An 864,559-nucleotide genomic window follows, 5' to 3' on the forward strand; every position below is an offset into this window, starting at 1 on the left:
TCCTCGCCTCGCCTCTCCTCTGTCCTCTGTCCTGCCGGTTTATGTGACTCGGCGTTCCTGGGCTCTCACTTGCCATGGCCAACGGGCGACTGCGCACGCGATGGAGCGCGGCTAGCGGCCCGCGACGCCGCGGGGCTGCGACCAAGCGGCGTTCTGTTGTTACTGTCAGGGACTTGTCATTCGATTGTGTGTGTGTTGTGTGTTTTGTGGTATATTTCCTCTCTCTCTTTGTAATAAGGGTGTTTTACAACGTAGGAGGTGGCATAAGAGAGAAACACGAGAGAGCGAAAAACCGAAGCCAAAGAGAGCGGGAGACGAGACCGCCAGGCGAATCCCACAGCCCGGTGCCACCAGGGACGTGGGGGGGTGGCGATTGCGCGACGCAACCAGCGCGCAAGTAAATACTCACATGATACCGCTGCCAAACTGTGAATGGAGCAGACCGCCCGCCAGCGTCATCTGGCCCCTCCCAAAGCCTGGTAACAGCATGGACCCGTCCCACCCATCAAATGCGTCCGCCGACATGAACGTTGGCATGTACTCTGCCCAACCGTGGGCCGCTTGTGGCGTGCCCGTGGACGCGTACGCGCCGCCGCCGAGGGCAGCAGACGGCGAGTTTTGGACAGACTCGGATGGGCCAGCTGCAGAAGGCAGAATCCTGTAGACAAGTTAGCGTTTGTTCATATCACCGTCGTGACCATGGAGTAAGCCCCCGACATACATCATGTCGCCACCTTGCGGGATAAATGCGAATTGTGTCTCCGCGTTCAACATGTCCGTCGGCCATGTTCCCTCGCCCATTAATGAAGGGTCAAACACATGCTCGGCGGGGGCAGGCTGGGCTGTGCCGTTTGGCAACGGCGAACCAGGGCGCGATGCGACGTGCGACGCGTGGCCAGATCCGCCGCGACGCTTCATGTCCTTTGTCTTCCGAACAATCTCGCGGATAAATGCCGCATAGATAGCCGGTTGATGAGATGGGTCGACGGCAATGTCCTCGAGAATATCCGCAACTTCCGTAACCAGGGCAAAGATGGCTTCTTCTGAGTCGTGATATGGCTGCAGTTCAGGCTTGAGGAGCTTGAGCAACGAAAGGAGCTGCGAAAAGAGGGGTTGTGTGTCAGAACAAGAGTGCGTCGTGCTTCTCCAGATCAAGTGACTGGTCAAAAAAACTTACAGCATAACTGCACATGACAAAGTTGGTGTCGGGCAGATACGGCAAGTAGCCTCGAGGCTTGAAATCGTCCTTGACAACCGTACACACGAGCTGCACAAGAGTTTCAGTTTCAGACCTTTCGTGGGACAGACATGGGTTCGAGACCACCGGCTAAACTCACCGTCGCCGCCTCGTAGACGTTCTGGAGGAAGAAGGAAATGTCCAGCTTGGCGCGCTCGAGGGCGTTCTCGAGGCCGAACGAGTAGAGCACCAGGGACGAGTAGGCATAGTAGAATTTTGCACGCGAAAAGTACTCGGTGGCACCTTCTTCTGGGGGGTTCCGTCTTTTCAGTTAGTATGGGTCCTGCACCTGTGGCAGACTCACTCCATGACTCTGGTCCAGTGGTTGATCCATCGGCGAAGCTCCTCGTGGGCCGATCGCGTAATGAGCATGTAGTCGCAGTCCTCACGGAGGCCCGAGATGGTCGTTGTCGACGAGTAGATCGAGTCGATGGCGCGGCTCATGATCTGCTGGAGTACAACATAGGCAGCGAGACCCTGGTCCGAAAGGAGAGAGAAGCGTTGCTTATGCCATGACGACTGGTTGGCGTGACGGATGATATAATCCTCCCTCAGCGTGTAGGGCTTGCCCATTTGCGCCGAGACGGAGCGGTCGAGGACAAAGCACATGAGCCAGCATCGCTCGCGGTTGATAATCTCCAGGTCGCGCTCGCGGCCCTCCCTTGTGTCGAGACCGGACACTACACTCTTGCGATGCAAGTTGAGGTCGGTCGCCATACGGATCGCCATGCCCAGCATGAGCCACGTGCGGTCCTGCTCAAACGTCTTCTCCGGGCCGAGGGTCCACATTGACAGCAAGAGGTACGCCTGGCACACCTCAACACTCTTGTAGCCTCGGGACGGGACCTCAAAGGACAGGCGCTTGGCATAGATCGAGAGAGAAGCGTGGAGCTCTGGTCGCTTGCTGTAGTAGCGAGCGGCGAGGGCGCAAATGACAGTGCAAAGGAACTGGCTGCGTTGGAGAACCAGCTCGGGTGTGTGGAACTCGCGGTAGATGAGCGGCACGTGGTAAGACATGTGCTTGAAGTAGAGGTCGAACAGCTCGTTGATCTCCTCGCTCGACACAATCGTCAGGAGCTCGGGGACGCGATCGTCGTTGCCCGTAAAGGGTCCGATCCCACCCGGCTTGAAGTAGTCGGAAGCGGCAACACCGACCTCGTGGCCGTCGTCGCCGCCACCGCGCACGTCGCTCATTGCGTGACGTTGGCCGGTATTCCTTCCAGCAGCGACGCCGAGGCTAAGTGGCGAGGGACGGATGGGAGCGTTGCCATTACGGCCCGAGACATTGTACTTTTTGTTGTCCGTGTTCTGGAGACTGGCCTCTGCCAGCAGACCCAAGGGTGAGAGCACATTGTCCGGAAGAGAGTGCAGTCGTGGCGAGAGGGGTGGACGGTGTGACGATGACGAGTCCTCTCCACGAACGCCCGAGTCATGGTTTCCGTACGATCCCCTGTTCAATGCCATGGCCAGGTTGGGCGCCGTTGACGACGACACCTGCGCGGTGATGAGCTGCACCACCTCGGGGTCGTTGGTGGCTGCATGCAGGCCGCCTGAGAACGAGTTGAGCGCTGTTTGGTCCAGGTGGCTGAGTGCCTGTGGTCGGGGCGTCAGCTTCTCAGTGTATCTCGTTGCTGCAAGCACTGGGGTGGTGGAGATGATGATACGCACGCCTCCGATGCTCTTCAGAGCGTTTTCCATCTTCTGAATCTTGGCAGCCAACGCTTCGTTTTTGCGTGTGCTGCGCTTGCCGCGGTTGGACTCCTCAAAGATGCACTCGTGGCCACCCGATTTGCAGCGCTGTAATGGGGTCAGTCACACTGCCGGCGGACGTATGCGCGGGGCAAGCCGGGGCCTCCCACACTCACCTTGCACGGCCCATTGGGACCACTCGAATCGTCAGGAATACACCGCATCTTGATCTTTCGGCACCTGAGGAAACGATGCGTCAGCTCATGGCGTTCAAGGAAAGAGAAGGGGGAAGGGAAGGTTGTCCATGGTCTTTGGTGGCGCAGGTTCTGTTACGTGCCCCCCCCCCCCCCCGGCGACTGTCTTTGGTGGTTGGGTGTTGGGAGTGGAGTGGTCACTATCACTCACGCGATGCAAGCCCGAGATCCACGAGTCAGCTTGACCTTTGGTTTGCCGTCGGGGCCCTTGACGATCTTGCGGTTGGGCTTGGTCGCGGAGGCCTTGGATGTGTTGCCAGCGTCGCCGTCGTCGTCGCTGTCTTCGTCGTCGTCGTCATCGTCGTCGCTGTCTTCCTTGTTGTCCGATCCCTGTGTGCGTGGACGCTTGGCGTCTGGCTGGTGGGACGTTGTGGATGCAAAGCCGCCACCGGTGTGGTCGAATGCATTACCCCGATGTTGTGGTTGCATGGACGAGGTGTTTGCGAACGCGCCGGCCATGTTCGAGTACGCCGAAGCGTAAGGGTGGTTGTTCATTGTGGATGGAGGGTGCAGCAGACACGAGGGGTGGGAGTGGTTGCCTGCGTCACCGGGGAGAGGCGGAGAGAGAGGAGGGTATACGGTGTGCTCTGCAGGCAGGAAGCAATGACGGGGGACCAGAGATGATGCGCACGGCGCGATGGATGGCAAAGTTGCGGGGGTCGTAGTCTTGCCGGAGGAGAGATGTGGGAGGCGAGGAGAAGGGGGTGTGTGTGAGCGGGGGACGAGGGGGAGGAGGCTGTGAGCGAGTGTGTTGTGGATGATGAGGGTGTGAAGTGTTGGGGAGGGGGAGATGGATGGATGAGAAGAGGGAGAAGAGGGAAGAGAGAAGAGAGGTGGAGGAGGGGGGGGGATGTGTATAGAGAGAGACAGACGATGGATGGAATTGCCGCGTGCGCACAAGCTAATGGGCCCAGCCATATGCCAGCCATATGCCAGGGTGTGCCAGCCCGCCAGCACTCACCCACACGGCCCACACATCACCCACCGGGGCCGCGGTCGTCTTGTGTCCTCTCCCCCCCTTCTCCCTTGGTCTTTCGCGAACCCTTCCGGCAGGTTGGAGCGTCTGTTAGCCGGCACCTTTTTCAGGCCGACATGGGCTGCTGGCTGCCGGCAGGCACACCACCACCAACCACCGTCTCTAACCGGGCCACCCACATAAACGCCCCCCCCGCCTCCTCTGTGCCTCTCTCATGTTGTCGGACCGAGAGGGGTGTCACTCTCTCACACACTCTCGCTCTCCCCCTTGCAGCCACCACCACCACCACCACCACCACCACCACCGTGTCCCGCTCTGGCTGATACATATTACACGTACACGTACACACACATGCGCAGCTTTACCACTTTCACACACTGCGCAGACAGAGACAGAGAGGCGGCAACAAGCTACAAGCCTCCCTCCTCGTCGTGTGCCTCTCTCATGTCCCAATGCGGCGGTGGCCACACCTCCCAGTCTCTTTTAATTATTCACTCACCCCCCCTTTATATTTCAATTACATAATAAATCATTGCTTATGTAATTACAAAGAGTTACGTAAGGTATTTGTGCCCTTTAGTGCACGTGACAAGCACTCACTTGGGCGGTGCGTTCTTTTCGCGGGCCCATATCGGACATCTCGGCCTCAATCTCCGTTGTTCAATCTGGCGTCACCGCTCGTCACCGCGACACGCTAGAGAGCGACGACGGCCGACACACACAACAAATAATCTATCACGACAGGTCCCTTGCAACCCCCGCAGAAACCACTCAAACCAACTTCTTGACTCATCACATCCCCATCGTCCCTTCCCCGAGCCCCATTCCAAAGGCCGAGGCTCTGCTCGACTCCACACGACATCTTGCCCGTTGGGCAACGACTTTATAAACGGCGGTGGGCAGTCAGTCGTCGGCCTAAGAGAGATCCATCCTCCATCCTCGACTCCAACACAGCCAAACCTCGCAACATGACCTTTGGCTTCCCCGTGTCCCCGCTGGTCGCTCTCCACCACGCCGGCGCATGCGCCGCTAGTGTGGCTGGTAGCACCTCCAGGCCAGCACGGCCACTGGCGCGTGCCGCCGACATGTACCGCTTGCACGCTGCTGGTGCAGCCACTCGCCCACTTTCCACAGTCGCGAGGCATACGCGACCCGCTACACGGCCATTCGCACCTCCCAGTCGCGTCCTGAACGCGGCCTTGTTCTCGTCCTCGGCGCCCCACCGCGTGCCTCCACCTTCCACACCGCCTGCACCACCAGCAGCACCACCAAACGCGCAGGCATCCTCCTCCTCCGCCGTCAACCCGGATGTGGCGAGCAAGCCCGTGTCTGAGAAGAAGCAGGCCCAGACAGACTGGACCATCCTCCGACAGCTCGCGAGCAACGTCTGGCCAAAGGACAACACAAGCGTCAAGATCCGTGTAGTTACCGCCCTCAGCCTGCTCGTTGCAGGCAAGATTCTCAACGTCCAGGTCCCCTTCTTCTTCAAGGGCATCGTCGACGGCCTCAACGTCGCTGTCGACGCGGACACTACAGTCTGGGTCCTTGCCGGCGCGGCTATCGCAGGCTGTGAGTGGCTTGCAGTGGTGTGGCTCCACTACTGCCTGTACCTGGTTGGACACTTTTGCTGACAGTCAAGACGGTCTGGCTCGTATCGGCTCGACCCTCTTTGGTGAGCTCCGCAACGCCGTCTTCGCCACTGTCTCGCAAGGCACCATTCGCAAGGTGGCCCGAGAGACGTTTGACCACCTCCTCAACATGGACATGAAGTTCCACCTTGAACGTCAGACTGGTGGCCTCACTCGCGCTATTGACCGTGGTACCAAGTGGGTAGTTATCGCCAAGTACGCACGCTGACCCACCACAGGGGTATCTCGTTCATCTTGTCGTCTATTGTCTTTCACGTCATTCCCACTGCTCTGGAGATCTCCATGGTGTGCGGTATCCTTGTGAGTTGTGTTTGCCGCCAGAGAGTCACGCTGTTCTAACCCACTGCCAGTCGTGGAAGTTTGGTTTGGACTTTGCTGGTGTGACCGCTGTCACCATGCTCCTCTACACCTGGTTCACCGTCCAGACCACCGCCTGGCGTACCCAGTTCCGCAAGCAAGCCAACGCTGCCGATAACAAGGGTGCCACACACGCCGTCGACTCGCTCATCAACTACGAGGCTGTCAAGGAGTTTAACAATGAAAAGTACGAGATCAAGCAGTACGATGCTACCCTCAAGACGTACGAGAAGGCCTCCATCAAGATTGCCACGTCGCTCGCGTTCCTCAACTCTGGTCAAAACTTCATCTTCTCATCCGCGCTCACCGCCATGATGGTCCTCGGTGCCAACGGTGTTATCAAAGGTGAGCTCTTAGAGGGGCCAGTACTCCAAGCTGACATCCAGGTACCATGACGGTCGGTGACCTGGTACTTGTCAACCAGCTCGTGTTCCAGCTTTCGCTCCCGCTCAACTTCCTCGGCACCGTGTACCGCGAGCTCCGCCAGAGCCTGATTGACATGGAGGTCATGTTCAACCTGCAAAACGTAAAGCCCGAGATCCATGACCGCGTTGGCGTCAAGTCGCTCCAGCTCAAGGGCGGCGAGATCAAGTTTGAGAATGTCAACTTTGGCTACCACCCCAGCCGCCCGATCCTCCAGAACCTCTCGCTCACCATTCCTGCCGGCAAGAAGGTCGCCCTGGTCGGCCCCTCGGGTTGCGGCAAGTCGACCGTCTTCCGCCTCCTGTTCCGCTTCTACGACGCCCAGTCGGGCCGCATTCTCATCGACGGCCAGGACATCAAGGACGTGTCGCTCGAGTCGCTGCGCAAGAGTATCGGTGTCGTGCCCCAGGACACTCCCCTCTTCCACGCCGACCTCATGCACAACATTCGCTACGGAAACCTCGAAGCCACCGACGACCAGGTGTTTGAGGCTGCGCGCAAGGCCCAGCTCGACAAGACCATCGCCAAGCTTCCCGACGGGTACGCCACCAAGGTTGGTGAGCGCGGTCTCATGATCTCGGGTGGTGAGAAGCAGCGTGTCGCCGTCGCGCGTCTCCTGCTCAAGGACCCTCCTATCAACTTTTTCGACGAGGCCACCTCGGCTCTGGACGTGTACACCGAGACCGAGCTCATGCGCAACATCAACTCGACGCTCGTGGACGGCACCAAGACCTCGGTCTTCATTGCGCACCGCCTGCGCACCATCTCGGACGCCGACATCATCATTGTCCTTCAGGACGGCCAGGTGGTCGAGCAAGGAAAGCACGACGAGCTCCTGCGTATTCAGGACGGCGTCTACCACAACCTCTGGAACGCCCAGCTCACCGAGAGCGTCAAGGAGGAAGTGGACAAGGAGCTCGACAAGGAGATTGCAGAGCTCGAGAACACGAAGAAGAAGCAGTAAAGACGCACATTATGCGCCAAGCACGCCCGCTCCTGGTCACTCGTCTCGTGATGGCTAGGAGCGGGGCGGGCACACCCAGACCCCTCACATAACCCCTCACACTATCTCATGCATAGCATCTCATTCAGCACCGATTCTTTGCGCAATTACGATAGGGGGCGCGATGATCCTCTGTGTACGGTGAGGCCCGTGGACAAGGCTGTAGGATCCTGGATCAGTAGGCCATGAGTATCCCCACTATCCCAGCCTCTCTCACTGGAGCCTCTGCAACAACAGCTGAAGCACGCTGGGGACAGTCTAATGGCAGGGGTTATGCAAACGTGCAAGGTACGACAAAGGATGCATGAATGCAGAGTATGTTTAGGTCTGGCCCTCGACCGGGGTGTCTCTTGAATCACCAGCGATGGCACGGCGGACGGGCCTCGGTTGCAGGTTGATCGGTTGTGGCAGGCGGCGGTTTCACACAAACAACACCGTCAACCGCACGCGACCTTCTCTCTGCCTTTCTGTCTTCCTTCCTCGCCATCCTCCTTTCCACTTTCAACCCCTCACATTCCTTTCCTCCGCCATCTCCTTCTTCCCACCTCCGGCACACTCCCTCCCCACTGACGCGACGCTGGTGCAGTCATACAGATCGGCCAGACTGTCGCGTCGCGCGCCCACGCACCGACCCGTTTCTCCATTCTCCTTCCGCCTGTTTACCTCCCACACACCCCCTCCTGTTGCCACCGACATTCTTTCTTTCCCTCCATTACCCACCATGCCCATCATGACTCCCGAATTCCCTTCCTCTTCCGACTGCGAGCCCTCCGACCCTTCTACCACACCTCACCATTACGCTGCCCCCACCTCGAACCCCTCCTTCCTCGCCCTGATCGAGTTGGTTCCCCAACCTCCCCCCGGCAGCTGGGCCAACCTCGTCGCATCCCATCCCGAGTGGTTCACGGCCTGCAAGCTTCCGCGTGAAATCAGAATCGACCTCGCCGGCGTGTTTGCTGGCCAAGCAACAGGAACCGGGAACGCCAGGCTACTCACTGACGTTCTCGCTCGCATGCTCTTCCCCCACAGGTTTGATGCGTTTGGCAGACACACGCCACTCGGCATTGTCCCATCAATCACCTTTGGTTCCGCAGAGTGGCCCAGCAACAACATGGGTCGCGCATACGCGGCCGTCGAGAGGTACAACCGTAACAGCGTGGAGACAAAGTGCGCAACCAGGTGGATGACGGCTCGCTGCCAGGCAGCTTGCCTCCAGGTCGTGGCATACGCCGCGCTCGTCATTGTCCCCACGACACTGGTCCATTTCCTCTCCGAGGCGCTTACGCGCATCCGCCCGTGTCCCTCAATCTCTACGGAAGACCTCACATCAGAGCAGCGTCTCCGCGAAGCTGCCACTCTCATTCAGCGCGACCGTGCCTGTACTGCCAACGAGGCCGTTGCCCAGGCTGTCGGCCAGGCCGCCTTCCTCCACGAGGCCACTGGCCTCGGTTTTGGCATGGCCATGGCCGGTCCCAAGTTTGCTCGCACCGTCGCGCTCTCGCACCATGTCATCTGCGTTGAGCTCCTCCCGCGCAACGGTCACTCCGAAGCCGACTTTACGGTCGTCGTTGGGCTGAACCACCTTTTCGCCGACGACCTCTGGGACCGAATGCCACACAACCTCGTCACCCGTGCAGTGCCCGACGACATGGCCCGTTCAGTGGCCGAAAACATGCCTAGCCACCCCTTGGCCCACCATGACCAGGTTCTCAACCATCACAGCCTCCAGCGCTTCCTGGACCTGTTCGCCGCGGCCCAAATGTCCCTCGGCACCCAGCCAATCTCCACCCACCATCACCCCAACCCGCGTTTGAGCAACATGGGTCGTATCCAGACATGGCTTCTCGAGGGGGCCAATCGCCACCACCGCCAGTACCTTGCGCTGCCACCCATTCCCATCCAGGTTCCAGTCATCTCTTCTGTTTCCTCGTTGTGGGCGCTGCAGGTCGCCGGCATCGTCGTGGTCGTTGTTCCACCTGCCACGTTTGACGACCTGCTCCTCGAAATGGTTGTCCTTGCCGGAAGTGACTACCCAGCGGGTCCTGTCGGTTGCTCAGACCACTTCCCCTACGTTCACACAGCGACCGACACCGAAGAGGAGGTGACGCCCGTCAGGCAGCAAGGCCAACCAGTCAAGCGGGACCTCTACTTGCCCACTCCTTCCACGACCGTCCCAAACAGCGCCATCGGCCTGGGCCTGCAGATCAAGCTCCCCGCACTTCCGCCTCCAGTTCAACCTGCTCCCTCACCTTTCACGTCCGTCTCCGAACCCCTTGCTCCAGCCAAGATCACTGGCAAGCGTAAGCGTGCGGCCCCCGGCCAACCCAAGGTCCAGCCGTCCAGGGCGAACACTGCAGCCAAGCCTCCCCGGGCCACTTCCAAGACGAACCCCGCAGCCAAGCCTGTGCGCGCTACCTCGACCGAGAGGCCCAAGGGACGTCTCCCCAAGACCAGCACAAGCAAGAGGGCACCTGCTCCAAGCCCAACGAATATCGCGCCTGCTCCAGCCCCTACTCAAGCGCCCGCTCCAGCGCCTGTTGAGATTCTCCCCGAATCCAGTGCAAGCACGAGCCCCGTTGCCGCGTCTACTCCCCAGGACCGCCCCATGACGGCTGTCTCCTTCAGCGACCTCCTTGTGGATGGAGCGGATGAGCTCGTTCAGCCCAGTCTCCTCAGTGACGACTCTAGCCTTTCTCCAGCCGAATCCAGTGCTTCGACCCCGTGGCCCAACGGACCTCCCTCCCAGCCCGATGCAGGCAAGAATGCACCTGCTCCGACGCCTGTCCAGGTTCTCCCGGAGTCCACTGCAAGCACGAGCCCAACTGCCACGTCCATCCCCCAGGACCGCCCCATGACGGCTGTCTCCTTCAGCGACCTCATTGTTGATGGAGGGGATGAGCTCGTCCAGTCCAGTGTCCTCAGTGACTCCAGTGACTCTAGCCTTTCGCCGGCCGAGTCCAGTCCCTCCATGTGACCTCGTTTCTCACCCACCTCTGTCGATCTCGAGTTCAACCTCGATTTTTCGATTCAATGGCCCCCCTTTTCGTCTCTGCTGGACTGTACCCGCCATGCTTTCCTTCACACTTTGGGGTTTCCCCACTTCTTCGTCTTTGCTCCATATTCGACAACCCTTCCCTCGTCCTCGTCGGGAGGCGTATCCTGTACTCCAAGTTTTCCTCCCTCCCTAAACCTCTTTTTTCGTTCACATACTTCAATAGTTGCCGGTGGGGCTTGCTGTGCCTCTCTGCGTTATTGACTTTATTCTTTTCAGTAGTTTATAGGCACTCACGTGCCCATGCAGGCATGTATACTGTTCATCTGTAACGTGCAACGTGCCGACTAAGCAGCGTTGGCGAGGTAGGTACGAAGTTGGCGTGGCGGACGCGCATATACGCGGCGTTTCCGGATGACACTTACACGCGATAAAGGTGCCCTCATCTATCCTCCTCGCCCCGTCTCCTCGTTTCCTAAGTGACCGCGGCGGCATCAGAGAAACTGACAACTGAGAGTTGCATGCAGGGAATGATGTCACACACGCAGTTACATTCCAGCCCGTCCGCGAAAACCTGAGCGCTGTTGGTAACGGACCAAGCGAGCGTCCCAAAGTCAGGCCGCCCAGCTGTTTCCACCATCGCTCTGCACAACCAACTGCGAGTTTAACCCCCTTCGGACTGGGCAGTTCAACAGTTCTGCATGTACCACCGGTCTTCAGTGATGCAAGCCAGTGGCCAGTGGTGTACCAGAGTCCCGATAAAGCTCTCCAATTTATTTCAAGAGGGCATATCAAGGGATGGGCGGTGCCCGGTGCCGCCAAGACGAAGCGGCCCTTTGTGCATGCATGTATGGACCTCCTCGCGTGCTTGCCGAGCGCAACGGAAAACATCGAAAACAGGCACCAAACCAAGGTGTACTACTGTACAGGTGTTGTGTGTTTCCCTCCAGCAAAACAGTGTCCTTTTTCTCAGGTGCTCGCCACCTCTACATGCCTGCATGCCTGCACACGCGTGCGGACGGACATACGCCTACCACGCCCCCGGGTTCCTGCGTTCCGTGAGGATCGGAGGGGACCTGCACGCATGTACACCCCGACCTGAGCCCAGCTGACAGCTGATGCGGGAGCCTCTCGCAGGCCACAGCGCAGCTCGCAGTGCTGACGCTAGACGCATGTTGATTCTCGTTCACTGCCGCCACCCGCAGTTGGCCCCGCAGCTGCGAAGCCGCCGTTGCCGCTGGCCGCTGGCCCTACATTGTGCCGTAACCCGAGAAGAGGACAGGCGCGGGTCTGTAAAACGGGGGGGCCACAGTGCACGTACAGCAGGTTCTCTGAGGAGTGCGACGTGCTGCGACGTCACTACTTTTGGGTGCTTGTTTGCTGTTTGGGCAGTTTTGGGGGCTGTGTGGTGTGGCAGCGGGGGCGAGAGATGGTCGTGGTTAGCAAGCATCCACACGGTTTTTACCTTAGGGGAAGGAGGTGCCACTGTGGCGCGCCCTTTTACAGACGACCATTTGAGGTCAATTGGGAACACTCGGCGTCGCTGGACAGGACATGTGGACACGCACCTGGCGCAGCAAGTGGAGGTAACCCCCGGCTTCCCACACGCCACGCACATGTTGCGAGGCGATGCATGCAACAATAAAGCAGAGGGAGGAGGAGAGCAACAGCGTTTGGCAGGCGGTAACTGAAATGACGTGTGTGCCGCCCTAAGAGCACTGATACAAAAGCCTCCCCGCCGGCTCAACACGCGCGCCACCACCTGCCCCGCGCGCTGCACGGTGGTGGGATGCTTCGCGTGTGTTGGAATGCAGAGTTGGAGTGTCGTCCACTTGCCGCAACGAGTAGCCGACGACGCCGACGCCGAGAGACGCCGTCAGAACACTCTCCAACACACTCTCTCCACCCCCACCTCGCTCGCTCCGTTCGCTCCCTCTCTCTGCGTCGCCTGCTGCGCGCCAACACACCCTCATCACATCCCATACACACAGCCTACACTTGCCCCCCCCCACTCACAGCCTCGCCCACACCCACCCCCCACCACTCTCTCGCCGGACCAACCACGACGAGACGCGCGCGCCGCTACGCCGCTCTCCACGTACATCCACGCGTCAGCGCGCACGGTCCGCACACCCGTCCCGTCCGATCGTCTCCCTCGTCCCCGTTCGGCCTGGCCCCCCTTCCTGGCCTTGCTTTCGCCCCGGTCCACGAGCGTCGTCGTCGTCGTCGTCCCTTTCTCATCTCTCTCCATCGACAGTCGTAGTGACACCGTCCGCCTGGTAACTTGTCCTCGCGACACCGGCAATCGTCGTTCATCCTCCCTCCCACATCCTCCATCTTCCTCACGCAGCGGCGGCGCCGCGGCGCATCAAATGTGAGTACTGCCCCCCACATGCCCTGCCTCGTCTACCCATCCCACCCCCACCGACGCTACGCCACCGCGACCAAGGACCTCCACATCACCACCAGTGTCCGCCGCGCGCGTGTTGCGTTGCCGCGGTGGCATGCGATCGTTGCCCGGTTGCACTGGACCCAGCTCCCACACCTGCATCAAAGTCTACTGCGTCTTGCGACTGACACATACTGTCCAGATGTCGTTCTTCCAGTCCATCTCCTCGTTCTTTGCACGCCCAGCTGGCGGCGGCCGCGACAACGAGTTTAGTCTTCCAACCACAAAATATGATAACGTGAGTAGCAACTCTCACCGGTTACGGGCAGGGAACAAGGGACAGCAGACAGTCGCGCGACAACTGCTGTTCGCCTGACGCCTGACATTCACGACCTGCGGTCCTTTGCTCTCGCTGACCAGCTCCCAGGCCTCCGACTCTGCGGGTCCCTCCAGGCGCGGCAACTACGCTGCCACACCAGCCGGTGGCGACAGTGATCCCTAGTACGTTCCCGCGCGCGCTCTCATGCACGTCGGCGCGCACATGAAAAAACCATGTCGCTGACGCGTGTTTCCCTTCTCGCTCAACTCATTGGTTTCACACTTTCCACGCGTCCTCGGACATTCGTGTACACGTCCGTGCACTCTGGGCATCTTCCAATCTGACTGGTTCTCACTCCCGTGCCTCGTGTTCAACACTGCGTCCTTGCCCTTCTACCTGTTCCTCGCGCGCACCGTCGTCATGACTGGCCAACCTTTTCAGCACCCGCAACGGCAACAACCCGACCAGCCGGTACCCTCCTCTGTCGCACACCTTCCATCGCCTGCGCAACACTTTGTTCGACGGCTTCCCTGAGCTCGTCGACTCTTTGAACGCACCCGTCTACTCGTCCCAGCTGGCCGAAGTCGAGCAACAGCTCGGTTGCCCGCTTCCTCCGCCTGTGCGCGAATCATTCCTGACCGCCGACGGCCAGGACATGGATGCAGGCGCCGGCGGCATCTTTTACGGCCTGTACCTCCTCCCGCTTGACGAGGTCATGCGCGAGTGGCATTTCTGGCGACAGGCCGAGGCCGACCCACGGACGGGTGCCAACCCGGCCGTGCTCGCGACCATGGCGTCCATCCCCCCGCAGTGGGTCAAGTCGCAGTACGCGTGCCGTGGATGGCTGCCGCTCCTGTCCGACACGTCCGGCAACTATGTCGGCGTCGACCTCGACCCAGGACCAGGCGGCGCATGGGGACAGACCATCATCTTTGGCCGTGACTTTGACCGCAAGTGTGTGGTGTGGCGCGGCGAGGGCGAGGGCGGCTGGGCCAACTTTGTCGCCAGCTTTGTGGATGAGCTCGAATCGGGTGACGGTTGGGAGGCAGACAAGGGCTCGGACGACGAGGAGGAGCTTGGGTACGAGAGCTACAGCGGTGGTGGCAGGTACGGCGAGTCGGGCACTGTCGCCCCCAAGCTCGCTGGACAGTACAAGGGCTGGAACACGCTCGAGGCGTGGTGGGACAAGAGTGTCAAAAAGTGGGACGAACTGGGTCTGGGCATGGACGTTGCCGCCATTGAGCGCGGCCTGGAAGAGGCCCGCCGCCTCACAGAAGGCAAGGGCAAGGAGCGTGGTGGCCGCGAGGGCGTCGACTTTGAGGGTATTCGCAGCGATCAGCGTACAGCCGAGGCCGACATTCCTGGTACGTCTTGGGCTACCTGGCCGTCTGCCTTTTTTTGCTAACCCATTTGCAGTCTTGTCACCAAGGCCCGATATGCCCTCCACACCGACCCCGGGAGACAACGAGTCGCTTCTGCCACCATCATCGCCCGACGTCAACAGCGTCCCCCGTATCCTCCACCCCTCCCACTCGCCAATGCGCACCATTACGCCATTGGCGTCCACTGCCGAGCACCCGCTCAAGACCGACTTCCTTTCGCCGCCTGCGCGCAAGTCGTCAAAGGGCCCCAAGCGTCCTGCCCCACCAGCCGTCACCCAGATCGACCTGCCTACCCGCGCAGACGTACAGGCTGCGCAGGCCGTTGCCCGCGCCGAGGCCAGTGGTCTCCGTGGCGGCTGGGTCATGAACCTCGACACGTCGGTCGGTTCCGCACACCGTCGTACCCTCTCGCCCACACATCGCGTCTCGCCGTCGATGGACGCCGAGATGGTGGACATTGACCTCGAGGGCGGCCGCCAAGAGTCCTTTGGCACCGCGGCGATGACCGCCCAGGAGCTCGAGAAGCAGCGCGAGGAGGACCGCTTGAGCATGGCTGGTGTTGAGCACCGCCGCGACTCGCGGTCGCCCGTGCTTCTCGGTAGCAGCCGTTCGCCGTCGCCGCTCGCTGTCAACCCCAGCGCCGAGGTCCCAGCCCAGGATACGGCGCGCTCGTCGCCGTCGTCGGTGTCCACCCAGAAGGGTCCCGGATCTCGCGTCCAGTCTCCCGTCTCGGCCTCGGGCTCCCAGTCGCCTAGTTTCGCAAACCTGGCGTCGTCGTCGGTCCGCCGCCCGCCTCCCGTCGGTGCCTTCTCCGAGTCGCCCCGCATCCTGTCTCCATCGGAGACGGAACGCGAGGTCATCCGTGGACCCGAGGCGCGTCGCCGGTCTTCGGCCATTGCGCCGCCCCCACTCTCGCGCGAAAACTCGCTCCCGATCCGCTCCATGTCGCGTGAAAACTCGATGCGGTCGTCGGACAGCCACGACGTCCTGCTCGCGCCCGCGACCCCGCCCATCGGCAGCGACAGCCCGCCTTCAAAGCTGAATGGCAACTCGGGCGCCGCGGCGTTTACCGACGAGCCCAAGAGCGTCGTCAACGACAACGACCTCGTGGACGGCCTCGAGGAGGTGCACCTTTAGACGACACGGATATATGCATGATGGACATTCTCATTTTTTTGACGACCAAATATCTTAAACCCCTTAAACAGTACAGAAGCACGCTCGCATACCTTGTTACCGGTTGTCACTAACGCGATGCAGGCTGCCTTGCAGTCAAATGATATGGGACGTTGAGTACACCAGAGTTGGGGCCAGGAGCACAACTACAACAACGTCGCCCGCGAGTGTACCGACGTAGGTACATAGCGTCGATTCGCAGCTGGGTGCCCTTGAGCCATCCATGTGAAGCCTGTGTTGCGCCGTGTGTCTCATGCACAGTATGGTGTCAGGTGCCGCCAAGAACAGTACAATGGTCAAACAGTACAATGGTCACAATGGGCGGTTCACAACGAGCACATCGGTAGTTATCAGATTGGAAGACGAGTTGCGCCACGGAAAGCGAGCCGTCCATGCCACAGTTTCGCCACACGTCCTGGAGGCCAGTCTCGTCCCGGTCCTGTAGGTCGTTTCAACCATGTCCAAAGCTCCCATGTGCGGGCGGGTGTGGTATGCACATCAAACCTCTCCGTTCTGGACGCATCCCTTCTGACGCGGAACCTCGACAGGAGGGCTTAACGTGATTTAACGTAAGTATGTACGGCCATGCCTGGTATGGTGGCACGTTTTCCGGAATGAGGGCTGACTACAACGAAACACCTGTAGGTGGTCGCCCAGTTTCTGTACCAGAGACCACCTGGTTTTGGATATCTGGCTCACCTTGGCGGATTAGGCAGAGTTTGGTGCTCGAGTGTTCCATGAACCCAGTGTACAAGGCCTCTCGACATATGGGTATTCGGCACGCAGGGATTTTCTCTGATCCTGTAAAACAGATCCCGCATCACGGCTTAATAGAGGCTGGAACCCAGGTGAGATGGTGCGCGAGGTATTTTGTACTTGGTCAGGATTAGAAGATGATCTTGTTACTGCGACTCGACACAATATGCATTCCACTACCAGTTGCGTATAGCATCCCACAAAATGCCATCGTAAAAGAAGGGCCGGACGGGAGCTTGTTTGAAAAAGGTGACGCACGGGGGTTCCTGGAAGAAGTAGGCAACCTGATCTACCATTGTCGTCATGGTGGAAGATGGGTCTCGAGCCTGTACTTTGGGCGCCAGTCGAAGATAGGCGGTCATCCCTAGTTGCCAGTTTTCATAGCGGCCACTCGCCACGTGCCTGCCATACAACATAGCAGAATGATGTGATGCCAGGAAACGAAGGACATTATCTCTCCAAGATGGCGTCACACTGAAGACAGTGTCACCGGGTTTACACCTCATTCTGGGATAGTTGGAGCACATGGCCGCCTCCCGTGCGCAGCACGCGATGACGGTATACCAGTCCTCACGCTCGTCCGGTGGATAGTGCCGAGCGATCTCAGCTCGAAGCGCTGTCGCATTCAAGTCTGTTGGCGGGCTGTCGGGCGTGGGCGTGTCCGGTAGGGGAGACCCAAGAGCCTCTGAAAGCCGCTCCAGTGTAGTGGACTGCGCCGCTGTAGGTTGCGACGACTCTTGGGAAAGGGTCACTCCTTCTTGGCTACACACCGAAAGAAAAACGTTGGTGGCTGTTGTTTTGAACAGTTGAATGTCGTACCGAGTGGGGCGCAACACGTTGTGACCTGCCGTACTAGGCGTGACCAGAGGCACTATGTCCGGATCTGATGGGAGGGACAGGGGATTAAGATTATCAATAGCCCCTCTATCGGCTCTAGCAAGAACCTCAACATTGAACTTGTCGACAATTGACGAAAATACGCGATGAAGAGCGCCGCTCTGTCGTTGATGTCTAGCAGACAATTTGGAAGTCATGCCCATTGCAATTCCATCCACCGAGGTGACAACAAGTTTCTCCGCAACAGGTCCCCCAATGGCGGCGCCCGCGCCCGCACCGGCCGAGGCCATGGCTGTGAAGGCAGCCAACGCAGCTTCACGGTCTGCGTTGCGTTTGGCTGTCTCGGTGATGATGTCGTTCAGTAGGCCTACAAGTGCTCCATATGCCAAGCCTATGCGTAGGGCGAGAAGTCTGACATCGATTTCGCCATCCAGGGTTGCCAGGAAACGCTCATCCTCTTTGGCCATGCGGACCGCCTCGGGGATTGATATCAGGCGCATCAGTTCTTGGAGCTGGAGATGAAGTGGAATACCGACAGACTTGGAACGTGGGTGGTGTGTGATTTTCAAATACGCAGTCAGGAGGTTGTGACATGTGCGTAGTGTGGAGAGATCCAGATCGTACTGGTGATTCCCAGTTTCAAAAGTCATGTCTCGCACCAAGTCTGTGAGCCTTACATCCCCAACAAAGGCTCCAAGATTGGCACGTCGGATATCATGGGAAATGGTATCTCCCACGGTGTAGAACAGCCAGGTCTCAAGATACCTGGTTGCAAAAGCCGTGGCCGGACCACCCCTGATCCTGAGTCGGTCGACGCTATGGCACACTCGGTTGACGAGATACAGGGCAGTCACAGCGTTGACTTTGGCTTCCCCCGAAAACCTGCCGCCAAGAAACGTGCGACGGAGAACAATGCGGCTCTTCAGCTTGCCTCCTAGGTAAGCGTGGGTGAGGGAAGGTGACCGCATGTCAAACCTGATTGACACTTGATGTTGGCATATAATTTTGGCCAGAAATTGTTTCAAGAGTGGAGTCTCCAGTTTGTCCAGTCGCAAGGCGAGGTCCACTATGCACATCCGATGAGGGCCAGGGATGAACTCGTCATACAGTGACAAGTGAATCCGACTCAAGTCGCCACTACTGAGTCCGTAGTCGTGTTTGATGACAGGGCTTTTGCCCAAAAGCTGGAGGTAATGCGTGGATGAGACAACGTGGTTGGTCTTGACGATCGGCTGGCCCATACCGCGAGGCGGAGGAGCCTTGAAAAAGGTTCTTGCCCACTCCAGCTTGTCCACGTGTTTGGTGAAGGGTCGTGCAAACGCTGCGTGGTAAGAGAACGATGGTGTCACCTCCACTTACGAAGGTCGCGAAACCGAAGAACTTCCTTTTTGGCTTCTGGTGGACTCCGCTCCTCCTTGATCCAGAACGGCGAGGTGCTAGCCACTTTAAGCGCAGCCTCTTTCGCCATGTCATCAGCTAAATTACGATCCAGTTCGAGTTGTGTAAATGGACCCCAGCGTGTTGCTGCAGCTGCTTTCTTCTCTTGGAATTCGAGGGTCCCCCAGGCGAGCGCTGAGGAGGGAAGGTCGTAGAGCTTGCCTGGGTATATGTTGGGCTGGTCCATTTCTAACATATCCCATGTCGCCAGAAAGCAGTGCTGATGCAACATCCGGATACGGAGAGATTCTGCTTGGCGTAGACGCATACTGCGTTCCCAATCACAAATACCAGATGATGGTGCTGGACAAGTGTTAGTGCACGTTCAGGAGCGTTGGGCTGTGACTTACTGGCATTGTTATTGCTTGGTTGCGCAAACGAGGGGTTGATGTTTACCGTGGACTGTACGGAACCAGCAGCAGCCGACGGACCACCCGTTGTCGCACTGGTCACATGAACGCTGGAGCTCGCGGCACCGACCATGGGAACGACAGTGGTGGTCTGCGTGGTGTGGCCTGAGGGTGATATGCTGCCACCAACGGGTGTCCCTGTGGCTTGGCTGGTAGACATCGGGCTGCCCATACCTGTAGCCCCCACAGCTGTAATCGAAGTCGCACCGGTGCTACTGGAGGTCTGAGCCACTGGCGGTGTGGCGGGTGTGGTAGGCAGTTGACTCGGTGGATTGACTCCATTGGGGCTGACGCTGCCACTGCCAGACTGTGGACTGGCTGGGTTGGGAAGTGAAGGGGGCATTTGCGCGAGCGGGCTGGCGAGAGTCAGCCATCGCCTTGGGCGTTGCTTACGTTGAGCCAGTTCCCATTGTGGAAGGTGTGGCCTGTAGAGCCCTCAAAGAGCAGCTGGCTCAGTTGACAGAGAGATTGAGAGAGATAGAGAGAAGGAAAACACTGCTACCGCTTCCAATACGCTATCTAGACTGAAGGCCGACGTGAAGCATGACGTCTGACGAGAAGCATAAACAGCGGCTCGTGCGCAGCGCCGTTCGGCGCTTGGCGTTCTGATGTTTGCTTTTGTTTGGTTGGACGCTCTTGTGCGCCGCCAGGGTAGCCAGCGCAATGTCCAAGGCTGGATTCCCAATGCTAATATGCACTGGTCATTGGAGGGGTAGCAGATAGAACTACCTAATGTACTGTACAGACACAGACAACAGGTAATCGTTGGTTTTGCCACCAAGTTTCGACCGCTTTTCCGAAACCTCACCCAGGTCGTTCTCTTACATTGGTCTTCCAGGGGTTCGCCAAATGAGCCTTGTTTTGGTGAAGACCTGAACGACCTAAACGATCTCTTGCCACGCCACAGCGATGAGCAGCACAGATATGTGGCCGCCGCGTCGCATCACGTGCTATTGCTGGATTGAGTCGTCACGTCTTCGCCACGGTTCAGATAAGGTCGATTTCTGGACCATTTCTCACAATTTCAAGTCCCTGTTTCACAGGATCACAGGATATCATCTGTCTCATCATTTACATTGTAACAGAGACATTGTAACACAGGCGTTCGTTGTGATGTCGGGATGTATCTGTGCTCACTCAACTGTTTCTGTGTCCTCAGCAGTGCCACGGGGGTTTCAACGGACGACAAGTTGGTCTGTAAGCATGTTTGCGCTACACCATCATGTACACGAACCCGGGCCAAATGGCACCTTCCCGTCCCCCGTTGTGGGGTCAATCAAATGCCGAAGTCTGGCATGTGGGTACGGCTTGTTGAAGCTGGCAGACGTTGTGGATCATTTGAGTTTGGGTGGTTTCATGCTGTAGTCCGCAGGCTGCGATGGCACTTCCGCTGGTGACGGATGAGACTTCGGCAGATGCAGGAACGACCGACCCGTCCGCCGGCGGCCCCACAGAAGCCAACGGCAGACAGGCTGCTCCACTGCCGGGAGGCTGTGAAGACAACGAGTTTAAGGATCAGCGGAAGGAGGTGCAAGGTCCAGGAAAAGCAGTTACGTTGTTTTCCACGTCAGAAAAAAGGAGAGTGTTCTCATCGTAAAGCTTGAAACGGGGACCGGGATGGCCGGCGGTACACTTGTGCATCATGCTCGAAACCTGCCGTGCCGTATCGCTTTGCCGCACTAGTAGGGTGTTACGGATTTCTGGTGGAGTCTGCAACGAACCAGCAGCGGTGGTGGACTGATTATGTCAGCGGTGTTGGTCGACAGTCGCGAGCGTGCTGTCAACGCTTCCGGAAAGATCGTGCGGAGTAGGCAGCAGCAAATGCAAGGTGCATCAGGTACAGAGGATCGCAGAACTTGGTTTGGCGTGCTAAGAACATGGTTTGCGTGCCAAACCAGGTATCGACCAATATCAGCACCAAGTCTAAAGCACAAAACGCCACATACTGTAGCTCACACCGCGTCATGCCCTTCTCTCAATGATATGAATTGTAGCAGCAAACGCGTGCGTCACTTGTGCACATCCATCCTAACACAAAGACCACGACGATGGCAGGAGCAACGTCAGCTCGTGAACATTGCGCACCAATCGCAACCAGGTTGGAGGGGGACCAGGGCCAGGACCCAAACCTCTCCCACCAGAGGATAGACCTCTGTCTCCCGGGCACCCCCATGACCCCAGGACCAGTGTCGAGGGGGGCATGTCGGATGCTGGAGCCTGGGTCGAGTTTGTGGGAGTTGGCTTACGTCTCACGTCGGATCCACTCCTGGACGCAAAGCAGACGACACTGAGCCACGAGTACCACCGCCTCGGACTGTTTTGATTGGGTTTCGTGGCTGGTGTCTTGGTCGCGACACATGCGTCGGGCACACATGACCAGGACACGATACGACGACGGCGACAGACGGGATCCTTTCGTGTGCGTTTCGGCTTCTGGTTTTTGAGAGTGCTTGCAATATCATTGTGAACGACTGTGGGAGTGGGACTCGGCCTGACCTGTGACAGCAGTGCGCCATGGTGTAATCACATCCCTTGACCAGGTTGTGCGACATCGTACAAACCAGTACGTACTCGCCGGCACGCCTCTGCCGATACATCCTGAGCATGTGGCATGCATTCACTCATGCACTGTCCAAGTCCTGACTGTGAAGGACACATGTGTATCCTGTCCACTCGTCGTACTCGCTCGTCCTATCAGTAGCATGTGGCTGCTGAGCGCCACGGGCAGCCAGAGGGCACGCGAATACCCTCCACGGCAGTGGCGGCAGTAAGCATCCATGAGGCGCAAGGGACGGCCCGTTGACGATCGAGAAAGAGCGCGCACCTGTGCCTCTTGGACGCATGGGCTGACGCAACGACGCGATCCTTCCTTCACCTCACCACTGCCCACTGGCCACTGGGCGGTGTCGTCATGCGAATGCGGGGGTCGTTGCCTCCCGGACGCGTTCGTTCCCTCCCCCGTTACTTTTACCCCTCTACCATTTCCTTATCACCGGGAGGGCGCGGCGTACCTGTGTTCGGTGCCCACCCTCGTCCGTCATCGCGAGAACAATGTCGGAATGCAGCGTTGCAGACAGCATGAGAAGTGGCCCGCCATCCCGCAGGCCAGCAGACGCGTCATAGCGTAGCGTGTTGAGGCGCCGGCACGGCGGACGGTGGGGGGCGTTGGGTACACATGGCGGCGCGAAGCAGGAGGGTGGCGTGGTGGACGCGGGGAGCTGCCTGGAACAGAGAAACGCCGGTGGCAGGTGTGAATAACGACGTGGAGGCCCGAGTACACTGGCGTGCGACAGTGGTCACGTCGCGCTCAACCTCAGAAACCCTCAGAAGAGTATACAGACGACGATGGGGAACAGGACGCATGGTCTGCCGATCTGCCACGAACCACGGGGCGGAGACACACGCGCCGACGCGTTTTTCATTGCCGGCCTGAAACACACCGTGCTTCGAAAAGGGCGCGCACGAATGTCCCTCTACTGGTATTTCAGACAGTTTACGTAACACATTCGATTCTCATTCACGGGGCATTGACCTCTCTGCTGCGATGAGTGATGCATGAGTGACGGAGGTGACGAGCACGTCCACAAGAGTAACGACACCGAGCACACCCACAGACAAGCCTCCAGGGTGCACACGCGGTACTTCGGCCCGCTGTTGGAGTGGCAAGCGAGCGTCACGGCTCTGCCCACGTTTGCCGTAGCCGCCTCCCGTGTTCGCGTATGCATTGGCGCATTGGATGTCTCTTGTAATTGAGTGAGCGATGGGGTGATGGGCAGTCACCTCTGTCGGCCACTCCTCGGTGCATACCTGACGCCTGACGCCACTGCCGAGGCATCTTCTGCCTTTGGGACGCGGGGTTGGCTACAATGTGGCAAATGGGATGAAACACCACACCTCATCCCACACTGCACATGGGTCAGTGCGCCATGGACACTGTCGGTTGCGTGAGTGCCGCCACAGTTGCCAAACGCGACATGAATGGTCGTTGCTGTTTGGTCGATCCAACCGTGGTCTGTGGGGCCGGTCAGCCATGCTAGGTCTGTCAGAGGGCGGCGGCGCTGGTGGTGGTGGTGTTGGCGGTTATGGTGGCGCGGCCACACCGCGCACTGGACGATGGCGTCAGTAGCGTAAGGTGCTCTGTGTCTTTCGGTGTCCTTGCTTGGAAAGGTGTGTCTGTCGGTTTGCTCCCTTTGCTCCCCTCTTTTCTCCTACTATGTGCGTCTTGCGCGTCTTGCGCGTCTTGCGCGTCTTGCGCGTCTTGGGGTCGTGGCTGTGCGTCCCCTGCTGCCGAAAGAGGCGAGAGGCGTGTTCTGCCTCGCTGTGAGCGGGACGCCGTAAAAGGTAGGGAAGACGTGTGTTCCTGGGCAGAGCGGCCTGTGTCTCTTTGTCTCCAACCACCGACGGGCCTCTCTCCCCGCATCGTCTGTTGGTGCGTGCGTGAGGGGCCTAACGCAATGTAGCGAGCTGGATTCGGGCCGACGGATGGGATGTGTCGGGGGTCTGGGAAGCAAGAGGGGGCCTACAGGAGACCCTATACCGACACGGCCGACACTCTTGCTTTTGTTGGGTTTGTTTTGCTCGTTCTTCGGGTCAGCGGATCAGCGGATGATGACTAGCAAGACGCGACGGGAACCCCTGTCGATCTCTTGTTCTGAAGCTAGTTTCCAGCTGATACTGTACGTGTTCGCGACTGGGAGGGAGGACGTCGTCAATGGGTCGCGGCCGGGAACGGTGACGCGTCACGACACTTGCCACGCCTGTGCAACATGGTGTTGAACGCAGCATGGCTGGCGACTGGTGACGGGCCCTACTGTACTACTCTGTCACGCGTTGTGCGTTTCCTGTCCTAGCTGTCCATTTGTTTTTACTACCAGCCAAAGAAACGTTAAGGGTTCTCCCATTCCAGAGATCCAGAGAATGTGGCTGCAGCCCCCCCGCGGCGGTGGGTGCGGCGCGTGTCGCTTGTGCGCTCGGGTCAGCCTGGCCGCACAGTTGCTCCCCATGCCTCCCCATGGAGATATGGAGATACGTCTCTGGATCTCTGGCCTCTGGTCAAGGTGTGCTCCCGTCCCAGAGAATGAACAACGCGCGCGAGAGACGCAGCGAGAGACAGACTTTGTCGTCGGGTACCTGCCTGGCGACCCTGGCCAGACTGGCCAGCGACAAAAGCCAGTTTTGTGTCGACGCGGGGGTGAGAGCAGAGGCGAGAGCAGGGAGAAAGTGTACGGCCGCGGCCCAAACGAAACCCAAATTGCTCAAGCAATGAGCAGCTAACGAACATGTGCACTTACGCTTGTTGTGTGCCGTTTAGCGATTCGTGTATAAAAAGTGTGTCTGGCATGGACAAGACGGAACGATAGAGCGAGCGTGGCAGAAGGAGGGAAACGAACAGCAACCCACCGAGGTCCCGAGCATACAATCCTTTTGCCCCTGCTCTTTTTCCGCAGTTGGTCCAGTCTGCCTAATGTCGCTGGTATGGGGAGAGGGGGGGGGGATTGCAATAGTAGAGTAAATGCAGCATATGAAGTCGTAGACACGAGGAAAAGGGGGGAGACGGGAGTGAGAGGTCCCCCCGAGAAACCCTGTTGGCCCCATTGTATGTGACTCTCTGCTCCTCGCTTGATCGCTTGAAAGGCCCCGCGGCGCGTCACAGCCAGCCAGCCAGCCAGCCAGCGTGTGCCAGCCAGCCCGCCCGCCCAGCCAAATCCCATCCGGGTCGCTCGCCATCCTCCGAGTGACATGCAATCCACACACCCAGGCGCCGTGTCTCTTCCCACATCTCGCATCCACATCGTCCCGGCATCCATCCATCCATCCATCGCATACCCCCCCTCCCTCCTCCCCCTCTCCCCATCCCCGCCGGCTCCTCCTCCCAGCGCTCTCCATTCCCCTCCCCGCAACCACGACAGCATCCTTCCACACACGATCAACCTTTGCTAGTCGTCGCCGGTTTCGCTCCACCCCTACCTTTCTTCCCCCCGTCTCTCCTCCACGTCGCGGCACATCGTCGTCCATCTCTCTCTCTCTTCTTGCCTCGCAGCTGCAACCTCCTCCCACTACAGCTTGCATCCATTGTCACGCATCAAGAACATCCAACGGCTTGCTTAACGTTAACGTCCTCCACGACATTCTCCCCGCCCCCCAAACCGCGGGCTTCCAAAGCGCGCTTGATTGGTGACCCCGTCCCCATCCTCTCGGCGTCCGTCGGCGCCTTTCCCGCTGTTCGCAGCCCACCCCCCCAACACTCGTCTCCATCCCACCCCCGCCTTCTCCGGTGTCTTCTGTCGCCGGCGTCAAAGGTACTCGAACGCGGCGCACTGACGCCTGTCCCACTGGCCCACTCGTACGCGCGCCCACCCTGCTCGCCGCTCCGCGTGCAGCTGCCGCAGCCGGATCGCTTGCTGTTAGCATTGGCACCGACAGCAACGGCAGCCGCCCCCCGCCTCCTCCCCGCCCCGAGCGCAGCGCCGCCCGCAGCCCATTCTCTCTGGACAGTCCGTCACAGGATATGGAGCGAACAGCCCGCTCGCCCACGGCCTACGAGCCTCTTCCAGCACACTTGCACAGCGTCGGCGACGACCACACAAACGGCATCCATACCCCCAGCTACGGCGGCATTGTGAACACGGGCGTCGAGTGGGACTGGATCGTCAACCAAGACGGAACAAAGACGTGCGTCCCCCCTGTCAGCCTGTGCTGCTCCGAGATCGCCACCGCCGCACGCAAACCTAGGCCTGCGTGGTGCGCGGTGGTTACCGGGCAGTCCACGCGTCCCGTGCAGCCTTTCTAACCCATGTGCTGACCCTCGTCTCCAGCCGAACGCCTTCCAGGTCCCCCAATCGCGCCGCAGCTGCTCGCGAGCCGCACCGTACCATGTCAAATCCATTGGAAGCGGCCCCAACAGACAACATGCCCACCCCGTCGACTCAAGGCTCTGCCTCGGCACACGCGTTCTCGGCGCACCCGTCCTCGCATCCCCATGAGCCAACCATCTCCGAGGAGGCCAGCGCCTACGTCGGCCGCAGCGTCAGTTCTTCCCAGTCTGCTGCTGCATCCGCCACGCGCCCTCCTCCACTGAGCAGCCCGAGGAATCCCCCTCCGCCGACCCCGCTGGCTCCGCCCAACGCGTCGCACACCCACACCGCGCAGTACACCCCGAGCGCCCCTTCGTCATCGTCCAAGCGGCGCCAGTACCGACAGGTCGGCGACTGGATCCTGCAAAAGACTCTGGGACAGGGTTCCATGGGCAAGGTCAAGCTCGGTGTCAACGTCCACACACAAGAACGAGTAAGTGGACTAATTGATCTTTACATGGCCACGTCGAACTGACATGTTTTCTCTCCCTTACAGTGTGCTGTGAAGATTGTTCCTCGCCACCGCGACGATGGCAAGGCCGGTGAAGCCGGCCGGGCAAAGGACGAGTCCAAGGAGATCCGCACTGTCCGTGAGGCCTCGATATCGCTCCTCTTGCACCACCCGTACATCTGCGGAATGCGCGACTTTCTCGTTCACCAAAACCACTACTACATGGTGTTTGAGTACATCGATGGTGGCCAGATGCTCGACTACATCATCGCCCACGGTCGTCTGCGTGAGCGAGCAGCGCGCAAGTTTGCCCGCCAGATTGGCTCGGCACTCGACTACTGCCACCACAACAACATTGTGCACCGTGACCTCAAGATTGAAAACATTCTCATCTCCAACAACGGCAACATTAAAATCATCGACTTTGGCCTTTCCAACCTGTACTCTCCCAACCGCCACCTCTCAACCTTTTGCGGCTCGCTCTACTTTGCTGCCCCCGAACTCTTGAACGCCAAGCTCTACACCGGCCCCGAAGTCGACATTTGGTCGTTTGGTATCGTCCTCTACGTCCTTGTCTGCGGCAAGGTGCCGTTCGACGACCAGTCGATGCCTGCGCTCCACGCAAAGATCAAGCGTGGTCTTGCAGAGTATCCCGCCTGGCTCAGCAACGACTGCAAGGCCCTTCTGCAGCGCATGCTCAACACCAACCCGCAGGAGCGTGCCACCCTCGCCGAGGTCCTCTCGCACCCCTGGATGACCAAGGGATACGAAGGCCGCCCAGACTCGCACCTCATCATGCGCGAGCCCCTCCGCGCTGATGAGCTGGACATGGATGTCATCAAGCGCATGCAGGGCTTCACGTTTGGCACGCCAGAGGGCATCTATGAGAACCTCACCAAGATTCTCACCAGCGAGCAGTACCAGCGCTGTGTTGCTGCCTGGGACGCGGGACGCGACCGTCGCCCACGCCCTGGCGCCAACGGCTCTTCTTCCAACAACAACCTCGCGGTCGAGTCCGAGTCGCCCAAGAAGAAGCGCTTTAGCGGCTTTGACCTCAAGAAGAAGCTGTTCAAGGAGGAGAAGAAGCCCGAGGAGCCGTTGGCCGTGGTCAGGGAACAGGTCGACCCCAGCAGTGGCTTTGACCCGCTCATCTCGATCTATTTCCTCGCCCGCGAGAAGAAGGAGCGCTCAAAGGTGTACGGCAACAGCCACTTTGCCTCGTCGCGTGCCAGTGTCGATGGCTCCGCGCCGGCAGCCCAGCCCATTGCCTACAACATGGCTCTCCCCAGCCTCCCTGCCCCTCCGACCGCCCACGGCTCTGGCTACGAGCACGGTGTCCCCGGATCGCCTCGCGAGGCCGCCAACACTGTTCGTGTGCGTGCAGATGACATGCCTTCTGCTGCCGCTGGCGTCATGTCGCACCCATCGGCCGACGGCGCACGATCCAACATTGCCGACGTCCCCGCCATGCACAGCGCGGCACACCGTCGCGGCCAGTCCCAGGCTGCGTCTGCAGCAATGTCGCCGTCCTCTCTTGCGGCGCCCCTCCACGCCATGGACGGAAACACGCCTCAACGGAGGCTGTCACAGGAGCATGGTGGTGATCGCCGGACGTCTGTCGGCTCCATCACCAACACGATGGGCCAGGCGTCGCTGTCTCGCGACACCAGCCAGCGGACCTCCAACACTAACACTCTTGCCCCACCTGTCACCCCTCCCGAGTGGCCTCTGCAGCTTGGAATGGGTATCATCCAGGACAAGAGCGGTGGTATCCGCCCCGTCGGCTCGCCCGAGGTGGACGAGATTGAGGCTGCAGACGTTGCCAACATTGACGTCAAGAGCGTCTACCTCAAGGGCCTCTTCTCAGTGTCGACGACCAGCACCAAGTCTGCGCGCACATTACTCAAGGACATTTCGCACGTCCTCGACCGCGTCGGCATCAAGTACCGACCCATCCGTGGCGGCTTCGAGTGCATCCACGTCCCTTCGATCGACCTCGCTAGTGTGGTCCATGGGGACGAGGCACGCTCTTCGCTCCACGTCCCACCGGGCTCCCAGTCCATCGAGTCCTCCCCCAGCAAGAACAGGCTGGCTCTGCGCAAGTCTGACCTGACCGGCTCGACCGCCAATTCACGCGACTCGCCGTCCCCTGCGCACCACGACCGCGGCTCGTCGGGCACCGTTGGCATGCTCGACACCGCGTCCATGTCCACACCCAGCAAGGCCAAGGTGGACCAGGACGACGGTGACGCCTGGGGTGCACAGTTTGGCGCCCAGAGCCCGCTTTGCGTTAGGTTTGAAGTGTTTGTTGTCAAGGTACGTTCTACGGTTCCACTAACAAGGACGATTGCATTTCATCACGAACCATGCCCGTCCGTGTCAATGAGGACCTGTGCTAACGCTGCCCCCTCAGGTGCCGTGGCTCCCACTCCATGGTATCCAGTTCCGACGCATCGGCGGCGACGGATGGCAGTACCAGCAGCTCGCCAAGACGATTCTGCGCGAGATGCGGTTGTAAGCCGTGTGCAACGCACGCGCACGCAATACGAAAGGCGGCCGGCGCCGCTGGCCGCTGGCCACTGGCCCACACCTCCCTCGCACCCGGCCAACAGTGCCGGCACACCCGGATTAGTTTATATCGATCCCGTTGTTTGGTCCTCTTTTTTATTTTACTTTTTCCACTTTCTCTCTACTTTTTACGTCAGTACGCGCAGGATGCGATCACATGCATGGGCATCGGGGCGAGCATGCGAACGGCAGACGGACACGGCGCAGCAGCGCTCGCGCACAGCCACGGCCACGGCCACCGGGGGGGGGGGGGGGGGGGGGGGGGGGGTGGGTCTGCTCTGCGGGGCCGTTCGTTCCGTGTAACGCAACGCGGGAAGCCGACGTGCGCATACATTCCCACTGCAGCGCGCGAAGACGGTGCCGGCGGCCAGCGTTGCGGTGGGTGCGCCGCCAACGTGGGCGGCGGCGACGACGGTACGACGGGCACGCACGCAAGATCTGTGGCATCAGAGGTCGAAGCAAGCTCATCCATAATTAGGCCACTTGGCAGGTCCGTGGCGGTGCCATTGGGCCGTGTGGGGAGGGACGGCTGGGGATCTCCTCCATGATTAGTTTTTCCTCATTTTCCGTTTGTTTTTTGCCACCCAGCGTGCGCCCGGTCTGGTTGCGGTGCATGCCGCCGCCGACATGTGTCTGCTTTTGCATTTTGTTCCAGCGAAGCGACAAGCACAAGCTCGGCCCAGCGAAGGGTGTTACCAAGTGTGCAGACTTGATTGTTAGGGGTGTGTGGGTGGGATGTGCCGCTGCTGCAACGGACCGGTGAAATGCGCAGTGAAAAGTTAACTATTCCCGCCGAATGACAGCACCGACGCGCGTTGGGTGTACATATGTGCCGTCCCGTTGAAACTTTGTCGTCGTCTCGTTTTGCCACCCAACGTCCGCTGCCTCTGCCGTTGTCCTCCAACGATCCCGTGCACGTTGTCGCTGTGGAGCGTTCGCGAGTGGGACGATGGTCGGGATCCTGGGAACCGTGGCACCGCGATCACTGGGTTTCCACACACACACACGCGCGCGCGTCCGCGACCTCCCATTCCAAGCGTTCCGAGCGAACGCAGACTAGCCGCACCCGAAGTGAACCTTGGTCGCTCAGAGCGCTGGCCGGGCACCGGGATGCCGGAGCTCGGAGCGTCGTTGATTACAGGACGACACGATGGCATCTGCAAGCTCCAAGCAAAACACACCCCACACGTTGCCATCTCGACTAATTCATCATCGTGCTATCCTGGGCGCGCGGATTGGCCGTTTCCGCATTCTCCGGAAAGGGTTAGAAACGAGAGGCTCCTACGCATACCCATAGGGGTCGTGTGGGACTTGTCCGACATCTCTGACGTCTGGACACCCGACCATGACATGCTAGCACGCGGGGCCATCGTCTCGGGCAAACTGTCCGCTGCAAGCGCGGCTTTGACGCGTCACTACACTTCGCCCGTGTTCATAAAACTCCCCGTGTGGTGGCCGTGGTGGCATGGTGGCGCGTGCGTGTCGTGTCGTGTGTCATGTGTCGTCGTCGTGTTCGCATGCGTGTTCATTCATAGCACTGTCATCTCCGAGATTCACGGGGAAGAACGATGGTGACGAGCACGGCGCGTGCGGCAGAAACAGGAGGACGCGCAAGTGAGGGGTAAAGTGGGGGCACATGGGCACATGGGCACATGGGCACGGCTGTCGTCACTCATCAACCTCCGCTCCCCGCCGTAGTCTTCACGGCCCGCAGCTCCCTCAACCTTCCCCTCGAGATACCCCCCTTAGTGCGAGCTGCAGCAACTAATCATACGGGACCGTAACTTGGTCGTAACTTGGCCGTAACTCGACAGGTCGAGGGACGGCGCTCCCAGTCGTGTGGAGCGCAGGCACCGCCGCGGACAAAGGTAATCGGGTACCGAGAGAACACCTGCCACGGTGACCTGACAACCCCCGCCGGCGTGTAGTTATGGACGGGTATGGGGTAAAATCGTGCCCTCCTCAGGCTGTGCTGTGGTTGTTGTGTTTTGTCGCAGCCGATCGCACCGTGGAATGAAGAAAGGGGTGAACTGACAGAATTCCATGACAACGGGCACCCGGAGGGGTGCCGTTGATGTGTATCCCAGTTGGCTTGGCAGTGCGCACACATTCAGCGGCGATGTTTACGGTATGCTTCCCGGGCTCATGCGGTGGCGTGAGATCTCGCAGAGACTATCACGGGAGAGAATAAGGCGTACTGGAAAAAGTGGACGGGTACGGCCAAGGTTTGGGAGTGACCTGGGGGGGGAAGTCAAGGGCCAACCAACCAAAAAAAAACCCAGAAAAAACTAGAAGTGTTTAACGCTCGCCGTACCGTACCGTACCTTTTTGGAGCTTGTGCGGAGCGGTACCTTCACACTCTATTGCAGCACCGCTTCTGCCCTTGACACCATGCAGGCCACGCTGCTCGCGATCACACAGTACCGAGATCCCGAGAGGCATGTGAATGCGTCACTGTAGGAGCAAAGTGCTGGAGATGTGTCGTTCGGCAGCTTGACCCTGATGCGTCCTTCGTGTGGCATACGGCTTGGGGTGGTGCCACGTCTGCGCTGGCACACTTGGTACGGCATTATGGGTGTACGCACCCAGCTTCTGTCGACTCTACACCGGAACCGAATTTCACAAGGTCACCTCAAACGCTTGCAGTACGTAAAGGACCTCTTGCCCTCACCTTAATTCGCAACTTGGGATCTGGTTCCACACATGAACTGTGACCCCAAACCCACCCAGTCGTTTGCCACAGTGGGGTCCTGAACTTTGCTTGTGGCCCAAACCATCGGTAGTCGCTGGTTTGCGGTCCACTTTCCGATGCCATGTCTGCACTGCCCTTTTGCGTCCCAGTTCTACCTTTTGAGAGTCAATCAGAGTGTGTTCCTACCTAGTTCCAAGTTCCCAGTTCCCAGGTTCCCAGCATGCAGCGTTAGCAGGCGCAAGGAAGGTCTGGTTGCGGTCGGAATCAGAATCCCACAACACCTTTTGGTCTCCGAGTCTCCCGATCTCCATTTTCCACGTCGCCTCGGTCGTCATGTCGGCCCTTCGTGTCCCTAAACGAGTCGTTCAGCTGGACCGGCGTGCGACACCTGGTCTTCTCTTCTCCGGAAGTTGCGGGTGCGCGAGGGCCCGAGAGTTGGGGTCGCCGCCGCCTTCCATGCCCATGCTCCCGCCCGCCCCGTTGAAGCTTACCGAAAAGCTCACCGCCACCGCATCTGCACACCGTGGCAGCGGAGCCTCGTTCTGGCGTTATGCGTCTCTCCCCGACAAGCCCGGATTGAACCCAGCTGCAAAAGCACGTATGCAAATGGATGCAAGCCAAGCCGGTCCCTCGCCCGACATGAAGGAACCGGGCACGCACCGTCGTTTGAACTGTCCATAGTGTTGCTCATGCGCATATTTGCCCTGGTAACAGAGTAGTTTTTGTGGGAACGTTCAAAGGATACTTTCGGTACGCAGTCGAGCGACACCGTTGAGCGAGGAGGGACGGGTCCGGTTGCAGTGTGGCACATGTCCCGGTGGCGCCAGCGATCCACAGCTTACGTGCGTTCATCAGTCAGTCCGTCTACCGCTCCGTGCGACTTGGCCGTGCGATGCAGACGAGGAGAGCAAGAGCAGTCAACGCACGGTCTCGAGGGACCAAGTATCGTACCACCTTGTAGCGGCGACTCGTTCGTGTGCTCTCGCCGGCCCGCCGTCCAACCGTGAGGAATGAGGCAAAGTGTGATCCTCCTTGTTTCGCTTGATTGAGCTTACATATGTAAGTGTCTGCACCATACTTACGCTTTGGGCAATCGGAGGAACGGTATGCGGCAGCCGCACGCGACCGCTCTCCGGACAATCAATGTCGTCGACGTCCTGCTCCCTAGTATTCCGCAACATGAAGCAGCGGCGGTTCTGCCGCCGCCAGCCGCGGCTCGCCTCACGGCTCTGGCGGCTCGCTCGGCGTGCCCTGCATCATGTTTGAGATACATGGTGCACGCACACGCACAATGTTCCTAATGAAGCATTGTAGGAGTGCCCGATCCGGAGGACCTCCCAGACAATTGTCAGGTTCGTCGGGCATGTCGGGTCAAGGGAGTGGCATGAAGGGGAGGCGTTGGTGGTGACTGCCTCGTGAGATCTGGAGCAGGACGATGCAGGACCATGCAGGAGCATGCAGGACCATGCAGGACACAGGAACCGTCTCCGGCAGAGTCCATTGGGGGCTGGGCTGGGCTATGGGCGCGCGCGTGACTCGAGACACGGCGCATACGGCACGGCCACGGCCACGGCCACCACCTCCACGGCACGACTCTTGGCTTTTGCTTTGTACGGATCCATGCATTGTTTCGTCTGGGAAACAGGCGACAAAACACAGGACCAGAGGAAGAACGCCTGGTGTGCCACTGGACGCGCCACCGCATCTGAATAGGCTCCCAGTGCATGTACCGAACATGCCTGCGATCCTGCGACGTCAGAGGCGCGTACAAAGAGGGAGGCGTGACTCTAGGAATCCTACCAAAATATGTCACACACACGCTTCATGCTTGCTAAACTCTCTGTGGGTGTCAATCCCACGTCTTCGTACCAATAGCCCACTCTAGTGGCCGAGTTGCAGCGGGGCCCGGCCATTAGCTTTCCCGGTGCAAGTACCCCTGCGCTTCATCCAGAGAGACCCTTTGACGGCCCTCGCCTTGTGCCACACGTGTTCTAGAATGGCAATGGTACCGGTAACCGGGATATGTTTGGGTGCACCCCACCTCCGAGATCCTCGGAGTTGGGCAGATGAAAAGCGAGGGAGACAGTTTCTGAGTTTAGTTGCTACCGACGACTTGCCGCCCTGTGCCGCCCAGAACGGGATGTCGGTGCGGGTCAACCCTCTTTGCAGTTGCCCGACCGAGAGACGCCAGAGAAGTGTCATGTCAGAGTCCCGGGTTTGGCAGTTCTGAACACCGCACACCTGCGACACCTGACGTATTGTTTTTACGTACCCATAGATCCTGACCGCTCGTTGGGTGGGGGAGAGCGCAGAGGGTGGGGGGGGGGGGGGGGGGGGGGGGGACAACCTGGAACGCAGCCCATCACAAAGCGCGCTAGTCTGACGAGCGGCCACAAGAGTCTGGCCCATTTGTGATCCTTCTGCCACCTGGTGTCTGCTCCCCCCTTGGCGCACTGGCAGTGCCCTTGACACTCGGGGTTCCGGAGACCGTTTTCCCGATGCGCTGGAGCGAGCGCCACCCGCTTTGCACCACGTCAGTGGCGACGAGAGCGACGTCGGTTTGAGGAACACCAGAAGAGGGCCCACAATCCCACACGGCCTGCGCATTAATTTGCGGTTTGGCTCAGCTTTAGGATTAGAGGCTTCGGGCCTCCCTGACTCCCGTCCCCTTGGCGCTGGCACCGGGCTCGCAGTACATATGTATGTGTGCGGTGTGAACAGGGCCGAGAGAGAGAGAGACAGAGAGACAGAGAGCCCGCAAGTGGCAGAGCGTCGCTGCTCTAACTGCCGTCGGATAGCGTTCGGCAAGAGCACGGGAGAGAGTGAGAGGCGGTGGCCGTGGTGGAGAGAGATGTGTCCGACATTACGGGTTGGCATAGCTCCCGAGCGTCGAGCCAAACGTGGACCATGCCGGATACAGGTGGTTCCCCGCGCCTGATGTACGGCAACCCCTGCATCTGGCATCCAGCAATCCTACAAGACCTGTAGCGAGCAAGAAAACACCGCACGCACGCACGCACTCCCCCACCCCCCGCCGCCGCTCTCCCTTATTCTGAAGCTCTGCAGCCTGGTGGACAGGACATGCCAAATGCGCAAATGCGCGTCTGGATCCGCCTGTGTTGGGTTTCTTCTTTCTTTCCCTTGACGCACGCTCCACAGAGGAACGAGACGGTTGGGACGAAGTACGTCAGCCAAAAAAGCAAACACCGGAGAGACAACCATGAATAACAACCACCACGCCCAGCAAGAACAAGTAGCGTGCATCACACACACACACGACCCGCATATGCAACACGGAACAAGTGGTGTGCACATGGGGGGGGTGCGACCACGCGCTGCAACGGTACGGTACTACGACGAGCACCCACCATCTCCTTACGTCTCCCGTTTCTGAGTACTACCTATTACGAGACCGCCGGCCGGCCCGCGAGAATGCCGGTGAGCCGGACCTGTGGGTCGACCTCTGGGCCTCTGACCTTGGGCGGCCAGGGGTTGGAATGCTGCTGTGGGTAAAACTGGTAGGCTGACTTGAGTGGACGATGGAAGAGGAAGAGGGGATGCGTGCCGAGAGACGGTTCTTCCGTCTCCTCTCCTCCCTCAGCGTACCAGTGTTGCAGAGTCGTGTTTCCTTTACGCTCGCTAGGGAATATGAAGGGGAATACCGGAGCATACGGCATAAGCCGTGCGGTTGCGCGGGGGCAGGGGGAATGGGTAAAGGATATTTGAGTTTGGTTTCTCTGGTGCTCGTCCTTGGTGGCGTCCGCAAGTGCGTCGGTGGCGGCGAGCAGCAGAGCCGCAGGAAGCGCTTTGCTGGAGTCTAGAGAGGCCAGGCGGGACGGTCTGTAACACTCTGTAACTCGCAGCACATGCACTCTCCTCCACAGGCCAAATGCGAGATAGGGCGGCATATATGTCAAGAGAGGGGGCGGTCCTCGACGCCGCCTGCATAAAGTAATAATAAAAACCTGGCTCGACAGAGGAATGAACCTGCACCAAAACGGCGCTTGTGTTGCTCGGGTGCATGCATATCTTGCGAGTTAGTGTGTCTCATCATCATCATCATCATCATCATCATATTCAGGACAGCAAAGGTCCCCCCCCTCCCCCCTCGTCAGGTCGACACGCGCGCGCGCCCATATGGCGGCCGCCGTCAGAGTCAGGCAGAGACAGACGTAGAGCGTGGCGGGGGGGAGAGGAGGCAGGAGGCAGGATGGCACACCTTTTTTTATTTTTCCTTTCCCTGATATGCTCTGAGACCCCCCGCGGCACAGCGCGCGTGCCGAGCGAGGAGGAGCACAAGGACCAAGAGAAAAGAGAGAGCAAGGGGAAACGCATCACGAGGGTCTGGTCGGTCGGGGAGTGTCTGGGCTGCGGCAGGGCGAGCAGCAGGGGGGAGAGAGCAGAGAGCGTAGGAGCGACGGGTTCCTTATGGCGCCTGCACTCACCACTTTGTCGCCGAGAGAGCCCACTGGCGCCTGCTTTGCCCGTGGGATCCCAGGACAACGGACGGGCGAGCCAGGAGACAGGAAGCCCAGAAGCCTCTGACGGAGCGATCTCGCGAGGAAGACGGTAGCGATCTCTTGTCGATCGAACACAGTCTCTGCCCCACGCTGCACCACCACGGCCACCACCCAGAGCACCCAGAGCACCACTCGCTGGGCAACACATCCTACTGCCCGTCCACCCACCCTCCTCCTCTCCCATCCTCCCACTCGCTCTCTCTCCCCCCCCGCTCTGCGCTCCTCGTTGCCGCCGTCGTCGCCCTCGTCGCTCGCCTCGTCGCGCGCACGCATGGTGCACGACCCAAGACAACGACAACCGAAACGTACACTCCCGTGAACGGCCACCGCCGCCGCACACCACATACACACACACACGCGCTCACCACATCGACCGACGTCCCGCAAACCACGCGCTGCTGCTGCTGCTGCAACATATCTGTCAGCTCCCCCAGCAACCCAACAAACTCGGACGGGACACATTCCGATCTCTTGCTGCCTTACCACAACATCTGGTACCTATCACTCGCCCCGTGTCCGTCACCTCCCCCCCTCCCTCGCTCTCTCTCTCTCTCTCGCCCTCCCCCCCCCCCCCCCCCCCCCCGCTCTCGCTCGCTTGCTCGACTGCCATTTTTCTTGCTTCGCCGTCGCACCCAACACCGCACCCACGCACACGCAGCGTCGCACGTAGCGACGTGCACGCGGTTGTCCGCAGCAGCACCACCGGCTCCTTGGCATCCCATATAGCTGGCCAAAGAGTACAAGAAGTCGCTGTTCTTGCCCGTCGTTTTTGGCCACCACAAACAATCTCAACGACGAGGTTGCCCATCCTGCCTCCATCACCTAGCAGACTGCAACATTGTGCTGAGCATACACGAGTAGGACACACCTCGCCATCTTAGCTACGGCGGTCACCAACAGCTACGACTTGATCCCCGGTACATCCACACCCACCGGGCTCCTTGTTATCCGCCAGCCCGAAACCGCACTACCGAACCCCCCCACTCCACTAGTCTGTCCATCTCGTTGCCGTTTCCATCCCTCTTGCTCCTCTCTCCCTCCTCCTCCTCCTCTTCTCCCCCCACATGCCGAAGGCATCGCCCTCGCCGACGGGACCGCGCTCACCTAAGCGACCCCGTTTGGCACCCCCACCCCGACAACCGGGTTCGGCATATGCGTCAGCATCCACCGGCTCGTCCAGCACCTCGTCGCCGAGAACGACCGTCTCGCCATCTGCGCAGGGAGTCTCGGCTCAGGCGTCATCGCAACACCTGGGGCCCAACCACCCCTCCCGTACTCCATCCCGCGCAGCCTCGTCCTCCACGGCGTCATCCCCGGTCCGCCGTACCGCCACCGACAGCGGCGGCGGCGGCAATGGCGCCGGCTCTGGCACCAACGGCAACCGGTCTTCAGCAACTCCGCGGTCTGTGAGCGATACTCGATCCGATGCCCCCTCCGAGCGCCGCTCCGAGATGGGCGACGCCGATGTCTCTGACGATGAGCGCAAACGGCTCGAGGCTCGCAAGCGAGAATTATCACTGTGCGTTTATTTGGCAGCTTGGGAGCCCAACTTCACACACCGAAAACATAGCAGCAGCTGACATGTCGTGCCGTTCCTCTGTGCTTGCAACCGACCGACGTTTAATATAACTATGCTCCGCGATCTGCTTTGGTTTACCCCACTCCTCTCTCTCTCTCTTCTCTCTCACTCTCTCTCCGTTTCCTTGCACATTCGCTTGCTTGCACATTCCTCGCCACCTCATGGTATGGCCGTATCTCATCATCGCCGCCGCCGACAACGACGACTACATTCCCATCCACAGACTCGTACTCGATGTCTGCCAGCAGCCAGAGCGCGCTCGTCTGTGCTCATTCAAGGAGGAGAACGAAACGAGTGAGCATCCACCATCCCAAATCACGAATCTTCTTTTGGCCCGGCTATTGACGCACTCCACCCCTCAGTTGATCGTCGGCCTGTGGATCCACCACCGGTGATTGAGCTCCGTTCACATGCAGGCGAGGTTCCGTGAGTACATAGGTATACCCCCCTCCCCCCCCTTCGGATGTGCGCCGTTGCTGACATCATAGTGACTTGATGGACTCGACATCGTTCTTCATCCGCGCTTCCCTCGTCGCTGCCGAGCCCAGTCCGAACCCCGAACGGGGCGAGCTGTATGCAACGGTCAAGACTCCCACTGGCGCAGATGCGACCGCTGGCGAGGTCATCCAGACCCCCGAGCGACTCCGTCACCTCGACGGCAAGCCCGGTGCGCTGTGCATCTTTGCAAAGCTCTCCGTCCGCTTGCCAGGTGTGTTCCGCCTCAAGTTTACGCTGTATGAAACTGCCCAGTACGTACCGCCATTCCCGCTTGATCTCTCCAGGCATTCCCAGTTCCAGGCGTTCCTTGCCTACCCCTCTCCCCCTCCGTCGTGTTGCTGTATGTACCTGCTGACTGACACCCGCAGGGATGGTATCACCGAGATTACGCACGTCGTGTCTGAACCATTCGAGGTGTTCTCGCCAAAGCTCTTCAAGGGCATGCACGAGAGCACACCCCTCACACGGCACCTCGCGACCCAGGGCCTCAAGGTCAAGCTGCGTACCGACAGCAGCGGTGGTAAAGGTACTGCCAAGCGTCGTGCCAGTGTGGCATCTTACAACGCTACTGGCCACCGCAACGACCCAGGCTCGCCCGCAACACGCCTTCCTCCTGGTATGAGGTATACCTCTCTGCCAGCGGCAGGTGGGCCCAATTCGGCGCCGCCCTACGCAAACCAGCGTCGAAACCTCGTTTGGCAACCGCACCACTCGGCCGCATACCGCGACTATGAGACCCGTTCGCTGAGTGACGAGCCGCACCGGTACAATCGCCGACATCACGACGGCGGTGACGATGGCATGTTTGCCCTGACAGACATTTCTTCAAGGCTCGACTTTGGACGTGAGCAGACCAACCATCGGTTGCGGCGGGACACTGACAGCGACTACTCAGTGTCGTCACCATCGTCAGACCTTTCGGCCTTTTCGCTCGCACGTGGTGGACGACCAGTGTCCGCGTCGGGCCCACCTAGATGGGTGCCCAGAGAGTACGGACAGCCAGGCGACGATGGCTTCCCGACCATGCCGCCGCACCAACATCGTCCACACACCGCCGGCCCAATCTCGCACGGCGGTCCCCCAGGAATGGGCCCATCCCACCACTCGCCGCCCGTTCCTCCACCTCCGGAGTTTGCACTTCCCCGCTTGCCCCGCATCGTGCCCGTTGGCCCCATGGACCCACGCATGGGTGGCGGGCCTGGTGCACCGATGGACGGACCCCCCATGCACGCACACCCACATTACGCTCCCCATCACGACCCGCGCGACGCTCAAGACCCTCGGGACCCCCGTGACCCCCGTGATCCCCGCGACAACCCGCATGCGCGTGATGCCATGTGGCACGGCCCAGCGTACGGAGGCCCACCACCGCCGCCGCCGCCACACCTCGCTCACGCAAGCAGCCCACCGCCGATTCTCCCTCCTATCATTCGCGCCCGCTCGCCTCCAAGGCCATACGAACGGGACCCACGGGGCTGACGCCTACTTTCGGGCGTCGGACGCTAGCTAGTACGACTACTCCTCCTGCCCCCGACGGTCCGTTCCCATTCGTTTTCTTCAACAGTCTACTTCGCCTTTTCTTTCAAAAACACACGACCAACCCCGCTGTGACCGTGTAGCCTTCCTCGGCACACCTCCACAGCGCATTATTGCAACCAGTCGCCGGATGCCGCGACCCACGAACCGCAAACAGCCGCACTTTACGCACCGTTCCGCCCTTTTCTTTTTATGTTAGCCGCGCGGGGTTTCCCCCTCCGACAGCGACAATTGTAAAAATACAATCCCCCCTCACCTCGCTTGCGTCATTCATCTCTGTGGACACTGACTGCTTGGCGTCGATGAGGCACGCTCTTGTACCTGTAGTACCAATGCATCGCCGGGTTATAGAGTGATATATCGGGGCAGCAACGCAGTCCATGGTAACAGAGACACCACCCGAGGATTATAGGAGTAAACTAAACTGTAAAACGATGCGGAGCAGAACTGTGGGAACCGACGAGACGAACGGAATGTGTGTGCCGCGCCCCCAGCACATAGAGTTTCTACTCGGTCTTGTGGTCGGCAAACAGTTGCGTTCGCCTGACTTCCCATGTCGCCTTGTCGACGGCCACCCAGCGGCCCGTCCACTTGAGCAGGCCCAGCGGCGCACTGGCCCGCCAGCCGGCCTCGGGCTCGACGGGCGCAAAGCCCATCTTGGTCCAGATATGCTCTCCGCCGTCTGTAAACGCCGACGTGAGGGCAATGACGCGGCCGGTCCCGGGCGTAGCGAACGCGGCGTCGAGGGCAGTGACGAGCAGCTCGGTCCCGATACCGTACTTGCGCACCGGGCCGTCGACTGTAAAGTGGCGGATCTCCACCACGCCGGACGAGTTGGCGTTGGCGTTGGCGTTGGTGGGCTCGGCAGCGGCCACGGCGGCGCCCTTGCGCTGGCGGAGGTCGTGTGCGGGTCCCTTGCTCGCTGTCGCAGTGACCGTCTTGGCCTTGCCGCCATTCTTGCCCCGCGCATCCAGCACGCCCGGCGCGCCCAGCTCGCCCTCCTTGGCGCCCAGGACCGAGGCGACGGCCTTTCCCGGCGCGCGCGCGTCCAGCGCCAGCACGCCCGACACGTCGCCCTGGCGCTCAAACACGATAATCTGCGACCCGCCAAAGGCCGTGGGCTCGTAGTACTTGACCGGGGCGACAAGGTCGGCGCCGCCAATCAGCTGGCGCATGCCCGCCATAAACGGCCAGCGTTGCACGTACTCGATGCTGGCCAGCGACGGGAGGAGGATGAGGCAGGGACCGATGAGCGGCGTAAACGACGACAGGGGAATGTCGGGGCTGACCGTGAACGGCAGCAGGCGGTTCAGTGCGAGGCCGAGCAGGATGGCGAGGACGAGGAAGACCGGGTGACGCATCACTGAGGTAGCGAGTCAGCGAGGTTCTACGGGGTGGTCTGCTACGGTGGGTGGTGGTGCACGCCGTTGATGGTCGCGGCATGGAGCAACTGCCCCAGCTAGAGGCGAGAGCTCCCCCACAACGTCTTTACAGCAGCGACTCTTCGTCCTCCGTCCCCGATATTGTGACTCACCTCGCTTGTTCGCGATCGCCAGACCCTCCATGAATCCCTGCCCAATGAGCATCTTGACGATTTTGGCATCGCGCGCCTCGAACGGCCGCACAACGTCTTCTGCGGGCGCGGCGGGTGCAGCGGCGGCGGTGGCGGGTGCAGTGGTGGTCATGGTGCTGCTCATGGTCTGGTGCTGTGGGCTCGTAGCGACAAAAAAGGAAGTGGAGATGGGGGGAGAGCTCAAACGTCGTGCGTGCGTAGGTGTTGGTGGTGGTGGTGAGGAACGTGCGTGGGATGTGGTTGTGGTGGTTGTTGCTGGGTGTGGCGATATGTGGTTGCGGTGCTGAATGAGATGCGAGGTCTGTGGGTGTCTAAAAGATGTCAGAGGGGCAAGATGGGTGGGATGTCAAGACCGCGACGTACCCAAGAGAGTGGTCGTGTGAGCTGCTCAAGAAGGGAAAGAGACGAATCAAAATATAAACGACACGGAGAAAGCCAAGACCCATGGAATCCAAAGATATCTCACATGTGCGTTCCCGGACCATGATGGTGCCTGGGGGCGTGCCTGGACGCTGCAGTCATTTACTGGATTGACGGCCACACACGTGCGATAACCCCCATCCAGGCCATCCATATGCGCACATGGGTCGCACTGTATACGTGTGTACATGCATGCATGGCAGCCAGCAAGAACGCACGTATTGCATGGCCACATGCACACACACACGCGCACACATAGAATGTTCCACGTCGGTCTATGGGTGGGGGGAGAAACACATGCATCGCTCCTGCTTCTAACCACGACTACTACGACTAAATACGCATGCTCTGGTGCCCGCGGCCAACGGGATGGTGCCCTGTGGAGGCCGTAAAGGTCCGCGTTCTCCCTGCGCGGGGGGGATTTCTACAGTTTTGTGGACGTCTCACACTATGCCGTCCGAGGTCCTGGCCAGGGGACCAGCCTAGGCGAGCTTCTCGGCGCGCCAGACTGTCTGTCAGCTACACTCTCCAACACTGTTGTTGCCTTGGACCCAAGATGTACTCACACGACGCATACATGTTGACGCGGTCGATGGCCTGGCCGTTCTCGCGGATGTCGATGGGCTCGACCTTGAAGCCCGCCAGCTCAAAGCGTTGGCGGTACCACGGGTATTTTGCCGCCGAGCGCCAGATGGCGTGGCCGCCCACAGCGAGGACGCGGCGCATCTCGAGAATCTCAAAGTCGAGCTCGGAGCGCAGGTGCTCGTACGCCGCCTCGGGCGACTGGTCGAGCTCGTCCAGAGCCTGCGAGCCGTAGGGGGGCAAGGGGGTCTTGGCCGGGATAGGGTCGAACCCTGTGGTGTGTTAGTCTTGAGAAGACGAGTCTGTGGTTCAGACTCACAGTCCATCGAGTCCATGACGATGATCTTGGTCAGGTTGCCGTCGGGAAGACCGCGAAGCACACTGAATGTCAGCTGGAACGCCCAAGACAACTTAGCTGTGCTCACTTGAGAATGGTGTCGGTGTGGAGCTTGAATGCATTGTTAACCTTGGCGTCGCGGAGGGTCTTGAAGCCCTCGGGCTTGAGGTAAGCGGGGCACGAGGTGCGCGAGTAGCGGCCCTTGAGACAGAGGTAGTAAAAGTAGTTGTCGTCCTTGAGGGTCGAGATGCCCGGAACAGGGTCCAGCGTGGCCTTGACAAAGTCCTGGGATGGTCAGCTGCTGGTTTCCTTCGTTTAGCTCACCGCCACAGAGCCGTCCTGGAGGAAGCAGTTCATCTGGTTGCGGGGGACACCGAGGGCGTGCCAGTTGAACACGGGGTTGCCGAGGACAGCCTTGAGCATAAACTTGTTGAGGAACACGGGGCGGAAGCTCTTGTCCCAGATCTGCTGCTGCTCAGCGACCGTCTTGGCCGCAAGGATCTTCTTGACCTCGCCCGAGACACCGGCGAGGGCAAAGGCGACCTGGGCAACACGCAGCGCCCAGCCAGAGTATCCGCGGAAGTAGAAGTTGCGCGCAAACTGGTTGGCATGGGTCTTCCAGTAGGCGTAGGCGTGGGCGGAGAGGAAGGGGGACATCTTGGTGGTGAGGAGGCGCTCAAAGTCTGGGTGGTAGCCCTCGCCAAAGATGAGCCAAAAGTCGGCATACTCGATCGTCTGGATGGCAGCGAGCTTGAGCTCGAGAATGTGGCCCTGGCACGGGTTCATGTCGACAGCGTGGATACGAGCACACTTGGCAGCGAGAGCGTAGTGGAGGACGTTGTCACCAGCCGACGTGATGGCGAGCACGTGGTCGTCCTTGTTGATACCGAGACGCTTGACGTCGACGTCGGGGTCCTCCCAGGTCCAGCCGTAGATGTGGGTACGGAACTGCTGGTGGATCTTCTCCTCGAGGTAAGGGACACGCCATGCCTTGCGGAGGTGGTAGTGGAAGGGCGAGAGGGGAGCACCGACGTCGCGGAGAGTGAGCTCGTAGCCGTCCGCAGAGGCACGCTCAAGAGCACCGGGGCCAATCGTGAGCTCGGGGATAGCGGCCATCTTGAGGTCAGAGCCGAGAGCGGGCGAGACAAAGGGAGATGTGGGGGTCATGAGGCCGCCGCGGCCCTGGCCAAGACGGTTACCAGCCTCAATCTCAAAAGCACGCGACGCCGAGGTGGCATCGCGCTCACGCGAGCAGCCGAGGAAGATGTAGCTGGCCGTTAGCTCTGGCTGATAGTGACAATGGAAACGAAGCTGAAGCTAGACATCGCCTTGGGCAGCTTCACCTTCAACACTCACTAAGGGATCTGGACAAACCACGACTGGAGGAAGTTGTTGCGCCCGTTGTACGTCTTGATCGTGCCCATCTTGTACTCGAGGTAGTCGCGACGCGAGCCGTGGAGGTGGACATTGTCAAGCTCGAACCAGCACTCCCAGAACCACTTGGAAATCCACGAGACGCGCTTCGACTGGGTGCCAATAGCCTGTGGTGTCAGTACTACACCAGATAGGCAAGCTCCAAGGATCACACTCACCCGCTCCTTGATACCAAGGTCGCGCGAGGTGTAAAAGTCGACGACACCAATGAGACCTCGCTCGGGGTCGAGAACCTGGTCGCAGCGGTCCAGGAGCTGGTAGAAGGGAGGGATCTGATGTCAGTTTCAATACACTCGACAAACTAACCATTGAAAGCGAGTACGAGAGAGTGACAGCAGTGAGCGAGCCGCGGGGGTCGAGCTCTCCAGACTCCCACTCGGGGAGGACGAAGCGAGACGCGTCCTGGCACAGCACGTGGACATTCTTCCAGCCCTTGGCGGCAAAGCGCTTGCGAGCGACCTCGAGGAGGGGCTCACAGAGGTCCACGAGGTAGATCTTGTCAAAGTACGTGTGCGGGAGGTACTCGTCCATCTTCTCAATGTTCCAGCCGGTACCGCCGCCAATGTCGACCCAGATGCGGGGCTTGGGGGCTTCGTTGACGGAGCGCTGGGGCACGGGCTGGGCCTTGAGGTGGGCACTGAGGAGCTGGAGCATCGTCTCGCGGCCCTTGAGGAGGTGCGAGCGGGTGCTGTCGTAGACATCCGCCTGGCCATCGTAGAACGAGTCGAGGCGCGACTTTTGGTCAAACTTGTCCTCGGTCTTGAGGAAGGGCTTGATAAAGCAGTTCCACATGAAGACGAGCGGTGTGTGGAAGCTACCAGCCGCACCGAGGAGGAGAAGCGACCAAGCGAGAGAAGCAAGCGACCACCCCAGGAGAGGGGCAGACACCTGCACGTGTGGTGCAAGGAGCTTCTTGAGCGGACTGCGAAGCGTTAACGATGTGTCACCGACAAACACAGTGAGCGATGGCGGTGGGTGGGGCTTTCTTGAAGCAGGCCGTAGACCACATTACTCGCCAACACCAACTAGGTGCGGTACTCACCTGATACCAGCAAGAAGGCCAGTGCCAGCCGCGAGGAGCGCGACCTGTTGAGCGCGGAGCATATTGTGACCAACCACGAGGGGCGTGTTGACGAGCGATGGCGAAGACGGGGTGTGTGCGGGTAGAACCGACACGACTACCTGTTGCTTTGCTTGAGGACGTGTCTACCGTTGAGGGAGAACAGAGTCGGACGAGGGGGGGAGGAAGGGGAAGACAAAGGTCGCGCGTCCTCTTAACTAGACGCGCTTGAGCAGCGATCGATGGGTTGCCACGCTCGGTAGTGCTCCGCCGGGGTGGGTCCGGGTACCGAACCAACACCAGTTCATGTCATGGCACATTCTGGTTCGTGATAGGTACCCCAGGGCGCGCCCGTGTGCTCCACGACTCTATCCTTGGTCTTGGCTGAGGCTAGCTCTGTGGCGGTGGGCGGTTGTCGATGCTGGTCGGGCACTTGGGCACGACCATTTCCTCAATGAATCGGCACCCCCCACGGCCCACGAGCTTGATTTCGGCCTGTCGGGGTGACCGGGCGGACTGGTCCATGGCCGTGACATGGGTTAGTCCTTTGAGCGTGTTGGATGGAAGAGCAAGAACGTGCGAACGTGCTAAGAAAGACGAGGGTACGAGGAATGAAGTAGATTGGGAACGTGGGTGGACGGTGATGGGGCAAGCGGGGAAAATCCGGGGTCCCATGGGGAATGATGTCATCCACGTTCATGGATTTGGACCGTCGTGCGGGATGTACCCATGTCGAGTCGTGTCTCTTGACGTGTCGCATGCATGTGGACACTGCTGGCAGGGTTCTTCCTACTTCTTCCTACTCTCCAGGAAGCATTCATCTCAAACTTGAATCCGTCGCTTCTCTTACAGGCAGAGTGGACGCTGACGTTCGCGAACGCACGGTCCGATCCGATCGCCACCACCGAACCCGCGCTTAGCCAAACTCTGACAGTCTCGTTCAAAACAGAAGCACGCGCCATGCTGCGCTCGCAGCTCGCGGCGACACGCACGCCGTCACCCTCCACGGTGACATCTATATTTTGGAGAACCATTTGGCACGAGGGCTGTTCAACAGAAGCAATGAACCTAATCGCCGGCAGTGTCTCAGTACGGACCGGACGTCTCCGGTCCGCTGGCCGCTGGGTGACAGACAGCCCTGCCGCCGTGCTTCTTTTCCTCCCCCAAGCCTTTGCGTCGCCGCGTTTCTTCTCTGTGGACGTTTCGCTTCCACCTCGCTTCCTGTGATATTCTTGGCACTCTTAGACGATGACTGTGTAGCATGCAGTCATGCAACATGCACAGAGAGAGAGGGGTGTGTCTCGGACCATGTCTCCTCGTCCGCTCGTGTTGTGAGACACCTATGCACCTATGCCTTGCGCACGGGCCGCCGACTTTCAATGTTCAATGTTCAGACGCCACCACACACACCGCCACGGGGACAAAGGACGAGCAAGGAGGAGCCGTGTTTATTGAAAATACATCTAAGAGCTAGCATAATACAGTAGAAAATGACAGTGGGCGAGAGTGGGGGGTGGCCGGGGCGTGGAGTGGGTGGGGTCGTGTGCGCGTCGACGTGGGTGTTTGGTGTTTGGTACAAGGAAAACGCAAGATGGGTGCCACTTGGATTAGGACTTGGGAGGGGACGGGCGGCTCTGTACCCTCTGTAGCGGCGAGGCGAGTCTACCAGTAACGGATGTTGGAGCCGCAGTAGATGCAGATGGAGGTCATCCATTCCGCAGGGACACAGCGTTCTGGGCGACGTGTCAGCTATAGGTCCAAAGGAAGTCCAGCAGTTCAAAGCCGCCTGTGTCACTCACCACCAGCGTTCTTGCCGCTAGAGCTGTCCGTGTCGTAGTCATCGCTGCTGGGCACACCGCGGCACGGAGCGAGGTCTGGACGCGGGTCGGCCTCGCGATAGGAAAAGTGCATGGTGCTGGAGGCAGTGGACATTGTGGGTAGGTTGGGTGGTGGAGAGGGCAAGCAAGAACGAGTACACTGCAAAGGTCCGAGCTGGTAGAGGATGGGGTGGGCTGGTGAGGTGAGAGTTGGGAGAAGCGAGGATTGCGAAGGTGCGGCTGTACAGACGAGTCGACCTGGCCAGGTTTATGTACTGTGCGTGGGTCGTGGAGAGAGAATTACAGAAGCGTGCAGTGCATGCCTTCTCACACGATGCCTGTTCTCAGACGAGGCATGGTTGTTCGGCCGCCAAGCGGTCTTTTTTTTTTGTGGGTGGCAAAACGACCTCCTGTGGTACCTTATACCTGTGTGCGTGCGTGTTCCTGTGTGAGATGTCCATATCTTCCGAGATTACTGCTGCTGCTGCAAGGCGTTGGCTTCCCTGTTGGCCCAGGCGCTGAGCCCACTGCTGGCCACCATACCATACCTGCCGGGCAGGACCGGACAGCGCCATGCTTCGAGGCTTCGAGTGACACGGAACAAGTCGTGTGACCCCGTGTTCTTCCTGGTGGTCAGCCCACGCGTGACTCCCCACGCAGTGACCGCGCACGACTCGCTATTACCGCAAGCGCTGCCATGGGGCCATCGAGGTTCTCCGTGCAGGCTAATGCACAGCCAGGCCAGAGCTCCATCTCCTCGATCCCACGACAGAAGGACGCCACACCGGCCACGATGGGTTTCGCGTTTCATCTGCCGCCCCCGCCGTCCATTGTTTCCAAACTCCGATCTGGGTGGACATTTGTCTCCTTGGCGCTCTGCTAGGGGAAGCCTACCGTTCGAGACCTCGTCTCCTGCGTGTTGAGTGGCCAGCGGCCAGCGGCCAATGGGCAATGTTACGCAGGTGCACTTGCGTTCCGTGCGCATAGACATGTCGCTGCGAGACACGCACAGCACAGATAGCACGGTCGGAAGACACTTGGTCCCTTGTGTGTGAGCAGCTCTGGCATAATCTTTGAGTAAACTATCTTCTTCAGACGCGAGGAGATCCCCCCCCCCCCTTCCCCTCTCTCTCCCTCTAGTGCATCCCTGCCGCCGCCTCGAGAATGCGCACCACGTCGGGGAATGTAGCCGTCTCCTTGCCATGCTCGGTGACCTTGTACACACTCTCGACCGCAGTGGATCCCCGCAGGAGCTTGTCCGCCGTGGCAGTGTCCAGATCCGCAAAGCGCTGCACAAAGTCGCCATCGATGAAACCGGCCGTCTCCTTTGGCACTTTTGCGTTTCCGCCGCGTCGGAATCTGGGCCGTCAGGTTTCTGTACAAGATATTCCCGCGAGAACTCACGCTCGCCAGTCCAGGCCGCCAGGACCCTTGTGGTACTTGTTCATGTTGCGCTGCAGGTCGTCCAGGGTGCGGGTCGCGCTCGTGCCCAACTCCCCAACCATACCCAAGCGGCCGTTGGCCGTGGCAAAGATGAGGTCGGGGCGGAGCACTTCTGGGGATGAAGACGCGGGCGCCAGGGACCCGGGTCGCAAGCGGGCCACACTCTCGTGCAGACCAAACGTCGCGGCTGGCTCGATACCGTCGTTGAGGCGGAACGTCAGAAGATTGGCATGGTCCTGAGGGTTTAGCACAGAAAATACGCACTGCTAACCCACGTTTGCAATAATGACACCAGGTCCGCCGTCCACCACATCCGCCAATGCGCGCACCGAGTGGGTGCTCATGTCGTGCTGGTCGCTCCTGATCTCACCACTCTCCTCGTCCACATCCAGAACGACGATGCTGCGCATCGCATCGCCCACAACGAGTCGCTCCGAGTCGTGCATCTTGCTGGCGGGCGCAGTGTTCAGGTAGTGTGCCTCAAACCCAAACGTCCACTTTGACACCTCGCTCAGGCTCGTTGGCGGGGGGTCGAGGCGGAGGATGGAGACCTTTGTCGACATGGCAGCAGCGAGGAATCCATGGACGACAGCAGTGTCAAACACCGCCGCCGTAGTGTCGACGCTGGTGACCAGCTGGAAGCTCCACTTGCCATCCACATCGATAGCCTCCAGCAAAAGCAGACGGCCCTTCTCGGCATCAATAAAGGACGCAACGTCGTCCAGCCTTGCCTCATCGGCAAGCTCGTCAGAGCCGAAGATGGCGGTACCAACGGCAATGTATCGCTTTCCGTTGAGCAACACGGGGTTGACCGACGTGACTGCCTCGCGCTCTTCGAGCTGGAAGTCTGCGAGCACTGATTGTCAGCTGCCACTTCTTGCGTTGCCTCAACTCACAGTCTAACGTCGTGTGGTTGCGAAGCTCAATACCAGACGCCTGGAGAACCTCGCCAGTCTCCGCATCGAGCGTGCGTGTCACGGTGCCAACAGCCATGACCTTTAGGTCCGGCACGGGAGCCACACGGAGTGGAGACGTATTGTAAAGATCCAGCGTCTGGACCTGGAGCTTCTTCAGGCTGGTGAGGTGCGAGAAGCAGAGGCCCTCCGGGGTGGCCAGAACCACACAGTTGCCCAGAGTCGACGTCGTTACTGTAGCCGCGGCCACAACGTCCTTCTTGCCGCTGGAAGACACTTCCGCATGGCCGCGCGACTCGAATATGATCGACAGGCGCTCGCTGATACCAGCTGCGAAGACGGTCTCCTCGCCGGCATCGAGTGCCAGGGGCGTCAGTTGAAGTGGCCTGGTACCGAGAGACGAGTGGACGCGTCCCTTTTGAAGCTGGCTCTCGAGGCCCGCGTCGAGGTCATAGCTCACGAGTGAGCCGTCGCTGAGGCCAGCGAGGAGCTGCAGGGCACCCGAAGACAAGTTGTTGAACAGCAAGGACGACGCATACGCGGCTTCTTTGGTCGCAGCGAGAGGCGTGTTGCTCGACAGGCCCTTGAGAGTGTACACCTGGATTTCCTGGCCCCAGTCACTCACGGCAACCAGCGGCTCGTCGCCAAGGTAAATGTCGACAGCAGCGACCTCCCGTGGCACACGAGCGTCGAGCAGCAATTCCAAGCTGATCGCGGCGCACCACGCTTTGATGGATCCGTCGCGGAAGGCGGCCACAATGAGGTTCTTGCGTACGGCCCCAGCGACAATGTTGTTGTCCGCCGTCGCCAGGAACGTGCTGACAGAGGTGCCGCCCACAATGTCAGACCAGAGCTGCACACCAAGCGGCGTGATCTGAGCCAATATTGTGTCGCCCTTGACAAGACCGGCAGCGATGGTTGGCGACGAGACAATGCTGTCGGCGGCGGATATGGCCGAGACCTCGGGCTCAAGGTTGAGTACTGCTGTGGATTCGGCAAATGAAACGAGCAACGTCGGGGACTGGCTACCTGCAGGGGCCAGTGTCCACATCCGCTCAACGCCGGGGATGCCTTCAACATTGAGGACGTCCTCGAATCCGACGCCGCTGCGTACAATACGCAACGAGTTGGTGTTGGAAGAGCCCGACGCGACGACCAAGTGAGACTGGGGCCGTTAGCACATTGATAGGGTAATAACGCACCACTCGGCCATCTTCTCCTTCGACCACCGCAAAGTCCTTGACTGGCGCAATGTTCATCCAACGCTCGCGCACTGAGATCTCGCCCTCGCTTTCAGCTTCGCGGAAGATGGTCCATGCACCGGCGTCAAAGTACTCCTGAGCCCGTTCCTTGCCCTTGCCGTGGATATTCTTAGGAGCGGACGATGCGGAGGGAGAAACGGTGTCGTCTTCCTTGACATCTCCCTTGGTCTCGGCCGGTGCCAAGGACACGATGAGAGAGTCGCCGCATGCGGAGGACACAAAGACGTTACCGTTGTCAAGATAGGTCAATGCTGTTGGTGGCGACACCTATTGAATGAGCAATGGCCAAGCCGTGGAAGGACTTACAATTCCCATGTCGGTCATGCCAACACGAACAGTCTCACCCTCAAACTCCCATCCGATGGCTGTCAGACGGCCACATTGGTCGCCGAGGAGGACACTGCCACCCGATGTGTGGTTCTCCAGAACCGTCGATCTAGTTTGTCAGAAGGACACTTTTCTCGTTCACTTACGCCAAAACGGTGCCGAATCCCTGGCGCATACGCCAGACGGGCTTGACAGTCCAGTTGTTGTCGACGTCGGTAGTGACGCTGCGTCCAGACGTGCTCGACTTGCGTTTCTTGCCGATACCGCCCGTCTCGGACTGTGGGCTCCGGCGAATCGCACTGGCTCTTGGGCTAGTAGCCGACTTGACCGACGGTCCCAGCGCAGGCGATATGGCGTAGAGAGCAGCGTGCTCGTCGCCGATAACGAGGAAGAGCTTGGCGTTGGTAGGGCCGTTGCCGATGGCGAGGACATTGCGCGCTGCCGGGACCGAGAATGGGATAGCGTTGAAGTCGATATCTTGCGATTCTGAGATGGGAAAGTCGAGCGGGTTGACCACATCAGTCGGGACGGCAAGCTCGGTGAAGGAGTGGCTTGCGGCGGAAAGCTGACGCGGTTGGATCTGGAGCTTGTTTTGCTCTGACATCCAGAGGAAGGTGAGCACTGTTTGGTCACCGGGTATGAACGCAATGTCAAGAAGGTTGTGCTCGCGGATGCTGCTGTTAGAAGCGAATACTCTCGTGTCGCGTGACCCACTTGATGTTTGAGCTGCTCTTGAACACTAGCCGCCTTGCTTGACGCCTTGCTACCTCATCGAGGTCCATGTCGCTGCCGGCGATTGATGTGCGTCGTTTTGCATCCTTGCTCTTCTCGAGCTCCATCTCAATGTGCGCCAGGAGACCAGTCCAGAGCGATACAATGACCGAGGTGCTATTTGACACCACGCCGGTGAAGAACTCTTGCCGCCTGAGGTTTGGGGTCGGGGCGGTCAGCGGTTGGGTCGATGTGATAACGAGCTTGCCGGAGAAGGTGACGAGGTGCAGCTGGGCATTAGGCGGCCCAGCAAGCACAAGAATATGGGGCATAGCATCCTGCAATTGTTAGCAGGCAAGCCCATGACAGTGACACCTACCGGAACGGAGACGGTAGTGAGGCCAACGATAGTACCCCAAATACCGAGCTCGGCGCGGAACTCGAGGCCCGAGGCGGTAATGTCCCATGCTTCAATGCGGTCTGGCTTGGCAATAACAAGACAGTTTACTCCAGGAGTGATAAAGTCTTGTACCTGCACCGCATGGGAGATGGCTGTTGGAGTGAGAGCCTTGTGCGTGTCAGCGGGGGAGGCTGCTGAAGCGGTTGCGGTGGGAGCCAACTACCCGTTTGTGACTCACCGAGGCAATGTACAGCATGGTGAACGATATGGGGTTTGAACGATACAACTAATGCAGGTCCCTAGCCGCTCTATATGCTGGATGAGGGCACTGGATGAGTGCCAGACGGGGTGATGCGATGGAGGCGACGTTGGGGGAGAACCAAAAGAGATGACGAAGGTGACCACTACCTCTCGTTCGGCACACCCTCCGGCCGGACGGTGTGGCGTCCAAGTGGAGGCAATGGGGTGGAGGCCACGCGACGGGCACGTGACTCAAGATTTCCATGTCCACACCCCTGCTTTGGCCACCAAGAACGTTCAACAGCGATATCCCAACACACATCGCCCACCAGCTCACATCTCGCGCGCAATGCCCAATCCCCAGCTCTCAGCAGTGCCTGCCGCGCAGGCAACCAAGCGCAAAAACGCTCCCCGTGACGACGAGGACGACGATGCCGCTAGCGACTCGGGAAGTGACGTCGTGCGTTGAACCCAGCTCTTTCCCAACTTGTGCTGACATTCCAGTCCATGATCAACGTCGACTTTGACTTTTACAACCTCAACGAGGATGTTGACCAGTGAGAATCAAATATTTTGCTCGCAACCACTGCCACAATAACTGACCCGGCTCAGAATCGCCATCAAGCGCCTGTTGCGCCAGTCGCTCTCGAACGACGAGAACCTCGTCGACGTCCACCCTCTTGCGGACCTTATCCTGGCCGAGAGCAAGCGCATGGGTGCCGGAACCTCGATCAAGACGGACGGCGAGGAAAGCGACCCGTGGGGTCTGCTAGCGGCTGTCGACATCCGCAGGTGTCAGGCCGAGCCGGGCCTCAAGCCGTTTGTCGACTATCTCCTGTCCACCGCTCCTCCCTCCACCATTGCGTCCATCCTTGACCCTTCCAACACCTCGCGCCCCGCCTTCCTCTTCTCCCTCCGCATGCTCAATCTCCCCCTCCCCCTCGTCCCGCCTCTTTACAAGATGCTCGGCTCCGAGCTCTCCGAGGCCAACTTTACCCACTACATGATCTGGGGCCGTGGCTACAAGCTGGAGGGTACCGAGGAGGCGACCGGTTTGGAAATGGACGCCACCGTCAAGGGCAACAAGAAGAAGAAGGGCGGTGCCGCCGGTGGTGTTGGCGGCGTCCCTGCTGGCAAGTTTGCCTACCACCCCGAGGAGGAGATGATCGACGCCCGCGGTGTCGCGGTCCACAACTATGCGCTCAAGACGGCCAAGCCCCGTGACGACGAGTCGTTTGGTGTGGAACAGTACGGCCGTGTCGTTCTGGTCGAGACTGCCAAGCTCGCCGAGGCTGTCGAGGCCATGGAGGAGGCCTGCCGCTAGAGACTGGGGACCGGAGGACCGGAGATCCTACTGCATAGACGAGACATTTGTTGTGATGCACCTGCGTAAACCATACATACAAATACGGCCGCTGCCAGTCTACTTTCTCCTCTTCCAGAACCCCGGGTGGAACAACTCGACGTGACAGTAGTAGCAGTCGTACATTAACGAGTTGTTGACATGCGACCAGACGCCCTTGCACGGGACTGCATAATCAGCACAACTCCTCCACCCCCCAGGTCGCACGCTACTCACAGCCACGGTTAACCCCTCGTCGGTCGCCGCTGCAGATGTGCATGGTACGCGTGCGGTGTAGTGTATGTAGATCAAGTTGAGATGGAGACTAGACTACGGTGAGCCGTTGTGAGCCCCTTTATAAACCCCTTCACGACAACGCGTCCACCCCCCCCCCCCCCCCCCCCCCCCAGTCTCGTGAGCACCAAAATTGGCCCGCAATGAGGCTGCTGCGTGGCGTTTTGATAATTCATAATTAGGCATCAAAATACCAGTCCAGAATGTGATCCCACACGCCGTCGCGTGATTCTACATGAGTGCTGCGGCGCCTTCAACTTGACTGACAAGGGTACAAGGGCCCGTGGAGCAACCCTAGTGAAATGTGGCTTGGGGCAACATCGCGCAGAATATAGTGGTGCCACTGACGCACCGAATCTACCGAAGGTTCTCCTCTCTCCCATTTGGACTTTGAACACGTTGAATAAAACTCACAGAAGACCCATGTGTACAACAGTATTTACATACCACGTCGTACGGTCATCTACCATTCATGCACTGGCTACACGCGCCGGTCCATCGACTGTGTACAGGGTCAAACCAATCTTGGCAACCGAGCGTCGCTGTGCAGGCCTTGAACAAAGATCAGCGCAGGTCAATACGTCTCCACAAAACACCTACCTTAGCAGTCAAGGATATTCTCGTATCCAAAGTGAAGCGCGGCAGTTTCCTCGTTCAAGCTGTTCTTGTACTCGTGCACAGTGAGGAACTTCACATTGTTAAAGGCCAAGTCGGGCTTTGCCGAACGAAACTTCCAAGCCGTCGCGCGCTTGGCGGTAAACAGGTCCAGGACACCAGTCTTGCTGTCCGTGTATGGTGGCAGGCCGAAGCACTCTGCTCTCGTGCTTTCGAGGCCGACAAACGTGTAGTTGACCAGAGACTTGGGGTTGGGGGCGATCAGGTCGACAAAGCTGGCGAGCACGTTGGCATTGAGGCCAGCAGCACGCGCGGCACGTTGACCGGGCCTGGCAAAAAAGATGACGACCACATTGCGGAGTGCAGGCCAGTTTGGAGCTTGGAATGGAGTCAGGTATGTGTCTCCATGCGTGTACTCGTAGTTGATGATCACGTTGGTCGCCGCCATGGCTTGGTTCCGTGGCAAGGTCTCGATCATCCACGGAGAGCCGCTGTGGCCCAGAAACATGACTAGGTTTGAAACGTCAAAGACGATGCCTGGGATCTTGAGGGGCTTGGGAAACCACAGTCCGTCTCCAATGTTGCAGCTAGGGAAGATGTAACGAACAGTGTGGAGAGAAACTGCGAATTGGACAATGTGTGCCATATGGCCGCCAGAGACGGGGCCCTTGAGGTCGAGAACCTTGATGCGTTGCAGGCTGTCAAGATAGCCGTCGATGTTGATGTGGCCGCCCTTGTCTGCGACATTGTTGTTGTCCTCTTTGCCGAGGGAGGTGGCGTCGGGCAGGAGATGCGACTTGTTCCAGAGGTCTCCAAACGGCGAGCACCGGGGAACACCCACACCCAACGGAAGCAAGACGTTGTCGCCCTCAAACGATTCGAGCGTTGCTGGTTGAACTGGTTGAGGTGGTTGAGGTGGACGTTGTTCTTGTGCTGGGTGGGCTGGTCGAGTTCGGGAACGAAGGGCATGGCCGTGGAGCGGAGCCTTAACAATTATGCGCGGACGAAATTGGTTTTGAGTAGCACTTGCCTCCCTCGCCAGCACTGCATGGTGAGCGAGTCGGCGGTCGGCAGCGTCACGGAAGTCCCTCGAACAGTCCCGTAGACGAAGTAGAGCTGAGAAGGAAGCCGCATTAAAGATGGTGTCCACAATGTCGGGGAAGAACGAGGCATCGAGACGACATGTCGACGGGGGGGTGGACGACGACGCCGCGGCAGTGCTTTCAGCAGGCATTCGCTTCGTGCGCTTTGATGGTATGGAGGGTGCCAGCCCCGTCGCAGGCTTCTTCTTCTTGGGAGGCATGCTGGATGGGGATGTGTGAGGACGGTGAAGAGGTGAGAAGTGAGGAAAGGTGAGGAAGGTTGGGTTAGTCGAGGTGACGTGTATGTGTGTGTGTACGCTGTGACCAGCGATCTGTGTGTTCACCGCTCACGTAGTGATGACCGTCTCGACCGTCGTGACACCGCGGCCATGTGGGCTTTTGATTGTCTGTCCCAACACAACAAACGAATCAACAAACGAATGGCCAGCCGTTGTATTGCTGTATCAACATGCTCTGCATGCTCTGTATCCACAGTGTGAGTTGACAGTTGTTCTTGACGCACAGTATACGTTTGCTGACCGGAACATTGTGTGGTGGTGTGCGTGCGCCGCATCTATGCCTCTTGGCCGGGGATGCAACCAGCAACAATGCTCGCTCTTGACGATCGTCCCACCTTCCCTCTCACTTTCACATGGTCATTCTGAATTCTGGCCATGCACAGCAGCAACGTCGCCTCCGCAGCTCTGTCTCAGCTCCCAGCTGAGGCAGCTGCATACGTGCATACACAGCCTTGCCCGTAAAAAACACCGATACTGTAAACAGCCTCATCCACGAATCTCTTTACGGCCCCATGGGGGAACACGCCATGACTTGCCGCGGCACTCTGGCACCCGAACTCCGGACACGCACGTCGTCTGCCTCCCTAGATCAGATTGCGATATGATATGGTTGTGTGGGGGGGCAACAGCAAGGTCATGTGAGTGTCGGTTTAGTCGTCGTCGGCCGCAACAGACCGCGGTGGGGGAGGTGGGGTGTAGGGGAGGTGGAGCCCATGATCTGTCCGCTAGGCTGTGCCGGTTCGGAATGGCTTTGTGCGGTCTCAGCCATGTCAATGGGTCCAGCATTCCACAGTGTCCCCAGAGCGCCAGAGCCCATGAGCCACAGGCCACAGGCCAGATCATAACGGGCATGGCATGCATGGCAGTCGTCGTTCCACCGCCAGCACGGCCAGCACAACTGTTCGTTCCGAAACGCGGCCTCTCGGGCGCGGCCGCGACTCGCCGCGACTCACTCCCCAGCGTACCGCACAATCCCACGGATAAACCACCAAGCGGCCACAGCCCGTGGGCACTGTTCGAATCCGAATCCTCGCCGTTGCTTGCCAAGCACAACGTGTACAATGGGCCGCGGACCCCCTCTTGGACAGTCACTTGTTAGTCAGCGTTAGTTGCGGGTGACTACTGCTGCACGAATCACAGCCATCGGGGTACCAATGTGTGCATGGCATGGGTTTAGCGACGTTGCCGCGATCGTTCCCCCTGTGAGTGATCCTGGGATCTGGGAGCTGTACGCGCAAACAAGAGAGGGAAAGCGAGTGGCAGCAGTAGTGTCTGTTTTGCAAGACGACTAGGAAGCTAGGAAACAAGTTCGGAACAGCTCCTTGTGTTGCGGGAACGGGGGATGCCGTACAGTAGTATTATACACGGTGACACTTGTTTGTCTTGCCAGTGGCCAGTTGCCAGTGGCTGTCTCAATGGACATGCAGAGAGGCAAGCGAGATGCGCAAAAGGCACCCGCCAAAAGGTGAGCCCTACAGCAGCAAGTGGGGGTGCATGGATTTGTGTCAGCGCTTCGGCCGTTCGCAGCAGCCACCGACCCCACAGCCAGAGCTGGCCAGAAGCTGTTGCCAGAGCTCGTCGGGTGACCGCACCCGGTCTGTACCTGTGTGAGCATCCGGGTAACGTCTATTGGCCGCGGAAGGCATGGGCGTGTGCGGTACGTGCGGGTTGGGTGGTGGTGCGAAAAACACACTACGGGCGTGCCGCTGCCTTTTTTTACTCCCGTTATGGGTTTCTGGCCCCCCGCCCCTTCCCCCTCTCTCGGGCGATCTTCCCTACTCGACTTTCCGGCCGGGCTTTTTGTATGCGACGACAGCGAGCCCCCACCCCACCCCCTCTTTAACAGCTGTCGACGCTCGCTCTTCTTTCCCATTCCCCATCTCCCTCCCCCACCTCTCTCTCCCGCTCCCAACACCTCCTCCACAACAGCGCACAGCGCACACCTCGAACACACTACTACCAAAGGAAACACCACCACCATGCAGGTCACCCAGCTCCTCCGCTTCTCGGGCGTCTGCCCCTTCCTGGGCCACTCCACGCCCACCACCCTCCGCGCACTCGCGTCCAGCAAGGCCACCACCGGCTCGGCCCTCACCGCCAAGGCCATCCAGTGCCCCATGATGGGTCCCACCCTCGTCGCCAAGTCGGCCTCGCGCGGCTACGCCTCCGTCGCCGGCAACCGTGAGGTTGAGGCCATCCACAAGGTAAGCGCGAATGAATATATTGGTGTGCCAAGCGAGCGCTGTGAGCCTCCAAGCCCACTTTTTGGACCCGTTTTTTTCACCTCCCGAGTAACACTTTGCTGACTCGTGTTTCCAACAGCAGAAGGACATTCCTTTTGACCCCAGCGCGACCCCTGCTGGCAACTGCCCTCACGCCAAGGCCGCTCGCGACGCCGCCCTCAAGGCCCAGCGCGATGCCGACGCCGTCGCTGCCCCCCAGCAGTCTGCCCAGCGTGTAGTCAACGGCTTCGACTACGAGTCGTTCTACCATTCCGAGCTCGACAAGAAGCACAAGGACAAGTCGTACCGCTACTTTAACAACATCAACCGCATGGCTGCCAAGTTCCCCGTTGCCCACAGATCCAAGACTACCGACGAGGTCGATGTATGGTGCGCCAACGACTACCTCGGCATGGGCCGTAACCCCGCTGTCATCGACGCCATGCACCGTACACTCAACCGCTACGGTGCCGGTGCCGGTGGTACCCGTAACATTGCCGGCAACGGTGCTCTCCACCTCGCTCTGGAGGACGAGATTGCCAGTCTCCACCGCAAGGAGGCTGCCCTCGTCTTCTCGTCGTGCTACGTCGCCAACGACGCATGCCTGGCCACCATTGGTGCCAAGCTCCCCGGCTGTGTCATCTTCTCCGACGCGCTCAACCACGCCTCGATGATCCAGGGTGTGCGCCACTCGGGTGCCAAAAAGGTCATTTTCAAGCACAACGACCTCGCCGACCTCGAGGCCAAGCTCCAGGCTGTCCCCAAGGACACTCCCAAGCTCATCGCCTTCGAGTCAGTCTACTCGATGTGCGGCTCTGTTGCCCCCATTGAGGAGATTTGTGACCTGGCCGAAAAGTACGGCGCCCTCACCTTCCTCGACGAGGTCCACGCCATCGGCATGTACGGCCCGACTGGTGCCGGTGTTGCTGAGCACATTGACTTTGCCGCCCACTACGCTACCCGTGACTCGAGCGCCCCCGTCCCCCGCTCGGTTATGGACCGCATTGACATTATCACCGCTACCCTCGGCAAGGCCTATGGTGTCGTTGGTGGCTACATTGCCGGCTCGGCCAACTTTGTGGACGTTGTCCGCTCGTACGCCCCCGGCTTCATCTTCACCACCTCGCTGCCCCCCGCGATCGTGGCCGGTGCCCAGACTGCCATCGCCTACCAGCGCGAGTTTATGGGTGACCGTCGTCTCCAGCAGCTCAACACCCGCGAGGTGAAGAAGCAGCTCAAGGACCTCGGTATCCCCGTCGTCCCCAACCCCTCGCACATTATCCCCGTGCTTGTCGGTGACGCCGCCCTCGCCAAGGAGGCCTCGGACCTCCTCCTCTCCAAGCACAGCATCTACGTCCAGTCGATCAACTACCCGACTGTCCCCGTGGGCGAGGAGCGTCTCCGCATCACCCCCACGCCCGGCCACACTGCCGAGCAGATCAAGCACCTCGTCGAGTCGGTCGACTCGGTGTTCAAGCAGCTCAACCTCAAGCGCGAGGCCGAGTGGGTCGCCGCCGGTGGCCGCGCCGGTGTCGGTGCCCCCGGCGCCGTCGCTCCCGAGCCCCTCTGGAACGACGCCCAGCTCGGCCTCGAGGACGGCTCGGCCCCCGTCCAGCTCGCCAACGGCAACAAGAGCTTCGTCCCCGGCGACGTTGTCAAGGTCGCCGAGGCCCGCCTCACCCACCTCCTCGATGTCGGACCCCGTCTCAGCCAGGAGGCTACCGTTGCTTCCAACTAGGCTGTGCGCCTATGTTTGAACATGGAGCAGCTCACCAAACGGTTGAAACCAGTTGTCGTATCTTCGTAGTCGAGATGAAATGCGGGGGAGAACAGGGGCGAGGCGATGCCCAATTTACTACTATTCTCTGCTGCAGTCCTGTTTTGAGCATACCCAGTGATTCCACTGAGTGATCCTACTGATCATGGATGAGGAACGGATCGTCCTGATTAGATCTGGTATGTAAGCCCACTACGTTCACCACTCTGCTTACTGCCAGTTCGATGCCCGCGCGGTGCTTGCGATCTTGCGAGCGGGGGGGGGGGGGGGGGTGTTCTCTTATTCGCCATTCGCCAGGTACAATACGATTCCGGAGCCCTGCAACCACCGTACTGCCGCACTGCCAAGGTGCACACCCCACGCGAGCCTCGACGCCAATGTGCATGGACACACCTGCACACCTGGATGCAGGACAAAGCAGGACAAAGCAGGACAAGCAGGACAAGCACGCCACGCCACGTCGAGAGTGCCGCCAGCCAGCCATGGAATCGAACGCACTGGAACGCGGGCCGGTCTCGGCGGCGTCGGATGCGGGCAGTGTGGGGGGTCCAGCTGTGGGATGACGGCTCAGGGCGGGGCAACTTGGGCAGCCAGCCAGCGAGCCAGCCAGCGCCGACACATCCGGTCCTCCCACCCACACCGCCCACTCGTCCCATCCACATCTCCACACCATCTCTCTCACTCCCCTCCTTCTTCCCATCCTCCCACACACTCTTCTCCCTCCCGTCCCCCCCCTTTCGGTTCCCCTTCTCGGCACCTCTTCTCGGTCTCGGTCTCGGTAGAGCTCTCTCTGTCTTTACCGCCTCCGTCTTCTTCAGTCCCGCCCGGCTTTCCGACTTTTGCAAGCGTCCCTCTCCTCCTCTTCGCCCACCATGTCCGGTATCTTCCAGCTCCTCGGCGGCCTCGCGCCCCAGGGCCCCACCAACGCTGCTCGCGAGTATGACGGCTTTGAGCTGCGCTGGAAGATGTTCGTCTTCCGCCCGGCCACCTTCAAGTTTGAGGGCATCATGCTGGCCATTCTCGGCCTGTACGTCGCCATCCACCTTGTGGGCAAGGCCATCAACATGGGCCGCGCTCGCAAGACCGTCGACGCATTCACCCCGCTCGTCACGGACAACTTTACATCGGTCCGCCCGCTCCTCAGCTCGTCGTCGGCCCTCCACTTGCTCTATGCTACCGGTCGCCGCAACGTCCTCTGCCTCCAGGCCACCCTCAAGCTCCAGCCCCTCCACGACATCATCTCGCTCATCTGGCAGACTGTCTGGTCCATCATCGAGCCCACCTCGGACAACAGCGAGGCCCTCGAGGTCGACCTGACCCTCGGCCGTGGTGCCAGCGGTCTCCAGGGCGAGGCTGCCGGTGTCTGGGCCATTATTGACAAGGGCTCGCTCACCAAGACCCGTACCCGTTTTGACCTTGTGAGTGGCATTTGGAGTGGGATTTGGACTGAGGGATGTGGATGGGGTGCTTGTCTGGAAGCTGGTCTGGGTTTGCCTGTGCAGCTGTCAGCTGTTGGCCGGAAAAAGGGTACCCCGCCGTCTCCAGCCCCGCGCCGCTCCGGCTCCTCGCCGTACTGTCGCTAACACCCACCGCAGTCGTTCCCCCGCCTCCACGAGTCGGCCGTTGTCCCCATCACCCACTCGCTCTTCTCGGAGCACTCTGAGATCACCGACGCGCTCCTGAAGACCCCCAACGTCGGCATCACCGACCTCCTCGCCAACCCCGCCGCCGCCAAGGTCCTCAAGACCTTCATCGTCACCGACCAGCCCCCCATGCGCCCCACCAAGGGTCCCCTCAAGGCCGAGCACAAGGCCCGCAAGGTCGAGGTCACCTTCAACAAGCCCGCTTCCACTTCGGACAACGAGGCTGTCACCGCCTGGCTCCAGGTCGCCCTCAACGTCTCGGACCTCATCTCGCGCCCCGGCTTTGTCAAGGCCGAGGTCGGCCGCAAGCTCGCGCGCACCCGCGCCGAGGTCGACGTCTCCCTCGAGAAGCAGTACCAGAAGGAGCTGCAGGAGGACGGCCTGGCCGAGAAGAGCCCCGAGGACAAGCGTGCCGAGAGGAAGCGCCTCGAGCGCTCCCAGCTCAGCGAGAAGGAGCTCAAGCGCCAGGAGGAGCTCAACCGCAAGCGCGAGGTGGGTGTAACACGGCTGTGGTCTGTCTCTGTCCCAAAATGCTGACCCGGTCCCAGATGCGCAAGATGCAGAAGAAGCAGATGAAGGCGTAAGGCGTGTACGACCATACGCGCCTGGAAAGCGTCGGCCAGCTCCCCCATCGGACGGCGGGAGAGCTGCACAGCAGCAACTACATCAAACTACATCTCGGTATGGAGGCTGGGCGGACGCTATAGGGGAAAAGGGGGAACGTTTATGGCGTGTGTGGCTGCCGGAGAGCAGTGGAGGGAGGCAAAAGGAAGGATGTGGGGTGTGTCGTGCGGACCGGATCTATGTTAGGTGTGATTCCATCAAAAGTATGCACGCAGTAATCTTGACCACAGACCCACAGAGAGAGCCGCGCGTTGTTGTGGCTTGGGCCTGGGGGATGCTGTTGCGTAGCGATGCCCCAAGTGTGTGGTTGGGATGTAAGTGGCACAGCAGTTACCTCTCCCCCTCAACCCCGCCTCATAGACGGCGTGTAGCCGCGGTCATTCCTTCTTTGGATGTCTGTTGATACCGTATCTCTCTGTCTGGAAGGGGACTGGCTTTTGCCTGTTCCCAAGGGATCCAACGGTGGTGGGCAGCGGATTCAGCCCAGTGGCACAATGGCAGTGCTGTACGTGCTCTCGCAGTTGGTCTGTCTGGAGGTGATCGCGGATTGGACACAGACACTCTTTCAGTTGCTGCCATCGCACGCACACAGTGAGGCGCGTCCTCTCCTGGCGCGACCAGCTAGCGATGAAGCGCATAAAGGAACCCAATACATGGTTGGCAATGTTGGTAGTGTACAATGGAAGAAAAGCGCCTGTCGTTCCTCTCTCACGCTCATGTCGTTTTACTCGGGCAGCTTGGTAGCCTGAACGAGCGGCTCGGGTCTGGATCGTCAGTTGTGTCCCATGTTCCTCGGGAAGCAACTCACCGTAACGCAAACACAACCTTTTTACGCACCACGCCGACCACCTCGTAGTGGCGTGCGCGCTCTGGCTGCTCGGCCTTTCGCTTCTGCCTCCTCTCCGCCCTCCGCCTCTCCCTCTCCCGGTCCCTCGCTTGTGTCTCCGGCCCCCTATCGTCGTCGTCGTTGTCCTCCTCATTCTCGTCATTGTCCGCGCCGCGCTTGCGTGGAAACCCCCACGCGTCCATGCCCGTCACGGGCGAGCTCAGGTCCGAGCTATAGTCCCTTGCCGGAGTCGCAAACTCGCTAAACGGAGAGCTGGACGGTGGCAGGCCCGCATTCTTGGTCTGCGGGGTCATCATGAGCATCTCCGAGGGCGGGAACAGCGGTCCGTCGTCCTCTTCTTCTTCCTCGTCGTCGTTTTTGTTCTTGTTCTTGTCGTCGTTCTTGTCCGTCTTGGCCTTTTTGTGCTTGTTGGGCGTCGCGCGCGCGGCCTCCTCGCGCTCGCGTTCCTCGTCCGACTCTTCGTCCTCGGCGTCGCCCTCCAGTGCGTGCGGGTTGAGGCCGATGTCGAGCGTCGTCGACGTCGACGGCGCTTGGGCCTTGCGAATCACCGCATACGGTTTGGGCAAGGTGGACATTTTGCCGTGGAGGAGGTGGTGTTCGCCAATGTGGAGTGTGGGCTTGTCCTGGGCGAGCAAGTCAGCTTTCGATAAGGACAACGAGGAAGCTGAGGCAGTTTGAGAAAGACGTGGTGGTGTCCCGCAAACTGCACTGTACTCCACTCACAGGACGGTCGAGACCCAGCACGCCAACCACGCCGTTGGCATTGTCGCCCTCCCACGTGAGCTCGCCTTGCAGCTCGATAACGACCAGTTCGCCGCCGATACGAGCAAACGGGCCCGACCCGCCCGCAGCTGCGTCCTTGCCAAAATGGGCCGGGTGGAGAGGAAGGTGTATGCGCATGGCTGGGCGGTGGTGGTGATTGTATTGTGATGGATGTTGTTGTCGTCGAAATGACCCATTCGCGTCGTCGCGTCTGGCGCGCGCGTTCAGAGCGGCGCGCCGGGCAAGATGCGGCAAGATGCCACGTGCGTGGACCCTGAATTCCAATCTGGAACCACCGCCCGGGATGGTCGAGTTGGGACCTTGTTTTCGACTCTGGCGCCATCCCTTTTCTTCTTGTGTCCATACCATTCTCCAAACACGCAAACAATGTCCGGCCTCCCCCAGCCCGAGCTCCACAAGGACGCCAAGTATGTCTTCCTGTCCGACTGGGTGAGTTTGTAGCTGTACAGTACGTTGCCAACAAGCTAACGGGCAGGATGGAACCATCACCGACAAGGACTCGAACGACTTCCTGACCGACACGTATGGCTTCGGTGCTGCTCAGCGGTGAGTCCAGGACGGCAGCGGAGCGATCCCGAGGATCCACTGCTGCTTTATTCATCAGGATGAGGCGCCCGGTGTGCGATGTGCTCACACTTTCCTTGCAGCAAGGCGCACAACCAGAAGGTGCTCAAGGGCGACCTGCACTTCCGTGACTCGTTCCGCGAGATGCTCCTCTCCGTCAGCGACAACGGCCACGACTTTGAGAGCTGCAAGGAGCTCCTGCGCCAGAGTGAGTTCTGCCTTCTACCCCTTTCCACGACGAAGAGCTCGCCGGACTGGGTACTGCGGCGGGTGTCTGCGACACTACTACTGCCGCGGAGACAGCCGTGCACGACTCCTTCCCTCCGGGGCGGGGTTACTACCACCCACCCACCCACCAAAAGGGTCCAGCCAGTTCCTAACATGCAACTCGCAGACATTGGCCTCGACCCGGGCTTTGAGACCTTCTACTCGTGGTGCAAGGAGAATGGTATCCCCGTGATCATCGTCTCGAGGTGAGTGGACCAGACGGGCAGCAAGAACCACATGGGTGGCACGCCGAATTTCGAGTTTTAAACTAGGGCCGTATCACGGATCACGGATCACGGAGACGTCCGTGTTCGGCCCGGTCCGCCGGCGCTGCCGTGGGCGTGGGCGACATGTTTCATGGCCACCAGCTAGAGCATGTCTTCTCCGCAGCTGGTCAGCTCGGACGTGCTCGCCCACGCACGCACGCACGTGCAGCGGGCTGCCCCCACCACCCCGACCCCACACTCTCTCCGGTGGTGCTCCGCTAACCCCCTCCTCAGCGGCATGGCGCCCATTATCCGCGCTGTCCTCGAGAAGCTCGTGGGCGAGGCCGAGGCTGCCAAGATTGAGATCATCGCCAACGACGTCAAGTACACCGACGCCGAGGGCACGGGCAAGACATGGGAGATTGTGTGGCGCCACCCCGAGTCTGGTTTCGGCCACGACAAGTCGCAGTCGATCATTCCGTACCGCTCGCTCGAGAACAAGCCCACCTTGTTCTTTGCCGGCGACGGCGTCAGCGACCTGTCGGCCGCCCGCCACGCCGACGTCCTCTTCACCAAGGTGGCCGAGGACGGCGCGTCTGACCTGCTCAAGTTCTGCGTCAGGGAGAACATCCCCCACGTCGCCGTGGCCAACTTTTCCCAGATCCTCGAGGACGTCCAAAAGGTCGTCGTCGGCGGCGAGACCACTGCCCAGGTCATTGCCGAGGCCAACCACCCCACTAGCACTAGCGCTTAGAATGGCTCTCCTCCCTTAGATAGAATACCCCATCATCTGGACAAAATGCATAGATGGTAGAGTGTATAGCATAATGCGGGTGCACAGTCTACAGCTACAGGAGAGAGGGAAGGGAGTCTACGACGGCCTAGCGCTGACAGTGAAGAGGAGCTGCTTCTGCTTGCCCTTCTTCTTGCTGGCAGGCTTGGGCTCCTCGACGGGGGCGTCACTGTCATCGACGCTCATCGACGCCATACCGTTGGAGGCGCTCGCCACACCCCAGTTGTTGGTCTTGGGCGCAGGCGGCGCGGTGCCGCGGATACGCGCAATCGACTCGTCGCGCGGTGTAGGCTTGGAGAAGAGGGCGGCACGCTCGGCGGCCTTGGACTTGGCCGAGCTGCTCGAGGGGAGGGAAGGGAAGGACGCCTTGTTGACCGGGGTGGGCTTGGACGACGACACGGTCGGGAAGTTGACCGAGCGGATCTGCGGGACAAGCGCCGACGGGGCCTTGCTCGACGAACCGCCGCCACCGCCAGAGGCCCAAGGGGTGGAGTGGACGGCGCCGCGCGACGACCCGGCAGCAGCGTTCGCGCCGAGAGCAGGGAACGAGGTCGGCTGAGCACCACCGGCGCCGGGGACGTGGCGACCGTTGACGCCCGTCGTCGGGCGGTTGGCAGGGTGCGACGCGGCAGCAGCCTCAACACGGTCCCAGACAGTACGCGAGTTGAGGTTGCCGCGACCCGTGTGGGTGGCACGCTTGGCCGAGAGGATACGGCCAGACGAGACACCAGCCCAGTTGGACCCGAGACCGGTTGGGGCACCGCCAAGGGCTGGGAACTGCTCCTGGATCTCGATGCGGAACGCATTCAGAGCCTCCAGAATGGCCTTTTGCTTGTCGCGGTCGCTGGGAGCGTCAAAGAGATTGGCAATCTCGCGCACGACGCCACTGGTGGCCTCGGGGTCCTGGTCGAGAACATTGAAAAGGGTGTCCAGCATGTCCTTGGCCGACGACTCGTTGTTCTTAAACTGGCGAACAGACGAGCGGAACGACGCAAGCTTGGTCGACGAGTCGTTGACCAACATGGACATGCGACTGAGCAAGGCGGCGTGGCGGAGAGCGGTGGCATTGTCCACATCCTCGCGGGGAGTGTTGAACCCGCTACCGCTGCCACTCTCCTCGGGGGACTGGCGGCCGGAAGCCGGAGCCGGCGATGCACGGCCACTGTTGGATCCGCTCAGACCAGTGTCAAAGTTCCTGCGGCGAGTGCTCTCCTCACGCTGGTCGGTCTGCACCTGGCGGCGCTGCTGTGCGGCCTGCGCAGCGTTCATGGGCGGAGCAGCAAGCTGCTGGGCCTGGGGAGCCTCAATACGTCCACTGGCGGGAGGGCCAGACGGCAGGGAGAAGCCGCGGCCACCAGCACGCGAGGGACCAGACTCGGGGCGGAAGTCAAGGTGAAGGGTACGGGCATTGGCGCGGTCGCGCTGAGACATGGCCTCACCGTGCTCCTCGACCATGTGGGCACGAAGGTCGAGCTCGCTGCCAAAGACCTGGAACTTCTTCTCAATGCAGACGGGCTGGTTGCACGGGAAGTGGTCGTGGTTGAAGTGCTTTTCAAGCTTTGCGTAGTTTTGGAAGCTAGCTGTCAGTTGCGGCCGTCCAGATACAACTCACTAGACATCCTTGTGACCCAGCTGCTTGCAGACAAAGCACTCCTCGTGCCTCTCGCGCATGTGCTTGAAGAGCTCGTCGGGGCCGAAGAACGCTTCGTGACAGAACTGCAAGGTTAGATGATTCTCCTTGGACCAACGTACCTCGCAAACAGGGTGAGGTGCGTCCCAGCCCTTGATCATCTCATGCTCCTTGTCGCTGCGGGGACGGGGTGGCTTCTGGCCCCTCTGCAGACGAGAAGGGTCGTGCAAAGCCAACAAGTGCGGTGGGTACAGGACCTGCTCGTGCGAGAAACGAGACAGCTGGCGAGTACAAATCTTGCAGAACACCAGACCGTGTTCGGCGAGTGTGTGCTTTTCCAGCTGCTGCCACCCATTTGCCATGTGCGCGCAGTCCGGGTACGGGCAGTTGAAGCGGAGGAGCAAGAGGGACTCTTCCATCACCTGTTCGTCCTCGAATGCCACGCCCAGCTTCTCGTCCGCGTAGTCAAACGACTTCAAGTCAAGAGTGCCAGGTAACACGAGACCTTGGTACCACTTCTTGCCCTTGTTTTCGGGCTTGTCCGCATCGGCTTGTGCACGCTCGATCGCGCCCGCGTTGCTTGGGTGACGGAACGGGCCTTCGGGGAAGGGAGTGTTGACCGACCGCGAGAACATCAGAGAAGGGCAGAGCGTCTTGCAGTACGCGCACTCGAGCATCCTGCTTGTTAGCTGCACGCCATGCTATTTGGCTCACTTGTAGAAGACGCGCAGACGGATGGCGCAGACGCTGTTCATGTCAGCAGAGAGTTCGCTCACAGTTGGTCAACTCACTGGCACACGGTGTGGCCACACTGGCCCACGGACCAAAAGGTGACGGGCTCGGCACAGATAAAGCACAAGTTTGCGTCATCAAGCTCTGGAGGCGTCACGGTCGCGACAGCCTTTTTGGTGCTCTCGGCGACTGTTGGGTGGGTGGGGACGTGCATGATAGCAGTCTCGGCGTCTGGAGGAGTGACGGTAGCGGGGGCTTTGCCCTTGGACGCGTTTCCAGCGGGGGCCTTGCCCTTGCCGCCCGAGAGGGAGGTGTCAAAGGCTCTACGACGTGACATTGTGAGGAAGGCAACGGTAGGTGATTAAACACTTGGATTGGAGGTGGCAGGAGGCTTTGTAAAGTCGGGTTTAAAAGTGCTGTAACAGGACACGGAAGAGCGGTCAATGTCCGTTATTCCGATGTCGGGAGGAAGAGGTAGAAGGAGTTGAGGTGGCAGAGGAGGTGGAATGAAGATGAGAGAGTGGGGCTGTCGACTTGCTGACCGACTGGACGCTGTTCGCCCTTTGGCCTTCAAGAGTCGAACAAGTCGTCTCCAATATGACGCTCGGTTGGAACCGACCAAAATGACGTGTACAGATTATCTCGGATCCGGACCCACGGGGTGGGTGGGCGATCTCCGAGATTTGGTTCCGTGTGGCCATCGCATGGCACAGGAGCGACGCGGCGGGTGAGCCGGCGCGCGCGCACGGGGTCTCCCTGGGTGGGGGGCCTGGCCGGCCTGGGGGGCAGCAGCGACGAGGTCATCGTCGACAACGACCGTCCCGCATCGTCCTCGTACGTTTGCTTCAAACACACCCGGTCTACTCTCCTAATACATTGGCCCCATCTACACAAGAGGCAAAAGCACGGCACAACACGCAGACCGTCGGCCAGACTCCCACTCTTGCACAAGCCGCATCGCCCTCACCACCCCGCGCCTTGCCCCGAAACAACACATCGGAACGATGGCCACCTCTATGCGAGGGTTGACGCAGGTGAGCATTGGCCTTGCCAGTCAGCAGTGGCGACCATAGGCACCTTCATCTCCATGAATTGGTCATCTAGATCTGTTCCCCTTGTCCTCGCGCAGCCGATTGTCCTCATCTACTACCGTGGTCACCTATGACGTGGCTAACACCACACCGCAGTACATCTCGGACTTGCGAGCATGTCGCGTTCGCGAGCTCGAGGAGAAGCGCGTCAACCGTGAAATGGCCCACATCCGACAGAAGTTTAAGGATGGAAACCTCGATGGATACCAGAAGAAGAAGTACCTGTCAAAGGTCGTCTTCACCTACATTCTCGGTTACAAGGTGGACGTCGGACACATGGAGGCCGTCAACCTCATTAGCAGCAACAAGTACAGCGAGAAGCAGATCGTACGTAGCTGCGACGGTAGAAGTGGATCCTGCTCACAGCTCACAGGGATACCTTGCCGTGACGCTGCTCATGCACGAAAACTCGGACATTGTGCGCCTGGTCATCAACTCGATCCGCAAGGACCTCGAGGACAACAACGAGATCTTCAACTGCCTTGCCCTTCACGCCATTGCCAACCTCGGTGGCATGGAAATGGCTGAGGCGCTCGCCGATAGCGTGTTGAGGTCCTTGATCAGCCCGTGAGTTGCCCTGTTGGGACGACGCTAACTCTTCAGCACGTCGACCACCTTTGTCAAGAAGAAGGCCGCTCTCACCCTTCTCCGCCTGTACCGCAAGCACCCGTCCGTCCTGCCAATTGAGGAGTGGGCTGAGCGCATTGTTCCCATGATCGCAGAACTTGATCAGGGTGTGGCCATGACTGTCACCACCTTGATTACCGCCATGGCGCAGGATCACCTCGAGCTGTTTGCAGGCTGCTACCAAAAGGCCGTCGACCGTCTAGACAAGGTGGGTGTGCCCTTCTTGCATGGTTCCTGACCAAGCCAGATCGTATTCGACTCTGAGACGCCAGCGACCTATGTCTACTACAAGGTTCCCAACCCTTGGTTGCAGATCAAGCTCCTGCGACTGCTCCAGTACTATCCGCCACCAGATAATCCCGAGGTCGTCGAGATGGTCAACGGCGTACTGCAGGCGATCATCGACATGTCGCAGGAGACGCCCAAGAACGTGCAGCACAACAATGCCCAAAACTCGGTTCTGTTCGAGGCAATCAACCTCGCAATCCACCTTGATCCCGAGTCCAAGGTTGTGTCCAACGCCTCCGTCCTCCTCGGCCGCTTCATTCTTGCTCGCGAGACCAACGTCCGTTACCTCGGCCTCGACGTCATGGCACACTTGGCAGCATGCTCCACCTCGCTTGAGCCCGTCAAGAGGCATCAGGATACCATTATTCTCAGCCTCAAGGACCGTGACATTTCTGTCCGCCGTCGCGCCCTCGACCTCCTGTACTCGATGTGTGACACGACCAACTCCAAGGTCATTGTCGGCGAGCTCCTGCGGTATCTCCAGGTAGCAGACTATAACCTGCGCGAGGAGATGGTCCTCAAGATTGCCATCCTGACAGAGCGCTTTGCTACAGACGTAAGCTTCCAGCCGATTGACGAAAGCTGACCCCCCAGTACGAGTGGTACATTGACACTATTCTGACACTTATTTCGACTGCTGGCGACCACGTGGGAGCTGAAGTGTGGTACCGTGTTGTCCAGCTCGTTACCAACAACGAGGACCTTCAGTCGTACGCCTCTTCTGCCGTCTACCGCCACCTTCAGAAGCCACAGTGCCACGAGAACATGGTCAAGGTTGGAGGATACATTCTCGGCGAGTTTGGTCACCTCATCGCCAACGAGTCTGGTTGCAGCCCCATCGAGCAGTTCCACGCCTTGCACTCCAAGATCAACATCTGTACCGCTCCCACTCGTGCCCTGCTGTTGACCACTTACATCAAGTGGGTCAACCTTTTCCCGGAGATCAAGGAGCATCTCATCAACATCTTCCGCCGATACACGCACGTGCTTGACGCCGAGCTCCAGCAACGAGCATGCGAGTACCTCGCACTCGCCTCCCGTGACGACAACGAGGAGCTACTGCAGGCTGTGTGTGACGAGATGCCCGTGTTCTCCGAGCGCGAGTCGGCCCTCGTCAGCCGTCTGCACAGCCGTGGTGACAAGGCACAGGACAAGAGGACCTGGGTTATCGGCCAGTCGTCGGATAACAAGGACCGCGTGGCTGAGAGGTTCAAGAGCTTCCGCAAGTCGACTGTGGACTCTGCCAACTCGGGCGGCGGCTCGAGTGGTTCGCCAGCGCCGCCACCCAAGCAGCTGTCGATGCTCTCTGCCCCCTCGCCTGTCCAGGATGCAGCCCGCTCTGGTAGCCTGATCGAGGAGGAGCCTATGATGGGAACGTCCTCGTCAGCAATGTCCGACGATATTATGAGTTCGCTTGCCGGCCTCGACCTGTCCACTCCTTCGGCCCCTACTGGTGGCGAGCGTCTGCTTCCCGACTCTACGCTGTCCGCCGAGCCAGATAGCATCACCTCGCCCATCGTCGCCCGTCCTGACGACTTCCAGCATAACGCCAACCTCGGTGGTGTCAACCCTTCGCTCCTGGCACCGCTCACTGTTGCTCCCAACATTGAAAAGTGGATTGAGCGTCTGAGCTACGCCAACGAGGGTGTGCTATACGAGGACAAGCAGGTCCAAATCGGTATCAATGCCGAGTACCACGGCTCGCGCGGCCGCATTGCCCTCTTTATCGGAAACAAGATCGCAACGCCATTCTCCTCCATCTCGATGAAGATTGAAAACTCGGATCCCGAGGCGCTCGACGTCAAGTTCCACGACGAGCCAGTGACGGGAATTGCCGGCTTGCAACAGGTCCAGGAGATGATCCAGGTCGAGTGCAAGTCTCCCTTCACCGAACCTCCCGTGCTGCGTTTCACGTATCTCGCTGGTGCATTCACCACCTTGGTGCTTCGACTGCCCATCTTCCTCTCGCGCTTCATCGAGGGCGTACAGCTTGACCAGGGAGCCTTCTTTGAGCGCTGGAAGATTATTGGTGGCCCGCCCCGCGAGGCCCAGCAGATCTTCCCCATCAAGCTCACAGCTACGGGTGACGTCAACCTCGAGCACAATTCCAAGGTCCTCGCAGGTCACCGTCTGTCGGTTCTCGGCAACGTCGACCCTAACCCGACCAACCACGTCGTGGCTGGTGTGCTGCACATGACCAACACTGGCAAGGTGTAAGTCAACCAGCTTCATATCAACGTATACCCAAAGCTGACACTTCTCCCTTACAGTGGTATCCTCGGCCGCGTCGAGCCCAACAAGGACGCCAAGCTGTGCCGCCTCACCATCCGCAGCACAAACGACGCGGTCTCTGCTGAAATGCTCAAGCTTCTCGCCAAGCCCATCAACGCTGACACGGCTTTGAGCCAGTAGTGTGTGGAACCATGGCCGGAATGTTTGTTGTCTACGACCCTTCTCTTTTCCCTTGTACGCCATATACCCAACCCCGAGACGAATGCATGCATACATACGGCCTACAGTCGCTGGGATGAGGGGATGAGCACGTCGGCGGAGTACGCGCGCCCTGCAGCTCAAGAGGCGCCACACTTCGCGTTCGTCGTCAACACCCAAAGTGATCATCCTTTGTTCCCTCCCTGCATTGTCTCGTCGATCTTCTCTCCTTGGGCGCACCCACTTGTTTGGCACGTAGTGGTGACGGTGCGGTTGGCATTGGGTCTCAGTGTAGGCTCGGGTGTGGCGCTAATTCGCGAGACGGTATCGTCCTCTTCCTCGTCCTCGTCATCCGAGTTGTCATACTCAAACGGCTCGACATCGGCATACTTATAGTCGTCATATTCAAATGGGTCCTCGCCCTCATCTTCCCATTCGTGAGGTAGACTTTTGGCAGTGCCCTTGACGTCTCGGTCATCGCTAGAATCGCCTGGCAGGTGCTGGTTCTGGGCGTCTTCGAGGCCCGCAGGGTCTGAGTCGGAATCTGCCACAGACATGCCAGTCGTCGGGAGCGAGGTGTGGGTGCGAGGTGGGCGAACCATGGTATGGGTGTGTGAGGAGGGCGTTAATAACGCAGGAGGCCGGACGCTCTCATGGCAACTGATTATGGTATGGAGTCGACCACAGATACTGAAACCAGCTGCATCAGTTTCGCCGCCACACTGGAGCACATCCGTGATGGCTGATTGATTGAACCATTGACGTTTTCATCGGGTCTACAACACTATCACTGATCCCCATAGTCATCAGGCGGCAACGACGAGCCGCTGCTGACACTACTGTCGTCCTCGTAGACCCAGGCGTCGTCTCCCTCGTCGTCGTCGTTGTCCTCATCATCCCCTTGATCGCCCTCGGCGACTCGAACCCAGAGTCAGTTTCACTCGTCGTCAGAGTCCTCCCAGTCATCACCGTCGCCGCTGCCGTCCGGCTTGGGCTCCTGGTCCTCCTCACAGAGGTATGGTGGGTTGTAGTTGGAAAACTGGACACGTATGTCAGCTGCCCCTGTCAAAAAGTCCATTCTTGCTCGGACTTACGGACATGGCTGACAGTTTGATTGATGGCTAGGGGGGGGGAAGAACAACGCACAGCTGCGTGGATTCTTATGCACGCATGGAGTCGTACCGCCGAGTCAGTCTGCGCTCGCATGCTCTCAAGGGAATACGTAGGCGCTCGCACCAAGGTGAAGGCCATACACGGGCAGAAGGCGCAGAAGGCGCAGTTCTCAATACATGTTGCGATAGGACACACCCCACGATGGGATATCAGAGTGTGGCTTAATAGTCGTCCAGAAGTTCGCCATCACTGGTGTCACTGTCGGACGAATAGACATGTGTGCCATCATCAGTCAGATACCCATCGTCATCGTCGTCTTCCTCCTGCTCCTCCTCCGTCTCTTCGTCACTGCCATCGTCAGTGTCGTCGTCGGCGCCACTATCTTTGGGAGCTGGATAGGATGTCGTGTTCTTGCTCCTCTCGGGATGGGGGAGCGGAATGTGGATCTTCTGTGACCCGTCAGTGGCGAGTCAGATGACCGCGGCTCACAAGGATAGTCGGCGCCATGGGGGTGGTTGCGTGTGAGAGATACGGTGGGGTTTCCTTTCAGTCCGTGTTATAGCACTGCTTGTGGTGCTTTCCTCGCACCAAATCCCATCACGCAGATGCCATTCCTGTCTCGTATGATCTGTGGAAAAAGGATCTGAATATCCGTAGTCTTCTGTTCTCGGATCTCATCATTCAAGCAGAAACGAAACAACGGTGCATGTCAGCTCCTGGGGGTGCTCATATGGCTGCACAGCTGGATCGCGATTATGGCCCTTTGTTGCACTCTATCTCCATCACCGCATTTTGATGGCCGCTGGCCGCGCGACATTGTTCCACTTCGCATCATCAATGGCTCTCGCTCTGATGGGATTCCACGTCGCACCGAGGAACGACTGTTCATATTTGTCACATTTTCTCACATTCCTACACTCCCATTCTTCGCACCTAGGGCTCGCTTCCCGTCTCATCTTCGCCGACGGGCACCAGAACAGGCGTCTCCTCGTCTCCGTCACCAGCCTCCACAGGGGGGTCCGGGTGCGGGTGTCCCTCCACGGGCTCGAGTTCCTCAGCACACTGGCACGTGTGCTCCTCGCAGTGCTGACTGGGATGGTCCTGCACTGTCAGCTGAGTCGAAGATCGTTTTTCAGCTTACGACCATTGTACTTTGTATTCTTGTTGAAGAATGGGGAAAGAAGGGACGAGTGCAAGGACGATATAACGTATGGGAGGGCGAGACAATCGGATCATCTCGGGGCTTTTTATGGATTTTTCGCTGTTTTTCCACTGATCGCTGACAGTTGAGTCCGCGACGAGTTGATTCGGTCGCACCCTGTCACAATTCCATCACCGCCACCGCTATGCAGAGGGTGAGGAGTTTGTAGAAGGGACGAATATGTTCTTTCCGCAGTCTGCGGCCTTGTGCAGATGCAAGTACATGTAACTTTCCTCGGCGTCCGACAGCTCCTCGTCCGTCGCATCATCCTCCGAGTCGGTGTCGTCACTGGGCTGGCAATACGGGCAGTCGGGACCCTCCTCGCAAAAGAGAACATGTTCCTTGACAGCGGTAATGATGCCCATTGTCGTACGATTGTTTGATGGTTGATCGGAATGCTGACTCGCCTCGTCGGTTTATACTCACAGGCAATTGGCAAAGGTGGACTCGTTCTTGGGGCGAGTGCAGTGAATGGGTGACACCTTTCCTGTCCAAATCCGACAGAAGAGTGAACTGATGGACCACTCCTTGGCCTCGCTGTAGTCGCCGTCAGTCCATGCCGCTGCTCGTTGGTCGTCTTGGGCACCCACCATTAACCTACTATCTGCTCTCAGGCCACAGAGTACCTGTTGCCATTTCTTCTTATGGGCAACACTCCGCGGAAAGACGACGTTGCATTGGCGACTGTCTATCATGCCACATTATGTAGTTCACCAATCCCAGTCCTCCTCCTCCTCGTCGTAGTCAATCTCGTCATCGTCGTCGTCGTCGTCATCGTCTTCAATGTCGGTGTCCTCGTTGTCCTTCTGGTTCTTGGGGTAACGGACGTCGGTGAGGGCCATTTCGCAGGATTGATGTTTGGAGGCTGAGTTTGAAAGGTTGGAGTGGCGATTGTGGGAGGCGTGATTGAAGCACAAGAGTGGCCGGCGCCTTTTGTCCAACCACACCTGGGAAGCAAAGTTGGCTCTCATAGCTCCCGTTCCACAGGACGCGAGGGAAAGGGTACCCTATAAACCAGTTCATGGTCACAATGTATGTACCATGTAGGCGAATGTCTCTGTGACGCTCTCACGACTGAGGGACCGTGAGGCAACACGTTTGGCCGTGCATACGACTGACTAGAACGGAATAAACCAGGGTAGGTCAACCTGCGTGTCCTCCTCGTCTTCGTCGTCACTCTCCTCGTCCTCATCGGCACCGGCATCGGCATCGTCGTTCTTCAAACAAGGGTAGCGGGTGTGAACAACTGCCATTGTTGTCTCGGGGTTGCCCTTGGCCGGTGGCAGGAAATTGATATGTTGGGGCGTTGCGACTGAGGACGTTTTATGTAGGATGGACTTCACTGATAGTAATACCGCGCCATGTCGAGAAGCACCGACTTAAGAACGCTCATGTCCATTTGGGAAGCAGGTTGGGGCTTTGCCACCGCATGGACCACTCAAGGACTGCCTGTACTCGCACCCAACGCAGTGTCGAGTTCCTTGTCACGTTCCCAGTCTCCAGTGTCTTACGGCCGAACGCACTGGTGCGCCACTAGCACCCAAAAGCAGCCACTTCGGAAAGGTACTCGGGGCGAGATTCAGCACAAGCCTCCACACAAACTCACATGCCGTCCCCATAACTCGCACCTCCGCCTATGCTCCCAGTCCCATGCACTCGCCAGAACGCGCAGCACTTGTCTTGTCGAGAACTCGCACCACTTCCCATCAGTCGTCTAGCACAGGCACTGTGCAACACACACGCCACCAACGTATGTTGATGTAAAAGCCTTCTGGCGGCAATGTCCTTTGTGGGACGATCTCGGTGAATTGAACGCCTCGGACGTCATCTCCACCCCCCCGTTTGGCTAAGGCCAGGCTTCTGGTGTTGTTTGCCACCCGTAGCTGAACACACTCGAGGTCGATACGAACATTATAGCATGGATCCCAGTATACAGTCGTCGTCCTATACATACACTCTCCCTCTCAGTCTCGGCTCATTCACGCGCGTCGTTCGACGTTCCCGACGTTGTTGCTCCGCGGCAAAATGTAAATCCAGGGAAAGGCAAGAGAGCTCCGTTCCGGCCTGTAAAGTTGAGTCGTGTCATGCTGTTGCTGTTGCCGTCTCCGCTAGGGGCTGCCACCCCACCCAGATGACTCGTCGGCAGAAGCAACACAGTACATGGTTGCCCTCGCGGATGACTGGGAAGCACTTGCCTGTAGCTTGTCAGTGGCTGGCACCAATGGTACGATGCGGCTTACGGTTCTTGTTGACACCAAAATCGCTACCGGGACAAGGCCCAAGGTCTGGCGGGAGCGAGTTCATGGCAGTGGTGTGGTGGCAGTGTCGGCCGTATTCCGTATGGTTCCTTTGCGAGGTCCGTTTCACAGCGTGTGGGATGTGGTGAGTAGTGGAGTGGTAAGAAGAGACATGTTTGTTCACTGCTCCCCAAAGCAAGCACCCAAAAAACCGTGTGGGGAGGGGGAGCGGCCATGTCCCAGGATGGCGTTATGGGGCAGGGCTGGGCCGGTGCGCACAGACGTTGGTCAGCCGGACGAACGGGTGGAGCGCATCTAGTGGGACCGTCAGCAACAACATGTGCAGAGACACGGTAGAGTCTTGGCACCATACCTCTTCGTGTGGCGACTGTCAGACGATGCGGCAAGTCGCTGCGGAAGAACCGCGAGCCACACCGGTGCCAAGATCAGCTCTTGTGTGGGTGGCACTTGTCAGCCTACGATCTGACCGCCTCGTCTTGCCCCCAGAAGTCCCCCGACTAGCGCGACTAGGATGTCCCCCCCCCCCCCCCCCCCAGGGGACTGCGCATGACCTCGTTGCGGCCCCTTTATTGGGTGGGCTCCTGCACGAGCACGCGAGGCGGCAAAGCTTCTAAGCTTGGGCGCTTGACGGCCCAGTTGCGAGCCTCGAGGCCATCAAAGGTGGCGGCAAGCAGCCAAGCAGCCCGCTCCGGACGGGGCTGAACGCCCAGTGGCGCCTCGACGCCTCCACTTCGCAGAAGACCGAGGAGCTCCAACAATAGCGGGTGGGCTGATGCACGCTCATGTGGATTGATACATACGCATATACAACTATGTACTGCACAAACGCGAACGGAACAGCCCAGCTGGTCGTCGGTGGTGATGGTGGTGGTGGTGGTGGTGGTGTGGTGTTACTGCCTTGACTGCTCGCTAGAGGCCATCGCGGAGGACTTGGGCAATAAACTCGCGGTCCTGCGGAGTGATTGGGTGGACAATGCCGCCGCCACTCGTCGCCGGGGGCGCGGACTGGGGACGCTCAATCTTGCGGGGTCAGGACACATGCAAGGGTTTACGACGGGTACTCTACTCACGTCCATGACGAGTTGGGGAGCTCGGAGGTGCAGAGGTTTTGGGAACGGCGCGCAAATGCGGGAGGCGGTTGGGGGAGTGGTCAGGACGCCGGCAAGTGAAGGGGGAAGAATCAACGTGGTGGACATGTTTGTGGGTTTATCTCAGTGATTGGAAGAAGCTGGGCGAGTGATGTGTGATGGGCGTTGCGGCGTGTGTATGAGGAAATGTGCAAGAGACAAGATGCGATGGAACGGTGTCTGAAGAAGAAGAAGAAACACAACTGGTGATGGAAAGGGGGTTGGTGGGAAACAAGAAGTGATGGGAGACCCCAAATACACCCAGTGGTGCCCCGTTACGGGGGTGTTCGCGAAGCGTTCGTCGGTCTCGACGCTGTCCGAAGCCCAAGCCCGACGGGTGATGGCCTGTGATGCCCGACGCTGCTGACCTGCAAGGTACAAGAGACAGGCGGGAATGCTTGCTCGTATATCGCCCACTGCATCCTCGGGGTATGGGCAGCGACATGACCATCGGCGCAGACGAGGCGCTCCAGGTACCAGTCCTGACCAAGGCTCACACAACGCCACTAACCGCGCAAAGGATAAGCCATGAGCCCCGGCACGGGGCACCAGCAATGCGTGCACGATGCTCCACATGGGATCTGAGAGCGTACATGAACCGTTGCCGTCCCAGCAGTCATGTTTGGGCAGCAAGGGTGGCACTTCCACGGGTCCTTGTACAAGCCCCTGTCCCAGACAGCAGTTGACAAGCCTAGGATTCTGTCTTGGCCATTGGCCAACTCAGTGTTTCTACAGGCCGACCCCACTGACGGTTCCTCATGACAGGCACCATGCCCGCTCTGCATCTCGCCTCTCTCGCCAGGCTCGCAGCCACAGTGGCCGCGAAGGACTGGTCGTCTTCAGCGGAAGGGACCTCAATGGGGTCCGACACGATCATTTCCCTCCGCCCAAGGAGTCTGTGCTCTTTGGCTTCTGCTGACTGGCCCTTGTCCACCGTTTACGCTGAATTCTATGATGTTAACTGTGGTGGGCAAGACGGTGGAGCAGAGGCGGGCGAATATCACGCCACTGCGTCCAGTCTGCCACAGACAAGTCCGCCCGAGGGAGTACACGCTGGGCTGGGCTACGTAGCCGCACGCAGTACGCAGCCGTATCAGCCGGTGCTTCTTGTGCGCTCGGTTGGTCGTGGAAGTAGAGGACAGGGCCACGACACACCTGCCAGCAACGGGAGAAGACATACATAAGCCATCCAGCGCAAACGCCAGACTCCTTCCTACGACAGCCGGCGCCACACGGCTATTCCGCCGCCATCGACCACCACTGCTCGCCGCCGACGCATCCGACCAACCGTCCTTCCATGTCCACTGGCTTCCAAAGCACAAAGCAGAGCATGCACAGGGCCAAAAAGTAACGATGTGGACGAGTTAGGAATCGAACCAAAGACCTTGTCAAGTAGGGTAGAAGATGCTAATGACACGCTCTACCAACTGAGCTACACGCCCCATAATGTAGGTGTTCTCGGCATGCTGAGCGCCAGCGCCTGGCCTCTGCCTCGCTTGTTTGGCTTTTGCTTTTCGACAACAGGCTGCGTAGCTGCTCCCCACCACGCGATCCTGGCATGCAGTCTGCATACGGGCTACAATGTACCCATCCGTGGGTGTCACGTATATAAATTCCCAAAAAAAATGTGCGAATGAGGAGTGTCCAAGAACGACAATGTTCGTGTGATATGTGTAGTGGTTGGTTAGTTGGTTGGGTTTGGTTGGATGGATGGATGGTGGCCGTGACAAAAGAGCAGTCGTGAAACGTAGGTATCTCGTCGAGCAGCGCCTAGTGTGGTGCAGCTGGAAGCGGGCGGGCGCTCGGCGCCGGCGACGGAGGCGGCGGCTTGGCGGCTTCGCCATCATCGAGCTTTGGGCTGGACGACGCCTGGAAGAGTTAGACACGAGTTCACACCCTGACCAACTCACATTGTCTCCATGCTTGACCTTGAGTGCGAACAGGTCGGCAATCTGGTGTTCGAGGGCCTTCTTCTCTTCGCGCATCTTGCCGAGCTCGTTGATGGAGCGGGAGACTTCCGAGCTGAGGACCTTTTTGAACTCGTCCACCTGCCGTCCGAGGTCCATGGTCGTCGCCTCGCGCATGGAATCAATGAATCGCACGCGCTCGCCCTTGATCTCGTTGGCGAGGTCGATCGCCATGCCCGTCAACATGTGCTGTGTGTCGTCCTGCTGCTTCTGCATGGTGGGCAACGCGTGGTCGAGGAGCGCCGCCTGCGCTTCGTGGCGCTCGCGGTCCTGGCCCATGATGGACAGGAGGCCGTCGAGGCGCTGGCCCTGCACGGCCTGGGCGTTGGCCTGTTCGCCCTGTTCGGCCAGCATGCGGTGCATGTCCGCCACAAAGCCGGTGTGTGCGCCGCCCTCCTCCTCTGGATCGCCCAGGAGGTTGTTGATCTTGTTGGACATCTTCTCCAACTCCGAGCCCGAGTTCGTGACAAACTTTTCGAGCCACCCGTTCAGGTCGGCAAGGTATCGCGCAATGTCTGCCGTCTGCTGAGTTTGGACGCTGCGTGCCTCCTCGAGCTGCTTGATCGCGCCATGGACCTCGCCCAGCTGCGCCGCGGTAGCGAGCTCAGCTGGTGCCGGGGCGGCTTCGCCACCCTTGTCGCCGCCGCCACTCTCCGGGGCAGCGTCAGCCTTCGGTTCGGCCTTGGGTGCGTCCTTGGGTGCGTCCTTCGGCTCGGCTTTGCCTTTGCCCTCGTCCTTGGCAGGAGGGGCAGGCGCGCCACCATCCTTCGCAGCAGCCTTGGGCTCGTCCTTGGCCGCGTCCTTGGCCTTGGCCTCCTCCGCGACCGTGTCGACCATCTTCTCCGGCTCGGCACTCATCACATACGCCGCGGTGCCGGCAGCACCGATGGCGGCCGTCGCCTGCGCGAGATCGGCTTGCCGCGAGAGGACCTCCTGGATGAGGACGGCGATAGCGTCGAGCTTGTGGTGGATCTCGGGCAGTTCAGGCTCTGGGGCGGCAGCGGGCTCGGCGGGTCCAGCCTCGGCGGGTCCAGCAGACTCGGCTGCAACCTCTCCTTCGGCTGCAGGGTCCGCCGGAGCTTGGTCCGCCGAAACGCCCTGCACGGCGGCAAGGGCCTGGACAGCCTCATGCACGCCACGGACATCGACACCAAGGGCATCGAGCCGCTCTGCGAGCTCGGGAGCCATTCCAGGAATGGCAGCGGGAATGGCCTCGATGGCGGTATGCACGCCGCGCATGTCCGAGTCGAGCACATCGAGGCGTTCAGACAGGGCGGGTCCCATGTCGGCGCCGTTCTTCTCCATGAGGAGCGACAGAGCGTCGACGCCAGCAACGGCCTTGGTGACGGTGCTACGGACCTCCTCGACCTGCTGCGAAAGGATGACGTGTTCGTGGCTGTGGCGGTCGAGCTTGGTGAGGACGGCGGGATCCTGGGCCGTGGTGGTGGGAAGCTCGCTGTCGTAGTACTGAGCCGCCTCGCCGCCACGGGTCATGTCGTGGTCCTCTTCCTTGGGGACATCCTCGAGGGCGGATCCATGGTACTCGGACTGGTACTCGGTAAGATGAGGCGAGGCCGTCCTCGTCATATCGAGCAAGACACTCGCGCCAGTCATCGACCTCCACCCGAGTTCGGACGGGGTGGCGATCTGGCTCGAGGCGGAACTCGCGTCCGAGATAGAACCTTCGTGCGCCTGGATGCTGTCCACCCGCTTTGCCTCATCGTTGGGAGGAGCAACGTTGTTCATGACCACAAGCTCCTGCGACGCAGCCACCTCCTGGGACCCAAGACTGCTCAGCGGCGTCGAGCGAGTGACGGGTGATGGGGGCTCAATGAGAGTCCGGCTAGCGGTACCGGATGGAGGGGTGGTGTTGACAACGACCAGACTGCGGGGCTGGAGGGCGCTGCGCTTAGACGTGGTGCTGTTCTTGGCGGACGAGAGCGCACTGGCCCTCATACTCGCGGCAGAGAGGTGGCGGCTGACAGCAGCCGACTTCTTGAGCGGGCCACCGGGACCCTTGCCTTCAAAGGCGGCTGCACGCGAAAGGACGGTCGGGGTCTTGTCGGCCTTTGGCAGGTTGTTGAACGTCCTCGAGACGTCAGAGGGAGCCTTATCGCTCTTGGGCGTGTCGTGCGCCCTCAAAACCTCAGACGAAGCCGCAGCCGCTGGGGCCAAGTTGAGGTAAGTTTTAAGCTCGTCAGACGGGGTTTTCAACACCGTGGACGACGAGACGGTCGACTTGCCCTCAAATAGACCCAAAGAACCGACGGCGGGAACGGCCTTTCGGCGCCTGGGAGAAGATACGGCGCTGGTGGTACGGTCCGCAGCGGGGAGAGCACGCTCGACGATAGACGGCTCAAACACGGCCGCAGCGGCGAGGACTCGGCCCTTGAGACGAGGTGTCGAAGATGCGGAATGTGGGACAGTAGAGTACGCAGGAGCGGGCTCGGCACTTGATGTAGCGGCAATCTTTGGGGTCGTGCCGGTAGGCGGGCGTGGGCCAAAACGCTGAGGCGTGCCTTCGTCCTTTGCAATCGGATCCGGTGTGGCTTCCTCAACAGGTGAGGCCAAGTCGCGGCTAGCGTTGACAATACCTAGACCGAGCAATGCGGCAGCACCGACACCTGCTGCGCCTGACTCGTCCTTGAGCACCTCGACGGGGTTCTCCGTAGCCGCTCCGTCCTGGTGATCCTTACCCACTGCCGACTCGGCCCTCCGCACCTGCGAGGCAGATCGCGATGGGTTCAAGTCATTCAAGTCAAAGCTGAGCGTGCTCTGGCCGTTCACCGAGGCGTTACGCGAGAGTGGCGGCGGCGTGTCGTTCGGCTTGGGCTGCCACGCGCGAATCCGCTCTTCCATGACCTTGGACCGGATTCGGTTGGGCACGGCATCGTGATCTGCGCGCGAAGTTGAGGCTGAAACGTCGAACATCTGTGCCAGCGAATCACGCAGGCCGGAGGGGTCTGGACGTTGTGGTGGCGGTTCGGTTTGTGGGACAGGTGTTGGAAGTGACCGTCTGGCTGGTGTAACAGCCGCAGACGCTGACACGTTGGCCACAGCCCGCGAAGCGGGCTGAACAGGTGGTCCGTCGTCGCTCCATGCTTTGAGACGCTCCTCAATGAGTTCACTGCGTGGGCGTTTGGGTGGCGGTGGGGGAGGCATGTCGGGCTTGTTGTGGACCTTGAGCGGGGCGGTGGGTACCTCTGGCGCCAGGTTTGCGAGTACGTCCATAACTGGCTCTTCCATTCCCTCGTATGCCAGGGGCGGTGGCTGCTCAATGCCATCGTACGCCAGCATTGGCACGTCATCTTCATACGGTAGCATGCTTCGTGGGGCGACCTCGTCGATACTGATGTCTCGTAACAGTGGCTGGTCGGGGGGCAACAGGTCGACGGATCGGTGCTGCTCAATGGCACCGAGACCCAGTCCGATGTTTGGAGTAGGGGGCAACGAGCGTCCCAGGAGCGGCCCATCGTGGTATCGCTTCGACACGCCGCGGAGTGTCGACGACTCGCCGACGAGATCACCAGACGTGACCCATGTATCGCCAAACTTCTGGATAGGTGGCTCGGCGTAGTTTTGCATCTTGGGAGACCCACTGCTCAAGGGGAACGAAGCGAGGCTCGGCGAGGGAGGTGGCAGGTCGAGGCCGGCCCGGGACTCTTTGTTGGCGAGGAGCACGTCCCAGATGGCACTGACCCACCCCAGACGCCCGGCAACGCCCTCGACACCGAGGTATCGCTTCTTTCCATCGGCAAACACGAGCTCGATGGCTTCAGTGCCGACGCCGGCCGGGAAAGGTGGGATGCCGCGGCCACGGACTTCCTCCTTGCGCAGTGCACGAGCCTCGATGCATCCTATCATCGAGATCTCGACGTCTGCAGGCACGTCGGGGGCTGGTGGCGGGATGGCGGCGTACGGCAGTGGCGGCAGATTGGCGGACAGCTGCGGATCCCGGTTGAAGACGGAGGCGTAGTGGACGGTGAGGACATGTTTCTGTAGCGTTGCCCATGACGCGAGCCACGAGCCCCACGGTGCAGAGGACGAGCATGGAGTGGGGTCCAGGAAAAACACAGGAGAGGAGCGAACGGCCTGCACAGGTTAGTATGAAGCGGGGTGGGCGGCGCAAACTCACATTGCCAGTAATGGACGAGGCCATCTCGTCGTCGCCCATGCGATCTCTCAACACGATACCCCCGGGAAGGCCACCACCAATGTGGCGAGGCTTGGAGAACCAGTCCGAATCCTCGTCATCGAGGTTCCTGAACTGTCGTGGCCGGTCGACATTGACGCCAACAGCACCGGGGCTCCAGCTGGTGGGCTTGTCCTTGTGGTTTTTACCACGGAGACCTCCAAAGACATTGGCGATACCCTTGAGAGGTGACCGTTTGAACGGCGACTTGCGCTCCTTCTCCTCCCGCGGTGAAGCAGCGACTCCGAGCGGAGACGACTCCCATTGAGAGTTGCGTTTACGGCTTGGAGACACGGGAGACCAGGAGGGAGGCGAGCCAGAGGGCTGTATCAATGTACTTCCCGCCAATGGTGACGGAATGGACAGGCCTGGCGATGGCCTGCTGTGACTTGGCGGTGGCCATGGCATGGTAGCTGTAGCAGGCACGGCTGTTGCCATTGGGATGGGAAGCGGTTTGTCCTCGAGGTATGCGCGTGAGAGTCTTGGACTCTGGTGTGGTGACGAGCCAGAGCGCGAGAACATGTCGCTCTGTGGTCTCGGTGGTGTCGAGGTGGGTGGGGGAGGCACAGGGGGAGGAGCGGCAACCTCCCACTTTGCAATCATGCGTTGTGTTGATCCTGACCGTGCCAACGGTTGAGGCACGGTCAGGTGTGGATGGTTCAACGAAGGGCGGAGGGGTCGTGTTGGCTCCGTCATGGGGACCGGCACCCGACGAGCACCATGCATCGGGGGTGACGGAGTCTGGGGCTGGAAGATGGTCGCTGCAGGGGCTCGTGGGAGACGCGATGCGCTGCATGCGCTGTGGGGACGGGGGTGGTGGTGAGGTTGGTGGCGGTGGCGAGGGAGTGAGTTGTGTGGAGACGGCGGAAGGCGGAGGCGGGGCGACACCGACCGCGGGCGGTCGCCCGGGGGTACGCTGAGCGAATGCCTGCTCGATGTCGAGCCGTGGGACACTGTCGATCCGAAAGCACTCGCACGGGAGAGCACACTGTCCCCTCGTCGTGGTGGAGCAGGGGGTGGCGAATCGTCGCGGTAGTCTTCGGCACTGTAGTCTTGATCGGGAGGTGTGGGGACTCGTGTGGGCAATGGCAATGGCCGTGACAGTTCCTGCTTGGGGACGTAATCAATGTTGTGGTTGTGGTAGCTCGCTGCACTTGATGGTCGAGGCATGGAGTATCCAAACGTACCCAGCGGCGGCAGGGAGAGGCCGAGCGGCTGGGTCTCGAGAGCGCTCTCGATGTCTGCCAACGAGTGGTAAGAGTGTTGTTTGTGGTCGAGTGGCGGCGACGCGAGGGACGGCGAGGTAAGGGCCGTGCTCCCCGTCTGGTCTGTAAAGTAATCGGCAGATATCACAGTGGACGTCGTGATGTGAGACGTGCGGTCGCCCGCTGCAGCCTGCCCAAACTGAGCAAGCTGGCCGATGTGTTTGAGCGATGGGTCGAGTACAAAACCGTGTTCGACGGCCATGTTGGTACACACGCCTGCGGCGTGGTTGTCGAATCGCCCCCAGCAAGCTGTGGCTGCGCTTGCTAGCGGGGATGGGGAGGAGGCCGCGGGACGGGACGGGAAGGCTCGCTAGTGAGCCTCGTGAGCCTCGTGTGGTGGCTGCTACAAGCGGGGGTGTGACAGGTGGATGTGTATGGGGGTGCGATGTTGTTGTTTACGTCGTGTCGCGGAACTGGGAGATGGCGGAGACGGGCGTTCAAACGTCGCACGTCGGGAGGAGAGGGAAAGCGAGCCAAGGGCTTGGAAGGGAGAACGCCGCCGAGTGTCGATGGACTGTCTCGGTTGCTTTGTGGGGCTATTCAACAAGCAACAGGTGGTGTATTGGGCTGGAAGGTTGGCGGCCGTTGGTGGACAGAATGGATGGACAAGAACTCAAATGGCAGAGAGCCTCGTGTTTTCTGGTCGGGTTTGTTTTTGGGATTGTCACCGTGTTGGTTCCCAGATGGGCGTATTGCGCCAATGGCCGTGCACACCCTCCCGCCGCCGCCTCAGATGCCGGTGCCCGCCTGTGCATCGCTCTCGCACGCAGCCAGCCAAGCAGCCAAGCAGTCGAGCAGCCAAGTCACGCATTCAACGCACTGCCTGACATTGCCTGTCTGTTGGACCATTTTGGCCGGTTGGGCGGTTGGACAGGGTCACAGCCATTTTATGCGACAGGGCTCGAGGGCTCGAGGGCTCACAACCGGCGCACGCGACGAAAAGGAAAAAACAGAAAGAAAGTAAAAAAAAGACACACGCAAACATATTTTACGTAATCATTTCCCACGCGAGACCACACGTGGAGACCCCGCAAAGCGCTGCCATGACGTAGCCCCCATCACCCGGCGCCCGCCGCGCGCGCACAGCCGACGGCGAGCAACGACGTGTAGACGCGTCGCTCGCCTCTGCTGCTTCCTGATGGCTTCCTGATGGCGGTCCCCCAACACCATTTGTCTTTGTTTTAACAACCCACACACCCTGTATGCCTTCAGACCATCCAGCAAAGACACACACTCCCACCCCTCGCTCCCGCCCCCTCTACCACTACCTCGTCGGCGCTGCACTCACAGCCGCCCTCGCCCTCGTCCTCCTCTCCACAAGGACATCCTACGTCTTCCCCCTCTCCCCTTCGTCTCTCGACTTTGGCTTTGGCCTCAACGTACCAGAAATCTTCAAGTCTAATAAAATGCAGGGCAAGAAACATGTCGGATACTTTGTGAGCTTGTTTCCCAGTGGTACGTTCACAGGCTGACCCGGCTCAGGTCAACTGGTGCGTGCCGTATTCAGAGAACATGTCAAGATCAGGTTTCTGACCCATTCAAGGGGCATCTATGGCCGCAAGTTCCCCCCGCAGATGATCCCCCACCAGCACCTCACCCACATCAACTATGCCTTTGGTAACATTGACAAGGACAGCGGAGAGGTCAAGCTGTCGGACACTTGGGCCGACGTCGAGGTGGGTCTGCTGTGGCGTCACGACGTCAGGTGCCGGTAGCTGACCGGGGAAACAGATCCACTATGACGGTGACAGCTGGAACGACTCGGGGGAGAACATGTACGGGTGTCTCAAGGCCATTTACCTCATGAAGAAGGCCAACCGGTGAGCCATGCCCACGCCCGCGCGTTGCCCCAGCTGACCAGTGTTAGCAACCTCAAGGTCCTCCTCTCCATTGGCGGCTGGTCGTACTCTCCTGTGGGTGGACAGAGGCAGTCGAGATCCTAACCCACCAGAACTTTGCCAACATTGCCAACCCCGCGTGGCGCGCGAGGTTTGTTCAGTCGTCCGTCAAGCTGGTCGAGGACGTTGGCCTTGATGGGTGGGTTCAGCAGTGCTTCGCCTTCGCTAACCCAACAGCCTTGATGTGCGTGGCCCAGGTGGACGTCATGACCTTGAATCTAACCTGTGCAGATCGACTACGAGTACCCCAAGACTTCCAGCGACGCGCAGGCGTACGTTGCCCTCCTTCACGAGCTCCGCCAGGGTCTCGAGAACCTCGCTCGGTCCAAGGGTGCCCCCGCTGGCCAGTACCAGCTCACCGTCGCCGCCCCTTGCGGTAACGAGCAGATGCAGATCCTCCACATCCGTGAGATGGACCAGGTCCTCGACTTTTGGAACCTCATGGCCTACGACGTGAGTCAGCTCAGCTAGCACTCTCGTAGGGCCTTTCAGCTGACGGACACAGTTTGCCGGCTCGTGGGACAGCGTCGCGGGCCACCAGTCCAACCTCTTCTCGGACAACCCCAACGGCCAGTCGGTCGACCGCGCCGTGCGCCACTACCTGGGCGCCGGCGTGCAATCGCACAAGCTGGTCATCGGCCTGCCGGCCTATGGCCGCGCGTTTGCGCAGACCAAGGGCCCCGGCCAAAAGTTTAATGGCGTCGGCGAGGGATCGTGGGAGGCCGGCATGTGGGACTACAAGGCGCTCCCGCAGCCCGGCGCCGAGGTCATTGACGACCTCCGCCTCGGTCTTAGCTACAGCATGGACCAGTGAGTCGAAACCGTCCGGGTGTGCATGTCCTACTTCAACCCGCTAACACCGCCCTCCCCTTTCCAGCGCCAAGGGCCTCATGATCTCGTACGACACCCAGTCTGTGGCTGTCATGAAGTCGACGTACATCAACCAGATGAACCTCGGAGGCGCCATGTGGTGGGAGCTCGACGCTGACGCGCCCGAGGACACGGGCAAGGCCCTCGTCCGCACAGTGCGCGAGCAGCTCGGCCAGCTCGAGTGGCGCCAGAACGAGCTCAACTACCCTGGTTCAAGTGAGTGGGCAGGAGCAGCCTGGGAACGGGTCCCGATGTGCGTATTTCAGCTGACGCGGGGCCGCGTGCAGAGTACGAGAACCTCCGCAAGGGCATGAACTAGAGCCCACTTTATATATATCCCGACAAACAAAATCTACCCTTCCCTTCCCGCTCTCTCTCTCCCTTTTATCTTTTTACACGTTCAGATGTCATGTTCTCCGCGGAGTAATGTCCACCCTGCCCTGCCACAAGCGTTTTGCTGCGGCTTGGTCGTACATTTGTGCTTGATCCGGGGACGGTACCGTGTGGTGCATCGCCGGGCCGTAGCGTGAGCGTGCACGTACAGTACAGCACATATGTCTCCCCCGATGCAATGACCTCGTTTCAGATGGCCGCCAGATGGCCCGCACCCCCACCCACGGAAACAACACGGCGGTCCCCCGACGGTACAGTACAGAGCATCCTCCGGTGCCTCTCCCCACGACGCACGCGCGTGCCGTCCACGCGTGGACGCGTTCTGTGGCACGGTCCATACAGTGGTGCGCAGCGGAGCATTGGGGTCTTGAGCATTGGCGCTCTCAACGCCATCTCCCAGCACCGCCCACGACCAGAAGCCGAGGTACTGCAGCAAGGGTACTGCAAGCAGAGAGCACCTGTTTTTGCATATGGTTCATCTAATCCCACGTTCGCGCTGCAGGGGGCCACCCAGTGTCCCGCTGCGCGCACCTATGTAATGAGAGAAAGAGAGAGAAGAGAGAAGAGAGAAAGGGCAAGAGGGAGAAGAATGAGCGTTCGTGTGCCGTACCGCGGGGGAGGGGGGTGAGGCAGGCAGGCAGGCAGAAGGCAGCAGCAGTGTAGTTGTACAACCGGCGGCAAAGGTGAGATGAGGTGAAGCGAGGGCTCGGCGGGGTAGTTGGTGATTGGCGGGTAGATGGGTGGTCGTCGATGGGGTCGTACAATGAAGCATCAAGTTGAGGGATTGGTTTTCGCGTTTTGTGTCGTTTTTTGTCCAGCAAAAAGACGAGTGCGTGGTACATGGCCCCGGGGGACGAGGTGGGGGTTGGCTTGCGGCCCGGGGCTGGGGAGAGGAGGGGAGGGGGGAAACAAAAAGAGCATGCTAGAACCCGATGAGGCGGAAAAGGAGGTACGTCACACACCCGACGAAGCGCATGGCCGAGAGGCCGAGCACGGCGTAAAAGATGACTGTGAGGTAGGGGTTGAACGTCGAGTCTGAGGCAGTGGAGAAGTGCTCCGAGATCCAGTTTGTGAACGCCGACGAGGTAAAGAGCATGATGACGACCAAGTTGGAGCCCAAGAACAGCAACACGACGTTTGTGCGGAACGTCTTGTCCGAGTCGGAGCGCTTCGTCTCTGCGCTGCGCTTCTCGCGCACCTCCTTGACGGGGATGCGCAGCTCGGAGCGCGCCTGCTGCCACAGCGCCTCTACGTCTTCTTGCCGCGTGGGCATGGCCACCTCAGCCAGCTCCTCGCCGTCCTTCTTGACCATCTTGGCCTGGCCGAGGTCCTTGGACGCGCCGTTGTCGCCCTTGGTTCCCCACGAGACGTCGTGCAGGTTGCAAAAGGCGTAGATAAGGAGAATGTTGACGTAGGACGGGAGCAGGAAGAGGTACTGCACAAACGAGGTCATCATGTGCCATGGCTCGAGGTAGAGGAGCGACGAGATGAGGTACAGGCCGTAGGTTGCCTGTTGGGTTAGCACGATACATCACGGTCGCTAACCCACCATCAAGGACAGAGCGAGGTCGAGGAACGTCTTGTTGCTGAACAGGGCCTTGACGTCTTCCCATCCCGCAGTGGTGTGCGGGACAGTCTGGTACACGGTCCAGCCGGCACAGTAGAGAAGCAAGGCCTGACAAATGGCGAACAGGAGGATGCACAGGGTGTACATGGCGTTGGCGCCTTGGGGACGGTTACCGAGGGAACAGATGAGGACGACAAAGCTGGGCAGGTGAGCAAGGGACGCGAACATGTAACCTACATGATGCCAATGTACACCTTGTTGAAGATTTGGAAGATTTCAGTGCCGGCGCCAAAGAACGGGTCCGAGTCGCCCGTGGTGGATGACTCGAGGAGGAAGTAGAAGGCGAGGTAAAAGGACGAGATGGACAGCCAGTTGAACAGGAGGTTGACGGTGTTGTAGATCATCAGGATCTGGAGGAAGAACTTGCGGAAGATGTTGTGGCCCGACGTCCAGACGCGCCAGAAACACGCCAGGGCGTAGATGGACGCAAAGATGGATCCGTTGAGCCAACGACGACGCTGCGAGATAAACTCGGGAACGCGCGAGGGGACGTCGGTGCCGGCCTTGGCGCTCTTGACGTATTGCAAGCGCCACTTGGCATTCTTCTTGGTCACAATCTCAAACGCGAGGATACGGTCCTCGGCGAGGAACTTGTTGCGGTCAAAGATGGACGCCTCTGCGCCGGGCAGGTTCATGAGTTCACCGTGAAAGTACGAAGCCAAGGGGCCCGTACCGTCCGGGTGGTTGGCGACCGCAGCGTACCTGTACGCCGAGAATGCACCTGGCAAGACGGAGATGAGACCAAACACCGACTCGAAGGGCTTGTCGAGAATGTTGGACATTTTGTACTCGAAGTTTTGGCCGGCGACAATGGGGTTGAGCAGGAGCTTGCCGTACTTGCCCGTGTCGGCGTAGATCTCGCCACACGCGCCACCGACGTTCTTGTGCTTTTCAAAGACCTTGTACAGCTCGTACAGACTGTGGCCAGAGGGCTTGGTGCCGACATCGAGCAGAATGCACACCTGGAAATGGGTCAGCACTGACAGGACTCTTATCACCCACGTTTGGCTTAACGAGCGGACCGAACGCGTTGAAGAACCAACGGTGCGAGTTGAGCTTCTTCTTGTTGGCCTCCTTGAGACAGAAGATGTACTGAATCGGGGTTGATCCCATGCCCACTTCGCCCGTCTCAGAGACGATGACCTGGGACGTGTACTCGAAGATGTGGGCCTGAACCTCCTTGCCAGCGACCGTGTCCTTTGCGACACCTTCGGCGTACACACCCATGAGCTGGAGGACCTTGAGGACGCGCGCGTTGCACACTTTACGGCCGTCGGCGACGATGCACACGACGACTTTTTGCCATGCACCGGCGCCCCATGTCTTGGACCGCGTGCGCGAGCAGAGGTGGGCAATGTTCTTGATGGTCGCGTTGAGTGTGCGCAAGAGCAGAATGTCGTCTTCGTTGTACATTGTCATCACAATCTGGGGGGGTGTGGCATGTCAGTGATCAGTGCCTGGCGGGGGATGATGGGGAATGGTTCTAGATCTCGCAGCCGCCACCACATGTGGCCACGAGGGGCCCTCTCTTTCGCCAGCCACCGGCCACTGGCCTCTGGCCACTGTGCCCACCCAACGGTCGGTCACCACACTCACAAACAGCTCGGTCTTCCTGCCATACAGGAACTGGCGCAGGGAGAACTTGCGGCGCATAAAGTCGTCCGGGTCGCAAGTGGCGGCGCTGTAACGAAGCTTGTCCATTTCCCCTGGCTCGGCACCCTGCGCCGCCGCGTTTGAGGGAATCACACCCTTGGGCACCGGAACGTCCATGACCAGGTTACCGTTCGTGAGCGGGATGCGCTTGACGACTCGGCGCGCCATGAGGTTGTTGCGCACCTGGTGCCAGTGGCTCGAGCCCGAGAACCCGGGGCTCGCTGGCAGCTGCGGCGAGCCCGGCATCCCCATTGGCATCCCCATCGGCATGCCACCACCTCTCTGCGGTGGCGGGTAGCCGTATACGGATCCAGTGTGCTGCGGGGCGACGGGGCTGTAGGGCACCGACGGGATGACCTCGCCGACGCCAAACTCCTTGTTGGCGCCAGAGTTCAGGTGCGTCTGGGACGTGTACGACTTGTTCTCGTCGGGAAAGTCGTTGCCATGCTGGTTGCTGTCGTGGAAAGCGTCCATGTACGAGTCCAGCTCGGTGCGCGCGCCGTACTGGTAGCCACCCCCTTGGTCATAGTTTGTGTTGATGTTGAGGTGGTGGCCATTGTTGCTCCCAGCATAGTTGTTGTGGCCATTGTTACTGCCACCGTAGTTGTTGTGGCCATTGTTGCTGTTCGAGTAGCCGCCGCCCGACTGGCTGTAGCCATTGTTGTTGGGGTGGTTGTAGTCGGAGCTGTAGCTGGGTGCACTATCCATCGGGGGCCTTGATGGGCCCGAGTTGGACGAGTACATGGCGCCAGCAGATGTGAGGGGTGATGGGTCACGGGAGAAGACCTCGCCTGGATGGACCGAGCGGTGACTGGCGTAGGATGGAGGAGTGTATGTGTAGGATGCGGGAGGAGCACCTGTACGAGTGGTGGTAGTGGTAGTGGTAGTGGTAGTTGCGGGGGTTGTGACAGGGGGGAACTGGTTGAGACGCGGGGCCGACCAGTTTGTGCGTTGTGTCAGAGTAAAGGAAGGTGATGTCGGGGTGTCTGAGACGTCCGAGTTGTGCGAGGGGTTGCGGTGGTGCCGTGATGAGAGGGGTGTACGTGCCCCTGCTGCTGCTGCTGCTGCTGCTGCTGCTCTGCTACCAGGCGTCTGCAGGTATGCTGGCGAGGGTGAGTGGTATGTGTTGTACATGGTTTGTGGATGCGCTCGCTCTTGTCGCTGCCGCCGTCCCTCCCCACTGGCCCCCGTGCGCGCGACGTGGATGGGGGATAGTGTGAGTGGTCTAAAGCGAGACTCGTGCTGCTGCTGCGGGGTTGGTGTCAGTGCGCTGGTGGCCAAGGCGCTCGGCGCACAGGGTGCAGCCGGCAAGTGGGGTGGGGGGGGTGGACCAAAGTGGACGCCACTCGCTCTCTGATGGCTGCGACGCACCTCTAGCGCGTGATGATGATGATGGCAAGACGATATTCAAATGCGGTGGCAGACTATTCAAAGATCAAAGAGAAAGACCTCGTTGCGCTCGATGGACGAGACGGCGGCGCCGGACTGTGTAATGTTGATGGCGAGTAGAATGGGTCCCAGCAGATGGCTTGAAATGGGCAATGTCGCCCCCCAGAGACGCCAGACGCGTCGTCCACGTTTCTTGTCATGTCGCGGTTGATATCTGAATGCATGTAGCCTCCCTCCCCGCCATTGCCGCACTTTTGTGAGCATTGGGGGAGAGGGTGACAACGGGAGTGACGGACCTGACAGCAACTCTGTTTCCATCAGTGGTGGCTATCATCCGGGTCCCACTCCTGGATCCAGCGTCCCCGTGCTTGCACGCAGCGCACCGGCAATGCCCACGCCGCCCCACACCCTGCTCCGGGCCAAGACGGCGGCGGCACGGGTGCTCAGGAGCACAGCGTACAGCATGCGTGTCTGTCATCCTTCGCAGCAGGTTGGAAAGCAAGAATATCCCACTGGCCCACTATTCCGGGATCACTAGCAAAGGGTGGTCCTGCAGAGAGAGACGTGGGGGGCCTCCTTGCAGAGATCCAGAGATCCAGAGATCCAGTGACCCGGTGAGTCAGGGAGGAGGGTGAGGGTGACTGGGGGGTGGGGGAAGAGAGACGAGAAACGAGGGTAAGGAATGGAGGAGTGATTCTTGGTGGGATATTGCGGGAGATGGGAAACGGGAGGGGGCCAAGAACAAGAACATGTCTCCTTGTTATTTTCCGTTGGCTACGGCGCGAGCAACGTTGAACGCGTACCCAGCTACCCAGGATGTACGACGCGTATTCTATATACCACCGTGTTCAACGCGCGCGCTTGACCCCGAAACACCCTCTCATTCACCGCTGCCCGGACACCCCATACATGTAAGCCGCTGCCCGGACATGCCCAGACATGCAACACACCTTCGGCCCTTCAGGCGTCCAAAGACTTGGCCATGAGGCCATGAGGCCATGTATGAGGAGCCTGGTGGCCCCCGGATAAAGGCTGCTCCAATTTGCCGAAATACCGACTCTAGCAGTCTTGACACGATCCGATATCCCCTCTCTCTTGTCAAGGCGTTCTCCATGCTGTAAGCAGTTGTCGACACTGCCCGTGTGCAGGATGGCGCAGGAAACGTACAGAGGCTGGAAGGTTTTAGCTTTACAAAGCGGCAAGGGAGACGGTGTGTTGCAACCGTCAACGAGGCAACACACTGTGACAGGGGGGGTGTTGTTTTGCACCTTCCTTCCTCCCTTCCCCGTCTTCCCTCTCACTCCCTTTCAACGTTGCTCTCACCACCATTCCGCATGCACTCACCACCGCCACCAGCGTCTTGCTCACCACCCTTGCGACGACACACCCAGCCTGCCTGCCGGCTACGCTCGGACCGCCGCCGACGGGCGGCCGCCTCGCACCCTCCGCTACGCGGACCACCACGTCCACCACGCGCGGACAATAGAGCTCTGCAGCTGGAAACCTAACACAATGCCGCCGATATTTCGTTGCGGATGGGCGTGTCCCTCGTCTCTCGTCAGCAGACACGACATAAACAATTGTACAATTTTACGTTCTGGCCACATGGACGCTCGGACCCACTCGTGTACCCAGCCGACCGCCAGCCTCTGTTTGGGCCAAGCGTGCAGCCAGCCAGCCAGCCGCCAGACTGACAGAATGACCGAGTACCGACGACACAAACAGGCCGCACAATGTCTTTTCCCAACAACATTTCCATCATCCGCCTCCACACCGCACACATCCTCCGTGACCACACCCCGGCGCCGGTAACTCTCAATCCGACAGCCACTCCTCCGTCCATTCACACACACACGCATTCATCTCTCTGGATAGCACAGCATCCACGGCCCCACGCAGGACTCGCCACCCCGCCGCCTAGCAACCTCTCTCATCACGGCCTCGGGCTCTAACAGCTAGATCGCACGTCCGGTGGCGAGGACCATGGCCGAAGTGGCCGTGAGCCCCACACCCAAGCATGAGCGGCGCCGCTCGTTGCTCGATCGCGTCACCTGGAACCACAGGAGGTCGTCGTCGTTGTCCACACCGTCGCCGCTGGCACCAGGACCGGCAAAAGCTCAAGCACCCACTCCTCCACCTCCGCAGGGTGTCGCCTCACCACGGTCGCCGCCGCCACCACCCCCTGTGGCCGCGGCGGGCACGCCAGCACCCATTGCGGGCCTGCCGCAGCCCGTCGCTGCTCCGACGCCGTCAGCAGCCGGCAGCCGCGCAACGAGCGTGCACCTCCCGGACAACGTCAGTGTTGGCAGCAGCGCGCGCAGTGGTCCCAGGACGGGCTCGGGGTCCAAGGGCAAGAAGCTGCTCCGCAAGAAGAAGGGCGTGCACTGGGCCGGCGACCCGGGGGAGCCTGCGTCCCCGCCGCCCGTGTTCCTCGACAAGGAGAAGCGGCCCAGCCGGTGGCGGACGATGCTGGGCGGCAACAGCCACAAGCACGAGGACCAGGTCATCGACGGGGTGGTGCACCATGCGCCCAAGCTCAAGCCGCCAAAGCCGAGCCGGTCGAGCCTGAAGCAGGCCAAAGCAGAGGCCAAGGCCGAAGCCAAGGCTGCTGCGGCCGAGGAAAAGGAAAAGGCAAAGGCAAAAGGCAAAGGAAAGGACAGCGGCAAGGAGAACGGTAAAGACGCGGCCGCCAACGGCAACGGCAACGGCAAGCCCAAGGACGGCCGCGCGAGCCCGACGCCCAGCAACCACAGCTGGAAACACCACGAAAGCTACTTTCCCGAATACGAACGCATCGCTCCCGTCCCCAAGACCAACTATTACGAGTTTGGTCCCGGCCCACTCATCTACAACGTGCCCGGCGCCGAGGCTGCGCGGCTCGCCGCGGCCGCCAAGGTCGGCCAGGACATTTCCGTCCACTACCCGGTCCTCCCGCGCTTTGAAGACTACGTCAAGGCCGGCGGCAAGGACTGGCGCAAGACGCAGTGGGGCGACGAGGGATGGACCGGGTTCGGGTACGCGGGCGAAAAGCTGCCCAACCCGGCCGGCGAGACGTTTGGCGCGCCCATGCCCGAGGCTGTCAAGATTGACTATCCCGTGCCGGCGGGCGAGCAGGGCGGGAAGAAGAAGAAGAAGAAGAACAACAAGAAGAAGGGCGGCGCAGGCGGCGGAGGAGGAGCGGATGATGGTGGCGACGACGATGACGATGACGACGACGACAAGTAGTAGTAGCAGTAGTAGTGTGAGTGGTATGGTGGAGTGGGGTTATACTGACGAAGCAGAGTTTGCACGAGAGGCATGTGGCAGGCCATGGCCACTCGCTGTTTTCATCCCACCCACCCACACATTCCCAACCACAGCACACATCCAGCACTTTTATAGCACCCACATGGCGATCTGGCGATTCTGTCACATCCCTTCCAGTAGTTTCTACTTATACGATAATCTTCACCAGATGTGTTGGCAGGAAAGGGAGACCGGGGCAGCTCAAAGGCAGCTCTCCAGCTGGCCGGGGCGCAGCCTTCCTTGCGGCGCTCAACCTGCCACTGCTGTCCCGAAGCATGTCGCTGTCAGACCAAGCCTACTCAAGCACAAGGTCCGTGACAGTGTGGACCGCCCACGTTTGCGTTCTCGACAGTTGCGTCCAGGCAACGCGTCCTGGTCTCAGAGCTTGTGGATAATGGCAAAGCCACTGATAGCGTGTCAGCTGCTGGGTCATGTTCTTCTCCTGGCAGCTGCAAAAGCCCGGTATACCCACTCCCATCCTTTGAACGCGACGTTCTGGATCGCAGTCGCGAGCACCGTCTTGCCGGCGTCCTTCTCGATCCAGTCGTAGATCTGGCGCAGGCCGCGCGAGTTTGCGTCCACGTCGTCGACGGGCGTGTCGGCGGGCACTGCAATCCTGCCAACGGCGCATCAGCTCTGTCCTGTCGTCTGTACAGCCCAACACGTCTACACGCGTATGCGCAGCCACACCCACCTGCCCGCCTGGATCGCATTGTCAAAGAACAGCACCCCGCCGGCCTTACACAGCCGCAGGCCCTCGACAAAGTATTCAAAGTAGTCGTCCTTGTTGGCGTCGACAAAGATGAAATCGTACCCGCACTCGGCGGGCGGCAGGCCATCCGCCACGCCCGGCGGCGCGGCAAACTTGCCGTTTGGGTCGCGCAGGACGTCGAGCCCGAACCCGACGTGCGTCGTGGGGAAGGGGAGCAGGTCGAGGTCGAGAAAGTTCTGCTGGGCGATTTTGGCGTGCATGGGGGACGCCTCGATGGTGTCGATCTCGCCGTGCGAGGGCAGCGCGTTGGCGAGGAACGCGGTAGAGTACCTGCGATGGACCGTTAGTTGCGTTGACGCAGAGGCAGAGTGTATCCTTGCTGTGAGCTGCCTGGCTTGTGTAACGGAGAACCACGCAGCTGAAGTGCACCGAGGCACTCTCCGCAGCTGACGGTGTCACCAGCACAAGCACCTGCAAACAAGCCCACACCCAACACCCACGAACCGCACGCTCGACTCACCCTCCCAGCGTGCCAATCTCCAGCACCCGCGTCGCCTTCATGCTCTTGGCCATGATGGCCAGCAGCTGGCCGACCATGGGCGACACGGCGATACTGGGCATGCCGGCGTCGCGCGCGCGCTGCACGCCGCGCGCGAGCGCCGCATCAGCAGCATACCCGGGCGCCGAGAGCTTGGAGGTCAGGTATCCCTCTACGCCGGCGGTGGTCTGCCCTGCGCGGTCGTCAGTAGTGCGCACAGGTGGAAGCCCTGGTGGGTGGTGGGTGGTACAGATGGTGGGCGCGGCTTGCAAGTGGGTAGCGACGACCAGTGATCCAGTGACGTCACGCCCACCCACCACGCCCAAACCCCCACGCCATGGCCGTGGACACCTCTCCCCCCGTCGCCACTCTACGCACAGTACTTGTCCCCCGCCTCGTCCGCGGTCAACGGGCGGTCCAGGCGCTGGCGGCGCGCAGTGTGGGTGACGCTGCCATCGGGGTTGCGCGCATACGTGCCGCTCATGGCTGGTGTAGTGGTGGACAGGCGGCAGGTGAGAGTTGGGATGGCGGTGGTCGCTCGTGTACACGTTCTGGGGAGGGTACGCAGCGAGGAGAAGCGGGACATGGAGAGGGGGACGCAATGCGTGCGCAGGTGGACGGCGGGTTTTATATAGACCACCGTTGGCAGTTGGCCTGTTGCTTTGCTGGTTCTGGGGTGTGCGTGGGTGTGAGCGATGGCGTGGTGTGCTGTTGTGTCGACGTCAGTACATGCGCCAATCTGCTGCGCGCTGCGCAACATGACAACATGCCTCGGTCTTCTGATCGGTCTTTCAGTCTTCTGCATCGGACCCGATCAGCCGGCAGCGCGCGCGCCGAGAGCGGTTGAGGCGGGTGCACGCGGCTAGACCGGGCCGAGTGAGATGAGGCAGTGTTGCACGTTGCGGTGTGGCATGGCTCGAGAGAGCAGCAGAGTACCGCAGTGTCGTCGCGAGGCACTTGTGAGCCTCACGTTGGACGCGTTCTGCATGCGCACGCATATGTGTGACGAGTGTGGCAGTCTGCGCAGTTGGCCTCGGCTTGATCACTGTGATCACTGAGGGGCTCGGATATCTGATTGTATCACAGCCAGGCAATCTCAGTCGCAGTCGCAGTCGCAGTCACACTCGCCACTCATCCAAAATAGCACCCCTTCCATTCTCTCCCTAGGTTCAAGGACATGCAATGCATTTCATGACCGGGGGATATCCCTCCATCCCTCCTCTCTACGTCCCTCGCGCGTAATTGTATATTGTGTAAGGGGGGTTGGTTCGTACGTCTTCATCTACGCCGCTCACGCCCATGACCATGGCATGGCGCCTTTGCCAGCGGAGAACAGATAATCAAGAATCTATATCGCCCTCGCGCCTATTGCCTATTGCCTATTGCCTAATGCCTAATGCCACTGAGGCTGGTTGGGCGGCCGGTAGTCGGGCATGATGCTCGCCGGCACGGCCGGCGGGGGCGTGTACCAGTCTCCGCTGGGCGGGTGCTGTACGTGCGCCTGGGGCTGGCCGTACGGCGGGCGCGTCGGCGTGCCCTGTGCGCTGTTGGGGTCGGCGTACGGCCGGGGCGGCGGCTGCGGGCTGGCGGCGCGCATGGGGTGGGGCGGCGGCGTGGCCTGCATGCCGCCCTGCGGGTGCTGCTGCTGCTGCTGGGGGCCACCGGGACCGCCGATGGAGCTCAGGTAGCTCCTCCAGTCCGTGTTGCTCGGGCCGCTGCCGGATGGCGGCATGGGGGGCGGGGGAGGGCCGCCGCCGGCGGGGGGACGCGAGATGGTGCCGTGCGTCGACATGGCCGAGGGCACAGTGCTGTGCCATCCATCCGGCGCCGCTGTGCCCGGACGGAAATCGGTGTTTTGCTGCGCGTAGAGCGCCGTCTGCGACGGGGTGGGCGCCGGTCCGGGTCCTGGAGCATTATACGTTGGCTGCTGCATAGGAGCCCATGGCGCCTCATTTGACGGGGCCTGCTGGGGAGGCTGGATGGGCGGCTGGGGAGCATTGTAAGGCGGGTACGATGACCCCCGGGACGGCGAGTACGCCGGCTGGGCAACCTGGGGCTGCGCCGTGTTGACACGCGGAGGCGTGTAGCGCGTGTTGTTGGCCGCTGGTGGAGGGTACTGCTGCTGCTGGGGCTGGGGGTACTGGTTGTTGTTGTAGCTGGCATTAGGTGGCTGCGGCTGCTGCTGAGGCGGCGGCGGCTGTTGAGGGTTTTGCTGAGCATACAGCTCGTCCGAGGGGTAGTACCCGACGCCGCTGTGGCGAGGCGGAGGTGGAGGGTTGGGCTGCGCCTGCGTGTGGCTCGGAGATCCGTACGGAGCAGGCGTCGAGCCGTACTGGTTCGGCGCAGCCACCGGCGAGTTGTTGTTACTCTGGGTCTGCATGTACCAAGGCACGTACCCGCCAGTGGTCGTTGCAGGCTGCTGCTGGTTGTTGGGCGGGTATGGCTGCTGGGGCGGCTGCTGGGGAGGCTGTTGGGGTGGCGGCTGCTGCTGCTGCTGAGGATACTGGCTCGGCGCAGGCGGAACAGGTGGAGGCTGCTGGCCACCGAACGACGACGTGCGGCGGTGGTCTGGCTGGGTGGGCGGTGCAGCCTGCGGGGGGTACTGTCCATTATACTGTGTCGCCGGGGGAGGAACAGGGGGGTATGCCGCCTGCTGCTGGCCATTGGGCACCACGGGGTACTGCTGAGGCGGCTGGCCGTTGGGAGCGTACTGATCGTACTGAGGCTGCGGCGGGGGTTGGGTGTATCCTCCCACCGACGACGTCCTGCCGTGGTGCGGAGGCGTGTACGGCGCTTGCTGCTGCTGTTGCTGGTATGGCGCGGCAGGCTGCTGCAGAGGCGGTTGCTGGGGAGCACCGGGGTAGTACGGCTGGGGGCTCGTCGCACGGGGAGGCTCTGTCGAGGCCGGGCGACCTGGGTAGCCTACACTTCCAGGGACAGAGAGGGAAGTTTGGTGTTGGTGCTGGGGCTGCTGAGGAGGTGCGTGCTGCATGGGCGGAGCAGGAATCTGGCCGACCGACGACAATGGGCGCTGGGGAACATTGGCAGGTGGCGGAGCCGAGTTCCACGGCGCGTCGGCGCTCACAGGACGCTGGGTGGGCGGGACACCTTGCTGCGGCTGCTGTAGAGACGACCAGGGAGCACCTGCTGCCGAACTGGGCGCGGCGAGCGAGTGGCGGTGGTTGCCTAGCGTCTGGGCACCCTGCGGAGGCATCGTGCCCTGCGGGGGACGGTACGAGGAGCCGATGGACATGGACCCCATTGGGCGGGTAAGCGAGTCGATTGCGCTGTGGTTGGGGGACTGGCCCGGGGGAAACTCGGGCTGGCCGGGTGCGGAGGCGTGATGTTGCTGAGGCGGGAGACCAAAGTCGTTCCAGCTCGCCGAGTGCTGCAGAGGTCGCCGTTGCGGGGCGGCACCACCGGGAACAGCCAGGGGTGGCGATGTGATGGCGGCGTTCGGATCACCAGTCCCAGAGGGCACGCGGCCGGGTTGGGCATATGGCGGGGTGTAGAGCTTGGCGTGTGAGGTGCTCGTAGTCAGGCCCGGACGGATGGGTGGCATGTTGTACGGCTGAGGCTTGGGCGCATCGCGCTTGACGGGCGGCGCTTTCTGGCACACGTCAGCACGAGTGATCAAAGCACAAAGGCAACGAGATCCGCTATGAGACGCGTCCGCCTGCACCTGGGAAATCACTCACGTTGGAGAAGAAGGTGAGCTCGAGGTAGATGTCGCCGGTGTACTTCTCCTTGGCGTTGGCCGACTGGAGCTCGAACCAGTCTACAGCGTCAGCGTTACGTTCCTGCTGTGACATCAACACTCACCATCCATCTCGCCCTTTTTGAGACACTCGTCAATGGGCACGACCACCTCGCCAATGAGCTCGGGCTCTTTGAGGTCGTCGGCCCAGCACGCCACCTTGATGCTCTTGCCGCCGGCCTTCTTGCCTGTGCCGGCCTTTTGCCGCGCCTTGTTGGCCATGCTCTGCGGCGTGACCACGCCAGGCTCTTCGGGGAGCTTGGGCAGCGTGTCCTTTTTGCCTGACAGGCTGCCCGCCGCTTCTGCCGCCGCGATCATGTCGTCGGCGTCCTCCATGATCGTGAAGCGCAGCTCCTCATCCCAGTTGGGATGCTGCCCGCCGCTGTGCAAAGAGTCAGTTGAAGTGACGATGACGTGTGGCCGTAGGCGCTCCGTCGGCCACCGACGGATAAAGACAACATACCGCTTGATAGCCCTTGTCTTGAGCTTTGTCTCTCCTAACGAGACGGTACAGAATGGGTCCTGTTTACCAAACCGCGACTTGTTGGGCAGGTTTTTCTGAGAGAGACGTTCGTCAGCAGCAGCTCACAGGTGCAATGATGGTCGAGGACAAAAGGGCACCAAGCTCAAACGATCGCGGCGCGCCGCGCCGTGCAGCACACAGGCCCCACACTGGCGCGCGATCGCGATCACGCCTGCCTTGATCACCGTCTCAGCGACGGGCGACCGCGAGCAGACACAAAGCCGACGCGCGCACACGCACGCGCGCGCGCACATGGCAACGGCGACGCGCACCGACGAGTCCCACCAGCGCCCGCAACTGGACTGATCCAAGGCAACTCACCGCGGAGGCAACGACGACAATCAGCGTGCCCAACACTTTGGGCTCGGCGGCCATCGCCATGGCGTCCGGCGTCTGTGTAGGGTGGGTTTATGCGCGGAACGCAAAGAGTGATGCGTTGGTGCTGTTGTCTTTATGAGCCGCCCGTTGCGCGATGGAGCGAAGGGGGGGAGGTGGGGGGAGCAGGCGGCGGAGGCGGTGTGGAGTGACGGCGGAGGCGGTGGTGGTCCGGCCCCGACGCGGTGGTTGTGAAGGGTGTGAGAGGACGGGGGTGGGGTGTGGGTCGTGTAGTGTTTGCGTTTCCTGGACGATGACGGTGCGTGTTCTAGTCGGTCGTGCGCGGTGGGATCTTGCAAAGATTGACTAGTTGGCCGGTGTGTAGGGGGAGGAGTGGGGGGACGGTTTGACACGGCGGCACGCTACACTCTAATGCGTTTCCCGTGTCAGTGTCGGTGAATGGGACGGAGCAAAGACCCCGCGCAGGCGGTATGAGATCTAGCGGGAGGGGGGTTGGGGTGTGCGGGTAAGGCGTTGAGAGCTTTCTCCAGACCGGCTGGCACTTGAGTGTATGGGTGTGTGTGTGTTGTAGAGAGTCTGCAGATGTGGAAGTAGAGGACGAGGCAGACGAGACAGGAAATCAAGAACGAGCAATGACCAGCAAGGGAGAGAGCGCAGTCGTGTTGGGTTGGGTGGGGGGAAGCCAGGAGAGCCCAGGAGACACCCATTGTCAGGGATGTGTGGCGGGTGTTTAGGAATTCAATTAGGGTCCATTTGCCCCATGCGCGTTAAAAGCACATTAGAAATCGGGCCCCCCCATTTGAAAGCCACACACTAATGGCAACAAGGGTTGGGCCCACAGCCTGGCGTTCCTGGCCGGGACCCACCCAACGCGTCACACCAAACACGCTCAAACGCTCGTTTGCGGTCGTGTCCTGGGCCTGCCACCAACACGGCCTGGCTCCTGCTCCTGCTCCCGGTCCTCTTGACTCCTCCTCCTCGTCTCGGTAAATGACTTCATACGATAACATATGTACGGGGTATATCTACGTCCCAATAAACAGCGGCGAGACGGCGGCCAGGGAACGAGCGCCGTTTTCCCAAACACCAAACCATCCCCCGCTCAATGCAAACACGTCAAGTCCAACACTCGCTCCCTCCCCCGCGAGACACACCAAATGGGTCGTCCCTCGCACAGGCGGCGCAAGAGGACATTATGCAAAAATTGATCAACACTTTTGTTCTTGTTCGTTTTGGAGAGTGGGGCGGGCGGGCAGGCCCGAGTTGGACTAGCTGGCGCCTCTTGAAAAAAAGCGTGTTTTTTGTTTTGGCGCAAACAGCAGCTTACAACTCGGCGTCGTCGTCGAGCTGCGCGGGCTTGAGCATGCCGGGCACACGGATCGCGAGCTGGCGCTCCTCGACGGCCTTGCGCTCGGCCTCGGCCTCCTTCTCGTCGATGAACAGGTCGGCATTGTCGCCCGTCGAAAACTCCTTGAGCGAGATGAGGAAGTCGCGAAGCGTGAGCTTGAACTTGGTCGGGTCGCTCGAGTTTTCAAACATGAGGTTGACAAACGACGAAATCTGGCCAGACTGCACGTGGCCAAACGCGTTCTGAAGCAAGTTGGCAATGTACTGCTTGAGGAAGACGACGTTGGACATGTTGGGGTCCGACACAGTGGACGGGTCGTACAGCGGAGCCTGGACCGAGTTGGTCTCGACAATGGCAATGAGGCGGGCCAGCAGGATCGTCTGCATCTTGAAACCACTCTTGTGGTCCGTGTCGGTGAGCACAAAGAAGACGTCGCCGAGCAAGGGAAGGAGGAACTGCGTGTAGAACGAGTTGGAGATCTCGGGCGTCGACGAGGCAAAGTTGTTGACAATCTCAAACGCAATGCTGAGACCAGTGTCGGCAATGTCGCGCATGGTGTGCTTGAACGCCCACACGACAGAGTCCATGACAAGCTTGAACTGCGCGGGGGGCAGCTCAAGGAGGGCAGGGAAACAGGTGAGGTTGATGGCGCGCAGGAGCTTGAAGAAGCCAACACGGTGCTCAGGGTACTCGGAAAAGTCCTTGTTGATCATGTCAAGCGTAGGCTCAAACACGGCGTCGAGGATGGGCGCAATCTGAGGGACAAGGAGCGAGCCCAGCTTGGACACGATGGTGGCCATGACGTTGAGCACCTCGGCGTCACGGGCAGCGGGGACGTTGCGGTTGTAGTCGCCCAGGATGGCGTCCAGGAGACCGGGAATGAGGTTGCCGTTGACACCATCCAAGTCCTCGGCCTTTTTCACGTATGTCTCGACGAGCTTGAGAATCTCCTTCTTAATCGTGCGGAGCGAGCGGACCTTGGGAGTCTTGGTCGCAATGAGACCCTGCGTGGCAACGGCATCGCTGATAATGCCCGAAACGGCCTTGTACAGGCCAAGCATGTCGAGCCAGATCCGGCCGAGCTGGGGGAGGAAGAAGGCGCCGATGGAAGTGCATGCCGACACGTTGGTCTTGAGAATGTTGGACATGATCTTGACGTTCTCCGGGTTGCCGAGCACATCAACGTTGCTGGCAGCCTGCTGCATGAGGTTGTCCCAGGCATTGTTGGGCAGCTCCATGAGCTTTTCAATCAGGCGCTCCTGGGTCGGCTTGTTGGGCTGAGCCGAGATCATGTAGCCGACAGCCTCGTAAAAGGTGTGGACCTGCTGGGGCTGGAGGTCGACGGTGATGCGGTGCAGGGTGCGGAGAATCTCGTCGATGAAGGGCTCGTGCTCGCCAGCCTGCTGCATGACAAAGTGGCGACGGCACTTTTGAGCAATCTTGATGAACGTGTCACAGGCCATGTCCTGCACACCCTCGTGGGTCTCGTGCATAAACTCAAAGAGCTTGTTGACGACCGTCTTCAGGAACTTCCAGTGTGCCTTGAGGAAACGCGGGTACTGGCCGACAATGTACATGATGTCGGACGCGCAGACGGCCTTGTTGTCCTTGCCGCGCTTCATCTCGGTCAGACCAAGCAGGTCCTTGATGACAGTGACAAGGAAACGCTTTTCAGTTTCCTCGTTCATCGCACCAGAGATGGAACCGATGGCCCAACAGAGGGTGTTGAGGTTGTTCCACGACCACTCGGACCCGTCAATCTGCTTGGCGAGCTTGTCGGTCATAATCTGCTCCGTGTCGGCAACGTCCAAGTGGGTCAAGTAGACGAGAACCTCGCGCATGCTCTTGTAGAGCACAATGGTGTCGCTCTCCTTCATAAACTCGCGGACAATCTCGCCCTCGTCGTTCTCGACAATGAGCACCTCCTCGGGCTTGACCATCTTCTCAATCATGACCAGGCGGAGGTTGGACAGAATGTCGCCGTAAATGGTCTTGCGGAGGGGCGCGCCGTTGAGGCCGAGGCTTTGGGGGCCGTTGAGGCCGCCGCCGAGGCCACCAAGGTTGAGGTTCATGAGGGGGTTGATGTCGCCCATGGGGAGCGACTGGATCTCCTCGTAGAGCTCGGCGACGAGCTTGGCCCAGTACTCGAGACAGATCTTGAAGACTTCACGGTCGTCGACGGTGGAAATCTTGATCAGGTAGAGGTGGGCGTTGATCAACAGCTCGTTGGACTCGGGGGTCTCGATGAGACGGAGGTGGGAGTGGAGGAAGTTGGTGAGGAAGATGGCAAGGTTCTTGATCAGCTGCTGGTCCTCGTCATCAGACGAGGCATAGGCAGCCGCCAGGTCGGTGTGCGGGGGGACCATGCGGTTGACACTGGTCATGACCATCTGGAACAGGATGACAAACTTGCTGTTGTACTCGGGGCCAACGTTAAGACCCCCAATCTCGGACAGACACTTGAGAGTAACATTGCGGAACTCGGGGACCTCGAGGAAACGGGTGACCAGGAAGTCGATGATCTGGGTCTCAAAGATGTAGCCCAGAGGAATCCAGTTCAGGAAGCGGAGAAGGGTCTCAAGGGTGGCCTTGATCAGGCTGGGCTTGTTGGCCTTTTCGAGCACCTCGTTACAGAGGGTGAAGATGTCGGAAAAACTCGCCGCACATGGTCTGCTTGAGAGCCTTGGTCTTGGCCTGGGTCATCTGCTCGGCAGAGAAGTCGAAAATCTCCTCGGACAGGAGCTTGAGAATGACCATGTTGTTCTCACACAGCGACAGGTTGGTGCGCGACGACTGGGTGATCTCGGGGATGAACGAAGGCCAGTCCTTGGGCCAGGCCTGCTTGAGGATCTGCACGAGCACGAGGTTGAGTTTGTTGAGGTAGCTCTTCTCCCTCCTCATACGCGCCTCATCGCTGGACAGGTCGACGGTGACCTGGACGATAAAGTTGCGGATGCCCTGCTGCTGGTCGGCAGGCAGCGCCTTCCATCGTGTCTGAACAAGCTTCTCGAGAATCTGGAGACCAATGTACTGTGGGCGCAAAGTGAGCATTCTTGTTGTGACGGAGAGAGGGGTCGCACGTTCGCCCGCGCGCGCCCAAACCAACATACCTTGGTGTTCACATTGGTAGAGGTCTCGAGAATGTGTGGCACACGCTGCCACGAGTCGGGGTTCTCCTGGAACTGGGTGAGGACCTGCTGGGCTTGCTGTTGCTGGCCAGGTTGTCAGCTGACCGGACTGGGACCCGAGCTGCGAGTCGGAGCAGTGAGAAACGTACCGTGGCACCTGCGCCAGTGTAGAACGTCTGCACCACCTGGTCAAGGAGACTGTAGATAAGGCATCAGCGACAGCATCGAGGTGCAACGCAAGCGACCCAAGTCGACGTACCCAACATCAATGTCCTTGGTAAAGTCAAGGAGCGCCTGTTCACACACTTGTGTCAGCAACTTGTTTCGTCCACCGCAGGCGCGCGTGCTCTGGCGCAAAGCGCGCGCAGTGTGCGTGAGTAGCGCAAGAGCTCACCTCCATCGTGCCAGAGCGAGTGTACCGCTATTCTCAAGTGGGATTGGTGCGCGACGGCCGAGTTGACGCGCTGCTGTAAGGAGGAAAGAGAGGTTAGATGAGAGTTGTGTCTGGGTGGCGTAGCTTCCAGGGGAGCGAAGGGGGGAGAGGATACGGGGAGATTGGAGCTCGCACCCTGGGGCGAATACGTACTGTGCAACTGGAAAGAGTTTGCCAGTATGTGCCCGAGATGGGGTAGTGAACTGTCGTGGGTAGTGGGTGACGGTGGGGGGTGTTGGTGGTGGCGATGTGGGGATGGATGGTATGGGGGGGTTGTGGGTGTGATGATGCAGTCGAGTGTGTGTGTGCGCGCAGCCACGGTGTGGGTGGGTGGGGTGAGTGTACCAGCCAGCCAGCCAGCCAGCCAGGCCCAACTCTCCCACCGTGGCACTCGCGCTGCATCAGTGAGAGCACCACCACAGGCGGGTCTTCTCGGCGTTTGCGGGAGAGCGGAAGCATATTTTCCTATTATGACCAAGGACCCCCTAATTCCCCTAATTAGCTCGTCGTCAAAACAAAAATCCCTCATTTGCAAAACAACCCCCATTTATATACACCCCGTTTCCTTGACTGTATTGTCACGTTTGATCTGAGCTAGCCAACACAGCACCGTTTACGTGTCGCTTGTGTCTTCTCTTCGCCACACTGGTCACTGGATCACTGGGCCACTGCTGACCTGCATGAACAGCAACCACGCTGTCGGCGTCCCAAAGGAAGTGAAACTAGGCGCGTGTCCTTATCAGCGGACATTCGAGTCCACTAGGCCACTGGCCACTGAAGTAAGAGACTGTCACTGACGTGGCATCAAGGAGCTAGATTGGGGCCAGAGTGGTCGAGTTAACTGCGGGAGAGGAGACGAACACAAGCGTGACCTTTTGACCTGGTCGACCTCATATCAACAATGCTGCGTCTGTGGCTATGGGCCTGAGGGTGGCTGTGGAACTGACTGTCGCCATCCATAATGCCAACCCGCGCCCCACTGTATAGATTGGAGCTGTTGCCTTGGGCTAGCTTGTCGCTTGTTGGCCTTTGACCTGTGGCCTTTAACAAGTGTATTCCATGTACAGTACTTGCATGGCAGTTCTCACACGCTCCATCTCAGATCTGAGAACAGAAACGACCCGCCATTTTCCTCGCCTGCCACATGCCGTGTTGGCGAGCTTGACTGGAGTGCCTCCGGAAGGACGATGCTTAGACCCATGCCTGAGCCATATCCCCGTGCACCGTATCCTCTGCCTGCCAGAGCATGACAGACTGACCGGACACCCATAGCGCCATAGCGTCCATAGTGTTCATGTGGACTGAAAAAGTGGTCTATTATCGGCACCGGGGTTTCCCCTCGCTGAGCCTGACCAATGCCATCCACCAGGCCCCAGCAGACCGCACGTGCAACAACCGGTAGCGAACTCTGCACTTTGCGCATCCATCAACACACATCTGAACAAGGTTTTTTCCACAGCACCACCGACCTCGAACACATTGTGTAGACTGTCACACGCCTCTCTCGCTCAGCTGTTTCATACAGACAGCCATCCGCTGCGGCGCCAAGGACGGCCGCAAAGCGCACAGTCGCCACCCACTTTTGCCGGTTGTCAGGTCCAACACTTGGACCCACCCTTGCTTTCTCTCTCCACAACCTTCACTCCCATCCCGGTGTCGTCACATTCTCGTGCGCCCACAACAAACTGCAAAGGCGTAGGAAGCTTCCAACGTCCCCTCTCGCAACCGATCCCCACGCGGTGCATGTGTCCGTAGGCCCCTAGCTTTCGCAACAAGAGACGCCCTCGTCGCCCATCCCTCACCTCCATCGCCTGCCCCCCCATCGCTTCTCCGACTTCCCCGATCGACAGGCCCATCGCTCACCATGTCGCCCACCTCCCCATCCTCCCCGCGCCAGATCGCAGAGTCGCCCTCGACATCCCACCCCCGCACCATGTCGCAGTCGGCGACGCGCTCCCCCGTCCGCGCGCTTGGCGGTGCCCAGCACCGAGGCAGTGCTGGCACAAGCTACCGTGACAACGTCGACGTTCAGCGCCAAATGCAGCAGGATATCGATTCAGCGATGAGCATGTGTGAGTACACGTCGAGCGGTCGGGATACCGTTGCGCGTGTGAAAGTACCATTGGGCTTGTGTCTTGTCTGAGACCATTGTTTCCATTCACCCCTACCCCCCGCTTTGTGTCCCACTGCCTTTCAGAGCTGTTAGCTGACTCGCCTGCCAGCCCGCGCGCGCTCCGGATCGCTCGTTGAGCCTTCGCCCATGCTCCGTGGCCAGCTCCCGCGGTACTCCAGCTCCCCGATCGAGGAGTCGCCGTTTGGCATGCTGAGTGACGCCGAGGAGCGCGAGATCCACCGCGCCCGTCATGGCCACGGCGAAGAGGAGGACCATGACGACCTGCGCGGACCCTACCGCCACGAAGAGGTTCTGAGCGACAATGCCAGCGTGCACACCTTCCAGTCCAGGCATGCGTCGGACGACACGCGCGACCGCGACCGCAGGCAGATGAGCCGACACACCGGCCACAGCAGCCACGCGGACGCGGTGGGCAGCATGGGCAGCATGACGAGCCTCAACATGGCCGGCGTTGCGCGGAGTGCGTTCGACTTTGCGGCCATGGAGGAGTTTGCCGCTTCGGAGCGGCAGGTGCTGGACGTGGTCGACAGCGCCGAGCCGATCCGCCGGCGGTCCACGGGTGTGCGTCTCGAGCGCTCGCACACAGCCGTGACCGACGCGGCCGCCAGTGGCAGTGGTAGCAGCACTCGACAGGACGTGAGCTCCACTGGCGGTGCTGGAAGCGACGAGACCGTGGCCAAGCCGTACAGCCTCGACTTTGAGCAGACGTCAACAATGTCGCCGCCCATGTTCAGTGTCGTTGGCGACAATGGCGAGCCGGCAAAGGACGAGGAGCCGCAGACCAACTTCCACCGCAGGAGGGCACGCAAGCTCTCGCAGTCCAACCCTGTGCGCCGCGGGGCCAAGCTCGCGCTGTTTGAGAGCTTTGGCGGCGGTGGCGACGACAATGCGCTTACCGGCAGCGCGCTCAAGGCTCCTCGACAGGGCAGGCAGGTGCCCACTGCTGCCCCCACCGAGCCTGCCACGGGATTCCAGGCATACACAGACGCACCTCCGGGCCACGACCGACCGTACCGTTTTTCGTTCTACTCGAACGCCTTGCCTGTCACCATTCACGCGCGCACCATGGCCGAGCTGCCTGCCGAGGGCCAGTCGTTTGAGGATCTGTTCAAGGGCCGCAACAACTCTGCAGACACGGCCGCCGACTTGAGCGCCACGCCACGCCCCGGTTCCGGTATCAGTGGAATGGGCACTCCCAACGAGCCCAGCCTGTTGACGCAGACGGCGCCCAAGCAGCTCGCGATGAAGAACGCTCTTGCAACGTCGACCCTCCCACCAACAGCTGAAGAGGACCCGGACCAGTTTACGTGGTGGCTCGATGTGCTGTCGCCGACCGACGAGGAGATGCGCATGCTGTCCAAGGTCTTTGGCATCCACCCGCTCACAACGGAAGACATTTTGCTTGAGGAGACGCGCGAAAAGATTGAACTGTTCCGCCACTACTACCTCGTCTGTTTCCGCTCGTTTGACCAGGACCCATACTCGCAGACCTACCTCGAGCCCCTCAACATGTACATTATCGTGTTCCGCGAGGGCACGCTGTCTTTCCACTTCCGCGGCACCCCGCACCCGCAAAACGTTCGCAGGCGTATCAAGCACCTCAAGGACTACATCTCTGTCACATCCGACTGGATCTCGTACGCCCTCATCGACGACATCACCGACGCTTTTGGACCGCTTATCCAGTCGATCGAGTACGAGGTCGACTCTATCGACGAGCTGGTCCTCATCCTCAAGGAAGCAGAGCAAACAGACATGCTCAGGCGTATCGGCACATGCCGTAAAAAGGTCATGGGTCTCCTGCGACTCATGGGCTCCAAGGCGGACGTGGTCAAGGGCCTCGCCAAGCGGTGTAACGAAAACTGGCTCGTGGCCCCCAAGTCGGACATTGGGCTGTACCTGTCCGATATCCAGGACCACTTGATCACCATGACGTCCAACTTGAACCACTATGAGAAGATTCTGTCGCGCTCCCACTCCAACTACCTCGCCCAGATCTCCATCGAGATGACAGACGCCAACAACCAGATCAACGACGTGCTCTCAAAGCTCACGGCACTCGGTACCGTCCTCATCCCCATGAACCTGGTCACCGGTCTGTGGGGTATGAACGTCCACGTCCCCGGCCAGGACGCCGAGGTAGACACAGTGAGTACAGACTGAGCACAATATCCCGGTTGGTGGCCGTATGCTGACGCACCAAAACAGTACCATTGGTTTGGCGGCATCCTCGGCGGCCTTGCGGCGTTTGCCATCGTCGGTGCATGGGCGACGTACAGGTGCTTTGTGAGGTAGCGGGCAGTCTTCACGTCGGACGGACGCTTTTTACGTTTTACATCTATAGATATTCACAGTTTTGTTGTCTTCTGCATGTCGCATCCAGCGGTGATGGTGTCGAGGAAGAGAGGCACTGGGGTGGTGCGTGGTGGCCCGCGTTTAAAGGTCATCACATAAGTCAAGCGGTGACGTGACCGCGGGTACTCACCATACCCCACTGATGTCAGCGGCAGTGTGTTCTCGTCAGCAACGACGAGAAACCAGTGGGCCGTCCCCTCGTAGGCGCCATGTCGGTCAACGCCGGGCATGGTGGGCAGTGTCCATCGAGATACGACGCGGCCGGCGCTAGGTGGCGCCCCAAGCGCTATCGGAGTCCAGAAAGACGCCGCTCCCACCGACAATTTCGAGTTTTAGTGGCTTGCTGGGGGGGGGGGGGGGGGGGAAAGGCTACGCATCACGGTGCGCGGGGCCCGGCCACATGCATTGATGCGGGACAGTAGTAGTGGTAGTGGCTGTGGTTGACGGGCGACCGGGGTCTACTTCGGCGTGGTGAGGCGTCGGGGCGTCGATACCGTGGTCCACCCGGGGGGGTAATTGTGGCGGTGGGGTGTGGCGGCCGACGCGATAAGTGGGAAACGATGGGAAGATAAGGGGCAACAGAGGTTAGTGTGGCGCTTCTCCGCCGATAGAGACTGGTGTGGATGCCTTTTCGGTGTGGTTGACGCTACGGCGACGGACCTGTTGTGATGCGGGCAAGCATGGTGGATTGCAACCAGCGGTAGAGACCAGCAGTAGAGAGCTTTTTTGAAGCGATTATCCGGAGTTTAGTTGGTATTATCACTAACACCAGTGCGAAGCTGTGTCTGGCCATGCATTTCTGCCCGCGAACGTTTCCTGCACCCTTTCAAGCTCATGATCAACATGGATAAGTCCCCACGGGCCACTTGTCCCTCAATACAGGGAGGGCAGTCGTGGGCAGTCGCTACGGCTTCACCGTGGTGCTATGACATGTTGCGGTTATCGGCGCAGGCCAATTGAACTTTGGATATTGCCTCAATAAACAGCCGCATCCCTCGTCTTCTGGCCCAAAGGGAACTCAAGCGCCAAGACCTTCCAACGTTGCCTTTACAGGGGCGGCGAAGGCCATGTCCTTGAGCGGCCATGTCTGCGAGATTGTCATGTGGGGCCGCATTCGTCCTTGAGCGATAAGAAGCGCATGAGCGCCACAGGGGGATCAAGTCATGTCCCGCCGAACGTCATGGCGTCCACATCTGGGGGAGCTGCTGCTGCTGCGGCATTTCCGGGTTATGCTTTCTAGGGAAGACGCCTCTGAACAGAGATAAACAGGTATGCAAACCTCGCTTGCCCGTTAGTTGCTACCTTCGGCGTCCATGTGGTGTCTTGCGTCATGGCGCTCAAGGCCACCATGGCTTTGGCCTCCTCGGGGCGGAGCGCCGAAGTGCTATCCCGACCTCGGCCTTGTCAACGTGAGAGGTCCTGCTCTGTGTACCGGTATTGCCGATGACCTGGTTAGACGACACGAGACGCCACTGATCTGAGAGATAGCGGGCAAGGGTTTTGTCGTCGGAGGAGAGAGGCATCATCGGGGGTCCTGTGGTGGCTCCCGATGAGATACGCTCTATAAGTCGAGAGTGACTGCAAAAGCAACTCCCCCATCCCTCAACAATCTAACAATCTACCCCTCGAACGATGCGCACCAGCATCGCCTTTGCCATCCTTGGCCTCTTGGGCTCCGCTCTGGCGGCGCCCATGCCCAAGGCCGACTGGGTCAAGAAGCCCGGCTATCGCCCCAAGATGCACCAGCCCAGCCGCCGTGCTCTGTATGTCGACCAGGTCGCCGAGACCACCACCTACCCGACCACCACAGCGCCCAAGGAGAACCCATGGCTGTACTTGTCCAACGATGAGGCTGCCGCAGTCATCCTGTATCTCCACGACCAGGATGTTCTCAACCTCACGGCCGTCGACGACGCCGGCGCTTGGGACAACTCCATCCTCGTGGTCGACGTTTCGCCTCCCAAGAAGGCTGACGTCAAGGCGTACTTTGACGGCAACGGCACCAAGCCTGAGCGCTATGCCGTCGCATCGCTCATGTTTGGTGCCACCGAAGAGCCATTTGTCCAGGACTTCCTGGTTGGCCCACTTCCCATTACAAACGCCACGACGTTTGTGCCCGATACCGGCTCCAACACCGCCGCCAATGCCTCAATTCGCGTGTACGACGCCGACGCCTCGTACGACTACTACTCGGACGTTGCCTGGGGCATGGCGGACATTGTGTCAGACCTCCTGAATGTCACCATGGACACCGAGGACGACCTGAACGACATCTTCTCCATCTGGGGTATCGACCCGTGAGTAGACCTTGTTTTCATTGATGCCATGACTGACACCTCGCTCAGTCTGTGGAGGGAGACGGTCGACGGCGAGGAGCGTGTCATTAGCTGGGTTCAGTTCTGGCTCAACGAGCCTGAAATCACCGCCGACGACGGCACCCAGGTGACCTTTGACGGCCAGACCCTCACCCCGCAAGGTCTCTACCTCAAGTTTGACATTACTGGCCGTGACTCGTCTCTCTGGAGTCTCAAGGGCATTCTGTACGCCGACGAGTTTTACGAGACCGAGGACGAATTCCGCGCCGCGTGGTCTGCACCGGGGTTCAACAAGCTCATTCCCAACTATGCGGGCGAGTGGCTCGGCACCGACAAAGTCCCCAACGTCACTCTCCCGCTCGAGACACTTCCCCCACCCATGCAGGTCCAGCCTGCCGGCCAGCGGTTCTACATTGACCCCGACCAAAAGTACGTCGAATGGATGGGCTTCACCTTCTACCTCTCCTTCACACGCGACACTGGTATGAGCCTTTACGACATCAACTTCCAAGGCGACCGCATCATCTACGAGCTGGGCATGCAGGAGGCTGTGGCCCACTACGCAGGCAACGACCCTGTCCAGTCGGGCACTGCATACTTGGACTCCTACGTAAGTGCCACCATCCTTTGGCCACAGTCGCTGATACAAACCGTTTAGTACGGCTTTGGCATGTACACTGTCACCCAGGTGCCCGGCTTCGACATGCCCACGTACGGCACCTGCCTCGACTCGAATGTCCACGCAAGTGAGGTTTCCAAGCAGCACCCCTGTGCAATCAGTATCTTCGAGTCGGACGCGGGTTATGCCCTCCAGCGTCACTCGACCTCGAGCTACGTCTCCACTACCAAGAACATTGCTCTCGTGGTCCGCTCGGTCGCCACCGTCGGCAACTATGACTACACCACCAGCTACTCGTTCTTCCTGGACGGCACCATCGAGGTCATGATCCAGGCCTCGGGCTACATCCAGTCGGCATACTACTATGCCAACGAGGGCTACGGCTACAAGATCCATGACAACCTCAGTGGCTCGATGCACGACCACTCGCTCAACTACAAGGTCGACTTTGACATTCTCGGCGGCAAGAACACAATGATCAAGCACTCGGTCGAGCCCGTGACCAAGGCGTTCAAGTGGTCAAACGGCGTCGAGCGCAACACGATGCACATTGTCGAAAAGGAGATTGTCAACGAGGACCACGGCAAGCAGTTCTGGGGTGCCAACGGCAAGGACCACGTGATCGTCGTCAACAAGGACACCCCGAACAAGTATGGCGAGTACAGGGGCTACAGGATGTCGCCATCCAAGGGAGGTGCCGGTATGCACGTCACCATCGCAAACTCTACCAACCTCGCCAACGCCGGAGGCTTCACCACCCATGCGTACTATGTGACCAAGCACCACGACTCGGAGACACGCGCCGCCTCGGCCTGGAGCGACTACGACCCATGGAACCCCATGCGCGACTTCAACACCTACTTTGACGGCGAGGACATTGAGCAAGAAGACATTGTCGTCTGGTTCAACCTGGGAATGCATCACGTCCCCCACACCGGCGACATCCCCAATACTGTGATGACGACGGCGCAGTCGGCCATGCTCCTCACCCCCAACAACTATTTCCTCAGCGACCCCTCCCGCCAGGTCACCAACATGATGCGCATCAACTATGGCGCGGACAACGTCAGTACGGTGGACACGTTTGGTTCCGTTGCTCCCAACGGCACGATCAACCTGGAGAACAACCTGTGGGACCCCTACACGTACTCGGGCGACGTTGCAGTTCGCAAGTTCCCGTACGACCCCACAAACCCTTACAACGACACCGAGTCGATTGTGTGAGGAGCAAGGGAACGGGATCGACGAGACCCCAGCCGCTGCAAAGGTGGAATATTCAGGCCTAACAGTGGCCTGAGCACGGCCATAGGGAGTCTCTGTTAATGGGTAATGGAGCGAGGAATGGGGTAATGGTAGTCCAAATAGTTAATAGGGCGCAATGCCACGAATGTTGAGCCAAAAGTGGAAAATAAAGAAAAAATGACCGAAAAATGGCCCTCCCGCACTCTCGCTCCCACCTCCTTCCACCATCCTCACCTTACTTGCTTCTGTTTTAAATAGAACCTCGTACACCTGCGCACAGCGCCAACACCCTAATACACACTGCAGCCCTTAGCCTGTCGAGGACACGTCCTGATTAGGAGGTATCAGTACACTGGAAACCATTTACGTAATGGCCGCTTAGCTCAGCTGGTTAGAGCATCGTACTAATACCCAGCCTTGGTTACTAGTCCATGCGGAGGTCGGCAGTTCGATCCTGTCAGTGGTCAGCGCAAGATGCGAGTCTTGTGGATTCCTTTTTCCTTGTCCATACTGCCAACTGGAGGGCAGCGACAAGTGCAGGAGATTGCAGTGGCAGCCACATGGGTGTCACTTGGGGGCGCGTGCGGAGTCTTTTTTCCGCAATTTTGTTTCCGTGGTCGCGATGTGGGTCGTCGCGCAATGAGTGCCTCCACCCATTGCATCTCCTGTTGTCCTCCGTGATCAGTGATCGCTCATCGTCTCTCCACACCTATTACTTGACATGTCCGCCCTACTGTATGTGCGAGGGTCGCGATCCCTTAGCACGTCTGCGGCTCGACTGTCCCCCGCTATCCCGACTCTTATCGCCTCCGCCTCCACCACCGAAGCCAGTCCGAAGCGCTCTGTTGCCGTCGACTCGAATGCCTCTCCCTCCTCCTCCTCTGCGCCAGCTGCGTCGCCTGGCGCTTCAGATGCCGCCCCGAACACTGCAGCAAAGAAATACACGCGTGGTACATTGTATGGTACCACGCAAGAGCCTGCCAAGGACTCGCCTGCGCGCAGCACGACAGAGGGCCTGGGGCTCTTGTCGCTTGCCCTCAAGGAGCGCAAGGCGGCACGCGACGAGAGACATCTTCGCAGCATTGCGCTCGCCAAGACCGAGCTCTACGTTCCGGCGCCAAAGGTGTACACCCAGAAGGGTCACATGGCCGGTATCCTCGCGCAGTACGAGGAGCAGAACCGCACTGCTACTACGTCGTCGACCGAGTCAGCTGTGCCGACCGTCGCACCCACCTCCACGATTGCACCTGCTGCCGCACGTGAGCCCATTCCGAAATTGGAACGATTGGCAACTCCCCCGACTCCCCCGACAGAAGAGCCTAGGGCGCCGTCAACCAGGGAGGCGATCATCCAGTCTGCCATGTCGCCGCTGATGGACGACCTGGCGGACCCATCCGAGTCGCCCTCGACCAACGACACCGAGGAGCAGCGAGGACCTGCGCTCAAGGAACTTGAAGAGCTCTCGGACGAGGACTTTGAGGCTGCGTTTGCCAGTTTCGAGTCGTTGGTGGTCCGTGACCGTGTACTGGGTCCCGACGTGGATGAGGATCCCAAGGCCGCAGCGGCAGCGATCCGCAAGACAGTGCTGGCCAGGCGAAAGGCCTCGCGGGAACGCTCCTGCCAGCGCCGCGTCAAGAAGGAAGCCGCACAGCGAGCAGAGGGCAAACATGGAGCTAAACCTGAAAAGAAAGCACTCGCCAACGCCAGAAACGCTAAAGCGAATGTCGTGAGCGCCGTTCCCGTCAGCCAAGAAGTTATCGATCTCAACGTCCCCGACGAGCGCGCCAAGGAGGCCATCCCGTCAAGAAACTGGGCTGCGCTCATGACAAAACACGATAACGCGGAACTGTCACCCCCATTGGCGCAGGCCACAAATCCTGACAGTCCTGCTGCCACCAACGAGACGACGGAGGCACCGGCGGCGCTCGAGAGCTTGGCGGCAGCTTCCGAGAGCACACCACGGAATGGGACTAGGCTCGCTACGAAGGCATTTAAGCAGCCCTCTGGACACGTTGTGGGACTCGCGAGAAACGTAACCGAAAGCAACGCCAACCCTAAGATGACTGGCGGCATTGTTGACCGCAACGATAAGCCCAATGTCAAGCCCGCTAAGCCCGCTGTCGAGCCTGCTGACAACACCTTCCATGGACTGAACCTCAACAAGCTCCCACGGCTCACCGAGCGCAAGGTAAGTCCGTCTCGCGCCGACCACAAATACCAGCTAACGTTTCAGGTGGTCCTCGTCCCCGCCGATTTCAACGAGACAATCTCGGTGGCGCGAGAGCATTGGCATGTCGCCTCGGACCAAGGTTATTTCACTGTGCGTGCCGCCTCGCGCAAAGTTCTCGCCTTTGGCGGTTTGGGCATGAAAGAAGAGGCGCGGACAAAGGCCGAACGTGAAGCGTGGCAAGTGGCCGTCGACGCATTCTTGGCGAGTAAGGCGGCCGGCGAGGTTGTGCTTCCCAAAGTGGTCTCCAAGCAGCCGTTTCGCTTGTTGCTCAGCCAGGTTCCACGGAAATCTCCCGGTAAGGGCGGCAAGGAGGACGACAAGGGTGACGAGGCTGTGACCTCGGCAAGCATGGTTCAATGCTACTTCAGCGCGTCGAAATCGAATGTCTCCAAACTGTCCGTCGAGCGCCGTCATGTGCGTAACCGTTTTATCCAAGCGCTGTACATTGTCGTCAACCACATCGACCCCGAGCTCGTCAATCCCGGTGAGTGGAGGAGGCTCGTCCACTATATGTGGTGCTGACCACGTCTCTCTTAGACTTTACATATGCCTTTGCCCTGAAAGACGGCATCTACGACCTGCCGCCCGCCGACCTCTGCACAAGGATCCATCACCAACTGCAAAAGCTGTCTGCGTTCACAAAGGACTCGAACCGCAGCCCGAGCTTGATTACTGAGGGCTCGACCACGGCCACGTTCTTCTCCAACCTCCGCCGCCGCGGCCCGCATGGACGAAAGAGCGTTGAAGATGGAGGCGACGGAGGAGAAGAAGGGTGGGAGACAGACGTCAAGACACGAGAGCGCCGGGGGTATTTGGGCAAGAGCTTTGACCCGAATTTCAAGCACGTGAGGACCAAGGAGCCACGTTCTCGCGCAAAGGTTCTGTCCGCGATAGAATCCGGGTGTGGGCCGTTTCCCAGCGATACAAGCGACAGTCGTTCGCCCATCTTTATGCGTCTGCTTTTGCAACCAGATGCCCCTCGCTCCGACCCACCGCCTCAGAGTTAGAGGCCTGCCGCCAAACTAGGACCAAGCACGAAAGCGAGCGTCACAGAAATCTGGCCTGGTCATTGCTTTCGAACCCCCCACACACACACACACACACACAACACACACATATTACAACCAGAGACATCATATGCATAGGCTTCGCTGAGTGCGTGGGCGCGTCCTCTTCGCTTTCCGAGGCAAGCATGAGCTCTGTGTAAAACTAACCCGTTTCGAAAAACGTGGCTTTTTCTAATCTATGGGTTCTTTAGACACGAGGCAGAAAAGAGCGCGGGGGCCGGGCATGTTAGAACTGAGGAGAAGTGAGTCAGCAAAACGCGCGCGAGTTGAGAGGTTCGGTAGCAGGGCTCTCACCTTTGACAAGTCGCGGCCAAAGATACCGCGCTTGATCCAGTCGAGCATGAGCATGAAGCGCGTGCGCCAGCTCGTCTGCTCGCCCCAGTACACCGAGCGCCAGGCGTACATGCCCAGCAGGCCGCCTGCGATCGAGTAGCCATAGTAGTCAAACACGGCCGAGTTGCCAATGTACGCCAGGCTGCCGAGGTGGTGGTACTTGAAGGGCGAGTAGTATGCCTCGTCGTCGACGTTTTCGATGCCGTTGGCCTTGAGCGTCTCGTACTCGTTGGCGAGCTTGGAGAACATGTGGCCCAGGTACTCGCCTTGCTGGGACGCGACTTGGGCCGTGGCCGGCAAGGTGGTGAGGTTTTTAGTGATGCCCAGGAACATTTCAGCCACCTCGTTGAGGGACAGGTTGCCGTCGTTGTCCTTGTCATACTTCTTGAAGATGTCGCCAATTTCCTCGAGGGAGGTCTCGGCCAGCGGGAACTTCTTCTTGAGGTGCTTGGCAAGGAGCTGCCACTCGTCGCGGTCAAGCTTGTCGTCCTTGTTGGCGTCAAACTTCTCCCAGAGGACAAGGAGGTTGTTGAGAATGTCCAGGTGGATGGTGGACGCATCGCCAATGGCGTAGACGGTGCCCTTGGGCGAGCCCTCGACGCGGAGGTGGGCGTCGACCTGGACGGCCTTGGAGTGGAACTGGTTAGGAAGCTGCTCGGTCATGCGCTGCGTGAACGGCTGCATGGCAATACCGGTCGACCACAGGGTAAAGCCCGAGGGAATCTCCTTGGTCTCCGTCTTGCCGTCGTCGTTCTTGATCGTCAAAATGACAGAGTTGGGAGTCACCTCGGCGACGCGTGCGTTGGTGATGACCTTGACGTCGGTACGCCCAAAGCGCTGCTCGGCATAGTTGGAGATCTTTTCAGAGTACGTGTTGAGAATGTGGTCGCGGCTCTGGACAATCGAGACGGTGACCTCGTTCTTGAGCGTCTTGGGGTAAAAGTCGAGCACGTCTTCGTTGAGCATGTCCGAGAGCTCGGCGGCAAACTCGACACCGGTAGGGCCGCCACCGCAGACGACAAACGAGAGTAGGACCTTGCGTTCCTCGGGTGTGGTGGTAGGCAGAGTTGCGGCTTCGAGGTTGCCTGCGCCACGGGTTAGCTTAGCTACGGACCACGAGCGAAAAGATGAACCCACTCATAATCTTGCGGCGAATAGCCTGGGCGTCGGGAATGCGCTTGAGCTGGTAACAGTTGTCGAGACCCTTGACACCGTGGTCGTTGCTACGCGATCCGACGGCGACAACGACCTTGTCGTAAGGGACATAGGCGCGAGTGGCTTCTCCGCCAGTCTGGCTGGGAATCTCGACCTCGACCAGGCGGTTGGCCATGTCAATGTCGACGGCCGAGCCGTGCAGGTAGTGGCCACGGACACGGGCAATGAGGCGACGAAGGGGCTCGACAAGGGAACGGGGCTCGACAGTGCCGACACAAGCGGAGGGCAGGAGAGGCGTAAAGACAAAGTAGTTTTCAGGAGCAATGACTGTGACGTTGTAGTATGAAGTGGGGAGCGTCTTGAGGACTGCCACGGCCTAAGAGCGCTGGTCAGCAAGAGGTGATGTTGGGTCTGCAATCCAGTCTGTCACTCACGCCCCAGCCACCACCGACGATCACGAGGCGTGGCTTGCCGCTCATGGCCTTCTTCTCGTCGTCTTCCGCATCGTCGAGGTTCTCCTCAATGATGGGCAGGTTCTTGGGTCCGCCCTTGCGAGGGTGGAGACTCAAGGGGTTACAGGGGACGCGGTCGACGTGGCGCTCGTTATAGGTAGACATGTCGTGGAGGAGGATGGCGCCCAGCAGGATTGTGAGACCGAGAGTGAACGAAATGGCGAGACGCGAGCAACCGGCGATCCAAGGGTGGTTCTTGGCCCAAACAGGGTTGAGAAAGCCGTTTTCGGCATACGACCATTTGTTGCGCGTTTGCGAGAGAATGACAGAGGGGGACTTGCTGTTGTTGGTATCGTTGGAATTGGGTGTGGGCCGGCGAGATTGGAAGACGGTCGGGGGGAGGCGACTAGAGGTGGAAGACGTCGATGCAAAGCCGCGGCTGGCGGCAGCCAAGTAGAGGGCCGGGGACGCGATTGCAGCCGTGCCTAAACGGCCTGCAAGCACCCCAGTGCGTGCCAGGCCGAGAGCACCGATAGTGGTGCGCGACAGCATCCTGGAGGTGAGTGGGTGAGCGGTGTTTGAGAGAGAGGATGGAATGTGGGATGAGTGAGACAAACCAAGAGCATGATAGACGACGTGATCGACGCCGCCGAACCACGTCTCTTTTGCGCAGGCGTGCGCGCGGGTGGTCGACGCGGCGCCTCGTACGTCATTTCGCGGCCACAAGTGTGTGCGGCAGCCGCGGCCGTTGCCGCACAGCCTTATTTGGTCCCCCCGGAGAGCGACAGAGTGGGGAAAGCTGTTAGTGAAAATTAGTGGTATAGTGGCCAAGTCCTCTCAAGCTCTCACACGATTTTGCATGTGGCCGTGTTACCGTACAGAGTCGGTGCGGTGGCGCGGAGCATACATACACCCCTGCACTGCACAGAGGGATGTGGTGGGTGTGGTGACGAGCTAGCCGAGCAGCAACCTTGGCAGTGCTATTCTGGGAGACCCATTAGAAACACATGTGCTTCCGCTAATGCACATTTCTAATACCTCCACCCCGGACGTTAATGGGGCATCGCTGGGTCCACGCAGTTCACGGTTTATACCTGGTCGTTTCCTCCTTGTTCTGTCGTGTCGAGACAGGCAGAGCGAGCTGCGAGGAGTGACAGCAGCAGGAGGAGTGGGAACTGCGAGAGCTGCGAGAACCGTGTTCCTCTCTGTTCTTTCTCTCTGTTGGCGGCCGTCTCTTTGTGAGTATCGCGCATCTCCGGCTTCTGCGCCACTCCCCTGGCATTGCCATCTTTCTCATCTCCACATCCATCTCCTGCATCTTCGCATCTGTGCATCCATCTCGCCCCATAGCAAACCAAAGCACACACCATATCAAGCTGTAGCATCTCACCGCCTCGGCCATCACCCCCCTGTCCCCCCCGGTCTCCCGTGCCTCCGATAAACTCCCCAGTATCGTCTTCCGCTGGCCCAGTCGTTAAAACCATCGCGCCCAACCAGGCAACCGTCTCCTCGCCCACTTCCATTCACCCACTACCACCATGTACATCCCCATCGTATCGTCGTGCGTTCCCCCCGCCACCCCGGGACCACACAAGAACACGGGCTACGCGTTTGTCCGCGCACCAGCGTCCCAACCGCTCGCGCTGCCTTTCCCGAAACGACAGGACGGTTCGCCAGTCCTCAACCTCGATGAAGTGCATTTCTCAGTCTACTACCCGACGAGCGAGCACCGTGCTGCCCGCGCACCCACAGTACAGTGGATGCCCAAGCCCGTGGGCGCCGTCCTCGACGGCTATGCGGCCTACTTTGGCGGCTGGGGGCCCAAGATTCTGTGTACGTTGGACAGACACCAGCACCGCCGGCGTCTGAGAAGGACGGTCGCTCCGTCCAGTGTGGCGATGTCGTGTCGCCCAGCAAGATCTCGTGTGCTGACCATTGTCTCACAGTCTCTTGTTTGAAACCGTTTGCAGCGCGCTTCCAGGTGAGTCGCGGTCACGAAAATAGACACAACTTGCGTGTCCCTCGTGCGAGCTGAGCGAATGAACATGAACATACAGTCTGACCGTCCAACAGATCCCCCTCACGCCCAACGCGCCGCTGCTGAATCGGGGGGACAAGTACCCGCTCGTCATTCTCTCGCACGGTCTCTCGGGCACGCGCAACACATACAGGTAAGCTAGGTTGTGCTTTGCAACTCGAAAGCTAACGTACAGCCAATTCTGCCAAGCTCTGGCGTCTGAAGGGTACATTGTCCTCGCTATCGAACACCGTGACGGCTCAGGACCCATGTTTGTGACTACCCCGGAGGGAAGCAGTGGAGACACGGGCAAGGTGACAGGCTATGCTGCCAACCACCTTTTGCAGTGGCAAGGCGAGCGCCCCGAGATGCTCCGCCTGCGCGGTCTGCAGCTCGACTTTCGCGTTCGCGAAGTCTACGAGGTCTACGCCGCCTTCACCGCCATGCAGGCCGGCAAGTCGAAAGCGCGCGTCGAGGGCATGACGGACCAGGAGCGGATCGGTTTCTTCCAGAGCTTGGGCGAGCATGTCGACGCCAGTGATCTCCAGATGACCGGCCACTCGATGGGCGGCGGCACGACCATCCGCCTCCTCCAGACGGCCCCGCCAGATGGGTTCGACGCACTGCCTCTCAAACACGCCGTGACGCTCGACCCGTGGCTCCTGCCCTTCCCGCACGCCGACTCGATGCCCGACGCCAAGATGCCCCCTCCCCCGCTGCTCTCCATCAACTCGCAAGGGTACTCGGAATGGCAGCCCCACTTCCACGACGTCGTCAACGTGTCGCGCGACCTGGGCGGATCGCTCGTCACCATCATCGGCATCAACCACGAAGGCTTCTCAGACGAACACGTCATTGCCAGCTTGCGGTACACCCGCGCCCAGGACCTGCTGAGCACGATCCACAAGCTCACCATGGCGAACTTTACAGACAGCGTCGCAGACTCGCCTCTTGTGAGAACCCACGAGCCCGACGAGGGCAACTGGCCAGCAAAGGACAGGGCCCACAAGAAGATGCGCGGGTCGTTTGGCGATGTCATTGTGCACCTCGTCTAAGCCTGCGATCTTGCCACAGACCCGCGACCCAGGCCAGCCCCATCACCTCGCCGTGTCGGCCATATCAACATCTCCGCATACACACACAGACATTACCGCCCCCAAACTTATTTCTGCTCGTCACCCGGCCGACTCTCTTGCACTTTATTCCTGTTGTCCCCCCACCCCCACATCCCCACGCCCCATTGTAGCGCTCTGCCTGTGTCCGCGATATGCATGTTGCCTAGATTTCCACCTGCAGTGCGGCGAGGAGCACGTTCTCAATGGCTTGTGGACGGCTCAGGGTTATTCATTCAAGTTGGTCCCAACTGCCTCCTCTGAGCCTCACCCACTTGACCAACGCCTCTGCAGTGTTTGCCAGCTGCAGACACAGCATGGGTGCAGTTCTTCACATGGGGTTGCCTACACACACTAGCTACAGGTGCCTTTGGGCGACGGGGAGTAGGAGGAGGGATGGAGCGGGTACCATGCCGTCTGACTCGCGTTGGGCTTCTTCCAACTGTCCTTTGTTGTGCTCTTCTTACGTGTCACTTCTGACTCTCATTCTCACGCTGGATCTCCGTCTTTCACTCGTTCACTCTTCACACACACACATGCTCACCGCCTTCCACCGCTCATGCCCGTCCACACAGCCCTGGACGGAGCCCTCGAGACAGCCCTCGGGCCCTCGCTCCACGCCAGCGACGGCCGCGTACGGGTATACCTCACAGGCCCACGACCGCTGTTCTGGCTCCAGCCGCGCTGGTCTTGCCCATCCCTGTCCCTCTCTCTGTCCCTCTCGGTCCACGGGCGGAGCGGGGCGCCATTCACGTACCTCGCGTTGTGGTCTGGTAGCGGGGGGCGGTCGTACGGCGCTGCGCGCGGCGGGAGGAGACGCTCGCGGCCGGGCTCGCGCGTGCGGTCGACGAGCGACGATGCACGGGGGTCACGCGGGTCCGTGAGGCGTGCCGCCAGCCCGCCAGTCGGGGGTGGCGGGCGCGCAGGCAGGCCGCCGACGGGGATGAGGTCAAATTGCCAGCCGCCGCCGCCGCCGTTTCCGTCGCCGCTTTTGCTCTCGTGCACGTCGAGCTGGAGGCGGCCGCGGTTCGCGGCCCACGCGCGTTCCTCCTTCTCCAGCAGACCCGGGGCGACGCGCGGGTCGATGAACTGGACCTGGAGCGCGGCACCGGCGCCGCTGCCCTCCGGCCAGACTTGGCCGTGGACGCGCTTGGCGGCCGCGAGGGCAAGCTCGGGCGAGTCGAAGCCGGCATACGCGTGGTCCTTGATGCCTGACAGCCAGAGGCCGGGGAAATCGGCATGGCCAAAGGGAGCGGCTGGGGTCGAGGGCGTGGGCAGCGTCGTGCACTCGAGCAGGGCGTGGAGGGCCGAGTGGAGGAGCGGACGCCGCAGATTGGTGATGTATAGCAGCGAGGTGGGCGGATGGCCGGGCGGGAAGGAAGCGGGCAGCTTGAGAGATGACAGCGCCGGTGCTTGGGTCTTTGGAGGAGACCCGGAGCGGCGAGGAGAGACGCTGCGGGGCAAGGGGGGTGAGGCGACAGCTGTCGCTGTGACAGTACCAGCCGGCTGCGCGGACGTCTTCACGGGAGGTGTGGGTGGCCTGTCAACAGGGAGACGGGGCGGGCTCGGCGAGCGCGGTGCTGGCTCAGAGACGCGCGGCACAGAAAAGGGCTCGTTTGGGCCATTATCCACTTCAATGCCCACGACAGCGGTCGGTAACGGCGACGGTGCGCGTGGGGGCGTCAAGGGCGCGGTTGGAAGCGGCGACACAGGCTGCTGAGCAGGCGGCTGCTCCACGACAGGTTCAGGCTCAGCAGGAGGCTCAGGCTGCACAGGGGTCTCGGGTGGGATGACGGTGGGGGATGGAGCTGTAACCGATGCAGATGTATCGGGGACACCATTGTCGTGTCCGAGGCCATGAGCGTCCTGGTTGGCAGAGTCGTCCAAGAATGCCTGGAGCCGGTCCGCCAACTGCGTGGTGGGTTAGGGACACCAGATAAGCGAACCCACGCACCTCCTTCTTTAACCCCTTTGTCGAGAGGCCATGCTTGTCCAGCTGTTCCTTGAGTTCTGCGACCTTGAGCTTGCCGACGTTGATGGATGTGGTTGCCATGGTGGATGTGACAACGGCAACAACAAAAAGGTGCCCCGCGCCTTCCCTTCAAGCCATCCGCGTGGTGGAGTTGGCCCGTCCCTGGTTCGCGCCGTCATCTCTACTGGCGGCGGATCTTCGTTCACAACCATCTCCTTTTCTCTTTGCCATCGTCCAGTCCATTCCCTCGCACAATGGTGCCCGCAGCACCACCGCCGAGCCAGCTGGCCGTGCCGCCACAGCAGGTTCCCACCACATCACGGCGCAAAGACGCATTCGCAGCTCTGCCAGCCCTCATGTCGCCCGCGAGGCTCACCTCGACTCTTGGCCAAGGACCACTGTCCGCCTCGGCGTCCGCGAGCCCCAGCCCGTCGCCGACGAGCCACCAGCCTTCTCCCAGACCTACACTGTCGCTCGACGTGCGTGATCCCCGTGCCGGCGCGACAGAGAAGCGCCTGCCGTCCCTGCCGTCTCCAGGTCGCGCGGCGAGCGTCAAGGGCTGGGCGTTGGGTGCGTACGACAACAAGCTCGTGTCCTCGACGCTCTCGCAGCTGCCCCCGCTGCCCCCGCTTTCCCCAGGCGGTATGAGCAGCACAGGATCAAACATCTCGGGTTTTTCTGGCCCCAGCTTCTCAGGCATGGGACAAGCACACCACCTCGGCACGTCACCAAACTACGGCGCGTCGAGCCTGAGCCTGAGCAGCATGCACCCGCCTATCCCACGGACACGCACCTCGTCCAACCCGGGCGCTGGTATCCTCGTCTTGCCAGATGGCACAAAGCTCGCCACCTCGGGCGACCCCTTGTCGCAGGCCCCGACCAACATGCACCAGACAATGGCCCACTCGTCGCCCAACTCGCCCTGGTCGCTGCTCACCGTCCACGTCCTGCCGGTGTTTGCGGGCAGTCCGCTCAAGACACCACTCGAGGACCTGAACCAGCTGTGCAACTCACACATTATGGCCACTAGCCAGCGCGTGCCCGCGTCCAGGCTCGTGGCAGTGTTCACCTCCGACTTGCGCGAGTTTATTGCATCGGGCATGCTCACTCTCAAGGCCAAGTTTGAGACGCTGGAAGAAGCAAAGGTGGTTGCGCGGGCGGCCGAAGTGTGGAACTTCTTCTGGGGCCAGATCCTGCCCTATGTCGAAGGTGTGTTCCTCCCCTTTTCCCAAGTACGCGATGTGCCCTCGACTTCTTCAGCGAGGACGGCAGCTCCGCCCATCGTGCCCTCGACACCCATTCCCGTCCGCCAGATCCTTCTCTCCGGCTTTCTGCTCCACATTCTTCTCCCCCTCCTCCCTCGCCTCATCCCCCTCCTCTCCGACTATCCTGGGTCCTATGCTGCGGGCGGCCAACGCCAGCCACAGCAGCAAAGAGGCGCGACGGAGCTGCCTCGTCTTCTCCAAATGTCCCTTGTGCTCGCCACACAGGCGCAGTACTCTGCCTTCTTCCCCGTGCGCGACCTCGCCGAGGCCGAGGCACGCGACGAGGAGACGCGCGAGCACGTCGAGGAGCTCGGGCGCGCTGTCCGCTGGAGCATGGCCGTGGCCTCGGGCGTCGTCGACGAGTTTGGATACACGGCCGACGAGCGGGACGTGCCTCTGGAGTATGGCGGAGACGAGCAGACTGCGGTGGGAGACACAACCGCCGCCGCCGCCAGGCCGGGACTGAAGCGCGGGCCGTCGGTCTCGCAGGCTGGCCGGCTGCGCCCGCGCGCGAGGACCCTCATCAACGACGAAGCCGCCAACGGCTCCAGCCAAGGCCAACCGCAAGCGCAAGGACAGACGTACAATGCGCGCTGGGGACGCCCGCGGATCGACGAAGACGACGAGGACGCCGAGAGCACGCTCAACACCAACGGCCAGATGTTTGCGCGTCCCACCGGTACCCTGGGCGCAACGCTGGGTGCAGGGGGCACCATCTCTGCGGCCACGAGCGTCGCGCCGAGTACTGTGCGCGGCGGCGAGAGCCTGGCGACCATCACCGACCAGAGGACACCTGTGGGAGCTGCACCCGGACCCGGTGCGGGTGGGGAGTACAGGCGGCGACATGACAGGACGTACTCGTCCGGCGAGAGCGACCTGACGACTGCGAGCAGCATGCTCAGCTGGGGTGCGCCCAGGAAGAAGTGAGCCTGAGAGTCTGATATCTACGCTGTTGACCTGGGAGGTTTCCGCGCACACAGCGCACACCACACACTGCACGAGCTAGACTATGTTGTTGTATGCATACCGTTCGTATCCTGTCTACGTCTCCTCAATGACGCTGCGCGCCTCTCTGCTCCACTCGCCCTCGCCTACTCGTCGTTCTCAGGCTGCTCCTCGTCGAGGATTCGGACCAGCCGGACCCAGAGCTCTGTCGAGTCGTCGCCGCGCAGCGTGTCGGACAGGAACCGCGTCTCGACCTGCATCTGGATCTGGAGAGGGTGTTAGCTGAGGCTCTAAACGCGGCTACGCAGCTAGACTTGACGGAGGCAGCACTTGGCCTCCCTATGCTCCTCTCCCCCAACCACTCACCATCTCGAGCGCACCCCGCACCACACCGGCATACACATTCGAGAACCACAGGCCGCCCTCCCGTGCGTCGCGCGGCAGCTCTGCAAACTCGGCCAGGGGGTTCTCCTCGAACGTGAGCACAAACTCGGTCGCCGTGGCCGGGACGGGGACAGCGGCGGCACCCGCGCCGGCGCCCACGCCCGCCGCAGACGGTGCGGGCGGGGGGAACGAGACGGTCGGGGCAATGTTGAGGAAGGCGCGGAAGGCCACTTTGGCGACGACCTCGGCCGTCTCGGCGAACGTGTTGCACCGCTGCAGTCCTGTGCGCGCGAGGAAGTCCTCGACGAGGCGCGTGCCCATGTTGTATCCCCTGCGACTGGTTAGTGGGAGAAAGGTAGAGACGGAGGGAGCGCGGACGCGGGCGTACATCTTCTCGAGCTGCTTGTTCACCTCGCCGTAGTCTTCGTAGTCCTGGGATGGTCAGCGAGGGCACCACCGGTGGGTGTGAATGAGCGGGCATACCTTGATGAGCTGGACGACGAGGGCGCCGTACGTGAGCGAGAAGAGCTCGGCGTTCTGTATCGTTAGCTACGCGATGGTGCGTCGCCAGCCAGCAATGGTGACACTCACGACCTTGTCGGCGCGCTTCCACACATCCTCCTGCAAGGGTCAGCTGATGCCTATACAGAACAACACAGTTGACAGTGACTTACGCCGATAGTCTTGTACTGCTTTCCTGGTGCGGACATGGTCGGTGTGGTGGTTGGTTGGAACGATGAACAAGGTCAAAACGCGTCACCCGACAACATGGACGGCGTGGCGCGCGACATGGTGATTAGAAAGAGACATCTAATGGTCATTTCAAAAGCATCGGCCTGTTTTCTAATTCCCAAACTGACATTTCCTAATAGGCTCCGCTGACCCAAATGACGCACTGTGGAGATTTTGGCGACGGTCAACAACCATCGACAAAACCACCACAAAACAACATCTCTCTCTCTCTCCCTCGTGTCACCATCAACAATGGACACGGCCAACGCCCAAGCCGGGCCCTCGACTACCACCCGCAAACCCCGCGGCCCCCATCCCTCGCCCACCACCCCGCGTCCGACCGCACGCAAACTCCGACCACCACCGCCCGCGCCCACCGGCCCATCACGGGGCAGCAGGCGCCCACCACCCACGCTCCCGCTCAAGGTGCTGCAAGGCGCCGGCGTCCGGCGCACAGACACGCAGCATGCGGGCAACTACAGCCGCGCGACCGTGTTCGTCACGCGCAAGACTGGCCTGGCCGCGCTCCTGGCCCGGGCGCGCAAGCTGGTCATGGACGAGGGGTGCGTAGCGAGCCACTGTCGGACATGGCCCTCCTCTTCTCACAGCCACAGCTGGGGCACCCCGTACCCCGTCTCGGAGACGTAGCTGACATGCATCTCAGATACACCCATGTCACTCTGTACGCCCTCGGCGCGGCCATCCCGCACGCCCTGCTGCTGCTGCACGCGCTCCTCGACGTCCTGCCGTACCCCCTCGGTCACAATGGCGTGTGGTACGAGATCAAGACGGACAGCGTCGACTGCGTAGACGAGGTCGCTGGCAACGACAACGACGTCGAAGGCGGTGACGACGACGAGGGTGAGGACGAGTTTGCCGGTCTCGGCGCGATCGAGGAGGCGGCCCCGCAGCGCAAAGTCCGCACCAAGGGGAGTATCTCCGTCGACATCCACATCGCGCCCAAGAAGAAGGTCAAGGCCGCACAGCAGGCGGTACAGATGTCCACTACACGGGCGGCGGCGGCGACGGGGGGCAAGAAGCGCAAGGGCGAGGTGCCCAAGGCGCGCCCCAGTGCTCGGAAGCGCAGGGCCATCAAGGCCGCCGAGAAGGACAAGGAGAAGGAGGCCGGCAACGACGGTGACATGGGGTCAGGCTCGGGCTCGGGCGCCGCATCGGCATTGGCAGGTGCGCTGTCGTCTGGGTCTGGGTCTGGGCTGTACGCTGCGAGCGAGGAGGACGCGATGAACGCCGTCAACGACGACTGGGATGAGGAGGCGATGATGAACGCGTGACCGTGTGTCTGTGAGTTGACCATCGCCAATGGGAGCCACAACTGACAGTGACACAGTAACCGTACTGTACATATGTTTACAGGCAGTACTACATGGATATGTAACAACTACAGCCCTTGCCTCGGCGTTACGAGGGCCGTTACTAGCCGATTCTGACTTCTGACTATTCTTCTGACTTTTGAGTTCCCCTATTACTAATCGCGGTTCTCCCCTCTTTGGTGATGCGTGGTGGAAGTGAAGTGTTCAAGCGGAAGAGTCCCGGGGCTAACAACCTGTCCGCGTCAGCTCATGTTTCAAGAGACGCAGACGGGGGGCAGGTTCGAGGGAAGGAGGACTTGATGGTAACTCACTTGACGCTGCCCCGGGTGGATTCCTCTAGTGGTTTCTCGGGATGGTCCCGAAAGACGTGGACGTGGACGTGGTGGACATGGAGGTGGGTCGTGGATGTGGGTCGTGCGTGAGTCGTGACCGTGGGACCATGAGGTGAATGGGCTGAGATATGAGAAGATCGTAGGTGTGTGGCACGTTCGCAGCGCAGGTTGACGAGGGCACAAGGCACACTTGGCGACGTTGCGCGCGCCCAAAAAGGAGACGTGGGATCGAGGGCCCGGCGTGCATGGGACGCGACAGCTGTGCTGCGCTTGGCGTAGTGGAGTTGACGGGCAATGTGGATGCAACCAGGCGGGGGTGCGGGGGATACGGGTGCTTGAGAGTGTCTGAGACAAATGCAAGTGGTATTCAAACGATAGGGTTGGCGGCGGAAACGGTGTTTGAGGGCGGTTTACGGTTTGTTGTCCAACACCGACTTCAGTGGTCCAACACCGACAACGGTCCAACACCGACTTCAACGCTTCCCACCACGGTGACTAGCGACCAAAGCGCCGGGCTGCTGTGCTGTCCACGCCATCATGATCACGGCCTGGTCGGCCGGCGCGAGAAACGTAAAGTCGAACCCGAGGCCATAGTCGTTGTCGCCCGTTGGGGAGCGTTGGCGGCTGCTGGGTGTACTGGGGCTGTCGGGGTAGCTGCCTTGTTGAGCGAGTGGGGAGGCCGCCACAGGCGATGACAGGGTACGGACTGGCGGGGTGGACGTGCGCTGTGGTGGCATGAGCGCCGTGTCTCGTTCTTGGGCGTGCTCGCGGTGCGCTGGCCCCAGCACCGGCCCTTGCCGCCCTGGTCCCAGTCCGAGCCCGAGTCCATGCGCGCCGTGGCTGTACGGGTGTGCGTGCGGGTGCTCGAGAGGTAGGTTCGAGCACGGGTACAGGTCTGGAGTCTGGAGGACCTCGTCTTGCGAGCAGGACCTCGACGTCGACGCGAACGAAGGTGTTGGCGATGGGCCTGGCCGGACTGGCCGGACTGGCTGGACAGGCCGATCGGAAGCATCACCACAGGCAGCCGCCAGCGGTTGATGTGGGGGTGGTAATGGTGGTACTGCCATCTCCGCCGTCTCCGCCGCTGCCCCACTGAACGGGACAACGAACTGGGACTCTGGGTGGGCTGCGTCGCGAGTGGCAGACGACAGACATACCTCCATAATGGGGGTAGGCGGTAGAGAGTTTTGGAATGAGTTTGTGGCCCAGTCTCGCGTGAGGTGTGGCGACGAGGTAAGTGTGAATTGTAAGAGAGGTTGTGGGAGTCGGGATTGCTGCCAGCTGCTCTGTGGGGTTTAAGGATGGCGAGGAACAGCAGGAATCACCAGATCGAAAGACAAGGGCACCGTGGCTGTTTTGGTGGCGGAGGCGTTAACAGTGGTGGTGGCCGTGGTGGTGGGGATATATGGGGGAGTTGTTGTCGAGGGGTTGAGTGTTGGTGGGTGGGCTGCAACCTTATATCCATGAGGCCTTCCTGGCGGTCCGAGGGCCTGGATCGCCAACGCAACAAGGGGAACAGCAGGGACGCTTCGTGTGCATAGACCCCCCCGTCGTCGTCTTCGTCTTCGTCGGTGCGCGGGGCACGGAGACGAGGCCTCACCGGGGGGGAGAGGGCCCAACGGTATGTGCCGAAAAACCAAAAGAGCCAAGAGATCCCTCTAGCCGCCGGCGCGAGGCCATGCAGCGTTGTGTATTTTGGCTTGGGCTGATGGGAACGAGTCGCCAGTTGCTCGTTTCTCCCGAGGTATGCACGACAATGGTTCAGATCCGGGGGGTCAAGAGGCCCAGATTGCGAGTGCAATGGACGAGGACATGAGAGGGCACAGGGGCACAGGAGGGCGACCAGGAGGGCCGAGAGGGGGAATGTGGACGGAACAGGACACAGTACGTGCGCCAGGAGGGAGGAGGGAGGAGGCGGACGCGAACATGGGGGATTGAGGGGAATTGGGAATGCTGCACATGCTTGCACAGCGCACAAACCTCACACGACACGAGCAAGAGGGGCGAGACAAAACCGGTACATCGGATCACCGGATCACCAGACGTGAGTGAGGACGAGAGAGAGCCTGGTGCTGTCGGACACCGAAAACCATTATCACTTGCATCACTTGATGTTCCATCCGCAGAACACCTGATCAACACATCAACATTCAATGCGACGGAATGTTGCCCATAATAGCCGGGCAGCTGCAGCTGACCTTGGTGACAACTCGCACGCCCGGCCTTACCATCCTCACTTGCAATAAGATGGCCGACATGAACACATTGGTGAACAACTCTCACACTGTACCTGGTGCCAGTCCCCAGGCAGTCCCAAGGTCCACGTACACACCCCTTGGCCCACTTGTGCCGTGGTTGGTGGGGTCCTCGGAAAGCCAGTGTGTGGCATTGGAGATCTATGCCGCAAACCCAAGCCACGCGCCAATGCTGAGACCTGGCAAAACAGATAGCGCGACGTGGAGCGTGGGCTTACACGTTGCTGACAGCACAGTATACGAGGGTGGTGCGTGTTCATACGAGGCCCCAGCTTGTGCTTGCTGGCAAGCGCCAGGCGTGATTCCATTGCTTGGAACCCACATCAAACCGGAACGACAGCAGCAACAGCAAGATGGCGATCACCGTTGCTGCGTGATGCGTGAGGTCCCTCGACAGATCACTAGATCGCCTGTCAGGCCTGTCAGTTATCACATTTGCCATACCCCTCGGCAAAGGACTGCACGTTTTCACTGTTGCACTGCCATACGATCTGACCAGAGCAAGAGTGGGTCGCCGAGCGGCCAGCGGACTGTGTGACACGGCTCGCTCGTGCACAACGCATGTTTCGATGCAGAAGCAGGCGCAGAGGGGGTTCAATCTTGTCCTCTTGTCCTCAATCGTCTCCTCTTGTCTTCCTGTGATCCTGTGATCCTGTGATCCTGTGACGCCGTCCACATCTGCACGCGTAAACATCTAAGGCGCTAAATCTAGACACACTTGACCCCTTGTTTACCATAGATGGCCAGACATGCCACGGCTGCAACCTTGGGTCGTGGAACCAACTGTACAACTGTGAGGCAAAACGAGGGGGAAAGCGCCTTGCCAGGCATTTGGAGATACATCGGAATCAGGTCTTGCCGGCGCTGGCTGTCCGCCACGGCTAGCACCCTTCCTTTTCTTTCTGTGGACCGTGGGTGCCAAATGTGGTCATTTCCTCTGGCTCCGCTGTCCTACACCCGTCGCTTGAAGAAGCAGTACGGCATCCTCGTCGGCGTAGGTGAGGTCTCGGACAAACTGTTGAACAAACGTGCAGAGTGTAGTTCAGAACGGAGCTCTGGCCAGCGATGGTGTGGAATGTTCACTGCAACCGTCTTTGCTCACAGTCATGGGAGGCAATAAAGCGCAACATGCCGTTGCCCCGTAATTCGTAACATTTAGCCTCGGCGTTTCTGGCATTCCGACCCACATGCAGCAGCTACGGCGCACCAGCCCCAGAGCCGTCCAGAATGCAGATATTAGTACAATGTTACGTTCTTGTTAGACAGTAGGGAGTGTCCACATGATGCCCGGAATAGCAACCTCCCTGGTGTGCCGCCACAGCTGATCGGTCACTGCCATGGCCTGGCCACCGTGTTCGTCGCTTCAAGTGACACGGTAAAGCACTCATTTACGAGTCCACGAAGCTGGGAGCATGGACCGTCTTCCGTCCCGTTCTGTTTGTATGGGAAAGAACGTCTTTCCCGCAAGGCCACAAGCCTCCAACACGGCCGTCGTCCCCGTGGTAGATCCCCCAGGAGCCACAGGCATTTGCCAGTGACTAACATATGCCGTTGACCCGAGCGCCGCAGCCGCGATTCCCCACAAAGGCTCTGCTGCAGTTGGGGGTTGTGTTTTTTTCATTTGCCACAGACCAGCACGGAGAAGGCCCCGCCTGGCCACTTGCACACTTGTCTCATGGTCTCTCACCGTTTGGGTAATGGCGCTGTTGTAATAGGATCGCCACCTGTTGTCGTTCACTCAGTGGATCAGTGGCGCCCAGTGGCCAGTGGCCAGTGGACAGATCCAGCAGAGGCCCAATTCTCTGCCGCCTCGGCACACTCCCACAGACCGGTACACCAATCTGACTAACACAGATGAAACCTAAAAGCCCTCCCAGATTCCTCCGCAGAAATCAGGCTCCGAAACAAAGTGTTCAATATACTCTGCGCCTCGCCGCGCTCGCCGCGAGCTACTAGTGCGTTTGGCGGTAACGTCTGTCCGGTGATCCTGCGTGTTTGGCAAGTTTCACAGCCGCATGCAGGCCAGACATCAGGAGATACGTGTGGGAATGGCCAGATCCCAGCGCGCCCAGCGCCACTGGCCACTGGGCGATTGAGCAGCACATGGAATGGAATGCGATCTCGCGAGTTGTGGGTGAATTGCTCGCTTAAAAGAGTGTAAGCCACGTCGTTCAAGGATGTAGAGCAGGACTAACGTTGGGTGATGTAAGTACACTCTCGCCTAAGGGCCTATGGAGCTACGAGCTCTGTGCCCCCCCCCCCCGGATCACCACCACGGCTGTCTGCATTCCAGGTCGACAGCTGTCGCCCTCGTCGGGTTTGAGTTTGTGTTCTCCTAGTCCGAAATCCTTTAGCCCTCACGTTTGGCGTTTTGCACGTCTGGCATGACGCTGGTCGCTGGCCGCTGGAGTCCCGGCCCTCCGTTTGCCACTCACAGGCGGGCGTGGCAGGTCTGTGTTTAGGCATTCATGTCCCGAACTGAGTCCAAGATGTGTTAACCTATGTACCAGGAGGTGCAGCCCCTGCACAAACGCAACTGCAGCCACACACACGCTTGCTCTTTCAGAGTGCATACAGGAGGTCCTCACCATCGACACAAGCAGGTTCTTTTGCCGAACATCCCGACACTCTTGACGAGACGGCCCCGCCCTCTTACTTGGCGACGCTACACCGCACCCAGTTTGTGTAGGTCATGTGTTGAGTTTCAACCCCACCAGATAGACTGCCACTGGCCACTGGAGAGGGCATGAGCGGCAAACACCGTAGATCCGAATCTCGAATCTGAATCTGGATATGTGCAGTGACAGCATGCAGATCAAGTGGCGTGGCCACGTTCGCAACGCGCTACAGATCACAGACCGGCTTGTCGGTACGCTCAGATCCACACTGGATCGAAAACACAGTTGCCTCGAAAACACAGTTGCCAGCAGCTGCCAGGAGGCCTACCCGATCACAGGATCACAGGATCGGTGGGGACGCGTGATCCAACTGGCCATTTTGTTACCCAGTTTGGTTTGTTTGCGGACCATGCCTGCAGTGCAGGTGGTTTGTGTTGACTTGTGATCGCATCGACACATACAATCAGCCCCCCTTCCCCAATACCGACCATGCACACAGTACACTTTCTGGGGCACTGGTCGGGAAGGAAAGCCGTATGTCACCAAGTGGATGGACAGGTGAAAGAGCGTGGACAAGTGGACGGACAGTTTGGGCAGGCAATGTGAAACTCATAACCAATGTGACACGTCGAAGGCGTGCAGCGCAAAAAGGGGTCTGTAGTGTACGCGTGACAAGCTCGAGTGGAACGTTTGAGCTCTGCGACAAGCTCTCAAGTGTGTAAAGAGGAAATCGGACTGCAACGGCAACACAGCAACACAGATGTGCAGATGGCCGCCAGTCACAGAAACAGCGGTTCCTCCAGTGTCAGGTACTGTCGTACTTTGAATTATGTGCAACCCGCCCATGAAGCTGCCAACCCAGCCAGCAGCCTGCTACGGGTCTCTAACCTTTCTGTGAACTAATACGCGTACATCGGTCACTGCTTGAATGCCTACAGAACAACGTTCTTCCTATACCCCCAATGCCCAGATTTTACTTCTCCAGCTGCTCTTTTTTTCAATCTAAGGCAGCAGACCCGCATCCCTCATCTCCTGCACACCCGACTTTGACGCCACCTTGATGCCGGCCTTGGCCTCCTTGTTGTCCAGGAAGAGGTCGGCCTCGCGCTCCGCGTCGTGGTTGTACAGCCAGATCTGGGTCGCGGGGTCGGACCACTGGTTGGTGCAGCGGATGTAGTGGGTGTCGCCGAGGGACGCGGCCATGCCGGCGTCGCGGGCGCGCTGGTCGGGTCCGTCGGGGTAGTGCCAGATGTGGCCGTTGAGCGCCGAGCGCGCCTGGACCTGGTATGCGCGCGTCTTGCGGATGTCCTCGTATGCCTGGGTGAGGGCCGGGATGTCGTTGCGGGTCACGGCGCGAGCGAGACAGCGGCCGAGAGACGCCGCGTCCTCCATGGCCTGGGCGGCGCCTTGCGACATGTATGGCAGCATGGCGTGGCACGCGTCGCCCATGAGGACGTAGTGGCCGTTCGAGTGGCGCCACGTGTCGATGGGAGGGTACGCGAGGAGCTTCCACTTTGTCGTCTTGTCAATGAGCGAGATGATCTTGGTGAGCTTGGGGTCCCAGCCCTTGTAGTTGTCGCGCATCTCCTTGAGGAGCTCATCCTGTGGCTTGGGGGTGTCCGTTGCCGATCCGTCGTCGGGGTGCGAGAGGACCATGTTGAACGTCTTGCCGCCCGAAATGGGGTAGGACATGACGTGGCGCTGCTCGCCAACCCAGAGGGACAGGTCGGCCTTCTCAACGAGTGGGCGGAGCTCGGGGTCGGCAAGGAGGAGGTCCATGGGGACCGTGGAGCGGTACGCGCAGAAGGGGGTCTCGCGGGGTCCCAGGTCGGCTTCACCGAGGAAGTGCTTGCGAGTCACAGACTTGAGGCCATCGCAACCGAGAATGAGGTCGGAAGAGTAGACCGTTCCGTCGTGGGTGGTGACGGTCGACTTGTCAAAGTCAATGTCGGTGACGCGCTTGTTGACGTGAAGAGTAGCGCCGACAGCCTGGGCGCGGTTGACAAGGGCCTCGTGCAGGTGTGCGCGGTGGACAACCCAGTAAGGCGCGTCAAACTGCTGCTCAAAGTTGGGAACGAGCTTGGTGAGGCCAATGGGCTCGCCAGTCTGCCAGCGGCGGAACCAGATGTTTCCAGGCTTGACGGCAACGGGAGCGAGCTCCTCGTAAACACCCCACCTGCGAAGGAGGCGGGTGACGTTGGGGGTGAGCTGGATACCGGCGCCCACCTGGTTCACGTCAGCGACACTTTTCTATATGTAGCGTAGAGCAAAAGATCCAACTCACCTCGCCAAGCTGGGAAGCCTGCTCGAGGACCGTCACTTGGTGACCGGCCATGGTGCAGGAAATGGCAGCCGAGAGGCCACCAAGACCCGCACCGACAATGAGGACCTGGAGGGGTCCAGAGGTGGAGCCGTTGCCGTTTGCAAGTGTGGAGGCAGTCATTGTGATTATGTGAGGGAGTGGTGTTGGAGCTTTCGAGCGAGTTCTGACCTTAATATCAACTGGCGTCATGTGAGTGTTGCGAGCCCACCACCGGTCCCGGGGCAGGCGCGGCGATAGCTTGAATGGAGGTGTTCCAGCCGGTCCTACCATAGGAGATGGCAAGGAGTGGTGGGACCGAGCCGACCTTTCCGCGGAAGACACCGACGCATCGTAGGGGGCTTGGTCATTCGCCCTGCCAACAGCTCACCGCAGCTATCGCTATCGTGGTGACTTAGTTGAGCATTACAAGTGCCAAGTCGCCGCAGGACATGCATGTGAAAGCCATTTGCGCTGTCTTGAAGTGTCGGCTGCGTCAGCAAGCATCGCCCACCACAGGTCCCAAACGTGAAGGTGTGGACGCCCAGTGCGGCCAATGTGGCTTCCGGTTCATACCCGGATTCCTTTGTCGCCGCAGTCACCATCTGGTGTGACGCATTTCCGGCCTGGGTATCCGCGGCGTTGCCGCGCCACCACAGCGTGTAGACGACGAGGTCATGGGACATATATGGGATGGAGTTATCGGTGATGTAACTTCTCAACAAAGTCCCAAGTCCTCCTCGCGTTTGCCTCCACTTGCAACAGTATTATAGTACAGCAACAAGCTCTCACAATGACCGCTACCGCCACCCTCGCTCCCACTGCCACCACTGGCCCCCTCGCGCCTCCTCCGGCCACCACTCTGTCGATTGCCAACGACAACCAGGAGCAGCTCCTCGAGGACATCAAGGCCCACAATGTCGAGCCCCTCTGGACCAAGATGACCAAGCTCAACCCGCCTACCCCGGCCCCCAAGGCCATTGCTCACAAGTTTGAGTACGCCGCTCTGCGCCCTCACCTCATCCGCGCCGGCGAGCTCGTGACTGAGAAGCAGGCCGAGCGCCGCGTCCTCATGCTCATCAACCCCGCAATGGAGGCTCCCAACACCACCGACACCCTCTACGCTGGTCTCCAGCTTGTCATGCCCGGCGAGACTGCCCCGGCCCACCGCCACACTGCCTTTGCCTGTCGCTTCATCATTGAGGGTAACGGTGGCTTCACTGCCGTCCACGGCCGTCGTATCAAGATGCACCGTGGCGACTTTATCCTCACCCCCACCTGGTGCTACCACGACCACGGAAACGACTCGGCTGCCACTCCCATGATCTGGCTTGACGGTCTCGACCTCCCCCAGTTCCAGCACTACCCTGTCCACTTTGTCCAGCACTACAAGGACCCCCGCTACCCTGCCGAGGATGCGCCCACCTCGCCCATCGTCTTCCCCTGGGTCGACATGCAGGCCGCTCTGGATGCTACCAAGGGCAAGCAGGCCCACTCGATTGTGCGCTACACCAGCCAGGAGCCCGGCCACGAGGGCGAGGAGGTGTCCAAGATCATTGGCGCCCAGTGCGAGCGTCTGGACGCAGGCGCCAAGACCGTCCCCGTCCAGGAGACCACGAGTGCAGTCTACCACTGCGTCGACGGCCAGGGCCGTACCAAGATCGGAGACAAGGTCATCGAGTGGGTCAAGGGTGACACCTTCACCGTCCCCAGCTGGCAGGAGTACACCCACGAGGCCGACGTCGACTCGTACCTCTACCGCTTCGACGACCGCCCCATGATCACCGCCCTGGGCTTCTACCGCAACGCCACCGAGGACTTTTACAACCAGGTCTAACTGCGTCTTCTGGGAAGGGCATTAATGGAGTAGCTTTAGAGTACACGTAGGAGTGATTGTTTGAGACAGCCAGCAGAAGGAAGTTGATGTAATTAAAATGAACCTGGCCTGCCCTGTTGCCGTCCGCGAGCATTGCCTCGCATGCAGCTGCCGTCTGCAACCCCAGGGAATATCCCTTCGATCCGTCGATCGATTCTTCGAAGGGCGCGTCTGGAAAACAAACTAACCTTTTTGCTCCTTTTTGTTCAACCACATTGTGTGTTTTTGAGGCGAGGTGGAAACACAGTATCATTCCTTCGTATCGATGATTTCGATCAACAGTGTGTTTTTGTTTTTTCCTCCTGCACCGTAACACGTAAGCCTGGCCGGATCCGCGCGGTCCTTCGATCGATCCGCAGGAGGGCACAACCAGGAAAACCAACTAGCCTTTTTGCGCTCATTTCCCAAAAGGCGTTATGCGTTTCGGAGGCGAGGTGGAAACGCATTATCGGACCGCTATAAGATGGGTTTTGGTGCACAGTGTGTTTCTTCGCGGATCAAACCCTGTCGCCCGCCGTCGCGAGCCGTTGGGATATGGGGGGGGCCGTCGATCGAGCCCTCGATCGGCGAGGGCGTCAACCCTGGGAATCACACTAGTCTTTTTGCGCTCGTTTTCACGAACGCGTTATGTGTTTCTCGGACCAAGCGGAAATGCACTATCGTCGGCCAGGTTGATGAAGATGTGGCGAACAGTGTGTTTCTTCCTCCAGCTATTTTCTTCCTCCAGCCATCCAGCCATCCAGTGATCCAGTTTTGCGTTCCAACTTTTACCGTGGTTAGCCTAAACCTACAGTTGTGCAGTTGCAAAGTTACAGAGGTATAGGTAACACATGCATGGCTTGCCAGCATGTACTCCACGCCGCCACTCCGCACTCTACGCCGCCACTCGGCACCATCGCTCGTAACGACTGCAGTGTTGACCCACACTTTTATAAATTACGTAAGATTATTTGAGTGGGCAGCGATCCCGGCTCATACCCGGGCTATCGGGGGCCCATGTATAAGGCCAAGGTCGAGCATGCAGTTGGCTCCACAGCGACAACTGGCCGAACTGGAGGGCCCCGTATGCAGCGTGCGCGGGGCGACGCAACAGGCCGTCGGTAGGAGCTGCGATTGGGGAGGTGGATCGACTGGCCCGCGACTCGCCGACTGGCCGACTGGAGCCGCCTGCCCCGTGACCCCCGCGGCATCCCATGCGCCCTTTCTTTCCACTCGTCCTTGTCAATATCCACTAACACCCACCTCTTACAACATCTGCTCCCTAACATCGCCATGAGCTCGGAGCCCCCTTCGAACGGCGCAGGTACTGGCAGCAAGCGCAAACGTACGGCGCAGGCGTGCGGCCCGTGTCGCACAAAGAAGACCAAGGCAAGTTCCACATTGTTGTCTCGTCCGCCCCCCGTCAACGGCTAACCAGACAGTGCGACGGCGTCCATCCATCATGTACACCATGCACCAATCTTGGATACGAGTGCTCGTATCCGCTCGACTCGAGCGCACCCGTTAGTGCAAAGACGGTCGTTGTCACGAAAGAGTGAGTCACCCGGGCGATCCTTCTGTCTGTCGTTTCCGCAACTCACACGGCAGCTATCTCAATGCGCTGGAAGAGCGGATCCGCCGCCTCGAGTCGTCAAAGTCGGTAGACTCTCCATCCCCATCACAGCAGTCACCGCTGTCTTCGACTCACCGCGCAACCGGTAGCTCAAGCCGCCCTCGTCAACACGAGCGTGGTGAAGCTTCGCCCGTCCCGCACGCAGCCTTTGCCTCAACAACGGTGCAGGCAGCGGACCTGGCATTCTCAAACTTGACACCTCCTGTGGACCATGTCATCGTTTCGCCCTCGGCCTCGGCGGTCGTAGCACCCGATGCGCCGAGCATCGATGGAATGGGCCTGCTCCTCGTGCCCGACCGCGCCGCAACAGCTGCTCGGAACGCCGACGCGGGAGTCAACCTCACCTGGGCCACTCCAGAGGGAGAGGTATACGGTGAATCGTCTGGCATCTCGTTCCACCGCCTGCTCATCGACACCCTGTTACCAGGATACGGTTGTTTGGCACCCATCAACGGCGAGGTCCCAAACCACTCGGCAGAGGACGATGGTATCGGGTTCTTGGGCCTGTCGTCTCTCCCAGACGTTTTTGTGGTGCGCGCCGACGACTTGCCGTCCCGGATAGAGGCACGCGCGATGCGCGAGTACTTTGCTGGCCACACCTGGCAGCTGTACCCGTACATCGACCTTGTTGCCCTTCAGCAGACCTACGAGTCTCTCCTCGAAGGTGTGACCACGTTCATGAGGACCAGGCATGACCCGGGACCCCGCCCGCCAAACCCTCTCACTTCACCTGCCAATGAGCCGATCATTGCCCTGCACTTTGTCATCTTTGCGCTGGTCCAGGCTCTCACCGATGAGCAGTACACGAAGATTGATGGTGAGGTCTCATGTTTCCGCGAACACACCTGACCCCAGTTCTCCGCATCGCCCTGCGCATGCTTCGCAAGCACCTCGACTGGCCGCGTAACAGTCTGAAAGGTACAGTAGATGCATGCTGTCGGCGCTGACAGGCAGTCCAAGTTCTTCTGATGGGCGCCATGGTGATGCAGGGCATCGACTGCCCCGGCTACAGCTGGGACCTGCTAGGATGTAGGTTGTGCGTTCTTGGCGCTTACTGACCTACCAGACGCTATTCGCACAGCCTATGCCGTTGGATTGCAAGACGATTCCATCAACAAGCGCTTCCCTCCTGCGGAGCGCGAGATGCGCACTCGCGTGTGGTGGGCTTGCTACACCTTTGACCGGTAAATACATGGCTCTGGTGATCTTGCCTTGCTGACTCTCAGCTTCCTCACGGTCACGATTGGTCGCCCCTCGGCAATCAATTCTGATCTCTTCTCGATGCCCCTTCCTCGACCACTGCCTGGAGAGAATCAGATCGCTGTCAAGTTCTTCTGCGAGTCCATGTAGGTCGCCAGCACCCAATTGCAGCTAACTTGCCAGTGGCCTGTACCGCTCCCTATCGGACATCATGACCAACCCACCAGCCACTTTCCGCGGAGCTAGCCCCGATTTGCTCCACTCTGTTATTCACTCGACATATCGCCTCGAGTCAGCGTACGCGCTGTGGTGTGACTCGGTTGACCCAGATCTCAACTTTGTCCACGCGCCTCCGACCAGCGCACTCGCAACTGTCCTCGCTCTTCGTGGGCTCACCCTGCGCCTGCTACTTCACCGTCGCGTCATGCTCACTGGTATTCGTGACCACCTCGGTGTGCGCTCCCGCTCGACCACACCTACAGGTCCAGCTACCAGTCTCAAGTTCCTGGAGGCCAGACAGCGCGAGATCAACTTTGGACTGAGTATCGGCATCATCATCGACACGGCCGTGTTCACCATCCGGATCCTGGACAGCCAGTGCAGTGAGGACCTGGTGCTTTCAGCGCCATGGTACCTGCTGTTCTATTCCATGAACTCGTTCATGTCGCTTATTGCCACCTTCCTCCTGGACCTGACCCGCTGGGCGACGTTCATCAGGCAATCCGGCGTCACCATTGTCAACTCGCTGCACATGGTTCACGGGTTTGTGCGCAAGATTAGCAACCGCTACCGTCGCTCCAGTGCGCGCCAGGCACTGTTCATCATCGAGCACCTCCTCCAGGCTCTTGGTCTCAGCACCGACCCCTCGCAGGGCGTACACACCCTCGCCAACGTGGCGCTGGAAGGGTCGTCGTCCAACAGCAACGCGTCGGGACAGCTGCCACAGGCGGCCACCTCGTTTGCTGAAGACATGTTCTTCAGCAACGGTATGGGTCGCGGCCTGTCGGACCTGCCACACCTCGACTTTGAGGAGTTGTCCAAGACGCTCGGGCTGGATTCCATGATGCCCATGGATTTCACTGATTTCGGGCTGTAGACACCGGATTGATTGATTGTACGGCGGGCTTCTCTTCTGTCTTTCTGTAGGTTGTTTGTATCATATATCCGTGACATGCAAGTGCTGCGATGCGGATTCACCAGGTCCAGTTTCCAGAGACGACAATTGGGTAAGCTAGGACGAGGAGCAAGGAGTTTCGCATCTGCGTCGACTCGGCCCGACCCCAGCTCGGGCAATTGGAGGGGCGGCTGCGGTGAGCGAGCGGTGACTTGGGCGAGTGACACCCCGCAGCCACCGCGGCTGCTCGGCGGGGCCGGCCAGGGCATTTCACCGGGGATGGCACGGAAACGGCCAGATCCGGGGAAGCAAGGATGGCGTTGTGCGGTGGTGAGAGAGACACCGCTGGTGACACTCTGGTACTCTGGCTCGCTCGCTGCACTACATAGGGCCTCGTGACTGCCGTCATTGTCGCGCTTCCCTCATGTTCCGCACACTTTGCAACCTCAACACCATGGCCTCTGTTCAGTGGACCCGTCTCATTCGCTTCGTCCCCACCGGCGCCTCGGCTCCCATCTACGGCGAGCCCATCGGCTCGGACGCCGAGCTCGCCGACATTGGCGCCGCTGCCGCCGCTGGCAAGCTCACCGCCCGTGTCATCGACGTCGGTGCCGATGGCCCCCTCTCGCCCGCTGCCAAGGTGACCGAGCAGGTTGCCACGGTTGGAACCCTCCTCGGCCCACTCCCTGTCGAGGCCGTCCCAGACGTCAAGTGCATTGGCCTCAACTACCGCAAGCACAGTGAGTCAAACTGGCCCTTGGCGGTTTGTGAATCGGGAGCTGACTCTCGGACAGTTCTCGAGGCTGGTCGTTCCCTTCCCCCCTTCCCTTCCCTCTTCATCAAGCCCGCCACCTCCATCGCCGACTATGGCGAGGCCGTCCCCATCCCAAAGTGCGCACAGGAGGGCGAGGCCGACTACGAGGGCGAGCTGTGCGTCGTCATCGGCCAGGACGTACGTGATGTCTCTGTCGAGGACGCCCTCAAGTACGTGGCCGGCTACACGGCCGGCGACGACGTGAGCTCGCGCAAGTGGCAGCGTCTCAAGGAGCGTGCCGGCGGTGTGCCCCAGTGGTGCTTCTCCAAAGGCTTTGACAAGTTTGCGCCTCTCGGCCCAGTCATTGTCGCGTCCGCACTCATCCCCGACCCGTCCAAGCTCGACCTCAAGACCGTTGTCAACGGCGAGGTCCGCCAGGAGACCCCCGTGGCCGACCTGGTGTTCGACGTCCCCACCATCATCTCGTTCCTTTCCCAGGGCACCACCCTCCGCCGCGGCACCGTCATCATGTCGGGTACCCCCGGCGGCGTGGGCTGCGCTGGGCCCGAGGAGAAGTGGCGTCCCCTCAAGGACGGCGACAATGTCGAGGTGTACGTCTCTCAGATCGGTACCCTGAGGCATTCGATCCGTTACGAGTAGACATAGAAGGTTGTTGGGATCCATAAGTGCATGGGATGCATGTTGTTACAGCAGAGCAAGGTGGAGACGCCAGTGGGCAGACTTTATTATATCAGCATTACCTTCTGGATAGCAGGTCTCAGCACAGTTGATGTAGATGATGTAGGTGGGGCGAGGTGGGGCAGAGATTAGCGGACAGTGAAGTGAGCAGTCCAGCGCTAGCATATCCGACACAGTTTCTGTCAAATGCAATACCAAATGCAAACACTATGCACCATACAACCTTCAGCGATTCCAGCCAGTCCGGTGCGCCTGTGCAAATCGTGTTCATGCAGGTTCATCAATTACTACCAAATAACTTCTCACTTCCTCTAGTCAAAATCCAGCTGCAGGTCCTGCCCATCAACCCAGTTGCCGTGCAAGCCGGCACGAAGGCGCATGGGAAGGTTGATGACCGCCGCGGGCTTGGAAAAGTCGGCGGTGGAGACCAGGTGAAGCTCGCTCATCATGGTACGGTAGTTGTTGACAAGAGCAAGCAGGTATCCCTCGCCTTCCTTGTCGGTGGTGGGGATGAAGACGGGCTCCTGGCACATGTGTGTGGATCCGGGAAAGTAGACGTCCAGCTTGCGGGTCTCGAGGTCGAGGTGGCCGAGCGAGTTGTAGGGCGGGTACCCGCCGCCCATGGCTGGACCGATGGCGGCAAAGTCTGTGCCGAGGGAGGGGTCCATGTGGTCAAAGAAGCAGTGACGGTGTTTCTTGCCTCCCCAGCGATCGTCGATACGGGGAAACTCGACGTCGTGGTCAATCAGAACTTCGGGCTGGGCCAACTGCAGGTCCTCGGCCGCTGGGTTGATGGTGAACCGCACGAGGTCAGACTTGATGGTGCGCGGGTCGGGCGAGACACCTTGCGCGTCTGGCCACCAGAAGAAGACGTTTGACATGGACAGGGGCATGTCCAGCAGGATGTTGCCGCTGTCGTCCTCGTAAGCGTTCGCCGTGTGGCCAGGGAAAGAGGTCTTGTACTCGAACCACTTGACGTCCGTCCCCTTGGCGCCGTAGCGAGGCAGCACACCAATGTATAGGGGGCAGTTGCCGTCCCACTCCCAGTGGCTTCCACCCTCCTTGAGTCGTTCGATATCGCACAGCTGGGGGATGATGGGGAAGATGACATAGTTGTCGGTGAACGCAAAGTCGTGCATGAGGCCGACCACCGGTGCAGTCATCCACACTGACTGGGTAAACTTGCCCTCCGAGTCGATGGTGTAATAGCACACGTCCGGGGTACCGTCACCCTTGGCTTCGTAGCCAAAGCACAGCATCTCGCCAGTCTTGGCATCCACCTTGGGATGCGCCGTGAACGTCGTTGAGGGCAGCTGGCCTTCAAAGTCGTACAGCCCAATCGTCTCCAGCGTCTTTGCGTCCATCGCGTACGGGTGCGCGTCCTCCTTGATCGCCAATAGGAAATCCTTGTAAGGGAAGATGTTGGTGTTGGCCGTCGTGCGCACTTGGAGCTCGACGAGGTCGGTGTACTTGTTGCGGTACTTGCCTGAGGGTCGCGGTCAGACACATGTGACCCCGGAAACAGCGCAAGACTCACCAGTGAGCATCTTGTGGGCTTTGCGCTCTGCCACAAACTTCTCAGTCCGGACGTAGCGCTGCTTGAACTGCACACGGCCGTCCTTGATCTCGAACGCTGAGACCGCGCCGTCGCCGTTGAACCACCCGTCATCGTCAACGTACGGTGGGTACGCCGGGTCAGGCATGACGCGGAAGAACGTGCCATGGATCTCGGGAGGGATCGTGCCTTCGACCTCGAGGTCGCGCACCTCGCCTTCAAAGCGACATGGCTTCATAAACGCGCTGAACTGGGGGAGCTTTGGGAAAGCCTGGCTTGGATTGGGCTTGAGCCCGAAACGGTTGTGGAGGAGGGACATGGCGATTGGTGGGAAATCACAGCCGGAATGGGTGGGGGAGCGCTACGAACGTCGTGGAATGTCAAGTTGAGCAAGTTGGACAAAGCCAGTCGACTCGTCCTCCCCATCTTATATTGTCTGGTCGCCGACAGAGTGTGTGTGTCGTTCGAAGGCTCGGAATCGCGCCGTACAATGTGGGCACCCCGGTTGGCCGCAGTGGGATCGTTCTCGGGTACTATCCCCGGCAAGGAACGCCTCCATGGGTCACCTACAGTGCAAGCCGGTTGTCCCGCGTCACCATGTACCGTTTGCCCATCTCTGTCCTCCAGACAAAACAGTAGTGTCGCATACGTCTCCTCAACTGTAGGTGAGACCCGCTCAGGCCTCTCCGGGGATAGCTGTCTTTACCCACGTCGCCGGGGTAAAAGGACTCAATGCTCACGTCAGCCCAACTCTGGTCAGCAACCAGGCGGATACTGACTGCGGCAATCGTTGCCGATATCCAGCAAGGATGGGCGGATCGATCCGGGGCCGCAAAAGTGTTGACCACAGGTGCACCGGTCTTTCTAGACTGTCGGTGAAGTCTCGCTCTGTAAGAACCTGTTTTGCAAGCTTGCATTCATCTGTCCGACGTCCGACGCCACGTTATCACGTTTCTCGGTGTATCGGTGTCACATGACCAGTAGTGCGTTCTCACAGCGCGTCATGACCGACTCATTCGTTGGATCCTCTGTTGTCTTCAGTTCACTATCCCAAATGTCTGATACTCCACCGCTACCATGTCCCAGCATGGCCACTCTGCTCAGTCACCTGAGCTTTCGGATGTGACTTTGCCAGTCGAACTCCAATACGAGATCATCTCCCAACTGGACCCCGTTGCGGACCGGTCCACTTTGGTCACACTCCTGTCGGTGTCATCGACCTTCTGGGAAGAGGCAGCACGTCTCCTGTATCGAAAGGTGACACTCGACCATGACCGACTCCACCGTCTCCTTGGAGTTGGCCATGCATCGGAGACGCATCAACCCACAAGTTTGAGTGCCCGGACAAGACGTGCGCTAGGCTTCATCCACAGCCTTCACATCGTCACCCCTCTTCCTCATCCTGATCTTTACTTTCTTTGGGATACCGCACTACCGAACACTCCCCTCTTCCCAGGCGTGCGCACACTATCCCTTCGTGATCGCCCAGACTACACTTGGTACAACAACCCGGTCCCACGGAAGCGTCCAGAAGCCGACGTGTTGCTGTTCGACAGCCCCGACGCGTGTGTCACTGGATACCAAAGCCACCACCAGCTCTTCTACCTGCCTGTCAAGCGACTACGATCGTTGACCTGCCACCACGTGTACGCCGACAACGTGCTCCGCGATCTGGTCATGGAGCAACACCCAGCGCAGTGGGAGTCGCTGCGCATCTTCGACGACTTTAGCGGCAGGTTCAACGACACTGCCGCCCCAGACATTGCCGCATGGGAACGAGACATTGCACGACGTCGACAGCCGCCCGTACAAGTTTGCTTCCAATCTTTGGATGCCGGCTCCAAGGCTCGGAACGCCATGTTCATGACCTATGGCTGGAGAGAGAGTCCGGCTTCCTTCATCAAGCTCGTCTTCTACCGTTCCAGCGACGAGTGCAAACCCTGCGGCGTATGCGGTAAGTTGTGAGATCCTGACGTGTGGCTCACTCCAAAGGCAGGACATGGAAGTTTCGGCACATGGGAAGAGGCGATTCAAAGTATCTGCCATAACCGGAAGGGCATGTCTTCGAACAGACAGAGAAGCGAAGCGGAGGGTCGGAGTCATGCATTCATCACCATTTCATTCATGCAACTACATACATACTCTCAAAAGCAGTGGCGCTCTCAATCTAGAGCGCGGCTGCCTTGAGGGCCTTTGTGGCCCGCACCACCTCAGAGTTCCAGACACCCGACTTGCCCGGCGAGAGGATGCCGTTGGGGTCCAGCGTGTCCTTGAGGAGCGTAGCGAAGCGCATGTGTGCCGAGTTGTTAAACTTGAGCTTGGACGCAACCGTGTCCATGTAGCGTACGTGGGTGCGATACTCGAAGAACCCTTGCTGGGCACCGTCGTGGAGCAGGTGGTCGAGGAGATCGTAGATGCCATTCTCCTCCTCCAGGCGGTAGATGACGAGTGCGATTCCGACGACATAACGGGGGTACACATGGAAATCGGCAAAGAAGTCAAACTTGGCATCCGTGATGCGCTGCTTGGCGGTCAAGTACCAGTCGTAAAGCTCGCGGCCGGAGGGTGGGATGACGGGGGAGAAGCAGGTGTGGGCTCCGCCGGGTCCGCCACGCGAGTTGAGGATACCAAGAGGCATGATGGTTGGGATACCGTTGTGCGGTATCTCCTCCTCGCCGACGTCCTTGGGTGCAGAGAGGTAGTGACCAGGCTCGCCAGCAAACTCCCGAATGACAATGTTGACACCCTTGATGTGGGAGAAGGCACGCTGGACAGTCTTGATGATGCCGGGAAGCATCTCGACCGAGCTGTAGAGGGCAAAGTAGGACCGCCAGAAACCCCATTTCTGTTCCACGCGGATCTCCTCCAGGACGTCGTCGGGTACAAACGATCCGGGCTTCATGTACTGCGCAAGACGGGCGTGCACCTCGGGGACTCGCGACGTGAGGGCAATGCGGAAGATGTTGGCAAGCGAGGATGAGTTGAGAATGATTGAGCGGCGCATCAAATCGGACAGAGTGGCGGTGAGCGGAACGAGGTCCTCCTCACGAGGTACATCAATCTCAATAGTGGCATAGGCCTCCGGGGCGGGAGTCATTTGAATGCCAAGCTTGGTTACAATGCCTATAAGGTCAGCCCAGGGGACCGATTCACGAGAACTCACCATAGTTGGACTGGAAGAAGAGACCGTCAAAGCTGGGACCAAAGCCTCTGGTTGTCAGCCACGCGTGTTGGATACTCGAAAACCCACCCCTTGTACAGCGCCCAGGACTTGTTGTCCTCCATCGCACCAGAGCCAGTACGGAGGAGGTCGCCGTTGGGGAGAACCACCTCCATGCCGCACTGGTTCTCCGAGTGCTCGCCGTTGGGAGTGTATCCAAAGCCGCGGTCCGTGGTGTTACCAAGAACGGACCCCCAACCAATGGCAGGAACCGAGGGCCACAGCTTGAGCTCGCGGCGCTGAATCTCTTCATACAGGTCAAAGAACGAAACTCCAGGTTCGACAATGGCATAGCAGTACTCCTCGTTGATCTCGATGATCTTGTTCATGCGGTGGAGGTCGAGCACCACAGTGACCCCACCATTGACCGGGCCAGAGCCACCGTAGCCAAGGTTCTTGCCGCGGGATACCGTCCACAGGGCGACACGGTGCTTGTTGGCAAGCTTGACAATCGCCTGCACTTCCTCAACGGTGGCCGGACGAACCGCACCGGCTGGTTGGTTGACGTCTTGGGCGGAGAAAGGGTCGCCGTACACGTCACGGCCCGCTTGGTCCTTGACGTTGCCCGTGAGATGGTCGCGCGAGACGTTGGCATCGCCGAGAAGCTGGGCTGCCTCGTCGTAAAACGCGGCAAGCGCGTCGGAAGTTGTGTTGGAGCTGGAGCTGGAGAGGGTCATGGTGGAAGCGTCGATTCTAGACGAGTTGGGGAGCTCTGGAGAACCATGGGGTGCTTATATCTACCCCACACTGCTTGAGTGATTATCCCTGTCCCGGGGATCCATGCCGACGATGACAAGAAGAGAGATGTCATGGAGAGTTCGATGCTTGGCGTCGGATGGCCTCCGGAATGGATCCAGATGCTGCACTCGCGTGCCCACACCTGCTGTGCCGACCTGTCCCCGGAGCATTAGGCTCATTAGAAATGACAAACCCAAACCCTATTCAGCCAGACCAACATAATAATCAGTCAGCTTCCGGTACAGCACCGAACACGACTATGTTGTACAGTGTGTACATATTATGCTGTCCGTGGTGCCTACCGGCGCAGCCGACACCACCACCGTCACCGCGAAACAGCGTTTGGAATTTCTGGACGAAGAATTGTGCATGTCTCCCACCAAACGTCTTCCTGTGCTCGCATTGAAACGTTGATCCCCTCTCCCATTGCTGCAACCCTTCAAACATATTGGGTTCTCATCTTAAGTTCACGTAGAACGTCACTGTCGCCGCCAACTTCCATCTTTCAATGCATGCTCTACATCCTCTTCGAAACGCCCACCTGGACATGGACCAGCCCACCGCCGCGGCCTCCGGCAACAGTGGCGGCGTGCACCTGCCTCACCCAGTTTTCAATCGACACGCGACTGGCCTTGTCTGCCCTCGCGCGGTTTTCCCACAGCGTGGGCTTGACTTGGGGCTTGGGGACGATAACACAAGTAGGCGGTATAGGTGTCGGGGTGGTCACGTTGGGTGTCTTGGGCTTGGGCTTGAGGATTTGGCGATGGATGGAGCGGCCGCGTTCGTGGTTAACAGTGAGACTGGGAGCAGGAGGTGGAGTGGTATTCCGGTTGACTGCTCCAAGTCCTTCTGATGTGCTCTTCTGCTGGGTCCGTTGGGTCCGTGGCGAGACCTGGTTCTCGGCCTGGACCACATGTCGCTGAGCACTGCCATTGTGCCGTTGTTGGGTGGCCTCCTTGTTAACTGTGGCGGGCTGCAATGTCAGTCAACATCGACGGGGAGAGCGTACTCTTGGGAGCGGTCGCTGGATAGCACGGCGCATGCTGTTGTGGCGCGTAAGGTGAAGTATCCAAGCTCACATGTGTCCACAGATGCAGTGAGTAGTCATGGGGGGATGGTTTCGAGGTCTTAGGGCGAAAGGGTGTGGGTACGTGTGAGCTGCCATTCGTGCGAAGGTGACATGTCAGAGGCTACAACACACACACACTTCGCCACAAACACCCCCCGACTTGCCATTTCACCAACCACGGAATAATACCCATTTCACCAACCACGGAATAATACCCATCTCACCAACCACGGGCCACGGAATAACCGCGTACCTGCTTGCTGCCTCTATCTGGGTTTGATTCAAAACGTTAGTTGTAGTTGTCCCTCAGATCCTCGCTTTCTCATTGCCGTTGAGCCTTTGGCACCTATGTATGTAGTGCGATGGAATACATTCACAGGGCATTACGAGGTCGTCTCAATCATAAACTGCTTGTCCCCAACCTCTGCACGATACTCTTCACTCGTACAGAACCGAATCATACTCGTCGCCTTGTCGATTTCACTGGCCGCGTGACCCCACATCTCCTTGTTCTCAGCCACACGCGCGATGAGTGAACTCGCATACCCCAGTCCTTTGGGCGAGGGCCCGAGAAGTCCCAATGCCGATGGGGGTACGTTGTGGACGCCCACAAGGGTGTACGATACAGTCGGCGTGTTATCGCTCATAGCTGTCACGAGATTGTTGACCAGGTCGCCGAGTGTAATCTCAGTCGACACTGCCGCCTGATTGTCCTCCACATAGGCGCTCCGCGGTCGAAAGATGACAACCACCTCCTTGACGGTAAACGGCAGCGGGAGATTGACAAACAGGGTCCCGCGGTGCCACATCCAGCGGCGGCCGACGGGGAACTGCACACAAATGACGACCTTGCGCACACCGACAGGCAGCAGCGGCCATGGTTGTATCGGGATGCCTTTCGCGCCACATGCGATCACAAAGAGGATGTAAGTCTTTGCGACAAGAGGGAGGAGGACCTCGTGCGAGAGGCTGTGTCGTGGACTGTGCCCCAGACTGAGTCGGACGATCTCGAGCTCGATTTCGGCGCATGACAGGTCGTTGGAGAGTTGCTCGATGGAGGCTGTCGTCGTGCGCGGGTTGACGTCCACTGTTCGGACTTGGTGGACGAGACGCTTGCTGAGCGAGGAGTTGCGTGGGGGCAATGGGTAGCGGTCCTGTCTGCACGGGCCCCGACACCCTGTGGAGCAGTGGAGCGTGAACGAGTGGGGGATCGCCATTGTGGAGTGCAAATCGTCACTGTTGCCAAGGGCGAGGTGGCGTATGCGTGCACCAAGCTCCAGTTCTGCTAGTTTCTGGACGTGGGTCGAAGTGCACCGCATTGTGCCCAAGTCGGAACACGACGCATGTTTGATGATCGCGTCGAAGATGTGCGGAAAGGACGCGTGGTCGAGTGCTGGCAGGGTGGGGGCAGGAGGTGCGGGCGTGGTCATTGCTGCGACCCAGTGTTGCGTGTCGGCACGAGATGGAGAAGGAGTAGGGAGAAGCTGGGTTTCTCGAGTTGAGGAGTGTCACTTTGCTCAAGTGGAAACGTTGACACAACTGTGGTCGATGTGGAGGAGGGGATGGATGCGGCAGCCTACGCCCTGCCTTCTGTGTGCCGTGCCGCTCAAGGACGCGCCGAACAGGCCTCCCTCTACAACGCGTCGGGTGGCGTCTCCAGAACGCGCGCGTTTGAAGGGAGAGAGACCGGATGTCGCGAAGGTAGAGGGTCGGAGATCAGGCGGGGACAGCGAGCGTGCAAGCGGGTGGCAAAACACTGCCCTCTCGGCTCGGCTTGTCGGCTTGAGCGACGTGCAAGCGGATGGAATGTTGTTGCCACTGGGCGGTGTTGTGGATCGAATCGTGGTGATGACTGATCTGGCTTCTGCGATAGCTGATGTCCTGCGTGCCTTGTCAACGACGAGTGCTGTTACATGGTGTGCGGCGGGGATTCCAGGCAGAGATCTCGGTGGCGAGTCAGCTGACGGCGCTACGGTGTTGAGAAGCAAGTGATGACGCGGACGGCAAAGGGAAGAGGATCAATATCGAGAATCCATTTGGATAAGAAGCGGGCGGATTCAAATGCAGCAGGCTTAGGTGCCGATTCAAATGCAAGCTGGGGATCTCTACGTCTCTACCGCCCTATAGGGGGCACACAAAGAGTGCTTAGTGCAAAGAGTGACCAAAGTGAAACATCATCCGCATATGGCAAGAACGTCACATCCGCGGCTGATCTTCATGGTGTGTGTGGCAGTTGGCACCTCCAACCAACATTCAACACATCTCTTTCTCAACTCGACATCGACAACATCCAACACGATGCAGATGCATACGAGCAAACCCAAAAAGGATATACACCGTAAGGGAGTCGAACCCCTGCCGCGTCGAGACTGCACATGGCAACGACGCATGATACCGTTTCACCAACGGTGTCTTGATCGAAGACTCTGTTAATATTAGAATAAGGACTATTTGGACCGTTTCTATTGACTAGTGCGTCTATTAGACCAGTCCTGTCCATACGCGTGATATGCAGACTTGTTCTCGTTACTCTATCCTCTATCGACCTTTCCAACCTACTACGCATCTGCTTGCAGCGTCTGGAGAGTGCTACGAGTCTCCTCTTTACAGACTCTCGAGGCAAGATCGCCGAGTTCTGGAAAGCAGAAAAACGGGCCCTTCTCACAGTGCATGGCATGTGAGACCTGGTTACAAAGGCCCAAATGGAGCACAAGGATGTGCGATACTCCATCTGGTGGTAAGTGCCCTTGTTCGAAATAATTCGAGGTCGGAAGCAGGGTTCGTCAGGCAGCGTCACATGGGTCCTTCATCGCCAACATTGGATCGCGTATGCTCTCTAACTCCACTTCCGTCACTGTGCCGGCGCACAGACCATCTCAGAGCCTTAGGCTGGACACGGCCTTGCGATGTATTCCAGGCAAACATGTTTTGGGAGGGTAGCGGCGGTGGACGGCCCGCCAAGAACGCTCGGACGTTGCGGTGAAACTTGACACAGGACTGTGGTACTGTGAGGCCACCACTCTCCCTTGGACTTCGTCACTGGTCAGTGCGAGGCGCACGGCACTACATGCGTCCATGTGGGCCCGTCAACAGTGATGTGGGCGACCAGATTTCAATGTACTCTTTTGTCGTTCTCTCTCCCACAATGCGCTCACACTTTGATCCATATCCAGGCACACGGCCGACGCTCACGGTCAAGCTATGTCTGGCTATCACTGTCGTCTTCCTCCTTGTCGACCTGTACTACCTGGCCCGCTGGTTTGAGCTGCGGCACGACCAAAAAGTACTGGACACGCTCGTATCCCTCCTCCCCCCAGCGACATTCTTGGCCAGCTACCGTATCCCCTCCGACCACCGCATCCTCATTGTCCAACACTTCCCTGCGAAGCACAGCCGCCTCGAACGGGCCTCCCTGGTCAGCCACCAAGCCTACGCCCAAGCATGGGGATACGCCTACGAGTCCGACACGGGCGACTATACGGACCGAGTGGGCCGTTCTGGAGTGCATGCGTCACTAAACAAGCTCTACGCCTTACAGACGGCAGTGCGGCGCGAGTTGGTGGACCCCCTCGGCGCCGAGTGGATTGTGTGAGTGGCGGCACAGTCGCGGGTGGTGAGCGGTCCGAGTGTGGCTGACTTGATCAGATACTGCGATGCCGACACCATCGTCTCTGACCCAAGTATTGGGCTCCACCACTTGCTCCCACCAGACACGCTCAACCCTCAACCCCTCATGATTGCCGGACAGGACCACAACGGTCTGAGTGCTGGCGCATTTGGCGTGCGGGTTATGAGCGAGACTGCCGAGTTTCTCGAGTCGGTACTGGCTCCAAACTCGGTGGAGGACGGACACAGCGACCAACACCATCTTGGGCGCGCACTGCGATCTCCCGAGGGCGCCAGCTTTGCTGGTGCGTTTTACGAAATACCGCGTATGTGGGTCAATGCGTATTTCCTCGACAACGACGCCACATACGCCATCAACGAGGAGGGAGATGGGTGGTATCCCGTCTGGCAGGTGCACCTCGTCGACCACCTCAAGTTCAAGTACAGCTTTCGAACGCTGCTCGAGCAGGCTATCGAGGTTACGACCGAGGCGCTCGCGCTCCAAGCCGACGTCAAGATTGCCGGACGCCGGTCCGGCGCCTTGGCCGTGCGCAACGCGATGGAGTTGTTGCCCTCGACAGCGTGGACGATTCGCCGTGCGAGGGAGCATTGGGAGATTGTCGAGCCTGGGATTGATGGGATGCTGTTCCTGGACGAGGTGCACGGTGTTGTGAATGCGAATGGCGTTGTGTTACCGTGAACAGTGTCGGACAGTTGAATAGATTAATAGATGTAATATGGACCCTGTAGCCAGAGGTCTTGATGTAACTTGTCTCCAGAGTGTCCCCGTCTTGGTGGCGCACCTTTTCCACCAGTGCGTAACCCAGATGTTCAGCAGAATCGAGACAAGGGATCCTTCGAGCATAAGATCGGGATTCGGCATGCGACTAGTGAGAGCAAGTTGCCGAGATCTCTAACCGATGATGGAGGCACAAGTCGCCGGCAACGGTAACCGGCAGTCTCACGACCACCTCTGTCTGCAATCTCCAGCAACGCCCACTTCACATCCAGTTCACCACTCAACCCACCATGATCACAAACGCAGACGGTTCTTCTCCAGGCGACAAGCTCGTCGTCTCGCACGCCAAGGACGCGACGTACACCCAAGGCCTGCGTTCGTTCTTCGCCTACCGTGACCTCGGCATCAAGGACGCGACAAACGGCGCTGTCGCCGCCCATGTCATCCGCGGAGTGCCAGGCTCCCACGCAACTGGTATCGCGCACTTGCACCGCACGACGTTTCAGATGGTCTATGTCCTCAAGGGCTGGGTCGAGTTTGAGTACGAGGGTCAAGACGGCGTGGTGCACCTCGAACCGGGAGACAGCGTCTACCAGCCGCCGGGCATTCGGCACCGCGAGGTTGCGCACAGCGACGATGTGGAGATGCTCGAGGTTGTCCTGCCGGGCGACTTTGGGACAGAGGAGGTTCCCGGGTTGGCGTGACGTGACGGCGGCATGTAGGCAAGACCCAGCAAACAGTGCAAGGGGAAGATCGGCTTGAAGGCGTGGTGGTGCCTTGTCATAGCTGCGCCTCGCAGTACAGTATGAACCCCGATGCATTCTTATCGTGTGTGTTACCTGTTGAATGATTCTAAGCAGTGGATGGACGTCGGCAACGTCTGTCGATTGTCGATTCAAGAGAGGGGTTGCGACAACCTACTATGAGCGGTCGGGCCTTTCTCGTGCTGACGTTACATTGTCCACAACGCAGTATACGCAGCGGTATTGTCTCAGTGCTCACGTTATGTAGTTGCTCTGGTGTCACAACATTGATACACACAGCAACACTGTCACTAGCTGCATCACGCTGTGTGGGCAAGCGGGTGGCAGCGGTCGCCGAGGTCATCGTAATCGCCTCTCCGGCGGTCACTTGCGACCTCGCGGTCGCCATTTACACCCACCATGACACCATCAGCCCCGTGCAGCCACAACCACACATCCATACATACCCCCACGGCGAGATCCTTAATCGACGAATCAAGCCTCAGCTTGTCGTCATCTCTCGATTCCCGCCACGGCACGCACTTGCTGAGCTGCTGGAGCGACATGCCCCTCATCAGGCGCAGCCGTGCACGGAGGCTTCTCGGACGCGCAGAAGCACACTCTTCGGATGGGTGTTGTGAGAAACACACTACGGCCATCGCCATGGGCGGAGCAAGCGGCGCAGTGTGTTTCTCACCGAGACCAGCAGCTGACCACACGAGATATCCCTTTGCCTCCTCCCTTGACACGACACCGCATTTCCTGGATGGCCTGGATGGGCTGCGTGGGAGAGCCAATTCTCCTTTCAGCTTTCAATTGCCTGGCAGGCATGCAACGCTGGTACGCTGCTACGCTGGTACGCTGGCCCACCACTTTCATGTGTTGGCCGGGGTTGTCTTTTTTCCTCTGGTGTTTCTGAAACCAGGGCGCGATACAGTTGTGTCTGTGCAGCATTCCTTGTGGAGTTGAGGATCGAGAGGATGGATAGCTTGATGCCATCATGACGCTGTAGACACGCGCTGTGGTTGCGTCACAGCCCACACCGGGCGGGGCATGCTTGGCAGAGCACCTGACACGCAGCTGCCAACTCTCCGAGAGCGGACGTCGAGAGGCAGTGTCTTGTGCTGCAGGTGAAAAAAAAGAGGGTGGGATGACGACTGGCATGACACTCTCGCCACCCACGACTCTGCTTGTCAGGTGCTGTCGGGGGCAGCGGCAACAATACCTTACACGACTTGGGCGTGGGGACCTGAGGGGGAGCAGTGCACTGACTGCGGCCGGGGGACCAGGAGACAAGGACCAAGATTACTTGTCAGTTCCACAGGCCACAGGACGACGCCAAGCGCAGCGCCGACCAGAGCTGCATCTTGGCTGTGTACCTTGTTTTTCGCCTTTGGGCACACGGCACTCTTCTTCTCATCACTCACTCTCCCCCCAGCCACCTCCATCATCACCCAGGCAGGGCTTCCCTCCGTCATCCTCCTTCTTCTCCATCATCCTCCTCTTGTTCTCGCTACAACGCAGAACACATATCCATTGTTCCCAACCATAATCCGACCCTCCCACACCGCCGCTGCCGACGCGTCAGCCAAACACCCTCTCACCCCCGACCGGCCAACCCGCTGGGCCGCTGCACGTGTGCACCCCAACGCCCACCCACCGCGCTGCAGAGTTGAGCCCCTTTGTGTCCAGCGTTGCCCTTTTCTTGTCGCCCCGTACGGACCGGCCGCCCACCACGTTCAGTGGTCCGAACTCTCCGTGCTTTGAGGCCCCCCCACTGCCCCTCGATTCCCTCCCGTTGGCGGCGCACCCCATCCTAGGTTCCCCGGCTCGGTCCCCTTAACCCTCCCCCGTCTCGACAGCCTACCCCACACACTCTCGCTCTCTATCACGTCCCGGATCCCACACCGTTCGTCCGACCCAACCCGTTGTCTTTATCGCCATCTCGCTCCCCACCCCGCACAGGCGTATAGGTGAGTAGTAGTCTCCCTCCCCCCTCCCCCCACCGCTTGCCGCCGAGCGCACGACATCGCGCTCGCCCTCGTACAATAGCCAGCCGTGCCCGTGCATGATACACGGGGGCGCCCTGGCGCGCGCACGAAGCGAAGCGATCATATGCGGCTTGACCAGGTAATCGTCTCACCGAGTCGCCGCCCCATGCCATGCCATGCCAGCTTGCGTCTATGCACGCCTCGCCTTGCGCCTCTGCGCTGCGCCATGGTGGCCTGGCGGCTGGCGGCATGTCAGAGCCATGCTCGAGAATGCGCCATGCAAAGTGATCCTTGTTCGGCGGGGCAGATGGATGGGTCTTGCACCAACGGTCTCGGCGCTTCGCCGCTGGCAAAATCGCCGCCATCGTCAACAGCTGCTGCCTCCCTCCTCATTCTCCAACTTGATCCTCATCCCTCCACTCCCTTCACGTGTCCATTGCGATGCTGACCGATCGGTTTTCCCATCGTACTACAACACACCGGCACTCTCTCCAGCTCAACGACGGTCGCGACTCCTTCTCGACCTTCCACTTCCTCTCCGACCTGTACCCCCCTCGACCCCGGGTTGACACCACTCCCCTCACCTACAACAACATGTCGCGGCCCGCCACCGGGCGGTCAGGCAGCTCGCCCCCCGGCTCGCCTGCAGGTCGCGCGGCACACCTGGCGCCTGGCGGGGGTGTGTCAGCAGCCGGTCTGAGCAGCCCGACATCGCCGCGCTCCTCCTTTCTTGGCAACTTTATGCGCGGCCGCTCGCGAGCCGCCTCGGTGACAAACGCCGTCGCTGGCGCTGTGCGCGGCCGTGTGGGATCGCCGACAGTGGAGCAGCCAAACCCGCTGGGAGGCGATGTGACCCGCAGCGTCTCGACGCCGAACAGCGGCGGCGACGCTCAGACCGTCAACATTCCACCCGTCGACCCTGCCCTTCGTCGCACTCACAGGATCCGTCTGGTGCCCGTCCTCGAGACCAACCGCTCGTTTACATTTGCACCCGTCCTGCGTGAGCTGGGCGTCATGCATGTCCCACCTGGCATCCTACCTGCTATCGCAGCGGCCTCGGTCTCAGACGTCGGTCCCACCGTCAACGGACGCCCGCCTCCCCTTCTTATCAAGATTGGTCGCTTTACCGATAGGTCGGCCGCGGCGGCAGCAGCAACGACTGGAGCAAGTGGCGCAGCTGTTCCCGCAGCGGGAGCGGCACCTGGCGCTGCCAGCGAAGGCGCCGTCGTGGCGAACGGAGGCTTAGGCGTGGCCAGCAATGGCGGCGACGCTTCGTTTGCTCCGCCAGCCCCCTCGCCAGCTTCCGTCGCTGGCGGCGGCGGTGGCGATCTCCTCTCGCCGCGTGCTGCTTTCAAGAGCAAGGTCGTCTCGCGCTCACACGCCGAGATCTGGTGCGAGCCTGGAGGCAAGGTGAGTGATTTGGGCATGTCAATTGGACTGTGTTTGCTGACGTTACTAGTTCTTTATCCGCGACACCGCCAGTTCATCGGGCACCTTCCTCAACCACATTCGTCTCTCGAGCCCCAATGTCCAGTCTCGCCCGCAAGAGCTCAAGGACGGCGACGTTCTCCAGCTGGGTGTTGACTACCAGGGCGGCACCGAGGAGATGTACCGCTGCGTCAAGATGCGCGTCGAGCTCGGCCGTGACTGGCAACGCGGCGAAAACGAGTTCAACACGAACGCCCTCAAACAGCTCAAAGCACTTGGCGGTCCCGAGTCCGAGTCCAAGCGTCCCAAGGCCAAGGCAAGCGTCACCGACTGTTGTATCTGTCTTTTCTCGGTGACTGTCTGCCAGTCGCTCTTCATTGCGTAAGCTTTCGTGATCTTGGACGCCGAGCTGACATCAGTCCCTGCTCGCACGTCTTTCACTACAAGTGCATCCGTCCCCTCCTCAACCAGCATCACCCGGGCTTCTCGTGCCCACTTTGCGTGAGTTGATCATAGCATGTTCAGAAACTGACATCCAGCGCACGTTTGCAAACCTGGAAGAGGATGTCGAGACCGAGGACGCGTGGGAGATTGCGTCGCGTAGGGTGTCTGTCATTTCGCGCCGCAACTCGAACCACTCGATCCGTCTCCCCCACCAAAACGACACCCCGTCATCGCAGCCGGTATCTGCTCCGGGCGAGCCCAGCACGGGCGTTGGCTTTGGCGACATGACCGCCAGCATCGACGAGTTACTTGCCGCTTCGAGCGGTCAGCCAAGCGACGACGACCACAGCATCCCGCGTCCCGACCTGGCGAGGCAGCACACCGTCGTTGGCGACACGTCTCGCGATCGCAGCGACGGCGGCGCCGCGACCCCGACTTCGGACATTGGTGAGGCAGTCACACACGCGACGACCGCCCCCGTGCCCATCGGATCCGAGCTTCTGCGTCCAGACGCGGGCGGCGAGGCCTTCTCTACCACTGCTGCGTCCCTTGCCCAGACCCCGTTAAACGACGTCTTCCTCTCGACGTTGGTGATTTCGGGGCCTGGCCGGTGCGACACTGGTGTCAACGGTGCCACTCCCGCCACTGTCAGCAGTGCTGTTGCGAGCGGCGCCAACTCGCAGATTGCAGAGGAGCCAGAGGCGGAGGCTCAGGCGGAGGCTTCAAACTCGGTGGCCGTGGACGAGGACCATCTGCTTGACGATGTGGTAATCGCATAACGTTGTTTTTTGTTTGTTTGTTCCCTGTTTGAGTGATACCATAATACTCCATACGACCGTTGTCGTTTTCATGTACTGCATTGAGAGTGTGGCACAGTTGTTGGGCTGCATGCCTGAGCATTGGACATGATCTGAATGGTCGGCACAAGCGGCACTTGGGGGATCCGGGCCGGAACTCCGTCACACCCCACCTCCACCGACGGATGTTGAATGTGGGGAGAAGACGTCTTTTGATTTCGACCCGACTTTTGGCTTCCTCCACAACCTATTCACCTCACCCACCATGCGCGCAACTCTCCCCCGCCTGCTATCCACTACGCGCGCTGCGCGCTCTCTTCTCGGCTCGAGCGCCCCACCACCACCCAGCGGAGCAGCATGCACCGGCGCTCCCGTGGGTCCCAACAACGCCACGCTCCCTCCCGTCCGCTACCACATCTTTAAAAACAAGCTGCCCTACCCCACCGGCCTCAAGCTGCAGTCTGCCATTCTCGATGCACGCTTCAAGGCGCGTGAGACCGGAGGTGGCAAGACGGACTCGCTGTTCTTGCTGGGTGAGTCCCTTCTGCGCCCAGCGGACGTTTGCCGCAGCTGGCTTCCACCGCTTACCAACCCACCTTGTCTCCTCTCCCACTGACACGCCGTCCAGAGCACACCCCGACATACACCACCGGCCGCCGAGACAACACCCCGAACCCGGACCAACTGCACCCCGAGGAGAAGAAGGTGCAAAACGTCGGAGCCGGGTTCTACATCACCAAGCGCGGCGGCCAGGTGACGTACCACGGCCCGGGCCAGATTGTGGGCTATGGCATGTTCGACCTGAACGCCATGGGCACACCGACGAGGTGCTATGTCGAGTACCTCCAGGCCCTGTTGGGAGAGTATGTTCGCGACCAGGGGGTTGACGCGTATGCCCCGCACCCGGACGACCACGTCGGTGTGTTCCCCACGTTGACGTCAAAGGTGCGTCTGGCCTTGTGCTCCGCTACAGCCGCCGCCATGCTGACATCACCGTCCGCCTCCCCCCTGCTGTAACCCAACACTTGACATATTCTGCTCGCTACAGGTGGCCTCGATCGGCATCCACCTCCGCCACCGCGTCACATCCCACGGCTTTGCCATGAACATCACCCCAGAGCCGATCGCCTGGTTTGACCTCGTGACAGCCTGTGGTCTCGACGACGTCTCGGCCGTGAGCCTTCACCAGCTTCTGCAGGCCCTGCCCACCCCGCCTGCGAGCTTGCCGTCCGTACTCGAGGCGTCGCAGGCCCTGGTGCCGCGGTTCGCGGACACGTTCCAGCGCGAGTTTGTCGAGCTCGGCGCCGGCGCGCAGGACGGCGAGGTTGCTGGGGATGTCGAGGCGATCCGCGAGATTGTGGCCGAGGTCGAGGCCGAGGCCGCCCAGGCGGAGAAGGAGGCCGGAGGGTGGCCCACTGCGCCGCGTACAGCCTAGGTAGAGGTGTAGGCTGGAGACTGACTGGCTGGAGACTACGGGGCGAGGTGTATCGTGATGCCACACTCCTCTTGGGCAGACAGAACGTGGTGCGAGTTCTCAGTCGACTCCACTGACTCGTGGCCTGACCTTTCACTAAGCCGCTCTCCACAGGTCCGGTCCCACAGCGTACATGAAAATGACCCCCGACTGCACACCGTACCGGAAAATACCGAATCCACAAGCCTCCACCTCTGAAAGTGGCACTTGACACCACCAGGCTGCCCAACCGTTCCGACCATGCTCCCGGCCTCCCGGCCGTCCAAAACGATGGCAGACATCCCCAAAAAGGTTGGCTTGGAGGCAACTGAATGCCCTGTTGACGAGAGTGGGATTCGAACCCACGTCCGAAGACTGCGGATGAGATCTCTTGCTCAAGAACTTGAGTAAGAGGGTGTCACACCTTAACACAGCGCCTTAGACCGCTCGGCCATCTCGCCGGCTACGTCTCCTTCGCCGCCGCGTGTGCAGCTTTGCTGGTCGAGCAGTCCCGGAAGCGGAGGGAAGCGGAGTGGGGTGGGATATATGTGGAGGAGGCGATGCTGGAGACGAATCCTGGGATAAGCGTTTGTGAGCGTCGAAAGTGGTGCAGAAGAGGGGGGTGGCAGTGTTCAGGGTGGAGGGTGCCGAGGGGGGCAGGTTTTAATGGCAGCCGCCGAGGCCGAGGGAGCAGCCAAAATAGGTGGAGGGCCTCCCTGTGGTCGAGTCAATACCAGTGATGCATGTGGTGATGAAGTGGAGTGCGGTGGAGAGCAACATGTCAAGGCTTTTAAGGCGGCCATGGCGATGGAGGGACACAGGGGAGGAGGACCTTGGAGGGTGGAGGATCTGTTTCTCCGTATTTACTCCGGGGTAGAGCCGGTGGAGGCACAGTGGAGGAGTGTTTCTGGAGATCCGGAGATCCAAAGATCCCGGAGTGAGGCGTGAGATGGTATTTTGGTCGGTTGAGTTCACAGCAGTGAGCAAGGTGGAGCTGTTCCAGGTTCACAATGGACGTTGTGCTCGGTGGATGCAGCCGTTCCAGCGGCCAGCGGTGACGACTGAAGAGGTCAACCCCCTCCCCCCCCCAACTCACAGCCCTACGTTACTTGCGTGCAACGCCCGCAAGTGTCGTTGTCTGCGAGGCTGTGCTTCTGTGTTCAAGCATACGGCGCCCCTCATCTATCATCTTGTCATCTTGTCAGCACTCCCATCAGTAACGAACAGACTGCAGTCATCGGGGCCGCGAGTTCGCCGAGGCTGTCAGACATGTTTCGCCGGGGTATTTATGACTGTACACGCTGTGGGCCTGTAGGCCCATTGTTGCACGTTGCGGTAGTGATGGACGGAATAACAGGGACACGGAAATGACATTTCCTTTCCTCACCCTGTGCTCGTGTGTTCCATTGGGGGATTTGTCAGCCAGCCACGGTGGGGGGGAATGTTCGGATTGTGTTTGGCAGGTGCATCAGTGAGGCAGCTTTTGTAAACATGCCAAGCCTTTCCGTGCACACAAGCGCACCTGGACACACTGACGTCGCTTTAATGGGTGGGCAGATCAAATAGGCAGCGTGTTTGTTGACAAAGCGGGCGGTGGCCGTCAGCGCAGAATGTGGCAAGGTGAGATCATCGCCCCACACATGCTGCCACTATGGGAGTGTTCTCGACACACGTTGCATCCCACCTCGGCGATGGCGTTCGAGCTCGCTACATGTGGCCGGGTGCAGCAAGACTGTGAGATTGCAATCACCCAGCAAGCTAAACACTGCTTTGGATACTGGGATGTATATTATTTTTGCTGACTGTGTTCGCCCCCTCCACAAGCAATCTCGACCCGGATCCCATGTTTTCGGATCCGGAGCGGACGGTCCCTGGCGGGTCGTCGCTGGGATGATGTAACCCTCAAACCCTCCACCCGCCCGTCAGCCTCTGCTCGTGCGCCGTCAGTCTCCGGATCCGAACAGGGCTCTGCACATTGATCAGCAGCTTATCGTGCATTTTTGTTCCTTCGCCATCGCGCGTCACACGGGCGTGTTAGCAAGCATCTAAACCGTGGTGGCCTTGGCATCAAACGTGCAGCTCGCACAAGTAAACATATATATACTGCCCCGTCTGTGACGTCTTTGGACCTCATCCACTTCTCGAGTCAACCAGCTCCCCTTTGAGCAATCTTATCATCGCTTAAGCCCTTTCGCTGCGACCTACCCTCAAACCCCACCGTTTCGCTTTCGGCCATTTCGGCCCACAGCCCCAACATCTGCCACCAACTACTCGAACAACCAGCCCTCTAGCTGAACAGTCGTGGCACTTCACCACCCCACTGCAAACACTTTGCCCTCAAACCCCACGCTTCCTGCCACAATCCCCAACACAAGCTCTCCACGTCAGCAGCAACAAAGCTTCCTACTCGCATATAAACCTTGCGACATTTCATCTCTCTCCACCACCTCACCTTCCCAAGCCACTCAAACAATGTCGTCTCTCGAGGTAACCCACCACCCAGAGGAGGAGTTTGGCTTCCGCGCCCCTTCCATCGATGACCGTACCGCTATTTCTACACCCGCCGACCCCGAGAAGGCGCTTTCGCCATCCGCCACATTCGTCGACCTGGCCGGTGCCGCCCTGGAGAAGAGGAAGGACTCTGACACCTCCCCCTCTCTCTCGCTCACGACCGAGGACACTCTTCCAGTGACCATTGTGGACGAGGTCGCATCCGAGAAGGTTTCGGGCTCGGACCGCCCACAGCTTAGCCAGGGACGCAAGTGGACTCTTCTCGCCATCTTCTCCCTTGCCATGTTCATTGACATCTGGTGCTACTCGGCCTTCTTCATCTTCACCGACCCCATCTCGGTCGACCTCGACGTTCTCTTTGAGCAACAGTCATGGATCATCACCTCGTACTCTGTCACCTTTGCCGCCTTCCTCCTGTTCTGGGGCCGCGTCTCGGACCTGTACTCCGCCAAGCCCGTCTTTGTCTGGGGCTTCGCCATGCTCGGTGTTCTCAACCTCATCATCTCGTTCATGCCCGACAAGTACTCGTTCTTTGTCCTGCGTGCCCTCGCTGGTATCTCTGGCGCCGCCCTCATTCCCGCTTCGTACCGCCTGATCACCTTTGTCTTCCCTCCTGAGGAGCTCGGCATGGCCTTTACCATCTACGGTACCTCGGGTGCCATCTCAAACGTCACCGGCACCATTGTCGCGGGCTTTATCATGTACATTCCCGGCTCTGGCCAGATGGCCGCTTGGCGCTGGTTCTTCCGCATTCTTGCCGCCCTTGTCATCCCCGTCGCCCTCGCCGCCTTCTACATTGTCCCTCGCCCGACCGGTAGCGATGCCCATGCCGACACCAAGACCAAGCTGAAGCGTCTCGACCTCGTCGGCTCGTTCATCATGCTTTCGGCCATCATCCTCCTCATTCTCGGCCTGACTCTTGGTGCCTCTTACGGCTGGAAGAAGCCTGGCTTCCTTGTCCCCTTCCTCCTCTCGTTTGTGCTCTTCCCCCTCTTCTTCATCTGGGAGGCCCGCATCCCTGAGGAGTACGCTCTCATCCCCCCCAAGACCTGGGCCATCCCCAACTTTACCGTCTGGATCGTCTTTGCTCTCCAGATCTACCCTTGGTGGGGCGTCAACTTCCTCGCCCTTGTCGAAGTCTTCACCACCGTTCACGGTGAAAAGGCCATCATCGCTGCCGTCCGCGTCCTTCCCCAGGGCATTATTGCCTTTGCCGTCACCCTCCTCCTCACCTGGAAGCCCCAGCTCGTCTCGCGCCCCCGCTACACTGTCACCATCGGTATGGTATTTGGCATTATCGGATACGTTCTCATGACCCGCCCCACGAGCTACATTGGCGCCGAGTACTGGAAGTTCCTCTTCCCGGCCTTCATCCTCGGTTCCGGTGGTCTCATGGCTGCCTTCACCGCCACCAACGTCGGTGTCATGACCTCTGTCCCTGCCGAGTCGTCTGGTGTTGCCGGCGCCGTCCTCCAGGTCTCCTACCAGGTCGGTTCGGCTGTCGGATTCTCCATCCAGGCCGGTCTCTTCACTGTCAACCCGGGATCCATCTCGAACCCCGCCAACGTCCACGCCTCGTTCTACTTCCAGATGGGCTGGGCGGCCCTCTGGCTCATTGGCTTCCTCGCCTTCTTCCGCCAGGCGAAGCGTTCCGTCTCGTCTGACGCGGACGGAGCTGAGCAGGGCAGGGTGATCATCACTGCTCACTAAAGCCTCTGGCCTCTGGCATATCCAACTTTCCCCAACTCTCATTCACACCACTGCATCGTCACCACTCTGCTCCCACATTAGCATCACACATCGTATATTTTTACAACAAATCCAATAAAACCTGTCTCGCCATAGAGCCTTACAACAATGTCTTCATATCCATGCAATTTTGTTAGCATTACCACTGTTGCGCAGCATCGATTATTCGTTACCTCTAATGAGTTTCCTGACAAGTCCCCAAAAGTAAACTTTTTCTGGGTAGCGCATACGAAATGCCCCACAGATTCCCCCCCCCCCCAACGTCTTCGCCATTAATGTATACAGTAACCCAGCCCTGACCATGCTGCAATACCGTACCAAACAGCACAGTAGCAGCCATGCATCTGGGGTAAGGAATCTCCGCAGCGTGTCTGCCACGTCGTGTGGCGGCTGAGTCATCGGATTATTGATACACACGTTGAAAACGAGGAGGCATGACGTCAAAAATAGCAACATAACAACACGTCTAACGCTCGTGCATTCAATGCCACTTGTGTCCTTGGTCACAGGTTGAGTCATCCTGATGGACTCTCCGTGCTTGCAGTTCATGTATGCAAAGCATATAATGGCCCAAAATGACGCTCGAAAGGTCGCGCACCAACCACCAACACCACCTCCCCACACACAACCAACTCGGCCACTGCCAAACCATGTCCCAACCAGCATCAAGTGAGTGGAACTCCTCTTGGGTGGAGCCCAGATGCTGACCACCAGTGTCCGACGCTATGAACGCCATCGTGATCACCAAGTTTGGTGGCCCCGAGGTCCTCGAGTTCCAGACCGTCGCCAAGCCAGTCCCCACAGTCGGTGAAGTGACCATCCAAGTCAAGGCTTTCGGCCTCAACCACGCTGAACACCACATGCGCGCGGGCGAATGGGACGTCTACAACCGCATCAGCGGTCTCGAGGCTGTCGGGATCGTCACGGCATGCCCTGGGGGCGAGTTGAACGTCGGCGACAAGGTCATTGCCGCCATGGGCGGCATGGGACGCGAGCGTCCAGGCAGCTATGGCGAGTATGTCAACGTACCGGCGTCGAACGTGGCGGCCGTCAAGACCGACCTCCCTTGGGAAGTGCTCGCGGCCTTGCCAGAGGTATACCTCGTCGCTTGGACGTGTCTGTTCACCATCCTTGATTTGAAGAAAGGCGAGCGTCTCCTCCTCCGCGGCGCAACTAGCACCCTGGGTGATGCAGCGCTCAAGCTGGCCGCTTCGGCCGGTGCCATAGTGACCGCTACGACACGCACGGCCAACCGCTTTGCCCAACTGTGCACCGCTGGAGCCACCCACACCCTCCTCGAGCACCCCAACCTCGCCTCCGAGTTACCCTCACACTGCACGTTTGACAAGACGCTCAACCTCATTGGCAACTCGGTCCTTGTCGAGTCCATCGCCCTCACCCGCCCGCACGGTCGCATGCTCCAAGCCGGCTGGCTGGGCGGTCTCACTCCCCTGGTCGGCTTCAACCCCATGCTTGAGATGGCGAGTGGAGTCCATTTCTCGCTCTTCCACAGCAAGACTCTGGGCGGTCCCGCGTTCCCGCTCAAGGATATCCCCGTACAGGCGATTGTGGATCTTGTGGAGAGCGGCCAGATTGACGCGTCTCCCAAAAGGGTCTTTCGTTATAGAGATATTGTGGCCGCGCACCAGATGCTGGACTCGGGTGTCGGTGGCAAGCTTGTAGTCACTCATGAAATGTGAAAAGTGAAATACGGCGGCAACAAAAGGACTCGTGCCATCAACAAGCCACCTCTAAGTCCCGACCCATGGCTCCGAGATCAGAGCAAAGGCAGCCAAAAGGATCCAAAACGACGTGTTAACGTATTTATCGCCACCTCGTTTCGATCGAGGGATCTCCAGGTGATCACAGCAGTAGGTATGAGCCTGGCGCTTTCCCACTAAGCCATAGCGATGTTGACGTTTAACAAAAACGAAGTGGGACACTGTTTCGGTCCCCGCGGACGCAGTGTCTGAAAATCAACGACTCGCAGACAAGTCGCAGGATTGAGGAACCGCCTATGCATGTACATGGCGCGTGCTTAGCACACCGCCTTACAGAACATGCTTATCTCGTATCGACCAGCTCACCGTTGAGGAGGTGGCATCTTAACGCCCGTACATGCAAATGTGGCGCCAGCGCAACTTTACGGGACATTTTGGCGTCATCTCACCAGTGAACCAATACCATGCCCCGCTCAAAGCATCTATAAAAAGCTTTTCATCTCACCATGCAAACCAGACTAGCACAGATACGGGCACCAGTACACTAGCACAGTTGTCCAAAAGCAAGCGAGGTCGAAACTATCAAAAAATAGAAAATGGTGATAAAATAGTCGGAAAATATGACGTGATTTATTCTTCTGATTGTCGCACACCATGGCGGAGCATGGGTGCAGCACGCTAGACGGCACTGGTGTTAGTCGCCGCACTGGTGTCCGTTGGCGCCGTGGGCAGGTCATCGATACGGCCGAGAAGCCACTGGATGTGCAGCAGCGCCGCGCGGGGCTGGTACTGCGGCTGCATGTGGCCGGCCTGGAACGCCTCGACCCACATGAGCCCGCGCTCATAGTGCTTGATGCCCATGGTGCCCTGCGGGTCGGAGGCGACGTAGCCCTGGAGCGGGGCCCAGACCTGGTCGGGCTGCGCGACGTACAGCGTGTCGTTGGGCTGGGACTGGAAGCCCATGGCGCCGTTCCACGTCATGTTCTGGATGGCGAGGAGGGTGCCGTTGGTGATGATGACAAAGTCCCAGTCGGCGTTGGAGACGAGGACGCGGTTCGTGTGCTCGATGACGTTGGGGAGGACGTGTTGGATGGAGTCGGGCGAATTGTCGCCGTTGGGGAAGACGGGGACGCTGGCGCAGTCGGTCCAGTTGACGGACGTGGGGGCGTGCATGGCGGCAATGACATCGGGGCGGCGGAAGTAGACGTCGGTGCCCGGTGTGGCGACTCCAATACCGGCAGGTGTTGCGAGGGGGTCGAACGGCGCCGGACAGTTGTCGACAATCTCGTACAGGTTGAAGCAAGGGTTGATGACGAATGCGCCCTCGAGGGCGAGGTCAAAGACGTCGCAGCTGGCGTTGACGGTGTAGTTCCACTTGGGCAAGGCAGGCTGTTGTCCTGCGGGAGGGAACTTGAGCCACTGGTCGATGTAGGCTTCAAACCCACACAACTTGTGCAGCTGCTCCAACTGGGAAAGGTAGGTGTCGTTCAGACCCCACAGGTCGTTGTTCTTGGCCACATGCGGGTACGCCGTGATCTCCTGCTGGATGTTCTCATAGTCGCCAATACACGGGTCATACACCAGGGCACCCGAGACGTTGAAAAACTCGGTGTTGTTCGAGTCGACCATCGCCGAGGCAATGTATGGCACGTAACGACCAGCATAGGACTCGCCAGTCACGTAGATCTTGTAGTTGGAGATGCCAAACGTCGTTTGGAAGTTCTGGAAGAACTTGAGAAAGTCTGCAGCAATGTCGTATTCGTTTTGCGCCGTCGGCGTACCAATCGAAAAGCCAGTGCCGACGGGCTGCTCAACCCTGGGACCAGTTAGGGCACTTTTACGGTTCAACAACTCACCAGATCATGTTGGTCTCCTTGTCCCAGCTGTAGGGATTGGCCACGGGAACGTACGTCGATGGCTGCCATATGATAGGCCCGTTCTCCTGGAACCATCCCTCGAGCGAGGAGCAGCCTGGTCCACCGTTGAGCCAGATAGTGAGGTCATCCACGGGGTCGCCATCACGGGGCTTGAAGACGAAGAAGAGCCCCCTGGAGGTATCGTTGGAGTCGATCGGCATGAGTCCAGAGTACATTTCTCCAAAGTCCCAGTTGACCTCTGGCAGGCTGGAGACGAGGAACGCTGGGTATCGTCAAGTTCTGTTACACATTCACAACTCACGCTCGGTCTTGTTGGTTTTGTAACGGTACGTGACATTGGAGGCTGTCGTATTGGAAGTGTCGTGCAGCGAGGCAAAGTTGGTCGAAAAGTCGAGGTCGTGCAGTTCCGGATAGTCGACGACCAAGTCGGGACGATCACGGAAACCCTTTCCACCACGCTGCGCCGCATACGCGGCTGGCAGTAGAGCCAAAAGGAGGGACAGCATACTATGCCTATGCTGAAGAGGAGTGGGGCCTGTCTCACTCATTTTCGACCGCCATTCCTCGCAAGTTATGTATCTGAACAGCCTCCACTTTGAGTGACCAGTGACGTAAGTGCCTTCTGACATAGACTCGCCCATCACCCCACGCATCCCCCCACCGCTGCCGACCAGTCCCGAATTTGGGCCAGCATGGACAGCATGGACAGCATGACACCACATGGTTCTTCACTGCATTCCGCATTGTGAACGTCGGCGGACGGCTGCGGATGGGTCACATGTGGAACCGAGACAGGACAGGAACGCTGGAACCTGGTCCAACGACATCGCCTCCGCACTAGCGAGCCTCGTGATAAAACCACCAGGTGACGAAACTGGTTGCAACTGCCCTTGAAACCGAATGTTTGTGGTAGCAAAGCGCGGCGTCTCTTAAGTTTGTTGGGCGGGCTTTAGCTTTGTTCTCAGCTCGGACCAGAGCAGTAGTTGGTACACCAGGTTCTGGGTGACCGCCCACGGCGTTTTCTGCCGGCCGTCGTCGTCTGAGTGGTTGTGAGGAGGGCTTCCAGCTCTTTGCCAGCTCCGCCTGACACCTCTAGACGTAGCGACTTGGATGAGCTAGACGTGTAAACGCGACACTTGACACTTGGTGGGACACTATGTGAACCCATGTGGGAAAAGGGTAACATGCGCATGCCCATGTATGATGTCATTTTGTACGATCAAAGTTGCCGTGTGTCGGGCTTGCTCAAGCGAGGCGCCGAGCTCACTCGTATGCCGCATTGAAGAATGCCAGCTCGAGGTTGACGGCGCGTGTGAACATGTCCTCCATGCGGGCAAGAGTCGCGGCGTCGGCAGTGGAAGCGACACGGTCGGTCTCTGAGCGAAGAAGGTCGACCCAGGCTTCGAACGCGTCGCCGCGGTGCAGGTCGATCCACTCGGCGAACACCCAGTCGGACGGCGTGGGACGGGGCGTCTCGGGGGTTGCCCAGTCGAGGTACAGCCACTCGGCAACGAGGAGGACCACGAGTGCGCTGGCATAGTCGCCACGGCGTGCCTCGTTCATGAGGTCAATAAACCCGCGAGTTGGGGCCAAGGGCGCGGGTGGAGCAGCGTTCGGACGCAAGCGAGCGAGGGCGCGCGTAAAGTATCCGTCCTCGTCACTAGCCACGAACCCCAGCTGACGACCGATGGCCATGCGTGCTTTGGGGTCGTCGGCATTTGACACGGCGCCGCCCATGAGGGCGACAAAGGCGTCACAGAAGAGCGCATCCTGCGCCAGGTAGGTCGAGATGACGGGCTCCGGGACGGTGCCGAGCCACAGCTCCTCCACGAAGCGATGACCGACGGCGGCCGACCAGATGCCTTCAGTCTTGGCGCGAAGCTGGGCTGAGAACGACATGGCGAGAGGGTGTGTTGTTGAAGAGCAGCGTTGAGTGCAAGTTGTGGACAGACCCCAGATCCCCAGACATCGGCGACTTGGCAGGAACCTGATCACGTGAGCAACATGAATTAAACATGCCGAACAGTCCGCTAGTCCGTCCCGAGTCGATGAGTCGGACGTCCGCCACGATCCCCAATGAAACGTCCGTTCCGAGATGTGGCTCGTTCTTGCACACGGGCACTGGGTGACGCTCAGGTCAGGGATGTGGGTGCGTGGGCCCCGCGATGAATACTGAAAGACAGTTGGTTACAATCCACATGAAGCGAGTACTACAACTGACACATGGCCAGGCTGTTGAGGTGTAGTGTGCGCAGACGAGAAATCACGACCACCGAAAGCAGATGGTCGTGACGGAAGTCCCCCAGTTCGATAGAACCGGTGCTGGACCCTTCCTGCATAACGGCCGGAACACTGAACAACAAACTCTGCATGCTAATTGCCAGACATCAATCATCAGGCATCACCGGGAACACCTGTCCACTGCTATCCTATCCCAAACTCGTCTCTTTTGTCTCTTTAGCGGTACTGATATCCACCTTGTCCCTGGCCCTGGCCCTGTCCATACTGCGCTGGAGGCTGATATCCGCCATATCCCTGTGGAGGTTGCTGAGGCTGGCCGTATACGGGCTGCTGCTGGGGCGCTTGGGGCTGGCCATATACAGGTTGCTGGGGAGCTTGGGGCTGGCCATACGCAGGCTGCTGAGGCGGCTGGGGGTATGCAGTCGGCGGTGCGTAGGACGGGTACGCGGGCCTCTGGGGCTGTTGTTGCGGGGGCTGTGGGTAGCTGCCGTATTGTTGCTGCTGCTGCTGTGGTTGCTGCTGCTGCTGCTGCGTCTGAGGAGGCGCATACGACGGATATCCGCTCGGCGCCTGAGGTTGAGCTGGCGGAGCGCCGTAGCTTGGCCTCGAGGGAGGAGGAGGCGGGTACGCAGACGTTGTGGGAGGGGGGGATGGGTAGGCCGCTGTCGACGGGCGGTACTGGCCTGGAGGCGGCGGGTACGGTGAGGTCGTGGGAGGCAAGGCGGAAGATGTAGGTGGCGCCGAGGGGGCTGACGGGAAGGAAGGGTAGTTGTATCCACTCGAAGCTTGGCGCTGTGGCGCAGGCGGCGAGGGTGCGGCTGGGTAAGCCGACGGTTGGGAAGGCGACGAAGCAGTGGGTGGCGGGGCGGTGTTGAATGCCGAGTTGAATGAGCCGAGCGAAGAAAAGTCGTAAGGGTTGTGCGCGGCTCCTGGGGAACTAGGATTGCGTGGAGGAGGGAACAGTGCCGATGCGGGTGGGGAGGGGTAGGCACTCGAGCTGGGAGGAGGCGACGTCGAGCCGTACGCTGCCGGAGCGCGGGGAGATCCACCGCCGACACCTGACAGACTCAGTCCAGACAGCTGCGAGTCCAGGCCGCGCGAACCCGAGGCGGGAGACGGGGCGGCGGGTACTGGGGGAGCGGTAGCCGAGGATGCGATACGGTTACGAGTCTCAATCTCGGACACCATGCGGGACCGCTCGGCGTCGCGCGAGCTAAGGAATCCACGCACTTCGCGCTTCAGGTCTGCAACGACCTGGTTGAGCGATTCGTAGTATGCCAACCCCTTGCCGAGACCAGCAACGACCTCGGCATGGCTCGTGCCCGACCTCTCGAGCCTGCGTTCCCAGTCGCGCACGCGCTTGGCCTGCTCCTTGGCTCCGCGGTTGCGCTCGCGCACGGTCTTGCCGCGCTCGACGGTACCGACCAGGGCCTCGAGCTCGGTGGTGATGGACTTGCTGGCAGCAATAGTGGCGGCGAGGCGGGACTGGTAAGGGTGGAACTTTTCCAACTCGGTAGCAAAAAGCTGCGGCTCGACATTCTGTGACCGCCTGTTGAGCAAGAGAAGGTTGGACACGTCGTCGTTCTGAATCTTCTCCTTGAGGTCTTTGAGGACCTCGTCACGCTCGTGACGGATCTTGGTCAGACGGTCCAGCTTCTCAGTCGCCTCGGCCACGGCCTTGCGCAGCTCTTCCTGCTCGCCGGCGTCCATGCGCTGTTTGACCTGCTCCTCATCCTCGAGGTCGAGGAGGCTCATGCCAGCCGGAACCTCGGCGACCTTGTTCTTGCCCGCGGCAACGTCCTTGGCCTGTGCGCGCACGCCCTCGGGTCCAGCACCCAGGACGGCCATGTCGGGCTGGATCTCGCGCCAAAGAGACACAATTTGGCCATCTGACGCAGCGGCGCTGGCGAGGGAAGTAAGGTTGGAAGAGATGTTTTGGCGGAAATGAGCCGTCTGCTGGCCGCTGGGCGGTTGCGTAAACTGCGGCGCATACTTGGCGCGCGCACGCTCACACTCGCGTGACTCGGTATCCAGTTCGGCCGCGAGTTCCTGCAGCTCGCGTTCATGGCGAGTGCGCTCACCCTCGAGCTGCCGCACACGGGCGTCGCTGGATCCCGCCTGGGACACCTCGGTGGCAATCCGAATGACCTCCGGGTTGACATCCACCTCTCCGTCGGCGTCCTCGCCCTCTGCGAGTCGACGCCACTGGTTGACTGCGGCGGGCAGACCAAGGTGTTCCAGGGCAGCGCGTACCTCGACCTCGGACAGTTCCGTCCGCTCCACTTCGGCGCGGACGAGCTTTGCCTTTTCTTCAGAGTAGACCGAGGCCGACTCGTGGACCGCCAAGGGAATGAGGCGGAGGAAGATGTCGGGGCCGATGAGCTTGCTCACGTCGGGGTTGCCGTACACCTCCTGGATAGTGATGGGGGTCGCGGGCGGAAGCTTGTCGATGGGGGGAAGGGCAGCCTCAGAGGGGAGAATGTCGTGGTAGACGAGGTCGTTGTCCTTGGTCGCCTGGACCTTGGCCTCGGCACACAAGGTCGCGTGGGCCTTTGCGATTTCAAGCAAGCTCGTGCCGGCGTCGTGGGGCATGGTGGGAGGTGTGCTGGCAACAAAGCCATAGTTGAACGTGTTGGCCAGTCGTTGAGCCTCCTGCGCAAGCGTGTCGGACTGCTTGAACCGCACCAGCGCAGCGCCGTGCTTGCCGCTCGCTTCATCTGCCCGGCCCTTCTGGTACTGTGCCACCGAGGCAAACAGCTTGGCCTTTGTCTGGAGCACGTACATCCAGTTCCGGTCAAACACGCCCTTTCCTTGGAACTCGCGCATCTCATCCACCAGCCCACCATACATGCCCGCGACCTGGTTGGCGGTACGCGCAACGAGTCCTGGGGCTTTGTGTTCCTCGACGAGCTTTTCCATAAACACCTCGGTGGCCTGGGCCAAGCTCAGGTTGATGAGGAGGTGCACGACGTCGCGGGACAAGTCGGTGCTGGGTGCGTGCAAGAAGTTTTCGTTGATATACGTCAACATGCCTGCGGTCGCGCGAGAGTTGAAGTAGCTCCGCTTCAGGCCCTCTGGGTCGGCGCGGCTCTGAGACGACGCCAAGGACGACAGGACCGACGAAAGGAGGTGGATAATGGACGCCTTTTCAAATGCCAACGACGTCTGTGTCGTGAGTTTGCTAGTGAACGCATCGTTCCTACACGATCAGCACAGGGGCCACGGAAAAAGAGTAGTCCGCCACCCACCATCCAAAAGACACCTTGATCTCGGCAAACCGCAGCTCGAGCAGCTCGAGCTGGCCAAAGTACTTGTACAAGAGGTCGCGGGCTGTCGTCAGTTTTAGATGGCCTTCATAATCCACAACACTCACCAGTGCTGTCGCTTCCAGCACCACGCACGGCATCCTGTCGACACCGCTGGAGGGTACTAATCTCCTCGGCATAGGTGTCGGGGCTCTCGCCAAACGAGTGCGCAATCGTGGACCGGATGGGCCCCGCCCAGTCCGTGTCCGTCGTGGTCTTGCGCGGGATCACAAGCAGAGGCGACTGGTGGGCCATGGCTGTGAACGTGCGCTAGTTGCGATTGAGAGATGTAAGAAGAGGAGATGGAGGAGACAAGTAACGACGACTCGGAAGCGTTGGAGGCGTTGGCCGGGCACCGCTGTTGCATGCGGGGAATCGTGCGTCACCGCCCACCCACCGCAGCCGACCGAGCGGGAGCATTTGCTCGTCATGTTCATGGACGTTCGGGCCACCAGGTGTTGCTGCCAAGAACGGCGCCGCAAGGGGTGTTCCTCTTGGCCATCTATGCATGCACCTCTCATTATTGGAGTTGCAGCTGCAGATGCGACAAGTCCTGCATGCTTGCTCTCACCTTTTCGGCCGGCGTTGCAGCAACTATGATCCAGAAGTCCGCGTTCCCCACGGGGTAGCCACCGGGAAATCTGCTCCCGCTGCACACCAGCAAAGAGTCATTGTCGAAGTCGAACTGACATTGTCCCGTCGTCCTCCACATCAACAACCATGGCCTCGTCAAGTTCAGTGCCCGGCAGCCGCGTCCCCCAGGGAGAGGTCATTATGGACGTGAGTGGCGACTCATGATTGCAGCGGCCACGGCCTCTCTGAACCTCCTGTTGTTCGGCCTGCACATCCACCCTTTCCAGCTAAGCCCCCTCCGTCTGAAGCTGACATGACCAGTTCGCCGACGGTGGCCAGTACATCAAGCGTATGTCTGCGTGCTTACCAAACCGCACCGTTGACCTTTTTTCCAGACCAGCTCGAGAACTCGGTTGTCGCCCTTGAGCGCCGCCGCCTTACGCGCGACGAGGCCGCCAAGGCCAGCCGCGCGATGGAGGCGTTGGAAGTCAAGGCTCCTGCCCCCGTCAACGCCGCCGATGCCGACCTTATCGTGAGCAACCCCTCCGGGCTGTGGCACTCTTAGGTAGCTGACTTTTGCTTTGCTTTTGCAGGTCAAGGAGCTCGGTGTTTCGCGCGAGGAGGCCGAGAACGCCCTGCGTTCCGAGAAGGACGTGACCAAGGCGCTGGTCAAGCTTACTGCTCCCCGCAGGTAGACGGTAGACATGTTTGGATAGCCCCTTTTGCAGAGGGGAGAGAGAGAGAAGAGATACACAACATGCATTATACACTATATGCCCTTCGTCCTGTTACATGGGGCTCTCTATGCCTTGTGGTTGGGTGCGGGTCCTTGCGGGTCGTGAGAAGACCGCAGTTGGTTTTGAATCGTGGAAGGGAGGTGGAGAAAAGGTCTTGCCAGCTCTCACTTGCGGTCGCGATGGGTATCAAGGTCGATAAACGTTTGCTTGGTGACATCCGCCTGCTGCTCGCGGTTTAGACCTCCTCGAGGAAGCCTTGCACGATGAGGCGCTCGACCTGGCTCCTCTCCAGCCTAAACCTGTCGCCCTTTATAAACTCGACCCGCTCGCCGCCTTCAAGAACGACCTCGCCCGCGTCCTTGAGGACACGCACGTCGACCATGAGCTCTCCCGGCGGCCGGTCAATCGGCGCCGCGAGGTCGAGGACGTCCAGGAAATCCGACTTGTAATCGAGGACCAGCGAGTTGTATCCGCGCATAAAGTCTAGTTCTTGCGGCGAGAGTGCAGACCGCAGGTCGGGTGCGTCCACGTCGGCAGACACGTTTGCGCTGGCGGCGGGAGAGAGGAGGTAGGCGAGCGCACCGCCGGCGTCCCACCAGCGCTCCTTGATGCCACCCAAGCGCGAGTGGAGGTATGCAAGGAGGCAGCGCTTATTGCGCCGCGCGGCGAGGTGTTGCACGGTGAGTGCACATACGAGTGCGTTGTCTTGAGAGAGGGCAGAGCCGTGTGTCTCGGTCGCAGCCTGGATGGCGGCGCCCAGCTGGCGTGTCTCGAGGCAGATGGCAAGGATGAGCGGGAGGGCGTATTTGGGCAAGGGGAGTTGGGGGGCTGTTGCTTGTGTGGAGCGGTACGATCCTGTGACGAGTTGCAGAGCAAGGTCACCGTGCATGGTGCCGAGGATGTGACTGAGGGGTTGTTGGTTTTGTTGTTGTTGAGAATGGGAGGTTGTTGTTGATTTGTGTAGGGCACAATACGCGTCGGTAGCAGCGGGCAACTGCACCAGCGCGCGTCAGTGGAGGACGACAGCGAGGACGGAAGTAAATACCCCACGTGTCTTTACGTAATAAAAACATGACCCCCTTCCCCGGGTGGGTCGGGAATGGTCGGCCCTTGTGTGCCACGGGTGTGCCAGTGCGTGTGCCGTTCGGTGGCCCGTGACGCGGGTGATTTTGCTCCCGCCTGCCACTGTTTTGTATGGGGCCTGCTTTCTGGGTGAAGACCTTCGGCTGGCAGCGCCGTTTGGGTGCGGTGTGTACGGTGTGCGTGCGTGCACACACGGGGCAGCGCGGCTGCCACCGTACAGGTGTGCGGCCCACCGGCCGTGAGCGGGCCTTCCGCAACCACATCCACACACACCTGGGCACTCTCCTACTTCATCTCCCTCTCCTCCCTCCTCCCTTCACCATCCACATCCCCTCCATCGCCATGCTCCGCAACACCGTCCGCTCCGCCGCCCGCGGTACGTTGCCCCTCACAACGCCCAGGCTCCCAGCAACGCTCTGCAAACGGCGCGCGCGCTCTGCCTGGGTGCTGGGCGTTTTAACCGGAAGGATGTCCACGCTGACACTTTGACAGCCTCGCGCCAGTTCTCGTCTTCGGCCCGCGTTGCCTCGTACGAGGACACCATCGGCAACATCTATGTCAGTGAGTACCTACTACACAAGCCCCGCACACGATGCGGGGGAGATAACGCTCGTATCCGGCGGCTAACGAGCGCCAGACAAGGACAGCAAGGTCCTCATCCAGGGCTTCACCGGCAAGACGGTACGTGGTGTTTCCCCGATCATGTCGACTGCAACGACCATTGTTTACTGATACGCGCGCAGGGTACCTTCCACGCCCAGCAGTCCATTGCCTACGGCACCCGTGTTATCGGTGGTGTTAACCCCAAGGCGAGTACTTTTCCCAGCGAGGAACGGCGAGAGTCTCAAGTCGGCAGCTGGTGGTAGCGAGAGAGGGTGGGATGGTGGTGTCGTCGTGTCCAACGACGTGGCCTCTGAGCAGGCCTCTGACGACAACACACAACCACCTGGTGGTCTTGCTGCTGCCGGCAACCAACTTGGGCTCCCGGCTATACTCTCCCGTGCATACCGCTTACACCCCTCCAGAAGGCCGGCCAGACCCACCTTGGCCTGCCCGTCTTCGGCTCCGTCAAGGAGGCCATGGCCGCCGAGCAGCCCGACGCTACTGTCATCTACGTTCCCCCCGCGGGTGCCGCCGATGCCATCATTGAGGCTATTGAGAACGAGGTCAAGCTCATCGTCACCATCACTGAGGGTATCCCCCAGCGTGACCAGCTCAAGGTCTACAACGCTCTCCGCTCGCAGTCCAAGTCGCGCATGGTCGGCGGTAACTGCCCCGGTGTCATGAGCGAGACCTGTAAGCTCGGTATCATGCCCGGCCAGGTCTTCTCGCAGGGCAACATTGGTATCGTCTCGCGTTCGGGTACCCTTACCTACGAGGCCGTCAAGTGAGTGTAAAAGTAAAGCCTGACGACAGCTGCTCTTGATCGCAAAGCAGCTGTCGCTATGCCGTACAATCGCCTTCCCCGGCGCAACTGCTAACAACTCCTTCAGCCAGACCACCATGGCCGGTCTCGGCCAGTCGCTCACTGTCGGTATCGGTGGTGACCCCTTCCCCGGCACCCAGCACCTTGACGTTGTCAAGATCCTCCTCTCGGACCCCAAGACCGAGGGTATCGTCCTGATCGGTGAGATCGGTGGCTCGATGGAGGAGGAGGCTGCCGAGTACCTCAAGCAGTACAACTCGGGCCCCAACGCCAAGCCCGTCGTCTCGTTCATTGCCGGCCGCACCGCCCCTCCCGGCCGTCGCATGGGCCACGCCGGTGCCATCATCGCCGGCGGCAAGGGTGCCGCCTCGGACAAGGTCAAGGCCCTCGAGGCCGCTGGCGCCATCATTGCCCAGTCGCCCGGCCAGATCGGTGCCCTCATGCACGAGGCCATGAAGAAGATCGGCAAGGCCTAAATCCAGTCCTATCTCTTTCGACAAAATCGGATTACCACCCACAACATCCACCCCCCCCCCCCCCCCCTTCCCCCTTCCCCCCCTCCCCACCCCCTTTAATCTCTGATCCGTAGAGGTCCCGGAGCAGGAGATGTCCCCTTCGTCCCCGGCCGTGACGGGGGCAGAGGGTGGAAAAACAAACTCTCCAATACATGATGTCGTAGAACGCATGAAGCATTACACCAAAGCAGCCACTGTCACTGAGCATGAGATGAGGACGAGCTGGCATGGCATGGAGGCACATGAGCAAGGCAGTGGAGGGGATCACCTGACTTGCCGAGGATATCCGATCCCCACCGACGAATGGCTCTGCGCGTAAACGCTTGGCTCATGACGGTGGTACGGTGGGCGTCATGGGTCATGCGCATGGAACTGAGTGAGTTGCATGCGGCACGCTCGGCCCCGGAAAAGCGTCCATTAGAGTCGTCGGCTCGGCGCCTCAGAACCTTTCTTTCCCCCTCCTTGGCCCGCTGGCCCCCGTCGTCCGTCGTCCGTCGTCCGTCGTCCGTCGTCTGCCTTTTCGTCGTCGCACGCCAGACCCGTTCTTTACTCATTCACATGTGTGGGAGTGCGAGGGGCTCCCACCACCCCCGCCACCCCACCACCGTTCCCCGGGGTGCCATGGGCTTGGCACGCAGCCAGCCCCACCTCGCCCGTTGGAGAAGCCAGCGTGCCATCTGTACGTTCTTGGGGGCTTGTGGAATGTGGCGCCACCAAATGCAGCAGCCTCAAGTGTAACGACAGCATGCAGTGTCTCGGCAGGCCACCACCGCGACTCCATTTTGTAAATCCCCTACTGACGCGTGCTCGCCTGTGTCAGTACTGCGTACACCTCAGCCTCAGCTCGAATGTTTGGGGACAGGCAATGGCATGGGTCACTCTACGGGTTTGGCAGGTCGGTGGGGATTGGGGGAGGGGGCGTGCAGGGGGGGGGGACATGCGGGTTGGGGGTAGAGTAGTGCTACAAAAGAGTCCGTTGGGCGCCGAGGCAGCGCGCGCAGCTTGCGCCCTTTGCCGAGAAGAACAAAAAAAGAAAAGGAAACCCCCTACACTCTCGTCTGGTGTATAAGAGAGACAGAGAGGTCTGGGGGGCTCGCGCGTCCTTTTTGTTTGTGGGAGAAGGGAGGAGTATTAGCCGTTCGAAGAAATTGGAAGGGGTGGCGGGAACAAGTGGGTGAGGTCATTGCGTATCGTTCGTTGGCGAGAGAGTTGAGAGAGAGAGAGAAATGCGTAGTCGGAGTCTAGGTTGCCGGAGGGCCATGAGAGGGGTGACGATCAAGAACCAAGAAAAAAACAACAAGTAAAATCCGTATTGTGCTCTTCCTTTTTTACTTTGCCTTTGAGAAGATCGACTTGATGCCCCTCCTGCGCTCCTTCTTGTCGGCAGTCTGGGGCACGCTGTCGACGACCGTGTGGCGGTTCTCGGTCTTGAGGAACCGTCCAAAGCTGCCGGTCGATGCCGCGGCCGGTCGCTGCATGTACATGCTCTGGACGTTGCGGCCGGACTGCTGCTGGTCAAAGTCCATCAGGTCTTCGGCGCCCAGGTTCAGGTTGATGGGCGACACGGCGGTGGAGCGACGCACGCGGCTGTCCGACGACAAAAAGTCAAAGCTGGCGCGCGGCTGGATCGTGCGTGCCGGCTGGAGGTATGGCGGGCTGGGGCCGTTGGCATGCTGCTGTTGCTGCTGCTGCTGGTGGTGGGTCGGGATGATGCCGTTGGCCTGACCGTTCATCGACGGCGTGATGGACGCCATGGACTGCTGCGACAGAGACGACTGGTGGTACCTCGGCGACGCGGTGGGGAAGTAGTCGGACGACGGGGGGAGGGCAGCACGGTGCACGGTTGGGGCCTCGGAGACAGCCACAGACGTGCGCTGGTTGCCACCCATATGCTTGGGGTCGTACATGCGCGCACGCAGCTGGATCGACTGGTTGTCAAAGTCGGCGTACATGTCGCCAGGTGCCAGGCCGTTGGGGGAAATCATCCCAGGCGCCATCCCAGGCGGGAGAGGAGGCAGGTTCTTTTGGCGGTTGGGGCTCGTGTTGCCCTGCGGCATGAGGTAGGCCGAGTTGAGGTCTGGCGACTCGAGGTTGCCCGAATAGCGGCTCGACACGGACTGCTGGGTGTTCTGGCGATACGCAGACGTGCCATAAGGAGCACGGTCGACGCCGTTGGACGCAAACATTGACTCGCGCGAGTTGATGGACTGCGGCTCGTCGTACTTTGGCGTGTCTGGGGTGACGAGGGCGTTCGAGTTGCTCGCGTGCGAACTGCCCGTGAGCATCTCCATGACGGAGCCGCGCTGGGGGTTGAAGCCTGCGTCGGCGCCGGGCGGGAGCTCGGGGGCAGGCTCAGTGCGGCGACGGGGAGGGCCAAGACCCGGCTGGCTCGGGGGAGTCATAACCTGGTCCATCTGGAAGCGGGAGCTTGTAGGGCTCACGCTGCCACTGCCACCAGACGAGGCACCGCCAATGGGTGCAGAGACCGAACGAGTAGTGTTAAGCGTGCTGTTGGGCGAGTTGATTTGGGGCGACAGCGACGACTGCGAGTCGTTGGCCATGGACGAGCTCGACCCGGAGCGCTGGCGGTTGTGGCCGACAAGGAACGCCATGGGTGGAGGCGGGGCAAGCTCAGCCGACGAAACGCGCACCTCTTCGGTATGGTGGTTGGGCACCACAAGCGTCTCGGGCCGGTCCTTTTTACCCTTTGGCTTCATCTTTTGGAGCAGGCCCTTGATGCCCTTCTTCTTGTTCGGAACCTCAAAGTCGTCGTACAGAGACATCTGCGTGAGGCGTGACGTGCTGACGGAACGTGCACGACGCTCGCGAAGCGGTGCGGGAGGCTCCTCGTTGGGCACATACGTCGAGGATCCCACGGATTGCTGGCGACCAGGCATGGGAGGGCGCGCGGGCGACAGCGAGGGCATGATGCGAGGTGGTTCGTGGACCTGGTACGACGACGTGCGGTTCCGGCGATCAGCCTCGAGGCCGAGGTGCATGTCCATCATGCTTCCACTGCCACCATGCGAGCCCGTAAACAGACTCGTGACACTGCCACCGAACCGGCCAAAGAAGCTGCGACGGTTGTGGCTGCCTTCGCTACCCTCGCCGCGAGCAGCGCCTGCACGAACGGCAAACGAGAACGGACGGAGGTTGCCCGATGCTGGAGAAGCAGGAGGCCAGAGACCTTCGTCGTCTGACCAGTCGTCGGTGTAGTACCGCGAGTCGCGGCCCTTTGTCGAGCCGCTGGGCGCCTTGTAGTGGCTGATACGGTTCTGCGGGAGGGTCGGCGACAGCTGGCTAGGTGGGCTAGGTCCAGTGCTGAGGTACAGCGACGGCCGGTTGTTGAGGGCTGGCATGTCCACGTTACGCTCCGAGTACTGCGTCTTGGGACGAGCGCGCTGCGTGACCTGACTGCCGAGACCGGCCGGAGTGGACGGGCTCTGGCGCAGGCCGAGAAGCTCTCGAGACGGCACAGGGGCAACTGGAGCAGAGCGCGCAGTGTTGACGGACACGGCCTTGAGGGACGGCGCGCCGTGGTCGATGCTGGTCTGCCTTGGGCCGCGGCGTGAGCTGCTGGCCACTCCATTCTCTTGGCTGGTCTCGTTCGAGTCGGGATAGTACGGCTCTTCGGGGTCGGGATAGTGACCCAAACGCTGTGCCTCGGACCGGATCTCGAGGATCATGCGGTACTGTCCGCGCAGGTAGCTCTGCAGGATCTGGTAGCGGAGAGCAGAAGCTGAAGGGTACTGGAAAAGTGGGTTAGCTTGCGTACAGTTATACGGGCCCGCGCCCAACTCAGCTCACCATTGTCATGACATTCTTGATCCCCTTCTCGGTCAACGCGCCTGGACGCGTACCACGGAATCCGCGGGGGAAGCCATCACCGCCGGCGCCTTCCTCCCACTTGAACCCACGCCAGCCCACACGGGCAATAGACGCATCGCGCTCGTCACGCTTGGCGCGGCGCGCCTCGCGGCTCTGCTTTCGCAAGGCAGCCTGGCGCTGCTCCTCGGCGAGCGCGCTGGTGTGGGATCGGGGACTGGACACGGACTCGGAGTCGCGGCTGGACTCGTCGTGGCTCATGGCCGAGATGGACAGTTGCTGCGAGTGGTCCGACGACCACGCGCGCAGGACATCGTTCTCGCGCTCCTTGAGGTCCCTCCATCCAGTGTCCGACTCGCGCTCCCAGCATCCCTCGCCCTGAACATCAATGTCCGCGAGGTCGCGGTCGCGCATCATGCACTCGAGACAGACTTCCTCGGGCTGTCGCAGGCCCTGCGGCGGCTGCCTCGGCGGCGCAACTGGACCGCCGGTGGGAATGGCGAGGGACCGGCGCGTGTCGCTGATCTGGGGCGGTGCTGCGGTCGGATATGGCCCAGCGTCCGCAAGACCTGGGATGGCAGGCATGTAGGAAGCCGAGTTGGATGGCTTGTGGCCCGGGTTGAATCCCACTGGTATGGGCGCGGGCATGGATGACGACTTTGGCTGCTGAGGGAAAGTCTCGACAGCGTCGACGCCTGGTGATGTCCCCAGGGACCGCGACTTGTCTGGGGAGCGGTTTGGCGACGGGCGCACATTGGGGAACGGCATGGAAATGGGTTCCCCTGTCAGCCCCAGTCCCGTCATTGTTGTTGGTGGGGAAGTAGCCATTGTCTGTGACGTGACAGAGGAAGATTGGACAGTGGAAGAGCGTTGTTGCTGTTGGCGCAATGGCACAGCAGGCATCGGCATGGGGATAGGCATGGGCATCGGTATCGTCTCGACGGCGGACATTCGGTCCAAGCTGTCGGCCTTGGGAGGGCGCGGGAGAGAGCGTTTCTTAAGGGGGGAGGTGGGTGAGGTTGCCTCGTCTTGTCCGTCCACTGGACTACCGATATCTCCAATGAAGGGAGAAGGTCGCGCGGCAGTTGGTGTAGTGGTTCCAGTCGTGTCGTTGGGGTCAGCGCTCAAGTAGCTAACGTCGGATGTTTCAAGCCCAAAGCTGCCAGTGGTACCGGCCTGTACAGAAGACTCGACAGACGATGCAACTAGTGCGCGCGCAGGACCAGGAACAAGCTTGGACTGAGGTGATGGCGACCCGGGGATGGGGAAGGAGACCTGCTGGGGCTCTTTTTCTTGTTGGCTGTACTCTGCACGCTCGCCGTTCACAAATGGGGGGACAACGTCGTCGGCTGACACACGAGACACGCGGACAGGTGACGCGCTCTTCCTGGCGAGGTGGGGGATGTGGGGCTCGACAATTGTGCGTCGGCGGGGCACACCTGGACTTTCGCGAAGACGCGGCGAGGCGAGGTCAAAGCTGCCACCAGAGTGTGTTGGCGTCAGAGGCGAGGGAATGTTCACCGAGAGCGATGAGAGCGACGAGATGACACGGGCAGCGTTGCGGCCCGTGGCAATCGAGAGGTTTGTTGGGCGCGAGCCTGACGCAGAAGCTTGAGCAGCTGCGGTTGCAATGTTCCACGATAACGGGCGCTGGGGGTCGGCAACGGGTCCGTCGTCGTCGTGCGAGTAGCCTGAAAAGTCGCCAAACGAGTTGCTGTCCAGCGGAGACACGGGAGAAAGGAGGGGGAGGGATCCGAGCGCGGCGGTGGACGACGAGGTGGTGGTGGTGGTGGAGTCGGGGTTCACGAACAAGGGTTTGCGAGGCGCTGTTCCTTCTACGCCTTCTGGCGCCTCGAGCTCGCGGCGGTCGCTACCGCTACCTGCAGCTCCTGTTGGCGGCCGGGTCACAGAGATCCCTGGCGGACTTGCGCTGGCGTTGGCGCTGGAAGATGGCGAGTCGGCGACTGAGCGCGTGTACACGTCGTCGCAAACACTCGCGGCTCGACGAACGTCGGTGCTGGGGCTGTCGGAAGCGGCGGCAGCGGCGGCGGCGGTGCGGTCACCGTGGATGATTGGGGATGGGGAGAGGAGCTGGTTCCGGTCAAGCGACCTTGACGAGGATGACGAGGATACAGTCTGCTCGTTGAAGGAGTACTGCGCCAAAGAGTGTGGGCGAGGGCCGAGCAAGGACGAGGAGCTAGACTCGGCGATGGGCGTTGCGTCGGCGTCAGTGTCGGCGGTGACAGCGCGCACGGATCCTGGTGACGGCGACGAGGGGGAGAGGAGCTGTGCCGAGTCTTTAGGCGGGGAGGAGGGGAAGGATGGTGCCGGAGGTTGGGACTGGGACAGCGAGTCGTGGAACGATGCAAGATGCAGAGATGGAAGATTGGAACCAGAACTCGAAGACCCAAGTCGCTGTGGGTAGTGGTGGAGTGTGCCTGCGGGCAGCGCGTCCAGGACTGGTGGGAGGACTGCTGGGAGGAGGACTCTGGGCCCGTTCGGGTCGGCTGTTGACATGGCGAGGGAAGAAGCGTCGTCGTGCACGCACACTTGACGGCCCGAAGGGGGGTGGGGGGAGTGGAGAGAGGGGGTGGGTGGGAGGGGGTGTGGGAGGGGCCCGTCTGCAGTGGTTTGGTGGGTGTTGGTGTTTGGTGTGTGTGTGGGGAGCAAGAGCTACTGCGGCGGGTCTGGCACTGCCCAACTCTCTCTGGCACGGACGCGCACAGGCAGGGGGGACACACAACCCACAGTGCGTGTCGATGAGGATCCGCTCCGGCAACCAGGGGGAGAGGGCTAGAGGGAACAAGGGTGGGGGGTGGGGGGGGGGGGGGGGGGAGTGTGGGACGACGTGCAGTGCTCTGATGCGTGTGCTGCTGGTGGACGAGACGCACAGGTGCACGATGAAGCGTGTGGGGTACGGCAGGCGGGAGAGATGACTGGGACCTGTCCACGCAAGTACGCGGTGTGTCGTGGTGGGTGTGTTGGGTTTGTGCACGATATTGTTGTCTGTGCGCGCGCGGAAGAGAGACGAGAGACGAGGGAGAGAGAGACGACACGCTGCACGCTGCGAAATCCGGTCGAGCGTGTGTGTTTCAGCCCCTGAACCACAGTGAGCAAAACGACAGCGGTATGGGACACCCGGGTGGTCGGCCTGGGTGGGGGGTGGGTGTTCAGGATATGGGGGGGTGCAACTGCTGCTGCTGCTACTGGTGCTGCTGCTGCTGCTGACACGCTCCCAACCCGCACCGCGGACAAGGCGGACAAGGCGGTGCCCGCACACACGCGTGTAGAGGCAGGCAAAAGGCTCGAGGGCAAAGAGGTCGCCGCTGCCTATGGCTTCAAAAGTGACCTGGCTGTGCAGTGGAGTGCGGTTCTCTGCCAGGGGTTTCACAAGCTGCGCTCTCTGGGAAGGTTGGAGGAGGTGTGGATGGTTGTGCAAGTACGTGTGATGGGATTCCACAACTCTTGTTCTCTGTGTATGCTCTGGCGCTCTGGCGCTCTGGGCTTGATGCTGTGGGTCATCCTCACCTCACCGTTGCGCGTTGCCTTGCATGCCTTGCATGCCTTGTTGCAGTCGCACGACAGAGCTTTGGTGGCGGCGCGCGGCCGGGCAGTGGGTCCTCACGCTGCACGCTGGGCTGGCTGCCTCGCTGGCAACTGGCTGCCTGGGTCGCGGCTGGGCGGCTTGAGCCACACGTTCCACGGGAGGATTCCCGCTGCGCGGCCGGCAAGAGCCACACCGCATAAACGTCGAGGGATCAGGCCAGGAGGCCAGGAGGTGGCAGGAGGGCCAGGAGGCAACGCCTGACTGCCTGCAGGTGCTGCAGGCAGTCAGCTGCACAGGGCTACACCAGCCGCGCAACAACTGCACAGGCGATCAGGCGAGATCTTCCGCCCGCAGTGCCAAGCCTCTTGCGTATCCATTACTCTCTGGCAATAGCTTGCAAAGGCACGCGTTAGAGTTGTCCCCACGGTTTATTTTACGTGGCTTGCGTGCGCAGCCTCTTGTCTAAATTACAAAGTCAAAAACAACAAACGGACAAAAAAAAATACCATCCACACATGCCAACACACCCAAACACACGCAAACCTATGAAATTCTAGTCCCGCTGGGAAACCACAGGTGCAATTGCTTTCGTCATGCGTCACCAGGGTGACCTGGTGTGACCTGGTGACCTGGTGACCTGGGTTGCTGGGTATTTTTGCAGTATCCCGAATGGCACAGTGCCCACTCACCTGCACAGCTGCCAGTAGTGTCCCGGAAGAAGGCCAGAAGCCACCGGGCCACCGAGGGTCAGAGCAGATAGCTTCAAACGCTTTTGCCTGGGGTAAGCAACCAACAGGGGCTCTGGCCGGTGTGGGTGCTGTAAACAGACAAAGCACTCCAGCCCGGCCAGCCCTTTGGCATCGGCAGCCCGTTCGCCTCCGGACTCGACCGGTGACATCTCTGGCCGAGGCAAGGCACGCAACATCAAGGGACCCATGGCTGGCTGGGATCCCTTTGGCACGCGTCGCGAAACAAAACATGACAACACGTCAGAGTGTCGTTTGCCGTTTGCCGGGCGACCGCGTTGTACTGTATATGCTCGCGACAGCTCGAGGCAGGAGCGGAGCCATCATGGGAAGCGGGCAGCGCGTGGTGTGTACGAGCGTGGGGCGTAGAATCCATGCCGGGCAGGCAAACAAGTCGTTCCCGGCCCAGTAGTTCGAACGCCAGAGTCACGACGCCCTCATCGGCCTCTCGGCGCGTCAAGGCCCTGGGCCGGGGCAATCAAGCATAGGTGTGTTCAGCAACCGACCGTGGAGACAGACATGAGCAAGCAAGTCCGGGAACCTTTTATTCTGCACAACACCCAGACAACCGGGAGGACAAACATGCAAACGCTGATCCCTGCAACCATTCATTGTGTACGACGCGTGTGTACGACGCGTCTCCCGCGGCAACGGAACGGGATGAGTGCCGCCGTTGGGGCCGTTGTCAGACGGCATGGCATGGGGGCTATTGTAAGCCTGGGTCCTGGATCTCAATGATCAGTCACAGTCATCTTGCGCGCTCGCACGGCCACACCACGCAGCGATTAGCTTCCTGGAATCTCAACGGCGGCCAGCGGCCAGCGGCCAACCAAAGGTTGTTGTACCCACTGTCCCCACTCGGTCGCGCTAGACCGGTGACCCACGCTGTACGATTTCCGAATCGAATCCCGTTCGACGCCGGGCCGTTTTACTGCCATCCGGTGAAAGCATGCTTGACCAACACAGGCGGTTGCCGCATCCGGCCAAACATTGCAAGCCATCTCGGAACTCGTGCCAGAGTGGGGGTTACCATGTCGTCCTGTTCAGAAGATCAGAAACAACTGGACCTTTCTCGACCTCACAACCACCCTGCACCGTTTAAGCTGCTGCGACCACACCCACGCGTGCACACTTGCCTTTACGCCCATGAAACACTCCTCGTCAGGGCGTAACCTTTGCGTGTTGACGCCTGTTGGGTGTGGTGTGCCCGAAACGTTCGATCGATCGTTTATCCCACTTGTTTGGACCCCCACAGGCCACAGGTGTCAACAGCACGGGCTCAGCGATGGGGGACAACTCAATGAAACGGTGGTCCCTGCAACAGCAGACGGGCACTCCGCATCGTCAGCTCGGGTGGGGGCGCGACGGACACGACGGAGTGCGGGGCGTCTGGTTTCCATAGAACCCAGTGAGTGGGGGTGCACGGTCACCGGGTGCCTGGTGCTGTATGGCACCTCGGCGCCGTCGTCCTGTTGTGTGCTTTTGTTGCATGTTGGTGCTAGAGTAACAGCGGGAAAAGATCAGTGACGAGGTGAGAGTTTGGTTGTCTGACAATTGGCCGACTGAAGTGAACAGGGGCAGGATCTTTGATCTCGTGGCCACCAAAGCGTGAGTGAGGAGAGCGCGCCTCGCTGGTATTGTCGTCCGTCCAAGTAGACGCACGCCCTTTCGATGTCTGCTTGTACTGCAGCCACAGCTTGACTGCAGTGGACATCAACCACACTGGACATTCGAGCGTGTACCTCTTGCGACCATGGGCCACCGCCCGCTCGGCTCAGGAAGGCAGTGTTGTTGTCGGCGATCGCACCCATCCGGCCGAGGCGCAAGGACAGCAGGTATACCTACAGCACACACGCGTGCCGGTGGGGGGCGTGCCGCTGCGAGTCGGATCTGTGCCAATCTGCACAGCCAGGACGGTGAAAGGGCTGGGAATATCCACCATTCACCGCCTTCTCACGCTTCGAGCGCTGGATGCGCCATCCCGTCTGGACTCGGAGAGTCACAGAAGGCGTATCCAGGACCGGATGCTCGATGGATGGTTGGGGGGTGGCTCGGTGTCGTTCCTCGGCACGGACGAGAGAATGATGCGGAGGTACGGGGTAAAATGGTGAGCTGGTTCATGTAAACGGCCGCATCCAGTTCCCAGTACTGATCCCACTCACGTATCTGACCCTCATGAACTGTCTGGGCCGAGTCGTGTGTGCATGGGTGCTGTGTGAGGAGCTCGGGGATGGTTGAAAGTGGGTGGATCGGGGGAATGTTGACGCCGGAGTGTTGGGTGGCGCCGACTGCCTCTGGAACGCGACGCTCCAGGCTATGCTGGCGATGTTGACACTTTGCTGACATTCTGATGCCTGGGGCGTGTCGATGGTTGCGTTTTGATTGTGCTAGGGGTGATGTGGGCTGCGTGGGGGAAGGAAAACTGTCATGGGGGAAGGTTGTTTGGCGAGTGGGTGGCGACGGTGGCAAAGGCTGCAGATACGCGGCCCTCCACCGCCTGTATGCACCTTTCACTGCTTTCCTGGGGTATCGACGTCGTCCCCTGGGTCGGGGCATCGTGTCTGTCAAGTTGGAGTGTGTGATGTGTCGTGGATGGTGAGAGATGGATAGTTGAAGTGGAAGGACGCGCGTTTGACTTCTCTCGCGTGTTTGACCCCGTGATCGTCCAGCTCTAACCCGCCTGCCTCGCACCTGGCCACCACACACCTTCCCCGTATGCACTGCTCACTACCATCACTGGATCACTGTCCTCTAACGTGTACAGCGCGCTCCATCATTGTTCATCATACCCACTCGCACCCATACTTTGCCACCCAAATCCCAGCCCAGCCAGCGGCCACCATCCACACTTCTAAGGTCCGACCGGACTCCTGCCCGTCATGGCAATGAGCATCGCCCATGGTCACTCCCACGCTTAGCTGGGATGATGTCCGCCACTTTACTTGTCTTGTCGACTGAATGGACAACGACTAGTAACGCTGAGGATGCAGCGGAAAAGAGCAGAAAATGGAAGTCTTGCCACTTGCGTCCACGAAAAAATCCATCCGGCCTCCGGAGATGGTGAGGTCGGATGCTGCCGCGTCACCGTCAGTCGCCGCCTGAGACATATCGTCCCTCGACAAACTTCACATCCACAGGTCCCCATCACAGACAACGAGAGGGGGGCCGTAATGCTGATAATCGCGTGTACAGTGTCCGTGCAGCCGTTACCTGCTGGCGGATTGCAGGCGCTTGGGGGCCTTGAGTGTTGCCCGGCCCAAATTTTCCTGGCCCGTCCTACCGCCCTCCTCTTGCAACCTCCATGGATCTTTGACGTCCCCGCGCATTCTTCTGATCTTCTGACAGCTTTCTGAGCGGTACATGACGTCCAAAGCCATCAAGTGGGTGCACGAAAGGAATATTCGGGGAGGAATACGAACACTGAACCCTGGAACAATTGCCTCAATATTGACAACCAAAGAGAGCATGCACTGCCAATCTCCATGCACCGAGAGACAATGACAACGACGGCGGCATGCTTAACGTGGATACGCGACGCCACGCTGTGCAGGACGCTTGGTCAAAGGATCTGGCCTCTGGACAAGACGGTGCAAGGTGAGACAAGTTTACGTGGACGCAAGTGGTATGCCTTCGCCGGCTGCTGCGGAATCGCGCTAGTGAACCATTCTGTCGACCATGTATTCCCATGGCCCTCCGTCGAACATCTGCAACGTCGCGCGGCCGCTGAGAAAACAGGCAAACAATCTAATCGCCTTTTGGAGCAACTGATGTCATTGAAGAGGCAGAGTAGCCAACTGCGGTCATGGGTACACCACCTCGTCCAATTCTCAAAAGGGATGGTGGGCGTCCTTGACACCACGGCAAGCTGCAGAACCCAGTCACGCTCGCTCAGCGCCATGTCCTTGTCGGAAGAGGAAGGTGTGGTGTTGGCCAGCATGTATAAGAATGTGCTCATCCCGGCTCGAGATGTTTTCTCTTCATCCATCGTCTCTCCTCCCCACATTTTTTTTTTCACTTACCACCCACACTTGTCCACGTCAACCACCCAAAACACCCCTCCCACGTCAACCACCCCACCCATTCTACCGCTCAAACCCCGATTACACCGCCTACCTTCCTTCCCATCCATACAATGGCGACCATGTCGTTTGACCAGTTCTCTTCCGAGCACAACGCTGCCCTGCAGGAGCTCATTACCATGGTCGAAGAGTCCACTGCTTCGACTTATGCCACCGCTTCCGCGGTCATCCACAACAACTCGCCCGCCTCGGACGTTTTTGTCGACAACACCACATCATCCACAAACACCCCCGTCGACTTTGACATTGCATCCTTCTCCGACGACGACCTTGACATCCTCGCTGGCTTTGCCCTCGACCTCCCCACCGAGGACGCCGGCCTTTGGATCACCCCCGTCTCGGCTCCTGCCTCCCCCAAGTCCCCCGTCATTGCCACCCCGCCGTTTGACGCCGTCTTCCCCACCCCAACAGTCGCTGCTCCTTACGCCTTCCCCGTTGTCAACCCCGACGCCGTTGTCACTGCTCCTGTCGGTCTCCTTCCCGCATTCCCCATCACTCCCATTGTCCGCCGCGTCGTCTCCACGCCGGCCCTCACCACTCCGTCCGACTTTGACATTGGCGCGTACCTCAACCTCGAGTCGACTCCCGCTGCCGCCGAAGTTGACGTCAACGGCAACGTCTTCCTAGCAACATCCCCTGCCTTCTCCACCCCCGTCAAGGGCAACTTTTACTCCAACTGGTCCAACACATCCACCATGGACCCCTCCCTCATCAACGGCTCGGCCCAGGCCACTCCATCCACCCCAAGCCCCGCCACCGGTTGTGCCGCGGCCACCGCAAACCGCTCCCACGCCACCCCTACCCCAACCCACTTTAACAACAACACTGTTGCAGGCCCATCCACCCCTGTGCGCACCAACCAGCCCCGCAAGATGCCCGTCACTGCGCCAGCACGCCCACCCATGGGCCAGCTCCCGCAGTCGCCCCGCACCCCAACCAAGAAGCGCGCCACCAAGGCGTCCAAACAGCCCGGCGACATGTTCACCTTTTGCAACTTTACCGTTGCCGACGCCGCCAAGATCAACGCCGGCGTCGCCCCCTCGGGAGGCAAGGGCAAAGGACACAAGCGTTCCTACTCGGAGAGCGCCGCGCAGGACGCCAAGCGCCGCCGCGAGGAGTAGAGGCAACAGGAGTCGACAAGGAGCAGGTCAGAAGTACTAGACACACGCACACCAAGAAAGTAACCCAAGTCATAATACGTCCTTTTTGCTATAGTCCCATGTTAATTCGCGTTCTCCGTCACCAGTAGCGTTTTTGTTGAGCATGCGTTGCACTGAGCGCATTGACCATCCACTTGACCTTTTTCCCATGATGTACCAGTAGTGGCACAACGACGAGGATGACTCTCACTGACCACTGACGAATACGTTTGAAGGGGGATAAACGTCGGCACCCGACCCAAGATCCCTCGACCAAGCGATCGCAAGCGAACTGTGGCACTAGCGACTTGACAAAACGCGCACAGCGATCCAGTAATGCATCCGAGATCCGAGACGACTCCTGCAAACACCGTTAGTGTACTTGGATCGGTAGCACTGTGTCCAATAGGGAGCTAAAAATGGGCAGGCAACGAGAAGAGGACGTGGTGTGCTGACCGCCCGGGTCTGGGCCAACGGCAGTCATGTGCAGGTGTCCATTTCCCAAGCACCCACTTGGCCATTTAGATCTGGACGAGTCTATCAGACTAGTGTATAGTGTAGGCGTTCAGTCCGCTGGCAACTCGCAGCTTCAAGCTCGTGCCACACCGCACACCGCCGTTGAGGCACGCCACAGTGCGCCAAGCACTTGGGTCGACGGCCGGCGTCCTCCGCTGCCTCCTGGTCGGCCGAGCACTGCACACTATACTATTGCCCAAACCTGCGCCCAGTCGGCTTTCTGCACAACAACAGACCACGTCCCACCACGACGAAGTCTTTGGTGTCATTGCCGCCATCATGGTTGCTAGTACTCTGTCGCCGCTGACATGTGGCACGGCACTTACTTGTGCTCGCCGACCGGCTCCTGAGCTGCACCGCTGGCCGCTGGATCGAGTTGTCGTCAGCACCTCACCACGTGCAGGTCAAGCACGGACGTACGAACTCCCCGCCCTCACGGGTTGGATGGCTCCCTGCGTCCCTTGGGGACGGCCAGCACCTCGGCTCGAAGACTGACCGGAAGCATGTGCTGGTCCGCAAGCTGCAAGAAGGACAGTGGTACAGTGGAATTGTGCTCTCAGCCAAGCTGCCCCAGCGCCTCGTGACCGAGAACCCCATTCCCGACAACTTGTACATTTGCTCCCCGGCAAGGACATCGGCTATGTTCCAGGTCATCACACGGTCTGGGACCAACGCTCTAGACGCCAAACGTGATTTCCGCCAAGACGCGCCGTGCGAGTACTGCCATCACCCGACCCAAGACGAAGCCCACATTTATGCCCACTGCACTCCCTTCGCCTCACACCGTGCCGCGGCCAAGTCGAAAGCAAAGTCATCACTCTATACGAGAACTGCCTGCGTGGAGCTGCTGAGAGGAGGAGGACGCACGGTGACGGCTAGTCTGGAGTACAATTCTCGATCTTTCAGGTAGCCTGTTTTCAGGTCCTGCAATGCGGCAGACCTTTGCCTCGCCACTCTGAGGTGGACACTGGCATGTGATCCTGTGATCCTGTGAGACCGTAGTAAACCCTTATGTCGATGACGTTTTGGCAAACTTGGACAGCAGTCCATTGTTGATTCACATCGCCTACATGACCTCTCCGCTTGACAACCCCAGCATCTTCTCTGATCGCTGAGCCCTGTCATGGTCTCGCTGAGACGCGGACATAAATCCGCCACCAATCATCGGTTTCTGGATATGGGGCGCAGTTAACATTGGGTCAATGTGGCAACCGCTGTGGCACCCACCGTTGTCTGACGTGATCGACGATCGACGACCTCCAGAATACGAGCCGCGAGCTGGCGGGTGGAAGTTTGTTCGTTCCCGATCCCGTTATAAAGGACTAGAAAAAAAGGTCGTCATACTTACCTTGCTTGAACCGAACAGTGGCCCTCACTCTGCCGCCGGTTAGACGATCTTCCTTCGCCCATTGCACGGCGACTTATAGTCCTTAGGGGGAAGGGTTTGCCTTGTGCTCGCTTCGGCGGGTTCACTCGCTAATTAATTGGCTCCTCCAGTTGTCCTCTCGGGGGCAGCTGGCATCACTCTTTTACTGCTGGGAAGGGAGGAAGAGATGGAAATCACAGAGCAGACGGAAAAAAAAGAGCAACGCCACCCGTGTGGCCCTGATGCAGCTCTCCAGGTTCGAATTGGGGTCACGCGGCATGACTCTCTTTTTGCACCGTGGGCAATAAGAGTTTGGGGAGCACCGACACGGCGGTTTTGCGAGGGAGCACTTGCCGCTGCAACATGTCCTCTCTGGCTGGGACGAGTCCTTCATGCACTGCTTGGTGTGGTGGTCGGGTACACGCAAGTTGAGGCGGGCCGCGATACTGCGGGTTTGTTCCCTGTCAGGACAACACAGTGACACGGTGAATTGTTTCGTAGTTCCCTTTGCGAAAACAATAAAGGGTGAGGTGACAGCCATAAGGCTTTGCTCGGTCGTTGCGTTGCCATTGTCATCTGCGACATGACGACGAAGTAGAGAACAGTGGCTTTGAGCCGCACCTTGCGAGTCGCCTTGTCTCCCCAGGTGATCCAGTGATGACACTAAGGACCAAAGCCTCACTTTGCACTTACAGTCATCCATCACCCCCCCGCACTCATGGACTTCCTTCCACCACCGCCGTGCTTTGGTCAAGGAGGTGTGGGTACGTACGCCAGCCTGCCCCACTGAGCGCAAGAACTGACAACAGGTCCGTGCCATCCCGTGTATCTATTTTCCGCCAGGAGCTTGGATCTGTATCTGTTGCGGGGCCACCTATAATCTCGTCCCTGTTAACTGAAGGGGCCAAGCCGGAACGATGAATATGATTGCCGGCCGCCTCGAGGGGGTTGTTGGAGCTGCGCACTGGTAGAGCATGACCCTTTCTTCACTGGCACGTTTTGGCTGGTCTGCTGACGGCCCACAACGACAATGTTCACTGCCCCGAGCGTCTGCAACACACCAGGACAGACACGGTTAGGACCCGTCTCGGATCGCTGGCCCGTTAGTGCAGGGAGAGAGATCTCACACTGGTACACAGGCTCGCACCCACACCACTACTGGCCACTGGCATTCCCTGTTGCCCCGTTGTGTGCACATGTCCTCGAGCCGTGCCTTTGAGCCTCGACGTCGTCTCTCGCACTGCACACCGCGCGTGCTCTCAGATTCCTTCCGGCTCGTCATGGGTTTCGGCCCTAGTTCCCAGGACGCCACCCTTCACCTCACACACGCGCGCGTGCACAGATCCCACCGCTCGCTGGGCTGGCGCGGCTGGGTGGCGCGCCGCGGGGTGTCCCGGGGTTCGCACTCGTTCTGCTTCTCATCGTGACCTCGTCTGAAGTGCTGGCTGGAGGTTCCTCTTTGCATCACCACATCACACCACATCACTCACACCACTCCGTTACTCCCATTTGCGGATGCCAGTGTCGCCCACAGCGAAACCACCGCCTTCCCTGCTCCCGACCCCGTTCCAGATCAAGACAGACACTCAGCCGCAACCAGCGCCGGCTGCGGGGCCGAAGCCGCCGGACACCTCGCTGAAGGAGTTCCTGAGGAAACTTCCGCCGCAATACGTCAAGTTCTATATCTTGTCGCGCGCTAGTCGCGTCGCTGGGCAGCCTGGGGAGGTCCGGCAATGTCGAGGCGGTATCGCAGAGTGGAACAAGGGTCGTGAGTGAGGCTCGAAAGTGGACACAGTTGCTCACGGCAGTCTACTGCTATCCCGTCTACACCGCGAGCATCGACAAATGGCATTGTGTCTGGTGTAACCGTACCTATGAGTAACGTACTGTATGTATGACTGAGAACATCATCTGGGTCGTGGGTCTGCACGGGATTGTTCCCATCTGTCAACATGGGCCATGGACGGCGGATTGTGCCGGAACAGGTACTTGCCGAAAGGTGTGTCCCGGTTTCGAACCGGCACCAGTCGACCACCGTCTTCCTCTCCCGAGCTACACCTCCAGAGACCAAAAGGTTTCTGTCAAGTTGTTCGGATCCTGTCGGGGGTCCTTGTACCAACAGCACATTATACAGAACCAAGCGTGCGAGTGCCTGTGGCAGACTCGGCCCAAGTCGATTTCCGACGCTTCATTCCGAACAGATCCTTTTTCCGCTTCTACTTCTCATCAGGAGAGATCAGTGGATGTCACTTGAAGCTCAGCTGATGGAGTTCAGCCAGTGTGAACCTTCTTGAATGTATAAGAAGCGAGAAGCCCGCCCCCAGGGTTTCAGCTTCCCCAACCTTCCCAACTTCTTCACCAGCACAACTCACCACCCAAGACCCCAAATGTCGACCGTTCCTCGCCGGTGCCGCGGCCACCCCCTTACCCAGCAGAACCAGGGTGGTAAGTCCAGCATTGCACGATGGTATTCTGATCATGTACAGGACAATGCAAGGTCACCTTCCACAACGACGTGGGATGGTACTGCATGTACTGTCATCTGGCGTGGTAACATGGTAACGATGCCTGAAGGCCGAAGCGAGGTTGTCGAGGCCTGGTGTGGAAGCCTAGAAAGCGGGAGTTAGCCTCCGCCAAACTCCCCAAATGCATCTACATGTCTGCCGCTCAGCTGTTGGAGCTATGCATACCGTTAGAGAACTGTGCCTTTCTTGATCAACACGAGAACATTCCACACCACCTCGTGGTGCTGTCGCCAACTGGGAATCGACTTCTTGGGTTGAGTTCCACCTCCCCGCGGTGGCGGTCCCTGCTCACGGATTGAATGTTGGGTGATCTCGCAGTGTCTGATCGGTTTGCGAAGGCATGACACCGTTGGTCGCCCTGCGTATAAAGCCGGCCAGAGAGTTGGAGTAACTGCTCACCACACGAACCAATCCTGTCTTTTCCAGCAAGTCAACATGGGTCAGAAGATGAGCTACAACGACGTCCAGAACTCCCACAAGCCCAAGGGCTACAACCGTCCTCCTCGCATGCCGTGGTACCCCGCGGAGTATGACCACCCTTCGTCCATTGGGTACTCTGGCTACTCGAACATGGGATACAGGGACAGGGAGCACGCCGTCCAGACGTACATTATCCAGCACCCGGACTACACGGGTGGTGTCCCTCACACCTGCTCTGGAGACAAGTACGGGCGTAACCGTGGTTGTAAGTCGCGCCATATCATATTGTCGAGGCTGACGGAATGAAGACTACTGCAACGGTCCCGCCTGCGGATACTGCCGTGGCAGGTAACCAAGTAAGAAATGAGAACCTAGCTTACCTGTTGACCGCGCTTGCCAAGAGAGCCAGGACCTGAATCAGTGGCACTTTCCAATGCATTGGTTGATCATCACTGCATGTGTTGCAAACTCGATGCCCCCGCCTGTCCTGCAACTGATGGCTTGCCACGCTCTCTTTAAGTTATGTTCGCGCTCACTTGATCTCTTCATTTATTCCCCCACAACCACCCAGCCCAACGCCATGATCTCAGCGTTTCGCCAGCCTGCACGCCAGCGCCAGCCGGCCCAACAGTTCATCAAGAAGCCTCCAATCGCCGTCAGCCCTCCTGCTGAGGTCCTCGACCGCACCTATCCCATGGTGACCGCAAGCCAGTCCCGCCGTCCGTTGGACCAGTTCAACTATGCGGGCAAGTGTCTGTGGACGGGGCTTCAAGGTCCCAACTTTGTTATACCGCATCCGTGCCCTGCTGGAGGGGTATACCGCCACATTGTCAACGGCAAAGAGGGGAATTTCCACGAGAAGGATTGTACGTGCCCTATACTGGCCACTGTGGGCCGTTTACTGACATTCCCAGTTTACTGCAGGGTCACTGAGGTGGAGACCCGTGGCCCCAAGCGCCGCTTCTTTGAGTGTATCCACTGTCATCAGGAATGGAACGGCTTCGAAAAGGCGTGATGTGTTTGATCAGGTCAGTGTAAACAGTGCCTCGGCGCCGATCAGTGGTGAAATATGTATAAATTGCAAGTCGTACCAATCGCGAGATGAGCATTCTCTTCCCAGTCTGTGTTTTGTACCTCAAAAGCATCGCTCACCGTAAACGGAAGTCTGGGAGAGTGTATACATGACTGGGTACTTGGCAATTGGCCGGGTGTTTGCGCCACTGGAACTTCACTGATGGGTGGCGGCAGTGAGTGGATAGCACAGACCCTCCAATTGTGATGCGTCAGACCTTGCATGGGTGAATCATCACCATGCTTGGCACCACTAGGATGAGCTGCTGGGATTCAGTGAGCTCATCCATGCCCATGCCCAAATCTGCAGAAGGCTGCTGTTTCGTGGATACTGAAAATTAGAAAAATAGAACAAAAAGGCGTTAGGGATGGTCCACATAGCAATCACTTCGAGCCATCAAGCTTCGTGGCTGTCGCAGGTTGATACTGATTGCCATGCTTGGACATGACCATCAGTCAGAGTCGCCTCCTGGACCCCAGGAAGCATGTGCGACTGACTATCATTTTTTCAATTTCCTTTATCCCCAACCTTCCATCAACAAGTCTCCGCAATAACAAACCATGGACGTGGACGACAGCTACGAGAATACCTGGAACGATCTCAAACCTGCTAGGTACGAAGGGCAGCGTTTTCGACAGAGGGGTGATTTCCAAAAGGCACCACGGTGCTGCCTAGGTGTCAGGATCGGAATCCACCACGGTCTGCATCGCGGACGTGAGTCAAAACTTTCATTCGAGCTGACGACCGCTGATGGCACTACAGAGCAGTGTTTGGTGGGATCAGTCCACGGTGTCCTGCGGTGCAAGTTCTGCCTTGTCGCTTGGCGAAACTGATCGGGTGGCTGGGTATCGGGGGGATTGATGTCACTCATGTACCTTGTGTATGCAACCCATACCATCATCAGAGGCTGATTGGGACTTCGGAGTTAGCTTACACAGACCTCAAAAGATATTACGGTCTTTTGGTGCTTGCTCTTCTAAGCACTACGACACCGGGTCCTTCCTTTCACGATGGACATAGACCAGGCATGGGTACGACTCCCTCGGCACTGCCAAGGTGACTACTACGGCCGCAACCGATACGGTGAGACTCCCCAAGTGATAGTTGACTTCGCTCACACGCAGAACGCTGCAAGGCAGTCTATGAGAACTCTGCACAGACTTATCGGTGCAAGTACTGCTTGCGCCTGTACTGAGGAAAGGATACGAGTTCGACAGGTGCGGACCATTTGGTTGGCTCCATTGTCCTCCATTACCCGACACGGACAGACTGCTCTTTTGGACCAAACATCGACTGCACTTTCGAATCCACCACCAGCTCTCGACGGAAGAACCACTCGAGGGGTCTTCCTGCACCGGTTCCACTCTGCCACCATTGTTTATTGTATGCATCCGATACTGTTCGCTGGAGTCTTCATCCTGCACCTAGCTGCACAATAAGGGCAGGGGAAACAGGCGGGTCCAAAGTGACGAAAATTGGAAAAATAAGTGAATAATAGTCTCTCCTGACACATTTTGAAACGTCTGATGGCAAGACTCTTGCCACCGAACACGCTGTGGTGTTCTATATGTGAACCACAGACTGTAACATCTCTATATTCCCCTTCGCAACTCTCATTCAACATGACCGACGTGACCTGGTACTTGATGGCACCACGCACCTGCCGCGGTCGTCCCCATGACGGCGCCAATGTCTATCGTCAGTTGTATCCTTCTGCCCCTGGATTGATGGAACTGACCTTTTTCCAGAGGGGTGCAAGCTCGCTTTTCGCCACCAGGTCGATCACTGGGTATGCGTATACTGCGGACGCATTTATGTTGGCGTCTGCGTGTGAACTTGCCAGTCCGTTATATCGTAGCTTACAGAACTTGAAGGCACTACTCAAAGTTGGAACATGAAATGAAGGGAGCATCATGCATTGAAGTTGTGCCGCTGTCGTTTTTCTCATTTTTGGGTGGTTTGCCAGGCGGTGTTCAGAGGATGATTCGCTGATCACTGATGGAGGATGCAGGTAGGGTGTAGCTATGACCTGGGTGCTCGATCAGGGGCCAATAGCCTCTGGTGGCATCGTTTGTACAGGACTCGACTTTACTAGCACGGTGGGCAATCACCAATCGCTCGGGACAGACGGTGACCACACCGGCTAGGTTACTGGATACCCAAGCAGCATGCTTCGGAAAAGCTGAAAATTGTTGGGGCCTTACAGTGGTTCTACTGCTGATGCACACTCACGCCGCACACACGATCGTCAGTGGCGGTGTGCAGAGATCTTGGCAACTGCGATCACCGGCGCTTTTCGCCATGTCCTCCGCTCCCGCAATCACTTTGCATCTTGTGTGTGACATCTTCGACACTATAAACTATCCATGATTACTTTGAAGCTTCTCGAGTCAACATATAAACGCTCCCTGGACACATTCTTCCAGTCTATCCAATCTGCTTTCGCCACCCTCAATCCTCACCCCTCATTCATCCAAACGCACCCCCTGCAACAGTCACCACATCACACCATGAACAACCGTCCTATGATTCTTCCGCGCCTCTGTGTGGGGAAGTGGACCGGAGAGAACAGGGGTAGTGAGTCAAACACTCGATATTACATGTGTGGAGCAGAAAGGCTAACTGCCTCTAGAACGGTGCTATGGCTCGTTCGTCCAGCCTCTTGGGGGTTGGACTTGCCAGTTTTGCGGCATCGTCTTTTAGATTTTGTACAATATACAATGCTATACCTGTATGCTGAGATGGGGTCTCCCTTGGGCTTGTGTCTATATAAACGGTCCCATTCCCATCTTTTCTCACCACCTGAACCTCCTTTATACCATAAGCTGGCAGCAACTGTTTTACACCACCACCCGCCACTGCATGTCTGGACGCAGCCACGGTAAGACACCTGCATGTGTACAAAAGCTAACCTCGCCGTTAGGCGGAACCTGCGTAGGAGTTTTTGATCCCTATACTCAGGAGTATCGCTGCTGTTACTGTAGGCAGGTCCTGCCTCCCCCCAGCGCCGCTGGTACCAGCGGTGGTAGTGCCCAATGGTGGCGATAAAAGTACATATGTGCTCCAAATGGCTTTGGTAATGAATACTAGTGAATACCGCTGTGCAGTAAGAATCATTGAATCCTGGGGCCGCCTCCGCAAGTGTGGGACGTAGTACGTGGTGCTGTCGTCGTTGAAGCAAGAGAATGCAAGAGAATGTCCTCCTCACACGTTCACAATTGCATCGGCCATTCCAGCAACTAAGCTCCCATTGTGCGTCCGATTCCCATGATTGACCCCAAACACTCGTCCTTCTTTCTCCAGGCTATAAGACTAGCACTTGCTTCTTCTTTCACATTCTCCTGTTCATTCACTCCTCACCAACTGCAAGCGCCAACTACTTACCTCAATATGGACGGCCAGACGCGCTTCTACGAGACCATGATACCCTGCCACAGTCCAGCTCGTAAGACTGAGAGCCAGAAAAGTGAGCTAACTCCTAAGGCCAAACTTGCATCCTGGTCTGGGATCGATGCTTTATGCGGTACCGTTGCGCATACTGCTACAAGGAAAACCAGCTTCCCCTCCCGGGTGGTTCATTCTTCGCCTGGCCAAAGCACACCTACTGAGTTGCTTCGTCGTCCGTAGTCTGATGAAAACAAGTACCCTATCCGCATTTCCGGAAGAGACCGAATGATGACCAAGAGACCGAACGTTTGCCCGCCACCAGGGTGCCGCAAGGGCTATCACGGTTCGCGGTCTCTTGTCCATCAACTGCCCGTCTCCACTGATCACACATGTTTCCCCACGGGCTCTCTTGTTTCTTCCAGGGAGGTAAAGTACCCTTACGAGTGACCGGTGGCAAGGCATGGATTCTACGGAGGGTGTGACCCGATTCACTGATGAAGAGAATGTAGGGACAGCACCCCAATATGCAAAACTGTTGACGGGCGATTGCGATAGGTCGTGTTGTGACCTTTGGTTGCGAGGGCAGACAATGGCCCACAATGGGTGAAATCCTGATGTCAGGTGGGGCGAGAGTCTGTCCAGCTCTCCCTTCCTCGCCCGAGATTTCTATATACCAGTTGCAGACGTCGCTCGTTGCCGTCTTCCCACTCGAACTTGCCCTCACTCAGCATGTGGACCAACACTACTCCCATCTGTATCCCCACTGGCCGGCGGTGCATTAACCCAGCAAACCCGCATGGTAAGTCCAGCACCTCGTTCTGTGCTCACAAACCCATAGGTAGCTGCCTCCCGGTATACGATTACGGTAGCCATTCGTGGCTGTGTGGCTGGTGTCACCTTTACTAGAAAACCGTGCAGCGGGGCATCCCGAGCTGTGTAGCATTGTTTATCGCAACAGCCAAGTTTTCATAGGGGCGATGAATGAAAGTTGTGGTTCTACAACGGGGCAAGTTCCGTTTCAGGCGAGGGTCTTCCCAGGGATTTGCATAAGAAGACCCACTCGAGAGACATGCTGCTGAATTCGCAACTCGGCTGTTCTTGACTCCTTTCACCACGTGGTTCAACACTCACACACTGTCTTGTAGGCCTTGTCCTGACATAGAAACCCCGAAAGGGTGGGTAATCTCCACGCTCTATGAGCTCATCGCGTCCATAGGTGGTTGCTTGGCAGTTTATGTTTATGGAAGTAAGAGGTGGCTATGTTGTTGGTGTGGCCAAGACTAGGGACTTACGGATGCACAGGGCAGCCATGTTAGCGAATTCACAGTGGGAGTCGACTCGTTCGAATATGCCCTCACGGCCATTGATGATCAATAACGAAGAGCCTGAAAGATACACACACAGATCACAGATCACAGAACAGCTGTTTGCCGAAACCGTTCCCACAAGAGCGCCCCCAGGTTCGCGCCACAAAAGCGGGCACCAAGTGACTACCCGTCTCGGCCGGCTCTCGGCTCCCTCCGAGCAGAGTATGCACTGACCCTGCAGTCGTCAAGAAGAAGAGGTGTGCATGGACAGTTCATGCGCCGCAACGGGGTTCCGCATCGTTCGACGACATGCCATAAGATGGCCAAGTGGGGCTGGCTTCTTCCCGCCGTCATTCCCACAACACAACAACCACATGTCACCTAAACCTGAAGCGCCGCCACCCCGCACCTGTACTGGTCACCCGGTGACGGGCAGTAAGGCCGCCGATGGTGCGTACTGTGCACTCGTATACAACTGATTCCCTCTAGGCCTCTGCAACCCATACTACTACCCCATCCTCCGCATCACAGCTTGTTCGTACTGCCAGAAAGACTACTCGGAGGTGACGGCTTAATGTCGTAAGTCCTGTTCACACGCCAAGACCAGTGGTCCCCGCTTATGCTTCGCCAGGGTGGCGAACACTGCCAAATGGGTGACCAACGTGGAGCTGGGGAACCTTCTCGGATTGATACACACCCATGGAATGGCGTCTGCCTGGGCGCCAATGTGCCTAGCTTCATGCTGTGTTCGGCCGCTCGCACCCCTTGTCCACAAGGTAGGGGAACCGCTTGGGGTCTTGCTTGAGGGCGAGGGGGAGGTGTTGGAACGAGAGCAAGGGAGTCACGTCGATAGACTGGGTGACCAGGTCACTAAACGAGAAGACTTCCTGGATAAAGTTAGCCGTGGCCATTTTAGGGATACCAGTGCCGGCGGCTCCTCACGCAATCTTATCAACTCACCGGCCACATGCCAAATGGGTCCTGTCCAGTGCATACGCGGTGCCGGAGCTGCTTCTCCTCTAGGAGTCTTGGGTTTGTGAGGCGGTCATTGTGGCTGTAGGTCCCCATCTTGTGGCGCATATCCTCAAGGGTCGGGAAGCAGAATGTGCAGTGCCAGCCTGCGTTCTCCAGGAGCGGCGCGTCGGCGGCACGGTAGCGGCTGTAGCCAAATTCTTCGCCCTTCTTGACGGTCTCAGTCTTGGCGACCCAATTGCCCGCGTCGGGGAGCGGAAGGTTGAAGGAGAAGCGGTAGTTTTTGAGGTTGAAGTGCATCGAATCTGGTACCTTGCACGCCGACATGAGCTCCAGCGTCTCGCGCGAGATGAGTTCGTCCGTGTCCGCAATGAGGATAATCGCACCGTCCGGGATGTGGCCGTTGTCACGCTCGCCCTCGATGATGTCTCGGATCGCGCTCCGCTGCTTGACCTCGTTCTCAAAGCTGCCCTTGGGAATGTTGGGAACAAAGTCGTCCCCGACTTGCTTGTACACGAGACGAATGCCTGTCTGACGCGAGAGCTCCTCAAAGCGCTCCATTTGCGGTGCCAGGTAAAGCGGCTTTGGAGTTCCAGCGTATGTCATGATGCTCTCAATTACGACAATGGAAGACACGAGACCGGCGTACTCGCGCATCCTGATCTCGAGTAGGTCCAATTCGAACGAGAACGGGAGGGCATCCACAAGGACAGCAGGCGAATCGCGCACCTCCCAGCCATGCAGAGCACACCAAGAAGTGTTGTCTGCGCCGCCGGGGTGTGGCTTCGAATGGTGGGTGATGACAGCCCACGGTTCCAATCCCTCACGTGGCGTGTCCCATAGGGGGCGGATGATGTATCCAAAGTCGCGCCAGGCGACGACGATCTGGGCATGGAAGATGAAAACGACAAAGAGGAGAGTGCCGATAAGATAGATATACCGTCGGCGACGGCGACTAGACCATGGTCGGGAGGATGACCGGAGGGCGGGCTTGGGTTCTTCGATGAAAGTGGGAAGGAGCGGAGAGTCGTCCTCACTGCTATGGTGACGGCTGCCGTTGCTGCTGACGCTACTGTTGGTGCGACTGGACAGCATGAGGGTATGATGAGGATGGATGGATGACTTAATGCTGAGTGCAACACTGTCACGTCGTAGCCCCCCTTACTTTGCAGCACCACCACCGCCTCGTCGTTACCGTCGGAAGTGCCAAAGTACCGCCGCCATCGGCTCTTGAAGCGCCCTTCAACAGCCGCTGCTGATCTAGTGAGGGGCAAGTTGCTGCCAGTTCTTGTGATTGTACAATACTTACACTATGGTACTATGTACACACACGACTTCCACTGCACTGTTGGTTGCACTGGCACCACCCCCTGGCATGTAATGGCCCAGCTAACGTTGCTATGAGAGTTTGAGGCCCTGCAGTCCTTGGGACTTGGGCATGGGTGTCCTGCAACTGATCGTTGAGCGTATGGCGTATCTACACCATCAAAGCCATCCAAGCACTCCAAGCACTCCCTTTCGGCCAGAGCACCAAGCAGGACGGGGTCACGGGGAAGGCCCAGGTCAAAAGGATGGCCGACGAAAGCGGCGCAGACATCGCCACAGCTAGGAGCGGGAGAGCGAGTTCCACCACCTGCACGACAACGACAACGACGGATGTTGCTTGCATGTGCAAAGTATGTAGTGGCTTCATTCCTACATACTGCTGTGAGGTGTGGCCCCAGGGTGTGGCGGTCCTTGCTTCGCCGACACGCCGAATGGCACTTCCCTTCAGTCAGGTCGGTCGGTGTGTCCAAGGCTTCCGCGGAAATATGCAAGACACGCATGTGTCTCGTTTACAGGGCGGATTGAGGATGCATGAAGGATAGCAGGTATGCAGGTCCGCATACTACATCTTTGCCCCCTTCAGCATCACCCTCCGTCTGCCAGGCCCCTGTTGTGATGGATCCGTTGTCTCACCCGATGACCGACCAACACACCCATCAGCTCCATCATGGCTCGACTCCACTGCACTACACAAGCCCAACCTGAGGGACCACATCCTCTTCCTCACCAAATATGATCCCACCCACTCGCGTGCCCAGAATATGTGGTGGCGACAGAACTGGCTCAAACAAAAGCGGTGGGTACAGGAGTGAGGCTGGCAGCAAAACACTGACTAACTCCCTCTTCCCAGACGGTTGTGTCATTGCGTGGATACCGGCTGCCCGACGGCTTCTATGTGTGCACTGCGCTATTGGGATTTGGGAGTACCCTAAATGACTGTAGTGGATGAGACATGGATGGACAGCACGTGCGCGGCCAATACTGCGGAGGAGTAAGGTCACTGTTACAAGTGGCAACTTGAGCCTACTGGGCGCACGCAGAGCACAGACGAGACTGCCATATTCCGCTAGACCTCGTGGGTGAAGAGCTCTCAGAAACCAGCGGCAGTGCGGCTTGCACCTGGCGTTGTAGGGTTAGACCTATGGAGTGCCAAGTTCAGCACGGACGACCACCTCCAGACTAGCCAATGCCTGAATCAAGCCATGCACATTGGCCTGGCTATACACAGCAGCTTGAAACATGATGCAGACAACGGAATCTTGTATCTCGTACCTCGGTTACACTCGCCCACGCTATCCCCTTCCATTCTTCTCCTTCATGCACCAGTCCAAGGAAGGATGATCTTGGGCTTACACACGCGCTTGATCCAGTCGCGAGCCGGGCCGTCAAAGTCGTCGTCGTCCAAGAGCGGGAGGACGTCGTCCTGCACCATGGTGTTGTATGCGTTGATCCAGCGAATCTCCGACTTGGTCGTGAGAGTCCAGTCGATCATGCGGGTGTCGATGGGGACGCGGGTGACGCATTCAAAGCCCAGCCAGTGGTGCTCGCGGGGATACTTGACCTCCACCTCTTTGCAGATGTACACGCTCTCGACGCGGATACCGTACTGGCCCTCGAGGTAGCAGCCAGGCTCGATGGTCGTGACATGCGTGGGCTGGAACGAGAAGCCGCGCTGGAAGAAGACCGGCGCTGCTGGGTTAGTACCCGCTAAGAGTTGTGGACTCACCTTCATGGACAGCTCCATAGTTGCCAACACCGTGGCCGAGGCCATGTCCGTAGTCGAGACCGTCCCTGCAAGTCAGCGTTGAAACAGTTGTTGCGGGAGCAAACTCACTCCCAGAGGAACTTCTTGGAATACGACCCCAGAGCAAATGCGTCGGTACCGCGAGGGAATGCCTGTGAGGCGACGGCGATGTGACCCTGCACAACGCGAGTATAGGCACGTTTCATGTCATCGGTCGGGGTCTTGCCAAAGAACCATGTGCGGGTGGTGTCAATTGTAGCATCTGCAACAAGTCAGTAGGCAGCGGCGGGGACAAGGTTGCGACTAACCCAGGTACTGCGGTCCAGAGTCACTGGCAAAACGTCAGCTCGGGTATAAGGGTTTCAAAGCTACGCACATGACATAAGGAGCATCAATGTCGATGGGCTGCTGCGTCTGACGAGTTGGAACGTAGTGGGGTGATGCTGCGGTGTAAGTTACAGACTGACATTCACCGCTCACCTCCATTGGGGCCACTCGCAGAAATGTCGTCATACGCCAGGCCGGAAAACATGTCCTCCTTACGGCGGTAACGAGTGAGGACGGCGGCGGCGTCCCATTCCTTGAGCTCCTTCTCCTCCTTGATGAGACGCTGCTCCACCCAGGCGAACCAACGGACCTGTAAAGTCAACTGTCTGTCCGATACCACAACATACCATTGCCCTGCCATCACGGAGATACGCGTTGCGGAAGTTTTGAAGCTCTGTGGGATTTTGAGCGCTTTGGCGTCCTGGATCGGGCACACGATGGTCTCCACTTTGATCTGGAGTCAGCTCCACCGGCGGATTGAGTTGCTCACAGGTGCGCAGGCGCTGATCAGTGCCCAGCTGCTGTCGTTGGACGCGAGAATCTTAGGCTTGGCCTTCTCATCACGGGCCTTGACCTGAGCAGCGACCTCCTTGACAAACTTCTCGACCTCGTCGACACCATAAGGGCGAGTCTGTATGCCGCCCTGCGCCCACTCGTCCAACAGCTCCTGGTTGCGGACCTTGCGCGGGTCGACAAAGAGGACGCACTTGTCAGGCGTCAAGACGGCGTATGCGAATGCGACAGGGCAGAAGGGAATGTCGGCGCGGCAGCGATAGTTGAGAAGCCAAGTGAGAGTGGTCAATGTCGGGATGAGGTAGATCCAATCGTCGGAGTGTGCGACGGCGTGGAGCTTGGCTCGCATGCGGGTGAGCTTGGTCTTGGTTACCTCGCCAGCCAGAGTGGCCGGGTAGGGAGTGAGAGGACCCAGGGAGCGCGCAGGCGGGCTGTGCACCTTGTCAACAAGGTTAACCTTGATGGGAACCAGCTCGGTCTTGCCTCGAAGGAGGTGTGCCTGCAAGTTCAAGGCGGCGGCTTTGCGGGTTAGTATCAAACACACAACGACAATGCTCACCATTCGAGATAAGCTTGGGGTCAATGCCCACACGCGAGCCGTCCTCGAGCTCCTGCAAAGATCAGCGACTCTTCCAAGCACCTCACTCACATTCACCACATAGTCAAGCCAGCCAGACGCAACCATGCCGGGACCACTTCCAGTCCCATCCCCGACGCGTTGCACCTTCCAGCCCTCTTTGGGTGCCTGCTCCTCTGCCTGGCTCCAGTAACGCGAGTCGACAAAAAGCAGGGCCTTGGCATCGATGGACGACGAGGGAATCAAAGCAGTACCAGCGGAACCGGTGAAGCTGGGACGTGAGTGTGGGGCCAGGGCATCGTCGAGCACAACGTACTTTGAGATCCACTCGCGACGCTTATCCGAGACCGCAACCTCTTCGGACCCATGCTCGTCTTCGCTGGTGACAACACTGCCAATGTCAGCACACATAAAGTACATTAGTTGCAGCAGACTCACTACCAGTCGACCTTGGCCTCCTTGATCTGGTCGCGAACGCTTGAAAGGCGCTCGGCCATCTCGGCCTCTCCGGGGCGGGTGATAGGGAGCAGTGCCTTCTCATTCTGGTCCAGCTCGCCTAGGACGGTGCTGAGGAGGACATCTGTGGGGACGTATGCGGGCTCCTCGTATTCGGGAAGCTTGATAGCCTTGTCTCGTTTGAGGCAGAACATGATGAGCGGGTGGCGAGAGTGAAGAAGAGAGAGAGCATGAACTCCTCCACACGCCGAACGTGTGTCGCCATGCGCGCCATCCCCGCTGCGCCGGTGCGCTCTGTGCCCGCGTGGTGACGTCGGGTTAAGGCGCGTCATGGCCAGGAAATGTATTACGTCAGCATCGGATATCCCCGTCGATTACAGCCAAAACGGAAGCCACCACAGGGGGGCCATTGAGACTTGGAACTGCCACAGAGCACGGCAGCAAGCATGCAGATGAGAAAGAGGGGGACAAGAAGAAGCCAGTGCATGTCTAATACCTGAAAGGATAAGCTCTTACTTGCAGGAAGGAGCAACTGATTGATTGTGGGCCTGGTGAGGCTGGGACTTGCACGGAGGATTGATTTGGTGGCATGCCGGTCGTGTTGGCTTGCGTTGTTGCCTTCCCTCCTCTGTCTTCCCTCCATGCCTTCCCCGGCTGTCTTCCCTCCTCGCCTTCCCTTGCACAGTCAGCCTTAAAATACAGTCCCCAAGGCCAGTGCGCACTTTGCATTCTCTCATTCTCCCATCTCGCAACACACCATCCATCTCCTACCCACCCACCCACCCACCCATCCATCCACCAGCCATGACCGTCGACATTACCAAGCCCTTCCCTGGCCTTGACGAGGTCGACCTCTACCCCGTCCAGAACTACACCTACCAGTACGTCATCATTCCCCAGCCTCCTACTTTTTGGGTCTTACCTGGTATCACCTACGCCATCCACCTTCCCTGCATGCACTGACATTCCATAGGAACACCACGCTTCAGCCCGAGGAGGACAGCTCGGTTGCGGAGCGCATGCGCCGCCTCCAGGACCAGTTTGACGAGACGGGTATTCGCCGCTCTGTCGACGCTGTCATTGTCTGCCATGTGAGTGCCGGGTCCAATCAATACATCATCTGGTGGGCTGACTTGGGTAGGACCACGGTCTCCCCTGCGTCCTCACGTTCCAGATTGCCAACGACTTCTTCAAGCTGTAAGTTTCAAGACTTGAGCTTCCGGCTAACAACAGCCCCGGTGGCTATCTTGACCCTTCGGAGGACGATGTGAGCGGCCTCAAGCGTCACCTTGACGAGCTTCTTGGCACTGGCTGCAACCCATCCTCTGCCAGTGACTCTCGCTGGACCGTGCGCAGCCTTCTTTCGGTCTGGTACCGTCCCAACTTTGACGGCTTCCTCGTACGTACCTCAATAGACCCCGGGGAGCACTTTCACTCATGTCAACAGTATCCCTATAAGCCCGTGCACGTTTCGCAGCCAAAGGAGCGCCGCAAGATCTTCCTCGTCACCATGTCGCCTGAGCGTGAGTCCAAGGTTTTGGACAGCGTGGAACAAAGGACCCTGCCGAAAGCAACGGCGAGGCGCTAATGTGTAGAGAAGCTTGGCGTCCCACTTAACATGAAGCTCCTTGCTATCCCTCTTCACGAGTTCTACGACAACACCCAGCGCTACGGCCCTCAGCTTAGCTCGATTCCCCACCTTCTCAGCCGGTAAGTGGCTTGCGAGTCCGTTTTGGATGTGGCTACACGCTTGGGCGTGTGGCACATGAACATTGCCGTTGCGAGACGAGTGGCAGACTGCCTACCCAACTTGTCAGCTGGCCGCCGGCAACTGAGTACACAATCGTGCCGAACGCCTGGTTCCGCGGGCAGAATCGAGGGTTCTGGACGGACCTAGAAAACTGATGCGAACTGTAACAGCGTCACTTTCACTGCCAAGCACTAATCGACTGAAACCAAGCCCAACCAGTTCGGAACCACTCGGTTTGCTGTGACTCTCCAGTTCTCCCTTTCCTCCAAGCACCGCCCCATCTTTCCGTCCCCATGTGACTATGATAGTATAGCAACAGCTCTGTCCCGTCATGCAGAGATGAATATATGACTTCAATCACTGAATACACTTGTTCCAGGTAGCCCAGAGCCTGGGCCGACGCAGTTCCCCAATTTCCAAGGAGATTCGACCTGTGTGTCAGTGGCAGATGCAAGACAATGTGTTTCGTGACGTCAGACCTTTCGTAATCTGGCAGAACCACGACCACGTTCCACCGCAATAGAGCTTGGAGCATGGAGGAGTTAGTGAGGTCTGGGGACATTAATCCATTGACGTAGTATGCCAAGTATGCATGACGGTGATGTGTCAAAGCCCTGCCCGAGGCGAAGAGTCGATCCTTTTTTTATCAGATGGACCACGTCACGTCACGACGAGGCGGGGTATTGCGCAGCAGTCGTGGGGCCTAAGCGTATGCGATGATATATACAGCACGGAGGCGTCAGCACCTGTCATTCTCATCCACTCCCCCTCCCCAACAATCACACACACGATGCGCACAGCTTTCGCATTGAAGTGGTCCGTTTTACTGGCCCTGGCCGCCCCCGCCCTTGCGCAGAGTCAGTCGGTGGTCGCCACCGAGGTCACGAGTGCCACAGATGTCGTCGTCTCCGACGCACCCGTTGACAGCAGCACCGACACTGGCGCTGGGTCGACTCCTACTGTGGCCAACCTCACGCCCACTGCATCGCCTGCCACTGAGACTGGCTCGGCTGGCGGCATGAATGGCACCACCGGCGGAACGAACGGCACCGCCGGCGGTCTCGGATCTTCACTCAAGTGAGTCCGTCGCAGACAATTGAAGCGACAAGAGACTAACGTGCTCAGCCTCTCCGCTAGATGCTTGGCTGCCGTTGAGAAGGCACTCAGTGCGGACAGTGCGACTGGTCAATGCCTCCACACTACCATTCTCTGGGCTTGTAAGTTGACCGGGTTTTTGGGCCACTTTCCCTCCATTTTCAAACCACTGACACATCACAGCCGCCAGCTCAAACTCAACTGCCTCAAACTCGACTGCCTCAAACTCGACGGTCCCAGACTCGACTGCTGCAAACTCGACTGCTTCAAACTCGACTGCTTCAAACTCAACTGCGTCTCCCTTCGTCTCCAAAGTTGAGGAGTACCTCAACGCTACGTGCATGTCTGCGCCATGCACCAATGCGACCATCTCCAACGCTACCTCCATTCTCATCCAAGAGTGTTCCGAGGACCTCACAACCTGGAACATTTCCGTCGACACGGTGAACAAGTATGCCCAGCTCTATCCACTTGTCCGCGAGGTGGCCTGCCTCAAGACCTCGGACCCGTTCACTGCTGCCGGAAACTCGTCTTCGTCCAACACTACCACTACCCCGCCAGTCATGACTAGCACCGCTCTGGCTACACCCGTCGGAACACCCGTCGTAGCCTCAACTGGTGAGGCCAGTAACCAGACGGTGGCTGTCAACCGTCGGCAGGCGACCGACACGGCAAACAGCGGACCCGCGACTGTTGCTGGTAATGCCTCGGTCCCGACTGGCGCGGCCTCTGCCATTCCCGCGACTACGTCGGTCTCCGGCTCTGACAACAGCACGACTGTTGGTACTTCCGAGTACTGCCTCATTTCAATCATCGACGAGATCCAGGCTCTGCTGGGTACTGAGGGCCTCTCCCTTGCCAACCTCACCCAGCTGCTCATCCCCGGTAGTCTAATGCGCAACTCGACCGCCTCGACTTCGGAGGGTAACCCTTCGTCTGACAACTCGACTACCCCTGTCGTGGGCAACTCGACCGCTTCGTTGGCGCCAATGGCCTCCGCGACCCCGGCGACCTCGTCAAACACCACCTCGGCGAACTCCACCTCTGCAACCTCTACTTCGAGCACCTCACCCCCGAAGCCCACTACCCTCCTCCCTTTGATCATGGAGGTTCTCTGCAATGACTGCATCTACGCGGCCGCCGACCTAGTGTCCCAGTCTGCCTCTTGGCTCATTGAGACGGGTATCTCTGGCAACATCACCGTGCTCGACTATCTCAAGGCGAGGTGCGGAGCTGAGGGATACATCCCCACGACGAACGGTACTCTCCCACAGACCATCAGCCCCTCGGCCCAGAACAGCACCTACGGTTTCCCCATCACGTTCTTTGACCCCATGACTGGTAACTGGACCACGACGACCCCGCAGACCAACAGCACGGACATCAACGCCGTAAATGGAACCGCTACGGCGTCGCTTAACGGAACCGCTACTGCCACTGGTGTTGTCTCCGGGACCGATGCGAGCACGCCTGCAGTCACCACTCCTGTCGTTTCGACTGAGACTGCTGCTGTTGTGTCAACCCAGGTAGCTGGCGCGACTGACACGGTTGCAGTGGACCCAACTGCCACCGAGTCTGCCACGGCCGGCGCCTCGCTCGGCGTCCGCAGTCGCAAGGTCTACCGCGGCCCGGGTCGCACCAAGGCGTAAGAAAACACATTAAGAAGCATGTTAGAAGTATTCCAGTTAGAGCACGCCTTCAACCCCTCCCCCTGCATCTTATTCTTCCACTCTCCTTTAAACAAACACGCAACCCTTAGCAGCCCTTATGCAAATGACTTGTAGTCTCGTTTTACTAGATCGAAGTTGAACGAGTGCAGACCGGCAGTCCCTTTCAGCTTTGTTTCAGCCATTCCGTGGTCAAAATAGATACGGTGATGTTACGACGAGACCCATCGGCCAGGGCTTCTAACAACCTGACAGCTCGTGTATGCTTTTGGGGAGACTGGTGGAGTTGGCGATCGTTGACGATGGCGTTGACAGCAGTGTGCAATCGCGGCGCTTGGCGCCACACTGGTGCACTGGTGATGGATCGCGGCTGATGAGGCCACCACACGCTAGCCCGCATGCCATTTCGCCACCCGTGGTTGCCGTTTCTTACAACGTCACAACACACACCGTCATCATGGCCTTCCCCGAACACGTCAAGCGCTTTCCGCGCGACAACTGGGACGGCGTCATGTTCACCTATCCCCCCATCCCCCGCGGCCTGCTGGACTCGAAGGCCCGCTGGGCAGCCCGCACCGCCAGCTTGCGGTGGCAAGCCGCGTTGGACGCCGGGGACGCCGGCACGCTAGATGCGGTCGATTTTACGGTCGCCGTCTTTGATGTCGCCTGCAACATGTACGTATGTGCCCAGCAAATCGCCCTGACAGCCACCAGAAAGGACTACATGCGCGACGTGGGAGTGCAGCGCGGCGGCCGGATCACAAAGCCCGAGGACTGGCGCGCGTTCACTGACCGTGTCATTGCCCACGCCTATCGTCTCGGTTGCTCCGCCGTCAGTGCACGCTTTCCAGAGTTCTCGGTGCCCTCGCTCGACGCCGTGCGCAACTTTGCGCGTGGTGCCATGGACTGCGTGTTCGAGGAAGGTATCGATTCGTGGGGCCGTGTGTATCGCAGCGGCTATGACGAGGTGCGCTTCACCGACCGGTACATGCCCCACTTGGACCAGCTGCCGCTCCGTGCCTTCACCGTTGTCGACCACACTCTCGACGGCGACCCCGCGGCCGACGACAGGCGCCTTGTTCTGCTCCTCGATGGCCGTGACAACGTCGTGCGGCAATACCGTGGCAGACACGACCGAGGCGACGACGACGCTAACTTGCCTGCCTCGCCATGGCCGACCACGCCGACCACAGTGGCGTCTCCCACAGTGGACGTGGCAACGGCGTCCAAAGACAACGAGACAACTGCAGACGACGATTAGATACATTGTGCTTGATTTCCTTCTTCATGTCGCCCACCACTTGGCCACTTGACGCGTCGCCGAGAGCACTGCGAGGGGTTGAGGGTCCGCCATCGAAAATGTCCATAGATGTTCATGACTCTGCCTCCAGCGACTAGTAATACATCCGGTTTCTCAATGCACCGCCGCTCACAAGTGAAGCCCGTCGTCCTCGTCCACTGCCATCTGCTCTCCAGAGATAGCCTGCGGTTGGCCTCCTCCAGTCGAGGTACCGTTAGCCGTGCTTCCATTCAGCGGTGCGGGTGCGGGCGCAGGCGCAGGGGTTGGACCATGGGTCTGAGCTGTTGTTGTCGGTGTTGCGGTGGTAGCGGCAGAAGGTGCTGGAGCGGCGGCGGTGGTGTCTGATGGAACGCCATAATGCGCCAGGCTGTCTGCGCCGACCTTCTCCGTGAGGACTGCACGGAGGAGGGCGATGCGTTCTCTTTGAGAGGCGCTGGGAGATGGTCAGCTCAGCATTGGACACACGCGAGCTGGCAAGTCGGTGATGACACGGGACAACAGCGAGAGATGAAGAGCTGTAAGCGAGAGGAGACTGGCAGCTCTCATGCCATTCACCGTGGCCACCGTCGTTGTTGACACCCCACAAGCCACAAGTGACACAGGGCTGCAGTCTACTCACATGACGCCCTCGTTCTCAGACCACGCAGCGCGCAAGTCGACATCCTCCTCCTCTGCAAGGAACGCGGCAAGCTCCGTCTGGGAAACGTCGAGGTGTGCGAGGGAGTTTTGAAGGCGCGCGATCTCTGATCTCGTGTCAGCAAGCTCGATGTCGATGTCGGTAACAGAGGGAAGGCTTTGAAAGAAGGAACAAAGGGCACACACAGGTCATGACGACACCGTGTGGGCGGTCCCCTCTTGGCTGGCCGTCCTCGCCTCTGGGACTGCTTACTCACCTGCGACGATCGTGCTCACATCCAGATGTGATGCCTCGACGGCAGAGAAGGGTTGTGGGTGGCGAGTCTGGAAGTCCATGCCGAGTGGGTGGGGGGATGGGTGGATGCACAATTGACGAACTGGTTGCAACGTCGGATGTCGGGCAGATGTGATCGACCTCCACTCCTGCGAAAACGCGGTGGCGAGGTCAGGGCATTTGGGACAATAAAACGCGTCAGCGACATAGCGACACTGCTCGACCCGGTCAAAGCTGTTGCAGCGCTCGCTCATGGATGGGAGACACGGTTATTTACATGATGCGTGTCTACATACAAGCGTCTACATGGATACACATGCGCATGGGTGGGGGGCCCGGGTTGGACAAGGTGGTATAAACAGAGTTGGTTCATAATGGAGAACATGCAGGAGAAAAGGGCGATGACGAGGGGCATAGAGTGGAGGGAGGTGCGAGGAAGGTGGAAGCCAAGGGGTTTCTCGAGCCTAGACATAGATCTGGACGGCGCCAGCACCCTCCTTTGGCTTCCAGACGCCGTCAACGAACACACTGACGTGCTGGCGCGCGCAGCCGGTGACGGGACACTCCCAGGTGTACTCCTTGACAGGCTGGACCTTCTTGGCCTTGCGAGCTGGGCGGCGTTTCTTGGACAGCGGCTCGTCGTCGAGAAGTGGGGGGTCGTCTTCGTCGTCCGAGCCTGAACCGAGAGTATCCAAGCAGCGCTCGTCGACAAGGTGGCCACAGCGCAGGGCCCAAACACGGTCCTTGTCGCTGCGCGCCGCGCTCAAGACGCGGAGAGGCTCAGGACAACAGGCGCATGCGAGGTATGGTTGACGCTTCTTGATTGGAACGACTTGACCAGCACCATCGAGCTCAATGGCTGTGCTCCCGTTGACCTCGGTATCGATCTCCTCGGCGTCCCAGGTGTGAGTGAAGCCCTTGGGCGCAGGTGGGATGACTGATGGGACGACTTTGGCGAGGATGGTCGGGACGTCGTCGTTGTGTGGGGCACGGCCGACACGGCCAACACCAACACCAAATAGGCCGAGGCCGAGGCCGACGGGTCCACGGTCCAGTAGGGCGCCCATGAGGCCATCGCGGTTAAGAAAGTATCCACCGAGGCCGGCGAGGTTGAGGTTGACACGCCACTGGCCAGCCGCAGTTGGGGCATTGATGGGGGCACCTCCAGCGCCGTCGTCGGGAACGCGCATAGGGACACCACGGCGAGGTTGACGGCGCTCAGGTTCTGCTTCAATGGCTTCGTCGCCATTGCGGTCGATGCGGAAACGCTGGGCGGGACGACCAGGCTCAAAGCGCACTTGGCGGTTGCCACCGCGGAAAACGGCGCCCCCAAAGCCCATACGAGGCAAGGGAGCATCTGGTGGTGGCGAGAGCACATTCCGGAGACGCGCAGGCCCAGCTTCTCCCACCTCGGCCTCGAGTTGGTCGAGTTCGTTGAGCTCGGCAGCGCGGTGTGCGAGGGTCGCGTCGAGTCCTGATCCGTCGTTAGTTCGATTTGCGAGAGGACGAGCTTTAGTGCGTGTCAGCGCGGCCATTTGGGCTGCGGACACGACAGTACTGTACTTACGATCCATGGCATCACGGAACTGGTCGTTGTTGGTCAGGCGCGCGGCAGCGGCAGCCCGACGAGGGGGAAGATGGGCGATGGGGCGCGAGGGACCTGCGTTGCTGCCAGTGATCTGTACGTCGTCGTCGTCCGAGTCGCTCAATTCGATGACATCTGGTTCAGTGAAGCGAGGTCTAGCGGCACCCGCCGCACGACTGGGGGTCGGGGGAGCACGCGGAGCCGGTGACACGGGGTGTGTGGACTGCGCACGCGATGAGGAAGCGGACGGGCGATACGCAGCTTGTCCAGTCGACTCCCGGCTGACAGGCTCAGGGGATGGGGTAGGGGAGCTGAGGTCGATGATGGCGTGGGAGCCTGGCATCGTGCCAGATTGATAGCGAGGCCGAGGTTGGAGGTGAGTGGATATGGGGGTGTACTCCGCACAAGAAGGAAGGCCGGAAGGCTTGGTGAGACGGTGATTGGTAAAGTTGGCTGGACCTAAGTGCGTCCGACGTGTCGCTTACTGGCGTATGGCGCGGGGTTCGAGGTGACGATGTTTTGATAGAGAGGTTCCCTTGATGACACGAAGGAAGAAGGGGTGTGGAGTGTTGGGGAAGAGTGCAACGTCAAGAATGGGAGCGAGACGTGTGATGGATGGTGACTGTGTTGGTCGCTCGCGCTCGGATGCGAAGGGTGTTGACCCCACGGGGGTATATTTTCTAATGCGGGTCTAATGCGGGCGGCCACGATTAGCCTCGATTAACACGAGGAACCGTAATCACGACCAATCGCCACCCACACTCCAGCGGTTCGTTACATCCTTATCCATGCCCATCTACAGTATGCACCACCTATGCATGTGCATACCCATTTCCTACTCTTCCGTACCAAGCAGGTTGCTGGTCAAACTCATAGTGCTTGGATTCTCCGCTTGAGAAAATGGTGGCTAAAGATTTGGCCGTCGTCGATGGGGTCATTTTTGCCCGCGGTCCGCCTGGCACATGGCCGTTGGGAAGCATGTCTTGGAGGCCGTCGCCAACGTATCTGTGGATCTGTGAACTTGCACTGGGCTAGAGAGAGGAAGTAGTGAAAGCATCGTCAGAGGTGCATCAGTAGTACTGCTCGAGATTGGAATGAGCTGCCCGTGCGCGGCAAAGCTGCTGCACGTGCACAGTCTAATGTCGCGACTAGTCAGAACTTCCAGCCACCACCGACACTGCCAACAAGAATGGGCAGAGGGACCAGCCCCATACCCCAAATGAGCAAGAGATAGAAGACAACAATCCATGCACACTGCGCAGGACAACCTGCTCTATACCGTCATGCGGCTAAATCTAGGCGGCAACAAACTTGGGGAAGCAAGCGGTGAAGGCGAGCTTCGAGTGCTTGCTGTCAACGTGCTGCTGGAGGCTGAGGCGTTAGCGTGTGCTGAGAACCCATCTAATAGCTCACAGAGGCTGCTTCGAGGTGCCCTGGAAAGCCTGCTTGCAGACGTCGCACTGGATAGTGAGAGCGGCCTAGGAACGTCAGCGGGGGTGCAACAGCGCTCCTGTCCATCTCTGTTACTTACAGCGTTCGAGGCGAGCTGCGAGCTGGGGCCCTTCTTGGCGTTCTTCGCGTTCATCTCGCGCTTGTGAGCCGACTTGGCACCCTGCACATGGTCAGCTCGTGGTCTGACGCAACGGTTGGGTGCGTGTTGTTTTCGGAAAGGGGAGTTCCTATCGCCAGGATCTCGGAATCCTAGGGAGGGACACTAGGGTGGTCGCAACCAAGTCGAGAATGTAGCATGTTGCCTCCCAGAGAGGGCGCATGCTGCAGGTACTCACGTTTCCGCCACCCATTTTGATAAGATGTTTATAGAGGTTGTTGAGGGGAAGATATGGTCGGTCAGAAAAGTTGAGACCCGTCGGCGGCTGGCGGCAGAGGAAGATCGGCGGCGGAACCGGTACGGTGAGGCTGACATTGATGGACCCAAGAGTGACCCTGACATTTGCGAGAGCCACGGTGCCGCACCGCCGGTGCGTCATGGGTCGTCGTTGGCATTTGGACCGGGCGTCCAACATCCACATCCAACATCTCACGTCCAACCACCCACTCACACCATGGCCGAGCTCAGTTCCGAAGACAAGGTCAAGCTCGCCGTCTCGCTCATTGAGCAGTCTCCTCCAGGAGAGGTCAAGTAGGTCTCGCTTGTGGGCTGTAGCTTGAGCTGACGACGTAGCGATGTGATCAACGGTGCGCCCCTAGGCTTGAATGTCCCGACGACCAGTGTAAGATGGCTGACTCTCGGCACCCAGACATTCGCGCAATCATTGCCGACGACGATGCCCTCATGACCTACTCGCAGCCTGCGTTGAGGGCCTACAACCTTGCGCAGTTGCACGCTGTCGAGCACACCGTTGACGGCGGCGCATCCCATGTTGTGCGTCCAGGCGACTGCTCGTCCACAGCACAGGCTGACCCCCTTAGACTCTCCTGTCTCATGCGGCGATTCTCCCCGGCACTGCCGAGGGCGAGGAGCGCTACATTGACAACGAGGGCGGCCGCTCGTTTGCTTTCGACCACATCAAGCTGGTAAGTGTCCTTTTCTCGACAAGCATCCAGCTGACAGCAAGACGGCGAGCGACTACCAGCCCTACGAGCTGCCCGAGGAGGAGGCCGCCTTCCGCGCCGAGCTCTACAAGAGCCTCAAGGCGTACGCCGACAACCACTTCCCCGGCGGCCACATTAGCGTGGTTACCAGTCAGCACCCTCTCCTCGCTCCGGAGCCTGAGCCCGAGGTCCTGCCTGAGCCTGAGCCGCAGCCCGTGGTCGAGGAGGTGCCGGCACTCCCCTCGTCGCAGAACACAGTGGACGAGGCTGCTGTCGAGGACGAAACCACGATCCCACCCTCGCCCATCACGGACGTGATTGCTGAGCAAGTCGGCAGTGGCTCGCAGGAGCAGGCGCCGACGCCTGCTGTGGAAGGCGCCGCCGAGTCGATCCTCGTGCACGAGGAGGTGGATCAGCCTGGAGGGCTGGAGAAGCTCGACAGCGAGATTGAGGCTGAGAAGGCAAAGGAGGAGAAGGATGAAGACGAGGACGAGGACAAGGACACCCCTGCTGCTGCTGAGGAGGAGGAGGAGGAGGAGACACCAGAGGCGCCCAAGGAGGCCGCCATCGAGGAAGATGCCCAGACGGCAGAGACCGAGCCCGCCGCTGAGCCCGCCGCTGAGCCCGCCGCTGAGCCTATTGCTGAGCCCGAGGTGGCCGCCGAGGACCCTGTTACTGAGGAGGTCCCAGCACCCATCCCCGAGCCCAAGGCTCCCCGCGTGCAGTCCCGCATCGACAACCCGACCTACACCCTGGAGATTGTCGGCAACCGCTACAACCCCAACAACTTTTGGACGGGCAGGTGGCGCACCCGCTGGGTCGTCGACCAGGCGGCCGGCACCGTGGACGGCGAGCTCAAGATTGACGCGCACTACTTTGAGCAGGGCAACGTGAGTTGTAGGCAGCCGCGCGAGACCGAAAACTGACAAAATTCCCAGGTCCAGCTGGCCACGCACCACGCCGCGTCCTTCCCGTGCCCCACCGCCGAGGCCAAGGGCCAGAGCATCGCCAGCCAAATCGTCACGTCGCTCTCCAAGATCGAGGCCGAGTACCAGCTCGAGATGCACGACGTGTACGCCGAGCTCGGCGACAAGGCGTTCCGCGCGTAAGTGCTTTTTGGCTGTTTGCGAGGTCTCTTGGAGGCGTGCTTGCTTCACTGACACAAACACAACTACAGACTGCGCCGCGCACTCCCCGTCACCCGCCAGAAGATTGACTGGGAGAAGGTGTCTGGATACACCCTCGGCGCGGACCTCAACAAGGCCCGCGCCTAGTTAGACATGTTGTGACCCTCGGAAGCTATGTAACACTCGACATGAGAGTAGGTCTCTGCAGGAACGTCGTATTTATCGACACCGTGTTTTGCTCTGTGCGAGGTTGGGACATGGACAGAGCTGGTGGTGTGCCGCAGAGTGTGTTTGTGTTTGTGCCTTTGCTCCCGCCCCTGGGAGAGAAACACATACACTGCTCTCCAAGGGGGTTGGTGACCTTTACGGATCACGGATACTGCGTTTTGCGTTTGCTTCCGCCGACAGCGAATCTGTGAATCGGCCGGGTTGATTGAAGGGTGGATTCTGGACACCACCACACCTTGCGGACACCTCGCACAGTCGCACGTTGCAGGGCTCATGGGGTATCCATCAGAGTGTACGTAGTCACCTCGTCCCCGTTGACGCCGTACGCTCGGTGTGCCAGAGAATGAGGCGGGAGACAACACCAGCTAGGCGGATCCCGGCCGCCACTTGAACTCTGGGCGCGTCTGAAGAGGCACACCTTGTGAGCGGGAAGCGGGAGGGACGTCTCCAGACTGTGGATGCGGAGACGTCTCTGTTGAGTAGCTGGCGAGACGTTGGGCACCTGCGACATACGGCCGCGCAGGGAAGGTGCCACATTCGACGTGCTAGTGATTTTCAACCGCCCCCGGGTTCCTCGACATGATGCCTTGTAGGCGCCAAGACTCCCACCTTGGGCCCCCACGGGCCGCCATCTGACATCTGGGCAAGACGAGGGGGAGGGGGTGGACGAGATTTCACTCACCACTGGCCGAATGGTTCGAGAGATTAGAACCTGGAGCGAAGTGGCTGACCAAGGCCGGTCTGTGGGTTGCAGGCTGCATAAATGTCGTGTGTGAGGGGACAAGGTGACACCATGACACCACTGGCCACTGGCCTGCGATGTCTACGCCACAAGTACTTCAACAGTGCACCGCCTGAATGGCCTCATTGCGCCTGAGCATCGAGCTTTCGTCTACATAACCGTTGGTCTGTGGCAGTAACCACGACAGTCTGTACCCACTCTAGCCCACTCTCCTGCCATGGGATTTCACTCACTCCCTTCATCCGGCCATCTAGCCTGTATACCCGGCCTGCGCAGAGGAAAGACCAAAGGGCCCGACAAGGGCCCCGCGTACGCGGCCAACTGCCACGTTTGTCTCCCTCCCATAACTCAGGATTCTCGGACATGCGTGCGTTCGGGTCCAAGCCAAGCCCACCACCCAATGTCTTCTTCTGCGGGCCCGTGCCACCTTGGCCGTGACCGTGGCGTGCTGACAAGATACTGTACGTGCCGTCCCGTCCCGGCCGTAAGCCGTTGCTCGTTGTCCGTTGGGTGCCAGCTCGGGCTCACGCGATCCACCTGTGGTGTGGTGCGGTGGCGGTCGGAGGCTCTCTGGATCTCTGGCTTCTGGCCTCTGGCCTCTGGAGTCCGGTGGCGTGGCCATGGGCCACGGGGCGCTTGCATGACGCCAGAAAACGCCAGCTGTGCTTGTTCGGGTTGGACCCGTTTCCCTCGTGAACCACGCACATGAGTAATACCCATCACTCTAATCGGTGACGGAGGCCCATTTTCCAGCACGTCAGCACAGGTTCCCAGAGGATATTTGCCTCCCCGTGGGCCAAATGCCTTACGGTGTGTCGAGAGAGCGTGGCAAAAAGCGCCATCACGCTGCGTCCACGCCGTGGTGGCGTCTGTGAGCTGTGGGATCCCTGGGTATGGCATGCGATTCCCCTCAGGCCCCATGTTTGTCTTTATGACGCCACAAGGGCCACTTCCGTGCCGTCTGCAATCTGGCTGTGAGGGGATTACCTTTGGCCTTTGGGACCACCCAAACATCACTTTTGGCTCACGCTCTCGCGCTCTCTCTCTCGCGCGTCGCGTGCTCGACCACTCTGGCGGCCGGCGGCCCCGGCCGAGGCATGTGGCGCCTTTGCCTGGCCCCGCGTTCCCCCCCGTTTCTCCCGTTCTCCCGATCTCCGGGTCCTTAGCCACATCACGCCACGACCAGAGCATATCCAGAGCACACGCCACGGGTCAGGACATCAGGAGAGCGTTTCCAGGACCCAAGACGCAGACCACACACCCACCAGGAAAAGTCAGGACGGCCAAGACGGCCAGGACCGAGGATCTCGCGTGATGCCACACACACACACACACACACAAACCACCAAAGATCCAGATCTCACGTCTCACACCGCTGTGCGCTTGGGACCCAGTCCATGCAGTCCACACCTACACACCGGGCCACACCCATGTGCTGCGCGCCCACAGGCAGCCAGGTATTGCCCCGGGGCCACCACCTCACCCCGTTTTTGCCCTGTGTGCAACGGATACATTCCATTCCAGCATGCCTCAATGCGTGCGCGCGCGGAGCTTGGCTGTCCGCCAAGCAGAACAGCCGGATCTCCCCCCGCCATGTGTCGTGCGGTATGGAACCCAGCGGCCAGCGAAATGTGGCCCCCTCAACCCCCTCCCCCCACCCACCGAAACGAGACAGAACGCCGCAGTACTACCCCAAACAGCAGCGAAACAGAATGGATCTGTGGCCAGCTGTGGCAAGAGCATACGTACATGCAGGCCGCAGGCATTGCCAGGCCACACACAGACTGTACTGTACAGCTGCTGAACAGTGCCTGCAACTGTCTCTGTCTGAGAGGTCTGTCTGAACCCAGGAGAGTGCACCCGAGACAAGACAACCACACGCCCCCCCCCCCCACCCCCCCCCCGGACCCCTTCGACCCCCTCGATCCCCTCCCCACCCACCCATCCATGTGTCCGTCCCACAGCGGCCAGTGGCTAGTGGCGGCCGCTAGAAGACAGGAAAAACGCGCAAAAAACAGTCTGACCACACGTATACACGCGTATGTACGTGCGTGAGGGAAAGCAAGGCTTTACCTTTGTTACCTTACCCATATGCCCCATTCATCTATAGCCCTTGCGCGCGCGCGCTAGCCCGTCTAGCGTCGGATATGGAAACCAGGTCGAGAGCCAGACCCGCAACACCACGTGTGGCAAAGTGCAACGGATCAATGGAAGCTACGGACCCCCAGAGTCGATTCGCAAAGCACTCGCCTCGCTCGCTATATTGCCCCCCCTCAGCCCTGTACCTGTTCTGTGGACATGATGATGCATGCTTTGAAAGGCTATTTGCTTATTCTTCTTCACTCGACTTCACCTCGCACTCCACGGCGCATATGGTTCTGTCTCTTTCTCTCTCTGTCTCTCTCTCCTCTTTCTTGACGGGGACGGCGCACTTCCTCCTCCTCTTCGCTCGCCTCTGGGCGAGTGGTGGTACAACTCTCTCTTGTGGGGGGGCCTCTTATATAAAAAGTAGAAAGAAAGAAAGAAAGAAATGGGGGGAAAAAACAAAAGGGCGACAAATTAACAACCTCGTGTGGGTAAACCTCTAGAGCGCGCCGGTGGGGTGGTGGTTGTGGTGCTGATGTGCGAAAGTTGGTTGGGGTTGGGTGGCAGCGTTCATCTCTAGAGCTCCATGTCGTCAATTTCAAACCCGGTCTCGTCGTCGCGCCGGCGGGCGTCGGCCTCCTCGGACGAGCTCTTGCCGCGGTGGCCGCCGAGGCCGTACTCGAGGTCGTCCTCGTCGTCCTCGGCCACGCCGCCACGCAGGCCCGAGTCGGGCACCTTGAAGCCCGAGCGGGAGCCAAACATGCCGCCGCCAATCATGCTGGCACGGGCCGTGAGGCTGAGCATGCCGCCGCGGTTGGGGATGGGGCTGGTTCCCGTCGGGGTCGAGCCGTGGAAGTGCAGGCCGTTCATGTCAGGGAGCGAGCCGAGCGAGTGCGGCGTCGTGGGGCCTGGGCCCGACGAGATGGACGAGTTGCGACGGCCCGGGTCGTTGATGCCCATGGCACGCGTGTGCGAGTTGCCGTTGGGCTTGAAGCCGAGACCGTTGGGGTTGGGAGAGCCACTGGTAAAGGCCTCGGAACCACCACCGAGCGACGAGGTCGAGTCCGACCCGGGACTCGACTTGCGGGGCTTGCTGCCAAAGTTGGCCACCTCGCGCAGAGACGATGGAGTGAGAGGCGCGGCGTTGGAACTTGGCGAGCGCAGGCCGGGAAGGTCACGAGCACGGGAACGCGCCGAGCCGGGAAGCGGAACAGTCTCGCCAGCAGGCGAAAGGATGGCCGGCCAGAGCGACTTGTCGGTCGGCAGCGAGCGGCCCTGGTTGCTGGTAGGGTCGAGGTGTGCAAGAATAGCCGCAGCCTCGAGCATCTGCACCTGCTGGTGCTTGCTCATCGAGATCTGCGTTGGCTCGCGCCAGTGCGGACTGTGCTCCCAGCGATGCTTGATCAGGCATGAAGGGTGACGGTACTCCTGAGAAATTGGGTTAGATGACGCCATACACTACACGACAAACAAAAAAGTCGGTCCTGGACCACCACACTCACTTTTGCGCAGTTTTCGCACTTGAACACCATGCCCTTTCTCCTGCCCTTGATACCGCCGGACCCGGTCCCGAGGGCCAGCTTCTCCCAATCAGGCTCGGTCATGCTAATCTCGCCATCGCCGTCCATGTCCATGTCGAGCTCGGCGCTGCCGCTTCGGCCGCCCGAACGCTCGTCGTCGTCGTCGCCATCAAAGGCCATGTCAAGCTCCATGTCGTCGGTCTGCGGCTGGATCGCAGGAGGAGGCTGCATACGCCCAGCAGCACCGGCGATGCCACGCGAGGGGAGGGACGCGGCAATAGCTCCCGACCTCGAGTTGGTACGAGACGATGTGGGACGACGGTCCGTCTTGGTAAAGTCAAAGAGCTGGGGCGAGGTACCAGTGAGGGCGGCGTTGGACAGACGACGGCCAGCAGGGATAGGAGAGCCAGTCGTGTTGTGCGTGACGAGGCTGGGGCGGGTGCTGTGTGCCCACGGGTCAGCAAAACGAAAGAAAGCCGAAATGGTTCAAAAAAAACTCACGCCTGAGCAGCAGTAAGACCCGAGTCGCCAGTGAGACCCAACTTGCCACGACCAAGAACGCCAGTAGTCGACGAGCTCATGCGACGAGCCTTGGTTGTTGCAGGGGGAGCGCCAGTGGTGGCAGCACCATTGGACCCTGCATTGGCAGGGGGACGTGTGGTGGACAGATAAGACGTCGCAGGGACAGACTGAGGTTCCACCCCGCTTCCACCCTTGGCCGATGACGAACGACCACCAGCAAGCGACAGGAGATCTGCACACACGCGTCAGCGATGGGGGTTCCGTGCTTCGAAAGTTGGCACGGCGAAGTTGTGCTACGCCCCGCAGATCCCCGTCCGAAGCCGGGGGACGGTGGAGTGAGAGGGGGGTGGGGACACGGGACAATAGAATTGTCCCAGTCATGTGCTGGGCCAAACGACTCACCAAAGGCATGGGCGTGCATCTCACCCTCCTTGTTACCATGCTCGCATGGCGGGAGGAAGCTGGGGTGCAGCAGGTCGACATTTGCATCGGGTCCAGGGGACGACGAGTTGTGGTGCAGGTCAATGGGCTGTGTAAGGTGGGAGAGAGTGGGTCAAAATAGTGGGCGGCGGAGGGTTGAGTTGGGTTTCAGAGGCCAAAAGTTCGGATCGGGGACGACGCGTCGTGGGGGAGGGGAGGGGGAGGGGAAGGGCGGGCGGTCGTCGGGAGCCGGGACAAAGTAAGGTGCCAGGGCATGTCCGACAGGGATGGAGATGGTGGGTGTGCATGGAACGGCGTCGGCGAGGTAGCAAGTGATGGAGGAGGGAGGCATCAGCATATGTATGTCCTTTGGGATAGAGGGCGGCGACCTGTGGGCACACCATGTGGAACTTGGCTTCCCCGTGTTGGACCCACCACCCGCCGACTTTTTTTGGACTAGTCGGGGGGCGGGCGGGCGGCGACGGCCAACCGGCTGAACAAGCAGACAATGGGAAAGCAACGAGCTGGTGGCCCAAGAACTAAACTTACGTCGAGAGCAAGAGTCGTAGCTGGCGGCGGCGAGCGCCATTGTGAGAACGCGGTGGCCACTGGGGCCATGGTGGTCGGCAAAGAACGAGCGGCGAGCGGGCGTTGCTGATTCAGGCGGACGTGTCAGCGCACTGGCTGTGCGGGCGGGCGGCGTGGCGGCTGGGGTGTGTGGGAAGAGAGAGAGAGCGGGAGAGCGATGTGAGGGATGATGCTCACGAAGGGGGAGGGGAGAGTGGTGAGGAGGAGGTTGTGGTGGACGAGGTGGGTGGGGGTTTACTGGATACGGAGGAGAGTGGTGAGTGGGTAGTGTGTGTGTGGATTAGAAGACGAGGCGATGATGGGCAAAGAAAGTCGGGGGAGCGGCGGAAGAATGAGAGACACAGAGTGAGCGCTTTGGTGGGGGAGGGAGGGAGGGAGGGAGAGAGCTAGAGCCGCGGGGGTGCCCGCCGGTCGGGAGGCAAAAGGACAGACAAGAGAGAGACTGGCAGCCAGGGCACATGGCGTCTGGTGCGCGCACAGCAGCCAAGGCCAGGACAGCCAGGACCCATTGCAACCACGCGCACGCACGCACGGCCGGCACAGCGTCGTTCCGGGTGAGAGAGAGAGGGCCATTATACTCCCGCGTCTGGCCGTCTGGGGTGAGGGCCTTCGTCTGCCCCTTTGTCTTCTGGTCGACAACGCTTCTCTGCCATAACGTGGGATCATCCAGTGCAACATGTTTGGAAAGCTGGGAAGCGACACACACACACACACATGTCGCATGCATACAAAACGACCACTGACCAAAGGCAAACATGCCTCCTCTCTCTACTCCTCCTAGTGGTTCTCACCCACATCTCAATCTCTTTCACCTCTTCTCCCGACCATCCCGCCCGTCTTTGCTTCCTTCCCTCTCTTGCCCTCTCCGCACATTGCCGCCCGTTGCCGCCTAACGCACCCCCCGTTGCAGTCTAACCTGCCCGTTCGTGTCTCTCTGGGCCTATTCAAACCATTCTTGGGCCACGCGATGAAGATCAGGTACGTATACGTGCTGTCAAGCTTAACGCCGTGGTCCGAACAATACATGGTCTCACTGCTCTCACTGACACAAAAGTCACCACCACGGTACACACACCCCTCTCTCTCTCTCTCCCTCAACAGAGCATCGGTGCGTGCGGCGGCCTCTTGTTGCCACTCTTGTGGGCCAACCCCGTCCTCCTGACATGAACGCCGGCGGCGTGGTGATGGATAGCGGGGCCCGGACTTACCCTCCGCCGTCCCTGCCCCTTGTGGGACGCCATCCCAGGACGCTGCCGACGGTGCGCGTGCGCCTTTTCATGCCCCCCCCCCCCCCCTCTCTCTGTACCTCTGACGAGCTGTCTCCTTCCTCTTGCGGGTCAGACGCCGTCGCGCAGTTGCTTTGGCTGCCGCGCACGGCGACAACGGTCCAACGGCACTACTTGCAACCCTAGAGTACACAATGACACATGTTGCTGGGGCACACCGTGGAGGTCGCGGGGCCAAGAACGCGGGGGGGGCGGCGGCGGCTTGGGACGTTTGGGACGTTGGGAGGTTGCCCAACCAACCACGTCGGCAGCTCGGCAGATTGTCATTCGAAATATATTTCGATCCCACACCCTACCCTACTTACAGATCACTCCCACAACCCGCGCAACGACAGCGTCCGCTCGCGTAAAAGTCTCTGTTCGTGGCGAGAACCCAAAGTTGGTGTCTAAGGGTTTGGCACCGTGGGGGTAGAGCAGCGGGGCTGGGAATATGAACCGGGAAGGGATATGCGTGCTGGTCATGTGACATGTATGGGACACCGGACACCAGAACCCACTCTTGGCGCCAGCGCTCCATCCGGAACAAGCGGGACAGCAGGCGGTGTCTCGAGTGTGATCGTCGTGCCCAACGTCTCCAAAAAAAAAAAAGTTGGAGCTAGCTAGAGTGCTCGTACTTCTCTGCTCTTTTTTTGGGTTTGACCTTCCAAACCCCCCTCTTTCCGCGTTGCATGAGCCTGATAAGACCGGTCGGTCGGGTCTCAAGATGCAATGACGCATGCACCATCACACGTGAGTACGAAGCTCTCTTGCATGGCCCATGGCCTCCAGGGCACAGGTGGCTATTGCGCTCGCAGAGGGACGACGGCATCGTCGGGAGGCACAGACGATCACCGACTGTCTCTCTCTCTCTCTCTGCACGACAGCACGTGAGAATCCCCATCAAAAGAGGACGGACGTCTGCGCAACTGTGAATTTCGCAACGACCAGGAGATACATGGCTACCTACGGGTCCAGAATTCCAGAGGCCTGAGGCCCATGACTTGTTTGTGCAGCGACCCTTTGTCGCCTTCGTTTCCGGCCGCTGTGACCGCCCTGTGTCACGGCAGACTCGGCATCGTCCGTTTCCGAGATCACCAGAGGGCCAGAGATTGCAAAGACACGGCTCAGCGGTGGGCAGCTGCGGCGGCGGCGGTGCTTCGTGGCCGCCGTTGTGCTGTCGCCTGTGGCTGTGGTTCCTTATTCTCGTCTCTGCAGCTGACTTTGCTCCGTTTTGGGCACTCATCCCTGCGTATCATATGAGAGTCGCACACCCACATGATGATAATGTCCCCGCGGCCCGACCGAGGCTCACCCCATACCCCGCGGGTTCGCTCCCTCTGTTCCGTTTCGCGATGTGCCACGGGGCACCACAGCGACAACGTCGCTTCTGACGCGGGTTCCGTGGAGCCTTGTGCTTCCAATGGGCACGTAAACGAGCTTCCTGTGGCGCCCATGTCCAGTGCGCCAGTGCCCAGTGGCCAGTGGCACACCCACTTGTCGCATTACAATGCGGAGACCCTTCAAACCAAGACTAACCATGACCTGCGCGCCTACATACCTCGTGGCAGGGTAGTCACCCCTCCAAATATAACATCACGTGGCCCCAAATGTCGCGTGAAGCACGACTTCCGGCGTGACGCAGCGCCCGCGGGTCCCAACAGCCAACAGCAGGATGCCTACCGGCAGCTGGCAATATGATTGCACGGCTCGACGGTGGCTCCACGGTTCAAACTGAGACAGCACAGCGCAGATTGCGACGACGGACAGATGGGCCAATGCCACCCAACCAAAACGATGATTGCTCCAAATGCCGGTACCTTTCAACCACCCCTTGAGATTGGTTGCTCGCCAGAAACTCCACCGCCGTGCCGCACAGTCTGGACACGATCAGGAAAATAGCCACCGAAAAATAAGCGCCCACCAATCCCGACGGGTCGTGGCACCCTTGGCACTTTGTCTTGGGTGGACGGGGCTGGACGGGACTCGGCGTCCTCAACCTGCTCCACAGCGAACCAGTAGCAGTGGACCATCCATGGCCACCACCACCACCGTTCCCTGCCGCCCCACAAGCGGACATGCACCCCCAGCCGAACCTTGAGCGCCTCGGCACCACGGCCCGTCCGTTCATGTGGAGTTCTCGGCCTTTGGTATCGGTGCGTCATCGCCAGGCGTGTTTTTGAACCTGGTTTGCCACACACGTTTTTGGCCAAACAAGAAGCCGGACGGTGGTTGTGTACGACGACAGGATAAAAAGGTTGCCGATACGCTCTGTTCGCGAGCACGTCGGGCGAGACCGACAGAGGGAGAGAGGTAGTGGGGGGCGCTGCAGGACACCACCTGCCGTCGGTGCCGAAGCGGCACGCACAGATGGATCAAGGGCGAGAGCCACTCAGGTAGCAAAATGTCAGGACCCGGTGGCGGCAGGTTGCCCAAAAAAAAAAGACAGTCTTAGTTGCCCACCTCCTGGGTTTATCTGAAGGGTTTCTCCACAATGCTCTCCCCCCCCCCCCCCCCGAGTCTGCGTGAGTGGCGCGCACGCATGCAACACCGTCCCACCAGGGGCCTTCTCCTATTCGCAGTCGGGGCCCGGGTCAGCGCGTCTTTGGGTTCTCGCTCAAGGGTTTCGACCACTGCGAGCAGCCAATGACCGGACAACAGTGCGCTCTAAGGGGGCTCGGCCAACATGCGACTGCTCGCTATCTATAGGCGGCCATCGCCATCACGCGACTGTCGATGTCTCCGCACACGTTCTCCGCACGCAAGGAACATGTAGGACGCACGTGGATAGGAAACTGCCACAGAACCCACTGCTATGCGACCGTGCCGTGCCATGTGAAGGCTCAGGTATTATCACACTGGTCTAGCACAGGTTGCGAGCCGATTGCTCAGAGAAACGGTGGGCAAGTGAGACTTGCAAATGTGGCAGGTGCCTGCACCTTGGCGTCGGCCAGGCTTGACCAGTCAGTGACTGCACTGGGCTACCCTTCCTATGCTACCGAGGTGCGGTGGACGCGATTAAGCCTCGGGAACTTGCGCAGTGGACGGCGGAGACGCCAACGGACGCAACATGTGCCACCTGTTCCGGAGCAGCGCCCAGATACCTATTGCAGTGCGCGAGCGTCCCACAAGACAAAGTGAAATGCGAATTGCGAATTGCGAGACAGTGGCAGTGAGCCCGTTGTCGGTCTTCGTGCTATCTACGTCTCTTGCAAGACACTAGTAGTGTCACAACCGTGATAACGGCACCTGATGGTGGCACTTAAACTAGAGAGCTAGAGATGGGTCGGAGCATTTGTTGTTCCTTCTGTCAAACGCCGTAGCAGTACCCGAGGCACTCTCTACTGCCCCAGACGCGTCCTGTCCACCTCCGGCTGGACAGACCAGCAAAAATATCGACATCTGCACGCAGCAAAAGATATATCTCGCTACCCTGATTCGAACAGGGGACCTACGGATTACTCTTCCTATCGGAAGGGAGGTAGAACATTACAGTCCGGCGCAATACCACTATGCTATAGCGAGGATATGTTTAAGGAATTGCAGAATTAGATTTATTCTTCTTCAACATTTGTTACGTAAAACCATCGGGCCGGCAATGACCGCATCATCACTTCCTCCCAGCCACTCGCGTGCCGATAACCTCCTGAAGAGCACTCCCTTCCTGTCTTTGTCTCTCTATCTCATCTCACTCGCTCGTCACGCATTCGCAGTCGCGTCTTACACAACAATATCCATCCTGGGCCGGCATACCATGTCTCCGGGCCGTGCGGGAATGCTCTTTAGCTGCATTCCGCCGCATTACCATGAAGCCGTCTTCACCTCCCGTCACGACGACGACGACTCGACGCGCTCGGCGGCGCTAGTGCCGACCACTCAATCTCACTTTGATCCCTCGGTCTACCCACCTCCATCTTGGGCAGCGACTCTGCCGTTCGACACTCCCGCTCCTCGTCGCGTCGTCGTGCCCACCATGCCGTCTCGTCAGACCTCCTCCCCTCTCCCCTCACCTCCCTCGAAGTCATGGCCCGCATCGGTCTCGCCACCCCAGCGCTCCCTGACGTCCACTCCTCATGTCGTCCAGATCGAGGACCCCGACAAGTCCATCAGGGAACTCGACGAGAAGGCAGAGCTCCCTTTCTCGTCGCTTGAGAACGGTGGCAAGGTTCAACCCAAACGACGAAACTACGCCCCCATTGTTATTGCTGCCTTTGTCCTCCTGGTCTTCCACAGCTCTCGCTTGGTGTGGAGCAAATACCAGGAGCACAACCTTTCCATCGACATTGGTACCTCTGCGTCCTCCTCTGCCGAAACCTTCATCACCTCCGCCTCGGCCACCACTCTGGACGAGCCGCGGCCTCAGCTGCCCGCCGACTGGTGGCACCGTTGCACCAAGCACCTCGTCGTACCCGCCGGCATGTACACTGACCGCCTGGACAAGCTCGCCGCAACGCTCAAGGGTGGCGCGTGGATCTCGGAACCCGGAGCCAGTGTCGAATACTACCTCGGTGCGTTTGGCCCCGGAGTATGGCACCCGAGCGAGCGGGCCTTCCTCGTCGCCGTCGACAGTGCTGGCAGCGTCACCATCCTCACTCCGGCGTTTGAGGAGGGCCGCGCCCGCCTCATCCCACTCCCCAGCGACGTGGTCAAGCGCGTCACCTGGCTGAGCTGGACCGAGAGCGAGTCGCCGTACACCGTCCTGATCAACCACCTGGGCAACAAGCCTCAGATCGTCCTCGAGGCTGGCGTGCGCAACTTTGTCGTCGATGGTGTGCACAGTGCCCAGAAGCAGCGCGGCATGGACCCCAGCCTCCCCGCGTTTGACGTCGGGTCCGCTGTGGCCTCGATTCGCGAGCGCAAGGACGAGCGCGAGATTGGCCTCATGCGCTGTGCCAACGAGGCGACGCTTCACGCCATCCGCAAGACGCGCATGCAGATGTACATTGGCATCAGCGAGAGCATGACTCGCAAGATCCTGTACAATGAAATGAGCCATGTGGGACTCAAGGACTACTCCGCCTTGGTGCTCTTTGGGCCCAACGCAGCCCTGCCGCATGGGTCCGGGACCGACCGCACCCTCGGGAGCGACGAGTTTGCCCTCATCGACGCCGGAGGGTACTGGGGCGGATACATTGCCGACATTACGAGGGTGAGCTAATACCTCAGTGGTGTGGCAAGCTGACACGACAACAGACCTTCTTCCTTCCCGACTCGAACATTTCAGACGAGCACCGTGAAGCCTGGGAGATTGTCCGTCTGGCCCAGCGCGCCCCGGCCAGTCTGCTGCACTACGCCGAGCCCGCCGATAAAGTACAGCTTTCGTGGCTCGACGACCGTGCCCGCGAGACCATCAAGCGCGGCATGGCCGCCCTCGGCGTGCCCCCGCAAAAGGGCCACAAGCCCGACTACACCGTCTTCACGCACCGTCTCGGCCACGGAATCGGGCTCGAGGGCCACGAGTCGCCGTATGCCGTCCAGGGGCCCCTGGGCGAGCGCGATGTTCTCACAGGCCACACGTTCACCCTCGAGCCCGGAGTGTATATCCCCCAGGACTCGGACATTGGAGACGAGAGCATCAGGGGGCTGGGTATCCGCCTCGAGGACGTGGTAGTTGTGCGGGAGGTGGACGGGCGCATGAAGGCCGAGTTCCTCACGGGACCGGTTGACAAGTGGGGTGACGTGTAGAGGAAATAGATAGATATTGATATGTATGGAACTTCTTAGCGCTGTTTGCCGTTGGCCTGGAGAGTGGACAGGAACCGCGCAGACCGTGTCAAACGACCCGGTCTGAAAATATGGGAAAATTCGGAGGGATAATCGCAAAACAACCGCATTCTTTCGTCCGTCCTTCTCCAACGGCCGACGGCCTTCATACCCTAAACAATGCATAGAACCCTCCCAGTCGTGCATAGACACACCACATCCCCCGTGTCCCTCACAGAAGACAAAGCACCGCCCCACTTGGCATCAGAGCCCACTGCCGGTAAACTCACAATGAGTACCGACTCTAAAAACATCATTCACGAGTACTGACGCCCCCATCCTTCTCTCAAAATACCAAAAAAGAAGCTTTTCTGTTACACCCCGAGAGGCTACAAGAGGATCAGATGACGTTTGACGGGGTCGAACCGCCGACCTTGTGCGCAACGCTACGGTCCTCGGAGAGGACTGCTAGTGTTAAGCACACGCTCTAACCAACTGAGCTAAATCGCCGTTGATGGAGGAGGTTGTGGTGGTGGCGAGAGAAGCGAGGAGAAAGAGGAAGGAAGGAAGGAAGGAGGATCCTCCTGAGGACGTCGGGTGGATGCTGGTGGGGACAGTACCCGAAAGTCAAAGGTGTCGTCCACGCCGCGGTGGCCACCCACGACTCGCGGGTCTTGGAGAGTGTGGGGTCTGACCTCGTCTCACGATGCTGCAGCTGGGTGAGTGACTGTTGTGTCGCTGTCGTATACATAATGCACCCATTCATGGTTGCGCCTCACTGTCGAGCCAGACACCTCATTCCCGTGCTTCTTGCTCTCGCACTGGCCTTTCGAGAGGAACTACACCTTCCACAGGGGCGCGGCCCGTCAGTCGCACCATATGTCCTCGTCATATATCACGGGCCAAAAGGCCACTTGACGCTAGACTTGCCTCATCTACGCCGGTGAACGGCTTGAGAGTTTCCCGGATCCTCCCCGTTCGCCTGGGGTAATGGAATGCTCAAGAGTAAGTCAAGGAGCATGGAAACCTATCTATGCGGTCTGTGATTGTGGCTCTCGGCAGTGCGCAGTGTGGGCAACCATGGCGACTTTTGTAATTTGGACAAATTCTCTTACCGTGATCCGCCGTCGAATAAACATTTTCGCCAAAAATGAGAACAATTCACAATATGTGTGCACCTGCATGGTAGCCCACACGATAGCAGCTCTGTAAGACCGCTAACATATATGAAGGTTGCAATGGGTGTTCAATGCAGTCTCGCGACTCCTCAAGATGAGTTACAGCACACTCAAGGCAGGTGCGCAGCCTGTATTATTGCGGCGCCGACTGACGGTAGGTAACAGAACACACGTCACCATCAAATTCTAGGCCCAGACGACACAAGACCACATGATGCTGTCCAGACGCACAGAAGGAGACATTCACCCCCCACACGGCACGGCGCTATATACTACTGTAAGACAGTCCCGCGGCGAGGCCGGTACCTACGGGAGAACATGCGACCTGGCACCAGGCCGGCCATGCGCAGTCGGGCCGTGTCGATGGCGTGTGCGAGTTCCTGGTGGTCATGTCTTGCAGACCATTAATTAGGTGACTTGAGGCAGCCAGCGCACGCCAACTCGGTCACGGAATAAGAAGCAAAGACGGTCGATGACATGGAGGGCCGTGACCACCAGGCGCCCGTTACGGGCCGTCGTTACTCCCTTTACATACTTTAACAATGTGGTTCATACACAGCCCCTGTCGTTCAACCACGGCTGACGTCTGCACTCACTGTCCCAAAACGTGGCGCCCGGGGGAGGCGTCCGAGGCTGTGGAGGCTGAAGATGAGGCGCGGAGGCGGGGGGTTGAGGCACACGAGACATGGTTCCTTATCTTTCGGAAAAGTCCACTTATTCGGGGCTGCAACTCGCGACGGGATGCTTGAATTCTCTTGGGGGGGGGGGGGGATGCTGCACGGATCTCAAGAGAGGAGAGTGGCGGGGAATGGAAGTGGGACCCCGGTTGATCGTGCTGCGTTGGCGCGCTGGCGTCATATGGCCCAAGAGTCTCATCATGGTGCCGGCATAAATACCTCCCACGTACCCACATCCTTCCTATCCCGCTGTCAACCATTTCACAGCAGTTAGAAAATGCACGTCACATCGCTTGGAGGGTGCGATGGTGCGAATGTGGCATGTGTGTGGCGGTCGGTGTGTTTCCGATCGGCATCACTCTCCATCCCATCAATCAACTTTCAACCGACTTTTCTTCCTCTCAAAGCACTTCCAAAAAGCAACCTATGCATCTGCAGAGCAGGCAAAAGATATATCTCGTTACCCTGATTCGAACAGGGGACCTACGGATTACTCTTCCAATCGGAAGGGAGGTAGAACATTACAGTCCGGCGCAATACCACTATGCTATAACGAGGAGATGTTTGTTAAAAATTGTCATTAATTATAACGTTTATTCGTGTTGTCCGGCCGAAGCGTCCGAAATCTTTTCGTCAGATCTCATAGATTACTAAGCCAGGTTTGCGCAGCAGTGCCCAGCTTATTGCTGACCGAGCAATAAGGTGAGTGGACTGGTGACGGTGTTTGTACCCACAGGGACGACGCATGGGACGCCTCCGTGGACCGTCTGTGGTAGACAAGACAGGACACACATGGTGTGAGGTGACGGTAGCTGACGGTGTTATGGCGCGTTGACTCGTGAGCAATGTACGCGCCCGAGTCAACGACGCGGTGCTGATTCTAACGGTAGTAGTACGTCGTAACGGCCCCTCCGCGTGGATAAACTTCTCGGGTGGACGCTCTGGTTCAGCCTGACGGCAGAGCAGGTTTATCTCGGTCGGAGGCTGAGGTCCGGCGTGCCGGAGCAGACTTTTGTTAGCTCTGCGTCCAACCCTGCGGTGAGCCCGAGAACCCACCCACCACCCAGTGGTCGTGTCGCCTTGGCGCTTACGCGACCAACCTCGTCACACTACTACTGTTGGACAGGCTGGGCCCTGTGTTGACCCATGAACCACTAGGCAACTGTGCCCACGTCACGGAAAGCCGCGCTTGCCCCGATTTCGGGGTCGACCGCCGTCGCGCCATCCCAACGTGCATGACGGCGCGGTTGGGCCACTTCAGGGCAGGTTATAAGATTGGACATCTCACCCGTTCGATACCTTTCTTTTCACCCATCTTCTCTTAAAACACCTAGAAACAATGGTCGCCCAGATCCAGAAGCCCGCTCCGTGAGTAACATTGTGCCAGTGTTCCAGCGAGGTCGCTGTCGACGACACGACGAGGAGGACGTGTTGGTGTCTTGCGTGCGGAATTTTCCGGGCTCGGCGGACGTGCCGAGAGATAGAGGATAGAGAGCGCGATACGCGCGGCCACTCCGCTGGCAGTCACTCTCCACGCACCGCGAGCCGTTGCGTCGCGGTCTAGTGACCCAACGGCGCCGACACTACACATGTAGAGTGTGCCCCGCGTACGCGGAGTGGTGGTGTGGCACGAGAGTGGCGGGGTCCTCCTGTCGTTCGGAGCACGTCGTTCTGCGACCTTCCACGCGTCCAACGCGCGCTACATGCGCTCTGCAAAGCGCACAGCCGCCCCGCTCCAACGTACAGAGGCGCCCGGAGAACATACAATCGCTCTGCAAATGTAGATCCCACAGCTGACCGCCCTCCCAGCGAGTTCGCCGGTACCCTCGTCAAGAACGGCGAGTTCTCCGAGATCAAGAAGGAGGACTTTGCCGGCAAGTGGGTCGTGCTTTTCTCGTATCCAATGGACTTCACTTGTGCGTCTGCTTCCCCTCTATCTTCCTGAGCTTCCTGGGACGAAAAAGAAGGCCGGACGAATGAGTAATGGCGATGTTGAAGCGATGGTCACCTCCGGAAGGTCGCGGGACTTTTTTCCCCGATGTGCCACTCTTGCTTCACACTTTTCACCCATGCATGCCAGACACTCTCGGCAAGCTCCCCAGCACTGCTGGGGCATATGCGAATATGTCTGGACTGTGCGAATGGGTTCAGAGTCCTGCCTGCTCTACAGACAGCAAGGATTGATGACCCGGTGTCGTCGGCCCAATGGCGGTTTTGTCGTTTTATCCTATCTGCTTGGACCGACAGTTCCCGCACCACCATACCCCCATCTCCTGAGCTTGTGTACACGTTGCTAACCTCCCCCAGTCGTCTGCCCCACCGAGATCCTTGCCTTCAACAACGCTCTTGAGCAGTTCGCCGCCATCAACACCGAGGTCATTGCCTTCTCGACCGACTCGGAGTACACCCACCTTGCCTGGTCGCAGACCCCCCGCAAGGAGGGTGGCCTCGGCCCCGACCTCAAGCTCGGCCTCCTTGCCGACCGCAACCACGCCATCTCGAAGGCCTACGGTGTTCTCCTCGAGGAGGAGGGCATTGACCTCCGTGGTACCTTCTTCATCGACCCCACCGGTACCCTCCGCGCCTCGCACATCCACGACCTCCCCGTCGGCCGCTCGGTCGAGGAGACCATCCGTGTTGTCAAGGCCTTCCAGTTCACCGACGAGCACGGTGAGGTCTGCCCCGCCGGCTGGGAGGAGGGCAAGGACACCATCGACACCGGCAACTCGACCGCCTACTTCTCCAAGCAGTAAGCGTGCCCCGTGGCCCCCCCTCCTTTATCGTCCCCATTCCACCCCTCCCCCTATAGAGAGTAGACGCGGAATGGGATTAGAGTGTCGTTGAGAACAACCAAAACCATCGATGGATTAGTGCAGAGTGCAGCCTTAACCCGCGCGCATAAGCCAATCTGCAGTCCATTTAAGAAAGAGTTCCCAGTGTTAGAGAAGAGAGCCGTTGTCAGAGTTTGTGGCTCGCTCGACCTGAGAGCACCGAGTCCCCCAGGGTGCTCCCTCTCCCACGCTCGTTCCCGTTCATTGCGCAGTCTATCTCTCGTCTCGTCTTCATTCTCCGCTCCTCCCTTCCTTCTCTTCCCCACACACAATCGCACGTGCACATTTCTGAGCCCCACAGCGCCGAAGACGCCAGCGTCACCCTCAAGCGTGAGGCCCCCGGTTCGGCCGAGAAGCCCAGCAAGCGTGCCCGCAACTAGGCGCCGTAAACACTGTAGCTGTTGTAGCTGTACATTGAACTTCGCTCCAAGAGAATGTGACCACCGTGTCTTTACCAAGTCGTTGAAGGTTGGGTTGGTCTGGTCAGTGGCCACAACCCCCGTATCTCGCCCCCAAGACAAAAGGAGCGGGAAGGTGAAGGGGAAAGTGGCGCGTGCCCCCAGAAACGCCGTCTTTATATACTGCACCCTCGCAGGTTTGCCAAGTCCCGTTCGCTTCTGGCAGTGCTGGCTTAATCAGCTATCGGTCAGTTTTCAGGAAGTACCGGCCCGTCGGCCGACGCGACCACGGACCGTCCACGCCGATAAAGGTGTTGAATCGGAGTCGGAGGTGTACAGACGACGTACAGTGTCCGTGAACAGGAACTTGTGATTATACCGAGGGACTGCGTACAGGTCTCGGTTGATATACACGTTGCCGGTCGGGTTCTCGGAGCCATGTTATCGAGGCCTCGAATATCATGGTGAATACCGCCACCCTTTCCGTCACTTGCCTGCCTAATGCCCCCAGCTCGTCATGATGTCAACGTGGGTCCCAACTGCCATCACAGCAGACGCCATACCGAGTCTGTAGACGACAGCCGTAGACGACAGCCGTGCTTTCAAGTGCCATGCGCCTGAGGGAATTGGCGAGGAACATGTTGCTGAGACGGGGGACATCCACTGAGCCACTGAGATCTGGATCTCGTCAGGGTATTTGGGATGGGTATCATCTAGATTTGGGCCGGCATGACAGGTGCATGAAATGCGGTAAGAGAAGGACACAACCGTTAACTAGAGTAGAGCGTGAGTGGAGCGTGAGTGGAGCTTGCAAGAGTTCAAGCGTTGAAGGTTCTTTAGAAGCCAGGAGCCAGGTGCCAGGTGCGCAAAACGCAGGGGAGGGACAGGGGGCCTTACTCGCTGTCCAAGATTGAACTGGGTCCGCATAACTGTGCTGTCGTGTTTAATGTTAGACTGCAAGACAAGTGAGAGATGGAGCAACACGACAACCAGGACCCTCTCCCGCTCGACAGTTGTTCCGCCGTTGGCGTCGCAGATCGCCGAAAGTCCACCACCTCGGCTTCTCAAGTTCCCGGCGGCATTCAAGTCCGCCGCTTACCTCCATCTCCGTGTTTCGTGTTCAACACTTACACCTTCTATCCATCTCACATCCCCTCTCTCTCATCACACACACACACACACACAAACTTAGTGCCCACCATGTCGTTTGTCCTCATTGCCAGCATGCGTGCGCTCAACAAGGAGGCCGCCGAGGAACTCATTCCTCGTGAGTCGACTTCCGCCAGGTGCAAGAGTGCTCGCAGCAGTTAACATGATGCGCAGTGCTCAAGGCCGTCGCTGCCCGTGCCAACTCGGACGAAGAGGCTGGTACCCTCCGCTTTGAGCCTGTGAGGGACCAGAAGGACCCCCTTAACTTTGTCATCATGGAGGAGTATGCCAGCAAGCAGGCCGTTGGTGGTAAGTCGTCCGCTCCCCATCTGCCTGAACTCTTGGGGCGGGGCGACAATGCTGGACACGCGCTGATATCAACTTCTAGTTCACGCCGCCGGTGAGGCTTTCAAGAACCTCGGACGTGCTGGCGCTCGTCTCATTGAGGGCGGTGGCAAGGGTATCAAGCTTACGACGTTTGACCGTCTCACTGCGGTGCCAAAGTCCAAGCTCTAAGGCATAGTGCTGGTCTGAAGCGAAGTCTGTACAGGCGTTGTACAATGCATGTCATATCACTGATCATGGAACGCTGTTACTGTCTAGCGTCTTGGCTGCGAGCAGCGGCTCTACGGTTGCGAAAGGATATTTATCCACTCAGGGAGGTTGGTCAGTCGCTGTTCGAGCAGTAGTATCCGTACATTATGCCAGTGCAGTCTATCTCAGATCTAGTCCAGTCCATCATGCTCAACCTCCTGAATCGTAGCAGTCTGCTTCTCGGGCACGGCGACGGGCACGCCCATAGGTTCGGCAACAGCTGGCTGTCAGATCCTGTACGGTCCGGTTGTAACTCACGAGGTGCAGGCTGGAAGAAGGGCTTGACAATCTCCTCGACCGAAGTGAGAACACGCTTGCACACGGTACCCCAAGCGGCCGAGCTCACGGATCCTGTACATTAGCATTCACTTCACAGAGCACACCACTCACCCTTGGGAGCACTGGGGAAACGAAGGATGTAGGCAACAGGCGCAGGAACCCACTGCGCAGGAAGCCAGAAGACGGGCTGGCGGCGGTACCACCAGACAAGGACAAGCTGTGCACCAGTAGTGGCAATCCAGATAAGAGTGTTGAAGCGGAAACCAAAGGTCGAGCGCGACGAGGCGAGCACGGCGTCTGTAGGTATCAGTGGGGCCCACGGACCTGTTGGCCACCCAACTCACTCGTCTTCTCCAGATCAGCAATGCCCTTGTCGACCTTACGCCTGAGCTTTGCCCACTTGGCAAACTCGTCTTGGCTGGAAGTCCGGTTGAGTTCGGCCTTGTCCTCGAGGACCTGCTTGCGGAGACGCGACTGGTCACGGTGGGCTTTTGAGAGGAAGATGGAGCTGTATGCAGAGAATGCGGCTTCCTGGAGGACGCTCTTGCCAATCCAGGCAACGACCTGCGTGAGAAGGACGACGAGGAAGATGATCACGGCGAGGTTGGGGTCTGCCATGGTGTAAATGGATGGTGCCGAAGTAATGAGTGTCACAGAGTCGAGCGACAAGGTGGCCCCCTCCACTCTTCTCCATGGAACGTACAACGTAGAACAATGACGACCTCGGAGCCACGTGATTGAGAGAGGGGGCCGGATAAGGTAGTGTGAGTTCTAAACAATTTATTGTTCTGTATTCTTTTTAATTTATCCTAAATGAGGTGGCTGGATAAACACAGCGGGAGCAAATATACCACGTGTCTTTGCTCAATTTGCCCCCGCGAGTGCGTCCCTTCTCTCACCTGAACCCGTCCCCCTTCCTCTCCCACCCAAGTTACACACAAACAACTGAATCCCACCTGCGTCACGGACACAATCCTATCAACAACAATCCCATCTACCACACACCCCCGCCATCCACCCTTCCACCACTGCCACTCATCATCTTGAGCGTCATGGCATCAAGGTCGGGGCCGCCGCGCACTCCCGCGGCCCCTGTCGCCAGCAATCCGAGCGCACCAACAACCAGCAGCCGGGTGGCCAAGGGCGTCAACGGGACCGCGGGGCCCTCAGCAAGGAAACGCGCAACAACGCGTCCAGAAGAAGGCAGTGACGCCTCCGACCGTGAAAGGAAGAAGGCGAAAACAGACGTAAGTTGTGCACGGAGAGGTGGAGATGTGGTTGATGCTCTGACATCTGGGGTTTGGTTTACTGACGATCATTCACAGCGACAACGAGAACGCGAGCCTCAAAATGTGAAGAGCCATGGCACACGAGCCAACGCGCTGGCAGGTGCACCACCAGCTTTCAAACCACGACCTATTGGGGTAAACGGCCCTTCAGATGCGGACGATGGACCGCCGCTCGACCTACCGCCCCCGCCAAGCGAGAAGAGGATTGCGCGACGAAGGGAGTCGACGCGGGCAAAGCTCGCGCATGCCGTTGCGAGTCCTGCGCCAACACGAGCGGCACGCGACCTGGCAGCGGCTGCGGGAGACTCGGATTCCGACAATGACTCTGGGGCAACCCGCGCGCAGAGCCTGTTCACGCCGCGCGCTCCAAAGCCCGTCGCACACCTCAACTTCAGGCCCATTACCCGCCCACGGCCAAGTGCTGCACCACCCCCATCACCTGGCGCATTCATGGCCCCACCGCCCAGCGTGCCCCGTCGGGCAGCGCGCAAGAGCCGACTAGGTGGAGCGATCATGGAGGGTACAATACCTCTTCCCATTGCCGACACGCCCGTCATTAACAAGAACCGCGAGCTGCGACGAGATGGCGAGCGCCGATCGTCAATCGGCCTGCGCGGACAGCGCGCCAGCTCGTCATTTGAGCGTGGAGAGCCAAGCTATCCACACTCGTCGGTGTCTCCCTCGCAGTTTTACAAGCACATTCCGCCAGACCTCCCGGAACCTGTCAAGGCGCGGTGGCTCATTGCGTGGTGCGCCAGGCGCACGATGGACGAGCACACGAGCAAGTCAAAGGCGAGACAGCGCGCTGCCCCCCCTGACGAGGTGGACAAACTGCTTGGCGACGTGGTAGACGACTTTGTCGCGTCAGTTGCAAAAGGCAACCTTGACACAAACATTTTTCCCACAGACGTGAGTCGACTTGTGGCCCCGGAATTGCAGCTGACATCCCAGGGAGCATCAACTTCTGCCATGCCCGTCCGACCACACCCACGGAATGTCGACAACCGCGCGACACTCGAGAAGGAGCAGGCCATCATCAGGCGGATGAAAGCCGAGGATCGCGACTGGTCCCGTATCGCCGCCAACGCCAACGCGCAACAGGCGGCCGTCGTCTCCGAGTTGAGCGTCAAGGCGCGAACACACGCACCACCAGACATGTCTACAGCCCCCGAGTGGCTCCAGCGCGCATTGCGCGTTGCTGACGATGTGCTTGCTGGGGGCGACAAGGACATCGGCTCAGCAGGCAACTTTGGCCAGGTCGAATTCGAGGTCGACATGCTCCATCAGACCTCACATCAGGCACACCAGTACGCATTGCAAGCGCAGCGATTCCTTGACGGCATCTTCTCCTCCCTGGCCTCAGATTTGCGCGCCCGTGATGGAGAAACCCGTGTGCCCCCTCCTACCGACGACGCTGGCGCCGATGCCGAAGCAGCCGTCCTTCTCTCAGCAGCTGCCGGGCCGTCCCGTCCCCGTACCGACCCCATCAACATGCTCCGTGCCCTGGCCTCTGCGGACGCCAAGAAGCAGACCCCCGAGACCGTTGCCAAGGCCGCCGCCGTCGCCGCCGTCAGTGCTACGCCGCGCGCACCGGCCCTCACACCAAGGCGAGCCGGACCAGGCGCCACCCCGCGCCGTGCCGGCGTGTACGGCCGGGCTGGCACTCCAGGCAAGCGATAAATGTTGTCTTGCTCCCCTGATGCCCCTATTCGATAATTCTAGTTCGTATTTTTGCTACTCTTCCTTATTGCGATGTATTCTAGTGGGAACCCTTTTGATATTGACTGGCCGTAGTTGCATGCATATTGTGCCGTTATTTGGTTGTTGTTGGGATGGGGAGACGGGGGCGGGCTGAGGGGAGTGCGCGGCGCATCCCGCCACTCGTGGAAAGCATCCGTCACTGATCTGGCGATCTGGGCGGTGTTGCAATCCTCTCCCTCGTTGTTTCCTCCACATCCATCTACACTCCTTGCACCCTTCACTCACAACCATGTCGCCCCCGTGTCCAGGGTAACAACGCACAGCCGTACCACCGTTACACCACCCCGACCTTGTCCTGCCACGACTAGCACCCCCTACTCCCCCTTCACCCGTTCACAAGTCTCCTTCAGCTGAGGGGACAGCGGACGACGCGCTTGCCCCACTTCGCCCATCATGGAGGACGAACCTGTCATTGCCTTGGCGAACGACCCGTACCTCCAGTACCAGCCGGCGTTTGCGTACACTCTCCCCATTCAGCTCCTCGTGAGCGGTATCACCCTCACGTTGCTTGTCGTGCTCCTCATTCATCTCCTCTGTGAGTAGGCAGGTATCTGTAGCCTTTCCACAGTGTCCGTTTCTGGACATCTGCGATCTCTTGGCAGGCATCGTTTCCATGTGTGCACGCGCGCGCACCCTGTCTCTCACCGGTATAGGCCTTGCAGAGCTAACACGTCAGTCACGACACAATACCACTACCCCCTAGCCCCCCTCAATTATTGTCTCCAACTCTCATCTATCATCACCGTCCTCCTCGGCGTCGGTGTACGCATTGGGGTCATCCTTCGCCACTCGTCTACGAACGCAGACCAGTGGCCGTATGATCTCGACTATGTCGCTGTACCTGTTCCGTCCCCGGCGTGGAACGTCGGCGAGGACGCGGCGTGGTACCTCCTGCAAGCTATCAGTAATGGCCTTGCCAACGTGGGTGGCTTGTCTTGCACCAATTCTAACCCATCGCAGCTTACCCATATACAATTCCTTACTCTCCTCTATCCGTCGCGTACCGAGGCGCGTCTCATCTACTTCATCTTGGGTAAGCTTACGGCCATTCCCAACTCTTTAGCTCACGCGCCAGGCCCTCTCGCCATAGCGTCCTCGGCGCTCTTCTTCTGCGCGCTCTCGTCGTCCCAGGTCGTCATCGACCTCGGGGACGCTATCCGCAACGTCTTTTCCTCGTGTCTCTTGCTCATCTTCACCATCTCGCTGTGTATATGGGGCTTCCTCGTGAACCGGCGCCGCGCCTGGCGCCTGGACGGCGGCACAGGTGTGTTTGGCATGGGCGCCCTCGGTCTGGCGTTTGTGACTACCGCCGTCTCCTTTGTGGCTGTCAAGGAAGAAGGCATCGATTGGCTCCAGCACCTCATCTGGGCGGCTGTCCTATGGCAGACCTGGCTCGGATGGTGGTGGTGGGTCGGCGCGGGCATGGGAATCGGTGAAGTCGAGGACCTCATGGAACGCGCCATTCGCAAGGGGCGGAGGGCGGCACGACACGCACACCGCCAAGACGTCATTGGCGGCGCTGGGACGGCGAACACTGCCGCTGGCCGGCGCGCTCAGACCATGGCAGGAATGGTCAAGACGGCATCCAACTCGGCCGTCGTGGGTATCACGACTGGATTCGCTTCCATCCTCCCTTCCCACTCTGGATCTGGCGGGTCGGGTGGCGACAACCTGCACCGCCGCGCGACCGCGCGTGTTGTCTCTCCGAGGGACAGGGACGAACGTGGTATGGACGTCGAAGAAGGCATTCGCGAAGATATCGAGCTGGGATCGCTCCGTCTGCGCGAGCCCCATGGTCCGCGGACGGTGGCGACAGAGGAAGGCTCGGCCGGCCGGCAGCAACCACCCTCGTCCAACTCGGAAACGTCGAGTACTTCCCGCACACCGTCCTTGCACCCTCCCCGCACCGCCGGAGAACTCATCATCTTCCCGGCCATTTGGCTGCAGGTCTATTTCCGCCGCCTGCGTCGCGCGCACGAGGATGCAGCACACAAGTCGGCTGTCGAGCAGGCCGAACGGCGCAAGCGCGTGCCCAACATGGCTGGCACGGTCATCCCCGAGGAAGGCTGGGGACTGGGTGCATACGGCGTGCGCGAGCATGCCGAGAGTGCCCGCCGCGTCGCAGAGGCCGATCGACAGATCCGCGCAAACCACCTGTTGGGTAATGCCGCGGACCCAGGAACCGGCGACGAGGCGGACGTCGACGGCGACGGCGACGGCGATGGCGATGGCGATCCCCTCAGCGACCCAATGACCGACGTGCTCGAGGACGACGACGACGACAAGGACCGCGTGGCCGACGGCCGCGAGGGTACCTCTGGAACGACGGTGGTCGAGGAACGCGAAGTGCATCGTCATGATTCCTCGCCACGGCCCCGGTCTGCGCGTGCCAGGTCGATACAGCTGTCGAGGCGCACAACACCGGCGCAGTCTGTCCGGGGATCTGTCGACCGTGTACGCGAAGGCGACGAATCCCGCACACGGCGAAGGAGAGACGGGGAAGGAGGAGCGGGAGAGAACGAGTCTGAATGGGTCGACATTGAGGAGAACGAGGATGCTGCGGGCCCTAGTGGTCGAGGAGGTGGAGCTGCTGCAGCCGACCCGGCCCGTCGTGGACAGGGCACGGGTTGGAGCTGGTGGGGACCGCTCAAGGACATGCGTCTCCAGGACCGCAGTAGGTTCTAGGCCAGATCGTTCCCCCGCGCCTCTCGCGCTTGTTGTATTTTACGGATGCATGATCATGGGTCTTTTTAAAAGAACAGTATAGGCATGTGTACAACAGGCACTCGGGGAAGGTGCAGTGGTGGCGGTTGGGTAGGTGTCGTTGGGTGTCTCTGGCATATGCGAAGCAGGCGGAACAGTGTCTATGCCTTCGTCTTGCGCTTCTTGGCCGCCTTTTCGGACGATCCGCTGGCCTTGTTGGCCTTGTTGGCAAACATCTTGGCTTGAAGAGCAGCAAAGGCGTCGTCATCGAGGTCGTCAGGATGGGCCTCCTCCGCCTTGCTCTTCTTGCTGCTGGCCTTGTTGCCGAACATCTTGGCCTGCAGAGCCGCGAATGCGTCGTCGTCGAGGTCGCCGGGGTGGGGCGCGTCCACAGGCTCCTCGGTGGTAGCGGTGGCTTTCTTGCCCTTCTTACCGCCCGCAGACTTCTTGCTAGCACGTGTCTCCTCAATCTTGCGGTACTTGGCCTCGAGAGCGTCGAGACCACCTGAACGCTGCTGCTGACGACGAAGAATCAACGCCGCGAGCGCGTCCTCGCCGTCACCAGTCTTGCCGCTCTTCTTGTTCTCCTTGTCGTCGGCCGCACGACGACCTTTCTTGCCACTGCCGTAAAACTCGTCCCAGACACCCAGTTCCTTGGCCGCCTCCTCGGCAGCAGCAGCATCCTTTTCGGCAGCACGCTTGCGTTTCTTGGCAGCAGAGGTGTCGGTGGACGAGGTGGTCCATTTGCGCGTGCTTTCGATGGTTCCGGCGGTGATCTCGGCTTCAACAAGGGCAATCAGGCGCGTCTCGTCCTCGTGAGTCGAGTGTGGGATGCGCTCGAGAATGCCGGGCCACGAACCCTTGGTCTGGACAAAGGCGGCGCGCAGGTCAACGAGCTCTTCTTCGGAGCCTGGGCGCAGGTCAGCAGAGCAACTTATGCGCCTCCCACCTACCTTGGTACTTTGCCTTGTCCTCATCAAGGGCCTTGCGGTCAAAACGCTCAAACAGGTCCTCAAAGTACGCGTCCCAGCCAGCCTCGCCAGCCTCGTCAAACTTGAGCTCGTCGGTACGGCCAGTGGCGTCGTAGCTGGGACAACATGAGCACTTGTTGCGCCCTTCCAATCTCCCATGCAACAACGTACCGCTTACGCCTCTTTTCATCACTCAGCACCGCCCAAGCAAAACCAATCTTCTGGAACTCGACGTGCAGGACGGCACGCTCCTCCTCGGACTTGCTGGCGTGTTTGTCCGGGTGGCAACGGAGCGCGGCCTTGCGGTACGCCTTGCGCAGGTCGTCTGCGGACGCGTCCTTTGTGCAGCCGAGGGTGACATAGAGAATGTCGAGAGACTCGGCCTCGGACGCGGAGAAGAAGGTGAGAAGGGGGTCGGATTCCTCGGACATGGTTGTAGGGGTGGGTGCCAGTGGGACGGGATATGCGGAGAGAGAACAGAGGATTGTTGACGGCAAAAGGTCCCATGGAAATCAATATGACTGCATCCCACCCGTGGCGTCGCTCGACGCGTCGAGCGTGTGGCGGCGCGCGTGCCTGTCTCTGGTAGGCGTGCAAAAACGCGCCACGTCGTCTCCAGCCGGGTATTTTGCTCCCGCATACGCGCGTAATGGGTCATTCGGCTTCCACTCCATCCCGCCTGCCACGACTTGGCTCTGCTTGCTCCATCGCTCCATCGACATCCAGCACACCGGCACCATGGCGCGCATCTCGTTCTTCCCCCTCCTCGCGGCACTCATCGCCGTCGTTGCCCTTTTCCTCGCCGCCCCGGCGCAGGCTGCCAAGGGCCCCGTCATCACCAACAAGGTGGGTAGCCCTCTTCCAGTGAAGGTGATGTGACTGACCCACAATGCAGGTGTACTTTGACATCGAGCACGGTGGCAAGCCCCTCGGCCGTGTCGTGATGGGTCTTTACGGCAAGTGCGTAGAAAGGCGGTGGATCGGCTGGAACGCAGAGTGCTAGCCGCTCCAGCTAGCAATTCCTCGCCGAAAGCTGACACTTCCAGGACCGTCCCCAAGACCGTTGAGAACTTCCGTGCTCTCTGCACCGGCAAGAAGGAGGACGGCGAGGAGCTTGGTTTCGGTTACGCTGGCTCGAGCTTCCACCGTGTCATCAAGGACTTTATGATCCAGGGCGGTGACTTCACTGAGGGCAACGGCCGTGGCGGCAAGTCGATCTACGGCGCCAAGTTCCCCGACGAGAACTTCAAGCTCAAGCACACTGGCCCCGGCACTCTCTGTAAGTTGCGAAACGGTGGTGGATGTTATGGCATCCGTGCAACCGTAACGTGAATAACACGCGTACTCGTGCTGACGCGACAGCGATGGCCAACGCCGGCAAGGACACCAACGGCTCCCAGGTGAGTATCCGAGGCGGAGCATGGAGCGGTCCAATGTGGATGTGTCTTGCTACGGACAGCGATGGCTGTTACGAGCGCAGTCCTTTGGTGACGTAGTTGTCAACAACAGGACTCCAACGGCTCCCCTTCAATTCCCACTTTGAAGGAGCCCCATCTGACAAGCCACAGTTCTTCATCTGCACCGTCAAGACCTCGTGGCTCGACGGCCGCCACGTCGTCTTCGGTACCGTCCTCGAGGGCATGGACATTGTTCACGCTATCGAGAACGTTCCCAAGGGCGGCCAGGACCGTCCCTCCCAGGACGTTACCATTGCTGCTTCGGGCGAGGTGAGTAACGCTGAAGCTTTCACATAACATGAGCTGACTTTATTTCCAGCTCCCCATTGAGCACGACGTCGACGAGGAGGGCAACCAGGTACCCTTCCGCATTGAGCTTTAGTGAAAGACATCAGTTTCTGATACCTCATCTTTACATGCACAATCCCGTCCTCAAAACTCGTACCCCTCTACCCACACGCATTTCACTCCCCGTGGCTCGTGGCTGCACAAACCAAATAAACACCCTCCTTGTTACTCTGACCCTTCAAACACCGCCGAAAACACCACAAACACAACTCTTCTTGGACGCAGGTTGACCCCGAGGCCGCTGACGACGACGTTGTCCCCAGCATCGACTCGGCCGCCGAGGCCGCCGTCGAGTCGTACCCCACCATCTCCAAGCCGTCCAACTACCTCATCTTCTTTGCCGTCTTTGTCGTCGCCCCCGTTGGCGTGTACGTCTACTTCCGTAAGGGAGGCAAGGAGAAGGTCCAGGTGATGCTGGAGAAGCAGGGGTACGCCAAGGTGTCCCCTATTCCCCTTTAGATTCAGGGATATTGTCTCCTGTTAGAGGTCGATGCAGGGTGATTGCAACCGGCCAACAGGGCTCGCAGCAACATTCGGGGAACCAGAAGAAACAGCATGGCCGAAGTTAGTTTGCCGTGGGCTTGTTGACATGGATGTTCCACAATGATGTCAGTTGTAGCTATATCCTCATGTCCAGAACATCGGCACTCGTAAGTGGTGCCCACCTACGCAGTTCGCAGGTCGCAGAGATTACAGAGATGTGGCGGCCGAGAGTGCAGGTTCAGATCACCACGCGATTGCCGCGGTGGGCGGCAAAACTGGTCGCCCCCGGCGTCCTAATTCATGTTGCTAAAGTCTTTTTTTTTTTTTTTTTTTCAGAAAAGTTGGCATGTGCCACGCTGCCGCGCCGAGCTGCGCCGGCGGCGGGTCCGTGCCCGCCAGACTGCGCGCGAGCGATGACAGTGAGTCACTTCGTGAATTCGTGAGCCGTTACGGCCGTGACGACCTGTCTGTCGCGCATCTCCGAACCGGCCACGCTGGTGCGCCCGAAGGTGCTGCGATGGAGGGAGGCGCAACGAGCAAGGGCGTGGGCTGTGAGCGGTGCAGCCACAGCATATGGGTACGCCGAGGGTGGCCGAGGGTGGCCGAGGGGGACCTATGTGTCCCCGCCAGCGCAGTTCTATTGTTGACGTGAGTCGACACTCGGCACCGGCGGCGGGTTGCACATGGGCTGACCAAGATCGACGACCAGCGCAGACCGATGTTAATGCCTCGTTCGGCACCTTTTGTCAGCCCTGAGAACGTGCCCATTATAGCCACGGGGCCACGGGTTAACGAAACGATCCTCATCGGCGTCTAATGTGATTAGGATAACAATATTGGATCCAAACACACCTGCAGCATTCCACAAATCCACACATCGTCAGCAACTGCGCAGCGGGGCTGGCGGGGCTGTTTGCCGCATATTATTTGCTCCCTTGGCTCCTCTGCTCCCAGGCCCTCAGACAGGACGAGCTGTTCGAAGATGTGCCCGCCAGCTGAGTTGCCCCGCCCCCCGCGGCCCCCGTGTCGCTAGGCTCTACTACATAAAGGTGGTGCTGCTCTTCTTTCTACATTTTTCTGTTTCCCTTCTCGTTCCTCACACTACTGCATTATATCACAGACCACCGTCGCCAATCGCATCCGGGGCGGCTCTGCATTTTGAACCCCCCAGACTCGGCTGCATCGGCTGTTCGTTTGCTCCTGGGCACCACCGTCCAGCCACCCCTATCCGATATTTACACTTTGTCTCTTTCCTATCGCCGTCTCTTTCACCTTTCTCCCACACCACCACACTCGTTTCCTTCTCAACCCGACCAGCAGCCTCGCCTGCCCGGCCTCGTTCCACCATGACGCAGGGCAACACCAACCCCGCTTCGCAGCCCGTCTCGCCTCCGGTCGCTCCCGCTCCACGCCCCTCCCAGAGCAGCAACCACGGCCACCACAACGACCTCGAAAAGGTCACCACCAACAAATCGTACCGCTCTCAGCGCTCCTTCAGGTCCGAACGCACCGCTGCCGACGGCACACCGGCGTACGAGGGTGGTATCCCCCCCGAGCGTGTCGCTTCGGTCCGGTCCCACATGTCCATGCCCGTTGTGTCCCTGTTCGGCGGTGTCGCACCTAGTGGCCTGGACGCCGAGGAGGGTCTCGTTCCCGTCCGTTCTAGGGAGGAAGAATTTGATCGCGAGCTGGCAAGGGAGGAGAAGGGTCCCGACCCCTGGGCAGTCAAGTTTGAAGCTGGCGAGCAGATCAATCCCAAGGTGAGTAACAGAAACAGCCGCACAAAAATGGTGGTGGAGCGGGTGGAGTCGTTGTGCTTGTGCTCGTGCTTTTGTGCTCGTGTCCAGCCAGCCTGTGCCCAAGCACTGCTCTCCTGAGCGCCTTGGCTGCGGTCGTGCCGACCGTGCCGGTCGCTCCACCCACACAGGGCGTGTCAATCCCAGCCGCCACGGCCGGGCGTACGCCGGACGTTGTGCCCCGGGGTGGCGTTCATGACGTCCTTGGCCTCTGGAGAGTCTGGTGTCTCAACCGCTGAACGACACTGACTTGCCGCCCCCAGAATTGGTCCACCAAATTCCGCTGGTATCTAACCGGCCTCGGCGGTCTCCTCGTCCTCAACTCGACCTTTGCCTCTTCGGCGCCTTCCGGTGTGACGGCGAGCGTCATGAAGGAATTCAATATCAGCACTGAAGTTGCTATTCTGTGCATCTCGCTCTTCGTCGCCGGATACTGTCTTGGTCCTCTACTGTGGGGCCCTCTGTCTGAGACATACGGTCGTCGTCCCATCTTCATTGGCGCCTTCATTGTCTATGTCGGCATGCAGGTGGGCTGTGCGCTCGCACCCAACGTCGGTGCACTCCTCGCCTTCCGTTTCTTGGGCGGAACCTTCGCCGCCGCACCCTTGACCAACTCTGGTGCCCTCCTCGCCGATATCTGGGACGGCGACCACCGTGGCCAGGCAATGGCTCTTTTTGGTCTTGCTCCCTTTGCCGGTCCCTCGATCGGTCCCATCGTCTCGGGCTTTATCGAGGTGGCAGGTGTCGACTGGCGCTGGGTCTACTGGATCTTGACCATGTTCGCGGGCGCGTGCTTTTTCCTCATCATCTTCACCCTTCCCGAGACGTACGCGCCGATTATCCTTGCCAAGAAGGCCAAGCGCCTGCGCAAGGAAACCGGCGAGGACCGCTGGTATGCCCCCATTGAGCGCAAGCAGACCGATTTCAGGACCCGTCTCAACGACATTGTCTTCAAGCCCTTTATCATGCTCGCCCTCGAGCCCATGCTCCTCGTCACTACCATCTACATGTCGTTCGTGTACGGCGTCGTCTACCTCCTCTTCGAGGCCTACCCTTTCGTGTTCGTCGACATTCACCACTTCAACACTGGCGAGAACGGTCTGGCCTTCCTTGGATTCTTCTCGGGCGGTGCGATCTGCACTCTCTTCTACATGACCGTCATTGAGACTCGCTACCAGAAACACTGCAAGGCAATTGCACCCGAAAGTCCCGCCCCCGAGAAGCGTCTCGAACTGTGTATCATCTGTGGCTGGGCGCTCGCCATCGCCATGTTCTGGTTTGGCTGGACCGCGTACCCTGACATTCACTGGATCTCGCCCGTCATCGCCGGCGGCTTCATCGGTATTGGTGTGCTCGGCATGTTTGTGTCCCTCTTCAACTACATTATCGACGTATACCTCTGGTCCGCGGCATCTGCGCTGGCGGCTTCGACCGTTTGTCGCTCGAGTTTCGGTGCCGGCTTCCCCCTGTTTGCAAACCAGCTCTATGAGCGCTTGGGCGTCCACTGGGCCTCGTCTCTCCTGGGCTTTATCGCACTCATCCTCGCCCCCGTGCCGCTCCTCTTGATGAAGTATGGCCCCTACCTGAGGTCAAAGTCGAGGTTCGTTCCCGTGGTCTGATCGACTCGATCTTCGGATTACACATGTGCGGCTTCACTTCTCCTCGCGCCGCCGCTTCCCTTGCTCGTACCGACAATCAGGCTCGCATTTCCACTACTCCAACCAAAACCCAAACAGCGCCACCATCATCCTACCCCCATACATATTTTTATCTTTTACAGCAGTGTAGCAGTACCGTATTTCAATCGTCGGAACTAGACTTATAGTGCATGCCATGCAATATATCCTCTCATTGCCTTGACGAGAACCTCCGTGTGGTCAGTTGAGCAGGCAAACCCAGGAGAGGGCGGTGTGGGGCGCGATCATGCGAAGTTGCTGAAGCTGCAATGTGACAATTTGCGTGTGTGTGTGTGTGTGTGTGGCGAGTTGTCGTGTGTCCCACGCTTGCATGCGGTCATAAATCCCACGGATTGAGGCGCAGCTTATCCTTACATCACTCATCATACTTGCTTTCCCATCAGTACTTCTCTTTCTCCCACTCTCTCATTGATCACTCCCCGCCCTCCTTCAACCCTTCTTCGTCACTACCCTTCAAAAAACATCTTCATCCCTGTCACGGCGCCAGTACACTCTCGTAGCTTCCTCCCTCCTTCCAGCCCACACGGCCGCCACCCTCCCCCGGCAACGACATTCGTACAATCAACACTTGAGCGTAAGACTCCGGTGGTCTAGGCACATCAAGATGGCTCCATCGCCACCCATTGGGGCGAATGAGACCGAGGTCGTCACCCAGCCAGGCGACACCACTGTTGAACGTCCAACCGTCGCAATCGACCGCGCCTTCTTCCCCGAGATCTTTGAAGACATCTTTGCGTACTCAAGCAAGGAGGCATTGTTCGCGCTTCGGCGTTCGTGTCGCGACCTCTTCGAACGAGTGAACGCCATCTTTGACCCCTATCACATCAACTTACGCATGTACTGCCAGGACGACACCTCCCGTCATGTCTTGTATATCCACGACACCTACAATTATCTCTTATTTGGCAAACACGGCAGCCCCCCGGAAAGTTGGATCAAGGTCCTGTCACTCAGACAGGAGCGGGACGACTATTGTCTTGACGAGTACAATTTTGAAGGGAGCACCATGAAAGTCGAGTTTCTTACCCTGCCTCAGCGGCTAACCAATCTCGAAGTGGTCCGCATTCTGCCTAACTTTGGCGGGAATCTGTTTAACCACCTGCCCTACTTCAATCTTGAGCAAATCAGTGAAGTCTATGCTGCTGCTCCCACGTACATTGTCTTTACTGGAGACGATGGTCTGCGCCTTCCGAAATCCCGCAACAGGTCCAGCGCCCTCAAGACGAAGAATCTCGTCATCAACATCGGAGGGTGGTATGGCCATATCGACGACCAGTGGCTCTCCCCTGATCTCATTTGGCCGAACCTCTCCGAGGTCGTTTTGTTCTTTGACTCTGAACTCGACACGTCTGAAACCGATCTGTGCGTGTCACTCTTGACCGCACGCCCAGTCAAGAACATTCGCTACACCGTCGTGGGCCTTGAGGATGCGCGTCAAGAGTACGGCTCCCAGGACGACGATGATAATTGGAAGTCAGCTCTGCTGGCTCGTATCCGCATCAAGCTCAACTTGGCGATTGCGGCCATCCCGCAGCAAACGAAAGATAAATGGACCAAGGCAATCAGGAAGGGCATGGATACCGAGAAAATTCTTGGCCGTGTGACAGTCCTGTCCAAATCCGAGTACCGTTCGAAGGTTGGGAAGAACTTCTACAGGCTCGTGACAGAGGAATATTGGACGCCAGTGGAGTGAGGGTGGGGAGAGAGAGGTAAGGAGTTAGGGTGGGGAGACAGAAGCGATACAGAGGGGGGAGGAGAAGGGAGAGGGGAGAGGAGAGAGGGAGAGAGGAGAAGAGGGGAAAGGAGAAGCGAGCTCCCGACGACTTTTACATATGATTAAATTGAACACATGTAGCGAAACACAAGTAAGCCGTAGTACTGTACATATTTCCTTAACGCAGATCCATCACCTTACAGTACAGTACAACCTTAGCATTCCAGTCCTGGACGAGGGCAGGTGTTACCAATGTCAAACCTTTACGGGTTTCTCGGGCGGTGTCTCCTGGACAGCAATTTGACTACACCTTGTCGTTCAACTCACCTTCATGCCTAGCACAGTGCGTTCTCTTCTCCACCCAGGGTGAAGGTGAACCAAGCTGTCCAAGTTGTTCAAACGCAAAGGCAGTTATAAAGTGGAACACCTGAAAATTTTCATCATCCTCCTAGACGACTTCCCGTAGTGGTTATCGGGTTACCTTGCTATTGGTGTGTTCAATCAGGTAATGTGCTTGCACTCGAGAGTTCGAATCTCTCAGTCGTCGTTGCTTGATAGCAGCGTCCATCTCTTTTGCTCTCTGCGTCGAACGAGCTGTTGAAAGCGAGTTGAAGGTCGGAAGGTGTTGATTGGGAATTTCGGTGGATTAAAGTTGATTTTAAATTTCTATATCCGACCTGCCATCTATATCCGCCCGTTAAACCGATTAGAATTGGCTCTCTAATATCGTGCCTGTCGGATCTGGGGTCTCCAGTGACCTCCACGCGCGTCCCGTTGTCGCGTCAGAGCGCCCGTACTGACTGACGCAAAGGGGTTTGTCTCTCTTGTCTGTCCCGTCTCTCTCTTGTTGTCTTTTCGTACACTCTCATCGCTATCCGCGTGCCTCTCTGTACCCCCCCCCCACGTCTCTCCTGCATCGACAGCCATGGCCCCGCCGCCCGTCACCATCTACGTGAGTGCACAGCTGCGGAAGGTTGCAGGTCCCATGTCGCTTGCGCTAATCTCGCCAGGTGACCAGCCTCACCAGCCAGCCAAAGGTGCGCAAGCACATCCAGCTACTGCACAGGTATGTCGCTCTTGAAAGTGAATGAGCAGGTGATGGCCCGGCTCTCGTACGGAGCCTGTAAGAGCCAAGGTGCCATCACCAGTCCCTCCACCTTGCCGCTGCCCAGTTCGCTGACATACCAGTGCTCTGTCTGGTCTCGAGATTCCCTACGAGGTACATTACTTGCTACTCTGCCAACACAAATCTGGATACTGACAGCACAGGCCTTTGACCTTGCAATTGACGAGGACGCTAAGCGGCGATGGCAGCGTGCCAAGCCGCTCGGAATGGTCGTTGGTCTGCCAGGATACCTCGTCGGTGGGGAGTGGCACGGAGTGAGTCAATTTGAAGGTGGTAGAGGAGGAAGTGGCCAGCATGGAGTTGCTTTGCGGTTGCGTGTGAACACCGCCACAGATGGTCATGCGCGCTGGACCGCTGGGCATCCAGTTGCTTGACCCTTCCGTCCCCTTTTGTATGAGGCAACTGGCAACGAGCCCAACTGACTCACAGACCATGGACGAGTTTGAAGAGGCTGTCGAGATGGGCACTCTCGAGTCCTTCCTGAAGCAGGACACCGACCACGCCGACGCAAGCATGACCATTGGCGAGGCCGAGCTGGACCGTCTCATGCGGGAGATGACAGATGCCGACCTGGATCAGCTCGTCGGCGACCTGACCATTGACGACATCGACCCTGCTGCCGTCAAGGAGGCTGTCAAGGAGGACCCTGTGGTCCCCAAGGCTGCCGCTGTCGAGGAACCAAGCAAGGCCGCCGCTGTCGAGCCTGTGGCTCCCGTGAAGGCTGTCGAGCCTGTCGTTGCCGTCGAGGAGTCTGTCAAGCTTCCCGCCGCCGAGCCCGAGGCTCCCGTCAAGGAGTCAGCAGCCACCGAGACCCAGTCCGCCTCCACAGGCATCCTCGGTACCGCTACCGCCGCCGTGACAATTGCGGCGACGACCGCGGTCGCTACTGTGAGCGAGACTGCTTCGAGTGTGGCCGACGCTGCCAAAAGCCTCGTCGCGGAGCCCGAGGGCGTGACTGCGAAGCGCGCAGACGTTGTGGCCGAGGACAAGGAGGAGGAGAAGGAGGCTTCCCCGGTCGCGACCAAGACCGAGGAGAAGGAGGCTGCTCCCCTGACGGCGGAGGCGTCGCTCGACGATGTAATTGACAAGACGCTCGCCAAGGAGGCAGTCGAGGCAGAGCAGAAGAAGGAGAAGGACGAGTAGAGCAGTGCACTTATTGATATGGATATGATTTTACAGCACGGTAGTCGGGGGCTATTCACTGCCTGCAAGCCACAAAGTAGCAAGTGTTGCACTTTGCACGTTACTGGCCCATAGGCCTCCGGGAGCAGAGACAAGAACAACTGGTGGCAGCCACGATCCCCATCATTCCCCCGCGCCCTACCTGAACCGGTCTCTCAATTACCGCGTGCAAGCGATACTACCTGTCTCACACGTCCCTCCCTTCCCCGACGACCTCATGAGAATGTTATTATGAGTACAGACTCCATCGCTGTCGGTTGGTGAGGGGGAGTGTTTCCGTGTCAGCGGAGGACATGAGAAGGGTCCGTCACATTGTTCCGTCTCCGGTCTGAAAATGCGGTATGACAGAAATTCAGTCGTCAGCACCATAACCATATGCAACAGCAGTACCAGTGTACCAGTGTAGCGGTTACATGCGAGCCAGCCGCTCGTGTGAAGTGTGACGCAGTGAGAGACAGGCTGAGAGATCTAAGAAGGCGCATTGGGTCATTTCTTTCAGAAGATCCGTTCCCCACCGGCGTCCGAAGCCAGCGCCCGTGAACGACCACTTGCCGCCGCCACTTGCACCCACAAGGGATCTTGTTCTCCGCATTGGACGTGGGATATGATGGAGAGGTGTTGACAAGAGAGGACAGGACGCGTCGGCGAGCGCCGACAACATGTACCGTATTATCGTGGGGGAATATCGGTTGCACCGGTTAAACTGTGCGGGGAACCGGGAACCGGCAGGCCCATTATCCGCGCCGGGGGGGCGGCGCCGGGCCCTCCTCGTATGCTTCGTCGTCTGACAGCCCCGAGAGGAGGCGTTGAACAGTACAAGATCTTGACAAGTGCTATCTTGCATCGCGCTCCACTCTCTCATTCCTCGACCGTCTCCCTAATACCTTCAGCAACAATGACGGGCCACATCTACGAGTCAATGTTCCCCACCCCGTTCATTCCACAGGTGGGGCTGTTCGATTTCATCTTCCCCTCCGCGCCGGGTGTGTCGACGTCCAAGGAGTTCCCCGAGACCCACCCGGCGTTTATCGACGGCGTCACTGGCGAGGTGCTCTTCCGCGGAGAACTCCACGACCGCGCTCTTCGCCTGAAGACCGGTTACAAGGAGCTCCTTCACCTGAAGCGCGGCGACACGGTCTGTGTTTGGGGCAGCAACTCGATTGAGTGGATCTTTGCTGTCTACGGTGCCATGGCTGCCGGTCTTGTCGCGTCACTGGCAAACGCTGCATAGTGAGTTGGGGTAGAAGCGCCGTAACTGACAAGCAGCGCCCCCCACGAGCTTGCACACCAGTACAACAACTCTGGTTCGTCGGCCATGTTTGTCGCCCTTGAGAACCTTGCGGGCTTTGAGCAGGCCCGCGCTGAGCTTGAGCGTCCTCTGGAGGACAACCGTGTCATCCTCTTGTGCAAGCCCGAGCACAAGCCCAAGGGCACCAAGTACCACTGCATCTTTGAGATTCTCTCGGAGCGCGCCGAGGAGGCCGAGCACTTTGACGGTACCGAGTGCTACGAGACCCAGTTCCTGTGCTACTCGTCCGGCACCACTGGTCTGCCCAAGGGTGTGATGACGACCCACAACAACATGGTCTCGCAGATGTGCACTTCCCACATTTGTCTCGACCCCATGTCATCTGAAACGGACGCCCTCCTCGGTTTCCTGCCCATGTCGCACGCGTTCGGCCTCATGGCCATCCTCCTCCAGCCCCTCACCCAGGGTGTACCAGCCGTCATCCTCCCTCGGTTCGACGAGCTTAAGGCTCTGGCCGCCATCGAGAAGGTGAGCTAGCAGGCGCGCCGTTTGCACAAACTGACACTTCACAGTACAAGGTCACCCGTGCTCTCTTCGTCCCCCCCGTCGTCCTTCTTTTCATCCACTCGCAGAACACGCCCAAGTTCAACATCACCTCGCTCAAGTCCGTGTTCAGTGGTGCGGCTCCTCTCAGCCCCGAGCTCATGGCGGCCTTCCACAAGCGCTACCCGCATGCCACTGTCACTCAGGGCTACGGCATGACCGAGACCTCGCCTGGCGCCCTCCAGGCGCGTAGCGAGGACTCGCGAGCCGGCCACAGCGGTGTCGGCGTCCTCCTCCCGGGCTACCAGGCTCGTCTGGTCATGGAAGATGGCCGCGACGCTCACCCAGGAGAGCGTGGCGAGCTCTGGCTCCGTTCGTCTTCTATCATGAAGGGATACCACGCAAACCCTGAGGCGACCGCCAAGACCATGGCTCCTGGCGGCTGGCTCAAGACTGGTGACGTCGCGGTTGTCGACGAGAACAACCGTTTCGCGTAAGTTGGTTGTAGCTGTGCCTTGTGGAACATTCAGCTAACACCAACCAGTATCGTTGACCGTGTCAAGGAGCTCATCAAGTACAAGGGCTTCCAGGTGGCCCCCGCTGAGCTCGAGGCCCTGCTCCTCCAGCAGCCCAAGGTCATTGACGCCGGCGTCGTTGGCGTGTATGACGAGTCGCAGGCGACTGAGCTTCCTCGGTGAGTCGCACCTTTGTCCCTGCCTTGAAACGACGCTCACCCTCTTGCCCAGCGGCTACATTGTCGCCAACCCTTCGCTCGGCATCAAAACCGACGCCGACAAGGCAAAGCTGTCCAAGGAGGTCGCCGCTTGGGTCGCCGGTCGTGTCGCCCCGCACAAGCGCCTTGTGGGTGGTGTCATCATCATTGACGCTGTGCCCAAGTCCCCCTCGGGCAAGATCCTCCGCAACATTCTGCGCAAGCAGGCCCAGCAGGAGTTTGAGAGCTCCGCCAAGGCCAAGCTCTAGACGCTCGACGACTTGTCGGAGAATAGGCTTTGACCATCGAGTTTAATGATCGTGGGGGGTGGGTATAGGGGTCCGTTAGACGTCCATGTGAGCCAAAAATGCAGTATATCAGTTGTCCATCAAGGAAAATCAGCTCGTTGGGACTCGCAACGCTCGTGAGGGCACGCCAGAGAGGTCTACATCGTCTCTTCGCTAGTATATCGGTTAGTATAACCGCCTCTCAATAGGGAGTCTTCCTAATACATAGGAACATCGCGGTAGAGCAGGGTTCAACTCCCTGGCGGAGAAGCAGCGCCTGTACAGGTGCTTTGTTTTTGCCAGTCGACGCAGGAGAGCCATAGGGAGCGTGTGCTGGGGTGTTATCCTCGCCCGTTGCCGTATGGTGAAGTACTGGACTGAAGAACGGGGCATTTCGTCGTGGATCGTCGGAGGAGGTTTGTAATTTCAGTAGCTGTGGCGGTTTGTCAACTGTAAAAGCTGCCGGCGGCTAGTGGCCTCAGCAGCCAGCAGACGCCCTGTTTCCATGTGTATGGGCACACGTATTGTACTCGGCGCCATGGGTGCCCGTACAAACCTGCAAGTCGAGGTGCTACCAAGACTGTCGCCGCGCGGCAGTCAACCAAAGTTCGGAAGCGGTAGGTGGTCGGAGGCGTTGGGCTTGGGACATGGTTCCCGACAAGTGGCGCGATGTCCACCGATCACCATGACCTCTTGTGCTACGTTGACCATTCCAGCGGAATAGAGGGGTCCAGAACACCCCATTGCACCTCCCCAGCTCACAGTGTGCTACAAGGTGGGTCTTCTGAGCCTGTTGCAGCTCCAAAGTGGTGTCAAGGAAGGTTGGCGAACGCGCCTCTGAAACGTGCCTTTAGGTAAAGGTACACGGAACTTCAGTGACATGGCCTCCACATTTCACTTGCTGGACATGTAGATGGTGCCATCGCTGTGACACGAGTGCGGGTGTAGAGGAGGAAGAAGAGGTTGGTCCTCAGAGACATCAGAGGCCGGGACAGACCACGCGACACGACAGTGGTTGGCCGGTTGACCAGATTACGTCGTGGGTAGTGACAACCAACTGTTTCGTCATCGCAACTGTTTCACGTCTGAAAGCAAGCGCATGGCGGCCCACATGTACAGACTAACCACAAACTTGGTTTGTGCACCTTTCCACTAAGTGTGCACGCGCACACTTCGCTCTGCAGCTAGCTCTGCACCTCACTCATCATACTCTACGGGCTGCAGTCTGCAGGGTGAGTGCTTTTAGCGTGCAATATGAGGCCCTGGGTCGTTGTTGGCCATGGCAGGTGTGAATGTCTTGGCCTGGTCAACGAGAGCAAGAAGAGTGCAACAATGGACAGCCCTCGCCCCAGCCTGGACCTTCCGGCGCGTCTCTTGTGATTCTTGTGCATGTCCTGAAACGCACCCCAGAGTGTCTCGACGGGTTCTCGTGTTCGGGAGGACGACACTCTGAATGTGACCCGGGACGGAGGGACCTGGTACAGCATAATAAAATTGGGGGGCTCCTGAAATCTCGACGCGTCGCGTCGTTCCGACGTTTAATCAGCTCCTGAATGTGCAGCCTCTCCGTGTCGTCTGTGGTTCCACAGCCGTTAGGTGATGGAGAGGACCGGGAAACAAGAGGAACAGAGGCCAGAGGCACGTAATCCAGAGCGCGTGAAAGTCAGGATCTCTGACGGACGCGCTCGTGAAGCAGGTAAAGTTGTCGCAAGCGTTTTGTCCTCAAAAGCCAACGATGCACGCCGCGTCATACCATCGCCACGCTTTCGGCCTGCGGATAGGCCCCCCAGGTACTGGTACTAGGTCACTAGAGAAGCATTAGCGCACAAAAGTCCAGCCACGCCATTGTGTGCGCGCGTGTGCACGCTGATGCAGCTGTGTGCCCTGCCCGCTGCCTGCAAGGTGCATGGAGCACGGATGAGGAGGGTGAGAGTATGCAGTTGTTTTGTGCCTTCTTTGTGGGATCGATCCCTACCCCAGTGCCGTGATCAATGCCGTTGACCCGCGGCAGTGGGGGATAGTTTGCATATAAGACCTCGCACGTCTGATCAGACCCCTGCGTCTTCCATCACTACCACTTTGTCCATTCTACCAACACCAACGGCTTCGCTTCTGTCTGCATATTCGACGTTCTCACCCTCGACACGGTCACAACCGCCATTGATCTCGGCTCACGATGCACGCTGCCACACTCCTCCTCGCCCTGGTCGCGACAGTGGTGGCTGTTCCCTCCCCGATCGCTCCGGCCACAGGATCAAACGACCTCGACTCACGGGCACTCTACAGCTCTCTCACGTCGCGTGGTCGTGGGCCAGTCACCCTCAAGTTGAGCCGACAGGAGCCGTCGGCAACGGTCAGCCGCCGTGACCTGTTGCAAAACGAGCTTGACCACGCTGCCCGCAAGTACCTTCCCTTCCTTAGTGCGGAGAAGCGTGCCGCAGCCGAGAACCACCTTGCCAAGCGCACAGTTCCCCTCACCAACTGGGCCCGTGACCTGCAGTACAATGTGGCTATTGAGATCGGGTAAGCCCCAGACGCCGTCATTGATCGTCCAGTGTGGCTGACTTGTCGTCTCAGAACCCCTCGTCAGACGTTCAACGTCGTGTGTGACACTGGTTCGCCCGACCTGTGGGTTATGGCCGCCAGCTGCCAGAGCGAGGCGTGCAGCGACATGACAACGTTCGACCCCAGTGCGTCCTCAAGCTACGCCAATGTCAACCAGACCTTGTACATTGGCTATGGCAGCGGGAATGTCTCCGGCCAATACGGCAAGGACATTGTGGCGCTCGATTCGTCCACCTACTTTCCTCAAGAGTTTGGTCTCGGCATCGACGTCAGCGTCCCCAACTTCTCCAAGCGCAACACGCAAGGTATCCTCGGCCTGTCATGGCCGGTGGCGGGCCACCCCGACCCCTTCTGGTACAACCTCTTCCAGGACGGCAACTTTGACGAAAACGTGTTTGGAATCTACCTCAAGCGCTCGAGCCTGTCGGCGTCGTCGAACAGCTCTGACGCCAACGGCGGCGAGATCACTATTGGCGGTACCGACTCGGCCGTGTACACGGGGGACTTTAACACCATCCCGCTCCAGAACGTGAACGAGACGTTCTGGAACATCCCGCTCGACAGCGTGTCCATCAACGGCGCTGCGATCAGCATGAACGGCTCCAAGTCCATGATCGACTCGGGCACCTCGCTCATCTACACCTCGCAGAGCAACGCCGACGAGTTCTATTCGCACATCAACGGTTCCACCATCCAGGACAATGCGTTTGTGTTCCCGTGCAACTCGACCCACGCGGCCTCGTTCACCTTTGGCGGTGTCGAGTACCCCGTCTTCCCTTACGACATGACCCCCCTTGTCAACGGCGACCTGTGCTACGGCGCCGTGCAGGTCACGTCTCTCCCCTTTGACACCCAGTGGGTCTTTGGCGACGCGTTCATGAAGAACGTGTACACCAAGTTTGTCATGAACCCGCCCGCCGTGGCGTTGGCCAAGCTCGCGGACGACGCCAACATCAAGGTCAACAATGCTCGTTGCGGGAGGCCCTTGACTCGCTAGAGGTCTAGATAGAAACAGCATCTTTACCTCTGGAGGACATTTGCTGGAACCTTAGTGTACAATACAGTTGTGAACGCCCACCCCCACCCTCTTTATTAGCCCATATGAACATTGCCACAGTCGAGCTGGGCCATTTGCTACTTGCTACTTGACTACTTCCCGATTGACCCCAGCAAGGAATATCGTGGTTTGTTTGCGGCATGCGGTATTCACAAAACCCTTTGTGGTCCGGGCGACATGAACACCTATTAACCCCAATACAGTCGCGTTTGTCGTCCCCATGGCCCCATGGTTGTTCGACGTCGTCTCCCTTGCGCCAGATGGCGACAATCGGAGTCCTCCGTGACATCATTTTTCGGATCCGACGACAGCTTTCCCGACTTACAATCGCCCGGCTCCGAAAAGGTGTTGTTGGTGGTGATCCCCCCTCCTTCTCTTCATACGATATATCTCTCAACAGCTGCTGCAGCAATGCATTAACAGACACGACCACGACATCACTCTAGCTGACATTACGAAGCCACGCATACGATACGACCGACAGTTTTCTCATCACGACCTATCCACCACTCCCCCACCCCCACCCACTGTCATCCGTCACGATGGTCTCGCTCGACACGATCCTTGCCGTGGCCCCGCGCGACGCGCGCGAGGTCATCGAAGAGGACGACGACACGCGCGCATACCTCGCAACCGTCATTGAGGGCAAGACGGCCGCCGACGCGAAGCGTGCCATTGCGCCGTTTCTCGGCATGAGCACCAAGGCGCTCGACGCCATGTTTGCGCGTTTGGAGCTGGACGAGGCCGGCGCAGGCGATGTGAATGGCAGCAGCGACGCTCCCCCGACCCATGCAGTCAACGGCGTCAAAGGGTCGCCTCCAAGCCCGACGGAGGGCACCAAGAAGCTGCCCGCGGCGCCGACCGTGACGGCATACTCGCAGCAGTCGCGCTTCCATTCCGCTACCGTTACGACGTTGTCCAAGGACGTCGATCTCCGCGACGTCAACCTCACCATCGGCGAGCGCGAGTTGCTTGTCGATACCCGCCTGTGGCTCAAGGCCGGGACACATTACGGCCTCGTTGGGCGGAACGGGTGCGGCAAGTCGACGCTGCTGGGTGTGCTGGGCGACCATTCGCTGGTCGGCTTTCCGCCCAACTTGCGTACACTCTATGTCCAACAGCTGGACGTGGAGGAGACGGACGCCAGTGTGCTTGATGAAGTCCTCGCGGCCGACACTGAGCGCCAAAAGCGCGTCGACAACGTTCGTGCCATCGAGGCGGCCCTAGCCGAGGATGGCCAGCCGGCACTGTCGGCCGCGATTGACGGCTACGTCTCGCGTATTGCCGGCGAGCGCGTGAGCGCTGCCCAAAAGACGGCGACGCTGCGGTCCGGAAAGCGCGGCAAGATTGCGCGTGGAGCGGCGCTCAAGGCCGAGCAGACCATGCTCGCTGCGGTGCGCACCGAGGTTGGCGCGGGCGGCGACACCCCGCGTCCCGACACTGAAGTGGCGGCTACGATCCTCGAAAAGGTCTATGCCGAGCTGGACGAGATGGGTGCACACAGCGCCGAGGCGCGTGCGCGGTCCATCCTCACGTCTCTGGACGTGAGCGAGCGCATGCAGGACGGGCCCGTGACTGCGCTGTCTGGTGGCTGGCGTATGCGCGTGGCACTCGCAAAAGCCATGTTTGTGCAGCCCGACATTCTCCTGCTCGACGAGTGTACCAACCACTTGGACCTGGCCGCCATTGCCTGGCTGCAGTCGTACCTCGTGTCTCTCGAGGACGTGACGATTGTGTGTGTGTCGCACGACCGCGACTTTCTCAACGCCGTGTCCGAGGAAATCATCCGCCTCAAGGACACGCAGCTGTCGTACCACCCGGGCAACTATGACGAGTACGAGGAGGCCCAGGACGAGCTGCGCAAGAAGAAGCTCCGCCAGCACGAGGCGCTCGAGAAGCGGAGGGAACACGTCCAAAAGTCGATTGAAAAGTTCAAGCAGCACGCGCGGTCGAGCAACGACGACAAGGTGCTGGGCCAAGTGGCGTCGCGGCAAAAGAAGCTCGAGCGCATGGTCGGCATCGACAAGACCGAGGACGGCAAGCGGTTCAAGGTGTCGTACTGGGCCGGCTTCCACACCGGTGTGCGACCCGAGCTCGAGCTCATCAAGAGCGAAAAGGAAGTGGACCTCAAGATCCCCGATCCCGAGCCCCTGCGTACCGCCGGCCCGCTTGTGACGCTCACCTCGGCGTCGTTTTCGTACAAGGGCAGCAAGCACCGTGTGCTCAAGTCTGTGTCTCTTGCCTTGTCGCCGGGCGTCCATGTAGCCATCCTCGGCCTGAACGGCTGTGGCAAGTCGACCCTCGTGGGTATCATGGCGGGCACGCTGGCCCCGACACACGGGCACGTCAACCGTGCACCCAACCTCCGCATCGGACACTATACGCAGCACTATGTCGACTCGCTGTCGTCCATCGCCGACAGCGCGCTCGCGCTGCTGGCCACGCAGATCCGCGACGCGGCGCCGCCCCACCTGGACGCACCCGAGCCCAAGGAGGGCGACCTGCGCAAGTGGCTCGGCAGCTTTGAGCTGTCGGGCGCACTCGCCACCCGCCCGGTGCATACCCTCAGCGGAGGCCAGCGTGCGCGCGTCGCCCTCGCCCTCATCCTGCACTCGCAGCCACACCTCTTGCTCCTCGACGAAGTCACAAACCATCTGGACATGTACGCCGTCCAGGGCTTGGTCGCGGCGCTGACAGTGTGGACGGGCACGAGCGTCCTCATCACCCACGACAGACACTTTGTGCGCGAGACGGCAGACGAAGTGTATCTCCTCGAGGGCGGCCGGCTCACCCGCCTCGAGGAAGGTGTGGACGAGTATGTCGCGCGGTTTGATTAGTGCCTGTGCCTGTGCTGTGCTGTGTAGTAACAGACGGCTTAATTTCTGCATCCAGCAGGTCATTAACACTGCATAGAAAGAGAAAAAGAGACACTGTATCCTATCGCTTCAACTGCATGTATCATGTATGGGTGTCACACACAGTTTTCTCTTTTGTGTCTCGCCAGCTGGACCCGCCACTAACGAACCGACAAAAACTCACACGGGCATGGCTACTGACTCTGGGGCTACGGAATATACTTATACTTCAAATCTGCTCATTGACGACTCTGAGAAAAACAATAAACTTGGCCCACGGTGGTCAACATGTGCTCGCGGGGGATAGAGAGACGACCCTGCCGTCGGGAATAGTGAATAAATAGATGGGAATGGGGCGAATGGGGGAATGGGCGGTGTTCGTGTCTGGGTGGGGTATGTTGCGCGTGTGGCTCTGGGTCGCTCGCTCGCCGCTTTTCGAAAGAGGGGGGTGGCTCGCGCTCACGCTCACAAACCGGGCCTCACGCCACGGGCGGACAACAGCCTCTCTGTCCTGAAGCGCTCGTACACGACCTCGCGCGTCGTTGTCCTCAGCCACTCGGCCGCGCTGACGACCGCATCACGCACGGCCGGCAGGTCGCTGTGTGCGGCGTCGGCGGCGTCGGCACGTCCCCAGCGGAACGCGCGGGTGAAGCCCGGTCCGGGCTCGGGCGCGAACACGGCGTAGGGCACATCCGTCTTGTCTGCCGCGCTGGGCGGCTCGGACAGGTCGTCGAGCATGTCCTCGGCCTCGGTGTCGACGCTGGCGGAGAGGACGCCCCATGCGCCGAGGGGTTCGCGGCCAAAGACCGTGGCGAGGTCGCGGACGACGGCGGCACGCGCGGCTGCGAGCTCGTTGGACGTGAGGGCGTCGGCGTGCGTGAGGACCGGGAGGACGTTGGCTCGTGCCGAGAACCGCCGGATGGCCTCAATGTCGTCGACGGGCAGACGCGCCTCGACGTCGGCCACGTCGGGCTCGAGCAGGTCAGAGTCGGGGCGCGTAGGCGGGGTGTGGACCGCGACCTTGTCGGCGGGTGGCTCGGCAATGGTGTCCCAGTCAATCTCGACAGGCGCGGTCGGGCACAGCACGGTCCGAGCATCAATCACATAGACGACTGTAAAAGAAGCCTTGTCAGCACACTGTGGCGAGGACAACACGAGGCAACGCATACACGGGCCACTTACCGAGATGCACCAGGTCGCCGCCATCGGCCTTGCGTCTGATCACTTTGCTCTCCTCGGCGAGCTGCTTGGCGAGGCGGTCTTCGACGATGCCAAGAAGCGAATTGAGCGCGCGTCCACGTGTGGCAGGACCGTTGCCTGCGGCAGGAAGACCGGGCGTGTCGAGGAGGACAACCGTGCGGCGCTCGCTGGCCGCCGTCACCGTGTGCCTCAGGACACTGGCCGTTGGGCCCATACGGCCGTTCATGCGCGTAGCATCCGGGTCGAGGACGCCCGTGAGAGCGTCGATAAAGCTGATAGCAAGTCAGTCGTTGTACAATCAAAGTTTAGGGATTAGGGAAAACGGGTGTGGCGGTATGTAGGTGGACGTGGCGTGAGATCGCCACACACACACGACCTCGCACCCAACTTTACTCGTCTTCCCCACTACTCACCTTGTCTTGCCGCTACCGCTGGGACCGGCGACGACGACAGTCAGCGACGCCGCCTTCCTTCCCTTTCCGCGCGCGCGCGACACGGGCATGGTCGGGAGCGGCACGACGTTGTTGGGCGAGAACGGCCGGTGGAAATCGGGCGAGCCGCCGTTCGTGTCTCGCACTTTGGACGGCACACGGCCAGCACGGAGCGCAGCGCCGGGGCTGGGAGGGTTTGCGCCGGGGATGGCCATCGGCAGAGCCCCCTGCGACGCGCCGCTGGGAATCCTGCTTGCGCGCCACGCGTTCTCGTTACCGCCATACTGCGCTTGGTACGCTGCGGCTGCGTGCGCCGGCATGCTTGCGCGGTTGCCAGGCATGCCCGGCCCAGCGCGGGGCGTGACTGCAAACTGGTTGTAGCTGCCGTGCTGGGAGTGTCCTCCACCGGCCTGTGCGGCTGCGCGGGCCTGAGCTTGAGCCGCTGCAGCGATTTCGGGAGGCAGGTTGGCCCATGCTGACGGGTCGATGAGCGGGACAGTGAGGTCGGGGAGGCTGAGAGCCGCGAGCGACGGCGCTACCTCGGGCTCACGCCGCGGGGGTGGGGGCTTGCGCAGTAGGGAAATGGGCATCGCCGGCGATGCTGCTTGTTGCTGTTATTGTCGTGGTTTGTTGTTGTTGTTACCGCAGAAGAGGTTGGTCGTGAAGGGCGTTGCGTTGGGGGGGCAAGGAGGGTGGGTTGCGTTTAGAATGTAACGTGGCTTCTGGCTAGCAGGAAAGGAAGGTGAAGAGAGGTAGGAGGTGTGTGTGCCAGCGACCAGAGCTGTGACAATTGTGTGAGAACGAGCGAGGACGAACAAGGGCGAAATGAGAATGGGAATGAGAATGTGTGAGTGAGAGAGTGGATGGATGAAACAGCAGCTTGGCGGTGTGAGTGCCGTGTGGTGTGTGTGTGTGTATCTGTGCTTGGCCTGGTGTCATCGTCGTCTCTCTCTCCCCCTTGCCAACAGACCCCCCCGGTGGAACACGAGCGATACCGTAACAGGATGCGTTGGGTGTGGTGGCGCGGGTCCCGCGCGTCCCGAAGCTGCGTGAGCGCGTGAGCTGGCCAGTCGCGCGCATATGACCCGCGGTCTGTCGTGTGGCCTGCCTGGCAACCACCCAACTGGTATGCGGTATGGGCGTCCACTTTTGCTCGATGCAGAACGGGGGTGCTCTGGAGGAACGCAGGGGCCGCCGTGAGAGACGCAGGACAGTGTGGAGCAGAACGTGCCGGTGGTGGCCCGGTGCAGCGAAAGGTGGGAATCGCCGTCGTCGTCGTACAGTGCGTGCGTGCGCTGGCCTGTGTGGGGTGTACGGTGAGACACAGTTAGTACACTGCGCTGCGCACTCGCGCACCTGCAAAGACGTGGATGGGCTCGTGCGGGGAAAAGCCAGGAGGAGCGTGCGGATGCACGGAGGTCCCGAGCAAGGACGAAGGGGGAGGAACAGAAAGAGGCCACCAGCGGAATGAGTTGGGGGGGGAGGGGGGGGAAGTCGCCTGGCTCACGCTTCGACGCTCGCTGCTCGACGACTGCGTTGTTGACGCTGACGCGCTAACCCCCCGCGCTCACGGTGCCATTACAGGCACCGGCGCGCAATCTCGTTTCAGACACGCAAGCCATAGAGAACCCTTCGGGACACCCCCAACCCACCGGGACAAGCAAAAGGCCCACACCCTACCATCGTACCCGCCATGGCCAGCGTGTCGCTCCCTGTTCCCCGTCGTCCCCGCCCTGTCCACAAACCTGGACCAGGTGGGCCTCCCCCTAGCGCGTCGGGTCCAAAACCTGGGCTGTGCCGTACCGACGTCGTGTCTCAAGTGGGTTCTGTGGCGTGTGTCTGGACTGGACTGGACTCGACCCACCCACCATGTCCACTACACGCGCTGTGCACGCCTCCTTTCCTTTTTCCCTCAAAGTGTGCATGTCTATAGGTATATCAAAGAGTGTAGAAAATGAAAAGATGGCAAAGATGCTATAAAGAGCGGCAATGTAGCCTTGACTTGCTACTAATAGTGTTGTGTAAAAAAAAACACTGTCTGCGCAACGTCCCTGATGCTTTTGTGCGGGTGAAGGGGGAGATGCCGTTGCTTGGCTTGGGCTTAGGCAAGACACTTGAGGTCGGCCTTCTCCACGAGTGCCAGACCGGCACCGAGGGCCCAGCCGAGCTCAACGCCCTTGATCTTCTTCTCGACGAGCAGGTCACGGTCGTCGTGCAGCTCGTAGCCGAGCGAGAGGAGCGCGTTCATAAACGTCAGGTCGAGGCAGTACTCGGGGCGGCCCTCGAGCTCCTCGAGCGCGTTGGTGTTGCCGGCCCAGCGGGTGCGCCAGACGGTCTCGCCGGCACACACGTCGCGCGCGAGCTTGCCGAGGGTGCCCAGCGTCAGCTCGCCGGGCGCGCCAACGTCCAGGAGGGGAGCGATGCGGTCGGTAAAGTACGACAGGGCGAGGACCTTGCCGCCCTTGAACGTGTCGATGAGGGCAGGCTGGTAGACGCCGTTGAACGAGCAGGGCTCCACCTGGCAGATGGCGTCCTTGGCAATGGCGAGCTCGACGACACGGTTGCACGCGTCAAAGCCGCCGTTGGCACCGGTCATGGTGACCTTGACCTTGGTACGTCCGGGAGGGTCAAGCTCGACCTCCTCGGTGGTGCCGCGCGACAGACAGGGGTTGCCAATGTACGTGTCGGGCGTCAGAGCGTCCCACTCCTCGTCATCCTTGTTCATACTCCAGGTAAAGCCGACAATGTTGTGGATCGAGCGGCGGGCGCGCATAAGACCATAGTTGAGGTGCGAGTGCTGGTAGAGGGTAAAGTTCTTGCCGCCAAACCAGAGCGAGAACTTGTGGTCACCCTCGGCGAGCTTTTGCTCAGAGTCGGCAGGGAAGCGGGGCTCAAAGACAATCTGGGTCGAAGCGCCACCGAGGTCCATGACGGCAATGGTGTCCTGGGTCTTGACACCCTCGCCAATCTTGTTGAGCAGGTAGTTGGCAGTGATCCAGGCGTAGACACCCTCGTTCTTGCCCTCCATAATCTCAACAGACTCGGCGCCGCCAATGGTGTAGTGGTAGTTGGTCTTGAGGTGGTTGCGGCACTCGTCAAGGATGGCAGTCGACTCGACCTCGCCAAGAAGACGGAGACCGGCGGTGGCCTTGACCTCGACAGGGGTACAGCCGCGCAGCGACTCGGGGACGACGCGGTTGGCCTCCTCCATCAGGGGGTCGAGCGACTTGGCGGCGCCCGTGGGGTCGCCGGCGTACGACGAGAGTCCTGGGCGGATGGCATTGAAGGTCTCGTACTCGAGCTGGGGGGAGGGACCACAGTTGTTAAACTTGTAGACGTGGATACGCGAACCGGTCGAGCCAGCGTCGATGGTAAGCGCGTACTGGACGAGGGGCTTGCCCTCAAAGGGCGTGGTGCAGTAGATGGTCGAGGCCGGGTTGACGTCCGTCTCAAACGACGTGGGGTGGCCAGCAGGAGGGTCATCGGGGAGCGTGTCGTCCTCGGGGTCCTCAGCAACAGGCTTGTCAGCTGAGGCAGTCGCCTCGGGCTTGGTGTACTCGCCAGTGAACGGGTGGTCGTCGTCAACGGGGAGGATACCAATACGGTCGGGGCCGTCGGGCGTCTCGTCGTCATATGTCGGGTTGAACGGTGGCGACTTGAACCCTTCGTCCAGAGCAGGAGGGTTGTCCGTCGAGGGAGTGTACACGTCGGGAGACACCTCGGCCTGGTCGCGGTTCATGAACACGTATCCCGCACCAGTGACGAGGACGACGGCCGTGCCGAGGAGAATATACCGCTTCCACATGGGCAGGCCGCCGCCGGAGCGACGGCGCTGGCCAGCGTTGGCCGACGAGGTCGGCAAGGGGGTGTACTTGCGCTGCGAGAACATTGTCTCAGGTGTTGAAGGGGATGTGGAGGGAGAGGACGCGGTCGAGGATGAGCGACGGGCGCGACGGCGAAGGGTAGCGGCGGCAAAAACGATACCACGGGGTGGGGAGTCCTCTGGAGATTGGGAAATCGGGGAAGGCGAGCGCGAGGGAGACGCACAAGCGGTCGAGAGGGAGACGGAGGAGGGGAGAGATGACTGGGGCTCGGCCATGCACTGCTTCGAGCCGGACGGGGGCTGGTGGTGAGAGGTGCTGAGAAGGGGGAGGGTTAGGACAAGGAAAGAGAAGGACAGAGGCAGAGCGAGATAACGTCGACGTGTGATGGCGGACCTGTTGGCGTGGCTTCCAAAGCGTCCAGCGGCCAGCGGCAAACGCCAGCGCAGCACGAAATGTGTGCCCACTTGGCCGTTGCTGTTGTATCACGCCGTTCTCGCCGAGAGTGCACCGAGCTAAGTGCGCGAGCACACCGCTCCGGGCCGACAAAGCGCGGGAAATGTAACACTCACGGTCTGCCTCTCAAGGGGGGAGATTTTCGAGGTCGGGAGAACGCCTGCGAAAAAAACGAGTGTGAAGGAGATGACAAAAGGTCAAAAGAGTACAAGGGGAGAGAAGTGGTCGTCGACAAGGACAGACCCAGACGATAGGCCAACCCAACTTGTGACTGTCTTGCGCGTTTGGCTCCCGCTTCACGTCCCGTCTCTCTTGTCTCTCCCTGGTGTCTGCGCTGATCGCCCGCCTGCGCGCGCCAGTGCCAGTGCCAAACGCGCGTCCACGCCACCCACCCAGCACAGCGCACAGCCCCTGGACGCTCACGGCGGTGGGGGGGGGGGGGGGAACGGAGTCTTTTTTTTTTTTTTAGTAAAAAGCACTGCACGGCCCCTGGGGGCCCTGGGCACCATGTCTCATACGCCCAAGAAATATTGGACCGTTTGTTTGTACCGCTGATAAGTGGTGTTGCAACGGGCCACTTGCAACTTGCGAAGTGGATCCGAGATCAATGGCCCAGTGGCCAGTCGCTCCCCTCGTGTAGATAAAATAATGGTAACATGCACTTTGCCCTAAGTGGCCTACAGTCTCTCTCTACCCCACAAGTCACTAAATGTTTCTAACCTCCCTGGCTCCTTCCCCTAGTGGCCGTTGGCGACAGGAGCGTCAACAATGTACACACCAGCACCGACACCGGGCATGGTGGCGAACGCGGCCTCGTCGAGCTCCTCGGCGTTGAGCTTGGCGTAGGACGGGAACTCGGCCTTGACCTTGGCCAGGAAGTCGGGCACCTGGTCAACAGGCAGGAGCGAGATGACGGCGCCACCCCAGCCGCCACCAGTCTGGCGCGAGCCGAGCGAACCGTGCTTGAGGCACAGGTCACGAAGGTGCTCGACCTCGGGAACGGTGCAGTCAAACAGGTCACGGAGCGAGTCGTGCGAGCCGTCGAGCAGCGTGCCGAGCTCGGCGGTACGGGGGTCGGCGGAAGCGGGGCCCGCGGCGGGGTTGGCAGCAATGTCGGCGCACAGCTCCTTGAAGCGGGCGACGCGGAGCGACTCGGCAAACGTGTGCTCGGCGCGCTTGAGCAGGTGGTAGTGGGAAGCGCGGGTGGGGACAAAGTCGAGGTAGGTCTTGGTGAAGGCCTCCTCGGACATGCCAGAGGCCTCGATCATCTCCTCGCGGGTCCAGCCGCGCTCGCCGCGACCGTCCTTGCCGAGAACAGCGGGGAGGGCCTTGAGGGCACGCTCGTACACCTCGACCTCGGATCCCGACTGGGCCCAGAGGTCAAGAGCCTCCTTGAGCCAGATACGCCCCTCCTCGCCGGCCTTGGTCATGCGAGGGGCGTCGATGCCCCACGCGTGCAGGAGCAGACGCGACGCGACAAGGACCTCCACCACACGCAGGTTGTAGCGCTCGGGAGCGCTGTCGGCGAGTGCGTGAGGAGCCAGCGAGTTGGTGATCACAACAGCCAGGCTGGCAGGGAGACGCACGGGGGTCGCCTCGAGGGTGGGGTGGAAGGAGATGTGGAGGAGCGAGCTCTCCTCGCCGAGAGCCGATGCCGATTGCTACACACATGTCAGCCAAACACACACGCACACGAGACTAATTTCATTGAAGAAGGTTGGTTACTCACGTCCATGCCGCCAGTGCGGAGACCCATGCGGTGCTCGCTAGCAATGGCCATCTTGACGACGTCGCCCTTTGTGATGCCCTCGGTGAGGCCGTTGGCAACGAGGAACATGAGGACAGACGAGACAACAAACGCGGCCGAGGACTGGTGTTGTCAGCTGAGGGGTCACTACAAACGTCCAAGCCCAACTCACGCTAAGACCAGCTCCGGGGGGGGACGTTGCCCGAGACGAGGAGGTCGAGGCCGACAGGAGCCTTCTCGCCGGGACCGTCGGGGAAGTAGCGAGCAAGGCACTCGAGGATGGCGACCTTGACGTAGTTCTCCCAGCCACCGCCCTCCTTGGGAGGGATCAGACCGGCGTCCCAGCCCTTCTCCGCCGAGTGGGTGAGGGTGAACTCGCACGGCTTGAAGCTGGGGAGGACGTTGGCGAGGCGGCACTTGCGCTCAGACGACGAAGTGGGGCGGAGAGCGATGATAATGTCCTGCTCAATGGCAGCGGGGAGGACGGGCTGGACGTTAGCTGATTCTCTCGCGCCTAGCGCCAGCTTACGAAAAGCGAGTAGTCGACGTGCTCGCCCAGAATGTTGACACGGCCGGGAGCACGCGCAACAGCGGTGGGCGGCGCACCATAGGCCGTCTCGAACTGCGAGGCCAGGGCGGCCCATCGCGCACTGTGGTATATATCAGCACTGGCCCAGCATAAAAATGGGCGCGTGACCGCTCCCCAACCCCACAGATCAAAAGCGATCTAGAGGCCGGACGTGTCTTCCTCGGGCGTCGAGGTCAACAAGCGCGCTCAACTCACCCTTCGCGGGGCACCGTGTTGGCGGGGTAGATGTCAGCGACGGCGTTGAAGAACGGGACGGGGAGCTGGGCGGCCATCTTGGAGCAGGCAGTGAAACTGGAGAGAACGGGAAGAAGAAGAGGGGGGTACTGTAGCCGGGGGGTCGTTCGAGCCTGTTCTTAAGCCTTGTCCTTGGGTTGGGGCTTGCATGGACACCATATGTTGCCGATCTCCAATCTCTAGTGGATATTCCCGTTCGAATACGTCCACGGCGATCTCGGCCCGCGACCATTCCCGTCCGCTCGCGTGTTTATAGAGGGGGGCCGTTTAATGATTGCGCAAAAAAGCAACAGTCGTGACCAGCTCTCGGAAACAGCCCGGTCATGCCAACCGAGACGGTGACAGCCAGGATGTATGCAGGATATGCGGGGTAATTATGTTTGTTTACAAAAATGGCTTTTAATGAGCACTTGAAAAATATGGTAATAAAAACATTGGTTTACGTAATAACTATTTCCACGTGACATTACCTAAGCACAATTACCTCCCCCCGTTAACGCGCAAGCGCCTGACCTGACGTTCTTCGATCAGGCAGTCATCACCGACAACGACCACCACTCACTACCACCACCTGTTGAGCTCGCCCCTCTCAAACGTCCTCGTCCTCGACACTTTGGTCAAGACCACCCCCTTCCTCCCCCTCCATCCCCTACCCCTAGACCTAGACTCGACCAACAATGTCCGCACCAGGCGGCGGCGGCGCCTACTCGTTCTCCCTCACCACCTTCTCGCCCTCGGGCAAGCTCGTCCAGATCGAGCATGCTCTTGCGGCCGTGGCTGGCGGTACCACCTCGCTGGGCATCAAGGGTGAGTATAGCTCTACTATTAAGTCTCTGTTTGCCAAAAGCATGGGAGAAGCAGAGGAGAGCAAGAGCGCTTCAGCAAAACGCTCGCTATAATGAGTACGAGCGCGGGCTGACTCTTTCCCAGCGACTAACGGTATCGTCCTCGCGACCGAGAAGAAGGACACCTCGGCGCTCCTTGACACCACCATGATTGAGAAGGTGGCCACCATCTGCCCCAACATTGGCTTTGTGTACTCTGGCATGGGCCCCGATTTCCGCGTTCTCGTTGCCAAGGCGCGCAAGATTGCGCAGGCGTACTGGAAGGTGTATGGCGAGTACCCCCCGACCAAGGTGCTGGTCCAGGAGGTCGCTGCGGTGATGCAGAAGGCGACACAGTCGGGGTGAGTGTTCGTTATTGTTAGGTGTGGGCCTGTGGAGGCAGGTTGCGCCTGGAGTGAGGTTGCAGGACAACCGCCTGCAGGTGCTTCGCGTCTGCCTGTTCCCGTCTAACACGCTCTCTCCAACGCGTATATGTGTGCTGACACCCTCCAGTGGTGTCCGTCCTTACGGTATCTCTCTTCTCATCGCCGGATGGGACGCGCACCGTGGCCAGTCGCTGTACCAGGTCGACCCCTCGGGCTCGTACTGGGCGTGGAAGGCTAGCGCGATCGGCAAGAACATGGTCAACGGCAAGACGTTCCTCGAGAAGAGGTGAGTCGCACGCGGCGCAGTTGGCACGGTTGGGTAGAGTGCAACATGTGGAGCTGGATGGGGCCATCATCTGCAGCTCTGGCTCGCGCGCTCTAACCCAGTCGTCCACTCCATCCCAACGAGGCTTGCTTTCCGACTGACACACACCACTACAGGTACAACGACGACCTCTCCCTCGAGGACGCGATCCACACTGCGCTCCTGACCCTCAAGGAGGGCTTTGAGGGCCAGATGACCGCCGAGACCATCGAGATTGGTATCGTCACCGTCCCCACTGCGGAGCAGCAGATCGCCAAGTCGGGCGAGCGCCCCCCTCCCACTTTCCGCAAACTCACCGAGCAGGAGGTTCGCGATTACCTCTCCCTGTAGACGTGTGAAGGGGGAGTTTAGCTGGGAGAACGCCGCAAAGAGGGCTTTTTTGTGTAGAGAGAGGGAGATATGCAGCATGATACGACAACAAGGAGAGGAGGAGGCGCGTGCAATAAATAGTGCTGTGGCAGTATGTCAAGGGGACCAAGGCCGGCCATCGTCTCCATGCTGTGTGGAGACGACGATAGGCTGGCTTCAGGCTGTTGAGCGCGTCATTCATTGATCAGTAGTGGTACACGCATTCATGCCCTTCAACGCTCCTTTGTGTCAAGTGCTACCAATGCATAGAGGTACAAGTGAATAAAAGACCAATCTTCTATCTCCTCCTGACGCCTTGCAAGAGCTATGGGCCTCTCGCTCGACAACCAGGTCGGATCCGCGCGCAAACCTAGCTTGGCTTTGCGCTCTACGAACACCACAGACGGCACTCGCCGTCGGCGCCCGACGACACGAGCCAGGGCTTCTCGGGGTGCCAGCGGACGTCGAGCACGCCCAGAGTGTCGGTGATGCGGTGGCCGCGGAGAATCTTGAGCGGCACAATGAGGGGGTTCATGTTCAAGTCGTCGTAGACGGTGGCGTGGAAGATGTGGATGGTGCCGTCGTCCGAGGCCGAAGCGAACAGGGGCAGCTTGGGGTGGAAGACCACGGAGCGCAGCGCGCGGGAGTGGTACCGCAGCGTCTTGTACGGCTTGTTGCCGACGTCCATGTCAAACCAGGCAAGCTTCTTGTCGTACGAGCCGACAATGATGTTGTCACCGCCAGGGTGGACGTCGAGGGACGAGATCCACTTGAGACCGGTCATAAAGGTACGAACGAGCTTCTGGGCAGCAAGGTCGTACAGGCGAACGTAGCGCTGGGTGGCGGCGAAGAACCAGGGCTTGGAAGGGTGGAAGGCCACGCGCTGAACGGCACCGTTGGTCTTCTTGAAGGGGCACTGGGTCGCGTGCTTGCCGAGCTGGTGGATAAGGACCGACTTGTTGGCAGCCTCGGTAGCGACAGTGGAGAAGTAGTCACCCTTGCGGTGCCAGGTGACCTGCTTGGGGGTGCCGGGAACGTCCACGTAGACAAGCTCACCGCGCTCGCGCGCAAGCTCGGTGGGGCGCACCCACTTGATGGCCTCGACACCCTTGGTCTCGGAGCCAGCGCCCATCTTGGTCGTGGCAGCCGAAGCGGCGAAACCAGTGTTGGCGTGGGTAAGGGTCGCGGCAGCGACGGCGGGGGCGACGAGCGCGAGTGGAGCAAGAATAGCCACACGGTGCTCGACGAGAGCAGCGAGGAGGCACTCGTCAGCGTTGGGGGACCAGGCGACGTGCTGGACGGGTCCGCCCTTGAGGTTCCAGCGCCAAACCTCGCGACCGGTGGCAACGTCCCACACGCGGACAACACCGTCCTCGGAACCCGAGGCAAGCCAGTCGCCCTTGGGCGACAGCGAGACGGAGCGAACACGGGTGTCTCCGGGGTGGCGGTACTGGACACAGCTGGTGGTGGGGAAGGGGCGGAGCTCGCGCGGGGCGGGGAGCTTGGGGATGAGAGACTCGGGGTCGATGTTGAGCTTGACGCGGCGAGTACGGGGAGCAAGGTACAGGTCGAGGCAGCGCTCGAAGCGCTCCTGCACAAGGTTCTTGTAACCGGGAACAAGGCGGAGAGCGTCGTACTTGGCAGGAAGGAAGTCGGTCTTGCGGTCCTCCTTGTCCATCTCCTCCCATTCGGCCTTCTCCTCGGCCGTAGGGACATACTCCGCAGGAGGGTTGTACGACTCGGCCGTCTTGGGAGGCGGCAGCTGGGGAGCAGGCATGTACATGGCGTGCTCCTGGTGGGGCTGGTCGGACTCGGACCAGATGCCGTAGACAGTCGGCTTCTTGGCAGTGGGCTTGCCAGGGGTGATGCGGCCCTCGCGGATGGCCTTGACAATCTTCATCACCTTGGCGTGCTCCCACTTGGACGGGACGAAACGGCGCTTGGGTTCTGGCGCAGCAGAAAGAGGCATGATGCGCTCCTGGCCCTCGCCGGTGAACCACTCAATCGTAGGCTGGTAGGGGTCAAAGTCGGCGTCGGGGTTCTCGGCCTGCACAATACGGCGAATAATGTCGAGCTCCTTGTCAGAGAGAACAACGTTCTTCTGCATGAGCCTGTCCTCGGCGCTGGTCCACGCGTCAAGAGTGGTAGTGTTGGCCAGGAACTTGTCGAGCTCGTCACCCTTGGCAGGGCGGAAGATCTTGCGGCCGTCGACATCGTAACCGATGTGGGGCATGTCGTCGTACCACTCAATGGGAATGTTGCCGATGGTGTTGGGGTTGTCCTCCGTGGACGACTCCGATCCGTAACCAGCCTCAATCTCGTCGTACTCGCGCCTGTAGCCGCCGGGGACAAGCTTGGAGGGGACAAGCTTGCCGTGGCTCTTCTTGGCCTGCGAGATCTGGCCCTCAGCACCAAGGCTGTCGTCGGGCTTGACAGTGTTGCGCGCAATCATGCGCGACAGCTTCTCGTCCACGTCCAGCTCCCTTGTTCCCGACGATGGCGAGCCAAGCACTGAGCTGTCCGGAGTGTCGTCGTCGTCGTCCTCGTACATTGCCTCAATGTCCGAGGTGTTGTAGCCCGACTCGTCTCCGTCATCCTCGTCGTTCAGGATCTCCTCGTCCGAGCTGTCGCCCATGTCGTTCTCGTCGTCTCCGTCCACCTCCTGCTCGTCGTCGCCCTCCAACTCGTCCTCCGAGCCGCTGTCGAGCTCGGGGAATGCCTCCTCATCCTCGTCCTCCTCATCCTCGTCGTCCTCTCCCTCGTCGCTCAACTCGAGCTCGCCACCAACAGCGAAGGCCTCATCGTCCTCCTCGACCTCGGGAGACGCCTCGGCGGCGCGTTTCCGGCTGCGGGTGTTGGCAGGAGCAGCGGCGGCGGGGGCGGCGGCCTTGGTCGAAGCCTTGGGGGCAGCCTTGGAAGGGCCCGCGCGGGTACGCGAGCTTCCGGCAGAGACAGAGCGTGGCGCCATGTCGATGCTGGTGTTGTGTGTGGTGTGGTGACCTGCGGTGTGTTGTTGGATGGTCGTGCACAGGTCCGCCCTCTCTCTCTCGCTGGTCTCAAGATTTTGTGGAAGGCACTGTGGCCCTCCACCCGCCAGCCAGGATTTTTTGCTTCCGTGTGGATGTCTGGTGTCACGTGGCTAAGTGGGGGGAACATTGTATCCACTGTTGTTGCGCGCCCTGTGTATTCATGATATGATGAAAGTCGGTCCACTCAACACATCTGTCATCCCGTCATCTGCTTTCTCACCATCACTCTTCTTCCAACTGCCCATCCCTTCGACTCTCACAGAAAGGATACCAGCATCTAATCGTTTGTTACCCCGACAAGCAATACATCCCCATGGGCAGGCTGTCTCACGCCAAGGCCCTCCTTGGCCCTCAGCTCTTCGCCAAGGTCCGCGACACCCCCGTCCTCATTGTCGGAGCCGGTGGTATCGGCTCTGAGCTGCGTGAGTAGATGTTAAAGTATGTGGATGGTCTGCTAATGGCATAGTCAAAAACCTGGTGCTCGTTGGCTTTACCAACATTGAACTCGTGAGTGCAACTGCCATTATGGCGACCTCGACCGCCTCCACCCATTATACCTTCCCTCCCTCCTTCCCTCTTGCCCTCCCCCCTACATCCTACATCCCAACATGCGCTAATAATCAGCTTGACCTTGACACCATCGACCTCTCCAACCTCAACCGCCAGTTCCTCTTCCGCAAGCCCGACATTGGCAAGTCCAAGTCTCTCGTGGCGGCTGCCACCGCCCACCACTTCAACCCCTCGTCGGGTATCAAGATCAACGCGCGTCATGGAAACGTCAAGGACTCTGAGAATGACATTGCATGGATCTCCAAGTTTGGCTTCGTCATGAATGCGCTCGACAACGCTGGTGCGTATGGCGGTGGCTGCTCGGTAGGAGAAGACCAAAAGCTAATGCGACAGATGCGCGTCGTCACGTCAATAAACTCTGCGCAGCCGCCGACGTCCCCCTCATCGAGTCTGGTACGGCTGGATACCTTGGACAGGTCACTCCCATCATTCCGGTCAGTTCGTGATCGATCGGAACTTTAGCTGACTTTTGCAGGGTGAGACTGAGTGCTACGACTGCAACCCCAAGCCCCCTCCCAAGAGCTTCCCCGTGTGCACTATCCGTGCTACTCCAAGCGAGCCTATCCATTGCATTGTGTGGGCCAAGAGCTATCTCTTTGGGTAGGTACCTCCTGCTGGTGTACCTGCTGACCCGTCAGAAAGCTGTTTGGAGAGGATGACGAGGCTGGAGACGAGGCTGAGCTCGACAAGGCCAAGGCCGAGGGCGAGAATGGTGGGTTAAGCAGAGTTTCAATAGCTAACCCTCAGCTGATGAGATTGAGAACCTGAAGAAGGAGGCAGCCGCATTCCGCGAAGTTAGGAGGCTGTTGAGCGAGGAGAATGGTCCTCAGCGCGTGTTCAACAAGGTGAGCTTTCAGTTCAGCTCGCGCGAACTAACGATCAGGTGTTCAATGAGGACATCAACCGCCTGTTGGCAATGGAGGACATGTGGAAGGTGGCAGGGCGTATCAAGCCTGTCGCCCTCGACTACGATGCGATCATGGACGGCACCTTTGTTGCCCCTCCTCCTCGCACATCTGCGGCCCAGGCCGCCGCCGCTGTTAACGGCACGGCAAACGGCAACGCCGCGGCGAGCGCGTCCACATCCACCCTCAAGGACCAGAAGGAGCTCACGCTCAAGGAGAACCTCGAGCTCTTTATTGACTCGTGTGCGCGCCTCGCCGCGCGTTCCATTGCCCACCCGGACGTCGTGCTCAGCTTTGACAAGGACGATGACGACACGCTGGACTTTGTCGTTGCCATTGCCAACCTCCGCGCGACCGCCTACAGCATCGCCACGCGCACCCGATTCCAGGTCAAGGGTGGGTAATGTCCGGAGAGATGAGCTAACGCAGCAGAGATGGCCGGTAACATCATCCCCGCCATTGCGACGACCAATGCCATCATTGCAGGCTTCATTGTCATGCAGGCTCTCTCCCTCCTGAAGCGCAAGTCGGCCGAGGCAACCAAGGCCACTGACGTTTACCTGCGGTCTATCCCCCACCTCCCACTCGCTCCTTCCGCACCCGTGCCTCCCAACGAGTCGTGCGCCGTGTGCCGTGACACATACATTCCGTTTAAGGCGGACGTGTCGCGCTGCACCCTCGGCGAGGTCCTTGACGCTGCCAAATCGTGGCTCCAAGCGAGCCTCGGTGAGAACGAGCTCGAGTGCAGCGTTCTCGAAGGCGCGCGTGTGCTCGCCGACCCGGACTTTGACGACAACCACTCGCGTACTTTGAAGGACCTCGATATCGAGCGTGGCAAGATGATCACGCTCATGGACGAAGACGACAAGTACCGCCCTATTCACTTTTGTCTTCTCGAGCCCGAGGCCAACGCCGAGACGGCCTTTTCGTTCCCCGAGACCGCCCCTGCGCTCGCCCTCAAGCCCGTTCAGGTCAAGGAGCGCAGCGAGAGCCCCGAGGTTGAGCTTGTCGAAGCAGCTTCGCGCAAGCGCTCCGAGCCCGACTCGGGTCACGACGACCTGCCCAGCAAGAAGCGCAAGACGGAGACGGAGGAGCCCGAGGTCGTGGTTGACGACGGCGATGATGACGACGACATTATCATCATCGAGTAGGACGCAGCATTGTTAGTCATGTAGCATTGAGCAACACTCGCGAGTTAGAGTAGATCTCGCTGTAAAAAGTGCGATGCATATGTGTTGCTACAAGTCCAAAACTCTCTTCAAGAACTGCCAGGTTGCAAATGAAATGCTGGTCATTGGGATGACCTTGATGTACCCGATGCTCAGTCCAACAAAGAAGCCCCTCCACCCCCTCGCTTCGTAGATGACGTGAACGGCCTGGCGCCAGTTGACGCCCACGCCGTTCTTCTCCGAAGCCACCTGCATACGCCGACGGACGACTTCGAACGGGTAGCTAGCCGTCTGGCTCACCAGACCGGCAATGGCACCACAACTCAAGTCCCTCGTCGTAGGATGCGTTTCCAGGTACGGCAAGTAATGTGGGAGATGACGCTTTAATGTGCCGTACGTCAAAAAGCTCACACCAGCATAGGGGATCATGCCGAGCAGGGTGATGCTGAAGCCGCGGTAGAACGGGTAGAGGGGGAAGGAGCGGGTGAACGCCGACACTTGCGACTGCGACGCGCCTGCTGCCGCCGCTGCTTGCTGCGTCGCGCGCGACTCTGCGAATATTGTGCCAATGGCGTGCCGCAGGGAAGGGCGCGAGCCTGTCTGGTACGCCATACGGACGCGCACCAGCTCCATGGGATAGGTCAGGCAGACGGCCGCAACACCTGTACAGTCAGCACGAGGTTCAATGGGGAAGGAGGGTTTGGAGGAGGCGCTGATACGCGAGCGGTTCGCACAAGTGGGACTCTAGTACTCTGGGAGCTGCTGCCGAGCACCGGCAGCGTGACGGCGATCTGGGAAAGAACCCCGTAGTGATCGCCAACACCTGCCGAGCTGCCGAGAAAAGCTCGGCGGGGCGAGGTCACTTTCCAAGCTGCCAGGCGCTGGCTGGTGTGTCCCATTGAGAGGCCACGCTGCCGTGGCCAACGGGACAGCCCGCCAGTACTTTTGTATCGCCTGGCGTGCTGCTGAAAGCCCGCAGCGGCCTTCATCCCAGCTCAAACAGCTCTGCGTCCTCCAGCAAAATAAAATCATACGCACCAGAGCTCGCGCCGCTCACGAAGAAGCGTCCAGGGGTCGCCAGGTCGGGGGTTGGGATCAGTTTCTGTCTGTTAGCAAAGCTCGTCGTTGGTATTTTTGGGTGGCATGGGCAGAGAAGACAGCGTAGTTGCCAGCCAGCTGGCAGCCTACGGACTTGGGCTCAAGCCATCGGCCAGCGACCCCAAGCCGCCGGCTGTTCGCCTACCGACTGTGGTTGCCTCAAGCTCACCTTCTCGATCCAATCGTAGAACAAAAACTTGATTCCCGCGTATGGGAACACTCGCAACAGAGTTGCACTGTGGCCCTGCAACAAGCCGCGAAGACCAGCGGTGTCGTAGATGAGTTTGGTCGCGTGCAAGAGGCCCGCAGGTGTACCTGCGTAGTCAGCGACTGCTGTGTGCGATGACAGGGCAGCATTCGGGCACTGGGACAGCCGTATGGAGCTCTGTTGTCGTCGAGCTCGCCGCTCGCCGCACGTCGGAGAAACCAAGCAAAGAAGCCCGCAGCCTCCTGGGCAACGCCGGCTACCTCCTGACACTGCCCACCGACCGAACGTTTGCGTACGCGTACTCACCGGCGTACTTCTTAAACTCGGCATTGCTGGTCTGGAACAGAATCTTTACACGGTCGAGGGGCGCAATGGCCGTCTTTGCCTACCGGGGGTTGTCAGCAAAGGGACGAGGAAGTTGTGCCGCAGCCTGCTCACCGTGCAGCCTGCGATGCCGCCAACAACGCCACTTGTGATGACTACGAGAGGCTGTCAGCATACTTCTCGCAAGAACCCCCCGTAGTGGCCAGCGCGCACGAGCTCCTCTGGCGTATATAGCCCAGTCACAACGTCGGTGCTCGCGTGCGCGTCTCGGCACTCGGGGTCTCCGACGCACTGTAATCCCAGCTCGTCTTGTCGGTCGTTGCGCGTTTGCGGCTTTCGCGCCAAAGACGGGCGACGGTGTTGGGCCCTGCGCTGGCCTCGCCCATGGCTGGGTGGGGCAGTGGTGGTGGGTGGGACGCCATGGGGTGAAGCGTGTGCGGCGGTGGTGGGTGTGGAATGGTGTAGTTGGTGACGTTCAAAAAAGCAAACCCGAGTGGCGGTGGTTGTCTCGTCCCGCGCGCCGACAGCCGGCAAGTGTTGCAAGCCGGAAAGGCTGTGGGCAGGGCTGCTCGGAGACAGACGAGCGTAAAGCCGAGAATACAGAATGAGTTTGTAATTGGGATTAGCAAGATGGGTCATGTGGCTAATTACGCAGTATTTCATTGGCCGCCCAACGGTTTTGGTACCCTATAATCTGCTGCGTGGGTTTCTCAGCGACAATGTTCGCCGCACGCGTCCTTGCAGAGCATGCGGAACAGCACTGTCAATGCTACATCAGAACCGTCTCTGATATGGGACCAAATGCATGGCATCTTATGGAAAACACTACCACGAAGTCTTCGGTAACTGCCCCGGGTCGGCCGGAGCTTGTAACTGGGAATCCACAAATATGCCAGAACCACATTTGCGCGCATTCGACAGGAGCAAGCCCATGCGAAGGCGGGTCGTCGTGACCCTTTGGGTCCTGGTGGATGCGCTCGTGGGCAGCCGGCAACGTCGGGGTTTGGGTTTTTTGAGCAGCGCCAACCTTGCCGAATACCGTTCCATGGCGTGTCAGAATCGTATCAACCGCTCATGTGCTGGACGATCAGCGGATCAGCGGACTTTGGTGGCACGCCGATCACTGCCACATTCAGCATGACCACGCTCATCCTCGCCCGTTCAAACGTTCAACGCGCTCCACAGTCGCACGAGCCGGCCTCTCATGGCTCCAAAGCTGCACAGGGAGCGCGTGCTGCCCACCCAGTCCCATCCTGCCTATCCAACCGGGCACGCCGGAGAAATTAGTCCCGGTTGCCGGGCCATTTTCTGTGTCCTTCTGCTCGTCTGTCTCTTCTTCTGCACACGATCCAGACACCAAAAACGACAACCTTACGGTTCAGATGCCTCCAGACAGGATCGAACTGCCGACCTTACCCTCACTTGACAACAGAGAACACTCTGAGTACGAAGGGCACGCTCTACCAACTGAGCTATACAGGCCTTTAATAGCTGCTTTTCGAGCATCTTGCATGGCTTTTAGACATGTAGACGACCTCCACACCAAGTTTGGAGACGATCTGAGCTGTGGTTCATGTGTGAGAGGCTGGATAAGATGGATGGGTTGCTGTTGCCATGGAATTGTATTCTCCGGCCGTTGGTGTTTTTTCGGGGGCTCGGGCCAGACTGCTTTTCTGCTCCATCGCGGCTCCTTAAACGTCTTCCGTACCACGAGATGTCCTAGAGGGTCGCTCGCAACCTCTCGCACGCCGTGCATCTTGAGGTCTGTGGTCTCGAGCTGCCTGTAAGCTCATGTACGGGGTGCAGGTACTCACAAGGGCCATCTCCTCAGCGTTCAACAGCCTCTCTGTGTTGGATTTCCCCGACACGTTAGGAAAGTCGACGAGGGTGGTACAATGCCCGGCAGCCGTGCGGTGGACCTCGTTCTGGGTGCGCCATTTCTCCACCTTGGCGTGGCCAACAATGTCGGTGGCGGGGACGAGAGAAACGGGCTGGAGCATCTGCGCCGCCATGATGGATGAGTGGTGGTGCAGCTGTGTGCAAGTGATGTTGGAAGGAAATATCGACAGTCCCGAGGTGCGAGGTGGGTGACTGGACCAGAGGTGGCGCGCAGCGATGGCCACGCGCCACAAATACAGGGGCCACGCACCATGTCACTAACAGGAGTATCTTCTACCAGCTACTGCGGCCACAGTTGACAAGGTCACATCCATTCCCGTTTCTGGGTGAAAACGAAGACAGGTACCAGTTACTGGGGGGCACAACGTGGCAGCTGGATTTGAGGCTCGTTCTGTAGCTGTGACAACTTGAAAGTCCCTCTTTCGTCAGGTTAGAGGCTCTCGGCGTCCTGGAAGTTGGGAAATAGCAGGTCTGGCTTTCATAGTTGCCCGCGGACGCTCAATCTAGATGCGAGAGTTTAGTGACTCTCTACCACCAGGCTGGTCGTGCTCCCCACAGTGGCACGCAGAGGGATGTGGGAAACAATTTATCGGTATTTTGCAGCATTTGTTGGTTTGTCTGTTTGTTCGTAATCCTACGCCTGGTCCCTTCCTCACTGTGTGTCTGTGTATTTCCAAACCAAGCACTGCATTACATCACATTCCATCTACATACACACACTGTGGCGCTTCAGTCTCACACAAAAAGGGGTTGCGCATTGGGCGCGAACCCTCCGGAACTCTCATGATCGATGGCGTGTCGCACTCTGCATTTCCTATGTAGCAACCTTCAAATTACATCTCAACACTACACCCTTCACCATGATGGCCTCCCACTCTCCTTGTATCGACTACACCTCCTTCCCGCACATCCTCTCCTCCGTGCTTTCCTTTGCTTCGACGGCAGCCCTGGTTCAGCTCCGTCTCACTAACCATGAGGTCAAAAAGGGGGTGGACAAGATCCTCTTTCATCACATCACCATTCACTACACTCTTAACGACGACCAGGGGAGCAACCCGGGACCCGCGTTTGCTTGGATCCATTATATTGATCAAGACGGGTTTATGCTACCGCCCGACGCGTCGGCACCGTCGGAGGATGTTCTTTCCAACACCCGCATTGTCACAATCCGCTGCACCAAACTGCATGTCAACGCGAACCACGCGCCCAGTACCAAGCTCGCCGTTGCCGTTGCCAACAAAAGAGGGCAACCTCAGAGGGCAACGCTGCCCAAGTTTCAAACCCTCGATCTCGTACGCTGGCCGAATCCGTCACTGGACCTGGGCCAGCTTGCCTACTACATCCCAGCGACCACTTGGGCTCTGTTCATCTCAGACACTGTCGGGCCGTTGCACGACTTTTTTCCTTACATGACGACCGAGACGCTTGAGAAAGTCAAGAACATTGTGGTGTGCTTTGACGGCAGCCTCAAACTCTCAAGGTCGATCAGCATTCCCATCGTCGGCGGGCAGGTCAAGGGTCGCCCAGACTATTTCCTCTTCAACCCGATCAAGGGACTCCAGACAGAGCCTGTGACTCCTACAGGCCCCCTTGCGCTCACGGATGAGCTGGAAATGATCATTGTCACAATGTTTCACCTCCACCAGTTCACCCTTGTGGGTCTGGTCGAGCGCATGTGCGACACGGAGAGCACCACGATGGGACCGATTCTGCCTTCCGAGATGATCTACGGCAAGATCAGAACCGCTCTCCTCAAGGCCATCACGGAATGCCAAAGACTCGTTCCGCAGCATCTCTGTCCAGGAAACGTCAAGACCAAGGTGGCGTTCCAGTCTCTGGTCGAGTTTGAGAAGAGCATGGGCAAAGACAAATTCCGTCTCTGCACCGTCAAGGACGCTCGCCCTGTGAGCTGCGAGGGGCTGTGAAATGGGTTGGATGGTGTCGACCAAGTGTCGGACAAGACAGCCACATCCTATGGGTGGCTGGCGATGCATACATGTCATCAGGAACATACAGATAAGCACAAGCTAAGGACAAGGCTGATATAGATAGATGGGACGGATGGAGGCAATGACAGTTCCGCCACACACACACAAACAACATCCTTCCTTCCTTTTACATCTCTCTATCCATCCAACTAACTGAGCGCACCCACAGCTGCCTCCCAAAAAGGAATCTCGTACTCATGCTGCTACACGAGAACAAGCCTCGACCCCGGCCCGAATCGAACGGACAACCTTGAGGAAACATACGCTTGGGACTCTCTCGAGCTCCAAGACGACACATTCCTGATTGGAATCTCACGCGCTACCATTACGCCACGGGGTCGATCACGTGTTCAGTCTTTTTGGCAACGGTAACAGGTGTGAGAGGTGAGAGAGCCAGGAAAATTGAGTGACGAGGGAGTTGGGATGGGTTTGGCTGTATCCCGTGAACCGGTCATCGGGACCGGGATCCAGAGAGGTGTGGATGTAGCTCTGATACCAGGCCATATGTGTGCCAATTTTGGAGGCGACAGGCAAAGAGACGGTGGAGGAAGGGTCCAAGGAGTGGAAGATTGGATGACGAAACATGAGGTGGTTCGAAGAGGTGCCACAGTGATCGGCACTAGGACAGAAGCACCGTGATCGGCGGTCCCCATGATGTATGTCGACGCTGCTAGACCCTCTGTCGTGGCTTCTTTGAAAAGGGGAATGGGGGTTTTCAGGTCAGGCTATTCAGTTAGTAAGCGCGCTCGCATCTGACACGTCCCAGCAAGTGGAGCACACAGCCCAGTCTAATCATATGGGTACATGCAAAGATGAATACACTACTCGTCAAAGTCGCCTGTAGACTGTCAGCTGCTGCCATTCCACGCTGAACCGGTACTCACCCTCGTCCATATCCTTTGGCACCTTTGGCTCCTCGTCCTCGCCATACTGCATCATGTTGTCAATGTGGCTCAGCACAGTGTTGACCGAGTCCTCGTTGGTGACGTCGAGCGGGAGGAAGGACACAATGTTCTGGTCCTCTATCAAGCCTACAACGGCCTTGTTCAAGTTGTGGAACTTTTGGTTGGTCTGCGAGTTGACGTCGTCGAGCAAGAGTGTCGGGTCTGGGTCGAGGTATCGTCCCACCTCACGACGGATGCGGCCCTTGTCATCCTTGACGAGGTCCATCTTGCTCATAAGACAGAGCATCGAGATGCCGAGAGACAGCATGCACGACATGGCCGAGAGGACACCGGCGAAGAACTTGGCCTTGTCCTGCATGAACTGCGACTCGACGAGGTAGACTGCCGACGTGCGGAATCCGAGGCGAGTCTGGAGGAACTGGGCGAGTTGGGGGAGGAGGGGGATGTGGGTGTACAGCTCGATCTGGCCGGGGCAGTCGATGATGAGGTACTCGTCCTCAAAGTCACCCAGCGCGTCCTCGAGCCAGTCGAGGTTGTTCAACAGGTACCTGAGTGGTCAGCTTCAGCACGGGACGTCTAGCTCACTCAAAGCAGTACACGAGACCACCGTTGGGTCCAAACTCGAGCTCCTCCATGACATCGTTGAGGCTGATCAGGTCGCGAATGTCGAGGACGGGCTGGTACTCGAAGCGCTCGGCGGCTGGGTCGAGGTTGACGAGGTGGACCTGGCGTCCGAGGGTCTGGGCATGTGTGATGAGGCCCGCGCAGAACGTTGACTTGCCCGCACCTGCGGGTCCTGTGACGAGCACTGCGTAGCGCATCGTGGCAATTGCAGTTTGGTGGTGTTGGGTGAGAAGAAGTTGGTTACCAAGATTACCAGGACCACACTTCGTTGCATCATCGACATTGATTTCTTCCACTTTCCCACGGTGTGTTCCATCCACCACTCACTCGGCCCCGTCGTCATCCGTCCAGGGCCGCGCGGATGTGGGTGTCGGAACAAGAGACACGAGTTTCTTGTTGTTTCGTCACTCACACTCATCTATAACCCTCTATTCAACATGGCCGACACTCCCAAGGAAGAGTACGTGCCGCATTCAAGCTCACCTCTGACGCTAGCTCCTCGAAGTACACCTTCACCCCCATCCACCCCTTTGAGATGGATGCTCCCAAGACCTGGTACGTGGTGGTGGGCCAGTGTTTGCAAATGAAGACATGCTGATGTGGCTACAGGGGCGGCACCATTGGTGCGTGGACACGATAAAGCCTTGCATACTGACGCTCCAAGGCCAGCTGAACTGGGACACGTGTGTATGAACGCAGGGAGCTCTACTGACGACAGTGACAAGATTGTGTTCTCGAAGCGCTCGCTCCTCGAGTTCCTCAAGTGAGCTGCGAGCCAGTCGTCATCAGCTCACACTCCAGGTCGTGCCAGCTCACTGTCAACACCAACTACACCGAGATCCAGAAGCTTGTGAGTGTTCTCTTGTCGTTACCTCATTGCATGAGCTGACCCTGTACTTAGCCCAGTGAGCCGCCTCCATTGTTTGCAGCCAAGCTAACCCTGGAGAGTACGCCACCTTTGGACGCCTGTCGCAGGCCGCTACCGACGCCGCCGTCGCCGACCTCGTCGAGGTGCGTTAGCTGGGGGTTGGTGCTGCTAGCTAACGTCCAGGCCGAGATTGCCGACCCCTCGCACGATGACGAGCCCAAGTCTGGCTCGACTGGCGCCCGCCCCTCGCGCAAGGTCGTCGACCCTCCCGGAGGCAAGCAGAACATTCGTCTCTTTGGCGAGGAGTACGAGGAGACCGATGCGCTCTCGCTCGCTCCCCCTCCCAACGGTGGTTCAGGTGTTGATGTCGACATTGAGCGCATGGAGCACCTCAAGGTCCACGTCGAGCCCGAGGTCGACGGCGGTGCGACTGTCACCGACATCAAGGACGCCGCCGCCTCTGCCGCTGACAACTCTGCTGACCGCGTGTCCAACCCCCCTTCCAACTTCCGTCCTAGCCGCAAGGTCCGCGAGGGTGAGTCGAGTGCTGTCAAAGGAGGTACGTGCAGCGCTGACCAGCAGGCCCTGGCGGCGCGACCTCGCTTGGTGCGGCGTTCTTTGGCGGCTACGAGGACGAGACTGACGCGGACCGCGAGGCGGCGCGTGCTCCCTCTGGCGGCAAGAAGCCCGCCAACCAGCAGGTATGTAACTCGGGGGGCCCCTTTTAGCTGCGTTGTTGCTGACAGACCTAGTCGAGCGGCAACCTGTGGTAGAGCATCCCCGCGAGTGCAGCGAGGAAGGGAAGAAAGACCCAGAGGCAGTGCATGTAGTGCCCAGTTATCGACGGATGCATCTGACAAGTCCTTGACCAAAGGTCACCTATAACCTATACAGTCCCGCCCACCACTGATTTGTCAGTCTTCCTGTTGCTGTGGCGACGACTGTAAAGCTGTCATTGTCGGTGCCAGCACAACCACCACCGGCAACGACCCCAAGCGGCGATCACTGTCAGGGGTTTGGGTACAGGGAAGCCAACAAATCTAATTACGTAAACTTCAACCACGTGGCGGTTCCAGCGTGTCATTTGTATACATGAGCCACCGCCGTCATACAGAGCCATGCCATCTTCTAGCCTCTCTCTCTCCCTCTCTCTCTCTCCATCGCCCATCATCCACCATGGACCGTCTCACCCAGAACCCCGCCGAGCTCCTGAGGTATGCCAGCTTAGAACTCAACAGTTTGTCCAAAAGCTGACAGAGACAGGATCGTAAACATGTGCGTTGTTATTGTGTGACGCAGGAGCGCAGGGCTCAAGACGTGTGGCTGCGCGAGGAGAGGCAGCCAGCACAGTCCGAGTGTAGCCACCAACGCGCCTTCAGTTATCCCAACTCCATCACTGTGTGACTGTACTGACGCTCCAGCGCGGTCGGCGGCCTGGCCGTTGCGGGCGGCATCGGCTCGCTCATCAACCACTCGTTCTCGTCCATCATTATCGGCATCTACGAGGTCGCGTAAGTGTCACCTTGGGATCTCCATCCCACGCACCCGTTGGGCCAGTGGATTGGCTCGGGAGGTCGCATGGGCGTGTCTCTAGCGTCCAGAACGCGTCGAGCATAGACACTGCACGGCTGCATCGCGTTACGCTGGGGGACGAATATGTTTTCTCCCCTCAGAGTCCCCCTCCTTCGCGTTGCTCTGCAATCGCGACCTGAGGCGCTCTTCGCGCCTTACCCGCCACCGCCGCCCGCCTGGGAAGCGAATGTGAATGCGAACAGGGGAGGCCTGGAGCCTCGTTCTCTCCCAGATTCAGTCCAGATCGTGTGGTGGCGTGCCCCAATTCATGCGGCACGGCGTCGCTCTCGCGTTCATTGCAACATTGCAACATTACTTGACCCCCCGTCCACGTGCTGACGTCCTTCCCCCCAGTGCCGGCGGCCTCACGATCGCGCTCGAGGTGCGGTCGCCCACCGAACACCAGAAGAAGGTCGTGCACGACTATGCGAGCTTTATGCACTCGTTCCTTGGCCGCGGTATCTGTGAGTAGTGGACGTAGTGGACTGCCCCCCAGCCGGGCACTATCTTATCGCCGCGCCCCGGCTAGTGCCGCCCCACACCCACCCGCGGCTAACAACCACCCCCCCACCCACCAGTCTACCTCCTCCTCGGCGTCCTCATGCTCAACTACTACACCATCCTGTACGTGTGCGGCACCATCGTCGCGTTCGTGGGTGTCGTGTACATTGCGCTGCATTTCCTCAACGTCGTCGAGCCGCCCAGGTGAGTACCCACGAGCGTCGCCCTGCCAGCTGGAATAGAGGTGTCTTGTCCCTGTCTCCAGCTGGGGCGCGTTCCATGACAAGCGGTGGCATCAGCTCACGCATACTCTTCCTTCTTCGTCTTCTAGCACCATGCAGGCGCCCGAACGCGACCCCGAGGCGCAGCCCGTGTGGCAGGCTCCCAGCGAGTAAAATGTCTACCTACACCGGCGACACAATGTGGCAGAGCCACTGGTTATTGCGCCCCCCAACGAGCTCGTCCCAGTCGAGCATCTTGTATAGAGAAGTGGCTAGATGGAGACGTGTTTCTTGACCCAGACAGACAGAGGACAGATGCCAACTAACGAGACCACATGCCATGCTTCACTGCTTCACTGCGTCATAACCAGGTGCTGCATCGCGCATGTGCTGCCTGCCAGCGGGTTTCAGGGGGACAAGCAAGGGTGGGGGTAGGGTCCCTTGCGGTATTGGGGGGAGGGGAGGCGGGGCGGAGGTCAAGCTACGGTATCATATGCGGGTATTACACGAGAGAGAGCGAGCGAGAGAGTTTGTGGCTGGGAGAAGACGAGATCTCACCCCTTTCCTTCCTTCGTTAGACGCGGTATTATCTAATTCTATTACTCGGGGGGCGGGGACGGGGGAGCCGAGGGGACACCGCCGGCCGACTCGTTCGAGGCGGCGTCGTCGTACGCACCACCGCTGACGGAGCCGGCAGTGGCGGATGCCTCGGCGGCGGCAATGGCAGCCGCGACGGGGTCGTTGTCGCTCGCCCGGGGAGAAATGTCGCGGCGGGCGCCGGGAGTGCGCGGCTGGCGGGGAGGGTAGCCGCAGCGGTCCTTGCCGTGGGCAATGCGCAGGCCCGCATAGTCGGACTTTGCCTTGATGCCGGTAATGGCCTTCTGGGCCGCCTCGATGGACGTAAAGTTGACGTACGCGGCATGCTTCTCCTTGAGGAAGTTGACCAGCTCAATGTCTCCGTACTCTGTAAAGTCGGTGCGGAGCTTGTCGACCGAGAAGATCTCAAAGTCGGTGATCTGGCCAATGTAGACGTTGCGGCTCACGCCAGAGTTGACCTCTTGGAGGAGCTTGGGGGAGACGGGCGCGAGGGCCTTGCCCCAGCCAACACGCAGGCGGCGGCCGGCAATGGTGATGGGGTTCTGCTCGCTGTGGCGGTAGAACTGCAGGGCAGCGTTGGGGTCGACAAAGGTGACAAAGGCGCACTTCTTCTCGGGGAGCAGCTTGATGGTCTCAAGCACACCGCCGCGAATGTTGTTGCACAGCTCCTCGACCGTCGTCTCGGTGCCAATGTTGCCCAGGTAGATCGAGCGGTTGCCGACCTGCGAGGGGTCCATGAAGCCGCTGGTGCCAAACGCAGCGCCGCTGAAGCCCGACGACGCGTCAAAGCCAGCACCGCCAAAGCCGGTGCTAAAGTTGGGCGAGGAGAAGCCAAAGCCGCTGTTGACCTGGCCAGTGTGGGACTGGACAGCAGCGGCGGCCTGGGCGACGGCCTGGCGAACAGCAGCCTGCTGAGCGCGGGGAACATAGGCGCAGCGGTCCTTGCCGTAGCTGACACGCTTGTTCTTGTACGAGGGCTCGCGCGGGAGGGCGTTGACGACCTTCATGGCGACCGAGATGGACAAAAAGTGCACAAACGCAATGTTCTTGTCGCGCACAATCTTGATCTGGTCAATGTCACCAAAGCGGACGAGGTCGGCACGGAGGGTCTGCTCAGTGTCATCGTCGGTGAGACCGCCGATAAACACATTACGCGTGGCCGAGTTGTACTGGACAGCAATGGCCACCGAGGTCGGGAGGTTGGACTCGCGGCCCCATCCAATGCGGAGCTCCTGGCCGCGAAGCGCGAGCTTCTTGACAGCAGCGTCGGCGTAGAACGCAGCGGCAGTCGAGCCGTCGAGGAACGAAATGAAGACGCAGCTCTTGTCGGACAGAATCTTGACGCTCTCAATGGGACCGAAACGAACAAGGTTGAGCAGCTCGTCGGCCGAGGCATCGTCAGGAATGTTGCCAATGTACACGGTGCGGCCAGTGAGGTTTCCGGCAGCGGCGGCGGCAGCAGCGGCAGCGGCAGGGCCATAGTTGCCAGTCATGCGGTTGGAGAACGGTCCGCCGAACCCAGTCTGCTGCTTTGGGTTAGCTCACATGCCACACGCGGGTTCCGACCAACCATGACAGGGAAACCGGGCATGACAGCGTAGTTGAGGTACGGGTTGGGAACACCGTTGCCGGGGCTGACCGACTGAACGTTGTTCTGCATGCCAATGTTGCCGTTGGGCAGAACGCTACCGAGCGAGGCCGGGAAGGCTGCACCGGTCCCAGGCTGACCAAAGCCCGCGGGCACGCCGCTGAGGAACTGGCGGGCCACGTCGGGGTTGGTAAAGTCGGGCGAGTGACCTCCACTCGGGCCGTCGGGCGGCGTCAGGTTCAGGCCGTCAAACGAACGCTGCGGGGGAGAAGAGTCAGAAATGTGGGTGCGAGCGCGTTCTCTTGCAAGAACTCACCATCGCCGCGTTGATGTCGAGCTGGCCAAGCGCGCCGGTAAGAGCGCCGACGTAGTCTGCGGGGAACGGGCTAAGCGGCGTTCCGAGGCTAGTGGGGTACCGTTGGTAGGTGGGGGAGAGGGGAACGGCGTCGCCGGGGCGGTTGACGGTGTAGTCGGTCATCACGTCGCTGGCAAGGGACGAGACGTAGGGAGGAAGTGGGGAAAGTTGGGGTTAGTGGAGCCGAACAGATAATGCTGCCACGTAACAAGGCCGTGAATGGAAATAGGAGGTTGGTGGCGGCCTGAAAGATCGAAGCCTTCAAAGACAGGCGGGTGCAAGTTGGCGCACACTTGTGTGGCCAAAGGGTTGAAAGGTGTGGTGTGGTGGACACGAACGAAGGCGCTTAAGGAAGAGCGACACGAACGAACAAGTCTAAAGGCAGTAGCAAAGAGCAGCCTTGGAAAGATGGTAGGTTGAAACGTCTGCGGGAGGTGGGGGCCGGGGGTGAGTGCGAAACGATTACCAAAGGGGGCGGGGAGGCAGAGAGCACGTTGAGGTGCGGCGGGGAGGCGTCAGGTAGACATGCCGTGGCAGTGCGAGCGCGCGTTGTGATGAGGCGGGCGCAAGGGAGTAAGCACAAGTGAGGGAGGTAGGTGCGTCCAACGATGTAGGTTCGAGTAGAAAGACAGAGCGTCAGTGATGTGGAACAAGTGCGGGGGGGGGGGGTTAAGGTACCGGACCAACTTACAGATGTGACTGGTTGTGAGGATGTACAATAGCGAGTGAATGCCAGTCGATAGCGAGCGACGGGGAGGGGAGGGGTATAGATAGCAAGCAAAGAGTAGTTGGGGGTGGAGGGGAACGTCGTGTCAGCATGTACAGGGCTTGGGTACGAGCGGCGGCGCGTCGGTCGTGCGGCGGCGGCGCCGGATGAGGGATGGTTGCGGGGCGCTGCGGGCCAGCGTGGGCTGGGCGGCGACTCGCGCCTCACGGCACGGTCCAGTGCGTCGTCCCGTGTCATGGCTGGCCCAAGTTTCGGCGACGCAGCGTGCGGGGAGGCTGGTACTCACGTCGAAGAAGGATGACTGTGAATGTGTAAAGGAATGTGGGGGGGTGTTGTGCAGAGGAGGTCGAGGAGTGTAGAAGGGGGGAGAGAAGAGAGAAGATAGAAGGGAGGAATAAGGAAAGAAGGGAGGAGGAGAGCAAGGACAAAGGGAGGGACAGACGAGAGAGAGAGACGACAGATGGATGAACGACAAGAGACGCACCCACCCACCCAGCCAGCCAGCAGGATGGATGCGGCAAGTGCACAAACCACGCGCGTCAGGGCGGACACGCAATGGCCCCTCCTTCGACCCCCGGTGTGGCCTGGTGGCGTCGGCGGGCAGCCGTCGTCTCTCCTGTCTGTACGTCTCTCTTTCGATCTCGCATCTCGTATATGCATCAACGAGGCCGTGTTCTGCAGTCACAATGGGTGGGGGGCACTGCAAAGGCACAATGGGACCCCCATCACACAGGCAGCATGCATTCATCCCCTTTCCCTCGTCCCACATTTCGCCACCAAGACCTAAACAACCTCCGTCGACCGTCACCCTCTCTTTGCCGCCGTTACCTTGCTTTTCGTTCCACCACCCACCCAACCCTCCGCAGCCAGCTGGCTCTCCTGACGCGCGCGCGTTCATGCCTCCGCGCACAGACCTTCCGGGCCAGCGTTATGAAAATACAGTTGCATGGCGCAGCAGCACCACCACCCCGCCGGCCGACCGGCGCATGGAACCCAACCCTCTCCTCTGCGGGCCACCGAGACGCCCATGCCGACGCACCGAGAGGCGGGGTGGGTGCCGCATGCCGGTGAGTGGCCTGAGTGGTCGCGCGACGCGTACCGCTCGCGCGCTCGCGCGCACTGGCGCGCACGGTTCCACCCAAAATGTGAGACAAGCGCTTGATTCCTGGGTGGCGCCATCAGAGAGACCCAGCCAGAGCGGCCAGCGGGGCCAACCACAAGCGCGAAATGCGCCGTGACGGCGTTGACTACCCGGGGAGCCGTAGCCCAGGACAACACACTACTATAGCTGGGTTGTGCATAGGTTGCCGCCAACGCAACGTGTGTGTGTTTTGGTGTGTGCCCATCGGTAACGGGAAAACGGCGCGTCACGCTGTGTGGGACACTGGCGCGGATTAAGATCTGGATGTTAATTACGGCTCAGGACATATTAGCGGAGGCATTTGTGCTTCGAAGGCGGTGTTACGAGGTTATGAGGTTAACCAAATTACATAATCATCCTCCACGGGGCCTTTTTGTGGCGTGTGGCACTCGCTGCGGCTCGGCTGCGTTAGCTGCTTGGTCCTCAGCGCGTCCGGTTGTCGATCTGTCGACCGCCTCCGTCGCATGTCCATTGCTTGGTCCACAGCAGCACGTATATCCACCACTGACGCTTGTGTGTTGGGAGTTGCAGATCCAGAGTGTATCCCTACAGTCGTCAGTCCATTTAAAAAGAATGCACTGTAGCCAGCCCGCGGATCCACAGACGCCGTGTAGATGCCCAACTACTCTCTCTTACGCGCGAGTGCCCGTCGTCAGCTGTCCTGCATTTCCCCCAGCCTGTCGACTGCATCTCCCTCGACACATCCACAAAATCTCAGCTGTGCGCGCTGCAATGTGAAGTATGACGCAGGAATCCCATCGACTGTGACGCGGACGCGCACATCACTCTACTCCACCAACCACACCTGAACTGCAACTGCCACCAATGTACCCTCCCTCGGGCAGACTCTTGCGACCATCGCACAGCTGCATATGCTGGCCTCTCAGCTGCTCCCATCAAACGTGTCGATATGTATACATGCCCAATGCTGTCCTCTACCCTATAAGAGACGAGGTTTAGACCGAGGCAAGAGGAGCAGGCTCGACAAAGTCGCCGCCCTTGATGACACGGGCGCCGGACGCGTCCTTGGTCTCGCCGTGCATCTCCAGGAGCCTCGAGGCATCGATCTTAGGTGCCTTCACGATCTTGGCCTTGCGGACGTAACTGGGGTTTCGTTAGCAAAAGAAAACAAAGAGAAAACGAGACAGAACAAGAAGAAGACGAGGAGGAAGTGGAATGGTCTTGGGGGGTCGAGTCGGGCGATTGATTACGTAATCACTCAACCAACCACTGCCACACCGACCACATCTGTCGCTGTGCGTCTCCATCTCGCCTGCGTATCCAACACGTACACGTTGTGGAGGGGGTAGATGCCCTTCGAGGCCTTCTCGATCTCGCGACCGATCGACTCGGGGAAGAACTTGAGGACAAGCTCCTTGAGGTCGGAGCCCTCAGCCTCGCGGCGCATGATCTCGACCATCTTGGCGCGGATCTCACGGATCTGCGACGACTGGGCGTAGGTGGTCTTCTTCACCTGGTTGCGGTTGCGCTGGGTGAAGCCGATGGCGAAGAGGCGGATGATGTAGCCGTCGGTGGTCTTGACGTCGACCGAGGCCTCAACGAGCGACTGCCACTTGCGGACGAGCGAGCGGAGCTTGTCGGTGGTGAAGTCCATGCCGTAGAACGAGGTGAGGCAGGCCTTGCCCGAAACATCCTCGACCTTGAGCTTGATCTTGCGGAAAGACTGCTCCTGGTCGTTGTTGAGGTCGGCAAGCGAAAGCTCAACGACACGGCCCTTGAGCGAGTCGTTGGCGTTCTTAAGACCCTGCGAACGGTTGACAAGGGTCTTGCCGGCGTTGCGGTTCTCGAAGAACGAGGGGGCCTTGATGTCGTACCAGTCCTTGCGGGTGAAGGGGTCCACCACCCTGGGTCGTCGTCAGTGACAGGTCTGGAGAGGAGAAGAGGGCCTCCAGAGAACATGTTGGACAGGAATGGTCAAAATCTTTGACCGCCAGTTCCTTTGTCGATGAAATTCCATGTTCTCCAGATCCTCCCAGGCGCACTCACTTGCGCTTGATGCCCTTCTTGCCCTTGCTAAGGCGCTTGTTCTTGCCGACAGCCATTTTCTGTGTGGTTGAAAGAGTGTGGAAGGAGGATGAAAGGAAACAAGTGAAGGAAATTTATTCGCCGACAGAGGGTTCGTCGTTTTGCGATGCGATAAAATGCCGAGGGAAACGCGCGAACGGGCAGGCGAGCGGGGGATGTGTCGAGAGGAGGGAGGGGAACAAGCCAAGTCGATGGCAGTTTGCAGAAGAGAGTGCGCGCGACCAGAGATTTCCACCAGACAGGACAGCACAGGAGATTCAAGTTTCCAGTCGTTCCAACAAAGACCAGCGGTTCGGGAAAGCACGAGGAAAGAGCGGACAGCGAGCACGATTTATCGAAGAGGGAGCGTCCGTCAGCGTCTGTTCCGTCGTGTTGCGCGCGCGTTTGCGTTGCTCGTCGCTCCGCCTGCGGTCACTCACGAGTTGTTTGAAGGATGAGGAAGGGTGCGTCCAGCCGAATGTCAAGGTGTCGCGGCGCACCCAGCAGCCACCGGGCACACCAGCTGTTCGAAGTGTCCCGCGGAACCAAAATCCCTCGAGGGCAAATCGCCGACAATCGCCGGAAAATGGCACCCTTGCGCAAACACCGACGCTTGCGAGAGAATTTGGTCGGGCGTCCACGCTTGGCTGCTGGTTAGTCGTGCGCGTCATTGCATGGTGCATGGTGGAGACAGATGGCCAGATGGCCAGATGGCTTTGGTGGTCACTGTCCGGCCATCTCGAGGGACCAAGGTCTTGTATGGCCGAATACGGCTGTACCCCTCGACTGTGTAGCATGGTATCCAGTGTCTCTTAATTTGATCTTGCACGCATAGGTCGTGCCCAGACAGTGACAGCACGAAAAAGGATACGTGATGCGCTGTTGAATGGCGGTACCGCTTGGGGGTGCGCTCGCGCGCTGATCACCAACGCAACGCACAGGCAGCCGAGTCAAATGCACCCTATAGCCACAGTAATCTCCACCTAATCACATATCCACTGCTCATGTCTGTATCTCTGGCCACCACCGCCACTACCTATCTCTGTGTCTCTCTGGGTCTCTGTCATCATCATATGTGTTGCTTCCGACTGATGTTATCGCTCGAGGCCAGGGCCTCAAGCCTTGCGTCGCGTGCGCCTCTGCCTGCCTCTAGACGAGGAGGTGGAGCACCGCGGCGTCGGCGTCGGCGTCGTCGTGCGGGTCACCAGGCGACGAGGCGGCGCGGCCACGGAGCTTCCTGCGGGCGGGCGGCGACGGCGTCGTGCCCACACTGTTCGTGTCGCCCGTGTCACCGCCCGTCGTGTCACCGCCCGTCGTGTCACCGCCCGTCGTGTCACCGCCCGTCGTGTCGCCAGTGGAAGCACTGTCGCTGCCCGTGAGCAGGTCCAGGTCGCGAGATTTAAGGCTGGAAGCAGTGCTGCTCGCGGAAACAGAGTCAGACAACGACGGTAAGACACCCTGCTGTTGCCCGTACTGGTTCAGCTTGGCTTCGAGGCGGCGGCCACAGGGCGTGTGGCGCAGCGTGGGCATGAGGGGTAGGATGGTGGCAAGCAGCTGGGTGGGGTGTCAGCTAGAGTACCGCATGTCACATATTCAGCTGGCTTACCAATTCACGCTGGTCGAGGTCGGCCTCGGAGAGCGCCGTCTGGACGGGGAAGTTGCCGTACTGGTCACGGAGGAGGGCGGCGACACGACTTTGAGCGCCGTCAATGTTCTCGCCCAGGATCTCCGAGATGAGGTCACGACGATCCGCAGCGCTGGCATACTTGAGCGCCTTTTCGACCACATTCGAGGCAAACTTGTGGCGGCACAGCTCCCAGAGACGACCCTTGATGATGGCGACAACCTTGTTGCGGTCGTACTCGTGCGCGTCGCCGTTGGTAATGATGCTCTGGACGACATAGTTGCCAAACTGGTCGGTCATGAGCTTGTGGGAGCACCTGTGCATCTCGTCGAGCAGGGAGCGGATCCTGTCAGGATGGAGGACCTCGAACGACTTTTGAAGCACGCGGCAGCCGAATGGGTGGGTCGAGAGCTCAAAGACGTGGCCTTGGAACGCATCGGTGACGGTCGAGGGAGGGTCGAGAGTGATGAGACGCTGGATGACGTGGTTGGCGTTGGACGACTTGACACAGTCGATAATGTGGCCCTTCAACTCGGCGACGAGCTGGTCGCGCTGGTCGACAAGGACGTACTCGAGCGCCTTTTGAACGACCTGGTGGGTTAGATTTGCCTTTCAACGCTGCTTTAACTCACCCTGCAGCCATACATGTTCATGGAGAGGTGGAGGACATGGCCCTCCATGGTCTTGGCGATGGCAGCCCTTTGGTTTTCGTCGCCGTGTTCAAAGAACTTTTGAATGACATAGTTGCCAAAGACGTCGGTCATGAGCTGGAAGGCGCTGGTGATGATCTCGTCAAAGACAAGAGCACGCTCCTCGTTGGTGGCCGTCTCGAGCTTGTTCTGGATGAGACGCGAGCCGTGCTGGTCGCCGGCAAACTCGCAGATGTGGCCGTACACGTCGGCAAAGTCCATGCGAGAGTTGCGGCGCTGGCGGAACTCTTCGAGACGAAGACTGCGCGCCGGGCCCTCGTCTGAGCGGCGACGGCCATAACCACCGTTGTAGGTGCTCGAAGCGGCCGAGAGGGACGCCGGCGTGAATGGGGCAGCGCCGACGAGCGAAAAGTGACCTGGCGACGGGGTGTGAGGGTAGCTGGCGAGCGACTGGAGGCCGTACCGGTGGTTGTACTCGCTGAGCGAGGGGTACTGGCCGTGCGCGCCTTGGGTGGAACCGCGCCTGCCGCCAGAGTGGGAGTGGGCGTTGATGCGGCGCTGCGGGTGGTGGTGCTGGTGCTGCTGAGTCAACCTCTGTCCTCCTTTGTGCCGATCTGTGTCTGTGTCTGGACTCACGCCAGAATCGCGTCCCGTGCTCGCGTGCTGTCCGCCGTGCGCGCCGTGCATCTGGGTCCAGTAAGGCGCACGATCACTGTACGCAAAGTATCCCTGGCCTTGCTGCTGGAGGTGAGGCGGGCGGTAGATGCCTTGACGACCGGCCACGGCCGCCTGCTGCTGGAAGCCGGCTGGGTTGGCATTGGTGCTCGAGCAGGCCGCGGCGGCAGCGGCGGCACCGTTGGCGGCGAGCTGGCCGAGCTGATGGGTGTGGTGGTGGGGTGCGCCCTGGCGCGAGTCCTGCTGGAGGGGGTAGTTCTCTGGGGGCGTGGGGTACGGGTCAAAGGTGATTCCCGCGGCGCTGGCCATGGACTGCATCGACTGGAGTGGCGTCATGGGCGTGGCCAGTTCAAATCCCGCGTACGCCTGGTGGTGGTGGTGGCCACCGGCACTGGGAGGGGTAAACTCGGTCGTGTAGTAGAGATACTGCGTGGTGCCGTCGTACGTCGCATAGGCGGCCGGGCGCTGGGGTGTGTGGACGTTGCCGTACGGCGGGGTAGGAGGCACACAGGCGCCTGCAACGGGGTGCTGCTGAACCTGGCGAGCGGAATACTCGTCGACCGAGAGGCTCTGGAGGTGGTTGATAAGAGTCTCGTTGTCGGCCGCAGACGACCAGGCAGGGGCTGTGGCAGACATTGCCGACATGTTTGGGCGAGCTTTTTTTGGTGGATGGGGGTGTGGCTAGGAGGGGATACGGGGGGGATGGCGGCCGATGTGGCGGATCAGACAAGGATGAGAGATGTTTGGCGGAGGGCTGGCGTGCGACCGCCGCTGCACATGCACTGGTGTGTGCACAAGAGACTGGGGTAGGCAGGCTGGCAGTGTCGGGTGTGGGTGGGTGGGTGTTCACTAGAAGATGGCGTTAACAAGTTGTGTTCGTGTGCGAGGGGGGAGGTTGTGGACACAGCGATGCTGGAGGAGAGGATACGGAGAGCAAGAGTCTCTGGTGACAAGGGGACTGGGGAGAGGGAGAGGGAGAACGAGTTGGAGACAATGGGTGATGGGGGATGGAAGTGACAAGAGGAGGTGGGAAAGAACAATTGTCTTCCCTCCCTCCCTCCTCTCTTTGAGAGCACACGGTTCCGTGTGTGTGTGTGTGTTCTTCTCTCTCTCTCTCTCTCTCCCGCGTGCTCCCAGTCGCCGCCCTGCTGCAATGGCCCCTGCACCCGCCTTTGACGACGCCCTCGTGTTCACCCATCCATCCAGCCGAGCGCACCTGTTGCTGCACACACACATACCGGTTCGCCCTCGACGACGAGCTCACACGAGCTCACACACGCCCCCAGAAGCGCAGCACACAGCGATCCCCTTGGGCCGTGGATCCGTGGGTCCGTGGAGCACATGGCCACCTTGGGAGCCGTGGACGAGAGCGCGTGCGACCCACCGCGCCCGTCACCTCCTTTTACTCGTCACCTCCAGCTTAACAGCTTGGCTCGCCCCCGACGGACGCCCTCGGATTCCGGCCCGTTGCCTTGTGCCACGACACTCACACACACGTAACACCACCACAAGGCTAAAATGGATCAACTACTCACAATCGCTGGTATGCAATCGAAATGCTGTGTGGGGGGGCACACACTCGTTGCGCAACAACGGCGCGCACACGCCACGGTACCACGGTCCTCGCGATCAGACGTGACCGATTCGCTGTCTTGCGGCGTTGCGTGGGACGCGTGCGTGGTTGTTCTCCAGAGGCCAGAGGCCTAGTCACAGATGGTGGTGGCCGTGACAGTGACGCCAGACGAGACGTACAGTGGCTCGAAAGATCCGCAGAGGCTCGAGGGCGGCAACGGGGGAAGAGATCGGCAGTGGCGATGACGGCGACGACGACGACGATTCTTGGGTGCACACGTCTGCGCACCTGCGCTGTGATATCCCAGCAATGCAATGAACTGCTCAGTGGCCCAGTGGTTCAGCAGCGTACAGCAGCGCAGCGTTCGCGCGAGCGTTGCTGTTGTCGGTGGTGGAAATGCGTGATGCGGGTATCGGTGGCACCCTGTTGCACCCACAGATTCCAGAGCGGCGGTACGCGCGGCGCGCGCCGGTGGCCGGTGGGGGTGGGGGTGGGGGTGGACGCGCGATTATCGCTTTGGAAAACGAGCCGCGGCGGCGGGGCGGCGGCCAGCGGCGGGGACACTCGGACCCTTCGGGTGAGTCGAGAAGCACAGAGGTACAGAGACAGAGATTAGTGTGCGCACGGATGCACACAGAAAGCCAAAAAAAATGTCCTCGTGGCTAGCTGCTAAGCTACTGGAGCGCTGTGTGCACCCGACCAGCAGTGGCCAAAGGAGGGTGCTGGGGTGGGGGTCCTGTTGAGAGGATCCAGCGGGCCAGCGACCGTAGCGACGACGAGCAAGGACCGACGAGCGAACGGGGATCGCCTGTGCGGGGCTGGCAAGGGGCCGGGCGGGGGCGGGGATGCACAAGGTCGCGCCGAGGCCGTGTCCGCGCGCGTCGAGGGCGCAGGGATCGTCGAGGACAGGAGGGGGGAAGGGCGGAGGTGGGCGGGGTTGCGGAGCAGGTGGATCGTGGGTGTATTGAGGCGCGCGTGTCTTTTGGTCGGGGTGTGTCGAGGTGACCAGTTTTGGAGTAGGAAATCAGTTGAAGAGCATGTACACAGTGTGGTGTGGTAGTGTGAGTGAGTGAGTGACACGCGTCGTTGAATCGAAAATAACAATCGTAACAAATCGCGACTTGCAGACGAGATATTGTGTGCATTGCGCGCGTCCTGCGGCGGCGGCGGCGGCCGTGTGGGGTGCGTGGGCGCGTGGGCTGGGGCAAAGGATGCAAGGATGCAAGGCGAGGAAGGCTTGTGCGCGCGCTGCTTCTGTTACTCGTGTCTGGGGGTGAGAGTTCGGCTCCGATTGAACACACTCTTGCTGGGGGGTTGTCGGGTATCACGTATCGCTCGACTGGCGGGCGCGGCGTGTAAACCCTTGTGTTTCGCTGCCTGCAACATGTTTCCAACGTCCCCCCCACAAACCCTGGGTGGCATTTCACGCACGAGGGGGCGTTGGATTTTGCCAGCCGCTTTCCGCGTTTGGTGGTGTGGCCGTCGTGGCCGGTGGGGCGCGATGCGTTGCCGACTGCAGCCGGTGCGCGGTGTGGCTGTAACCTACTTGTGCTGCAACAATGGCGCAGGAAAAAAGGTCTCACGCAACATGTAAACCTTACACCGCGCTGCACCGCTGCACCGCAGTAGCGGCGCAGCCAGCGATACAGCGAGACCGGGGGTCGGCAGCCGGACGCCGGGACGCGGAGGGAGAGAGGGAGGCGTGACACGCTGCCTCGAGGCGTGGAGTGCGGCCTCATGGGCTAGGTGATGCGGTCTGGCCCCCCCCCCGTTGGCCGGCCGTTGGGTAGATTGAGAGACGACGGCGACGACGACCTGTGCGCGCGGCGCTTCGTCGCTGTGTCGTGGCGCTGGGCGGTTGAACCGTTACGAGGAGTGAGACAACATGAAAGCATTAAAGGTGTCACTGTCACTGTGGCCACTGTACCACTGTACTACTCGTTGTCAGTCCGATCAGTGGTTCGCCTGCAGACCGCAGAACCCATGGAGGGCAAGGCTTCTGAGCACGCTGCACGCTGCAAGCTACACGCTGGGGCTCAGACGTCAGACGACGCCAGGCAACCCGACAGGCGTGGCTGGGAACCGTGAGCAACCCTTATACCACTCCCAATGGGCCACTTGATAAAGGTGTCCGTGCTGTAAATGATTGCAGGAGCCTACACTGTACACTGTGCAAAACGGGCCGAAGCCGAAATTTCAGCGGGGTGCGCGTTAGATCAATCAGTTGATCAGCTGGAGCCAACGCCTATCATCCTTCCCCTCCATCCAGCTGTGCTTGACGCAGCTCCCCTTGTCAGCCAGACGAGCATGTCCGCGGTACCGCTGTGGTCAACCATACTGCGGTCCTCGCTCGGGTACGAAGGTGGCTGGCGGCGAGGCGTAGCCGGGGCTTTGCGGGGAGTAAACGGTGGACGATGCGATGGACAGGTGTGCGCAGAGGTGGTGTCCGGAGGAAGGCAAAAGGCACGATAAAAAGCCACCGCAAGGCCGCAACCCGGGCGGGCGGGCAAGCTGTCGTCATCGACAGAATCGACACTCTGTTCCGAGCCACCCTTGAGAAAATGTCGTGAGTTTCTTTTGATACGAGCTACCGTTGCAGCTGTAGGAACCTGTCAATGCCAGATACTCGCAGCGACTACTCTGTGACTGGGAGAGAGACAGCTCCCTCGTCCCTCATCTCCTGCCCAAGTGGTATTATCTACGCCATTCCACAGGCACTCCCATACCTGTCTTCTGGCACTATCAGCCCCCGCCCTTCATCGAACTGTACTCCTATCTTCTCCCTTCGCCCCTTGCCCCGCCATCGTCTGCTTATCGATCTGCATAAGATACAACAGCCTCGCCAACGAGCCCGCACACACACGCACGAGTGGCGTGGACTCCCCAGCGAGGCAGCTAAACTTCGGGCACCCAAAGTCGGGCGGGTAGTAGTAGTGCCGCCGGTTATTCCCCACTTTATGTCACTCGCTCTCGCTTTTTCACATCTAGACGCCGTAAATGGCCAGCTCCTTCATCTCAGCGAGGACGTTCTCGACCTGCACGTCCAGCTGGCCGTTGGCGTAGTCGTCGCGGATGTTTTCGGAAAAGTACCTGGCGCAAGGTGTCAGCTGTAGTTTGGACATGCGGACAGCTAATCGACTGGCTGGCAAGACACTCACCTCTGCACACCCGAGAGCTTCTCGTAGCCCTCGTCGGCGAAACGCAGCTGGCAGCGCACCATCGACTCGAACGACGGGTCCAGGAAGGCTGGGATGGATGTCAGCTAAAGACGACACGCTTTGGTTAGCTGCACTCACGGACACGGAGCTCGACCATCTGGGGCAGCTCGGCAATGAGCTGGTCGTTGAGGAGCTCGTAGATCTCACGGGCCTCGTCGTGCTCAGCCTGAGCCTGGGGAGGACGTCAGTATGCAGCTTCACCACGCGACATCTGGTAAGCTGCTCACCCTGGGAAGCTTGACGGTGTCGTCCGAGGGCTTCTCGACGAGCTTGCGGACCTTGGACCGGGAAGCGTCATAGTCGATCAGCTGGGAGGTGTCAGCATAGACAGACGGGGAAGGCGGATGAGCTGATTGCACTGATCCGCCGCTGACTGGGTCCGGGGGGCACCCACCTTGTGATTCCTCTTCTCAATAGCGGCGTTGACGTTGGTAAAGTACTGGTTGAGCCTGCCCACGGGCTCGAGGACAGTGGCGCGGAATGGCCCGTCGAGGTCACGAGTGACGACATTGTCGAGCTCGTCAACGGCGGCCTTGTATGCGTGGCCGGCCATGGCGCCCTGGAGGAGGGTCAGTGACGAGAACAATGCGCCACCGGCGCGACAGCTCAAACCAACAACTGTGTGTCCAGCTGCCCCGCGTCAATGTACCCACCTCGCTCGCCTTGTCGGCGGTGTAGAACAGGGAAATGGTCTCGGCGATACGCTCCTGCGACGAGGACATGGCTGAGGGGTGTCAGTTAGGGTATTGAAAGGCCACAATCAACTCACTGCGCATGGCATCGAGGTAGGTCTTGGCGTCCTTCTGCAGGCCCGTCGACTCCTTCTCCATGCTGTCGGGTTCCCATCAGTATATTGACACTTGCACACGAGCACGGATACCGCACGCTCCAGGCGGACCGTCTCCAGGCTCCCACGACCGACGGCGTGCAGCACCGCACCGCCGTAGGCTACACTGTCCGCGACTCACGTCCTGTACTTGCTCTCCTGCTCGGCAAAGTCGTGGTCGACGGTACGCTCCACCTGTCCCGTCTTCTGCATGAGCTGCGTGCCCGCACGGGTGGCGGCCTTCTTGAATCTGTGAACACACCCATCAGCACACGCCGGTCTCGAACAAGCTTAGTGCGAGCTTGCACGCTGCGGCAGATACTGCGGAGCCAGCGACGTCGCTCGCTGGGGCGTGTCTCCCCCGTCCCGCGAGTCCCGGCTCTGGCTCCTCACAGCGCGCGCGGTGCTGGTACGTACCCGCCCCTGTATGGTCAGCTTCTACCCCAAAGAGTCCGTAGCTGGGACTCACCAGGACATGATTATTGAGATTCTAGGATGTATATGAGAGATGGATGCTAGAGACAAAGGGGGACACATCACCGCCCAGGCGGGCGGTGAGCGCATCGATGGCAGTGCCCCTGCGCACGGAAGCAATTCGCATCAGTGGACCTCGGTTGGTGGCGAACGATGCGTCACCGCCGTGGCATTAAATGTTGGTACTGGTTCCACAGCTGGCGTGTCTCATGCATAGGTGGCACCACAACGGGATGGGTATGTTGGAGATGTTGGCCAGAGCGTAACACAAGTTCTGCAGGCAGGAAAAGAACTGGGATGTGGGCAACCAGCCATCCACGCCCAGCCATTGCCTCCTACCCCCGCGCACACTCTATCCCTCCCCTCGTCTGCTTCATTTCAAGTGCTGAATAGTGCATCGATGCTGATACAAGCGTGCAATACGCCAACTGTGGTGTCCTCCGCCCACCGGCCGCTCTACGCCGGGGCATATGCTCCTCCTGCACCACTGCGACGACACCCGCTCATCGGGGCGCGCCGCAACCCGCGTGTGGTCCTTTAACCACACCGGTCCTCTCCATCATCGCCGTCGCCGTCGTCGGCCGTCGTCGTCGTCTTCTCTCTCAATCTCATCTCTAGATGTCACCTGTCGCTTACTGCGGGGGGATCATGCCGGCGGCCATCATCTCCTCGGGGGTCATGGTCGACGACTCGATCATGACACCGAGGCCGAAGCGCGAGGTGTTCTTGGCGTGGTCAATCTCGCCGCCGACGAGGAAGGCAAACGCCGGGGTGAAGCGCTGCTCGAGGAGCATGCCGACCTTGCCGGCCGAGTCGACCTGGCCACGGAAGGTGGCCATGCGGAACTCGTACTTGGCACCGAGGGTGGCGACGGCGTCGCGCTTGGCGGGGCCCATGAACGAAGCGGGCTGGATCTGGGTCTGGAGGTCGAGGGCGACGTCGACCTTGTCGCTCAGCTTCTGGAAGTAGGTGGTCTGGATGTTACCCGAGGGCTGGAGCTGGGCAGTGGCGCTCCATGAGGGCACAAAGGGAGCGACGGGGGCGGCACCGGGGACCTCGGGGTGGCCGAGGGGCTCCGAAAGCGCGTTCGGCAGCGAAGTGTACTTCATGAGCCACGAAGTAGCAGGGGTCATCTCAGCGGGCGAGGTGCGCTGGATAATGGTCTCAAAGCCAAGAGACAGGCGAGGGGTGACCGAGTGGAGGAGCGAGACAAAGTGGAGACCAGTCAGGTCCAGGGGGGAGGGGTTGATCGACTTGAGGTTGAGCGAGTAGTGGGGGCCAATGTGGTCGTGCTCGATCTGGAACATGGTCTGGCCGGGAGCCGACGAGAGCTGCACAAAGTTAGCAAGTCTGTATATTGCGACAAGGTGGCAGGTGGAGGATGAAAAGTCGGGGCCCTGGACAATGATGGACGGCAACTGTTTACAGTGCCGCCGCCGCTGCAGGTCCACAGCCAGCTCCCTCATAGGCAGTACGCCATCACGGTCACTCTCACGGTCACTGTCGAGTGCACACGTTCGAACACCATACAGCCTCCGAGAGCTCTTTCCACGAGCCTTTCGACGAACTGCGTCCCTGACGAGACGATGGCGTAGTCCCCCGGACTCCACAGCTCTTCACCTCCACTGCGAGCTCGTCCTTTGCGTCTGTTTCGAAAACTAACCTGAGCCTGGATCTTGGTAACGTCGCTCTCCGACCAGGTCTGGTTGGCACGCATGTTGACGCCGCCGGTCGAGGGGTCCCACTGGCCGTGCATGAAGGTCGACTGGTTGGCGAACAGGGCGCCGAGGGTGTAGTTGGACTTCTGGCCCAGCGAGAACGAGTGGGTGACCTGGAAGGCCGGGTTGGGCGAGACCATCTTGGACAGGTCGGCGCGGGCACCCTCGAAGAAGTAGTTGGTCATGAGGGTCTCTGTGGAAATAAGTCAGCTCTGTGCTGTTTTGCCTCGCCAATGTTGCGGCGCTGGCCGCTGGCCAAGACTTTTGTGCTCTAGCAGCAGCGTCTGGAAGAGGGAGGTGATGGAGCACGCATACGCAGAGCGCAGGCGTACACCACCACGTTCGCCCTCTTTCCAAATGCTTTAATACTCACGCGTCACATCGCGCGTGAGGTTCTCGACGGTGCCGGGCTGGATGAGGCCCATGTTCTCCTTCCAGTTGTGGAGACGGTTGAAGGCGGCGCCGAGGGGCTGCGAGACCGGCTGGAGGAGGCTGGTGAAGACGTCGAGGACGGCGGGCTCGCCGGGGACGTTGAGCTTTTCGGAGGCCATGGTGGTGGTGCTGGGTAGGGTGGGGGGGTAGGGGAGAGGGAGAGAGGGTTGAAGGAGATTGTTTCTGAGCAGCAGCAACGACCGGCGGTGGTGGTGGCCTCTCTGCCTGGCAGCCTGGCGCTGCGTCCTGGCGCATGGAAAACGGGCGACCACGGGCGGGCACCGGGTGATTACAACGCCGCGCCGCACATGGAGATTTGCCCGAGTGTGGCGGATTGGGTTTCGCGCAGAGTGTGTGGAGGGGAGTGTGAGGATGTTGCGAGTCGCCACTCAACTTGGACATCCTATCCTGTCTCTCCTTCCTCCTCACTCTCACACCCACAAGCATGGCCGCCCTCCCCGTCGCCGAGTCTCTCACCCTCTCCGCCACCCTCTTCCACGCCGACGTCGACTCGTGGCTCCCGGCCTCCTTTGGCGTCTCGCGCCCCGACGCGGACAAGGCAAAGGACTGGGAGGCCGCCCTCCGCCAGACCGCGCGCGACAGGCTCGGCCTGGGCCACCCGGACCTCACAGACCCGCTTGCACGCGCGCGCGCAGCCACCCAGCGCGCCGGTATTGAGACGTTGCGCAAGCTCAAGGGCAGGGAGAAGAAGGGCGACGACAGCGACCTCGCACCCACCCCCGGTCCTGGGTCGTCCTCGCGCACCGCGGGCCGCGGCGGCCGCGACGACAGCGACGACGACGAGAGCCGTACGCGCTCCGTGTCCAAGAAGAAGACAAAGACAAAGGACGCGTTTGCGTCAAAGGGCAAGAATGCAGTCCACCCGTTGCTCAACCTCCGCAACCCCATTCCCGGCTACGTGCCGCCTGTGGGAGGCCAGCAGGCCCAGGCCGAGGCGGTTCCCAAGGCGCCTGCAACAACAGCTACCGTCCCCGCCCTAGTGGTTACCGGCATCAAGCGTGCGCGCGAGGACGACGAGGACGCAGACGGAGACGGAGACGACAAGGCAGAAGGCGACGAGGGAGGCGACGATGCCGCTCAGTCAAAGGCGGCAGCTAGGCGCGAGAAGCGCAAGCGCGCCAAGGCCAGGAAGGCCGAGGCTGCTCGTGCGGCTGTTGCCTAGGCTTGTCCCCCTTCTCCATCAGCGACCGTCTGTCGTTCACCACCACCCACAACCTACCACTACCACCACCGCGCACCCGGCGCGACGGATACGATACCCCGCACCCCAATACCCAACTACACAACCATCTCACAACACCACGGACGGCAAAACACACACATTCTTCGCAAAGACACTATAGCTGCATGGGCACTACGGCACTACGGATGCATGGTATGATTTGAGGATTTGAGCCACTGGGAAACGGAGGTATCGCAAGAGTGCACGCTGGGTTGACCGGGGGGGTATGAGATTCGATGGGGGTGACTACTAACTGTGTGGATGTTGGGTGGGGGAACTGCGCGGACGAATAATGCGCGATAGGTATGAACGGCGGTGTGGTGTCTCTGGGACATCTCTCTCTCTCTCTCTCTCGTTAGGCTTAGCGCCAGACAGCTCGTGGCAGGCTTCCAGGCGTAAAGTTGCGCGAAGCCGTGGCGGTCGTCTGCGCCTCGCGCTCCCTCTCGCGGTCCTCGACCTTGCTCAACAGGTCCAGCAGACCGTCCTTGCCCGGAATGGGGCTCGCGCCGTGCCCGAGCACCGGCGTTGTCGTGCAAGACACTGCGAGTGTGGCTGTCGTTGGCGCGGCGCTGGAGATGGTCAACGCGGCAGTTCGCGGCGTGGCCGACATGTCGCGCCACTCGCTGGGGTCCGGCGAGTCGGGTTCGGGTGACTCGGAGCGCGAGCGCGACATGCCCATGGTCGACGCTTGCGTGGGGGACAAGACGGCGGCATCTTCAATCCCCGGTGACAAGCTGGGAGTCCGATCGGCGGGGGGCTTGGCCTCCACTTCACTGCGGTCGGGCTCGACGACGGCGCGGAAGGGGAACGAGTAGATCCTCTTGGAGAGGGTGCTGAGCATACCGCCCGTGACGCTAGCCGCCGTGCTCGTAGCGCCGCTGTTTGTGCCAGTCGCGATCGCGCGGGCGGGGACAGGACCTGCGGTTGATGGAGGACCAGGCGAGAGCGGAGCAATAGAGTCCATTATCGCCGTGCTGCGAATACTCGAGTCGCTAAGGCCACGAGGGCGTAGTGTGCGCTGCAGCGTTCCGCCTGGGATAGGGTCCCTGTCCTCATCGGTCGGGTCGAGGACGGCGTCGACGATAGTGGATAACCGCGCCGGACGGTCCGAGACAGACCGCACTGGCCGGCCACCAAAGTACTGGCTGCTGGCGTGCCGAACACGCGGGACGGGGGGTGCAGCTTGAGCTCCGGCAAAGATACCCATCAGGTCGGACCGCGACGCGCGTGTGCGGACCGGACGCTGCCCTGGGGAGGGTACGGCGTTCGCGACTGAGGCTGAACGGTGGCCGCCGGGGGATGGCGGGGAGCCAAAAACGTCCTCTTCGCCGGCGGCAGTGGCCTGGGGCATCACAGTCTTCTTGGGTGTGGTGGAGCGGCGTGCCACGGATCCGCCAAACACAGTGACGCTCGCGGTAGACGCCGACGTCGACGCGGGTAACTTTGGTGCGGGGCGAACAGGCATTGGCGGTGCAAGGCGGGACCTCTTTGGTGATTGCGGCGCGGGCTCTGGCGCCTTGGCTGGTGTGGTGAACAGGTAGCTCGTAATGGGGGCCGCGATACCCCACAGTCCCGAGGTCTCGGCAGCCGGCTTGTCCTCCTCAAAGGCCTCACGACGCAGCTTCTTGGCCAGCTTGGGGTCGATGGTCACGTCGTTGACGATGCTCTGCAGATCCAGGAGGTCAGAGAAGACGTCCTTGAGCAGCTTCAAGAGCAACGTCAGCTCTCGGCGCGACACCGTGTGCTGTTCTTGGAGGTTGCGGAAGCGGTGGCGCATGTCCGACACCTCAGACTGGAGCGTCGAAATGGTCGTGCGTGAGACATGCCCCACATCAGCTGGAAGGTTTTGCTTCTTGAGACGCCGGTTGAGAGTTGGGATATCGACACCGCGGAGCCTGACAAGGACCTTTGTGAGGAAATCGACGACCTCGCCAATGTTCGGCACTCCGCCACCGCTCGGGGCGGGCATCTCGTGCATGGAGGATGTCTCGGACGGGTCCGCACCGATGACGGGTGTACCGGGCGCGGACACGACGACCTCGCGGACTTCCTTCTTGGGCTGCTGCTTGAACGGAGACTCGGGCAGCTCGGGGATCGCGTCTGGTAGTTGAGGCGGGAAGGACATGCCCTGCTCGGCTGGGGCAAACAGGTCCGCTTTGGCATCGGCCTGCACGTCGGTCGAGCGGCTGAGGAGCAGTAACGTTCTCCTGCCGACACCGCGCTTCTGTGGTCCAATGGTAGAGTCTGCCGGGTAAGACGCCTGGGATGTGGGGAACTCGAACGGTGTGTCAGAGAGCGGGGTGTCATTGCTCCGTGGCGAGGTGTAGTTGGGAAGGAGAACCGACGCACGTTTACGCGAATTGCTTTCGGACGCGCTGACATTGTCATCCTGCTCGTCACTGACACTCGTGTTGGCGCTGGTGTCCACCACGGACGAGTCGTCCGCGGGCCCAAAGGCACGCATCGTGAGCGAACGGCGATGCGCAGTGCGTGACGCTCGCTTGTTCTTTGGCACCCCGTTGTGCACGTAAGGAATACCGCCGCCAGAGAATGAGCCGCGTTGAGCGCGCGCAGCGATACGCGCCTCGGGGCTGGCATTGTCGTCCATCAGGCCGCTCATGTCTCCAAAAAATCCAAGACCAGGGCCAGGCCCCAAGCCAGGGGACGTGACACTCACGCCCTCGGTAGTGGATGTGGACGTAAAGCTCGGTGCAAGCGATGAGTCGCGACGGTGGCCCCAGCCGCCTGTCCGTGGGACAGCTGCACTGGCAACACGCGCGTGAGTCGGGAGGCGGGGACTGCCAGACTGCGGGTGAGAACCCGTCGAGTGTGTGCGCATGTGGGACCGTGTGAGGAGCGGACGGAGCTCCATTGACAATGGCCGCGAGTTGGGCGCGCGCCGAGGTACAGACTTGAGCTCATCGACCTCTTCGCGGAGTGCGCGGTTTTCGGTCAGCGTCTCTGATAGAGTGCGTGCCAACTCTGATGTGTCGTGCTTTAACAGCGCGTTGGTGGCCACCAGGTCCTCGAGCGTGCGGAGATACTCTGGGGTGTCGCTAGGGTGTTCCGCTTGGAAAGTCTCAGAGAGCTAGTTGTGTCAGGTACAATCATTCTCAAACGCGCTGCTCACCTCCTCGTGCAGGGCACCGAGCCTCTCCTTGGCATTGCCAAGTAGGTCCTGAGCGTCTCGTGCGCGGGCCGCTTTAATATCCTCGACCTCGCGTCCGGCGGCCGTGAGCTTGGTTTCGAGGTCGGCTGTGGTCTGTCAGCACACGTCGGCGTCGGGGACACACCTATCCTATCTTCAGCCAAACTACGCCACTTGAGTTCGTCTCGCAGTTTGCGCGATTCGGCCTGATACAGCGTGCGCGCGTCTTCAAACCGCTGCTCGGTGTCGGCTAGGCGTGCCTCCAAGCTCGAGCCCGTGGCTGTTCCGGTGGCCAGAGCGATGCCCTGGGCGTTCGCAGCCGCACGCGATTTTGTCAACTCGCCGCGCACATGGGTGAGAGATTGCTGTGTGAGGGTGTGCGAGTGCAAAGACTGCGTGTAGCGCTGCCAAGGTCAGCACGGTCGCACATCCCATAGGTAGACAGACCACACTCACCTTTTCGAGGCTCTCATACGACCGACTGAGCTCAGCATACTTTGACAAGTGTGTGGTGTTGGCTCGCTCCAGGTTGGCGACGTGACGCAGGCTGTCTGACAGTGCTCTGCGCTTGAGCTCGAACTGGGGTTATTAATGAGTGCCCCTCGGTACCAGGAGACTCACCTGTTGTTCCGCCCGCTGGTACTTCTGTTCCAATGCTTCGTAGCGGTGGAGCAGCGCCTGGCCGATCTCTGGGGGGGAAGCATGTCAGCGGCGACCTTGTCGGCATCGCATGCACTCTGTATCTCACCTCCAGAGAGCTTGAGCTTTGAGTCGACGCGATCACGCGCCGCTAGTGTAGGACAGTCGGTGACCGCACCACAGCAACAACGTGCAGTCAGGTCGGGATCAGACTCGAGCAGTCGCGAATGATCGAGCGCGGTGAGCTGCTGTGCGAGGCCCTCGAGCGTCTCGGCAGTACGCAGCATGGCCACCGAGGCGGATGGCGAGTATGGTGTGGGGGATGGTGACCTGGCCAGTGTCGACTGGGAGGGCACGTTCGTCACACGAGCAGGGACTACAAGAGTGTGCTCCTGCCCGGCATCTCGGTCGCTCGATGCCGGAGATGAAGCGAGGGACGATGGTGCTGGACTGTCGTCGTCCATGGCCGGCATGGCGCACACGACTGTGTGTGCGCGCGGGAATGTGTGAAAGGCGTGTGTGGTGGTGAGAGGTGTAGGGGGGTAGACGTAGACGATGTATCGCTAAGAGTTGTTTGTGTGGACTGGAAAGAAAGGAATGTGGTTTGTATAGGGGGGCAACCCAGGAGACACTCTGACTTGGGCGGCAAAATACAGCACAGGGGGGGCCGGACGGCACAGCCAGGGTCACACAGCCGGGTGAGCGCCGTAAGTCTTGTTTACATGCGTTTACACCTTTCGGGCGGGGCGGCGGTTGGCGGCCGCAAGACTCTGGCCCAGTTGCCACTAGCTGCTAGCGAGTGACTAGATGGATGCGAGGTAGAGACGACAAGTATCGCCGTGGCCGCGTTGCACAAGGTGTATGTGTGTCGATGTGTCTGGCACACAATGCAGCCCGACACTCCCTCTGCAGGCCGCAACCCAAACAACAGCGACGACCCAGGGAGAGAGACGCGCCACTGGAATCATAAGGTACCACGACGACCCGGGGGGGGACTTGCGTTGCGCGCGCGTCGACTCTGCCGTCAGCGTCAACCTCTCTTTTTTTCCTGATCCATTTACAAACTCCCTTAAAGCCACTCGCGCACGAAAGAGGTCGCTTCAAAGAGACACCCCAGGTCTGGACAAGGGGCAGTGGACGGCCAGATGCCCAGATGACTGCCAGACGACCCCTCGTCGTCCCTCGTCCCCTTCAATGCCCGCTGTTGTGGAAACTGCGTCCCAACATCTACGTACTCGGCTCCGCACCGGTACCTTGTCCGTCCGACGGGTCTTGCACTTGGTCTCTCTCTCTCGCAGGATCGCAGTCCGACACAACCGAGAGAGGGCCCGACCGAAACGTCCGGAGATTGCGTTCGCCTTGGAAGACAATCGTCACCGGCCTTCTTAGTTCAGTGGCTAGAATTTTTCACTAGTAGTGTCCCCATGGAACTTGCTATGAAAGGGTCACCCGTTCAATTCGGGTAGAAGGCAGGCAGCTGCGCAAGCAGCTTGTTTTTTGGCTTTGGGGCATGTTACCTTGTCGTTGTAGCCAGTCAATTGATGTTGGTAGATAGGCCCCTGGTGGCTGTTGGCACGTTGTGGGCATGATAAGAACGCCGGGACGAGCTTGGGCGCCTGTCGGCGTCATGATCAAAGTCGAGGTCTGCATCCTCTTGACATTGATCAACCTGTCTTTGACACTTGTTGAGCTCGACGACGCGGGGGGACTATGACGCCGCCCACAGACACTTCTCCTGTTGGCAATGACCATTTGTATTGATTGGCTCAACCGCATCCCATCCATACCGCACGCGTACGACTAGACCGTCTAGTGGGAAGGTGTTGGGCCGCCACAGGTGGTTCGCCTCGTCTACTCCGCTCACGCGTCGTGACAGGTCTTGACCACTCGTTCTCAGTGTAAGCAAGTATGTTACAGGACGGTACAGCCATTATGAGCGCGTGTATGCGTGGTTGTGTGCGAGACAAGTAGAGCCAGGCGCAGGCCACGACAGCTACGTGCCGCACTTCGTATGTCAGTCCCGCAGACCCCAAATATGGGTCTCTAATGCGTGGCAGACATGTCTAATAAACTGCCATTAGAAACCCCCCCGACATTCCCCACTCTCATGACCTGAATCTTTGTGGCGCGTCTTTGCCTGTTGACCCTTGCTTCCAACCACCCTGGCAACCATGCATGGCCAAAGTCCCAGGACACTTCCTCTATCATTTCTCCCAATTAACAGTGGTGTTCGATGCATGCCAAAGACATGGTCGTGGCCCGGTAGAGCGGTGCAAAGGTCGTGAATGAGTAGAAAATCGACCCAAATCAAAAAAAAAATCCAAAAAAATGGAACCCAGACGACTGTTCGTCATCTGCGCTTCCAAGTCACATTGACTCTCGCTACCCTGATTCGAACAGGGGACCTACGGATTACTCTTCCTATCGGAAGGGAGGTAGAACATTACAGTCCGGCGCAATACCACTATGCTATAGCGAGGAAGATGTTCGTTGGCTGGAGCTGAAACGATGAGGCCGGCAAACATTATCGTGTAACTGTCCGTTCCTCTTCACGTCGACCAACGACCTCTGCTTGGGTTATCGCACTGGGCATGAGGTAGGACACTGTCAGGTGAGGTGAGCGTGAAAATGGACATTTTTGTTAAGACATATTTATTCACACCTCGGCGTCTATAAACAAATGGCAGCCAAACGCCCGACTACATGATACCTGTTGTGTAGATAAAGCTGATTGGCATATGTCGCTGTAATAATACGACGCTCTGTGTTGTTCCAGAGGGGAGAGATCCAGAGCCATTGTTCAGGAAACAAAAAAGGAAATAATCTTTTAAAAATATTGGAGGAAATGGTCTATTGCCAGAGAGCCGAGATGTTGCCGTCGTAAGTGACCACGACAGGCGGCGGAGCAGAACACTGTCACACCCCAAGTACTGTTTATCTCTCGAGCGACAGCAAGGGACGAACAATTTTCAGACCTGACAGTCGAGGGAAGTACATATGCCACGACGCTACAACAATGTCCTAGAGGCATCACAGTGCTCAGCACTGACAATACGTACGGACGAGAAAAGAAATGGCTCATGTAAGATCCAGACAGACGCCCACTACTCCACAAGGAGGGCCGAGGCGACGGCTACCGAACACAGTGCTTGGGTGTCGTTGTCAGGATCATGTGGTCACAAAATACATGTGAGTGGGAAAGGCCCAGCCACCCACGTCTCGCAGCTTTACCCCGGCCACGTACAGCGAGAGCCCGAGAAGAGAGAATACGTTGGGCGGCAGACAGACGCGATCAACAACAGCCACATAGCATCTGCGCCACACACACCGCCGTACGATTCCGGTAGGATCAACATCCCCTCCGATTCCAGAGGGCCAAGTACGACCTTGCACTCTCTCTGCTCTTTGCCGTTCTGACATGACCCATCGGTCAATCAGTGTGCACAGGAACCTGACCTCGGAGATCGGCTGTGCCGACGCGACGCGTCACTGGCGCAAGACGCTCGGCACGGTTCCAACCAAAGTGAACGATAATGGGTAGCAAGTGCGAAGTGGTTCCATGCTTTCTGAGGATGCTACAGTGGGGCTTGTGTGATGTACAGGCTTAGCCACAGCCTAGCCTTGAGGAATGGGGGTGCACTCCATGTGTGTCCGCGATGGCTCGGCGGGGAGGGCACAGAAGAAGCCTGGGTGTCGTGGAACGAGGACGTGAGGGGCAGCATGAAAGGAGTAGCGGAGAGAGGATACATGTCAGTACAGGAATTCCGGCATGGTCGCCTCTCGCCTCTCCGACTCACCGAGCGACTGCATGCTCTTGAACAGCTCTGTTCCCTGCGCCGCCATCTGTCGTTCGTCAGTCCAGTCCGTGTGGAGCTCAGGTCGGCCACACATGTGACAAAGCATGTGCGCTTGATACCTGACCTCACGCTGAGCTATCACGGATCCACCCACCTTGATACAGCTCATACCTCCATCAGGCCGCAACCTGCACAGCTCGGCAACATGGGCCTGAGGACCATCGGGGGTCGCGTGCGAGTCAAACGTGTACCTGCTGTGAGCGCGAGCCAGTGGATGTGTGGCATACCTGGCAGCTGGAGCTTCCTGTCCTGGTTAGCAGCTACTCTTCTGTTGTAGAGCTCGGATATAGAATGGACAAGACGGGCAACGCGATCAGAGGTCACGGAGGGACAGAGATGGAGAGCCTGAGCCTTAACGGCATCGTATGGCTCCATGGCGTCCAAGGGGAGTCATACAGCCGAGCTGCAGACGAGCCACACCGACAGTGGGCGCCACAGTCCCCTAAGCCTCTACACCTCTTCTGGTCCTATTGGTCGCGAACATGGTGACCAAACGGTGCCCAGTTCGCAACACTAGAACACCGCGATTCTCAACTCGCCGAGAACGCCTCGTTTTCCAAGTGACCGAGAGAGCGAGAGCTCACCTTGACAAAGTCGACGATACGCTTGTGTGTGTCAGCCGGAGCTGCGTTGCGGTCGGCGTCGGACATGGGTGCTGGGATATCGTTGGCGCCTTGCAGTCCCGGGGCTGACTTGGAGGAGAGAAAGCTCATCGTGTGTCTGAATGAGGTGGAGAGCAACCATGGCTGGCGCTGGACAAAGGGGGCACGAGAGGCGTAAAGCGGGGGTCGCCTGGTGACGATGTTTCACGTGGCCATTTGGTTCCGCCACAAGCTTCCAGCAAGTGCCGTTTGTGGGTAGAGGGGGGTTTCATAGCACCACTGCACTGCACCACTGCACTGCGGGGATCAGTGATCAGTGGGTCTCAGTGGATCAGTGGTGGCCAGCACGCAGTGGCGAGGGGCTAATTTCAAACGAAAGGCGGCTGCGTCGTGTGTGGGCGTTGCAACGAACGGTACCCAAAAGTGGTGTGTTACTTGTGGGAGAGGTTGGTCAGAAATGGTGACCTGTGCGCGCCTTTTCTGTGTCGCATTACCATTCGGGATCTGTGTGGCTGAGCATCCTCGCATGGATCTGTGGATCTGTGGGGCTCAGAATAGACGCCGATTTCGTCGTCGTCGTCGTTGCATCAGCAGCCGCAGCACCTGTCGCACCCAACTTCCGAGCACGCGACTGTCATGCATGGGTATGCTGACAGCACACTCACACTCCCGAACAACCCATATCCCTCGATCGATGCCTGGCGCGCCAACCAAAAAGATCCGTCGGAACCTCGCCCGGGTCACAGGGTGTGTTACCCCGTTGCGCTGAGCGAAGCGTGGGAGACACGGTCCCAAAGAGGGAATAACTGACCGTGGCGGGTGACGTCAAGCCCTCAAGCTCCCCCTTTGAGTGTGTAATCTAGCCCACGCTGAAAGAGAAATGAGGACAACCCGCCCACTCACCCCCCAGTCAACGAGAGAGAGAGAGCATGCCAGCCATTCCAGTCCAAAATGGTGTGTGCAGGGTATAGGGGGGTTGGGGGGATCTCGCACCCACACACTATAAATGGAAGACGGCAGAGGTAGCAACGTCTTCCCACTCCCTCATCATCCGTTTTCTCCTCGCCCATCCGCAGCCCCTAGAGCCTCTTTAGGTGAGAGCCTCCTCCCCTCGCCCCCATCCTCTCAAAGCTCACACACTCTTCAGACCCACCACCTCCACCTCGTCAATACCTCTTAAAATGTAAGCACAGCCTGCTTGGACTCATGGCTGGATGACGTCCTCTGCCCCCACCCCCACCCCCAGCAGTCTTGCGTCAAACGTGCTTGATCCTGTTCCCCTGACCTTGCCCCCCATCCGCTTCACTGAGCTCTACTAACCACCCTACAGGTCCAAGCCCGTGATTGGTGTGATCTTCTACTCGACCTACGGCCACGTCTCGGCTCTCGCCGAGCAGGTCATCGCCGGTGTCGAGGCCGCTGGCGCCATCGCCAAGCCCTTCCAGATCGCCGAGACCCTCACTGAGGAGATCCTCGCCAAGATGCACGCCGGTGCCTCGCTCAAGCCCAAGTACCCCCTCATCACCCCGGCTGCTCTCGCCGAGCTTGACGGCTTCCTCCTGGGCTCGCCTACCCGTTATGGCCGCCTCCCCGCCCAGGTCTCGGCCTTCTTTGACCAGACCGGCGGCCTCTGGGCTTCCGGTGGCCTCGTCGGCAAGTTTGCCTCGACCTTCACCTCGACTGCCTCGCAGCACGGCGGCCAGGAGACCACCCACCTCACCACCATCCCCTTCTTTGCCCACCACGGCATCATCTACGTCCCCATCGGCTACACCCAGGCCTACCTCACCGACCTCGAGACCATCCACGGTGGCTCGGCCTACGGCGCCTCGACCGTCGCTGCCGCCGACGGCTCGCGCCAGCCCCAGGCCGGCGAGCTTGCTCTTGCCAAGTACCAGGGCGAGGTGAGTTCTGCACCCGACTTCCGTTGTCCATGAACTGACATTCTCCACAGTACTTCGCCAAGGTCGTTGCCCAGTCCGTCCGTGGCCGTCAGTAAGTGTCGTGCCTCCGCGCGCGACCCTCTAGTTTTCCCTCGTGTCTTCCTTCTCCGTCTCGCTTCTTGGGCCGGGGTTTTCTATGAGCACAATGGCACTGCCGAGGGGGACGAGGGGCATTTTGTATATGCATGATCAGTAAATGTGCCCTCTCGGCAGTGCAAGCGACAAAGCCAGGAGAGTAAGGGTGTGGAGCCGTGTCGTCAGGTATCGCTTCGTCGTCGCGTGGCAGGTCCTTCCCGTCCATGCGTCTGGCTGCGTCCACGCGTCCACGTTCTTGCCTCGTAGTCAGTCAAGACTCGGTCCATGTTCTAGACCTCGAGGACTGAGGTGGACAACGATCCGCAGCTTGCGACGACTGTTCTTCTCTCTTCCAATTTCCATCCCTCCTCACCTTCCTCGTTCCAAGCATGTTACTAACGCTCCCCACAGGCTGATCGCTGAAGACGCCGCCGGCACCACTGCAGCCGTCGCCGGCACCGCCGCCGCGGGAACTGCTGCCGCTGCTGCCGGCACCACTGCCGCCGCACGCAACGCGCCCGAGCCCGCCGTCTCGGGCGAGAAGGAGGGCTACAAGGTCGACCCGTCGCCCGGCCAGGCCGCCGACGCCGTGGGAGGTGCTGCTGCCCCCACTGACGCCCAGCCCGCCACGACCACGACCACGACCCCGGCCACCGCCACCGTGGCCGGCGCAGACAAGGCTGCCGCTGCGCACCCCACCGCCCCGCCCGCGCAGGCCAAGAAGGGCGGCCTGTTCTCGTGCTGCTCCGGCAACAACATCGACTAAAAAACGGCACTGCCACCACACAAAGTGTGGGCGTGTGTGTTTTTCTTTTTGGCCTGATGATAGTTGTTGGCGGTCTGCAGCTAGGAACTGGGTATTCGTTAATACGCTTATAGTACTAGTGGGCTGAGAGTATGTCGTTTTCAGAGATGAATGGACATTGTCCCGAAAAATAGAGAAATAAATATCAACCCCCGCGCCGCTGCCGCCAGCACGCAGCATTCGTTATCGTTATCTCTCTATCGCTATCGGTCCAGGTACGCACCTGCCTTCCACTGAAGCTTTGGAACATCGTCCTGGTGTTCGGAGAAGGCCAGGAGCTGGGACGGGTGACGTCAGGCAGGGTTGTACCTTCTGCAAAATCTTGTATGACCGAAGAGGGAAGAACGGCGGCTCAGGCAGGGAGGGTTACGAGTACGCAGCCGAGTTGGGTTATCGGTGGAGTGGAGCCACAGGTCAATGACGCTGCGTCAGCTTCAGCTCAGTTGCGTGTCAGTGTCAATGGTACAGTTTAATCCGATGTCGTCAGTTGTCCTTGTGCTTCGTGTCACGCATTCCAGTGTCAGCATGCGATGCTAGCGTACGCCCACTGACAACTCATTACAGCCATCTATCGTCTAACACCTTCTACAACCGCACGTCAAAGATCCTCACGGCACGGTCCTCACCTGCCGAGGCAAGGAGATACTCCTTGCCCTCGTTGACGCGCCACGCGAGGCGGTTGACAGCTGAGGCATGTCCTTGGTCCTTGGGCACGGACACCAGCGGTGCGCCTTCACCCTGCGTGACGGTGAACACCTCGATGGCTCCGCTCTCGGTTCCCACCGCCAGCAGGTTGGCCGAGGGCGAGGGAGTGATGGCCAGGGCAGTAGCCGCGTCCGCGAGCTTGAGGGTAGAGGTACAGCTCCAGGCTCCCGCGTCGTTGACGGACCACAGCTTGACAGTCTTGTCACGCGACGCGGTCGCAAAGGACGAGGTGCTGACCCAAGCGCAGTCGAGGACCATACGCGCATGCGCCTTGTCCTCGCCCGCCACAGCCGTGAAGACGTCGCCGTCACCGCGGGCAAACAGGCGCCATCCACGGTCGCGGCTGACAGTGAGAAGTAGCTTGTCGTCGGGGGAGAAGGCGATGCGGGTGACGGTGAGCGAGTGGCCGGCGAGCGGCTCGCCAAGGAGTCCCCAAGTGGAAGTGGAGACGACACGGACGGTGGCGTGCTCTGCCGATGACGCGCGCGAGGCTGTAGCAATAAGGTCACCAGCATTCGACGTCGCAAGAACGGCAAGCTGTGCGGGTTAGAAACACAAAAGAGGCTCAGGAACCCACCTCGTAGCCGTGACCATAGATCTTTTCAATCTCAGGCCAGAGTGTTGACGTGTTGAGCTCCTCCTCCGTAGGCAGCGTAGTGAGCGCAGTAGACACCGAGTCGCGCGACTCGTTCTGGGTCTTGATCTCGGGCTCGGTCATGTCCTTGCCGAGCGCGCGGTTCGAGAGACCAAGTGGTGGAACGGTCGCGCCAATGGGCAGCTTTGCCTGAGGGTTCGTTAGCCATCGACTAGCAAGGGGAAACCCACCTCTTCCTCTGAGACCACGTCGCGCACTCCCAGGCCACGGAGCGACCCCGCAAAGCCAGCAGTACCCTCAAACACGCGGAACACCTTCTCCTCACCACAGCTCGCGAAGCGGAACGGAGAGAGGAAGGCGCCGTCGACCATGTCATAGCCGTGAATCTGGGGACGGGCAATCTCGGACCACACGGGCTTCTCGCTCGTCGAAGCAGTGGGCTCGCACGCAGCGTGGATACGCGATGTCTGGTCGGAGCTGGTGGTGAGGAGGTAGTCTCCCCTCGGGTCCCACGCGACCGAGCGGACCGAGCCATAGTGCCCAGTCACGCCGGGGGCAGCGTCCCAACCGGCTCCAGTGGCAGAGCGAACCCAGCGTTCCACGCCTCCAGTCCAGCCAGTGGCGACTACGCTGTCGCCCCCTGGACCCCATACTGCGCCGAAGAACGCCAGTCCGCGTCCGCCAAATGCGCCGAAACGGTGTTCGGGCACCCAGATACCGTCCCTCGACTCGGAGCCGCTCGCACCCTCCGTAGGCGACCAGATGATGAGCGAGTTGTCTGCTGCGGACGAGAGGAGGACAGGAGAGGGGGATGGTGACCAGTGGACATTGGTGAGACCGGCCTCGTGACCGATAAGCAGGGCCTCGAGAGTGATGTTGTAGTTGTGGCCCTCAACACCGAGGACGTGCGATTTGGTCGAGATCTGGCCCAGGGCAGCGCCGGCGCTACCGCCCAGTCGGCTCTCAAACTCGTCCAGCAGGTCGAGCTTGCGCTCAGTGACAAGGGGAGCGATGCGCCAGAGACGGATGTAGTTGTCCTGGGCACCGGTTGCGAGGAGGAGGTCGGTGCCAGTGCCGTCGGCCGAAAGGTATGGCGTGAGGGAGACGCAGCGCACCCAGTCCTCGTGTCCCTCGAGCGAGAGCATGTGCTTGAACTGGGGTTGTTAGTGGGTCACTACGTTCCACATGTTGTCTGTACCCACCATGTCATCCTTGAGCGTCCACACCTGCACCTTCCTGTCCGTGCAGCCCACAATGAGGACTGGCGCGGTTGACCCAGGCAGGAGTGCGACGTCGAGGTCGAGCGGCAAACGACCCTTGATGTCAAGAACCTGCACTTGTTCCACCTTGCCCTCTTGTCCAACACGCCAACGCTTCACGCTCCCGTCCGAGCCGCCCGACAAGATCTCGACAGCCGTGCCAGACGTAGGGATGATGCCGATGGCCGACACGGACGCGCCAGAGTGCGCGATAAAGCTGTGTGTGCAGTTGAACTGTGTGGTGAGTATGCTGAGCAGTACATAACTTCCACAACGTACCTGGTTGTTCTCGCCTTCCGCCCAGACACGAACCTCGCCCACGCCGTCACCCGACACAAAGGTCGCGCGGGCGTCGGACTCGCCGGCGCACTTGACGGTCGTGACCTGTCCCTTGTGGCCTAGAAGAGTGGAGTAGACTCCGCGATTGGTGTCATTCTGGAATACGCAGGTCATGCGTCGTATGGCAGAGCAACAGTAGAGTTGTGAGAACAAGGCAGGAGGGTTGAGGTCAGCTGAAGGCCACAAACCGGCGACCTCGACTCGCTACTCACCGTGTTCCAAAGGGCAACCGTGGTACCTGCGGCATAGGCAAGGATACCGCTGCTGCTGCTCGCCGCTCCCGACGAGGAGCGATTCGCGCCGATAGAGATGTAGCGGGTCGACGCAGTCGACATGACGGGGTTGGTAGGTGGATGGATGTTTTGAAGGTGAGGTTGCTCGACATTGAAATGTTACCGCGAAATGTGGAAGTCGTGCCTGGGCGGCGAAAGTTGGGTGGTGGAGGTCATCCACTCGGCACTTCGACCACTTCATCAGCTGAACACCACTGCTGGGGAGCTTCGGCTGCTACAGCGAGTGGGCGTCGACTGCGTTCGCAGAATGCCATTAATGTACCATACTATGCGATATACAAATATTAAGGTAATATGAGTTTTAGAAGATACAGTGTCCTCACACCAGCACCCAGCCTGCCACCACCGCAGCCACGATCAACATGCCCACGGGTCCTGTTCCCCCAGCTGCTCCGCTCACTTGATCAGTCGATCCCGCCGGCCAGCCGACAATTACACTTGGGTCTGTGGTCTGCGACAAGGAGAGGGATGCAACGGGAACAGCTGCCTGCTGGTAGGCCGTGGCGTTGGCGAGGCCGACATCCTGGATCACTCCAGCGGACAAGACTGGCGTGGCGAAGAGGTAGGTCGGGGTCGCAAAGTCGGGTCCGGCGAGCAGGAGGTTAGGAAGGGTGGTCTGGATGGTAGCTGTGAGAGAGGCAGGGGTGATGGCTGTGGGTGTGGGGTTCGAGGCATTCCCGTTTGTGGCCATAGCCGCAGACACTGACGAGGTTGCGTTGCCGTTCTCAAGATTCTGGCTCTGAGTTGCGTTGGTGGGTAAGGGGAGGAAGCCGACGGACGGGGCGAGCACACCGTTGATACCATAACTGAAGATGCTGTAGATGTTGCGGAGGAAGGGCGTACCTAGTGTCCAGTCGATGCCGTCGCCCTGATCTGGCGAAGCCACAGGCCAGGCAAGACACATGGACGAGCCGGCCACTGCGGCATACATCCAATCACTCGGCTGGAGCACGACGTATCGGCCACCAAAGGAGAATGACAAGGTAGCACGAGTGGCGCACGGCACAGCCCACTGGCCGGTGTTGACTTGGCGAGCAAGAGGGATGAGCTTGAACAGCGCCTCAACGTCCTGCTGTGGTCCGTAGATGCCATTGTTGCCAATATCCAAAAGGGCAATGGAAGGCACGCCGACCGAAGCGTACGTCGAGTTGAGGCCGAGATCTGTACCGTTGACAGAAACATGCGACAACTCGAGCGCCCAGTAGAGATACTCTTCCTTTTCCAGGTCGGCAGTTGCCGTGGGGTCCGACCCAGCGGCAGAAAGGGTAGGGGTTGCGACAACCGCTTTCTCGGGCGATGGCTCAGTTGCCGTTGCGTCAATCTCAGTCGCGGCTGTGTCTGTAGCCTCGGTGTCGTTGCTTGAGGAGGAGCCAGTTGCAGAGGCGGCTATGGAGGCAGTATCGTTCAGAGCCGAGAAAGGGACAACGGCGTGCCACTCAATGTCGTTGACTGTCCGACCACTGTCAGGGTCATCGCTCACGTACTGGGCGGAAACTCCTCCAAGGGTCAAAGATCCATGGTGAAGGTTGTACCGTGGCGAGTCGACGACGAGTTCCTGACCAATGCCGCTAGCTGGCGGAGAAAGGGCAATGGCGAAGACGGGGTAAGGAATCTTGGGAGTGCGCACCAGGGATTCGAGGAGAGGTGGGAGATACGCTGACGGCTGAGTGGCGCTCGGTGTCACGACAGCCGCTGTCGTTGCGGTACCGTTGATGGCTACAGTAGCCGTGTTTTCGGCATCCGCCTCGGCGTCAGTCAAGGTAGATGTGGGAGCCGCAGTGTCGTTCCCTCCAGCATCCAGTGCGGTCGTCACGGCGCCAACGGCTAAGATCTGTTGGAAGGTGTCGTTGGTCTCGGCGTTGAGGAGGGCGCGCACGATCACAGACAAGCGAGGGAATCCCAGACCAATAATTCCTGAAGCCTTCTGCTCCGCGAGAGTGAGATTTGTAGCGTTGATGAGGCCAAACGACTGGTCATCGACAGTCACGTTGGCGATTCCGACACGTTCGCGAGCGATCAAGCCGCTGGCCGTCGTTCCATCACCAAATGATGAAGCGAACAGCGTGGTATTGTCATTGACACTGGAGAATGATGAAGAGTATAACTGGGGATCGTAGTAAGGGTTATCCGTGGTCGAGGCTGGGCAGCTCTTGTCGCACGTCTTGGAGGCAACCAGGAGGTCTGCGCTTGACGTGTCTAACTGCAGTGGGTAAGCAACGGCGCCAAGGGCAACAGGAATGATGAATGTACTGCAGCATCAGCATACACCCTATAGTCCATGCTCACCTGCTTTCTTCTGCGAATGCAATGATGGAGCCGTTGTCGCTATCCCGCTTGCGATTGGCACGCAGAGTCTGGTGGTGAATCGCCAGCTCTACGCCGCCCACACTGATGTCTGGAGCTTGCGGTCGATTCGGAGTTGACCGCTTGACTGTCCAGGGAGAGCTAGCAGTTCTCCTCAAACAATCGTGTTCGGCGAGGACCAGCAGTGGGGCGAGGAGGAGGAAGAGTAGAAGCATGCCGGTGTAGGATGACGGGGAGGGGAGGAGGAAGTCCACGGGGCAACCAGTGCTGGCCGTGCACGAGGCCGGTGGAGCGGATGTGTGGTTGGGCCTGGTACGAGAGAACCAGGGCCGCTGTGATTATTATTCCAATGCTAGTGAGAACGCAGGCCGAGAAGAGAATGGAGTAAGAAAGAGAGTGTGAGAGCAATGGGCGACAATGACGAACGATGAAGAGTGAGAATTCAGGAACACAACTATCCCAAAGTGGCCATCGACCAACCAGCCGACCAGCCACGGCAATGAGCGACGTCGTCGACGCCAGGCAACATGTTGTGACGAGCCTCAACATTCTCATTTCTATCACACTACTGTATGCAGACAAGCAAGGAACTATCCCCAGTCCTTCCCTTCCATCTTTACTGCTGCCCCCAGGGCCAGCGCTGAGGCAGTGCTAGCCCAACCCTCGGCCAACCGTCCACCGCTGATGCTGCAGCGGCCTACGGAAACATCCCTACATCTGCGGCCAAGGAGGTTTAATCGTCACATCAAGTACCGTGGGCTCTTGATTTCCGTCCCGCTTGTGGGTGTGCTGGTCTAGAACTCGTCATCGTTGCCGCCAGAGCCGAACCATCCAGAGTAAACCAGGATGGTGCCGTACACGAGCACGCCGCCGGAAATCGACATCCAGCAGGCGCCAGACTCGATCACCTGCGAGTGGGCAAGGACGAGAGGGAAGGCAAAGCCGGCAGCCTGAGCCGTTAGTTTGCTCCTGTCATTGACCACAGTCCGAGATGGGGACGTTGGGTTGCCCACCAGCCATTGCCGACTTGGGGCCAATCCGTCGACATCGACTTACGACAAGGCTGCCAGTGAGGAAGCGGCCAAAATCAACATAGGCCGAGTTGTACTCCGGGGAAATATCGTCGGCTCGGGCACAGCGTGAGCAGATCGAGTTGGGCAGAGGTGCGAGTACGAAGGTGAAGGCTGCGGCGTTAGTATGCCGGACGGGAGGAGGTGGGCAGGCGCGCCAGAGTATTCTCATGCCAGCAGCAGCTGTGACAAAGGAACAAGGCCAACATGCACAGTGACCAGGCAGAATGGCCAATGACCAATCGCTGTACTGCCACATTGCTTGACGTAGCCCGCATCTATTCCATACGTACCGACGAGGAGGGGCAGCCAGTTGTGGTACAGCGCGCACGAGAGGATGACCAGCAGGAAGCCCAGCGCAAGCACAAAGGCGAGGAAAATGACAGCTAGGTGGAGGTCGCATGAAGGCAAGGCGAAGAAGTCAAAGTGCAATTGATATGACGAGCACGGCACAACGAGGATGTGATGGGAGGGACACAGGTCAGCGACGATGGCGAGTGTTCAGCGGGATGGCCTAGAGGCAGGTCGCAGCCTTCCTCCAGGCCAAAATATGAGTACTTACTCTTTAATCCCACTCCCATTGTGCTAACAGGCAGTTATTTGTTGCCAGGTGGGTGGGTAGATAGAGAGAAGGTGGTTAGAGCGGATAGAGCAACAGACCCCTTGGACGAGACGATGTCGTCAGTGGACAGTGCAAGGGTGGGATGGATGACCCTGACACACAAGTCTCGAGCCTGACAATCCCAATTAGAAATGATGGCTCCAAGACCTAATCAATTGCGTCCTCAATTCAAATTGCCGTCTTCTCGTTACGTAACACTTCTTTTGCCGCTGATCGCATGCAGACATCTCCATCGTCCGCGACCTGCACTTGGGCCTGATCGCACCTTCCATTGTCTCTACAACAACATCATGGCGGGCCAAAAGGCCGCACACTCGGAGTCGCACACGCACGACGCCGACGTGGGCAGGGTCTCCTCCGCAATCTCAAGCTGGGAAGGCGGTGGGCGCAATGATCTGTGAGTTGCGCTCAACTCTGTTGATGTCCTCGTTCGCTGACCACCTTCCGTAGACTCAAGATCATCGGTGCGCAGGCCGCAGCGGCGGCCGCTGAGCCGGCAGCAGGTCTGGCGTTGATAAACACGCTGTACTCTGTTCTCGCATCGGAGCAGCCAGCGCCAACTGTTGTCGAGCTCGTCAAGGATGCGGTAGCGGCAAGTCCTGATCATGTTGATGCGATCGCCATCGCGTTCCTCGACACGGTGGAGGAGTTTTGCCACGCCGAGCGCGACGTCAAGGACACTGTCAAGACTCGTGACCCGGAGCTCGAGACAAAGGCGCTCAATGTCGTCAACAGCCTGGTGGTGCGTCACCACATATCGAAGGGATCTAACGGAAGACGTCCAAAGCAGTCTCGCAGCACTTTATCAACCTCCTTCTTTCACCCGAAAACCTCCTCAGCACTGGGTTGCATCCCACTCCTCGTAACCCTGATCAGCTCAGGAGTTCAATGGCCAAGCTCAACACCAGCACATACTTCAAGCAGCGGAATAGCAACCTTCTGCGCGAGGCGAGCGAAGGCTTCTCCCATCTCATCATTCTCCTGACCGGTCCCAACGTGTTCGTTTCCACTCCTGAGAGTGACGAGCAGAGGCTGGCACGCGCAAAATCAGTATGGAATGATATCGAAAACGTCATCGGGACGTACAACCTCGCTCCTATCCGTGTTCTCGATCTCATCATCGAGGTCGCGTCCTGCCATGTCGCCTACCATTGGCGTTTCTTCATGGACCTTCTTCGCGTCTCCTACTGGGGCCGGTATTGCACTGGCCCTTCCAACAGGGTTCCCAAGACGGTCCAGGATGAGGGCGAGTCCACTGCTCACAGTCTTGTCCTCGCAGACACCGACAACAGCACCATCGCCAAGGCCCTTGGTTTCTGGTTCACGTTTTACCAGAACCCGGACAACGGCGAGACTCCCATTGGCCTGCTGTACTTTGCTGCCCTCCTCGTCAAGGATGGTTTCGTCAAGCCTGCATTCCTTCTTCCTAACCTCAGCCCCGATGACGACGGTATGGCCGAGATTGAGGCGCGTTACAAGTCGGCAATGAGCTCGCGCTCTGGGCCCAACAACGCACTCATGAACACGGTCCTCGTTGACGACGAAGCACCCACTTCCTCGAGCGACTCGCCGGCTTTTGTGGAAGAAAAGCCCAAGGCCAAGGCCGAGCAGAAAATCCAGCTCTTGCAAGCGCTCATGTCTATTGGCGAGGTCGAGTTCTCCCTACAGCTTCTCGCAAGGTATCCATGGGTTGCCATGTCGCACCCCTCCATCGGTCAGCTTATTATCCGCAACATCGACTATTCTCTCGACCCCGTCTACCGCCGTGTGACAAACCAGCCCAGCTATGGCACAGTGCCACTGCCGGCCGCTCGCGATGTCGTCCCCACACTCGTGTCTCCTCCTCCGCCATCGACCATTGTCAAGACGTTTGAGTTCTTCTACCCCAACTGGTTCGACCACCTGGATCATTGGGAGACGATCGATGATCTGCACACCAAGGGCGACCACTGGCTGCGACTCCTTGGCGGCCTCGGCGGTCGTGGCATCGAAACAATGACCAAGCTTTGTCGTATTATGAAGGTCCACTTTGAGGGACTGCGGAACGCCAAACTCGTCGCCTTTGGTATCGAGCCTGGAACCTCCTTGACGCGTGCGCAGGCCATGCAGATCCGTGCCACCGAGGGCGAGATTTCTCCATGGGCTGGTCTTATCCGTGGCGTTCTCCTCCCTGCTCTTTCACTTTCGGACGACGCTACCGCCGCTTTCGACCACGAGCTGGAGCTGGTGTTTGACGAGTTCCCGTGGGAGACTCTGGCATGCCTCTTTGGCGAGTGGCGCGATCTCACGGGCAACACCAAGGCTCGCGGCCACCTGCCACCGGCAGCCAACGCCACCACCAAGGCGACACGCGACATCAAGCAGGCGCTTTCTCGTGTGACGGCAGCTCAATCGAACCCCGGCGTGCCAACGCCTTCCTCGCAGGCTTCGGAGCGTGTCCCCGCTCGTGCGCTTGCCAAGCAAGGACGTGCCAACCCGACTGCTTTCTGGACCGTGTCCAACTCGCAAGTCATGGCGTATGGCAGTGTCGGCAACATTGGCGAGCACATCATCGAGGTCGGGCGTTACACCAACCGCCTCTCAAAGGATGTAGCAGTGTTCACCTGGGTAGACCAGCTTGCCAACTCGAGCACAAACCAACGCTCTATCGAAAGTGAGTGTTTCTACTTACTGACCCCTGAAGCTGACAATAACAGACCTGTCTGTGTTCGTCGGTCTCATCAATCGCCGCTTCGTCTTCAGTCTCGACCCCTTACTGCAATTCATCGTCAGCGGCCTCAAGAGCGGCAACTCGTCGACTTTGACCGTTATCGAGAAGCTCATGAGCGGCATGTCTGGCGAGGACATTGTTGGCAACTTTGCGATTTCAGTCGAGCAGCTTGGCGCTTACTCTGCCGGCCCCGAGATGGCCCGTGAGGCCTTCTACTCGAGTGAGATTACTCGCGGAGACCGCAGGCCTCGCCGCTCCATCGAGTTGCTCAACCAGGTCAAGAAGAGTCTGCCTCGTTTTATCCAGGCTCTGCGCTACACCGAGCTCGCCGTTCCTATTCTAATCGGCCTCGCCCAAATGTCTACCAACACCCTTTCGTACGACATTAGCATTTCCGTCAAGGAGATGAGCGACAAGCGCGACTTTGCACGTGATGTCTTTAGCCAGTACTCCAACATGCTTGCTGAGCACCTCCCTCTGGAAGAACGGCTCGATCTGCCCAGCCTCTCGGCGTTGCAGCACGAGTATGGCATCGAATCTCAGCTTGCATGGACTGTCCTGCGTCCCAAGCTCGATGCGCTTCAACAGTCGACCCCTGCAGGGGAGGGCATGGATGTTGACGACGAGAGCAAGTGGTGGCCGGACGCCCTCACAAGGACTATTGAGGAGTTGGACGAGGACGACGCGCTGCTGGATAAGAAAGTCAAGCGTGTTCTGGGCAGGTGAGTTACATGCTGTTCCAATCAGCGGCTGACTTGCAGTGCATTCTATGTTCGGTTCAACAGCCTGCAGGCCTCTGACATTTCGGTCTCGTCGGATATGTACGACAAGGCGATTGGCAAGATCAACAAGCTGGTCGGCGAACTCGCGGGCTCCAAGGTGCAGAGCTCTGAAATCCGCTTTGAAATGTCTCGTCTGCGCGCGCGTATCAAGCAGCTGCAGGTTGAGAAGGAGAAGCAGGAGGCTCACGTCAAGAGTGTCCTTGAGCAGCTCAAGCGCGAGAGTGTACACTGGTTCAGCGGTGCTTCCCAAAGCTCGCCCCAGGTCCTCGCTGCTCAGCTGCACGATCACTGCTTCTACCCTCGTGCCATCCAGTCACCTGCGGATGCCGTCTTCGTGGCCAAGTTTATCCGCTTGGCGCACGACTTTGGCACCCCTGGGTTCTCTACAGCTCTGACCTACAACACCGTGAGCTGAATGTATCATATTTGAGCTGACGTTCTAGTTCTTCTTGCGCGAGACTCTTGCCGACAAGATCTTCGAGTGCACCGAAGCCGAGGCGCGCAACCTTGGTCGTGCCCTGTACTTTATCATGGGCTGCCTCGACTCTTGGTACCTGCACGAGGACAAATACTACAAGGAAGCCCTCGGCAGTCCTGTCCCTGCGGCTCCCGAGGCCGACGCAAAGAAGACTGTCCCAGAGCACTTGCTTACGGGTATGCACTACCGCTCATCGACCACTGTTCCAAACGCGGCTCACACCTGGGAGGACTTCAAGAACTTCTACGCCAAGTTCCACGACAACCTCACCACGTCTCTGGTCAAGTGCTGGAACCCATCGAGCTCGAGCTACAGCCCCAAGAATGCTGTCGTCATTGCCCTCCAGCTCTTGCCGTTCTACCCTGTTATGAAGAACAACGCCGAAGCCATCCAAAAGGCAGTTACGACTCTGCGTGACACAAAGGACGGTACCATTACCCCCGACATTGTACCCGCCTTCAACTCGTACCTCTCGCAGCTGAGCAAGCGCAACAAGACAGAGAGGCCCTTTGTTCCTGCCGCCGAGTTCCACCCCAGTGCTGCTATTCGTGCTGCCAACGCGGCGAAGGCTAAAGCAAAGGCAAAGGCCGAGGCCGAGGCGCAAGCCAAGGCTGCTGCCGAGGCAGCTGGTGATGACACCAAGATGGAGTCACCAACTGCCGAGCCTGCCACTGCCGAGCTCGACTCTGTTGCTGCGCCAGCCGAGAACGCCGATGCTGTCCCCGCTCCGTCTGCCGCCAACTTGGACAATGCCAGGGCCCTCCGTGCCAAACTCGAGCAGGGCCGTAACAGCCGTGCTGCTACTCGCGAGGTCAAGACGGCACCCGTCTCTCCCTCCCCAGCACACCCTCTTCCGGCCAACCCGACTCTACCCTCACGCAATGTGCACCCAGACCGTGCGGGTGGTCTTCCCATGGGTCCGCCTGCCGAGCTGTCTGTCGATGAAGCTCGCGCTGCCGCCCGTGCGAAGAAGTTTGGTCTCATCGCAAATGCCACTGCTCCTCCCACCGGCCCAGCAGCACGCGACGACTCGCCGCGCTCGACACCCCGCCACTCACCACCGCCAAGCAACCGTACTGCTCGCAGCGGCACCGACGACTCGCGCGTCAGCGACCGTTCTCGCCGCCACGACGGCCGGGACGAACGTGACCGCCGCGGAGAGCCTCGTGAGGGAGAAAGGAGGGATGAGCGACGCGGAGACTCGCGCAACGACCGCCGCGAGCACGATCGCCGAGGAGACGACAGGCGAGCTGCCGACCCGCGTGATGCTCCCCGTCAAGACGACAGGAGAACTGCCGACGCCCGTGACGCCCCCCGGCACAGAGATGACCGTCGCCAGGCCGATTCGCGTGACGAGCCTGTCCGTGACGACAGGAGGCGGGGAGACGACCGTCGCGATGGCCGCGAAACTCCTCGCGACGCACCTTCGACACGTGGTGGTCGCGAGGACCGACGTGATGGCCGTGGATCGAGAGACGGAAGGGAGAGCAGGGATGAGAGGCGCGACACCGCCCAATCTCGTCCGGAGGAACGCAGAGACGGCCGCGAGCGCCGCGACGGCCGAGGGGAGCCCCGTGATGCTCGTGACCGTAGGGAAGGTGTGCCGCCCACGGGACCCGCACGCGACCGCGCTCCACCCGTGGACGACAAGGAGAAGCGCCCCGAGCGACCCGATTCTCGTGCAGAGTCGAGGGGAGACCGTGAACGCCCGGTCGACGACCGTGACAGACGCGGAGGAGACCGTCGCGAGCCTGCGCCGCGTGCCAACGACACTCCAGCATCCTCGACTCGTGACCGCCCCGCATCGACCGACGAACGCGACGACAAGAAGCGCGAGCGTGACGCTCCCCGTGAACGTGAAGACGACAGGCGCGTGCGCTCTCGACGTGACGAGCCCCGCCGCGATGGCCGGGACCGTGAGAAGGACGAGCGTGCGCGTGGTGCAGACACTCCGGCTTCGAGAGGCAGCGACACTCCTGCCGGTGGCCGTGGAGGGGCTGCCACACCGTCGCGTGAGCGCAACGACCGTGGACACGGTCGCGACGCCGAACGCGACACCCGCGACACCCGCGATGGACGTGACTCCCGCCCCGACTCTGCCGCAGCGACGCCGACTGAGGCTACCTTTGCAGGCCAGGCCGGGCGCGTTGGTCGTCGCGAAACCCTGCGCATTGCCAGCAACCCCGAGCCCCGTGTCGGCAGCCCATCCAGCACACCCCGTTCCGGCACCCCTCGTGAACGCGAGCGCGACCGTGAGCGCGATAGCAACCGCGGTGGCCGCGAGCTGCTCCGCCCCGTAGCCTCGGCGCCGTCCCTCGCTGCCCGCATGGGCCTCGCCCCCTCGGCAGCCTCGAGCCCGACCGACGATGGAGGACGGAAGCGCGGACATGATGGTAAGTCGAGAGAGCTGGATTGCTCGCGTGTACTGTAGCTGACAAGAATAACAGAAGTGTCCAGCTCGCGTGAGGACTCGCCTGGCGCCGGCAAGCGTCGTCGCGGTGAACGACGGGGTGGTGGTGGCAGTGGTCGCATGCTAGCTGGCGCGATGCGCGCAGCGGCCAGTGAAAAGTAGAGAGAGAAGCAGAAGGAGTAGGGGACGACCAGAGAGAGAGAGAGAGCATCTAGTAGTAGCGTTTACACATGCAGCCTGTGCATCAATGGAATCTTGTACAGGAGACGCGCGAGACGCGGTGGGTGGCCGCGTGGAAACGACAATCCCGGAATCAAGATCGGCATCCCGGGCACACACAAGGTCGGCATCACACCACATCACTTCGACACGAAATGGACGAGAGCAACACAACATGCAACGCAGCGAGCAACGGTTGATGCGAAAAGTGCATACACGGCAAAGGATAAATACAGGGGGATAACTACTACTACGCTGGGCTTTCCACTGTGGAAAGAAATCTGATGAAATGTCAGCGCCGATCTCCGAAGAACGGGATAGAAAGGAGATGGGAAGACGAGTTGAGAGAAGCCCTCATAAGGCCGTTCTTAATGTACATATGGTCGTCACGGTTAAAATCCGACTTAGCATGGAAAGTAAAGAATCATTGGGCATGCTCTCTGCCTCTTGCATGAAAGACTTTGCTAGAGTCTGATGTTGCAAGAGTCGATGTGGGTGGAGGGAGGCGGAAGAAAAGAGTATACTCACAAAGTTACATATTGAGCCGAGCGGTTCCAATTTTCCATGCCCGTTGAAAGTCACTGGAGGATCTGATACTGGTCAGCTTGGGTGTCCCAATCGCTAAAGACCAAAGGGATAGTTGTGAAGGTTCAGTGTGCACGTTGTTTGGCTGGTGCGAGTCGGATCCACATCTCCTGAAAAGGACTCGGACTGGGGCGACAATAGCTCATCATGATGATGGAGTAGGGGATTGGGAAGGGGGAGGGAGGGGCAGATTGGTGTACTCACTGGCTCGGCTCGTGTTGGGGAGGGGAGGGGGGTTGACGAAGAAAGTCGAGAACGTCGCACAGGCGGAGACTTATAGTGTTCTGGCGGGTCGAAAAAGCTCGCACCGGCGGTGCGGAGGCAATATTCGCGCATGATTTTTAGTTTATTTATCCCGGCATGGTTCCCCAGTGACGAGGTGGTGGAGGTCGTCCAAGAAGTCATTTTCGACTCAAGGGTGTGCCTAGAGATGGGGGCACAGCCCGAACAGCTGTGGGTTGATGTCTGTCGTAGTGGTTGACAGAGGGGATGTAAAGGTGGAGAAGCTGAGCGACTCCGGTCTCTCCTATTGTGCTTGGGCTGCAACCATGGAGCTGGCAGCGAGGCTTTGCAAGGCGGCGGATTGAGGGTTGAAGGTAACGGGGTTGGCCTTGGCGAGTACCATCTCAATGTCGTTGGCCAGCTCCCACACTTGAGGGTATGGCTGGGCGTACTGTCGCAAGCCCATCACCGCACCGAGGGCCTCGTCGCGGCCGCTGCGTGCGAGGAACATGCCCGCGTCGTAAATGGGGCGGTAGAGGATGAGCGGGTCCAGTCGCAGGAGTCCGTGCTCAGTCGCGTATGTCACAAGCAACACAATCCGCAGCGCCGAGTGGATGGCCTCGGACTCGAGACGCTGCCTCATGGCCTGTACTTCAAACGTCCACATGTGCCGGGCAGGCTCATCGGCTTCCATGATGCCATAGTCGCGCACTGCACGCTCGGCGACGAGCCAAAGAGCGTGGTACATGATATCGGTCGTCATTGCACGCATGGTGGTGTCAAACGCCTTGGGAACACCAGCCAGCCACTCGGGGGGCATCTGGAGGGTGGTGAGGTACAAGTCGCGCCATGTGCCGTGGTCGTTGACAAATTCACGCAGGGTACCCAGGGGGACACCAGTCGCGCGCACACGGGGCACCCAGACTTCATTGCAGAACTTCTTGGCAATGCTCGATGCCGTCCGCGCTGCCTGGAGGAATACCTGAAGGATCAGCAAAGACATCTGGCAACCTGTTGCAAACGATACGTACGTCTTCGGCCACTCCGTCGGGCGCGAGACACGGGAACGCGTCGACTGGCTTCTCCCAGTTGGACGACAATGAGCCGAGGGACTCGCCACTCCACGAGTCTGGACGCAGGCGGAAAAGAGCCGTCTCGATGCCGGCGACGACAAACATGGTCAGCTCGGTGCGCATCCTCTCGTCTCGCGACTGAAACATCTGGAACAAGGGGCCAATTCCAAGCTGCTCAAGGAGACGGGAGGCAATGGCAATGTTGCACGCATTGTAACTGGTCTTGAGCATTGGGGAGTACGCCAGGAGTCCTTCCAGGAGAATGAGTGTTTGGACATTGGATAGTGTCGGGGTGCGGAATACCTTGTTGGTCTCGGCCACCTCGCGAGCGCGGATGGTAAGGAGCTGGACGAGGCGGGAGCGCGTACGGCCAGGAATGTCGTTGTCACGTCCAGTGCACTCTTCACGATCGAGAGTGAAGGCCGCGTGGTCGACAAACTTGGCGCCAAACGCAAGGACCACCGCGAGGAGCGATTGTGGGAGAGGGCCGTCCAAGTCGCCATCTGGGTTTTGGAAGCGTGACATGAAGCTGCTAGCGTCGAAGATGGGCACTCGTGGCTCAACAATTGAGAAAAATGAGTCGATAAGTTCGAGAGCCACCGACTCGAGTTCGACCTCGCCACCCGCCCAGAGGGCCAAGTGTGCATTGGTCGGGGCTTCGTCCCAGATCAACCCCCCTTGCTCTTCCCAGAGGTCGCAAGCGCCACCGCGAGCGTTCTCAATGGTCCCGACATCGCTGTATCGCCAGTCGTGGTGGAGCACTGGTGTTGGGCAAAACAGGTAGCGCAGCATTTCAGTCTGCCGAACTGAAGCGTTCTTTACAGGCGACCGAGTAAACGACGAAACAGAGGTGACGCCACTGGCACCGTTGACGCCGTTGACGCCATTGGGAGGGACGTCGTTTACTCCTGGAATCCACAGAAGGGCGACGGCGCTGGTTGGTCAGATAACAGTTGGGAACCGATGGGAACCGAACGAGGCACTCACTCGCCGACACGCATAGTCGTCGTCGTCGTCGTTGGACCCGACGATGTTGACGCCGCCGAACTATTGATAGATTCTGGGTCGAGACCAAGACCAGACGTTGTGGACGACACACGTCGAGGAGGGGAGGTGTGGTCCTCGTCCGACCTCTTCTCACGGTCCTCGTTACTCCTAAACCGCCGAGGTCGCCGAGGCTTGTTCTGCAGCTGTTCGATGTAGTTGGAGGTGCACTCCAGGTCCTTGGCTGCACATTGTCCGCACTGGTGGGGTCAGTCATATGGGTCACAGACCGTTGATGGGGAGACGCACACGTTGGGTGGTGCTGATACGCTGCCTGTTAGCAAGAAACAAAGGAGCGAGAGGGGGGCAGTGGGGAGTAACGCACCTGGCAACGAATCTTCTTTGCGCGACAAGCATCGCAGGCGACATTCTGCTTACGCGTCGATCCGCTGAACAGGGAAAGTGGTGGTGGCGGCTCCATTGTGGTGGAGCTCTCGAGGGTGGAGAGAGGTGGTGGTAAAGGGGAGGGGGAGGCAAACAGAAAGAAAGTGCAGAGAGACGAAGAGAAAGAAGGCCGCGCTGGCCGCGCTGTTTGTAATTTGTGATAACCCTGTTGCAAGCCAAAAAGTGGGTGGTTTGAGTAGTGTCACAATGTTTTGAGTGGGTGTTCCTCTACTCGAACCCACACCGTCATCTCCCGTCACCCAGGCGGGGGCGTCGATTCTCGGATCCGAGATTACATGCATCGTGACTCATCTCCTGACCGTCAGCGCTCTGGCCCTCGGGCACACGTGGGAGGGGAGGAGGGGTCACGTGACATATGTATTTGCCACTGTGGCACGCCTGGCATGGAGGCGCGCCTAACGTCTGTCCATGTCAATTTTATGCGCATTAACAATTGCCGTCAAATAATAACGCAAAGTGTAATGGGGACCTACGTGCCAGTCTAGCAGCCTCGGTAGGGGAAGCGAGCTTCTCCCTGGCGAGTAACCTTGGGAAAGCTATTTCCAGGCAAAACGGTCCCCAGTTAAGCCGCAACCATCGAGCGTGGGCTGCCAAAGGGACGCGATGCATGCTTCACCGCTCCAATGCTAACAGACGTCTGTGCGGGGGGAACGTGAGGGGCCAAAACGGTGCCGCGGGCCGTAGTTGTACGCAGTCGATTTGCGGCATGGTTTACAGGGGCCTCAACAGCAAGTAAAGTAACAGTTGACCGATGTATGAAGGATCCAAGTAGAACAATGATATCGCACCATGTACCAATCTCCCTTGCTGCCAAGACTTGGGGACCGACTGATACGCTATCTGGCTATCTGGTGGTGGCGAAAAATAGGCCCAAAATGATCGACCACAGTGGGTGATAATAGCAGCAGTGATCTGCGGGGGTTGCGTACGCTCTGTGACGCGCTGCCCCCCTCGTGCGCCACCGCTGCGCCACCCTGGCCGCGGGCTGTTTCCACCCACGTTTAGACTTTCCTGTCGTGTGCAGTTTCCGGTGACGTTACCAGACACAACCGAGAGACGACGACCCCCTCGACTCTGGCCCTCAAGGTCACCTCCCCTCTTCCCCAACCTTCTGTCACATCTACCCATGTCCGTCAGCCGTTGAGTCTGCCCATCGTCGCCCTCATCGCTGGCCCCCACCATGGCGATACACATCAACGCGCAGGTGCAGGCCGCCAAGGCGGCTCCTCAGCACGATAAAGATGATGGCCCATGGCTGGGCGGTTGGAGCGGGTCATGGCGTCACACCTTTGTCGCGGCTCTGCGAGCCATCTTCGTCCCCGATGAGCTGAGCAGCTCGCGCAACATTGCAAAGTACTGCCCGCTCATCGCTGCGGTGATCGCTCCCATGAGTACCCTCATGGATATACCGGCCCTTAGTGTAAGTCGGCGTGCTCCACTTGGCCGTCAACCCGTCCAGGTCGTTGTCACCTTCTCAAGTTCAGCAATCTTTTGGCCAAAGATTGGACAGACCACAGTGACACACTCTCTACCCACACGAGAATCAAGCTGACATGTCTTCCAGCAACATTGGTATACGTACAACGGGGGGCCAATGCCTGATCCAGTTGCGTGTGTGGTGCTCTCAGCCTTGGGCTTGGCCCTCAACGTCGTCGCCAATATGCTACTGGTTGTACGGTTCAGCGGAACAAGTATTTGGAGGAAGGGTACAACGTGAGTAGGATAGCAGCTTAGCAGGACAACTGTGAGCTCGGTATTAACATGTTGCAGCTTATCGCTCTTCTTCTGGCTCGGCAAGACTCTTGTGGCTCTAGTCAACCTCATCTACTTTGGAGCAACAACCCGCAATGGAGATGGTTTCCGCTATGCGGAAGGATTCTGGTGCGCCGTCGCTTCCATCACCATGTCGGGTATCATCTCTGTTTGCCTGCTCTTCCACTACTTCTTTGCATTTGGTCACAAAGACGCCGATCAGGAAGACATCCGCCTCACTGGACGCAAGTTTATGATTTCAGTCACGTTCTTCATGATCCTAGTCGGCTTCCAGGCCCTCGCCTTTAACCAACTGGAACACTGGGCATACCTCGACGCCATCTACTTTTCATTGCAGTGCGCGTTCACGATCGGCTACGGTGATCTCACGGCGCACACGGCAGCGGGCAAGGTGCTCGTCTTCCCCTTTGCGGTCCTCACCATCTCCCAACTCGCCAACGAGGTCTCCCTTATTGTCGACTTTGTCCGCAAGCGCTCACAAGATAAGCGTGACCACTGGCGAAAGCGCTACTCGGTCGCCATGCACCGCGAAGCGATCAAGCGCAAACCATACGCTACCCTCATTGACGAAATGTCGCTTATCCACCAGATCAACCTTCACCAGGAAACGTGGGTGACCAGAGATTCAGAGAGTCCACAATGCTAACCCACATACAGCATGATCCAGCTGTATGACCTGTTCTGGTCTGGTCTCACCCTCCTGCTCTTCTGGCTCGTGGGCGGTCTCGTATTCCACTACGTCGAATTCTGGGGCTTTGGAAACTGCCTGTATGCCGTCATGGTCCTCTCCTTGACAATCGGCTTTGGCGACTTCTGCCCCGTCACCCCTGGAGGACGCGTGTTCTGGATCTGCTACGCGATGATGGCAGTGCCTATCGTGACCAACTTTGCCGTCCAGACCGTCACCGGTATTGTGAGTCGCAGCAACAGTGCAACCTTGCTAACAGGGCTCAGATGTACACCTGGTCCGAGCACAGGTTTACGCGGTCGCGCTTTGAGATGGAGCGCGAGCGTGACCCAGAGGTGTTTGCACCGCACTCGCACTTTATCCTACGCCACCACGAGCAGTGGGATCCCACACGCCACGAGTACCTCGCTACCAAGGTGGACTCGCCGATCAAGATCAAGATGGACCCCAATTGGGGAGCGAATGCTCCAGTGCCCAAACCTCGTGGCAAGAACGGCGGCAACGGTGCTGATAACAATGTGGGCAAAAACGCAAGAAAGGATAGTGCCGGCAGCAAGTTGAGTCTTGCCAGTCTCGCCAGCAAAGTCAGCAAGTTCAGCACTGCCAGCAAATACAGCACTGCGAGCTCAAACGGCCGTGCCAGTCCCAATGGCAAGGCCAGTATGAACGGCGACACAGGGCGCTTGTCCGAGTCCAAGGCCAAAACCAAGCCCAAGGAGATGGAAACGGTGGAAGAGCACGAGGTGTCGGACGAGGAACTGGACCAGAAGAACGAGACGGCTGAGGACCGCGTCGTCGCGGAGATGCTCTCGGACAACGATGCTCACAGTGACGTCGTTGAGGCTCTCGGCGCACCAGACATGGACGACAGCATGGAGACTGCCCAAGCCGATGACAGCGGCGATCCCGTGAAAGCTCTGCAGGACTATGTGGCGAAGACCAGGTCCTCACCGTCGCCCCTCTCGACCGTGCGCACCACATCCACTCCAGACCATGACCCCAGCGATGACGCCGACGACGAAGGGGGTGGTGACGACGGTGTGGATGATGACGAGGCCGACGAGATCGCCAAAGCCGAGGCTGCCGCTGATCCCAACATGGACTCACCACAGTCTGGAGGGTCGCCGCGGAGACAAAGCCTTGACAAGCCCAAGCCGACGACCCTCAAGCACGAGAAGCCAGTACCTCATCAGCCTGCATGTGGACCCCGTCTCATCATGCCCGACCGTGACACAGAGAACAACGCGCACCACCTTGAGCTCAACCTAATCAAGGAGCTCGTGGACCGCATCACTCGCCTCGAAGCGCAGGGACGCCAGATGTTGATTGATACCATGGACCAGGACCTGGCGCGGACCCTCCTCCTTGCAGACCGCAACTGTGAGTGTCATAAGTAATACCTCCTTTGTCATTCATCACTCACGCTCCAGTGCAAATCCGTGACGCATTCCAGCTGTACGGCGACAACATTGACCTCAACAAGACGTTCAAGGAAGAAGCCGAGAAGACGCGCAAGGACCACAAGAAGAATAACGAGTTCGAACGCCAAGCTCACATTCTGGACACGGACGGGGCCGAAGACGACGACATGCTCACTCGTGTCCGCCGGTACCGCAACACGTTTGCCGAGATTCTCGTCCTCTCGTCTACCCTGCTGAAACTCGAGGGCGACGACTTGAAGCGCTTTGAGCGCTGGCATGTCGGCGACCTGCACCATTCCAAGCGCCGAAACCTCCACGAGGACCCCCAGAGGCCCAAAGGGTCACGCTTGAGGCGACTGTCCGACTGGTCCAAGGGTAGAAAGACGCCTTACAGGCCGAGGAAGGACCCAGAGAAAGCTGAACCCGAGGTCAAGAACGAGACGCAGCATCACCGCAACTTCACCCACCACCACAGGAAGAAGGGCTTCCCCTCGGTGCCTACAGACGCTACCAACGACAGCGAGGCTCCATCGTCGGCGCTGGGAACATCCTCCGCTGCGCTGTTGCCCAAATCCGACACGACAGGGACCGGTACCACGGGCAGTGGACCCCCGGCCGCACCACAGGCGTCTGACCGGAGCAAGCACGTCCATGTGACTCTCCCCGCGGACCCCAACGACACGCGCGGCGAGGCCAACCCCAACCCCAACCCCATCTCACCGACCCAGCACCCCTTCCGGCGCGCGGTATGGCACCACATGTCGTCCAACCTGCTCGGCGACGCGGACAAGGAAGCGGGCGAGGTCAAGGTGTCGGGCATGTCCAAGGTCAAACACCTCGCGTCGTCCAAGAACCCCAAGGAGAAGCAGACGTGGGAGAGCCTCCGCAAGGAATGGGACCACGACAGGGAGATCCTCCGCAAACATGTCGAGCTGAACCATCACACACGGGCGAGGATGAAGCAGAGAGAAGGACAGGCAGAGGAGGACGAGGAGGAGGAGGAGGAAGAGGGAGAGGTTGGAGAAGACGCCTCCACCGAGTCTGAGAGCAGGCCGCCGACGCCGCCCAGGAGGTCGCGGCGGTTCTCGGCCGGAGGAGGTTTGCTGCGCGATTGATCTCGCATCGTCGCTCGTTTCTCTTGAGGTCATCTTGGCACACACCCCAATTCACAGACGCAATTCACATCCATATCCACATCCAGAAGCACCCCACCATAGACAGCTCCGTGCCCCATCCATACTTGCTTGTTGTACCGATGTACCCGCGTGCCCAATGCAGCTTAGCTGTATCCTGGAACACGATTGCATCGAGATGCCCATCTGTGGACCAGACCAGTGTATGAAAAAGAAGAAGCAAAAAGAAGAAAAAAGAAGCCTAAAAACATGGATTTGTACAGCGAAAAGTCCTCCGTTCGTCTCTCCTAGCTCCTTCCTTCCTTCCTTCTCCTTCTTCTTACGTTTCTAATAGCCCTTCCGGGCATACGCCTCCTGCTCCCTCCCGAACCGGCTCAGGTCGCTGGGCGGGCTCTGGCCCGGGTTGTGCGGCTGCCGTCCGCGCAGGCGCGAGGGAAGGTGCAGACCGCGCAGACCCGATCCGGGGGTCAGGTCCTCGTTGGAACTCATCTCGGATCGCTCCTTGTCGCGCTCGCGCTCGCGTTCCCCGCTCGGCCGTTCAGGCGTATAGCCCCGGTCGATTGACGGGGTGCTGGTGTACGATGGCGCATAGGGACGGATGTCGCGGTGGTCCTGGGAGTATTCCTGGTGGTGGTGGTGGTGGTGGTGATGGTGGTGATGGTGGTGGTGGTCCTTGTTCCGCAGGTCCGACGCTGGCGTGCTCTGCGTAGGACGCAGGGAGGACACCTGCATGAGGATGGCACACTCCCTCGTCGTCTGCGTGAGCTGGCTCAGATACTGCCGGACCGGCTGCGAGAACAAGTGCGTGGTTGACAGGACCTTGATCTGCTCTGAGACCTTGACCACTGCCTTGATAAAGGCAGCGGCATTGTCGGGCAGGGACGTGTGCGCAAACGCAAAGGGGTTGGCACGGAGACCCATCAGGCTCTCGCGCAAAGAGTCGGTGACTTGCTCGGCGGTGCTAAGGCTGAGAACGAGGTCGTGATACGCTCGCGGCGGGATGGTTGGCGGGCGGCGCGAGTCCAGAGGCGTGAGGGGTCCCAGCCTGCCAGATCCAGCGGAACTGATGCTGTCGCTCTTGGCGTGGTGCGCGAATGGCGGGCCGGCAGAGGCGCCAATGTCCTCCGCCAGTCGCAGCCAGACCTGGAATGCAATGTCGATGGCTGAGTCTAGGACATCAAGCAAGTCCTCGTCAAACAGGGTTGCGCTTGCCGGCGTCGGTGGGCGGACATCGACCGACAAGTTGCGATGCATCCCGTTCGGCGCCGAGAGGTACGACGACCCGGCTGAGCTCGTTGGGATGTGACGCGACCGGGCGGGCTGTGAATAGCTAGTCACCATAGGCGGCAGGGGCTCGGGGGGCATCATCTGCGGTGGTTCTGGCTCGGCGTGTAATGGGAAAGGCGGTGGCGCGGTCGCCTCGGCCACCTCCTTGTCCTCGAAAATGGTACGCGAGAGATCTGGCCACTCCATCCTCGGCGCACTGGGGGAACCCATGAGCATACCGCGTTCCACATCCTGGGTCGAGAACGAGCCAGCGTGACGACGACTCTTGGCCCGCGGTGACGAGCCAACAGGCGGCATCGATCCGACCCCCAGTGTCGACGACGGCGTGGTACGCATGGCACGCTCTGGAGAACGTGACTCGCCGCGCTCGAGGATGGGCGAGATGGGTGTACGACCCGAGAGACTGCTCGACTTGGACATTGGCGGTGCGAGGTGGGCGCCCTCGGGAAGGAGGAGGGGGCGAATGTCGGCGAGGATGGGTGCCATCAAGTTCCACGAACGGGCAATCTCGGACATGCCACCGTAGATGCTGAGCAAGAGTTGACGGGTGTAGCGCACGTCGGCGTCCTTGAACGCTGGCGTCTGGAGGCGTAGGACAGACACAATCTTGCCAAACACCACAATGCACTCCTTGGCAGCGTCGACCACTCCGCGCACAGCGGTAACGGGTGGGGCGGAGCGGCGTGAAGTGCTGTCAAACCGGTCCAAGGCGTTGATGAGCTGTTGCTGGTATCGCCCCGCTGGCTCCACAACGCGACTGAATACACCAGCAACCCGGTCTGGAACAGCAAAGTTCAGGTACTGTTTGAGCGCAGCATGGAGTTGCGACGTAGCGAACAGTAAACCACGGATGGCGTCGATGAATATCAACATGGCGGGGGAGACGGCCTTGCTGATGGTAGACACTGGGAGCATGCTCAGACGTCGGAAATACGAGTTGCGCGACTCATCAATGGCCGGCACGTCTCGTCCGTCGCGAGCAAGGTCGGCGACTTCGGTGTCCTTGAGCTTGCGGAGAACATCCAACGACCCCTTGCTCTTGAGGGTCCGGTTGCCGGCACCGGCGGCGCTGTCTGGCGGTGGCAAGCTCTTCAGCTTCTGCTGCCAGTTGTTGCGCGGGTAGCCGATTCCGAGGCCAAGTGGTCGCACCTCATCACTCGCCTCGGACCGCCGCTCGGCGATAATCTTGGCGTGACTCTGTCTCAGGTCGGGCAGCGATTTTTTGGCCGTAAGCTGGCCACTATGCCGCTGGGTAACAGTGTAGCTCGCGCCGCGGCTATGCCCGTGGCCACTGGGACCGGCGTGCACCGGCGCAGGCGCTGCGTTTGACTGCGGTGGTTTGGGCAGGTTGGCCGAGAGCGGACCCGAATGGGACGAAGACGTCGTTGATGCGGATACCGGTGGTGTGAGGGAGCTCGCACTGATAGAACGATCGTGCTGGAACGCGTTGGAGGGCAGCGACAATGTCGAACTGTTGAGGTGGATGAGCGAGTCCTCTGACGACGTTGTCGCCGTTCGATTAATGTGTGTAAACGCGCTGCCTGTGGGAGAGGATGGGGCACTGTGTTCTTCTGGGATGGCAATGATGCGCTTCACCGTCGCCTGAGGAGCGCCTTGCGGCGCAGTCCAGGCACCATTCGCGTCGGGTGTAAAGTCACTGATGGGCTCATCCCTATTGTTGGTTAGCACCCCAAAGAAGCATACTGTGTGGTGGCTGCACGTACTCGGAGGTAGCCTCGGCGTCGTCCTCGACTCGAGCATGCTCCAGGGCAGATTCAGCGTCGGTGGCTTGCTCATGAAGCCAGAGCTTCATGCCAGCGATCCACGGACGCAGGTCCTCTTCGCGCTTGGCCTTTTCTCGCTCGCCGTGTTCATTCCTCCGCGGCACTGGATCACTAGTGATGAGAGGGCCCAGGATCTCGACGGGCTTGGGTACGTCAGTCCGTGCGTTCTGGACCATCGACTCACCGGCCACTGGATGGGGTTGTGGTCGACCTTGAAGACCTTGAGGCCATTGAAGTTGACCAGATACGTCGGCAAGGCTGTCAGGCAGTTGTACGACAGCGACAACACCTTGAGATGTGCAAGACGACCTGGAACATCGGGGAACGCCGTGATCTGATTTTTTGAGAGATCAAGAATCTCAAGACCTTGCAGCTCGCACAGCTGGCCTGGTTAGCTTTGACAAGCACAGAACAGGAAAAGCTCACCGGTGTTGGGATTCCCGTAAGCTGGTTGCCCTTGAGGTTGAGATACCTCAGTCGCGTGAGACTGGCAAACCTCGGTGTGATGCAACCGTCCCGAAGGGAGTTGTAGCTCAGTGCAAGACGCCAGACGCCCTTATTGTCCTTGCCAACCTGGGTGCGGAACACTTCGACCTCCTCATCTCCAATCCTGTCAATCCGCTCACGACTGAGATCGAGCGTCTCACCGCCATCCTTACTGTGCTCGAGGGCACGGTGGATGAGCCGGACCGTCGAGGTTTCACTGCCCGGAACAGGCATACCCGGCTGCGAGGGTGACCGTGGCAATGCCGTGGCAGCCGTTGGAGAACGCAATGGTGCACGTGCAGGGCGAGGAGGTGGGTTTGTACCAACTGCAAGTTGTAATGCGCGGGATGCTGCATGAGGCGAGTGGTTGGTGACGGTGTCCGATGACGCGCTGCTCATTGGCGCGTCTGGTGTGTGCGCCATCAATGGCACTGGCGAGTATCCACCATTAGGCGACGCACTGCTCGTACTAGCACCCGAGTTTTGCTGCTGTTGACCGACAGACGGGACCGAGCGGTTCACAGCAGCGCCGAGCGTGGCCCCGTGCCCATGCTGCCCTGCTCCAGCGGCCTGTGGGTTCGCCGCCGCCTTCAGCCCCTCAAGTACCCGTGGAGGGACCTCGGGGGACCGAGAGGACGGGGAGCTAGGAGATGCAAAGGCAGAGTTTGAGCGTAGGCGGCGGGGCACACCAGGTGTGAGGGTTGGATCCTTGGGAGGTGGGCCGAGGCTATGGCTCGAAGTGCTGGGTACGATTGACGACAGCGACGTAGTCATCGCGAGATGAGTTGACCGCCGCTCTGGGCGGGGAGGGGGTGGGGAAGAAGGGATAGTAACGGTTGAGCGTGGCGAGGACCAAGAGATGAACAAGGCCTTGGACGAGAACCAAAGAAAGGGGGTTGGATGCTAGTGGACGCTCCAGTCGTGCAAGAGGAAGGGATGGGTTGAGACGAGACGAGACGAGACGAGACGATGGCAGTTGAGAGCGGGCAGATGGATGTGGATGTCGTGCTTGTGGGTCCTGATGCGGTGTGTGCTGCTGCTGGGTTGTCGGCGCCGCTGGCGCTTAGGCCGTCATGTGTCTTCTGGGAGCAGCGACCAGCGCTGCGAGGGGGGAGTGGTGTTGGTGCTCGACGGTGTCTTGCAGGTATATGAGCATATCCTGTCACTCGCTTGGTCGCTCTCGCCGGCATGAACGGGGCTCTCTCATCGACGGGAGTAAATGGTCTCTCGCCGACGCCACCCAAGTCGCAATGAACGGATGCCATAATGTGCCTGCCCGCGGGAACGTCCTCCGAAGGGTCCGCGGGTGGTATATACATCGTCTCCCCCCAGCGTGACCCCACCCTACGCCGTTGCAAGCAGGCCGCGCTCTGCACTACTATAGTGTTGTGGCCCTACTATTCTACGGTGCTTGCCGCTCGGGCAGCGCTCCATGAAATGTAGCGAATTGCACTTCCTATTCCAACCCGCAGCCCCGGCCACAAGCCACAGCGATTTGACAAAAGGACAATTAACATGTCTCCCCTCCCTCTTGACAGGCGGAAGAGGCCAAATCAATGTATGCTGTATCTACAAACTAGAACGGCCCCTCGGTACCAACTACAAGGGCGCGACTCAGGTTACGTGCCAACGCAAGGCGAACAACCTCGAGCTTGCGCAGGGCAGCCGCCGTACCCTCCTTGACCTCTTCGCGTTTCCTGTCACCGCCACTCTTGGCCACTCCGTTTGTGCCATTGGCAACTTCAGGGGCACCGTCCACACGTGCCAGGTAACGCCACAGCTGGCGAAGGTAGTCGACAGGTGCAAACTGGGCATTCGCAAGCACATCCTCAACAACACGCATGAGGTCAAAGGTGTCGGCAGTGTTGAGAAGAATGTCGTCGTCTGCTTGTTAGCGGGAATTTCAAAGCACACCACGCGACACTGCTCACCTTCCAAGAGGTCCACACTCTCAGCCAGGAGCACGGCCCAGAACTCCACCGGAGTGATCTCAGCTGAAAGAAGTTGGGCCAGCTTCTTGGCCGCAATATCACGCGAGCCCTGGTTCAGGTGGATGAGGTAGTCGCGGAACTCGGACAGGAAAGCGAGGCGCGACGCAAACATGACCATGATGGTGCGGCCGCTGTCGGCGGCAAACGTGCCCTCGTCGTCCATCTCGGGAAGCTTGAGCTCGTTGAACTTTTGAGGTGCCTCCTGCATCATCGTACTCGGAAGGCTGTCGACGAGGCGAAGGAACTCGGACTCGCCCGACTCGACATAGGCGTTGAGAATCTTCTCCGCTATCCGGGACAGCGTGTATCCGTCCTCGGCGAGAAGGCAGATGGAAGCAGCGACACCCACGTCGCCCTGCTGCATCAGGCGCTCGGCCACGATCGTGCTGATGGTACGCCACTCCTCCTCGAGTTTAAACGCGACACAGGTCTCGTGGAGCTTCTTGAAGTGCGAGAGCTGGCCTTCCGTACCGGTCGCTTCCTCCTCGCCCTCAACCTCCATCCCGCTGTTAACTTCGGGGGAGACAGCCTCCTTGCCCTTGGTCTCGTTGAGGCGGGTGCCGACGTGGACAATGTAGGAGCGCAAGCGGCCGCGTCCCTCGGGCCCCGAGGAATTGAGGTATTCGACAATTACTTCCCACAGCTCACCCTGACTGGGGCTCTCCTGTAGCATGTCGGCGTAGTCGAGGAGGTAGTAGTCGCGAAGAGAGTTGTCAAAGCGCTCCTCGTCATCGGGAACGAGGGCAAGCTTGTCGAACACGTCGCCAAGGTGTGCTGCGAGCCAGCGGTCAACGTCGTGACAACCCATGAGGGCTTCGATAATGTCGCTGGAGCACAGGCTCGATTGAACCGAGTCCTCGAGAATGGTCGAGTCGATGGGGAGCTCGTTCAGGATGCGCTTGACGACACCGGGAAGGTCGTCTCGCCTCAGCGACACATCGACAAGCACGCCCCAAGCGCCGAGGGCCTCACGCCAGTCGGCGGCCTCGGCGAACAGGCGCTCCTTCTTGCCCTCGAGCAGTTCGGTGACACTCCTAAAGTCATCCTCCCACTCGATCCACTGGCTACGTCCAGAAATACCGTCCGCATCGAACCAGTGGCCGTTTCCGCGCCCGCCAAGGAACTCTGCAATGTCGGCGCGGAACTGAGCGAGCCATTGCTTGTGGGCGGACACAAACTGGTGGTCGAGGGCGTACATGGAGGTGTTGGTCGAGCGGGGGAAGCGGGAGACAGCACGCTCGACAATCTGGCCGAGCTTGGCTATTGGCGGGTGGGGGTGTGTCTGGAGGGTGCGCAGGAAGGAGGCAGCGGGGAGGAGGAAGCCGCGCAAGAGGCAGCGTACGATGAAGGGCCAGAAGCCCATGTGCTCCCAAGGCTCCTTGTGTGCCATGATCTCGTTGCCTTGCTCGTTGATTTGGATCCTGTCGACCTGGTTGCCCCAGTCGAGAAGCTCCTCGCCAAGCAGGCCCTCGCCGCGTCCGTCTGCGGGGAGGTAGAGAATCTCGGCGAGGTTGAAGATGTGGTACATTGTCTCGTAGCGGTACTTGACATCATCCTGGCGGGTTAGCACAGAAACAAGGTACGAAACTTACGTCAATGTCGGTCACCTCGCGCATCTTGTTCAAGTCGTCGAGGTAGTAGTCGACCACGCGACGCATCTGGATAATAGTCTCGGCGGCTGGCGGGCCGAGTAAGCCGTCAACGGCGAGGAGGTTGCCATTGTTGTCCCACACGCTGCCCATTGTATCGCTTGTCGGTAACCTCATGGACAAGGCCACAAGCTTCTGTAGCGAGCTGAAGAGCGTGTACGAGCTGCCATAGAACTTCTCCTCGGATGCCGCAAAGTTGTTGATGGCAGCAAGGCGCACGGTACGGTCCGACACAGTGAGCGAGGGGTCACCAGAGAGCGTGGCCTCCTTGTTGGCATCTGACGAGGGCTTCAGGTTAGCTCGAGCATTCAATTAGTGAGCCTCACCTGCTTGGTGATCCAGCCAGCAATCTCTCCACCGACAGGGCTGGCAGCAGCCAGCCATGCGCGTCCCGAAGCCTTCCACTTGGCCTTGTCCTTGGCCGAGAACGCGGGAGGCTCAAGGTAGAGCTCATCAGTGTCCTCGTCGCCGACATAGTTGGTCTCAGCGACCATGTCGGTAGTAGGGGAAGTCGACGTGCCGGTAGCTGACCTGGCGCCAAACGAGTTGAACAGCGGAGTGGGGTTCTTGGGAGCGGAAGGGTTGGCGAAGCTGAATGGGGCCGAGGAGGAGGATGCAGGCTGCGAGGCCGTGGAGAAAGAGAACCCCCCTGCAGGCGAATTGCCGAACATGGTGTGGGACCGGCTAGTAGAAGGTGTGGGTACGTGGGTGTGTGTAATGAACGGTCCAGTTGGTGACCCCCAGCCAATATGCACACCGATGATGCTGTCGTGAATCCAGAAATCAGCAACGGGCGCGACAACAAGCCATTCGATCGCCACACGCTATATCGCCGAGATGCCGTGGCTGGCGTTCTCGGCCTCCTGTGGTGGCTCACCATCATTGTTGGTGGCCATTCAACTTCTAAAGCCCCACCTTGACCCAGTGTCGCTCACGACACTCTCTAAACACAGCACTCTTAAACAGCTCGGCACAGCGCGTTACCCATACCGCAAAGCCGCCGCTGGCAAGCAGTGCTCGATTCCCCCCTCTTTCGTCGACCTACAGCCACCCACATGTCCGATCGGTCCGACGCATCCTCCGAGGGTGAGGGCGAGGCCATTCGTCCCTATGGCGAGCCCAACCCCGACCGCGACTCTTCCGACGAGTCGGATGAGGAGGACCCGGAGGAGGCCCGTCGCATAGCCGAAGGCTTTATCGTCCAGGACGAAGATGACGATGATGAGGACGAAGAAGACCCCGAAGAGCGGAGGCGCCGCCGCAAGGAGCGTCGCAAGAAGAGGAGGAGGCGTGATCGTGCGCGTCGCGAGCAGGAGGAGGAAGATGACCTCTTGTCCGATGACTTGGACCTCCTGAACGAGAATGCTGGTCTTGCTGGCCCCTCGCAACGCCCTCTCAAGCGTCTCCGTCGCCGCTCTGGTTCCGAGGATGACAACCTCCCCCGCCTCCAGAACATGTTCGACGACGAGGATGAGCGCCGTGGCTTCGAGTCAGACGACGACCTTGCCGACTTCATTGAAGAGGACGAGGAGGAAGATGTCGCGCGCAACGAGACCGAGGAGCAGCGCAAGGAGCGCAGACGCGAGGAGAAGCAGCGCCGCCGTGAGGCAGCCCGCGCTCGTCCCGAACTTGCTGGTGTGGACAAGGAGTGAGTTGCTTCAGCAAGGTGCCCCAGCTGACGCCCAAAGCTCGTGGAATGAGATCTTTGACGTCTTCGGTGACGGTCACGATTATGACTGGGCACTGGAGGGCGAGGAAGGCATGGACATCGACGAGGACGACCGCGAGAAGAAGGATCTCCGCCTCGAGGATGTGTTCGACCCAGCCGAGATCAAGGCCCGTCGCTTGCAAGACGAAGACCGCGCCATTGCGCAGGTTGATCGTCCTGAGCGCCACCAGCTGGCCAACTCGACGCTGAGCGACAACCCCATTTTGGCGCCAGATGTGCTGTACCCGCCTCCCGACCTCGCCGCTGGTTGGGCGTACACCCGTATCTCGACTCGTACCCAGTACCTCTTCTGCAGCATGCACGCCGACAACTCGTGGCCCGCACCGACATATGAGGACCCCTACCCTGAGGCCGCCTACCGCCGTGCGGACCTTGGCCAAGAGTTTGTCAAGGTTGTCGCCACTGCACTTAACATGATGTTTGTCCAGAACCTCGAGGTGCCCTACCTCTGGCACTACAAGCGCGATGCGTTTAGTGTGCTCGAGAACCAGGGCCAGAGCTCGGTTCAATTCCTCGACCGTGACGAGCTGTGGGACCTGTACACCCTCGGTATCCGCTTCCGCGCCATCTGGGAGCGCTGTGAGCAGGTCAAGCAGCTGTGGAACAAGATCAAGGCTCGTCGCCCGGATGTTGAGGACACGTACCTCACCGGCACGCTTCTGCCCTCGGTCTGCAACATGTCCATTGAGGCCGCCGCTGAAGGCGCCGACTGGCTGGCGTACCACTACGACGCAGACCTGCGTGCCATCAAGGAGGAGGAGGCGGTCGAGGACGGCCTCAAGCGTTTGCCAGAGCGCAGCTCTGCTCAGTCGATCCGTTCGGGCCCGATTGTCAAGCTTGTCGAGGCGTTTGGTATCGACGTTCCCCAGGTCGCCCTTACCTTCAACGACCCTAATGGCGAGCCTGTCCCTCCTACCAACCCCGATCGCCTGCCTCAGGACGTTGCCGAGGAGTTTGCTGGAGAGGGCACACCATTCCGCACCGGCCAGGACGCGCTCGCCGCTGCTCAGCGCATCCTCGTCAACGACTTTGCCCGCGACCCCACCATCCGCCAGCAGGCACGAGACTTCGTTGAGGCATGCGGTGTCGTCACTGTCACTCCTACCGACCGCGGTATGATTGTCATCGACGAGTACCACGCCTACCTCACCTTCAAGTTCCTCACCGAGAAGCCCATTGACATGTTCAAGAACACCCCCCAGTTCCTCCACATTCTCAAGGCGGAGGAGGAAGGCCTGGTCACCATTACGATTTCCGTCCCCGAGGAGCAGATTTCCGACTTCACGGGCACGCTCGTTCGCTGCTGCCAGTCCAAGGACTATGCAGAGGCTGCCACTGCCTGGAACGCTCTCCGTGAGGAGGTGTGTCAGGACGTCGTGCGTAAGCACTACATCCCTGCCGTCACACGCTGGGCCAAGGAGCACATGCGCTCCCAGGCCGAGGACTTTGTGGCCGAGCGCTGTCGCCAAGAGCTCGAGTACCGCGTCAACGTGCGCCCTTACTCTAGGCCGGGTATGCCCAACGGCGAGACTCCCCAAGTTATGGCCATCACTGTTGGCCAGGGCGGTGTCAACGACGCCGTGATGTGTGTCTTCCTCGACGACGAGGGTAACGTTCGTGCGACGTACAAGTTTGACAACCTCCGCGACGAGGAGTCGCGTACCAGCTTCCTCGAGGTCGTTGAGAAGCGTCGTCCTGACGTTGTCGTCATTGGTGGTCTGTCGGTCCACACTGGCAAGCTCCGTGACGACGCCACCAACGCACTGCGCGAGTTCGCCATTCACCAGACTGGCATGCGCGCTCCCGTCTCGGAGAACTACGGTTCGCACGAGGACTATGTCGCTGCTCGTGACGACTTCGACAAGCAGCTCCAACCCATGATGACGCCCCTCATTTTCGTTAATGACGCCACTGCTCGCCTGTACATGAACTCGGAGGAGGCTGGCAAGGAGCACCCTGAACTGCCTGTCAACGGTCGCTACGCTCTTGGTCTCGCTCGCTACACCCAGAACCCGCTCAACGAGTACTGCCGACTCGGCAAGCAGGTCGCGTCCATCACCTACATGGAGCACCACCAGAAGCTCGTCCCCGAGGAGAAGCTTCTTCTTCATCTGGAGCGTGGTCTGGTCAACATTGTCTCGGCTGTGGGTGTGGAGGTCAACTCGTGCGCCACCAACTCTTACCACCGCCACCTCCTGCCCTTCGTCGCCGGCCTCGGTCCCCGCAAGACCGACAGCCTTGTCAACGCCGTTGCCAAGCTTGGCACGCTGCAAAACCGTGTCCAGCTCTCAGAGCTTGGCACCTTTGGCCCTACCATCTTTGAGAACGTTGCCGGTTTCCTCATGCTCGATAATGACGTTAAGGACTTCAACCTGGAGCCCGATGACCCTCAAGAACAGCCCGAGCCTCTGGACATGACCCGCATCCACCCCGAGGACTACGAGTTTGCGCAGAAGATGTGTCAGGATGCTCTCGATCTCGACGCCGAGGACGTGGCCGACCAGCACAAGTCGCAAGTGGTCGTGCAGCTCATGCAGGACGAGGACCGTGCTCGCAAGCTCTCCGAGCTCAACCTGGACGACTTTGCTTTCAACCTCCAGCGCCAGGGAGAAGGCAACAAGCGCTACACCCTGGGCGCCATTGTCCAGGAGCTCATTGCCTGGCGCTCGGACCGCCGGCCCGCGTTCCACGTTCCCGACCAGTGGGACATTCTCACCATGCTCACTGGTGAGACCCAACGCACCATCGGCCAGGGTCTGCGCGTCACCGCGACGGTTCGCAAGGCCCTGTCTGGCCGTGCATTCTGCCAGCTTGAGTCGGGTATCGACGCCGTGCTCGAGCGCGAGTACGTCAACGACGATGACATGGCTGTCCGCTCGTGTGACGAGGTCTTCCAGCGTGGCCAGGCCATCAAGGCTATGATCATCGAGGCCGAGCCGCAGCGCTTCCAGGTCCGCTTGTCTACGCGTGCGTCCGATCTCGCCCAGTCCGTTCCGTTCGTCCAACCTTTCCGTGAAGACGCCTACAATGATATGAACCGCAAGCATGCGGCCGAGGACGCTGCTGTCGCCAAGCGCCGCCGCGAGGCAGGCTCGATCAAGCGCGTTGTCAACCACCCCAACTGGCACGTCATGAACTCTGGCCAGGCCGAGCAGTTCCTCGCTGGCATGCAGCGCGGAGACGTCGTGATTCGCCCCTCGTCCAAGGGCGTCGACCACCTCGCCGTCACATGGAAGGTCGACGAGGACGTGTACCAGCACATCGATGTGCAGGAGATTGACAAGCCGAACGAGTATGCCCTCGGCCGCATCCTCCGTATCGCCGGCAAGTACTCGTACTCGGATCTCGACGAGTTGATCATCAACCACGTCAAGGCCATCGCCCGCAAGTTTGACGAGATGCAAATGCACGAGAAGTACCGCCCGGAGCACGAGTTGGGTAAGTGTTTGCTCATTCTTGCATGGACAACAAAGCTGACACTACAGAATCGTATCTGAAAAACTACGTGCAGGCCCACCCCGGCCGTAGCATGTACGGCTTCAGCATCGACAGCGCACACCCTGGTTACCTCAAGCTTTGCTTCCTGAACAAGTCGACCAAGGACGGCGGTCAGATCCAGACATGGCCCGTCAAGGTGCTCCCTGGCGCGTACCAGCTCAACAACGCCGAGGTCCCTGGTGTCACCGAGCTGTCCAATGCCTTCAAGGCGCAGTACTCGTCTCGTCTCGCCGAGATGGGTGGCGGTGGCAAGACGCCCGGTATCCGCATGGGAGTCCGCACACCACTTCCAGGAGGCCGCACACCCGGTGGAGGCCGTACACCTGGCGGTCGCACACCTGGCATGATGCGCGGTGGCGCGACTCCTATGGCTGGAGGCTACGGCGGCCGCACACCCATGCACGGCGGCATGCCACCTCGCCCGCCTGCGCCTTACGGTGCACCACCACCTGGCTATGGCCAAGGCGGGTATGGTGGACCCCCTCCTCCTCCAGGACCTGGCGGTCCCAGTGGACAGCAGGGCGGCTCGTCGAGCGGTGGCGGTATGAACCCCGAGCGCGCAGCGATGATTGCAAGGGGACAGGGGGGTTATTAGATCGGAAGAGCATGGATGAGACGTGTACAAGTACAGTATTCAGATGATTTCAGATGCATGGCAGCATATGTGACCACGGGAGAGGAGAAAGTGAAGGCAACTTTCGTGTGCGCGATGCGCACTGGATAACGGCATTCGGGATGCTTCGACCGGCCTTTGAACCAGCGCTGCACATCATGCGAAGATTACGGCAAATGGGAGGCAAAAGGGGATGGCAAGGGGATTGCGGCAGATGGTCTTACCTCCGTCACATGAGGACTCGACACCAACCTTACTTGGCCCCAGATCCACGGCCAACAGCAACAGAACGACCCAACACTGTCCCCGAATCGATGAATTACGGCAACAGGACCCTGTATCGGATTCTGCGTCGTGTTTTGCGTGTTTAAGCACGCAGGACGCGAGCACTGTGGCCAGACATACAGAACGGAGGAAATGTTGAAATCAAGCGGGGCCTGGCGCGAGTCACATCGATGGACAATCAGGCGTGTTGGCACACAAGGACCTTCCAGCCCAGGACCCGACAGAGATCGTCTGAGTAGCATGAGCAGTGTGGAGCCATTGTTCTGGGCGGGTTGGGTCCAGACCGGGGGGTGCCGCCACGAAAAGGCACACTCGAACCTACACATCGTGGCAGCAAACATTTGGGTGGCGCAGGTGTTTACACATTATACCTCGGCCGTGTGCATGGACACAGAACCCACAATGGACTCGTGTCCACATGTCAATTCTGAGAGTATAACGCTGGACAATTCTCCGTGAATTCTCTTCACACTCCCACCAAGCGCAGAAAGCCGTACGACAAGTGGGTGCAGGATATCGGCTCCTCTGGACTGGGGCCAGCTTCAACCCGCTATACCTTGACGGCATCGCGCTAGCCGCAAAACACACCGTGGGCCCATGGACGGCAAGATACGGACGGATCAAGTGTGCTCTCGAGTGTACGGCGAAAGCCGGAGAACCAAATTGTGTAAATGCCTTCGCAGCCGCCTTTCGTCCTTCCTTCCTTCCTCCGGCCTCAACAGGAACCAGGTCCTGTCTCCTGTCACATCGACGCGTGCGACAAGGTTGAGGGTTCGTGACGGATTCGAGATCATCCTGGAGCCCAGTTCCAGCGCTTTGAGGTCTGCCCGCAGTAATCATGGGCGTTTCTATGTGCGTGGGTCGTCGCTCTCCACTGCCCCAGTCGCGTTGGACAGGGGACAAGGAACTGGACACTCTCTGATTGAGTTACATTCTCACACTTACCACTCGACTTTTCACCGTCCATGCTGTATGGTGCCCCCTATAGGCGGCACTCCGTACTATTTCTTTCACATTACCACTCCCACATGCCACGATTGAACTTTCCGTAAAAACGAGACGCACACACCGCAGTAGGCCTCGACGACGACGACACTACCACGACTCCCTCGCCCTCGCGCTCCCTCGTCGGGGTTATTCAAGCGACGACCGACTGGATGCCATTGCATTTTCATTGTCGACCATTAACGACTAGGGCGTTCCTCTTCATTACAGAATCACCAATACACTCCCATGACACCACGTAGGAGGCTTTACCAGGACCTCTCGCGACGAGGACATACCAAGGAGCTGGCCTGGTAAGTTGAATAGGTCGCGGTGCCACCAGAATGTGCTCACATAGCACCTGCAGGAGCTCGTCCGACGCGTTTGCGCCCATGCCCTTCCTCCTCATGGGGGACATCAACATGGACGGCAACCCCTTGAACAGCCCATTACTATTCTGCCACGTCCAGGACGCAGATCACATTGTTGGCCGGGTACGAGTGGGTGAGCTGCAGCAAATTGCCGTCCAAGGCCATCCAGAACCGGTGGTCGTCGATGGCTTGTGTTGCCACTACATTCCTCGGCTCAATCCTTGGCATAGTGAGCGCTGCGATGCAGACCTGTTCGCCGAGATTGGAACGATTATCAAGACATGCTTTGCGAGGACGGCCGACTTGAAGCGCCTGGAGAGCGGAAAAACTGGCGTCTTGGGAAAGACCCCTCCTCAGTTGACATTTGAAGCGAAGATGGGAGGTTGGTGGAGGAGAAAGAGCTAAGGTGGTGTACGTGTATTGGGGGAAGCTTTGGGTGGAGCAATCAGAAGGGCTCGGTGGACCTAACCTGAACTATGTAGAGAGTCGCTTCTCGTGTTTGTAGGAGGTTATATCAACGTGTGTGTATCACATCAAAGGAGTAAGGAGTAATGCGACGTCTGCGAACGGGGCTTGCCACTCGAGTTGCATACTGGCCACAGCATGTGGGAGTGGTTGGTGTGGGGTACAATGCAATACAGCTTTGACCATGAACAAGCCCTGGTCTCGATTCCGGTTGTGCTTAAGCTCCAAATGATGATTAGCCAGTCACCATCAGTCGTCGCGAGGGGACATACATTGTTTCCTCGGAAATGAGTACACAATGACAAAGGGTGCTCCTCCACTTCCTTATACCAACTGCACCGCTCAGTGCCACCAACGATGGTGCTGCTGCTGTCGGCTCACCAACCGATAACAACACTAAGGCGTGAGTGGCCATGGGGCTGTGAGTGGCCATGGGGCTGTGAGTGGCCATGGGGCTGTGAATGGCGACCGTCTTGTCAGGGCCTTCCGTTTACGTGAACAAAGGTGTAATATAAATCTGGCAACCTCAAGGGCAAGCAACGCCGTACTTTTTATTCGATCACGAGAAGAACTCCTAGTTAAACCCCCACCTCCACGGCAGTCTTCTTTTATTAGCTGTAGGACTATAGGAAGCCCTGTCTGGCAAGATATGTTCTGCCGCACGGTGGTAGAATTTAGTGAGCTATAAGTCGCCAAAAATGTGCCAATAATGTCGCCTTCCTTGAGCCGGTCATGCATCGGATGTCTCCCTCATAGGGGTTTCATACGAACGCTTGTCATGACGCACCCTCACCTTCCTTATAGCAGCTTGTCGCAAGTCTCAGCGGTATCTGGATAGGAATACCAAAACACCTCTCATTTATTGTCGCTTGTTAGCCCCTGGCTGCCCATTTAATTTTATTGCCTGCTTTAACATACCACCAAGCTGTATCGTAGTCGTCACTCTTTACCATCTTTCGACACTGGCCACTGGGCGGGCGTCTGTCACGTCCATGCTTGAATTCCCGCACGACTCCATACCCACCTCGACGAAGGAACAACTGTGTATCAGATTTGGAACCAAACAAAACCGGTGGCAAAAAACAACACGTCATTATGCCCAAAGATGAGGTGTTATCTCGACGCGCCTGATGTTGTTTCTCGCCCTTCCTTCTCCCAACCCACCTGCTCTTTCTTCAATTCTTGATCACATCTTGCACACCACTACCTACCCAACGCACGCGCAACGCACGCAGACAGCTAGCCATGCCGCCGGCTCGTCCGTGCGCCAATCCTCTCTTCCTGCAGTGGCTTGAAGGTGCGCCCCACTGGCCCTCGCGCGTCACCTCTCTGCATTCTTACTGACCGTCCAGAACTTCGCGACAGCGCGCGCGAAAAGGGTCTCAAGACTGCAGACGTCTACCAGAAGGGGTGTCGCTCACTTGCGGCATGTCCCATCGCGTATGACCGCCCCCGCCAGCTTGTCCAGCTGCAGGGTATTGGACCGAAGACCGTGGAGATCCTCGAGAAAAAGCTCAAGGCGCACTGTGAAGCAAATGACCTGCCCATGCCGGTGTCACCGCCAAGTGAGTTGGACATTCCCAGGTAGTTCTCAGCTCACATATCCAGAACGTGCACCCGCCCGCTCGCGCGCCCACGCTACGCCAGCGCTAGGCGACGATGACGACGACGAGGAAGACGAGACACCGCCACCACCGAAGAAGAAGAAGACGGCCGCTAAGCCAAAGGCCTACATTCCTCAACGAGGGTCAGGGCCATATGGCATTCTCATCGGCCTTCTTCTGTCCATCTCCAACCCGCAGGACACAATCCAGGTGTTCTTGACCAAAGGGGAGCTGATCCGTGCCGCCCAGCCCTACTCTGATAGCAGCTATGACCACAGCGAGCGTGGCAACTTCGCCACTGCGTGGAACGGCATGAAGACCCTCACAAGCAAGGGATATGTGATTGTGCAGGGGAGCCCTAGTCGGTACTGCCTGACAGAGGACGGATAGTGAGCTAGACAGCGAAGAACTCGTGATCTGACAACAGCGATGTCGCGGCGACCCTCAGGAACCTCCACCCCGACTTTGCCAACCACCCCAAGATCCCACCACTGGCACGCAACGACGAACCAGCTGGAGATGAACCACGGGCCAGCATGGAGCCTCGAGCTGCAGCGGGTTCGCCTTCCAAGTTTCTCTTCTGGTACATTGGTGAGTTGTCAAACCAGTTCGTTCAACTGATAACAGACTCCAAGGGCCAGCGAGTCAAGGAGGTATCATCGGCCCGCATGCGCCTCGACCCCGAGGAGTTTGTTGCCCTCCGACGTATCGAGTTCCGCGCCTCTCAGCGAAACCATGTAATCGTCTCGCAGCTGCGCATGGTCGATGCCGACGAGTCACTCAGCGCATCGGGCCTGTCAACCCTGTTTGCATACATTCTCGAAGATGGCGCACCACCTCGCTGCAGTTGCTTCAGCGACGAAGTAGAGTCGGCAGCCCCCTCGCCTGTTCGCCCCTCGACGCGTCCCTCCTTGGCACTGCCTGTGCCGGGTCCCTCCCGCCCACGCGCACCACGGCTTTCATCCCAGCTGCCACTTCTCAACGACACTCGTCCACCACCGCCAGCTGCCAATCAGTTCAAGACATCAGATGCCATAACCTTTCGTCATGGCTCGTACGAGATTGTCCTTGTACTGGACACGCGTGAAGTCGAGTCGAGGTCGAACCGTGACAAGATTGCGGAGAGCCTGGAAGCCAAAGGCGTCCGCGTCGAGACACGTGCTTTGCGCATGGGTGACATGTGCTGGGTAGCACGCAGGCTAGACGGCGACGGCGGCGAAGAGGACGAGTGCGTGCTCGACTACGTCATTGAACGCAAGCGCTTGGACGACCTGTGCTCTAGTATCCGCGATGGGCGGTACAACGAGCAGTGCTTCCGCCTGTCTCAATCTGGTGTCGGCAACGTCTTCTATGTGGTCGAAGACTGGCAGCTCGCCGGCGCCATGGAATCGCACGGCAAGCAGATCATGACCGCCAAATCCCAGATCCAGGTAGTCAACGGCTTCTTCCTCAAGGAAACCCACAAGCTGTTGGACACGATTGAGTTTCTCGCCATGATGACCCGCGTGATCATCAAGTCACACAGGGACCTCAAGGTCATTCCCAGCCGCTTCATTTCCCGGACCAGCTACTCTGCGCTGCAGCGCCGCCTCAGGACCGACCACTCCCCAACGGTTTACCTCACCTCGTTTGACGCGTACCAGGCCCTCAACGACAAGTCGGCGGCGCGGACCCTGCGTGAGGTGCTGGGCCGCATGCTCCTGTGCGTGCGCGGTATGAGCCCCGAGCGCGTTGCTGCCATCCTCGACAGATGGGAGACGCCTAGGCAGCTTTACGACGCCATGGTCGAGCGCGAGAAGAAGGGTGTGGTGGTGGACGGCAGGAAGAAGCGCGGACCAGAGCTGTTCTTTGCCGACGAAGTTCAGGGAGAGGGACGGCGTAAGATTGGAGATGCGCAAAGTAAAGAGGTGAGCTTTTTGGAACTGCCCACCAACACAGCTGACAGACAGTTGTGGAAGTGCCTCTGGGGCAACGACGCCGACCTCGACGATTAGGGGGCGCAGTGTATACTTTGGTGTCATGTTCTTGTAGCTTGCATAGTGTTTGTTGATAGCATTTACCAATGTCACATTCTCGAAGTCTGGAGCGTGCACTTGAGAACACGCGAGACACCTGACATACCAAGAGACGGCATCACAGGCACAAAGGGCAGGCACGTTGTTGAATCTTGGTTGTGAACACCAACCACTTTGTCTCTGCGATCGCCTTGGGTTTCCTTGGGTTGCTGGTACACGGATACATAGTCGTACAGATGAATGTACACTACCAAGGCCAGGTTGAAAGACTCTAACCGTCCCTTATAACACTAAAGATCTTTCAAGAAAGATGTTGTTGTGAAGACTTGAAAAACAAGAGTCGTTTGCGAGTTTTGCGAAGTTTAAATTGCTTGTGGTTGTTGGTAGTGGATAGGCGAGAAGTTTCCGAGATGTGATGAGAGAGGGGTGTCATGGGTGAACAGAAAAGAGAGGGAAAGTTGTCGACAAGAGAGACATGAGTGGATGTGGCGAGATGTCCATGCGGTGTCCGATGTTGTCTAGTGACAGCTCACGCAGAGCGATGGTCTGTGGTCTAGGTTGCCTAGTGGCGGGCGCTGCTGGGCGTGCGGATGAGAGTGAGGAACTCTTCGCGGGTCTTCTGCTGGGTGCGGAAGCAGCCGAGCATGGTGGAAGTGACGGTGGTGGCTCCGGGCTTTTGCACACCGCGCATGGTCATGCACATGTGGCTAGCCTCCATGACGACAGCGACACCACGGGGACGGATAGCCTCCATGATAGCCAGAGCGACCTGGCGAGTGAGGCGCTCCTGGACCTGCAGGCGACGAGCAAAGGTCTCGGAGATACGGGCGAGCTTGGACAGGCCAAGGACGAGCTTGTTGGGAATGTATCCGATGGAAATCTTGCCGGTGAAGGGAACCATGTGGTGCTCGCACAGCGAGTAGACGTCAATGTCACGCACAATGACCATCTCGTCGTGGTCCTCGGCAAAGACCGCATCGTTGATAACAGTTGCCAGACGCTCCTCGTAGCCCTTGGTCATCCACATGAGAGCGTGCGCGTAGCGCTCGGGAGTACGCAGCAGACCCTCACGGTCGGGGTCCTCGCCGATGCACTCGAGAACGGTACGGATCGCACCAGCCAGGACCTCAAGGTTGGCCGCCTGCTGCTCGGGGGTGGACTGGAGACGGAGGTGAGTCGACTTGGCTGGAAAGGAGACGTTAGCATCAGAAGCAAGAGTCCAACGAGTGCCTTATCGCGATTTCCAACTGGACCGCAACAAGATGCGATCGAGCTGACGATTTCCAAACTCACCAGGCCAGCCAAGACCGTACTGATCCACGATACCGCCCTCGGGGATGGTAGCGTCCTTGCCCACAGGTGCGGGAGCAGTGGTAGAGAGAGCGGCGCGGACCTCGTCGTTGAGCTGCTTGTCGTCGACCTCGGCGTCGTCGGTGGTCACCGGCTTGGCCTCGGGGGAGAGGAGCGCAGGCGCCGAGGGGGTGTTGGCACCAGAGTGCGGGCGGAAACCGTAGCCCTCACGAGGTGTACGCGGGTGGAGCGGGGACGAACGAGACTCGGAGCGGGCGGGGATGAGGGGGGCAGTGGCGGTAACAACCGAGGGACCGGCCGCAGCCTGGGTGGAGTCGACGGCGAGCTTGCGCATCGACGTCTCGAGGACCGAGGTTGTGTCCGGCGAGCGAGCGTTGGCAGAGCTGCGTCCGCGCTCCCATGAGCCGGTTGAGGACTCGAGGGCCTGGAGCTTGTCGAGGTTTTGGGTGGGAATGGGCTGGGCCGCCATAATGGTTGTTGTTGCAAGGTGTCGAAAGATTGTTGGAAAGTGTACGAGATACTGAGGGACTGGAGCACCACAAACGGGGCAGGTGCTGCGTGTGGAATGAGCTCACCCATCGCACATGATGCCGCATTTACGCATTTGTCTCGCGCCCGCCCTGGATCTCTCTGGCACGGCAGAGGTCTCCCACGGGTGGCAACCGTTTGACCGTGGGAGAGCCACATCGGGGTTATTGCTGAATTTCCCAACCGATTCAAACTCCGCGAGCAGGGAACCTGCAGAGCGCCTGGGGCTGGGTGTCGTTTGCTGGATGCCTTGTCCGTTGAGAGGTTTCCCATCCGTCAAGGACATCACTACCACTACCTCAAAATGGTGAGCATCAGCGACCCACTGCTGAGCTCGGAACCACCGACAACGACACACGACAGAAGAGCGACCGCCGACAGCGACAACGACCCGGGACTGCGAACTGGACGCTGGGCTGGAAAGGATGGGTTGGAAGATTCGCGGCGAAAGCAAGTTTCCTCACAATCTCACAATCTGCATCCCGACCTTGGCAGATTTGAGGAGCGCTTGCGTGAAACTGAGACAGTGCATGGCAGAGTGGACGCGATGGGGACGTTGGGGGAGCGATTGTACACGCTCTACGACCCGTTACCGGGCCGCAGAATGTGGAAGATACCTCCTCGCAGAGTCTGCCGACCTTGCAGATTTCAGCAATCGTCCTCAACCTTTATCCACTACTCTGTGCGCTGGCCTCCTGTCTCCCATGAGGCTGTACTCGCGAATCTCCCAGCACCATTACTCCATCCTGTCCCAAGGTCCTGGTCCTGTCGTTTGGCTGGTCACCTGTCTCGTGTGCCGTTGTCTGGGTTCCTTGCCCACCAGCAGGCATCCTCCTGGTGAACAACGTACTAACCCTCCATCCAGACCAAGCGCACTAAGAAGGTCGGCGTCACCGGAAAGTACGGTACCCGTTACGGTGCCTCGCTCCGTAAGACCGTCAAGAAGATGGAGATCACCCAGCACTCCCGCTACGCTTGCCCCTCGTGCGGCAAGGTGAGTAACAGGATCGACAACGCATAAAGAACATGTTCTGACTCTTTCTTCAGAACGCCGTCAAGCGCACTGCCGTCGGTATCTGGAAGTGCAAGGGCTGCGCCAAGCAGTACGCCGGTGGTGCCTACACCCTCGGCACGCCTTCGGCCGCCACTGTCCGCTCCACCATCCGCCGTCTCCGTGACGTCGTCGACGCCTAAGCGCGCGTTCTAGACGGATCACAGAGCATGTACGGTTGGATGTATAGCATTTCAGAGCCCAGATCAGAGCAGAGACACACAAAGAGCGCGATGGCGAGGCACAAGGGGCTATCGTACTGACGATGTTGAGAGGCGGTGAAAGTTGAACGGTGCGACTGTTATCTTGGTCATTGTCTGTGCGCTTTGCGAGGTTCCTTTGATCATTCTGAGGGGCATGCTGTGTTCTCCTAGATCCAAGTGTCCAGGTGCACTTGCTTGCCGTCTTGCTGGCCCATCACACCGCATGCCAATAGCTCTGGTCCATTAGTACAATAGTAGGGGCAAGGAAAAGAGTTTCAGAGCGGAATCAAATCGTCTCTGCTTGTGTCAGAGATCTGCGACGCGTCGGAAGTGCAATGTTGACGAATTGTGGTTATTGTTCACTGGCGACCGAACTCATATATCTTGCCACTGCTCTTCTTCCCATCTCACACACAATTCGCCCCATCGCACGGTTGGATACACCTCGTCTAACTGTCCAAGCACAGGTGACGCCGGCACACTCGTCACGACGTCACCATGCAGCCTCCATCCACCACACAGCCTGTAAGTTGTCGATCCACCCACCGCAACTGGACTTCAGCTGCAACCCCCCCGAGCGCACCACTAACATGACCAGCCTGTGGGAGACGCATCACTCCTATCAGCTATGCTTGCCTCGGCGGGCAACAACCAGATCGACATTGCAGCCCTCTTGGGCATGGCTCCCACTATCAACACTCCCGGAACGCCCGTTGGCCAGACGCGTTACGGCCGCACCGTTCGTGCACCCCCGGCCACTCCCGGCACTGCAGCGATGGCAATGGCGGCAGAATTGGGATCGCCCAGACCGGTAGTAGCTCCACCTTCAGCCCCACAGAGCGTGAGAGCAGCTGCGGTGGCAATGACACGCACCCCCAGCTCCACCAGTGAGGCGACGGGCATGTCTCGCGAAACGTCGCTGTCGACATCCCCCGCCCCTCCTGTCACTGCGTCCCAAACGAGCGCCAAATCTAAGCGGACTGTGCGCATTGCATCTCCCGCTGTCACTGCGGAGCCGCTGCCTGCCGCCCCCAGGAAGCGTGGACGTCCAAAGAAGGTTGTCAGTGAAGCCAATGCTGAGGCTCCGGACGCGACAGTCCAGCGCAGAAGCCGCGGCCGTCCAAGGACAAATAACCCAGAGGACCGCAAGGACTTGAACAAGGAATCTGCCCGCAGGAGTCGAGTGAAGAAGAAGGAGGAATTCGAGGCCCTGAGGAACCTCGTCGAGGCGCAAGAGAAGCAGATCAACAGCATGCGCCAACATTGCGACCACCTGGAGGACCAGTGAGTTACGCTCCAAGACTACGGGAGGACTGTCACTGATGCTGGCCAGTATTGAGCTCCTCCAAAAGACGATCAAGGTCAACAACATGCCCGTTCCGCCGCGCACTGTAAACCGCTGGGTAGATGAGCTGGACGAGGGCGAAGAGTACCCAGAGAATCCGACTAGGTATCCCCAGTCCTCAACTGGAGTTGCTCAGCCGAGGCAGCCATTGGAGCCTGTCTCTGTCCCGCAACCCGCACCGACGCCAGTGCCACAAGACTCTTCCAACCCCGGCAACCCCTGGCACCCCAGTCCTGGTGTCAGAGGCAGTGCCCAGTCTACCCCATCACATGTCGCTCCCCCCTTTACTTCCCGCCACACTCCCCATGCGGTCAGCTCGCCCGTTTCGCATGTGCGCGGTAGCGTGCACGAGACAGCGTCCACGCCCACCTCGTCAGCGCGTGACGAACCGGGAGCGTACTCTCCGGCTGCACGCCCGCATGCTCGTGACGGCAGGGCCAACGCCTTCCACCCGAAGGCAACCTTCTCCACCACCCCAGCCATGCCCAACAGCCTGCCCTCCGTCCCCAACCCGCTCGACGCGCCCACGGTGGTCGGCGATTTTGTGGGTGGAGACGACTACGATACCATGTCCATCTCTGCCCTCTTCGACCTCGATGCGGCAATGGAGGAGGACGACCCGAACGACACCAACTTTGTCCCGCCCACCAGTCCCAAGCACGACGGCTCAGATTACGAGAGCGATTTCGAAGAGGAACAGCCTTCACGCAAGCGTGCTCGTACCGAGTCTGATTCAGAGGACGACGAAGAGGACGCATTGGAGATCGAAGTCCACTACGACGACGACGAAGAAGAGGAAGACCTGTTCATGCCCATCGAGGACGTGCCGCACCCAGACCCAGCCGACCCCGAGACGGACAACCGTATCGCAGGGGTCATGGCTGCCCTGAAGGTACACACGTACAAGGAGCTGCGAGACAAGCTCGCCGGTATGGTGAATCAACAGAGCAGCCTGGCCCCGGAACAGGTCGAGATGGTCCGCCGTCTCTTGCTTGTGGCTAGGAGTAATGCCGAACATGAAGGCCAGCAAGGTAGCGCGGGTGACGACGGCGGCGAGATGTTTGAGGCAGAGGGCGAAGAGGTGGACGAGGAGGTCGATGACGACGAGGAGGATGGTGAAGAGTAGTGCCGTGTGTACACATCTGTTTATTTAGAGACGTTGTAGCCATCCATGTAAATCGAATTTCCAGTGAGTACACGTGTTCAGTCCAGCGAGCCTCACTCTGCTGCCTCGTCTCTCGCCGCGCGCGGGCTCTGAGTCATGATGTCGTCCATGCAAAATATGCTATGCTACCTTTCCCCGCACTGCCCACTAAGTAACGTTCTACTTGCGATCCTGGGACCTCTGGGGGTCCATGAGTCGCTGGCGGCGGTTAGGGCGCATACGCGGTGCGACACGCTGGTACCACTCCCACGAGAGGGACATGAGGTTTCCGTCCGCGTCGTATGGCGACGCAATCTCAGAGTAACCGGGACGAGCGGTGGGGTGGCGGACGTAGACGCCCGAGCAGGTCAGGTAGGAAGGGAGGATGTAAGCGGGGACGAAGAGCAGGGCCTGGGCGTAGTCCGGGAGCTTGAAGTAGGAAGGGTCCGACGGGTCCATGGCGTCAAAGACCGAGGTGTCGACGGTGACGTGCGAGCCAGACGCGGTGACCCGGGTGTCGGTGGAAGTGGGGGCAGGGGGAGGGGCAGACGCCTCGGCAGCGACGGCAGCGACCTCGGCTTCGGCAGCCTCAGCCGTCTCCTCGGCGGCTTGAGCCTCGGTGACCTCTGCGGCCTCCTCGGTAGCCTCCTCGGTGGCCTTGGCCTTGGCCTGCTTCTTGGAGGCTTTTGGCCTCTGGAGCATCTGGATGACGTTGGGGTTGATCGAGAACAGGTCTCCGGGGTTCATGAGGGTGTTGGCGTTGCGCACGACCTTGCCGTTGAGCTTGACGTGGCCGCCGAGGACGTACGAGCGCGCAGTCCAGACGGAAGGAGCAAAGCAGGCGCGGAAAATGACAACGTCCAGACGACGCTCAGTCTCAGTGAACATCATGGTGCCGACGGGGGTACGTCCGTCCTTCTCCATCTGCTCGACCTTCCTCTCGTGTGCGGTCCTGCCACCGGCACGCTGGCGTCCCTCGACCCACTTGGAGATCTCGCCAGTCGACGCACCGCTCTGGTCACCGTGGGTGATGAGAGGGAGTGAGTCGGGAAGGTACCAACGCTCAAAGGCGCGGGCACCAATGTGGTCACCGTGGTAGCCCTTGGTCAAGCGCTTGGCGAGGAAACGCTGCTGGTAAATGGTCTTGGGCGACTTGGAGAAGTCGGTCTCCCTAGCCTTGGGCGACTGCGTGGCCGTACGCTGCCAGGTGTTGAACACGTTCTCGACGGCCCATGACTGTTACAACTGTTAGCTATATGTGGGTATGTGGAGTATGGTTGTAGCATTGAAGCACGCGCGGCGCGGTTGTTTCCGACAACACGGGCAACGAAAAGAGTCGGAAGGGGGAGGAAGGAGACGCACCATGCGGGGGACAGCGCGGACCTGGTTGAAGGGCTTGCGGATAGCCACCGGACGCATCGGCATGGTGGGCGAGGTGTGTTGTTTTTGGAGGTGGTGGACCAGACGAGGTGTAGGTAGTGTGACCTCGCTGTGTGTCTATGGTGGTCGACTGCTCGCTGCTCGCGCTCGAACTGGTGTCTCCGGCCACAAAAAGTCAGATCGACATCACGCACGCGAAACCCACGTGTGAGGGCGGGATTATATGCGACCCATCCCGTCGCGCGAGTGTGGCACTTTTTGTAATACCAAGTGTTAATGGCAGCCCGTTTCAGCTCGCGGGCCTAGTGTGTTTTGTGCCCCGCTAATGAAGACGCCGCGCGCAAGCGGAGCCACAGAGATGCACAGATCCACAGACATCATGTGAGCTGCGAAGCATCCTCCTACATTGTGGCGGCGGCTGTCGTGTGAGCGGCGTGCAGTCGAGACGTGAGAGGCAAGAGCCAGTCATTCTCGCTCGTTTGCCGTGTCCCGTCCACGCAAACGAGGTGCAACGGATGGTGATGAGCGGTAAAAGCCCCACCCAGGCCACCCACCCGCGGGTCCCCCAGATAGGGAAAACCTCCACACCAACATCCGGGTGGTTACCGGGGCAAGCCGGTCAACAGTTTGGTCCTCAACACACCACTGTCCTCCCATCAGCGTTCTCGCAGGTCGGAACAAGGGCTGGCGATACGCAAGACGCAGCACGCAATGACACAGGCGCGCAGCAGAAGAAGAAGGCGAGGAACGGGGGCAATGCATGCATACATGGCGGAGGGGTCTGCTAGGGAACGAAGTGTTGCCGCCGCCGCCGCCGCCGGTGAAAGCTCGGTGGATTGGCGGCAACGAAGCGGACCCGCCAGTGAAGCCCAGCTAAGGGCACATGGTCTCTCTCGCTCTGTCCGTTGATCCCACCTCATTGCGAACAGGTCGCGACCCAACCCGCTGCCTAGTCCTCCATCGCACTCGCCGACAGCACAACTGTGCCATCCACTCCTCCACCATCCCCGGCACCCCGGCACCCCCTCCCCCCCCCCTGACTCGACCACCTCGGTATTCGGTCGGCGCTTCTCCTGTGCCGCCGCGTGCTCGACTCCACTGGCCACTTGGCAGTGTGCCACCGGGCTGACCAACTCCCTCCCACCTCACCACATCCACCCCCTCCTCCTCCCCCCACCCACAGCCACCCACCACCCTCTCCCCCATGCCGGACATCTCGCCGGCTAGCCTCGGTGAATCGTCGCGCTCTGGCGCCGCAGACCCGTCTCCATCCGGGGCCGACTCGTCGACGGATGTTGGTGGATCAAGCTCAAAGCGCGCAGGCAACGAAGCCGCAAAAGACGAGGACCCCGGCTCGCCGCCGCCCAAGAAGCAAAAGTTCTCCCGTTCACGCACAGCGTGTCTGCAGGTAAGGCTCCCACCATCACCGTCGGTGGCGGAGTGACTGAGAAGCACGCCTTTCGCGCTCTGTGTTTGCCCGGGGCGCGTGCCGCTCGGCCCGGCTCGCAGTTCACGCGCTCGCTCCGTTGCTCCGTCGACTAACTCCGTCGACCATCAGACTGACGCCGCAGTGTCGTTCCCGGAAGTCCAAGTGCGGCGCGCTCCCGCCTGACCCGTGTCCCAACTGTATTGAAGCCGACCTGCCGTGTCAGTGGCCAACAGAGGACGGTCGTTCGTCCAAGGCCAGGCTGCAGCGGTACCGCAGCGCGCAGATTCAAGCGATGGGCGGACGCGGAGACATCGACATGAAGCCCGATCTCGGCGCTGTACCAACTTCAGGAAGCAGCGGCGTGGCTGTTGCTTCTGGAGTGGGCAGCGTTGCACCGCAGGACCTGCTGGGCGAGGGATGGCTTGACCGTCTTCTTGCAGGCGGATCGCCCGCGTACTCCAATGCTACTGCTGGGGCGAGCAGTACGACCCCGCGTGCTCCTTTCCAACAGTTTACCAACCCGATCGTGCCGCAACAACAGCAGCAGCAGCCACAGCGTTTCCCGTTTTCTCCCACTGGAGGAGGGGCTGCTGAAAGCCAGTTTGCCGCCCCGCTCGGTATGCCTGCCCAAGTGTCGACTCCAGGCTTCTTCCAGCAGTTTGCCAACCAGAACTCGGTAGACCCAGCGCAGTTTGTGTGGGCCGTCTCTTCGCGCCTCCCCACGGTCGAGGAAGGAAGCCCCAACGATGAGCGCAGCATCGCTTCGGACCCATCCCCTGCCAACATGGATCCTGTACAGCGCGCGGCGCGCCAGGCTGCACGAGACGCCAAGGACAAGCGCGAAGAGGGCAAGACCGTCAAGGTGTCGTGGTGGCGTCCACATGGACAGACGGCTATCGCGCCTGGTTTGAAGAAGATTACCCTCAAGGTGCGCGTCAACACACCACAGGACACATGGCAGAAGGCGTCCCCGCAAGTGACAGTTCCCGGCCCCGGGGATACTCCGCAAGAGCTCATTACGACCGACGGCATGCCGTCTGTCATCATCATGCGCCACCTACTGGACGTTTTCATGACGCACTTTGGGTCCCAGTTCCCGTTCATCGACCGCACAGATCTTGAGGCCAAGATTGACGCAAGAACGGGATCCGTCTTCCTCCTGCTCAGCATCGCGGCCATTGCTGCCAGGTGAGTTTGGCCAAACACGGCTTGAACTGACGTCAGATTCTCAACCCACCCTGCGATCGCCCTGCCTGACCTCCAGCCATACGAGTACGGCAATGTGTTCTATACCCGCGCCAAGGCATTGCTCGGCTCCATGCTGGGTATCCCATCGCGCGAGACGGTCGCCGCCTTTGTGCTCCTTGCGCACATGGGCTTTGCCGCGGACTCGGAGTGCGAGGTCTGGATGATGACCGGTCTGGCAGTGCGCATGTCCATTGACTGTGGTCTGCACATGACCCCGCCGCAGGACTCGAGCATGTCGGCCGACGACCGTCGTCTGAACAGGCTGGTGTTCTGGTCCGTGCTACTCATGGACTATGCCCTGTCCTTTGGCGTCGGTCGCCAGACTGCCTTCCGCCCAGACGACATTACCCAGACTTTGCCGACAGACGAGGACCTCAACCCCGCATCGGCATGCACACCAACCGCGGCTGACACGCCCCGCTCACCCTTCCTGTTTGCAACCAAGATGATGCTGTCGTATGGCCCGCTCATCAACATGCTCAACCGCGGACGCGGCGGTGACCGCGACGTCAACGCAGCTCGTGCAGCAGCCATTCGCGAGTACAACCGTCTGCCGGCAGACATGCAATGGAACGTAGGCAACCTGCAACGCCATTCGCGCAACAACCAGGGCTCCATCTTCCTCCACCTGCATCTCTGGATGCACACTATCATTGTGAGCTGGCAGTTCCGTGTTCGCAAGCTGACATTTCAGGCGTCTGGGTACCTCACCGGCTCCAACCTGTTGCGGCGGCAAGCGATGGACAAGCCAGTCAAGGCTGGCCAGGCCGGACTGCGGAGCGGTGCTGTCACGCCCAACACTGCGACTACGAGTTCGCTGTGGCGCAACTCGGCGCGCACGATTGGCGACATTCTGGTCCTGTCCGACATTATCAACCCGTACGCATACTTTGCGCTCCCGTTTGTCAACCAGGCCTTCTTCGTCGCTGGATGCTGCTACGTCAAGGGTACGTTGTTAGGTGCAGGTCGCCGCTAACGTCTCAGAAATAGAACAACATGCGCTTCTCCAGAGTCTCCCTGCGTCGCGCTCGGGATCACGAGCAGGCTCGCGCGCCACTTCGCCAAACCACAGTGGCCCCTCGCCGGCCAACAACCTGACCGTCCCAGGGCTGAGCATGACGAGCATGACCCATCACAACAGCAACGGCGACAAGGAGCATAACGGCGGCGGCGGCGACGATGACGACGAGTCCAACGGACACCAGGAGTCTGAGACGAGCGCGGTTGAGGAGGTCGCCCCGCGCGCGGGTGTCGACCTGTCGCGCGCTCTCCTCACGTCTGTGGCAACCACCAACATCTCCACGTTGCAGCAAGGACTCGCCAAGCTGGCAAAATACTGGTACGGCGCCGAGTGGATTGCCGGCACGCTCCAGCAGCGCATCGAGGGCATCCACGACGTGGACCTCGTGTCTGTGCGCGAAAACTTTGCGTCGTTTGTCTCGTTGCCCGATGCCGGCCTCGTGCGTGCTGGCGCAGCCGAGTCGACTCCAGCCCCGCACGACATTGAGACGCCGTTCGTCCCCGAGATGGACCTCGGCGACCTCGATTTCCTGTCCTTGCCCTTTGACCTGGGTGTCGAGGGAAGCGCGAACGTGGTGGAGACAGAGGTATCTATTCCCCAAGTGTTCCCTCCAAGTTGGGTACGTTAGGGCGGGCATAGAAACCAGAGAAAGAGAAGCAACAAAGAAGTATTTTTATTTTAGCCCGGGACGAGGAGACTGTAACACAATCTGCATAATCTACTTTTTTGCTCACACTGTCGTTGTCTCTAACCTAATTTACTCGATGAGATCCATGACCATGCCGGCCGCAATGGTCTCGCCTGCCCGGCGAATGAGGACGCGGCCCATCTCCTTGTTATCCTGTGCTGTCTCGAGCGGGATCGTGGCTGGCCGACCACCTCCACGCGATGCGCGGAGCGTAATCTCCACCGTGGCGGTGGTGCCCTTTTGCAGGACACGGGGGTTCTTTTTGGTGACCTGGCCGCGCTCCGAGATGGAGAGCAGCTTGGTGAAGGTCGCAGGAAGGTTGACCGAGTGGTGGAACACTTCGACGGCGGTTCCGGGAATGATCGGGGTCGAGACGTCAAACACGAGGATCTGCGCGGTGAACTTGGACACGAGGCGGACGGGCCGGCTGGGAGGGCACAGCACGCTGCCGATGGCCAGCTGGTTGGCGTCCACGTTGGCGAGGTACAAGGTGACGTTTTGGCCCGCGACGGCGTAGGGGGCTGTGTCGTCGTCGACCTCGATGGCTGGAGAGTTAGCTGCTGGTGCCAGCGATGTCATTTCAGCTACTCACTCCTGACGTTTGCGACACAGTCGCCGGGGCAACCACGGACGCTGTCGCCGACCTGGACGACACCACTCGCCAGACGGCCCTGCACAGCCACACCTGACGCAACGGCCGTCTGGCCGCGGAAGACGTTCGAGAGCGGAATACGCAGTGGCGCAGCGAACGGCCGCTCGGGCACGTCAACCTTGTCGAGCGAGTCGATGAGGGTGGGGCCCTGGTACCAGCTGGCCTCCTCAGGAAGCGGCTGCGTAGCAGCGACGTTGAGACCGTCCATGGCTGCGAGGGGAAGGAACACGGTCTTTGTGGCTGCGAACCCTGCCGACGCCAGGAAGGGTTTGAGCGCATCGACAATGTCGTCGTACCTGTCCTGGCTCCAGTTGACCATGTCCATCTTGTTGACGCCGACAATGATCTCCTTAACACCGAGGGAACGGACAAGCCAAGCGTGCTCGCGGGTCTGGCCACCGCGCTCAAAGCCCGCCTCAAACTCTCCAGGCGAGCCGTCGACGACCATGAGCGCCACGTCGGCCTGGGCCGCGCCCGAGATCATGGCTGGGATGAAATCGCGGTGACCAGGAGCGTCGAGCAAGGTGACGTTGCGGTGGCCCGTCTCAAAGTGCGTTGTGGCAATGTCAATGGTCACACCGCGGTCGCGCTCGTCACCCAGCGCGTCGAGACCCCACGCAAACGCAAACGAGCCCTTGCCGACACGCTTGCTGCCGCGCTCGTTCTTCTCCTTTTCCCTCTCACTCATCTCGCCAATGTCGTACAGCAGGCGGCCCATCAGTGTCGACTTGCCCGCGTCAACGTGGCCTGGGATGTGAGTTGAATGAAAGAGGACAGCCTTCAACTTACCAACAACAATCAAGCTGTAACTAGCCTTGCCGCTCTTCTCCTCGTCGGCCTTGACCTTGGCGATAACCTCTTCTTGCTTCATGCTCGGCACAAAGTGCTCCTTGAACTTTTCACGCTCGCGCGCAAGCTCTGCTTCGTCGACAGTGTCATCGCCCAAGTGGAGACCAGCCATGTCCGACTGGGTAGCCGCGAGCGGCGTAGACGGACCCTTGCGCGGCGTGCTAGACACAGAGCCCGGCTTGCTGCTAGACCCAGGAGACGATGCCCGAGAGCCGGGGTGCTCCTGTACCCGCTGCTTGGCGGGGAGGGATTTGGAGCGCGCGGTCGGAGGAGGTGCGTTGGCTTTTGCAACTGTTGGAGATCATGTGGTTAGCGCCATCGCGACTGGGATAATATAACGTGTGCGGAATGTGCGGAAACGTGTGCGAGAGTGAGTCTTGTGCGAGTCGCGAGGAGACATCAGAGTTGACATCTCGACTCGACTAGCTATTGTCCACCTTGGGCGCGTCCTTTGACAGCACCAGGCTTGGACTTTGGTGGAACGGCTCCTCCAGATCCTTTGGTGGGTTTCGATGCCGGCTCCGAAGTTGGTCGACTCGGGTCCGGACGATGAGGCTTGTTACTGCTGCCCCCGTTGCTGGCACTGGCCTTCTTGGGTTTGCCAGATGCCACTTTGGGTTCGCCCTTGTCCTTCTTCTGTTTGGTGCTAACCGCCGCCTTGTCGAACTCGCTCGCCACTGGCGCCGCCGGTGCGGGCGCCTTTGCCGAGCGCTTCTCCACCTTGACAGCCTTTTGCTCGCTGGGAGCGACCTCGCCAGTGCCCGCGCGGCCATCCCGCATGCGAAGTACAATGTCGTCGGGGCTTTCAGTTCCCGGTCCAAAGGCTTCACGGACGCGGCCAACGGCGGCAGCCGGGTCGCCTCGAACTGCAATGTGCATGTTCTCGAGGGAAGGTGGCTCAGGAGGACCCAGTTCGGGGGAATGGGATGTAAGAATGTCGAAGAAGGTAGAGGTGGAGGCTTTGTGAGGAACTGTGGTGGATGAAGAGGGGAGGAAAGACCACATGTCGTCGACTGGTTCGATGACAACCGTCTCGGGAGCGTCTTGAGGAGCAGCAGTGGCACCAGCCGCGGATGACTCGGCTTTGGTGGCGACGCCAGCTTCACGGGCGGCGCGAGCGGCGGCCATCTTCTGCGCGAGCTTCGAGAGTGGCTTGACAGGGGAGGGCGCGACGATCTCCGTTGCAGATGTGGGGCCGGCAGCCGGGGAAGGCGGTGCGCTCACTGGTTCAGCCGTCGCCACTGGGCTGGGAGAGGCAGGTAGACCTGGGGAGGGTACACCTGACCCAGTTCCCGCAGCAGCAGCAGCCTCTCGCCTCTTCTGCGCCAGAAGAGCGAGCTTTGAGACAGGCTTGGCGGGGGAATCAGCCAAAGGAGGAGGCGTGCCGGTGGGAGATGGCGACGAGCTCTGAACGGCTGACGGCGCGCGCGATGCAGCTGCCGAGTTGGAGGCGCTTGCCGCCTGCTTCCTGGCGAGCTGTAGGCGCTGGAGTGCAGTGAGAGGCGGAGAAGGCGATGGTGCAGCCTCGGGAGCAGCGGTGGGGGCGACAGCGGGACGAGGAACCACCTTCCTCTGGCGGCGCAGACGTGGTCGGGGTTGTTGCTCAGGTGTCGGCTCGAGCTCCGGGGGCGTGGGCCCGCCTGTCGAGCTCAGTCGCGGACTCGGGGACGGACGTGGACGTGGAATAGAGGTGGACTAGACGAGTTCTCGTGTCCGAGTTGCTGCTCTGGCCGGCTGCTGGGGGCAAGGGGCACCAGGAAGAGGGACACTGACTCGCAGACACTCGCACACAAAGAAGAAAGGAGAGGGGAGGGGGAAGGGTGTGGCAGGACAGAGCAAAAACAAAACTGGTACGTACCCTTCTTTTCCCACTCTTTGCGCAACCAGGATACAGTCTTGTCAACATCGAACCAGTAATGCCAGAGCGAGTCCTGGATTTCGGCGTCGGTCAATGGTGGTTTGATGTCCTTGAGCTGAGCGCGCGCGGAGACGAGAGCCGAGGCCATTTGGGCTTGGCAGTGTTAGCATTGTGCCATCGACTCATCCCTAGATCATGCTCACCACGCTCGGTGTCGTCCATGCCATCATTGGGCTCCTCGTCGGAGCCGTATTCGTCATGTGCTCCATCATGGAAGTACTCGTCGTCGGACGCTTGGTCGGCGGCGAGCTCAGCTGACAGAGTGTCAGCATGCAACAGTGGCTACCCAACACCTTGTTTACCTACCACCGAGGTCAAGATTCCTGACGTAGCGATGCCTGGACATGGTTGGATATGTGTGTGTAAAGTTAAAATGAGCGCAAACTTGTTGCAACAATGAGTTAACGCGGAGCCCGAGACGCTCCTCAAAGCGTCATGCGCCAGGTCTCGCCAGCCAGTGGCAAAGGCGAGTTAAGAATATATGGACGATCCCTGCAATTAGTAAATATAATTCTAAATCCAATTACAAACGCGTCGTTCCCAAGCCAAGCCGGCAAATGGTGGAATCCTGGATCGACCACCACTGCTCGCCTCGAGCTCCCTGCACCCTGGCTCTCATCGGCCACCTGCGCCACGCCAGGTTCCCGCCGCTGCGGCCGTGGTGGTGTGAGAGCCGGCGCGGCTCCGTGAGCGGCAACTGTGTGGTGTGGGTGCACAAGCAATACATGTGGAGGGTTTGAACGGAGCCATCCGACACAGAGACCAGAGATACGATGGACGGCTCGTGGGTGAAGCGGGGGGTGCATCTTGGGGACTCTACAACGCCCAGGCGGTACCAATCCATCCACATGCCACCGCGTTGTGCGCCTTCTGGGGATGTCTCTTGGGAACGACGCGTTACACGTTTCGCACGCATTATTGCTGGCCACTACAGCCTCCTCTGTCTACTGTACGCTACTGTACAGCCCAACCTCGTCTGTTCATTCCATTTACTGCCTCTTCTTGATGCGAACTGGAACGTTGGGAGCTGGGATGAAGCCCAGGAGACCAAACACGAGCGTATACACGGCCGTCGCTGTTTTGCACATGAGCACACTGCACACTGTCCTGCCCACCTAGAATGAAGCAACTCACCTCCAGCCATGGCGCCCATGACACCGAGCCCAGGCTTGACGTTTTCGACGTTGAGGGCATCGCGGATCGCGTCGCGGATCGGCCCTCCGGGGACAGGGTTCGCGGCATGGCTAAGCGCGCAAACGAGTAGCGTCCATCCGAGGAGGATCGAGGTCGTGAGGGCCTACGGGACGAGTTAGCACGTTCGACGCGTGTTGTCAGGCTGCAGGACGTCATCCCCAGCAAGTGCGGTGCACATGGTGCTCTGTTTGCTATATCTCGGCATACGACAGACGCTCCTCGCTGCACGAGATCCGCATCACCGCAGCACCGCAGCACGTTGTGACCGTCGCCAACGTGCCAACGCGAGATCTTGAAACTCACTGGCACAATGACGCGAAGTCGACGCGACGCTTGCCATTTAGGGTACTGTGGGAGGCGTGAGCACATTGTTGTCGTGAGATACGTGGCAGTGAGGGCTACACGAGTCTGGCCGCCGTGATGTCACTTACATTGGGGATGTAGCCCCTCACCCATGGAAGGAAGAGCGTAAGGTAGAGGAAGAAGACCTGACGTCAGCTTGTGCAAAGGAGAGGACAGATACGCACAATAGTGAGCCCCTGCAGGCCAATATGAGCCTTCAGCATGCGCCTATGGTGTCAGTATCTCGTGGAGTATCTCGTGGAGTATCTCGTGGGGATCGTGCACATCTGTTCTTGCCGCGCGCGTGGGGGCCAACGTTGAGAGCCTGCATTTGTCCCCAACCGCGCTCGCTGCTGGGGCGCCAAAACACACGTTTCCCCACCATTGTGCGCATGTGCGATCCTGTCGCGGTGGCGACTGACAGCGACCGCATGCGTCTTGCAAGCATGCTGAGATACTCACTTTGCCCATCCATCTTCGCCGTCAAGAACGTTCTCGGCAGCAGCGCGCAGGTCGAGCCACCAGATGCCCGCGGCACCGGCAGCAACGTACTTGCCGTGCTTGAGGAGCGCGAGGACGATACGCGTTGGACTCATCCTGGAACGACGACGGTCCACGGCTGCCAGTGTGCTCTGCGACTGGCGACGCTGGCGTGATGGGCCCGGGACTGGGCCTGTGGACGAGGGTTGGTCTGTGGCCATGGTTGTGGAGATGGTGGGGTGTAGGTGGATGGATAGAGCAACAGACAAACAGGAATTAGGAACGCGCACCGGCCCCCATGCTTGTTGTCGGATTTCAATGTTGGTTTGGGGTGTACGGCCGGAATAACTGCCCACGACGCTTTTGGGTGTCCATTGACGTCACACACAGGTCGCGAATAACAACAGCAAATAACAATGGGTATCCTATACACGACTGCATATGCAAACACTATCTCTACCAGACCTTGAGGGGCTCAGCCTGCTCGTTCGGCTCCTCGAACACGTTGATCGACCACCTACGCAGTCAGTCATGCAGCCACTGTCGCTAAAAACGTGCGCGGGGACGCCGGCGGCGCGACAAAGGGCTTGTGGGCAATGGCCCCGCCCTGACGACGCCGCACCACCACAACCAGTCATGGTCTTTGTCTTTCCCAACCACGTCCTGCGGAAACTCACTTGGGGTTGTACTCGCTGGGAGTGTTGGCACGGACACGGTGGGCCTTGCCCCACGCGCTGAGCTCCTCGTAATCAGCGTCCGAGAGGTCAAAGGTCTCAAAGTTGGACTGGGCGGCGTCAGCAAGGAACCGGAACACACAAGCCCGACAGTGGCGGGAGATCGACGCAGCCGAGTGTCACCTCGTTCCGAGGCTTCCGACCACACCAGATCCCCATGTGTTATCTGGGGCCGAGATTTCTGCATATTTCTGATTCAAGTGACTCACAGCAATGCGGGAGGGGGTCACGCTCTTGGGGATGACACAGAAGCCGCTCTTGGTGGCCCAGGCAATGAGGACCTGTGCAGGCTCCTTGCCGAGACGCTTGGCAATGTCCTTGACGGCAGGCGAGTCAATCACGCGGTCCTTGCCGGTAATGTTGTTGCCTGGAATGTCAACGAGTAATCTACAGAGCAGTAGTGTCAAGACACGTACCGAGGGGGCTGTAGGCGGTGATCACGATGCCCTTCTGCTTGCAGTACTCGAAGAGCTCGGGCTGGATGAGCGAGGGGTGGGCCTCAATCTGGTTCATGGCCGGGACGACGCCAGTGGCCTTGATGATGGTCTCGAGCTGGGCAACGTTGAAGTTGGACACACCAATCGCGCGGACCTTGTTGGTCTCCTTGTAGATGCGAACAAGCTCGGCCCAAGTGGCAGCAATACCGGGAGCCTCAGTGTCAATGGCGACCGACTTGCCGTCGGCGTTCTTGGGGGCGAGCTCCGGACCGGGCTTGAAGGCGACAGGCCAGTGAATAAGGTAGACGTCAAGGTAAGGAGTGACGAGCTGCTTGAGGGTGGTGTCGAGGTCGGCCTCGACGAGCTCTGGGCGGTGCGAGTTGTTCCAGAGCTTGGAGACGATGGTGAGGTCCTCGCGCTTCACGTTGCTGTCACGAATGATACCTTCGGCAACCTGAAAGTCAGCTCGGCGACGAAGGAGTGGAATATGAGCTCTAACGCCAACTCACCTCGTTCTGGTTGCCTGAACACAAGAGTCAGTTTGAACTCTGGCGATTATGGCAGTAACATACCGTAGATCTGCCCGTTAGCCAAGAGTTCACCCAGTCCCAGTAGCTCACCAAAGCAGCGTCAATGTGACGGTAGCCGACCTTGATGGCCTCAGCGACGCTTCTTGTCAGTACCTTTGTCTGTTCGCAAATAGCTTACGCCTTCTCGACCTGGGGAAGTCAGCTTTAGGCCAAAGGGCTGTAACACACCTCTCCGGGCGCGGCCTGCCAAGTGCCGAAACCAATCTGGGGCACCTTGACGCCGTTGTTACTGCCAATGTTAGCTTTCCGGGCGGACGGAGCAGCTTACAGAGTGAGAGTACGACCGAGGGACATTGTGGATGATGAAGCTAGAGTATGTGTCTTTTGTGAAGATATGAACGAAGAAGAGATGGAACAAGATCGAAAAAGCAACACTGTCTGGAAGGCCAAGATGCGTGGGGGGTGGGTATGGTTGGGGGTCTCGACGACGCGACAGTCCAGGGTTATGACGTTTTTTGGTCGCCGGTGTCATTTGCAGGCTGGACGTTGCTGACTGCCGCCTGGGCCCTGTTCCGGGTGTAGTCTCGGCAGCTGGGCCAAATCGGCAGTGTTCCCCAACGGCCAGCGGCCAGCGACGGGTTCAAGCGGCTAACAACGAGGTTGTTCCATGCAAGGCCAAGCAGGGTATGAACCTCGGCGCATACATGGCAGCCATATGGACATCTAAGTAGGTCTGGCAACTCTGACGGAAGGACGGGCGGCAGTTGACGGCGGTCACCGATCGGCGACCCCCATTGGACGCGCATGCCTGGCGAGGCGGCCGCCGCCGGCACATGAAGCGGTACGTTGGGCTGCGGCGACAGCCCATGTGAGCCCATGTGAGACTTGGAGAATGGGGGTTTTAGTCGTGGTAGAACTTGTTAAACTTCTCCACAAGTGCAGAGTCGTCCTGACGGTCAATGTTTATCGCAGAAGGGTGGAACGTACGCGGTACCGCTGCTGGAAACCGGTAAAACCCTCACGGAGGACGAGGATATCCTGCTCGGGAGCCTCGTCCTTGAGGATCAACCTGCGGGCCTCGGCGTAGCGCTGTGGTGAATGAGAGATGCAGCGAAGGACGGGAGAGCACGGTGTGACACATTGTTGGATGAGTTAAGAGATGGCGAGTCAGTGACGAGCTAGGACTCAGGAGAACTCCAGCTCTAGCGACTCACACGAGCGGCCTTGGGACCCCTTCCATTAGCACTGTATCGTACATCAAACACTCACCGGACTTGGGACAGCGCACAGTCTGGCCGTCAGCAAGGCGCACGTGAAGGCATTAGCTGGACTAACGGAATACGATCTGGGGCACTGGTCTGTCAGCTTCGGGCGAAGGTTGAGCAGCTAAGAACGGGTGCCACGGCTCTGCAGCCCGTCTGCACCACACACTCACCGTCCTGGGCACGCTTAACGAGGTCATCAAGGCTGGTGATGAACGAGTCGCTCGGGTAGTTGGCCGCGCCGACAATGTTTCCACCCTGCATGTCAGCTTGGCGCCTGCGTACTGAAGGACCACTAGGCAGACACTGTGATTCACCGAACAACGAGAGGGGAGGATGTACAAGACTGGAGGCCGGTTGGACATTGACAACCACGGCCGTTTGTTGACATGGACTATCCCTGCTTTCCCCGCACTGTAGCACAACATCTGCACGCACTCCGCGGTCACTCACCGCAAAATCGCTATCCCGCACGTCAATCACTGCCCATGAGCGGAACGCGCCTCCGGGGGCAGACTTGAGGATGGCCGCCAGCTCGGTCGCGGAGATGTACCGGAACGCAGGTGTGAGGGACATGGTGTGGAGCGAGGAAGACGGTTGTGCGCGGCTGATGGCGATATGAGGCGCGATCTGGAGTAGGGAGGTGGAATCAGACGCTGCAAGTCGCACCGATGGTGCAAGAGCTATTCCTTTTGGCCAGTCTATTGTTTCTGATACATATGTTTCTGCCTTTCTACTGTGTGTCCCATGCATGCTTGCGGTCATTGCTTGCTGCTGCATAAAGGACGCGCATGGGAAACCTCCACCACCGGCCACCACGCTGGTGGGTCCGCGGGACCAATTGAATGGCTCTGGAATTGTCAGCTCGCTCAGCGACTCGGATGCGGGCGGCAATGTTCGGACGCTCACCAACACCTCTTTGGAAACACAAATATCTCCCATCCAACCCAACCATGTTTGCCCGCGCCGGCCTCCGCACACTCGTAAGCTGACGTTCTCTTATCTCAGCTGACAACCAGCACGCCCTCCCCCGCGCCCAGGTCGCTCGCGCGACTCTGCAGCTCGCCCAGCGCCGTTCGCTCTCGGACGAGGCTCGCAAGCTGATTGACGACGTTAGTCACCCACCTGCATGACGAGAGAGAGACAAAGTACTGACAGCTGGGTCCAGGCTGTCAACAAGAACACCCTTGTCGTGTTCATGAAGGGCTCGCCCGAGGCCCCCCAGTGTGGTTTCTCGCGCGCTGTCTGCCAGATCCTCGAGGTTCAGGTATGTGTTTTTGCTTTCAATCCCGCGCACATCGGCTGCCTTCGGGGTCGCTTTCTCAGCTAGCGCGGACAAGGGGAGGTTAGCTGACAGACTCCCAGGGTGTTCCCCGTGAGAAGATCATGTCGTTCAACTGTCTCGAGGACCCCGAGCTCCGTGAGGGCATCAAGGAGTACAGGTGAGTTGTACCCAGCTTTGGTGCCCGGCTGGTGACACAGAGCTGACCAATGCCTTCAGCGACTGGCCCACCATCCCCCAGGTGTACGTCAAGGGCGAGTTTGTCGGTGGATGCGACATTATGATCTCGAGTGAGTTGGGCGGATCCCGTGAAGTCTGAGGCACCAGCTGACACTGCAGTGCACCAGTCGGGCGAGCTCGAGAAGCTCCTCGTCGCCGAGGGTCTTGCCGAGGAGCTCCCTCCCCTTGCCGAGGAGAAGTAAAAACATCTTATACATATGCACATACCACTGACTTTGAACGCGCTTGCACTCCCCTCTAAAGCGCACACACTACTCCCTGCACCAACATGTGACAACGTCAAAAATACATGGCACATAACTTGTTATCTACATCTCTCCGGTTCAAAACTCTCACATGCTAACGCAGTTCACATCCGCCTCGCCCTGTCTCTTCTTCAAGGGAGCACCTTTGTCACGACTCCCAGCACCTTGGTCTTGGCCTCACGCAGCAGGATGAGCTGGCCCTCCTTGACATACTCTGCGTGCGCGATAAACTCGAACACGACCTTGGAGCGGTCGCCCGTACGGATCAATCCGGAAGGGTGGTCGAGGCTGACGATACGAACCGACTGGCGAATGGCGCCGCAGTGGAGCATGGCGGTGTACTTGGGCTGGATGGTGCTCGAGTGGTGGAGGACCATGACCATGCCCTCAAACCTCATGGTGGCCTTGGGCGGCGTCTCAGTCTTGGCAACCAGCACCATTCCCTTGCGAGCCTGCGGGCGGCGTATTCGCTTGAGCGCGACACTGGAGGTGTCAGTTGCGAACTGCTACAGGGATCTGCAACTTACGCGACGCTCTGACCGGCCTCGGCACTGTCGACCTTGGCGCGTTTGCGCTCGATAGTCTTGACCATGGTGGGGAGAAAATGACCAAGCGAGTCGGGACCGAGGAGGACCTGGTCGTTGGACTTGACCGATCCCGCCGTCACCACTCCGCTGACAACAGTGCCGACGAAGGGGACGGAAAAGACGTCGCTGATCTGGAACTCGAAAGGCGCGTCGACCACGTACTTGTCGTCATTTTGCGATGACGGAAGGCAGTTGAGGAACGTGCGCACGTTGTCAATGTTCTGGCCCGACACGTTCGAGACCATGAAGACGGGGCAGATCTTGGAACCATTCGAGAGGGGACGCGAGAGCAGGCGAGCGCAGTCGACAGCCTGGCGCTTGTTCTCGACGAACACGGGCACGCGACGGCACCCGGGGCTCTTGAGGACTTTGGTGAGCATGGTGACGGTTTGCTCGAGGATGTTTGGAGGGGTCATGTCGGTCTGATGTTAGCTAAGCCTCTTCAGTAAACAAAAGCTCACCTTTGTGACGCAGACGGCGATGGGGACGTTGAGAGCGAGGGCCACGCCGAGGTGCTCCTTGGACATTCCTATCAGTCCAGCATTTCCGCCGACCATGAGCATGACGTAGTCGGGAGCGCAGCCAGACAGGCCGTAGAGGGTGGTCTTGAAGTAGCGCTCGTGGCCGGCCAAGTCGATAAACGAGACGACCTTGGACGCGCGTTTGCAAATGGCTTCCCAGCTCAGCTTCTCTCGTTTTGCTCCAGACGCCTCGCCTTCCGTGGACGGGAAGATGGGCTGGCCAGTGGTGCTGAATCCGAGAATCTCGCCGCCGACAGACGACGTGCGGCCAGACTCAATCTCGTGAGGGTGGCGGAAAAGGGCCACACGCGCCTTGCCACGACCGTCATCGAGGGTACCGCGCGTCAAGACGCCTAGGGTGGTGGACTTGCCGGCGTCCACATTGCCCACAACGGCCACGCGCACCTCCATCACTTCCTCGACGCCAGCGGGCCGTAACCTCACGAGCCAGCATCCAAAGGGGCTGTCGGGCTTGTCTTTTGGCGCGTCGCGGTACAGCTCGGTCACGTCAGCCTTGATGTCGGTGCACGTGGCGCGGAGGCGCGTCACGGCCTTGTCGAGCTGCTCGACAGTGACGGGCTCGCCGGTAGCACCCTCGGCGTCGTCTGGGTGCGTTCCGAGGGTGATCATCACTTCGCCGTGGCCGCGCAGCAGCGTGGATGCAAGGTGCGCCTGAAGCTTGTCGTCATCGCCGTTCACCAGAAGGTCCTGTCAGAGGGTCAGCGGATCAGCGGCGGCGGCGGCGGCGTAGACAGGGATGGAGTGGGGGCGCGGGGCACCAGCCCAAAGGACGTACCTCGACGCGCACCGGGATGGCATCCTCCTCGGGCTCGCGTTGTTCGTCAAGAGAAACCTTGGCCTTGACAGGGGACGTGGGCTGAGCGGGGTGCTTGGTGTCGTGCTTGATATCGTGCTTCTTGCCGTGGTGTTTGGCTTGTTCGGCGGCGGCGTGGGCCTCGCGGGCCTGCGCAATCGCCTGGCGCTGCTTCTCGTGCGAGAAGTTCTCAATCTCGGCCTGGAAGGAGCGCAGGGTTGTCATGTCGGATACGATATGAGCGTTCTTGGACTTGATAGGTCGGTGGAGCTTGCTGTATCGGCGTTGTTGATGAGAGAGCTGGCAGGCAGCCGCGACTGGACACCTTGCTGCGCCCCTCACGCGAAAGGAGGTTGGTACGAGGGGGAAGGAGTGGGTAGGTGGCAGATTGGAGTAACCGAGCCTGCCTTATAGCTGGCGCGGGACTGGGCGAGGTGGATGGGATTCAAGAGGAACGAGTCGAGTCGCGAACGAGATTGTCATGTAATGAACGAGGAACCAACACCAGCGACAACGGCGTCACTGGCAGCCACGTGGGTGGCGGTTTTGGTTCCGGGTGGCAAACTGCAACGCGATAGTGGCCACTGGAAATAGTGGTGACGCCGCGTCAGTGTCCCAGTGTTCAATGCGTCAGTGCAATGTGGCCGTGCGAGTCAATAGCGAGTCGAGGAAGAGGACGACCGGGAACGAGTAGAAACAACGCTGTTCTGGTCGGACCCGTGGGCGTTGGAATTCTAGAAGGCCGGGGCAATAATATTCATCTGGAGGACATCAGTCGGGCTCGAACTGAAACATTCACCGCTGATCATTCACGTTTCTGTGTGTATCTCGACGCTCGGTCTGCTTCTGGGACTGATCAAAAGTTGTGCGGATACCCAGAAATGAGGTGATCGTCGTGGTGTATGCTATCAATCGATTGCGGGCAGGGTTGCCGGGGTACGCCCAAAATGGTACTGAGCATGAATGCACCGTGGCGAAATGGTAAACGCGCAGCACACCCAATTGCCTGAAAGGGCCAATGACCAGTATGCTGTTCCTCCTGGGAATGGGGGATCAAAACCCTCCGGTGCAATTAGCTTTTGTGCTGCTCGAGTCACTGTCCAGAACAGATGTTGCTTGCATGCAACAGGGCAGCGTCACAGAGACTGCGAGTCTCGCAAAGTGAGCGTGAACCGGCGACTTGCGATGACTAGTGGCGTGGCAAGCCCGCGGTCAAGTTTCGAGCCGCGCCTGACGCTCTGTAAAACGTCTTGTACGGTTTGACAGTAAACCTCAGAACATTTCGGTTCCAACCCCATCCAGTGTCCTGTGGGGCAACATACTTGTCTGAAGCTCGTCGTTGGTGGCCCGTATCTAAAATATATGTATGCCTAGCCTTGAGGGGTAGTGCGATAAAGCCTCCGCGCATTGTCCAGAAAGGGCGCAGCTTGTTATGGGTGCGTCGCCACGATCGCCACAACTGTTCTTCCTGGGTCAAGTGAATGAGTCCGCGATGTCGCCACACAGACCCCAGCTTTACAGAGGTGTAGACCCGTAGATCAGAACTTTACGGGATCCTTGGACTGTGGGGATGACAAGGAGGGCCGTGACAGAAATCGACCGACCCCCTAAACCATGGTCTCACGGAATCCGCATAGGCAACTTGCAACGGAGCGAGAGGGTGGCTCGGCAATCAACCATTTTGACAATTTCGCCACAGAGCCTCCGTGATCCATGGCCGGCCCGTGGCTAGGCACACAGGACAGGACACCATATTTACATACAACCCCATGGATATCTTTACCCTCTTTGATTGCTCATCCTGTCTAGACCACGAGTGTGCATGCGTCCATGTTGCCTGAGCCACGAACGGCCCACGGCAATCGTCACAGACGAAACGGCGTCCACGGAACGCCACAGAGCCGGTTGTCTCCGAAGTGCACAGCGGAGTCAAATATTGTGGAGGAGAGAGCATGTGGTCGGTCGTTCCATCTGGGATACCTGTGTCCTGTCCATTCGAGTCGCGCTCTTGCTTTGTCTCTCTCCTTCATCAAACGATAGAATAGATCATGTCTTCAGTGAGTGCTGCGGCTGATGTCCGGGACAGCACGTTAACGACGCGCAGTTCACAGTAGCTCCCCTCGAGATCAGGTGCGTCCCTCTTATCCGCCTCGGTCGCGTTCCTGCCCACCTACTAACCCCACACCAGCTCGGTCCTGCACGGCGGCTACCACCACCCCGTGGCTCGCAGGTACCAGAACAATGGCCGTAACCTCACCAAGGGCATGTTCATGTACCCCATCTTCATCTCGGACGACCCCGACGCGGAGGAGATTGTTGCGACGCTTCCTGGCCAGAAGCGCTGGGGTATTAACAAGCTCGAGGGCTTCATTGCTCCCCTTGTGCAGAAGGGCCTGAAGAGCGTCATCCTCTTTGGTGTGCCCATGAAGATGGAGAAGGACGCCCGTGGCTCGCCTGCCGACGACCCCCAGACGCCCGTCATCCTCGCTCTGCAGCTCCTGTCCAAGAAGTTCCCCCAGCTCTTCCTCGCGTGCGACGTCTGCCTGTGCGAGTACACCGACCACGGCCACTGCGGTATCATGTCCGAGCTCCCCAACCCCTTGCACTCGAACATGCCCACTCTGGACGCCGAGAAGTCTGCTCCTCGTATCGCCGAGGTCGCGCTCGCGTACGCCAGGGCCGGCGCGCACTGCGTCGCCCCCTCGGACATGATGGACGGCCGTATCCGCTCCATCAAGCTCGCCCTCATGGAGAACGGCTACGGCAACCGCGTGACCCTCATGTCGTACGCCGCCAAGTTTGCCTCGGGCCTCTACGGCCCCTTCCGTGACGCCGCTGGCTCGGCGCCCATGTACGGCAACCGCAAGTGCTACCAGCTGCCCCCCAACGCCCGTGGCCTCGCCCGCCGCGCCATCAAGCGCGACGCCGCCGAGGGCGCCGACATTCTCATGGTCAAGCCCACCCTCCCTTACCTCGACATTGTGTCCGACTGCGCCACCCTCGAGCCCGACCACCCCTGTGCCGTCTACCAGGTGTCGGGCGAGTACGCCATGATCGTCGCTGGCGCCGAGAAGGGTATCTACGACCTCAAGCAGATGGCCTTTGAGACCTGCGAGGGCTTTGTCCGCGCCGGCGCGAGCATTATCCTCTCGTACTTTACCCCCCAGTTCCTCGACTGGCTGGACGAGGAGCGCACCGACCTCTAAACGGAGGTAGAGAGTGGATAAAAATCAGCAGTTGTGTTTGATTAGGTTTGGCATGCATCACTATTTTATTTGTACAGGTGTATGCTAGCGGTGCGCGCACTATCGAGGAGCGCAGCACCCACTTTGGTGAGAGAATGGGTGGCACCTTCTACCGACAACATGCCATTGTTCAATTTTATTTTATGCCTTGCCAAGCTTGACCGCGTCCCAGTCGACCTTGACGCCCGGCCAGCCCTCGCCGCCGTCGACGATGAGTGCGCGTTCCTGCACCACACGCATCTCACGCAGCCGCATACGGCGAGCCTTGCGCTTCGGGTCGCTGGGGTTGAGTGGTGGGGCGTCGTCGAGCTCTGCGTCCGAGGGAATCACCGAGTCGGGGTTCGTCTCGCCTTCGTGCAATGGGCGAGGAGTGGCCGTGCCCGACGCGGCGACCGTGAGCGAGTACAGGTGCGTGCGGAGCAGAATCTGCTGCACTGTCAAGAGCGCGCGGGAGACGGCGTGCGCCAATGGCGGCAAGGTGGATTTTGCCTCTGGGTGGTTGTAGTGGCCGAGGACGAGGGCCGAGAAGAGGTCGCCGACGCCGGAAAAGTAGCCGCGGATGGTAGGGAGCGCAAACGCGTGTGTATCCAGTGTACCGTCCGACTTGTACGTGCTGGCAAAGCACACGAGCACCTCGTCGTCGGGCTCTCCCACGCCAACAGCGTCGTACCATGGTGGGCGGGCGGCAGGGAGCAGGCGTGTGTAGCTTTGGGGAGGGGCGGGCACGCCGATGGACGACACGAGGGAGATGGGGAGGGGGATAGACGACACAACCACGTGCGGGACACCATAGGTGGTGTGCAGGGCGGTCAATGCTTGGTGGAGGGTCTCGAGCGAGGTGATCTTGACATCGGACAACAGCCTGGATGTTAGCCGCCGAGCTCGGCGACTCCGAGAGATACGAAAGCAGACTCACTCAGTCTCAAACTGGTTGGGGGTGATGATGGTCGCGAGCTTGAGAAGGTCCTTGTACACTGGCACAACGTCTGGGTTGACGTACAACCCCGTGCCAATGTCGCCCATGACAGCTGCGGACAAGTGTCAGCCGATAGGTCCCCGATTGGAACGGGGGTTGGAACTCACGGTCCAGAAGATAAGTGAGCGCTTCGCCGCCGTCCTTCTTCATGCGCTCGACCTGCTTCCCCACCACGGCCAGCGACTCGGCTCCCGGAATGTATCCAGTCAACACGCGTGCATGGGCGACGAGGCCGTTGGTAAACAGGCCCTCAAAGATGGCCGTGAGCTGTTCGGGCGTCGTCTTGTGTCCGTTCGTGTGCCCGTATCCTGTGTGGTTGGAGAACTGGACAGTGTTCACCACGTCCACATCATATCCCAGCATTTGGAGGGGGAACGTGGCCGCGCGGTTGCCTTTCAAACCGTCAGCAACGCGAGAGAGATCCAAGCGTTATTGATATGGATAGCAACGTACCGACATAGCCGCTGACGACGTGCGATTGGATCGAGAGGATGCGGTTGGGGTCGAGAGGAGCGCCCATGGTGACAGATGCGGTCCAAGATGAAAAGGTGGGGTATAGAGTGGTGTGTGCCAAGATGCACACACACAAGTGAGCTGGTCCGAGGCAAGAGAGATAAGTGCAAAGAAGCGTCGATTAACTCGGTCGTCCAAAGTGGAGCCCACCTCGTCGAGTCGGGTGTGACTGGTCATTTCGGAATTCCACAGGTTTATTTGCCGGCGGTAGCCGATGGGTGGATCGGGTATTAGCGGGACTATATTATTTTCTAATCACAATACAAATGACGGCCCAGCTTTCGCTTGTAGCGTGTAGCATTTGGCGTGTGGAATGCAGAATGTGGCAAAAGCCCCCATCAGCAAACAGCCCACAGCGCCCAACAGTTTGGCACACAACTTGCAACTTCCGAGTTGGCAGCTTGCCAGCAGTGGATAGATCGATAGATGCGTGTCTTGCCTGAGCTTGTGCGTGTCTCGATGCCGACGCGTGCTTGGTATGCATTCACATGTCAGATGTGGCAACGTATCTCAAAGATTAGTCAGTCACCGCAGGCAGGTTTACGTAACTCTTTTCTGGGCCAGCTTTCCGTGACGGGCTGCGGACGCCGCACGAGCAAGATCGCAAGAAGAGAGCTTTTCTGGCCCTTTCCCTTTCCCTGTTCACTCCACCTAAACGCCTCGATCGTCATAGAGCAAAAGGGCAGCGGCCACGGGCTATAACGGGCGAGACCACACATTTACAGGTGCAACAACAAACCCGCGCGAGCCGTCACACAAGCGTCGAACGATTGGTGTCACACATCTCGCATTCCATCGCACTCTCTTCTCGTACTAGTCCATCCACATCGCACCACCCCTCACCTACCTACCACACGATAATGTCTCTATAACCATACAACACACACTCCTCTATAACACACACCACACCAAACATGTCATCCATAGCCTCCTCACCCACCATCCCAGCAGAATTCGTCTCGCACTCAATCTTTCGCCCCTTCCCAACACCACAGTCATGGCACGCTAAATTCTACCTGGGCTTCCTCCAAGGCTTTGGTATGTTGCTTATCAGCTAAGATCATGGTTTTGCGGAGCTGACATCGTCCCAGGAGCAGGCATCATTGATGGCTGTGCCAACTTTGGCATTGCCTATGCCATGTATCACGGCCAGAGCGACGTTCGAGTGAGTAGCCGTGTTTGTCCAAAACTGTGCACGCTCCTCCCGCTGTAACCCTCTCGCACCATCCTGCGTGTCTCCCCCGGTTTATTTCCTTGCTGTGCCAGCAACCAAAAGCAGCATGCTGACGGCCGTTCTCAGATGTGGGTGCTCGCAAAGAGCACTGTCGCTGGTGACCTGGGCGTGACGCCGATTATTCAATGCCTGGCGTCAATGCTCATCACGTCCACCTTGGTTCACACCGACCTTCACAACAAGGCGATCCCCCCTCTCCCCTTCGTCTACCCACATGTGGAGCACCTCCCGGACCCTCGTCTGCTCTTTTTCAAGATTTTCGGCCGCTGGAGGTCCAAGAAGAGCGACCCAGCCGCCACTCTGGACATTGACAACGAGAAGTCGCAGGCCGCCCAGATTCGTGGTTCAACCAGCGGCTTCAAGTACTACTACTGGATGCTTGTCCGCTTCATCTTTGAAGGCACAGAAATGAACATGCTTGCGGCACGCCCGGGCGTACGCAACTGGTTCCTTCGTGTACTGTGGACCGCGGCACAGGGTGCGCTGATCGGTATCGTCTTTGGCTTCCCCTGCTGGTGTCTGGCAATGGTCATCCTGGGCCCCATCTACGGCACTGAAAACATGGGAAACAAATGGGCACCGCAGGCCATCAAGGCAGTCTACGGCGCCATTGTCGGATGGATTACCAACCCCGTCATTGCTGCTCTGGCCCTCGGCTCCCAGGCTGAGCACCACCTTCTGCTTGTTGCAAAGGACGAGGAGGCTGGCGAGGCCCGGACCGCCGATGCCGAGTCCACTGCGAACCCTATCACCACGATCCCAGAGGAAGGCGAGGCGCCTGGCTCCACCGGCCCTCCCTCCCCATTCCTCCGCCCATTCCGTGCCGCAACGGCAGGCTCATTGCTCACTCCCACCGACTCGCCCAAGCGTTCCCGCTCCAACACTGTCAACTCGACGCGCTCTCGTTCTGGATCCATCTCGTACCAGCCTAGCGTCGGTCTTACTCCTCAGCGGTCTCGTTCCGGCTCGGTCTCGGTTCGCCCTCCCCTCACGGCCAATGCGTCGTTCATGGAGAAGATTTCACCGCCACCGGCTCTTGGCCGCACTGGTCGCGAGCGTGGTCTCACTGTTTCGTCCTACATGTCCAGCACATCGTCCTCGTTCTCGTACGCCCTCGGTGGCACCGGTGGTCGTGCCAAGCGCCAGCGCTCCAACACTGCCGTCTCCACCAGCGGTATCCCTACGGGAGCACTCAGCAGTGCCAGCACGGGCCGTCCCGTCTCCGCTCACCTGGCGACCCCGGCTCGTGGCGCCCAGTCCCCGCCAGCCGAGTCACCCATGCCCCTCACACAGCCCACGTTCCGCCGCGAGCGCACCCATTCGGATGTCGCTGGCGGTGCTCATCACCAGGGAATCGTCGCCAGCGGCTGCGACGATGAAATCGTGCCGATCGAGCACTCGGCGACCCAGCGTCCGGGCTTTGACGTCTTTGGTCAGACCCAGAGCACAGGCGTGCCCGTCCTCGCCATCCAGCGCCCGAGCATGGAAGCGACCCGCGACAGCATTGACCAGCGCCGCCGTGTGGACAGCTTTGAGAGACCGATGGACAAGCTCAAGGAGTAAAGGACCGCTGTCGCTTTTGCCCCGTGTAGCATACCTGTAGACATAGCTACCTACCCCTACCTACGTACCACGGCCATCCTATAGAACCGGGTTTAATGTAATGCATCGTGCTTGTCGCTGTGTCTGCAGTCGACAAGCACGCACTTTTTTGCTTCTCCCAACACGTGATGGATCGCCACTATGGAGTCGAGTGTGTCCCCAGGTGCCTTTTGAAGCCGCGCGACGTCATTGGCGGCAAAAGCCACTCGCCGCCGCCGGCGTCCATCTCATCTCGGAGACCTTTCAGTCCTCGCAAACTCACTTCCATCTCCCATCCCATCTCCCCCCCCGTCCTCTCTCTTCGTTTCCTCCTTTCCCCAACCACCGCCCAGGTCTCCTCGCTCAGCATGGACGCGGGGCCATCAACGTCAGTTGTCACCCTCTGCGATACTGAATCCGAAAGCTGACATGCACAGGTCCCTTGACACCACTTCGCTCTCCGCGTCCTCGGCGGTCATCGCGGCCAACGCAAACACAAACACAAACACAAACACCCAGCCCCTCACCCCGCGCCAGAGGGAGAAGGCGCCGCTCGTGGCGCCTGGAGCGGTCACGTTCCCGCCCGGAGTCGACCATGTGCGTGTCCCAGCTGAGCGATGGGCATCGGGGTGGAGTGGAGAATGGCTCAACAGAGACAGGGGGTGGTGGTGGAAACGTGCCGCGAGGAGTGGGGCCGGCGGGGTGTGCTCGCCGGCCATGCGCTCCGCTGCACTGCTCGATGGCGTGTGCTTCACCGTACACGCCGGAAGGGGTGCGGTACGATGCGATGCGTCGGCACGGTCGTGTACAGACATCGTGTTGCTCTCGGACTCGGCACACACGTTTCCTCCACTTTTCGTCGAGGTGTCTGCGATCTGCGACTCTTAATTTCCCGACCACCACGCCTCCACCTTCCCGTCTGCCCCTCAACTGATCACTGAACGCCGCCCACTGACATGTGAACACAGGAAATCACGTTGCTGATCAGCGATTACCTCTCGTCGCGCCATCCGCGACTCGCCCACGTCCTCGATGCCGAGCTGGGGCCGGCACGGGACGAGGCTGTGCGCGAGGAGATTGATGCTGTGGAGAGGGCTCTGCTCGGTGAGTGTAGTGTGTGTGGTGTGTGTGGGAGAGATCCGTCGTCGAGGGGCGGTGGGAGAAGAAGGAGAAGAGTGGGAGGACGGAGGTGGGGGACGTCGCTGGAGACGTCGCCATGTCGACCGCAACGGTCGGCGACGGCCAGGTTCACGTGTGCGAGGCGACAACCTGGTCTAGCCTGGAGCCTGGCTGCTCTGAAACGAGGCTAGCCGAGAGATGAGGCTTCCCCACCTGCTGCGGATGATGGTAGTGATGTGGACGGTCTACTCTCGACCCTTCCTTCCCCTCTTTATATGAGCCACAGCACCGTCGCTTAGCTTAGCAACGATCGCTGACTTATAGATGGCGACTTTGGATCGATCGAGGGGCTGCTTGCGCAAGGGTGGCTTGGTCCTCAAACGCAAAAGGCGTTCCTCTACATGAGCTATCGCCAGCAGTTTCTCGAGTACATTGACAACCGTGAGTGTCGGACCTCGAGCTCGGCAACTGGCGGGTACAGCCACCCAGATGCCATGCCCCCCCACGTGCTGCCCCACTGGAGGGGCGGCCACCTCTGTGCGCGATCATTGCTGACTCATATTCAGGCGAATCGCAAAAGGCGTTCAACCTGCTACAGAAGCGCCTAAAGCCGCTCGAGCACTATCAGCCTGTTCCGTACGACTTTTACTCGCTCGCGTACCTCACCTCGGCGTCTACGGTGCACGATGCGCCCGGGCTGCGCGACTGGGCGGGCGCAGGTCCAGAGCGGGAGCGGCTGGTGCAGATGTGGCGCGAGCTCACCGAGGGCCGCCGTCCTGTCGGTTCTGGCGACCTCGTCGCGCCCACGGACCGACTGCTCACGCTTCTAAAGCAGGCTGTGGCTTGGCAGGTGCAGAATGCCCGACCGCGCGGTGCGGGGCCCTGGGCAGTGCCTACGCTGCTAACCGACTATGTGCCGCCAGCCGTGCCCTCGAGGCTCGAGCGGCTCATCAAGGGCCACCGCGCCAACGTTAAATGTGTGGATTGGCTGTCGGACACGCTAGGCGTGAGCGGCTCAAGGTGAGTCTGTGACGTGGGGTGGGCCGTAGTGGTGCTGGCGGTGGTGGTGGCGATGGTGTGCGTGCATGGGTTGCAGGTGCTGACAAAGAACAAGTGACACAACACTGCGTATCTTCTCGGTCGAGGATGGCGTCACCCGCCATGTCCTCACGGGCCACCAGTCGCGTGTGTGGGACGTGGCCGCGTCGTCGAGTGGATCGCTCATTGCGTCTGGATCGGGCGACGGCACCGTGCGGATCTGGTCGCAGCAGGGCGACTGCCAGAGCGTGTTGGCTGGTGACGGCGGCGACATTTACAGCGTGCGCTGGCAGCCCTGGCGCGACGACATGGTTGTCGCTGCGTGCTATGACAGGATCCTGCGACTCTGGGACGTCGAGGCCGGCAAGCTTGTGCGCACGTTCTCGGGCCACGCGCAGAGCACGCTTGCTGTGGCGTTTGACCCGACAGGACGAGTGATCGCATCTGGGTAAGCACAGTACAATACGTGGCAACGAGCGCGTTCTGACCAACCCTACAGGTCCAAGGACAGACACATTAGGCAGTGGGACACTGTCGGCGGCGTGTGCGTTCAGACCATGACTGCGCACCTCGGCGAAGTCACGTCCGTCGAGTTTGATCTCGAAGGCAGGTACCTCCTCGCAGGGTGCAAGGACAACTCGAACCTGCTCTACGATCTCCGCATGGTGAGTCCTTCCTTGCTCTTGGCCTCTCTTAGCATTCCATTCCCAAGCTGTCGGGGGCGTGGCTGGAGTCTTTGCATTCTTGGGACAAGTTTCAGCATCAGCCACCTCGATCCTAGGAATGTCGCATGCAGCCCGAAAAAAACGCGACGCCGACGCCGACGCCTTGTTCAAGGCCTGGCTTGCGCTTGGACGCTCCCCTGTTTTGGCATACTGTGTGGCGCCGCCGGGTTTTCGTTACTGACACGCACTCTCCCCTTCCCCCCCGCAGCAACGCAACATTTACAGGTACACGGGGCACCAGAACACATCCAAGAACATTATCCGGTGCAGCTTTGCGTCGCCGTCGAGCGGGCTCATCGCCGGCGGGTCCGAGGACGGCGTCGTGTATCTGTGGGAACGCGAGGGCTCGCCCGACGACTCGAGCATGCGCTTCCGCGACGGTGAGCGCCACGGCGGTCGCGACAGCGGCATCTCGACGCCCGCGGGTGCCGGTGCCGGTGCCGGTGCCGCGATCACAGGCTCGGCAGCCGCATACTACCCCCCACGCTCGTTTGCGCGCACCAGCTCCAACAGTACCTTGGGAGGCACGGGCACCACCACCACCGTCCGCCCGCTCAAGGTGCTCGCGGGCCATGGCGCCGGTGCCGTCTTTGACGTGCGTGCGCGCAGGGGCACGCTGCTGAGTGCCGGCGAGGACGGCGCCGTGGGCGTGTGGGGCGATGAGGAGTAAGGCAGGGGGAAGGGGGGGGGGGGGGGGGGGGGGGGAGGGAAAAGATGAGGAGGGAGGGAAGGAAAGGAGGAGAGGCACAGTTGTGACGTTGGTGTTGTCGTTTGTTGACTAAAACATCGCCTTGGTGACAACAACAAACCACAACAACAACAGTTCCGCTGGTATCCTCCGATCCTTCCGGCAGTTGTTCTTGTACCTCTGCAAAACCCTTCCGGCAGTTGTTCTTGTACCTCTGCAAAGCCCTTCCGACAGCCATTCCAGCATGTACAATGTTTGTGTCCGTTGTTGTTTCTGTGTTTCCGGGGGCCGGGGGGTTTCTTCGTGGCGACGTGGATCGATGGACGGGACATCAGCTGCCACGGCCTTAACTGACCCCAAGTGATGTGCCTTTGCCGTTGTGAAGGAGGGCAAGGATGCCGGCGGTGACTGACTGACACTACTGACATGCCGCGCGAGACGCGACTGCGAAACCCAGTCTTCGCTGGGGGTATGAGGGTAAGGAAAAACCGGCTTCCAGTCGTGTTCCTTGGCGGCATCCGGGGGAGAAGCCAGTAGCACGCAGATGAAGCACGTCCATCATTGGCGCAGTACCTCCCAGTCAGTGCCACGATGCTCGAGGACAAGGATACCGTACTGTAGCCACAACTCTGCACTCTTGGACTGCCGCGACGCGTCTGATTCACGCGCGTGCTCTTTCTCGTCTTTCTCGCTCGTCCTCTTTCCTTCCGATATTCCGATTGCACGCGTTTTGCGTATCCTTGCCGCCCGCCGCTAACAGTCGGTCCGCGGACACCAAAAAGGGAGAGAGCGATGGTGTGGTGATGTGGTGGTGCGGGGTGCGGAACAGATTTCATGAGCTGTCAGAATGGACAGGACAAGATGAGCGGATAGAGGGGCGCGGGAAGTACGCGAACACGGGAAGAAGGTGGGTGGGGGAGAAGCACGAGGGTCAGACGCGACTGACATTCGGACGGGAAGGGGGGTAAAGGAAAGGATGCGCGTGATGCGGGGGGGGGGGGGGCACAGACTAAACGACATGCGCGACATGACGAGAGTGCCATGTGGCTCATGTCAGGTCTGTCCGGCGATACTCGAGGATCGAGGATGCCGGGTTGCACGTACTGAACGCAGCAGGTCCGGTTTGAATTACACGATCCCGACCATGGAACGCGAACAAGAGGTGTTCGATCTCTGTAGGGTTGTTGAGGGTTTGGACAGCCGCTTGTGCGTTGGCGAACGACAAGGGAAAGGTACTGAACCCTCTGCTCAGCGAGTGATGGTTCACCGGGAGGCACTTGAAGTGGTGACAGGTCCAGTCAAGATCTGGTGTCGTCGGTTGCGTCATGGGCGACGTCTGCTACAGTACCGTACGCAGCTCAATTGGCATTGTGCAACGCGTCCAAATACAATGTCTGAAATTGCATTTCACCCAGACTAGTACCCAGGGGTACAGTAAGTACTTACTTTTGCGTGCACAGTTGTAGGAATAGGCACACCCCAAGGCAAATGGAGCTCAACGGGGTATGGGGGTCGCGTCTCACCCTCCGGGATCTCCTGCCGAGCGCTCCAGACGAACACTTATCGTCTCTAGTCTCAAACGACTCCTAGCTGTGCTAGCTGTGATCCTGGCCAGATTAATTGCGCAAGCAGAGGAAGACCTGAAAAGCCATGTACATATTCGATCTGTCAAAAGCTAGACGACGACGCGACGCGTGACAGGCTAAACCAAAAAGGTGTGGCGTGGCATTAGATGTGGTCCATGTGGACGCTAGTGGGGGGGGATTTGGGCCGCTGGCCCCGCTGGCGTGCCGCAATTTACCCGATCTTTGCATCGACGACCTGAAGGATTAGAGATGAGACAGAGAGAGTCGAGAGACAGAGAGTTGAGACGTGTCTGTTTGTCTCCAAGTAGAGATAGCCACCGAAATGTGATCGATGGGCGCGGTATACGGAGACGGGGTTGGAGACGGGGTTGGAGACGGGGTTGGAGACGGGTTTGACCCCCCCCCATCTGCAGAGTCGTCCCGAGCAGCAAGGGCTATATATGGTGGCGTTGGGCCAGGCTGCGCCGCGTCCCCAGCATAGCAAGGCCGCAGAAGGAATTGATCCAGTGAGCCAGTGACAGACGCCGTAATGCCCGGGCCAGAGATCCAGAGATCAGAGAGAGACGGCTACGAGGTAATACACCCTCTCCAGGGAGCGTGTGCATGTGCGCGGTCATCACGGCCAGACGAGAGACAGAAGAGAGTGAGACACGCGCACAGGGACGCTGACGAAGACGCGGTCGAGAGAGAGACAGAGAGGATCCGAAACACCCACATCCAAAATATCCTTGGACCCCGACGTCCGATGCCGGCAATCCCGAACATGATACAGGGCGGGACACAGGGGGCAGAGAGGTGTCTTTTCTTTTTCTCTCTGTCCCTCTGTCTCCCTCACTCCCGACGGGAACGACGAGACGACGACCCACGTCGGTACAACATCTGACACACCCGCAGCCACCAGCCCAATGGCGGCGCGCGTGCGCGTGGACCCCCACTAAGGACGCGCGCAGGATCTCGAAAAGGCCAAAGGGGTGCAATGCCCGTTTCGCGCATGCGCGCGCCAGATGGGTGGGGGGGTGGATGGGGGGACAGACCTTTGAGCTTTGGGCTTCTTGGCGCGCCGGTGTGGTCCCTTGCCGTCATCCACATGGCCCAAAGTGGCCAAAGTGGACGACCAGCCAGCAACTGGCTGCTAGCGCGCGCCCAACGACGCGTCCAGGAGCGGCCAAGACAGAGCCAGGACTGCTGCACCACCACGACGCAGCAGGTGGTGCAGGCCCGTGCGGCGCGTCACAGATCACACAGCCAGCTGGCCAGACAGACCAGCCAGACAGACCACGACAACCACTACCGACTGACACCTTGCATCATCATCACCATCATTGTCTGGTTCTCCCTCCCCGCTCCCTTCACTCCCACCCTCTCTCCCTTCCTCCCCTCCCCCCTCTCCCCACCCATACAAGCTCCTACAGTGGCTAGTCCTCTGTAACAGCAAGGTTGACTTTCGAGCTTCCGTTCTTCATTGCACCCATCCAGTTGACCGTCGTAAACACACATACACACATTCCTTTTTGCCCATCTCCAACCCAGCGACCAGCGACGGAAACCCTACCCACATCTTCCCCCTCGTCGCCTATCCCCCCGGCCGACACACGCGCGCGCGACGCCTTTACGACGGACGACGGCAACGACATTGCAACGAAAGCGCCGCGAGAGAATCAGTCGTGACACTACTGGGCTGTTCATGGACTGAGACCTCGACACCTTCCCTCTCCCCACTGTCTCGCAAGCCAGACACCGTCCCCCCGCCGCCACCGCACAGGCCTGCACTGGCAACTGTTCACTCACAACATCGCACTCGCCCATCCCTTGTCATCGCCTGTTCGCTATCGTATCGCATCTAGACCCCCCACCATCCCCACTGTCCCACTCGTCCTCGTCGCCTTGCTCCGAGAGAACAGTGGCCCCTCACGCTCTTTTCATTCCCCGGTTGAGATCTGGCACACGATCTCTATACCCACCCCCACTCCCGCCTGAGACGCCGACGCCGCGCCGCGCCCCCGAGCAACGCCCACATTCGTCTGCCCCCAGCCACAAGCCGAAAACCAGCCCACTCTTGTCCTCTTTGGTGGTGACCTTGTTGGGACCTCTTCGTCTGGAACCACCACACACAACGTCCACTTTATCCCATTGCAGAGACTGTGATCTCTTTGAAGGAACCGGCCCCCCGTTGTTGGCCACTGATCCACTGAAACTGGTGAGTTGCACGTGTTACAGCAGCAGCAGCAGCAGCCACCACGAGATGGCAGGAGGCACACGACGTTTTGGACACTGAGCCCCGCCGCCGCCGCCGCCGCCGGCCGCGCGCCACCACCCGGTCCCTTTTTCACTGTGGCGTCTGGCGGCGTTCATGCTCAAACGCGCGTGGGCTCGTGGGGGCTGCACCGGTGCACCCGCCCACCCACGGCCACACCCAGATGTGGTCGCCGTCGCACAGACGAGTAGTGTGTGGGGTGCACAGAAGCGAGAACCCATTGTGTGCAAACCACAGGAAGAGAGGCGTCGCCCGCTACGGCCCGCCCCACTCTCTCTCTCTCTCCTTGACAACATGTCACAAACCGTCGCTCCGCTCTGCATGTGCCAGGTGTCGCTAGCGGTCCGAGCGTGGCCACTAGTAGTACCCCGCTACCGCGCGCTCAGCTCGCCTCCTGCACCGTCTCCTCTCTCTTTATCACGCAGTGGCTCTCGATGTTGTTGTTGTTGTTCAGCTCAGTTCCGTTCAGTTCATTTGTTGACCACTCCTCACAGCCATGTCTCTCTTAATGCCGCGGCCGGCAGCTGGACCGTCGGACCGCGCCTCGGTTGTGCTTCCAACAGTCAAGTGCTCGTCATGCGGTGTCGCCATCCCGCTCAGCTCTCTCGGCGAGCACGTCTGTGTGCCGCTCCCCGCCCTTCCCACCCTCAACATCATCCACTCTGGTAGCCCACGGTCCCTCAACCAGCAGCTGCCTGTCGTGCCTTCTCCCGGCCTGCAGCGTCCCAACGCTCCAAACTCGCTTCACCCTCGTGGACACGGCGGCAATAACAACTATTCATTTAGCATTGGGGAAGTCGTCCCCTCGTCGTCGAGGCTAGGCGACTACCCGGCAGACGTGCCATTGTCCGCCGTCAGTGACAACAGCGTGGGTCGCTGGCCCATTGGTGACTCTGCACCGGTTGGTCACGTTCTCCCCTCTCCGACCCTTCCGGACACAACTTCCGGCGGTAATGCTGGGATGGCTGGGGTGGGGCGACGTGCGTTCGCCGCTGCCGCATGGAGTGTTCGTGCCGGTGTGGCACTGGCAGCCAACGCCGGCAAGCCGTTCCACGCCGACCAGTCGGGCTCCCCGGTCGAGCCCATCTCGATGCCCCTGCCCATCCCCCACCCTTCACCACCTCGCAACACCCAACCCCGTCAGACACCTTCGCCCGTCAACTCGACCTCCCGCCACACCCCTTCCCCTGTGCCTGCCGGTGGTATGCGCATAAACCGCTCCCCCACCCCGCGCGAGCCTGTCATCCTGCCAAAGGTGCCACTGGCTGGCCGCGAGCGCAGCAACACCATCCGCGACACCGACCGCGCGCCGTCACGCAGCGACCGCGCACCTTCCCGCAACGATTCATCGCGGGCTCCGTCACGCAACGACGACCTCCGTGCTCCGTCCCGCAACGACCAACCGCTCCACCCGGGCATGGCCAGCCGGTCGCAGTCCGATGACACCCAGGGCGGCTCCTCGTTCTTTGATCGCTACCGCCAAGTGGTCGGTTCCAAGAGCGACCAGGGCCACGCTCTGAATGGCCGTATCGTTACCTCGCCGTTTGGCGACAGTGACCGCGCCGCCATCGACCGCCACTCGCTCACCGGCAGTCTCGAGGACGTGTCGATGTTGCCGTGGGCCTCATCGCCCACCGAGCCGTCCCCTGGCATCTTTGAGCACCAACGCCAGATGACCAGCGGCAGCATTGACTCGACCACATCGAGCTCGGCTTCAGGTGGCCCCGAGCAGCTGCGGACAGGTGGCTGGGCCGGCCAAGAGGTCGAGCTTGTCATGACCCCAAGCCAGAGCTGGGAGGGTCTGGCGGGCAACGTCAACCTCGAGCCACTCAAGACCAACGGCTACGCAGACGCCAACGCAGGCCTTGGCCTCGGTGACGCAATTCCCGGCCCGTTGGACCGTATTGGCGAAGAGGAGGAGGATGACGACGACGAGGATGGCGAGCGTCTCGTGTTTGGTGTCCCTAGCACCGGTCGCAACAAGTCGTCGCTGCCCCGCTCCGCTTCCGGGGCCACGGTCACGCCTCTGTCTCTCAACAGCCGCCCCCAGGACATTTCCATGGACCCGCCTCGCATGGGCCTGCACTCGCACTCAAAGTCTACCGACCGACGAATGGGCTCGTCCCCTCCCCAGGGCAATGGAGCTCGCCCCAAGCGCGTCTGCGCCAGCTGCGGTGACGCCGTCGGTGGACCGCGCCGCTTTGTCGAGCGTGACGGCGTCGTGTTGTGCGAGGCCGACTGGAAGAAGCTCTACCTTCCCTCATGTCGCCGCTGCAAGAACCCCATCGAGAAGAGTGCCGTGTCGTCGTCGGACGGGCAGCTCAAGGGCAAGTGGCACCGCGCATGCTTCACCTGCACGCGCTGCGACAGCCCCTTTGAAGGCGACGACTTTTATGTCCACGACGGCCGGCCGTGGTGCCAGTACCACTACGCCGAGGAGAACGGAACGCTCTGCGCATCCGGATCGTGCCGCAAGCCCATCGAGGGCCCCTGTATCCTCGCTCCGGCCTCGGGCTCGGGCGCCGACCAGCGCTTCCACCCAGGCCACCTGCGATGCGAGCACCGCGGCGGCGTGAGCGGCGCCCAGAACTGTCGCGAACCCATGAACGAGTACTATGACATTGGCGGCGAGCGCTACTGCGAGCGCCACATGGCCGAGGCGTCGCGTAGACACGCATCGGGCGCGCCACAGCGCGCCGAGAAGCGCCGCACCCGTCTCGTCGAGCTTGGCCCGGGCCAGCAACTCCGCCTCGGCGCATAACTCCCCCATCTCCATCTACATCTTAATCGGGCGCAAACCGCCAGCATACCCCGCCGCTGGACTGGTGTTCAGCGGCGAGCCGGTCAGAGACCTGCAGGCGGGGCCACCGCTGCGCCCACAACGAAACATCACACACTACAATCTCTCTGCTATTTTTCTTTTCCTTCTCGCTCCCTCCGTCACCCCAGCGGCGAAACGACCGGCGTTGTCGTTCCTCGTCCCAACCCATCCAATACCCACCCCCGGACCACGACTACTACTACTACATATACCCCCCCACTCCCCCGTTTTACATCGTTTTCCTCTGCACCCACCCCACCCACCCCACGGCATCGCGTCTTCGTTTTTTTTTAATCCCACAGGGAATATGGGCAGGATCTATCTTTCTCTTTTCTGTATGGCACTTGCAAGCCTAGCTGTATCTCTGATGACGATCTTGGTATTATGAGCCGTGAGCCGTTGGCGCTGGAGTTGCATGGTTGTAGGACATGGGATGGGGTCAGGCCACGACGCGGACGCGGTGCGTCGCCGCCGCTGTGCACATGAAGATTGACGGGATAGGGGTTACCCGCAACATCTCCCTCGCGGCTCGTGATAAGGTTGCGGCTGGGTGCGTGTGGTAACGCAGGAGCGGCCCGAGTTCATGTCGCCTCGTCAGCGTTACCGAGGGTCCTGCCCGCTGGCCACCTTGGTGCCACTTTGTGAATTTTGAACAAAATCGATATATCAACATGCGCTTACATTGGCTAGACTATGGTACATACTATGGACGGTTTGATTCTGTGCGTTATAATGTCCTGGGTCACGGCCATGCCATTCAGAGCGAATATGGCGGATGCCATGATGCCGAGACCCTCTATACATCCCACGGGTAAATCTGTGCCACCGTTTCTTTCGATGCCACGCCGAGGTGGCGTGCCAGCATCTCGACCACGTCGTCGGGGTTGACCACCATGTCTCCCGTGTTGCCTGCCACGGGGTCGACGATGATGGTCGCATACGTCTGCTTGAGCAAACTCGCTTCTTCAAAGTTGAGCCATTCGAGCCGCGATGTCGGGAGGAACTCTAGCACGAGCGTTCCAGGACCCGCAAAGCGGTGGTTCATTAGCGCTCCGCCGTGTGGGCCGACGACCGCAAGCACATTGTTGGAGAAGTGGTCGATGGCGGCCTGCGGGTCGCTGTACTTGTCTTGGTCGAACAGTTCGATCGTCTCGCCCTGGCCACGTTGTTCGAGCGCCGCGGTGATGGCCTCGATGACCTCCTTCTCGTTGACAACGTTCCGACCACCGTTCAAGGTGTGAGCCGAACGTGACATGTACATGACCTGGGGTTAGTAGGAGATCTTGGAGAGCAATGCAAGAAATCTGAATGGAGCGCAGCTCCTGCGGGCCACACCAGAATGTATCCAAAGAGGACCAGACTCACCGTTTTCTTTTTACTCGAATTAAACGAGGTGTTTAGCGCCCACGGCATGCGCATCATCTCCGCGATTCTCCAGGAGAGATAGGGGTGGATGAGGACCGAGCGACACGGCCAGATGAGCGACGCTGCCTGGATGGCGTGCGTTTGCGTTCGCGTTTCGTGGACGCGGTCCGAGTACCCCATGCGGTCCCAGAGCGCGCTCACTGGCCCAGAGGGCCGCCTACCTGTGAGGACTTTCGGCGTGGGCTTGTTGTATGACAGGTGGGCTGCCTGGGTAATGACGTGGGATGCTCTGTCGAGGAAATGTTGGAATGACCACGAATCTGGAGTGTTGACGACGATGACCGCCGTCTGAGGTGCCGGAGCCGGGTGGATAGGCTCGACACGCTGCAGTTTGGCTGCCCGCTCCATACATCCCTCCCCACCCCACGCGTCAATGTTCATCTCCTGTTTAAACTCGACATTGTGAAACACCTGCCGTCAGTAACCAAAGTGCTGCGGTGCCCCCCCCCCCAACTCACAAAGTTCTGCCCATGCTGGCCTCTATAGAGCAGCCGCTCGCCGTCTCGGTCTTGGTACGTCGCGCGATCGAGGCCCCGGTGCGCGCCTTGGAGCCACACGTCCTTGTGCTCGTTGTTCAAGAAGGCCGGGATCGGGATGCTGAAATCGGGGTACACTAGTTCCTCGGCATACGTCCCGTTCGCAAGACCCAGACCCAAGGCAACGCACGGCGCATACGACCGTGGTGTCAACCGCTGGCAGTCGCGTATTGCCATTGGAGCCCATTGACAAGACTCCAAATCCCGGGTTTCCCATGTCGCGTCTTCGAGAAGGGTAGAATATGGGCTTGTGCTTGTGGAGGGGACGTGTGTGACTGCACATGATGCGGACAGAGGGCCGTCGGGGAGGGAAGGTATTCGCAAAAAGGTAATGGTCGCGATGAGCACAACGATGACCACGGCGATGCGGGCCCGCGGCCGTGCGAGTATCGCGGCCACTATCTGCCACCGTTCCGATGCCTGTCATGGACATTAGAACAAGAAACCCCTCCTGTGTAGAAAACATGTTTGGCATGGAGGAAGAGGGCCAATAATAAAGGTCACAACGAGAAGCTCCGTGATCGTGATGTTGCAAGCGGAGATATTCTATGTTTTTGAAAAACGGAGTGACGGGTAGAAAGTGATGTAATGTTCGTGGACGACGAGAGACCCACCATTTCACAGAAAGCCAAGAAGCTATGGAATCTCTAGGAAGGTAAGAAGAGTACCAAGACCAAGTGAGGCGAGAGCGAGAAGTCTCCTGGGTCGCTTGTCTCTCCAAAGTGGCGGGTCGCGTGAGCGGTGGTCAATATCGAGACTTTGGGGGTGACAGGATCAATGTGCTGGCAGCTATATATCGTTCTGGCGTGCGAACCCAAGGCATTTGATAACGCCACAAGGAAGTCTACAGACCTGCACATGTGCTTACCATACATATGCTTGTCATACGCTTGCATGCATCATTGAAGTGCCAGTCTTGCGTGGGGGCCTGTCGGTCTTGAGAGGCTGTCGGTCTTGGAAGTGAAGAGATCTCACACCGCTTCAAGGGTGAGTGCGGTAGGCGAACTGGGGCGCGTGTGGCACAGGGCTGTCTGTGGCACCGCTTTCGACAACAAACCAGAGCATGGCCAGAGCATGGCGGACAGGATGGCGTCGGTCAATCGCGGCTTGTCATTCCCAGGCCGCCACACGGATACAATGGGCAGGGAGGATGGGGGCAGTCGGTGCGTGGCCCGCCGCCGTGCGCTGGAACCGTAGCGTACATAGTTGCTTGGCCCTCGACCTGTCATGGATCTCTGGTGGATACTGTAGTTATTAATCCGCCAGGTCACATTCTCCATTCAGAGAGGCTCTCGACGGGTTGAGCGGTACCACTCTGCATGCCATCAACCTTGCGCACTGCCTCCCACGACACGCTTACCAACATCACCGTACCCCTGGGAGCGGGCTCGACGACAGACTCCGCTCTACGCCCGCAACAGTACAGTAACTCATGCATATGGTCGATGGACAGATAGGACGCCGGCCGCTATAGCTAGTCTCTCTCGCTCAGACACAACCCAGCGGCACGGGCTCTTGTTATGTATGTGGCAGCATGAGGGACGGATAAAAAGCCGGGGCTAGCGCTGCCGCGGGGACGACGACAAAATCGAACGACATCTCTGCCATGTGTCCGTCTCATCCAGGGTGAACGCAGGTTGCTGCATAGGTTGCTTCATAATGCACGAGTGCCAGTGGCCACTGGTGATCTCGTCCTGTTTCAACGTATGGGAGGTTTGCGACGCTCATGCTGCGAACGCGATACACGCGTGCAATGTAGACCGCCCGTGGCAATGCCAATGGACTGACCGGTTGACTGGACTCGTGTGTACCCAGATCGCGAATTTCACAGTGCCACAGTACGACGCGCCGGGCCCATATAAATACGCATTCCGTGACTCGGTTTCATTTCTCAACCACACCATCACTCATCGACCTCGCACTTCGTTTGTCATCACACACACACATTTTGCATGGGACGCAGGGGCAGTATATAACATCGCCACCCACCCACTTTGTACTTTGCATTCACTCCATACTTCATACATCACCTTCCATACATCACACCACCCTCCACACTACATACAAACGCTGCACTAGCACATTTCCATACACCTTTTAAACAGTCTGCAATAATGGCCTGCGACGGTAACTGGGCCGGCTACAACAAGGGCCGTAAGTATTCCCAGGGGACACGCATCTGGGGACACGAGTACTGACGTGGGTGCAGAGCACTGCCATGGCCTGTTTGCGTGTTCGTACTGCGGCCGCCGCATGTGAATAAGCAGAAAACGTGCAACGTGGTCGGGTGGCGAAAAAACAAAAAAAGAAGATCCGCGAGTCACGAGTGGGTGGCGAAAAACGAGCAAAAAAACGAAAACGAAAACGAAAACGAAAAAAAAAAAATCACCGCCGAATGTTCTGGCGAGACGTTCCATGTGCATAGTTTAGCATGTCGTTGGGTTGTTAGCGTGTATGTATTCATTAGTTACGAGACGAGGTCGTGCGAGTACGAGCATGGGAGCATGGGCGCTGTACTGTACTGCACTGATGGTGGTGGTGTCCGCACGGCCGTAAGCCGCGTCAGCGTCAATATCCCCCCGCTGCTCTCCATCTGCGTCTGCATCCGGCCGTTTTGTCGACGTGGTTCTACAGAACCAAATGAGAAGACAGCGCATAGGGCAGCTGGTGGCGCAAACTGGTAAACACAGTGGACGGTTGGGCACCAGCCAGGGGAAGCTCAACCCGGCGTGTTGAGGATGTGTGCCCCATATAACGTGACGATTGTCCAGCCGAGTCTTGCACCAAGGCCGCCTACACTTCCAAGCCATGTATGGCTTGTAATATAGCCCATCTGTTCTTCTATGTGATACCAGAGGAACTATCTGCCTCTCATATCGACTGGGACGTGTCGATGTTCCATAACGAGAACATCCTCGGCTGTGTCAAACTCTGGGGCCACACGAGGACCAAGAAAGCGCAAGTGACATGTACCTCAGAGGGACAGGACCTGGGCAGAAATGTATGTGCATGGCGTGTTTGGCTACCCAGACTCAACGTGTTGTCGTTCGCGACAACGCTTCGCAGGTCTCAGCTGGGTTACCCATTCTACCAATGTAACACAAACAGTTCCTCAAGTGCCGCCGCGGAACCCTGTGCGCTTCCATCTTTGCCACCTAGACCACATCAGACGGCAACGACGTGAGGAGCTGGTCCAGCTCGGCCGGCATGAAGAATGCCTCTAGGCCCGTGAACGGCACTGCGTCGGTCGCGGCCGCCGTCGTGCCCAGGTCACCGTTGAGGAAGAGCGGCAGGGGCCCATCGCGCGTGATGCCCATCAGCCCAAATGCCGGGTCTTCCGGGTTGAGGTCGAACGCAGTGAGCCAGTCGGACGGGGTCGGCGCCAGCGTCATGTCCGAGGCGCTGCCGGGGCCTGAGGTGGTGGCGACGCCTGTGCGCGTGCTGGGCGGGAAGATCTTTTCACGCCGAGCCTTTCGCAGCGTGAGGCGGAGCGAGCGTGCGTAGCGTCCTGCTGGGACTTTTGGTGTCAGCTGGTGAAACACACAAGATGGATTCTCAACTCACGCTTGGACAGCACGGCGGCCATCTCCTCGACGTCGGCGGCGACGCGGGGCAGGTCCATTTCGTCGGGGAAGAAACGGGCGATGCGGATGAGGAACGAGGCGATAAAGGCGGCGCAGACATGGGTGTAGTGTGTTCCATATGGCAGGCCGGCGGCGTACTGAAGAAGACGAGTGTTAGCATTGCAGATGCTGTGCAAGAAAGATACATCTGCTGCCACTCACATGTCGTCCACGCAGGGCAATGTCCATGCACCTCAGCGCATTGTGGATTGCCCGCAGCGCAAAGCCGCGCTTCTCCCCGCTCATAGCCGCCACGTCCGCCTGGGACTGGATGCCTCTCAGCAGCTGTGAGTTGAGGAACAGCTCGGCGAGCTGGCGCTGCATGAGCAGACTCTCGCGGATCCAACCTGTACGCTCCGGCCCAAACCGGTCAATCAGCACCTCGTGCCAGTGTCGTTCCCAGGCGTCAAACTGCTCGTTTGCCCAGGACAAGCGTGACAGCATGTCTCCGTCTAGAGGAGAGTCGGGGCGCGCCGTGATCTGGACATGGAGGGGCGCACGCAGGCTCGTAAGCTCCACGGCGTAGATGAGGCGCACATCCGAGTCGAGACTCAGCGGGTGGTCCAGCAGCGCGCGCGAGTTGTGGATCGTGTCGTCTTCCTGGACGATGGCCGGGCGGCCCATGCCGTAGCTCATCTGGTGTTCGAGGCGGTAGACAGTGTACCACACGCGAGCCTGCTCGAGCAGCGCCTGGTCGTCGCGCTCCAGTTCGGCGCGGGTACGTCCTTTGCCCATTCCACGCTGTACGAGCTTGTTGAAGGCTAGGTTGAGCTGGAGGTCGAGTGCCAGGCGCACTGCGTGGCCGGCGATGAGCCAGCCGTCGTCTGTGAACGCCGCAAGCAGGACTGGGGGTGGGTTAGCACCGAATCACGACTACAGTACCCACTGAGAGCCTTGACGTCCTCGACCGTGGACCCAGGCAGAACGAGCGTCTTCATCGCTGTCATGAGCGGGTGAACCTTGAGGACGAATAACCCACCTATCCGCCTCGCGGCGGTGAGACACATTCTCTGAGCCTCACTCATCCGCCCGCCGCCGTCCCGAACCCGCGCCCCAACCATCATGACGGCCGTGAGGCCAAACGGCGATCGCTCGCGTAGGGCATAAAAGCTGTCCTTCTCGGGATCGTAGCAGTTGATGAAATCCGACGAGCCGGCATAGAAGACCTGCACGAGCTCGGCGGCCTCGTCGGCGCCAATGAGACCGAGCGACAGCGGGTCCTCGTCGCGGTCCTGCTCGCTCCTGTCGGGCCCGAGTCCTTGTCCGCGTTCGTGTCCGTGTCCGTGTGCCAGGCCCGCCCCCGCTCCTGCTCCTTCGCCGGGCACGGTTCGCGGCCGTTTCGGCGGCGGCGACCCGCTGTCCTCCATCTCCATCCGCGTCGCGATGGTCCGCAGCACGCCGAGGGGGTTGGCCATTTCGTCCATTGCGAGCACGTCTTCAGCGGGCGTCGACGACCGCCGGCGCCGCCGGCCGAGTTCAGTCTCGGGACTGGTGGCGGCCTGCTGGTGCTGGTGCCCGTGCCGGTTCTGGTGCTCGTCTGCATGCTCGTAAGTGTGCGGTTCGCCCATCCCCCGCAGCTTTTGCAACTCGGGTGGGCCCTCGCGCGGCTGTGGGTTGTGGTGGTTGGCCGACACGTCGGGGCTGCGGTGCCAGAACTTTGGCGGGCGGTATCCAGAGCCAGACCGATACTCGCTCGACACGGACGCGGCGGGAGACCGCCCCGGGTGGCCCTTGTCGCCCATGTCGGGGCACACGGCGTGCACGACGTCCTGGAGCAGGTGGCGCATGGTCGTCATTTGGTCTTCGAGGTTGTGCAGGCGGCTGCCTCGTCAGCTTGGTTATTGGACTGCCTAGCTGGCTTACTCCTCCATCGCGTTCTGGTCGGCGGGCTTGGCGGGTGGCTTCTCCAGCACACACTCTGCGCCAGTGGTCCGGCATCGTTCGCACGGTGGGGTTTCTGCGCCGATACACCTGATCTTTGCGCGGCGGCACGCGTTCTGGACATGTCAGCGAGCCACATCAAGAGGGCAAGGGCTCGGGGCACAAGGGAGGCACGTACACATGCACCTGGACTGTCAGCTCATCTGCAATACCTACCAACTGGCTAAAGTGCCAAACGGTACGCTCCACAGCGATACTCACGGCTCACGCGGGTGATGACTGGCCGTCTGGGCATGGAGCCAACGTCCTTGTCCCGCTCGCGCTCGTGCTCGCGCTCACGCCTGTCCCTATCCGTGGACCCGCTCGACTCGCCGCGCGGCGTCACTTGTCGCCGGGACGCGTGCCACTCGTACGAGCTGTAGTTGTCCATCCGTGTCGAGTGTATGTGTACAGAACATCAACGACTACCGCAAAGCCCACCCTTTCGCCTTGTGTGTGCCCCGCTTCTTCTAAAGTGGGACCCAACAATCCATGATCGAGGGCGCCCGGAGCGTCGGACCGCCGCTCCGAGGTCCGGGGCATTATTCAACCCCGTCCCGGACGGCCCGGTGGGCACAATGACAATGACGCACACCACGAGGCCACGACCATGCCCATGTTCGTACGTCGTCAGGCCAAGTCAAGTGGCATCTCATGTCCTTTAGGTATACTGCAGCTCTCTGTACAACGCCTTCCCTATGCTCCCCCTGGGCTCAGTTCTTACTTGGCAGCACTGGCAAAGGCGCCAAAGATGAGGGCGAGACCCCACGCTCCCGGGTCCGGCACGGCCTCCTTCTGGAGTGCCTCCTGGTCGACGTACGCTGCACGACCCGCCGATGCGACGAGCTTGGCCGTGTTCTCAGCCGCAGCCTTGGACGCGGCGGCCGCAGCGTCGATACCGGACTTGGGCAGCGTCTCGGTGAACGCAAACAGGGGGTCCATGAGGGTACGGCTGGGCGGGCGTGCGGACGTGTAGCCGGACAGCACGTCGAGTGCGGACGCGGCGCTCTGGGCCCACTGCGCCGGGGTGATTTCGCCCTTGGGGGCGGCCGCGAGGGCCTTTGCCAGGCCCGAAAAGTAGATGGCATACAGCGCGCCCGAGGTGCCGCCCATCTCCTCCTCGATGATGGCCGAGATGGCGCGGATCGAGTTGACAACGTCGGTGGGGGTGATGTCGCCGCGCTGGATGCCGGCCAAGATGGCCTCACCGCCAGCCTTGAGGGTGAGACCGCAGTCGCCGTCGCCTGCAATGACGTCGTAGCGCGTAATGTCGGGCTCGGCAGCAATGACGGCGTTGCACGCGGCAGTGATGGCGGCGGTGAAGAGCGGGGACGCGGTCAGGCCCGAGGGGACCTTGGACTCCTTCTCGACCTTGGCTGGGGTGGGCTCGGGGTTGAGCGAGGGAATGGTGGGGAGGCGCCAGCCCGGTGCGGACGAGGGTGCGTCCACGCCCTTGAGGATCGTGTCGACGTCTGTCTCGGGCAGACGGAGGGTGGTGATGGAGAAACCAGGCATGTCGAGCGAGGTCATGAACGAGCCGACGAGGAGACGGACCGCCTCAATGTTGCGCTTCTTGAGCGAAGCCAGAACGAAGGGGACGAGACCCACGAGCTCGAGCTCGCTCAGGCCACCGAGGTTGTTGACCATGACGACGGCCTTGTCGCCCTTGCCCTTCCAGTCGATAAACGAGCGCTCCTTGTCGGTCGTCGAGGTGAGCATCTCCACCATGTCGTCGATGAGCTTGTCCTTTGTCTGGATGGCCGTCTTTTTGATTCCATTCTCGTTGTGGATACCCATACCGACCTCCATCTCGCCCTCGGCGAGGTGCGACGGCTCCTTCTTGGTACCGGGGACGTGGCAGTGGGCAAAGCTCGAGCCGATCGAGCCCACATTGTCGGCGACCAGCGACGCCAGGCGCTTGACCTCGTCGACATTGGCGCCCTGCGCCGCCGCCCATCCAGCGACCTTGTACACGAGCGTCGTGCCCGCCAGACCGCGGCGGCCGACAATGGACCCCTGCGTGCGGCCCACAGCCACGTCGTCGCCCACGACCAGGAAACGCACATTGTCCTGCGCCGACTCGCCGGCCAGGCCGAAATTCAACACGTCGCCAGTGTACCGCTTGACGACGACGAGCGTGCCCTTGTCATTCTTGACGAGCTCGAGCGCGCGGCGCACCTGGCGCGAGTTGGGCGACGCAAACACGTTACCGCCCACCGCGGCCGTGAGCGAGTTGCTGCCCACAAACCCGGCGTCTGCCGCACCTGTCAGCTACTACAACTACGTACAGATTTCAGCTGTACTCACGCGCCGGCTCGTGTCCAGATCCACCGCCGCTGATGAGCGCGACCTTGCTGCGGTCCGGGTTACGAATGTGGAGGACTGTGTGGAGAGGGGTTGTATGTCAGCACGGGTGTGTTGGTAGCGTTTCCCACGGGGACGACCTCTCCGGTCGCCCCCTCCGCCGGGCACGACTCACCACGGCTTCCCTCGTCGACGGCGACGCCGGAACTGATGATGGCCAGGCCACGGAGGTAGTCGAGCGGGAGCTGGGATGCGTCGCCTGCAAAGTGCGCGGACATTGTGGTGGGAGGGTGTGTGTGGATGGGAGCAAGAAGGGGAGGGTGTGAGGGGAAGAGAAACGACAATGAGCTAGTTGTATAGTGTGTTGCTGGGTTGGAATGGTGACAGGACGCGAGAAGCCGTGTGGGGAGACACCAGGTGACCTCTGAGGTCCGGTTCATGATCGGTCGTCGGCATCTACCAGCAGCAAACCCAGGGACCCCCGCCATTATCCGGCATTTGCCGCACGCTCTCCCGCCGGCACTATGCTCGCAAGATGCAAGAACGAGCCTGCGTTCACCCGTTCATCCGTTCTCCCCCGTCACGGAGAGCGCTGGCGGGGCACGGGCGGCCCACACGGATACACGGACATGGGATCAGTACAGTAGTATAGCAGAGACGGGCGCGGGCGTACACACTGTCAGGCATGTCAGGACACGGCAGACAGGCGGCCAGGCGGAGAACAGTCGCGACAACAACGGGCAGATCTGGTAAATGTCCGGTTGGCCGGTTGATTGGGGGCAGACGGAGATGTGTCGGCCACATGTCGGGCGTGGGTGCTCGTCTGCTCTACGCATGAGCGGGCCCGCCATTCCGCGCGGAGATGGAGAACGGTGTTCACTACTGATCACTGGATCACTGGATTCCAGGTCCTTTCATACCATTTGTCGACCGAGGAGAGGCAAGCACCGCAGCTTGTGTACTGCAGCTTGGGGCTGACAGAATTGAACCACACAGGACTGGGGCGCCAGCGAGCGCAGCCTTTTGCTTTGCCTCTACTCTACACTCTGCTACTCGGGGCCGCGAGTCTCTTAATCCAGCGTTAGTCAGGCCTTGGTGGAGTCAGGAGAGAATGCTAAATAAATACAGGCAAACCCCGCTTCATTTTACACCATTTGCCAGCCGGCCCAGCCTCTCACAACTGACCATTTGCCAGCCAGTCCTTTCAATGGTGCTCCCCGCCTTCAATGCAACTCGGCGCCGCAGCGCCAAAAATGGTGGACTTGTAAAAACTTCTGCTGTCTGCTGCTCTTTCATAACAACTGAGAAAAAAAGTGCGGTGAAGCAAGTAGTACAACGAAAACTGAAATACAGTACTGCCTTCTTCCTTCTAAGTGTGTTGCTGTGTCGTGAAACCGTTCACTGCCACAGTCCTCGCGTGCGTCTAGGGGAATCGGCCGCCTCTGCTGCTGATGAATCGCGGGCCATGGGCTCGAGGCCGTAGCCCTGGGCTTCGAGGAGCTCGTGCTCGGCCTCGTCGTCGCCGTCAAAGACCGTGTCGCCACGGGAAATGTTGTTGTCGTTGGCGGGCCGACCGCGCATGCCAAAGAAGCCACGCTGGAGCTCACGCACACCGTTGAAGGCCTGCGTAAACGCCGAGGTGTAGTAGGACAGCTCGTTGGGGCCGGGCTCGGTGCGGGTCGGGGTCGGGTCGTCGCCCTCGTCGGGGTGCAGGCCGTCAAGCGAGTCTCCACGGGCAGCGCGCTGCGCGCGCTCCGACTCTTGCTGGGCTTGCTTGAGCTTGTGCTCAAAGCGCTTGACGCGCCACCAGCCGCCGACGGACGCGAGCACGAGGAACCAGCCAATGGTCATGAGCATGAATGCAAACCACTCGTTGGCGCGGCCAACCTCGGCATCGGACGGCAGGCCGATAATGTCCTTCAGCGTGTGGTTGTACTTGTGCACAGCCGCCTCGGCCTCCTCGACCGAGTGGAGGACATAGGTCTCGCCGTGGCCTCCCCATTCGAGGGGCGGCTGCCATGGCTGAGGCCACTGCATCTTGGTACCCCAGGACACCAACGTGTCCTCGGCATCAATGTCGGCTTGCGACTTGCCAGTGGCCGGATCCACCACGTTGTAGTCGCTGTCCACGCCCTTTTTGAGCATCTCCTCGGCCTTCTTGCGAATGCTGAAGCCGACCTGGATGAGGGTGATGCCCAGGCCAGCGCGAGAGCCAAACTTGGCGGCATGGGTGGTGTGGAGGACGTAGGTGAGGAGGAAGCCGACAAACTGGAACGACACCGACACGACGAGGTTCCAGAAAAAGCCGAAAAAGTTGCCAGCGCCCATGCCGTCGATGAGGATCTCATCGCCGTTGATGGAGCTCGAGAGGGGACCAAACGGCGACGATGACGAGGGAAGCACGACGGTGGTGTCCCAGTACGGAGGCACGGCGTCACGGAGAGCCGACTGGTACGATGGCGGGGCGTCCTTGCGCTCGTCCTCGTTGGCCCATTCGGGTCCGTCCTCGCGAGGCTCGTCCGAAGGCGCCGAGTTGTCAGGGCGAGCCGACATGTTGGCGAACACCCCACTCTGCCCACCGCCGACGTGGTCGTGGGGCGCTGCCCTTTGGCTTGGCAGGAAGGACAGGGGAAGGATACCGCCGAGAAAGTGTCGACGCGGCTTGGGTCGTGCGACGTGGCCGGTGGGGAGAATGCCATTGCTGTTGCCTTCTGCGGGGTGCGATGCAGAGTACGGCTCGAACGGTGGTGGTGAACCAGGCGGTGGAAGGAACTGGAGGACATCGTCAGCAAACTGCGCGCAGGGTTCGTGCAACATCGCCAAGAGCAAAGGGTACCGGGCGGTACCGCTTTTTCTCTCTCGCGCTTACTCACATAGTCACGGTCAAAGTCATAGTCACCGGGCATGCCGCCCTCTCGCTGACTTGACTGAGTATGCGACGTGTTGCCTAGAAGATGATGTTCCTCGTGAGCGTCTTCATCGTCGTCGTCGTGATCCGGGCCGTCAAATGCGCGGTTCATCTCTTCAGGGTCAGGGGCTTGGCTGCGGCTGCGGGAGTGGCCACCGAGGATGCCGCCAAAGGACACTGAACGGCGCTGCGGCGAGCCCGATGAAGGTAATGGAGTGTATGGTGCCATCGTGATAGGATTATGGAAAGAGGAGAGAGAGAGGGGGGAAGAGGATAGGTGGGTGTCTATATCTTGTCAGCCGAGCACTTTCGGGGCAATGGGACTGCGTGGTCGTCGCCAAGGAAAAAAGTGGTAGGTGTGGTTTGAGCGATCAGAGGGTGGTGCATGAAGTCGATGCACATATTATGTCGCGCTCATCTGCATTCCCCCCTTGCCCGAAGGCGCACGAGTTCAACAGATGGCTAACGACGTCGCGACTTCGTTGTATCGTCACTTCGCTAGTGGATGGGTGGATGGGTGGGGGGGTGGGACGACACGCAGGCGCCAAGGGGGGGGCTTGGCAAGACTTACCTGTTTACAATGGGGGATTGTCAAACGACAAAAGTGTGTGCGAGAGAGTGGACTAATCTACTAGGAGGCGGCGATGCCGCCTCTGAGGTGATACCTCGGAGTATATCCTGCTCTCCTGTTGCGAGGAGGGAGGAGTGAAGAAGAAGAGGATGGGCGGAGACGGGGGTGTTATAAAGGTGTCCCTTTCTCGCACCCGTAGGAAGAGTGTAGAACGACGAAGATGACCCGTCTCGCACCCGTCTAAGCCAATCGGCACAGCGCACCCGCGCACCCAGGTGGAAGCGGGAGCATTTGTATTACAGATAGATAGGCACACATATCCCATTGCCTATTATTTTGCGTTAATTCCGAAAGTAGGCGTGCACTGGCCGTATCGTTGCCGTCTGGCCATCTGCCCGGGTTCCAATCGTTCGTCGCCACTCTAGGGCATCGAGAGAGTGCTGCATCTGTGCGTTAGTTCCGTGTTCACGGAGACATGGATGACGGTGTGAGAAACGTTCATGGCCTGGGGCTGGCTGGTGTGTCCGTGTGCGCTGCATCGCCCCCATTCTTCCCTCCGTACCTCTGGCCTCTGGGCAGGTACACCGCAGCGTCAGTTCCCCCAAATGGAAAGTAACACGGAAGACAGAGATAAACGTCCCCTTGTCTCCCAACTTTTATCGGCATGCCCGGCTAGCCTAGCTAGCATCATGTTCGCGACGCGACGGAGTGCGCGCGTTCTCGACGGTGGCGCGCGCTAACGGTGGGCGGCACAGAGGTGCAGAGGGAACGGAAAGGCGTCCTTAGAGGGTGGGGGACAATTTCGGGCTGTTGGCCTCTCTGTGTCAGAATAGAGGAAGAGCATGAATTGTCACGTTTTCCACCAGGTGAGATCATGAGATCATGAGAGAGGTAGCATTGTGAGAGCCATGGCCCAGCGCCGGGTGCTGTTATTGGTGTGTGCATACGGGTAGGATGTGGGTTATTATTATGAGCGTGCGTTGCAGGCAGGGAGCGCAGGGAGAGTGCGATGATGCAGCCGGCTGTGGCCGGGTGGGAGAGGCAAGGCAGCCAGGCGTGCGGCCAGGCGGAGAGCCAGCGAGTGAATAACCCACACCCGGGCGACAGGAAATACCTCACTGACGCCAGAGTACCAGAGTCCTCTCCCTCTCCCCCTTAGGCCCCCTTTACCCCTCTCGGACCCAACTCTCTCTCTGTCTCTCTGTCTTTCACATCTCCCCCCCTCTCCACCACAACAAAACACACCACACACTCCCACTCATCCACATCCCATTGCATACATATCCCTCCACCTCCCCCGGACACAACACCGCACAGCCCCTTCCACCATACCACCCAGTACATAGGCAACTCGGCACAGGCAGCTCGATCACATCAACCCCCCCCCCCCCCCCCCCCCCTCCTTTAATTCGCTCGACTTGCTCGTATCTCGAGAACATTATACAAACGTGGGACCCCCACGTTCGTCACCTATCACATTTCTACCACAATAACCAGCGGCAGCACCTGCTCCACTTGTACATCCTGGGATGTGCCCTCTAGCACCACCAGCCCACCCGTCGAGTACGTGTTGACTCGTTTCCAAAACACAATCCGCACACCTGTGATCTCACCCCCCGCGCGCGCGCGCAAGTGGCGATGCTGACTCTACGCAGCGACATTTCTGTAACGGCCATGCTTTCTCCAGCGACACGTGTAGTGCGTGATCCCCCGCGAAACATTAGTCCCCCGCCACCCAAGGAGACGGTCGTGCATGACCTCGCATCACCCATTTCTGTCTCCCGTCGCCGCAACAGCAGCGCTGCCAAAGGCAAGATGAAGGCCGGCAGCAGCAACGGGCGCGACCGCGAGGTGGGCAGTGTTACAGTCTCGCTGCGCCCCACCGCTCCAGGAAGCTGTATTATCGACGATGACGAAGACGACGACGACGACGACAGCTCGCCGGCCCCCTCGTCGTCCCGGTCCCCCATGGCGTTCCGGCAACGTGCATTCCGGCCGCGCGCCAACTCGCTCCGCATCCCTCACCAACCCGCGTCGAGCTTGGGCAACAAGTTTTTCCTCCCCCATTTCTCTACGGACCAAAAGTTCTCGCTCAAACACGGCGGACCGTCTGTGGGCCTCCGGTTAGGCGACGGCGACGACTTGGACGCCAGCCTCGGCGATGCGATCCGCCGCGGCGCCAGCGGAGGCGGTGAAGTCGCACTGCCCAAGTCTGCGCTCCGTGTCCTCAACGAGGCCAAGGAGGACATGAAGTTTAGCGCCCGGTCCAAACAGACTCGTAAAGGCAGCATTGGCATGGGCCTCTTCAAGGAGACCCGCCCGCCTTCCCAGGACAGACGCAAGTCGCTCGATCGCCCCAGTCGTGACGACCGCAAGCTTGACGAGGTCAAGGAAGTCCCCGAGCCAGCCGTGGCCTTTACGTCGCCATGGGCAAACGATTCTGTTGCGACTGCAACTGTCAAGAAGCTCGAGTCGCCGACCAAGGAGGAGGCTGTTCACTCGCCACGGCGGCAATCGCGCGAGGAGCGTGCCGCGACGTCGTTTGACGAGGACAGCGGATGGACGTCTACCTCTTCATCTGGCGACGCTGATATCTTTGGCAGCGACACTGAGACGGACGACGATGCCATGACCGTGCCCCTCCAGCCTTATGGGCACAAGGTCGGCGGCCATTCGAGCATCTACCAGTTTACCCGCGCCGCCATCTGCAAGCCCTTGGTGGGGCACGAGAATGTGTTCTACGAGGACGTCGAGCGCCTTGCGCCGGCATTGCTTCCCTTCATTCCCCGATACCTGGGCGTCATGGTAGTCAACTACCGTCGTCTGGCCCGTACAGGTACCGAGGGATCAGCAACGCCCGCAGCCGAGCGAGACATGGCGCTGTCGCCCGCGGCATCTCACCCTCCTACCCCGGCACACCGCCCCGACTATCTAAAGGACGCCTCGGACATTGAAGTGCCGGAGGTGTCCCTCGACTTTAACCGACATGTCGTTCCCGACTGGCTGTTCCGGTCCACTGGGTCCATCGACCGCGGACGTCGGCGCCTGACCTCTGTTGACGGCGACGACGGAGACCGTGACCGCCGCCCTTCGTCATTACGGTCACCTGGGTCTGGCGTTCAAGACTCGTTCTCGCCTTCCAGCTCGTTTGGCCACATGTCGTTGAGTGAAGTGGCCGGTTCGCCCAGTGCGGCGGTGCCTGCACGTCTCATGCGCGACGAGCCGGCCACTCCGGCACACTCGCCGGCGAGCCCGTCTTTGCACCACACACACTCGTCCCCGGCCCTGCACCGCCAGCATGGTCTGTTTTCCAGCATGGACGGCACAAACAGCGGCCTGTCCTCTCCGCACCCGGCGTTTGGCGGCACCGGTTCCACGACCGTCAACAACAAGCTCAAGGACCACGTCTTTTCGTCAATCTTCAAAAAGCTCAAGAAGCGTGGTGTGCACATGTCGTCCCGCCACCACGACGACGATGCCGACGACGAACATGATGACTCGGGTTCCAACACTGGCTCGGTCTCACGACGCCACCAGCGTGCCCGGCCGCCTCTCCACCACGCCAACACTGCAACGGGGACGCCCGAAGTGCGCCGCGCGAGGAGCGAGGTCGCCCTCGGCAGCAGCGGTCTTGCGGCCAGCACCCAGTTGCGCAGCAGGAATCGCGACCCGAGCGCCGAGCGTGGTGTGTTTTCCATGGACGACGACGAACACATTTCGATGCAGTCCAAGCGCGTCCCTGCGCACATGAAGCGTCCCACCTCGGCATCGTCCGAGACGGAGGCTGATACACTGGATATGCTTTCGCCCAGTCACCGCGGGTCATCCCGTGACGGCGGCGTGTCCTTCCCAGCCTCGCCGTCGCTTGCTGCGTCCGTTCTCGGCGACGACTCGTCGCGGCATGAAAACTTCATCTTTATGGAGGACCTCACGGGCCGCCTCAAGCGTCCCTGTGTCCTGGACCTCAAGATGGGTACCCGGCAGTACGGGTTCGACGCCACGCCACTCAAGAAGATCAGCCAGAGGAAGAAGTGCGACCAGACGACGAGCCGGACGCTCGGTGTGCGCATGTGTGGCATGCAGGTGAGGCTATATACCTGATGTGACAAAACCATTCACTAACCCATCAGGTATGGAGCAACGCGTCCCAGTCGTTTGTCTCCAAGAACAAGTACCGCGGCCGCGAGCTCAAGACTGAAGATTTCCCTCGTGTCCTCGGCTTCTTCCTGACGGACGGCGACAGTGTTCTGGTGGACCAGATCCCGGCTCTTGTGCAGAAAATGTACAACCTCGCCGCCATTCTCGCCACGCTCAATGGGTTCCGGTTCTACGGCTGTTCTCTGCTCCTCATTTACGACGGCGACCAGGATGTGCAGACGCACTATGCGCGCCAGATGAGGTCTCGTCGCCCGACCCATGAACGCGCTGAATCAGTGTTCACTTCAGCGACACCGCGTCGCCGCCAGTCACTCGCCGGTTCGCGCCGCTCTCGCAGTGCCGACGTGTCGGATCCCACCCGCTTCCCACCGCAAAAGGTCCGTGGCGAGCTTGTGGTGCGCATTGTCGACTTTGCACACACCACCACGGGGCAAGATATCGTCTACCCCTATCCGCCGGACGTAGTCGACCCGCCTGACATGGGCAAGGGGTACCTCACGCTCGAGGACAAGGCCACCGGTCGTCCCTTGGCCCGGTTCCCGCCCCACCACCCCGAAGGCCCCGACCTCGGCTTCATCTTTGGCATTTGCTCCATCGTCGCGTCCCTCAGGTCCATCTACGCTTCTGAAATGGAGCGTCGACGCGCCAACGGGCAGCCCGCCCCGGCCCTGCCGAGCTTTGAGAACGCAGACGTGTTTGACAAGCTCTTCCCACCGGACTTCGACAACGGATACTTGTCGACTTAACCTACCACACACACCATCAGCAAGGACGATGCCCGCCCGCTCCAGGAGCGCGAGGCCCGATTGATTTCTTGCGCACCCAACCCAAACCAAACCCAACCCCAACCCACCCCAACCCAACATCGCATGTACTACTGTAGCCATTTTCCACGTCCACTATCTACCACCACCACCACCACCACCACAGCACGCAAGTAAGCAAACATTTCTATTTTTCGCTCTGGGTCTCTCTCTCTCTTTCTCTTCATTTGATTTGTCCATACACATCCACCCCACACACACACACATACATACACTACATATATGCAGAGTCTGTCTGCGTCAGTCTGGCATGGCACCAAAAATGCACCCAAAATGCACCATGTGTTTCGTGTTTTATGCGCTGAACAGACCTTCCTCGGCGCGAACAAGGATACTGGCGCTCAGCTCTCCTCATCTCATCTGATCTCATCTGCTGGCCTGCCCGTCTTCTGTGGCGGGTCGGCCACCTTCGTCAAGCAGCGCCGTGACCTTGCTCATCGGCACAGTCTCGTTATCGCTTATGCCTTGGGCCAACCAACGCTCTAGGTCCCCGACACGATCAGTGCGAGCACGCCCACCAGCGCGCCAGCGCTAGTAGTGCGCGCATGAAACAGCCGGTGCGGTCGACAGCCCATGTACTGTACCGTATCGTGCGGTGGATCGGGGCCGCGGGCATCTAGTCGCCGAGGATGCAGTGCCGGTACACTACGGTGTACCGGTGTCGTACGTATGTCGCTATTCCGCCATGAACCTGCAGCAGCAGCGGCTGAGACAAGCACCCCAAGCGACGCGAAAAGGAAGCCAAAAGGCGACAACGAACGGGGTCAAGACGCAACAAACGGCGCGACGACGGCAGCGGGGGTGTGGTGTCGATTCCGTCAATAAACGACGTCGGGACGCCATATTCGCCATCTGGCAGAAACACGTTTGGGCGTGGGAGGCTTAGCTTCTGAGCTTCTGAGATGCGGGGGGTAAGGATATGGCATTGGATTGGGTTGGGTTGGGTTGGGTTGGGTTGGGTTGGGTTGGGTTGGGTTGGGTTGGGTTGGGTTGGGTTGGGTTGGGTTGGGTTGGGTTGGGTTGGGTTGGGTTGGGTTGGGTTGCGCGACCCGATTCTGAGTTTGATGACAGCGGTACAGCGGGTAGGTACTGTACTAGGTCATAGGTAACGCTGTGTGCGGCATTGTGTGCTATTTGGGTCTCTCGCGGACTGTCAGTGTACTGTACCAGTGTGTCAGTGTTCAAAGGGTCGCTACTGGAAAGTCTGCGTTGCGAGCAATCTCCTCATGTTACGGTCTCACAGCACCTTTTGGCCTTTGGTGTCGCACAAGTGTAGACATGTAGAGATGTGCATTGCAGAGAAGGGTTTACAAGCTGCAAGCTGCAAGGACACACGTTGACGTGTCCACCAGTGCCCCGGCCCACCACTTTCCATTGGGTCTGTCGGAATGATCAGAATGGCGGGTTAATGTCTGTGGGGAGGGGCGGTTTGGCTGTTCTCGTCATTCATTAAAGCAACGACGCGCAAGAAAAGGCGCGGGCTGACGGGGACCAGCACGCACCCCCGCATGGCCGCCAGAATAGGGCCATGTTGGGCCCATTTGTGTGGCCTGGCCCAAACATTCTGCCGCGGCAGGCGAAGATGGCGAGACCAGAGGTCCACACCCTGGGGGGGTTTCCTGCAGGCTTTCTGGCGCGGATTGTAGAGCGCGCGCGTACATGCGTACAACCAGCGGGGGCCATGTGCTGCCTGCAAAAGGTGAGATGGCATGCGTGAGTGTCGCAATGTCGCTTAGCTTGACGTTTGGCATTATCCATCCGTGGATCCTCCTCGCATAGAGTAGGCCACCCACCACCACTCCTTCACACACATCTCTCTCTCTCTCTCTCTCGTCGCGACAACAACGCGAGCATCCCTTCCTGCACACACACACCTTTTTGCCCGACGCCCCCGCCGCCGCGACGGTCCAAAGTGGATTGTACCTAGATTACCAAGAATCCGAAAGCCACCCCACCGACACACCGTTTGCCTCCCACCACAACATCCACCATGCCCGCCTTTGTCAGCGGACACGGCGGGCCTGCGAACGACCACGACCATGACCACTCTCGCTCCTCGTCGCCGCACCAGTCGCCGCGGCCCTCTAGCTCAAGGCATAGCAGCAGGACATACAGGCCACAGCGGATCGCGCCCGCTGGCCTCGTGCTGCAGCCTGCCGCGCCGGCGGCCAACGAGCGGACAAGGCTGCTGAACCATGCGCGCACGCACAGCTATGCCTCGTACGCTTCTGCAGCGAGCGCCAGCAGCACGTCGACGCTGGCGCCCAGCCCGCCCGGGTCCAGTGGGCCCGCATCACCGCACACGGCCAGTCCGTACGGGAGTCACTCGAGCACGACGACGGGGTCGCGCAGTCACAGCCACTCGCGCAGCGCCAGCCCCGCCGGCAGCGAGGACACGGTCATGTCCAGAAAGCTGGGCAAGAACGGTGTCGTCAGGCATAGCCACCGCCATTCATACGACCGCGAGCACCACGCCCACCACCAGCACCAGCACCAGCCACAGTATCACCAGCACCAGCACCAGCACCAGCAGCAAACGGCGCATCACGAGCACCATCGGACAGCTCCGCTCAAGGACAGCATGTCACGCGCGAGGCTGTATATTATCTGGTACGCCACCTCATCTCACTCACACGCCTCATGGCCACACGGTGCACGGTGCCCACCGAGCGCCAGCCACCCGGCCACCTCCTATCTCTTGTGTTTTTTTTTTTTTCTTTGCCCTTGCTGACAGTGTCATCTAGCGCCGGTATCTGGGCGTCCAACTTCACCTTTGCGTTCCAGTCGACGGCCATCCCGACGCTCGCGCCGTCCATCTCCAGCTCGTTCAACCATGCCGAGCTGGCCGCCTACCTCGGCTCGGTGTTCACGCTGGGCAACACTGCCGGCATCCCCGTGTACGGTGTCCTCATTGACACGCTGGGCCGGCGGTTTGCCATGTTGACGGCGTGCTGCTTCTTTGGTGCAGGGACCGTTGCGTGTGCGCTCGCTCCAGGGATGCACTCGCTCATCGCTGCGCGCGCCCTGAGTGGGTTGGGTGGCGGTGGGCTGTTGACAGTGTCGGCGGTTATCTGCACCGACCTCGTCCACTTGCACGAGCGGGGGTTCTACCAGGGTGAGTTGGAGACTTGCCACGATGATGCGCTACTACAGCTGACATTCCAGGCATCATGATGACCATCTTTGGCGCCGGATCCATGATCGGCGGCCCGTTCAGCGGCTGGCTGTCAGACACGTACGGGTGGCGCCTGTCTTTCTGGGTCCAGATCCCCATTATCGCATGGTGCGCGTTCATCGTCGCGTGCTTCCTCCCCGAACCGCCCATCGCACCCACCCACCAGTCGGCGTGGGCGGGCCTCGCGAGCTTGGACTGGGGCGGGATCCTCCTGCTCCTCGGCTCGGTGTCGACGCTCATCCTCGGCCTGTCGTTCCACACGTCGTACTTCCGCGCGTGGTCCGACCCCGTGGTCTGGGGCCTGCTCCTCGCCTCGGCGCTCAGTGTGGCCGGGTTCATCCTCGTCGAGAATAAAGTCAAGCGGCCCATCGTCCCCCTGTCCATGTTCAAGAGCCGCCAGCTCGTCGCCATCTGGCTTTCGGGCACGTTTTTGAGTATCGCAGCACAGGCGTTCCTCTTCCATGTGCCCACGTACTTTGCCGTCCTCCTCGACAGCTCGGCCGCACAGGCCGGCCTCGTGGTCAGCATCTGTTCCGGGCTGGGTCTCAGTTCCGGGTCGTTGCTGGCTGGATAGTGAGTTTAAGCTGAGACAGCGTCAACTGACATTTCCACAGCCATATCCGCAGGGGAGGCAGGTATACATGGCTCGGCTTCTTCAGTCTCTTCCCGGCCATCATATCGAGCTTTGTCGCTAGCCAGTGGACACCAAACTGGCCCACTTGGACATACTACGCCACCGTCCTGCCGACCAACATTGGCTACGCCATCTTCCTCTGTGTCACGCTCAGTAAGTTTTGAGCTCGTCTGTTCCTGTCCGTCTCCACGCCGCCTCCACGTCTTGTGCCGTGGGGAAGCCCCGTGGTCCTCCTGCCCGTTTTATTCCCAGAATCACACGCCGGTTTAACAACCTCAACGGGTCGTGGCGGAGGATAGGAGAACGTGGTAATGCCGCCCCCCTGCAGGCTGTGCCTTGCTCTTGTTTCTTTCTGTTTCTTCGTCCCCATCGTGCCTGCCACTTGCTGTCGGGTCGCGTGCATCGTTGCGATCGCAACGATCGCGGCGTCGTACGAACCGCACCGCTACTGTACCTGCAGTGTTCTGTACATGGTTCCGACCGCTCTGTGGCCACCACATCCAGATGTTCCCGCCCTTTACAACACCAACACTTTCTTGTTCCTGTCCGCTGACATGGTACACAGTCGCCCTCATCTCCAGCGTCGACTCGCACGCGATGCCCAAAGCCACTGCGCTGCTGTACACTGTGCGCTCTCTGGGCTCGACGCTCGGCGTGTCGCTGGGCGGCAGCATCCAAGTGGGCGTGCTCGTGCAGTCGCTCCAGCGCAAGTTTGCCCACGTGCCCGACGGCGCCGCCATTGTCAGTGCCGTGGTCCACTCCAAGGCGGCCATCAAGGCGCTGCCGCCCGCCCAGGCCGCCATGGCGCTGAGCGCGTACGCGCGCTCCCTCAGCGCCGTGTGGATCGCGGCCGGGTGCGTCGCCGTGTTCACCCTCGTCTCGGCCTTGTTCATCCGCCAGAACGAGATCCCGCCACACAAGGGTGCGCTGAAGAATGGCAATGGCCATGGCCATGGCAATGGCAATGGGAGCGGCAGCGGCGACGACGACGTGCGCAAGCCCGTCAAGAGCAAGCGGCGCGTCAGGATGGCCGTGGATGTCGAGCAGCATTAGTGCAGAGCGCAGTGTAACGTGTGTGTGTGCGTGTAAGCGGTGAAGGGCGGTCTGTGTTGGGAATAGAGTTGGGGGGGGGACTGTACTGGTTAGTAGAACGCATCAAGATAAGTTAGATAGGGCATACCGCGCGTAGCCAAACAAACAACAACAACATAAACACCATCCAATAGACTAGGTTTTTTTAGCGATATGATATGCCTCTTTGTCACGTCATCACTCCCGGTGGTCGGCAGTGGCCGTGGCCGCGATGGATAGATCGAGAAGGAGAATGGGCGAACGGACATGTGTCCGAAGGCGACCGACCCGTCTTGGCGCCCGCACCGGCTGACTGAACCATGACCGTTGCTGTGCTACTCGGCCGCCATGAACGCGCTGTATGCACTGTGAGTGGGCGCCAGCTGTGCCCGTCGAGTGTCGAGTCTCGAGAGTCAGGACGGAGTGCGCGCGATTCCGACGTCATCGGCTCCGAGGATCCCACAAAGGGGACTCGACCTGGCGGGCGCTGTGACTGGCCACTGGTCTGTGCGGCGTTGCGCGGCGTCCGAACAGTGCCATCCATTTCGTTGTTGTCCTGCACCGATGTTGCTCCTGAACCGAGCCTGAACACCCCGGGGCTGGTGACGGCGCGGCGTACCGATCGCCCTCGACGTCGAGTCGTCGAGCCCCCACACCACAGCTCCGATGTCCCGGTCAGGTTCGTTGCATCAGTGTGATGTCACATGTCAGTGGCCCAGTGGCCAGTGGCCGGTGGACGAGAGGGATGAGGGACGAGTAGGACGCGCCAGTGTCGCCGGCAGCAGTGGTAGCCGTGCAGGACGCGTGCACCCCCCCCCCCCCCCCCCCTCCCCCCGCCGGTCGGCGGAGTGTCGTCCCTGCTCGCCATTGTTCTGCGCTGGGGCTCCGGCCCCACCTCGAGTCCTGGATGCGCCGTGGCCCTGTTTCCGTGGTGAGTGGGCTGGGCAACCGGTGATATCATCGTCATCATCATCATCGCCTCGGACGTTGGCGTGCTCGCTGTCGTGCCCTCTTGGGCTCTTGGCCTCTTGCTCGCATGTTCCATGTTCCATGTTCCATGGTCTGCAGTCAGCAGTTTGCGGACGACGTGAGCGGGGGTTGGGGGTAGATGATCATTGCTGCATTGCTTGGAATTGTGTGGGGGGGGGGGGGGGGGGGGTGGCTTCTTCCGTTCTCTCGTTTCTCTCTCGTTCTCCACACCATCTGTTGTGTTTCTAAAAGAGCTATCTAGCGGCGTCCGGCGTGGCCACCACCGACGTGGACGTCGCCCTGGCCGCGGGAAGGGTTGAGGTTCTCGCCGCCGACGTTGAACTTCTGGCGCTGCTCGATGCCGTTCTGCAGGATGAGGGCAATGGCGGCGCTAGTGGCGTGTCAGTGGATGGGGCGGCTGGGAGAAAGTGGGCAAGAGAAAGAGACTCACTCGGTGGACTTGTCCTTGATCTTCTTGTCATCGCCAAAGAAGGCAGACTCGGTCTCCTGCTTTGAGATGGCCAGGAGGGTGCCGGTGTGTCCAGTGCCGGTCTTGTACTGAGGAGAAGAGTCAGCTGGGGGATGGTCACACGAGGGCGCTGGGGTGGTGGTTGCCATCCACACGCAAGCGGTACTCACAATGTTGAAGTTGCCAATGAAGCGGGCAAGAGCGATGTCCTTGCCTCCCACGGGCTCAGCCTTCCACTGCTTGAACTCGACCTCGTCGTCGATGAAGACGAGGTACTCGTCGGCGTGCTCGTCGGGGCGGTAGATAACAGCAAGGGTCTCGACAGTCATGTTGGCTGGGTGTGTGGTGTGGTGTTGTGGTGGTGGTTGTGGTTGAGGTGGGGTTGCGAGGTGAAGTGTTGTGGATGTGGATGTGTTGTGTGTGTGTGAAGTAAGAAGGAAAGAACGAGGATGGACTGCCCCCTTTTAAGAGTTGCGCGAGACACCCCACACCGCCCGGCCCGACTGACTCGTCGAGGTCACGGGTGGACACGCACACCACAGCTCCAGCAGGATGCGTGATCAATGGCCCACCCAACTCGGACGGGGCGTGTGACGTCACTCTCGGATCCGACGTCAATGAATACCATCTCAGGTTCCTTTGTGTCGATTGTTGCCACGTGGCCACATGCCTATTTATTACAGTTATTCGAAAATGTTCCACCGCATGCCTTCCTGTTGCATCGCCTATTCTCCGGGCGATCCGGGGTCTGTGTTTTCTTCTTTACGTAACATGTCGGGATATGGGCCAATGTCTCTCGAGATGAGCAATTTGATGCCATCGTGCCATGGCGGCGGCGGCGGCGGCGCGGCGGCGCGTCCCAAACGCGCGTGTTTCTCGTACGACCTGTGGGTCAGCAGTGGGCGCGGACCGTCGGCGCCGCGCCGCACGCGTGTGAGAGCAGCACCCGTACCCCCCGCGACATGCCCGCACACGACAGTTTGATCCCCCCCCCCCACCCGCGCCCTGAGCTGGCAGAGCGCGTGTCGCCCCAAAAGTCGACGGCCAAAAGTAGCAGCGGCGGGGGACAACGGGTTGCGGTCGTGGAATAATCGTATCACACTGGCTCTGGCTGGCTGGCTGGCGCGCGTTTGGGGAGAGAGGGCCTTGATCGGATCGCGCGCATTGTCCACAAAGAGAGTGTCACTTTCACTTTCCTCATCTCTCTCTCTCCCTCTCCTCACACACTGTCCTATATTCTCTCGTTTCAGTCTCTCTGTCTCTCTCTTTAGCTCTCTCTCTCCCCTTCACGACCCTCCCTCCACCCCCACACACACCTAATTCACAATGGTCGCTTTTGACATCCCCGCCCGCCCCACCAACGTCGGCATCCACGCCATCGAGATGTACTTCCCCAAGCGCTGCATCTCCGAGGACGACCTCGAGGACTTTGACGGTGTTGCCAAGGGCAAGTACACCATCGGTCTGGGACAGAAGTACATGGCCTTCACCGACGACACGTAAGTAGCAGAAACACAGAGAAGGAGCTATCCGGGGGAATTGCAGCTGACGACCCTTCCAGCGAGGACATCAACTCGGTGGCGCTGACCGGTACGTGTCCTTATCCGACCTGGATCTTGCGCGACAGAAAAGGCTTGTCGAGTGCAGTGCTGACCTGTTCCCCTTAGTCGTCTCGCAGCTCATGGAGAAGTACAACGTCGACCCCAAGTCGATTGGCCGCCTCGACGTTGGTACCGAGACCATTATCGACAAGTCCAAGTCGACCAAGACCCTGCTCATGGACCTGTTCGCCGAGCACGGCAACTTTGACATTGAGGGTATCGACTCGAAGAACGCGTGCTACGGCTCGACCGCCGCCCTCTTCAACTGTGTCAACTGGATGCAGTCCGAGTCGTGGGACGGCCGCAACGCCATTGTCATGTGCGGTGACATTGCCATCTACAAGGAGGGCTCTGCTCGCCCCGTCGGTGGCATGGGCGCATGCGCCATGCTCATCGGCCCTGACGCGCCCATCGTCGTCGAGCGTGAGTGTCTGTGTGTATACAGTAGATCATCTTGGCTGACGTATCCAAAGCCGTCCACGGCACCTACATTGCCAACACCTGGGACTTCTACAAGCCCGACCTTTCGGCTGAGTACGTGAGTATCAAATTGCCCAGCTTTTTTTTTTTTTTTGGTCACGAAAACAACAACATGGCGCTAACATTTTTCTCCTTAGCCCACTGTCGACGGCCCCTGGACCATTGCCGCCTACCTCGGCGCTCTCGACAACTGCTACTCGACCTACCTCGAGAAGGCCGCCGCCTCGCGCGCCCGCGCTGCCAAGAAGGGCATTGCCAACGGCAACGGTGTCAACGGCCACGCTGAGGAGGCCGAGGGCCTGAGCCAGTTCGACTACGTCTGCCTCCACTCGCCCTACGGCAAGCTCGTCCAGAAGGGTCACGCTCGTCTCTTCTACAACGACTACCTCCGCAACCCCACCGCCCCCGAGTTTGCCAACATCCCCGAGGAGATCAAGTCGCTCGACAAGACCAAGACTTACACCGACAAGGCCGTCGAGAAGACCTTTATCGCCCACGCCTCGGAGCACTACAAGGCTGCCGTCCTCCCCGGCTCGGACTGCGTCAAGCGCTGCGGTAACATGTACACTGCCTCGCTGTACGGTGCCCTCGCCTCGCTCATCGCCAACATTGACTCGGACTCGATCCAGGGCAAGCGCATCGGCATGTACGCCTTTGGCTCTGGCTGCGCCGCCTCGTTCTACGGTCTCCGCATCAACGGCTCGACCGAGGAGATCCGCACCAAGCTCGACCTCCAGAAGCGTCTCGCCGCCATGGAGGTCGTCCCCTGCCAGGACTACGTGGACGCCCTCAACACCCGTGAGGCCAACCACAACGCCATCGAGTACAAGCCCACCGGCTCGATCGACAACATCTGGCCCTCGGCCTACTACCTCAACGGCATTGACAACCTCTACCGCCGTACCTACACCAAGAAGCCCGTCGCCTAAGCGCGTCACCGCGCCCCCTCCAGGCCTGGCTCCCCTCGTCTTGATCTCTATTTAGACAGCACACCATACTCGCTTCGCGCTACCACCGGCACTTTTAACACCGGGGATCCAGCAGCGAACTGTAACATCTTACTCTAGACCCATCTATTGTCTACCTATACCCCTCACGCAGGATGCATTTTGTTGATGCAGGACACACAAAAGAGGAGGGCCCAAATTCCCCGCACCGAGTCTGTGCCGCCGCGTATTGTTGTCGTCGGTGACACGTTCTTGCCAAGTGATGGCAAAAGCCCACCGATGGGTCCATGAGAAAGAAGCTGATGGGCCTGAGAAGCATTACACCAAGGCTGCCCGCTTTTCCCCAGTTCTGATCACTGACTTTGCAGTCTCTCTCGTCGATACATCAAGCTCCCTCCCTCACAACACCAACCCACTCTGAGCAATGCCCGACGGCACGGCCTCGCCCGTCAGTGACCTCGAGCGGGAACAGGAACTGGACACCCCGCTCGACCCACACGCCCTGCTGCCCCGGTACAGGGAGCCACGGAGCGCGCTCGACTGTTTACTCTACTTTCGTCCGCCGCCCCAGGCATTCGCGGCCCCCACGCCGGATGATGTTTGGCCAGCCCCGGTCTCGACCCCCGCCCCCGTCCCCGTCCCCGTCACTCCACCACCCGCGACCGTCACGGCCATGGCCGTAGATGGAGACGCGTCGCAGACGACCCCGACACCCTCTTCTCCTCCCACCCCAACTCCTCGTAACCCTTACCCGACCGTCGCGCCCGTCGACCCCGTCCCCGCCGCCGTCACCACCCCATCACCGCTCGCGTCCTTGATCGCCACTGTGGCCGAGTCGCTCGACGCGCACGGCATCGACCACTTCTCAGTGACACTCTCGCCGACGCTGCTGGGCCTCCTCGACCACCGCCTCCAGTGGGCCGTGGCCGACACGGCGGCGCAGCGGCGGTACGCGTGGGAAAACAAGGACAGCGCGTTTCTGCAACAGTGGATTGCGGATGTGGAGGGCATCCACCGCGCCGCCGCGTTGGTGGCGGTGGCGGCTGCAGCGTCTGGTGAGGAGTCGGACGGAGGAGATGGAGCGCGTGACGGTGGCATCCCCACATCCCCGACGGGGTCGCCCTCTACACCCACCGCACACGACTACCCGCCGTCTCCACCTCGACCGGGCACGCTCGGCACGCACGACTGGGCGGCGTTGGCGAACCGCTGGCTCGGCGATGCGAGCCACTTTGACAGGCCGCACGTGCCCCGCGGCACCTGGCAGCTGGCCCCATTCCCGTCGATGGCAGGCCCCTCGACATGCCACATTGCCTTGCGGCCGCCATACGCCCAGACAGCCAATCTACCATGGAGCGACACGGAGCGCGCGCGGCTGCTGCGCTATTATCCCGGAGGGACGGTCACGCACACGCACACGCTCCCGCCGCTGTCTCCCCAGTACGTGTGCAACGGGCTGGCCAGCGGGATGAGTACGTGGCAAGACAACGTGACGTCCGACACGCCGTTCCAGTGCACGCCCAAGGGCGGGGGCGGCGGGTGGGCCGCGCAGTGGGCCAGGAGCGAGCAGGTGTTTGCGGGGGCGAGGCCGACGAGGAAGGGGGAGCGGCATGAGGCGCTGCCACCTACGCTGGCGGCCTTGCTCGACCTGTCCGACGCGGGATTCACGGGCGATGTTCGAGGTGGCCTCTTCCGCGTGCTCGAGACCCTCGTCACCACCCTCCGGCGTATGTGGGCGCCCGAGGACAGGCTCGGGTTCGGCATCCGGGTGGTGCGCGATGAAGAGGACGGCCTGCGACTGGACCTCCCCTTCAAGTCAGGCGACAAGGTCGGCACCGCGTTTGTGGCGCAGCACTGCGGTGGTGGCGGTTTCGCCGGCCTCGAAACTGCCCTCATGTATCTCGTCCTCACGGTGGGTGCGATGTTTCTGCTAATAAGCATTCACCCGCTGACGGCCTACCACAGGTGTACACCACTGCCCAGCGCTACGAAGCACCCCTCACCATCACCCTCGCGTCCGACTCGCCGACGGGCGACGCGCTCGTGTGGCAGTATACCTCGCCCAGCGCGCTCAAGGTTTCGCGCGTGATACAGGGTGATGCGGCGCTGGACGTTCCCGATCACATCTCGCTCATGCGCGTGTTGGTCGCTGGTGGGTGTGCGTATGTTCCCGACAACTCCTGGCCGGGGAGGAAGGGGCTGGTGGCGGGTAATGGTACGGGGGTGTCGGCGGGGGAGCAGGAGCGGGTAGGCGAGGGCGAGGAAAGCGAGTTCACAGAAACGACGGCGACGAGCAAGGGCGGCGGCGAAGAGGATGAGGCGGAGGATGAGGAAAAGGCCGCGAGACAGATGACGAGGACCTGGTGCGGGGCTGTTGGCAGAGTTCCGAGTGCCACTGGCAGCAAGGAGACTACCGCAGAGGCGAAGCCGGCCGTCAAGCCATAACAGAACCGTATAGCTGGTGATGACAGCGCCACGCTGGAGAGGGAGAGCAGACTCGTACTCCTCCAACACCGACTGGCCAGAAGACCATGGACAATGGGGTGAGTTGGGGAGCTTCTTCAATCCAACTCTAACGCGAGCCAGAACTCTCCGCTCTCAGTAGACGATCTCGAGTACCTCCTCCACCAACATCTCCCACCTTGCTCAGGCCCGCTAGAAACCTATGCAATAGTACATGCTATAATACAGTAGATGCCTACAGTCTACACCACACCCCAGCCATAAGCGTACCCAGCACTCTTTCCTCCCAAACCCCTCGGCGCCCTCCAGAGCCGAGGCGCCGGAAACTCGCGTGGCGGCCTCCTCCTGCCGCGCTTGCGTTTCCTCTCGGGCTCGTCGTCTCCTGCAACCTGCTCGCCAGATCCCAGGCCTGTGACTGAGACTGGGAGATACACGTCCACGGCTGGCAGAGCTTTACACTTGTTCTCGGCGTCGGCCCACTCGTCCATCATGCGCTTGGCGACAAACGACACGGGCAACGGTGTCGCAGCGTCACTGTGAAACTCGACGGCAGGCTTTTGGTAACGTCTCGAAGGACCGATGTCGGGGACCGCGGACGGCTCGATGGCCGCTTCAGAGGCCACACGACGGATACGGGCTTGCACACTGTCGGGGAGCGGGCGGAGACGGGGGTTGGTGGTCACTGGGTAATCCTCGACAGTGGAGAGCGAGACGGGCCCGACGGGGGCTGATGAGAAGAGGCGGAAGTCTGAGGTGTCAGCTGTGTTGCGCGGACTTAAAGAAGAACTGGAATGAGACGCTTTATCGATACTTACCCACAGTCTCCTCTTTGGGCTTTGGTGGGGGTGGCAAGGCCGCCGCGCGTGCCGCCTCGATCTCTAGTTTGAGCTGGCGCTCGCGCTCCTTTCTCCGCTTCTTCTTAGCGTTCTGCTTCTCGGCCTTGGTCATTGGCAGGCCACTAGCGTTGAGGCCAGAGCCACCTTCGTCGTCGCTACCGGCGTCTGCAGGGACAGGCTTGGCCGTTGCGGGCTTGGACTCGAGCTCGAAGTCGACCGTCACGGGCTCCATGGGCGGCATGAGACCCGCCATGAGCGTATCGTACGCGGCTATGATTTCGGGCGAGGGCGGTGTATACACCTCGGACGCCTCTGAGCAGTGCGAGGGTGCCGGGGAGGGCGCCCTCGAGCTCGCTGGGCTGGAGGACATTGTTGTGGATGGTCAGATGCAAGAAGTGAGCACCTCCACTTCAACTTCTCAACAACCTCCCAACCCGCACGCCACGGGATCAAAACACCGCAAATTGCCGTCGCCACCACCCCCGCGCGTAGAGTTCATCCCACTTCACGTCTCCTTCACCAGCGCTCCCCATCAACAACAACAACAGAAGCAGCGAGCACGTCCGTCATGTCGTACAACAACGTCGGTCTCTCGACCGCCCGTGGATCGTGGGTTTCACCTCAGCCACTGAGCTAACCCCGCAGCGGCACCAATGGTTACATTGTCAAGAACACGTCCCAGCTCCAGATCCGCCAGGGTCCCCCCGGCTTCTCGGGTCAGCAGCGGTACGAAGACTACTTGAACGAGATTGCCAAGCCGCCCGTCCACCGTGCGCCTGACGCGGGCATCCTCGAGCACGAGAGGAAGCGCCAGGTCGAGATTAAGTGTATGGAGCTGAGGGACAAGCTCGAGGATGATGGGTGAGTGTCGGTGTTAGGCCCGTGGTTGTTGTTCCCCTATTGCCTGGGTACCGCACAGCTAGATTTGTCCATGCCCGGTTGTCTTGTGGCTACCGAGGTGATTTGGCTCGCGAAGAACAAGACGTGTCGCTAAGGACCACATGCTCCACGATATATGGGGTATGGGGGACTGTGAACACGACATCTGCTGCCCTGCCTTGCCTTCCCTCACTCTGCCAACGTGGTTCCGTTTGCTAACGCCTAAACCACAGTCTTGAGGATGACGAGATTGACGAGATGGTCGACGCTCTCCGCAAGAAGCTCTCGGCATCCAACATGGCCATCCCCGGCCGTCGCGCCACCGACTCGCACTCGGTCGCGGCCGCCAAGGAGGTCGAGATGAACCGTCTCAAGAACGCCCTCGACATCCGCTCCGACCACGTCGAGGGCCGTGCCTTCCACCGCGAGACGGACGAGGAGCGCGCCGTCCGCATGGCTGAGAAGGAGGAGCGCGAAAAGGCCCGTATTGAGGCGGCGCTCAAGCGCGAGGAGGAGGAGGCGCGCCGCGTCAAGGACCGCGAGGAGCGCGAAAAGCTCAGGCGTAGGGAGGAGTACCGTCGCAGGCAGGAGGCCGAGCGCCGTGGCCGCAGGGACGACTCGCGCTCGCGCTCCCCGTCGCCCGACCGCCGCCGCCGTGCTCGCGACGACGACTCGCGTTCCCCGGCTCCCCGCCGTCGTGACGACTCGCGCTCGCCCGCTCCCCGCCGCCGTAGGCCCGACACGCCCACCCCGCCACCCCGTGGTCGTTCCGAGTCGCGCTCGCCGCCTCCCGCTGCTCGTCGCCGTGCCGACTCGGACTCGCGTAGTCCTCCCCCGCGCCGTCGTCGTTCCCCCTCGGACTCGCGCAGCCCGCCCCCGCGTCGCCGTTCGCCTCCCGACTCGCGCTCGCCGCCCCGCAGGAGGCGGGACTCGGACGACGAGTCGGACTAGGCTCTGTTCCATTTCCAGTGTTGATTGAAGAAGAAACAAAAACACAAGCATTCAGATTGCATCGTCAAATCGCGAGTTTTGGAGTTTGGAGGGCTAAAGGGGGGCCTTCGGGGGGTAGCAGTGTACGCTGGTAGTTAGTTTGCGCCACGCCATGTATCATCGTTGTGCTCATGACCATTGTGAATCGTTATAATGGTTACATTGGAAGAAGAGGGGTGGGTATGACAAAGAGGTGACAGAGAGGTGACAAGGGGGTAAAAAGTGTAACAAACAAGAGTGGGTGTCGCCAGGACCAGCACAACCAGTTGCGATGGTCTACCCGCGGACGAGCCTTGCGAGGACACTTGAGCGTGTAAGCCCAGTCAAGAGGAGGAAGGGGGGAGGGCTATACCTACTTCCAAGCGGCATCCTTTGCCTCTGCAGGTTTGGATACATGCAGTCCTTGCAGTTTAGCCCAGTCGAGGTACTCTTCATACGTGGCTTTGGCCTTTACGCTGCCGTACACTTTCATGGAGATGGACTGCCACAGGTCGTCGCCGACCTCGACATGGCCACGGTACCCGGCCTTGTGGATGAGGCTGAGCACTGCCTCTTCGCGCGTCCACCCTTGCTCGGGGATGACGTCTGGCAGGTACGTGGCGGACAGCGAGCGTCCCGTCGTCGGGTGCGGGAATGTAATGTGGATGCCGTGCACGCCGGGTGTCCATGCGAGCGGGTCGGGGACGGGGGAAAACGGCGTCAGGAGACTGACGCCGACGGACAGCGAGGCCAGCTCAGCCGCGCGGATGGGCGAGAACCGGTGGTCTTCGAGGGCGGCGACGAGTGCGTATTCGGCCAGCCCGCGGTCCAGGCGCATGGGCGTAAAGTTGCCTATGCATCCTCGAAGAGACGGTTTCTTGCTTCCTCGCGAAATGTTCCACGTCACAAAGAGGGCACTGGGACAGAAGTCAGTAACCAGGGTTCAGGCAGAAGCGGTGTGGGTCACCAATGTCGTGTGCTGTGCGTTGTGGGTTGCCAACCATTTGTTGTCCCAGAGCATACTACATACGTCATCGAGGCGCGCAGCCAGCCTCGGTTCTCATCGTCCCGCCATCCAGCAGTACTCACTAACGGTCCTTGCCGTTGGGGAACGGAGGGCTGACGGGGTCACGGCCGTCAAACTTGGCGACGAGGACGTCAAACGCGTACAAGGCATGCCCGATTGTGCAAATGGGCTCCTCGGCGGGCGTGGCGGGGACAGAGATGCCAGGCGTTGGGGTGTCACTTGGCGTGAGCGCCGGCGTGGTACCAGTACCGGATGTCGACATGGTTGAGGTGTGAATGGTCTAGCTGGTGGGGAGAGAGGGCAAAAGAGACGAGGTTTGTTTGGTAGACGCTGTGAAGACGGTGGATGACGACGACAAGGTGTACTGGGAGGTGGCAAACGAGGTATTAAAGAAGGAGGAGCGGGGATGAGAAGCAGGTGGACGGTTCCCGGGCTCTGGGGGTGGCGGATGGGGTACAGGGGGGCGGCGGTGGCGGGCGGCCAAGGGGGGAAGCAAGGGGTGGGATAAGCCAGGGGACACGGGGTTGAGGGAGTCTAAATGAGTGGGAACGAGGGTGAATGGACGGGATAAGATGGAGAGGTGGAGGGAGGGATGGGGGAGCGAGGCCGCGGATCCGGAGATCACGCGCCTGTGTGTCCTGTTGCGGCGTGTGACGTGGGGAGCAGCAGCACGAGGATGTTGACCAAGGCGGAGGTGATGGCGAAGGGGGAAGGATGACCGACGAGTGGGGGTCACATCCTCCTCTTACGAATGGGCCAGAATTACGGAGATTATACCCATCTCCGTCTCTACCGATATTTACTTCCGTTACGTTGTCCCCTCCTGGCTGTGAGACGCGATCGGCTGCAGACGACAAAGGGGCCAAGCGAGCACGCGCGCGCGCCGCACACAAAAGGGACTGGAGACGCAGCTCAAGGACGCAGGATGCGCGATTGATTTCACCTCAAACTCGACTTGCTTTCAACGCATATCTTTCGTCTTCTTCCACTCTCCTTTTCGCACAACAACCTACAACTGGGGGAAACGCCCTGTTGCATCCTCGACGAGCCCATACCTCGCTCGCCTCCAAACCCCCTCCATCCACACCGTCCGCCTGACGCGTCTTCTCCGGCGCGTCCCTTCCAACCACTCCCATCACCATGTCGTCCCCTAAGCGTAACTTCCAGCCAACCGCAGCAGAGACTACCGCCGACCACTACGGTCGTCTTCACGGTATCCCCGATGATGTGCAACTGGCTCTTCAGAATGTCGGCCGCAAGAACAGACAATGTGAGTGGGACCAGTCCCGACACCTGGCCGCTGGTCAGCGTCTTGACAGCCTTCCTTGTCGCCTTCCCTCCTCACCAATCCCCCCTTTTTACCACACCTCCCGTGATCCCATCAGAGACCATATGCTGACAGCCCGCAGTCGTCGCCATGGGCCGCCCTCTCGTCCCGACTCAATCGGCCCCTGTCCTGACTTTCGGCAACCAGAACGCCAACATCTTCGTGACCGAGGCCGAAATGTACCGCAACGCTCAAGGTATCATTAACAAGGAGCTTTCGCGTGCCAACGAGGTTCAGCCATACGCGGCGAGCGTGGACGCTCTTGACCTGGCCGGCGGCAGCTCGGGCGGCGTCGGTCTCGGCTCAGACCTCCCTGTCCGCGGCTTCAAGCGTCACACCGAGGGCGACACCAGCGGGTCCGAGTCCCCCGTCATGGTCCCCAGCGGCAGCGCGTCGCCAAACTTTGGCAGTCTCACCCCTGCCGACGACTTCCCCTCAGTCTTCCGCGCCAAGTCGCCGCTCGCCAACCCCGAAATGGCATCGAGGGCCATGCCCCCTCCTCCTCTTCCTGCCGGCCGCATGACGCGCGGTCTCCCCCGCCGCAACCCCTTCAGCAAGACCATGTCCGCCCCCGTCAGCCGTCTCGGTACCTGGTCAGGCATGGAGGTCGACGGTAGCTGGGTGCCCGGTAACCCCGCCAACACGAACGCGTCTGGCGACGCCGCCGAGGAAGGCGCCGCGACTGGACCCGCTGCCGCTGGTGCTGCCTTTGTGGGTCTCTCTGGCCCCGTGGAGGAGGAGGATGGCTTCGACGTGTCGGAGTGGGCCAAGAGCGAGCAGTTCTAGAAACGCTGTCGTTTCTTCACCTTCATGTGGACTCGTTTTTGCGCCAGAGCCAGAGCCCACATGGCCTGGACTGGACTTTTTTCTGTATGTACAATGGCATGAGACGCGTATACCATGGTTCCCTATAGGGGAGAGCGGGTCGTACGTGAAGAAACAAAGATGAGGGAGTCGGCCTCGCAGAGCTTGCACCAGGTGCGCTCGAATCAGCGCGAACGAAGCGGGAGAGACTTCTAGTCTGATGACTGTCACCACCTGCAGGCAGTCAAGTTCAGCGCGGACGGTCTCAAAAGCATGGCTGGATCGGAATTGGAGTCGAGAGTGCTCATCGGGGTTCTTGTATGGCTGTTACGGGATGCTTGAAGACGGTTGCATTCAAGTCCAACAGTGGCCGCCACGCAGCACTGCAAACGTCGTCATCGCCATCGCCACCGCCCACCGGCCGACCGGAGGAGATTGCGGGGGTTACTAACGCCATTTCCCATCCAATTACCCCATCTCTTCTTCCTCGCTTTCCATTCTACTTCTTCATGCGCCCAACCCTCACAACCCACCTCACCCGTATTGCCCATCTCTCCCGCACCGTCGCCCCCCGTCGCGCATCTGCAGTCCTCAGCCACGCCGCCCGTCGTCCAGTTACCGCAGCTACATCTCTTGTTGTCACCTCGGCCAGCATCCTCCCTGGATCCCTCTTCTCCACCTCTGCCCCCACCATGACCAACGTCCAGAAGACTGATAGCGAGTGGAGGGCTCAGTTGAGTCCTGAGCAGGTACGTGTTGGTCGCGGCCGGCTGGCCATGGGTCCATGAACTGGCACACTCCGTGTTGCACCCAAACAGCGAGTCATGACTCTCCACTTGGGTCCCCGCCTGCTATACAGTCCTCGATACCTATAGCAGGACACTGTATCCTGCCACACGTACTGACTTGACAGTTCCGTGTTCTCCGCCAGGCGGGCACTGAGCGTCCCGGCTCGCACCCGTACGACAAGAAGCAGGACACTGGCGTGTACCGTGAGTCAGCGCTGTCAGCTCCAACAGTCACTGCCCAACGAGCTTTCATCACGCCCACTTGCCTTCCTTCCCCACCTTCCCTCTTCTCCACTCTTCCTCTTCCTCACACCTTCCTCGAGATCAATCACTTACAAGGCAGACTGCGCCGGCTGCGACGCTGCCCTGTATACCTCCAAGACCAAGTTGTGAGCAGCTCTGCCTTGTCTGCTTAGCTGACAATCTCAGCAACTCGGGCTGCGGCTGGCCCGCGTTCTTCGACACTGTTCCCGGCGCCGTGGTCCGTCGCGAGGACAGCAGTATGGGTGTTGTGCGCACAGAGATTGTGTGCGCTAACTGGTGAGCTTTGGAGACTCTGGAACTAGCTGACAGCAGTGGTGGACACCTTGGGTGAGTAACTAGCTGGGCTCGTCGCAAGAACACACCAGCCCAGACTTTCACCTGCTCGAGCCGGTGCAGAGGAGAGATCATGTCCAGCTGGGCTGCCTTGACCATCGTACCCAGCTGGATGGAGGGCCCTGCACCCGCTGAACACCCGTGCTCTGTGCTGTCAGCTAACATACAGCCATGTCTTCAAGGGCGAAGGTTTCTCCACCCCGACCGACGAGCGGCACTGCGTCAACGGCATCTCGCTCAACTTTAAGGAGGACGAGGGCAAGTAAAATAAGAGTAGCTACAGTAGTCTATGCATATGCGTTGGAAAGGAGTGGTTTCCGGTGCATGCTGGTTGGTTGGTCCTACCCGAGCGAATGTCGCCACCGGGAGCCCCGCGCGACGCGTCAAAATGACTTTTGTGCGCCAAAGCTCAATGTTGTTGACTTTCGCTTCACTCTTGTTTCTTCCACCATTCATGTCCTCATGACCAACGAACCCACGTCGAGCTCGACAGCAGCCATATCCTTGGCAGGGGGAGACGCTGCTGCGTCCACCACGGCGCAGCAGGCTCCAGCACTTCCTCACCTCGACACGCCGAACGCGTTTCCCTTCCCTTACCCACAACCATACAGCATCCAGCTGGACCTGATGCGCACCGTCTTTGCCGCTATCGAGGACGGCAAGATTGCCATCGTGCGTCAATTGTGTTTGCGTGTTTCTGACACGCCACCCAGGTCGAGAGCCCAACAGGAACTGGCAAATCGCTCACCCTCCTCACATCGACTCTTTCTTGGCTCGCCGCGCACCGTAAACGGCTCGACACCGCAACGGCCGCCGACCTCCACGCGAGGTTTATCGCCGAGGACCCAGACGACCCGCCATGGGTTGTTGAGAAGGCCGTGAAGCGGCACATGGCGGGGCTAAAGGCTGGCGAGGAGGCTCGCGTCGCACGGCTCAGGCTCGCGAGGGAGAGGGAGCGCAAGGCCAGGCGGGATGGAGGCGTGGGCGGGGGCATGTTTAGGAAAAAGGCTAGAGTCGGCGCCGGAGAGGACCAGGAGAGCTCCAAAGGGGACGGGGAGGACCAATTCCTGCCCGATGACGGCGACGTGCAGGAGGACACCAACCTCTCTGCCGAGGTGCGGGCGCTCATGGCGCAGTTGGCGCCCAAGGACGTCGAGGAAGAAGCAGACGAGGATGTGCCAAAGGTGGGTCTCTCTTGCTGGCATTCAGATCTCACCCGCCCAGGTCTACTTTGCCTCGCGAACCCACTCGCAACTCCGCCAACTCACCGCCGAGCTGCTCAAGACGACGTTTCCGGCCGGTAAAGATGGCGTCCCAGAGGACGAAGGAGTCAGCCTCGTGCCGCTGGCTAGTAGGCGGCAGATGTGTATCAACGACAAGGTCCGCGCCAAGGCCCACGGACGCGAGGATAGGTTAAACGAAGCGTGTCTGGACATGCAGAAGAGCGGTTAGTTGTCTGGGGGATCGTAAGCGCGACAGCTAACATTACAGGCGCTGCACGCTGCCCTCATCTTCCCTCCAAAGCTGAAGAAGGCCCACTCCTTGATGCGCGCGACGACGTACTGGCGACTGTCCGTGATATCGAGGACCTCGTCACGGAAGGACGTCGTGTCGGCGTATGCCCATACTATGCCACCCGGCGAGCCGTCAAGCCCGCCCAGCTCGTCACGCTGCCTTACAACTTGCTCCTCCAGGCCAATGCGCGCGAGGCGCTGGGCATTGACCTCAAGAACCAGATTGTCGTCATTGATGAAGCGCATAGTGGGTACTACAAGCGTGTCGCATTCACTGACCCAGTGAAGACCTCATCGATACCATTCTGGGCATCTACTCGGCCACTCTGCCCGCTTCTCGCCTTGTATCTGCCTGTGCCCAGTTGACACAGTACTTGGCCCGCTTCAAGTCCCGGCTCAAGCCACGCCACGCGCTCTGGATAAAGCAGACACTCTCAGTTCTGCGCGGCCTCGTTCGTGTCACCGAGATATACACCGCCGAGGCGCGCAAGGACAAGACCAAGGCCCGCGGCGAGCTCGTCGACGTCAACACACTCATGTCCCGTGTCGGTGGCGGCGGCGATGCTGTCAACTTGGTCGAACTCGTTGCGTACCTCAAGGAAAGCAAGCTCGCTCGTAAAGTCAGCGGCTTTGCAGAGAGCCTCGAGGCCGCTGCAGACAAGGAGAAGCGCGGATCCGCAGCGAGGCATGCGAGCATTGCGGTCTTTCACGCTGTGGAAGATTTCCTCCTCTCCCTAACCGACGCTCGCGACGACGGTCGCATCACCCTGTCACTCGAAGCAGGCGACAGCGTGGTGGTAAAGTACGTCCTCCTCAACCCGGCCGAGCGGTTCGCCGACGTGGTCAACTCGGCGCGCGCCGTCGTGCTTGCAGGAGGCACGATGGAGCCCGTGTCCGACTTCTACCGTCAGCTCTTCCCCTCCATCCCTCGCGACAGGTTTGTTCACTTGTCCTGTGCACACGTCATCCCCAAGTCCAACCTCCTCACCCAAGTCGTCTCGCGCGGTCCGCGCAAGACCGAGCTCGAGTTCAAGTTTGCCAACCGCGGCGACGAGGGTATCCTGGCTGAACTGGGCGCCATCCTCCTCTCGACCGTCGGGCTCGTACCCGACGGCGTGGTGGTGTTTGTCCCCTCGTACGCGTTCCTCGACAAGGTCAAGACGGCGTGGGCGGGCAGTACAGGCGTGCTGGCCAAGCTGGGACAGAAGAAGAGCGTGTTCTACGAACCGCAGACGGCCGCAGACGTCGACGCCACGCTCAGAGACTATGCCCTCGCGGTCGAGGCGCCGAGCATGAACGACGCGGGAAGGCCGCGGACAGGCTCGTTACTGTTTGCTGTTGTTGGCGGCAAGCTTTCCGAGGGTGAGCTGCGTCGTCCACCTTTTCTCTCGGAATGAGCTGACAATCCAGGTATCAACTTCTCCGACCGGCTCGGCCGCTGCGTCATCATGGTGGGCCTGCCGTTCGCCAACGTTGGCAGTGTCGAGCTGCAAGAGCGCATGCGCTACGTTGAGCGGTTGCCCGGCGCGGGCAAGGACGCAGCCAAGGAGCTTTATGAGGTGAGTCTGGGCTAGTCCGGTAGCTGAGATGGCCTCTCTCGTCTCACCACAGCCACATGGAATGGAGTAGCTGACTCGCTGGCGCTTTGCTTCCTCTCACAGAACCTGTGCATGCGCGCTGTCAACCAGTCCATCGGCCGAGCCATCCGCCACGCAAACGACTACGCGACCGTCCTCCTCCTCGACCGCCGGTTCGGCACACACCGTATCCGGTCAAAGTTGCCAAAATGGATCGGCGACGACGTCAAGGTCTGTGATGAGTGGAGCAGTGCGGCGAGGGGGGTGGCGGGATTCTTTAGGGAGAAGAGGGCGAACGGTGGTGGACAATAGAGGCGTGCCATGTTGCGGAGGGTGTGTGGCACTGGGGGCCGCAGGAGCGGTTAGAGAAATGGCAGTCATGTGGAAGTTGCATCCATGTGAACATGCAGTGTGCATCGCATCTACTAAGAGTACAGGCCCCGCACGTATCTATACACGTGCAGTGGGCGATGGAATTATATTCAGAACAAGACGTCAAGATGCAACGATGCTTTGATGATGGGACCGGGAAGCGATTGTGGCGGATGGGATTTTCTAGTTTTTGGTGGCTGCTACTCGTTGGCTCCATGTTTTCGACAACATGTGCAAAGTCGATGGATGGAAGGGCGAGCCATGTAGACTTGCAGCGCCACCAGAGGCGACAAGGGGTACGATCGTTACTTTGTGCCGAACGTGCTCTTCGCTCGCACCCTCGCGCCGATGCGGTAGAAGATGAACGGCAGGGGCAACGTTAGGAAGAGCAGGCCGGCGAGGAGACATGTGCCGCCCACAGCTCCCAGACGCGTGTACAGCTGAAGCCCGAACAGGGGGAATCCAGCCGCGAACGAGGACCTCAGGAAGGAGTTGGACGCGAGGGCCGATGCGGCAACGGGCCTGTACGCGTCGACGAGGTACGTGAACGTCGAAGTAAAGCTGTAGACGATGCCGGCGCCAAAGAACGTGGACATGAGGATGGGCACGATCCAGTGGACGCTCTTGAAGCTCGTCAGGCCCATGAGCAGCAGACCCACGGGGCAGAGGACGGCGCCGTACATGCCGACAACGAGGCGGGACTCGGGCGGGGCAACGCCGCCACCGGCCACCACGGCAGCGCGGTACTTCTTGTTAAAGTAGGGCTGGGTGCCAGCGGCAATGATCATGCCCGCGCCAATACCGAGGAAGGCCATGCCCGTGTCCTGCACGTTGAAGTTGTGCTGGTGCTTGAAGATGAAGGGCACGCCGCCGAACGAGAGGTACAGGATGCCCAGGATCAGGGCGGACCAAAGGTCGAGGAAGAGGACCATGGGCTGGGTGATGAGGAGGACTGTGCGTGGTGGTCAGCTCAAGAGCGGATGTCGCAACCAACCACTACTCACCGAAAGGTGTCTTGACACTGTTCTGAAGGGCACCGATGAACGAGCGGTTGAGGTTCTCGATCGGCGCGCGGTAGCGGTCGTCGCCAGTGGACTTGCGGAGCCTTCCAATGTCAGCTGGGGTACCAAATTCAAGGCTTACTTCTTGGCCTTCTTCTTCAAGAGCTTGGGGTCAAACGTCTCGGGGACGAAGGCTACCAACAGGGCCATCATGCAGCCTGCCCAGATGAGGATGACATAGTACGTCCACCGCCAGTCGGGCTGCTGCTGGTTGATGAATCCCGAGAACAGGGGGCCTGCAACGGGACCGATGAATGGCGCTGCCGAGAAGATCATCATGGGACTGGGTTTCGTGTCAGCGGCGACTTCAATTGGCGGTCGTCCGCTCGGGTCCTCTGCCCGTGTGGTCCTCTGCCCGTGTGCTCCACAGCTTGTACTCACGTCGCGACCTTGGAGTTGTGGAAGACATCGGTGATGGCACCACCTGACACGGAGAGGAAGGACGAGCCGGCAAATCCAGTGAAGAAACGGAAGATCATATGAACGGCGACGTTGGGGGCTTGGAGGTGTCAGCTAATCTTCACCAGGGAAGTCTCGCGTGACGCTTGGGGGAGGGTGGACCATGGATCTCATACTCACCAAACGCGACGGGAAAGTTGAGGAGGAAGAATGCAAGGAAGCTGTAGTGCAACACCGGCTGACGGCCAACGAACTCGGAGACGGGACCGAGGAGGACTGGGTGGTGTGGTCAGTTACCAAAGACATGATGGTCATGAGGCACATGGCGGTGGGTAGTCACTATCGGCAACTTGTGACGACAATGTGTCGGCACCACTTGAGACAGAAAGAAATACTCACGAGGTCCAGTGCCGAGTCCCATGACGAAGATGGAGATCGAGAGGATGCAAACCTCTTCGCTGATGTGGAACGTCTCGATCATACCCGGATAGGTGTCGCTCGCCATTGACGAGCAGCAGGTGACGCAGATACAAGACACGGCAAGAACGATGACCATGGTCCTGTTTCCATTAGCCTCAGGTTTCCAAGAAGACAGAACGGGGAGCGGCGGCACGTAGCAAAAACGCACATGCCCGTAGCCAGAGCGCCAACCCACACCAGTAGGATCGGCGCGCACTTTGTGTGGTGCCACTGGCGAGACGGTCACTCGCCAACTCTGGCCTACTCACCATTTACGCCATTTGGCCTTGTTAAGGGGGCACATGGGGTCGTTCTCGTCGTCCCACTGCACTGCAAAGAGATCTTCGTTCTTGAGAGCCTTTTCGTTCAAGACTTCGCCCGCACAGGAAGGGACGCGAGTGAGGGAGCCGATATCGCCATCGGCCGGCAACTCAATCTCGTGCTCGTGGCGGTGTCCGCTCATGGCACGCTCGAGGTCAGGCGTGAACGTCACTTCGGACGACATGGTGAGTTGCGACGGTGGTGAGGCAAGTCGGGGTTGCTGTTCTTCGTCGGACATGGGTCGTGGGAGATATAAGGGGTGGAGGTTGGTGGAGGGTTGTGGAGTTGTGGGGATCGGGTGGTTGGGTGGCTCGGTAAGCCAAAAGTGGCTGCTGTAGTCGCTGTTGTGGAATGCCAATTGTTGGTGGAAGGATAATCTGGATTGCCGTGTGGAGTGGGTCTTTATGTATCCATCGCGTGTTGGCAGTAGTTGCTACAGACCGTGCGTGTGATAGATAGACAAACACAAAAAACCGTCCATGGATGGCGCAGAGGACCCTTGCGGCGTTCATCGAGTCGTCCAGGGTACGCCGGCCCGGGCAGGTTGACCGAGCAACGACTTTCCGATGTCTCACGGAAGACCCAGAATAAGCCGTGCAGCCTCCCGAGTCTTAGTCACCCCACTTTTTATACTGGTGTTCAGGCGGCGTCATTGTGCATGCGTGCACAGGCGGCGGTAGCGAGGAGCCCCAGCCGTCCGCGGCGCCATCTCAGATTCCCATACAGGGTGGGACTGTGAGAGATTGCTTGTTCACTTGTTCCAATGGGTAAGGAGAATCCGTTGTAGCGCACGCAATGCACTCGGAAGTTCCGTGCGGACGAGATGGCAGGGCCACAAGATGACCGCTAAATGACGTGAAGACGGCCAAATAGCTAATTAGCGCGCTCGAGGCATCCCTCCCATGCCTCCCATGACATGATTGCTGGGGACCGATTAGCAATACGCTTCTGCTAGTTCGACGTTCCACACATCTTGCATTCAAACACGGAGTCGCCCGCAGCTTGCATCTCTTCTCCTACTCCCTCGGTTTCCTCGGCAGTGAGACGACGCAGCCGCAGGTTGGCACACCATGGATCGCATGTCGTGGGTGCTCATCCCGAAACATAAATTGCCCTCACTGGAGCACCAACGTAAAGTGACGCGTGCTCGCATGCTGGCAATGCAGTAGTCGCGAGTGGCAGTGCATGTTGCACGTTGGTCGGTGGGTGTAGTCGGGTGGTGGCGGTCCCGTATCGGAGCAGACCGCGGATGTTTAACATGCTGAGCATAATCTGTCGACGAGTGCGCGTGTTTGGTTCCTCATAGGTCCGGGAAAATAGACACCATGGTGGCGCCGTTGTTCGTGCGATTGTCGTGAGAACGGCCGCAGACTCCGTCCAGTACGTCCGGGGGATCTGTACAATCCGCAGGGCCTGCAGATGTCGAGTGCTGATAGAGGCTTCTACTCTGACGCAGCCTTGGCCTCGTCCGACACATCCGCAACAGGCGCTGGCGAAGGCAAAGGCTCACCAGTCTCGGGGTTGCGGCCCTTGTATCCCAGACACACCCAATACGCCTCTGAGCTCTCGGAGCGTGAAGCCTTGGGTTTGTCCGTCGCCACTTTGGTAAAGAAGGGCTCCAGCTCTGTTTTGCGGAACTCGTTGAGGTCGGGGTGCATAAAGAATTTGAGGCTGGAGAGGAGAGGCGACAATGTCAGCCGCGACGATGAAAGACAACATTATGAGACACCCAGAAAACAGCGTGGGCTGGACCATGTGCTCTCAGACCTTTGACACTTACACGAGCGAACCGCCGGGATAGGAATCCTTCTTAGGCCTGAGCACCACGTGTGCAAAGGTCGTGGCAGCCTGGACCAAATCCAAGCTGCTCTGGACATCACGCACGCGCACGCCCGACATGGCAGCCATCATGTCCGACAGCACCGTATCAGCGCTGCCGTCCTTGTTGAACCCCTTCAGCCCCATGCGAACCTGTTCTTGGACAGAGTGGTCGAAGAAATCGCCCTCGACAACCTGCACACCTTCCAGCTCCTCCATAGGCAGCAGGTCGACCGCCACCACGGCGCCTGGGATGCCGCCGTGGCCACGACGTGACTGCCGCCGGATGGCCTTGGCGGCTACCTGGCTCCATCCGCCCGGCGCAGCGCCGAGGTCCACCACCGCCCGGCCGTGTAACAGGGGGTACTTGCGCGCGAGCTCGCTCAGCTTGAACCCGCTCCTTGCTCGGAGCTGGGTGCCGGCGCCAGTACCCTGTTGCCCCGTGGCTCGCGAGCGCACAAAGGGGTCCTGGGCCTGTCGTGCGAGCCAGCGGTTCGAGGAGGACGACTTGAGCGCAGTGAGGGCGGGGCGCATGGCAGAGTGTAGACGGAGACGGACGGTGGTTTGTTCGTGTTGTTGTTGGCAGACGCTCGTGAACAGGCCAGAAAGTTGGATGAGATCTGGCCGCGGAAGCAAATTACCCGGATGACGCCGAGATCGAAAGCGGCGGTGGAGTGGCCAAACGGGATCGCGTGGATCCACTATTTGGTCTTCTTCTCACCTTCTCCAAGAATCGACAATGGTGGGTTTGACAGCGAACAGATCGTCCTGACCCATACAGGCCAACGCATCGAGCAAGCGTATCGCTGCGGCGAACGAGACCGCCCTGCGGAACCTCGTGCGCAACATGGTCATCATTAATGTGAGTTCCACGCCCAGTTGGTGCTCTTGCACCTCGATATCGGCGGAGTGTGTACAGGATACGGACTTCTGGGACTGTGGAGAGCATGTCACCAGGATATGCGATGTTGCCGCTTTCCTACACCATCCGGGTTCGCCGCAATGGTCACCACGCCTCCCTCCTTCCTGCCCTCCAGAATCATCCGCCCACATCCAATTATCCCAACTAACATCGCCCAGGTCCTCGCCTTGGCTGTCCGATGGATGAAGGCCCGTCGCCACGTCCGTCCCCTGTGGCCCTCTGGTTTCCCGCTCTTCCTCAACGTTATTGGGTTCATCGCCGTCCTGTTCATCTGGCGTTGGTTTGCGGCGATCGGTACCCCCAGGCGTGACGCTAGCGGCATCAAGGTCGGCGACGACCTGGGTGGAAAGGGTATCGTGGAGCTGGCTTGGGATGTGTGAGTAAGAAGAGTTGGAGGAAGCCAGAGCTGTTAAGGCCGTCGTCCGGCTCCTGCCACCTTACCGCCTCCAATGATGTCGCTGACAACCCGCTCACAGCATCTACATGACCTGGATCTGTACCCTCGGCTCAGCCCTTCTGGGCAACTGGGTGTGGTGGCTGTACCTTGCCATCCCCGGCTTTGGCGCGTACAAGGTCTTTGGCATTGCCCAGCCCTTCCTGGCCATGTTCATGCCGGGAATCTTTGGACCCAAGGCGCCCAAGGGTGCCGCTGCCGACACCCCGGCAGCTGGCGCTGCTGCTGCTGGCGAACCCGGCGAGTCCAAGCGCCAAGCCAAGCTCCGTGCCCGCATGGAGAAGGGCGACAAGCGTGTCCAACAGCAGACGCGTAGGCAGGCGCAGTAAGGACAGACAGCAGAGGTTAGAAATAGATGGGACGTTGGGTCATGGTGCGATGCATATCCTATCCTAGCCTGTTTACTCATTGCGAAATGGGTCGAGTAGTAACTGGCGGTCCTGTCTTTTGCTCTATGTCTAGGAGCAGCTCCTCTCTACATGCCGTCCTCGGTGGTGTTCTCGTCGATGACATCGCTCTGGCGCCACTCGGCGGCGGCGCTCGAGACAGTCGCGCCCTTGGCAGCGACGACGTCAAGCACACCCTCGAGTCCTGGACGAGTGACGTCGTCGGATCCGCGCTCCCACGTGCCGAGAATGGCCTCCTTGACGAGGAGCTCGCGCTCGGTCAGACCAGAAGCGGCGAGACCGTGGCTGCGTGCACGCGCAGCGACGTTGGCGCCGCGGCCACCGGTACCGGAGAGCGTGCGCGCGGCAAACACGTTGCGAACGGGGCGAGCCATGGGTGCTGGCGCCTTCTCCTCGCCTAGCATGCTACGTCCGCCGGGCATGCCTGGGCTGCGCTCTGCCATGCGGCCAATCTTGGCGCCGCCAGTGGCATGGGCGCCGTACGACTCGGACACCTTGATGGCGTGGCCGGTGAACTGGTTGAACTGGAAAAACTCGGTGCGGTACTGGCGGTGTGCGTTCTCAAACGCTGTGGGGATCTCGGAAGGGTCGCGCATGAATGTCGCAGCCGAGTGGTGGAGATCAACGAGGGTGCGGAGGGTGCCGATGGGAGCCTTGCCGTTGGGAAGGAAGGGGGCGTGCTTGGCGTGCGAGGCGGGCTTGGGCTTGGACGACGACGCGGCCGACGAGGGGCCGGCACGGGCGGCCTGGCGGACAAGTGTGGTGGCGCGCATTGTTGCGACGGGGGGAGGGAAGGGGTGTTGTGGTAGCGTGGACGGGGTGTCTGTTGGCGAGAAAAGTCAGAACAGTGAGGAGAGGATCGCGGATTCCGAGCAGGCGTAGCAACGCCGCTGGGGAAATAACACGTCATATTGGGACACTCCTCGGCGGAGTTCACCTGCTCTCCGTCGACCTGCAAGGCGCCCCCAAGCGCTACCGTATATAAAGATCTACTGTTACGAGCAGCAATGCCTCTATCTCTTCCTTTCACTCTATACGTCATACGATCTTTTTAAAGTACCTACACATCAGACGCCCCACGGCTGCACGCCGCGCCACGACTGTGCCCACAACAGCGACGAGGAGGACGGGATGATGGAGCTGGCCCTGGCCGCCTCCAAAAAGTTCCAGTAGACCAACAGTGAGTCTTTGGTGAGCCTTGCACGTCAAGGGTTGGAGGTTCGGGGCCCGAGACTGACCGTACAGTGCCTTCAACGCCAACGAGCAGGGATGCTTTCTTCGATTCGACAGAACCCATCCAACCCATCCGAGTAGCGCCCATGTCCATACCTTCCGATGTCTTCCGCACTCCATGCCACATGCACGTCCCTTATGTGCTTCTCACTTCATAATTCATACTAGACCACCTGTCCTTCTCACCAACAGTGTACATGAATACTACTTCTGACGTGAAACCCCATAGTCACAATGTAAAACCGGGGACCCCAGCGGCGATTTACTTATATTTTTGCGTTCTTTTTCGTGCCGTTCTTTACAGCTTGGCAGTACCGGTCAACTGGATCCTTTCGGCCCGCTCCTTCTCGGCCCGGTCGCGCAGGAAGCGACGCAGAATCTTGCCCGAGGGCGTCTTTGGGATCGCGTCGACGACGTGGACACCGCCACCGAGTCGTTTGTGGCGGGCCGCACGGGCAGCCACCCAAGCTTGAATCTCCTTGTCGAACCACGCACGCTTTTCGGCGGTGCTAATATCCTCCTCCGGGTCGATGCACACGAACGCCGTCGGCAGCTCGGTAGCCTGCGATGCGTCGTACACACCCACAACGCCGACGTCCTTGATCTTTGGGTGGGTGAGGAGAAGAGCCTCGAGCTCGGCCGGAGGGACCTGGAAACCCTTGTACTTGATCAACTCCTTGACGCGGTCCACAACTTTGTACCACCCGGCGTTGTCCCGAATCAACACGTCGCCCGTGATGAACCAGTCACCGTCCATCGTCTTGGCCGTTGCCTCGGGGTTGTTGTGGTATCCCTTCATGACGCATGGGCCCCGCAGGTACAGCTCGCCGGGTTGACCTTCTTCGGCATCCTTGCCTGTTGCTGGGTCCACCAGGCGAGCCTGGTAGTATGGCAAGAGACGTCCAACCCAACCTTCTCGGCCTGCGACTGCCTCTTCTCCGCAGAATATATGACAAATGGGGGACGTCTCGGTCAACCCATAGCCTTGCGTGATGCGACAGTGAGGCAGACGGGCGAGGAAGGCGTCAATGAGGTCCTTGCCGAGTGGAGCAGCGGCGGACATGAGCGTTCGGAGCGACGAAAGGTCGAATTTGGGCAAGTGCTCCGAATTGAGCAGCACAATGACAATGGGCGGAACGATGAGGGTGTGCACAACCTTGAACTGGAAGGGTTAGCGGTGGTAACGTGCTGTGTGGCCTGTATCGCATAACTTACCTTCTCCAGCGCACGCAGGCAGGCAATTTCGTCGAACCTGGGGAGAATAACGGCACATGCGCCGACCGAGAACGGCTGCTGAAGAACCATGGTGACGCCATACGTGTGCGAGAGGGGCACAAAGCCAAGCATCCTGTCGTTGGGACCAAGCTTCTGGTAGCTAGGTTTGAGGCATTGCATCTGGGACGTAAAGTTCCAGTGGGTCGACATGACACCCTTCGGCAGACCGGTCGTGCCGGACGAGTAGCACAGGAACTGCGTGTCGTGGATTTGTTCTCCCGAGAACGCCTCCGCACGGCCAGGCATGAGATAGAGCTCCGATACGCACTTGTACCTGCTCGGCTGGGGCTTGTCCTTTGGCAGACAGAGCAGGATGACGTGCGAGTCGGGGATGGGCTTGTCGACCATGGGTCGGGCCTTGTCCAAGTTCTCCAGCAGCCACGGCTCGGTGAAGATTACTGTCGAGCCAGAGTTGTTGATCTGGTAGGCCAGCTCTTTGGGCGAGAACGCATAGTTGGCGGGCGAGATGGTCATGCCAGCCGCCATGCATCCCCAAGCGGCCTGGATCCACTCGAGCGAGTTGAGACCCCAGATACAGGTCGTGTCGCCGCGCTTGACGCCAAGCTTGCGGAGACCAGTGACCATGCGCAAGCTGTCGTTCTTGACGTCGGCGCGGCTGAGTGTACGACCCGTCACGCCGTCGATGTACGCCGGGAGCGCTGGGTCAAACTCGGGCCTCTCGGGGTGGTGAAAGTGCCAAGTACCGCATTTTGGGAGCGGAGGTTCGGGATAGTCGGAGACGTAGGGCATGGTGCGTATGGATGAGCAGCTGGGAGAGTGGGTGATGGGTATGGGTAGCAAGCTGCCAGAGCTGCGCGGGCGAGTGGGCAAGAGTGTGCTCACCAGGGGTGACCTTCGAGTACTCTTTATAGGGAGTGATCCCACCTCGATCGCGGCGCCCGGCGAGCCGCCGCTGTTCGTCTCTTCCACTGCTCGCTCGGTATTGAGGCTCAACTGTTGCCGAGGAGCCTCCAGGAAGCAGGCTGCGCGTTTCTCCACGGTGATCACGCGGTCGAGCATGGCAATACTGCTCGGGTGCCCCGACAGCCGACCGCAAGGGCCCCACATATGCGAGCTGCACAGACAGCAAGGCACGATGCGGGTCAACCAAGGTGTGCGATGGTGCGGCCAATGTGCGGCGAGGGGCTGGAGTGTCTGCTATCCGCGCGGCGATTCCGTGGATCCCGGCAGGTGGGCGGAGTGAACAGCATGGACGTCGTCGTCGTTGACGGCTTCCTGCACACTCTTGGCACAGATTGCCGAAATACCCCACACGAACCGAGAGTACCGGATATCTCGCACAGTTGTCATGGCCGCAAAGGCTTGGCTCAACCTCCACCGGGACACCAGGGGGCGATTTAAGCACGACCAAAAGCAACATACGAAAGGGGTACAAGTACAAGGTGTGGGTACGGCGACTGTGCCGGCGTGTGACGATGTAGGCGGGCCACCGATATTGCGTTGCTGCCCATCACCGATCGCCTGTTGACCGGTTGTGGACGGTGGGTGGGCGTGGGGTTCTGTGGGGTAGGCGGAGGAAGCCGACAATCACATTACGTAAATACAATTGGTCATAACCCCTAATCCCACGTCATTTCAAAAAGTTGACCGTTATCAGTCGTTGAGATTTCAGTTCGCATCCTCGTCCAGGTGGGTGCTCGGGGCAGCTTTTGGTCGTCACCACAGACAGCGTCGACAACAACCATTCGAGGCATTCTGGGAACGGGAGCCCCCAGACAGCTGTAACCACCTCTTTCCTTGAAACTTGTCCGCCATGGAAAAAGTCCAGTTCCAGCTCGAATCGACGCTCCCAGAGCTCAAGGACCTCTACGAGAAGGGCCTGTTCTCCAAGCACGAGATCGACCAGATCACCAAGCGTCGTACCCAGTTTGAGACTGCCCTCATTCGCCGCGTCACTCGCAAGAATGACTTTTTCCAGTACGCAGAGTACGAGATCAACCTCGAGCGTCTGAGGAAAGTTCGCTGGAAGAAGCTCAGTGAGTCGTTACGTGGTGTTGTTGACGATAGGACGCTGACCACCGGTTTCCAGAGTACCACATTAACCCTCCTCCACCTTCGGCGTCAACGTACTCGCTGCCGCGTCGTACTCTGTACATTCTGAAGCGCGCCACAGCCAAGTTCCCCGGCGACCTGGCTGTCTGGCTCGCCTATGTCGAGTATGCGGCACGCGAGGGAATGACCAAGGTCGTTGCCAAGGGCCTCAACTCTGCTCTGCAGCACCACCCTCTCTCGCCCACTCTTTATCTCCTCCTTTCCTACCACCACCTTCACCCCGGAGCTCCCCTCCCGCGCTCCTCCATCCCGTCCACCTCTCGCCTGGACCTTCCCTCGGCTCGTGACCAGGACGACTCGACAGCCGCCGCCTCGGCCTTTGCTCTCGAGGGTACCCAGCCCGCGCGTACCACTTTGCTCCTCGGTCTCCGTGTCTTGCCCCGGTCACATACCTTGTGGCGCGAGTACGTCAAGCTCGAGCTGGGATGGGTGGAGGCTCTGCGTCGTCGTTGGCGTCTGCTGGGCATCGACCTCAAGAAGGGTGCCGATGCCGAGACAGACGAGAACTTTGATGGCGACGCTGCCGCTCTGGCTGGTGGTGACGGAGCGTTTGGCGAGGAGGGAGAAGAGGCACGTCGTGCTATTCTCTCGGGCCAGCTTGTGGTCCACGCCCTCGAGCAGGCGCTCAAGGAGGTCCCCGCCAAGGGCCACGAGGAGGACCAGGGCGAGCTGTTGGATGGTGTCGCGTTCCGCACCAACATGCTCACCATGTTGAGGTCTTACCCTTCGCCACTGCGCAAGAAGGCCCTCGGTGTCGTGTATGCCGACTTGGAGAAGATTGCTGCTGCTGGCGGTGTTGAGGGCTCCAACGCACGACTCGCCCTCACCATCCGTTCACTGTACGACCGCGAGTACGAGGCTGGCGAGCCCAAGATCGACGGCCCGGTGGTCGCCGGCGTCGAGCTTGTCGAAGCCCTCGGTGCTATTGGAAAGGAGATCCGCTCCGTGGCCAAGAAGGCCGGTCCCGAGTTTGTCAACGCCGCCGGCCTTTGGCTTGCGGACCACATCGCCCAGTGCGGCGACAACGCCGACCTCGAGCGCTACCTCTTCTCCACTCTCAAGGCCCTTACAAAGGCCTCGCTCTCGCCGTCGGCCGCTCTTCTTGCTCGCCACCTCGAGCTCGTTTCTCGCCTCGACGCGGATGCCTACCTGACTACTGCCCGCTCCCACGTTGCGCAGCACCCCACCTCCCCGATCCTCCAGCTCGCCCGCTTGCGCGCCGAGGTGGCCGAGACCGACATCGCCACTGTGCGCAAGGCCTGCGCTGACGCTGCCGCCGACGCGACCGCCTCATCTCTCTCGCCCGAGGACCAGCGTGCCGTCATTGCCCTCTGGACTACCTGGGCCGCCTGGGAGGAGACTCAGGGTGCCGAGAACCCGCACTGGAAGAAGCTCCTGCGCGACTCGCTCCGTCTCGGCGCGGGTATCCCAGACCTGCACTCGTCCATGCTTGCATCTTACTACGGTGCACGTGTGCGTAGCGGTATGACACCCGCAAAGGCCCTCGAAGTCGTCATTGCTGGCTACCAGCCCACGGCTGCTTTCTTCGCCCTCGCCTTCCCGCTCCTTGCCGAGCTCAACGGCGCACACGCTCCCCTCGCCAAGCTCTACGGCGCCTGGCGTGCCGCCTGCCGTACGTCTGAAGAGCGCGTGTCGGCCGTCTTGACCTGGGCCGAGTGGCTGCTCGAAAGGAGTAAGGGCCGCGAGGCTTATGACGCTGTCGAGACGGTCCGCCGTGAGGCCCGTGGCGATGAGGCTGAGATTGGCCGTTTGGAGGCCGGCTGGAAGGGACTGTTGGATGAGGTTGAGCGTCGGGCTGCTGGGGATGAGGACATGGAAGAGGATGAGAGCAGTGGAAGTGACGAGGAGAGCGACGAAGAGGAGGAGTCCGGAGACGAGTCGGGAGAGGAGGAGGCCTCCGGCTCGGACGACGACGAGGAGAGCGAGGACGACGACATGAGCGGCGGCTTTGAGATTGCCATGTAGACTAGCCCCATCCTCCATTCCATATATCCTGCATGCGATGCCATCAGTCAGACTCCCAAAACCAGGAGCATAACGAGGCGAGGACGAAGCGGTCGGTTTCTGGTCGAAGGCCCGGACCCACTCTGTCCCGCACGACCCAACGTCAACTTTGGGTCGCCAAATGACGCGCTAGCGTCAGGTTGACTGTATTTGTCTAGTTCATCTCATCTCATCCATCCCATCTCACCCATGTCCGCCGAACTCGCCGAGCTTGGCAGCGAGCTCGGCATACGTTCTGCCCGTGCAATGTTCGCAGCAATGTCGACGCATGCAGCGGCTATCACGCGCTCCAGCAGCCCCACCACTGCAGCGCCCGAAGGTGGTCCAAGCACCTCCACAGGCGGCGGCGTCAACTCACCACCCGCTAGCATCTCGTCTTCCTCCTCGTCCGACTCGCCACCACGTAACGCGACACTTCCTGCACAACCACAGACCCCTACGAGGCCGCGTGCAGTGGGGATATACTCCCCGCTGGCAGCTACCTCGTGCACGCCGCCGACCTCGCCCGCGCGTCGCGGCCAACTACACCCTTTCTTCCAGCGCCGCGCGCCTCCCCCGCCAGCGAGGATGCCGCGCCTCGTGGCCGAGTACGCCAGTTCCAGCTCGGAGGCATGTAGCCAGGAGAGCAGGGCGAGCGAAAGTTCATGGGGCAGCGGAAATGAGAGCCCATCCGGGAGTCCTACAGGACAACGACAAGGGAGGGGAGGGGATGGGGCAATGGACTTGTTCGCCGTTGCGGACGAGCTTGCGCGGTTGAGAGTGTCCGACACGGGCCATGGGTTGCCTCGCCTCGTGCCTATACCCAAGGCGGTGGACACTGGGACGGCTACGACGTTCCGTCCAACAGCGGTCGAGGTCGCGGCCGATGTCCCAACCGCCGCCGCCAGCGCGAGCGCAAGCACGAACAACGCACCACCACTGCCGGCGTGGGACGAGATTGACGCCAGCACAAACGCATTCTCAGACCCCGTCCTGGACCCCATCGAGCCCGAACCGGCCCCCTTTGAACCTCTTCAACCGTCGACCTCCCTCCCGTTGTTCACCTACCGCACCCCTCTCACTGGCCACTTCACAAAGCCTCCAACAGTCGTGTACACGACCAACCCGGCCGAAGCCGACGACCTCGTAGCCTGCTTGAACGGCGATGTGCTCGGCCTGGATCTCGAGTGGCCCCTGCCAGGTGCCGGGCCCGTCAAAGTGATCACCAACAAGGACGGATCCACGCGGTTATGGCGTCAAGGAGAATGGGACGTCGTGCAGCGCAAATACGTTTGGAACGAGCGGCGGACCACAGTGATTCAAGTCTGCGACGAAAAGATGGTTGTCGTCCTCCATCTCCTGCGAGGAGCTGAACCTGGTCCCGGTCTCGTCAGCCTCATTGCCGACCCAACGCGGTACAAGACGGGAGTGGCAGTTCGAGGCGACGGACAAAAGCTCATGCGCGATTTCGCAGTGTTCAAATCTACCCCGCCACAAGGACTGCTGGATCTGAGTTACATTGTCCGCGAGCTTGACACGGAAAAGTGGGGCGCAGGGCGACGGCTCGTTGCGCTCAGCAAGATTGTGGCTGCATATCTCGACACAGAGCTCGATAAAGGGTTGGTGAGGAGCTCATTCGAAGGCGAGACTTGGGACCCGGAGCAGCTTGAGTGTGAGTGCAGCTATGTTGCACGGACCGCACAGAGCTGACAATACAAGATGCTGCCAACGACGTGTTCGCTTCTCTGCTTGTGTACAACGAGCTCGCTCGCCGTGCTTCTCTCAAGGAGACGAAGATTGACCGCAACAAGCACGCTGTCAGCCTGGCGCCTGTCCCGCTTCAACCCAGGCCACCAAAGGCCAAGGCCAGCACTGAGCCTACTGCCAATATCAATGTCGCCAACGACGGCGGCGCTGTTGAGGTGCCTATCGATGACTTTCCCTTCCCGGCTCTATCCCGCCACCCACGTTGGACGTTGCTCGACTCGTACTCGCGCGGACGGCAGTTCAAGCTCTTTGCCGCCGGAGGCGAGATTGACCAGCTCGCCAAAGACTACAATCTCAAACGCACCACAGTGGAGAGCTATGTTGTGCAGACGGCTATGGAGTTTGACGTTGGCGTCCTGCCGACCCCCATCCGGAGGAGGATTGTTGATGAAGTGGAAGTGGACGGGTGGGCTGCGACGAAGAACGAGTTCTTCTTCCGCAAGCTGAGGGACAGTTTAGAAGACGTGAAGGAGGACGAAGTGGTCACCGCTGGGTCCCAGTCGCTCAACGCCTTTGAAGAGCTCTTTGTGCAAGAGTACGTCGAGCACCACCGGCTGGCTCCGCAGGACATTCCACTCCCAGACACCCCGACGGACAGTGGCTCTGCCACGCCAACGTCCTCAGCGTCATGGTGGGGATACTTGTTTGAGAGCTTTCGGTCTCCCGTCGCGTCGCCTGCGCCATCCTCGTCTTCTGCCAGCCTGTACTTCTCAGCCTCGACACCTCCAGCCTCTCCCAGCCGTGACATGTCACGAGACATCTAGGTCACGTATACGAATACACACGCACGCACGATCAATTGTAGACTACGATACATATTTTGGCCATATCTTTTATGTAACAACACCTGCACTACAGCCTCGCCACAAGCTTGTCCTCAAACTTCCTCTCCAGGATCGCCATCTCCTCTGCCCCGGGGACGACAGTCCACTTGCCCATCCTGTCTTGGAGGTACGTCGTCGCCTCGCCGTTGGCCGCATCCACCACCTCGACGCGGCGCGGCACAATGGCGACGAGGACAAACCCATAGTGCGCGTTATCCACGCCCTCGGGCCCGGCCTCCCAGTCCTCCTCGGGTCCGTGTCCCTCGCCTGCGGGGTGCGTCGCGCGCCAAACGCGTTCACGCGTGTCCGACCAGTACTTGTACCCGCTCTCGGGGGCCTGCAGTGGCAGGTAATAGCTGTGCATGAGGCCCGCGGCGCGGAACTCGTTCCGCTCGCCGACGACGACGGCGCGCCCCCTGATGCGGAACGTGAGCGTGGGGGAGAGGTTCCATGCCAGTTCAATGTGGTGGTTTTGCGTGACGTCGGCGAAGTGTGGCGACGTGCGGGTCGTGGCTACGAGGAGGAGGCCCGACGGGGAGACTGCAGGAGGTTAGTAGACGGGAAAGGAGAATGGGGGTGGCTTGGGGGCGAGACAGGGAACTGGGGATGCGACGTTCTTGTGCTTCTCAACAGAACTAACCAACTACACACCGCACACATAAACGAGCGACTCTTTCACGCGCACACGACACGTCACCCACAACCGCGTCCCCCCGGGCCAGCGATGCTCCACTTTCTCGGCTTTCTTTCGACATAAGACAAGCGGGGCAAGCGGAGTCCGTTGATCCGTCAGTGGCGCAACGTCAAAAAAGATGTTTGTGCGCGACCAGGAGTGCGGGGGTGGCGCCCAGCATGTCGGGAATGTCGTGTGGTAGGGGTTGTGTGTGGTAGGGGGCTGTGTGTGGGGGGGACACAGAAGCGGGGAACGGGGTGAAGCATGTATATTTGGGGTAGAGAAGGGATGGCGAGATGGACAATAGGTGACGAGTGATGGAGGTGCGGGGTCAAGGCACAGAAAGCAGAGACACTCACATCCTTGGTGCTGAACGTAGCGAACTCGAGGACGTCTGTCGCCAGCGCCAGAGGTTGCAAGGGCATATTCTGAAGATGTCAGCTTGAGAGCTCATCGACCAAATGTGGATCTGGTGAATGTGATGGCCACTACCCGGCCTGCTAGTGACGTGTGGTACATAGCAGACATGCGTGGCCCTCGCATGAACCCAAAGCGGTGAAGCACGCACCAGTGCTAGCAGGGCTGGCCTCCAGTGCAGCGTCGAGCTGTGCGCGCCAAGGGGCGTTCTCGTTTGTGAAAGGCATTGTTGATGAGTAAACGGCTGATGGTTGGAAGTGGTCGATGAAGGAGAGAGATGTCGACGTGTACTCTACACGTCTCGCTTTAAGTACATGCCATCAGTCGGGAACGCGACCGCACCCACACCCCACACACGATGCGAAGCTCAAAGTATCAGCTGACCAGAGCTCAGATCACCATCAGAACACCGAAACCAAGCCGAACTTGCCGCTGGGCCCCGGATTGTGCTGTTCTCGAGATTGCGGGGTGGTGCGTTGTGCGGGCTGACATCAGTCCGCTTATGCCCATGGCCACCGCTCGTACTCCAATTGCCCGCAAGCCCGCACACGTAGGACCTCGAGACAGGCTTAGCTGCCCCACTGGTCTTGCGCAATGCCTCGCTTTCACCCTGGCGGCGTCCGCCGTCTGCCATTCTTGGCGTTTGGCGTGCTCTCCTGGCGTTCTCATCAGCAGCCAGACGCGTGTGCGTAGCGTGTGCTTGCAACCTCTCCCAAAGTTGTGGCCGATCAGCCGAGAGGCCTGCGCGGGGGCCCAATCTCTGACGTTCACGTCAGGAGGTTGAGAGTTAGTGCACGAGGCCAAAGGGGGTGTTGCAACGTGTGGTCACTCGAAAAGAGGTCGGAGGTCAGTGCGGAAAGAGGCGTGATCGAGACACCGTCCCACCAGTGCTCGTTTGCAGCCCTTGGGCTGCGATCGACCGGGTCGCGTGGTTTGTTGTTTGTCCGTGACCTTTAAAGTCGCATATACTATCTACCATAGAGTCTACTTACACCCTGTGAACGTTAGCAAACACTCGCTTGTGCCAACTGCCTGGACTCACTCTGGTGCACAATGGCCATACCGTGCTCCTCATACTCCTCCTTTGTGACCCAGAGCTGGTGGAACGTGCCCAGCGACGCGAGCACCGAGCCACCGAGCCACGACGAGTACTTGCGCTCGAAGGGAATAGTAGGGGAGTGGATCTTGATTTTTTGCTGCAAAGAGTTAGCCGAGGAAGGAACATTTTAACTCACGCTTGGGAGGAGCTGCGCGAGCTCGAGGTCGAGACGCTCGGTAAGACCGCGGGTGAGCGACGTGTTGCCGACGACGACAATGTTCTGCAACAGCGAGGCACGGACGTCGACGTCACAGGCCATGATCGAGTCGTGGACCAGCTGGCTGAGGGGGACCACGTCCTTGAGGCTGTGCGAGTGGTCGCCCGTAGGGGTGGTGCGGAGCGACGCGGGGGGCTCGACGGCCTGGTTGAAATAGTTTTTAGGGTCAAACAGCATCTCGGTGAAGCGGTAGCGCTCCTCGCCAAAGTACTGGTGGTAGCCGTCGGGGAACTCGTAGAGCGACTGGGGCAGGTCGCGGGCAGAACGGAAGTCGAAACCCTTATAGTTGATGACCTCGCCACACGTCTCCTTCCAAGTGTCGACAACGACCTCCTCGGCCCACGAGCGCCACGAGCCAGTCGTGCCGCTCAACCTGTCCTCACGGAGGGTGGGGTGGGGCTCAAGTCCAGGCTCGGACGTGGTGTCGCGCTTGGCGATCAGGTGGCGCGGCAAGAGCGACAGAGGGAAGCTACGCGTCGCGGTCGGGCTGGAAAAGTGGTTGTGCAGCTGCGAGAGGAGCAGTGACGAGGCAAGAGGCTGGCGCATGGTGCCTGCACGAAGGGCATAGCCATCGACAACGGGGACAGCGCTGGCATTGGCGTAGCCGACGTCAAGCACAAGGGCGGTAGGCTTGCCGGCAGCGAACGCGGACAGGACCCCCGACGAACCAAAGTAGATTGCTGGGACACCTTCACCCTCGAACGCGAGCTCTACGAGCTTTTCGCGGGCTGCAGGGGTGTTCCATGCGGGCTCGGTGAGCATGAGAGGGTGCTCGGTGGGGTCGATGTTGAGGCGCTCGCGGAGCAGGTACTTGAGCATCTGGCCAGCGGCCTCGCCATCATTCACTGAAAGTCAGCTGTCGCGGCACGTATGGCGGTTGCAACGCCCTCCTTCCCATATCACACCACACTCACCAACGCCATCCACCATAAAGTTGCCGACCTCCTGGTTGGCGCGCCAGACATTGGCGCCATCGTCGCCAAAGTAATAGGTCCGCTTCTTGGTCTTGTTGACCTCTTCCTGTTCCGGCTTCTGCTCGCCATCCATCGGATCGTCGCCATCGGCCGGGGCACCGTTAGAGCTGCTGGCCTCGGCATCGGTGTAGCCGTAGAATGTAGGGGTAACGATACGTGGGCCGTCCTCGCCTGCCCAACCAGCACGCGTCGTGTGCGAGCCAAAGTCGACAACGACAGCCGACACCTCGTCTGTTTACGCGTTAGCTCGTGATTTTAGGGGCGCATCCAGCCAGTGGACGCGTCAAAAGCGGCGGCAGTATGACACACCTCCGTTGTAAACCATACTGTCGGCGCGGGTGTGCTGTCGCGAGGTAGTGGGTGGTAGGACGGGAGAGAAGGGAGGATTGTTGGTGTTAGCAGTTGGCACCTGTGGCTCAATTAGGAGACCACATTATCCCAGGTGGTACTGAATCGGCGCGCGGTGTGTCGCTATTTAAATGACGTGTGCGTAATGATACTAATACTTCCGTCTCAACCACACTCGTTACATGGCATGACCTCAATCCTCGATCCCATCCATCCATCACAACCTCGGTCTCCACATGCCCACAACACCATGGCTCGTCCGCTAATGCGCTTTCCCAGCGCACACGCGCTGCCGCCATTGTTTCCTCCGGTCCTCCCAGATATGACCGCCGAGAGCTTGACGGCAGCCGCAAACGCATACCGACAGCCTGCACCCCCGCCGCAACTACCACTCCTCCAACTGCCGGGCCGGCACCAGGACCCCTTGTTCGACGATGGATCCGGTGCAGGACCATCATGCCCGCACAGAAGGCAATGGCCAGGACGCGGAGACCATGCTCCTACGGCTGACACGACACTGCGTACCGCCCGTCTCTCGGATGCCGAGCTCGACGGCATGGTTGGCGACATGGCCGTGCTCGTTCGCCGCGAGTATGACTGCTGGGTCGAGGCATGCTGGTGAGCTACTCAAACACAGCTCTTTCGTAACCCAACTGACAGAGTTCGCGAACAGGACTGAGGCCTTTCACCACGTCTTCACTCGCACCATCCCGACATTTCTCATAACTCTTATCGTAGCCGGTGCCAGCCCGTCCTTTATGCGTCGACAGATCGTACACGGTGGGCCGGCATTAGACGAAATATTCATGGCCGACATGCTCGATAACCTGTATTCCGAGCTCGAGCGACGTCTGTCGGGCAAGCTCATGCCGGATGTCCGCGGCGAGAGCTCGTCGATGGCGACAGCCGCCGCTGCCATTGGCGCCGGTGGACTCGGTGCACAGCCGACAACAACGCCCGGTCTTCCCCGCGACGGCGTGTGTACACACGACCTCGGGCCTGCACACGGTGCGCCGGCTGACGACGACGACCACGCGGCCTGCCTGTGCCAGCTGGCCGCGTGCCCTGCCTGTCTCCACGACGCGGCTCACTCGCGCAAGGCGCCCGTGGGACTGCTTCCCTTTGAGCTGAGCGGCACGCCCGTGGCTGCTGGGTGGGCCGGTGTGGTCGAGACGGAGGAGCAGGCGCGGGACCGCGAGTTTGGTTCATCGTCTACACGCCCAGCACGTCGGGACCCGCCAGAGACAGCTCTTCCAGTGGGCAAGGGGTTTGTTCACCACCCAAAGAAGGTGCCGACGCCTTCGCGCCCTCCCATCTTCCCCCATCCACAAATGACAGACGTGCTGGCCGTGGAGGAACACTTGCGCTGGCGACTCAAAGAGCTCGGTGCCGTGGATCCATCGGTCGAGAGTCGGTATGGGCCGAGCACGAACGCGCCCGCTGCGCTCGAGGGACTGGAACGCGCACTCCGTCTGGACGAGGACGACGGGAGCGAAGCGAATGCACCGAACGGACACGGCGGCGGTGGCGGCAAGAATGGCCGCAAGTTGGCTGTTGGTCGTAGCAAGGCCCGCTTCAACAAGGCTGTCAAGGCGCCGCCCAAACCCAAGGCAGAGAAGAAGAAGGTCTACCTCCCTGTGGAATGGGCCGAGGCCGACCCAGCCGTGCGCAACATGGCCATCGTGCTCACCTTCCGCCACTTTGTCAAAGTATGTGTGGAAATACCCCTTATCGGGTCGTCTGCTAACACTGTGCAGCTTCTCCACCAAGCCGCTGTCACCTCGTCACCCTTTTCGTACGCCGGCTACTCCAAGGACGTTGCCGCGCTCGCCTCTGTCCACCCTGTCGCCCTGTATCGCCGCCTGACCGAGGCAACAGCAACACGCAAGGGCCGGCCGGCACGCGAGACTCGCGCCTGGATCGAGTGTATGGACAAGTGGACCGAGGAGCTGGGCGCGCGCGAAAAGGCCGCCGGAAACGTCCTCGTCAACTCGGGCCAGCACTTTGACGCTGTCAAGTGCTACACGCGCGCCATCTCGCTCGACGGCAAGAAGACAGTGTACTACTCCAACCGGGCCGTCGCGCTCAACACCTTGGGCAAACACGTGGCCGCCGAGGCCGACTGCGTGCACATTCTCAACAAGGACGCCAAGAACAGTAAAGCGTTTTACCAGCGTGCTGTCGCGCGCAGGGGACTCGAGAGGTGGCGCGAGGCCGAGACGGACTTGAAGCATGTCCTCCGCCTCCAGCCGGGCAACGAGGCCGCCAAGACCCTCCTGGCCAAAGTCAAGGTCGAGGTGGCAAAGCTGCCCAAGCAGCGGTTGGAGGATGTGCTCAACTTTTAGGTGAGGGGGTGATGGCGGCACCAGGCTCGGCGCTGGCTTTTGTTGCGCCAGAGTCGCGGAGTGGGTCTGGGCTGAGGGGTTCGGTAGGTGGAGAGGAAGTCTATCAACGGAGTAGGAGGAGGGACAGGAGGTGTCACTAAGACCCTCGGTATGAATCCTCTCGGAATCACCCGCCCTCTATCTAGCCACACTATATCTAGTATTTGTAGCCATGACGACCATCAGCTATAGACACGCATGATCTCGTCCACCAGCCCCACGCCCTGGCCAGTTGGCTCATGTATATCAGTCGTAGCATCTCACAATCCTACACAACGACGACGCAAAAACCTAGGACGCTGCCGCCTGCTAGCGAAGGGCTTTTTCTCTCTCTCTCTCGCTTCCACCTTGATATAATCCCAGTTCTCTAGCGACGGACACCCTGGCCTCGGGGCGCGCCGCGGCGGGCGTTGGCTGGAAGAAGTGGTCAGCAAACTGTTTCTGTGTCTGGGTCTGTGTCTGTGGCTGCGTTTGTGGGGAGACAAGAGTCGGTTGGCCAAGTCGCCAGCGAGACCCCCGCGAGAGCGGTCGCTGGGGACAGCACCCGGTACTCTTGAACATTTGGTTCCCGGGTGACTCGACATTTGTCCGTGCCCGTTCGAGTTGACACTTACCTCGTTGGATAGTGGCACGGCCACGGGCGGCACCGATACCGCGTCCACGCATGGCGTTGGGACCCACGCGCTTGAACATGGGCGCGTTGGCCAGCAGATCCGGCACGATGATGAAACGGACCTGTGGGTGCGTGTCAGGTAGCCGCCAAAAAAACAGACATCAAGGTGTGGTGGAGGCCCAACGCTAGCAATGAGGAGCCGTGGAGAGTGGGGGATGGCGGCTGGGGGAGGGGGATGGAGGCTGGAGGCGCCGGCTAACGTGGTCCACGAGACGAGACGAGCTAGTCCCGATTCACCGGTCGCGTTCCTCAAGCCTCCCCGAACGAGATCCGAGAAAAAGCGATGACATCCAAGAAAAAGCAACGAGATCATCTTTGGTCACATCCTCCAACGAGGTCCTTAGACCTCCTTGAGGCTGCGGATGCGGCGGTGCGTCTTGAGACACATGACATGATCTCGTGCAGGAGTGGCTGGCGAGGGCGCGACTGGGGCCCTTGTTGGGCCTTGCGTTGCGGTGGGTGAGGCGTGGGGCGTGCGCCAGGCGGCGCCGGCACGGAGGCGCACCGTGCCGTACCATTGCTGTGGGAGATCGGGGGCACCGGACACTAGTGTGTGTCCAGCTCGACGCCCGCCCGTTCCCATCACAAAAGCCCACCGACAAGCTGGATTTCCAAGCCCAGGCCCGGGCTCCAAGTCACTGGGAGAGACAGCAGGTGGTGAATGTGGCCGCAGGCGCCAACAATTCACTGGCCTTGTGTCACGAGACGCAAGAGTTCAGTCATGGTCGTCGGATCGTCACACATGACAACACACGCCCCATCCAGCGGATGAACTGTTTCAGAGAACGGGGGCTGATGGCAGGATGTGAGAATGGAGAGCAAGGCCGGTAAACCGGGTCCCCAACGACCACCGATGACACTTTTGCCGGCGGCTGTTGTCTCCTGGGATTCATGTGGGGGGGGGATGTGGGTACGCGAAGACGCGTCATGGTGGACTTGACGTCTCGAGAAATCCAATGCGTGGACGGCGCCAAATGGCCATCGCTGGCCGCTAGCGTTGTCTCTCGAGGTCGAGGTCGCGAGAGGGGAACAGACGCTCCCTCCCTCTCAATCGCACATGAGGGCGACGAGGGCGAGCCCCGGCACTCGCGCCCAGCAGAACATCCTCCCACACCTGTCCACTTGTTCTCGAACAGCTCCACCTCCATGGCCCATGGCCCGGCCTGTGAAATCCCCACTCCACAAGCTCTCCTTCCCCTTTGCCTCTCCTCTGTCTCCTCCTCGTCTTCTCCACGCCGCCCGCAAGGAAATCCAGAACCAGAACCCGGAACCAGAACCAGAACCACACACACAGGCCCACATGCCTTGCAAAACACAACACTCACCATGCTGCCACGGATGTACACCTGCTCGAGCTGGGACACGCGTCCGTCACGCGCGGTGACGGTGATCTCGCGGAGGGCCATGTTGAGCGAGTCCTCGGCTGTTGGGGGACGCGTGTGGAATGGATAATGAGCGGAGCGGAGCGCGCGCGCGAGTCGGGCAGTTGGGCAGTTGGGTTGGTGGGCGCCGCGGGAAAGACAAGGCGGGACAGTGACAGTGAACAGCCGGGGGCACGTCGAGGTCACAATGAGGTTGGCAGCGAAGGGAGGAGGATGAGAAAAGAGGGGAGGATCTACGTCAGGACAGAGTAACAAAGGAGGTCAGCAGCGGGTTCAGCGACGTACCCTCCATCAGCTTGCCGCGGTATGTCTGTAGCGCGCGTCAGCATCCTGGTACACCCACGCCGTTGCATCCCATCTCTAGGAGGGGACGGGCACCGCGACTCACCTCGCCAGTCTTGAGCTCGACGGTGATGATGTGGCCGAGCGACTCGTGCAGGAGCTTGATGGGGACACCGAGGTTGGCCATTTTGTTGCGCGAAGTTGTAGACGGAAAGGGCGGGGGGGGGGCAAGTGAGGGGGGAAGGCGGGGAGGGGAGGACGGCCGCGGGAGTGTGTTGTGTCGTGTGCTCGGCGAGAAGGGCGGATGCGGCGTGCTAGACGGGGATATGGATGTATGTAGACTGCGGGTTTGTTGCCCTTTGGGATGTGTATTGAGTAGTTGGAGGTTTCGAGAGTGGCAAATAGAGGGGGCGCGGATAAAGAAAAATGGCGCCGCGCGCCGGCACAGTGCCATGGTGGTGGGTCGGAAAACACACTAGGGTGAAAGAGGGACGTACATCGAAAGCCATATTGTGTTTTTTCGTGAAAGGGGGACCTACATTCAATGCCATGGTGACATTGTTGCGACTGTCTCATCAACCCACCATGTCCCTTTCTGGCTCATCATCTGCATAGATATCCCTTCTCTTCCTCTCTACAACGCGGGCCCTACGGGAGACGTCTCTCTACAGTACGACGATACGATACAACACAGCGCAAGGGAGACAATGTATAGTATCTGCTATTCGTAGGCAGAAACCAAAAAAAAAGTACTAATAAAATGGGACGCGACTGGGCGTCGGCGTCAACAGAGATGAAACGAGATTTCGAAAAGTGACTTGGGGGGGGGGGGGGAAGCTTCGCAAGAGACAGTGGCGCAAATCGTTAAATGGACGTGACAGTTCGGGAGTCATTGACAGGTCGTGTCGTCCGGAACATGGAGAAAGACAAAAGACATAACAAAAGGGATCACAAGCTGTATTGTCAGTTGTGGCCCTTCTGCGAACGTTGCTCAACTCACGACTCATCGAGCTCAGCGTTGGTCGACGAGCTCCGCACGTTGAGCTCGCCGCTGAACAGCTCGGGGGCTGGGAGGTACGCGCTCGGCAGACCATTCTTGAGGTCCGAGTCGGCGACGACCTCGGGAGTGGCGAAGAGGCTGCTGCCGTCGATGGTCTCGCGCCTGCCGCCAATGTTGCGGGCGGGCATGGTCGAGGCACCCATGAGCTGGGGAGCGCGCGAGCGAGGCGGGCTATATGGGCCCGTCTGGGAGTTGCGGCGCTCAATCTTGGTCGCAGTCGCTGCGCGAGCGCCGAGAACAGGGGTGCCGCGCGGGGAGACGTTGTTGAACCCGTTCATGGGGACGTGGTTACCCATGGGGAAACCCACACCCTGGTATGCGCCAGGCGAGACTGTGCCGGTGCTGGTCATGGGAGACGAGGCTGGGAGAGGGTTGGAGGTGGTGGTGAGCATGTCGACCGAGGTTGGGGTCTTGGTGCTGAAGAGGCTCGAGGAGCTGGTGTCAGGCAGCGGGTTGTTGTTGGGGTTGATGGTCACCGGCTGGAACATGTAGTACTGGGGCACCGAGTCGAGCGGGGCCACCTGGATGGGGCGCATACCATCGCCCAGAGTACCCAAGCCACGACGGACCCAGGTGGAGGGGTCGTGGAGGCTGAAGGAAGGCGGTTCCTGCGTGCCGCGGAGGACGCGGTCGTACTCGTCATCGGTGGTGATGGCGTCGTCGTTCAAGAACAAACCGCTGAGGGTCGACGCAGGGGAGAACGCTGGAGTGTCCGTAAGACTTGGAGTGGCAACGCCGTTACCAGACGTGAACTGGAGCGTGTTGCTCGCGCCAGGGAACATTGAACCGCCCGGTGGGGCAGACTGGGGCGTCATAAAGCTCGAGCTCGCGTAGGTCAAGTTGAGGGACATGCTCTTGTGCGGGACGTGCTTGAGATGGTTGTTGTTCTGGAGGGCAAACTGGCGTCCGAGGGTGCTCGACGTAGGCTGGAAAGCGCTGACGTTGGGACGGCCAATGCTGGAGGGCATGGAGAAGCGGCGGTGCGACTCGATGGTGGCGGCGTCCAGGCCGCCACTGTTCTCAACCATCATCGAGGCATCGCTGTGAGATGACGAAGGTGGTGGCATCTCGCTGTTGGGGTCGGGGGTGGCAAAGATGATCTGCTTGGTCTCGTCGAGGTCGGCAAGCATGGGGTTGGGATACGCGTCCGGAGGCGAGTTGAAGCCGTCCGAGTCTGAACTGACGGACAGGGTCTCTTGCTGAAGACGGGCGGCATTCTTCTGGGCCTGCGAAGGGCGAGGAGGGACACGACGCTTGAAGCTGAGGATCTCCTCCTTGGTGGAGTCGCGGCGGAGGAAGGTGTGGGCTGTGGCGGTCAATGGTCTAGTCTCCTGTCTCAACAGCCCAAGTGCACTTACACCAGGTGCTCGCGTCCGGGTCGACAATCCCACTCTCGACATGACGAAGGCTGACCTTGCGCATCCAACCATAGATCTAGAGGGAAGTAAGCGTTGAACCACCACCGCCACAGGCGGCTGTCTACTCACGTTGAGCTGGCGCGAAAAGCTCGCAAAGCGGCTCTGCCTGTAGATAAGGGGAAGGACCTTGTCGGCCAACTCGTCCGGACGCTCAATGATGATGATTTCACCGGCGTCGTCCCAGCGGATGATCTGAGAGGGGCGTATCAGCATTGTCTGTCACATACAAAAGGCAACACAGCGCCCCTGGGCGACACCTGTGGTGCGGCGTGTGCCACTTACATGGTGGAACTCTGCATTGTTCCTTATCTGGTCAGTACACTGTTGCAAAATGGGTTGGGGCATGTGCTTACAAAACACTGGGTAATGTGTCAGCATGTATGGCTCATGGGGGGTCACTCCGTTGGTACTCACTCGTAGAGCTTGGTGAGGAACGTGGGCTGCTTGCCGTCGACCTTTTTGGGTCCCTTGCCGCCCTTTTTGGGTGAACGGGTGGTGAGAGTTGGCGTGGTGGCAGTTGCGGCGGGGGCGAATGCGGGGTTGTACCATGGATCGTCCTCCTTGGCAGGAGGGGCCCACCCAGAGGGGCCGGGAGCAGACGGGGTGGCGGGGGAGCCTACCATACCGGTGCTGTCTGGCCCAGGCACCCAGCTGCTAAAGCGCGGGGTGGTAAAGTAGTCTGTGGCGACCTGCTGCTGCTGCTGCTGCTGGTACGGCGACTCGAGGTCCTTGGTGTTGCCGGTCATGTTGCGGGGGAAGTTGGTAGAGTCGAACAGCTGGCTGTTGAAGCCGGTGGCGCTCATGTCGACGCGGGGAATGTAGTTTGGCACCGAGCGGGAGAGGTGTGACGAGTCGATCATGGACGACTCGGTGTCCCAACGCGGCTGCTGGAGACGCAGTGCGGTCGACGACGTCAGGCTGGCTGGCATGAGGAGGTGTGGGGTGAGGGGTGGTACAGAGGGGGTGTAAGTCTTGGGCTCGCTCATTGCGGGAGAAACCGGCCGTTGGGGTGGGTGGGCGGTCAGGTGGACGGCCAAAGGTGGTGGTGGGTGGTGGGGGTGTGGGGGAGGCGTCCGGGGCGGTAGTTACTCCGGTGCAAGCGGCTCCTGCTTGTGGTGTAGGCTGCTTGCGGCGACGCTGAAGAGAAGGTGTCACTCGTCGTCGAGGATGAAAAGGCAGTGGCTATCTAAATCCAGTTCACTGGGTAGGGTGTGGGAGGAGACTGGAGGAGACGGTCAGCGATCTGGTGTCATTTGCCACCTCGTTGTCCGAGGCGTTTCCCAGGCGTGGGAGCGGTGGTACGAGGCCCACTGATGGCCGCGACTGGCGTGTGCCTGCCGGCCTGCCTGCAACAAGTGGAGTTGAGGAGATGCACGACTCACAAGATGAGGGAAGAAACCGTGTACTTGCCTGATCTATAATGATGTTTGTGTTCCACGGGCGTTGGTTGGGGGGATGTCGTGGTCGACTGATGACGACAAGGGGTGACTGTGTCTGAGCGGCGGTTTTGACCGGAGTCGGCGGGCTTGCGCGCTCGAGTATGACTGGATTCCAGTAAGGTTGACAAGGTTGGACAAGCTGCTGCAAGGACAACGGGCTGTGCAGTGTGGGCAGACACGAGATGGGGGGGATCTCAGAGCTGCTGGTGGGGCCCAGATGGGAAACAAGGTGGACACAAAGGGTTGTGTGGAGAGATGAGGTGGCGGTCAATGCCGCGGGTGGGTGTGAGGGGGCACAATGTCTTGTGTGGCACGCCAAGTGTGTTACAGTGTCGTGGGCGTCGGGGGGGGGGGGGGGGGCGACGCGTTGGGATGGGTCGTCAAGGTGGTGTGTGTCCTTTGGCAGATGGGCACAGACGAGAGAGCTGTGGATGATGGTGGTGGTGATGATGATGATGGGGGGGAGGTGGAAAGGAGGGACGGACAGACGGGGGGGGGGGGGGGGGGGGGGGGGGTGGCAGCTCTCTTTGTGTGTTCGGGCTTTTGAGTGGAGATGGGGATAATGGGGACGACTGGCGGCGGCGGCGGCGGCAGTGACACCAGTGGCCACCCGGCTGGTGGGTGGCCTGGGTGGCCTCGAGGCGTCACCCGTTGTTGCAATGTACACACCGGCTACCTCGTCCTCGGGGCTGATGCCCATGCCCAGGACATGACAGGACATGACAGGATCACACACACACACAGGCTCCAAGCACGGATCCTCGGCGTTCCATGGCGCACGCTTTGGCGTTTCCCCCCAGGCCCCGAACAGACACACACCACACACACACACGGACATGCGCTGCCGCTGCCTGCCTGCCGCCGTCGTCGTCGCCGCCGCCGCCGCCATCACGACGCCTCTGACGAGAGACGAGCTGTCGCCCAGGCACATGTCCGTGGATCACCGATGCTCTCCTCGTCGGCCTCGTTCCATAGCGCACGGCGGCGGCGCCACACCGTTACGCCACACACGCCGCCGCCGCTTGGCCGTTGGGCCGTTTGCCTCGCCGTCCCCCGCCGGTCCTGCCCCCTCCTCCCCTGGCGCAAAACGCCACGCAGTCGCCGCGCGCTGTACGCTGTGCCATCATCAATGCATCCACCATTATGGGTGGGCCGCGGTTTGCACCTGGTCCGCAGCTTTGGAGAAAGAGAGAGCATAAACGTCAGCTGGGGTGTACCTTTTGCCTCTCTCTGTGCCTCCCTTTTCACAGTTACCTGGGCTAGGCCTCTAGCGCAACATCCCCCGCCGGACCGCTCCTCTCTCTCTCTCTCTCGGGGATCAACGAGTGGGCCGACGTCGTCCGCGGCGGCATGGTCGACATGACAGCCGAGAGAGACCCCGTGATGATGGATGTGCCCGTGAATTTCCATGAGGCCACATGTAGGGACACACCGAGATCCTCCGACCATGGGCACCACCGCACGTCCCCCCGCCCCCTTCATCCGCGCCATTACCGTGTTGCATCCCACGTTCAACCCACTGGTCAGATGTAGACTATACTGTTGGGGGACCCACCGCTACCGCCGGCAAAGACACACCCCATACACCCAGCTGCACCGCCGCAACCCCTTGGCTTGCTGGCTTGCTGGCTTGCTTGCTGACACCTTTCAACATTGCCGGTTGGCTGACGGTTGGCTGACTCTCTGTGCGGAGCTTTGTGTCGTGTGCCTATCCCAACGGGAGGGGCCTCGGGGACGGCTCTTAGCGTCTGCACCAGGAGTGGACCTGTATACACCGTGCGCAGTCGGCGCTCGGAGCGTGCTGAATGTTGCTGCAGTGACCAAAGGCAACAGGTTTTGCCACGGCTGACTGTGCAAAGGTGTCCAATTTGTCCGGTGCCACTCGCCGGGGATAGAGGTTGTTTTTGTCTCTTGTTGCTCAAATCGCCACACACACGTCCTTTTGGTTCCCACGCTGCCCCAGCATTTAGCACAGCCCACCACACACCCTCTGGTGCCTCCATTGACCCCGCGGACAAGGCCTTGTATACTTGTAGAGTCTACAGGTCTTTACAGATCTATGGATCTCTGTCCAGAGCCGCATACACAAACCCGGACATGCCGAGGGCACACCCGGTGAGCAAACCCGTGTGCCCGTGCCCGACGAGGGCCAGGCTAAGGACATGCTCCCTTGAGCGCCACTCTCAGGTTCCACCAAAAAACAAACGCACGTAGAGAGGCTCCAATGGTCCCTAGTCGCCCGTAACTCTTTGTTGCCCACAATGCAACGGGAAAGAAAAGAAAAAGGGGGGGGCAACGTCGTGTATGCGCGGTTACACGGAGAGTCCGTGGTGTTGAGCCTTCCTTCCATGCCTCGGACGATCGTGGAATGCTCCTCACCCAAACAGGTGTGGAAAATCTGGAACAAGTCGGCAGTCGGGGCAGCAAGCTCAGCGCCGCGGCACCCCCTGTGACCATACCATTCGTCCTCGACGCCATCTTGACAAGAAAGAAAAAGCGCCAAGCAACGCCTCACGCCTCACCCTCTTGCTGTCCCCCTCGCGTTAGTACAAACACTCCTCGGCCCCTCGGGTTTGCAACCTACAAGTCGGGCTCGGAACATTTGACGAAACAGATCCTCCACCACCCCAACATGACAGATGGCGTCGCCCCAGGCTGTAGCCAGCGGGGTTGCCAGTGACTGTTCCAGCACTTTCAGAACGAGTTCTGAGACACACATACAGTAGTGTCCCAGCCACACATCACCACGGCCTGTCCATTGGCGATCATTCCGGCATACATCTGACCCGGTGGCCACCCATCTCGCTCTTTTCCGCCCACATCCGGCTTGTGGAGACCCGACTGGCCCCACAACGGTACAACGGAAAAGCTTACTCACCACCGAGCACGACACCTCCTCTAAAACGCCTCTCGATCCTCTCGGCTTGCGCGGCCCCCATGCAGCCGACGACGGCAATACCCACACCGCAACGCTCCACGCCAGTACCGGGTGGGGCTGGTGGCCGCGGCACCGGGGTTCACACACACTCAGCCGCGTCCACACGCCACACCCACGCCCGCTCCGGACGGCCAACGGCCAAATCTAGCTGGCGATGCGGCGAGGAGAGAGCCTTTGTGCGATCTGTGTCTGGCGGCCGCTTTGCTCGGATCGCTCGCCTGCCTTTGGCTGCCATCGGACGAACAAGCCTTTTCGGACATCGGGCTGTTCGGGTTTGCCACATCACACATTACAGTTTGCCCAGGTGTGGTGGCCTCCTTGTCTCAGCGTCCTGTCTGCAAGTGGCGTTACATTGGCGTTCCAGGTTCATCCAGGTTCGCCCAGGTTCGTCCAGCCTCGTGTGCGTGCGTGCTGGCCCAGGGGCCCAGGGGTCCCATGTCAAGCAGCGTCATGGCCCCCAATGGCCTCTCCGGACAGTTGGGCCGTCGGGCCAGTCCGTAACCGCCCCCACCGCTCCGCTGCAACCACCGCCGCCGCCGCCGCCGTCCATGCCGGCCGTAGGCCGTCCACCCACACTACCCCCCAATGCGTGAGATCGCAACGATCGCAAGTCGTCACGCGTTCGTCAGTGCAGTTCCTGCAGTTCCTGTAGTTCCTGTCAACTTCAGGTGTCTCACAACGTTGCCCCCCGTCAGCCCCGCCACACCCGCTGCGCCTGCCCAGCGGCCAGCAGCCAATCCCGTCCGCAGAGTGCATCGCCCCAAGATCTGCTGCAGGTCCTATCTCCACGTTCCCGCGTTACCCATTCAGTGTAGTTGCATTTTACCTGCAGATCCCCTCAACCGCCAGTGGAGCAAGCCCACGCCCGCAGGGTTACAGGTTACATGGTCTTGATCTATGCCATGTATCGGTCCACCCCCCCGGGCCTCGGCATCTCGGCGGGTCCCTTCGGCTCCACCTCCCCCCCGGGTGTCGGGTCGGTACAACTGTGCGCGCGCCGTCACACTCAACTGGCATCTCGGACCGCGGCGAAAGTGACCAGGTTGGTAATAAGAGAGGTATTACCGACACACACACACGCACGCTTGCCAAAAAAAGGTAAAAAGAAACATCACAAAAATAGGATTTTGGTGTTTAACAGACCTCTTGGCCCAACCGTGCGGCAAGTGGCGAGCGGGAGGGAGGAAAGGGAGGGGGGACACGGACAGCAGCGATAGGGACATTCGCCATCGCCACACACCCGTCCTAGGCGTCCGCACACCGAGGTTATTCCCCGGCGATCCCACCACCCCCGCTCCAACGCGCGGCGGGGCGGGGCGGGCGGGGCGGACGGGGCGGAGCAGCCATGCCGCTGACGTGAGGACAGACTGTGTGTACAGGACATAGGACACCACAGAGTGTATGGTTGGGCCCGGGGCGGGGGCGGAGCAACATTGCGCCTCGGCACGTGCGTGCTGTGGAAGGGTATATGGTGGCATTGGGCACTTGCGCCACACTGTGCGGGGTGGGGTGAGGCCGGTGAAGGGCTCGAGTCTGTCAGTTCATTTTGGTGTGTGTAGTGCGCCCATGCCCATGTATAATGCGTACAATGGTGACAGAGGCCTCAGGCGCAATGGCGTGTGGGTGACAGATAGGCCGGGAACATTTGATGGAAGGGAAAGAAGGTGAGCGAGCACTGGTTACATCGATTCTGTCAAGGGGCTCAGTACGCAGAGTCGCATGTAGGGACAATTGTTGAGTGTTGGTTGCAACTGGGCGTTATATTGACAGCGGCTGTGGGCAAGAGATCAAGAGATCAAGAGACCAGTCCTGACGAATGGCATCTTTGGTCGCTTCAACGGGTTACCAGTCGTCCTCGTCCAGGAATCGAACCTCCGACACATGCTACCAGGGCCCTGGGGACGTATCTGAACGGTTATGAAGGCATTTAACGCAGTTCACAGCAAGTGGCAATGCCTGTCACCTGCATCCAGGACGGTGGACAGTGGACACCTTACTGAGTAGCCTTACTGTATGAACTGGAGATGATGTGCACCTCATCGCCCAACACAGGCTGCAGGGTAAGCATGCATAAGCACATGGACCATCTACAGCGTCACTAAGAGCACTCCACCCAGACAATGCCACAGGGGAATATCGCCGAAAAGCTCCGGACATGCACTCGGACGCGTCACGCGTCCTACCGACGCGTCGCACCCACACGCCCACAGGAGGGTGGCAGCCAATATGACGGACAGGTGGGATTAAGGACAAGTAACATTACAACAACATCCTCCATCAAACCACACACACACCATGGTAAGCACACCCGTCCATCCACTGGCCATTGGCACCACTCATACTCCCCCCAGAGCGGCTTTGATCAGAACCGCGTGTACTCGGTCCAGGTCTTAGAGGGCAACCAGGCGGAGAACTCGCCCTCCACCACCGAAGGTCTCTTCCTCGAGTTCCTCAAGAACTTCCGCGTCGGCGGCGAGTTTGTCTACCGGTATGTCTTCAGCTAGGAGCCGGCGCGACGTCAGCTGACATTCCAGTGACCGCCTGCGCTCGTCCCTCCTTCTGCACCACCACACCCTCGAGGTCGACCTCCGTGACCTCGTCGTCTACAATGAGGAACTGGCGCAAAAGGTCGATGACCAGCCCGGCGAGATGATTCCTCTGGTGGGTTTGGCAATTGCAGCGATAGTGTGCTCACCCGTTCAGCTCGAGTCGGCGCTCCTCCGCCTCGCGCGTATTCTCGTCGACCCTGCCGCGTCCAACGATCCAAGCTCGTCGCGAGCCTCGGAGCTCGTCCCGGAAATGCAGGTTACCATCAAGAGCGGCAAGAACATGCTCCAGTTTCGTGAACTCACTGTAAGCTACCACACTGAGACGAGATAAGCTGACGCCCAGGCCAACACCCTCACCACGCTTGTGCGCCTCCCCGGCATTGTTATCAACGCGTCGCAGCTGTCCTCGCGCGCGACCGAGCTGCACCTGCAGTGCAAGTCGTGTCGTTCCGTCAAGATGACCAAGGTGCCCGGCGGCATTGGCGGCCAGACTGCCGCGCTCCCTCGCCGCTGTGACGCGCCCGCTGCGGAAGGCCAGAAGAAGGAGTGCCCATTGGACCCCTACGTCATTCTGCACGACCGCTGTCGCTTCATCGACCAGCAGACAATCAAGCTCCAGGAGGCCCCCGACATGGTCCCGGTCGGAGAGCTGCCGCGCCATATGATGCTCCAGGCCGAGCGTTATCTGACTGGCAAGGTCGTTCCCGGATCCCGCGTCATTGCAACCGGTGTCTACTCTACGTTTGCGCCGCAAGGCAAGAAGAATGCCGGTGCCCCAGCCCTCCGCCAGCCCTACCTCCGTGTCCTCGGCATCGAGCTCGACACGTCCCTCGCGTCGTCGCCCGGTTCGCGCGGCTTCTCGCCCGAGGAGGAGGAAGAGTTCCAGCAGCTCGCGAGGTCCGAGGGCCTGTACGAGCGTTTCGCCAAGAGTGTCGCGCCCAGTATCTTTGGCAGCCTCGACATTAAGAAATCGGTGACGTGCCTGTTGATGGGTGGCAGCAAGAAAATTCTGCCCGACGGCATGCGTCTGCGTGGCGACATCAACGTCCTCCTCCTCGGTGATCCCGGTACAGCAAAGTCGCAGCTGCTCAAGTTTGTGGAGAAGGTGTCGCCCATTGCCGTGTACACTTCGGGCAAGGGTTCGTCGGCTGCGGGTCTGACGGCGTCGGTGCAGCGTGACCCCGTCTCGCGCGAGTTTTACCTCGAGGGCGGCGCGATGGTGCTCGCGGACGGCGGAGTCGTGTGCATTGACGAGTTTGACAAGATGCGCGACGAGGACCGTGTGGCCATCCACGAAGCGATGGAGCAGCAGACCATCTCGATTGCCAAGGCCGGTATCACTACCATTCTCAACTCGCGTACCTCGGTGTTGGCGGCTGCCAACCCCGTGTTTGGTCGCTACGACGACATGAAGTCGCCCGGCGAGAACATTGACTTCCAAACCACCATCTTGTCTCGTTTCGACATGATCTTCATTGTCAAGGACGAGCACAACGAGGCGCGCGACCGCACAATCGCCAAGCACGTCATGGACATTCACATGAACCGCCAGGCCGACGACGAGATTGTGGGCGAGATCGACATTGACAAGATGAAGAGGTACATTTCGTACTGCAAGTCTCGTTGCGCGCCCCGCCTCTCGCCCGAGGCTGCCGAGATGCTGTCGTCGCACTTTGTCTCGCTGCGCAAGCAGGTGCAGCAGGTCGAGCGGGACAATGACGAGCGCTCGTCCATCCCCATCACGGTCCGTCAGCTCGAGGCCATCATCCGCATCTCCGAGTCGCTCGCCAAGATTACCCTCTCCCCGCGCGTCAACCAGCACCACGTCGAGGAGGCTATCCGCCTGTTCAAGTATTCGACCATGGACGCCGTTGCCGCCGGCCAAGTGGACGGCATGACGCGTTCCGAGCTCAACGACGAGATGGAGCGCATCGAAAAGGAACTCAAGCGCCGCCTGCCCATTGGCTGGAGCACGTCGTACCAGTCGCTCGTGCGCGAGTTTGTCGCACAGCAAGGATACTCGCAGCACGCGCTCGAGCGCGCCCTGTTCATTCTCGAAAAGCGCGAGGTGATCCGGTTCTCGGGCCAGAAGAAGGTCGTCAACCGCGTCGGCGTCTAAGTGCGTGCGCGCAGCGGACGTGCGCGTGCGAAGTGGGTTCCCTTGGGGTCGTGGACAGTGTATATCAGACGTGTCTTGTAACAGGTAGATGCATGCAATTATAGGAACCGCACAAAAACGAAAAGAGACAGACACGTTGTGATGCAAAATGCAGCTCTACTCTAGTTTTAACTCTACTGGCCGTGTCCACGGTTTTTTTTTACGCGTTGAGGCCATCACGCGCGAGCAGGGCCATCATGGCACCCGTGACGTCGTCGCGGATATCCGCGGCGCCGTGCGGGCTCTCGACCTTTTCAGCGAGCTGGGCATCGAGCAGGCGCCGGAGCTGGGCGCACAGCACGCCAATACGCGTCGCGGCGCGCAGCTTGACGTTGCCGTCTTTACCGAGCATGAGGCCGCCGGCCCAGTGGTTGACGGTGATGGCGCCGCCGAACAGCAGCAGCGCGTACAGGGGCACATCGGTCGCGTCGCGCAGGAACACCTTGGACGTCTCGGCCTTTGAAAAGTACGCGAGGTAGCCCTTCTTCCAGCCGGCTTCGTCGAACAGGATCGAGGACGGGTGGAGGAACACGCGGCCTGCCGAGTCGAAGAATTTCACCTGCTTGGCCTCGTGGTCCTTCTGGATCGCGCCGGCGTGGATGCGCTCGTACTGCGCCTCGGGGAGCGCGATGCGCGCCACGCGCGGATACAGACCGCCGACGATGATGGCCTTGACCAAGTTGTCCATGTTGGCATTGACAGACGCCGCGGCCAGGGCGGCCGACGACGACCCGACAAAGCCAATCTGCGAGAGCGCAGAGAGAAAGTCGCCGCGCAGAGAGGTAATGTCCCGCACCGTCGAGGGCGAGACAAAGTTGCGCTCGCAAAAGGACCGCTGCTCGCCGCGCCTCAAGCCCGCAACGGCGGCGAACGCCTTGGCGTCTGTAAGCAGGTCCGAACGGGCCGTGGCGAACGATTCACGCGCCTTGCGCGCCTCGTCCCTCCTGTCCATGGGCGCCGTGAAGAGGGGTTTCGAGGACAGGAGGGCCGCGACGGTGAGGATGGGGTCGAGACACTTGAATATCGTAGCCAGGACAAGCATCTTGGCAAGACGCAGGTCCACGGGCAGCAAGGACATGTGCCGGCCCATGGCCGTGAGCTTTGACGTGTGCTTTTCGCTCTCGACCGCGCCGAGGTCCAGCAGCGTCTGCCAAGCCGTGTCGATGGCGTTCATCTTGGGCGGGTCGATCGCGCGCGACAGGAACGCCTTGACGTCCGTCTCCTCGTTCATGGCCTTGACTTGCAGGAACAGGGCCTCGAGCGGCGTGCGAAGAATCTCGGGAACGGGGAACCGCGGCATCGAGTTGTTCTCGGTACGTTTCGAGTAGAGCTTGTAGCACTGGCCGGGCTGGGTACGGCCCGCACGACCACGACGCTGGCGGCCCGACGCGCGTGACGTCCATGCCTCGACCAGGCGCTGCATGCCGTTTTCGGCGTCGTATTGCGTCTCCTTGACACGGCCAGAGTCGACCACGTACACGACATCGGGGATAGTGACGGACGTCTCGGCAACGTTGGTGGCCACGACAATCTTGCGTCGGGGGGCAGTGGGAATGAAGACGCGGCGCTGTTCCGCGCTGGACAGGTTGGCATGCAGGGGCAAGACCTCGACGAGACCCAGGTCGGCGCCTTGGAGCTCGGCAACACACTGCCTAATCTCCATGACACCAGGCATGAAGATGAGGATGGCACCGCTGTTCGAGGGAGCAGTCTTGCAGATATGCTTGACAGTGGCAGCGACAAGCCCATAGTCGATACGGTCCGACTGGGAGAGAATCTCGAGCGACCGCAAGTCGTTGGGCGCCAGACCGAGCTTTTCATAGTCTTTGCGCATGGCTGTCTTCTGCTCCTCGTTCATCTTGGGGCCAAAGCGCGACGGCGACGGCTGGTAGCTGATGTGCGGGATAACGTCCTCGAGGTAGTGGTCCTCGACAGGGTGCGTGAATCCGGGGATCGTGAGCGACGGGCAGCCGCCAAAGTAGTCGATGAAGATTTGTTCTAAATGTCAGCTACCGGTTTTCAGTTGTCACAGCTCACCATTGATCGTAGCAGACATGAGAACAACCTTGATGGTCTTGTTACGCTCAAGAAGGTCACGGAGGAGACAGATGAGCAGGTCAGTGTCGACACCACGCTCGTGCGCCTCGTCGACAACGACGTGCGAGACCCCAGAAAGGTCTGCGTCGCCTGTACCCAGGCGGCGGAGAACGATACCCGTGGTGCAGAAGAGGACCTTGGTCTCGGGACCGGCGGCGCGCTCGCCACGAATGGCGTAACCGACCGACTCGGGCCTCTTGTCGACATCCTCGAGACGTTCCTGTGCCACACGAGCAGCGACACCCATGGCAGCGACACGACGGGGTTGAGTGACAATAATGTTCGTGCTCGCTCCGCGTCCGTGGGCAATCTCGTGGTCGAGGAGGAACTGGGGCAGCTGGGTACTCTTACCACAACCAGTCTCACCCACGACGACGAGTACGCGGTTGGAATCGAGGGCGGAACAAATTGCGTCGCGCGACTTCCACGCCGGGAGCTTGGCGCGGTCGGCCAGCATGGGAGCATAGTCCGGGTTGGCGAACAGACGCGCCTGGGCAGCAGCGACAGCGGCGTGTTCTTCCTTTGTAGGCGCGCGGCGAGGTCCATTGCGACGAGTCTTCTGAACCTTCTTGGCTGCCACTGCAACGGGCTCGTCATCGTCGTCAGAGTCCACGCGGGGGACGAGGTGGCGCGTAACGTCGGCAATGTCAGGAGGTGCCTCGATGACCGCAGGCAGAGCACCCTCGAGGTGCTCGACCATGCTCAGCACGGCACCACCGGTTCCCGCCTCGAGCACGGAGGTGAGGTCGTGCCTCGCGGGGTCACGGAACGCCGCCAACATTTGCTGGTGCAGGTGCAGACGCATGTAGGACGGCAGCGTGTCCGAGGTGAGGAAGAAGGCGGGCGGGCGGGTCGGATACTGCGCCGATGGGTAGGGTGAAAACTTGTCAAAGGTGACATTGAGGACCAGCTTGTCGGTGCCATACTCCATCGTGACGGCCAGCTCAATGCCGTCCTCGTTCTCCTCGCGCACAAACCGGTCGTCCAATACTGCTTCGAGGGCGAGCATCTCCTCCTCGCGCATCATGTCGCGCTCTTCCCTCTCGCTATCGGCGTCATCCGGGAAGGGCATCACCTCGGCGCCACCCCAGCCGCCGTCGGCCTCGCCATGCCATCCACACAACCGCCGGCCGAGGATTTCCAGCGCCAGACTCTGACGGTCCTCGTCCTTGACGGTCGTCTCCACGACTTTACGCGGGAAGCCAGCCTTGCGCACGAGCTTGTCGACGAGCCATCCGCGGACAAGGGCCGACTTGCCGCCCTTGGCCACACTCGCACCTGTGATCATGTCGGCGGCACTCGAGCTCGGCCTGTAGCGAGGCGGGAGGTCATCCTCTGGCAAATGCAGCAGAAGCCACTCGATGGCCGCTTCCAGAGGACTGAGGATACTCAGACTGAGCACGAGCGGGTCCTTGTTCGTGTTACCGCCCGAGTGCAGGCGAGCGTTGGCCGCAGACAGGGCGGACAGGCAGGACGTAATGTGTGTAGGGCGGAAACCGAGGGTCGTGAGCTGTGCTTGGAGCGGTGCAATGTCCAGTGCTGGAGTAGCTGCACCGCTCGCGCCTGGCGTGCCAGCTGGAGTGGCTCCCGACGAGCCGGCACCCATCTCGCGTGTAGCGTCCACCACCGCCGAGGGAAACCTCTTCATCATCTGGCATGTCAGTTCACTCGTGCATACCTTCGCGCACTCACTTTCTTCACAGTCCCCTCGATCATCTCGCGCAAAGCAGGCGCCATGCGCACCTCGGGCGCCTCCTCCCAGTGCTTGCCTCCGCTGCTACCGTCGTGACCACCTTTACCAGCCGGCGTCGAGCGGCCCGACCCACGCGCACTGTCTCCGCCACCACCGCTTCCACCACCGCCATTCGCCACTGCCGCCTCCTTGTCCACACGCTTCTTCTGCCGCGCCTCCACCTCGTGCTTGGCCGCAAACGGGTCCGCGGCCCACTGCCAGTCCTGGTGGTCCGCAGCGGCCGCCTTCTCGGCGAGCAACGTGGTCCAGTACGGCCTGATGGTGGGCGGGAGGGTGAGCGCCATGGGGAGGTGGTTGCAGAACTGCCGCATGTCAGATAGGTGGTCCATTATGTCAATACCCTTTCACGTACCCGGAACATGGCATAGGTGGCCAGCATGTGCTTTGCCATCATCTCGCCCTCGACCTCGAGCGGCGGGTGAGGCGTCATGCGCACCGTGTCGAGATCATACACATTCTTGCTCACGCGCTTGCGCATGACCACCGTGCCCGAGAATGTCTGCGGGTTGGACCTCGGGTTGGCTTTCTGTTGAAACACGCCATGTCAGCTGAACATTTGGGAAGATTGTGAAGCTGTTAAGCTGGGCTCACTGTCTCGATACTGGGCCGCTCCCAACCGGCCTTTTGACACTTTTCGTTCAGCTGCGTCACGGGGCTCTTGTACCCGACAGGAAAGAGGGGTGGGGGTCTGGGAGGAGCCTCTGGCGCGCCGTCTTTGCCATCTTTGCCGCCCTTGCCGTCCTTGGCATCCGGTTTGGTGGGTTTCGAAGAATTGCCAGCGTTGCCCGACCGCACGACGTTGACGGGCCTGCGTTTCGGCGCCATGGTAAGTGCCAGGTATAAAGGGCCGAGTTGTGGTTGTAAACACAAGACCTGCAAAGGTCTGTTTGTGAGAGAGAGGGCAATAGAGGTTGACTTTGAGGTGGTGTGGTTACGTCTTCCTCCACCTCGTGCAACGCCTCCACTTTTAAAATGCCACCGCGACTGATATTTCGCAGATATGAACACCCATCTGGCCCCGCTCATCTCCCAGTTCTCGGCTGACCGGCAACGTCGGGGACAACAGTACGTCAGTGCGATGGGACCTGCAGGGTCTGCTGCAGAAGGTTGGGATATGGAACAGGTAACATCATTGTTCTGCTGCCTCTGCAGTTGTACATTCGGCCTACACGTACAACGGCTCCCAAAGTGACTGACTCTCTGAGAAACACGACTCTTTTTAAACAGGAAGAACCGAACTACTAATCACGCGCATGTATAGAGGTGCCCCCATAGGTTTTCGACTCACTGGGCGTGGTCGCCCGCGAGTCATTGGTGCTGCCCGTTCAGCTGCTGGATGACTTGGCCAAGCGTGCCGGGCTCGAGGGGAGGGAGGCCGAGGGCGGCCATGTCGCCCTCGCCGTGGAGCGCAGGGTCGATTGGCAACGACGTGTGGTCGTGGCCGCTGAGGCTCTGCTCGAGTGCACGGAGGTCGTGGCCGTGTTGCAGGTCGTGGTGCGCCATCGAGGCGTCGTGTGCCAACGAACCGTCGTGTGCCAACGAACCGTCGTGCGCCAACGAAGCGTCGTGCGCGTGCTGGAGGTCGTGCGCGTGCTGCACCTCGTGGGGCTGGAGGTGAGCGGCGGCGGCGGCAGTGGCAATGGCGTGGACGTGCTCGTCGTCTAGGCGGACCTGCTTCTTGTCGTTCTCGTCAAGGGCCTCGGACTTGCGCTTGCGACCGGGCTTCTTGGGAGGCTCGGTGAGAGTCGAGGGTCCCGCCTCGCCAGTCAGGTGGGCGAGGTCCTCGGCAGTGGGGAGGCCCAAGCCAGCAGCCTGAGCCTCGCGGGCAGCACGTTCGCGCATCTCCTTTGTGCGCTTGCCAGGGCCGCGTCGACGGACCTGCTCATCATAAGAACAGACAAGGGAACGCTTGGCACAGTGGCTGCAGGTGGGGCGGCCGCCGTCGCACTTGAGCTTGCGGCCACGGCAGAAGTGGCAAGCGAGAACGAGCTTTTTGGGCTTTTCGCCCAAGGATTGGGCCGTGAGGTCGCCGTTGGGAGGTTGGGCGTGAACGAGCGTGGGATCGTCACCGCCGTTGACAGGAGGCGCCGCAACGCCCATGTTGAGACCACCGTTGCTACCCTCGGCTGCGGCACTTGCCTCGGCCCAGTTACTCAACGTGGTGGCGACGCCACTGTAGTCTTCGCCCGTGGGGACATAGTGCTCGGCGTTGAGGCCAGGCATGACGCCATTCATGTTGGTGTAGTCTGCCGGGTTGGACATGTATGCGACTGGTCGGGATGGCACAGGGTAATACGAATAGTGGACTTGGGCTGGGTTCCAAGGAGCCTGAGCCTGAGTCGCGGCGGCGTGGGCGGCAGCCTGGTCTGGGGAAGTCTCCACCGGTGGTGGTGGTGGTGTGGTTTGAGTCTCGGGTGCGGCAATAGGCTGCTCAACTTGCCCCGTTGGCTGGGGGGCGTCCGGCGACGCCGTGCTGACGTTCTGGGGGGCCTCGGTCGCTATTGTAAAGGGCACCGGTTGGCAAGCCGGGCTAGATGAAGCCGATAGGACTCCCGTCGAGGAAGAGGGGGTTTGGGTCAAGGGGAAAAGCGAGCCCGAGTCGAACGCGACGTGACCAAACGAGGTGGTGGGCTCGGTGGGCGTTATGGGAAGGACCGTTGTGGTAGGGCTCAAGCAAGGATAGCTGTACGCGTCGCTAGAGGTGGACGGTTGTTGTTGCTGGCAGTCTGCTAGAGCAGCAGGAGGCGACCAATCGTGGACCAAGGGAGGTACAGGAGTTGAACACTCTAGCGCGTCTTGTGGACGGACCAAATAGGCAGGGACGGTGGGTTGTTGTGCCGGCGCGGCGGTGGCGTAGACCGCTGTTGCTGGGTTGAGGGACGCAGCGGCTAATGCAGGAGAGGGCGGAATGCGATGCAGACGCTTCGACTGATGCTGAAAGACGCAAGCTGGAGGAGGCTGTGGTCGCGATTGGAGATGCAGTGGCGGCGGCGGCGCGTGCCAAGTGGTGACTGAATTCGGGTCAGTGTTGTGTCTCTCTGGATGCGCGAACAAAAGGCGGCAGGGGCGCGCTCGAGAGACAAAAGCGGGGGTAGGGGGGAGGCAAGGCCGGTTGTTGTGTGAGAGGGGGCGCGGTTTGGATGATCACAGAAGGGGATAGGGCCTTTTGACTTACCAGGCTGTTCTGGGGGTGGTGCTGTGGGGTGGTAGGTGACCGATGGCTGTCTGGTTACGGTCGTAGGTACACGAGGTGAGATGGATGGGAGGAGCGGGAGGAAACGCTGGTGGAGGTTATGCGCCTGGGAACTGCAGCCGCTTGGGTCTGTAGGGTGTGGGAAAGGTGGGTTGTAGTGAGAGTGGCCAACGTTGTGTTGGTGAGAGCGGCAGGTGGGTGACTGGAGGGGGACAAGAGAGGGACTGTGCTGTGCAAGATGCAAGGGATAGGATGGATGCTTTGTGAGGAGGAGCTGCTGCTGCTGTGGATGGTCGCTCCAGCTGCTGCTGTGGTAGCGGTGGTGGTCGGTGACGGCGGCGGCGGGTGTAGCTTGCTTGCTTTGGCGGAGAGGATGATGCGCAAGAGGGAAGGCGGGGGCAGAAGACATCGGAGAGACAGCGGGTCCTATTTGATATCGCCAGGCTGGGCGGCTGGCGGTGGTCGGTGGGCGCTGGCTGGCTGGCTGGCTGGCTGGGCCGGCTCTCTCTCGTGGGTGCGTGTGTGTGCCCGCAACGGGGGAGCGTGTGTTGCCCCAACGGAATCAACCGGCGTTATAAACCGGCGTTTATTTTGACCACGTGGGAGTGGCACTCGCGTATATGGCTCTGTAGGGTGGCACTCGGGGATCTCGGGAGTGCACGGTCTCTTGGCACTCGAGTACGGGGAAAGCAGGCGCAGGGCGCGGGGGATCGACGGGTCGCGCGGTGGGGTGGTGGTCTCGCGGTGGTGGTGTTCGCGGTGGTTGATGGTTTGGACAACAAGTAAAAGCAACAGCTCAGCTCATCGACTCGTGCTGGACTAAAGTATGGTCCTGTCAATGCAGACAATGGGTGGCAAACAAAGGTTCACAGGCAGACAGTCGATTTCCAAGAGACACAGAGCGCGGCAAGTGGAAGTACGGTTGTCGAGGCGCGTGCGGCAAGGTGTGGCAAGTGGCCGGCGAGATCAGGCGGTTTATGCCGGAGGAGCACAAAACAGATGGCGAGGTTCGTCCGTTGAATGGGCAGGTTCGGTTATGCCGGCGGCCGGCGATAGTTCGAGTTTCCAGGATGTTCGAACAGACGCTAGCAAGTGTGTGAGTTGACATACGGTACAGCGGAGGTGGTCATGGGTGCGAGGAAGCGCAGGTGGTGGCTCAGTGTTGGGCCACCCACAAGTGCGGAGCAAATGGCACAGTCCTCCTCATGTTGCTGCGGCGTTGGTGGCGACCCGTATATGGGTCTGTGCGCCGTCTTCCCTTCACGGTTCTAGTATGGCCGTGCAAGCGGGCAAGGGTCCGCTTCTCCCACAGACGAGAGAGATATAGCGAAAAGCCAAACAGACAGCCGCCTCGAAGAAACACTCACCTTGTGGTTGCTGGGAGTCAGATCGCCGTGGTCGTGTGTGTGGGGAGCTCTTTGTGGGACAGTTGGTGGGGAGTTGGAGTAGAGAATATCGTTCTTCGACAACAGTATAGTTATGTAACTGGTACAAGATATGGTCATAGTCAGACTCTTCGTTGGTCGCCAGTAAGTACTGCTTGGCAATCACACGATGGTCATTCTATCTCTCCGTACTCCCGACCTCTCCTGGAACTGTCTGGCCCCCCGCACAGGTGCGACATGACCTTCTGGCCATGAGTGAACCCCAGGATACTTCTCCCCTTCCCCGGTACCCCAAGAGGTGCCCGCTCAAAGGTTGCCGCTTCAGATAATCCAGCGAGATAGGGAACATTCCGCCACCCCGCCGAACTCGTTTTTTTTCGGATTGGTAGCTACTTGCCCGCTGCCCTTTAGGCGGACAACAGACTGCAACAGAGATACAATGGTCCGAATGGGTTCTAGTTAACAAGCCGATGCTGGCGTGTTTTGCCTGAACGAGTACTGCTGGAATGGACTTCTCTTATCCCATGTTCCAAGAGCACAAACGCCGACGCGGCGGAGCCAGCCGCTTTGGGGGACATCCCCCTCCCCCCCGAGGTATAACGCCAGTAGTATGTACCTGCACTCTGGTCGGTGTGCCAGTGCCAGCTGGACACACCTGAATCCATTGCTTTCTCCTTCTGAATCACGTTGCTGCATCTCACACACTCTTGTCAACGCTGAGTGGACGCTGACAAGTGGCGTTTTTTGGGCTGAGCCGCGCCGTGAAAAGGGTCGTCCAGTGGCGTACGACGTGTCCGCGGGGAAAAATGAATGTGACGTGTGCAATGCCAAAGCGGCGAGTCTACCTTGCCTGTAGAGATAGAGTACAAAGAACAGGTACAATTCCTAGGTCTGAGGCGCGCTGTTGTCTGATGTGCGGGGTGGGTGATCCTCATTCGTCACTTGGCCAGCAAACGACCGGCCACCTCGCTGGTTCAGACTGGCGGTGACTGCCCCAACCTTCGAATCATTGAGACCTCGTGGTCTGTCGTTCAACTCTCTCTTTACTGTGACGATCCATACTACGGAATTGGAGGTACCAGCGTACCACCCTTTCAAACAATCCGGGCAAGTCATTGCTGTCAGGCTATGGCCTTTTGGTCTTGACGTAAGCCGGTGATCTGGTGATCAGCGGGCACCCTGACTGCTGCCGGAACATGGTTCCCAGGAATGTTCTCCGCCCTAAAACAATGAGACTCAACCGCCCGCCCGCAGGTGTTTCTCTCCGATTAGGGCCTCGAGGGACGGCTGGACACCTGGGAGGTCGTAGTGGGAATTGAGAATGGCGTACCAGACAAGATGTCCCGGTGCCACACGCCTCATATTTCTTTTGTTTGTCAACTGAGTCAGCCGGTTGACGTCCCTATTCAAGGTCCAGGGCCCCACAAGCGAATATCCATGGCTGACGAGAACGCGCCAGTTCGTCATGCACCCAGACATCAACGAGACACACGGCCAGTACACAATGCCGCCAGCCACCATTCAGCGTGGATGTCCACTTGGGTGACCAAATTCAAAGGTCGCCTGGCGCTTGCCTCCAAGGCTGCTCACTGGTTCAGTGCTTCACCTGCACCTGCGAATCCCAGTGTGTGGCGACGGAGACGGGATTTCGTAACTGCGATACCCAAGACGTTGATTCTTGGCGTCAGCGGACGGACGAACTGGCAGCGCCCAATGACCTCGCAGCGCCAAGCTCATCCTTCAACAGTGTCGGCCACTGCCGACGCGTAAAACCACGACAATGGGCTCGACGCCGTTTTCCGAAACATGCTATGTACCGTCAGCAAATGGCCTGCAGAGTTGATCCACGACGCAAGCAACGTTGTATATACAAGAGTCTGGGTTCTAGCTCTCGTCCCCCTTCCTCAGCGTTAAATAGACGGTCTTACCTAAAAGAACCAGTCGACCGGCGGCCGCCTTTCCGACCTTCCCCCGGGTTGAAGGACGGTTATGATAGTCTGCAAGCTCTCCCACTCCCGCTCGCCAAGGTCAAATACGCTGGGACCAACTGAATTCAGAAAGTACTGCCGCGCTGTTTCCGAGGCGTTGGATGCAGTGCACGGACTTGGCGGCGGGGTCCTTCGAACGAAGCGTGTCTCCTGTGTGTCTCCTGATATGAGGCTGGAGGAAGGCTGACAAGCCCACCTGTTGTGACGTAAATTCAGAGGCGTGCATGGCATTTCACCCGCACCGAACCCGCCTAGAATCGCTGGCTTATACATCCTACTGCCAAGGGGGGAAAAGCAGTATAGGTGGGATGCCGTGAGAGACGTAATGGGCCGCAAAGTCTGATTAAATGCGTATTTTATTGAAAATATCGGCAAGGCGTTCAGTATCCACCAAACCCACCACAGCCATGCGACATGGCCAGTCTACGACTGCACGCCACAAGTGACCCAGCAAAACCCCCCTCCTGTTACCGACATGTATGCTTAGATGGAATGTAATGCGACTTGCTTTTACGATAAATACAGAAGCGGCTGAGCGTCGATCCTCGACTGCACCAAACCCCGAGAAACACATAGAGAACGACGAAATGGATGAAATGATTTCGTCTAGTGTGTTTCTCCAAAATCTCAACCTGTTTCATGACCTGGAGCACGCCACAGAGCAGTCCTGGGGATGGAACAAGCGTTCCAGGGGGGCACCCGAGTGTGGCCTTGTGCCCGAGTACACTGGTGTGTAAGCGCGCGGACTGTGGCGGCGGTCGCCGCGGATTATTTGTTTGCACTATAGTCGCGGCGTAAGGAGTTTGGGGTTGACGGTCCGGCAAGGGGTACTGGAACCTTGCCCGATCCATGTGGTGACGCTCTCCTAAGCCATCCCCAGTCCTGGGCCACTGCCCAGTGAAGCTACGCCGTTATGGCTGGCTTGCGGCCATGATGATCGCAAATGTCTGTCATTTTCGCCTGGATGACTTCTGGGGGGTGTCGACGGGAGGGAAGCGTGTTACTACCACGGTCGCACATGACAGGCGACCAGAAAGCGTCATTGCCTTGCCCTGGCCCTTACTGCACCCACTTTGTCCTCGTACGCAGACCCCAAACACACTGGGCTGACGCATGCGAAACCACTGCACACCTGCTCGCACCGTCATCGAGTCAACCCACCCCTCTCACCCTGACCTTTCCTCGCCTTGCTGCCAACCAGCTTTCTTGGATGAACCGCGCAACTGGAAGGCTTCAAAGCCAGATCAATGCTTTCCAACAAGTGCACGATGCATGTCCATGATCCATGAGAGCCCGCGCTGGCTGCTAGGCTGCTGCTTGGCTGCTGCTGGAGATGCTCGTTTCAAATGTCCATTTCAAAGTGGCCTCCACACCCATTAGACCTCGCCTTATTAATCCACCTTTCTCCGAAACGCCGGATTTGGTCCCGTTTACCCATGGATTGCCACCAGGCCACCAGAGCCTTCTGCAGTCGCCGTCGGCGACGAAGGTTGAGAGCGGGGCCGGGCAGACGCGCAGGTGTTCCATTTGCTGTTTCTATTGCAACCCTCTCCACTACTCATATCCCAAACACAACTTTCCTACAACCACAGAGGACCTCGGCCACAAGGAGCAACCCCCTTCCAACGAGCTCCTTATCTACGGCCATGTACCGCCTCCCCCTCCGCTCGGTGCGCCATCTCGCGGCGGGTGCGCCCGCGGCTCGGCTCCGTGGCTCTGGCCTGTCCAACCCGGCCTTTGCGGCGATGCGCGGGTACGCTACACCGAACAAGGGCCCACGACCTTCGCAGAACACTCCCGCCCCGGCCGGTCTCGAGGGCGTGTTTGGTGGCCGCCGTTCGGCGGGCAAGGTCCAGCCCAAGTCTGAGTCGTCGAGCAGTGCCGAGGGCAGCAGCAGCTCGGCGGCCGAGAAGAAGACGGACGAGGAGGACGACGGTCCTAGCTTCAAGGACCGCCAGTTCCGCCTCAGCGACGAGATGAGCAAGCAGCCCGCGGGCAACAAGAAGCCCGCTGCGACGGGCAGCGGTGGCGGCGGTGGTGGTGGCGGCAAGGGTGGAGGTGGTCCCCAGCTTCCCAACGGCTGGACCACCAACCAGCTCGTGCTCGTGATCTTGGGGTAAGCTCATTTTCTACCCTTAGAGTAACAGTATAGCTGACCAGCCAGAGCGTACACTCTATACACTGTTGTGGTGCCCGGCGAGAGCAGGGCTCGTGAAATTACCTGGCAGGAATTGTGCGTTACTGTGTCTTCGTTGGTGCTAACGCTTCAGCCGCAACTCGCTCCTTGCGCGTGGTCTCGTGTCCCAGCTCGAGGTCGTGAACCGTACCCGCGTGCGCGTCTACCTCCACAACCCTGTCCCTTCCAGCGGCATCTCGTCGACAAGCTCGACTGGCGGCCAGGCCATGTCTGGTCCTGCCCACGGCCCTGCTCCTTACACCTTCACCATCGGTTCCGTCGACGCCTTCGAGACCCTCCTGCGCGAGACCCAGGACGAGCTCGGTATCCCTGCCGCGGAGCGCATCCCCGTCTCGTACCACGAGGAGACGTCGGCTGTCCAGATGCTCATGCACTTTGCGCCGACCGTGCTCTTTGCCGGTCTGCTCTTCTGGATGTCTAGGCGAGCAGGCTCGGGCATGGGCGGCGGTGGTGGCGGCATCTTTGGTGTTGGCAAGTCCAAGGCCAAGATGTTCAACGAGGAGACCGACATTGCCGTTCGTTTCCGCGACGTGGCCGGTATGGACGAGGCCAAGGAGGAGATTATGGAGTTTGTCAAGTTCCTCAAGGAGCCCCAGAAGTACGAGAAGCTCGGTGCCAAGATTCCCCGTGGTGCCATCCTTTCGGGCCCTCCCGGTACCGGTAAGACTCTGCTTGCCAAGGCCACTGCCGGTGAGGCCAAGGTGCCCTTCCTTTCGGTGTCGGGTTCCGAGTTCGTCGAGATGTTTGTCGGTGTCGGTGCCTCGCGTGTGCGCGACCTGTTCGCGACAGCAAGGAAGAATGCCCCCTGCATCATCTTCATCGACGAGATTGACGCGGTCGGAAAGGCCCGTGGCAAGGGCGGACAGTTTGGCGGCAACGACGAGCGTGAGACGACCCTTAACCAGATCCTGGTCGAGATGGACGGCTTCTCTACCAAGGAGCACATTGTCGTTCTCGCCGGTACCAACCGTCCCGACGTTCTCGACGCTGCCCTCATGCGTCCCGGCCGTTTCGACCGTCACATCGCCATTGATCGTCCCGACATTTCGGGCCGTCGCCAGATCTTCCTGGTTCACCTCGGCCCCCTGACTCTGTCCAAGGACCTCAACCCGGACAGCATTGCCGAGAAGCTCGCCCTCCTGACCCCTGGATTCTCGGGTGCCGACATTGCCAACGTGTGTAACGAGGCTGCCCTCCGCACTGCCCGTCGTGGCGGTGAGGCTGTGACCGAGGCCGACTTTGACGGAGCCATTGAGCGTGTCATTGCCGGTCTCGAGCGCAAGAGCCGTGTGCTCGGCCCCCACGAGAAGAAGACCGTCGCCTACCACGAGGCCGGCCACGCCGTCTGCGGCTGGTACCTCGAGCACGCCGACCCTCTCCTCAAGGTGTCGATTATTCCCCGTGGTGTCGGCGCTCTTGGCTACGCCCAGTACCTGCCCAAGGAGCGCTTCCTGTTCTCGACCCAGCAGCTGCTTGACCGCATGTGCATGACCCTCGGCGGCCGTGTCGCTGAGGAGATCTTCTTCGGCCAGATCACCACTGGTGCCCAGGACGACTTGCAAAAGATCACCAAGATGGCGTTTGAGGTGTGTGCCAACTACGGCATGGACCCCCAGATTGGCCCAATCTCGTACGGCGGCCGTGAGAACCAGGAGCAAGGCTTCCAGAAGCCCTTCTCAGAGGCCACTGCCGAGGCCCTCGACAAGGCCGTCCACAAGATGATCAACGACGCCCACAAGCGCACCACCGAGCTCCTGTCCAAGCACAAGGAGGACGTCGAGAAGGTCGCCCAGCTCCTGCTCCAGAAGGAGGTCATCACTCGCGAGGACATGCGCAACCTCCTCGGCAAGCGCCCCTTCGAGGCCATTGACGAGATGGACACGTACATTGACAAGAAGCTGGACGAGCACCAGAAGAATGTCGAAAAGGCCAAGGAGGAGATCAAGCTCAAGGACGAGAAGGAGGAGTGAGTCTCGGCTGGCGGAACATTGGGCAATTATCAGCTGACAAACCGTGTTAGGACCTCTACTCCCCCCAGCGGCGAGCCCCAACTGGCGTCGAAGAAGGCGGATCTGTAGAGTCTCAGTCGAGTTGGCCGGGGAGTTGCGGCGTTCGGAGAGCGAGCTTTAGTAGCAGAAGCGCGCATTGGCATATCATCACTGCATCGCACCAAATAGGAGAATGTCACACCGTTCTTGAAGTACATACAGCACGGTGACCGTCGTGGGGCGGAATAACAGGACGGGAGGTGGAGATGCGCCCGGCAATCAAATCCAGATACCGGATCGGTGTTGTGACTTTGCGGAACTGATTACGAAGCAATTCACCGTGCGCGCGGTAGCAGTGCGACCAAGCCTCCAGCCTCCAGCAGTTCGTTCATAAGGCGCCCGGCGCCACCCACGCACCACGCGCATCCCAAGCCCACCCTCTACACAGTACAGTCTACACCATGTCCAACGCTGTATGGCAGTATACCGCGCCCGGCCGCCTCTCGACCACTCTCACCGCGTCCACCCGCCCAATCCCCACTCCCGGGCCGGGCGAGGTGGTCGTCGGGGTCAAGGCCGCGGCACTCAACCCGGTCGACGAGCAGCTGTGAGCTGAACTGGGAAAGGAGCAGCTCAGGAGCGTACTGCAAGCTGACAACGCAGGGCACAGAGTAGTCCCCGCCTCCTCAAGTTTATCGGCGCGACCGAGCCTAGCGAGACGAGCCCTCTGACCCCGTCGTCTGACTTTGCTGGCGTCATCACCGCCGTCGGCGATGGCGTCACGCAGTTTACGGTCGGCGACGAGGTATATGGCCAGCGCTTCTCTGCAGACGGCAATGGTTTCCTAGCCGAGTATGTGTGCATCCCGGCGTCGGCGCCCTTTATCCACAAGCCGGCCGGGCTGGACTGGGCGCAGGCGGCGGCTGTGCCGCTCGTCTATTCGACCGTCTACGACGCGCTGGTCGTCTGGGGCCGGCTGCCGTTCGACCCGACCGACGAGGACAAGGCCAAGCAGCGCACCGTGCTGGTCCTGGGCGGTAGCAGCGGCACGGGCTCGGCGGCCATCCAGCTCGCGCGCAAGATGGGCCTGCGCGTCGCTGCCACTTGTTCTGCCGCCAACGCCGAGCTCGTCAAGAGCCTCGGCGCCGAGGAGGTGAGTCCCCCGTTGGGTCAAGTTAAAGTAGCCCAGGCTGAGACTCGCAGGTCATCGACTACACGACCGAGGACGTGACTGCGCGGGCGCTCGCCTCGCCTCTGGCCCCGTTTGCCGAGATCCTCGACTGCGTGGGCGGCACCGACCTCGTCCCGCACCTCGACGCGCTCATCCTCGCCGACGCCGCCGCGCCCCAGCTGGGCGTGTACGTCACCATCGTGGGCGACAAGACGTCGCGCGACGCCATGGGTGGCGCCGTCACAAACTTGTACTATCCGGCCCAGGCGATCCGCACACTCAAGGGCGTCGTGGGCGAGTACCTGCCCAACTGGATTCCCGGCCCGCTCCGCTCGCTCGTCGCTGGCAAGCGGTACGCGTGTATCAGGCTCGTGCCGACAAAGGACAAGCTGGCGACGTATGAGAGCTTCATGGCTGCTGGGGGCAAGATTACGCTCGACTCGACGCACGAGTTTGCGCAGGCCAAAGCGGCGTACGAGCGGCTCGAGAGTGGGCGCGCGCGCGGCAAGGTGGTTGTACAGGTCGCAAAGTGACGCGACGCGCGAGAAGTCAGGAGTTGAAGGGAGTGGATACATGCAAATATGGTTGTTGTGAGGGATGTGTAATATACGTGTTGTGGATAGAGAGTGGGGGTCTAGGCGTCGTTGTCGGCACGGCGTGCGCGGGGAGCCTCGAGACTGGCGTCAGCTAGGAGATGAAGACATAACTCACGCCTGAGCGACGGCAGAGCCAGCAGGAGCAGAAGGAGCAGCAGGGGCCGCGACAGCAGTCTTTGATGCCTCGGCCTTGGCCTTGGCCTCTTCAGCCGCCTCTTCTCCGGGGGGAGGCATGCGACCGGTGACCTGCTGCAGGGGCTCGTCCCAGATGTACATGCCCGAGAAGGCGCCTGCAGATGTCAGCTTACTGTGACCGAAGGGCGTTAGCTCACCGACGCCGATGCCGAACAAGATGGGCATGTATCGGCTAGCAAACGACATTTTGGCGTGAGGTGTAAAGGTGTGAGTGACAAGAAGGTGTAGTGGGAGAAGGAAGCTGGAATGCGAGGAAGGCGGTCTCTCGATCTCTCGTCTGAGCACCACTCGGAGGCGACTTTTGCCGGAGGCAATATCCGTTCGTCCGCCAGAGTGGAGGTGCTTCAGTCCAGTCAATCCCACACAAACAAATCCGTCTTCGCTTCCTCTTTGCCTTCTCGCCCATTCCTTTCCAACAATGGCGGGCACACATCCAAACGGCGCGGACGCTCCAGTGGGTTGTAATGGGTGCCGCAATGCTAACCCACGCAGATCCTCGTGGCGGAGACACACGACGTGCGTCTCTTTGCGCGTCTCCTCCGCGGCATTGGTCTCAAACACGTTAGCTCGCCCGAGCCTTTGCGTCAGCTGACAGACACAGAACGCGGTGATGACAGTCTCCAAGGCGGGCTTTGAAGTCACCGTCGACGAGGTCAAGTCGCTGTGCGCGACGGCGTGGATCCCGACCAACATCTTCACGACGTTTAGCTATCCCGACGACGCCGATGCCGAGTGCTTTGAAATCTCCCTCGACGCCCTGCTGCAGTGTCTCAACATCTTTGGCAACGCCGGCGCTGGCGCTGCACCAGGCGGCGGGGCTGGGCGGGGGCGTAAGCGGTGGGCCGGCGACGCCGAGGACGGCGCGGACAAGGACGCCGCGGCCGACGAGGACTGGCGCGTCCGCGGCAGGGATAAGCGGACAGGCATGCGGCTGACGTGGGGTGGACCGGGCTTTCCACTGTCTATTCTCTTGTGGGTCGCTATCTCCTGTGAGGGACCTAACCCACGCCCCCAGGCGAGACGACGCAAAGGGCCCAGTGACAAACTGCGAGCTGTACACCCTCGAGCCAGAGGACCTGCTCAACCAGGCGTTCGACGACGACAACCGCGCCGTATACCTCATCATGAAGGCAGGTGGCTCCATGTCGTGACCTGCCGCTGACAACCGCACAGTCCGAGTGGTTCCGCGACGCGCTCATCGACCTCCCACCATCGTGCACGCGCGTCACGCTGCGTGCGATGCCCGCCGACCCAGAGGGCGGACGCCGGCGCGACGGTAGCTTCTCGATCCACGCCGAAGGCGACTTTGGCACTGTCCAGGTATGTTTTTTTGTTGTGGGTTCTCGGCTCAAGTTGTTCACACCCACTCTCCAGTTTGACTACCCCAACGCCCGCGAGGTGATGGACGCGTTTGAGTGTGCCGAGGAGGTAACGTTCAGGTAAGCTGGTCCCTTTCCCTTTCCGCGCTGGATAGCTGATAGCTGACCTCGCAGCTACGCCGCTGCCCACGTCTCGCTGCTCGGCCGCGCGCTCCAGCACTCGGTCAAGATTTGCCTCCAGATCGAGTCTGAAGGCTTTCTGTCCGTGCAGGTCATGATGCCCATTCCGGAGAGCATGGCGCCCGACATGCACAATGGTATCTTGGATTTCAAGATGTACGCGCTCGAGGATGAGGAGTAAGGGAGGTATGGGAGGAACGGCATCGTTAGGGGGCATAGGGGGGTGTATAAAAGCCATGTATCATTCGTCATGTGTTCTCCCAACTCAATCTGCATCACACAAATGTACACTGCACTCTGCCCGGCTCAAACGACATGAATGCATGGGTCTCGAACAGTTACACAACCGACATCTAAACACGAGACGCTAGCAGCCACATGCAAGTAATGTGTGCGGGAGAGCGAGACGGAAACGGGAACAGGCGGAGGCGGCATAGACAGACAGGCAGACCCATACACAGGTTGACACAAACACACAAAACAGCTGGAAATTGGAGGATGTGGACGGGGGGCAAAATCGTTGGGCGAGTGTATGAGATGAGAGCTGCCTGTGGCCGGGGGAGCGTTTGCGTGTTGCTTGTCGCTCCTCGTTTTGCTGCCCTTAGTAGCCGTGGATGACAATCTGGTCCTTTGCCTCCTTGGCCGCGACGATGCCCGAGGCGAGGAGGAAGTCCTTGACGGCGGTACGCTGGTCGCCCTGGAACTGGAGCACCTTGCCGTGCTCGTCCTTCTTGGCCGGGGCGGGCGAGTCCTCGTCGTCCGACTCGGCAGAGTGGACGACGTGGCCGTTGCACGCAAACTCCTTCTTCATGGCCTTGAGGAGCTTGCGGGGGTCGTACTTGTCAGGGATACCCTGGACGGTGGTGATGGTCTTGCGGCCATTGCGCTGCTGAAGACCTGGCGAGAGTCAGCAAACGACGATAATTCGTGCAAAAGAGGTGAGAAAGAAGGGGAAGCGGTGGGACGGAGCGGGTGGTGGGCAAGGATGCGCCCTCATCGTATGTTGACCGCCATTGCCACCTCTAGCAGACCCTATACGCGCACGCGCGAACGGTCTACCAGAACCGTAAACTCGGTGGAGGGTTCTTCTCGGTTCCTCGCCACCGACACCGATACGTTCTATTCCAAAACACATCTTCTTCGCCACTTTGAAAATGTCCCGCCAAAACGACATGTATACTCACGGACGTGGATCTTGTCGGCCTTGCCAACGCTCTTGGTGATGGTAGCGGCGGGGCTGGCCTCCTCGAAGGGGTCAGCGGTGGCGAACGGGTCGTAGGCGGGACCGAGGTTGAGGTTGGTCGCCCCGGACGACGCCGGGGCCTTGCTCTTGGTCTTTCCGGCGTCCACTTTGGTAGCTGGCGGGAGGAGAAGTGGGGGCGGGAGTGAGGACACAGATGGGCGAGATGGACAAAAGGGGACGAGGGGGGTCGCGGGTGAGGTCAGGCCAGAGGGAGCGGCAGCGGGGTGGACAGCGGGCGGTGTGTGTGCAAGGGGAGGGACGGTGGCGATGTGTAATGTATCGAGTCGAAGCGATGCAACAGTGTCGAGGAGAGGGCAAGAGTGTGATGGGACATTGGTCAGCTATAATGTACGTGCAAGGGGGCCAGCGAGCGATACCACACCGCACCCGGCCGGCAAGTACTGCAAGTGCTGCAAGCACTGCAGCGCGTCACGCGATCCCATCGTTAAATGAGAAGCAACGCGAGTGGGGTGGGTCCGGTGCGGTGGGAGCTCGAGGGTTTAAAACGCACTTGAGGTGCTCATTCAAAAGGATGTAGTGTGGTGCGGCTGCTTTGTCGGCGGCGAGCGGGCTGTTGTTGGAGAAGGGGAGGGAGGAGGGGAAGGGGTGGGGATCGAGGTGTTCGAGGAGGGTTGTATGGGGGCAGGCGACTGCTGAATACACACACCATCCTTCAACAACCGCTGGCACAGAGACGCTGGGACCGACGGAGATAGCGGAGATTTGGCGAGTGGCGCCAGGGGGTGGGCGCGGGGGGGGATGGGCCGCCGCCTGCGCAGTACGATAAGTGCTGTTGCGACAACTTGGGCCTCGTGCGTCCCACCCCTTCATGCATGTGCGCATGCGTGGCTGTATGCAGGCGCCAAGAACGCCAAATCTGCACCGGTAGCTGTCTGCAATGGGTCATCTCCTCTTGTTGACGTTCACAATTGACGAAAGCGGTAAAAGCTCTTGAATACGTCCACCTGCCACAGGGGTTGCTTGCCTAGTTTGCCACACCGGCCACACCGCTCAGCAGATCAGCAGACCTCCTGTATCGCGTCGACCAGCTCACGCACTGCAACACACGGTCCCGTCACCACATCCATAGTTCGCAACACATGCGCGCGAGTCTCGTGAGACGTGCCCGCTTTACGGCGGGAGAAAGGGGGGGAAACGAGATAGAAAGGAAAGTTCTATGAAGGTGGTCGTCTGTACAACAAAGAGTGTGAGCGTGCAAGAGGTCCATGGCCATGCGAGTGTGGTGAAAAGAGTCCGTCCCGAGGCCTCAGTCCCGGGAGATAAGGGTTTAGCGAGCGTGATGGGGGCCGCCGCGCGTATATAAATGAACTTTTGGATGTTTTTGGCCTGTTTTCGTTTTTTTCGGGTTTCGGTTTTCGTTTCTTCTATTCTGTGTTGGGTTCTTGTCGGCGGTGCTTTCGTTGCGTTTGCTTCTCTAGTAGTTGTCCATAAAGTCGCGGGTGACGCTGTTGAATTCGCCGAACGGGTTCTTTGCGTCGGTGAGCTCCTTTGGTGTCGAGATGCCCGGCGTACCGGGCGAGCCGGACAGACCGGCCTGCGCTCGGATGACGTCGCCGCTCTCAAAGTCGACACTCTTGCTGTCGCGGATGGTGCGGAAGTTGACCGTGTCGATCCCGTTGGACTCTTGTGGGATGATGGGCGGGGTCATGTGGCGTAGCAGGCCCCATGAAATGTTGGCAAACCACTTGTGCTGCTTGACTTCAGAGGCACCCGAGCTCGACCCCAGACGCTTGTGCTCATCCTTGATCAAGAGCTTGCGGATGCACGACTTGCCCACGCTCGACATGCTCCTCTGCTCGTCGAACGGCACCTCGTTCTTCAGGACGTTGGAGAACGTAGCGTTTCGGTTAGGTCCCTTGAAGGGAGTCGTTGCAAACTGGGGTGTTAGCAACTTGAAGAGAGAACCACCTGGTAACACTCACAATCATCTCGTAAATCAGAATTCCCAAAGTCCACCAGTCCACGGCCGACGTGTGGCCGCAGCCCTTGATGACCTCTGGAGCAATGTACTCTTCTGTTCCGACAAACGAATTTGTGCGGAAGTCGGCAATACAGCTGCGCGTGTCGACAAGGAACGCGCCGTTGGTGCTGTTCTGCTTGATGGTGACGGGGGCACCGCCAGGCTCGCCCGACTGTTTCGACAGGTCAAAGTCGGACAGCATAATGTGGCCACTCTGGTGGAGCAGGATGTTTTCTGGTTTCAAGTCGCGGTAGATGTAGCCGTTGAGGTGGAGGTACTCGAGCGCAGCGGTGACCTCGGCGGCGTAAAACTTGGCGTGCTCCTCGCTGAGACACTTGCCCGGGCGGGTCTGGAGGGCGCGGAAGAACTCGCCTCCCATGCAGTAGTCGAGCACGAAGAAGAGGTAGTCTTGCGACTGGAACGAGTGGAAGAGGGTGACAATGAACGGGTGGTTGGCCGTTGCCAAAATCTCCTGCTCGGCTAGCGCACGCTTGATCTTGTTGCGCTTGATCATCTCCTTTTTGGACAAGACCTTCATGGCAAAGAGCTTGTCCGACTTCTTCTCGCGGACAAGGTAGACTTTACCGACATCGCCCTTGCCGAGCAGCTTGATCTTTTCAAACGAGCTAGGCGACACCTCGACGTCGCGCGTCTTGATAGAGTTTGAGCTGTACGTCCTTCGGAACGCGGCCTTGTCGTGTAGACTGGCAGCAAGGGATGACGACGACGATACCTTGTTCCCCATCACACTTGTAGAGTGCGCACGTACACCACGGGTACCTGTGACCGACAGGTTGGACGTCGGTTTGAGTAATGACGGCGTGTTGGATCGAGCAGGTGTTGACGGCGTCGATAGTGGCGACGAGACGTTCTTGTTGAGGGCGGCGGGCATCTTGGCCACTGGTGGTTGAGGCGGCGACGCGCTCAGATCAACAGCCCCGGCGCCGTGCGACGGACGCGACGCCGACGACGAGTTTTTCGGTATGGGCGGAACCTCGGGGGCATGGTTGAAGAGGTTGTTGGTAAACAGCGCTTTTGCGTTGGGCGCAGACACAACACGGCGGATGAAACGCTGCCTGATCGAACTCTTGTGATCGCTGTTGCTGCTGCTGTTCTCGTCGCCTCGGGGAGTCTTCACCTTGGTCGAGGTGCGCGGAGACGTGTCTGGCGAGGTGTTTTCCTTGGAGGAGCTGTGGGACAGGGCAATGTTTGGCGGCGCCTTTCGTGACAGGCCCTTGTACTTGTCCGACTTTTTGGTAGGGGGACTTGTATCGGTTGAAACGTTCGTGCTGCTGCTGCTGCTACCTGGGGTGGAGAAGAAACGGCCCTTGAAGGCACCACTCTGGGAGGCAGAGACCTTGGTGGAGCCTGTGGTCGGGGCAGCACCACCGCTGGTGCTGGTGTGGAGCGACGTGGTCGAGCTGGTGACGATGGGGATGACTGCGGGGGAAGCCGTGCTGTTGTTGTTTGCACGCGACGACGACGACGACCGGTCCGTGGTGGAGATTGAGTACGAGTTGGAGTATGGCCGGTTGGGAGGCTGCGGCTCCTGGGAACTGGACGATGGCATTGTTGGTGACGACGAATTCCAAGGCTCGGCCGGGTACGCGCTGGGAGGGAAGGGTGAAGGAACAGTCACGACTTGGCCGCCATAACTCGAGGTCGAGAGGTCGTCGCGCATCTGCTCGTCGTCGTCGGTGGAAGGCGGGGCGGGAGACGAGGTTGCGATGCCGAGAGCGCCATGACCAGGCTGTTGCGAGGGCTCGGGGCCGCCCGCGGCGGCTGGGTGCTCGGAGCCAACGCTCAACAGCGCCGTCTCAAAGTCATTGTTGCCAACGGCAAATGAAGTGTTGTGGAGAGACAGCTCGGGGATGCTGGGAGCGGTGGGGGCATCGTCAGGATAGGCGTTGGCGGAGCCCTTGCCCTTGCCCGACTTGCCGCCTTTCTTGAACACTGTCCTCCAGCGCGAGTGGTGACTGTGGGCGCTGGATGGCGACATGGGCCGCAAGGGAGGCGAGGTAGCGGTGGGCATGATGGAGTTGGAAGAAGGGAGGTGAGGGGGAGCTGCAGATGCCAACGAGGACATGGGAGATTGTGGTTGGTAACACAACAGGTCGTGTGTTTAGGAGGGGGCGGAAGGGGGATGGCGTGCGACAACGATGCGTCGACGCTAACTAGCGGGTACGCTTAACAGCGGGGGTGTGTTGGCTGTTTTGGTAACAGGTGCTCAGCTGCACGGTTCAGCTTAGTGAGCCATGCCAGGTGGGCGAGTTGAAATGTGTTGTGGGCGAGGGGAGGGCCGGAAAGCGCGGGAAGCGAAGGGATGTTGGGTGTGTGTGTGTGTGTTGGGTGTGTTGGGGTGGAGGCGGTGTGGTGGTGCAGAGTCTGACTAAGTGGAGATGGGGGGATGGCCGGGATATGGTATGGGCACAGAGACGAGGAGCTGAGGTGGAGGGGGAGTGTGGGTTTGTGTGTAATGGGGTGGGTGGAATGGAGAGAGAGAGAGGAGATGAGTGAGCAAAGGGCCAGCGAGAGAGGGGTGTGGTGTGGTGTGGGTGGGTGTGACTGTGTACCGTGTGTGTGTGGTGTGTGCGAGGGGTGTGCGTGTGGTGGGTGGGTCGGACGGTGAAAGGGCCCGCTGGCTGGGCCGATTTGGCCGTGGGTGGTGTCTACTGACGCCTGAGAAGGAAAGGCCTGGACTGGGACATCTCTCTCTCTCACCGCTGGAGCCAAAATGCACCATCTGCGGCGGAGGCAGAGAGCGTCGACTGGCCCAAAAAGGCGGGGTCCGCGCCCAAAAGGTCAAAAGGGGTTTTACCACGCAATGACTGAAAGGGCCCTGGCGGGCGCGGGAGAGAGAGGGTTTGCTGGGCCTCACATCTCTCCGTCCTCCCTTTGTCTCTTGAGATCTCTTGTCGCTCCCAAATAGCTCATGTAAACGCCTCTATCATAACGCTTCGATAGCCTGCAAGCACCCTTTCAGTTGTGCTGTACTATACATATGGCAGGTAACTGCGGGGCTGGACACGTTGCCTGTCGATTCACCGCACCAAACCCCCCTTCCTCCCCTGCGTTGCTAGGTTTTGTCAGCCTTGACGTGCTTCTGCCAGGTTTTGTCGTTGCCGCCGTGCTTTTTCGTTCAGTTCCCCGCAGCAACAGGCGCGCACGTTTACACCATGCACCATGGTTGCCCTCCATTGCGGCCTCTTCCTCCGATCTTTGCAAAGGACTGGTCCCGGCCGTCGACTGCCCACCCCCTTGGGTCGCAGTTGTCTGCAGATCGACAGACAACACACAAACCAAAGGGGCTCTGTCGCTCTGGGTACATCTGGCTTTGATCCTTTTGGTGGCGATCGCTCGTGCACCGTGCGCCTACATGTCTGTCCCGTCCATCTCATCTCTCTGTTACCTCGCTGCATTTCGCTTCAGCCCAACACCCCCATACAGTGTCTCGCGTTCGCCACATCCTCTCATGTGCTTGCTCGACTCGGCGCCGCCCCTCTTTCGTTCCCGGGGGGTGTTGCCCGCGCGCCCGCGCCAGTACCCCGCGCCGGCTTGCGTTGCTCCGCGTTCCCGCAATGGCATCTCAGGCAGGTCTCAGGCAGGGACGATCCCATATCCCCCTTGTTTCCTGTTTCCCAGCTCTCGTTCCGCGGGCACTGGTCAATCGTGGGGTCGTCCGTCTCTTGCTGCCCAGAGCACCAACTGGGCTTGACTGCCTTGCACAACCACAACTGGGCACAACGTACAGAGAGCATGACCAGTATTACGGGCAGTGCAACAGGCGTCCAGTATAGTGGGTCCTCTACATCTGCCCGTGCAGTACCACCAACGCATCCCCACCCCCGTCCTATATCCTGATCTCCTGAACGTTCATGTGCTTTTTGCTCGACTACCCTTTGCTCCCAAGTGGGAAACCTAGGCACACGTCGGCCGGCGCGTCGCGTCAAGCCAAAGGCCATCAGGCATCAGGCAAGCGTCGCAAAAGGTCGGGATGCCGAATATGGACTCTCTCGGCTTCGTATGGACTGTCTAGACTGTCCCCCAAGGTCGAGATCCCGTCTAGCTGCCCACTCGCTCCGTACACACGACTGTCGCTCCGCTCGCCAACGAACGCATGCTGGCACATATGAGCGTATGCGAATCTAGCCCTGCAGCTGCTGGTGCCACCCCTTCATGACGCTCGTGTGCTCACTGTCTCCTCCTTCTGGGGCTACTTGGTGACAGTACAGTATACCGCGGCCCGCGGCATGTGCGTCATCTCTGCATCGTGCAGCAGCTCGTCTCTGATCTCTGGTCGTCTGATCGCCCACCGTCGCCTTGTTGTCACAAGTGTCACCCAAGGTTTCCCGTGTTCACATTACACGGATCTCAACCTGGCGACGAGTCCCGGCACTACGGTACATACTACCGTACGACGTCAACGATGCGTGCGGGTTTCCAGTCTCTCTCTCCCCGGCTCTCCCACCATGCACCGAAAGGACCCCAGCCATGTGCGATGGATACCGACTTGGATGCATCATCTGTCCATCACGTCACCCAGTCGTTCTTTTCGCTAACCTTGTCCACGACACACTGGCACGCTCTCTTCAATGTCGGCCAGTCATCAACAGCCACAAGCCCACTCTGAACAACAACAGCGGCGGCAGCAGCAAGAGCCGTGTCCTCTCCCACAGCACTCGACAGCGACAGCGACCGGTGTGTCTCCACCTCCTACCCGATCCGGAATACCGGTGGCGAGTGCGAGTGCTGGGCCACCAGATCTGAACCTGGCCGGCCTGAGGATATCAGACGCGGACGTGGACACGGACGCACCCACACCTCGTTTCTCAAGCGACACGTCTGCCAGTGTTCCATCTGTCAACAGTGACACACGGTTGGCCGCCAGGGCCGCCCCGCCCCAGTCTAACTGTACGAGCTCCAGTCCCAGCCAGCCCCAACCACCGCACGAAGAAGCCGTGGCGCTGGTCCGCCTCACGTCGGCAGACAGCGAGGGAAGGCTTCACCGCGGAGCGGCGCTGCGGTCGCCACCAGGCTCGATCCGGCGGCCATCAGGTGCCACCGGTGCCAGTACCGGTGCCGGTGCCGGCTCGATGGGCGCGCGGCGACAGGCTGCTCGTCCCCTGTCCCTCCTTGGCGCCCCGCTGGGAGACTACCAGAGCGACGACGTGCTCAATGCCCCGGCGCCAGTGAGCCCGCACAGCCCGCACACGCCGTCGCCGCTGTCCCCGCTCGACGGGAGGGGCAAGGGAAAGGGCAAGGGCGAGGGCGAGATGGACGTGGGCAGGGAGAGGAGGCCAACGGCCTCGTCGCCCATGGCCACCAGTACCACCTCGTCGACCGCGGCAGCGGCCGCTGTCGACCAAGCGACTGCCGTGTCCGTGTCCCCGAGCAGTACATCCGTGACGGCACCGCTACCGGTGCCAGCTAGCGCGCGCCCGCAGGCGTCCACGGCCCGCGTGCCGCGCGTACGGACGCCGACGGTGCCCCGCCCCGCGTTCGCGCCACACACCGCCGACTGGACGCGCGAGGCCTGGGCAGGACGTAAAGTCGCGCTGGTGACGGGCATCACGGGCCAGGATGGCAGCTACCTTGCAGACTGTGGGTGTTGCGTTGCGCTTGGGCAAGGTTCCAAGGTTCCTTCAGCCAGCCATCATGACTGTGGCTACACCTTTGCGCCGCTGACAGGACCAGTACTCCTCGCCAAGGGATACCACGTCCACGGGATCATCCGCCGCTCGTCGTCGTTCAACACGTCGCGCCTGCACCACCTGTTCGGCAACGAGCGCGTCGAGCGCCTGGCGCTGCACTATGGCGATTTGACGGACACCACGGCGCTCGTGCACATCATATCCCAGGTCCAGTGAGTGGAGTGGATTGGGGGGGAGGGGGGACCGGGGGGGGGGGGGGGGATCTGGATCGAGCCAGGTTCACAGAGCTCGTCCCGCTGACCTGGCACAGGCCGTCCGAAGTGTACAACCTCGGCGCGCAGTCGCACGTCAAGGTCTCGTTCGAGATGGCGCAGTATACCGCCGACGTGGACGGGACCGGCACGTTGCGGCTCCTGGACGCGATCAGGACGTGTGGTCGTGAGTGTCAAAGTCAAGGTGTGCGAGGTGTGCGAGGTATGCTGCCACGGCTACGACCCGCCTACGCCTACCGCCTACCTCTCTCTCCCTCTTCCATTCCATTCTCACTGACGCCTGCTCCCAGTCGACCAGCTGGCCAAGTTCTATCAGGCGAGCACGTCGGAGATGTACGGCCAAGTCCAGGCCGTGCCTCAGGACGAGGACACACCGTTCTACCCGCGCTCGCCCTATGGCGTGGCCAAGCTGTACGCATACTGGATCACGGTCAATTATCGGTATGTGGCAGTGGCAGTGGATGTGCCGCCGTGCTGTGTTGGGGACAGTGGGCCGGAGGGCCATCTTGAGGCCCGCACTGGACCGCGCCTCGTTGGTGGTGGAGCCTCGGTGTCCCGAGGCGGCCGCACCCACACAGACAACACCAGCTGTCGGCTCGTCCCACCAGAACTGACACTCCTGCACAGCGAATCGTACGGCATGTTTGCGTCCAACGGTATCCTGTTCAACCACGAGTCGCCCCGCCGGGGCCGTACCTTCGTCACGCGCAAGATTTCGCGCGCCGTCGCCGAGATCTCGCTCGGGCGGCAGGAGTGCATGTACATGGGCAACCTGGATGCGATGCGCGACTGGGGACATGGTGAGTACGGCATGCATGTAGAGGCGCGGCACGGCGTCCACTTTCCTTCCCCACGCAGGGTCTGACTCTTCCCCCACAGCACGCGACTACGTCGAAGGCATGTGGCGCATGCTCCAGCACCCCACCGCCTCGGACTTTGTCCTGGCCTCGGGCGAGTCGCACAGCGTGCGCGAGTTCATCGAGGCGGCGTTCCGCGTCGTCGGGCGGTCCATCGCCTGGTCGGGCGCCGGCGTCGACGAGGTGGGCACCGACGACCTGGGAAACGTGGTCGTGCGTGTCGACCCGCGGTATTTCCGCCCGGCAGAGGTCGAGCGGCTCCTGGGGGACGCGGGCAAGGCGCGGACAGTGCTCGGGTGGACGCCGACGGTGAGCTTTGACCAGCTCGTGGAGGAGATGGTGCTCGCCGACATGGCGAGTGCAAAGTATCTGGTCGAGGATTTGAACTAGACGTTCTTGCGTTTGTAAAGAGTAGTATTCGGTTGCAACCCTTGTCGGTCTTTGTCTACTTGGTCTGCGCATGGTGCGGTCCCGCCTCGAGTGTAACCTTCAGCGCAGCGACGCTTCGTCAGCCATGAGCGTATGTTAGTTTCATCTCCCTTTCGCCACACTCCCTACCCCTCGTCTGCCGCTGGCCATGTGACAGGACATGCATATGACGCAGTGTTCGCGCGCGCACGCGCGGCGGCGCTGTACAACAACCTGGGGTGTAGAGTCCGAGGACGAGGTCTGGTCGGGAGCGGAATCGGGATCGTGTGGCCGCTTGGGTAAAGTGGCGAGTCTAGCGTGGGGCATGGGGGCGTAGGGGTACTGTAGAGACGAGGGTGTACCGTTGTATAGTCCGAGAGGCGAGGTGGTGAGGGAATGAAGAACGAAGCAAGGATCAAGCCTAGGTGATGAGGTGGTAGTTGACAAGGCGCTTCTGCAGCACGCCCTCGCCGTGGAGGAGGGTGATCTCGTCGGAACCGCCCAACGAGGCAAAGTCGACAATGACGTTGGGGACGGTGCGGCGGCCGGTGAGGAGCTGGAGCATATCTTGGATGTGGTGTCCGTCGGCTGTATGGTGTGAGTTTAATTCGTCTGTTTCGAAACTCACGACGCTGGTCCAGCTCGACAATGTAGGGATAGGGACTGATGTGGTACTGGTTGAGGATACCCTTGGCCTTGCGCGAGTAGGGGCAGTAGCTCTGCACTGGTTAGTACAAGTCAAGACTACCCGGAACCCACCTTTGAGAAGACTGTGACGCGGGCAGTGTGGGTGGCATTCTCCTCCCAGCCCTCGTAAAACTCGGACGTGTCGTCGAGGGCGAGCAGCTTCTTCTCGAGGCCGTCGGCGCCCATGCCGTCCAGTGCCTCGGCAGAGGGCACGCCGCCGTAGCTCTCCGGGAACTCGCCGTGGTTGTACAGCCACCAGATGAGGACGCGCAGCTGCGCCGTCTTGGTGTCCTCGGCGTCCTGGGCCGCCTTGACCTGCGCGGCCTCGTATGCCGCCGCCTCCTCGGGCGTACGGTGAATCTCAATCTCGCTGTCGACGGCCAACTCGTTTTCGGACAAGATGTCTCCCTCGTCCAAGACGTTCTGCTCGCGCTCGTAGCCGCCCTTGCTGCCTGGCGTGCCGTAGCGGGTCGGGTCGACAGCCACTGGGGCGCGCCGCTGGCCCGCAGCCACAGTGTCGTGGTCATCGAGCCCCACGTCGTACGTGTGCGAGCTCGTCATCAACGAAAAGACCATGATCGTCGCAATGGCCATCAGACCCAGGACCCAGCGTCGTCGGAGGAGCGGCGAAGTTGAGCGTGGTGCCGCCGAGCGGCGGGCGCCGGTGGGCAGAGGGAGGCCCTCGGGCTTGGAGAATGGGTGAGGCATGGCGTGCACAAACGACGTGGCGGCAGTCGACAATGGGCGACGCTGGAATGGGCTCTCCATGCGTTGTGGGCGTTGAATATGTGGTCGTCTGTAACGACGGTGTCTACAGGATCCAGATCTCGCTCGGGCTCGAGGCTAGACGTGGAGCAGGGGTGGGAAGGCGGATAACAATGGCCGCCGTCTTGAATGCCAGAGAATCACGCACAGTGTTTACTGTTGAGTGGGAAGGGAGGTGGGTGTGTTGTTGTGAAAACGTCTTTCTGGTTCCTCTTGTGTCGAAATGTACCTCGCGTCGTCGTGAGGGTCCACTCGCGCGTCCTGGAACAGGCAGGGGGGGATGGCAGGTGTGCGGGCGGGGGGACGGTGGACGTGAACCCTGGCGTCACGTGAACGGTCTGTTGCTGTATCTCTGGGACGCTGCTGTGAGACCGATGCACAGTCGAGGGGAAACACAGTCCAAAGGTCAAGACGACTGCTTTGCGATGGGATGGTGTGTGTTTGTTGTGAATGGGAAAGGAGAGGTGGACAGCAGCACTTGTCGGACGTGTCCAGCTGATCGAAGCTGTAGGTGACGCGTACGTGGTGGGGGAAGGGAAATTGAGGCTGACAAGGAGGGAAGTGGGCGAGAGGGATAGAAGGGTAAAGTGGTGGTAGCGCGACGTTGGGCAGAGCCCGGCAATGTTAAGGTTCTGAGTGAGAACGAGATCTGGTCGTGGAATCGGACGACGAAAACAAAACGAGGATGGGTGGATGCTGGAGGTGGTGAAGGGAGATGGATGATCAAGTTGAGAGAGTGGAAAAGAGTGAACGATATAGATGTGTAGAGTGTTCATTGGGCACGACGGTTTTGCAAAACGCGATGCATGTGCGGTAGCGTCACCACTAGCGTCAACGCGAAAACACACCAAAATTGTCATCTCCTGGACGATGGATTCTGAGATCTGATTGTGGGTCGCTGCCGAAACACAAACGGCAGAGGGGCGTCCACCAGCCACCGGCCACACCGCGGTCCCGTCCGCCCGATCGACACACCAGCGTACCAGCGAAGAGGTGTCCTTACAGCCTGTTGCACGCAACCGGATGGCGCGGCCAGAAGCAGCTTTGCAGATCGTGACAGCAGTGAACATCCCAGCGCCCAGGGATCCTGCACTTCACACGTCGCAGACGCTCACACCACTGTCGTTCGTTGGACGCGCCGCTCTGATCGGGAGGACGTACGCCGGTCCGCATGCAAGGCACGTATCTTGTTTCGTGGGTCTCTCCCACTCTGCGCGCTCTCTGCCCTCATATTTAGTAGCAACAGCCCCTCGCTCGGCACACCATTTCCTGGGCGCTGGGTTGGGCCAGCAGGAACAAGCTTACGATCCGTCAGGCTGACGCTGCCAAGTTCAAGGCCGGAAGACTCTTCGGCACATTGTGTGGCGCTTAGTGGCCCAGTGGACGTCTAAAAAGGCTGCGTGATCGTGTGCCAAAGCTGCATGCGCCGGTGGTCACTATGAACCCACCCCATAGTCAGCCCCCCAGCTGCAGCAGTGATCAGTTCATCCACTACGGCCTCACCAGCCCAGTGCACCAGGCGACAACTGGCGGCTCTCTGAGCGAGCCGATCTAACAAGGGTCGCCGCGTGCGGCGCGCCATATTTCCTCGTCAGGGCCTCCAACGCGAGCGAGCGCGTCTCGAAGAAAGGAAAGCAGCCATCTATCGCGATAACGCAGACAACGGCCTCCTCCCTCTCTGCAGGCGTATACAGTGGTACTGATGAAGCATGACGGAGAGCCTCTTGGATTCCTGGCCATCGCCATTCAACGTGCTCTCTCGGTGGCTCGTTTCAGACACCCACTAAACGCATTCACACGCATTCGCTCGCCGTAACCCATCTCGTCTAGAGCCTTTAATGCAAACGCCACTGATTCAATATCGTTTCTCAGGGGTCCTCCCTCGACGTCAGCTTTCGCATACCATACACGTCCTGGGCCACAACACCCTGTTATACTCGGCCCAACGATCCGGCTCTCTGATCTCTGTAGACGCTCTGGGTCCCACTCAGTACATGATCATAATAGGCCAGCAAGAGGCCCTATGGAGATGACGGTCGCGAGACGATTGAGTGCCTGTTAATATATACAAATGGATTTGATTTTTTGTGGGGTTGCTGGTCCAAGGTCCAGCAACGTGCACAATGATTCGGAAAACTATGCAGGTCATTAGGCCGCGGCGGCGGTCTCGGCCTTCTCAGCCTCGGCGTCGCTGGTGCTTGTCAGCTGGGTGTGCGAACTACAGCTCAGCTTGAACACTCACGCCTTGTCGGCCTCAGCCTGGATCTCTTCAATGGGCTTCATCTCTTGGGCAATCTTGGCAGTGATGGTGCGGTCACCAATAGCCGAGCCGTTGATCTTCTCGACGGCCTCCTGCTGCTGGGTGGGGTCGTCGAGCTCGACAAAGCCAAAGCCCTTGGAGCCGCGGAAGGGACGACGGCCGGGAAGGCGGCGGAGGCCACGGATAACGTGAGCGGTCTTGACCTTGATGGACAGGTCGGTGAAGAGGGCACTGAGGCCCTCGTCGTCAATCGTGAAGGGAAGGTTGGCGACAAAGACGGTGGTCTGGACAGGTTAGTCTCTGCAACCAACACATCCCGACAAGATCAAAGCTCACCTTGCTAGTCTCGCCGGTAAGCTGGAGGCGGGGCTTGCGCTCGGCAGGCTCGGCCTTGGCCTTCTTCTCGGCGGCCTCGTCACCGTTGGCGCCCTCCTTTGGCTGCTTGGGTGCCCGGGCCTTCCTGGTCTTGGTGGCGGCAGGAGCAGCCTCACCAGTGGCCTCAGCCTCGGCAGCGTCGTCGCCGTCCTCGGGACCACGGCGACGACCAGCCTTCTTGGCCGACTTCTTCTTGGGCTTGTCAGCCTTGTCGGCCGACTTGTCCTCGCTGGTCTCGGCGGCGGCGTCGGCAGCCTGGGCCTCCTTGGGCTCCTTGGTCGCCTTGGCCTCGCGACGCTTCTCGAGGATGACCGACTTGCGCTCGGCATTCTCCTCCTTGGAGCGAGCGACCTCGAGCTGGATCTTGCGCTCGCCAATCTCTGCGCCCAAGTGTCAGCGAAATGTATGCCCGATGGACATCGCACACGGTATGACGTCGACAAGGCACGGGACCTCAGTAGCAACGCGGAACGCATGTTCGTTTAAGAACGCACCAGTCTCGTTGAGCGTCTCGACCGCCTTGTTGGCGTCGGCCTCGTCCTTGAACGTGACAAAGGCGTAGCCAGCGGGGCGACGGCTCTTGTGACGGGTGGGGAGAATCACTGAGACGCTGCGCAGGAGGGTCAGCTTACGGTCCCGAGTTCGGCCAGAGCTCTTAAGCTGTGCCGCTCACATTTCACCGCCAACCTTGTCAAAGTGCTCCTTGACCTGCTCCTCGGTAGCCTGCAAGTCAGCTTGGGTGTCATCTTCAGCACAAGCTTGAACCTACAGTGAACGCGAGGTTACCGACATAGACCTGTGATGCCATCAGTGCACGTTCCCATCTTCCCTCCTGCCTTCCCCCCATTTCCCGAATGGGCCGGGCCGGCCATCGCGCGCGCCAGCACCATCGCATGGGCTGTGCACGCTGGGTCCAGCCACTCGTACGTTGCTGTACAGGTGGTACAAGAACTCACCCTGTGTCCCTCGACCTCGGGGACGGGAGAGGCGGCGGCGGGGCCGGCAGCCGCGGGGGTGGTCTCGGTAGTGGTAGCGGACATGGTGAGGGGGATTGAAGGTCGCGTGCGAGCTTGAACGCGGGGGGTAGTCTTTGGCGCACGAAGGGGGGTGGAGGTGTGGGTGGGATGTAGTCTTTGCGAGCTGTGAGTGCCCTGCTTGTACTCTGATGTATGTTGTCGTGGAGAGTCTGAAGAAAGAAGAAGGGAACATGGTGGACGAGAGAAGACGACGACGAGCGGCCGGCGGGCTGCCAGCTGCCAGCACCACACACTCACACACACCCGATGGGGGGGCGACCGCTGCATGCGCGCGCGTGGGCGGTGGCGGGGCACACGTCTGGCTTGGGCCCCCGGCTCTGGATTGCCGCCGGACTCTCCCACGGTCAAATTGCCTCACCCTACGGAGATACGGTATTACAATGGATGACCGATTAGAATTTGAATGAAAGTCTAATTGTCTTATTTCAGTGACGTCATTGAGCATTAGAAATCACCCATCCCTCATCCACCATCATGTGGCAGCGATTAGGGGCGCGAGTGGCATCCTGCTCTCTGTGTTCTCTCGTGATGAGCAGTCGGTGCTCTGCGCAGGTCACACGGACGCGCCCCCCTCTTCACACTACTTGACATTCTCACGTCTCTCCCATTCATCTTCAACTACACCCACGTCTCCTTCACCATGGCAGACAGAGCTCCAGTCGCTCACAGCTGCCCCGTATGCCGCAAGCACTACCAGAGGTGGAAGTGGCTCGAGAAGCACTTTGTCAAGGACCGTACGTCTTGTTCCATTCTCGTGTCGCTCACGCCCAGACCCCCGGATGGACGCTGGCATGTTGCCTCCCCAACCTCCCGCAACCACCCCTGCGACCACCCCCAAGCCCCGCAAGCCTCTTCCCAAGAAGGCTCAAAAGCGGTAAGGGGACCCTTGCGTTTTGTGACCAGATGCTAACTCGTATCCAGCAAGGTCGGATATGTCCTCCTCGCACGTGGATCGGTCGGTGGAAACGATAATGCCCGCCAGGCTGCCGATATCATCGAGATTGTCGACCTGCGTACGCCGTCGCCACCCCCGCAGCTCCCCAGCCCACCCAGCTCAATGCGCTCCCACCCGCGTTGGGCAGTTGACAATTCCAGGACCCCCGGTCCCTTGAACAATGTCGCCACTCGGGATCTCTCCCCATCACTAGACAGCGACATTGACAGCGACATTGACAGTGACCCTCCTTCCCCTCCAAGCATCCCCAAAGTGACCCAGGCTGCGGCGTTGGAGCACATCAGCAGACTCCCCGCCGAGGCGGAAGGTTCTGCTCAGTCCGCCCAGTCCGATGCCGACAACGAGGACGATGACGAGATTGAAACCGACAGCCATAGTCCCCACCCTTTCAAGGAGGCCGCACTGGCCAAGAAAAGGGCCCACTCTCAGACCACTCTCCGCAACAGCCAAGGGTCGCGCGCTTCTACGGCCGCCACACACTTCATTGACTCGGACACGCCAATGGTCTCCCACCTGCCCTCGACCGACTCTGAAGAGATCCCCGCCCGTCGTCTGGATAAGGGAAAGGGAGTTAAACGCCGCAGCCCCACCCCGGTCAGCGGACATGGGCAAGCGCGCAAGAAACAGAAGAACGAGCGCCCCGATCCCAACCGGGCGCCAAACGTCGGCGCCAACGACAACGACAAGTATGGGACATGGTCCATTGGCAGCTGGGCTAGGATGGGGTCTGCCCCTAGTGCTTTTGGCCAACCGTCCTTTGGGCTTGGTTCACCCTTCCAGGAGGCAGGACCTTCGTCGAGACCCTCCCAGACCTCTTCTCACTTTCCACCATCGACCCAGGAGCACTCCAAAATGCCCTCACCCTCCAAATCGCCATCGCCTGAAGCCACCCCGGCCCCCGAGCGGAGCGTCAAGGAGTTCATGACCAAGGCCAGCGCTGCGACCTCCCGCAACGCCAGTCACATTCCAGCCCTGTCCCCGCAGCCGGGCCCCAGCCAGCTCCCGGGCACTCTGTACAGTGATGACGACGAGTTCCAAGAGGTCGTGGCGCAAGTGACCGCGGCTGTCGCGGACCCCCAAGACCCACCGGCGCTTACCCCGTTCCAAAACTCGGCCACCACCCTCGCCGACATGTCGGCGTCACAGGCATCCACGCTGGCCGGTCCCTCCCAGAACTTCCAGCACGCCATCCAGCACCCACTTTCGGGCGGCACGGTCGCCAGGTGCGATGCCATCCGGTGCAAAGCGTGCCACGGCCTCGCTCACGCTATACACTGGGTCCACAGCCTGCCCTTCTTCTGGCGCCACTGCGAGCATCACGAGCTGGAGGAGTCAAAGTAAAGAATGAGTGAGATTAGAAGGTGTGTGTGTGAGGATGAGAAGCTATTGTGTGGATGTCAACTCGTGAAGGCGCGGCTGAGCAATTTCGGTTGGGTTTTCGACTAATTGCTTCATATTTTCCGTGCCGATGCACCAGTGATCCAATGACCGCCCTAGAGGTACACCACTTGCAGAACGCTTATGTGAGCATCCTCGGCGATACACCGCCTTGCCCGATGCTGACCACACCATGCCGTTTACTAGAGACCGGGCGGTGTGTGAAGGTGACAAAGATGCCCCAGTGTCGCTTGACAGACCGCATGGCCACTAAGGACACGGCCTCCGGCGTGGCGGAATGTCAGTGCCGGCGGCCGTTGATATCGGCTAGCAGCGGCAAGACTGGGACTAATCGTCTCACACCCTCAGCTGTGACCGCAAAGTCGGGAGTGTACTCTTGCGTCATCTCCATGCGTGCCAGGTCTCACGGCTTCGGGTGCCTGGCGATATCACCTGCACAACATAATGCAACGTCGCTGTAGATGGCGACTACCAAATCGCTGGGAGAACAGGTAAATGATCCACGACCTTCCTTGTTCTTTCCGTGTCACACAGTTGAGAAGCCAAGCGAAATGAGCCACGGCATAGGTAAGCATCCTCCTGCCACCCATACATTTAGTCAGTAGTTTGTACATATATATTAGGTCCGGCATGATCCCCTTGCTCTCCCATCTCATCTCATCAAGTCGACGGACTCCTTCCAACCCTTCGACTCCTTCGACTCCTTCAGCTCCTTCAACTCCTCTCAACACTTCGACTCCTCAATCGCCAGCCTTATTATCAATGTTCGGTCTCGGCCCCAAGAAAGTGGTGGTCTTCGGCGTCACTGGTGAACAGGGCGGCAGCGTCGCCCGCGCCCTCCTCGCCGACACGCCCGGCACCTGGGAGGTCTGGGGTGTGGTTCGTGACTCCACGTCCAAGAAGGCTCAGGACATGGCGGTACGCGGCGTCCTCCTTACCACGGGTGACCTCGAGGACCCCCACAGCTACGAGGATGCCCTCAAGGGCGCCTACGCCGTCTTCCTCAATGCCAACTGTGAGTGCCCTACCAGCTTCATAGTGCTTCGCTTAGCTGACACGGTCCCAGTCTGGCAGTGGTACAACGGCTCCAACCCCACCGAGGCCAAGGAGCACGAAGTCCGCCAGAACATTGGCGCCGCAGACGCCTGCCAGCGCCAGGGAGTCGAGCACATTGTCTTTTCGACCCTCCCGTCGTTTGAGCCCAACTTTGACATCCCCCACTGCGAATCCAAGCAGGTCGGTACGTACCCAAAAAGACCTTTTCCCACTGTCCACGCCGTGCTAAACCATTCCCCAGTGGTCAACTACCTCAACGACATGGGGTACAAGTGGATCGGCGTCCAGGCGTCGTGGTACTATTCCAACGTGCTCCTCTTCCCGCGCAAGACGGTTGGCGACGAGATTGTCGTGTCGTTCCCCATGCCCGACAACGCGCCCATGGTCGGCTTTGCGGTCGAGCAGATCGGCCTGTGGGTGCGTTACGCTCTGAACAACACGCAAAAGTACACTGGTAAGTGCCGACACCCACAGCTTGCATTTGGACAGCGTTCAAGCAAGCCTCGGCGAGGCTGAGCTGACAACTCTTCCCCACAGGCAAGGTCATCGAGTGCAAGGGCGAGGCCAACACGCCCAAGGTCATGGCTGAGAAGCTCTCGGCCCACACGGGCAAGAAGATTGTGACGGACGGCCTCACCCGCGACAAGTTCATGTCGGAAGAGTACAGAAAGTCGCTCCCCGAGGAGCTGTACCTCAACTACCTCGCCATTCTCGACGGCGGTATCAACCCAGACTGCTCCGCGTCGAGGGCGCTGGTGCCCGAGGACTATGACTTTGCCGAGTGGATTGCCCACACCCCGGCGGTCAAGGCCACTTTTGTCTAAGCGTAACACGCTCGATGCAGTGTGGTGGTCTGGAACGATTATTCACATACAGAGTGGCACTACTGCTGAACTATTGACGAACGAGCTCGACGCTCGCCACTTAAAAATGTTTTACTTATTTCCATTCTTTCTTCTTTTCTCGCTCTTTACTCGTCAATGTACTCGCGGATCAGGAGGGGCATCTGGAGTCCTGCCTCTTCTTCTCCCACAACGCGGGGTCGCATGACGATGGTAGTCTTGGGCTCAATGACAGGCGCCGAGGGGAGGATATCAAACGTGAAATTGCGGACCAGGACGAACAACACCGCCTTGATTTCAGCAAGCGCAAAGCGGTATCCGATACAGTTGTGCGGTCCACCAAGGAACGTGAGGAGGTTGCCGTACACTCCCGGCACGCTCTTCATGGGCAAGCCGGCGCGGTCGTAGCGGTCCGGGTTGAAGCGGTCGGCGTCGTCGCCCCAGATATCCTTGGAGTGGTTGACCTCCATGATGCCAAAGCTAATCTCCGTACCCTTGGGCACGGTGACAGCGTCAATGAGCGTGCCGTCGCGGCCGCGAACGGGCTGGCCGAGAGGGATGACAATGTCGCGAGCTGCGCAGCGCTCCGTTCCGGGAACAGGGCCGTCAAAGCGGAGAATCTCGCGGACAACCTTGTCGAGGTAAGGGAGGGCGTTCATCGCGTCCTGGTCTGGGCGGTCGTCGGGGACGCCGAGAAGCTCGTCACGCAGCTTCTTTTGGATGTCTGGGTTCTGGGACAGGCGGTACAGGAGCCAGGTGAGCGCAGTGGAGGACGTCTCGTTACCAGCAAGGATCTGGATTGTCAGCTGGGGTAGCACATCAGGCCCATCGCTCAGGTGACACGGACAAAAGTAACAATCTGCGCCACCACTTCGGCGTCGGTAAGCTTCTGGTCTGGGCGGAGGTCGGAAGACATGTTGGCCTTCATGAGCAGCGTGAGGAGGTCGCGGCCGACGATGGATCCCTTCTCGACCTGGCCAGAATACTCGGCCTGGATCTGGCGCCGCTTGCGCCGCACAAACTCGATACCGTACTGCTTCAGCTTTTCGGTCGCGTCCAGGATGGTGCGACGAGCGGGCGAGACGTAAAAGTAGGCGATCCACGGGAAGAAGTTGTACAGAATGTTAAGCTTTGTGAGCGCCTGTCCCTCGCTGAAGAGGTGGAAGATTGCCTCTGCGAGGTCGTTGTGCGTCTGAGCCAGCGCTGGACGGTTAGGACAGTGTGCAGGGGCGACCTAACCGATACAGGGACCCCTCACCATGGAAGTCATAATCAAAGCCGGCAAGACCGATAACGTCGAGGGTGGTCTGGGCGAGGTACTTGGAGATATCCATCTTGCGGCCGCCCTTGGCCTCGTCGCCGGGGGCAGGGGGAGTGGGCGAGGGCACATCGTTGCTCTCGCCGTGGAGAATAGAGACCAACTTGTCGCGGAGCTCGTAAGCCTTGTCAAAGAAGATGGGGTCCATCCCCTTCACAGATGCCGGTCCAAACGCAGGGTTGAGCACACGGCGCTGCCGGTGGTGCACTGCACCCTCCGTGACGAGGAGGCCCAGCGGGGCCGTGGTTTTGCCCAAAATGTTCTGAAGGAAGTAAGGCTTGGGAAAGTCGCTGTCGTGCTGGAGCATGAACGACATGGCGGTAATGTCCCGGGTGCACAGCCTGGGCTTGCTGAGGAGCATGCTGTATCGGACCGTGTCGCCGTGCTCGTTCATCCATCGGCGCTGAGCCAGGGACGGCATGCTCTCAAAGACCTCTCGAAGGTTACCCCAGATGAAGCTCTCCGTAGGCGGGCCAGGGAGGTTGGCGTACGGAATGGTGGCATTCTCCCAAGCTATGTAGATCACCAAAGCGACAAAGAGCAAGATCGCACTGCCAAGGGCGGTGAGGATGGGGTGGGCGTCCATCTTGGCAAGCGCCCCGCTCGTAATCGATGTGGCCATAGCTACGAGAGACGACATGGAGGAGCGTGGGAGTAGGGAGTGTCGTGCGTGCGGAGAAGTGGGATGAAGAGGTCGACGGGAGGGGGTCCAAGAGGGGAACCCACGGGGTCCCAGAGGAGTCTTAAGTGAGAAGCTAGAGGCCCCACCGGATGGTAAGTGTTGCCGGCGGTGGATGAATCGCTAGGCAGGCTGTTACCAGCGTTGGACGTTTGCTAACGTGATGGATTGACAGTGGGTATCTCGCACCCCGTGCGTTGCAGACACACTAGTACAAGTGCGTATACGCATGTGTTGCGGGATACGGGTGTTGGGTGGCGTTTGGCAGTCGGAGAGGCTTGCGAAAATGAGCCAGAAGCAGCAACACATGCAACGCACACGCACACCTTGCACCCGCCAACAGATGGCAGATCGTGCCGTACCGGGTGCTCGCTGATCACCGAGGTCTTGCCCAAGAACCAATAGGTGTTCGGACGTTGTGATGCACGTACGCCCAGAGCGCCAGAGCCGACCACACGTAAATGTCGAGAACGTTGTGCTTTAGTGCGATGTGGGAACTGTCCTAAGCAACGGCTATAAAGGTGGCCGTTGTTCTTCCTCGCATAAGCGGAGACGGGCAGTCGGTGGGTCCGTGGCGTTTGTCCACCTCCGATGTTAAACAGCCGACGCTTCTATTACATTTCACGCAATCAAACGTTATCTATTACACACCGTTAACACCAGCGGCCTTGGCCAGCTCCTTCTCAAGCGCAAGCACGCCCTCGCACTCGCTGCGGACGTAGGCCTTGGCCGCCTCGGGGCAGAGGGGCAGAGGCTTGCGCGCCAAGGCGCTCTTCTCCGGGTAGCCGTTGGCGTAGGTGACGGCCCACTTGGTGCCGAGGATACCGCCGCGACCGAGAGACCACTCCGCACGGCTGACCACCGACGCGTACTTGAGAGCCTCGGCGTGCTTGCCTGCGTTGTACAGGTTGAAGATCTCGACACAGACGCGGGGAGCGACGTTGGCCATACCAGTGATGGCTCCCTCGCCACCGTAAGCCAGAGTGCCGAGGATGTAGTCGGTCGCACCACCGAGGACAGTGAATGGAGCTGTGGTAGGTCAGCTTATGGTTCTTATGATTGTAGCACAATGAGTGGGATGATGCTCTGAGACCAGCCCCCAATGCTCGCAGCAGACTGCAAACAGGCGGCGTAACGGGTGACTTGACTTCTTTGCCGACAGCCACTCTCTCCCAGTCCAACTCACATCCAAAGTCCTGAGCAGCCAAACGAGCGATCTTGCCGACATCGTGGTCAGTGTGCTTGATGCCCACGATGCGGGGGTGACGGGCCAAGGCGCCGAGCAGGTCGGTGTCCATGTTAATGCCGCCAGACACGGCAGGGTACGAGTAGATGATGAGGGGAATGGGGGACGCGTCGGCAACATCCTCAAAGAATCCCTGGAGGGCGTCGTTGGTCATGGGGCCGGGGTAGTAGGAAGGGGGGAGCACGAGAATGTAGTCGGCGCCCTCGGCAGCGGCGTCAACGGCCAACTCGATGGCCTGCTGGGTGGACTGGGCGCCGACGGTGCCGGCGATGATGAGGCCAGGGGAGTTGGGCAGGGCGGCACGCGAGACAGCGGCCTTGGCACCGCGGACGAGCTGCAAAGTCAGTTACTGAGCTGAGGAGATGGCGGTGTTGCGGTGAAACGGTCACCAAGACCACCCACCGCTCCGCTCCACTCACCTGCTTGCGCTCCTCACGGCTCAGTGTCACAGCCTCTCCAGTGCTGCCCATGACCACTACACCGTGGCATCCGGCGGCAGCGAGCATCTCACAGTGCTGCTCATGCAGCTTCAGGTCCAGCGCCTGCGCGGCCGAGTCATCGAAGAAGGTAATGACCGGGCAGTAAATGCCGGCGGGAAGAGGGGCGACGTCGGCGGGCATGGTGAGCAGTACAAGACAAGGAGGATGGAAAAGGCGAAAAGTACGAGTAGCAAGGTGTTGAGTGCGTTGTCTTGAGTGAGTGTGCAGGAAGATGTATGCCAGAGGCTCCAAGTAAGGCCAGTACCATTCTGTTGAACGGGCCGACTTGCGACTCGGGAGCAAGGTTACGGGATCGGACCGAACTGATTTTCGGCAATGCCGAACTCGTCCCGCAGCGATATTGAGCCGTTTGACGTGATGGACTGTCTGAATGATCTGAGGGCACGCACGACGGTCAGGGAAGGGCACGGGAGAACAGGCCCCATCACAAATGAACCGCAATACCGCATATTGTGGGACCAGCCAACATGTGGCTCTGCCAACTGCAGCATGTCGCCTAGACCCAAGTATTCATATCTACACATGTCTATTAACAACCGCAGGGGCACTCGAGGCCCTCGCTCATGAGGCTCTCGATGCGGTCAATACGCTCACCGAGCTTGTCGAGAGCAGAAGTAAGAATGTCCGCCTGGCCTGGCTCTGTTAGCTTGGTGCCCGTTCTTGCGCAAGCTCACCCTGGCGGTACTCCTCAACCATGGCAACAACGCGGGGACGCGCTCCCTTGGTCTCCACTTCGCGTCCGAGAGTCTCGAGCTTATCCTCAAGCATCTCGCCAAGCATACCCAGAACATCGAGCTCAAGGTTGAGGCCCTTCTCCTCAGCCTCGTGGTGGGCATGCTCGTCCTCGTCGTCGTCGCACTCGTGCTCCTCCTCGCCAGACATGGTGCGCATAACCTGCAGGAGGCCCTGAGGGAGCACGCCATCACGGCCAACCGCAAAGCGCTCGGTTGCGTCAAGGCCCTTGGCCTGTAGCCTGGCAGCGGCAGCAGGGGGAGCACCACCGAGACGGAGAACGACAGTGTCGTCGGGGTTGGAAGGGAGGACAAAGCCGTAGCCGAGAAGGAGCTCCTCATTGGGCTTTGCTCCGTAGTTGTTGAAGAGCTCGGCGTCCTTCTCATGCGCGGCAGCGGTGCGGAGGGAGATGGCGGAAATGTCGCCGTCCTTGGAGGGAACGCGCGATGAGAGCCAGAGGATAGGCTGACCACGGGCATCTGCTGGGTCAGATCATTCAAGAGTCTGGTGAACCCACGGTTAAGCATGTCAACGCCAGGGAGGAGCACGGGGCTCACTCCATCGTCGTCCGTCTCCTCGTCCGGCAGACGGAGGAGACGGCTGGGGAACGCGCGGGACGAGAGGTACGTGGCAACAGCAAGATAACGGTCCCTGAGAGTGAGCTTAAGGAAGTCGTTAAAGCACTTACCAAGTAAGGCCGTCCTCCTTGAGCACGGCACGGACAACGTCGGCCTCAGCACCCCACTCGCGCTCACGGTCAGCGACAGCACCAGCCAGGTTGGTGCCGGCGAGCATGGCACGCTCGGTGGGGTTGAAGTAGAGTGGGGTGGTCAGCTCTTCTGTGGTAGGGAGGGCGGCAACGTAGGGGCCATGAACGAGCGAGGCAGGGCGGCTGGTAGTGTCAGCTGAGTCCTCGCGTAGGTCGCAGCTAAACGCACGTCTTGCCCTCCTTCTCCCTCTCATCCCACACCCAGTGCAGGCCAATGTATGCGGAAGCGAGCATGCGCTCATTCCACTTCTGGCCCTTCTTCTCGCCCTCGGGCCACACGAGCTCCGACTCGGCAACACCAGTGGCCGCGGACACGGAAGCCGAGGCGAGCGATGAGGTGATCGCTACGCTGAACGGGCACGAGACAAGGCGCTCGTCCGCAGGTATGGGGGCAGTGGCAAAGAGGGACAGGCCAGCATCGGCATCTGTATTACGTTTAGGAGGATATTTGTGTGTTTGATGTAGGTGTGTCACGATCACGGTTACGTGAGGCAAGCGTGAAAACAAAGGGTGAAAGAAACGTTGTCAGCTCAAGTTTGGAGGGACCGCGCGGGCTGCTCACCGTCCCTCAGCTCGGCAGAGGGGTGGACGTATCCACCACTCGCCACCAGCCAGTCGAGCATGAGCTGTGCGCGTTCCAGAGCCATGGTTGTTATGATTTTAGAGATAGGTCGAGTTGAATCTCGATCTTCTGGGCTGACAAGAAAGTTGGCCGTTGCGTGATCGACAACGGTGGCAAATGTGCGGGGCCCTGTTGAGCCGATGACAGAATGATACGTTAGTGATGGTTTGGACAATTGCAGAAATACTGCCCGGAGTTCGATTCGTCAATCGGCGGATCACCTACGTCTTTTGGAGCTCGGTAGAATGTGGCCCCGGGGTGTGTCGGCAACCAGCGGCGTCTTCAATGCGCCATGCGCACCCACTGTTCTTCATCAACTGCATATTTCCCACTATGCATGACGCTAATGTCAGCAGGCCGCCAATATCTCAACTGATACTCATCACAGCACCTCGATACAGCACCTTGACAATATAATTGATTAAGGTCGGCGACCTGGCCTCCAAATAAAACACAAGTTGCACCAGTTGCACCAGTTGCACCAAATCATGCCGCTACTTGCCGGCTGGTGCCGCCACATAGGACGAATGAAAACCCTCCGTTCCACACTCTGTCCCACCTGCGCGCCTGCGCACCGGGTGTCCGCCCCGCTCGCAAACGCGGCTGAGCATCACCCCTTGAAGACCGCAGAAGCGAAGTGGTGTGGGGAGAAACAATCCAGGGAGCACCCGAACCCCGCCCCCTTTTGGAGACCGTATAGGACATGGCCGGGTCGGTCCCGGCTCTCGGCCCGAAGATGTACCGTGGACCGAGAGCTAGGCAACGCAAGGCTGACTGGGCTGCCCGTCTTCGCCCACCCAGACGCCAGAGGCCACCAGCTAAAGTACAACCTCCATCTTGCTCTCTTCCTCTCCCTCACTCACCCCACCTCTTTCTCTAATCCATATTCACCATGGTTTCCACTATGCGCGCCAACGCGACCCTCAAGAACGCCCTCACCAACAAGGAGAAGGGTGTTGGCTTCTGGCTCACGTGAGTAGAGTGTACGAGCCCGTTGTTGGCACCAGTGGCTTTGCAAAAACGGAGCGTTGCTGGGATGACGGATCCCACCATGGAATGGGGTTGGCTGCCAACACCTTGACTTGATTTCATTAGCTGACCTCGCAGCTTCCCCGGCCCCACTGTCGTCCGCTCGCTCGTTTCCCTCGGCGGCTTCAACTGGTGCCTCATCGACGGCGAGCACGGCCAGATTGGTGACACCGACTACTTCGAGGTGAGTAGAATACCGCTTTTGATAGCAGGAGAGGGCTACGTGACATGCGGCGGCTATGGCTTCTGCGTCGCATAGCCGTGGTCTGCAAAGTCCGACCTTTCACCATATGGATCACCAGCTGACGCGTCCAGCTTGCCAACGCCTGCCGCCAGTACGGTGTCTCGCCCATTGTCCGCATTCCCAACGCCGAGGAGTACATGATTAAGCGGGCCCTCGACTCTGGTGCCCACGGTGTCATGACCCCCATGTGCCACACCGCCGAGGACGCCCGCAAGATTGTCTCGTGGAACAAGTACCCTCCCACCGGTACCCGCGGCTACGGCCCCATGTTCTCTGGCCACTCGTTCGGCGTCGCCGAGAATGACTACCCCGCCGAGGCAGATGCCACTCTGCTCGTCATTGTCCAGATCGAGTCGCGCAGCGGTGTCGAGAACGTCGAGGAGATTGCCAAGGTCGACGGCATCGACGTCCTCTTCATCGGCCCCTACGACCTGTCCAAGCAGATGAACGTCCCCTTCGGCGGTGAGGAGCACCAGGCCGCTATTGCGCGTACCCTCGCTGCCGCCCACGCCGCTGGCAAGACTGCCGCCATCTTCTGCGCCAACGGTGAGCAGGCCGCCCAGCGCCTCGAGCAGGGCTTCGACATGGTCTCGATCGCTACCGACGTTGGCGTCATCACCCAGGCTATGCAGGCCGAGCTCGCCAAGGTCGGCCAGTCCTCGAACCACAAGAGCAGCTACTAAGCTATGCGTGTAACATTCAGTAGCGGGGGTTGATTTTTGTAGACTTCAAGTAGATTTACAGGCCAAACATGAGACACAGTATACAGAGATTTCCAACATGTAAGGACTTGATGCCGTTTAGAGCCCGAGACAGATGGTCTTTAGGTGGCAAAGTATCTTTCAAAAGAGGATGGGGATGCATAGACGTCTACAGAGCTGTTTATATACACACCGGAGGGTGGTCTGAGCGTCACAGAGATCTACAGTTGCAAGAGCGGAACCCTCGTCCGCTCTGGACTTCGAGTCTCCGCTTCGCAACGAGTCCTTGTCAAGAGGAGACTCGTAGCACTCTCTAGACGCTGTAAACGACTGCGTAGCTGGTTGGACGGTCGATAGAGAGATGTAGCGAAGAGAACAAGTCTGCGTAGTACGCAAGGAGGCATATGGACTGTCCCAGTCTAATATGAACCCGTAGCAATAGAAACGGTCAAATAGTCCTTATTCTAATATCTACTCGAGCGGCCGTGTTTGCAGAGCGGCTACTGCAAGCAGCGAGTAAAAGTCAAAGCAATTTGAACTTGACACGTCCAACGGCCGGGGCCGTGAACCGAGGATCGATTCTGTTGTGGAACCGGATATAAAAAAGTATCCGCGCCCCGGGGAGCTTGCTCCTGCCTGTGTGATCACTCCAGAATACCACGGCTGGGACCTAGCAGGTTGCCCAGCCCCAGTCCCCCAGGCAACACCACACACTCTTATTGATGCCCAGCAGGGATGCAGAAACGACAGCAACAGAGGATGTATGTAAAGCGCGACACAGCATTACATGTGCTAGTTTACAGAAGTACGACTTTCCGTTTGCGCACGCACTGTTTGTTATTCTCGCTCATCGCCTACTGCATCATCCCCATCCCAAAGCCCTCATACTCAAAGCTCATTCCAGACCCAATAGCCGAGCTGTCACCGGGCAGACCCAAGAGGTACCCCAGGTCGACGTGCTCTTCGAGGTTGAACAGGTTGTCGAGATCCCACGCAGGGGTAACGGTACCCGTCCCGGTTCCTCCTCCACGACGCTCGAGGTCGGGGGCAACCTCGGCGTTGTTGACACCGTTTCCGCCCTCGCCACTCTCCTGGAGCTTGTCGGCACTTGTTGGGCGGCTGCCCTCCGCAGTGACAATGCCGTTCGTCCCGTCCAGACCGTCGTCGTCGCCCACAGGGATGCCGGCCGCGCGTGAAATGTCGCGAAGGGTACGCGCGAGGTAGCTGCTGAGACGGGTCTCGCTCAGGTCCGAGACGGCCAGCACCTCGATGCTCATCTTCAGATAGTGCGTGACCACGGGCGGGTCGACCTTTGCCGCAGCTTGGATGGCGGGCGAGGCTTTGGCGATGCGGATCAGGAAGACGGCAGCTTGGCCCAGAGTGATCGTGAGGTACTGCCGTTAGCTCATGGCACCACCACATGGGGAGAGTCTGGCACTGCTGATTTCCGTCTCTCTGGGCAGCAATTACCGTTAAGCGACTCACATCCGTAGCAAAGCTCAACGCCAGATCCGTCTGCGAGCTCTCGTGGTAAGTCTGGATTGTGCTCATGGCCGCCTGGAGGCCACGGGCGAGCGCATCGCCAATGAGCTTGAGTTCGTCGGGCGGGGCCTTGAGCGCAAACGAGTTGAGGCAGAGACGCATGTGTTCGGCCTGCAGGCGGCCGATACGAGCCGAGGGCCCAAGGTATGCCAAATAGGGCGAGTCTGGCAAGTCAGCTCCGGCGTGTGCTCGTGTGCTTCTGAGCTGCCACTCTATACTCACTAGACCAGATCCACCTCTTACTCCACTCATCCAGGCGCGCGTTGAGCTCGCTAAACATGGCCCTCACGCTGATATCCCTCCCCTGTAGCTCCTCCACCTCGGTAGCGCGGGGATCGCTGAGCGCGTCGCCCCAGTTGATGAGGTCACGGCCAATCTGGGTCAGCTGCACTTGGCCGGCAATGTACGCGTCGCCATAGGCTTGGGTAGCAGCCAGAGTTCCGGGAACGGGTAACGGCGACGAGAGACGCATCTGGAGGAACCCCGCTTCGTCGACGGTCTCAAACTGGGTGGACTGGGGACGTCCGAAGCCAAGTGAGAGGAAGCCGTCAAACGTAAACCAGCAAAGCCAGGTACGCCACTTGGAGCCGTGACCTTCGAGCTCGGTCCACTCTGGCGAGTTTGGCACGGCAACACGGGCTGCAGCGGCTGCCGCGGCGAGGTCGCGCGGGATACCCAAGCGACGGGCGATACGCGCGGCGTGGCCGGTGACGATCCACGCGTCGGGGCCCTTACCGCCCGACTGCAGTCCCCAAGCCGCGAGGAGGAGGACGGCCTGGACATCGGTCAGGTGGTGTTGCTTCCTGAGCATCGTTTGCGCGAGATGGTGTTCGGCGAGCTGAGCCAGGCGCGCGGGCAGATCGGGAGCGATGGGCGGCAGCGAGGCCGAGGGCTGGCGCTCAATGTACCGGGGATAGAAGCGGGCTGCGATAGCGAGGGTGGCGCTCAGCAGAGTTGCAGACTGCTGGCGCACGCGAAGGAAGGCGTCTTCGTCGGACACATCCACGACGGGACAGAAGGGGTGGAGATTCTGAACAAAGCTGAGCGTTGTCAGCTACAGAACGTACGGAGCTAGAAGCTAACAGATGAAATTTACGACTGCCACATCTGTCAGCTTGTACTCACAATCCAAAGAGAATCCTGGCCATGCCCTCGTCCACGAGTTCGGTGGACACGGGATCGTCACGTCCACGGTGCATCATTGGCAGCTCGAGCATCATATCTTCCGAGGTACGACTAGCCCCACTCGAGAGCTGGGGGCTAGCGCGCCTGCTCTCTTCGCGGTTGTCCCACACAGTAGGCTGGTAGAGAAGCGGTTTGAACGGGGCGTCGTCGTCGGTGGCCGCCGCGAGGCGCTCTTCGGCTTTTTGGCCACGAGACCTGCGCCTCTGTGGGATCCCACCACTACCACCCGCGCCCCCGCCGCGAGAACCACCCGTTCCGCTAGCGGGGCTGGGGCCAAACACGCTCGCAGTGCTGGTGTAGCTTGGGCTGGTGTGGAGCGGGGATCCGGGAAAGTGGACGTGTGCCTCGGGGCTGCGCGGGAAGCGTGGGGGGTCAAACGGGCGGACGTGCGTCGGTGGTGGAATGTCGTTCCAGTTGCCGGCACTGGCGCCGTTGCTGCTGCTCTCGAGGACGCGTCCGTCAAAGTTGAGGGGGATACGGGCTTCGGGTTGAAGGGGACGCAGCATCTCGGCCTGGGGGTATACGTCCGCGTCTTCCGAGGCTGCCTGTTTCGGCTTCTTCTGCCTCTGCTGCTGCTGCTGTTGTTGTTGCTGTTGGGCAGCCTGCGCCTGTCCCGAGTTTGCACTCATGCCCGCGAGGAGAGCAGCGACGTTGGCCTCGAGCGTCTCAATACGATGTGCAGAGTCCACAACGCGAGGCCCGGGGGCGCCTGCCGGTCCACCAAAGTCGCACTGGTGCTTGGCCCTGGGTTTTTGTCAGAACGGCGGCCGTGGTTGATCGGGATGACTTACTTGACGCAGCGCGAGCATGGGTATCCTCCTAAACAACGTAGCTTTTGCTTCCTGCAGCGAAGACACGCCTGGCTGGCTCTTTTGGGGCCCGAGATGGGTGTGGATGGGGACTGCTGGGCGGGAGGGTGGATGCTGTGTCCCGTGTGTTGATGAGAAACATGCGACGGGTGGCCACGACTGCCTTCAGCGTCGTCGTCAGGCCGGGGACGCTTGTTCGCAGAGTGGTAGTAGTCTCCATAGTCGTACTGCTTCTCATCAGCCAAACCCGAGTCGGGGGGACGTGTATCTGGGGGTTGGGACATGGTGTTTAAGTAGGTGTTGTGACAAGAGGATGGAGTGGACCATCCAGCAAACAGTCTCATCCGAAGCCTTCACACTTCGGCTCGCTCCAAATTGGGCCGGGTGGGCGGGACCTTTCGGTGTCGGCCCGAGCGCCCTGAATAACAAGGCCATAAGCCTGCCTTGCTCATCGTAGCCCATATCGTTGCATTTCATGCCATTAACTGATCACACTGGCTATAAATGAAAAGCCTAGAAGGTCTCCTCGTCCTCGTCCTCAAGTGGCAGCTCCTCGCCGTCTGGCACCTGCAAGGAAAACGTCAGTAAACATCGTCCAACGGTTTCGCTCTGCGCCACACGTCGGTGCCTGTGGCAATGTGGACCGGCCCCCGCACGAGCGCGCCATCATGAGGCCATGCTCCATTGTGGCAAGTGGTGGTCCACACCTGGCCGCGTCGAGGACGCGCCTCGACGCGCTCGCGGCTCCCGGTCCACGACCCTGGTCCGAGCGCTCCCAGCTATAGGGAGTTGTTGATCAACTAACCTCGAATCCGTCCTCGGTCTGGTACAGCACCTCCTGGATCTTGGCAAGCGTATCCCTCTCAGCAGGGTCAATGCCGTCGAGGTTAATCCTGTCGCCAACAATGAGCTCGATGGAGCGGAGCTCTGGGGAAAGTATGCGTCAGCCAAAGCAAGTTTTGAAAAAAGTTGGCAAAGCGCCTCGACGCCACGGTGGATGTTGTGTAACGGTGTAACCCGATTGCAGCAGTTTCCGTTTTCCACCAGCACACGCCACCACCCAGTCTGCCACTCACTTGCAAAGTAGAAGTCACGCTCCTTCTCGAGCCCCTCGCAGGTTGCCTGCATCTCCTGGATCTGTCCGTTGAGGAGCTGGACCTGGGCGGCAGACGCAGCGGATGGCGCACGCGGCCCAGCACCGCCAATAGGACGAGTGGCAGCGGCACGAACACCCGATGAAACGTTGCGCGAGCCCGAGGGAGCACTGGTCGAGTGGGCGATACCGCCGCTAAAGGATAATGTCAGAATATCTCCAATAAATGAGGTGTGTGGTGGTGATACGTACGTCCTCTCAAGAGCGTTGTACTCCTCTCCACGCGAGTTGCTGTCCCAGAACTTCTTCATCCACTGGAGGAACTCGAGGTTGTCCTGCATCTTACACCTGTCGGTTAGCGTGGACATGGCTGGGGCGATCGCGCAGGTTGGGGTGGAGGTGGGATCGGGGAAGAGGACACGCTCCGTGTAGCACAACTCTTGCAAAGAGGATGACTGTTGTCTGCTCCAGCCCAGCCGACCACTCCGATCCTGCGCGGTCACCAGAGGTGGACTCACTTGACAAGCCTCTCGACGAGGACGGGCTTGTCAATACGGTGCTTGGCGAACGCCTTCTGAAGAATCTTAAAGTTCTCGAGGTACTCGTACTCCATCTTGGCGTTGACCTTGACGCGCTGCATCGGCAGGTCGCCTGGGGAGGATTGTCAGCATGCCGTTGTTTGTCTCGCTGGCTGTTGGTCCGTTCGGCGAAGCGGTGCCGCGGTGCACGTAGGATCGCGAGGCCCCTAAGGCGGAGGACGATGGCGGCTGACAGTCTCTTGTCGACACAGCCTCGATCGGCCAAGACGCGCACTCCGTCCCGACACCGTCTCGCCCTCCCAGCACCCCGCGCCGCACCTCCACTTCGTGGCCAGAGTAGCCAGAACGGAGTACGGTGGCCAACGCAAGGACACGCAGAGGCACTACTACGCACCATAGATCGAGTCAAGGACCTGCACGTCGTCAGCAACCATGCACTGCGGGCCACACCCAATAGCCTCTCGGCGGTCTCCAGGGATAATGTTGGTGGTCCTCAGGCGCCGGTGGACGCTTGACGGCGGTGCGGGCGCAAGAGGCGCCCGAGCACCTGTCCGAGCACTCGACACGCGGTCTAACAGGCGACGACGTGCGTTCGCACCGCGCGCGCGCAGGCAGTCCAAGCAGAAACCGCTGCCGAGTTTCCATTCCATTCGATTCCTCGAACCACCTCGGACGTCGCCGCGGGGGTGGTGGTTTATGCATGGGGTGGAGTGCAACTTACCTGGCAGTAGATGACGCCCTTGCCGCACTCTTCGACCTTGGTGATGACGTTGGGCGCGAGCAGCTCGTTGAGCCATGCGAGGAGCTCGCCGCGGGCTGGATAACGCAGTCAGCCGACATACCCTCTCACACACAAGACACAACAACGGTGAGACACTGATGGAACCTGGCGCTCGCCGCCAAACAACCAAACAACAACCTCCCCCCGTCTCCAGCGCGACCACAGACTTACACTCTCCAGTGTAGACAGACATGGCGGGCAGGTATGTGTCTAGAGCGTAGAGCTGATTATTAAAGGTGAGGTGTTGGGGTGGTGTGATTGAAGATTAACAACGTCGGCTCTCTGATTGTCAACACGTCGACGAGTACTGGGCTGGACGCTGCTGCCGGTGTCTCGCGCGCGCGCACGGCCACGGTCCACCCGCGCGCGACGACGCGCGGAAGACGGGGCGGGTGGGAGCGGAAGTAACTGTATCGCGGCCAGATTGAAGATGGTCATGTACACGTCATTGTTGAACTGCAACGCCTACAGCTCATGCAGCCCGCCATACCACTTCGCCGCCGTCCTGCAACCTGCGGTCCCGAGTACAGCTACATGCATGAGGCAGAACACGCACACACGGACGCGCGCCCGCGCACAAGATAGATGCTATGGAGTGGTAATCTGCGCAACAGTTGTTATGAAAAAAGAAGGAAATAATTGAAATGATAAAAATAACCCAATTTGTTTTAGTTTGTTGCGGAGAGCAGAGGAGGAGGACATGGAGGAATGCTGTGTGCTGTGGTGGTTTGCCATTTAGTCGTCGTTTTGTTCGTCGTCGTCGTCGCTGTGATGTTTTGGTTCTACTACGTCGCCGGGTTTGAAACGGTTTTGAGACAGTGTTTAGAAAACATGATTGAAAAATGTTGTCCCGCGCTCTTTGTTGTCTTTGTTCTTTGTTCTGAAGATCGTTGAAGAACCCAAAAATGGAGATGAAAGAAGAGAGATGAAAGACTCCACAGAAAAAAAGGTTGGAAAGAAAGATGGTTGAGAGATAGATGGCGATACTTGATGAGAGAGAGAGAGAGAGAGAGAAACATGCGGGAGCGATTGGGGGAGGAAACATTGTTGATACCCTTTAATGCTGGAAGAGGTCGTGGAAGACGGTGGGGATCTCGGCCGACTTGAAGCGATAAGCGCACTCGGTCGAGCGGAGCATTTCGACGTCGCCGCCTGCTGCCTGGACAAAGCTGACAATGACGCCGTTGATGGGCGGCGACGGCTGGCCCTGGCGTGCGGTCGGCGGGACGGCCGCAGCGGCGCGGAGGGCGTAGCCTTCAACCGACCTGGGCAAGTCAAAGTTGATAACCAAGGGCGACCAAGGAATGTCCGGAAGTTTGGGGTTGACGTCAAAGCACACGAGGAAACGGGGCCCGGCACCGGGACTCGACATGCGCCATTGCTGGAGAACGGCCTTGCGCTGGCTCGGAGGCATGTCCGAGGCGAGGTAGAGCGTCTCCCAGTTGCGGCCCGAAAGCTTAAAGACCACAGCTTCGAGCATGGCGTATGTGCCCACGTGGATGATGCCCTGCCACAGAGGATAGTCGTCGAGCATCTTGACGAGCATGTCGAGCTTGTACTCCTTTGCCCTAGTCGCCTCTTCGCTCGCCGCGCTACCAGCGTTGGCACGGCCAGAACCAATGGTACCCGGCCCAGCCTCGGCAGGCTGGTCCTCGGACCTGGCCGATCCCGTGATGGTGAGGTAGACGTACGTGTGCTTGAGGTTGATTCCGGGGGTAATGGACGAGACCGACTCTTGCGAGTTGGTCGACCCCTCACGACGCACCAGGACACGCACAGGGTCGCGGACCTGGAGTGACTGGGAGAAGTTGATCACGTCAGTCGGAATCGTGTTGGAGAACAAGCACGTCTGGCGCTCGATCAACGGGGTAGGGGATGGCGGGGCACCGTTGGGTCCCGGTGTGCTGAAGCGCGACGGCTGGGACGGGAACGGCGTCTTGCTCTGGGGGTTGAAGGGAGACTGCTGGCCGTTGTCGTAAGGGCTGCCAATGACGGGCGAGAACGGTGATGGGCCCGGGGTGAGTTGGCCAGTCGCTCTCACGCCGCGAGGGGTGGGGAGGAAACGCGCAACGCTGAGCACGTTCTCGTATAGGTTGCGCGCAATCAGTTGGTCCACCTCATCCAGCTAGCAATGTCAGCGCATTCCACACATCATGAGCTCACAATCAAAAGCCTGCACTCGGAACCCGCAAGCCCTCGGTTGTTGACCACCTCGTTGACCTTTGCTGGGGTGCCGATAAGGATCTGGATAGCATCGCGCTGCATGGCCGCAACCTCGTTGGGGAGCGAGGATGAGCCAGAAGCACCCGCCGCGAGGGCTGCCCGCACACCAAGAGGTCCACCGACATTGCGCACCACTGTTTCCGAGTCAGCACAACTGCTTCTCCTCTGCCCGACTCATTACGCACGCTTGTGGCACTGAGTGGCCTGGTCGACGGTCGTGGTGATGATGATGACCGAGGGTCCACGGTAGGGACCTTGTGGGGTGGGGAGGGTGAGGCACAGTTGGAGTGCGGGAATGACACTAACACAAGTCAGTAACAACCCCCTCGGACACGTATTCCCCGGCGGCACGCTTTTTACATACTAGGAGATGATGCGCTCTTGCGTCGGTGGGGCCTGGGCGATGATGTCCGAGCCCTTGAGCATGAAGGGAAGGACACGCGCCTGGATCTTGTTGGGTGGTCCGATGCTGTGGGATGCGTCAGCGGACAGTTTCGTACACAGAGAGAAGAGTGCACAGGTTCAACGCACCCATATTTGGAAATGGAACGCAGCAGCTCGACCTTGAGGTTGAGGTGCTCCCATTTCGTCACCACAATGCCGGCGCCAGGCGCAGCTGCACCGCCGCCCATACCAGCGAAACCGTTGGCACCAGGTCCGTTGGGTCCAGGACTGGGCCAGTCGCGTCCACCGGGCCCACCAGGCCCACCACCGCCACCACCGCCATACTTGTTACCTGGTCCGCCTCCCCACTTGTTGTCCATGCCATCGGCGAGGAGGCCAGACGAGAACGAGCGGTTGCCGGGAGTACGTGGGCCGTCGTTGAAGCCGCTGCGACCGGGCGCGGACAAAAGGGCAGAGTGTGGGCCGATCGGGCCCGGGCCAGCGGCCGACAACATGTCCAGTGGGGGCGGGGCAATGTGTCTGCCCATGGCAAGTGGGCCTGGGCCATGCGGCGAGTGACCGCCGGGACCCATCGACGAGGGCGGTGGAGGCACCACGCCGATGCCTGGGCCGGATATGCTCTGCTGGGTCTGGAGACGCTGGAGCTGCGCGACAGACGACGAGAGCGCGGCAATCTGCTGCGTAAGAAGAGCCACGCTGGGGTCACTGCCAGAACCGTCGGGCGAGGGCGAGTGAGCGCGTGCCGAGCCCGGGATCGAGGTGGACGATGTGGACGACGGCGTGTCAAAGGGCGAAAAGAGCCGGCCGGCACCCAATGTCGAGGGAGCACTGGACGCGAAGACCCCCGACGTGGACGCAGAGGGCACGACCGACTTTACAATGGCGGCCAGCTGGGCGACCTGGGCCTGGAGAGCGACCAATGTCTGTTCTGTCGCGGCGACTCGTGCTGCCAGCGCCGCGAACGCGGGCGAGCTCGTTTCTCCATCGTCGCTGCGCACGCTTACCGATGGCGGGCCGGGGGTTACAGACTGTGACTGCGCTGCGCTGCTGGAAGGGTTCGCGGTCAGAGCGGCGGTGGCTGCTGCTGCCTCGACGTCGGGGCGAGACGGTTCCGTCGTGGGCGCTACGGGCGCTGCTGTAAATGGGTGTGTCATTTCCGATAATGGGGTGTGCGTTCAGATGCGAATGGTTTCCTCAGCCTCGATAGACAAAGCGTGTTGGCGGTGGTGGTCCGGTCCCGTGTAGAGAGACACCTACACACCGTGGGGACCGGGGGGCAGGTGGGGGTTCTCGGGGTGTGTTCTGGACGCTTGCCGGGGTCGTTTGGACACGGCGAAGGGTCGGGAGGGAGGGGTGGTCGTAGCAGCGGCGCGTTCGGTCCGTTCAACGGGCCTGCGGCCGAGCTGCTGTAATAGAGCTGCAGGGGTCTAAGCGGGTGGCGAGGGGACGAGGCGTGCAAGGTGTGGAGACAGGAGTAGAAGGGAGAGAGAGAGAGATGCTCCAAGAGAGCCTGCCAGGTTCTGTATGGGCGGTGACTAAGGAAAAGCCACGGCGCGGCGCTGGATACCTGCGGGCCCGGTTTGGGGGCGTGCCGGACGAATGCCGGGAGCAGAGAGCGAGCGAGCGAGCGAGGTCGGGTGGAACGGGTGGGTGGTGATGGGGGGAGCTGTAAAGTAGGCGACTAGATGAGCATGGCACGCAGCGGACAGTAGCGAGGGGGGGGGATGGTGCACGGCGCGAGGCGCGGTGGGAGCTGGGAAAGAGGACGAGGGTTGGGGTGTGGAGACGAGACAGAGGACGACGAGGTGGAGGGGACACGAGATGGGGGGGGATACGAACGCTCGAGCGAGAGACTGGGGGCCTGAGTGTGTGGGTGTCCTGGGTGAGAGAGGCCGACACCCCCGCGGTCTCTCGTCTGCGCGTTGGCTCTCCTAGGATCCTACATTTGCCAGCCGATACAAACCCCCCTTCTCGGGGCTGTGGGTGCGCCAAATCCGACAGGCGTTTCCACAGGCCACACACCACCCATTCTAATTTTGGTTCCGTGCATAGTCGACAGCCGGGGGGGGGCGGGTCTGGAACACGGTGTGCGTGCCCGTATGGACAAAAAGGTGTTGGGTATGCGGGCCATTTTGAACAGCCCCAAACAGTCCCACAGCAGTGTGCAGTGTGTGTCGCTGTGTCTGTCCAGAGGGACTGGTTGGATCTGCTTTGCTTGACATTGCACCGAAACAGTCCAAATAGCCACACACACAGCAGACTACTGGCCCCTACTGGTCGCTGCCACACCGCGTTAGCGTGAGACACGAGACAGAGCTGCTGCTGTCGCTCAATCTGCCGCGGTAGATGGCACATGGCCACATGGGCTCTTGTGATCTGCAATATCTGGTACGGCCTTGGTTTTCTTTTTTCTGCCGTGCTGCACTCTTCTACTCTTGACTCTCGAGAATCATCCTTCGCTTTGAAAGACTCCAAGCTCCACGTAGCCTGGTCCTCGTGACCTAGGTCTTCCCTAGTCCTGCAACCTGCGGCCACCGCCAGCGGCCAGCGGCCATAGCGGTCCGCGCTCGCACCCACCTTCGCACCTGCCCGCTCACCTGGCCACTTCCTGTCGTAAAGGGTTTACCTCCGCGCAATGGTCAGTTCCCGGTTCACAAAATGCAGCACATAGGATCTCGCCAAAAGCTTGTTCAGAAGAGAGAGGGAGGGGGGGGGGGGGGGGGGGCCAATACTGTTTCTCTCTCCCCGGGACAAACTAGATCTGCCGAGCGCTGGCCGCACTGGTGCTTCTGCCGGCGGCTTGTTTCAGTGCGCCCAGATGGCCAGATCGGGGCGAAGCCGACCGCTTGCACGCACAACTGCTCTTGTCGTTACGAATATCGCTTACATCCGACGACGCTGGGTGCATATCGCCATCGCGCACCCCTTATGGCGAGCGTGGTGGCGTGCCGTCTGCCTTTTTCTGGAGATACACACACAAGAGGCGAGACCTATGTAGAAGCCATCCTGAGGGAAAGAGGGCCGCGAGAAGGGGGCGACTGAGGGCACGACACAGCCATCGGAATGCAGAGGCCCAGAGGCATCAGAAAAGGTCTCGGACAGCATGTATTGGGGGCCATGCATGGGGGAGGGCACAGGCGCACCGGTCAGCTGCAGCACACAGTACACAGTCAGCCTGGAGTGCAGTGGTGTAAAGCTTGGGTTGGGGGGCTCCATGAATGGCTCCACTGGTACAGGGCCACTCAGGCTACTCAGGCCTTAAATTGGACGTCGGTTTCTGCGACGCGCGCCTGCATCGCAGGCGGTGGATCGGTCCGAACTCGTCGCTGCCTTGAGAGTGGGATTGACGCCACGGGATCCAAGGCTGCACGGAGGGATGTTCGGAAACCTGATCGGCGAAAGTGGCACTCGAATTACACCCGGCCTAATCAATCCTCCTTACTGCTTCGCTCCGTCACCTTCCCAGTCACCAAGCGTCCCACAGCTTCATTCTGTCGCTGAGAACTGCCTGGCCAGGTGCTCTGACGCAGGGCGCACCGTAATGCGTAATGCAACTGCAGCAAGTGTGGCTATGTGCCCTAAAAAGTGTCATGTAGGTGGTACATGCCAAACAACTCGACTAGACCGCTAAAATGATAGCAGACATCTACTCGGCCTTGGTCTCGGCCTTCTTGGCGCTCTTGCGTGCGAGGATCGCCTTGCGATCAGCGTCGAGCCGCGAGGAAGTCAGCACGAGTTCTTGTGAAGGTTGTATCTCAATGACAAGGTGTGGGGCCGGCAATTTGCCATGTGGCGCCACCTTGGTCACTGTTTTTCAACTAACCTTGAGCGAGGTGATGACGACGTTCGAGGGAGCGATGCCGATGGGGACGGTGGCGGCGTTCGACTTCTCGACGTGGACCTGGTCGACGTGGATGACCCACTTCTTGCGGTAGACCTGGAAAACAGAGTTAGTATCGCGGTGAGGGAGGCGTTTGTCCCGCGCTGCTCGCACCAGACCAGCAAACTACCAGACAACCAACTCGTGTGTAAAGTCTCGAGGACAACGAAGGTTGGCTCCTAGGTAGCAGCGTGCGGTGCGAGCAGCGACGGGACCCAGCGGAGCAACGGCGCTTCACGCTTTTCGTAGGTAGCCTCGAGCGGACGATAAAGCGCCGCCTCCCCGATGCGATGGATACATACCTGGGTGACCTTGCCCTCACGGCCCTTGTACTTGCCGCGGACAATGAGAACCTCGTCGTCCTTGCGGACGGGGATCGAGCGGGCACCGTGCTCGGCACGGAGCTCCTTCGAGAGGGGCGAAGACATAATCTTGCGCTTGAGGCCCGAAGGGGCGGCGAAGTGCGCCTTGCGCGACTTGCGGCGGTCCGAAGCGAGGCCTGAGGGATTAGTATGTGGCTGCATCGCGAGATGTCACAGCGACAGTGACGGAAACGGCACACGGCGAACAGCGAGTTGGTGGTGTGTGGTCGGTGGTGGTCCGGGTGGCTGGAGACGGGGGATCAAAAGTTTTGGTTGGGTGGGCTTCGGTGTCACAGGACGCTGTTCACGTTGTTCACACCGGCCACACCTGCCAGAACCCTCTGCACGCTGCGTGTGCCATCCCCGACGCCATCCTTGTCCGTCTGGTCGCCGTGACCAAAACTTCAACAGAACCGAAGAATTTGTCTGGCGACCACCGCACGGCCCAATTTCCATCTCCCACACCACCGATTTCGCTGTTCGCTGTCGCTTGCCGTGTTGCACGATGCCATTGCCGTGTCCGTCGTCGTCGCTGCTCGAGGGTGTACGCACCGTTGGAGGAAGCCATTTTTAATCGATGGGTTGAAGGGTAGGGGAAGCAGTAACCAGTCTGAACGATTTGTCTACTGCAGCGAGGGGTGGGTCGCTGCGACTGCGAGGGACCGCGCACACGCCCAGCCAGTATGCTGCCACATTCGACGACGGAAGTAATTGGCCATTTCGCCGTATATTCCCGTCCATGTGACAACCACGCGGTCTATCGCCGAATGAGTGCGGGGCACCGCGGTGGAGGTGATTCACGCGGCACGAGTGATGATCCATGATCCATCAGTCGCCATCGAAGCCAGAGCACAAACGTCGCGACTCCATCACTTTTGGTGGTAGACTTTACGCCAGCCCTCTGTACCTCTGTCCATGTAGTTCATAGACTGATGACGGTCCCAGGTCTCTTCCACACTACCAACCTCGACCATCCATGTCTTACTACTCTGACAGCGACTCATCGCGCCACTGGAGCGACGACGCCAGCAGCAACATGACGGTCCCGCTGAACCCGCAGTTCATTCCCTGTGACTTGCACACGCAGGAAGCTGCCGAGGCACTTGTCGAGTTCTCCCACAGCTCTCGGAGGACCTCCTTTGGTGCCTCTTGGCCGCCACGATACAGTACATGGCTGGACGGGGAGTACGCGGACTATGACGGCGACAGCGAGGGATACAGCCAAAGCGACGATGAAGGTGAAGAAGAAGACCAGGATTACGACTGCTATGGTGGTGGAAGTGACACATATACTGTCCAGGAGGAAGAGTACGAGGATCAAGAGACCGAGGAATGGGAACAAGACTGGTCCGACGACGACGAACTCCAAGACTTGGTCGACCACCTCCACCAACAGCCCGTCCGCCCGCTCCTGCCCCGGTACATCCTTCGTGACCCGTTCCGCCATACGGAGCGTATACTAGTCGACCTGTTCACTCATATTATCCACGCAAAGCACGGCGCACCGCGGTTGGGAATGAAGTTCCTGAACAAACTGGTGGACAAGTGGTATCGGGAGGTTGGCGCAGGTGAGCTTTGAGTTTAGTGACACGAGCTGACAAAAAGCCGGCATACAGCCTGTTGTGGCTATAGCCTGGACGGAATTCTGCGCATGGAAGGCCCTCCACTGTGGCCTCACCGGCGACGTCTCCGTCGAGTATGTATTTATACTCTTGGGCATCCCACCTACATGCTGACGCTGGCAGAAACACTCGACTCGTGGTATGGGTTGCACTCACTCTCAGCGGAGCGCTCACCTCGGCCGATCGGCTGTTTGAATGGAGTATAGGGCTGTACACCAGTCCATGGTGGGCCTTGGCGTTTGTCCGGGACCTGGGAGGCGTGGGGTGGATGCTGTGGGGCATCCATTCGTCGTTTAAAGGGACGTACATTGCCATGGTCGAAATAGCAGAGGAGAAAGCTGCCCGCGCAGAGAATCGCGGGTCTCAACAAGGCGAGTGAGGGGCTTTGTTGCGCGACGCTCCATATGAACATGTGGTTCTACGATGAGTATCCAGTGATGCATGACAATCCTCAGCCCAGCCTTTTCGCGGTCCACTATCCGTGCTGCCTCGCCAACACCACCCATTTCGCCAATATTCCTCGTATTTTCCACATTTGTTCTCCGCGCACAGTGACCACCCACCCCTACGGCAGAGTACCACCGAGCCCCCATCTCATCGACTCAGCAGCAGTGAGAGCATGCTTGCGCTCCACGTTGGTTTGGTTGTACACTGGCCGCTCATGTGCCTAATATGCATATATCTATCGTTTCCTGAACGCGTTCTTGGACGCGCTACGTCCAGGGTGCCTGCGCTGGGTACGTCCACTACCGAGCTCGGCCTCGTCGTCCTCGTCATTGCCCTTCTCCAGGCCGGCACCAAACTTCTCCACTTTGCTCCGGCGGTACGAGCCGCCAGAGTACTCGTCCTCCTGGTCGTCGTGGATGCCCTCTCCGCGCTTGGCGTTGCCCGTCTTGGGCACAAAGGACATTTCCATGCCTCCGTCCGCGGCGCGGCGCATGGCGAGCACTCCGTCGGGCTTGTCCTCGGCCTTGGCCTTGCCGTTCTTCTTGGTGGCTTGCAGGCGCTGACCAAAAGTCTGCGGGCGGTTGGGCAGGTTGCCCTGCGCGCCGACGACGAGCTGGGGGCGGCGAGAACCAGACGCAACGGGGAAGGAGCGGGACGACGAGGCAGACTTGACTGCCGAAGGGTCGAACTGCATGACGTCTCCATCGTCGCTCTCCTCGGCGCCGCTCTCGGCGTCGCTCTCCTCGACATCGTCCTCGCTCTCGTCCTCTTCCTCCTCCTCGACATCCTCCTGCTCGGGCTCGTCCTCGTCGTCCTCGTCTTCGCTGAATCCGTCCGAGCTCGACTTGTCGCTGTCGTCCTCCTCGTCCTCGACAGCCGTCCTGAGGCGGCCGTTGACCAGCCTCGACGATGTAGCGGGGTTGAGACGCTGGAACGTGTCGGTCTCCTCGTTGATCTCGAAATCGGGGTTGGCGAACATCTCGGCGAAACGGGGGTCGGAAAGGAGCGAAGCCTTGGACGGCTTGGGCGCCTTCTTCTCGCCCTCCTCGTCGTCGTCCTCCTCGACCTGCATCTTCTCCTCTCCCTCCTCGGCGTCGCGAGCACGCTTGGCACGCTTGCGCTCCTCGACGGCCTCTTCGCGGTCGGCCTCCTTCCGCAGACGCTCGGCGAGGCCCTTGTTGACCTTGGGCTGCTCGCGCTTGGCGCGGATACGCGACTCCGACTTGGACGCCAGACGCTCGGCAACGACCTTTTCGCGGTGCTCGGCGTAGCTCTGGGGGTTGGCGATGAGGCGGGCGGTCGAGTAGAGCTTGAGGGCGAGGAAATAACCGTGCATGTACGGCTTGAGGGCTGGAGTACCGATGAGGTGGCTGAGGCCCAGGGTCTCGAGCTCGGCGCGGTCGACAAACTTGTAGTCGCTGTAAGCGCCCTTGCCGGCACCAGACATGTCCTCGGCGTTCTCCTCGGTGATCGAGTCGAGGAACGAGGCCCAGCGAGGGGCGGGGCCAAACTCGGGGATGTAGTAGGTCGACAATGGCGAAGCGTCGCATGCGACGAACATGAGGCCCGAGTCCGGAACGGGGTGCAGGTCAACGAGGGGGTTGGGAGGGTGGAGGGAAACGTGGTTGGTCTCGGGCGCGTTCTTGTCCCAGACCTTGATGACCTTGGAGTCGGCACTCACAACGCGGCCAGAGTCCTCCTGCTGGCCACCGCCGCGGAGCCAGTCGACACAGCGCACGGGTTCGCCGTAACCCTGGTCCTTGACGGCAAAGGGCGTAGAGCTACGCAAGTCGTACAGGAGGGCGTGGCCCGACGACGTTCCGATGGCGAGCGAGAGACCGTCTGTGGGGTGCGACTTGAGCGAGGTGATGGACAGCTTTTGGCGCGAGGCAAAGGGCGAGTCGGCATCGATCGACATGGCAGGGAGGAGGGTAGCGGCAGGGAGAGTGAGGCGGGTCAGAGCCGAACGCGAGCGGGGGTCCCAGAACTCGACGACACCGCCGCCACCGTCCAGACCAAAGCTCCACAGGCCGTGGCGAGGGTTGACGTCGAGGCAGTTGACGCCCTCGACCTCGCGCTCCATTCCATTGCCCCAGTTCTTTGCGACCTCGAGAGGAGCCATGTAACGGCCCTCCTCGAGGTTGAAGCGGAACACCTCGGTGCCCGTGCACGCAATGAGCGCATCGGTCGACGGCGAGTGGTAGCCGAGCGCGCGGCCGTAGATGGGGAGACGGATGGTGTGGTGCAGACCGCCCTGCGTATGGAGCTGAAGCGAACGGTCACGCTGTAGGTGAAGCGACTTTGTCCAATCGTTCGAGAGCAGGCAAAAGTCGACGTTCTCGGCGTCGGTCGTGCGCTCAAACTTCTCGGTGAGCTGCTCCAGGTCCCACACCTTGATCTTAGGCTTGTACGTGCCCGTGGCCATGGCGTGCAGACCATCGCCAGTGGTACGAATCTTGATCGCGGCCGTCGTAAAGCTAAAGTCTTGGATCAGCTCGAGCTGTCCGAGCTCGTGACGAGTCTTGGTGCGCTTCTTGTGGCCATCCTTGCGGGTAGGACGCGCCTTGACGGTCAACCACGAGGGGAGGGACGACGACGAGGTCGACGACGGTCCGTTGACCGTGTAGATCTTGGGGAAGGCGGTGGGCGCGGGCATTGTTACAGTAGCGCTCGTTGACGACTTGCCCGTAGTCGTTGTAGAGATGTGCTTGTTGTCGAGAACACACACACCGCCCTGCAAACCGAAATCTTTCTGGACCTCCTTGGGCGGCGACGGGAACAAATATCGAGTGCGGGGCCTCGGTGCTGTTACTTTCCCACGGGTGGTCCTTTCTGGGCGACGCGCAATGTCCTCTCGTCCGGCATATTGGGCTTCGTGTCCGTTATTGTGTTTGGTCACTCATCATCACGTCCCGACTCCTCCACAGCAAGAGGTCAGCCGTGGCCATGTCTCTGAGGCTATTCCCCAGGTTTGCGGCGGGTCTTACTCGGCCCACTGCGCACCCGCGCTCAATGGTCAGGCATGTCGCCACCACTGCCTGTCGCGCATCGCCGACCCGATCGCCTCCTCCGCGTGTTGGATCGCAGCAGTTCTTTACCCCGCTGCGCCCCAAGGCCTCGTTCGGCTCGTCCACGACTCACTCGGCTGCTCGTTCAAGTTGGGCACCTGTTTCGTTCACATCAACGTTCCTTCGTCGCGCATTCGCAACTGGGCGTGGTCCTCGTCCTGGCTACATCCAGATGGGAGGGCGGCGTCCGCCTCCTCCCGGGTTCCTTGAGAAGCTCCGTCGTCGTGCCGACAGTTGGGATCCGACCAAGGTCGTTTACGCGCTCATTGCCATTAATGTTGGAATCTACCTGCTGTGGAAGTATGCCGTCTATTCTTATGTGAGTGCCAGCCACCTCGCTACTCTGCTGACTCTTACAAGCAACGGTTCGGCGACGCGTCCCTGTTCAACGCCATGTACAAGAACCTCGTCACCAGCGAGGCCAACATCAAGGCTGGAAGGATTTGGACCTTGATCACCTCTGCCTTTTCGCAACGCGGTGATTCCCACATGCTCATGAACGGCATGGGCCTCTACTTTGTCGGCCCCGCAGTCGCAACGTACGTCTATTCTGCTCCAACCCTCTGCTGACATGTGTCAGTTCCCTTGGCTCTGCAGCCTTCCTTTCGCTGTATGTTGCAGGAGGCTTCTTAGCGTCCATTGCTTCCCTCACGTTCCATCATTTGCGAGGGGTGGACCCGAGGGTAGGCAGTGAGGGCGCCTCGGGTGCCATTTACACCTGCCTGGCGTTTTTCGGAGCCATGTACCCTCAGGCCCAGTTCATGTTGTTTTTCATTGTCCCCATGCCCGCATGGCTTCTCCTTTCGGGCATGTTTGGCGTGAGTCATTGTGGTTTCCTCTCCCCCTCACGTGTCCCACGTATATTGACCCGTCCAGTACGAGGGGTACCAGGTTGTCGCCAACCCCAACCGCAAGACCGACTCGGCAGGCCACCTGGGTGGTCTTCTTACTGGCGTGGCAGCGGCGTATGCCCTTCGCCGCGGTCACTTCCGCAGGTTTTTCAGGCTATAGACTGTAGACTGACCGGTTCCGCCACCCCTTGCATCAACACCACATGTATCGCCTCTCCACTGCACACCACCCATCAGCACTGCCTTGGTCACTAATCTCCTGTGCACATTGTTCACTTCTGATGGTGGCGCATGTCGCTCGACACTCATGTTCCTGGATGAAAGTGGTGTCGCAGTCTAATCATTCCAGTTGCTCTGGGTGGTATAAAACGTGGTGCGGATGGCAGCTGTCTCATCCTCATCAAACTGGCCATCCAGCCCCCGCCATCAAGCTCGACACTTGCTACTAACTCTTCAGTAAGGCGAACCAAACGCAAGCATGCCCAAGTGTGTCTTCGGTAGTGAGTAGCTGCACCGTCCTTTCTAAACAGTCTAACTGTTATCAGACCACTGTAGCCTCGTCCAGGACGGGATCATCTACACTTGCTCCGTGTGCGGTAAGACCTTCATTTGACAGGTCTTTCAGATGCAACGCGGTTGCCACTCTGGATGTTGATGGCGATGACGAAGAATGAACATTGTTGCGTCTGTGCTTCTGTTGCATTGTTTGTGAGTAGGGTTTTATTCCTAATATCCTCGGATAGCGAGGGGACGCCTGAAAGACATGTGGAGTGATCCCATCAAATACGCGTTAATGCTGGGACGCCGTCACGGGGAGGGACGGTCTTGCTCACTGATGAAAGAACGAGTCTCCCAGTCGCCTCTGCCACTGTTGCTGGTAGGGCGTACCACCAGCTGCTTTGAGGGATTGTTGCATCGGACAGCCTGTTATCCCTGATGTCCCTTCATGTCGGAGGCCACCTTGCGACATCCAGCTGCTGATGGACAGCCGTCAAGACCCCAATCAATCAATCACTGGACTCGAGCTGTCAAGTGGCATAAGAAGCGCGTCCACGTAACTCTTTCGCACCCACCATCCTCGCCATCCAGTTCTCCTCACCACCTTCCTCCACCTTCACAACTTCACAACCCACCCCGACCTCTCCCGTAGCAGCGCAGAGCAATGCCCAAGTGCCAGTTCGGTAGTCAGTTGTTTCTTGTGCCACTCTTGCAAAGACGGTTTGATCTAACAAGAGTCCAGACCAGTGTAAGTTCGCCGCTATTCTCAACAGCTACCCCCCGACGATGAGGTGCTCCCAGTGCGGCTTCACCTTCATTTAGGAGGTGGTTTGATGGGGGTTCGCAACGAAAAGGTAAAGAAGGCAAAGGCCCCAGAAAATAAAAATTGGCCGGAAAATCCAGGCCAGAAATATCATTATCAGAAACCCGCATAACGTGGGCGCAGGATGAATCAGCATATGTTGTCGCTGCATGTTGCTTGTTGCATAATTTTGAGAGAAGGGGCACCTTTGGGGGGGGGGGGGGGGGGGTCATAGCCGGGTAGAGAATCAGAGATCAAAGTACCCGGGCGCTTCCAAACGCCCACACACGGGACAATGGGTTTTACTGTTCGCCGTAAAACCCATTGCCCATCAACGTCAAGCCGAAGTCGACCCGACTCCCACAGAGTTTGACCGAAATCAACTGATGTGCCTGGCGAACTGCCCAACATCGGGCCGGAAGTGTTTGGCACAGTGCGTTTATCAGTGGTCGGAGAACCGAGTATGGCCCCCCGTAAGGCCATTCTTGCTCGCGTTATGCGTTTCGCGTTTCTCCTGGAGAACCGAGGTATACCAGGGACCGCAAGACCATTCTCTGGCGTTACGTGTTTCTCCAGGGGGGGGAAGATTGGGGGCGCATGCAGATCTCTATTTGCAGACGTTCTGGGTACACAGCCGTCATATATCAGCAATGCACTTTGTCCACGTCTCCTGGTGCACACCACAGTAGCTAGCAAGCGAACATGCAGTTGTTGTCAAGTAGAGACACGACTTTCTGGTGCTTTCCTGCTTCCATGTTCTAGCCACGCCTGGCCACGTCTCCTCAACGCTGTTAAGGTTTGATTAGCCCTGATTAGGGCCCTAATTGTAATGTCATTAACCTTTGGTGTCAAATGGAAGCTTTGGCCAGACTATTTTCCACCCGTGCCTGAGCGCGTCACGGCCAGCTCCGGAGCACCGAAACAGAATGTCGTCGTCGTCACTAAACTGGGCGGCGCATGTTCCACCATTCTTCACAGTCTTAGACCACCCACCTCTTCTTCTCGTCTTCCCATCTCACCACCACCTGGGCGCCGACCGACCCTTCTCGCCGCCAATCTGTCGGGAACAACATCGTCGCGCCCACCGGGCCGGGCCTCGGGGTCGCACGGCCATTCTCACCACCCTCCAAGACCCAGGAGTGTGTCATTGGGTTCCAGCTCTCCTTCTCCTTCACCTCCGTCCTCCCCACGCGTCAGTGTATCGGCGTTACCCCACACCCACGGACATGTGCACGGCAATGCCCATGCGGCGGGCGCTTCGGGCGCTTCCACGTCTGCAGCAGCCATGGTAGCAGCTGCAGCGGTGCGCGACAAGCGTCGTACGTCATCGCGTTCCGGGTCTGGCCGACGCCTGTCCGCCACGACAAAGACGACCCACCCCATCGCGCCTTGGGTGCTGGAGTATCAAGGCTCAGCGTCCAGTGCCGCATTCCCCATGAGCGCCGACGAAGGTCCTGACCAGAACGGCTTTGTCTTCCTCAACGCCGACGACACCGAGGCGGAACGCGCAAAGACGCGGAAACGCGGTCAACGCGACTTGCCGCCGGCGCCCGAACGACGAGCGGATTCCCCCCGACCGCTAACGTCAATGATGGCGGCGACGCGAGATCGGGTAGCAGCAAAACGCGTACCCACCGACGTGGCACAGCACCCCTTGCCTGCTCGCATAACTCTCCTTCCACGGACGATTGGGGTGGGGCCGCTGCAGTACACTGTGACACGGCGACGGTGCGAGACGGGGCTACTCCTCAGCGCCGTTGTCGTGGGTATTGTGCGACTGGCATATACGTGGAACGAGCGGGCAGTCGCTGGAGGTGAGCTGCTCCTGACTACCACGCGACCCGAAAGCTGACCCATCAGAACTCTCCTCGCTCCTAATCATGAGCATTGTCTATGTCACCTTCCGGGTTCGACGGATTGTCCCCACGTCGCCGTCGTCACCTCATGTGCCGCTGGCGCCGATCACACCGCAGCCCAAACGGTCGGGGTCTCTCCCGACAGAGGCCAAGTCGGAGCGGTCGCGAAAGACGAGTATGCCAGCAGCCCGCTCGTCGGGGTCGCCGCGATCGGGGACACTGAGCCTCGAAGACGACGCCCCCGTTGGTGTAGGCGGACACGGCTGTGTCTGGGGCACAGAGGACCGAGAGTACCGGTAGGTCAACTGGTGCTGTTTGATGGGCTAACAGTGCAGCGAATGCCTCGACGACGGAGCTCTATTCGCGCTCCTCCTCGCACCTCTGACGGCAGCGTCCATGCTCCATGGTTCATTGACGCGTCTCAAGTCTGAGCCTGGCTCGGCCGTGTTACCAGGCTGGGTCATCGAAGCGCCATTGGTCATTCCCACCACACCCATCCGTCGCATCTCTGCCAGTGTGCCCAGCACATCGACCGAGGCTATCCGCGCACTATCTGCCCTGGCCATCTCACGCCGTAACCTCGTCCAGCTCTTCACCCTTCTCTCGTTTGTTCTCCTTATCCACCTCACATGGTCATTGCGCAAGGAAGTGATCCTCGCCAAGGCGTCCGGGAGGACCCCGTCGTCTCCCAACGCCCTCCAGACCGAGACTGAGAGCGACGCACGAGCCACGCCGACGTACTGGCTGCGGCGCGGTGAGCTGCGGCGCAACTTGTCCGTCATCGGGTTCTCGTTCCTCGTCACTGGCTTTTCAGTTATTTTCAAGATTGTCACCGCCTATGTCGGGCATGGCGTTTGGAGCGGTTAGCTACTTGCGCCTCATTCCCAGCTGACGTCAGACATGTCCCATTCGGACATTATCCTCGCCACGCTCTTCTACCAGTTCTGTCTCTACGTCTGTGTCCGCCTCGCGCGCCGTGGCTTTACGCTGGGCGAGCTGGGTATTGTCACCCACGCGGCCACGGCGCTGTTCATGGAGACTGTCAACATTACTCGCTCCAAGGTGAGCTCGGTGTCGCCTGAAACGCTAGCTCACTCCAGATCTCCGTGTTCAGGACGCCGTACATCAAAACGTATCGTCTCCCAACCCCACTGCTCATCTTTCAGCTGGCACTCATCCCCGGCTCGCTTCTGACCGGTATCCTCCTTTCGCCGCTGCTCTACCTCTCGCGGCACCTCGCCCAGCGTCCAGTACATCGTTTGCGCTTCCCGCACGAAAAGCCCACCCATCGCCGTCTGCTAGCTATCGGCTTTTATGCCGGTGCGGCCATTGTCGTCGTTGGCGTTGTGGGCGTGTGGGCGCGGTGGTGTCTCGGCTGGCGTGACCCATGGATCTGGACCATCTTCTTCCTTCTCGATGGCATCCACGTGTGGACTCGCCCAGCGCTCATCGCGTACTGGGGTGCGCTTGCCCTGTTTGGCGTCGCGGCATGGCAGCGGCAGCTGTCTCGCGCACGCCGGCACAGGCGATACATTCCCCCCGGCGCCGTCCGCGACTCTACGTCGTCCACGTCGTCGGCGGGCTCCATCCCCCCGGCACACGTGTACCCTTCGGGTGCCAGCGCGGTGGCTACGCAGATGATGGACGCGGCGGACCAGCGCATGCCCACGCTCTCTGTCAACGCGCGCCGCAAGTCGTTCCACGCGCTCGCAGTCGCCATGTTCATCCCGGGCATGGCTGTCGACCCGGCATTCACACACCTGTCATACTCGGTCGCCTTTGCCGCATTCACGTTTGCAGAGTATGTGCGCTATTTCGCCCTGTGGCCCCTAGGCGCCAGCGTCCACCTGTTCCTCAACGAGTTCATCGACCACAAGGACTCGGGTACCGCCATTCTGAGCCATTTCTACCTGTTGGCCGGGTGTGCCACACCGCTTTGGCTCGAGGGGCCCTCGCCGATCCTGGCCTTCTTCGGCGTCCTGGCCCTCGGCATCGGCGACGCCGTCGCGTCCATCGTAGGCCGCAAGATCGGGTACGCGCGCTGGTCGCCTGCGAGCGGCAAGACGGTGGAAGGGTCCGCTGCGTTTTTGGCCAGCGTCGTCGCCAGCGCGGTCCTCATGTACTTTGTCGGCGCGGTGGACGAGTTTGCCTTTGTCCAGTTTGTGACTACTACAGTGCTCGTCACCCTCATGGAGGCGTTCTCGGCGCAAAACGACAACTTGGTGCTCCCCGTGTATGGATGGGCGGTAGGCACGCTCCTGGGCGTGTAGGTTGGGATTAGAGTGGTTAATAATGTGGGACATGTCATTCGTGCGGCCCCTTGCATGGCTTGTACCTCGTCAATACCGGTGACCTCGACAGCAGATCGCAGAGTGCCCGCTCGATGCTGCGCCGAAGCAACTCGGCCCGAGTGGTCACTGATGTGACGGGTCATGGTGGGTTGAGGGTTGGTTCTATCGCAATTAGCAACCCAAGAAAGCACATGTTGCAGGGCCCGAGAGCGAGATCATCAAGCGATCAAGGGCATATGCAAAGCAACCCTCAAACGAACAAAACAAGCACAGAAAAAAAAACGCACGCACACAACGAACCGCACGCCCAATGGCAAACTGCGCACGAATGTTTCCAACACACGAGTCTGTCCCGCCGGATGCACTGCACACCTGATATCCGCAGGAAGGGACCAGATCGTCCACCCATATCGCCATATCCCATGCCACCCATATGGCAATCGACGACCGACGAGCCCCTTGCCGCCACGACCGCCACCGGGCTGTGAGGGCCTCGGAGACGGCACAACCACGGATCCCTGGGGGTGGGTGCGTGGGTAGCCGGGTTTTGCCTGAGGCAGGCAGCTGCACAGCTGTGCAGCTGTAGCTGCCTCCAAGCTGGCTGGGATGGTTGACGCCGGGTTTCCACTGGCCACCAGCTCACGAATGCGCAAGAGGACACGCGAAACGCGACTGGTGACAAGACAAAAGGCCAAAAGGACGCCACCCAGCGTCCACCGCCGGGCCGCGCGCGCCTGGGGTACGTGGGTACACGCCTGGGTACGCGTGGGCGGCGCCGAGGTGCGCGCCCACAGAGCCCAAATGAGCGTGGCGAGAGGTACAGGCGCGTGCTGGCGCACCGCGCGACCGGGGCGCGTTCTGCGCGTGTCTGGAGAGAAGCCCGATGCATACCACTAAGGCTACCGGTGAAGCCATCATGGAGAGGGGGATGATGAGGTATGTCGGATGAGTGAACCTGGAAGGAAGCTGACCGTGTGCTTTTGTGTGTTTAGGGCAGATCCGCAGAGCCGGCGAGAGGCGTTGCGGCCGTTTGCCTCTCTGCCTCTCTCTGCGTCTTTTTGCGTTGGGACCGAGTGACTAACCGGCCGGCCTCCAGGGTGGGTGGGTGTCTTGCCGGGAGGAGAGAAAGGGTGTTGCGGCATGTTGCCAAAACCCGGGCAAACGCTGGCCGTGCGCCGTAAAAAGCAGACGACAGAAGAGCACGGCTGGATGTGAAGAGAAGCAACACGATCTGTGCACAGATGTCCTCTCTGTCTCGCAGTGTCGGCTTTGCATGGCGGGGAGATGTGCAGCAACGACGACGGTACGACGACGGCACCCACACCATAAAATACGGTTTAACGGTTTGCGGCCTGAGCCGCCATACGCTCTTTGTGTCCCACCCGGACCGCGACTCCCTGTTTCTCGGCGTGGCGTGGGGGTTGTTCAGGGAAGTGCCGGAGCGCCAAAGTGTCATCTCTCAATCTCTCCCTTTGGTGTCGCTCGATCGCACTCTGTGTTTTTGGGTGTACGCGCGGGAGAGGAAGGAGAGAGACAGATGCAACGGCAGAGACAGCAACGAGCATCTCTCCTTGCCGGGTGGACGCGATTTTACATGTGGTTGGGTCGCATTTGTCGCACTTGTCGCACATTCCTCAAATCTCCATCGACCCAGACCCCATCCCCCACCCCCCACCAGTCTCTTGACACCACACACACACACACATTCTCACTCACTCTCTCTGTGTCTCTCACTCCCACCCCACCACCCATCACCCACCTTTTCCCCCGCGGCCCCTCGGCAGCCGCAACCACACCACCTGCCATCCCGTCTCTACTCCCCCGGTCCTCCCAGTCGTCAGCCGCCCAGGCCGCCGCAGCCATGGCGCTAGGCAAGGCCAACTCGAGCCAGAGAAAGGACGGCAAAGACCGCCCGGCCCCATCATGGGACTATCCAGAGTGGAAGGAGCGCTACGACTTTGCCGTCGCCCAGCGGCCCAAGAAGGGCACAGAGCGCAAGATGGCCATCCTCACCAACATTATCGAGAGCCGGCCCATGTTCAGTCTCTTTTCGGGCAAGGAGCGATACTTTTTCACGCAGTTCAACTGGACAGACGACGACGGGCGCGATAGGACAGTGAGTCGGCGTGCGCGAGGAGAAGGAGAAAGATCAGACGATACGATGGCTAGATACACACTTGTGCTGACACCGCCATGTCCAGACATCCCGCGACGACGTTGTCAAGACGTTTCTCACGTTCCTCGCGCACTGGGTGCCCGTAGAACGTCTGAGCCTCGACCTGTGGTTCCTGCTGCAAGAGGACCGCGTCGAGGCCCTCCAACACCGGCCAATCTACGCCGAGGCCAAGGAGATGCTCAAGCTGCTGGACGGGCCCAACAAAAAGCTCCACCACCTGTGCGGCGGGTACGGTATCAAGCTCGACTTTCTCGCCGACTGCGAGGAGCAGTGCCGCATCCCCTCCAAATGGCGCAAGCACGAGGGCCCATACGACATTGCCACGCTGCGCGAGCAGCCGCACGTCCGCCTCGTCCGCCACGAGGGCACCATCACAGACTATCCCTTCCGCGTCGCCGAGGAGCTCAAGCGGACCGGCTGGCCAAGGGACCCGGAGCACGACGCCCTCATCGCCGAGGCGAGGCGTGTCCGCGACCAGCTCGCCACTGCTGCGGGGCTCACACCGCACTCGACGGTCAACCTCTTGAAACAGAACGGCAATGGCATCGGTAATGGCAACGGCCGCCTGGGTCCCATGTAAGTACAGTAGGCCGGCGCGGGCGGGAACATGGCGCAGCTGCTGACAAGTCTTCCACAGGAAGGGCGGGTCTCTCTCGACCATCTCCCAGCAGTCGTCTGGCAGCCTGCTCAGTGGCCACTAGGCAGACGCGCCACTGATCCACTGAGCGTTTTTCCCTTTTATTTCACCTTTCCGATATACATACCACAAAACACAGGATGGCGTAGCGAGCGCGCATACAGGGCAGAGGTAGTTGTTTATAGTAAGCCGATTAGTGCTGGGTCGTAGAGACGAGAAGAGGGTCACGGAGGAAGGGGAGCCACTACTGTTACGCGAGCGCGCGGACAATGGAGGCGTTTCACAGATTGTACATGGTGATGCAGGACAGGCCATGGTCTTGGGCTTTGGATACTACTGGTGCTTGCTGTCTGTGCGTACGAGGTCCACTCACGCACTCATAGCCAGTCATGCCCATATATGGCTCGTGGCCAATGGCATCGCCCCTGTTTGCAGTTGCACAGTTGCCGCTCCCCTGGTTGCTTGCAGCGAGCCTTGTCTTGTAACATGGCATGTTTCCAAGAATGCGCGCAGACGCTTATGAACATGAGCCAGGCGTTCTGCAAACGAGCCAAAGCGTCTGCAAGCGAGCTGTACCTTCCCGCCGGGCCACATTGTCTTTCCTCTGCCCTCCGCTTCACGTTGCCCATGTGTGCAGTGTTGGCGCCAGAGGGAAGGGAGAGGGACGACACACCGGGATCCATCACGTATCGCGCGTCGCGCACCCGGCGCAACTGGCTCTGAGCTTCGCTCCCCGACGTATCCTTCCATCCTCCTCCTCCACTCAGCAACAAGCAAGCGACGCAGCCAGTGCAACGCACAGCCAGTGGCCACAGCCGAGAGGCCTACTTTTCCAGTGCCTGGTGGCCGACCACGGGGACACGGCGACCACGTCGCGATGCTGCCTGTCAAGGGGAGGGTCGTCCCGCCGTCCACAAATATTTATTGCCAAAGCAAGTACGCAAGTCTCCAGACACCCTCGTCGCCCCCCAGCACTCGTACTCTTTTTGGGTGGATGAAACACGCAACGTGGAGGTTGGGACGAGAGTACGTACCGGGTAGCATGTGCAGATGAAGTACGACGGCTGGGCACATGTTGTTCGGACGCGGGCGGAGCTCCGTCGGAGGCGAACAGGAGGAGAAGGTGACAACTCATGTGGCGAGGCCGTGGTTGAGTATATCAGTTATGCGCATCGTCTATCCACGGTACCACGGTGGCTCTTTGCTGTGTGCGGCATTGTGTAAATCGCCTCCAAAGCCGTATTGGACCGCGCATGACCTGACCGTGCCCAGAAATGTGCACATGCCCACGCTGGAGAGGCCAACCTCTGTACCTATGTACCTCTGTGCACCACACGACCAGTGCGGGGAGACGTCGCCGCTCTTAATGAACTTTGCGCGTCTCGCTCCCCCGTATCCTCGGTCCTAAGGACCTACGGGTAAGGCTTGGCCAAGGAACGCAGGTCCTGTACGTCAGCAGCTAGGTGGGCCGCGCTTTGCGTACAGTCCAGTACGTGTTGTACCTTTGCTTGGAACTTGAATGCGGGACAGTTAATTCAGCAAAAAAGAAAAAGCCAGACAATAACGCAACAAGCTGCTTTTGCGAACGGCAGGTACCGTCGCGTTTGCTTTCACACACTCCCTTCCCCTCTCACTCATTTCATCGTGTTGGTTGCAGGTTGTTTGAGTCCCCCTTTCGCCACCAACCCGACCTTCTCTCTGGTCTAGGGGATCTTTGGGGACCGGCTTTACAATTTCCGAAGTCACGGCCTAATGACTCTGGGTATCCATTTCAAATGCCCGCACTCACAATTGATTTGAATTTCGTTGATTAAACTGGCCGATTAAACTACTTGCAACTTGGTTCGTGCCTGAAATGTCGATTGCGCGATTGTGGATCCAGATCCAAAGTCGCAACTCTTGGTCCCATCGCCACCTCTCTGTCATCCACAACACGCGCAATGTCCGACTCCAACACCGTCTGTGTCGACTGTGCCCCCGACCACACGCACGGGGCGTCTGCTTCTGCGGCTGCTCCTGCCCCGGCCGCTGCCCCCGCGCCTGCGTCCAACGCAACCGCCGAGGCCGCAGCGGACATCCCTCAGCCAACGCTCACCACGCCGCACGTCTTGATCGAGTACTGTGACCGCTGTCGATGGTGAGTGGTTCTCCTTGTGGATATGTCCTTGTGGCTATGTCCTTGTCTATGTGGAGCTTGAGCAGAGTCGCGGGACAGCAATCCCTCCCTGTGCCGCTATTATCAACAGCTGCGTGACCTCCGCGAATGTCAACAGCTGGTTGGCTCCCTCACGCTAGCTTCCACTCTCTTACGACCAAGCTATCCGCACACGCCGCCCATTGGCGGTATCCTACTATCCTACTAACCCTCTCCACAGGGCGCCGCGCGCGAGCTGGACCTCGACCGAGCTCCTCCTCACCTTCCCCCCGCCCGTCATCAAGACGATCACGCTGCAGCCCCTCAACACCCCGGAGACGGGCGGGCGGTTCCGCGTCTGGGTCGACTTGGGCGACAACGCCGGGTTCAAGCTGGCATGGGACCGTAAAGTGAGTCGAGTTGGTGGTGTGTGTTGGGGCTTGGGCCTTGAACCAGACTGTGCGCTGCCGTGTCGTTGTCGGAAGCGCTCGTGTTCCTTGGTCCTGCCATCTGGCCTGGCCCTGCTCTCCCATGTTCTTGTTCAGGTTCCACGATGGAGTGGTCTAACCTGTCCAGTCTGAAGGCGGCTTCCCGGAACTCAAGGTGCTCAAGCAACGTATCCGCAACCTCGTGCAGCCCGACATGTCGCTCGGCCACTCGGACGGACACAAGGCGCAGCCGGCGCCAGAGGCTCAGGCATGATCGCGTTCCTGCCCATACTTCTAGCATCATTATTATCGCACACACCGACCCCACACTGGCCACACTCCTACTGGAGGACACACTATACTCTATGCTCTACACCCGACACCCTACACATTCTTACACACGGCTGCTAGAACCCGGCAGTCTTATCCAAGATGGCCGCAAACCGTTCTGGCTGCGGCGCGGGGAAGCGTTTTGGTGCCGGCGTCGTGTCGTCGACGGTGAGGACGCGGCGGAGACCGTCGAGCAGGGAGCTGAGGCGGGTGTCAGTAGAGTGGTATTTAGCAGCGAGACAGCATGAACCGCATTGGACCATGCGGGCGTGAGCCTCGTCCTGGGCCGGAGGCAGAGGTAGAGGCAGAGGCAGGGGCAGATCGGCAACTCACTCGACATCAGACACCGTCAGGTACTTGCCCGCCGCGAGCGCGCCGGCGAGCTCGCGCTGGTGGTCGTCCATGAGTGCCGGGTTGGGAACGACGAGGAGGCGTGGAGGGGGCGACTTTCGCAGTACTTCAAGGATCGTTCCAGATCCTAAGCCGGGTATTGTCAGTTGCTGTCTAGACCACACCCACGTCAGAGAGGCAGCTGCTTGAGGACACCCACCGGCATGGCTAACGACGACGCCCGCGCGCGCAATCAACGCGTCCATCTCCCTGGCCCCCTTCGTGTACCGCAGCACATCCACACGCAGCTTGCTGCCGTCTCCTCCATGGGTGAACGCTCCCTCGCCAGCGCTGGAGAGTTGCAGCTGGACAGCCGCGGGAAGCTGAGCGCTGCCGAGCTGGACGACAAGGTCGCTGACGCCCAGCTGCGGGAGGGCGTCGAGGACGGCCGGGGCGAGCACGGCGTCTGTGAGTTGCTGGAACTGGGTCGAGCCCACTGTGACGAGGAGGGTGGTGGCCATGGTGGGGAGATGGAGAGAAAGTGACAGGAATGGGACGTGGTCTCAACAGTGCCTGGACCGCCGGCATCCATCGTCGTCACCACACAGTCGCGCACATGTACCGGGCCCTTCGGGCTGGACCGCCCCTGCTGCTGCGAGGGAGTCAGCCAAAAGTGGAGGTGGTTGCCGAACGGTCTCCTGTGCTGACTCGAGAGATATCTCGCTTTCTCTCTCATCTCTATCCACCTCTATCCATCTCTCTTGCACGATGCTGCCCCCGCCCATCAACTTCCCCAAGTGGCTCAAGGAGAATGGCCACCTCCTCAAGCCCCCTGTCGGTGCGTATCCCTCCGTGTCATGGGTGACCTTTTTGGGGGTATTGTTCGATACAAGGCTTTGCGAGATGTCGCCGAGCGTGGCCGAGCATGCGTCAACGCTACCTCACATACGCGTCTCCGCCAGTGTTGGGCGTGTTGCGGCTGTGTGAGGGGTGGTACACGCTGCCGCCCCGTCTGTGAGGTTCCGCACCTCGTCACGCACCAGCAAACCACTCTATCTGCCCCCATCCACATGACACACCCACCTTCTCCCCCGCTGACACACCCCAGGCAACAAGTGCATGTACAAGGGCGAAAACTTCATTGTCATGATCGTCGGTGGACCCAACACGCGTACCGATTTCCACATCAACACTACTGAAGAGTGGTTTTACCAGTACAAGGGCGCCATGACGCTCAAGGTCGTCGACGAGGGTGTCGTGCGGGACATTATCATTGAGGAGGGCGACTTTTTCCTGCTTCCTGGTGAGTACAGGAGCACCCGAGGTTGTCAAGTCTATATCTGCTAGGAACCTGGTAGTCTACAGCAGATCGTAGACGAGGGTGTGGACAGCTTAAGCGTCGACGGTGAATACACAGCTGACCTCACCCCAGCCAACACCCCGCACTCGCCGCGCCGTGTTGCCGACACCATCGGTGTGGTCCTGGAGATGGTCCGTCCAGGCGACGCTCTCGGTGAGTAGTCCCACTAACCGACCTGGCTCTCCGCAGCCAGCTCCCGACCCAGCGTATACCGTGGAACCTCCCCAGCTGACACAAACCAGACACCATGAGGTGGCTGTGCCCCAACAAGGCCGCGCACGGCGAGGAGCTCGTCGTCATCCAAAACGTCCAGTTCTACTGCTCCGACCTCGACACGCAGCTCAAGCCCCACCTCGACAAGTGGATGGGCGACGAGGAGTGGCGCCGGTGCCCACAGTGTGGCGTGGCCGCGCCGGCAAAGTAGAAAAGCAGGCCGTAGGTCGTTGGGAACCAGCGTGATGGGGATGGGGAGGGGGTAAGGGATGGGATGTAGGGCACAGATGTAAATGGATGTACCAGAGCCTGTCATTGCTGCGCTCTCACTCTTCTTCGCCACGCTCACCGCTCTTGCTCTCGCTCGCTCCAGGAGTAAATGCATACAAGGGTCAACACATATCTATTCCCGCCCCGCGCCGCCGCCTCAGAACATGGTCTCTTCGTCTCGCAGGTACTCTCCCACATCGGCTTGGTGGAAGACGACGATACCGGCCGGGTCGAGGTCACGCGTCTGGATGGTCGAGCGGGCCGTGGCGCCAAAGCCGAGGGGCACGTCGGCCATGGAGAACACCACGACACCCTGGTGCTCGGGAGTGTCCTCGGTGATACGGCCGAGGTGGGCCTTGAGGACGTGGTTGCCGTACAGGAAGGGAAGCTCACCAGTGGGCTTGACCCAGACCTGTGAGGGTGGGTTAGTGGGGAGCGACAAGGGGGAGAGGAGGGAGATGGAGAGGATGGCGACAGCTATGCTGAAAAGAATGACAGCTGTCGCTGCAGTGCCGCTGCTGCTGGCTCGTAGTCAGAGGTAGGCAAAGGGACAAGTTCTTGCCACCTCCACTTGACGAGACCAGCACCGGCACATCCGTCCATCATGTCCCGAGCAAGCAGTACGCACCTTGTACTTGGCGTACTTGGCCAGCCAGTCGAGGGCGGTCACGCCGAGCTTGAACTTGCCCGACTTGGAGAACTTGCCCATGCAGGTGCCGAGCGAGATGAGGTTGGGACGGGCCACCGAGGTCGCGAGGTGGAGCATCGGGAGCGGGAGGTAGTACACACTGGCACACAGGTCAGCCAAAACATCCGGCAAGAAGGGGGACAGCTAGAGCGACGACAACAGAGGCCATAGCTGCAGAGATGCACTTACCGGTCCTTGTGGAGACGGAAGCAGTACTGGTCATCCTCGTCGCGGTCGATGAGGTGGACAATGTTCTTGCCAATGTAGTTGGCGAGCTCTGTTCGCAAGTGGTCAGCGTTCGTTCGGGCAAGGACAGAGCGTGAGGGGGCTCTGTGGACGCACTCTCAAAGACGGCCTTGGTCTCGTCCTCGGTAAGGGGCCTCATGGTGTAATGATGTCAAAGGTGGTAATAATAAGAAAAGACACACACACGCTGTTGGTCGTTGTTGTCGCATATCTTCACCTCCGCCCAGCCGACCACGCCAGGGTTTGCAGAAATCTCAGCGAGGAACGCCCATGAGCAGATGGGCGGAAGACGGGATAAATGATAAATATAAATAGGAAATAAATATTCCACGTGGCTCCAGCCTCATCCTGAGGACGCGCGGCGACGACCATGACGAAGCGCTCGCTGGTGATCATACACGGGCAGCAACAACCATCAACGACACCTCTCTGCTCTCTCATTCTCTAACGGATATCGGGAAACGGCTCACAAGACAGTCAACACAGTCTTACACACCGTCCCACCATGGTGAGCTATGGTACCAAAAGAGTTTAGCTGACTGTCCAGTTCCGCAACTCCTACGACTCCGACAACACCACCTTCGTATGTCTCGCCGCGCGCCAGGTGTCGCTTTGCGCCTTCCTCATCACTCGCGCACCGCGCAGTGTGAACACTCAGAGGACATGCAGCTGACATGCTCCTAGTCGCCCCAGGGCAAGCTCCACCAGGTGGAGTACGCGCTCGAGGCCGTCAAGCAGGGCTCGGCTGCCATCGGTCTGAGGTCCAAGACGCACGCCGTCCTCCTCACCCTCAAGCGCTCGACCGGCGAGCTGGCCACGTACCAGAAGAAGCTCATCCGCATTGACGACCACGTCGGTATTGCCATTGCTGGCCTCACCAGCGATGCCCGTGTGCTGAGGTGAGTACCGCAGTAGCTGGGATCAGAGCATCCGTGGATCTCTGCCAGCTGCTCGCACGCGCTGTGTGTTGTGGTTATGCTCACACCCACAGCAACTCTATGCGCCAGCAGGCCATGCAGTCGCGCATGCTCTACGGCCGCCCCATCCCCGTCGCCCGTATTGTCCAGACCATCGCCGACAGTGGGTTTCTTCTAGTCCGCGATGTGGAACATGCTAACCCGTGCAGAGGCCCAGAACAACACCCAGATCTACGGTCGGAGACCCTATGGTGTCGGCTTCCTTGTTATTGGCGAGGACGTGGGTAATATTCTCTTAGCGCATGGCTGACCCAGACAGGAGACTGGCCCCCACCTCTACGAGTTCTCGCCATCGGGCACCGCGTTCGAGTACTATGCCCACTCGATTGGCGCGCGTAGCCAGTCGGCCAAGACGTACCTGGAGAAGAACTTTGAGTCGTTTGAGACCTGTCAGTTATACTCACTGTGCCAGCTCTGTGAAACTGACACTATCCCAGCCGACCTGCCCGCCCTCATCAACCACGGTCTCTCGGCCCTCGCCGACACCCTGCAGCAGGACAAGCACCTCACAACGCTCAACACCTCCATTGCCATCATCGGCCCCGCGTCCGCCGAGATTGAGCAGGCGTCCTCGGGCGCCGCCCGTCGCGGCTACTTCCGCGTCTGGGAGAACGACGACATTGACGGCCTCCTCCGCTCGTGGCGCAGGAGCCGTGGCGAGCCCGAGGACGGCCCGCAGGAGGAGACTGCCGCCGAGGCCGAGGTTGCGGCTGCTGGTGAGGAGGCTGCTGCTGCCGCCCCGGCCCCCGTGGCGGAGACCGAGCAGGCGGCCGGTGGTGACGACGTCGAGATGCAGTAGAGAAGAGACTCCCATTGTGATGTATTGGCATGATATGTGAAGGAAAGAAAGAGAGAACGCAGTGGTTGTGGGTACGCGCCAGCCAGTCGGGTTTCCAGTGCCTGTGGCCTGTATGACGTTTGAGCGGTGGCCAGTGGACACAGAGCATGGGTATGACCTGAACGCTGCGCCAAGCCAGACACGCTGGGGTACGCTGGCGTGGCCCAAGTGTCCAACAGGTGGAGGCTCTTTGCGACAGTGACTGGGCGAGTGGCAGAAGTGCCGCCTCGAACGCACCAGCACCGTACAGCCTCCGTCTACCTCCACTCCCTCCCCGACGGTCCACCGACTCGCCCGCCGCCCGGTGCTCGGTACCATGCGCCGCCGTGCAGCGTCGCCAGCGCCGAGTCCACTGGGCGTGTACGGGCCGTCGGCCAGGAGTGACAGCAGTATAGTGATGACAAAACGGGTGACCACGGAACTCGCCAGAATGTTGAGCTTACGTAATTATTTCTTTCGGTGGTTCGCGGCCTGCCGACAGAACGCGGCCGTCTCGGCAAAGGGAAAGAACGGAGGGGGTGATATTTCAACCGGCCAAGGGAGGTCATCTTGTTGCTTTCTTCTCCATTCCTTTTGCCACCTAACCTCATCCAACATGCCCCGCTCGGTGAGTCTAGCTCGTCGTCGCTGGCACGAGGTAGTGCTGGGCCACCTGCCCATCACTCCCTCCTAGCGACCAACCACTTTGTGGCCTCTGGCTGACCCGTGGTCCCCTCTCCAGTCCCGCTCGTCCGCCCGCCCTTCGGCGTCCACCTCCCGCCCGGCCCCCGCCCAGCAGCAGCGCCAGGCGTCGACCGCTGCCTACCCCCAGCAGCACGCTCCTGCCCCCGCTCCTGCGGCCACCCACGCCCCCGCTCCCCAGCAGCCCGGTCTCCTCGCCCAGGCCGCGTCGACCATGGGCGGTGCCGTCGCCGGTTCGGTCATTGGCCACGGTATCTCGAGCATGCTCTTTGGCGGCTCGTCCAACGCCCAGGCCGCGCCCCCTCCCCCCTCGGAGCTGCCCGCCCAGTCGCAGGCTCCCGTTAACGGCGCTTCGTGCGACATCCAGGCCAAGGGTGAGTCATGACGAGTGCCGAGGCGCCGGGTGGGTGTTCTGCCATGTTACACACCACCCGGGCAGCTAGCAGTATGTCGGTACCGGTTTTAGCTGACCCGTTTTGCAGACTTCACCAAGTGCCTCGAGGCCACCAACGGCGACATGAACTCGTGCTCGTACTACCTGGAGGCCCTCAAGGCCTGCCAGGCCGCCGCCCGCCCTTACTAGATGTCTCGCGAACGCATAGCATAGCAGCGCGCATGTGTGTCGTTTTTTGCAAGAGAGTAATTGGGAATCAGTAGCATGCACATCATTTTTCACAGTGAACCAGAGGGGAGCAGAAGCAGAGAGTCAGTTAAAGGAGGGCAGTGGTGGGTTGTGTTTTCTCGTTCATTACAGTCACGACCGTTGCGCACGTTGGCGGCAGTGCCCATTCCTTTTGAGGCGGCACGTTCCTCAAATGCGGGGGTGGCCACTCAAATGCTCTGTATTTGGCTCTTCACTGTCTGGTGATGGGTGCTATGCATATGAAGTCTTCCACTCGCCTACTCGTCTCGGTGTTCCGCCTAATGCATACCGAGTTTTCACGCGCGCTTCTTGGCGTGGTACATGTAGTTGCAAAGCTCGCCCATGCCCTTTGCCCACGTACCCTCTACGCCGGGCCAGAGTCTCCACCGGCCGCCGAGGGGGTCATAGATGATGCCGCGGGTTTCGCCGACCTCGCCGACGCGGATATCGCTGGCGTCCTCGTTGGCCTCCCACACGGCGTGTCCGCCCATCTCTTTAGCCACGAACCGGCGCAGCTCCTCGGGCCGGACGTACTTGTGGTAGTGGTGTGTTCCGGGCGTGACGAAGCGGAGAATGTCCTCGGCCATCGTAATGGTCAACAGCTGGGCGAGAGGGGTACGCGAAATAGTCGACATGGCGAGGTGGCCACCGGGCTTGACCATGTCGCCGAGACACTTGAGAAACTCGCCAGGCTGGTCGACGTGTTCCAGGACCTCCATGCTGCACACGACGTCGAACTTTTCGCCAGCGGCGTGGAGCGCCTCGGCCGACGTGTGGCGATACTCGAGGCGGCCCGGGATGGACGCTGGAGTCGAGGGCCCGGCGCCGTGCTCGTCCACAAAGGGGAGCAGCGGGTCGCACGAGGCGTGGGTGCGCGCAATGGCAATGTTGTGCGCCGAAGCGTCAATCGCCACCACGTCGCCGCCGAGGCGCGCAAGAGTCTGTGTACACATTCAGCATATACCCCTTCCCTCCCACCGGAGTGTTCAATTGACACCCCCACCCACCTCGGCAAGGAGACCGCCGCCACATCCAACATCCAAGCACCTCTTGCCCTCGAGCCACCGGCCGGAGCCGCGCGCCTCGTCCCGGCGCTTGTCGTTGCTGCGGTCCGCAAACGTCCATTCAGGCTCGGCGTGCGGATCCATAGCGACTTTTTGGCGCAAGTACTCGACACGTTCCGGGTTCATACGGTGCAAAAGAGCAAACTCGCCAGTCTCGTCCCACCAGTGCTGGGACAGGCGAGAAAAGTGGTCAATTTCATCCTGGTTGATGGTGTTGAGAGTGGTCTGTTGTTGGGTCGAGTGGCGCCTGGTGGATGACGGGGTCGCCAGGCGGGATGTACGAGTCGCCAGGAGCGCGGGGCGAGGGCGAAGGGCTGTGCTCGCTAGCCTTGTTGCAGCGCGGGCTGTGCGACAAGACGACATGGTGGTGTGTGCGGATGCCAGAAGTCAACCGCTCGCTCCCGATCATCTCCCTTTGTCAATAACAAATCCATTTGATTAGGATACGGGCATTAGACATCAACGATAATGAGGGGACTACAAATTTGCTTCCGGCGGAGTCTGCTGTCTTCTACTCGCGCCCCCCACTTTACGCGCGACGCGTCGAGATTGCTTTTTCCTTCCTGCGCGACCGTCATCGTCATTTCACCCAACACATCCATCACAACTAAGCAACAATGTAAGCTCCTCCACTGGCATGCCACAAGCTAACAGATTCAGGTCTTCTGACACTCCCGCTGTCGACGTTGTCCCCGCTGTCGCTGCCACCGAGGGCACCCCCAACCCCGAAGACACCAAGGCCCAGGTGGCAAAGCTCGTCGCCGAGGGCAAGAAGGCCATTGCACTCAAGCAGTGGGAGGAAGGTGTGGCCAAGTATGGCGAGGCTCTCGACCTCCAGTGAGTTAACGACACGATTCCGTCAAACTCGGCTAACCCTGTTCCCTAGGCGCGAGATCGTGGACGAGTTTGACATCACCATGGCGCCTCTCCTCCTTTCGTACGGACGCGCGCTGTACGAGCTCGCCCTCTCGCAGCAGGGCGTGATGGGCAAGGAGGAGGTCGCAAAGGGTACCGACCCCGCCACCCAGCTCGAGACCGAGGCTGCCGAGTCGTCAAAGGGCAAGTTTGTCTTCGAGGGTGACGGCGACGATGACGACGAGGATGACGAGGACGAGGAAGGCGAGGGTGAGGGTGAGCAGGGCGCCGCCGACGGCGAGGATGAGCCCGAAGACGACTTCAATGCCGCCTGGGAGATTCTCGATGTTGCGCGTACCATCTACGCCCGCGAGGTCGAGACCCTTCCCGCGACCGAGGGCCGCGAGCAGCGCCTCCTCCTCTCCGAGTGCCACCTCTCGCTCGGCGACGTCAGCTGCGAGACCGGTGAGTTTTATGTCTGGTTTATATGGCGGTCTCGAGGTTTTGCTGACCCCACCGCGCAGAAAACTTCCCCCAGGCCGTGCAGGACTACACCGCCGCCCTCGACATCAAGAAGGCCCTCCTCCCGGCCTCGTCCCGCGCCCTTGCCAGCGCGCACTACCAGCTCGGCACCGTCCTCGAGTTCACCCCCGCCGGCCGCAAGGCTGCCCTCGAGCACGTCCAGGCCGCGTTGGACGGATTCAAGCTGCGCGCAGCCGACATCACCGCCGCGGACGCCGGCAAGGCCGACGAGGTCAAGAGCGAGGACGTCGCCCGCATGACGTCCAAGGAGCGCGAGGCCGAGTCCCGTGACGTTGCCGCCCTCATCGGCGACCTCGAGGTCAAGATTGAAGAACTCAACAGCGCGCCCGAGCCCGCCGATTTCGTCGCTGAGAGCATCAACCACCTCCTCGGCGGCGCACCTGCTGCCGGCTCGTCGGCCGCCGCCGTCGACTCGCGTCCCGTCAACGACCTGACCAGCATGGTCCGTAAAAAGGCTCCCAAGAAGCCCACCGCCGCTGCTCCTCCCGCGGCCGCAAATGGCGCTGAGAAGCGCAAGGCCGACGACGAGGCCGGCGCCGCCGACAAGAAAGCCAAGGCTGACTGAGAAGACCGAAGTGGGGCACATCCCTCTTTCCGCTGTTTTCTCCGGGTGTTGGGACAAGACCACACATTGACCACCGTTTCTTCTGTGTGTATTTCGCTTTTGCTCTTTCCTTTATTGCTGTATGCATCATGTAGTTTGCAAGTGGGTGTGTCTCTGATGCTTCGTCGGCGAGAGTCGATGTGATCGTCAGCTTTGGCGAGAGTCTGTGTGGTCGCTTCAAGGCACTGCTGGTCCACAAGACACATTGTAGGCTAGGTGTAGGTGTAGAGCTTCGGGCTTTGGGAGGTAACGACGTGTCGGGCCATGGCAACGAGCCTGCTTCGTAGCACGCCATTCTCATCACACGAGGATACCCTATGAGCATGCAGTACGCCACCACACTGTCGTCGGTCAGCCGGACCGTAGATCCGTAGATACCCCAAAGATCCACAGATGCACCTTTTCCGTCGGAAAGATACCTGAGCCTGGGATGCCCTCATGGCTTTATTTGCAACTTGGCTTATGCAGCGGTGACAAAGTCACTAATCACTGATCACTGATCACTGATCACTGATAGTCACGTTGACTTCTACGAGGCACTACATGCCTGAGAGGCGCCGCGCCGCCGACGGTCCGCCTGCAGCTCCTGCAGCCTGACTGCCGTCGGCCAGCGAGGCCGCCGGACAGAGTCTCCGTGCACTTTCCCAAGTCTGAAGGTCAGCGCCCGCGCGAGACGAGTGTGCGCATTCCTAGTGTGCACCTTCGGCGGCCGACATCTACTTTCGGCACTGACACAAAGCGCAGCCATCTCATGTCGCTCGGCTTACGAATGACTTGGAAGGGCTGGTTCCATAGAGGCACTGAGGGATAACACCCAAACATGATATAAAGTGGCTCCTTTGTAGTACTTGGTCGACATCTCGACAGAGTCCAGTAGCTTTCATCAGACTGCTACAGCCAAGTCCCCCCTACCAACGTCCTCGACTTGACCAACATGTCCACCAACACTGTCGCCCTCCTCAGCGCCACTGGTCTCCTCGGTAAACAGCTGGCCAAGACACTCGTCTCCCTCGCCTCGGCGGGCAAGATCAAGCAGGTCGTCATCCTCCACCGCCCCACGTCCGACCTCTCTGACATCCCGGACAGCGTTGAACGCCGTATCCTCGACATTGAGTCCACTACTCCCGAGCAGGTCGCCTCTGCTCTTGAGGGAATCGACGTGCTCATGTGCGTCCCCCTCCCCGATGTCGCTGCATAACTGACATACCAGCTCTGCCGCCGCCAAAGTCCCGTTTGACGCCCAGGAGCGTTTTAACAAGTCGCTCGCTGCAGTCACGACCCTAAAGGCATTCATTCCTTCCGAGTTTGCAGTCAACTGGACCGCCGAAGAGGCTGCCGACAAACTCAACGTTGTCGTACACTCCACGTTTGCCCTCAACGCGCAGCTACGTTCGCTCGGTGTACCCCTCGCTGTCGTGCACAACGGGCTGTTTGAGCCCTTCCTCTTCTTCACGCCCTTTACGGGTCTGGATGCGGCCAACAACACTTTGGCGTTTTATGGCGACGCTCTCCACCGTCCTATTCCCGTCACGAGCCCCCAGTACCTCGCACATGCGATCGGGGAGCTGGTATCGACATACCCGGTCCATGAGCTTGCCGGTAAGCAGTGGACGGTGATCGAGTACGAGACGACGGGCCAGCAGATTGTCGACGCCCTCGCCGCCGTTCACGGCAAGCCGCCCACGATCACATCCATTACAGACGCCGACATTGAGGCGCAGCGTGCGCTTGGGCCCGCCGCCGTCATCGGTGCTGCGGCCAAGGTCAAGTGGGGCGCTGGGGTCTTTTCCAAGGACGACCAGTTTGTCCCTGCGGGTGTGGCGGCGGGCAACCTTGAGCAGACGGTCGCTGCGGCCTTCAAGGCTTGATGAGCCCGAGGGGTGTATGTAGTTTTGATGGTTGTTGCAGTCACCCAGGGTATCCTAGTGCATGTGAATGAATCCCTATGCAGATATAGTCTGACCTGCACGACCTGTATCGTGCAGTTGCAGTCGGCCCAACTTTGCTCCGGCCCCTGGGAAACCCACACTACAGCCGGGCGACTTTGTAACCTACGTTCATAGTGTGTTTTTGGGCCACCTGATAAACGCAGTATAGGCCTAGTCAATTCCGGTACCCACTGCGATTTCGCACCAGTTGTGTGTATTTCGCCCCACTGCATGCGATGAACGCCATACTCGGTTTCGTATCCGGCTTATCCCTTGCAGCTTCCACTCCGTGCACCATCATGAATGCTACACATCACATCTCTCAAAAATCTACTCTCTGTCATCGTCTCTGCCTTGACACTCCACTCCACGTCCCCTGCCTCAACTAACCGCGATCACTGCCTAGTCCTTGCGAACATGCGTAAACGTGCCCGAGGCGAACCAGCGGTCGTTGGCCTCCTTGACGCGCTGCGCGGCCGAGAGCGAGGGCGTGACAATCTCGATACCTTGCACGGGGGTGAACGACAGGGAGGTCTGGGTGCCGGATCCAGCGTCCGAGGTGAGCGCGGAACGGCCGAGCATCTGTGTGCGCAGCTTGTTGGCGCGGGAAAGCTTGGCTGGGGAAAAGAGTCAGTACAGTACAGCACAGCACAGGAAACGACAAAAAACTCACCTTTGCTCTTGGTGTCTGCCACTTGGGCACGCACACGACCGGCCTGGCCAATCATGCCGAGACCAACACTCTCGTCGTCCTGGTCAATCTCCTCCTCGGCCTTGCCAAACTCGACACGGTTCTGGAGCTTGCGCAGCTCCGTCTGGGCATACTGCTCCTTGAGCTTGCGTGCGCGCTTGCCTCCGCGCTTTTTACGCGCCGTCTCTTGAGGGATGGGCAGAGCCTTGATCATCTTGTTGGGGGCGGGCTCGGCCATCTTTTCAATACGTTTCTGCAAGTCGACGAGGAGCTTGCGGCCGTACGAGCCGTCACGGCACGACTTTCCGGCATCGATGCGTGCTGCGAGGGCGACCTTGGCCGAGACAACGCGCTGAGCACGCCGCCGGTCCTCGGGCTGGGCGGACTGGACGAGCGGAGACTGGAAGATGAAGCCAGTGTGTCGCTGCTGCGACACGGCAGACAGGTGCGAGGTTGCCAGCGTCTTCTTCATGGCACCATAGAGCATAATGTTGCAGCTTGGTGCGCGGGAGAAGGCGTGGAGACCGCCAGCGAGACCCAGGAGCTTGGCGGCGATGCCGGTACCGACAATGACGGAAATGTTCGGCGCGACGGCAGACATGCGGCTCTCGACATAGTTGAAGATCTGCTCACGGGCATCACGGAGCTGCTCGGCGACCTCAATGGCACGCTGCACTGTCAGCCACTCGCCGTTGGAGAGCATCCTGCCACGGGTGCTGGTGGCCGTAAGGGTGATGGAGAGGACAGTCGCCGGAGGAAGAGTTGAGGGCATGACGGCTTTTGTGAGGTCGTCAACGTTGCCAATGCCTTGCACGGCGGCAATATACGTCCATGGGTCGGCGATGAGCTGCTCAAGCTCGGGGAAACGCGGTCCGTAGTGGTCACGGATAAACTTGTGGACGAGCATGATCTCGTTGTCGACCTCCACGCTCATGTTGTTGGCCGTGACGACAAGGTGGTACTCGGGGTTCTCCTCGAGGGGTCCACCAGACGAAGACGACATGTCGGTCGGCTCTGCTGTATACCGCGCAATTCCCTTGGCTGTCAGCGCATACCGCTCTGCTTGGGCATGACTCACCTCCAGCACTTCCTTGAGCTTCTTGCCCGTCATCAACTTGGCGACCTTGGCCACATCCTCGATGCCAGCGAGGTCGGTACGGTTGACCTCGTCCTGGTCAAGCTCATCCGCAGGCCTCACACCTCCCTCAGGAACATAGCCTGCAGCGGATGTTCCATCCTCCATCTTGAGGTCACCGTCACCTCCATCGAGGTCGTCGTCGTCCTCGAGGTCGTCGAGAAGCGAGCGCTTGGTGCCCTTGGATGGTAGGGGCGGAGGGGGCATCATACCTCCGTTGGACGACGAGGCCTGCACCTCCTCGGGCTCTCCATCTGAGAGGCCATCGAGATCTGCCAGGAGCGAGTCGGCCAGAGACATGGTTGTGGATTGGGCGTTGTCAATAACAGGCGTAAAGACACCCATTCCGGTGGCAACATACAACAACTCGCATATGATGGGGCGTCAAAGATAAAGTGGGGGGACGTATTAAATGGCCCAAGACCTCCACCCTTTGCCATCTTCCGAATATCATATGGCTCGTCGTCGTTGGTGTGTCGTCCAGATCCCGCCACGGCCTTTGAACGTAGCAATGGAGCTCTGTAAGGTCCAGTGGCCAGTAGTCTTGCAGGTGGGCGACTGATACTCATGGAGATGGTATACGAATGCTCCCATGCATTCAGTGGGGTATGATGCAAAGCTCGCAGACGCAAATGTCGACAGTTGCGGGTGGCAGTTTGGCTGTGACGTCGGCTGTCTGGGTCAATACTCTTTCGCCCAAGCCATCCTTCTTCTGCTCCAAGTTCATGGTCATTTTCCTGGCCCCTCTCAGCCTCTGTTGCTGTTGCGGACTCGCCCATTTATTGTTCTGTGCGCACCGTAAAAGGGAAAATGGCTGCAACGCCATTTGCCCTCCCTCCACCGGCCACCACAGCCAGCACACGCGCGCGCGCCGGGCCAGGTCGCGCCAATTTGCTTCCGTCTCTCTCCTGGCTGGACGCACCCAGGCGATTTTCTGTTTGGGCGCCCAAAGTCAAAGAGCATCTCGACACACAAGCAAGCTCGAGCAAGCCCAATTATCCACGCACCATTCGTTTTCTACACCACACCGCGGCCTCCCCTTCATCTCCTTTGCCGTCTCGTCCCCTCAAACAATGTTCACGGCTGTCCAATAAATACCCCTTCTCACTGCAACATCCTCTCCCTTCCTTCCCCAGCTCGGCGATGGCCTGCCGTGCGCCTCAGGCCATCGTCATGTCTGGACGACTGCCCCCCTCAACAGTCACGCATGTCTTGCGTCTCGTCGGCACGTCGTACCTCGACAATGGTGCCGGACCATCGCGACGAGCGTTTAAAGTGCTCCCCCGCACTTTACTGGTCCACGTAGGTCGCGACGTTCGTTGCCCTTGTGGCATACTGACAGCGCAGCCCACCGTTGCGACCTTGCAGGCTTCGCGGCGATTCGTTTCGTCGGCCCCTGCTCCGCCGCCAGCAGATTCTGATGAGACCACTGTGGTGCCCACCCCAGAACGTCGCCCACGGGATCCAAACCATCCACGATTCTCTTCTGATCCAGAAGTCAGAAGGACATCGACAGAGCCAGCCTGGGCGCGCTTGCCTGAGGACAAAAGGCAGAGGCTTTTTGGTGACGCACCTCGACCTTCACCAACACAATTCCGGGAATGGTTTGACGCCCTCGAGAACCCAGCCATGATCCTGCCTGCAGACCGACTGGTTGCCGTCTTGAAAGTGTTCAGCACCACAGAAACGACCCAGGACGACTGGAAGTGGCTGGGCCTGGTGCTTGCTGAGGCCAACCGAAAGGAGAACTGGCAGTGGGCCAAGCTGCCCGGTTCTGAGCAGATGTTTCGTCTGCTCCGCGGCCTGTCGTTTGCCCACTGCGAGAAGTGGGACGCAGCTGCGACGAACATGGCCCTTGGTCTCAAAGCGTCTCTCGTTGCCGGTGACCTCAACCAGCAGTTCCGCTGGCTTCGAACTCCCGAGTTGGACGCTCTCGAGGAGTACACTGTCATGCTTTGGATGAAGCGGCGAGTGGAAGATATTGGACGAGTTGTGCGGTATGCCGGTCCCCACTGGCACAAGACCCTCCTGTTGATCCCCGGAACCCGTGACATCCACCCAAGCGCGCGACGAGCACAGGAGATCGTCTTCACCGCTCTCAACCAAATCCGTGACCCTGCCAAGTACATTACTGTCCAGATCGAGGACAGAGAACACGCGTCCAATTCTGTCTACACTCTCGCCATCATCCTCCTAACTGGCCTTGTTTCAGATCGCTTGCGAAGCAGTGACGCCTTTACATTTTGGAACCACATCATCAAGCATCGGGGGGCAGTCAAATTCATCTCGCCTTTCCTAGGCTCAAAGCTTGCCATCAACCTGTCGTCGGACAAAAAGAACCTGGCAGCCAAGGAGGTTTTCAAGACGCTCTATGAGACGTTTCCCAAACTTTCGCACTCTGTGCTCAGTCGTCAACTCCAGTTCCATTCCATGGACGGCGATCAGCAACAGGTCCAGGTCGTGTGGGCGAAGATTACAAAGAGCTTCAAGCCCACAACGAATGACCGCATATGGGTCGCCTCTGTGTTTGCTGCTACAGGCGATATCGATGCCACTCGCAAGGCTCTTCGCAGCCTGTTTGGCGCTGGCTACACGGAGGATGTGGATGCCCTGTGCATTCTCACGCAAGCGTTTATTGCTGCCAGGGAGGCGGAGCCTGCATTTGCGGTTATTAAGAAGATCAACACCATTCAGCCCAGGTTGGCTCCACACCACCAGCTCCTGAGACTCTATGCCGCGCAGGCTGATGCTGCGAATGCCATCAACGTTTTCGACACGATCATCCAGGCAGGTCTCTCACCCACCGAGCCGTGCTACAACACCCTTCTTTCCGTGTTTGCCAATACAGCCGACTACGCGCACGCCCAAGAGGTGTTCAACGCAATGGTAAGGGCAGGTGTCGAGCCTTCTGCGAAAGCTTGGACTTCGTTGGTCAATTCCTACATCGAGGCTGGCGAGTTTGGGGGCGCGGCCGCACTGTCCGACAAGATTCCCCTGGAGCATTACCTCGATGACGGCATGTCAACAGCCATCATGAAGGCGTTTGTCTACGTGTCCGCGCCGCTTCCGCAAGTGGTCCGCATCTTCCGACAGCTTCGCTATCCGTCCGCTCAAGCGTGGGCGCTCATGATCCAGTCGGCCGCCGACTGTCAGGACATGGACCTCGCTCGCTCAATCTTTGAGGAGATGGACGCCAGAGCAACCGTCGACTGTCTTTCCCCGAAACCCAATGTCTACGTCTTCTCCATCCTGCTGCACGCCTACCTTCGCAAACACGACCGTGAATCGTCCCGTGCCGTTTATGACGCCATGATTGAGCGTGGAATTGTGCCCACCAGTGTCACATACGCTATCATTACGAACTCGTACGCCAAGAGCAAAGACCCAAACTCGTTCCAGCAAGCGCATGACTTTGCCACGTCCGTGGTGAGCAACCTCTCTCCTGACGAGAAGACTACTGCGCGCGGCAAGCCAGCCGAGAATGTCTTTGGTCCCCTCATTATCGCTGCAGGCAAGGCCGGAGACCTCTCGCGCGCTAAGAGCTACTACGAGACTGTGAGGGCTTCGGGTGGCACTTCCGTAATCCTCACCTCGCAACTCATGAACGCGTACCGTCACGCTCGTCAACCGCACGAGGTCTACCGCCTGTGGCTTCGTCTCTTCAAGGACACTATGCGTGCCATCCCGCGCAAGACGCCCAGCGACAAGGCATTCAAAGTCACCCGTTCGCGTAACAATGTGTTGTGTGTGCCGCTCTCGATCATGATCCGCACACTTGCCGACACCGGCGATCACGGACGTCTCAAGAAAGTGTGGCATGCTGTCCGCACAGCTGGTTTCGGCGTCGACGCTGCAAACTACAACCATTTTGCGGCGGCAAGTGCCCAAACTGGTGACATTGAAGGTGCTTTCCACATTATCGACCGTGTCATCATGCCCCGTTATGATGAGGTTCGCGAGCGTGAATACAGGGACATGCGCACTGCCAACGGTCTCGCCGGTGTCAACCTCGCGAGGAGCTCCGACGACCCCGAGTTGGTTTATGGCCCATTCCGGGAGATTTCACCCAACACGATCACACACCGGCTTCCCGAGATACCAGTCGACCGCGGTAACACGTGGGGTCGTTTCATTCTTGCTCAACGTCGCCATGCCATGAACATTATCAGGAGGAACTACTATGAAAAGTACCCTGCCGATGATCCTCAGGTTTTGACAAATGACGACGTCGCCGACCCCGACTTCCGCCCCAACCGTCGTTACCGTCGTCGATCACGCAAGGTGCCAGATTTCGAGCACGATCCGGACCAGCCAACGGCAGTCAACACTGAAATCATGTCCCACTGGCGGCCAACCGATATCATGTGGCGACCCGACGAGCGCACGCTCAAGGTTATCAACCAGGCGTTCCTCCAGCTCCAGATCGAGAACCGCCGTAGGGTCACCGAACGCAAGTTGGCGGTGTTTGGTGACTCGGCCAAGTTGTTGCCGCAGTACGGCAACCGACACGCGCCAGAGTACCGCAAGGCTCTCCTCGAAGGTCGCAAGGCCTACCGCGAGGCCGAAGCCGCGGAGCCACCTACGCCTGTTACCTTGCCGTACTTCAACTTCAACCCCACCGTTGTCAACTACGACGGCACCGTCAAGTTGATTACGCCTCACGCAATGATTGCGCGTATCCGCCGCAAGTATCCCCGCATCGTGCAGATGATGATGTGGCACCGCCGCAAGAACAGGCTCCGTACGGGTCGTGTCAGAATTAGAAAGGCGCTCCGCAAAAGGCGACAGCTTGCCTGGCAGAAGAAGCGCCGCTGGCTTGACTATCAGCGCAAACGTCGCTGGTAAATCCTCCGTCCTCCCCTCCCATCCCCACACTCTCCCCCCACCCCCACCCCCAAATCAACGCGCGTTCTCCCCTCGCTCCCCTTCCTTGCATCTACCTATCTCTCTCGCTCTTTGGCTCTCTCACTGCATCTCACTGGTGTTGAGCATACATTGCATTCATGGTCTGCCCTCCCCATTCATAGCATATGCATATTGGATCCCTCGTCGACTTGCCACACATTTTGAGAAACTGACCTTGGCTGCGGCCGGACCCTTTGGCCTGGGCCGCGTTTCCGATTGCGCGTGACGTCAAGCCGCGGATCGTCGTATGGTGCGGGCTCCTCCTATTTTCGGGTCACATATCCACTCAATCTCTCGAGGCCTCTTCTTCTTCCTCTTCTTTTATTCCTCCCACACGACCATCTCATGCTTCCCCTCAAACATCCTCTCCGCATAGCACGTACATCGGTTCTGGGGCGGGCGTCGCGCCTCGCCACACCGTCGCTGTCGGTTCTCTCGGCTACCAGCACCATCGGACGCATTCCACCGCGCCTCCCGTCGCCATCGGTGCGCGTCTTCTCCACCAGCCCGACGCGACACTCCCCTCCTCCGCCAGCCTCGGAGACGCCAGAGGAAATCACTGTCCCCGAGCGCGAGCATGCGTCGTTTTACATCTCCAATGTCCTTCCGATCCAAGTGAGCTCGCTGGACCCCCGCCCGTCGATCGCCCGACTTCGCGAGGAGACGTTGCTCGACGACCTCATAGCCATCACCAACGAGCTGCGCGGCACGCACGCGTTCCGCGTCGAGTCCTGGGAGGTTGCAAGGAAGGACGGTGGCTTCTTTTGTCATTTCAGCTACCTTCCCCCCTGTGCTGCCGACCTCCCACGACACGTACACGATCCGGCAATCCACACCCCGGAAGATGTCGCTGTCGAGCCCACTTCGCCCGCGAGCCTGTTCCTCCCACGCCTCATTGATGCGGCACACAAGCACGGCGGGTGGCCCCACTGGGCTGGTCAGTGGTGGGCCAACTTTATCGCTAGGGACAGCACCAACTCGCGCACGACTGACGAGGCGGGCCACCACCTCTACCGCGGCGACACGCCACCGGGCCAGCCGAGACCACCAGAGGACGTTCCTCAGCTGCAGGGCTGGCAGCGCGTTGCTGGTATCGGCCGCATCTGGATAGTGCGCGGTAGGCAGTGGACGGAGGACCTGTACCGTTTCCCATCGTCACGCCTTCGCGTCGAGTTTGACGGTCCCGACGTCAGCCAGGAAATGCTCTATCGACTGTTCAGGCCGTATGGTCGCCTGCTGGAGATCATACCGCCCGCGCCCGTGCCAGCAGGCAACCTGCGTTTTGCCCTGCTCCACTTTTCCCGCATCACCACTTCGGTGACAGCTAGCAACTGTCTGCACGGGTACAACTCGCCCATCAAGTCTGCCGACTATGACTTGAGAAAGTCGGGGGCCGACGGCGAGGAAGGGTCAAAGGTCCCCTCGTCTCGTCTGCGTATCTACTACGAGCGCCCGCTCAAGGCACACTACATTCGTGACTGGATCAGAGACCACCCGCGTATTTCCCTCCCCGTCCTGGCCTTCCTTATTGCCACGCTGTCGTACACCTTCTTCGACCCTATTCGCTCCTTCTTCGTCAGCTCGAACATCGAGGGTGTGTTCAACATCGAAGAGTACCCCGTCGTCAAGTTTGTCCGTGAAAACGTCTGGGCGCCACTCATGAAGTTGGTCGGAAGCAACAGGAGGGTCAACCGTCGCAACGTCGAGCACCTCGGCCGCGCGTCTTGGGAGGACCGTCTCGAGGCCGAAAAGTCGATCCAGAACTGGCTGTCAGAGTTCCCCAGTACATTCATTGTGGTCCTGGGCCCGCCCGGTAGTGGCAAGCACGACCTGGTCGATCATGTCATCAAGCAGGAGAAGAAGTGAGTTGTGTGCTTCCTGGGCTATAACTGACATTAGGCCCGCACTGGTCATCGACTGTGCCGAGATGGCGAAGGCCAAGACGGACTCAGCCCTCATCAGCGCCCTCGCCGACCAGACCGGCTACTGGCCCGTCTTCTCTTTCCTCCAGAGCGTCAACGGTCTCATTGACCTCGCCTCGGTCGGTCTCATTGGCCAAAAGGCCGGATTCTCGACGCCTTGTGACCAGCAAGAGCGCAGCATGCTGGACATTGTCAGTGGCGCGCTCAAGGACACGTCGGTGCATGCACAGAAGGGCCGTGTCGAGAAACAGGAGTGTGCCGAGGACCGGATCAATATGGCTGCCGACCGCGAGCACAAGCGCCACATGATCGAGATGGGCGTTTGGCATGACGGCCGCCTCGACTGCGTCGCCGGCAACGGTGTCATGAGCGAGCTGGGTGTTGGTATCGAGGAGCCTACCATCTACGACATGCCCGCAACCCCGGCACCACTCATGGGTAGCAATGCCCCGATTGACGGTGAAGGCGTCCCACCCCAGACTCCTGCTCGCTTTTCCGAGATCACGGCTGCCATCCAACAGGCAGCCGAGGAGAATGTCGACCCCCAGGCCGACGCGATCGCCACCTTGCCCATTGTTGTTTTGCGCAACTTCTCTGCCAAGCACGCTCGTGGTGACATGTGGAACGTACTCGCAGAGTGGGGCGCGTCCCTCATCGAGAACAAGATTGCCCACGTCATCGTTGTTGGCGAGGGCTCGATCACTACCAAGACCCTCACACAGGCTCTCCCCTCCAAGCCTCTCGACTCGGTCACGCTCGCCGACGCAGACGACTACAACTCGCTCGAGTTTGTGCGTGAAAAGCTCTCGACCAATGACCAGCCCTACAAGCTCTCGGACGCCGACAAGATGGACATTTCCAAGCTTGGCGGTCGTATGGTCGACCTCGAGCTTCTGGTGTACAAGACGCGCGGCGGCCAGTCCATCAACGACGCCGTCGACGACATTGTCGTTCGCAATGTTATCGAGATCCGCAAGGCGGCCTTTGGCGACGACACAGCAGAGGCCAAGGGCTTGCCGTGGACGCGTCCCCAGGCATGGAAGATTATCAACGAGCTGTCCAAGAAGGGCGAGCTGCCCTATGGCAAGCTTCTGGTCGACTGGCCCTTCAAGGGACAAGAGCCCAGCCTGCGCGCACTGGAGGAGCACGACATCATCTCCATTTCGTACACCGAGGGCCGGCCCTCGACTGTCCGCCCCGGCAAGCCCGTGTTCAGGCAAGCGTTTAACCGTCTAGTCAGCGACCCTCCCTTCCGCGCCAGCAGCCAGATCGAGTACAACAATGCGTTTATCACCAAAATCGAGACGGACATTGCCGCCATTGAGGCGGAACTGGCCCAGCTCCGCAGCATTACCGCCGAGGGAGACAAGCTGGGTGTCGGCGAGGGCGGCTGGTTTGGCATGACCAAGGGATCGGGTATCCACCAGCGCGCGCAGTACCTGCTCGCCAAGCTTGAGACCCTCATGACCAAGCTGCGCAATGCAGACGCCGACAGTGATGCCCAGAAGCTGGTGTTCTCGGCCCCACGACCCAAGCCGAAGCCGTCTACTGCTTAATTTACATAATACAATGCAGACCACTCTGTGTAAAACACAAACAGAAGAAGCACCTGTTGTCGCTGACAATGCATGCATATGGGTTGTGCGGAGAGATAGAGGCGGAGAGAGAAAAATGCAACACAAGGGGGGGGGGGACAAGACACAGTAATCGGCAAAAGAGTTGGAGACTAGAGCTTGAGACGCTTGGCGTCTGGGTTGGCCTCTTCGCGCTTCTTGCGCTTGGCGTCCTCCTTGTCGCCCTTGCCGACGACGGTGACACCCTTGCCAGACTTGACGAGGGCCTGGAGCGCCTCGTCCTTTTGCTCCTTGACGCTCTTCTTCTTGGCGTAGAGCTGGGCCGTGGCTCCCAAACGGGCCTTTTCGGCCTTCTTGGTTTTGCGGGCCTTGCCGCGGGCGCGACGGGCCTCCTCGGGCGTCTGCTCGGAACGGGCCTGGAGCTCGGTCGCCTTGGGGCCCGCGAAGAGCTCGTGTGGGGCCAGCATTGTCGTGGCCTGCTGGGTCGAGGGCAGGGCAGTCTCCATCGAGGTCGTGGCAATGTTCTCGACGGTGGTGATCTGGGCCTTGGGCTGGAGGCTTGTCAGTTGAATGTTCACACTCGTTATTCGCGCGTTACTCACCGCCTTGGGGACAAAGTTGAGCGAGCTGAGGGCGTCGAGCTTGTAGCAAATCTCGCCCCAGAGGTTCTCAATCTCGTCGTGCTCCTTGCGGAGCTTCTCGTCGCGGGGGTCCTTGGCAGCACCACCGGCAACCTTGGCCTGGAAGTCGTCCTCGTAGATCTGCGCGAGCGACTTGGTCGACTGGGTGTCCTGGAGCTCAAAGAAGCGCGAGGGGAGGAAGGGAGTGGGCTCGTATGCGCGCACACGCTCGGGAGAGTCAAAGTTGTTGTCGAGGATACGCTTCTTGATGAGCTCCTCAAGCGTGGCGACGCTCTCCTCGGTGATGACAGGGACGACCTTGGCGACGTGCTCAAAGTCGAGGTTCTCCTCGAGAAGCGAGTTTTCAGGACGGGCACGGGCCGAAGCCTCACCCATAAGCGTCCAGTCCTTGGGACCAATGGCCTCGCTCTCCAGCTGGGCAATCTGGTCTGCCAGCTCGCGCTGTCGCCTCTCGTGCGTCGAAAGAACCTTTTCGCTGTCCTCGTCGTCCTCACTGTCGTCAAACAGGTCGCCCTTGACGCGCTCCATGGCATCACGGGTCTCGTCAATGTCGTCCTCGTCGGGCCACTGAACTGGCTCGTCCTCGTCGTCCTCGTCGGCAAACGCAGACTTGCTCTTCTTCTTGCCCTTGCCGCTCGCCTTGCCCTTGCCCTTGCCAGCATTTCCTGTCGCCTCCTGTTGGGGAGGTGGTGCGAAGAAGTCGGCGTAGGAGATGTCTGGTTGTCAGTTATCTTCGCACGAACTCGGTAACTCACCGGCATCGTCATCGCCCTCCTCCAGGAAAAGGTGGCCCACGTCGTCGAGGTCGGCCTCCTCATCCTCGTCGCCTCCCAACCTGCCCGAGGTAACGCGGGTAGCCTCCTGCTCCTCGGTCATGCGGTTGAATTCGTCGATCGAGAAGAACTGGTCGTCCAAAGTCGGGTGTTGAGCCTTGCTGGACTTGCGAGGCTTGGATGGGCCAGCAGCGGAAACATCGTCGTCGGACTCGTCGCCAGAGCCCATGGCAACATCGCCCTCCTCATCGGATCCCTCCTCCTCTTCATCTTCGTCGTCCTCGTCCTCGTCATCCTCTTCCTCCTCCTCGTCATCCTCCTCGTCCTCGTCCGATCCGAGCGACATGTCCTCGTCCTCGTCCGAACCGAGCAACTCGTCGTCCGAGCCCTCCTCGGCGCTTCCCAGGTCACTGGCACTGTCGCCCTCATCGTAACCCTGGTCGCCCATCATCTGCTTCCACTCCTCGACTGTCATCTCCTCGGTGCTGTCGTCGTCGTCACCATAGTCGCCAAAGTCGCCATAGTTGTCGCGGGTCCTCCTCGTCGTCCATCTCGTCCCTCTCCTCGCCGGTGCCAACCTCCTTGACGACACGGCAGATGCCCTCGGCACGCAGCTCGAGCTGTGACCAGACCTGTTCCGGGTCCATGCCGTCGGTGGTGAGGACGCTCAACGGCGTGTAAGGGAGGAGCTCGGTCGGGTCGGGCACAGCGGGCTCATCCTCGCCGCCCTTCTTGGTGGAGGAACGGAGCGAGATGGCAGGAGGCTGGAGGATCGAGACAAGGAAAGGGTGCAGGTGAGGATGGGACATGGGCTCGAGCGAGATGGCTACGGCCTGTCAGCTAAAGGTCGCCGTGTCTAGTATAGCTGCTGGTGCTCACCGAGATCGAAGATGCCCTTGGCAGCCTCAATCGCGCCCTCTGCAAGCGCCGCGTCGCCTCCTTCGCCCGCAAGGTTGTGCTCCTTGCTCTCGAGGAGACGCGCGAGGCGGTCGAGGCTCTGCGGGATGTCGAGCTGGTCTGTATCGTTGGCCATCTCGTCGGGTGGTGGTTGTTGTGTCGAGGAGATGTGCGGTGGAGGTGCTGTGACGGCCCAGAATTTTGAAACTGGCAGCCAGAGAGAGGTGATCTCAAGGGCCCAGGTGGCGGCGCGGGACCAAAATGGGCGCTAAATAGATTACGTCACCTCGCGGAGGTGGAGGCGGGGACAGTAATCATCAATCTTCGCTAGTATATCGGTTAGTATAACCGCCTCTCATTAGAGAGTTTCCTAATAGGATCATCGCGGTAGAGCAGGGTTCAACTCCCTGGCGGAGAATTCCTTTTTGTCTTTTTGCGCCAAGAATCGAATGAGGACAGGCAAACTACAGGTCTGTCTGTCTCATGCCGTCTGGTTCGCCACTGTAACCTGCGTTTCCAGTTGAAAATCCTTGGGCGAGCTGGGTCATGGGCATCTTGTGTAACTGTGGCTTCTCCCGGGTGCATTGCAGCGTACCACATGTGTGGCAATTCACGAGGACACACGCAAGCGTGTGGCACCAAGGGGGATGGGTGTTGGTTGGCCTTGCCAGGCCTTGTGGTCCCCGCCCGGGCCTCAATCTCTTCATCTCGGCGACTGGTGAGCCACAGGCAGCAGTGCCAACCAGAATGAAGCTTATAGCTGCAATATCCTCCATGCCCCTCTCTGTACCCAGCTCTGTGGCACATCCAACGGCAGGTATGCGGAATAATCACGTAGTCCACAGACACCATCCAAACCCACCTTCTCACCTCCCCGTCCGGAAACGTTACGCTGCTCCAATCGCCACAGATCGAGATGCACCAGTGTGCAGTGGCACCACTGTCCATTCCCGACCTGGAAAACACACCATTGCCAACGGCATGTTCATGCCTCATCTCTAGTGTGTATTTCGGCCTGTCCAGGGTGAAAGCCAGGTGGCGGGGAATGCACACCGAAACGTAACGGGAAGGATGGCGAATCTGAGCATGAGCACAACGCTGGGACGCGGGACGAGATCCGAATCGGATCTGGGTACGTTTTTTTCCCAGCCACGCATGCACGCACGTTGTGTCGTATGCTTCTGTCGACGGCGATCTGGGTAGATCATGTCTTGTATTGTGAACAGGCGGTGACCTTGGGTCGCCGGAGAGTGGCAGCGTACATTCCAGGTTGAGGGGAATGTAACCCGGCAACAATCCCTGCTTCCGCGCATCTGTCACTTAGACACTTGAAGGTGCCACGAGGTACAGTGCGCAGCACGCATGGTCAGCTCTCCCCCTTTCCTAGCTTTCCTAGCTTTCCTAGCTTTCCTGGCCATGCCCCTTTGCCGTCCCCGTCAGAATGTAGCCCAGCAGCGAGCGCATTGCCCAGAAATGTCAGTACCATGTTTCTGCGCAAACCCCGCTCCCTCATAAGCACTACTTGTATCATGTCATCCTCGTCCTGTATCTTCACAACGCGGCCGCCCACCGTGCGCCGCCTAACACCGTGCTTTCGGCAATGGTGCCGTCTAGAGCTGGTTGATGCGCTGAGTGACGCGCTCCTTGAAAGTGGAGTCTGGGGGATACGGGTCAGTACAAATCCAAACTGACGCGCGTGTAGTTTGTCCCCTGGGGGCCACTCACAGGCATTGAGCAGGGTCTGCTCGTTGATCACAATGTCGGTGGTGTCGGGCTTGGGACGGGTGACGCGGCCGGCGATGGCAGCGGCGTCGGTCTCGAGGATGATTCTGGAGGAGTCAGTCCTTGATCGTTGGCTGGAGGCGGGGGAGGTGGGATTTTGAGACCTAGATGCGTGGCTCCATCTTTCACGAAGGCTGCTAGGATGATCTGAAACAGCTAGCAGCCTCGCGGCAAGGGAGCCTACGCTCTGCTCACATAGAGCCAGAACCGTCGAGACTGGATGACCGCGATTATTGAACATCCAGCCGACAGCACGACACCATATGCTCCTTCTCGATCCCCTTTCCACCGCACTTCCATTCTCTGACGCGGGCGCGCTACTCACCCATCATCAATAGTCTCGTCCGCGGCAAGGAGGACCAAGTCGAGGCTCTCGAGGACGTTGCGCTTCTCAATCTGACCGCGGAGGAGGAGAGAGACCGAGTCGTGGAAAGCGGTGAGCGCAGACTGGAGCATGAGCTCGTTCGAGGTGGCCAGGGGCCCAACGACGTGGAAGTGCAGGTCGGTCGAGGCGCGCGAGAGGATCAGGTGAGGAGGGAGAGGGTGGATGTCGCCTGTGGGTGCAAAGTGGAGGGAAGTGAGGAGGTGGATGGGTGATGACAACAGCAGGTGAGGGCGGAGACGAAGGATCCACACGGCGCGCAGGCATAGGGGACACCAAGTAGAATGGTACACGGCGTCGATATCAATAGACGAAAGCGTAGACGACCACCATTAGAGAGAAGAAACACCATGGTCAGCGCCCAACTCTACACGCGACTAGACACTTGACGTACCAGCTCCTCGCCTAGTCTTCTCAAACACGCTCTTCTCAAACGCCCGCTGCTCCTTGTAGGTGTGCAGTCCAGACATTCCTGGTCCACCGGGTCCGGCGCCAAGCTCGGCGACGATGCCAGTCTCGGCAGAGGTCTGGTGTGGGGGAGCATAGTACTTTGCGACCACGCGGTTGCCCTCGCTGTCGAGGATGAGCAGCGCAGTGACCGTGTAGAGCGAGAGGTTGGCCTGGAGTACAAGTCAGCACGTGCTTGGCGGTGTATCCGTCATGCTGTGCGCACCATGATGGGCCGTTTGTGGTTGGGGGGAGGACGGGGTAAAGAGGTGGTTGTTGAAATCGAGACGATGAGGAGGTGGTGGTGGTGGTTGGAATGAGCGTGTCAGGCCGCGTTCTGAATGTTAACGTGGCAGCCAGGCACGGATCACAAATGGGTGTGGTGGATGCATTACAATTTTGGGCTAAATTTGTTATGAACAACTATCTACCACTGCAGCTATTTACAATTACAACCATGGGGTATAGCTCTCCCATATGCAGCATGCTGTTTTCTCTCTCAAACGTCCTGTCCCTCCACGTCCACATCCGGCGCCATGGACGACACACCCTCCAGGCCGAGCAAGTTGGACGCGTCACCGAATGGGGAAGCTGTCACCGACTTGATGGCCACCGCAGAGGGATCAGGCAGGAGACCGATTGGCGAGCCTAGCCCCGGCTTGGCTGCGAGTTCCTTAATCTTGTCCTTGTCCTGCTGCTGCTCGTCGGACATGATCTTGATCGGGTCGCCAACCAAGACAGTGTGCCCCGGAATAAGGCTGAGGGCGATCGAACCGACGGTCGAGGTGACCAAACCGGCCATGCGACGTGAGAGCCAACTGAAGCGCTTGGCAAACGGCACAAATGTGTCGATGACGTCTTGAACGTCCACAACGTCACGCACATGGGTGGCTTTTCCCACCTCATTGAACTCGACGATGGTAGAGACGGGCAGGTTCCAGCGGAGCAGGAAGTCAAACTCACTCAGCAGAGAGGCTGCAAGCGAGTAGACAAAGGAACGTTGTGGGAGGTCGAGGGTGGCAAGCGAGTCGGTCGAGTCGGTAGGGGTGACGAGGCCGCGTGGTGAGGGCCGTTTGATAATGGACGGGAACAGACTGAGCGAGATGACATGGTCGATGAGCGCAATGTGGTAGCCTTCTGCATGGGTTAGCCAAACGAACTCGACCAGGTACACCCACCATAACACTCCATGCACCCAATGTCGCGGCACTCGGCAGAAACGTCCCAGAGCTTCCACCACCCGTCGTTCTTGTGGTCACGGTGAACTACGGGCTGTCGGTTACCCGAAGTCTCGAGCCACTCATCTACCGGGTCAACCACGCGCTTCCCCTTGGCGTCTCGTGCGCGGGCCTCGACAGCTGGAATCTCGTCCGAGCTGAGGAAGACGCCGCGAATGCGGGATGTGAGGTTGCGGGCGTGAAGAAGCATCGAGGAAGGCGTGAATGACGGCACATAGGCGGTGGAGAAGAGCTGGAGGAGAGCAAAGTGGGTAAGGACCGATTGGCGTGACGACAGACGGATGAGTGGGTGGTCGTAGACTATTTTGGTGGAGTCAGCACGGACCCGAGGTTTCTAACCGGCGCTCTGCTGGACACGTACCGCAGTCGCCCTCAAACCACTGTTCGACAACGCGCTTGACTTCCTGGCCTTGCTCGGACCACAAGGGGTTATCTGACGAGAGGTCTTCACTACCGCGATAGAGCACACGGTGGATATCGATAAGGGCCTCCATGGGATCGCCGGCAACTCGGCTCCACATGTCTGGGTCCCACTCGTGACCCATCAGGTCGCCGGAACTGGCATCGCACTCTCGTCCGTGGACGTGAACGTGCTCGCCCTCACCTTCAGGTGGGACGGGGAATGGCGCGCGGTGTGCACGCGACATCTGCCGTGGTGGAGTGAGGGGGTCGACGTCGCCGGCTCCGGTCCCACTTGCAGACGCGTGGGCGTGGTACGAGTGCAGCACATGGCGGAGTTGAGCGAGCGAGGTGCGCGACGCCGAGCCGTAGAACGAGCCTGCACGATTGAACGGTGTGCTGTGCCCGGAATATCCCGTGTCGAGGACAGACGGGTGTCGCGAGTGCATGGACAGTGTCTCGCCGACCAGACCGGCGCTAGATGGGCCCGGGCTGTACGTGGACCGATCGGGAATGTAAAAGCGGGGCTGGTGGCGACTCAGTGTTGGATGTGGGAGGTCATACTCGGACGAGGCGAACGTGTAGTAGGACATGGTGGACAGAGGAACAGCAGCAGACGAAGACGAAGCGCTGGTGGGGATATCGGCGGCAAGGTCGCGTCTACGTAGGGGCTCCACCGCGGGGCCCGGACGCCTTGGATTTGGAGGTGGCAGGATTGGTTAATGGGTGGTGGTAGGAGGGGATGCTCCTGCCAGAAGTGGCGGTGACAGCGGAGACGTTTGCGAGAGTGAGAGAGAGGGGGCGATGGATGGAGAGGACGATGGGGGGGGGATGCGGGTGGCAATTGACAATGTGATCGACACAGCAGCCAGGAAGCAACGGCGGCGGGGGTGGCGGGAGTGTGCCGAGTGGGGAATGAAGCAAAAGGTCAAAAGAGCCGGGGGGGATTCTCCAGGCAGACGGACTGAACCAAAAAAACCCGAGTGCCTTTTAGCGTCCTTTTACGGCAAGAAAACTGTGTCTGCACAAGAAAGAGTCGTCCATCCCCCAATCTAAGCTCGAGAGCTCTAGAGTATGTCATTTTCTACCAGCAACCTGGGTTGTTTCAGTATACAGGCAGTATTGCCTGCCCCGCGCTGCATAGAGTTAAAAGACACCACCCACCCCCACCACGTCAGGGCGATCAGCGGCACACGCCCCCACCTTTGTGTCTTCCCCGGGTATTCCAAGATTAAATGACGCGCAAACATCGCGTCCGTCCCACCGTGGTGGCCACTTCCTACGTGCATCTACTGCTTTAGCGCTAGCCCTATTCGCCCATCGATCTAACGAACGTGCTTACTGCTCTGCGGCTGCTAGCGACCACTCTGGCGCTCACCACCACCATTGCGGACGCACTTTGCTCCACCATGCTCGCCCATCGTCGGTGCTTTGCGGCCTTGGATGGTGTGTGTCGCGGACAACAAGCCACACCCAACGCCCACCCGTCACTCTCCCGGCGTGCCCAGCGGCCAGCGGCCAGCTCGCTCCCACGGCCCCACACGACCTACCGCCCATACAGGAAAGTGGCACTCACAATGCTTACGTCTGCGGTCGTCTCACCTACTACTTACGCCCGAAGCCGAGATAATCCGTGTCTGTGCACGAGACAACAACGCCCCCGCCATCGGTCGGGAATGGCCAAATGGGCTTGCAAAACAAACTGGGTGTCATTCGCTGCCCCCCATAGACAACCCCACCGCATGTGCCAACAGACAACAGACCATAGCCGGCTTACAACTGAACCGGTGGCAAGGGGCCCAGAAGGTGCCACCCACATCGTTCGACAGCCTCGACCAGCCCGCACAATAGACGTGACGCAGCAATGGCGGTGGGGTGGGGATGGAATGTTCGGACATTGTACATTGTCCTCCTGTTTCGCGGTGCTTGTCGCCCTCGTGCAGATCACGTCAGCCGATCACAGCCGCCCTCGGTCGCGTAACACAGTAAATAACGCCACCTCCATCAGTCTAACCGCTGCAAGAGAGAGCGGGCAGTGGCGCCCGCTCCCCACAAGTACTTTGGTCAGAAGTGTTCTGTTCACGCCCCGATAGGGGGGGACGAGACGAGATGCCACAGCTTGACGCAACCAGTCCACAATGCCCCAAGGCCCCAAGCGTTTGGATCTTGTTTCGAACACGCGCCGCCCCCCTTGGCCCCTTGGGCCCCTCGACTGCTCCCGGTTTGCACACAGAAAGTACCCCGGCCAGAAGTGAAAGGCTTCCACCCGGGCTTTTGACATGTCCCGGAAAACTATGTACTACTACGTCCTCGACATGATGCGCCCGCGCGCCAAGCACGGGCTCGCTGGTGCGCGCGCACCGCAGCCCCCGAGCCCCACGCCGCCCTGCTCTTGCTCCTGCTCCAGCATGGTGCCCACTCGTACGTTCGCTGCTCATTACGCCCGTCATGATCACACACAACGACGACGCGCTTAGTACGAGCGACCGAAGAGGGTCCAGCTCTTGGCCTTCTTGCCACACTGGATGCACTGCTGCTTCTCGCCCTCGGGGAAGGGGCCGAAGCGGTCCTGGTCGAAGGGGATACAGAGCGACTTGGCACCGGCCGAGGGGGCCTTGGAGTCCTCGGCCTCGCCGGCGTTGGCCTGCGACTTGGAGCGGTCCTTGATGTCGTCCTCGCACTGGGGGTCCTCACACCAGGGAATGACAATGGCGCACTTGGAGTCGAGGGTGGGGACAACGTCGTCCCACACGAGGGTCTTGCGGACCGACTTGTTGAAGTTCTCGAGGGCGCGGGTGTACATGGCGGCCTGGATGTCCTCGAGCGACTTGTTGACAACGTTGACAATGTCCTCGAGGGGGTACGACTCCTTGTGGTTGTCGTAACGGCGGACGGCAAGGGCCGACTTGGCAGCAATGTCGCGGGGGCCGAGCTCGAGGCGGAGGGGGACACCACGCATCTCCCAGTCGTTGAACTTCCAGCCGGGGGTGTAGCCTTCACGGAGGTCGGCGTGGGCACGGATACCGGCAGCCGAGAGCTCGGCGGCGAGCTTGGCACAGGCGTCGTAGATGGGGGCGTTCTTGCCCTCACCCTTCGAGAGACCGACGGGGACAACAACAACCTGCTGGAGAGCAACCTTGGGGGGGAGGACGAGACCCTGGTCGTCACCGTGGGTCATGACGGCCACACCGATCGAACGGGTCGAGAAGCCCCACGAGTTCTGGAAGACGTGGACCTTGGTGTCCTTGCCCGAGGCGCGGGCGGCGGCGTCGGCCTTGGGGTCCTCGACGGTGATGTCGAACATCTTGGAGAAGTTCTGGCCGAGGTGGTGCGAAGTACCACCCTGGATACCACGACCGGTGGTGGGGATAAAGCCCTCGACGGTGGTGGTGTAGTCGGCACCGGCAAACTTCTCGTTCTCCGACTTCTTACCCTTGATAACGGGAACGGCAAGCAGGTTCTCGTAGATCTGGCGGTAGAGCTCGAGCATGACAAGAACCTCCTCGTCGGCCTCGTGCTTCTCGAGGAAGGCAGTGTGGCCCTCCTGCCAGAGGAACTCGCGGGTACGGAGGAAGGGCTGGGGGTTCTTGAACTCCCAACGGACGACCGAGTTCCACTGGTTGAGCTTCAGGGGAAGGTCACGGTGCGACTTGATCCACTTGGCGTAGTAGGGGTACATGACAGTCTCCGAGGTGGGACGGATGGCAATGTGCTCCTCGAGCTCGGACTGGCCGGCACGGGTGACCCAAGCAACCTCCGGGGCAAAGCCCTCAATGTGGTCCTTCTCCTTCTCGAGACGGGCACGCGAGACGAACATGGGGAAGTAGCAGTCGTTGACACCAGTCTTCTTGATCTCGGCGTCGAAGAAGGCTGATCGCGTTAGTGGCTTCATCGTGACAATGTTCGCCGCGCCCGGTGTATTGACTCACTCTGGATAGCCTGCCAGATGTTGTAAGACGAAGGGCGGAGAATGTAGCAGCCCGAGATGTCATAGTAGTCGAGCATCTCACCCTTGATGAGAACGTCGGTGTACCAGCCCGAGAAGTCCTCGTTCTTCTTGTACTGGATAGCCATCTCGTAGAGGTCCTCGTCCTTCTTGGCGGGGGCAGCGGCAGCGGGCGCCTTCTTGGCGGCGGGAGCGGCCTTGGCAGCGGGGGCGGGGGCAGCAGCCTTGAGCTCGGCAAAGTCAACAACACGGACGGCCTCGGGCGACGAGATCGACTCGAGGTAAGCCTTGATGTCGGTACCCTTCAGGAGGACAGTCGACGACGAGGCGGTGAGGTGGACAGCGTACTGCTCAGTCGACGAGGCAAGGGTCGAGTCGAGGAGGAGGAAGATGGTGGAGGGGACAGGCGAGGGGAGGGCAAAGGCCGAGACTGAGAGAATGTCAGCTTGTGCACAGAGGAGTGGCAAGAGGAGATTGGACTGGTCATGGTGACGTCGAATGATCATTTATATGCCCAGTGGGTGGCAAAATAAAAGGCCAACAACAGACTCTGACCGAGTCGGCGACTGTTGAAAATCTCGACTCGGGAGGTGGCGAGCAGCGTCGCTGCCACTGTGCCACACCTGCATCGATCGCTATCCACGCGCGCAGCAGGTGACGACAAAACGCAGATGCGTTCAGTACACTAACAGGCCCCGGCCGAGGACAGGGCCGTCTGTGCCCAAGGCCAAGGCACTTGATCACACAGTGAAAGTGTGCAAGTGGAGGTCGCGTCGACTCAATAGCCGCCACCTGGCAGTGCACGCGCCGACTTCCCCATTCAGAGTAGCAGGTGGTAGTCGCTCAGACCACCTAAAAAACACCCAGGAGAGGGACACTCACCGTCGTCCTTGGAAGCAGCCGAGGGGATGACCTGCTTGATAAGGTCCTCCGAGGCAAGACGGAGCTCCTTGAGCTGGAGGAGCGAGCCGATGAGGCCCGAGCTGGTCTCGGTGTCCTCCTTGGCAAGAACGAGCACGGGGGTAGGCTCAGCAGTCTTGGCAGTCTTGGGCTTGAAGAGGAGCTGTTGTTTCCTATCAGCGCTCTGCTCTCCGCTGCGCAGCTATCCCGGTCCTCCATTCCAGCACGGTTGGCAGAAGAGCGCTCAGGACACGCCAGCACCACTCACAGTCTTGGTGAGCGCGACGCCGGTCTGGCCGACCTTGTCGAGCTCGGCACGCCACTCGGCACCGCCCTTGACAGGCTCGTGGGTGATGACGGCGGGGGCAGCGCCGAGGTTGAGCGCGCCGAAGCGGGCGAGAATGTCAGAGTCGGTAATGGCCGCCATTGCGAACTTTGTGATGGAAGGGTAGGTGAAGGGAGCGCGGAACTTGGCAGGGGAGCTGTAGTAGCGAATGTGTGACAAGTAGGCGGTCGATGCTGTCGGGCGGGACTGTCTAGCTGCTCTGAAGAAGGCCGCGAGGGGGCGTATGGGCATGTAGCTGTCTCCAGTGATGGGTGCGAGTCGACTTCGTCTGCCGCGCTCGATGTTCTCTCTCCCAGTACAGATGGCAGGCGCGGGATGATAAGCAATCGTCTGTTGACGTGGAAATGACACGTCATGGATGATAGGGAATTAATTAGTGTTGTCCTAATTGGCCCACGAGTTTATTACCCCGGTGGCTTGCCAATTTCAAATGTCCCACCTGTGGCAGGCAATCGAGTGATGAAAGGCATGTGGCCATGTGGCGTATGGCACGGTGGTACGGTGGTGATGATGGCGAGGGGAAAGGGGGGCAGAGTGCAGGATAAGCGGGCGTTCATGTTGCTTGCAGTTACTTGACAGGTCAAGCTGGTGGACATACAAGATGAAATAAACAACCCCAAGTGTCGATGATGAGAAGCAGGTATCTCCCTGGGACGCAAGGCATGTCAGCCAGACGGGCACATACACTGTCCAGCCTCGTGCCAGTTCTGCGATCTGTCGTTTGTTTGCAACCTTTCATCGTTGCACGACTGTCTCGCAGCTGGATCTTTCTGCATGGCTGGTGGGTAATGGTAGCTTGGCCATATAAATTAATAATACAATAATAATAAACAATTGATGACGCCCAACAACTCGGCGCGCCTGTCCTCATACTATCCCCACAGGGTATACTGTAATGTCCAGTGCTGGACAGTAACCCCGTGGCCATTGCACCAGCACGTAGCCACCGTGACCCCACGGTACTTCAGAAGGAGCCTAAAACATGGCGTTTTGGGATTGTGTCCCGCACCCATGTCCGTGAGCCCCCCTCGGGCCAGGCCACGGATCACCTCAGTGCCACTGGCCACAAGAACGGAGCCTTAACGTTCCAACAGTAACATGTGCGTTGAACGAGACCAGCGGCAAGCCGGGCTATCTGTCAACGCCCCAGAGGTCGTATGCTGAGGTGAGCGGCTCTGAGCTGCAAATTGGTCGTGGGACGGCTGTGGGACGGACGGGTGACGGGCTTCGACTTGTGAGGTCGGTGACGACCAGGGGGAGACCAACACTCAACACGGAGATGATCGTTCCGGACATGCCCCTACTGCGGTCCCAGTGTCACAGTGTCGGTGGAGCTATTGTAACCTCGACAACACAAACCCAACCCCCCCCGGCGCATTAACATTCAGCCTGGATCTCAGCTTTACCGCTCTCCACCTAACAGCACTTTGGGGGTGTGTTGATCTGTGGACACGTAGCGTCCTCTCCCACGCTGCCTTTTCTCTTCGTCTTCCTGCTTGGCTCTCCTCACTTGCCTCGCCACACCACTACCTCCTCGCTGCACATGCCTCTGCCAAAAGCCACCACGGCGGTTCAGGACTACCGTTGGTATCGTGCTTGTCGGCGTTAAGCCACGACTCAACTGTCCCACGGTCAATCACCATTGGCAGTTTGCTCCCGGAGTGCACACCCACACGCTCTCGCTCCGCGCACCGCTGGGTGGCCTCTTCGACCAAAGCGATCAGAGCTTCACCGCCAGCACTCACTCACCACCATCAAAATGTCCGCCGACCTCACCTGGCTCCTCGTCCGCGGCTGGAACTCGTTCCAGCGCAAGTCGTCTAACGGCCCCATCTTCTCGGCTGAGCAGGTGAGAATCCAACACCGGCGACAAATCGGGGCAGAATTGCGACCAAATTCAACATTTCGCGGACGGAACACGATGGGAACGGAGATGGACTGGGAATGGGCTGGGCGAGACAGCGAGACAGCGAGGGAAGGGATGCCGAAAGCGCGTTATGGCTGGGCCATGCGTGTTGGAACGCGGAGGTGAAAGTCTGCGTTTCTGGGAAGCGCCCTGTGTGAAGTCCTCGAGGGGTGTCGTGTTCAACCAGCCGTGCGGTCCCAGTCCACAGTCCAGTCGTCAAGCCGCTCCGTTCGCCAGAAGTGTTGGAATTGCGAGATCTGCCCCGGAGCCGCCGTGTCTATGCCGAAAGAGCGCTTGCTGACTTGCTAGGGCAACCTCCTCAACCTCCACTCGCAGAAGTACTCGGGTCTCGCCAACTCGAAGGTCCTCGCCATTGACGCCAACGCCGAGGGTGCCATCACTGTCACCAAGATCCAGCCCAACGGTGGCCAGGTCGCCTCGGCCCGCAAGGCCTCGACCCTCAAGCGCTCGACCGGCCCCCGCCGCGCCGCCAAGATCGCCGCTGTTGAGACCGCCGCCAAGGGCTACCGCGCCGACCTCCGTGCCGTGAGTATTTCCTTTCCAAGAAGTCTCGCTGTGTCCTCGCGACGGACACAACAACAAGCCCTCCTCCATCCCCACATTGCAGCTGCTAGAACTCCCCGGAAACTCTATGAAGGGCCGAGCGTATTTGGCTTGCTAAACCAATGCCATCTTTTAAAAGATCCGCGACATCACGCGCCGTCCACGCAAGCAGCAAGTATGCCATGCGTGGACGGGGCCTGAAACGTCACGGCACATTATTGCCCCATTTCGTGTTAGCTTTTCATAAGACAATTGCTGACGCTACAGGCCGCCGTCGCCCGCATCTCGGCCCTCACCCGCGTCAACCGCCGCGCCGCCAACCCCCCCAAGGACAAGCGCAGCAAGAAGGTCGCCGCCGAGGAGAACGCCATCGAGCTCGACTAAACGCATTTCCCCATTTATGAGGAATTCGTGTATGCAGTAGAGGTCCGGTGCACAGGCTGGCTGTGCGCCTGGAGAGAGTTGGTAGAGGTAGTCATGCCAGCATCTCCGCATTCCACAGCACAAAAATGTCCTTTAATGAGCAAAACGAGCAACGTTGCGTCTGCTAGTTCAACTAACGATTGTTTTCGGGGCCAAGGGCAGGTGTGGAAGTTGCACATGGGGTAGCTCGACGACTGGAGGAGACTGGCCTGGTGACCGCCTAGGTGGCCACCAGGTGGGCAGCACATTGACCCCAGCTCTTGACTGAGTGGGGTGCCAGGAAAAGTGCCATTGTTTGTGTAACTCCTGGCAGGGACTGATGATGTACAGCATAGCCACTCTCCTCTCCGTACCCAGTCCATAAGCCGATATGCCCATGGACAATGGCGCACTGGCGCATTGCAGAGAACAGAATTATGCAGAAAGCGGGCTCCGCACATGAGACGCGCCACGAAGCCCATTCAACCACCAGACAATAAATCATCCCCCCAGTTTAGGATCTGGATCGTCACCCTCCAGCAAGTCGCGCCGTCTCGTCGGCCTCCAACGCGACCGCAAGAACACCACCACCTTCAACCTCCATCCCATCTCCCCTCCCCCTCCCCCCACCCTCCGTCCCACCTCACAAAGCAGCGCGAGGGCGTACCGCTCTCTCCCTCCCCCCTCCGCTGACCCCCGAGAAATCGCTTAAAGATGGTGCGTAGAGAACCAGTTGCGAACGAGTTAATGTGCCTGCTGACACCCGCCCCAGCCGATGCTCCTCGACATCACCGTTAGTCCAGCCCGCGGCAATAGATCGTGCGAACGTGTATACTGATAATGTTCTCAGAGGAAGCTCCTCGCTAGGTCCGACAGGGTCAAGTCGGTGGACTTCCACCCGACTGAGCCGCATGTCATCTGTGGTCTCTAGTGAGTTTGTTGTTCACGTGTTGGTAGCTAACCCAACTAGCAATGGTCAGGTCAAGATCTGGAACTATGAGACGCAGACCGACCTCAAGACGTTTGAGGTGACCGACGTTCCCGTGCGCTGCGTCAAGTACATTGCGCGCAAGAACTGGGTGAGTCAAACACAAGCCCGCCCAAGCAACATGATGGCTAACACGATTCCAGTTTGTGTCGGGTTCCGACGACTTCCAGCTGCGCGTGTACAACCTCTCGACTGGCGAGAAGATTACTTCGTTCGAGGCGCACCCCGACTACATCCGTTGTTTGACTGTCCACCCCACGCTGAGCTTGGTGCTTACCGGCTCGGACGACATGACGATCAAGTGCTGGGACTGGGACAAGGGATGGCGCTGTGTCCAGATCTTTGAGGGCCACACGCACTACATCATGGCTCTCGCGTTCAACCCCAAGGACCCCCAGACCTTTGCCTCGGCGTGTCTTGATCACACTGTCAAGGTCTGGTCGCTCGGCAGCCCTGTGCCCAACTTCTCGCTCGAGGCCCACGAGAAGGGTGTCAACTATGTCGACTACTACCACGGCGGTGACAGGCCGTACATTGTCACCACTGGTGACGACCGTCTTGTCAAGATCTGGGACTACCACGCCAAGTCGTGCGTCCAGACCCTCGAGGGCCACTCGGCCAACGTCTCGTTTGCCATCTTCCACCCTTCCCTCCCCATTATTCTCTCCGGCTCTGAGGACGGCACTGTCAAGATCTGGCACTCGTCCACTTACCGCCTTGAGAACACCCTCAACTATGGCCTCGAGCGCGCATGGTGTGTCGCGTACCGCAAGAGCGGCAACGAGGTTGCTCTTGGTTTCGACGAGGGTGCCGTCGTCGTCAAGCTTGGCCGCGACGAGCCCGCCGTTTCGATGGACACCTCGGGCAAGATCATCTACGCGCGCAACACTGAGATCTTGACGGCCAACATTTCGAACATTGGCACCGACGGCCAGGACGTCGAGGACGGCCAGCGTCTCGGCGTTGCCCTCCGCGACCTTGGCACCACCGAGGTCTACCCCCAGAGCCTGCAGCACTCGCCCAACGGCCGTTTTGTGACTGTCTGTGGTGACGGCGAGTACATCATCTACACTGCTCTTGCTTGGCGCAACAAGGCGTTTGGCGGCGGTACCTCGTTTGCTTGGGCCTCGGACTCGAACACGTACGCCGTCCTCGAGGGCAAGTCCAAGGTTCGCGTCTCGCGCAACTTCAAGGAGCGCCCTGGTCTCGTCAAGTCGCAGGGCGGCTGGGCTATCGAAGGTCTCCACGGTGGACCCCTCCTTTCCGCTCGCGGCTCGGGCTTTGTCATGTTCTGGGACTGGGAGACTGGAGCGGTCGTCCGCCGTATCGAGGCCGACGCTACCAACGTCTCGTGGTCGGGTTCCGGCGACCTCGTTGCCATCACCACCGAGGATTCGTTCTACATTCTCCGCTTTGACCGTGATGCCTACGCCGCCCGCCTCGAGTCTGGCGAGATTCTTGGTGACGAGGGTGTCGAGGAGGCGTTTGACATTGTTGCCGAGGTCTCGGAGCAGGTCAAGACCTGCCGCTGGGTTGGTGACTGCTTCATCTACACCAACTCGGCCAACCGCCTCAACTACCTCATTGGCGACCAGGCCAGCGTCATCAACCACTTTGACCAGGGCATCTACCTTCTCGGTTACCTCCCGGCCCACAACCGCGTCTACGTCGCCGACAAGGACATGAACATTTACTCGTACGCCCTGTCGCTCATGGTCGTCGAGTACCAGACTGCCATTCTCCGCGGTGACCTGGCCGAGGCTGAGCGCATCCTGCCAACCATCCCCGCCGACCAGCGTAACCGCATCGCCCGCTTCCTCGAGGTTCAGGACCTCAAGGAGCTCGCCCTCCAGGTCTCGACCGACCCCGACCACAAGTTTGAGCTTGCCGTCTCTATCAACGACCTCGAAGTCGCCCTTGACCTCGTCCGTGCCGCTCCCGAGGCCGGTTCCGAGGCCAAGTGGAAGATTATTGGCGACAAGGCTCTTGCCGCATGGCAGCTCGACCTCGCCCAGGAGGCGTTTGAAAAGTCCAAGGACCTGCCCGCGCTCCTCCTTCTCTTCACCTCGCTCTCGGACCGTGCCGGTCTCGAGCGTCTCGCCACCCTCGCCAAGGAGAAGGGCCAGAACAACATTGCGTTTGCCGCCTACCTCCAGCTCGGCGACAGCGCTGCTTGTGTCGACCTCTTGGCGGCCACCGAGCGTCTCCCCGAGGCTGCGCTGATGGCCCGTTCGTACAACCCCGCTTCCGCCCCGGGTGTGGTCAAGAAGTGGCGTGCCGACCTGGAGAGCCAGGGCAAGCCAAAGGTCGCCGCGACCATTGCCGACCCCGAGGAGGACCGGGAACTGTTTGACGAGCTCGCCACACCTTCCAAGTTTGACTCGGAGGGCTCGGGTGTGGTCGTCGACCACCAGGAGGACGACGACGATGCCGAGCCCACCGAATCCGCCGAGCCCGTGGACGGTCTTGCAGACCAGGTTGCCGAGCTCGCTGTCGAGGAGAAGTTGGTCGACGAGGAGGCAGAGGCAAAGGAAGATGACGGCGAGGAGGCAGAGGGTGCGGCCGACGCACAAGCAACCACGCCGACCGGAAACGGCATTAAGAAGTAGTCCCCCCACCCCCCAACCCCCAACCCCCCTGACCCGATCACGGCATGTATTCTCTGCGCGGATAGCGGAAAAAGGTGGCACAGAATTCTTGTCATGAAACGGCATTAGACCTTGACCATGGACTGCACAGAACGTGGGCCATGGAGTGGTGTTTTGGCATCGTTTCCCCCACTACAGCGTCTTTTCTCAAATGTGGCACTGACGACAGTACACGCGCTGGTGATATGGCACTGTGTGATGTCTAATTAAGTTTGCCTGGGTCCATCCATGTGCACTCCCGGGGAACCGATATGAGCTGTAAAGTGGAATGTGATGTGATGTGTGTGGCTGGCCACATGTGGTTATGCCATGCCATGCTTGTTAAACCAGACGGTGCCTGTCCGCAGCAGCCCCAGAAGGCACTCTGCACGATCTGTACTGTGCATGCTGTCGAGATCTCTAGAGCAATGCAGTGGGGGTTTGAACGCTGCACAGCACCTGTCGTGTGCCGTATGAACATGACATTTGGGTGCCACAAAGTGATCATCCATCGCGCATCGCACAGAGAGGCGCTCTGGCGTTGGCGCTGGGGGGGACCATCGGCCGATCCAGGAGAGCGACAGGGAAAAGTATGACGTTGTGCGGGGGGTGGGCGCCATGGCTGGGAAAAACACATTGTACCCTTGGTCTCGCGTCCTCGGGTGGCTCCTAGTGTGTTTTTGCGGTGCACAACCTTGCTCTCTCTGCTCGAGGTCCAAGGGCCACGCACGCAGTGAATTGGCATGTGGCCATTTACGGAGAGGGGCTGTGGTGGCCGTAGTGTGTCTGCATGCATGAAGTGAGACGAGCGGGGGGGGGGCGACCTGACGGACACTGCTGCCAAGGCAATCGCAGAGTCATGGCCTTGGCGCGGGGGACTGTTGACCCCGGCGCAGGGCGGCCAGAGCGCCAGAGCGTGACAAGGCCGTTTCTCCCCATCCGTCAAGCCACCTGACAACCATCTCACATCGCCCATTTTGTTCCTTGTCACAACTCTTGTCACAAACCCATCAAATCCCTTCCACTTCCTACTCGTCTCGGCCTGCGACCTCCCTCCTCCTCTTCCTCTTCCTCTCCACACACACTCTCTATCTTCTTTCATTCGTTCCCGTTCGGTTGATGCGTACTGCGCGCACGCAATGATCGTCAAAACAGCAGCAACCATCGCGGCCCTTGCCGTCTTGGTCCCCCTCACCTCGGCGCAGCAGCTTACTAGCGACGGATGCCTCTACATCACTGGCTCATCCACATGCAAAGCCTGTACGTCCCCTCCCTCCCTCACAACACTTGTCGCTGACGCTCCGCCCCCAGTCCAAACCTCATACGTCAACGCGACGGCGCTGGCAGACATGTACAGCTTCTTTGACAATGTCTACGATGTGTCCGACTTTGACAAGTATGTCACACGCTACTTTGCGACCGCAAGCCAGTGGCCCAAGGCCAAGTTTACCACTGGTCTGGGCTGCTCCAATGCCTCGACCGCTGTCATTCGGTACCAGCAGACGGTCATGTGCTCTCTCTGGGTCAACGACGCGAGCAGCCGCAGCTGTATGGCCACCTACCGTGAGTCGTTTTGTGCTCCACCTGCTGGGTGGCGTCCGGAGTGCTGCGCAGTCTCGGGCGCGAGGTCCTCTCCTTCTGCCCCGCAACCACCCCACCCAGGAGCGCGCCCAAGCACTGCAGGGGTTGCAGTCGCGCGCGAGGAGTTATGCATGTGCACGAGAAAACAACCTGTCCAACATGCTAACACTGTTATTACAGAGGGCCAGACCGCTGCCGATGGCCAGGCTATGGCCTGCTCGGATACGTGCAACCAGTTCTCGGCGTCTGAGGTTGCCATTGTGAACAACACTGAGCTGTGCCCTGCTGGCGACAGCACCAAGCGCGAGACCACCATCGCCACCGACCTGTCCAACTGTCTCACCACTGGCGGCCAGCAGGCCTCCGCGTCCAACTGTATCCTTGGATCGGATAACGAGGGCAACTGCGGCTACGGCAACTCGACGACCGAGCTGTGTTCGTTCTGCGGCGCTTCCAGCCCCGAAACTTGCTGCAACGATGTCGACCTTGTGACCATGTGTGGCTTTGCCCTCTCCGCCTCGGCGACTGCCACTGGCGCCACGACAACGGGCACTGGTTCGGCAGTTGGCGCATCCAGCGGCTCGAAGAAGAGCGGTATCTCTAGCGGTGCCATTGCTGGTATCGTCGTCGGTGTTGTTGGCGGTCTTGCCGTCCTTGGTGCCATTGCCTTCTTCATGTGGCGCCGCAACAAGCGCTCGACCAACAGCGCTGCGGACGGTGGCCATTCCCCATTCATCGACAAGGACGAAGACCGCCTTGCTTCTCCCGACTCGACCCCGTCGGCCACCAACCAGGGTCTTGCATCGGAGAGCCACAACGGACACGGTGCTCGCAATGCCGCCATCGGCGTCGCTGGTGCTGCAGCCGTTGGAGGTGCACTGGCTGCCCACCACAACCGTGCGCCTTCGCCTCCTCCCAAGCCCGTCTCGCCAGTGGCTGCCACGCACCCCATTGCTACCGCCAACGCCCCGACCGCCTCTGCCTTCCCCCAGTCGGCTCCCAACGAGCCGCCCTCGTACAACTCGTTTGCTGATGAGCCTGTGGCACAGGCTACGCGTACGCCCGCAGTCGCTGCTGTCCCAAGTGCGCCGACGCCGCGCATCTCGTCCACCCCTGCCGCTGCCGCTGCCGCGGCAGAGCCGACCAACGCTGGCTTTGCGGGTCGTGGCGCCGGCCACGCCTCGGCTGTTGGCACTGGTCTCGCTGTTGGTGCCGGTGCGCTCGCTGCTGGTGCCGCCGTCCACCACCACAACGCTTCTTCCGCTCCTTCTGCTCCCCCTGCTCCCCAGGTCTCGTCTGCCCCCTCGGGTATGACCACCTCTCCCAGCGGCGCCATCTCGGTCAACAGCATTCCCGACCAGCACAACCCGGGCCACTGGATCAAGCAGGGCTCCGAGGTCAACGTGCTTCACCCGTACGCGGCCGCGCTCACCGACGAGCTCACTCTCACTCCGGGCATGACCATCCTCGTCGAGCAGCTCTTCGATGACGGCTGGGCCACGGGCAAGGTCATGGATGGCGACATGTCCCAGGCCGGCAAGACGGGCCAGTTCCCCGCAGTGTGTGTCTCCACCCTCAACGCATAACGACGAGACAACGACGGACAATTTTTGCAGTATATACGGTCTATGTAATATGGTGTTGTCTCGCAAGGGGTTTGCGATATCTCGCTCACCGGTCGGTTGTCGGTGTACGTTGGCATTGGGAGATGCAGCTCATATGCGCCGCATTGCGTAGAGCAGGTGTGCGGCGCCGCAGGGTTGATTGAACCCACCGCGACGTCGCCCCCTGTTCCTTTGCGGCACCTATGTGGCAATGTGACGGATAAACCCCGAGCAAAACGTATCACGCACCGTGGTACATACAGAATATGCGATGACTTCCCTTCCCCGATGCTTGCATATGGTCCTCAATACTGCAACATATGTTCGGATGTGCTCGGCATGACCCCTTCTTCTCGCTCGATGCGTACGGTATTGACCAGCGAATTCTCGCTGCGCGTCACGCGCGTTGTCATGAGTCGGTGCGGCGGAGTGGTGTCGACAAGAAATAACGTGATACTTCGGACTGGCGATGCTCGGTCTGGCCGTACCGGTAGTTCTGGACAGTTGGCGCCTGGGAGATGACCGATGGTGGGATAAGGTAGCTGACGTCGGAGGTTTGGCTGAGGACCCCCATTCTCGAGCCTTGCGACGGCTAATTACAACTTAAATACTGGATGCGAGGGTGGATCTGATGCCGTGTGTGGCACACACCGACAGGCTATTAGACTCCACGGTGCTTGTATTTGCCTTGAACGTGGCACACTTACAAGCTCCAATGTGTACTGCACATCCGCCAGAACGTCCACATGTGACTCCACCATCCAATATGAAGGAGCTTGTGGCCGGTGGCGCCGCTCGCCTCCGGTGCTGGCCTTTTGGTATAGTTCCGCGTGTTAGTCTCAGTAGTGAGAACAGAACACATTTCAAACGATCTACTTTAGTCCTCGCTTCGTCCTTGCTCAGGATGACGAGGCCCAGCGCAGAATCGCCGTCGGCATTGGTATGTGGGCGAGTTTGCGATCCGCGACTTGAAGGAGGCTCTCGTCAATATCCGGATATCCAGCGAGCGACGACCAGCTCATGTGGCCAATGGAGATGCCGGGCAAAGCGATGGATGCGGGTTGGGTGTGAACGAGGAAATGGTGTGGACGACAGCAGCATGCCAGGGAAGACACTTGAACATGGCTGGGGCAGCAGACCTATCTCGTTACTGTTGACGATACTAATATGACGGCGCGGCGCGGCGCATGTGGCAACATTATGAAGGGGGTTGGATTGGCAGCCTGACTTGCGGCATTGGAGGTCAACAAGAACGTGGGCTTTCCTTGCAGCATTGACCATGCCCCTTGACGCTCTGAGCCCTGAGCTCAAAGTCGGGCGTGGGGAGTTTGACAAAGGTGAGAAGCCGGACGAAGGTGGAAGAAGACGCCGACAAGCTAACAGACGTGCCACTCGAGTTTCAACCACGAAATATTGACCTCCAGAGCGACCGTTCCAACAAAGGGACACACTGGGGGTACGCCAGGTGGGCTGCCGTGCGCAGCTCTAAGTCATCGACAGGCGATCGTTTCCGTGTCTCGAAGATAAACCTTATTTTTTCTTGAAGAACATCACGGGGATATAGCGAAGTGGTATCGCGTTTCATTTGCAGTGTCGCTTCGACAACAGCACATTGAAAAGATCCTGGGTTCAATCCCCAGTGTCTCCATAATATATAGCAGCTCATGAAGCTGGGTCTTCACTTTTTGCATGTGGTTTAGTGCAAGAAGCTCTCAAAAATCAGTTGTGGATGTGTAGGAGGCAGGAAAAATGGCCCGGAGGTTTATTGTCCGGTGGCTCTGTGGCAATTCATCTTGCAAGAGAGGCCTGTTTTAGGTTCCCCAGTGTCTCCATGAGCAGCTCTAGCAGCCGTATCTTTTTTATTATGGATGCAAGAGGAGCATTGGATGTATTTTTGGGAAGAATTAGGACACAACAAGTACCCCCAAAACGAGCGGAAGTTTTGTCTTTGAAGGGTGTGTGGTTTTCTTGATCGGCGGTTTTTGGTTCCGGTCCGTGGACTGTTCTTTTTAGAAATCCGCCCCACCAGAGGAGGGGGGGGAGAGGGAGCGTCAGAGGCATATGCACACGCAGGGGTACATCTTGTGGAGTGGTGGAATGCATGCATGACACTGTCAAGTTGGAAAGGGACGCCCGGTAATCCAGTGACCCTCCTCCAGTTACGCTTCGGAGGGAGCGGGTGGAATATGCCACAACCGCAGACAAGCGTTCTCTTCCACCTAGCAACCGATCTCTAGCGAGCCACGTTCTTGAGTATCGACACCATTAACGCTCTCGTCGCCTCCTGCTAGTCATTCTCTGATGAACTAGTCATCGTCCGGGCACCCTTTGCCATTTGTTTTTGTCTCAAAAATACAAAAATAAATCTGTTTTTAATCGTCTTTTAAATTGACATGTGTACAAAAACATACAATGCGTAGTCCGCTTTGTAGTTATGTGAGTTTATCCTTACACTGCTATAGTGTGCTATCTCTATCCTACAGCACAGTACCGTCCTGCACATACTGACCTGCACTTTGCTTCGTATCTGAATATACTGTCACTATGTGTGGATGTTTGTAATTTAACTTCTCGTCTATCCTCGAGTTGTGCGCTTTGGAAGCAGAGCAACGTCTTTTTGGCGCTTCTGGCGAGGCTTCATATGCCTGGAGCATTTCTGGATACCTCAAGGCTCGATTCAAACCCAGTGGCTTAAAGTCCTCAGATCACAATAGCACCAACAGTGACTTTACCAGGAAAATCACCGCCTTCCCACCCAACGCCGCCCTGCCCTGCGAGGGGGTCACGTCAACCTCTCTACAGTGCTTGACCACACGATTCGGCTTATCACACACCCTCTGGGACTTTATCAGGATAATCGACAAAAACATGGCTGAAACCGAATAACCACTGCATATATTTCTGTTACCTGCAGACACCGTTACAAACTTCCCCGCCGCCACTCCCCAAAACTTCCCCCTCTCCCAACTCAAACAGCGGCCGATGGGCGGCGTCCCGATTCGCGGCTAATCGCACGCGACAGACGACGGGTGAGTCCACCCGCGTGCTCGGGAACATCACGGTCTGCGCGGCCCAGGATGATCTCTGCCTCGCGCGAGCCCGCAGGCGGAATGTCGCCCGAGACAGACACCTTGACGGGGTTCTCGCCCGTCTCATAGGCAAGGGCAAAGATGATGTCGAGTTCCTCGAGAGAGTACTTCTTCGTCTCAGGGAAGAAGAAGTAGACGCTGGGCGCGATGATGAGGCCGTTTGTGGCGGCAAAGAGGGCGTAGGTTCCCCAACCAATCTTGTCGAACATGGGGCCAGTGGCCATGACGACCATGAAGCTGAGGTATGTCAGAAACAGTCGACAGGAGAGAGAAGAGGATGAGATGCACTCACTTGAAGAGCCAGTTAGTGGCTGTCGACATGGCATTGGCCGGAGCACGGATACGGAGGGGCGTAACCTCCGCGGGGTAGAGCCAGGTCATACCGAGCCAGCCGACCGAGAACCAGGTGTTGAAGAGGAAGAGGCAGAGAACAGAGATGACTTGGGCTGGAACGGAGCCGGCCTTGTTGATCTTGTATAGTCCAGCGAGGATCGCCATTGTGGCGGCTTGAAGGATCGCCGTCCAGACCATCAACTTCCTTCGTCCGATTCGTTCGATGAGGAACAGTGCGACGAGAGACGTCAAGAAGTAGGTCGTTCCATTCACTCCTGCAATGACTCTTGACATGAAGGTGGAGAGACCCATGCTCTCAAGTACAAGAGTCTGGACGTCAGCACGGTTTTTTGAAAGGATGGTCCGTGAGCGGCCATTGTTGGAGGTACCACTTTCAACCACTCCCACCTCATTGTCCACCTCACGAAGCACTTACTAAATAGTAGGTAATGAGATTTATACCTGTGTGTGTTGCATAAGCGTACAATCCATGTGGTCAAGGGCTATACATACCTGAAATCTGCTGGTGCATTTGGCTGGCCATTCCGAGGAGCGTACGACGGAAGTTTTGTGTCTTTCCACCGGTGAACAGCTGGCGGAACGAAAATCCAGACGCGTCTTCAGCCTTGACGGCATCTACAATACCGTGCCAAGTACGCCGAACCTCGGGGTCGCTGACAGACGTGTTGTCGAGGGCCGCAAGGACAGCCAGAGCCTCTGCGTTCCTGCCCTTTGCGACGAGCCAACGGGGAGACTCGGGAAGGCGGAACATGTACATGCAGACGATCATGATGACGGCAAACACGATTTGAAAGGCGATGGGGAAGCGCCACGACACGGAAGACTTGGGGAAGAAGAAGCCGACGTTGATCCAATACGAGACCATGATGCCGAAGGTGATCAGGGAGCCTTCAAAGAGGACGAGTTGGCCGCGGCGTGCGGGCTTGGCGCACTCGGACTGGTAAGCCGGGACGGTTGAAGTGAGGAGACCGTTTCCGAGACCAGTGATAACGCGTGCCACAAGCACTGGACGTCAGCCACATGTTAGTCCAACGCAATCTTACTCATTGGGTAGTTGACAGAGGCAGCTTGCAGAATAGCTCCGACAATCATGATGAGACCGCCACTTTTCGTTTTTGTCAGCAAATCGATCCTCGCCGGCGCCACTTCCGAGATTTTACTCCGGCCAGGCGGTGTCCGCCCAGCGCAACAGCCACTCACAGACTGATGGTGTGGCGACGGCCAATCTTGTCACCGACCCAGAGGTTGGACAGAGCACCGGCCATGCAGCCGAGCTCGTAGATGGCAATAAGGAGCGACTGCAGCGTAGAAGCGTTCCCGCCGCCGCCCTGCCAACGGGTAACGGTCTGCGGGAAGGTGCTCTCAAAGGACTCCAACGAGAGGAGGCCTCCCATGACACCCTGGTCATATCCAAACAGGGTAAACTGGAGAGACGACGTCAGCATGTACTATGTTTGCGGTGTTGCTGCGGATCTCCTCTCCGGAACAAAACCAGAAATGGCGCGAGGAACACCGACGGAGGCGGAGGAATAGCTCCACTCGTTGTCGTCACTCGTCGTCGTCGTGCGTTCAACTCACTCCAGTGCCCGCCACAAAGGTCACCATAAACGTCAAAGCCTTGCCCTTGAGGCGAGTGGGGGCGATAGCGGCAGCTTCCTCATAGTCGATGGGGGGTGTCTCGAAGCCTGACTCATGACCCTCGTGACTCGTCTTTTCGCGGTGGGTGTGAATGTCGTTGTCCAGCTTGTTATTGTGTGCTAGAGTGGTGTCGGTCATGGTTGCGATGTTTCTCTGGGTTAGTTGCGGCCGCCAAAGATGTGAGGAGCAAGTGTGGGGAACCAGAAGCTGTCGGCGCCATGGTCTTGCTTTTATGTGTTGGCATCGCTGGTGCGACTGTTCTCTGCGATTGCCGTACCGGCCCTTGAGGTTTCTACAGGGGGGCCTGTCGGTATTCTTGGCAAACAATGCCGGATCAACCCCCGCTTCGGTATCGCCCTGAACTCCACGATGCCCCGCTCGCAAATCGCCGGGGCGTGTGGAGAGGAGGCGAGTGGAGCAGTGGCCCAGCGCAAAAGTAGTGGGACACGGTAGGAGTAGCTCCGGAACGGCTGTACGGACCGGTCCTTAGGTCGTGTCTTGCCCTGGTTGCCGGGGGGTGAAGTTGCTCGTCGCATGTCTCTTAGTTTGGCAAGTTTCGTAAGGGGAGAAGAGAGCAAGCAGCGTATATCCCGCGACAGCCGAAACGCATGTGCATGTGGTGCTGCTCCCTGATCAACGCCGCGACGACGTGGGCAAGAGACCTTTGGGACTTGCAGCAAAGCCATCTTCTGGTCGCCGAGTGGGCCTCAGGGCTTTCAAAGGTGGGTTACGTCATGGTAACTCCACAGCGGCGATTACTGGTTCTTGGTCTGGGTCTGACCTGGCTTTTGGACCTGTAACTTGACACGAAGCCCGCAGCGATGGTACGTTTTGGGAGAATAGGGTGATTCCTACCTAGCGGAGTACTGTGAGAAGCCGTTATGACTCCTTGCGGAATCACAGCGGACGGGAGTTGATCTCAGTTCCAACGGCCAACGGGCTAAAGCCACACCGGAGAACTTGTCGTCGTCCCTCACTGCAACCGTGCTGGTCGTCCGAATCGGCAGGAAGGGATGCTCTGCGCCTGGAGATTCAACATGTGGTCTGGGCCCCGTGGGGGGGCTGGAGGTTCACCAACTACGGAGATTTCCCGCCAACACATCGACAAACATGCCAACCCGCCATCTCAGCTCGCCACGCGAGAGGGCTTCTTATAATTTATATATTATATCTTCAGATAAAACCGGTGTTCACCAGTATATCCTGTCATAAAAGTGTGGTCAACCCAATTTTCTTCCGCCCAACCCGGACCTGGGTCCGAACCGGAAGGGTCCCAAACTAGAAGGGTCTCGAGAATACCCTCATTCGCCATCGCTTTCATCGTCAACAGTCGACTTGACGGTCTCGTGCGCTCTAAATGCAACGCGGCCGGACGCGCCGTATCCGCCAAACAATAGACATAAGCATCTTCGCTAGTATATCGGTTAGTATAACCGCCTCTCATTAGAGAGTTTCCTAATAGGATCATCGCGGTAGAGCAGGGTTCAACTCCCTGGCGGAGAATCTGTTTTGCCTCTTGCTCTCTCGAGAAGGGATGCAGAAGGCCCACATGCTTTTTGATCGATTGAAGGGGTGCTGAACGGCAGTTGTGTGGACGAGAGCGGCTGTTGTGGCGTTCAGAGAAGGCGACAGAGGAGATTTGGTTCGATATCGATTGTGCCACAGTTTCCGTGATAGGTGGGCATGTTGGATGCCCGCCTCAGTCCTCTCTTTGTCGAAGACGTCGTTGTTGTTCGTGCTTGTTGCCTCGCCATCTGCGTCGGAGTCGGCGGTGGTGAGGTCGGCCTGACGAAGACCGAGCCATATGTGTGTCCATCTCAGATCACTGCTTCCGTCATGGGCTCGCAGCACCGAAGGCCTCCTGTCAAACAAGGCCGTCCAAACAGGCCACAACATACCGCTTGCCGCGACATATGTGCATCGAGTTAGGATGTTACGCCTAGCCGTGAATGCATCCACATGGAAGCGCAGTGTATATGCTGATTGTGATGGAAGAGGCAGTCGTCTGGGGGTATTTTGTAGCCAATTTTTAGCGATATTTTCGCGCCGCACATTTCTGTGTACCCAGCTCCCTTTGTCCAGTTGCGGTCTTGGCAACAATGTACACGGATTCATATCTTGACCGCACCACTGTATACTAACAGCTGCGAATCTACATTAATGCACCCCTCCCTTCCCCATGCACCAAAAGTCCTCTTATGGGTGATCAGACACCGTCTGCGCCGCGCTAGCCACACCGCCGCCGCCGCCGGTGCCAATACCGCCCGCCACCTGCTTCCTCCAGCTGTCAATGTTGGAGCCCGGGTCGGGCGCGTCGTACGCCGGCATGCCGGGGGGAACGACAGGCATCGGCATGCCCATTCCCATGGCCATCTGGGGCATCCCCATTGGCATGCCCATCTGCGGCATGGCGTACGTGGACATGTAGGGCGACGCGCCATAGCCCATGTTCGGCATCATCATGCTCTGAGCGGTCCTCTGGGCGTGCTCGGCCTTGACGTGCTGCTGCTTCTGGGCGGCGCCGGCGTGCTTCCATGCCAGGGGCAGGTCGTCCTCGACCTCCTCGGGGTTCTGCACACCGGACGCGGCAGGCTTTTCAGGCGACTGGGCCGCAGCGCGGTTGCGCACTTTGCGGAGGAAGAGGGGTTCATCGTCGTCGTCGTCGACACCTGCGGCCGGAGCGGAGCGCACAGCGGGAGACATGCCTGAGGCCTCGAGACCGAGGGAGCCAATGTCAATGCCGTCCGTCTTGATGTTCGGTAGTGCTGGTGCCGAGCGGTTCTGGCTAGACACCACCTTGATGGTACCTCCACCGCTGGTGGCGCCGCCGCGGAGCTGCGACAGAGGCACCTCCTCGTCCGAGTCGTCCTGAGCAACTTTTGCCTTGACACGAGACAGGGGCTCCTCGTCGGACGAGTCGTCGTCGTCGTTGCCATTATTCTCAAACTGCATGGCGGGCAAGACGGCGCGGATAGTAGACACGCGCTTCGTTGCTGGCGACGAGCTCGATCCAACGGGCGAGATGGGCGATTGCACCTGGGGTGACGACCTTGCCTTACCCTTGGCTGCGCGGAGGGGCGTGTTGTCGTCCGAGTCATCCGACTCGCTCTCAGCAAACCACTTGCCGACACCGAGACTGCTGGCGGGGCGACGCTCGGGGGCCGGTTTGGGCTGCTCGGGCTCGTAGCTTAGTCGTGGTGCTCCTTGCTCGGGCTCGTACATGACTGTAGGCGGGCGCTCGGACGAGATCGAGTGACGTTGGTTCGCTTCCGCCTCAACCATGGCCATCATCGACTTGGGGCGTCTTGCGTCACCACCTTCAAACTCCATGTTGAGGTCTGCCGGGTGGATCATCTGGCTCTTGCGGCCACCGCCGAACATGCTCCTGCGGTTGTTCATCTTTTCAATCTTGAGCCTCTCCTTGTCGAGCTGGGCAGCGTCGGCCTGCTCCTTGGCCAGCCTCTCCGACTCTTGCATGGCGTTGAGCTTGGTCATCTCACGCTCCCACACAGTGTCGGTACCAAAGACCGATTTGGACCTGACCGAGCGGCCGAGGGATCCGGGCTGTTCGTCTGGGAGGTTGAGCTGTGGCACGCTGCCAAACGTTGTCAAGGGCCGCTGCCCCACTGTGGCCGCGGGAGGACCATTGCCAGCAGCCCCGTCGTAGTCGGCCGGAGGCGTCACTTCCAGCAATGTCGACTGACGGTTCATCATGGACGGACGGTTGTCGCCATAGAACACGCGCTTCTTGTTGTGCAGCAGGTCCTTGCGCGCCTCGAGCTGGTCGATAAGACTGGTTCCGTAGAGCTTGCCTGGTTTGCGGCTGCCTTCTTCGGGGTCGTCATCCTCTCCGCGCAACTCTTCACCTTCCTCGGCCTGGCCCCTAAAGAAGTCATCGTCACGCTGGCCGCCAACCATAAGACTGGAACGGAAGGTGCGCTGAGACAGTGACAAGGGCACACCGACACCCATGTTGAGGATGGACGCGCGCGCATCGGTAGGGAGAGGCTTCTCGCCCATTGTAAAACCGTCAGGGACGTGGACTGAAATCGTCTGGCGCTCGGTACCAGCCAGCTGCGGGGGCATGAGAAGCGTCTTTGGACGCAACAGCTCGTGACGCTTGACGCGAAGGACTTGGCTGGTATACTTTGACGGGCGGAGTGGGCGACCATAGTCGGCAGCGTCCGGAATGTCTTCGTACTCTTCAGCCCCTTGCATCATGGACAACCGGTTGGTGTTGCCATACTCGAGTGACGAGCGTCGCTCCGAATACATCGATGGAGGGAGGTCGGGGGCTGCATCGTCGTACACCAGGCTGACACGACGTTGCGGACCGCCAGTGTCGAAGCGCGACGAACCACCTTCGCTGGCAGGAGTAGGGATTTCGAACGGGTTGCGCAACAGCTCCTCCTCGTTTGCTTCAGGGTCGTACATCGAAGCACGTCTGGCAGCAGCGCCGCCGCTCATGGAAGACGAGGAGCGGTGTTGCCGGCCGTAGCCGTCGTCGGGCATAGACACCATGACTGGTCGGTCTGGTCCCCAGTCGTCTTGCATGGACAGCGCAGCAATGGACGACCGGCGCTGGTGTTGTTCGTCGCCCTCGCCGCCTTCTGCCATACGCCGGACACGCTCCGAGTCGCGCAGGGCCGCGTCGTACTGCTCGTCGGTCGAGTTTCGGGCCTCGTACACGGACCCTTGGTCCTCGTTGTCAAGGTGTTCGAGGTGGACCGAGTGCGCACGGTCCAGAGACTGCCCGCTCATGGCCGAAAACGACACGTTGCGAGCGCGCGGGACCTTGCGCATGGCGCCAACGTCCATGGAGGCGGGTCGCTGGTGGCCCTGGCTCGACAGCGGCGAGAGAGGCATCGTCCATTGCCCGCCATCATCGACACTGCCTCGCTGGTCATTGTACTGGGCGCTCTGGCGCGGCGGCTGTTGCTGTCCCTCCTCGCCGATTTGGAGGGGGGGAAGAGACGGTGCTGGTCGCTTGTTACGCAGACCAATAAAGATTGCAGAGTGTTTGTGGTTGACATTCTCGCGGGTCGGGTCGTCCAAGTCGTTGTCGTACTCTGGCGATGTTTGTTAGTTGTCTGTTCCACTGGACCTCGGCCTCTGGGACGTGATCTATGCTCACCGAGGAGTGCGGCAGCAAGTGCGAGACGGGAGAATGTCGGTTGTGAGGCCATGGTGGCCAGTGTGGACTAGGCCAAAATGCGAGGTGTTTGCTGAGAAGGCAAAGAAAAAGGTGTAGCCAAGAGATTGTGACGGCGCGACCATGGGATCCATCCCACCCAACGACGTGGACTTGAAACACGCGGATAGACCCGGGGACCCCGCACGCTGGTACACCGCTATTTGGCCCCCCTCTCTCACTTCCTCGCCACACCTTGCACCTACAGCAGCAGTCCTTTTCGCCTCTTATGAATATGCACGACGCGTCGACCGAGTTGGATGCTCCCGCATCAGGTACGTGGAAGTCGGCAAGTATGCACGCTGGGTACGGTGGCATGGCGTGAATGCCAAAGGGAGACCCGTGCGGACATTGGGGTGTGGCTGACGGCGCGTCGTGCGCGCATGCTATTAAACCAGTCCAGGCGAACAACCTCTCCCAAGATCTGTGCCCCCCCCCGCCGCAACGTTTTACCTATCTACAGCTGCCTATCGCGCGCGCAAGTTCTACAATTCTACCGCCAGCCCGGATGATCCAGTCGCCACAACTCGCCCCTGCCTCATCTTCCATGGTTGAGGCGCGCTGCCGCGATAGTCGCCTCCGCACGTCGTCCAACGAACTCCGAGTCGGACACATCCTAATTGCCGACCCGGAAAGCCAAAACACACCTTGCACCTGGGAAGAACGGCCCCGCGGTTCAGGACGACGCAACATGACGGTACTGCTGGCCCAGAGCTCCAGAGGAGAGTGAGTGATCGTGTTAACATGTGTTGCCATCAGGCCTGGAACGACTACGACCGCCAACATCCGCGGCACGCCCGGGGCCCGGTCGGGGACCATGAGGAAGGACCATGGAGGTTGTGTGGAGAGCACTACTGGTCTCCTGTCAGTCATGCTACAGATCGTTCACTCGTCCTGGCGGTTAGCAACGATGTGACACGCCAGACCTGATGCAGCGGCCAGGCGTGCCATCGAAGCGGGCGTTGCCATCGAGTCTCCACAATCTCCAGAACACACCGACGACACGGCAGGTTTCTCGATATCATCACGTCGATCACCTTTTTTCTAACTGGCTGTATGCTGATACCCATCCGTCCGGGGATACGCTGCCGCGTCTCGATGCATTGCGTCTGCTGCCCACCTACAGTTGTCATCGTGCATGACTGCTGAGAGAACGTGCAAGGACGAGGTGGAGGAGGCAATGTGGAGGGCAGGAGAAGTTCGGCTTCGGACGGCAGATGCCGGCCGTAACGGATTGTCCGGGGCAAAGAAGGCTTGGCCGCCAGGTGGAGGGCTGACCTAACCGTCATAACCCCCGTGCTCAGAGGTCCTTACCGTTTCTTTTCCACTCACTCACTCTTTACAAAACATCACTCACCATGTCGTCCACCGAGGGAAAGGTATGCAGCTGTGTTGCCCGGCCGTCGCAATGCACAGCTGACCCTGCAGACCATCACTTGCAAGGCCGCCGTCGCCTGGGAGGCTGGTACGTTCTAGGTGGGCAGTCACCTCCTAATCTCTCACAGGCAAGCCCCTCTCGATCGAGACCGTCGAGGTCGCTCCTCCCCGCGATGGCGAGGTTCGCATCAAGATTCTCTAGTGAGTTGAAAGAACCTGGGGGTAAAGCAACTGACAGTCCAGCACCGGTATCTGCCACACGTAGGTTTCTTTGCGCCCACGCGCCCGTGTAACCGACTGTTGGGGATCGCAGCTGACGTCTTTAGCGACGACTACACTCTCTCGGGCAAGGACTCTGAGGGTGTCTTCCCCGTCATCCTCGGACACGAGGGTGGTGGTGTTGTGGAGTCGGTTGGCGCTGGCGTCGACAACGTCAAGGTCGGCGACCACGTTATCCCCCTGTACACTGCCGAGTGCAAGAAGTGCAAGTTCTGCCTTTCGGGCAAGACCAACCTCTGCGGTGCCGTTCGCGCTACCCAGGGCAAGGGTGTCATGCCCGACGGTACCGTCCGCTTCACCTGCAAGGGCAAGGAGGTCTTCCACTTTATGGGCACTTCGACCTTTTCGCAGTACACTGTCGTCTCGCAGTACTCGGTTGTTGCCATTGACCCCGCCGCGTCGCTTGAGAAGTCGTGTCTCCTCGGCTGTGGTATCACCACCGGCTACGGTGCCGCTGTCAAGACCCCCGGCATCGAGGGCTCGACTGTCGCCGTCTTTGGTATTGGCTGTGTCGGTCTCTCCATCATCCAGGGTGCCCGTGCCAAGAACTGCTCCAAGATCATTGCCATCGACGTCAACCCCAAGAAGGAGGAGTGGGCCAAGAAGTTTGGTGCCACCGACTTTATCAACCCCACCGAGCTCAAGGGCAGCGTTGTCGACCACCTCGTCGAGATGACCGACGGCGGTCTCGACTTCACCTTTGACGCCACCGGCAACGTCCACGTCATGCGCCAGGCCCTCGAGTGCTGCCACAAGGGCTGGGGTGTCTGCAACGTTATCGGCGTGGCCCCCGCTGGTGCTGAGATCTCGACCCGTCCATTCCAGCTCGTCACCGGCCGTGTCTGGAAGGGCTCTGCGTTTGGTGGTGTCAAGGGCCGCACCGAGCTTCCCGGTCTCGTCGCCGACTACCAGTCCGGCAAGCTCTGGGTCGACCAGTTCGTCACCCACCACCAGCCCCTGGAGAAGATCAACCAGGGCTTTGACGACATGCACGCCGGCGACTGCATCCGCTGTGTTGTCAACATGGGCTTCAACGACGCTCCTTAGGTAGACGGTCTCAGCGTATTATGTCATGTAACAGGTTACAGTAGAGTAATGGGGGGTAGCAGATGGACGGTATAGGCGGGTGTCGGACACCTCGTCCAGGAGACATTTAAGCAGTTCAGCGTACTGCGTGCTGGGACAGCGTGGCTGCGCGCGACTGGCATAAACTAGACTGGAAGCTGTTACTCATGAGCTAGAGGCAACGCTCACGATCGCCGCAATTAGCAGACATGGATACAGCATGGCGGCGGTGAGGAGCTGGCTGGCATGCAGATCTACCTAGGCTGTCCTGTCTCACTTTGTCTCGCTATACGCGCCGACGCAACTGATCAACTGACGATGCTTTCGTGGTGCATGTTAGCTCCGGTGCTATTGCTGACGTTGGCTTGACAAACTGGGACGCAACTTGCATCCCACCCACCTGAATCGAGGGCCCGACAGCGCACGTCGTCGTTTTAGCTGTTGCGCGGTCCCACATGTCTGGCAGCTTCGTGAGTTTCCTGCCGAACCTCAGGACCAAGGAGCCAGGAAAGAGGGATGCGTATTGACACAAGGAGTGACTGCAAGGTAAGAAAGAGACCAACAGACGTGTGGTGTGCCACAAACGGATCGGAAGAGTCAATCACGACAGCTGGACGGACCGCCCTTTGGCTTATTCTTGCAGCTGATGGAGTGCATTGCCTCGTACGCCTGTCGGTTTGCATTCCAGAACAGCGTGTTCCTCCTGCGTGCCGGTTATTGAACGGGCTAAAGCGTACGGCCTAACGGACCCAACCTTTTCACGGCCGCAGGGGGGAACGACGGGTAGTTTGTCGCACGAACGAATGCCACCCCAACGCCACCGGCTTGGCTCTGGTAGTCTGGTAGCTCTGGGTGCCAGACGCGTTCACACACCGAGATGCTCGCCATTGCTTGTAATCGCTGTTATATCTTTCTGTATCCGCAGCACAGCGCAGCCACCTGGCGATGTACAGACAGCACCTGCGCAGCAGTCTCATGCTCATGTCAGACCCGCCGGAGCGCAGCGAGTACGTGGGTGTGTCTCGCTGGCTGGCGGCGGGCGAGAGTGCCTGGGAGGACATTTTGGGACCGAGTGCGGAGAGGGGGGTCTTTTGGGTGTGCGTGCGATCGTGCGAGCGGCCCGCCCCGCCACGACGACGAGAGCGGCACACTTTGTGCAGGAACATGGCAACGCCCAAGGAGAGATCTTGTATTGAAACGCGTTGCATGTGCGAGGAGCGTGTACGTGTCACTGTACACTGTTGCAGCCTTTTCTCATTCATCGCCTTTTCTGTACTTGTCGGCACACACACAACCCACCCACCCCACTCCAAACGTCACCGGCTGCTCGCGCTCCCCCGACGCCACGTCCTGACCAGGACCACCTCCTGAATCCACCTTGGACCCGCCGACTTTACCATCACACTGTTCACCTCTAACCGTTCTCGGGCACGGGGTCGGTCGTCCACTCCACCGAGCCCCACTTCGCCCATCGACAGCTACAGCTCTGAAGACGAAGCATACTTTGCCGCAAAGGAAAAGGACGGCATCATGGCTTCCAATGCGTACGATCCCGAGGCCGGCAAGTTCGCCATGCCGGGCGGCCGCCGCACACTCCGGCTCATGCTGGCGCGCAAGTCGCGCCTGGTGATTGGCGTCGCCGCGCTCTTCACGATCATCTTCTACCTCTCCCAGAATGGCCCCAGCACTGTCGTCCCGCCACCGCCCGTGGTCGTACCAGTCGGCGGCGACGGACGGCTACCCGTTGACGACATCTGGGACGACGTGCCGCCGCCCGTGGAGGGCGTTCAAGGCAAGGCTCCCGCCCCACCCAGTCGCCCTCCACGCCCCGACCACCCGAAGTACTATATCATTGACGAGAACGGCGACCACTTCCTCCCCAACGCCGGGCGCAAGGTGGCGCCCATGCACCCGGGTCAGAAGGATATCGTGGACCCCGCAGACCTGTTCCCCGAAGTCGAGCTGCCATGGCACTTCAAGGCGCCCAAGTCAGACCCCTTTCCACGCGAGCGCATGCGTGAGATTGTCAGTGAGGCTCCCGACCCACCAAACGCCATCGTCAAGGCCACGCTTGACAAGAAGGACTTTTCGCAGACGTGGAAGGGTCCCGCGGACTGGAACAAGGCCGGACCCGGTGTCAAGAACGTCCAGTGGCCCAGCTTCGAGCTCAAGGACCGCGATTGGGAGAGCACCGAGCAAGCCGAGAGGCGTGAAGAGCGTCGCAAGGCTGTGAAGCGCGGCTTTGTGCACGCGTGGCAGGCATACAAGGACCATGCGTGGGGTGAGTGTGCTACAAGACAAGCGAGGTGCTGCGAGGGTGGACAGTGTGCTGACATTCCCAGGCCATGACGAGGTGATGCCCAAGTCCAAAAAGGCGTCCGACCCTTTCAACGGCTGGGGCGCGTCCATTGTGGACACCCTCGACACGCTGTTGGTCATGGGTCTGCAGGAGGAATACAACCTGTGTCGACGACACGTCAACCAGATCAACTTTCACTGGATCACCGGTCGCGACTGGTCGCAGGGCTACATCGGCCTGGATGGCGAGCTGGACGCTCACGGCAAGCAGTGGACAATCGACCGTGACCGCACTGCCGGCCTCCCCGTCTTTGAAACCGGTATTCGCTACCTCGGTGGACTGCTCGGCGCCTACGACCTGACTGGCGACAAGCTCATGCTCGACCGTGCTGTGGACATTGCCGAGGTTCTCGGTCGCGCATTCAACACCAAGTCTGGTCTTCCGCAGGGCTCGCGTATCGACCCGGGCCAAGAGTCGGGCGTGTACCAGCTCGGCAGTGTCTCCGTCGCCGAGGTTGGCAGTATGACCCTCGAGCTCATGCGCCTGTCGTTTGCTACTGGCGACCGCAAGTGGTTCGACCTCGCGCAGCGCGCCATGGACTTTATCGACAAGAAGATTGTGCCCCGCTCAAAGTTCAAGCCCCTCATCCCCATGCACTTTACCCCGGACGCGGCGTCCCAGACGGCCCTCACTGGTGGATTTACGTTTGGCGCCATGTGCGACTCTTACTACGAGTACCTCATCAAGACGTACAAGCTTCTCGGCGGCAACGAGATTGCCAAGCAGTACAAGCGCTTGTACGAGGACAGCATTGACGCAGCGCGCAAGCTGCTCTTTGTTGACATTGACATTGTCCCCGACACCAAGCTCATGACGATTGGCAAGTGGGAGCACAACGGTCTCCACAACGAGACCGAGCACCTCGCGTGCTTTGCGGGAGCCATGCTGGGTCTCGGTGCCAAGCTCCTCGACCGTCCTCAGGACATGTCCGATGCCGCCAAGTTTACGGGTACTTGCTACTGGCTCAGCGCCGCGACCAAGACTGGAATCCAGCCCGAGGTCGTGCACTTTTACAGCGGCGACGACGAGTCGCGGTTCCAAAACATGACGACCGAGCTCGGACCCAAGGGCGAGCCCCGCATGTGGCACCCGCCCATCAGCCAGCCGTTCCAGGAAGACCAGATCAACTATGCCAAGATGCACAAGAGCATGAAGGGCGAGTGGCTCTACAACGACGACCACAGTCCCGTGGCCAACAACTCGGGACGTGTTGGCAAGAACCCCATCACCTACTACCGCCACCTCGTGGGCGAGCCGGCTGGAACCAAGCGCGTCGGCACGTACTACATCAACCGCCCCGAGACGATCGAGTCGGTCTTTTACATGTGGCGCCTCACTGGCGACCGTGGATGGCAGGACAAGGGTTGGCGCATGTTCACCTCGTGGATGGAGCACGCCAAGGTCGACGGCGGCATCAGTTCCATCCAGGACGTGACTGTCGACCCCACCACTGGCCGCGGCGTCCTGCACGGCGACAACATGGAGTCGTTCATCTTCGCCGAGACGTTCAAGTACCACTACCTGCTGCAGGCGGACCCTCTGCTCCTCAACCTGGACGACTACGTGCTCAACACCGAGGCCCACCCGTTCATCGTCGACCCCAAGACGACCAAGCCGGGCTCGCAGGGCCTGTGGAAGCCCGTCGACGACGCCGACGCCGACCTCGGCGTGCGCGGCGAGGGCACCGACGCCCAAAAGTGGATGCGCCTCAAGGCCCTCGAGGGCAAGCGTCCCAGCACGGCCAAGCCCATAAACCCCAGGTTAAATGGTGGAGGCGGGCATGGAATGGGCGGCGGCGCCGGAGCTGGAAAGCTCGGCGTCTCGCCCGATGTCATCGTGTAAGTAGGTTATCGTCGTTTAGATGGACATGCATATATGGGTTTAGATTGGGCGGCGCGTGGAGGAGGTAGCAGCGGACATTGGGAAACCTCCCAAGATGGACATTGTCAAGCCACCCGAGGTGGACATAATGTTGCGACGGGGATGCCGGCCGAGATCGTGAAACCTCCTAAGATGGACATCGCGGACCTTGTGAAGGCGCCGAAGATGGACGCCGTTGCCATCATGGCGCCGCCCAAGATATTGCGACGGGGATACCTGCCGAGACCGTGAAGGCTCCTGAGATGGACGCCTTGGACCTCGTGAAGGGGCCGAAGATGGACGCCGTCGAGAAGAGCCGCCCACGGTGGACAAGATCCTCAAGGCGCCCAAGATGGACACATCGGATATCTGGTGAAGCCGCCTAAGATGGACGCTTTGCACCTCGTCAAGCCGCCCAGCGTGGACACCGCCGAAGTCGTGAAACAACCCAAGACGGACATCGCCATGCCGTATCACCGGGAAGCCTGCAAAGCTCGTGAAGGGATGGACAAACATGGGCACAGTGTGCATCTTGATTTCGCCCAAGATGGACACCTTGGACATCGTCAAGCCATTCCAAGACGGACACCTTTCATATGGTCAAGCTACCCAAGTTTGATAGAGGCAAGGTGCCGAAGCTGGACTTTTGTGACTTTTTTGTCAAGGCGCCGACACTTGTCAAGGGTCAACACGTCAACACCGCAAACGCACGCCACACTTGTTCGCGCGCTCGCTGCTCCATTGCACCAGCAACACCACACGTGTCGTTACTTCAAAAGCTGCATACTGCGTTCGATGCCAAGTATATTTTGTTTACAACTGCCTCTCTCATTCCCCATGTCTAATGTAGCTAGCGTTTTAGAGCTTGCTCTTGAGCTGGCCGCCGTTGACGAGGGTGACGGCAGCGTTGGCCAGGGCGGGCGCGTCACGCTCCTTGACCTTGACCTGGAAGAGGACCTTGTCGCCCTCCTTCCACATCTCAGTGACGAGGGTCTCTCCGGGCACGACGGTGCCGACGAAGCGGACCTTGATGTCCGAGAAGGGGCCGTAGGTGTTGATGATGTGGCGACCGGCGAAGCCCATCGAGCAGAGGCCGTGGAGGATGGGCTTCTTGAAGCCGCCGATGGCGGCGAACTGGGGGTCGATGTGGAGGGGGTTGTAGTCGCCCGAGAGGCGGTAGATGGCCGCCTGGTCCTCCGAGGTCTTCTCCTCGACGACGGCGTCGGGGGCGCGCTTGGGGGCAGCGTTGGCGGCAGTGGCGGCACCGCGGTCGTCGCCCTTCTGCTGGCCACCAAAGCCACCCGAGCCACGGATGAAGACGGTCGAGTGGTTCTCAAAGATGAGCTTGCCAGTGGCCTTGTCGCGGGTCTCGACAATGGTGGTGACGGACGCAGCCTTGCCCTTGTCAAGAGCCTCGAAGATACGGGGCTCGTTGGTGAGGGTGCCCTCGGTGGGGATGGGGCCGTGGATCTTGAGGTACTGCTCGCCGTGGAGGAGCTTGGCAGGGTTGAAGTTGGGGACAATCTTGCCGAGGTCGATGGTCGACGACGAGATGAACTGCGGGACAACACCGAAAGTGGGGAGGGCACCGAAGCTCTCGGCGTTCTCGTAGGTGTTGTTGAGCTCAGTGGCGTGGGCACCAATGCCGAGGTTGTAGAGCATGACGTCACGCTGGGTGTAGGTGAAGTCCTGGCCCTGGGGAGGGTTGCGCTTGGCGTGCTTGATCTCCTCAGTGTCCTTCTCGTTGATCTCCGACTCGCGGTTGGGCTTCGAGGTGGTGCCAAAGTTCTCCGAGATCTGGATGAACGACTCGCCGGCCGAAGCGGGGTGGGTCGACTGCTTGAACGAGGTGACCTTGTCCCAGTTGGCAGCGAGCTCCTCGGGCGAGACGGGCTTGTCGTTGGGGAAGGCAACGCCCTGGGTACGCTCCCAGCGCATCTGGGCGGCGAAACCACCGAAAGTCTCGTAGAAGGTACCAGTCTCGGTGCACTCGGGCGAGGTAAGGAAGGCGACGACGGGAGCGACAAACTCGGGCTTGAAGGTCTCGAGCATCTCCTTGGGCCAGACAGTGGCGGTCATGGCAGTGCCAGCACGGGGGGCAATGCAGTTAACAAGAACGTTGGCGCGCGAACCCTCAATGGCAAGGGTCTTGCAGAAGCCAATGATGGCAGCCTTGGCGGTACCGTAGTTGGCCTGGCCGTGGGCGCCGTAAACGGCGTTGGGCGAAGCGGTAACGAGGATACGGCCAAACTTCTGAGCCTGGAAGATGGGCCAGACGGCCTTGCAGCACCTGTAGGTACCACGGAGGTGGACCTTGATGACATCGTCCCACATGGCCTCGGTCATGTTGACAAAGGCCTTGTCGCGGAGGATACCAGCGTTGCAAACAAGAGCGTGGACCGAGCCAAAGGCGTCAAGACCAGCCTTGACAATGGCATCGCCCTCCTCGGCCGAGCAGACAGCAGCGACACCCTTGCCGCCGGCAGCGTTGACCTCGGCAACGACGGCGTCCGCGTTGGCCTTCGAAACATCATTGACAACGACGTTGGCACCGAGCGTGGCGTAGTAGAGAGCGTAGGTGCGGCCGAGACCAGCACCGGCACCGGTGATGATGACGGTCTTGCCCTTGTAGTCAATCTTGGGGCCCTGGGCGTTGGGGGGGAGCGAGGGCTGAGCCTCAATGACACGAGACATCTCCTCGGGGTTGCCGGGAACGGGGTGGGTGTTGCGGGTGAAGTCCATGACCTGGCCCCAGCGGGCGGCGACAGCCGAAGCGGTGAACGACGAGTCAGTCTTGTAGATGACACCCTCGGCACGCTCCCAACGGAGCTCCGAGTAGAAGCCAGCACCGAGCTCGAAGATGCGGCCGGCGACCTTGGGGCCGTTCTTGGCGGTGAGCACACCGACGAGGGGGGCGATGTGGTCGGGCGAGAGCGAGCGAAGGACGTCCTCGGGCATGACAGTGGCAGTCATGGCGGAAGCGGCAACGGGGACGATGGCGTTCGAGGTGATGTTGTACTTGGCACCCTCCATCGAGAGCGACTTGGAGAAGGCGGTGAGACCCATCTTGGCGGCCGAGTAGTTGGCCTGGCCAAGGTTGCCGTAGACACCAGCGGGCGAGGCAGTGTTGATAACGCGGCCAAACTTCTGCTGGCGCATGAGGGGCCAGACGGCCTTGGTCATGGAGTAGGCACCCTTGAGGTGGACGGCGACAATGGCGTCGAACTGGGCGTCGGTCATCTTCTTGAAGGAGGTGTCACGGAGGATACCGGCGTTGTTGATGAGGACGTGGACAGTGCCGTAGGCCTTGACAGCCTGGTCAACAACGGCCTGGCCCTCGGTGACGGAGCCGACGGCGGGGACAGCCTGGCCACCAGCTGGTTTACAGTCAGCGCGGTCCGTGAGAAACCAAGGACAAAAAACTCACCCTTCACAATCTCGTCAACGGCAGACTGGGCAGCCTCCAGCGAGACATCGTTGATGACAACCTTGGCACCGCGAGCACCGTAGAAGTGGGCGTAGCTGTAGAAGTGGACCGTTGTTTAAGAAAAAAAAGGCGACGGTGTGATTTCCGATGACATGTGTGGGAAGCGGTGAGGAGGACGTGCCGGATGAGAAGGGAAGCGTCAGCATTGGTTCTCGTCGTCACCAGTGTCACCGAGTGGCCTGGGAGCACCGTGTACACCGTTTCCGATGTATCCGGTGAGAGGTGTACTCACGCCTTGCCGATGCCACCGCCGGCACCGGTAATGAGCACCACGAGGTCCTTGAAGTCGAGCGCGGGCGAGGCCATTGCGATCGTTTAAAATAGACTAGGTTTGGAGAGAGGGGAGAGATACAAGAGAGAAAGAGAGAAAGGGTTGGGCGTGCTCTAGCTTTATGTTTCGAGGAGAGAGGAGGGACCGGCACGAACGGTTAGATGGATGATGAAGAAAGCGGAAACATGTTGCGCGATGCGGCTGGCTCTAGTTGTATGCCAGCGACGACACGATGCGACCAGGGTATTCGATGCCCCGCCGCCCGGTCCCGGCTACCCAATCGCCGGAACGTGTGCTAATGGCCATTACCAATGAATTACAAAATGCAGTGCATTCAAGCTCTAATCCCGCTGCTCAACTCTAATCGCCCCTTTGCCTCCGGATGACGCTACCGGCGCCCGTGGCCGAACGAGACCGTGGCAGAACCGGGCCCGGGGCTAACGAGGCATCCGTGGCACCCGGACACCCGGCTTGTACCCGCGCTTCACCGATCCACGCGGCGCCATCGCAGCAGGCTCTGTTAAGAGTGGGTCGTTCACAGATCAAAGTCGCTGTCGTCGTCCTCATCCCTGGCTTGGCGGCCCTTGCCGGTGCCCAGTCCTCCTCCAGACCTGATACCCCCACTCCGTGCGTTGACGGTGCCTACATCGCCTCCATCCGAGTCGCTGCCGCTGTCATTGGCCCCGCGGGAACGCAACGCTGGGGACGGCTTTTCCAACGCCGAGTAGCGGATCAGGAGCGCTTCCAGTTCTGCGATTTCCTTGTTAGATCACCGATACCCATACGGAGTTGACCGTGAACTGCTCATAAACCCCGCACTAGCCGACGTTTCTCCCTTCTTCAGTGCCCTCATACAGGCTCTTGGGGTGTCGCCTCCTCGGTGTTCCACTGCGGGGAACGGACGAGGCCGTTTACGCCCAGTCCTCACATGACGGAGATGGCCTAAACCGCGTCCGCAATGCCCAACCCTCTCCTTACTTGAAAACTCACGACGTGCTGTAGTCTTCATGCCATTCAGGCCCGCGCCCGCAACAACGTTTCCGACCATGTCACCATTACGGTAGATGAGAAGGGTAGGGACGTTCTTGTCCGGGTAGTTGGGAATACACATGCCAGCGGGAATGGACAAGAACTTGGCCTCGGGGTGAGCAGCGGCGCACTGCTGAAGGAGGGGGCGGAGGTGCTGGGAGAGGGGTACTCTGCGCAAGTATTTAGTTTACCAAAACGTTTTGGAGCCTCTCACAACACTCACGAGTCCTTGAACAGGAAGACGATGACACCGGTGCCCTTCAGCCTACGAGCCTGGAGCATTTGAGGAGCCTTGGGCTTGTCCTCGTCCTCGGAGTCGTCCTTGGCCTCACCCTCGTCGTCCGACTCCTCGGTGCCGTCCGCCTTGGTGCGGCTTCCCTCGGTGACCTCGCGCACAAAGTCCTCACGCGCAAGAGGCTCCATGCTGCCAAAGCGTCCGCGCTTCTCCTCGGCGCGCATCTCGGCCATGCGGCGGCGACGGTAGTCCTCAAACATGCGCTCGTCGTCCGAGTCGAGGTTGTCCGCCTCGAGCAGCTGGCCAAGCTGGTCGGCATCGGCGCTGGCAGCAACTGCGCGGATGGCGTCTGCCTGCGTAATGTGCGGGATGTCGGGGGAAGGCGAGCGCGAGGGAGGCTTCGGCGGGAGGATGCCATGCGCGCGGAGCGCGTCGTTGCTGGGACGGCGTCAGCTTCCGGGCAAGATGATATTTGTGTTTCCTACGTACAACTCTGTGTCTTCGTTAGGGTTGGGGTTCATTGTTATTATTGTTGTTGTTGTTGCGTGCTTGTGTCAAATGTCTCTTTTCGTCGCACAGATGGACCCCGTCATGTCGCCAAGTGCGCGCGCAAGCGTAGCGTCCGTCGTGGAACAAATATACTTCCGTGGGTAGATGCGGAGACCCCACAAGGCGTGCGCCAGTCTCTCTCGTCATCTGATCGCAATCAGATTTCTTCCGCGTGGGTGCCGAGGGTTGTCGTGCTTTCTCGAACGTCTGTTGATCTGTTGTTATCCCGACTCGACTTCTCGCCCCGCGCCTCACCGCAACACCGCCGTATCGCCTGACGACGTGTCACACAACTTGACGGCACGCTGTTTACAGATAGCGGCATGCTTCAAGAACTACCAGCCGAGCCTCGAGTCACGTCACCCCCAGCATCTCGCTCAAAGTCTACGTCTGCCAGTCACCCACCAAACCACAAAGCAACAGCACCTGCAACAGCCATGGTGGATACGTTTGACAACACGACCAAGGAGAACGATGGTATTCACCTCTTGCTGGACTGGCTCGGCACCTTCAAGGGCTTCCACAACAAACTGACCCTTCTGTCCGCCAACAGTACGTTCCCCCACATCGGCCTTCCTTGTGTGGACGCTAACACTCTGCAGATGCTGGTCGTGGTCTGTTCGCCTACGCCAAGGCCCTACAGGTGAGTCGACTCGAGTCCACAACGTCAAGCCTCCTTCAAGCCACTGACGCAAACAGCCCGGCGAGCCCATGCTGGTCATTCCTGCGCAGTCACTCCTCAACCCCTTGACACTGTCGCGCTCACCGCTGAACACCATCCCGAGCGAGCTCTTCCCTGCGTCTGCGTCGACGTCGTCACCACCCCCGCGCTCTCCCGGTGGAGGTTCACGCCGCCTCACCACCACACAGCTCCTCACTCTCCACCTTGCCCTGGCACGCGATCCCGAAGGTCGTCACAAGAGCGAGTGGCAGGTCTTCGTCGACTCGCTCCCCTCCTTCAGACCTCTCCACCCGGCCACTTGGGTGATCCCCAACAGCGATGCCCCCAACGACCCTTTCTGGCCGGAACTTGAAGCGTGTCTCAGCGAGAGCGTGCGCATCAAGATTGCTGCCGTTGTCAAGCGCTACAGGGAAGACCTGGCGATTCTCCGTCGCGTCCTGGTGAGTCGAGAAGGGAGAATAGCAACGCAACGGAACCGAATTTGGGTCTCGCTAACGATTCCAAGACGTGCGAAGAGCCATTCAAGTCGCAAGACCTGAACGACGTCATCTCGGATGAAACCTTCCTTTGGGCGTGGCTTAACGGTGAGTGGACTCGATGATGGGCGGGGTGCATACCGCGGGGGACTGACTGCGATACAGTCAACACTCGTACCGTTGCCATGCCACTTGGCCTTGCTGAGCCTCCCAATGCTGGCTGGCCCGTGAACAACCACTCCTTTGTGCCCCTGCTCGATATGATTAACCACTCTTCGATTCCGCACGTCATTTGTCCCAAACCCGAACCCTTGCCGTCTCTGTCCGTCTCGAAGCGATCAGCTCGGGGAGCACAGCGTCCCGGTGGCAACGTCCACCTGATCCCCGGCAAGGTTGACCTCGTCCTCTTCGCCCCCCTCCGTGGTCTCGACGAAGGAGAAGAAGTAACCTTCCTTTACGGTCCTCACTCCAACGCTGTGCTCTTCGCCGAGTACGGTTTCACGGAAGTGGACGAAGTGGGCGACACCTGGTGGCCCAATGCCGATATTGACGTGTCCCCCTGGCTCGACCAAGTGTGGGCCACGCAGGGAGGCAACGACGTCAAGCGGGCAGCGCTCGAGGCCGCGAACATGTGGGGTCACTCCAAGCTGGCCGCCAACGGTGGTGAGCCCCAGCCCAGCGTCGGTCTCATGACCACCCTGTGCGTCATGTGTTCGCCCGACGACGCAGTGTTCACCCCGGACGCGCTTCGCGTGCGCACATTCTCGCGCTCGGCAAAGCAATCCGCGCGCCGCGCACTGGCGCGTATCTGCGAGGCCATCCTCAACGACGTCGAGGACTGCCGTGCCGACGCGGCGGACGTGGCTACTCGTGCTGGTGGGGATGCGGACAAGGCTGAGGGGCTGCGTATCACCCGTGCGTTGCTTCGTGAGGAGGAGTGTATCACCAAGGGTGTGCTCGACCTCGTTGAGAGTGGAGGCATCATTCCTGGTTTCTAGAGGAGGAAAGAGACAGAGACAGACAGAGAAGAGTATAGAAGAACGCGGAAGCGGAAAATCAAAGAAGACCACAACCATTTTACAGTAGTTAGACGCAGAGGGCGCGTGTGTGTGTAGCTTGTTATGTATCGCATTACTCACTTGAAGGCAGGTGGCAGGTTAGACGGGACGACATTGACGTGGACCGCCTGCAAGAGTTAGGTCAGCAGACGACGCACCGAAACATTCACATACACTACATACGGCAAGGACCAACAGTACTCGAGCTAGTACTGACACAGAACCAACGCGTGAAACGATAGCACAGAAGTCGTATTAAAAAACGAGCCACACACCGTCAAGAGCCTCGCGTCGGCGCGTCCGGTGCCTAGCCTTGATCTCGGTGTCGCCGGGAGTCACCTCTTTGTCTCTTTTTTTTTCTCCTCCAGATGCGATCGATGCGAGCAAACCCGATAAAATCTCCTCCTTGCATCCCGGATAGCCCTCCTCACTTGCCGTTCGATGTCGGGCGTATGCGAAGAACGTGGTGCACACAGGTGGACGGAGACGGCCCAACACGGCAGGGAGGTGGTCGCTGCCGGCTACGTTTGCGGCCGGCCGGTGGGCTCCGGGGTTGGCCGGGTGGAGGCAGAGCCGGGGGATTCAGTGTGAGACTCACTTCTCAGCCCCACCAGACACCTGTCGCGGTGGTTCCGCGGCGCGTGTTACAGTACGTTTTAGACATTCTCCACCTGGCCACCTGTCTCCTCTTCACCTCCTCACACTCTTCAATAACAACAAGCAGCCCCCTCTTACCTACCCTCACCCACCCACCACATTCCTTCTCAACCTTTACACACAATGGGCGACTCTGCGATCCACGCTCTTGCCGGCGCCGTCGGCGGCGGTGTCTCGATGGCCCTCACGTACCCGCTCGTCAACCTGTCGACGCGCGCCGCTGTCGCCACAAAGAAGGACCACATGTCCATCACCGACGCTATCAAGAAGACTGTCAAGACGGAGGGCATCTCGGGCCTGTATTCCGGTCTGGAGTCGAGTCTGGCAGGCATCATGATCACCAACGGCGTGTACTATGTGTGTATTGCAAGTGGGAGGGATGGGAAGGGAAGCAGCACATGTGCTGTGGGATCTTGGAAGTGTGAGCGCGAGAAGGGGACACACCTCTGTCCTCTCGTCCCGTTCTTCCAATCCTCAGACGCCTTCTGTTGTTTTGATTTGTTGCCTCGACTGACAGAGATAGGCCTTTTACGAGGAGACGCGCTCTTTCCTGATGCGCCGTCGCCCCGCCGGATCCCCCGCCGGAGGAGCCCTGTCCACCAAGGAGGGTATTGTGGCAGGGATGATTGCCGGTGAGTGAAGACACCGAACCGACGCGTCGTTGTCTTGTTGTTACACCATGGTGATCCGTGCGCACAACAGCCGGTGTACACTCATAGCCGCGCGTTTCACGTTTGGGTGGCCCAGTGACCAGTGGACAGTGGGGTTGGGGCAGTGGCGCAGTGGACTGACGGCCAGGCTCGATCACTACGATCCTCACCAACCCCGTGTGGACCGTCCAGGCGTACCAGTCCACCCGCGCCGTCACCGGCAATGCCGACGACAAGCCCACCGCTATCCAGTCTGCCAAGGCCATCATCAAGCAGGACGGCGTCAAGGGTCTCTGGCGTGGTCTCGGCCCCGCGCTCATCCTCGTCATCAACCCCGTGATCCAGGTGAGTTTTTAGTTGGCACGGAAAACGTCAAGACAGCCGGCTGTGGTTGTGATTCTGGTATCGAGAGACTGCCGGCCGAGAAGGGCATGGGGCGGGATGGCTACGCACATCGTTTCGGGATCCCGTCTCGGCCGTCAACATACCGGCCAACACCGACACGGCCGCATTCTTGTCTGTGTATGCGTGTGCACGCCACTGACAATCCATAACAGTACACCACCTTTGAGCGCCTCGTCTCGCTCATCCTCGACTGGCGCTCCAAGAAGGGTGTCAAGGTCACCGGCCGCTCCGCCCTCAGCGACTGGGACCTCTTCATCCTCGGCGCCGTCTCCAAGCTCATCGCCACCGGCTCGACTTACCCCTACGTGAGTTCGGTAGGCTACTGTCTGGGCTGACCTCTCCAGCTCGTCGTCAAGTCGCGCCTCCAGGCCGCCACTCACAAGTACAACTCGTCGGTCAAGGCCGTTCTCCAGATCTTCAAGACGGAGGGTATCTCTGGTATGTGTCCTCGCTTTTCGGCATTGGGGAAGGGAGATGGTCGTTTTTCGCTCCGAGAGTCCTTGAACTGATACCCTCCGCAGGCCTGTACGCCGGTATTGGCCCCAAGCTCCTCCAGTCGGCCCTCACCGCCGCGTTCATGTTCGTCGCCCAGCGCCGCATCTACGAGGCTGTCAAGGGTCTCATCGTCGTCCTCCAGCAGCGCAAGGCCCTCCTCAAGGCCTAAGGCAAGGCGGGGGCCGCGGGCGTGATCTTGGTGTGGCTGAAATGTAGTTGCAAGTGGAAAGTTGTTAGCAGCCAGATATATTGCTGAGCAGAGTATATGTACTGTAAAGCGCTGCCTGCATGTTGCTACTTGTAGGGGCGGGGAGCTGTAGAGGCGGCGGTCAAAACTAAGCTCCCACCATGAATGGCAAGTGGCGCCCTTAGAGTGTGGTGCAATGGGACCGGTCAGTGCGGAGCAGAGTTGATTGTGGCTTTGAATGTGTGAAAGATGCTGCATGATTTCGTTACGAATACAACCGCGATAACTAAAATTATGCGAATGACAGAGAGAGAGAGCGAGAGAGATATGGAGGGAGAGGGTGAGATAACAAGAAAAGGAGATGAGAGAACAACTGCTGTCTGGGAGGCCGTTTGTCGTACACCTTAGAACTCAAACTCGGGCTCGGCGTCTGCCTGGACTGGGCTGGTGTGGACGCGAATGGACTCTTCGCACAGACGCCAAAAGTCGTCCTTGTCCGCCTCGAGGACGTCGTGGACGTCCTTGGCCGCCTCGACGCGGGCGCGGACCACGCCGGCGCGCACGTCGCCGAACGTGGGGGCCGGAGCGGCGACGGGGACGCCCCACGACGGGCGGTCCGCGACCTCGCGGCCGAGCTTGAGCCACTCGAACGCGGCCGACTCGGTGTCGTACTCGGCGGAAAACTCCTCCCATGCACGCATGAGCTGCTGGCGCACCTTGGCGCGGACTTTTTGCTCGAGGGCGGAAGGGTGGGCGGAACGCGACGAGGTAGGCTGCTCGATGTGCGATTCGGCCTTGGCGGCGTCGGCGCCCAGGCCCTGGAGGAGCAATGAGAGCGTTGCAGCCGGGTCGGGCGCCGGAATGGTGACGGTGGGCGGGGTCAATGGCTCGGGGTCCGTGCGGGCATCGTTGGTGGTGTCCACCTCACGCTCGTGTTCGGGCTCGGGCTCTGGGACGCCGGCGCCATACTGCGCCCAGTAGTCCTCCTCGTTTTCGTCGCCCGGCAGCTGGACGCGCTCGTTGGGAGGCGTGAACCCGGCCCAGTAGTTGTCGGGGGCGTTTTCATCGTCGTACCCGCCACTGTTGTACTGGACGTCTTCGACACGGTTGGTCCAGTTCCACTGGTCACCGGTGCCGTAGCCGCCGAGCGAGGCGCCGCGGTACACCCAACCGCGGCCCTTGTCGCCGTCCTCGTGCTCGAAAAAGGTGTCGACCGAGCCGTCGTCGCCAAACTCGGGTGCCAGGCGGGTGCGTGCAATGGTCATCTCGCCGTCGTGAGCGTACTCGGTGTCGCTAATCTTGAGGCTGCCAGATAGGCGTTCGAGGGCTGCGTGGAGTGCGTTGGGGTTACGGGCGTCTTTGGCCATCGGGTCTGCTGCGGTCGATGGCGGCGCAGGTGCGGGGGGGAAGGGGGTGAGGTGAGCGTCGAGGTCGTCGGGATCGGGAGGGAGAAAACGAGAGGCGCTCGAGAAAAGTACGGGCAAGTACTTGCGATGGGAGAGGGAGTGCTGGGGGTACGAGGTGGGAGAGGATGAGGTCGCGAGTGTCTGGGGATAAAGAGGGAACAGTCATGTTGGGCGGCGGGGTAATATAGGGAGCAACAAGCCTTGTGTCTCTCCTCTCGGCGGTGTTGGTCAGAGCGATGTGGGTTATTGTGCGTCGCCAGAATGGGTTTTGCCAGAGCGGCGGCGTACAAGCCGAGTGTCCGATTGTGTGCGCCGGCTGCCCCGGTTACTGGCCCAATTTGACTCGCTGTGCCTTCCCTCGCCCCACACCAGGCCCCCAATCGCACGGCGGGGGATTTGGTCCTCTTTTCCCCGCTCGCCAGCACGCAAACCACCGCAGCTGTCCCACACCTGACCGCACGAGGCCCCGGAGGCATGTAGCGAGGACCCGCAAGGACAACGGCGAGCGGCCATAGAATGGAGTGTGCGGGGGAACAACGTCCCATGCGGGGTCCCAGCGATACCACTCGGCGCCGTCGGTGTTGTGCTGGCCAATGGCCACCTCCACAGCTTCGTCTGGCTCCCACGAAGCATCCAGGGATGCTTTCAAAGGTGACAAAAGGTCCAAGGGGTTGGGCATTGGGCTGACGCGGGATGTGTGTTCCGGGCAGAAGAGCGGTGGGGAGGGTGGGGATGGTGTGCGGAGGCGGAGCAGAGTTGATTTGATATCGTCAGGGAGCCGGCAGCCAAGAAACGTTGGGCACACGCTACGTGCTACTACTCTCTGGCCCTCTGGCTTTTGTGTTTTTTGCCAAGGCTGGGCACGGCACCGAGTGGTATGGCCACAGCATTCGTTGCTTGCCAACTGGCCAACTGGCCAACTGGGCAAATGGCACTCCAGGGATATCGTAAAGGCCCCCATCCACAGCCTGCGTGGTCTTGACGGAGCCTATAGCGGCCGTCGCGAGGTCCCGCCTGGCAGCTGGCAGCCTGGGGAGAGTTCCGTTTCGAGATGCGGAAGTGTGTATGGGAGTAAAAGAGGAGGAACCCAGAAGTCCAAGAGGTCCAATGGCCAATGCAACAGTTGTTGCACGCTTAACACACGGCCACAGATCCGCAGATCCGCACCTGCCGACGCCCCGCCCGTTCTGTGTGTGTGTGTCCAGACCAACCCACCCGATGTACCGCGAACCGCTATCCAGTCAGCGTCTCCCGTGTTTGCCACCAACGACGGCGTGTTCGGAACACTCCGCAAAATGAGGATCTGCTCTTTTTTTTTATTTTTATGGGTTGCTGTTCTTTCTATTGATCTATTGATCTATTGCCTATGGGGACTGAGGCTGGGTAACCGTGAAGGTCCCAGCCAGGGGGATTCTGAATTGGTCACCTGGCGAGAGATAGTGCGGCCATTACACGGGCCCGGAGAGAGCGGCTATTAAATATGTAACTTTTTATACACGAGTGCTCGTCCAGAATCGAACCTCGGCTCATGGCCCCGGCCGTCGGGTTTCAATTTCCCCGCTGCCTGCAGTGGCCGCCCTGCAAACATTAAACACGACCGCAATGAAATAGGCGTGAGCGCTGCTCCAATGAACCTAAACCGCGTGCCTATAAAATTATAATCCCGGTGTTGTGGCGCCGCGTGGGTATGGCGTGTGCAAATTGTTATTTTTTCGCCCTGGTATTAATTTTTTTTCTCCCAACGAACTACGTCACGGGCACGCTGCCTCGCCGATGACGAAACCTCATCTTCTTCCCCCTCCGTCACCCACCCACTGCTCATCGTCGTCGTCATTAACGATCAACTCAGCCACACCTCCACTCTACATTTCCGACTTGTCCCCTCGTCCCTGCTATCGATAGCACCTCTGCAAAGGTCATATACATCCAGCAGACAGTCTTACACTCGCAAACTTGGCCGTGGGACATTCCGACTCGCCGCAACTAGTTCCAGGCAACAGCCCAAAAAGCCCTTTGCAAAAGAGTCATCGGTAGGTATTTGGCGTCGTCCAAAACCCCTCACTTTCCAACCTTCTCTGTCCCTCACTCTCGTGCGTCACCGGCTTGGGCATCCACATCTGCATCGACGCTCGGACAGCGCCGCACCATCCTCCATCCTCCCTTGCACATAAACTCCCTTCCCCACCAGCACAGTCTCGCTGACAACTCCTCCCCTTCTCTGCGAACCCACTCCCTCTCCCTGCTCTCTCTCCGCCCCCCGCCCCCCCCCTTCTCCCCCTCACCACTCCCCATCGCACTGCGTCATGCCTTAATCATCCACCCCACTTCTTCCCCTCGTCGTCCACCTTTTTGTTTCCAAACACGGTTTCACCTGTCCGTGTTGTGGCCTGTAGTACTAGTACGCTCCTTGCGGACTGTGCATACATCCGTCTCTTGCGTGAATACGTCCTTCGCCGCCACCCATCGCCCCTCTAGCGCCGGCTCCACCCCTCTTCCGCCTCACTCCTCCCGGTCGTGTCCGACCCGTACCTCTCGTCCTCATTGACCACCTCTTTGCACTCGCGAGTAGTGCGTACCACTGTTCAATACAATGACCGCCGTTGCACCCCCTCCCGCCGCCCTCCCTACGACAGTGGCCTCTGCTGGTGAGTCTTTTGAATGGGAGCTGGATCGTGTGACTCTCACTCAATGCTAACCCCACCACACAGTGGCACCAGCCCCAAAGGAAGCCAAGGCCGAGCCCGTCGAGGAGAAGACTGCCGAAAAGCCTGCAAGCAAGGCCTCTGAGGCTAGCAGCGAGAAGGACAAGCCCAAGTCTGACGCAGGAGACAAGAGCGAAGGTGAGTTTTGTTGTGATTAGTAATATGGCCGTGCTTTGATCTACCGTCATATGCGGTCATGATTCCGGCGTTGGCCGGGCCTGCCAGTGTTTTGGTATCGTCTTCCATCAGCTTCTCGTCCTCAGCCACCAGAATGGCTGCTTGTGATCTCCGTTCCTTGTCTGTGTATAGCATTCCCATGCTTGTTGTGCAATCAACACACTCCCCCTCCTCCAATTGCCCCACCGTGCTATTCTAGACCCGGTGAAACAAACAATAGCTGACCTATTCTTCCCACCACACTCCACCATCCGTATTACTCCATCTCGCCTGCATCTCCCAACCATCTCATCGCCCGCATCTCCCAATACGACGCCATCCCCACTCGGCACCCCTTCCCTCGACCCTCAACAATCCTCAACACCAACAGCCCAGTCTCCATCTGGCCCTCCTGAGACCTCCGACACCGATGGCCGTCCTCGCGCGACCTCTGGTGGCCGTTCCATGTTCGACCTCGAACCCAACCCATTTGAGCAGTCGTTCTCCAGGGGCTCTGCGTCCACCGAGCGCACAACGCCTCCTCGTGGCGGCGACGCGACCAGCGTCAAGCACAACGCTCTTCCACCCCTCTCGAGCTTGACCAGCCCTGCGGCTGCCGACCCTTCTCAGTTCCCGTGGCTGGCTGGCCACTCGTTGCGCTCGGGCCCACTCAGTCCCGCCATGCTCGCTGGCCCGCAGCAGAACAGCCAGAACAACAACAACAGCAACAACAACGCGGCAGCTGCGCCGCCCAACAACGGTGCCACAAACACCAACGCCCCTGCCAGCAACAACGCCGCCAACAACGGCAACAACAACCCCCCGCCTCCCAACCCCAATGCTGGCGCTTGGGGCCCTGCTGGTGAGGGTGGTGCCGTCGAGGGAGAGAACTTTGAGCCTGGCAACTTCCGCACTGGATTCACCCCCGGAACTGGCTCGGGATTCACCCCCGGTTACAACGCCCTCCTCAACTCCAACTTTGGTCAGCTCCCGATGCCCAGCCCTAACACTGCTGCCTTCCTCAACAGCATCACCAACGTTGCCACCGATGGCGTCGACTCGAACGGCGCCCCTGCCGGTGGACAGGGTGGCGCGTACGCTGAGCCTCCTTCGGCAATCCCGCCCCACATGCAACAGCAGCAGCAGCAGCACATGCCACAGCTCAACCCCGGAATGCCCGGTGGTCCGCAGGAGACTATCACTCCCAACACGCTCAACGCTCTCACCGGCGCTGTCGGTGAGATTAACCGTCAGCAGGGTGGTATTCCCCAGCAGCCCTACTACCCGCCCGGCATGGTCCCTCAGGTCGACTATGCCCAACAGAATGCCAACGCCGCGAGCCAAGCCGCCAATGGTCTCTTCTTGCTTTCGCAGGCCCACCAGGAGCTTTCGAAGCGTGAACGCGAGGAGTCCCAGGGTCCGCTCATGAACAAGCGCACTGCTGTCGGCGCTGCTCCCCCTGGTAGCGGCAAGCCCCCTTCTGCTGGGCAGAAGCGCAAGGAGGCTGCTCCCAAGGGTCCTGCCGCCAAGAAGGGCAAGAAGGGACCCGGTCCCAAGGAGGAGAGCGAGTCCGACGAGGAGGAAGAGGACTTTGACGACAAGAAGCTCGGTCGCAACGAGACTGAGGAGGAGAAGCGCAAGAACTTCCTGGAGCGTAACCGTCAGGGTGAGTTAACAAGAAACGATTCAACGGTCGGCCTCTCAGCTAACAAAACAGCCGCCCTCAAGTGCCGTCAGCGCAAAAAGGCCTGGCTCAACGAGCTTCAGAACAAGGTCGAGACACTGTCCATGGAGAATGAGCGCCTCCAGCACACCGTCCGCAGCATGGAGGACGAGCTGCAGAGGCTAACCACCATCCTCATGCAGCACCGTGACTGCGGCCTCGCCATGCCGCCCATGGCTCCCGCGTACGGTCGTCCCTTGCGTTAGCTCTAGTCCGCGCAAACATCTTCGGGCTTGTACATTGTTGGGCCCGCGGTTGGCCGCCTACATTCCAGCCGCCGACCTTCAACCCCGGCTCCCCCATTCTCTCAGCATGCCACCACCCCCATACCACCATCCTGGACTCTCTCGGTCTTCATGCGCGGGCCTCGCCCGCACCGTACCTTTCGCTTTCGCTCTTCCCCCTTCCACCTACTGTTGAGACCGAACTAGTCACATGTATCACAGAACCCGATGCAGCTTATGCCCTGTCGCGTGCGTGTCCTTTGCCTTGTTCCTGTCGTGTGCCCTTTGCTCCGTTCAACTGACATCATTTTTCGTGTTGCGCTGACATCATCGTGTTCGTTTGTTGTTGTTTATCGGTTTTGTTGTTGTTTGTGTGCTCCAGCTACGTCAGTGGAGCACTGGCAGCCCAGCGATGACGTCGTAGTCGTAATTACATTAACATGAGTGTTCTATCAAAACTGGGTGTCTCCACAGGTGGCCATAGGGAACGAGGCTAGAGAAAGAGAGTGTACGTTTTACTGGGTGGGTGGTGTGTGCGGTGGCGGTATTTGAGAACGGCGTGTGCCAGAATGTCCGTTGGTGGAAGGAAGGTAGGCAGGTATTGAGACAATTTGAGAAGAGGAAGAGGAAGGTGGGGATCGAGATCGAGGAAAACATCTGGGGTTTTGTTTTTGTTTCTTAGGCGACGCGCACTGCGTACGCGATGCACACGAAGATCATCGTGTCCTGGTAACCCCTCGTCAGCACCCATCCCACAGGTACAGCACGTCCGCAACCAGAGCTGGTTGCCACTCACGTTCGAGTACATCTCCTGCACTGCACAGTCTGTGTCCTCCCAGTGGCAGCTCATGTCGGCGCGGCCTGCTTGGCCAAAGTTCTCGCTAAACTGGGACGTCACCTGCGTATCGTGTGTCAGTGTACCATATGTCAGAGGGTCAGAGCCTGTGGCCCACAGCAACACTTCCACCGCCATCGCTCATTATCTCGGCATATGCACGCCCCGCCATCACCAGCACCCAGCACCGTTCGCAGCCGCTCGCCGCGTCCGTTGGAACAATGTCAGGTGTTGGCCTTTCGTATCCGCTCTGGCCAAGGCCACGGCTGGCGCACCTCTCCCTCCTCGTCCCAAAGGCACGGACGACATTTGGGACCTGTGGACCAGAATCCTCGTCCCGCGGGCCAAAACTGGGCCACGGCCCACTGGCTGGCGACTGGACAACAACATTGGCAGAGACGGCAAGCACCCTTTCGCCACCGGGGAGAAGTCAAACGCCGGTCGTTTGGTGTTTGGGGGGGTTGCAAGCAGCAAGACAGTTCTGTGCCACACCCACCACCCGCCAGGTCCCCCCTAACGGCGGGGTGAGGTTGCAGTACACATGCAGCCAGAACGGGTGTGGTCGCGAGCTCGAGCATGAGAACGCTGTGCGACCCTACTCACAATGTACTTGTATCCCTTGGGGTCGAGCTCGAGCATCTTGTGCTTTACGCGCTGGTGAACGGTCAGCTGCCACTCCGCCTGATTATTGTAGCTTGGCGTTCTGTCCACACCGAGTGCGAGTGCGAGTACGACTGAAGAACACGACAAGCGACAGCTCTCTTCTGCAACCCACTTCACAGATCTCCTTCGAGTAGGCGCCCATGCGTGCGCGGTCATTCGAGTCCCACTGTGCGCCGGCGAGGGTCTTGGCGAGGAGCTGCCGGACATACGGGCGGAGCTGGTCGGCGGGGAACCTGGTCGAGCGTGTTAGCTGGGCACTAGCGAGGGAAGGTGGGGGAAGGTGAGGAGGGAAGGCGAGGGAGTGTGCTTCCCATCACCTGTACACTGCAAGAACAGCAGTACACACTGGGGCCGACGGCGGTCGCTGGCTAAGAAAGTCGATACAGCTGGCGTCCACAACAGTGATGGCCAGACCTGTAAGGCTCAGATACGTACTTCTGGCGCACTGGACGGAGAGACTTTTCCGAGGAAGGCATCGTGGTAAGAGAGTCGATGCGGTCGCGGAGGGTACGGGAGTAGTGCTCTGTGTCGGTTGTGGTCATGGACTTTGATTTAAACGCGTCGAGAAACATGGTTGTGGCTTGGGCCGTTGCCAGCTGGGGAAGCGGGACCGGGGGTGTCGACGGCAGCAGACGCGGTGGCAACGGGGCCAGGACGGGCAGGGCGGCGGCGGCGGCAGCAGCGCGACGCGCCGGTTGGGATGACAGGGTGTTTGCCGTCAAAAGAGGAGATGCGAGTTTCGTTTATCCATTTCCTTAATCTTCATTCCAACCACTTCACTTATCTTTTAAACGCGTCGGATCCACTCCTCTGCACATCGCTCTCGCCCTTGCCGCCGGCCACCTCACACCCCGTCCTGTCCATGAGCGAGTGGTCGACACACGCGCACCGGTACACCCATCCCCCCTACTCCCCGTACCCGCACGCTTCGCCGCACGCGACTCACGCCGCCGCCTCCGCGGCGTACGTCTCCGTGCCCTCCCTCTCCCCTCACTCCATCCACTCGCATTCCCCCCACTCGCCTTCGTCCTTCTCTCCCCGGACACCCCAACTACACGCGTACCTCGCTCCTGCGCACCATCAGCAGTACGGCCACCACCAGCCGCACCCGCAGCAGCAGCAACAACAACAACAACACCCTCATTCGACGCGACACAGGGCCTCCACCCAACTAGGCCTGGCGTTGCATCACCCTTCGCCCGTGCGCGCCCATTCGTACCCTTCACAGTACGGCTACGCGGTCAACTTCTCAACTGGCTCAGTACACTCATCTACTGGCTCCAAGCACAACCTTCCTTCACCACCGCTTTCCACCAGCGCGATGCCTGACCCTTGGACCGCAGAGCGTCCCGAAACGGACGACGACGAGTGGGGTGTCACCAGCGGCGGAAGCCCACGCAGCATGGGTTCAGCCCCCCGGAACGGCCACGCATCACCGCCTCGGGCGCTTGGTCTGCATCGCAGCGCGTACTCTCCCCCTATGAAGGCCGCGGCTGGACCACCAAGCAAGAAGAGCTTCGGCGCGCCGTACACGCTCGAGGTGTGGGCGAGCGTCATGGACAAGAGCAAAGGTCGTGACAAGGTCTTGGTGAGCACAACTTTTTTCCCCTTCCATGGCCCCATTGGCGTGCCGCCTCCGTGCGTCGGTTGCTGACCTCGAACCCCTACAGAAAACGGTCCAGTACTCGCTGCGCACATACCTGTACCTCCTTGGCCTCATTGCTGCTGTGCGGCCTCTGACCAAGTGGTTCCGTGCCAACCAGAAGCGCGCAACACTCGCTGTTGCTGGCCTTTCTCTCACGCGCAAGTGTCTGCTCTTGCTCAACCCTCTGCGTCCCGTTGGCGCGCTTCTCTCTCCCGAGCCCACGTCGGCGCGTGAGTTCCTCGACCACCTCATCGACCTTATCGGCGCCGTGGCCGACGACGTGTTCTGTCTCTCCAAACTCGGTCTCGTCTCGCGGCGCAAGGGCAAGAAGGCGGACATGTGGGCCAAGTGAGTACCCTTCCCCTCCTCTAGCGCGGAGACGCATGCTTGTGCCCACGGGGACTCCACTGACACTTGTTTTTCTTCCTCTGCAGCCGGATATGGCTCTTTAGCACCGTTACCGGGCTTTACGCCCTGTACGCCAAGTCTTTCCGTCCTCGTAGCAAGGAGGACAAGACCGAAGACGAGTGGAAGCAGCGCAAGCTGCTCTGCGACCTGGTGTTTGTCTGTGAGTTCCTCCCATGTGTGCCCACCGTCAATGTCCTAACACCTGGCCAGCATACGACATTTTCGAGATCTCCTGGTTCAAGGAGCCCGTCCTCTGCATCTCTGGTCTCATGGCTGCACTGATAGGGTGAGTTGCTTGTGCGCGGCGTCGACCGTAGCGTGCGAAAGTTCGCGTCGGCATCCGGCTATTCTTGTGCCGGTTCACAGCGGATTTGTGCTGACCATTCCTCCCACAGCACGGGCCAGCTCTACCACAAGGAATGGCAAGCCATGTCCAAGCAGCGACTGCAATAGGCAGCACGCACATACTATAGAGGGTGATTCCATCAAGGGAAAAGGGAACGGAACGAAGCGTGTACGACCTTTTGGTGTGGTGGGAACGCGTTCAGTCATGCACTAAGTAATGATTAGAGTTTGGGAATCGCCTAAATTTCTAATTCGGCCAAGTCCGAGCCATATTTGACGACCGTGGGTGGGGTTGAAGCGCATGCATTTGTCACTGTCTATTGTCAGCAACGCCAGCTCTCATCCTCCGTTCTCCACGCCACGCTGAATCCTGTTTTTCTAGATTCTCTGCGACCATGCCCAGTCCCGAATGACCTCTTCTCGTTCATGCGTCCACCCCCTGATTCAGAATCGAGAGGCCACAATCGATAGCAGAGCCTGGCCAGGTCAAGATAGGGGGACCGAGGGGTCTCGGTTCCTTGCCGCACCCAGAAAGTCACCATGAACGCCGAGGTTGTTGAAACAGTTTGCCGATCCCTGTCCTTGGAGGTGCCAGCTGCGACGACGACTCAGTCGTGATCCGTGACACCGTGACAGCTCTCTGTTTTGGGTCTTACTTGATTTTTTTTTTTTCATACGAACACCGCCGTTGGCCCTTACCGTTTGCAGGCGCCGGTCGGCGCCAATCCGCCACCAGCGGGAGCTTGGGCGATAGCACAGCAACGACCTCGTGACGTCCGAGTCGAATTGCAACCGAGGTGGTGGTAACCAATGCCGACGCGTTTGAGTTTTCGAGTCACTACTCGCGCAACAGCAACACCGCTGCTCTATATATCAAAGGGCCTTGCATCCACTCATCCACTGACCGCTCGACGTTGCCGGCATTCACCTTGAACACAACAGGCACTCGGCGTAATCCGCAACTCATCACACCTTATTGTCTCCCACTTGTCTCCCACCCGTGGACTTCTTTCGACCCAACTATTTTGCCCTTTGGCTCTACCACTCGGACAACATCTCCACAATGACACCTCGCCCCGAGACATACACCATTGCGCCGAACAGCGGCAACGCGCTCGTGGTCTCGCGGCTCATCACGGGCCTCTGGCAGCTTGCCGGCGGACACGGACAAGTCGATGTCGCCGCGTGCACCCAGTCAATGAACGAATACGTGGACGCTGGGTTGACGACCTTTGACATGGCTGATCGTGGGTGCCAGCTGTCGTTTTTCATCTCGAGCTGACGGACAGACTACGGTGTGCGTTCCCAGCTTCATTGAGCCGCCTTCTAGCTGACCACACGCTGTAGCCCGCCGAGCAAGTCATCGGCGCCTACCATACCTCTGGCAAGAGTGGAATCACAGCGCTGACCAAGTGGTGCCCGAAGCCCGGCGTGGTTGGGCACGACGCGTGCGCGGCCGCGGTCGACCGCGCACTGCTGCGTATGGGTGTGCCGAGCGTCGACCTCCTGCAGTACCATGCCTGGCGGTACGACGACCCCAGCTACCTGTGAGCACACCTGGCTGCATATTTACGACGCGTAGCCAAGAAGCTGACCTCATCCAGGACCAACCTGTACCACCTCGCCGAGCTGCAGCGGGCCGGTAAGATTAAACAGCTGGGCGTGACCAACATGGACCTCCTGCACCTCCGCATGCTCCATAGCTCGGGTTACGTCCTGGCCACGAACCAAGTGTCCATGAGCGTCCTGGACCGCCGGGCCGAGACGGGCGGCCTCGCCGAATGGTGTGCCGCCAACGACGTCGCCCTCCTCGCGTACGGTACCCTCCTGGGCGGATTTATCAGCGAGAAATGGCTCGGCGTCGCGGAACCCAAGGACGAGCAGCTGTCCAACTGGAGTCTGAAAAAGTACAAGCGCTTCATTGACAACTCTGGTGAGTGCGAGCCATGGGGTGGTGCTGGGCGCCTTTGTACGTCGATCACCGTGATCGTCTGGCTCTCCTGAGGGCCGTCCTGAAGAAGCCTGAAGTGGTCCATCGTCTCTGTGGAGCGTTCCACTCGCTCCTGACAGACGACGTTGGATCACCACTTTGAGCAAAAACATAACCTGTCCATGTCGATCGTCAGTGTGTCCTGTAGAAGACACCTTTGACAGGGTTGTTCGTGACTTCAATGTCCCAATGTTGCTCTCTGGATCTCTGTGGCCCTCAAAAGTCCTCCCAGCTGACCACTCCTTTTTTGTTACCCTTTTCGCGCATCCCTCACCCATGTCCACATTGGTATAATTCCACATTGGTATTCCATCCCCCGGCCTCGTGCGTCCTGCCTCAATTTGGAATAATATGGCCTCATCGCATCCCCTCTTCCCCATCCCTCGTCCCTCTTCCCCCGTGTCGCCCCCCAACCTGCAGGCGGCTGGACTGCCTTCCAGACCGTGCTGGCGGCCCTGCACTCCATTGCAGGTAAGCACGGAGTGACGATCCCGGCAGTCGCGACCCGTCATGTCCTCGACATTCCGGGCGTGGCGAGCGTCATCGTCGGGAGCCGTCTGGCCCCCAGCGAGAGCGACGGATCCGCCTCCATCTCCGCCTCCACCACGACCAAGACCCAGACCACCAACACATACATCGACGCCAACCTCGCCGCATTCACGTTCACGCTTGACGAGGACGACCGTCGCGCCATCAAGGACGCGCAGGGCGGCCTGAGCGACCTGCCAGGCGACTGTGGCGACGAGTACAGGTACCCGCCCTACCTCACGGCATCGGGGGACCTGGGTGACCACCTCGCGGAGGCCGATACCGCCGCCCAACGCGACATGGCCGCGCAAGTGGAGCAAACAATCCGCGAGGGCGGGCGTGTGGAGAAGTCGTCTGGGTCTCCGTGGGAACCCGTTGCGGTGCGTATTGGCGACACAGAGGGCCACATGGAATGGAGCGAGGCACGTTCTGGGCAGTTTGGTGATCCCATCCGAACGCTGTTGTTGTCGTCGCCCTCTGGCCTCTGGCAGTGTGTTGATTCTTGTTTCATCGCTAATGCCTGTTGCAGGGATACTGCCGCGCCGTGCGGATTGGCGACCACTTTGTCGTGGCGGGCACGACGACGCGCGCGCACCCGTCGGGCGTGGGTGTCCTTGGCGGCACGTCGGCCGCGGACCAGACCACCAACGTGTTTGACATCATCGCCAACGCGGTCCACAGCGTCGGCGCGTCCATGGGCGACATTACGCGCACGCGCGTCTTCCTCGTCAACGTCGACCAGTGGCGCGGCGTCGCCCACGTCCACGGTGCCACGATGGCGCGCCACGGTATCCGCCCGGCCAACACCATGGTCGGCGGCAGCGCGCTCATTGGGGATGGGATCCTGGTGGAAGTCGAGGCAGAGGGCGTCGTGGGGTCCAGCCGGGGTCAGCGTCTGCGGAATGAAGGACATGTCGTTTCGCATCTGGGACTGCCGCTCGTGTCAGAGGGAGAGAAAAGAGGGAGAGAAAAAGGAGCAAAGAAGGGGAAAAGGGAAGTCTTCAAGCGCAAGCTCGAGGAGCTCGGATAAGACCCAAAAGTATCCAATATCCACAACCGAGGGATGCGGTTTGTCCACCGGCCACACCGGCGGGATGTGATGCACTGAGGCTGACGTACTCTGCCTTTGTTTTCCTTCTACAGGCTCCACGGCCCGCCGGTCGGCATGCCCCCGCCCCTTTTTTTCCCCTTCCCGTTCCCCTTCGATGGACGTACGTACTCTTCACAATGTCTTCACGTGGTGGTTGCCGTTTGGTATCGCCCATGCGTTTACACACTAGACTGCCCACAGTTGTCCACACACACGCGCGCGCGTCTCAACACAACCCCTGACACCGGTCCCGCGGAACCGCCAAAGGGAGGAGCGGGGCGGCTACGGTCGGGTCAAAGCAAGGAAGCGCAGCGCCACGGCACGTCGTCGGCGCTCTGGATGTTTGGAAGCTTTCGGGCGGGTCGGGCTCCCATAGTCAGAGCGAGAGTGGAAGAAAGGGGGGGGGGGGGGGGGGGGGGGGGGTTTGGGAGCGCAGGTGTATGGAGAAGCGCGATTACACACTCCTTCCATGAGTGAGACCGGACTTGCCCGTCCGACAGATAGGCTCTGGAACAAGGTCAGGTAACAGGTTGGGAGCTGTTGTGGAGCAGTAGTGTGTGGAGATGTCAAGCAGTGGCCAAACGTCATGTGCCGACATGCCTGTGTAGCTCTAGTTGGCGGCCGAGCATGGAGCAGTCAGTTGCTCGCGTGGTGACAGTGTCGTTTTGCCTTGTTCGGCCTGGGTGTTCTTCCACGAAAGGGCAAGCGTCCATCCGTCCAACAAGTTGGGCTCCTAAACTCCACGGCAACGGCACGGGTAATTGTACACCGCATAAATGGCGAGCGCGCCGCTAGCTGTGTAGCTTTGCCCGTGCCCGAGAAGACGAGAAGACGGGTACACGGGGCGGAAGCTGGGTGGGGGGGGGGGAAATGGGGAAAAGCGTGGGTGGGTGGGAGAGTGGACCGCGTGGCGAGGCCGCTGGCCGCTGGCTGCAGTTGGCAATGTCCCAAAATGCTCGAGAAAAGGTCAGGCGCGTGAGAGGGCCGGGACAAACTCGGGTCAAAGAGGATGATGAGAAGATAGAGTGACGTACACGGCCTCGCCTCGTTTGTCGCGATCGCACGGCTAGAGCCTGTTCTCTCCTGGACCAGTGCTTCCCTGCTTGGAGCCGCTGGCCTCGGAAACAGCTAGTTCAGGTATTGCCACATCGACGAGCTGGCAAGGCCGACCTGGAGGACGACGAGGAAACAAGTGTCTGACAGCTCGCAGAGATCCATTTTGGAGCTATCAAGCGAGTTGTCGAGCTCGAGAGGAATTAGACTGGTTAATGCGTTTGCGGGAGACGGGAAACAGTCTCGTCCCCGGGGGGAGAGGGGGAACAGGGGTCGTCCCAGTTACGTGTTGGCGTGGACGGTGGCACACGAGGCACCAGTGGGATATGGTGGATGGGAAGGGGAGGAGTGGGGTGGGAGGAAAGAGTGGTGTCAGCCAGCATGCAACATGCTCTGCCCTTCTAGGGCAGCCATCGCAGCGACGACAGGCTGACGAGAGATGGCGGATTACGGCGGGTCCGCTGGGGGTGGTGCGTGTCTCTCCATGTGTTGGTTGCTCTTTTTCAGTTGCTGTGTAATAATGGTGGGGCTGAGCGCTCTCGGTCTGGTGGGGGAGAGGCCAAGGGCGATCCGGGAATCGGACGCCACCGAGCGCATTTTGAGATCTGGAGGCGGCAACGGTCTGCAAGTTGTGCCAGGTATGCGCCAGGACCACAGGATCAAAAGGAAGGATTCCGTCGGTCAGGTTTCTACGAGTTTGTTTTCTGTGCACCAGGGGAACACAGATATGCCTTGCCAGACGAGCGCACACGCGCATCCATGGGCCTGGGAGGAGAAGGGGTTCCCGAGCGGTGATGTCCGCCAGATGCGGGCTTGCATTAGTGGAAGGACGGGCGGTGACAAACGGCTCGACTCAAGGAGGAGGGAGGGAGGGAGGGAGCACGAGGACGGCAAAAAAGGACAAGGATATGGTTTTGCAGGAGAAACGAGGTGGTGTCATTTGGCTGCAGCAGCCAGACAGGGAACGCCGGGCGCGGGCGGGGCTGGGTGTGAAACAGGGCAACTGAATTTTGGCTTCGGCACGAGGCGTGGCACGAGAACCTTTCGGATCCTGGCCTGTTTGGGCAAACAGAAAACTGCGTGCCGTGTGCATCACTCAAAACGTCTCGGAGGCGCAGGGCTCACCCTGTGCTGGGCTGGGGGGGGGGGGAGGGCGGCGTCTCTGATCTCTCTCAAGAGCCTGGGCTCGCTAGCAAGGCTCCGAACAAGGTCGAAAAGGGACCGCGGCGTTGCGGACACCATTCATCCGGGCAACGGAGGAGGGGGAGAGCTCGTGGCCCGTGGATCGTAGAGGGCTCCCATGGCATGGCTTTTTTAATAATTAATGACGAACGAATGAAAGGATACGGGCGGCGGTGGCGCCTTCGCTTGGAAACGTCCCACATGTGGTGTTCTCGTGTAGTGTGCGTGTGCATGCGTGTGCGTGCGTGTGCGTGCGTGTGCGTGTGGGGTGTGTTACATTGTGTTTGTGTGTAGAGGATGGGGGGTTTCCTGTTGCGTAGGTCCCACAGAGAGAGAGAGGCCTGTTTCACAGTAAGGGCAGCAGCTCCCTCTCTGCCCGTCTCGCCCGCTGCTCCCTCCTGTACCACCCAGGGCCTCGTGAAGAAGCTCATTGCCAGGGCCACTCCAGGGCACAGAGAAGGCGAGAAGGCCGGTAGTCGAGCCAAAGACGGGTCGTCGTTGTATGCACGGCCAGGACCCAAACCCCACCCACAATCCTCGGGCCTCGGAGCTGCCGTTTAGCGAAAGAGACCCCCACACGCTGCAGAATGCTCTCGCTCTCTCGCAGTGTCCCACCGCACATGCACGGCCCACGGCGGGGGATGCATTCCCCCACCCAACGGCATCGACGGAATGGCCTGGACCGGAAGCGTTCCAGTCGAGAGAGAGAGAGAGAGTCTCCAACTTTGGAGCAGCGAGACATGGCCGCAACCCGCGCCCTGCCCCTGTCATGTGTGCATGGTATCAAGAGGCGGTGCGTGTGGAATAAATACAGAGTGGTGTGTGTATGTGCTGTGTGTGTGGTATGCGTGGGGCATGGAGTTCTGGCCATACGCCCATGGGGGGGCACAAGAGAGAGAGAGCGCGAGATAGAGAGAGAGATCTGACTGAGGCGCCCATCAAACACCACAGACACACAGACACACACACACACGCCCAACATGCAGCACAAAGATCCAGACAGGCCAGACACAGGCGTCGGATGCTCGCCGCCGGAGAGACCCACACTGGCCACTGGCCACACACAACCACCGAAACAGGACCTTCCGCCAGGCCCCGCGTTCGTGTGCGTGGCATGGTGGGATGGCCATGCATTCAACCCAGGGCTCGGCCCAATGCTGTGGTAGGCATCTCTAATCGAAACGGGCCGAGCAAAGGGGGGGGGGGGGGGGATGGCGGATGGCGGAGAAAGGTGGGCTCTCTCGCCGCTCACTGTTCTGGGTCCAGAGGTTGTCGTCGTGGTCGCCGTCGTCCAGGCTGCGCTGCTTTGGCTCTCATGCCCACATCGTTTCCCACTCTGTGTGTGTGTCTGGGTGGCGTGCGTTGGCCGTTTTTTTTCTCCTTTGCACGGTGAGGGGGGGTGTGTGGGTGCCGTCTTTTTCTTTCTTTCTTTCTTTCGGCGCGCAAGCAGAGGGAGGTGGGGGTTTCCATCACGAGAGAGGAGAGATGCAGTGGTTACCCTGACATCACCGGCCAGGGACAGAAAACCCGGTCACAGAGGTCAGTTCCGACACAACCGTCATCAGAGCGCCAGAGACCCCGTGTTGCGCGTTGCGAGCCACAGATCGCGAGAGAGCTAGAGAGCTTGAGCAAAGAGCGCGTGAACAGGCAGCAGTGCAGAGCGCGCGGGAGAGACCTCACACACACCCAAAGACACATGCATGGTCACATAAGCGCATGCCACAGGTACGCACCCAGACGACACAGAACCGGATCTGGCGCCTCGGTGGACGGCTCCATTACCAGACCCGGCAAGCAAGCAGCAGCAGCAGCAGCAGCGGCAGGTGAACGTAACACTGGCACACACTGGCACCACCCCACCCGTGTGCCCGCCCAGTGCAGCGCAATGGCCGGCGCCCAAGCATACCGCTCCCTGCCTTGAACCTCCCTCCATCGACGAAAGAGAACACCCAACAAAGGGCTTCCCCAACCCCACCCAAACCCCTTTGGCCCTTTTGGCGTTGCGCAGTCGCACGGTGACAGACACGCATATCTCGCAGAGAACGCCAAAGGGAAAGCCAAACCCACCCAACCCCTAGCCGATTCCCCCGAATCCCGGCGTCTATCCACGGCGACAACGCACACTTTGGTGGTGTGTACCAACCAACATTCTCCACTTTGGCTTGTTTGATCGACCTTGCTTTCTCTCTTTCTTCTTCACACCTTTGTCATCACACACACCCCGCTGCCCCCATCCCCCTCCCTCCCCTCCCCATCCCTTCGTCGTTCCTTTTGTTTTCGCGCACGCTGCTGCGGGGAGCGTGCGCCATGCCATGACAACATCCCGGCAACCCCATCCAATCGACCCTGCCGCTGCCGCGCGCAACAGTGCTGCTGCCCACACCGCCGACGCCGACACCGCAGACAACCCCACTGCCCGCCGCGAGCTGCAACACCGCGAGCGCCGTGACCACCACGAGCGAGCGCACGGTCCTCACTACTACACCGTGCACGCTGGTGCCGCCGGCCCCGACAGGCCTGGTTCTCCTTCTTCATCTTCCTCCAACCACCGAGACCTGCATCTGAGACACGCAAAGCAGAGTCCCGACGACAGCATTCCGCGCTATTCGGCGTACCCGGTGGCTCATCCTCCATCGGCTGCTGACCGCGACTACCACACCCTTCACAGGCGCTACGCCAGCGAGGACACTCGAGCTCACTCACGCGAGCCCCTCGCCGGCCTAGCAGCCAACCCAATACATTCCACCATGGACCGCGGAGGACGAGACCGTGAACGCGAGTACGAGCAGCAGCAGCCGCGCGGCGACTCGCGCAATGAAGAGCGCTATCCACCGCCTCCGCCGCCGCACTCGCATCACCATTTGCACGCTGGACGCTCAAGCTCGACGGTTGCACCAGAACCTGGGCCTTCACGCGCCCGCTACGACCACTACGACTATGCGCCCCATGAGCAGAGCTCCCCACCGCCATCGTGGGCGCCAGGAAGCGGTAGCAGCAGCGGCAGCAGCAGCCGCTACCCAGGTCCGCCTCCTCTCCACCACCAACCACCACAATACAGTTACCCCGCTTCTTACCCATACACCTCTCAACACGCACTTCCGCCGCCTCCTCACCATGCCGCAGCGCACACAGACGTGCCTCCAGGATGGGGAGGGTGGGGAGGGACACCAGCATACGCCGGTGCGCCCTATCCCACGTCGGGCCCGCAAGCTGCGCCCCCTCCGTCGTCGCGCATGCATCCCACCGCACAGCCCGCGCAGCCTTCGCCCCCTCCGCCAGCGTCTCCAAGCCAGATCCAGCAGCGTTTGCCTCCACCACCTGCATCAGCACCGTCGCCCCCTCCGTCTGGCACCCCCACACCGGGTGGCTACTTGCCCGGATTCCAGCCCGATTACGAGAGGGGACGTGCAGTAGGCCAGACCCAGACACGCCGGCCCGCTGCGCCCGATGAGTTGGGCGGCAATGGCGGCGCTGTGGCCGTCATGGGCTCCGAGGTCCGCCCACCGCCCACTGAAGCGTATTTGATTTTGCGCCCCCACAACGTGCCGCGCGTCGGGTGGCAGTCGACTGCAGATGCCGCTCAAGCGTTCGACGCAAGTGACTGGTGAGAGAAATTCCAAGAGAGCTCCTTTTCCTCCCTTTTTCGCTCTAATTTTCGTTTTGATATTCTGACACCGCTTTCTTTTCTTTCCCCACCGTTTGCATCGCCCTCAAAAAACAAACAAACAACAACAACAACAACAACACAGGTCGTTTGAGCTCAACGTTCTCCAGCACCCCGAGCGCGGTAAAGCATTGGGCGTCGAAAACTTGCGCCGAGTACGTTTGTTCCTTTCGGGCAGACTCGGAAATATCATGGTTTGGCGGCGGCGTGCTGACGCCGCAGGGATGGCCGCCACTCACACCACCGCTCATCATCCAACTCGTCGTCAAGGACCAAGACGGCCACCCTGTCCCCACCGAGTGAGTAGCGCAGTGGACGAAGCCCGGTTTGATTTTTTAAGAACCGCGAACATGTCTGACCGCGGGGCCTAAACCCTTTTTATTTTTAACACATTCCAGCAACGCAACCCTCGCTAGACGTCTTGTGCACATGACCATGAGCGTTGAGCTCGTTGCCCCCGATACCAGCGAATCGCGAGCATTAATGCGTGTGCGGCCCTCGAGTCGTGCGTCCTCGCCTTCCGGACCCGCTCACCCGACCTCAGTCCGCGGCAATGCCCAGCCATACTACCCATCATCGGCGCCACCACCTTATTCTGTCCAAAAGACGCTTTTAGGATCCTCTGTGCGCACAGCCCAGGTACTTACGCGCGACAGCCGCAAGGGTCTGTACTTTATTTTCCAAGACATGGTACGTTTTGGTCGCCACACGCCAGCCACGTGAGGAACAGGAGGCAGAGACGCGAGCGCCTCGGGCGCGGTGCGGCGTTGCTGCTGGCAAAGTGCCCCAAACCCGTTCCCTTCCCGTGTTTGGTGGCATGCTTTCGGCGACATTGCCCACTTGGACGTGGCGGCATGCGTTCGCCCAGTGTGTTGGCTGACATTTTAGATTGTCCGTCCCGAGGGACGTTATGCGCTAGAGGGCAAGATTCTCGATTTGGCCGGGTACGTTGTGTTTTCTGCGCGGCTTGCTGGGGCTTTGGGCTTATCGGCTTACATCTCTCTGCAGCCCGCCTCATGTCGGCACATCCATTGGAGTGACGCACCCACTCGCGCACTGCCGGACCAACCCTTTCGATGTCATGTGAGTAGCGTAGACAGGTGGACGACTGCCCATGTGGCACCGGTGCTTGTTTTATTTTACCCATTCCAAGACTGATGACACCCACCCACAGTATCCCGCAAGAGTACCCCGGCCCAGTGTCCATTACGCCATTGTCCGAGGAGTTTTTGCGCCAAGGCGAACGGCACCTCGGGGTGAGTGGCAGGGACGAGGAAGAACGCAGACGAAGGAAGCGGCCACACTGACACCTGCCTCCAGCGCCGTCCGCGCAACGACGACGGCGACTCTGATCCAGACGACAACACGACCCAGGCCGAGTAGGCAAGACGAGACCGACCCTGTGCAACGACGCAACCTCCCCGACGCAGGAACAGGAAGGATATCACGAGCAGAGCAGACATGATGATGACGCCACTTTTGGCAGTGGAGTGTAATCTAAGAGGGACAGCGGAAGAAGGGCCAGTCTAGAACACACTGGGGACACGGGCACGACGACCATTGGCCGCTCCAAAGCCTGTAGCGTGGGGCGCTTGGGCGCTTACGCTTTGTGGCTGTGGCTACAGTCCCCCCTCCCCGCGTGGGTACGAATCAGCAGTCATCCCCCCCGAGATAGAGACAAATCCTCAATGAATATGCACCACATGTAGTCTACACCACACACACACGCTTGCTCGCTTCCTGTAGCCTGAGAGGCGGAGTTTGCTCCTGGCATCCTGGATTCTAGCCTGGTTGTCATGCACACACACACACCCCAACCCTCTCGCGCGCCCGTCCACCCTACCTTGGTCGCTAGGCCATCCCGTCCACTCCACCTGTGCCACAGGAGCGTTGCGCACACCGCGCACCAGTGCGTTGTCACTAACGTGATCCACGCTCTGTCACCCTTCGATCCTCGTTCCCTCCCCCTCCCCCTCACCGAGCGTCCGTGGCTTCTTAAGCGCGCGCTTGGACCTCGCAACACGCGCAACACACCCCTTCGCGCTCGGGTGATTCGAATGTTCCCCGACTCCTGCAGCCTGTGCATATGGAAACGGCTCTTCTTTACACACAAGCCCTGCAGTGCCCTTGGCCCCCCGTCCCCGTCCCCGTCCCCGTCCGAGCTACAGCTGCTGCTCGCCAACCGCCCCACAGCAATCCATGCTGCAGCAGTAGTAGTACAACTGAACTGCAAAGGACTGGACCAAAGCGGCGCGTGCGCCGGCACGCGCCGGCGCCCGGGTACACACACCACACCTGTCCATTTTACGTTTTCTGTGGCGCCGCAGACGGCCAGAGGGCCCAGAGGGGTGGGCGGCAGGGAAACAGGACCTTTTGCGCACGACGAGAAGAAAAAGGTAAAAAAGCAGAGGCAGAGGCAGAGGAAGAAGGCGGTGGGCAGTAGATGATGCATACGACTCGCCGGATCGCTGGATTGGGTTCGCAACGAGGCGCTCGGTGTTGGGGGTAGGGAAACAAAAAAAGGACGGGTCGAGTGGGAGAGGGAGAGGGAGAGGGAGCGCGGAGCGCGGTAATGGCGTATGTGGACGAGAGGGATAAGGACGTAAGACGGGCAGGCAGGCAAATCACGTCTGAGCGCGCGGACAGGGACATGGATGGGCAAGGAGTCAAGCACAGTGAGCCGCCCAGCGCCGCGCCGAGCGAAAAGGAAAGGAAAAAAACGAACGAGAAATGTGGGGGACGAACAGCCGATAGCCATCCCCTTTTCCTCTTCCTCTTCCTCGTGCTCGTTCCTTGCCTCTTGACTTGCGCGCTCAGGAGCATCGGTCATCGACCAGACGTCAGTATACAGGGCTGGGCTGGGGAGGGGCCAACATGGCCGTCACGCTGGCATCACCGAGCCAGACCCTTGGCTGCCTGTCGTGGACCAGCGTATGGTGTTGCGAGGAATCTGCTATCGGACTCGCCGCGGAAAGACATGGTGGCATGCTCGCTCGGCTGGCAACCTTTTGCTCGTCGGGGAGATGAGGCAGAGCGAGGAGGCGAGGAGAGGAGAGGAGAGGCAGAGAGTCTCGTCGGCCACAGGCCACAAAGGGGGAGGGGACACAGGGGCGGTGAGGTCAGGTTCCAGCGCCACCGACCCCTGCTCGCTCCATTTGGTCTATTTGGTCCATTTGGTCTCCGAGTTGCGCTCTGCTGGCCAGCGGCCAGCGGCCAGCCGGCACGCCCGGTCTGTCGAGAGTGTGGCCTCGCCTCATGCTTGGTCCTCTTGAGGCATTCCTCACAGAACGAGAGCCACACCCCTCGCCCATGGCCCATGGCCTGCACCGTGTGTGTGTCGCTTTTTGCTGCTGCGCGAGCGCGCTTGGCAATGTCGCAAGCGCCAAGCGCGACGTGCGACTGCAAATCACAACCCCCGCACCCGAGATCGCCAATATGCAAAATCAAAAACGACAGCACCACCGGCATACACAGGTGCGATCGGCGACGCGCGAGACTAAGAACGTCTCGATGTCTTGGTCAGATCCCCCTCCGGCCGAACTGATCGGACAAGACGCCAGCATGCCACCATGGCATTGTCTCTGCGGCATCGGTTTGTGGGAAGTGTGGCTGCTCGGTTGCGGCAAGGTTGAACGCAATTTAATTCCCACATTCCGCGTTGGGCCAGCAGTAACGGGCCGGGTGAGGGTGTCTTTGTGTGTGTGTGTGTGTGTGTGTGTTGAGTGACATTCTGGCAAGCTCGCCAGCGGCCAGAGCCTATACCCTGCCTCTGCTGCCTTGATTGCCTCATGTGTGGCATGTGTGGGTGGCCTCTCGGTGGGCAAGCCAGCCCCGCCAGGACACAACGGGACGGCCGCGGCGTAACCGGATTCGCTTGAGCGAGGCCCAGCGTGGCACTTCCCCACACCACCACGATTGTTCTCTCTGCCATTGAACCGAGTGCCATTGACAAGCCGTGAGACACTGCGCAGTGCATCCAGAAAGCCAACAACGAGCACATGCGGTAATGGAAAACCCGGGATTTTTTTCTGACACACTACGCTCCCTCGGTTCGTTCACATGAAGGGCAGTAAAGGGTGTGAGTGTGGGCATGTGTTGCGTGCTGTTGGGCGAAATTTCAAGGGGTTGTCTCTCGGTGTGCGGGATTGAAGGGACACAGTGCAATACCCAGGGTTTGGTGGTGGCGCAACCCATGGCGCAGGCGACGAAGGAATGGAGCGCCCGCTTGCGCTGCGAGTGTTGCCAGGGCCCACACGGATCGCACATCGGAGGCCGGAGGGGGGCGGTGTTCGAGCGGGCAGCATGGATGTGGCACTCTAGAGGCTTCCAGCATGGCACCGTGGTGTGCGTGTTGGCGAAACAGAGGCAGAGGGGGGATAGACACCCCAAACTCCGCTCTCGTTTACATGTGTGGCTGTCTTGCGCCGCCGCCTCGCGCCTCTCGCACGGAGGCGGGCGATACGTGGCATCGCGAGAATGGGACGGCTGCAAAGGGAGCTTCACATGGCGACTCCCCATCCATCACCCCACGCTGTCTGCTCCCAGCTCGCTTTCCACCGACACACAGCTGTGCAGTGGACAGAGCGGTCGACAAGACATTTCTTGCAATTTCACAGCTACAATTTAAAATAAGAACTCATCGCTCGTCACAGTTTCAAAAATCCGCACCAAATGTCGCGCGCCCCGGTCTGGAGCGTCACATCTGCTCGCTTGACCTTTGGTCGGCAGAGCCAACTGATCCAGAACTTTAAACTGACAGCGTTAGACGTGACACGCAAGATGGCAATTACTGTGTTTGCTTGGCGCCATCGTCGCACGCGCTTCGGGAAACCCACGGCCACAGCGGCAATGGTGCATCTCGCGCTCCGACAGAAAACAACAGAGGGGGGGGGGGGGGGAAACGACAGGAAAGAATACGGATCCACAGACACAGATCCACAGAGCCGGCTTGGGGCTGCCAGTCGTCTGGGAAAGTGTTTGGAGCAAAACAGTGCGGCCCAGGACCAAACCCGAAACGTCTGCCGGAAGGTGGTGCGTCCAGCAGGGGGGACATGTTGCCCCCACCTGGTGCTAACGGAATGAGTTGAAGCGAGGGGTGATAAAAACGTGCGACTACCAGATAAGAGTACGACGCGTCCGCGCAAGGTTCTGAAACGTGCAGATTGTGGACTGGGCTACTGGCGGCATGAAAACTGCAGCAGCGAGCAATTACGTTGTTCTGCCCACCTCGCTGGGAGCCGAGGAGCGGGTGAATCGAAAAGAGCAAACCGAGCAGGCGAGGACCAAACTGGTGGACGGACAAAGTGGAGCCAAGTCTGAACGATGACGACGAGCGTGTGGTGCTCTTTAATTATGCGGAGGCCACGGGGATGTGAAACGCCAGGATGGCGGAGAGAGTGGTCCAATTAGGGAATGTGATGGACAGCCAGAGAGGACTGCTGGCTGCGGAGTTGTCCAGGAAAACACGAAGTGTGTGAAGACGGAGGCAGTGCAGTTCGGAATACTGGGTTTACCGCTATCCATGGCCTGTTATGGATCTAGCATAAACGTATGAGCGTCCGCACGTATCGGATGGACCTACTCACACGATGCTCGAAGGCTTCCCTGCTGTCGACGGCGTGGAAATGGTAACGACGACGTTGATGGCCAGAGATCCCGCATGGAAGATTGAGCAACAGAGTTTACCCGGGTAGGCGGTCTCTCGTGCTTCGCCATTGAAGAACCATCACTGAGGCTGAGGACCTTGCAGAAAGTGTCATTGGCGTTGGCAAGGGTTGTGGCATTGAAGTCACGGGTACGGTGGCCTGCCATGCGGAAGGGAAGACCACGAGGAGGGGGGTAATAGATGTGGGCCTTGACAAGTGAAAGAAGGCCTGAGCACACCGATACACATCTGCGAAGGAACAGATGCAGTCCCGCCGTGCTCGGCTGTTCTTGACAATGTGTTGCTCTTGGCGACCTCAGGATTATTATCCAGAGACTGCTAGGTCGATGCAATCGCTGCCGACGATCGCGGATGATTTGTCTCCAAGAACGGTGGCCTTGGTTTCCTGAACGTGAAAGATTGTTATTCCATGTCACGCAAGAGCAAAGCCCGTCACGTCGTTGTTTGAGATACATGCTCCAACGTGACACTCGTGTGGTCTTGGACACATTTCAAGCGAAAGCAGATGACGAGGATCGCTCAGAGTGGTGGACGAAATGTTGAAATGCCCGCCCGGAAGCCATCCTCCCGAAGCAGTGCTGTGAATGGGCGAACCGGACGTTCCACTCGATCCAGTCTCAGGCAAAGACCGTGTCACTGCAGAGCAGCCGATTATCTTGTCTGGCTGGAGGCACTGTGGAATAGATGACAGAGATCGCAGCGCCCCCAAAAGGCGACAACGGTATCGGCGGCGATAATAAACCCAGAGGCCGGTCGGTCGACTCGCGGTCCAGCGAAAGTCGCGGGCCTCCGAGACTATATGAGAACGGTTGACCACGGTGTTCGCCTTCCCGCGAGCAACAAGATGTCGACTCTGGTGGATAGAATAGACGACAGAGACCACAGGGTGTCCAAACAGCGACGACATTCTCGGCAGCGACGATGAACCCAAGGGCCGACCGGTCGCCTGGTGGTTTAGCGAAGGTCGTGTGGTGCCGAGATAATATGAGAGCCCTTGACGGCGGTCTTCGCAACCCGTCGACTCCAGTCGATGCTCTGCCGGCGGCTGACTATTCGAAACACCTCACGGTGTTCATAGCCGACAGACTGTGCACGATATACCGAGCAGGGTGGCAAGGCGAGAAAACGAAGCCGATGCCAAACAGCAAGATGAACCAGGCGTGGTGATTCACCCGAGACAACTCTTGCAAGCAGATGCGTTCACCAGCAGATGCACTTTTTGCAAGCAGCCGTGGCCACCAGGAGATGAGAGCGAGGGTCCCGGTCGACGAAGAAAACGAGAACGTTGGGATGACGAGACCTTGAGCTCCTTGTACGCCGCATGTGGACCACAATGGCCATCTTCGTCCCGACAACGACCTCGGAGGGTAAAGACACTGCCCCCAGACACGATTATGACCGCGATATCGTCCGTACAGGCGCCTGGGACCAGCGTCGAGGTTTGCACGCCGTCGATGCACGGCTCCAACGGGCCGAGTTCTTTTCCTTCTGGCTCGGACCATTTCGTTGGTGGCTGGCGGAGACAGACCATGTTCCGCCCGAACTCGCATTCCTTCGATCCATGTAAATCAGTAACCCATGTGCCGCTAGTGGCCGTCCATTCCGTCCAAACGCTCCACCCGAACCACGGGGAGTCCTGCGCGCAGCTGTAGAACATGCGTCGCGTGTGTTGAGGAGTGGCAGCGAGTCCATGTCGCCACGAACATCGTGATAGAAGGTTTCGGCGGGAGGGACGGTGGGTGGAGTAGCGCTCGGGCCTGGCGAGGTACGCCGCAGTCATCCCTGAGCTTGGTTTCGATATCCATGCAGTTTCGACTCCCCAAGCAGGTCAAGCAAAACGTTCACGTAAAGTGAAGGAGGGCGACGTGGGAAGACCTGCACGACGTTGTGGAATGTTGGCTGAGGCAATGTGTTGTCCAAATTTGGGTTCTGGGAGCCGCAGTTGTGGTAACCAAGCGCGCCGAGCAACAGCACATGGGGCGATGCGCCGGCACGGTCGTTGTACTGTCCACCCTGTCGAACAGCACGAGAGGTATGCGTGTTGAGCGCAGAGCGTGCAAGCAGACGACGACAACGGTGACAAGGGGGTTTCAAGATCCGAGTTCACAGCCCCAACTGCCAGCTGGGTGAAAAGAATGATCAGATCGCGGTGCCGCTCGTTCGGATCACGATGGTGGACGGTGGACGTGAGACATCCGCGGACGCGGCGTCCAATCGATCGCTCGATTGATTGCACTCGGGCAGTATTTGGGCAGCGGGGGTGGCAAAGTTAACAGGCATTGAGATAGCAACCAGTTGGGTCTGCGAGGAAAGCAGAGCGCAGAGACCTGCACACGATGAAGCAACGTCGCTGGTCCATGGGGGAGATCGGGTCTCATGATGAGACATTTGACTGAACCATGACTGGGGTTAACAACGAGGACCGCCAGATAGTGTACGAACCTGTGTAAAGTCCCAGATCAAGCGACTGGCAGGATTCTGAGACGACGAGGAGTCTCACAGCAACGGGAAGGCGACGTGGACATTTTGATGACGAAGCTGTGAACGTTGTCCGCAAAAAAACACGTTCTTGAGACGGATGCTGTTCAGAGATTTCAAAAGATCACTGCAAGACGGATGCGAAGCAGCTGCTCGACGCAGAGATAGTGGATGGATGACTGGCGAATGTGAAGAGTTCGAAATAGGAGATGCTTTGTTAGCCAGCGGTCGGGGATGAAGGAACATTCCGAAAACCTGGGCCAGCCATGCCCAGCCAAGGGGTGGGAGCAGGCGGGAAGCTAGGCGATCAAGCGAGATGATTGCGGACATGCATGCCTTCCGTCTTCGCTGCCACAAGGCGGTGGACGCTTCCTACACGGTAGACCGAGCATAGAGACGAGCCTGCCCTACATTTTCTGTCTCTGCATGCTGCTCTCCCGACATCAAGGAGGGGTGAACTGCACACTGCGAGGTGAGAGTGGGTATGGTCAACAGCGGGACTAGTAATTTCGCTGGGCTTGGTGGAACCTTTCCATTCCATCGGAGCAATCGTTGATGGCCTTGGCGTCGCCGAAGGCCCAGATCACACTGTGTCATGAGTGTGGAGCGCCGAGATCCCAATCCAGTCCAGACACCGTTGCTTTCTTGCTTCATCAGTAAAGCCATGAGATTGCCATTTTGGCGATGTGGGTGATCAGCGCAGCCAGTGGCTGGTTTGTGTGGATCTCTCATTGGTCCCGTTGACAGTCGGCCAGAGCCGAGATGTGCTGCCTCGCTATCTGCCTCGATCAGGCATGCCGCAGGCCTCGGTTGCACGCGCAGTAGTCGAGTCCCACATCCCACAATCCTGAGCTGATCGAGGTGGGAGTTGAAAATGAACAGCTAAATCGACTAGTCCGACATGTGACAAGGAACTATTATGGTGTGTTCATCGTGCAGCCGTCGGGCCGTGGTCTGAACCGGCACCATGTTTTCGTTACTCGCTTGCTCAATATTGCAGGACCGACGTGACGGAGACGAGACCCACGAGATGGCTGGCTGAGATTGCTGAGAGCCTCCAGCCTGGCCGATGCAAAAATGCCGCACACATGAGAGATTTAATTTGAGCATGCGAGGAGAATTGAGCTGCGAGGTCTGTCAATGCCATGGGCATGAAGGCCAACATGCAAGTTGCTTCCCAGGATGCTTGCTTGGGTCTGCATTTTCACCCAAACCCCATTCCGTGAATCCCGTGGATGGATCCCGGTGCCTTCTGAGCCACAAATCACGTGACTTTAGACGTTGACGTTGCACTCATGCATGTAGGCAGCTGGCCGGAAACAGTCGCCAGCAAGGCGGTGCTGAATCGGGGCTGGTTAGGACGGCGTTGGACGTTCGTACGACCCCCAATTGCCAATGTATCAACGGTGCTATAGAGCTATTGAGCTACTGAGTTATGGAGCCGGTGGCCACAGGGCCACTGAGTGCGAGCTGTATGCTTGTGCCATCACAGAGTTATGACAGCGCGGCAGGTACAAAATGCGGCTGCTTCCTGCCAGAGAGGACACGGTGTGGGGGGCGAGGGGGGCGAGGATGATCTGCGTAGGGTATCCGCTCTCAGCCTGACAGACATCACAGTCCAGAATAGTGGGACACTGGAACCTACGAGTATGCCACAGGCAGTGAATACCAAGGTCATCAACGAGCGCGTTCTTGGCCGTTATTGCCATTCTTCAATTGGTAAAGGAAAGAATATGGTGTCCAGTATCTGGAAGCAAGGCGCTCCACGGCTAAACAAACATCGGCGTCGCCTCACTGGAGAGCAGCAAGACGTCGGCTCACAAAATAACCAGCTGATGGACACCTACATTCTTCATGTTATTAGAATTATAGCTCATGTCCAGGCGTAGACGAAGGAACGACATCCGTCTCCTGGTCGCAGCAAAGCCAGCCAGCCAGCAAAGTGGACGACCGGTCCTTTTGCACGGTTTACGATTTAGAGTCTGAGTGTGGCTTGACCCACTCAATTTTCCCACTTTTCTGTGGCCCGGCCCCACTTTTACCCCATTTTGTGCTGCGGCGCCCATCGACGACGGTCCGGCCCTGGCTCGTCCATGAAACGCAGGGACACGAGTCCTGTTAGGGTGGCTTGCGGATGGCACCAGGTCCCATTCCAGGACGAGCGGTTCACACACTCCGAACCGATGAGGTCCAAAAGTCGGGCGAGAGCGCCAACACCTGAGAGCAAAGTGGGCGCCCTGGCAACAACATTCACAAACCTCCTTGGCAAGGCGGTTGCGGTCCGCCCACTTCCGCAGCATACCTTGTCTTGTTCACCGGTACCCATGAGCCAACAGTCAAACTATTGTGGGTCCGTCGTTCTATATAGTTTGACGATATTGTTTCGGGTTGACATATTGCTGGCCACAGGCCACCCATATATTGCCGATGCCGGACCGCCTCTCGAAAGGTCTCATGGCCAACGTCGGGACTTGTTCGCTTCAGCAGTCCTGTAAGCCCCATTTCAGGCGCACAGTTGCCGTCACTTGCTACTACTGCACTGCATCCTGCTACAAACGCTCACATTTCTTTACTTTCCAACCAGTACTACTGCGTATGATTCACTTCACTTCTCACGGCACTGCCTCTGGTGTCTCGCACATCTCCTCAGGCGGAGCAGACTCCTTACTTGGGACCACCGTTGTCAAACGAGCTGGCGTGCTGTTGTGAGCAGTCAGTAGTGGTATCGCGCTGAGGTCAATGATTGAGTACGTACGGTCATGCTGTTCGCCGCCAGGGGCTTGCTCTTGTCCATGCCGTTGTTGCTGCCGTTGAAGACGACGCCCTTGATACCCGGTCCACCCTTGACGCCGGTCGCCTTCTCGAGGCGGGACGCGAGGTCCTCCGAGACCTCACGGAAGATGGCAATCTGGCGAGCGATGATCTCCTTGTCGCGCACGGTCGACATGTGACCAGAGACGGTCTCGATGAAGCGCTTGCGGCCAGCGTCGTCAAACACCTTCTCCCAAAGCGCACGGGGGGCGTTGAAGTCCTCGGGACGAATGGTCGAGAGGAAGGCGATAGCCTCGGCCTGGAAGTGGCCGTGAACATTGTCGACGTCGACGTAACGGGGCTTGAATTGGATGGGGTCGAGGGTCGAGATGTAGTTGGCGCGGCCACCCTGATTGTAGTAGGCCATCGCACCATCACGCTGGAAGTTTGCCATCTTGTAGGCAGGGTGAGGCTGGTTGACAGGCAGCTGCTGGTAGTTGGTACCAAGACGGTGGCGGTGGGTGTCGGGGTACGAGAACAGACGCGACTGGAGGACGGGGTCGGCTGACGGCTCAACACCGGGGATCATGTGCGAAGGGCTAAAGGCTGCCTGCTCAACCTCGGCGAAGTAGTTCTAAGGCTGTTAGTGTCTATCCACACTTGGCGCGCCGCCTCCATCAATACCAATAGGCGACGAGACTCTCATCGAAGATGCACTCACCTTGGCGTTCTTGTTAAGGGTGACCTTACCAATCTCGCGGAGGGGGTAGTCCTTGTGAGGCCAGATGTGGGTGAGGTCAAAGACGTTGATGCCCTTGTTCGCCCAAGCCTCCTCGGCCTGCTTGGCAGTCATGGTCTGAACCTTCATCGTCCACGAGGGGAACCTGCCCGGGTGTCAGTCGACGGCATACTGTGGTAGTCATCACAACAACTCACTTGCCCTCCTCGATGCTGTAGTAGAGGTCCTTCTGACCATGGTCAGGGCTGTTCTTGGCAGTGGCGACGGGGTCGGTCTGGTTGACGACACCCTGGTTCGAGAGCAGGTGGAACTGAGCGTAGACCCACTCGCCCTTGGCGTTGACAATCTTGAGTGTGTGGCCATAGTATCCGTTCATCTGACGGAAACCATCTGGGATACCGCGGTCACCCATGAGGTACATGATCTGGTGAACGGACTCGGGGTTGTTGCTGATGTAGTCCCAGAACTGTCACTGTTAGCCAGCCAGTCCGCCATCCTTCCCACTATGAACTCACCATGGTCGCGTCATCGCCACCGCCGAGGTGAGTCGCGGGGTCACGCTTCTGCGTGTGGATGAAATGCGGAAACTTGGCCGGGTCTCGCAAAAAGAAGATTGGGGTGTTGTTGCCTACCCAGTCCCTGCGCGGCTGTCAGCTCGGTGCTTGATACACATGCAAGGCGAAGCGTGCTACTCACCAGTTGCCCTGCGAGGTCTTGAACTTGACAGCAAAGCCACGGGGGTCACGGGCATTGTCGGATGAGCCCGATTCGCCGCCGACGGTCGAGAAGCGGAGAGTGAGCGGACACTTGGTACCCTGCTTGAAGAAGTCGGCAAGACAGAGGTCCTGAGCATCGGCAGTGCACTCCCACTCGCCGTGGGCACCGGAGCCCTTGGCGTGGACGACGCGCTCGGGGATACGCTCGCGGTCGAAGTGAGCGAGAAGGTCTGCAATGTGGTCAGTTCACCACAGGGGCAAGGAGGCATGCGGAGCACCGGATTTGTGTGGACGGGCTTGGCGTGGACGCCACGCATGCATTGGCCCACGTGCAGCCCGACATGTCGCTTGGCGCTGCCTGCATCCTGCGTTGTGGGGATGTGGGGGGCTGGGGAGGAATGACAGTAACATGTTGTCCCATACGAGGTGGGCATGCACACGATTCACACCCATGGTGTGAGAACAGGCTACGCAGATTGGCCGATCGGATCGGAGGCAATGCCGGACCATGCGACGGAATGACATCGAAACGCGAGCAGCATCATCGGTGGCGACGTTGAGAGGGGTGTGGAGGACAGTATGGAGGAAAGAGTACATACCGATGAGATGGTAGTCCTGGAGAAGGAGGGGACCGTTGTTTCCCGCACGCTGGGCACCGTACGCGTGAGGGTACGGAGCACCGTTGCTGGCGGTATAGACGCTGAGGACGGTCAGACAGGGCATCTAAAACAGCCAGACGAGCCACATACGTCTCCTTGTTGGTTGCGTCGCGGTCGGTAGTGTAGCGGTCGCTCATGGTGTGCAAGTCAATATACTGGGTGCAGTTGTTGACAGATGGGTGAGAGTAGGAAGAGGAGGCGACTGGTGTGCGATATGTATCCATGTCATCAGCCCGTCACCTTCCTTCTCGCGGACCGGGTTGACTGGACAGGACGCCCCACGCACACTCCAGCTGCCATTCACGTGCATTCACCCACCAACACCACGCGTCACCTTTGTCAGCCCGCAGCAGGCTCTGTAAGCGTGCGGAGTGCATATCGGGACTCGAGCGGTGACGCACAGTGCGCTAGTTTACCCGTCTGGGCCTCAGAAGCAAAAAATACATTGCATGTGTCGCCTGATGTATGGGTTTGGATGGGGGTCGGCTATGTCATCGTTTTCGCAACGTCACATGCTCCAGGCAACAACACCCTATATCCGCTTCTCGCACTCGTCGTCGGTGCAGAACGCGAACCACTCACTCTACACAAGCTCTGCGCCTCCGCAGTCGGGGGAATGGTTTATCCACCAATCCCAGCTGCTAGATTGAACGCCGTCCGTCACTTTGGTCATCACGCATGCATCCAAGCCCTTGGCCGCAGACTGCGGCAAACTTGGCAGACTGCGGCGACCTTGGCGGGTGGCAATATAACGTCCAGGCCAGGCTCTACAACCAACCACTTCAGCGGCTCGGCGCGAGCACCATCGTTCCACAGTACACACAGAAGAGGCGGCCAGTGCGCGGGTCCGGCCATGGAGCGCAGGTGTGCCACTCGGTGCCGTCCTGGGTATCCTTGCTGGCGCTGGGCTCGGGAACGTTGGCGGTGAACATGATCTCTTGGCGGGTTTGGATGTCGGTTGTGTGTATACCTGTCAGTTGAACGCACTAATCAAGGCTGGATCTGAGCCCTCTTATGCACGATGTGCCTCACTAACTGATCGCAGTCGCAAACAAACTTGTGCCATCAGACAGGTGTGCTCTCCTCTGTTCGAGTGGCCGCGTACGTTTGAGTAACGATGCGGCGCCAGGAGAAATGGCTTCAGTTTCACATACAAAACTCTTGATATCAGTTGGAACCATACCTTGATCCAAGCTGGGCAGGGGCCGGTGATGTACCGGTATGTCTGTCACTGTTCATGCGTGAATGTATGGTAGGTACTACAAGGTAATGATCGTGCAAATAAGGTGTGTGTGTGATTCGTGTTATGTGTAAGCCATTGTCCGTCTCAAGCAAGCATCATGAGGAAGCCGAGCGCTCCTGCGGCAGCCATAAGTACCCAGGAGTAAAATGTACTCGCGGTGACTTCTGAGGACGACTGCAGTGCGCCTCGGCTGTCGGTCGTTATCGCTGTCGCTCCGGGAACGAGGGTGAGAGCAACGTGAGACGTGAACGTCTGATGGAGGCATCAGCTGCGCCACCTCCATTCCAGTCATGTTCCATCAACTCACCTCGAGCACAGTGTTGCCATTGGCGTCCACGGACGAACCTGTAAGGGTGACGACGACTATTTCGGCCGTCCCAGCAGTCGCCGTGGGGTCGGTTGCGGTAAGGGTTACGAGGGCTGTTTACTCAGCAACGAATCGACCAGTATCTCATGCTGACTCACCCACTCCGCCGCCACCTGCGACAGTCTGTGCGGCGCTGGCAGTCACAACCACGATGGCTGTGGCCACGTTCGCGCCAGTAACGACCTGGCCGTTTGGTTGTGTACTCGTGTAGGCATTGGTGACGACTTGAGTATAGGTGATGGGGGGTGCCGGCGTTGCAGCAGCACCACCATTTGCAGGCGTGGCAGCTCCTCCGTTCGCAGTTGTGGCAGCTCCCCCGCCTCCCCCATTGTTGTTGCCTGGCGTGGTCACCCCGGCAACAGGCGTAGAAGCCACACCGCCTCCTCCAACCGGTGTAGTAGAGGGAACACCGTCGCCTCCAACAGGCGTGGAAGCAGCGGCGCCGTCTCCAACAGAGACCACTTGGCCGCCGCCGGGAGTTGTTCCACCTGCAGGAGATGGCGAGCTCGATGCGACAGCATCGCCCGTGTTGGCAACAGTGTTGGGGTCAAATGGGAAGGAAGAAAGCGGAGGATCGGATACAACAGACGCTGGCTGCTGTGTGACGGGATCGCTTCCAGCGACGGTTGGTTGTTGGGTGACGCCGCCTCCAGCACCAGACAAGGTCGAGAGGTCGGCAGGGCTCGTGCTCGCTGGTTCTTGGGTGATGCCACCACCGGCACCGTTATTGGTGCGAGATATACCTGATTCTGAGCCAGTGCCCTATCCATATCAGTTTTATTCCCTTGAACACACCCTGCTTGCTGTCACTCACACCTTGAGTTGTGGGCGTTCCCACAATGCTGATAGGTGGAACAACGGAGCCAGTTGGAACAATGGCACCGGTTGGTGAATTCGTGACGTCAGAGATCGGGGTCGCGATTGTGGCAACATCGGTATTCGGACCAGTACCCACAGCGGGTGTCGTAGGCGCAACGGGGGTCAAGACGGGGGTCGGGACGGGGGTTGAAACAGCGGTCGAGTCGGGGGTCGAGACGGGGGTCGAGACGATTGGCGTAGGCGTAATGGGGGTCACGATGGGGGGCGGGTTGGAGGTCACGACGGGGGTCGAGTCGGGGGTCGATACCAGAGTCGAGGGAGCCACAACGGGGGTGAGGTCGGTAGAGGTCGGAGGTGTAACAATGGGAGGTGTTGTTGGCAGCGAGGTTGCAGCGTCAGTGGGGGATGTCGTCATAATAGATGAGATGCTAAGGGTTCAGAGATCAGTGACCTGATCCCGATCACTTTTGGGCCACACAATGGGAGAATAACGCACACTGAAGTCTCCGCCGGCGGGGACTGGGACGACGATGTAGTGTCGGTTATCGACGCCGGCGGAGGTGCTTCGGTGGAGGTGGGGGTTGCAGGCGGGTCGCTTGACGTGGGAGGGGCAGGGGGAGTGGAAGGGGATGGAGGTACTGACGTTTCTTCGCCAGCAGTTGTGGTAGGAGGGGAAGAGGGTGGAGGTGCTGACGTTTCTACGCCAGCACTTGTGGCAGGAGTGGGAGTGGGTGGGGATACTGACGTTTGTTCGCCAGCAATTGTAGTAGGAGGGACGACGACAGCCGTGGTCGTTGGGGGAGGCGGTGTCTCCGTGGTGGTCGTTGGTAGGACCGGCGGTGCAGCAGTCGCGGTGCTGTGAGGTCAGTCATACATTTCCCCCAAAGGATTCAGACGGTTTCTCTACCTACTCGTTGTTTGCACCTGTAGTTGTCAGCATTTGCGAGGTGTGTTCGCGACGAGAGAGCCAATGGCAGCAGTTCCCAGAGCCTAAAGGTGATTGTGTCACTCACCGACTTGTCTGCGTCCAACACCGACTCGGTGATGGGACGCTGTCGCATGCTGGGGCGCGACTGCAAAGCCGACAAGGAGCACGAGTAAGCCAACCCGCATCACCGATGACTGTGTAGTGTTAAGAGCTGTGGTTAGCAGACACACGAGGCGTATATGTGTGAGAGAGAGTCAGAATGTGTGGGACATGGAAAGAGATGCAAGGTGCCTTGGAGATCGAGCAAGGGCGGGGCATATTGAGCCTGGCTTTGGATTGTCCTCGGCAGATCGGCATGTCAAGGCATCACCGCTGTGCGGCGGAAGCCGTCGTTGAGTTTGCTTCAATGTCGCTTCCGCTCCGCTGGTTTGGCACACATAGGCAACCATGACGTACACCAAAGAATGTGGTGGGCCGTGGTAGGACCAAAGCCGCCATGTTCATGAAACCGCAACTGCCGCTGGTTGAGGAAAGCCTCGGGCGTTTCGATGGTCGAAATGTCCTAGACGTCGTCTGCGCGCGGCAACACTTTCCACTCATTTCATTTCCCCCCGGACAACAGCCGCACCGCTTGGATCCTATACATCAATTCAAGCTTCAAGCTCTTTGTCTACGTTGCCGCGCCAATTGCAGCTTCTCTTGCAGGTTGGTCCATTCCCACAGCACCTCCATCGTGCTCGCCCGTGATGCCAGATCGAAATCAATCAGGACAACATCGCCACTGCCATCCAGCCGCTGACGAATGTGGCGTGTTTGCAGTTCACCGTGTCTGACTCCCACAGCATGCAGCAGTCGGTATGCTCGTTCAATTGGGATACTGGTGTCAGCTCTGTACTGTCTCTCAAGAGTGCTCACATCCAATTCGGATGCAGGGAGCTCCAGTCATCTGAGACCGCCGGGCCAACTCGCTCGAGAACACACAACCAAGCCGTCCCTTCCTCTCCTCCATCGTCAGCACACCAAAGGCCGTAAAAGGTCGGAACAACGGTTCCCATCAGGGGAGCCAATGGGCCAAAGTATAACTCGGCCTCCTTCTTAACCAGCTCGTTCGCTTCGTCACAGTCGAGGTCGGAGTCTGAAGGGCAGAACTGGTTCGAGTTGTCGTCACCAGAGCTGCGGTGCGTCGGTTCCGGAAAGCACTCGGGGTAGGTGATCTTGACCACGACGGGGATCTCAGGTGCTCTTGTGAAACGAACGATATCTCCAGAGCTGGACACTGGCGTTCGAGTTGACATGGAGGCCCTGTAAGCTGTCCACAGATGGCCCCTGCCGCACGCTTGGTCGATGCACACCAAGTGGTGCTTGCCGGCGAGTCGCGCGCGTCGGTCAAAGCTCACTTCGAGACCATCCCGAGAGCCCCAGCTCTCAAGCTTGAGACACCGCAAGTCGACCCCAAAGCCGAACCGCTGGAGGTAGAGCCACTACCTGTCAGACTCGTACCGCATCCACGGACATACCTGATCCCACTGATCCAACTGGGCTCTGGAGTCTTCGTCCTCCGTGGTAGTACCTGCCGTGGTCTCGCGCGCGCCAGGTAACAGGTGGCCACTGTTATTCTCAGCGGCATCCGCCGCCTTTGAGGACTCGGCTCTCGCCTCGTTCACTGGCTGCAGTGGTTGTGCGACCGTCACAGAGTCGTGTGTCATGGGTGGGGTCAGTGAGTGACAGCAATGTCAAGCCATCAGTGATCAGTGACAGAAAGCCGGGAGGCCCAAGCTTGTTCAAGAAGCACAGCACACATCACACGTGTGCCCATTGTTCCCATCAACCATGCAAGATTCAGACATCAAGAGCTTCCCATGCACGACTGCAGGGGATAGGGATTGATCGTGAGAGTCAGATAACCACACGCAGTCAGTGTATGAGTTCACGGTGAATCTGCATGCGGTGTACGTACCCTCTACCCACTACCACGAGGTGTACCCTTCCTCCTCCTTTTCTTCACAGTCCCAGTCTTCCTCCTCGTCACTCGTCGGCCGGACAGGTTCCAGACGGTCCATGAGTTGGAACCATTCAGCCTCTCGTACCCCTTCATCCATCGCGCACGCGCGATCAAAGTCGATGAGACACAGCGCGTCGGTGTTGAGGCGGTGTCGGACATGTCGGACTTGCAGCTCGCCGTGAATAAGACCGGTCGCGTGAAGCCGACGGTACAGCTCTTCGATGTGAGGCCTGCGTGTCAGTCGGAGGGGCTGCTGTTCCAAGCTTACAGCCAGTATTGGCCAATCATGGACCATTGGTCGCTCACTGGACAGCCGACCTGCTTGAGAATCGAAATGAGCAGCTCGTCGGTGGTTCCTGGAATGACGGCGCGCCAAAGACCGTAGAAGGAAGGTACGACTGAGCCGACCAGACCATGCTGCGCCAGAGGGCAGACGTAGAGGTACGCCTCGTCGCGCGCCCACTCAGACTCCATGTACAGTGCATCACGGTGCAGACCTGGACGCGCCATCTTGACTACCACTCGGATCTTTGATGAGGGAAGGATCTCATCAGAGACGTTGATGGGTGTCAGCTTGGCGGAGAAGACCGTCCATAGATCGCCGTCGCCTTCGTGCTTGCCGAGATCCAGCTGGAAAGTGGGCTGTGGAGGGTCTGTCGTACCGTTGAACGAGATGGTGATGTCGCCGTAGGCATCGGGGACGATACAGGGGAGGAATGAGAGGGTGGTGATGTCAACCGCCAGATCCAGCCGACGCAGAAGGACGGTCTGCAGATGAGCATGGTTTTCATCGCACCTCACTTACCTCCAAGCTTGGTGAGTCACCCTTGGCCCGGGGCGGGTGCAGTTGGTTGAGAAACGAAAGCTTGGGCATGGGGTTTGATGTTGTGGGTGGCAAATGAGGCAATGGGAGACAAGGAGGTGTGAGGAGGGAAGCGGAGGGAACGCGTGTTTGTACCCAGAGGGAAGACAGCCGAGGAAGGTGGGTCCAGGCTGTCGAAGGAAGGTGTCTGCCATATCTGGATGGTTAGACTCGCCGCGTTGGTGATGGATGGGAGAGACAGTTGCGGCATGCAGTGGATTCGAGACGCGACGCGCTCTGGCTGGGGCCGATTTGAGGGGCGCAGTCGAGCTTTCAGCATGTCACATGGGTGCGTTTGGATGGGCCGTGTTTGTGAATCCAACACTCTGACTGTCCTCGCTTGTGTACGCTCCCACCACCGTTCGTTCGGTTAGTCAACTCATGAAACGATCCATGATGGGCACCAGGTCAGTTCCGTTGTTACTGGGCTCTCACAAATGCTTACTTGCCGATATCATTACGTTCCTGCGCACAGGCTATCACCTCGGCTGATTTCCAGGGCAGGCAATGTTCTAGCATCAATGACGCATCCTGTTGCGATTTCCGGCCGAACGACCAGGCCGAGACAACCACGACGGCTCACAGCAACGCCTGCAGGGAACCCATATAAGCACGCCTGTGTTCGCTGGCGTTCTTTGAACCGTCCATCGCACCATGGTCGCCCCCAACACTGCCCTCGTCGTTCTCCAGTCTGTTGGCCTCGTTCTGTCCTTGGCCACGTTTGGCGTGGCCCTCGCCAGCCTCATCTTCTGGTGGGAACATGGATGGGACTGGCGTGAGTAACGACATTCCCACCATTTCACCCCGCTTGCACACTCTTACAGGACACAGTTGTGTTCAAGCTGCCCCCGATTCTAGCAATATTCCTGTTCTCTGGCCCTTCGTTCGTGTATTATCTTGCACGGTGAGTCCCAGTTAAGGCTGTGTGGGGTGCGTCACTGACAACACAACAGCCTTGCGTTTCCCGACAGCGCCTCTGTCAAGAAGGACTGCTCCATACTCAGCGGGTTCTTCTTGAACGGCATCCTGTCCTCTACCATCTCGACGGTACAGACAGGGGAACTGAAGTAAGTGTGTAGTGCATGACAGTCGCTGACCAGGCAGTCAGCTCGGCCTCGCAACCACAATCCTTAGCTGGATCCTCACCATGCTGGTGCGTTTCCGGTAGCGCTGTGTTCGCTGATTCGTTAGATCCTTGGCACGGCCCTGTTCGAGGCCTACTACGTCGCCAAGCACTACGGAAGCACCCCCGGGTCTACCTGCAGAGCTTCAAAAGGGCTACCCAACCCATCAAGCTTCCTGACCACGACGATGACGATCAGCCTGCTTCTCCCGACCTTCCCGACACCATGGATTCAGATGCGGTTGGAGCCCTGTTCGTGACTACCAGTGGAAGCGTCGTCCAGCCGTATGATGCCCTCGTGGCTCTGCGCATCGCTGGCGCTGTCATTGCAGTTATCAGTCTAATTGCGGCGATTTTGAGTCTTCACCACAGCTGTGGGTGCCCGCGTGTCTCTGCGATAACTGTTTGACTGACTCGTTTTATCAGCGGGTGGTAACGTCTTTGTCCTCATGAGCCTCATTCTCGCTGGCGCGGCCACAGTTGAGCACCTTCACTAGTGTGTGGCTCTCCATAACCTCTGGGAACGGAAGATCTTGCTGATTCGATTGAAGTCTCGTTCGCCTTTGGTGGACGCCGTCGTATGCTACGGCCGTCGTCACCGACACTGTCTCGCTTGGCCTGCTGTGCATCTACGGGCTCATTGTCGGAGTTGCCGAGCTGGTCACTGACAACTCGTACGGTTGACCGTTGATGTTAGAACTGACATTCTCCAGGTCGCTTGGAGTCTTTGCATGGTTCTTGGCCCTCACTGTGGGTGGAGCCTCACGACAATGGTCTCTGACGCCAACAGATGTTCATCACCGTCCTGCTCGAGACCTTCTACACGACCCTCCACTATGGCGGCGAGTGGAAGGCGTGGTGGCGCAGTTTCCACCACCTGGCTCCCAGTCCGGCACTTGTGGGTTACTGAACGGACCGTCGACTAACATCTACAGGCCGAAGACTAAGTCTCTTCTGGGCATGATGTGCATGATGTGCTGGTGGATCTCACTACCGATCACCAGGCTGCTTCCTACATACTGTAGTCACAGTGACGGTGTGCGATTCTGCAAAATGTAGCGGGAGTTCCGAGTCCCACTGGTGGTTCATCCCGTTTGCACGTTTTGACTCAACTTCTGACGTCTTATAACAAGTCTTATACAACGCTGCTGACGCGCTCCGAATCCTTCGTACCTGTCATCTGGGCTGAAGTCTTGGTCTGAGCGAACTTGCGCGGCGAGATACCTGATTCGAAGAGCTCATCGAGCTCTGAGTATGTCCTGCCAGCCGTCTCGTTGTTAGTCTCCGTTTGGTTTTGTGTACTGCTTACCTCCGGTGTGAGAAAGTAGATTCCGATCCCGCCGAGTATAGCTAGGCCTGCAAACAAGTACGCAGCTTTCACTCCCCAGTCGGCACCATCCTTGGCTAACATCAATGGCACACAGAACTGGAAGATGAGGCTAACGTCAGCGTCATTTGACAGGTGACTTACTTAAGGGCCGAGTAGCAACCAATCGCAAATCCAGTGGTCAAGGACTTGAGGTATGGTGTGGCCGTTTCGGCTGCTGAGATCCAGCCCAAGGGAGCTGCTGACATAGAGTAGACAAAGACCTGTAGTTAGCTCACAAATGAATGCTCTGCGAGCCTACCCAAATGCAGCTCATTGCCAGTGAGCCCCGTAAGGCGCCGTCCGTCGTTTTAACTGAGCCAGTGATTCCCAGTCCAATGTTGGCCAGGACCATGAGGACACATCCCCAGAGCAGGACAGGTCGGCGGCCAACGAGTTCTGTTGTCCAGAAGGAGATGGTAATGCCGACCAAGAGGATCACATACATGATGACCGTCGATTGGAACGGATCCTTGATTCCAGCCATTTGGAACAAGTCTCCAGTCAGCTCTCGTCCTGTGAAATGTCGCTTACAAGTGAGGTATGAGAAGAAGATGGGTACTCCACACAGTTGCTGCAGCATGATTGGCATCATGGAGGCCAGCGTTCGACGGAGGTTCACCCCCTTGAAGATCTCGGCAAACCGTGGCAGTTTACCTTCAGCGTGGATTGCCTTCGAGTGGGCGATCTCCTTCTCCATGACAGCGTACTCCCGGTCCACATCATAACCAGGGATGTTTCCATACAACCTGCGCAAAGAAGCTTTGGCTTGGGCGACATTCTGCTTTCCAGCCCAGTACCATGGGCTTTCGGGAAGAATGACCATTATGATCATCCAGATGCCAATGAACACCCATTGTGAGTAGACTGCTCGGCGCCACTTTAGTGGTTGGGCGGACTATTGTCAGCTGGCCACCCAAACGTCACGACGCCTTACCGTTTGGATTATCTGCAGAGCAATGGCAGATGCGAACTGGCCGAGGGCGAATGCCAGGCTGTATCCACTGAGCAGGGCTCCACGGATTTGGGCTGGGGCCACTTCGGACACGTACTGCTCATCAGTCTCAGTCTAAGCCTTCCGAAACCCACTGTGGTGATAGAAACTTGAACCATCCCAAGGGCTACCCCCATGAGGGTCTTGGCTGCAAGCCAGAGTTTCCACTCTGTCGCAGCGCATTCCAGAGACACTCCCTGGTCGTCAGTGGGCAGTCTCATAAGGGATGTCCAACTCACCACGATACAAAAGACGGTGAAAGTGTACATGGTCCCCTTGCGCCCAGTAGCGTCACTGAGCCACCCGGCAACTAACTGGCCGATGAGTTGCGTGGAGGCCAGTAGACCGCCCCACAGGGACATGTACACGGCGGGAATGGCAGCGGTGCCACTAGCATCGACTGTACCAAACTGATTGATGAACCCTTGATTCGACACAATAGATACAGTGACACTGGAAGTGAGTAAGCCGCACACCCAATGGGGACCTACACATATTCGTATCCGTCTGACAGACCAGCCCACACGGCCAAGGCGCAAAAGAGGGTAGACTTCCAGAAGACACGTAGGACTTGCGCTCGTGAGTAGCCGGCGTAGGCACTCTCGCAGACCTCGGCGCCAGTGGAGGTGTAATGGTGAGGATCACTCCCCTTGTCGTCTTGGTGTTCGATATGCTCTCCTACAGGCTTGCTGTCCTTCTCCATGTTTGCGATTGGCAGCAGATAGAGCAGATAAGGGCAGTTTGGTGTCACCACATGCCCGTATATGTACGGTGGCGACAACAAGCCCAACGGGCGCTCGGCGAAACGGACGCCGAAGCGACGGGGTATGGGGGCGCGGGGGTATGGGGGCAGTTGGAGCGCCACGTGAAGAGTGAATCTCCCGTAGTCCTGCAGTTGAGGCCCCACGGGCCACGGGCAAGAGGGCGCCTTGACTGCACCCTGGCTGTGACTCCAATTGTTCAACCAGCCGATAATGGGAACGAGAGGCTTGCTAGTTGACAACGGAGCGGTAAATCATGGGAGGCAGTTGTGGTGTGCATTTACTGCGGCGTCTCCACCGCCGGTGGGCAACACTATCAGCCAGACGCTAGTAGCCGGACTAGTAGCCGCAGAACATATCCTGGTATCTATCGGTGACCAACTCACCGAGTAACCACAGGTCGACTCCTGTGTATGGGACATGCCTCCAGCTGCATGTGCTTATAATGAACTCCTGTTGGCAACACAGCTCAGCCCCATCTGAAGTCCACCATGCCCATTGCAATCCAAGAGTAAGCTTGTTTACGACTAGCGAAGCTGACAACAGCAACCCCGTCATCATCACAATCTCGGCCGAGGAGCGCGCCCGTGGTGTCGCCTCGCAGGCGACCATCCTGAAAGCCATAGTTGCTATCGCCGAGGATGGGCTGGTCGTCTTGGACAATGCCATCGACTTATCCCACATAGACGCACTGAACAGGCGCATGGTCAAGGAGGCAGAGGACCTCATCAACCGCCCAACCACGCACTTCAAGTAGGTACACGGATGACAGTACCCCACCCACCCCATTGGAAGAGATTTCGCTGACACACCCTGAAGCTCGCCGGGCAACCTCTCCCAAGTTCCACCCATCTGCGCCGACCTTATGTTCGAAGATGTCTTTGCGAACCCTTTCGCGGCAGCCATTATTGAGGGCATGCTTGGTCCCCACCCCGAGGTCCGCTACCTTCACGGTAACACCGCTATGCGCGGTGAGGAGAGGCAGGATGTCCATGCCGATTTGGCCTGGCGTCACTGGCACTGGCCGTTTGGTCTGGTAGTGAAGTGAGTTGAGAATGTGGCTCTCAAGTTGGCTGACGAACAGTATCATGTTGATCGAGGCTGATAAGACCAATGGGTCTACCGAAGTGTGGCTGGGAACGCATCGGGACACGACACTGGCAGACCACATCGCACCCGACGCTGGAGTAATCAAGCCAGAGCTTCTTGCTAAAAGACGCAGCGTACGCCCGCCTATTCAGCCGCGTATCCCTAAAGGTGGAATGATCATTCGTGATCTACGGCTCTGGCACGCTGGTGTAGGTTGGCAGTCGGAAGAGTCATGACGTTGACAAAATAGATGCCAAACGGCACTGACATTCCGCGGTGCATGATGGCAATGGTACACACACCGGCCTGGCTGGGCAACAAGCTGCTCTTGACCCTCCCCGAGAGTGTCCAACCTATTATCGAGTCTTGGAAAGGCCCAGTTCGATACTGCGCAGAGTACATCGATGACAAGAACTTTGACCACTTGGCTCTCGAGTTCAAGTATGACATGAGTACGTGTATACTCCATTAGTCGCGACTAACGTTCAGGCCCAGGAGGAGGACTGCCCAAGAACGAACGCGACAAGTGGGAAGCGAAATGGATAGGGGAGTGGGGTCATAAGTTTTGAATCGTACCCCCATCCATAGTGTTAGCTCACCGTCTGGAAAGCGGGACAAGGATTATGAACTAGTTGTGGTTCAATGAGAATAAGACATGCGTCCGCATGATGTTTGTAGTGCTCTGAGCATACAGTGACCACGGTAAATCTCGAAAAAACTAAAACATTACCCAACCGGCTTCGCCTCAGGACTGTCACCGGGTGTACATTGTTGAGATGCTCGTGACGTCTGAGGATCAGTCTGAGCATGGGAGTGCTCGGAGTGCTCGGAGTGCTCGGTCTGAGCATCCTCATTCGGATGCCTGAGCGCCCTGAGCAGACACTGACTCCGAACAGGGTTCGAGACTCAAAACTGCTTCGGACCAACACTTGTAGTTGTTCATGTACTACCATTTGTAACATACATTATGTACGTCACATGTTCCAGGGTAGGTTCCAGTCCATTGCCAGACTGGCATCGTCGCTGTTCGCGACAACCCTGACGTTTTCCTCCATTCTGTAGGTCTGTCGAGTCACTTGCCCTCCCATACGTTGTTGATTCACTGCGGTTGGGATTTCGACGACATCTCCGAGGCCCACTAATTGCTGTGAAGATTGTCAGACACACTTTTATGCAGACACTACGAAACTGACGTCCCATACTGCATGAATCCAATCGGCATCCTGTGCCGCCGTAGAGTTGTTGAAGAACATGAGAAGGTCATTGGAGATAGTGTTCCCATCGACCGACAGCCACGGTGGAGTTGGGTGAGAATCGTTCTGCGGTAAGTCGCCAGAGGCGATTGAGAACCGCGGGGGTGGTAAAGGTGGGTGTGTAGTCCACGAGCATGCGTGGTGAAGAAGTTGCCGTAGAAAGTCGGCATATAGGTACTGGGTGCACTCTCTGTCCGTCGAGACCGTCTCCAGTCGCACGACCATACTGGTGACCAGACCCAAATGTCTCTGACGCTCTTCGTCCGATGCAAACCGAGCAAAAGTGGGTCGACTGTGGAGGTCAGTATATAGCTGGGGAGATACCCTTTCACCTGAGCTTTAAAATCATGCAGCACGCATGTGTGACGAGAACGAGAATGTGGTCAGGCGCGTACTTCAGGAATTCGTTCCAACTGTCGTCAAAGTCCGAGAGTGCCTCTCGGGCATAACCTTGAGTCTTGTCCGTTAGTGAAGGGCCGTCATCTTGCACTCTACCTTGAAGAAATTACGCCAGACGTTTGCGTCCGCCGGCTTATTCAAAGTCATGTGGAGGGCGAGGGAGTAGATATTCATGAGCCAATACCGCTTGTAGCTGTCCATGTCAGTTGCCGCTGTGTTGATAATCCGCTGTGCTAAGTACAGGTCCACTCACAAACGGAAGACTTCCGCCAGCGGTGGTGTTGCTTCCATGTACGCTGAACCAGTTAGAGCAGAATTTAGGGACTACTGACGCTCATGGTCATATCTGAACAGGCAGTTAGCATGCGAACGCACTGCAAAGTGTGTTGTATGTACCTTGATAGGGCGTGGCGGGATGAAATGAGCCAGTTGGCAATCTCCCTTTCTGCGAGATAGAGAAGCTCATGTTCCTGTTGAAAATCAGTGTCGTCTACCACAATTGAGTCTCACAGGCCAGCCGATTGTCTTTGCGACTGTCTCCCTGCGTACGAGAGTCATCTGCCTGTTAGTGCATTGAAATGTCAGAATGCTTACCATCACTCGTTCCACTATCTGGTGGAGAGTCTGTTGAATCAGCATGACTGGTAACAATGTGCCTCACGAAGACGAGTTTCACAGGCCTATCTCGAGGGGGCAGGCTGCTCGTTTGTGCACTCGATACGAGATCTTCAGTCATACTACACCATCGCCCCAGCTGGTGCGACAAACTGTTTGTTAGCCAAATTGGCCCTGGCGTCTCACCTGTAGTCTTGTTCAAAGCAGTGCAACCTGGAGGATTAGGTCAACTTCAGGCAGGTAACCCACCAGGTGCGTTGTGCCGCATAACGCTGTGCCCGCTCAGCGGCTGTGCATCCGGTCGGCAACCCAAATATTGGAGATCGTGCCGCCAGGCTCAAATCATTTGCCATTCTGAGAGGTCAGTTGGCTTGCTTCAACTTGCAGTGCCTACCGCAGGCTCATGCCGAGAAGTGTCCATGATCTATCCGACAAGGTTTGACACTCAAATGAGGCGTGACTGTACATGGACAGCAATAAAAAGGCTTGTGTAGCCTGCGAAGCGGTCAGATAAACGCGTTTACCAACAGCACTCACTTCAATAGACTTGGCACCTGCTTCAATGGTTTTGACGACCAGCTTGTTAACCATAGAGCGCAGGTATGGTTTCAATTCACTCCGGGTAGGATAGTGCGGAATTGCGATGGAACAGACTGCAGTACGTCAGCATTTGCGGTTGCAGGGCCCCACCAGTCATGGTCAAGAGAGTGCAGAGTCGCATAGTGCGGTGTGGAGTGTGAAATGCGGGGTCTAATATGGTACAGTGTCCTGCGACGATCAGCAGTTGTGAGCGGGTCGAAGACCTACTATCATAATGAGTAAAGTAGATATCAAAAAGACGGTCAACATCTTCGGGTGTCAAGATCGAGTTGGGATTGTCAACGTCCGCCTGTGGATAACAGTCGTTGGAGTTGAGCAAGAGGCTCTTCCGTCGAGCGGCAATGATATCTCGAAAGTGGGAGAAGGGAGGTGCAGGCGATATTTGCTCCAATACCCGATGTTCGGCGGCGATTTCCTCTTTCTCTTGGCTAATGGTGGGGAATGGGGGGATGCGGGGGGTTGGGGACGACGGCTGGTCGATGGGCGGCGACGAACCTTGTCCAGAGCCTGGCCAACGTCCAGTTAGATCAGTGCATGCAAGGGGTTCATGACCTGTAAGGAAGGCATCGTCACATTGGTGATCCTCCAGCGGGGAACCGACGGCCTCTGACGTCTGTCTCGATCGTCGACGACGAGTGAGCTCCGGCACCGATTGGGTTGACGCTGCAATCTGCCCGTCAGCGAGCTCCAACTGGCCACCCACCTGGCGCAGCAGGCCCTCAATTGATATGAGGCGGCTCTCGAGTCCTTCATATTTCGCAATCACTTCATCGTATTGCTCAGTGAGGTTACGGAGGCTGCCCGTCAGCTGATGGTCGAGAGGTCTTCTTACCGCCCCATGGCTCTCCCACGGCCACTCGGCAGGACAACACAATCCAGACCAAGGCGAGTGCATTTCTGACAGGGAGGGTCACTGATCCCTACACATCGGGTCTCTGGTCTGTCAGCATCAACATGCATGGAGCTATCGATGTCCTCACTTGCTTTTCGGCACTCCACACAAGCGACTGGTGCTATTGAGTCGGGCCGGTCTGAATCGCCATTCGGCCCGCTTTCACGTCGCCGCTTCTGCCCACGGCTGGCACGGTGATTGTCGTCCGATGATGGAGAGTCCATTCTGCGAGCGGGTGGATGAAAGTGAGAGACAGGACAGGGGGCCTAGCAACCCGATAGTGCCCAGTCCCAGGTTGGTTCAGCTGTCGTCAATGTGTCAGGTGGTTTCGGCGGATCGGTGTCTGAGACGCCGGAACGCCGACACGGCCGGGATGACGACATACCTCTAGCGGGAAAACAACAGGAGAATGTCCGGAACAACGTCGGCCCCCCTTCCTCGATGCCATCCTTGGAAGCATGGCCCCTCATTCCGGAGATGGCGTCTGGCTTGGTAACATGAATCAGCCAGCGCAGGACCTGGTGTGCAGTGGTGTGACACGCTCTTGCTGGACTGGGGATCCGGTGGGCGGCTCGCTTACTCAACACACTTGCAGGACCGATGGCTTGGATCGTCGTCCTCGGGCCGATAAATACTCGGCACCCCCTTGGGCCTTTCAGACATTGCGAACGTCAGCATCCTACACTTCACACCTCACCATGGCGAACCAGAAGCCCATCAACGTCGGAATCGTAGGGTACGGTAACTCAGCAAGGGTCTTCCACCTTCCTTACATCACGCGTAACCCGGATCTCAACGTCGTCGCGTTTGTCCAGCGCACACCTGCACCTAAAGCAGGTGACAAGAGCATCCGTCACTGCACCGTCGACTACCCCACTGCCAAGCACTACACTACTGTTGCAGACTTTCTCAAGGACGCAGACGTAGACCTGGTTCTTGTGCTTACTGGGCACGGCGCCCATGCGGAGGTCGCAGAGCAGGCGCTCCTGGCGGGCAAGCACGGTAAATACCGGAATTCGAAAGCGCCGCTGACGGGAATAGTGGTCGTCGAGAAGCCGTTTGTCATCAGCTCCGCCGAGGCTGAGACTGTGCTGGCAGCACGGGACAAGAGTGGAAAGATCCTCAGTGTCTTCCAAAGTGAGCCATACAGGCCCAGACTAAGCAGCTAACGCCAGACCGTCGGTACGACTCGGACTTTCAAACGCTCCTCGATCTCACTCAGCGAAATGCGTTCGGCACAATCACCGAGGCTGAGATCCACTATGACCTGAATCTCCCTGGCTGGATGAGTGGGATGACCAGCCCCGGTTGGAAGCCTGGAGAGGGTATGAACTTTGGCATTGGCTGTCACTCTCTCGACCAAGCTCTCAGGCTGTTTGGCCGCCCCAAGAGCGTGACTGCCTTTTACCGCACGTTGCGCGGTGTCGAGTCCGAGGCCGAAGACTCGTTCACCATGACTTTCCAGTATGCCGACTCGCCCCTCCTCGTACATGTCAAAACACACGTCGCGAGCACGATGCGGTACCCACTCAAGTACTTTGTGCGGGGCTACGACGGGACCTTTATCAAGCATGGCACCGACCAACAAGAAGACCAGACCAACGCGGGATTGACACCTGCGAGCCCCGGGTTTGGCGTCGAGCCCGAGGACATGTATGGCGAGCTCACCACCAAGACCCAGGTGCTCGATTCGCAAGTTCAGGTCGGTAACCTCTGGATCGGCAAAGTCAAGAGCCACGTCGGCGACTATGGCCGTTACTACGCCGATGTGGTCAAGGCGCTTCGTGGAACTGGACCCTTGGTTGTCGACCCGGCCATGTCGGCCGATGGCATCCGGATCATTGAGCTAGCGAGGGAGAGCGCGTACAAGGGTGTCACTCTGCCGTTCTGAAGGGAGTGGTAGCTGGTATTTAACACAGACAGTCAGCGAAATGGATATGTATCGTTGGTATTTGAGATAGCCGCGATCACTGCTGGCATGACACGTGGCAAGGAGGCCGCAGGGGAATGACGCTCGAGGACATGGACCGGATATTGCACGCCCATGCGGCTCGCGAGGAGGTCGCTGCAAAACACGATATCGTATACATACTGGTCATCATTGGCAGTGCGTCAGCCAGCTCCATCGACGAAGGCAAGGGTGACGGCAGGGACGCCCAGGTCTGCATTGACAGTGTGTGAGAGGGCTGTACCAGCGGTGGCAATGAGGGACAGACGTATCGGGATGAAGGAGAATGCAGAGTGAAAAATAAAATACGGGATTTACTAGATTTGATACCGTGTGTGGTCCACACCAACAGGACCCACCTGTAGTGACGAATACGTCGTGAGGAAGGTCGTAGGTAGTAATGGATAAACGTATACATAAAATAGAATAAATAAACCCAGTGGTCAGTGACCTGTCGTGCACATGGTCTGCCTAGGTTCCATCGGTGAGTCCAGGGGCGGAGAAGGAACGGTGTGGCATACTGAGCGAAACCAACCGCGATCGAGGTTTCTGCCAAGACCCCTTTCTGGGTCCCCAGACGCGCTGGGCCCCGACGGTCACGGCGACACGGTAATATAAGAAGGACACTGCTAGGTGGCAATTTCCGTCTACGAGATTGAGGCCGACGTCGATGTGGAGATGGCGGGCGCCCTCGCAGCGCGCAGTCTGTGGCCGTTTAGCCCCAACCACCTACAGTCGTGCCGGGTCCCCGGGTCATTTGGGTCATCGACTCCCAATGCCTGCTGCAGCAGAGGGATGGGCGCCAGAAGGCCAGTAATTCAGATACAGGGCGTGGTGTGTGTGTCGTGCGTCGTCGCGGGATCCGCGCAGGGCTGGAGCGGCAGAGGGGCGCAGAGAGAGACACACACACACTTGTGCGCGCACAAGTGTGCGCACACACACACCTGTGCTGCCCTCTGGCTTCTGGCCGGCCGCCTCTGGTTCACCCCGAGGCCTGTGCCCAGGCCACTGCCTACTTGGCTCCCTAGCCCCGTTGGCCGTGTTTGTCCAGTCCGGTCACCCTCCAGGCATGCACAGGCAGGCCCCCGCTGCAAGCTATATATGCCTGCACAGATGCATCTTGTCTTCTCTCTTCTCTCTCTTCTTCAAAACAGTTTCTTTTCTTACCATGGTCGCGATCACCCCCGCCATGGTCCGTCTTATCAAGACAGACAAGGCCGAGTCGGAGGCCCTCTATGTCTTCGCCGACATTAAGAAGTTCTCGTACTTCGCTATCAAGAAGCAGATCATCGGCTTCGACTTGGACCCCAACAACGGGCAGGTCCTCTTCGACGTTGCCAAGGTCTCGGCCGAGGCCGAGAAGAACATTGCCCCCGCGGGCAACCACCTCGTGAGTTGAACTTTTTTTAACCCAGAACATTGGGAAACTGACCCCCTTAACAGGCCAAGCGCCGTCGTCCCGAGGACGAGGAGGTTGACGAGGAGCACCGCGCTAAGATGCGCCGCATCCACGAGTGGCGTGTGGTAAGCTCCCTCCCCGGCGTGACCGGACTGCGAAACTGCCAACCTTTACAGACTATGGCCAGCATCGAATCGAAGTCTACATATATTAGCATGCCTTGCCTCCTCTTGTATGTACATCCTTCGCAACCTCAAGGTGACCTCTCCAACGACGAAGACAGTTTCCAGGTGGCCAAGGCCTCCGTCACCCAGCACACATGTTGACGATGCAGGCGCGCTCTATGACGACCAACCACGGAAGAAGAAGCCTCCCACACGGGTGGCAAGGCTGCCGATGGTCGCAACGATGCCAGGCTGGTCGACCGCATCGGCCTGGGCCAACGCCTGCTGAACGGCGGGGGCCATGAAAGGGGCCTGGCTATCGTTGTCGACCTCGTCCAGAACCTGGCCAAGGAGGTGAAGCGGCGCCTGATGTTGAGGCCACTGCTCAACAGGCGCATCGGGGTCGGGCTGGAAGACCGCGGGGATCATCTGCGCCGTCATCACAGCCAGGGCGTTATATGGAGGAGGTGGCGAGGGAGAGTTGCGCGAGTACCGGTTAACTGTGTAAGTCGGCAGTGAGGGAGTGGATGGAGTAGGACCAGGCACCCGGCGACGGAGGTGCGGGGGTGGCGCGGAGCGGATGATGGGCTCAAACGGGAACTCGTAGCGAGGGGCAGGCGACTGAGGACCGTCGGCAACGGGCTCTGCAGCGACAGCGGCAGAGGTGGAGATGGCGGTGGTCGAAGCGACCGGCGCGGGCTCAGCAGGCTGGACAAGCTCCACCGCACGCTCTGGCTCGACCAGCATGTCGGGCGGGGGTGCCTGAGCACGGTGCTGTAGCTCGAGCTCACGGCGAGCGGCAGCGGCTGAGGTGGAAACGGCGGCTGTGAAAGCGACTGGCGCGGGCTGAGCAGGCTGGACGGGATCCATCGCACGCTCTGGCTCGCCAGGCATCTCAGGAGGAGGCGACCGGCCACGGTGGAGGTAGTCCAGCAGACTGCGATCGCGCTGGGCAGGACGAGTGTAGGGGTGAGGTTGCGTAACGTGACCGTTGGCGGTGCGAATGACATGCAGTGGCGCAATGTGGTGGTTGGCGCTTGGAATGACAGTGTGACGCTGGTGGGTGCGGTGGGCCTTGGCTGGAATCCCTCCAGTGCGCAACTGAAGTTGGCGACGAGCAGACCAGGCGTTCGCAAATTGTTGAGCCTCGGCCGCACGGGCTTGTTCGATTTCCTGGGCACGGCGCTGATCCTCTTCCAGACGTTGAAGGGCTTCCATTTCCTCACGCGCACGGTTGGCGGCCATAATCGCTGCACGAATACGCTCGACCTTCTCGGCCGCCCGGACAGCCGCAGCCCTGCGGTCGGCACGATTCTGAGCGAGAGTCCGCTCAACCGAATTGGCATATTCGGCCATTTCTTCTTGACGGAGGGCCGCTCGACGAGCAAGACGGTCCATGCTTTCGTCGTCCGTGTGCCTGGTGAAGCCGGGTTCCGGAGTGGGCCGCTTCTGTCCGCCACGGAGACTTTCATGCTCCACAAGCTCAACGTCTAGCATGTCGACGTCGTGGTTGTCTGGGTTGCAGCGATCTGCAGGGGATAACGTTGCCCAGTGCGCATTGCCGCGATGCTCGTCCCACTTGTTCTTCCATTTGAGGTAGCCCTCACGCACGCGCTTAGCAACACGGCGCTTGTCGGCTTCCTCGGCCCATTGCGCTCCAGTGACAACACTGTTGATACGAAGCACATCGTGCTTGGGTGGGGTGCCGAGTTGGCCTGCGGGGACGGGTCGGACACGGTCCAATAATTTGCTGAACTCGGATGGGCCGCGACGGCGTGCGGAAGACACTGGGGCGAGGGGTTTATTGTCATCTGCCTTGCGCTGCGGAGCCAGCCATGATTGAACAGGGAGACTGGGAGACGCATGGACCAGGTCATCGAACTCAGGAGCCTCGTCGATAACCATGGGACTGAATGGAGTCACCACCATGTCCTCGACGATGTCTTCCTGGGCCTTGCGCTTACGCATCGGTGTCCTGGGTGCGACAGTGGGTGGAGGACTGTTGGCGATGGGAGTGGACGAAGACATCCACTTCGATGAGAATTGCTTGGATGGCGAGGTGTCTTGAGCGTGTTCATCGATGAAGTGAACCTCCGTGGCCGCGTCGACATTGGCCTCATCGGGGAGACGAGCAGCAGAGGTGGCGGGAATGGACGCCTCGTTGGGTACGATGACAAGACCGAATTGGGCCGCCAGGGTAGCCATCACGGTCTGAGGGTTGCCCTTGATCTTGACGCGCGTCGATCCAACGGTGACAACCACACAATCGTCATTGTCGTCGCTGTGGGCCTGGTCGCCAGCAGCGCGGGAGCCACGGGGTTGGGAGGGGCCAGCAAGAGAAAACCTGGATGGAAAACGCTGGCGCAAAGGGCTGTCGATATCCGATTCGCCTTCCGAGCTCATGGGCTCTGGAGACGATGTGGCATAGCCCTGCCTGTAGCGAGTCAGGCGGCGAGAAGAAGGGACATTGAGGGAACGGGGGAGAGCACGCCCCTTGCCCTTGCTCTGTGTCGGGGAGGGGAATTCCATGGCGATAGAGGGAGTGCCCATGGTGTTGGAGTCGGTGTCCATGATGATGGAGTTGGACACATTCTTCTCATCCTCCTCGGTGTCAGTAGGTTCTTCGTCCTAGAGCGCGTCAGTACTGAGACAATCGAATGGACTACTCACGATACTGTGACGGTTGCCGGTCGTCGTGCCAATGGAGCTGTTGGATGCAAGGCGGCTTGCACGACCCTTGCCTTTGTTCTTTGGAGAATCGGTGTGCATAGAGAGATGGTCCATGACGATAGAGTTGGAAACAGTCTTCTCATCGTTCTCGGTGTCAGAGGACTCTTCGCTCTATAGGGTCAGCATTGACATATCGGAATCAACTACTCACAATACCGAGGCCGCCAGCTTTCATCACAATAGAGCTGTTGGACGCAAGACGGGAAACTCCTGCGCTGAAACCGATTGGCTGACAAGTTAGCCACAGTCATGCATCCGTCCACTTACATGGTGACGATAGTTGCGACCATACATCTGGCCGCTGGCCCTGCGCTTGTGGTGGCGGAACGCATCGGCGTTAGACCTGGGTGCAACTGTGCTCGAGTTGCTGGGAATTGGGGTCATCTTGGCGCGCACAACGCGGTAGTTGACAGCATTCTCGACGTCAGAGAGCGTCGACTGGGCGTCGCTATCGCTCTCCCCGTCGGCTTCAGAGTCTGAGGACTGTGTGGGTTCACGGTACGAGAAGTGAGGATGCTTGGTGTCACGGGGGAAGCGCAGTCTCAGGCCTGTATTCTGGTGGGGCCCGGGGGATGGGTGGGACGTGGGCGAGACGCGGACGCGCCCGCTACGTGACATGGTGGAGGCTGTGAGGGAGGGTGGGTTTGTTTAACAAAAAGGACTGGTGGAGGGAAGAGGATGGAGGATGATGGTTGGCGAAGGGTGGAAGGGTGGAAGGTTGAATGGTGGATGGTGGATGGAGTGGTTGCAAGGTGCGAAGATGGGTTGACTGGACTGTTGAACGTGAGTCTGGCCCCGTGGTTGACTGGACTATGTAGCCTCCGTGCTGAGAGCGTGGTCGGCCGCGTCCTGGACGTCCTGGGTGGTGAATGGCAAAATCAGGGAGAGAGTGGGGGGGGGGGGGAACGCCAGGGGCCAGGGGGCTCACTTCTTGCCTCCACCAGAAGTCACATTGGGGGGAGACGATCTTTGATTCTTTTCGCTGCACATCCTCGCCGCCAGTCGGCGATTGCTACGTGTACGGGGCGGCCCTATTGTGTGTGAAAGCTTTGATGGCTGCTCGCGATTGTTCTGCAAAGACGAACATGCTTGTTTTCATTCATGCACAGAACGGAGGAATCGCGGTGTGCATGCCAGACAATTGAGACAGCTCGAGACAGGTGGCCAGAGATCCAGAGATATGACGTTCGTGGATCCGTGTCCTGGCACTTGCCGTTTCCGGCGATTCACTTTCGAACGCGTATGCCGCAAGAGGAAGGATGGCGCCGCTAGCGTCCAGGGCACATGTCGGGCACGTGACCCGACCTCCACCGGAGGGGTCCACCACATGTCAACCCACATTTTGCAAAAAGCACTGTGCAACTGTGCACTGTGAACAGAACATGCAGAGACGGACGTGTGCAGACCGACAGTAGGCCAGGTACCCGGATGGACCGAGAAGTGTGTGTGTTTGCTGCGGGACCGCAGGTTGGCGTCCTCCACACCTACGGGTTGGCCGCGGGTTGACGGCGAATGCCGTCTGGGGACGAGGTAATTTGCAGAGGTGACACGGCCATGAGGTGTGGTTGTTGACATCGGCTAGACAGCTGTAGGACTTCCACCGCGGCGGAAGAGGGTGTCCGGCCTGTACCTCGGCAGTCACAGAAGAGCAGATGGTTTTATCTGCATGCGCCACAGGCCACGGGGGAAGGGACCTGTGTATTAGATTTGTGGGGAGGATCAACAGTGCGCAGTGAGACAAGGCCAGTAGACACTCCAAGTTTGGGGCACGGATATTCACCGAATTCACATTCATGCATTCCTTATTTACCACCCGCAAGTCAGAGTTGGAGGGGGGAACTACAACAACAAGATTCCTGCTCCTACGTGCTGATGCGGCAGCTGTTGCAGTTGGCTGTGGCGTTGTTGTGGGCAACGCCGTGAGGGAGCCTGGCTGGTGGGAGTAACCTCAGGGACGAGGGAAGGCGGCTGATCTTGTGATTCAATGCGCTTCGCCGTCTTGGGGCGCTTGGAGACGGGCGCGAAGAACTAGTCGACGACGTGGCTGAGAACGAATGACTTGGAAGGAATCTTCTGCAACAGGTGTCAGTATCGCACTTTTATGGATTCAAGTGGACGAGAGCTCACGAAATGACGGTAAACCTCCTGTCCCTCGACATCAGCCATTTCGGCGCACTTGCGCTTGCCACCGATGATTGGGCCGGTGTCAAGGCCACGGCCGAAGCGGGCCTTCTGGAGCGGCGCCTGGTGTTCATGCCACTGCTCAACAGGTGCATCAGGGTCGCGCTGGAAGACCGGGGGGATAATTTGCGCAGTCATCGCGGCCACGGAGGCGCGTTGTTGCACGGAGGCGGTAGCGAGAGAGTTACGGTTGGAACTGGCGGCTGTTGCGTGCTTGACGGCTTCATGAATTCATGCTTCACAGTAGTCCCTTGTTTGACATGTATGGCAGTGTGTGCGCCTTCCACATGGAAAACTTGGGCGCAGCCGTCGTCGAACATTCGCAGTACTCTGGCAACCACCGAGAATTGGGTTTCCAGCGCCATGATGAAGTAACTCAAAGTTTCCTGCAGTAGTGAGTAACAGGCCGGCTTGGCCTGTGCCACTCACGAGTTGCTCCGAATGCTTCTGTTCCCAGGCTGAGAGCTCGGCAAGGGCGTTGTCAACGCGATCACTGAGCTGGCCGGCCTGCGCATCAACAACGCACAGTATCAATATACAATGGCTCGTCCAAACCTACTGGCTGATTTATCTTTCTCATCCTGTTGCGTAGGCTTGGCGACGAGGAAGATACTTCAACGATGACAGGTTATGTTACAATGGTAGTATGTGCATGAACAAAACATCGTTTAGAGAAAGTCGCCTCGCCCGAGTGCCACATTGGCCGCGGGTTTTCCTGTCCCTGTTCTCAGTCACGTGACTGGTCCCCCCCACCGCCCACGGCCAGTACGCCGCTCCTTGCAGTGTTGTCCCGTGGCTAGTGAGCGATTGCCTATCCTCGACCCTCGAGTCAAGATCACACGGCCCCGCGCCCACTCCCTCTCGTACACTCTCCCGCCTAGTTTTGTCTTAACGCAAACGCGTAGCAGTTCTCGAGCCTGGCCCGATTCCTGACACACACACGCACACACCACAATATCCGCAGAGGTAAAATCTCATAACAGAGTAACTTTTGCCTTGCACAAAGGGGCGACCCCACCGTGTCCACGCTCGTTTATATGTAGAACCAATAAAGCGCCGCATACGGCACTGACACCGTCTGCCCCCTCTGACAGCGACTGGGCGGTGCCACCCCGCCCACGGTGTCTGTGCGGAAAGCGGTGGTGCCGAAATCGAAGTCGCCATCGATGGCCGCTAGCTCCAGCCAAGGGACCGCAGTGGCAGACTGGGGTGCTGGAAATGATGCATTGACGGAAAGCACGACGAAGAAACCGGTGCCCGGATCGAGGAATTGAGGGAACGTGCCAGCTCCACCGGCAGGATTGGGACTGGGTCATAGTTGTCAGACCAGTCCGCGTAATCGCATGGCGGTCACTCACACAAACTGATGCTCAAGTGCTAGCTGGGGGATGGCACCGATCTGCGGGAACCGGATGTTTTCAAGCGCCAGAGCGGGCAGACTAGCCGCTAGCTGGCTGGTGGGAATCAGGCTTTGCCCAGTGAGGAAACAGCCGACATCGTACAAGCTGGAGCTGTCAATCACGGCTCACGGCACTAGCACAGCTCGACTCACTTGGCGCGGGTACCGTTGCTCACGAATGTGCGGCGTGAGCATGTATAGTCCTGCACGCCACGGCCGACTGTGACAAAATTGAGCGTCTTGTTGGTAGGTAGCCCCAACACCGTCTGGTTGGCTGGGAAGATGGGGGCCGCGTCGCCGGCAGGACACAGGTCCTTGACCCAACGTGCAGTGGCGGTGACGACGAAGAGGATGGTGATGAGAAAGATGCGCATGGTACTCATTGCAGCAACCGCTTCTTGGAGTGCTCCAGGTGCCCTTTGTATGTTCTCAAGTCTCGCGCGTTGTCGACGTCATAAGTGAACGCTGACACTGCAAAGCTTGGCTCACCGCCACACTCTGTGACACCAATCCGTTTACCACTGCATTCCAAAGTCCCATGCCTCATTATCTAGGCGAAATCCAGTCCATATGCATCGCAATGAGTACTGGCGGGGATCTGGGGTCCACGGTATCGGATCTGCACAATGATGAAAATATTGAAAAAATGATGGAAAATCGGAGTGATCGTCCCCTGGTTGTGGCACGCATGTACACAAACCTCGCAGGCGCAGCTCCAGATAGCACGACTGCGTCAGCCCTGTTTGTGATTTCCATGTCGTTGTGTCATCCTCGCCTTACACCCAAGTTCGTAGGTTTACCGCCTTCGATCCTTTCCCTGCACTGAGCCAACTGTCGGACACTCACAGCCACCGATCTCGTCCGATGTCCTGCATCCGTTGGATATCCGTTTCGTTCTCTATTGGAGGAATCGCCACTCATTCAGAGACCACCATCTAGTTGGCTAGGAGTCAACACACATAGCCGGGCAGGGGCAGATGTGAATCTGAGATCCCATCTGGTTTGTAAGATCTCGAGGTGCTCGACGAGTGCATGGATCTGAAAACTGAGCGGTTGACTAGGGAAGCTGTCCATGCCAAGTGAGTACACACAGACGCGTCATGATATCATCTATGAGAAAATTGGCCGGGTGGTCATCATCACTCGTGGTTGAGCTCACCCGGACATCTGACTTGGGCCAGAGTAAGAGCCGAAGGTTTGTGGAAATGTTAAATCCTCAATATTTGTCGTTGGGGGAGTTTTTACATAGAACCGCCGTTCTGGGGGTTGCGTCTTGTCTGCCCTGGTCACAGCTCTTTTGTCTACCACCGCGGTGGGTAAAGTTTGTACATGATGTCCAGATCCAGGTGCAGTCCAGAAGCGGCGGCTCAAACTCATTCATTTTGGTACATGATCTTATTCTCTTTGTGACTTCGGACAAGCTCCTCCAGTGCATAGCTCAGATTAGCAAGAGAGCGCGTTACACTTCTTGCACGAGTTGCGAGGGCCGTAGACACAGGTAGTGTGGCCGTCGGTAGAGCACTGGTAAACAAGACCACGGGTGCAGCCAAGGACGCCGTCACCGCAGAAGAGTCCAGCCTTAAGACCAGAACAGTTGCAAGGCGTGTTGTAAGAACAAGCGCGCTGTAGAGCGTAAGTTATACGATGTATATCTAAAGGTTGCTGCATTATCTCGGTTTTCTCACCTTCATGACATCCGCGTTAGACATGTCGTCCAGAGAGCGCATGGTGTGACCCTCCTCGACGACCCCGGCGTCACGAGATCCAATACGGGCAGCGGCACCTGCGCGGATCTCCTCGGGTGTGAAAGGGACAGCAACGACGAGGCTGGCGAGGGTGATGGCAATGAGAGCGAACTAACTGTCAGTAACGTCCAGAGCCAGGGGTGGTGTACTGACCTTCATGTTGGTGTTTGTTGATGAACCGTGTTGAAAGTGGGAGGTCAGAAGTGAGTGAGGACTCGATGGGAGGGTTTCTTGCGCGGCTCCATTGTGGCCTTATATCTCTAATTGTGCTCTGTCGTTTCCCACGGTTAAGTATGCTCCACTGCTGATTATGCCTCTTGCGACTCGCTGCTATTCGATTCTGAGAAGGGAAGCATGAGAGGAAGAGAGAAAAGTGTTCGTGACGGTACGGCACCACTCGGAGACAAGGGAAAGGCCCATCACTCGAGGTGTCACAACAGAGGCTCTGCGTATCCCTGCTGATGCATCCCACTCCCCGTTCTCCAAGTGTTTGAAGGAGATATGGTTCTTAACGCGGTCGCCTCATGCCGGTAGTGGTTGTAAACGTGGTTCTCACGGGTCGGTAGGACCAAGGCAGTGCATTGACACCTTCAGCTATGAAGGTCAAAGAACAGGCTCCAGCAACATCGTAAACCTAGGTCCTTGAACGGTTACTTCTAGGTTGTCCCGTGGCCGAAGGCCTTATTGCCAGTTACGCCGGCTGAGGGTGTGTCTGTTCCTTGGATTCTTGGAAATACTGGCGGTTTCTGGAGAGTATCAATGGTCCTCGTTGCTCGGAGATGAACAGACTTCCCCTGTCCTGTCAAGTTACTGCAGCTGTGTCAATGTCGACTGGAAGGAAGTGAAGGATATCGGCAATTGTATGTGTCCTTACGTGAGGAGGAAGCCCAATCCCGCCTTGCCTGTTTCTCGTCTCCGCTGAAAGCGGAGGCGCGTCGTAAACGGACGTGACTAAATCTACGTCACATAGCTCCAAGGTACTGATGGGTGGGAAGTTCTTCGCACCATCCTGACCCCAGTCCCTCGTTTCGTCGCGTGAGCATGTGTTAACCTTAAGAGCCTAATTAACAGAACCGTAGTTGCCTGTCCCGGTAACCCCTGGGGGGAGCAATTGAATTATGCGTCTTTTACGTCGTGTTGGGGCAGGACGCCATCGCCTTGCAACAGACTCGCGGCTTCCATTCGCATCTTCGGTACGACCCTCTTTTCCCCGTACAACTCCGCTCTGATTTCATATGCCTCACAGTGAAGATGGGCGGTGAGAGGAGGCGGATAGGCTGTCGGGGTGGATAGTCGGAATGCAAGAGTATTGCAACGCTTGATACGTGCGAGTCCACTGCCTCGGCATTTCTGCGACCAAGTGCTCAACACCGACTGGAATCTCCCTCACAACCAGGCCCAAACACCGTAAACCGAAACTCACCCCCAGACAAGTGTTCTGGAATTCCAAAACACAAGCGGGATCCGGCTAGACGCAGGCACGCCTTCCTCTGCCAAACCCCCACCAATATTGCAAGATACCAACGGTAGGGCTTGGCTCGTGATTCCAGCGTCAGACTGTGGGTTCCACTGGCCTGCCGTACAGAGAAGCCAGCGATCAACGATGCACAGCTCACCACATACGGCGCCAATGGTAGACGCACGGCAGCTGGGCGGACCCGTTTTTGCGGCACACAAACTGTTATTCGCCAGAAACATTGTGCACCTCGTTACGTCAAGACAGCACTCGCGAGCTTGGGCACAGAACAATCACACACGGGATAGCTGTGGATCTTCCCCCAAGCGTGAGCGGGACTCTTTACGCGGCCTTGAGGTACTGCGGAGAATGAGGGTCGTAGCATGTTGGTCAAGGAGCGCCTCCGCTTAAACCCTTGCTCCAAAGCCTTGCAGATCTGGCCGTCGCTGTTGTAGGACAAGGCAAGCAATATCCCCGTTTCTCACTCAAACTGGATGACTTGTGGCATAATTGGGAAGCTCCCCGCCTCTGTGCTACGCAGACTCATTCTCTTTATTGTCTGTCTATTGACCGCTGCAACTGCTACGCAGAACTCTAGGCAGCCTAGGGAGTACTGTACGTCTCCACTTCATAGTACTGCAGAAAGTACTGGCGGCAAAGATTGTATGGGTTAGAGAGTGAAAGGAAAAGAGAGATACACGGCTACAGCAATGTTCGGTGGCTGATTCATGGTAGCGCTTGGGGGGTGCGGGCAGCGGAGATGGAGATCAGTTGAACTCCGTCACTGCCGTCAGCGGATCAACGGTCGTGTTTGCGGAGCCATGAACCTGGTTCGATTCTTGATCTTGTCCCAATATATAAAAAGTTATATTGGGCCCCGGGAGCTCAAAACTCCGCTGTGGACGTCTTCCTGAATCACCAGCTAGGGCCTTGATGGTCTCCTCAGCTCAAGTCCCCTAAGGCAAAAGAAGAAATGAAAGAAAAATAGAAGCAGCACACACAGATCACAGAGATCACAGAGGTTGTGTGTCTTTTTACTTTTTGGCGTCGTTTGAAGCTGGGTCAAAGTACCATCGCCCGCTCGCGCTTCGAATTCATCAGAGTAACTAATGTATCAATACAACAGAGCGTCGGATCGAAGTGGTTAACCTATGTACTGCCGCAGACAGACTGTGTGTCCACACGGACGTGACGAGCGACCCATGCCCAGTACTGCGCATAATGCCTATGCAAGGACAACAAGGTGCGTTCATCAAATGTCGGCACATCTGGCCAGGCGCCATGGGACGCCGACACGCCAATACGCCGAGTGTTGTGTTGTGGGTATGGCAGGCTGGACACGGACAGTCCCGTGGCGCGGGGGGGGAGGGGGGAGGGGTGGGGACAGGTAGCCATGGCCGGCTGCTGGACAATATGTGGCCTGTGGGATGGCAGTAGGGAGCTGGCCCGAGCTGGCGCGTGGGAGGGAGCCGCATTGACCCACTGATGCACTGATGCATTCACTTGCGACTGGCTCAAAAAAGCCGCAAACGGTGTGCTTTCTGGAGCACAGTTCAGCGAGTAAGGGATGAAGTCGAGGACGCCGTACGCCACCCTTCTTCCTTCGGTGAACCAGGCCCCAGGAACAGAAAAGCCCCTCCCAGACCCAGCAGCCTATCCAATCCAACGACGAGGCAGAAGTCTATGTATCTATGGATCTATGGATCTATGGAGCTGGTAGACGTGGCCACGGCGTTGTCCGTTACCAACAGGGGCAGGCGGCCAAATGGTTCTCCACAAGTCGTGTCGCGTGTCGCGTGTTTGCTATTGACCGTAAGCGGTATGTGGGAGTTTAACTGATCAAACAGGACGGTGGCGGTCAGTTTCCCGTGATTCCTGGGTCCCGCGACCCTACGCAGCCGCTCAGCTCGGGACGCCAAGACGAGCCATGCCATTGGCGAGGATGCTCTTGCAGTGCTGCGTCTGCCAGTATTGAGGACCATGCTAGCTGCACTTTGAGCGTTGCTAGCCAAATGGCAGGCTGGGCAGGGTGACGTTGAGCTCACCCGCCCGGTCGAATCTTGCGGACATGTGCAGGTCATGGTTTTCGGGAGTGGGCGGTGGGCGTCTGTGCCCCATGCAGATACCCGTATGTGGCATCCTGATACGGAAAGATATGGCCATCGTCTCAGAGTGGACGAGACGAGTGATGCGGAGGGGCCACAGGGCCAGGGAGCTCGAGGAGCTCGCAGGATCGCAGGAGAAGCACGAGCAGTGCTGCTCGGCCGATGACTGGCGTGAGACGGACGATTGATGGGACGTGGGGACAGCGACACATTGCCTCACAAGCCACCATCGACCCGAAGCCGGGGCCCATGGCGGCAGACGCCCATCATCGGCATGGGGGACACAACATGTACAACGTCGAGCGCGCACGAGGGCCCGGCGGCCCAGGTTAAAAGTAAAGACGCAAAGAAGAGAACACAAACGCGCACACATGACCTCGTCTCCCTCATAGGATCATAGGCCGAACCTACCTCCCCATCAATACTTCCCCATCCCCATGATCCGCATCCAGCAGCGCACCTTGCCACCCGCAGGCAGCGTATCCCAGACGAATGCCAGCGCTCTCCAGGTTGCCCTCCAACAGGCCATTGGCAAGTCCATCAGTCGTACAACAACCATCATGTCTTCCCAGGCAGCCTCGACTTCTGCATCGGCCACGAGCAGCAGCATGGCGTCGTCTGCCCAGGACGCGACGCAGGACGCGTCTCCTGCGACACCTGGCACAGTCACCCTACCACGAAAGAGTCGCGCCGAGCGGTCGCTTCTCTCCGTACTGGAGCGGGAGCGTCGCATACCCGTGACCAGTCCGCCACCGTCCACCGCCGTTGTCACCATGGTCCGCCCGCACCCATATGCGTCCCCGCAGCAGCAGCAGACCACCGCTTCCTCAGCCAGTGCCACAGCTTCATCGTTAGCCGCCGACGCAGCACGACCTCGGGAGCCGCCGCCCATCACGCCGTCACCCACCATGTCGCGCACGAGTACGCGATCACGCACCGGATCGCGATCCAGCAGTCGCGTCGGCGTGCGGTCCCGCGCTGCATCGCCTGCCTCAGTCAACACCGGCGGCGTACGCGAGCGCGGCGAGGTTGACCTGTCGACTCTGGTACAGCGAAGCATCGCGTTCCAGAGCAGCAGCCCTCCACCGCCAACACCGCCTGCCTCGCCACCCCAATGCGCACGCCGCCCACACTTTTCGACCTCGCCTACCACCGCTCGTACGACCCAGTTTGAACCATGCGACAGCAGCACGAGCCATAGCTCGGAATCCGACCAGCCGGCCCACCGCAATCGTCACCTAACGTTGACTCAGCGGCTGCCGAGTCCATGTCGCTCACCAACGCCGGAACGTGAACCGCGGAATCGCCATCGCCCGTCGAGCAGTATCCCGTCCTCACCGCAACAGTTAACCGCAACACCATCGGCTGCGTCGTCCCCCCGCCTCCAGCCCGTTGCAGTCGTCGCTGCGGTTCCAGCCTCCCTGGTCCCCATTCCAGCGCCAGCCAGTGCTCGCCACGAGTTAGCGGCGGGCGCAGCAGCGATGACGCTCATAGGGCAAATGCAATCGAGCCCGACTGGTGGTCTGAACGCCGTGGCTGTCGGGTATCCGCGCGCAACGACCCTTCCAGTCCCTCTCCCTACCATCTCCGCCACCCCAGCCGGCGTTTCCTTTCCCATTAACACGTACCCTCAGACGACAATGCGCATACCGACTGTCCAGCCCGGTATCCTTGCCCCATCACCAGTTGTGGCACGCCCCTCATCAAGTACCCAGCTCCTCTCGCCCACCTCTTCACGCTCAAAAGGGCGTCGCCAGCGCACCGTCTCTCCAGCCCCTCGTCCCATCTCTGGACCCCTCCTGATCCCAACCGACGATGCGATGGATGTAGATATGGGCTTTGACCTCGAACGTGCTTCAAGACAGCTACGGAACCAGCCTGGTCGGGTGTGCTTCGACGAAGTGGCGCTCTTCCCGCCCGACTACGACGAGACAGAGTCTGCCGACGCCGATGCCGATGGCGAGGACGAGGACGACGCACGTGATGGGTCGAGGAAGCGGCCTCGCATGGCATCGAGGCGGTGGAGTCTGTGGTAGAACTCCGGCCACAGTGCTCGCCGGGTCCATCTATTCCCCAGAGTGCGGTGACAGCGTCATTGCTCGCAAGCCCCGCGCGTTGGTCTCTGGGATGCCTGTCTGTACTCAGAGTCAGCACACATTCCTGAACACCACACATTCCTGAACACCAGCTCTGGCCTCCCTGGCCTGCACCCAGCCACCTTGACGCTGCCCTCATCGCCACTCTGTCTGTGCCGGCCCATACACATCTCACGGCCTGCAGCCCATGCCGCGTTGTACCACCAGTTCTTATTAACGAACCGAACCATTTCCCCAACGACCTCATCTGAATCCGAACCAGAATCAATCTTCACACGACCACACATCCGCACGTCGTTATCCGAACCGGGGGCGCGGTGGGATGCGGCACGATACCCATTCCATTCTCATGTGGCGGCAGAAGAGTAGGATCCTCTCAGACGCCGTCACTGGGGCCTTGTTTGTCACATCCCCGACGACCCCACCTAGACTCTCCTGTCTCCCATGTCTTCCCATGTTCACATCAATGACTTTGGCGACCACCATGCCCGCATCCCATGGCGTGCATTACATCTCCCTTCTCGACCCCACCCTCGTTCTCGTCTGTCCTCTCACACCGCAAACGCCACGCCTTTCACGAAACCCACGATGCCACGAATTGCCCCTTCCCTCCCACCCAGGAAACAGACGACCCATAGCATCACACATTGCCTCCGTACGTCGATTGTTGTATGATGGATGTATATCACTGTGCATTGTATGTTCCATGGGGGGGGGGTTCGTTGGTAGGCGTTATGTCGGGCATATGGTGCTCAATCCGGAAAGTGGCTCTTTGGACACAGAATGAATAACAATATCGGCCGCTCTGTGGCCCTCCGCTCCGTCCCCTCTCAGCAGGACTGGCAAGAAGCCCCACATTGATTGACCAAGACAGAGTATCGGCATTCAGCACACATGGTCAGCTCTTGCTGCACGACAAAGAAGCAAAGGTGCGGGAAGGAGCCGACGCCGGGAGTGGGTGGCCAGTCCTGGCGCGGTGGAACATTTCGGTCCCATGACGACGTCAGTATCTGCCCTAAAAATATGTCCCTTGTCTGCACTGGGTTGGGTTAGTCACCACCTCGCGGCGTCAGCTGTGAGGCGTGGCTCAACCGTTCCCGGTCGTACATAGGTTGCATCACCAATGCTCTAAAGACATGAAACGATGAGTCTATCATGGCGACGTGGTCACAGGGTATACGGTGGCAAGCGAGATGAAGAGGGTCGTGTGGGTGGGTGGTGGGTGGTAGCACCGTGCGTGTTTTTAAAAGGGTTTGCGTCCCAAGTTCGCGTGGTGCGTCGTTTACTGCTGAGCGCACTGGACACCGGGGCGGTCCTCGTCGTCCTCGTCCATGTCGTCGCCGTTCGAGTTGGCGGTACGGCGCTGGCGGTCGTTGGGCTCCTCGAGAGTGACCTCGTCGAGGTGGATCTTGGCGTCGTACTTGGGGAGAGCAGGACGGGTAGGAAGAGCCTTCTCGAGGAGGGGGAACGACTCGGGTCCAAGAGTCTCGGGGAAGATGACGTTGAGGCGGACAAAGAGGTCACCCATCTCGTGGTGGCGGAACGAAGGCATACCCTGGGACGAGATGCACTTCATGGCTCCGGGCTTGATGATCTCGCCAGGAACGATGGTGACGTGGAGAGCGCGCTCGTCGAGGTGGGGGATGGTGAACTCGCCGCCGGCAAGGGCGGTGAGAAGGTCGATGTCCTGCTCGCAGAAGAGGTCGTCGCCCTTGCGCTGGAAACGCTCGTGGGGCTTCTCCTCAATCACGATAACGACATCGCCAGGGATGACACCTGGAGCCTGGTCCGACTCGCCCTGGAACTTGATCTGCTGGCCCGACTTCATGCCCTTGTCGATGTGGACCTCGAGGACCTTGCGCTCCGAAATGACCTTCTTGCCGTTACAGGTCTTGCACCTGTCCTTGGGGTTCATGATCTCGCCGGTACCCTCACACTCGTTACAGGGCTGCTGGATCTGCTGCATCATGGGGCCGAGCTGGCGGAACATGACCTTGAAGCCCTGGCCACGGCATGACGTGCAGGTGTGGACAGCGCCCTTCTTGCCGCCGCGGCCGTCACAGCCCTTGCAGAGCACCGACTTGGACAGAGCAAGCTTCTGCACCTTGCCCTTGTACAGGTCCTCGAGCGAAACGACGATGCGGTGAACGAGGTCCTTTCCGCGACGGGGACCAGATGGGCGACCACCTGAGGTGTGTGTCAGAAACATACGCCGTTAGGTAGGGGCTCTGTCATGAACTCACCACCGCCAAAGAAACCACCACCGCCGCCGCCGAAGAGCTGGCTGAACAGGTCCTGAGGGTCCATGCCGCCCATACCGCCAGCGCCGCCCTCAAGGCCCTCCTTGCCGGCCTGGTCGTAGATTGACCTCTTGTTGCCGTCCGAAAGCACCTCGTAACTGTGAACGAACAGTCAGTTACCTGACCTTGCCGGGAGCCGAAACGGTTTGTCACTTACGCGTGGGTCAGCTCCTTGAAGAGCTCGGGGTCACCGCCCTTGTCCGGGTGGTGCTTGAGGGCGTTCTTGCGGTACGCCTTCTTGATCTCATCGTCACCAGCCGAAGGGTTCACACCCAAAAGGTCGCTGCGAAGGAGAGCGAAAGCAACGAGAGAGGAAAGGGAGAGAGAGGAAAGGGAGAGAGAGGAAAGGGAGAGAGAGGAAAGGGAGAGAGAGGAAAGGGAGAGAGAGGAAAGGGAGGGAGAGAGTCGAGTTTGAGACGAGAAGAGGAGCTTGGTCAGCTCTAGTGCTCACGGGTTCCACTTTCACAAGTCCGGGCAAGCTCACTAGTACTCGCTGTTGTGCGCATCAGGTCATGTGCAAGTGTGTGGAGCATGTTGCAAGAGCATAGATGCAAACCGTGAGTTGAGGAAAGGAAGGCGGCGGCGTCAGCATCATGGATTTGGGGTGGCCTGGCTTGCTGTGATGGCAAAAGGAGTGGTCGGGACGAGGCGCGTGCACAATGTTCGGCGCGCACAGCAGTCGAAGGGGGTTGTGCACATGCACCGTCGAGTTGTATGTGATGACCGCAAGAGCCAGTTGTGTCTACTCACGTCTCCTTAACCATGACGAAGGGTGGTTGGTGGTTGTTGGGTGTTGATTAGTTGAGAGGAGAGGAGAATTGGATGTAGGAAATGGGAATTTTAGAAGCAAGGGGTTGCCGCCGCGACTGCCCCGACCGGACTGCCAGCAAAGGACGTGCCGCCCGCGCGCGGCAGGGAGCAGGCCGAGCAGGGGGAGAGGCAAGAGGAACTGGGGCCGTCACGGCGCAGAAAAGATGCCTCCGGCAGCAGCGATGCGAGAATGCTGTTCTCTCTTGCCACCCGCCTGACTAATCCAATTGAGCACACTGCATCTTGGTGGAAAACGCATAACGCGACGCTGGACGATGCATGTGCCATTCGTAGTGTGCATCTCAACAGAGTCGGGCTTGCGCGGCGTGGCTGTGACGAAGGGCAGCGAATTCTCCAGCAGCTTCGACGCCACCCAAATAGGCGGCGACACGACGGCGGAACTAAATTTCGGCACGGTGGTCGCCGGCGGCCTTGGGGCGGGGAGACCACGTGTATTTAATTCCGCGACCGCCGCTGTTTAAATATACCGTCCCCCCTTTTAATGTGTTGGGCCGATTGTTGTTGCGTCCGCCAGCGGCCAGCGAACTCCAGTCGACACACAATCCAGCATCCATCACCCAACTCCCGTCCCTCCTGACTCCTCACTCATCGTTACTGTTCCTAGCTCCAACCAGGCTCTTGCCCCCCGACAGACCCTTCCAATCTACACATTATTACCGTATATGGCGCCCACTACAAGGGCATCACGCCCAGTCAAGCCAGGTTCGTTTGAACAAACAATCCCAACGAGAACGACAAAGTACAGTGGCTAACGAACGTCCAGAGGTAGACACGGTGGACAACGTGTTGGAGAAGCTGGCCCAGACGGCGAAGTTTGAGTGAGTACTGGATGCAGACGTGCAGGTCGCTCTCAGGCCGTGCGTCGGCCACACACCGCCGATGTTGCTCACACGACACAGCTGCGACTGGCCGACACTCCGACACCACTTTTACCTCGCGCTCCTCGCTGCTCTACCTCTCTTCCTCGAACTAGGCCCCCCAGTGTCCTTGGCAGGAAGGGTACCTGTGGTTGCTGCTGAATCCACACCACCGCGCACAGGACCCCGTCCCGGACCGAGTGGCGCAAGCAGCGGCAGTGCGAGCAGCGATGCGCTCCTCCTCTCCCCCGGCCGTGGCGGCTGGTCTGATGGCGAGGGTTCAGGGGGTCTCACCCCTCCTCGGGATGACGCGGCTGACGCATCTCTTCGGCCATCCACGCAGGGTGGGCTTGTCATTCTTCCCTTCCCTCCTCTCGACTCTGGACGGAGACGCCGGTCCATGTCCGGCGAGCAGCCGCGCGTGAACGGCGGTACACCTTCAGCGCGGGGAAACCCGTTTGACGAAGAGTGGGATGAGGAGGTGATCATTGGTGGTCGCAAGTTGACTGCGTACCTGGATGAGGAGGACGGCAAGAAGGAGGTGGCGAAGGTCGCCACCAGGCTCGAAGAGTTGACGTTGTGAGTTTCATCAACCTGCCGTTCACTGACATTTCAGTGCCCCATTCACGGTACAGCGCCTCGCCGAGCTCCTTTTGGCACCCACAAAGCTCCATACGTCGTTGGGCAAGTTCCTTCGCGCAATCGAAAAGATGCTCAACGTGACCACGGCATACACCCCGCCCTCATACACCTACGTCCCTCCCACCAGTCTACCTGTGGAGGCATTGGGTTCCGCAAGTTCCCCGGGCTCCACCTCTGCCGCGGCGTCCATGTCTGGTTCATCTGAAGACTCGACCGTGCCTCCCGGCTCAATGACGCCAATGTTCTCCCCCATCCCCTTCCTCGTCCACGGCCATGACGATGGTTTGGGTGAAGCCATGCTCGACTCAGACGGGGCGATGGAGGATTCCCTCATGTCCCCACTCATGCTCGAGACTGGCAGCAGTGGAGCGTTTGCAGGACAGCAAGCTGAGAGGGCGCGCAGTCCTACTCCAGAGCCTGAGGAGGAGGCCAGTAGTGTAGGCCCCAGCACGGCTGCCTCGTCCGAGACGACCAGTGCCAACGGCAATGGCGACTCCTCCGACCCAGGCCACCAGTCATACCTGGGCCGAGTAGACGAGCTTGACGCAGGTCCCATCACGTCGAACGGACACGCCGAGACTGCCTCGACCGCGCCAGACGCTGCCGGTGCCGGCTCCACTGGTGGCGTGGGCGAGCACGGTGCCATGACCCCGCACGGAATGAGTGATCGCCCCGTCCCGCTCAGCTCCACTACCGTCATTGGAGAGAGCGCCGAGGCGGACCTGGCCGAGCGCGAGATCGCCCCCTTGCCTCGCACGGCGAGTCGTGCGGATGTGCCTGCTACCGCTGGCGACGAGGATGCTGAGATGGCGAGTGCTGAGAGTGCTGAGAAGGAACGAGACGAGAGTAGTGTGGACAAGGCGGACAAGGAGAATGAGGAGTCCAAGGAGGGAGAGGGAGCGATCGAGGTGGATGAGAAGGACGGCAATGAGGACGGGAAGAAGGAATAGTAGAGTTATGTACGCGACTGAAACATGTAAGGCATCTGGGGTATCTCTGAGCAAGGTGACAGCTTCGAGCAGCAGTCCAGCAACATGAGGTCAGTAGACTGTTGACCCGGGACGCGAAGAGCTGTCTCAGGCAACTCGAGCAATTCTGGGTCTTCTCCCCTCGGGTCCATTGACCCCGCAGCACTAGCGATCAAATGCATTCTGCACACACACTTCTTGTCGATTTGTCCATAGGTTTCAGGCTCTCATGAACTGAACGCTCGACAAAGCGCGGGCACCTTACCAGAGCTCGCACTGGTCCTTCTTGAGCGGGTTCATCTACGTCCAGTTAGCTTCTAACATCGCAACATTGCCCCAGCTGCAACTCACTCCAGAACCAGGCTTGCATGCAAACGCCTCGTGGAACGCTGGCAGGTTTCGCAGCGTGCCGATCGCACGCCAGTACGGCGGCGAGTGCGGGTCAGTGCGCACGCGCGCGACAGCCGTGGCGGGGCGTGCGATCTGGGCCCACACGCGCGCAAACGACAAGAAGAAGAGCTGCTCAGGCGTAAAGTCGAGGCCAGGGAGGGAGAAGGGCTTGTCGTCGGGAGTGACGGCACGCCATGCGGCGTAAGCTTGGGCGAGGCCCGAGTCGGCAATGTCCTCGCCGTTGGTGAGCTGGAGGTGTTAGTGGGCACAACAACAGGGAGGTTTCCTCACGTTTCCGTTGACGAAGACCTTGTTGCCCTCGGGGTCGAGGACATAGAACTTGGAATACTGCTTTGCGACGCACTGCGCACGCTCCTCAAACGCAGCGACAGTCTGGTTGGTCCACCAGTCCCTCAGACGCCCCTTCTCATCATACTGCGCGCCGGAGTTGTCAAACGCATGTGTGAGCTCGTGTGCGGCCACTGCGCCAAATGCGCCGTAGCGGAGGTATGCGGGCCACGAGAGATGGTAGAAGGGCGGCTGGAGGATACCTGCGGGGAACACAATCTCGCCGTCGGGAGGGCTGTAATAGGCGTTGACTGTCTGTGGGAGCATTTCCCAGGAGTCTCGGTTGCGCTGGCGACCCAGGGTGAGCCATGTGCGCGAGTTGTCGAGGAGCTCGGAACGGAGAACGTTGCCAAAGAAATCGGAGCGGTCAATGGAGAGGCGAGAGTACCAGTTCTTGATGGATTCCGGCTTGGTGGTGTCGGGGTACAGCGGGTAACCAACCTTGGGGAGGATGGCCTCGGCTTTTTTCTGCGCAGCGGCAGCAGACTCGGCGTCCATCCACTTGATGCTGGGGAGCTTCTTGTGGAACGCCGAGACAATGTCGGTGATGATTTTCTCGCCGTCGACCTTGGCTTCGGGCGAGAAGGCCTCACGAACGAACTCGCGACCGGCAATGTAGCCAACGGTGTTGTCGACCCAGCGAAGGCAGACGTCCTGACGGTTCTCCTCAGTACCCTTCTTGATACCCTGGAGGACTTCCTCGAGACGGCGCTTCTCAGAACGCACGCCGACCTCGGGGCCGAGGGCGGGAGCGTAAGACAATGCAAGCTTGGCGACAAAGTACCCAGACAGGACGTGGTCGGGGACGTTGGCCACGAGCTTCGTGATGGCCTTGAGGTAGGGTGGATAGGTGACAGTGATGTTGGAGGGGCTGATGCGCGGTGCAAAGGTGGACAGGTACGTGGGCAGGTCGAGGAAGCCAAGCGCGTCGTTGACCTCGTCAAACGAGTACGGGTTGTACGCGTAGTGCGGGTTCATGAGGAACTCGAAGTCAGTACCCGCTTTGACAACCTTGCGCTCAAACTGGACGACTTGGGCAGCGAGCTTGCGCATGCGCTCCTCGAGCGACTGGCCTGGCTGGGGCTTGTCGTCCCCAGGCCACGGCCACGGCCATCCGTCAGCCACATCGGCTGCGAGCTCCTCGGCAAGCTCTTGGGCAACGTCGACGACGATGTCGCGCTTGATGAACGAGTCCTTGTCAGACGTCTCGGCAATGTTCTGCAGGATGCCGGCAACAACGCTCTGGTAGAGGTCCACAATCGGCGCCTCTTCGTAGTACTCCTTGGAAGGCAGACCTCCAAACGACTGGTACAGCCAGAGAGACTGCACTTGGGGGTCCTCACCGCCAGCGTCGCCCTCAATGGCAAATTGGACCAGCGAGTCGACACCACGGGAGTGGAGGAAAGCAAGAGTCTTGGTGATCTTGTCACGGCGCTCTTTGGAAATCTCCGGAGTCTTCAGGTCGACGAGGGACTCGGTCGCGACATGCTCAGTAGGGGCAGGGCCAAATGAGCCGCGGTTCTTGGCATTGCGGTAGTACTCGACCTCGGCCGCAGCCTTGACGAGCTCTGCGGGAAGCACATAGTCGTCGGTGTACGCTCCGGTGACATCGTCACCACCCACAAACGCATCGTCTCCGGGCATCGGGTTGAGGTTAAACTTGCCAAACGATTCGAGGACAAAGTCGGAGAGCGGAAGGAAGGGCTCCAGTCCGACAGTGTTGAGGGTGTTGACGTCCATGCAGCTATCGTACATGCGCCTGAGCTTCTGGAGGTTTTCGTTCTCGGCATCAAGCGAATCTCCTTCTTCCTCGGGGATAGCCTCAATAATCTTCTTGATGATACGCTTGTTGTTATCGGCAACCTCGTAGAACGAGCCAGCGAGAGCCCGGTCGGCAGGGATTGTCACCGAGTCGAGCCAACCGCCAAGGGCAAACTGGTAGAAGTTGTCGCAAGGGTCGACAGAGGCATTCATGCCCTTGAGAATGGAGGCCGACAGCAGTACACAATCGGGAGTGGTGCAAACACCCTGGGCTGGTTAGCTACGGGTCGTTTACTGGGTGCAGCGCGAGCTCACCTTGGAGGGGACACCACCGGTGGGGCCGGGGACAGGGACAGTCGTGGTCGTCACTTCGGTTGTCGTTGCAGTGACAGTCGGGTGGTCGGGCGAGTTGTCATGGTGCTTGCGCTCCTTCTTGAGGGTGTGCTCTGTACCCGCAAAGAGACCGATAAAGGTGCCCGAGACGAGTAGGAGGAGCAACGCGGTCACTGCAAGGACGCGCTCCAGGGCCGTGAGGGGTCGCGACGGATCGTATATGCCGAGAAAGGCCTTGCGCTGCGGCTCGTCATCGTCGTCGTGATCGTGGCCTGCGCCGGCGAGCAGGGGTGCACTCTCCTGGTCTGTGGATGGCCTTGGCTCTGCCATGGTGGATGTGGAGATGGGAAGATGGGCCGAGCGCGAGACCTGGGAATGTGGCGAGTAGTGACCAGCGTGAGCCCCCTTGAAATGACGCCAATACACCGCGTGTGTGATCTCATCCTGGCCTGGGTGGGTCGGGTCAGTCGGTCGGAGCAACCCGATGGGAGTAATGAGATTTTACGTAATATTATCGGAATCAAAAACGCGTCGAGCAGCACTGCGACCCAACGACGCGTCGAGGGCCTCACTCAATGTAATCTCCCCTGCCCTCCTCTTCATCTCCACCACCACCACCCATGTCCACCATGTCCTCCCCGTACCACGTACCCATGCCCCCATCCTCGGCACCAGGAGGTTCACCCAATTCATCAATCAATGCTTCCCGCCCGGCCATCGACCCTCTCGCCTTTGACGACGTCCACGGTTTGGGCGGCAGCCGTGGCGCGCCTCGCACAGAGGCTCAAACAGGCCAGAACGTAACACAGCGTTCGCGTACCCGTGCACGTCTGGCGACCGACACTGACGCGATCCCCCGCGTCAGGGATGCTACTGGCGAGAAGGTATCGAAGGAATTGGAGACATTTTTGGAAACGTGAGCGTTGCGCCTGCCGCCATCACCGGGTGGCTGAACGTGGGGAAGAGGGAGGAGCTCGCTGACCATTCTCAGCTATACTGGGCAAATCGCGTTCCCCGAGACACCTGCATCGATGAGCGGAGGTGTCGATGTGGATGAGGCAAGGCCTTATATCCAGCAGGTCAAGGAGTTGAAGGAGTTTGAGAAGACAACGCTCTACATCGACTTTGGCCACCTCCTCGAGTATGAAGAGATTCTGGCACGCGCCATCCAGCAGCAGTACTACCGCTTCCTGCCGTATCTGCGTCGCGCATTGCAAAACCTCGTCAAGAAGTATGAACCGACGTACTACTACATGACGGCCAGCTTTTCAGACGACCCCACGCTCGTCAGCCAGGCATCCATCAGCACGCGCGAGTTTACCATTGCGTTCTACGGCCTCCCTCTCACCAGCGGTATCCGCGATCTCCGCATGGACAAGGTCGGCCAGCTCATGAGCATCTCGGGAACCGTCACCCGCACCTCCGAAGTGCGTCCCGAGCTCGTGTCCGGCACGTTCCGCTGTATGGAGTGCGACACTTGGGTCTACGACGTCGAACAGCAGTTCAAGTACACCGAGCCGATAATGTGTCAAAACGTCACTTGCTCCAACCGCAAGAGCTGGCAGCTATCAATCGAGCAGTCCAAGTTTAACGACTGGCAAAAGGTCCGCATCCAGGAGAACGCCAACGAGATCCCCACTGGTTCCATGCCCCGCTCCCTGGACGTCATTCTCCGCGCTGAGGTTGTCGAAAAGGCGAAGGCCGGTGACAAGTGTACCTTTACCGGCTCTTTCATTGTCGTTCCCGACGTCTCGCAGCTTGGTCTCCCCGGTGTCAACGCCGAGATGATGCGCGAGAACCGTGGTGGCCGCAACGACGGCGGTGTCGCGTCGCAAGGTGTCTCGGGTCTCAAGGCCCTCGGTGTCCGCGACCTGCAGTACAAGACTGCTTTCCTCGCGTGCATGGTTCAGAACGCCGACGCTCGCAGTGGTGGCACCGATCCCCGTGTTGATGCGGACGAAAACGACCGGGACACGTTTCTCAAAACCCTCACTCAACAAGAGGTCGACGAGCTCAACGCCATGCGCAACACCGACAACATTTACCAGCGGATCGTCTCGAGCATTGCCCCTACCGTTTACGGCCACGAGATTGTCAAGAAGGGTATTCTCCTGCAACTCATCGGCGGTGTCCACAAGCAGACCCAGGAGGGTATCAACCTCCGTGGTGACCTCAACGTCTGCATTGTCGGCGACCCGTCGACATCCAAATCGCAGTTCCTCAAATACGTCTGTGGCTTCCTCCCACGCGCTGTCTACACGTCGGGCAAGGCGTCATCGGCTGCCGGTCTGACTGCAGCTGTCGTCAAGGATGAAGAGTCCGGCGAGTTTACCATCGAGGCCGGTGCACTCATGCTGGCCGACAATGGTATCTGCGCCATTGACGAGTTTGACAAGATGGACGTTGCCGACCAGGTCGCTATTCACGAAGCCATGGAGCAGCAGACCATCTCAATTGCCAAGGCCGGTATCCAAGCTACTCTCAACGCTCGCACCTCGATTCTTGCTGCGGCCAACCCAATCGGCGGTCGCTACAACCGCAAAATGTCTCTGCGCCAAAACGTTGCCATGTCGGCCCCTATCATGTCGCGTTTTGATCTCTTCTTTGTCGTTCTCGACGAGTGCAATGAGGCAGTTGACCTGCACATCGCCCAGCACATTGTCAACGTCCACCGCTTCCGCGACGCCGCTATCCAGCCAGAGTATAGCACCGAGGCAATCCAGCGCTACGTGCGCTACGCGCGCACCTTTTCGCCCAAGCTTACTTCGGCGGCCTCGGCGGTCCTGGTCAACAAGTACCGCGACCTCCGCCAGGATGAAGGTGGTCCCGGAAAATCCAACTTCCGCATCACCGTCCGTCAGCTCGAGTCCATGATCCGTCTTTCGGAGGCTATTGCCCGCGTCAACTGCAGAGATGACATTACACCCAACATTGTCAGGGAGGCCTACGCTCTTCTCCGCCAGTCGATCATCCACGTCGAGCAGGATGACATTTCGTTTGACGATGACGAGGAAGCAGATCTCCCGGGCCAGGCCGGCGAGGCCGGTGACGACGCCATGGACGAGGACGAGATCGATGCCGCCGACGTGGCCGCGCTCGAAGCCGCCGAGTCGAGCTACAACAACACCTTGGCGGAGACTAATGGCGACTCGTCCTCGGTCCCAGCCCCTGCCGCGTCCAAGCCCAAGCTGCGCATCACCTACAACCGCTACATGGAAATTATGAACCAGATCGTCATCCACCTGTCCGATCTGGAGCGCACGACTGGCGCCGGTGTTGACCGCGACGAGCTCATCGCGTGGTACCTCGAACAGCGCGAGGAGCACATGGAGTCTGTCGAGGACATCGATCGCGAGGGCGAGCTCATCGGCAAGGCCCTTACCAAGCTTGCCCGTGACAACTACCTGCTTGAAATCCGCGGTGATGTCCGGGAAGGTCTGCAGCCGTCGGAGCAGGACGAAGACACTGCTGCAAGTGCGGATGATAAGGTCCACTACCTCGTTCACCCGCAGGTTGACTTGAGCGACCTTTCGAGCTCTGTCCCCATGCCCTAACATGCTTGATTGCCTATATGGGGCTGGGTCACAGGGAGCGTCTGGTTTCTGCCCGTGTGATGGAAGGAGATGTAGATAGTGCTATTAAGTTACTGTATTATGTGTGATGTTATGCCTACCGGACAATGGCCTGGAGAAGGACATGCTGCCTGGAGAAGGAGACGCTACCCAACCAAGTGCGAATCGATGCGAGCTGGGGTCCCAAGGTTCCCGGGCATCCTGGCGGCACAACAAAACTCGTAGCGCGCAGACGAGACACTCTACATCAAGCTAACGAAGATATTTACAGACGCACGCCTCCGCCCCGCCTCTGGCCGTCAATCCAGTCGACCTCATCCTCGCCACCAATCTTGACCGCGTCATCGTCGCCATCGAGGCTCGTGTGCTCTGTGAGCTCGTACGCCTCTGGCCCATCGTCCTCCTCGTCACCAAGGGTATGCGGTGCGCGCTGGCTGAGGGTGGCGTAGCCATTCTCGGTCGCCGTCTCGCCCGTCACTTCAGTGTTCTTGGCGGCGTTACGTCCGGAGTTGGAGTACAGATGCACGAGGAACGTGATGACGAGGTAGATGAGGAAGCTGAGCGAGAAGTCAAATAGGGCGTACGTGACGTGGTCGATGCCGAGGTTGTCGGCGTTGTGCATCTCCTCGTCGGTGGCTGACATGAAGAGCGTGCCGCCTAGAGTAAGGAGCTAAGGGGGTCAGGGGAGGTGGGGAAGGTGGCGGCTCACGTAAGGAGGGAGATGCTGGAAGATGCGGGCATGGCCTGGCACCGAGGGGCCGTCATGGAGGACAAAGCAGATCTCGACGATGCGGAGGACACCAGCGGCCATGAGAGCGTAGCCGAACATGGCGTGGATCTAATGGGTCAGTGAAAGGGAATTGAGAGTGATGTTAATACTCACCTTGGACGAGATCATGAGCGCCTGCTCGTGAGCCGACATGCCCCAGCCAGTGAAGACAATGATGACAGCAGGAACGAAAGAGCGCTTGCCGTTACGGCTCAGAAAGATGCCGAGCATGCCGCCTGCCCACCAGAGCACGCCCATCATGGTGTGCTGCATGTCCTTGTGGGACCAAGGCCCGCCGTGGTGTTCAGTGAACGTGTTGACAATGCCCTGGTGGGTCAGCAAAGGCATGCTGCAAACGACCGAGATACCCACCCAGGCCGTAATGACGCTGCTGTCGAGCATCTCCTGGCTGCGACCGGTGCGCTTGAGCCACTCGCCGCCGATATTGAGCATGATCACCAGGATGGCAGCATAGCCAATGAAAGCCGAGCCCATGATATAGTGTGCAGCACACTGACCGAGGTTGCCGCCACGACAGAAGCCAAGGGCAGTCGCGACGCCGAAGAGCATTTCTGAGCATGTCAGACAGCGCTCAACAGAAGCAGTCCACCTACGGGTCCAGCCAATGACGGGAAAGGCCATGCCGAGAGGTCCGTGGGCGCGGACGACCCATGGACGGACCGTCTTCTCGAGAATGTGCAGCTTGAGGAAGATGCCCATCGCGGTTTGCTGGCGGGTCAGTACGTCACATTGAACAATGGTCGGCCACCACGTACGGCGACCAGAACGAAAGTAATGATTTTGGCCATCGTCCCGTGTACCTGCGGTCATTAGCACAAGGTGCACAGCTTAGACAATCCCCAAACCTACAGTCTCTGGGAATTCACGTCCGCCATGGTGGTGACCAAGCCATGAAGCGACAGTGGTGACCACCACGCCAACGCTCTGGAGAGGCACATGGTACTTGGACCTATTGTCAGCACGGCGGCGCCTTTGAAACTCACTTGGAGAGACCAAGGACCATGCCGACGGGGAAGAGCAGCCCCCACACAAACGTCTGGAGACTCATCTACGCCTCGTTAGCAGGTTGCAGGCTGCAAGGCGGGGCATAGGGGTGTGTTGAGGGGGTGGTGACAGGGAAAGGGTACGCCTTACACGCCAGACGGATGGAGCTGCGGCACACTCGCCCATGACCAGATACTCACATGGACATACATGACGGCGTCGATGGGCTTGCTCTCGTCAATCTCGGTGGCATTGTGGTGACCGTGTGCGTTCACTGCGAGCATGCGTGTCAGCGGGTGGACGTGTCCACGCCTGCCCCCTCTCCACCTTCCCCGCAAACACGGATCGCGCGTGACGTACCGAGGGGAAGCGCAGCGGCGGTGAGCAGTGCGGCGGCAACCTTGAGCATTGCGCGAGTATGCTATCTTGTGTGCGTGCTAGAGATACAAGTGTGGGACCAGGCCCAGGCGAACAAGGGGGAACAAGGTGGATGGTGAGAATGAAAGAGAGACGTGTTGTGGAGGTGACGCAGGCCGAAAGTGCGCAGGCGCTAAGCAGCGAAGCAGTAGCCTGCGTGGCGCGCGTCAGTGGCGAAAAGTGGGGTGGCCAAGCGTCGCACGCAACACCCAACCACAGCGAGCATAATGCAATGTTAGCAATTGCATTATCATTCTATGCATGAACATATGGTCCAAACAGGACACGTGCATTACTGTCATAAATGGAGGGATACAGAATAGAAAAGGGGGTTGAAGCCCTTCAACAAGTACAACTACTGGCCATCCAGAACGTCCACGATCGCATCCTCATCGGCATAGCCGGCACGGCGGCGCAGACGGGCAACACCGGCGGCAGCGAACCGCTCGCGCTGCTCCTCCCAGCGCTCCAGACGCTCCCGGACAGCCTCCTTAAAGCCAAACTGGATCTGTTCGAGATTGACTTTGGCTTGTGGCAAAGCGGCAGCCATTCCAGACAAGGTCGGAATGGCCGGGATCGGGAGGTTGGCCATGGTAGGGATGGTGATGGTGGGGAAGAGGTGGGCGGGAATCATGACTGACGGCTGCGAGGGCGTGTACGGGGTGACGAGTGGCGAGTCTTCGGGAGTGACACCGCCAAACTCGGGAGTAGGCACCTCGAGGGGTGCCAGCTTGGCCACCAGACGCTCCTTCTCGGCGGCTTTGGCAGCGTTCTTGCGGCGCTTGAGGTATCCCTTGATGCCACCGTGCATCCATGTAGAGTGGAGTATAAGGGCCAAGCTGAGGATGGATGTGGGAACCCATGAATTCTCCAGGACTGCGCGAGAAGCAGGGCGGGCACAGTCAATCACAAGTACCAGGTTGAACAGGATGCGGGTGAGCACCATCAGGCCGAGGAAACGCTCGTCGCTTCGCACTTGGGGCCACAGGTGCGAGATGGCCAGGTCAAAAGTTGGTAGCTGTGCGGCGTCAATAGACGTTGGGGCTGCAAGGTACGACGTTCGGCGTCGATGCCGCCCTTCCATGCAGCCGTGGTTTTGCAAGGGCTATTGAGATGACCAAATTGCCACCCTACACGTACCTCCATGATGGCACCAGTGAGAAAGACACACGACTGCTTTGACGTCGCAAGGTGAAGCATGATGCCCATGTAGGATATGTGGTGAACCCAGCCGGTGATGAAACCGACCTCATTGCGGTAGGCAACGTAGCCGATAGCGAGCTGAGTGTCAGTTCAGCAAACGGTGGCGGCCAGACAGCCTGATAAAGAGAAGCTCACATCAGCTGTGACGGGTCAGTAAAAGCTGCGTGGAGATCATACCATACCACTTACCAAAGAGGTATGTCCCGAACGCAGCGACAATAACGGTGGCGAGCGTATGGGTCCATCCTTCCTGTCCAGCCTGAAAGATTGCGGGCACGCCGCCATTGCAATAGGCGTACAGGAATGGTAGTGACGATAGGGTCAAAATGGCGCTGGACAGCGTCGAGAGGATGTATGCACGCGAACGAGCGTCCGGCCATCTTGGTGCAAAGGTACAGTACACGGCGATGAGGGTGGCCAAGGCCGGAATGGGGACGAGAAGGGACAGGTGTTCGGCGGCAGCTGTCCGCGCCGATAGGGCGTTCATGAGCGAGTCCATTTGTTGTTGTGCAATCTCAGCCGCCCAGTTTCTACAGCCGGTCGCAGTTCGTTGGGTGTTGGGAGTCTGGGTATACACCGAGTGTGTTGGGAAGGTGCAGTGTGCGATGTGAACGTCGCTACGGCCTTGAAAGGTCTAAGGCGGCGCTGTCTATTCTGGCTAGAGGGGGCGATGTCCGTCGGGGGAAGGAGACACACGGGTTCGGCAACACGTGCGTAACGTGACAGGGTCCGACGCGTCCCAGACAAGAACAGTCCTCGTAATGTGCAATTGGCGATAAACTGTTGGGGGACACAGGACGACGAGTCGAGATGAACGATGAGACAGCGACGAGACAGCGACGGTGAAGTGAGGTGTATGGATTGGAAGAGAAGGCAATGCGCAGAAGGATGGATGGGTAGTGAGGTGAGACAATGGCTGTGATGGCGCAGAAGCGGTTGTCAAGCCTCCGATGGTCACCCCAAAAGACACCCCACCTCAGCCGGCCCGCCGTTGCGCACGCCCCGCGCATGCACGGCGTCGTTACGGCGGGGGTTTGGGACGGAAACGGACCGACACGCGCCGAACACAGCAGGCAGCTGGCAGCTGGCAGCTAGGCTTAATGCACCGCCAGGCCGCCAGCCCACAAGGGGAACGCTTTGGGGGGACACCCATCTTATCACACCCCGTCGTCATCAGTGCGATCAGTGCAATGGTTCGGACGCCGAACATCAGTCGTTCGATGATGCTGTCAACCAGGACAGCACTTGCTGGCGCTGTCACCGTCCCCTTGCACACCAAAACTCACCGATACTTCTCGTCGCCGGCCACTCCCGAGTACTCTCGTGCTTCCTTTGGCGAAGAATACATCTCTTCCTGGGACGGTTCAGTGCTTGAAGTGCTTCACCTACTGCAGGGCTGAGAAGACGCGCTCCTACGAGGCAGCTGCTCCTCAGTGTCTGCCACCACCACGATTGACAGCTAAAAGATGGAACAAGCATGCAGAAAGGGGTTGCTTGGTATAAAAATTACAATGTCAACAATAAGAAAGTCTATCTACAACAGACCGGCGAATCCAGCCCGCGCATCCTCTTCGTCAGGAATACCCATCGCGCGCTGCGCGTCACGCTCTTCCTCCCAGTCAATTGCCTCGGATGTGCCCGCGATGCGGGCGTAATAGGCGCGGGCGGCTGGTGAGATGCTGTCGGGAAAGACTAGTTCGCGCGCGACAGCAGAAGGTGTTGCTTGGTCCTCGCCTTGGTCTTGGTCCTCTTGTGCAGGCGTCTCTTCGACAAGGGGAACGCCAGCAGCGGTAACGGGCACTTCCGGGTTGAGTCCGGTTATGACAGCACGCATTGCTCTCTCGCGCCTACGAATGGTGCGAGCGCGCTGCACCTCAAACGCGGGGATGAGGGTGATAAACCACAGGTAGATGCGGAGGAAGATCTGGGTCATCCACCACGCAGGGCGGGAAGAGGGTGCGTGTCGCAGGCGAGGAGCGATGTTTTGGTGGGCTGGCGGCGCGGGACCGCCAGCGGTTCGGGATGCCTGTTCAACGCTCGAGCGAGGAAGGCGAAGCTGGCGGCGGTCGACATCAAGGTGGTAGAACACAAGCGAGTTCCAGTCTTGCCCTCCACGGCGCCGCGGCTGCCGTTGTCGGATCTCCCCGGCGCCTGCACGAGCTGCCGCAGCAGCATGGATGGGTGCGTCGGCGGCGACACGCTGGGCAGCGTCCATAGGGGCAACGTTGCCAGCAGGGTCGAGACCACGTTCCCGGGCCTCGGCTTCAGCCTCAGCGGCTAGGCGGCGAGCACGGAGCTCAGCCCTCACACGCTCCTCGCGCTGCTCGACCACCCAATGGTTGTATCCGTCCACTACCCACCAGCCCAGGCAGCCGCCGAACAGGAGCCAAAACTTGATGTCGTCCCAGTGCATGCCACGCGTAATCATCCACAGAATGGTTGCGATGCGCATGGCTGACCAAAAGAGGTGCGTGAGGAGGGCGAAGGAGATGCGGGGTACCCGTAGTTGTATCGACCCGCGATAGATGATGCGCGCTTGCGGACCGGCAAGGACGGCCGTCGGCGTCGGCGTTGGAACTGTGTGGGTTGACTCCGGCGCAGGCGTTGCTTGGGCTGTGGCGGTTAGGCAGCCCGACAAACGAGCAGCCAGGTCCGCAGTGCGAAGATACAAGAGAAGGTTGATGAGTTGACTGGGGACCATGTCTTGGAGAGCTGGAAGGTAAAGATCGTAAACTGTGTGGCTAGGACTGTCAGTCACCAGTCGCCAAACGAGGTGACCACACTCACTCTAATTCGATGCGGCACTTCTCGCCAGTCGAGCCATACTCGCTGCCCATGCCGGCGGTCCACGCCTTGGTAATCGCGTTGCGCAGGCCCTCGGCGCCAATTGTCACCCAAAGGTCCTCGAGAGAAGCACCGTCGCCAGCGAAGGCGCCCTCCCACTCCCAGTGCGGCTCTGCGTACGCCCTCACAACTGATTGCACGGCTGTGCGGGCCTCGGCACGAGACACGATGGGGGTTGGGTGCATGCGCTGCCACTGGAGCACAGGGGCGCCCAGGAGGACGGCGAGATGCTCGCGGCATAGGAAGAGGACGTAGTGGACCGTGTCCGCCAAGGCTGTAGCTTCAGGCGACGTGGCCGTGGTCATGGCGGACACCGCCGCAGTCGTCGAGTAGGGTGAGGTACCGTATGCGTGGGTATCCAGCGACGAGGCTGGCGGCGCCTTGTTGGTTGGCCGGATACGCGTGGCGATGGGGCGGGCGACGAGAAGGAGCGTCGGCGAATCGGCGCCTTTCAGCGCAATACCGACCAGTTCGTCGTCGGCGAGCATTCGTCCGCGCCATACGAGTCGCAGACCGGACCGCTCCCAGTGACCGTACCCGGCGCGGCCGTCCGCGATGGCATCCTTGACGTCTGTGACGCGCAGGCTGCCGCGTACATCCCACCCGGGGCTCCGTATACCGCTTGCTAAGCCCGTGTCCCCACCCAGGTCGGCGTGCGGGGTCTGGAGGTGAATGCGCAACGTTGTACCGCTACCGCTGGTCGGGGTCGAAGTTGGTGCTAGGGAGTGTGGTGTCGCGGCTGGTGGCGAGATGGAGCGCCGGCGCCGCAGACCATCGTGTGAGGCGAGTCCGCGCTCATGTAGGGGTGCGGCTGTGGGCCTGACGGGTGCAATCTGTGGAGACGAGGCGGGCACCGGGTCTGGTGCGTCTGCCTGCATGGTTTTGGTGGAGTGTGAGAATGCAATGTTACCAGCATATCCAGCATGGTGGTGGAACAACAACGCAGGCGGACGGACACGTCGAGCGGTTTACGTAACCTGAATTGGGCAATCAATATTATTACGTAAACTTTAATTACGCATCTCCATGTAAACAACACCCCCGCCTGCTTTCTTTCCACACAACAACTCCTCTCCCACCATAACGATGAACTCAAACGATCCAGAGAGTGCACCACTGTCGTCCTTGAATGCTCAGCTCGTGGCACACGGATACACCAAGCGGCCTCTCAAACTCACGGCACTCAGCAATGCCGACCAAGCCCATGTCTCAAGCGTCATCTGCGAGCTACTGGGGGCCAGCGTTGTGAGTTGGACTTGGGCGGCACACCATGCCGTTGCAGCTGCGTATCCTTTGATGCAGACGACGCTAATTGTAGTCCAACCTCAACTCTCTGGAGGACCTGAACGCGTCCCACCGTACTCTGCAGTACGAACATGAACGACTGGCAAAGACCATTGAGAAGGGTGAACGACAGGTCGCACGACTGGAGAGCGATGTCGAGGTGGCAAAGGCGCGCGCGGTTGAGGCCGAGCGCCGCGTCGCCGTGGAAGAGGAGAAGGTCAAGCATCTCCGTGAGGATGTGAACCGTGGACGCAAAGCGGTGGACAATCTCCGTGTTGCAGCAGCAGTGAGTTTGCTTCGTCATGTCGTTGTTGGCGGTGGCTGACACCAATGCAGCAAGAAGCGAAGCGGTCCCAAATCAAGCTCGACAAGGTCCTTGGCCAGCTAGCACGCACCATCCCCGCCGTACCTGTGGGGTTCGAGCTTCTCAACCCCCTGCCAGCTGGCGGTACCGCACCCGTAGCCCCCGGCCCTCTCCCATTGCTCGAGCAGGCGCTCGCGGATCTGGCCGACATCCGACAAAGCCTGCAGGAGGAGACGGAAGCCTTCCGCACTGTGGTACTGAGCGCTGCCAACTCGCTACAAGAGGCCCTTTCGGCCGGAATGGGTGACGAGCCACCGCATCGCATGCTTCAGGCCGACTTCTTCGCCATGGACACGGCTGCGTTCCCTGGCCACCGAGGAGTACGGCAACAGGCCAGCTGGACCTCCCATCCCGCCATTGCAGATGCCCGTCTTAAGGCCCTCATTGCGGATGTGCGTGTGGGACTTACAACTGAGGTGTCTCCGCTCATGAGGGATGGCAGTGGCGCAACCGAAGCAGAAGCTGAGGAGCAAGAAGCCGCTGCCAAACGTGAGCGTGAGAGGCAGAGGGCTGAAAGCGACCTGCGTGACAGGGTCAAGGATCTCGAAGTCGAGATTGCTATTGCCAGAGGCAAGGAGCAGGAGGCCAACAAGGTCATTGAGGAGATGGCGAAGATGAATGTTGGAGCAAGGTGAGTCCGGCTTGTCACAATAGTTCTGACATCTCGCAGTGTCCCATCCACGACCGACTTTGAGGATGCCCGTCTCCGCGACGAGCTCGTCCGTCAGAAACGTGTTCTCGACAACGAACGAGATGCCTTGCGTACCGCAACCGTCCGTCTCACCGAGGACCGCGTTGCTCTGGACTCTGCCAAGGCAGTATTCGAGGCCGACAGGGAAGCCGCCATTGCAGCTGCCGTCGAGGCAGCGACCCCTGTCCCGGCCGCCAATACTTCGCCAATTCCCGTCGAAGCTGGTCCCTCATCCCCACAACCACCAACGGCGCACGCCCTTCCTCTCAATCCCGTCATATCATGGGAGAAGAGCAGCACACCGCAAAAGCACAAACCCTCTTCCCCTTCCCCTCTGTCCCCCCACAAATTGGTCCGTCGCACACCTTCGGGATCGAAGCAGGGTGCATCACACGTCCACGTGGCAGGGAAGCGCAAACCTCGTAATGTGCCACGCACCCCGCTTAGCAGGCTCGTCCTCGAGCGAGCTGTGTTGGACCGTGATCGCGCGAGGAAGACCAGTGGAGGCGGTGCAGGCGCGGTTGGGAAGGCGAGCGAGAGTGGCAACGGCAACGGCAACGGCAACGGGGTCTTGGGCGAGAGTGGCAAGCGTGTCAACCTCGCCACATCGACCACAGAGTCCTCCGTGACAGCGGCGCCGTCAGGCCCGCGGACAGGCACAGCCCGTCTGTCAGGGGACAAGCCCCGCATCGCCTTTTCGCCCGAGCACAAGGGTAAAGCCGTCGAACCCCAACGCCGTGTGTCTGGTCCGCCCACCGAGAAGCCTGACAGGACCGTGCAACCGCCCTCCAAGACAGAACCGCGCAAATCGTCGTTAACGGCGATGACAGCGGCCAGCGCCGCGCGAGCGAAAGAGATGAAGGAGATGAAGGACGGTCGAAACCAAGAAGCCAAGGACGCTGGAGCGGTGCGGAGTGCCGCCAAGACGGCGCGGGTGTGGCGCTGACGGCGGGTTGGATATGACATTTTAGCAGAGAGGAAGGGAGTGCTGTTCTTCGTTACAGGTCGTACATCGACACATGTTATTATTAGGATACTATGTTTCACGCAGCGTTCACACTCGCAGGATACAATCAGGCGTGTGGGGGATGTGGTGTACGGGGGGTCCAGCAGCATTCGCCGTGCACGAGCGCGTTTACTCGGTCTTGGGTTTTCCCAAAGTCACGCCGGATGCGCGCAGGATGGGCGATGTGTCGAGGACGACATTAGAGGTGTCCGGCAAACCACCAGACAGTTCCATCGCGGGTACCTCGCTGCCGCTCATACTGGCGTTGGGGAGGACCAACGGAGACGAATTGAGCGTGTCGTCCGCCTCGTTCGTAATGATGTCGTCCGCAATATGGTCGACATAAGGCGTGGATGGTGTGGAAGCCGAAGGCGTCGCGCCAGTTGACATAGCTTCCATCTCTTTGCGTAGTTTCTCCAGCTCGCGCTCAAACTTGCGTCCAAACACCTCCACGTAGAAGGATGCTCCGTTCCACACCGAGACGACGAAGACGGTGCTGAGCGCAATATACGTGGCAATGGCGCTGTGGATGAACAAAGTCGCGGCTGGGATCATGAACAGGATGGTGTAGATGAGCTGAGCGAATATGAACCACTGTTCACGGTGCTCGGGGCGAATACCGCGGAGGGCGTGGCCGATGGCACCGCGTTTATCGTTGACGAGGCTGATTGTGAGCTTGGTGCAAGGGAGTGGAGCTGTAACTCACTAGTGGAAACTGTTCTGGCGCTTGCCGCTTTCAATCTTCTCTTTGCGGTCGACAGAGATGAACTGGAAGTCAGTCGGGGCATCGAGGATGGAGCTGTACCTTGAAATAGGCTGCCTGCCAGATGCAGTACGGCACTATCGCCATTGTAATCTTCGTGTACCACGCGTACTCGCCTAGGTGTGCGATGCCAGGATAGCGAGCAACAGCGTTGTCGTAGCGGAAACTAACGTCAGCTGACAGACATGCCTATTCACTCACAGTATGATATTGAAGACGATCGGGGGGTAACTGCCATGCGTCAGATTCATTCCACTGCTATCACTCACATATGAATGAAGAGGCTGGTGACCTTGTCGAGCGAGTGAAAGACCATCGAGTTACGCCACGTGATAATGGCACTCGCGAGCGGGCCCATGGTGAGCAAGTAGCAGCAGATGAAAAGGGTGGTCGACTCGGGAGTGAACCACAGCCAGAGGAGGTCCAGCATGTTGACAAAGTAACACATGCTGAGGGGTCAGTCACGATCGTGCAGCTCATCAACGCACTCTGCAAGGTCAGCATTGTGATCACACACCCGTGCACGTACCAAAGAGGAAGTAGTGCCACGCCTTGCGCTTGTAAGTGTACACGCGGACCGGAAGGTAGAAACCGCACTGGACAGTGTAGGCGAATGGGATCCACTCGGGTACGAGGCCCCACATGAGACATGTGGCAGCGAGCGTGCTGACGCCAAACAGGAAGGCTACGTGCGTGTGAGCAGCCCAATCCCAATCCATTTGTATTCTGGCACGTACAGATCTTCTCACGGGTACGAACAATCTGAGCCGACCGCCATGTCTCGCTTAGCTTTGTGAGCCGATCGGCGAGCTTGACCTTCATGCGCGACATTTCACGCTCCATGTCGGCCTTGTACCGCGCCGCTGCACGACGGGCTTTAGCCTCAGCCTTGCGACTGACATCCTTCTTGCTGTCGCCTGGTGCGGGGTCGTTGGCTTCGTCCTCACTGTCGTCCAAAACAACGAAGTGTTTGCCACCGGGGGTACGCAGGCCCTTTGGAATGAGTTCGCCGGCACGACGGCGGAGCTTTGCCGACTGTTCTTTGAGTCGGCGTTCCCAGAGGTCCAGACGCGAGTCTGCAGGTTAGCAATCACATCGTGCCTCCTCAGCAGTAGGAGGGAGACGGGAAGCATCCGCACTTTCCAGTGAAGTGCGAGGGCCCATCGACATCACTCTTGCTTCGATCCAGAGACCACTCACCAAAGAAAGTCTCAATCACATCTGCAACGTGTCAGTGGCCCAGTGGGTAGATTCTTATGAATACATGCGGTACTTACCAAGTAGGACAAGAGGTTCGCTCCATTCGTCTCCCACACGTTCGGCGCCGCGCGAGAGTAGACCGGACAGAGAACTCGAGGATCGACTCAGATGAGGAGGCCGCGACCCATCGTCCGAGTGAGGCGTTGTCGGGCGCAGGGTTGGAGATTCTGTATGCTGTGTCATTGTCTGTTGTCGAGAGTGGGTGGACGGGAAGCGATCAAGTGAACTCCAAATGGGCGAGACGGCACATTGACTGTTGACGGCAATGAGGTCATGAGCCGTAGGTTTGATCCCGCTTATAGGACGAAGGACGGAGAAATGTAAGATGTTTCACTTTTTCTGAAAAGAATTGGAATACATATCATTCGAACCAGGTTTGCTATTTTAAATTCACAGAACAATTACGCGGACTGATTGTAGATTTTGCCCCAGAGTTTCGAGTACCAATAAGAGAGTGTGGGGTGCCTGGGGGACTGGGGCTGGGACACCACATCGAGTGCCCAGCCAAGACAATTCTGGAGGTCTACAACACTGTCGGGAACAAGCGCAGCGAGCTCCCCGGGGCGCGTCTATAATTCTTTTTATATCCGCATTCACTCCAGAATCGAACCTCGGTTCTTGGCCCCGGTCGTTGGACGTGTTAAGTTTAGATTACTTTTACTCGCTGCTTGCAGTAGCCGCTCTGCAAACACGACCGCTTGAGAACTGGGTGTAGAAGATGGCAGTCGTGTAATCCTCGGGATGACAGCCGTGTTGAGATTACATAACCACTTGCGCCACTGCAGTGTGGCACCGAGCTGACCGGAGAACGAGGGTACTGCACCAATGCTGCTCTTTCTGCTTCTTCATTGTCCTCGTGCTTCTCTGTAGTGCTCGGGCCTCCCTTCTGTGTGCATATAAGCAGCTCTGTAGACGCCTATGCATCCCCATCCTCTTCTGAAAGACAAACTGCCAGCTTAAGACCATCGGTCTCGGGCACTAAACGGCATCAAATCCCAACACAGCCGAGCCTAACTGATGAAGCGTACTGTACTAGAAACCACTCTCAGTTTTTACTAGAGACCAAGCTAGCCCTGAGTGAGCATTATAAACATGACCCTAATAAATGAAATCAAATCAGAGCAAATGGACATTAGAGAGCTCATTAGCGGAAGCTTAATTTGGCCCCGTGACGTGTCCCACACAACACACTCGACTTGTCGTCTCCCACTCTGCCACTGTATTGCCCTTTACCTCGCTGCAACTCTGTCCACATCGATGATATCCCCTTTACAACACCACGAGCGTGTTCCTCATCATCAGGGGAACATGTTCGTGGTTCAACAGCACTTCTACATCAAGATGCAGAGATATACAGCGAGGATGTGGTAAAGGCAGGATGCTGAGATGCATACTGCACATCGAGCGATAACTATGTACAGCGGCTAGTCGCAAAAACAGGTGACTAGCCTAATAGAGACGGAACCTAAACTAACTGGTGCTCAACACTGGTACACTGGACTGGGCAAGAGAAGACTCCCCCCATGTCTCTATCCATCGATCCGTCGTCGCGTCCCACTCTGCAATTACGTAACTGACTGCAGAAGGAGATAATGAGGTGGGGAACAGAAGATTGTATGTGGAGGAACGCAACATTAGTTGGCGGAATGAAACATTAAATCGGTTTGCCGAACTAAACGTGGGTGGAACGGAACTTTAAATGGTTTCGCACTACGCGCTGGTGTGCCACTGTAGATGACGAACGAGGGTACCGCGCCAATGCTGTTCTGTCTGCTTCTCTGTTGTGGACGGGCCTCCCTTCCGTGCCCATGTGAAACAGATCTGTAGATGTCTATGCATCACCGTCCTCTTCTGAAAGATATTTTGCCACCTAAAGACCATGCGTCTGGGGCTCTAAACGGCATCAAATCCCAACAACGTGTGCCTCGTGTTAGAATAACTCTCTCCGTATACGCGATACGCAGACTTGTTCTCATTGCCACAGTACTCTGTCGATCGTCGACCGTCCAACCATGCTACACACCGTTTACAGCGTCTGGAGAGTGCTACGAGTCTCCTCTGCGTATCCGCGTTGACAGATGTGCGGGACTAGATTAGCTTCCGCCCAATGACATAAGAACCCCCAAGCGCTACCTATTGAAGACGTGTACTATTCATCCATCTCGTTTGCTCCTTCACTTCCTACCACATACGCTCTTTAACCGCAGGTACTTTTTTAATCAGTACTAGCCCCCTCACCCCCTCACTATCTCGCTTTGAGACTCTATCACGCGGACATTAGCACCATTTCAAGCAATCCTGCTCACCAGCGTCCGATTGTCGTTCAGTTTCACATGTCTTTCAGGATAGGGATGCATGCACGTCTATAGACATGCCTGTATGTACGCATGGAGCGGTCGAGCCCGACAGATACTCATAAGGACAATGGGGGTAGTGACCGACAAATGGTCCTAACCTTTACACACTCCCTTCAGCCTGCACTTACAACTTGGCGCGCACTTCCTCCTCACCATCAGCCAGCTTCAACTTTACCCACTCCGCAAGTGCCCGAATCAGGCCGTCCAGTGCTCCAAGGTCGATTCCCGCTCGGAGACAGATGCGCACACGCTCCCCACCAGGTGGAACTGTGGGGGGCACCACTGGACGGACGACGAACCCGCGCTCGAGGAGGAAGGCGCTGAGCGCATGCGGTGTGGGAGACAGCAGGCCGATAATGGGCGCCGCCGGGCGGGGCGGTAGAGTCCTTCCATCGGGGAACGGGACTGGAGTGGGGTCTGGGAGTCGGAGAATGGTTGGCCGCGTAAACGCCAGGAGCGGGCCGACGCGGTCCATGAAATAGTTGATGGTGTCGACGAGGAGGGCCCGGCGGGTCTCTCCTTTACTCGACCCAAGAAAGTCCCATGCAGATTCGAGGGCAAAGACCGTGCTGAGTGGGAGGGCTGTGGAGAAGATGAATGGACGGGCGAAGTTGATGAGAAAGCTGCGAACCGTCTCTGAGGCGAGGAGGACGGCGCCCGAGCAGCCTACGCCTTTACCGAATGTCATGAGGCGGACGGTCACACGGCCGCTGCCCGTGCGGGTGGTGCCTTCACCAAGGGCATCGACGACACCACGACCACCAGAGCCATACACGCCTGTCGAGTGGGCCTCGTCGACGATGACACATTGTTGAGCACGCGGGACATAGACGTCCAACACATCCAGGAGTGACGGGATCGGCGCAAAGTCACCGTCCATAGAGTAGAGGGACTCCATGGCGAGGAAGATGGTCGGCTTGGTCTTGCCTGCATTCTTCTTGCTCTCGGTCGTAATCTTTTGCAACACCTCCGCCAGCGACTCGGGGTCGTTGTGGAGGAACTGCACCTTCCTGTCGGCAGCCACACGGCTGGCCCTCATACCCGAGTGGACCGAGGCGTGCACCAGCTCGTCGTACACGACCCAATCGTGAGGTTGGGGCGCGTTACCAAAGAACGAGACGTTTGCGTCCCATCCCGAGTTGAACAATAATGCACTTGGCGCGTCAAAGTGGTCGGCCAGACGACGCTCGAGCAGCCTGTGCGACGGGGTCCCTCCGCTTAACAGTCGCGAGCCGGTGGACCCCAACACCATTGGTTCGCTGGCGATGCGGGAAACATAGGCCTCTCGTAGACCAGCGTCTGTTGTGATCGAGAGATAATCGTTGGACGACTGAACGTTGGGAGTTAGCTCAGGCTTAACCACAGGTCTGGAGCAAACACACTGCTGGCTTTCGGTTTGGTGACTCACAAAGTCCGTCAGGCCCGATCCGGCACGGGTGTCATATTCTTTCAAGGACCTGAAGCGACCCTTCTGCTTCCTCTTGTCAAGAAGGGCCTGGAGGTTGGTATCGAGCTGGCCCATTGCTGTTTGCTTTTGAGCTTGTGAGGGAGTGCATGCAATACATGGGCGGAGATCGGATGATGGATCTTTGGGGAAACTCGTGGCCTGGAGACCCCGGATTAATCTAGGGGCCAGATAAAGAAAAGTCGTGGTGCGATGGCCGTCAGGCCCTATGACGACCACTCTCCAGGACGGTTGCTCGTCTCGTAAACGATCACTCACTCACTCACTCATCAACGATGGTCAACTGGAACCGCGTCTGGTACGATGGTCGCGACTCTGGTGTAGCTGACATCCAGGGTGGTGGGTACCACATGCCTCATCGGGTTCATCTCGTACTCCAGCCAGATCTTCCTCATCTGGCCGTGGTACGGGAGGGAGGTGAGCGTCGACCTGCTCAAGCTCCTCATCCCTTTCAAGTGCGATGCCAAGCAAGGTTGAAGCTGACCATCAGTCTCCTCGTCTGCATGGTGTGGTGGAACTACCGCCTCTGTGTCATCACCGAGCCTGGAAGTGTGCCAACAGGATGGGTGAGCACTGTCTCAGCGGAAGGCTACGACGCGTCGGAGGGGAAAGGCGCCATTCAGCTGACATCGACAGCGCCCAAACCTTGACGGGTCCGAGCATGTTGAAGTGAAGCGCTCCTCATCTGCGCCGCGTTACTGCAAGATGTGCGACCACTTCAAACCACCCCGCGCGCACCACTGCCGAACCTGCAACGCCTGTGTCGTGAGTGGTGTTCATGAAGCTGCGCTGACAAGCAGTTGAAAGTGTGTCCCGAGAGCCTAGGTGTGCCTATATGTACTGACACTTCTTCCTTTGGCCGTACAGCTTGACCGTGAGCTGTCCAACAGGTGCATCATGACTGACGTCCAGACCATTGCCCATGGATCGCTAACTGTGTGGGTTACTTCAACCATGCCCACTTCATCCGTTTCCTCCTCTGGGTCGACATTGCCACTTCATACCACCTCCTCATGGTGTGTTCCAAGGTCATGGATATTATCCGTAATCCATTCGTGAGTACTGTCACAGGATCCGTGCCTGCTGACGATCAGGACGAGCCGTCGCTCAGCGAGCTCCTCTTCATGGTCTTCAACTTTGCGGCTTGCGTCCCCGTGTGGCTCTGCGTCGGCATGTTCTCGCTGTATCACCTCTGGCTTGTATCCGGTAACACGACAACCATCGAGCGCTGGGAAAAGGACAAGGTATCGACCATGGTTCGTCGTGGCAAGATCAAGGAAATCAAGTATCCCTACGTAAGTCACGCACACAGGGTCAACCAGTCGGCTAATGTGATAGAACATTGGCACGCTGGCCAATCTGAAAGCCGTCCTCGGTCCCAATCCGCTCCTCTGGCTCTGGCCCCAAACGCAGAGTGGCACAGGTCTCTCGTACCCAGTCAACGCGGACGGTGAGTCAGAAGACGACTGGGCGGGAGCAGTCCACCCGGAGCAGGTGGTATTCCGCGGAAGCGGCCCTACGCGCGGTCCGGAGTTTGCATCTGGGTCATCTACGGACACGGACCAGCTTCAGGCGCGACTGCGGGGCCACCTCCGCGCCGACGACATTGTCTGAACCCCCTAAACAGTGAGTGCTGCGGGCAGTCAGCGACAGCGGCCTCGGCACCTCCCCGCATACGTTAACACACAGACAGTTTCTTGCGCTGACACGATTTCTGCTCTCTTCAGACACGGCGGCGCAATACTCCTGGCCGCCACGCGACCCCATCAAGGATTTTGCGAATCGCGGTCAACCTCAGCTGGACGGCGACCCCTTCGTGTACGGTGGGGACGGGCTCAACCCTGTCCTCATGAAGAACCACACTCGTGTACGGCGACGCAAGTACGTCCCACCTTGGGAGAACGCTGTCAACTCGGACGACGAAGTGGCGGAGGCCACTGGAAGCGAGAGGAGCTCGTCTTCGCCGGAGCCGTATCTTTCAGACTATGACTCAGACGACGTTCCATTGGCATATCACGCCTCGCAGTCGATGCGTGTTAGGAGAGGGAGTGAAGGATGGGAGGTGCGGCCTGCGCCTGGATGGAGTGAGGGGTCGGCTAGTTGGACGCATGATGTGGAGAATGGGAGGGCTAATCCGTGGGAGCGGCCTGGAAGGTACAGAGTGTACGATGACGACAATTAGACAGAGACATACATGCCTTGCGACAAATTCACTAGATAGGACGGACGATTGCTGTTCTTCTCTTTGACACCCATGTATAGAGACTATTTGACTGCTATCCTCTTTCCTTTCCCTCCTGCTCTTCACAAGTACACGAGGTCAGTCCTTTCCGTGCACTCGGCCAATTGTATGTCGCCGTCAGTCGTTCAGCTCACTACATGCATAACATGCGTTGACCTGGCTCAAGTAACTTCACAGGACTCCTCCTCTGCATGCTGCTGTCTCAGTCCATCGCTCAGGCACATGCAAAGTGGTGCAACATACGGAAAGTAACCCTCGTCTGCCACAACTGGACAGAGTCGCAAACGACGCCGCGCTTTGGTTGGTGTCCTGTGAGGAGTCTTGTTACGATATGATGCATAGAGACGAAGAAAGATACGGATCGCACTCTAGTTAGTGCGAGCGTGCAGTGGTGCGAGCGTGCACGCTCGCACCACTGCACGCTCGCACCGTACGGAACCAAATTGTAGTCGCGCGCGCACGACTGAGAGTGGCACTTGCAACAAGGAGAGGGCTTAGAGGCTAGGTAGAGACGAGCCGCCCGGACCTCCCGGTGTCTTGCCATCTTGTAGCCCTCGTTTCGCTGGGCAGGCGGCGGCCGTTGTCGCCTGTAATCAAATCCTCTGCCATCAGAACGTCGTTGTTTATATGAACCAGAAGGGGCTACCACAATGGGAAGCCATGGTGGGATTCGAAAACGTTGAGGTGGGCGCAATTGCCGAGGGGAGAGTGAACAGAGTGGGGCTGGGTATGTAGGAGTGAGGTAGCAGTGAAGTGCGAAGGTTAGAGGGGGAGTTTACGTCATGCACCGTTTAGACCACCTTCGTCATCGGCATTGTCGTTGATGAAGCCCTTCACCCTCTTGACCGCCGTTGTGTCGGATTCAAGGTTCCTGTGTTCGAAGTATGTGGTGATATGTAGTCTTCTCGGGAGCCGGTGGGGCTCTGTTTCCAGATCAGACAGGGCCCATCACTGGCGGCAAAGAGCACATCAATCTGGTCAATGGTGTTGTCACAGAGTCGCCTCGGAAACCGGGTGGGGTGCTGCTTCCCAATCAGACGGGCCGACCCATCACTGCAGCCTAAAAACCACACAGTAATCTGACCCTTGGTGATGATAGGGAGGCAAATGGGGTTGGCGGTGCGTCAGATTTGGATCAGAGTTGACATGCTTCACAGAGGAGGTGCGAGCGATGGAACGTCTGGTCTTGGTGCACAGCCTGGACCGTCAGCTTCGGTTCGGGGTTGGGAGCTCACGAAGGACGAGATCCACCCTGCACTGTCCGGTTCAAAACGTTCAGCGTGCCCATCCTGTCGGGGGGAGCGCGTACGAGCCTCTGGGTAGTAGCACCAACCATGGGCGGCGTCGAGGTGGGAGGTGGGGCTAGGGCAAAACTTGTCGGCGCCAATCTCTGGCGCACGTACCCTCCTCTGACACGTAGACCTCAATCCATTGGGGAACCCTTGGGTTGGTAGTTGTGCTGGTGGTGGTGGTGGGCCAGCTCTGACAGTGTGTGGCCGCTGATATTGAGTATTGGAGCACTCGCTGGTGGGAAGCTCGGCGGCACCGGGATCACCTCAGAGAGGGGGATTGGCCATCACGAACAGGACAACGAAGCCCAGACCGGTGCTACTTGCGGGCCCACAGGCATCTCCTCATCTCCTGGAAGCCTTGGACCTCGTGGTCAATAACCAGAACTTGATGCTACTGAACAGTTAATCCTCCATGGCGTGGTAGGTGATGGTATTGATAGTTGACAAATCTGAACGAAGAGGGATGGGTCATTGGCGACAATCACCTCGCGCCCTACCAGAGGCAGGTGGGATCAGTGGTCAGTAGTCGCGATACATGGCCGATTACAAGGATGGTTTGGGTACCAATTGTTACAGGGCATGCGATTGAGATCCAAAACATACTACTTTGCATCTTGAGTATGTACATATTGCAGAAACAGAACAAGGGACTCTGCCACTACTCTCCTTAATTTATACCACGCTACACCTCCTCAAGGCGCCGCTTGAAGCGGCGGATGGTAGGAGCGATGGGGGTGTGGGCCTTGTTGAAAGATGTATTAATGAGGGTGTGGTCTGGCGCGGTCTCGAGGGGCTCGGACTGCTCCTTGGAATCCTGCTCGGCCGTCAGACCCAAATCCATGACATTGGCAGGGGATGGAACTTACTTCAGCCGTACTAGCCTCGATGTTGACTTGGGCCTTGGTCTCCGCGGCCTGCGTGATGTGGCTGTGCTTAATCTGGGTCGTCAAAATCCAATGCGGATGGCCACAATGGTAGTGCAGTGCACTTAGTACGTACCTTGGTAGCCGCGGGGGAGTCGGCCACATCCTTGGGCTTGGGTTCGCAAGCTTGCTCGTGTCGGGTTGCTGTCAGACTTCAATGTGGATGGCAACAGGAACAGTCGTATACAGGGTGGCTTACCTGGTGCTGGGCGACAGCATTCGCATCGTGCTGCTCGCCGGGCTTGCCCTCGCCCTGGGTGGTCAGATCAGAATTCAGTGAAGATTCAATTCGACTTACGGGGCTGGCAACTTGGGTAATGGCCATGGAGGTCATGTTGGCAATCACCGCCTCGACGGCGGGCTGGGTCGTCAGACCTCAGTCTAGTGCGGGCGGTCGCACGACATTGGCACTTCCCTCGGGGGTGACATTCATGGCGACGACAGCGGGGAGGCAGGCGCAGTTGATAACCTTGGGGGTCGTCAGATACAAAAACAAAGCACGTCGTGACAGGGAATTGCCACTCAAGGGTACTTGCTTCATTGGAAGACGCGTGCTGGTGGCACTGGGTGCTCATCGCCAGGGCGCTGATCATATCAGTGTCCTGTTCCTCGTCAACGCCATAGTCGGGTGACGACCTTGGTGTGTCCGCGGTCCATGACATGACCTGTGCTTTTTGCAGCGGCCCTTGTCCACCCAGATGAACGGGATCTGCGCCTCCGTGTAGTGGATGGTTGATGAAGTCGCGTCCGACTCGTGGCCCGCGCCGTCGTCGTCGGCGGCCTGGTTGTGGGAAGAGGTAGCCGAGGCATCGGACTCGTAGCCGGCGCCGTCGTCGTCGGCCTCGCTGTGGGAGTAGGTGGATGAGGGGGTCCGACTCGTCGGCGCCGTTGTCGTCCTCGTCCGACTCGTACTCCTGCAAAACGAGGAGCGCACTGGAGAGGTTCGAGGACGTAGAAGGGGGCGTGATCATACCGTTGATGCTGGTGCCGAGAGCAAGGGACGTGCTGGACGCCTTTCCCGGGGAGGACCCTCGAGGAGATGAAGGGGACGAGGTGGGCCGACATGGTGAATGGCCTGTGGTTAGAAAGAGAAAAAGAACAATGAAAGTGTTGTTACGATATGAGGCATATGTATGTAGAGACAAAGGGAGATACGAATTGCACTCTAGTCAGTGCGAGCGTGCACGCTCGAAGTATACGGAACCAAAGCGTGATCGCGCACGACTGAGAGTGGCACTTGCAACACTCCTTTGACATGTGGTGCTCAGCAACAGGAGTGTCCTGTTTATTGACGGCGGCGCCAGTCATGAAAGTATGGCCGTCGATACCAACAGTGAAGTTGGGTAACATTTCCTTGATCTGGCGGTTGCCGTGATCAACCGTCTGAGGCAGAACATACGACGCAGTTCCGACCCCTCCCTCCCCCCTATATTGTAATGCATTAGTGTGTCATCATCCACAAGTGCGTTGCGCTGGTGGTGAAAAAGGTCAGTAGTCGTGAGTCAATCTTGGTGTCGACAGAGAAGAGAGAGAGGCGGGGTTTGCAACGTGTCCAATGCGAGGCGGGAAGGGACAGGAGAATGGTATGTACATGCATTTCGGTATCCCAACCGGACCAGCTGGTTGGACGTGGGGGAGCGAATATATGTAAAAGAGACGGCGCACATGCACGGGCGAGGGCCGACACGGTACGGGGTGTTGCGAACCCGGGTTCTTACGTCCACATCCTTGTGACAAGGGACCATGCCCAACGGACACCGACGCGTCCCGGAGCTTGGGTCGGGGCGTTGGAATGGACGTTGGACGGTTGGGCACCAGTGTTACCTCCAGGCAGGTGGCCAAGCGAGGGAGGGAGGAGGTTGGTCACCGTGTGATTGGGGTTGTTGATTTGGTTCAACACTCCCGCCTGCCAGAATAAAGGTGCATTGACAGGCCAGGTAACACGAGGGGCTGAGTTGGCGTCAAAGCGTGGAGCAACGAGTTGACTGGTTGACCAAGCACAGGCGTTAAAGGGGGGACAGGGGTCGGAGACAATGTCTGGGTGGAAAACGGGTTCAAGGCGGGTGTAGGGAGGCAAAGAGACGAAGGGTGCGGCATCTTCAACGTCCTCATATTGAGGTGGTGCTTCGCCTTGTGTGTTTGGCGGCTCTCGAAGGAGAGCTCCGCGAGCCTGGCGTCGCGCAATAACACGCTCGAGCCTTGAGTTTGGTGGGACAGGGCGGGACGACGAGGCCGGGCTTGCGGCGAGGGGTAGAGCTGCCTGTTGGTTGGACACTGATGGCGCGCGCGCAGGATGGTGGTGGTGCTCTGGAGTGTACCTGGCGTTGTCGGCAAGGTACTGTGCGAATGCGCGGAATGGTGCAATGGTGCATCACATGCCAGCAATCCCAACCAGGCCGGCTGGTTTCATGTGGGGAGGACTACATACAGAAATGTTCCGAGTTGTCTATCCCCACCACCGAGTGGCGAGGAGCCAGACACGACGAAGAATGCCAGCGCGGCCAGCAAGTACAGGGTTGTTGTTGGTGGGAGGAGCAACAGGAATGACAGGGTGGTTGTTAACAACAGGCGCAACCGGAGGTGCCGAGTGGGCGTTGAGAACATTGGTCGGAACGGCAGCCTGCCAAAACAACGGACCCTGGGCGGGCCATGAAGCTGGTGGGGCTTGGCCAAGGTCGAACCTTGGCGCAATGACCTGGGTTGAGCACCACACGTACGCGTTGTACGGTGGGCATGGGGGAAGGAATGTGGCGATCAGAGACTGGAGCAAGGTCGGCATAATCGGGCACGGTTGGGGAGTGCGGAATAGCGTCTTGGGAGTCCTTGTCGTAAGGGGGTGGGTGGATGTCGCCTCGGTTGCGAATGCCGGCGCGCACGCGACGTTGTTGAGCAAAGTGTTGGAAGCGGGACTCTGCGCGGTGGCGTGGGAGGCGAGAGGGGACAGATTCGTGACCGCTGGAGACGGGGGGTGGGCGCGCCACCAGCGGGTTAGGTTCCGGGTCGGAGACGTTGGACAAAAGGAACTGGTGGAAAGCAAGGCGACTTGCCGACTCCCTTGCCTCGACGTCCGCGCGGTACAGCGCACCAAGCATTTGGCGGCGCTTTCGTGTCATTTCCTGCAGCTGCTGGCCCGTGCGACGCCGGGCGAAAGGAGGCTTGACGAGCGCGTTCGCCGTTGGACGGTGGCGCAGAGCTGGCGCCACGGTGGATGGCCCATCGCCGAGGGAAGGAGAGGGCCTCTTGCAAGGGGTGGTCTCGTCGACAATGGTAAGCATGCACAGGTCGTAAGTCAAGTCCTCCAGCTCGGGACCCCCCACTGGGGGTGCTCCATCTGGAGGTCTGCAAACGCCTCGATCAGTCCAGCAATGTCCGCTGTAGGTGTGCGAGCAGTGCGGCCCGGCTGGTGGGAAATAACGCGGGACCTCGGGACTTAGGAGGCGACACTAGCGTCCGCGGCAGGACGGACACGAATTAGCTGGAATCCGTGCTGGGAAACAACGTCGACCAGGATATCGAGGACGGCACTCCCCGAGTTATACGTGGCGGTGACCTGCACGTTCTGGATGTCAATGACGAGATATCGAGCACCCAGTACTCACGATTGACAAGGGACTTGGGGCAGAAGCGCTGTGGACGCCCGTCTGCTACCAAAGTCAGCCACAGCCACAGCCACAGCCACAGCCACAGCCACAGCCACAGCCAACCATTACTCACCCGGTTTACAACGCCCGTGACTTCCATGGTTCCTCCAGGTATGGGCGGCAGAAGCTTGATGCGACCCCAGAGGGCGAAGGAGAGGGTGGGAGGGGGTGGTGATGGTTGTTCAACAAGGAAAAGAGTCGAGGTGGTTGCCAAAGGACAAAAACGAGCAAGACGAACGGGAGGACGGGTGGATAAGAGATAAAAATGAGACTGTGAACAGGAGAAAGAAGAAGAGACGTTGTTGAGAGCGACAGTCCCCAAGATGACAAGAAGAGGAGGGAGAATGGGTGAGGGAAGGTGAGGTGGGAGGAAGACACAAAGGAAGACGATACATCGCTGGACTTATAAACCCAGCCGCAGTCTCTGTGGATGCTCGCTCGCCCATTTCTGGTCCTCTGGGAAATGCGCCACAGGGAGGGTGAGTGTTGGACATTTTGCATTTCGTCGCTGGCAAAGATACAGGGTCGGGGTGGGTCGAAATGAAGAAGGATGCAGAGTAAAGAATACCTACGGGAATTACAAGGATTATGTTTTATTTTTTGTAGATATGAGGGCGCATTTGATACCATGTGGCGCAACACCAACAGGGTACACCACCCAGTGGCGAGGAGCCAGACGCGACGAACGATACCCACGGGGCCAGGAGTTACAGGGAGGTTGGCCGGGAGGTTGACCGGGGGTGGGGCAGTGGCACATGTGCTGCCTGTAGCGGCATTCACCTGAGCGGGAGTGGAGTTGAGCTTCGCGGCAGGGGTTGGGTTGTTAACTTGGTGCAGAATGGAAGGTTGCGAAAATAGGGGAACATGGGCAGGCCATGTGGCTTGGCGTGTTGAGTTTGCGTCAAACCGTGGCTCGATGAGTCGTATGGAACACCAATTGTATGCATTGAAAAGTGGGCTGGGCTCTGCAGGGATGTTCCTGTTGAATACTGGTGCCAGCTGGGTGTAGGTGTCGTTACGATATGGTGCATAGCGACGAAGAGAGATACAGATTGGCCTCTAGTTAGTGCGAGCATGCACACTCGCACCGTGCAGAACCAAAATGTGGTCGCGCACGACTGAGAGTGGCACTTGCAACAGTAGGCAGGTACCGTTGGGGAGTCTGGCAGACGAGTGTCTTCGATATCCACCTCCTCGTAGGCGGGTGGCAATCCGGGTGGGGCAGTGCCGCCTTCGCTACGGAGACCGGCGCGGATGCTAGGTCGCTCAACAAAGTGGTCGAAGCGGGAGGCTTCTCGCACACAGGCCTCCCGCGGCAACGTGTCGGCTGGCGTGTGCGCCCTTTTGAAGGGAGAGAGACCGGGTGTCGAGAAGCCAGAGACTCGGAGACAGGCGGTTACGGCATGTAAACGTGCAGTCGGGTGCCAAAAGGCTCGGCCGGCTCGGCCCGGCTTGAGCAACGTGCAAGCGGATGGAATGTTGTTGTCACTGGAAGATGGTGTACTGTATGTACGTACAAATCGAGTCGTGGGGTGACTGATCTGGATTGTGCAACAGCTAAAGACCTGCTGTTGGAGGAAAGTGTCTGCCTTTTCAACGACCAGTTCTGCCATATGACAGCAACAGAAGAGGATCATTATTGAGCCGTTGGCTGGTTTCTGGACGTCCGTCGAAGTGCGCCATATTGTGCCCCCAAACACGACACACGTCTCAAAGATGTGCGGAAAGGACGCGTGGTCGAGCGCTGGTAGGGTGGGGGAAGGTGGTGTGACCGTTATGTATCATTGTGGCGATCCACTGTTCCGTATCAGCCACAAGGCGGAGAAGTAGGGAGTAGCTGGGTTTCTCTCGAGTTGAGGAGTGTCACTTGTTCAAGTGGAAACTTCACACGATTGTGTTCAATGTGGAGGTGGAAATCGATGCCTCAGCCTACGCCCCTGATTTGTGTGACCGACATTTCCCGTCGCAGAGCCGGCGATGGAACCGGGATGATTGTCCTGGGTGGCCAAATTGATGGCCACAATGACAGTGGCATACAATGGGTATTTACGTCCCCGGTAGCAAGCGGGGGTTGGTGACGGCGACCTTGGCCTGAGTTGTCAGATTCCAATGGGGATGAACCGGGAGTGTAATATGGACTTACCTTGCTGGCTGATTGTGGCAAGAGCCTCGCCAAAGCCCTTGCGTCCCTTGCTTTGTCACCGGCTGTGTGGCTATGGTGGATGCAGCAGAGACATTGATATGACAAGAAACGGGGTAAAGACTAGAAAAAAGACAGAGAGAGAGAGAGAAGGCGAATTGAATGTCCAATATATGTGGTTGAGTGGACTCCGGCGTGTCAAACCGCGCCCGCCTTCCATCTGGCAACAAACACGCGGCCCACCCTGCCGGGCCTGGAAATTCAGAGAGCTGGCGAAATAACGCGCGCATCCACCCCGCCATGCCCCTCCCAGGGGGATTGGCAAACGCCCCGCATACCCACGCATATCGCTGCCGTGTGTCTTTTGAGAGCGAGGAAGACCACACTTTACGAGTCCCCCCTTCGCAACCCTCAAACCCAACCACTGTCGTCGCGAGCGCTCTCCCGGGTTCCAAGGCGCACCTGAAGGCCACAAGGAACAGACCCAAGGAAGGGGGCCGAGCAAAATCATGGGAACTACACACACACACACTCACAAGGGAAGAACCTTTCTCGATCTTTGGGCGCGCGGGCTCCTCAGCTCTCGCTGAGATTGTTTTTCAATTTCCTTGATTTGTTTGAATTTTGCTGTTTTCTCAATCGCGCTTCCAGCGCTGTTAGCCTGGGGTATTTGCCCACTCTTGACGTTATACGGGCGTCTGTTAAGGTGTGCCGTGCTGTCTTACTTGATCACTCGTCAGAGCGTACCAGTCGCCATCAGCCCTTCGCCCAAGCCCAGCCACAATCGAGCGCACGTTCAGCGCCGGCTGGAGGCAACCAAATGGGTTAAGCGGGACAGTATCATAGTATTACATGCTAGAATTTACCCCTTGGAATGCTTGGATGTGCGTGTGTGCATACTAGGTCAGGCTCCTGGAGATGACCACCCCACCTCTGGCTGCCGTCACTGCTGTGCGTGGACCAATATTGAACCGGAGCCCGATGGAGAGGCTTACGGCTGTCCTCCCTGGCGCCACATTCATCCGTCCACTCTGCGGCGTGGGCGAGAAGCGAGTTATTTTTGGAATTTTTGAACGTGTCCACGGAATTCATCTCTGTTTGACACAAGATATGTAAGTAAGCTTTCATACCCCGGAGAGTACCACTGTGGCTTTCTCAAGTCAGTCCTTGACGCTGTACTGGTTACACAGATCGTATACTGGCACTGACAGCGATATTGTGCAACGGATGTTGCATGAATCGCAGAGAGAGACGGATGGTGCTCTATCTACGGTTGCGAGGGAGCACGCTCGCACCATTGCACAGAACCAACTGGTACTCGCGCACGACTGAGAGTGGCACTCGCAACAGTTATGACACTAGATGACCCCGCTGCATTTTCCTGTTTGTCGGACCTGTGCCCAGTGCCTCAAGATGACAGTGAATCTCCAGCTGGCTGGTTATGTCATGGCCAGTGTTAGCAAGAGCTTTTATTATGCTTCCTAATGGGCACGCTTGCGACAGTCAGTAGTGTTGGAGGGGCACTGTGCTCGGGCTCGGGCTCAGGATCTCATAGTCTCCCTTCATAGTCTCCGAGCACGCATCTCTCTTCTCTCTCTTCTATGCAACTCGTTTCAACAAGTAGCAGAAGATAGATGTAGCCCCCTCGACAGGGACGTTGTGGGAAGCGCAGCGGGACCGCCAAAGATACCGTTAGAGTCCATTTCATGTCGCCGTCGTTGGCAAAACAAGTATGTATCTGAGTCCGAGCGCTTGCGGCTTTGTGACCGTGCATAAAGGTCGGCGCAGTCCTTAGTGGCCCATAAATTCCAGGCAGATAGGACAGTGTGCATACGCCTGTGGCACATGGCGCTCCAGCCTGCGCTCGATGGTCGCCTCTGGGTCGGGTTGAAAGACCGTAAGGAGGAACGCGGCCTTGCCCAGGGGCTGAAGTGCGGAGAGGCTGACGGGATACTGAGCTTTTAAAGAGTGATGAAGACTGAGCGAATGCCTGATGTTAGTGTAGTCGGAGATGTTTGGAAAAGACTGAACGCCGAGGAGTATGTTGAAGGTGGCGGCGAGCTTGGGCGCGGACGACTGCGCAAGGGAGCCACCTTGATATCCAGGCGGAGACACTAAAGCGGGGTCCACCACAGCCGTGTCGCAGCATTGTGTGTTGCTACCATGGTGTGGCAGTGACCGTAGAACAACGAGGTCTTGGGGCATAATCAACGCGGGGGAGCGAGATCCTTGGCCGTGGGAGAAGCAACCTTGTTGCTGAGTTGAGACGATCTTCATTTTGTCGTTACCAACGTCCTTTATGGACAGGCTGAGCTGTGACAGTGTCAGTTTTGCATTGGGTTCAAAAGAAGAGAACCTCACAACCTGCTCCCTGTGTTTATGTCAAGATGGTGGCAGCCGCTGCAATTGCTGTCCCCTTCGAACGACGCTCGGGTGGTCCTGTATGTGATGAGTGAGAGTTCCAGGGTAGCTAATACCCTGGTACTGAGGTTGTGAGTGTCGCTGAAAGAAGGAGGAATGAAGCGGGCGTTGAGAGGCGAACACTGTTGGTACTGCAGTGCGATATCTCCCCGTCGGCAAATTGATGCGCGCATTCCTCGGTGACGAAAGAAACACGGCGAGGGCGTCGGCTTCGGGGCTTGGTGTGTTGGGTTTGTACGCCTGGGAGTGCTGCAATAGACGTGCATTATGACGCCTTTGCCTGCTTCGCAGTTCCCGTCCAGGTGGGAGTGCCGGTGGTCCAGCTGGACCGGCGGTTCGTCGCCGTCTTCAGAGCCGGAGAGGATAGGCCCGTGGAGCTGGTTTTGCCGTACTGGGGAGGGGCGGCGCAGTGTTGAGCGGCTTCACAGTCGTATCGGGATTGTAACGATGCGGGTGCGGTGGTAGGAGGGTGCAGAAGAAGGTATGCAGTGCCGTGGTGTTGATGACAAGGCGCTCCTGGCAAATGATTCTCATTGCTACATAGGTGGTCCGTGGAGTAGTCGTTCTCTTCGAGTGACGTGGAGGGACCTTTTGTGACGTCGAACGGGCGTTGTACTCAAGTCTCTGTGTGCGGGGCATGCGGACCTCGCTCTCCTCTTGATACCTGCGGACGGACACGAGAGACGAGAGAACTTGTCCTTCTTAGCCGTGTGGAGGCCACCTTCGTCATCGGCATTGTCGTTGATGAGGCGCTTCACCGTCTTGACCGCCGTTGTGTCGTATTCATGTTCCTGTGTTTGAGGTACGTGGTTACATAGTCTTCTCGCGCGCCGGTGAGGTTCTGCTTGCAGATCAGACGGGGCGGCCCATCACTGGGGGCAAAGAATCACTCATCAATCTGGCCGATGGTGTCGTCGCAGATTTGCCTCGGGAACCAGTGGAGTGCTGCTTTCCGATCAGACGGGGTGGCCCATCACTGGAGGCAACGAACCCCTCAGTAATCTGGCCCATGGTGATGATGGTAAAGCAAATGGGGTTGGCGGTGCGACAGATCTGGATCAGACATGGGATGCTTCACAGAGGACGTGCGACGAAACGTCTGTGTGTCTTGGTCCACAGCCTGGATGGAAAAGATTGCTGCAGCCGTCAGCTTCGGTTCAGAGTTGAAGAGAAGGGGAACTCATGACGAACTATGAGATCCACATAGTGCACTGTCCGGTTCGAGATGTTCGGCGTACCCATCCTATGGGGGGGGGGGGGGGGGGGGGGGGGGGGGGCGTGCGTACGAGCGTCTGGGTGGTGCAGCGACCATGGGCGGCGTCGAGGTGGGAGTTGGGGCGGTTAGTGCCAACTTGTCGGCGCGATCTCTGGCGCACTTTGCCGTCCTCTGAAACGTCGACCTCAGCAATGGGAGAAGCCTGGCGTTGGTGATGGGGCTAGCCCTGACAGTGTGTGGCCGTTGATATCGACAATGAAGCGCTGGAAAGCGTCCTTCAGCTTGTGCTTGTCGAGATCAACCGTGTGAGGGTCATGTCGACGTGTCGACAGAACCCGAACACGCGGGGGCTCGAGTTCTTCCACGCTACAAGGTATCGGCCTGTCGCCATCCACATGTATGTTGCTCTTGCGCTGGCGAGGGTGCATGGCAGAACGTTTTGAGCGGAGGCTGAACTGAGGCAGGGAGAGGTCGAGGTCGACGTTGAACGTCCTCGTAGCTGTCCGTTGTTGACAGAAAATCTGAACTGTCGTGCGACGCTTGAGTGATGGAGTGGTGCGGAACCGCCATTGTCGCCGCTGCTGCCTCGTGCGGCCAAGTCAGGTAATTCTGGAACGCGGCCGCTCTGGGGAAGCCAAAGGAACCGCCGACTAGGAGCTCAGGTTGGCGTGCTCCACACCTGCGGGCTGAAGACAACATAAGAGGGATGTAGAGGGGGGAAGAGAAACGATCCTGGGAGAGCTGGCAGGTCGAACGCTTTGACATACCTTGATCGCCGACAATTCGGGTGGGAGGGGTGTGTTGGACAGGATGGGATTAGGGGATGAAGGGGATGAATGGGATGAATGGAATGAAGAGGATGTGTGGTTAACGAGATGAAGGAGTTCCTACATCACGGGATCATCATCAGTGTATCAGTCTGTCACCATTGAACGGATAGTAAGCTCAAGTGCTCAGTGATCTGTACGTGCATCAAAAGCAACTAGCAAAGCAAGTGCATCGGTAAACACGAGCTATAAATGGAGTCAAAGAACCGGTAGAACTGGCACAGTGCGCAGTGGGCTTGGGGGTGACAGGTTCTAAGCGTCGACAGGCTTGCGCTGAGCGCGACGCTTGTTCTTCGGAATTGGCGCGAAGTACTGGGCGTCGTCACACTTGTCGCCCTTGATGACGCGAGGCGATCCGGGCCAGAGGGGGAGCGCGGGCTTGACGAGGTTGACCTGTGTAACGAGGGTGTCAGTCTCGCAATTCAGGTATGTATAAGAGGAGAGATACTCACGAGCTTGGGCAGGTCGCGACCGCCGACGTCCTCGTCCTCGTTCCTGCCGTTCATCTCCGCCCAGGTGCGCTTACGCGCTCCGGAGCTGTAGATTTTCTTTCCAGCCTTGAACATAACCTTCTTAATCTTAAAGATGACATAGGACGAAACGGCCAGAGCGTACGTTCCGTCGGGGTTAAACTTGTCCTTCTCGAGGGTCTTCTGGACGACAGTGCAAACAGGGAGCTGGTTCTCGCCAATGTTGTCGAACTTGTCGAGCTTGTCAGGCTCGTCGTCGGAGCTCGATTCGTCTTCCAACTGGAGGTCCTTGAGTTGGTTGGCGAGAATCAGATCACGGAAGAGAGACATGGTGTTGATGAGAGTGTTTGGAAAGAAGAGAAAGTGAGAAGCAACGGCGGGCACCCAATAAATACATTTCAGCCGCTGCCTGGGGCTGCCTAGGCTGCCTCTACTGACCAACCATGCCAAACCGCGCTGGAGACAAAACAGGAAGCGGAACAGCCAAGGATATGGGGCAGGAAAGAGGGGGGGGGGGAGAGAGAGATGTGTGTTTGGGCATTTTGGATTTTGTCGCCGGCAAAAAAACAGGGTCGAGGTATGTGCGATGTCGTCGCCCAGCTGTTCTGCTGCTGTCTGGATCTCTGTCTGCGCTACCCCCTCTCCCCCACCGGTCGCCTCCATTCACTCTTAGTTTGGCTACTGGGTGTGCGTGCAGGAACGTCGAGGGGGTCAATGTGTCACCAATCCTTGGCGCGTGGGTTGCGCGGTCCCGTCGCGGCCTGCCGAGTGTGTCTGCTGAACGCAGGCCGAGGGGACACGGTGTGGGGTGGCAGGTGGGGGGGGGGGAGTCTCCCGCACGCGCGAGCCGGTGCCCGGTGGGGGAGATGAATACGTGTGCAGGCGGTGTGTGTCTTCACACACCGGGGCCGTGTTGTCGCCACCGACGTCCTGTTGGGTCTAGGGCGACCGTCTGCCGGCCCGTTGGGACCCACACACGGTTTTGTTGTAGATGGACAGTCATCCCAAATTTTCGGTGCAGATTCCATGCTTCGGAGTGCTTGGATGTGTGGATGCATGCTTTGCGGTGGCTCGAGACCCAAACTGGGCGGCGGGGTTGGGTGGTCGTGTGTGGGTGTGGGTGAACTGCGTTCCTGAATTCGAAGATTGCGGGGCCACAATGTCGCCACCAGTGTGTGGCATTCCGTCCGGCCCCGGGTGCCACCCACATCAGAATTTCCTGCCCACACTGCAATCTTCACCACCAGATACATGCTCACAGAGAATAGCTTCTTGCTTCCTTCAATGTTGTCCTCGACAAAGGTCGTTGCTGGGTATACGTTTTGGCAGCCGGTTGCCGCAACTAGATAGCCGGCTCCCGAGTTTTGGGTGGACAGAGATACGACGGGAGCGGCGAGAGCTGTCCGCCGGCAGTGGCATCCCCCATTGCCATGTCCCGGTCGTCTTCAATGGAGACAACTGGCAACCGGTCAGCATGAGTACAAGCATGTGTGGTGGCGTGGCCATGCGCTCACCACTCGCCGCAGTCTGCAATGGCCAAGGGTGCGTCATGCATGTGGGACAGGATTTGCGGACAAGACGGTGCGGATCTGCCGTGGCATTGCCGCTTTCGGAGCCGTCGAGTAAATGTCCTCGCACCAGGACTGCTCTTGAGAGTTTGCTTGTGCGGTCTTGTATGAGGCTCCTCTGACACGGCCTGGTCATTCAGACGTTCAACTCGCGCATGCCTCGAGCTTTCGTGAGGCGAATGTCGTTTGGAGTACGACAACCACCAGGTTTGCCGTGATAAGCGCGGCAATGAAAGTGGCCTTTTCCCTATCAATCCGTTGCTTTTCGTTTCTCCCTTTGACATTGTGGCTTGGTCGGGGCAACTGGAGGCGCAGCACGGTATGCACGCGATGTGCATGGAACCTGCTGCATCCCTTTGCGGTATGCTGGAGTAACTCGTTGAATGGCTGGAGTAACTCGGCGTGTGGTGTGGCGGAGTGCGGGATGGGAGGCACCGGCGGCAGTGGCCGCAGTCGTCTTCGATTCCGCGTTGCAGCTTTCACTGTTCTTTACAGGCACGGACTACGCTGGGCGTGTGGGTATGGGGAATCTTGCTTGAGAGGACACAACGAGCATCTTGGCCACGGAATGCGAGTAGCGACCTCGCTCCGCTGCCTGGCGGAGAATTGTTGTGTCCCGATCGGACACTGCTCGGATCGGCGCTAGCAAAGCAACTGCCGGGCTCTCCGCACTAGAGAGGTCGATGCCGGCGGCTGGGATGTGGCTTGGCGTCTGGCGCATGTGGTCGTGGTGGTCACTGCGTGTGTTGTTCTGTTCGCTCCGGAGGTGAAGCTGGGGGTCGAGAGGCGGCGTGGCGGAAATATGGCGGGTCCAGGCGACGGGATAAGGTGTTGCTGCCTGCGAATGGTGGTCAGGATGTCGCACCGCCATCTTGCGGAGCCACAGTACCCACAGGCCTGCGCCGACTGTTGCTGCATGGGAACCCCCACACAGCCAGAAAGTCCAGCTGCAAGCACATCTTTTGGCGGTGTGGCGATGCGGCATCGTGACATCGTGGCGGTCAGTTCTTGAGAGAGCCTTGAATATTCGCATGGTGGGCTGAACGTGAGCCGCGGTCGAACACGCCACCAAAGTGGATATTCAGGGTCCGGTGTTGTGCTGGTTAGAACCCTTGCAGAGGCCGTGCACAGTGCGAGGGTATAGTGTGAGGGTGAGGCGTGGGCGATCACAAGCCGTCCGCGGCGGTCGATCACCGGGCTGCCACCACCGAATCTGGGCGATTGTTGCCACAACGCCACAACAGCAGGCGGTCAACGTCCATTGACATGCGTCCGCACCATGATATGGGCAAGGGCGAAGCACTTGCCCACGTATGAGACACGGAGACACGAGAGTTCCATCAACCGCGTGTGGCTAGACAAGAGTGTGACCAGGAGCGGCTGTCGATAAGCAAGGTTCGAAACAGGTGCACTCTTCCGGATGCGGTCGGTTGCAAATGCTTGTGGTGCGCGATGGACTCGGCCTTGGCCGGTCGGTTTGCCGGTCGGTGTGGTTGCACTTGGGGGAGGGGGGTCATGGACAAAGGACGGGAGACACAGAGAAGATCGTCGACAGAGAGAGAGCCCGGTCCGAAGGGTGAAAGGATTGCGTGCCCATTTGCTGCCGCTCGACAGGCAATTGCCGCTGGTATTGGTGGTACATTAGGTTACCGAGACGGCGCTAGCTGTGCAGGTAGGAGGTCTGGGGGACGACACACAACACGGTCTCTCTCTCAAGCGCTTGACTGAGGAATTGGATGAGATTGTCGAAATGGCCGATTCGACGGAAACCAGATTCCAGCCGCCACGGGAATCTGCCACACAACCGCCATGCCGCCATGAGACCTCATGGTTTTGGGCCTGCTTTTGGTGCTTGGCGCTGTGCAAAGCAAACGAGCCGTTGGCGTGACCCTTGTGGAGGTGCTTAGCGACAGGATACAAGGACATATGCATGGAACTCGGATCGGATAGCAGAGGATCTGGAGAGAGAGGACATACTGGCAGTGTGGACGGGGACACTCTTTCGAATCCAGCGGCCGGCAGATCCAGTGGCCAGCTGCCAGCAGTCGCCTCCTGTACCAACGCGTCTGTCAGACTGTGTGTGTACATGAGGGTGCGGCAGGACGTGTCGGGTGGGTCGGGTGAGAGACGAGGCACACACCACTCGCCCCCCCTTCCACACCCGCCCAGCAACCAGCCATATGCCTTTGAGCGAGAGTGATCCCAGCCAGCAGGCAGCTGCCAGCCAGCTGCCACCCCAGCCGGCACCGTGTCCGCCAGAGCCATGAGCCAGTAGAGCCAGAGTGGGCGAGCGAGCACGCGGGCAACGCGCAACCCACGCGCTCTGCACATGGGCGGCCGCGCGTGCACTGCGTGTGGATTTTGGGTTTTCCATTAGCCGTGTCTCAGATCTCATGTCAACAAGTCCAGGGCTCCAGGTGGGCTTGGCGTGGTCGACCGTTTCAGCACACGCCAAGCGATGTCCATGAATTCTGAATTGACCTCCAGCCAGCCATCTGACGCGCACAGCCTCTCGGATGCATTCAGTCACGTGACCAGCAGCTCATCGAGCGGGAATAGCGCCGTCGGCGTTATGTGTGTGGCCCATGTATTCCCTCACGTGACTTCACGTGACTCGGATCACGCCGTAGGATCACGCAGGCCTCACGTGACTAGGATCACGCAGGTGAGTCAACCCCGGTCAGCTGCAATCAGCTGGGTGCATTTTCAGCAACGTCACTGTAAATGAAGAACGTGGCAACGTCGTGAGTCGCACGTGTTGCGCACGTGAAGCTCGACGCTGCGCAGATCGGGCTATCGGCCACAGGCCCGTAGTTTGTTCTCCCGCTCGATGCCCCAGCCTGCTGAGGTGTCTTGAGACAGATTCCCGTGGCAGCGGGCATGAGTAAGTGGTAGGTAGCATCCTCGTCTTCGGGTACATGCCTCTGTGGTTCTGACTTGCTCACGAGACTGAGCAATCCGTGGCAGTGCGGCCTGCTCTCATATTCCAAAGCCATGTCGACATTAAAAAGGTCCCGACAGCTATGTGGCGTCGCCACTGCAAGAACCAGCACCCTCGTTCTCAAGCTGTTCTCAAGCTGTTCTCAAACTGTTCTCAAGCTGTACTCGACTGGATACAGGGAGGTCGCTTCAATGCACAATACGGTGCGCTCTTTCGGATCTACATGTGAGGACGGATGAGCTCCGTTGCAAAGAACAAAGTGAGGACGCATGTGGCTTTGTGGCGGAAAAAAAAAAAAACGGCCGGGAATTTTGATCTTTGGTCAGCAGTCATCAGTCAATGGTCTGTGACAGGTAGGTAAAAGACAGCAGGGTGGGCACTCAGCAGCGCTCCGTATTCAATGCATGCAGATATTGCATAGAAGGACAGCGAACTTGAAGCAATAAGATGTCCCGAGAATGGTAAAACGCGTGTGGCAGTGGGAGCGTAAATCGGACCATTCCTTCACAGTTGGCGCGACGTTGCTTGTGGCACCTTTTCTGGGAACGGACATAGGTGTCCCCTCCCTTGCTCTCGTTGTCACTGCAGGTGTGTGCGCCTGAGATAGAGGTTGCAGTTACGGACCGGTGATGTCGTCGACGGGCCTCCATGGTTGCGAGGACGGTCTTGGAAAGATCCTTGCTTCGGCGCGTAGCCTCCTTGCGTGCAACAAGTAAGATGGTCTTTGGGCTTCGTCCCTGGAGTGCCCGTGTGTTCGCCGTCAATCTCGGAGAAGGAGCGGTCAAGTTCGTTCTCGCGGTCAAGTTCGTTCTCGCGGTGGAGTTCGTTCTCGCGGTGGAGTTCGTTCTCGCGGTGGAGTTCGTTCTCGCGGTGGAGTTCGTTCTCGCGGTGGAGTTCGTTCTCGCGGTCGAGTTCGTTCTCGCGGGCTAGCTCGGCGTCGCAGTCTCGCCGTCACGCTCAGCGATGGCCGCAGCGGCGTGCTTGCAATGGCTATTCCATGTGTGCCCAGGTTTCAGAGGATCAAACATGACTGTGTCTCTGGTCATCGACTGCAAAAAGGTGGCAGAGGCAGGAATCGTGGCGGCCGACAACGCTGCCATCTGAGGTGGTCGAGCCCCCAAGGTTCGCTGACGGCGCGTTCAATCCACAAGTCTGCGGTGGTGTGGCATATGCCAGTATTGTTGGAACAGGTTCATGGGCCTCCAGAAGAGAGGCTGAGTAGTGGTGGCTTGCGGAAGAGGGTGAGTTAGATGCGTCCATGGCTTCGTCGCGATGCTCTCGATGGTCTTTGGTGACCTCGAGAAGCGGACCTGTTGGTTGTCCTGGTCCTCGTTGTCCGCTTCGCGGTCAGCACGGCTGTGCTTGAGATTAATACTGGAGGAGATGAAGTCGGTGGGAGCTTCCAACCCGATGGGCGAGTTGGTCTGGTCCTTGGCGGCTTTGTCCTCGCTCCCCAGCGTATGTAAAGCTTGGCGGTGGCAGGGTTGGGTCTTCCGCCGGCTGGTTGCATCGCCCTCGCCCTACACCTGGCAGACGAGATCCATGAGCAAGAGAAGAGTGATCTTGATAGGTCTGCGCATGTGCGGGTCTAGCTGGGCGTCGACAAGATAGGAGGTGCGAGGGACAGTGTTGAGGTGAAGCCGATCAGGACGTGGTCCTTGGTCTTGTCCCCAAAGCACGAGTCTTGGCCTACTTGCGGTATCCTTGTGATGTGGGACGTCCTGTTAAACGACATCAGGATGTGAGAGGCGCTCATCCTGAGACGAACCATTCCTCGTCGAGGCGTTGAATAGGGGGAAGCAGCCGAAGTGGACGTGGGAGTCAAAACACTTGGAGGTGCTGGACGACAAACCGAGCGGGAGTTTGTGTCTCGACTGGGGACCGACGGCGGAGTTTGAGAATAGAGGGATTCCGAGGATGAGCGCAGGCGAGCCGAGCTGAAGTGTCACCTCCTCAGATGTTGAGCACAAAAGGTATGGGCGAAGTAGCGACAGTACCCCAGGCTGGAGTCGGGAGTCGATGGTAGGCGGACGGCCGCTTCCACCCACTGAAACGCCGATTGGGATCCCACGTCGGCGTCGGGAAATCTCTTGCCGACAAACGCGCCCTCCTCCGCCTCTTGGTAATCCGACGTGGTGAAGGTCAGCCTTGAATCTGCCCCGGTGGGTGCGTGGGCCGGTTCCGGCTCTTTGTCAGGCTGAAGCTGCTGACACCGCCAGCTGCTGACTGGCAGCTTTGCCCGCTGAAGCGGTTGGGAACGTGGCAGCTGCAGCGTCGGATTGGAGTTGGGGTGGATGTACCACCGTCGAAGCAAAAGGTAAGTCAATTGTCTCCGGCCTTGTAGAACTATGAGGAGTGTCAGTGGCTGCTCACAAGGGTCGTTTGTTAACGGCAATGGCTGTCACGACGAGTTGGAGCACTGCCACGGACACGTACCGTATAGTTGTCTTCCTGATTCGGGTCCAGGGCGACCGAGATCCCGAGAGCTTGTCTTTCGCGTGGTAGACCTGTGGAGGTAATAAGAGTAACGGAGCTCCGCCACAGCGTCAATAGGTGGGACGCTGTGACCCCAGTTACCAGGACAAGGAGGGCCCGCGGCATCTCTACATATTGACGACGCTGCCTCCGCCTGTGGCACTCGGAGCGCAATGGAATTGCGCAACGATCCTGCGATAGCCAGCGAGTCTAAAGCTTGACATGAACCAGCAACACCTGACGGATGGCAAATCATCGATGGCCGACGGGCGCCTGCTGACCACTGACTACTGCCTTTTGGACGCACCTGAGCGACGTGGTTGTGATGCGGTCCTCGGCCGTCTCTGGTCGGCAAAATACCACCATGTGACGTCAATGCGCCACCCCTCGCTACCGTGCTCTCAGACACGACACCACGGATGAGCAAACATCGAGAACAGTTGCCCCCAAGTAGACCAGGAGTGCTCTGAAAGCTCCCAGGGTGTTGGTATTTGTGCCAGGTTGACAAGACAGGTTTGGGCACGAAGACAGCAAGGCACCACGATCTCACCAACACAACCGTCTCCGCGCCGAGCTGTGCGACTGGAATCACCAGCACCCTCGCCACCGCTTGAAACCCGGCGTGGCTCACGGCAGGGAGAACCAGAACACGTGGGGCTCTCATCGAGTCCTTCCACGCTGCAAAGCATCGTCGTGTCGTCATCCTCGTGCTGGCAAGTCAGGTAGGTCTGGAACATTGGTGTGGCTGTTCGCACGTTCGCGGCCGCTCTGGAGAAGCACAGGGCACCGCCGAGTAGGAGCGCAGGCTGGCGTGCTCCACACCTGCCGACGGTTGTAGAGGGGGGAATAGGAACGATCCCGTGAGAGCTGGCAGGTCGAGCGCTTTGCCACACCTTGAGCGTGCTGTTACGATATGATGCATAGAGACGAAGAGAGATACGGATCGCACTCTAGTTAGTGCGAGCGTGCACGCTCGCACCGTACGGAACCAAAATGTGGTCGCGCACGACTGAGAGTGGCACTTGCAACAGAGCGCCGACAACTCGGCTGGAAGGATGACGAGGATGTGTGGCCTGTGGTAAACGAGATGAAGGAGTTCCTACGTCACGGGGTCATCACCAGTGTATAGTTCTGTCACCATTGTACGGATAGTAAGCTCAAGTGCTCAGTGATCTGCACGTGCATCAAAAGCAACTGCATCGGTGAGAGACGAGCTATGAAAGAGGTGGACGAAGGACCTCTAGGACTGGCAGCTGGGCAGTGCGCAGTGCAGGCTGGACCGGGTGAAAGCGTCTAGGCGGTGGCTTGAATCTTGCGCTGGTTGCGGCGCATGTTCTTGTTGTCGGCAGCAACGTAGTCCGTGTTGTGTCACCTTGTCACCGGTGACGACGCCGTTGGTCTTGTTGTTGGTGTGGTCGCCGTTTTAGTAACCCGCTCAGTGGGGGAGACCACGAACGGTGCGGCGCTGGCGAGTGTGCTTGCGGGGAACCTTCGGGGCAAAGAACTTGGGGTCGAGGACGTCGCCGCGAATCAGGCTCTTGCGCGCAATCTTCTGCAACGTGTGTCAGTTCACACATTTATGGATTCAAGTGGAGGAGAGCTCACGTAGTGGGTGTACGTCTCCTTGTCGACGTCGACCTCAGCCACTCCTCCACTCGACTCTGGTATCTGGACCTCTCTCTCACACCATCCGTCTCAACTTTGTGGGGCTCCCTACTTCCCTTGCGAAGGAGGCCCTTGATGGAAACCTGTAACGAGTGTCAGTGTTCCAGCCGTTCTAGATTCAAGAGAAGGAGAGCTCACCTTCTTCTCGTCCTCGAGGACGAGAACCTTCTTGAACTGTCCGGCGACAAGCTTGACGCCGGGGTCCTGTAATGGGTGTCAGCTTTGCTGGGTTGGGTTCGAGACGAAGGGAGCTCACCGTGTCGAAGCGCACATGCTTGTTAGTCGCGGGGTCCTCCGCGAGGGTCTTGCGCTTCGTCGTCGTGTCGGCGACCTGCTGGAGGTGGAGCTTGGAGGGGGGGAGGGGGTTGCCCTTCTTGATGTAGAGGCGCGCGGGCGCAACCTTGATGTCTTGGGCGCCCTTCAGTTGAGCGACACGGCGAGGGAGGGGGCAGATGAGACGAGAAGTGGCGTTCATCTTGACGTTTAAGGTAGATGGACGAACGAATGAAAGGTTATGGGTGATGGAGAGAAAGAGAGAAGACAGAATGCATCTGTGCAGGCATATATATACCTTGCAGCGGGGTCTGCCTGGGGGCTGGGATGACTGGACTGGACAAACACCGCCGACGTGGCTGGGGAGAGGGTGGGAGCGCAGCACGCCCAAGAGCCAGGAGGTTGTGGATCTGTGTGTGTGTGTGCGTACAGGTGTGTGTGGCCGATCCAGACCAGCCACGCCCGGCTCCCAGAGGCCAGAGGCCCACGGTGAGGCTGCAGCCTCTGGCCCCTCTGGCTTCCTGCATGCCGCGTCGATCAGCTGCGCCTGTTACACGGGGGGCAACGTCGGATCGTCGTGTGCGTGTCTACCGCTCCAGATGCGCACACACACGTCACGGCGTCCTGCTCTCCGCTGATCCGCTGGCCGAGTGGCCCGGGCCAAACGGAGTGTCATCGGGCTAAACTGTGACACTCTTTCCAAGGCCATACCTGTGGCAGACAAGGGGTTGGGAAGCGACACGGTATGCGGGGCCATGCCTCTTTCTGCATCAGACACGGCGAGCGGTCAGTATTGAGCAAGATGGAGAGTTTCAGAGCGGGCGAGGGTTAATGTCGGGCAGTGCATCAACCAGCGTCCTGTACACATGAGAGAAGGCGGCAAAAGAAAATCCCATGGCAGCGGCGCAGAACCGTCAGGCAGTACCAGATCCAACGCCCAGGCGCCCAGATGCTGCACATGACGTGCTTCTGTGTCATTTTCTGTAGGACAGCTTTTTAGGGCACAATGGTCGTGCACCTTTCCAATTGTACATGGTATGAGAGCGTGGGATTATCGCTTGTGTGAGGATCAGCAGAACCTTCACACGGTGTGTGGCAGGGGAGCCGCTCCGTCACCAGGCGCAGAGTGCACCGCCTGCTGTCTCTCTGGTTTCTGTCTCGCCCATTGCAAATTGCGAAGGGATCAAGGCGGTTTCCTTGGACATTCCGGTACACTCTGCTTGGTTTGACCGGGCGTGGTGCACAATACAGAGGCGGCAGCCGGCTGCCCGAGTAAGTGTGGGCCGCCGCTAGCTTCATTGTCACGAGCCCCGAAGCCGAATCGTCACGTCAATTCGTGGTGAGGAACTGCTCGGCCACGAACAGAAGCTATCTAGGAGATCCCTATGACGCGGGTACTTAGTATGTGACCACTCATCGTCTCCTGCGACTGCTACGGGCGATGTATTTACCGGCTGAATTTAATGGATTAAATTAGGAAAAAATAGGCAAAAACATTCTGGAGGACTTCCGTTTTCAATGTTATCCTCCCTCGCGGTGACGATAACGCAGGATTCGCAGGATCCAGTCCTTCCTCACTATGACCTATTGGTTGGGCAATACAAGCGACGGCCTCGTCAGTCACATTCGACCTCAGAGCGCCATTTTCATCGGTAGCCAGCGGAGCTTAGGTTGGGTCTGCGGTATTCGGGGGAACAGAAGTGTGGTCTACCTGCTAAACACAGCTAGTTCATCTCCTTTTCCGCCGTATCCACGGTCACTTGCCACTGGTGGAATGACGCCCACATTCATGCACTGCATGCACTGCCCCGCCCCCACGTGCCCCCACAGATCGGCAGATCGGCAGAGGACGAGCACGCCCTTGCGAGAGAGGGGAGGTGGACACCGCCTCTGTCTATAGGCTGGGCGGTCTCGCGGGGATGGGGGGTGGGCTGGTACACCGGAGTCCAGTCAACCACATATATATTAGGCATGCAACTCACCTTCTTTCTCTCTTTCTCTTTGTCTCTTCTTCATTCTTCATTTCTTGTTTTTTTTTACAATCATGTGCACCGGCGCCTGCAGCTGCGACCCCGCGGCTATCCCTCTCCCCCCTTCTCGCCCCTCGTCCCCCTTCAACAAGCCCGGCACGCACCAGCGTGAGGCCGGCGAGGATCTGGAGTTCTGGACCGACACTCGCGCTCCCAAGCGCGGCAAGAACGAGGCGACAATCCTCGTCAACCTCGACGAGGAGTGCTGGCAGCTGGACGACGGCAATGATACCGTGATGGGTTCATCCCACACCTGTTTCAACACCGCCCGCTTCGCCAGCGACGGTGAGGACATCAAGATGATCGGCGCCCTCACCGTTCACCGCGGCTGCCAGGTAAGTTCCATTGCGTTCCATGTTATGTTGCTACTCTGATTGGATTTGGGACTAACACTACAACCGAAGGGTCAGGAGGAGACTGTGACCATGGGTGTTGCCCCCGGCAGCGACGTACGTAGCAATCCACTGCCATTGTGGCCACCCGCGTTCGATGCCGATCACCCAGTCTGCCGCCACCACCCTCGAGGAGCCCGCGACCGCCGATACCCCTAAATACCCCTAACGCCGAGGCTCAGGTAAGTCCATTGCACTCCCCTGTCACTGTGGCCATCCGCCTTCGATGCTGATCACCCAGGCCGAGAACGAGGATGAGCCCGAGGCCGCCAACGCCGTCGCCGCCCACGACGAGCAGGACTCGGATGACGAGGTAAATCCATTGCACTCCCCTGCCATTGTGGCCATCCGCGTTCAATGCTGACCACCCAGGCCGACGATGTCGAGGAGGAGGAGCGCGCCGCCAGCGTCGCCACCTCCGATGAGGACTCGGACGCCCAGGTAAGTCCATTGCACTCCCCTGCCACTGTGCCATCCGCGTTCAATGCTGACCACCCAGGCCGACGATGTCGAGGAGGAGGAGCGCGCGGCCGTCGCCGCCCAAGAGGAGGACTCCGACGCACAGGTAAGTCCATTGCACTCCCCTGCCACTGTGCCATCCGCGTTCGATGCTGATCACCCAGGCCGAGCCCGAGGACGACAACAAGGAGGTCGACGACTACTCGTCGGAGGAGGAGGACACCAACGGCAAGGACGACCCCGCGGTTGACAAGGTAAGTTCCCATGAATGTCACTGCCATTTTGGCCACCTGCATTGAGGACTGACAACCCAGGGCAACGACCCTATCGCCGCTCTGCAGGCTCAGTTCTCTGTCCTGCAGGCCATGATGGGCAACCTTGCCCAGCAGCTGGCCGCCATCACTCCTGGCTCGACGGACTCCGATGTAAGTCCACCGGTATGAGACTTGCAGCTGACGCCCTAATCAGGTTTCCCAGCACCGCACCGTCACGCGCGCGACCCATGAGAAGCAGTCCCGCGGTGGACCCTCGCAGCCAGGAGAACGAGGAAGTCAGTACCCATTGAAAGCCAGCAGCGGCCACGGTTGTATCGGGATGCCTTTCGCGCCACATGCGATCACGAAGAGGATGTAAGTCTTTGCGACAAGAGGGAGGAGGACCTCGTGCGAGAGGCTGTGTCGTGGACTGTGCCCCAGACTGAGTCGCCCCCGAGATCTCCCTCCCTCTTGTCGCAAAGACTTACATCCTCTTCGTGATCGCATGTGGCGCGAAAGGCATCCCGATACAACCGTGGCCGCTGCTGGCTTTCATGGGCTCGGGCCACACCCGCGCCAACACGGCAGTATTTGCCGCTGATGGCCCCGACGTCCTGATGGTGGATGTCCTCCAGTGCCACCTTCGCCGCCGACGGCCCCGACGTCGTCAGCGCTGAAGATCCGTCGTGGCTGCCAGGTAAGTTTCATTGCGTTCCATGTTATGTTGCTTACTCTGATTGGATTTGGACTGACACCGCAACCGAAGGGCCATGACAAGGTGATTCTGGCCGTGGGTGATGCCCCGGTCAACGACGTACGTAGCAATCCCCTGCCATTGTGGCCATCCAGCGTTCCATGCTGATCACCCAGGTCGACGACGACGAGGACGACGAGAGTGTGGGTGCTGGACAGGTAAGTTCCCATGAATGCCACTGTCATTGTGGCCACCTGCATTGGAGACTGACAACCCAGGGCAACGACCGCATCTCTGCGCTTCAAGCCCAGGTTGCCCTCCTCGCTCAGATGCTCGGCGATGTGGGTGAGGAACTTGCCAACCTCAAGGTCGCCTCCACCGCCCCCGAGGTAAGTCCACCGGTATGAGACTTGCAGCTGACGCCCTAATCAGGTCTCCAACAAGAACCACCGCGCCGTCACTCGCGCCACTCAGGACAAGAAAGCTCGCGGTGGCCCATCGGAGTGATCTGTCGAGAGTCTCGTATGGGAGGGGGGCTTGTGACATGTACCATAGTAAAGGCTCAGTGTAGGAGTTGTCGTTCGGCATGATGAATGTTGCTGTCTTGTATGCCAGTCACAGAGCACTGACCACTGATCCCTTGAGGAAGACACAGTCCATGGCCGCCGACTCTAAAAACCGCCGCATCTGGTTTGCCGGACGTGATATGGATGCTATGTAAAGGGCCATCTTCAATTCCATCACCCACCACACATGGTTTCTCTTTTTGTTTACTGGTCTGGGTTATATGTCACTCATGTAAGCCCGGATGCCCATCTCGAGGTGCACGAGAGTTGCGTGACGACCAAGAATGAGTGCGCACCACGAACAAGCTCTAGTACACTCGGCTGGCTTAGCCTCTCACCCTTTTTGTTGCGCAAGTGAAATATCTAGGCACTCTTGTCGCCCTCTCTACAATTCATGCGACAGTGCAGCCAAATACGCTCCGGTAGAACGCATCTCGTCTGCTATTTCAAGGATACTGCATGCCTCTGTGTTTCTGCTTCTGTTCGCTGCTACCCTCGCTGTGCTAGCTGCTTCCTGTCTACCGCGCTTAAAGGTACTTGTTGTCCTTGAGCCACTGCTCGACGTCCTTCTGGTCACGCTCAAGCCAGTCCGAGGCGGCCTGGATGGTGTCGTAGATCTGGGCGACCGACAGACGGAAACGGCGAATGTCCTTGTCCTTGAAGAACTCCTGTACCTTGGCGAGGTCCTCCTTGCTCGATAGCTGTGCAAGCGCGCCCTTGATGAGGTACGAGATACCAAACGAGTCGGAGAAGCGCTTGTTGAGGGCGTCCCAGTTCTCCATAAAGTAGTCGGCGATGCGGCGGCGGGCAGCACGGTTGCCGCCGAGGCCGAAGAAGAAGATGTACAGGTCCTGGTCCTTGACCGAACCGTCGGTGAACATGTTGAAAGTGCGTTCGAGCAGCTTGTCGTCGCGGGCAGCACAGAGGGCGTACATGGCGTCGACCTTGGTGGAAGGGTTGGGGGGCTTGTTGTAAGTGGCGAGAATCTTGTTGTACTCGGCCTCACCACCGTAGCGAACGGCGTTGGAGTAGATGGAGCGCTGGAGGTCGGGAGGGATACGCGAGTCATCGCCGCTCTCGAGGAAGGGCTGGAAGCGAGCGTTGAGCTCGGCAAGGACCTGAGGATCCTCGGCGGCAGCGGCGGTCGAGACGGCAAGCTCACGGAGCTCCTTGACGTCGGGAGCGTCGTCGGGGCCATGCTCGTAGCCCATCTTGTCGACAATGGGACGGAACACCTTGATACGGAGCTTGTTGATGGCGTCGCGGACCTCCTGGGGCTGCTCCCACCAGGTGCCCGAGATCTTGCCCAGGGCACCACCGATCTGGGCGAAGGGCAGGTACTCGGTCTCGGTCTCGGCCATCTCGTTGATGAGGTTGAGCGAGCCCGAAGTCTTGGCATAACCGGCACGCGCGATGCTGGCAGCGTCCGAGACGAGGCCAACGCGGTCCTCGACAGTGAAGTCGGTAGCCTGCTTGCCGAGCTTGGCAAGACGCTCAGGCGAGTACTTGACACGGTAGACACCGACGGTGTCGGCGTTGAGCTTGAAGGTCTCGGCGCCCTTGACATCGTAGACAACCGAGCGGTCCGAGAGAACAGCCTTGTGGTCGACCGAAGCCTTGCCGGCCTCGACGGTCTTGACCTCGAGGGGAACCCACCAGAGGACCTCGTCCTCCTCGGGCTTGACGTCGCCAGTCGAGAGGAAGCGGTTCTGGGTAAGCTTGATCTTGCCGTCACCCGACGACTCATCGACGGTGATCACGGGGAAGCCGACCTTGAGGGTCCAGTTGGCCATGATCGAAGCAACGTCAAGACCCGAGGCCTCGGAGATACCGTCCCAGAGGTCCTTGGTCTCAGCGTTGCCAAAGACGTGCTTCTTGAGGTAGATGGACACGCCCTTGAGGAACTTCTCCTCGCCGACAACGCCAGAAAGCATGCGGAGGACCGAAGCACCCTTCGAGTACGAGATCGAGTCGAAGATCTGGTTGATCTGGTTGGCATCGGGGCAGTCGACCTCGATGGGGTGCGACGAACGCTGCGAGTCGAGCGCGAGAGCTGAGGTAAGGTGCGAGTTGAGGAACTCGGCGCGGACCTTCCACTCGGGCCAGATACGGTCGGGGATGACCAGCTCACCCATAAGAGTGGCAAAGGCTTCGTTCAGCCAGAGGTTGTCCCACCACTTCATGGTGACAATGTCGCCGAACCACATGTGCGCGAGCTCGTGGCACTGCACAGTAGCAACACGCTTCTTGGCGGAGAGCGAAGACTTCTCGGGGTCGTACAGGTAGGCAGTGGTACGGCCAGTGATGAGACCCCAGTTCTCCATGGCGCCGGCGTCAAAGTCGTGGGCGACGAGGGTGTCGAGCTTGGGGAGCGGGTAGGCAATGTCGAAGATCTCCTCGTAGACGGGGAGAGCCCACTTCTTGATGTCGAGACCGAACTGAGCCTGGCCAATCTGGTTGGGGGTAGCGTAGATCGTGAGGGGGACGGTCTTGCCAGTGAGCTTGGAGTGGTGCTCGCTCTCGAGCTTGGCAAACTCGCCGCACGCAAAGGCGACAAGGTAGGTCGAGATGAGAGGAGTCTTCTCAAACTTGGTGATGGTCCAGTTGCCCGACGAAGGGTTGGCCTCAGTCTTGCCCTCCGTCTTGCCCTCCGTCTTGCCCTCAGTCTTGCCCTCAGTCTTGCCCTCAGTCTTGCCCTCCGTCTTGCCCTCCGTCTTGCCCTCCGTCTTTCCAGAGGCGTACGAGCGGTTCAGGAGCGAGCCCAGCTCGTAGGTCTCAGTGAACGCGTTCTCGACAGTAATGTTGAGAGCGGGCTTCCAAGGCTTGACCGAAACGGACGGCATGTTGGCGAGGACGGTGTACTTCTCCTCGGCAATCATCGAGATGGTGAACTCGGACTTGAGGAGGGGCTCGTCCCACGAGGGGAAAGCACGGCGAGCGGCCGTGGGCTCAAACTGAGTGAGAGCGTAGCTGAAGAGTCAGCGACAAGTGACGATGAAAACAGCGCGTGGCTGCGTTGGTAGTTGGTGGTGACATCGCACCGGGGTTGCAGGTCCCCGTCCTCGACAGGGCCAGCCAGCTCACCAGCCAGTCTGCGCTGCTTGAAGCCATCCTCGATCACACTCACATGGGGGTGTTGCCCGCCTCGTCCTTGTCGCCGTCACTCTTGTAGTAGCCGACCATGTTGCCGCCGAGCTCGCTCTCCCAGCGGAGGAAGAGCTTGACCTTGGAACCCTGCTTGAGGGAGCCGCCGGGCACGTTCGAGAGATCGACACGGCCACGCTCCTGGTCCTCGTCGACAGTCAGGGCCGAGACGGGGATCTGGACCGTCGCGGCCGTCTTGAGCTCAGTGGCCTGGAGCGCAATGTGCGTGACCTTGAGGGAGGGGTGGAGGTTGAAGGTGATGTCCTTGGTATCGGCCAGGATGTCGAGCGAGATCAGGCCCTCACCGCCAAAAGTAGGAGGCGAGGTCGAGAGGTCGGTCTTGAACGCCAGGTCGTAGTGACGAGGGTAGACGGTGGTCGGAAGACGGTACTCGTCGGGCTTCTTGTCCGAGACGGCGGCGCCGCCAGAGATAGACTCGGCCATCTTGTCAAAGTCGTCGGGTGCGCGTGAGCAGAGGCAGAGGGCGCGGGCGCGGCTGCGGGAGATGGAGAGGGGGGAAGTGGTGGTGGGAGTGGAAGGAGCAGAGACGCGGTGGGGAGCGAGCCAAGAACGCGAGAGCGGCGTGGAGGTGGTTGCGACGGACGACTGTGGAGGTTGTGAGTTTCACTGGCTCGTTTTCTCATTTCTTCACACGGCGAGCAACGAGCGGACAGTGTGCGATACGTACGAGTGCACGGGATGCGTGTGGGATACGCTTAAATGCGAGCTGGCGAGCAGTGATGGGCCAGAGCCGTGCGGGGGTGTAGAGCATATAGATGAAGGAGAAGAGGAGATGGGCGTGCGATGGGAATGGGGTATTTCAAGGCCAAGCACGCTGTCGTCACCACACGCTTGAGTGACGGGCAACGGGGCACGGCCAGCGTGCGCGCGCGCTAATCAACCGGCAAGCTCCGACACGCCGCCGTCCACCGCAACACCGCCGTACGCCGTCCTCCTATTCGCACCCACAGTTTTGACCACTCCAACCGCGTGCTACCAACTAGGGTCGACACCGCGTGCATCCATACATGGCAACACGCCCATGCGGCTGTCTACAGCTACCACACACTCCTAGTCAAAGTCTTCGATGTCGTCGTCCTCGAGCCATCCCAGTTGTTCTTTGCCCTGCTTTCCATCGGCATCTTCGTCCCAAAGACCAGGATGACGCGCATCAGGCACCACTCCCAATCCGTCCTCACCCGCCGCCGTCGCGTCAAAACTCTCGTCCTCTTCGCCTTGTCGCGACACACTGGACAGCTCCTCTCCTAGGAACATGCCTGATGAGTACGCCGAATAGGGTTGCAGGGCCAGTGGCTGTACAGATATGGGCAACAAGGGTTCTGTGTGTGGGGTTGCACGTCAGCTCAACGGAGGATGAACGGTTGTTTCGGTGGACCCACTTCTCGAGAGCGACTGGATCTTGACTGCCATGGGCACTGTTTCCGTCGCAAGAACAAGCTTAGACTCAGTACCTCCCCATGGCGGTCCATCGTCAGCCTCGCCGTCGGCATAGGCTATGCTGGCCGACACGGCCTTTCTGGCGAGGTGGCCAGTCGCCACGTCGAGGAGTGACGTGTTCGCCCTCTCCGTGTGGTATGACTCGAAGAACTGAGGCTTGACCACCTTTTGGTGGTTCCTAGGGGTTAGCTCGCCCTGTGTGTTATAGAACGTACCTCGGCACGGGTGAGGGGAGGCCCATGAGCGTACCCCGCACAGTCAGGTGAAGAGCGTAAGCAATGGCTTGTGGGCTGGATTGCCACTGTATGTGTCAGTTGATGATACGTTCTTCGCACAACTCACGATATCGTCCTCGGTGCGCATCAGGTCGGCGCCACATAGATCGTCCATGATGGAGCTGACCTGCTCAACGTCGGTGCAGAACTGTGGGATGTTGTGGTGGAGCCACAGCGCAAACATGGACGTGTCGACGGGAATTGTGGGGATAAAGGTCTGGTTGGTCAGCTGCGTCCCACACAGCGTACACACCTCCATCTGGACCATGGACTTTCGGCGCTCAAACTCTCCAAGATGGGGTGGAAGTGGGTCATCGAGTGCCAGCTTGCGGATGGCCGCGATAGCCTCCTGATCGTCGTTGTCCGTGGTTGGGTCGTCGAGACCTGGCCGTCAGTTAAACGGCTCACGAACATCGCGCCTTACGTTTGTTGTAGAACACCTTGCCAAGCGCATGGAACAGATTGAGTGACTGCTCACGGCGCGTGACCGCATCCAGGCTGCCTGTAAGCTACACCGTACAAGGGAATGCGGTAACTCACGCGGCGCGAATCTCGTCGCTAACGTCAACCTTCGTTCCCCTGCCACCTCTGCTCCCACGCCCAGTAGCCTTCTCCCTCGACTCGCCCGTCTTGCGCTTCTTGTTCTTGAGCACGCTCCCACTGCACAGCATCTGGAGTGAGTTGATAGCTGAGCGGAGGTCGCCGTTCGCCGACAACGAGATCAGCTGCACGGCACCTGGGGAGGGGCGTTTCGCCGGGTCCGAGATGGCCAGACCGAGGACGCGGTTGAGCGCCTTGGTGAGGAACGTGGGTGCCAGAGACAGGAATCTGGCATGTGAGCTCACCTCCCAATCCTACTGTAACTTACTCAATCTCGGCACACCAGGGTCCATCCTTGACCTCCCTCCCAACGACTTCGAGGATACCCTCATAACCACCGCGCTCACGGTCCATCCAGCTCTCCTCCGCGCGGCCGCCTTGTCCTGACTCGCTATGCACGATGATGAGGGGACAGCTGGATGGCGTATAGTTGTGGCAAAAGCTGAGGAGGGCGTCGTGGAACGCGGTGCGCGTCGCTTGGTGGCCGATGTTGGGCAACGAGGTCATGAGGAGCGCACGGGGGCGATGCATCTGCGTCTGGGACGAGCTCGAGGCACCCAAGCCGAGGTTGAGAGCCGGGTAGGCGTTGCGAGAGAGGAAGGAGGAGAGCTTGGAGATGGCAGATTCGGTTTCTTAATGTCAGCTGAGAATACAGAGAGGGCAACCCACCAAACCCGACGCCCAGATGACGCTCCTCTACGCCTTCTGTCCACTCCACAAGGTCGATACCGAGCTGACTCGCAAGAAGGCGGACCGTGGTTGCTTTGCCGATACCCGCGGGACCCGTCACAAGAAGGATGCGCTTAATGTCAGCAAGACCCAGACCACTTAGCTCACCTTGTACTTTCGCAACCGGTCGCGCACAGCAGTACTCGGGCTGTATCCCTGGCTGTGTACCGCTGCCTCGGGAACGCCGTGGATAGCTTCGTACAGCCATTCGCGGACCTTCGTTATCCTCGCTTTACCTGGCGCCAGTTCGGCCTGTAGTACAAAGGTCAGTACGAGCTGCTCCAGCTTACGTCCACGCAAGATGACCTACCTCGGTCTCAGGTCCAAAAATATCTGTCCACATCGCCGCCTTGTCCATGTCCACGGCTGGCTCTTTGCCCGCGCTAGGTGCTGCCCATGTTAGCCGCACACACCTCTTGGAAATGGAAATGACGTTGCGCACCTGGTCGTCGCCGCTTCTTTGGCATGTCGTCCTCATCGCTGCTGATCACCTCGACGACCTCATTGTCTTCCATTTTCAGCTTTCCTTTACCCTTGTCCCCTGTGCTCTTGGTCGCGGGCCTGCCCTTGGCCGCGGGAGCTGGCACCGACTTGGCTTGGCCCCGTCGCGGAAGTGGAGGCGGCGGCATGCTCTTCGAGGTCGACGCCACCGGGCCGCTGACACTGCGACCAGAAGCGGGCCGCACACTGGGACCAGTTGTCGCATTTGAGGTCGAGCCTGAAGCTGAGGCTGGTGACGATGTGGACACACCGCCGGAAGGGACGCGCGCGAAGTTCAACATTGGTTGGAACTGACGTCAGTTATGACCTCTACAAGAGTGCACTCACTGAGCTGAGGCTGCCCATGCGCTTTGGCGCCGCGTTGGTTCTAGACTTGCCTGACGGCGAGCCCTTTTTGGGTGGCATAGCGTGGTATGAGAATGGGTAGGAGAGAGGGCACAATTGTTGTTGTGTTGATTGTGTGCAGATGCGTTCATGCTGTCCGAGCGCGGAGAATGCGGGGAATGCGGGGTAGACGGGAGCAAATATCGGTGGACACGACCTTGGCCGCCACCAAGTGACGCGTCCATGCTGTTGTGGACATTACAACCACCTTCATCTCCACCTCAACCGCTCCCCACCCCCTTTTACTTTTCAGTCGAGCAAGCGTATACTGGCAGGTGCCGGAAGCCACCATGGCGGGTATCAGAAACCGCTGATTTCTCGGAGCTCTTAGCTGACAGCCTCTTCCTCCAGTCCGCGCTCTTCAACTTCCAGTCGCTCCTCCTCGTCCTCCTCCTCTTGATCTGCACATGCACCTACGTGCGCGGTGCGGCCCCGGGACTCGTAGACAGGAACAGGGAAGGGTGAGTGGATTGCATTGCATGGTGGCATGCCAGAGAGTTTGGATAGCTACAGGAGCTGTCGCATCACATCTCAGCAGCACATCCCTTCGTTAGCAACGCAGGCTGACCCGTGGCCCGTGGCCACCACCCAGATTCACCGGTCTCTTTTACAAGTTTGCAAGGATAGGCGAACGTCTCTCGCCATACGTATCGCTTGCGTGTATCATCATGGGAGTCATGATGCTCACCGGCAACTAAAACGCACCACAACGCACACGACATGTATTCATAGATGACGAGGGACTGGGAACTTGGGGCTATATCGGGCGCGAGCGCAGCCAAAGACTCATGATAAAGAGGCGTAACGTAATAGAAAACGACAGGACACAACACACACGCAAGACACAAGACAAGACAGGCGATATCAACACACACATGGCGAGAACGACGACCTTCCACGGGGATACCAATCTGCCTTCCACTCCTTCCTCAAAAATCATTTGCTGGCCTTGTTGGCCTTGTTGGCCTTGTTTGCCTTGTTACGCGCCTTGCGTGCCTTGCGCTTGAGCGACTTGCTCGAGACGGTCACGGGCGGGGGGATCACGGGCGGGGTCAAGCCGAGCTCGATGTACCAGTGGACTGGCCAATCATCCTCCACCTCGTCTTCTTCCATCTTGGACCAGTCGAGCTTTGGGAGGGTGGGGACAGTGGGGACGAGCTTGACGGGAACGGCCTTGGCCTCTACCTCGGGGACCCTGAGCTCCAGCTCGGCAAGCACGTTGGGAACCACACTCTCGTCACCACCCTTGCCTCCCTCAAGAAAGCCAAGCCACTCGACCGGCGAGATGACCTCAGGCTCGTGCTCGGGCTCGAGCTCCGAGCGCTCCTCGTCGCTTTCGGACGTCTCGTCCACAAGGGACGGCACGCTGCTGGGCGTGGGAGACGACGGGCGAGCGGCCGAGGCGCTGTGCGCCAGAGCTGGAGCCTGAGAGGAAGGGGCGGAAGAGGGAGCCGAAGGGGGGACAGGCATGCCCGCGCCCACGTACCACTCTGCCGGGTAGTCCTCCACGTCGGCGTCATCGTCATTGGCCCAGTTGTGGATGGGCATGACTTCAGTCGAGGAAGGGGCTGGCGACGAGGTCGATGACCCAGTGGTGCAGGACGTGACGGTGAACAGCTCGGAGGTGGGAGGGGATGCGGAGGGCTCGGTTGACGACTTGACGGTGGCCAGTACCGAGGTGGCAAGGTGGGATCCTGAGATGGCACATCGGTGCTGCGGCGCAAGCGAGGCCTCTTCAAACTCTGCAATATTCGCAGCCGGCTTGAGAATGGGCACCGCCATCGAGCTGGTGAAACCACGCTCATATTCGAACTGGCAGGAGCCGATGAAGAGGAAGAAGTGCGCTTCAGGCTTGGAGGCGAGCGGGTAGGGGCGATCCATGGCGACAGGAACCGACTGGTCTGAAGACGAGTTAGAGCTGTCACTGACACCCGGTGTACTCACTGTTCGGCCACGACATCTCGAGACGGTCCTGGTAGTTGAGGACGGTGGACGGCGTGAGCGTGATCGCTGGCACAGTTGGATGGGCGATCATGGTGGCATCCTTGAGACCCTAATCGTGGATCAGCTTCAATTCCATTCTGATGGTTACTTACGTCGACCGGGGTAAGGGGGTGGACCGAGTCGTCGCCGTGCCGCAGAGTTGGGTACCAGAGGTTCTCGCGAGACGCAGTCTGGGGGAACTGAAGTATCAGTGACGGTTCTGCTCGGTTGTCGGATCACTCACCTGGATGCGTGGGGTTACAATGGCCGTGTCCTCGCTTGTGTCATCAGAGGTGTTGGAGGTTTCAACCTCGGCCTCAGCCTGGTGGCATCAGTTTATGATCAGCGAAACTCCAAGACTCACCTCGGCCTCGGCAGCAACGTCCTCGGCAATAGTGGCCAGGAGGACCAGGTTACCCTCGTGGGGGTCCGCGCAGACAGAGGCGAGGAGACGGAGGTTGTCGTCATTGGATGCCTTGACAAGAGTCGCAGCGAGGACCATGTCGGCCTGTCGCTGCCGTCCATGCCACAGTCGGCTACTACGACATCGGTTGGAACGATGGCGACCTTGGCGAGCATCTGGGAAACGTCCTTGTCCTCAGTGGGGGCATCGACTGTGACAACATCCGTGGTGGGCTCGACCGCAGTTGTGTGGCACTGGCCATTAGTGGAATGCCCGAATGATGAGACTCACAGGAAGACAGGCCGTGGAGTCGATGGGTGGGTTGACCTCGTTAATGGTAGGGCTCGACTCGCTGATGGACTCGCGGCGGAGGGCGGTAAACCCCATGGTGATGACGGAAGACTCCTGAGCGACCGTGAGAACATCAACACCTTCATCAGTGATGAGAGGCTGGAACGTGGTGACGTCCTCCTCGAGTTCGGCGATGATGGGCCCGGAGACTGTGGTCGCAAGGTCCTCGCTGTCGATGGTGATGGCGCTCAACTGGCCTGCCATAAGGGTCGTGGGCTCGGACGTGTCCTCAGCCTCGGTATCTTGGATGATGGGTGCGGAATTGGAAGGGTCGGCAGTGGTCTCCGCAGCCTCAGAGGTCTCAACAGCGACGACCTCGACCACCTCAGGTTCATTGGTGACGGGCTCGCTGCAGGTAGCGGAGCTGTCACTCGTGCTGACCGAGGACTCGGAAGTGATGACAGAAGTGCTGTCCTCGTCTTCAGTATTGACAACGACGGGTTGTGGGGCGAGAGTGGCGGACTGGTTGTTGACGGCGCGAGGCGTGTACGTGCCCCAGCACACATCATCGCGGGAACCCAAGTCGACCGCGCGCTGGTGGTGATCAGTATGGCCACTGTGGAAAGCAATGGTGAACCGACACGTCTAGCGTGCGGGCGAAGGTGGGGGTGAGAGGGTGATGGGGAGGAGAGGGGGGGAGGCACGAGGGACTCACGCCATCAGGCAGCTTGACATGGGTGGGGAGGACCTCGACGGGCGTCTTCATAGTGGCCTTGTGCACCTTGCGCATAACGTGGGCCATGGCATGGGAGACGGCCTCGCGGAGGCTCTTGATGTGGTGAACCAGGACCGTGACGAGGAGACCAAACATGGTTGCCAAGGGGATGTATACGCCGTCTTCAAGGTGTCGAGAGGAAACAGGGAGACTGGGGACGAGGCACATAGAGTACCGGAGGAAGAGATACAAACAAGGGGAGGGTATCGCTGCAAGAGGAGTACCGCTGAGCGATGATGAGAGGAGGGGGTATGGTTGAGAGATGAGAGCAGAAACCGAGATGGTGAGGGGAAGAGAAAGGAAAGCAATCGCGAACCCACTGTTTATATCCCTTCGCCATCACTCCGCCTGATCAAACATCTCTGGTGCTGTTGTATGCCAATCACTTCTTCCAAGATGGCGAGGAAAAGATGTAAAATACGCACAGGCCACAAGTGCCACCTATGCACACCCTGGGGTAGGCCTTTGGGTCTGAAGCCCTTGCTCGAATCCTGTAGATGTGGTAGCGGTGGCGAAACCGTCTGCCACACGAAAGCACCTCCCTCTCGTCATCCGCCTCCTGCCGAATTCACTGATGAGAACCACAAACGCACTGGGCGTCTTGTCCAAGACGTACACACACCAGATGCTAGCCACCGTGAACAGGTGTGACTGGAGTCATGGTGTAGGTCTCTGGAATGTGACCCGAGCTACATGCCAGCGTGGCAAACACCCAACCGCATGCCTCTCACCGTCCGCCTCGTCCGTCACCTCTGATGGAAAAGTGCATTGGGCGCCTCTCCGCCTGTTGACGCGCAACCACCCGGAAGAAAACATGTCAGCCATCATCAACGAGCATGACCTGAAGTGTACGTCTCGAGTCGAGTCGACTCGACAAGCGACTGCAGCGTATGAGGGCATCAACACGCCTACAGCTTGACGATTATGGGTGGCACCGTTGAGACTCTCCATCTCGAGATCACCGTGGCCGATATCGTGATGAAATAACAACCCTGTGGTGGTTCTGTCTCGCGGCGTGGACTCCTATCAGAGTCGTATTCGAGCTCTGTCAGTGTTGTTAGTTCCTGGTAGGGATGGTGTGTCGAGCAAGTCAGAATGTCAGTGCCTCCTACACCCAAGGACCAGATTCCCGTCGCCCACCCAATGCTATGCTGATACATGCTAGATTTGCTCTACTTTGCCTCGTCGCCGGTCGTCTTCTCCTTGAGGGTGTCCTCGAGGCCCTGGAGAGTACGAACGAGGCTGCCACCGCCAGCCTGGGAGAGGATGCCGACGAGCTGGCGGCTGGGAGTCTCGAGCAAGCCCAAGAGCTGGGCGCGGAGGCCGTCGAGGTCGGGCAACTGGGTGAACTCCTTGACCTGGGCTGCGTTCAGAACGCGGCTGCCCTCCATGACGCCGGCAACGAGCGAGAGGGCCGGCTGGGTCTTGGCCTTCTTGGGGTCGTCCGACTGCTGCTTCTTGACGGTGCGTGCAAGTACGGCAAGGACCTTGCCGACGTACAGGGGCGACAGGGAGGGGCAGGTGATGAGAGCGGTCTGACCGTTAAGGTGGGTCTCGAGGGCCGCACCGCCGGGCTGGGCGCGGACGACAGGCGCAAGCAGACCCGTACGCGCAATGGTGAGGGTGGCCGGCTCGGGGCTGGGTGCGTCGTCGGCGAGGGTGGCGGGGCGCGGGACGGGGATGGAGGCAATGGCATTGCGGAGAGCATTGCTGTCTGCGACGCTGAGGTTTGCGTGCTGGAAGAGGAGAACGAGCTGGGACCGACGGAGGAGGTGGTTGTAGTAGTCGAAGAGGAACGCCTTGCGCTCGGGGAAGACACGGCCTGGGCGGGCTGCCGAAGGGACGGCGGTGGTGGCCGATGACGAGGCCACAGTGTCTGCGGCGACGGTGGCATACCGCCTCAGCGCGGGAAGCGACGGCCTGGGCGCCATGGTGTGAGGATAAGGTGAGTAAAGGTGGTTGTGTTCACCAGATCGAAAAGTCAAGAGGACATGGACCTCTGCATCGGAGGGATCGCTGTGGATTAGGGGCTCTCATGCTGACGTGGGAAATACCCATACACGGGATCAATTGTATCACTGTCACCAGCGGTTACGCGTTCGCGCGCGATGACTTCAATGTCTCCAGCACCGTCCGTCATCCTGCATACATACACCCCCACACACACAGCGACCACCATGGACATCGACCAGCCAGCAGGTTCCTCCTCCGCCGCCAACCCCCTCCCCTTCCTCGAGAAGCAGGAGGCCGCCGCACCCGCAGCTCTCCAGTCAAGCTGGACCAAGATCCGCACCGCCTACGAGAAGAAGTGCGTCATGACCGTACACACAGACACCACCAGCTGCTGACACTTGTTCCAGGCTCTGGCACAACCTCACCGTCGCACTCATTGAGTTTGTTCAGCTCCCGGGATCTGGACCATACCAGATCGAGCTCTTTGACCAGTGAGTTGGCAGCCCCCGTTCTCTCTCTGACGCAATCCAGGTTCATCACCACCGTCGAGAGCAAGATCAACGCTCTCAAGCTCGTCGAGATTGCCCGCCGTGTTGGACGCGAGTATTCTGAACCCGACCGCACCCTGCGCTTCCTCGAGTCTGTCCACTCTCGCCTTACGTCCCCTTACGCCGTCGAGGCTACCGCCGACACTCCCGGCTCTCCCATCCCTCCCCGCCCGTACCCCGAGGCGTATGCCCTGTCGCTGAGTTCGATCGCGTACGCATACCTTCTCCTCGGTGACCTGCCTGGCTGCAAGAAGCGTCTGGACGAGTGTGAGAAGCTCCTCGGCGACCAGGACACGGTGGAGCAGGTCGTGTATGCGGGCTACTATGGCGTTGCTGGCGACTACTACAAGGTCAAGGCCGACTATGCGCCCTACTACAAGAACGCGCTGCTGTACCTCGCCTGTGTGGATGTTGACCGCGAGCTGTCTGCCGATGACAAGAAGGCGCGCGCACACGACCTGTGTGTTGCTGCCCTCCTCGGCGAGAGCATCTACAACTTTGGCGAGCTGTTGCAACACCCCATCCTGGCCACCTTGACGGGCACCGAGTACGAGTGGATCAAGGACCTGATCTCGGCGTTCAACTCTGGGGCGATTGGCAAGTTTGATGCCCTCGCCTCGCACTTCTCCTCCGAGCCCATCCTCGCCGAGTCGATGGCGTTCTTGAGGCAGAAGATTTGTCTCATGGCCTTGATTCAGGCGGCCTTTTCGCGTCCCCGCGACGGCGCCACGCGTCTCATGACGTTTGAGCAGATTGCCGAGGCGACGCGTCTGCCCGTCAACGAGGTCGAGCACCTGATCATGAAGGCCCTCTCCTTGCAGCTCATCCGCGGTACCCTCGACCAGGTCTCGTCCACCGTCGACATTACTTGGGTCCAGCCGCGTGTCCTCGAGGGCGCCCAGCTCGACACCCTCGCCGAGCAGTTTGGCCACTGGACCGACGCCGTGGGCGAGACCGCCAACGGCGTCCAGGGACTGGAGAACGGTGTCGCCGTCAACGGTATCGTCTCGGCCTTGGCTTAAAGCCAGTGTTGAGCTAGATAGGGTACATGTCGGTTTAGCAGTAACAGTATCGCAGGTAGATGTACGCATGAGAGCCTGAACAGAGACTTGTGCATGAACAGAGACGTGTGCATCTCAGTGATAGGTATACAGTATACTCTCGCTTGAAAACTAAACTACTAAACACCGTCCCTCCCTCTCTCTCTCGTCTCTCCCACTCTCTACCATCCACGACCACGGCCACGGCCACGTCCGCGGAAGGGGCGGCCACGACCACGTCCACGTCCACGACCGCGGTTGGTCATGTTCATGCCTGGCACATTGGTGCGCTTCTCACGGACCGTGATGAGGCGGCCACGGAACGACGACTCGTTGAGCACCAGCGCGTTCTGGACGACGGAGGGGTCGGCAAACTCGACATAGGCATAGCTATAGGCCACGGGTCAGTTGACGCAGCAAAGAGATGGAAGAGGGCATGCACTCACCCCTTGGGGTGTCCAGAGAACTTGTCACACAGGATGGTGACACGGTTGATGGTGCCACAAGCCTGGAAGTGGGCCTGGATCTCCTCTGGGGTCGCTCCGTAGTCGACCTGAGCCGAGTCAGCAACAGTTCAAGATGTAGCTCGTCTCCAGGATGTTGCCAACGACGCCGGATGTGACGGTTAGCAATGGTGCGACTCACGTTGCCGATGTAAACGCTTCGTGCGTCGACGGCGGCAGGTGCCTCGTCATCGTCCATGTTGGCATCGGCTGTCTCCCCCTCACCGCCGGCGGAGTCTGGTGCGTCCTTCTCGAGCTGCGAGGTGTCAGTTCTGGATGTGGAACGAGACAGGGAAGGAGGAAGCAGCGGCAGGCAGTGCAATGGCAGAGATAGCAGCCAGGTTTCTCAGCCCAGTATCCTTGCTCGCTGTTCCTCTCCCCATGTGTTGCCTGTTGGACCAGACAGAGTTGCAGAGTTGACCACCTACCGCGTGCTTCTCGGCCTCCATCTCGGCGAGCTGCGCCTGCATGCGCTTGAGCTCCTGGAGAACCTGTTAGCTTGGAGCAGCAAGGGAAATAGGCAAAGGGAGACGTACCTCGTCGACGTTAACGTCGGTGTCGTCTAGGCGCGGGGATGGGGGTTGCTCTGCCATGGTGGTGGTCGAGGGTGGTGTATCGAGATGGGTGGTTGAATAACGTTGTTGTAATTAAGCTGGAGGATTATTGTTGATGACGGAGGGGTGGACGGCGCCACACTCACGGGATTATACGGGGAATTACGGCCGGGTGGTCGCTCCGCCCAGCCAGCCAGCAGACGGCCCCCACCGCCCGGATTCCTCCGCGGCCAACCAGCCAGAGCCAGCCAGCCAGCAGCCGCCCGCCCAGCCAGCACACCCACCGCCCGCCCAGCAGACACCGCGCAGAACGACGACGGCTCGTGGACACAAGTCATCTCCCCATCTCACCGCTCCTCCAACCCCCTCCCCCACCTTCTTGTGCGTGCTCGCGACCAGCACCTCCCCTCCCCCCTCCCCCCCCCGACCCGCTGCTCACACACACCCAGCACAATGTCCGCCGTTCGCAGCGCGTCGTCCAAGGTCGACTGGACCAAGATTTACTCGCTTGGCCTTAACAAGGGTTCGTTTTGAATCTTGTCCGGGTGTCAATGTGTCTCGCCGTCTTTGTTGTTCCGTCTCTTGCAACTCGGACGACATGACATGCCTTGGCTTGGGACCCTTGCACCCCGCCTGGGGACGCATGACAGTTATGCGCACCCTCGACGCACTACTGACAACCCCCCGCAGAGACCGTTACCGAGCTCCAGGCCTTCCGTGCGCGCAACACTGCCGCGTCGAACAAGAACGCCGCCGTCAAGGCCTCGATCCCCGAGCTTGACCTTGCTTCGTACAAGTCGGTCCTCAAGGACCAGCGTGCCGTCGAGCTCGCCGAGAAGGTGCTTGCTGGCTTCAAGCCCGTGACCTACGACGTTTCCAAGTGGAACGGCGTTGTCGACGCCTTTGAGGGCAAGGCCGTCTCGGCCGCCAAGGAGACCCTCACCAAGGTCTCGGCCGAGGAGGAGGGCCTCAAGGCCACCCTCGCCAACATCCAGAACGCCCGCGCCTTCGAGGACCTCACCGTCGCCGAGGTCGGCGCCGCCCGCCCCGAGATCACCAAGGCCGTCGAGACCATGATCAAGAAGGGCAAGTGGACCGTCCCCGGCTACCGCGAGACCTTGTGAGTTTGCTTTCTTTCTCTTTCTGATACTCTTGCACGAATGTTGTATGCTGACACTGGTGTGAAGCGGCGAGCAGTCGCTGTTGTAAGGATCCGGCGTCACAGCGTCACAGAACGATCCACCAACAGAGGCAAAAACGTAGAATTAAGTGAGATGCATCACCCAATCTCGCCTGCAGTGTGCTCTCCAAAGCGGCCTAAAAAAACGCCTATCGCGCACACCATCGCCGGCTCCAGGCGGCATGCGTCGTCAAGATGTTGAGGTGATGTCGTACCACTGCTTGAGGGTGAGGTATCGACGGGCGTGGGGTTGGGTCAGTCGGGTGTCGGCCACAACCCGAAAAACTCAGTTGCTGCTCCGAGATTCCACACGGTTGCGGACGCCACCTACAAGGCTTGCGCATGACGGCAGTGCCAGAGTTTGCGCAAGTGCACAAGCCATGTAGTGGTCTGCAAACGCACGAAGTGACTGACGTGACGTACTGACTGGGGTCTGTTTGAGTGGGCCCATAGACCGCTGTCGTGTGCCACTACTCACTTCCATCCTCAACTGACCGCTGATGTCGCTCGGACCGCCCGCAGGTATGCAGACCCGCACACAACATGTTCATTCTGGTACGCCGAATGGATACATGTTCTGCCCGGCACGAGCTGGTGCGCGCTCAACCAGAACTGGTGAATCCACTCAGTCTCTTCCTTTTCTATTCCCATCCTTTGGCAGAGATCCACCGCCGCACCAAGTCCCTCCAACGCCGCTTCCGCCCCCCCTTCCCCCTTGTTGCCCCGCGTTGTCGGCGGCCAGGCCGACTACGGTAACACGACCTCAAAGCTGCGCATGCTGTGGTCCAGTTGACCTCATATATACGTATGCCACTTCAAGTTCTGTCTCGCGTTCTCTTTCTCTCACTCGACATCCTTCGTTTTCTTGCAAGATTGGCCACCTCCCCCGTCCCCACCTTCTCTACTACGTTCCCCGTCCCCGACTCCTCTCCTCCATCTCCTTTCCCCGCTGCCGTCACTCTCTCGTCGGCTGCTACTCCGCTTTTCGTCACCCGCGGTCCATTCGTCCCTCCCATTTCCTCCAACGCATCCAGTGTTGCCCAGCCCATTGACAAGTTGGCTTACCCTACCGCCGTCGTGACATTGTCGGGTACTTCTTCGTCGGGTGCTTCCTCGTTGGCCACGAGCCACGTCCACTCGTCCGCGTGCGGCACCTCGTGTACCCACCTCGGAGCTTGGGCCGGCCCCCAGCGTGCCAAGAAGACGACGAGCCGGGTGTCGGTGGTTGCCTTTCAACAGCTGGACCAAGGACAAGTCCGGCGACATCGCCATGAACGGTAGTCGTTCTAAGGGAGTCACCGCTGACTACGAGGTGGACGCCCAGGTGGATGTCTGCATCTCCCAGTGCGCTCCTGTGAGCCGCGTTTGTTTGGAGTAACGTCGGATTGGTGCCACTCTGTTGTGTAGCTACGCAGATAGATTTAGGTCCGACCGCTCGGGAGAACTCATCGGAGTACGGTCGCCACATTGAGTTTGAAGCGTCTAGTTCGGTATCGACGGCGGCAGGTGCGCTTTAAACAGAGGGCAATGGGGGCAGCTATCGTGCAGTACAACGAGTGGCGAGGTGCTATGCTGTCTCGGTGCTGGATGTCAGCGGTGCTTCTGTAAGCTGCACCAAGTCCCATACTCATGCCTTGGCCATTAAGCGGGGGAAGTTCTTTGCACCAGATCGCAGTGGGTGGGTTCAACCCAGTACTTGCCCATGGCCACGCAGGGATCTTGTAACCACCTCTCGCTCCCCAGCCATATCACATCAGGCATCGGTCAGGCCCCACCCGCACCCCAACAACAGCCTCGGAATCACCCAATATGTCAGCAACAGAGGGGGGCAGATCTTCTTGATCGGCACCCGGTCTGGTGGAACCTTTTCGTCACTACCACCATAAAATCCGTGATGCGCGGTGCAAACCACGCTTTGCCGCAGCAACTCCCCCCTAAAGCAGGTGACACTGCAGTAGTACATAGAGCTACGTGTCGCGCGGTTATAACAAGCTGGGTAACAACAACGACGAGGTGGCCTGGCGTTCACTCGGCCGCCTGGCCTTCTCCTCCTCGTGGGTCTCTTCTCTTCTCTCCAACGCCTAAAAAGGAAAGCTTACAAGGAAAGACATCTTCCTGCGCTCTCTCTGACGAGAGTGGGATTCGAACCCACGTCCGAAGACTGCGGAGAGCAACAACGACATTGATAACCTGAACACAGCGCCTTAGACCACTCGGCCATCTCGCCCACGAGACATGAAAAAATACAAGAAAATACAAGAAAATCAGGAATTTCTGTCTTTCAAAAGAGGATGCCGGTGGCATGCCCCTCCTTGGAGCTATTTACATGCACGTTTGGAGAAGTCTGAGCCACGGGAGACAAGGGAATCGTGGAGGAAGCAGACACAACCCCACCCTCGTCACCATCCCACAGTGCCACATGGTGTTGTGGCAGCAGAAGTATTAGTCGTAATATCCCTGCCGAGCGGTCAGACCGTCAGTAGATCGGTCATACCCAGGTTATACCTATCTAATCAAGAGTTCTAGTCACTGCTCTCCATGCATATCTGTTTATTCAGTCACCCATGCGATTGTTTATTAGCCACCAGCTATCCAGTCTGCCGATCAAAGAGACGGAGATGAGGGAGTCTAGACCGCGGACCCCAAACGGCAGCGGCCAGACGCCGAGCCGTCGTCCAGGCGTCCATCCAGACGAGGCCGCCGAGATTTGCACCAATCCAGCTTGTCGCAACCTCAATGAGCACCTGGCCGCTCACTCGACATGTGATTAATATGAATAAACATAAAATATGCGTACTCCCAAAACTTCCGCCTGCAATCTTGGCTATCACCACCCGGTGCTCATAAACCACGACTGTCGCATCATGTATACCACGTCCGACAACTTAGAACACACGCTCTACAGCCTACAACATGTCATACACTGGCATTGACTCATCCGTCGCCATCCAATTAGCCACCCACACCATGCCCGCTCGTGTCCATGAGTTGGCAAAGGACAAGTTACGCAGCCAGATTCGCCAATAGCTTGGCGGGCAAAAGAACTCTCCCGCATTGCCCGTCTTGGCCACACTGGCGGGCTTGGCCATGACCCTGTCGTACTCTGCAAAGGCCGCCGCATAGTCTCCATGACACTTGACGAGCTCGCCGGACAGGACGTACGCGCCCATCAAGGCGAGGCCCGAGCCGAACCCGCCCAACGTGTTGGCGTATCCCGCGTCGCCGACCAGCGCCACACGTCCCCGGGTGTACGTGTCCATCTTGGTGCGTACCAGCTCGTCCATGTAAAAGTCCGTGGTGCCGACGGCTGCGAGAGCTTGTGGGATGCGCCAGCCGCTGCCCTTGAAGTGGCTATCGAGAAACTCGTGTTGTGCCACTGCAGACCTGCGGTCGTACTTGCTGCCCTCCTTGCCCGCAAAAATGAACAGGCTTGGAGCCTTTTGTCCGCCCAAGCACGCAAATCGGTACGGCTCGCTGTAGGCGTATGCGACCGCGCGGCCGTCGGCGAGCTTGATCTCGAGATTCTCCAAGGGAACGGGGGCCGACGCGATGGCGTAGTAGAATCCAGTCTTGACGAGATAGTCGTCCTCGGGCCCATATGCTAGACGCCGCACAGCAGAGTGTACGCCGTCGGCGCCGATCACGAGGTCGAACCGCTCCGGCGGCCTGTGGGCAAACTCCACATCGACCCCGCCTCCGTCATCGTGTAACGCAGTGATCTCGTCGCCAAAGACGTACGCGGCGTCCTTGGCGCTGTGGCGATACAGGATGTCCGCGAGGTCGCCGCGCAGGATCTCGACGTTGCCACCGAGAAACTCGCCGGGCAAAATCGCCTGTACCTCCTCTTTGGCATTGATGATCCGCCAGTCGGTCCTGGATGTCTGCGCGGCCCAAATGTCGTCGTACACGCCCATGGCGTGCAGCAGGCGCATGTGGGTGTCGCCCTTGAAGTCGACGGCCTGGCCACCGGGGCGGATGGAGGGAGACTTCTCAACGACAGTGACGGAAAAGCCGTTGCGGCCAAGCCAACGGGCTAGGGCTGGGCCAGCAATGCTCGCGCCAGAGATGAGGACCTTGGGGAGTGGCTGGGTGGTGCTGTTGGTGGTAGAGCTGTTGTCCGTCATGGCTAGTGGATGGCAGAACGCCAAGGGGTGGTCAGTCCGGTCAGTGGGTTTAAATGACAGGCAACGCGCGTTTGACCTTGCTGCAACTCACATGATCATCCCAATACACCGCATGCCCACACGCACAGCGGTGTCCGCAAGCTTCTCGCGTCTCACATGTCTCGGCTGCCGACAGCAACCGAACGTGCATGTGGTTCTCGGTGTGTCAAACAAAATGCTTACGTAATGGTTTTTGGCCATTCCCGCGCCGCCGGCGGCTCTGCACGCGATCGCCCACAGGCTCATGACGTCGACGTTGTTCAAAGATCTCTTTCGTCGTTGTCGACTCTTCTCTGTTCCTCACACCGCCTGGTGCAATGCCTACCGAGCTCCTCGCCCTCCCACCCTCATACACCCTGGTAGGGCTTTACCGCCTGTTGACCGACCCGTCCATTCGCGAGCCGGTCCTCGCCAAGGTCAAGCATGCCGCCGTCCGCGGCGCGGTCGTCGGCGCGGCGTACGCGACCCTCGGGTGGGGGTTCATGAGCTGGATCGTGAAGCGATGGATCGTCAAAGGTCGCGTCGGCGAGCGCGTTACGCTTGGACACGGCTCGGTATCCATGAACATCGACTTGGTGCTCTGTAAGCTGGAGGGCCCGGGGGAGTCCAGTTCATGCTCTCGCTGACGACGTCACTTCCACAGACACCCACCTGCTCCTCCTTATCCCCCAGGTCGGCCAGATCATGAAGTTCTTCATGAGGAAGAACCTCCGCATTGCGCGTGCTCGCGCTTACGCTTTGACTGTTGCGTCGCGCAAGAAGCCGCAAGAGTTCTGGGGCCTCGTGAGTGTTGGGCACCACTTCCCAAGGAAAACTATGCCAACACTGATTCCCAGGGCTACATTGAGGAGTGGCAGCAGCCACCAGTCATGACTCCCGAGCAGCGTGCCGCTGGAGGCCGCTCACACGAGGAGAAGTGGCTCCGCTGGTTCCTCTGGTGGCCATCGCAGATGCTGCTGCGCCAGTGTAAGTGCTCGCAAGTTTGTGACTGGACCTTCAAGACCTAACTGTCCCAGTCATTCTTCTCCCTCTGAGACCCGAGCTTCCCCTGCTTCTTCCCATCGTGATTGCGGCTGTCAGGAGCGTCGGTACTGCCCAGTACCTGCACAAGCCCTACTTTGCTCAGAAGCGCATGACAAAGCAACAGATCTGGCTTTGGATCGAAGAGCGCAAGTGGGCCTACCGTTGTGAGTTTCCCCGTTCTCGTCGTAGGCTGGAAACTCACTCCAGCGTTCGGTTTCACCTCGGCCCTCCTTGAGAGGCTTCCCATCATTGGCCTCTTGTTCAGCATTTCGAACAACATTGGCGCCGCCATGTGGTGAGTTGTGGTCCATCGATCAGCTTGCTTATGCCAAGGGCCCACGACCTTGAGAAGCGCCAGCACCTCTTCGCCCACGGCATCCTCCAGCCCCTGCCTCCTGCCCGTGTCGGAATCTTTGGCTCGGGAACCCCCAGAGACATTACCACCGAGGTGGTCGTGGCCGAGAAGCAGATCGAGGCCAGGTGGTCCACCCGTCCCGTCTTCCATCCCCAGGTCATTGAACGCCCCGACTCGGAGTATCCCGATGTCGCCCCTCCCAGCTACGAGGCGAGCGCTGCTGGTGTGGCCGCCGCAGCCGCTGCTGCCGGCTCCTCAACCGGAAAGAGCTCCGCTATCAAGGTCCCCCCTCCCCTTCCTGCCCGCACGAGCGCGGCGACTACGTCGACCGCCGTCCCGCCTCCCCTTCCACCCCGCCACGATGTCAAGTTGGACGCGGAAACCAGCATGCCCGGCGCCCTCTAACGAGCTCACCTCATTCATATGCACACAATACACGTCAGCCACAGCCTGCCCCAATTTTAACACCTGACAACAACACCTGACAACGTTTTGAGCTATGGCACACGTCTAACTTGCATCGCTGGCTACCCACAACGATGCTACAACGCCGTTTGGGCACTGGCGGTTCAGCTTTATCCAAGGGGGTTGCTCAAGTGCCACTCGCTGTTCTGCCACAGTGTGAGCGCTGAGGCCGACTCGATGCTTGATTCTGGAGAGAGTAAGAACCCAGCGACCCACGCCTGCGCTTGCACGTCTTGCACATACCTAGCCTTGTCTTGCCGTCTACTTGGCCGGGACATAGCCAGGGGGAGGCGGCATGGGCCTGCGCTTGGACGAGTCGCTGCCGGCGCCAGAACCAGAGCCAGAGCCAGAGTTGTTCTTCTGCCCCTTGTCGCCCGTCTTGTTCTTCTTGTCCTTGTTCTTCTTGTAGATGTAAGAACCGAGGGCGATCATTGTTTGCTTGTGAACTGTGGGTACGACTGTACGGGGATCCTGAAAGGTGTTGTGGTGGTGGTGGTGATGACTGGGGTGGTGACAGTGGTGCTGACTGATGAGGGAAGGGTGTCTTGGTGATATCCGCCTTTATCATGGTATCGATAAGCTGCGCCGCTCTCCACCTCGGTTCCTGTCCGACTGCCACTTTGCTGCCACGCAGACGAGTCCAGCTCACCACCGCCGCCGCACACTGCTATCCATCGTCTGCCCCAGGACGTGCACACGTTGACCAGCAGCGCGAGTACGAGGCGCGCAGGCCACCTCGGTCGTCTCCGTCGTGGCCGGCTGCCCTCGCATCTCCCGTCGCCCGACGTCGGACCGACCGTACCCCCATCGAGGCTCTACTGATCAAGCAAGGCCCACGAGTGTGGCCGTAAATAGACCCACCCGCACCCTTTGATTTTTCGTAACATGATCGGAAACGCATCTCAGCTTTCCCACTCCCATGTCATTGCACCAAGCTCTTGGAGGCGGGCAGAGTGCGGATCGCCTCCTGCGGACTGCGGGCGCGGGAGCGAGCCAGCGCACGAGCACAGGTGCATCACGTCGCCCACTCTGTCTGGAGATCTGAATGTGGGCCATACTTCACCAGTGCCGGTGACTCACGGTGCCGCGCTGGGAAGCGAGATGGAAGCGCAGGGCGATTTCGCCGGTGGATAATCGCCGATGGGTCGGCTTGCTCGTCACCAGCTGCCCTGCAGACCGACAGGCTAATGGCGCAGCAGGCGGCGGTGTGGGGACGTCCATTCCGAGATCCACAGCCCACATGGCCACATGTGCGATATTCCACCTCTGCTAGCAGAACGCCAAAACGGAACCCAATGGCGTTAGGTTGCTTTGCGGCATGAGGTGTGCCTTGGTGTGGCATGTTACGTGGCAAGAATCCGTTGCTATTTGCTGAACAAACGTCGTCGTCACCCTTGCGTTCTTTCTTCATGCAGTGAGGCAAGCGTGCTTACTAGTACGCGCAACTGCCGTTCCTTGGTACCGCACATTCCACGTTCTGAGCTGGCCAACAAGCAACCGGTGTGGGTCATCCACCAGCCAAAACTGATCTCGGATTCTTTTTTTAAAACACCAGTGGTTGCAGCGTGTGGTATGCGAGCCACCCTCAGCTCCAAATCGTGGGTTGGTTCGCTGGTTGTTATGTTGTTGGTTGACCCGAACCGTTTCTGTCTTCTGCTTTTTGTGCGAGCCACAAACAGCCGAACACAGCACGGAATAACTGCACCCCCGCCAAAACCCTTTGATCGCGACTGACGTCGGTGGCGAGGCATTGTCCAGGCTGTCCGGGCTGTCTGGGTGATGCCTCGGCCCGAAAGACAGACGGCCGCGGTTCATTGGGCGTTCCCGCGACCACATACAAGGATGGAAGAACAAAAAAGGTTCGGTTTGGAGTGGATCCCGACTCAATATCTCGGATCTTTTGCCTTGACCAGCTGGCTCCGATTCTCGTAGTGCCACTTCTGTGGGGGGTTGTTTTTTTTGGTTGCAAGGCGCTCGCACGACTACCACTGTGGTGGTTCCCATGCTGCCATTCCCAACAGTTCCGGGAAGAGCATGGGATTGGGAGGCACTCTTCCTGGGAACACGCACGCACATCATATGCTTTATGGAGCACCATTTGCAAAGTCGTTGGAGAAGCGGAAGTGAGGGACGACGCCGATACGTCATAGGAACGTTGCCCCCAGATCGAGGTGCCGACGCGAGGAACACCCCCCGAGGTTTGTCCTTGCTGCCTCTTGTGTTGGCCCCGCCATGGGCTCGGCGTTGGCGGACTCGTTCTGGGCCAGTGAGGGTGAGGGGCAGCCAGAACAAAGCAAAGGCGTAAGGGGAGGAGATCCTGGCGAGTCACCCGAGCCGATGGACCGGACAGGTCTCCAGATACGCGCGCGGGATAGAGTGATTGCTCATTGCTTGGCCGCATGTACTTACGCTCCGCACCTGTTGCAAGTCAGGCTCTGTCTATTGCCCATTCACCCCTTCGTCGTCTGTCGACTGTCGACCACCTGTCTCGTCAGCCACAGTACTCGGACCACCGCTCAGTCCTCGTGACCCCCACCATCACCATCAAGCGAGTCGGTCAATAACACGTTCCGAAACACGCAGAGGCGGGCTCCAAGAAGACTCCCAACAACGGCAGCTCGCTCCACACCAAAGTGTATCTCTCTCTCCACACGTCCGCTCCTCCGGGCACTATCTCAGCTATATACGAGTAGGGCGTGTGTCTCATGGCATAACCCAGCATCTCAAACATCAGCACACTGCTTCATCCCTTCCACTCCTCCCCTCGCCACCATCATCAGCAACTCTCATTGACAGCTGGATCACAAAGCGTACTGCCAGGAAGGACATTGGTCGTCTGCCAAGACCCTGCCCGAGCACACCCTCGTCCGCCGATCACTCATTGTTACGTTATCGTCCACTCCACAAACTCTGCTATCCATCGTCCCCTGTCGATCCCCCCGTGCTTTGCACTGCACACATACATTACGCTCCGCCTGGCATTGCTGTTCACCTTCTTCCCCACCACTCCACCATGGCGTTCACGACCCGCTCCCTCTCGACCCCGTCCAACATGACCACGTCGGCCGAGTTCACGGCCCACTTCAGAGGCTACCTGCGCGTGATCAACATGCGCATCTGGTCCAACCTCTCGGCCTACGTCGCGAGCCGGATATCTCTCAACGGGCGCAAGATGTCGCAGGACGCCTTTTCGTCCCTGATAGCCCCCGGCGCAGTGTTCAGCGCCGACATGGTCGTGGCCGACGTGTCGAAGCGCACGCTCGCGGCACGCATGGACATTGAGTTTCCCGTCACCTTGGCCACGAGCGACACGGCCATGGAGAACAGCGACCCGGTCCACGAGCAAGACTGCAAGATTGACTCGCTGGGCGGGAAACGCGAGATCCGGCGGATAAAGGAGCATGTGTTTTACCACTTTAACGAGGCGTGGCGGATCGACCAGGTCTGGAGCGTGTTCACGTACGGCGAGAGCTGGACACGCGAGCCGGCGGCCGCGGCGCTCGACCCGACAGTGCTCAGCTTTACGGGCGGCCCGCCGTCGCCTGCGGCCGTCGCGGCCAAGAGCCGCTTGCGCCATGGCCCCGGCAGGCCAAACGTCAACAACGTCAACAACGTTAACAACATTAACAGCGTCAACGCCAATGGCCATGCCCATGGCCATGCCCACGGTACCTCCCACATGTTCGATTTTACAGAGCACGGAACGCAGCGGGCCGTGGTGGACCACGGTTGGACCTCGTTGGTGAAGGAGAGGGAGATCCGACGCGCGGCGGACGAGTGCGTCGCGGCTGTGAGCGCCCTCGACCTCGGCGGGGTAGGGGCACTGGAGGACGGCGACGGCGACGCAACCCCACGAGAACGTCTGCTCACAAGAGCGATGTGACGTGTGCCGGCTTGTCCTTGTCCTTGTCCTCGTCCTCGTCATCGTCGGGCCGACTGTACATTGTCCCAGCCCGCCACATCACACCGCACAAAGTCCTCACACATCGCCTCCTCGCGCGTCGCGCACTGCTGTACCACCACCACCATCACCACCACGTCCACCATTCCAGCATACAGACCATACATTGATATGCGCTTTCAGACTGCGTCCCATCTTAGCTGCATGTAAATGTCAATATTGCATAGAGAACAACACGTGGTGGCGGAGCGCTAAAGGTGAACTATAGAGGGGGCGCGAAAGGGGAGGAGACGTCTAAAACGTGAGATAAATGGAGTGATGAGAGCGAGAGAGACGTCGAACAAAAATAAGATGCGGCGGCGGCGCGCGTTGAGCACGCCGATGAGGGCGATGGGGGTCGTTGCAATAGCAGTCTGTTGGGGGTTCGTGGGCCGGTGTGGTGTGTGGCCAGATAATGGAGACGTGGTGGCCGTGGCAGTTGGCGCACCTCGTGTCGTGTTCGTTGGGGGTTCTACCGGAAATTGAGCTTGATGAGGAACAGCAGAATGTTCATGGACACATGGACGCTCGCCCACCCGCAGGCCGGGACCAGCTCGGGATACTCGCGCATCTCGTCCAGTCCCACCTGGCTGACGTCCACGCCGAATCCGGCGCGCATGAGCTGGCGCGCGACAAACGACGAGATCAGTTCAGAGCCCTGGATGAGAGAGTCTTGTCAGCTTGAGAAGGCCTCAGCTGGCGACAACATACCCAGACGGCGCAAGAGGCGACGAATGTGAGTCCGAATGTGTACGGGTCTTCTTCGGTGGGTTGAAACTTGAAGAAGGGGTAGATTTCTGTGGGCACGCGTCAGACGAGGTCGAGAAAGGACGGCGTTTGCGGCTACGTACGAGAATTGGAACCAAAATGGAGGATGCTGAGCCAGCCTGGATGTTAGCTCGAATCAAAAGGACGCAGCTTACCTAGGAACCCGACCATGGTGGTGTTTTGTGCCAGGCTACGACAGTAAAAGCTGACAGCGACGTTATCGAGGTGATCATTCTGATATTCGTCAGTTAACGAGGCGGGCCGTGCAACTCACAAAGGGCTGCGAATACCCAACAACGATCTGAAGCATCTTGTACCACGGCTTGGTCATTTGCAAGGGGAAGAAGCACACGACTGCAATGGATGACAGCAGCTGGACGGTGGCGAACTGGCTTGGGGACCGGAGCCGGGCGAACAGGTTGCGATAGAAGACGTGGTAGACGAGCTGGAAGAAGAGCTTGTACAGGAACAACAATGCGCGAGAGCGGACTTTGGACGTGATGATAAAGTACGAGATCTGGGCAAGGAGTTGCACCGCTGAGAGACAGTCAGCTGAGTCCAGTACCTCGGAAGCTCACTGATAACCCATGACCAGACCCAAGTACCGGCGTCCAGACTGGTGTGCGGGAGAGTGGAGAGGAAGAGGGACGCGTACGCCTGGCCGGCAATGACCGAGAACGAGGCGATGGCGAGACAGGCCATGAACCACAGGAAGCGGAGCCACGACGACGGCATACGGCGGAACGCCTGCCCAAAGAACGTGTCCTGCACGACGGGCTGGATGTGGCGGTATATGTGTCTCTTGTCGCGTTTCAGTTTCGAAAAGCAGGCTATGGCGGGTATGTGCATCGCTGCAAACGACAGGACGACCCAGAAGGCTAGCATCTGTTAGCGGGGCACAGCCGACCGGAGACTGGGCTCACTCTTTCGTTCCCAGTCAAAGCTGTCGCTGTCTGGCTTGGTCTTGTATCGCTGGTGCAGGCCAAACATGTCCAGATGGTGTGCGGTCAGCCCGAACGCGAGGGTCAGGCCCCAGATGAGCGAGTAGGTCGTCTTGCCGCCGAGCAGCGATGGCCACCAGTCTGGGATATGGGTTAGATTCGACCACTCAGTGCCACACCCACTGAGGCGATAGAGACTGAACAGGTTGGTGATGAAGAACAGCGCGACGGCGAGGTACATTCCAAAGTACCTGCACGCAATGTCAGCTGGTCACGAGCATTGTAGCACACTTCAGCTTACCAGAACAAGAAGAAGTAAAAGTTGGCGTCCAGCGGCAACACTTCGTCGTCGTCCCCTCCCATCCCGCCTCCGCCGCCTCCCTCGTCTGGCGTCTTTGGCCGTTTCGGCCACGAAGGGATATCAGGCAGTGGCGAGTCCTTGTACGGGTCGTTGACGGGGAAGGGCATCGCGACCCACACCCAGACGGCAAGGCAGGGCAGGACGGTGAGCACCAAATGGCGTTTCCAGAAACTCGAGAGCCACCCGTCGACGCGGCGCCGTGACGGCTTTCGGGGGGGTCAGCACATTGTCATTGTCGAGCACATGCGCTCCTCTGCACACTCACGCGGAAGAACAGCTGCCACCACGTCTCGTCGTCGACGTTCTCCGCCTCGCTGACCCGCCGCGCATGCCCGTGCCGCCACTCGCGGCCTCCAGCGCCGGCGCCGCCCCCGCCCCCGCCTCCGCCGCCTAGTGGGCTCGCTGGCGCCGTCAGGCCGCCATTGCCAAACCGCGTGGCTGGGGAGGTGGTGCGTGATGAGCGGCGAGGACGGCCGAGGCCGCCCAACCCCGCCGGAGAGCCGAGGGGCGCGCGCGGGCGGGGTTTACGCGCTGCGGCAGAGGCGGCGCGGTCGCGGTCTGCTGGAAGGGGAGGAGAGGATGCGGAGAAGGGAAGGTGAGAAGGAAGGCCAGGCGGTTGTGAGGAGCCGGGGTCATCAGCGGGACGCGTTGACGGGTGGACGAGCGCGTGGACATGGCACAGTGCGGGGTGATGACGGTGGGGACCAGGTCGCGGGTCACGGTGACGACGAGGACAAGAGGAGGCCATGTGGTCGTGGAGAGGCGCAGCATGACGAGGTTCAGAGGTGAAGAGGTGAAGAGGACGCACATCAGCTCATGGCTCCAGCTCGTACACAGCACAGCAGCACGACAAAAACATACCCCAGAGCTTATCTTGTGCACGTTCCGAGCCCGTCGATAGCGGGGTGAACATTGCGCGACGCCGGCAGTGAGAGAGGCGCTACTGCGTGCAAGGCAGTGAGTGCGGCGCGGCGAGAGGGCGATATGCTGTAGGTGAGGGTGAGAGATGTAGAAGATACAGAGACGAAGCGAGATGGCACGCTTCCTTGACAGTGCTCTGCTGGCGCCATGGAGACGCCTCCTGGCAGTTGGCGTGACCGTCGTGCCTGGCTGTATGCTGTGGACCTGGGGTCAACAACAAAATAGTGTCCGTGTCTCGGCGCGCTCGGCGGGCTCTTTTGGGTTCAATGATCGAGCGAGATATGGCGACGCGAGTGACTTTTGTCGCACCCATCGATCCATCGCGGCATGCACGGAAAGAAACGAGTCCAGTACATTCATAAAAAAAACCACCTATCTTGCAACTAAACACACCACTGGGTCGTATTAAACACTCGCACCTACAAAGCCTCCAGGCATCACATGTCGTCGTCCATCTCCTCTCCCGCGAGCGCTCACTTGTTCAGCGGCGGCGCTCTGCTCGTGGCCCTCTGCTCTTGCGACCTACGCGATCAAACACCCCGACAGGCGTTGTCGCGCGCGCCACTCTGCAAAGAGCGGCTCGTGTTCATGCTGCGTATGGGACCTGCCTTGACCTCAGCCCGCCTAGAACCGGGGACCGTACGGGGGGTACCACGAGCGACCGTCGTAGGACGAGTATCCTTGTCCTTGCTGAGAGCGCGAGTTAGCAAACTTGCACACTGCCCTCGTCGCTCGAGCCATTGCTACTCACCATCATCGGGTCATATCCCATACCACCGCCGGGCCCCATCTGCGGCATGTACCCAGGCATGCCGCCTTGCATGCCGCCTTGCATGCCGTACGCGCCGGGCACTGCTCCAGGCATACCACCATACGCGCCCGGCACGCCGCCAGCCATGCCGTAGCCGGGCACCTGGCCCGGCATACCGTATGCGCCGGGCATGCCGCCAGCGCCTGCGCCGGGGTAGTATCCGGGCTGCCCGGCGCCATACGGCATACCACCGGGCACGCCGCCCGCGCCAGCGTACCCCGGAGGAGGCGGGTATCCGCCCGCACCGCCTGCGCCGTTGTAGTACCCCCCAGCCTCGTTGGCGCGGTACGCGCGCTCGCGCTCGCGGTTCGCGCGCCGGCGGTAGTCGCCGTCCGTGTCGGACAGGTCGCTGTCCTCGCCGCCGAACGCGCGGGCAAACGTCCCGCTCAGGCCGCCGCGCGAGCCCGTGTGCGACGAGTGGCCCAGGTCGTAGTGTAGGTCGAAGAGGTGCTTGGCGGTCGCCGACGCCCATTCGCACGACTCCTCGCGGTCCGCGTCGGCAGGGTGGAGCCTGTCAAACAGGGCGTACACTGCAGAGGTGAGCATTGGCCTTGCGGGGAGGACTACCTACCCTCGGCGACGGCGAGCGCGACGAGACGCTGCCTGTTCTGGTCATTGGCAAAGCTGTGGTAGATGCTCCAGTGGTCGCGGTCCCAGATCCTGCCGCCGTCAGTGACTCTCCACCCACTGCGGAGGCCCCACTCACAAGTACGCCTGGTACGCTGCTGCGCCGCCAAAGTGCTTCGAGTTGCGGTGGTACTCGTTGTTATAGTAGATGCGGCGGTGGGCCTTGCGCGCCTCGCGCTCTTTGAGGTGGCGTTCCTTGTAGTAGACGCCCATGTTGCCAAACTGGCGCGCTGTGAGCAAGCGAGCGAAGCACGGGTGATGGTGATGGGCCAACACCTTCTTCCACTTACCACTCGGTCCAGGATACCCTGGTTGAACGCGTGCGACGAGTGTGTGCCCGCGCCGGCGCTGTAGGCCTCGCGCGCCTGGGTACATGTGTCAGCATCACATCACGCGTGAACTGCCGATTGGCATGTCAATCGCGCATCACAGCGAGCCACATGACGTCGTCGTCGGCGTCGTCGCGGCCCCTTGCCATCCCATCCCATCTCATCCCATCCCACCACGGCCACGGCCACGGCACACTCACCAGGTCATACGGAGTCATGGTGGGCTGCGGTACATACCCCAGGTTTGGCAAGGTATACTCGTACCCGAGGTTGGCCGGCAACCACGCCCCGCCAGCGTTGACGCCCGGCACGCCGGTACGCGGGTCGACAGCGACGCCGCCTTGAGGTCCGCCGGGGTAGTATCCGCCTTGCATGCCTTGCATGCCCGGCTGCATCTGCATGCCTTGCATCCCCTGCATGCCCACGGCGCCGGGGTAGCCTTGGTATCCGGCCTGGGGCGGGTAGGCTCCGCCGCCGGGATACTGCTGCTGCTGGGGGTATCCGCCGCCGGGGTAGTAGGCCATGGTGGTGGTTTGTGCTGAGTGTGGGTGTGGGTGGGTGCGTCGAGGGACGCGGTGGCCCGGTGAAAGAGCGGTGGGTGGTGGATGGGTGGTTGGATGGATGGAGTTGGATGGGGTGGATGGGTGTCAAAGGGAATGGTTTGGGTGGCGGAATGAGAGTAAATGAGCGGTGTGTAATATGAGCACTCTAGCGAGCAGGACAAGAGAGCACACCCAATGCACCCAAATGCACAGATGGGAGGGTGGGGTCTGTGCGTCGCAGTGCGCGCGTGCGGTGTGTGCGGTGTGTGTGGCGGTCTGTGCGTGCGAGTCCGCCCACCCTTTTTTGCCTTTTCTTTTCCTTCTGGGATTTCACGCAAACGCCACAATAGACGGGCCGCAGCCAACACGCGCACCACAGTTTTGATACACGAATCGGACGGACAGGTCAGTCACGCACCTTTCTGTTGTCTGTTGTCTGTTGTTCTGCACATGTAGACGCAGATGGTGCACCAAATCAATGACATGCTTGCGGCACAAAAAAAGGCAGAAAAAGATTGTATAAAGGGATGGAGGGGATGGATGTGAAACCCGCGCGCGCCCTGGTTCTCTACTGGTTACAACACTTCGTGGTTCTGATTCTGATCTGGCACAACTACACCCCCCTCTCCTCAAATCCTATTGTCCAGCAACCCACTCTCTCCCGTAATTGTCCTGAAGCGTCCTTTACTCCTTTACTCGACACACCTTCACACTGCCAGCCCAATGTCCCCATTGTCACCAACGTCCGCACTCGCCGGTCGGGGGAGATACACCCCAGCCATCATGCGCCGCTCGCTCTCGCTCCCGCTCTCGGACGGCGGCAGGCTCATGTGCCGGCCATGAGTGTTTCCGTGGTATGCCGACGTGGGAGGAGGTGGGTAGGCGGACACTGGAAATGGGTGCACTGGCCGGGCCAATGGCTGCGACACTGGCCTGGGTAACGACCGCGGCACGGAGCGTACACTGAGCCGCTCGTCCTCGAGCCGCCTCGGTGTCGGCGTGGGGAAGTGCAGTGCCGGGATGTAGTATGGCGCCGCCGCCTGGTGTTCGTGCTCGTGCCCGTGCGGCGCGTGTACGGGTCCCGGCGACGACTGGGCGGACGAGCGCAAGTATACTGGCATGGACTGGCGGTTTGCCGGAGAGTGCGCGTTGGCCATGACAGGAGGATGCTGCTGCTGCTGCTGCAGCAGCAGCTGCTGGGTGTGGAACAACGGCAGAAGCTGTGGAGGCGATTGCATCTGACGGCGCCCTGGGACATCCGCGGGGTGGCGTCGGGGATCATCCACAATGACGCCAATGTACACCACACCATTGGGGCCCGGGTTGGGGATCCCCGCCGGCAGCGACATGGACATGCCGGGCACGATGCCGAGGCCGTTCGGGAGGACGTTGGCCACGGTGAGCGGGATGGGTGCGCTGTGGCGCACACCCCGGCGATGGTGGTCCTGTGGCACAGTCACATTCTTGCGCAGCGCCAGAGCCGGCCGGTCGAGGTGGCTCGAGGACGAGGACGGCTTGAGGATCCCCCCGCCGTTGCCGCTGCCATTGGAGACACCGCTGGTCGGCGCGCTGCGACGTACCTCGGCCCTCCGCCTTTCTGGCCCATGTCGCTGGTCTCCGCGAGCTCCAGGCGCTCCTGGCGCGGGGCCAGCGAAGAACGGGTGCGGCGTGCCCACCGACATTGCCACGGCGGCCTTGGCGCCCGGCGGCAGGCTCTGGTTCTGGAGAAGCACCGCCGTGGACCCACCCGCCGTTCGCCGGAGGGCGGACATGTGCGCCTGTGCCGGCCGGGCCGGGTCCATGTAGGTGGTATAGCTCGTCGGCAGCGTGTACTCTGTGTGTTTCATGGGCGGACTCGGCGTGCCAGCGCTCTCCCCGGACGAGCCCGAGCCTGATCCTGATCCCGATCCCGACCCCGAGCTGTGCGTGGTGCTGCTGGGCATGCTGCTGGGGTTGGAGCTGGGTGCGCTCGTGCTGGTGCTGGTGCTCAGGCTCGGCGTGTCGGAGAAGGACACGCGCTTCGTGGCGCCACCGCCGCCACCAACGAGACCCAGTCCCATCGGCCGCGTGCTGTGGTAGTGGCCGCCCGTCATGAGCAGAGGGAGGACATCGCGCAGCTCGTCTTCCAGCGGGTTCCGTTCGGTCCTGTACGTCTGCGGCGCGTGGGGCAGGCTGGGCACAGGCGGTAATGTGAGGGTGAGTGAGTGGGAGCGGCTGTTGCGACGCGGGTTGGCGACAGGTGCCAAGGACACCGAGTGGGAGCGGTTGGCCCGGCGCGACGATACCGACGAGGTAGACGACGGCGGCGGCGGCGTCCACCGCTGTACGTGCTGTTGCTGCAACACCGCCATCGCATGCTGCGGCGTCCCGTTGAGCAGTGGTGATCCCAGCGACCTCACTAACGCCAGCGACCCAATGGACCCCAGCGACCCAATGGACCCCAGCGACCCAAACGAGCTCATGGACGCATCGTTCTTGTGACCCCCCAGGACTGGCATGCTCGCACGCTGGCTTGGCACTTTGCCAATGACGAGGGACAGCGGCGAAGTCGGCGTCATTGAGAGCGGCGGCGTCGTCGGTGGATACGAGTGCTGCTGCTGGTGCTGCTGGGCTGCTGCTGCTGCTGCTGCTGCTGGCAAGGCTGGCGTCGGTGGGCTCAGGGGTACCACCCAGTTATCCCACGCTGCTGCCGCTGTCGTGTGCGGCGTGTGTGGCGGCGACGCCACAGGTGGGAGCATGGCTGGAACCGAAAAGTGGCGCGAGACACTGACGTTGTCATTTCGACCCGTCTGGGCCGCTGGCACCTGGATCGACTGTGGGCGCGGTGGTGGGCGCTGCTCGAATGGGAATGCTGGTGGGACTGGTTTCCTGCGGACAGGCTGGGAATAGCGGCGTGGTGGGGTCTCGGTGTTGGCGGGGTCGTTGGTGGAGACACTGCTGGCAGGTTTGGCTGGCTGGGAATGGCGGCGCGGCGCAGGGGTGGGAGCGACGGCGCCGTTCGCAGAAGGCAGACTGGCGTACGACGACGACCGGCTGGCGTCGTTCACACCAGTTGTGGTGTACTTGTCCTTGCTGGCCAGTACGCGCGGGGGGTTCAGCAAGGCAGTGTGCGCAACTTCGAGCCCAGTCCCAGTCTTGCCGACCTGGGCACGCCATGACGCTGGGCCGTCCCCGGCCACAGTCGGTGTGGCGAGGGTGACCTCGTCGACATTGACCGGCGCTTTGGTATCGCCAACGATCGGTGCACGTGCATGTGCACCACCCACTCGTGGCCGGAAGGGGTTGACGGGGAGCTGCCGTGACTCGCGATAGAGCAGCCACAAACATGTTCCAGCGACGCCGACGAGGACGAGGACGAGAACTGCGATCGCCGCTGAAGACTGTTAGCTCGCGAACACAAAGCCCCGAAGTTGGTATTTAAGGATCCAGGAAACAACCGGGGAGCGTGCTCCAGGACCCGGAATGGGACAAGCGTACCTGGGTGTGCAGCCCACCAGTGTGTGTCGTATGCTGCAGTCATGGCGCTCAGCGCTCGCTGGGTGGTGGATCCAGTCCAATGGGTGGTGAAGAGCAGAGGGTATATGTAAAGTGTGAGAAAAGCGGTGGCAGCAGTGTGGGTTTGCCCAATGATTCGATATAGGATTCCTGAGAGAGCACTTTGCCGTTGGTTCGCAATGTCGGGTGTCCAAGGAGAAACGACGGTGGGTGGGTTGCAGATAGAGTTGCGCGGGGATGGGCGGGAGAGAGAAGGAGGGGGCGGTCTGTGCGTAGGTCCGCTGGGCCGCTGTTGAGCTGTTGAGACGCCGCTGCTGTTCTGGTTTTGCTGATCACGACCGCGGCAGGCAGCCACAACCACAGCCAAGGCGCCGAGTGAGGGTCGGGTGTAGGTTGTAGTCAAGGTGCGTTTACCGGACCGTGTTTTACTTGCTTACTAGTGGGGCAGTGGGTGAGTGTTCTCTGCACGACCAGCGTTGGAGACAGGTGGAGAGAGAGGAGGTAGTAGGAGTTGAGAAAAGGGGCGAGAGAAACATGAATATTTCTGCATGCCTCCAGGTGTGTGTGCATGCTTGACTGTGTACCTGTGTGTTTGTCTGCGCGCTGCATGCTGCGGGCGCGGAAGGAAGAGAACAGTCTGTGGGTGCGGTGCGAACATGCGAATAAGAATAATTCGCGCGGGACGGGCCGCCAAGATCCCAAAGCTGAGTTTCCAAAGGGGAATTACATGATCAGGTCCCACAAACGACGGTGAATGCAGGGAGGGAGGGGGGGGGGAAGGGGGGAGGCAGAAGGTGGCAGAGCCAAGAAACAGAGAGCAGCAAGGGCTTGGATGGGCGGGGAGAACGTATGTAATCTGTGGAATCTCGCCTACGCGGTGGCTGTATATGTAGCCATCCGCCCCCGAGCAGCGCGCGTACTGTAAGCGAAGAGGAGAGCAGCCGCGCCAGAGAGAGTGTTTACGTAATTATCAACACACATCACGGACATTGGCCTCCAACTCCACGTTCGGGTGTGTCCAATTTCCCCACGGGCGAGACGGCGGTGCGGGGACGGCGACGGGCCACGGCCTCCCAGCTCTCCCAGATCGGCCCGCCCTTGCCGCTCGCTGCCGCAGCCATTGCCGCACCCAAGGCCACATTTTACTTCCGTGCCGTCCCCAATGACCCCCCCACCCACGTCTCTGCTGCACATTGTCGGGACGCCGAGATATTCGCATTACGCTGTCCTCAACAACAACACCCCCCACACACCCTCTCTCCTCCCCCCTACAACACTCAGACAAACATGCGCGCAGCGTCTTCCATCGCGCGCAGCTTGCGGTCCGCTGCTATCCGTCCCCGTGCCAGTACGTGTCCAACGCACCCCACCCACTGGACGTTGGGCTCGGGCCCACCACGCCCCGTCTCTCTCCTTGCCTCTGCTGACATCATGCCTTAGTGCACGCGCGGTTCGCTAGCACTCTCCTCAAGATGCCGGCCATGTCCCCGACCATGACCGAGGGCGGTGTCGCCGGGTGGAAGGTCAACGAGGGCCAGGCCTTCAACGCTGGCGACGTTATCCTCGAGGTTGTAAGTCGAACTCTGTGCCCAATACACCGGACCCTGGTGTTGATGTGCTCTCTTTTTTTAGGAGACCGACAAGGCGACGATCGACGTCGAGGCGTCCGACGACGGTGTCATGGGCAAGATCCTCGTCCAGGCCGGCTCGAAGAACGTTCCCGTCGGCGCCGCCATTGCCGTGCTCGCCGAGGAGGGTGACGACCTCGCCAACCTCGAGATTCCCGCCGACACCCCCGAGTCGGCCATCCCCCACCGTGACGAGCCCGCGGCCGAGTCTGCCCCCGCTCCTGCCGCCCCGGCTGCCAAGGAGCAGCCTGCTGCTCCTGCCCAGGCCACTCACCACGTCGAGCTGGACGCGTCCAAGCCCGTGTTCCCCTCGGTCTCGAGGCTACTCCACAACTCGACCCTCACGTCCGAGCAGGTGGCCCAGATCAAGCCGTCGGGCCGCCACGGCATGCTCACCAAGGGCGACGTCCTCGCTGCCATGGGCAAGATCTCCAACCCTTACGGTTCGGCGGAGAAGATGGTCAAGGACCCCATGGGCGCAAGCGGCAAGCGCGCGTCCGAGCCCAAGACCGCCTCCGCGGGCGCTGGCGCCGCCGCCGCGGCCCCCAAGCCCGAGCCCCCACTCGACGGCCCTGCCCTCCGTCGCCTCATTGCCGCCGGTCTCGCCAAGGCCGCGGCTCCCAAGCCTGCTCCCAAGGCCGCCGAGGCGACCGCGAGCGCCCGCACCACCGACGCCGAGTTTGACGACCTCCTCGCCGACTACTTCCCCGCCCGTCCTGCGCCTGCTACCGCTCCCGTCGCTGACGGTGCCGCTGCCCCCGCGCCCAAGGACGAGTTTGCCGGCCTGTACTAGAGTGCACAAAAGGGAGAAGTACATTTTTATCCTAACCTAGTTCAGTTATACCCCAACCCCCCCGCATGAGATCTTAGAGCAGAGCACAATCACCGTTTTTCCCATAGTCTGGATATGATGATATTTATCCGAGATTGACGCTTCTCTTCTCGCTCTACTCACATCTCTGCCATGCATATGCTACGCGAAGCCATGGGGTTCGCTGGTGGTCTACAGTATCCCCTTCTACGATGTACACTCTCTTCATCACTTGGCGACCTGGAATATGCTCAGGAGCGCAAAGCACCCATACAGCATGCCGACGGGGTACGCGACCAGCAGGCGTTGGTGGTCCATGTGCAGGACGGCGACGAAGATTGTGCTTGCAGAGTAGGTACACCACACGACGGAGATGATGGACAGGACGTAGCCGATGACATGGTCGATGCCGACGCCAATCCCGACGCCGCCCAGGCCGACCATGGGCAGGAGGCAGTAGCCCAGCACCGAGGCGGTGCGGTACGCGTCGATCCCGTTCTCCGACATGAGGTTGAGCAGCGTGTAGATGGACATTGTGCCCAGCAGGCCCACGCCGTAGATGTATGAGAACTGTGGCTTGCCGCTCTGTAGAAGGAAGTTGCGTCAGCGCCGGGGGGATGATGCTAGGGCGCGTACGAGTCCGATAGCAACCCCATGGCTGGCTGGGACCGTGACTCACCAGGAGAAGGACAAAGGCGAACGCAAAGCAAAAGACGAACGGGCCGGCCATATCTGCGTCGTCCATGATGGTCGATTCCACCTTTGAGAGCGGGTTGAGCACTGTGAGGGCCTTGTGGAGAATGTGCGTGGGGTTGATACCGAGTTCTGGAGGCGACGACGTTAGCAGTGAGCGCGTTGGGAGTACCAGAGAGTGAGTGCCGGCGGCGACGTGTGGGCCAGGGGAACGCTCCGTCCAGCTCAAGAGCTTGAAGTCGACCAGGACGACCAGGAAGCTCTCCACGGGCACCCATCACACCGTCGCCACCGCCACATACACACACAACCACTCACCCTCCATCAAGCTCGGCTCGCCCTCGAACCCGCCGGTGCCAAAGGCCTCCCACCACCGTCCCTCGCCGGCCAGCATGGATCCAACCCGGCCCGCGCCCGACATGGTGCCCATGCTCCCCATGCTGCCGGATGCGCCATAGCCGCCGCTTCCGCTGCCGCTGCCGCCGCCGGCGCTGTTGCTGGGTCCTCCTGCCTGGGAATAGTATCCGCCTGCGCCCGAGTTGGACGACGACGGGCCAGAGTAGAATGCGAGTGGCTCAGAGGACGAGCTGGCGCCGTAGGGTGAGTTTGAGGAGTAGGCGTTCTGGTTGAACATGGCGCCGCCGAGAGGGAAGGTGGGGGGTGGGGGGGTGTTGGTGGTAAAAATGGAATGTGTGATGGACGTGGCTGCAATGTATCAGCGATGGGTATGCGTGACGCGTTGCTGCCAGCCTGGACGTCGCCTGTGGACGCAGCCTGGACGTGGCCGTGGGCCGTGGGTGTACCGTTGCCCCGCACTCGGTGGCTGCCGCCCGCCACGGTGGAATTCGCCGCGGCCTTTTAACTCCCACCGTGGCCTCGGCGCCAGAGTGGCTGCCCGCGAGTCTCCGAGTGCCCCCGGTTGCCCGTCCAGCCAGCCAGCCAGTCAACGAGGATCTCTTCGTCCTCGAGCCGTTAACGCTTGCATCTCCAACCCACCCCCCTCTCCCACCCCCCTACTCTAGACACCATGTCCGCCGCCCGTCTCCTCTCCCGGGCCGTCCGCCCTGCGGCCATTGCCCGCCAGCCGGTGCGTATCGCCCACATGCCCCGCAGCATCGCACACCCGCGAGAGTAGCTCTCCCACCTGCGCTACAAAGTCACCATTGCCCCGTCTCCGATTGGCCCACCCGCACTCGCCCTACTCCCAACTCTGAGCGCACAAGCTCTCCTCCTCCCTCCTGTCCGCCTGGCATCACCGCATGCAGACCTCTGCAGACGCACACAGTTCGCCCCCTTGGCCTGTTCTATAATCGGCAGGGACGGCCTTGCAGGGAGCCAAAGAGTTGGAACGGAGATGCGGGTTGTTCGGGTGACAATTGGGAGATTGGTGACGCGCGATGGCTTGGCTTGGGCTGGAGCTTGAGCGACTTGCGCGCGCGTGCGCGCGTGTGCCGCGGGCCCTGCTCGTCGCGGACCTCTTTGCTGACGTTTCTCAGATGCGCGCCCGCTCGCTCGCTACCGCTGTCCAGCACGCCGACCCCATTACCAAGACCTCGGTTCTCTCGAACGGTCTTTCGGTCGCTACTGAGACCATCCCCGGCGCCTCGACCTCGACTGTCGGTCTCTGGATTGACGCCGGTTCGCGTGCCGACGCCTCGAGCGCTTCGGGTACCGCTCACTTCCTCGAGGTGGGTAGAGAGAGGAGAGAAGAGCGTGTGCGAAGGGTCTTTTTTTTCTGACGTGACGTTTCCCAGCACCTCGCGTTCAAGGGCACCAAGTCGCGCTCGCAGATGCAGCTCGAGCTCGAGGTTGAGAACCTCGGCGCCCACCTGAACGCCTACACCTCGCGCGAGCAGACCGTCTACTACGCCAAGGCCTTTGACAAGGACGTTCCCGCTGCCGTCAACATTATTTCGGACATTCTCCAGAACTCGAAGCTTGACGAGTCGGCTATTGAGCGCGAGCGCGACGTCATCCTCCGCGAGCAGGAGGAGGTCGACAAGCAGATTGAGGAGGTTGTCTTTGACCACCTCCACGCTGTTGCCTTCCAGGGCCACGCCCTCGGCAACACCATCCTCGGCCCCAAGGAGCACATCAACTCGATCAACAAGGCCGACCTTTCGGGCTACATCTCGAAGAACTACACTGCCGACCGCATGTGCCTCGTCGGCTCGGGTTCCGTCTCCCACGAGGCCCTCGTCGAGCTCGCCGTCAAGAACTTTGGCTCGCTCCCCGTCTCGTCCACCCCCATCCCCCTCGGCAAGTCGAGCCACGCCCCCTCCAAGTTCACCGGCTCCGAGGTCCGCATCCGTGACGACACCTCCAACACTGTCAACATTGCCATTGCCGTCGAGGGTGTCGGATGGAACTCGCCCGACTACTGGCCCATGCTCGTCATGCAGTCCATCTTCGGCAACTGGGACCGCTCGCTCGGCGCCTCGCCCCTCCTTTCGTCGCGCCTCAGCCACATCATCTCCTCCAACAACCTCGCCAACTCGTTCATGTCGTTCTCGACTTCGTACTCGGACACTGGTCTCTGGGGTATCTACCTTGTTTCGGAGAAGTACGTAACCACGCGTGTTTTGTGCTGACCTCCCCAGCTTCATGAACCTCGACGACCTCGTTCACTTCACCATGAAGGAGTGGACCCGCATGTCGCTCCAGCCCCACACCTCGGAGGTTGAGCGCGCAAAGTCGCAGCTCAAGTCGTCGCTCCTCCTCTCGCTCGACGGCACCACCGCCATCGCCGAGGACATTGGTCGCCAGATGATCACCATCGGCAAGCGCTACACCCCAAGGAGATTGAGCGCGCCGTCAACGCCGTCTCCGTCGCCGACGTCAAGCGTGTCGCCGAGAAGTACCTCTGGGACAAGGACTTTGCCATGGCCGCCCACGGTCGCGTGTACGTACCCCTCGGGATCGGAGTGAGGCGCGGAGGCAGATTGAAAACAAAGTGGAGGTCGGGTGGCACGGGTCGGGGAACATCCCCCAACTCGTCCTCCGACCTTCCTCGACATCTACCTCTTCGTTTCTCTTCTTTCTTTCATCCCTTGTGCATGAACAGAGCTGATTAAAAAAAAAAGTGAGGCTATTCCCTCGTACGACAGGTTGAGGGCCGACATGAGCTCGCTCACTTACTAAAAGGTGATTTAGGCGATGGTAGAGTAAAAAATGCATGACTTCAACCCGAAAGAGGAGGCGGAGGAGAGTTTTCGGCGACCCGACCCCGCCAGGCCGCTGGGAGGCGCCTGCAAACGTTAGAGTGTGCACCCCACGAAGCTTCTGCGTCTCCTGGTATAATGTATGCACCAGAAAGTGAGACGTGACGAAGACGAAAGACATGGTCGAGACATGGTCGAGGACACAGGGGGTTGGTGGTGGGATCTCGGGTGGAGGCGCCATCCAAAGATTAGATAACGGATTCAAAAGTGCCACATACACCCACAAATCCCCGGGGTGAGTCAACTCGCCGGATCGCCGTGTTGGTGTGCACACCACACGCCAACGACTGGACTTGGTCAACCTGCAACCTCCCGCCTGCAACCCCCACTTCAGACGCTGGCAGCTATATCGCCCATGTTTGCCGTTGTTGGCAATTTGTGCTCGGCGGAGAGCACAGTCTGTCGCCATTGCCTTCTGCCTTTCGCCACGGCCACATGACGGCGAAACCGTAGGCTGACCCATACGTCATTTTCGGGCCACTGTGCACCGCCGTCGCGCGTGTTGTAGCAGCACCCGTGTGGGCGATACATGTGCACAGGCGTGGACTAGTAGTGGCATAACACGGCGGACAGCAGCGCATGTCGCCCAGAAGCCCGAACGCCAGCTGGCCAACGGGCCAGCTAGCCCACTAGCCCACTAGCCTACTGACCGGACACAACCCCGCCGACCAACGCATCCACTCATGCAGGTGACAAGTGATGCATGCACAGCCGCACAAACGATATATTACAGCCTTTTGATCCTGTTGAAGCACCGCCATGGGCGACGGCCGAGGACAGGTCCGCGGTACAGGAACTCGACCGGGACGTCGAGAGGGTGGGTGGCTACACCATGGCTGTCCGCCAAACGCCATACTTCCTAGGTCCCAAACTGTAAAAATGGCACAGAGGCCCATCCGTACACGGGGACCCAGACCCAGAGACCCAGAGACCCAGAGGTCCAGAGGTCCAGAGGGCACGCACAGCAACGTAGGCGGACAAGTCACGGTGATCCACGGGCATTTGAAATATCGACCTCGAAGACGGCATGGGGTGAATGTGGATGGGGGAGGCTAAACATGGCAACTGTGTCATGGCCATATGGCCAAGTGGCAACGAGCAGGAATGCCCACAGGTCACAGCACCTGTTGATAGAGTTTTTTGACGAAACGTGTCCCTCCCCCCGGCCCCCGACCGCATGGCATGGCATGGTAATATCCATCGTTCGTTGTGCACACCCCCGAAAAGGTAAAGGCACCGGTAAGCTAAGAGTTTCATCTCTGTGTGAGGAGGCCACTGCCGCCTGTGTCTGTCGTCTTGCCTAGGTTACCACGTCTGCGTCTCCCAAACCAGTCGATGCTAACCAAACAGAGGGGGTTAGAGATCTAGAGAAGGCGGTGTGCCAAGGATATCGTGAACTGAGCAGTCTGGGGATACGGCGCCGCCGAGTTACGTGACTTGGTCGTGCCGATGGATGTCGATGCTGGGCAAGCTGTGTTGGCCACCGTCTAGTCCGGAAGAGAGACACATGTTTACAAGACGCGTTGGTCGCAGAAAAAAGGGCATAAAAGGAGGAAATGGGAGACCAAAAATGACCCCCATCACCATCACATCGACAACGCCACAGAACAGCTACACCTACACCACAGACAGCACAGACAACCACCATGCTCTCTTCACACCTCGCCTTTGCCCTCCTCTCTGCCATGGCCATGGCCAGCCCTGTCCCTCAGAAACGCGCTGAGACCACCTGCACGGATATCAACCACTGTGAATTCAAGGGGTGCTGGACAGAGATGGACGGCCAGTCGTGGTGCAGTCCAGACGATGGCAACACGGCCTCGACGTTTTCGCTCAATGAGATCCTGTTTGACACCGGCATGGACCTTAAAAAGCGCAAGGCCTATACAGAGGGCATCCCGAGCAGCCTGGTGCTCGAGGCCATTGGCCGTTCGCCCACGTTTACCGGTGGAGCGGAAGGCACCGGCTCCATCCTCAACACGATGAGCCTCCTCGCCAAGCTCTCGGCTACGCACGCCATTGAAATGAGGAACGTCATCAGCTGGGGTGTCGAAATTGGCGTCGAGTCGGACCGCAGCGTCACTTCATCGTTCTACTACACCGGTGAAGGCAGTGCTAAAAACGGTAAAATTGTGTTTTCCGCTTCCAACGTCCTCGACGGCAGCCAGGAGCAGTCGATGGGGTTCGTGGCTCACGAGATGGGTCACGCCGTCTTTGACCATGGTGGATACAGTGCCGACCTCCAGAACAGCCTGAGCGGCCAAGGCGACCTCGCCAACCAGGACATCTATGGTAACCTGGCTGGCATGGTCAACGAGCCGTTCGCGGGTATCTTCGCCCAGCGTAGCACTCTGTACCAGCACATTGACAACCCCGACAAGAGCAAGTGTTACTGGAACCGCCTCGTGTGGTCTTGGGATGTCAACAGCCTCTTCAGGACGCCCGACGAGGGCTACTGGAAATACTACGGCCTTCACAACCCCAAGTCGTATGAAGGTTTCCAGCCGCTTCTGGACATTGGCGTCAACGTCCTCTTGCCCCGCCTCGCGGAAGAGTACGGCCTCACCAACGACCCGTACCTTCGCGCCGGCATTGAGGCGTATGTCTCAAAGGATGCCGAATGCAAGGATTAACAGTTGCCCAAACCGCTTCAGCAGTAATGTACAAACAAACCCACTTCAGTACATATGTACATGCCTGTTATGAAATGCCACTTGGTGTTCTTCCCAGCCTTGGTGTTCCGCCACACATGACATCATACTGTGGCCACAACACTGGAGACAGCACTGCGTCGCACGCATGCATACAAGTGTCGTCGTCAGCTGCGCAGTACCGGACATCTGATGCACCTCCAATGTCGAGGCACGAGCCAACGGAGAACAGTATCCAACGGAAGCCCGCGCTCGAGTGGCGGTTGAGCAATTCTTACTGCCACAAACCCCATCGTGGGTACACTCGCAAGGCCGTCAGCGGTCCAAGGCTCACAGGGCGCCAAAGGCAAGCACAAAATGTTGGGATTTGGATGCGAACCAAGACATTTGGACAGTAATGTTCGGGCGCACCGTAGCCCACGTAACGCGTGTACACGCACACGCACACGCACACTTCGATTGGGATGAGGGCCTCGCGGTATCCAATTCACCCTCACATCTGCATTTTTCTGACATGTCGGCACATGCACAACGGGGCATTCGTCGCACATGCGACCGGCAGGGTGCACACCATCCGCCGTTCAACCATTCTCCACCACCCGCACCACAGTGACAATAGCCTGACCGCCACAAACGCCGCACCAGTAGCCGCACCCCAAAAAATCAGTAAAATCATCAAAAAATAGGCCCCTGAAGTTGCGACGATATATGAAGGCTATTCAAGACGTTGTTACAGCCCACGTCTCCCGCAGACTATCCCAGCATAGAGCCATTGATCGTGGTTGCAGAGGACAAGCCTGCGGCAAATGGCTGCGGTGAATTCAGAATGTGGAGCAAGGTTACTCCGCTTCACCCGTTTTCGTCATGTGATGGTGTGGTCATCCTCCACTGTTCGCGCCTACCGTTATCGGCTGCCCACCCAGCCCATTGGAGTGGGCGCGGTTGGTCAGCTGGTATGGCAAGTGCCTCCGCATCCCCCTAGCTCCTGCCTAGTTTGCTCCCAGCTGTCGGTCAGACACAAAGAATGGGCTGGCACTGAAACCCTGCAATCAATCACCAGATCATCAGAGCATGAGGGTTGTCAGCCGGCTGACCGCGCGTTGTCAGCTCGGGGGGTCGGGCACCACAAGACGTGTGTCTTTCCCAGCAATTCCGTCGGAAACTGCGACAGAGTCTCATGACATGAGGATCGTATATAAAGGTCGGTTGACGGGAGCTCGAGTGCGCCCACCCCCACCCTAGTTGTTCACTGCACCGACCAAACCACACCTCAGCCCGTATCCCCGAAACCGTCTTGACAACATGAAGCCCATCGAGTCCAAGAAGTGGATCCCGCATCAGGCCCCGGCGAAGGGTGTCAATGTCATCCCGGGCCGCCGCCCATCGATGGACACGGCTGGCACGAGCCCCAACAAAGCCCGCCCCTCGGCCATGATGGACGCCATGGCAGGCCGTCGGACGAGTACGAGCAGCACTGGTAGTTCCGGAAGCGCGATGGGAACGAGCCCCGGTGCCAAGTAGTGTACTCGCTGGTGACATTGTGGTGAGTAGCATGGGAGGCGGGCGGAGTGGGCTGTCAGCTGACCCTTGCCCACAGCCCACACCCACCACAGGTCACCTCACCCAGCCACAAGTAGCCGTCCGAGTCAGAAGGTCAAGAAATAACACGCAAACAGATAACAGAGGTCATGTAGTCGTAGTATGTAGTAGCGCAGATGATGTAGCGTGTGACACGAGGACATGTCGAGCAGTTCGGTCGTCCCTAGTGCCGATGGGATCAGGCTCGGCCTCGCCACCCCTCGCCCATGGTGTCCACTTTACCCCCTGATGGAACTGGTTACCTGTTCGTGTCAGGAGTCACCCGCTCGATTATCGCACGTCCGTTGAGAACGCCCGTGGCGAGGAGCGTACTGTGGGGTCCACGCACACAACTTGGGTCATCTATGGTCGGACCGATTAACTTTCGCCACTTCCCTACTGCCGGCGATGCATTCCAGGACACCCTATCACCCGCAAGACGGCCAGAGTGGGTGTCCGTCAGTCAAGTGCAACGAGACAACGGCATACATAAAGTACGAGCAGATAAACTGCTATGCGGTACTGTTTCTTCCTAATTTTCCTTCTCTGCGACAAGAGAGGTTCACAACTCGGTCGTGCAACTGTCCCCTCCTCCCACCGTGAGCCACACCAGGTGGTTCCTCTATTGGCTTTTCTTCGCGAGCACGAGAAGGCGAGAAAACTCTTCTTCGCCTTGCGCCATACAGAGGGCGCGGAAGGACGAGCCCTCGCGCTGCATGAGCGTAAGTGGTTTGTCATTTTCGAGCACGTGCCCGCGATCCATGACAAGGACGCGGTCGCTATCGGTTAGCTCACCCAGACGGCGATATATATCAACTCACTAAGCCACGATTGTTGCCAAGCGGTGAGCAATGACGAGCATGGTCGTGTCGGCAAAGCACTCGCGGATCGTGGTTGTGATTTTGGCGTCCATCCTGTCGGTCAGCAGGCCACACGTTGTCTCTCCCCACTCCGTTTTCAAACTTACTCAAAGTCTACTGAAGATGTGGCCTCGTCCATAACAAGAATCCTAGAACGCTTGAGTAGGGCACGGGCAAGACACAGAAGCTGCCTTTGTCCGTGACTGAAATTAGACCCCTCTGCCGCAACAAACGTGTCCAGGTTGGCAAAGGGGTTCGTCTTGACGTCGTCCTGAGTCACGACTTCGGGGAGGAGGTGGACACGACGCAGCGCATCGTAAACCTCGTGGTCGTCGCGCTCGCCGGTGACGTCGAGGGCGTTACGGAGCGTACCACTAGGCAACGATCCATCTTGGGCGACCATGTTGAGGCGGCTGCGGAGAGCATGGAGGGAAACGGACGCAATGTCCTCGCCGTCAATCTCGATATGGCCGGCATGCGCCTCCATGGCGCGGAAGAGGCTGAGAGCGAGCGTCGACTTGCCGCTGCCCGTGGCGCCAACGAGGCCGACACGCTGACCGGCTCCGACGTCGAATGACACGTTCTTCAACACGTCTGGGAGGTCTGGTGCGTAGCGTACGCAGAGGTTGCGCACACTAATGGCGCCGCGTTCGGGCCACTGCGGTTCAGGGACGATGCCACCGCTCGGCTCCTGCTCGGTGTTTTGGATGTAGTAGTTGATGCGCTCGGCGCTGACGAACGTTTGCTCAAGGAGGATGAACTGCTCGAGCAGGCTGAAGAGGGTGCCTGAGATCTGGACAGCAAAGGACAGGATGAAACCCGCCTTGGACGGGGTCATGTCACGCCCGACGAGGACAAAGCCCGTGGCAGTCACGAAAACGCTCGAGAGGGTGAGCACCACGGCGCGCACCCAGTTGTAGCAGATCCAGTTCCAAGTCTCTGCCGAGCGCGAGCGGTTGATGAGGGTCTTCATTGCCTGAGTCATGACGTTGGGCATGCCAAAACTGGGGTCAGTCGCAGTCCATACTGGGTGTCAACTCACGCTCGCAGCATGACGACACCATCCACCGAGTCGTGGTACAAGCTGATGAGCGGAGAGTCGGCCACCGCAGCAAGACGGCGGAGGTTGGTACGCAGTCGGCCGAGTCTGGTGGGTTAGAACAGAAGAGTACTCAGAAACCCACCCGTTAGCCACCATGAAGAGCGGCACGCCAAAAGCAACGAGAACAAGCATCATAGACTGGGTGGTCAGTAGACGCGGAGGCTGTTGGCAACTCACGGGCTCCTCAGATGCCACCACAGCTGCAGCCGCGACAAGACGAAGCACTTGATGGGTCAGCGGGGACACGACCTCGGCACTCACTTTCCATTGTGGTCCGACCAAAGTCATCAGCAGACTGGCTGTCGATTCGCCTGGTATCCTGGGCAAAGACGTTGAGGAGTCTGCCCGCCGGCGTCGTCTCGAAGAACGACAAGGGTGCGTTGGCAATCGTGGCAAAGAGGCGGCGGTGAATCTTCTTGGTACCAGACGAGTACCACCCGACGTTGCCAATACCATACAGCCAAACCCAGCGGAGGGCACCGAGCAGCGTGGTCAGAAGGTTGGCTGACACGTACCAGACGAGGTAGTGGTCCAACCTGTTGGGGTCCGGGTCGGCAGTCCACCATTGGAGCACCCAGCTCACCAGCATGGATGTGCCCTTGGTGGAGGAGTAAATGATGGCAAAGACGAGCCAATACCACCATCCGCCAGCGGCCGTGATCATCATCCAGTAATGCGAGGTCCCAACGTGGCCAGTTGCCTGGTGCTCGGCTCGGTAAAGGACACGCCTGTCGTCCTCGTCTTGTTCCGAGTCTAGGTCTGAATCCTCTGGCAGGTGAGGTGCTTCAGCCTCGTCTGGGGGAACAGCATAGTCTTGCAGCTCAACAAAGGTGTTGAGAACTTGAGCGGCGTCTGGCTTGTCAATGGGTGAGGTGACGGACGTCGGGGAGGCGGGTGGCAGGTCCTTCTTTGAGTCGGCGGGCGAGGTGAGAGCCACCAGCGACGCGAGTTGGGCATCCTTGGCACGACAGGCCTGTTGCAGCCGGCCATCCGCAAGAGCGACCACATACGACGCTGCGGGGAGACACAGGTCCACATGGTGGCTGACGAGGACGAGGGTTCGGCCCTTGACAAGGCTGCCGCGGAAACACTGGTCGACGATGAACTGGGCCGTGTGCGCGTCGACGGCTGACAACACGTCGTCGAGGTAGATTGTCCGAGCACGCGAGTAGATACAGCGGGCCAGGTTGATGCGCGCCTTTTGTCCACCACTCAAGTTGGCGCCATTTTCGCCGACCTCGGTCAGGTCGCCATCCACAAGAAGTGCAAAGTCGGACTGGAGTGAGCACTGGCGGATAACCTCAACGTAGCGGTCTTGCCAGAATGGCTGACCAAAGAGAATGTTATCGCGCACAGTGCCGTGACGGATGTAGCTCATCTGCGGGGCATATGCGACCGAGTTCTCCAACCACAGTTCATTGGTCCACTGGAACTTGATGATCGAAGCATCAAGAGGAGTCATGTCGGGCTGGGAGCGGGGCGCAATGATATGGCCGCTGTCGAGCTTGGCCTCACCGAGAAGAGCGCGGAGCTGGAGTCAGACAAACTTCGTCGCTCGTTTAACTCACGAAGAGGGTCTTGCCAGAGCCAAGGGGTCCGCACACGAGGGTGAGCTTGCCCTGCGGGATCGCCAGGCTGTAGTGAGACATTTGAAAGGCCGGGATGCCCGAGTCGCCATGGCTGTCGGCGCGTGGCCACGAAAAGGTTGCGTCGTCAAGCAAGATCCTGCCATCCGACACGTCTGTCTTGTCGACATCGACTTCGGCTTGGTTGAGGTAACCCTTTAGACGGTCAAGAGCGATCTTGGTGCTCAACACAATGTCGATACTGTTGGGGAGCATGTCGAGGCCGGCTGCAATATCAGCTTCGGTAAGGTCCAGGAAGCTTACATCGAACGCGGAGGAACACCGTGATGGCCACAAAGGCTGTGGCAGGCTCCAGCGTGTGACCCATGACCTTGGTGTAGAACACGAATGTGACCAAGATGGCAAAATTGGGCATCTGGTCGGCCAGGATATTGAACACCGTGCCGAGGGTGTAGCGCCAACGCTGCCAGCTGGTCTCGACATCGCGAAGTGCGCCGATGCGTTCAGTTTCGTAACCTTCAAACGCGTTGAGCTGGACAATTAGCACATGCTGTAGCCAACGACCAACCTTGATAACCTTGATGCCCGCGAGGAACTCCTTAATGGCTCCGGTACGCGCGTCTCGCTCGCGTGCCCAAGATCGGTCACATTCTGCGAGGTTAGAACCACCTTTCGCAGCCACACCTCACCATAGATCTTCTTTGCACACCAGACCGACATGGGCGTGAAGAGCGGAATGCAGAGGAGTCCCACTGCTGCACTGACACCTAGCATGCTGTACAGGAAGACCATGCCGATGAACACTGCAGTCAGCAACAGTTCACTTTTGGTGGCTCACGTCGGACAAGACCATTGGTAATGTTCCAGAGGTACGTGGCGAGAGAAGACACGGTCGTTACGTCGATAGTCAAGAGATTCATGACCTGGGCACGTCCCTTGTTCGCCTTTGCGTCCTCGGCGGAAGTCAGGTGCTGAGCTTCCATAGCTTTGGCGTCTGTGGCACGGAGAATCTTGGCGTAAAGCTGTCGTAGTCAGCGCAGTTTGCAGAGGCCGCTCACAATTGCAGACAAGGTCATCCGCACGGGGTTGTGCAGGATATAGTTCTCGCGAACCCTGTATGTCAGCTTGCGTGGACGATCGCTAACGAACCAGAGGTAGGCTGATAACAAAACTGATGGGTCAGCCGTACGTTTTGGCGGATTCCACCCACCTTCAACACATTGCCCGAGGAACAGGCCCCAGCACATCAGATATGCGTAGCTGAGGTCATCGCTCTTGCCAAAGGAAGCAATGATTTCATGCAAGGCGGTAACACCCACAAACGACAACACAGTGTTCAGTGTCTCAAGTGCAAACGCTGGCTGGGTCAGCAGAGGTGAATGCCATGTACACACTGAGGAAGACGGCCCATCCCCGACCGGACCACAGGACCTTGACCAACCCCAGGCTAGTGTACGGTTGAAAGTCGGCGCCTTTGGGCTCTTGCTCTTCGAGATAGCCGTTTCCAGCTGTACGGACCCATTCTTCGAGCATGGGAAGGTCGGCTTGGACAAGGTGGTCCACCTTGCGCGACTTCTGCGCCAGTGAGACACTCTGGTTGGGTTAGGAAAGTTCATCGTACAAAAGACACCCACATATCCCAAGGTCAAAAACGTAAGCATGGTGCAGTTGCCATAGTCGATGACCTCTTGTCCGAGATCATCGCGAAGCTTCGAGGCCGAGGGGTCCTCAGCCAACGATCCGACACCAAACGCGGTACCGAGCGATGGTTCCCTGGCGCGCAGCTTGGGGCCGCGGCGCATACATCCAGAGGTGATGAGAGAGGCAAACAAGGCCAGCACATGAAGGTATCCCAGAACGACGGTCGTGCCAGGAAGTGGAGGCGTTCCCCGCTTTGTGAGAACAATGTAGACGATTCCGGGGGTCGCATGGAGGATGATGGAAATGAGGGAGGCGAGGAAAATGAACACACATGCCGCACGGTGGATTCCCATGTTGGCGAGCCCGCCGAGATCGGCGGGTCGCAGGCGTGCTGGGAAGGGCCGCCGCACGAGCGTCGCAGCTAGCAATGTCGCGCTCACCACCTAGAGGTGTCAGTACACCACCAACCCTTCAAGGGGCACTAACCGTCAACGCCAGTATGACGACGTCAGTCAACCACCGTGCCGCCGGCAGCCATCCTCCGTCTTTCTCAATGACATCTGCGCGTGGAAGGGGGAGGAGGGTGAGGTGAGCCACACCTGTGGCCAGCGCTGCTACCAGACAAGGGGCAATAGCAAACTTGTTCTGTCGTACATTGCGGCGAAACGCGCGGAGGTGGTCTGGTCGATCGGCGTCTGGAGACAGCTCGTTTACACCCAACGCGGGGCCCAGCGACGCTTCGCTCTCCGACGAGGGATACGACGGCATCTTGCAAAGGTAAACGCAGGTCGTGGATGGGTCGGTGCGCGCCGGATGCTTGATGTCCGCTCTGCCGTGTTGCAAGGGCAATGACAAAACCGCGGGCAATGTTGATGGAGCTATTGGACAAACAAGTGGTGGAGGTTGGGGGGTACAGGGCTTGAGGAATGCCGAATGACGACGCAATATCTTTGGTTGCCGGCGGCGTCGGACCGGTGAAGTGGGCGGTCTGAACGGCTGAACGGCGAACAGAGCGGACACCGGAACCGCAGTCAGTTTATCGTTTGCAAGTCGAGGGAAACTGCAACCTGTTGGCGATGCATTTATCGAATCTTACGGCCATGCCGAATTCGTGCTGGGGTCGGCCATCAACGCACTTGGAGAGCAATGCCAGCGCAACATGATATGCAGTAAGGCAAAGGGACACACGCGGCCTGCGTCGGTGGAGACCGTGGAGACGTGGAGCTAGAGCTGAATGACGCCGCTTTGGCCGACGCACACAGTATACGGATGCCTCTATTTACGTGTGTGAGCCGCCCAGTTTATCTGCGGAAAATATGAGGCTGCCCGCTTGAGGCTGAATTCGCCTGGCGCGATCATCCGCAAGTGCTCTACGATCCCGATGCAGCCAAGTTCGATTTGCCTTTGAAGGTTTCCAAAAACGTGTAAATAACATTCACGGATTGTAATAGCGGTGGTAGACATGGTATGATACGTTTATCAATTGTTTTGAATTTATTAATAATATTGTTGTTATCGTATATTTAGAATATTATTAATGTTATTGTTAAACAATATGGGAGCTTCTAATCCACTCTTGGAATCGTAACTGCATCACGACAGGTGAACTGTGTGGCCACGTGTGGACCATGACAGACCTGGAGTATTTATCTGAGCGAGCGCTCCTGCAGAAACGCGTAGTTCCCCTTCGGTCGCATCGTGTCGACGCGTATCGTGGCGTGCCAAGTTGTCCCAACTTCCACCAGCCAGTTTCACAGCTGCGGCCAGGACGACGCTCGTGCAGTTGCCCTGACAACTCATATACGGCTCGAACACCTCATCTCAACCGGGAACCCGCAGTGTGCTTGTTGCGCATGTGACGTGAGCGGCCACCGCAACAACGGGAAGTCTCGGAGTGTCTAGTTGTCTTGTGGCTGTGGCTTCCTGGCCACAGTCGTTTCGAGTGGGCGGCGCAAGGCGATGAACCTCAAGTCAGCCCCGAGTTCTTGGCGGTGCGTTGTCTGGTCACGTCGACACAGACTAGATGCTATGACAAGCACGCCCGCGTCCCGGCTATCGCGATCCCGTGTTCCATGATGTCGATGAGATCACAAACCGGCTTGATCAGATACTCACGTGCCGACCACTGCCGCTCTCTTTGTATCACAATCGACCGGTTATAGTTACCGGCAGGCGGGTGGAGGAATGGACCTGTGTGGTTGCGGTCAAGATCGTCCAAATTTCACAAAACTGTGACGTGTGGAGGTGCAGCCACCCCCACGAACGGCAGTAATGTAGGTCGGGAAATCAACAGCCGTGACGACTCAATCACATGCCAGCGCGATGTGTTCCATCGCCGCGCCCATCATTCCCCGAATTGTGTATAGACGGGCATGCTAGAGCGCCCGTGGCCGTGGTCATGGGAACCTTTTATTCTGTCTGGATCTTCATGCGATGAATGGTACAATTGCTCTTGGTCTCTCGGCGACTGGCCTTACCGGTCGCTCGGGTATCTTAAAGAGCGACCTGAACGGGTCTGGAGTCGAGAAAGTGGAGGTGGACCTTCCAGTCACGTACCTTCTCCGGTACCTCGTCCACCATTACCGCGTTGCCGGCGGCGGAGACGACGAGGCATGCGCCTGCGGGACGCGTCGGAATGGCCGAGGCGTTCACGAGGCGCGGAAATTTCGACTCAGAAATCAAGATGAGAGTCAAACATCCATTTTGTGTGGCTAGAGCCAACGTTTGTTCGGCCGCTAATGCTGACATGGTGGAGGGCTCGGTATGCCCGGTCCGGCATCGAGGCTTGGCGTAGGCATTACTCTACGAGGATTTCCCCCGCGGGGGGCGCAAGGGTGTGGGCGGGGCACCTAACCTGCCGAAAGGATTTGGATTGTGGAGGGAGTGGCCGAGTGGAAGGCGACACGACGCGATGGGTCAGATGACAATCTCTGTGTGTGTGTGCTACTACGCGCCACAGTGCCACGCTTCTAACCCCACTCGGTCTATTTTCTCATGGCAGCGCGTAGGATGTGCAAACATTGAACAACCATGGGGCATGGGGGTGGACCGATTCGAATCTGCAGATTAGAAATCGTCAGCTGGGACCCCATGGCGCTGGGCTGGAGCCAGGGTCTGTCGGTGTCGCCCGAGTGGCGCGAGCAGTGGGCAGGATACCACACAGCGCGACACTCCGAGAACTACCGGGTCAACCACCGGCATGCACACGACCGCTCAGCGGAACGTTACGGATGTGTGCGGGAGCACGCGAGATATGCGCAGCAGCAGCTCTTCGAAAAGCTCGGTTGTAGCGTGCGTCTAAGTTGCAAGGGACAGTGCGGGATAGGGCGACATGGCCTCTGACGGTGACCGGCACGGTGTTCATCACGGCTTTGGAGCAGAGGGTTTAACAGCAGCTCTGTATCGATGCAATATGTCTACAAGGTTCAGGGAGCTGACAGGCTATATCCCTGGTAAACTGTGGACGCGCGCGCTTTGCCCACCGCTAGATGGGGTGCATATGGCGCGTACATTCGATAACTCTGGGCTCGTATTTTCGAAGAGTCGGGTGATGTCGGGCCAAAAATCATTAGATTTGACATCGTTTCCCTATCGTGCCAGGTCTGTTTGTGGCGACGGGCAGGCGACTACCTGATCCTTGATCGCCGTGGCTGATGGCTGTGCCAGTGCGGAGGTCTGTTATGGCATTGACGAGGCCGTTGAAGATGCTGTTTGGGCATGCATGGAGGGAGGGTTTGCTGGCAACAGATGGACGGTCATGCCTAGCAATGGGGGAGACCGGGACCACTGACTGTGTGTCTCGGTCAGTCTAATAGCCGTGCGATGTGTGGGAGGAAATTGCGCGTGGAGCGACCGGAGCGATAGCAGTCTGCAGAGGTCGTTCCTGACAAATTGTTCCACCCTTACCCGAGCAGAGGTGCGGGGGCGACTCGAGTCGCAATGCCTGCAATGCAGCTGGCTGCCCAAAGCGTGTGCAAGCAGCCGCGCCTCCACACCCACTGCTGCGCCTGGCGCCGGTGCGTGGGCGGTTCCGTGTCTGGTCTGGCCCCCCACAGAGGGAAACTGGTGGATCCAGAAGGCAAATGTCGGGTTACCCCTCCCACAGCTCCCCCTCTCCCCAGTCGTACTGTCACCAGCCCCAAGCAGTGTCGTCGTCCTCCTGCATACATTCCCCTATAAAGCTCCAACACCTCGTCACCATCCCAGTCCCCCCTCATGCTTCTTACTCGGGCTCCCGCCGCTCGCCACCTCCTCGCGTCTCGCCACACTCTTGTTCGCTCGACCACCCTTGCTACTACCCCGCTTTCAAACCCAACCCTCACGTTCAGTACGTCGTATAGTGACTATGCCCCACCCATTGTGGCCCTAGGTCATCGCTCGCACTCGCCCCTCTCCCCCTCTCCGCAACTTCTTCATATGCTCCACTGCCATTCTCCCCTTCGCACATTCTAACACCTCTCCAGACATGTCTACGTCGTCCAAGCTCGCCAACGGCTCTTCGGGCCCCACTCCTCCCCTCACCCCCAAGTCCAACTCGCTCGCTCTTCGTAAGTCCCGCTGCCAGCTCCACTCGGTACCTTCACCAAACTGACTCCTGTCCCCAGCCCTTGGCGCCTGCATTGAGCGTTCGCGCCCTCGTCTGAGCCGCGAGCAGTCGCTCCTGCGTCTCCAGTCGCAGCTCGACAACATGCCAACGCCGCTTCTCAAGCACGGCCTCCTCTCGCGCGTGCGCCGTGAGGACCCCGAGCTCTTCTTCTCGGCCATCCAGGCTGACCTCGTCAACCTGTAAGTATTTTTGGGGATTATGTGTGGCACGACGGTCATTGCTGACATCATACAACAGCGCCCCCATTGTGTACACCCCGACCGTCGGCGAGGCATGCCAGAAGTACTCCCAGGTGTACTCGGGCCCCGAGGGCTTGTATCTGTCCATTGACGACAAGGTGAGTCCCAAAGAGTGCAGAGGAGACTCGCACTGGCCCGTCAAGGTCGGCTGCTCACACCAACAATAGCCTCAGCTCCGTCAGGTGCTTTCGGAGTACGCCGCCACCGCCTCCCACCAGCCCCAGATCATTGTCGTGACCGATGGTTCGCGTATCCTTGGTCTTGGTGACCTTGGTATCGGTGGCATGGGCATTTCCGTCGGCAAGCTCAACCTCTACGTCGCTGGTGGTGGCATTGACCCCAGCGGCTGTCTCCCCGTTGTCCTTGAGTAAGTGTACACACGCACACAGCAAACGCCACCCGGGAATGTTGTTTTTCTGGTGGCGGGCCTGGACAATGCGAAAAAAGCGCGCTCGCGTGACGCCTCCAGAGCTGACCATTCTTTTTTAGCATGGGCACCAACACCGAGTCTATCCGTGACGACCCCCTGTATCTTGGTCTCCGCCGCCCCCGCGCCTCGCTGGAGGAGGCTACTTCATTTATGGACGAGTTCATGGCCGCCGCCGCCGACGTGTTCCCCAACACCGTTGTCCAGCACGAGGACTTGTGAGTTTTGTTTTCGAATTATCCACACATGATCGGCCCGAAATCCGGACCCGCGGATTTTATGGCGCCGTGATTACGGAGAGCTCGCACTGACGACACACACAGCTACTCGGAGGCTGCCTTTGCGTTCCTTGAGAAGTATCAGGACAAGTACAGGATGTTCAACGACGACATCCAGGGGTGAGTCTTGACGCCACCTCGTGATATCCCCGCGCGATCACCCATGTGCCTCGGCGCCGGGTTGTCCGGGAAGTGGAGGTCTGGCCACATTACGAATATCCTGAAGCTAACATCCGCAGTACTGGCTCGGTCATCCTTGGTGGTTTCGTCGCTGCCGCAAGGCGCGCGTCCGAGGCCTCGGGCAAGCCTCTCCAGGACCAGAAGGTTGTCTTCCTGGGTGGTGGTTCGGCTGCTGTTGGGTGAGTAACGAAGCGGCACTGCTGCAACACCAACTAACATGCCACAGTGTCGCCAAGGAGATGATGACCTTCTTCCGCATGCTTGGCTTCACCGAGGAGGAGGCCCGCAACCGCTTCTGGCTCATTGACACCAAGGGCCTCATCACCAACACCCGTTACGACGTTGTCGCCGGCAAGCTCGCCAGCCACAAGGAGTACTTTATCCGCAACGACACTGAGGGCAAGGAGTTCAAGACCCTCGCCGAGGTCGTCGAGTACGTCAAGCCCACTGCCCTCGTCGGTCTCTCGACCACCTACGGCGCCTTTGGCGAGGACGTTGTCCGCCGCATGGCCGACCTCAACCCCGCCCCCATCATCTTCCCCCTCTCCAACCCTACGTCCAAGTGCGAGCTTTCGTTCGAGGACGCCTTGAATTGGACCGACGGCAAGGTCCTCTTCGCCTCCGGTTCGCCATATGACCCCATCACCTACAAGGGCCAGCTCCGTGAGCCCGGACAAGGAGTAAGTACCAATCCCAAAACCACGCACATCCCTCCCAATCGAAAATGGAAACATATCGCGGAAAATAAAATCACCGAAGTGCCACTCGGTGAAATAAAATCACCGATGTGTCTTCCACCTTTCAACTCCATTTTCTCGTCTTTCCATGCGTCGTTTCGCTTCGTTTCGCGTGCTGATGCCCATTTCGAATAACTTCCTTGTGTTTCCCGGCATAGGCCTTGGTGCGCTGTTCTGCGGCGCGTCCAAGGTGACGGACTCGATGATTACGGGCTCTGCGATTGCTCTTTCGGAGGCTGTTGACGCGGACGAGGCGTCTACTGGTCTGCTGTACCCGCGCCTGACGCGTATCCGCGACGTGTCTGCGCAGGTTGCCGTGGGCGTTGTGCGCGCTGCGCAGAAGGCCGGTGTCGACACTGTGACCTCGCTGCGCGACATTTCGGACGACGAGCTGTTCGCGCAGATCAAGAAGGCCCAGTGGTCGCCCTACCAGAACGAGGGTGTTTCCACGTCGCGCCTCTAAGCAAAGACGACAGGCAGCAGCAACAAAAACAACAACCGTACCTCCTGGAACGTACAGGGAGGGAGGATGGACTCTCTATTATTGATACGAGGCAAAGTTGGAGGAGCGCGAGCGCGTAGGCGCCGTACTGTGTGTGGCACAGGTGTATAGCATGTTTAGTGCGATGTCATCGTATATTCATACCAACGAGCACGGCGAGCGCAGCGAGCACAGCGAGCACGAAGCGTATGAGCCGGCTTCAGGGCGCCGTGGTGACGCATCGGTGACACCAGGTGACGACACGAGGAATGGGTCTGAAGACGCATGGACAAGTTGCCGGACGCCTCCACTTTGCCACTTGACATTTCGCCAACCCTCAATTCCTCATCCACACCATCCACCATGTCCGACGACCTCAAGCCCTGCGACCTCGCCACGCTCAAGACGTTTGAGTTTGAGCGTGTCCTGTCAGAGAGTGCGTGTGCATCGGGTCTTATACCTGCTGCATCCATATACAGCACGCTGCATGGGTCCCTGGTGCTACGAACCCCGCTCACAACATAGGCACTGCGTCTGGCTCGGCATTCCTCCTCGGCACGCTCCACGGCGAGCCTGCCATCATTCACGTTCAGCGCACGGCACTGGACCCCGCGGCGGCGCCGGAGATAGTCCAGCGCGGCCTCGAGACGCTCAACGTGTTTCTCGACAACCGACCCGTGCGTCCCGCCGTCGATCAACACACGCTCCGTGACCAAACACCCACGCTGACCTCCGGCACAGTACTTTTCCGCGCACGCGCTCATCGCCCGCGGCGAGGACACGCTCCCGGACCTCGCGCTCAAGCTCATCTGGCCATGCACCGACGTCCACATTGCAAAGTACACTGCCCAGCCGCGCAAGCTCGTGAGCGAGACGCCCGAAGTCTACGCCAAGGTGGTCCAGCCGTTCATCGCCTCGTTCCCCGCCGAGCGCACTGCGTGGGTCGACGCCATCCTCAATGGCGAAAAGGAGGCCGAGCGCATCCTCCACCGTTCGTCTGGCGACCAAGGGTTCGTCCTCCTCCCAGACCTCAAGTGGGACGGCACGACGCTCGCCGCGCTGTACCTCACGGCGATTGCGCACGACGGCCGCATCAAGAGCATGCGCAACCTCACGCGCGCCCACCTCCCGCTTCTCCGCAAGATTCGCGCACAGGCGTACGAGACCGCGGGCGAAAAGTATGGTGTCGAGAGCGGCGACCTGCGTCTGTTTATCCACTACCAGCCGAGTTATTGTGAGTGGTCGAAAGTGCGGCGCCTCGGCGGCGCGCCTCTCCCACGGTGGTTTCGAACTCGTGTCCTGACCACACAACACCACAGACCACTTCCACGTCCATGTCGTCCACGTCAAACACGAGGTCATGGCGGGTATGGCCGTGGGGCAGGCACACATGCTCGAAGACGTCATCAACTGGGTGAGTCGACGAATTGCGAGATCCGTGGGGGAGGTTTCGGCGCCTAGTTGGTTTTGGCACCGCCACTGTGGCACCCACGTTTTGCTGTGGGGTGTGGGGCAATGCCTGTGTGGTTTTCTCATGGTTTCTCAATTTCAGAGATATCGTACCCCACACCAACACGCATTGCACACGGCCAGATTGTGTTTTTACACATGCATGTCCGAAGCGTCCCGAGGCCGAGGCTGTCGTGTGGTGTACGTACCGTGCGACTTGCTACCGTGCGAAACCGCCGCAAACCTCCCGCCGCAATCGCATCTCAGCCGCGATAGCGGTAGACACCGATAAAGCCCCTCTTGATAACAAACGTTCCGAAAATCACCGTCGGTCGCTGACAACATGTCCCAGCTCGAGCTTTCGCCCGAGGACGGCCCGGCCCTTCCTGCGCGCATGACGTTTACGTACGCGCTCGGCGTCGAGCATGCGCTGTACAAGCTCATTGAGCCTACGCAGGACAAGTAAGCCCGACAACGGCGGGGGCAAGTTGAGTCCTCCGTAGCGGACCCGCCGTCGGCACCGGCGGAGTGTACAGAGCTTGGTCAGAAGCGGGGAGTCGGCTACAGGCGACACTGTTGATAGAACTGTTTAGAGGCACCACGCGCGTGCGGCCTGGGAGAACGACCTTCTCTCGGGCCTATTGTCGATAGACAATTACAGCCACAACCGCTCGGATACACTGCCCATACCGGCAGTTTCACCACCACTGCGGTAGCGTCATGCATGCCATGGCACAAGTGTGTTACACGTACACGTCCATCTATACGCGACGCACTAAGCCGCTACCTGCCAGGCGGACTTGCAAAATGGACGATGCGTGCCCCCTCCGAGCGAGGATATCGCCGCTCATCGGAGGTTTGTACGCCGCCAACCCCGATTTGCGGACAACCCCGCCACAGGCGTGTGGCCGCTAGATGTGCAGTCGGAATCGTTCCGCGCAGCAGTCACAGAAACCTTCGTGCTCGTACCACTGCGGAGGGGAAGTTGCCTTGCTCCGGACGGACTTGCGGGCGGGTCCACGGCGGGACGATATTTGGCATCGGTCGGGACGTGTGCCTTTACTTTTACAGTAGGCTGTCCCGTATCTCCCTTACCGACGCACCGGGCACTCCGACGTCGGCACCCGGGGCAGATACTAGGCGTAGCCACCTCGTCAGCGTGTCAGCGCCAGCAAAGGCTGTGTCGGGGTCACCGGAGGGCCGGTATCGGGGATGATCGTCGCCAGAGTCCGTTTCCACCGCGTCGCGGTGGACCAAGGGGGGTGCCGATGCTCCAATACTTAAGTCACGCAGACAAGAAGAGGTCTGAGGGTAGTCGTACGCTCGTGGTAGATTGTCAATCGCGGAGATGGGTCGGACGTTGGAAACGTATCTGCCTGCCGGGACGTTTGTGCTTGGGACCATTAACCCGTGCTTGCGCTCGCCTGTGGCTATTCCGGCTTCTGCGCCCACCCAGCAGGCTCGCATGACCCCTCCCCGTCATCAGAAGAGCCAAAACATGCTCACACCCCCACCACGCTATTTATCCATATTTTTTATCAATTAAACATACACCTCACGTTAACACCACACTGCTGATCTTGCTCACGTGATTCGGCCGCTTAGCTCAGCTGGTTAGAGCATCGTACTAATACCCAGAAGCCCTTGGGCCTTGGTTACTAGTCCATGCGGAGGTCGGCAGTTCGATCCTGTCAGTGGTCATGAGGCGTCTCTTCGATGAGAAGAGTTGCTATCCTTTTGCTGGGGACGATGGCGGAGATGATGATCAAGAGGAGGATGGACGGATGGAAGGAAGGTTCGGCCGGCTTTGGGCGTATTCTCCGGAAACTCGAATCTCAGAAGGCTAGGTTGGCTCGCGGAGTCTGCCGGGTTTCTTGTGGCACCGCTCCTGTGTTGTTGGTCTGGCGCCGACACCCTTATGCTTATGCTCATCCCCAAGGGTCCCTCGCGATTCGACTCCACCAATCCTCACCGATGAGATCGACCTCGGCGAAAAGGGTACTTGCCGGTTATGCGATGGACACTGACTCGCGGGGGAGCGTTGCTCTGGGGTGCAGTACGCTAGAGACGTCTAGCAGTCTCAGTCTGGTCGTCTTGTCGGTTTCGCCGTTCAGCATGGCACCACCAGCCACCAGCGGACCAAGAGGGGAGAGAGAGGAGAGAGGAGTATACCGTTCGACCGTTCGACCTAGAGCTCGTTGTCAGTTCGGACACAGCCACGGCTGGCGGAAGAGAGTACGCTATGCCTGATGCCTGGACAAAAGACATGGATATGACACATGAACGCGTCCATACGTCGCGATCGACGCTGTGACGGTCACGCACCTTGCGGGTGCCGGGTGCTGGGTGCCAGGTTCGGGAGAGTACGCAGGTGTGGCAGTTTGCGGAGATTTGTTTCGATTAAACCGGGCCAACGACATGAAGAAGGCTGAGCACGCGCCGGCGTATAGCGGGACGTGTTAAGGGAGAGAGGGTGGTTGTAGTATGTATGCGGGGCAGAGGGCAAGGTCTGCCATCTTTGACACTGAGTTCGGACCGATGGTGCAAGGAAAACGCAATGGACTGACTGACGAAACGGTGTGCTCTTTCGGTACTGGCGTTTGACGGCCGGGCTTGACTGCGGCATGGCCGCTTGTCCCAGGACATGGTATACATTACCAAGTACCGTACTGTTCATGTGCATGTGGATAGACAAGGCACGTTCAATCCGGCCCATTGTTACAGAGTGAGAAGCGAGTTCTGCGTGACTGGTGCCGATCCGGACGAGGCGTACCCCCAGTCGAGCCGACTTGCGTATGTACTTTCATCCCGAGCCGACCGGCTTGGGCCGCTATGAACTGCGTATACATAGTGCGACAAGAGGTGTAAAGAGCATGGCTCCTCCAATTCGTGTAGTCCATGTCTACGCAAGTGACTAGGTGACTCGATTCCCGCGTCCTCGTCCTGCAAGTACGCCGCCACTACTACATACACTCGCTCAGGTGGAATCTTCCGCACCGCTCGAACAAGGTTGACGGCCCGCCCTCGTGCCGCACAGGGAGCACACCCGGGCGTGCCGATCGCTGTAGCGAGTACGAGTACGAGTCCGAACATGACTGAGCAACATGGCTGAGCCGCGGCTACCGCACAGGAATAACGCACGATGGAGAGGGCGGTGGTGATGCGGCGTGCGGACAGTACAGTACGTTCTTGGGAGCAGCTGTGCAACTCTATACGACGACTGGAACAACCGTGTTAGGTTGGTGCTGTAACGCATCCACATGTCAGTAATGCGCCATTGCTGTCGTACGCGTACCTCTATACTGCGGCGTACTGGCAAACAGTAACGCTCCCTGGCCGACGACGTCTCATCTTCATTAATGGAGAGTTACGCGGCCGGGACATTAGATAGCAATAGCTGGAATCCATGCTGGAATCCGATGCGAGGCATCAGGGGCGGCTCGATGCTTGTGTCAACGGCAGGACAAGGAGAAATGAGTGGTCTGGATATCATGCTTTTCTTTGTCCAGTGTCGCAGGCGGAGGCGAATGTGCATATAGGGATGGGATGCCGGTCAGATCCGTTAGAGGCTTGTGCCCGGTTGGGAGACAATGCTGTCGAAGTGCCACTGGCGATCATGATCTGCCGCAGTGGCGCTGGCAGGCAATGTCCAGCATTGGCAATGTCATATCCTTGTGCGGTACTTGTCATGTATTCCGGCTGTGACGACATGTGCTTGGACGGCCACGCCGAACGCGTCGTTTCTGTACCCCCCAGACGACAATGGGGATATTGCTCCTGGAGTCAGACACTGGTGGTCCCGATACATACGGTCCGTTCCCGCCGTCTGTGTAGGACCAGCTTCATGGTAAGGGGAAAGGGGGGAAGTGTTTGCAGCCGAACAGGACTGCAGACGCAACATGCCATGGTCCCGCAGAGTTTGCGCGGAGGTATGAGTGGTTTAATGTATCACTTCGTCAACCCCTCTTGTCTCCATGTCTCCTTGTGTCCGTCTCCATGTCTCCTTGTGTCCGTCTCCATGTCTCCTTGTGTCTCCATTACAATGTCCGCTGGTGGTGGATGTTTCACTCCAGATGATACATTACTCGGATGCGTGACGGCGGGAAAGACGAAACTGATACCTGCCGGCTTCAAGGCAATGTATGAACTGAACAGTACATGACCACAGCCGCATCCCCTGGGTACTATGCATGGAGTACCCCTCGAGGGGCAAAGTCATGTCCATATCGCTCCCGGAACTGTCCCCACTGTCACAGGTGGACTGGGGTGGCAGATAGCACCGCATGTCGCACACCGCGCCGCTGCACGCAGAGCGAAGCCGCCTCATTAAACCCACAAAAACACTCGTGTGCAGAACCCGACGGACCGTGGCCGGAAACCTTACCTCCCCTATCCCAGCATCTCTGACAGCACGGTCGGACAACAAGAACACGGACCGGGTTAGGTATGGTTTTGGTTATCCAGAACCGCTCCCTTTCTCTCGTAAGTTTTGCGTAGGCCAGTGCCGGTGATCCACAGCGTGAACGAGCGTAGCGAGGGTAGGTAGGCTGACGTGCCACAGAGTCGCCTGGGTGTCTGCAGGCATAGTTAGCTGTACACTACGCTCGTACTCGCCCCATACTGCTTTCGAGTCTGCCGCCCCACTACGCGTGGGTACGGGCGCCTTTGGGAGGCTCCGACGGCTCCGTGGTTACGGCTTGTGGCTACGGCTCGTGGCTGGTGGCTACGAGCGGCGTACTGGACGCGGGTGAGGCGTGGACCCGACGCCCATTGCAGAGCCACGCCGGTAGCCAGCCAAGAGCTTGCGCAGCGCCCAGCCGAACGGCTCAGCTGGAACCTGTTCACGACTACGTCAACGACAGTAACCCAGCCGGACGACCGCGGAGCGTGCAGGCGCACACGGCATGGACAATGACGATGGGTGTGGGCGTGGCTCCCTCTCCCTCGCTGCGCTCCCACTTGCCACCGACGCGTTCTCTCGTACACCGCTCACGTATCCGCACTGAGCAGGTGGGACACGAGCCACCGGAAGCAGCATGTCCCCGCAGGCCCATCACGTAGTGTACCAAAGAGGAGACTGATTCCTGGCAAGAGCCAGGCGGAATAACGCCCTGCTGAAAATCACCGGCGGGCGGTGCCACGCTGGCTGGCGCGGGAGGGACGCGTCACGACGCGTCCCTCGTTTCCTCCGTGACCCTCGCTCGTCCTCATTCAGCAGGTGGCAGGTCTGGGAGGGGCAACTGCGCGTCATTAGTCTACACCGCGCAGTTCTCTCTCGCTCTCCTATCTCATGCAGCCAGGTTGAGCACGTTATCGGGGGGAACAGCCGCACGTGCATGGAACGAATGCCAACCCTCCCAAGCTCCCAGACGATAGAACGAAGATCAGACAACCCACCCGCGTCCGGGATCTCGTGATCCCGGCCGTTGGTCCGGTCCTCGCTAGTACAGTACCCCGTATCATCCATCCCCCCCCTGACGGCTGACAGCTGACTAGCTGCAATGCGTTTTACCGTTGGAGGGGGCCCGGAGGCCTTGGATCCTTGGGAGGTAAACAACCCCAAAACAAGGCCCTATCCAGAAAAAGAAATCAGGCAGCCAAGGAAGGATCCAAGGATCCAAAGGACACGCGCGCGTCGAATTCAGTACGCCCGGGTTCTGAAAAGGAAAAAGGAAAAGGAAAAAAGAAAAGGAAATGAAACGCGCCGCCCTGCTGTAATGCGGGGGCGCAGGCGCGCGTACACAGTTACACGGGGGCCGCCCGTGTGTGTGTGTGTGGGCGTGTGTGTGGCGGAATTGTCCATGCATACGCCTCCCTGCTGTCCTGCGACTGACAGGTCGAGCGGCAGAGATCAGCGAGGTCGCAGACAGATCTAGAGAGCACGGGCACACCGCGTACCGTGCAGCGCGCAGTACGGTACGCAGTGCAGGTACAGTACAGGCTACGCATGCTACGCAGCGTGCTTTAATTATACACCACACCACACACAGCAAGAGCGCAAGCATGAGCCGCCCGCGCGCCTCCGTCGTCACCATTTTACGGCGGGTGAATGCACGTTTTAACGCGCGTTCTGCCTCTGCCCGGACAAAGGAAAGAAGCGCCGATGACGACGAGGAGACACAAGAAAAGGACGGACAACGGTGGGGGTGCCTTGTTCGCGGCGTTCCCGCATCCTGGGCCTCTGCTGTACTGCTGCTGCATGCTGGATATGTTGGATCTTGGGTGTGCACATGGTTGACCGCCGCGCGGGACCGGACGGGCTGGAGGCTTTTTTACTATTTGTGCGGATCGGGAAACATGATGTGGAGGAACCCAGACAGCTGCAGACGTACTGTATGTACATGCAGACAGAGAGACCCAAAAGGTACAACGGGTACAACACCACACCCATGTGGTGCCTGCTGCCTGCCCCAAGTGTGCGCTCGTCCAGTGTCTTTCCGCTTCTGGGTAGTGGTTGGCATGGTTGGGCTCTGGTAGCTCCAGGGGGGTTCGTTGGAGCAGGTCACAGTTGGTGTTGTACTGTACAGGACTGTCACCGCCCAAGCGGGCGAGGAGGAGCGCAAGAGGGAAGGAAGCTAGGAAGCCAAGCAAGACATTTCTCTGGGCGTGTGGCATCTGTGGGCAGAGACGAATGGCCAGAATAGGCGACGACTGCCGTTCCACCAGCACCACCCACCATGGCCACTGCACACTTGTGAGTGCCCCAAATCAACAAACCAGCTGTGCAGGGAAAAGCAGTGCTGTAGTGTATAGTATTTGCTGGCGCATCGGACCAAACAAGCAATAGACACAAACATGAGACACAAGACACACACAGAAATGGCCCCTCTTCCCTTTCCATGCCCCGCATGCCCACGCGCCCACCCTCAAGACGCGTCCAACGCCTCATCAACAAAGGGGGGGCACACGGCCCATTGAAAGAAAAGAGACAGAATAAGGAGGCCGAATTCATACAAGTTGGTGGGTCAAAAAGGTGGTGTGACGCGTTCGGGCGGGGGGGGGCGTGGGCGGGCGGGAGGCGAGGAGAGGAGAGGGAGAGGGACCCTTAAAGGGACACACGCAACCAGGCTCCGGAATAGGGGAGGACACACACCCTGACAAGAGGACGTGCGACGACGGGCGGGCGGGCGACAGGGCGGCGGCGGCGGGGGGGGGGCTCGTGTGCGCTGGCTGGGGATGGGCCCTCTCCCTCTGCTCTCCCGCCTCTCTCTCCCTCTCTCTCCCTGTGCGGGCGGGCGGAGAGACGACGGGGACGCGTCTTTGTCTTTCTTTCTCTCGTCTCTTTCCTCTCTCTCCCGTCTCTCTCTCTCCTGGTCATATCCCCTCACATCCACATCCACCTCTCCTTCTTGTTGTTTGTCTCTCTCCCACACCACACACATTCTACCCCCGTCGCTTCACATTCTCGCCCACAGAGAGAGCCCTGGTGGTGTTATATCTGCACCCCCGCAACCTTTTGGGCTCGTCGAAACTCCCCCCCGTCACTCTCCCCTCCTCCCACCATCACGCTTGCCCCCTCTTGTCCTCATCTCGTTCAATCCTCCGCCAATCCATCCACCGCATCCATCCACGCACAGATTATATCCCTCTCTGCTCGTGCTTCCTTTTCGCCGTCATCGCATCCTCTTCTTCTTCTTCGTTTGCTCTCCTCTTTTCCTTTCTTCCAGGTTGCTGTACTTTCGACATCCCAGTTCATCCATGCGCGCGTAACAACCCTCATAACCCAACCCACTCCACCCATACACGCCCCCTTGTTCCACCACCACCGCGCGCGCGCGACTGTCGCATCCAACCCACCTCGCAACCCGGCTGTCCTACCTGCTTCTCTGGTAGAAGCTTCCAGCACACCCGACCCTCCCAAAACACACACGCCGTTTAAAACCACCACAACACTTCACACCTTTGCCCACAATGTCCTTGACCGCCGCCGAGAACGAGCACCGCTGGACAGGCGCAACGGTGCGCGCAGCTGGCACCGAGCAGGTCTCGGCCCTTCTGCCGCCCCGCACGCCCGAACAGCGCACCGTCCTGGGCAAGGCGCGTGCATACCAGTGCTACTGCGGCACAAACGTCGTGGACAAGAGTGACAGCTACTGCTCTCAAAGTGAGTCCCGTGCACATTATGTATATTGGCCTGCAGCCTCCTCCGGAGCCACCCCGTAGCCACCACGGGATGGCGTTGCCCCCCCAGCTTCTAGCTTCTTTTCGCTTCCCCATCGCATCGCCATCGCACCATCGCCACACCCACATCATGTACCCCCGCGCGCCTTATTGTACCCCTTTGCCACCACCCATTTGCTAACCACCCACTCTTCCCAGACTGCGCGCGCAACGACGCCTTTTCGTCTCTCACACACACCCGCGGAGCCTCTATCGGACGCGGCCTGGCGGACGCACTCAAGGCCCACCAGCAGCTCCTCCAGGAGCCCTTTGACGACGAGGCATCATCCCGTCGCATGGCGCGGACCGACCACCGCCGTGAAGAGAGGCGCGAGGAGCGGCGCCGGCGCCGCCCCGACCCCACCACCGACGGCGGCAACCTCTCGCCAGTCTCTTTCCGCGCTTCCTCTGCCCTCTCCAACCTCTCACCATCTCGCGTCCCGGAACTCGTGTCCTCGCACTCGCGCAACACGTCCAACGCGTCCAGCATCTTTTCGTTGGCGTCGGGCGGGTCGCTCTCGCGTAACCCATCCACCTCGTCGTCGCGACACCCCAACGCGGCTTCGATGCTCATTGACGACGCCATCATGGAGGATGACGGCGAGGACCTCGACATTGGCTCCCACCGCTCCACCCTCAAGGCTCAGTCTCGCCGGCGCAACCACGCAAGCTCGCCCAAGCTCACAGTCGCTACCGACATGAGGGTGCACGACATGCTCGACGAGCTCATCAACATGGAGCAGGACTTCCGCGTCTCAGAATCGCCCGAGCCAGAGTTTGAGGAGAGGCTGGCTTCACCCTCTACCCCCATCCAGTTTACGCCTCTTCACAACCGTCCTCCCCGCACACCTTCACCCGTGCTTGGTGGTCAGCCCAGCATGCCCCCGCCCGCTCCCAACGCGCCAGACCGCCGCAGCTCGCTTGTCCACTCGCGTCCCTCCAGTGGGTTTGTTCACCAGTCGTCCCTGTCCGAGTCCCACACGGCTCTGTATCTCGCCACGGCCTCGCCCATGCCATCCAAGAACAGCCGCCACCGTCGTTCAGCGTCGCCCAAATTCAGTGTCCGCCGCAGCATCTCGTTCACACCGTCGGCTGCTGGCCCTGCGTTCGCGCGCGCTCCTCGCAGCCGCTTGGACTCGCCCAACGTCACTCCAGTCCACCGCAGGCATGTCACCCCGACTGCCCACCACCCCGCAATGGACGGCTGGCGCTTCCCCACATCCAACAACGTCACCCCCACGCGCCCCGCCTTTTCAACCCCAGGCGAGCCGGCCTCACCTATCCAGCCTTCCCTTCTTTGGCCCGACGAGAACGCAGACCTCGGACCAGCGTGGTCGCCGGGCCGCACCATTAGGGCTCCTACCACCCACATTTCTCCTCCTCGTTCGGCCCTCCGCCTGGGCGACCTGATTCGCTCAGGCAGCACCAACGACATCGACATGGATGATTCGGACGACCGCTCCGCCACCATCCGTGGATCCATCCTCATGGCCCCCGTGCCCCCATTCGCACAGCGCGGGTGGTAAACCAACCATCTACACCACACAAAAAATACTTGTACATCAACGCACTACCCCTCATCCTTGTATCCCACCTGGTCGCGAGCCCGCCACGTAGGAAACCGCTTGCCCTCGGGCTCTAGGTCGGTCCTCGTCACGGCTCGTGACCCACACCAGCACATCATGTCCACACCAACAGCATAAACCTGTACAATCCATAACCCCAATCCCCGTATGCAGCATCTAGTAGCCCATAACCCACGGATCCACGCACCAGGACCACATGCCCATATGTCTCCACTAATGCCTCGCGCCTGGACTGCTCACTCGCGCGCCACGGTGGACCTGTGTTTAGGAACTACGCTAAGTATGTACCCCGCACCGCGCGCCAGAACGAAGTCGTGGGATCCGGGGGGGCTCATACTTCTCCGTCCGGGTATACACCTGGCCGCTTGCGCGTACTCTAGGTTTTGTCTTCGCAGGTGGGTCAGGTCAGGTGGGAGCGGCGGCCGGCCCAGAAGCAGCCAGCCAAGCCTCGAGGACGACGCCTAGGCGCGACGGTGGGGACGGTGGGGACGCGTGAGAAACAACAGCCCGAGACACAGCGTCGTGCGTGTGTGCGTGTGCGCGTGATCGTGCGCGCAAAGCTACAGTATTAAGCTAAGCTCTGTGATCTGTGGCGAACGTGGCAACGTCCGCCAAACCTTGAGAGCGCCTCCGGCTTCCAGACCCTCCAGACCTTTGATACCACAGAGGCACAGAGGAGCCCCAGTCGCGTCCCCCCGGCCCCCCCGCGTCCCATAGAGCGCGGCCTGGGTGATCGTGTGCCCAGACCATGGAGACGCAGACACAGGCGCAGGCGCAGGCACACCATCAACCGTCATGTCAAGCGTTCAAGCGTCGTGTATCCGGTTCGGTTCTCGTCACCCTCGTGCCCCGTCGTCGCCCCGTCGTCAGTGGCCATCAGTGATCAGTGGACAGTGGCATCAATGGCATCACAGCCTGTGCGCGACCTGCAGCCCCCGGGGCCTGCATTCCAAGCGCCTTTGGGCCTAGCTAGCTAGCCATAACCGTGTGCATTCAACATTGACATCGAAACCACCCCTACCCCCTGGCCCCGGTCCCAGTGTGCAGGAACCGCTTTGTGCTTTTTGCTTCCTGCTTCCTGCATCGTGCGTCCTATAGTACGCACGTACGCAAGTTTGTTCCATTTGGGTGCCAGGCTCTTGGGGGACGCGTTCGGTTCGCATTCCCAGGCTTTTGAATGGTGAGGCGCGAGGCATGAGGCGTGAGGCGTGCGACGACGAAGATCGACGATCTTGGAGTCTGTGTACTGTGTGTTTCCGTTTCATGGCGTCGCGTCGCGTCGTCGCGTCGTGTACCGTGTTTCGCCGCCTGCCTGAATGCTGATCTACTGCTCTGGCTGCTAGCTGCTGGGATCGTAGCAGCACATGCATGCGTTTGTGTGTGAGGTGAAAAGTGGGACCCGTGCGACGTGACGCGGCGGTGTGGGCGACCACAACAACACCGCAGGCACCGGCGGCAACCCAATTACCTGTGCTGGAGCTGTGCCAGTGCGTTGGGGTCTTGGGGTGTTGGTGTTCTGTTCTGCTGTTGCGTTCCCGATCGAACACGCGAGGGGCGAGTGCATCACACTTGGGATCTTGGGACTTGGGGGTTGAAACGCTGGCCCGCTGGTGCGTCGGGGGAGAGGGTGTAGGTGCAGCGCGCGCTGCGCCCAGGTGAGCAGAGACGCGGCTGGCACGTTGGCACGCGACGAGCGAAGACGGGTCGATGACCCGCAGCTGCCTCCATGTCCACTGTTCATCGTGGATCTGCACCTATATGAGACCACGATGATGTATGCGAGGAAAGAGGCTGCGACGAGCACCACCAAACTGCGATGCCAGGGATGCCACAAGGCGATCCATACGAGACCAGGAGCTACATACGCTGACGGTGCGACGTGGGTGGGCAGAGTGACCAACACAGACCACTTACGAGCGGGAAACCGTCGCATCGGCTAGCTATAGCCTTGCGTTGGACGCAATCGCATCGGCATACCGTACGCCAGCGATAATACCTCAACGGTGCCTCCAGGCCAAACACACAAGCTCACCAGGACTCCTCCCCACTGGCCACTGGGTACATTCCACACTCGACTTTGCCGTACGCGTTGTTGTACGCCTTGTGTGGCGCACAACGCCAAACTGTGAACAACTGACGCATTAAGTAGTGTGTGTTCCGCGATTGGTTGATGCCACCACGCCTACGCGCAAGGCAGTAGGAGGCAGGAACGACATGCGTGCATTTCGCCGTGTCTCGACCCATGGGTACGGCTTGGGCCGACGCGTCGCGTCGAGCGAATATGTGGCCGAGTGGGCGTGTGGCGGTACCTCTTCTCAAACGGTGTCGACTCTCCTGCGGTCAACAACCAACATGGCGATAGGCGTGATGCACAACACACGAGACAGTGCACATCTGGGTCAAGGTACCCCCCGAACTCGGACCCCGAGAGACAGAATACGAGGGGAAGGGGAGACCTTCTCTCTCGGTCTTCTGGGCCCAGGGACCACCAACATCGGCGTACTGTCGGTTGGACAGAGCACGAAACACAAACAAACAAGAGGGGGAGCACCAAGTTCCATGCCTGCCGGGAACAACAACAAAACAAGGGGTTTGGCAACCACGACACAACACGCAGTCGAGAGGGTCCCTAATCTGAGGGTGTTTGACATAGCTTATCAGAGGGTGGGGTGCCGTATGCCTGCCGTTGGATCTACGGGATCCGGACCTTTGACGAGGGCCGCCCGGGATGTGGCCCCGAGGTTTTGGGAAGGGGCCGTGTCCACATCGAGGTTCGCGGTTTGAGGGTGCGTCGGGTGCATGCAGGCGTGCACTGCAATGTTGCAGTGTATGTTTACATGTTTACATGTTTACATGTTTACTTGTGTACTTGTTTACTGGTGTGCTGCGGAGGGGGGTACTTGTACACCAGCGAACAGACGGAGGACGCACTTGCCGAAACGAGACGGAAACGGAAATACGTTCGGATCTGCGATCCCGAAATCGAGCTGTGCGGCGCGTCCTCAGTTACCTGACTCTGGCCTCTGGCCTCTGGTCGGCGCCATGCAGTGTGCGGCAGGGCAGGCATGAGACGCTGAACTGTGGCCTCTAGAGACGGAGGTGCTATGCTACCGAATAATGGACCAGGCAAATTGATGCCAGCGAGCCTGGCACTGTATCAGCAGACGCCGCCGCATGCCGCGTGCTGAAGTGGCATGAGGCAGGACCGGCATTCTGTTTTTGATCCACAGCGTGTATCAGCCGTTACCGCCCTCGAAGAGAAGGCTGAAGCGACATGCTCTGGCCCAGACGGGACACGAGCGTGTGATTGAATGGGTACGCTCTGGGCCATTCTAAGAGCCGGCGAGGCGGTCACGAGCCGTCTACTCGACTGGGCAAAAAAAAAAATCACCCAAAAAGCACACCAAAAATGCCTCAACCACGCACGCCGCCCCACCCTACTCGCAAGCACGCCCTCTCCCTCTTTCTCATCTGGACCACCTTGCACCGCGCGGAAAAACCCCACGTTCCGCGAGCTCCTCAATGCAGACAAAGGCCAGACCGGCCAGACCGAGGGCAACGCATCAGCCCCACCACGTAGCCCAGGGCTGGGGTCGTGGCGCGCTGCCCGGGCCGGCGCGGTGGTGGCGACCAGGTCGGCGCCGGCGCCCGCGCCCGCTGGCCGCTGGCTGACCCTCAACCCCGTCAGCCCTCGCGAGCTGCTGGCCGCCATCCCTCAGGCCCAGGCGGCGACCGGCTACCGCCCACACGCCCCTACTCCGACGATACGTTCGCCGACGACCCACTTCCCATGTCCGAAAAAACAACAAGCCAGCGCCGCCGGGTTTGTACCTCGTCTGCCGCGGCGCCACTTTGCCAGCCCGGGGGATGAGGGGGAGCATGAGACACCGCGTCAGCGTGGCCGTGGCGCTGGCGCTGGAGCTGTCCACGCCTGCCTGCGGCTCGGATATGCACGCCGCACACCACGGCAGATAGCCCACTCACTCAGCGAGGCTGGCAAATTTAAGAGTCGCGTTAAAGGGGGCCTGATCCGGCGCCACGGTCGTGCCCCGGTGCCGTGGCTACGCTGTGGCCTCCCGCGTGGCTCGCTCTAATGCCTTTGTGGTGGTGCCAACCCCAGTCTGGGGGTGGCGGGGTGGGAATGTGAAGTGGGTGGGCATCAGATTGGAGGGAGGGAGGTGCTCGCGTTGGTCAATGGCGAGGCGGCAGTGTGTCATACATGGGAGGTGCGGTGCCAGCCGCGCCGAGAATGGACCATCGTGGACGTTACCCAGTTCTCACTGTTACTATGGCAGTAGCGTCCTCGAAGACAGCCTGCGATGGAGTCGACCGTGCAGATAGAATTCTGGCCGCGCGCAAGTGGCATTCTGGCTGCGCGATTCGAGGCCCCGATTATCACGTCCCCACATTCCCCCGGTGCTCTGTGAACTTTCCGGGGCCTTAGTGTCTTCGAGAAGGCATTGTCTCACCAAGACTACAAGACTCCAACCCACATGGCCACATGCTCCTCGAGCGCGTGTCTGATGTCTGAACGGCGTGACGCTCCAACAGACTACCAGAGGCACCATTCAGATCTCTGCATGTGTGGCGCGCGACCACGATGATCAGGTGGGGTGGCAGCAAGCACAAGGACACCAGAACCAGACCGCATGTTCAAGATGGCGGTGTAAGCGCAGTCAGTTCGTCATGCAGATCGCGTGTGGCACGGGATGTCACTCCAACAGAGGCAAAAGAACAACACACAAAAATGTCCTATGGTATTGATCGTTACTTGTTCTACGACAGGTGGGGGTAGGGGTTTCTAAGTACAACTGCCACACTGTGGCACCCTCTCTCCTGCAAAACAACTGCTTCGTTATGAATGGTTTCCTCGCCCTCTCCTCTGAGTGGTGATACCCTCCTCGTCCTCCCTCGCTCCCCGTCTCTACTCGTACCCGTCGTCGTTGTCGCTCACGCGGAGCAAGCGTTCCGCCACGTCGACGTCTTTGCCCTCGACGAGGATGTTGGCCGTGTGCGTCGTGGACGAATAGAGCATGCGTACCCCGCCGTTCTGGAGCCGCTCGGAAAAGCGCGTCACGAGACCCGACGTGTCGGCGTGCGTCTGGCCCAGGATGAACGACATGGGCGCCACGGTCGATTCCTCGCCGAGGCCCGCGTCGTCCGTCTCGCTGAGGCCGCGCAGGTCGAGCTGGAGACAGCGCATCGTGCGTCCGGGCTCGCGCTCGCGCTCGTCAACAACAGCAAGGGGAGTAGAGTTGCGGTCGGACATGGAGCCGCGCGACCCGCGTGACCCGCGTGACCCGCGTTCGGGCGAGTCGTTGTCGTGGCACAGCGCCGCGTGCGCGTTGGGCGTATGGTCCGGGTTTATAAACGCTTCCATGAGCAGCGCACCGTCGCTTGCGCGCCGCGCATGGGGGTTGCTGCCGTTCAGGCGACGCACAATGCTCTCGCTGTTGGTCCGCGAGTGGGTTGCGTACGCGTTGACCATGGACGTGAGACCCACGGGCGGTGGCGGGTTGGGCCCAAAGCGGTCAAAGTACCGTGTTGTGGGCGTGGACGTGGGAGAGGTCGACATGCTCGCCCAGTGAAGTGGGACGGGGGCTTTACTGGGGCCAAACGACCCGACGATGGGTGTCCCCGGCAACGAGTGGTTGGTGCGTGGCGACGAGAGGTACATGGGGGACATGGGCTCGGATGTCTCCTCATCCGACTCGTCGGTAAACTCGCCGCCACTCTGCCGGTCCAACTCGTCGGTGCTCAGGAGCTGTTCCAGCTCTTCCGGGGTGAACATGCACCGAATGACGCGGACCTCGGTCAAGACGCTCGAGCCATGCTCCTCGGTCCGCGTGTAACTGATAAAAGGTCGGTTGGTTCGGCGTTCAGCCGACGAGCGACGCCGGGACATGGGCGGAGGTGACAGAGTCCCCTCAGCACGTTCGCCCATGGTACTGGCGCGCTCTCGCTGCTGCTGTTGCTGCTCCTGGGTCGCAGCTAGCGCGCGCTCAGGCCATACCAGGTACTTTTTCACGCGGTCGATGGACTGTGCCTCAATGTCCTTTGACAAGCCCACACACGCCAGAGGCGCCGAGAGTACCGTGATCTCGGCGACGGGCGGCGGCGGCGGTACGAGTACGGGCGGAGGGATGGGAGGGTACTCTGTTGGTGTGCCGCCCGACGACAGCGCCGAACGTCGGCGAACAGAGCGCTGGTTGGGGTCGACATGCCCTGGAGAAGAGGACAGGGCGTCAGCCAAAACAACCCACATCGCGTTCGGCCCACAAACAACCCTAAAACTCACATCCGCGGGCCGCAAACACCCTTGATGCAAGCTCAAAGTCGACGGCTTTCACAAGCAGAAAGTCGGTCTGGTAGCTCGACTGGTACAGTATTGTGACGCCTGCTTCCGCCAGCGGTGCGGACACGTAACGAAGATGCGGCGAATCTGTCCATGGTCAGCGGTTGCGATGGGACACAGTGGATAGAAGCAAAAGAACCCAATCGCCAGCGGATCTCTTGATCTTCGCAGTGACCTCGTGTGTCACGGACCCATGAACGCACCATAGTTGGACTCGTCGTTGCTGTCCGGCGACGAGATCTCAAAGACGCGCCACGGGCCGTTGATGCACACAGCGGCGTTGTATACAGAACCCCATTCGGCAATGACAAGGTCAGTCGCTGCGAACAATGCGATCTGTGGTGGGTGTGTATCAGTGTTGTGGTCCACAAGGGTTCGGCCCGCGGGGAAGGGAGGGTGCATGCGCGGGAGTGGAGTAAGAGTGGACGGAGTCGTGATTCCGAGACACACAATCTCACGTACATACCTCGATTCGGTTCGATGTGAGGTTGAAGAACTCGCTCGAGTGCTCGCTGGCCCGGTCGATCGTCCAGAAGAGCTTGGTCACGTATGCGTCGACGGCGGCGACTGGGATATGGACGATGGAGACCGGTTCGGTCAGCGCCCTGCGGCGTCAGCGGTGTAGCTAGCTAGTACATTGGCCATCACTCCCAACATCGAGCACACGGTGGGTTGCTTCGCCGTCGCGATCGCGAAGCCTGCGTGAAGGGGAGGGTGGCCAACCGTGTACGTACGTGATGCTAATGCCGGGCATCGCGAGCTGGTCGTAAGGGATTCCGGCTCCCATCGTCGGACCGCGACTGAGAAGTAGAAATACAAGTAACAGGAATGCAGGAAAGAGGGGATGACAGGACTGTGGCCATCGTGTCCGACGGTGGTCGACTGTGCTGCTAAACCTTGATCGCCGGGAGCAAGTAGAGTATGGCGGCGGTCTGTGCGTGCGTGCCGCCGACTCTCGGGGGGAAGCGAAGGGCAATGCAAGGAACAACGCCTCCCAATGTCCACCACCGTCACATCCAGTCAGCACGCTCGCCGCAGCTGTGGATAAGCCTGGCGGGCCGGAACGCGCATACACACAGAGTCCATCACAAAGAGGGGCCTCTTCCATGCACACGGTGCTGTCCTGTACCTCGGCACGAGCATGTTCTTGCTCGAGGCACACAGCAAACACCATATCCCGTGTGGCCCACACACGCACATGGCCCACCAAGCCGCCACACCAGAGCCCAGTGCCCAGTGGCCCCCCTCTCGTCCCAATCCTCCTCAGCGTCCTTGAATACGCCGCCGCTCGACGTCCGACAAGGTGGGAGAGCGTGGCACGCCACTCCCGGCGCCTCGGAGGAGGCGGGGTATGCTGGGTGGTTGGACGTTAAACCATGGGAGCTGGAGCAGGGCTAGCAGGGGTGTCCTCCACTCTTTTAGCTGTCCGCGTCATCTCTCCCCCCTAGTCTGCCCATCTCGTGATGAGTCAGAACCATTTTTGCTTCTTCTTTGTCGGATTCGTCACGGGAACCATCACCATCATCGTCACCTGTCACCCGTCACTCCCTCCCTCCCTTCTCCAACAGCGCCATCAGGCCAAGAGCTGTCTCATTGTTTTCTCTGATGGGGAGGTGTTTGCTGTGCGGCGGGCTGGAGGAATAGAGAGAAGCGTGCGGGCAATATGAAGAGTGACACGGCACACACCTATCGTCGGCGGCGGCGCCACTGCGCAGCTACGCTGTGGGTGATGGCGCAGCGCGGGGAGGCTACCGGAGGCGTTGCGACGAGGCGTCACGGAGAGTGAGGCTACCAAAAGGCCCTTTCAGGCAGAGCGCAGAGTGGTGTGCCTGCCATGTCCGCCGTCGTTGGATGAGAGTAGGATTTGCGGGCACTTTGTGTGGCGATCAGTGCGCCATACGCCGTGTTATACCGTCTCCATAGTAGTCGGGATGACGGGATGGGTCAAATTGTCCACAACCCATCAACCTGAGCACCTGAACAGGAGTGACATCAGTGGTGTAGTGTTAGAGTATCTCGCCCGATAGCTGTAGCACCGTCGGGGAGGCGTCAGAACGGAAATTGAGCACAGGGCAAGGTGGTCAAGACGATGGACAGAGTGGACAGCTGCGGCCGGCAGATGACGGCTCACTTGTAAGCACAGACATTAGGATCGTTTGGTCCAGTTGATTACATTTTTGATTCCGAAAATTCTAATCATCCCCATTCCAAATGCTGGCGGCCCCGCCCCCGCCACCAGCAAAGGCACCAACAACAACAAAGACGTGCACACACTCACTACCTCTGCATTCGTCCTCCATCCTTCATTGTCACCAACACACCCACGTTTCTCGCCTCTCACGTATTCTCCATAATGGCCTCCCGCCAGTCCTACGCACACGGGAGGCAATCCTACGCCCCGTCCTATGCTGCGTCGCGCAGCGCGGCCCCGCGCGCGTCCACGTACCCCGTCCCGAGTAACGACTATCTCAACAGCATGGAAGAGTGCGTCAAGGCTACAGAAGGGTGTGCTGCTACTGTGAGTGCTGGGTCTTCATCTCCATGTGTGCGGAACTGTACAGGTGGGAGCAATGTCCCTGTTGAGGCAAGACTGCATGGCGCTCAGCCGCAACAGCGTGTCTAGACGGACAGATGTCCTCACGCATCGTTGGGCTGCGTGCCGGCTCGTCGAGCGCGGAATACCACCATGCCTTTCAATGACACTTGCCTTGCATGTAGCGAGGTGTGACAGTATCATCGGTACCTCGTGGAGCAGCAGGAACGTGGGATTGACCTTTCGCAGCTCGGCCAAGCCATCACGAACTTTGAGCCTGGAGTCGCAGACCTGCCGCGCTTGAAGAAGGTGTTGCACAACCACCATGTGAGTAGTGATATTGGGCCCACGTCGGCGCCGGGTTACGCATCCAGCTTGCGCCAACCCGACAATCATCCCTTCGTGTTAGCCCCCCATCTGCTCTTCCGCCCACATGGCCGCTGACAACGCGCCCACAGCACTTTCTCGTCTTCACCTCGCCGGCCGTCGCGCGCGCCAAGGCCGCGCACGCCGCCTCGCTCTCGCCGCAGATCGACGCCCTCCTGTCCCGTGGCGAGTCGCTCGTCGCGGCAGAGAGCCAGCAGCTCGACAGGCTCGAGGAAAAGCTCGCGCTCGTACAGGCCGCCCAGGCCAACCGGCTCCCGGCAGCCCCGCGTCTTCCGGGCACGTTCAAGGACCTGGACGCGGCCGCTGCCGACGAGGACGAGACGCGTAACCGCCTCGAAGGGGTGGACCTAAAGGACATTACGCTGGCGCAGAGGAGAAAGATTGGATTCTTGAGGAACAGGCGGGATAAACTGGAAAAGGAGCGGGCGAGGCTCGCCATGGCTGCTTGAGCTTGGGCTGGCCTGAGGCTGGGCAGCCAGGTGTTGTACGATATACAGAGCTGGACGATAGACCGATGACAAACAAGATCGCATACCTTTACACCACCGCCACCACCATCACTCCTCCCTACGAAAGGAATTGCGTTTACAACGTGCCTTGATCCCTTCACCCCACACCCCACGCATTGCCTCTTTTACGCATCATGTTTCTTGTCCTTTGCGGGCCTGCCGCGCTTCGACCTGGGCTGGCGGGGCGGCCGCGTCCAGAACTTGATGCTCCCCGCCCTACTGACCGTCGCAACCGTCTTGGGACCCATGTGCAGGCTCGTCATGAGGTTACCCTCGACGACGCGCGCGAGCACGGGCTGCAGCAAGGCCACCTCGGATTTCGGCGGGGACGGGTGGTAATGCGCCGCCTCTGGCTGCGCGGCCAGTGGCAACGAGGTAGTCGACCCCGCGGGCGCGACGCGGAAATGCGACGAGTTGGAATGGTGGTGCCGCGGCTTGCGCAGTGCCGCGACGGAAAAGTCCCACAGGAGCAGCTTGCCGTCCTCGCCCACACTGCCGAAGCGGTATCCGCGGCCCTCGGAGCGCATGGTCGGGTCGAACGCGATGCCCGTCACAAAGCCCGTGTGGCCCTGTGCGCGCGCGACGAGGCGCGACTCGCGCGGCGAGTAGATGGTCACCAGGTCGTCTTGCCCGCCCACAGCGACGAAGCGCGAGTCGGGGGACCATGCCACCTGGATAACATGTCAGCTCAAGGCCATGGGGAGCACACTGGGCAGCTGGGCAGCTACGTACACAGTTGAGGGCGCCAAAGTAACTCTCAAACACGTCGGTGACGCGGTTCTCCTCCGTCTCGACAAGACGCAACAGGCCGTCCCTGGACACGATCGCGAGCCAGCGGCCATCTGGCGAAAACGCCATGGCAGCGATATCCGTGTTGCTCGCGAGCCGGACCACGGCCAGCGGGTTCTTGCCTGCCCACGGGTACTTTTCGCCCTTTTTGTCCCTCTCGCTGGCTGGGACGTGCCACTCTTCGTTCCTCCAGCGCATAATCTTGCCGAGCGCGGCGGCGCGTTCGCCAGGCGGCGTCTGCGCGCCCTCGGCTTTCGTCTGGCCTGCCTCTTGGTCAAAGAAGTTGGTCCATGGCCTGGGCAGAGCCGAGATGATGGCCATGGCGGCTTCCGTCGGGTCCTCAGCGAACAGGTAGTACTGCGCAACGGTGTTGTCCGCAAACGACACAATGAAGCGGTCGCCGCCGCGCGGGTCAAAGTGGATACCGGTGACGGCCGATTTGATAATCTTGCCCTGGGGGAGAAATGTCAGCGTGCAGCTGTCGGTGTGCCACCCAAGAGACTTTTAGCACTCACGCCAATGTTGAAGCGCTCTGTACGGTCATTGATAAAGTCGACGTAGACAAGGTCGCCCGTCTCGAGGCCGACGACAATGTCCTGGCGCTCGGGGCCGACGGTGAGGTGCGAGATGGCATGGGCCGTCGGCGGCTGCTGGAAGACTATAGCCGCGAGGTTTTCCTATCGTCGTCAGTGTCTGTCGTTGTCTCCAAACGGGGATCCCTCTCCCTCAGTGGAGATCACTCCAGCCTAGGGGCCCTACTCACTGTGACGCCACCTTCCTCTGCCCAGACGAAGAGACGGCCCATGTTCCAGAACGCCCAGCGCACACGCTCGCCGCCGTTCTTGCCCTTTTCGTCCATGATCGCGCTGAGGTTGACGTTGGGGCTCACGCGCGTAATGATGCCGCCACGCGACGTCGACAACGACTTCTTGTCCTGCTTTTGCTTCTTGTCCTTGCTGCCAAAGCCGCCTTTACCCTTTGCGCCGGGCGCAGAGGCAAGGGGCACCGCCGAGGCGCCGCCGCCGTGCGGGCTGAGGTGGTCGTGCATCGCCACCGGAGCCGGTGCGTCATCCGAGCTCGCGTCCGACGCCGAGTCGCTATAGTCGTCGTCTTCATAGAGGTCTGGCGGCGGCGCAGCGCTCGGCTGCGCGGCGGGTGCGTCGGCCTTTTTGCCCATGCCCAGCCGGATGAGGTTTCCGAACCCGCTCTCCTTGCCCGGTGCGCGCGAGGGGTACCACACGTCGGCAAACTGCAGGCGCGTCGAGTGGCCCGGCTGCCACTGTCCATTCACAAGCGACGAGCCCGCCGACACGGCAAAGATGTTGGGACTCGTGAGCGGCGGCAGGGGCGCGAAACCGGGGCCAGCCATGGCGAACCCCGCCCCGCCCATGAACGCGCCGCCGCCGATGGGCATGGCGCCCGGCCGCAACTCGGATGGCAGAGGACCGGGAAGCTCGACCTCGGGAAAGTAGTTCTTGGCCAGGTGGTAGCTGCCCTCTGGCGCGGTGAACATCTCTGGCAGGTCCGGGGTGGGCACCACAGGGACCGTGGGCAGGGGAGGCCGAACCGGCGGCAGACGCGGCAGGTAGTGTTGTGGTGGGGGGATGTACATCTCCATCGTGCCGAGGTGTGCTGCTGCAGAGCAAGGGAGGAGGTGCGGGGAGAGTGAGAGGGATGGATGCGATCAGATGAGGGGAGAGAAGACAGTGAAGTGTGTGTAGAGTGTACAGCGCTGAGATGGAGATGGCGTAATGGCCTGAATCGCATGGTCGCAGCCCAGACGGACAGGCCGCAGGCTAAACGAACGTCCGCGCAGGGAAGGACCGACGTCAGTTGTCCCGGAGCGGCGTCCGGCCCGGCAAGTGTGTCACGTGAAGCTGTCAGTTGTCGAGAGCGTACGCAGTGCGATGCATATGCACACCAAACTCCAATGTTGACAAACATTTTAGGCTCTGCGTTATGCATCTGTGCATGTGCGGGGCTCAACGATGCTCCGTGGGGTTAATATTGCATGTCAATGGGATTGTTGTTTCATGCCGGCCGGCAGAAATGGGGGTGGGGGGCGCGCCATGGTGGGCAATTTGGCGCAGGACACGGACCAACAATTGGACCAACATGGGTTTAGAGCCAGGGCCCCGGAATCGGCCCGTCCACCAACCGAAATAGAGAGCAAGTCTAACTAGAGTGTGCTGTGCGGTTCCTCTGCCGTTGTTCCATTGTCCATTACATTATATCTACTGCAAACCAAGTTGGGACACACTAACCCGGCGTTATCGGGCTGCCCCTGAACTGCCATGGGAAAGAAGAACTCTCTTGAGCGGAGGAATGCTGCCCATGATCATTTTGGTTGTGGCCCGCCACACATTGTCGAACGAGGCCACGTCTATGCCCTAGTTCTGGCCGTTCTGGCCCTGGCCGTTCTGACCGTTTTGCTTGTGCGTGGGGGTACTGTGGTGGCTGCTCGAGGTGCTGGTGTGCGATCCATGGCCGTTGCCGTTGTTGCCCTTGGAGGTGGTAGTGACGGGGCTGGTGTTACCGCCACGCGACTTGTACAGCCAGAACGAGTCGAGGACCGACGAGTTGCGGCTCGCAACAAAGTCCTGGCGCATGTGGGTGGCGTTGGCAAAGTACAGGCGCGACCAGCCGTACACGTGCTCGATACCAAACTCAATGTTGGCAGGCAGGGTCGCGTCCATGTCGTCCATGCCGTCATAGTGGCCGCCGAGACCGTTGGTGATGTAGACTGGGTACTTGGGGTCGTTGTAGCCCGCCGGGTCGGCCGTGTTGTTGTACACGGCCGTCGAGCGCGAGTAGACGTGGTCGTGGCCGGTCATGACGAGGTCGACGCCGCCTGCGTTCAGGACGGGCTCGAACGCCTCCTGGCACTGGGTGCAGCGCGCGTCCGCAATGCTGACATAGTACGGGCGGTGGCCGAACGCGAGGACCCAGGGTGTCTTGGTGCGGTCAACCTTGGCGAGGTCGGCCTTGAGCCAGTCAATCTGCTCGTTGACCTTGCCGCGCGAACCAGACATTTGCTTGCCCGTACCGCCCACCTCGTCGGGGCCGTAGATACCCTGTCCAAAGTCGGTCTCAAAGTCGAGGATGATGTAGTGCACCATGCCGTCGTCGTACGAGTACCAAAAGTTCTTGGCGGCGCCAGGCGTACCGGGCATGTTCCAGTGCTCGGCGTACGCCGTAAAGTTGGTCTGTCCAGGCATGCAGTACGAGGCAGTGTACGAAATGTTGTGCGTCTTGTCGGTAACACCGCCATTGTCACAGTTGGACTCTGAAAACGAGGTCAGCTGGAGGCAAACGTGAACATGACCTCTTGGACTACTCACCATGGTTGCCTACGGCGACCATGTACGCCTTGCTCGACGTGAGCGGGGTGATCTGGTCGTAAAACTCCTCGTTGAGCTCCTCGTAGCGCTCGACAACCTGGGTCTGGTTGACAATCTCATTGTCGGCGCCAAAGTATCCGCCCACCGACTCCTTGATGAAGTAGTCGGCGTACGCAAGGTCACCAATGTGGATAATGTGCTCGAACGCATCGAGGTTCTGGGCGAGCGATTGGACCGTGTTGGTCTCGTTGGGCAGGAGCGTGCCCGCGGCACCGGTGCCAGCAACGGTCGTGAGGCCGTCGGGTCCCATGAGACCCATGTCCGCCACAACGGCGATTGACTGGAGGGGCACGTCAGCGCTCGGACAGCGGTGCAGAAAGAGGGTTGTCACCCACGTATGGCTCAGTGTCCGCGGGGCTGCGCGGGGTCGTAAAGGTGTACGTGGGCCTGTGGGTTAGTGGTCGTCGTCGACTGCACGTGTGGATCGTGGACCGCTTACAGGGTGTTGCACTGTGGCGTCAGCTACCATCCATATACCCTTGTTGGTCCAGACCACCATGGGGTCACGTCCACCCTGTCTGTCGTCCGTGTCATTGAATGTGGCACTCACTGCATAGCAATTGGTGTGAGCGACGCGGTAGTGGTACAGCGTCTTGGGCTGGAGACCAGAGAGCACGGCGTGGTGCGAAAAGGTGCGCGAGGTCTCAAAGGTGGTCTGGTTCGAGTATGCCACCTGGTCGAGGTTGAGAGGGTCAAGACCATAGTGGACGGTAGCCTCCGAGTCGGGAAGCGACGCGTATGTGTTCCACGAGACGGCCATGTTGTTGGCATCGATAAAGGCCACACGCTGCTGGAGTGGCTCGACCTTGTTGAAAGGTGTAGTGCCGGGGACGGTAGCGAGCGGGTAGGTCTCGTTGGGGAGAGGCTGAGGCGAGTGAGTAACATGCCTTGACTGAGCTTGTCTCCTTGTTCACTTACCACGCCGACCACCATAGTGGCGATACCCGCGAAAGCCGCGAGGACGAGCTTGACAGACATGGTATTCAGAGAGCTAGTGACAAGAGGCTGGGGGGAGCAAGGCTGTGGATAGCGTCGGCAGTTAAGTACTCGGTGGCAGCCGAGTGGGCATGGTGCTACACAAGTCGGGACACGCATGGGTCAGTCCGCACGCCGTCTTCCATCGCACGTTTTGCGCCCAGCTATGTTCGGCTAGCACATGGTTAGGATAGAACTGCAGCGGCAAAGGGCCAAAAGTGAGTGTGATGTAAGGTTTCGTCTAGTTACCGAACGTGTCTCATGCGTCGTCGGGATCGTGGTGTAATCTGAGCGTGGTGACTGGCTGGAGATGAGAGACGCGTTTGCACGTGCGTGAGTGGGTATGGTTAATAGCGTCGTCGCAAACGCATAGGATGGTCGAGTTTCTACCCCAAACTGGCATTCCTCGGCCGAACAACTGGACCGTCATGGTGAGTGCGGATAAGAATAGGAAAAGGCGACGGCTTGGGCATGGTGTGAGAGAAGTCGATGTCAATGAGCAAAAAGATACCTACAGGTGTCAATGGCTGTTGAAAGGTTCCAAACGTCCAGACGCTCGGAAGCTCGGAACTCACCCAGGCACACATGACGTCAAGAAAAATGACGTTTCAAAAACGGATGATAACAAAAGTTCCGCGATAACACAAACACACAAATGTGTGGCATGGACAAACACAATTGCAATACACTTTTTTTGCCCAAAATGGCGTGTACGGCGTGTGCCCCAGATGACACCCCCCAAAGAGAGACCAGGGCTCGATCACCCAGACCACCGCCACAACCGACGAGGCGCCATATGGCCCTGGGCGCCCTGGGGGCCTTTCGGCGAGAGGTTACCGCCTCGAACCGATGCACCGATGGCTGCACACCGCTCTCTATCGCTCACACCATACATGCTCACTGCACATTGCTAGCTGCGAGCGCATACATACAGAGAGACGCGCGGCCCCGACGAACACCGCATGACGGAGGACGATGGAGGACGACGTGACCCACATGCCCCCCCATCCACCGTCGTCTTCTTCACAGATCGACAGTGGCTGATGGGCCCAAAAAGAGCTGTGCGTACGCCCCGCCAAGCCCTTGTCTCCGAACGCTTGAAACGGTTTAGCAGGGACCCGAAACGTATAGGACAGGTTGGTGTCCACCCGTCTGCCGTCTGGTGCTGGGGACAGCGGCACAGCGTACAACGAACGGCCCGGACGAGGCCCGAGAGAGCGGAGGGACACGTCGGGAAGGGGAGGGGGGGGGAGAGGGGGAGAGGGGGAGAAAGGCGCCATCGAGACATGTTGACATTTTGGGTGCGCGCCAAGGTATGCTGGCTGCAGCGACAGGCTGTTCAGGCGGGGTGGCGGCATCAATAATGGGCAAGACATGCCAATGACGTATGAAGGACCTCGCCTGTTCGGACGAGGCGCGGGGAGAGGGAGGGAGTCTCCTGTGTACCGCGGCACAGCGTATGGGGCCCAAGGCATATCTCCAAAAGCATGCAAGCCCAGAACAGCGCAGCACAGCGCGCGCATCCCGTCTGTACGTCTGTGCTGCCCCCCCCTCTTGAAAGCCAAATCCCCCGGCGCCTACCCAAATTACCACCCAGTCACGCACCAGACACACATCCCACACACGCCCACACACACACGACCCACGGCCACACTCTCAAAGTCGCCACACGCTCGCCATCGCCCTTTTGCTCTTGTACTCATTGTCTCACACACCTCATTCCTCTTCTTCTTCTTCCCCCACCACTCCCTCCCAGCTAGTCACCTCCGTGTCTCTAAACACATAACTCCCAAACACCCAAACACAGCAGACATGAAGTTCACCGCCGCCGCTCTCGTTCTCCTTCCCCTCATCGCCGCCGAGGCTGCCCCGGCTCCCACGGCCGTCCAGGAGCGCCAGCGTACGTTTTGCCTGTTGGTTTGGAGAAGCACGATCTAACCCCCATCCACAGTCGGCTCGCTCCTCGACGCTGCCACTTCGGCCATCGGCTCGGTCGCTGGCGATGGTGAGTTGCACTTCTTTTTGTCGTGGCACAACTGACGCCTCAGTGACCAGCGTCGTCGGTTCCGTCGCGACTGTTGTTGGCAGCGGCGCTGCTTCGGTCTTCTCTGAGGGTATGTCTTTCCCCTCTCAGCGGCAATCGTGTGGATCGCTTCTCTAACTTTGAACACAGCTACTGGCGGTGCCGTCTCCGTCTTCTCGGTCGTCACCAGCGGAGCCGCCTCGGTTGGCACTGTCGTCGCCTCGGGCGCCGAGTCCGTTGCGTCGGTCGGTAAGTCCTTCAGCTGACGCTCGAGACCCCTCTCTCTAACTCTTTTTTTAGTCACCAGCGGTGCTGTCTCGGTTGCCACCGACGCCGCCACCGACGTCAAGAGCATCCTCGGCGTTACTGGATCTGGATCGGGCACCGCCGCTGCCGGTAGCGCTACCTCTGCTGCGTACGTGCCCCTTTGATGTTCTTCTTGTCCATTGCAGACGCTAACTGCCTTCTGCAGCAACTCGGCCGGCTCGTCCATCATCTCGACCGGCGCTGTTGGCACCTTTGTCGCCGCCGCCGTCGGTATCGCTGCCGGTGCCTACATGCTCTAAGCATGTTCAAAAGAACCAACCCCAGCACCGCCCCCTCTTGCGATCCCCCCTCCCTTTGCCCGAAGATTATGCCTGGTACAAAGCACTCTACTGCAGTGCATGGCCGGCCTGAAGAGGCGTTTGCTGTTTATGTGGCGGCGCCTCTCCTTACCCCCCAATTTCCCTTCGCTTTTAGCCTACCTTCTTTCGTCTCGTATTCCAATTGAAAATGTAGATAAACACTGTCTTTAACTTCGTATTCGTCACCATTGCAGTGTGTTCTGTTCGTGTGCCGACGCAAGTGCCTCTCAATGTTCGCGTAACGTGTCTCCAGGGTGGGCCCGATTGCATCTTGTTTGCTAGTTGCCTCAGCCAGATGGTGGGCAATCTCATAACCGATTCCCACCGTGGGAAACCTCCCAGCCCTCATCATCTCTTGGTTGCGTCACCGTCAGACCAAGTACAACAATACCGGGACAAGTCCATACTCCAGTCACCCAACCGCATCTTTTTCATCATACACTCCCGTTTACGCTCAGCAACAGAGATCACACTTGTTGTGCACCTTGATACCCGTTTTCCATCCTCGGCGCAAAAGCTAGACGCCCCGGGGGAAGCAAGGACGCGACCCGGCCTCGACTCACTCACGGCAGGCACATCCGTGTAGTGGGACCCCAACAACAATGTTCAAGCTCCTCAAAGACCTGACGCGCGCACCCGAGCCTCTCAACCCAGTCAATGCTGGAGGTGAAGGTGGTAGCGACAGTGTGCCCTATGCTACGCGCTCGCGGTCGTCGTCGACTGCTGCGCCGCCAGGTCCAGCTCAACGGCAAGCGACACCTAGCCCGCTTCCCCCGTCCGAGAACGCCAGCACCCAGCTGTCCACGGGCGTGTCAAGCCTCACACTCGAGGACGAGCAGGACAAGGTCAATGTCGAAGAGACAGACAGGGACGCCATCCAGGTCGTTGGCCTCGTGCACGCCCTCCAGGATGTGTCGGGGACCATGTACTACGTCGAGGTGGGCACTCAGCTGAGCATCGGACTTGAAGCTGACGGCAGACCTTCTCCGAGCTCCTTTCCATTCCGGGGACGTTTGCAGCCCGCAGGGCGTTCGGCAGACACGACGGGTTTCAGCGTCTCGTTGACGCCCTCGACGTGCTTGCCTGGCGACCACGCCCAGACGACTTTGACGCCGACCACTGGCAAGTGGAGGAGGTGCAGCGCGCTGAGGGACAGCGGCTCTGTTTCGAGGTCTTGGCCTGGGCCATGGGAGACCGGGAGGGCGAAAAGGCATTCAACGTGAGTTCACGAACATCCATGCGCAAAACTCTGACAGCAGGACTCGTTTGGGTACGCCTCGCTCCTACCCGCCGTGAGGAAACTGTCACAGAGGCCAGAAGGCCTATCTGCCTTGGATCCGGACCCGCGCGTCCTCGGTCTTCTCCTCACCCACCTCTTGGGCAACAACTATGTCCTTTTGTCGCTTTTCAACTCGGACATTGACTCGCTGCTCCCCGACAACGCGCTGGAAAGCAAGCTCGGCGACGTCACCTTGCGCTGGGCGGCCGCACTGCCCCTTGTCTGGGCATACGTGTGGGGCCTCGACAGCGCCGACACGGACAAGGGTCTTCCCGATGCACTTGCCGCTGGTGACTTTGAGGGCGGCGCTAGCGACCTCCAGACCAAGTTGATCACCCTCACGTTCCGCATCTTGAGCCTCGCAGCACGCCAACTGACCGACCTGCTCCTCACCCACTCCCATCTCCCCCACCTTCCCGACTTCCTCCTGACCCGCCTGTATGGCTGGCAAGAGGAGCGGCCCGTCGAGGTCACCTTTCCCCCGCGCGAGGAATGGTACCAGAACGCCGACAGCGAAGATGTCCCGCCACGTCCCGAGTGGATCGCACCCACTGAAGCGATGCGGTCGCTGTACCTGGCGCTTCTTCAGCGCCTGCTCGATGCCGGCGTGACCACAGACCAGACATGGCGCCTATTCTCGCTCGTTCGCAAGCTTCCACCGTCGCCAGAACCAGCGAGCACCGAGGTGGAAACACCGGCATCGTCCGCGCCGGATACCCCCTCAAGACGCACAAAGCCTACTCTGAAAGTGACTCTGCCCGGACCCGAGCAGGAAGGCGAGACCCTCGACAACGAGGTCATGGACCTCATCAAGGGTGCGATGAAGAGCCGTGCTCCCGACGCGTTTGTCTTCCGCGGTGGACAAGGAAGCGCAGCTGGCGGTCTGGAGATTCACGACTTGGGGCGAACCTGGCCCAACTCGACCAAGGGCTTCATCTTCACTTGCTGGCTGTACATCTCCAAGCTCAACAATTCCGTCACCCTCCTGCACCTGTCGCAGGCGGGAGATCCGCACCCACTGCTCCACGTCCGCGTGCTGGAAAACTCCCAGATTTGCATCTCGTCCCATACCGACGGCCAAGCGGGCGAGCCAGAGGATATCATCTGTGGTGCACCCGACGCGCTCATCCCGCACAACCAATGGATCCACTTTGGTGTCGGGTGCCGTAAAGGACGCAGCACGGCGGGCGGGGGTGGCGAGGCGCGTATCTTCATCAACGGGCAACGAGTCGGCGTCGTGCGCGTACCGTACCCCACGCCCAAGGTCCAGGCCGCTGCGGCACCGCACCTGCACAAACAGCACCATGGGAGCGGCATCCGCGCCAGTGTCGGCCGTGTCTGGCACGATGGCCAGTCGTCGGGAGGCGACGAGACTAGTAGTGGTCTAGGACGCGCGGATACCGAGTGGATGCTAGGCAGGTCACTCCTTCTCGAAGAGGTTGTGTCGGAGGAGCTCGTGATGCTCATGTACCACCTGGTGAGGACGAGGACGCTGGCTGTGGTTGTGGTATCGCGCTGACAGGCAGGGACCACGGTACTATGGCAACTTCCAAGACGCCCTGAACAAGTTTCTCACATGTTGGTGTCATGGTTAGGAGGAGCCACCTTGCTGACCAAAAACACAGACGACGGCGCCACCTCCATCCATCTCTACCTGCACGGTATGTCGCAAGCGGCCCAGCAAAAGGCCCTCGCACTGCTGCCCGCCAACTCCGCTCTCGTGCGTGCGATCCGCGTCGGCCCCGCCATCCCAGAGGAGAACATCATGCTCTCACTGTGCGCCAAGGACGTCTTGGATCGCGACCACATTCTCAACGCCGCGGTACCGCACGCCTCGCGCGCCAAGGATTTCCGATACGGCCGCGCCAAGCTGGTCGGCACCGTCTTCCCCTTTGTGACCAGCGACCTTGACGTCGCCGTCTCGACCGTTGGCGGCGGCGTGGCGGTCCTCAAGCTGGTCGATTTGGCAACGAATACCGACGAGCTCACGAGTGCACTCACGATTCTGCACGATATGATCCAGGAGAGCTGGAGCGCAAGTGAAGAAATGGAGAGAATCCGTGAGTCCGCTGTGGCATACATGGTGCTTGAAGCTGACATCCATAGACGGGTTTGAGCTCCTTGCTGCCATCCTCCGCCCCAAGATGGCGTCCATGATGGACATCAAGTGCACCGATATCATCATGTCGATCTTGGGTATCTCCATGGACGAGCCAGAGTAAGTATAACCACACTCTCAATCACCTACATATGACTGACTGACCTCTCCAGGCTTGCGACCGTCCACAACTCTGCCGCTTACCGCGCCCTCGGCCTCGAGTTTGAGCTGTGGTCGCTCGCACCTCTAGACGTCCTCAACCTCTACTTTTCTCACTTTGACTACCTGCTCTCCAAGTCGCAGTACCGGCGGTACAACCTCCTCCGGACGTTCCAGAAGAGCAACATTGTGCGCAAGCTGCTATTTGCCGTCCGTTCGGGACTGTTCGAGGAGGACGCGCTGCCGCCCGCTGTCGCGACGCTGCGACTCGCGCTCGTGTCCCGCTGGAGCGCCGAGGAGTCTATCAAGCCGATATTCGCGTATCTCGTCTCGGCTCTGTGTCAAAGTGGGTATTGCTTCAAAGGCAGCGCTGACCCACCAGACGTTGCTCCAGCCGAACTCATTACCACCGCCCAGCCCACCCAATCCCAGCTCCCAGCCTCGCTCATTCTGGACATGATGGCGGACGTTTTACACAACCAGAAACGTCTGGTCAAGCTCAACAAGTCTCTGTCGCTCCACCGCCTCCTCGTCGTGTTCCTCCAGAGCAACCCTGCTCCCTTTGTCGCGTACCCGTGTCTGGACATTCTCGCCCACTGCCTCTCGACCCCGGGACTCGAGTCGTTCCAGCGCTCCTTTGAAAGTGAAGGTGGCTTTGCGCTGCTTGCCAAGGTCCTCGCGCCGATCTGGAACGATGCCGTGCAGGAGACCATCTTCCGCATGGTGTTTGGCGACACTGGACCTGCCGGCGCTTCCCTTGCCTGTCCGCCTGCCATGCAGTCGCTCATGACGGCGCTCGACGCGCTCCTCCAGGCCGCGACTGACACTGCCGGCGGAGGAATGGGCAACTCGATGTCCCGGTCCATTGGCTCCATTCGGTCTCTCGCAATGACGACCCCTCTGACGGCAGTCGCCCCCGCCCCCGCCGACGACGACGCCGACTCGGACGACGACGCAGGCGATGACGACCGCCTCGAAAAGCTCCTCAACAAGCTTGCCGCAGTGTACCGCCAGTCCTCGGCGTTCCGCCGTGCCGTCCCTGCGCGCCGTATCGAGTCCATGCTCCCGTCCATGGTCGATTTCGCCGCCGTGTCGGCCTCGTCGAGCCAGCCCGAACGCGTCGAGGCCCAGCGCGCCGCAGCGGTCAACTGGCTCACTGCGCTTGTCGATTTGTCCAAGGCTCCATCGACTGTTATTGTGCAGGTAAGCTTGTTGCCAGTTGACCGAACTCGGAAGCAGCTGACAATACCAGTTGAAGCTCCTCGTCGAGCAGCTCAAGGCATCGTCGACGCTCGGTATGAGCTCGTCGCAGCTGTCGCTTGCCAGGTCGCCGCCACCGCCGTCCTCGTCTCTCACGCGTCCCTCGCTGCTTGGCACCTCGGTTGGCAGCTTTACGACCACAACGAACATGACGGGCTCGACCACTATCCGCCGCCGTCCCTCGACAGACGCCGGTCTCCGTCCTGTTCCTGGAGGCGATAAGTCGCTGCAGCTGCGTCGCGTGTTGACGGGCGAGTCCATCTTGCGCGAGGAGCAGGACAAGAACGCCGCTTGGCGAATGATCATCCTGTCAACGGTGAGACGATGGGTGCCAATTGCATAGCTGATACCACTTCAGGATGCGCAAAAGTTCGCCACCATGACCCTCGACCGTAAGGAACACTGGCACCGTCTCTCCGAGGTCGAGTGGCCGCGACAGGTCGCCACCCTCCGCGCCGAGAATGGTGTGTGGGCCGACCGCAATGTCCAAGTCACCTGGCGCCTGGACGGCAGCGAGGGTCCTCTGCGTATGCGTAACCGCCTCGAGCGCGTCGACGTCGTCGCCCACAGCGGACCGCTGCGTGGCCGTAACAAGCTGCGCGACGCCATTCCGTCCACGGACGAGCTGTCGTCGGCTGTGTCGAGGATCAACAACGCGCCGTGGGAGGATCCATTTGCGCTCGCGCTGGGAGATGCGGCGCCGATTGCCGAAGAGGGTAAGCTTGGGCCTTGTTGAAAGTTGCTAACAGCTTTGCAGACTCGCCTGTCATGGCGACCCCCAGCCAGCCCAGCCAACCCACGCCGGCAGATGGAGAGGACAGCGATGAGGATTCCTACGTGGACGTGGACGACTCGTCGAGTAACAAGATGCGCCTCGTCGCCAAGGCACTTCAGGCAGGCGACGTCGTGGAGGAGGCTCACAACATTGTGCGCATTGTGGGCGTCGACGCTCTTCCGGGCTTGCTCATCCTCGGCTCGCGTAACCTCTACCTCATCGACGGTCTGGTCCAGACACCCGACGGCAAGGTCGTCGAGGCCGACCAGGCGCCCAAGGACGTGCTCTCCATTCCGTCCGGCACCCTCGCCGACCTGGACCCGACCGACCAGCGCTCTCACCACTGGCCCTACGCCGACGTCGTGGAGACGAACAAGCGCGCATTCCTGTTCCGCGACGTCGCCCTCGAGCTCTACTTCTCAGACAAGCAGAATTTCCTCGTCGTGTTCAAGGACAAGCGCGCGCGCTCGGCCGTCGTGTCCAAGATGCAGGCCAAGCTCGGGACGGGCGACCCCCTCTCGCGCTCGATTCTGGGTGCGTTTGTCCTTGACCTCGCGCGCGCGAGTCGCGGCGCCCAGCTCGAGGACATGACGCGCAGGTGGCAGTCTCGCGAGATTTCCAACTTTGCCTACTTGCAAATGCTCAACCAGCACGCCAACCGCACGCCCAACGATGTCACACAGTATCCGGTCTTCCCCTGGGTCCTCGCCGACTATAGTTCCCAGATCCTCGACCTGACGAGGCAGGGAACGTACCGTGACCTGTCGCTGCCGATGGGTGCGCTCACGCCTGCGCGCAAGGAAGCAGCAGTGGAGCGTTATCAGGCGACCGAAGGCGTAGGCGAGACCCCGTTGTGAGTTAGCCCATTTCTGTATCCGCGAACTCACACTCCAGCCACTATGGAACTCACTACACGTCCTCGATGATTGTGTGCGGTTTCATGATCCGCGTCTCGCCATTTACCGAAATCTTTCTTGCCCTCCAGGGAGGCACGTTTGACCTCGCTGACCGCCTGTTCTCGTCCGTCCCGCGCGCCTGGGACTCGGCGTCACACACGAACCGCGGCGACGTGCGCGAGCTCATCCCCGAGTTCTTCTACTCGCCCATGTTCCTGGTCAACCTCAACCACCACGACTTTGGCAAGAAGCAAGTCTCTGGCGATTCGGTAGACGACGTCGCCCTCCCACCATGGGCGCTGGACGACCCGCTCCTCTTCGTCCACTGGAACCGCGAGGCCCTCGAGTCTGACTATGTCTCGCGCCACCTCTCCGAGTGGATTGACCTCACGTTCGGATACAAGCAACGCGACGCGGCAAGCTACAACTGTTTCCACCCCTTGTCATACCGCGGCGCCGTAGACTTGGACCGCATGAAGGACGAAGGAGAAAAGGCGTCAAGCACGGCTATTATTCACAACTTTGGCCAGACGCCGTTCCAGATCTTCAAAACCCCACACCCCCAGCGCCTGGTTGGCAGTCGCAACTCGCTGCCTGCGGGAGTGCGCTTTGGCGTCGCCGAGCACTGGCAGCTGCTCCTCCGCTCGGCCCTCCCGATCACAGAGGTTGCGAACCGGATCCACCACATTCTCGAGCCGCTGCACGCCGATGCCAAGCCTGGTGTACAGCAGCAGCACCGTCTCATCGTACCGGGCCACCATCAGCTCAGCGTGCAGTACGGCTTTGCCGACCTGTCGCTGCGTCTTTACTTTCAGGACACGACCCACCGGGTGAGTTAGATCGCTCACCAGCCGCTAACTCGTCAGCTCGTGTATATTGTGGAAGGCATCGAGGTGCAATACGCCGCCTTTGCGTCGCCTACGCTGCTTATCACCGTCTCGCCGCTCGGCGTTATCACAGCCTGGCGGTTGATTGTCAAGGGCAGCGGCGCGCGTCGTGGCGACTCGAGCCTTTCCCGCGAAGCGACACTTCGCGGTGCCCGCAGTGTCACATGCATTGCGGTCAGCACGGCTTGGAGTATCCTCGTCACTGGTTCAGAGGTGAGTTAACAGGTGCTTGAAAAGCTAGCTCACACAACAGGATGGCACTGCAGCTGTCTGGGATATGAACCGCTTGCGCTACACGCGTGCCCTCAAGACGCCTCGGTCGGATCCGATCAAGTTTATGACTGTCAACGAGTCCAACGTGGGTGCCAGATGTTATGTCCTGTTGACTGACCCATCAGGGACACATTGTCCTCGCATCCGAGCGCTACCTGTACATGTACAGCTTGAACGGCCACCCCATCGCCGCCACGTCAGTCGACGGCGGGCGCATGAACTTTCCGTCGTCGCTGGGCATGGATGCCGCCGAGGCCGACGTGGGCCCGACCGAGCCCCAGCGCTTCACGGGTGGTCTGTCGTTCCTCAAGCGCGAGTTCCTTCGCTGGGGTGACCTGTTTGTCGTCGGCGTCGGCTCGACCATTGCGCTCTACCGCTGTGTACCTGGCGTCCGTCGTTTCCAGGACCAAGAAGTCGAGCCGTGGCGTCTGGTCAAGCAGGGCATACTGTATGGCAGCGACGAGCATGGGGCAGGAGAGTGCACTGCCGTGCGCTTCATTGGGTAAGTTATGACCTTATTGGCTTTGCTAACTTGCAGCGAAGCACTGTACGCGGGCTTCGAGCCTCCAGCCGACGCGGCCAAGCACCACCACAACAAGCACCTTCTTTACCAATGGTCGCTGCCCGAAGCAGCCCGCCACGTCCCCGACAGCGTTCCCGGCTGCATGCTCTGCCACACCCGCTTTGGTCTCCTCGAGCCCAGGCGCCATTGTGGCGGCTGCGGCGGAGCGTTCTGCGGCTCGCACGCACCGCACGTCGAGGGCTTCAACTCGCGCTTCTGTCCCCGCTGCCGCGCGCAACTCGCTGCTGCGGCTGACATTGGCGTGCTGCAGAGCAGGACCAGCCGCGCCGGATCGAGGGCCACGAGCAGGACCGTCTCCCGCCGCCCGAGTATCGTGCTCGAGTCGGCGCCGGTCAATGCCAGTTCGGGCATCAGGACGCCCAGGGAGAGGAGCTCGTCGCACGCGAGGGGTGATACGCCGTCGAGGTCGAGTAGTGCTCTGGCCGGTGCTACGCCTGGTGCTGCCACACTCGCCGCTCCTTCCCAGCCTGGGCTTGACAGGCCGACAACGCCAGTCACACCCCCGCCTCCTGCCACTCCGAGCACGGACGCGTCAGCGGAGTGAGAAGGCTATGCATTTGTTGTACGTTCTTGGAAATATTGGCAAACACAGCGCCACCGTATGCAGTCTATTGAATGGGCCATCCATGACGGTGGGGATACGTGAGCGTCGCTTTGAGGCTGTACACACAACAGCGTAGGTCTCGGGAGATAACGCAAATGTAGTCACCATTGGAGGCGTCCACCTCTCATTTGCTTCCGCGTATCCTCCACGTGCGCCCCCCTGCTTCGAATTCACAATGACGTTGGTGCTCGCCGCCCAGCCAGCCGCTGTCATCATCGCCCGAAGTGTCCATCCAGCTCTCACAGCCCGTATCATCCACAACAACCCTCTTTGTTGTGTCTCTCTTGACTTTGTAACACACACACCATCTAACAGGCATGTCCAAATTCAACTCGTTTTTCGACAAGGTCAAGACCCAGGCCAGCTCGGCCGGCGCGCAGGCCAGCACCATGTTCCAAGTGGGTTTTTTGTCTGAGAATGCTGTTCCCAGGCGACGGAGACCAGCTGGCGATGAGGCTGTCGTCTCTATGCGTCTGGCATATCGGTGTGTGTGGTTGCTTTGCGAGCCGAGGGCAGTGGGAAGACGACTGTGCTTCCCATATGACCCTCTGTCTGGCGAATCGGCGTCTGGCGCTTGATGCGCTCGCCGTTCCCTCACGCGGGGCATGGGCATGACGGTGGCAACGCCGACGCGGCGAACACACATGCATCGTCTGTCCGCGAACCTTGACCTTTCGCGAAGGCCTTCAGACGTCATGCAAGACCAAGGCCGCTGCTGCGCCGCGAGGTGGTTCTACCGTCATCACCATCGCTTCGTCGGGAACGGGATGGGAATCGACGGCCTGGCCTTGCCGCCCGATTGAGATCGAGGAGGCGCCATGGTGCTGCTGCAGAGCAACATATCATCGCTTGCCTCCCCTCTTTCAAAGCGCCCAACACAGGCCCATCCTGTGTTGTGCCCCGTTGCCCTTGTGGGTGACGATCGTCACGGAGCTATCATTCGTCACTCGCGCAAAACGCAACGTTTGGCTGGACTTGACGCTGACATAATGTGCAGGAGGGCAGCTCGCGCGCTGCTTCCGGCAGCCAGAGCTTTATGCAGGGCTTCAGCCTCCCCGGAGAGTCGCAGAAGGCTGCCAAGATCCTCAGGAGCTTCCTCGGTAGGTGTTTGGCGAGGTGCAAATATAGCGGTGTTCACCTCGTCGGTTGCTGGCACCCATGAAAGTCTGTGGCACACGTTCTGACCCCGTAGCCGACCCGTCGCACCCCCAGTCGGCGCTCAACTCTGTCCCCAAGGACGTCCTCCTCCGCTGCAAGGGTGAGTAGCTTGCCGGTACGCTGTTTTGACGCTAACGGTCAGGTATTGCCGTCTTCACGATCCTCAAGGCGGGCTTTGTGTTCTCGGGCAAGGCCGGCTCCGGTATCGTTGTTGCGCGTCTCGCGGACGGCAGCTGGAGTGCCCCTAGCTGCATTGCCACTGCTGGTGGGTTTAGCTAGACTATTCGCGCTCCGGGCTCTTCGCTGACCGCCAGGTGTCGGATGGGGTCTCCAGATCGGTGCCGACCTCACCGAGGTCGTCATGATCCTCAACAACGACGCGGCCGTCAAGGCCTTCTCTCGCGGCGGCAACGTAACCATTGGTGGTTCCATCTCGGCTGCCGCTGGCCCTATCGGCACTGGTGGCCAGGTTGCCGCCTCGCTCGTCAACCCCGCCCCGATCTTCAGCTACTCGCGTTCCAAGGGTGAGTGCTGTGAATGGTGGTTCTGAGTGTGGACTTTTGCACGTGGACTTTGGGGTTCGTGTTTCTGTTCGTGGCGTGATTGGGGTGCTGGCCAAGTGTCTCGAGACGCGCTACCGTGTTTTGCTTCGGCATGCGCGACTGTGCTACTTGAGATTGGCTTTCCATCCACAGCTGCTATCTTGAACCGAACGATTCTATTCCTACCTCGACCTGGTGACAATCGCGTGCCTTGAGCACCACCACAATCCCCAACGCTGCGGACCCCTGTTTAATTATCGTTGTTTGTGTGCAACGCAGGGTCTCTGTCAAGCGAGGATAATGAACGAATCCAGTACTGTCCCCTTCCAGTGACAGTAGACGCTCTCCGCTCTTCGCCCCTCGACGGCCAAGAGCGCAGTTCCGTGCCGCTATTGGGGACGGATTGTGTTGTTCCGTCCCAAATTCGATTCGATGACGGACTGTCGTCGTTCCTCCTCGTCCCGTCCGATGATCCTTCCAGTCCGACCCGAAAGCGGACGAAAGGACCTTCGCACAGTTATACTTATGCGGATGACGACCTAAATGTGGTGCAGCTCCAACGTTTCTGGAGTGAAGACGTTTTTCCGCAAAGTGCCTCACATTTCACTCTCGTCACAGCGTGACAACCCGTTAAGGAGTTGGTGCAGTTACCAGCGTCACCGGAATAACCTAACACGGTGCTGCTGGTGGTGCTGGTACGGGTACCGAGCGAGTTGGAAAGGAGAGTGGTGGTTCTGGACCGCGTTTCTTGGCCGAGTTGTGGAACTCGACGGGCCTCGACCCTCATCAATCTGTTGTCAATCTGTGGTGTGTGAAGTGGCCGTACTCCACTCGCTCCACTTAGTTACTGCCAAAGCTTCCCGCCAACAAGCTCCAGCTAACATGTCATACAGGTCTGTTCGCGGGCATCTCGCTCGACGGCACGGTCCTGGTTGAGCGCTTCGACGCCAACCACTCGTTCTACGGTTCCAACGTTTCGACCACGGATATTCTTACGTGAGTCCACGAGTTGCCTGGATCGCTGCAATTCTTGGTTGATTTCGGTTCGTTGCCGTCAACCGAGATCCAAATTGCAGTGGTGCTTCCAGCTTGGAACTGGTCTTGGTCGAGGCCTAGAGTTAACCCGACCACGCAGCGGTCGTGTGCCCGCCCCGGAAATTGCGTCGCCCATGTACGACGTCATCGAAGGTCCGTAACAAAATCACGCAGCGATTGCGTCCAAGCAAGAGGCACCCACGCCTCGCTTGGCCAAGTGCTACCGCGTTTTGTGGCTTCTCTATCTCAAAGCGCTGACCAGTCTCAGCGGCCGAAGGCCTCGACGACAGTGGACTGCCCGCCCAGGGCTACGTGCCAGCGCCGGTCGCTCCCGCCAGCGCGCCACAGGGTGGCGACCAGACAGTCTTCGACTCTGCCGGCGCGCACTGAGGTGCCAGATAACAAAGTGTGCTTGCCCTGCGCCGGCCCGCTTTGGTATTGTACGTCTATTCGGACGGTACCTTCCCATATATCCCCCGACTCTTCGATAACGAGAAAGACGAGACACCCGGCGTGCCCCAAAAGAAATAGTATTGAGGGTGTCTGCTATGCCAAGAGAATGCGCCGGCGTTGTAGAACGGCCGGAATCTGGGATGAGTGAATCCTTCCAACATGTTCATCCAGAGTTGGGGCAGAGATATTGCACCCGGCCGCTGATATATGCCGGCGTTGACGGAGGACGATCGGGACCGATTCCCCGCCCAACGTTTCATAGTTTGGATTGACGCTAGAAGGTTTGGGCGTCGTCGACTGGAGCAGCGCTTGAGCCGTAGCCGGTGCTGGTGGAATTCCAGGCTTTCAGTGGATCTACATCTGCTGTGTTGTCTGGATCCAACAAGATGTGCGATTGGAGCAAAGCTTCTCGGCTCAGAACGATCCCGGGGCCATTATCAGTCGTGTCTTGCATACTGCTTCAGCACCAGTCAGCTGAACAGCACTACCGCTGTTCCACCTCTGTGTGCGCACTCTCCGGCAGCCCGTTCGGCAGACCCGACGCTGTATTGTTACGTTGTAGTGCTCACCCTGACCCTGCAAAATGGGATCGACATTGATTTGAATTGTGCCGGGAATGGCCCAGAAATTGCCCTTGCACGCTTCTCCCCCCCGAGGCCAAACCGAGTACCTCGCCGAGTAAACAGGCCAATGTCGGTGTGTGGCCCGGTGATCAGGCTGGCAAGTGACTCATGCAGCAGCACGTATGAGAGAGTAGTGCTCGTGATGTCATTCTGGGAGCTGGGAGTGAAGAGTGAAGCGGCGTCCACCGTGAGCTTCGCCAGCCCGGGCTGCACCCGGTGACGCTGAGCGCAACACTAAGGAGCGCAACACTAAGGCCCAGACGTAGTCCTCTGTCATTAAAGCCTGGACAATGCGCGACCAGCGGCTGTATCTGGCACGTACGTACGGAGCGAGCCACGGTCGCGGTCGCAACGACTTGGGCGAGACAAACACCCTGTCGATCTGCAGATCTCTCAGCGATCATGACGCCACAAATGTGGCGTCCGGAATGGCGCTAGAGGGCGCACGTTTTGCTCGTGGTGGCGTCGTGGCGTTGCTGGCTGGGCGCGCTCTGGCTCGGCCATCAGAGAAACCCATCCGCAAAGCTTGTGAGCGAGTACAGGCATTGCTCCAAAGACTGATATTTTGACTTTGGCTGTTTGCAGTTTGAAGCTTTGGTGTGCAAGTCTTGTTTCTTTTTGCATCCGCTCGTACTTTGTTGGTCCGGAGCTGTCCTGAACGGCGCTTCACGTTCCTGGGGGTAAACCAACGGAGAGAACAACGAGAGTGGCCAAAGGAGGGGTTGCAACGTTACGGCAACCAGCCGTCAGGGGGTGGGTCTGGAGTGGGGGAGCGCAGCGACGGGGAAAAAAGACATTTGTGCCTGCGGTTTTCTTGCGCACCCCCATCGTCGGCACAGTCCGTGCTTGGGAAATGCACTGGGGGCTGTTGGGCTCAACTCGGCCTTGCTTCAGCGCGGATTGGACGACCTGCGTCGACGACGCTGGAAAACAGGGGGGACGAGGTGCGGAGACAAGCTTCGTCCTGCTGTCAGAGGAGGTCAAGGGCCTCAGTGCATGTCGACCGTGCACGGCCCAAGGCTCAGGAGTGAGGCTCGACACTGCTGAGTGACAAGCCTTGGCGCGAAAGCGCGACCAGGAAGAGACGACGGACGGCAATAAGTACCAAACGGCAGTCAACTGATCTCACCGCCCACTCATCCATCTCACCACCACTGTGCCACCACACCATCATGGACGCACAACTCCTTACCCAACACCACCAGCGCCGTGAGGCACCTCACTCCCACTCTCACTGCCACTCGACCACACGTGACGACGATGTTGTTCTTGTCCACGACGCATGGGCAGCACCACCCATCGCTCCCGGCGTCTATGACCTGGATACGTCTATGGACTATGAAATGAAGGAGGTCGAAGACCCTTTCAAGTTCCACTACACTATCCCCATGGAGACTCCTGCTTTCAGCACCGGTGCCGGCCTCCCTCTTGGTGGGCTTGGGTTCTTCGCACCTCAGCACAACCCCCAGGCCATCGCACCCCCAACCCAACCGTTCTCTCACCCGTTCACCTTGAGCCCGGAGAGCCAACAGCATGAGCCTCTTCTTCCCCCTGCACCACGGCCCACAGGCTTGAACCTGGCGCCGTGCTGTTCGCCCGAGGAGGAGAGGCGTGGTCGCTCGCCGCCACTTCACGTCAGGGCCGCTTGCCCCCCAGCTCCTCGTCTTGGGTGCAGCGAGCTTGGCGATCTTCCTGCCGCTGTGGTCGTTCCTCCTACAGAAGGAACTCGACCCCCTGTTCAGCGTGGCTTCAGCGCTCTCGGCCTCGACTTTGCGCCTGGCCCTTCCAAGTCTTCTATCACTGTTACCCCTCCTTCTCCTCCCGCATCCAACTCTAGTTTCGCCGCTCGCCGCCGTCCTCGTGCCCCGACTCTCGACGCCGAGGGCGAGCAGCGTGCTCCCACCCGCCGCGCATTGGAGCGCCGCGGTAACTCGGACCAGGCCGACGTCACCTCTCGCGTTGCCAACTGGTGTGGCGCCGTGGCCGCCGCCACCTTCAGCGGAGCCACAAGGGACACCGACGGGGAGTTTTGGGCCGATGAACTCTCTACTCGTCTTGGCCGCCTGGGTGATGATGGTGACAAGCATAAGGGTATCCGCCCTCGCCCGCAGCATACCACCTCGTCCACAGTGCAGCGCCCATCACTCTCGCGCCAGCACAGTGACGGATCGCGCAAGTCCGGGTACAGCACACCAGGCGGCGCCGACCAGCTCGACTCTTGGGCTTCAAAGGTTGGAAGGGCCAGAGGCCGCCAGGTCGACATGCCGGTGCAGCGCCGTACCCGCGCCGTCTGATCGCCGCACTGCGGCCATGTGCTACATTGGCTGAAGGCCTTGTTCGGCGTCTCCGTTCTCGGGCTGCCCGTATCTGTGATAACCTATCTCCCTGCCCCCATCATTCATCCGTACAATACCTACCCACCATGCGCAACAAACACTCGTCTGCACCGCACCGTCAAACACACACGCATCGCAATCGCCGACCCACCCACCATCACGCATAACACATCCGCATTCCTGCCACAGACATTGGGTCAGTTCCGTCTGCTTCCCCTGTGTGATCATCGCCCAGACTGTCCCTGCCTTACACCCGTCCCGGACGCCACGGGACTGTATGCCGCAGGATGAGACTGTTACGGGGGTTCATGGAATTCGCCAAGGTCGCCACAGAAACCGAAACGCAGAATACAGCACATGGCCAGGCCACGACAGAGTGACAGCCACGAGAGTGTGACAGCGACGACGCTGGAGTGGGGGGGCGGGCCCCCGTCCATCCGCGCACGCCTCAACCTTGACGTTTGGCTTGGCTGGGTTGCTGTCAAACAAAACGTCCCTTGCGGCCTTGCGGGGTACCCCTGAGGGAGAATACACCGCCCGCCGTTTTGACTTTCGAGTGGCAGTTTGGGCCAGCTCTCGTCGCCTTATGCGTCTTCGCAGCCCATTGTAACTCTCACCAGCCTGTTGTCCACGAGAAAACAATACATAACACTGTACCATCACCCTGTAACCAATCATACATGCAAAAGCTCGCTGCTTGACGACTGGGGCTTCCATTTTCATTTTCCATTTTGCCCTCATTGTCTGTGTTTTTTTTTCTCAGACCCAATCTCGGTCAGGTTGACGACGAGTGTGTGTCATTTTAATTCATCAGCAAGCTGAGCGAAAGCGAACAGCGGGTGCTCGGCCCCCGATCTACAAAAATGGCCCATGTCATTCCTCTTACCACGGCTTACGTTGCTGAATTTGACACAGTCCCGCGTCGCGCGTTCCGGCGTACCAATGGCTTCCAGGCACAGGCCTGGAGTCACCGGACCAGGGAGGCCAGGAGAGCCACAACCCATTTACCCACACTACATACATACATATGTTCGGACGGTTTTTCCAGTACCTCTCCGGGTCAGGTGGAAGAGACGCGGCGATTGGAGGTGTGTCCGGTCCATTGGTCCGGCGGCATACATCGGTACTGGGCGGCACCCAGCGGCACGCACACACCACATCGTGGCGACCGTCCTCCGTCGCCATGTCGCGACAACCGGAACTGTAGGCCGCCGAGCCGACTGTACGCCGAGCCGACCGTACCCCGGAAGCCTGTGCTCCGTGGTCTCACGTCCTCGTGTCACCCGTGTCCGTTACCGGGCCAGCCGTGCAGATCGATACGTCTGGCCGAAAAAAGAACGCCGCATGACGCTGATACACCGAGGGGACGAAAAGTACAGCTCTCACGGACTACTAGATGTCTCACGAGAACGAACGTGCCACGCCGGCCTGTACCTCGCGTGCGCTGTCTGCGGGGAAGTGCCCTGCGGCCTTGGAATTCTGGAAACTGGGGGGTTGGCAGTGGACGGGTAGGCAGATAAGGTGCCAACAATTTAGTGGGGGTGAACAGAACGGGTGTTCAGTATCCATTGTCCTGTTTCTCGGGTTGCGAAGACTGGACCTGGGAGTACGGCGGCCAGGCCAGGAGTACGAACGCTGGAACAACGCGTGGGCACGGTGGTGAGCGCCGCCATATTTTTATTCCAGCGTTGTGCGCATAGAGCCGTGCACGACTGCTTGCCAAGATTACGATTGGCGAGGACAGCGAGCGAGCAGCAGAAAAATGGGTCTAATGAGGCCCGGGTTCAATCGTTCGTGCCGGCAGAACCAAACCATAAACTGGACTAAACTGGTGGCCAATGGCTCCACCATCCCAAAAAAAGAAACAAAATCGGAAAAGTCTGCTGATTCCTTCCCTCCTCAGATCGTTAGACTATCGATCAAGGACTGGATGCATGGTGTGGGTATGGATAGGAGAATTTCGACCTAGCAAAGTGGCACGTGAAGCTATCCGCACTCTCGGTAATCTCCTAGTCTCCGCCACCAGGATTAGATGTTCTGTGGCGTGCTCTGGATGTCTGGGATTGAATTCAGAGGACATATACATGTCACGCACAGGTAGGACACCAGCATGTGCATGTCCTCACATTCGATCTATGGGATTTGTGCGGACTGCTGAGAATATTGCACACTTGGAGCCCCCAGAAAACTGAAGGAAACAGCGTAAATACACACAATTGATGAGGCGGGCGGCGCCGCCCACCACGGCGCCGTGCAGTTGGGGCTCCGGGGTGACGCACCGTCCTTCAACGTCGCCTACTTGATCTTGAATGCCTTGGCGCTTGCTTGTGCTTGTCTCGCGGTTTCAGCACGGAAACATCCAGGACAGAATGTCGTTTTCCGGCGTCACTCCACTGACGATGGACACGGGACGCGCAATCACAGCGGTCTAGCGACGAGCGTTGACCTACGGCTATGGAATATCCTCCTCCCTCACTTACCTGCTGAGCCACCCCATGGGTACGCGACAGCGTTTGCGCTCTACACGCGTTTCAAGTGAGCACACAGCATGCGTGCTGGGCAAAGAGCGGAATGGTGGCGGGTTTGAACACTCCCCCAACAGGGCGCAACCCCGCACCTGGACCGCGGGCAACTCAATATCCCAATATCCTCCAACAGCTCGCTCGCACGGCCCACACATACTCTTCAGCACCCGTGAGCCAAATCCATCCACGGCCCTGGATTCCGGGGTGGGAGAGAAACTTCACACATGGAGATATACCCATGATCGTCGCTGACACCTTGGGTTCGCAGTGACGACGCGACGGCGAGTGCCGCCTCACGTGCAAACCGACGTCACTCAACCGGAAGGAAGAGTAAAAATGGGTCCTACCGACGTTGAATTCACCCGTGTTATCGTTCTTGCTGGGGAAACAAGCTACTGTACATGTGCGATAACTGCTCCGGTGTAGACCGTTGTGTCGCCTGTGTCGTATATCATGTGATGCCACCTGTTTCTCAGGGACATGACTTAAAGCGACTGGGATGACCTCGTTACCCTCCGCTCGCTGCCAAGTGCGCCAAGGAGGTTTGCCTATTGTACATGTAATGTGACTGTGGCACTGTGCGGACAGCACGAGTAGATAAACGCCAGGGCGAAGAGGACTCTGTCGTGTTATCTTGGCGGCAAACTCAAACTTAGAACGCACAGCTTACAGCAGTTCCACAGCGTTCACCTAGACGTGACCTAGACAGAATCCCCCCCCCCCCCCCCCCCCCCCCCCCCCCGAAACGTATTGTTCGTCGCCTCCGACGCCACACTCCTGACCGTTGATCGGTGTCACATATGAGCGAACACGAACACCTGCGGATAGGATCCAAAGGCGTGCGAGCCGTTTCGCCACATCAGTGTGGAATGCATTAACTAGCAAAAGAAGAGGTCAGCTGGACCCAGTATAGACGCGCAACTCTGTTTTTGTGTTCCGCCACACTGCGCCAATCTGGCGGAAGGGAAGACGGATATTCTGACACATGGAGAGGGAGGACTATGAGTTTTGTAACCCTTTTTTTACTTGCATCCGCGTCCCATTCCTGTAAAGCACCTAGCTTGCCGTGGACGTTCCTCTCCCCCACCCACGGGAGGGGAGTCGTTGCGCGGCGAAGAGGAGGAGGAGGACAGCGGGGTTGAGCCTTATTTTCCTCCCCTGAGGGCTGTACGGTACATCCACCACCGTGGTCAGGACGTGTACTGCACCGAGGTGAAACCCTAGTTGTATTAGACTCTCGCGCATGGTGTGTTCAGGACATGGGCACTCAGCACGTTCACGGTTGAGGACTGTGTTGTTCGTGATAACGTATACTTCAAGCGTTTCGGACCATGCGAGGCATTGAAGTGGCGAATGTATGTATTTATTTGTGGCTATTTTTCCGTCATGCCTCCAACTGTGTTCCGTCGTGTCCTATTTTTACAACCATTTTCACTCGGCTGGCTGGCTGTTCTCGCTTTCGTCGGCTCGCATTCACATGTGCACAAGCGCTGCTCGGTTCCAAAATGCAAAATGGTACATGCCAAACGATCTATGGTTTTCAAGGAATTTAACCCCTGGTTTCCTACGCTCCATCGCGCGGAGGGTGCCACACTCCCGCGCCCCCCGTCACTTCTACTGCGACCGTTCCCTTGGTCGAACCCAAACACCGTGTTCCTCTCTCCCTCCCCCCTCCTCTCTGTATCTACAAACACGCCTGAGCGCGCAGTAGTGCGTTGAGGCACCCAACATGGTGGAAGCAACGGCTGCACACTGCGTTCGAGGGCACACACATTGTCACCGGGCTGTTCTAAAGTGACCCGATGTCTGTGCGCACTCCCTACGCTTCTGTTGTATGCCTTGTCGCTGCTCGCCCAAGTCGCGGGCTTAGGCCCACGACTCGAGGTCGGTGTACGCGACACCGGGGGTGGCGACGACCTCACCCATGACGAAGGCGCCGGGCTCGCCGTTGGTGTGCAGCGACTCGAGGGCGGCGGCGGCCTGGTCCTTGCCGACGACGATGACCATGCCGACACCGCAGTTGAAGGTACGGGCCATCTCGGAGGGGGCAATGTTGCCAGTCTTGGCGAGCCACTGGAAGAGGGGGGGCAGGGTCCAGGTGCCAATGTCGATGCGGACACCGAGCTCGGGCTGGCCGACAAAGACACGGGGAATGTTCTCGGTGAAGCCACCGCCGGTGATGTGCGACATGGCCTTGAAGAGGTAGGTGCGGATACCGGGGAGGAGCTGCTTGATGTACAGGCGGGTAGGGGTAAGGAGGGAGTCGCCGACGGAGAGCTCGGGGTTCCAGGGGGCGGGCGAGGCGAGGTCGAGACCGGCAAGGGTGATGACCTTGCGGACGAGCGAGAAGCCGTTCGAGTGGACACCGGTCGAGGGGAGACCGATGAGGACGTCACCGGCGGTCATGTCGTTGCGGGGGAGCATCTGGTCGCGCTCGACGGCACCGACGGCGAAACCGGCGAGGTCGTAGTCGTCGGCATGGTACATGCCGGGCATCTCGGCGGTCTCACCACCAATGAGGGCACAGCCAGACTCGAGACAGCCCTGGGCGATACCGGTGATGACGTCGGCAGCGACGGGGACGTCGAGCTTGGAGCACGCATAGTAGTCGAGGAAGTAGAGGGGCTCCGCACCCTGGACGATGAGGTCGTTGACGCTCATGGCGACAAGGTCGATACCGACAGTGTCATGCTTGCCGTGGCTGAGAGCGACGCGGAGCTTGGTTCCGACACCGTCAGTGCCCGACACGAGGACGGGGTCACGGAAGCCGGCCGACTTGAGGTCAAAGGCACCGCCGAAACCGCCAATCTCGCCGTTGGCACCGGGGCGGCGGGTAGCCTTAACGACGGGCTTGATAGCCTCGACAAGGGCGTTACCGGCGTCGACATCGACACCAGCGGCAGCGTAGGTGAGGCCCTGGGTGGGGGCAGCGGTCGACTCGGCCGAGAGAGCGCGGTAGGCAATGTCACGGCGGATGGTCTTGCCCTTGAACTCGACGGCGTCAACACCCTGGTAGGCGAGGTCGACGGCGGCACGGAGGGTAGGGGCGCTCGCGGCAACGGCGAGAACGCGGCCACCGTCAGTGACGGTCTGGCCGTCCTTGACAACGGTACCGGCGTGGAAGACCTGGACGCCCTGGGGGACGGCGCCAACGGTGATGGGGACACCCTTGGGGTACGAGCCCGGGTAGCCCTCCGAGGCGCAGACGACCGAGACGGCGTAGCCCTCGCGGTAGCCAAGCTTGACCGAGTCGAGACGGCCCTGGCACGAGGCGAGCATGACCTCGGCAAGGTCGGTCTCGTCGTCGAGGAGGAGCATGAGAGCCTGGGTCTCGGGGTCACCGAAGCGAACGTTGTACTCGAGGACCTTGGGGCCGTCGGCGGTGATCATAAAGCCGGTGAAGAGCATGCCGACAAAGGGGAAGCCGTCCTGGCGCATACCCTTGATGGTGGGCTGGAGCGACTCCTTGAGGACACGCTCCATGATGTCGGGGGTGGCAACGGGGGCCGGGGCGTAGGCACCCATGCCGCCAGTGTTGAGGCCAGTGTCGCCCTCGCCGATGCGCTTGTGGTCCTGGGCAGCGGGCATGGGGACAATGGTGTAGCCGTCCGAGAATGCAAGAACGGAGATCTCGGGGCCGACCATGTACTCCTCGATGACGACCTCGTCGCCGGCGTCACCAAACTCCTTGGCGACCATGACCTGGGCGAGGGCCTCGAGGGCCTCAGCCTCGGTCTCGGGGATGAGCACACCCTTGCCAGCAGCAAGGCCCGAGGCCTTGATCACGCAGCGGCCGGACGAGAAGGGGTTCGACTTGATGTAGGCGACGGCCTCGTCGTACTGACCAGCAGTAAAGTTGCGGAACGCGGCAGTGGGGATGTTGTGGCGAGCCATGAAGCCCTTCGAGAGGGCCTTGGAGCCCTCGAGGAGGGCCGCGGCGGGCGAGGGGCCAAAGGTAGCGATGCCGGCTGAAGGAAAAAAAGAAAAATGTCAGCACAACTGATACCAGCGACCACCCCTCCACCTCCACTTTTTGGGTCCTGCGATCGAGTCATGAATACCGAAGGGCCTATAATGTGCCTTGGATCCAAAATAACGAACGCAAGATTGTGAAGGAGGGAGGAATTTCAACCGAGATCCAGAGACTCACCCTTGCGGAACTCGGCCTCGACGCCATCGACAAGAGGCTGCTCGGGACCGGGAACGACGAGGTCGACGCCCTGCTCCTGCGCGTACTGAACGACGCCAGCGTAGCCAGCCTTACCGCCCCATGGGACGGCGACGTTTTGGCATTTGCCGCCGATGAGGGCAGTGCCACCGTTGCCGGGCGCGATGAGGACGCGCTTGACGCGGCTGGACTGGGCGAGCTTGAACGCAAGAGCGTGCTCACGGCCACCCGCTCCGAGGAGGAGGACGGTGAGGTCAGCCTGCTGGGCGGGGAACGTAGTGAGCTCGGGCATTTGGGTGCGAGAGGGGGGGTGCGGGGTAGCCGGGAGGGGCGAGGTGGGATGGAGGATGAGGGTCACTGCAGGCAACTCTCAGAAATCCTGAAGAGAATGCAAAACCACAACACATGGCCCCCAGAGTGCCACACTGGCGGCGTTATACAAAGTGAAATGCTCCCGTCAGGCCAGCAGCAGGCGTGGTCGGTCCGTCTGCCGGCGGGCCACCGCTCAGTCTCTGCGCCAGGCACGGATTGAGTGACGCGTTGGCTGCTGCTGGCCGCTGGTGTGTGGCTGCTGGGGTGGGCGCGGGACACATGGCCATGGGGCAGGACGGAACAGCCACCACCAACCACCACGGGGCATTCTCCTCTTCTCTCTTCTTCATTGTCCGTTGAAAGACGATCAAGAACGCACAGCACAGCGCTCTCATACCCCCTCCTCTCTCGCCCCTTCTCTCTCCCGGCTTTCAAAATGTGAGTCCCCCTTACCTCACAGCCAGAGCAGCTGCTCACGTTGCTCCCCCCCAGGTCTGTCGTCACTGTCCCAACCACCCCCTTCTCCGGCCAGAAGCCCGGCACCTCGGGCCTTCGCAAGAAGGTGAGTGCGACATGAAAAGAGCTGGCACACACATGCTCTGTGTGTGTGTGTGTGTGTGTGCTGTCTGTGTGCTGTACTCACACGGTTCCCAGGTCAAGGTGTTCCAGCAGAAGAACTACACCGAGAACTTCATCCAGGCCACGTTCACTGCCATGCCCGGCGGCAGCGAGGGCACTACCATTGTTGTCGGTGGTGACGGTCGCTTCTACTCGCCCGAGGTGTCGCAGACCATCCTCCGTCTCGCTGCTGGTAACGGCGTCAAGCACGTCGTCATTGGCCAGGACACCATCCTCTCGACCCCTGCCGTCTCGGCCCTTGTCCGTTCGCTCAAGGCCGACGGTGCCATCCTCCTCACGGCCTCGCACAACCCCGGTGGCCCCGAGAACGACTTTGGCATCAAGTTCAACATCTCCAACGGTGGCCCCGCTCCCGAGGATGTGACCAACAAGATCTACGCTGTCACCGAGGACATTAAGGAGTACAAGACCGTCGAGCTCCCGGACGTACGTGGTGTGCTTGTAGCCTTTTGTACTAACCACCTCAGCTCGACCTCTCCAAGACTGGCGAGTTCACCCACGGCCCTCTCAAGGTCACGATTGTCGACTCGGTCTCCAACTACCTCCAGCTCCTCCAGGAGATCTTCGACTTTGACATGATCAAGAAGTGGCTGCACGAGACGTCGCCCAAGCCCTCGGTCCTCTTTGACGCCCTCAACGGTGTCACCGGCCCCTACGGCCGTGCCATCTTTGTCGAGGCTCTCGGCCTCCCCGAGTCGTCGATCCAGAACTGCACCCCCCTGCCCGACTTTGGCGGCCTCCACCCGGACCCCAACCTCACCTACGCCCACACCCTCGTCGAGCGCGTCGAGAAGGAGAACATTGAGTTTGGCGCCGCCTCGGACGGTGACGGTGACCGTAACATGATCTACGGCAAGGGCGCCTTTGTCACCCCCTCGGACTCGGTGGCCATCATTGCCGACTGGGCCGAGGAGGCCATTCCTTACTTCAAGGGCGGCGTCAAGGGCCTTGCCCGCTCGATGCCTACCTCGGGCGCCATCGACATTGTCGCCAAGGCCCGCGGCCTCGAGTGCTTCGAGGTCCCCACTGGCTGTAAGTTTTTTGCTGCTGAAGGGAGGGGACGCTCTCTCCCGACGGTGTCTGTGCACGGGCTGTGGTAGTCAGGCGTCCGCCACAGTCCTTGGTGTGCACGTGTGTGATGGCCAAACGCTGACTTGCTCTACAGGGAAGTTCTTCGGTAACCTGATGGACGCCGGCCGCCTCTCCATCTGTGGTGAGGAGTCGTTCGGTACCGGCTCGGACCACATCCGTGAGAAGGACGGTGTGTGGGCTGTTGTTGGTGAGTAAACACGGTGGCTGTGCTTGAATCCCTTCTCACCTGCCCCTCCCAGCCTGGATGTCGATCCTCGCCAAGGCCAACCAGACCAAGCCCGGCACCGACATCAACGCCATCCTCCTCGCCCACTACAAGAAGTACGGCCGCTCGTTCTTCTCGCGTTACGACTACGAGGAGGTCGCCTCGGAGGGTGCCGAGGCCATGATGGCGCACCTGCGCGAGACCTTTGCGTCGTCGTCGTTTGCCGGCTCGGCGCACAAGGCCACGTCGTCGGACGCGTCGTTCACCGTCGCTGCCGCCGACGACTTTGCGTACACCGACCCCATTGACGGCTCGGTCTCGACCAAGCAGGGTCTGCGCATCATGTTCACCGACGGCTCGCGCATCATCTTCCGTCTCTCGGGCACGGGCTCGTCGGGCGCCACCGTCCGTCTCTACGTCGAAAAGTACTCGCGCAACGAGGCCGAGTACGCCGACGACGCCCAGGTCGGCCTCAAGCCCCTCATCGAGGTCGCGCTCCAGCTCTCCAAGCTCCAGGAGTACACCAAGCGCGACAAGCCCAACGTCATCACCTAAGCGCGGGTGATGTGTTGTGTGCTGTGTGCTGTGTGCTGAGTATGTGCGCGAGCGCGTGTGTCGCGAATAGGTTAGGATTAGTACCCAGAGAGTTTGACGCAGAGAGAGAGAGTCAGAGAGAGAACCAAAACAAACCCCCCACATTAAACAACTTCTTTCAAATGATAGGAAAACACATGAATATATTGGCGCCAACCCGTGTGCTTTACGATTGGGGCTCGTTCAATGGACGTGGAGGTGCGGACGCTGAGGTCGTATTGGAGGACCGGTTGAGGGTGGTCGGAGCGCAACACGATTACTGCAGCAGTGTGCGTGGGGCGGGTAAGAACACTCGTGCAAGGAATCGTATGCTAGTCTCGGCAGGCTGTGTGTACACGGCCACAGGCAGGCGATTCAAGTGCCACATCGCCGGGACTCACTGATGGCTGTGTTCCAAGCCAGCCAGCCAGCCAGCCAGCACGCACACACGCAACGCAACGCAACGCAAGGGCGCGCGTCTCGATGCCTATATCCCCGCCTGACCCATCTACGTGCCGCAAAGCTCACCAACAATCCGCGCCGCGCGCCCACGACACGCTCAGCTCACTGAGCTGCCTCAAGTGGCACCCACCCATCCACCCACCCACCCACCCAGAACGCGTCTTCCGACACGGGAAGACGCATGCCGTCAGGTTCCGGGTGGAGAACGAGCGCGAGGCAGAGATCCCACCGAACACCTGCGAAATAGGAACGAGGGCAATGTGAGGGAGGGTGGACAAGGATAGGGAGGGGAGGGGGAGGTGAGGGGGGGATTTCATTTCAGGGACATACATCCGAACGACGACGGCGGCCCAATTGCACAGTTGGCCAGCTGTCTGCCCATTTGCGTGCGCAAGGAAAAGTGGTGGTGCCGATGGGGGTGTGGGTGGTAAAAGGTTGGGGCCAAGGAAGGGATGGGGCGACTACTGGGCTGGGCCTCGGCTCGCTCAGGATACGAGATGTATCTACCATAAGTGGGGTGGGTGGGTGTCGGGATCACATCACGGGGGGCAGGGAGCTGGCGGCATGTCAATCAGGCAAGGACCAAGAGTGCAAGAGAGCCGAGGATCAAGGAGTATTGGCAGCGGCGTTCATATGGACTCGTCCGCCCAAGGACAGTACGACGAGGGCTTGGACAGTGGATCAGTGGATTGGCGTTTACTGGCCGATGGCTCCGATGTGGCGAGATGACGAGTCCTCCCAGCGATCCAGCGGCCAGCGGGCCAACGACTTGGTCTTCGTCGCATGAATGAACGCTCAGCGAGCCACCAGCACGCCGGGGTCCAGTCTAGGTCAAGGTTGGAAACTAAGGCTTCCCGCAAAAGGCATCCATCAAGCGCAGGCGGGCGGGCTCCCATGGACGCGTGCAAGCGCAAACGCCACTGCTGTTCGTGTTGCGCAAGCGTCTTCTGCCTTGTCGGCTGCGCCCACTGCGCCGCTGCTTGGCTGCTCGGCCTCTTGCGCCTCTCAGCTCTGATCGGCGTCATTTGTGGCTTTTGCCTCACAGGAGCAAAGAGCAGGAGCAGGAGCATCTATGTCTGTACAAAAAGCTCACAGCAGTAGTGGCGCCTCGCCACATGGTTGCGCATGGGTTTGCCAAGCCCGTGGCGTACCATGGCGTCCCCGCGGCAAGGGCGCCTGGCCGCGGCTGTGCGCGTGACTGTGGCCGTACTGTGGGCTGGCTTGTGGGCTTGGGCGTGCGGGGATGCCAATTGTCCAGGTTTTGACGTCCAAGTGATCAGGTGAACTCAGTATCAGTACCGAGTGTGTGGGTGTGCGGGGTTGGCACTGGCATGCGGCGTGGTGAAAGCACTACTGTATGCCCCTCTGAACCCTACAGACGCCACATCGAGATCGATGGAGCCGCCTCCACACCCTCGACGCTCTCATGAGCTCATGAGAATATGAGAATGATGGCAAAGGTAGGTACCCGGGCGTCCATTTGGATGCTTCTGCCATTTACGTCGCGGATCTTGGGATATTGGAGCAGAGCGTGTACAACGGAGCGCAAATGAGCTACCCATGGCCGTGGCCGCAACTGTGGCCAACGATCCGGGCCTTGGCCAAAAGGGACTCCCGTGCCGAGAGCCACATTTGCCCACTCTGAAGCTCTCTGCCAGCGGCCAGCTGCCGGTCGGCACGATCTCACTTGTACACACTTGGGCACGTCGTACGGCTGGCTTGTGCCAGCGCCACAGAGGAGCGCCTCGGGCTGTGGAGCAACGGCGAGGCAAGGACAGAAAGGTCGCGACAAAGGCCAAGCATACGCCAAAAGGCAAAAGAAAGGTCCAACTGCAAATCCCAACAATCGAAAAAAAGAAACTCCCCCTCCAGCCAGAGTCCCCCGACCTAGCAGGGTGCGCTCCAAGGAACATTGTCAATTAGGGCAGCACCAGCACCAGCACCAGCACTGGCACTGGCGGCGGCAGCACGAGTCAACTCGAGTAACCCGTAACTCATTTAGAAGGTACGCCCCGCCCCGCCCCGGCCGTTCACGTTCAGTCACACGCCGCCGAACGCCGGTGGTGGTGGTGGTGGCGACGAGACGCCGACACCGAAACAGAGACAACTGAATGGACCGGCGGGCCGAACTGTTAGTCGCTCAAAGGCCGCGATGGAAGCAAGCATATGTTTAGTACTGTCGTCGTGCTGTGGGTGGGACCTTTGGGACCTTTGGGACCTTGGGGGGGGGGGGGGGGATCCGCGGAACATGTTGTTAATGAGATTGGCGCGCGACAGAGGTACTGAGGGGGCCTTTTTCCGAGATTTTAGAAGCTTGATTGCCAGAGACATGCACAGTGTGGCCAAGTGGCAAGGCATGGCAAGTGGGAACCACACGATGTGAAGGCACCGAATTCAGGCGCGCACGGCACGAATGCAGGAAAAGGGGAATTATACCTTCCGGGATATGGAGAGGCCCAGACCATGGGCGGGACTGGCACTTTGGGAGGTTTGGCTGCGCGGCCCCATCTACCGCTGTATGCGTGCTACATTCTAGAGCAGCGCCG

At 59.5% G+C, this 864,559-nt stretch overlaps 294 protein-coding genes and 19 non-coding genes across 313 annotated transcripts; 152 read left to right on the forward strand and 161 right to left on the reverse strand.

Annotated features, from left to right (window-relative positions):
* Positions 1-409: 409 nt before the first annotated feature.
* EHS24_007790 (uncharacterized protein) lies at positions 410-3,675 on the reverse strand (the record flags this gene model as incomplete). Its single annotated transcript, XM_028623134.1, has 8 exons — positions 410-658; positions 722-1,098; positions 1,178-1,267; positions 1,338-1,500; positions 1,542-2,830; positions 2,879-3,034; positions 3,103-3,166; positions 3,332-3,675. Coding segments are annotated over 8 exons (2,732 nt in total), but the record flags the coding sequence as incomplete, so codon positions are not given.
* Positions 3,676-5,124: 1,449 nt separating this feature from the next.
* Positions 5,125-7,549, forward strand: ATM1 (Iron-sulfur clusters transporter atm1, mitochondrial; the record flags this gene model as incomplete). Its single annotated transcript, XM_028623135.1, has 5 exons — positions 5,125-5,725; positions 5,796-5,982; positions 6,024-6,105; positions 6,156-6,507; positions 6,549-7,549. The coding sequence occupies 5 exons, from the start codon at positions 5,125-5,127 to the stop codon at positions 7,547-7,549; spliced, it is 2,223 nt and encodes a 740-aa protein (XP_028476068.1).
* A 769-nt stretch (positions 7,550-8,318) lies between these two features.
* EHS24_007792 (uncharacterized protein) lies at positions 8,319-10,562 on the forward strand (the record flags this gene model as incomplete). Its single annotated transcript, XM_028623136.1, has 1 exon — positions 8,319-10,562. One exon carries the CDS (start codon positions 8,319-8,321, stop codon positions 10,560-10,562), a length of 2,244 nt encoding a protein of 747 aa, XP_028476069.1.
* A 2,410-nt stretch (positions 10,563-12,972) lies between these two features.
* Positions 12,973-15,807, forward strand: SMI1 (Cell wall assembly regulator; the record flags this gene model as incomplete). The annotated part of the gene is made up of 5 exons (XM_028623137.1): positions 12,973-13,050; positions 13,172-13,267; positions 13,397-13,470; positions 13,730-14,652; positions 14,705-15,807. The coding sequence occupies 5 exons, from the start codon at positions 12,973-12,975 to the stop codon at positions 15,805-15,807; spliced, it is 2,274 nt and encodes a 757-aa protein (XP_028476070.1).
* Positions 15,808-16,778: 971 nt separating this feature from the next.
* On the reverse strand, positions 16,779-19,696 carry EHS24_007794 (uncharacterized protein; the record flags this gene model as incomplete). The annotated part of the gene is made up of 4 exons (XM_028623138.1): positions 16,779-18,760; positions 18,799-19,179; positions 19,227-19,642; positions 19,680-19,696. The coding sequence occupies 4 exons, from the start codon at positions 19,694-19,696 to the stop codon at positions 16,779-16,781; spliced, it is 2,796 nt and encodes a 931-aa protein (XP_028476071.1).
* An 862-nt stretch (positions 19,697-20,558) lies between these two features.
* EHS24_007795 (uncharacterized protein) lies at positions 20,559-21,488 on the reverse strand (the record flags this gene model as incomplete). Its single annotated transcript, XM_028623139.1, has 3 exons — positions 20,559-20,777; positions 20,841-21,023; positions 21,372-21,488. 3 exons carry the CDS (start codon positions 21,486-21,488, stop codon positions 20,559-20,561), a joined length of 519 nt encoding a protein of 172 aa, XP_028476072.1.
* Positions 21,489-25,794: 4,306 nt separating this feature from the next.
* Positions 25,795-29,109, forward strand: KIN1 (serine/threonine-protein kinase KIN2; the record flags this gene model as incomplete). Its single annotated transcript, XM_028623140.1, has 4 exons — positions 25,795-25,958; positions 26,102-26,573; positions 26,637-28,907; positions 29,005-29,109. 4 exons carry the CDS (start codon positions 25,795-25,797, stop codon positions 29,107-29,109), a joined length of 3,012 nt encoding a protein of 1,003 aa, XP_028476073.1.
* A 2,501-nt stretch (positions 29,110-31,610) lies between these two features.
* EHS24_007797 (uncharacterized protein) lies at positions 31,611-32,186 on the reverse strand (the record flags this gene model as incomplete). Its single annotated transcript, XM_028623141.1, has 3 exons — positions 31,611-31,760; positions 31,831-31,981; positions 32,038-32,186. The coding sequence occupies 3 exons, from the start codon at positions 32,184-32,186 to the stop codon at positions 31,611-31,613; spliced, it is 450 nt and encodes a 149-aa protein (XP_028476074.1).
* A 5,249-nt stretch (positions 32,187-37,435) lies between these two features.
* Positions 37,436-39,927, forward strand: EHS24_007798 (uncharacterized protein; the record flags this gene model as incomplete). The annotated part of the gene is made up of 6 exons (XM_028623142.1): positions 37,436-37,890; positions 38,174-38,244; positions 38,313-38,376; positions 38,439-38,699; positions 38,817-39,292; positions 39,344-39,927. 6 exons carry the CDS (start codon positions 37,436-37,438, stop codon positions 39,925-39,927), a joined length of 1,911 nt encoding a protein of 636 aa, XP_028476075.1.
* Positions 39,928-40,490: 563 nt separating this feature from the next.
* EHS24_007799 (uncharacterized protein) lies at positions 40,491-41,681 on the reverse strand (the record flags this gene model as incomplete). The annotated part of the gene is made up of 2 exons (XM_028623143.1): positions 40,491-41,347; positions 41,519-41,681. 2 exons carry the CDS (start codon positions 41,679-41,681, stop codon positions 40,491-40,493), a joined length of 1,020 nt encoding a protein of 339 aa, XP_028476076.1.
* A 744-nt stretch (positions 41,682-42,425) lies between these two features.
* Positions 42,426-45,434, reverse strand: EHS24_007800 (uncharacterized protein; the record flags this gene model as incomplete). The annotated part of the gene is made up of 9 exons (XM_028623144.1): positions 42,426-42,496; positions 42,544-42,831; positions 42,879-42,940; positions 42,985-43,181; positions 43,221-44,166; positions 44,253-44,437; positions 44,489-44,602; positions 44,637-45,252; positions 45,373-45,434. 9 exons carry the CDS (start codon positions 45,432-45,434, stop codon positions 42,426-42,428), a joined length of 2,541 nt encoding a protein of 846 aa, XP_028476077.1.
* Positions 45,435-47,052: 1,618 nt separating this feature from the next.
* Positions 47,053-47,322, reverse strand: EHS24_007801 (uncharacterized protein; the record flags this gene model as incomplete). Its single annotated transcript, XM_028623145.1, has 2 exons — positions 47,053-47,123; positions 47,190-47,322. The coding sequence occupies 2 exons, from the start codon at positions 47,320-47,322 to the stop codon at positions 47,053-47,055; spliced, it is 204 nt and encodes a 67-aa protein (XP_028476078.1).
* A 1,021-nt stretch (positions 47,323-48,343) lies between these two features.
* EHS24_007802 (uncharacterized protein) lies at positions 48,344-52,520 on the reverse strand (the record flags this gene model as incomplete). Its single annotated transcript, XM_028623146.1, has 10 exons — positions 48,344-48,566; positions 48,612-48,886; positions 48,926-49,506; positions 49,547-50,729; positions 50,767-51,093; positions 51,133-51,262; positions 51,300-51,827; positions 51,868-52,202; positions 52,244-52,432; positions 52,503-52,520. 10 exons carry the CDS (start codon positions 52,518-52,520, stop codon positions 48,344-48,346), a joined length of 3,789 nt encoding a protein of 1,262 aa, XP_028476079.1.
* Positions 52,521-52,853: 333 nt separating this feature from the next.
* BCP1 (Mss4p nuclear export) lies at positions 52,854-53,828 on the forward strand (the record flags this gene model as incomplete). The annotated part of the gene is made up of 3 exons (XM_028623147.1): positions 52,854-52,964; positions 53,009-53,061; positions 53,117-53,828. 3 exons carry the CDS (start codon positions 52,854-52,856, stop codon positions 53,826-53,828), a joined length of 876 nt encoding a protein of 291 aa, XP_028476080.1.
* A 913-nt stretch (positions 53,829-54,741) lies between these two features.
* On the reverse strand, positions 54,742-56,058 carry EHS24_007804 (uncharacterized protein; the record flags this gene model as incomplete). Its single annotated transcript, XM_028623148.1, has 1 exon — positions 54,742-56,058. The coding sequence occupies one exon, from the start codon at positions 56,056-56,058 to the stop codon at positions 54,742-54,744; it is 1,317 nt and encodes a 438-aa protein (XP_028476081.1).
* A 2,057-nt stretch (positions 56,059-58,115) lies between these two features.
* On the forward strand, positions 58,116-60,096 carry HEM1 (mitochondrial 5-aminolevulinate synthase; the record flags this gene model as incomplete). The annotated part of the gene is made up of 2 exons (XM_028623149.1): positions 58,116-58,340; positions 58,459-60,096. The coding sequence occupies 2 exons, from the start codon at positions 58,116-58,118 to the stop codon at positions 60,094-60,096; spliced, it is 1,863 nt and encodes a 620-aa protein (XP_028476082.1).
* Positions 60,097-61,007: 911 nt separating this feature from the next.
* Positions 61,008-62,362, forward strand: EHS24_007806 (uncharacterized protein; the record flags this gene model as incomplete). Its single annotated transcript, XM_028623150.1, has 3 exons — positions 61,008-61,553; positions 61,731-62,270; positions 62,327-62,362. The coding sequence occupies 3 exons, from the start codon at positions 61,008-61,010 to the stop codon at positions 62,360-62,362; spliced, it is 1,122 nt and encodes a 373-aa protein (XP_028476083.1).
* A 764-nt stretch (positions 62,363-63,126) lies between these two features.
* On the reverse strand, positions 63,127-64,149 carry EHS24_007807 (uncharacterized protein; the record flags this gene model as incomplete). The annotated part of the gene is made up of 3 exons (XM_028623151.1): positions 63,127-63,166; positions 63,211-63,872; positions 63,973-64,149. 3 exons carry the CDS (start codon positions 64,147-64,149, stop codon positions 63,127-63,129), a joined length of 879 nt encoding a protein of 292 aa, XP_028476084.1.
* A 249-nt stretch (positions 64,150-64,398) lies between these two features.
* EHS24_007808 (uncharacterized protein) lies at positions 64,399-65,823 on the forward strand (the record flags this gene model as incomplete). Its single annotated transcript, XM_028623152.1, has 5 exons — positions 64,399-64,461; positions 64,508-64,578; positions 64,680-64,804; positions 64,991-65,069; positions 65,364-65,823. The coding sequence occupies 5 exons, from the start codon at positions 64,399-64,401 to the stop codon at positions 65,821-65,823; spliced, it is 798 nt and encodes a 265-aa protein (XP_028476085.1).
* Positions 65,824-65,940: 117 nt separating this feature from the next.
* Positions 65,941-68,561, reverse strand: EHS24_007809 (uncharacterized protein; the record flags this gene model as incomplete). The annotated part of the gene is made up of 5 exons (XM_028623153.1): positions 65,941-67,438; positions 67,475-67,578; positions 67,615-68,170; positions 68,207-68,239; positions 68,284-68,561. The coding sequence occupies 5 exons, from the start codon at positions 68,559-68,561 to the stop codon at positions 65,941-65,943; spliced, it is 2,469 nt and encodes an 822-aa protein (XP_028476086.1).
* A 667-nt stretch (positions 68,562-69,228) lies between these two features.
* Positions 69,229-72,642, forward strand: EHS24_007810 (uncharacterized protein; the record flags this gene model as incomplete). The annotated part of the gene is made up of 7 exons (XM_028623154.1): positions 69,229-69,258; positions 69,412-69,642; positions 69,689-69,867; positions 69,919-70,150; positions 70,190-70,786; positions 70,825-72,443; positions 72,501-72,642. The coding sequence occupies 7 exons, from the start codon at positions 69,229-69,231 to the stop codon at positions 72,640-72,642; spliced, it is 3,030 nt and encodes a 1,009-aa protein (XP_028476087.1).
* Positions 72,643-72,845: 203 nt separating this feature from the next.
* On the reverse strand, positions 72,846-73,262 carry EHS24_007811 (uncharacterized protein; the record flags this gene model as incomplete). Its single annotated transcript, XM_028623155.1, has 2 exons — positions 72,846-72,850; positions 72,905-73,262. The coding sequence occupies 2 exons, from the start codon at positions 73,260-73,262 to the stop codon at positions 72,846-72,848; spliced, it is 363 nt and encodes a 120-aa protein (XP_028476088.1).
* A 185-nt stretch (positions 73,263-73,447) lies between these two features.
* On the reverse strand, positions 73,448-73,760 carry EHS24_007812 (uncharacterized protein; the record flags this gene model as incomplete). The annotated part of the gene is made up of 3 exons (XM_028623156.1): positions 73,448-73,578; positions 73,630-73,699; positions 73,755-73,760. The coding sequence occupies 3 exons, from the start codon at positions 73,758-73,760 to the stop codon at positions 73,448-73,450; spliced, it is 207 nt and encodes a 68-aa protein (XP_028476089.1).
* Positions 73,761-73,994: 234 nt separating this feature from the next.
* Positions 73,995-74,280, reverse strand: EHS24_007813 (uncharacterized protein; the record flags this gene model as incomplete). The annotated part of the gene is made up of 2 exons (XM_028623157.1): positions 73,995-74,222; positions 74,263-74,280. 2 exons carry the CDS (start codon positions 74,278-74,280, stop codon positions 73,995-73,997), a joined length of 246 nt encoding a protein of 81 aa, XP_028476090.1.
* A 426-nt stretch (positions 74,281-74,706) lies between these two features.
* Positions 74,707-75,339, reverse strand: EHS24_007814 (uncharacterized protein; the record flags this gene model as incomplete). Its single annotated transcript, XM_028623158.1, has 2 exons — positions 74,707-74,863; positions 75,197-75,339. The coding sequence occupies 2 exons, from the start codon at positions 75,337-75,339 to the stop codon at positions 74,707-74,709; spliced, it is 300 nt and encodes a 99-aa protein (XP_028476091.1).
* A 2,802-nt stretch (positions 75,340-78,141) lies between these two features.
* Positions 78,142-78,428, reverse strand: EHS24_007815 (uncharacterized protein; the record flags this gene model as incomplete). The annotated part of the gene is made up of 2 exons (XM_028623159.1): positions 78,142-78,252; positions 78,303-78,428. The coding sequence occupies 2 exons, from the start codon at positions 78,426-78,428 to the stop codon at positions 78,142-78,144; spliced, it is 237 nt and encodes a 78-aa protein (XP_028476092.1).
* Positions 78,429-79,715: 1,287 nt separating this feature from the next.
* On the reverse strand, positions 79,716-79,801 carry EHS24_007816. Its single transcript has one exon. It is a non-coding gene; the product is annotated as a tRNA-Ala (tRNA).
* A 328-nt stretch (positions 79,802-80,129) lies between these two features.
* Positions 80,130-85,985, reverse strand: EHS24_007817 (uncharacterized protein; the record flags this gene model as incomplete). The annotated part of the gene is made up of 3 exons (XM_028623160.1): positions 80,130-80,228; positions 80,270-84,418; positions 84,462-85,985. The coding sequence occupies 3 exons, from the start codon at positions 85,983-85,985 to the stop codon at positions 80,130-80,132; spliced, it is 5,772 nt and encodes a 1,923-aa protein (XP_028476093.1).
* A 1,000-nt stretch (positions 85,986-86,985) lies between these two features.
* On the forward strand, positions 86,986-88,870 carry CTS1 (Endochitinase 1; the record flags this gene model as incomplete). The annotated part of the gene is made up of 11 exons (XM_028623161.1): positions 86,986-87,219; positions 87,266-87,273; positions 87,327-87,459; positions 87,515-87,603; positions 87,651-87,696; positions 87,735-87,820; positions 87,859-87,865; positions 87,913-88,134; positions 88,187-88,491; positions 88,559-88,767; positions 88,839-88,870. The coding sequence occupies 11 exons, from the start codon at positions 86,986-86,988 to the stop codon at positions 88,868-88,870; spliced, it is 1,371 nt and encodes a 456-aa protein (XP_028476094.1).
* A 996-nt stretch (positions 88,871-89,866) lies between these two features.
* CHS2 (Chitin synthase, class 2) lies at positions 89,867-93,358 on the reverse strand (the record flags this gene model as incomplete). The annotated part of the gene is made up of 5 exons (XM_028623162.1): positions 89,867-90,454; positions 90,494-90,710; positions 90,749-91,533; positions 91,574-91,996; positions 92,168-93,358. The coding sequence occupies 5 exons, from the start codon at positions 93,356-93,358 to the stop codon at positions 89,867-89,869; spliced, it is 3,204 nt and encodes a 1,067-aa protein (XP_028476095.1).
* A 2,238-nt stretch (positions 93,359-95,596) lies between these two features.
* EHS24_007820 (uncharacterized protein) lies at positions 95,597-96,838 on the forward strand (the record flags this gene model as incomplete). The annotated part of the gene is made up of 1 exon (XM_028623163.1): positions 95,597-96,838. One exon carries the CDS (start codon positions 95,597-95,599, stop codon positions 96,836-96,838), a length of 1,242 nt encoding a protein of 413 aa, XP_028476096.1.
* A 438-nt stretch (positions 96,839-97,276) lies between these two features.
* On the reverse strand, positions 97,277-98,632 carry EHS24_007821 (uncharacterized protein; the record flags this gene model as incomplete). Its single annotated transcript, XM_028623164.1, has 5 exons — positions 97,277-97,304; positions 97,371-97,514; positions 97,593-97,940; positions 98,131-98,341; positions 98,527-98,632. 5 exons carry the CDS (start codon positions 98,630-98,632, stop codon positions 97,277-97,279), a joined length of 837 nt encoding a protein of 278 aa, XP_028476097.1.
* A 909-nt stretch (positions 98,633-99,541) lies between these two features.
* On the reverse strand, positions 99,542-102,809 carry EHS24_007822 (uncharacterized protein; the record flags this gene model as incomplete). The annotated part of the gene is made up of 5 exons (XM_028623165.1): positions 99,542-101,758; positions 101,847-101,926; positions 101,971-102,287; positions 102,369-102,463; positions 102,750-102,809. 5 exons carry the CDS (start codon positions 102,807-102,809, stop codon positions 99,542-99,544), a joined length of 2,769 nt encoding a protein of 922 aa, XP_028476098.1.
* A 1,278-nt stretch (positions 102,810-104,087) lies between these two features.
* CRM1 (Karyopherin transporter) lies at positions 104,088-107,640 on the reverse strand (the record flags this gene model as incomplete). The annotated part of the gene is made up of 6 exons (XM_028623166.1): positions 104,088-106,710; positions 106,778-107,142; positions 107,223-107,324; positions 107,390-107,438; positions 107,500-107,534; positions 107,635-107,640. The coding sequence occupies 6 exons, from the start codon at positions 107,638-107,640 to the stop codon at positions 104,088-104,090; spliced, it is 3,180 nt and encodes a 1,059-aa protein (XP_028476099.1).
* A 1,897-nt stretch (positions 107,641-109,537) lies between these two features.
* MNR2 (CorA metal ion transporter) lies at positions 109,538-112,102 on the forward strand (the record flags this gene model as incomplete). The annotated part of the gene is made up of 3 exons (XM_028623167.1): positions 109,538-109,745; positions 109,896-111,955; positions 112,016-112,102. The coding sequence occupies 3 exons, from the start codon at positions 109,538-109,540 to the stop codon at positions 112,100-112,102; spliced, it is 2,355 nt and encodes a 784-aa protein (XP_028476100.1).
* A 1,692-nt stretch (positions 112,103-113,794) lies between these two features.
* On the forward strand, positions 113,795-116,320 carry EHS24_007825 (uncharacterized protein; the record flags this gene model as incomplete). Its single annotated transcript, XM_028623168.1, has 3 exons — positions 113,795-114,459; positions 114,508-115,087; positions 115,136-116,320. 3 exons carry the CDS (start codon positions 113,795-113,797, stop codon positions 116,318-116,320), a joined length of 2,430 nt encoding a protein of 809 aa, XP_028476101.1.
* A 390-nt stretch (positions 116,321-116,710) lies between these two features.
* Positions 116,711-116,805, forward strand: EHS24_007826. The gene has a single exon. It is a non-coding gene; the product is annotated as a tRNA-Ile (tRNA).
* Positions 116,806-117,059: 254 nt separating this feature from the next.
* Positions 117,060-119,575, forward strand: EHS24_007827 (uncharacterized protein; the record flags this gene model as incomplete). Its single annotated transcript, XM_028623169.1, has 3 exons — positions 117,060-118,526; positions 118,572-119,052; positions 119,106-119,575. The coding sequence occupies 3 exons, from the start codon at positions 117,060-117,062 to the stop codon at positions 119,573-119,575; spliced, it is 2,418 nt and encodes an 805-aa protein (XP_028476102.1).
* Positions 119,576-119,806: 231 nt separating this feature from the next.
* On the reverse strand, positions 119,807-122,127 carry EHS24_007828 (uncharacterized protein; the record flags this gene model as incomplete). Its single annotated transcript, XM_028623170.1, has 3 exons — positions 119,807-121,053; positions 121,106-121,499; positions 121,558-122,127. 3 exons carry the CDS (start codon positions 122,125-122,127, stop codon positions 119,807-119,809), a joined length of 2,211 nt encoding a protein of 736 aa, XP_028476103.1.
* Positions 122,128-123,113: 986 nt separating this feature from the next.
* EHS24_007829 (uncharacterized protein) lies at positions 123,114-124,647 on the forward strand (the record flags this gene model as incomplete). The annotated part of the gene is made up of 4 exons (XM_028623171.1): positions 123,114-123,408; positions 123,546-123,556; positions 123,649-123,746; positions 123,789-124,647. The coding sequence occupies 4 exons, from the start codon at positions 123,114-123,116 to the stop codon at positions 124,645-124,647; spliced, it is 1,263 nt and encodes a 420-aa protein (XP_028476104.1).
* A 411-nt stretch (positions 124,648-125,058) lies between these two features.
* Positions 125,059-126,757, reverse strand: EHS24_007830 (uncharacterized protein; the record flags this gene model as incomplete). The annotated part of the gene is made up of 3 exons (XM_028623172.1): positions 125,059-125,062; positions 125,462-126,615; positions 126,659-126,757. The coding sequence occupies 3 exons, from the start codon at positions 126,755-126,757 to the stop codon at positions 125,059-125,061; spliced, it is 1,257 nt and encodes a 418-aa protein (XP_028476105.1).
* A 173-nt stretch (positions 126,758-126,930) lies between these two features.
* EHS24_007831 (uncharacterized protein) lies at positions 126,931-128,868 on the forward strand (the record flags this gene model as incomplete). The annotated part of the gene is made up of 1 exon (XM_028623173.1): positions 126,931-128,868. One exon carries the CDS (start codon positions 126,931-126,933, stop codon positions 128,866-128,868), a length of 1,938 nt encoding a protein of 645 aa, XP_028476106.1.
* Positions 128,869-129,032: 164 nt separating this feature from the next.
* Positions 129,033-129,980, reverse strand: BET3 (transport protein particle 22 kDa subunit; the record flags this gene model as incomplete). The annotated part of the gene is made up of 5 exons (XM_028623174.1): positions 129,033-129,152; positions 129,253-129,702; positions 129,754-129,807; positions 129,862-129,891; positions 129,945-129,980. 5 exons carry the CDS (start codon positions 129,978-129,980, stop codon positions 129,033-129,035), a joined length of 690 nt encoding a protein of 229 aa, XP_028476107.1.
* A 274-nt stretch (positions 129,981-130,254) lies between these two features.
* Positions 130,255-131,294, forward strand: EHS24_007833 (uncharacterized protein; the record flags this gene model as incomplete). Its single annotated transcript, XM_028623175.1, has 2 exons — positions 130,255-130,565; positions 130,667-131,294. 2 exons carry the CDS (start codon positions 130,255-130,257, stop codon positions 131,292-131,294), a joined length of 939 nt encoding a protein of 312 aa, XP_028476108.1.
* An 844-nt stretch (positions 131,295-132,138) lies between these two features.
* On the reverse strand, positions 132,139-132,828 carry EHS24_007834 (uncharacterized protein; the record flags this gene model as incomplete). The annotated part of the gene is made up of 1 exon (XM_028623176.1): positions 132,139-132,828. The coding sequence occupies one exon, from the start codon at positions 132,826-132,828 to the stop codon at positions 132,139-132,141; it is 690 nt and encodes a 229-aa protein (XP_028476109.1).
* Positions 132,829-137,540: 4,712 nt separating this feature from the next.
* EHS24_007835 (uncharacterized protein) lies at positions 137,541-138,981 on the reverse strand (the record flags this gene model as incomplete). The annotated part of the gene is made up of 2 exons (XM_028623177.1): positions 137,541-138,764; positions 138,823-138,981. The coding sequence occupies 2 exons, from the start codon at positions 138,979-138,981 to the stop codon at positions 137,541-137,543; spliced, it is 1,383 nt and encodes a 460-aa protein (XP_028476110.1).
* Positions 138,982-139,630: 649 nt separating this feature from the next.
* Positions 139,631-140,674, forward strand: EHS24_007836 (uncharacterized protein; the record flags this gene model as incomplete). The annotated part of the gene is made up of 1 exon (XM_028623178.1): positions 139,631-140,674. One exon carries the CDS (start codon positions 139,631-139,633, stop codon positions 140,672-140,674), a length of 1,044 nt encoding a protein of 347 aa, XP_028476111.1.
* A 1,311-nt stretch (positions 140,675-141,985) lies between these two features.
* Positions 141,986-143,675, forward strand: EHS24_007837 (uncharacterized protein; the record flags this gene model as incomplete). Its single annotated transcript, XM_028623179.1, has 7 exons — positions 141,986-142,050; positions 142,131-142,247; positions 142,301-143,142; positions 143,181-143,228; positions 143,286-143,354; positions 143,407-143,509; positions 143,552-143,675. 7 exons carry the CDS (start codon positions 141,986-141,988, stop codon positions 143,673-143,675), a joined length of 1,368 nt encoding a protein of 455 aa, XP_028476112.1.
* A 61-nt stretch (positions 143,676-143,736) lies between these two features.
* On the forward strand, positions 143,737-144,621 carry EHS24_007838 (uncharacterized protein; the record flags this gene model as incomplete). Its single annotated transcript, XM_028623180.1, has 1 exon — positions 143,737-144,621. One exon carries the CDS (start codon positions 143,737-143,739, stop codon positions 144,619-144,621), a length of 885 nt encoding a protein of 294 aa, XP_028476113.1.
* A 472-nt stretch (positions 144,622-145,093) lies between these two features.
* Positions 145,094-146,053, forward strand: EHS24_007839 (uncharacterized protein; the record flags this gene model as incomplete). Its single annotated transcript, XM_028623181.1, has 2 exons — positions 145,094-145,379; positions 145,434-146,053. 2 exons carry the CDS (start codon positions 145,094-145,096, stop codon positions 146,051-146,053), a joined length of 906 nt encoding a protein of 301 aa, XP_028476114.1.
* Positions 146,054-146,403: 350 nt separating this feature from the next.
* EHS24_007840 (uncharacterized protein) lies at positions 146,404-147,966 on the reverse strand (the record flags this gene model as incomplete). The annotated part of the gene is made up of 2 exons (XM_028623182.1): positions 146,404-147,578; positions 147,630-147,966. 2 exons carry the CDS (start codon positions 147,964-147,966, stop codon positions 146,404-146,406), a joined length of 1,512 nt encoding a protein of 503 aa, XP_028476115.1.
* A 758-nt stretch (positions 147,967-148,724) lies between these two features.
* EHS24_007841 (uncharacterized protein) lies at positions 148,725-149,612 on the forward strand (the record flags this gene model as incomplete). Its single annotated transcript, XM_028623183.1, has 1 exon — positions 148,725-149,612. The coding sequence occupies one exon, from the start codon at positions 148,725-148,727 to the stop codon at positions 149,610-149,612; it is 888 nt and encodes a 295-aa protein (XP_028476116.1).
* Positions 149,613-149,814: 202 nt separating this feature from the next.
* On the reverse strand, positions 149,815-151,544 carry EHS24_007842 (uncharacterized protein; the record flags this gene model as incomplete). The annotated part of the gene is made up of 3 exons (XM_028623184.1): positions 149,815-150,770; positions 150,811-150,857; positions 150,898-151,544. The coding sequence occupies 3 exons, from the start codon at positions 151,542-151,544 to the stop codon at positions 149,815-149,817; spliced, it is 1,650 nt and encodes a 549-aa protein (XP_028476117.1).
* A 578-nt stretch (positions 151,545-152,122) lies between these two features.
* EHS24_007843 (uncharacterized protein) lies at positions 152,123-152,647 on the reverse strand (the record flags this gene model as incomplete). The annotated part of the gene is made up of 2 exons (XM_028623185.1): positions 152,123-152,578; positions 152,615-152,647. 2 exons carry the CDS (start codon positions 152,645-152,647, stop codon positions 152,123-152,125), a joined length of 489 nt encoding a protein of 162 aa, XP_028476118.1.
* A 410-nt stretch (positions 152,648-153,057) lies between these two features.
* Positions 153,058-154,104, reverse strand: EHS24_007844 (uncharacterized protein; the record flags this gene model as incomplete). The annotated part of the gene is made up of 1 exon (XM_028623186.1): positions 153,058-154,104. One exon carries the CDS (start codon positions 154,102-154,104, stop codon positions 153,058-153,060), a length of 1,047 nt encoding a protein of 348 aa, XP_028476119.1.
* A 902-nt stretch (positions 154,105-155,006) lies between these two features.
* On the reverse strand, positions 155,007-155,086 carry EHS24_007845. Its single transcript has one exon. It is a non-coding gene; the product is annotated as a tRNA-Gly (tRNA).
* A 733-nt stretch (positions 155,087-155,819) lies between these two features.
* Positions 155,820-156,980, forward strand: EHS24_007846 (uncharacterized protein; the record flags this gene model as incomplete). Its single annotated transcript, XM_028623187.1, has 3 exons — positions 155,820-156,161; positions 156,213-156,262; positions 156,320-156,980. 3 exons carry the CDS (start codon positions 155,820-155,822, stop codon positions 156,978-156,980), a joined length of 1,053 nt encoding a protein of 350 aa, XP_028476120.1.
* A 329-nt stretch (positions 156,981-157,309) lies between these two features.
* On the forward strand, positions 157,310-157,723 carry EHS24_007847 (uncharacterized protein; the record flags this gene model as incomplete). Its single annotated transcript, XM_028623188.1, has 1 exon — positions 157,310-157,723. One exon carries the CDS (start codon positions 157,310-157,312, stop codon positions 157,721-157,723), a length of 414 nt encoding a protein of 137 aa, XP_028476121.1.
* A 2,624-nt stretch (positions 157,724-160,347) lies between these two features.
* Positions 160,348-162,404, forward strand: EHS24_007848 (uncharacterized protein; the record flags this gene model as incomplete). The annotated part of the gene is made up of 4 exons (XM_028623189.1): positions 160,348-161,163; positions 161,213-161,562; positions 161,601-161,682; positions 161,721-162,404. 4 exons carry the CDS (start codon positions 160,348-160,350, stop codon positions 162,402-162,404), a joined length of 1,932 nt encoding a protein of 643 aa, XP_028476122.1.
* A 283-nt stretch (positions 162,405-162,687) lies between these two features.
* Positions 162,688-163,857, forward strand: EHS24_007849 (uncharacterized protein; the record flags this gene model as incomplete). Its single annotated transcript, XM_028623190.1, has 3 exons — positions 162,688-162,955; positions 163,051-163,367; positions 163,471-163,857. The coding sequence occupies 3 exons, from the start codon at positions 162,688-162,690 to the stop codon at positions 163,855-163,857; spliced, it is 972 nt and encodes a 323-aa protein (XP_028476123.1).
* A 359-nt stretch (positions 163,858-164,216) lies between these two features.
* Positions 164,217-164,336, reverse strand: EHS24_007850. Its single transcript has one exon. It is a non-coding gene; the product is annotated as a tRNA-Leu (tRNA).
* Positions 164,337-166,347: 2,011 nt separating this feature from the next.
* EHS24_007851 (uncharacterized protein) lies at positions 166,348-168,096 on the forward strand (the record flags this gene model as incomplete). The annotated part of the gene is made up of 1 exon (XM_028623191.1): positions 166,348-168,096. The coding sequence occupies one exon, from the start codon at positions 166,348-166,350 to the stop codon at positions 168,094-168,096; it is 1,749 nt and encodes a 582-aa protein (XP_028476124.1).
* A 689-nt stretch (positions 168,097-168,785) lies between these two features.
* Positions 168,786-169,835, forward strand: EHS24_007852 (uncharacterized protein; the record flags this gene model as incomplete). The annotated part of the gene is made up of 2 exons (XM_028623192.1): positions 168,786-168,804; positions 168,850-169,835. 2 exons carry the CDS (start codon positions 168,786-168,788, stop codon positions 169,833-169,835), a joined length of 1,005 nt encoding a protein of 334 aa, XP_028476125.1.
* Positions 169,836-169,960: 125 nt separating this feature from the next.
* Positions 169,961-170,047, reverse strand: EHS24_007853. Its single transcript has one exon. It is a non-coding gene; the product is annotated as a tRNA-Met (tRNA).
* Positions 170,048-170,534: 487 nt separating this feature from the next.
* Positions 170,535-172,239, reverse strand: EHS24_007854 (uncharacterized protein; the record flags this gene model as incomplete). Its single annotated transcript, XM_028623193.1, has 3 exons — positions 170,535-171,672; positions 171,713-171,995; positions 172,035-172,239. The coding sequence occupies 3 exons, from the start codon at positions 172,237-172,239 to the stop codon at positions 170,535-170,537; spliced, it is 1,626 nt and encodes a 541-aa protein (XP_028476126.1).
* A 757-nt stretch (positions 172,240-172,996) lies between these two features.
* On the reverse strand, positions 172,997-173,632 carry EHS24_007855 (uncharacterized protein; the record flags this gene model as incomplete). The annotated part of the gene is made up of 1 exon (XM_028623194.1): positions 172,997-173,632. The coding sequence occupies one exon, from the start codon at positions 173,630-173,632 to the stop codon at positions 172,997-172,999; it is 636 nt and encodes a 211-aa protein (XP_028476127.1).
* A 558-nt stretch (positions 173,633-174,190) lies between these two features.
* On the reverse strand, positions 174,191-177,534 carry BRO1 (bck1-like resistance to osmotic shock; the record flags this gene model as incomplete). The annotated part of the gene is made up of 3 exons (XM_028623195.1): positions 174,191-177,173; positions 177,223-177,304; positions 177,348-177,534. The coding sequence occupies 3 exons, from the start codon at positions 177,532-177,534 to the stop codon at positions 174,191-174,193; spliced, it is 3,252 nt and encodes a 1,083-aa protein (XP_028476128.1).
* A 465-nt stretch (positions 177,535-177,999) lies between these two features.
* On the forward strand, positions 178,000-178,547 carry EHS24_007857 (uncharacterized protein; the record flags this gene model as incomplete). Its single annotated transcript, XM_028623196.1, has 4 exons — positions 178,000-178,059; positions 178,174-178,201; positions 178,248-178,384; positions 178,446-178,547. 4 exons carry the CDS (start codon positions 178,000-178,002, stop codon positions 178,545-178,547), a joined length of 327 nt encoding a protein of 108 aa, XP_028476129.1.
* A 277-nt stretch (positions 178,548-178,824) lies between these two features.
* On the reverse strand, positions 178,825-179,478 carry PSF1 (DNA replication protein psf1; the record flags this gene model as incomplete). The annotated part of the gene is made up of 1 exon (XM_028623197.1): positions 178,825-179,478. The coding sequence occupies one exon, from the start codon at positions 179,476-179,478 to the stop codon at positions 178,825-178,827; it is 654 nt and encodes a 217-aa protein (XP_028476130.1).
* A 536-nt stretch (positions 179,479-180,014) lies between these two features.
* Positions 180,015-181,574, forward strand: EHS24_007859 (uncharacterized protein; the record flags this gene model as incomplete). The annotated part of the gene is made up of 6 exons (XM_028623198.1): positions 180,015-180,048; positions 180,165-180,233; positions 180,310-180,353; positions 180,416-180,520; positions 180,698-181,059; positions 181,166-181,574. The coding sequence occupies 6 exons, from the start codon at positions 180,015-180,017 to the stop codon at positions 181,572-181,574; spliced, it is 1,023 nt and encodes a 340-aa protein (XP_028476131.1).
* A 1,367-nt stretch (positions 181,575-182,941) lies between these two features.
* EHS24_007860 (uncharacterized protein) lies at positions 182,942-187,955 on the reverse strand (the record flags this gene model as incomplete). Its single annotated transcript, XM_028623199.1, has 2 exons — positions 182,942-185,362; positions 185,421-187,955. 2 exons carry the CDS (start codon positions 187,953-187,955, stop codon positions 182,942-182,944), a joined length of 4,956 nt encoding a protein of 1,651 aa, XP_028476132.1.
* A 5,908-nt stretch (positions 187,956-193,863) lies between these two features.
* EHS24_007861 (uncharacterized protein) lies at positions 193,864-194,931 on the forward strand (the record flags this gene model as incomplete). Its single annotated transcript, XM_028623200.1, has 1 exon — positions 193,864-194,931. One exon carries the CDS (start codon positions 193,864-193,866, stop codon positions 194,929-194,931), a length of 1,068 nt encoding a protein of 355 aa, XP_028476133.1.
* Positions 194,932-199,791: 4,860 nt separating this feature from the next.
* EHS24_007862 (uncharacterized protein) lies at positions 199,792-200,791 on the forward strand (the record flags this gene model as incomplete). The annotated part of the gene is made up of 3 exons (XM_028623201.1): positions 199,792-200,041; positions 200,367-200,642; positions 200,691-200,791. The coding sequence occupies 3 exons, from the start codon at positions 199,792-199,794 to the stop codon at positions 200,789-200,791; spliced, it is 627 nt and encodes a 208-aa protein (XP_028476134.1).
* Positions 200,792-205,916: 5,125 nt separating this feature from the next.
* Positions 205,917-206,117, forward strand: EHS24_007863 (uncharacterized protein; the record flags this gene model as incomplete). The annotated part of the gene is made up of 2 exons (XM_028623202.1): positions 205,917-205,992; positions 206,032-206,117. The coding sequence occupies 2 exons, from the start codon at positions 205,917-205,919 to the stop codon at positions 206,115-206,117; spliced, it is 162 nt and encodes a 53-aa protein (XP_028476135.1).
* A 42-nt stretch (positions 206,118-206,159) lies between these two features.
* On the reverse strand, positions 206,160-207,609 carry EHS24_007864 (uncharacterized protein; the record flags this gene model as incomplete). The annotated part of the gene is made up of 3 exons (XM_028623203.1): positions 206,160-206,253; positions 206,305-206,429; positions 206,503-207,609. 3 exons carry the CDS (start codon positions 207,607-207,609, stop codon positions 206,160-206,162), a joined length of 1,326 nt encoding a protein of 441 aa, XP_028476136.1.
* Positions 207,610-209,155: 1,546 nt separating this feature from the next.
* On the reverse strand, positions 209,156-211,651 carry EHS24_007865 (uncharacterized protein; the record flags this gene model as incomplete). Its single annotated transcript, XM_028623204.1, has 13 exons — positions 209,156-209,529; positions 209,567-209,631; positions 209,675-209,846; positions 209,893-209,915; positions 209,961-210,027; positions 210,065-210,221; positions 210,259-210,303; positions 210,348-210,365; positions 210,402-210,943; positions 210,984-211,035; positions 211,074-211,272; positions 211,318-211,392; positions 211,440-211,651. The coding sequence occupies 13 exons, from the start codon at positions 211,649-211,651 to the stop codon at positions 209,156-209,158; spliced, it is 2,001 nt and encodes a 666-aa protein (XP_028476137.1).
* Positions 211,652-212,261: 610 nt separating this feature from the next.
* Positions 212,262-213,402, forward strand: EHS24_007866 (uncharacterized protein; the record flags this gene model as incomplete). Its single annotated transcript, XM_028623205.1, has 7 exons — positions 212,262-212,338; positions 212,431-212,548; positions 212,599-212,654; positions 212,814-212,856; positions 212,905-212,980; positions 213,053-213,167; positions 213,378-213,402. The coding sequence occupies 7 exons, from the start codon at positions 212,262-212,264 to the stop codon at positions 213,400-213,402; spliced, it is 510 nt and encodes a 169-aa protein (XP_028476138.1).
* Positions 213,403-213,997: 595 nt separating this feature from the next.
* EHS24_007867 (uncharacterized protein) lies at positions 213,998-215,951 on the forward strand (the record flags this gene model as incomplete). The annotated part of the gene is made up of 3 exons (XM_028623206.1): positions 213,998-214,284; positions 214,333-214,424; positions 214,486-215,951. The coding sequence occupies 3 exons, from the start codon at positions 213,998-214,000 to the stop codon at positions 215,949-215,951; spliced, it is 1,845 nt and encodes a 614-aa protein (XP_028476139.1).
* A 475-nt stretch (positions 215,952-216,426) lies between these two features.
* EHS24_007868 (uncharacterized protein) lies at positions 216,427-217,230 on the forward strand (the record flags this gene model as incomplete). The annotated part of the gene is made up of 2 exons (XM_028623207.1): positions 216,427-216,644; positions 216,684-217,230. 2 exons carry the CDS (start codon positions 216,427-216,429, stop codon positions 217,228-217,230), a joined length of 765 nt encoding a protein of 254 aa, XP_028476140.1.
* Positions 217,231-217,398: 168 nt separating this feature from the next.
* On the reverse strand, positions 217,399-218,241 carry EHS24_007869 (uncharacterized protein; the record flags this gene model as incomplete). The annotated part of the gene is made up of 3 exons (XM_028623208.1): positions 217,399-217,702; positions 217,889-218,012; positions 218,163-218,241. 3 exons carry the CDS (start codon positions 218,239-218,241, stop codon positions 217,399-217,401), a joined length of 507 nt encoding a protein of 168 aa, XP_028476141.1.
* Positions 218,242-218,643: 402 nt separating this feature from the next.
* Positions 218,644-220,107, reverse strand: EHS24_007870 (uncharacterized protein; the record flags this gene model as incomplete). The annotated part of the gene is made up of 2 exons (XM_028623209.1): positions 218,644-219,689; positions 219,747-220,107. The coding sequence occupies 2 exons, from the start codon at positions 220,105-220,107 to the stop codon at positions 218,644-218,646; spliced, it is 1,407 nt and encodes a 468-aa protein (XP_028476142.1).
* A 952-nt stretch (positions 220,108-221,059) lies between these two features.
* On the reverse strand, positions 221,060-221,566 carry EHS24_007871 (uncharacterized protein; the record flags this gene model as incomplete). The annotated part of the gene is made up of 4 exons (XM_028623210.1): positions 221,060-221,135; positions 221,178-221,242; positions 221,296-221,376; positions 221,552-221,566. The coding sequence occupies 4 exons, from the start codon at positions 221,564-221,566 to the stop codon at positions 221,060-221,062; spliced, it is 237 nt and encodes a 78-aa protein (XP_028476143.1).
* A 261-nt stretch (positions 221,567-221,827) lies between these two features.
* Positions 221,828-223,591, forward strand: CAP1 (F-actin-capping protein subunit alpha; the record flags this gene model as incomplete). Its single annotated transcript, XM_028623211.1, has 7 exons — positions 221,828-221,904; positions 221,947-221,960; positions 222,023-222,147; positions 222,195-222,299; positions 222,359-223,207; positions 223,256-223,422; positions 223,495-223,591. 7 exons carry the CDS (start codon positions 221,828-221,830, stop codon positions 223,589-223,591), a joined length of 1,434 nt encoding a protein of 477 aa, XP_028476144.1.
* Positions 223,592-227,075: 3,484 nt separating this feature from the next.
* On the reverse strand, positions 227,076-229,579 carry EHS24_007873 (uncharacterized protein; the record flags this gene model as incomplete). Its single annotated transcript, XM_028623212.1, has 5 exons — positions 227,076-227,927; positions 228,002-228,461; positions 228,521-228,773; positions 228,944-229,070; positions 229,511-229,579. The coding sequence occupies 5 exons, from the start codon at positions 229,577-229,579 to the stop codon at positions 227,076-227,078; spliced, it is 1,761 nt and encodes a 586-aa protein (XP_028476145.1).
* A 4,655-nt stretch (positions 229,580-234,234) lies between these two features.
* On the reverse strand, positions 234,235-234,336 carry EHS24_007874. The gene has a single exon. It is a non-coding gene; the product is annotated as a tRNA-Tyr (tRNA).
* Positions 234,337-234,565: 229 nt separating this feature from the next.
* On the forward strand, positions 234,566-236,496 carry EHS24_007875 (uncharacterized protein; the record flags this gene model as incomplete). The annotated part of the gene is made up of 2 exons (XM_028623213.1): positions 234,566-235,960; positions 236,005-236,496. The coding sequence occupies 2 exons, from the start codon at positions 234,566-234,568 to the stop codon at positions 236,494-236,496; spliced, it is 1,887 nt and encodes a 628-aa protein (XP_028476146.1).
* Positions 236,497-236,919: 423 nt separating this feature from the next.
* Positions 236,920-237,024, reverse strand: EHS24_007876. Its single transcript has one exon. It is a non-coding gene; the product is annotated as a tRNA-Val (tRNA).
* A 1,800-nt stretch (positions 237,025-238,824) lies between these two features.
* Positions 238,825-238,926, reverse strand: EHS24_007877. Its single transcript has one exon. It is a non-coding gene; the product is annotated as a tRNA-Tyr (tRNA).
* Positions 238,927-239,708: 782 nt separating this feature from the next.
* TSA1 (cTPxI) lies at positions 239,709-241,580 on the forward strand (the record flags this gene model as incomplete). Its single annotated transcript, XM_028623214.1, has 4 exons — positions 239,709-239,737; positions 240,179-240,285; positions 240,677-241,118; positions 241,502-241,580. 4 exons carry the CDS (start codon positions 239,709-239,711, stop codon positions 241,578-241,580), a joined length of 657 nt encoding a protein of 218 aa, XP_028476147.1.
* Positions 241,581-242,798: 1,218 nt separating this feature from the next.
* On the forward strand, positions 242,799-243,263 carry EHS24_007879 (uncharacterized protein; the record flags this gene model as incomplete). The annotated part of the gene is made up of 3 exons (XM_028623215.1): positions 242,799-242,865; positions 242,922-243,056; positions 243,136-243,263. The coding sequence occupies 3 exons, from the start codon at positions 242,799-242,801 to the stop codon at positions 243,261-243,263; spliced, it is 330 nt and encodes a 109-aa protein (XP_028476148.1).
* A 209-nt stretch (positions 243,264-243,472) lies between these two features.
* On the reverse strand, positions 243,473-244,238 carry GET1 (GET complex subunit get1; the record flags this gene model as incomplete). Its single annotated transcript, XM_028623216.1, has 4 exons — positions 243,473-243,561; positions 243,600-243,692; positions 243,732-243,917; positions 243,965-244,238. 4 exons carry the CDS (start codon positions 244,236-244,238, stop codon positions 243,473-243,475), a joined length of 642 nt encoding a protein of 213 aa, XP_028476149.1.
* Positions 244,239-245,359: 1,121 nt separating this feature from the next.
* On the forward strand, positions 245,360-246,589 carry EHS24_007881 (uncharacterized protein; the record flags this gene model as incomplete). The annotated part of the gene is made up of 2 exons (XM_028623217.1): positions 245,360-245,818; positions 245,861-246,589. The coding sequence occupies 2 exons, from the start codon at positions 245,360-245,362 to the stop codon at positions 246,587-246,589; spliced, it is 1,188 nt and encodes a 395-aa protein (XP_028476150.1).
* Positions 246,590-247,063: 474 nt separating this feature from the next.
* On the forward strand, positions 247,064-249,355 carry EHS24_007882 (uncharacterized protein; the record flags this gene model as incomplete). The annotated part of the gene is made up of 4 exons (XM_028623218.1): positions 247,064-247,205; positions 247,347-247,591; positions 247,631-247,703; positions 247,746-249,355. 4 exons carry the CDS (start codon positions 247,064-247,066, stop codon positions 249,353-249,355), a joined length of 2,070 nt encoding a protein of 689 aa, XP_028476151.1.
* Positions 249,356-249,534: 179 nt separating this feature from the next.
* Positions 249,535-250,775, reverse strand: EHS24_007883 (uncharacterized protein; the record flags this gene model as incomplete). The annotated part of the gene is made up of 3 exons (XM_028623219.1): positions 249,535-250,283; positions 250,327-250,460; positions 250,516-250,775. The coding sequence occupies 3 exons, from the start codon at positions 250,773-250,775 to the stop codon at positions 249,535-249,537; spliced, it is 1,143 nt and encodes a 380-aa protein (XP_028476152.1).
* A 307-nt stretch (positions 250,776-251,082) lies between these two features.
* CPR2_2 (Peptidyl-prolyl cis-trans isomerase B) lies at positions 251,083-252,608 on the forward strand (the record flags this gene model as incomplete). Its single annotated transcript, XM_028623220.1, has 7 exons — positions 251,083-251,190; positions 251,240-251,304; positions 251,391-251,623; positions 251,707-251,744; positions 251,913-252,071; positions 252,121-252,159; positions 252,375-252,608. The coding sequence occupies 7 exons, from the start codon at positions 251,083-251,085 to the stop codon at positions 252,606-252,608; spliced, it is 876 nt and encodes a 291-aa protein (XP_028476153.1).
* Positions 252,609-253,978: 1,370 nt separating this feature from the next.
* On the forward strand, positions 253,979-256,047 carry EHS24_007885 (uncharacterized protein; the record flags this gene model as incomplete). Its single annotated transcript, XM_028623221.1, has 2 exons — positions 253,979-254,392; positions 254,692-256,047. 2 exons carry the CDS (start codon positions 253,979-253,981, stop codon positions 256,045-256,047), a joined length of 1,770 nt encoding a protein of 589 aa, XP_028476154.1.
* A 682-nt stretch (positions 256,048-256,729) lies between these two features.
* EHS24_007886 (uncharacterized protein) lies at positions 256,730-257,818 on the forward strand (the record flags this gene model as incomplete). The annotated part of the gene is made up of 1 exon (XM_028623222.1): positions 256,730-257,818. One exon carries the CDS (start codon positions 256,730-256,732, stop codon positions 257,816-257,818), a length of 1,089 nt encoding a protein of 362 aa, XP_028476155.1.
* Positions 257,819-258,290: 472 nt separating this feature from the next.
* EHS24_007887 lies at positions 258,291-258,386 on the forward strand. The gene has a single exon. It is a non-coding gene; the product is annotated as a tRNA-Ser (tRNA).
* Positions 258,387-258,764: 378 nt separating this feature from the next.
* Positions 258,765-260,108, forward strand: EHS24_007888 (uncharacterized protein; the record flags this gene model as incomplete). The annotated part of the gene is made up of 5 exons (XM_028623223.1): positions 258,765-258,791; positions 258,850-258,905; positions 259,028-259,058; positions 259,109-259,219; positions 259,395-260,108. 5 exons carry the CDS (start codon positions 258,765-258,767, stop codon positions 260,106-260,108), a joined length of 939 nt encoding a protein of 312 aa, XP_028476156.1.
* A 934-nt stretch (positions 260,109-261,042) lies between these two features.
* EHS24_007889 (uncharacterized protein) lies at positions 261,043-262,920 on the forward strand (the record flags this gene model as incomplete). Its single annotated transcript, XM_028623224.1, has 5 exons — positions 261,043-261,356; positions 261,414-261,924; positions 261,969-262,432; positions 262,484-262,633; positions 262,686-262,920. The coding sequence occupies 5 exons, from the start codon at positions 261,043-261,045 to the stop codon at positions 262,918-262,920; spliced, it is 1,674 nt and encodes a 557-aa protein (XP_028476157.1).
* Positions 262,921-263,106: 186 nt separating this feature from the next.
* EHS24_007890 lies at positions 263,107-263,208 on the forward strand. Its single transcript has one exon. It is a non-coding gene; the product is annotated as a tRNA-Glu (tRNA).
* A 1,906-nt stretch (positions 263,209-265,114) lies between these two features.
* Positions 265,115-266,500, forward strand: EHS24_007891 (uncharacterized protein; the record flags this gene model as incomplete). The annotated part of the gene is made up of 2 exons (XM_028623225.1): positions 265,115-265,461; positions 265,516-266,500. 2 exons carry the CDS (start codon positions 265,115-265,117, stop codon positions 266,498-266,500), a joined length of 1,332 nt encoding a protein of 443 aa, XP_028476158.1.
* A 602-nt stretch (positions 266,501-267,102) lies between these two features.
* On the forward strand, positions 267,103-269,397 carry EHS24_007892 (uncharacterized protein; the record flags this gene model as incomplete). The annotated part of the gene is made up of 1 exon (XM_028623226.1): positions 267,103-269,397. The coding sequence occupies one exon, from the start codon at positions 267,103-267,105 to the stop codon at positions 269,395-269,397; it is 2,295 nt and encodes a 764-aa protein (XP_028476159.1).
* Positions 269,398-269,880: 483 nt separating this feature from the next.
* EHS24_007893 (uncharacterized protein) lies at positions 269,881-271,636 on the reverse strand (the record flags this gene model as incomplete). Its single annotated transcript, XM_028623227.1, has 3 exons — positions 269,881-270,527; positions 270,598-270,887; positions 271,029-271,636. 3 exons carry the CDS (start codon positions 271,634-271,636, stop codon positions 269,881-269,883), a joined length of 1,545 nt encoding a protein of 514 aa, XP_028476160.1.
* A 1,511-nt stretch (positions 271,637-273,147) lies between these two features.
* GDA1 (Guanosine-diphosphatase) lies at positions 273,148-275,145 on the reverse strand (the record flags this gene model as incomplete). The annotated part of the gene is made up of 1 exon (XM_028623228.1): positions 273,148-275,145. The coding sequence occupies one exon, from the start codon at positions 275,143-275,145 to the stop codon at positions 273,148-273,150; it is 1,998 nt and encodes a 665-aa protein (XP_028476161.1).
* Positions 275,146-276,060: 915 nt separating this feature from the next.
* On the reverse strand, positions 276,061-277,931 carry GAL1 (galactokinase; the record flags this gene model as incomplete). Its single annotated transcript, XM_028623229.1, has 5 exons — positions 276,061-276,984; positions 277,053-277,193; positions 277,268-277,558; positions 277,600-277,720; positions 277,855-277,931. 5 exons carry the CDS (start codon positions 277,929-277,931, stop codon positions 276,061-276,063), a joined length of 1,554 nt encoding a protein of 517 aa, XP_028476162.1.
* Positions 277,932-278,570: 639 nt separating this feature from the next.
* PRE8 (Proteasome subunit alpha type-2) lies at positions 278,571-279,758 on the forward strand (the record flags this gene model as incomplete). Its single annotated transcript, XM_028623230.1, has 4 exons — positions 278,571-278,700; positions 278,824-279,079; positions 279,231-279,389; positions 279,545-279,758. The coding sequence occupies 4 exons, from the start codon at positions 278,571-278,573 to the stop codon at positions 279,756-279,758; spliced, it is 759 nt and encodes a 252-aa protein (XP_028476163.1).
* Positions 279,759-280,164: 406 nt separating this feature from the next.
* Positions 280,165-282,744, reverse strand: ERB1 (Ribosome biogenesis protein erb1; the record flags this gene model as incomplete). The annotated part of the gene is made up of 1 exon (XM_028623231.1): positions 280,165-282,744. One exon carries the CDS (start codon positions 282,742-282,744, stop codon positions 280,165-280,167), a length of 2,580 nt encoding a protein of 859 aa, XP_028476164.1.
* Positions 282,745-283,118: 374 nt separating this feature from the next.
* UBA2 (E1 ubiquitin-activating protein uba2) lies at positions 283,119-285,431 on the forward strand (the record flags this gene model as incomplete). The annotated part of the gene is made up of 9 exons (XM_028623232.1): positions 283,119-283,227; positions 283,272-283,312; positions 283,430-283,655; positions 283,709-283,809; positions 283,851-283,975; positions 284,014-284,087; positions 284,156-284,220; positions 284,259-284,676; positions 284,767-285,431. The coding sequence occupies 9 exons, from the start codon at positions 283,119-283,121 to the stop codon at positions 285,429-285,431; spliced, it is 1,824 nt and encodes a 607-aa protein (XP_028476165.1).
* An 87-nt stretch (positions 285,432-285,518) lies between these two features.
* EHS24_007899 (uncharacterized protein) lies at positions 285,519-287,501 on the reverse strand (the record flags this gene model as incomplete). The annotated part of the gene is made up of 6 exons (XM_028623233.1): positions 285,519-286,161; positions 286,488-286,555; positions 286,717-286,880; positions 287,062-287,140; positions 287,194-287,234; positions 287,372-287,501. 6 exons carry the CDS (start codon positions 287,499-287,501, stop codon positions 285,519-285,521), a joined length of 1,125 nt encoding a protein of 374 aa, XP_028476166.1.
* Positions 287,502-287,842: 341 nt separating this feature from the next.
* Positions 287,843-289,091, reverse strand: EHS24_007900 (uncharacterized protein; the record flags this gene model as incomplete). Its single annotated transcript, XM_028623234.1, has 3 exons — positions 287,843-287,848; positions 288,788-288,856; positions 288,894-289,091. The coding sequence occupies 3 exons, from the start codon at positions 289,089-289,091 to the stop codon at positions 287,843-287,845; spliced, it is 273 nt and encodes a 90-aa protein (XP_028476167.1).
* A 747-nt stretch (positions 289,092-289,838) lies between these two features.
* EHS24_007901 (uncharacterized protein) lies at positions 289,839-290,903 on the forward strand (the record flags this gene model as incomplete). Its single annotated transcript, XM_028623235.1, has 1 exon — positions 289,839-290,903. The coding sequence occupies one exon, from the start codon at positions 289,839-289,841 to the stop codon at positions 290,901-290,903; it is 1,065 nt and encodes a 354-aa protein (XP_028476168.1).
* A 284-nt stretch (positions 290,904-291,187) lies between these two features.
* EHS24_007902 lies at positions 291,188-291,306 on the reverse strand. The gene has a single exon. It is a non-coding gene; the product is annotated as a tRNA-Trp (tRNA).
* Positions 291,307-291,787: 481 nt separating this feature from the next.
* FET5 (ATP binding protein) lies at positions 291,788-292,692 on the reverse strand (the record flags this gene model as incomplete). The annotated part of the gene is made up of 3 exons (XM_028623236.1): positions 291,788-291,804; positions 291,851-292,419; positions 292,457-292,692. The coding sequence occupies 3 exons, from the start codon at positions 292,690-292,692 to the stop codon at positions 291,788-291,790; spliced, it is 822 nt and encodes a 273-aa protein (XP_028476169.1).
* A 240-nt stretch (positions 292,693-292,932) lies between these two features.
* Positions 292,933-294,136, forward strand: EHS24_007904 (uncharacterized protein; the record flags this gene model as incomplete). The annotated part of the gene is made up of 10 exons (XM_028623237.1): positions 292,933-292,955; positions 292,991-293,050; positions 293,105-293,118; positions 293,160-293,178; positions 293,214-293,258; positions 293,297-293,345; positions 293,444-293,506; positions 293,547-293,898; positions 293,946-294,064; positions 294,116-294,136. 10 exons carry the CDS (start codon positions 292,933-292,935, stop codon positions 294,134-294,136), a joined length of 765 nt encoding a protein of 254 aa, XP_028476170.1.
* A 403-nt stretch (positions 294,137-294,539) lies between these two features.
* Positions 294,540-295,831, forward strand: TVP15 (Late Golgi vesicles protein; the record flags this gene model as incomplete). The annotated part of the gene is made up of 6 exons (XM_028623238.1): positions 294,540-294,577; positions 294,627-294,638; positions 294,785-294,874; positions 295,290-295,399; positions 295,514-295,640; positions 295,768-295,831. 6 exons carry the CDS (start codon positions 294,540-294,542, stop codon positions 295,829-295,831), a joined length of 441 nt encoding a protein of 146 aa, XP_028476171.1.
* Positions 295,832-296,256: 425 nt separating this feature from the next.
* On the reverse strand, positions 296,257-298,320 carry EHS24_007906 (uncharacterized protein; the record flags this gene model as incomplete). The annotated part of the gene is made up of 3 exons (XM_028623239.1): positions 296,257-297,780; positions 297,825-298,100; positions 298,159-298,320. The coding sequence occupies 3 exons, from the start codon at positions 298,318-298,320 to the stop codon at positions 296,257-296,259; spliced, it is 1,962 nt and encodes a 653-aa protein (XP_028476172.1).
* Positions 298,321-301,021: 2,701 nt separating this feature from the next.
* On the reverse strand, positions 301,022-302,128 carry RPS1 (ribosomal 40S subunit protein S1B; the record flags this gene model as incomplete). Its single annotated transcript, XM_028623240.1, has 3 exons — positions 301,022-301,169; positions 301,358-301,930; positions 302,073-302,128. The coding sequence occupies 3 exons, from the start codon at positions 302,126-302,128 to the stop codon at positions 301,022-301,024; spliced, it is 777 nt and encodes a 258-aa protein (XP_028476173.1).
* A 1,111-nt stretch (positions 302,129-303,239) lies between these two features.
* PUF3 (mRNA binding protein puf3) lies at positions 303,240-305,684 on the reverse strand (the record flags this gene model as incomplete). The annotated part of the gene is made up of 4 exons (XM_028623241.1): positions 303,240-303,644; positions 303,697-304,305; positions 304,347-304,943; positions 305,001-305,684. The coding sequence occupies 4 exons, from the start codon at positions 305,682-305,684 to the stop codon at positions 303,240-303,242; spliced, it is 2,295 nt and encodes a 764-aa protein (XP_028476174.1).
* Positions 305,685-309,596: 3,912 nt separating this feature from the next.
* Positions 309,597-311,133, reverse strand: EHS24_007909 (uncharacterized protein; the record flags this gene model as incomplete). Its single annotated transcript, XM_028623242.1, has 10 exons — positions 309,597-309,702; positions 309,771-309,858; positions 309,909-310,002; positions 310,058-310,138; positions 310,225-310,389; positions 310,484-310,554; positions 310,600-310,661; positions 310,799-310,906; positions 311,074-311,079; positions 311,126-311,133. 10 exons carry the CDS (start codon positions 311,131-311,133, stop codon positions 309,597-309,599), a joined length of 789 nt encoding a protein of 262 aa, XP_028476175.1.
* Positions 311,134-311,762: 629 nt separating this feature from the next.
* On the reverse strand, positions 311,763-313,399 carry TOM40 (translocase of outer mitochondrial membrane; the record flags this gene model as incomplete). Its single annotated transcript, XM_028623243.1, has 3 exons — positions 311,763-312,461; positions 312,794-313,041; positions 313,222-313,399. 3 exons carry the CDS (start codon positions 313,397-313,399, stop codon positions 311,763-311,765), a joined length of 1,125 nt encoding a protein of 374 aa, XP_028476176.1.
* A 326-nt stretch (positions 313,400-313,725) lies between these two features.
* EHS24_007911 (uncharacterized protein) lies at positions 313,726-314,463 on the forward strand (the record flags this gene model as incomplete). Its single annotated transcript, XM_028623244.1, has 1 exon — positions 313,726-314,463. One exon carries the CDS (start codon positions 313,726-313,728, stop codon positions 314,461-314,463), a length of 738 nt encoding a protein of 245 aa, XP_028476177.1.
* Positions 314,464-314,884: 421 nt separating this feature from the next.
* On the reverse strand, positions 314,885-318,783 carry EHS24_007912 (uncharacterized protein; the record flags this gene model as incomplete). The annotated part of the gene is made up of 6 exons (XM_028623245.1): positions 314,885-317,611; positions 317,654-317,778; positions 317,817-318,075; positions 318,128-318,250; positions 318,293-318,360; positions 318,420-318,783. 6 exons carry the CDS (start codon positions 318,781-318,783, stop codon positions 314,885-314,887), a joined length of 3,666 nt encoding a protein of 1,221 aa, XP_028476178.1.
* Positions 318,784-319,689: 906 nt separating this feature from the next.
* On the forward strand, positions 319,690-319,782 carry EHS24_007913. Its single transcript has one exon. It is a non-coding gene; the product is annotated as a tRNA-Thr (tRNA).
* Positions 319,783-320,687: 905 nt separating this feature from the next.
* On the reverse strand, positions 320,688-320,789 carry EHS24_007914. The gene has a single exon. It is a non-coding gene; the product is annotated as a tRNA-Tyr (tRNA).
* A 1,271-nt stretch (positions 320,790-322,060) lies between these two features.
* EHS24_007915 (uncharacterized protein) lies at positions 322,061-322,880 on the reverse strand (the record flags this gene model as incomplete). Its single annotated transcript, XM_028623246.1, has 2 exons — positions 322,061-322,411; positions 322,752-322,880. The coding sequence occupies 2 exons, from the start codon at positions 322,878-322,880 to the stop codon at positions 322,061-322,063; spliced, it is 480 nt and encodes a 159-aa protein (XP_028476179.1).
* Positions 322,881-323,720: 840 nt separating this feature from the next.
* Positions 323,721-325,553, forward strand: EHS24_007916 (uncharacterized protein; the record flags this gene model as incomplete). The annotated part of the gene is made up of 4 exons (XM_028623247.1): positions 323,721-323,725; positions 324,100-324,673; positions 324,724-324,764; positions 325,199-325,553. 4 exons carry the CDS (start codon positions 323,721-323,723, stop codon positions 325,551-325,553), a joined length of 975 nt encoding a protein of 324 aa, XP_028476180.1.
* Positions 325,554-326,177: 624 nt separating this feature from the next.
* Positions 326,178-328,825, reverse strand: EHS24_007917 (uncharacterized protein; the record flags this gene model as incomplete). Its single annotated transcript, XM_028623248.1, has 6 exons — positions 326,178-326,834; positions 326,875-327,081; positions 327,123-328,046; positions 328,095-328,385; positions 328,431-328,586; positions 328,703-328,825. 6 exons carry the CDS (start codon positions 328,823-328,825, stop codon positions 326,178-326,180), a joined length of 2,358 nt encoding a protein of 785 aa, XP_028476181.1.
* Positions 328,826-329,179: 354 nt separating this feature from the next.
* Positions 329,180-331,302, reverse strand: EHS24_007918 (uncharacterized protein; the record flags this gene model as incomplete). Its single annotated transcript, XM_028623249.1, has 3 exons — positions 329,180-329,182; positions 329,220-331,032; positions 331,070-331,302. The coding sequence occupies 3 exons, from the start codon at positions 331,300-331,302 to the stop codon at positions 329,180-329,182; spliced, it is 2,049 nt and encodes a 682-aa protein (XP_028476182.1).
* Positions 331,303-331,881: 579 nt separating this feature from the next.
* VPS55_2 (Vacuolar protein sorting-associated protein 55) lies at positions 331,882-332,738 on the reverse strand (the record flags this gene model as incomplete). The annotated part of the gene is made up of 4 exons (XM_028623250.1): positions 331,882-332,037; positions 332,144-332,271; positions 332,451-332,543; positions 332,720-332,738. 4 exons carry the CDS (start codon positions 332,736-332,738, stop codon positions 331,882-331,884), a joined length of 396 nt encoding a protein of 131 aa, XP_028476183.1.
* Positions 332,739-333,069: 331 nt separating this feature from the next.
* Positions 333,070-339,321, forward strand: THO2 (THO complex subunit 2; the record flags this gene model as incomplete). The annotated part of the gene is made up of 7 exons (XM_028623251.1): positions 333,070-333,176; positions 333,230-333,521; positions 333,578-335,432; positions 335,476-336,211; positions 336,275-336,677; positions 336,715-339,142; positions 339,197-339,321. The coding sequence occupies 7 exons, from the start codon at positions 333,070-333,072 to the stop codon at positions 339,319-339,321; spliced, it is 5,946 nt and encodes a 1,981-aa protein (XP_028476184.1).
* Positions 339,322-340,489: 1,168 nt separating this feature from the next.
* Positions 340,490-342,723, reverse strand: EHS24_007921 (uncharacterized protein; the record flags this gene model as incomplete). Its single annotated transcript, XM_028623252.1, has 5 exons — positions 340,490-341,167; positions 341,217-342,192; positions 342,246-342,502; positions 342,552-342,572; positions 342,628-342,723. The coding sequence occupies 5 exons, from the start codon at positions 342,721-342,723 to the stop codon at positions 340,490-340,492; spliced, it is 2,028 nt and encodes a 675-aa protein (XP_028476185.1).
* A 1,164-nt stretch (positions 342,724-343,887) lies between these two features.
* On the forward strand, positions 343,888-347,704 carry EHS24_007922 (uncharacterized protein; the record flags this gene model as incomplete). Its single annotated transcript, XM_028623253.1, has 6 exons — positions 343,888-344,127; positions 344,272-344,420; positions 344,478-345,089; positions 345,138-345,393; positions 345,435-346,548; positions 346,599-347,704. 6 exons carry the CDS (start codon positions 343,888-343,890, stop codon positions 347,702-347,704), a joined length of 3,477 nt encoding a protein of 1,158 aa, XP_028476186.1.
* Positions 347,705-348,049: 345 nt separating this feature from the next.
* SOG2 (RAM signaling network component) lies at positions 348,050-352,053 on the reverse strand (the record flags this gene model as incomplete). Its single annotated transcript, XM_028623254.1, has 4 exons — positions 348,050-350,681; positions 350,734-350,936; positions 350,978-351,175; positions 351,220-352,053. 4 exons carry the CDS (start codon positions 352,051-352,053, stop codon positions 348,050-348,052), a joined length of 3,867 nt encoding a protein of 1,288 aa, XP_028476187.1.
* Positions 352,054-352,855: 802 nt separating this feature from the next.
* On the reverse strand, positions 352,856-355,590 carry EHS24_007924 (uncharacterized protein; the record flags this gene model as incomplete). Its single annotated transcript, XM_028623255.1, has 4 exons — positions 352,856-353,163; positions 353,211-354,825; positions 354,863-355,207; positions 355,246-355,590. 4 exons carry the CDS (start codon positions 355,588-355,590, stop codon positions 352,856-352,858), a joined length of 2,613 nt encoding a protein of 870 aa, XP_028476188.1.
* A 384-nt stretch (positions 355,591-355,974) lies between these two features.
* On the forward strand, positions 355,975-360,741 carry SPT6 (Transcription elongation factor spt6; the record flags this gene model as incomplete). Its single annotated transcript, XM_028623256.1, has 3 exons — positions 355,975-356,567; positions 356,608-360,086; positions 360,134-360,741. The coding sequence occupies 3 exons, from the start codon at positions 355,975-355,977 to the stop codon at positions 360,739-360,741; spliced, it is 4,680 nt and encodes a 1,559-aa protein (XP_028476189.1).
* Positions 360,742-362,277: 1,536 nt separating this feature from the next.
* On the forward strand, positions 362,278-362,804 carry EHS24_007926 (uncharacterized protein; the record flags this gene model as incomplete). Its single annotated transcript, XM_028623257.1, has 2 exons — positions 362,278-362,342; positions 362,396-362,804. 2 exons carry the CDS (start codon positions 362,278-362,280, stop codon positions 362,802-362,804), a joined length of 474 nt encoding a protein of 157 aa, XP_028476190.1.
* Positions 362,805-364,109: 1,305 nt separating this feature from the next.
* On the forward strand, positions 364,110-366,462 carry MUS81 (Crossover junction endonuclease mus81; the record flags this gene model as incomplete). Its single annotated transcript, XM_028623258.1, has 6 exons — positions 364,110-364,161; positions 364,217-364,429; positions 364,473-364,857; positions 364,896-365,059; positions 365,096-366,375; positions 366,418-366,462. The coding sequence occupies 6 exons, from the start codon at positions 364,110-364,112 to the stop codon at positions 366,460-366,462; spliced, it is 2,139 nt and encodes a 712-aa protein (XP_028476191.1).
* Positions 366,463-367,045: 583 nt separating this feature from the next.
* EHS24_007928 (uncharacterized protein) lies at positions 367,046-368,263 on the reverse strand (the record flags this gene model as incomplete). Its single annotated transcript, XM_028623259.1, has 2 exons — positions 367,046-367,668; positions 367,777-368,263. The coding sequence occupies 2 exons, from the start codon at positions 368,261-368,263 to the stop codon at positions 367,046-367,048; spliced, it is 1,110 nt and encodes a 369-aa protein (XP_028476192.1).
* Positions 368,264-369,026: 763 nt separating this feature from the next.
* Positions 369,027-369,516, forward strand: RPL43 (60S ribosomal protein L43; the record flags this gene model as incomplete). Its single annotated transcript, XM_028623260.1, has 3 exons — positions 369,027-369,113; positions 369,188-369,316; positions 369,370-369,516. 3 exons carry the CDS (start codon positions 369,027-369,029, stop codon positions 369,514-369,516), a joined length of 363 nt encoding a protein of 120 aa, XP_028476193.1.
* A 558-nt stretch (positions 369,517-370,074) lies between these two features.
* Positions 370,075-372,047, forward strand: EHS24_007930 (uncharacterized protein; the record flags this gene model as incomplete). Its single annotated transcript, XM_028623261.1, has 3 exons — positions 370,075-370,101; positions 370,175-370,860; positions 370,910-372,047. 3 exons carry the CDS (start codon positions 370,075-370,077, stop codon positions 372,045-372,047), a joined length of 1,851 nt encoding a protein of 616 aa, XP_028476194.1.
* Positions 372,048-372,245: 198 nt separating this feature from the next.
* NAM9 (mitochondrial 37S ribosomal protein nam9) lies at positions 372,246-373,490 on the reverse strand (the record flags this gene model as incomplete). The annotated part of the gene is made up of 2 exons (XM_028623262.1): positions 372,246-373,301; positions 373,428-373,490. 2 exons carry the CDS (start codon positions 373,488-373,490, stop codon positions 372,246-372,248), a joined length of 1,119 nt encoding a protein of 372 aa, XP_028476195.1.
* A 1,159-nt stretch (positions 373,491-374,649) lies between these two features.
* Positions 374,650-377,771, forward strand: EHS24_007932 (uncharacterized protein; the record flags this gene model as incomplete). Its single annotated transcript, XM_028623263.1, has 5 exons — positions 374,650-374,853; positions 375,098-375,972; positions 376,099-376,777; positions 376,817-377,069; positions 377,113-377,771. 5 exons carry the CDS (start codon positions 374,650-374,652, stop codon positions 377,769-377,771), a joined length of 2,670 nt encoding a protein of 889 aa, XP_028476196.1.
* A 129-nt stretch (positions 377,772-377,900) lies between these two features.
* On the reverse strand, positions 377,901-381,596 carry HBS1 (Hsp70 suppressor, GTPase facilitates ribosomal subunit dissociation; the record flags this gene model as incomplete). Its single annotated transcript, XM_028623264.1, has 7 exons — positions 377,901-378,376; positions 378,424-379,230; positions 379,273-379,623; positions 379,770-380,972; positions 381,191-381,343; positions 381,394-381,504; positions 381,557-381,596. The coding sequence occupies 7 exons, from the start codon at positions 381,594-381,596 to the stop codon at positions 377,901-377,903; spliced, it is 3,141 nt and encodes a 1,046-aa protein (XP_028476197.1).
* A 643-nt stretch (positions 381,597-382,239) lies between these two features.
* On the reverse strand, positions 382,240-383,487 carry EHS24_007934 (uncharacterized protein; the record flags this gene model as incomplete). The annotated part of the gene is made up of 6 exons (XM_028623265.1): positions 382,240-382,325; positions 382,385-382,547; positions 382,748-382,792; positions 382,876-382,932; positions 382,972-383,014; positions 383,249-383,487. 6 exons carry the CDS (start codon positions 383,485-383,487, stop codon positions 382,240-382,242), a joined length of 633 nt encoding a protein of 210 aa, XP_028476198.1.
* Positions 383,488-383,722: 235 nt separating this feature from the next.
* Positions 383,723-385,321, reverse strand: EHS24_007935 (uncharacterized protein; the record flags this gene model as incomplete). Its single annotated transcript, XM_028623266.1, has 10 exons — positions 383,723-383,783; positions 383,944-384,050; positions 384,210-384,367; positions 384,417-384,891; positions 384,947-384,960; positions 385,010-385,016; positions 385,058-385,106; positions 385,146-385,156; positions 385,196-385,256; positions 385,296-385,321. The coding sequence occupies 10 exons, from the start codon at positions 385,319-385,321 to the stop codon at positions 383,723-383,725; spliced, it is 969 nt and encodes a 322-aa protein (XP_028476199.1).
* Positions 385,322-385,868: 547 nt separating this feature from the next.
* EHS24_007936 (uncharacterized protein) lies at positions 385,869-386,805 on the reverse strand (the record flags this gene model as incomplete). Its single annotated transcript, XM_028623267.1, has 6 exons — positions 385,869-385,916; positions 385,955-386,056; positions 386,182-386,200; positions 386,237-386,258; positions 386,303-386,320; positions 386,403-386,805. 6 exons carry the CDS (start codon positions 386,803-386,805, stop codon positions 385,869-385,871), a joined length of 612 nt encoding a protein of 203 aa, XP_028476200.1.
* Positions 386,806-387,182: 377 nt separating this feature from the next.
* GRX5 (monothiol glutaredoxin grx5) lies at positions 387,183-387,933 on the forward strand (the record flags this gene model as incomplete). The annotated part of the gene is made up of 6 exons (XM_028623268.1): positions 387,183-387,212; positions 387,291-387,341; positions 387,398-387,496; positions 387,595-387,671; positions 387,731-387,801; positions 387,851-387,933. The coding sequence occupies 6 exons, from the start codon at positions 387,183-387,185 to the stop codon at positions 387,931-387,933; spliced, it is 411 nt and encodes a 136-aa protein (XP_028476201.1).
* Positions 387,934-388,127: 194 nt separating this feature from the next.
* On the reverse strand, positions 388,128-390,143 carry EHS24_007938 (uncharacterized protein; the record flags this gene model as incomplete). Its single annotated transcript, XM_028623269.1, has 4 exons — positions 388,128-388,479; positions 388,524-389,005; positions 389,045-389,812; positions 389,901-390,143. 4 exons carry the CDS (start codon positions 390,141-390,143, stop codon positions 388,128-388,130), a joined length of 1,845 nt encoding a protein of 614 aa, XP_028476202.1.
* A 739-nt stretch (positions 390,144-390,882) lies between these two features.
* Positions 390,883-390,990, forward strand: EHS24_007939. The gene has a single exon. It is a non-coding gene; the product is annotated as a tRNA-Gly (tRNA).
* Positions 390,991-391,966: 976 nt separating this feature from the next.
* HEM2 (Aminolevulinate dehydratase) lies at positions 391,967-393,124 on the forward strand (the record flags this gene model as incomplete). The annotated part of the gene is made up of 3 exons (XM_028623270.1): positions 391,967-391,975; positions 392,023-392,048; positions 392,107-393,124. The coding sequence occupies 3 exons, from the start codon at positions 391,967-391,969 to the stop codon at positions 393,122-393,124; spliced, it is 1,053 nt and encodes a 350-aa protein (XP_028476203.1).
* Positions 393,125-393,304: 180 nt separating this feature from the next.
* On the reverse strand, positions 393,305-394,659 carry BUD16 (putative pyridoxal kinase; the record flags this gene model as incomplete). Its single annotated transcript, XM_028623271.1, has 4 exons — positions 393,305-394,025; positions 394,080-394,191; positions 394,247-394,531; positions 394,593-394,659. 4 exons carry the CDS (start codon positions 394,657-394,659, stop codon positions 393,305-393,307), a joined length of 1,185 nt encoding a protein of 394 aa, XP_028476204.1.
* Positions 394,660-395,566: 907 nt separating this feature from the next.
* On the forward strand, positions 395,567-397,449 carry EHS24_007942 (uncharacterized protein; the record flags this gene model as incomplete). The annotated part of the gene is made up of 3 exons (XM_028623272.1): positions 395,567-395,690; positions 395,744-395,817; positions 395,953-397,449. 3 exons carry the CDS (start codon positions 395,567-395,569, stop codon positions 397,447-397,449), a joined length of 1,695 nt encoding a protein of 564 aa, XP_028476205.1.
* Positions 397,450-397,835: 386 nt separating this feature from the next.
* EHS24_007943 (uncharacterized protein) lies at positions 397,836-401,019 on the forward strand (the record flags this gene model as incomplete). The annotated part of the gene is made up of 8 exons (XM_028623273.1): positions 397,836-397,855; positions 397,905-398,064; positions 398,436-398,571; positions 398,911-399,027; positions 399,153-399,606; positions 399,701-400,072; positions 400,124-400,289; positions 400,591-401,019. The coding sequence occupies 8 exons, from the start codon at positions 397,836-397,838 to the stop codon at positions 401,017-401,019; spliced, it is 1,854 nt and encodes a 617-aa protein (XP_028476206.1).
* Positions 401,020-405,385: 4,366 nt separating this feature from the next.
* Positions 405,386-407,638, forward strand: EHS24_007944 (uncharacterized protein; the record flags this gene model as incomplete). Its single annotated transcript, XM_028623274.1, has 1 exon — positions 405,386-407,638. The coding sequence occupies one exon, from the start codon at positions 405,386-405,388 to the stop codon at positions 407,636-407,638; it is 2,253 nt and encodes a 750-aa protein (XP_028476207.1).
* Positions 407,639-408,494: 856 nt separating this feature from the next.
* On the reverse strand, positions 408,495-409,836 carry EHS24_007945 (uncharacterized protein; the record flags this gene model as incomplete). The annotated part of the gene is made up of 3 exons (XM_028623275.1): positions 408,495-408,962; positions 409,064-409,534; positions 409,582-409,836. The coding sequence occupies 3 exons, from the start codon at positions 409,834-409,836 to the stop codon at positions 408,495-408,497; spliced, it is 1,194 nt and encodes a 397-aa protein (XP_028476208.1).
* Positions 409,837-412,814: 2,978 nt separating this feature from the next.
* Positions 412,815-415,593, reverse strand: EHS24_007946 (uncharacterized protein; the record flags this gene model as incomplete). The annotated part of the gene is made up of 7 exons (XM_028623276.1): positions 412,815-413,176; positions 413,224-413,380; positions 413,445-414,127; positions 414,169-415,103; positions 415,146-415,279; positions 415,342-415,349; positions 415,425-415,593. The coding sequence occupies 7 exons, from the start codon at positions 415,591-415,593 to the stop codon at positions 412,815-412,817; spliced, it is 2,448 nt and encodes an 815-aa protein (XP_028476209.1).
* Positions 415,594-415,922: 329 nt separating this feature from the next.
* DAK2 (Dihydroxyacetone kinase 2) lies at positions 415,923-417,784 on the reverse strand (the record flags this gene model as incomplete). Its single annotated transcript, XM_028623277.1, has 3 exons — positions 415,923-417,457; positions 417,510-417,584; positions 417,682-417,784. 3 exons carry the CDS (start codon positions 417,782-417,784, stop codon positions 415,923-415,925), a joined length of 1,713 nt encoding a protein of 570 aa, XP_028476210.1.
* A 1,120-nt stretch (positions 417,785-418,904) lies between these two features.
* On the reverse strand, positions 418,905-420,643 carry EHS24_007948 (uncharacterized protein; the record flags this gene model as incomplete). The annotated part of the gene is made up of 2 exons (XM_028623278.1): positions 418,905-420,278; positions 420,380-420,643. 2 exons carry the CDS (start codon positions 420,641-420,643, stop codon positions 418,905-418,907), a joined length of 1,638 nt encoding a protein of 545 aa, XP_028476211.1.
* Positions 420,644-422,659: 2,016 nt separating this feature from the next.
* On the forward strand, positions 422,660-425,889 carry EHS24_007949 (uncharacterized protein; the record flags this gene model as incomplete). The annotated part of the gene is made up of 2 exons (XM_028623279.1): positions 422,660-425,068; positions 425,116-425,889. The coding sequence occupies 2 exons, from the start codon at positions 422,660-422,662 to the stop codon at positions 425,887-425,889; spliced, it is 3,183 nt and encodes a 1,060-aa protein (XP_028476212.1).
* A 2,068-nt stretch (positions 425,890-427,957) lies between these two features.
* EHS24_007950 (uncharacterized protein) lies at positions 427,958-430,829 on the forward strand (the record flags this gene model as incomplete). The annotated part of the gene is made up of 5 exons (XM_028623280.1): positions 427,958-428,577; positions 428,712-429,082; positions 429,133-429,715; positions 429,757-429,929; positions 430,342-430,829. 5 exons carry the CDS (start codon positions 427,958-427,960, stop codon positions 430,827-430,829), a joined length of 2,235 nt encoding a protein of 744 aa, XP_028476213.1.
* A 1,245-nt stretch (positions 430,830-432,074) lies between these two features.
* Positions 432,075-432,614, reverse strand: EHS24_007951 (uncharacterized protein; the record flags this gene model as incomplete). The annotated part of the gene is made up of 2 exons (XM_028623281.1): positions 432,075-432,207; positions 432,268-432,614. The coding sequence occupies 2 exons, from the start codon at positions 432,612-432,614 to the stop codon at positions 432,075-432,077; spliced, it is 480 nt and encodes a 159-aa protein (XP_028476214.1).
* Positions 432,615-433,611: 997 nt separating this feature from the next.
* HCS1 (ATP-dependent 5'-3' DNA helicase hcs1) lies at positions 433,612-435,295 on the forward strand (the record flags this gene model as incomplete). Its single annotated transcript, XM_028623282.1, has 5 exons — positions 433,612-433,784; positions 433,847-433,875; positions 433,953-434,309; positions 434,360-434,424; positions 434,504-435,295. 5 exons carry the CDS (start codon positions 433,612-433,614, stop codon positions 435,293-435,295), a joined length of 1,416 nt encoding a protein of 471 aa, XP_028476215.1.
* Positions 435,296-435,737: 442 nt separating this feature from the next.
* EHS24_007953 (uncharacterized protein) lies at positions 435,738-437,758 on the forward strand (the record flags this gene model as incomplete). Its single annotated transcript, XM_028623283.1, has 3 exons — positions 435,738-437,225; positions 437,279-437,465; positions 437,733-437,758. 3 exons carry the CDS (start codon positions 435,738-435,740, stop codon positions 437,756-437,758), a joined length of 1,701 nt encoding a protein of 566 aa, XP_028476216.1.
* A 260-nt stretch (positions 437,759-438,018) lies between these two features.
* EHS24_007954 (uncharacterized protein) lies at positions 438,019-438,982 on the reverse strand (the record flags this gene model as incomplete). Its single annotated transcript, XM_028623284.1, has 2 exons — positions 438,019-438,524; positions 438,592-438,982. The coding sequence occupies 2 exons, from the start codon at positions 438,980-438,982 to the stop codon at positions 438,019-438,021; spliced, it is 897 nt and encodes a 298-aa protein (XP_028476217.1).
* A 198-nt stretch (positions 438,983-439,180) lies between these two features.
* Positions 439,181-440,442, forward strand: CWC21 (RNA-splicing factor; the record flags this gene model as incomplete). Its single annotated transcript, XM_028623285.1, has 3 exons — positions 439,181-439,221; positions 439,258-439,473; positions 439,725-440,442. The coding sequence occupies 3 exons, from the start codon at positions 439,181-439,183 to the stop codon at positions 440,440-440,442; spliced, it is 975 nt and encodes a 324-aa protein (XP_028476218.1).
* A 391-nt stretch (positions 440,443-440,833) lies between these two features.
* EHS24_007956 (uncharacterized protein) lies at positions 440,834-441,749 on the reverse strand (the record flags this gene model as incomplete). The annotated part of the gene is made up of 2 exons (XM_028623286.1): positions 440,834-441,377; positions 441,550-441,749. The coding sequence occupies 2 exons, from the start codon at positions 441,747-441,749 to the stop codon at positions 440,834-440,836; spliced, it is 744 nt and encodes a 247-aa protein (XP_028476219.1).
* Positions 441,750-442,627: 878 nt separating this feature from the next.
* Positions 442,628-443,600, forward strand: EHS24_007957 (uncharacterized protein; the record flags this gene model as incomplete). The annotated part of the gene is made up of 2 exons (XM_028623287.1): positions 442,628-442,757; positions 442,897-443,600. The coding sequence occupies 2 exons, from the start codon at positions 442,628-442,630 to the stop codon at positions 443,598-443,600; spliced, it is 834 nt and encodes a 277-aa protein (XP_028476220.1).
* Positions 443,601-444,127: 527 nt separating this feature from the next.
* On the forward strand, positions 444,128-445,269 carry MSRB2 (Peptide methionine sulfoxide reductase B2, chloroplastic; the record flags this gene model as incomplete). The annotated part of the gene is made up of 6 exons (XM_028623288.1): positions 444,128-444,367; positions 444,532-444,610; positions 444,750-444,795; positions 444,836-444,946; positions 444,983-444,997; positions 445,173-445,269. 6 exons carry the CDS (start codon positions 444,128-444,130, stop codon positions 445,267-445,269), a joined length of 588 nt encoding a protein of 195 aa, XP_028476221.1.
* A 196-nt stretch (positions 445,270-445,465) lies between these two features.
* CHL1 (ATP-dependent DNA helicase chl1) lies at positions 445,466-448,406 on the forward strand (the record flags this gene model as incomplete). The annotated part of the gene is made up of 7 exons (XM_028623289.1): positions 445,466-445,675; positions 445,717-446,187; positions 446,228-446,450; positions 446,495-446,764; positions 446,806-447,879; positions 447,928-448,076; positions 448,179-448,406. 7 exons carry the CDS (start codon positions 445,466-445,468, stop codon positions 448,404-448,406), a joined length of 2,625 nt encoding a protein of 874 aa, XP_028476222.1.
* Positions 448,407-448,771: 365 nt separating this feature from the next.
* On the reverse strand, positions 448,772-450,944 carry EHS24_007960 (uncharacterized protein; the record flags this gene model as incomplete). The annotated part of the gene is made up of 7 exons (XM_028623290.1): positions 448,772-449,418; positions 449,471-449,571; positions 449,610-449,810; positions 449,909-450,026; positions 450,107-450,202; positions 450,326-450,486; positions 450,655-450,944. 7 exons carry the CDS (start codon positions 450,942-450,944, stop codon positions 448,772-448,774), a joined length of 1,614 nt encoding a protein of 537 aa, XP_028476223.1.
* A 1,204-nt stretch (positions 450,945-452,148) lies between these two features.
* On the reverse strand, positions 452,149-453,058 carry MRM2 (2' O-ribose methyltransferase; the record flags this gene model as incomplete). The annotated part of the gene is made up of 2 exons (XM_028623291.1): positions 452,149-452,377; positions 452,487-453,058. 2 exons carry the CDS (start codon positions 453,056-453,058, stop codon positions 452,149-452,151), a joined length of 801 nt encoding a protein of 266 aa, XP_028476224.1.
* A 205-nt stretch (positions 453,059-453,263) lies between these two features.
* EHS24_007962 (uncharacterized protein) lies at positions 453,264-454,229 on the forward strand (the record flags this gene model as incomplete). The annotated part of the gene is made up of 4 exons (XM_028623292.1): positions 453,264-453,266; positions 453,306-453,386; positions 453,605-453,822; positions 453,923-454,229. 4 exons carry the CDS (start codon positions 453,264-453,266, stop codon positions 454,227-454,229), a joined length of 609 nt encoding a protein of 202 aa, XP_028476225.1.
* A 146-nt stretch (positions 454,230-454,375) lies between these two features.
* On the reverse strand, positions 454,376-455,080 carry EHS24_007963 (uncharacterized protein; the record flags this gene model as incomplete). The annotated part of the gene is made up of 1 exon (XM_028623293.1): positions 454,376-455,080. One exon carries the CDS (start codon positions 455,078-455,080, stop codon positions 454,376-454,378), a length of 705 nt encoding a protein of 234 aa, XP_028476226.1.
* Positions 455,081-455,838: 758 nt separating this feature from the next.
* EHS24_007964 (uncharacterized protein) lies at positions 455,839-457,565 on the reverse strand (the record flags this gene model as incomplete). The annotated part of the gene is made up of 2 exons (XM_028623294.1): positions 455,839-456,702; positions 456,756-457,565. The coding sequence occupies 2 exons, from the start codon at positions 457,563-457,565 to the stop codon at positions 455,839-455,841; spliced, it is 1,674 nt and encodes a 557-aa protein (XP_028476227.1).
* A 1,024-nt stretch (positions 457,566-458,589) lies between these two features.
* On the forward strand, positions 458,590-460,874 carry UTP6 (U3 snoRNP protein; the record flags this gene model as incomplete). The annotated part of the gene is made up of 2 exons (XM_028623295.1): positions 458,590-458,812; positions 458,866-460,874. The coding sequence occupies 2 exons, from the start codon at positions 458,590-458,592 to the stop codon at positions 460,872-460,874; spliced, it is 2,232 nt and encodes a 743-aa protein (XP_028476228.1).
* A 228-nt stretch (positions 460,875-461,102) lies between these two features.
* EHS24_007966 (uncharacterized protein) lies at positions 461,103-461,530 on the forward strand (the record flags this gene model as incomplete). Its single annotated transcript, XM_028623296.1, has 2 exons — positions 461,103-461,316; positions 461,346-461,530. 2 exons carry the CDS (start codon positions 461,103-461,105, stop codon positions 461,528-461,530), a joined length of 399 nt encoding a protein of 132 aa, XP_028476229.1.
* A 100-nt stretch (positions 461,531-461,630) lies between these two features.
* EHS24_007967 (uncharacterized protein) lies at positions 461,631-463,423 on the forward strand (the record flags this gene model as incomplete). The annotated part of the gene is made up of 2 exons (XM_028623297.1): positions 461,631-462,564; positions 462,612-463,423. 2 exons carry the CDS (start codon positions 461,631-461,633, stop codon positions 463,421-463,423), a joined length of 1,746 nt encoding a protein of 581 aa, XP_028476230.1.
* Positions 463,424-463,511: 88 nt separating this feature from the next.
* On the reverse strand, positions 463,512-464,800 carry EHS24_007968 (uncharacterized protein; the record flags this gene model as incomplete). The annotated part of the gene is made up of 3 exons (XM_028623298.1): positions 463,512-464,023; positions 464,516-464,584; positions 464,725-464,800. 3 exons carry the CDS (start codon positions 464,798-464,800, stop codon positions 463,512-463,514), a joined length of 657 nt encoding a protein of 218 aa, XP_028476231.1.
* Positions 464,801-465,557: 757 nt separating this feature from the next.
* On the reverse strand, positions 465,558-467,188 carry ARP4 (NuA4 histone acetyltransferase subunit; the record flags this gene model as incomplete). The annotated part of the gene is made up of 5 exons (XM_028623299.1): positions 465,558-465,568; positions 465,616-465,769; positions 465,809-466,734; positions 466,804-467,094; positions 467,173-467,188. 5 exons carry the CDS (start codon positions 467,186-467,188, stop codon positions 465,558-465,560), a joined length of 1,398 nt encoding a protein of 465 aa, XP_028476232.1.
* A 345-nt stretch (positions 467,189-467,533) lies between these two features.
* EHS24_007970 (uncharacterized protein) lies at positions 467,534-469,556 on the forward strand (the record flags this gene model as incomplete). Its single annotated transcript, XM_028623300.1, has 3 exons — positions 467,534-467,829; positions 467,885-468,920; positions 468,969-469,556. 3 exons carry the CDS (start codon positions 467,534-467,536, stop codon positions 469,554-469,556), a joined length of 1,920 nt encoding a protein of 639 aa, XP_028476233.1.
* A 406-nt stretch (positions 469,557-469,962) lies between these two features.
* SMD3 (small nuclear ribonucleoprotein Sm D3) lies at positions 469,963-472,119 on the reverse strand (the record flags this gene model as incomplete). The annotated part of the gene is made up of 5 exons (XM_028623301.1): positions 469,963-470,009; positions 470,210-470,330; positions 471,594-471,883; positions 471,936-471,960; positions 472,039-472,119. 5 exons carry the CDS (start codon positions 472,117-472,119, stop codon positions 469,963-469,965), a joined length of 564 nt encoding a protein of 187 aa, XP_028476234.1.
* Positions 472,120-472,880: 761 nt separating this feature from the next.
* Positions 472,881-475,396, reverse strand: EHS24_007972 (uncharacterized protein; the record flags this gene model as incomplete). Its single annotated transcript, XM_028623302.1, has 7 exons — positions 472,881-472,887; positions 472,933-474,298; positions 474,351-474,426; positions 474,480-474,602; positions 474,693-474,714; positions 474,764-474,769; positions 474,825-475,396. 7 exons carry the CDS (start codon positions 475,394-475,396, stop codon positions 472,881-472,883), a joined length of 2,172 nt encoding a protein of 723 aa, XP_028476235.1.
* A 5,686-nt stretch (positions 475,397-481,082) lies between these two features.
* MCM5 (minichromosome maintenance protein 5) lies at positions 481,083-483,455 on the forward strand (the record flags this gene model as incomplete). The annotated part of the gene is made up of 5 exons (XM_028623303.1): positions 481,083-481,085; positions 481,139-481,275; positions 481,322-481,448; positions 481,491-481,640; positions 481,680-483,455. The coding sequence occupies 5 exons, from the start codon at positions 481,083-481,085 to the stop codon at positions 483,453-483,455; spliced, it is 2,193 nt and encodes a 730-aa protein (XP_028476236.1).
* A 199-nt stretch (positions 483,456-483,654) lies between these two features.
* Positions 483,655-488,169, reverse strand: EHS24_007974 (uncharacterized protein; the record flags this gene model as incomplete). The annotated part of the gene is made up of 5 exons (XM_028623304.1): positions 483,655-485,492; positions 485,532-487,242; positions 487,284-487,646; positions 487,697-487,870; positions 487,936-488,169. The coding sequence occupies 5 exons, from the start codon at positions 488,167-488,169 to the stop codon at positions 483,655-483,657; spliced, it is 4,320 nt and encodes a 1,439-aa protein (XP_028476237.1).
* A 483-nt stretch (positions 488,170-488,652) lies between these two features.
* Positions 488,653-490,946, reverse strand: EHS24_007975 (uncharacterized protein; the record flags this gene model as incomplete). Its single annotated transcript, XM_028623305.1, has 2 exons — positions 488,653-490,355; positions 490,520-490,946. 2 exons carry the CDS (start codon positions 490,944-490,946, stop codon positions 488,653-488,655), a joined length of 2,130 nt encoding a protein of 709 aa, XP_028476238.1.
* Positions 490,947-495,556: 4,610 nt separating this feature from the next.
* AFG3 (AAA ATPase afg3) lies at positions 495,557-498,185 on the forward strand (the record flags this gene model as incomplete). Its single annotated transcript, XM_028623306.1, has 4 exons — positions 495,557-496,026; positions 496,075-496,143; positions 496,181-498,073; positions 498,128-498,185. 4 exons carry the CDS (start codon positions 495,557-495,559, stop codon positions 498,183-498,185), a joined length of 2,490 nt encoding a protein of 829 aa, XP_028476239.1.
* Positions 498,186-498,556: 371 nt separating this feature from the next.
* On the forward strand, positions 498,557-499,799 carry YIM1_2 (zinc ion binding; the record flags this gene model as incomplete). The annotated part of the gene is made up of 3 exons (XM_028623307.1): positions 498,557-498,702; positions 498,759-499,248; positions 499,299-499,799. 3 exons carry the CDS (start codon positions 498,557-498,559, stop codon positions 499,797-499,799), a joined length of 1,137 nt encoding a protein of 378 aa, XP_028476240.1.
* A 174-nt stretch (positions 499,800-499,973) lies between these two features.
* EHS24_007978 (uncharacterized protein) lies at positions 499,974-500,750 on the reverse strand (the record flags this gene model as incomplete). Its single annotated transcript, XM_028623308.1, has 1 exon — positions 499,974-500,750. One exon carries the CDS (start codon positions 500,748-500,750, stop codon positions 499,974-499,976), a length of 777 nt encoding a protein of 258 aa, XP_028476241.1.
* A 546-nt stretch (positions 500,751-501,296) lies between these two features.
* Positions 501,297-501,737, forward strand: RAD1 (ssDNA endodeoxyribonuclease; the record flags this gene model as incomplete). Its single annotated transcript, XM_028623309.1, has 3 exons — positions 501,297-501,377; positions 501,432-501,496; positions 501,551-501,737. 3 exons carry the CDS (start codon positions 501,297-501,299, stop codon positions 501,735-501,737), a joined length of 333 nt encoding a protein of 110 aa, XP_028476242.1.
* A 420-nt stretch (positions 501,738-502,157) lies between these two features.
* Positions 502,158-503,323, reverse strand: SUI1 (Eukaryotic translation initiation factor eIF-1; the record flags this gene model as incomplete). The annotated part of the gene is made up of 4 exons (XM_028623310.1): positions 502,158-502,453; positions 502,741-503,140; positions 503,187-503,218; positions 503,311-503,323. 4 exons carry the CDS (start codon positions 503,321-503,323, stop codon positions 502,158-502,160), a joined length of 741 nt encoding a protein of 246 aa, XP_028476243.1.
* A 911-nt stretch (positions 503,324-504,234) lies between these two features.
* On the reverse strand, positions 504,235-506,866 carry EHS24_007981 (uncharacterized protein; the record flags this gene model as incomplete). Its single annotated transcript, XM_028623311.1, has 2 exons — positions 504,235-504,696; positions 504,743-506,866. The coding sequence occupies 2 exons, from the start codon at positions 506,864-506,866 to the stop codon at positions 504,235-504,237; spliced, it is 2,586 nt and encodes an 861-aa protein (XP_028476244.1).
* A 2,506-nt stretch (positions 506,867-509,372) lies between these two features.
* On the forward strand, positions 509,373-511,950 carry EHS24_007982 (uncharacterized protein; the record flags this gene model as incomplete). The annotated part of the gene is made up of 6 exons (XM_028623312.1): positions 509,373-510,381; positions 510,475-510,643; positions 510,742-510,869; positions 510,994-511,144; positions 511,331-511,503; positions 511,583-511,950. The coding sequence occupies 6 exons, from the start codon at positions 509,373-509,375 to the stop codon at positions 511,948-511,950; spliced, it is 1,998 nt and encodes a 665-aa protein (XP_028476245.1).
* Positions 511,951-512,389: 439 nt separating this feature from the next.
* EHS24_007983 (uncharacterized protein) lies at positions 512,390-513,423 on the reverse strand (the record flags this gene model as incomplete). The annotated part of the gene is made up of 3 exons (XM_028623313.1): positions 512,390-512,556; positions 512,597-512,687; positions 512,728-513,423. The coding sequence occupies 3 exons, from the start codon at positions 513,421-513,423 to the stop codon at positions 512,390-512,392; spliced, it is 954 nt and encodes a 317-aa protein (XP_028476246.1).
* A 2,145-nt stretch (positions 513,424-515,568) lies between these two features.
* EHS24_007984 (uncharacterized protein) lies at positions 515,569-517,095 on the reverse strand (the record flags this gene model as incomplete). Its single annotated transcript, XM_028623314.1, has 7 exons — positions 515,569-515,611; positions 515,663-515,964; positions 516,017-516,435; positions 516,550-516,665; positions 516,729-516,778; positions 516,825-516,953; positions 517,012-517,095. The coding sequence occupies 7 exons, from the start codon at positions 517,093-517,095 to the stop codon at positions 515,569-515,571; spliced, it is 1,143 nt and encodes a 380-aa protein (XP_028476247.1).
* A 637-nt stretch (positions 517,096-517,732) lies between these two features.
* Positions 517,733-519,388, forward strand: EHS24_007985 (uncharacterized protein; the record flags this gene model as incomplete). Its single annotated transcript, XM_028623315.1, has 3 exons — positions 517,733-517,826; positions 517,864-517,966; positions 518,014-519,388. The coding sequence occupies 3 exons, from the start codon at positions 517,733-517,735 to the stop codon at positions 519,386-519,388; spliced, it is 1,572 nt and encodes a 523-aa protein (XP_028476248.1).
* Positions 519,389-520,207: 819 nt separating this feature from the next.
* Positions 520,208-521,325, forward strand: EHS24_007986 (uncharacterized protein; the record flags this gene model as incomplete). The annotated part of the gene is made up of 4 exons (XM_028623316.1): positions 520,208-520,460; positions 520,512-520,685; positions 520,743-520,955; positions 521,039-521,325. 4 exons carry the CDS (start codon positions 520,208-520,210, stop codon positions 521,323-521,325), a joined length of 927 nt encoding a protein of 308 aa, XP_028476249.1.
* A 146-nt stretch (positions 521,326-521,471) lies between these two features.
* EHS24_007987 (uncharacterized protein) lies at positions 521,472-523,301 on the reverse strand (the record flags this gene model as incomplete). Its single annotated transcript, XM_028623317.1, has 3 exons — positions 521,472-522,137; positions 522,191-522,546; positions 522,602-523,301. 3 exons carry the CDS (start codon positions 523,299-523,301, stop codon positions 521,472-521,474), a joined length of 1,722 nt encoding a protein of 573 aa, XP_028476250.1.
* Positions 523,302-523,983: 682 nt separating this feature from the next.
* On the reverse strand, positions 523,984-525,206 carry EHS24_007988 (uncharacterized protein; the record flags this gene model as incomplete). Its single annotated transcript, XM_028623318.1, has 3 exons — positions 523,984-524,369; positions 524,527-524,920; positions 525,006-525,206. 3 exons carry the CDS (start codon positions 525,204-525,206, stop codon positions 523,984-523,986), a joined length of 981 nt encoding a protein of 326 aa, XP_028476251.1.
* A 409-nt stretch (positions 525,207-525,615) lies between these two features.
* On the reverse strand, positions 525,616-527,234 carry EHS24_007989 (uncharacterized protein; the record flags this gene model as incomplete). The annotated part of the gene is made up of 6 exons (XM_028623319.1): positions 525,616-525,719; positions 525,761-526,297; positions 526,336-526,469; positions 526,507-526,710; positions 526,757-527,012; positions 527,150-527,234. The coding sequence occupies 6 exons, from the start codon at positions 527,232-527,234 to the stop codon at positions 525,616-525,618; spliced, it is 1,320 nt and encodes a 439-aa protein (XP_028476252.1).
* An 867-nt stretch (positions 527,235-528,101) lies between these two features.
* Positions 528,102-529,165, forward strand: EHS24_007990 (uncharacterized protein; the record flags this gene model as incomplete). The annotated part of the gene is made up of 3 exons (XM_028623320.1): positions 528,102-528,181; positions 528,317-528,422; positions 528,554-529,165. 3 exons carry the CDS (start codon positions 528,102-528,104, stop codon positions 529,163-529,165), a joined length of 798 nt encoding a protein of 265 aa, XP_028476253.1.
* Positions 529,166-530,037: 872 nt separating this feature from the next.
* Positions 530,038-533,003, reverse strand: EHS24_007991 (uncharacterized protein; the record flags this gene model as incomplete). The annotated part of the gene is made up of 5 exons (XM_028623321.1): positions 530,038-530,577; positions 530,669-530,889; positions 530,948-531,765; positions 531,851-532,654; positions 532,702-533,003. The coding sequence occupies 5 exons, from the start codon at positions 533,001-533,003 to the stop codon at positions 530,038-530,040; spliced, it is 2,685 nt and encodes an 894-aa protein (XP_028476254.1).
* Positions 533,004-533,232: 229 nt separating this feature from the next.
* Positions 533,233-535,325, reverse strand: EHS24_007992 (uncharacterized protein; the record flags this gene model as incomplete). Its single annotated transcript, XM_028623322.1, has 8 exons — positions 533,233-533,286; positions 533,525-533,646; positions 533,796-534,007; positions 534,065-534,274; positions 534,331-534,463; positions 534,746-534,764; positions 535,073-535,167; positions 535,304-535,325. 8 exons carry the CDS (start codon positions 535,323-535,325, stop codon positions 533,233-533,235), a joined length of 867 nt encoding a protein of 288 aa, XP_028476255.1.
* An 864-nt stretch (positions 535,326-536,189) lies between these two features.
* EHS24_007993 (uncharacterized protein) lies at positions 536,190-538,914 on the reverse strand (the record flags this gene model as incomplete). Its single annotated transcript, XM_028623323.1, has 5 exons — positions 536,190-537,257; positions 537,296-537,489; positions 537,541-537,656; positions 537,720-537,824; positions 537,887-538,914. 5 exons carry the CDS (start codon positions 538,912-538,914, stop codon positions 536,190-536,192), a joined length of 2,511 nt encoding a protein of 836 aa, XP_028476256.1.
* Positions 538,915-541,406: 2,492 nt separating this feature from the next.
* Positions 541,407-542,570, reverse strand: EHS24_007994 (uncharacterized protein; the record flags this gene model as incomplete). Its single annotated transcript, XM_028623324.1, has 4 exons — positions 541,407-541,514; positions 541,584-541,697; positions 541,943-542,139; positions 542,555-542,570. The coding sequence occupies 4 exons, from the start codon at positions 542,568-542,570 to the stop codon at positions 541,407-541,409; spliced, it is 435 nt and encodes a 144-aa protein (XP_028476257.1).
* Positions 542,571-542,978: 408 nt separating this feature from the next.
* On the forward strand, positions 542,979-544,003 carry EHS24_007995 (uncharacterized protein; the record flags this gene model as incomplete). The annotated part of the gene is made up of 3 exons (XM_028623325.1): positions 542,979-543,570; positions 543,608-543,698; positions 543,748-544,003. The coding sequence occupies 3 exons, from the start codon at positions 542,979-542,981 to the stop codon at positions 544,001-544,003; spliced, it is 939 nt and encodes a 312-aa protein (XP_028476258.1).
* Positions 544,004-544,306: 303 nt separating this feature from the next.
* EHS24_007996 (uncharacterized protein) lies at positions 544,307-546,727 on the reverse strand (the record flags this gene model as incomplete). The annotated part of the gene is made up of 1 exon (XM_028623326.1): positions 544,307-546,727. The coding sequence occupies one exon, from the start codon at positions 546,725-546,727 to the stop codon at positions 544,307-544,309; it is 2,421 nt and encodes an 806-aa protein (XP_028476259.1).
* A 356-nt stretch (positions 546,728-547,083) lies between these two features.
* EHS24_007997 (uncharacterized protein) lies at positions 547,084-548,150 on the forward strand (the record flags this gene model as incomplete). The annotated part of the gene is made up of 4 exons (XM_028623327.1): positions 547,084-547,458; positions 547,500-547,678; positions 547,720-547,957; positions 548,016-548,150. The coding sequence occupies 4 exons, from the start codon at positions 547,084-547,086 to the stop codon at positions 548,148-548,150; spliced, it is 927 nt and encodes a 308-aa protein (XP_028476260.1).
* A 2,425-nt stretch (positions 548,151-550,575) lies between these two features.
* EHS24_007998 (uncharacterized protein) lies at positions 550,576-552,013 on the forward strand (the record flags this gene model as incomplete). Its single annotated transcript, XM_028623328.1, has 3 exons — positions 550,576-550,816; positions 551,151-551,442; positions 551,482-552,013. 3 exons carry the CDS (start codon positions 550,576-550,578, stop codon positions 552,011-552,013), a joined length of 1,065 nt encoding a protein of 354 aa, XP_028476261.1.
* A 33-nt stretch (positions 552,014-552,046) lies between these two features.
* EHS24_007999 (uncharacterized protein) lies at positions 552,047-553,416 on the forward strand (the record flags this gene model as incomplete). Its single annotated transcript, XM_028623329.1, has 2 exons — positions 552,047-552,208; positions 552,247-553,416. 2 exons carry the CDS (start codon positions 552,047-552,049, stop codon positions 553,414-553,416), a joined length of 1,332 nt encoding a protein of 443 aa, XP_028476262.1.
* A 1,882-nt stretch (positions 553,417-555,298) lies between these two features.
* EHS24_008000 (uncharacterized protein) lies at positions 555,299-556,314 on the forward strand (the record flags this gene model as incomplete). The annotated part of the gene is made up of 3 exons (XM_028623330.1): positions 555,299-555,553; positions 555,639-556,189; positions 556,251-556,314. The coding sequence occupies 3 exons, from the start codon at positions 555,299-555,301 to the stop codon at positions 556,312-556,314; spliced, it is 870 nt and encodes a 289-aa protein (XP_028476263.1).
* A 1,876-nt stretch (positions 556,315-558,190) lies between these two features.
* Positions 558,191-559,086, forward strand: EHS24_008001 (uncharacterized protein; the record flags this gene model as incomplete). Its single annotated transcript, XM_028623331.1, has 3 exons — positions 558,191-558,387; positions 558,626-558,794; positions 558,961-559,086. The coding sequence occupies 3 exons, from the start codon at positions 558,191-558,193 to the stop codon at positions 559,084-559,086; spliced, it is 492 nt and encodes a 163-aa protein (XP_028476264.1).
* Positions 559,087-559,219: 133 nt separating this feature from the next.
* Positions 559,220-559,993, reverse strand: ALG13 (N-acetylglucosaminyldiphosphodolichol N-acetylglucosaminyltransferase catalytic subunit alg13; the record flags this gene model as incomplete). Its single annotated transcript, XM_028623332.1, has 2 exons — positions 559,220-559,343; positions 559,476-559,993. The coding sequence occupies 2 exons, from the start codon at positions 559,991-559,993 to the stop codon at positions 559,220-559,222; spliced, it is 642 nt and encodes a 213-aa protein (XP_028476265.1).
* A 247-nt stretch (positions 559,994-560,240) lies between these two features.
* On the forward strand, positions 560,241-561,256 carry BNA1 (3-hydroxyanthranilic acid dioxygenase; the record flags this gene model as incomplete). Its single annotated transcript, XM_028623333.1, has 4 exons — positions 560,241-560,310; positions 560,581-560,775; positions 560,905-560,985; positions 561,075-561,256. 4 exons carry the CDS (start codon positions 560,241-560,243, stop codon positions 561,254-561,256), a joined length of 528 nt encoding a protein of 175 aa, XP_028476266.1.
* Positions 561,257-561,472: 216 nt separating this feature from the next.
* NIP7 (ribosome biosynthesis protein nip7) lies at positions 561,473-562,388 on the reverse strand (the record flags this gene model as incomplete). The annotated part of the gene is made up of 4 exons (XM_028623334.1): positions 561,473-561,727; positions 561,944-562,103; positions 562,193-562,280; positions 562,346-562,388. 4 exons carry the CDS (start codon positions 562,386-562,388, stop codon positions 561,473-561,475), a joined length of 546 nt encoding a protein of 181 aa, XP_028476267.1.
* A 366-nt stretch (positions 562,389-562,754) lies between these two features.
* EHS24_008005 (uncharacterized protein) lies at positions 562,755-564,025 on the forward strand (the record flags this gene model as incomplete). Its single annotated transcript, XM_028623335.1, has 7 exons — positions 562,755-562,757; positions 562,797-562,832; positions 562,934-563,148; positions 563,241-563,329; positions 563,376-563,446; positions 563,486-563,615; positions 563,664-564,025. The coding sequence occupies 7 exons, from the start codon at positions 562,755-562,757 to the stop codon at positions 564,023-564,025; spliced, it is 906 nt and encodes a 301-aa protein (XP_028476268.1).
* A 634-nt stretch (positions 564,026-564,659) lies between these two features.
* On the forward strand, positions 564,660-565,328 carry EHS24_008006 (uncharacterized protein; the record flags this gene model as incomplete). Its single annotated transcript, XM_028623336.1, has 3 exons — positions 564,660-564,671; positions 564,786-565,119; positions 565,228-565,328. The coding sequence occupies 3 exons, from the start codon at positions 564,660-564,662 to the stop codon at positions 565,326-565,328; spliced, it is 447 nt and encodes a 148-aa protein (XP_028476269.1).
* Positions 565,329-565,684: 356 nt separating this feature from the next.
* Positions 565,685-566,815, reverse strand: COQ3 (Hexaprenyldihydroxybenzoate methyltransferase, mitochondrial; the record flags this gene model as incomplete). The annotated part of the gene is made up of 2 exons (XM_028623337.1): positions 565,685-566,329; positions 566,396-566,815. The coding sequence occupies 2 exons, from the start codon at positions 566,813-566,815 to the stop codon at positions 565,685-565,687; spliced, it is 1,065 nt and encodes a 354-aa protein (XP_028476270.1).
* Positions 566,816-567,089: 274 nt separating this feature from the next.
* EHS24_008008 (uncharacterized protein) lies at positions 567,090-568,415 on the forward strand (the record flags this gene model as incomplete). The annotated part of the gene is made up of 3 exons (XM_028623338.1): positions 567,090-567,289; positions 567,339-567,772; positions 567,832-568,415. 3 exons carry the CDS (start codon positions 567,090-567,092, stop codon positions 568,413-568,415), a joined length of 1,218 nt encoding a protein of 405 aa, XP_028476271.1.
* A 973-nt stretch (positions 568,416-569,388) lies between these two features.
* On the forward strand, positions 569,389-570,322 carry EHS24_008009 (uncharacterized protein; the record flags this gene model as incomplete). The annotated part of the gene is made up of 2 exons (XM_028623339.1): positions 569,389-569,621; positions 569,665-570,322. 2 exons carry the CDS (start codon positions 569,389-569,391, stop codon positions 570,320-570,322), a joined length of 891 nt encoding a protein of 296 aa, XP_028476272.1.
* Positions 570,323-570,784: 462 nt separating this feature from the next.
* On the reverse strand, positions 570,785-572,508 carry PRP31 (U4/U6-U5 snRNP complex subunit prp31; the record flags this gene model as incomplete). Its single annotated transcript, XM_028623340.1, has 2 exons — positions 570,785-570,999; positions 571,056-572,508. The coding sequence occupies 2 exons, from the start codon at positions 572,506-572,508 to the stop codon at positions 570,785-570,787; spliced, it is 1,668 nt and encodes a 555-aa protein (XP_028476273.1).
* Positions 572,509-573,018: 510 nt separating this feature from the next.
* Positions 573,019-580,591, forward strand: YME2 (mitochondrial escape protein 2; the record flags this gene model as incomplete). Its single annotated transcript, XM_028623341.1, has 5 exons — positions 573,019-573,510; positions 573,556-577,049; positions 577,490-577,599; positions 577,649-578,975; positions 579,013-580,591. 5 exons carry the CDS (start codon positions 573,019-573,021, stop codon positions 580,589-580,591), a joined length of 7,002 nt encoding a protein of 2,333 aa, XP_028476274.1.
* A 170-nt stretch (positions 580,592-580,761) lies between these two features.
* Positions 580,762-583,056, reverse strand: EHS24_008012 (uncharacterized protein; the record flags this gene model as incomplete). Its single annotated transcript, XM_028623342.1, has 5 exons — positions 580,762-581,160; positions 581,212-581,966; positions 582,006-582,501; positions 582,602-582,849; positions 582,903-583,056. 5 exons carry the CDS (start codon positions 583,054-583,056, stop codon positions 580,762-580,764), a joined length of 2,052 nt encoding a protein of 683 aa, XP_028476275.1.
* A 185-nt stretch (positions 583,057-583,241) lies between these two features.
* EHS24_008013 lies at positions 583,242-583,338 on the forward strand. Its single transcript has one exon. It is a non-coding gene; the product is annotated as a tRNA-Glu (tRNA).
* Positions 583,339-584,530: 1,192 nt separating this feature from the next.
* On the reverse strand, positions 584,531-585,760 carry RET3 (Golgi-to-ER vesicle coat component; the record flags this gene model as incomplete). The annotated part of the gene is made up of 6 exons (XM_028623343.1): positions 584,531-584,577; positions 584,646-584,839; positions 584,898-584,918; positions 585,028-585,256; positions 585,479-585,704; positions 585,758-585,760. The coding sequence occupies 6 exons, from the start codon at positions 585,758-585,760 to the stop codon at positions 584,531-584,533; spliced, it is 720 nt and encodes a 239-aa protein (XP_028476276.1).
* Positions 585,761-586,030: 270 nt separating this feature from the next.
* On the reverse strand, positions 586,031-587,761 carry EHS24_008015 (uncharacterized protein; the record flags this gene model as incomplete). Its single annotated transcript, XM_028623344.1, has 3 exons — positions 586,031-586,668; positions 586,710-587,069; positions 587,131-587,761. The coding sequence occupies 3 exons, from the start codon at positions 587,759-587,761 to the stop codon at positions 586,031-586,033; spliced, it is 1,629 nt and encodes a 542-aa protein (XP_028476277.1).
* Positions 587,762-589,641: 1,880 nt separating this feature from the next.
* EHS24_008016 (uncharacterized protein) lies at positions 589,642-592,591 on the reverse strand (the record flags this gene model as incomplete). Its single annotated transcript, XM_028623345.1, has 4 exons — positions 589,642-591,038; positions 591,098-591,544; positions 591,997-592,177; positions 592,283-592,591. The coding sequence occupies 4 exons, from the start codon at positions 592,589-592,591 to the stop codon at positions 589,642-589,644; spliced, it is 2,334 nt and encodes a 777-aa protein (XP_028476278.1).
* Positions 592,592-594,119: 1,528 nt separating this feature from the next.
* On the forward strand, positions 594,120-595,214 carry EHS24_008017 (uncharacterized protein; the record flags this gene model as incomplete). Its single annotated transcript, XM_028623346.1, has 3 exons — positions 594,120-594,209; positions 594,576-594,812; positions 595,098-595,214. The coding sequence occupies 3 exons, from the start codon at positions 594,120-594,122 to the stop codon at positions 595,212-595,214; spliced, it is 444 nt and encodes a 147-aa protein (XP_028476279.1).
* Positions 595,215-595,946: 732 nt separating this feature from the next.
* EHS24_008018 (uncharacterized protein) lies at positions 595,947-598,829 on the forward strand (the record flags this gene model as incomplete). Its single annotated transcript, XM_028623347.1, has 5 exons — positions 595,947-595,949; positions 596,005-596,025; positions 596,083-596,162; positions 596,203-596,311; positions 596,364-598,829. 5 exons carry the CDS (start codon positions 595,947-595,949, stop codon positions 598,827-598,829), a joined length of 2,679 nt encoding a protein of 892 aa, XP_028476280.1.
* A 1,157-nt stretch (positions 598,830-599,986) lies between these two features.
* EHS24_008019 (uncharacterized protein) lies at positions 599,987-602,014 on the forward strand (the record flags this gene model as incomplete). The annotated part of the gene is made up of 3 exons (XM_028623348.1): positions 599,987-600,107; positions 600,159-600,410; positions 600,609-602,014. The coding sequence occupies 3 exons, from the start codon at positions 599,987-599,989 to the stop codon at positions 602,012-602,014; spliced, it is 1,779 nt and encodes a 592-aa protein (XP_028476281.1).
* Positions 602,015-603,586: 1,572 nt separating this feature from the next.
* EHS24_008020 lies at positions 603,587-603,680 on the forward strand. The gene has a single exon. It is a non-coding gene; the product is annotated as a tRNA-Ala (tRNA).
* Positions 603,681-605,000: 1,320 nt separating this feature from the next.
* Positions 605,001-607,251, reverse strand: EHS24_008021 (uncharacterized protein; the record flags this gene model as incomplete). The annotated part of the gene is made up of 7 exons (XM_028623349.1): positions 605,001-605,358; positions 605,414-605,784; positions 605,891-605,916; positions 605,968-606,480; positions 606,519-606,580; positions 606,676-606,899; positions 607,054-607,251. The coding sequence occupies 7 exons, from the start codon at positions 607,249-607,251 to the stop codon at positions 605,001-605,003; spliced, it is 1,752 nt and encodes a 583-aa protein (XP_028476282.1).
* A 1,268-nt stretch (positions 607,252-608,519) lies between these two features.
* Positions 608,520-608,616, forward strand: EHS24_008022. Its single transcript has one exon. It is a non-coding gene; the product is annotated as a tRNA-Glu (tRNA).
* Positions 608,617-609,309: 693 nt separating this feature from the next.
* EHS24_008023 (uncharacterized protein) lies at positions 609,310-612,299 on the reverse strand (the record flags this gene model as incomplete). The annotated part of the gene is made up of 2 exons (XM_028623350.1): positions 609,310-612,182; positions 612,248-612,299. 2 exons carry the CDS (start codon positions 612,297-612,299, stop codon positions 609,310-609,312), a joined length of 2,925 nt encoding a protein of 974 aa, XP_028476283.1.
* Positions 612,300-613,662: 1,363 nt separating this feature from the next.
* On the forward strand, positions 613,663-615,007 carry FDH1_2 (formate dehydrogenase (NAD+); the record flags this gene model as incomplete). Its single annotated transcript, XM_028623351.1, has 5 exons — positions 613,663-613,683; positions 613,733-613,769; positions 613,810-613,882; positions 613,925-613,942; positions 614,008-615,007. 5 exons carry the CDS (start codon positions 613,663-613,665, stop codon positions 615,005-615,007), a joined length of 1,149 nt encoding a protein of 382 aa, XP_028476284.1.
* Positions 615,008-616,555: 1,548 nt separating this feature from the next.
* EHS24_008025 (uncharacterized protein) lies at positions 616,556-619,226 on the forward strand (the record flags this gene model as incomplete). The annotated part of the gene is made up of 2 exons (XM_028623352.1): positions 616,556-617,306; positions 617,368-619,226. The coding sequence occupies 2 exons, from the start codon at positions 616,556-616,558 to the stop codon at positions 619,224-619,226; spliced, it is 2,610 nt and encodes an 869-aa protein (XP_028476285.1).
* Positions 619,227-620,102: 876 nt separating this feature from the next.
* EHS24_008026 (uncharacterized protein) lies at positions 620,103-623,037 on the reverse strand (the record flags this gene model as incomplete). Its single annotated transcript, XM_028623353.1, has 3 exons — positions 620,103-622,621; positions 622,672-622,766; positions 622,964-623,037. The coding sequence occupies 3 exons, from the start codon at positions 623,035-623,037 to the stop codon at positions 620,103-620,105; spliced, it is 2,688 nt and encodes an 895-aa protein (XP_028476286.1).
* Positions 623,038-623,537: 500 nt separating this feature from the next.
* EHS24_008027 (uncharacterized protein) lies at positions 623,538-624,787 on the reverse strand (the record flags this gene model as incomplete). Its single annotated transcript, XM_028623354.1, has 4 exons — positions 623,538-623,752; positions 623,993-624,201; positions 624,255-624,704; positions 624,756-624,787. The coding sequence occupies 4 exons, from the start codon at positions 624,785-624,787 to the stop codon at positions 623,538-623,540; spliced, it is 906 nt and encodes a 301-aa protein (XP_028476287.1).
* Positions 624,788-625,252: 465 nt separating this feature from the next.
* On the forward strand, positions 625,253-626,971 carry EHS24_008028 (uncharacterized protein; the record flags this gene model as incomplete). Its single annotated transcript, XM_028623355.1, has 5 exons — positions 625,253-625,367; positions 625,418-625,458; positions 625,515-625,937; positions 626,003-626,081; positions 626,139-626,971. 5 exons carry the CDS (start codon positions 625,253-625,255, stop codon positions 626,969-626,971), a joined length of 1,491 nt encoding a protein of 496 aa, XP_028476288.1.
* Positions 626,972-627,811: 840 nt separating this feature from the next.
* EHS24_008029 (uncharacterized protein) lies at positions 627,812-629,407 on the forward strand (the record flags this gene model as incomplete). Its single annotated transcript, XM_028623356.1, has 6 exons — positions 627,812-628,045; positions 628,212-628,320; positions 628,487-628,683; positions 628,896-629,048; positions 629,088-629,181; positions 629,265-629,407. The coding sequence occupies 6 exons, from the start codon at positions 627,812-627,814 to the stop codon at positions 629,405-629,407; spliced, it is 930 nt and encodes a 309-aa protein (XP_028476289.1).
* Positions 629,408-629,829: 422 nt separating this feature from the next.
* On the reverse strand, positions 629,830-630,792 carry EHS24_008030 (uncharacterized protein; the record flags this gene model as incomplete). The annotated part of the gene is made up of 1 exon (XM_028623357.1): positions 629,830-630,792. The coding sequence occupies one exon, from the start codon at positions 630,790-630,792 to the stop codon at positions 629,830-629,832; it is 963 nt and encodes a 320-aa protein (XP_028476290.1).
* Positions 630,793-633,421: 2,629 nt separating this feature from the next.
* Positions 633,422-635,618, forward strand: EHS24_008031 (uncharacterized protein; the record flags this gene model as incomplete). The annotated part of the gene is made up of 4 exons (XM_028623358.1): positions 633,422-633,476; positions 633,540-633,671; positions 634,081-635,355; positions 635,407-635,618. 4 exons carry the CDS (start codon positions 633,422-633,424, stop codon positions 635,616-635,618), a joined length of 1,674 nt encoding a protein of 557 aa, XP_028476291.1.
* A 696-nt stretch (positions 635,619-636,314) lies between these two features.
* Positions 636,315-637,706, reverse strand: EHS24_008032 (uncharacterized protein; the record flags this gene model as incomplete). The annotated part of the gene is made up of 5 exons (XM_028623359.1): positions 636,315-636,362; positions 636,433-636,534; positions 637,075-637,152; positions 637,247-637,367; positions 637,570-637,706. 5 exons carry the CDS (start codon positions 637,704-637,706, stop codon positions 636,315-636,317), a joined length of 486 nt encoding a protein of 161 aa, XP_028476292.1.
* Positions 637,707-638,455: 749 nt separating this feature from the next.
* EHS24_008033 (uncharacterized protein) lies at positions 638,456-639,640 on the forward strand (the record flags this gene model as incomplete). Its single annotated transcript, XM_028623360.1, has 5 exons — positions 638,456-638,722; positions 638,805-639,127; positions 639,214-639,347; positions 639,398-639,473; positions 639,583-639,640. 5 exons carry the CDS (start codon positions 638,456-638,458, stop codon positions 639,638-639,640), a joined length of 858 nt encoding a protein of 285 aa, XP_028476293.1.
* A 955-nt stretch (positions 639,641-640,595) lies between these two features.
* Positions 640,596-644,400, forward strand: EHS24_008034 (uncharacterized protein; the record flags this gene model as incomplete). The annotated part of the gene is made up of 7 exons (XM_028623361.1): positions 640,596-640,779; positions 640,822-640,829; positions 640,880-641,079; positions 641,137-641,465; positions 642,021-642,430; positions 642,580-642,937; positions 644,351-644,400. The coding sequence occupies 7 exons, from the start codon at positions 640,596-640,598 to the stop codon at positions 644,398-644,400; spliced, it is 1,539 nt and encodes a 512-aa protein (XP_028476294.1).
* A 3,287-nt stretch (positions 644,401-647,687) lies between these two features.
* Positions 647,688-650,422, forward strand: EHS24_008035 (uncharacterized protein; the record flags this gene model as incomplete). The annotated part of the gene is made up of 9 exons (XM_028623362.1): positions 647,688-648,979; positions 649,125-649,194; positions 649,262-649,338; positions 649,438-649,544; positions 649,584-649,729; positions 649,928-649,983; positions 650,048-650,122; positions 650,214-650,295; positions 650,360-650,422. 9 exons carry the CDS (start codon positions 647,688-647,690, stop codon positions 650,420-650,422), a joined length of 1,968 nt encoding a protein of 655 aa, XP_028476295.1.
* A 9,424-nt stretch (positions 650,423-659,846) lies between these two features.
* On the reverse strand, positions 659,847-662,184 carry EHS24_008036 (uncharacterized protein; the record flags this gene model as incomplete). Its single annotated transcript, XM_028623363.1, has 8 exons — positions 659,847-659,882; positions 659,938-660,567; positions 660,655-660,817; positions 660,870-661,138; positions 661,188-661,311; positions 661,369-661,618; positions 661,988-662,088; positions 662,138-662,184. 8 exons carry the CDS (start codon positions 662,182-662,184, stop codon positions 659,847-659,849), a joined length of 1,620 nt encoding a protein of 539 aa, XP_028476296.1.
* A 1,190-nt stretch (positions 662,185-663,374) lies between these two features.
* Positions 663,375-668,280, reverse strand: EHS24_008037 (uncharacterized protein; the record flags this gene model as incomplete). Its single annotated transcript, XM_028623364.1, has 9 exons — positions 663,375-663,542; positions 663,598-663,710; positions 663,756-664,419; positions 664,472-664,904; positions 666,425-666,885; positions 666,922-667,012; positions 667,373-667,636; positions 667,675-668,174; positions 668,212-668,280. The coding sequence occupies 9 exons, from the start codon at positions 668,278-668,280 to the stop codon at positions 663,375-663,377; spliced, it is 2,763 nt and encodes a 920-aa protein (XP_028476297.1).
* Positions 668,281-668,922: 642 nt separating this feature from the next.
* Positions 668,923-670,338, forward strand: EHS24_008038 (uncharacterized protein; the record flags this gene model as incomplete). Its single annotated transcript, XM_028623365.1, has 11 exons — positions 668,923-669,043; positions 669,100-669,172; positions 669,222-669,335; positions 669,373-669,421; positions 669,460-669,521; positions 669,545-669,765; positions 669,818-669,887; positions 669,943-670,065; positions 670,105-670,141; positions 670,182-670,289; positions 670,327-670,338. 11 exons carry the CDS (start codon positions 668,923-668,925, stop codon positions 670,336-670,338), a joined length of 990 nt encoding a protein of 329 aa, XP_028476298.1.
* Positions 670,339-670,526: 188 nt separating this feature from the next.
* On the reverse strand, positions 670,527-672,454 carry EHS24_008039 (uncharacterized protein; the record flags this gene model as incomplete). The annotated part of the gene is made up of 9 exons (XM_028623366.1): positions 670,527-670,661; positions 670,701-670,830; positions 670,863-670,981; positions 671,020-671,255; positions 671,292-671,655; positions 671,695-671,808; positions 671,847-671,948; positions 671,991-672,204; positions 672,243-672,454. The coding sequence occupies 9 exons, from the start codon at positions 672,452-672,454 to the stop codon at positions 670,527-670,529; spliced, it is 1,626 nt and encodes a 541-aa protein (XP_028476299.1).
* A 549-nt stretch (positions 672,455-673,003) lies between these two features.
* On the forward strand, positions 673,004-674,170 carry EHS24_008040 (uncharacterized protein; the record flags this gene model as incomplete). The annotated part of the gene is made up of 6 exons (XM_028623367.1): positions 673,004-673,023; positions 673,059-673,265; positions 673,332-673,556; positions 673,597-673,810; positions 673,852-674,053; positions 674,097-674,170. 6 exons carry the CDS (start codon positions 673,004-673,006, stop codon positions 674,168-674,170), a joined length of 942 nt encoding a protein of 313 aa, XP_028476300.1.
* A 405-nt stretch (positions 674,171-674,575) lies between these two features.
* EHS24_008041 (uncharacterized protein) lies at positions 674,576-677,363 on the reverse strand (the record flags this gene model as incomplete). The annotated part of the gene is made up of 8 exons (XM_028623368.1): positions 674,576-674,746; positions 674,795-675,191; positions 675,250-675,304; positions 675,364-675,446; positions 675,507-675,577; positions 675,625-675,723; positions 676,406-676,521; positions 676,676-677,363. 8 exons carry the CDS (start codon positions 677,361-677,363, stop codon positions 674,576-674,578), a joined length of 1,680 nt encoding a protein of 559 aa, XP_028476301.1.
* Positions 677,364-678,058: 695 nt separating this feature from the next.
* Positions 678,059-679,251, forward strand: EHS24_008042 (uncharacterized protein; the record flags this gene model as incomplete). Its single annotated transcript, XM_028623369.1, has 3 exons — positions 678,059-678,362; positions 678,402-678,497; positions 678,536-679,251. The coding sequence occupies 3 exons, from the start codon at positions 678,059-678,061 to the stop codon at positions 679,249-679,251; spliced, it is 1,116 nt and encodes a 371-aa protein (XP_028476302.1).
* A 1,246-nt stretch (positions 679,252-680,497) lies between these two features.
* Positions 680,498-680,921, forward strand: EHS24_008043 (uncharacterized protein; the record flags this gene model as incomplete). The annotated part of the gene is made up of 3 exons (XM_028623370.1): positions 680,498-680,698; positions 680,752-680,832; positions 680,895-680,921. The coding sequence occupies 3 exons, from the start codon at positions 680,498-680,500 to the stop codon at positions 680,919-680,921; spliced, it is 309 nt and encodes a 102-aa protein (XP_028476303.1).
* A 127-nt stretch (positions 680,922-681,048) lies between these two features.
* On the reverse strand, positions 681,049-684,219 carry EHS24_008044 (uncharacterized protein; the record flags this gene model as incomplete). The annotated part of the gene is made up of 4 exons (XM_028623371.1): positions 681,049-683,499; positions 683,542-683,712; positions 683,753-683,830; positions 683,869-684,219. 4 exons carry the CDS (start codon positions 684,217-684,219, stop codon positions 681,049-681,051), a joined length of 3,051 nt encoding a protein of 1,016 aa, XP_028476304.1.
* A 1,410-nt stretch (positions 684,220-685,629) lies between these two features.
* On the reverse strand, positions 685,630-686,362 carry EHS24_008045 (uncharacterized protein; the record flags this gene model as incomplete). The annotated part of the gene is made up of 4 exons (XM_028623372.1): positions 685,630-685,674; positions 685,729-685,995; positions 686,212-686,289; positions 686,342-686,362. The coding sequence occupies 4 exons, from the start codon at positions 686,360-686,362 to the stop codon at positions 685,630-685,632; spliced, it is 411 nt and encodes a 136-aa protein (XP_028476305.1).
* Positions 686,363-686,815: 453 nt separating this feature from the next.
* EHS24_008046 (uncharacterized protein) lies at positions 686,816-687,564 on the reverse strand (the record flags this gene model as incomplete). The annotated part of the gene is made up of 3 exons (XM_028623373.1): positions 686,816-687,089; positions 687,141-687,287; positions 687,335-687,564. The coding sequence occupies 3 exons, from the start codon at positions 687,562-687,564 to the stop codon at positions 686,816-686,818; spliced, it is 651 nt and encodes a 216-aa protein (XP_028476306.1).
* A 1,060-nt stretch (positions 687,565-688,624) lies between these two features.
* On the reverse strand, positions 688,625-689,085 carry EHS24_008047 (uncharacterized protein; the record flags this gene model as incomplete). Its single annotated transcript, XM_028623374.1, has 3 exons — positions 688,625-688,804; positions 688,867-689,037; positions 689,080-689,085. 3 exons carry the CDS (start codon positions 689,083-689,085, stop codon positions 688,625-688,627), a joined length of 357 nt encoding a protein of 118 aa, XP_028476307.1.
* Positions 689,086-692,924: 3,839 nt separating this feature from the next.
* Positions 692,925-693,781, forward strand: EHS24_008048 (uncharacterized protein; the record flags this gene model as incomplete). The annotated part of the gene is made up of 2 exons (XM_028623375.1): positions 692,925-693,645; positions 693,741-693,781. 2 exons carry the CDS (start codon positions 692,925-692,927, stop codon positions 693,779-693,781), a joined length of 762 nt encoding a protein of 253 aa, XP_028476308.1.
* Positions 693,782-694,127: 346 nt separating this feature from the next.
* EHS24_008049 (uncharacterized protein) lies at positions 694,128-694,523 on the forward strand (the record flags this gene model as incomplete). The annotated part of the gene is made up of 1 exon (XM_028623376.1): positions 694,128-694,523. One exon carries the CDS (start codon positions 694,128-694,130, stop codon positions 694,521-694,523), a length of 396 nt encoding a protein of 131 aa, XP_028476309.1.
* A 1,342-nt stretch (positions 694,524-695,865) lies between these two features.
* Positions 695,866-697,647, reverse strand: YDJ1 (Type I HSP40 co-chaperone; the record flags this gene model as incomplete). The annotated part of the gene is made up of 4 exons (XM_028623377.1): positions 695,866-696,770; positions 696,827-696,981; positions 697,041-697,166; positions 697,634-697,647. The coding sequence occupies 4 exons, from the start codon at positions 697,645-697,647 to the stop codon at positions 695,866-695,868; spliced, it is 1,200 nt and encodes a 399-aa protein (XP_028476310.1).
* Positions 697,648-698,376: 729 nt separating this feature from the next.
* On the forward strand, positions 698,377-700,163 carry EHS24_008051 (uncharacterized protein; the record flags this gene model as incomplete). Its single annotated transcript, XM_028623378.1, has 4 exons — positions 698,377-698,416; positions 698,478-698,532; positions 698,614-699,150; positions 699,188-700,163. The coding sequence occupies 4 exons, from the start codon at positions 698,377-698,379 to the stop codon at positions 700,161-700,163; spliced, it is 1,608 nt and encodes a 535-aa protein (XP_028476311.1).
* A 279-nt stretch (positions 700,164-700,442) lies between these two features.
* EHS24_008052 (uncharacterized protein) lies at positions 700,443-703,343 on the reverse strand (the record flags this gene model as incomplete). Its single annotated transcript, XM_028623379.1, has 4 exons — positions 700,443-700,481; positions 700,533-700,820; positions 700,863-702,947; positions 702,996-703,343. The coding sequence occupies 4 exons, from the start codon at positions 703,341-703,343 to the stop codon at positions 700,443-700,445; spliced, it is 2,760 nt and encodes a 919-aa protein (XP_028476312.1).
* A 299-nt stretch (positions 703,344-703,642) lies between these two features.
* On the forward strand, positions 703,643-706,567 carry MCM6 (MCM DNA helicase complex subunit mcm6; the record flags this gene model as incomplete). Its single annotated transcript, XM_028623380.1, has 2 exons — positions 703,643-703,929; positions 704,005-706,567. The coding sequence occupies 2 exons, from the start codon at positions 703,643-703,645 to the stop codon at positions 706,565-706,567; spliced, it is 2,850 nt and encodes a 949-aa protein (XP_028476313.1).
* Positions 706,568-706,850: 283 nt separating this feature from the next.
* Positions 706,851-708,768, reverse strand: EHS24_008054 (uncharacterized protein; the record flags this gene model as incomplete). Its single annotated transcript, XM_028623381.1, has 10 exons — positions 706,851-707,255; positions 707,295-707,423; positions 707,469-707,681; positions 707,727-707,926; positions 707,969-708,083; positions 708,131-708,175; positions 708,225-708,324; positions 708,359-708,423; positions 708,560-708,633; positions 708,720-708,768. 10 exons carry the CDS (start codon positions 708,766-708,768, stop codon positions 706,851-706,853), a joined length of 1,395 nt encoding a protein of 464 aa, XP_028476314.1.
* Positions 708,769-709,131: 363 nt separating this feature from the next.
* Positions 709,132-710,478, reverse strand: EHS24_008055 (uncharacterized protein; the record flags this gene model as incomplete). The annotated part of the gene is made up of 4 exons (XM_028623382.1): positions 709,132-709,794; positions 709,917-710,057; positions 710,115-710,119; positions 710,169-710,478. 4 exons carry the CDS (start codon positions 710,476-710,478, stop codon positions 709,132-709,134), a joined length of 1,119 nt encoding a protein of 372 aa, XP_028476315.1.
* A 1,035-nt stretch (positions 710,479-711,513) lies between these two features.
* Positions 711,514-713,701, reverse strand: EHS24_008056 (uncharacterized protein; the record flags this gene model as incomplete). The annotated part of the gene is made up of 3 exons (XM_028623383.1): positions 711,514-712,556; positions 712,620-712,720; positions 712,767-713,701. The coding sequence occupies 3 exons, from the start codon at positions 713,699-713,701 to the stop codon at positions 711,514-711,516; spliced, it is 2,079 nt and encodes a 692-aa protein (XP_028476316.1).
* Positions 713,702-713,909: 208 nt separating this feature from the next.
* EHS24_008057 (uncharacterized protein) lies at positions 713,910-716,108 on the forward strand (the record flags this gene model as incomplete). Its single annotated transcript, XM_028623384.1, has 4 exons — positions 713,910-714,068; positions 714,142-714,393; positions 714,444-715,102; positions 715,142-716,108. 4 exons carry the CDS (start codon positions 713,910-713,912, stop codon positions 716,106-716,108), a joined length of 2,037 nt encoding a protein of 678 aa, XP_028476317.1.
* Positions 716,109-716,297: 189 nt separating this feature from the next.
* EHS24_008058 (uncharacterized protein) lies at positions 716,298-718,374 on the reverse strand (the record flags this gene model as incomplete). The annotated part of the gene is made up of 9 exons (XM_028623385.1): positions 716,298-716,832; positions 716,875-716,936; positions 716,974-717,097; positions 717,133-717,162; positions 717,201-717,380; positions 717,457-717,616; positions 717,669-718,007; positions 718,132-718,152; positions 718,209-718,374. The coding sequence occupies 9 exons, from the start codon at positions 718,372-718,374 to the stop codon at positions 716,298-716,300; spliced, it is 1,617 nt and encodes a 538-aa protein (XP_028476318.1).
* Positions 718,375-720,672: 2,298 nt separating this feature from the next.
* EHS24_008059 (uncharacterized protein) lies at positions 720,673-722,070 on the reverse strand (the record flags this gene model as incomplete). Its single annotated transcript, XM_028623386.1, has 2 exons — positions 720,673-721,878; positions 721,957-722,070. 2 exons carry the CDS (start codon positions 722,068-722,070, stop codon positions 720,673-720,675), a joined length of 1,320 nt encoding a protein of 439 aa, XP_028476319.1.
* A 218-nt stretch (positions 722,071-722,288) lies between these two features.
* Positions 722,289-724,195, forward strand: PFA4 (Palmitoyltransferase; the record flags this gene model as incomplete). The annotated part of the gene is made up of 10 exons (XM_028623387.1): positions 722,289-722,311; positions 722,349-722,468; positions 722,504-722,579; positions 722,650-722,778; positions 722,814-722,819; positions 722,881-722,887; positions 722,926-723,068; positions 723,108-723,308; positions 723,352-723,463; positions 723,741-724,195. 10 exons carry the CDS (start codon positions 722,289-722,291, stop codon positions 724,193-724,195), a joined length of 1,272 nt encoding a protein of 423 aa, XP_028476320.1.
* Positions 724,196-726,229: 2,034 nt separating this feature from the next.
* EHS24_008061 (uncharacterized protein) lies at positions 726,230-731,748 on the reverse strand (the record flags this gene model as incomplete). The annotated part of the gene is made up of 15 exons (XM_028623388.1): positions 726,230-726,361; positions 726,414-726,474; positions 726,547-726,614; positions 726,670-726,723; positions 726,769-726,831; positions 726,871-726,939; positions 727,165-727,315; positions 727,347-727,545; positions 729,108-729,165; positions 729,188-729,801; positions 729,915-730,029; positions 730,070-730,114; positions 730,185-730,508; positions 730,808-731,110; positions 731,263-731,748. The coding sequence occupies 15 exons, from the start codon at positions 731,746-731,748 to the stop codon at positions 726,230-726,232; spliced, it is 2,742 nt and encodes a 913-aa protein (XP_028476321.1).
* A 2,294-nt stretch (positions 731,749-734,042) lies between these two features.
* On the reverse strand, positions 734,043-734,528 carry EHS24_008062 (uncharacterized protein; the record flags this gene model as incomplete). The annotated part of the gene is made up of 1 exon (XM_028623389.1): positions 734,043-734,528. The coding sequence occupies one exon, from the start codon at positions 734,526-734,528 to the stop codon at positions 734,043-734,045; it is 486 nt and encodes a 161-aa protein (XP_028476322.1).
* A 2,439-nt stretch (positions 734,529-736,967) lies between these two features.
* On the reverse strand, positions 736,968-737,515 carry EHS24_008063 (uncharacterized protein; the record flags this gene model as incomplete). Its single annotated transcript, XM_028623390.1, has 2 exons — positions 736,968-737,108; positions 737,168-737,515. 2 exons carry the CDS (start codon positions 737,513-737,515, stop codon positions 736,968-736,970), a joined length of 489 nt encoding a protein of 162 aa, XP_028476323.1.
* A 5,699-nt stretch (positions 737,516-743,214) lies between these two features.
* EHS24_008064 (uncharacterized protein) lies at positions 743,215-744,872 on the reverse strand (the record flags this gene model as incomplete). Its single annotated transcript, XM_028623391.1, has 4 exons — positions 743,215-743,415; positions 743,463-743,631; positions 743,743-744,040; positions 744,131-744,872. The coding sequence occupies 4 exons, from the start codon at positions 744,870-744,872 to the stop codon at positions 743,215-743,217; spliced, it is 1,410 nt and encodes a 469-aa protein (XP_028476324.1).
* Positions 744,873-745,604: 732 nt separating this feature from the next.
* On the reverse strand, positions 745,605-746,309 carry EHS24_008065 (uncharacterized protein; the record flags this gene model as incomplete). Its single annotated transcript, XM_028623392.1, has 5 exons — positions 745,605-745,721; positions 745,775-745,830; positions 745,887-745,917; positions 745,973-746,038; positions 746,091-746,309. The coding sequence occupies 5 exons, from the start codon at positions 746,307-746,309 to the stop codon at positions 745,605-745,607; spliced, it is 489 nt and encodes a 162-aa protein (XP_028476325.1).
* A 1,842-nt stretch (positions 746,310-748,151) lies between these two features.
* EHS24_008066 (uncharacterized protein) lies at positions 748,152-750,443 on the forward strand (the record flags this gene model as incomplete). The annotated part of the gene is made up of 14 exons (XM_028623393.1): positions 748,152-748,472; positions 748,542-748,586; positions 748,706-748,711; positions 748,771-748,842; positions 748,902-748,970; positions 749,029-749,094; positions 749,153-749,242; positions 749,303-749,413; positions 749,457-749,538; positions 749,878-749,939; positions 750,009-750,056; positions 750,113-750,154; positions 750,215-750,325; positions 750,369-750,443. The coding sequence occupies 14 exons, from the start codon at positions 748,152-748,154 to the stop codon at positions 750,441-750,443; spliced, it is 1,200 nt and encodes a 399-aa protein (XP_028476326.1).
* Positions 750,444-751,029: 586 nt separating this feature from the next.
* APE2_2 (Aminopeptidase 2 mitochondrial) lies at positions 751,030-754,418 on the reverse strand (the record flags this gene model as incomplete). Its single annotated transcript, XM_028623394.1, has 3 exons — positions 751,030-753,472; positions 753,630-754,252; positions 754,335-754,418. The coding sequence occupies 3 exons, from the start codon at positions 754,416-754,418 to the stop codon at positions 751,030-751,032; spliced, it is 3,150 nt and encodes a 1,049-aa protein (XP_028476327.1).
* Positions 754,419-754,717: 299 nt separating this feature from the next.
* RAD17 (Cell cycle checkpoint protein rad17) lies at positions 754,718-757,614 on the reverse strand (the record flags this gene model as incomplete). The annotated part of the gene is made up of 13 exons (XM_028623395.1): positions 754,718-754,986; positions 755,047-755,282; positions 755,320-755,405; positions 755,447-755,596; positions 755,633-755,763; positions 755,804-755,877; positions 755,920-756,207; positions 756,248-756,611; positions 756,649-756,781; positions 756,844-756,960; positions 757,019-757,098; positions 757,151-757,499; positions 757,537-757,614. The coding sequence occupies 13 exons, from the start codon at positions 757,612-757,614 to the stop codon at positions 754,718-754,720; spliced, it is 2,355 nt and encodes a 784-aa protein (XP_028476328.1).
* Positions 757,615-757,883: 269 nt separating this feature from the next.
* On the forward strand, positions 757,884-758,291 carry EHS24_008069 (uncharacterized protein; the record flags this gene model as incomplete). The annotated part of the gene is made up of 3 exons (XM_028623396.1): positions 757,884-757,890; positions 757,925-758,054; positions 758,186-758,291. 3 exons carry the CDS (start codon positions 757,884-757,886, stop codon positions 758,289-758,291), a joined length of 243 nt encoding a protein of 80 aa, XP_028476329.1.
* Positions 758,292-758,529: 238 nt separating this feature from the next.
* EHS24_008070 (uncharacterized protein) lies at positions 758,530-761,141 on the reverse strand (the record flags this gene model as incomplete). The annotated part of the gene is made up of 8 exons (XM_028623397.1): positions 758,530-759,494; positions 759,538-759,646; positions 759,690-759,776; positions 759,821-759,898; positions 759,941-760,084; positions 760,135-760,233; positions 760,271-760,864; positions 760,986-761,141. 8 exons carry the CDS (start codon positions 761,139-761,141, stop codon positions 758,530-758,532), a joined length of 2,232 nt encoding a protein of 743 aa, XP_028476330.1.
* A 1,076-nt stretch (positions 761,142-762,217) lies between these two features.
* On the reverse strand, positions 762,218-762,976 carry EHS24_008071 (uncharacterized protein; the record flags this gene model as incomplete). The annotated part of the gene is made up of 1 exon (XM_028623398.1): positions 762,218-762,976. One exon carries the CDS (start codon positions 762,974-762,976, stop codon positions 762,218-762,220), a length of 759 nt encoding a protein of 252 aa, XP_028476331.1.
* A 246-nt stretch (positions 762,977-763,222) lies between these two features.
* On the forward strand, positions 763,223-764,568 carry RPN9 (26S proteasome regulatory subunit; the record flags this gene model as incomplete). Its single annotated transcript, XM_028623399.1, has 3 exons — positions 763,223-763,353; positions 763,406-763,489; positions 763,530-764,568. The coding sequence occupies 3 exons, from the start codon at positions 763,223-763,225 to the stop codon at positions 764,566-764,568; spliced, it is 1,254 nt and encodes a 417-aa protein (XP_028476332.1).
* Positions 764,569-764,768: 200 nt separating this feature from the next.
* SGN1 (cytoplasmic RNA-binding protein) lies at positions 764,769-765,682 on the reverse strand (the record flags this gene model as incomplete). The annotated part of the gene is made up of 5 exons (XM_028623400.1): positions 764,769-764,976; positions 765,033-765,139; positions 765,232-765,345; positions 765,518-765,571; positions 765,626-765,682. 5 exons carry the CDS (start codon positions 765,680-765,682, stop codon positions 764,769-764,771), a joined length of 540 nt encoding a protein of 179 aa, XP_028476333.1.
* A 414-nt stretch (positions 765,683-766,096) lies between these two features.
* ATP7 (ATP synthase d subunit) lies at positions 766,097-766,852 on the forward strand (the record flags this gene model as incomplete). Its single annotated transcript, XM_028623401.1, has 3 exons — positions 766,097-766,166; positions 766,334-766,763; positions 766,831-766,852. The coding sequence occupies 3 exons, from the start codon at positions 766,097-766,099 to the stop codon at positions 766,850-766,852; spliced, it is 522 nt and encodes a 173-aa protein (XP_028476334.1).
* A 2,098-nt stretch (positions 766,853-768,950) lies between these two features.
* EHS24_008075 lies at positions 768,951-769,050 on the reverse strand. The gene has a single exon. It is a non-coding gene; the product is annotated as a tRNA-Leu (tRNA).
* A 679-nt stretch (positions 769,051-769,729) lies between these two features.
* On the reverse strand, positions 769,730-770,947 carry EHS24_008076 (uncharacterized protein; the record flags this gene model as incomplete). The annotated part of the gene is made up of 1 exon (XM_028623402.1): positions 769,730-770,947. The coding sequence occupies one exon, from the start codon at positions 770,945-770,947 to the stop codon at positions 769,730-769,732; it is 1,218 nt and encodes a 405-aa protein (XP_028476335.1).
* Positions 770,948-771,303: 356 nt separating this feature from the next.
* EHS24_008077 (uncharacterized protein) lies at positions 771,304-772,769 on the forward strand (the record flags this gene model as incomplete). The annotated part of the gene is made up of 6 exons (XM_028623403.1): positions 771,304-771,568; positions 771,630-771,769; positions 771,823-771,952; positions 772,003-772,173; positions 772,217-772,304; positions 772,343-772,769. The coding sequence occupies 6 exons, from the start codon at positions 771,304-771,306 to the stop codon at positions 772,767-772,769; spliced, it is 1,221 nt and encodes a 406-aa protein (XP_028476336.1).
* Positions 772,770-773,090: 321 nt separating this feature from the next.
* Positions 773,091-773,261, reverse strand: EHS24_008078 (uncharacterized protein; the record flags this gene model as incomplete). The annotated part of the gene is made up of 1 exon (XM_028623404.1): positions 773,091-773,261. The coding sequence occupies one exon, from the start codon at positions 773,259-773,261 to the stop codon at positions 773,091-773,093; it is 171 nt and encodes a 56-aa protein (XP_028476337.1).
* Positions 773,262-775,842: 2,581 nt separating this feature from the next.
* On the forward strand, positions 775,843-776,712 carry EHS24_008079 (uncharacterized protein; the record flags this gene model as incomplete). Its single annotated transcript, XM_028623405.1, has 1 exon — positions 775,843-776,712. The coding sequence occupies one exon, from the start codon at positions 775,843-775,845 to the stop codon at positions 776,710-776,712; it is 870 nt and encodes a 289-aa protein (XP_028476338.1).
* A 529-nt stretch (positions 776,713-777,241) lies between these two features.
* EHS24_008080 (uncharacterized protein) lies at positions 777,242-779,610 on the reverse strand (the record flags this gene model as incomplete). The annotated part of the gene is made up of 11 exons (XM_028623406.1): positions 777,242-777,427; positions 777,481-777,566; positions 777,621-777,656; positions 777,693-777,771; positions 777,812-778,074; positions 778,116-778,415; positions 778,461-778,619; positions 778,662-778,729; positions 778,780-779,045; positions 779,105-779,277; positions 779,328-779,610. The coding sequence occupies 11 exons, from the start codon at positions 779,608-779,610 to the stop codon at positions 777,242-777,244; spliced, it is 1,899 nt and encodes a 632-aa protein (XP_028476339.1).
* A 774-nt stretch (positions 779,611-780,384) lies between these two features.
* Positions 780,385-782,051, reverse strand: EHS24_008081 (uncharacterized protein; the record flags this gene model as incomplete). The annotated part of the gene is made up of 6 exons (XM_028623407.1): positions 780,385-780,450; positions 780,512-781,101; positions 781,143-781,231; positions 781,278-781,420; positions 781,489-781,563; positions 781,728-782,051. 6 exons carry the CDS (start codon positions 782,049-782,051, stop codon positions 780,385-780,387), a joined length of 1,287 nt encoding a protein of 428 aa, XP_028476340.1.
* Positions 782,052-782,776: 725 nt separating this feature from the next.
* EHS24_008082 (uncharacterized protein) lies at positions 782,777-785,589 on the reverse strand (the record flags this gene model as incomplete). Its single annotated transcript, XM_028623408.1, has 2 exons — positions 782,777-785,442; positions 785,547-785,589. 2 exons carry the CDS (start codon positions 785,587-785,589, stop codon positions 782,777-782,779), a joined length of 2,709 nt encoding a protein of 902 aa, XP_028476341.1.
* Positions 785,590-786,851: 1,262 nt separating this feature from the next.
* On the forward strand, positions 786,852-787,985 carry EHS24_008083 (uncharacterized protein; the record flags this gene model as incomplete). Its single annotated transcript, XM_028623409.1, has 3 exons — positions 786,852-786,912; positions 787,005-787,135; positions 787,197-787,985. 3 exons carry the CDS (start codon positions 786,852-786,854, stop codon positions 787,983-787,985), a joined length of 981 nt encoding a protein of 326 aa, XP_028476342.1.
* Positions 787,986-788,231: 246 nt separating this feature from the next.
* EHS24_008084 (uncharacterized protein) lies at positions 788,232-789,330 on the reverse strand (the record flags this gene model as incomplete). The annotated part of the gene is made up of 3 exons (XM_028623410.1): positions 788,232-788,588; positions 788,683-788,828; positions 789,015-789,330. 3 exons carry the CDS (start codon positions 789,328-789,330, stop codon positions 788,232-788,234), a joined length of 819 nt encoding a protein of 272 aa, XP_028476343.1.
* A 393-nt stretch (positions 789,331-789,723) lies between these two features.
* Positions 789,724-791,837, forward strand: EHS24_008085 (uncharacterized protein; the record flags this gene model as incomplete). The annotated part of the gene is made up of 6 exons (XM_028623411.1): positions 789,724-789,783; positions 790,193-790,384; positions 790,451-791,259; positions 791,297-791,454; positions 791,481-791,598; positions 791,780-791,837. The coding sequence occupies 6 exons, from the start codon at positions 789,724-789,726 to the stop codon at positions 791,835-791,837; spliced, it is 1,395 nt and encodes a 464-aa protein (XP_028476344.1).
* A 1,726-nt stretch (positions 791,838-793,563) lies between these two features.
* On the forward strand, positions 793,564-794,550 carry EHS24_008086 (uncharacterized protein; the record flags this gene model as incomplete). Its single annotated transcript, XM_028623412.1, has 1 exon — positions 793,564-794,550. The coding sequence occupies one exon, from the start codon at positions 793,564-793,566 to the stop codon at positions 794,548-794,550; it is 987 nt and encodes a 328-aa protein (XP_028476345.1).
* A 1,320-nt stretch (positions 794,551-795,870) lies between these two features.
* Positions 795,871-796,205, forward strand: EHS24_008087 (uncharacterized protein; the record flags this gene model as incomplete). The annotated part of the gene is made up of 2 exons (XM_028623413.1): positions 795,871-796,085; positions 796,166-796,205. 2 exons carry the CDS (start codon positions 795,871-795,873, stop codon positions 796,203-796,205), a joined length of 255 nt encoding a protein of 84 aa, XP_028476346.1.
* Positions 796,206-796,768: 563 nt separating this feature from the next.
* Positions 796,769-802,103, reverse strand: EHS24_008088 (uncharacterized protein; the record flags this gene model as incomplete). The annotated part of the gene is made up of 17 exons (XM_028623414.1): positions 796,769-796,925; positions 796,968-797,060; positions 797,114-798,010; positions 798,049-798,153; positions 798,191-798,246; positions 798,286-798,332; positions 798,370-799,639; positions 799,677-799,960; positions 799,998-800,345; positions 800,384-800,497; positions 800,533-800,716; positions 800,753-800,807; positions 800,844-800,865; positions 800,905-801,051; positions 801,089-801,287; positions 801,329-801,778; positions 801,822-802,103. The coding sequence occupies 17 exons, from the start codon at positions 802,101-802,103 to the stop codon at positions 796,769-796,771; spliced, it is 4,710 nt and encodes a 1,569-aa protein (XP_028476347.1).
* Positions 802,104-805,800: 3,697 nt separating this feature from the next.
* EHS24_008089 (uncharacterized protein) lies at positions 805,801-808,265 on the forward strand (the record flags this gene model as incomplete). Its single annotated transcript, XM_028623415.1, has 9 exons — positions 805,801-805,882; positions 805,940-806,120; positions 806,179-806,278; positions 806,348-806,547; positions 806,670-806,825; positions 806,931-807,005; positions 807,125-807,244; positions 807,292-807,745; positions 807,993-808,265. 9 exons carry the CDS (start codon positions 805,801-805,803, stop codon positions 808,263-808,265), a joined length of 1,641 nt encoding a protein of 546 aa, XP_028476348.1.
* A 381-nt stretch (positions 808,266-808,646) lies between these two features.
* Positions 808,647-810,235, forward strand: EHS24_008090 (uncharacterized protein; the record flags this gene model as incomplete). The annotated part of the gene is made up of 6 exons (XM_028623416.1): positions 808,647-808,719; positions 808,809-808,960; positions 809,025-809,517; positions 809,603-809,697; positions 810,085-810,137; positions 810,190-810,235. The coding sequence occupies 6 exons, from the start codon at positions 808,647-808,649 to the stop codon at positions 810,233-810,235; spliced, it is 912 nt and encodes a 303-aa protein (XP_028476349.1).
* Positions 810,236-811,327: 1,092 nt separating this feature from the next.
* Positions 811,328-811,433, forward strand: EHS24_008091. Its single transcript has one exon. It is a non-coding gene; the product is annotated as a tRNA-Ile (tRNA).
* A 6,210-nt stretch (positions 811,434-817,643) lies between these two features.
* Positions 817,644-819,418, forward strand: EHS24_008092 (uncharacterized protein; the record flags this gene model as incomplete). The annotated part of the gene is made up of 2 exons (XM_028623417.1): positions 817,644-817,836; positions 818,052-819,418. The coding sequence occupies 2 exons, from the start codon at positions 817,644-817,646 to the stop codon at positions 819,416-819,418; spliced, it is 1,560 nt and encodes a 519-aa protein (XP_028476350.1).
* Positions 819,419-824,402: 4,984 nt separating this feature from the next.
* Positions 824,403-826,620, reverse strand: EHS24_008093 (uncharacterized protein; the record flags this gene model as incomplete). The annotated part of the gene is made up of 5 exons (XM_028623418.1): positions 824,403-825,703; positions 825,777-825,920; positions 826,037-826,169; positions 826,300-826,438; positions 826,568-826,620. 5 exons carry the CDS (start codon positions 826,618-826,620, stop codon positions 824,403-824,405), a joined length of 1,770 nt encoding a protein of 589 aa, XP_028476351.1.
* Positions 826,621-828,186: 1,566 nt separating this feature from the next.
* On the forward strand, positions 828,187-829,202 carry EHS24_008094 (uncharacterized protein; the record flags this gene model as incomplete). The annotated part of the gene is made up of 3 exons (XM_028623419.1): positions 828,187-828,351; positions 828,616-828,693; positions 828,897-829,202. 3 exons carry the CDS (start codon positions 828,187-828,189, stop codon positions 829,200-829,202), a joined length of 549 nt encoding a protein of 182 aa, XP_028476352.1.
* Positions 829,203-829,387: 185 nt separating this feature from the next.
* On the reverse strand, positions 829,388-831,669 carry EHS24_008095 (uncharacterized protein; the record flags this gene model as incomplete). The annotated part of the gene is made up of 4 exons (XM_028623420.1): positions 829,388-829,933; positions 829,995-830,504; positions 830,567-830,728; positions 830,815-831,669. 4 exons carry the CDS (start codon positions 831,667-831,669, stop codon positions 829,388-829,390), a joined length of 2,073 nt encoding a protein of 690 aa, XP_028476353.1.
* A 772-nt stretch (positions 831,670-832,441) lies between these two features.
* EHS24_008096 (uncharacterized protein) lies at positions 832,442-834,430 on the reverse strand (the record flags this gene model as incomplete). The annotated part of the gene is made up of 6 exons (XM_028623421.1): positions 832,442-833,337; positions 833,393-833,732; positions 833,788-833,839; positions 833,892-833,902; positions 834,003-834,317; positions 834,371-834,430. The coding sequence occupies 6 exons, from the start codon at positions 834,428-834,430 to the stop codon at positions 832,442-832,444; spliced, it is 1,674 nt and encodes a 557-aa protein (XP_028476354.1).
* Positions 834,431-836,239: 1,809 nt separating this feature from the next.
* Positions 836,240-837,016, forward strand: EHS24_008097 (uncharacterized protein; the record flags this gene model as incomplete). The annotated part of the gene is made up of 6 exons (XM_028623422.1): positions 836,240-836,327; positions 836,379-836,432; positions 836,476-836,541; positions 836,601-836,699; positions 836,751-836,865; positions 836,923-837,016. The coding sequence occupies 6 exons, from the start codon at positions 836,240-836,242 to the stop codon at positions 837,014-837,016; spliced, it is 516 nt and encodes a 171-aa protein (XP_028476355.1).
* A 662-nt stretch (positions 837,017-837,678) lies between these two features.
* EHS24_008098 (uncharacterized protein) lies at positions 837,679-845,830 on the forward strand (the record flags this gene model as incomplete). Its single annotated transcript, XM_028623423.1, has 16 exons — positions 837,679-838,014; positions 838,056-838,295; positions 838,336-839,832; positions 839,882-839,933; positions 839,981-840,415; positions 840,462-840,573; positions 840,627-840,958; positions 840,995-841,815; positions 841,871-842,188; positions 842,231-842,588; positions 842,630-843,500; positions 843,542-844,373; positions 844,437-844,643; positions 844,684-844,788; positions 844,829-845,151; positions 845,242-845,830. 16 exons carry the CDS (start codon positions 837,679-837,681, stop codon positions 845,828-845,830), a joined length of 7,428 nt encoding a protein of 2,475 aa, XP_028476356.1.
* Positions 845,831-846,207: 377 nt separating this feature from the next.
* Positions 846,208-849,015, forward strand: EHS24_008099 (uncharacterized protein; the record flags this gene model as incomplete). Its single annotated transcript, XM_028623424.1, has 8 exons — positions 846,208-846,288; positions 846,888-846,990; positions 847,083-847,148; positions 847,191-847,313; positions 847,363-847,572; positions 848,484-848,586; positions 848,726-848,778; positions 848,894-849,015. The coding sequence occupies 8 exons, from the start codon at positions 846,208-846,210 to the stop codon at positions 849,013-849,015; spliced, it is 861 nt and encodes a 286-aa protein (XP_028476357.1).
* Positions 849,016-850,873: 1,858 nt separating this feature from the next.
* Positions 850,874-851,995, forward strand: EHS24_008100 (uncharacterized protein; the record flags this gene model as incomplete). The annotated part of the gene is made up of 1 exon (XM_028623425.1): positions 850,874-851,995. The coding sequence occupies one exon, from the start codon at positions 850,874-850,876 to the stop codon at positions 851,993-851,995; it is 1,122 nt and encodes a 373-aa protein (XP_028476358.1).
* A 4,433-nt stretch (positions 851,996-856,428) lies between these two features.
* On the reverse strand, positions 856,429-859,022 carry EHS24_008101 (uncharacterized protein; the record flags this gene model as incomplete). The annotated part of the gene is made up of 2 exons (XM_028623426.1): positions 856,429-858,530; positions 858,713-859,022. The coding sequence occupies 2 exons, from the start codon at positions 859,020-859,022 to the stop codon at positions 856,429-856,431; spliced, it is 2,412 nt and encodes an 803-aa protein (XP_028476359.1).
* A 156-nt stretch (positions 859,023-859,178) lies between these two features.
* On the forward strand, positions 859,179-861,533 carry PGM2 (Phosphoglucomutase-2; the record flags this gene model as incomplete). The annotated part of the gene is made up of 7 exons (XM_028623427.1): positions 859,179-859,207; positions 859,424-859,480; positions 859,535-859,604; positions 859,697-860,107; positions 860,149-860,713; positions 860,847-860,960; positions 861,013-861,533. 7 exons carry the CDS (start codon positions 859,179-859,181, stop codon positions 861,531-861,533), a joined length of 1,767 nt encoding a protein of 588 aa, XP_028476360.1.
* Positions 861,534-864,559: the final 3,026 nt, after the last annotated feature.

The sequence above is a fragment of the Apiotrichum porosum genome (genome assembly GCF_003942205.1).
Source record: "Apiotrichum porosum strain DSM 27194 chromosome Unknown scaffold_6, whole genome shotgun sequence".
In the NCBI taxonomy this organism is placed as follows: Eukaryota; Fungi; Basidiomycota; class Tremellomycetes; order Trichosporonales; family Trichosporonaceae; genus Apiotrichum; species Apiotrichum porosum.